Raw genomic sequence first — 1,065,887 nt, forward strand, 5'->3', positions numbered from 1 at the left:
ACTTCAACCTCCGATGTCATCACGAACCAGGCTGTCCCGACTGGTTACACCTCGACCGGCCGGACGAGGAACTCGACACGCACCGGAAAATGGAGGAGCGGGCGTTCTCCCTCGCGGTGTGGCATGAGTTGCACCCGAACGTGCCCCCTCCACGGGCCATCTCGCAGCCTTGCTGTGCGCAGTTTGCCGTCTCGCGGGACCGCATCCGCGCCATTCCGAGGGACGAGTATGTTCGGTACAGGGATTGGATCCTCAACACGGAGCTCGGTGATGTCTTCTCCGGTCGCGTGATGGAGTACACGTGGCAGTTCCTCTTTGCTGGGGTGGCTGAGCTGTGTCCGGCCATGCACGTCTGCTACTGCGACGGCTACGGGGTCTGCTTTGGTGGTGCTGAGCAGTTCGACCAGTGGTTTGACTTGCGTACAGAGATGCGGAGGGTCCAGGCCGAGGAGGTCCCGGAAAAGGCGGGAGTGTCGCTTGAAGCTGAAGAGGCCAGGGCTAGCGCTCAGGACATGGAGGCGCGGCTGGAGCAGTTGAAGCAGGACGCGTTCGATCGGGGTAGAGATCCGCGGTTGAGAGCTCTGGAAGTTGGACGGCCATGGCGGGAAGGGGATGGATTCTGATGACTCTTCTTGGGCACTTCTTGCATATCAGCGAAGGGTGGGTTGGAAAATAATGAATAGGGTAGTCTGGAAATACATGGATAGACTTGGGTTGGGAAAACCGTAACGACAGGGCAAACAAGATGGGAATTTCACAGATTGTGGGAATTTACGCAATGACAGAGAGAATACTGGTTCACAACGAGAAACTTGGCAGAACAGCTTACGGCCTCCCGTCTTCTTCTGCTCTTGCGACGGGAAGTGTGGACGGAGTACTCGTTCAGCGCCTAAGGATTAACTGAGTCTTTGAATTACCGGGCCTTGGTTAGCCTGGTGTAGCCTTGCGTGCCTTGTGCAGCCTCGTGCGGGGAGGCCAACCAACCATCGCCGCCGCTGCTGCCACCCCGCCTTTAGGTTCGCCTAGGTCGCCCTCGCGTCCGTATCAACGATCGTGAATGCTGAGTGCGGACGACGACCCGTGTGCCAACATGGAGTATTCGGAGATATGCTGATGCGTTACCCGGACTCATCATCCACACCATCCAAGCCCACAGCCATGGCACGATCTACTTGAATATCTGATCCCAGAATCACACCCAGTGCAATTTCCCTACTCCACCCGTGGAAGTCCCTAGTCTACGTCCAAGTCTACGTCCGAGTCCTAGACAAAAGTCCAAATCCAACTAGAAATCCAAGTCCAGTCCAGTCCAGTCCGAGCTCATGGTAGAAATGTCCTCGTCAACACCCCACCTCGACGCCCTCCGGCGCGACGGCTTCGTGAAAGTCCCCAACCTCCTCCCCCACCACGTTCTCCTCGCCATGCAAGCCTCCTGCAAATACACGACCGACCGCGCCCGCCGGGGCAAGTGGCCCCACGTCCGGACCGTGCCCAAACAATACCCGCCCTGGCACGAGTGGCAAGCAGGCGACAACATCTGGGGCGTCCAGCACCTGCTCCACCCGGACATGCCGACCCGCGACACCTTTGCCGAAGTCTACTTTGGGGATCCCGTGCTGGACGTCGTCAAGGAACTGCTCGGTCTCACGCAGGACGGGGACGACCGACGCCGAGACCCAGACGAGCGCCCGGAACCGGACGACCGCCTCGTCATGGAATTGTTCAACTTGCTGGTCAGCCCGGATGGGGCCAGGGATTTCGAACTCGCGTGGCATCGCGACGACGTGCGGCCTGACGTATCGCCTGAAGAGGAGGCGCGGCAGCTGAACTTGCGCGGAGACGGTGGCCCGCAAAGTCAGCAGCTCCACGCCCAATACAATATCGCGTTGTTTGAGGATTCGTCCCTCGTCGTCGTCCCGGGGAGTCATGCGCGGGTGCGCACGCGGGCCGAACGCGACGCCGCGCCCTACGAGCCAAACCTACCGGGCCAGGTCGTCGTCGCGCTGCAGCCTGGGGATGCCGTGTTCTATGATTCCAATATCCTGCATCGCGGCGTCTATCGGGGCATTGACGTCACTAGGGAGCTCGGGCGGATGACGTTGCATGGGTCTGTTGGGTTGGCGGGGCATGGGACGGAGCGTGCGAGACAGGTCCTTCAGCATGGGGTGGGTGAGTGGGTTGGCAGGGCGAAGTTCTCGATAGAGGGATCCAAGGGGTTGAGGGCTGAGGGGATGCGGAAACGTCTGATGGAGATGGGGAGTGGGAAGGATCTGGGGTATTCTCTGGTGGGATGAGCAGAGGTACAAGGGTTTGGTGCGCTCGAGCTGTACGGGTAGACCTCGTAGACGGTATATATATCACACCGAGCGAGGAATGGGCCGTCATCTGATCCGCAGCTCGGTTGGATTGGGGGTGGATGTCATGATCTGCTCGCTTAGAGCTCGACTCATGAGTACCTTAGTTGTCATGTCTCAGGGGTGCGTGAACGTGGTCATAGTAAGCTCACTAGAAAGCATATATATTGCCCTTCGCACTCGACTCAATCGCTGCTTGGACATTCGGGTCAGTTCCAGAGCCATACGAGTCATCCCCCGCTACAAATGACCGTACTTGTACTCCTTTTCCGGGTCGTCCCTCGCTGCTCGTCTCACCATCCTCAACCATCCCAAGCTATCATACGTGGAAAGCAAGAACAAACCACTAGGTAAGCATTCCTCTCTGTCAGTATGTAGGTGGACGCTCACAGAATCGCACACACCGGGACCGCCGATTCACGTACATGATGACCCCAGTGACCGCGTTCAACGCGTAGCTGCAATACAACCCGCCCACCCCTAGGGCCGTGAACTGATGCGTCACCAACTCGTCCGTCAACGGGATATCATGGTCGACGTCGAATTCGTATTCCTTTCTGAGATTGTTGAGCCGGATGTTTAGTGCCACCAACAATCCAGTTGCGACGATCCAGTCGATCAGCGCGAACGCCTCGAATGCGAGATGAACGGTCTGCTCGACGGCGGAGCAGCGGAGGTCGTGCGTCCACCATCGTAGGCATGCAGGGACCAGTGTCCAGCTGAACTGTAGGGAGTAGATGCTCATTAACGTGCTGTCCGTGCTGTCCGAAAGCCAGGTGGGAGCGACAGTGTTAATGGTAGTGCCAGTGATGATGGCGAGGGTATGTGTATTTATGGATCTCAACAATAAAAGCAAGCGCCCTCACTCACCGACCACCAAACGACGGCGTATCCGAATTCGGCGCCAAAACACACGGCCGAAAAGGCCGCGAGGATCAGAGCCACGAAGCCGAGTAAGAGCTGGAGGATGATGATCGCGGTCAACGTGCCGGATGCAAGCATGGCGCGCAGGACGTTGTAGTGTCACTGTGTGAGTCGATGTAGGAGAACGGGGCACGAAGGTTTGCTCTGCCAGATGCAGTTGGAATGTCAAGCAAGTGACTTACACCTACTGTGTAGACTTACACCCCCAACACTGTGTAGGTACGAGTGATAATGCCTCATCTCACTTCCCTTTGCTGACATGTTGCCTCTTTAAGGCCTCGAGGACGTACCGTATGGGTCCCTTCGCTGCCGTCGACTGAGCTGTTCAGTGCGAGGTAGCCCCGCTGGAATGGCATTGCTGCTGCCTGAGGGTTCGGCTCCGAGTCGAGTCAGACCAATAGGTGGGTGACATGGGTGAGACTACACTGCTCGAGTACCGTACGCATCCGATTCGAGATGGTCAAAGGATTCTCTGGGCTGATGGCTGATGGCCTAATCGGAGGGTCTTCCACAGGTCGTGGCGGTGCGAGAAACACGTCCGGTGCAATGCATGTCACTTGGATAATCTGTCCGCTCTGTCGAAGTTGGGTTCCTTCAGGATCAGGAGCAGGTCGAATTGTGCGCGTGTCTTTTGCTTCTGTGTCCTACTGTAATTATGGAGTCCATTCACAATAATTATGCAACGCATGACTCAGCCTCGTGGCACACCCCTTTCGGGTGCTTTTCCATCTCGACCGCCTATTCGCTTGTCTCAACACGTCCCGCAGCTCGAAAACCATGTATAGAAAACCTGCACCGCCACTTCAATCCCCCTGAACAGATTTCTATAGCTGCTACTCTACGCTCCGCAGGAGCAAAAACAATCAACAGCCCGGATTCCCAAGTGGTCACCCACCTTAGTACTAACGGACCGGCACGTGGCTTAAGTACGGCTGAGCGAACGGGAAGCCCTGTTTTCCACATCCTATGGTCGATTGCGCAGGAAATTGTGCTTAAAGAAAATATATCCTTGATTGTAAGTGTGGACTCTGTGTGGGCTTGCGCTTGAGGTTTTAATGCAGAGATCATGAGATAGGGTATTCCACGTCCCCAATTTGTGGTCTGGCTCCCAACTAGATCGGTGTACCTCGATTGACTTCCACTCTTCATTGTTCATTCTCGATTAGGTACTTACTCTTCACTCCTCGCTCCCCACCCTTCTCACCGACGCCCTTGGTTCTCGTAGGAATGCGACTGAATGAGGGAGATGCACTTGGCGAGGTCTCAACACACTGCACAAGGCAATGACTGTACTGTGGCGGGTCCAGCTTCATCTGCAGCGCGACCTGCTAGAGTCGGTGGAACACGAGGCAGTGTTGGCTTTCTCGATGGCACCGACACACCGAGCATTATACCGAAGGTACTGATCGGCAGGAACAAAGTCCGCCAAGTAGCTCTACTTTTGCCATCTCTGCGCCAATGTTTGACACTGAGCACTTCCTCGTGATCGAACGGAGCTTGGACAGGAGGAAGTCGCTGTTCTCGAACTCTCCTCTTCGCCTCGTGCTTTGGACTTCTACAGCTCGCGCTGCTCCGGTGTTTGGAAGTACTCAAAGAGTGGCTGCGCACTGTACAGTACTTCGACTCCAGCTTCGTACGCTTGCTGTCGCCAGATTCCTGTCATGGGTTCCAGTCGCGTGGCACGCACTCGAATGCCTGCTCGGAGCTCGACTCTTGTTTAGGCATACCGAGACCGAGCAGAGCTATCGGCTTGATGACTGATTGGCATGACCCATATCCTGGACACCGCGTACTTCTCGTCTCGAACATACCACTTGGACTCTTCATGACGATCATGCTATCACTACCCCGTCACACGGCTGGAAGACAAACACGGTAGGTCTCAACCACACAGGAGCAGCTGACTGACACTCTTTCACCATGGCCCAAGCTTTGTCAAACCATGAATCTCCAAGTGACTACAACGAACGCGATTCCTTTGTTGCTCTTTGAACTGGTCACACCCTCTACAATGATTGCCCCATGGTACAAGCAGAGAAAGAGCACCGGAGAAAGAATATGCATGGCAGAGGTCTCTCCGCGATTCCCCCTGCCCCTCTGTCTGGATCCATACTCGTTATGCAAAATCCCGTCGCCTGCAATACCACATCCAGCATCGTGCCACAAAATCATCACATATCGTGTACCATCAAACACAGATTCCTCCACGCAGTCGACCATGATGCCACCAAAAGGCTCCAGATCCCCTATACCGGTCTTCGTCTTCCTGGGCGTTGTGCTGGTCTTTCTCCCCATCGCTGCCCTCGTCTGCGTCTGTCTGCAGCGACGCCACAAGCGACGACAGGCAGAGAACTCCCGGGCCGGCACCGCGCATGCTGTGGCGGAGAGCATGCACCGGTGGTCCAAATCCGCGCCTATCGAGATGGGGGATATGCAACCGCCGTCAGCAGTGACCATCATCAGACCAATTCGCGACTTGTCAATGGGGAAGAGGCCTGTACATCACATGCATGGCGCTCTGGGAGCACATGAAGCTGAATATGATAGCACGCGCATACCTACCACCCAGATCGACGCCCTGCCGCCCACCAGAGTTGACGAGTACCGGGATCCCGACCTACATCGGTCCGAAGCCATGTCTTCTGTCGCATGCGCTCCCTTTTCAGATTCTCCGCCTCTGCACAGCCCGCGGTATACTTTGCAAGCAGCATTAGGGAGCGAAGACTCACCAGCCAGTATTCAGACTGGTGGTGAGAGAGTGGCTTCGCTGAGCGATGCGCCCAGAGTAAAGAGCCAGAAAGTGAGCCCGCAGGAGGCTGCGCAGGCGTATCATGGCGCAGAGAGACCGGCTATGCCGGAGTTTGAGACCGGATATGTCGTACACGAACACCAGCAACTGCCCAGGGGGTGGTTATGAAAAAGGGGGGTGTGTGTGCCGCTAAGGTTTAGACACAGAATCACAAACGCTCGAGAGGAGATAGACTGAGCATATCGCGTTTCCGCAATCGTATTTCTCGCAAACGTCAGTATCCACGTTCTAGGTGTCGTAAGGTCCCCAAGATGAGATGGAAGTCCGGTTTCTTCAGCCGGAGGATGTGCTGGTGTGTTGCCGGCATACACATAATCCATACTTTATGTCGATGCGTCGATCTAATTCGTTTCAATGAGGATTGTGACGGCAGAGCCCATCAACCAATCGCACCGGGGCCAGTGACTCTCGATCCTCCAAGGGCTCGGAGAATAGGAGAAACGGAGGGCGGGGATACGGTGGGAAGTTGGTCCCCCCCGCCACGTCTTATGCCGTCAATTTATCCAATTCTTCCTTTATGTAAGGAACGTAGCAGCTTGATTCCCAAGGGCACGTCCTCTGGGTAAAGTTCGAGCGGATCTTGCTTCTAACGCATTCGACAATCGATAAGCCAGCGTCGGCGATGTTCAATGTTGGTTCGTCCTTTCTGTTCGTTATCGCGGAGACAGGCCGCATCTCAGAATTCCTTCCTGAGCTCGGCTGCGCCAGGTATTGACCACTTGGGACTCACGTGCCGACATTCGCAGTGACTATACTGTAATACAGTAGATAGCCCGGACCATAACCGTGGCATAAGCGTCATTGGCAGAGCATATCGTCTATAGACATCACGCTCGTGCCGCCTGGCTTGCTTTCCGTGGCTTCCGTGGTTTCCGTGCTCTCCGTAGTCTCCGTGGTGTCCTCTGGACGTATTCCTATCCGCGACTCAGGCCGGCGACTCGACGCGGGAGAACATCTGACCTGACGGTCTTCGTCTTCGTCCTGATAAGAGTTCTGCCGGGCCAGGCTTGATGTCGATAGGAGGTTCGGAATCCACTGCTACCATGTAAGCAGCCAAAGGATTGGTCTAGGGGGAATAGAACAGTGCTATCTTTCTTACATCGGGAACTCGGGGGATACCGCTGTCGGTAATGCTATTGCAGTTGCTATTGCTATCACTGGTATGGTCAATACTCAGGCCGATCTTCCACAGTGCATTGATGAGGATCGAATTCTGCTCCTCCAGCAATCTGATGCGCCGGATGTTTCGTTCTAGATGCCTGGATTGCGTTTCAGCAGCGGAACATACTATTGCATGGATCCCGTACTGCAAGAGGAAGAAGAAGAAGAAGAGGACTTACTTTTTCCGCTTCTGTATGCCTCGGTCGCCGTAGACGCAAGGAATACCCTCTCTCGTACAGCTCACACAGCTTGTTCCCCCAGAGCATTTCGTTCGTTTGGTCCTACATCCGTCGCAGGCGTGAGAAGTCCTTTTGCGTGTGCGAGGGGTCTCGGAAGCCCTCGAGTGCTCCATGTGGTGGGTCGTGTGTCTGGGCAGATGTATTGCTCGGGGTGGGTGTCTTATTCTTTTTGTTGCGGGTGGTACGCCATGGGTATGGGTGCGATCGCGGACGAGATATAATGCGCTTCTTGTTGACCCCACCTTTATACTCTCGAGAAGCTGTGCTGTATGCCTTCGCTCCAACTGTTAGCCTTTTGTTCTCACGAGGGGGCTCAGATATGGGTACTCACTGAGTAACTATGTTTTCACGTATGTGTATGGCCCGTACGATATAGACAGAAAGACGCACCGTGGAAAGGGTCCGGCGACATGTAGAGTGTTCCGTTGCCCACTGAGGCAACTCATATAGTCATTACCCTCGGAAGGAGGTGCGGTGCCTCCAGTTCCTGATGTACGAGTAAAATGGGCTCGAGAATGGGTCAATAGCGTGGCAGTGGAAAGGGTTCCGTTTCTGGGACGCGATAACCCACAGTCGCCTCCGTTTGCATTCCACAAGCAGCTGAAGATGGGTGTTCCACCCTGGATGCGGATTGGCCCGAGTGGCGTATCGCTAGACGGACACTTGTTCCCGTCGAATGCCGATGCGTCTTTCTTACTGCACCCTGGCAAGAGCTTGTGGAGGACCTACGCATGCCGGGAAACCTTTTCCAGCGGCTCGAAGCTGGGGTCACGCGATGGACCCGTCCGGAGGGTCCAAACCAACATCTGGTGATACCGTAGAACCAGTCGTAGATGGTGGACAATCTCGACCGATTGGACGCATAAACAGCACAGGATTTAGATGCACTGCTACCTTTTCAGGCAAATTCCAGGTCTTAGATGCATTTCATTCGTTGCTCAGGGCGCTGCCGTTAAAGTGTTGTTAAGCGTCGGCGATTTGGGAGTTGAAGACAAGGGAGCACGGTATGGTTGAAGCCGAACACATCAAGGGGTTGAAAGCTCGAGTACCCTTGGTGCTAGCCTCGACTCTACAGGCGGTGCAGACGTCAACGAAAAGGAGGAATCATCTCGACGGCGTCAGTGTCGGTGTCACCATTCTGGGTGACTCAGTTATGGGCAGAATTGCACTGCTTCTTCTACACAGTACCTTGAATCGCTTCGAACTTAATTAGGATTAATACCCACTTTGGAATTGCCCCTCACATGGCACTTTCACTTCTCCATTTCAAGAAGTCCCGCAACATTCTTAAAAATCGATGTTTCGGGCGTACGGTTTCCACCCAATCATCTGTTTTGCGTCGGTTAGAGTACGTCATACACTTGTTTTCGCTCCGATTTCACTGTCGATCCTTCTACCACAAGTGAGATCTTCATCGACAATCTTGAACAGGAAGGACAAATGTTGGCGGCCCTCGTACCCTAAAGTACAGTAGCAATCATAATTCACGATTAGAGGCCCAATAAAATACCCTCCCATAATAAGTCTATCGTGTACACAGTTACTAACATGTCATGACACGTTCACACCATGTTCACTTCTCCTTCCCTCGACTAACTTTCCGCCCTTTTCCCCCCAAAATAAGCCCACTTACTCTCCGCTTGCGCGAATGTCGTGACCATTGACGGGGCGCTTTCGGGTATAGCCTTCGGCGTAGGAGGCAGTTGGCTGTAAATATCATAAATCTCGTGCATACTGTCTGGTCTGTCTTCATCTGTAGGGCAAGATGGACGCCGGCGTAAATTCCTGCCTCTGCTCTTAGATCTTGCTCTGGCTGAAACCCTACTTGGTGGTGAGAGAGATGGGGCAGGAGGAAGGAGAGGGGAGTGAGGTGGTAAGGGGGGGATTGCGCGGCCAAGGTAGTCTTGAGGTAAGGGAGGCGGATACTCTGCTTCGGGAGTTGGAGGCCGGAGAGAGCTTTGTGGTTGCGGTGGTTTGTGGCGATAGGTCGTTGCGGGTAGGAAGAATGGCTGTGCTGTCTCTGTCCTGGCTGTTACGGTATTGACTTCGCCAGTCGTCTGATCCCTTGAGTCATCTGACAGCGGAGGTGGAAACTCGGCTTCGGGCGTTGGTGGACGCGGTAATTGTGGCGTTGCGCTTCTATCGTTGAGGCCAGACTCTGCTGCCGTTTCCCTAAGAGGAGTACGTAGTTCTTGCTCTGCTTCCGAGATCTGCAGTCTTCTTGCGTCTAGTCTGGTCCTGGTTGTGTAGTATATTGCGAAGATGAATGTCCCCGTGGCGAAAAGTCCTACCGTGCTGAGGATGATTAGAGCGGCCAGAGGCACCATCACGATAGAGCCCAAGCTGTTTTGCTCTTGCAAAATGGAATGATATGACACAGAGACTTAGAGTGAAAGTGGCAGTAGTCGAATCTTTGCTGACTTAAACACAAAGGAACGTTGGGCGAAGGTCAATGTGCGCCTTCAGAAGACTTCTTGGAAAGGACAAAGAGGTCTTGGACGGGCGCAGTGTGCCGAGTCTGTTGGCTCAGTTTAGCCGTTTCCGGCTTATTCTGACATCTGCAACTGGGTTCTGTGGGAGAGTTGTAAGTGATCTTTTCCGGCGTTCCTATACCGTTGTTATTGTGACCGGATTCTTGATGACTTTTCCGAAGATCTCATCGCCCTCGGCTTTAGCCTCAGCTTTCTTTTTGTCACGTCTGATCTTCAGCGCGAATAGGTATACAATGGCGAGGATGAGGATGATGCCGGCGAACAGAGAGACAAACAGCCAGGCAACGGGGCTCATAGTAAAATCGGAAGGAGCCATTTGTAAGTTCCTGACGCTGACTAGAAATGAGCGCACGGCTAAAAGCAATACGAACCTGACCAATAACGATATGTCCTTAACACTGCTCTTCATCTTTAAAAACCAACAGCGAATCTTCTTCAGCCGCCAGTTGTGCTTCCTTCTTTGTGGCTATTTCCGGCGACGAAGGGTAGCTCCATTGTTCGATGGTTTCAAGACAAGCCGGAGACCTATCATTGTCGGTTGAACATTAGAAAGGGTTGTAGAGTGGTACGAAATGTACAGAGTGACCTATTGCTGGAAGTGAGTTTGTGATGCTTTCGCTGGTGGTTGAAAGAGCTCGCGGAAGAAGAACAGGAATTGGTAAGGGATGGATGCATGTTTAATGAGATGCAGTCCCAGGATGAAACCATCATGCGGTCCCTCTATTAGCTGGTGCTCATAGGGATACTTGATATGATGCGATAAGATGCTCTTCTCATGGCAAGGTCAAAGCAAATCAGACACGAGGTTGAACTGAAGGGAGATAGATGCGGCGCGGGAGCCAACCGCGAAACCAGACGACTTAATGCATGCACTTTGACCGATACGGTTAGCCTCGGTTGCCCCTATCGCGCGACCTTCTCGAAGTTGTGCAAGAAACCGCGTCCGCCGCGCAGGTAGCGGTTGGACCCATCAACAGTGATCGAGTCTCTGGCATCCTTTTAGCGACTCAATCGAGAATCCTCATTTGCCTTTACTGTTGCCCTGTGCTGTTCGAAACGTGAACCAAGATTCTCTTTGCGACAGCTGCGTCCTCGCGCATTCCGCAACCGTCAATCCCAGCCACCCAGGTGCCGTACCTTCACCATGTCCTTTCTTCTCTCCCCAGCGCGACGCACGGCGTCAGTCATCCCCGCCTTTTCCGCGCGCACATTCTCAACAAGCCGTCCTTCTCAGCTCGCACGAATGACCTTAGTCGGTCGCCTCGGCACGGACCCCGAGCTTGCAGAGACCGGCAAGGGCCAGGTGATCAAGTACGTCGTGGGATCCAGCTACGGGCCAAAGGACAACAGACAGACTTCATGGTTTCGCGTTGCTAGTTTTGCACCCGAGGGGAGTCAGCAGAGGGATTATGTCATGGGGTTGAGCAAAGGGTAAGTTCAGGCAGATGTCTCTGGACGGAGCCTTAGCTACAAGAAACTGATATTGTGACGACGTAGCACCCTTGTTTACCTTGAAGGCGATGCGACCATGCGCACTTTCGACGATGCAGACGGAAAGAAGCAGAGCTCGCTCAGTCTTGTACAGACGAAAATTGAGGTATTGAAGAGACCACAATCCAAAGAGGAGGAGACTGTGGCTTAAGCGCTCTCGCAAGAGCATCCCCGTTAAGATGACGACGACCTTTCTGTGTACAATAACACCTCATGGACAACGCGGAGAATCTTGTGCCATGTTTTTGGCGTTGTCGCATGGTGTTGGCTTCTTTCTCCGCATGTATTCGCCACTCACATAACGCCTGCGCGGCGCGGGCAGGGCCCGTTGTCGAGTACCAACAGGCTTCCCGCAATAATATATATTTCCCGAAAAGTCTACAATATGTCTTCACCCTCGTTGTTTTCCCCGAATCCAAATGATTGCTGATGGCTCCGGTTTACCCACTCAGTTCTGATATGTTGGAGTGGTGGGGATGAGTGGCTTGAGGGTGCTCATAAGTGTAACGGGCGGCCGGCAACCCGATATTAAGTCCATCCTCGAGTGACATGAATTCGTGAGGGGGCTGCGTGAACGCCTCGCACTTTGATTTCGCGTACTTGGAAAGGAAACTGCGTGTTCGAGTGAGCCAACCCTTGTACATCTGGGTTGCTTCTTGGCCTAGTCCAAAGAAGAGAAATGCCAGATATGCTGTGAGGACTTGTGCCCAACAGTCAGCTGTGATGTACTGCCCGCTCTGCCTGGTGTCTTGACCCAACATAATTCTTTCCGACCAGTCAGGAGGATGGATATCCGGCCAGGAATACTTGTGCATTGGGATGCGAATGTCCTGCACGAAGCTGAATATCGAAAGTGGGCAGTATATTGCCAGCAGCGTGCAGGCGAGTGCGAAGAGCCGATAGAATCGCGAGGTCGTGGCTCCAAGGGTGTTGGAGAGGACCGATGCCATTTGCTTGCGGTGCTTCTTCAGACGGAGGATGGCGATCAGACAGTAAGTGCTGCCAATGAGTGATACGACCAATGGCCACAGGTAAGTCAGGAAGGGTGCAGCGTAGTTGACGTCGAACGTCGATATGCAGCCAGATGAAAGTCGGACCCAGTACCTGGTACGCTGAGTCAGGTAGTGGCCGATCATGACATATACAGGCAACAGTATGCAAAGTGTGAGCTCGATGACCAAGGTTATCTTGCGCTGTCGTGGACTCGGTGCCACGGCCAGATGATCAGGGTGGAGGATGATACAGATCTGCCGAAATATGCTTGCTATGGCTCCGCACATAGCCTGGGATATTCCAAGGTAGAGTTTCACTTCGATGTCACACAGTATCTTCCCGTCCCACCAACTGGAGGTACTGGGCGAGTGCCATATGACTGTGTTAATAAAATTTTGTACGTTCAGAATGGTGACTCCGACGATGAGGACCGAGGCTGGGAAGTTTCTGGCACGTATTTGTACGACTAAGGGAGGTATAGCTGCAAGAATAGCCAGCAGAGAGAGTGGTGCCAGGATCAAAGAAGTAGCTGCCCATGCCATGTTTGTGCGGAAGGTAGATGGAGGAAGAGCAGTACAGAGCGTGAAGAGGGAGAAAAAGGACGGGGAAGATGAGGAAGGCATCCTCCACGCACCCATGGCCTGGCAGGTCAGTTCTTTCCGGTTTCATCTCAGCTTGATCGACTAGGTTGAAGCACTGGCAGAAATGGAGGTATTGGTGGGGTCCTCAAGATATCTCAAGACATCCTTCCAGAAGTGGTGTTGAATAAGGCTCTGCTGAAAGGGTATATTCCAGAAGGTGCACCCGCCATACGTGACGGGAAGTGATACGCTGGCTTCAGGGCTTGTTCCATTCGCTGCGCGAGGACTTCATGATGCGAGTAAAGCGCGAGCAGCTCTTCCTCGCGGACCTCGGTGTGTGCTTAGAAATTGTTCATCTGCGGCCTCATCATGTGAGCTGTCAGGTAGAACAGCCTCCTGGCCATGTCAGCGAATCAGCGCAGAAAGAGAACTTTACTGCGGCCTGATAAGTCCGCACGAATGATGTTTTTTGTGGCACAATACTGTATGGATGTGTTGGAGTACGTTTAGAGGGCGACAGTTAAGATATTCTTCAGGCGCTCGTCGGCCGGAAGAACATAATACCAGGGCGCCGAGGCTTCGGCCATTATGATTGGTGTGGCCGCCCGGCTTGCCCGTTCCGGCACTTGCAGCCTGTCAACGACAGTCAATCATCCACCTGGTCCATGGATTCGTCGTCGATTTTCTTTAGTTCTTTTTAATGGTCTTATTCTCAACCTTTGGCAGGCGCAGAGGGCATCTGGGTGGTTGCAGCGGTCATCGACCATCTTCTTCATTTACCGCGCCCGGCATCACGACTTAATTCCCCAAGATGCGTCCAGTAAACAAATAGCCGCCGTCACCTCCCTTTTTGCTTTCCTTACATCTCGATCCGTGTGCTTTGGACAACAGTTGTTCAGCTCGATGGCTTCTGAGAAGCCGTCTTCAATTACTTTGCCTCCGCTTTCGACATCCGGTCGCCAAATCAGCCCCTCGCCGCAGGGATTAAGGCAAAGGCCACTCGGGAGAGCATCTACACTCGCGGAAGGAAATCCCGCGCTTAATCGGCGACGAAGCTCGTTCCTCTCCGAGACCTTCTCCGAGACACGAAAGTCGCTACGCTCATCCACGGACGATATATTACTGCCTCGTGCAAAGGATGAAGACGGGTTCCACGACCACGATGATGGTTCGCATTGGCAGTCACTGCCTTTGGGCCTTGCGCTATTGCCCGCTGTTGGTGGTTTGTTCTTCAAGAATGGAAGCGCTTTCATTACCGACGTGACCCTGCTGGGTCTGGCCGCGATTTTCATGAACTGGGCCCTCAGGTCTCCATGGTGAGGACTCATCCACCTATCCGTGTCAGCGTGATCTAATGGACGTCGCAGGGATTGGTATCGTGCGGCTCAGACGCCTACATTGATGGACTCGACAATCCCAGCCGTCTTCACTCCGATCGACGAGGAGGATGAAGACCATGATCCACTTTCTCCTAGAGGGGTTGGCGACGATGGCGCGGCCAAAGTCAGGCCTAGCATGAGCAGTCCGACTACCAAGCCAGTCAATGAGGAGGCGGCAGCTGCGCAAAAGGAGCTTCGCGTACATGAGCTCCTTGCGTTGTTGTCTTGTTTCGTGTTTCCGCTCATCGCCGCCTGGCTCCTGCACAGCATCAGGTCGCAACTCTCCAGGCCATCGGAGGGCTTGGTCTCCAACTACAATCTCAGCATATTCGTGCTTGTCGCCGAGATCCGACCTATAGCCCACCTGATCAAGATGGTGCAGCGGAGGACTCTATTCTTGCAACGACGGGCGAATATGGACTTCCTAAAGGAATCAAGTCGAGCGGATAGTCAGCAATTCCGCGACCTCACCCACAGGCTGGACGAAATGGAAGCATACGTGGCAGACCGTGCTGTCCACTCAGGCAAGCAGAGGGACGAGCAAATCAACGCTGATGCCCTCGTAGCCAGAACGACAGCGACCGTGGCCTCGGAGGTAAAAAGGACCGTGCAACCAGAGGTTGATGCTTTAAACAGAGCAATGCGTCGATATGAGAAGCGGTCGACAATCTCGTCAGTCCAGATCGAAGCACGGTTACAAGACCTCGAAATTCGACTCAACGATGTGGTGTCTCTGGCCGCGGCTGCTCAAAGAAACGCAGACCGGGTACCGAACAACTACATCGTCATTCTAGCCAACTGGGCTTGTGCTCTCATTGTTGTGCCGGTTCAATACCTGTTTCACCTTGCAAGTCTGCCATCAAAAGCTCTGATGTCGGCTCTCGCTGTTCCGAGGAGATACCTAATGAAGAGGTCGAGGTTCCCGCCGCCGAAGGAGGGTAGGGCGACGAGAAAGGGCGCCGCAGCACGGTCAAGCGACCGCGAAAGACGACTGAAGGTGCCTCCCTAGACTGGGGGCGTAGGGGAGCGAGCATTTTACCTTCTGTCTCGGTGCTGGCAACGATCGGACCACCATTCTCCCTTTTACGTATTCGAGTAGGGCGGAGGGACGGTACGCTCAATTCCTGAAAAGTACACTTCTTCCACCTTTCTATCAATATGTTCTCGTTAATATCTATATTCTAAGCCTCCTCATGGAGTATCAAACTGTCCAACGAGCTAAATCCCGCAGCAACACCACCCTCATCACTATCCTTGCCTTTTGTCCTCAACAAATACCCACCCTCCGTGTTATGCAAGGTCTCCGGCACGGTACTGCCAGGTGTATTCCTCCAGAGGCACGTCCCGAATATCCCCAACTCAGATATGACATTCCCACTCACGACTTGTCCGTCACTTCTCAGGACAGTGTTCTTGGCAACCGCGGGTGGATGGATTAGCTCCATCAGGATATACTGTTTCCACTGGTCCCGAGGGATGGAATTCAAGAACGGCGGGATCTGTGTGCGGTAGATGTTATTGCCCCCTCCCTCACGCTGGGGCTTCAGTACGTGATTTGCTGCCGTCTTCTCGTCGAGAGCCAGACGGATTCCCTCCGGCTCGCTTGAAGCACTATATTGCGAGGCCGAGAGGGAGTACTGTGGGGCGAACGTTGAGCGAAGGCTGTCCAGGGCGGTTTCTGGGTGGTTTGGCAGGAACGCTTTCAAGTGATCTGCATCTGGAGGCCGAGAAGTCAAGACCTGTTGGACTTTCTTGGACCCGGCAAGGTGCAAGAGAATGGACGGGCATTTGATTGCAGCGCTGCGTTCGAGGTGGTGGCGCGCCGCCCAAGACGTAGGCGTGTTATATTCTGTAGGCGCGTACAGGGCGCGGAAGTAGACTACAGTCACTTCATATGGCGTGGAAGGGGACGAGGGCGGAGTGTAGATTAGGGGCCGGGCAGGGTTCGTGTCATTGCTGGGGATGGACGTGTAGGCAAGGATCTTGCTCGTGGGTAGTCTGAAAGAGGGGATGTGGTGGTGGTCGTAGAGATGCGTAGAGAGGGCGAGCTGGTCAAAGACGTTGCGCTCCGTGTCCTGGACAAGGAAGAGGATGCAGGTTTGGAGGGGAGGGTCCGAGCGCGAGGGTCCGTATGCTGTGTGGGCGGCAGCGAGGCCGGCGACTAGGGTGGACACTGCTTCATTTTTGGGAGGATGGCCGGTTGTATTGATCGGGCTCTTGTCGGTTGAGTTGGCGAAGAGTGGGTGTGGTGGATATGCTATTGGGTGCTTTGCTGCGGGAAACGTGGCAAGATGTGTATGCATTTCTGCTACCTTGCAAGCAAGACCTCCAAAGGATGAAGATATTGTGTTGAATTCGACCTGCCGCAGTGATACCGGCGCATCCTCCGCCGTATGTAGCATGTAGTCAGATCGGAACATGCCCAACGACAAGTCTTGGACATAGCCTTCTTCTTTGACCGAGAGATGAATCTTCCAGAGATTGGCGAGGAAATCATCCACCTCGATGAGCCTGGTAATGAATGGGTTTAGCACGGGCATGTTCAGAGCAAGGCCAAGTCTTTCGAACAAAGCAAGCTCGAAGCGACGGGACTTGCACCGACGGTGACGTGGTTGACTTGTTGACTCACTCTTTCATAATATGTTCGAGCCACTGCTCATCACTAGCTATGCTAGCATAAAGTTCGTTGTAGACTTGCTGGAGACTCCTTGCCTGTTCAAAACACGCCTTAGGGAAAGGGCTGGGAAAGAGCGTGACTGGGGCACTGGTGGCAAGGACATTGGCCGGATTTGTTTCCTCTGGTACTATCGCTGTGGAGGGTCTGACCGTGAGCGCATGCTCTACGACCCAGTTTTTAACAGTCTGGACAAGATATCCTTCTTGTTCTGGTGTCAGAGGCGGTGGATAGTCGTTATAGATCTCGGTTCCTGCATGATGCGGCATTGTCCCCTACTTCCAAGATTGAGCAGAGGACCCGAAGCCAGGGTCGTCCTTTCGCTCTTGTGGTGTGGTATGCTGGTGAGGTGAAAGACAGTCACAACTAATTATCTCAGAGAGATGATCGAGCCCCGCAGAATTATCGCGCTGGTGGCATCGCGGAGTGCTTAGTCAGCCAGTGAATCTTTCGGCCTACTTTCTGATCTTGGACCCGCGTAAAGTGCTCCAGGTGCACGTCAGGAGCTAAAACACGGGCCCCACCCAATTTTTTAGCGTGCCATCTGCCTTCTGAGGCAATCTTCATATCGCGAGCCTGATGGTTCACTGTATCGCCAGATCATTGCGCTGGACTACATCCTGGATGAACGTCTCACAAAACAAGCGAGGCAGTCGACTGAGGTTCCCCGTGTCTTGCGCCATGTGAACGGCGTACCCCTGCCGTTCTTCTTTTTCAAGGTTCTTGCTCTTAAAACTATTTGTTTTAACTACAGCCGCTCTTTCAACAGCACTTGTACCCGTCCTACTGCCCACCACAACTGCCTGTCGTTACTGGCGGATGGGTTCGCCTCAATTTGACTGCGCTTCAATGCCTACAGGGTCTTCTTTAACAAGCACCAACTCCGCCTCGTCCGATAACTTTTCACCAGTCAGACCCCTCACCACTCACACATCGCTCATATTGCCTGCCACCTCACGCCTCACTCGCGCCCTTTCTCTCGACGGCCACCCATCATGGAGTCGGCCGCAGAAGCCGACGACGACCCGCGGGCGTGGTCAATCGACCGAGTTGTCTATGAACTGTGCCACGCGCCAACTCCACAATGGTTGCCTTCGGTCCATTCTCAGTACAAACAGAATCGCCAGGCGCTTGAGCCTACCTTCCGGCAGAATGATATTGATGGAGACAGTCTCCTGACCCTGGAAATGCCGGCCCTGAAGGAAGAACTTGGAATTGCCTCATACGGCATCCGGAATGTCATCATGAAAGCTATCAATTTCTTCCGAGCCAAGTCCAATAGCTATCAGCAGACGTTGTTCCAAGTGGACAATATTGCCAGGATGCAGTCAAGCACATTCCCGTCTCCTCAGATCACGCACCCGCGGTTCTCGGCAGTGCCCCAGTCACCCGCATTCTACGGCATTGGCATGCACCCTTCCATTGAGACCCGTCATACTCCTTCACCTTCGCTTGCCAGTGGTTTCGGGCAACAACGAGCCCCCCTACCACCACCTCTTCCCCCTCCTGATCCACTAAAACTTTCCGGACCGGAGCTCATGGCACCTAGACTTACAGACAAATCCCACAGAAGTGCAGATCTTCCGAACATACCTGCAACTAGACCGACGCGAAAGCTAGAACCGAGTTGCGCTGCAGCACCTCGCGCCGGAGAGGCCGATTCCAGAACAGACCACGAAACGCAGCCGTTTGGCCCACTACCTCAAGAGCAACATGATGCAAAAGCAGGTGGCAAGAAGAGGATCGCACCGACTCTCATTGGCCACCTACCCGAGAGTGCCCCTTTGATGTTAAGCGATGAAGGCTACCTTGCAGCAAACGCAGTCCCTGTACAGGACATATTCTACTACAAAAGATCGACAACAATGGAGGGTGACGACACTTATCGTGTTTCTCTTGATGACAACCGGCAATTTGACGTCTCGATCCGAGTCCCAAGTGGCCAACGACGTGCAGTTGCCCGCCTTATGAGGTCCTTCCTCCGACGTGGGACCGAGATATTGCCTAGCAGTGGATTGCGCGTCAAGGTGCCTTATGACGAGTCACTGGTCCAGGGTCCTTCCTCGAGCCAGTACTTCACACTGTTCTTGCCAGGCAGCCAGCTGCCGCAGGTGCGCAGCGTTGCAGAATATCCGGAGCTGAGGACTCTGCATTTGAGCAAGGTTCGCAAGGGCCGACGATCTGTCCCGAACACCACTCAGGAAGAACACCACGCTCATGGCGAAGAAGATGAAGCGGTGAGTGCTCGGGGAGGAGTGGTTAGTTCTGACTTGGACTATCTTCTTGCCAAATATCCACCCCAGGACTGGGATGCGGGGCTTCCGCTGTATGGCGATTCCGGTGATGAAGGTGATTACGACGAAGCTACTTGGAGAGAGATGGAAGAGGAGAAGGCGGAGGAGGCGGAACTTCGCAGTCGTCCCGCCGACCTGACTCCTGCTCAAGTGGAAACTGCAATCAACGAGGCAGTGGAAGACTTCAAGCGCGAATGGTGGGCGACGAAACTGGCCACTGTTCAGAAAAGAGCATATCGCCACTGGACAGAAGCAGCCCGCATCAAGAACCGCCAGCCCAAGATTCAGTACTTCAGGAAGTTCAAGGATCACTGCTTGCAGAGGATGATCAAACTTAGGCGCGAGGTAGCTGGCAACACCTGGCGCAATGCAGCTGAAGTCAAGAAACAGTGTCAAGTCCTTGAGGTGACAGTACATCAACACGAGGAATACAGCTACTACGGCCAGGTCATGTTGCAGGATGCACCCCCAGAGAAACCCACCAAAGAAGCTCTGTCGAAGGTATATGCGCGGAGGCAACACGATCTCGAGGCAGGAGAGGAGATCATAGAGTCGGAGCCAGAGGCATACTCAGAGGACGATGATCATAACTTCATTGATGATAATGCTATCGACGACAATTCTTCCGATCTCGGATCCATTCATCATGATCCTGAGGCAGAGGAGTGGAACCCGGAAAATTGGAAACCGGTCAATATAGCAGACAAAGGGGTGCCAGAACCCACTATCGCCGAAGCAGGACCTCCTTTGGTCACACGAAACTCTCCTGTCGAGGACGCATTGATGCCTGATGCCAGTGCAGACGACGCGGACGCGGAGAGTGATGATGAGGACGATGTCATCACGCCAAATCGACGGAAGACCGAACTCATTATCGGCCAGCCGGCTCCTCAAACGCCGATTCCCAGACGTCCAGCTCCTTTTACCAAGCCAAAACCCTCTCTCACAGGGGAGGCCGGATCTTCAGACAATTCTGACCTGGACCGCAACCCACGTCTTCCCAAGTCCAGGTATGGCGACCGTGGACGATCTACCGCTGCACCTATAGATTTGACCCTTGACAGCCCTTGTTCAGGGCTGGAGAGAACTTCTAGTACGCCATCGAGCGATTTCAGCGTCCACACCCCGAAGCTCAATCCGGTCAAAGTTGAGAAACATAAGACAACGCCCAGCGATGTCTCTGAAACTGCGGATACTCGCCAACGTCACACCTCCCCACACGATGATACGAATCTGCCAAAGTGGGACGATGTTGACGGAATGAGGGAGGTACATTGGTCCGAGATGGAGCCTGCGGACACTCGGCGAGCGCTTGCAAAGTGTGTCTACATCCTGACAGAGCGTTGTGCTACCGATTTAGCTTCATTCCTGACCACATTATCCACTGATGAAGTTAGAGAGAGGTGCATAGCCGAAGGAGTTGCAATCATCCATACGACGAAAAACTTCCGGATCACGGGGGTTTCTCTTGACGATACATTCAATGCTTCGATGGTGGTCTTGCTTTACATCACACATTGCACTGGCTACAATGCTCTGCAAAACCCTGTAAGACAGGTTCACAGAGATCAGGCATCTAAAGAACAAGACACAGCCATCCGTCCTTTCTACAAAACTCTAGCAAAACTCCTTCAGCTCCGTTTCGAGCATGACGCACAAAAGAAAGGGCAGAAGAGAAAGAGGGAACCAAAGGCTCTGTCCGAAGTTGAGATGCTTGATGACACGGAGACCGAAATTGCTGACTATATATCGACGGATGACCTGGAACCAGCTGTCCGACCTTCTTCTCATAAGAAACGAAAGCGCAAAGTCGAACAGAGTCAAGAAGCCATGTCCCAGCAGTACAATGACAAGATGCGTATCCAAGCGCAAGAAAAGCGCCGCAAAGACATGGCAAAGAAGCTTGCAATGATGCAGCCCGACGGCACTGCTGAATCTCATGTCATCATCAACACGGAGGAGCCATTTATCGAGCTCCATGAGCATATTGCTGGCCGCGTCAAACCACATCAAGTCGCCGGACTGCAGTTCATGTGGCGGGAGATCATTGAAGACCCGAAACACCAAGGCTGCATCCTGGCACACACCATGGGACTTGGCAAGACAATGCAGGTGGTGTCACTGCTTGTAACCATCTCCCTGTGTACCCAAAGCAGTGACCCGAAAGTCAGGCAACTCATTCCTGATCATCTTCAACGAAACCGAACTCTGATTCTCGCGCCTGCATCTTTACTCAATAACTGGGAGGATGAGCTTCTCATGTGGACGCCTCAAGGAACCAGCATTCTCGGCGCTATCCACAAGTGTGACCTGCCAGGAGCAAGAGACAACAACCGAGCCATCTGGAATTGGTCCAAGAAGGGCGGCGTATTACTTATGGGCTACGAGCGCTTCCGATCAACAATCACAAACAGCATCAAGGAGAAAAAGAAGGGTACTGCCGCAGGTGATTTTGAGGAGATTTTGCTGGAAACGCCGAGCATTGTCATTGCGGATGAGGCACACACACTCAAAAACCCCAAGTCAAAGATCAACGAATATGCGAAGCGGTTCAAGACTATCAGTCGCATTGCCCTCACAGGGTCGCCTCTCAACAACCATCTCGAGGAGTACCATACCTTAGTGGACTGGATCGCTCCTGGGTATTTGGGCACTATGGTTCAGTTTCGTGTCAAATATTCGGAGCCCATCAGAGACGGTCTCTGGTCTGATAGCACTGCATACGAAAAGCGGCTCGCGCTTCGCAAGCTGCATGTGCTGAAGAGAGATCTCGACCCCAAGATCAACCGAGCTGATATCACTGCCGTTGAACAGGATATGCCTTCGAAGACGGAGTTTTTCATCACGATACCCCTCACTGCACTGCAGACGGAAGCATACAACATCTATGTGCGCCATATGGTGCAAGCCTATGCTCTTATGGGGACGGGAAGTGGGCATGCCAGGGTTTGGGATTGGATTGCAATGCTGTCATGGCTTTGCCACCATCCTGCTGGATTTGTGACCAAACTCAAAGAGCGTCAGAGAAAGGCACTGGAAGGCAAGGACGTGCGCAATCAGACCAGCAATGGCGAAGACCTGAATGAAAGCTCAGACGAGGCGCCAGTTGTTGAGGAAGGTAGGACACCAGAAGCGATCAAGGAGGATACCGACGTCGACGTTACGGGCCCCATGCGTCAGGCGATGGAGGCCGTCTTACAGATCCTTCCCGACATCAACGACCGGACAGCTCTATTCGATCCATCTCTGTCCTACCGTACACTCGCTGTGCAGCGCATTGTGGAAAAGGCCACGGAAGCTGGAGACAAGACCTTGATCTTCAGTCACAGTATCCCCACGCTAAACTACCTCGCGGACATGCTGCAAGCTATGAACTGCTCGTTCTGCCGAATCGACGGCCAGACAAAGGTCTCGGAACGACAAGCACAGGTGAAAGAGTTCAACGAAAAGAACCGCTACCAAGTCTTCTTGATCTCGATGCGAGCTGGTGGCCTGGGACTGAACCTGCAGGGCGCAAATCGTGTGATCGTGTTTGATTTCAGCTTCAACCCGATCTGGGAGCAACAGGCCATTGGCCGGGCATACCGTCTGAACCAGAAGCGACCAGTCTTTGTCTATCGGTTTCAAGCTGGAGGCACCTTTGAGGACAAATTGTTCAATACTGCCGTCTTCAAGACTCAACTCTTTGGACGCGTGGTCGACAAGAAGGCTCCGAGACCCAATGCCAGCAAGAAGACCGACATGCAGTACCTTTTTCCAGTCAAAGAGATCCCACAAGAAGATTTCAGTGAGAGTCTTGGCAAGGACCCGAAAGTGCTCGACGCCATCATCCACGATCTCGGGTTTGTCCGTAGCATTGTCTTAACCGAGACTTTTCAGAAGGAGGACGATGAGCGCCTGGATGCGGAGGAGCAGAAGGCGGCCGAGGAAGAATATGAGAATGAGCGTCTGCAGCGAGACGACCCTGTGGCGTGGCGACTGGCGCAGGCGCGCAAGCAGCAACAGCTACAGCAGGCCGCGTTCCATCCTCCGCCTTCAACGACGCCGCACCTGCCAAACGGTTCAGCGACCACCCCTTTCCGATTCCCAGCCAGCTCTGGTCTTCCGCGATCTAAACAGTACAGCCTTGTACAGCCACCATTTGGCAGAGATGACATGAGGAAATTGGCACAGCCGCAACGACCTCAGCCTAACCAGAACTCCGACAGCCCCGGTGTGCGCGGCGCATACGACGATACCTACTGGAGCTTCAGTCGGATCGATCGCCCTGCGTCCAGTGATAGTAATGACAGTCGGTCTGGGTGGCTGAAGAGGTGACAACGAAAAGTGGCAGAGCGATATGGCAGCGATCGGTCAAGCTGTATTTGTCCAATAGTGATTTCGTTTTCTTTCCCGCGTTGAGCTTGCTATGGTCCTGCGATTGTTTACAGAAGATACCCCCTTGAGCATCCTCCACGATTTCACGAATTACGGTGCATGGCGAGTGACAGGAGGACGGGGCACACGGGCATGTGATTGGGCAGGGAGTTCAGAGATTGTCATTCCAGTCATGGACATGCTGTGCCGGATGGATCATTCCGGGGGTGGAGCCGATGTACTGTATGCGGCACGGTTCAGTATTGCGATGGACGGTTGCTGCACGACAAGGGCCCAGCCGGAATAGATACAGGTGACAAGGCCAAATAAACTGGGCTCAAAGATTCGTCATCATCCACCCCAGGATGTGATACTATAGACTGTGCTTTGCATGGTCCTTGAGTGTAGACCCGTGAACGAATATCGTGAGTGACAGACACCATACCGATTGCCTGTTTGATGAGGCCGAGAAGGTATCGTCCATGTCTGACAAAAGCCCCCCACAAGGCCTCGTCCACGTTCATCATGCATGTAATTACGGGGCAAGCACCCGAAATACACACCGGTCTGACGCTGACATGCCCTTTTCATGCTCTCGTTCTTCTGGGCCCCCTTCACCGGTGTCATCTTACATGGCATGAGATATCATACACAGCATATAACCTAGCCGCCAACCAGCCGAATCTCCCCATAGAAGACCACCAAGGCGAAAACTCCAGCACACCCTCAACACTCGAAGTACACCACCCACCATCAGATTGTTGCCCGGCTCCCAACTTCGCGACATGACAACGGAAAGGCGGCCGCTCCAATCTCAAATCTCACCCAACATCTTCATACACGCCGGGACAAAGCCTCGGACACCTCGATATGAACGGACAGAGGAGCGGAACGCGAGGCGAAGATCAAGATCAAGGTCATCACCATCACGGCAGGACGAGGACGGGGACAGCAACGGCGGTGACGACGACGACGACGAGGTATCTTCAACTACCACGCGAAGATGCCGATCCCGACCCCGATCCCGATCCGCATTGAAATCCCAGCTCCGCCTCGTCTTCTTCATCACAGGCAACCCCGGCCTCGTGGCGTATTATCATCCCTTCCTGTCGTTTGTCGTGCGGGATCTCACGGAGCAGAAGCGGGAACGCTGCGCGGATGCTGATGCGGATGTCGTTGTGGTGGTGGGGATGAGTCTTGGTGGGTTCGACGTCCGCAGTACGCATGGGACGCATGGCGGAGAGGGCGCAAGGAAGCGGCGCGGTGGCGGTGCTGGCGCCGGTTCATATTCAAAGGCAGACTCGCATCCAGGTTCACGTTCACGTTCAGACTCCGCCTCTCTACACGAGTGGGAAGAGCAAAGGTTGCTCTATCCCGCGACGTTCAAGCGTGGGGGCGGAAAGTTGTTCACGTTGCGCGATCAGGTCGATCTCAGCTACGCGAGGGTGGAGGATTTGGTGGACAGAATACAACACGAGCAGGATGGTCAGCCTGTGGAAGTGGATGTGGTATTGATGGGTCATAGTGTTGGGGCTTATATCTGTCTGGAGGTGGTCCGATTATGGCATGAACGGCATACAGCAGGACAAGATATTCAGACGAGCTCTAATACGAGTACTCCGGCCAAAGTCACGCTCAGCTCAAGGTCAGCGCCACTCTGGTCACCCACGGCGTGTATCCTTCTCACGCCCACAATCCAAGACATACATCTCTCGCCCTCTGGGCTCATAGCCACGCCACTTCTCACGAACCTTCCATTCCTGCCATTTTTGGCTCAAATCCTGGTCCGTTCCGTCCTCTTGCGACTCGTTCCTGCGTCATGGTTTGCCGCGCTCGTTTCACGTGTGACGGGTATGCAGCCGGGTAGCCATGGACTCGAAGCCACGTTGGTCTTCCTGAGAAGTGAAGAAGGTGTCGAGCAAGCGTTGCACATGGCAAGCTGGGAGATGGAAGAGATTCGACAGAATCGGTGGGGGACGGAAGTTTGGGGAGCGAGCCATGGTGAAACTTTGGCGGTTGCTGCTGAAGAGAAACGGTACCCAAGTCCGAGACTGTTCTTCTGGTTCTCCAAGGATGACCACTGGGTTGCAGAGATGACGAAAAAGGCTATCATCGAGGGTCAAGCTCCAGGGACTGCTGTACACCGACGCCATGTTGCTGGTTCGGCAGAGACAGCAGAGACTGATGAGATCGCGGTCCAGGTCGACGGCACAAAAGAAACCTTTGGTGCGAGTCCAACCATCCGTATCCTGGAGTCAGAAGGACTGCAGCATGCGTGGTGTTTGGCCCAGAGCGAGATCGTGGCGAAAGGGGTCCGACAGTGGTTGTAAGAACTGTGGGCTGACGATTCATGATCCCGCCAGCAAGCAACAAATCAAGCAGCTCCGTCCTATCGAGCCCCAAGACCCGCTCTCCTAAAGAGGTCGCCCAGAATATCAGGTTGTCGCTGGTCCATCATTGACTGTGGAGGCTGTTGAATTTGACCATCATATTCATGCCCTCTCACGCTAAAAGCGGCGTCATTCGCCCTTTGCTGGCCGAAGCGCTGCTGCAGAGAGATCTGGTGGCCAGCGCCAGGAGCATTCCCCTGGTGATTGTTCAACGCCTCCCCCGCCTGCTGAATGTGCCCATTTGTATGCTGAGCGGTGGCCGCGGAGGCAGCGGCCTCAGCAGCTTGACGGCTGGCGCCCGCATGGTCGGCGAGCGACTTCATGAGCTCGCCATTCAACTGCATGGCATTTTCAGTCGAGGTTCCGGGACCATCGTGGAATATGTAGACACCGTAGATCTTCTGCTCATGGCCTTCTTTGAAACTGATGATGACGTATTCACCTGTTATCTCAACCCCGGCATTTTCACCTTCTCTCAGCTCGGCCTCGAAGTTGTCCAACCCCCGCCGGTTCAGTACGATTGTCGAGTACCTGTCTTCGCCGTACGGTCCGGGCGTGAGCTCGCAAATGAACAGCGAACCCTCCACACCTGTTTTGGTCCATTCGGGTTGTGGCAATGGAGAAAACTCATAGACCACCGCATACGGAGCTATCGAGAGGATGGACTTTATCTGCGGATTGTGTCTGTTGAGGACAGCGAGGTTCAGCTCCTCATTGGTACGGTCGGGAGGGGGTGGCTTGGTAGGATAGTCTGATTGATAGCCTTGGTTGTCCGACTCATAGTCTGAGACCACGACAGGCATCTGAGCAGCACGCGGAGCGACTGAAGGAACCGGTGCAACTGGGGGCGTGGTGGCATCAGCTGCGGCTGCGGACGTGGGTGCAGGTGCAGGTGCCGGTGCCGATGCGTATATTGACTGCTGTGACTGTGATTGCAACTGTGACAGGGGAGGGTAGCGGGGGAAGTCGACAGACTGCTGCCGCCGTGATTGTCCTGAGCGTCGGTTGGAATGCGACATGGCCGGACGGTCACAGCCTGCGAACGTGGGACAAAGCCAATATGGAACCCAGTGACCTACCTGATGGGTAGGTACGTGCCTTGACTTCTGGACCTGACAGGAGGGTCCACCACTACTGTACAGGGTAGAACATCAAGATGATCGCAGTGAGACCATATTAGCAACACTCCACGAGTATCGCGTCGGGCTCTTGACGATTCGCAGTCAATAAAGAGGAAAGAGAAGCGGGAAGAAGCATCACGTGCCGCTCACCTGAAACACGCCGCTTTAGACACGCGTCGCACCCAGTCCGCCCGTCTTCTTACTCTTCCATTACCTTTGCTACCTTCTTCTTCCCACCCGCGTTAATGAAGATGCACGTCTCAAGACGACCACGGTTGACCTGGTGATCGGTAACGGTGGATCTTTGACGAGACACTGTTTGGGAGAGGATTATCTCCTATCCCTCTACATCTAACGCCTGGCTCTACTGCAAAGACTTCGTACAGATATACCCAGTATCTTTAAGCCGAGATCTAAATCCACACCTACCCTCCAGTACCGCTATCATAGTCTCGGAAGAGGCACGGGCTGTCGGCTGCTCAAGATGTGGACGGGCTCATCTCCAATCTCGTCCATCTTGTCCTCCAGCAGTCTCGTCATCCGCGCCACAATGTCCTGGTACTTGGGGTCGTCGTAGACGTTGAACAGCTCTAACGGATCTTCCTGGCAATCAAACAGCTCCCACTCTTTATAGTCCTCTCCACCGGGCCGTGCACCTTCGACCCCCATATCCTCGCAGTACCAATAGATCAGCTTGTATCTCTGATCCCGCACGCCGTAGTGCGCATATGCTTCGTGGATGATGTCGTTGTGCATCCAGTACCGGTGGTAGGCGACTTGCTTCCAATCCTCGATGGCCTCGCCCCTTAACAACCTCCGGAAACTCTGGCCTTGCATGTAGTTGGGTTTTCTGGCTGCGGCATAGTCCAAGAACAAGGGCGCAAAGTCGACGTTGTTGACGAGATCATTGTTCACGCTGCCGGGCCTGATCTCGCGCGGATACCGGCACAGAAACGGCATCTGGAAGCTCTCCTCGTACATGAAGCGTTTGTCGAACCAGCCATGCTCGCCGAGAAAGAAGCCCTGATCCGACGTGTAGATGACGACCGTATCCTCTGCTTGACCCGTCTCGTCGAGCCAGTCCAGCAGCCTTGCGACATTGTCGTCTAGGCTCTGAATGGTCCGCAAATACCGCTGCATGTAGCGCTGGAACTTGAACTCGGCCAGGTCCTTGTCGTTGGCAAAGGTAAAGACCGTGCCCTCGTCCGCGTCGATCAGGCGCAGCCCCGGGGCATTGTTCGGGATCTTGCGAGCACCATCCCACATCATCTCGCCGAGCTGCCTCCTCCCGCCGTCGGACTGCACGAGGCCGAGATCCTTGTACGTCAAATCATCCGCGACTCGCATCTTCGCGATCTTGGCCGCCCTGGCTCGGTTCTTGTAGTCGTCCGAGAACGTGTCGGGGACCTTGATTTCGTCTCTGTACAGGTTCTTGTACCTGTCATGACATTCCCAGCTTCGGTGCGGTGCTTTGTGGTGGCACATGAGGAACCAAGGCTTATTGCCCCGTCTCTCGCCCAGCCAGGCCAGCGACTTATCCGTGATGATATCCGTAGCATATCCCTCCGTCACGCGCTCGTGCCCGTCCATGTCGATGAAGGTCGGATCCCAGTAGTCGCCCTGCCCTGGCAGGACGCTCCAGTAATCGAACCCACTGGGCTGACACGACTTGCCCTCGCCGAGATGCCACTTCCCGATCATGGCCGTGTCGTAGCCCGCCGTGCGGAGATGCTTGGCCACGTTCGGCAGGTTCTTGTTGATCTTGCTGTCCAGCGTGACGACGCCGTTGACGTGGTTATACGTGCCCGTCAAGATGGCCGCTCGGGAAGGCGTGCATATCGAGTTGGTCACGTAGCAGTGATTCAGCAGCATGCCTTCTTTGGCCAGACGATCTAGGTTCGGCGTGTGGTTGATGTTCGCGCCGTACGCGGAAATCGCTTTCGACGCGTGGTCATCGGCCATGATGAAGAGGATGTTGGGTCGCTTTGGTTGAGCCATAGTTGAGTAATTGCCAAGTTCCGCGTCGATGTGATTCTTCTCGTGGTAGGTGCACGCGACGACTTCAGAGTCGATTCTCACCACAATGGTCTGCTACGTTGATCAAGGTGCCCAGGACGATACTTCCACATACCACTGGAAAATGCCCGAGGCAAGAGATGAGTGAGATGTATATTGAAGACTCTCGGAGGAGGACCAAAATTCCAGATTCTCAATCAAGCGTGGGCAAAAGACGGCCTTTCCTACTGTGTACTCAGCGAAGAGACGCTGTACGGGTATCGGGCCAGGTCGCCATCTCGTGAGATGATCGCCGTCCCCTGGCCATATGTCTGGGATTCCAGAAGCCGAGTCGTGGTTCTGCAATGACCGATGTTCCGGCATTTTTGGTTGGCACTGTCGGCGCCACCTGTGGGAAGGAACCTTAAGTGCCAGCGCTACGGATGTCGGTCGACAAAGGCGGGAGTGTGCAGTGTGCTTGGGCGTTCGGTGGCACCAGTGGGCTGGGTCTTGTCAAGCAGCGGAAGTCGGTCGACGAAGGGCGGGAGTGTGCAGTGTGCCTCCTGTGGAAGCGTTCGGTGGGCCCCCGAGGCCGGACTTGAGACGCCGCGGCGGATGTCGGTCGCTGACCTTGAAATTACCGGAAGGACGAGACTTGGCTTGGTGTTGCTTGTGTTGTCCCCCACTGTCTACGCTCATGGTCACGGTATGGACGGGAACGGTTACGGAGTAGAGGCATAGGAATGTGGGGTAGCCATAATGTATGGAAAGAAACCTCTGCGCTTATTCTTGTGAAGCTGATATGTACGGCGCACCTAGGTATTTGCTATATGTACAGGCGGAGACCCGACCGAATCCACACTTTTCGTGACCATGCTGTCACGGTCCATCTCGCCCGTCTTCTTCTCACCATATCTGACCTCCAGACCGATGGTACCAGTTCCAAATCTAACCTTATAGACTGATGGTGGCATTCTTCAAGTCCGCCATCCTGGAGCTTGACCCCACCCAAAAGGTGTAATGGCCCGAATCCACCTGATACTTAGCATTGTTGTAGTATCCCAGATCCGCCTTGTCGATGACGAATTTCACCTGTCGCGCCTCGCCAGGCTGCAGTTCCACCTTTTGAAACCGCACCAGTCTCTTGTTGGGCAATTCAATGTCCGAGTACTGCTGCCGGAAATAGACTTGGACCACTTCCTTGCCAGCCACGTTGCCGGTATTGGTGATGGTGCAAAAGATGGAGATGGAGCCACCGCTTGAGTTTGAGTTTGTGACTTGAGGCCCCGAGATGTCAAATGTCGTGTAGCTGAGACCGTAACCGAATGCCATGGGAGCGCCGTCTCGGTTGAGACAAGGCAAGTTCCAGTCGCCGGCACAGACAGTTGAGTCGGTAGGATCGGACCCACCGCCTCCCACGTTGTCCGACGGGAGGAAATCGTAGTAGATCGGAAACGCTCCATCCGCTTGCGGCATGCTGATGGTGAGCTTGCCGCTAGGGTTGACTTGGCCCGTGATGATCTCGACGAGGGCATCGGCAGAGAACTCGCCTCCAAGGAACTGGTGAAGAATAGCATTGCAGCGCATGGTTGAATTATTCAAGACAAAGGCTTGACCACCGTTCAGCACAAGAATGGTCGGGACGCCCGTGTCGAGCACCGCGTCCAAGAGCTGTTGCTGGTTGCCCGGGAAAGCCAGGCTGGCGTGACTGTAGAATTCGCCGTCGGTTCGCTGGTTCACTGCGGCGTCTTGAGAATAAACAGATAAAGAGCCTAGTGATACAATGGCGACGCCAGCTGCCTTGGCGACGGCGACTGCCTCTTGTATCCCAGCCGTGTCATTGGGACTTGTGGTCCGGATGTCCACGCCTTTGACGTAACGAACGTTCCCAGCACCCATGCGGGCTTCCAAACTGCCTCTTAGAGTACGTCCGTACTCTGGGTTCGCGCTTGTCGTCGGAGCGTAGGAGCCCGGGTCAATGATATCTCCAAAGGGTCCGATCAGCGCGACCTGTGAGAAATTTGCCTGCGGAAGGAAGCCGTCATTGCTGAGCAATACGATTGCTTCTCGTGAAGCTCGACGATTGACGTCCAAGTGTTGAGGTGCACGCAGGGTCCGGTTCAGGTTTTCCATAGTCGGCAGAGGAAGGTCAAACATGGCCGTGTCGAACTTGATGATCAGGTGCTGACGGGCTGCTTCGTTCACGAGGTCCACGATCTCCTGATCGCTCGAGCTGTTGACCAGGTATGGGAAGCAAGCGGGTTGCCCAGGGGCCAGCTCGAGCTGGAGGCCGGCGCGCAGCGCTTTGATGGCGGCATCCTTGTACGACGAGGCCACATTGGATTCGGTGTACAGATGTAAAATCCCCATGGCATCCGACATGATCAGACCGGTGAAGCCCATCTCTGACCGCAGCATGTCCTGGATTAGAGCAGTATTCATCGACATGGGAATCCGGTCGACGGAGGAATAAGAGATCATGATCGATGCAGGCTTCTCCTTGAGGACCCTGATATAAGGAATGGCCAGGTCATTGTATAGGTGATTGACGCCGCCGTCCATGCTGGCCGTGTTCACACCACCCGAGCCTTGTCCGTACAGGAAGTGCTTGACCGTCGTGGCCACCTTCATGTGACCGCCCTCGTCACGTTCCTGCATGGTTTTGACGTATTGAGCAGCGAACTCGCCGACTAGGTAGACATCTTCGCCATACCTATGCTGAGTTTAGTCAAAGGGTTTGGGCACCACACCTTCGACTTACATCTCCCCAACACGGCCGTTTCTGGGTTCCTTTGCGATGTCCAGCTCTGGGCTCAGTACCCAGTGTGTTCCTAGTGCCATATTCTCGTCGCGGATGGATGCCACGATTTCCTCGTACAGCGGGAGGTTCCAGGAAGTAGACAAGGACAGCGTCGCAGGGAAGAGAGTACCTCCAGGCACATAGATGCTGTTGACAGAGTCCGTAACCGTGATCCACGGGACCTTGGAACTGTTCAGCTGCTCCTCCCGAACCATGTTGGCATACGGCAGAACATCTTGAGCCTGGTTGAGCTGCGACCCGTAGCTCAAAATCCCATGTTGCAAAGGGTACAGGGCCTCCCAAGCTGTGCGGTTAAAGGTGGCATTGGCCCCGAGTAGGCGTCGAATGCCGCCCATTTGCGCAATCTTCTCCTCCCAACTCAGTTGAGGCAACAGGGCGTCGGCTCGCTGCGCAGCTGGTAGCGTCGTGTCCTGCCATGTCGGATCCCCTTGCCGCGGCAGCAGTACAGCGGACAAGGCCGTGGAGATGTCGAGAGCGAGCAGACAAAACAAGAATCCAGCCATGTTTCCTCAACAGCGTTGTGGTGTTTTGCTGAGCGACAGAACCGTTCCCTTCATGGGCTTTATATCTGTGGCCATTTGACCCAAGGTCCCGAGTCTGCACATCTTCGCATAGAGAACCGAGTACTCCGTATACGCCGGTGGAACCTTGTCATAGGTGCCCGAGAACATGACGAATTTACAGTCCGGGGTTGCGGGGCGAGCCATGTCGGTGCAGGATGCAGAAGAGAGCTACGGATGTCGGTCGGTGCTAGTTAGGCGTCGCCATTCTCGCTAAAGTCTCGTAATCCCACGGAAAGTCGGCTGGGGCGAGTCTTCTTCGTAGGCCGCACCTCCGAAGCTCATGTAGTACCAAAGTATCTTGTCGAAGCGCAGTCGGTGGAAGGTGGGTTTTGAATGCAGATCAATCTCTGTTCGCTAAGCGGGACCTAGTCTCGACGATGCCGTTTCAATGCGTGAAGCGTGGTTTTCTGCCCAGTTTCAACAACGCAGTATGCTCATGTTCAGTATAGTTTGAGACAGAGAGTTCCATCGCATCAAGTTCACGGGCTTCACCGGGGACACACCTGCCATGGCATTGATATGACGTGCAGCCTCCGGCAAAGTCCCCTTACACTTTCCCCATTCCAATCTCCAGCCCACGACTTCCTCCTGTGTAACTCTTCCTCACCATCCAAAGCGGCTTATAACGTCGGAGCTACCGGTGGCTGCTTCCTCAGATTGATCTGACTCCGATTATCAGCAACACGACAGGCGGTCATGCTTTCGCCTCGACGTGACTCGAAGCCAAGTCCTTCTTCGCGAACTCGAGCTCGTGCTCGGCGGCTTCGATATTGGCAGCACCCATCTGTGTCTTTGTCGAGCCGAAGAGTGCCTCCATATCTTCGAGAGCTTTTCCAGTCGTCTAGAAACTAGTCAGCCTGATGGTCGCTGCCGAACACAGGTTTCTTACCTCTTTGATAACCAACCACGCGTAAACTACCAGCGCCGCGTTAAAGATGGCGAACATCAGGAACGTTCTCCACCCGAGATTGTCGACGGCGTGCGGAGTGGCCTGGGAAAAGACAAAATTAAAGAGCCACTGCGTGGCGGTGCCGATGGCGATGCCAATTTCTCGAGTCCGGTTGGAGAAGATTTCGCCCGTGTACAGCCACGAGACGGGGCCGAACGACATGTTGTACGCAGCTAGAGCGAGATTAGCTTGCGAAGCAGCAGAATAGCTGAGCTTCCATACCTGCTTCCAGATAGATCATAGTGATAGAAGCCGCACCCGCAGGCGACACGCTGGTCGCGTCCTTGCTGGGTGAATGGGTTGCGGTAAGGCACGCCACGATTAGCATCAACGATCCCATGGCAAACGCGCCGCCCATCAAGGCCTTCTTTCGCCCGATCCTTTCGACCAAGAACGCGAGGAAAATGAAACAGGACACCACTTTGATGACGCCGAAGAAACCGCTGACGAGCAGTTTGGAGTCTCCAGCGCCGACTGTCTGGAATACCTGTGGTGCGTAGTAAGCGAGGGAAGTGTTACCAGTTAGCTGAACGCCAATTTGTAATGTCACAACCACGAAAACACGCCATCGGTTAGCTGGCAGCAGCATCTCTCGCCAGGTAAGTCCTTCTGTGGCTTGAACCTCGGCATCGATTCCAGCGAGAATCTCTGTCATCCTACACACCATCAGTACCGGCTCCATCGGAAAAGGCGGATTTCATACTCAGCGCGAACCTCTTCGCTATCGCCGCCGCGAACCCAGATGAGCGATTTCATCGCAGCCTCGTGTTGACCACCCTTAGCAAGCCACCGAGTACTTTCGGGGAGAATAAGCATGCCCAACCCAAGAATGCCGCCGGGGACAAGTTGCAGCCCAACCGGTATTTGCCACTGGCGAGTCTCAGAAGCCAGCTTCGTCGACACGGCATAGTTGACCCAGTAGCTAGTCATGACTCCGAGCGTGAAGAAGAACTGAAACATACTGCCGAGCTGACCACGTGTGTTCTTCGGAGCCATTTCGGCGCTGAACATGGGGATCATGACCGTGGCCATGCCCACACCAATACCTGACACTACCCGGGCGGCGTAGAAAGCTCCAATGTGATGCGTGTTGATGGTTTGGACGACGGCACCCACGCTGCGGTAACAAATGATTAGTTTTATTGAGGCCAAGCATGAACAAAGATACGTAGTTGAAGATCTTGCCACGAGAAAGGATCATCAGGGAAGAGCTCAAGGACACATACCAGAAAATGGCAGAGGCTAGTGCGATTGACCAACGCCGCCCGAATCGTGCGGTAAATGGCCAGGTGAAGAAACAGGCGAAGAACGCTGCGAACCTGTCAGCTACCTCCTAGGGTGTCACGTAAAAGCCGCACCTCCAGCTTGAAGAAGGCTGTTGGAGTTCGAGGCCACAGTGGTCTTCTGCTTGTTGCTATACCGGAAGTCATTCTGGAAGGACTGGAGAGTGAGGACGCCGCCAATGATACCGGTGTCGTAAGCGAAAAGAAACGAGCCGACACAGCAGACTCCCACAAGGAAGAAGGCTCGAAAAGTACCAAGTCGAGAAGACATGATGAAAGCGTAGTAAGTGGTGAGCCTGCAATGTTCGCGATGGCCGCAGGATGGACAACAAGCCAGACAACCCGGCGCAGCAGGGTCGTCGGTATAAGTAAGCTTGACAAGTCCGACAGTTCTCACGTCCGTCAAAATTAGATCTTCAGTAGTCTCCCTACCACATGGCTTCAATAATCTGGAGGGCGTTCGGCACTAACCGTGGAGAGGATTCAGCGCTAAACGTGGAGAGGAGGGGGAATCAACTGACGCCTAGAATTCCGCCTCGGGAATTACTCGACCGACATCCTGATAGCAGTTCCACCTGTCGACCGACATCCGTGGCCTGCGTCCAGAGGCGAGCTTTCCACCACAGGCTAGCGGGAATGAGGTCTTGCCGGCGGTCGGGTTGCGAATGGTGCCAGCCCGCGCAGAGAACCGCAGAATGCAAGGATCGACAGATGACCCCGAAACTTCGAGTCTCGGTCGTGCCGGACCTCCTCGGTGCATTATGGGAAGCAGATGCGCAGAGAGTCGAGAAAGGGCTGGTATGTCAATTCACAGAACAGCTTAATCTGGAAGTTGGAAAACTTCGAAGCAACGGTGGACTGGCTTTTGGGCATGCCTTATACTCCACAAGGTATCCCCATTCACACCCATGGGAACAAGAGTGTCTGTAAGGAGAATGCAGGCAGATCTTCATATCCAGGGCTTTGTTGCACCTGCGCATCAGGCTGTGGCACATAGCCCAGTGACGAGTCAGCTCGTATAGACCAACCTTGTTCCAGCGACAGAACCTTGTACATATTACGGTGTCGAACCGATGGGATCTCAGTACTGACACTAGACGGAGAAACCACAGCCGGGGGTTCTCCATCCTCGAAATCTGCTTGTCGTAGCAGACTGTGTATTGCCAAACGTTGTTTTGCTCGCGCCACCTCCGATAGCAGCGGATCTCGGCTTTGCTCGTTAGATGCGGATCTCACAGTGAGATGAGTCCAGTCGTTGGGAGAAGTGTCGCACTTGGATATCAAATTTTCGAGGTCTTTCAAAATCGGGCCGGCAGGTGTCGAGTGTCGGAAGAACCGCTTGATGGCAGCCAAACACAACTCTGCTCGACTAATGGCATACTCCTTCGAGAATCGGACTCCACTAGGTTGTGCATGTGCAAGGAACAATACAAGCCGGCACGCGTGGTAGCCACAGATTGCCGTGTCGTATTCCAGGACCGGAGTGTTTGTGCTGTGTAAATTAACATCCGACAGCGTTTGAATCATCGACAGAGCACTTTCTGAGCACATCTGAACCGCATCACTCATGGCTTCCGGATCAAGATCTGCAAGGACTATTGACGGAGCGGCCTCGGGATAGCCCTTGAGCAGTAAGCGATAGAGGTCGCAGCGACACTGATGCCATGATAGGTGCATCGCCAAATGCCTGGCCAGCCACGGGGTTGATACACACCTCAATACACCGGTGCTTGGGGACGTTGGATCCACCGGCATTTGAATGCGCAGTTGGCCTAGCTCATTATGTAGGCTGCGAACCAACTTGAGGAACTGAGGAAATGGCTCGTCACAGAGAGCGATCGAGCGAGTCAATTTCATGATGTCTCTCCGCATCGAAGTCAGTCTGACAAACAGCATGTAAGACCCCCCTTCCATTGGTACAGCCGGTGCCTTGTCCTGAAATTGCTCTTCACGACAAGGAAGTTGTAGATAGACATTCTCAAGTGGTAAAAGTTCGTACTCGGGTAGTCCAATGGAGAAATACAGCTCCAAAATTTTCAACGACCACAGTGTGCGCCGTCGTACCTCGTTGCTGATGGGGTCGAGGTCATGTCTTTCATGATTGAGCCTCATCGCCGCGGCGGCTCTAGCAGCAAGACCTGCGAGCATGAAGGCTCTGTGCGACGCGCCGGTAGCCGTGCGGTATGCAATGCAGAGGATCAAGGCTTGAAGTCGTGCCATGCTTGGCCTTTCGAGCTGCTGCCACACTAATTCCTCACTTCGAGAAATCCAGGAGAGGCTCCGATCTCGGCTCTCTGGCTCCGTGTATCGCTGAGAGGTAGTGGTGCCACATATTGCAAAGACCAGTGCCTCGTCCAAAGAGCCTTCCGCCAGGCGCTCTCTAGTGGTTCGGGGGTGGAGGAAGGAAAAGGAGGGTACGGGATAAAGGACTTGGAAAAACTCCTTCACAAGGCGGCTCGTCGACTGATCAGGTCCAAAAAGGGGAGCATGTCCAGTGAAAGTGTAATTAGGACTCTGGGACACGCTCGAATCGAGTTCCGTAGGCCCATCGTCAAGTCGTGCGGCAGCCGGTTCTGACGAAATTGCCATGCTTTCAGGGTGCAGGCTCACGGGCCTACCATGCTCTTGAAGCGTTGACTCTTCAGGCTGATATGGAGGAGCGTAAGCACAAGGCCATTTCTTCTTGACGCAATTCGCACATTGAGGTACACCCTGATTGCAGCGACTCTTCTGTTTGCGGCATTGCAAACACGCGTTTCCAGCGCGAAGTTTTCGAGGTTGGTTTGGTGCTACATTGGGACAAGGACTTGGGGCTTCGTCATACGCTCCGTGGGCAAGACTGCATGCAAAACCGAGCCTTTGGCAAGGTTCGCAGCCTGGAGATCTCCCATGGCAGCGCACTTTCCGATGATAACACTGCTCGCAGCTCTTCTTCGTTCTCCTGGCAGACAGCCGGTGTATACTCATCTTTCACTGTTGGTCGAGCCATGGGCGATGGAGTCTAGGAGACTTGGAAGCCTCGGTAATATCGGAGTACAAGAAAGCATGAAGAAGCTTCGAGCTCGCGAGTTTGATCGAGGTTAGCATCGATTCATAGAGATCAAGAGGTCGTTATGATCGCTGGAGCTTACCCCACATTTCTATGGCTGCCGAGGTACGGTCAAGCAGTGTCAACCACTGGCAAACAATCAGGGCCTGACTTAAACCCAAAGAAGGTGAGCACCGAGACGAGGCTGAAGACGCTTGCTGGCGCCCCAACAAGGGAAAGCGCGACCCCGGGGTTGTCCATTGGCGTGTCGATCTCGCCGTGTTTCCCCTTAATTTTTGAAAAGTGCAGCTTCACGTCGTTGTCCTTCGCTTCACCGTCAGCGCCGTGCGTCTCTTTATCCTCCTTCTCTTCTACACCTCTGATTAGTCGCTTAGCCGTGTCAACCGCATCGCCTTGCAGCGTCGTCTTTTTTTGGCCAGCGCCCAGCTCATCGCTTAGTTGTTCGCCAACATGTCTTCACCCATGAATGCGGTATGTCCATGTCCTCATCTTGACCCCTGACCACCGTGACCGACGACACCTTCCTTGACCATGAACTCAACTAACCGTATGCGTATTGCGCGACTGAAGGTGCGGCGGAAGAAGAATGTCAAGAAGGGCATCCAGTTCTGTCTCATGGTCTGCGGCGCAAGTGGGACTGGTACGTGCTTCTCTACTCTTCTCAACTCGCTTTCGTCTGACCCCTGTACTGACTCAAACAACAAGGCCGGACCACCTTTGTCAACACCCTTTGTGGAAAGCGAGTCCTCCAGCCCAAAGACGCAGACGACGCAGCCAATGCTCACCTCGAGGAAGGCGTCAGAATCAAGCCAGTCACTGTTGGTACGTGCAAGAAATAGCTACATCATAAGAGAGGTCTGTGGTCTGACCGCCACATACAGAGCTGGAATTGGATGAGGAGGGCACCCGCGTGTCTTTGACCATCGTCGACACCCCCGGCTTCGGCGACCAGATTGACAACGAATCGGCCTTTGGCGAAATTGTAGGCCATCTCGAGAGACAGTACGACGATATCCTGGCCGAGGAGTCTCGTATCAAGAGAAACCCTCGATTCCGTGACAATCGCATCCACGCTCTTCTCTACTTCATCACGCCAACTGGTCACGGTCTGCGCGAGCTTGATATTGAGTTGATGAAGCGTCTTTCTCCACGTGTCAACGTCATCCCAGTCATCGGCAAGGCCGATTCGCTGACCCCTGCCGAATTGGCTGAGTCGAAGAAATTGGTCATGGAAGACATTGAACACTACCGAATCCCAGTCTACAACTTCCCCTACGACATTGAAGAAGACGACGAAGACACCGTTGAGGAGAATGCAGAGCTACGTGGCTTGATGCCTTTCGCCATTGTGGGTTCAGAGGACATTATCGAGATTGGCGGGCGCCGGGTTCGCGCACGACAGTACCCGTGGGGCATTGTTGAAGTCGACAACCCTCGTCACTCGGATTTCCTGGCGATTCGTAGCGCCCTCTTGCACTCCCATCTTGCCGACCTCAAAGAAATCACCCACGACTTCCTCTACGAGAATTACAGAACGGAGAAACTCAGCAAGAGTGTGGAAGGAGGCGTCTCGTACGTACCCACAACTCGTTGCTTTTTGTGCCGCTTGACTAACGTTTTGTGCCACAGAGCCCAAGATTCGTCCATCAACCCTGAAGACCTCGCCAACCAATCAGTCCGCCTCAAGGAAGAGCAGCTGCGACGTGAAGAGGAAAAACTGAGGGAGATCGAAGTGAAGTGAGTAACCCCACTCTCTGGAAGACGACTATCTTTCAGCTCTCATCGTGATTGTTCCGTCGATATGGGCACCGGCTAACAAGCGTCCACAGAGTGCAACGCGAAATCAACGAGAAGCGACAAGAGCTCCTGGCACGCGAGAGCCAGCTCAGAGAGATCGAAGCCCGCATGCAGCGTGAGCAATCAGTCGGAATGGGAGAAGACCTGAACGGCCACGGCGAGTAAGAGGCGCAAGAATGCGACACTGGGAGGCAGCCGGGGAAGACGGAAGACGTGTCAACAGGGCGGTCTCATGCAGGCATGGGTCGAACGTAGGGTGAGGCTTGAGCAGAATCGCAGTCAGGTGAGACTGGCAATGGGGGCTTCATGGCTTCGGCAGAGAGACAATGCGGTCATGTTCAGCCAGGTCAGTGGCTCAATTGCTTGTCAGCGATGGATAATTATGCAGCAGAGTACATTCTTCTAATTAGCGGTGAATGAGAGAGGCAAATGATGAGATGCCCTCTTTCCTTTTTCTGATGCGCTGGAGCATGCATGCGTGCTGCATTTTTTCAGTGGTGACCATGTACGGGCGTGGTGACTGGGTGGCATGGGCAGCCCTCGAGAGGCCCGAACCTTTCCTGCCGCAGCCTAACACTTGACCAACATCCCATTCGCTGGTGCCTGACAGACAGACCTTCTGACCGTGTGCCGCCTCCCAAGTCCGACCCGGTTTGGTGATGCGGTGCACGGACGGAAGCCCGGAAGGTGACGGCCTGTTGGGCTCACAGGCTACAAGCTCTCAGCTCGATGGCAACAGCGAGCGTGGGGTGCATGCAGCCCGGTGAGTTGCACCCCAATCAGCTGAACGATGGACGGCTGCGAGTCAAACCGTTTGGTGACGGGGGTGTCGCTGCATTCTAGAAGCGCGGTGCCCCTCCTCCGCAAAACGCTTCCAGCCTGCCAGTTGCACGACAGAAAGGCTTGACTCGATATCCAAGGTCGGCTGTCTCACCTGCGAGCTGCACCACGACATCACTGTTCACACCGGTTCTTTCAGTCTGACCACTGCCAGGGAATCCACTGAATTAAATCGCGCACTGTGTACCCAGACCTAACTCGGACCTTCATCTGATAGAGGGTAGACGCATGATGAATGGAGGCGTGACAACTCGTCTGGGAAGTATAGCCTAACGAGGCAGGAATGAGTGTGCGGCCAGAGTTCAGAGCGAATCCAGGCAACAATCTCCCAAGCACCCAGACGACCATGACTCGAGGTGAGCTTCACGAAGAGGCAACTAACCGGTGGTCCACTCAGGCAATAATGAAGCAGCATTCAGGGTACAGTGAGGGGATGATTGTGCGCTCACTTTCCTAGCCTAGTGCGTGGGGGGCGACCTCTTGCAGCGACACCAAAGAGGGCAACACCCTTGGGATCACAATCGGCGCGGAGTGCATACTGCAATGCACAAGGTCTGTGGCTGCAGTAGCCTTGACCGAAGCGAGCTGAGGGCGGAAGCAGTAAGGGACCGTGGGTTAGCACAAGAGAAAGACCTCAACACTCGGACAGGGAACGTTTGAGACGATTGTTCAGAATGGTCAAGGTGATCGTTATTCCCAAGTGTATCACTGCCAGGACACTCACAACAGGGTGAGATTATCCTCAAAAACCCTTCAGGCCAGCGGCTCTCGATAGCCGAGTCCTCGTGATCGACAAGCCCATTCTGCCAGCAGCGCAAATCCGGCACGCGGTTATCAGGTTGGCATCATCCCCCACGCTTTCTCACTTGCACCTGCCGATCGTGCATTTACAGCTTCCGTGCCAGTCGATCAACGGTGGAAAAACAATGTGAGAAGCATCGATGCTTGTCTATTCTAACTAGTATTATGCGGAGCCTCATCTCGTTGCCCAACAGTGCTGTCAATAGCTTAACTTGCTTCTTAAATGCTCCACTGCTGATCTTAGCATAGTCGTGCCTTGTCTTCCGAGCGATTCCGTCGAAGAGAGTCGCTTGAACACTCCTCCAACTCGTCATCGAGACTCCGTTCACTCAAATCTTCGATAACCTGCCAATCAGGCTGTTCGGGTCTCGCGGTACATAGGTGTGTCCTTCACAGCATCATCCTCATAAATAGAACAACACCGGGCGAGCGTGCCGTATGATGCCCCGACTCGTCGGAGCGTCTGGGCGACCAACATCAAAGCCGTTGAGCAGCCAGATCAGGGTCAGACGCGGAAGGGGAAGAGCCGGTCTGAGACATCATTCCCAACCACTGACACGGCGAGTGGCAGCCACGCGGAGCAAGACTCTTCTGAGTCTCCCAAGAGAACAACATCCAGTCGACCGACTATCGTTGTGTCTCGCCGGTTGAACCGCCGAACTCAATGAGCGCAAGCTTATCTTCAAGAACCTTAATAAGAATCTGGACCCGCTTGCTGGAAAAGACAACATCCCGCCCTCTGTCGGTTCTCGCCCCACGGGAAATCGCCATTTGTCCCAGTACCTCCTGCGTATCCTGGGACCGTGTTACAGACTCCAGTTGCTGCACTATTCGTTCATACTGCGTCTGTGGCATATTCGCTTAAGTCCTCAGACGAGGGATCACGCCTCGATAATATCAGAGTACTCTTGTTCGGGAAGCCCCACCATAAGGATCTAAACTCACCACAGTCAAATATTCGACCTCGGACGAGATCCAGTCCTCCCCCATACTCCAACTCAACATCAACCTTTTCAGGTGCCGTCAAGTCGGAGGACCTACCTCGGTTATCTCTCTTCGCACGCTCAAACCTCCCTCGCTGTTCAAGCTGGCTCATCTCCGGCTGCTGTTTGTTCACAAGATCGAAAATTCTCATTCTACCCGCTCCACTTGTTCTTATCCGCGGAGGGACATTGGTGGTGATGGCCAGTGAGCCACCACCCCTGCCGACGCGCACTTCTAGTGGATTCAGCATCTTAGCCAAGATACGATCTCACAAGGATTCCAAACATTCGAGTCCGGGAATAGAGCATGTGCGTCGGAGTACCAGTTATGATAGCAACTCCAGCCCACCAGCCAAGTCGTCTCCTTTCTCTTCTCCTGCCCTAGAAGGCTCCGGGGTGAAGAGTAGGCGTCTGAGCGTGGATCCTCGAGATGACTTCGTTGTCAGCGTCTGTTCACTAGACGAAGAGTTTGTCTCAGCTTCGAAGATCGGTCGCAGGAAAGAGATTGGTAAAGGTGCCAGTTCGACGGTGAAGATCATGCAGAGGAAGGGCGGTAAGAAAACGGAAGGGACGACGCTCTATGCAGTCAAGGAGTTCCGCAAGAGATCCTCCAGGGAGACCGAGGAGGAATATATCCGGAAGGTGAAATCAGAATATACCATTGCCAAATCGCTCAACCATCCGAATATTGTCCAGACTGTGCGGCTTTGTACCAGCAACGGCAGATGGAACCATGTCATGGAGTACTGCCAACAAGGGGAGCTTTTCAGCCTGATGGAACGAAAGTATCTGAAGGCTGCTGATCGGAATTGTATCTTCAAACAAGTCCTTCGTGGGGTCGAATACTTGCACAGCCACGGTATTGCGCATCGAGACATCAAGTTGGAGAACCTGCTGATGACAGACGACGGTTATATCAAGATCACCGACTTCGGGGTCTCGGAAGTCTTTTGTGGCGATCATCCAGGTGTAGCAAGCTCGCGAGGACGTTGCGGACAAGGCATGGGAAATCCGCGAAGATCTGCTCCTGGCATCGTTGGTTCGAGGCCGTATATCTCGCCAGAGGTACTGTCCCGGGACAGACAATACGATCCTACCGAACTGGATGTCTGGGCATGCGGTATTCTCTTCATGACGATGACTCTCGGCGGTAATCCATGGCAAAGTGCAAGCAAGGAAGAGGTGAACTATGCTCGCTTTCTTGAGGGGTGGATGGCGTTCTTGGACCGCATTGGAGACACTCCAATCGATGAGAATTGTCATCCTCAATGTGGGCCCATGTTCAACGCTTTGCCATCAGACTCGGTCCGGAGGTGTATCCTCAAGATGCTGCATCCGGATCCGGAAAGGCGATGCACCATCGGTGACGCCCTGAACGACCGCTGGGTCAGGGTCATCGAGTGCTGCTCGCGAGAAGATACCGACTCGACGGTGGAGGCCATCGATGTGGCCAAGACAGGCTGCCACATGGTGGCAGCAAGAATGAAGGTCCAACCCAAGCACGACCATTTGCCTCCACCAATCAAGCGGTTGCCTCAGCATAGTTTCAGCATGGGTGATGGGACGTCGCGGTATGACTGATGGGGAACGGGCTTGACTCTCAAAGGCGTTGAAGGGTGACTCTGCGGGTGGGGTCCTCGATGTCTCTTCCCTTCTATTCTCTGTGTCATCGACTCTTGCTTGCGTTACGAAGTGCTCGGAAGCGCAGGAGTAAAGGTCTGTCTGTTCCGCGCGAGGTTGGGTTCGGCGTTGCAGCAATCAGAGGTACTAAAATTCAGGGGGTTCTCTGCATTGGGAGGTCCAAAAATGGGTGGTAGACTGCATTCACAAATTCCATAACGGCCGCAAATGAATACATCAAAGCACTTACGGGAACCGCACCAACGCAGACCAAAGGGATATGAAGATGTCTTCGATCGCATACTTGAGGTCACTGAAGTGTTGAATGCTGAGATCAATGTTGATCAGTGTGAGTGAAACTGCTCCTGAGTCCTGAGTCCTAACCGCCTTTGCCAGCGCAGACATGATCCGTGTGCATTATCCCCTGAGCATTCGTCATGAACATGCCTGCCGAGAAATTTCCACGTGAACAGCCAGGTACCCGCGACCGGAAGCGGAGACTCGCATACTTCCGAGAGCAAGTACATAGCAAGGACGTGGGCGGATGATTGGCGAAGAAGAGGTGGTGCATGTGGTGATAGTAGCGACGGAATATCTCATTACTCCATGCCGAAAGATGGTGGGCCATCTCACGTGATGGCAGCTTCGTACCTCGTATCGCACTCATCGGGACAATAGCCGAAGCCACATAAGCCACCGTCAACAACACATGCATGCCACGTCGCCCACTACGAAACGTCCAAGCAGCGATAGCGGCCACAAAATAATTAGGCCGAGGTCTGCGTTCAACTCGTACTTGTGTGCCGTTTAATCTTCCCCATATACCTAAGTACCTACCTATCCAAGATCATTGCCATTCACCGACAGTGAGTGAGAGACACCCTCTTTTTCATCTTAGCTGTATCTTCCGGGCCAGACTTCCACTGGTAAACCCTGATCGACTGCGGCCGAGTACATCCTAGGTCATAGGCGGCCGGCATCGGAAGGAGGCAACCCCAGAATTTCTGTCTCGGACGAAGCCCTGTAACTTGGACTGGCAGGGAAGCGTCGACTGAATTACGTTTAGTCCTGAGAGGGAATTGCGAAAGCTCTCTACCGTGGAAACGAAACAAGACCTCACAGCATCTTCTTTTGAGGAGAGCGACTCTACGGCAGCGGCATTGCAGAGCACGTCCTGATTAGATCGTCACTGCCCGGTCGTTTGCGTCGAATACTGCAGCGGAAGACCTGGCCCCCTGGCTTGTTTGCCTCTGGCCAGTTAGGCAAAAGGGGTATCAACAGTCAACACTGCAGAGAGACTATCAGAAGGCATCACCGCTTGACACTTCTTCGTCTCGGCTCGGAAAGGAATTGGCTTTGAACACTGCTGCACCTCGACCGGAGAAGGATCGGCTTGGACATTGTCGTGTCTCGACCAGAAAAGAAACCGGCTTGCACAATTGCTGCATTTCAACCAGAGAAGAACCGGCTTGAAGGACTGCTTCGTCTCAACCAGAAAATTAACGGGCTTGATACTGCTTTCTCTCGACCAGAAAGACCCGGCTTGAGTCGTATTTTCCCGCACCCGACTTTCCACCATCCACCGTTCCAGACGCGCGTCAATTCCGAGTAAGTCATCAGATGGCACATCCCACCACCATCGATCCCGCCGACAACGAGGCCCCACAACCAGACCATCCCTACCAGCCCTACATGGACACCGCACCACCACCCAACGCGGGCCTCTCCGACGCCAACGGCATGCCTCTCACAGAACGCGAGATCGAGTCGCTTGAGACCCAAGCCCGCGCCGAGCGAGAAACAACACCCGAGCCCAAGGATTTCAACATCGCGTTCCCAGATAACCTGCCCACCCCGCCGTTCTTGCACGTCGACGGCGTGCCCAACTTCAGAGACCTAGGCGGGTATCGATGCGCGCCTCCGACAGAGATGACAAGCGGTGCTGCAGACGGCGAGGGCAAGGTAACGTACGTCCTGCGGCGAAACCTGCTCTACCGCTGCGCGCACCCCACGCACTTGACGCCGCAAGGCCTTGACTACCTCACAAACACACTGAACGTGCACGACATGTACGACCTGCGATCCGCACCCGAGATCGCGCGCCTCGCCCACACAGTCGCGTCAAGTGGCCAAGCGATCTATCCCCTCGCGGACCCGCAGACGGGCTGCCTCCGCGACAACCTCCCAGGCCTCACGAGGCACTTCGTCCCCGTGTACCAGACCGAGGACTACGGGCCCGTGGCCCTGGCGCGGAAGCTGCAATGGTACACGGCCGAACAATCATTCAATGCGGGCCACGACTTCCCCTACAGCGAGGGCTTTGTGCGCGCGTACCGCGACATCGCCACGCACGGGGCGGGCGCCTACCGCGTCATGTTTAGGCATTTACTCCGCTCGCCGACTGCCGCTCTGGTCTTCCACTGCACGGCGGGCAAGGACCGGACGGGCGTCTTTGGCGCGCTGGTCATGAAGCTTGTCGGGGTCGACGAGGAGACGATCTGCTGGGAGTACGCGCTCACGGAGCCCGGACTGGGGTCGTGGCGCAAGGAGTTCATCGAGCGGATCAGCAAGACGGGTCTGGGTGGTGGGGGCGGGAAGGCTCACCACGAGAATGGCGATGCGGCCGGTGCCCGCCCCGCAATCTCGCGCGACGAGGCCGCCCGTATCTGCGGCAGTCGGGCCGGCAACATGCGCGCCTTTCTGCGGACCGTGCTGGACGGCGAGTTTGGTGGTGTCCATGCCTATTTGACGGATCGGTGCGGACTTACGGCCGAGGAGGTGCAGAGGTTGCGGGACGCGCTGATCGAGGAGGTATCCACGGAGGAGGTGCTGGCACGGGTCGAGATTGAGGGCTGGACGGCCGAGGAGGGTTGCGTGGATTAGGTTCCGCAGGACACGCACAGCTGTCGTCGCAGTCATCAAGGTCGCCGCAGTCACCGCATTGACCCGGCCAGACTAAAGGGGATAGAAGGATCAACCACGAGATGGACGGACTGAACGACTATTGGTAGCTGATTCAGCTGATCGGCTGGTCTATGGGTACATTGACAAGATAGCGTCGTTGGGACATTCCAAGATGAGACAACACAGATCAGCTGGGTTGAGGCGTTCTATCATGGTTCTTAACACTAGAAATGGAAGCCAGGCAATCCGTAAAGATATAGAAGACATTACTCGTAGTACAGGACGGAAGGAATAAGGAAGAATCGTTCCAACGCGCAAGTGGCCCGCTGGTCCCTTGTTGTAGACCGGTTCCTGCCTGATGTATGCTTCCTGCCACTCTGATCAGCATGCCATGACATTCCCATAGGTAAAGGGCCTCGCCACGAGGCAACTTCGTCGAAACATGCCGCCCTTCGAGCTCTAAGTTGCAACTTGGGCGGTATCGTGGCTATGCCTGAGGCTCCCAGCGTTCGCTCTATCTATGGGTGGTCTCCAAGTGCGCAATATGCAATAGCCGCGGCTCTTTGCACCTATGCTTGCTGATTCTCCGAACTGAAGCTGACCAGGCCCGTCGCCTGTGATCGTGTAGTCTGTCCCTAGGGTGATCACAGAAGAGCTGGCTCTTAAAAGTGACCTGTCACTCGCAGGAACTGCAGTGTTCAGATCGTTCTGAACGAAGACTCCGAGCTTGACTCGAGATCCAAGGCACGATCGTCGGATACCCATCCTAGGCGTCATTGTTAATATCCATCTCCTGTCAAATCAACACAATCTCCTCCAACTCGTTTGCGTCGTCCGGCCAAGCTTCGCCGTACATGATGCCGTGGACGTAGACGTGGGTGATGAGTCTGTATCCTCCATCGACAGGGCGGAGCAAGAGCGGCATCTCCATGCCTTGGACCACAGCGATCACGTCTCCAGGAGCGGCCGGCGTAGGTAAAGGGTCTGGTGCCAAGCCGAAATACCCTTTCTTCGTATGGAAAAAGCATTTGTGACGGCAATGACTCTCGGCTGCCAGGTGAAACTTCCAAATAGATCGCCAAACCTTTGAGAACAATTGAGTGGGTGTCTGGAATTCCAAATATACCTTCAAGTGCGCCTCATCACCAGGCAACGGCCGATTGGGGTCTGCGGCATTTATATTTTCAACACCGATCTTGACAAACTCCAAATCACTGGCTGTTGTGGCTCTGAGCCATGGGTTGTAGGCATTAAACTCGGCATACAGAGAGGCGAAGGTAGGCTTGTCCATCAACAAGGTCCGTAGTAGAGCTTTCTCCCAATCTTCTCCTGTAGGATAGCAATTTCCAGGGTTACTCTTCACCCAAGCGGTCATGATCTCAAACGTCTCTCTGTGAGCGTCCAGGATATCGTCCCTTGGGGATATCATGTCGCGTAAGTTTCGATCACGCCAAATATTGCCAAGTCGGTAATCCTCGGTTACCCCTTCTAATCGAAACGCGACAGAGTCGAAAATTATTCCCGACACGATGAGACGATCCGCATCCGGTGAAAATCGCCATCCTCCGCGTGAATCTTTGGCTGCAGCGAACTGTTTGTAGCTGAAGCAATGTCTGTGATCCGGTTCCTTCCAGGCCGGCTGGCTCCAATCCGGGACCCACGAAGCAAGGCCTGGCCTGCGACTAGCGGTGGGTACACAGTAAAGGACAAATAAACTCTGATCGTGCTTGATAGTTGCAACCACCGACTCCTTGTATATACGCTGCACAGTTTTCTTATAGTCAGGCTGAGGCATCTCAAATTGAAGTTCCTGCAATATTCCATACAATGCGAAAACTTTGTCCTTTGGGTTTGTCGCCAATTTATCCCGTGCTTCATCAAATATGAGACAGAGCGAGGAACGATAGCCTTCCGCGCGTGGTGCAGACTGTGCGGAAGGTGCCAAAATGTTCGCGCTTTCGAACAGTTGTTGTTCGTATGCTCCCTGTTCTAGAGATAGCACGGAGGCGAGGAGTCGTGTTTGTAGACGCATAGCCCGAGCACATATATCCCAGCTGTACGCCGTGACTTCCATTGCGAGGCCCAGCTGGACCAAGTGTACCCAAGGCACGATGGCACTGCCACACCCAACTATGACCCGATCAGAACGGCCTAGTACGGCTTCTTGAATGGTCCAGATGCGATAAAACCAAGATCTCCTGGAAATGGGACGAAAAGGGTCTTCCGCCGCACTTGTGATGCCTGTCATCGTGTCAGACCCGTCAACAGATGTGCTCGCTTTTCTTACCAGTCGAAAGAGCTCGGAGCCTCAGTTTTAACTCGGCCGAGCTCTCAAAGCGTTGAGGTTGGTTGATAACGTTCTCGACTGCCAACATGGCAATTCTGGTATCGTCGTCCATCTCACCAAGCCATATAATGACTGTGTCCGCCTTCTTGAATATCTCGCCCATGAAGGATACCTGATGGTTTCGCTCGCCTATGGCATCCTCGGTTTGATCAATGCATATGCTATCGATCCACATCAATCGTGAATATGTCTTGCCCCGAAGATAACGAAGAGCAGCTTCACAGTTTGGCGTGACGGGTAAAACTCCGTTCCCGCAGTCGAGTTTGGTGCTCCCAGCCGGAGCATCCCACGAATATGATAGTGCGGCGTAGGGAAGAGGCTGATCCAGCGTTGTCTCCACGATGCAGAAGTTGAGAGGTGCTGCGTGGTTTTCAGCCGGAAGTAACACCACGAGACGAATGTGCCGAGGGCTCGAAAGCGGTACATGCATATATTGTCGCGACATGACAAGCTATATGAATCGTATACAATCTGGCAGGAAGTACTTCCTGTCATGAGGGCCTGTCGAGCTTCTTCAACCTCAGCAGCGTCGGCGGTGTGGATGAGGCTGAGCCAGGGACACAAGGCAACTGTTCGCCCGAAACGGGAAGCCGAACAGAGAAAACATCTGGTTACTTTGCGACCTGCTCGTTGCTCCGCCTCACGCTGCAGACGCTAAAGTTGTTCCAATGAGGTGGCTGTGATGTAGTGTGGTTTTGGATAGACGAGTAAGGAAGGACCAGTAGACCGTACTGGCTGCAGCTGGGCCGCAGACTCGTAGCTGTCGTGGCATAACGACGAGGAAAGCACAGGTTTTGCGCGAGTGGTCTCACCCATCTTGCCATCAATCGAGGGTGTAGGGCAGTGAACATGGACACGGGCATGGACATGGACATGGCGGTGGGCAAAGCAGGATAGACAAGAGAGGAAGCCTGCCATCAGCCTCGTTCGGGAGGGAATGTTTTGACTTCCTGCACAGCGAGAGGCGCAGTTTAGGGCCACACCTGCATGCTTCGGGCCCATCTAGCAACGCCGACTATGAAGAATGGAATGAGTAGCCATAGACACAGTGATGGGACGAAGGAAGTCACACTGGAACAGATACTTGCCGCTGACAATCCGTGTTTGGCAGACGGTACCGTCTGGTGAAATACCTGTCTCCAAACCGGGCTGGATACTCAATCTGCTTCTCAGCCTTGATGCTCGGTCGCTCCTATTCAATCTCAATCTCGTCTGTCGCTCACCTCACCTCACTCTACTCCCTCAACTCTCCCTCCTTCCCTCTCCACCAATATCCCTCGAACTATTGCCCCGGACAAGCGACCCGGACGTCCCATGCGGTGCACGCGTGGGACTGGCGCTCGCACTGGCATTGCCACCCGCAGCCGCCCTCTTATCCTTCTTGTTGATCAGATTCGCAAAGAACTGCGACATCGCCTCATTGCTCTGTTTTCCTGCCGCGTTCGCCGCAGGAGTGTGTGCGCCTTCGCTGCTGCCTCCGCCTCCCCCATGATCGCTCCCCATCCTCCTCATCGGTGTACTCGTCCCCACTGGACCGGAGGTAGGCGGGACATTCTTCGCATTCTGCCGCTCACTCTCCCGTTCTCTCAACCGTCTCGTCGCCTCCTCGGGGTCAAAATCAATGCCGTTCACGTTGATCTGATATGGACCGATATGTTCCGCCATCCTTGGATTGCTGACGCCTTTGGGCCCCATGTCCTCGCTGCCACCGTCAACACTTCCTGCCACACCTGACCCCGTGGGTGCAGGGGCTCCTTTGCGAGACTTCCGCTCTGCCTTCTCGTCCTCGGTCTTGAGCTTCTCCAGGACTTCATATTGGGCTTGGAGGAACTCTTGCACGGTGGGCACCGAGACCGTTTCGTCCTGGGAGCGTGGCTGGAAGGACTGGGGGGCGGAGGCGGGGTGACGGAGGGTCGACTCGAAGAGATGTACCGCTGATTCTGCGTCCTCGCCGTTCTGTGTCGGGTGATCTTGCTCCGGCCCAGTAATTGGTCTAGATGACAGATCAAATTTCTCGTCAGGTGGTGACTGGATCTCGACGGACCATGCATTCCCAACGGCCTCGGGGTCGAATCCGTCCTTCAAAATGCGAATCTTGCCCCACGAATCCCAGTTCGGAGGAACGAGAATCTTGTCCCGGTCGACAATGTTGTGCTTTGCAACTTCCCGCTTCAAGAGCGAATGGATGCTCAGGCTCGAGTGGATCAGTGTCCGGACATTGTTCGAGTCGAAAGTCGCGGTGTACACCAACGAAGAGCCATGCTTGAGTAATACGCAGCGAAGCCACTGCATCAAAAAGTCAAACTGATCCTCGCCCCAGCCGTAGTCTCGCTCCAGGTTCTGAATCTTCTCAGCTTGGATGCACACCACGGACAGTGGAATCCCGAGTCCTTCGTTCCACTCGCCCGGTCCCGGCGGTACAACCGACTTCTGCTCCGCGGTGTCTTTGCCTCCGCCACCCAGTTGTGCAGAAGGTGCGTCGGGACCGACTCTTTTCTCCTTCCACGCAGTGATGACTTCTTCCATTTCAATCTTCGTCTGCTCGTCCAGCGTCAAGATCACGGCCCTGAGTAAGCGGATCCACTGTCGTAGTTGCCTGGCCCATTTCAAGGGATCTGACCAGTCGAGAAGGATGGTAATTAACGTGTGCTTGACCGTCTTTGCCGTGAGAAGCGGCCTGAGTAGCGGTGCGAAGCTCGCCGATGGGTGAGCAAGCATGTATACATTCAGCCTGGCCAGGACGTCCTCCTGATCCACGTCGAGCACGTCGTGGTATGTGTATCCGAGCGCATAGCGATTCGAGATCGGTGCCGTGCGTGGCTGCCGTCTTCTGTCGTTGTTGGCATATCGAGGCCGTAGGTTAGGAGGGTTCAAGTGGTCGAGGAACTCGCGCTGTTGGTCGGGCGTGTCGCCCAGGACGATGAGTTGTTTTTCGGTCAGATCCTTGCCCTTGGAGGCTCGGTTGAGCATCGGCACCCATATTGCTTGCTTGTCGCCATCTTTGCTGCCGGGGCGGCGGAGGGAGGGAATAGGTGTGGTCGATGGCGACGAGCGAGGAAAGGCGGGACTTGGTTGAGACGCTGTCAGCATTGTAAACGAGTAGGTGGGGGATTGATCTTGCGCGACGACGACTAGGCGCAGGGGACCAGCAGCTGCTGAAATTTCAGTGCGCAATGCAATAGTTAGTCTCCCTGTCGACGCGTGGATGCACTGAAGACGAACATTTGGGGTTCGCAGATCGCGTCTTCTCCGCATGGCGCACCCATGGATTCCCCTTGCACCCTACGACTAACTCAAAACTTAAGCTCGATTTTAAGCGTTAGGGCTGCTAAAGATACTGTGAGGACTGTGTATTATTTCTCCGCAGGCACCGACTCGACGCCAGAATTTGCGTCCCGCCAGAACCACTGAGAATATTCCTCCGCAGGCTGGGTGGCAGGCATCGCTGCCAGAATTTGCATCCCATCTTCACGACACTCACGACCTTGGACGAAGGATGCGCTGAGGTCTGAGACCTCCCTCTTGAACACTCAACTCGTCAAACGCCGCCACCATGAACGCGATCCGCCAAACCCAGCTCCTGAACAAGCGCGAACTCGAAAACGCCACACCCCCCTCCGCCTCCTGGCACGCCGACTACCGCGACACCGCGTGGATCTACATCGGCGGCCTGCTCCCGGACCTCACGGAGGGCGACGTCTGCATCATCTTTTCGCAGTACGGGAACCCCACGCACCTCAATCTGATCCGCGACAAGGAGACGGGGAAAAGCAAAGGCTTTGGGTTCCTCAAGTATGAGGACCAGCGGAGTTGTGATCTGGCCGTGGACAATCTCGGGGGCGCGGACGTGTTGGGCCGCCTGCTGAGGGTCGATCATACGCGGTACAAGAGGCGTGATGACGAAGATGAGGAGACGTATCGCGTTGAGAGGTTGGAGGCGCTGCAGGAGGCTGAAGAGAGGATGAATGCCAGCGGGAAGAGAGGGGGTGGGAGTGGGAGTGATACCGAGGATGAGGACAATGTGGCCGACGGGCACAAGAGAAAGAACAAGCGACGGCGCTTATTACTCAAGGAGGAGCAAGAGTTGGAGGACATGCTGGCTCCCGCGCAGGACGGCGAGGAGGAGGATCCCATGCGGGAATACCTTATCCGGGAGAAGAGGGAGGAGGTTGAGAGGGCAAAGGAAAGAGAGGCTACAAAACGGGAGGGGAAACACCGGCATCGAAATGACCGGGATCGGGAAGCGGACAGTGACGAGGACACAGATCGTCGGCACCGTCACCGGCACCGTCACAGGCATCCAGCTCGAGATCCTCATGACCGCGTGGACACAAAGGCTCAGCGCGATACCGAGCATAGCGAGGAGAGGCGAAGGGATCACCGTGATGATGATGATAGACGTCAAAGGCGCAACGATGAAGGTCATCGTCGCGGTGGAGATCGAGAGACGAGTAGAGAGAGGGAGCACCGTCACAGACATCACCGCACAGATAGTAGGGAGAGGAGGTCCCCCGGGGACCGAGAGACGAGTAGGGACCGCCGTCAAAGACATCATCGCACAGATAGTCGGGAGAGGAGGTCCCCGCCGGATCGAGATCGGGATCGTCCTTCAAGACGCCACGACGATGGTTGATGATTGGCACCTAGTACGCTCTTCGGTATGCCATTTACGGTCCAAGATCAGGGTTTTGTGGCCAAAAGATATCCAGAATCCTCCAGACACTCGCCTGGCAGTGGTGCTACTTCAGCAATCAGTATACTCAACGACTGTTTTGACCTTCCGACTGTTTGAGTAACTCGACGCCCAAGTCCCTGAGCTTGAACTTCTCTGCAGAAACACACAGGTCAGCCAACGCACCCTATCAAGAAAGCTGATCTGCTGGTCAGTACTTACGGATCTTCCCGCTCGCCGTCTTCGGGTAATCCTGCACAAAGAACACATGCTTGGGCACCAAGTAATGGCCCATCCGCGCCTTGACCCAACTCCGCACTTCCTCGGGCGTGATATCCGTCTCGCCCTCCGGCAAATGATGTCTCTTGACCACAAACGCGGCCACCACCTCTCCGTAGCGCTCATCGGGCAATCCCACGACACTGACCTCGGCGATCTTGTCATGGGCGAACAGACAATTCTCGATCTCCAAGGGGTGGATGTTCTCGCCGCCGCGAATGATCAAGTCCTTGATGCGGCCCGTGATGCTCACGTAGCCTTCTTCGTCGATGGATGCCTCGTCGCCCGTGTGCATCCAGACTTTGCCCTCATCGTCGGTTTTCATGGCCTCGGCCGTCTTGTCGGGCTGGCCCCAGTACTCTTTCATGACCAAGTACCCGTGCACAGCCAATTCACCGCGCTCCCCTACATTTAGGACGCGATTGTGGTCGAACGGGTCCACGACTTTGGCTTCAACGTGCGGCAGCAGGCGGCCGACCGTGTTGATTCGTTTCTCGAGCGGATCGTCGGTCGTGGTCATCGCAGAGACGGGCGACGTCTCGGTCATGCCGTAGCAGATGGTCAACTCCGTCAGGTTCAACGTCTTGTGCAGCTTGCGCATCAATTCCGCCGGGACAGAGGAGCCCGCGGCGATCCCCGTGCGCAGGTACTGGAACCCCTCGTAGGCGACCTTTTCGTCGTTGATCAGCTCTAGCTCGGCGAGGAACATGGTCGGAACGCCGTAGAGAGCCGTCGCCTTTTCCTCCTGCACGGCCTTGAGCGAGGCCAAGGGGTCGAATGCTTCGGCGGGGAAGACAATCGCTGACCCGTGCGTCGCTGTTGCCATGTAGCCTAGGATACACCCGAAGCAGTGGAATAAAGGTGGCGGGCAGCACACGACATCCTGCGGCGTCAGGAGCATCCTGTCACCTATCTGGTTGCCGTTGTTCAGGATGGATCGATGCGACAGACACGCGGCCTTGGGCATGGACGTCGTCCCCGAGGTGAACTGGATGTTGACCACCTCGTTGTTCGATAGTGGAGCAGAAGGCGTCGGAGGACTGCTGTCCGAATCTTGGGATATGGATCCCCAAGGTGTCGTTGCGCGGAAGGGACTCGGGTCGATGCGTCCTGCAGAGTTATCCACCAGGATGATGTTCTTGAGCGAGGGGACTGTTTCCGAAGCCAGACTTGAGCTTTTCAAATCAGACACGATGGCCTCGAGAAGCGATACATTGGGCCGGGGCGGCTTGTACGGTAGATTCGTCTCGGTGCCAATGACGAGGTGCGAAGCCGAGAGGTGGTTGAATGCCGAAATGACCTGTGGTGCCGTAAATGCTGGGTTCAAGGGCACCAGGATGGCCCCGAGTTTGAACAAGGCATATGTAATGGTCGCGAATTCCAGGTTGTTCCCCAGAGATACACAGACTCTGTCTCCCTTTTCGACTCCCAAGCTTTGTAGTCCCCGGGCCACCACATTGCTGTCGAGGTCGAGTTGGTGGTACGTCAACCGTTTATTTTGGTGTCTTGAAATCACAGCGTTGCGGTCACCGTGGGCGGACACGATGCGGGAGAAGTTCTCACCGACCGTCTCTTCGAGCAGAGGGGGTTCTGAGGGGCCCTTCACTTTGGCAAGGGTCAGGAGGCTACGGCGTGCTTGGAGATGTGGGAGTTGTCCATGGCATCGTGGTGACCGCGGTCGCAAGAATGCCCGCATGGCTCTGGCATTGCCCTCTGGAGCCGGCACTATCTATTGCCGAGGATATGTCGCTGTCGTGCCAGCATGCGTTGTGATGTCGCCAGTGAACAGCAGGAAGAGCCTAAATGCTTCGCCTGGTCGCAACGACAAACAGCAAGCTGAGTTGAACGCATCCCTGGACTGTGGACGAACACTGCGGTCCTCGGCGGCCGGCTTCATCGCGGTGATGCCGAGCTTCGACAGTAATTAGCTTGAGCTGACTCGTACCTGACCGCAGGAGCGGGGGCGGCTACGCACGGCTAGAAAAAGTTTGTGGGGTTAAACATCAGATCAGATCGGGGTGTCCGGCGCCGTATAGGCCTCCGAGGCACCGGCGACGTAGCAATCGTCATGTCCATGAAATTCTGTGCATGTTAGGTCTCGTCTGGAAAAAGTGCAAAACAGAAAGCACCACTGGAAGAAGAAGAGGTCTGAAAAGGCAGTACTTGAAGCCTGACCTCGCGGTTTTAGACCTCGCTTCTTGTACGCGTGCAAGCGAAGGAGAGTGCGAGATCAGTCACCAGCCGCACTAAGACAGCAGTGTGACACGCACTGGCGAGTGAGAGTGTGTCCTCGCAGCGCCTAGCGGAGTCGAGGACCTGAGCCACTTGTACGGAGTACAAACAGCCACCATCACCACTCGAAGCCAGTCCTACCAAAGCCCAGGATGCGGGGAAAGCTCAGGACGAGCGCCTAGGGCAATGCCCAGAATGAGAATCCGTATGGGGTCTCTTGTCCTCCGTAAGATGCCATTGGGTTGTCCTCCTTGTGTGTTCTCACGGCAGATGAGGGTATATCGATAGCCATACATTCCTCCGTCGCCATCGCCATTGCATGCTTGATCTCCCTGTCAGGACAACAAAATGCTTCTGCGCCGAACGAGTCTCAGCGAACAACATGCCGCCGGAAAGACCACAGCGGAACAACAGGCGCGCCGGGATTCCGACGGCCAACGACCGCTGACTTGCATGTTTTACTTTTTTGCTTCCCAAATGAAGCGCAATACCCAGCCCGCCGATTCGGACCTCGTGCGAAGAGGGACAGTAGAGGACAAGCCCACACATCGGCTGGATTCGATGATTGCAAGACTAGGCATGCAAGCCGCGTTTTCTCCTTTGATTTCCAAGTTCGACACATATCCGGCAGAGATCCCAGACGCCAGGCCCGAGAGCTCGCGACGGAAGAAGCCGGCACCTCCTCCAGGAGAAGTTCATGACACCGTCCTGATCATGAAGTTTCGCGACAAGCGCGCCCAGCAAGAATGGATTGCGACCAAAGAGTGGCAGGACTTCATGCAAAAGACAGAGGGACAGGAGGTCTTCAGGAGGATGCCCCATGTGCGATGTGCCAGCAGTGTCAGAGGCCTGATGGATCCCATGGATATCCTGACTGCTTGATGGGACATGGAGGCATATCGGAGTCAACACAGGTCGACCACACGTACCTGTGGGGTTAGGAGGTGTGCCCTTCAAAGCCTTGCCGCACATCAGCACGCGCTTCCGTGGTGATTGGCTATGCTCATGCTGCCTATGTAACCGGGCAAACAGACCGTCACGGGATAGGAGAGGCCGTGTGCCTCTTAGCATACTTGTCTTGAGAGCCCAAGCCCCTTGCGAAGCGCTGAAGGGTACACCGACTCAGCAGCCACGCGATTCGACAGCCGCTGGATTTGGCTTTCAAAAGTCCTGCACTCCGGTCTCACCTTTTAAATCATGGGCTCTGCTCCCGCTGCGGCTCCTACTCTTCCCATCCCCGTGCTCTCCCTCTTCCTCGCCGTCCACGAAATGCGGCGTTTCCTCGTCAAAATACCTATCCTGCGCGTCCCTCTCCTCAACCACCCGGTCATCGTACTCTGAATTCTGATCGACGGCATCATAGTCAAAGTCGTCATCCCCGCCCCTCAGGAACCGAGCCTCCATCTCCCACTTCCACCGGTCCAGCCCCTCCTCTTTGTTCGTAGGTACCTCATCCTTCTCTTCGGCCAGGATCTCTCCATCCGGGCCCCGTCTATACGTAAACAAGGCATGCGGGTCAGGATGGTGCAGCGCGTCTAGCTTCGCCTCGCTGCGATAGAGGTCCGCCTCCAAGATGCCCGAGTATCCCTTGCGTCGGCCTTCGGCTTCGCGCTCCTCGGGCGTCTGGAAGCGGCGGACGAGGCGGTCGTAGAGGAGCGGATCTGTGGGAGACGTGAGTTTGCGCGCTTACCTACCTGCTAAGGAGGAGCTAATGGCACACCTGCCAGCTCGAGCTGCGGGCCGAAATATTCGGGATGCCGGTCGAGATAGGTCTTGCGACGGTTCTTGATGCGGACGCGCGGAGGAACTTGGGCTTCCGCGGAGGGGGCTGCTGCGCTGGAAGCGTTATGCAGGTGAATGGGGACTCCTGTTCCTTCTGCGAACAGGGGCATTGTGCGCGACGGTGTCCTTGATCGAGGCTTTATATACACACAGGATTACAAGCGTTGCTCTCGAATGTGATGGTGAAAGGTCAACTACATGCGGGCTCGGGCTTGCTCGACGTCAAATGCCATAAAAATCCGCCGTAATGAAATAGTACTGCCAAATGTGGTAATTACGGTTGCCGGTTATGGATGAACACGGCGGCTCCGTAATTACCTGGTACAGTACCTAGGTAGATCGATAAGTCACTGTACTTTGTCGGTTTGAGATTCAGAGGATAACTGAAAGTGGCGACACCCCTCGGCGAGCGCCTCCATCTATCATGGGGTCGGTAGCTTGTAGTTGTCTTCGGATACCCATCGAAGCAGCTGCCTCCTACTGTAGCTTAGGCCACTCCCCCTTCCCCTGCGGGTCATGCAGCTTTGTACTGCGTGCGTGCGTGCGTATGTACACATTATAGTTGCGAAAGCCGCCTTCTCCAGGCGTTTTCAGACGCGTAGTTGACGAAATGGAGCAGCCCTTCACCATCCCGCTCAGATTCCGGAGTCATCCTGAAGGAAATGGTTCTTTGCCACCCATTCGTCCCATTTCTGACAGGTGTCCCGCAGCTGTTTCTGGTCAAAGGGATCGAGCTGCACTCTGGCCCCGTTCTCGACGATCTGCATTGCCAGCCCGCCTGATGCGTGAACTGCAATGTGGCCTGGAGTGAGGTTAGCAGTTGAAAGGGCAATAGATGCCAGGAGAGTAACATACAGTGCATCAGCCAGATCCCGGGGTTGTCGGCCTTGAACGCCAGCACCAGGAAGCCGCTGGCAGGCAGCAACGCCACGTCCCGCCGTGGCGGGTTCTTCAAGTTCAGGTTCAACCCGCCAATCTGGTACGGCTTGGTGGATTGCTGTAGAATCGCAAAATCATGACCGTGCAGATGGATGGGGTGAGCAAGTGGGAAGTATTGCCGGCCGGAGCGCGGGATTCCCGTGCCGGACACGAGGAAATAGACCCAACTGTCCTCGGTCGAAGAATCCTGCTTCACGACCACTGAATGGCTATTAAATTGCTTTTGCGAAGCATTGAGATTCTGCGCGAGCGTAATGTTGGAGAAATCCAGCCACATGGTGTCGCTATACATGTTCCAACGTCCTGTCTGGATACTTGCGGGCCAGAGAGAGCCTGCCGTGATATTGTCAAAGCCAATGTCGAACTGGCTATCGGCCGCAATGTTGGAGGGCGACCCGACCGTCCAGTTGAGTACCGGCACCAGCTTCGCGTATGGCTCATCACGACACTCGGTGCTGAAGGTAAGAGGATAGTCGACGGGGTCCTTCGCCTTGTTGTATGCTACGACACCGGTCCGGTTATCGACTTTCATCCCGGCTGGACTACAACCAGCGGCTGGTATGGTTCGAATCCAGTAAGAAGCATCGTCGTTGCCGTCCATGGGATTTGCTGTAACAATGATATGGTACCGCTGTCCTGTGCTCGTCGTCAGTCATATCAGAGGCACGCCAGAAGAAACCTACCGATTCCGACTACCACATGGTCTGTCATGTATGGTACAATTGGAACAAAATCGGCCCCGACTACCTGAATCTTGTGATTGTCAATGGAGAAAACAAAGGTCGTATCCACTGAAGTGTTGATGAGGCGAAGCAAATAGCGTCTCCCCCTGACGAAATCGAGCCGAAACTCCTTGCTTGGGAGGCCGGCTGGCCAGGTCCCTTTGCCACCAACCAGGATGTTTTCCGGGTCAGCTGGCCGCTTTCCATTCAGAATAGAGTTCCACCATGCAGTATACCACGGCAGGTGAGACCAGTCGCTCATCAACACTGGAGGTTGTGCCTCGTCAAAGTCTGCTGAGGATGGACCGTGTATCGTCAAGGGGCCCAACACGCCATCACCGTACTGCAGACTGTAATGGCTGTGATACCAGGATGTGCCGTACTGCATAGCTCTGAACTTGTAAGTGAAAGTCTGGCCGGGAGCGATCGGACATTGCGTGATGGCGTTGACCCCATCGTTGGCGGTTGTGTGCAACTGGCGGATTCCATGCCAGTGAATTGTTGTGCCATTGGTTGGAAGAGTATTATTCACCGTGATCTCCAGCCAGTCACCCCAGCATCTGCGCACAGGTAAGTTCATGAGCTTGCATGTCAAAGAGGCGGACACACGCTTCAATCCATGGTCCTGGGTAAGTGCCATTCACGAGCATCGCCGCCCGTGGCACTCCATCTGGCGAAATGGTTTTGTTGTTGATTTCGATATAGTACTTGCGTGTGATGCCCTCGGGGTAAAAGTTCTCGTAGTCGGTGTTGATATTGTACGATAGTTTCTTAGGATCCGGGTGCTTGAGCCAGCAGGACCGATCACCATACGTGGAACAGAACTTGTAGTCCTTTAGCTTCGGATACTCACAGCGAAAGTCGGAGCCTCTTGGTGCCGAGGGAGGGAGGAACGGCTTCGGGGGCAAGCGTTCGTCAGCAAGGAGACTCGGCTGGGCGGGCTCGGATGCCTTAGTAGAGACGGACAGTGGATGCTGGTCAGGCCATTGTTCTCTGGGCGGAGAGAGAAGAATGAACTGGAACACGGCAACGATTCTGGCCCAGAGGGACACCATCCTGACGAGACAGAGGCCAAGGCAGTGGGAGAAGAGGAATACCCCATGTTCCTGTCTCGAATAAGGTGTTGACCACCTTTTTATCTCTGTAATTGACATGACACCGATGACTATGATGCATATGGGCCTGAAGCTGCACCTTTTTGCCGGTACAGTAACAGTGCGACCCCGCCTCTTTCAGATCGCTCTGACATGCACCTCATGGCAAGAATGCTGAAGTTGACTGGTCATATCAGGGTGATCGGGCGAGAAACGCGAGTATGTCCAGCCAGCCGCTCGTCATGGCGGCAGCCATGTTTCGAAGGTGGCTGCAGCTGTTGTTGCAAGAGCTGAAGAAGCTCGCTTGCTGACGTTGTCTGTTGGTCAATCTGGTCGAGACACTGTCGATGGCTTGCAGGGGCTCCACCGATTCAGCTCCCCCACAACGGGGTCGACTGATTTACAGAAGAGGAATCGAACTTGTCAAAGCTACTGCATCGAGTGAGGCTTCTCGGCTGCTTACTGTGGTAATTGAAGCTGTGATATATTCTCGTTTCTACAGCTTCTCGATGTTTATGCAGTCAGATGGGTCTGAAGTGTCGCCGCGTGACGGCTGATGGGCAATAAGCTCAGGCCACCCAGCAGGTTAGTGTCTTGGTCTTGTGCAACAACGTCCCTTGTTCTTCCAACTGGGTTTCAAGACTCTTCTGGATGACCACCCTCACCTCCCGGCGTGGCGGCAGGAGTCACTTCTTGTCCCACGGGCGTGCAGTAAAACGATACTAGATCTAGCCAAGACAGGTTATCAATGGACCTTTAGGCCGCACAATATCTGACACTCTCTAGAGCCCGCTGAGGTTGTGATTGAGGGGCAGCATCCAACGTTGTCTCTCCATGGCTGGTTCTGGGCTCAAGATTGCATACTCTCAGCCAGCCCAGCCTTCTGGGTAGAGCAGTCCGCGCCATCAGGCATCATTGGTAGGAACAACGCACATGCTGGAGGGAGAAAGCTTCAGCTCGACCAGACATTGCCGCTGATCGGACCGCTGAAGCTGGGAGAGTTGAAAACAAGCAAAGATAAGCCTCTGAATCTCTGCTCGGAACGTCATAGCGCTTGCGTTTACATGACCCTCTCCTCTCGATGCATGTAAATGCCGTGTGCAGGATTGACCGAGTCGACCCAGCACACCCTTGGCAGCCTATTCCTTGAAGGAGGAGAAGGGAGATGAGGCTTGGAATACTGAAGCGAGTCGTGAAATATGGTCCATGTGCTCGGAAGACCTCGGGTCCTGTGCAGAGTACGGAGTATAGTGAATCTGAACATAGTCCCATGAGAGGCCACGTCAAGCTCCGCCAAATCGCGATAGCTTACAGTGACAAGACAGAAAATCACGAGCATTCTTTGACGATCAGAACGCTCACACGCACAAAAACCGCGTACCTGTTAGACACTTGTGCTACTAAATTATTCGCTGACTTGAAGCATCCTCAGATTGTTCATCTGACGCTAGACGTATTGCTCAGATTCCCGATCGTAGGGCGATGCTAGCTAGGATATATGACCAGCAAGATTTTGCTAGGCCCTTCACAGAATCTCAACCCAGATGTAGACCAACAGTGCGAACCCGGACCCATGTGCCGTCTACAGACTGTAGGGATAGTTGCTGCTACAGAGCTCGATTGCGAAGATTGCAAAGCGGGAGTGCAAGTCCTCGGTTCCCGCTTGAGGGATGTTGTTGGCGGCAAAGATGAGGCTGCTGATGGCGCGACCCATAAGTGACCTGCTCCGCCTGCGGAATCAAAGCTATGAAACCAATGCATTCGGTTTAAGTCAATGTGGCTATTCCCTAGATGGTACCGGCCTGGGTGGATTCGGAGAATGCGCCACGGATGCGCTGGAGAGTTTGCGCCCGCGCGATGACAACTAGAGAGCCAAGAAGCAGCCAGCATGGGCCCCGTGTTGCTTGACGAGTATTTTGCTTCCATTGGTAGGAGCACAACAAACACCTGTTCCTTTGCGGTAGTCCGAAATAATCGTGAGGGCTTGTATTTCTGAAGCACAAATGAGGCTGAGCCTCAAAGCGAAAGCTAGAAGGCGCAGGAAACCCCATGCCTTTATACCTGTCTTAGAGGCTGTTGAGGCTAGTAATCTGAGGTCGTGGTGGCGATGCGCTATCCAGGTCGAATGCCTTGTTCCACGTTGGCTTGCTGGTTGGCCATATAAGCTCTTCAAGGCGCGCCCTTCTTCTTTCGAGGTCCACAAGCTTAGCTACGAGGGGGAGTCTGTCCTGCGTGGGCATCGGCCAAGGCCGTTGGCGCAGTCATGTGTGGCTTCGCAACAGAATGGCACATTCTCGTCGAACCCACATAAGAATCCTGTAACAGTCCGGGTATTGTTTCACCGGTGGAACTATGCGGGCATGTGACTTGACGAGTACGCGATAGGGCGCATTTCCTGAAGGCGTTCTGCCACCTCATCTCATTTCTAGAGCCGGGAAGAATCGGGGACCGCCATACCCATGTGCAAGGATAGCCTGGATATCGATGTTGGCATTGGGACACTGCGCCCATAATTTCACCAGAATATAGCGGCCAGAGCTGCATACAGATTAGCTATTGCTTGAAGCAGTAGTTCTTCCGCCATCACTCACACTGGAGGATCAAACTTGATCGCTGTGCTCGACTTGCTTCGGCTTATGAAGAAGCGAGCATGGGGTACAACCACGTCAACCTTGGCGGATGAACTAGGTTCTGCTCGATTCAATATGGTCTTGGAAGCTGGAGTCTCAAACGACGTCGACATACTCGACTGATCGTCTGGGGGCCGAGCTGGATCGACAACCCCACTAGTAAGTGCAGCTGCTCGCGAGCCCGTCCCACTGTAAGCTGGCCGACGGAGATAGGACAACTCTTGATCGTGGTCGCGACCCTGGCGACCAAAGAACTCATCACTTTCGCGGATTTGCTGGGCCCGCATGAGATCCAGCATACGGTTTCGATGTGCCAGCGTGTTCTCAAGGTCGCGCTGCTGGCGATGAAAGCGCTCTCTTTCACTAGGCCCTCGGGTTTCCCGCGGTATGTCTCGTTCCGAGCCCTCTGAGTCGCTGGAGTTTGTCCAAGGGCGGCCATTATTCCCCTCATCTCCCAGATAGACGGGTCGATACCGATCGACATACGACCTCAGTGAATATTCATCGTCATGCCAAGGTCGTGGTGAAGGTGGACTGTCCGCCACCTCTTCTTCGTCGGAAGGGTCTGCCACTGTCACCTGGAATCCCGGGACTAGGTGGGTTTCCAGTAATGGATCATCCTCCAGGTATGTGGGAGAGGTAAGATACCTCGAACGGTCAATCGACCTCAGAGGAGATCTTGCCGAGTTCATGTACTCATGAGAGGGCCGGTATCGGTCTCCTGCACGCCGTTCATGACGGTACTTAGGAGACCAGCTTATATCGTATTGAGAAGTGCGGTCAAGAAGGGCGTCATCTTCCATTGCGACAAAGACAAGTCCCTCCTGAATAGGTGCATCGTATCCTGATCGTGGTGCTTTGACGACTATCTTGGTCAAGGTGAAGGGCATCCCACCGATATGCTTCAACAAGAGGTTACATCGGTTGCTTTTCGTGCAATAGACGGTAGTGTCATCTTGGAGCACATTCTGCGGGTAGGAGTTAATCGGCGTGTGAGGATCCGGATACTCTCCACCATCGCAACTGATGATGTCCAGCTTCAATCCCCCGGGAACCACTTGACCCTTGTCGCCATAGCTGAAGGTTCGAGGCTCCTCTTCATAGGTGCCGTCGTCCAACTTCCTTCGCTTCGCCCTCTGTCGATCACCACGGTCGCCTGCGGATTGTTCTTGCCTGGCAGGTGACACGTGAGGAGGCGAGATATGAGTCTCTGAAGCGGTGCCTCTTCCACTCTGAGCAAGTCTTTCTCTCTGATACCTCTGTAACCGTTCGCTTGGTCGAAAGGCTCTCCGGCGGCTCCGCACGAGGCTTGATGGGCTGCTGGCTTGGGGGAGGCCCCCAGAGACAGAGGGAGCGTCTCGCTCCTGTAAATGTGCTTCAAGATCCCTCCTTCTTCTGTCCCGAGTGGCCGAACGCTCACCCATAACCTGATGCCCCGGTTCCTGCTCGGCTGCTCCAAGTTCCGCCATCTGGTCGCCTATCTCACGGTCAAGTGCTTCGAACGCCCGTTGTTGTTCGGCGCCCAAATGCCGCTCTGAACTGAGTAGATTCCTGAGGTTCTGGAGACGTGCGGAAATATCAGACCATGCTGGGCGGTCACTCTGGTCAGACTGGCTATAGTTAGTTTTGATCCGTCTGAATGAGCAGAATTGCAAGACTCGGGTGAGAAGTGGTGATTGCGGTCGTACCATGTCTAAACAAAGAAGGCTCGTAGATTGCTTTCAAAGTCACCGCGACGGCTAAAGGCATACAATGGGCCCAATACGGTCCACTCAGGATGTTATGTGCTTGTAGCAACATACAGCTTCGAGAGAATTCCAGTGTAGATTCTGCAGCAGGCAGTAGGTGGCATCTGGCAAGACCACGAGGTGAAGGGATGTAGTTGGAAGTTCACCACTCAGAAGAGGCACCGCCCACGCATTTGTGACAGCGCACTTGACTTTTGCCCCACGATATCGGCTTGGTGCTCGCAGATGGCCCGCACGGCGCATGGGACCCAAGGGACTACCCGGAGATATAAGTCGCCGTACCCTCTTTTAGGCATGGCCGACTCCCTTTGGCTGCCTCTAGGGCGCGCCCCTGCAGCATCGCAGGGTCGCTTAAAGTTCGCAACCACAGAAAACCTGGGCGTCATCAAACATGCCACGAGCGCCTCGAAAGAGGAACAATCACATTGCACGTGCACCGGCCTTGACTGGCCCTAGTAGTTGGCAGTGACGTGGGAGGGCCTGGTCATAGTACTCTCAGTACGGAGTACATACTTTACTTCTACTTTAGTTTCATCTCTCTCTCTTCATAGAATACAGAATACCAGACCAGTGCCCTCAAATCACGTCTTCATTAATTAGCGCTCACAATCTCAGTTCATCCCGACCTTTCCTCACCTGGAACTCACGGGGACACAAGCTTTCGTCCTCATATTTCCTCTTCCTCTTGTAGCCACCGCCAGTGTCATTCTTCTCTTTGCTTCAACATCTTGGAGACGATGAACGATAATCCTCTGCCTGAAAGCTCTGTTACGACCAACGGAAACAGCTCCACTATACCTGGCGCTACAGGCCCTGGCGCCGCTACGAATGGCGCCATTGACGAGTCAGCATACGTGACACCTGTCCCTGAGATGAACGGCATCAGCACCTATCCTCAGATTCACGACCCAGCCTTCAATGGAATAACCCTCCCGGCCGATGGAATACCGACAACCATGTTTCCCGTACAACCACAGCATCCAATCTCTGCTGATGAGATAGCCCTCTATGACAGACAGATTCGACTTTGGGGAATGGCTGTACAAGAGAAGTTGCGCCGGGCGAATGTTCTCCTGATTGGAATCAAGGGCTTGGGAAGCGAGATTGCGAAGAACCTCGTCTTAGCAGGAGTAGGAGTGTTGACAATTCTGGATCATGAGCTTGTCACAGCAGAGGATCTTGGAGCACAATTCTTCGTTCGCGAGACTCAGATCGGTCAGAACCGGGCTGAAGCAGCTCTCCTTGAACTGCAGAAGCTGAATCCAAGAGTCGAAATATACACAGATCCGCATGCAGCAGTGACTAAGGACCCAGAATATTTCCAGAACTTCGACATCACGATTGCTACTGGGCTGGTCATAGATGTCCTGGGAAGTATCAACATGGCCTGCCGGATGTACGGTCGCAAATTCTATGCCGCGGACACGCATGGAATGTACGGCTATATCTTTGCAGACCTCATGTTGCATGACTTTGTCATCGAAAGAGAGGAAAGAAACAAGCCCACTAAGGTTGGGGACATTGAAAGCCCGACAAAGTGCGTAATAGCGGTTGAGTCGAAAAAGGACGGCGAGAAGTCGCAGGAGATCATTTCGTACCAGGAGACATACTCGCCCATTCAGCTTGCGAATCTCTCTCCACTCCACGAGAGAGTGAGGAAGACGCGGCGCAGTCGAATGAAGGTCACGCCGCTACTATCGTGCCTGCGTGCCTTGTTTGACTTTCAAAGTCAGCAGGGTGGCCGCTTGCCGTCTTATAATAGAGCGGATCTTGAACTGTTCACCAGACTAGCCAACCAAAAGCATCTAGAGCTTTCGCTCCCGCTCGAAACTCTGAAATCGGACTTTCTCCGTGGCTTCCTGCAGAACCTTGGGTCAGAGATCAGTCCGGTGGTTGCCTATCTGGGAGGTTGTCTGGCACAAGATGTCATCAACGTTCTGGGACAAAAAGAACAACCGCTTCAGAACTGGCTTCTTTTTGACGGAGAAGAGTTCACGGCGACGATATTCTCGATACACCCGATCAATGAAGATGCGATGGAGATGATGAGCGCGAACGGATCGACAATGATGTCGAACACTGTGCCCCTGGAAAGTGCAGTTCCCGTGGCTTGAGCTACTGGGCTACGACAAGCGGGAAGCTGGACAGCTATGGACCAATGATCGAGAATTATTCAGTCTTGGCATCAGAAAATTTGGCGACATTTGGTCCGCATGCCAGACCTTTCGAGCAGATCTAAGGAGGGTTTACTTAAACCTACAGTTTTACCCCAGCTGTTGAAGAGTCAGCAAGATCGCATCCATCAGCCTCACGGGCTTCTAGGTGGCTGGAAACCCGCGTTTTGGCAATCAGCAACTGATGTTAGGATCCACGAAATACCCCAATAACAAGCTGGATGTGAGGTTCAGGCATGAGTGTAATTCGACCAACCGGGTCTGATCCTACCCCTTGGCCATAAGATGACTCCTTTGGAGTTTCCAACAAGATTAGCTGACTTGTCCTTAAACGACTCGAGCCATAACCCGTCCTTGTATGCCAATCTTAAGTCGATCCGTAAATCAACCTTGTCGGTTTCGAACCGTCTCAACTCGATTGTTAAAGATGCCGAATTCGTCAAGGAGGTATCCTGCCATCTGGGCTTGCCGCTGGTAGCAAATGAGCGCTGCGGGAGCTGGTACATCGACCCAGCCGATAAAGCTGGCAGCGCATATTTCAAGAGCACCGACGGCCATCATGGCCAGTGGGACTTCTCGCCTCGAAGGCTCAACCTTCAATTGTTCCCGATCCTGTCTGCGCACGGCGGTGCTATCCTGGTTGATTCAACCCGCCGAGGCAAGAATCTGCCAGACGCTTTCAGCAAGACAGTACCGATATGGGTTGCTGTTGTCAATAGAGCTCTCTTCCCTGAAGCAACCTCCATGCACCGTTTCCAGAGTCCGCCACCACCTGACAATATTCAGCCCTCCGAGCTCTCCCAGATTGCAGCGCGTCTTGATGGGTTCACAAAGACTTTCTGCCACCTCGGTCTAGACCTACAGCGCCTGCGCAGTCAGCTGGGAGGTCCGATCAGGGTCAGCTGGGCCATCAATAGACAATCCGACAATGGATACGACCTAGGGGATGAGAGTGGCGTGACAAGTTCTTCTCGAGACCTTCACCCATCCTGTCATCATCTAGTGCTCTGCTCTGCTTCCCGGCGCGTTCGTGGGGCCGAGATTTCCGAAGGCGGATACATTCAAGGCGCTGGGGACGACAGTGAAGGTTGGTCTCATAACCTGACTGCTCAGCTCTTCTGGCAACATAAAGACCTGTTGATGAGAAGTCCCGAGGATGAGCTTCCTGCTCTTATCAAGACACTGCTGGAACAAGACGGGAATAGCCGGCTGTCGAGCATGGCAGCGACTAGAATCATCCCCACGACAACCATGTTCATCGCAAGTGGACCCCTGGACGGCTTTGGCAGCTTCGATCTCATCGTCAATTGTCAAGGTGATTCACAAAACTCCACATCGAAGGCTGTGTATCTCAAGTGTCGCCCAGGCAAGTCAGGGAGCAAGGACCTTCGTGACCAAGTCTCCGTCGCTGTCAATGCCATCCGCGACAAGCTTCTGCGGCAATCGGAAAGCCAGATACTCGTCACGTGTTCAACAGGAAAAGACCTCAGCGTAGGTGTTGCAGCTGCGGCATTATGTCTACTTTACGATAATGAAGGTAAGATAGTCCTTTTCCCTGCCTTTCGGCCTAGACTGAGTACGACGTGCAGGCCAATTAAGAGCAGCGAATGAACATCCTCTGGTCGATAAACATCTTGTGAAGCAGAGACTTGCCTGGATTACCTCCTCAAAAGCCGATGCAAATCCTTCGAGAGCAACATTACAAGCGGTCCATTCTTTCTTGATGCGGCGTCCTGAGTAATGCAGCGTTGAGGTCCGTAGTCACAGTGAGTCAGGTTAAGGTGACGACGGTTTTGACAGATTATTGGGAGCTGCGATTGTGTACCTCTAGTGGACGCTTCAGGCACGAATTCTCGGTGCGGTCTGTCATGACTGCCCACCGAGATTTGGTCGGGTGGGCAGAAGCTGACACCGAAGTGAAACCGAGGTGAAGCCATCGATGTGGATTGCATCATGATCCGCCGCCGAAAAACGAATGCGCGAGACCTTCAATTACTCGTTGATTTTCGATTGACTTCGAGGAGACAGACTTGCGACCTGATTCCGTGCACAAGAACTGTTACTGCATCTTCGCTCGACATCTTCCTCGCCGTACTGCCAACATGTCGATGCTCACAATCAACGACACCTTGCCGTTACCCAACTCCTCTGTCCGCATACCCCGCCTTGGGTTCGGCGTCTACCAGTCTCCTGCTTCTGTCTGCGTACAATCATGTCTCTCTGCGCTACAAGCCGGGTACAGGCATATTGACACCGCGCAATTTTACGCCAACGAAAACGAAGTCGGCGAGGCTGTGCGAAAGTCCGGTTTGCCACGATCCGAGGTGTTCATCACCACCAAAATCCTCTCCGCCGGCGGTAGCGTGGAGAAATCCTACCAGAAATGTCTCGACAGTGTGGAAAAGATTGATCCCGGCCACGACGGCTACGTCGACCTGTTCCTGATACACAGCCCCAACGCAGGGAGCGCGAAGCGGAAAGAGATGTGGCAAGCACTGGAGAAACTGTATGAGACGGGCAAGGTCAAGAGTATAGGAGTGAGCAATTTCGGAGTCGGGCATATCGAGGAGTTGAAGGAGTACGCAAAGGTCTGGCCGCCGCACGTCAATCAGATCGAGGTATGGCCAGCGTTAGCAGCTGTCAAGTCCGAGACACCGTACTGACAAATATTGCAGCTTCATCCGTTTTGTCAGCAGCGAACGTGTGTTGAGTATTGCCAGAAGAATGGGATCGTTGTCGAAGCATACTCGCCACTGGTCCGGAACTACAAATCCAACGATGAGACACTGGTCTCCCTGGCCAAGAAGCACAGCAAGACCACTGCACAGATCCTCATCCGATATTGTCTGCAGAAGGATTGGGTGCCGCTGCCCAAGAGTGACAACCCTGACAGGATCAAGCAGAACGCAGATGTGTATGATTTCCAGCTTTCACAAGAAGACATGGGCAGTCTGGATGGCTTGGACCAGGGTGATGGTGGCGCGATTGTGCAAGCCGTGCGAAACTCATGACTGTGCATCGTGGGCAACCGAACTTTGTTGCGCAGGGACTGAAGCCGCCCTCTAAACCATGGGACAAGTAGGTCACTCTTGAGCGAAACCGACTGACCAGAGTTGGTCAGTATCGAAATACTGCCATACCGTCGATGCGAGGGCTCGATTACTCTTTCTTACTCATCTGCACCTGTTCCGGGTTTCGCTACCGCCCGTATGCAACATTCGAAAGCTTTCCTGTCCCAGCGCAATCGACTTTGCTTGGCTGCTGCATTGCTTTGAGCATCAAAACTTGAGGTCTAAAACCGAAGCAACCTCTTATCGTTTCTACCACGGAATGTGCTTGAGTTCGTCGTCTCTGGCAGGCACGATTGTTTAAGGACATGAAAGGGTTCTCCTCACCCCGGGCTAGTGATGAGCTCGAGGTAGAATGCGCTTGAGAGCCTGAGTACGTCAAGCTCGAGGTAGGCAGACGGACATGCAAGGTCAAGCCAGGCGTCACCGCCCCAGCCAACCTGGCTCAGCTCCCAACGTTTTCCTCGCGCATCCTCGGCGACATGGGAGTGGTTCCCCCTTGGATGTATGAGGCCACTCAACACGCACAAGGTCAGGCATCGTGCATCCGGGTTCAGCAGTCACTGGTGAACTTATCGCTACTCAGAACAGCAATCTGAGGTGTAAGTGTTTGGTCTCCGTCGCACATCCCGGTTTCGGCCACGAACGCTGGAGCATCATCTCGGGCATGGGAAGAATACGGGCGGCAAGTAGACCAAATTCACCCTGGTGTCTTGACTGATGAAAAATGGCCTCCCGTGAACAGCGCGGATTGACACAACGGCCGCTCGTTGAATAAGCACAGCTTTAAGCGGCGGGAAAGCAGCAACAGAACTTTCTAGTCACGACTCTGAAGCCTTGTGCCTGGGAAGATTGCCAAAATCGACTTCGGGAAATCTAGATTGGGTGTAGTGTGCAGTCATGTACAGTATACGCCATTTCGCGATTACTTAACAAAACCGGCTTTTCCGCAGCACGCGTCTCGACGGCAAGGACCTGCGAGCCTTGTCAGCTGGACCATGTCCATACCCATCATCGGTGCAGGAAATGTTGAGATCGCCACACGTCAGAGGCAGGGTTTTGCAACTCGAAACCAGGAGCTCCTCTTCTGGCCATGGCGGCTTCTGGCTGTTCCGGATTACGTCGAGAGGCCCGAGCTGAACGGATCGATAAAGTAAACAAGATCTCCACATGATCGATATCCTCGCCAGAAGGGGGGACGAGGCCGCAGGAGTGGTCAGCCAAAGCGAAGACTGAGCGATTCGGAGTAGGCCAAGCTGTTAATGTGGCCCTTTGGTGCAAGAGCATTCGACCAACCCGTCTCGCACAGCGGCAGGTATGTAGCGAGGCCTCTCCCTTCGCCATCGGTACCTGAACGATTCACTGCACACAGCATCTTCTTTATCGTATCTTTTTCTACCGCTGTCCAGCCGAGAAATCGCTCCCAGATACAGACCCATCGGGACTCTTTCCCAGCATGGCGACCGAACCCAACCCCACCATTGAGGAGCTGCTTCAACGCAACATGTTAGTAGCCTCCAGTAGCCACCTCGGGAGACATACTGAACGACCAAAGGGAATATGCGTCAAGGCACAAACCCATAGGGTCCATGATGACCAGAATGAAGAACAACCCCAAAGCATACGGTCCACATGTGCTCATTGGTACGCTTTCTCCCAGAAGGCTCAGAACGCGGCTCGATCGTGACACTGAACCCAGGCAGTCTCATGCTTCGACTCTCGCGCCGACCCATTCGACTTTCTGAAGCTGATGCCACGTGAATGTCTTGTGCTGCGGAACGTGGCAGGCCGCTTTTCCACCGTCGCAGAACAGATCGCCGCACTCGATACTCTCTTCCATGTCTCCCAGATCGTGCTGGTTCATCATAGCAATTGCGGAGCTTCGCACGTCACCACGCAGCAGGGGCTCGAGAGCGTTCGTGAGAAGAGACCCGACTTCACAGAGTTTAAAGAGCTTGAAGCTAGATTGCCTATAAAGGAGGACAACTACGAGTCGGTGATCGAAGACCTGCAGATGGTCAAGCGCAACGGGTACTTGAGAAAAGATCTGACTGATGGCGCTGCCGTGTTCTGGCTTGACGTTGAGACCGGGTTGTTGACGAGAGTATATGCTGATGGAAGCACGAGCAGGATGTAGACTCGATGGCATTAGGCGGCTATTCAGTCCTCGGTACGCAGGGACTATGTATACCTTCTGGCATTATGCTGGGCGCCAAAGGAGATATACGAGCACTAAGATCATCGGCTTCGCGTGTCTCAAGTAGAAATGTACTCGGTAAGGGCCCGCCACCTGTGCCTTGGCTGTCTCGGCCCTGACGCCATTGCAGACTCGGTAAAGTCCATCAAACCTCCCCCAGATTTCAAGACAGACGCCCAAACCAGTTTAGCCAGGTACCGTACGCGTGAAACATCTCGTGCAACCACTCACCACTCTCTCTCTCTCTCTCCCGAGATTCTCCTGCTCTCGCGCCACCTCGATCTCGATGTGTTTCACAACCCGGGCGAGACTGAAACCTCTTCTCCGCAAGCGTTGGTCGACATGACAGGGATGCCTCCTTCCTCGCACATGTCAGACAAGCCACGCGTCCCATCCACCACGTCGTTGAACGTTTTCATGGCCACAGTCAGAGTCCACTCTTGCAATCTGGCTCTTTCTTTTACACCATCGTGACTATTTACTCAAGCTGGCTTACTTTCAACGTCGACGACTAGGAAAGCCTTTCGGCCCAAGTTAATTAATGTAGCCCACCATGGCCCCTCTCAGCGTCAGCAGCTGCCTCTTCTGCAAGCCCAAACCGTGGAACGAAAGGGAACTCGAACTCCTCAACTGGTACGCCTTGCACATGAACGGCCGGCTGGACACATGTATCTGCACGTGGCACAATCGGGCACAAATCCAGATGCTTCCGGATGTGCGGCAGTCGATTGCGCGGGAGTCGAGACGACGGACGACACCCCTCGGCGAATTGCGGGTTAAAGTCTTTATGGAGCATTATCGGGGGATGCAGGCCGATCGGAAGAAGAAGTCGTCCGCGAGGTGCGTCGTTATGTGATTGACATGGCCGTCTACGCCGCGTGTGGTACCAGAAAACCTGGAGGCGCGAGTTGCAGACAACTCGATCTTACACATCGCGACGACCCGACGACCCGACGACACTCTGAAATGGCCGGATTGCAGTGCTTCGCCGCGAGACGCCCATACGCGGGATCCACTCAAGTCAAGAAGAGCAGATTAGAGCCAATATGGTAGCGAAGCAAGACGTGAAAGGGGATCTGCGCCGCCATTGGAAACTGCGTGAAGGTACCGTACATGGCTCCCATCAGGCATATTACAGCTTGCCGAACAGCCACTCATCCTACGGTCTGTTTCGCTGCGAGATCAATCCACTACGCACGAATTTCACCAAGCACCCTCCTCTTTGTCGCCATATCGGCATCTTAGGGACATACCACGTAAGCTTCCCCAGTGCGGGTATCAGCGTCGTGATAATGTGGAACGGTTCTTTGAGCGCCATTTTGCTATGGGATAGGAGTCGAGTCGAATAAAGAGGAGGGAGGTGTGGAAGGCGATATTGGTTGCAGGAGCAGGGACAGGGTAGGGGAAGGGCAAGCAGGACGGTGTTTGCCTACACAATGATACCTCTCGGCCGACGGCTCAGATCAGTCAGACAATCGGCCAGTCAGCGAGTCCGTCCATCCCTCCATTTGTCCACGCAACCATCCACCCATCGACACACGCGCCTCAAGGACCACCTCACGTCAGGGTAACCGGGTAACGGGCACGAGTGGTATCGGGTAGGAACCGGATACCCGAACTAGTCATAGTTAGTCTAGCCTGCATGAGCGCAAACGTGTTGCCCGATGCGGCAAATATCGGACTTGGCCTGGTCCGGCCTGATCTGGGCGGAGGCGCAATTGGCATGTCGTGGTGTGGTATCGCTGCTCCTGGAAGCGAGGAACAGACCCAGCGAAGGAAGCAAGGGAGGACCCCGAAGCTAAGGCTCGAGTGGTTTGAGGTATCGTCGTCTTTTGAACTTCACGCGTGTCAGCACAGTAATATGTATGGAACTCGATGGATCACGGCGGACACTGGGTTAGGGCAACTGGGTAATGGGAATTTAGTTAGTGGCTTGCCTTGGTGTCCTGGAGCGACAGCCAAGCTGTGAGTCCCAGCCGCCCTTCTGGAAAAGCAATGGTTTCAACCAGCTACTTATCGAGTATTCGGTTCTGGACTGTGGGTGACAAATGTAGGAAACCTTTCCCACAGAAGGACGTGGCTACTGGATTGCTTATCAACCTCGCGGTTTGTCTCGGCGGTTCTTTGCGAGCACCTGACCTCTCTGTCAGGACAATGTAGCAAGCAGTATCTTGAAATGTTGAGACTCTAGCTGTCCATTTCGCTGTATAGCCGCGCGTGTTCCGTAAGTGCCGAGAACGGCGCAAGGATGGACGCTTCCTTGGCCGACATGGTCCAATTCACACATCGGATTGTAGCACATGAAGTGGTGGCCAGACCTGAAGGTGTCGCACTATTCCAGGGTCAAGCTGACTGAAAGCGGCTGATGTGATGCCCTCTGGTTGTATGGGTTGAGTCCAGGACATTCAAGGTGCAGCATGACATTATGATATCAAGTCTGTACCGCTTTATACCGAAAGACTTCAGCATCACCGGTGAAAGCCACTCTCAGTCTTCCATCCCGGCTAACAAGAGCGAAAGACATACGGAGCCGAGACGATCATGGAAACGCAGCCCGAAACAGCCTCTCCTGTCGGCGCCAAGCCTTGGAAGCGATGCGCACCACAACTCCAACAAAAATTCCCTACGCCTCCCGTCCGGAAGTACCCACGATAAGATGATGATTTTGGTAAAATCGCAAAAAAGAAACGAGCTGGAGAAGCTGGGAATCGAACCCAGAACCTTTTCCATGCGGTGGAACGCATGATGCTAAGGAAACGTCATACCACTAGACCACATCCCCGTCTGGCTGATTTGTTGACGACATTTGCTCCGTACATCTATATATAACTTGATTTGCTACCATCATGTGATTATCACTGCCTTTTTTATCGCCCGACCAACTGCACTTACTGCGAGTACTCCGTAGTACTGGCCTTTGCAGAGTATGTAATTATGTCCTCTGTCGGCTACAACGAATCCAACAGCTCAACATACTCGATCCTGATGTGCGGTAATTGATGGAGAACTTCTACCTGAGCTCACCGTCATCTACTCATTGCTGGAGCCGCCCGACCACCACCAAACCTAGCTACGGACGACTCTTGTGTGCTCTTGCTCTGACACCGTGACCACCTCGATCATCACTTTCGTGCTTTGCGGCGCGGTCGGGCACGTATGTAGGGCTATTTTGCCGGCTGCGAAATGCCTTGTCGCTCGGCTCGGCAGAACGGACCGGAGCGGGCAACACCACTCCGTATGTAACACTGACTCCGTACTCCAGCTCTCTTTACTCCCCAGCCAGAGACGGAGATGCACCATCCCATGACGCCAAATCTACCATCACGGTCCCGAAGCATCATCTCCTTCCCGAGTATAATAGACATTTCTTCCTGTATTGTGTCTTCTTCCTAGCTTGTACCATCGCCACGTCCGCGTCGGCTCACTTACTGTACGATACAGCTGGTGTATCCGACAAATGGGAACCGCAAATGCACTCCCTCGCCAGAGCCAGAGTTGGAGCCAGGATCCGCATTCCCAGAGCACAGTGCCACGACTACCAACCTTGCAAGTGGCCTCGTGTTCATTCTCGACTCCTGACCACCTCACCTGTTAACATGCGCCAGCACAGACTCCCAGCGTCGTACTACCGCGGGGGAACATCACGCGCGGTCTTTTTCCAGCCGAAGGACCTCCCGGCAGACAGGTCGCAATGGGCGCCGATCTTCCTAGGCGTCCTAGGCAGCCCGGACCCCTGGGGCCGCCAACTCGACGGCATGGGCGGCGGGATCTCCAGCCTGTCGAAGATCTGTGTCGTCGGACCGTCAACCCACCCGGACGCGGACGTCGACTATACCTTTGCTGCAGTGGGCGTGAAGGACGCCGAGGTGGACTTTTCGAGTAATTGCGGGAATATGACCAGCGCGGTGGGTCCGTTTGCGGTCGATGCCGGCATCTTCGCCACCGGCGAGACAAGGGAGCTTGGGACCACCGCCGAGACGGAGAGAGATACCGACAGCAAACCCACAACGATGACGGTGCGGATCCACAACACCAACACCGGCAAGATCATCCACTCGACGTTCGACGTGCAGGACGGGGAAGCCGTCGCCAGCGGCGCGTTCAGCATCGATGGCGTTTCCGGCACGGGCGCGAGGATCCAACTCGACTTCGTCAACCCGGCGGGCTCCAAGACAGGCAAGCTGCTCCCCACGGGGAATGTCGTCGACACGTTCGACGGCGTGGCTGCGACGTGTACCGATGTGGGAAACCCGTGCTGTTTCGTCCAGGCCGCGTCCCTGGATGTCGATGGGGCCATCTCGCCGGCCGAGATGGAGGCGCACCCGACGCTTCTGGCACGGCTGGAATCGATTCGGCGGCAGGCGGGCGTGAAGATGGGGTTGGCCCGTACGCCTGCGGACGTGCCGGGGAGTGTGCCGAAGATATGTCTTGTTTCAAGGCCGGAGGAGGGGGACAGTGCCGCGGAGATGGACCTGCGCGTCCGTGCCATTTCCGTGGGCCAGCCGCACAAGGCTGTGCCGATCACGGTGGCGCTGGCTTGTGCTGCGGCGTCGAAGTTGGCGGGGTCGACGGTGCGGGAGTGCTGTTCTGAGCATCCCGTTGACTCGGCCGGTGTCACGCTGGGGCATGCCAGTGGGAGGCTGATGGTTGGGGCGCAGTACGACGAGCACGGCCATCTGAGGTCTGCGACTGTTTTCAGGACGGCGAGGCGGCTGATGGAGGGAGTCGTCTACTGGAAATGAAAAATACATGAGGTGGAGGTCAACTCGACCTGGCCTTGCTACATGCTTGATCCCGAACTTCAACAGCGTCTTCGACTCAGGACGCGGTCAGCCGCTGATGGTTTATGGCCGTGGAGAGCGCAAGGGCGGTGCACAATCACCAAGGGGGAGCCATCGCTTTGCTTGCTGTGACTCGAGCTATGTACGAGGTCCCAGCTTGATGATCACTACTCGTGGCACAGCAACAGGAAGAAGCACTGGTGGAAGAGACCGGATACTGGACAGGACCATCGTGCATTAGACGACATCTCCGAGGTGGCATTGTCACACGGTCAGTGTGCTGGATCTTCGTGGGCAGCCCGAATCCATCGCTTCCACTCTACCCAAGGATTCGGTGCCACGGTGTCCAACAGAGGGCCTAAGACAGCTGGACTCGTGTGCCTTTATCCATTGGCTGGAACATTCCGCCGCCGTCTTCCTCTCCCACAGTGTTCATCCACGTCCCTCGATCTTGAATCGCTTTCACTCAGCTTCACCAGTCGGTGCTGACCACGACCGACCCACGTAATTCCGCATCCGACAATTTGGTGGCATGCGGCGCAAGTGCACTGCCAAACGCTTGAATCCACTCAGAACCATCTCTTCTCATGTTCCTCCATGCTTCGAGGTTGCCGCAGACGTAGAGTCCATATTTCGCTCTCGAGAATAGGACATTGAGTCTCTGCATGGTCAAAAACCCTGGGAAGTGCGTGGCCACTGGATCAACAATGACAACTGTACAAGCGTCAGCATCTGGGCTACAAGACGATGGAGCAGCTGGACCTGTGGTGTCGGTCCACATGGAATAACTTACTGTCATACTCCATACCTTGTACCTTATCCGCCGTTTCCACAAACACATTCTTCGCAGCGGCGGCTCCTTTCACCTCCTCGGCCATTTCCCTCTTAGCAACCCAGAGCATGTTTAGCTCAGACTTGTATGGCGCCAGGATAGCGATTGTGCAAGGCTTTGTTGAGCCAAATCCAGCTGTAAGAAGGCCTTGTAGGATTCGCAGGACCAGGTTGGCGTAAGTGACGCAAACGATTGTACTCCCGCTCTTTTTCTGCACGGCGCTCGGAATATCAAAGAAGATCAACGGCTTGGCAATCCCGTAGTGGACGGTGTTATGATGCACAATTTCGCCAGCCAGAGGTCGCCTCTCCAAGTATGTTGATGGATCGCTCGTGAGGCGAGACTGATAGCAGACCTTGCTGTAGATTTCGGTAATCTCGGGCATAGCCCGATACTGCACGGTAAAGAATGCCGCACGCATGCCTATTGTCTGAGCACGTTCCTGTAAGGACATCTCAAGTTGAGGCTGGCATGGGTTCCGCATCTCAATGTCTTCATCTACCCTCGGTGGTAGCTGGAAGTGGTCACCCACCATGATCTTGCCTACTGCGTTTGGGAAGTAAGCGAGTAATGGCCACCAGTAGTACTCCGCAATTCGCGAGGCCTCATCCACCACGATCAACTCAGCCTCTGAGTAGTTCTTGGTGAAGACGGCATCCGCAGCACCAGCAACCGTGGCGCAAACAGCCGCCGCGTTCGAGATAGTGTATGCCATCAACTCCTCAATCCCCGTATGAAAAAGCATCATGACATCGTCGTGTAGTTCCTTACCGTCACTGAATCGTTGATATAGTCCTGCAAATTCGGAAAACAAGTCCTCCCCCAGTAAATGTGGGCCATCCGGTTCTAAACCTGCAATTTGCCGCATCCTGTGTCCGACCGAGAGTTCCAAGTGCTCTACACGCTTGTCATCTACGAACTCGTATTTGCAAGCAGTAAAGGTTTGACAATGTGCCCTGATTTCTTCCTCCTGGCGTGGGAGGCTGGCAACGGCCTTGGTACCTGTTTTACTCTGAGCCTGGGCTGCCCCGCTCCGCAACTTCTCGCGTCGGGACGTGAGTGCGCCTCGTAAAAAGATTGATCTTTCGGTCTTGATGCTATGCAAGCGCACTAGGTATTGGGATCTGGGAACCTGGCCGCTGCCGATGAGTCCATGTAGTCTGCGCTCTAAGCCGATCGCCAAGGCATCGGTGGCACGATTCCCCTGCGCAGTCAGCAAAACGTGATGCTTTCTTGCACCATCGAGAAGAAACGGCTTGACTGCTTCAACCACAAAGTGGGTCTTCCCTGTACCAGGACCGCCATGACAGAGGACAAATCCAGCCGGCGCACACCTGGCCATAGATATAGCGGTCTTCTGGCCATCGTTGAGATCCATGTTTTGCTCGGCTGCGAGATCTTTGTTGGCTAGCAACCCATAGATGTCTTTCTTGGGAATGCTACCAGGCTTGTTGCCCACAAGAAATCGGCACACTGCCATTCCCATTGAGCCGGGCCTGGCAGCTGGTAATGTGGAGCGCAATATATCGAAAGCGTCCATGATATAGGGAAACTCGCTGTGGCGGGCCTCTGGACACACAGTCGCTTTCAGACCAGGCCCTTCCAGAATTTTCCTGAAGCCGGAACCACCACGACCTCGGGGGACGGGAGTGAGGCGTAAACGTCTCGGAGATGTTACGTCCTTCCCAAACTCTAGACACGCCGTCACAACGCCGTTACCAGACCATGGAATTGGTTCAATGACATGCATACTCCAGCTTGTTGCTCCATTGTCATCTTTGAAGGCCACAGTGGCACGGTCCCCAGAGGAGAATCCGGCCAACCGCCCCTGGTCCCGGGGTACCTTAAATATCGCATAATAGCGGTTGCGGTCTCCTTCCTCTGCGCTGATAACGTGGATGGCGCACTCGAAATCCTCGCGGTCTGCCTTTTCTTTCGCTTCTCTTAATATCTTAGTACCGACACCTAGTGTAGCAAAGTAGTCGTTCGAGCTGAAAAAAGATGCTCTAGCTGGCTCCTCTGGGTTGGATGCTAAAGCCCGGGACATGCCTTTACCATCGAGAAAAGCGGTCTGCGGCTGCAAGGGATAAGTACCCTCCCAGATTCGAAATTTGGTGATGAGCGATTCCAGGTCTTGCCGAAAATGGTAAGTTGTGTCCTCGATTAAAACAGTAAGACGGGAGGCTGACTTGAAGGCCTTCTGCAGATGTAGCAAAGAGTGAGAGGGCGACTCTATGAACATGTTTTCGGAGAAGAATCGGCCAGTGTCATATTGAACGGAGAGGGGGAACTGACTGTAGCTCGTAAAGGTTGGCGTAGTCTTTGGCAAGAGCTCAGAATAGAGTTCCTTGTTGATCTTGATAGGGGCAAGCTTCAGGCATGTGTCTCGAGTCAATCTGATGCACGTCTGCTTACGACCCCCTGGAGCGGAGTCGTCTTCGAGATGAAACGACAACTGGAGGTATGAGGTATAGGTAGGCGACACATGAAAAAAGATATCTCCGGCCGCCACGTACGTTATCTTTTTTTCTCTGGCGTGACAGATGTCCGGCAACGAGGTTGTTGCAGGTTTCGAAAGGGATATACCAAGTGGATCCTTAGCATCCCATGTTGGATCATGTGTGAGAGGGGACGTGACCACCGGTGTGGTATGCAACTCTTCATCGGAGATACCTTGTTGGATTTTGGTTGAGAACGGATCCAGCCTAAAAACGCTGGCGTTGTATCTTCGTGCCATCTTGATTCAAATCAGATTGGGCTTGAAGGTAGCATTCAACGTCTCTGTCCACTTCCACAAATTGAGCTTATCACAGACTCGAAGCCAGGTTGGTCTGTGTAAAACTTGTGGTGATAGAGGGGTAGAGCCGAAGGCTCGGCTGTATTTGAGGTCGATATTGGGACAAAAGAAGGTCGCTTAGGTGACGCGGGCCTGCTTGTCTCGACCGCTACCTGTTGACTGATCAACAAGGAAGGTGTGATCACACCATGGAGATGCTCTGTAAAGGTATGCGCGGAATGTGGTCTGAAAGTGGTGGTTGGAGGATCAATCGCCAGAGGCTTCCCTGAGAATCAACCGTATGCCTGAAGGGCGTGAGAGGTGTGGATGAATTTGTGGACGAGGAGGGGAGAGGAGAGGCGCCTCTCACTTGAGTGACAAGAACCCGACAGCCACCTAATCAGGATCGAGTTGGCCGGGTCCTCAGAGTGGACTCTTCGTTTTGTCAGGAGCGATGAGCTATTCGGACAGGTCTCACATACAAATTATCGAGGACGGGTCGAAAGCCAGCCTTGGGAAGGCTGACTGAAGGATTGTACAGTGATCCACAGGTGAGGTTAGCCAGAAGTGAGGTCTAAGTCTCTCAACATGTGACGTTTTAGAGGTAGGCTCGAAAGACGGAGTTCGGAAGGTAAGGCTCGAGAGATAGAGGTTGAAGGCTAAGGCTCGAGAGGTGACGCTGAGGAGATACTCTCGAGAGAGATGAGGTGTAACAGGTGAGGTTGAAGAGGTGAGTGAGGTGTGAGAGCTGATATTTGAACACTCGAGACAGAGACCCGGCATCCTGGTTGCTGTGTGCCTCTTCACCACCGAGCTGAGGGCGGTGAGCTCTCCAGTCATCTAGTGGGGTGCTCGAGTGAATTTCTGTACAGGTCAACTAGCAGATCCGATCAGCCATACTCACCTTGTCGATAACTAAGCTCAGTCTCGTGGGCATCGCATTCCGAAGTGGTATCATCGTCGATCCTTGTTCTTGTTTTCTTTCTGCTGCGCATTCGCGGAGGTGGCATCATTGTGCCACTGTCTAGTCCTCAGTATCGAACCAGCAGCGAACACCAAAACACTAAAGGAAGGTAACACAGACACATAGCCGCCATGGGCCGTGCGTCAAGCCCCGGGCGGCCAGCTAATCGACGCCCACGATCGGGGATATGTCATTGAACCTGGAGGTTGTCGGAGCACCCAGCATACCGCAGACTTGCATGAACTCAGAAGAAATGTGGGAAGGCCGCGGTTAGGAACTGAGGCTGCGCATTATTCAGCTCGACAGCTTCTTGGAATCTGGTGGGGATAGCCGCCGTGTGCAGCAGAGCGCCCGTCACCAGAGCCTGCTGTGTCTCAATTTATCGTGCCGACTGTGGCTCGACAGAGGGCACGGGCAGGCGCGAAAACAAGAGATTCAAGTAACCTGTCAGGCAGCTGCTACCTCAGGCTTCGGACGTTGGAGTGCATTGAGAGAAAGATGCTGGGTGGACCTTCCCTGCTGGATACGGTAGCTACCATGCTGAGTCCGGGATCCTGATGCCCTGCAAATAGTCATCGTTGTTCAGTTCTCATAATAGGGTTTTGCCGCCTGTAAGGAGGCAGTACGTTCGTGGCCAGCAACTTGAGTAGGGAGACAAATGCTCAAACGGCGATTGAACGGCTAGAGCCCGCCGCTTTTGACTCGCTTCTCCCGCGAAATACCTAGGTAGTTAGGCAGCGTCTCTGCTTCTCCGTAGCACAGAGGAGGCTTAGCATGGATCTTTGCCCGAGCTGAACAAAGGGGGCAATTCGGGCTTCTGGTCTCGGGGTATATAATGAGCTCTGGGCTCTACTTCATCACGGAGAGGTACTGTCCAACTCGCTACCTCAACAAGAAGGCTATGAAAGCTAAGGCTAACTCGAGTAGCGCACTGGGGCTGCGAGACGCGCGGACCGAGCCATCACGACACTGAACTGGACGCATACCAAACGCCAACAGCAGGTGTGACTGTTCGTGGCCACATGGTAAGGAGTGAACGTGTGTCCTATGCCCTTTCTAAAACGCCGCGGTCACCAAGAATGAAGCGTTGGCGTACCAGCTCTTGACTCATCCGATATCGAACACGGCCTCGACCTATTCTTCCATACAAGACCACATACGTTGAAGAAGGAAGATGGTCTCTTTCAATGTAAGCAGTAAATGCCGGCCCGCCTGCCTACTGTGTGCTTGCCACAGGTCATCTCCCCACCATCAGCGGAACCCGGATGAAGCATGGCCCAGCATACAGCCTGCAGCATGGCGCATTCAACATTCTAACACCCACTTTTCACTATGCCGAACATGCGCCCGCAACAGCTGTGCAATCTCCGTCCATGCTTTCTTCTGCAGCATCTTCCCCTTTTCGCTGGTGACGAGCTCTCCTTTCCTACACAGACACGTATTCGTAATATGTCAGCCTTGACTACGTTTCCCGGTTGTGCAGCCTCGATTTCTGCTAGGGTGGTCAGTCACTCACATGTCGAACACATCATGACTCCAGAACATTCCATGGGCATCCTTTCCCAACGTTGTCCCGCTGACAAGAATCCGACTGCCCTCCTCAGCCGTTCTCGCAAAGACGCGCTGGAACATCGAGTTGGCCAAGGTCATCAAGTGGCCAAAATCGCGTCCGAGGTTCGTGCGGCAGAGATTGGGACAGCACGTCGTGATGACCACGTCGTCGACGTTGTTGAGGCGTGTGGCTGACACGAGGCCCTCCATGACGTACATGAGCAAGAGCTTGGTCATGCAGTATGTTTCCTGAACGCCAAAATTTTCTTTGTCGTTGACGTAGTCGAGGAGCCTTGCACTGGGATTGTCGACCACGGCGTCCAGGGCCGTGGGGTTGACCATGCGGTGGCTCACGCTGCCGACAAACTCGAGATGAGAAGGAGATCCGCTCGTCTGGGCTGATTGGTGGAGCTTGGGGAGTAGCAGGACGGCGAGCAGTGCAGTGGACAGGACGTTGACCTGTAGGGACATTTCATATCCGTCTGGGCTGAGCTGGTATGAAGATGCTGCTATCCCGGCGTTAAGGACAGCGATATCGAGGGTTGGTTCCGCCTCGGTTATAGCCTTGGCAAACGACTTGACGGACTCGAAGGAGCTCATGTCGACTTGGTATATCTGCACGTTGGCAGCGTTGTAGCCTGCCTGTTGGCATATTTGGGCTCTAGCATCTTCACCGCGCTGGAGGAAGCGGACGCCGAGGATCAGACGGGAGGCGCCTAGACGGGCGAATTTGATCGCAGCTTCGAGTCCGAGTCCGACGTTTGCACCGGTGATGAGGACGGTTTTGCCTGCGAAGGAGGTCTTAGGGTCGGTGGGCGGGTTCTGCGCTTGGTCAGTCTCTGTTACATGCGAGGCTGCATGGTCCAGGAGCGAGGAAGCATTACGCGTGCTGACCACCACATTGCGGAAAGACCTTGGTCGTGCGGCGGAGTGCGTCCCATACTGGCTGCTGGTTGATTTGAAGGTCAACGGGATATGGAAAGGTCATAAAACCCAAAAAAGGCGAACTGCTCTCTTTATGGGCCTTCAGCAGAGCAGGCAGGAGGGGGGTGGGTATCGGCGAGCTAGCGGAAGCACTTCGGCGGACCGCTCGGTGGGTGCTCGGAGTCTCGGACGCGGGCCGGGCGGTGGCCTTGACTGTATCTCGAGGGTGCAACTAGCCACCCTGCTGCCTCTTTGCCTTTTCTGCTTGAATGATGTGGTGCAGGTCTTTCAAGATCTCCGACAATGGCGCACAGTGGCCTCGCGGCTCGTGAAGTGGCGGCTGCTCGCGGGCTTCCTCCCCCAACATCGCAACCAGCATCCTTGTCTTGTCCGGCTCAAACACACTCTTGCCCGCAAGTCCGCGAACGTCTGCAATCCCGAACTTTGCCTTCAGTTTTGACAACGTTTCGTTACTGATCTGCAGGAGGAGCTGGACCTGCAGATCGAGATGGTAGTCCAGCGAGAAGCCCCCCAGGTTGAGACCCGGGAATAATTGGGGCACCGGTCGTTCCAGGCCGAATAGCATCGGCATCGAGTCGAGAATGCTTGAGAAGTTGGTTCGGTATATCCGGATCAGGCAGACGAAACATGAGAAGAGCGAGAACATCGAGGGCACATCGCACCGGCTACTTCCGTTGGTGGTTGAAATACCATCGGGCGCAGCTCCTTCTGATGAAGGAGTAGGTGCCAGCGCAGCGGGACCAAACAGGTCCAGTATCTCCAGTAGTGTCTTGGATTGCGCGAGCATCCGTCCGACCAAGAAGGAGGAATTGTAGCCCAGCTCTGGAGGAAGTGTTGCCTCCGGACATTTGTCGGCCGCCTTGCAGTATTTGACAAGCTCCAGGTCCGCCAGAACTTCCCGCTGGAGCTCCCCCAGCTTAGCCTGGTAATTTTGTCGGGTGATGTGCGTTGCGACCCCATTCTGCAACGCCTCTGTGGGAGCGTCGGATGGCCCGGCAGCACGACTGTCTTGTTCCAAAGCACCGTTCCACCTGCTCTCTGCGCCGAGGTGGTTGGCGTGAGTAGCCGGCGCCAACGGTGTGTTGGTAGCAGCCACGGTGTCTGCGATGTTGATGTCTAATGCAGTATTTGGTCCCGTTGGAAGAGGTAGTACCTCAAGTCTCCGGCAATGGTATCTAGGACCGGTGCTAGGGGTGGTTATGCATTCCCTGCCGGTCTTCGCACACCTGTCACACTGCTGCATCGACTCTGAAGTGCGTTCGCATTTCACCTTGGAGGCGTGGCACGCATCGCAGGTCTTGCGGATGTACCATATTTGAGCGGAGGTCGGATCCTTTCCTTGCTGGTTGATGTGGGAAGCTGTGTACGCCGGCACCTGAAGGATGACGCCAGCCACGACACAGAGCCTGTTCGCTTTCAAGCATCGATTGCACGAGACTGCTTCGGAAGCCCGTTCACATCGGTTCTTTGAGGACTTGCAGCTGTCGCACGCCAGCCACCGGGATCTGGTTCTGCCTACAATCGTGGTCGGAAGCCTCGAGGTCGTGAACCGAAGGGGGGCGTGCTCAGCCATTTGAAATGCTCCCGGAAGAGCCGCCATGTCAGATGAAGGTCCCGAGAATGCCATGTCCTGTACGCCTATCACCGATGCAGCGGGTTCATGACGGCAATGTTTTGATACCTCTCTCCCGGGTGCGACCCCCTGTTTGCTTGCAAAGAAGTGGTCTTGCTTCTGCTGGAAAGACCGTGGGCGACCGAAAGAGCTCGGTGGTGGAGTCCGGGCCGACCACCTTCGGCGAGGCTATCGGCCAGCCACGCGTGCCACGCCAACGCCAGCCTTATGCGCCGACATCTTATCTTATCGATCAACCCCCGAATCTAGACTGCCGAGGCAACTTTCCCACATCTCCAGTAATTCATACAGTGGCTGCTTGCGCTGTAGCCGGTGGAAAGTTACTGCATACTAATCATGTAATGAACTGTTTTTATGGCTGCAGCGTCCGAGAGATCTTTCCTCACACAAAGGTAAGGCATCTCGACATTTCCGTCGCTCCAAGAACAGTCTTTGCTGCAGTCTTTCGAGGTCCGGTTGTTGAAAGATTAGACTCTACATTGACCCGAAGAGACCACTCCAAGACTCCAGAGATCACCAAGAGCCCAGCAACCGTTCGTGACAACAGCAAATACCCGGAACGATCTTCATCATGGCATCCAACGACAAGCCGCTCGCCCTCCTGGTCCTCATCCACACCAAATCCCGAGAATCCCGCGACAGGGTCATCGCGCTGAACAACGCCAACCTCTCCTTCTTCCGCAACCCGTCCACCCAGCATAGCACGCGCGCCATCTTCACGCCGACGACTCGGCCCAAAGCGCAGCTCGGCATGGTTCCCTCAGGTGAAGCATCGACTCTCCTGGGCCTTCTAGAGATCTGGTCCTCTCCGGCGGCATTCTCCGCCGTGAAACATACGCCCGTGTTCAAGTCCTTCCACTCGCGGGTCGCGGAGGAGAAACTGTACGATCCGGCGCGCGACATGGAGATCTCGGAATGGATCCCCGCCGCGGGGTTCGTGGCCAGGAAGGGCGAAAAGGAGAGCCCCAAGGCGGGAATTGTCATGCTCGCGAAGTTCGTGCTGAAGGATAATGATTTGGACGTGAACAGGGATGGGTTGGTGGGCGTGTTGGGGTAAGTACCTACCTAAGCATTTTGCTATCTTCATTTACTGTAGCTCATTTCCGATACTCCGTACGGAGTTCCCTATCTTGCCTCTAGTGGTGGTCGCTAACGACGGTGGTCCAGCAACTTCTGTGATTGGGTCGAGCAAAATGAGCCCGGCACGTTGACCTACCATGTCCTGACCAGTGAGAAGAACCCTGGCGAAGTGCTCATGTTCGAACGGTACAAGGATCTGCCCGCGCTGGGCGTGCACGGCAAGACGGCTGAGTTCAAGGCCATGTTCAAAGGCACGGGCCGGTTCATCCAAGGCAAGAAGACGGTTCTGAGTGAGTGGGAGGAGCTTGACGGATCCTTTGTCTCCACTACGCCAGGTGGAGCGGGATTAGGTGGGCAGCCGAAGCTGTGAGGCCCAAACTGCGTCCATAAACATAGACCGAGATCAGAGACGAGATTAGACAAATACCAATCTGGTCTCGAACACTCCTATATGGAAGTTCTTGCTGCTGGGAAGGGCATGCATGATGGGAAGACCAGCCAAGGACAGAAATGAAATCCAGGCCGACCAAGATTTCCTATTAGTGGTAAAAGATCGAGCGAAGGAGCATATCTCTGCTTTCAGACTGGCTATATGCATGACCCTGATTTATCCACAACATCGCGCAATGGTCAGTGAACCGTGATTAAGTTTTTGGATGAATTTATAGTCTTCGCTATGTGGTATCAGATAGGCCGCTGCCGTTTGCTATGTACTAATCAATCGTCCTGATGCATGCGCCACTTCCATCTTGCGGAAGTATCTCTCGCTGTGTTTTGGAACGCCAAAAGAGTCGATTATCCATCCCAGTGTGTATGTCTATGCCAGGAGGGCCCAAGTCTCCGGCTATATGTACAGTATTCAGGCCCAGCTGTTGTCAAAAAAAAAGCGAATGCGCGGTAGACGGTCTGCAATGAACAAGGTCCAGGTGGTAATGTGAACTCAAGCCGTTGATCGACATATTCATTTCGTCATTAGGTATATCATATCACGGCTCTCAATAGAAGAACGCCGCGACAAAGACCAACGCCGTAAAAGCAGTGGTAAAGCTGTACTCCAGCTCGAACCAGGCGGTTTGCGGCGCAAAAGCGATCTTCTTCGCTGCCGGTTTGGGGTGGCATACACCGGTCTTCGGGTCGCGGTCCAGAAGTTCCTCTCGGTCGGGACAGGTAGGAGGATCGACCGCATATGTGAAAGGAATCCAGAAAGAAGAGCAGACAATGATCCAAGCAAGAGGAGGCCAAAATGCGTGCGTGATAAGCCCGATCAACTTCCCTCTCAATGTGTGCTGCACGACCAGAGTTCGGTAAGTCGAAATGGTGACAGCAACCAGCACGAAGTAGACGTACGCAACGTGGAAGCCGGCCATGTAGTTGACCAGTATCGTCCATAACCGGCGGTACATTGGCGCTCTCTGTTTTGGGTCTCTTTCGTTGAGTGCTGACTTGATCGAACCTGTCGCCTTGAAAGCTTGTCGCTGTCCGCCGAGCCAGGTCGGTAGGACAAATGACCGGATGATGCAGAGAGATATATAGGGAGCCATCCAGAGCTGGTAACGGCTGCCTCTTTGGCCAGTGGTATAACCTGCGGGGATATAGAGGATGAACTCGCACAGGCGATTCAATACCACGTTGGCGAAACACGCCCGGATCAACCATCGAAGTTGGGTGTCATTTGAATAAGCCACCAAGGGTTTGTTCGCGACAAGAACAATCGGCAAGGCGAAGATCGAGAGGGTGAGGAAGATGTTGAACAAGCTCAGGAAGGCGTAGATGAAGCTCGACGACCTCTGTGCGAAGGACATTTGCTTCACTTGATCGCCCCACAAACAGAATTTGAGCTTGAAGGCCGTGTCAACGGTGCCGATGGCCCAGCGTGTACGTTGCTTGAGATGGCCACCATAGTCTTCAGGTACAGTTCCAAATTGTAGTGCTTCGTGGACAAAGGCTGTCTTCCAGCCAGCGCCGAGCAGGAGAGTGCTGGTGGCGACATCTTCCGCCAAGGACCCGCAGGGGAAGTTCCCAATCTGAGCCAGTGCAGATGTCCGAGCGATGTATCCGGATCCTGTGCACCAGGCCACACCCAGCGCATCCTTGACCGGCTCGGAGACGTGAACGAAGAAGTCCAAACTCTGACAAAGAGGATCATCTCTCGGAACGTTGTAGAAGAGCTGGGGTGGACACGCGAGGCCCATCTTATCATCCATCAGCAAGTGTGGCAACACGGCTCGTAACCAATGTTGTTCTGGAATCATATCTGCATCGAGAGCGGCCATGTACTCTCCAGCGCCACCCGGTAGGTTGTGGACTGCGTCCAATCCGTAGTTCAGGTTACCGGCCTTGAAGTGGTGAGGGACGCCAGGGAACTTTGGACGGCACATATAGAAGACATTCGGACACGTCTCACGCCATTCCTCAAGCACGTTTTTCAGTGTCTCAGATTTGCCATCGTCCAGCAGGATGATGCGGAATCGGTCTTGGGGGTAATCCAGATCGCATGCGGCGCGAACAGTATCAAGGACGAGGTCGTCGTCCTCGCCACAGCACGTGATGAAAACGTCGACTGTGGGAACCTCGTTGCCGATGAGCCTTAGCTTTGGCCTGTGGCGTTTCTTGAGGATAAAGAGCGACCAGATAGTCTGCATGAATATGGGCACAGCAATCGAGATTTCTATCGCCACGAAAGCCCACGCCAGCGGGAAGGAGTTGCCATAGAGCTTCTGAGCATCGACAATAAAGGTAATTCGTAGGCCGAAATAGAGCCAATACATCGAGAGGGAGGCCAGGCACAACAACGGCGCGAACCATCGGTAGAGCCATCTCTTCGTGCCGGCTATGAATTCCTGGTCATCTCGCGTATGCAGTTGAGCAATCTGGCCCTCTTTCGCCCAGTCCCTTTTGAAGTAGGTGGAGGGCGAGTCAGGGTAGAGAGGTCGTAAGGTCTCTTGACTTCTGAAGGGCGATGGTACTGGATAAGGCGAAGAGCTCCGCGTCTGAGAGCCTGAATATGACGAGTGTGCTCCTGGGGCAAATGCTGGGTATGATCCATTGGGTGCCTCCAACAGCGTGCTGTCGGAGATGCTTCCCGGGATCAGGTCTGACAATGTTCGGTTGTTGTATAGGTCTGGTAGACCTGGCGGCCTCGACAGCCTCCCTTGATCGAGTGGCGGGCTCTCTCTGTAGTTGCCATATATGGGATGAGCAGATGGTGCAGGTGGTTCGAGTAGGAAAGACTCTTGACTCTCCCGATGGCTTTCACGATACGGGGAGGACATGCTTTCTCTGTATGGCGGCGACGGCGATTCGATTGCGTTGAGCTTTATTTCTTGCATGACAGGCTGCTCCTCACCTCTTCGACGGTCTGACTTGTGAAGAGGCATGTTGGAGCGAGGGGTGGTGCGTTGTAGAGGGATACGCAAGGGCGAAAGCTCGGACACGTTGGGTTGTGTCTGTCGTATGGGACTATCGAGCGACAATGTTCATTCTCGTCCTCAATGCCTGTGTGATATACCAAGCGAGTGAAGTATAAACGAATGTGAATATCTGTCACAGATAGATGGAGTTATGGTAAAGTGAAGGTGGCCCACGGACTGCGGTGCTGCTATTGAAGTATTAGAAAGGAACAAGCACAACCAGCACAGGCAAAGTGAGCGGCGACAGGATTTTGCAAGCAGAAGGGTTGGATTGGCTATCCAAAGGGGGCGTGTTCTCGGGTAGCACGTACTTGTCCAACAGTGGCAGAGAGTGGCTCGAGTGGGTGCTCGACCGACCTTAATCATGTCATAGTGGAGAGGCTGGGTCCGGAAAGAGGCAGGGCAGGACTGAGGCAGATCATCGTGACATTTCGAAGCGGGAAGACCATGCGGAGGAAGAGATTGTTACGGAAGGCTGGGGCGACCAAGACAGGAACTTGGCGGAAGGAGAAGAAGCCGTGCTGGACACCAGGATTAGCGATGGCACAGCCAACTTTTTCGCTGCCCTTATCAAGCAATGCTCATCAAGGGGCCTCACTAACCATGGGCGTGTCGGAGAGTGCCAATTTGGCACGCGACGCTGTTGGGGGAGTGACGACAACAGCATCATCCGGCTCGAGGCGAAAGGGAAATCCCAAGCAGGGCAAAGGACACGCGAAAATCAAGGTGATTGTCTAATGGAGCAATCAAGCGCAACCCCTGGCACTGTGACCGGGGCGTCCCTGGCAGAAGGAGCGCCACCTGACTGCCAAGCCCGTAATCTCCACACAAATAGCAGTCTGATAGGCATTTGTCTTGCGGATACCGCACCTTGCTCAAACAAGTCTCTCCCGGTCAACCATTGACACTGACGAACCGATGCCTACCGCCTTAAAATCTTAGCTGCGACTGAAACAAAATTATCTCTTGCCACTTTGCCCCAAGCTGCTCAACCTGCTAGACCTGCACCGCCCACCGAAGCTCCGAGCTGCGTGCTGCCCGGATCTTTCCAGCCGCGCTGCGTATTTTCTATTCTCCGCCTCTGACATACTTCTGTTCTCCTGGTCGCCATCGCATATCTTCTCGACGCTGTGCTGGCCGACGTCTTCGACTGTTCGCAATTTGATCCAGGTCTCTACCACAGTTCTTTCAACAATGGGATATAGGTCGCTCGTTTCACTTGGCTTTGTGCTCATTCCCGTCGCAGTCACCATCAGTGTGCTCCTCGGGCTACAGGCATATCGCGAGTCCCAAGGATTGAACCCCAACCCCTTCGTGAGCGCAAGCAACAAGATCCGGTCAAAGAATTATTGCCAGAGAGCCTTTGGTATTTCGCCGTTCACAAATGGCCAGAAGTACACATTGTGAGTCTCAATTCTCCTTCTCACCAAACGACTGGACTGTTTAAACAGCCAGTTTCAATTTGCAACTATCCGAACCCCTGTCAGGACGGACAAGTTTAAAGTTGGAAGGCTTTTTCGTGTTCCTGGCTTGTAGCCCGGTTGGGCAAGGCGCTGGCTTCGGACCAAGGGCGCCTGCAACCCTCCTGAAAGTGCCCTTGCAGCTCGGAGGATCGACTGGATGTGGACTTCCGACTCGACGCCCAGACCGCAACTGCAACCAATTATGTCACGCGCAACAGAGGCTGACCAAGATTTCCCAGAAATCCCAATCAGTGGGCCATACCAGAAAACTATGACGGACCTGGAGGTCTGTGTATGAACGTGAGTAGTAACGTCAGACGCGTGCATTGCATTCTTGCTAACAGACAGGATCACTAGGTCACCAGCTACGATGTGAGCTTTCTCAAGGCCCAAACCGTGAATTTACCACGCGACGACGCTAACAATCCTCCAGAACGGAACTTATCCCACCAAAACCACGGCTGCACAGTGGTCAATCACAGTAAGTTGTTCCACGATCCAGCGGGGCGAAGTGTAGCTTTGCAGACTGGCTGACAGCAAGCCTTAGTGGCAATATCCTCGAGGTCCAATAACCCAACCTGTGCATGCCTTTCCCAACATCAAAGTGGACACAGATGCCTTTCCCGTCGAAATTTCCAAGGTATCAGCAATCAACTTCGAGACCGAATGGTACTACGGCGTCGGTGACGAGAGGCCGGAAGCCGTCGACATCGCTGCCCTGACCACCGCCCAAATAAATGCCAATGTGGCCATCGACATGTTCTTGGACTCAAATCCCAACAAAGCCATAGACACAACACAAGCCAAGTACGAGGTGATGATCTGGCTGGGCCAGTACGGAGCCTCCACGCAGCAGATTGGTCTCGAAGAAGGCGTCGTTACGACTCAGATAGTCAATGGGACGACTTTCAGTCTATACACCGGTGTCAACGGTCTCAACCAGAATGTCTTGACGTGGGTTGCGCAAGACGCTGCGACCGGTCATACCAATTTCTTTGCCGATCTGGGTCCATTGCTGCAAGGCTTGACAGGGATAGGTGGGCCTACTGTGGATGGTAAGCAGTTCCCATGTTCGAGTGGCAACCATGCGCAGGTTCTCTCCTAAGATCACATTACTGACGACCATTTAGATTACCTCGGGTATATTGCGTTCGGCTCTGAGGCTTATGATTCGGGTTCAAACGTCACGTTCTACAACAAGCATTTGTCCTTCGATCTGGTGACTGTATAATAAATTGAGCATATACGGAGTTTTTACACGGACGACTAGCGAGATGGACGACGACTAGACGGCGAGGGATTTTTCCGCAGATGTCGAGCCACACGCCCAAATTAGCCGCTCTGTCCTAGGACTCGGTCGCAGGAAAACGAGAGGACCACAGTCGGAGAATTTACATACCGAGCTTCGGCTACGACCAATACTGGTCTAATCACGATTCACGAATCTGTATCGCCTTTCTCCCAGCGAACATAACTTAAGCATCGCAATTCACGAGAGCCTCGCGGCCGGCGGGATCAACCGGGGGCAATATTCCGTGTCTGCTTCAAGAGGCGACAACGTTATCGAGCCTGTGGCAACAGCATACGGATTGCCGGGCCGGATCACAGACTACGAGGTATTGTTTATCAGCAAAAATCTATTTCGAGCGACACGAAAACCACCAAGACAAGCTGCAATGCAGGGCTGCGTCGGCCATCTGTTTTTACTGGCCCTCGTGGCACACTGGGTAGGGTTTCTGAGGCGCAGGGACAGATGATCCTATTAACCGAGCTCAGACCCTCGGATATCCGTTTCCGGAAAAATCCACTGTTGCCACTGATGGCGATCTCAAAATGCCGTTGGAAAATTTCGACCTTCAGGGTCCTGCTATGTGGTCATTGTTGTCTATATTTGTCTCGCTTGAGGCTCTGAATACGAGTGCTCGTGGGGAGTGGATATGCGATCGTCGAAGGGAGCAGCATACGACTATACGAGGTAAACTGTACATAGCACGGAAAAGTGGGAGTACCCGTATGGGTCACGAGCACCTAGATTTCTACATGGTCCTGAGTCTGTAACTTGTACACAGTATCTCCGTGTTGGACCTACATGGTGTTCGTAACTCGTACCCATGTCTGGTCCTCGTGTCGGGCGCACGGCCGAACGCCCGACTTAGCAACAACTTCTCGGGCAGAAATCCGTGCACATCCACCGATCTCATGCAGGCGCTACAAGTACACACAGCAACATGCAGACCAAAATACTTTTGCCACAGTAATACTCTGTACTGTGTAGATGTCCAACAAACTTCGCCAATCAGCTGCCATGCTGCACATGGCCGTTATCATTGCCAGCATTGCTGCTGGTGGCGCCTCCGAGTGCTTATCAAACCACCGCATGATCCAACTGGCGTCTGTCGAGCACCTTGGCTCCTTGTTGTCACTCGCCCTTTGTATGAGGTACTCGTATCTCAAAGAAATCGACGAAGGCTCCAGCCTCCCCGGAGTTTCCCAGTTTCTACATTTTATCTAACCTTGGCATGTCTGTGCTGGGCCCAGACCGCTACTGTCACTTGGCACTTGATGCACGCTTCCAAGGTAGGAGTACGGAGCATGGAGTACTACAGTAAGTAGCGGACTCTGAGTTAATCAGCGTCAGGACTACATTTTCCTGAAGACATGTGCGTGCGGCCCGGCTCGAGTAATGTGGAATGCTTTAGGAGTACGGAGTAGGAGTCTGAGGTACTAGGAGGTACCTAGCAACGCCAGTACGAGGTAAGTGCTTGGAGTGTTTACCTTGCTTATACCTCGCTAACACATTGTAGTCTCAACTCGTACCGCGTGGGTAGGCTCGTTGGGTGACTCTCCGCGATGGTGGCAAGTCTACAGCATTGACGTCAGGATGGTGCATGTCACATGAAGCATGTCACGTGCTACCTGACTCAGCTCTATATCACGTGACTTGCACTAAGCCGTCATGGGCGAGGTGCAACAGTGCTCAGAAGTCAGCACCTTATTCAGCAAGGTTCAGAAAGTTCACCGGACGTCCGAGAGCTACCGCAGTACGGAGCTACTGATTAACTAACTTGTAGCCACTACTGCCTCCTGCCTAGCTTCCCTCTGTCGATACTCAGTGATTGGTGGCCTGCGTCCAATGTCCTGTTTCTGGTGACCAGAGTTCAGCTGAAGTCGGTGGTACAGTACCTTATGTGCCAGGGCTGCCTACCTAGTATCCCAGTACTCTACGAGCGTGTTACCCAAGCAGACTGGTCGGGGCAATGTACTGTTCCGTGTACTGCTGCAGTCTCACGGAGCTCGTGGTACCTAGGTATGCTTAAGGTTATACTGCAAGATATCGGAGTGACAGTACGGTAAAGGTGAGTGTGAAGGTGAAGGTCAGGTACTGAGTATTCAATGCTTTTTCCTGTCTCTCCCTCACAATAAGTAGGAGCTGATGGTAGCCAGCGATCTTTGTGCGGCTGGTGGTTTTGTCCTTCGTCGCTTCCAGGATGGGTGCTCCTACCTTCTTCACACTCAGCATGTCATTTGGAGATCAAAATCGACCTCTTTTCGCACTCTGTGCGCTCAATTGACGCGTTCCAATGTTTCTTCCGGGCCGCCCCGTCAAATGGAACTTCGAACCGGACTATGCGATCCTTATACGCCTCCGGCGCCCGGCCCATCATCTGCATCGCTTGAAGACCAAAGCGACAACACCGCTCTCCCCCGGATACAGCACAAGCTCCACGCCGTCTCCAAGCTTCGAATAACGCTACACAACAAGCACTTCCGGAAGAGGCAGTCGTCCAGCACGGGCCCGTGCTTCACGTCCTTGGGCGGCCCTTCCTGATCATCTGGACCCAGTCTTGCATCTTGAAACTGAGCGAGTCTGACATATAGTGCTGCGCCCAGCCAGAGCGAACTGATGCCGTTCATTTTCAGGGCTCCCGTGGCAGTTGTGTAGACTGGAGGGTATTCCTCATCCAGCTTGCCCCAGCGGTTCTGCGCGGACCTACTCGTCAGCGTACCTCGCCACCACGGTGGCTTTGAATTTGCTGGGATGGATCCGTATTTCCACAAACTGCACAGAATCGTCTGGCAACGGAGACGCTAAGCATCTTCCTGGCTCAGTTGACTTGCTCCACGACTTTCCTGCCGCGCTCTTGTCGATGGCGCCAGATGTTTGCGCAGGTGGGGACCTCTCGTCAATTCCTCAGTGCCTGCCTCAGGAGCGGGCGCAGTCTGCGTTTCGTTGTTTCGGACTTCTTACAGGAGATGTCTATTGCATGTCGTCGCTTCTCGCACGCCCGAGCGTTGGCTCGTTCAGTCACAAGCGTCAGAAACAGCAGTCCGGCCATGCAGAGTGCGTACTCGATCGAACTGGGCGTTACCCAATCGTGCCAGTCCAGACGTTCTCCTACCACAATCCTCCTTCCACAGGAGGAGGCACCCCTTACGAAGCAAAAAGGCAAGGCTGCTACCACAAGGATAATTCACCACGGGCCAGGTCTTTAGTATTTACCCAGCATTCTGAATACCCAAGCTCAGTTCTCGATGCTGGTTCGGGTCTGGTTGGTCGCTTCCGCCTCAACCAACCCCGCATCCTCTACGAGTACATATTTTGTGTGCAAAGATGCGGGGCTGACCGTCCGCACAATCGTCGGCTACACGAAGTCATGATTCATTGCAACTGACTCGAGCGCTTCTCAAAGCCATCTCGGAGCTGGCAGGAGGCACGGGCACCTGCTCTAGCTCGCAAAAATTGCATACAGTTGTCACTCAGGTTCTGCTTAGCCATTGCGGTACAGAGCGCGGCATGATTTATTCTGAGGTGGAGGTAAAGAGCGCCGCGGATACGCCCGAAAGTTGGGCGACCGAGAGCAGTCCGTGAGTCGACGTCTCTGACTCGACCCACGGGAACTGTAGCAACTGCTCATTTGATGCAACGCTGGTGACTTCTCCCTTGTGGATGGGTCATGGAACAACAGAGAAATCTGACACTGCCCTCAGCCTCAACTCACGTCGGTGTTAAGCACCTACTTTACTGTATTTCCAATTACCTGTGGGGATCCGAGGCACGCCCTGCAGTAAGAATGCACTGCAAGCCAATGAATTGAATTAGCTGGTGATGTGATACTCAAGCGGTGCAGGCGCCAAGTCATTCGTTGTCCGTACACGATAGATCCCGCTTGGTCTAGAAGCCGCCGAAATTGACCGAGGTGGATGTGAATGCATTCTGCCCCGCAGGATTTAAGGATGAGAACCCCTCGTGTTCCCCCCCTCGGGTCTGAGATGATTGCAAATTCACTTGATTTACAAGCAAGACCTCCTCTTTGAAGTTGTTGCATTCTTCATCGTGCTGAACTCGAGTACCGGAAGTGCGTAGTCTCCTGCAATCCATATCCGCTTCAACATGGGTTCCGTGGGGCCACAGTTCAATGTCTTTGAGGGCTTCTACAACACCATCAATGGCAAATTGACTAGCACGGAGCAGACCAGGCACGGCATCAACCCTGCAACTGGCAAGCCGAATCCAGAGGTGCCTGTCTCGACGCAGAAGGATGTCGATGACGCCGTCGCAGCGGCAAAAGAGGCCTTCAAGTCATGGTCACAGACCCCTTGGGAGAAGCGCAAGGAAGCTGTGCTCGCCTTCGCCGACGGCCTGGAGAAATACGAAAATGATTTTGGCAAGCTTCTTACTCAGGAGCAAGGAAAACCCGTATGCGCCCAGCTATCAGACCCAGCCTCGCCTGCTAACTCTAATGCAGCTCCAATTTGCGATCGGAGAAGCCAAGACAGGTGTTCACTGGATGAGAGCTCTATCGAGGCTAGAATTGAAGGAGGAGATTGTCGAGGAGAACGACGCGAAGCAGGTCATCGTCCGATATACCCCTCTGGGAGTCACCGTCGGGATCGTACCTTGGAACTTCCCCATCCATCTTGCCTGTGGTAAGATCGCTCCCTCCGTCCTTACGGGCAACCCGATCATCATCAAGCCATCGCCTTTCACACCATATTGCGACTTGAAACTTGGTGAGCTCGCTCAACAATACTTCCCGCCTGGTGTTGTTCAGGTTCTGTCCGGCGATGACAACCTAGGCCCATGGCTCACCGCTCACCCGGGACCGGACAAGATCAGCTTTACTGGCTCTACGTTTACTGGCAAAAAGGTCATGGAGAGTGCCTCAAAGACCCTGAAGAGGGTCACTCTGGAGCTGTGAGTGTAGCACGACACTGAGCTGTAATGCTTGCTGACCTCGTCTAGCGGTGGAAAAGATCCCGCCATCGTCACGAAGAACGTGGACATCCCGACCGTTGCCCAGAAGGTATGATCATATGCTGATGCAGAATCTCTCCCATCAACTTGGCTGACGGCTGCAGGTTGCCACGTTTGCCTTCCTCAACTCCGGTCAAATCTGCTTGGCTGTTAAGCGCATTTACGTCCATGAGTCGATCCACGACGAATTCCTGAAAGCCATGGTCGAGTTCACCAAGAACCTCAAAGTTGGTGATGGTACTGAGGAAGGTGTTTTCTTGGGCCCAATCCAGAACAAGATGCAGTACGAAAAAGTCAAGGTAGGTTTTCAGCCACGCCATCTGGCGCGTAGGTGCAGGGATCAAGGATCGCACACTAACGCTGTCCCAGACCTTTTTCAGCGACATCGAAAAAGAGAAGCAGACTGTCGCTGTCGGCGGCACGAACCCAGATAAGCCCGGCTATTTCATCACCCCCACCATCATCGACAAGCCTGCCGACAGCTCCAGAATCGCCACCGAAGAACCCTTCGGCCCCATTGTTCCCCTCATGACCTGGTCTGACGAGGCTGATGTCGTTGCCCGAGCCAACAACACCAAGATGGGTCTCGGAGCCTCGGTATGGGGCAACGATCTGGAAGAAGCCACCCGGATTGCTCGACAGCTTCAGGCTGGCTCGGTGTGGGTGAACTCGGTGAGTCCTGCCAATTGACTATGTCCTCGTAACTTATGCTAACGAGAGATTGTAGCACCTTGAACTACAGCCCGACGCCCCCTTCGGAGGTCACAAGGAGAGCGGCATTGGTTTCGAATGGGGTCTGGGTGGTCTGAGATCTTTCTGCAATGCCCAGAGTTTGTATATCAAGAAGACGCCTTAAGTGACACGAAGGTTTTGTGTATTCCCAGAGCATGCGCCGTCAATGACTCCTGGTGATGCTTTGGGGGGCCGCAATTCTTCGGATCAGTCCGAGATAGACAATCAGTTGAGACGTGGCCAGCAGGATCATCTGGCCTGAACGATGAGCCTCAGGGTTATGTGAAAGGGAAACATCGGCCCGTGTACCTGGAAAGACATTCAATTTATATACCTTTGTATTTTGTGTCTCTGGGCTGTGTACAATTGCCTGCGATATCGGGTCTGGAGACGTTTTCTGTCTCCGTAACGTGGTGACTTCGGCGTCCTGGTGGGCGACGCTCGCAAGCGGTGGTTAGTATCCGCGTTCACCTTTGCAGTCATTGTTGGCCCTACAGCCAAGAATGTCGCTACGCAGCCCTCCACTGGGCTCATTTAGTCTTCGCAGGGTCCGGCACAAGTTCGCTCGCTCGTGCTGCGAGTGAAGATGAAGCGAAAAGTGAGCGTCGAGTCGGGAGATGACTGAAGCTTTGCTCTCTGACCCCTTTTCGCCCGGGCACATCATGGTCTTATGGTCGACCGTAGACGGATATTCAGGCACTACGGACGGCCAGAGCGCCAGTTAATGCCAGCGAATAAATCAGAGGACAGCAATACATCTTGCTGGTTCAGCGTGTAAAGCGAGTACGTTGTAGGACTGGCTGGACCGTCACCGTGTATCGGCATATATGATCCGAGTCGGATACTCAGCGTCGGTCCAAAAGGACGTACGCATTTCCCCGTCTCTTCAATCATGGCGGCCCCTTCTCCTGCTCCGCAACCTCAATCCGCGCCTGCAGTCAACGGCGCTGCGGACCTCGAACTCGACGTGACGAAACTACATAGCCTCGATACGGCACAGCAAGATCTATACTTGCTCACCTTCGTCTCCGATCTGCAACTGCACGTCGAGCAGCTGTCGGTGGAGGCTCTGCCGTCACACCAAGCCTCCATCAAGAGAGAAGTGATAAAGATCGTGGGATTGGGAGCGCCGGTGCCCTCACGCGTCATCCGGAATGCGCTGGGCAGGATTCTGGCAGACTTGTTTGGGCGGGGGAGTCGCAGCCTGCTCTATGAAACTATCAATGAATTGCTGGCCATTCTGAACACCGGCAAGGCGGATAAAGAGCTCAGTTCCAAACACAGCGCGATCGTGTGCATCGGCGCGGTCTTTAGAGCCGCTGGAGATTCGGCCATTTCTCTGTCTGGGCTGACTGTTGCCACTCTGATAAAGTTGCTCAAGGCTCCGTCCGTTGGAGTCAGAGGATGTGTGTTTCGAGCCCTGGTGGGGGTGGTACTGGGAGTCAAGGGCAGCCTGGACGAACATGTGTCGCGTGATATCCTCAAATCTTCTCGAAATGCGGCGACAACCGACAGATCGACCTTCGTTCAAAGGTGTGCCTGCTCCTGCCTCCGCAGTCTTCTGAGTGAGACGAGTTATTTCAACAACTCCAACGACTTCGAATCGATCAAGAGCACAATTTGGAAGGTACTGGATAGCTCCGGATCCTCTGTCCGGCATGCAGCAGCAGCTGCTATGGCTGCCGCGCTACAGCAAGCATACTCCGCTAACAGCACTGCTGAAGTACCTGTCCTTCGAAAGCCCAAGAAGTCGAAGAAACTTGGGGACGATCTGGACGACGAAGCCGAGACAGAGAGACCCGGTTCCCCAGCGCCGGGACAAGTCAAGCCGTCTGTTCGGTTGACTTTCACCTTGAAAGAAGTCCTACGGGTCCTGTCGCAACATTATTGCAGAGCTTCCACAACGAACAGAGCACGTGCGGGCATCGCCATGTGTTACAGGTTTCTTCTCCGCTTACTGCCTCGGAAAACGCTGGAGGAAGATTACGGCTCGATAGCGACGCACATGTACGCAGACCTCCTGAGCCATCCCACGGTTTCGGCCAACCGTCATCGCCTTCTCCTGACGCGGAAGCTAGTCCAGTGGATTCTTGCCGATGTCACAGTTCTCTTGACTGAAAATGCCCAAATCAATGCAGCACGCCACCTCATAAACGATGTCCTGAAGAACTACCCTCAGGTGATTCCGGAGCGCCGAGAGCCTTCTAAGCGAATACTCGCTGGCGCTTTGACAACCCTGAATGATCTGTTGTTGCAGCTGGGCCCAGCTGCCAATGTCTTGCAAGACTCCTGCAGAGAAGCACTGTTCCAAGTCGTGCAACACCCGAGCCACACGGTGCAAAGCCATGCAGCTCAATGCTTCAAAGCATTCATCCTAGCCTGTCCGAACCAGCTGATGCGTACCATCGACCATGCAATGACACAATTGCAAAAGGAGTTTCAGCCTTCCGAGGGCAAGCAACCGCATCGGAGGTCTCTGGGGTTTGCCACAGCCATCGCCATTGCAGTCAGCTGTGCTCACCAAAAGCCGCTCCACGGCTCGGTTCAGACCTACTCTGCGATTTTCACTTTCGCGACAGACCTCCTGAAATCCAGTGCGGCGGCAGAGCTAAGGTTATCCGCAATGCAGGTGCAGGTCGCGTGGACCTTGATCGGAGGCGTGTTGAGCTTGGGTCCAAGTTTCGTAAAAGTCCACCTCAATCAGCTAATGCTGATGTGGAGGAATGCACTACCACCTCCCCTGACTCACGAGAATGCGAGCAGAAGAGGACATCTCGAGCTGAGCTTTTTGTCTCACGTTCGAGAGTGTGCTCTCAGCGCGCTGCTCATGTTTCTGTCCTCTTGTAGCGGTTTGGTTACATTTGACGGATCGAAACGCATCTCCACCATGCTGCATAACACAATCTTATTCCTCAACAGCTTGCCTCCAGCTCGCGAATCCGAAGACCTTTCTCACCGACTAGTGCCTGCCCTCCAGCTACAGGACTTTGCAATCTTGCTCCGACGACGGGTACTGCAATGCTTTGCGTCATTGGTCAGCTTAAAGCATCTCGAGCAAACCGAAGTCGTTTCTCAATCAGACCTGATAGGTCTTACCATGACAACCTTCACGGACCCTGAACGTCCAGTGTTGAAAAGCCTGGAGGCATCGCTGGCAACCACGGCGAGCACCTTCGAGGGATTATGGACGACCGAGGACAATTGGAGCTTTGGTGTCAGCAGCTTGGTAGACCACTTTGACACTTATCTGCCCTTTGATAGCCATTCACCATCAAGAAGTGACATGTACACGGACCAGGATGTTTCTGTGCCAGACGTTCTGCTCCGGTGCCCGGCCATACCTGCAATCGAGCACGATGCTGCGTTGGTAGCACGGCAGGATGGGAGGGCGAATGAGGCCGAATTGAGCTCACCCGCAACATCCTGCGTCAACTTGGCTATCAAACTTTTTGCGATATCCCTACCTCTCCAGTCTGGCCGAATTCAAGAGAGCACGATCGAGCAGCTTATCACTACTGTATCGCAACCTCTTCAACGAGAACCTGGCAGGAAGGCGGCAATGCAGGTCAATGCAGCCTTAGCGCTGTTGTGTGCGCTAGCTGTGGCAAACAATGAAACACCATACACATGCGGAAAGATGAACGTCGGGGCGATTGGGCAGGCCATCGCCGACTTATTGGCCAAGTATATCTGCAATTCCGATCCTACACTACGTAACATAGCTGCCCGTGCCATTGGCCGCATATGCAACCTAGCAGGGACGCAATTTACCAACAAAGAGGTTAAGTTCCTCATTGACATGATCGTCGCAAACCGCGATCCTAGCGTCCGCGCTGGGTGTGCTCTTGCTCTCGGTCATATTCACTCAGAAGTGGGTGCCATGGCAGCCAGTCTCCATATCAAGTCGATCGTTGGTGTTCTTCTGTCCCTGTGCAGTGACACTCATACCATAGTGCACTATTGGGCACTCAAGGGACTGGTCCTGGTGGCCGAATCAGCCGGGCTCGCATTTTCGACCTATGCAACGAGCACCCTTGGTCTTCTGGCACAATTGTATTCGAACGACTCGCATAATGAGGAAGCTGCCTCTCTCACCACCTCCAATTTTGAGCTCGAGCTTTTCACGCCCTTGGCTATTGCTCAATGTGTCGACAGCGTCGTCAATGTTCTTGGCCCTGATCTTCAAGATGTGTCCAAGGCCCGAAACTTGATTCTGGTCCTGGTCGGCTATTTGCAGAAAGAGGCTTCAGCACAACTACGAAGCGAGAGCTACCAATGCCTTCGGCATCTTTGCATGTATGCGCCGGCGCACCTGCAATTTGCCAAATATGTCTTGGATCTACAGGCGAACCTCCTATCTGACGAAGAGTTTCTCCAATCTGCTGCTGTGAAAGGCCTAGATGAGTTGATGAAGAGGAATGCGTCAGAGGTCGCTCGTGTTGCAACTTCTAGGCTTGGTGATGATCTTTGGGCATGTCTGGATGACAACCCCGGCAGTGGATCACTTCAAGCAATGCTACAGAACTGGATGCAGCAGACGATCCTTCTGGACACGGCCGAATGGATCGACAAGTGCCAGAGCATCCTCTCTCGAACAAGGTCAAAAGCCCCAGCCCCGTCACGGGTGCAGACGGCTACGGCGAAGACAGCATTACCAGATCTAGCCGACGAAGACGTGGCCGGCTTGACGGCAGCCGCGGGTGGACAGGGTGATGCGCCTGATGCTGCTCCTGAAGGCCAAGAATTTCTCCGGTGGCAGACTCGGGACTTTGCAATGCGATTGCTCAGCGAAGCGATGGATATCATCCATGCCGCCATGTCATCGGACCGTGTTATACATGCGGAAGAAGTCTTACAGAGCAAGGTGGCGGATGTGGTCCGCGTCGCCTTTTCCGCCTCAACGGCTAATGTGGTAGAGCTTCGCATCTGGGGGCTTCGGATCATCGACCAGATTTTGAAGTTATTTGGAAAGACGCCAGATCCAGATTTCCTGGAAGCATCTCTTCTCGAGCAATACCAGGCTCAGATCAGCTCGGCCCTGACGCCTGCCTTTGCTGCTGATTCGTCACCAGAGCTAGCGGCTGAAGCCATCGGTGTCTGTGCTACCTTCGTTGCGACGGGTATTGTGACCAATGCTGAGCGGATGGGACGCATTTTCAAAGTCCTCGCCTTGGGCGTGGACAACCTTACACGACCGACGCCAGAAGCAGCTATTGGTGATCTTGATAACCTCAGTCCTAACGCCCAAGCAATGCTCAAGATGGCTATCTTGTCGGGGTGGGCACAACTACAACTTGCGAGCGCTGACCAACCATATCTGGAGGAGATCCTGCATCCATTTATCCCCAAGCTCGCACCACTGTGGCTGACGTCGTTGCAAGAGTTTGCCAGCTTGCGTTTCGAGCCAGAAATTTCAGACACTCTAGGAGGCGAGGTAGCGGGCGGCAATCTGGACGAAAGATACGCCTCTTTCAACCGCGAAGTCCGGCTAAAGTTCTATCAGAGGAATTGGCTCAGCGTTGTCGACGCTATTGCTGTGCTTGTCGAAAAGGACAGCGAGTCAGTCTTTGATGCGCTCGACAATAAGCGAGTCTCAGCTTCCAACGGCCAGGCCAACGGTACGGCTACATCAGGCAAAGACATGAGTTTCCGTGAAGAACCAGTAGCATTCTTCTTCATCCTGTTCGGCCTAGCCTTCGAAGCATTGGTAACCCAGGCCCGAGAGGATCCGTCGCAAGTGTTGTCGATTCTCCAGGCTCTGCGGAAAATCCTGACCCCGGAAGTCTGTGGTAACGCCATCTACGAGGATGCCGTGTTCAATGAAACAACCGATACTCTGGACCGACTTGCTCTTACCAGTACCAGAGAGACACAGAATGAATTGGTAGTGATAGCCAGAAACCTCTCACTAGACCACATCGCAGCAAAGGACCAAGACCGCGATGACAAGCTTTCGGATGATATTGAACAGCTTTTTGAGCTGACGAGAATCATCATCCTGGTCTTGACCGGTCTCATTCCGACGTTGGAAGATCCGCCCGGTGTCGCTTCCCGCAAACTCGGAGATGATGGGGCTGCTCTTGTTCAGCTCTGCTTCCAGGCTCTGGTTGACGTTGCGTCGGTTTTTCCCGCAATCATTCGAGCAGACTTGCATGCCTGCATCATGCACAGCTACTGTACCATTCTTGCAACGGGAATATGCCAGGACGGAGTGTTACCACGAATCATGCCGATATTCAAGGCCTTCTTGCAAGACGTCATACAGTCAGCATCACTCGAGGTAGCGTCAAGACTCGTTCGCGGATGCCTTTGCCGGATGTTGTCAATTCTGGCGGTGGCGCAGCGCCGAGAAAACGAGTATGCCATCACATGTGCAAAGAACACGCTGTTGTCGATGACAATCTTGCTCACGACAGCCGGCTCGGCCCTTCCCCCTAGCGATGAGTCTGTGGCACAATCGCTGTCGGAGTTGCTGGACTGTCTCCAAGACGTTGGCCTGGCGAAGATTGCCGCTGGGTGCATGCGCTCGTTGCTGGTGACCAATCCGAAGTCAGCCTGTGACGAAGTAGTTGGCAGGGCTTTGTGGATACGGCTCGTTCATTTTGTCTCAGACCCTGAAGCAGAAGATCCGGAGAGCGTCAAGACGGTATTGACACAAGCTCTCGTCGCAGCAGTGGTGACCATCACAGGTTCTGGCCGGTCGGCCGCGATGTCGTTACTAGTGCCAGTTCTCCTGCTTCGTGCCAAGCAGGTCCCGACAGCGACCGACCCGGAGACTATGCGCAAGGAGAGTGCGGCAAGACTTCTTGATCTCGTTGCAGCTGATCAGATTGCCTTCAAAGTTACTGTAGGACTGCTGGATGAAGAACAGCGCTCGGAACTGGAGAGCCTGCTGCGTGCTGCTGGGGTGGGCAGGAGAGAAGAGAGATCTACAGAAGAGAATGTCGAGGCAAGGCCGGCTATCGAGCTGCGTATGGATTTTGGATGAGACGTGAAAGATCCGGCAAGCATATAACACTATGGTAGATAGAGGAAACCGAAGATACAAAGCGGGCACTCGAACCGTACTACACAGCTTGCGTAGGTAGGTGACTCAGCCTCGTAATTGCCATTCTGCATGACGTGATTGGTGCTTGGCGCTGCTTAATGCGGCAATACGAGGGACGAGGCTCGCTCAACCGATTCTTTTCAACCTTGGCTTGAGATCCATTTGGAACTGGATATAAAAACAAACGGGATACACCTCGCTCTGAAGTCTCGATAACCTCAAGGTGTACGGCCCGGCCCAAAAGACGCCATGGACCACGACCCCAAAGTCCCAACATACCAAACGTCAGACCCCACGTCTTTTGCCCATAAATCCGCGCGCGAGCGCTGGCCCGCGATCGTAACGGGCGCCATTGACGATGTGCACCGCACGGTGTCATGCATCCCGGACTCCGACAAGGACGCCCTCGCCGAGGGCAAAGCCATCACGTCGGCGCTGGCGACCCTGAAATACGAACTCCAACATAATCGCGTGCTTGGCCCCATTGCGGACGACGGCTTCCCGGACGTGGAACTGTACAATGACGAACTAGCCGCCAGGGGCCCGCCCACATGGCATAACGTCGAGTGGCTGTTCTCGGAATGCTACCTGTATCGACGCATCGCGACGCTGTTCAGCACTGCGACGACGAAACCGTGGAGGGACTACGACCCATTCTACAGGCAGAAGATGAAGACTTTTAGATCATCCAGGCCGGCCGTGCTGGAGCTCTGTGCGCGCTACAGGCAGATCGTCGAGCAAATCCGGGCCTCGAGCCGCGATGCGCCCGTGGGCGCCGACGTCACGGACCCGACGGAGATCGAGGAGGCCGAAAAACTGCTGTTTGTCGAGATGGCGGAGATTTGTCTCTGGGGCAATGCCACGGATCTGTCCCTCCTGACGAGTCTGAGTTACGAGGAGATCCAGAAATTGCAGGGCAGCAATGCGCGCAAGGAGAGCGAGAAGAACATCCTGGTGAATGATTTCGGGGCGGCCTTCGCTGTGCTGACGCGGGCGCTCAAAGCCAAGCGGGAGATTAGACGCGTCGACATTGTGCTCGACAACGCCGGGTTTGAGCTGTTTGTCGATCTGATTCTGGCGGGGTACCTGCTCGCGACGGGCCTGGCGACCGAAGTGGTCCTTCACCCGAAGGACATCCCGTGGTTCGTGAGCGACGTGGTGCCCAAGGACTTTTCGGCGCTGCTTTCGGCCATGGCAGACCCAAGGGCGTTCTATGAAGATTCTCCGGACGCGGACGCGGACGCGGACGACGAGCCCGACAACGACAAACCGGCTCCGCTGGCCGAGGAAGAGGTCGCGAACGTGCAGTTCCTCTTCGACCACTGGAGCCACCTGCACGGTGAAGGGAAGTTGATCCTGCGGCCGAACCGGTTCTGGACCCACGCGGGGAGTTTCTGGCGCCTGCCCGCCGTGGCGCCGGAGTTGATGGAGGATCTGAAGGAGAGCGAGTTGGTCGTGTTCAAGGGCGATCTCAATTACCGAAAGCTGACCGGTGATGTATGGCCCCCAACTTTTCCTGCCCTTGATCACTCGTCCCCCCTTTACGCGCACCCACCCGCTGACATGACTTGACTTGCTAGGCTGCATGGCCTGCCACCACGCCCTTCACGGAAGCCATCGGTCCGCTTGGACCCGGTTCAGGGCTCAGAGTACTCGCGCTGCGCACGTGCAAGGCCGACGTCGTGGTCGGGTTGCCGGAAGGGAAAGACGAAGAGATCCGCGCGATGGAGGGAGGGGGCGGTGATTTCGGCGCCAGGAAGTGGGCGTGGAGTGGCAAGTGGGCTGTTGTGCAGTTTTCGGACGGCAAAGCTTGAGGAGAGGTCTGCGTGGGGGGGGATGCGTCGTGGTGAAGTTTGCGTTGTTGACCTCCTAGGCAGAGCATAGATGATAGAGCCATAGAAAGGGGGGCATAGATCATGGACGGGATTGATATACGAGCACGACGAGACACGAAGACAGATGGATAGATAGACAGACATTCTTCACTAACGCTAGATTTATCTTATGGCGACTCTGTCTGTGCTATTCTTGAAACTTAGGTAATGCGTGCTTGCAGGGTCTTGTGGATGTCTTTTACCCTCTGAAACAGACTTGTTCTCCAGTACTAGTCCTTGTTCAATGGACAGTACAGGGATTAAACCGAATGTGCATATCCATATTCAGCAAAGCCGCGGGATTTGGTGGACCATGCAAGGTGGTCTCGAGGGGCTTACATTTGCGGGCTTGACGAGTAGATGAGATGAATGGACAAGCAATCTACCGTGTTTTGGTCCTTTTGAGCACAGTCAAGACGAGACGTCCTAGGAAGTGGTCGTTCGTTAACGGCTAACATTTGAACATGACTTGTAGAGCATGGATTGACTTGCTATAGCCTCCCAGGAGTGTACCTTCATCAATCGTGTAGGGTCTGTCCTGAAAAGTTTCGGTAAGCTGCGACTGTTCACGATAATCCCGAGACGTTTTATTGGCCTGAGAGGTCATTCGCTTTCGGACTGTCGTAGCCACAGATGCAGTGTGGGAGCAGGACGGAATAGCTGGCAGCTGAAAGACGCGTGGGCACTGCGTATGATGAAGAAATTGTGTGTGTGAAGATCAAGGATCTCATTGCTTTTGACGCAAGGAGAATGTTGCGCCTGGACCAACGGGGCTTTCGCAACCCACAACTCCGAGAAATGATACCAGTACAACAAATGCATCCAATAACGCAAGCCTGTCCTCGAGCATGGGGCTTGGGGTAGCAAGCTGGAGCTGAGAGTATTTAAGACGGCCGATAGAGAGGGCTGGAGGGTCCTTTGTGCTTTGACTGCGGTAAAGAGTGTGAGCTGGACACCATCGATAGCTCCGGACATGCTGCCAGTCATTAACATGACCCATGTTGAAGACACGTGCTCTGGCCCAGGAACTGCTACCGTAGTTCGAGGACGCTCCAGCACGGGTACCGGAGAAGTTGAAGCGAATACTCAATGAAAGGCGGCATAGCCCCAACAGAGCTGACCAGGAGGACTAGCCTGGACAGCGAGTCTTGAGATATACCAGGAGTGTGCCGATGGGATGTCTTTCGACGTCGAAGTCTGCTTCCTATCGCTCTGCATTCCCAGGGCGCATCTCATGATGAATATGCCATTACACGGCACCTCCTTCCAATTTTGCCCGGGTTCTTCGCATAAATCGGCCACCAAGTCTGTGAGCAACAAACCCCTTCAAGCAATCCGGCGGCAAACGCACGTGCCTGAGACAGAGTGGATCAATCAGCGAGCCACTGTAATGTGGAAACCCTCGAGTCGGTGACTGCCTAGGGAAGCAGAGAGCCTTTTGAGATACTTGAGGTCATCAGAACTGAGTGTCGGCCTCGACGGAGCCCCGAACCGAAGAAGCAGAACCTGCTTGAAGCAGGCGGCAGCCGTTCGGAGGCGACCACAGTATTCCTGAGTCGGAGACAGATGGACCGGCCATGTTCACGATTACCGTCTCCGTTACCGAGCATGAGATCAGCAGAGAGCCGTTGAGCATGACAGCCTCTGCTTCCTCCAGTCCTTGCAGCTGGCAGCAGCAGATCCCGGCGAGACATTGAACTTGAGGACCGAGAACTGCCACACACCATGTGCTGTGTACGCGGTGTTTGCGTCCGAAGTGAAAGGGGAAAGACTTCACGGCGCAACACGGAGCAGTGGCCCCGAAGCGACGATCCCTTCATGCTTGATGCATCTCCTACAGTAATCACGCGTGGCTGTATGCAATTAGTTAGGCGAGACGAGGCGAGAGGCCGTCGCCAAACCCGATTTTCGAATTGCTTCTTGATCGTTCTCACTCGAACTAATCCCTTCAGCTCGCTCGCTCAGTTTTTGCTAGACATTTGGGTGCCGTTCTTTCTGTCTCACTACCATAACCGCTCAACTGAACTTTTTCGACCATCTCCTGACTTTCGGAGTTCTTTCTCACTCAGCTTCCTACGTCACCGAGTTGGCCGAGTTTGGTGGAGCCCCTTTTTGCCCACCACCAGCCAGCCTTCACTTCGACAACAGCCCTTGTTTCCATCCGTCGCTCGTTTCCAATTACTCGCCGCGAGCAGCGGGCCGTGGCTGGATTACTGCGCTCCTTTATTCCGACTGCTCGTGCAACGCGCCCTCTCGACCCTCATGTCCACGCCGCTTCTCGCCTTCACAATGCCCGACTATGGCAAAGTCACAGACAAGCGACGCACCTCGTACTTTGCCTCGGCCAAGCAGTGGCTGCAGCTGAAGAAGTACCAATACGAAGTCACCTTTTCGCTGTACATGCTGACTCCGACGGAAAAATTCATCTTCAGTACGTGGCCATCTGCGGGCGCGATCGCGATCGCGTCTTCGGGCGTTACTTGCAACTAACCACTCGGCCAGACTTTATCCTCTTCCTTCTCGTCTCCCTCCTCGTGACGGCCGCGACACTCTACCTCCCGAGTCACATTGGCGTCATTTACAATCGCATGTCGTATTACGTCCACGGCGAATACGCGTACCACACTGCAGCCAGTCCTGCGGGAGAAGCCATTCCGTCAGTTGCGAGGGAAGGTCTGAAAATCACGTCTGAGGCAATAAGGTCGGGGGCAACACCCATGTCGCAGGCAGTAAAAGAACTTTGAGATTCTCATGGATACCCCCATTGCGTTTGTTCCCGGCTGCGGACATTTGTATTGCCGCCGGCGTTTGGGATCGAGCAGGTCGCATGCGGACATACTCGCTTAAAAGCTGTATACCTCCGGCAGGAGCGTGGGAAAACTCACAAACTGGGCATGACAACAGGCAGGCGGATCGGTTCAGTATATTGGCACGGAGTGGACGGGTCGTTTCCATTTCGACAGTCACAAAATCTGACCATGTAGCATGCAGCATGCCGTACGCCTTGTGCTCAATGCGCTGTATGCCCCCCCTTCACTTTGTGCCCGTCACCTGCTCGCAAACATGGAATCGAGTACGTCGAGTCGAGTCGAGTCTGTAGTGTGTCCTTCGCGTTGACACGTAATGTACAATAGTGTAATCAGCCACCCAACCAAGAAGCTGCAAGCACCGCGTCCAAAAAGAGATCTTGAATTGGGAATGCTCCCCAAAACGCCGCCGCCATGCATATTGACACTCGATACCCAATCACTCACTCACGCTTCCCCCACATTGTATTATGTGTCGTGGTGCACAACGTCTCTTCGTCTCATCTGTATATCACTCCCAAGCCCCCACGCCTATCTTGCAGCTGGCAGGCAGGCAAATATGGCGGTCGGTACAGGTCCATGTCTCCCGGTTTCCAGGCAGTCGACACACTGGCAGGTTAGAGATCCAGGGCCAGGTACGCACGTCCGATCCATAACTCGACATACACGCCGCAGCAGTTGGTTAATGTGTTAGGTTAGTCAGTTTCTCCTGCTCTTGCCCTTGTTCTTTCGCCCTCTGACTCTCCGTCCGCCTCTCCCTCAACACCCTCTGATGGCGCTCAATCTCGGCCCTGATTTCGTCGCGCTCGTACGGGATCCTGTGGCTCTGCTCCTGCGTGGGCCAGAACCCGGGCACCGAGAATCGGTTCTCCAGGTTCGTGCCGAAGTAGTACATGTATCCTATGGGGAAGGAGAGGTAGAGGCCGAACTGGAGCGACAGACGGAGGGGGGTTAGTAATTGGCATGGTGTTTGAGATGTGGTAGGTGGGGAATGGTGTAAAGTGTATGGTGTATAGCGCGGGCGGTGGATGAGATGGCGTTCGCATATCGCAGAGGTATATTGCATGGATAGATGGATACATGGGAGCGTGCATGCGCGCATGCGTGCTTGTGTACAGAGACAAATGAGATATGATCGGGCGGGGAGTTTGATCCCACAGGGCACAGCGATAGAAATACAGGGTAAGATAGCTAGGGTACTTCGAACGCACCTTGAAGATCTCGAGATTCGTGCCCCGGAGGGTGCGCTCGAGGAATTTGCGCACCGTGCTCATGCCTGCGTGAGTCGTTGGGGGTGAGTGAGGTTTATCTCGACATGACGGTGGCAGTGACGGGAATGGTGACAAGTACAAGTGAGGGCGTGATGATGGATATCGATAGGAGCAGGAAATCACGAGCTCGAACTCTGCACCGTGTCTGTGTCAAGTCTCTTGACTTTGGCTTGAGCTCTGTCTGGACTTTGCCTCCCGAGGCTGCGGTGGCATGACTTGAGATCCGCGATTGGGGGCTTTTAATTGGTGCTTGGCGCAGGACGTCGTATGGACCGTATTCAGTATTCACGCTCAGCCTTACGGTGCATGCAAGGCTCTCCACGGCTACTGGACTCTCCTGACTGCTCCTTCTTAAAACCTCTGCTTCATGCGAATTCAGTGCAGTGCAACGTCTTGGATATACATTCACACTGTGGGTTCATTCCTTCTCACTCGTTTGTCTGTTCTTCTCTTCTTCTTTGTCCTCTGCTTCGCCCTCGACTACGTCCTTTACTTCACTTTCATGTCTCCGCCGCTTCTGCCTCGAGATGTCTGCTAGGCACCTGTTCCATTTTGGCTGTTCTAGTGTGCCGTCGCCGACCAGGGCTCTGCATGTCTTGGGGAAGCAGCGCAATAATGGCAGAATATAGCTCTACCAAGGATCAGCAGGGCCCAGAATACTATACCCAATACCGTCCAAGATGTTGAGCAAGCACTGTACGTCGTGAGATCCGTTATCCAATTGAGCTCAAGTAGTGTCATGGGTCTCGCCTTCATTCACCCTCATGATCAAGGAAGTGTGACTCTTGCCGACAACTTCAACCTCCGTGTCTTTGATCGCCATTGTCAAAGGTGGTCTGTCTTAGGCAAACTTCCGCAGATCGTAGAGCCTGCGAGGCATGAAGGTTTGGCCCATGCTAATTGCGAGTCGTATTGCTGGTTGAGCAAAGCTCTCGAGTAGGGGCCGGTTTTGCTAGTTGAGGACGCCATCTTAGGGAATAGCAACCAGCATGCCTGCCTGTTGCGATCAGTCCCGGCTGTTGAGACCGACCGTGGTTAGTTGGCCACATGATTATGGGATATCTGATATGGGCCATCAACGAGCAGGTGTAAGGCCTCTAAAGCCGAGACAAGCACAATGACGCCATTTCATGCGCCCAGGTGGCATAAACAAAGCCCTGTGCGCGCTACTCAAGTCGGACCAGACTTTGGGAGCCTGCAGATGTCGTTATGTTGACGTTCGGGTCCTCACGAGCCGGACTCGGGCTTCGCGTCCCAGGAAAATGTGACCTCCATCAACCGAGCAGGCTGACGTGGCGTAGTTCCGTTTGGCAAGCTGAAGCCTCCATCGCTTTGTTCCGTACCATTGCCCGATGGCGGCTCATGGGCTTTCGGCTCCGTTTTCGGAGTGAACCTTGCGGCGAGCCAGTTCAAGTCGTTTTCATGCGGCCGAGGCCATTTGGCGTAGTAGAACCACTTCTGTTCCTCCTTGCCCCACTTGCGGTTTGGCACGAAAGCCTCGACAGAGTAATAGTTGTCACGCATGTAGATTGGTTGATAGCTTGGAGGACCGCTTCTTTCGAGAAACTCGTCAGTGCCGGCCGCGGCCTCTGCATCGGTGAGGTGATAAGTTCGCGGTTTGACAGCACCGCTCTTCTCGCCTTTCTTCCGCCAGTTGCCTGAGCGAATGATGGTGCGGGTTGTGGTATCAAGGTGTATTTGCAGGATCCGCGCATAAATGAGCGGACTCTTCATTGCCTTTGTGACAATGCCGGCATGTCGTTCAAGTAAATTGACGTTCCATTCCGGATTTGTACCGCGAGGTATTATAGGTAATGGCACGCGGGTTGCGAGGTTCTGCTGCCAGTGCGCAAGGTCAAGGATAATATTCAGGTTGTTCCAGGCAAGGACACAGCTCATGCAAGTGCACGTATGCGAGGGATCGATGTGTTTGATGTGTTGGTATGGATTCTTGTGGATCCGCAGCCGATCCTGCCACTGTTCACTCATCAATGCTGGTCGAGCCACGAGAGGCACCATCTCCAATGGTACCGGTAGAGGAAAGCACTGTTTTAACACCCAGTAGCGATGCCTCATGACGTCGTCGGCGATGGCTCGCTCGTTATCTGTAATCAATGCGCGTATCGACCTGTTGAGACGCAGCATGGTGAGAATCTCGCTTGGCTCGAGGAAACCCAAAATCATCAATAGGAGTTCTTGCGGGAAGTCCAGAAAAGACTGGATCTCCGAGTGCACTCTTCGTGCCTGCTTCTTCTGTTGCCGCTTCTGCAATCGAGCCGTCTTCTTGGAGTGTTTGGCCAGTGCAGCGGTGGTGTCAATTAGAGGCTCGTCCTCGACGAACACTTTGTGTCGCCGCCGCGCTGAATTGCTCACATAGTGGATTGGGAGCTCGTTCGACCCGTCGATGACTTGTTCATGAAGACCATCGGGAAGTGCTTCGGCTACTGGTCGAGTCGAAGCGCGTCGGGCTTGACCTTCCAATGACTTATGGGAATGCGACTCGACGACCTTTGGGTCTGCAGCATGTTCATGCTGGTTACCTAGTCTCCCTTGCCTCTCCGACTCCGGCAGCATGGTTACGGTCTCCTTGAAAGCTCGACAAAATGAGGGTTCTCCGGTGCGATGTCCGAACGCGGAGGTGTTGGATCAGTTAGACGTAATTTTCCATGGTGCTCGGAAAGCAGTCGAAATCGAGCGATCAAGCACAGAAATCGCCACAGTTTAAAGCTGCTAAATGACATGCTTGGGGTAATGCTCCGGGCGCCACCCACCTACCAACAGTGCCTCAAGCGCCCTTAGGTAAGCCTAGGAGGGCACCACTGGTGCCACCACGGCAGTCGCTTTGGTGCTGGTTGGGAGCTAGTGCCACTGGTGCCTACCCTTGCTACTGAGTACATCAATCCCGACTCCCAGGCCTTGACGCCTTCAGCGTGTGCAAATCGCCACCATAGCCATCCTCACTCGAGGTGTCCTTCTACATTGCTGGCTGTCTACCGCTACGAGCGCACAACAGCTCACCAGCCCCTTGACCGAAACCTGCTACGTAAGGGAGCACGCACATTACTACAAGATCAGCGAATCGACCAGCCAACAGGATGTTGATAGGTTTGTCCCTCGACCGTAGCACACCATGCGAATCTTCCACCAAGAAACGATGTTTGTCAAATGCAATATGTATCCTATGTATCGCGATGGCTCGACTCCTTGTCTACGCGATGTACAGTCCAAGCATAGGTAAAGTGCTTTACCAGAGTGGCATGATTTTCTTCCACCATCTCTTCGGGTGCCCCTCGTCAAAGCTATCAACCCAGTTTCGAAACAGAAAATTCTCATGGAAAATGACCACCATCATGACGGCGACGATGAAGAGCGCGAACCCACACGTCGCGAGAACCAGGATTGCTTGGACCCTGAGCGGTTGATGCGTCACACTGTACCAGATCCAAAGTGGGACCATGGTGGTTGCCATGATGAAGACGAGCACAGCAGGCACGCCAAAGTACAAGATTCTCGAAAAGGTCGATGGTGCCAGAGTGTGTTTCTTTCTCCTCAATTTGGGTTGGTACCATTGTTGGCGGTCGCATCGGAGGATGACGTTCGGACCCGCGAGGCTGGCTTGTAAGTGATGGCCTTGTTTTTCGGTGCCGAATCTGTAAGATAAGGAGGACAGAAACTCGGCCTCGACGGTCGAGTCTGCGCGAATGGTAGTGACAAGAAGAGCGCAGCCAATCCCGCTAATGTATGCTGTTTCACTGTCGCCGGATTGAGATTCATTCCTGGGGAGCAAGATGCAGACTTGTGCATCGCTGCCGGCGTGTTGAAGTACTGCTTCGTGATCATGAAGACTGATCTGGAACATGACCCGCAGTAGATCAGGTCTGGCCGAGAGGTCTTCGTGGTGAAACTCGAATGAAAACGATGGAGGCACAGTCGTAGTCACCGACATGAGAAACTTGAGGTTCAAGGTCCTAGGAAACAGGATTCCGCCGTCTATGAAGGCAAAGGTCCCATCAGCGTCTCGGAGAATGCCTTGGACTCTGGTGGGAATCCACCTCATTTGCGCCGGACCCGAAGCCGATCGCGGTAGGTCGCGGAAGAAGAAGGACGCCGGAATGCTAGGCAGCTCCTTCATCATGGCTGGGAGTCGATCGCGTGCCTGGAGAGTCATGATCTCCTTCCCACTGTAGCCCAGCAGCGTGGCCATGATTCCCCAGACGTCCTCAGGCCATGATGTGGACCGGGCTGACAATGAGTTCCAAACCAGGGCGAAAGCGACGTATTCTGACACCACCGCCTGTGACGCAATCCAGGCAATGTTGAATGTGATGAACGCAGAGTCCCGCAGATTGCGGAACAAGCTTTGAGAAGGTACATCAAGCCGCTTGAAGGCCTTATTGTACTCTTTGAAGTCCTCATATGGAATGATCCTGTCGCCTACACAGAACAGTGCAACGGATGTGTGAGCAAGCGACATCTCGCTGAAGGTCCAACAACGTGTCATCCAGCCCGAAGATGCAACCCTTGCCATGACTTCGGTGGTTGGCATGTCACCATCGGTTACGTCTGTCAAGGATTTGTCGACGATCAGAACAGCTTCCGCTCCTGCGAAGACGGAGTCTGTGGAAATCCATTAGCCCAGTAAAGGTGTCAACAGAGCAATGACAATAAGAGGGATGGGCATATGGCAGAGTCTTCTCAGTGAGAGATGCTTACAGATGCGGGCTATTGCCTGTTTCCTGAGTTCTTGCGAGTCTGCGTGGAGAATCGATGGAATGCAGAAGATGTCCAACCAGATGTCGAATGACTTGGGCCCTTTGAAGACATGACGGGCCAAGAACGGCGCAATTGAGAGGAAACCAAACAGCCGCTCCGCTTGTACTTCCACACGGGCCTTCTCGAGGTAGGACGCCAGCTTGAGGAATTGACATCTAAAGATCTTGTTCTGCTGTGGGATGACGATACCATCAGCCCAGACGTGACTGAACGCAATGTGCCGTTTAACGCCTTTGGCCCTGATCACTCTGAAACTCGGCCGGCCGTCTTTTGAGATTTTACATCTTATCAAGGGCGTGCCGCCTCCTCTCAGAATCGTTTTCACTTGCTCGATGTCTGGTCCTACAGCTTCACAATTGCAGTCGTTGGTCGCATGTTTACCCTGATGCTCGAGTGGGTCCACGTCGCGTGCAATGCACTTGATGGCACCGGCGCAACGCTCATGATCAAGTTGAGCTGGAGTTCTTCGAAGCAGGCATGTCATTGTCCAGACTGTGGTAAGATGATAGGTGCCGAGGAGTCTCAAAATTTCGTGGGGACACCAGCCATACTCAGCCATGAGCACGGCCAGAGGGCGATAGGATGCCGGTAGTCGTGGCCATTTAATGACATCAATCGACAATCGACAATCCTCATTCAGGTTTCCAGCACCCACGTCACTAGCCCACAGCATACCCCAGATGGAGGATATGAGAATGCGAATAGAGGAAAGGACCAGCATATGTTGCTCAGTGAGAGACACCCCGTAATGATCGGCACGATCGCAGAATCGCCAGCCTGCTGTCGTTGACTGTTTGATGCGTTCAACGTCCGCGGTCCTGGCTCGTTTGGACAGTTTAGAAACACGGCTGCGCCACTCCGCCATAAGGCCTTTCAATTCAGCGGAGTTGATGACCCGCTCTTCCGTTGAAGCATTGACAACGATGAAGTCTTCGAGATTAACCGACGAACCGAATGTGTCGCAAATGAGGCCAAAGTAAAGCCATGCTTGTACTCTTGCGAAATACAGGTTAACATCATCCAGCTCCTCCAGCTCATCCAAGTTTAGGGAATGATCACTATCGTTATTCACGATCTTGTGAGCAACAGCGTAGGTGTAGAAGTCATCGCCAGCCTCACCGACTTCACCAAGGAATGGGATGTCGAAGTAAGCAAAGCCCACCACTCGACGAGACGGTCTTTGCCTGTCAACTGGGATGGGCAGGTGATCCATGAGGCCGGTATTTGAAGGTTAATCTGGATCCGTGGTGTCCATCAAAGTGTCAGTGAGCGACAAGGTGTTGGATACTTATGTACTGCAGTTGCCTAGCCTTACAGAGGCCAAATCTGTACGCTGTTGAGCATCGTATCGTCAGGTCCAGCCTTACTTCGTTAAGGTAATACTGTACCATATCAAGGAATATTATGACATCTTCAAACTCGGTGACGAGACAGACGCTTGAGCTTTTTGGAAATTGAAAGTTCAGAACATCGTTGAGAAGAGCCCCCCAGCATGACAGGACTCATGGCGTACAAAGACACGCAGGGCAGGGCGCAGGAAATGAGGCTCGCGAAGTGGAGGGGTGACTGGTTGGCTGCAGTGGCAGCTGCAGGACGTGCTGCAGGCGGCCGTGGCCTCGACCGACAGCAGAGCGCAGCCCGTCCCCTGGTCATTGGATCTTCATCCAGTCCACACGGCGACTCGCCAAAAGATCCTGTGCTCGTTGCTGAGTTGTTCATCCGTTTCCCACTTTTGAATATGCTCTTACGCCTCCATCATGAAGATCTGGCGACGTGGGCCACTTTGCGGTTATCGCACAGGTAGTGCAAATTTGCTTGGAGCATTCCGGGGGAACTGAGTAATTTTGAAGCGAAGGAAATTAACAAACTGGGAATGAATACTGAAAGCTGATGAAGAGCCGGTTGACTGGGTAGCGACGGGTATGAGAAGTGGTGAGATTTTGTGCGAGGAGCCCCAGGGACCACATTCGCTCGGTGGGTTCCGCAAGCTGAGTACTCCGTACTCCGGACTCCCTATTGCACAGCGGAACCCAATGATGAATGAGCACAGGTGGACACCAAGCTCTTCTCCTAGAAATGCCGGCATAGACAGCCATGACTCGAAGCCGGGACGTGGACAGACGAGCTGTCAAAGAGCCTGGTGGACCCGTCAGACAGATCTGTGCCGGAGACTGTATAGAGGACAAGAATTGCAGACAATTGAGCCAGGTACATATGATCGACAGCAAGAGCGAGACTCGCGGATCACATTGGCGCCATCGCCGTTTTCCACTATCGTACGCTCAACATGTATCTACTCGAGCAAAGCAAGACACTATTCCATCACATACTAAGTTGTATAAAGCAGCCTTGGGTCGCTAGAAGATGGTTGATCCGATCGTTGCTTCTCCAGACACCGATCGCTATTGACTGACCACCCTCCCCTGGTCGCCCGCAAATGCAAACGACCCTTCGACCCCACCTTGAGGCCAAAGTCCCGGAGGCTCTGCTCGGTTCGACTGGGAGACTCCCCGTCGTGAGAGGAATGGTTTAATCATACGAAAGATCGCACCAGAATCAACACCCGTGCTAGGGATGAGCCCGGCTTTCACTACATCATTTACTCCTTCAAGAACTTGACCAACACATCAAAGTACTCCTCTCTCGCTGCCAACCATGGCAACTGCCCACAAGTGCAACAAGACAAGCGTACTGCCCTTCACTCCTCTCGCAACAGTCTCACTGACCTCCGGGCCACAACATGCATCCTGCTTGCCCGTAAGCACCAACGTCTTCGCTTCAACCTTGCCCAGCTCCTTCTCCATGACCCAGCCGTCCTCCCCTTCGCTCTCATAGCGCGCCCTATGCGCCCAGAGGCTCGGCTTGCCAGTCCACACGTCCTTCAGCTTGGGCACATATGGCTCCGGCTTGTAGAAGTACAAGTGGAACGCTGTGAGCATAAACTCTGTCAACGCGTCGCCGTCCTGAGGATTCGCGGCCTCGAACAAGGCTCTGAATTTGGTGCGGGAGGATATGTCTTTGCGCAGGTGGCCGAGCAGATTGGTGCAGAGGGGGACGAGCCGCCCAAGGCGCGAAGGATAGTACATGGCGTAGGCGAGGGCAAGGACGCCGCCGTCGGAGTGGCCATTACATCCAACCGGTCTATGCCGAGCTGTATGCGGAACTCTTCAATGTCGGACGCAATGTACCGGGAGAGCATAAGAGAGGCGGAGGCCGGGCGCTCGGAATCGTCGCAGCCTCGAGGCGAGAGGTAGATGACGGTGAAGTGCTCCTCGAGGGGTTGCTGCGTGGTTGCGTAGATGCTGCGGCTGATGCCCCATCTTGGGGTGACGAATAAAAGCACCGGGCCGGAGCTCTGGACGGTATTGTGGATAGAGAGGTCGTTGAGGTTGGTTTCGTGTTCGCGTGGTGTGAGCAGTGAGGATGCGGTCGTCATAGCTGTTGCACTATGGTTTGCTGAGGCACCGTGTGGACACCAATGCCGTCTGAGTGAGGCTCTGATCTTATATGGTTTAGAAAGAGGTGAGTCTGCCAAAAAGGGAGAATGAAAAGAGACCACGAGCCATACAAACCTAAGCATGGGCCGGCTTCAGACGCTTCTTATGGAATCGCGATTCCCACAAACCGTGGACACGGACCTGCCATATCAAGAACAAGGACCGCTTGGGAGGCCTTGTAATTAGGGTTGGACGATTGCCGCAGTAGGTTATTCTCACGGGGAATCGGGGTGCGACAGACTGTACAGATAGCTGAGAGAAGTACCAGCCGAGTTGGTCCTCGCACAGTCAGAGCTTGGATTACGTGGGAAATTTCCCCCTTGTTGCATGGCGATGCTTCCAGCTTAGGTCTCAGCGGCTGTCAACAATAAGGAAAGCAATGAATATCCTTGGCTGGACAGCTTCAGACCCGGTATGTGGGTCTTTGATGGCGGCATCGTCTGGATGCGCATGGCGTTCGATGTGGAGGGTGAAGAATGGTAACTTCATCGAGTAGTAGGTGAGATGGTATCTGTCGAGCGGGTCACCAGCAGGTGGAGTTAGATGGGACGATAGAACCACAAGAACCAATGGATTCACCAGATTAGTTATGGCGTAAGCATGGAGTGCTCTTGGTGTCTTCCTCCACAAGCTCACCCGCAACTCACCGCGCAATGCCACGTGATGAAACTCAAGCCAACCCTTGTTAAATACCACAACGACCCCATCATAGTCCACTAGCAAGAGTCTTCCCCAAGTTACATTTGAATTGAGCCAACAGGATGTTTGGAACCCAACCCCGGATTCCCGGCCCCGAAACATCGGGAATACAGCCAAGTGTAAAACAATCATTGGAGACCCAGGCCCTCGAACTTGTGTTCGAGGCAGCTCGAGCTGATGATCCTTCTGCAATTTTCCTAGACTTGACCCGGCGCAAGGCTTTCCGAGCAAATGGCAGATTCAGTAAGTTCGGGCCAGATGTGGATATCAACGAGGCGAAGGCCATGTCTTTTGTCGCCGAATCCACCCATTCTGTGCCCGTCCCAAAGGTCTTTCGGGCAAAAACATTTGAGGATGGAACAACCGTCGTTGAGACGAAATACATCTTAGGGAAGACATTGCAAGAGTCCTGGCCGACGCTCTCAGTGGAAGAGAAGAAAAGCTTCGCCAACGAATGAATGCAATATTGGAGCAATTGCGATCATAAGAAGGACGGCATATCGGTGGTGTCGACGAGAGGCCAGCGGTAGATATGCGAAGGGAGACCGAACGAGGGGGCTGTTCTTCAGTGAAGCCGACTTCAATAAATTCCTGCGACAAAATACCGTTACGAAGACCCCCGGAATATACCATTCAATGCTGGCCGGGCTCATGTCCGACACTCACAGGATTGTTTTCACTCACGGAGATCTCAGTCCGCGCAACATCATTGTCCAAGAAGATCGTATTGTGAGTGTGCTGGACTGGGAATGCGCCGGATGGTTTCCAGAAAACTGGGAATTTGTCCGATTCTTCTCAAGTGTTTATACCCGCATCGACTGGCATGAGTACGCGGATTTCGTTTTCACCGAGACGTACCCCAGCGATATGATAACGGATCACTTTCTGGGCCGCTTGACGCGGCATTAGGCATAGCTAGAGCATCGCGGAGGACAGGAAAGGTCGGAAGCGAGCTTCTGTATGTGGGGGGCGTTGATTGAATAGCCGGCAGAATTGACAAACTCTACAACGCGTACAACAAACTGTTGTGGACGACGGGTGACGACTCAAAGATGAGGTAGAAAACTGTTGCCAAGACATGATGTCATAAGCCTGCAGCTGCAAGTCCTCCTGGGTCTGGGTGCCTCCCACCGAGCCTCGACCATTGCTACCTACACTGAGCAAGACGAACTTCACTGACATCCTCTCACACCAAAGGCCGTCGGGCCGAATCATAACGGCGCGCCCTGGAGTGAGCACCTGGGTACACTTTGGAAAGGGGAACGAATCTGAGCCGTACCGAAGTGTGCATATCTTACATTCGGTACACCCCAGGCATGTTTCTTGCTCATGCTCGCCTCTCTAACCCGAGCCTACATGGTTGTAACGGCAGGTGTAGCTCCTCAACATCCGGCAACACGCCCTCGGCCGTCCTTGGCCCGTGCGGTGGCGAGAGTGTTGGTTGCCGCACTCAACACCTACTATCAACGTGACCGTCAGGATACAGCGATAGCACAATCACCAGAACACCACTTCACCACCGCCTCACCAGCCTCCTCTTTTCTGTACTGGCCCTATATGTCGCAGTCTCAGAATGTGACTCAACAATCAGGACTCAGGGTTCTCTATTCGAGTTGGCAACTTACTTCCATCATCCACCTGGTTGGAGATGTTGTGTTCGACGCCGTACTCCCACTCCCTTTTTTGTCTTCCGTCATTGACCGGCGCTTTCGGGCTACATCACACGGGCCGACAAGCACATGTAGTCGACAGCTCAGGAAGACTTCGGCTCGAAGAAAGGCATAGGAACATAAAAAGGATCAGCGCAATGGTTAAGCTTGTTTCAGGTGGAAAGTATTTTGAAACTCGGGCAAGGGCGGAGTGAGCGTACAAAGTCAGGTGTCCCGGGGAAGGTGAATTTGTCTATTCAAACGAGGAGCCTAGTCCTGAGACCTGTCTCTCACTCAAGAATGCCTCGAGGACGCGTCTCTTTCGTGCATCCAGCGCCTTCTTGTCTTTCTCTTTCAGCTTTGTCTCACTCTGGGCTCGGAAGATGATAGGTGCAAAGACCTCGACATACGCATGGACCAGTCTCTTTCTTCGCTCGGTAATGGTAGCTGCCGCCTCGCCACCCGTCTCAGCTGCGGCGGATGCTGATGAGATACTGCGCGTACGGCGCCGACGCAATGCTGGGAAGAGACTTCTCTTGCTTGGCGCTTCTTGCGATGATATCGACTCCGGAAGTCCTGAGTCGCTTGAAAGCGTCGAGGCTCTTGAACGCCTAGAGGACTTCCTGCTCATCGAAGTAGGTGTCGTTGACGTCGCTGCTGTTGGAGCAGAAGTACCATTGGTCATCATCTCGTTGACAGTCCTGGTGAGAAGAAAGGTGATGAATGTTAGCGAGACACTATGCACCGGGTTCGCGGATAGCGTGTCCATGACCATATCCTGGATTTCTTGTGCAGTAGGTTGCGCCTTGGCCTTTTCGATCGTGGCAAGCTGCTTCTCGATCTCCGCCCACGTACTGGCGGGCACTATACCGTCTTTCAGGGATATGAGGAAGGAGGTCAGAGTTTCTGCGAGGACTTCCAGACGCACAATGGCTGGCACGTCCGGGTCGAAGTTTCCATCCAGGCGGCCCGCTGTATCCAAGGCCTCTCTGACCCCAGCGAGAAGTTCCGACCTTTCTTCGCCTTCGTGGAACGTCCATGTCTCTCGACTGAAAGGCCATGAAGCACCTCCGTTGTCATACTGCCAAGGAGGTGTTTCTCCTTCGTGAAGCATTCCCCATTCTGCAATAGACCGTTCAATGTGGATCGGAATGATCTCTGTGAGAGTGTAGAGTTCCTTTGGGGCGGAATGGTGGACCGTTACGGAAGAGTAAGTGGTTGATTTTGTTGCTCTGTCGTTCGAAACCCGGATCCATTGCCGAACACCTCCTTCTGGTGCCAGCACCAACTCATCCAGCGTACGACAGAATGCAGATGGCAGCCACAGGCCTTTGACGGGGATGAAGTGGTCCCTTCCGCTTTCGACTCTCAGGACGAGAATGTCCTCCAGTTCCGCATTGCCATCGTTGAGGTCACGTACCAGCTCGCTGTCCGTGATGTAAACAGACAGTTCGATTACTGTGGTTTCACCTGGTGACAATACTGTCTCGAAGGTGCCCTTGTGCTCTGTATTTGCCGACGAATAGATGGAGCCAGACTCCACGCTGAGTTCCAACCATTTTGGCGCCACGCGAGCGCCTGCTTCCGAGTCGATGGGTTTATCTACAAAAGAAAAGCTGGTGGTGACCTGTCCAGTATTCGCAATGGTAACGGACCTTGTCTTCTTGACCCCATAGCGGACTTCACCGAAATGGACGACATTCATGTCTGCCGCACCGTCAGCGTTCGAAATTTGACTCTCGAAGTGAGGATCGACTACCAATGTTATCGATGGCCGACCTTCATTTTCTGCTTTGTCTAGCTGTTTGGCAACCTCCTGCTGCACCTTTGCCTTTAGTTCGGGTATGACAGCGTCGTAGGTGACGGTGAACACGGCGTTCAGTGGCTTGTGGTCTGAAGAGAGTATTCTTTGGTGCGAGAGATAGCTGTTGAGTTCAATCATGTCACCGTAATCTTCATGTGACTGTACGAGCTCCGCGTCGTGAACACCATCCTGAGTCTCGTCGTAATCGTCGTAATCGTCGCCATAGGCCATTCCATCTGTCTCAGGATCGTAGTCGAACATTACCTCGTGCTCAGCGGCAGCCTGGTCGATCCCCCTAGCTTTCATGGCTTCGTCCTTTTTGCGAGCTTCCTCTCGCCGTTTTGCTTTGTCCTTGTACGCCGCCAGGTCTCGGCGAGTCCTGTACAGTATCCTATCGCACCAACTGGGGCTTCTCTTCTTCTCGCCGGAGTCGAACATGCCAACGCTGCCAATATCATATTTGTACGTGGGCAAAAATTCTATGTCTCCCTCTCGCCATCCTTCATGAAATGCCTTCCCCAGCCTTTGCTGTGCACGTAGCTGGTCATGTGCAAGGAGAGAATGGATGGTGGTTTGGAGCGAAGCAGGGTCGTTCTTCGGGTCTAAGGGTGGCTCGGCCGTGCTATCAGATGCAGGCCTTTCGGCGTCCTTGTACTCGTAGCGGGGATGCGGAGCCGGGAGCGAGTCGGTCGATACGGGTGATAGGTATCCTAGCTCACTATCGATTCTGCGCTTGGATTTGTTCTGCACGTCGTACTCGTTCTGAGTATGAAGGAGCAAGAGTCTCCTGACATCTTGACCCGGTATGTCGTCTAGACGATAGTTGAGGTCACCGAACCAGAAAGCGAAATCTTCGTCCCCGATCTTCTCTTCTCCAGCTTCGACGACTTCAGCATCTGTGACTGGAGAAAACCGCGTCCGGGTGATGATCTGGTTCGTATCCCAAATTCGACGGGCTAACGCGGCTTCATCTGCTCCAGCAGCCAGATGACAATTGACGAAGCACATTCTCGTGGTCTCTCCGACCACGATCCTGACCGCGACAGCACCTTTGTTGCCAAAATAGCCCATTAGACCAGTTCCGACTGAGGTCGTGCTGACCGAGCTAATGGTTGGGGCCAACTCTGGGGAAGCAAAAATGAGAATGAGCAGGCCGAAAAGCTGTTCGTTTGCGATTTTCACATAGCCTTTAGGTAGAGCACGCCTCAGGGACTTCTTCCATTTCTTAGCTGGGTTCGGGTCGGTGTAAGGTTTTATGGCCTCGGTCATGGATGTTACATCAATGACCTCCTGCAGGCCGAGAACATAGAGGTCGATCTGCTCATGGTGGGCCTCCGCTGGTTTATCGTTCAGTGGTACGGTGATGGATTTCCTTGTTCTCGCAACCCGCGCTTCTTGCGACTCGACGGACTCGACATGGTCGTTGTCAGCGTCGGAATCATCGTCGCTGTCGTTGCCCTCCGTGGTCGAGAGCCCCGATAAGTCTTGATGAAGCCCACTGATACCGTGTCCACGCACGAACCACGCCCCCAAATCCTTCTCGGTGCCATTGATTGCGGCGACGTTCCAGGTGCCAATTTTGATTCTCATAGATTTCTTTCGGATGTACTCTGACTTGCGAGCCCTGACGGCAGCTGAGAGCGACTGAGGCCCTGAGTGACTGGCTTCGAGGGACTGTACATCAGGAGATGGCGGATAAGCACCTGGCAGCTTTGTACCCGAGCCCCAGGGATCTCCGGATTTCCATGGCTTGGGGGAGAGGTAGCTCTCTTCACTCGCCTTCGAGCTCATGGTTGGCTTGGCAGAATATCTGTCCGTTCAGTATTGAGATGCAGTCACCTCATGTTGGACAAGGGTGAAAGGGATCTCGTGGGTATTTGATCACCAGCCACTGGTGACACCCAGGTGTCGCGTGGGCAAAGTTATGACATCTTTCAAGACTGGCGCAAGAATGCTGTGGTGCTGGATGGTTTCGGATGGCACAGCCACCACAAGCAATAGATAATTGGCCGTCTTGCCTGTCACACCGGCTGAGTGGGCATTCAATCAGCATGGGGAGTCTGCCCACCTGCCGGTGGAGCCAGCGAGCTCGATAGGCGCTGCAAGCTGTTTGGTGCGGCTACAAAGTAGCTTTAGGCGCCACAGCGCCAAGCCTAGACAGCCGGACGTTGGCTCCTTAGGCGTTAATCCACCCCTACGAGGTAATCCACGCTTAATAACTAGTGCCTAGCTTGGTTCCGGGCGACGCTCTGCGTCATCTTTGGCACAGTAGACGACATGCGACTTTCTGTGCAATCGCATTCTGAATTTACTGGAACCGAAGAGTGTCTCGGCTATCCTTAGCAATATGAGTATATTGGCTCCGAGACCACAGACCGTGCTACAAGATGAATACCCGCCCGGTCATCGATGAGTCCTCTGGACCCGTCGCTCTTTCGGCATCGTTCAACAGCGATGCCAGCTGCTTTGCCGTTGGCCTCGACACAGGCTTCTGTGGTAGGTCTAGAGCAAATATTCCGGCGACTGGGTGTAGGGATCATTTCAAATATTGATGGCTGATCCAGTGTTCAACTCCGACCCATGCGAGCTCAAAGCATCGAGAGGTACCATTCCCGCAGGAATACATGCGAAGTCGAAATTCTAAGACGGATACAGACCTTAACGCTGGTATCGGCACGGCTGAGATGCTGGGGCGGTATAACTATCTCGCATTGGTAGGAGGAGGCAAGAATCCAAGATGGCCCCAGACAAAAGTATAGCCAGAACCAAAGAGACGAAGAGCAGGACACTGATGCATGGTGGCCAGGTGATGATATGGGACGATGCCAAACAGAAGGTCGCCATCACCCTCGAACAAAAGACCGCTGTCCTGCGAGTCCGTCTCACCAAATCCTGGATCGCCATTGCAATCCAGAACAGCATCCACCTCTACAAGTTCTCCTCCCCACCAGAGAGATCGGCAAGCTTCGAAACCGTAGATAATCCGCTGGGCCTATGCTGTCTGGGTGCCAGAATCGTCGCCTTCCCCGGCCGTTCACCTGGTAAAGTGCAACTCGTTGAACTGGCATCCGGTAACGTGAGCATCATCCCAGCACACACTTCCGCCCTACGAGCCATGGACCTCAGCAGCGATGGACAGTTACTGGCTACAGCAAGCGAAACAGGCACATTGATCCGCGTCTTCTCAACCGCCAATTGCACCAAGGTTGCAGAACTGCGTCGTGGCGTTGACCCAGCATACGTCTTCAGCATTGCCATCTCACCCAACAGCAGTATGCTAGCCATCACATCCGACAAGTCAACCTTACATGTCTTCGACCTTCCAGCCAGCTCATCCTCGCAGGCCCAACCAAGCAGCCCACTGAGTCCGTCGTCGCAACGTCGTCGCTCTCAATCGCCACAGGTCGCTAACAATGAAGAAGAAACGCCCACGAACCAGAAATGGGGGTTCCTCTCAAAGATCCCTCTCCTTCCTCGCGTCTTCTCGGACATCTACTCCTTCGCATCTGCGCACTTCGAGATGGGTGATGAAAGCGGCGGGCTCAATAACTCTACTCTTTCATATCTTCCCGCGCTGGGCTCGTTACCGAGTCGGCCACAGAAGGGCATTCTAGGCTGGATCGACAACTCCACGCTGATCTGTGTAGGTACCGGCAGGGATGCGAGATGGGAAAGATTCAGAATCGGCGAACGACCCGGCGTGACGGATGAGGGGCAAAGAAATATCTGGCGCGACGGATGGAGGAAGTATTTGGGCAGTTGAGAAATTGAGCCAGAAAACAGAGACATTCGCGTTACCTGGAGGAAAGCAAGCAGAAGGGAAAGGTCATGATCCCTGACGAGCATTCAACCCTTAGCGAGGCACATGCCTCTGTCGGACCGGCAGACTGCTCCTCGGAAAGGAGACCTCCCCGGCACCGGCCGGTCAGGTACAGATTGACTCGAAAATCAGATTCCTGCCTAGTCCGGACTTCTTGCTAGGCGACTATGAGCAGGGGATCAGGTCACGGCAAGGAATGTAGGGGGATCAAGTCAGGGCGAGGATTTGATCTCTATGGTACGCGTACTATACCAAAACGCCCTTGCACCATCAACAGTCATTGGAGGTCGATTTGGTATCTACAGACCTTGAGGCTGTAAGTCGGTCAAGAAGTCGAGCAGTGGACACCTGGTGGAGGGTATCGTTACAGGAATGACGCTTACGTTCTCCCTGAAGTCGTGCTGCGCGGATGGCGCGTTACTCACGATACTCGTCTATAAGAGAGATATGTCCGCAAGTGTTGGTGGGGATGCGTTGCACTACCCTGGGGACAGACGCACGGAAGGGATGATCATCTCGCTGGCAGGACCACCAGGGCCAGGATGGGAAGCAGGACAGGGATAGAAACAGCGCGGATAAATACAGGCCCATGTAGTACAGCACGTCAAGATCAACGTCCTTCTACTCTGGACCGTGCGAACAAAATGCAATTTGGACCGCGTGCTTTCCACCGGGCTGTACTCCATATGGACTAAACACGAATATACGGGCAGACAAACACTGTGCAGGGATATGTGGAGTACCGTACATGATCACAGCAGATTGCATACCCAGGTACCCAGGCCAATCCCAAAGGCCCGCTTGCTCGCATATCAGATCAAAGGATCAATCCGCCCACCTAGCAATTCCCAATCCCTAGAGCATCCTCGCCCCTACTCAAACGCGCGTGCTCGTGTTATCGGCATGGCAACTCCCCCCAGCTTTCCCGGCCGCGACCTCACTCGGCGTCCTGGCATAGCTAGGCGGCACATCCAGTGCGGGATTGCGGACGAAGAAGTTCCGCGGCCGCAACAGCACGGTCATCGGCTCGGCGGGCATGACGGGGTAGTCTTCGGGGGCCGGGAAATGGGTGAGTCCAAAGGTGTGCCAGAGGACGATGTCCTCGTTGTCGATCTTGGCGTTGGGGTTATTGGCGATCCATTGCGGGAGGCCCATGGAGGGTTCGCCGGACGTCTGAGGCACGTGGCGTCCTGCCGGATGGATTTGGGAGTCCGCATCTGTGGGGACCGTCAGTTTTGTGGTGACCCGACGAGAGACGAAAGGAAGAGGGATGGATGGAGAAGGCGGTTGGCAGAAAAGAAAAAGAGGAAGAATATAAAGACGGGGGCGCCGGGATCAAGGGGCATACATACAGGGTGTGACGTGGACGGCGTGGCGTGCGAAGCCAGCGCGCTTCCAGACCAGGGACCCCTCCTTGGGGAGCAGGGGCGGGACTTCCCTCGACACCAGCTTGTAGGAGACGGGCTTCTTCGAGTAGGGGTTCAGTTTGTTCTCATTGGCGAGGTCCCACGTCCGGGAGGTGTTGCCGTTGTAGTCGGCCATGGCCTCGACGGGGTTCGTGTATTTCGTCTTCTGGGCGAAGAAGGCGTTGCCGTAAAAGTTTTCGGCGCTGCCGGGCTCGCCAGGCCCTTGGACGGCGTCGACTTGGAAGACGGTGTTCTTGGGCCCGTCGATGTTGGGGTCCACGCGCAGACAGAACAGATGTTGGTGGTTGTGCGCGTTGACGCCGGGGTAGACCTCGGTGCCCCAGCCTTTGGTGTCCTCGCCGGGGTTCATGGCGTAGGTGTTCAGGATGCCCGTGAGTTTGATCTCGAGCTGCACGGTGCCATCTTGGTGGAAGATCCAGTACACGCAGTACTCGTAGTTGGCGGCCGTGAAGATGTGGCTGAGGATGAGCTTGCGGGCGCGGGTGACGATGACCGAGTCGTCGCGGAAATCGTTGTGCTTGAAGAGGATGCCGTTGTCTTCCTCGTGGATGCAGACGGCGTTCTTGATCGTCTGGGCGGCGCCGGCTCGGTTCACAAAGTCGAAGTCCAGGTAGTGGATGCTGCCTTTGCAGTCGCAGCCCAGACTGAGTGAGTTGGTCATGTAGCCGCCGCCATATTCGCCCAGGTCAAAGGCGTGTTTCCGCTGGTGTGGGTGCTCGGGGTTTCCGTAAGGGACCACCATTTCGGCGAGTGATAGGCGGTAGAAGATGGGTCGGACCTTGTTTTCCGCCTTGTCGAAATAGGTGATGTTGTTGAGGACGATGCCTTCGCGGTAGTTAAAGCCAATGTGGATCGACCAGTTCTGCCACTCGATGATGCGGTTCTTCATTGTGAAGGACACGCCTTCGGGTTGCGTAATGTTGATGGGTTTCAGGTCGGTTCTGTAGCCGCCGGTTTCTTCGATTGATTTGACGGTGTAGTTATTTGGTGGTGCCTTGTTGATCGGTCGGCGGACCTTGGGGACGTCGATGTGCACGATCTTCTGGAGGTTGGAGTCGTAGATTGGGCAGAAGTCCAAGGGGTAGCTGTACTGCGAGTCGTCGGGGTGGGGACGGTAATACATCAGTGCTTGTTGGAGTCTGACACCGTTGCCGAATCTCTCGTCGTAGCCAATTGTCCAAGGGTCACAGTAGACCTTGTGCATATCCTGGGGAGGAATACCAATCAGGCCGCATTGCTCAATGACGCCGGGGTCTTTGCGGACGACGTGTTCGACGATCTGGAGATCTTCCATAGTGATGAGAGGCTGCACATTAGGAGTATGCTCCCATTTAATGACTTTGCGCTCCGTCAGGTCGACATGGCCGTCGTAGACCTTGCCGTCGGTGGTGATGACGACAATGTCCGCGACACGGCTTGGTTTGGGAGTATGATCAGGGTCAGCTAGCCACTTCAGCATTTGAGCCTTGGGAGGCTCGAACAATGTGACGGCATTATAGTATAGCTTCCCATACTGCGATCGAAGGATGGAGACGGCTGTGTCAATCTCGAGCGCAGTGAGCGGATCAAAGGGGTGAGGAGGAGCAACGGTGTTGGACACCTGTTGGGCCAGCTGCTTTACACGCTCGAGAACCATGGTGTTCAGTCTTGGATGGATGGATGTAAGAGACACGGAGCTATGCGACAGTCAGAAGATGGGCAGAGAGGACGTTCACCAAGATATATGTCGACTGGCGGCGAAGTTCGTCTCCTCACAGTCAAGCAGGTTACCCTCCCCAGAATGCTTCTAGCCGGCACCAGCAGCTCGGGCAAAGCATCTAGCAGGTGCTTCTCCATTGTGTAACAAATCGATAAGCACGATAAGGGTCTCGCCGGCCGAGTCCTACTCGTCCAGGATCGTGGTCGCTTTCCTCTTTCCCGCATCTCAATCCATCCCGCAGTTTCTGACTGGCTCGTAATATTTGGCCATTTGTGGTTTAGTCTGTCACGTGGCCTGTCCTCCACAGTGGCACTTCGAGAAGGGAAGGCCACCACGAGCACGGTGGACGGTCTCAATCAACCAGGAATATTGCCTGGAACTACTTGCGAGATTGCCGTTGCAGGGCCGACAAACGTGATAAGGACCTGACGTGATAGGAAAAAAGAGGCTCGAATGTTTGTTGACGCGTACCAGCAGCGCCAAACACATCACCACCCCCACCAGAGCATAAACCCGATGCCTCGATGGAGCTCATAAACACGCGGAGCTATCCTGCATGGCTCGCAAGGCTGAATGTTTCTCAGTCGGACGAACCGATTCTGCAGCAAAAGTAGGCCGCCCTAGACCAGAACAACGCCGTTTCGAGATGGTCTTTCGTACTTTTGCAAGCTGCATCTTGTTTGCATACCAGGACCTCGTCTCGTGCATATGTACAACTCCATGCGTGCATGGCAATTCTTGTCCGTGATATTTTGAGCCCACTCCAGCACTTGGTCGTGAGCAGCAAGGTTGTGTAATGCTTTTCTTTTGCCTCTAGAGCGCCTTGTGATGCCCTGCGCTCTCGTCATGCTCGGAGGCATGGTGGTCCTTTGCGAAGAATAACTGTTCAACGATGACATAGCCTGTGAATGCGACAACAGCGATACCGAAACCGGGGAAAGCTCCCTTCATGCGATTCCCTCTGGTGAACGGGCCTGTATATCGCCATGCCTCGCTAGGAAGCCGTCAGTGTCCACGAGATACCAATATGCGCAACTATCCTTACTTTCGCTTCCATGGATCTTTTGCCCGCCATTGTGTGCTTGTTGCTGCATCGGTAAAGGTCTTCATGCTGAACCCTGTCGGGTTGCTTGGAGGTGCCATGCTCGGAGACAATCAAGGGTGGGTCGCTCCGACGATGGAAGACGAGTGGCGAGATTGGACAAGCTCCCCGACCCGGAGGAGGAGTTGCGGAAAAGATAGGTGAAGGTGTTGCTTTGAGGTAGACGAGCAGGTCACTGTAATGGGTTGTCTTCAATGACTGAACGAGCTTCATGCGGGTAAAAGTGCTAGTATGAATTAATGCTCCGCTGTACCCTGCGTCTCGGTGCGGCTCGACTACGGTTATGCATTGGTCGAGATCGAGGTGTCCCCGCATTCAGTTTATCCCAGAGTGCACTTTCGTTTGCGCGGTGATCACGACCGCGACTTTCGCAGAGCGAACCAGAATCATTGCAGTGACACCGTGGACCAGATAGTGATCGCGCAATAAAGACCCCCTCCCGTACCATGGATTTCCTACCCTTGCTATGAGCAACATCTGATTTGCCCTCGGTTCTGGTTTCATCTCGAGACCCACGACAACTGCCTGGCCTGCAACATTCCGCAGTCGCTCTCATGGCGCCTCCACGGTATGGCAACCAGTCCATAAATGGACCATATCATATGCAACAGAGTCATCTCCAATCTCATCCGTCCTCACACCAACATGGTGCCCTCCCACCCCCGGCTCACCTCGGCACTTCATCCTTTGGTGCCGGGGGTTCCTCCAGCGCAAGTCCTTTTGCGATGACTGGCAACCTGAATAATGGTTTTGACCGGACTATGCTCGAGGGAAGCCTGCTTCCAAGTCAGATTCCTCAGATGGGTTTCACAAGAGGGGGTCCTGTTCAAGGGCACCAAACATTTGACGGCCTAAGCAATCCTCTGGACAACAAGGACGATGCCAGAATCCGTAACGTCTGGAAGCACAACCTCAGGGAAGAGATGGACACGCTTAGACGGCTGGTCGACACGTACCCTTATATCGCTATGGTAAGAACAGTCACCTCTCCTGTTAGTGTCACGGCCTGACTGACCAAACTCGATTAGGATACTGAGTTTCCCGGAATCGTTGCTCGACCCATTGGCCAGTTCACCACAAAAGCAGACTACCACTATCAGACTCTACGATGCAATGTCGATTTACTGAAAGTGATTCAGCTTGGAATTACTCTGTTCAAGTCAGACGGAACACTCCCGCCGCCAGACGCTGAGTCTCCCCAGAGATCTCAATTTCAGCCCACCCCATGCACATGGCAGTTCAACTTCAAGTTCTCGCTCGAAACAGACATGTATGCGCGCGAGTCGACGCAAATGCTCATCAAGGCCGGGATCGACTTCGACAAACACTCCAAACACGGCATCGAACCCAATGCTTTCGCCTCTCTATTGATCAGCTCGGGCTTGGTGATGGATGCCGACGTTCGCTGGATCAGTTTCCACTCCGGCTACGACTTCGGCTACTTGATAAAGCTCATGATCTGCCAACCTCTCCCTGCAGACGAGGCGCAATTCCACACGCTCATCGAGAAATTCTTCCCTGCGCTCTTCGATATCAAATTCATTCTCAAGCACGCTGGCGCAAAGGGGCAGATCAACAGTGGCCAGCCTTTAACTCAAGAAGCAGCAATGATGGTGCAACGCACCATGACCAAGTCGGGTCTTCAAGATATTGCGGAAGAACTGGGTGTAGCGCGGATCGGTCAGGCACATCAAGCGGGCTCTGACTCACTGCTTACCGGTCAGGTCTACTTCAAGATGCGGGAGAAGATCTTCAGTGGAACTATCGAGGAGGACAAATATCGGTCACAAGTGTGGGGTCTGAACGCACAGATGCCTGTAACCGGTACCGGCGCAGGCGGCCAAGGGACATCGCGGGACTTCAGCACACCTCATATGAACGGAGCTACTTTTTACAACCAGAATGGAACACCTACCACACCGCAGACTGGCAACATCGGCATGTCAGGCGGAGGACAGGGTGGCGGAGGGCCTTCATCACACACCCCCGTTCCTTCACAGAACCTTATGGGAGCTATGACTCCTGGTGGATTCGGCAACTTCCAATATCAGAGGCAGTCCACTTAGGAGACTAATCTATCTTCGCAAGAGTTTGTGCTCGAGTCTCCAGATCCACTTTGACAGCCTGGGAAGCGCCTATATAATGCGAGTGACATTGGACGTCTACCTCGCTCGTCTCTCACTCCATCCCCCACTCGTATGCTCGCAATCGCCAGTTCCGATATGGCATCGACGTCTTCTCCAAGCCCATCGCGACTGCCGACCGTGCCCTTATTGCAGGATGATGGTGGTTCCCGGAGGAGCCTGCCGATGACGCTTTCGAGGACGCCTCTGGTGGCTCGCTGAGGAGGAGAAAGATCAGAAACAGGAATAGGAAAAGCGCCGTTCACAAGGAACAAGAGAATGAGCCTGACGACAGACCGATCCGACTAGACGGGGACCTTCGCGAGTAGGCCGCATAGATATGAGGAACCACATACTGGAACTGGTGGCTCGCGCTCTACATTGTAGCAAAGATTGTTAAGCATGGGCGATTACGGATTTTTGAATGATTATTCAACTCCTCCGTCTACGACCACGTCTCTTGCTTGTACCTGTTCTCCTTCTCGATCCTCGCCAGATATGCCTCGGCGTCGTCCGTGTTCGCAATCAGGTCTCTATACTTGTCTCTCTTTTGCGCCTGCTCCACTAACGCATCGACCAGCGCCTGTCTCACGGCCTTGGGCATCTGACCAGACGACCCGCAGACGATGATCGTGGCGTTCCTCTCCATGAGATACTCCGCGATGAGATCACTCCTCTGCCGCAGCCGATCTTGCACGTAGACCTTTGATTTCTGGTCCCTTGAAAACGCGGGAATCACCTCGAGAGCATCGGGGTACTCGGCCCGTATCGCGGCCCACTCGTCGCGGAAGAAGAAATCTGCCGTCTCGTTGCGACAGCCGAAGAAGACCACTGTTTCCCCGACTTGTTGGTGGTGAGTGATTTTTTCGTGGATGAGCGCGCGAAGTGGCGCGATGCCCGTGCCCGCGCCGATCAGGATATGGCTCATGCCTGCAGCCACGTCGCTTGCCTTGGAGAACCGGCCCTCCCTCTTGGCGGAGACATGCAATGTGGCCCCCGCAGGGAGTTGGGCCAAGTAGCGCGTGCAGACGCCCTCGCGCACGCGTTTGATCACGGTCCTATACTTGACGATCGCGACCAGCAGTTCGAAGTTTGTGGCTTCGTTATCTGCAACCTTGAGACGGCCGCCACTCGCGATGCTGAACTGTCGGGGACGCATGAGGGGGAAGATGTTGGCCACTTCCTCCCACGGGATGTGCACGCTGTCAAACTCCTGCAGGATCTCCAGGATGCTGCGCCGCGGCCGCGTTGCGTAGTCGTAGTACTCGTCTAGATACTGCCGGTCTGTGAACTCGAGCAGGCGGTCCCGGTGCATGCTGTCGGACGTGTGGTGCGCTATGCTTCCGAGGAAAGAGCGGCGCGGGATGGCGTTGATGTCGAGGTACTCGGTGAGGAGGGTGCGGAGGGTGAGGTCCCTGCGCAAAAAGATCGGATTTGCAGATAGCAAGGTGGTGGTTGCCAGCCGTGGTGGGTATGGGCGCGTGGGAACCAGCCGAATGCTCGTGTCGGCGACGTGCTGCCAGTTCATGCGGGCGATCAGGGCGTCCACGTCCGAGGGCATGTTTCGGGGCGAGATGGCCAGTGCGTCACCGGGCATGTAGTCGATCTTGCGTGACGCGCGGAGGCTCATGAACCGCACGTCCTGCCAGTGGTCTGGGGGGGTGACTCTTATGTTGACGTCCAGCACGACGGGAAAGGAGTCCTCCGCTAGATGGTGTCCGCTAATGGCGGTGGCGGCTGAGGGCCGTGCATGGGGTGCGGTTCCGTTCAGGTTCACGTCTCTCTCCGGATAAGTCGTGCCCCGTCCACCTTCGGCGTCGGCCTCGCCATCGCCATCGCCATCCCTCTGTCCATCCCGCGGCACGACCTCCAAACGCCATTTCCCCGGTAACACGACATCCTCCGAGATAGGCTCCTGCCCCTCCCTCAGCGGGAACATTGTCAACACCGTCTCTCGCAGCAGGGCCAACCACGCCAAGAATGCCCCCTCCGTACCTTCATCGCCCTGCTCATCAGCTTCACATGGCGGAATCATCTCCGCGGCCCCAAGCTGGCTAAGCCTCTTATCCAGCTTGCGCGCCGCGAAGTTGAACTTGGGATACGAGCTATCGCCCACCCCGACGAGGGCATACCGCACGCCCTGGAGCGTGGAGGGGCTTAACTTCCTCCGCAGAAGACTGGTCCAAAAGAGGCGGGCATTGCCAGGGAAGTCGCCCTGTCCTGTCGTCGCCACGACAAAGACTGTCAACCTATAAGCGTGGAGATGAGTGTGGGGGACGGCGTCGAGGCCCAGGACCGTGGTGTCGAAATGGAGTCTCTCAAGGGTGCGGCCGACTTCTTCGGCCAAGTCCTGCGAGGTGCCCGTCTCGGTGCCGTACAGGATGAGGGCGGAGCGGGTGTGCTCTTGGTCTTGGTCTTGTTCGGTCATCCTTGTCCTGCTGGTGCTGTGGGCCTGAGAGGGTCATTTTGTGTTGCTGAGCATGGCCGTCTAGTCATCTGAGGTCGGTTGATCTGGTCTGGCTTGATAGAATTTCTCCGATGCTCGGCCTTGGCGGGGGTCGAGGTCGTCATCCGTTTTCAAGCATCTAATTATCTACTCGTATTATGCACTGCAATACTTCGAGGAGTTACGGATCGTTTACGCAGTGTCCATAGAATGGATGATATAAAACTTCATAACCTAATGTCTTGTCAATGCCCTCGCGCATGGTTTCGGACCCTGATCATAATTACCTTGCCTTTGCGGGTGGACGCTTTACGCATTGGCTCTGTTAGACCTACAGAAAAAACTCCGAGCTTACCCTACACAACGTCTAGGCTTGTACGCTACGAGATACACGTCTCAGGATCCCTTTTAGGACAAGTCCCAACCGGTATCACGTCGTAGGCATAATCAGTCAAGGGCTCGGATGTGGTGCGCCTTCCTTCCCGACCCTGGGAAAGGAGGAAGGGGCAACCCTGGGGAGGAGAAGGCACAGGCCGCACTAGGCCCATGGATAGTTTGAGAGCTCGTTTCTCTAAGATGGATCTCGATAAGGCTTCGCATGAGGTGGCGCAAGCATTTTCGGGGCTAATGGTGGCATCCCAAATTACGGTTGATCAAGACCGATGGCTGTGCAGATCTTCTCGAGCATTTCAAGTACTAGTCAGGTACAACTTCCCGAATCTCCCTCGACTTGATCACAGGCTTCGCGTCCAGAAGCTCTGACCAGTACGGACAAAGTAGGACGCCTGCCATGGGTTCTCAGCCCCATCGCGGCATGTGATGTTTACCCCTAGCCTCTCTGTGCCACGATTCGAAGAGCGCCCGGCTGAAATGCCCTGCTACAGACTAACATACTGTACCTGGCTATGATTGGACTGCCTGATGCACCTTCGCAGGCTGCGGCTTGCGAGCGAGCCAGCTCAGCCTCAGCCTGAAATGTGGTTTAATTCCCTCTTCCCTACTCACCTTCCAAGATTAACAGCTACCTGTGTGCGACAACAGACGTCTCCAGCCTTGCCGGCCACGAGATATCGGCGCCCTCGCAATGGCTGAGCCTATCGGTGTCGTAGCCGCGACCTTCGAGTTCGCCAAAATCGTCCTGGAGGTGAAACAGCTCTACTCGTCGATCAGACGCGCGCTCCAAAACCTTCAACAGCTGTTGGAAGAGCTAGAGGCTCTCGGAGAGGTCTTGGAGACATTCAAAGAGCAGGAGGCCGCTCTGTCCGCGTATGCTCCGCCGGGTGTGGCTCGGAAATGCCGACAACGAAGCGAAAAGGCGGTCCAGAGCCTGAAGCCCATCTGTGACGAGCTGTCTAAAGCCATCAAGCGCTCGAGAATTCGCGGATCGTTGCGAGCAGTCCTCAAGGAGGATGCTCTAGACAAAGCCCGTCAAGTGGTTGAAAGAGCCAAGGCCGATTTCATGTTGGCCCAGATAGCTGTCTTGAAGTGGGTAGTACAATGGTAGACCACTCTCTCTCTATATGCTGACCGTGTTACAGTGATATGAGCTTGCTGAATATCCAGAAGCATTCGGAGACACATATGCTGATCACGACTTCCACGGCAAGTGTATCTGCAATCGTACAGGATATTCGACAAGCCTCAGGATCCTCCACTGTCACGGCTCTATTGAGTCCCAGTAGTGATACTGTCCACCAAGACGTGTCAGATCCTACCCATAGCAATTTGTGCAGACCGAGGCCCCAGCAGCGATGGGTCAATGTTCGCACCAGACGTCTACTGCTTTTGCAAAGTCGGTTACTCGGGAAAGCCCTCGAGTTTGTCCAACAACAGGCGTGCGGCGCATGGACATACGGTTTTCGGCATTACAGTGTTCGAGACGGCCGCGAACCAGTCTTCAAATATGCAAGGGACGGCAACATTGTCGCTCTGCAGGGCCTCTTTCAAAGGGGCGAGGCATCCATCTTCGACCGAGATTCTTGGGGACTGAGTCTGCTTCATGTAGGAACAAACAACTATGCCTCTGAATAATCTGTGCTTACGCCCCGTAGCATGCGTGCGAATATACCAACGCCACATCGACAAGGTTCCTTGTGCAACAAGGTCTTGATCCTAATGAAAAGGACGACTGGTAAGTCTGGGGAGGGAATTTTTCCGTATCCACTGATGTGAACCCAAACAGGGGCCTGTCTTGCCTCGAAATGTCTTGTCTTTCGTATGGAGAAGATGAACGTATAGCGGTCATCCAGGCGCTCTGCGATGGCCCGGTGCTTGACGACTTGACAAATTCCCCGGAGAAGACCGTCAAATGGTGGTGCCAAAACGGCAGTTTTCAGGCGGCGTCGCATGTAATTGCGTTTATATCGCCTCCGTGGAGCACCCGAGAGCTATCTGCTCGTCTTGCAGCTGCATATGAGGCATGTCGTGCTCACCAGTATTCAGATATGTTCTGGCTCGGCCTGTCTCGGTCCCAGCTCGATCCATCATGTCTCATGTTGAAAACCTCTGAAGAGCACGCTCCTCCAGTATATGATACTCTTGTGGTGCAACTCGCGACAGCGTTGAGCGAACACTGGAGAGAGTTAGAGGAATGCCCTGATTTCAGTGGTTGGCGAGCAATATTCCGGACGGCGGTAGGCTTGGATGGTGTCCGCGTTGCTATGGAACATGATGTCCGCTCGCCAATGTTGACTTATCTAGGCTTCTATACAGATTGGTCCAAGCACTCATGGGCAGATCTCAGCACCCAACGGCTGACGCACAAGCTTCGCCACTGGGTGACGGAGATCTCTAATGCCGGCCAGGACCTCCGGGAGTACGGGATATGGGAACATGAGCGTTTAGTCGCGAGTGACCGGACTTTTCGATATTCTTGCGACAACGACCGATGTCTATCCTTTCGCGTTGTGAATTTCGCCTACGGAGCTGTGCCAGAAGACTGGCAAATCTGGGTATCATTGTCCTCTGACGAATGCGTGGGAGAGTTTTGGAACTTGCTGGCTGATCGGGAATCAAACTTCAGCATCCCTGGGGCGTGGCCCGATACTGAGGAACGTTGCTGGTATTGTCACTCAGAAGATACCCAGGATCCTTCAGCCCTGGATCCGTCCTTCTACACCTCAAGAAGACGACGACGACGGGTATTTAGATACTTTGACCTGACAAAGGAAAGCTTCGACAAGTCCCATTATCTCGACAGGAGACAATATTTCGCATTCTTTTCCAAAGAGGGCAAAAAAGAAAAAGCAAGGAGGAACCGATTCTTCAGGGAGGCTGGAATCGCGCCACCGCCAAAGCTGCCTTATTGAGAGGGGCATTTCCAGCAGGCTCTGAATCAGATCCGAGACGACTCTCCTGGGAGGAAGAAAGACATCGCGTACGCCAGGATACGCTGCTGTTGCTTGATGAACGATCGAGAGCGAGAAAGGAAGGCCGGGATCGACTCATATGGTGCTTTACAGGTGATCGTGGAGGAATTGAATTAGTTGCCTGCTGGGATTTGAATGGATTCTCACGAGAAACATGCACAGGGCATCGCCCATCTGGTTCCGCCCTACTCCTTTACGCTGAAGCTTGTGGAGAAATGCACATAGGGGATTTCGGGAATGTCTTAACCGATCTCCACCCTGAACCTCGTTCCCGACAGCGAAAGAGCACCTACCCGTCTGTGATCGTGCGTCGAGTCTAGTCTCTCCTAGACACAGCCACTCCATGACTGCATAAACCAGCACGGCAGGCCTTGCAGGCCTAGAACTCTCCGCCCTCGTCTCCTCCTCCCCCTCCAAACCCGAGCCCATCGTCATCGTCGCGATCCCCATCATCGAAATAATTCTCGGCATTATAATCGTCCCCATCCCCCTCGTCGCTCTCCTCAAAGTCCGAATCCACGGGCTCTTCGTCATCGTCGTCCTCGTCCTCGTCGCCGATATCCTCCTCACCATCCGCGTTCTCAGCCGCGTCGACGTCCTCATCATCGTCGTCCGTATCGTCGACTTTGGTCCCCGCAGCCCGAGCCTCCGCCTTGCGCCGCTTCTTCTCCTTGGCCCGCATCGTCGACGGCGGCGACGGGCCTTTTTTCTTCGTCGGCGGCTCGAAGTCGTCTTCGGCGTCTAGGCCGCGCTTCTCACCCCGCGCGTTGCCCGTGCGATCACCCTGCTTCCTCTCTTTCCGCCTCGCGCCCCTACCTGAAGGTATCAGTGCGTCGGAGTCGGAGCCGGCCGTCTGCTCGCCTTCCGAGGGCGCGTCCCCGTCTTTCTTCGCCGTGTCCTCGTCCTCCTCGGCATCGTCTAGCGCCGCGAGGGCCGTGGCGGCAGTGTCGCGCTTGCGCTTGCGTGAGTGGTGCCGTGAGGCGGAGACGCTGGTGTCGTCCTCATGGTCGACGGTCTTCCAGAGCGGGTGCTTGCGCGCGGGGTCCAGCGTCGACCAGAGTTCTTGGGGGAAGTATTTCAGTGCTGGGTTACCACGAATCAATCAGCTCATGTCACTTCAGAGCAGACAAATCCCCAAGATCATGTCACGTCACGGCGCTTCACGTCGCATCCCATCACATGGTTCCTCTTCTCCGCTCTGCGTAGTCTGGCGAGGTGTGCCTGTGTGCGTGCGTGTGTCTCGAGATCCAAGTCTCCACATACCGTATTCCCTCCCCGCGCCCTTCAAGTCCGGCACCGCGCGCTTCTTCTTGTAGTTCCTGCTCGAGTACGTCTCCTGGTCCGTGAACGGGTCGAACCCCGCGCGCTTGAGCGTCCGCCCTGTCGTCGGGTCGGCCACGCTACTCGGGTCGAGGGTCGCGAAGTAAGGCCCGTTGCGCACGCGGGTGCGGAAGGCAAGGTGGCGGGATACGGCGGCGAGTTCGCGCGTGGAGGGCGGGCGTGGGACGGGGAGAGATATGTTCTGTTGTTTTTGAAGCAGGGTGGTCAGTTAGGTTCGTCTAGTCCAGTCTTGTCTGGTCTCTTGCCAGCTGCAAATATATTGCGGAGACAGGAGCGGAGCACGGGCGAACTGTACTGGAAAGAGAGGCTGCGGCTTCTTTTGCCGCGAGGAGAGGTTCTCCTCGTCGTCGTCAAGGTCGTAGTCTTCTATCTCCGGGGCGTTTTTGTTGCGGCGGCCACTGCCGAAGCTGCCTCCCCGTCCGCCGCGGGACATCTTGAGGCCGCCTCGATGGGTGTTACCGGAGATCAAGCTCCCACCACAGAGTCAGATTCGGGGCAAGGGAGAATTGATCGTCTAGAGGCTCGGTTACGAAGGGAACGCGCCAATCGAACTCAAGCCAAAAAGTTGCTGGCAGAATTTTGGAGTATGGTGGGGGTGCGTCTCTGACCGCCTTCGTAAGGCTGAGGCTGTAGCTTTACAAGGCTGAGGAGTACGGTTAAAGAAGGACGAAGCTGGATCCGAGTCAGCCCCTAACGCATCGGAGAGTGCACGCGGGTCGTTAGGGCTACATTGTCTTGCTGAGCAGCGGGTTCAATCACTTGGCCAATGGACAGCCTCCTTCAAGCCACTTGGTGACACCCTGTAAAACCAGACAGTAAAGCCGGCAGGATTGCCTTGTGTTTTGCTCTCCTGTCGTGCGGTCTTAGACGCCTTGTTAAGCTGACGCAAATGCGGATGTCGATACCTCTGCCATACTAGCTGGTCGGATCTAGCCTAACATGTAGCGGTCCCTCCTTCAGCCTGTATCACCTGCGTCGGCGAGGAATGACAACGGCCATTCCATCCATTCCCCCCAGTGAGGACCAAGATGTGCGGATATCGATTCAATCAGGAACTTTCCAGAGTCTCCTACCACCCAACAATCCTTGTAGAATCTGAGCATGACGGCAAAGTATGCAAGGATGACGAGAGCCTCAGGCCGTCGCTGGTTTAATTTGTCCTGATAATCCCCGTTGAGCTGGATCGGCCACGCAAGGAGCCATCGCACGGTGTTATAGGTTTCATTGGGCACGTTTGAAACAGCGTAGAGCCAGTGCAGGCGGTCGATCGCTGAGTTATATGTTTCCTTGGCTTGCTCTCCTAAGTCCGAGCTCTCGGTTAGCTTGGCCAAGTCGAGACATTGCCGGGGTATCTGGTATGGCTTTTCAGGCTGCGTAACCCCAAAGATAGGCCCTAGCTCGGAGTTTTTGAGATCTTCGTACCAGTCTTGAATGACCAGCTTTTGGACGTTGCGCATGAGCATAATACAATGGATAACGTGGTCAAGATACTGGTTCATGCCCAGTCCCACCGTGCGCGAGGGGTCCGCAAGCACATGAACCGCAAGAAGCGATGTGAACATGAGGACTGGGCCGCAATTCGAGGCGTCGACCTCCCGTTGAATGCTGTTGAAAGAATTGAGGGCTTGAGTCTGCAGCTCCGTGGATGTGGTGTAATACCATGGAGAGGATTCGGGCCGGCAGTAAGCGAGGTGCAGAGCCGAGATTGCAAGGAGCTCGTACATAAGGTATGGGTGCCCAAGAGCCATGCGCACAACCGACGTTCTCCAGACCTCTCCAACCTCGTTGTTATCGTTGAAGGTCCTGTACGTGGAGGTGACGAATTGATGCAATAATTCAAGGTGTTTCATGTTCAGAACAGCATCTGATGTCTCTGAGGGAGAAAATGTGGGTGTCACATTGAACTGTCCATGACCTTGCCGTTGCTGGCCTGGTGTTGAAGTCTCCGAAATGCTAGGCCCTGCGGTTTCTGTCTCCACGGATGGGGTGGTAGGCGCAGATGTATTTGGCGCGAACGCGCAGTCTAGCCCAGCCGTCTGGCAGTTGACGCATCGGGGACGTCTCTCATCGCACTGAACGCGGCGTCTTCGATTAGTCCACCGGTAAGGAAGTGAGCAGAGAATGTACGAAAGATTGCATTCACAAAATGCTCGTGCCCGTAACTTGCCTTGATGTGTCGCTTCTTGCAACGGAGACAGCCTGAACGTGACTTTCTATGAGGTCGCCGTGGCATTGCGGCCTAAGGCGTAAATCTGTCTACGTCCAAAGGTATGCTGACAGAGCCGAGTAACACAGGAGTACCCTTAGCGCTCGTATAAATCCGATCTTCTTGCTCAGTGATTGCTCGTTGGCGTACATTGTGCAAGTGGGCGATGGCATTTAGCTTCCCGGCCGGCAGAATTGTTGTTGCCTAGAGAGCTTCAAAGTAAATACCGCCTTCAAATCAACCACACCCTGGTTTGAACACCCTCATGACAAACAGTTTTTCAGCTTCAGATTAACACGAGTGCGTCAGACAAGCCTCGAGAGCCGAGAGGTACGGAGAACGTAGCTGTGTGCTTGAAATGGAGTTTGAAGAGCTTCGCGAACCCTACCACTAGTGTAAGCCGAAGGTCCTTGACCGTCTCGCTTGCAAAAACAAGCAGACAACAAGTCACTTTCAACCGGAAGGTGCTCATGCTTGCAGTTCCCGTTATCAGGCAAGGTAAGTGGTCGTCTGGTGTCAGTAGTCAAGATGACGAAGGTCGCACTTGAAGCGAAGGATGGGAAGGCGCCTCCCACCTTTCGAGCATTGCTTTAATTACTTCAGCTTCACCATCACCTCTGCCTGGACTGATCCTTATTTATTTCTTCACACCTTTTCCTTCGCGATACTCAACAAAAGCCTCTCGCACACAGCACTGAAGCGTCTTATACTCTGGTCACTACCTGCTTCGTGGCATCTCGTTGCTTCGGCCACATTACATTCTTGCTCTGCGTTCACTAACCTCCTCCACGAATTCATCGGCCTGAAAATGCTGACCTTTCTATCCTTCCTTCTTACCGCCATGATGGCACATCTAGTGGTGGGCCTACCCGCTGCTCTTCCCAACAATCCCGGAGCACTCCAGCGTGCCGATGTGAGCTACAGCTGCGACTGCATTGATCACTGGTTCCAGCACGGTCGCTTCTGGATTCGAGCCTCCTCCGATACCGGTTGCATGTCTTTGGAGACCATCCCCCAGACAATATATGCTCTCAATGCCATTGCAAAGCCAGACTATTTCTCGAACGACTATCCGAACTTGATCTGCAGCCTCGACCACCACAAATGCGAATGGACATACAGTCCCCTCGACTCTCTCGCCAACACACCGTCGTCACCAGATTCGACGACCAGTGGCATTCACCTTGGAGAGAGAGACATATCAACGCTCGAGAAAGTCGACGGTCCGTTCCTACTGCCCCATTTCGTCACTGTGCCGAGCAACCAGGCACCTCAGAAGAGATAGAGCTCGCGAGACTCTATCACCTTGAGACACCCAAGATGCAGACCCAACTCGACTTTACGAGGTTGGTGAGGATGAGAATTGCCATGTTGATGAGGACCGGAACTGGCGGCTCGGACAATAATAGTGACTGAGATGACACGCTGAAGAGGAGGTGGTCATGCCTCCACTCACAGGCGCCCGTCTTACCCGGCTGATAACTATGTACCATCACTGCTGGTGTACCATGCATACTCTCAATATGATAATGGAGGGGTTGTAGACGCGATCGGAAGGACAGATCCACCACCAGCATCAGCATTCTGCTCTGTCAGTTGAATCGGTCATGCACTGGAGACAGTGATACCACGCTCGTACTCATCGCGGACAGAAGATGTAAATGGCTGGGCTGTGCGCATACGATAGAGAATATTATGATACCTTTGTCTCAGTGACCTAGCACCGACGGAATTGATCGGAGCCTTGCAGCTCTCTTATCATCGATTGGCTGCGAGAATTTCTTCTCCTGCCAAGAGCCCTAGGCGGTCCTGATCTCAGTGGCCGTCTTCTTACCCCAGACGTTTCTGCATTGACTCATTTCCATTCGCATTCTCACTCAAATGCTCTGAATTTCATGATACAGCCTCACTGCACATAGAGCCATAGCGCTGCGCACAGATTTAGCGTCGCTCAGTTTTCGAATGGTATTGCGCCATTGTACTCCGTACGCCCCAGAATCTTTCCTTGTTGCGCAGACCAAAGGCTTTAAGCCATGCCCAATCGCTCTGAGGTCGCCTACTTCGGCGCTGGGCCTGCCCCTTTGCCCACATCGGTCATAGAGAGATCCGCCGAAGCATTTGTCAACTTTGAAAACACCGGCCTCTCACTGGGCGAGATATCGCACCGTTCTCCGACAGCAAACAAAATCCTCGCTGACGCAAAAGACGCATTGACAACTCTCTACGATATTCCCGCGGATGAATATGATATCCTGTTCATGCAAGCGGGAGGTACTGGAGAGTTCAGCGCCGCCCTGCAAAATCTCGTGGGAGCCTGGATCGAGAAGCGCCGGAGGAAAGCCGTCAGCGAGCTCGGAGAAGGCAAGGATGCCGAAGTCCTCGAGCGGGTGAAGAAGGAACTCGAGGGTGAATTGAAGGTCGACTACCTCGTGACAGGCTCCTGGTCGTTAAAAGCCAGTCAAGAGGCAACGAGACTGATTGGTGCGAAATACGTAAATGTTGCTCTCGATGCAAGGAAGAGCAGTGGGGGCAAGTTCGGCAAGATCCCGGACGAGCAGGAATGGAAATTGACACCCAAGGGGAGTGCATTCGTATATCTCTGTGACAACGAGACCGTCGATGGCGTCGAGTACCCCAGTTTTCCCAAGGCGTTGGAAGGTGACGAGCAGATCGTCGTGGCCGACATGTCCAGCAACTTCCTCAGCCGGAAAATTGATGTGCGGAAGTATGGTATTATCTTCGTGAGTCACCATCGGCCTTCGCTGTATAGAGTATGCTAACAATCCGGTTCAGGGAGGTGCGCAGAAAAATCTCGGTATCGCCGGCATCACCGTCGTCATCATCCGCAAGTCCTTGCTGGAGCTTGTCCCGCCCCCGACGTTCCTTCATGCCTTGTCGCCGGTGGTCCCGACTTCGGGGTGTCTGCCACCCATCATGTTCTCGTTCTCGACCATCGCGTCCAACAACAGTCTCTACAACACGCTTCCTATCTTCAACCTGTATGTTGCAACTTTGGTTCTGCAACAGCTCGTCGCGACGTACGGCTCAAAGAAGGTCTCCGGGCAAGAAGAGATTGCCGATAAGAAGGCAAGAATCCTATACGATACGCTAGACGCTCACTCGGACACGTATCATGTCGTCCCGGATAGTACGGTGAGGAGCAGGATGAATATATGCTTCCGAATCGTGCAAAAACAGGGCGGAGAGCCCGATGACGCCAAGGAAAAGGCGTTTCTCGCCGGCGCCGAAAAGCAAGGCCTGCTCGGTCTGAAGGGCCATAGATCTGTTGGTGGCATCCGGGCGAGCAACTACAATGCGGTGCCACTTGAGAATGTGCAGAAATTGGCAGACTGGTTGGTCGACTTTGCGAAGTCATGATCGGACGATGGGCTGCTAGATCCCGAACCTTGAGGGACTGAACGATCTGAACCTGGTTCTCAACAACCTGGAGATTACGAAGATAATACGTTAGACAGGAAAAGTAATTTCGCCCTCGCATGTCTCCCAGAGCTGCTCTGCAAATATCCGCCTTTCACCTTAGCTGATACGGTGTTCAACTCGTCTCTCAGAATTGATCCATGGCACCAAAGTGTGACTCCGGGTATCCTCTAGGCGAACATTTTCCACTGGGCACTTCCACTTTACGATCTTGGCTTCATCGATTAGTAGTCACGAATAGGGAGGCAATCCTTGTCCTGGCAAAGCACACCGGCTCTTTCTCGTTCTGCTTGCCCTCGTGGTTGGTGCTTGACTTGGCTGGGAGAGTCTCCTCCTGTGCAAGACGCTTCGAAAGACGAGGCCAGTTCACTTCCAGAGTCCAGCCAGTCCTGCGGGCCTGCATGGAGCATTCTGAACACCAAGTTCTTGCTCCAGCAATGTCTGTCAGCCAAATGTAGAATCAGGACACCGACATGCCGACACAGTGCAACCTGGATCTTGGTTCGCCTTAGGCTTCTTTGTCAGCTCGCCATGCTGCAAAATCTGCAGGTCGGGTATGTAATTAATAGCCCACGCGGGTTACTTGCCGTCTCAATGCATGCTCTCGCGTAATGGGGTGTGGGTTTGCCTCCGCCTGCAATCAAGAATCCCGATGCGGAACATTAGCAACGAACCAATTCGGTATCGGCTCCCCTCACCTGCTTGTCAATAAGTCATCAAATGGGGCAAGCCTCGAATTGAATTGCTGACTGTGGAAGAAAGCAATGCAGCCGTGATGAGAGTCGGCGAGCGCAGCAGTCACAACGTCGAGGACGAAACTACTGGCTTGGGCTTGAGACCCGTCGGCGACCACAGCGAGAAGGCGAGGAACAAGGGCAAACGCCTGCAGCTGGAGCCCGCTCCACCGCGAGAATGCGCTGTTTCCACACCACACATCGTCGAAGGACTTGGAGGAGGGAGACGCAATCCTTTCGAGAGCTACCCTGTTCCTTTCAGCGACGAGCTGAACAAGTTGATGGATCATTGTAGGTCGTGTTGTTGATGTTGGTTCCGACTTCTGCAGCTTTGGTTATCAATGCAGAATATTCGCAGACGGAACGCAGATACAGTCGTTATTCGATATCTCGTGTACGGGCACAAGGGTGAAAACCCCTATGCAAAAGCTGTTGTGTTACCTTTCGTTCGACAATATGGCGGACTCTTTGCGCGATCATGGCAATGGCCTCCAGGCATATCGACGCGTTACACGGCATCAGGGAATCGTCCAGATCGCTTCGGCACATGACAGCCGCCTTGAGAGCCGTCAACAATATGCTTGGGAGAGGACGATCCGTATGCGACGACGCCACCATCTTCGCTGTGACGCTCTTGGCTACTATTGCGGCGAGCCCCATGTCTGACCACGCTCAAGTGCTATTCGCCGATATAGCTGACTCATTATAGCGGCGCCTGGGCAACGCATTGACATCCAAGAAACATTGGTTGGGGCTGAAGAAGATCTTGGCGCGAAGAGGCGGCCTGCAAGCGGTAAGATCTAATCGACAACTGAGGGCAATGATCATCTGGCAGGGGTTGACTGGTTGTGAGGGACACGAATTCGACCGACGAAGCTCCATTTCATCCAGGAATGACCTTGTGTTTGCCAAAGATCAACATAGCGCAGATTCTGAGTCGTGTGAGTGGCCGTCTTTAGTAGATAAGGCCTTCGAAAGAGGCGGGCAAGGAGCACGCCACGACGAACTTTTCAAGTTTCTTGGCCAACTTGAGGGCATCTCGCATAAGATCTCGGATCGAGAGCACGCATGCAGGATTTGAAGCCGTATCTGAGAGCAGCGTCGGAAAATCTTCGCAAAGGATTCCATGATATACAGTACCTTACTGGGGAAGACAGAGGTGACGGACCATCAGAGGCGCATACAGCTATGACTTGCCAGGCCGCCTGTCTCATATGTTTGGCGGTGGCTTTTCTCGAGTACGCCGACCAGCTGGATATGGAGGAAAAAATTCCCCGAGAGCAATGGAGGCACTGACACAGGAGCAACTCTGCAGGGGCCTTTCGCCGGAGCATTCTGCTGGCGCGTCTCCTCATGGGGCTGGTCAGTGAAGATGCAGCACCCGAAGGTGAGCGAGCGAAAATAGTCAGCCGCTTGATATTGGTGCTGAAAGGACTTGACAGCAACACGACCATCCGCGTGGGTGCGAGAGGCTCTGACGCTGGGTGTCATTGTCCTGTCAAGAACAGGATGAACGTCTTCACTGAGCCAGTCGGGGCGCAGTCAGTTGGGTTGCTGTCGCGTTGAGATGCGTGTTGAAGCCGGCGGAAGTCCGCCCGAGCAGTGCCGACGGCAATCGGTAGACCTTCCGTTGCCCATGCAGGCTAAACTCTATTCAGACCGCGTAAGGCCGTCCGCACGTTCGGCATTTCGGCAGATGTCCAGGTGGCTGGAAAGGGAGAGGAGCGAGAATGAAGCTTGCTCGCCCCTCTGCTCTGCTCCGCAGTTCATCTCCTCATCTCCAGCTTTCCTCGGAATCCGTCCTCGAATGTCGAAGTACCCCTCACTGAGAATCGCATCTCCACACCCAGCGATAGAGCGACGCCTTCATGAAGTTATGGACACAACACAGTTGGCCGGCGGCGGAAGAGTGAAACGCAAGCAGTCTGGGAACAAGAACAAGACGTTGCCGTGTCCGCACTGCCAACGCCTGTTTGCGCGTCTGGTAAGCTCCCCATCCATCAACCACATCGGAGTCCAATGCTGCGGGCGGCGACTGACATGGCCGTGTGCAATACAGGAACACCTCCAGCGCCACATCCGCACGCATACCAAGGAGAAGCCGTTTGTGTGTGAGATATGCTCCAAGACGTTTGCGCGCAGCGACCTGCTGGTGCGACACGAGAGACTCGTCCACCCAGGCGAGGAAGAGCAACATACCACAAGGAAGTCGCACAAGCACCATCTCCAGAATGCCAACAGTGCAAAGGAAGCGGCGGCACGGGTGCAAGCTCAGGTGCAACAGGCAGTGGGAGTTGACTCTGATCCCATGGACCTTACGCCGCAGCAGAATCAGTCTTTGCTATCACCCCAGGCGAGCGCGCACGATGGGAGAGGCATGATGGATATGCTAGATCCCCAGCTCATGCAGCCTGCCAACGGCATCAATCCCGTCGAGGGTATATCTGCGCACCATTCATCAGCAATCAATGCGCCGTCGCTTGATCCATCCTGGGGCTACGACTTGAACCTTCTGTCGCATGCCGCAAGCCATGTCGCGTCAAGCGGCCAAGATCAGTACATGTCCGGCCTGCCTGTGACGCAAGAACAACTGAACGAGCCGATGCAACAATTGATGCCTGCTGTCACCGACGGTCAGTACCAACCGAGAATGCTGACCGAAGGTTACGGCCAGTCGACCTCGATGTTCGAAACCCCAGACCTTGGCGATCCCATGCAAGACTTTACAGTATTCCTAGACAGCGTAGGCCTTTCGTCCGAATGGTATGCCAACATGTTTGGGAATGATCAGGTTGACAACTACAACTCCCCAACCGAGTTGAGAGGTGATCACCTGAACATATCGAGGCCGCATTTGAACGGTGAGCATTCCACCGATAGCAAACTCGCTGTTCCACAAGAAGAAACAAGCACTTTTTCACGATTTGGCTCAAGATTACCGTCCCTTCAACCAGAGTCGCGAGATCCTGACTTCACTCGGCCAGACCCTCCGCGAAGCACGACGGTCGAAGAAGCAGAAGCCAAAGTGGTCAGAACCACCTGGGATGTCTCTGACTCGGATCGATCCATCTTTGCATCGAGGCTTCAAGCTTTCGACAATGTCATGCCGAAGGGATTCATTCCTCCGTCGAGGCACTCGCTTGCACGGTACTTGGCGGGATACGTTAATGGCTTCCACGAACACTTACCGTTTATTCATGTGCCGAGTCTGCAGGTCGCAGCTAGTGGTCCGGAGCTGGTCCTCGCTTTGGCTGCCGTAGGGGCACAGTACCGGTTCGAAAATAGCCGTGGCATCGAACTATTCTATGCCGCCAAGGCCGTTGTGCTGGAACAGATCCGGCGCCGTGATGAGTCTTCGACGCCCCACTTGTGGAATCGACCTCGCACTGGGTCGATGGTGCAGTCGCCAGGAGGAGGGTTCGCAAATCAGAGCCACTCGAGCAGCAGTCCTTTCCAGCAAGTCTCTCCAGAAGAAGCAATCGCTGCAGACAGCAAGGAGCAGATGGACTCGATACAGGCACTGCTTTTGTTGACGGCGTTTGCGACTTGGGAGAGACATGCTGAGCTGCTGCGCGAAGCCTTGGCATTCCAAAGCATTCTTGCACGGCTCGTCCGAGAAGCAGGTCTTACTAGTCCCGAGATCATGCAGTCACCAGAAGAGTTGACTTGGGAAGACTGGATCCAGATCGAAGGCGAGAAGCGCACGAAGCTGATCGTCTACTGCTTCTTCAATCTACACTCAATCACCTGGAACGTGCCTCCGCTCATCCTCAACTCCGAGATAAAACTCAACCTGCCCGACCCGGCTAACGAATGGAAAGCAACCACTGCGGAACAATGGCAGAAACTACGGCAAGCCAATGCCGCACCGCAAATGCCTTTCCAAACAGCATTCTCACGACTCTTCACCAAGCAGAATCAAGCCACGTCCACTCCTATTTCACCGCTGGGCAACTACATTCTGGTCCACGCGCTCATTCAACAGATCTTCTTTGCACGGCAGCTCTCCCTGGCATGGCCTGGTGTGGCTGGCTCGAGTCTCCGGATGGAAGACATCGCAGTCCTCGACCGCGGCCTTTCGTCGTGGAAAGCAGGCTGGAAACGTGCCCCGGAATCCAGTCTCGATCCGCAAAACCCCAACGGTCCTGTCGCATTCACGTCTACTGCCCTCTTGGGCCTGGCATACATCCGCCTTCATGTCGACATGGGTCCGCTCCGCCATTTGGAAACCCGAGACGCGACACAGATTGCCAGCGCCTTGCTCAACACGCCGGACATACGTCGTGATCCACGTCTGACACCAGCGCTGTTGCATTCGGCCCACGCGCTCTCAATTCCCGTTCGCCTAGGAATTGACTTCGTTGCCCGCACCCAGACCTTCTTCTGGTCAATCCAACACTCCCTCTGCAGTCTCGAGTGCGCTTTTCTACTGTCCAAGTGGCTGTACGTCCTTTCCAACCTGAAATCGTCCGGCGGCGCACCCGTCACCGAACACGAACGCAAACTGCTCCTGTGGGTGCGCTCCCTGCTTGACGAGACCGAGATGACGGTCCCACTCAACGGCGATGCGAATGACCATACCGTTCTGAACGAGTCGCGCGAATTGCTCGACGACACGGAAAAGATGAGACAGCTGAGCGTCGCGGTGGTGAGGGTGTGGAGCAAAACCTTCAAGGGCAATACCAGCTGGGCGATTGTTGATATGATTGGCAGTGCGCTGGAGATTTACGCGGATATTCTCGAGACGCAGGGCGAAATGGCGGTGGCGAGTGGACGATAGGGACGTGCCATCGTCGGCGTGGCCATCAGTACTGCGGAACCCGTGTATCTGGCGGGACAGGCGAGAATATCCGCGGCGGAGGCCAACACTACTGCGGAGCCGGCGTATCTGGCCGGGCAGACGAGACTTTACGCGGCAGAGGCGTTGAGGGGTTTGTGGTTTGGAGGGTATGAGTAGCAATGGTGCATGAGCGTGCGGAAGAGACGGAAAAGCAAGAGAGCCTAAGAGGGAACTGCTCGAGTCGTCCTCCGGAATGGAGCGACGCTGCCCAGCGTGATATTCCTTCAGACTCGACGGCGCGCAAATATCCAGAGGTGGACTCAGGCTGTGCTGCGTATGCGAGCAGGACATTTTGAAAGAGTACATACAGGACGATCCAGGCTTCCTTGCATCGAGTCTCGTCGCTGTGTGAGTCATGACGACCGATGTGAGATGTGAGAGTCCAAGCCAGGTCAGTGTTACAGTCAGTGTAAGCTACTGCAGGTACAAGTACCGTACCGCGGCAGACGCCGACGCAGACGCATCAAAAATTTGTTGATTATCATTATTCCTCGGAGCACGGACGTTGCGCATGAACATGAACATGAACAGTCAAAAGTATGAGCACAAGCATGGGCACACAATGGGACGCGCTGGCGCTCCAGTTGACAGGTCTGTCTCGAAGATCTCCTGTCAAGTCTTTAGACTCATTAGGATACGTACTGTACATGCGAGCCATGCATGGACTTTGGAAACGCACGATTGCTGGCTGATTGCCGGCTGATTGCCGGTTGCTTGGTTGCTTGAGTTTGATTGAGTTGATTGATTGAGTGGCCGATTTGATGGTGAATCGTAGGGATAGCTAATTAGACGGTAATTAATTAATGCTAGAGTGACTTGCCGTAGACACAGGGATCCCGACCGGACCAACCGTTGGCTCAAGAATCAAGAATCAAGGACGGAGAATGAGGCACGTATCGAGGAAAAAAAAGGCGTGACCCTTCTATTCGAACAGATCGACTCGATTCGATAATTACAGAACTGCGGAGGCAAAACTGCAATTCTCCCGGCCGAAGGCAGCGTAGAGAGTTCCAAGTGCAGAGTACAGTACAGTTTCCAAAATTCGTTCTGCTCATGGGTATAGGCTGACACATAAGTATGCTTCGTGCAATAGAGTAATTATCGAGCAGTTATGCAGCATCCGCCTTAGCTACACACTGTAGCAAGCACACGTAGCCTACACTTGAGGTTGAGATACCGTAGCTCGGTAGGAATCCTCCTGGCTCAACGACCGACTGACTGACTGATGGTGAGCCGTCGTGCCTGTCTTGAAAGACCTGGAACATGTCCTGGCTACAGTATGTTCCTAGTACATGTACACCGAGCCAACATATATCCAAACCCAAATCCAAATCCACAGATCACACTACAGGGCCATACCCGTGTGACCGCAAAACTGAGCAGGTGATGGGCGTTGCACATTCGGCGTCATTGTGGTGGCAGGATGCACCAGCGCCCCTGCCTACCTCTTGAGGTTGCACGGGAGGCAGATGCTCAGCACCAGTGCTGAATCTGCTGAGCTTATCTTCCATGGCTGGTAGCTGCATTTCTCGACCGGTCATCAATCATACATACATCACTACCGGAAAGCCACCCAAGCTGCCTTTCTGACAGTCATGGTTGCAACTTGCAACCGGAGTTCGATCCATGCCATGCCGTGCCGTGCCAGTAGGTACCTGGTAGATACTTTGTATGCCCTTACGGATTATGGGAACAGACTCCATGGGATACCTGGTACTCATTGACGGTGCCAACTTTGTGCTGCGACTTCCTGTCTTGGTAATCGTTGTCCTGAGAGTCGCCTTTCCTTTCCTCTCCCTTCGTCTTCTTCAAGGCGTTTTGCTCATGTGTATTTCTGTGTACATCATCCTCCCACCCTCCCATCCCATCCTGCCTTAAGCCCATTGCGTCCTGTTTTCCTCTTCCCCAAGGCGCTGCTCAAGGCACCACAATGATGAAAAAGAATGTGTTTCAAAAAAAAGTGCTCCACATCTCCAAGGCTGAAGTGTGAGGCTGGAGAATTGGTGTAAAAGCAAAAAATTGTGCATGTGAACCAAACAAGAGAATCAGAACCCTGTTCAAGGCAAAAGCCTCAATCTGACCTCTGTAATGATTGGTGTGACATGCTGGTGTTTGATGTATCCCTCGAAAGTGACAAAGTGTGAGAACAATGGCCCAGAGCCTGCTCACTCAAATCTCTCAAGTCCTCCTCTTTCACGCATCGAGCAACCATCAAATGAGCACAGTCCTGTGAAGCTATGTACCAAAAGCAAAAAGAACATTGAGTATGATTTTGTACTTTTCCAAGTTTTTTTGGTGGCTTAACGAGCGTCCTCGATCCGCCTTTTTGTAATTTTCTGTGAGAGAAGAAAAGAAAAACAAAACTGTGCTCGGTTGCCAGTGCGTGTGTCACATATCCCCTGCTCACACGCATTGCGATCTCTGCCCAAGGAGCCCCGGCTTACCGTGTAAACAAGCACAGAACCCATTGAACCAACATGAGGAAGGTAAACAAGCAACCAAGGCAAGAAACTTCTGGCGTCCCGAAGCCTCTGCGACTAGACAGAAAACGTCAACAATCAGTGATGCCCCACCGAACATCTCAGACAGTCTGCAGCCATTGCGTGAAGAGCCCCCAGAACCCACGGGTCCGATAGGAATTGCTGGAAGCATTCAGGTGTAAAGACGGAGAGTGTGTAGTACACTCAACATCAGAAGATCACGGGCTCGGTGGGATCATGATCCCTCGAGCTCAAGAACCCACCCGAATGCTCCAGATAATCATAGCCTCGGGCCCTCTGCTCCCTCAGCCAGACATCAATTTCCTGCGAACACGCCGTAACGCCGATCAGCGTCGGACACCATCCTCGGTGGCCGCACTCCCGACACAACCGACACCGCCAGGCAGGAACTGCTTCCTTTGGCCATGGACGTGCCGGGGTGGGAATGGCGTACACCTCGGGCCACGTCACACTCTTCTTCTCGGCCGGGTTGGATTTCACTCCATTGCCGCGAGAATCAAGTGGACGTTGAGGATCGATCTCCTCAGAAGGCTTCGCCCGGTGCTTCAGGATCGACCTGACAGCAATGTCAGATCGATGGGTCCTGATTGGCTCCGGGTTGATGCACTTCTGAATCGACATCGCCTCTGGCTCAGGATTGGGCCGGCTGACGGCGACAGCAGAAACACCCCCAGTACCCCTCTTGTTGCCAACCTCTTTGCCTGCTGGGAGACCGGCAGCAGCACCAAGGGCCTTGCTTGTTCGTACTTGCTGAGGAGCAAGCCGGGGACCAGCAGATGGCAACTTGGTGCGAACCGGAATCCGTGACGCGGAGGTCGCCATCCCTGTGACGGTGGATGGCGTGGCGGGAGACTTGGCCTTCTCCTGCACGCCGCCCTTGCCAAGTGAGGCCGATCCACAACGACGAACCAAGATTGGGATTTTGGACGCCGACTGCTTCACGGCGACACGCTCGACAGTAACGGGCGGCGCCGGGCCCGAGCCAAGGGTCACAGTGGTAGCCTTGGGTTGCGAGGGGGCACCCTCACAACCCTTGACACCAGTGGCGGCCGACTGTCGTCGGAGGATGCTGTTGGCCAACCAAGGACGCGCCCTGGAAGCCCGCGAGCTCTTCCTCGAGTCAACACCGCCGGAAAATGACTTAGAAGCGAACTCCTTTGCCATTGTGAATGAGAATTGTGTAGTCTGTGTAGTTGTCAGCGAAATTTTGCTCTGTTGGGACCTTACTGTGAAGATGGAGAGAAGAAAGAAGAAGAGGAAGAATGGGGACAACAGGAAAGGACAGAAGAACGCCAGAGGGTTTGCCACCGCGAGGCCGTTTCGGGCAACACAACAACAACATCAACAATGATTGAGAGTGGTAAGTTTGGTTCCCAATCGAAAGTCTGCCGTGGGTCTTGGGCGGGTAACTAGCATCGTGAGGAGTAACGATATCGCCAGTGAGGTGGTGTGGGTGGATAGAATGAGGGGCGTCGACGTCAATGATGCTGCGGATGACGAGGCCGACGACTTGCGCTTCGTCGTGAACGAGGTTGGATCAGTTTGGGCTCGAGTAGTGTAAACCATAGCGATGCCTCAGGCTGCAGGGAAGCCATCGAAGGCATGTGTTGTGTGACGAGCGTGCGTCGTGCGTATCCATCAGCGTCATGCTCCTCTTGGTTTGTACGATGACCACCGACGTATAACAGGAAAGGCACACACAGGAGAGCGCCGCATGCTCGATGGAAGAGGACGCGAACTCGAGCGTAGCATGAATGACAACCAGGTAGAATACAACGACGCAGCAGAGGTAACGATCGATGGTGACCGACCGCATGCGCCGTGGCAGGGCAGCGCGCAGTGTGCAGAGACATAAAAGAGGGATACAGAGGCATCAGGAAGGACATAATACAACAACGCCGGGCCACATGACAGATGGGAATGCAATGCAAATAGAAGAAGTGACTGGGTGCAGGTGCGCCAGCTACTGAAGACAGGGGATGAAAGTGGTATACAACAGCACGGAACGCCTTTGGAAAACTCGCCCAGGATTCAGCGTCGAGGAAGCAATGAGACAAACATGAGATCTGGGCGAAGATCCGTTACCTAGGTAATTCGTGAGGGAGCCATCGTGCCTGCCTCGAGAGTGTTGCCATGACATCGCACTTGCCTAGTCGGCAGCAGAGCCGCTGAGTGGGAGAACTTGCCTTCGTCGGAAAAAACATAGAGGAGCATCTCATCGCAAGTAGCAAGTAGCATGAGGCTGCTGTCTGGGAGCGACTACGCCAGCATTCATGACGCCCTGGCTCAGTTAGTTATTTTTCTCACACACGTTGTGGTCTGATCAAAGTTGCATGCAGCCTTTTTCACGGCCAAAAGAAGCTCGATGGTTACGTAAGCGAAAGGAAATCTGGGCTCACAGCTTTTGGGACGGTGGAAGGATCATGATAATTCTTTACCCATGTTCCTGAAGGCTGAAAGCCTCCATCGAGATCAAGCCAATGTCTGTGTTGCCACGTTCCATGGCTAGCGAATGTGTCGGCCCTGGTGGCTGCTGGATCCCTAGACAATACTGGTCAGTCCGACGACAATGATCCACCCACCGTAGTCCAAATCCCCAGCCTAGATGAACGCTGGGCCTCCATCTGCCACATTTTGTTCGCCTACACTCGTGCTTCTATTCTCTCGTCGACTCTTCAGAAAGTTGCTCACCATCCTCTTACTGCCAAGGAGTCCGAAGATCTTCGCCGCACTTCTCCCAGCAGAGTAGGATCTGGATGGCACTGCATCTGTCCCATCTGGCAAAGTTTCCTTTCTAAGCTGAGCCACATCTTCAGGGGTTCTGGGCGCGACGCTCAAACGGTTGTCCCCAAACGTGTCAGGATGGCCAAATGTCCTTTTCCCAAGATACATGCTGTCGAAGGGACGATTGTGTGGAGGCACGTCCATGTTGAACGGCCGAGAGAGTCGCGCCACTAGATGGTGTTTGGCAGTCTCACTCGGACTCTCGTGTGATCGGCTCGGTGTGCTCGAGTCGCAAGCTTGAGGCGTCGAGTGGACACCATTTCGAGTATAGAACGCCGCTTCGCCAGCCTTTTGGCGTAATCGACCCGTTGAGGCCCCGTTCCGGAATTGAAGATGGAGTCGCCCCGGAGTGCTAATTGGCGGAGAGCCCTCACGAGTCGCCGGACTGTTCTCTTTCCCTGAGTTTTGAGGTCTGAGTGGCTTCTGGAGTTTTCTATCCTTGAACATCCTTGCAAGGTTTCCTGGGCTTAGCTTCCGCAGACTCCTGCTGTCCTTACTTCCATCGTCACCCTTGTTGGAAATGTTGCTGAGCGCACCGGCACTCAACTTGTTGCGCAGCTGATCGTGAGCTTGACCAGTAGCAGTGTCAATGCGCACTTTCAGCGGCTGCGCTCCAGGGGTGGTGTTCAGATCAGCACGAGGAGGTCCACTTGTATTGTTCCCAGAGAGCATCTCCTCTGTGCTGGGCGAGTCCTCTTCAGACCTAATCTGAGCGCTCTCTCGCGTGTGTGAGTTATGGTCAGGTGGGTCGAGTCGCCCATCCACTGGGTCTGACCATGGATTCCATTGACTTCGATGATAAGAAGCATGTTTGTTTGGCAAGATCGACGCCATCTCCAATGGTTCAGATCCTGAATGCGCCGGGGCAAGCAGCTCCTCTGAACTGTCGATTGGACGTCGGTATCGCTCGTCCGAACCACCATTCGTAGTGCGCGAGTAGATGCTGGCACTACTCAAAGCAAACCGTGATCGATTCATCACAGGATTGCTACACTGCCGAGTGATGATGACGCTTGCGGCGTCCGCATCTGGTGCATGGTCGGGGCTCCTGCTTCGGCTCCTGCTCCGGTCGCGAGCCCGACTTCGTCTCTCGTTGAGGAATCTCTTGAAGGGACTTGGACTGTCCGGACTCTTTTCGCTCGAGAAGGGAAAGAAGCTCGACTGCGATTCTTGCTCTACTAGTCGGTCCCGTGCCCTGCCAGAGTTCTCCTTATATCGGACATCCGTCCCGGGGTCCATAGTCGTCGGATCCAGGTCCCCTGAGGTAGAGCGACTGCTAAAGCGCCGGTTCTGCCGGTCGGCCGTCAAAGTCGCCAGCGAGATATCGCTCTGCACTGCTCTGATGGTCTGTCTTGCCGCAAGTAGACCTTTGTTGACCTCTTCGCGCTCCTGGTTGAGAGTCTCGACCGCAAGTCGTGTCCTTTCGACTTCTGCTTCCTCTTCATTGATTCGTTTGATCAAAGCAGAGTAAACTTGTTGAGTGTTGACAGCAGAGACTACCACGCCATCGTTTGTAACTGGCTGTAAAGGCTCTCGAAATATTTCAACTCCTCCGATATGTTTCCCTGCAGATGACGAAGGCTGGTGCGGTCCACCGTCTTTTTTGATATTTGACAGCCGATTGCGTTCCGTTGGACCTGAACGTATGCCTATGGAGCCCGTCATGCTGGAGTTGGTCCAGCTTGTTACCCGGGATCCTGCATTAGAATGGAGACTCTCCCGGCGCGCCGCAGAAGTGAGATGATAGGGAACCTTGTCAAGGTCTTCGAGGTCATCATTTTCGGGAACAGGAGGACCGAACTCGGTCTTCCCCAAAGTATCTTGCGCGTCTGTGAATGCATCAGACCCGCACAGAAGGCCCGTATTCCGGTCCAGGTCCGAAAAGTAGTTGCGCTGAGCCTCGAGCTGTTGAGGCGGGAGTGTGTCTTTTCTGTTCAAAGTCCTTCCAATGACTTGTCGGACACGGTTCCGAATCGTCGCAGTAAACGATGACGTTCCTTTGACTGCGGACGAAAGGGGGCCATCTGCGGGCAGGCTTCCACGAACTGATTTTCTGAATCTGTGATGCTCTTTCCTGTCGATCTTGTGGAAGCCATACAGCTCTTGTTCTTGGATTTCGTGATGATCGGACCCGCCAAAGTACTGTGCCCGAGCAAGCTGCACGGCTTCATCGTGCCTTTCCCATGGTGAACCTGAGCTCTTGTGAAATACGGTTGTGTTTTGCCGACGAAGGAATGGAACAGAACGTTGGATTCGTAGGCGAAGATTGCTACTTTGGTGTACCGTCGCAAGAGACCTTGACTTTCGGATGCGTCGACGGTACGAGGATGGCAGTGCTCCATAGTTTTCAGAACCACCTTCAGAGGAGGTCATAGCATGTCTGGCAGCAACCATAGCGAAGCCATCGCCTCCAGTTCTCTTGCTCATACTGGATGTATCCAAAAGTGCAGGTCTGGGGATATGGCGGCTTGAGGAGCAGAGCACGAGTACTGCTCGCATAAGTAGAGCGCGTCCATGGCAAGGAAGGAGCGACCATTGCGCATGGAAGCAGCATCTCTCAAGCTGGAGACAGGAGCGACGGCTACGAACAGCATTTTGAGTGTCAACGCCATCAAATGACCGCCCTCACAGCAATGGGCATCCCCGAGTATGGCGGCATGGACCAAGTCCAGGTATTCTCTTTGAGTAACTCATTGTGATCAGAGTCGTCGACTACTCCATGCATATGAGCATGAGGTTGTGACCACCCTCAGGGTGTACTGCGGATGACCGGCATTCTGGGTTTACCGGCCGCATTGAGTATGTCGAGTACGAGTGCCATCGACGCGTCGCGAGGCTGCTTGAAGCATTTGCCGACTAATAAGAGTGAGATCGGCATGGAGGACAGATTGAATAGTCGGCCAAGAAAGGTGGCACTTCTAAGAGGAAGGTCAGTAAGAACTGATGCACAGGCCTGTTGCTTCTCTGCGGCTGCAGACAACGATATCGACCTGGTTGAGGCGTCGGACACGCTTCGGCAGCTCTGACTCAATTCCTTTGCCGTCGTGGAACTTGCCTCAACGCGCCTGAGAATGTGCGAGCTGATGTGCCTCGAGATCGCGCCGGGGCAAGAGCCTCGAAATCGCACATCGGATTGGCCGATATGAGACCTGGCAGGCCACCAATCATGCCACATTGTGGGTAAAGACGGGTGTCAGGCAGATCATGTGAAGGATGTCAGGATGCGGGATGAGCCGGCGGATCAGGCGACACAGCTGCTGCGAGCACTCTGGCCTCGCTGACTGGCTGCATGAGCACTGCCCTGGTGTCTCACCAACTGCCCGCTCTTGCGAGCGCCCCAGGCTTTACGGAGTACTCCGTACAGCGTTTTCAAAATTAGTGACAAGCTGAGGCCACCGAATGCAACTAGCGATTCATTGCTCGGGTCCTTAACTTGACGAGTGAATGTCGGACGCGTATTTCTACGCTTGAACAGCAAACTCTTGATGGCTGAGCAACTGTGCGTCTCTCTCACATTATGGTGCATTCTCGGTTCGGAGTGGTGGATTCTGCAGCGCCCGTCCGGGCAGCAGGCTGAGGTATTTTCATTCGCACGCAGAGACTTGCGGAGGTTGCGAAATCCCCAGGGTTGTCGCGGACGTCCTCATCTCAGCACTTGTCAAGGGATTGCATATGCATCACGCCAGAACTAAGGGCTTTGCATTGCAGAATGACGGGCTATCCAAGTGCGCTCTGACATTGAGAAGCGAAGCCAGAAATAACTTGTTCAACTGTTTTTGAGATGATTCGTACGTAAGTCTCTCTCCGTGTGGAGGAATTCATCTGTTAAGTACAGATAGCTTGCGATGGCGCTATACTCAATCGCAACTAATATTGGTACATGAGCAATAAAACCAGTTGCCGCTTCATTACCAAATGTCCGTACACTCAAAATCCCATCTGCTTTTCAACTTTCACCACGAGGTGCGTTTAGAGCCCATAGGTTCAGAAAGATCGACAATCCCCGCCCAGACTAGTTCCACAGGGACCCTTTACTTGCAGCTGCAGCTGCAGTAAGTCGTCACCAGTAGTGCCATCTGGCGTCATTGACAAAGGACAAGGCGGCGGAACACATGCCTATGGCTGAAAAGAGTAGGGTTACTGAAAATCGCAGTCGAGAAAATAGATGGTTGTGCGCTGAACCCCATGCAAGCATCGCTGAAGCATGTTGATGTCAATTGTGCCCCATAGACGCCGTCGCTGAACCCCAACAAGACAGAATCGAGATGTGCCGTAAAAGCGGTGATGGAGAAGTAGCGGTAGTAACAGGATTGCCAATCGGATGTTGTGGTCGTAAATGTCATCGCTCATAGGGTATCGGAATCGTGAGCACCCCTCCTCCCATGTCCCCTGCCGGGCATGAGAAACCCGCCAAGAGTGGGCAAAGCAGGAATGGAGTGGAATGGAGGATAAGTGGGATTGGTTGAGATGTCGTGTGTTGGGCATGCTCTCGCTCCTGAGTGGGCGCTACCTCTCTGCAGGGACATGCTGCATGGTGACATCAGCCTCCGACGATAGAATCATTAGGCCCGACCGGGAGTTGAGCGGTTGTGTGAGGACCGATCGGTATTGTTTGCTAGGCCGAGTGCGAAAGTTGTACATCTGAAAAGAATGCCATGTTAGACGCTGTGAAGAATATAGCGCTGGGAACAGGCGAGAAGAGAGGAACGTACTCTGCATTCACTGCACTTGGCTCCGGGCGTATCGCATCGCCCACGGCAACCGCGAGGCTGGTTTGAGCAGGAGAACATGTTGGCTGTTGATGTCAGAGGAGCAACAGTCGTGGTTGTTAAGGTGTAGAATCGGTCAGCAGTGTGGTCGACTGAAGAAGCGATGACGTCTTCGTAGTATGCGACCGGTAAGGGCTTCGACTGTCCTGTGGAGGTGGGAGAGGCGGTCGTTGTGCAGTAGCAGTATCGTACGCGGGGCTCGGTGCTCTTGGTCGATGTCTCTCGTAGATCGATTGTGCGGTGCTTGTGGAGAGGAAGCAAATCGAAGACTCAAAGGAGGATGAAACGATGATGATATACTGTACAAAACCCAGGGCAGACCGGACAGTTTTGGTTAAGGCAGCAATTGGGCAATCGTGCAGAAAACGGGGCTTGAGCCTGGGTTGACAGGGGTGCAGATCGCATGCAATGAAGATGTCACTGGAGAGGCCGAACCACCAGAACCACCAAGACTGTTGGCGTCCCGTCTTAAGCAAAGTTTAGTCCAGTGGCAGCAGCCTGGCCTGATTCCTGCAACAGGGGGAGCCAGGGACCGCCTAACTGTTCTCCCGTAGGCTGCTCGGTGCGGCCTAATCACGTTATCCCTTCCCCACCAGCAGCAGCAGCGGCAGCAGGGTCTACGTACGCCTTACTCCCCAACGCGGTTACTGTAGGTCCTTTCCGTCTAGTCAGGCCATTCTCTGGTCCGAGTCTTCTACACCACACAGGCACAGCATATTGAGTGCTCGATTGGCATCATGGCTGAGCACTGCGACACGCAAGACTGTCTCTGCATTGCTTTACTCAGTCGTGCCGGTCTTGCATAACTCAGCATGCAGCAGCTCTAAATCCAGATCTGTGTCGGGCTCATCAGCCAGCACGAGGCAGAGCTACTGATTAATTAGCCACAGTTCCGAAAAACTGTGGTACGCCCGGCGCGTGAAGCGTGCTCGTATCTTGTATTACTCTACAGTTACATTGCGTATGTTCATTTCAGTGATTGTTCCATTGCCGTAGTTCCCGCCAGCATGAATGCAGTGCGCTTTCCTTCTTCGCTCGTGTCTGTCTCTCGCACCACACTGACGTTGATTGGACCATATCTCCCGACCTCCGAATGAGTTAAGAAGCCCTCTGAGTCAGGTAAGCATAAGGCTCTCGAAGGCAGGCTGCCTTCGAGGCGTCTAGCCCTCAGCCTGAACCTTGACGGATCCGCTCGGCCTCGTTCGCAGATGCTGTTTTACATCGCTGACTGTCGGCCCCGAGATCAGTCATCCGTTGTGCATAGTGAACGAATAGCTCCGTGGCAGCAGAGTTGGTGTCCTTCAGCGTGTGGTAAGGTGACCAGAAGCCGTACGCTCGGTCTTTGTCCGAAGTTCTCAATCTTATGCCTGTTTCAACACGGAGGCAACGACTTTGCACAATTAGTTCTTGCGAGCAATGTGTATCTGCACTGCAACCCCGAGTACATGTTCTTGCTGGCCTTCACCCGAATTTCGGATGTCCCGTCCTAATGGGCACTTCCATCCTTTGGGACCCCATCATGCGCCAGAGCTGAAACCACTTGGCTACCCCTGCAACTCTGCTGATGGGCCTGAGGTCCAGACCACAAGTCCAGAAAGAAAGATCTAGACTGTCTCCGGCCTCGACGCCATGGTTGTCCCGGTGCGACGGCACAGGATGGACAGATATTTTGGAGTGTCAGGACTCTTCGGCCGGCTATGCCAGCGCAACTGGCAGCGAAATGGCCATCGTACGTTACTTCAGCACCCAAGAACCGGACTGAAGCACAACGCATAGTACTGTATTTTGTCAGTAGTAATCATACCACAACCTGCAGTCATCGAGATGCGCGACGGTCCGTCCGCCAATGAAGCGCGCCTTCAGTCTCCCACGGTTGCAAGAAGTTAGCCGGGTTCTGGAACGGCCGGCTTACATAGTGTCCACCATGCGATCAAGCTAAGCTCATCTTCTGATGAACTTCCTTGTGTTGATCCAGGTTCATGTGCAGGGTCACCAGGGGAAATCTCCCAGCCGAGTATCCTTCCATGGTACGCTAGAATGCTCATCGAAGCTTTCGACTCTTCGAAAGCTGTCGCTTGATCCATGTTCCTGTAGGCGAATGCTAATTACGGAGTACATCCCCACTCGTATGGATCAGCCAGCCGACACACATCCTTTTCTCTCCTCATCGTACGAGTACGTGGTCACGTTCACTCTTGAAATGGAAAATTCTCTGTTCATGCGCTTTCCCACCGTGGCGAATGCTCCATCCACTGAATGCGAGCATCCGACCAAGCTTCGCACCTTCACCTCATCCCGTAAGGAGAGATCTGAGAACCAACCACCCTCCAATCGCACCAATTGTCGTTGCCAACAATAATCCGTTTCCCTCCCATGTCAACGCCAGGTAAGCCATAAGGCCAACGGCAAGCTCCTTCTTGCGGGCCTGAGCCCGTCTGCTCCGCCAGTCCGGGTCGATGTCGAACGGTGCTGCCGTTGGCACACCTTCACCTTCACCCCACTGCCTTGCGTTCGGCAATGCTTTCAAAGGCACCGTAGCAGCCAGCGCTACTGGACGATGATCTGAGGTTGTAAACAATGGTAGACATGTGTACTTTTGCGGAGTGACCTTGATGTTATTGCCATTCCCACGATCGTTCCAGAAGAATATCCTATCACACCAGGACGGCCAGCGGTGACGTGCCCAGCTCCAGTGTTGTCGATCGTCCTCTTCCCCACTAGCGAAGATGACAGCCTTGTTGCCGTCAGTGCGGTACTTGTAGGTGGGCGGAAAAGTGATTGGTGCTTCGGACAAGCCGTGTAGGGTCTTTCCAGCCTTGACCTGCTGAGTAAGTTGGTCTTCTGCAAGTAGCTGCTGAAAGTGCTTTGGGTCAGCCTCGTTGGTGGTTGGGTGGGGGAATTTCTCGTCCACGTCTTGCGGCGACGGCCGAAGCAGCGACGTTCGATAGTTGAGGTCTCCAGCAAAAAACAGATGTGACGATGAGGCATACATGCCGCATGCGGAGGCCTCGTCGATTTGCTGCGACGGATCGTCGCCTTGTAGCAGAGGTGCATCTTCATCTTCCTCATCCCCTGCCACGGGCTTCCTTGAGCTGGAATCCGAGACAAACACCAGCCTCTTCACAATGTTCTTGTAGTCTTCGTTCCGCCTCTCCAGCCCGTCCTCCATAGGCGCCAGATGGGCAGACACCCAGGTGAATTCGACTTCCCTTGCCATGCCAGGTGATTGATAGCCTATCCTTAGCCCAACTGCGCCTTTGTTGCCCATTTCACCCAGTCCAACCCCAACTCCAGCTGTCCTCAGCCATTTCACGTGATCCGCAACATCATCCCTTGCAAATACCATAATCCCTGTCATCCCCACATTGCGGCTTATCACGTTGACATAGCTGTGATCTTTCGAACTCGAGGCGAGTCTGACGATATCCCTCCAGGCGTTGAAGTAGGGCGTTAGGAACGATCCGCCCAGGAATGCGGCACTAATGGGCGCGAACTCTTGTAAGCAAATGACAAGAAACTCTGGTGAGAGGCTGTTGGCCGGAAGACCGTGGAAGAGATGTGGTGCGAATATGCTAGGATTGACGAGAGTGCGGGCACAGTTGTATGTGAGGATGTAGATGTTCATGGTCTCAGTCTGCTCGGACTGGGTTGGGTCAGCCATTATGGCATCAAACGGGGTCTGTGAACGGTCGGCAGTTTCTCGCCAAGTTGGAAGCTGAGGTGGTGCAGGGCACTCCGGGAGTCCAAGCCGGAAGTCCAGTCGATCCAAGACCTGCCCTCCTCACTGTTGGTGTTCACAAACATCCACTACGAGTTGGAATTGACAGAGACACATCTCGATAGAGCTCACAGTGCCATCAATGGCTCCTTCTGATTCGAATCTGGCTTAGCGTGGCCTGGCTTAGTCCCAATTCCAGCTTTCCTCAACCTACGTCATATTCTGGCATGCTTAGCTATGTTGGTGCTAGCGTCTCTTGCTTCGGCGCTTTCCCCAGTTGGTTTCCAGGCGACTAGCGTCTGAAGAGTCCAGCAACAACGTCCTTCGTGTCGTCGAAGCTTCTCTGCAGAGTAAATACCCTTGGTGTTCGTCCGTCTTTCTCTCATACCAGGATCTCCACAGTGTGAAGAGTCAGTCCCTTGATGTCCTAGCCCAGCTCCAGCTGCCAGCACCCTTTGCCCCAGATTGCCATAAGGATAATGGTACAGGCATGAGACTATGCACATCATGTCAGTCAATGGCATATGGTAGGTATACCTCGCAATACCTGACACTTCAACTCTTGGGCTCTGTTCCCTGGTGCTGATGCTGTCGACATGAGTATGTCTGTGGCCGTCCTCATTGACGACCTCTGGCCTCATTATGTCTGCCCGTGCAGTATTGGCACTCCTTGGCCTGGAGTATCCGGTATCTTGGGCCAGCGGCTGCGGACCAAGACATCTTGACTCACCTAGGCTGCTCCCAGGAAGATGTTGCTTGGAGGAGGATTTATCCATCCACTGCAGGAAAGTACAAAACGTATCTCCGGCGCCAACGCTCCGCCCCGGGACGTCTTCCTGGTATGAACGCTCCTCCTCGTGGATCGTGTATTTACGGTCCTCCATATTGCTTTTTGTTTTCTGTGGGCTGCAATGTCGCTGACAAACGTCGACATCATCTGTTCTGCTCGCTTCCTAACGAATGAGTTCACCTGTTGCAACCCTTCCGTCGAAGATCTGTGAGAAGCCAGACACCCATCATTGAGCACAGCTGGGTCTTCTCCTGCTTGTATCTTCTCTGTCTTCTTCTAGAGCACCTTTCAGTGGTCGACAGACAAGAACTCACCATGGCGAGCCAACACTCTGAAACCACTGACCACCTCCGAGCTGTCATTGTCCTTTCCCGCACCAGCTACGCACAAAACCGGGACGAGCAGGAAGCAAACGCCGAGCACAACAAAGGCACATACGAGTTCATCATTCGAAACGTCCATCGCAAACTGACACATCACAAATGTGCTTCTGCCACGTCTGGTGGCCATGCCTCTGACCCCTCCCCAGCAGCCCCACCCACGAGCTCTCCCTCCTCTGGTGCCGAAACGCAGCAGCTTCCAGTACCGCATCCCTGTGTGGCGGCCTCGGAATTCGTAAACGTCAACCTCAGCCACATTCGACTCGAATCCAACATCGAGAACCTCGCCAACCGTGGCCACGAAGAGCTCTTGAACCTCCGCTCCACTCTTGACGCCTACGAAGCCGAACCCAACGCCCCAAAAGCCCACGTCATCCTCGCAATCTACGAAAAGAGAGGCCTCGGCTTCAACATGATGGGCATCAAGGACTTCTTCAGCCGATACAAGCGCCTCACCATCACGCTGGTCGTCTTTGAAGAAGTGCGAGGTCGAATCGACTACACCTTTCGCTGCTATCATATGCACAAACTCCTCCGCTCGACAGATGCGCCACACCTGGACAAGTACTCGGACCTGCTCGAGGATATGTGCCTGCTTGCCTTGGAGAGGAAGAACGATACGGACACGCTGGCGGAGTTGGTGGCGCGGCTTGGTGCCCCTCCTCCCTCGGACCCATGGCAGATTGCACGCGACCAGGAGAGGGAAGATGTCGCTCAGTGGTGGCGTGACTTTCGATACTTGGTGCAGAACGAGCCTCGTAATCAGAGTATCTACAACGAGACTCGCTGGTAGGGCAAGAAGATAAGTCGGTTCAAGACGAGAGGAGACGAGTAGACACGACGGGATTGGACCGAAGAATTGGCTTCGAATTGGCTTTCGATCGGTCTGTCGATCGGGCTGCACAGCCTATGCTGGAGATGCCCTTTAACCCTTTAAGCACCGGTAGTTCAACGCCGAGATGCATAACTTATGCTGGAGATGAACACTGCCTCCTCATGTACCAAAGTACTCAGACACAGAGATAGCAGTCTCATAGCGATGATTGATCACGACGATGACCGTGGGCATAGCGCCATGCAGCCACAAACTTACCATACTGAAACATCCTACTTCTCACATCTTACTTGCCACTTGCTACTTGCTACTTGCTACTTGATAATTGCTACCCCCTACTTTCCACTCCCTACTTGATACTTCCCATCCTATTCCCAGTCCATGTCCCAATCAACGTGTCTGAATTCTGAACCCTCTCCAGTCCCGCCCGGCACTTGATTACCTACTGCAAAGCAATAAGTCCTCCCCATTCCAATGCGTTGTACAGTACGTTATTCCGCATCGTTGCCAACGGCGGCTCCATGAGAAGCATACCTCCACCTTATCGGTCCTTTTGCACGACCTGTTTTTGGTCCGCGACCATATTACGTGACGTTTCTGTTTCGGAATTGAATACTGTGCGTAGGACAGACAGCTAGCTAGGTAGATACTTTATATAGACGCTCACCTACCTGGCGTAGACTAGACTGTGTGTATATCCTATGTATTCCACTACACCTGTATCTGGCTGGTAGGTACCTGATCGCTGTGGAAGTGCGAACCAGGCCGTGATAGTCTTATGTCGTGCGTCTGATGGCTGTGGAAGTTTCAAAGCCTAGCTAGGACAGGACAGGACAGTCCATGGCCTGCTGGTCGTGCTGTATTGATTGCTGTCCGTGTTGTGTCATGATACAAGACTGACAGCGGACATGCAGTGATGCACAGAAGGTCGACAAACAGTGATGCAGTTCACGCTGCCTGCGTTGCAATTGCCTAGGTTTCAACAATCTCCCAGGAACAAGGGTACAAGTAGTCATTCATCCCATTTCATTTTGATCTCACTTCGGTCGGCATCGTTTTCTTCGCTACATAAGCCCAATGTGCCCACGCTTGCTCAAATGCATCCCGTCGAACATATGAAATTCGTGCAAATCTCTTCGCGTTATTGCCACGTCATCAGTGACCATCGACATCAGATCATCAAACATCAGATCATCAGATCATCAATATAACCAATCTAGAACAGATTTATGCATGCGGTTTGCCGCTTTCAACGTCTCCAGCCTGGAGGTGGCGGTGGTCGACCACCCCGGTAGAGGACTTCGCGCTCGATATACCTCTCCTCCTCTCGGTCCCATTCCTGACGCGGCCGCGGGGGTGGCGGGGGCTCGATCGCCAGCGGACGAGGCGCAGGTTCTTCAATGGGAGGCGGGAGTACCCTGTTCTCCCACTCGATCTCCTTGATGCGCTTGCGGCGTTCTTTCCGGATGTCGTCCGACAGGCCTACCAGGCGCGCAATATCCTCCTGTGATTGGTCAATCAGTCACTATCTTCGACGTGGCGAGACACTCAATGTAGACTTACGTAGCGCAAGTAGGCTATGATGTAGTAGAAGTCATCAGTCTCCTCGAACTCGTAACCCATCTCCTGGATGGCTTCTTTGACGACCAGATCCTTGGTCACTTCTGTCCACAGACCGTCTTTGGGGTTACGTTCTCTGCCATACCGGCGCGCTATCTCGCCGTTGGCTGAGGGCAGAGGTGCGGGGTGTGGAAGAGGAACAGGTAGTGGTGCAGGCAGCGGCGCAGGCAGGGGAGTCGGTCGAGGCGGGGCAACGTCGTAGCCATCATCAACCCCGTCAGGGATAAACTTGCTTCTCCTCACTCCATTGTATCTCTGCCAGGTAATCTCCTGACTGGCTCCGCCGACACCGTCCACTCGTACACGGTTGGTGCCAGGAGGTACATCCACTATAGCCCAATCACGAGTGGCTCCATGGTAGCCCTCACCAATGTAGGCTCGATCCATAGCACGGGAGTTGTAGTATTCTGCTTCTTCTTGCACGTCGCGGTCATGTCCACGGTATTGTTCACGACGAGGTAGTGCAGGTTCGTGGTACGGCTCACGTGCTGGCGGAGGATGGTTGTACGGCGTCATACTTCTCGGTGTGATCGGCGCATCTCTTTCTTTCCGGTCGATAACAATGTCCTCGGCCTCGGTGCGGCCGTTGCGGGTCTGCACCCTGCTGATCTCGATCCGCTCCTCCGACCGAGCTCGTTCACGTGGAGGGGGTGGAAGTGGTGCAAGTGGGGGGCTGGGAGGCGACGGCGGTCTCTCGATCACCCGTGGTCGCGTGGGAATTGCTACCTCGAAGCCATGATCGATATGCCGATGATGTGTAATCACTTCTTGGTGGATGGTAGGCGCATTAATGACCGGAGGCTCCGGGGGAGGAAGGGCAACAGGGGGAGCAGTGCGAGCAGACGTCACCGATGTGGCGGGAGACCGAGAGCGAGAACTGCGTCGGATGATGATTTCTTGTTGATTGCGGGTCCCGCCGCGTCCTTCCCGCTCCTCACTACGAATGATGATCTCCTCGTTAGACGCATCACTTGACCGTCGTGCCCTCGATCTGGCTCGCTCGTGCGACTTGGGTCGAGTCAACGGATAGTCATCGTAGCGCCGGGCGTCAGAGTTCTGTTCATCACGGCGGATAATGATCTCTTGCCTATCAACCTCTCCTCGAGCGGGTCTCCGATCGTAGTCACCTCTCCTGGAGATGACATCGTCATCGTCATAGTACCGCGAGCGTCGGTCCTCCTCTTCGTTACGGCGGATGACAATCTCCTCCCGAGAAGAATTGACCGCCCGTGGCGGTGGCGAGCGAACGGCCTCGCGCTCCCGCTCATCGCGCCGGATGACGATCTCCTCTCTTGAGGAGTTGATATCCCTCGGGGCCGGCGATCGGAAATCCCTCTCGCGTTCATCTCGACGGACGATGATTTCCTCACGCTCAACGTCTCTTTCTCGGAATCGAGGAGGTGGCCTTGACCGTTCCCTTTCGTCTCGACGGATGATGATTTCTTCACGATCCACGTCGCGCTCCCGCTCTCTTATCCGCGGAGGAGGCGCCCGGACCTCAGACTCGTCCCGCCTGATTATAATTTCTTCCTTTTCGACCTTCCTCTCGGGTTCGGGCGAAGGCGACCGTCGGCGGGGTCGAGCAGCGAACTCGAAATCTTCTTGTTCTCGCTTGCGTAGAACTATCGGGCCTGCCGAGGTACGGCCATAGCCCTCTTCGAGGAATGCAGGGGTACGTCCAGGACGCTCACGGATCTCCTCACGCACCGTTGTCTCTCGCTCTCGGACAGCGGCAGGTGCAGGGGTGGAGCGGCGGTAGTCTACCTCCTGCTCGGTGTACCGGTCATCGTAATAGCGACGTCCGTTTCGGGAGGCATAACTTTCCCGTCTGTCTTCGTAGCGGTCGACCGAGACGTCGTCGGCATATCGACGTCCTGCCATCTCACAGCTCGGTCAGCTTGTCAACTCGAGGTCGAGAGACGAGTAGTTTGGATCAAGTGATGTGGCTCGCTACGTTGGCAGTTTGGTTCGGCGGGGTGCTTGCGGGAGCTTATTGGAAAGCAAGGATTTGGAGAAATTTATACAGTATATGGCTGCAAAAGCTGTGTGGCCACCAGGCTAAATGAAGAAAAGAACAGAAAGGCCGTTACAGCAGAAGAAACAGTGGTTGAGCGAGGGCAGATTGGATTGTTACGCCAGGTGAGGTGAGAGAAGCCCAGCTGGGAACCGGCTTCTAGTTTAGGTGGGCTGCACATCGCCGACTGGGGGGCACGTGCAGGCTTTTTTGCCAGCAAAGCCTCTCGTGAGCAACGACCAAGTCATCTGTGCATGATTTGTTGGTTACGTCACCGCAGCCCAATGGGTGGGGAGTGCCTTTGACAACACGGTTAATTAATGCAAAGCACTCCCAGAACAATGCTACAGGCTCGTTCTGTTATCAACAGCTGACTGCAACTGGTGGCATCCAGGTCGGCCGAGTCTCGCCTTCTGGAATATTCGCTTCACTCGGCAACTGACTGGTCTAACAGATGGCCTTCATGTTCGACTCTCGAGCCGGGCAACAAGGGTCAGGCACAGAGATGCTTGCCGACGGGTTGGCCCGAAACTCAGTGACTCAAAATCCCAGCCTGAAAGCAGGTCGAAGCCCAAGCCAAAGCAGATCCTCACAGCCTTGCCACCAGGGACCTTGGGCATCAATCAACCATAGCTCACATTCTTTTGCTCCATCACGGAAAAGGCCACTTGGGCGAGCAAAAGTCCACACTTTTGTCTTCAGCTCATCTATATAGACACTTTGTGCAGTTTCTCGAGACCGCAAAAGGCCACCGAACAACCGAGTTAAATGCTGTACAAGTCCCCTCGGCCATTTTCAGTACCAATCCCTGTACAACGTGCACAGGTGGACGCACAAGGCTGATGCCCCAGAATTCGCCGTGGTCTGCTCCATGTCCCCACCGTTGTATGTCGAACGCCGGACCCTATTTCATACAAAATCCCCTTTCGTGCGTGTCCTGTTGCCATACGCCCTCTTTCGCTATGTTAAATGTACATCGCCTCGTGAACGCCTCCAATGCTGATCAACATGCTTGGGTCAATTGTTGCAAGTCGTCGGAAACTGACACCTCGTCTCGTCGTAAAGATCATTGCTTCTGTGCAAAATCATCGTCTTTTGTGGGTCCGATAATAGCCCTACGAGACTAATGCTCGTGGCGAGGCTTTACTCCGCCGCCCCGGGGTATGTTGTGCTTTTGGGTCTTCTTTACCAAAGCCGTATGCCACGGGTCTCAGGCCCTTGCAACCGGATGTCTATTAGCCGGCTCTAGACCGGTTGTGCAGTCGGATTAATCTGGGTTGGCCACCTAGCACATAGTGAGTCGTCAACCTCCGAACACTCGCTGGACCGGACTTACGCGAAGTTGCCTCGAATAGTCCTGGTTGTCTTGGAGGGACACGTTGCTAACGCGACCCTGCTCACTCATGTACAAAGCATACGGATTCAGTCTTTGATCCGTGCCCAAACTCCGGCGATCGGACGCGGTGGCCGACGGAATGACTGGATCAGCACTCCGTAAGTCACCGCCTAAGATCCCCATGGACGTATTGATCCGCGGAACTTTAGAACCAAGTAATCCAGCCGTCGACATTTGACTGACTTGCCGAGACGGGACAATGTTGGGAGGGGAGCTGTCTCCAGTTCGAGGGACGAAAGCCGCTTCTGGTTGGGCTTGCTCCTGCACTCTATTATGCCGCCGACGGAACCAAAGGTAAACCGCAATTCCAATCAAGATGCCGATGCCGAGTGCAACGCCCAGCACGATCCCGACGACTTTGCCAGTGCTGACGCCGCCGCCTTCACCGGTAGAGCTTTGCCCTAAGGTGGCGTCCGTTGAAGCCTTGGGAGATGGTGTCACGACCACGGTACGGACTTCGCCTGTCACCGTGGTTACACTCGTGTATACCTCCGTGGGGGCGGGAGTAGACGACGAAGGCGGGAGAATTGTCGGGGAGGGCGGAGGTATTGAAGTTGGCTAGATTTTAATCTCGTCAGTCAAGAACATTGGAAGTAGGTTAAGGTAGGTAGGAGGATCGGGGATGTAGGTTTTAGGTTGGGTTCTCATACAAGGGAGCTTGTTGAGGTCGACGAAGTGTCCGTTGACCAAGTCACAATGCTAGCCTCGGAAGAGCTCTGAGAGGGTCCAGGTGTTACCACTGAAGAAGAAGGAGACACTGGCCAGGTAGAGGAGGAACGAGAGGATGTGGCTGACCCAGTATCCAATAGGAAGGAGGATGCGAAGGTGGAGGTTTCAATACTAACCGGTGGGGATGTAGATTGAGACGGTGTTGAGGATGTTGATGATGCTGTACTTGAACCAGAACCCGAGGTTCCCAAAGGGACTCCGGCGCTCAACAGGTAATATCCATAGAGGCCATCACTGGTGGATCCACACCATTCAGAGCCGAAGCCGGGACACACTTGGTTGCAGTTGTATGTGCTCTCCTGCTGTGTGGGAATGTAGTTAGAGCACCAGCAATAGTAGCCTTGGAGGACCGCGAATGCGTAAGAGCCTTGACAGTGGGTCTGACATAACCCATTTGACTGAAATTCGCTATAAACTAAAGCCAACCGTCAGTAGTTGGATCGACTCAACAATGGGAGGAATACTTACAGCTGGGATAGCTGCCTGCGTTGTTCTCCGAGGAGCAATAAGAAATGTCGAGCCCATGACCCTGCGACAACCACAGAGAGAACACGGCCGTGTAAAGAAACCGGGCCGTCCAAGACGAGCCCGGGAACATGGAGACAACCATTGAGAGGGAGAAAGCTGTTCCACCTATTGCTGCATTGCAGTGCTCTTGGTGTATGCACGAGTGAGAGCCCTCCAATGTTACCACCTTATTGATCGTGCCAAGGTGTTGAGCCGCCGGATTATCGCATCGAACGTGAGCGGGATAGGTCTGTTCAGAGGGAGGTCGCCGTCAAGTGATTGGGCTCGAAACCACCTTTGAGCGGCCGTCGAGAGGTAGCAATGCCGACCCAATATCCGCGCTCGAGCTCTTCCTTCTTCAGTAGGAATATGCCTTACGACGCGCCGAGGGACAGCTGTTGTATGTCGAGATGGATGCAAGCGCGGTCGAAATTGCGCGTCTCGACATGAGACTTCTTCGTGGCAGCGGGAAACTGGGCTTTCGTCTGAGATGTGATGTGACCCAGGAGCCTGATAGCGGACTGTCTACTCCTCCATATGAGAATTATGCCTTACAGGCGGCAGATGCTGAAAACGGGACGCTTTTGCCAAACAGTAAGTCTAAGTAAAGCAAGGCTTGAAGGAGAGTGGAGGTGGCGTGGCAGAGATTGGCAGCAGGCCCAACGTTGAGGGTGCGAGGTTGCAGGTGCGGCAGGAGCTCGCGAATTCAGCCACCAAGCGAGAGATGGGAAAGCGGAGAGCAAGGTTGCAAAAAGACTCGCAGGACGCAGGTTTACAGGGACAGGAGGAGCGGGAGACTGACCGAAAGTGAGTGATAGACGAATGTCTTATTTCCGGGGTGGATCCTTCAATGGCCTTTTTTGGAAGGACAGGACAATCAAGAAAAGCAACAATCTTTGGAGAAGCTCCCATCGGCTGCTGGTTTCTTCGAGTGAGCGAAGATGACCGAGACAAAATCAAGAACAGTGAATGAGGCAGTCGTGCTGCTCGGGTGAAAGGCCGCTGGCAACAAGCTACAGACGAAAAGAAAAGATGAAAGATCGAGGCAATGAGGTGAAAGGGAGCTGTGCGTGAATTCAGGGCGGAGCCTGTGGACACCAAATGGATGACGCTGATTGATGAGGCGGACGAAAGTCAAGAAAACTCACTGACGACGACGATTCCTTCGAAATGCAGCCGCCCCGGTTGCGCCGAGGCCATGCCCTGGTGAGAATGTCGTTCTCTTGGACCATGAAATTTACAGGGATTTTCGTGGTACAGTACATACATCTATAGCAGATCTCCAACTGCCTCACCCTCCCAGCGCGCCCGAATAACTGTGTACCACTCCGCAATCCAGAGCACCAGACACGGAGCTCCCTCATGCATGTGGCATCGCTGGATCGAAATAACCGCGCAAGTCCGTGTGCCTGTCCTGATTTCAAGAAAGCTTCATAGACAAATCACAGTGCACTTACAACTCCGACCTCCGGGTCCTTGATTGGGCTTTATTCCGACGTACCCCACTGCCACCTGTCTAATACTCATCACTGGTATAGGACGTGCACCAACGGACTTCACTCCCGTGAGAAATCTACAAGGACCCTGAGAGTCTGCCTGAGTGGTCAATGCCCGAACATATGAGTAGACCCCTTGGTTGCTCGCCTTCACTGCAAGGCTAGTCAATCTCACCTCATACATAGCTCCTCCCTTGTGTGGCAGCTCGCTGTTTCTTTACGGTCACCTTACCCACGGTTCCTGCCGCGTAAAGCTCGAGGGTGACCTCTACATACACTGTAGTACGACTCGGTACTGTGGGACAACATTAGCCTTCGAGCTCGATGGCTACCCTGGTTCGCCTCCGGGCCAGTGTCCTTGCATCTTGTGTTGCTGATTCCCACCGTTTGGGAAGTCGCTTCACACAGCACATATGCGCATGGAGCTGAATCACCGACAGACGAATCATGAAGTCGATTCGTACCTAGGTATCTACTGACTATGGCAGACGAAGCAGAGCCTGGTTTGGTGATCAGCTTTTGCTCCGACCTTGATTGGACGGGATTTGCCTTTACAGTAGCTGCCGCAACCGCATCATGCATTATTCTTTTCTGATTGTGGCGCCTGCATTGTTCGCGCCTGGTTTGAGAGCTCTGCAGATGTGATTTCTCATTGCAGGATATGCCCCAATATGCCCGGTGGCTTTGGATTTCACCGCCACGCGTACGATTCAATTGTGTTACAGGACTTGCAATTGACCCTAGTGGTTTGGTTCGAGAGGATTGATTCTGGTTCACCGTCTATTCAGACCCTACGTGCCTGACACTTCCGGACAGGCTTCCGACAGCACAAGCTCTCAAAGTTTTGTCGCAAGGTTGTGGCAAAAAACAGCAAACTCGTCTTGTGGCCGGCGCAAGCTATGCCCGTGGTGTGCTTCGCTATCTCTGCAGAGTACAGGATCAGGAAGCTCTACCACTGGCCATGTCTCATCTCATACCGCCGGGCGGCGGTACGCGTGTCGAATTGGAAGGACGTGGGCAACCTTGTGCGCATCCCTCGAAGTGCGGGGGTGGGGACCTTTTCAGGCTCTCGCCAGTGAGATGCGCTCCTGTTACTGCTCTTTGAGTACTCGAGGTTTTGCATTTGGTTCCAACCTTCAATTGCATTCGATGGGTAGGTAATGAACATCTGTGAGCCAGCAATGTTAAGACACAACCATTGTTCGCATAGCGCTGGCTATCCTGGATGGTCATGGGCTACTGTGCAACTCGGTGTTGCCGTCCGGACAACAATTACCGGATGGTGCATTATGACATGCATACCGCTCACATTTGACATTCAGGGCTGGTCAACTGAAGCTTGGATGAAGATCAATTGCTTCCACGACGGTCTAGACTCGAAGTCCCGCTGTGCAGCTACAGATATCAAACTCTGGAATTCCAGCCTCGCTATTTCTTGATAGGTGTTGGCTTCCACGAGTCTGATAAAAGGCTCCCAGATCTGGAAACGTTGCCTCTGCTATCACCATCCTCACATCATTCGGTCCGACCGCGGCAAGCTACTGCATGCCGGCCCACGGTGGAAGTGTCAAGCAAGTGACAGCCGAAAGCGATGCTCTACCAGGTTAGCATCACACCAAGCCCACTTTTGTTTTGGGTGGTCCAATGTGAAGGGGGAGTGAGTGTCCTCGGCAAAGAGAAAAATTACCACCGTCTCCCCGCTTATCGCTGCTCCATGCCGTCCGTCCGATCACGATGCATGGTACCTCGCCGATAAGGCTTATCTGAATCCGTCAAGGGGTGCACCGTACGGCGTAGTATTGCCAGAACTCCGACAATGTTGTCATTTCAACAGTGATATTTGAAGCTGTCTCACGCGCCGACGTTAGCGAAGAGACTATGTTTCGTGTCCAAGCCATGTTTAATTTGAGAAGACGACTTCGTGGCGATCAAGCGGCAGAGCGCTCGCTTGATCGACAGCCAGATGCGTCATTTTGTTTCAGGGTTCCACCACTTCTGCCCGAGGCTGCCGCTCAGCCTTTCGAGTTGAATTGCACGTTCCACATCTCATCTCTTTATTTTCCGAAGCTCGTTAATCTTTGAAGATCGATGTCCATGAGCGCTATGACCCTAGCAGGATACCAAAAAAGCAGTGATTTTCCAGGGCGCTTCCTCTCAACCTGAACGTGGAAAGGCCAACGGGCGCTTACTGCAACTATGATTTTCTTCCCTACTGATCACCCCCCGACGTCAACACCACTTCGCGCAGGAGGTAAGGGATCAGGAATGGCTTGCATGCCATGAACCTCGAACTCAGTCCGCACAAAACAATTGTGTGACGCGCATAATGTCATCGCAAGATGACCATTCTTGCACTAGCTAATTGACCACTGTGCGTCTTCATTTTCTGGAAAGCGGTACGTTTGTTGCAGTCAGCTAGATTCACAAGTACTACCGATTCGCCTTCGTATGCCAACAGGCTATCTGATAATAACACAGTCGGATTTCGCATGCAGTGGTTAGGCTCAAATGTTAAGGGTAACCATGGGCTCGGGCACTGCTCGATTTCTGGAGTCCTCGACGACGAAGCGCCAAGGGGGCTCAAGATCTGGAGTTGAATCGTGGTATACATTTCTAGCACTCAGGGGACTGGCGCCAACTCTGTGCAATAGCCTCGCGGTCTCGGTGCCATCGTCCTGTGGGCAAGTGCCTCGAGGAGGGGTGTTCCTGTACCTCGTACTGCGAACAGTAGCTACCTAGGTATGTTGGCCATACTGAGCAAGTTGGACATTAGACAGGATATGGGACCTCCTTCCCGATGTCGTAAACCGCTGCACTATGTTATCTTTCGATCCTGCTCCCACAGACCTATATGTAGATAAGTCGGCCGTTCTCAGGAACTGTACTCTATCCGCAGTACCCATCTAGGAGTCGTCTGTGGGCACCAATTCGGCCTCACGGGAGCCCGAGCATGTGCAATGTTTGTCCCGCTCTAGGAGAGTCCCGTGAGCCTTGCTCTCCGTTTCCATCCGAATCTTCTTGCGCCTCGGTCTACTGAGTAGGAAGGGCAATGGTTTGATGTTGGGCAGCCACGGCATTTTGTCGGCGTTCATAAGCTGCTGAATCGCGTTTGGTTTGCAGGCTCTGGCCGTCCCACGGGGCATCTACACAGTAGGCGCGTGGTGCACCATCCGTCCCGTGAGTTAGCTAAGCCTGACTGCCACCAGCTGCCGTCACCACCGTGGGCGCACGCCCAGACCTTACTCGTACGAGTACTGTGTATGCCAGAAACTGCGAGCCCCGGTGGGAGGCCGGCGGAGAACAGAGCCACAGCCACGCCCACACCAAACGGCTTGAGTTACTCACATCGTCTTAGGTCATCTCTCTGGGGTAAAGGCTCCGCTAAGCTGACGGGCTTTCTTTACCTCGGCTAAAGAACCACCCACGCCACCCCAGACCTAGCCCAACCCAGTGCTGCGAGCTGTCGCGTTCCCAAATCCCATGGAGCTCGTCCGACCGAGCACCGTACCTGCCGTTGGTCTCTGTCTTTGTTGATCATACTGCGGTCTGGGTCCGGAGGGTTTTTCTGACACTAAGGAAGACTTCTTACGCGGCGGCCATCTTCCCTCGTGATTTCGATTCTTCCACTGCGTCGGTCTACAATCGCAAACATGGTGTTCAAGCCTATGAGCTGGGTACCCCAGCTTCCCGAAGTCCCAGATACCGTCCCGATATGCGAATTTATGCTGGATGAGAAACACGGGCGGCTGCCTTTCGCTGAGTCCAAGGCCGCCTACACCTGCGGTCTGACAGGGAAGTCCATCTCGGCGTCACAGCAGAAAAAAGATGTGGACAGCCTATCTCGCGCATTGGCGAAGGAATTTGGCTGGAAGGTCAATGCCGGCACGGAATATGACAAGGTGGCCGGTGTATTTGCGCTAAACACAGTATGCGAAACCCCGGGTTTGACAGGTTTCACACGCACACACATCTGACAGCTGGGTAGATCGATATCATGACCTTGAATTGGGCGATCCACAGACTCAACGGCATATCGTCTCCCGCGAACGCAGCCTACAACGCCGACGAGCTACGGCATCAATTGACCAATTCTGGCGCCCAAGTCCTCTTTACCGTCATGCCTTTGCTGCAAACCGCCCTAGCCGCTGCGGCCAAATCAAACATTCCAAAGCACAGAGTCTACATCTGCGAGATGCCGAACGATCCTCCTATCCCCAAGGAATTCAAGACCCTGACACAGTTGATCAAAGAAGGCGAGTCCTTGCCCGACCTCGAACCAATAAAATGGGAGAAGGGCCAAGGCGCAAGGCAAACCGCTTTTCTGTGCTACTCGAGCGGCACTTCTGGACTACCGGTAAGCTTCCGTCGCACAAGTCACGGCTAAAGCAGTCCTGACAAGAATACAATAGAAAGGAGTCATGATTTCCCACCGAAACGTCATCGCCAACACGCTCCAGATCTCTCTGTACGACAAGCCGTCACGCGAGGCACATGGGCCAGGGTATCGCGAGGTTGCGCTTGGTCTGCTGCCTCAGTCGCATATCTACGCCTTGATTGTGATTTGCCATGCCTCGACGTACCAGGGGGATCAAGTCGTCATCCTGCCTAGATTCGATCTGAACAACTACCTATCGGCCATTCAGAACTACAAGATCAACACCCTGTACATCGTGCCCCCGATCATCATCGCCATGGTCAAGAACAGGGATTTGACCAAGAAATTCGACCTTTCCAGTGTAACGTCCATCTTCACCGGCGCGGCTCCACTAGGCAAGGAAACGGCCGAGGAGCTGGCATCCCAGTTTCCATCCTGGAAGATTCGACAGGGATACGGCCTGACCGAGACGTGTACTGTTGTGTGCTCATCATCTCCCAGGGATATCTGGTTCGGTTCCTCGGGCTGCCTGATCCCCGGGTACGAGGCGAAAGTGATGAGCATCGAGGGCAATGAAATCACCGGCTACAACCAACCCGGTGAATTGCTTGTCAAGTCGCCCAGTGTTGTGCTAGGGTATCTGAAGAACGAGAAGGCCACGCAGGAGACTTTCGTGGATATGGCCGAGGGGCGGTTCATGCGGACTGGTGATGAGGTCGAGTTCCGCGTGTCTCCGAATGGCAATGAGCACATCTGGGTTGTGGATCGCATAAAGGAATTGATCAAAGTCAAGGTAAGTGCATTGCTCCAACACATTTTGCGCAGACGAATCTAACACCACCCAGGGACTGCAAGTTGCGCCTGCCGAGCTCGAGGCGTGTCTGCTCAATCACCCCTCCGTGGCTGATTGCGCCGTGGTCCCCGTCCAGGACGACCGTGCGGGCGAAGTCCCCAAGGCGTTTGTTGTCAAGTCGAAATCCGTAGGTCTGGAGGAGAACGACGCCCTGATCAAGCGGGATATCATGAAATATGTCGAGAAGGAGAAGGCACGGCACAAATGGCTCGCTGGTGGCGTCGAATTCATTGATATTATCCCCAAGAGTCCCAGTGGGAAGATTCTGCGACGGCTGCTGAGGGACAAGGAAAGGGAGGCAAGAAGGAAGGCATCAGCTAAGCTATGATTTACATGGTGGTTGCGCTGGTCTTTTGAAGTGGATACCAGGAGTACATACCGGTTGCATCAAGACTGTATAAATTGCTTGACAGGACTATTTTGAAGGTAATCTGATCAGGCTGCACATATCTCATGTCATATACGCGGCTTCTCGCAAGCTCTGTCCGTGAGCCGGACTGTACTTGTGTGTATGCCAGGATGTCGTGAGAACTAAACGAGATGGTCTGGTTCGCTCCCTCTACCTTGCGTTGGCGATGATGAAGAGGATCTCGCCATGTCAGAGTCGCCCGAACTTGCTTGAATAAACCCTGGAAGACCAAACATTGTAGACCTGGATAATTACTCGCCACAGACGCAATCAACGTTCTGTACCCTGGATAAGTCCGTCCTTTCCACGTGCCTTAGGTATTCGTGCATCTCACCACTTGCGCATCCAGCTCTCGCCCAACCCCACTACTGTGTGCACCACAATAAAAAAACTCGTCCCGCTCCCTTGACTCCCACGCGGTCCAAAGAATTCGTATACAGAGCCAAAAAGAAAACTTTTAGGCAAATGCATCAGCCGTGAATCGAACACGGGGCCCATCGATGGCAACGATGGATTTTACCACTAAACCACTGATGCTGCGATGCTGATATTTGGATAAATTTCCGTTATCAAATCTATTATCATAATTTTCGGTGCCCCACTACCTCGCACTGGGGAAGCACCCAGGAGGGTTCGGGTGCGCCGAATCACCCGTGACAGATCTTCGGAGAGAAACACCACTTGATCGCGGTAATCGTCACTCTGTATCGAAGCACGTATCGAAACGTTGCTTCCAACCGCCAACTCAATCCTTGATCTGGATACGAACGTCTGCCTTGAGGCTGTTCAACCAAGACTTTACCTCTTTGATCACTCTGAACTCTCCGCCACAGTAGTGCGAAGATCTGCCTCTGGTACACTGACCTGTGCAAACTTGAGTCAGGCATCGAGCACCTCCACGGCAGGCAGCGTGCGGTCTTCGCCGCCATACAGGGCTGGGAGCGATAAGTCACAAATGGCGCGCAGTCGAACGCGCATGTCGTGCAGCATTCCAGGCTTTCCATGGGCTGGTGGACACCACAGACGACGAACCATTTGACGTGCCGCTCGGCGGACGCTTCGGATCTCCAGGCGTTCGTTTGGCATGCACGTTGAGTGGGACCAAGCGGTGTGCTGAAGCAGGGCCTTCGATCTTCTACCCATCCGGCGAGGGTGGCCTTTCTCTTGAAAGGGATCATGGTGGTAACAAGACTGGGTGATGGACTGAGTGTCAAAAGGGACCGAAATGAGGAGATGCATCTCAACCCTAGCTTGAAGAACTGTTGGAATGCTGCTACAGCAGTATCTCGGTCCAATACATCAAAATTATCTTCCGTCTTTATATTCTGAAGTTTCTCGTTCTTGCGGTCTTAGCGAGCTCGCTTTTTGTCAACTGGAGTAGCTTTGCTGAGGCATATGCTTACCCCTGGGGACATACACACAAGTTAGCAACCTGTCCGAGCCCGACCGTATGATACGCGTAGTCTAGGCCCAGATGGGCGCTAGAAATTGCTGGCTATCGAAAGAACCCTCTCGATTTCTCGGTGGATGACATGAACCTGATGGCTCTGCGGGTCCTCCCCCTAGCACGGAGGAAGCGGCCGAGGGTAGTGACGGCTGAGATGTCGTTGCTGTTGACGAGACAGTAGGAGAGAAAGACAGACAACTCGAAGACCGCGTTGTTACCGCCATTGTGCAATGAGGTGAACGGGAGGCCCAAGGCGGAAATGGCATCCTCTAATGTAGCCTTCTATTTACGGAGGGTCCGAACGAACGCGACCATGCTCGTAATGTACAAGGCCACCCACACCATGGTTAGAAAGTATCGAGGAATAGCGCGCTCTGCTCGGCAGCCTAGGTGTGGACCGGAGAACAAGCTACGCTCTACTACGAGCTCATCGTGATACGACCTGACTAGCGGCTATATACTTCGCACTGATGGCGGTTCTCCAATACAGTCGACCCGTCTGATACCTCTGCTCTCTCATGACTGCTCAAGACCGTCTGGACTGCTCTCCTATGGCTAATCCGACGCGTCATCTGCTAGGAGGAGCCCTCACCTTCAGTGTACCAGGAATTCGAAAAGCCGTAATCATACTGTTACCACGCTCACCAGCTGGCTCGTTGTCTTGTTTGTTGCTCCGCAGACAGACGCCCTGAATTGTATGTCGGGACAGTTGCGACGAGTAGGTTTCGGCAACCTGGAAACCTAACGTAGGCACTCGGCGTGGCGCATCTCCCGGCAATCTGGCGACACTCAACCCGACCTCGAGCCCCATCGAATGCTCAATCTCGTCCACGGTTCACCTCCACGGTTCACCTCCACGTCGACGGCAAGCAGGGGCCACACCATTCCTTGATCTCGGGACAAGCAACAAGGCTAGTGAACTGGAGCGAGGCGTCATGGCCAGACGGGTATGCCTCTCGTGTGGCGGCTGGCAGGGCCTCTCAAACCAAACCACACACTACATCTTGAAGCAACAGCGCAAAGGTCTTGAGTAGAGTGTCTGTATTGCATACGTTGCTTGTCTGTCCTGTTGGTTGTCTATGTACTATCCGTAAAGTAAGCAAAAAAGGAAAAGAAGCGCAGCCTTGCGCTAAAGTGCCAGCCAATCAGAACGCTCGGTTACTAGGCTGGACATTGTCCAGAGAAGTGGCAGCCTTGCCAACCCCTGACCTCTCTCTCAGCCCCATCACACTAGGCGTGGTCGGGCGTCTTGATCGAACCATGTGACTATGCCATGAGATACCGATTAACCATAAGAGAACGTTTAACCGCCCGTTTTTACCCATTAGGAAGAAGGAGACATGGCAGTGAGGCGATAGAGTGCAGATCCGTCTCTCCCGGCATGGTCGGGAGTGATACCGGCCTTATATATAGACGTCTAGAGCCTCGCTAAGAACGAACAGAAAGTGAGGAATTTCGACAGGAAGGGGTAGGGTAATAACATCCGCAGGGCAGATACTGAACGTCCCCGCCACGGGCAGTGTTGGCAGGAGGGCTCATTCCACAAGCTTCTTCGAGGAGAACGAACGAGCACGGCGATGCAAAGGGGTGTCCAGTTCCACACCACAACGCCCAGAACAGAGATGCCGGAACGCCGCCCTTACTCTAGACAAGTTCAGAGCCTCGCTCGCACATGAGGAATTGCAGGACTATCTGCAGCCAGACCACCTCGATGGAGGGATGGCCGGCACTTGCTAAGCCCAGGCTATGACTGGAGTGCTGGTCACAAGTGCAGTGTCTTGGTACTGACGCAACACTTGTCTCTCAGCAAGGAGAGCCGCGTGCATGGACAGGGAGCCGCACACGAGGCGCCAGACAGTGCTTCGTTCTGCGTTATCGTGTTGGACTAGGCCCTGATAGGGTCTTCGCCAAGGTAGGGGCCGACAGCGTGTTGTTGATGCTCTCGACCCCTCCTGCGGCGGAGTCACCATCTCAACTTCGGATATGAATATATATATCCAGGCCGACACGATCTGAAGAGAAGCACCCGGCGACCTGGTCGTTGGGCTAGCGGCTAGGTGGATGCCGCGATCCCAAGGCGTAGGCTGGATTGACTTTGCGTTTGGCATGGTCTCATAAGGACTGGGCCGGTCTGATTATCTCCAGAGTACTTGCCTGATGGGTACCGATGGCAAGCAGACCAAGCGTGCGAACGTAGCAGGACCCCTCTTGTTCACGGAAAGATCCAGCCAGGATCAACGAAAGAGTATATAAGCTCCCGCCGCCAGCGGACGGCCCCTGCCCAGGAGAGAAGTCCATTCCAGGTGGCTTCATTGACGTCTACCATTTGTGTACATCGCCCAGTATTTCCATCCGCAGAAGAAGAACTGACCAGTATTTGAAACATTCGAGACAGACGACCCTGCCCGCTAGTGGCCGGGAAAAGCTTGCGTTGCTCTTTGATGGCAACTGGGTTTGACGTCGCCCTTGCGGATGAATCCGATAAACGCTCTGTGCTGTGCCAAACGAATACCCTTGTCGCGAAACAGACCGAACATCACTCTCAGTTGCTTTGAGTGTTCTTCGAGCGTCTTAGAGAAGATGAGCATGTCAGCGATATATGCTTTGGCTTTCCGCGGCGGTCCCACAAAAAGTCACTCATCTGGCGTCGAACGTGCTTTGTCGGGATTCTTGTAGCTCCTCACTGCTGTATCAAACCTCTCCAATATTCCCGCTATCGCGACGAGAGAGACGAGTGATCCCGTTGTTGACATAGCGCGCATGCCAAGCGGTCCTCCATCACCGGTAAACTGGGCGTCCTTCTTCTAGGCCGCAGATTTCCAATCTCTCAACACTGGCCCCGCGGCAACAGGCAGCCAGCTAGCAGGGAACCATGGCACCATTCCGGTGGGGGACGGCTGCAGCGCACCTTCAATGGAAGGAGAAGGCTCTCCCCATGAAATCTTTGCTGACCAGTTGCTCAAGAAGGATACTCTCCAGGGTCGTCATCTTGACGTTGTCAAGTATCAACGTCCTGGTGTATCGGTGAAAGAGGCTATGGTCTCCATTGTCGATGTACTCGTCGCAGACCTTCCACTTCTTCATGTACTCCACTCTCTGCTCCTCCATGTGACCTTTTCTTCTTCTTCCGCGCGCAAGCTGCTGTGGCAGAGAGTTTTGGAGGTGTATCAGCCACTTACCAGACCCTTCTCTGCCAGGCCATGCTCGATCGTGCCGTGATGGGGAACCGGACCCATACCCATACCGTGATGCAGATCTAGCGCATCCAGATCAGGAGGACTAAGGATTATTAAATTCCCCGAGATTCCCTATTCCACAGTTGGAATGATCGCATTGTGCAGCCTTCGTGAACCAAAGGAGGAGTATAACACGCGGTGTAAAATGCCCAGAACGCGGAGCATCAACCGCTCTGCCCGTGCCTATCCCTATCCCTTGGAGAAAGCTGACACCCAATGCGTTTGTCCGGTTCAGTAACTCGCCCCTTTAGTTCGATACGATTGAGTTCACCATGAGAGTCTCCAGCTGGGATGGAGGGTGGTGTGATCCAGGGAGAAGTCTCTCAGAGTTGGCCATTTCGGAAGAGTCAGACGTGCTCTGTCCGAAGCCGACTTTGTGGCTAGAAGGGCCACAACGCTCCACTGAGACCGTCGGTCGCTAGCTCTACTACGTCCACCACGTCGTCAGCATAATGAGGAAGACAAGCTGTACGGGAGGCAGTTCTGTAAGGAAACGCCAGCATGTGACATTTCGCTTTCAGGTCCAACAGAAGAACCCCCGCCGACGGTGACATAGTCCTGATCATGGTCAAGGACCCGCCGCACCGGCGGTTCGCGAACGTGTTCATGACTATAATGACGTCCATCAACATGGACATGTCCATGATGTACCACTGAGGTGTGTTCCGGTCGCTGCATCTCATCTTCCGTAGTATATATCGTCCGTATAGTCGTGGCGATCTTATCTGGCGTTGACCAAAGGTGAGGGGATGTGTTGTCAGCACGGACTGACTGGTGGTTGGCCTCACTGGGAGTGCGGACAGTAGCATCAGCCAACCGCCGGTACGATAGTCTCGACCCACAAGCCCAGCATAATCCGTCGAACCATTCCCTCTGTAAGATGGTGGTAAGCTTGTCGCGCTTATCGCCTTTAGGTCCGTCTTTTCCACTCTTCGCCGCCTCGGCCAACAGTCGCTTGTCTAAGCGGTTCGCGAATTTCTCTCGGCCCAGTCTGCTCTCGCACAATGCTCGCTCAAGCGGTGCATTGCCATACAACAGTTGAAAGACATTGGCGGACTTCCAATTGCAGTTACCCCTGGGTACGTTTGGTGTGCCAGGAGTACTCGGCATCTTTCTTCCTCGCTGACTAGAGGCTTGCTGAATATCTTCATACGCCCAGCGTTCACCAGTTCCAGGACGTAGTCACAAATAAGGGTGCAAGCTTCTTCTCTCTCGACCGAGTATGCTTATTGGTGAGAACCTGCTCGAATGTATTCATGAGGGTACCGCAAGGCAGATTGCGGCTGCCGAGAGTCCAACAGTAAAGTTTCGCTCGAATGCAGGATCCATTTGCGCGTTTATAGCATCCGTCCGGTCATTTGCCCAAGTCCGGGCTCACCATGCCCGACAGAGGAAACATTCCTGAACGGGGAACGGGATGTGCCTAACACAACACATAGTCTCCCAGCGTCGGGCGTCTGTCCAGGCCTTGCAAACCTCGAAGGCAGCCACCACTCGATGTTGTCTTCTTGCAGACGTACTGCAGCCCGACAGCGGAAGGTAGCTGCTGCGGTCTGACCCGAAAAACCAAAGCCATGAAGCAGCCGTACTAAAGTATGGACTGGTAGGTCCGAGGCGAACAAGCATTCGGTGCATTCAGAGACAATTTCCAGGAAGCGCGAAAGATAAACACACCGTCGGCTGTAGATGGCTGTAGTAGGTCGTTTCGATCAACTGATCAGCTAAGTCTCGTAACCAATCACTTAGCCATCGGCCGAAATCTTTTGATTCCTTCACTTGCGATTTTTTGGAGAGCGTGACCACCAGGATCAGCAGGACCAGAAGGACCAGAAGGACCAGGGGTCCGAGACAAGGTGGAGTCATGAGCCTTGTGTTTAGCGGCAGAAGAAGGGAGCGTGCCAGTGGTTGTTGATAGGGCAAAGGATACGAGGATGGGCTTTCAAAGGCAGAGTCGGGGCGTGGCCAACTCTGGGAAGCAGCTGGCGTCGCCATGCCGAAACCTGTAACGACAGCCCAAGGGACAGGGACATGGAACATCGGATATGCGGACAGGTGTTCTGCTCGAATGTTCCTCAAACAGCTGGATCCCCGTGGACCGAGAGCCAGCGCACGGCGTGATCTCAATGCTGGGTTTTGGAGTGCGAATAAGTCTCGTGTGTCGAGTGATGTGATGCGATGCTAATCCGGAGATGTGTGGTGGGTGTTGTGGAGTTCCACTGTTCCACAGCCCAGTTCTTCGTCGATACAGACAAAGATCGGGACTCTGTAAGACGTGGTAAGAAAGAGGAGGAACGGGGAGAGACCATGAGCGACTCGAATCCGAACGACGACGCGTAACGACCGTCTGCGACGTGATAGCCCAGGTAAGAGAGTGAGTTGCTGTAGGCGGACTGCACCCCACCACCAGGAGGGTCGAAATGTGTGTTGGGACCTGATGCATCCTCCTGACAGTCAAGATCCTCTGCTTAAAGTCGACCATGTCTGGGTGTCAGCGAATATCTATTAGTACGAACAGTGGGGATAGGTGTACGCAAGACCCGCAGTTCACCGTCCGTGGTTACCGTCTTGCGCTTCCCGACTTCAACGTAGAGTTTAGGTTGGGAAGGATGCCGTCCATGAAGCCGCAAAACGACGACGAACCCACCTTTCCTCGTCGCTCATGGTAGGTAGACCAGCAAGAGAGGCCCATTGGCGCGCTCCGCATGGGAATGTCATGGCTGCGACCACATCTCCCAGTAGACGATATATACAGTATGGTCGCCCATCCAGCCGGTTTGACGGCAGTAAAGGCACAGTGGCTCTGCAGCAGAAGGAAGCTCCTGTTTCCTCCACTCTTTTCATGGCGTGGCCACCTTCGTACGCACGATCCAGGAGAAACGGACAATTCGTCGTCGGTGGCGACTTTCCCCCTTAAAGCGGGGCGCATAGTCTTGACGGAGTTGCCTCGAATGGTGAATTGCTGGACCGACGCCGTGCTCGGTCAACGCCGCGATATAGACGACGAAGTGGCGTTTTAAGACGTCGACGTCTGGTTTTATTGCATTGGGGAGGCGACAGAGAGATTCCAAGGTCGGGAAGCTGTTGCCTGCAAGGATGTCTGCGATAGAGTGCTGCAGTATATAGTGAAATCTGAGTAGAGCGCTTTGTCAACGGTACTATCACTTCGGTGCACATACATATATTGTATGGATATCGGCTCGAGAACGCGGTCGTCGAACGATGGGCTTCCAGCCTCTGACTGTACATGACAAGCCATAGATTAGTTAGTTGTGATTCACAGCCGGTCTTGCGCAGCTTCGCAGACCAGAGAGTGAACGGGGAGGTAGCGTCCATTGGATGGAGCGGTTCTTCCGTGATTCCTGTTATCCACGGGAGGAGAATGAGATTACCTTCACCAGAGGAACAAGTGGCCAAGTACCCGCGACAACTTTCACACCAACCATTTCGCGGTAAGCTGGGACATCCTCGAGCATACTCTTTCGTCTGGGGAATTGTGCGAAGAGGGCGAACTCAGCTTGTCCAAGTTGTCCAGGACTTCTTCGTCGTCAACCCCGTCGCAGCAGGTGAGAGGTAATACTTACAAGCGGACAACAACGAGGTCGGGATCGGAGCTCGAAAGAACGCCGCCCGGGAACGCCCGCACATTCCCGCGCGCTCATTAGCATCTCGCACTGCGTCTCGTTTGAAACCACTCAACAATGGCAGCCGGAGACGACAAGCGTCTGAGCGTGTGGCATGATTTCGCGCCGCCCTAGGCTTGAAGCGCTTCCAAGCACCGCCGGTAGTATGCTCGACAGCCTGAAGTCGAGGACTCCATGAGCGTGTGGTGCCGACAGCCGCACCAAGGAGAAAGGGCATCCCACAGCCCTCGAGTACTGGGCATTTCAATGACGACCGGACCCTTTCGTTCAAGGTCCTCAACGCACAGTGAGTGAGAAAATATCAGTTAGCGACGGAAACCGTGACGTCGAACACATTTCACAGCAAAGCGGAACTCCGATGCCGCAGCATGCCCCTGCCCTAGAACAGGAAACAGACGACAGTACAGTGGTGCAAGAAGAGCCCTTCTCGAGTATCTGTCCAACTGTGTCTCTCGCCACCGTGTGAACCGGGCGTCATGACATCCTCTTACTCATCTTCAGTTGCTTCGGGAGCGGCGTAGGAGGCAACGGCAGAAGCCGCGTGCACTTCTCTCGCGATTGCTGTACGACCGCTCGGAGTGTAGTCTCTTCAGCACGCTCAGGAGTCGGAGCATAGCGCATGGATGCAGTGGACTCGTTGCCAGACGCCGAAATCGGTTTCATTGCTATTGCAGGGTTGTCGGCATTCGTCATTGCCAACTCCAGCTTTCTGACTCCGCAGTCGATGAACCAACTTGCAAGAAGAAGCGAAGGAGTCTCGCACAGACAAGAGGCAGCCCCCGTGACACGATGTGTCGAATACTGGACGTAGCCTCGCACAGACAGGAGGCAGCCCCCGTGACACGAGGTGTCAAATGCTGGACGTGTAAATGGTAAGAATTTTCTCCGTCCAAAGAGACGTTCTGCTGAAAAGGCGATCCGAGCTCTAAGCCACATGTGTCTCGCACAGACAAGAGGCAGCCACCGTGACACGATGTGACGAATACTGGGTCGCCTGTCTGCTCGAAGAGACATACCGACGACAACGCGACACAAGCACCAAGCCACATGTGGCGTCGTAGAGATTCTCGCGCGGTACTCGTACTTGACCCAGGCAAGACAGACCACAGCCGCATCGCTCCATGGTTTAGCCTTGTCTTCACTGCAGCATGGGCGTGTTAGCTGTAACCGAGAAGTACCCGATACACACAAGACAGGCCACAGCCGTGCCATTGGTGGCTTCTGCACTCTCGCAAACGAAGCAGTCCAAGCCCAAGCGGTCTTGAAGACGGCCCTTGCGTTACCCGTATGGAACATCGGCAGCAACAGGGCACCCTTCCAGACGACTTGCCAAGCTCACTCCTGCAACAAGACTACAGGCGCAGTCTGCAGCCGAGCTGTAAAGAAAGGTGCACGAGCTTCGAGTCGTGTCGACATAAACGTGGCGGAACTTCGAGTCGTGTCCAGGGAAACGGTGCCGGGGCTTCAAGTCGTCTCAACGGTCCCAGCGTACAGGGTCCGGCTTCAGAATTGTCAGACATTTCGAATGAGTCTGTTGAAGGCAGTGTCCAGTGCTCAGCTCCGGAAATGTCAGACATTTCGAATGAGTCTGTTGAAGGGAGTGTCCAGTGCCCGGCTGTGGAAATGTCAGACATGTCTAATGAACTGGTCGAAGGAGAAGCCTATCGCTGGGTATTTGCGCATGAGTCAGATTTGATGGCGAGATGGGAGAGCGTGGCAGTTCGCTCCGGAAAGTGTCCAAATGCTCCAGAGCGACGTCGATCCGAGTCTGCTCCGGCTTCCCGAACTTGTCCAAGCTGTTACAGGAACCTGCTGGCTGGTGAGCTCGAGCTGATCCGAGCGCGTCTGCTTGACAGCGACCATCATCTGCTGCGTACGCGGCCTGAGCGTCGTGATGGTGATCACCTGCTGGGATACGCGCTCCGCGGGGGTTCGAGTAACTCCCCAATCCGGCTCCTGACGACGAGTCGGAATCGGGTGTGGTATTTCTAATGCTAGCACTCTAGTAACATCGTGCCTGTGTCTGTGATCTGCTGCGTGTATTCGAGGCCCGAACTGACACAATTCGACTCTTTCGGCATCCGAAGCTGTCAACTCCCAAACAGCTCGGGAGTAGCTGCAGATTGGACACGTCCGTGTGCGCAGTTTCGTGCCAAAGACCCTACTGCTCACAACATAACGGGGAGACTCGACGGGATGGATGGAAAAGGATCCGCAGCAGTCGTCAGATCTCTATTCAGAGGTGGAATGTGAGCTCACAGTATGTCGGGGTAGAAGGAACTTTGACCGACTCCACGATGTCTGTACTGGAGATGTTCTGGGTGCTGAGGTATGGGTCGTCGGCCTTCAAACACACGCCGCTCGTGTATATATATGTATGATATCTCTGTGGAATGGTAGGGTAGAGTCGCATGACAAGCAGAGCAAAACGTAACAGGAGAAGGGCAGGAGATGGTACTCTGAACAAAAAAACGGACAATGAATGCTAGGGACAGGAGAGTGGGAATAGGGTACTTATATAGTCCAGAGGCGAGAAGGCACATCACCTGCGAGTGGGGAGGCTCGGAATGCAAACAGTCGCACAGGTGTCATGGCAGACGTACTGACTCTGAGCATCGTGAATTCTGAAATGGTGTGATGATGTTTCGAGACAGGGGTTCGAGTACTGTACATTTCGTTCAGGCTACGAGGACCTCGACGACTCGACCCCGGCTAAAGTGACTGTACAAAGCATGAGTCACGACCACCAGACTGTTCCAGGGTGATGATCTCGTATGGATCAGTGACTTTACCAGTTCCACGTCCACCAAAATGCCTTTTCACTTTTTCTCAGATGGCGCAAGCATGAGTTCGGGTCGAACATATTTGTCAAAGTCCTCCTCGGACAGTGCCTTCAGCTCCATCGCTGACTCCTTCAGAGTTAATCCTTTCTTGTGAGCATTCTTTGCGACCTTGGATGCCATGTCATAGCCGATGACAGGGTTCAGGCAGGTGACGAGCATGAGACTAGACGAAAATTCAATACAGCCCAGATGACTCAAGAACGTGTTGCTTACCTTTCGTGCAGAAGAGTGCTGATTCGCTTCTCATCGGCCTGCAGACCCTCGACCAGGTGCTCTACAAAACCATTCATTGCATCTGACAAAATCCTGGTGCTGTGAAGCAGGTTTCTGATCATGAGGGGCTTGAAGACATTCAATTCGAATTGGCCGCTCAAGCCACCAACGGTAGCCGCGGTGTGGTTACCCATGACCTGAGCAGCGACCATAGTCATAGCTTCACATTGCGTTGGATTAACCTTCCCGGGCATGATACTGCTGCCTGGCTCGTTCTCGGGGAGGACCAATTCTCCGAGACCACATCGAGGACCGGATCCAAGGTACCGAATATCGTTGGCGATCTTAAAGAGACTGACTGCAAGAGTGTTCAAGGTACCGGAGGCCTCGACAATACTGTCATGGGCAGCCAGAACCTCGAACTTGTTGGGAGCCGTCACGAACTCGGTGCCTGTCAGCTTGGTCACCTCTTCGGCAATGCCCTCGGCGAAACCCTTGAATGTGTTCAAGCCAGTACCAACAGCGGTACCACCTTGAGCCAATTGCCGCAAATGTGGAAGATTAGACTGTATTCTTTCCAAGTTCCGGTCAAGCTGAGCAACGTAGCCGCTGAACTCCTGACCGAGGGTCAGAGGCGTGGCGTCCTGCAAATGCGTCCGGCCGATTTTGATAATCTTGTCAAAGGCTTCCACCTTCTTTTGCAAAGCGTCCCTCAAGTTTGTCACAGCAGGGATAAGTCTCTGCTCGAAGTCGAGAACAGCCGCAATATGCATAACCGTAGGGAAGGAATCGTTAGAACTGGCAGACATGTTGACGTGGTCATTCGGATGGACAGGCTTCTTGCTGCCCATCTGCCCGCCGAGGATCTCAATGGCACGGTTTGAAATGACCTCGTTGGCATTCATGTTGGACTGAGTGCCGGAGCCGGTCTGCCAAACGACGAGGGGGAAGTGGTCGATCAAGGTAAGATCTGCCACCTCGGCGGCCGCTTTCTGGATGGCTTCACCGACCTTGGGATCTGCCTCTCAAAGTCAGTACCGCGGACCGGTCAAAAGGCAGCGCTAGGAAGCATACCCAGGCCATATTTCATGTTCACAGTCGCCGCAGCTCCTTTCAGAATCCCAAATGCGCGGACCACGCCTTCCGGCATTCGATCTTGAGGCTGATTGATCTTGAAGTTCCCCAGGGACCTCTGCGTCTGCGCACCCCAGTACTTGTCTGAGGGGACCTCGATAGGTCCAAACGCATCCGTCTCCGTTCGTGTGGAAGCGGCCATGACTGCGGTGCTGCTGAACGCTCGATAGGAGTTCGACGGAGCTCGGAGTGATATTGAGCTGGCCCTTCGTAAGGTCTGAGAGGGGCAGGAAGAGAATGTTCGCGAGGAAGAAGCTTTCAGACAACTACTCCGCACTGCTGTACGAGTCAAGAGCTTTGATGAAGACGCTGCGGCCTTCACAGTGACCGAAGCCCGTCCCAGCATGTTGCTCCGTTTGTGGACTGGAGAGTGTAGACGCTACCGAGTCAAGCAGAATTCTGGGCTATATGACCTCTCCTCAATCAGGGAACGACGGAGAGCTACTATTTCACAATGGCTCTCTGGGCGAATGGAATAATACATCAGAGGAAGCAATTAGTCGGGGAACTGTTGTCGACACGTTTGATTGGCGGACGACGATCACCGCGTGTGGCTTCCGACCGACCGGATCGAGCTCACCGCCGCGCCGACATGTTCCGACATGGAACGTTCCTCGTCGCAGTCAGGCTCCTTGTTTTCCCGAGAGAGAAGTCGGGTCTACCGATGTAATTACTGTGCTCGCTATATCTAGGTATGTATGCAATTCCATTTCCAGCTCAGGTGTTATCCTGTCACGCAGGCGCTGATGAAGACCGGGTATCTCAAGAACAGAAGCGCCAAACAAAATCTTCCGTCACCTCCGACAGGCGTGAAGACTTAAGCCGTGCCTTCAACGGTCTTAACGGCGTTGCCAATCATGAAGTCCTTGGCTTTGGCCATCTTGACCAGGAAACTGGGCAGCTTCCAGCCAAAGGCGATGCCAACGCCACCCTGAGAGCCGATGGGGACGAACTGCATGTCGCTTTGGATTTTCTTGTAGATCTTGTTGGTTCGCGGACCACCTGAGGTTGGGTCAGCCATGGGTCACGACAATGTAAATTTGGGCGCATCATACCTTTGCCCTGCAGATCTAACTTGATACTTTCCAGGATGGCTGGTGTCGCAAATTTAACGTCAACGACAGAACCGTCCGAGTAGCTGCCGACCGTGCCAATGACATAGACGCCAGTGACACCTGGCACATCCAGGCGGAGAGTGTGAGGATCCGTCTTGACCCTCTGCTTGTCGTCGAGCCACTCCTGCGGCACGAATTTGCTGTTGGGTTTGTCGCCAGTGGCCTCGATGTACACGTCGACTGTTTTCGTCTCCCCGTTGCTCAGTTTCAATACCTCCTTGCCATTCTCGGTAGTGTGCTCGGTGACGCGCAGGTTGTCGTGGATGACCTTGACTCCCATCTTCTCGAGCCTCTGTTGCGCCTCGGCACCCATCTTCTTGTTGTGAAGTCTCGTGAGCAGGCCTGTAGAGCCCGACAGCAGTGTGATATCCTTCTTGTTCCCATAGACCTCGCCCAGCTCACCGGCTGTCTCGACGCCGGCCGCGCCACCACCGGCGATCAGAATGGTCTGCGCGTCGGGTAGTTTCTGGTGGATTTCGTGGATGGCTTGCTTCAAGGGCTCGGAGCCGTCTGTGATGGTCCACAGATGAGTTGCGAACGTTGTGCCGGACGCAATGACAAGGGAGTCATAGTGGATAGCGTCGTTAGAACTGGTTTGAACAGTCTTGGTTGAGGAATCAATCGCGGTGGCGTATGCCTTGATGAATTGGTATTGTTCTGGCGAGTACGCTTTGAAGCCGGGGGCGATTGGGATCAGGGCTTTCTCGAGGGGCAGCGAGTTCGGGTTTCCGATCACCCTGGGAGCCCCGATCTTCCAGAAGAACTCTTCATTAGGGGCAATCTGAACGACTTTGTACGACTCCTTCCCATTTGGCAATTGCGGGAAGACACTCTTCAGGAGACCGTGCGCAACAGCCAGTCCACCGAAGGAGGCGCCAATTATGACAACGGTGTGTGTAGACATGGTACCGGTCAAGAAGTATTGGCTGACAAAGTCTCAATTACGGTGCGCAGGGAGTCAAAGGAAGATAGGTGGAGGTGAGACCGATGGCTGGAGGAGCGCAGCCGGACAATGTATTTATGTCTTCGGTCGAGACAGGGGTGTCCGTAGTGGCTGTCGAGCTGATGTCTCGGTGTGGTGCGTATGGTCCCGGGGCTGAAGATGCAAGATGTAAGACAATTTTCAATTTCCCTACAGGACGGCGAGCCGACGTATATAAGTCTACACTCAGGCCTGATGCAGGCGAAGTCAGCTCACCAGCAACCTTCTACCTCGTGAAATCCGGCTACCGCGCCGGCTGACAAAAGATTCTGTCTGCGTCAAGACTTCAACAATCGCAATTTATCGATCACTGGGGTGGCTTGCCAGGCGCGATTTCAGGGCGCGCTTCCTATTGGCTCTTTTTGCTGTTCAGTCTCGCTAGTGAGTCCCCATTTGGCCATTGCTCGTCGAAAGGCACGTGAAAATGGCGTGGAACTCTCTCTCGGTCGAGTCGACGACCGCAGCCAACCGACGATTCCCACGTGACCATCACCTACTCAAGGCTCTCGGTCGAGAGACGGGTTTCCCACAGCTTCTTCTAATAACATCCGTCCTGGGCGAGTACTGCTCTTGTGGTCTGCTGCAATTGCGCCGTGTGTGTCCATTCGGCGCAACCCATCCCTACTTGCATTCTTCCATTACGCCGTATTCGTAAAGAGATACGATCAGCTAGAAGTCACCAGCCCATCATTTACGCAAAGTATGACCAGGACGGAGTAAACGAGCATCAAATACCCCAACTCAGGCTCCGTCTTAGTCTATCGGTACCTACGTTGGATATACAGGGTAGGACGTTTTTGCACATTCAAAGCCAACGGACTCGGCACATGCAGAAAATCTCGTTAACACTACTCAAACACCTGTTGCTGAGTCACACTGATCAAAAAGATATTGGGTATCAATCGCGAAATTCAACTCCTCCAGCTACCTTCTCATTCATCTCCTGACCGTGGTGATCGATCTTGATTAGACATGTCGTACTGATAAGGATCCACCTCTTCACCTATGGATGGGGGAACCATCCAATGCTGCGACGCCAAGCGCTAACTCGGTCTTTCTTGTTGAGAGTCTCAGGGTGCTCAAGTGCAACAGCCTCAGCCTCAGTACTTGTTCGCGGTTGCTCAACAGGAGCAGGCGTGGCGTCTGTAGGCTCAGTTACAGAGGCAGAGGTTGTCGCAGCTTCGGCGTCGGGCACGGCGACTGAATTCTTCCTGGACTCGAGACCCTGGGTGACAATGCTGTGTCGTCTGGTGGACTTGCTCTCGCGGCGGCCGTTGCGAGTGAAGTGCTTGCGGTAGAACTCGGAATGCTTGATCAGCCATGGTTCAAGCCAAGACTCGGCGGCGTAAGGTCGGTTGCCAGTGCCAGCGGGCTGGTCCATAAGGACTTGGCCATTAAATGCTTCAGCCATGGAGATGATTGGTTTGTGATTTGAGGGTTGTTGACGTCTGATTTATTAGGTAGGATTGTGTTGTTTGTTCCTGAGTTGGTTCGTCCTCTTGATTTCGCTCAGGGGTTGAAACGTCAGATGTGAATGCTGGAATAGTGCCTGTCGAGGCGATCACTTCGCCCATACTTATGGTCTCGTGCTGACCGCCGAGGGGCTCGAGCTCAGGCGCGAAAAACATCGCAATGACGTCGACCTTGCCATGTGTGTGAAGGTCATATGGCTCAGACATTAAGCAATCGGAAGGTTTCTTACCGCGAACCGATGATCTAAAAGTCGGGGGAATAGTCAGCAATACAACCCAGTGGACCAGTCAGCATGCAACGAGTGTCAAGACGCCAGGCTGAAGGGCAAGGGGGCGGTCGTATGGTCCCTCTGACTGCTTGCAATAGTACGGAGTAGGTGGGTGGCCTCGTTGCTAGATGCTTCCAGCAGCGGAAGTCGTCGGATGCACACCCGTATCCAGGAATGAGTAAGAGTGCCAACCTCAGCATTACGAGGTTCAGACATCTGTAACCGACGGCCTAATGAGTCCAGCGCATGAGACGAAATCACGCAACGAAGGTCCGTACGCCCTGTATTCTCATCCTCACTTGGTGCCAATTGCACCTGCATCCGAGGATGCGAAAGTCGCGAGGTTGATTAGAATGGGGCATCATTGCTCTGGCAAAGGGCCTGCTCAGGCAGGCTTCTTCGGGTTAATTAGATCCTGTGACATATGATTGTCACAACAGTACAGCACAACTGGCGGGCTACTTCCATGCGTGCGTGCTGCAGCGACTGTGTACTGTGTAAAGAGTAGCAGTAGTGTGTAGAGAGAGCTGCCTGATGAGTGTGAGAGTGTAAGACCCAAGGGACGCGTTGTGGACGCGTGGAAAATGCCGCGGTTGACGTCATTTCGCACTTTCCCTTCTTGGGACTTCTACCTACAGAGTTGGAATTTCACGAAAACACCGGACAGTCCGCCGCAGTGCGCATCAGTAACTGCTGCTCTTCCACCTCATTGCATCAGTATATTCTACCTCTTCGTTCCCGTTGACCAGCTTCCAGGCGGTGCAAAGCATATTTGATGCAGGCTGGGATGTCAAATAATGACGCAGTCCTCGAAGGCGGCCAGCCTCTGTCAAGAACTGCTGGGCTCGTGCTGGTCATGAATACGCCGAAAGGTAGGCCTGACTGAGCAAATGGAGACGTGTTTGTCCTGAAAGGTGCAGCGCTAGCCCAAATGACAGTGTTTCTGATCCCATGCATCTTGACCCTGACCTGACCTGACGTGTGCGCTCTTCAATCATTCTAGGACGAGGTGTCTTTGCAACTAAGCACATCTCCAGGGGTACAGTAGTGGAAGTCAGTCCTGTGCTGATCTTCCCCGAAGATGAAGTCGAGAAGCACGTTCAGCATACTGTTTTGCAGCATTACACTTAGTGAGTACCCAGCAGACGCAGTGGAAAACGAGCACACTGACTGTCCGCGGATCATATCCGACATCTGCTCTCCTCATCACCATATCGCTTACTGTTACTTGTCGATAGCTACTGGCCATCCGAATCCGGCCGCAGCATGACCCAAGCCCTCGCCCTCGGTCTGGGATCCATGTTCAACCACTCTACCCGGGATCAGAATGTCGGGTGGATACGCAACACAGAGACCGAAGTGATCGTCTACACCACGCTCAGGGACATCAAAGCTGGAGAAGAGTTGTGTATCTCATATGGAAGTGCTAGGCTTTGGTTTCCCGACGCCGACGCACAGGCGAACACCAGCGAGGGGTTGGGAGATGACAACGACGATACTGGCGGATCAACGTTGGCAGAGCTTGATCTGAGTGGCTTGAGCAAGATGGACATCTGAGGCATGCCGACAGAGCACGACCGTGATCGTCATAGCTCGCCAGAAAGACATTGACAGCCGCTTCTGCAGATTGTCGTAACCGCCGTGGCGATGACTTTCCAACCCTGCAGCGTCTCAAACAACCTCTCAACACATCAAACTTACCGGTGCTTCAGAGGTTCCTCCAAACCAGCCTACCCCAGGCTTCAAGGAGGGTTCTTGGAATGCGCCATGCTCAACAGCTTTACGGAGGCGGCGAGTTTCACAGGGGCTTGCTGGACTCCCACCAGGATTGTCTCCGCAACATAACGACATCGGTCCTGTGTTCGGACTGATAATTCCCCCGTCCGGCCCGCTCAGGCAGTCTTGTCATCCTAGCCCTCCGGACCCGGTGGTCTTTTTACATGGTAAATCCTTTTGGTTCGGAGCTTGGGGGTCAATCTAGCTCAGGCTGACTAAGAAAATACGTCGCATATGCGAGCGAGAGCCTCGGCATAGCATAGGTAAAGTACAGTTCAGGCCCGGTGAGCTCAGACCCCGACTCGAATTTCCATTCATCTAGCATATGTATGTACACGGTACCTGAGGGCTGCTCTCTGAGCTTGCTGAATACCTTCCACCGAGTCCAGCCGTCTTACTACGAGTGATTGTATCCATTCCCAGCATTCTCCACTGTACTTGCTTTTACCTTTCCCTTACCCCACCATGCGTCCCAGAGCCATGTATTCAGATCCCCATCTTCCGCTACCATATCGAGTCAAGGCATTATTGCAACAGCGGAGGTCCGGGCAAAATGCCTCGCCCAGTGGTGGAAAAAACGAACACGCCACAGCACTCTGGATGTATGGCGCGGCCTCGACCCATTTGGCTGAGCACAAACAGCAACGACCGGCGTGAGGTCGGAGGAGAGGCATGTTTCTCTTGTCGACTCTTCGACTTCTCACAATAATAAGCTTCAAAGTCAGGTCGAGGCAAGCCGATGTCACGAGATTGCACATCACCGGAAGAAGAACCAGAGCCTCGCTCGCCCGGCCGGTTCTCATACATTCATACTCTGTGAACAGCACGAATCCGTCTCTCGCATGCGAGTCACTTTACCCAATGACCCAGGGGTCTGTAAGGCATCGGCGGTCTGGGATGACCAATGGTCCAGTCGACGTGCGTGGCAATACCGGCGACTTCGAACATGACAAAAGGTCTCGTTCGTGCAACTAATGGTCGACAGCCAGGCAGTCAGGCAAACCAATATATGGCCCAAAACAGATCGGGACCTAGATCTCCATCTTCGCCTGTAACGAAATTCTGCGCATATTGCTTGCACTCGGACTCGGGAGCCACATCCTGCATGACATATTGGAGCAATGGAAGGCACGTCCATGGTGTCAGATTGACCTACATACTGTGTACCCAGTGCTCTGTCGGGAGGCCGTAATAGCCGACCCTTGAAAGGCACTGCTGGGTGAAATCCACCATCACGCCCCCGCCTGGTGGAAGTTATCGACCCTACCACGACAGCCGCTTAGCTCAGCTCGGCCTTCGCTCAACTTCTTCAATGCATCACCACAGCAACATGATCATCCATGTACTTGTCGATGTTGCCCAGGAAGACACTAGCCAGGATAGAAATACCCCCGAACGCGATACTCGTCAAATATACGTACTTGTACGACTTTGCGTAGGCGATCTGCCCGGCCAGCACGACCATTTCGTACGCCGTATCGTTGCCTTGGATGCCAGGGATGGTTCTGAGGAGGGGCAGAAGCGACGCAGCCGTATACTCGATCGCCTCGGTAATGTACGTGACGTTGGTGATGTTGAGCTGCCCGGCCATGGTGCCGCCGATGTACTTTGTGGCGTTGGGCACGAACTTGTTCACAAAGACGTTGTAGTAGACCGTGTAGCCGATGCAGCCGCCGATGACGCGGATGGACAGCGTCAGCGCGGCGACCGTGGCGATGATGTCGTCCGGGCAGATGATGGTCGTCATGATGGACGCGGGCACGACGATGCCGCCAATGCCCAAGCCGCCGAGAACCAATAATCCCCAAAGCGTGGAGAGGTTGTAGCGGTCCGCGACCGCGAGGGCGCCGCAGCCCGCCGTCATGAGCACGGACGAGATGATCATCAGTTCGCGGTTGTGGCCGCGGAAGACGGACAGGAGCCACAGCACGACGCACGCGCCCGTGAGGATGCTGAAGCCGATGGGGATGCCGCGCACGCCGACGCCGACCGGGTCGTGGCCGTACACGTTGAAGGCCTGGGTGGGCCAGAACATGATGACCGAGAAAAAGTTTGCGCCGGAAATGGCCGTGATGATCAATGTCAAGGTCAAGATCCGGGCCTCCTTCTTCATCCTCGACGGGAACATGGGGAACTTGGCGAATTTGATTTCCCATATCGGGAAGGCCACGAGGAGGAGCACGGCGCCGATCAAGAGAGGGGCCAGCACGTGCGCCGATGACCATGGGTACTGGTATCCGCCCCACTGCAGGCCGGCTAGGAAGAGGATCATGCCGCTAATGGAGAGGCCGCCGCCGACGAAGTCAATCTCCCCGATGATCTCTTTCTTGGTGAGACCGCGCGAGTTGGGTCGAGGCGGGGGGAAGTAGAAGATCAGAGTCCCGACAAATCCGACGCACGCCCAGAGCCCGGCGAAGAGGCCGATGTACCGCCAACTGGAGTAGTAGGCGATCAGTTGACCCCAGAGGACAGACGGGCAGAACGGGATGATGGTGAAGACGAGGATGGCCACGTATTTGCCGCGCTTTCTCGTCGGTGCAAGTTCGGCCGTGACGGCGAGGGACGTCAGTTCGCAAATGCCGGCGCCCACGCCCGAGAAGGTCATGCCCACTAAAGTACAGAAGAGTCAGGAATTCTGGAGTGACAAGAGATCTAGAGGGGTTTCTTCTTACCGATAAACACGTTCATGTTCTTCGCCACGCTGCAGATAATCATGGCAATCACGAGCAAGCCAGAACCACCAAGGGCCACCCATCGTCTGCCGATGAGGTCTGAGATGGACCCGACAAACGGACAGATAGCGGCCAGTGCCAGAAGATAAGCGAGGACGAACCAGATCCATCGATCAACGCCGCCGATGTCGCTGTATATGTATGGCGGCACGCCACCGAACAAGTAAACAGGGATCTGAGAACCGGTCCATAAAAATGCCATGGCGACCAAGCTGAGTGCTCTATGTACTGTCATCTATACACGACAAAGGTCAGTGACCGCCGGCATGTCTCGTGTATGACGCGGGTGGCATATCCGGTGGACTTACAGGCGGTTCATGGTCGTGATCCTCATCGTCGCCATATGTTCGCAGACCATCTTTCTCGTAGTAGCCGGGATGACCTGGAACCCGCTCGTTGGTGTGAACCTGTTCGATATGGTGGGACGGATCCTTGTCAAGATTAGGTGAATGCGCGACATTGTCGCTGGAGCTATCTTCTTGTGCAGTCATGATGGGTAGAAGACAGGAAGAGCACGGGGAGGAGGGCGCGGGCACGAGTCAACGCGATAAGAGACCGCAAGGGCCACGTGGGGAAGCAGCAAGGTCTAGAGGGCGGGAGAGGAAGAAAAGAGTCGAAACAGAAGAAGAGCGACTGAAGTATGTCTCGTGTGAGGGAGATGAGTCGGTACAGTCGCATCGTACTTGGATTGGCAAGAAGCACCAACCCACCCTCTTTTCATTGACATGGTAATGGCTTGAGCTTGTGGGCCCAAGCGAAACAGAGGTCGAGACCCATGCAGAACCGAGGATGAACAGCAGCAACATGGGTAGAGGCTTTGGCTCCAGGGCCAGTCTGAGCTACGGCGGTAACCCACCGGCGGCGAGGGCTTGTCGCCACGCTAGAGGGGGTTCCATGCGGGATGGTCGATCGAAAGCAGTAGTTGGCAGTCATATGCACGAGGAGCAGATTTACCGCGGGAGGCACGGGCTGATTTGATCGCATGGCTTCGCGTTGGAGGCAGTGGGTGGCGGCAATGATGAATCAGTTCCGACGGAAGACTGGCTGGATTGGAGTGGACATGGCGTAGCCGCCACGCTGTGTATTGGGGAAGAGGCGAGACGACGAGGGTCAGGAAGCAGGAAGAGGAATCTGGAACTTGGGTTAGTCAGGAGAGTTTCTGCGAGACTAGCGATAGCCAGGATGCGCGGTGAATGTTGGATAATGGCATCATGGTGGCATCCAGGTGGGCGGAGGACATATCCTGATGCTGGCGGCAACTGACTGTTCTCCTGGGGAAGCCGTTGACATCGAGTGATGGTTGTTTGAGCCACCACTGGGTGACCGCCCGAGCGCGCCGATAGTGCGGTGGTCTCAGCTCCCTACTCAACACAGTTGGATGTCTGTGGGCACAAGCAGTGGATGTCTGTGGGCACAAGCAGTGGAAGTCCGTGAGCACAAGCTTGAAAGACAAGCGCGTGAAAGCAATGCAACTACTGTAAGCATAACCAGCAAGGTCAAGAGACGTGGAGCTTGGAAGGGAAGGTGGATTGAGGCTTCGGGGCGTGGAACAGCGAAAGTGCGGGGTTCAGGGCTGCGGAGCTGGGGGAGTGGTGGGCCCTTTACTTTGGGCATCGCATGCCGAGGTCACCCGTTGCAACCCACCTCCATTTACGGAGTACAGGCTACCGCTGAAGCTTGCATCTTTGTCTGCAGCTTCACAAGCGGACCGTACGATGGTAGGTACCTAGTATGTGACTTCCCGGACTGGTGCACAGACTGTTTTGGGACTGAAGCCGCGGAAGCCCCTCCGACAACGAACTCGCTCCGCGATTTCAACGCATGGCAGAGTCCGTGTACGTCCCCACGATCTGGAGTAGTGCTAATTAAGCCTTATCTCCGGTTCCTGCAGCTAATGTCTGGCACTCGTTTGCCCTGGCCGCATTGGAAAACGCGACCATTCTATCTGGTTCATGCCATTGGCGAGGTCATGGCGTCAATGCCATGAGGCGTTCTGTGAGAGCATGGAGCGATACCGCTATTCACAAACAGACAGATAAGGCTCCTCCTTCAGGCTCTCAAAAGTTCAAAGTCACACGGTCTCTGGCGTTCGTTGATCCTGACGACGGCAAACGGGCCACCGTGACGGCTTGAAGTTTTGGCTCAAGGAGCAGGTCGAGTAAATTGTATCAACAATCGGACTGGAGCGCAACTTCCAATTGATCCTGGACAAGTTGTCAGTGTTGAACTGTCGTCTGGAGAAAATCACTACCATAAAATTTCCGCTGGACTGTGTGTTTCTGAACATCCGTGACTCCCAAGTGTCTGTATCTTTCCCTCAACTTTTTAGCAGAGTGACATCTGACGGCGGAAGACTTACCACAAGTTTGAGGTACTTTGCGACGTCGTTGATGAAAACTCTTGTTGGCATTCGACTCTTGACCCGTTATCTCCCTAGCCGCCGAAAAGCAAATCCTGAATGTAAGCATCTGGGTTGCCCATTCAGCCCCGTTAAGCCGCTCTGCCCCTGCGTGCCTGAGCCTCAGTAACCCACGCTCTCATCGCTTGCGTGCCTCGGTGCTTTGTAGTGACCAGGAACCCAGCTGACTAAGCGCGAGTGCCTAGCCTTTTTAGGTGCTTCTCGGTGCCGGCTGCGGACCGGACATAACATCAATTAATTATGGTTTCGCGAGTTTGCTTGGGAGTTCCCCAATAGCCACCTAAGATATTCGTTGTCGTCCCATCCTCCTAGTTTGGATTTTGGTTCTTGACACGCTTCCTGCCGGCGAAAGCTCGTAGGTGCTCTTCAATGCAGGCGTTTAAACCTGGGCTGTGTCGACAGGCTCGACGAGCAGCTGCCGTTGCTCCAGTTATAAAGCCGCTGCGACCAGCTTCAGCGATCTGGTTCAGTCGAGCTCGATATCAGCATGGCCAGCATGGCCCCCACAAAGAGTACTTCCAGACACCAGGCCAAATGCCTGCGCCCGATACGACCCCCTACGTCCACGGCCAACAGTTCGCAGCCCCGGTGCCTACTATCCCCCCTGTGCCTGGCGCAAGCGGCCGCTCGCTCCTGGTACGCTTCACACGCTCCGTCTTCTGGGCGATCCTCTTCAGCTCTCTCGGTGTCGTGGCAGGCACGGCACTGATAACATGGGAATACCTACAGCCGCCATTTGAGCCAGGCTCGGAGATGGAGCGAGATCTCCTGGACGAAATCATGGATGCAGTGGAGTTACACCCTCTTGTCGACTCCCTACGTCAGGCAAACTGGATCGAAGACAACTACTACGCGGGTCACGCCGACTCAATCGCGACCGGGGGAATGCACCTCGTGGCCGAGAAGCTGCAAGGCACACAGGGTATCACCATGAGAACCTTCAAACACCCTACACAAGAGTTCACCATGATGGTCGCGTTCCTGGGCTTCGGCGTGGAAGGTTGGCCGGACGTGATCCACGGTGGAGTCATCACGACTCTCATCCAAGAGGGCATCGACCGCCAGATCCACAATTTCTACGGAAAATACGGCAATCAGCACGCACAGGCCATCTCTGTCGATTTCAAGAGGCGGATGAGACCCGGAGAGGTGTATGCGGTGATTGTGCCGCCGGCACAAGTGGAAATGAATCCGCCGCAGCCAGAAGTAATGCATTTGCAGATGATGCCGATGGTGGTCAGGATCGAGGCGCCGCCCAGAATCACTCCAGAAGCGCTGACAATCGAATTGCCAAGTATGGAGGAGCTGCATGCCGTTGCGAATGTGCAGGTGCGGTTGGTTCAAGACGTCACTCCGGAGAGGATGGCAGAGCTTGAGGCGGGCTTTGCAAGCCAGAAGATCGAGGACAAATAATATCAGCCCCAACACTCTGGCATCAGGCAATTCAAGGTGAAATTTCTCTGGCTTCGTTCTGGCGTGTATGACCACTCCGGAAACACTGCCGCCGCCGACGACAACAGCAGAGAAGTCTGGATTATTACTGCACAGGGTAAGGCCCGCTTCACAGAACGTTTGGTGCGACTTTGGCTGACCCTCTACACAGGATCACCATTTCACCCGAAGCACCGACTTAGGCTGGGCAATTGAGGAGTCTCTTGACTGTTCCGGCAGTATTCGAATCGAGTGCTGCGCGATATGTCGGTGCTTCCCCCTGCCGAAGATGCACGACGTCGGATCCTGTACATCCCGAGGCTACCGTGTAGTTGCGATTCCCTCGCAAGCTTTCCCTCTCCTTCATCGCCAGCAGACGCAGGTGCAAGGATTGAATCGAGTGCATGGACAGGTGGTTGCTGGCTCCCTGCAACCTGTGATGGGTGCAGAAAGGTGGCCACCAGCCCCGGACTTCACCTAAGAGTTGCTCCTCCATGGGGGGTGAGCAGGCGCTAGCGCCATCTTGGTCGACGAGGGACAGGGCCAGAACGTTGGCTGCTCTCCTCCGTGCAACCGCCAAGGGGACGAACGATGTCGCCGACGTCGCTAGTCGCTGGTGGGTGTCAACATGCATGACAACAGCCAAGGGACTGTGATGGCAGCCCTCCCTCTCCGGGTCTTGTGGACGACAAAGACGAGAAGGCATCCCTTGATTGGCACACATATCCAGCTCCAGCTCCCGTGTAGTCGCCGCTCGTAAAGTTGAGAGAAAGGAGAAACATGGTACGACGTAGGCGGGGGCATTGTGGATGCTTGTGCTTGTCCCGCCCAATAGCTGGCGCATCGGACATCAAAGGGCGGAGCGACCTGTATGCATAAGGATACCAGCACGAATCAAGCACGTCGCACTGCTTGCAGACGCAAAACTCTCAAAACGCCACCTGGGGAGAGCCTGCGATCACCTTTTTCGCCACGCCGGCGATGCGCTTCGTGATGCTCTTGGTGTTGCCTTTTCGGATGAATGTTGATGAATAAACCAGATACCAATGTCTTACAGCGTGTTATGTCTAGTTTTCCGAGTTCCGTGGGGTATTCGAGGCTGCTGGGAGGTATATCCCAGAAGTGTCAGCCTCATAGCGGCCGACTTAGGGAGACTCTACTATCTACATGGGAGAGGGAAGGCTCACACGCGGAGGAGGATAGATGCTGCAAGGGTTCTGATCGTGTGAAGGACCAGGAAGCGGAACGGTACTATAGTTGCGTCTGATTAGAACACCACGACACAATTTGAGTCACTAAGGGTGTAAGCGGTTCAATGTCAAGCAAGGAATGGATATGCTGGGGCGAGATTAGATCTTGCAGATAATCCATTTCTGAATTTTGTCTCGCAAGCATGTATGCTCCTTTTAACAAGAACGCCTTTGCCCAAGCATCCACCGCAGCTGTAGCCGCGCATCCTATCTTCAAGCTCGGGGCGATGCCTGTGCCCGGCTCTAAGGAATCCATGCTTCAATCCACATCGTACGCACGCATTTCGAAGCCGCACGACGCCAACGACACGCTGGTGCTGCCGCTGTTACCGATCGTCCGCTCCGCATTCAGCATCGTATCGCTCCTGCTCTGTACATTGCAGGTTTGTCGCCCCAGGTCGCAACCGCCACCACCACTACCACCAGAACCGCGAAACAAAAACAGAGATTTTATGATGTCGGGTTGGGGTTCATCTGCAAACGTGTAAGCTTCGCTCATGGATGGCGGGCCTCGCGTCCCCAGGCCCCTGGGATGTGTGTTTCATACCTTTCTCTTGCCACCGGTCATTGTGACGTTGACGAATCGTCGAGTGTATGTTATTCTCTTCTTCGCGCGGCCCTTGGGCGTCTTCTTCTTCTCTTGGGGTTCGACCTGAAGGAAAATTTACATGTGAGTAGATGTTTTGTGCGAGGATTTTGGTTGATTTGCTGGAGCGAGGATGGGGAAATCGATTCGTGTGGCGGCGCTGCGATGCAGAAGACGTGCAAAGTGTGCGCTCAACTCACCTTGGGGGTCTGAGACTTGACCTTGCCGGCACGGGCGAGGGATCCGTGAACTTTACCCATGGTTGCGAGCTGATTCAGTCGATTTGGAGATGGATGGTCGAGATCGAATTGATAGTCAATGAGGTGATGGTAAGGTGAGGTCCTGGGTGATGGATTTTGTCGGTGGGCTGCCAAGAGGGCGGCGCAAGTGTCTATGATCTGCCGTAGCTACTGCTGCCCGAGCACGTGATCTCTTTTCACTTTGCCAGGTTCGGTAAGTGGCTAGCCTCGTAGGCAGTGTGTCAGTGATGGGGGGAGGTTTCCAGAATAATCCTTCATCACTGTTACTCGTGTCGCTATCTATGTCTACGTCTCTAGGCCATTCCTACCATGGTCGCTGTCGATGCATAGCCAGCAAGCAGAACCGAGCTTTCCCCTTACTCGTCGACTTCATCCTTGGTGGGCAGGTCAATGGCACGGTAGAGCAGAATCAGGGCAGAAGCACTCTCGCCACCACCCGCAAGAGTCATGATCCTCTCTGCGTCCACCTCACTGACCTTGTCATCATTGAACCACCACCACTTGCCATCTTCCTCTTTGCGCTTGCCGCCCGGCGCCTTTGGATCGTCGACCAGTCGAGCCTGCTTCTTCACAAAACTCGTGTAATGGCCACTGTCAGCGCTTGCACCCTGGTGAGTGATGACACCTCGGAGCTCATACAAGCCCGACTTGTTTGCTCCTTCGTCAGCTGCGAGCTCGGGGTCAATCACTTCGAACAGCTCCTTCTTGGCTTGTTTGATCGATGCCGCGCGTTCTGCCTCATACTCGGCGTCCGTCTTGTAGACATCCATTTCGCCACCCTCGGGCTCCTTGCTCTTCGAGTCCTTTTTCTCCTTGTGCTCCCTTAGCTTCGCAATCGGGGCAGCCTCGACAGCCTTCAATGCTTCGTCGTGCGCACGGTCTGCTTCTTGCTTGTGGGCAAGTTTCTGTCTCTTTCTAGCACGCTCAACGTCCACTTCATCCTTACGGATGTTGCGAACCTTGTCACGAACTGGAATCAGGCGCTTCCTCAGGTCCTCGGTACAAAACTCCACCACGTCTAGCTCCTCCGGAAACGTGACCTTGCGCATGATCTTGGTCTTCTTCTGGATGTCCCGCCTCCAGTAGAATCGAACGAAATGGACCGTCAGGTACTGAGGCAGCCGAGATATCCGCGAGGTCTTCACGTACGTTGCGTCACGATCGAGCGTTGGGGAACGCTTTTCAATCTCCTCGGTAAGACCAGCAAGGATTCCGTCTCGAAGGTGGTTGGTTGTCTGGTCAATATGGCAGTCCAGCTTCAGAAAGGTGTCGTCGGACTCGACAGTAGGTTCGTTGTCTCCCACCTCGGCAGGAGGGGCAAGGGATGAATGAACCGAACCAGCCATGTAGCGATCGATGAAGGCAATGGCTTTCTGATCTTGTGCGTGTGTGTCTGTGATCTTGAGCTTTCCCCGCAACTGATGGACTATCTGTGACCAAGCCTCCTCCGCGTCCTGCTGAGCATAACCATGGCCATTCTTTGCCTTCTGAGCGAATTGAGGATAGATGGCTCGCAGAGAACTGAGGAACATCAAGGGCGGTAACCCTTCTTGTGTTTCGGACATCTGCTTGTAGAGGTCGCGTAATTGGGCAGTCAGATCGTTGTTTGCGCCGAGCCCGCTGAGCCCATGGCGACTCAGGTCTTGCAAACTGGCGGTAGATTGTTCGGCCTTGTAGATTTTGAGGGTGTCTTGCATCTCGGGTATGCTGCGAAGGACTTGCAGAGTAGAATTCAAGTAGCAGGTGTTTCCCAGATTCTGGAGGCCAGCCGGAGTAGCACCTTCTTGAGCGGCAGCTTCGGCTTCGGTCATGTCCTCGGCGAACTTGATCTTCTCGGTAGGCGGCGCGATCATTGCACTACCCTCACCAGACGCAGTACCGAGCATGGTGAAGATCTGACCGGGTTTTGCATTGAGCTTGGACAAATCGGTGTCATCTTTCAGCTTGCCACCTTTGATGAGGAGAGATTGACGGTCGGGTTCGACGCCAGTCAGGGAGAAGAGCTGGAACTTGAGGACTTCGCCGGTCGCGGAGGGGTCAAGATCGACATCGTATTTTTTGCCCTGGTGTTTGACAACAACTAGGGCATGTTAGATTTGGTGTTCGGTCGCGGTTGTCTGTGGACACTTACTGGGAATGGTTGCCATGGTTTCAGCCTGTGTCTGCAGAGAAGACACGAAGCAGCAGGGCCAAATGTAAATCCAGAAATGCAGGAGATGGTGAGCACGAGCAGTGAAAATAAATGTAGTGATTTGAAATTGGATCTAGAAAGGCGGCGAAATACTGGCGAAATACTGGCGAAATACAGTACTGTAGTGTATGCAAGGCTCTGGCCCGCCAGGCACAGGAATAGCACGTCACCGGGCGCTGGGGAGTCGCTGCTGGGTGACTGCTGGGTGACTGCCCTCTTCCGCTTCCCCACCATCATGCTCCCTAACTTAATTGAGTTGCCAAGCTGTAGCAGCCACAGGTGAGCGTAGCGACGCCCAGACACGCCTTAACCGTGCCTGCGGATGACGGATCTTGCGGACCGCTGTATAGTCCCCCTCCAAACGTCGTCTTTCGTAAATTTGAACCTGTGTTCATCTCATAGACCTGCCAACTGCTCTCGCAAGCAACGCGACGAGATAGACCCTTCACACTGAGGTCTTTTGTCCCCCAATCACCATCAATGCGGCGTTAAAGCGTGTCCATCCCCCACAGACTTCTGGAGTGAGCGCATTCAAAATGGTACGCCTTCTGGTGTAACCCTCTCTGTCGCTAAGAATGTCGCTGACGCTGCACGCAGTCCCAATCATTGCGCCCCTACCTTCAATGCGTCCGTTCATCTCTGACCGCCGCTCTCTCACTGTCCAACTTCGCCTCCCAGGCGTCAGAAAGACACAATGTCCCGGAAATCGAAGCACAAAGCTCCCCAGAAGTCTTGTTGAACCCACTCACAGTTGCTCGCAACGAGAATGAGAAAGTATTCATAGAACCCAGTGTCAACAGCGTGCGAGTCAGCATAAGGATAAAGCAGGCAGACGAGATTGAGAACATCCTTGTCCACAAGTTCACTCGTTTCCTGACCCAACGTGCGGAATCCTTCTTCATTCTGCGGCGCAAGCCGGTCAAAGTCAGTAGCGACGGTTCTCCTGCGACATGAACATGCTAACAGTCAAAGGGATACGATATCTCATTCTTGATCACCAACACTCATACCGAAGAAATGCTCAAGCATAAGTTGGTGGATTTCATTATTCAGTTCATGGAGGAGGTCGACAAGGAAATATCGGAAATGAAGCTCTTCGTAGGCTATCAGAATCTCACCTGGATGCCAGAATGCTAATACATTGATCAGCTGAACGCCCGAGCCAGATTTGTTGCTGAGTCATTCTTGACTCCGGTACGTCCTGGGCGTCTCGTAGGTGCTTGTTGATGCTGACAATGCGCAGTTTGACTAGCTGCGGGCGGAAGGAGACTTTGGCACAATGAGCTGTACCGAAACCAATGCAGCCTGTGTGGTGTTAACGACCTCGACACAATTGCAAACCCGTGGTGCTGAATGAGCCGTTGAGCTCCCACAAGGCTGAATGCGCAAGGCTGAAAATCAGAACACGGCCCCTGAGATCATGTGACATTTACAACACCACGCCTTCACGAAATGCAGGGCAGCAGCTATCAATGTTGTGATGAGGTCCTGGCCATCATCGACTATGAACTCAAAACAATTATCATGATTGAGACGTGCCTGATGCCTCCTGTGTGGTACTGGCTACAGCTGTTTGCTTGAGAGCTATGCCATTTCTTCCCACGACTGTCCGGACATGACTATGCGACAGTTTGCTGACTATGAACGACAGTGTATGTATGGCAAGGGGTTGTTCATTGAGCGTCTAATTCGTCTTCAATGTCTCCAGAGCGAAAGTTGGATTCCTGGACAAAAACAAAGTTCCCCTGGTCTCCTGTATACGACCAGACCTCTATCGATACACAAGTGACAAGAACAATTTCTTTGCTAACTAGCGTGAGGCGGTCAGGACTTTGCCAAGGATCTTCTCCGTTCAAGCAGCGAGTTTCAGGTTAGACAGACTGTTGAGGTGAGAACAGGCACTTTCTCTTCTTTTCAGAGCTCGAGGTTGTGTCGCAGCCTTCGACTCGTCACCGGGTTTTGCGGAGCATCGAAAACTGCAGTGACATTCCAGGCTCATACCAGCAGATGTGAACTCTGACTTGTGCTTTGGCACTGCCTCTTTGCCGAAGGGTGAATAGTCAGTGGGCGACGTGCTCCTTTCCTCCCTCTCTTCGACCTCGTTATCTCTCTCTCTCTCTCTCTCTCTCTCTCTCTCTCTGACTCTCTTCTTCATCTTTCCTCCACCCTCCTTTCTCTTTATCTTTCTGGTACACCCTTCAAGATCGTCAGCATGGACGGTCCTGGACAGTACCAGTCTGCTGACGGGAAAGACGCGTCCTTTTTCTCTTCCAATCAATCATCACACCGTCCCCAAACACCTTCTGTGCATGGTCATGTACCTCTCTTTCAAAATCTCAATTTCTCAATGATGCCACAGCAGACTCCTGTAACGCCTCAACGAGGAGCAAATATTCCACCTCAGCAGCGTGGCGCTTTCTACCCTAGGGTCATGAGCGGACCATTACCAGCGAATGACTTCCCTGTCCTGGCTCTAGCCAACCCTTCAGCCTCTTTGCCAGCCGGTCAGCCAATTGTGGGAAACCTGTACCACGGTCCAATGTTATTGGCACAAACAGAGGTCATATTTGATCCCAGTACCCCTCCTCCTTTTGCCGATCGAGCGCAGATGCAGACCCCTCGACGACATGGTGTTTTGAAGATCACAAATGTAAGTTTACCCTTCCGACTCTCCGTGAACTCCCCCCAAAGTCAGATTGCCTCACAGTGTGCGTGTCCCTCACATATCCGTCACTCTGCCGTCTGTTCTGAACTCAAGTCACTCTGGGGAGATCCCCAGATCCGCTGGGTTCTGACAAGAGTGCGACGAGGGATTTTGTCGTCCCAGACCTCTTGTTGGGTTGTCGCAGCCTTGCTGTTCTCTTCGTGTCCCTTTCAGGCAGTCGAAATGATCGAGCTGACAAGATGACAATCTCTCCCAGATCCCTTACACGATCAGCATCCCAGAGATGCACCAGTTCATTGGAAAGTACTTGCCCATGAGCCATTTGATCGATGCCCACATTCTCGGCTACCCCACCCACATTATCATGGAAAGATCAACGGGTAAAACCATGGACTGCTACATGGAAATCAAGTCGCCCGAGATGGCCGCGGCAGACTGGGAACATGCCTTTGGAACAAAGCAGATGCGAATCCCCAAGATCGGCCAACGCAATGTTGAAGTCAGCCTTAGCAGTCACGCAGAACTCATGAAGGACATCTTTCCCCGGGCGAAGTGCATCGTGTGGGATGACGATGAAAATGGCAGTCCGAAGCTCATTCCGAATCGTGATATATACTCATCCGGTTTCAACGGCTTCATCACCACCGAGGAACTCACGTGTATGGCTCGTCATGCTGAGTACCCGCAACGCGTCAGTATTGGCCGTCCAACTTTTGCATCTAACATGGTACTGACAAGACGTCCCCATTTAGTCGCAGTTCGCTGCTCGAAGTATGCATCGTGCGTATGAGTGCATGATTTCCACAACCTACAAGGTAAACTTCCTTAGACACCGTGAGGCAAGATTTCTTCTCATACGCTTGCAGTTCCCATGGTACGCTGCAACGCTGTACACAATGCGCCACGTCCAGGAGATCTTCAAGACATACAAGAGACAACTCGACCACCTGATCGGGCGACTGACTTCACCGGGCATGCAACGTGAAGTTGGGCTCGACAACAAATTGCTCATGGATTTGATCTTTGCTGGGCTCAACACTCCTGGGTTCTCAGAACGTCAGAAGGGCCTCATTGCCGATACCTGCATCGTTCTTGGTACTGGCTTTCCAGTCTCCAAGCATGCGCGCACTTGGCCTTTCCAGACTCTTTCCGTCCATCCCCATCAGCTCTCGGAACAAGATGTCGCCATGTGGCTGGACGTTTTCAGCATCGGCGTGGCTGTCATTGAGTCTCAGAATCGCCCGTTCATTGGCATCTCTTCCTTTCTTCGGGTCATTCGCGACAGCAATGCTCATATCCTCTTCGTGCCGACCGAAGAAGGCCTTGACTTGAAGAGAGCTCAGTTCGCCATTCTGGAGCTGAAAATGCTGAGCACTATCATGGAATACGGCTGGAATGTCTATCTTCCGCAGATGGGCATTGACCCTACGACTTTGTTCGATTCTCCGACCACTCAGGCGATCAAGAACAGCTTGGTCGAAGACAACGCTCCCGTCGGTCCTGTTACTCCCCCTGCCTTTGTAGGCAATAGCACGACTCTCACGGAGACTGGCGCGTACGTCGTCGACGACAGCGGTCATCGTGAGCCCGCCACCGACAATGTTGCCTCCGACAATATTGAAGATGACTTTGAGTTTATTCAAGCCGGAGCCACGGGTGTGAGCAGCGACTCTTTCAACGACCCTGAGCAAGCACTCGCTGCAATGCGCCAAGTTGTTGACGAAGTCCGGGAAGCTCCGCCGGCGGAGCAAGACAGCCATGCCAACCTTGGTCGTGCCGACTTCAGCCCGGAAGCCAATGGTTCTGGTGCTGGCCAAAACGAGATAGTTGCGGGCAATGTCAACGACGCTCCTGTCGCTCGCTATGTGCCGCCAGCTCGACGCACTAGCAACTACGGTGCCGTTCTGCTTGCGCCCACTCTGCCTCCACCCAACTTGAATCCGGAGTCTCCACCGTTTGAACCGACTCGTGCTTACACATATCCACTTGGACATGCTCCATACCTTCCTGTGGCAACGGCTTTCGCCGGACCCGGCCTCGGTAACGGTGACTTTACGACGTCTCCAGCACGCATCAGCACTCGACGAGTTCCAAGCATCCACAGCCACGATGGTGGTGATAAGGGTAAAGGAAAAGAATCAGCTCTCAGCTCTCCTGCTGCTCGTGTTCGCCTCCAACCTGCTCCGTTCCTAGGACAATCCGCCCCAATCCTCGGTGCCGCCTCCGGTTTCTCTGCCGGCCAGGGACAAGTATTTCCACAGGGTCAGATCTTGACTTATGGTCAGCCGCAGGGCATGACTTATGGTCAACCACAGGGCCCGACAGCTCAGTATCTGCAGGGCCTGGCCGCCAACGCCGCCCAGCGTCATGGTATTGAAATGCGTGATCCCAACAATGGCAATCTTTTCAGCACCTTGCGTCCAGCTGCACCCATCGGATCCACCACTGGTAATGTCACTGCAGGCATTGGCAATGGATCGATCCCACCAGGCACGGGTCCTCCTCTGTACCTCCCACGCACCCGTCCTGGCCCCACTGTTGTCCCAAACCACGGCACAGACGGCACAGGTCGTACCTTTGACGACACGCTGGACGACTGGTTCGCGGAATCCACCGATGAACCTACCCGCATGGCCATCCTCGCAGGAATGAACATGCGCACCGCCTCAGCGAGTACCCTGGTCCCGCCGACCACCCCTCCTCCAGCATATGCCATTCCCAACGCGCGACTTCGCCGTTCTCCGGGCCGTGAGCACCTGCACACCACCTACGAGTTCGACCAGGATCTGCACATGAGTCAGGCGGAGGGAATGCCATTCGGTCGCGTAGGCCCTTCGGTGCCTACCACCTTTGCTCGTCCCTTCGGCTCGTACACCAGCGCACCAAGCACACCGGCTCGCGGCGCCCTGCGCTCTCCGATCCGGAACGTCCCTCGTACGCCTGGGTCTGGGCCATTACGCGGCGCAGCTTCCTCGGAAGATCCAGACACCTCAGGCGGCGTGCGCGACCCTGGCTCTCTCATGCGAAACAGCTGGACCATTAGGTCTCCTGTCGACAACATCCGCTACCGTAATGTCGGGGTCATCGGTGATGGGTCGCCTCTTCGACGCGTCAATGCTGCCGCTGCTGCTGGAAGAGCAGGTCCTCTGGGTACTACTGCTGCTACGGCTTCGACTGCATCATCTCCTGCTCCGATGTCATCCCAGCCGTCGTTGCCGCAGCTCTACACGACCACGGAGACGACCGCGCAAGAACATGCACGTCGCGTCGCGATGCACCGTGAACGCATGCTCCGCCAATACATCATTGACGAGGAGGAAGATAGTGATTGAGCGAGACCGTGACGAATGAAACGTGGAGGTGATGAGCAACGACGAAGGGCTTCTTGTCTCGGTCTCGGCCTTTGGATACCAACTTGAACTTGGCTTGGACTCTGCGGACAAGGAAGGCGTTGGACAATGCAGATTGATCAGAGTGCTACGATACGAGAGACGAGGCCGTCCTGTCGAGACGGTACAGACTGAGTGCTTTGACGAGGCGACGTGGATCACGATCACTGACTCCCCAACGGGTGGTTACCTATGCGCACAACCACGGCTGCATATTGTATTTATTAGCCTCCCCCCATGGCATAGCATGGCAGTCAGTCAGGAACGGCAGGAACATCCGCAAAGAGTACTCCTAGCTAAGCACCCAGACATAAGCAGCTTGAAACAGAACGAAACGAAACGAAATGAAAATGAAAATGAAGTGAAATGAGGTCAAACCAAGAGAGAAAAATGTCAATGCAATTCAACTGAATGGATTGAACGCCACAACAGTCCCCTGGCCGTAGTTCTTCACGTCCATGTCCATGCACATGTGCTTGTGCTTGTGCTTGTAAGGACCCTGCCTTCGTGTGTGAGTCTCAAGCGTCCCGTCCGAGGCCTCTCGAGCATGGCATTTCGTGGTCCTGTACGGGAGTACTCTCCGCCGTCAATTTCTCCCTGTCTCTCTCTCTCTCTATCTACAAGCCGCCTAATTAGCAAAGGTCCCCAAGCAACAGTGGTAGAGTACTCCAACTACACGAGCTAATTACGGCATGTAATTAGCCATCTCAAGTGCGTGTTCATGTACAGGTCCCCTCCCCCCCACATCTCTCTCTAACAACCCATCTAACAAACGCTACCTGATTAATTAGCTGGATTTTGACATAAAAAATGTCTAGCGAGAGAACAACGTCCGTTGATGTCTCGGATGCATAGTTGTAGACGTACACATATGAACACCATATTCCATAAATATATACGTGGCAAGGTACGGAGTACTCTGTTACCCCTTACTCCGTACATGCACATCTGAATGTGACCCTGCAGCGGCACGTCGCGAGAAGCGAGAGGCAAAAAAGGAGGCGGGAAGCGGGAGGGAACAGGCGCACCACGCACCAAGCACACGCACAAAGCACGATTAAGTTTCACTTGCAAGGATGCACTCGACGGCCTCGTAGTACTCGCACGCTGGGAAGACGGTCAGGCTGCCACCTGCCAACCTGCCATGGGAGGATGCGAAGTGCATCTGCATGGCATGCATGGCGATCTAATGGGAAGGGAAATGGCAAGTACGGAGTAAGGTTTTCGGATAAGCGATCGCTCCACGTCGTCATATCCCCACGCGTCGGTCGGTACGAGGTGGGATTCGCGGCGGATGCAAGGTCGCTACGGAGTCCCCTGGCGTTGCTCCGGACTATGTACCTTGCGAGCTGAGGATGCGCATGAGACGACCGTTGAAAAGAGGGTCAAGTGAGTCAACTCATGCAGCAATTTAAAAGACTAGAAACAAAGCCCATCCTCGGATCCGCATCCTATTGTTCGACGCAGTCCCTCTTTGCCTTGTGGTTCGCATAGCCACCGTTGTTTGATGGAGCTGGAAGGCGTGTCTTGAAAACAACCGTCGAGGTTCGTTGAACAGCCTCGATTGATCGTTGTGATCGGTCTGCGGATCCTTTCCCACATCCTTGTATTATCCCTTGTTGTCCGCTGTTATGCCGTCGAACAACTGCTGCAGCAGCATTTCCGGACACCTCAATTCAGGCCTTTGGGCTGGCGGACGCTGCCTGTTCTCAATCCTTTCTTGATCCAGCCTCCGGGCCCTGGCGGAACTTTCTGACGAGGCCAAACGGGGAACAAGCTTAGCCAGAGCCGCCAGCCCAAAAACAATCGGAGGGTTGTAGAGAGTACTATGAGTACATGAAAAGCGCGGGCACCGACTTGTTCTTCGCAAAAAGCAGAAAAATTCAGACAGCCTTCCCAGGTACAGTGAAAAGAGCACATAACGCGTTCAAAAAAAGCAGATAGCCACCCAGTTTTCCGTCTCATTCCAGCATTCGCAGCCAAGGGTGAATCGGGCTCTGATAGCCGTGAAACCACCGGGCAAGAAAAGTCGTCATAGCTTTGCGGTTTTTGGAGTGATCAAACAGCCAACCCAGTCGTTTTTATCCCCAGCGCAGTTTTAGCCCTTTTCGTCCGATTCACCGGCGAAGTCCCCAGTAAAGACCGAAGTCGTACAAAGAAAGGAAATGGTGGGTTGCCCCATGTTGTGTATCTTGTTTAGCAAAAATCAAATCCGAATAGCGAACCGACGTTGTCAGCGACGAGTGCGGTGTTGGTGTCTGGGGCGTCCGAGCGGCCTGTCGTTGCTTCACAGCCGTTCAGGAAACCTCTGCATGCGAGCACGTTTTCTGATCGGGCAAGGCGGCTCTACTTCTTGCCATCCAGCTTGTTGAGCATATCGTTGTCGTTCCTACCTCGCTGCTCCGGCGGTACCCTGGTGGGATCGCCGAGCATCTCGTGGACCTTCATTCCGCTTCTACCGTTGGCTGACGAACCAGCCGAGCCGGGCTGGCCGGGAGGGGGGGTCCTTCCATCATCGTGGCTTGGTCCATGATGGGGTGAGTTGAAGCTGTGAGCGGACTGCGGGGTCAAGCCCGATGGTGGTGAATTATTACCCTTTTGCGACTGAGTGCCGTTGGCGTAGCGAGGTTGCTGAGGGAAGGACTGGTAGCTCATGGTTGAAGTGGCTGGCGAGGTGGGAGCGCCACTGTTGGGATCTTGATAGTCGTTGTAGCTGCCGCTGCTGTTCTGGCGCGATTCGTATGTACTGTTGCGCGGGCGATTGTTGGGGTGGGGAGACTGGGATGCATGAGAATTCTCATTGTGGGGGTCATCATCAGGAGGGGGACGCTTAAGACTGACACGTTCATCATGATGCGCAGGAGGTCCCTGCCCTTGTGCGTCATATGGTTGTCCAGCGGGCGGATAGGGAGCGTATGGGTAGGGCGCAGGAGGATAACCATGGGGAGGAGCCGGCGGATAGTTGTACTGAGGTTGGCCATGCGGTCCGGCGGGTCCGAGGGGTTGACCATGGGCACCATAGAGCATCGGCGGCGCTTCACCCTCTCGGGGATAATGTTGTCCATTCTGGCCAAGACGGCCATCCGGTTGACCAGCAAGAGGGGCCCTCGCAGCGTTAGGTCCATACACGGCATTGGCCGGGACAAAGGCAGCCTGGGAGGAGACGGGATGGAAGAGGCACTGCTGATTGAAGCGAACGCAGTTTTGACAACGGCCGTCGGGTGAGCTGTCGTAGCCTGAGCATCGAATCTAAGAAGCGGTTAGCATGAGCCTGTCACGGGGTCATGTGTCTGCCCATCTCGCGCACCTTTCTCTTTCGGCAGTACTTGCAGGCTATGGCCGTGCGTTGGCGCGGTGCGGCAGCAGCCACCGGAGGAGGATAGGGATGCGCGTAGTAGCCCGGGTGAGGATGCGCGTAGACCGGGGGAAGGCGGTAGGCGTCGGGTTGCATGGGTTGAGGAGGTTGTCCCAAATCAGGTCGCGGAGGGTATGCATAGCCAGGATGCGCAGAGTCCTTTCGTCTTCATGTCAGCTGAATGTTTCAATTCCGGCGACTGTGTGATAGCCCGCACTTACTGGGTAGTGGGGAGGATAAGCACTATGCTGACCTGGCCAGCCCGGTGGAGGGTATGGATGAGCTGTCCTTGGATCCGCATACTGGCCTTGCCTGGCAGGATCTGGGGGAGGATATGGGCTCCGGTCGTCTCGTGCGGCGGCAGGACGTCCTTGAGGAGACTGTTGTGAGTAATAGCCACCATGGCTTGGGTCGTCCGGCGGCGGATATTGAGGCCGTGGAGGCTCCCTAGAGTCGGCCATTTGTGCCATGTGTCCAAGGATCGTGGGGTGGGTAGTACAACAGGTCACGGTTCCAGAAGAAGGGTCGCCAGGTGGCCAGGAAGCAACCGAGGCTAACGGGAAAGGGGCAAGACAAAGGCCGTCGAGGCGTGTCTGATTGCTCCCAGAGCGCGCGTGGGTTGGTTGGGTGTGTGGGAGTGAAGGAAGAATGAAATCGACCTCAGGACCAGCTCAAGGTCGAGCGCAATCGTCGCAGTCGCAAGCACCGCACCGCAGAGGGAACGGTAAACAAGAGGAACAGGTCCTGCTAGGGTGTGTGAGGTGACCGGGCTGAGGTATTAATTATTGCTTAGAAGGCGAAAGGTTGTTTGGTGTAAGATGGGTACGAAGGTCCGCCGGGCCTGGCTGAGCGATGGGGTTCGCGGATGGATCAGGATCAGGTGTTCGCACAGGCTGCGGCAAGGACGTTCGGACGGAGGGCTGCGTAAGAGCCGTCGCCGGCGAGTGGATGTCGAGAGCGTGGGAGTCGGGTGAGAGCGATGTGAGAGTGGACAGGTCGGTGAAGAGGTGACGAGCTGAAGGATGACGAGGATGGTCGAGAAAAGGTCGTGGAGGGAGAATGATTGGCGATGTCGCGGATGTGATGGAGGTGGAGAGTAACTGGAGATGTGCTTGGAAATAAGTGGCAAGCGGTGCCTATAGGCTCTCAGCCGCCGCAGGCACAACCGAAGGAGGGAAGAGACTTTTTTCCAAAGGGAACCGCCTCAAGAAAGCTAGGGCTCCGGGCGGGAGGGGAGGGCAGCCAGAAGTACTCCCGGCCACTGTGGTCGCTACCGCTGGCCCTGCTGGTCGCTGTTCTGGAAAGCCTGAAGGCACTAGCCTAGGGACCTAGGGAAACGGGACGGAGAATCGGTAGTGACGCCCACTAGCCACTAGCCCTGCAGAGCAGGGCTTGTCAGGTGCCAGATGCCAAGTGGGGGCCTTCCGTGCCAGGCTCGTCACTGGAGCCGCGGCTAGTGCTAGCGCAGGTGTCCTCTCACAAATCCCAGATGGTCTGCTGCCACCACCAGGAAAAGTAGCGCCTGTGCTCGTAATCGCAGCCCGGCTCCAACTGGCGCACACCGTGAAGGGGATCTGGCGGCAGTGCTTTTCCTGGCGTCTTCGGCTGCCTGATGAATGCCTTGCGTACGGCTGTTGAGCACAGGTGGAGTGCAGGAGCCGAGGCGTGGAAGCCTGGTGTACTTGACAGGACGCAGCACAGAGTACCGAGACCGGCAAGCAGCAAGGGCGGATGACTTTCCCTTAACTTTCTTTGCTTGACCACCACTTCCGTGGGTGACACCTGTCAACTCCCAGAGGGCGTCCAGCGTGTGGCGGGGATTACACTTTTCGGGATGCCTTGCAGTTTGTGCGAGGGTGCCTGCCCCTCTTCTGCTTCGTCCGCTTGACGCACGGCTATTAGCGCTAAACGTGGGGCGGGTTGGAAGGCCAAGCGTGATGATATAGTCCTTCGTCTGATGATACGGGGGAGGTTATCAACGAACGGATTGTCCCTCTCGCCAGGCTGAACAAGCCAACTATCTATGATAATTGGCTAATGATGGCGAGCAAAGTCGAACGAATCTCACCGCGCCGAAGGATGGGATTCGGTCGGTTGGGGCGTATCCGCGAGTCGATCCGAAGTTCCCTCGTTCCACTCAGGGTTCTTCCTGCGTTGCTGGGATTTACTGGACGCAGCCGGACCTGATCGCGTCGTGAATAGACTCGGCCGTGACACCGTCGAAGGACTCGTCACCAGCCACCAGGGAGGGTCCACTGCGGAATATGGCGAATGTTGACGGAGGGGTGAATTCGGTTTTCAGCAGCTGTTCTTGAATGCCGTCCGTAGCAGTGGGAGCCGAGCGAAGACGAATGCCAGTCAGCTTGTCAGAAAAGGCAGATGGGAGGCGGCGATGTAACTGCTTGCCTCTCTGTTCTCGTTCGCTGCAGATGAAGGGCAGAGACTTCCCGTGAATGCAATGGCAACGTGCCAGGTGCGTCAAGCTAAAAAGTGACCTCCGCGGTGACCACGGGAATGGTAACGCCGCTAGGTTCGTCCCTCCCTAGAATCCTAGGACGAGCTCTCTTTACTTAGCTGAGGGGATGTCACTGCGAGTCCGCAGTGCAGGGGTGGCCCAAGGCTTGGACAGAATTGCCGCAACAAGCCGATGAATAATAGGGCACTCTCTTGCACTTGGTCGTTTAGGCTCAAACTCTTTAGATGAGGGGCACTCCCCGAGGTGCAACAAATGATCGATTGGATTGCTCTATTGGTTCGCATGGGCTTCGGTGACTGGCTCCAGGTGGCGAGCAACGTAAGTTCCGGGCTCCCTAGGCGTGAAGTGTTGTAAGACTTGGTAGTAATCCGAGCAGTGGTCGCTGGCACTCGTTCGGGTTGTGATTGTGATTGTGGTGTGAGGATATTCTGGCGGAAAGGCGCTTCTCAGGGCACAACAGATGCAGCTCCGACGGTTGCCGTCGGACGCGCTGATCGCAATGCAAACAAGCACAGCTGATCTCTGCAGGATGTCAGGATGGACGAGGGAAATCTCGAGATCAGGTATGCCCGTGAGAGCAGGGTGCTCTGCATATACATACGACGCAGCTAAACGGCACAGAGATCGGCTGTGCGGTGCTTCGATACTCCTTGTGCCCAATAACCATGCCACTTTTGGCAGAGAAGGATGAGGGTTATGGCCGTGTGACTTCGCGGAGATCTATTGAAACACTCTTATCTAACGGGCCGTCGCCGCTGGGCTTTGTACCTATGCAGCATAATACCGGCTTCGAGCCAGCAGCATTGCTAGAGGAGCTTCCGCTACGCGTCTCGAGCCGGATTTGAACTCACTGTTGCTTGAGGCCTTTCTGGCCGTCAGGCTAGAGTGCTAGCCTACAGGCACAAATGGTAGCTAATCAGCTAATGACGCTTCGGGTGTAGGTCCGTACATAGTGTTGAGGAGCGGCCCTCAAGGAGCATGCATTATCATGCAATGCAAGACGGAGGCAAGGACAGACGCCGTCGAAAAAAAGTGCCATCTCATGCACCATGCCCACCCTGCCTCGCTGTGCAGTCTGCCGGGTTGCGATTGGAGAGGGCGTCGAGAGGGATTGCGAAATTACTGTCTCACTGATCTTTCTTTGCAGTACCCAAACCGTATCATACGACATCTGTAACGGATCGAAGTGGAGGCGACTCGATGATTGTCCTCCGTATCTCCTGCAGTCTTTCTGGATTACACGCTCCGCATCTGATCTCAAATGGGTGAAGCCGAGATCTGATCGGAGATGTGACACGTCCACTCTTCACAGCGGGGAGTCATCCACATTATCTGAACATGGACTTTACCCTGACATGTATTGGCATGGATGCTTCGTATAGAAAGTCAGGTGTCATGACGAACTGCCATATGCAGTCGTTGGGGACAAACAAAATATCCGGATACGGTCATGCGTTCATGGTGTGTACGGCTCTGACCATTCCGCCTGCTGTGCGACTCGCAGGCAATCAACCATGATATGACAGCAGTCTAAGTATGCAGGCTCAAGCATCAGTACACCCACATATACCTGTCAACTTCTGCCGGTTGGCTGCATTTCCGCCCTGTCTTGCCTTCAACGGTTTGCTTCAGAGGATGGTGGGTGGCACACAGCCCCCTGCGGGATCCTTAATCCATCAACAACTCCTCATACGAGTCTTGGATGTGGATTCAGAGGATCGCCCAGATTTCAGGTGAGGCAGGCACCGTGGAGGTGAGATTGCAAGGTTAGGCTCACTTGACTGGGGTGACCACGGTGACATACACCGGCGATACTCGGCAGCGGTGTGCGTCGCTGGGATATCCCATCTCAAGTTCTTTCACCTGAATCACTTCTTGGGGCGCGAGGTGGTCCATTGACAGAAAGTTGTTATCTGACCCTGCTTAAGCTGTGCATCGCTGCCAGATGCAAGACTAGGCCATTAGCCGTGTTAGTCGTTCAAGCAAAGATGCTCAGTGTGACAGGGTCCCTTTTCAGACATAAAACGCGCCCGGGGTACTAGGCAGGCAGTGTGCGCTTCCTTGGGTCTCGTCATCGCATACCGTAGTGCGACCTTAGTAGCGGTTAATCGCAGGTTGACTAAGAGATGTCCACGCACTCTGGACACTGCAGGAGACTGCGGCGGACTTTCGCGGGGGCGACGCTTCACCGTTAGTGACCGGTTTAACGATGCTGCCCAAGGATGGCCACTAACGAGCCCTAGGTGAGCCACACCGGTCAGGGCTAAACCACGTAGGCCAGTGCAGCCGTGGCCTTGCCGCATGCCTAAGAGAACCACGGACATACTGATGCCGCAACCATCCTTGTACCTTGTACTCCGTACTTTCTCATCAAATGCACAAGCTACGGTCAGGTGTTGCTTATGCGTATTATAGAGTCTGAATTGGGGATGTTGACGAATGGATAGGACCCAAACTTGACGAGCTTGCGGGGTCAGGCCTGGAAGCTTGATCATTGGCGAGCTCGGGCAAATTCTCCTTCGTAGTGAACCCCGAAGTGCCAGCCGGTAGGTACGGAAGGGCGACAGGGGCTTCGAGGGCCCTAGCCGAAGGCGAAGAAGGTACCAGGCTCGGCTCTGCCCTAGGTCCCGTCGTTTTTCAGAATGCATCGCTTTTGCCTTCTACCTGCAGTGATGATGCACTGTCGGGCACCCGCCCGGGCCATTCCTCCCACCATCTTACTGTGTAATTGATCGTGAGTGGTGCATATGCCAAGTAGGCTGCACAGCCGGCCAGAACGTTTAGCTTGCCACTCCAACGGTATCGAAGGTCTCTTGAAGCCACAGTCAGATCCTACAGCGACCGGACGCGGTGACCGGGGCACTATCGAGCTAGCAACGCCATTGGTGCTCAGTTCACCGACCGCACCACTCTCATCCTTGATCAAGGTGGCGTTGTACGTACACAGTAGATCTCAACGATGCTAGCGACTTTTTTGTGAGGAGCCGGCGCTGCGGATGCGGAAGGTACTGGGTACAAGAAAGATGGAGTGGCCCTGCAGGTGTGAGAGAGTGAAGCTACGAGGTATCTTGTCGTGCCATGGTCAATCAGTAGGGGCTGGTTCCGAAAGGTCTTTGAACGGCGAATCCTCACAGTCTGATCCTCAAGTTGCCCAAAAAGGCTGGCCATGGCTTCGGGCGCTCCCTCGGCGGTGCAACCGACGTGATGGAAGCGAATGGAGCCCGCATGTGAGATATTCATATGCAGGATGATGTGGAAGCGGTGTAACCAAGCAATCGGGTTGTGTTCGCAGACGGGCCGTCAGTCGAGCCTTTCCTGTCTCTCCCTGGCTTGCTCTTAACGTGAATTCAGCACTCATGCATGTGCCCACCTGACCCGAGTTGACGCGGCGGCTGGTCGGCTTCGGATTTTGGAGCCGTTGATCGTCCAACATCAGAATCGACTACCGCAGGCCTAGGGAGTGGTTATCCTCTTTCATCGCACATTTCGACCTCGTGTGGGACAACGCACACAGTACTCCGTACCTAGTACATTTCGCCTCCAGTGGAAGTGGTCAACTAGATCCCATGACTGCTCTCATTGCCGGTACTAGGGAGTTTGCGGCGCAGAGGCTTGCGCCTGAGAAAAGGAGCGGTCGTGAGCGATGGAGCTCCAGGCAATTCGACAACAAGTCGGCGGGTCGAAATATCAGATTTGCTCCTACTGTAACGGCGCAGTTGGACCAGATCCCGTCCCGTATCGTGGTACCGGTACGTTACGATTCGATCTGCTTGACCTCGGCTCGTGTTTGTCTTTTTGACAGACGGTCATTTGAAAAGGGTGCTCCGCGTCACATGATCTGAGGTTGATGTACTGTGCTGCAGCCGAGACGAGACGAGGCGGGCTTGTTGCTGATGGGTTAGGCGCCTTGCCTCTAGTGAGCAAGGCCCCACAGGGAAGTTGCCCACCGCCATTTCCCCTGCCTCATGATCAGCGAAGCGCTAGGTGAGGGCAGGGTGAAGCAAACACCAGGACACAAGGACGCAATCACTGTACCTCTCGATGATGAAGTTGCGAAGACAGTTCCCTTGCTTGTGCGGGCTTTGCCTTTGCGACTTGGTCTTGCCACGGATGGTGCCATATTCCGGATGCTTTCCACGTCAAAGGCAAAATGGGGAATTCTAACTTCGCAGCTGAAAGCCTCAAAGACCATGCTCCACGTCCCAAAGAGAGAGCCACCATTAGAAGTCCAACACTGCAAGGGCCTATCCTTGCTTTTGCGAAACTTAAGCACGCTACCACGCATGCTCCATGGTACTTGGTCAGCTGGTCTTCCTGGGTTATCCCGTCGGGCCCACTGACTCGAACGGACAGCGATGGCAGATGTAACGCAACACAATCTTTGCAAGCCACAGCGCACGAGTCTCTCCGCTCAGGACAGCCAACAGGTGACCTCATCGACAACCATATCATCTAACGATCCTAAAAGCCAAAACATGCCAGCAACAACGAAAACTGGCTGTAAGGTCGGTGGTCGCTACATAAGATGTTGAGGCAATGTCCTGACATGCCATTCTTCAATGAGATACTACTGTACACACAGAGCACGGGCGGCGCCCTGGAGCCAGCTCCGGGTCCTTGCTCATGGTCGGACACGGGCGGTGGCAAGGTTCACATCACCACAATAGGCCAAACCATCACCTTATTCTGTGGTTCCGTCAGAGTCGTCACTGCTGGACTCATCCTCATCTGGCATCACAACGCTGTTGAGGTATGTGACCTGGTCGTTGAACTTTCGTCAGCGCACGCCCTCTCATGGATCGGGTCAGAGAAGTTCGGGAGCTGGGCACGACTGATCACGCTGGATTGTTCTTTTCTGAACTGGCTTTGGGCTAAAGTCGGCCCGCCTTCTTTGCCTTTGCACATGCCAGTTCTCCACCACCGAGTCGCACCTAGTCGAGGTATGATTGGGCCTGAAGGCCCTTGCAAAGTGTACGCCACGAGTTCTCACCAAAGTCCGGAGCGAGTCATGGCCGGAGTTTGCGTGATAGTTTTTTGTGGGCATTCCGAGTCGTGGACCGACGCAGATTGGAGGCGAAGAGGTGGACTTACGAATGGAACCATGACGCCAATCAAGTCCAGAATGGTCTGCAGCCCGTGCTCACCAACGACCTTCTCGTCCGGAATCCTCTTGCCCAAAGTGAAGTTGCGCAGACGAAGAAGCTCGATGTTTGGATTATCAGCCTCGTAACCCTGTCACAGTGGAACCGTCAGTGAGATCTAGAGCACGCGGTAGCGAGACGAGATAGTCGAACAGAGGTGAGTTCCGATCTGCGTGCGTGCTCGTTCCCGAGGAGTACTGTGGTACTGGACCATCGGTGGTCAGAGCGCGGGCGGCTTGTCACCCGCCACTGAGGTCAACAGGGAACACCCGGGAGGTGGCAACAACGAGGGGCAACTGCAACTCCCTGACTGCTGCCCTGACTCGTACACTCTGCAGCTCATGCCCCCAAGTCGCGGTCGCAGTGGCATTCGCAGTTGCAATGCAATCGCGATCCGTCTCAATATGAAATGTGGCGTCAATACGTGCTCAGTCACTTGGTTCTCCTTTTTCCCGCTTTGCGTATTAGTGGCCTGCACGCTCACCCACTTCACCCCCGGGCTGCTGCGGAGGCAAATCCACGAGTCTGAGAATGCTGCGCCCCCTAAATCTGGACGGCGAGCTGCTGACGGACTCCGACCAGAACCAGGGCTACTTGAATCACAGTAGCTACTGCTTAAAGTCCGTGGTCTACACCAATGGCTTTCTCAAGACCAGAGAAAGATCTGCATGGCGACGCGTGATGACTTAGAAACAATGACTGCTCACTGCGCCAGACTCCTAGAGCCCAGCACACACTAGACACGAGACGGCGTTGAGAAACAAAGGAGGATGAAGAGATACACATACCTTCGGCTTGGTCTTCAGGGCATTCTCCTTGTTCTGGTCGGCAAACGCTTTAATTGCCTTCTTCTCATCGTTCGAGCTGACTTCCAGAATCCTTTTCCGCATCTGAGGTTCAGTCAAAATCTGCCGCAGTTTCTTCGGTCTGCGGTCGATATTCTGTCTGAGCAGAGCCAAAGGTTGGGCATCAGGCATCCACAGGCCGGAGCCTGTCGAGTGAAAAAGTTCAGAAACAGTCGTGGACAAACAAAGCGAGCTTTCATACCAACAAAACTTCTGCCCCCTGGCTGGACTTGAACATAGTAACAAGCATAGGGCCCCTTACGACCCGTCCGAGACCTATCAAAAGTCAAAAATATCGTCCGGGCCGAGCGAGCAGGGAGCTTCACCAAGCTGCCGAAAAATGTGGCTTGCAGGTAGAGTCAGCAATGCCCATACAGCCTGGAAAGAGTCCTGAATTGCCACGAACCTTGTAAGGTGTAGGGTCTGAAGAGAACCTGATATCTCGGTAGATTCTGAAGACCTATGGTCAAGCCCATCAGCGCGAGCGTAAAGCACGGGATAAGGTGCTTGACGCACCAGGTCTTTTGGCGGCAGTTCCGGGATTGTTTCATCGATTGCCGTTATCTTTTCGGTCAGCGCTTCCACAAAACTTTCCCAGTCTTTCCAAGATTGTCGATAGTCGGGGTCATGCACTGTGCCAGCCGGTTGTTAGCACCGACGTGTCTCGTGCCGCTTCCACAGCCCACCCAGTAGCACCTTGCCCAAGCATGGATCGGAGAGCGACCACTTCATTAGAGGCTTACTTTTCAGCCATTCCCGGTCATTGTTCGCCTTCAAGTCCTTCAGGAATGCCATTGTGTTTGGGTGGATGGTTCCAGGCAGATACTTAACGCCTCCGTTACCTCTGGGTTTGGGCTTTTCGATAAACACCTGCTTGCCTGGACCCAAGCCTGTCCTGACGCCAGGTCGCCATAGCTCTTTGCCCTTCTTCATGACGGCACTGACGACGGCTCCAAGACCGCCAGCACCCTTCGAAGCCTTTTTGCTCTTCGTCTTGCGCTCCCTGACCTCCTGCTCGGAATCATCATCGTCCTCATCTAGTGAATCATCGCTGGACAGCTCCTCGGGTGCTGATGCATCTTCGTCTTCGTAGCCGGATTCGTCGTCCCTATCATCGCCGACGTCGTCGTCCTCGCTATCCAGCTTGTGGAAGTACTTGCTTTTTGTTGGGATAACATTGCTGGTGCGACGCTCCTTCTCAGCCGACTCTTTGATTCGCTTTGATGCCCTGCTTCCAGGCGTTGCTATTGGGGTAGACTCCGATAACTGCCGTTTGTGAGATTTCGTGGCGACAGATGTTGCCTTTTTGGACGCCCCTGACTTCCGTGCTGGCATCTTTGCTGCCCGGGACGTGTATCCAAAAAGAGCCCACGACCACGTGAGTAAACTACCTAGGTATTTTAGAGATGGGTAATGTATATACGAAACAGGCAGCGACGAGTTCTCCTTGTCGTCGACTCACGAAGCTGTACGACCACACAATACTACGGAGTACATAAGCGCAACACCCTGTTTGAAGGGAATCGGTGAAACTCGGACGCGTCGAGCCGCGTCTGTTGACGTCATTACAAGGGGCACTTTCGGCGGCCTGGACTTCAGCCCTTGATTCACAAAACAGCGTATTCTTTGGAAATGATCACAATCTTTTCTATATCGTGAGGGCACTACGAGCCCTATGGTTTTGGGCGTCGCGGCCTCTCCAATGTACGGGTTGAGGGCGAAATTGTGTTCTGTCTGGTTCCACTTCTGCCCTCAGTGACCACCAGCATCACACTCTTCGAAACATGAAAATGGTATTCTCCGGAGGTTTAAGCGTTCGATAGCAGGTCTGAGGCGACGGTTGGACGTCAGGGAGAGTTAGTCGCAGGCACCTACGGCGAAGAAGTTGTTTTATAAGGTTGACTCTGAGTGAGAGCTGAGGGCAAATTCCAAGTCCAATCAATGCCGACTGAGTACGTAGCGAGTCTTCTCCCTCTACAGTATTGTGCAGAAGGTGACTTTGCGAGGGATACTCGCAAACCCTCAAGCGCAAGATATGAGGATGTCTGCCTCGCCTTCTCACCTTCCGAACCACATCTGGAGACTAACAGCTTTCTAGAGAAAAGTCATGCCAAGTTCACGCAGCGACAGTGGACCTCGGCGACTTTTACATCCCGCAGGACAATCACTCGACTCTTTCCCTCAGACTTTAATCCCTTGCAGCCGAATTGAAACCTGCTGCTCAGTGTGGTCCAGTGCTCAGACGACGCAACATTGAAGTCAATACTGCACTTCGGTCGCAAATATCTTCCGGCTATTTCACGAAGTGTCACGCAGCTCCCACTAAACATCTCTCCGCGAACGTCAAAAACTCTCCGAACACACTGGTGTCACTTTGGCTGGTATTTCTCCGGCTACATTGGCGACTGTTCGAGCAGTGTGCGCTGTGCATATATTGACGGCCGACCGCCTAGGCTGGCGAGGGACTCTCTGCCCTGTCGTCCTCGCAGACATTGAGTTCTTGAACAATATTTTGCATATAGCCTCATTTACGATGGCGGAGGGCAATCACCACCATAACCATCGCGATGACCACCATCATGGACATCAGGACCATGCAGCATTTACCGAGGCGAACCGTACACATTGGAAGTAAGTAACCACTGCATTTCCCAGCTCTATCCTACCTGCCTCTAGCGACGGCAAAACTCCCGTCATGCAATTGGCAGAGATGGCTAACCCTTCAACCAACAGTGACTTCGCCTCCAAATACTCGGCGGAACAATGGCAACGCGACATGCTCAACAAAATCACTGCCTTCATTCACCAGCACGTAAACTGGATCGGCGTCGACTTCGTCGATCCTTCAGCAGCCTTTGAAAAGGCCTCAGTACCAAGCGTCCGCGTGCTCGACTACGCCTGCGGCCCAGGTACAATAACACATGCCCTTGGCGCACGCGCAACCGAGTACATTGGCATTGACCTCAGCGAGAACATGGTGAAAGCATATAATCTCCGCTTTGGGCCGAATCCTGGGGCCACGTCACCATCCGCGGACGAAATCTCGAATGGAGAAGATGAGATTCTAAACGCACATGCTGTGGTCGGCAATCTCCTCGATGCAAAGAAACCTTCACCCGAAGGTCTCGCGTCTCCGGAGTTCCTCAACTTCGACCTAGTTGTCGTAGGCCTGGGGTTCCACCACTTTCCCGATATTGCTCTCGCGACGTCGCGGCTTGTCGAACGCTTGAAAACAGGAGGCGTGTTTCTCATCCTGGACTTTGTGACGCATGCGATGGACGAGCAGGGATCTTCAGGCCAACAACTTCCCAGGCACACCGTCGCGCATATGGGCTTCAGCGAGGAGGAGCTGAAGAAGTACTTTGAAGATGCTGGCTTGACGGACTTTGAGATTGTGAGGATGGACGACGAGGTTCTGCTGAGAGGCGAGTCGAGGAGGCGACCATTCCTGGCGAAGGGGAGGAAGGTGTAGATGTGCGGCGCGCAGTCCTCTCGCGCTAAAACTGAAGCATTTGCAAACCATCGAGTGCCATCCAAATCTCGCCCGCCGGGCTGACAGTCGACGCCTCGGGGCTGCGGGTCAAGCATGGCTCAGCCGATTTCAAGCACATCGAGGATATTGTCGATCGTGTCAACCTCTTTGTCTCCAAGTCGGCGCGTCGTCCTCCGTACCGTTTTTCTTCTCTCCCTCTTTCGTCCTCATCTGCCTCGCCAATCCTTCCTCCCTCTTCCGCCTTCTCCTGGCCTCTTTGTCCTCCCAGCCTGTGTCTACCAGGCCCTCCCCCTCCCGTTCCATCGCCCTCTTCAATTCCGCCCGAAAGCGCTCCCTCCTCTCCTCATTCCACCCGAACCGCTCATTAACCACCTCGACGCACATGCGCAAGTACTCCTCCCCTACCATCCTGCGGTACGTCTCACTGTGTTGGGGCTGCGGTACTGTATCTCCATCTGCGTCGTATGTCTCATCGTGCTGCTGGCTGGGTGTGGCTGTATCTCCGTCTCCATCGTCACCTTCAAGTTCACGCCCTTCCACGCGTCCGACCACAGTGTCGAACCCCAATCCCGCAGTCCGCACCGCGACCATCACGCCCTTATCCGCCTCCGCCGGATCGAGCACGCGAAGGGATTGCACGCCCGATTCGCGGAACCCGGCGTTGATCGCCGCGGAGAGGAGAGGGCGAGCGTGGAAAAGCGACGCGCAGTGGATGTGCAGGATCAGGGGCGAGAAGGTCAGATGGACTAGACGTGGTGGCGCGGACAGCGAGGACGTGGTCCCGGGGCTTGCGCCACCGAGATTGAACAGTCTCGAGAAGTAGTCTCCATCTCCATGGATCGTATCGTGGTCTTTATCGCCTTGCGTGCCCGGCGTCGTTGTAGTCGTGCTGCTACCACGACCCGACCTCGGCATGGCAATCCGATCATGCGACACGAAGAGCCATCGTCCTCCGCCCTTGCCGCCGGGTGATGTCGTCGCCGTCGTCGTCGGAGCGGCGGTGGCGGCGGGTGCTTTCGTAGTCGCGCTGGCCACTCCAACCCCTGAACCCCCATCTCCACCGGCAACAACGATAGGCACAGGCACATTCCGTCCATCATCGTCATCGTGGCTGCCCAGATCCGGATCGCCTCCCCTTCCGTCGTCCTGGGAATGCCACACTTGCGCTTCATCATCCCCTCCAACCACCGAGTCATCACCGCCTGTGGTTGTGCTCGTCCTGGTCCCTTTCGCCTTGCCCTCACCCTTGCCCGGTGTCGTTCTGGGCCCCTCCACAAACACAGCGACCCGTCCCGCACACGAACTCGTCGTCACGAATCCCTCGTAGGCATTGATCTCGTCAATCAGATCGCGGATCTGTGCGTCCACTGTTCCTTTGGGCGAATTGTCCGTGTATGAATCGGTCGGCTGGTTCAGCGAGCGGAGGATCTGGGATTTCTTGGCGTGGAATGATGGTGGGATCGAGACTGAGACCGTCGGGATAGCCGGCGGGCGTGTCATCGGGGAGGAGGGGGGGATACGAAAACCGAGGAGATACAAGTAAAACGACGGACGGACAGCCAGACCTAAATCTAGGCGTGGACGTGGACGTGGCCTTAGCCGTTGGGAGGTCCGTCTTGATGATTAGGTGAGTGTGTGAGTCAGGATCGGCTGAGTGGATCGAGACCGATGCTGTAGGTGGACAGATGTTGGTGGGGATGTGATGCAGTGATTTCTGGGGCGAAGACGGACATGCAATGGGCGGCGCTGGATGTGTGGTGCTGCTAGCAGTCACGATATGTTGGCGCAACATAGGTAGGTATATTAACATGCGAGGTGTGTGGGTGTGGACTGGAAATTCATCCGGAAGGGATATTCCTGTGATGTTGCCGAAAAGCACACGAACCGGGTCAGGTCGAGGAGTCGCTTGCAAGCTTGTAAGTTAGGATGATGAAAGCCGTCTACCGAGCCGTTTAATCTAGGCTTGATCTTTGTTCAGGTCAGGAAGCCTCTCAAAGGTTGTAAGACAGAATCATAAAAGACATCGACGGAGCAGATTGATTCAGTCTGATATTCACTAGAAGGTTCTGCACAACCTCTTCAAGGAGCTCATCTCTCTATGCTCTACAATAGTCTATGTATATCTGTCTAGACAGATCTATCTTCATTAGATTCCCAAGTCATGAATCACAAAAGTCGAATCTCGGTCCCGTCCAACGCCAATCGCTATCGTCACACATCAAAGAAGTGAAAACGTCGAGCACGTGGCGCGGCCATGCGTGCATCGCCGGCGCGATCTTATGCCACAGGAGCAGCAACAGCCACGGCCGCCTCAACATTGGGCGGCACAGTTGCTGCCACGGTCGCTGGCGTGGTGAAAGTGTCTGGCCACAGAAAAGCCTTTTCCTCCTTGGCCGGAGAAAGCGCAGCAAATACTGGCACGGCGGCTCTGCTGCTGACTCTTCTCCACATGTTGGCACGAGGGTTGAAGTTGGAAGGAAGCCCTTTGCCGCGAGTCTTTTGTTCGTCGACCTTGGCGATCTTGATGACTTGTTTCTGGATATCGGCGAATGTGTCAAAGGGAATGTAGTCAATGTTGTGCTCGATGCAGTACTCCTCAAGCTTCAGGCCTCGGCGAGCGAAAAGCACGTCGGCTTCGCGTGCGGCGGGGAGATCCGAGACACCATCGCCGATAAACACTATCATCGGTATTGTGCCATTGTCGCTTTCCATTCGGGCGGCGGCCTTGTATTCGTTGATCGACCGAGCCTTGTCATGGCCAAGTTCACATTCGTGTCTCCAGACGGCTTCCCACTTGTTCCCATCATCCGTCGCGGTGACTTTGGCATCATTGGCGACAATCTCGATATGTTTGCTCATGTCTTCTCCAATGAAGTGGTCGAGAACTCTCCGTAATACAGGCTTGAGACCGGCAGAGATGACGTTGAAGGGGATGCTGTTGTTGACACAGAACTCGTGGAAGGTCTGGAAGTCAGGGTCGATGTCCAAGGCTGTCTTCATGACTTCGAAGCAGTCCTCAAAGGGCACGTCGAGCGAGGCATAAAGCTCATTAGAGACTTCTCGGAAAGTTCGTTCTCCCGACTCAAGTTGGTGTGCGAGCACTTTCCTCCTCTCTGGACCGCAACCGAAATTGTCAAAGAGGGCATGACCAGTATCTTGCATGAAGATCGTGCCATCGAAATCTAGATCTGGGCGTTAGACAAACTTTAAAACTGCCGCTCCGTCTAAGTGTACCTGAAAAGCAGATGATCTTTCGTTTCGTGCCCATATTGGCAGTGTTGGCACGTTGCATGCTAGGTCGAACCTGCTTAGGCTCGACGGTTGGAGGAGTGATAGCAATGGGAGCCATGGTGCTGGTGGGAGTTGGTAACTGGGAAGAATCTATGTGAACTTTTCGGCGTTTGGCTTGATGACTGCATTGTGGTTATTCAGGGTCCCAAGGTCTTTCTTATACTTATCGATGAGGCGACTCTGGAGTAACACCAGGACGTACTCCGCGTGTTCAGGATCTACGTAAGGGGCGGCGTATCCTGCACGGGGTCAGCTGCTATGGCAATGGCATTGTACTGTAGCGGTTCTTTCATGGGTCCCCTGGAAGTGCACGATGTCTGGATAGTACTTTAGAAAGTACCCTAAGAACTCTGGTACCCTCTGCAAGCTCCGGGCATTGTCGAGTGATTGGGCACAGTCCGCCGAGATACGCGATTGATGCAGGTCGACGCCATCATGGGACACAAGAGACAACGGTAATGGTCAGATTGATTGCTGTGGATACTGTGCAGGATTTCGACCATAGATCACTATCAGTGGCGAAGCTGCTGAATGGTATCATGGTACATTGTGCGAGGCGGGAGGTTGCAGAAAAAGCACATGCTTAGCTTTGGGGCTTCGTGGGGCTCTTAATGACCATGGCATTTCCATAACTTCGGTATGCATGATGACGCCATTGCAGCGCGGGATTGGTCGAAGGGACAGGTCGTTGGAGCAAGCCAACAGCGGCAGTGAGAAAGTGACATAGGAGAGGGTAGAGGCGGTCAACATCGAAGCTGCAAGGCCGGGCTATGACATCTTTGAATGGGACGACACTGAAACAAGGAAGAAGAGTCTCCATGTGATTTGAGTCTGAAGATGAACTGTATGAAATGGTGAAACGGAGGAGTCAGAGGAAAGCCAGAAATGAGGAGTAAAAGAACAATCAGCTCTTCACGTTCCCATCGTGTGTCTTTCTCGAATCGGAAAAACCATAAATAGGCAGCAAAATCTCCGGCGATCGACAGAGTCCTGTTGGTGCCGCGACTTGTTGTCCCTCTGTCCCTGGCGATCGGTGACCGGCGACAATCATTGCAGTTTGCGTATTCTTGATCTTCTCAGTCACGGTTGCTCTCCTCTTGTGTGGCCTCGTCAACACCACAGATGCCTGACTCTCGCGGGCACCCCCGACAATGGCACTGCTTGTGTGTCGCTCTTGCCTCGCAAAGGTTGTGGCGCGCAACTTGAGTATCAAGATGCCATGTAATGTTCTGGTCATCCAGATCACACAGTCCTAGGTTTGTCATTGTTCTGTCAGCATCATTAGCCTCAGTTCTCAACTCAAAATGGTTGAAAGAAAACTTTTCATTCTCGAATCTTATTACCAGCAAGGCAGCAAAGAACAGAAGTGGCGTATCGTCAATTCCGAGGGATTGAGCTGGCGAGAAGACATTGAGCAATACGCCTTTGTGAAGCCTTCAATCTGCAGGATTGGTGTGGTCGTCGAGGTCACCAGGGTTCAGTCACTGCTACAATCCACTGGCGACACATGGTAATGCGATTGATTCTGGCCTGAAGGGCAAACGTCTGACTGTCGTCCAGGGACTTTCTCGGAGTTCTCAGCAAGGGTCCAAAAGTTGACATCTTGAAGCACGACGGTGAACGATATAGAAAAGCCGTACTTGAGAAGATTTCAAGCCAACACCATGTCTGCAGCCATTGCGGCATGCCATGCAACCACAAGTAAGAGTTGAGTCCACCTCATGTCTTCCTGCGAGCTCATGGTCGCCAGTCCACCTCCTCAACGTGTCCGATCCGTCGACGAAAGCTCGGTGCATATTCATACAGGCGACAAGCCACCCGTAAGGGGATTTTGACCATGTATTCTGGTGCTTTGAGCGAACGTGTTTGCCATTTCTGCTAACGAGGTACACGAACTGTGGCTGTTGCGTGGACAAGTTTGCCAACTCGGATGCACCTGTCTCGTTGATGAAGGATATCATCGTGCCAACAAGCAGATGTACGAAAGATGTCATGCTTTGGCAAGGAGCGTGTCACGGCTACCTATGATGTGTGCCTGATGTGTAAGGTTTCAGCGGCAGGGATGAAATTTGTGTCTTACGGACACATGTACCGTTACCACTGAAATTGAGCCACTAGAGAAGACCGACTCAGACTTTGGCTTGTGTCCGGCCTGGCTGTGTTCAAGGACTTTAACAGAAGAGGTTGATGAAAAAATCCACAAACAATCCTGTACCTCGTTAGGTGCTCGTACGGAACACATATCTTGGTTCTACCTAGGTACTCTCCACACCTCGGCAACGCGGTTAGCAACGGCATTGCCAAACTGCGGAGCAACGCAACTCATGCTCTTCCGTTCACTCTTTACTCACTGTCAATTTACTCTACCACCTTCCCCAGTCCACACTGTGTCTGTTGCGTAGTTGAAAGCAGCGCAATCGAACCTTTAAGATCATGACATGCTCAATCGTGCGGCCGCTGCTTCGGCCATGTCGCCGCTTTGCCCACGACCCATCGGCCCTCACCTCACCTCTTCTCCTTCGGCAACATAGGAAAGGGCCAATACGTGCGGCCTCAACAACGTCCAAACATCCTTCCGGCTTCACCCCACCCACAACTGAAGACCTCTATGAACTCCGTGAACGCGTCCAAGAGTTTACCCGGCGTGAGATCCCCGAAGAAGTAGCCGCAGCCACAGACCGCAACAATGACTTCCCCCAGCACATGTGGAAGAAACTCGGCGAAGCAGGCTTCCTTGGTCCTACCGCGGATGAAGACTATGGCGGGCTCGGAATGGGCTATCAGGCTCACAGTATAATCATGGAAGAAATATCACGGGCAAGTGGGAGCATCGGATTGAGTTACGCGGCGCATTCGCAGTTGTGCGTGAATCAACTGAGTTTGAATGGGAGTAAAGGACAGAAGGAGAAATATCTCCCGGGCTTGATCAGTGGGGATAAAGTTGGCGCGTTGGCTATGAGTGAGCATAGCGCAGGTAGTGATGTGGTTAGCATGAAAACTACGGCGAAAGCGGCGGATGGCGGATACAAGTTGAACGGCACGAAGATGTGGATTACCAACGGACCGGAGGCGGATTATATCGTCGTATATGCGAAGACTGAACCGGAGAAGAAATCCAAGGGCATCACCGCCTTTATCGTGGAGACAGCCACAGAGGGATTCAGCGTGTCGAGGAAATTAGACAAGCTCGGCATGAGAGGCTCAAATACCGGAGAGCTGGTGTTTGACAACGTCTTCGTCCCGCAGGAAAATATGCTGGGCCCAGTGAACAAAGGTGTCACTGTGCTTATGGAAGGACTCGACCTTGAAAGATTGGTACTGAGTGCAGGACCATTGGGAATAATGCAGGCTTGTCTGGATTTGGTGCTACCCTATACACATCAGAGGAAACAATTCGACATCCCGATTGCGCATAACCAGCTTGTGCAGGGCAAATTGGCAGACATGTATACAAAGCTGCAGGCCGCGAGAGCATACACTTATGCGACGGCAAAGAAGGTTGACGAGGAAGGAGAGGTGCGTACTCAAGATTGCGCTGGTGCCATCCTGTACGCTGCTGAAAGAGCCACGGAATGCGGTTTGGACGCTATCCAGCTCATGGGTGGCAATGGCTACGTGAATGAGATCCCTGCCGGGAGGCTATTGAGGGACGCGAAGTTGTACGAGATTGGTGCAGGAACAAGCGAGGTTAGAAGGATGGTCATCGGAAGAGCCTTCAACAAGGAGTACAAAGACTAGGGCATTTAATGCTTGTTTTCGGAGAAAGGATGGCGAGCCTATCCAAAAGGGAGACGGCTCTGGCCTTTTTCGACCTTCGAGCCCCGGCCTCGAGTTCCACCCACCCCGCGCTTTGGCTTACTGCCTGAAGGGCCGGGCGGACGACTGTTTGCGGGACTAGTCACAGCCGGCTTGTCTTGAGCTTGAAGATCTCTCGCAAAGTGCCAGTCCTCATGCTCACGCCTGTCAGATTCGCTGATGGACTGATGACATGCCTTGCAAAGGTACATCGCGATGCCTGACTGATGTAGCTGAGTGTCATGGTGGCATTGGACGTCGTTCCCTGAAGCAAGATCATGGTGCTCGGAATTGACTCCCTGCACCTCACTCCCAGATTCATCCTCGCCCTCTCCGATGCTCTCGTCTCTGGAGAAAAAACGAGCGATAGTGGGAGGGCCTTCGTCGAACTTTCGCCGCTTCGAAGGCTGTTCGTCGCCCGGGACCGGCGTTGCTGTGTTGCTTCGGGACGGCAGATTCAAGGCGGCCTTGGCTTCATCTCCTTTCAAGAGAAACGTATCAATGCCTTTGTTGCCGGAGACTCCCTCTTCAAAGCCGCCCACAGCCAAGGAGAGATTTGCGCAGGGCCATGCTCGGCCATCAACAATGACCTGACCTAGTAATGTCTTGGCGAGTTCGAACAGGCTTGCCTCATCGATCTTCTTCCCTCCTGGGATCGGGAGTTGCTTTGACCTTGTCTGACCACCTTGACGGTGGTGGAGCGTGATGGTTTTGGGCCTTCTTTTATTCTCAAGGACGCCTTCTTCGACCAAGCGAGCGAAGATGTCCGCCACAAAAATGCGCAGCCACCTGTTCGCCTGTTCAGTAGTATTGATGCTCGGCCTGAAAGATTTTGCCGAGAGCATTGATTTGATCTGGGTTCGTGCATTAACCTCACTGTTATCTTCTCCACGAATGATCCCGTAAAGCCACGACCCGGTGTCGGGCCCGAGCTTAGACTTGAGCTGCTCTGCAGGAATAGTAAGCAGATCAATGACAGCCTCCGTGTTGAAGGCGTCAACAATCTGTTCTCCGAGTTTGCCTCCCAAATTTCGGATCTTGGTGAATTTGAAACCTGAGAGAAAGTGTTGCACGGCGCGATTGCGCACGATGGTCTGCTGATTTGGCTTCCTGTACCCTGCCCCCAACTTGGCCATCATCTTGTTCCGTGCAATACCTGCCGAGCACGTATATTTCAGTTTCTCGAGAATGGTCTTTCGCACACCCCGGACGATCTCAGAGCCAATGTTCATCACCACGTCGTCCCAATCCGGGTCATCGTCCTCCGTCTCCGTGGAGTCGAGATCTACAAGCGCATCCACTTCCCAATCGAGCGCTGTCGAAGGCGGAGGAGGCAGATTCTCGGTTGGGTCATCGTAAGGAGCATACCGAAGTTCCGGATACCGTTCCAGCAAGATCTGATGGATTTGTGCCGATAAGTCAAGAAAGACCTCATCAATGCTGGCCTTCTCCACTTTCTGTACTGGCGCTGGTGGTAAGATCGCTTTGACCAGAGCGAGGCTTTTCCGTGACTCGAGGCGGTACGGATCCAGGGATACCTTGTCGGTGTGAATGTGTTCCGCAGCATCCTCGCGATATGCCCACTTATCGTCCCCTTCGCGCCAGGTTGCCACATGCTGGACCACTATTTCGGGACATTTCTGCTTTGCTTCTGTGATCGTAACATGTCTGCTCAGTCCGAAGTCTCGTGCTGGATAGTTGATGGCAATGAGACCTTGCCACTGCTGAACGGCTAATGGTTGAGTCTCAGCCACGCCCAGCCTTACCATCTCACACTGCGCGTAGAAGGCGTCGTAATCGATCAGTGCGATGCATCGCAAGGGACATGTCGTTGATGATTGCGCGAGCAAGTGGAGATGCTTGTAGGTGAAGCGCGACTTCTTCCTCCGGCCACCAGTTATGGGCGAGGAGGCCAGGAACGGTTGTGACGAAGACATTCTACGTCCGAAGACTTGGGCTTTGCTCACATCGCGATGGCCTGCGACTACATTCGCTATTGGCCATCATCTGGCGAAAATGCATTGAGCTGGCGGGGGCTGAGACGCGATGATCGGGACACATCGACGCGTCAGGTGCAATATGCAACCTCTTAAGCAGCGGCGCATCTTATCTTATCAGATTGCTTACCTAGCAGCGGCGATTAGTGTGCTGTCCACGTGATTGCCTCAGACGTGGCGGTCTGGCTTCGTATCGGTCCTTCACTGCTTCGCTCACAACCACTTCACCTAGCAATTCACTCAGAATCTTGCGGCGATGGGCAAGCTTTGTCATCTTGCAAACTTCAGTGAGTTGCTCGATTCAGGCAAGCCGTCGACACGTATCTTGACCTGAAGTGGACAAAGGCTGTTGCCTGGACGGTAGCTTCATTCGGTCAAGAGCTGTCCCGCTCCCTCAGCAGCCCCTCATTTACCAGGTATTGATATCCCTTCCACAACTGCTCATCGAGGATTAAGAGTGCATCCGGATCAACGACGGATTCGTGCTGGGTAGCATCTGGGCATAAGAATGTGGACAAGTTACGCCGCGCTCACGGGAGCTGTGGTAGCAGGACTGTCCTACACGGGTTCGGCCTTCATTCTGCCATATACCGCAGATCAACGTGATGCCAGCCAGGAATTCGACTGGACAGATATCAGACCATCGAAAGAGCTTAAGTACCACAAGTGCTATGGACTCTTCGAATGCGCTAGGTTAGAGGTGCCACTCGATTGGTCCAATCTCTCAAACTCGAACACTGTCGCCCTTGCCATTACGAGGCTCCCTGCTGTCGTTGACGTTGCAGACGAGTCCTTTGGCGGCACAATCGTCATCAATCCAGGCGGACCTAGCGGCTCGGGCGTTACAACTGTGTTGTGGGGCGGGAAAAGCATTCAGAATGTGGTGGACAGTGACAAACATTTTGAGATTTTGTCATTCGACCCTCGGGGAGTACAGTTTACAACACCCAGCCTGGAGTGCTTTCAAGATGACTCTGTACGTGGCAATCTACGCTTGATGTCAGCGGCGTCTGGCAGCCTCGAATCGAATCAATATGCTTTGGACACCAAATGGAGCATCGACAAAAGCCTCGGCCTCCTTTGCGCAAAGACGAATAAGGGCAGATATCCGGATGGCTCGACTATTCGGCAGTATGTCAGCACTGCCCTGGTCGCTCATGATATGGTGGCAATCATCGATGAAGTCGAGGCACACCGACAAGGCCAACTGCGTTCAGACGAGAAGCATCAGCACAAGCCACAGGCCGCGATCCTGTATGACTCGGAAAACAGTCCTCCATTGCTCAACTACTGGGGTCTGTCATATGGCACATACCTCGGTAACACTTTTGCCTCAATGTTTCCTGGCCGGATTGGTCGTATGATACTGGATGGTGTTGTTGACGCGGATGACTATGCCGCTACCGGCTGGACCACTAACCTCCAGGACAACAACAAGACATGGGAAAAGTTCTTTGACTATTGTTTTGAGGCTGGTGATAAGTGCACCTTGTCTGACGCTTCGGTACATGGCCCGGCAGAGATGCAGCAGAAGGTTGAAGACTTTCTAGCTGAGCTTAAGCACAACCCACTGCCATTAGTGGAAAATGGAAACGCCTTTGTCCTCACGTACTTCGACTTGAAATCGATGATCCATGGCCATCTGTATCAACCAATTCAGCTATGGCCTATGTTGGCTCTGATCTTGAGAGCGTTGATGGAGCGGGACGAGAGAAGCGCGATTTCCGCACTGAGGTCCTCGAGGGCGTGGTTCGCCCCTGGAAATAGACACTTCCATCCCTCTCTGCCCAATTTACCTCTCATGCCCTTCCTATCAGGAGCCCTGCTGGAGCAGGAGTTGAGCCTGCCGACGAGCTATCCTTGGCAGGAGGAGGCGGCCATCTCCATTCTCTGTGGCGATGGCGACGACATTACCTCCCGGACGAAGGAGGAGTTCGGAGAGTACCTTAGCTTACTTGAATCCCAATCACCAGTGGTGGGATCCGTCTGGGCAGAAATCACGTTACCCTGCATCCACTGGCAGAAGGCGAGTCGCCCATTAGCCGGAAATCGATTCACAGGCCCTTTTGCCTCGAATCTGTCTGACTACGATCGTCGAGGCAGTCCGCTCTTGTTCATTGGCAACACGGCGGATCCGGTCACACCAGTGAGGAACGCGCTCAAAATGTCCAAGAGTCATGAAGGTAGTGTTGTACTAACGCAGGATATGCCTGGCCATTGCGCTGGGTCAAGCAACCCGAGTGTATGCACATTTGGTATCGTGAAGACGTTTTTCGCAAACGGGACTTTGCCTGAAGCTGGGCTTGTTTGTGAGGCTGCCCTTAAGCCATGGGGTTTCAGACATTGAAATCTCTCGGTATTGAGATCCAGACGATGTCCTGGACTCGCCGTGAGGAGGTCGAAGTTTGCTACGACCAGGTAATACTATATGGCTGCAGGTCGTTCTTCCAAATTTGACAACCAGCGAGAAAGACAATAGCAGTGCAAATCACGAGGGACACATCAGAACAGATGAACAGAACGAATTTATTACCTCATGTAAGAGGTATACTGCGCCGTCAAAATGCGATGCAGCCTAAGTTCAGGGGCGCTTTCAAGACTTCCTCCAGACAACCCAAGAGACGCCCTTGCTGCTGGCATGGCCCCGTTCGGAGGACCATTTGTAAGCCATCCACGCGAGTCTGAAGAGCAATGCCCAGCAAAAGACTGCCAGCAGAAAGCTCCACCAACTGCTCGAAGACTGTCGTTGGATCACCTCTGTGGACCTCAGTACCTGCCCATTCCGGTCCAATGCTGCTACACGGAACCAAGAATACTGCGACAGCTGTTCGAGCTCGAAGGTCTCCTCAAAAGTCTCCTTGTCCACCACGTCTAAATCAACGAAGCCTTCATCTTGCTCGCTCGCGCCTTGCAGCACCCAGGCCGCCACCTCGGTGGCACCATTCCAGCTAACATACAGGACATCGTCCCGAATCTTCGCAGTGGGAGGCTCACGAGGTATTCCCACCCAATTCGGCGCTTTGAAAGCTCGATATGATACGGCCGTGTCGAAAGGGTGCAGCCATGGCGCTCCATAGTGCGTCTCGCACAGCAACGTGCCGTTCAGGGTAAACTCGCTCAAAACTGGAGAATGGCCGAATCCGACGAACACATGCTCGCTCGTGGGGAGATATTGGGTCGAGCCTTGTGAAGGCGTGCGGGTGTGGTGTAAGGATGCGTATTCGTGCAGAAAAGTCACCGTCCGGTTGGGTACGTCCAGTTGGAGCATCACTCCGCGGCTGTATGGCCCATCGACATGCAGTGGACCTCCTTCCTTGTTGTCGAAAAGGGTGAGGATCCCAGCTTCCTCATCCACCCAGCGTGCGTCGTGCTGCCAGCGGAAGTTCAGGGCCTCGCCCCCTGAAAGGTCTTCAAACTGATTACGTTGTCCCCCGAGGATCCACACAATCTGGCCGTCGGGGCTTAGACAGGTGACGGAATGGGTGTGACGCGAGGAAATGAGATAGTTGCCCTTGGAGTCCTTGTCAACGCTGTTGATGTGGAAGAAGTCGAAGGGGATGCTTTTGAAGTAGCCGCCAAAAGGGTGGGTCATGAAGGTCTCGTTGACCTGGAAATGCTCCGAGGCTCGCCATTCGAAGAGCAGCTCGCCTGTGGTGATGTCGACTTCTTGGAATCCGCTGTCGATCAGCCAGCCGTTTTTGGTTTTGCCGAGGGACGACAAATCGGCCGGGGTGACGTTGTAGAAGGTCAGAAGCGCTGTATCGTCTCTGCTGATGAGAAATTCGTGGAGGTCGCCTCCGAGGCCGACGGCTGAGACGGTGTGTTTGAGGTCGTAAGAAGCGTCCAACTGCACATGGCGGGCTCGTCAATTTCGGACTTGCATTCGCACCCGCTCTCGCACTCACCATGTGATAAATGCCGCGCCCCATGGTCCCTCCCTTCATGCCCGTCCAGTAGGTCACATATTGCTCCCCCTTGTACGTCTGCAGTTTTAAATTGGTCGTCGTCCCCTCAGCCTCCAACTTCCACACGAGTTCATTGTTGGGATCGAGTATCGCCGGCCCCTTGCGCACCATGGACGCGCCATTGAAGTTCAGAAACGTGTACGCCTTGTCGCATTGCGGGTCGGATTTCCTGATGCTGATGCGCGGCGAACTCAGGCCATTGGAGAAGTAGGTCTGCGAAGGGGACCCGCCATAGAAGCCCAGCTCGTACAGCGTGGGATGCAGCGTCGGCGAAAGCAAGATGAACAGCGGAATTGCGAGGTATGCGACACTAAGATAAAGGACGACACCGGAGGCCACCACAAGAATGGCCCACAGGAGGAGCCTCACAAGCAGCGGCTGCGACTTGGCCTTGAAGTTGAAGCTGAAGCGCAGCGGCAGCAGCCTTCCCATCAAAGGCATTGCACGAAGAAAAGGGCATGGTGCGTGGTCAGTCACTGTGGCCGCAACCCGAAAAGGTGGCCATGCCCGACTATATGTGATGGCCTCCCCAGTCCCGTTTTCCAAGAGATCGTTGGGATCCACGCAAACCACGACTACTGTGCGAAGTAGGTTGACAAACTTGGGGTTTGCCGTGGGTTGGGTGGTGGCTGTCGGGAGATCTCAAACAGGGGAGGGAGAGTGTGGGTCTGCCACTGGGTTGGCTACACGCGAATCTCTTTCGACATGCGGCGGGTTGGCGCGACACGCACACGGGGCTTTCGCCACGCCGCAACCGTAGGGTGCAGACAGCAATTTCGGGGGTTTACTCCGTATGCCATGCCACAAGATCGTCACGCTGCTGTGCACCTCGACGCAATAGCGAAGATGTGGATAAAAGTCTCGAGGGGGCAGATGGGCTTGCCCACAGCTTCCCAGACGATGATGAAACAGCATCCTATCAAGCGGGCATGGGGGGCCGCCGAGCCACCGCTGGACGGATGCTCATGTCGCATATCGCACTGTGTTAGGCGGAGTGGATCGTGATTGTCTTGGAGGCGCCTTTACCACAGGCCGTGGGCACGCACTACCGGCTTGGCGATGGGTGTGGATGGGCCGCGCTGGGAGAACTGGGCCACACCGGGCCACACGCTGCCTTCGCTTGCAACCGGCTGTACCTTGCCTAGACGATCCACTGTCGGCTAGTGCTGCAAAGATGGCGAGGTGGCTAACTCGACACTGAGATATGATACGAGGGACGCATTGTTGTCAAGCAGTTTGCAGATTCTTGTCCTGGCATTTTTACCTTTGCCCATCGCATAACTTGCTTGCCTCGGCCGCAGTTGCGACATCATAGCACAGTACACAGTACGGCAGTTATCGGTGGCTGCCACTGTCCCCAGTGGTGGCACAGTCTTGACCACTGAGTAGCAGGCGCTGGCTGGAGATGCCGTCTAAGCCGGCCAAGGAGCCAAGTGCCACCCCCAAGTGCCCCCTCCTCCCACCATCGCCACCAGTAGTAAATTACCACTGGGCGACTACCGCACCGTTAATTAGCCGCTCGCATCACCTGCCGCGAACCTCATCGCCCTCATTTACCGTGTACTGTGTACCCCGACAAGCCCATGACCCATGACCCAACTCCCAATTCTGGTGAACTCCTTTCGAGATACTCCGTGCCAAGGCCTTAGATAATGTTCTACCGTGCTGCCCGCTTCCACACCTGCCTGTCTCGGGGATAGCACCCTTGCCGGGTTCGAATAGAGTGTCGGCAGTCCGCCACGAGGTTCCTTCATGCAATCCCATGACAAGTCTCATGTCTGGTTTTAACAGTGCAAGCGAGACTAGCGATACTTGAGCTGCACATCGACAGAACTGGCTATGTACGAATTACCGGTACGTGCTATGTATCTCTGGAAATCACAACACCGCTGGCCGCGAAAAAGATCCAACAATTCGCCCCGTTGATCTACACAATAGGTTGTGATGCACATCAAAGGATATCCAGTGTAACACATGACATCCACATTGCGTCTCCACGTGTTGTGAAGCTCCGCCGTTCTCCTGCTGCGTTTGCAGCACAGCCACGCAACGCAATGCCAAGCGCGTACTTGTACTGTGTACGAGTCAGAATGCGGCGATCGACTCCGTGTGCCCGTTTGAGCTGTCCCGTAGGTCTATCGAGAAGCGGCGTACACTACCACCACTTGCCTCACCAAAGCCTCTCATGTCGCAATGCCACCTAGTGTCCTACCACTAGCAGGATGTACCTCGACGAACTCGCTACGCGACTTCGGCCTTCACATCAACTCCACGTTCATGCGGCCCTTTGCAAGCCTGGCAAACGGCCCGGCGTCGGCATTCTTCGAGAACTGCATCTCGCGCCGCCGGATGCCCAGATACGGCAAGTAATGGCCCGGGTGGACGACGACGAACAGCGCGGCCACCAGGAGCATGAGTGCCGAGTCGAACGCGTAGAAGAACCACTCGTGGTCGATCAGGTAATTCGTGGTGCCGAGCGCGAATTCCACAAACCGCAAGATCGTCCGGATCAGAATCAAAAGGTTGGCCACGTTGATCACGCTCAAAAACAGCTCCCAGTTGCGCTCTTTCGGTAGTGAGACGTCGCGCATGCCTCGCCGCAGCAAAACGTTGAGCCGGAAACTCGCAACCACGAAAAATCCAAACGCGGCGAGTTGTAGCGCCAGGCCGATCATGACGATGTTCTTGCCCCGGTCGGCGCTGTCGCGGTCGTTGGCCGCCGCGACCATCGCGCCGCCGATGACTTGCACGAAGAAGCTGAAGACGTCGGACCCTACGAAGATGGGCGTGATGCGGCGCGCGGGGACCCACAGGTGCCGCGCCGTCTGGAAGCGTGGCGGCACCACCCACAGCACGATCCGGCCAAAGGCCATGTAGCATGCCGCGGCCATGACGGCGGGGGCCACGAGGATGACGACCGTCTGGATGATGAAGAGGCCGCGGCTGTCGAGATTGTGGATTGACATGGCGCGCGTCAGGTAGCCGACAAATTCTACTGCGTGGACATTAGTAAGGGTCGCGGCATAAGAGAAACGCAATCGTGATACGCATCTCCACAACTCACGCCCCCTCCACTCCGGGCATCCAGCTGATTCGCACGCTCCGTTCAAGGTGAGAAGAAAAGACAGGAACCCACTCACATGACACCGCGAATATCATCACCCACCAGAACCAGGCCCGGTGCCAGAAGAACTGCGCCACGTTCGCCAACAGGACCGCGCTGAAGAAGATCAGGAAGATCACCGCTGCGGCGAAGGATGGAGGATAGTTGTATCGGCCCTGACTCGCGAATTGCTCAGGACTCTTGTTGCCGGGTTGGTTGGTGTTGTTGGCATTGTCATCGTCGGCTTGCCGGGCAGCGAGGTGCACGAGGTGCGGAATGAAGGTGTCGAGGATTGCCATCGCGGGTACAGGACACCGCCTTCGTGAGCTCCGGGGCAGTTCTTTCGGGCTGGCGAGTTTGAATGTGACTTGCTTGACTTCAGCGGAGATGGAGAAGACCCAGCTGCCGGCAAAGTTCTGCGGACAGCAACAGTAGGAGCCCAGGTAGGTAGGCAGGTAGGTAAGTTCTCAGGAGCAACAACGTGAGTACTGCGGTTGGGTGCACGGCCTGTTTTGTTCGCCGTTGCCTTGATGAAACTGACTTGATAGCTGATGGTGGCGACGTGACAACCTCGCCCTGAGCAGATACAAAGGTAGAGAGGGGCGAGTAGAACACTGCGCGGAATGCAAGATGCAGATGTACCGTACGAGGTACGGAGTAGATACGACTTGAAGATCAGTGCAAGGCTGAGGCTTAAATCCGCGTGGGTATGGGTACCGTCGGTCGTTGTGGCAGTGCTTGATGTTCTTGTCGGTCGTCGGTGTCAATGTCAGCGTCCAGCGTCAGTGGGGTGCAGTGATATCCAGTGCCTGAGGGTGGACGAGAATACACCGTAGACGCCTTTCAATCTGAAACCTCCAACTTCCAACACGCTATGTATGTGTGTGTACTTGGTCCCAGAACTCCGTAGGCCATACAGGCTAGACAGATGCGCAGCCTCGCTTGGATGCCATGCTCTATACGCCGTATGGAGTACGTATGTATATGACCGACGCGTGTGGTGTGTCTGGTTGTGAGACGTCGACTTACTGGCTGATAATTAGGCAGGCACGCAGCAAGGCAGACAGGCTACCCTACGGAGTACTCCGTACGAGGTACCTTCTCCTGAAATCCTAAGCAAGATTCGGACCCGAGTCCAAGGCCACTGAGCGGGCCAACACCGACCGGCGTGGGTACAAGGTACTACTGTACATACTCGGTACTGTGGTACGCAGGAAGGGATGCAGTCTTCCCGGCGATAAGAGCCTCTGTCTGCAGTATCAGCATGCATAACGCGCACAAGGCATGGAGCATAAAGCGTCAGGCACAGGCCCAGCTATGCATCAGGCACCAGGCACCAGGCAATATGAAACCAGGCGCTCCGTAAGTGTTCCGACACAATCATAGTTTCTTGCAACAGACGAAATAGGGGTACAGTCGATGTGATTGATTTCTCGCAACCTTTTCCAAAGGCGGTCTAGCGGCCTCTCGCACGCTGGGAACCGAGACCTGGCGAGACCCAATTACGGAGTCTCCAAGTGTCTGGTACACAGTAGAGACGAATGTCGTCCTTCGAGGCTGTGCATTCGAGGCGAGGCGAAGCGAGGCGAGGTGGGATGAAAGCCTGCCCGATGAGACGAGACTCCGTGCGGTGAAGGAAGCATATGTACTACAGTATTCGTTGGCTCGTGGTGTCTTCTCAGTCGAACCGGCTTACTGTGATGGGCCGGGACCGAGCGAACCGGCTTACTGTGAAGACAGCACGATTAACGTACTCTGCCAGGTGCGAAGTGCTTCATACGGTGTGCACAGTATAGTACGTACGCCGTCAAGACTGTTTTTTCCACGCGCGTGGCATCACACTGGGTTCTACGTGACTTGCTTCGGCGGTTGCGTTGTGTTGTGGTTCGACTATGTCTCGCCTCGCCGTGGGTGGGAGAGTCATTCTCGAGAGTCCAGAGTTGAGATTCGAGACAACGTCTGCTGGGCACGGGTGTACGGCGTACAGCGTGGTGGGACTTACGACTGGGTCCTCCGTACCCTCGCGAATCCGAACTGCATACCGAGCACGGTAACTATGCTCTCCTCGCCCAGGGTACATGGAAGGCTGAGCAAGGCGCTGCACGGACACTTGCGCGCGGTTATTGATAATCACATGCATAAAGGAGGCCTCTGAGATGGCATTCCATGATCCAGTGATTGTCACGTTTATTCTGCTGCCTGCTGGCCCTGATTAATTTCTTCCCTCTCTTCTCGCCGTGACGCTTCGCTTGTCCCATCCCCGGTCTGGCCTCTCGCTTTGAGCCTCTGTTTCGCCTGTCTCGCCTGCTTCGCCTGCTTCTTCAACTGTCGCTGGCTCTTGGGCGCGTTGGTCGCGACCGTCACGTTCTTGGCCCATTTCTCCTGCGCTGCAGTTTCGTCCTCCTCAGTCCATGCACGCGGCAGAATCGCAAAGACTAGGTACGATGTATGAGTCTTCAATTCGGGCTCGGTTCGGTGCACAAGTCTGCCTTCGTCGAGGGGTAATCGGCTGGGAGGCTCTGGCTGCCGATGGTTCTGTTTTCTTTTGCCGCTGGCCTTCCCGGCGTGGAAATCCTTCAACCTCTGCTCCACCTCCCGGAGCCTGGACACCGCCTCGTCCACGTCCGCCCCATAGACATTCACTCCGCGCATCCCGTCGTAATGCAGTCCCGTGTATTCGCGACGGACTTCGACGCGCTTGTGCTGCATCTCGACCATCTCAATGTCAACCCAGTCGTGCCTGCGGAGGGCCGAAACGGTCTTTTGCGCCTGTTCAATGCATGGGCTGAAGGTGCATATATGCACTGTGGACTCAGGGTCGAGGACGGACGGTGCGCCGTCCGCACCTCCCTGCCTAGTCAAATGAGGGAGCGCTTCCCACGGGGCGGGCAGATCGAGGAACACGGCGTTGGCTCGAGGAGAGGTTGGCACGGTTTGTTGGTCAGCGTCATACAGCAAGAACCCGTCTCTGTAAACGTCGCGGTGCATGGCGTGGACAATGGCATCAAGCCCGTGCAATTCCATTTCTGCTTTGACTTTCTCGTGCCGTTCTTGGTGGAATTCGTAGGTGAAGACTCGTCCGCGAGCGTCATCCGGCTCGCTTTCTCCCCGACGTGCCTCTACTTCGCTTTTCAGAGCTTGAACGCCATCAGTGTCGGTCTCATTCTTGCCTGCCTTACGCCCGCGTCCGTAGCCGCTGAACACTGCCCGTGCCGCGGCGTGCGTGAAACTCCCGCTCCCACTCCCTGCTTCAATCAGCCTTGAGCCCGGCCTTGCGCGGATCCGATGTAAGATGTAGCTGTAGTCGGGCGTGTAGACGACCTGAGTCCGATGAGGCAAGCTGGTCGTCCAGTTCTCTGGTGTGGGCGGCAAGACATGAATGAACCCTGATTCCGCCACTTCAGCTTGCTTGACCTGTGCACTTTCTCCGGGAGTGGACACGGAGTGCGGTTCATCGTCATCGATCTTCCGTTTCTTGTGGCTTTTCGTGGTGCGACCGCGGGAGCCAGTGTCGACTTTACTGGCTCGTACTTGACTTCCCCAGGGCACGTTAATTATGGTACTGTGAGGGAACGACCCGAAGCGAGTGTTGGTCACGACGCCTTCTGCATAGCCTTGTTCCGAGGCGTTGGCGACCTGTGTTGAAAGGATTGTGGGCAGGGATTGATCACGGCGGAGGTGCAAGGAGGCGAGATCGCCGGTCTTGGTGTGCAGAGATGGGGAAAGGAATGTTGACACCATTTTTAGGTCGCTCAATCTTATCCTTTGCCAAATCTCAAACTGTTCTCAAAGCATGGAACAGCCCGAGCCTGAAGCATGAAAATTGAATCTCAGAACCTGTGCATTAATGGCTAGCGCCGGGCTCTGCCGTCTTTAGGCGAGCCGCTAATGCATCCGGCAGATCCCGTGGGAAACGGCTGGCGGAGTAAATGGATTTTCCGAGCCCGCTTCGTATTGTGGCATTCCATTTCCCTGCGCATGGTGTTGTGACTCAGTACCACTTGTGCACGGGTATGGATGAGTCAACGAGCTGGGTGAGTGTCTCATGAAATACATGAAGCGTGCTTTCTCCTCAGCCGCTTTCAATCTCTGCAGCAAGTCCACCAGAATGGCACAACCCGCCTGGTCGCTCCCGTCAGGCTCGACGCACCAGCCTCAATTGAAAGTCTACAACTCCCTGACTCGTTCGAAGGTCCCCTTCGTGCCTGTCCAACAAGGGAAGATCACCTGGTATGCTTGCGGTCCCACGGTGTACGACGACGCTCATTTGGGCCATGCCCGCAACTACGTGACCACCGACATCATTCGGCGCATCCTGCGGGATTACTTTGGCTTCTCGATCCGCTTTGTGATGAACACGACAGATATTGATGACAAGATCATCTTAAGAGCGAGGCAGAGGCATCTGTACGAAGAGTACAAGAACAAACATCGGTATGGTGAATGTCGGACCCAAGGCAGCTCCTCATGTGTCTGACCCATTCCAGATACATTGATGACCAGGTCCGTCAAGACGCTCGGCATGCCTGGCACTACTACATACACAGAAACCTGAAACGAATAAATCCCAAGACCCTCGTCACCCCTGAAACTTTCGACAGCCTGATCGAACCCATTTACGGGGACATATTGGCGGGAGGAAGCCTCGAACCGGGCACCAAGCCAGGTGATAGGGAAGCAAAGATCAAGATGCACATCAATACTGCTAGAGGCACCGCGAGGGCATTAATGCAAGATCCAAAGCTCCTGACGCCGCACGAATTCTACAACCGAGTGAGCGATGTCATGTGCCTGGTCTTGGACGAGCAGCTGGGCAAGACGATCCGCGGAGACGACTATGCTGTATTCACAAAACTCACCAAGGAGTACGAGCAACGCTTTTTCCAAGATATGCATGACTTGAATGTGATGGATCCGGATGACCTGGTGCGTGTGACCGAGCATGGCAACGAGATTGCAGAGTTTGTCAAGAAAATCGTCGACAACAAGATGGGCTATAGGACAGCGGACGGCTCAGTGTACTTCGACATCAAGGCTTTTGAGGCTGCCGGCTACCCGTATGCCAGGTTGGAGCCATGGAATAGGAATGACAAAGAGCTTGTAGCGGACGGTGAGGGCGCCTTATCACAGACTGAAGCCGCCGCTAAGAGGTCGGACGCCGACTTCGCTCTGTGGAAGGCATCCAAGCCGGGTGAACCCAGCTGGCCAAGTGAATGGGGCCCTGGTCGGCCCGGTTGGCATATTGAGTGCTCGGCCATGGCGTCTGGAAAACTAGGCTCGCAAATGGACATTCATTCTGGAGGCATCGACCTTGCATTTCCTCACCACGACAATGAGCTTGCCCAGAGTGAGGCCTTCTGGGCAAATCATGGCCAGTGGGTGAACTACTTCCTCCACATGGGTCACTTGTCAATACAAGGCTCTAAAATGTCGAAGTCGTTGAAGAACTTTACCACCATCCGAGAAGCTCTCCACGTGCGGAAAGACTGGACTGCCAGGAGTCTGCGAATTGTTTTCTTGCTCGGCAACTGGAAAGATGGCATAGAGATCACCGACGATATGGTCACTCAAGGCAGGAATTGGGAAGATCGGGTCGACAACTTCTTTCTCAACGCCGTTGAGGCAATAAAGGAGTTGAAAGCAACGTCCGATCAGAAAGCAACTTTGCAGGCTGCACTTCAGGAGGCTGAAGAGCGGGTTCGCATTGCATTACTAGATTCATTCAACACGCCCATCGCTATGGAAGCAATATCACAATTAATCAGCATATACAACAGCACCAAAAAATCCGATCTCACACCACGAGATCATCACGATGTCGCAATATTCATCACTCGTTTGGTCAACATTTTTGGCCTGAACGGCTCCGAGCCTGCAGACACGGAACAAGTTGGCTGGAAAGGCATCGAGATCCCTGACGCCGCCAAAGAATTCGTCTACCCGCTGGCGAGGATACGAGACGAACTCCGACAGGCCGCCATTGCCAAGTCCATTACCGTCGAGAAAGTACAAGAGATCGTGTCCACATCGCCTTCGGGGCTAGACGAAGCGCCTACGGTAGGTAGACCTCGGCCGTCATATGCACGTGCGTTAAGCGAGTTCAACCGAGACGCCCTGCAAACAGCCTCTTCAGCACCCAGCACTGAATCCTCCTCCGATCTGAACAAGCAGATCCTCGCCCTCTGCGACCGCGTGCGAGACGTCGACCTCTGGCAACTAGACATCTACCTCGAAGACCGGGAGAACGCTCCTGCGCTCGTGCGCCCCGTCACCGAAGGTCTCAGGGCCGTGCGGCGCGAGCGCGAAGATAAAGCCCGTGTGAAAGAAGAGGCTAAACGGCAACGCGAGCGTGAAGCTCAGGAACGACTGCAAAAGGGTAGACTGAGCCCGACTGAGATGTTCAAACCACCGCATTCGAGCGAGTATTCTGCTTGGGACGGCGATGGCCTGCCCACAACGGGAAGGGATGGTCAGCCGCTCACAGCGAGTCGGGTGAAAAAGTTGAGAAAGGAATGGGAGCAGCAGAGGAAGGCGCATGAGAAGTATCTCGCTGCTGTGAGAGGGAGTAGTGTGACACCCGGATCAAACCGCGATGAGAGCGGATCTGCGCCAGCTCCTCAACAGCCAGGAGATAGGATTACTGTTGCGGGCGCTGAGGTTGATGCTCGCTAGGAGGGAGCCATGACCATCAGCGTGGGCGTTCAAGTTGGAAGACAATTCCTCACTTTACCCTTGTCCAGTGAGGTTAAGACCATGGCCATTCTTGGTCGGTAGATCGAGTAGATAGCCCTTACTGATAGGTATTCTTACCGGCATCCTCATCGTCACTATCATGTCGTATGCTGATACGATCGAGATGACGGCGGGACAACTCCTGACTTTCAGGTGATGTCCAGAATGGAGAAGCAAAGCTGCTCGCTTATTCAGATCAACTCCATTCCTGTGCAGTAAGACGTTGACTCTATCCAACACACTACTATCGTGACAGAGTCGTGTACATTCTCCAATCGCACTGCTTCTTGTGTTCTTTGTCTTGAGAATTGGCTGTAGCTGTTTGATCTGATTGGTCTGCAAGACACGTCGTCCGATACTTCACGATTATATATAACTGCCTTGCTGACACCAAACAACCGCGACTGCCTCTGAGGCATGATTTCCCGGGCATGTTTCTCGCGTGATGCTCTCAAGACTCAAGAATCTCGTTCCTCAATTCCTGTCTCCCATTAGTTTCAATCAACACGTACAGCTACTGACCGGAAGGATGACATCAACCACATCGACCTTCCACCTTCCCAACACCCAGCCGCCCATCCCCGTCACTCACCCAACATCCCTCTCTCAAGACCAACTCCTGGCGTTTCCCGCTTTCAAGACCTGGCTCAATACTCTACGCCACTCCCTCTCCCTCCAGCGGTCCTCGTCAACCCACCCTTTCCACAATTCGCCCTACTCTCTCAAATCAATAGAGATCCAGTCCTTCGACCTTTTCTCCGGCCAGCGTCTAGGCTTCCTGAAACTCAAAGCCCAAGTCAGCAACGACGATGGCGAACATCTCCCTGGCTCGATTTTCATGCGGGGCGGGAGTGTCGCCATGCTCATCATCCTCACCCCGTCCGACAGCCCGCACGGCTCAGATCAAGAGCCCGACACCTTGCCCACGCCGGAAGAATACGCCATTCTCACCCTCCAGCCGCGCATCCCTGCCGGGTCGTTATCCTTTGTCGAACTACCCGCGGGCATGATCGACGACAGCGGCACCTTCGCCGGCGCAGCAGCCCGAGAAGTTCGCGAAGAAACAGGGCTCGAAATCTCCGCAGACGAGCTTATCGACATGACATTGCTAGCTTCCCAAATAGACGTGGACACGTCTGCCACTTCCTCGGAAGAAGAACAGCTTCAACCCGCGATGTATCCTTCCCCTGGAGGCAGCGACGAGTTCATGCCCATCTTCCTGGCTCGCAAATCGTTGTCCACGCGTGCCATTGATGAGCTGAAGGGCAAGTTGACCGGGTTGAGGGATCACGGCGAGAAAATCACCCTGAAGATCGTGCCGGTGCAGGAAGTGTGGAAGGTCGCGTGGCGGGATGGGAAGACACTGGCGGCCATGGCGATGTATGAGGGTCTACGAGCGGAGGGGAGGGTGTGAGGTGTGGGTCTGAGGTGGGAGCTTGAGCACCTATTCATGTGACGGGGTTGGACTACTACGCTGTTCCAGCCAGCAAGGTGGCAGCCGGCTAAGATTCTAGGTTCCTAGAGAGAGTGATTCGTTTCTATGAGAGTGGACTGGCAGGCACATCCCCGGGCTAGGTAACACGGAAGCGATCAAGATCATCGTCTATGAGCATAGCAATGGAATATGGAATTAGCAATGGCGGGAGGAAGAACAAGACGCAGTAGCAAGAGTATGGGCGTCTTGTGCTGAAGGTGCCACCAAGCCAGTCTCCCAGTGTGTGCGGATGCTTCAGGCAATCCGAGGCAATGGCCCCTGTTACTCGCGAATTCATCCCTCCCTTCTCGCGTTCAACACTATCAAGCACATGCTGAGCACGACGCCGAACTGTACCCATCATGCGTCCTGTCACCAGTTCGGGTCTCGCACCAACCAACAGAGTGAGAAATGCGTCATTACACCCATGGCCGGTATGGTAGCGCCGAGCACTGTACTTCGCTCTTTCAGCCAAGTCGATCTTGATCTACAAAAGGTTTGGACTCGAAGTAGACAGACCTGAATCATAATGCCGGGAAGAGCACATAAGATGCAGGTCGAGCGGACAGAAGTCGCGTAAACATTTTGTCTGACGACGACAAAGCGCCTCGATGTCTCAAACTTTTAATCATGACTCCGTCACAAAGCTCTTAATTTAATTCTGCCCTCGATCTCCATCTCACCCATTGAGTGTCCATCTGTTGATCATATTCATCGACCACAACCCAATCAATAATGAAGTCCAAGGATCCCACAAGTCGCACTGTGATAACACCAAGATCCAGTCGAACGATCTATTACATCACATCATAACGCTCGAGACACTTACGCCATGACCAACACCAAATCATCAGCCAAAGAACCACACGGCACAATCACACTCCGTAACCCTCCATTTTCATATTTCCATCTCCGCCTAACCTCCCTCGACCAACAGAGTCAACAACCTCTCGATGAACTCACAATTCGCTCATATCTCACAGCTGCACTACAGCAATACCTCGGTCTGACAGGCACAGCCATCCCGATCGACATATTAAAGGTCGAGCAGCAGAACACGTGGATCAGAGTGCCCAGAGACGATGAAGTGGCCGTCACAGCGGCGGTGAGCCAGTGGGTCGGAAGTAAGGGCGTGAATCTCAGGATCGAAGGGAGAGGGACCTGGCTCGGTGGTGTGGTGGCAAGAGGAAGAGTGGGTGGGAAATTGTGGTCTCTGGAGGAAGGTTGAATTTGATTCATTCATCTGTCATGTCACGGGGCTACAGCATCCAGCTCAGCGACTGCCAAGTTCCAACCATGACACGCACACTGAACGTCGCGCCAACAGTGACAAGTTTGCGCCATACGAGACGACATCCAAAGCGACTCAAGCCAAGTTAGACAGCACGTTCATGCAGCCAGCGCGTCAGTCAGTGTGATCTCGTCAGAATCACCGTCGGAGTCATCTTCGAGGAGCTTTCCCTCGGTCAGCCTGGATGTGGGCCCCTTTTCCGACTTCTCCCTGCGACTGGTGCGGATCCATCCGAACGCGGCTCTCATGTTCTTCTGTTCACCTGTACTTCCTGCGTCAGTCTGACTTTTGGCCATGCAATGGAAGGCGGCCATGAAACTCACCAACACCGAGGACTTTCAGCTGCTGCAGCGCCGCCTCCCGAATCGCTTTGGCTTGCACTCGAAGCAACTTGACTTCCTCCTTTCTCTTCTTCTCGGACTCTTTCCAAGTCGCGCGGCGCTTGTTATACTCCTGGACTTCGAAGTCGTGTTGGACGGAAAATCCAGAGACGGACATGTTGAAGGCTGAGTGGAGTTGGATTCCGAGGGTTCTTGGTTCAAGGTGCGCTCAGTGGCAAAGGACGAACGACAAGCGGCAGGTATCAATACGAATGAGGCTTAGGAGAGAGGGTTCTAGAGTACTGCGTGGAACGCGCAGGCTTCTGCCCCTGTCACCCTATCAAAGAGGGTGTGAAACTCGAGGAAGGGGACTTTTGATAGCTTGTTGACGAGTGAGAGCGTGGCCAGGGTGAATTGAGATTGAAGCCACATCTTTCCACGTCGAAGCTCCTGACAGGCTTCTTATACCATGGAGGCGCGTCGCCTGGGCCGCACAGATCACCGGCATGTTTGTCAATCAGCATACGTATTCAGCTCCAGGAGAACAGCCCGAAAGGGTGGAAGATTTCAGAACGCCGCCGCCGCAGGAGAATCCATCACGGTACAGTACCCAGTTCACGGGAATAGTTGAAGATCCTACCCCGGGCCATGTAACCCCGATCCAGCGCCCAAAGGGACGCCTCAGTTTTGGAGAAGTAACAAGGAGTAATTAACGATGATGATAATGCTGCAGTACTGATTCTGATATCACTGACTCTCTGGCATCTCTGTCCACCACATTAAATCACATCATCCTCGTCATCACTACTGAAGCACAATGCAGTAGCAATGGATGCAGCTGTGCGGACTCAAATTCTTCGTTCGGACCAGCGGGCCATGTCCCGCCGACGTCGACCCGGAGTGTCCCTGCAGCGGGCCTCGATTCTTGAACCTTGCGATACCGCTTGTCCTCGAAGTACGATCTCGACTTGGCGACTTACCTTTTGTGCCTTCACCAGTCTCGATTACCCGCTCGATTGTGTGTGACCGGGTTGGCTTCCGAAATGGAGAGGTAAGCAAGGGATACATACGGCTTGCTACCCGAGATACCAATTACATCACTCGCTGTCCTGTTCCTCGGTGACACGACCCAAATATCATCCTCGCGATGTACTCGACCGTGCCAGTGACACTACTGTCACTGTGCGGACGTCTCTGACCCCCTGGGCTTCTTTGGTTTCTCGACTCTATCCTAGGAGATTAATCCCGCATAGCTCAGAGTATGTCGAGATACGGCTCCCGGTGCCGTCTTGTTGCAGATGCGTCGAGGCTGATCCAGCCGAGGAGGCGCATTCGCTCGCGATAGCCTTCATGGTTGGTCCGGAGCGCGTAGCGGCCATGACAATGATACCGAGCTGAACGGATCTGAGCTTCGAATGATGCGCACAGAAGTAAGAGTCAAGACTCATATTCATGTAGCAAGTGTGTGGGTTTCAAATCCCAAGCAGGGCAGGCAGTCCTAGGGCGTAAAGACAGACGGGCTTACAAATAGAATCGATCAACCACTTCGTCATCAGGGACCAAGACCACCATATCAGATGAGCAGCACATACTCCGTATATATACTCTTCCTCTTGATGCAGTGGTTCAGCTGAAACATGTAGCAGAACGACCAGCGTCTTCGCTCCCCTTCACTCGGAAGCAATCCCCGCATATACGAAGAGCACACATCCAAATCCACACGATGAAGCAGTGGTTCAGTGATCTCTCTGGCCTCGCCAGCTTAAAGCAAGTGACGGCAGACGTACCGGAGCCAGGCGCAGATGAGGTCTTAGTAGAGATCCATGCTGTGTGTCTGAATTATCGAGATGTCGAGGGTAAGTCCGCAACATCTAGCACATTCCTTACCTGAGATTGAGCCTGTTGCTGACGAGCCGCTGCTCGTAAGTGTGTGTTGGTGACTACGATCACCATGAATCCATCGAGTCGCCATCGGCTGTCGTTCCGTGTTCCGACATGGTGGGCACGGTGGTGAAAGTCGGACCACGAAGTTCGCCTGACCGCGAGAACCGCTGGAAGGAGGGCGACCGGGTCATGGCCATCTTCAACTTGACACACCTGACGGGTCAGATCACGGACGAGCATTTGCCGTCTGGACTCGGGCTGCCTCTTCCCGGCGTGTTGGCGGAGTACCGATGCTTCCCGGACGAAGGTTTGGTGAGGGTACCAGATCACCTTAGTGACGAAGAAGGTTCGACGCTGCCAATTGCTGCCGTCACTGCTTGGATGGCCCTGAACTGGATGAGGCCGATCGGAGACAGCATAAAGGGCAAGGACACGGTGGTACTGCTGCAAGGAACGGGCGGCGTTTCAATCGCCGGGCTGCAGATGGCCAAAGCTAGCGGGCTAACGAGTAAGGCCAGGCCCACACTGAATTACACATGTGGTGACTAACAGCGGACAGCAATTGTCACGTCTTCGTCCGCAGAAAAGTTGAAAAGAGCGAAAGAACTGGGGGCCGACCATCTCATCAACTACAGGACGCACCCCAATTGGCACGAGGAAGTCATGGCCATCACCAGCAACAAGGGCGTCGACATCATCCTCGAGCAAGGCGGCCCCGAGACACTGGCCAAAAGCTTCGCTTGTGTCAAATGGGGCGGCCTGATCTCCTGCATTGGCTACCTCAGCGGCAAGATTGATAAAGCCGATAGCGTGGTCAACACCAATGTGCTTGCGCTTCGGAGGAACGTCACTTTGAAAGGCATCTGGAACGGACCTAGAGACCGACTTGAAGAAGCGCTGGAGCTCTACAAGGAGAAAAAAATCCACCCTGTCGTGGACAAGGTGTTTGGATTCGACGATGCCAAGGAAGCCTTTGAGTATGTCGCGGCGGGAAGTCATTTCGGCAAGGTCGTGATCAAAGTGCGAGGATGATGCGGTGCAGGCAGAGAATGGAATGTGGTTCACAATCGTCCAGCCGCTCAGCAAGTATTTATTGTGGCGAGACTTGTACGAACATATCCAGCTTCGAAGAGCGGAATAAGGGGAGTTCTCGGCGTACCTTCCTAACCACCAAGGAACTTGATGGACATGGACCTCACCTTCACCTCATATCCGTTCTCTTCCTCTGTCATCATAATCCTCGCTGCTCGGGCAAAGTGACGACAAGCCAAAAAGACACCATCTCAGGAGGTCTTGAGTTCAATGCGGACGTCTGATGTTCCCCGCTTGCTTTGGCCTCGGACTACAGTTGAAGAGCAACGCGCGTCTCCAAGTTGATGAGTTCTGAAGTGGTTCACTGAAATCGAATTCGACCGTGCCCTACATTGGAGTGCTCGAATGAGATGGGACATCTTGCGGTCGTGGTCGAAACCCGCATGGCGCCTACTCTGTACGCCCATCTGTGAAATCCTGTAGTGAATGTACGCTCCACCCAGCCACCATCAGGAGCCTGCCAAGCGAGGTGCAGCCGTCACTGTCGCACACAGCTCCTCTTCACAACAGTCAAAGAATTGATCGAAAAAGCAATCCTGATGCAAAAAAGGGCAAAAAGGTGACAATGGGAGCCGCCACCGTGTCCTTCTCCTCGACATCCACGAGCTCCTACACATTTTTGCCAAACTATAACCACTATGGTCCTGTACAAGTCATCAGATCACCCGAGTTAGGAGGATCGCAATGAGAGCCTCTGCGTTTCCTTGATGCTTGTATATCCACTCCTGGCTGCGAATAAGGGAGATGTCTGACGAGGCTGGAAGGGTTCCAGCTCCCATTGTCGGGAACAATTTTGTTTAAGTAATTGATATGCTAACGATTTCCGAGTGAAGATGGCTGGGATTTAGCTTGGCGGCGAAGGTGAAAGAAATTGCCTATATTAAAGAAGGCCGTCACTTCACCAGAAACACGGATGGAGGCAGGTGAGTTTGACAAAAGGCAGTTCACGGCCGACCAGGGAGTCAAACTATGCTGACTGCTCCTAGAACAGCGCTACTCTACCATGTTTAGGTCAAACTGGTTGCCCATGCACTTCCTGGCCTCATGGCGGCAAACAGCATACCGACCACGCATTTCACGGGCCGGTGACAGGAACAGCCATCTTGAAGGACTGGGATCAACATCGAGTTCGCATCTTAAAGCCTGCAGACGAAGACTACGCAAACGGTGCTCTGACAAGCCATTTTCACGACAGCAGAACCTTTTTGTTTGGAGCAAACGAATTCGGTGACTACCTTCCACTGTACAAATACCTGCCACGCAGCCCTCGCTCTTGATTGCATGGAACCATGTCCCGCGATGCACTCGCCAAGCCATATTTTCAAGATGAAATGCGAACAGCCATGGTTTCCACGGGGCTGCGATGCAGCAATTGCCGCTTCGAAGCAATATGGGGAGGTAGGCACAAATGACCCCTTCCGTAACTCAGCCTCATCTGCTTCTGGTAAGATCTCGAGGATGCCGGTCTTTGGTAGTTTCCCGGGCCCAGAAGCCAGCTCGGTCAACTGCTCATCAGACAGCGTCCCTATCCAACCAGCGGTGGGCAAGTCAGCCGCTTCTCCGGTCTTGGTTGCCGTGACTACAGCTGTGGCTTCAAGTTCTGCCTTGAGTCTACCGTCCGAGACGAGTTTCGGTGGACTGTTCCCTCAAACCCAGAATGACGCTGAGCACGGGCCACGGCCTGCACCCCGCGAATCAGAGACAATCTTGAGCCATAGTCATGACAATCATTCTCTGCACCACCCTGAAGACAAGCTTGTTTATCAGGAATACGAAGGCAACCATCTCCAAGACATTGTCGTTTGTCCCGCACAAAGTGCTGCTTGCAGCCTGTTCCAGACTGACACATCGAAAGGAAGTCCGCCTGCTCAATCCTTTGTTCCAACTCTAAGAGACAGTCCTGAGCCACTTTCGGCTCAAGCACAAAGAAACACATGGCTCGGCCAAACCGTCGGTTTCGGAACACAGCACACACTCGTCGATTTCCCGAAGGAGAATATCAACTCTGATTCCGCCTGTCCTTTCCCAACTGCCCTGCCACGATGGGAGTCAGCTTCATCAACAGCACCCTTTGGCGCTTCTCCTCAAGGCTCTCAGCGCCAAACTTGTACCATGTGTCAGGACTATAAGAGCACCATGCGGTGCGGATGGCCAACCCAGCTATGCAATCCAACTACGCCATCACCGCTCTCCAGCACATTCAGTCTGAAGAGCATGTCTGCTACGACGCTGGCGTCGAGCACATTGAGCTTCAAGAGCTTACTTCCCGCGACAAACGCGAACGAGCACACTGCAGTGAAGAAGTGTGCCCCTGAACGGGACTACGACAATATGTACCAGCACCCTTTGTCACCACAATATGTCGACGCCACGACATTGACAGCGTCCTCGCGGTCGCGCCGGCGCCAACACCAGCAGGGGATGGAGCCCTTACCGCGCCTGCGCAACGAGGACTTCATAATTGACCACGGCACGGATGTCAATGTCAATGCGAATGCCAGTGCCCGCGCCAACCCATATGACACTGCAGACGTGAACGACATGATCATCACGAGCATCGCAGATGACCACGACGTCAACAACGTAAAAGCCATTACCATCAACACTGCAGTTACGATCGCGGACGACAACGACAACGACAATGCATGGGCCGAAATCATGGCCGCCATGCCCACCACAGCAGAAGACATGTCCACTGTCAAAGCCGAACAGCACGATATTCCTCAGCCTCATGCTGGCTCCTTCTCCATCTTCGACCATGTGGCACACGCCTCTATCTTCGCACCCACCACTGCTAATCGTACTCCTCTCACCCCTTGCAATCTGGGCTCCTGCATCCCAGCCTCGCCCTGCGCATTATACCCCCACCGCCCGGATTTCGACTGCCGCTTCACCACCCGGGTGATCAAACTACACAATACCGCCCTCGCGGCCTTGGTCCGGGAAAGCGAGCCGCTCACTTGGGAGGAGGTGCGTCAGCATGAGCGTGAGCGTGAGCGTGACCGGCAGAGATGGGCACCCGTGGGGCAGGTGATGCTGGCGGGAGCATGAGAGCGTGGGCGTGATCGACAGAGATGCATACCCGCAGCCGTGAGGCGTGGGAGAGGACGGTGCTGCCTGTGTCCGAAGTGCCGGCGGGCAGGCGCGTCGGTATAGCGGTTTGGCGGGATACTGTAGGTAGTGGGAGCGGTTCGCCCGGCCAGGAAGATGGTGGCTCTGGCTGGTGCGTGCTAGGAGGGTAGGGACTCACAGGTCACAATTCATGATGGATCGACTTGTTTTGGCGTTTCCAGGGCGTCACCATTCATGACGGAAGAACTCGTGTCCACTCGGTGGGAAGGTATGAAGGGATAGACCCGTCGCATGGGCATCAAAGCAGGAGTGCGATGTCGAAGAGGCTCATGACGATGGCGCGCAGGACAGGGCGCGGAATGAAATGGAATGGAATGTAATTGAATTGTTTTGCTGATTGTACACAACACAGTACCGCCGACATTGCACCTCAACATGTTACCCCTTGAGTCGTCCGTTTTCGTACACAATACGTCGTAAATCGTTGGGATGCCTACTTAGTAGGTATGTGGCAAAAGCACGGTATTGTATGTCCAGCCAGTGCGAGACAGTAGCAAAAACAGTAGGTAACTCATACCTGTGTAAGGATGCACTACCTACGATACTTGAAATCTGGGCACCAAAATCCAAATACTGTAATCAATTAAGGTACTAGAAAAGAACGCTATCGAGGGTATCCGTTATCTGTAAAACTGTACACCGTACATAATACTCCGATTCGTCCGCACCGAAGCTCAAAGTCAGAGGCAAAAACCCTCCTGCCTTCTCGAGTTCCTCCTCGTGTTCCTAGTGTCTGCCAGCACTGTAGCAGTAATGCGTTGTAGGTCGTCCGTTCGTGTGCATGCCATTCAAGCTGTGTGGTGCCCGTATCCTTCCTTGCGAGATTGGAACTTCGTCCTCGCGGCAATTCGAATCTCGATCGGTGGGCTGCGTGCGTTTGTGGGTTGACGTGCTCTGTGCGTCGTAAAACCCCCTCACGACCCCCCCTCCGCAAGCGGCGTGGCCACGCTCTTACGGTCGAGAATACCCTCGTCCGCGGCACTGAGTAGCTCCGCCCCGGTGGCTCTTGCGCTGCTGTCGTCGTGACCGTTCTCCTGCGGCTGACCCATCTCGTCCAGCAAGGGGATCTTGTCGATCGACTCCCTCTTGGCGTGGCGCTTGGCCGCGTCCTCTCTTGTGATATGCGGACTTGTTTCGGCGTCCAAGGGCCCTGTCGGCGGAGAGAACATTGCCGCAGGACTGTTCTGCCATTTCGCCACGTCTTTCTTCAACTGCTCCAGCTCTTTCTGGAACCGCTTGCCAAAGACGTCCATGTAGTAGTTGGCGCCATTCCACACGGACCAGCTGAAGACGGTCAGTAGAAAACCGGCGCTTGCCCAGCGATACCAGAACCATAGTGGACACGGGATTATCGTGAGGATTGCGTAGGAGTATTGGATCGCCATGAAGGCCGGTTCTTGCAGGTATACGGGCAGAGAGTTGACGAACTTTCCGATCGTGGTTTTGGCGTAAGATTTGCGCAGCCAGGTGAATGAAGTAGGTCGCCCGGCCGCGATCTTCTCTTTGCGGCGGACGGTGATGAAGAAGTGGTAGGAGAGTTGCCAGACGGCGTAGGGCACCGTCGCCCACACGAGCATTGCCCAGAGGGAATAGTGCTCTGGGGACTCCTTGGGGCTGTATTTGATGGTGTAAACGGCAGGGAATCGTTTGAGCAGGTAGTCGTCTGGGGTCAGATGAACAATACAGTGCAGCGCCACTGGGGGCATGACGTGGATGAATAGACTGACGACTTTGTCCATGGAGTGGAAGACCAGCGAGTTCCTCCACATGACAATTGCAACGGCGTTGTTGCCGTACGCCAGACAGTAGGCGCTGATCAGGAGGCGCTTCGAGCGCGGGAATGCCCAGATGGCCAGGAGATCGAGAAGATTGACAAAGTAGCAGAGGTCGGCCAGGAAGTAGTGGTAGCCCTTGCGGTGGTAGGTGTAGGCTCGGATGGGCATGAAATACATCAGTTGAATGGTGTACCACCAGTAGAAGTATTGCGGTGCAGCGCCTATCAGATATCCGCTGATAAAGACGTTGAGCACGGCCGAGATGAAGGACACCTTCTCACGGATGGATATGGTAGCCACTTCGTTCCACCTCTTGTTCAGGTCGTCCACCGATCTCTTCATACGAGAGCGGTATTTGGCGAGTTGCTCGTCGGCCGAGGGAACTCGTTTACGCCATTCGGCCATGGCACGGTCCCTGGCATTGTTGCCCGTGGTCCTTATCCTTTCCTGCTGGCGTGCCAGCTTTTCTTTCTGGGCTTGTATCGTGGCCTGCCATTTGTCGAGCTTTGCGGGTAAGGCTAGGTTGTCGAAGATGTCGAAGAGGCTGAGTTTGTCGAGCGGGACTTCCCAGTCTTCCTGCATCGACTGGCTTCCAATGTACGAGTTGTTCCTGGACAGCATCAAGGGACTCCCGGGCGAGGACGACTGGTATCCCGACTGATAACCAGGTGTCAACGCACCGCCATTCGACGAGCCCCCGATATCTGATCCGAGACTCCCAACATAATCGCTGGCCACTCCTTCGTCCAGGGCGGACCCCGACTTCGAGCGAGGAATCGGTATGGATTCAGACATGGTGTCCTAAGAGGCTAGAGCGGCCGCATCGAAGTCTGGCGGAGGCTAGAAGCTAGGAAAGGAATTTGGGCAAGAGTGGATGAGAATGCGACGGGAAGATGTATGAGTATGACAGCGGAATTCGAGGCTCGGAATTGCTGGGATGTGGGATGGGGTATTCGCCAGATATACTGGATCGCCAGGGAAAGGGAGCAGGCAAGCAATAGTCCTTAGGCGTTACTGATAAAAGAGAGGCGGCACGTGCCAGTTGAGGAGCGACGGCGTGGGCTTAGAGGTCACGCTCACCAAGAGGCACATGAGCCTGGTAAGAAATAGCAATGTATACAACAAATCTAGACCCGTGGGTTTTGTGGTGTTGAGAACAAGAGGCTGCTCAGCGTGCAGACATGAAGCAATCTTAGTGGCAGATCGCAGGCAACTACGTCAGGCCTACTGTGTAGGCGGCTTCGGGTGCGTTCAGGGTCCCTCCCACAACGCCCACAACGCCCTAAAGGTATTTCACCGCGGTCTCGTGCGGTGGTACGTTTTTCCGCGCCGCGCCATTTTTCCCCACGCGCGCATCGCACCGCGTCTGCCCTCCACTTGCGCGTCGCACCGGTCGCAGGAAAGCGCATATCACCAACGAGCGCACCAAGAGTCTCGCCGTCGTCTCTGCGTCCCCAGTCTTTCCCCTCCAGACGCAAAATGGGCAAGCTGATCAGGCTCGAGCTGTACAATTTCAAGTCGTACAAGGGCCATCATACGCTCCTCTTCGGTGATGCCTACTTCACCTCGATCATCGGCCCTAATGGCTCCGGCAAGTCCAACTCCATGGACGCCATCTCCTTCGTGCTCGGAATCAAATCCTCACACCTCAGATCGACGAACTTGAAGGAATTGGTCTATCGCGGACGTGTGCTGCAGAAATCCACCATCAATGGAGAGCCGCAGACGAACGGAGTGGCCAGCCACAACGAAGAAGAGCCAGGTTCTCAAGTCAATGGCACACAGGAGCGCAATGACCCCAAATCCGCCTGGGTCATGGCTGTCTATGAGGATGACGCTGGCCAGGAGCAACACTTCAAGCGCACAATCACCAACCAGGGCGTCTCGGAGTATCGCATCAACGACAGGGTGGTGACCGCCAACGACTACAACGACTCGCTGGAGGAAGAGAACATCCTCATCAAGGCTCGCAACTTCCTGGTCTTCCAGGGTGATGTCGAGGCTATCGCCACGCAGAAACCCCAAGATCTGACCCGCCTGATTGAGCAAGTCTCGGGCAGCATAGAACACAAGGCTGAATACGACCAGCTAAAGACCGAACTAGACCAGGCCGCAGATCAGCAGACCTTCCAACTCAATCGCCGGAGAGGTATCAACTCCGAAATCCGCCAATACCAAGAGCAGAAACGGGAGGCCGACAACTTCCAGAAGAAGGCTGCTGAACGCGATGACGCAATCGTCACCCACGTTCTGTGGAAACTGTACCATCTGCAGCGACAGATTGAAGATGCGAGCGCAGACATCCAGAAACATCAGGACGAACTGAAAGAATATCGTCGAGGTATCGAGAAGTACGAAAAAGGTCTCGATGCTGCCAAGAAAGACCATGCTTTGGCATCAAGGAATGTTGGAAAGGCGGAGAAGTTGATCAAGGCCAAGGAGAAGGAGATTGAGGACAAAACTTCTTCTCTCGTCCCCATCGATGAACAGATCTCCGTGTCGACCAAGCAGCTTACCAAATATGCCAACCGCATCAACAGCATCGTCAACGAGCGCACAGCTCAGGCTGGAACCGTGGCACAACTGGAGAAAGACCTGAGCACGGTCGAGAAAGCACAAGCTCAATGGCAAAGGGAATGGGAACAGAACGCGACTCGCCTGGGCGGTCAGCTGAGCCCTACTGACCTCCAAGAATACACCAGGCTCCGCGAAGAACTCAACAAGCGTGCCTCTGCCGATTTGAGCCGCATTGAGAGACTCAAGAACGATCGAGCACCTATTGAAGCCACCTACAATAACCTCAAGAACAGCGTGGAAAGCACCGAGTATAAGCTGAAAGTCCTTGAGAACGAGCACAACGACATCAACGAGAGAGAGCAACATTTCAAGGAACTCGTCCAGCAGACACAGAGTGAGATCAACGAGAAGAAGAAAGAGTTCAACGCTGCACAGTCGAAGCGACTGCAAGCAGCTCGGACGAGAACCGAGCTTGACGAGAAGCTCGCTGAGGTGGCACGGAAACTCCTCGAGGCCGACGACGGCCGTCGCACAAGTGAGAAGGAAATCAGAATGAGGGAAACCATCAACATGCTCAAGCGCACTTATCCTGGTGTGAAGGGCCGCGTCACTGAACTCTGCAGGCCCAAACAGAAGAAATATGGGGAGGCCGTTGCGACCGTCCTCGGCCGTCACACTGACGCTGTAGTCGTCGACACTGAAGCTACAGCCAAGCAATGTATCGAGTATCTACGAGACCATCGCTCGGGCCAGGCAACCTTCATTCCGCTGGACACAATCCAGGTCAAGGCTATCAGCTCGAACTTGAGAGGTATGCATAAGGGCATGCTTCCAGCTATCGAGACAGTGGACTATGACCAGTCAGTTGCGCGAGCCATCTCATACGCATGTGGCAATGCCATTGTGTGCGACAATCTTGACATAGCCAAAGAGCTGTGCTACCGGCGCCACGTCGACGCGAAGGCTGTCACTCTCGATGGCAGCGTTATTCATAAAGGTGGCCTGATGACTGGCGGCCGTGGAAGGGAAAGCAACACCCGACATACTTGGGACCAAGCTGAGATTGATAGGCTGAACAAGCTCAAGGACAAGTTGATGGAAGACTTTGCTGCTTTGCCGCAGGAAAGCGCACGTCGAGCTGAGGAACAGGCCGTCCAAAACGAGATCAGCGGTCTAGAGAATAGACTGCGATATGCCAAAGAGGAATTCGACGCTCTGAGCAAGAATCTCAAAAGCAAGAAGCGTGAGGTCGACCATGTCAAGCAACAGCTGGCCGAGGAGCGGCCCAAAGCAAGGCAAGAACGAAGCAAGCTGGAGAAGATCGACGAAGATATTGCCGATTACCAAGAATCAGTGAGCAATATCGAAAACGAGGTCTTTGGCGACTTCTGCCAAAAACACGGGTTTGACGATATCCGCGATTACGAGGCTCGTCAGGGTTCGCTCCAGCAAGAAGCCGCACAGAAGAAGCTTGAATTTGTCACGCAAAAAGGCAGGATTGAAGGACAACTCAGCTTCGAGAGGGCCCGGCTCCAGCAAACAGACGACCGCCTCGTGGCCCTCAGGGATAAAGAGCAGCGCGACAGGCAGACGATTGACGAGCTGAATGAACGACGTGAAGGCATCCAGAACGACTTGAATACTCTCAAAGAGGAGCTTGACGAACTCCACGCTCAGTTGGATGAGCAGCGAGAGCTACTCGCCGTAGCGGCTGATAAGCTGGCCAAACAGAAGCAAGAGGTCCAGAAGCGGGCCAAGGAGATGGAAAGCACGTTCCGGGCCATCAGCGCTCTGGAAGGGAATATGCACCGTCACTCATCTTCCCGGTACACCCTGCTCCGCCGCTGCAAGATAGAGAACATCGCGATCCCCTTGACCGGATCTTCGGCGAGTCTGGATAGCGTCCCGATCAACGATCTTCCCCTCGAGGAAGCCGATGCCATGGATGCTGATGAAGACGAAGATGAACCTACTTCCTCCGCCCTAAAGACTCACACCACCAACGACTACGGCATCGAGGTCGACTTTGACGCCCTGGACGAAGATCACAAGCGTCAAAATAGCGAAGCCATGGAAGCGCAGTTGCTGGACGAGATTTCCAAACTCAACGCCGCGCTCGATAAAATGCAGCCCAATGCGCACGCCGCGCAGCGTCTCGCCGCCGTGGAACAACGCGCCAAGGACATGGAGCACGAATACGAGGTCTCGCGCAACAACTACCGCGAGCTGAAGGCCCGGTTCGAAGACACGCAGGAGAAGCGCAACGAACTCTTCCACAAAGCGTTCAGCCACATCTCCGAGCAGATCGAGCCGATCTACTCGAACCTGACCAAGTCGGATGAATTCCCCGCAGGTGGACGCGCATATCTCACTGCCGATGAGGACGAGCCGTACCTAGCCGGCGTGAATTACCACACCATGCCGCCTACTAAGCGGTTCCGAGACATGGAGCATCTTAGCGGCGGCGAGAAAACCATGGCCGCGTTGGCCCTGTTGTTTGCCATCCACAGTTATCAGCCCAGCCCGTTCTTTGTGCTTGACGAGGTGGATGCTGCGTTAGATAATGCGAATGTCGGCAAGTTGGTGAATTACGTGCGGAACCATGCTGTAAGTTCTCTTTACCCAAGTAATCACCGTATCGTTCTGTATTCTTCTGGCTTTGCCACGTCGTTCCTGGTCGCGTGCTTATGCAAGATATTACTAGGGCCCCGGCATGCAATTCATCGTGATCAGTCTCAAGACCGGCTTCTTCCAGGGCAGTGAAGCCCTGGTCGGGGTCTATCGGGATCAAGGCGCAAACAGCTCCAAGGCCCTAACCCTGGATGTAAGTGTTTCTTCCCGCGCATCGGTTTACTTGGATCGCTAACGATTCGGCAGTTGCGGCGATATGCATGATCGCTTCCACTGGTTATGATAAGCTTCTTGACGGCGCAGTTCCGACGATATGCATGAACATGGCTGTCTCCACTCGGTTTCAATTGTGTAAACGACGGCGTGCGTGATTCGAGGGCTGTTCGCTGATGACATGACATATGCATGTTGAGAGATGAAACGTGAAGCTGTTGTCCCGGGGAACATCATGTAACGTCAACGCGCTGTAGTATATCATCCTGTCCTGTCTTTAGGACAATCATGAGAACGCGATGCAGCGAGTCAGCGAGTCAGCAAGTCATCGAGTCAGGACGGGATTTCCATGCGACAAGAGTGAAGGGTTACTTTGCGAGAGAGACCAGCAAGGGGCTCAACGAGATGTGCGGATCTTGTACTGTACTGTACTGTACTGCATACTCCATACTTGACATGCAACTGGGTGCCACGGCAGAGCCTCGAGGCTACAGTGGCTACGTACTGTAGCGGCATCAGTCCACTATTACACAACACACCTGTTGTCGCTACTTCGATCACTTGCACGACATGGGCACGGAAAGCCTGCCTGCCTGCTGCACCTTCGGTTCCTGTCTGTGTCCTGTCCCGCGAGCTTGAATGTGCTTGCTCGTACGGACCATATAATTACTCTATCCAGTACGGTTCTCATACAAGCAAAGTGTTACAGCAGACCCGATGGATGGTGTCGACGGACACGAACTGTGTGATTTCACTTCAAGGCGGTTCGCATGCTGAGCACTCCGTACTCCGTTTGAAATTCACCGGAGAAGATCTCGGTTTGATTAGATCTCAACGATTGCTAATCCATGCTGCCGACGCCAGCGCATGAGGACGGACGACCAGAACGAACTTGAACCCAGCGCATGTATAAGATGTTACATGTTACATTACACGACATTTCGGCTACTGACGCTACATAGGCGGCCCATAGCGATCGCAATTTCGCAGGCATCGTCTCAACACTCGGATGACAGACGCCTGATCGTTCGGGTCACGGCTCCTCCACAGCTTTCTCACAGAGTTCCAGATCTCTTCCACTTGCGAGCGTGAGCCCGTTGCGTTTGCATACGCCCGTAAAAGCCAGCAGACGAGTGCGCGCGTCGCTTCTACTTGATACTTTGAGCTTATGGGGATCGGTTGGCTGTCTCGCTCGTCTTCATCTTCGGGCTTCGCATCACTTGCTTGGTCTGGCTGTGGAGGAGGTGGACCTTCTGCGGAAGGTCCTGCATTAAATCTTGGCAGTATAGGGTGGTGGCCGTCGTCAGGCAGCTCTGTGTCTGCGGAGGCTTCAACATTGTCCGATGTAGATGGGGAAATCGCTCCCTCGGAACAATTGCGATTCGGGAAGAATGGATCCTGAAATTCGGCACTCGACGGGTCAATTGCGAGGATCGGCGACGGAAGCACATATTCTCCTTCCTGTTCGTCCAGTTTCATATCGCCTAGTGGGTAGTAGTGTTCCTGCTTCTGTGGTGGCACTTCCTTGGCCGGAAGACGAGAGAACGGGTTTCGAATAAGACGCTCTTTCTTTTCCTGCTCTTCATCAAATAGCTCGGCGTGTATTCGCTCGATGTGTTTTCGTCGTTCTCGCGGGAAGGCCGCTAGATCCAATACAAAGTTGTCCCACTCGCTCAGTCGCTTGAATTGATTGTTGGGCCGTGCTGGTACTTCTTCAGCACCCCCTTCATTGATGACTTTGATTGATGGCAATTGAGGAACCGTGAGATCGGCCGCCATCCTGGCACGCCTGCGGGCGAGCTGTCCGTCCTTGATCTCTTGCCGACAAGAATCCCAGGCCATCTGTAATCGTTTCAAGCTCCAAGTCGCATCGGGGCTTCTGGTGGCGCCATGGAGAGCGAAGCCCTTGAAGAGCAATTGATAGTGGATACTTTGCAATGGTAGACCGAACAACTCGGACATCTCACTGATCAATACCGTGATCCGGTTGAGGTTGCCAGACATATTGGCATGATAGGATATCATCGTCCGGTAAGTGACGTGATCCGGCCTCAGTGGTATGATCTCCTGTAGTGCTTTGTGGTGCTCTGGTAGGATGTCTTTGAGTCTCCGGGAGAAGAGCAACGTTCGGTGCAATGAATTAGCCGCCAACTCGCGGTCAATGACCTCTGACCCCGGGCCTGGATACTGTCGGTAATATGCCGTTGAACCATCACTTCGGGTCTCGCGGCGAGTGTTGACATGTAAGCTTTTCATGCGCTCGTAAATCTGCTCCGCGGCTGCAGGCTCCTGTGCGTTGTAAAGTGCTGCCATGACACAGTTCAGTACGAGGGTATCAACAATTTCTCCCGCATCGACAAAATCACGGTAAGCTTTTCGGACAGCATCTCCGTCACCTCGTAATCCATGATAGTATATGACACTGACACGACCAAGCCTGTTGAGGTGCAAGCCCCGGTCGTGCATCTCTTTGAGGACCATCTGGGCCAATGGAAACTTGTTGGCTCTTACAGCGATGTCAAAAAGAATATTGAAGGTGACGTGGTGAGCCTTCGCCCCGGCCTCTTGCTCCATCTGCTTCCACAGACGCATCGCAGCATTGATTTCGGTATCGGTGACCTTGTTGAAAGACCTTCCGGCCAGATAGATGGCAGATGCCCATTCTGCGCGCGAAATAGGTAAATTGGCCTTTTGCATATCGTCAATGAGGGAAAGATATCTTATCATCGACTTCTCGCTCTTCTGCCATGGCGTTGACATGCGTTGCAGGAACACCCTGATTGTTCCTTTTGGGAGGAATGCAACGCCTGGCTGGGGCAGTCTTTTGTAGGCCTTGAAAAGGGCGGCATTCGAAGATCGGTCGTCAAGGAGCAGGTCGACGAAGCTCTTGAAAGCAGAGACCTCTCGGATTTGCTTGGATCTAATCAGCCGCTCTACTTCCTTTAGCGGCGATTCGTATGCTTCATCTTCATAAAACTCCGCGTAAGCCTGCGGCGCCGCGAAGTCCTCAGATAGCTTGAAGACATAGTCTTCTAAAAAGGTCGGGGTAGGAGACGCATGAGGCGATTCTGGGTCGAAACGACTGGTATGAGTGTGAAAGTAGAGATCAACCAAATTCTTGTAATCGCCCTTCGACAGGACGACTCTGGGATGCTCTGCCTCCGATGAGGACGTTGCTGAAAGTTGTTCTCGTGCCTCGAGGTTCTTCCGCAATGAATCGCTCAAGCTTGTTTTTGCCTTTGCCAACTTCTCTTCAAGCTGTCTCACAGAGTCCATGAGTTCCATCTGCTCTTTCAAGAGGGCTCTGGATGAGCTAGGGCCATCTGGTTTCGGCTGCTCGGCTGTCTTCGTGCCCACCCTCTTATGCAGGACGTCGAGGTCGTGGAAGAAGGCGAGAGGAAGCCGACTTTTCCTTGCGAATTCAAGCGCGTTTGAGTCGAAAAAGTCCCAGCCGGTTCCATTGTCATTGCGCCGGGGCCTTTTTGCTGCTCGTTCGGACCCTATGTCGTCAACGCATCGGCTAATACTTCGGCGCTGGGTCCAGGATATACTATTGTCCTTCTCTTGCTCGCCATGCCTCCTCCACGGCGCGCTAGTGTTGGCAAGGCGGAATGCACGTGTTATCGAGGGACGGATTGGGCGGCATTCTGTGCCTCGAAATCGAGCATTGTAGGAGTATGCGGCAGCTTCAGGGGCTCGACGGTGTCCGGCGGAATGGTCCCTGCCTCGTCCTCTTGAGACAGTGTCCGATTTTGCCCTGAACGCAGGCGCGAGGACATCGCAGCTGGTAGACGTATAGGGTGCTGCTATAGATGTTGCATTCGGAAGGCTGTTGCATCCGAGAATCTTGGAGGGACGAGGCATATGCTTGGGAACATGATGATCACGACCTCATCATCTGCTTCGATCGAGTCACAAGTCCCTTTTCAGATGCAGGTTCGTCTAAGGCACAAGTGAATGAAGAGTGAATCGTGATTGAAATTGCCCAAATGGGGTTTTCGAAGTTGCTCCACTAGCGCGCGTTTCCGCCGCAGCTCCAACTCTCCAGCATTTCATGTACTCGACATCTATCTCCCCTTAATCAACAAAGAGTCTTTTCGCATCACCGGGTGTTCCTGAGCTGTAACGAAAACCTAGCCCGATCATAGGGTTCGTTGCGTCAGACTTTGGGAGCGACAGAGCGTCGGTTCGCCCATCATGGGTCGCTTAAACCTCACGGCATTCAACGTCCGTCGAACAGCCCTTGCGAAGTTCAAGTCGAAACAAATACCAGCCCTTCCAAATTGGGTGGACATAATACAAGATGTCCCTCCCGCGCAAATCCTCGTCCGCCAGCAACCCATGAAACATGCTTTGACCAAAGTGCGCACACGAACCCTGCCCAGCGGGAAGACAGAGCAATACGCACAAATCTCAGAACCCAAAAGATCCAGATCGGCCAAGGCCCGCCACGTCTTCCAACCGAAGCAATTACGGTATGAGGAAGACTCATTACGCAAAACTTTCTTCAGCGACCACCCTTGGGAGCTCGCACGCCCACGTGTGGTAGTCGAGACTTCAGGAGATCAACACAAAAACGCAGACTGGTCCACAGGGCTCGTGCAGCCCGGCATCCCACTCTCAGGGGAATGCGTGGTCCGGCGACAGCTGTGGTTGCTAGAAAACGTACCCGACATCACCGTTCCCCAAGCCTACGACATCGCACGCAAAGAATTCTACAGCCTACGAAGAAGAGAAGAATTGAGAGACAGGGTTGCGGCTGAAGAAGCCAGACACATGGGCGCCAAGTTTGGCAAGTCGCAGATGGAGATTTCCATGGGTATTGAGAACGCGATGTACAACGACTGGGAGAAGTGGAGTCGGCAGGTTGTGTTTGAGCAAACAAGCAGGGTTGCCGCTTTTGAGGGCACGGTTGCAAAGGAAGAGGAGGATGTGCTAAAGGACAATGTGCTGGCCGAGGATTCCTCGCGGCAAAGACAAGGCAATGGACGGCCTGCGATTGGAAGCGCTGTGTTCGCTCAGCAGGCGCAGTTAGACTCGAGGATTCAGAGACGGGCTGGTCCGTGATAGCACTGGACAGCAAGTCCAGGCGATGTATTTGGTATCTTAAGACATGTGACTTCTTGCTTTCTTTGTTGGACGTCCTGACTCATATTTTTGCAGACCTCCCTCGAGTACAATCGTTCTAAAGCCTGTCGTATCAACGCCTATATCTCCAGATGATCTCCCGTGAGCCTGGAATTTTGCGGAACCCGACCTCTGCGGACGACTTTTATTCAACCACATTTCACGGAATCCTAAATGGGTTACTCGAGCAACTCCTGAATCCGCTCAATCTGCTCTTCGACACTCCTCTTGCTTGTCCCACCCAATACGGTGCGCTTCTCCACACTACTCTCATAGTTGAAGGCCTGCATGACGTCGTCGCCGAAGCGCTTGTCCACCCCCTGCAGCTGCTGCAGACTCAGTCTGTCCATAGGGACGCCCTCCTTCTCAGCTAGTGCCACAACTCGTCCCGAGATATGGTGTGTCTCGCGGAATGGAACGCCCTTGCGGACGAGATAATCTGCCAAGTCAGTTGCCAACATGTCCGGGGTGAGCGCAGCCTTCATCTTTTCAGGGAAGATCGTCAGAGTCGACAGCACACCCGTGGCGATTTGGATGGAATCTGCAGTCGTCTTGACGCCTTGGAGCATGGGCTCAAACGATTCCTGCAAGTCTTTGTTGTATGTTGACGGAAGGCCCTTGACGGACATCATCAGCCCGGCCATGTATCCGAACACTCGCCCGCTCTTTCCTCGCAGGAGCTCCAATGAGTCTGGGTTCTTCTTCTGTGGCATGAGCGAACTGCCCGTGGAATATGCATCCGCCAGTCTCACGAAGCCGAACTCGGCAGTCGAGTAGATGATCAGATCTTCGGCCCAGCGGGAGATGTGTTGCATCAGCGTCGACGCCCACTGGAGCGTTTCCACCACGAAATCCCGGTCCGCGACAGCCGCCATGGAGTTGTTGATGATGCCCTCGAAGCCGAGTTCTTTGGCCATGGCCTCGCGATCGATGCCAAAGGGGTTGCCTACTAAGGCACCGGCGCCGAGCGGCGAGCGGTTGACGCGCTTGACAACCTCCCGCAGGCGCTCGAGGTCCGAGGTGAAGACGCTGCCGTAGCTGAGTAGCCAGTGCGACCAGCGGATTGGCTGGGCGCGTTGAAGATGTGTGTAGCCGGGCATGAGCGCAGAGATCTCGCTGGCAGCCCGCGAGGTCGTCACGCGCAACAGACCCACCAGGTGCTGCTCGATCTCCCGTAGCTGATCACGCAGCCAGAGACGCATACCAGTTGCGACCTGATCGTTCCGGCTCCGACCTGTGTGCAATTTACCCGCAATGTTCGTGCCGATTATCTCGCCGAGGCGACGTTCGTTGGCGGTGTGGATGTCCTCGTCCACGCCGGGCTTGATTTCGAATTTGTCGTTCTTCCATTCCGACAGGACTTGGGCGAAGCCTTTTTCGATGGCCTCGAATTCTTGCTGCGTTAGGATTCCGATCTTCGCATTGGCACGCGCGTAGGCTATGCTGCCCTTGATGTCCTGGGCATATATGGCGCGGTCAAAGTAGATGGACTCATTGTAAGACACCATCAGAGGGTCGAGGCCACCAGTGAAACGGCCACCCCACAGCATGCTTGCCTGCGGCTTGGAACCGGAGTCTGCCATGATATCGCCGAGACAGGTCAGGTACAAGTAAATCGAAAGTGAGCTCTGACGGCGAACAAGTTCTGGGGTGCAAAGGCCCGAAGAGGGCTGCTATACGGAGTACTGTTACTTGATTCAGATTCAGCGAGTTGCAGCATGCGAGCTCAAAAATTTTTCTTTCTGTCTTTTCTTTGTTGACATCCGCCGTTGTTCATGTACCCCAAACTTCCGGCGCTGGAGAAATTTTATAGCTCGTTATCTTATCGTGGCCGGCACGTTTCATTGGTTGATCCAGACGGTGCTTCGAAGTGCTCAGACAAGCCCGTGAGCTCAGCTATGACGGTGTACAGGGGCCTGATCGCTCCATGCTTCCGTGAAGGCTGAAAGATGGTAGCACAACCAGAAGTAGGAACCTGCGAGGTTGATCTCGAGGTTGATGTGTCGTGCAAAACAACACCGATGACTTGCACGTGCATCCGTGACAGGCTAGTCAAAAATGGTTTAGTGTAGGGCTGAAGAATCCGAGAGCCCGCTTCGCTTGGATTGACCTCTGCCATTCCCGACCTCTTTCTGACTACAGGCCTGGATATGAGGACGATCTCCCCAGTAGCTTTGGAAGTACTGGTATTTTAGTTGGCTGCGAAGCTTATCCCTCAGGCAGTCGCAATGGCCCTGCCTTTTCAGAATGTTTACCACCTCAGAACCGTGGCTGAAGCTTCTTCCAAAGCGTGCTATGTCTGTCACAAACCTTCCGTCAAAGTTCTCATCACGCCCGACAACAAGGTTGGTGCATTCCAGTAGTCCTTCAGATTCGGAAGCTTTTATTTCCTTCCTTGCGATCGACCTACCAACGTGCTGCTCAGGACTTCTTCTACATTTGTGTTTCCCACCTCAACGATAGAGGTTTTGCATCGCCCATTGTAGACGCCGAGGCAGAAGCCGCAAGGAAGAAAAAGGAGCAGCTCGACAAAGAAATTGAAAAGATCAAGCAAGAGTACGAAGAGAAACAGCGCAAGAAGAAGGCCAAGAAAAAGGCCAAAGACGATGACAAAGACAAGAAGAAGGACGACGATGATGATGACAAGGCTGAGAAAGAAAGAGATGACAAGGTAATGCGTTATTTTCTGCAGCGCCAGTCGGTCCTCGATGTTGAAAGTTTGCAGATCAAAGCAATCCAGTCTGGCGCAGGCGCCACTGACAATCCCGTGGACACACCTCGCGTATACGCTCTGCATAGGTAAGTACCTTCTTGCCAGCGTCGTGCCTTCTTTTTACTCACCTATGCAGACACTTCTTCCAGATGCGAATCGACCGTTTACGCAACTTGGAAATTGCGAAGCGAAACCAACAACGAATCAAGGATCCATCCTTCTTTCCTGCCGCACCGAGAGGGGATGTTCAATGACACGTGGCCGAGACAACTTAACTTCTCGTACTCGTTCTACATACCTATCCTGGTGAGCTCCTCTAACTCTGTGCAACCTGACTCCAGGACGTCTTTAAGTCATGTCGCCGATCCTTTGTGCCAAATGATCCCCTCCCATGGACGCTGGGTTCTAAAAGCACTACATTCGTCATGCACTATCCTACAGGATAGGGCCGAGCATTAGAGGCACTCACATGTCCATCCCACGGTCCTCTGCGGATCGTGCCTTTGCCTTGTAAGCGCTAACGTCTAGCTACAGCGTCCTCGTATTCACCCCGGTGGAGCTGCTAGCGCCATGTCCTGCTTGACCCATGCTCAAGCTCGACCGGAGCGTGAGCGGCCGCCTACGGGAGATAATTCCGCATCTCCATGGCTGGGATTGGATTGGAATGATGTCGAAACACCCAGGACTTTGAGCCTCTGCCATATTGACACGTGGTTGATTGCGACCTCTGTCTCCCGCAATATGCATACAAATACGAGCTCGCACCGTGCAGTCTCGTGTTCATGCGAGAGCCTGCCGGAAGCTGAGGAGAGCGCTCGCAAGAGACTGACCTGCTCGGTTGCAGGAGGGGAACCCCGCCTCTGCAGTTGGGCCTCCCGCCGAGAAAGAGACTTTACCAACCTCGTCCCCTTTGGGCGTTGGCTCGCTTCCATGCCGGATTCGGTCGCATTTGCGAGCGGAGGCACGCAGGCGCACCGCGGATGATCGCGATCCATGTTTAACTACCTTGCACTTTGCTCAAAGGCTGCAACTTATTCCCTACAATCTGCGGTTCGCGCGAGATATGTCTCCATCTGGCTCACACCTTGTAGCCAACACGCCAGCCAATCAAAATTAGGGTGTTGGAGTATGGGACCCTCGAGGTTCCGACCAAATTTACTTGAAGGCTCCGAACGAGGCTGAATCTCATCTCCAACCACGTTCCCGACCCAGCCGATGCCAGTCCGCTTTCAGCTCGCGGCCTCTACTCCGTGTGCACTCTTCAACCTTCAACCTGAGAAAGTGTGCCGGGACTCACTCGTATGCTTGACTCATTGTGGCCGATAGCCGCCTCCGATAAGCGAATATTGACACGTGGACGATCTCGACGGAGCGATGCCGATTGTTGCTGATCGGAGTTCAAGCGGTCGTGAACGTCATCAAGTTTGAACCGGGAACTTGCAAGATAGCAGTTTGGTCGGAGCCACGAAGAGAGACATTGAATATGAATGAGTTTCGGCGCGGCCGACTCCTTCGAGTCAGCACAACCACATACTATGTCCGCAAGATAATGGCCTAATATCCGAAATCCGTAATGAAAGCATGGACCATGCGAAGTGATCAGCCTGGGGTAAGAAGGTCAGACTCCATCTGCACCCTCTATAAACCCTGCAGCCCGATCAACTCGAGATTGACTCGCCTCAGCATGTCAGCGTCGCTTGGAATCCGGCATCCTTTGTGGATCAACCCCTATGCGCCCACGCGCCCACTGATTATAGAACGATCACGATCAAGGATTGACATTGTGGAGGTGATATCTGGTTCTGCCTTCTGTCTGGACTACGGATGCGGCGGCTCGAAAGTCGGGTGCGAGCTTACGGTGGCCAACGAAGCGCTGTTCCCGCTCCACCACCTCGGCGACAAGGCGCCCTATAAGGCTGAAACTCGGGGACTGTCCAACACGGACAGCCTTACGGAGAGGCTGACCACTCATTTCGTATCCTATATCTCGGCTCTAGTGATCGCAAAACAGCACGGAGACACTAGTGGCAGACACATCCATCTTCCATACACCCTGGACTGGAGTCACTGAAGGCGTACCGGAATCCCTCGGCACTTCGGAGTGGAGATTGTACTGCACATTCAAGTCGTCGAAGAATGGTGTCCCGACGCACCCCCTTTCAACAAGTCCGTTTTACCTCGGACACCGCGGGTGTTATTTACTCGTTGATGAAACAAGGGTACTACGCGATCTTTGCAAGCTTGTCAAGTGCTTCAACGCGTATGTGTGACTCCGAAGTTCTCCCACTGCCAACCGCATGGTCAAGGACTCAAAGAGTGTCAAAGACGTCAACAACGGACTAGATGCATAGGTGCATGAGATCTGGCTGAGCTGTTCACGCCTGCAACCATCGTTTTGCAGAATGGCGGGGGTGAGATTTGTCGAGGACAGTAAGACGCTGCTGACGGCGCCGGCCCGCAAAACCGTTCAGTGGTCGGCTTACGGCCACATTGAAATCAACCGACGCGAGCCACCAGCAGGCATCCCAGACGCCCTATTAGCGCGTCTCAAAGTGGCAAAAGTAACATTGCGGTTGTGGGACGGAATCGATGGCATACAGCAGCTCTGTAACCATTTGGGGTTCGTAGAACCATGGACGACAGGGAATGATGATGCGAACCCTCGTTGCGCTCTCGGAGCGTCCCACGGCCGTCGGCTGCGAATCCTTCACCCCAGCAAAAGCAGAAGGAAGAACCGAGGTTTCAATCTCACGGGCTGAAAGACTCTGCTCCAACACCGTCATCACGTCTTGACTAATGCTGCAGCGCGCCTTGTGCACGCCAGGGTAACGATCGGAATCGACGTTTTCCTGCTGTCAAGCTCAGACAGAGCTTCCAGAAGCCCCGATGACGCTAAGCGACCTTCTAGCGCGTTCTTTTTCGCGCCTCTGTTAGAGCTACGCTGCCCCACGACATCTCGGCCAAGGGCAGCCGCCTGAGCTGACGAGGACGCATTCGCTCTGGCGAGACCCTCTTTCGGGGATCAGCAGAGTGCTCTCGGGCTTCAAAGAGCCCATCGCTTGTCATGGAGGTTCCCGACCTTTCTGGAAATAAGTGAGCGCCTGGGCGATGAGACGTGTGGCTGGCTGAGTTAGGAAAGTCCTCGTCCTTCCCGTATGGCTCTGTGGAAGTGCATCGCTTGCATCGACAACCTGGATATGCATGGCTTCTTTGACTTCTCGTGTGGAATGAGGTGTTTCTCAACCTGGATAGACATACCTAACTCACGCGGTAGCCATGCATGCGTGCGACCCCGTCAATCATTGAACGATCGAGGCCAATCAGCGCTTGTTACTCGATTGGGTGTGTCAAGTCTTTGGATTTTTCATGCAGCCGTGCTCCATTGCTCATTGTTTCGACCAGGACCACCTACCTCGTTCAAGCAAGAGCTCTCGGCCGAACCAACATTCAAGGTGAAGCATTCGGACCGTTACAGGTTTCCGTTACTGCCTCCTCTCTTCATCCCAGGCGGAAACCGCATTCCACTGACAAAGGCTTGTTTCCTACTGGAGTCCACTCCCTTGCCTGATTCTGACCCTCCCTTCTCCCCACTGACACGCATTTCATCTACCTTCGCCTTTGCGAGTCCGAAGCCCGGCGTCACCCAACCCCCACAGCTACACCGCAACCCCTGCCATGCAAATTTCCCGATATTCGCCCCGCACCACTGTGTCGGACAGGTGAGGCGTCCGTCCAACTCGCCCTGCGACAAGGTCGGCCTCATCCACGACAGTGGATGCAGGAATATGTGCGCGCAAGGGTCGTCTCCGTGGCTGGCAGACGGGTCTCTGTGCGGAGGCGGCTTGTGCGGAAGGATAAAGGTCGATTTCGCCAGCAAGCGGCGGCACTTGCGGCATTTGATCTCGAGGTTCGGAGGGGGTGCCGGCGCCGGCGATGGCGACGAGAGGGTTATATCCGGATTCCTGATTTCCGTTGGTGAGTCGTGCTCGGGATTAGAGAGGTCGAGGGCCTCCACCCTGTCGGACAGGCTAGGAGCTTCTTCTGTGCGGTTGGCCTGGGACGGATTTTCTGCTTCGTCCTCATCCTCTTCGTCCCGAAAGGAAATATGCTCCATTTCGGGGGCGCGGTTGCCACTCAGCGCGTCCATGACTTGTCGCGAGTTCATCCATCGGCGGTAGATCTTGTGCGACTCGAGCTCGTCCTGGGTGGAGGGGCAGTTCATGGCCTCGTACATGCGCAGTTGTTTGATGAAGCCCGAGTTGGGTTCGACGTGGGGTCGGCATTCGCGGACGAGACGCAACGCCGTGTCCACGGTCAAGGGTGTGGGTGGGAGGGACACCATTTCGTGTTGTGAGACGGAGCTGGAGGTGGAGCTAGGGTTCGAGTCCGATGTGGATAGGGGGACTGTGGTCGTTTGCCGGGAGTGCCAGAGGAGGTAGGCTATTACGATTGTTGCGGAGCGGGACACACCCATTGCACTGTGGGAGGTTTAGTGTTAGCCATGCACGAAATGATCAACATGCGAGTGACTCTCTGCTTGCTTGCTAGCCAGCAAGCCACCGGTATCGAACAAGTTCACGGTCATGTCGACTCTGTCCTTGCCAAGGCCTGGCGTTCGGTGCACGCCCCTGACGGCGGCACGACATGTCCAGCCTCTCACGTGATCGGATGAGCCACGTGATCAGGACAGTTGGGATCGCACGGAGGGAGATGAGGTGTTCGGCAACCGACATCATGGCCGAAAATAGCGGTGCGTCCCGTTCACATCGCTCCAACGCGCCCTAGCACAGTACTGTGTAGGGCCGAAACCAAAGTGGCGTGACTTTGACGCAGTACTCAGTAGTGAAATCTCGGCGTGGCAAAACCCAAAAGAGGCTTTGCCCCTTCGGCCAAGACGCCAAAAGGAGTACTTGATCAGAGTCCGGTTAATGGCCGCGAAACGTATCCGGACCGCTTTCTCATGGCTCGTAAGGCTGTTTAGTATTTTTCAAAAGTACAGCAAACCCGGCGTGTCCGATGCGGTTGCGTACGCAAGGTCTTGCCTCACATTCTGTGGATCGCAGGCGTCGGGTATTCCCATGGTCGTGGCGAACAGCGCCATACAAGGGAAGGGGCCCACGTCCGTTTGAGGCCAAGCCAGGCAGCCGGGTACTGTGTATGTTGGTCCCGGACGGACGGAGTACTGGTCAATAGTCGCCTGAGCGAATCGGTCCACTGTGCACCAGGCCAATTGCCCAGACGAAAACATGAAAAACATGAGTGAACCTACCAGTGAACAAGGACCCCGCCAGGTAAGGGATTGACCCCTGAGTCGTTCGCATCGTTGGACGCGGGTTTACTGGATCTGGAGTGCTTCAGGCCTTCATGGATAAAGGCATTGCTCCGCGGGAAGAAGGACAATATGTTCGAGTCGTAGACATCATCGAGAGGGATGTGTAGATGCTGGAACCCACGTAGGGCAGCCCAGTTATTCGCAAACTTCCAGTCGAGGACCGAGACCACGTGAGAGATGTTGGCATCTTGCAGGATCTTGGGACGACGTAGGGCTTGAAATCTAGGATCACGTCAGGACCATTCTTCCCTGGTATGTTCGACTGGCGTCGAACTGGCGGGGACTTGTGCAGGCTGGGGCAGGCACATGCTCTTTTTCTTTCGGTGGCTACAGAGACGTCAAAAGGCTGGGGAACTGTAACCTACCCATCGATGTAAAGATCATAGCCCGGTACCTTGCTCGGTAAGGCTGGGACGTCCATGTTGGCTCCAGTATCTGTGTACTGTGTACGGAAGATCGGTGTTTGAGAGGCCGTCACTCCAGCAGGACCACAGCAGAACCACGACAGGAATCTGCAGGGCCAAGGTCGATCCGGAGAAAGATGTCACCCGCCGAGCCCTAGGCCAACCAGCCAGACGCAGAAAGTGCAGGCGGTGAAGGGAAGAGCGGGCAACAGGTGGACTTGGTTGCCACTTTCGGAGAATGGGGTGATGGGATGGGCTTGAGACTCTGTCTCGTCCTGTTCGCAGTGGTACCCTAGAAGAGAAAATTCCGGATACCCTGGTTGTGTCGACCAAAGCTCGAATGCTTCAATCAAACCAACGACTGTGCCCTATGGATGAGATTGGTTAATGGCTCGAAAGACATGGCGGCCTTGCGACAAGGAAAATTTGACGAGCCTGAGCCTCGGTTAATGCCAAGACCGTGATACGCCGCGCCTTGGCATGTACACGGACACGGAGTCCGCCCGAGGTAAACGTCATAAGCCGCACAATTTATGCTTAAATGCATATTAACCGGTAAGGCAGGAGGGGTATTCAGCGTCAACCGAGGTACTGGTGATTATTGGTGAGCTAAATAAGTGTTCCTCCTCGATGAATCTGTCGGTATGAGTTTACTGTACAACTCTTGTCCTTGTGTTGTGCTGGGTCGCACTCGGACAACGGAAGCTTGAGTGGACGGCGACACGGACGAGCTGTGAAAATGTTTTCGCGAGTTTGAAGCCACATGCCTCTCCTCGTATTCTACTATGCCCCGTTTGAATCGCAAGCGAAAGCTGTATGGAGCTTCTGGAAAATGCCAACAGCCTGAGACTGTCATCCTGGACCCCGTGCAGCGCGCAAGTTGTGGTGGGGTAGCATTCCACGTCGGCAGGATCGATTCCACAGTCTACTTTAGTACCCTTCGCGCATACCTCGTAGCGGTCGCTACGGGTAATGCACATACAGGAGGCCAGGTGATAATGCTGCTCCATGAATTGAGTTGAACTTAGGATACGAGGTACGAGGCACCCCGTGCCTGCCAACCACTCAGCAACCGTCTTAGCGGTCTTCGACCCGCTTTCCAATCCATCTTCCCTGGGCACGGACTGTGACTACTCAAAAGGATCAACCCGGACGTTTGCCCATCTCTGGAACTCTCGCTCCGACGCCAGGCTCCATCTCTACATCTCTGGTAAGTTGGGTTGTAAGTGGTCTGGAAACTTCATCCACAACTCGACTACCCCCTACGAGTTAACGCCAGTCGCCAGAAAACCTCATCAACGTCACCCTGAATGATCGAGTCAACCAACAGGTTATCAGCCTTGTCGTCTCTCAAGGCAGAACGCTACTTATTCGTGTAGATCCGCATTTTGCTAAAGTATGCCCCTTGGGTGTTCGACATACTCTCCACAGTCCCGAAACCAGTTTGGATCCTCGGGCGACAGAGCCTGCGGGGCCCTCGGACGATCGGACGAAGCAGGTTCGTCGCCTGCAGACGCCTGAACCAAAGTGTTCACGCTATTCACTACTCGTATCTCTGAATGTCAAGGTCGCAATGCCTGCCTTAGAGTCCCGGCAAACGCGAAGCACAAATTAGTCATCTCGGGACTCCATGGGGCCGTGTCCCCTTGATCAGAATGGGTTGAGGTACCTGGTACACAGTCCACAATACACTGCACGAAGAAGGCGCGCATGCAGCAAATAGAAGGTCGAGGTCAAGCGAGCTCCGGAAAACACAAGAATCCTATCTCGGACGACGGAGAGTATCCAGTAGAATTTGACTAATTGAATCCCCTGTGCCAACACACTAGCCACAAAAGGCGGCATGTTGATTCTGCAAGGCGCTAAAGATCGGCCTCATAGGGCAGAACAAGGAAGACGTAGGGCGGTGATTTCGTGCCAACCACTGAATATCACTTGCGGCACTGCACCATCTGGGTTGACATCCAACTCAACCAGTCATTACGATTATCCCAGTAGACCTTCGTGACCGGGCATAATCATTCGGGGACGCTCCACGAACAATGGACTGGATCCGACATCTCGCACGGAAGCAAGGGGTGAGCTCGGCACTCATCGTGGAAAGTGTTCTTGAATCAACTAGTCATGGGATACGAATCCAGCCCCATGTCAGCGCTGCTTCAGCCTATGACGTGGAGGAGCATACGAAGAGGCGTCGAGGAGCATTGACAGAGCACTCTTCAACCAAGCGGAGCTCAACTATCTACGGTGAATGCTCTGCAGTAGCCATGCACGAGCATGCAGCAAACGGCCCGCCGACGTGCCAACTGTTCGCGATAGTTCGACCTTGACATAGGGAGACCGTAAAGGATGCCGTGCCAAAAAGGCATGCTTGGGAGCCCTGGGTTACTCGAAAAGAGAACGTAAGAAGGTGCGTCTCTCGGGAAGCACCCATTTCCAATAGATCTTCCGCCTTTTCCAGGCGTGGTCATAAGGCTCAGCTCGGGCGAATCTAGAGCAGCGGACGGGTGGCAGCATAAACAACACGGGGTAGAATTGGTTGGCGGGTTCTATTTCAGTTGCGGTAAGACTGATGCCGTGTTTGACAACTTGGACAATGATCGTGTCATAATCATCCAATCATGCCAGCTTGCGCCGCGATGGCTGCAAATCATTGCACGCGTGCAAGCTTGCCTCACGGGCTCATGCCATGTCGGTGGCCGGCTGTGGTTTCATAGACTCATCAGGGAGGTCCCGCGACCCGCCGGCCATTCGTCGAGGCGTGGGATAGAGTATGGCGGGGCAGCCGAGCAGCTTTGCAGGGGTTCGTCCAACGATGGCAGCCGGTTCATTGGCCTGTCAGTATCCAGTAGGTCTGCCCTACCGACCCTGAGAAGCGTAAGGGTCAGCTCACGCCTCTTCGCACTATTCTCATGGCTCTTAGCTCCTTACCCTCCCAAGACATCTGCCTTCCATTTGTCTGGGCTTATCATTGCCCGTGGATTCAGCCAGCCGTGTGTGAGGCTCATCATGTGCCGATGAGACGGCACGGGTGAAAGAGAAAAAGAGTTGCTGACCGCACTGCACCTTGCAGCACCGTGGCCGCCACCTCTGTGTCCGAGCGGATAGATTTGTGCCCTGCAATTACGGGACAGCCAGAAAAGAGGAAAAGCACGCAGTCGGCAAGAAATCGAACGCCGAGGTTCCATCAGTGTAGAGTGATCGAGATTGGCCGCAAAACTCGTGTTTGCGACCAGCTCACAGGCCACCCAGTCTAGCCCAGCAAGGCCCAACGCTGACCCCACCCAACCTGGTGCCCTCGGGACGGATGCAGCCTTTACTCTGTTTTGCGCTAGAAGCCCATGCCGATCTGGCTGCGTGCCGTAGGGCTGAAGCCCGCCCAAAACAAGCCAGATAAACGGGACGGTGGAATAATGGTGAACCTGAACCTGCGCCTGCGCCCGCGCTTGTAGCCGCTACATTATTCATGGAGTTTAGGGCTTGCCGTTTAGGCTTTTGGCGCTCGTATCCCTCGAACAGCCCTGCCGCTGAGTCTGTGTCTACCGTCTGCGCTCCACCCGAGGCGCCATTCAGCTGTCCACCGTCTCCCCTGCCTAGCTGGCTTGCCTGCCTGGTCCGCCTACCCTACCGTGCCTACCCTTGTAGCACACCAGGAGGCGCAATCGCATGGCTTTGCGACTTGCATGACTGACTTTGACAAGAACCGCGGAGCTTCGCAGGTTGGACCGTGCCCTTTTGCCATCCCATCACGCCTCCCATACTGACTAGTATTCGCAGTGATGAAGTCTTGCTTTCTGCAGCTCCTACCCCAGTCCTGACCCTCCGGCCTCATCCTTCACCTCGTCCTTCTTACGTACCCTACGCTTGCTCCGGTCCCTGCAGTCAATCCCAAGAGCCGACTGTACCCTCCCCTTCCTTCCTGCTCGCCTAGACGGCCAACGACTACCGCTCGACGGCCAGTAACGTTGCGAAACTGAATTCTGCAGAGAAATCACCATATGCGAACTGCCCTCACATCATACTTCACGCCTTACACCGCATACCTCGTTCTGATGCAGCATGTCTATCCCGCATCCTCCTACATGCTGCTCGCCTGATCGTGGCTCACCGGCCCGTTCAACCCTCCCCTCTTAAACCGTCGCTCATATCTTGCAAGACCTGCTCTTACTGGTTCTCACATCCTGCTGTGTTTATCCTGACACAACCCACCTTGGGAGAGGGAGAGACCGACTGCTCTCCGCTCTACATCCTGTCCTTACCGCCAGAAACTGTTGTAACAACCCTGTACCTTCCCGCCGGCCCATATAGACTGTTTACATTACCTTCACCATAGAGGCGCCACGACCCTTTTGTACGACCTACGATCTACGACCAGCAAGATCAATTTGGAGGATTAGCCTCTGGCTGGTCACAATATTGCATACATAAACTGCAAAAGACGGGGCGTCCAGGCACATGTGCGTCGGCTAAGCCAGGCGGATTACCCCAAGCAAAGCACATCCCACACGAGGTGACTGCAACGAGTTCCACGTCCTCGCCACATCCAAGTCCCCCGGGAGCGGACGACTACTAAAGTGCAGTACAACCACGCATCGGAGCAGTCTTGCCCCCCACCGTTGTCCGATGTTGCAGCGGCCCTAAACGGTCCCAACGCAGAAAACATGGATATCCACGGCGCTGGAGCGGCTGGGACGCGGATACAGCTGTCGGCCTACAGACCCAGACCTGCCTCACCTCGGAGCACTTCTCGATCCAACTCGCAAACCTCTGACGACCCCTTTCAGCCTCGACAACCAATTGTGATACCTGGCATACGCTTCGATGACGTCCCTCCACCGCTGCCGCCGCCCGCCTTCAATGACGACCTGGCCAACGGTGTAGATTTGGCCTGGAACTGGGCAAACAGCCATCCCTTCGAGGGTCAGCGACAGTTGGCGCCGATTAAGCCAGGCTCAAGTCTTCACGGCAGTTTCGTACGGTCCAGAAACTCCCTGCCACATGGCCGCGACGACGACAACGACAACGACGACGACGACATGAGCATCGACGACGACAAGTATCCTCGTAGGAGCAGCAACGTGTCGACGGTAAGATCACCGTCACAGGCCGAAATGCGGTTTGGCGGTTCTGTACCTGCAGGCCGCCGAAAACCGCCCTCTCCAAATCTGGCAAATCAGAGGTGAGTCAGCGGTGGCACGCTTTGCGCAGTTGCTTTTTTTCTTTCCAGTGCAATACGGCGTGGTATGGTCGCTTGTTACAATACGGCGTTGCAGTATCGTATTGAATGACCTGCCCGAGCTTCAGTGACGTGCTTTTGTGGGATACCGGCCTACTGTATCGTGGGGGCCAAATCTGGCCCCCATGACCGTTAGCCGCGAGTGGCGATGGACGAAAGAGGATGGAAATGCTGATGAGCCTTTCTATTTTAGATTACAAGGAGAAGTTCCCCTCGCCCGGCGCAATTACGACCGTTCCGCGCAGGCATACGACCAGAGACTGTTGTCCAAGATTGGGAAGTGCAATTCGCCACCTCAACATCAACGTTCAGGCTCAACAGATGGCCCGTCTTATGCTTCGCAACTCTCGCTGCAGACCGTGAACTCAAAATTCCGATTGCTGTCAGCCACTGAACTTCCGTCAGCCCTCGTTGATCCGGTGTCTAAATGGATCACGAGTCCGGTCTCAGCAGGCATCTCGCCGGGCTCGCGCCCTGGCTGGCGTGACTACAATATGGAGCATCGGAGTCCCTCAATCGACAACACTGCGCACTCGCTCGTGTTGGACCCGGAACTGTTCCTTCAGCCTCGGGCGGGTGGTCTGCCTTCCATATCAGGTGCCACGCCGAATGATGAAGTGGCCAGCGTGGGAGGCCGCTCGTACCGGAGTAGCTACGATCCAGGATTCTTTGCTGAGACGGAATCCGACGTCGTAGGCGATGACCAGAGCGCGTTCCGCAATCTAAATCTCGGCGACTCGCAGGAGCAGCAGGTGGGTCGGCGATCCTCCAAGCAGGGCATGAAGCGTCGGGCTGGGTCACCCCCATCCGAAGTGGCTCGGGACGACAAGTCTCCATCACGTGGCGGCAGCTCAACAGAAGTGATCCACCACAAAGTCCCTACGACTGCGTTGGCACGCTCGCCGGGCTCGAGATATTATCAACCCAAGCATGGATCTGTCTCGTCCACTGCGTCGAGCGTCAGGCACAACTCCTATGCATCGTCTGTTGCGCTTTCAATTGCCGGCAGTAGCATGACCAGTATCTCTTCCTTCGAGCGACAGTCACCGCTAGACCCTGCCTCGCAGACTGCATACATAACCTCGGCTCAGCCTATCCCGAGTCCTGCTGCCACGTCAGTTGTGCCTTCCAGGACACAGCCTACTCAGCCGCTCCTCGACACGAAATCTGCGGTCCGCAAACTATCTACACACATTGCAATGTCCGACTCCATGCTCCCTCCAGCTACGCGCGTTGGCAACTACTTCATATGTGATTGCTGCCCCAAGAAGCCCAAGAAGTTCGACGCCGAAGAAGGTCTGAGGTAAGTCGACCCGGTGACACTCGCTAAGCGCCCACCCTTATCCTTCTCGCTTTCCTCTTAACTTATTAATCCCGCCCTTTCCAATCTCTTGCTGACTGCTCTGTATCAGAGCACACCAGATGGAGAAGCAGTACACCTGCCAGTACTGCAACAATCGCTTCAAGAACAAAAACGAGGCAGAGCGCCATCAGAACTCGCTTCATCTACGACGTCACTCCTGGTCATGTGCGGCTATCTCGAATTATCAGGCAGCGTTTCACCCGGTCTCCTCGCCACCTGGCTCAGCGGGTGCCCAAGCCGATGTTTGTGGCTATTGCGGAGAGGAGTTCCCCAATCTGCCGCAGCCCGACTGGGATCGCCGAATTGACCACCTCACCAACATCCACAAGTTTGGCGAGTGCAACCAAGCAAAGAAATTTTTCCGGGCCGATCACTTCAGACAGCACCTCAAACACAGCCACGCTGGACAGAGTGGGAAATGGACCAACGTATTGGAAAATGTGTGCCTGCGCGAGGAAGTCCCTCAGGATCTAGCTGGAATATCACCAACTGGGAGTGACTCGAGCCCAGGACGAGGACCCAGCAGCCTCCCAGAACGGCCCATGGGTGGTGCCACGATCAATGAAGCCCAGGACGAGACGTGAGCGGCGGCTCTTTTCGTCGGGATCCGGCTCGAAAAAGCCCTCCATGTTGCATGGATGTCAGGGCGTCGAGGGTTACAACTCCGGCCAGCGGAAGGACCCGAGGTGCAGGGTAGCATGCTAACCAGCTCGAGAGTTGTCTGGCGGCCTCCCAAACCCCGCCCTCTTCTTGTTGGAGTTTCCTCTCTGGAGTGTCATCTGCCGCCTATCACTAGTCTTGCAGGTGTGTGCAGAGGATCGAGCCTGCCAATCCTAGCATTTCCGTCTACTCATCTGGCTAGCCGCCACGCAGATGTTCAACTCCAAGCTGTCGGCTCAACTCGGTGTCGACTTTTCTACCGTGGCATGCAGAGACGTCGGATTGGCCTTCTTCTCTTTACGCCTACAACGGTGTCATCTGCAAAACAAGGTTGCGCTACCGGCCTCGTTCGGTCCGCATCAATGACGGGGGATTGCCTCGAGGTTCTTGGGCTGCGTCTGAGGAGGGGAAGACATGCAGCACCCAGTGATACCCATTTGCTGTCAGATTTCTCAATCAATTCTATGTTAACGACGATACCAGGTGTGAGCATGTCACTATTCACTCCGTCCTGCCTTTCTGTGTTCCACACCCACTTGCAATTTGTCATCCGAAAGAGGTGTACGACGGACTGGTTTCGCTACAAAGATCCCCGACACTGAATTAGAAAAGGCACCTCTTATGTCCGGCACTACGACATGTTATGATGCATCATGCCAGGATTGGACATATTTGTTGTCGTCATCCGTATTCTAGGTGTATGGAGATACTGGTGGGAACGTATCCATGCCTCGAGTCAACCTCTGATGCAGTTGGAAAGGTCTCCCCCCCAGGGTTGTGCCCAATGAAGACCACGGGTCGTGCCCGTTAGCACATACGGGATAATGACGGGCAAGGAACGCTTCTTGCCAGTCCCTGGCAGAGCCTCGATCTTCTGTGGATATGTTCCCGTCCTGGCAATGGTCTTGAGAAGACTAGGTTCTCACCTGTCCAAGGTCAATCAGGAGTGGAGTAGGCGTCTGGGCCTCTTGAACCGTACAGGCGTCTTCGCCCACTCGGCCGAGCAGTATCAGCAAGTCGACGATTATCACAGATCGAGTTACCAGGCCGCAATGAACCTATTGCATCACGCCACGCCCCTAAAGAACGGGCGAACCACAGTCTGCTGCTCCCGTGCAGCTCGCTGTCATCCATGATGACCGACGAGGTTGCCCATTGGCTGTCGCTCTTCATGGCATTCCCTGCCATAGGGACCAAACCCAAGAAGGCACAGAGCACGAAAATTAACAAGCCACAACGACCGACTTCCTGCTGACGACATGGCCTCGTTGACCCCTCATCGGCCCGTTAGTGCTTACCTCCCCATCTCATCAGGGGACCTCTGAAACTCGCACTGCACGAAAGGTGCCTTCGATTTGCTCTGAGATCGATCAACAACAGCTCTAGTCACGGATCGGAAAATGACCAGCATGGCATTAAACTAGGAGCTCGGTGCTGTTCTCGTGGGCAAAGACGACTTCCCGGGGCAGGCCAAATCGCTGAAGGATCCCTAGAAACGGGCCAGGGTCTTCCCTTGGGGACGGTCCTGGTTAGCTTGGAGGGCCTCACCACAGTGCCAAGGTCAACCCACGATGTCTGTTCGCGAAGTGCCGCACAACACCTCAGACTGGGTCCTCGTCAGCAATTGATTTGTCTCCAGAATGCCAACAGCTAGCGCTTTCGGCAGCGCCATCCGACCATTTTCCTGGTGCTGGGGAACCCCAAATCCGTGGGCAGGGGTTCCGGGTACGTACCACATGTCAATGGGCCGACCCATACCCAGCCACAGACGTTGCAAGACTTGCCACTTTTTGCCGATTAAAGCAAAAGTGTTGATTTTTACCAATGGCGGTGACGTCGGCTCGCCCACCGCGACGCAGCCGCGCGTTACGGAGAGAGGCAAGGCCTTGCGTTCGGCCTACGAAATGCAATGTAACATTGGCGAGTGAAGGCATCAAAGCCCTCTCACCAACGCAGAGGAGCGGTGTTTAGGATGCAATACAACGGCGGCAGCAAGCTTTACCAGAGTCGAAAAGATGTGCAGTCATGCAAGGCTAGCAAATGACACCAGTGTTGTTCTCGGCCTAGAAGCTTTACATCGCGCGCCCACCGTCGTAGGCGAAGCCGCATTTACTCAACAGGACTCTGGCAATCAGATATTGACCATGGTCATACCATTCACATCGTCACCTTCCTACTCGAGAACGCACCATTCCCATGTCATAAGCTACGTTCTGTCATCTCACATCTGCTTTCTCTTCACTATTGCCTGTTTGCGAGCTAGTCCCGACTCATTCCGCTGACGTTTGAAGGACGCTTCTCAATAAAATTTTGGTCGGGAAAAAGGAGCGACGATAGGCGAACAGTCCAGCCTGGGAGGATCCGGAGGCGGTCCTACAGAGCCGCCGTGCCTCACCAGTCCCCTAACGTCTTGGTGCTCCTAGACTCGACAACAGTCCAGATTTTCTTTTTCTCCAACGCATTCGTCGCGTCCACCGCTTCTTGCACACTGTGTTGACGATATCCTGATCTAAGGCAAATGCGGCATGTCGTCCGGTAAAGTTGCGGCAGATCCGCCACTGATCTGGCTAGACGTGCTGGTCGACGGCACCTGCACTCATTCAGGTGCGTCCAGCCGGTGGTTGCTGTGTATGAGGATCGAGTTCAGCACCCCAATTCGCCATGGCAGGTTAGAATGCTCTTAGAGCAGAGATGCCGGAGCATGGAGGATTGATTACTACGGAGTTAGACTTGGGAAGGTGCGCGATGGACCAGCTCTGCTGCCTGACCGGTTATTCGTTCCCCTGACGTCCAACTTGCACGCTCTCGGGCTTTTGAGCTCACCAAATGGACGGCATACGAGTCGATTTGTCGCCGTGAGGTGAGGGGCGCAGACGATGGCCGAGGACAATCAATCTGACTCAACGATGAGTAATCGACGCTCGAGCTCGCAAGGGAGTACAGGATGCGGGTCAAGGTGCACCGTCGTCGAGCCCTCGTCCATGGCTCAGTACATGTTAGTGCTGTTGGCGCTGATTTCCTTACGTCGAGACGTTGCCGACCTTGGTACCAGCAAGAGGGGAAATTCCGGCCGCTACTGCCACATGCTGTCGCCGCGCTACACCTCTGCGCGGGCTTCCCCAGGAAGCTCAAGCTCCCTTTCTGGCCGTCCTAGCGGGGTAAATGTCGTGCCGCTACCTTGTTTGTACTTCTCTCGAAATATGGGCTTTTTTTGGACCGTCAGACCGAGTATAACACAAGGAAGGGGCAAGGCGATACCAGACCAGAAATGAACCAGTACAAGACCTCTTGCATGCCCGTTCCGGTTCGTTGCATTGCTAATGCCTGGTCTGGAGTCTCACAAGGCTCCTCGGCAAGATCAGAGTGGACGTGGTACAGAGTACATACATTATACAGTGGTCAGAACCCTGGACGCGCGTGCATAGCAAGTGGAGGTCCTGACATCCTGGAGCGAAGGGACCCATGTGCGGAAGAGCTATGGATAACTTTACCCGTCGTACACTAAAGGTACCTAGGTAGGCCGATGATAAGTAGGCGGCATATACGAAATGAGGTACAAACGGAGCACAGTACAATGTGTTGACAAACGACTCAGCCTTGCGATGTGCGCTCTGTGTGGCATTTACCCATACGTTGCAAGCAGGACCCAGCACCCAGCACTGCGTCTGTTCCTCTGCAGGATCACTGAACTGGGTTCTGGCCTCCTGCCGTACACTATTACGCCAGAAGCAAGTGGAGCGCTGGCCGGTGCTGGGCACGAGGTACTTTGTATGAATAATGTACATGGAAGGTGATACTGTGGCCGATAAGGATTGAGAATTACACAAGGACGGGACCTCTCTCAGCCTTGAGTGAGCCTTGCTTGGAGTAAATTCCCGTGCACTTCGGTCGTCCTCACAGTGCTGGCTGCCGTGCAGCAAGCTGCGTCCTGTGTGCAGTACTCGTTCGAAGTACAATTCCCGATGCTGGCTGGGGCTCACCAAGGCACCCTTTCTCGCTGCCAGGAAATTTCCCCCCGAAAGAGAATTACTTGATCGGGGCTTCGAGCTCACTGTGTCTCTGTCGAGCTGTATACTCGTTCCATCTATCCAGCCATGTCTCCCCAGCGAGGACCGTATTCAGACTGGGACTGGTTTAACTAAGTAGTGTAAACAACCTGCCTTCTTTCGCACTAGGTACATACTCGCGCACAGTCGAATGTACCTAGAGTAGTACGAGGACGTACTTACTGGACGCAGTAGTGGGAAAAATTTCCGGGTCTAATTATACGTCCGTGCTCACTGCTCGCCGGTCACCACCCGAGACATTTCGAGTAAGGGAGCTGCGAAGTTGAGATACTGGCTTCGTCCACAGTACATCGAAGTGCTACGCTGTGCTGAGCTGTGCTTGGGGGATGTGGCGGGATGGATGGACGCTTGGAGCATAGGGCAGAAGGATGAGGCCACAACAGATAATAGATGCGTCATGGCGGACACCAGAGGAGTCGGAGCAGGAGTGCAGCAGAAACCCCCTCGTACACCGCACCTCGCACAGTACGGAGTACTGAGTCCGAGTACTCGCGGGACAAGGATGCCCGGTAGCTCGTATTGGGGGCGGCATATTGGATGCGAAAGGTACAGGCGCATGAGATACTCTGAACATAGTACTACAATGCCCTTTTTGGCCAAGAGGGACGTAACACACCCCCACGTGCCCACGAATCGGTGATATATCCGCTGTACATCATATGTGCGGTGGACCCAAGGGTTTAGAAAACCACTGTAGATCCACGATCTCCTACCCGGGTTATCCCTTACGATAGCTCCGTATCGCATGCATATTAGACCCGTATATTGGTGGCGAGGAGTAATAAAGATCAACACGAAACGTCGAAGGAATACTCGTCATGGGCTTTATGCAAATGTCGTGGGATAGTGGGTAAAGTGATTTAAAAGGATGTCCGGTAGCTCGCAAGTACCTTATAGTCCTGGCAGCATTTTCGCCGATCCCGTCCCCACTTGGGGGACGTTGCTTACTGTGTACATACGGAGTACTGGGTACCAAGTCCCTAGGTCCGCGCTTGATAGCGTGTTTTATGGTCGGACAGAATGTGCCGGCGCCTGTGACGAGGTTGTGCTCGATCCGTCCGGTAAAATAGGTAGGCAGTTCAACCGTCGGGAAGCGAAAGAGGAAGGTCTCAGTAGGTTTTATCAGCCTCATGACTTAGGCAAGAGCGAAACGGTAGCCTCGTCCCCGTTCTTTCCAACGGTGCTTCTCTCAGTAAGTACGCATGTACCGATGACACACCCGGTGTCGTCAAGACTGTGCCACTGTAGCGACACAATTGATGTACTCCGTACGTCGATTGCTATTCCGTGTGCATACGGATGTTGCGCAGGAGTCCTCCGTAAGCAAGTCGCGGCCGGACCAAAATTTAACACTCAGTGGCTTAGTCATAGTCGTACAAACACGACCGCGGAATCGGAGGGCCGGGGTGGCAGCGACGAGGCTCCAAAACCCCACAGCGAAAAGGGGGCTGAAAGGCTTTGTAATGACGTCTCACTGCCCGGCAAGTATCGCGTCACACGTGCGGAGTATTGTACACATGTCTGTGAGTCGGGATTTTCGTTCTCGTTGTCGCATGGCCAGGTGAGTACGGAGTATAATTGATTGGATCTTGCTGCACCTTGTCGCCAGCCCGTAGGAGGCCTTTCGTAGGATTCCACGGCAGGAACTCCTCGGGGCCCATCCTCCGGCCCTTCCTCTGAGAATGTAGGAGGTATCACCCACAGTGCTCGCTCTCGAAGGCACCCAATTCCATGGAGCCTTTCGTCGCCCAGTTGACCCCCTTCGGTGATCCCTACCAGGGTGGGCACACCCAAGGAACGGAGTCCGAGCTCGTCATGTTCTGATATTCCTGAAATGGGACACGCACAGGAACGCCGACTCCTTCATGAGGTGGCTATTCTTGTTGGGGTAACGTAAGTAGTGAGCATATGGTTCCTTCAATTTCCACATCACTCTGGCAAAACGTAGCGCCGTATGACTGCGGCGAACTGGTAGGACTAGAATCAGGCAGGCCAGCAGATTCTACACTGCCCTAAGCATCCTTTCGGACAGGTCTGGAGCGAAGAGGCTCAAAGCTGCGAAAAGGGTCCGCTAAGATGCCCTTGATGCTCAGCACCACCGCATTTGATGATCGAATCTCTTGCGAGCACGGAGAATCTCTCGTCGATATACTCACAGATGATGCGGCGAAAATTGTCTTCAGAGACACGACGACACTGTAACCCGTCGTACATGGTGGGAGATCGCCCGGACCAGGAGCGACGACAGATCGCCTGAGCATAGGGCTTAGTGCGATTAACCCGGTCCAACAAGCACAGTGCGATGGTTTCCGGCCCACTTTGTGAGTCGCGATAGGAGTTCACTTGGACAATCTTACCAGCGAGTCATGCTAGCGGCCTTGCTATCAGTGACAAGGCTGAGCAGCAGCGGTTGAAGCAGGGGCCAGAGTTCGATGTACTGGGTACCAGGTACTGGGTTGCAGAACTGGATACGGAGTTTAGCTATTCACCGAACAGATTCGTGCGGTGATGTGACAACGATGCATTATCAGGGTCTTGCCGTCTTCGTCTAGTATAGGCAGGTGGACACGGCTGTCTTGCTCGGTCGAGGCCTCTCAGAGGCGACACGACGGTAGACAAGGGTACCCATGTGTGGAGACCGTTGGAGAAGTCTATCATGCGGACTGAAGCGGCCGTCTACGCCGTCGTTTGGTCTGCTGGTGCTTCGGTTTCACCGCTCGCCCATTCTTGCTCTCAAGAAGGGGTGGGTTTGACTGCCAGGTCTTAGCGCCGCTCCGCTAAGCATATTGAGCAGCCGTTGCGACACGCTCGCCTAGCGTGACGATGGAGGTAAATCTGCACCGATCTTCGACGTCTTCGGCGGCGCCACTGGTATGACGGCGAGATCAAAGCTAACTGGTAGCTAGTTGATCCTGAGAATCTCCACGAAACAGGCCATTGTGTAGCGTCACCTCTATGCTCAGATCATTCGCTGAAGATAGTTGTTGACCAATAGTGTTCGTTATCGGATTGGCTTTATGCATACGGCCTCATAGGGTACGCAGGGAACATCCTTTCGCGGGTGCGACGAGCGTCCGAGCTGTGGTTCTCTGCGGCCCTTCCCAAGAGCGGCATGTCGGATCAGTTGGACTGACAGGCACAGTCTCAAAGTGACGCCAGGACTGTTTCTAATGTTGCTTTAGCTTCGGGGGTAGACTGGGCTGTGAGCAGATTATCTAGGGTGAGGCTGTGAGTACATCTCGAATGCTTGGAAAAGTCGTCGCTCCTGAGTCCACAATACTGGCTCGAACTTTCTCTCCTGGTAACAATGCCTATACAAGGTGGATGCTAGCGCCTGCTCGGTTATCCTCAGCAATACAAGATTGGATACTGCCTCATTTTGTGCCTTTGAATCCGTACAGGCTGAGCCATGTTCATGTTCTAGCTCAATAAGCTGGGGCGTACGAACATGGGCGACGACACAGTCATGGGCTGCAGGGAGCGGTGCCATGCAAGGCTTCTCAACGAATTCGCCTGTTGCTGCACCAGCAACGGATGGGAAGGAGCCTCCGTGAACGACGGCGTTTGAGACCAGAACGCATATGCTGCACAGAACACTTTGCGAGTCGACGAGCTGCCGAGAGTTAGATGAGAAGCAACTTAGGAGGATCTCGATGATTGCTCAGACCCAAGTCAATGATTGGTGTCTTCCTGACCTGTCGCAAGGATGCAGATTGTGGCAGTGTGGTATACTCAGCTTATTGTATACTTAAGAGCAACAAGTGGTATTTGCATTATGAGCACCAGCTTTACTGAGGAAGGGAGGTACAGTTATTGCAATTTGGTGAGAGGTAGATGTCTGCAAACCCGTCGTGTTCTCGGCGCGGGAGAGTTTCACGTTGTCATTGGCTGGCTCTCCGTCATATCGACAGTGTACAACACTTCATTCTGACTTCACTTTCACATTGACTTCGCCTGCCACCATATGGACATCGCCATCCTCGACGGGATCCACACCGATCACCAACCTTGCCATGCCAAAGATGCAAATTGCCGCATTCCTTTCAGATCTCAAATCCCTGACCATCTGCGTAAGTAAGCCTTCGCGTAGTCCACTCTTGATCACGTTGCCAATAATTACGTCCGATAGTCACATGAGGCTGCAACCGCTCTTGTCAAACCACCGGCGCCTACCGGAGCGGAAGAAACAGAAACAACGGCAACAGAGAAGGCAGAGGACGTGCAGGCACACTCGTCAGGACGCGATACTCGAGGCGACGACCAGGACCTTCAACGTGCCAACGAATTGTTATCACTGCACTACGGGGTCAAACTGAAATATCTTGAGACAGGCCCGGATCCAGAGTTGGAGCAAGCGGGAAGGGCTGTAGACGAAGTTCTGGCGTCTTTGAGGACGTCTCGATGAGAGGCTCGTGCTAAAGCCAGGAATCACTCGAGTAGAACATGCGCTGCTAATAATGAGCCTACACAGTATGTACGCAGTACCGCACTGGAGCAAATCCCAAACACCGATAATAATATGCCCTCTTCCGGTCAATCTCTAACGCTGCTGCGCCGCCTCAACTCCAGACAAAGGAGCATCAGCGGCGGCCGGACCTCTCAGATGCTGCGTAGGCGCCGCATCCCGGACTGCCACCTTATTGGACACCCCAAGTAGTCGCCTGTCGCACTTGCACTTGAATACCGCGACTCGACTCATGGCCGTCGCATGCCGATCGACGGTATTCATGTCAGGTCTGTCTCTTTTGAGCTGAAGTCGGTGATAACGTCGTAGATACATTGTCCTCGTCAGCCCTCGGCACATCCGACACCGGTGGATCTCCTCTGCTTCTGCATGGATTCTGGCAGCCGCAATCTTTTGGTCCAGGTTTCGACGGCGGAAGTCTCGTTTGCGCTCGGTTCGGCTCGTATAGCTGCTGACCAAGTCACTTGGTCCATCGACCGGCAAGGGCACACTGCCAGCAACATTTCCGGCTGCGTTGAGTTGTGGATGGAGAACATTAGCAAGGTCGCGCCCAATGATAATGGCCAGAAGGCGCCTTCTGACAACAAGCCTGCGTGTCTTCCGGATCACCCTCTTCCTTTTGCCAACATTGCCACCCACAGGTAAGCTCGGCAGGGCCGAAGTTGCTACGCTGACAGCATTGGTGACATTGGAGGTGTCCACTGGGAGGTTAGTCGGGGCTGGGATGGCTGCTACCGTCGTCGAAAGAGGGTTGAGCGCCGCAGTCCCCGCAATGGGTGGACTTTGTTCAAGTGCCGATTGCATAGGAGTGGCCGGCAGCTTGGCGCCGTTGATAGCTGTTGTTCCTACTGACTCAGCCATGACCGTGCCACTAGGTCTGTGAATCCTGATTGCAGGGACCGAACGCGCCTGAGTAGGTCCAAGTTTGGCGAATGGTTGCCCTGTGACTTCGACAGCACTCTCTGATTGCGTGAATAAGGGCAACGCTGGTCTTGTGGTATCTGCGGTAGTTGTGCTTGGTAGGGAAGCTTTGGGATCTTCCGGCGCGGTTCCTTGAGCGACACCTGGATCAGAGGGAGTATCGGCAGGCTGGAAGTGCTCGTCTCTCGGTGGGTTTGCTGGCGGTTCGGAGGCTTCAGGTGTCTTTGTTGCTGCTTCGTTCGACCTCTTCGGGTGGTCATGCAAAGCTTCGACAACGGGTCCACCGGGACGCTCGTGAGAAACAAAGACTTGCCCTTGTGCAGAGATGTCAGAGCTTCTGGGTGCAGGAATTGACGCCTCGGAAACGTTCAGTCGACCTATCCCGCGGCTTGAGAGGAACGGCAAATTGATCTTCGAAATGATCGCCTGGTTCTCGCTAGCTTGGCTCCCAAATCCCTCTGATATGGTATTGCGTCGGCTCGGTCGTCGTGATTGTGATTTACCGCTATGATTGCGACTTGCCTCGCTTGATTCTCCGGCTTGTGCAGCGGACATTTGCGTGTCGAGCTCAAGACGACCTGCAGCTTCGATGGTGGCAACAACTGGAAGCTTTGTACCTTCTGGGATTATGATCGATATTGACTGAGCGGACACTTTGACCTTGACGGGTGACGGCTCGGTAGTGAAGTTCGGAAGTGAGGTTAACGGAGAAGGAGAAGAGGTTGGTGAGCCAGCAAGAGGCTTGCTCGTGATGGCCTGTTCGATGAATTGTATCTCCTCTTCTCCAGGCCTTTGCCGAAGGATAGCCTCCTTAGGGCAATAACTGGACGATGTTGGTTTCTGTGACTCGACGGCTGCTAAATAACGTTGGCGGAGTATTGGTGCCGGGTTAGTAAGTGTTCGCTCAAAAGGAACTGTCGGGGCTCGACAGAGGCGGTCTTTCTAGTCTGATTAGCCGAAATCGTGACAGATGCCTAACCTACTTACTTCTTCAAAGCGATTGACGAGCGCCTCAACTGACGGCCTCTTTGCTCCAAAGAAAGCGGTTGAACCCAATGCAGGCGGTGGAGCTGTGCTGGCCCGGAGCTCGTGAGGCTCAAATTCGTTATTCCTCCGAGTTTCAACGGTCAGTCTATGTAAATCCTAAGCCTGTCAGACATAAGCGACGTTCTCGACTGTCAAAGAATAGACATGCCGGCTCCTTTCCACCTTTTGATGGCTCGATGGGTTCAGGGTCAACGAGAGGGTTCAGACCCGGGGAAGCCAGGAAGTGCTCGCAGGCAGGGTGTTCGGGCCAGGGCCAACCCAGACCGGTGGAGTGGGGAGAATAACGTCTATTTGACCGCCCATACGGACAAGACGTGCTCATTACTCATGTTGAAGGAATCTGAGGAAGAATGCATAGCGATGGTATACTGGCGTAGGGGGGAATGCAAGAGTAGCATCCGACTTGTACGGAGCATGATGGAAGAGCGCGAGGGATGCGACTGACAGACCCCTGGGTCGGTCTTGCACGAATCCGGGGTCGTGGAAATAGGAAAGAGCCAGCATCTCGCCACATCACTCCTGCCAGACGTCACAAAGGATGTGATCATGGCGCTTCAGTCAAATCCACATCGAGGTTGTGCCAAAGTACGGAGCAGATTTTTCATCAATTGGATCACAACGCCCATGAGGCTCATGAGGCTGACGAGGCTGAGCTCGCTCAACCTTCCCCAGCACTGTTAGCGAAAGTCCTCCTCGTCCTGCTGCGGAGATCCTCATCTTTCGAGGTTTACGGTCGTCGATTGCGAGTCCGAAAGCAGAGCTCTACCTCCTGTCGCTGCAATTCGACAACATCATGGCCACCGCCGTGGATCAAAAGCTGCTCCGGCAGACCAAGTTCCCGCCCGAGTTCAATCAAAAGGTCGACATGAAGAAAGTCAACGTTGAAGTCATGAAAAGGTGAGATTGGCAGCACAGGAAATTTTTGATGTCTGGTCCCTAACGTGCTTGAACCAGGTGGATTGCAGGCAAGATCTCCGAAATACTTGGTTCTGAGGATGACGTGGTGATCGAGCTATGTTTCAATCTGCTCGAGGGTTCGCGCTACGTACGCCAGCATAAGACCTCTCACACGAACACAACTGACCACGCACTAGCCCGACATCAAAGCGCTTCAGATCTCGCTCACCGGGTTTCTTGACAGGGACACCCCGAAATTTTGCAAGGAGCTCTGGAATCTGTGTTTGAGCGCTCAATCAAACCCGCAGGGTGTCCCGAAAGAACTTCTGGAGGCTAAAAAGTTGGAACTCATTCAAGAGAAGGTACCACACCTGTAGCTAGGGCTAGGACTATGCTGATACTGCTAGATCGACGCTGAAAAGGCCGCTTCCGTGGCGAAAGACCGGAAAGACCAGGAACAAGCTCGCGAGGTGGATCTTGACGCCATTCGACAGCGTGAGAGAGTCGAGCGTGGTCGAGGTGGTCGAGGCGGCCACCGCGGGGGTCGTGGGCGAGGATATGACTCCCGGTCCCGAAGGTACTCGAGATCGCCGCCTCGCAGACGGTCTCCCTTCCGAGGTCCACCCCCGCGTCGGGACGTCGATACCTACGTCCCCGGTGGGCGTGGCAGAGGAGGGCGGGACTCTGGCCGGGGCCGAAACCGTTCTGCCACTAGATCATCCTCTCGTTCCCTATCTAGGTCGCCATCTCTATCACGATCGCGTCGTGCAGCCCGATCAGTCTCACGGTCCAGATCTCCCTCCATGACGCCAGCTTCTGTACGAAGCCCTTCGCCCGTCTCGAGGAGGCGGCAGGATATAAGAAGCAGGAGCCGGACCCAGTCTCCTCCACCAAACGAGTCAAGGAGGTCAAGGAGGACATCTAAATCACCCGGTGATAGACGCACAAGATCTCCAGCGAGTTCTGATATATCACGCTCACGGTCACCTAGAAGACGACGAGTTAGAAGCCATTCCGAGTCTAGTCGCAGTCGAAGCCCGAGCCCTAAGCGGCGGCGCTATCGGCGCAGTCAATCACATTCCCCGTCACGGTCAAGGTCAAGATCGCGCGACAGACAAAGAGATTACAGAAGGGGTGACAAACATCGCCGCAGATCTCCCTCATATCTTTCTGCCAATGGCAACCGCAACAACAAGCGCGCTGATATTCTCAGGGGTCGCAATGGACACGACGACCGCCGTCTAAGCCGCAGTCCGGATGAATATAGCAGCCGACGAAGACGAAGCCCAAGCCGAAGCCGAAGCCGGAGCCGGCAAAGACACCACAAACGAAGACGGTCAATGCAGCGATACGAGCCGGCCCAACGCAGACAGCGCAACACTTCGTCTCCAGGGTCGTCCCCCGAAGTTAAAAGACGCAAGCGCACCGGATCGCAAGATGGATCAGAGAGAGGCTCACCTGGTAAGCAAAGTGTTAATGGACATGGTACCGGTGATTCGGATTGATTTCGAGTGTTCCAACCTGCATTCAACGTGTGTGCATCGCAGTCCCAGTGCGCCGACAGCGCTGAAGACCAGCCTCGAGAGATCATAACGTGGGATTTGACGGTCTGGTCCTTTGACACAAGGCGAATGTCATGCGTGACGCACGCTGGGATCCTTGCTGGAAACGCGGAAGCCTCGGAATGATGCCTAGGGCGCTACCGTCGGTACCGTCGAACGCAGAATGTGGCTGTAAACTGCATGAGCATTGAACATAGCTTGAAGATCATGCAGCTGGGTGGCATCCCCAATGGCCATTGCATGACGTCGGTGCTGAAAGTTCCGGGGCGTGTGCCTGATGATCCCTGCATCCGGCGGGTCACGTGTTCGTTGAGGGATCGATTACGATGCATGAAACACGTGAACTGAAGTCTGGATTCAACTCATACATTTGCCTGCTCCCCAACCTGATCCTTTGAACCCTTCAGACCATTTCCGCCTTAATCAATCATTTTTGTAGACCTTGCGGAATCATTCTTTTTGAGACCCCACTGACCTGCGACCACCGGCTTATTGCAATTATCGCCACTCCTTGCCCGCATTCATTTCCATAGTCGACCATGAGTTCAGGCCCAAGGATAGTCAGCAATGCCGCAGCCAGGAGGTTACTTATACAATGTACGGAAGACTGTGGATGTTGGACCTCGAGCTCATACTGACTCATAGGACAGCTTATTCCCGCGTTTTGCACTCCTCCCCTTTGACCAGCTACGCTCCGCGGTCCAGATTTGCCCGAGACTTTCCTCCTAAGTTGTCGGCCCTCGCAATCGCTCTACCTCAGAGAAGCTACGCTACAGAAACCACATCGACTGGGACTGACAGTGGACCTCCTCCGGGATTCAACATTGATGAGGCTAAGAAACCATTGCCAAAGGAGGGGGACAAGAAATCATCGTCATCGACGGCAACCACCCCCTCCGTCTCAGAATTAAAGAAGTCGGACGAGCAATTACACGTCCCCAAGTCCGTCGCGACGGCCACTGCAAAGACCAGAGCGATTGAAAATGCCAGTATGGGCGAGCTGGCAGCCGAAAAGGCCGCTTCCGCCCAGTCCGACAAGCAGCATTCAGCTGAGGTGGCGGCCAAGAAGGAAGAGTCGAAGAAACTCACGCTTGGGCAGAAGATCAAAAAGGAAATTCAACATTATTGGGACGGCACCAAATTGCTGGCTGCCGAGGTCAAAATCTCGTCCAAGCTCGCTTTAAAAATGGCTGCTGGGTATGAGCTCAGCAGGCGGGAGAACAGACAGGTGAGCATTATACCATGATGGTGCAATGACAGTTACTGACGGTGTATCAGCTCCAAAGGACCGTCCAGGACTTGGGCCGTCTGGTCCCTTTCTCGGTTTTCGTCATCGTCCCTTTCGCTGAACTCCTACTGCCGGTGGCGCTGAAGCTTTTCCCCAACCTACTTCCTTCGACATACGAAGGCCAAAAGTCCCGCGAAACCAAGGCGGCTCATCTGAGGGAAACCCGCAAGCAGGTCTCTTCCTTCCTCCGAAACACCCTGCGCGAGACCGGTTTGCCTGTCTCCGCCGTCAACGCAAAGAAAGAAGAGTTTACAGAATTCTTCCGAAAAGTCCGTGCTACAGGAGAATCGCCGTCGAAAGAAGACGTTATCAAAGTGTGCAAGATCTTCAAAGATGATTTGACCCTGGACAACCTCTCGAGACCACAGCTTGTGGGGATGTGCAAGTATATGAACCTCAACACCTTTGGCACTGATGCCATGCTCCGGTATCAGATCCGTCACCGCATGCGCCAGATCAAGCGTGACGACAAGGCCATCTCCTTTGAAGGCGTCGACTCACTATCAGTGCCCGAACTGCAGATGGCGTGTGCGTCCCGTGGCCTGCGTACCCACGGCATGTCACCGGGCAAGCTCCGAGAAGACTTGCAAATGTGGCTCGACCTGCGCCTGAAATATAACATTCCCTCGACACTGTTGGTGCTCAGCAATGCGTACATGTACACTTCCGGCAAGGACAGCGAGATCGACTCACAAATCGACGCTCTGCAAGCCGTGCTGAGCAGCATTCCCGAAGAGCTGTTCCACGAGATCGAACTGGAGGTCCACAACGCCGAAGGTGCCGCTACGAATAAACAGCGTCTTGAGGTCCTGAAGGAACAGCAAGAGCTCATTGAAGAAGAGAATGAGCAAGCCGAGTCGAGCAAGCAGACCACCGACAAGGGCGAAAAGAGCGCTGCCTCGACACCCAAGGATGATAAGGATATCGATGAAAAGCCGAAGCCAAAGCCAGCTGATTCTCAAAAGGAGACAAAGAAAGCAGACGCAAAGAGCGAGGCCCAGGAAGCCGAGGACGATGTGACCGAGCAAGGCAAGCAAGAGCAGGAGCAAAAGACTTCGGAGGCCAAGAAGCAGTAGCTCGATCTTTTGTGATCGACGCTGACCTGGTCCATCAAAGCAGAAACCGAGCTTAACAACTTCCAGCTCGTCTCCATGTGCTTGACAGCATAGCCCTGGGGAGATAGGCGCTCCAAATTATAGATCAAAACAAGGACTGGCATGGCTAACAAAGGTCAAGCCCAAGCTCAATACTAGCTAAAAAGAGCTACGAGCTACAAACAACTGGCGTTTTAACGAATTTCATAGAATTCACACCTTCACAATGTCAATATTTATTCAACTCTCGAGGTATCCATCGAGTAGATGAAAGTCAAGATCCAGCCAGCATCGGTGCTTCCGTGTAGCCAAAATATTGCGATGTCTACGGTATCTCTAATCCGTCTATATAGACTACTCGTATGCCTCTCCGAAGTTCACAACGTTGCACGGAAAGCCCGCTTCGACTACAGTTTACTCTCCCGTGGGATCACAAGCTCAGCGTCCGCCCACGCGACAGCATAAGGATGGGCCCTCGTCCTGACCACCCACTTATCGATCGCCCCCGAGTTGACATACTCGGGCCGACACTCTTCGAACACTTGTAATGCCCACATTCCTCATCGCGACCTCGAACTCGTCCCTGAGGATGTCAACCAGCGCCTCGACGCCCGTCTGGCCATATCCCGTGGCGAACAGCGCGGGCCGCCCGATCCCCGCGGCGACGGCGCCGAGACACACGAGTTTCAAGATATCCGTGCCGCGGCGGACGCCGCCGTCGACAAGGATGGAGAACGGCCGCGCCCGCCCGGCCTTGACGGCAGGTGAGGCCGGGTGATGGCGGGTGAAGATCTCGGGGAACCGCGCGTGCAGTTCCAGCAGCACGAGCAGCGCGGGGGGCGAGGTGTCGAGGTTCCGCCCGCCGTGGTTGGAGAGCACGACGCCCTCGAGGCCGGCGTCGAGCGCGAGCTTGACGTCGTCGGCGGCCATGATGCCCTTGAGCAGGAGCGGGAGTTTCGTCTGCGAGCGCAGCCACGCGACATCGTCCCAGTTGAGGTCCGGGTCGATGAAGCTGGCCATCAGGCGGCCGTAGCCGCCGCCCTTTTTGTCGTTCTTGGCCGACGAGGTCATCATCGGGTTGCGGATCGATTCGTCGGCCTTGACGCGCTCGTCGGCCTCGCGTTTGCCCGCGGCCGCGGCGTCCGTGGTCACGACGATGCCGCGGATGTTTGGGTGGGTGTGGATCTTGCGCAGGAGGGCCTCGGACTTGGATCGGTCGCGGTTGACGTACAACTGGAACCAGAACGGGTGGTCCGCCACTTCGGGCTGCGAGACAATCTCCGACGCCGAGTAGCTCGCGTTGTTGGATATGCATTGTAGGATGTTGCGTGAGTGGGCCGCGCGGGCGAGCGCCAATTCTCCGTCGGGGTGGATGAGGCGGGCCATTGCCGCGGGGGCGATCATCAGGGGAAAGGAGACCGGGTGGCCGAGGATGGAAGTCGCGGTGGTGATTTTGTCGACACGGCGCATCACGCGTGGCCGGAACAGGACCTTGTTGAACAGTCGCGCGTTGAGGTCGCGGGTGATCAGGTCGTTGGCGGCCGAGGAGTAGAAGGCCCACGTCTTCGCCGTGGCGGTGTTGCGCGCCGCCAGCTCAAAGTCGTGTGCGTTGATCAGTGAGTCTAAGGGTGGTTTCTTCGGCGATGATGACGAGGCAGCTTTCGATTCACGTGGCTCCTGCTGTGCTGACGGGGTCGACCATTCTGCCGTGATGGTCGATCGGTCTAGAGTGCCCTTGAGAGCGTCTACGGGAAGGTTGTTCTTGATGATTGCTGGGGAGTGCGTTTCATTGTATGCCTGTGTGGCGTCTCGGCCGGCGTACTTGTATATGATGCCTGGACCGCCAGGGTGTTCGGGGGCGAATTTCGTAATATCCCATACTTGGCCGTCGACGACTATCCAGCAGTCGGTGTCTTTGTTGTGCGACGAGATATCTGCGACTGAGATCTGACGTGGTGCCATCGTGGAAGCCAGTCGGATTGAGATTAAGGTCCTTACAAGGGCTGCAAGCGACAAGAAGACGCGAAAGAGAACTCACTCTCGGGATATATACTTACATATTCAAGATCCTGTGGTAGCATCCCTATGTAGATGGTACTACCCTTTATCCGCTGAAGGTATTTTCACCGGCTAGCAAGGCCGAGCGCGATCTATTCAGCCGCTTATCGAAAGGCGACGTCGACAACCTTGAAACATATTGATGGAGAAATGCTGTCGGCGTCCAGACCGGTGCGGAGAGTGAGGGACGGTCAAGGGACTTTGACTCGAGATTGAGTGGGATTGGATTAATTAGAACCTGGCTTGCTTGGTCTTCGGCATCGGCGGAATTCCAGCCGATCACAGAGGAGATTTTAACGCGTCCAGCAGAGTACTCTCATTGCAAGCTCATTCAGATCTCGGTGCTGCAGCCACAAACAAGACTTGCAGAAAATCTGATGCCCTTGCGGCTGAAGGCCATTTTAGCCCGCTCCAATATTCGCCCGTTCAGGTCTTTTTGTGTTGTGGCTGATGCTTGTGTGGAACCTGAGGGTGAGGATCCAGTCTTCTGACTTGACGTGAGTGACTGATTGGAATTGACGAAGCATTACGTCCCGAGAGATGGCGCGGTAAAGCGTATAATCCTCTCTGCCACGGTAGCAGATTTCTCTACATGACCATGGCGGGCAACGCAACGCCCTTCAGGTATGCCGATGTAGGTCGATGGACATGGTGCAGAACCTTTGCCATGCTGATACGGTCCAGGTCGGCATCAACTTGGGAGATCCCGTCTTTCGAGGGGTTTATCACGGAAAGCAAGCACATGAAGACGATCTAGACGATGTTGTCCGGAGAGCACTAGATGTCGGGGTCAAGAAGCTGATGATCACTGGGTCAAACCTGGTAGAGTCCCATCACGCTGTAGACCTCGCGAAGAAATATCGTAAACCACCTTTTCCTACATGTGGCTGTCCTCACTGACCGGCCCCTAGCTGGCGTTTGCTATGCGACGGTTGGGGTCCATCCATGCTCAACCCAGGACTTCGACAACTACAAAGGCGGGCCCAACGGGCTGATCAAAGAGTTGAAGGACCTCGCTATCGAAGCCAAGGAGGCAGGCCATGCGGTAGCATTCGGCGAAATCGGGCTAGACTACGATCGATTATTCCTCTCACCCAAGGATGTCCAGCTCAAATACTTCGAGCTCCAGCTCGACTTGGCCGAGGAACTGCAAATGCCGCTATTTCTTCACTCGAGGGCATGCAGTGAGGACTTCGAAAGACTCATTGGTGAGCGGTTGGACAAGTTACCCAAACGAGGACTGGTACACAGCTTCACCGGTACAGTGCGGGAGATGGAGTCTCTGTGCAGGCTCGGGTTCGACATTGGCATCAATGGTTGCAGCATGAAGACGGACGAGAACCTGGAGGCGGTGAAGGCTGTCCCACTTGACCGACTTCAGATCGAGACCGACGGGCCGTGGTGCGAAATCCGGGCATCCCATGCCTCTTCTCGACACCTCAAGGACGGACCTGCCGTGCCAAAAGCGGTCAAAAAGGAGAAATGGCAGAAAGGAATGATGGTCAAAGGCAGGAACGAGCCCGCGACAATCGTCCAGGTGGCTCACGTGATTGCGCGAGTCAAGGGCATCTCAGTCGAAGATGTCTCTGCAGCGGCATGGAGGAACTCGACCGATATGTTTGGCTTGGGAACCACAGGCGTGTGAAGACAAATTACAAGACGCGGGGTGTCGGGGCGCTCGAATCGAGTAACCAAGCACGTTTGTTCGAGAATGGTGAATAATCCGCGTTGGTCATCGTCGCGTGATTGTCTCGGAGCGGCGGACTGAGCGCTGGCCTCGGTGCTGCCGGGTGTGTGCTTGGTTGAGGCGTTTTATGATGGCGAGATCCTGTTGCAGAAATCATGCAGTGAAGAAATCACAGTACTCGTACGAGTTATATAGATGATGGTTAGAATCCCCGTCATGGACTACAAGAGGCTCAAGCATTGAGTGGATGTGGAAATTGAGAGAATGCGTGGCCGGAATCAAGGGACTGGACCTGACAACCCCGCGCCCCTTACGCCCCGAGTATCGCCTAGAACTTTATGATGAACGGGCTCGTCGCACCTACCTCGGGCTCTTTAGGCGCTTCCAGGTTAACCTGAAGTTGCCGAGCACGTGCACGCAGCCAGATGCCAGTCGTATTTCTCTCACTTGTGGCTTCGTTTCCACTTCTTTTTTTTTGCCTTCGTTAGCCTCTTCTGGTTTTTTGAGTCTCGCCATCAGAGCGACGCGTTCTTACTGTAACTGTTGGCTGCCGCCTGCCGCCGTTTGCCTAGCAAGTAACCGCGTCACGATGCTGCCATACCCACCCGGGTGATTTGCGCTGACTGGATACCACGATCAAGCCGGGCAGAAATATCTGGTCTGCACAAAGTTTGGTCGTCTCCTCTCATTCCCTTCTTTACTCTAAATCTCGCACACACGTTCGGCTCTCTTCTTCCCCCTCTCACATAGCATGGTACAACCCTCGACACTGGCCTTGGGCTCGACTATTGTCATTTCTGCAACATCATCGCAGAGACTCTCCAAGACCGTCGTAACCATGCGTCCAATCAGTAATCTGGGTTGTCAGAACCGACCACGGTTAAGATAACTGCCTCGACGACTCTACTACCCACCTCGCCGCCTCATTCCTCACTTTCATAGTCACCACTGTCGGGCGATCAACAACCTCTCCTATTCATTCTCTTCACCATTACTCCGTACTGTCTGGCTTGAAACCAGCCTGCACATACCTGTGGCTCGACCTGTCCGTTGGTACACTGAAAACCTTGCACTAAAATGGCCAACTAATCGCACGTCCCAAACACTTCTTGAGCCGCGTCCCCGGTATCAGGCTGCTGGAGCCACCGCCAGGGCGCACTCCACCGTAACGAGCACGGACGTCGAAAGTCCGTGGTATCAATCTCGTTGCTGATTCGAAGGTCCTCAGCAACCTCCATACATTCGTTGTGAACGGCTCCTTTTTCGTCTTTCAGCAATTCTCCCCTTGTGATCGTGCACTTCATCGGCTTCCAGCAGACGACCTGAGGACGACCGTTGTACTACTTCAGCAGAAGGATCCCTAGTCCAGGTCGGTGTGTGGTACCACTTTAAGATCGAGAGCGAACCGGAATCGCAAAGAATGAGCGACGAAAGTTATTCAGGAATGGCCCACTCCGGGGTCGACTCCGGCGAGTTGGCGGCCTCTCTGGCTGCTCTGAACGCCTCCGTAGAGGTTGAGACGATCCACGTCGAGGAGTCCCAGCCACCAACGCCAGACGGTACAGGCCGCCCCGTCAACTTTCAGATCATTGCGCCCGGACTCTACCGATCCAGTTATCCCCAAACGCCGCATTTTCTGGAGTTGGAAAAGCTGAACCTTAAGACCATCGTGACATTGGTGCCACAGGTACTCCCTGAAGATTACAAGAGATACATGACGAGGAACAATATCACTCACTATCATATCCCAATCCTCGCCAACAAGGACCCCGAAATGTACACCCCGGACGCTGTGGTCTACCAGGTCCTTGAGTTGATGCTCGACTCGGCAAACTACCCCATGCTCATCCATTGCAACAAAGGGAAGCACAGGACTGGTTGCATCATAGCTAGTTTCCGCCGGGTGACGGGGTGGACGTATGAGGCTTGTGTAGCGGAGTATGAACGCTATTCCAAACCAAAGGACCGAGCGCTAGACAAAGTCTTCATTGAACGATTCAATCCTCTCCCCCTGAAGTCGATTGCAATCGAGAGGGGCTATGTTGGTGGGGTCTGGCGACAGCCCGTGTGCGGCTCCACGAATTTCTCGACCTACACCACCACCACTATGGACACTAATTATACAACGACGACCGACGACTCTGCCATTGATACCCTGGAGCGCACCAAGACAGACGGCGAAGCAATGGAAGCGCCAGAGCGCGTCAGGAATTGGTTATGATTACCTCAGGCTTCCGAGGACAAACGCACGGTCTAAGGAAGATTCTTCCCCTCCAGTACACACTTGAGCAAACATCCAGGCAAAAAATGCACCCGCGTCACTATAGACCTGCCGATGCTAGAGCTTGGTACGGCGCGACAGCCTTTGGACACCGAGGATGATCGAACAATATTGACCGAGATAGAGGCAGCGTTGCAAATTGATTGCCACCGACTGACATGAGGTTCATTGCATAGCGAAGCAGTGATCCGCCAGCGAACGGCTCACGCTGCAGGTGCCTGAAAAGGACTAGCAAAAGATATGACATGGGCTAGGAGCATTAATCTGGATTCCGGCTTACGGACTGGAAGCATGGTATGCGTGGACAAGACTGATATTGTTAAGCGTGTGTTGCGATACGGAGGTTGCCACAGCCATCCTGTTTCCAGAGGTTCAACCTCTGCGGGCTCCAAGTCTGCCGCAGAAGCACCGATACTGATGTGGCAAGCACGGAATGGTGTTGCGCTTCGACTTGTCTGAACAGCATCAAGAGGGAGGCACCTTGCATGGTGACCTCAAATCAGCAGGAAGCTCGATAAGGGTTTGCCTCTTAGGAAATGGCGAGAAGGGCCATGGCGCGACACTCAAGACGTGGATATCGATGTGATTTGTATTCTGCATTGGATGGCTTAAAAGTAGAAAATGGAATAGATACCCAGTCCTCAAAAGTTAGGATACTGCACAGTACGGGGATTGACCCGGAATTTGTCAAGACAAGAAACAATCCCTCTTGCCATTTTTACCGCCTCTCTCAAGACGTCTACAGTGCTTCCCGACAACGATTTCAGCGGGCATTAGAGACGAAAAGGGGCGTGTAAGGCCACGCAGTGTGGTGCGCATGCAGTGCAGTATTCCCTACCTAGTGGGCTTGTACGTAACCCTTAGTGAATTCCAGAAGGCGAAGAAAGGCAAGCGTTTGGAGAGCTGACTGGCCGTTCACGCCGCATCCATCGTCTTTCTGGAATATAATGTATCTCGGCGCTGTCAAATCTACCATCACTGCCTGCCCGAGCGATCATAACCTGGCGTGTCCGTGTAAATTCTAGTTCCGCCGCCTGAGCGATCATAATCTGGCTTGTCCGTTGACCAACCTCTCCCAATCCTCCGGCCTGAACGGCACATAGTGATCGCCCTTGGGAGGCACCCACAGGAACGCGTCGCCCTTGCCCTCGGGCGCTTCTGTGCCGATGAGTTTCGGGTCGACCCCCTCCTTCCGCAGCGGGACTTTATTCTGTTTGTGGTTGTGGATGTGCGTGCTCTCCCTGACGATGCGCAGGAACACCGGGACCGCGTATCGAGGTAGGCGCGCCCGCAAGTATTTCAGCAGGTCGTTGTAATCGGCTGGAGCCCCCGTGTGGTTCGGGTCGAGATGGATGGCCGCACAGCCTGCGCGGCCTTCGTGGTTGGGCACCAGCACGCCGTAGACGTTGGCCTCGGCAATGCCGGGGTACTGGCCTATCGTCAGTGCCACCTCGGCCGTGGACACGTTCTCGGACTTCCACCGGAAGGTGTCGCCCAGACGGTCGAGGAAGTGCCATTTGCCGTCGGGGTCTCTTCGCAGGGCGTCCCCGGAGCGGTAGTAGATGTCCCCCTTTTTGAACACATCGGTACAAAACTTCTTGTCTGTGGCGGCTTGGGCGCGCCAGTAGCCCTGGAATGCTTCCTTGCTCGGGACGGCGACGATCATTTCGCCGCCTTCCTCGTAGGGCATTCGTTGTGCGAAGCCCGTCTTCGGGTCCCGCCAGACGTCGCCCGTATCGTGGTCGATACGCACGGGGATGTAGGTGTTGCGGAGCATCAGTCGCATAATCAGCCCGTGGTGGCCCACACAGGCGCGCAGGTAGGGACCCCTGTCGTAGTTCAACAGGCTGAATATGCCCTCGGTGGAATTGAAGAACTCGCCGACTTCGGGGATGTTGAAGCGCGTCTGGAACTTCTCCCAGACGTCGGGCCGTAGCCCGTTGCCGTAGGCGCAGCGGATGTTGTGTTTTCGTTCGAGCGGATGAGGCGGCGCGTTGAGGAGGTACCGCGCCGTCTCCCCTACGTAGATGAAGAAGGTTGACCCGGAGTCGTGAACGTCGTTCCAGAACCGTGAGACAGAAAACTTCGGCGCAATGGCAATCGACAAACCCTGAAGCAGCGAGGTCGACGACGAAATGGCGCCGGTGCCGTGGTATAGAGGCATGGCATTGTACCATTGGTCTTTGCCGGGAATGCCGCCACATATGGGTTGCTTATGGCCATTCATGGCGTAGACTCTTTGCAAGGTGAAGGCGCAGCCTTTGGGAAGACCGGTGGTTCCACTGTGAGTGAGCACTGTGTTAGTTCCTGTTTAGGCAGTGGGTGATAAGACACTTACCTGGTGTATATCAGACAGTACGGGAAGCTGCCTTTGGTGCCTTTCCGAAGCTCATCGCCAGGTCTGACCACGGGCCTTGCACCGATCTCCTCCTGTAAACTGCTGTCGAGGACGGCAATCTTGGTGCCTCGAGCCTCGATCTCGGCCTTGCTCTGGCTGATCCTCTTTTGGCAGCCCGCGTCCCCATCGACGATCAACAGTCTCGACTGACAGACGTCCAGGCAGTGCATCAGCGCCTTCCCTTCGAGGTTGTAGTTGATGAATGCCGGAGCCGCGCCGACCGCCGTACACGCGAACCAGACGAACATGAAGTGCGCCGAGTTCGTCATGTACATGGCGACCAGGTCACCGGGTTTGACGCCCTGCTCGAGCATCCACTGGGCATATCGGAGGCTTTCCTCGTACAGTTGGCCGAAGGTGTAGATTCCTTCCCGCGTCCAGATTGCGCGGTTGTTCCAACTCTTCTGGCACTGCTCCTCTAGAGCGTACCAGATGCACACCTTGTCCTCGCTGACCACGCGCTCATACTCCCTTGCGCCGCGCCTCATTCGGCCGAGGAATTCGAGGTCCTTTCGAAGGTGGAACTTTGCGTCTAGATACGCAGCTGTGGCCCAGCTGCCGGCGGCGACCGCCGCTGCCGTTGCTGTGAAAATACATCTTAGCACAAATGCATCATCTCCGCTAGTTGACGGCGGATTCAGGCCTACCGAGAGACATTATGCCAAACCTACGGCAGATGAGCTCGGGCGTCGAAATGGTGGAAGAGAGGCTCCGTCGTAGTGGTCAATGCAGGGACAAGCAGAAGCAAAGAGTAAGCAACACCAGGAACGATGTTCAGGCCCGGTCAGAAATCCCACACAAGATAACACCCATCCCCTCTACTTGTACGACTACCGCGTTCTGCAGCCCAGCGGATTTATCGAGATACCGAGGTAATCTTGCGCCTAATCACCGTAAACTCGAGGTCAGGATTGGAGGCTCAATCTCTGGGCGATGCCTGCGGAGATCTGGTGGCGCCGTTTCCCCAGCAGTCATGACATGACAGGCAGTGACAGGGCTCAACGTGGAGCCGGTGGCTGACAATGCTTGATTCATTGCCTAGCACTGAAGGGTTGCACAGGGCACAGGGAGCCATGCAAACTTCCCACGACAGGTAGCATCCTAGTGACGCAGACCTCGACTCACCAGCGAACTTCAACACCAGACCACAGCACGGATCGCGAGTGCTACACTCAGGAGGTATTAGTATGGGCTCGAATGACTCGGCTCAATGCGACGTTTTGATTGTCGGAGGCGGCATCTTTGGCACGAGTACGGCGTACCACCTGTCTCGAAGCCATGCCAATCCGTCGCGCATCACAGTGCTTGATCGCGCACTCGTGCCATCGCCTCAGGCTGCATCTTCGGACATTAATAAGATCGTCCGTGCAGATTACAGTAAGGCCTTTTACATGGATTTGGCCTATGAAGCCATGGAGAGCTGGACACAAGATCCCATCCTGAAGCCATATTTCCATCAGACAGGATGGGTCATGGTCGACGAGGAGGACAGCGACCTCGCCGACAGAATTCGCAAACTCTTCCGCGAGAGTGGCCGTCTCGACACGTCGGCTGATCTCACGCTCGAGGAAGTCAAGTCGAGATGGGGTGGCGTGCTTTCCGGCATGGACACGACGGGATACGACAAGGCGTACACGAATTCTAGTGCTGGATGGGCCGACGCCTCGGGCGCAGTAGCGGCTCTGATGCACGAAGCGGTCAAGGCAGGCGTGAAACAAGAGGTAGGGGAAGTGACCGAGTTGCTCAGCGACGGTGAACATCTCCTAGGGGTTCGCACTGCCGATGGGAGAGTCTTCAGCGGGCAGAAGATCGTTCTCGCAACGGCTGCATGGACCCCGTATCTCATGGCATCCTTCGAACAGAAGATCAACATCTCTCCCGGTGACAGTATTCAGCGGCAGATAAAGGCAGCGGGAGTATGCGTCGCGGCATTCCAGTTATCCGAGGCGGAAGCACAGCATTACTCTCAAATGCCGGTCTTGATATACGGCGCGAAAGGTGAAGTCATGCCTCCCAACGCAGACCGCTGGTACAAATTCACCAATGCAAATACCTTTCTCAATACGCAGCCCCATCCAGGGACCGGTCAGCACATCTCAGTGCCATCGCCGGACCAGAAATCCGTGCCGGAATCTCTGAAGCGACAGTCCATTGAGATCATCCGCCAGCGAGTTCCTCAGATGCTCGACAACGGCCGAACCCCCGATGACTGGCGCCTGTGCTGGGATGTCATCTCTCCCGATCAAAATCAGTTGATCACACAGCATCCAGACCCGCGGCTGTCGAATCTGTACTTTGCCACCGCGGGCTCGTTTCACAGTTGGAAGTTCCTGCCGAACATTGGGCAATATGTGGTCAACGTCTTGAACGGTAAGTCTAACGGACAGGAAAAGGACGAGGCGTGGTGCTGGAAGCGAAAATGGGACGGGAGAGGTGCTCATGAGAAGACCCTGCCAAAGTGCGAGCTCAAGGACTATATTGATTGAGGATGTCTCCCAACTGTTGGGGTCCAGGAAGCAGTTCTCAGGGCAAGTCCTCTAGCGCCCTCTCTTACTTGATCAATAGTGGCTCCCCCGTGCGCAGTATCTAAGGGTAGCCCGAACGATTTGTGCAGGAGCATGTGGCATTACTCGATGATCCCTCGCTCTCCGTCCAGGAAGACGCACCGAGAAAGGTGATGATGATGATCAAGCTGGTAGTTACAGAGGACTTTGACACGAGGACAGCGACCCGTCACACGGCGTGACTGGCGAACTAATCTCAGATTTGCAGACAATTCCGTACACCTACCATTTGGCTCTTCAACATCCGATGCCGTCTTCTTCTCGAGGGTTCGACGGTTAATTTGATACTGTGGTCTCCTTCAAAACATGCTTGCCTCATAAACCCAGTTCCAGGGGTCTGTTCCGTTCCCAGAGTACAGAGCGATAACGACGAGGAGACGAGATATTCTGCGTCCTCGCCGTCGTGCAGTGCTCACGAAACTGAAAGAATCCTTTCCCAAAAGAGAGAAAGCCTAAAGCCTACCGTGCGATCGTTTTACGGTACAATTGATCTGTCAACGGACGCCACGTAACAAGCTCCTGTCAGTTCAGAGCCAAAATCTAAGCAGACCACAGGTGGACTGAAGCCGATAGTGGCATCAGTCAATCTCGGGAGCTACCCTCAAAAGACTTTCCCACAGCCATGTCCTCCTCGTATTAGGGTGGACAAGATAATCTGTTGCATATCAATCTAATGTAATGTAGGAAGGAGACAACGCAGGACCTTTTCCCTGCGATGGAGCGGTACTGTGTTATGTGGTCAGTCTGTCGTTGGCCTCGTGTCTCTGGAGAGTCGTCGACGTCATCTCAACTTCTTGATGTGATCTCAACCCCATCACCGCGTCATAACCAGCAACCACAAAATCCAAAATCCCAGAGAATAAAGACCAGCAGCAGCAGCAGTCGCGGCTCGCGGGATTTCTTAGTTATGACCTCCGGTGTCACCTAAAGCGACTTGTGTCGTGTCTCCATTTCTGTGATTTATCCCACGCTGGCCTCTCGAAGCGTCGCTCGTCTCACACGCCTCGCCTCCACCATGTCCTTACACCCCACCCAGTCGGCGCCTGCGCCCTGGAAAAAGACGTTCCAAGACCACCTGGACAAATCGGGCGGAGCGAGCGCCGAGTTCATCCTCGCGACAGTGACGCCCAAAGGCGAGCCGCGGGCCCGGACGTGCATCTTTCGCGGCTTCTGGGCGACGCTGCCGGACAACGAGCACAACAAGCTACCCAAGAACCCGGCCGTGTTCGAGTCCGACTGCCCCACCTTCACGACGGACGCACGCATGGACAAGACATACCACGTCTTTGCGACGGGTAAAGGGCAAGGCGATCTGGCGCAGTCTCGCTCGGGAACGGGCGGCGGCGGCCCGGTCGAGGCGGTCTTCTGGTTCAAGCAGACGAACACGCAGTGGCGGGTGCGGGGCAAGTGTTGGGTCGTGGCCGCGGACGATATCGAGGGCGGCACGCCCGAGGCGCAGAACTCGGGCACAATGACCGTCAAGGCCGAGGTGCAGCGGTACATGCGCACGAAAACGGACGGAGGCAGCGAGGCGGACGGGAACAAATCCACCTGGTCCTGGCGACGCGAGATGGAGAATTACTTTGAGAACCTGTCGCCCATGATGCGGGGATCTTTTAAGAATCCGCCGCCGGGCCAGCCGCTCGCGGAGGGCAGGGACGACGAGGCGGGAGAGGCGCTGGGGCAAAAGGCAGGGCATTTGTCGGACGAGCCGTTGGCGAGGAAGAATTTCCGCGTCGCGATCATTACGCCGGAGCAGGTCGAGGCTGTGGACTTGACGGATCCGGCAAAGGCCACGAGGCAGATTTGGACGTTGGATCAAGAGCACGGCGGGCCTGGCGGGCCTGGGCCGAGTGAGTCGGTGGGTGAGTGGAATCGGGTCGAGACGTGGCCGTGAGGACGTGGGCCTCGAGGATCGAGTGCGTGAGATGTAGTCGTGCGGGATACACTGCTTGATTTAGGCTTAGTGAAGATAAAGCACCTGGGTATCAAAGAGCACCAACCCGCGGACGAGGATACAGAAGCCGCAGGCGTCAGTCATGGCATACGCCATTTGTCTACAAGGGCTAGCAACTTCTTACAGGGTGCTGACAACATCAGCAATCTCCGGAAGACGAGTTGGACTCGAAATTCAGTGGGGATGGGCCACTTGTGCGACTGCGCACTGTCAGGACCCCACGACAGCACCGACTTGCAAACCATTCCAAAAATATATTCAAGAATTACACGACCGCTGCATAATTCATAACGTGATAGGGTTGCAGCTCAGAAACTGAAGCCCGCGTGGATAAATATCACAGAAAATTCTAAATGTACCATGGGTCGTTGCACTCTCTCTAGTGGACGTGGTCATCATTCTGCGCGTATCGTCCCACGGCCAGCTCGCCCAAGAACACACCCAAAAGCACCGAGAGGAAATACCCGACATTGTACGACATGACGGCCAACATTCTGCCACATCGGTTAGTACGAATGATCATCTTGGCTCAGTGGTCAGGCAGTATCTAACTCACAGCAAGTACGCCACCGCAGCAATCAAAGTCGTCAGCACGGCTCGCGGAACGTCCACGGACAACCGAAACGGCGTGGACTGACTCCTGGCCTGCACGACCTTGACATTTTCTTCCACGCCATTGACGGTGATGAGGGAGCCGGTCTTGACGTCGGGATCCTGGTCGATACGGCCGGCCTCGGTCGTCCTGCCTTGGACGCGGACGTAGCGGCGGTTCCGGGCCGCGATGGCCCAGCGCTGTTCGAGCACGCTTTTGGCCGCGAAGAGGAGGCGTAGCAGGATGGCCAGGAAGACGAGGAAGATGCATGTGCCCGCGTAGCCTCCGCCCGTGGAGGGCGTCCAGCCGCTGCCGTAGAGAGGGGTGTGGTGCGATGTCGTGAATACCATGGGCATGGACTCCATATTCATGGGGTCCGAGGACATGGAGTCGTGGGATGACATGTCCATGGTCGGCGTTTGTTCTTGCTGGTTTCTTTTCTGGGAGTGAAATATATGCCGGAAATGTATTGCGGCTACCGGTTTGATCGCGGTAGCACAAGACTCAATGCCGGTATACTACGATCATATGTGGTGCAAAGGTTTCGAGAGACCAGTGTAGCGAAGCGGTAGATCCGTGGTGAGCAGCGGTGTTCAAGTTAGGATACATTGAGAGGGAGAATGTGAGCGAATCTGTGCCCTTTTTCTTCGTTCTCCCACGCAGAGCGAAGTGAGCAAGTTTCCAACGGTCCATCCTTGTCCGTGCTGGGCTGTGATTGGCGCGCTTGTGGGCATCTGACGAGGGTCCAGAGGCTCCGCGCCGCTTAACTGGCAGGGGCTGCTTGGCTTTGTTAACTTGCTCGTCGCGCCCATTCCCTCGCCCAAACTCCTTGCCCTGAGCTGTAAGATGCTCACGTCTACACCTTTACGATGATGATTACCATGGCCGTGAGGATTGTCAGACTGACTACCCAGGTAGTCATTGTGTTTTTTTCCCAAGTATCCAACTCCTGTCAAAAGCTGGCCTGTCTCACGAAGATCGGGCTTGTTGCAACCCGCACATACAATTCCTCTGGTTTCCTTGGAGTCTCACCTCACGAGATCGAGACATGCCCTCTGTCTGGACGGGCGTGATCCTCGCCCCTAAAGCCCGACGCTGCAAATCTCATTTCGAGTGCAGAGCTCGGCACTTCCTTCCGCATATATCCATGCTGTGCCGGTATCCTCAACATTCACTATCTCGTTCGTGGATACGGAGTACGGAGTCGTTCATTTGCTCTATTTGTCCTTTGTTGCACTGCAATGATTGTGAAATGCATGGGGACGTGTCAGGCAAGGATGGTCACATGTTGGTCATGTCATTTGCGAGGGACCTAGAAGCCCTCTTGCACGTTCTCTTGCCTGAGCAGGTTTGTGGTCGATGGTATATCATCCTTGTTAGAGTGAACCGTACTCCGTAATGCCCTAGAGAAGACCGGACTTTTTGTTTGTATCCTACAAGACGCTAGCACATTAGGACATGGCCCGACAGTGCTCTGCAAGATTTTTCCTCGTCGCGAAATCCCTCGACCATGACAATCTAGACAGCCACAGCGGTGAGAGGTTGGTCAACCGTGGATGCAATCGTGTTTATCAAGGGATTTTCCTCGTGCGTCATCCGGCGTCAGCAGCAACTTAATCATCCTCGGGGCTTGCTGCGACCAGAGTGTGTTGTGAATGAATCCGTGGTCCACCGTAGAGAGGACGTGCTTCATAGTGGACGACCTTGGTGAGTAGAAAAAGTGGCCGGCGGTCGAGATTTGCAGGTTTCGAGCTCACAAACGTTGGTGAATGTGGGATCCAGGGTTTGTGATTGGCCCGAACCATGGATGTACGAGTTCTTGAGATCCGGCTTCTGGACCTTGAAGCTGGAATACGGAATGGGCAATGCAAAGACAATAGTACTTAGCATTGCATCCCACTCCTTGATTGGACGCAACAGCGTGGTGACGCTTTAATCGGGAGGCCTCTATCGAAGATGTCAACATCGCCAACAACCTCGGTGTGATCCTTGCGCCGCGAATGGAGCCACAGACTTCGGGACAGCCGAAGGATGCTGCGACTGAGAGTGTGCTAAATATAAGGGACGGCGCTGGTACGGGCAGCCAGCCCTCCCAACCAGCCCCAAGTTCGATATACCAAACTCTCCTTCAATACAAACAGCTCCTTGGCTTCGCTACAGGACTGGTCCTGCCATACGCCCTCCATCCATTACTCGCCGTTGAAGTCTACCACCCCGGCATTGCAAGCATGTGGCCCTTCAGCAGCGCAACTTTCGTCCCGGCAACAAGCATCCAAGGCCTTGCCGGCAAAGTCATCCTCGTCACCGGCGGCAACAATGGTATCGGGAAGGAGACGGTCCTGCAGCTGGCGAAGCACCATCCTCGAAAGATCTACCTCGCCTCTAGAACGGAATCCAAAGGGCGCGACGCCATCTCATCCATTAAATCGCAGACCTCGCAAGATCTTGACATCGAGTACCTCCCCCTTGATCTCACCTCGTTACCGTCGATCAAGCAAGCTGCCGATCACGTCATCAGTCACCGTGACCGCCTGGACATTCTTATTCTGAACGCCGGTATCATGGCTGTCCCACCCGGGAAGACAGCTTCAGGACAAGACATCCAAATGGGCACCAATCACGTCGGACACTTCTTGTTGACCAAACTGCTCCTCCCAACGCTGCAGAGAACAGCGAACGAGCACAACGCCGACGTGCGTGTCATTTCCGTTTCTTCAGAAGCGCACAACATGGCCCCAAACCTCGACACAATCCTCTCGACCGAGAAGTTGGCGGCTACTGGGCCTTGGACTCGATATGCAGCCTCCAAAGCTGCCAACATCATGTTTGCCGCCGAGTTGGCCCGGCGTTACCCAGCACTCACTAGCGTTTCTTTGCATCCCGGCGTCATCAAAACGGACCTGTATCTCCCAAACGCAGAGACCAACGCGCTAGTCAGATGGGGCGCCAGGATCGTCGGTCCTGTCTTATTTGGTACCGTCGAGACAGGTGCCCTGAATCAACTCTGGGCAGCCGCCGGCGCGAAAAAGGAGGAACTGGTCAATGGGGAATACTACACGCCCGTCGGCAAGCACAGGACCAACAAGTGGTCGACAGACGCTGGTGCCGGACGCAAGCTCTGGGAATGGACAGAGAAGGAGCTGAAGGCATCCGGGTACTGACCCTGTGGCTACTGCAATGGCAACGGGTAGTATTTGTATTCCACGAGAGTGGTGTCGGCTATCATATGTGGGAAGGCACTCGAGTTCGAGATGTCACCGGAGGTCAGAGACCATAGGAACCTGTCCTGCCTCCGTGCAATACCCCCTCAACACACCTGTCTGCCGCCACCAGAACGCCAAGGTAACAATGTGAGATTGCCGAGCTGACTGGAGAGTACAAGCAGAGTAAAACCCGCCTCCAGCTCACGTGAGGGCTCATCTCGACCACGCCACTTCTAAATCGGCTCATACTCCCACTCACCTGCGTCTTGTCTGCGACTCACCCTCCTCGCTCACCTCCGCCCTCGCCTTCCCTGCACCCGCCGATCGGCGCCACCATCTGCAAGTGATGATTGTCATACGAGTATTTCCCAAGCTTGGGAAGGTGCTACGAGAAAGGTCTGCCAGGGAAACCACCGGACTCTCTTGAGGAGTTTGTCCACCACGACTCTGCAGCTCTGTAACCTTGAAACCAGAGATCCTTAACCGTACTTGAACCGGAGCGCCGCCTCTAGTCCCGAAGAGAGCAATGCCTCACCACTCACTCCAGCTCAAGAATGACGAAGTGTCAGGAGCATATGGGTTAGGAGTGTCGGCTCGAAGTTCCTGACACGAGAGAAGAGCGCAAACGAACAAATCAAGGCTGGCTTGACAACAATGTCAGCCTATTAAATCCCACACGGGGACGATTTGCGCGAAGCTGGAAACCGATCACCTTCTCGAGATCATTGAGATGTGGTGAGCTTTGCGGCAGAGTCGTCGACCTGCTGCAAGACCATGTCTTGAGATGAGCAGCATCTAACGGACATGTTCACCCCGTCCTTTGAGTTCAACACATGCTCCCACAATCATGTCGCCTCACCCCAGAGGTGCTTCAGGCCCCCGCAACCTGCTACTGCAGGGAGGTCTTCCAGAATCCTGCTAGACAAGGCAAGATCAGCTATCACCGGTTAAATCGTGGAACGTGGTCGTCAAGGTGGACAGCGAAATCGCCAAATGCCACGCGGTAGTGAGCACCACGCAAGGAAAGGACTCCGGTACCCCGGCTTCGCAATCTAGGATCACAGTCGTCCACCGGGGCCTGACCAAATAAAGCAAAGCCAAAAGAGGAGATCCCGCAGTGTCAATTGAGGGGAAAGCCATCTGCAAGCATCAATACTGTGTATACGTCGTGTTCCACGGGGGATTGTCGACCGAGGACCACCAGCGCCTCTCGTCCAGTCTACTGTTAAGTTGAGCTTCTCGACAGGAACCACTCGAGTCAAAGCTACACCGAAGACTGGGCGATCGGGAGAAGCTACGCCGGGCGGCGCGTCATGCAATGTTACTTCGGCCTGGGAAGCGAAGCAAATGCGACCCTGCCGCCGGGCGACTACCCAAAAGGGGTGTGGTGGGATGCAGAAGTTGGGGTAGCGGAGTTCAGGCCCGGGCCCGGGGTGGCTAAGCTTCGCTAGATGCAGGGTTGCCAGCCAAGCTCGCATATCCACCAAGAGCATTGTCGCCCAGGGTGTCGTCCAAGGATATTAAAGATCTGGGAGTCCCTGACGTCTAGCTTTCTCTTTCGTTCCCATCGTCCATCACTCTCTCTCAGAGCACCACCGTCGACATGAGTAACGTCGTTTCGGACAAGCCGACCACCGTCGAGGAGGTCGAGGCGCAGCCCACCAAAGTCGACCCCATTCACCATGTCGACGAGAAGGTCGATTACAACAGGGCGGGTGCAATCGAGGCAGAAAACACCGAACACCGGATGGGTGTGCTTGAGGCCGTTCGAGCTTACCCCGCTGCCAGCTGGTGGGCATTTGTCATGTCATGCACCATTGTAAGCTCCCGACCACAGTTTCTCAGACATGTTCTCTGACGACCAACAGATCATGGAGTCGTACTGTGTTTTCCTGATGGGCAATTTCATCGCCACGCCTCGATTCGCCGAGAACTACGGCAACTACAACGCCGCACAGGACAAGTGGTTCATCACAGCCCCGTGGCAGTCAGCTTTCCAGTGTGGCGGACCAGTTGGTGCCTTGATCGGTGTCTTCCTCGCCGGTCCTATCACCAGCTGGATCGGATACCGATGGGCGACCATTGGCGGCCTCATGGCCTTGAACGGCTTCATCCTCATCTTCTATTTCGGCGACTCCCTAGGAGTGCTGCTGCTGTCCCAGCTTCTCGAAGGCATCCCCTGGGGCATTTTCATCGCGAATGCACCCGCCTACTGCAGTGAGATCGTGCCACTAAGACTGAGGGCTCCCGCGACACAAATGTTACAGATGTTCTGGGCCATTGGGTCGATCATCGTCGGTGGTATCACCTACCACTACCAATCTATGAACACCGACGCTGCTTACAGGTTTGTGCGCTCCTGTAGCTCTAATAGAGGCCCACTGTGCTAACAGCTGATACCAGAGTCCCCATCGCTCTCCAATGGATGTTCCCTACGCCTCTTGCTATCCTCCTCTTCCTGGCACCTGAATCACCCTGGTGGCTGGTGCGAAAGGGCCGTCTCGCCGAGGCAGAGAAGGCCGTCAGACGTCTCGGGCGTGCGAGCGCGACGGATAATCCCGCAGACTCGGTCTCGATGATGCGTCGCACAATCGAGCTTGAAAAGACCGAGAAGGCGCCCAGTCTCATTGAACTGTGGAAAGGCACCGATCGCTACCGGACGCTCATTGTGTGTGGTGTGTATGCGGCTCAGAATCTGACGGGTAATTTGATCGCCAACCAGGCGGTCTACTTTTTCGAGCGTGAGTTGTCGCCCTCTCTTACAAGCTCTTTCTAGACTACTAATACAGGCGCAGGCGCCGGCATGGCCACCAACACGGCATTTGCCCTCGGTCTCATTACATCAGCCCTCCAGACCATCATGGTCATACTCTCGTGGATCCTCACCACTTACCTGGGCCGACGCACGATCTACGTCTGGGGTTCTTTTATCAACTGCGCTTTTCTGGTCGCCCTCGGTATCGCCGCTTCAGTTGGTGGTGGTACTGCGGCTACCCAGGCGCAAGCATCACTTGGCCTGATCGTTTCTGTGCTGTTCTGCTTGGGACCCGCCCCTGCCTCGTGGGTCATTATCGGAGAGACGTCTTCCATCCGTCTCAGGCCATTGACCACTGGTGTCGGTCGTGGTGCCTATTACGCCGTCAACATTCCTTGTATCTTCCTGGCGAGCTACATGCTCAACCCGGACCAGGCCAACCTCGGTGGCAAGTGCGGCTACGTCTGGGCCGGTACTGCCTTCGTCTGCACGGCCATGGCTTACATCTGGTTGCCGGAGATGAAGAACCGATCTTACCGCGAAATTGACATCTTGTTCAGACGTCGTGTCCCAGCTCGCAAGTGGAAAAAGACCCCCGTCGATATCAACGACGACGAGTAGACGGTATTGCTACAGATGCAAGTGATAGGCGCGTGGGGCAGGGTCAGTCAGGGTGTCCGTTGAAAGGTCGCTGGCCGAGGAGGAACAGCCCCTCAAACGCATTCTCTACAACTGCTTAGAATGGCCTGTAAACAATATTATCTTCCATGATCAATACAGCACGTTCCGACCACGGGTGGTGCGCATGTAAGCGTACAGTACAGCGGCCTCAGGCAGATGTCAGCCAAGGGACTTTCATGTACTCCGTACTCACATTGCTTGGCGAAGCACAACTTCCTAATCAGCTCAGTGCATGCAGGATTCAGCTTATGTTAGCACCTCGGTGGCCGGAAATCTCGACGACTAAACAGATATTCTTTTCTCCTCGCAGGTAAACCAGCAGTGACAATCAGTAATCACAACCGTCTCGCCCTCGGCCTTCCTTGAGACGCTATTCGCCGGGAAAATCCCCTGCTGCAAGTCTCAATCTTCGTCGGATACCACTTAGCGATCAGTGATAGGCCTCAGTAGCCGTTCCACTACGGTAGCAGTAGCAGAACATAGGTGGTAGACGAATGACAGAGCCGCGGACTACTGTGTACCACAGCACTGTGCACTACCGTCTCCGTCGTGTCAAAGAACCCCTACGAACCCACTACCCACCTCCTGGGGTCCATCTGGTGGGCCAGACCAGCGGACATACACATATACCGACATCCATATAAAGCCGCTTGTCAATCCATAACAGCCCAACCTGGAGACCTCCAAACGCCTAAGTCACATCTACCTGCGCTCGCTCAGCCGCAGCCGCAGCCGGGGCCACAGCCGGTCTCATTCTCGCTCAGTGTCCCCAATGCCGCCCACCACCGATACAAGCACCAACGCGACCGCCAACGCCGATGACGACTCGAAAGCGAAACCAGACCCTGGTCCTAACCGCGACAAGATCGTCCTGGTGACAGGAATCAACGGCTACATCGCCTCGCACATCGGCCTCCAACTACTCGAGAAGGGCTACCGCGTCCGGGGCACGTCCCGGTCCGCGAGCGCCAGGGACCACCTCCTCACGGGCGCCTTTAAGGGGCATGCCGCGCAGTACGAACACGTCGTGGTCCCCGACATCACAGCCAAGGGCGCCTTCGACGACGCCGTGAGGGGCGTCCACGCGGTCATCCACACGGCCTCGCCCGTCGACTTTACGCTGCAGAGCGTGGACGCCTTCTTCGCCCCCGCCATCGGCGGGAACCTCTCGATCCTAGAGTCCGCACGCACGGCCGCCGGCCCGCAACTCACGAGCCTAGTGGCCACGTCCTCGATCGCCGCCATCGTCGACCGCTGGCGTCTGCCCCCGACGCACGCGTATACGGAACACGACTGGAACGAGTCGGGCGAGCGTGTCGCGCGCGCCGAATTCTCCGCCCCAGTCGCCTACGGGGCGAGTAAATCCGCGGCCGAACGCGCGTTGTGGGAGTGGCGCGCCGCAAACAAGCCCTTGGCGTTCGCAGTGGCCGCCATCAACCCGGCCGTCGTGACGGGGCCGCCCGTCTCGTGGCCCGAAACCCCGGAGGGCTTGAACACGACCTTGCTCCCCATCTGGCGGATCTGGAGCGGGACTTGCCCCAACGGCCAAATGCCCCCTCCGATAGGCGGGGCGGGGTACATCGACGTGCGCGACGTGGCGCGCATGCACGTCTGGTGCGTCGAGCATCCCGACAGGAGCGACGGGCAACGGTACATCCTGTCGAACGGCAAGGCGCCGCCCCAGGCGGCTGCGGATCTGTTGCGCGAGCGGTTCCCCGAGCGGGACATCATCGTGGGCGAGCCGGGGAAGGGGTATACTGGGGCCAACTACTGGTTTCCTGGCGACGAGGCCAGCACGGTCGCTACCAAGGCGTACGAGGCGTTGGGGGTCACGCGGTTCATCCCGTACGATCGGAGCATTCTCGATACGGTCGCTGCGTTTGAGGAGCGTTGGCCTGGTGTAGCGCAGAACTTTAAGGCCAAGAATTAGCGGGCGAGTGGGCGAGTAAGTAAGCGCGTGAACGACTCGGTAAACGGGGGTGGGGGTTGGGGAAAGTCACGCATCCCAGTTCAGCGTCGATAGAGGGAGAAATTCCATAAGATTTGTCTAGAATGGTCAAGGCCAAGGTTGGAACACGGTTCTGGTGTCCATGTATACATAGATGTGTTGTTGACGGAGCGGGCGATGCGTGATTGGAGCGTGCAATCTGGGCGTGCGAGCATCGTTACTGTACCAAGGAGAATTAGGGGAAGCTTCCAAGGACACGGTCAATCTTCTAGCGTTCTCGGATGGACTCTGTCACAGCCTCAAACACACACGATTCATTGGCGTATAGTGATACTTAGTGGGTGGCATTTGCAACAACCGCGGCTACAGCGACCATGGAGTGTTGTTCCTCAGCACCATTCACAGGATTCGTACTCCACCCTTGATGGTCTCTCCGCAAGATTGCTGCAATTCACAGCGGTCAACCCCTAGCTCGTGGGTCGACCATGTTCAATCCCTCAGTATCCATCCTTCGCCGAGCTTTCCTGTCAAAGACTCCTCCAAATCGTGACCAGAGGCACCATGCGCCAAAAGATGTCGCCATGAGCGATATCGCAACGACGATGTACCACCAGATTTGTGGCTGGCCGGCTTGACCTGTGACCTGTTGAACATTCATCCCGGAGATTCCCTGAATATCAATATTAATGGACAACTCATCTTGGATCAGACCAGAGAAAAGGTGAAGCTACACCGCAGATAAATAATACGAAGAATGTGGGTACCAACGCGACTGTAATGACTGCAAGCACAGTAAATGGCAGGCCTCTCTTGTTTTGATTCCACGGCCAGTGTTGGTAAGGCTCAGTGACATGGGTTGATGCAGGCTTCAAGAAGTCCGATGTATTGGACATCCACGCTACAGTATTGACTGCCATTGCTGTATCGTCCCGCCAGACTGAAAGCCGGCTGTATCGGTATCCACAGTTGCACTACGCAGACGCCTTGTCGGTTACCTAGCTCGAGTAGTAGACCGCGAGACCGTGAAAGAATATGGAAGCGAGGCGGCCTTCGAACATGGACAAAGTGGAAACGGGTATCGCAAGGTTTGAGTATGAGGCTGTAAGTTAGGCTGTACACCTACTTCGTGGCTTCCTCTCGAGCCCCGACAAGGCGACAAGCGCGTACTGCGGCAAACCCACCAATCGCCAAAGAATGAAAGCTCGCCTGCATGTCGGGTTCTGCGAGGCGATACCATGGCAGAGCTCGAGGACCGATGTGTAGAATGTGTTCCCTTGACGCGGAAAACACCCAAAACGACGCCCATACACAGGGTGCCACTGGGACGAGACTCAGTTTCATCTCCTGAAGAGGGCATGAATTTCCGACAGCGATGAGGCATGCCGTATCCTCCATGGCGAGCCACAATAGTCATTGATTCGTCTTGAAGGGTGTCATTGAGGAAAGGCCTTATATAGGCGTCAAGAGCGCAGATTCCACTGCACGTGTGTCTCCATAGCCAGATACACAGAGCAGCACTGACGGGTGGGACCAGGCTGAAGGCTTGCAAGGGAACACAAGCGATCGTCCTGCTCAAGGATATGGGTTGGCCACTGCAGACAGCCACTTGAGACGTCGCCTTGCGATATTGGCCCTTCTGCACCTTCTCGTGCTGCCCGCCGCTTGATCAGCTGGGCCTGCGAATGCCAGACCAGATGAGCAGCGCTGTGTAACATACATGACCCCTGGCAATTTGGAATTTCCATGACTACGTGGTCGATTCTGCCGTGTCTTGACTCTTGTGCAACTCCAACCCTCGCAGATATACTCCACCTTGGGAGGCTGTGGGCATAATCTTGTGCATTACGTGTGCGGAACCGCTCCCCTCCCGGGGTTGAGAAGCGAACGTGCTCGAGGTTAGGCAAGATGCCTTCAGGCTTCCTGTAGGACGGCTGTCTGCGACATGAGGTCGAATATAGAGGTGGGAGGTCTCATTCCGATAGTCTGGATGGTGATTTCGGTGTGACATTGACCCAACAACAGGTCTTCCAAAAAGGCGTCTGCAGCTGCGCGCGATAAGATGAGCGGACGTTGCAAATGCTGCGTGTTTATTCGCCTGCGCTGCGGGGCTGCGACGCCACCGTCTCAACGGACACTGAGAAGGAGTGGATCACGCCCAGGCCATGTCGTAGGCATAGCATCAGCCTCGTGAAGCCACCGCATTATAGGTAGTGGGCGCCCGTGGTGGCCAGGGTGCCCCTCACTGTGCGGGCGTGGGGGCCTCTACCCCAAGTTTCGAGGAGAAGGTACAGTACCAGTATCCTCTATCACCCTGTTGAGCGCCTGTCCATTCCTGCAGCAGGGCGGCGGAAGCACGGGTGAAAGCTCCGTCGCCAAAACTTGCGATGTGTGGCCTCAGCTGACTGGGAGGTAGCGAAAGGGACCATGACAGCCTCTCCGGGTTTCGCGTATCTCGCCATAGATAACGGAACGGGTTCAGAATCATCAAACAGGGTCTCATCCGGCTTGGTCGCTTGGTCCCTCTTTCTCACTTGCTCCTCAGCCACTCGCAGTTGCAGCAACTCGCAGGTAAGTCTGGACATCACCGCTCACACTTTGCCTCTGGCCTTTGGCTTCTCTCCCGTCGCCGTCTGCTGCCTCTGATGCTCTTGATCAGCCCAGATGCCGTTGCGCTTATTGGCTTCCATCCCGACAAGCTCCCAAGTCACGCTGGCATTACCCGCCAGCACGAACGCACTGCTACCTTACTCTCTTAATTCTGCCGTCGCCAGATTCCCCTCCTTCGCATCTCTAGCATTCTGAACAGTCTTTTAGTCGTCTTCCCTTTGGTGTTTCTTGATTTGGTTCAATCCTCGATACAGGACTGCTAGAAGCGACCCTGCGCTCTTTTCGCACCAATTTGTTTCCCCGCTTGGGTTCCAGTTCCCACGACACATATCCTGCACCCGCGGACCACACATACTGCTCGGCCTTGGTCGAGGTTGACGGTTCTTTGCGCGGGTCCATGTCGCCTGTCATTGCCAGCATCGCATGGAGGTCCAGATCCCTTCTCCGTCCGTTTTCCTAAGAAAGTCTCCCATCATTACTCCAGCGCCGGTTGTGCAACCGAAGATAGCGGCCATCACAAAACCCAAAGTCAATGCTCCTCCTAAACCAGCGAACAAGTCGGTTCAAGATGGGGCGGTGACGAAACCTAAGCAGAGCAAGAGCCGAAATGGTATGTGTCGCGGTTCTATACACCCTTTACTGCAGCATAAGCACCCACGGGCTCACCTTCATGCAAGAGTTGCTCAGCTGACCTATTTCGCTTGAAGGTTGCATGACATGCAAGAAGAAACGGCTGAAATGTGACGAGACAAAACCCTCCTGTGTGCAATGCCAGAAGCGAAGCGTGGTGTGCGAAGGCTATAAGAAAGACTACAAATGGAGGACATTCGAGGAAACCACCTTTGCGCCGCGACCTGCTGCGAGGAGAAAGGTGGTACGATCGAATTCGTTCTCTACAAGTCAAAACGTTACACAGCCCCTTCATATCACTGGCGGCGGGCGATTGGAGTCCACCCATGTCGTCGTCGATCCCTCCCACCCTTCGCAGACATGGTCACCAGGGTTGCATTCTGCTTTCGAAACAGCAGCTCATGCATTTCAAGATCAGCATGAAGGGCAAGACCAGAGCCTGGGCTCAAGTCCAGACAGACAGGCAGAATTCCACTTTAGCAACGGACAGTCTCCACCATTGGATTTGACGCCAGACTCCGTTTTCATGCCTGCATTTGAGGTCGGAGACATCTCTCCAGGTGTAGCATTTGGCGACGCAATTGATCCATACAGCCTGACTACCACCACAACGGGGTCTTCTATCAACGACAATAATAGTGCCAAGTCACTCTCACCGGGCTCTCCCAAGATGCTCGATCTTCTTTTGTCGGATACAGATATGGTCCAGCCATCGAGCCCACGGGAAATACATCCGCCAATGTCTCTGCCCCCCGAGATGCAAATGGAGGAGGACTTCGACGAAGAGATCATTAGATCTGACGCCATCGCTACGTCTGCCGCCATCCAGCTTCCCACGCCCTCGTCACTTCCGGATGGCGCTTTCCCCAATCCCGAGTTCCAGGCATTCCGTGCATCTTCACCCACACCAAGCGAGACGTCTACCGCGTCCTCAAGATCCAGCGACATGACACTACTCGCTCAGCCCTCACTCGATGCCTCATCACCGGAGATGCTCATGCTGCGCTTCGACAGACAGACCTGCGGTATTCTGTCTGTTAAGGACGGTCCGACAGAAAACCCGTGGCGCACTTTGATTTGGCCGCTCGCTCGAGAGTCTCCAGCACTGTACCATGCTATTTCATCCATGACGGCTTTCCATGGCGCACATGAGATGCCGAATTTGCACGTACCTGGGATGGCTCATATGACGAAGGCCATCAAGCGGCTCGCGTCCGAGATTGAGAACATGCGCTTGGACTCGGCACTGGCAACTTCTTTGGCCCTAGCTTTCGGCGAAGGGTGGGATCGTCATGTGAGCACAGGTGTGCAGCACCTTCGCGGCGCAAAAGTCATGGTCAATAATGCAGTGGTCAAACACAGGCGCGACATGCAGCTGGGGCAGATGACGACCCAAGATGCCAACAGACTCAAATTTCTCTGCAACACTTTTGTCTATATGGATGTTATCGCTCGCTTGACGTCCATAGAGGAAGCCCATGAGCTCAATTTCGAGGAGATCCTCACAACTGTCAATGCGTCATATGGGGATCAAGTCGAGGTCGATCCGCTGATGGGTTGTGCCACAACCCTCTTCCCCTTAATTGGTCGCGTTGCGAATCTCATCCAGCGTGTACGTAAGACGGAGTCGAACTCTCTCACTGTTGTCTCAACCGCCATGGAGCTCAAGGAACAGTTACAACAATGGCAAGTGCCTAATCTTTTGGTCTTTGAGCGACCAGAAGACCCCAACTCAGAGGTTCAGCACTCGATTCAAACGGCTGAAGCCTATCGATACGCTACATTGCTGTATCTTCATCAGGCGGTTCCCGAAATCCCCAGTGATCCAGCATTTTCGCTGGCCAAAAAGGTACTGGTGACACTGGCTTCTGTTCCCCTATCGTCGCGAGCGACGATTGTCCAAATCTTCCCCCTCTTCGCAGCCAGCTGCGAAGTAACGGACCCGGAGGACAGAAATTGGGTGACACAGCGCTGGGCAGCCATGATTACCCGGCTCAAAATTGGCAATGTGAGCTCGTGTTGGAGTGTTGTACAAGAAGTCTGGCACCGCAGAGATACGTATGAGAGTGAAAAGGCAAACAGACTACTCAGACAATACGCAAGTCGTGGTGTCCCAGGTGGCAACTTTGTGCCACCCGTGTTGGAGATTCCACCTGGGCTGAAGAGGAAGGCACATACGATCGATTCCGCTGCCATGCCTCACAACGGACTGTTCGTTCGCAACCAGAACCAACCTCAACATCAGCAGTCTGGCGGATTGGAAGAGCCGGATTCAGCTGGGAGGCCACTCAGACGTCGCGTGACCACAGATACCACGGGAAATGGAAATAGGATGCCAAGCATGTCGTTGAATATGCCATCTATCTCGACGCCTCGACGCCAAACGAGCGACATAATCTCGCCAGACCAACTGGAACGCGAGTACACAGTGAGAGGCCATCTGCACTGGCTAGGCGTCATGGCCGATCGAGACTGGGAAGGTACGCCGCATTCCTCCCCTTCATGCTGGTGCTCTTTTCACCCCTCGTCCTCGCGATTTAATGGTCACGTGAAGAGAGCTAACGTGCCGCTTTCAGTTTTTCTCGGTTGATTTCACACCCGCATGTACCGGATGTCTCTTGCTGGACATTGCCTTTCCCGCAGGACTGGCGGGTCGATGGTCACGGTGATGCTGGCGTGCATCTTTTAGAGCATGGTGATGGTGATTGATCGACTTGGCGACACTCTTGGATACCCGGTTCTCACTCGCCGCAGGGAGACCGTGGCTCACGTTTCCATGCTCTTTCCTCAAGCTAGCGAGATCCATCCAACGGGTCTCGGGCGACTTCTCCCTTCCGCTGCCACTCCCACTTTCAGTTCTCCCTTTGCTTCGGTTGGCGTCGTGGTCCGTGGCTCTCTTCCGATTAGCACCGGCCACGTTCTCGATGCTGGCCAGATAGTTCCGCATACTGGCCGTATACTCATCGAGCTCGGCACTCTGGCTCATTCTCGACATGGCGACGGGTGACAGAGGTGCAGTGAGAGTGGGAGTCGGTTTGTTCCGCTTGCTTTGAGGGTGCAGCTCCAACGAGGCCGACATTTTCGTTGTTTTGCTGTCGACTTTTCTGATGGGAGATTTGACCGTTTCGAGGTATGATTGGGATAGCAATCAGGCTGCGGTTCTTGGGTGTGCGCTTGGGATGACTGGGGCGCTTTTCATGCCTCGGGTGACGAGATGTGGAATTTCTAGCACTGAACTTATGACTTGTCGTTTTGCGCGGCGCTTTGGGGTTGAGGGTTCTGGTGGCGTTGACGGAGGGCGGCTGGCTGGGCTGGGCTGGGCTGGGTCAATGCTCCCGACGTGCGATGGTGCTTTGGCGCTTAGGTCTGTGGTGCCAGGGATCGCTTGTGGCTTTGGTGTAAAGATGCTCTGGGAGTACTACTGCTTTGGTAATCCGGGTGTGCTCAGGCTCTTCTTTGCGATATCGGGTAAAGCGTTACGAGTACGGCGTCTCCGCAAGATTTATCGAAATTGACTTTTGGCGTGAGGCGTACATTTATTGCTATGGCTTGATGCAACGCCGGTCTGGAACGTCGTATGGCCTTGAAGGGAATGTCGATAGCGTGCGTGAATGTAGCGTGGGCGATAATAAACGATATCAAAGTTTCCAACCCAGAGATGTCGCGCAAGGATATATGGTCAGGAAAAGTACAGCGACGTCAGGTCCCCATTGTCGCCAAAGGTTAACGATGTCGGCGCTCCAAGGATCTTTCTGTACCTATAGGCTATGCTGCATATGGCGCGGATGGCTGCTTTTCTTACGGTCCAAGTCGCAGTGGAGTTCTCCCGATCTGGTCAAAATCTTTACTGCCGGCCTGGTTTATCGGTGCTCTTGTCGCTTCTGGTATGTCGCGAAGGAATATTTACAGGACGTGGGGGCCTCCAGTTTTCACGGATAGGTATGTCACAGTCCCCGGTTTCTTGTTGCTGCTGCTTTGGAGTTGGCGGCCTTTTCACGCGCGGGTTGTGGTTTGTCGTCTGTTCTCGGTGTCGCCTTGGGATCAGAGTTTTTGGGGTTTTTGCGATTGCACTTTTCCAGAGATCCAGTTGGTGCTGTCGGCTCGTCGTTCAGTCACGTCCAGAACCGGTCTAGAGCTCCGTGTAGAGGTCGAAGGGAACAGGATGAGTATGGTATAGAAGTAATAAGTGTAGATTTTCTGTTCTTGGCCCCTAAGCTATAGAAATCGGTGGTGAAAAGAGAGATGGATTGTAGAAGGTGGACGAGCGGAGGCAAAAGTGTGGGGAAGCTGGGTTTTGTCTTTGTTCGCTGGTCAGCACGTAGCCGAAACTTCTTGACGTTGCTTTGGTCCGGGACTGAACTATCTTTCTGTTCTCGTAAGCGGTCAAGAGAGAAGAGTCGCAATCGTGGGTCAAGGCCGGCAGTCTTTTCGTAGTAGTGGGAGCAGAGGCGCGGCAGGCCAAGTATCACGGTCAATGAGGCTTTGGGAGAAGAGTTCGACAGGTTCCTGCGATCGAGTCACCAAGGAGACCCCAGAAGTGGAGTTTCGAGATCTGTTCAAAGGAGTAAAAATATGAGGGCTAGGAGCAAAGAGCAAGCTCAGGCCTTGTCTTGGGATGAGAGTTCTGCTCTGAGCCGGAAGTAGTGTGTATCGGTGGTTCGCGATGGAGAAGATGGATAGACTCGGATGGAATGATGGGAGGTTAGTAGTGTGCCTTTCGAGGCTCGGACCACAGGCTATGCCTCGTCTAGCAGGACAATAAGGTATGGGGCTTGCAGTAAGAGGCGAAAAGGCATGATGGCATCATGCCACAGTGGTGAGGCCCATGGTCGTGCAGTTTTTGGGACGGCGTGCCACGCTGTGTTCGGCAGGATCTATGGCTCGGCGGGCGCAAGGTGGAAAACACGAACACGAAGAGGGCTAAAAATGTAGTTCGTCAGTAGGACGGTCGAAAGACTCAGCCAGAATTGAATTATTCGCTCCGAGCACGATGGCGTGCGAGATACCTTGTCCACAGGCCACCGGACTCGTTGGGGTGGGAGAGAATGAGGGGAAAGTTCTTATGGGATGGAAATCCCACCGAGGGGCCATTGTCCATCGAACTGCATGGTGCGTGTGGAGAAGAGCCTATCGGGGGCGAAGCAAGGCCGATGCGAGGATGACAGAAAACAGCAGCGTTGAGTCTAGTCGTGAGCGGTGGGGTCCGACCCTTCGCGAAGGAGAGGGATATCTTTGCATTTAAATGCAGCTTTGTCCCTGGACTCCCTGTAAAAGAATACTAGAGAGGAAAGCCAAAGGAGATCTTATCCTGAAACTGAGGAGGTTCGACTGATGCGGGCGATGATCGAGTCGTGGTACTGTACACTGTAAGCATTGCAGGCTTGGGTGGAGTCGGCGGATTCTGTGCGTTCAGCGTCCCACGTTGAATGCTATCGTCGATATGGTTATGAGATATATTTATTGTTAGTCAGTCAAGCCGGTGTGGTCGCTCGTGACATTTGTGTGACATCAATTGTCGAAACCCCTCCCGGCAGGCGACATGTGCCCTGCAAGCTGTGGGATGGGGCCTCGATCGGCTGTGTTACACGGACGACTGACCATCTCCAGTGAGGTTGTTCTCACCCTCAACGGGTGCAGCCACTGATCGCCTGCGGCAAGATATTTCTACCCGCAAGAGGCAAACTGGGCAAGTCATATCGCAGACTTCTTGGGGCGCTGTGGGGGCCGAGAAGGCAGAGGTTGTGAGCCTGAAGGAGTGTGCCGAGGATCGGTACGGAGTACGGAGGGAAATGATTGCTCAATTGAGTTTCGCGCGAGATGAAGCGGACATGTCCAGACAAGGCTGGGGCTCCGACGGATACCAGTGGTGACCGGTCTGAGAGATGAGAGAGCTGGACGACGGGCTTGGGTGAAGAGCGAGGAGCAGAGGAGGGAGCGGTCACAAGCAAAGCCCGAAAGAGAAGAGGGAGTTTCGTCTGATTGCACATCTTCACATTGCACCTTCCTGCAAGTATCGTTCTTACTGTGTCTCGTGCACCGCCTCTTATTAGATCGCCGCAGTTGGGCAGCCACTAATTATAGTGTAGCTTTGTACCTCTTCAGGGATACGTTTGCGCTGCCGTTCATGTATCAACATCATATGAATGCATGTAAGCACGAACAATGGAAGCTGAATTATCCCAAGCCCGTTCCGCAGGATTCTTTGCTCGAGCTGACCACGAACCGCCTGGTATGTCGAACCAGACGGCGGATTGATTCCAAACTCAACAAACATGCCCAGTCTCCCAGCCTTATCATCCCTTATCGGGAGACTGACATGTGCTGATTGGCCCTTGTCTCTTCATCCCACTTACCCCTCTAGGCCTCGCGGTGAGTTTCCATTCGTTCTCGTTAATCATCTTCGAGCTTTACCATCTCGGGCATCTTTGTCCCTCCACACTGAACAATCATAACTTACCTTCTAATCTGTCCTTTACTTCTGCGGACCGGCGACTGGCTCGAATCCACAGGCTCTGACACAGAGCAGCAAACATGCAATCTGATACGTCGAAGCGCGGGGCTTTGCTGAGGCATTGTCCTCAACCGCGTTGTTTGATGTTGGATAACTCCTAGCTGACGACTGGGGCAACAGCCGACACGGCAAAATGTACATGGTAGGTAGTGGGAGGTGAGCGATCTCAGAAATATAACTTGTCGAGCTTCGCGTCCTGTCCCTGGACGAACATCTACCAGTCTGCAGTCTTCTCTTTTACCCAACTCTGTGCGCCTTTCTTCAAGCGACGCCTGCACCATTCAGCAAACTCACCTCAATCCCGACAGCAGCTCCAGCAGCATCAGCAAGGATGGGCTCCACACCAGCATTCACTCACTTCTCCAAAGTCCAATCCGAATTCAAGCCTCCTTTGATTGCCAACGAGAACGCTTACCTTGGCGACGTTGCAAGCAGCGAGAAGGTCGACCCTGAGAAGCCCATCAGCTGCGGCATCTACAGACTCGAAAAGGGCACTCCTCTCGTTTACACTTATACATACCATGAGATGAAGATTATCCTGGAAGGAGAATTCGACATCAGTGATGAGACCGGTCAATCCGTTCACGTAAGCACCTACTCCCAATAGAGATCGTTGACATCCTCACTGACTCCAAATCTAGGCCGTTGCTGGTGATGTCTTCTATTTCCCCAAAGGCTCAGTCATCACCTTCAAGACCAACACTTACGGCCTCGCCTTCTACACTGGTCAGCGGAAGGAGGATGCTGCATAAACGTGACATAGCGGGATGCGGAAATCGCATCGAGGTCAGGAGACCCGAAAGAGGAAATAGTTTATAACAAAAGACCACCTGTTGAACCCCTATTGTCTGGCCACCAGAATGCAGTCTATGCTTTCTTCGCCTTTTCGCGCCGAGCCTGTGACCTTCCAGTGAGCGCACATGCAGTAAGAATCAACAACATCACCAGGCCGAGCATCAGCCAGGAGTGTCTTTGCTTCGCAAGGAGTCATCTAGTCAAAGCGACTCGCTTGCGGGAAGACACTTCTTGATGAACTCCTCCAGATCATCAATTTCCTCTGGAACAGCTGAATGAGGCAAGCCACTGCGCAAATGCTGTCAGCCAGCAAACCCCCGTAGATCTTGGCCCGGGTGGATGAGGAGCACTTACCGGTACGTCTTGAACTCGACCTTGTGGCCTAATTCCTTCCTCAGCACCTCCGCAGTCTGTTGTCCCCATGTGTACTTGACGACCTCATCTGCATCACCGTGGCCCATGAAGAAAGGTGTATCTTTGTTTGCTTCGTTTGCTTCTTTCGCAAAGTCCTTGATCTTGTCGCCCAGAACCAAGTAGCAGCTCAGCCCAAACACTCCACCCAGCTTGTGCGGTGTGGTGGCGCCCGTGAAGAGGGACATGGCGCCGCCTTGTGAAAATCCCCCCAAGATTATTCGATTCGACGGAATGCCCGCCTCGATCTCGTCAGTGATGAGTTTGGTGAACGTGGTACGTGAGCGCAGGATGCCGGGCTCGTCGTGAGCTTGCTTCAGATCGGAGAAGTCGGTCTAGACGCGTCCAGTGTCTCATCAGCCGTTGCTGTCCTCGAAGCGCTTGCTGAAACCAGGTATACGCAGGGTAGGAGTGCAAACATCTTCGCGGCGCCTTACGATATCGTACCAACCGGGCATACGCATGCCAAAATTCTACCGGCCTCATTAGCTGATTTGCGCCCGCCTCCTGCTCCCCTCCAGAGCACACCAGCGACATACCACTGTGATGGGGATATTCGGTGCATTGGGGAAGACGAATTTGACGTCCTCAAACTTTCCACGCCGTCTCCAGGTTTCAGCCAGTGATACCCTGCGTCCAGTGAGCCCGTGGCCGCTCCACGCCCGGGACCGCCGTATGGTTCCAGTAGAACGCGACTCACCAGCCTGCTCCGCTGCATGTCTCGCGTCAGCGTTGTGGATCTTTCTCTTTTGCAAGCTGAGCTTCAATATGCCCACCTGTCGCCTAATCCGTGTGCCATGATCACCGTCGCAGTATGCTTCTTGAGAGCAGGGACGATCAGGGCATGCTTTCCCGCCATTTTTGGACCAAGAATGAGACTTCGGAGAACGGAGTATAGGGTGGAAGACCGGCAGTGATTATGCCAGGATTGTTTCAGTAACGTGAACGCAGGCCGATGAGGGCAGAGTTAATTACTGCGAACAGCAAGCCAACATTGACTGCGCACGACTGCGATATGGTGCCACTCTACTTCGTACAGTTCGGGGAACCGAGGTTTGTCCGGCCAGTCACCCCAATTATCCCGCGCTTATAAGCACGTGACGAGCTACTGTAAGAACTCGGCCGCTTGAATCTGGAATTGATGACTTGGCTCAATTTCGACTCAGCCTCAGCTTCACCTGCTCGGCCTGTTTGCCTGATCAGGCCGCTGCTCACCTTCCTCTCCACCTATTCACGAATAAATCGCGGTTGCGATGGCTCTTTACTTCGAGATGCGGCATCAATCGTCGCTCGGGGTAACCTCACCCGGTGATGATCCATGAGACCACCATGGCCAGACTCTTCTTGTTCTTCATTAACCTCGAGTTGCCTGTTTCGGCCCTGAAGCCTTAGCAACCAAGCAGCATGCACAACTATAGACACGGGCATCACTCTGTCCGGCTTATTGTTTATGAATTCCTTGCAAGATGGGCATTTGTAAAACCTGCATATTGCTATGGTTTTGTGCCCCACAGCGTGGATTTGCGCTCTACGCGAATACGGGGTTTGAAGGCGCCACCCAGCCGCCCACCCGCATCCGCAACGCTGGGACTGCGAACGAAGAAAATACTAGGTATATAGGTATTCATGCAGCTTGCTCCTTCCCTAACAGAAATTCCTATCAGGGCACCCAACAGGTTTCTCCTTCGACTCCGTGGCTCTCCTTCGACTGTATCGGCCCATTTTGCCTTGCAGTCAGCCTTTTTCGGCCCCAATACTGAGCCAGTTCATTTGTGGCGTTCTATCGATGAGACAGGGCTTGCGCTATGCTGAATATGAATCACGCTGCCTCTTTCCGACCTCAGCCTCAATGCAGCACCTCATGCGGAGGTGCACTCGTTCACTCGCAGCCAGGAGCTCTTTCGTACACAAAAGGCTGTGTGTGCGCACTGCTGGAGGCTCTCGGCCTGTGTGACGGCGGATCCCACTAGCCCTCCAGCAGAGATGGCGCTTGACCCGCTTTCCATCGCAGCAGCATGCACGGGCTTGCTATCGAGCATTGCGAGACTCTCACTCGACGTCCGATCGTTTATAAGTCGAATGCAGGAGACTGCTCACGATTTGGCTGGCGTATTGAAAGAGCTCTCTTCGCTTGATCTTTGTCTAGATACGTTAAGCAAAGATGCTATGGTCGCCTCACAGCGCATGCCAGAGCCACTTAAGCACAGAATCTTGCTCGTGCTCGGCAACATTACCGAAGTGTTCAAGGATATACAAGCCGCCTTGCACAGCTACTCTCCAACTAAGCTTGGTAGCTCGATCCGATGGTCGTCCTACGGTCACGAGGACATGAACAAGCTCCGATCTAGGTTGGAGTCTCACAAGGCCTCTTTGGAGATAACACTGGCTCTCTTGAACCTGTAAGTGGCCAATAACGGTGAATGCCTCTTCGGTGGGCTTTCCGACTAAAAGGACACAAGGTCCATCAGCACGGCCATCAAGGACGATACCTCGGTCATCAAAAATAATTTGCAGGATAATGCCGTCACCCTTGAGCAAATAGCTCAAGCTCTAGCTGAACTGCCTCAAAGAATCGCTGCTCAATTACAAAGAGGAGTGAATGGTGGACCCATTTTATCCTCCAGCACAATCCAGGACGGAATGTTTTCGATGCCGCTATCATTGATATCAGAGGGATCAATTATCGAGTCTGCGCGCACGCTTGAAAACCTGTTTCCACCCGAAACCTCTGGCAATCGCAGGCAGGTCGACCAGGGCACGCAGCCAGCGAACAGTGAGAAGATGAAGGAGGGGAAGGAGGAGGAGAGAAAGAAGAGAGCCACAGTCGCAGAAACTGGTCTAACTCGTGATGCTTTGAGACAGCACGACACGGATAACATCCTGAATGAGCGAGATACGCAACCCGAGAACCTGCAGCCGCTCGGCACCCCCAACGAGGGCAGGCAATCCTATGGGAGCACGCAGAATTCGAATGAGGAGAAGAACAAGAAGAAGGGTGTTACACGCAGAAGAGCTCACAAAAAGTCACCCGCTCATAGAAGGCTCTCCAATGCAAGGCAGTACGACACCGACGATACCCTAGGTGAACAAGACATGGAGGCCGAAAACATATTTCTGCGGGTACCTCGTAACGAGCGCGGGCAGGTCAATGCGAGTACGCAGTCTCCGAACGGCGAGAAGAGAGCCTCACAGGCATCTATTCTGATTCAAGGTCTTCTGAGGCAGCAGCGTGCGGAGACAGATCGTCACCGCTCGCCGCCGCGTCGAAAGCAAACGATCAGGAAAAGAGGCAACGACGGTCACAATCCGCCGGATAGTCCTGTACCTCTGGAGCCACCATCGATGCGGCCATCTTCTGTCCTCTCTCCCGAAGCACGAAAAATGATAAGAGAGACCGTGGCGCGTGCCGCAAAGCAGGGGAAGCTGGGACGGTTTCCTCCCAGTGCTGATCACGAGAATGCTGAGGCAAACCACCCAGAGCCGCAGAAGGGTCGTGAGGTACAAGAGGAGGCAAACTTGAACGATGTGAAAAACAACGGAACAGTGCTTGCGGGTAGCACTGGCAGAGACACAGACTCGACACGCCCTAATGGTGAATTCGACCGCAACAACACGGAGGACGAAGGTCCCGCACTTATACCACGTCAAGACGATGGAGACCAGAGCGCTCAGCCGTCCGCTGATGCCAAAAAAATGGCGCAGCCCCTCAGGATATCAGAGCTGTGGAAAACCCCAACAACTCCGGTCACGCCAGAACTACAGCCATCCGCCGAAGAGAGCGTTCGCCGGGCTGCGCTGCGGCGAAGGGGTCCCTCGTTCAAAGATCTTCGAGCTCAGGCCAGGCAACAGACGCTAGCAGAGGCTCTGGATCAAGATATTCTCGTGGTATGAGCACCTCAACCTCGGCCGGAGGCTCCCAGCGAACAAGAATTAGTCGCTCTCACGGTTGTAGGCCTGTTGTTTGTTGGCAAAAGAGTCCTAGAGGACGTCGAGATGCCGTACCAGAACAGTAACTGCCGCGTGCAGACCTCTCTGCTTCCTGGGGTTCATTCGCGTATCTCTAGTCGAGCACCCCCATAATTGACCTGAGTCCGTAAATGCGTTCAGTCGTTCGTGCCTGAGCAATCGTGAGCGTACATGTGTACACAGTAGGCACGAGGATCGGAATTCGGGAAAAAACCATCCCGCCCGCACCCGAGGTTAATCCGCACAATGCCAAGACTTTTATAGAGGCCCGGAACACAAACCACTGACATCGACCACTTACGGGCAGCACTGAGACTCAGTCGGACGAACCCATCATTTCCCCTCCGCAGGTTCCAATCCGTGCACATCCAGGACGCAAAGGCTTTGATTCCAAGCTTTTGCTGAACCTATATTCCCCGCCCTCTGTGGTGGCACTCGTTCTGTTCACATCCTGCTCGAGGCTTCGGAGCGGCGATCGAGATTGCGTGTCTGCCCGTGTGTGCTCTTGACTCCCGCTCTGCACAACAACAGCCCGGCTTGATTTGAGTTGAGTTGAGCTCGGCTCCCCCACAGCAAAGATGGACCAGGAGAAGCTCAAGCGCATGCAGGCGCAGGTGCGAATCGGTATGTCTTCCTAGCCGTTGTGAAAGGCCGTGCGGTTTCCATAGAGCAGCTTGAACTGATGATTGCGTTCCGCAGGGTATGTTCTGTCCGCCAACCGTGACGTGATGTTTATGTGATGTGGTGTCCGCGTATGCGAGCAAGCACATCCCCCAAACTCACGTCCTCCCCAAGCTCAATCCAAGCTCGAGCTCAAGCACCAAAACTAACGTTGACGTGACCGCACATAGCGGAAAAGGCACACCCCGGCGCAAGACCAAGAAGGTGCACAAGAGCAGTGGGACGGACGACAAGAAGCTGCAGACGACTCTCAAAAAGATGAACGTCCAGCCCATCCAGGCGATCGAGGAGGTCAACATGTTCAAGGAGGACGGGAATGTGATACATTTCGCGGCGCCCAAGGGTACGTTCAGCCCCCTCCGAGCAAAAGCACAGCAACAGCTCCTCGCAGTATTCCCAGTGTCAGACAGCAGGCCAGGCCGGGGCTGGGCAAGATATGAGACGAGAGATGCCCCGAAACTGGGCTATCTCCAAATATGCACAAAACATGCCCTGCGAGGCGTAGTACATGACATCTTTGCTAACATGTTTCCCACGCTACAGTCCACGCCTCGGTCCCCTCCAACACATTCGCCATCTACGGCAACGGCGAGGACAAGGAACTGACGGAGCTGGTGCCGGGCATCCTCAACCAGCTCGGCCCGGACAGCCTCGCCTCGTTACGCCGTCTCGCCGAGTCGTACCAGTCGCTGCAGAAGAAGGAAGGCGAGGGCAAGGAAGGCGAGAAGAAGGAGGGTGATGACGATGACGACGACGAGATCCCCGACCTGGTCGAGGGCGAGAATTTTGAGGGCAAGGTCGAGTAGGAAGGAGAAAAGAGAGGATCTTCGATTGGGGTGTCTGAGGTGTGAGGTGTGAGGTTTGAGCCTGCTAAGGCGGTTCAAGGCGATGCGATGCGCTGGGCGAAATGAAAAGCATTGAACACAATCCTTGTGGCGTGCTGGGCAAGTATGCATGCGTGTATATCCTTGGGTTGCCACTGAGGAGGGGGCTTCCAAAAAAAAGCCTCTGTCTGTACCATGGGGTGACAGTTGTGCCTGAGAGCAAGGGGGGCGGAGAGGCAATGAGACCGCATCGCGTTTCCCACGCTTCTCTTCGCTCTGCCTACCAGACCGGCGTGGAAGCTACAGTAACTGGCTAGCACTCAGACAGAGAACGCACAATCACCACCAAAAGAATGCAATGACTTGAATCGATGGGCCAAATGTGCTGGGTCACACAGTCCACCAGCCAGCCCGCCGGTATGATTGTGATTGTGAGGCTCTCTGATCAGTGTTGCGAGGCTACCTCTCTGCGAATTCGCCGGCGGTTGTACATGTGAACGTGGCGTCGGCTGAACCAAGGTCAGAGTTGCTGTAATGCTGCATCCAACGCCGTCGCTTGTGCAGGTGCTAATGTGGATCAATCCCACATGCTCGATTGAAGAGCCGGGCAGCAACCGCCATGGTCGTGATATTTTACGCGATTCTTTCCCCAGCGCCGCTCGTACAGCTCGACGCTCCTTTCAGTCATCCTTCAACCCGCAGAAATCCGTCCCAAACCAGCCATCAACACCGTGCCAAAAGCTCCAATACCAGCCATTCCCCGGATCCCAAGTGCCGTCATCCTTTAACAAGGGCCCTTCTCCAATGACGTCCCCTTTCCTCTGCGCTTCTTTCCCAGCAACTCCTGGCACCGTGCCTGCTAGGGCCGTGGTCGTGCTGCTGCTAGACACAAAGTACGACACGATCGGCAAGCTCCTCAAGACGCGCTCTGCGAACGTCGGCTGCGGGGGGAGGGCCTCGGAGATGGGTCGTAATCTGGCCTTCTTGACGGACGTGATGTGCGTCATGTATTCCGAGTTGTTGTGCTGGATGAGAGAGCGGTCCTGGCTTGGCAGCTGGGGCACGGAGCGAGAGCGCAGACCTTGCTGTGGCGTGGTGGGGCTTAATTGCTGTTGGAATGCCTGAGGAGCCTCGTCGATCCCGGTGGCAGTTGCTGAAGAGGCGGTCGTGGAGTCCCAGGAGGCGTCGTCCTCGTCGTCAGGCTGACCGTACTGTACATCCGGCATGGTATGAGATCTCGGCAGGGTCTGCAGAGCTCGCTCGAAGCCCGCGAGGGCCGATTCTTTGCCCGAGATTGCGCGCGTCCCCTGCGCCGAACTCAGCGTTCTCGGTCTGCTGCGTCCAGGGTCCCCCCTTTTCCGCGGCGATAATTGCGGCTGTAGTAAATCTGCCTTCTCAGCACCCCAGGCCGGGCCAGCTAGAATGGGAGCATCCCCGGCGGGACCTCGCCCCTGCCACATCTCGCAGTGGACCATATGCCCATCAATCTCGATGGGGCTGTAGAAGCACGCCCGTTCCGCGGCCTGGTACGAATCAAATGTGACCTTGATCCAATGGTTGCCGCCATGGTATATCCTGCTCTTCCTGATCGCCTCGCGACTGAGATTCTGATGAACCACCACGGACGCCCGCGAGAAGCCGAGCGGCGAGTTCGAGGACAGGAACAGATTCGGGTCTTCGCGCGGGTAGTCCTCGCAGATGATCCCCGGGCAGACAATCCTCTCGAACTTGGACAGCACCTTCCACTCGGATTGCTTGCCCGCGTAGCCATAGAGCAAACATTCCGTGGGCACGGCTTCGGGCTGTATCGGTCGTTCCGCCGCGGCTACCTCGTCCGCCGAAACGGGCTTGGACGCAGCAGGTTTCCGCCTCTCTTCTTCGGCCTGTTCTTTCGCGAAGAGCCTTCCGAACTCGGCGACTGCGCTGTTCTCCTTCTGCCGGACGGGCGTGGTGCCGGTTCTGGCGCGCGGGGTCCGCGACGCGGTCGATCGTATACTCCTGTTTCGTCCGAAGGGACCGGACTCTTCGACTTGTTGGCGGGCATTGCGCGAGGAGCTGCTCGAAGAGGACGAGTCAGAGACAGGTGATTCTTGTTCAAGCGGAACGTCATCATGGTTGGTGGAGCATCGAAACATGATGGTGTGAAGAACTTACTCTGCGTAGCGGTAGCCCCAGGGCAAGGGGTCGCCTTTTGGGTCTCGCGCCCGCTCCTCTGGTAGCACCGAGTGGATCTCCATGCTTGTAGTTTGTCCCCGGGGTATCTTTGTTCGTGATCAGGAGAGGTGGCAGTCGGTATCCAGCTAGCAAACACGCATGACAGTGCGACTGAGAGCGGGTGTACGTGGCTTCTCTGTAGAGGCACAAAGGGAAAGACCGCGAATATCTGTGACGCTGTTTGTCGGTGAAGCACAATTGAAGAATAATTTATTGTTTACCTTTGGCGGCTCGTTGTCTCCGCACTTCTGCGGCAAGGCGGGACGGCACGTGACCACGCACCGAAAGGTTTCTGTCTCCTCCCCCCCGCTCTGCAAATGCCCCAGACACGGACTGGGCTGGCACAGAACACGACAAATATGATCTTCAGTTTCATTATACCTCGTAGCATTTGCTCATATCTGTCCCTCATTGACTGATGAGCGCCCTTCTGCCGAGATCACAGCCACGTGACGAGGCTAGCTCCCCTATCTAACTCCAGTCCTCGAATCACCCCAAAGTCCCTACCTACTCCAATCTTCCCTCGCTCATGAAACAGCTGTCTTCTCGACAGTCTCTTTGCTCTTCTCCTTTTGTTCTTCATGCTTCTGCTGCAGGTCCTTCAACTTCGTCTCATGCAACTTGTCGGCATTGATACCCATAGCTCTCATCCAGTCCGGGTCAATTGCTTCCGCATTCAGATACGGCGACACATCCTCCTTGTTCACAAGAGCTTTCACTGTGCCCATGCCAAGGTACGCCCACATGTTCTTCTTCGCAGGACCGAGATATTCGATGTCGAAATCCTCATAGCGTGGGGTCTTGATGGCCTCGATATAGTGCAGCGAGGACCCAGGCCAGACGGCATTGACTCGGCCTGTTTCGTTGTTCTTGTACCTGCAAGAAACGTTGAGTTAGTCCTGAAATTGAAGCCTTCGTCAACTCAAGGCTTGCTTACCATGACCGACAGTCGTCCACCCAAACGGTGTGCTTGACCCACTCCTGGCAGTGCTCATTGAACGCATCCGTCACATCCTGTTTCGGCGTAATGCTCGCAATATACTCGCTCTGGATCTTCCGGATCATCTGCAACGCATAGTACGACACATACATCAGAGGACCCATGACACTGCCATTCTCGACCGGCCAATTGGGCCCGATGAAAGTGAAGAAATTGGGGAAGTCGGGAATTCCAAGGCCAAGGTAGCCTTCGGGACAGACCTTCCACTTGTCAGCCAGCTCGACGCCGTTCTGACCCACGATAGGGAAGCGAGGACGGTAAGAAACGTCGAAGCCCGTGGCGCAGACGATCGTGTCGACTTCACGGTGGATTCCATCTTCCCCAATAACCCCGGTTTCGTCGATCTCCACCACAGGTGTGAAGTGAACGTCGACGTTCGGCTTTTGAATGGCTCTGCATCACTTGTCAGACGCAGCCAGATCCAGAACACAAGATGGAGGACTTACTCGATATACGGATCTCCAGGAGTGATTCTTCGGCACCCAATGCCGAATTTGGGGGTAAATCCCTTCAGTAGCCTCTCGTCCTTGATCATCTCGGCCATACGAGCCTTCAGCGCGGCTTGTCCCTCTGCTTGGGCTTTGGAGTTCTTGTAGAATGAGCCCCACAGCCCATTGACCTGGTCCTCGATAGATTTGGCATGCTCGACGAGCTTGTAGGGATCGCGGAACTCCTGTTTCTGCTCGTCTGTATATTCATGGTTGGCGCCGAAGTTGTTGGCGATTTGAACGAACCAGACACCTAAGAAATGCAGGTGTGTTAGCTGATTCAGGACAGCTGCTTGAAGGGGTGAAGCTCTTTCCAGCGGTATCAGAGAGACTTGCCTGTCCTCACAAAAACGTCCATGTGCTTTACGTGCGGCTGCATGGTAGGCACCGTTTGGATGCTGGAAGCCTGCATAGCGGTGTCGTTAGTGCGTCCAAATGAGAGGTAGCCAGAACCCTCACCCCTGACCCGATGACCGCAACACGATCTTGCTTCCACTGCTCGGCCTGATAATCCTTTGGCCAACGTGCAGTATGCATGATCTTTCCTTTGAACTTCTCCATGCCTTTGATGTCGGGCCACTTGAAATTGTTCAAGATACCTGTTCCGTGGAGGAGCACATGACAACGATCCTCGAAAAGACGTGTAGTCCCATCAGGGTTTTTCTGCTTTAGCTTGACCAACCATTCTCCGGTCTCCTGCTGCCAATAGCAGCCGACCACCTCGGTATCAAAAGTCATGTACTTTCTCAGGCCCCATACCTCACAGACCTTGTCGAGATACTTCCAGATATCAGGGGAGTAGGAGAAGAAGCGAGGCCAGTCAGGCTACGGAGACATCTGGTCAGAATGGTCCAGCCAAAGAACAGACTTGACCAGGTGAGACTCACGTTCAGCGCGAAAGGAAAGGTGTATGCGTGACTGGGGATATCACAAGCGCAGCCTAGTCAACACGTATTAGCAACGTCACAGCACCGAACGAAACCTGGGAGGACTGGAGCTTGGTGGCCGAGAGATGTTGCAATCTGGTAAGAAAATATCTGCCCAAATCAAAGGCTCAAGACCATCCACAAATTCCAACGGGCAGCGGATGCAGAATCAGTCAGCTCACCTGGATATCTGTTCTCCAACCAAGTGCCTCCAATATCAGGATTCTTCTCATAGATTACATGCTCCACATTCTCCAGCATCTTCTGGATGTGATAAGCGTTCATGATCCCGGTTACACCTGCGCCGATTGAGAGAACGCGAATCTTGCGCGTGTACGGCCCGTGCATGACGATATCTGATCCGTTTCGTGTCAGCGCATCCTGTCAGCACATGGGAAGCCTTGCGGCCTTGGTCGCCTGAAGCTTCGGCGGGTTGAAAAGCGGGTAGCTTGGGTGGCCAACGCCGAATCGCAATTAGGAAGTGACCCGTGAGCGCCCGCCGGACGTATTCGCATTTGAACCTCCAGTGCGTGGGGATATGAACACCACAGCCAGCAGGGTTGGCTGAAAGCTAGAAGTGTCGTGGAGAGCCTGCTTAACGAGAAGCATCAAGCAAGCGGAGCTGTTGTCGTAGAAAGAATGCTCCGATCGGAGCAGTGATATAGCCAGAGGGAGATAACAGCCACTTGCAAGACCCCAACATCGACAAAGGGAAGGATAGGGACAAACCCACCAGGGATTTCATAGCTGTCTCGGGGCACGCCATCCGTACTATAGCCATCCGTTGACCAGTTGGCCATTGAGTTGATATCCGGAGCCATCTTGAATATCGATGACAGCCCGTTTGGTAGGTTGAGCGATCGACGAGGACAAGATAAAGTATAATCAAGGTAGGGACAAGGTTGAAAGGAGGGAATATGAATCAACTGTCAAGACGGTTATAGTCGAGCAGAATTCAACCGCGACAAGACTCTCAAGTGGGAAGCCGGCGTTTTAATAGGATTTATAATCGAGGCCACCCGGCCCCTTCACGGTTGAAGTGGTGATATGAGGTCTGGCCAACTACCCACGCTATGTGTGACAGCCCACAGTGATAGATGTGTGACCTCGATTACACACCTGGCCTAGCTTCAGCACGAAAACCTCGGCTCAAGGGCGACGGGCTCGCTTCTGTGACCAATTGAGAGACCGCAAACAAAAGTATAGCCAGTTTGAGCCTTTCCGGAAGCAGATGTACTCCAAGGTCGCCACGACTCAGTCACAAGAGGTTCCTCGTTTCGTTTGGGGAGGTTTGCGGGGAAGAGGTGACAGATGCTTGCCCTCGGCTGGAGTATGGCCATGTGCTTAGTGTTCTGAGCCCTGTATTCCCCGAGGTTGTGCGGAGGATGGAACGTCTTAGAACACCATCAGACTCGACATCAATAGGTCAGGCCATGCCAAGCTCGTTTTGGAGCTTTGATGGAGAAAGGACCAGCAAGCATTGGCTAGTCTGTACTTGCATGTCCCGTCACGTGGTCCGCAGCACCGGTACTGACTTGCTATGCCTGACTCGAAGCTTCTGTTGAGCCCATCAATATGTCCCTTCCAAAACCAGATCCCGAGAGCTCTTCCCGACCGCCAAGGTAAACGGTCCGTCTGGCATCACCCAATTTTGTTGCACCACGGACCAGTAGCTCAGATCTTTTCTGGTCAAACTGAGAGTGACCACCTGGTCGGTACCTGCTTCAAGCTCGGTCTTTGCGAAGTTGCGCAGCACTCTGACTGGGGTATCGACGATCTCGCCAGTAGAAGGCTCCTTGATTGATGGAGGAAATGACACGTACAGTTGCACCACGGTGTGGCCCTTCCGGTGTCCAGTGTTGGCTACACGCAACTGCACATGGACATACTCCTCGAACAGCGCTGGGTTACCGCCCTCACCGCCTCCAGCTGCACTGGACTCCTGGGCTACATCGTATCCATCAGGGTAGGGGTATTTGCCTGTCTTCACACTGTCCTTGCTAGAGATGTACGGATAGACGAACTTCCGAAATTTAGTAAAGCCCTTTGGCATGAGCGCACTTTCAACGGATGGGATTTTCTCGCCCAAGCTCGGTGGCGTTATTGCTGGCGGAGGCCTTGCAGCAGGTAGCGGGGATTTCGATTTCAGGCTTGTGATGACCAAGTCCGAGAAGTCGAAGGTGGTGAAGGATAATCCATGACCAAAGGGATAACGAGGTTCGACCCCGGCTTTGTCGAAATGGCGATAATCGAGGTAAAGACCTTCCTTAAAGTCCGCTTGTGGAATGATGGCGTTGGGATAGTAAAGGACCGGAGCCCCTGGACCATAGTCTCCAAGACTCCGACCGACAGTGTACGGGAGTCTCCCGGAAGCATCAGCTCGACCGAAGAGGACATCAGCAAGGGCGTTTCCACTTTCTTGGCCCGGTAAGTTCGCAAAAACGATGGCTTTGACAGACGGTAGATCCGCAAAGTCCTCAAGAATGACAGGGCCAACAGAGTGGATAATGACCACGACCGGCCCGCCGCATTCCGCAGCGACGTTGCGGATCAACCGGTTACCGCCCTTCTGGATCTCCAGGTCATTTCTGTCAGCGCGTTGTGTAGCCCAAATCTTATGACCTTCCCCAGAATCCGCGTTGCCGAAGACGAGACACAAGTCCTGATCGTTCAGTGTTGTTTTCATCTTTGTGGACACACTGTTAGTGAGAGAGCTGATTATCTCGACCGCAGCCGTGTCAAAGCTCGAATTCAAGGCGGTAAGTGGATCAACGAGATAGGTGAAGTCTGTTGCACCAGAACCCCAGCCAACAGCGAGTGTTCCTTGATTGCAAGCCCGATCATCACAGTAGTTGGGACCTTTCCCTGGGCCAGCATCTTCCCCAATGATGGCCACTCTCTTGCGAGGGGAGGAACCTAGCTCGGAAAGAGTGGGACTCAGTGGTAAAAGTGAATCATCGTTCTTCAGCAGGACCGTGCCCTCGATAGCCACTTGCCGAGCGAGCTGTCGACTCTCCTCGGTCTCGGCTTCGACGAATTTGTTCACAACCACCTTGTCTTGCCTGGTGCTGCTTCCGGCATGCAAATAGCCGTACTCATCGTTTGTCCAGGAAGAGAAGTTTGGACCTTCATCAGCCCACGAATCCTGTCCTAGCTGATACCAGGCAGCCACAACCCGTGTTGCCATATCATTAAGCCTCGTCATGGGAATCGAGCCATTGAGCACTGCAATCGAGAGTTGTTCACCGAACAAAGACCGACCGTCTTGCCAGTATAGACCGTCGCCGGGCATAGACATGTCAAGGCCAGCGAGGGCGCTGGCAACACCGCTCCGTTGTGCCAACCAGTCAGATTGAACAAAGCCCTGAAAACCGAGTTCATCCTTGAGAATGCCATTCATCAACTTGCTGTTTTGACAAGCATAAGAATTGTTGACCATCTGGTATGAGCACATGACGCTGGCCACACCAGCTCTCACGCTCTCGGCAAAGGGCCAAGCATAAATCTCATGTAGAGTGCGGTCGTCGATATTGGAAGATAGGGCCTCAGGAAGACCCCATTCCAGAGGTCGCCGGAAATGCTCCTGCTCATTACCGATGAAGTGCTTTGCTGTCGCGATGATGCCCTGGGACTGGATGCCTTGGATGGTCTCGTAAGCAGCAACGCCTTGGAGAACAGGGTCGCTGCCGAAGCCTTCCCAGACTCTGCCGCCGGCTGGGTTGCGGCCCAGAGGACCCATTGCTGGGCCGAGAAGAACATTGACGCCCTTGAGTCGGGCCTGACGTGCATGGGCAGCACCGCGCTTGCGCATGAGACCACGGTTCCAGGTTGCACCGACAGTGATACCAGCAGGGAAGGAGGTAGCATGGTCTGCGAACCGTATGCCCAAGGGACCATCTTGCAGACACAGCGCAGGGAAGCCGGCATCGACAGCAGGAGCAGTATTGCCGACGCACAGATCCATTGCCCATCCTGTGCCGGTCGTGATGTTGACTTTCTCAACAAGGCTCATGCGCTCAACCAGCTTTGCAGCCTTCTCGTAGCTGTTTTGCCATGAGGGCAACGTCCCGCCTCGTGGTGTAGGATACCATGGCGGAGACTGACCATTGATCAGACCCTTGTTATAGAACCAATAACCACCCCCGCCTATGAGGGAGACAAAGACTGCTAAGACGAGGACTGAGAAGGCAATGTGAGATTTTGTGAGTTTGTGGCTGACAAAGGCACGGCTGGCATCGGCATGGGAAGAATCTCGTTTTGTGGAGGCGGAGGGCCGGAGCAGAGCGACTTCGCTTGAGGAAGCGGCAGCGCCGGGCCCTGCACCGGAGCGGAGAGCCAAGGGCTGGTGTGTTGCCTGTGTGCTCGCGGCCAAATTGTCATTGGAAATGTCGCCTTGGTCTGCACGGCTTTGGAGAGGCTGATAGCGGGCCTGCTGGGAGGGCATCTTTGGTCGCCTTCCAGCCTGCCTGGACGACTAGAAAGTGGCTGAACAGGCCCAAGCTCAGAGCTTTGCTCGAAGTTCACTAGCGAATCAAAGGGCGACTGAGCAACCTGCCGGCAATGGCCGAGGTAGTCGGAGCTCTATCGGCGTGTGGGACGCTGCGGTGTGTTGCTGCACGGTGATGTTGAGGGAAAGGAGAGCCTCGATAGGTCAGGAGCAATTTAGCTGATGGAGGAGGCGAGGCGAGGCATGAGGTTAATGTGAAATAAGATGGTTTAGTAGATAGATTTTTGCAGTAGTTTTCTGTTGTTGTTGGCAGGAGACTGAGAGCTTGGGAGATTTTGATTTATTTGATCCCACTGATCCCCGTCGAGCCTGCTTCTCTTCACTCCTCCTTTGCCCTTCACTCTGCTCTTTCCTTGGTGCACTGTGCCGTCAGTCGGTGAGCAAGTGACCAGTTCAGGAACACAGGCCTAGTGTCAAGTGAGCGCTGCTGTCCACTGGCTCCTCACCTCGACGTCAATCCTGCGTCTTTTCACCCCGCTCCCACCAAGCTTGCATTGAACACATCATGCTGGTGTCTTGTGCCTTCAAGAGAGTCCCAGTGCGAAGATTAGCTGCAGGAGCTTCGGCTGTACGTGTCCAACCATCCTCAGCCATCCGCCCGACAACATCCAGCTTCCGAGTCCCCCGTCCTGCGCCTGCGTGGGCTTCTTCCTTCTCGACCTCCCAGAAGATGGCCTCCTCGCACCCCTCAAACGCCCCTGCTCAAGAATACGATCCCGAGATCCTCGACATTGCCTCGTACGTACACAACTACAAGATCAACTCGGACGTCGCCCTCGATACATCCCGCTACATTCTCCTCGATACCATCGGCTGCGGCCTGGAGGCCCTGCGCTTCCCACAATGCACTGCTCTCCTCGGTCCAGTCGTCCCCGGTGCAAGTGTCGCCAATGGCACCCGCGTGCCCGGTACTCCCTTCGAATTAGATCCTGTTAACGGCGCTTTCAATATCGGTGCTATGATCAGGTGGTTGGACTACAATGACTGCTGGCTGGCTGCCGAGTGGGGCCATCCTTCAGACAACCTTGGTGCTATTCTTGCCGTTACAGACTGGATTGCCCGGACGAACAGAGCTGGCGGGAATGTAGCTGGCGGCAAGATTCCCACGATCCGGGACGTTATGGAGGCCATGATTAAAGCCCATGAGATCCAGGGCTGCTTGGCCCTGGAGAACTCGTTCAACCGAGTCGGTCTGGATCACGTCCTCCTCGTCAAAGTTGCTTCCGCAGCAGTCGTCAGCAAACTGCTGGGACTCAACGAGGGCCAGACCGCTGCCGCTGTCTCTCAGGCGTTCGTCGATGGCCAGAGCCTGCGGACATACCGACATTCACCCAATACCATGTCTCGCAAGTCATGGGCTGCCGGAGATGCCTGCCAAAGAGCTGTGAACCTCGCTTTCAAGGTCCAGCAGGGTCAAGCCGGTATTCCCACGGTGCTGTCTGCTCCGGTCTGGGGCTTTTACGATGTCCTCTTCAAGGGCAAGAAGTTCGACTTCCAACGACCATATGGCGAATATGTCATGGAGAACGTCCTGTTCAAGGTCTCATACCCGGCTGAATTCCACTCGCAGACGGCCGTTGAGGCCGCTCAGAAAATATACAAGATTCTCGCCGACATGGACAAATCGGCCAAGGATATCAAAGAGATCACGAACCGGACGCACGAAGCGTGCATTCGGATCATCGACAAGCAATTTAAGCCTATGGACAACTTTGCTGACCGAGATCACTGTGTCCAGTACATGGTTGCTACAATGCTGTGTTTCAACCGCTTGGAAGCCACTGACTACCTTGATGGCGGTGAGGCTGCTACCTCTCCCCTGGTTGAGGATCTGCGAAAGAGGATCAAGTGTGTTGAGGATCCTCAATTCACCAAGGACTACCATGACCCTGCACTGAGAACCATCTCAAATGCTCTGACAGTAACCTTGAACGATGGCACCGTGCTGGATGAAGTGGTTGTGGAGGCACCACTTGGTCACCGTCTGAGAAGGGACGAGGCCAAGCCCGAGATTCTGGCGAAGTACAAGAGACATTTGAGCCACCACTTCGATGATGCCCAGATCAAGGACTTTGTCGCCTTGGGAACAGATGCTTCCAAGCTGGATTCCATGGAGGTTGACAAGTATATGGACCTCTACGCCAAGGACAAGATGAATTGGTAGATTGTCGCTCTGCTTGGCTAGTTTTTCGCGTATTGAAAAGTCGTGTGAGTGGCTGGCTGCCGGTCAACCGCTCGCGGTCAAATAGGTTGGAAGAGGCTGTTCAATATCTAGGTATGGTTATATCTAGGGCCCTCCTAGGCAGCAAAAGGACAATGCAATGGATATATCAGACCTGTACGGAGTACATGACGCAAAATGCGAGGAGATATTTCTGATCCTGATCGAAGTTGGGTTCTCTCTTCACTGGCGTTCAACGGGCACAGATAATATTCTTTGCCTACCTAGGTAGTGAGACTGAGTGAGAAGAGACAGCCGCCTTTGGCAGCAGTACTCCGTAAGTAATCCATAACCCGCACTTGCTTGGACTGGTCTGGGATGTGCTTGCCCGCACCCGTCGACTTCCCGTTCAGGTCTCTCTCTCTCTTCAGACCTCGAACCCTCTCACTGAACCTCGTTCCCTTTTCTACCAAGCTCCCAACTGCTCGATCGCAAATCAAACCACAATCAGAGAAATTTTGGAATCGATCAATAACTCAACACAACCCATCGTCCTGCTACTGTACTGCCCAAGATGCCTCAGTCCAACACCACTCAATCAAGCAACGATACGGCCAGCAAACCAATGTCTCAGTACGCAATGGTCCAGGAGGCCGGGTTTACTTCCTTCAATCAATTCATGCTCTCGTATGGCCTGAAGATGTACAACCCAGAGGACGTGGAGGAAGGAAAGGCGATCCTGAAAGCATTATTTGAAGACAAGAAATAGGTAAGTCCATGACAATGCTGATTAGAGGCCAGTGCGTGGCTGACCATATCGTAGGTCTCCCTGAGGAGCGCCTGCGCCTACGGCAAATGTGAAGCGGTTAGATGGATCCACTTTCATTGCGGCGGTCCGACTGATGGCACAGGGACGATGCATGCCAACAGCTCGAAGGGTCCTTTGAAACTGCCGTGAGAATCGTTATTCTGGAGTGTGGCATTCGGGAGGTCCGTCTGAGCGGGACTTTATGCAAAGTATGAGCGTTAGCGTTTCTCAGACATGGCTATGGGCATACGGACGGCTCGAGCCTCCGTGGTCTTCACAACGGAGCATTCCTGTTGTCAATGGCTAACATGGTCATGTTGCGGAATCCTCCATCCTATCGTAAAACTCCTTCTTCATCTTGGCATGTTTCCCCATCTCCACGAAATCAATCTTTGCGCCGACCTTACCGTCTTGCAGGGCCAGCATATACCTCGCCGCCTCGTTTTCCGGCTCGTAAGGAGGACGGTAGATGACGTCCTGTCCGCTGCATTCCGCGACCTGGCCGGTGAGAGAGTCGTCAGCTAGAAAGTTGTTGATTGCCTTGACTATCGTCGACGTAGGGGTTATCATGTCCGCTTGCAGCGCGTTCGTGAATGCTTCCGGAAGGAGACCTGAAGGAACGATGCCGGGACAGATGCAGTTGACGGTGATGCCTTCCTTGACCAAAGCGGCACCCATCGATCGAGTAAGGCCGACGACCTAGAATTGTGTTCCACAGAGTTTAGCTAGACCTCGGAAGACATAGGGCGTAAACAATGGAAAGGACCCACCGCATGCTTCGCAGCGGAATACAGTGACAGCGAAGCGCTCGGGTACAACGCCGAGGCACTGCTTGTCATCACCAGCTTGCCACCTTTCGTCGCATTTTTGCGGAAGAAATGCATTGCAAGGTAAGCCGTGTAGACGACGCCGAGGAGATTGACCTCCAACGTCAAGGTGCTGGGCTTAGCGGGAAAGCCTTCAGCGAGTTCTTCCTTTGGTTCGTAGAATTTGCTGCGTTCGCCGATTCCCTGGACGGGCTTCGATTTAGTTGTTTTGTCCGCTCAAGGACTTAGCCACCTTACCGCGTTGGCAAAGACTGTGACCTTCTGGTTAGACTGGTGCAACTTTCATTTGCAATGACCTCGCACTGTGGAGAGGGACTTCGACCCACGACTTACCAAAGTCAATGCTTCCCCAATTCTTCCGCGTCTCGGCAAATGCCGCTCCTAGCTCTTCATACTTTGCGGTGTTACCCTTGATGAAGTGGACTTGCCGCCCGAGTCTTTCTGCGACTTTTGCGCCAGAGACGTGATCGAAGTCGAAGACGGTGATGTTCCATCCTTTGGCGGCGAGGTCTTCCACCACGGCAAGGCCCATGCCGGAGGCTGAATGTCACTATTAGACGAGGAAGTACACGCGAAGGGCCAGGTATTACCTCCTCCCGTGATGAATGCTATTGGGCCGGTAGTTGTCATTGTTGAAAGGCCGTGAGAAAGGAAAAGTCAACAGTGCAGTGCAGTGCAGTCACCTCTTGCTGGTTCTGCTCAGCGAGGAATCTCCATCCTTTTATGGTCGCCGAAGCTCGCGTGGTGAGGCATCCAGGCTCTGACTCACCGTGATTGCGATATTCTACATCGATTGGAGGATCATGATCTCTTTTGGCAACCATCCTTGGTTTGGAAGTATCGCGACAGTGATAGCCATGCTGTAAGGCCCGGTGCTGTTGTCATGAGAAAAGGCGAGGGTAGCCAACCAATTGAACTTCGTGAAAACCGAGCTCGCCAATCGTATCGATAAGCGGCGTGTTGCCCCGTGACAGCCGTGGCACTGTTGATGATTTCCTGAAACGTCACATCAAGCCAGTCGTGGGAATTCTTCGAGCCAGAAGGACGTCGCTGAGTCCTCAAGTTCGCCAGCACCGTGCAGCTGATCTCGCTCCTCGCCTTGCTTGCTCCTCTCACAGGCTTTGCTGCTCAATTTACGGCGAAAGAGGTGAAGAGTCAGACACTTTGCTCTGCGCTTGACCTTCCCTCTTCCACAAGGGGCCCGGCCTGCAACTCACCGCCGTCTCGATCCCGCCTCACCTGCATCACAACAGACTTCTGCTCGACAACATAACATGGCTCTTGGCAGTACACCCCTCTCCCCCAAAACCCAGCAAGATCTGAATATGTCCTTGCCTGCTCTTCCTCCTCTCCTGCATACTCGTTCTGGAAACGAGATGTACGACCGACCTCACACCCCAACAACGCCCGGTGGCGGCCCTCTCCATGGCTTCACCAGTCCCGTACAAACTCCTACTGGGAGCCCAAGCAAGAAACAGTTCCCTCCTGGCGCCAATGACCTGCCAAATATCTTTGACAATGCCATGAAACTGGCTCCCATGTCTCCTTCCAAAACACAGCCAAAGTCGCCTACCAAGGAACACCAAGATCCATTCGCAGACCCGCCTCAACAATCATTTGGTCGCTCCGAGAGCCCGACGCGTCAGTCAAACAAGGAAAATGCCCCTGTTGGCGGATATGGCTATAGCAAAGGTGGTCAGCAGAACCATGCTGCCAATGCACGCGAACAGCAATATCGAACAGCGGACAAGAAGACGCTCACTACGACCAAAGGTCTGACAACTGAAGAGATGCAGAAGTTACAGTCTCCCAAGGTCAAGCGGCTCGCAAACGTGACTCAGTTGTGTATGTTTCCCTTCCGCTCTGCAACGCAAGATGGGCACTAACCTCTCCTAGACTTCCTCGACTACTACTTCGACCTGCTCTCCTACGTCCACAACCGTCAGTCCCGCCAGGCGGCCTTCCAGTCCACCTTTCCCGGTCCGCCAGAAACGCCTAAGGAAGAGTATGATACTGCGTTGCACAAATATCTCGGTCGTGAGCGAGCCAATCTCCGAAAGCGCCGCACTCGTCTCCGCCATGGCGATTTCCAGATCCTCACCCAGGTCGGCCAGGGAGGCTACGGCCAAGTCTATCTCGCACAGAAAAAAGACACCCGCGAGGTCTGCGCCCTCAAAGTCATGCGCAAGAAACTGCTGTTCAAACTCGACGAAGTCCGCCACATCCTCACCGAGCGAGACATTCTCACGGCAGCAAAGTCCGACTGGCTCGTCAAGCTGCTCTACTCCTTCCAGGATGAAGAGCAAATCTACCTCGCCATGGAGTACGTCCCTGGAGGTGATTTCCGCACGCTCCTCAACAACACCGGCGTCCTGCACAACCGCCACGCGAGGTTCTACATCGCCGAGATGTTTTCCTGCGTTGACGCTCTCCACACCCTGGGCTACATCCATCGCGACCTAAAGCCAGAAAATTTCCTCATCGATGCGACTGGTCACGTTAAGCTTACAGACTTTGGTCTCGCAGCTGGCATGCTCTCGCCCATCAAGATCGAATCCATGCGCATCAAGCTCGAAGAAGTCGGCAACACGCCCGTCCCCTTCGGTATGCCAGCTGTGGAGGACCGGTCCGCCGACCAACGCCGCGAGGGCTACCGCTCCCTTCGCAAGAAGGACATCAACTACGCGAAATCGATCGTCGGATCTCCAGACTACATGGCCCCCGAGGTCCTCAAAGGCGAAACCTACGACTTCACCGTCGACTACTGGTCCCTGGGCTGCATGCTCTTCGAAGCACTGGCAGGGTATCCACCGTTCGCGGGCGCCACCGTCGACGAAACCTGGCAGAACTTGAAGCGCTGGCAACGCGTGCTCCGTAAACCCATCTACGACGACCCCAACTACTTCCTCTCCAAGCGCACCTGGGATCTGATTACTCGTCTCGTCGCCGCAAAGGACCACCGGTTCAAATCCATCAACGAGATCCACAAGCACGAGTACTTTGCCGAAGTGGACTTCAACACGCTGCGCGAGCAGAAGGCGCCGTTCGTGCCGGAGCTGGATTCCGAGACAGATGCCGGTTATTTCGACGACTTCTCGAACGAGGCCGACATGGCCAAGTACAAGGAGGTGCATGATAAGCAGCGCGCACTCGAGGACATGGCGGAACGGGATGAGAAGATGGCCAAGGCCCTCTTCGTCGGGTTCACCTTCAGGTTAGTACTTCCTTCACCTTCGTCTGAGACTTCTGTACCCTTTTATTCTCGTTGAGTGACCATGAGACTGAGCGTGATTGACTGACACGCGCCCACAACAGACACCGCAAGCCCGAGACCGAAGGAGGCAGTCCCCGCAAGCGCATCGACACGGACGGCGCCTTCGGGACCATCTTCTGAGCGAAGAGACGCCCTCGGCTGACGACGTGGTAGGGTAAGGTAAGGTAAGTTAAGGGACGTTATGCGACGGAATGGAATGGAACGGCACGGCACGGTATGGTACGACGCGGTACGAACACATGAAGGGAGTTCAGAATTCAATTCGATAACCTTGTATGAATTGAACAGAAATATGCAGCGCTGGGTAAGGTACTGATCGGCTGATGACGGTCGGGTTAGGATTCGGGCGCAAATGGCACTTTTGCAAGGGCATTGGAACGGATTGGGAGCGAGTTCGTTGGCACTGGCGTTGGTGTTGTTCAATAACTTCGTGCCCGTCTCGAGAAAGGACAGATATTGCGTTGGTAATGCGATAGAGAAGAGGCTTTTCATATTGTGCCTTCTGCGTGCAGTACTGTGACTGAGACCACGACGGGTTGAATGATGAAAGTGCTCAGTCACATGTCTATTTACTTTGTTCAACGCTTCCTACCGTGCTGGTTTGTGCTGGTTTGTGCATTTGACGATTCATTCCTTGCATAAGTCAATGTCTGTATTTGATCTTGCGCCCTGTCCTCGCTGGCTATTGAAATTCCGAAAAAGCCGTCGTCACACGTCTCTCGTTCACAAGATAGGTTTAGCTTCTCTGCCTGTGCTTTTGGCGAGGCTTCGATATGCTAAGTGAGGTCCTTCTCAAAGCTCCTGGGTTGATTGATAGCAGCATGCACAGGCCATCTCAAACGTGGTGTCCGTCTTGCGGCTCAGTTGACTTAGCCACAGGTGAGTCCTTGCAGCATGTGGTATGGGTAAGTTTTGACCTAAGTTGCGGAGTTTGACTGATGGGTCTCTGAGCTCCCTCTCTCTTCAGGTCACACCTAGATCAAGGGCATCAGAAAGATGCCCGAGGAGTCTCGCTGATCGGGATCTGCACGGTCGCGGAGTAGCTCGGACAGCTCTTCAAATCTCGTCTGGTCCTCTTCCGAGCTTAAATCGAGCAAACACCCGCGGATCTCCAGCCTGCGAAGGCATGGAGGCTTGAAAAGCATGTCGAGATTGGAGGGCTGAAGCCCGGATAACGGGTCGTTGTTTGCAAAAGCCAAACAGGCCCGTACCGTCACGTTGATGATCAGAGTCTCCAAGTATATATGTCTGGGAGCTGCAACTGCGGCTGCTTGGCTGGGAAATGCCAACATCGTGTTTGCTGCCATGTCATCAGGGATGATTACCGTCGTCAGGCGCGGAAAGACACGAAGAATGTCATACAGCGTGCAACGAATGGGTCTGGGCGTATGACGTGGCGGGTTGTGGATTTCGAGGCGCTGCACAAAACTCGCACTCTCTTGACAGTCGTGGAGTCTGCCAAACAGACCGTCATTGGCATTATCACAATCCGGGAAGCACAGGGTTGTCAGACTCGCAGGCCAGCTTCTGAACAAGGTGTCCCAACTTCGCGGTCGGCTGCAAATGGACCCCGGAGCATGAAGGAGTCTCAAGTTCTCCGGCCACTGCAGATCACCAGTCAAAGCCTGACCCTGGTGCTCACACAGCATGTCCTTTGGCAGCGCTAGAGACGACAAGTGCTCAAGGCGCCCAATTGAACCGAGAAGTTCTTCCAAGGTAAAGGAATATCGGTCACCCGACATATCGAGCAGGGCCAAATTAGCGCACTTGGACAGCGGAGCGAGTGAGGCAACTCTGTAGGGATTGTCAGAACACCTCGATCAACTCAATGGGTAGGCGGATGTACTTACGAGAAGGTAACTGCCGGAGAGTGAAAACCCTGCAGGGAGGCTTTTGTTCGATTGATCAATCGAGATGTGAGACTGTTGGAGCTCTCGTAGGCAATCTCTCGCATGTCCAAATGCTTGATCATATCCTCGATGCCGATTCGGGTTCTGCGCGCTTTGAGAGGCGGGCATATCGTTCGAGTGAAGAGGTCAAAATTTCGAGGAGAAAGATGCGGAGAGTAATAGAGATGTGAGATGGAAGCCGCATACCAAGTCTTAGATACAAGACAGGAAGCCCATAACGACTTCTGGGTATCCGGGCTGTTGCTGGATGCAACATAAGCCATGATCATAGTGACCACCTCTGCTGGCAGGCGCACTTCCGCACCTCTGTATATGGGATCACCGATCTTCATGATGGTATTCCCATTTATCTCCCAGAGTAGTTCGGCGAGTCAGAGCTAGGCCTCTGACCATATCATGGCACAAGTATTCCAGGAATCCTCAACCTCAGGTGTTTGCTTCTTATAGAAATATTGGTTGTCGTGGTTTGAGGCAACTTTCGGACGGCAGAGACCCAGCTGATTCCATACCGACATTCCGCCGGTGGCGGAGGCGAGATCACCGTATAATGTAGCGAACCCTTCGTTTCTCCTGCTCTTTCTTTCGCTCTTTCTGTTGCCGACTTGGTGCACCTTGATAGGAATGCAATGCCATGTTTCTCCAGAGTAGAAATGTCATCGGAATGCCACTGTTGATGTGGGGGCGTCGATGGACTCGCGAGATATGGTTCTCGGGCTAAGAAGCAGGAAGATTAATTGCTCATTGTTCTTGGTCTAAGAATTGGTGATGTTGCCAGCGATGTTTATCGTCTTCTACGCCTACAAAGAGGAAGAAGATGAAATACATTTGCGGATGAGGATCACATGAGGATCAGATGAGAATGTGAGAATGACTTGCAGGCAAGCACCAACGTGGCGCCGTGCCTTCCTTTGCTGAGTTCTCCCTGCCTTTCGCAAGAGAGAGGCGAGTCACTCGTTCTGAAAGTCGAGCTCTTCCTACCAGTTGCGCCTTTGATCCCGTCCCGTCGCGGTGAATAGAGAAGGTGTTTGTTCTTTTCAGGATCCAGTCTTCAGCATATTCTGTGACCGCACCCTCGCTCACCTTCTCTTTCCCACAAACTCTTCCTCTTCTTCTCGCCGTCTCATCATCTCCCTTTCGCTCCCGATTTCTCCCCTCCCTCTCCGAAATTTGAGAGGGAATCTCGCAGAGACTGTCCGAGCCTCCTCCCTGTCAGAGAGTCGTTTTGGCTTTTGTCAGGTACATCCAGAGCTTCGGAGGCACTTCTCATTTGACATGACCAATTGCTAACGCACACGACAGGTGGTTAGCAGCCGAGCTTCCTCAAAAATAATCGCTGCAACTGTGAGACAGCCGTGCTCACAACAAGAGATCCAAGCTCTAGAGTGTCCTTCTAATGCGGGAGTCAGGTCGAGAGCCACGACGGCCTCCCCCGGATTATCCCGTTCCGACAGCACCAGGCATTCACCAAGTTGTCCTCGTGGATATCAACATGTGGACACAATGGGGTGCAAAAGCAAGAGCCGCTGAATACGATGCTGCCAAAAATGCTGCTGCGAGACGAACAAGTGAGGAGCACAAGTTGCCGCAGAAGCCCGCACCTGTATCCCTGAGCGCCTTCACCAAGAGCGCTCCTCTCAACCGCAACAAAGGCATCAAGGCTTGGAAGCCCTTGGTTCTGGAAGACACACCGGAAGCCACTAGCGACAACGAGAGCCAGGAGGACATCCAGGGCACACCATCAACGCCCACTCGTCTCATGTCGACTGAGCACAGCAATTCTGTGAGCGAGGACAACAATGTCCCCATGGTGCCTGAGAAAACCGCGAAGCTCGGTGATAATGACAGTACGCCCCCCTCGATTGCACTCACAGCGCCCGCGGCGCCCAGAGCAATGCTCAGCATGGCTGCCCAAATACCATCCACCTTGGTCAACCCGACCCCTAAACGCGTCCAACCACATTCAATCATCAAGCAGGTCCAGCAAACCACGAACCCTAGTGTGCATAGCTCCCCAGGGAATGTCGTCCCAGGTGGTGGGTACCCAAACCCGAATCCGTATCCTTGGGTTGAAAGGCACTATGACTCACATGGATTCCCTGTGGTAGGTCCCATTAGCTTGTCCGGGGCGCCTACCGGCAGGCCACTAGCTGTTCAATATGCTGGTAAAATTATGGTCCCAGACGATATCAGTCCGACAAAACAGGAGACAAAGCTAGCATCTTTGTCCCAGCAATTCGCAGGTCCACCGCCCAGTTTTGTTGCCAGACATGACCACTTCACGGCCGGTTCGGGTGGGATTGGAAACTCGGGACTGCCTCCGATATCTGCCATTCACTCAGGTCAAGAGGCGAGCCTCTACCCGGGAGCAATTTTTCTTACAAACCCACCGGGTCGCCCGCATCTGCAACAAGTCAATTCGGATAGCGCTGTCGACATGGAGGGAAGCTTCTCCGGGTCTGCATCCTGTAACATACCAAATATTGTCCGACACTACTCTTACCCTGATGCCCTTGCGGCACCTCTCGAGCAGCCACAAGCAACTGAACAAACCACACGCATAGCCGCGCCACAGATAGCCCGCGGGCCAATATTGCACTCTTGGGAAGAGGAACCATACGACCGAAAGATAAAGATGCAAAGTTTCGTGGCTGCACAACAGGCTTTGGCCAAGACAGGGAAGACTGTGCTGCACAATCCCGATCTGCACCGGGTGAGGACTAGTGAGGCAACTTCTCCAGCTCGTTCAGGCAGCACAGCCACGACGCCCGAGCATGACCTTCGGCGCCAGATGCTCAACCCGGGAACTGTCAGTATTCTGAAGCCACCACCGGGATTCGGAGCACAATCAAGCCCTCGCCCGACCTCGGAAGAGGACGACAACAAGAAGTCTTGTCCTATCGACCAGGCAACCCTCCGACAAATCTTTGAGGTCGACAAACAAGACTGGTTAGAGTTGAAGCCAGTCACCAAGGAACAGCGGACGAAGATGAATAGAGTAATGAATACTTTTGCGAGGGCACAGGCTCCTGATCATCCTCGAGAATTTGGGCCCAAGGCACACGAGGACAAGAAGGAAAATCTCCGGCGCTGGATGCAACTCGCCAACAAGGACAACAGACCTGTTACGGCCACAAACAAGTTGTTTGAAGAAGCTGCGAGGGAACGGCTTTCCATAGGGGCTGTTGGCATTGGTGGGGACGGTGCTACGACTAGTCAACTGTCTCATGCGGAAATCGAATGTGCTGCTATTTGCGCAGTTGGAGAGATCGTGGCCAACCTGATCGACGAAGGAGGATCTTCGAGGCCGCATACAGACACTGATGGTCTTTTTGCCAAGTACAAGCCCGCCCCGGAGTACGCGATTGAACGTGGGCGGCTGTTGTTGGGCAGCAGTGGAAGCATGAGTTTCTTTGAGGACAACGCTGGTGGGTTCCATACAGCTCCTAGTCGGATTGCGCGAGATCCTCGATTTAGACCAGCTGGAAAGGAATCCATTCAGGTCAAGGCAGACGATGGCTGGAAACTCCGAGCCGATGTGTATGGGAGGAGACGCATCTGAGTGCGAGGCAGGGAGGGGTCAACAGCAAAACTTACTGTGACCAGGATGTGGGTGGGATATGGATGGCAAGAGATCAGATGTGCGCGCGTCACTTCGCGTTTGGTCTCTACAGTCTCCCGCAGTCTCTGGTGCCTCTGAACGGCCTAGTGGCGTAACTTAGCAAATCTATGACCGAACGAGTGCGAGTGCGAGTCACGGACGAGTCCATGTGCAGCACCGAGAATCCACCCTTTGCCAGGCAAATTCGCCCGCGTCAACCATCGACGACTGACCAACACCACGCTCGTCGTTTCGCCATCTAGGCTTTCCCCCTTCTCTAAGCTTTCTCACCTCTCTCCTCCTGCGCTGAATGCCTATCCGCTTCACCCGCCCTTTACAGACCTCTCCGCCCGCGATGGCGGCAAGCTACCTGCGGCCGCAATTGATGCGGTCGTCGAAAGCTGCTTTCGAGTGCGCGTTTTGTGCCACACGCCGCTCGACCCAATTTACCAGATACCGCGCCTCGAGGTCGTTACGAGCCCCACTGTCACGGTCCTATGCAACAGTAAACCCCGGGGATCCGAAACCACCGCCAGAGGACGCGGAGAAAAAGAAGCAGCAAGCAAACAAGGCAGAAAAGGCGGAGAAATCAGAACAACCCGAAAATGAGCTGGAGAAGAGGAGTCCAGACGAAGAGTCAGAGGGGAAGCAAGCGAGCAGCTCAGACTTCCCTCCCATGACCGCCGAAGAGAGACAGCAGATTGACGATATTGCCAAGATGATCAAGACGGGCCTGCCCAAGTCCCAGGCCGATGCTGTCGACGAAGCTGCCGAGGTGATAAAGAAGGGTGGGATGCCCCAGGAGCTGCGGGATGTGTTGGAGGCGAGGAAGAAAGATCCCTCCAAACGAATCGATCTGGGGACGACGGTCCGGCTGGTCAGCCTCTTCACCAAGATGTCTCGCATGACGGCCAAGGAGGTTCGAGAAAAATACGGCACGAAGGGCACGGAATCGGCCAAGAACGAGACCCAAGAGGAGACACCGCTGTTTGAGCAATCGAACAACAAGAACAAGGAAGGCGGCAAGCAGCGCAAGGAGAAGCAACAGCAGCAGCAAAGTAGCGGGCCGAAGGTGTATGAGTTGAAGCTTGACGCCAGCACTATGATCATGACCGCCTTCATCACGTACTACCTCTACCGCAGCTTATACCCCGGCGAGTCTAGTCGGGAGATTACATGGCAAGAGTTCCGGACGACGTTTTTCGACAAAGGCCTCGTCAACAAGCTCACGGTTATCAATCGCAACCGGGTCCGAGTCGAGCTACACCGATCCGCTGTGGCCCAGAGATACCCTGAATCACCTGCAGCTCAACCCAATTTCTATTACTACTTCTCGATAGGCTCCGTCGAAGCGTTTGAGCGACATTTGGACGAGGCACAGCAAGAGTTGGGCATCCCCACAAACGAGAGAATCCCCGTCGCCTACTCGGACGAGGTGCCTTTGAGCGCCGCTATCTTCTCCTTCGGTCCTACCATCCTCTTCGTCGGTGCCCTCTTCTGGCTTTCGAGACGAGCAGCATCAGGTGCAGGTGGTCAAAGCGGCATCTTCGGCATCGGCAAGTCAAGAGCGAAGCGATTCAACCACGAAACGGATGTCAAGACGAAATTCTCCGATGTCGCCGGTATGGATGAGGCCAAGCTTGAGATCATGGAATTTGTCTCTTTCTTGAAGGACCCTTCCAAGTACCAAAGCTTGGGTGCCAAAATCCCTCGCGGCGCCATCCTATCGGGCCCTCCTGGTACGGGTAAAACGTTGCTGGCGAAGGCAACCGCTGGGGAATCCGGCGTTCCCTTCTTCTCCGTCTCGGGTTCCGAGTTCGTCGAAATGTTCGTTGGTGTTGGCCCTTCTCGAGTGCGAGACTTGTTCTCCAACGCACGCAAGAACACACCGTGCATCATCTTCATCGACGAAATCGACGCCATTGGCAAATCAAGAGCCAAGCAGAATTTTGGCGGCGGCAACGACGAGCGTGAGTCAACCCTCAACCAGATCTTGACCGAGATGGACGGCTTCAACACCTCGGAGCAAGTCGTTGTCCTGGCGGGCACAAACAGGCCCGATGTTCTTGATAAGGCCTTGATGCGTCCCGGTCGCTTCGATCGACACATTGCCATCGACCGACCGACCATGGACGGGCGACGCCAGATCTTCGCAGTCCATCTGAAGAAGATCGTTACCAAGGTCGACCTGGAGTACCTCACTGGCCGGCTGTCGGCGCTAACGCCCGGCTTCTCCGGCGCCGACATCGCCAACTGCGTCAATGAGGCTGCTCTGATCGCCGCGCGCGCGAACGCCACCTCCGTTGAAATGACACACTTCGAACAAGCAATCGAGCGCGTCATCGGCGGCCTCGAGAAGAAGTCCCTCGTGCTGACGCCCGAGGAGAAGAAGACGGTCGCGTACCATGAGGCCGGCCACGCCATCTGTGGCTGGTTCTTCAAAGACGCCGATCCCCTTCTGAAAGTCAGCATCATCCCGCGCGGCCAAGGCGCACTAGGATATGCGCAATACCTCCCCGCTGGAGGTGGCGACGTGTATCTCATGAACGTCAAGCAGCTGATGGACCGCATGGCCATGACTTTGGGCGGCCGCGTGAGCGAGGAAATCTGGTTCGACACAGTCACGTCGGGCGCGAGCGACGATTTCAACAAGGTGACGCGGATGGCGACGGCCATGGTCACCGAGTGGGGCATGTCCCCCAAGATCGGATACCTGCATTACCGCGACGACGAGCAACGCCTGCACAAGCCTTTCAGCGAGGAGACTGCGCGCAACATCGACGTCGAGGTCCGCCGTATCGTCGACGAGGCCTACAAACAGTGCAAGGACCTGCTTCTGGAGAAGAAATCCCAGCTCCAGGCCGTGGCGGAGGAGCTGCTGAAGAAAGAGATGCTTGTCCGGGATGACCTCGTGCGGATCCTGGGACCCCGACCGTTTGGCGATCCGGGCGATTTTGCGAAGTATTTCGACAACCAGCAGGGGCAGAAGAGCGCGCCGTAAGTCGTCCGTCCAGTTTAATGTTGCTATGGTGTTTTCGTGGGAATCTTCCATTTGACTAACACGTGTGATAATCTAGACCGCCGCCACCAACAGAACAAAACGCCCCGTCAGGTGATTTGCCAGAGGAGCCGTCCCCAGCCTTCAAGCGGCACGAATCATAGTGTCGCGCTCATTGTAACGCGATCATGGAGGTTTCGTTCTGAAGGCTGTATATCGCATCCGATTCTCAGTGCCCAGACCTCTGTATTCATCATCTTTCCTGCCTCTCTTCACTTTCGTTGCGGTAACTGGGCAGTGCATAGCGCCGGAGTCATGTTATTGTCCGTGTAATTTCACCGATGGGATTTGAAGAATGTAAGGATGCGAGAAGAAAAGGAAAAGCAAAGAATAAACCTGCCTCGAGACAAGGGATGACCAAAAATGCGAAACTCCTACACTGTGGGGTCCCATGAGTCGAGCACTTACAGCCCTCGATCCTTACGTCACGGTTCAACTGTGGGTTCGCAAGAAAGAGGGAGGGAGGGAGGGAGGAGGAGCTTGTGCACGAAGGGAAGAAAGCACCTCACCCTGCGCAGTAGTCGGTCGGTGTTGGTCATGGCTGTTGCTTTTCCTCTCGCTCTCGCACTGGCCCTCGCTTCGACTCTCACTTTCGTGCTTGTCGGCAGCAGCAACGCTGCGACAGAAGAAGAGGGACAGAGAAGGAAAAGGAAAGGAAAAGAAAAGGGCTCAACACACTCATTCCAGACCACCCCTACTCCGTTCCGTGCAAGAGCCAATACAACTTGTGGGAGTCGACGAAGCCATCCGCTTCTGCTGTGTATATATTTTGGGAGGACCTTTCTCTCTCTCCCGTTGCGGCTGGGTATATAACTGTACTGGCATGCATACATATCTGCTTGCCTCCTGCCCGCTATCGAATCGGTACGGTCTTGGTACCGCACGGGAATGGAAGGCGTGGGCCCGTCACGGCCAGGTTGGAACAGATAGGCAGACAGGCAGGAGGCAAGCAAGGCTGACGATGGCTTCCAAGCCAAGGAGACGAGAGGAAATGAAAAAAAGAATCGCTACTTCTTTCATCTGCATCACCTTGAACTCTGGTAGATTTGCCTGGTAGAACGTATCACATATGTTACTAATAGTACATCTGCATCCGGGTAGGTGGAATCAATGGCTTTTATTTATCTTCGTGACATACATTATACTGTTCTATTTCGTCGTGCGGTATCGATCCAGGTGGTGGAAGTTTTTTGCCCTTGATCTCTTGTCCTTCTGGCTACTGCTCATGCTCCTGCGCTACTGCTCGTCTGCACCCAACCTCTCTGTCAACGCCCATCCATGGCGAACCAAGCATACGCCTTGCTCAAGGCCGAATACTATTCCTCGACCTTTGCCTCGTCCGAGGTCAGGTCCACGCGCCCGACACTCCACACTTCCCGCTCATCCTCCTCCTCGTCACCACTCAGTCCTAGCCCTCCCTTGACACCTCCTTCGGCCTCTCTCCTCTCGCGCGCCTGCGCGCCCAGCCTCAAGGCCACGCGCTTGAAATAGTCGCTCATCGCTCTGCTCGGCCCGGCGCCGAGTTTCTTCCCCCCACTCTCGGACTGCATGTATTGGTCGAAGATGGCGCTCTCTTCGTCGACGACGTTGAACAGTTCGAGAAAGGCCGCTTCCGCGGCGAGTTTTACAGGGATGACGACGTCACGAATACTGGCGAAGACGGGCGGCACGAGAATGCCTAGCAGGGTGGGACTCGAGCGGAATGAGCCCCCGTGGTGCCGGAAGATGGTGCGCATGACGACCAGTGCGAGGCGGCGCGAGTCAATGTCTCCTCCGGGAGGAAGGACCGCGGCGAAGGCCTCAAACAGCGGTACACATTCCTTCTCAACGTCTGATGTGCTGTTGAACACCGTCGAGGGGAGCGAGAGGATGTATTTCCCGACCGCGAGGACCGCGTTTTGTTGGATGAATGTACCGCCCTTGCCGGCAAGGCCTGCCGTTAAGACGTGGCGCGTGTCTTCCGCGTAGGATGGATCTTCGGTGAGAGTTGACGCGTTTTCCAGTAGCACGGCGTTCACTGCGAGAATGGAGGCGTTGGTGCTCGGTTGGACGAGAACCCGGGTCCTGATCAGTCCGCTGGCCTTCTCTGCTGGAAGGACCTTGATCATCGCGCCGAGAAGTTTGGCATTGGTGAACATCATGGTATCATCCTGTGTATCGTGTTGGAGCGTATCCATCAAGCCGAGGATCGACTCGCGGGAGGCGTCCGACATGTTTGATCCGACTTTGCTGACGACTTCCTGGAGAGCTTTGAGCATTGCGTTGCGGACACCGCCGTCTGGTGTTTTCGCGCCCGTGACGAGTTCGGCGATCAGAGGATCGACGCGCGGTGTGAGCGTGATCAATGTACTGAGAGCCTTTGTTGCGCGAGTGCGCAGGAGATCGCTCGTCGGGTCGGCAATGGACTTGGTGAAGGTGCGTTGTAGTTGTGGCAGGAAGGGCCGCAGGAAAGTAGGAATCTTCTCAAGCAAGAGGTTCAAAGTGGAGAGGATCGCGCATTTGACGTCCATGGATCGCTCGCCCACAACACGGATGAGCGGACCAGTGATCTGCGTGACAAACGGTTTCAAGGCATCCTGGCTGGAGCGCTCGACGATGTCGGATATGCCCATGGTGGATTGGACTCGTTGCTCGGTCGTGCCGTTCATCAAGCCCTGCAGGAATATTTGAAGGACGGGGAGGATACCCTTGGGCAGAGCAAAGCCCGGTAGGACTGATCCTGCCGTGCCGGCTTGTTGAAGGACTTGACGGGTCGAGGAAACAAGTGATTCCATTTCTTCTTTGCGTAGATGCGACTGCAATTGGCTCAGCGCAGACCAGGCCGCTTTGACGACTTCGTGATCGCGGTCGCCAAACGAAATGAGAAGGACGCGGATGAGGTCCTGGTTGTAGCGAGAATAGTCCACAACAGGGTTGGCAAAGAAGGTGGCCAGGTGATTTGCTGCCAGTGCTCGTCTTCTATGGTCGTCGTGTTTGATCATTGCTAGCATGACGCTCATGGCGGTGTTGAGGCCGTCGAACTCATCGACAGACGACAAAGCCGCGCTGAAGGCCTCCTTCAGCTCGCCTCGGAGTTCATCGTCCTTGCACATGACGATGTTGTCCGCCAGACTGTTCAGAACTGTTGGTAGCCTGCGAGCCATGCTTGGCCCTCCGACTTTAGCCAAAGACGCAAGGGCTCGAGCATTGAAACCGGTGATTGGGTTCGTGAGTAGTGTCGGTATGAGGTTCGGCAGGATAACATTCGCTCTTGTTGCCTCTGTGAGCAGGGTAAGCAACGCTGACAAGGCATTTTCGGCTTCGGTTTCGCTGCGCAACAGATTGAGCAGATGTGGTAACACCTGGTCGACTGCTCTCTTGCCGAATGTCTGTTGCAGTGAGTCGAAGGATTCTGCGGCTGCTTCACGGACTTCGGGGTCAGAATCTGTGAGCGCCACGCGGACGATGGAAATCAATTGCTTCTCATGGTCTTCCAGAGAATCCGGTGAAGCAGCATTGACAATCTCCCTGAGAGCGATACAAATGCCCTGCCGCTTGTCTGAGTCGGTTGAGGTTTGCAGGCCCTCCTCAAGCGATGGCAGCAAAGTGGCAAAGATGCCGTCCCCAGCTTTGCGAATAACATCACCGAGAGCATTGGCAGCAATAACCTTGTGCTCCATGTTCGAGGATGCAAGGCGTGCGATGATCATTTGAGAAAGTGTCGGCACCAATTCGCGGAGAGTTCTGGGGGTTGCAACAAGCGCCTTCCAAACCGCAATGGCAGCCGCTCGGACTTGTCCAGAAGTGTCGCAACGACAAATATACAGGGAGGACAGGACCTTGTTGCGTCTCTCTTCGCCCAAGACTTCGAGGAGGGATTGGCCTGCTTGTGTTGCGTGCTCGCCTTCTTCTTCAGCTTCTGCTTGAGCACTGATACCGGTGAGGTTGAACAGGAGATCACCGACGAGTTCGACCGAACTCAAACGAATGCGGTAGCTATCATCAGCTAGACCGCGTTGCAATTCAGGTAGGAGCAGGTCGATGGCCTTAGTTGCAAAATTCTTGACAAGCAATCTTCCTGCTCGAAGAGCAGTTTCACGGATGGCCTCGACGTCGTCGGCCAAACCGCTGAGGATCGAGGGGATGATTTGTGCAAGGTAATTGGCAAAGCTGTTCCCGAAACAGGCCGGCAAGAAGATGAACAGAGTCATGAATCCTTCTCTGACGGTTGCTCTGGGGCTGGCCACATTTTGCAAAATAGATGGTAGAGTTTCCTCCAGGCGACCGGTTCCAAGCCCAGCAAGGACTTCGCTGAGGGCTTGGGCAGAACCAAGACGGTCGCTTGCGCCGGTGTCTGTGCGGAGCGAGGCCATCAAGCTCGGTATCAGGTCTGGGAATGCGTCTTCACCCAGTTTTTCCACCAAGCTGCCGAGTGCTTTAGAGCCAGTCGCGCGTGTCGCGGGCACCGGATCGATGGACGCGGCCCGCAGCCCTGTGACGAGGATGGGTAGATGAGTGACGATGTCTCGCTTTTCTGTCAGATGTGCCAGACTGCCAATGATCTGGGCAGCTTTTCGCTTGGTGGCGGAGCGATCGTTGAGGCCGCGCTCCAGGATCTTGACAACGAGTGCCAGTGATGGGGCGTCGAGATAATGGATGAAGTTGACTTTGATCAATCCATCCAACGCCTCTTCGGTATATTTGGTTGGATCACTTAGAGCTTTTAGTAAGACGTCAACGAGGCTCTTGACTTCCGGGTTCGTAATGACCTCGCCAAATCTCTTGAGACTGCTGTTGGCAGCGGCTCGGACTTCCTTGTGACTGTCCGTAAGCACCGCCGTCAGTGGTGGGATGATTTCTGGCAGACTTGTGGCCAGCTGCTGAGGGTCAAGGTAAGCCATGGCGCCCAAGAGATCACAAGCTCCTTTCTTGCTTCTCCACTGCGTCTCGTCTAGTCCCTCAAGCAATTGAGGCAACACTTGAGAGACGCCAAAGGAGCTCAGGCTTGCAAAACATGTCTTCGCTGTGTCCAAGCAAGCCTCACGGACAGACGCAATAGGGTCACCGAAGCAGGTCAGTAACTGTGGAAGCACTTCGATCACGTAGGGCTCAAAGGTCCGCCCGAGGAGCGCTGACAGTAGCTCGTAAGCCATCATTGCGCCTTGCCGCTTCTCTGGACTCTTTTTATCTTCGGTCGCGCTCCGTAATGCCGTCATCACCCTGTTTTGCCGCAGAGCTGCAACGCCCTTGCCCTTGACGACGCCGGCCAGACCGTATGCTGCACCTCGGCGAGCGGCATACTTCTTGCCTTGAAACAGTTGATCGAGAAGTGCGGTGATGTAAGGCCCAGCCTCAACGCTGGCTGGACGGACCAGAGGAGGCAGGCAATTCGCCACAGCAAACTGGACAGACTCAGATGGCGTACTCAACGTGTCCAATAGCTTTTGGATAACGTTGCCGGTTCGCTTGTCGCCGTCTGGCAGATGTCTCGCTAGAGATCCATACAGAACAATCACCGCTTCGTTAACCCAATCCGCTTCTTGAGTCCCTTTATCTGGACCTTGCAAGACCCATTCAAACAAACTCATTAGAGGTTCAAGACAGTCCTGCCCTCGAGCTGCCACGATGGCTGTGCCAGCAGCGACCATTTCTGAGCGCACAGTAGCATTTCGATCCGAGAGGGCCCCGTCTGTGACAAGGAAATTCATAAAGGGTACCAGAGCATCCGCCTTGAGAACTGAAGACAGCTCCTTGAAGGCGAGAGCGAGGCCACTCCGCTTCTCCCATTGATCGATCAAATCTCCTTTCTGGACAATGCCAAATTTGTTCCGCTTTGGAACAGGTGGTTGACTCTCGGTACGGTAAGACTCTTGAAGAGATGCCAATGTTGTCTCGGTCTTTGAAGGTATCTGGAGGAGTGCTTGAGCGAGTGCCTTGGCTGCAGCCGTCCTTGTCGATCGTGCAGCGGAAAAGAGAAATTCGGGTATGCTCTCGACCAGTTCGTCAGTCACGGTAAACTCCTCCTCATCCCAGATGGCTAGCGCAACGTCGGCATTTTCGTCTTCCTCATCTTGACAGGCGATCCACAGATGAACCGAATGGTCAATCTCGGATAGGTCAGTATCTGAGTGAATTGACTGCAAGACCGCAGACCGAACGGTCGACTCGGGAACAACCAAGGCTGAAAGGAGGATATTCCTCTCTTCGGCAGAAATATTGTCCGATATCGAGCGACAGAGTTCAGAGAAGCAATCTCTAATGATCCGATAGTGTTGAGTATATCTTTGCATGGCACCGATGAGATGGCGTAAGATCTGAGCTCTTGGAAGGTGCTCGTCTGCAGCTGATCCCATCTGAAAGGACAAGAACTCAAGGGCGAGGAGGACCTGGGCATCCGCGTCGTCCGCAGTCACTTCTCCAATTCTGCCGTTTTCCAGGACAGAGAAGATGAGAGGAAGAGCGTAGGCGGTAGTTGCGGTATCGAAAGGCCGTTGCTCAGCAGCGAATCGAAGTCTGTACAGTACTCTTGTCCCGAGCTCCGCCAAAGGCTCCACAGATAGATGTTCCGGAATGGTTGCCTTCCCTTGGGACCTCAAAGTGGCAACGCCGACAAAGGGACGCATGGTACCAAGCCGATCCGAAATCTTTTCAGAACAAGCCAGATAGGATGAGACAATCTCATCATCGACGACGAGTGCTGCACCCTCTTCAAGTGCTCGGGTCAAGGCAGTAATAGCTGGAGACATCCAACTTCCTGGGTCGGTTGGCGGACCTCGAGCGAGACCTTCAATGAATTTTGCACCCCTTCTTAGCTTGCTCGACAAAAATTTGACTCTTGCTCGGGTTTCCTTTTCCTGTGCAAGCTGAGCATCGACCTTTGCTTGCTGGTCTGGGGTCAACTTCTTCTGAGGAGCTCCTTTCTTCCTTGCCAACTGCGCACGCATTTCTTCCTCCCACTTCAGGGTGTCGTAATCTTTCTGGTTCTTGTTCTCTAGTATACCATTGGTTTGCGAACCGAGAACGTCTATGACGAGGGTGCCTTCAGGGGCGCGAGCGATCAGGGCCTCAGTTGGGCCTACACCATTTAGCTGGGCAGAGTCCAAGTCACTCTGAAACTGGTGAATCAATGCCGGTGTTGACGTCTCTGGCGCCACGAATGCCAAAGTAGCCGCAGCATTGCAAGCTGCAACTTCGAAGATATTCAATGGTGTCATTTTGCCAGGCTCGAATTGTGCTAAGATCTCCTTGAAAAGCGGTCCCTGCCGCTCTGCTGCAAGTTCCCCGGGATCAACGCCGGTAGCGAGGCAGGTCGAGACCCAGTCGGCGTTAGCAATCAACTCGCGGCGTAACAGTGCTATGGTCGAGGTTGCCTGGTTCTTTAGAATCTCGGATGCTGTTTCCGGAGGGACGGATCCGAGCTCGTCCTTCGAGTGGCTGATGCATTTCACAGCTTGCAGCATACGATTATCACTCAAGGAGCATTCGGTCTCGTCGCCAAGCTCCTTTGCGCGGCTCCGAAGCACATCCCAGATACCAAGGACTATGCTTTCGCCTACCGAGGCAGGATGCTCCGTATAGGCATGCGACAATGCGACTCCAGTCTCTTTTCGGACTGTAGAATCGATCTCCGGAGTAAGCATCAGGTGTAACACGGCGGTGGCCCATGCTGTTTTCGCGTCCTTTGATGCTCGTTCAAGACTACCGGCCAGGTTTGTCAACGCGTAGAGCGCCCAATGGCAATCCTCCCCTGCTGTTAGCCGGGCATAGACCTTGGGATTGAGTATGAAAGATAGCCTGGGCTGAATAGCAAGAGACTGGTTCCGGAGTTCATCGTGAGAATTGGATTTATACCCCTCTGTCGACAGGATCGGTGCATCAAGCAGTCCGGGAAGACCGAATCCTGCGGCAACGTAGGCATTCTGTGTGGCTGGTAGTGGATTAGACGCAACTTCGTCATGGGCCTCTTTCAGAACTTTTAAAGCTGCCTTAACAAAATCCTGCGATGATTGTTGAATGGGAACACTGCTGAGGTGCTTGAGCACAGTTGCAAGACACAAAACCCACAGTTTGCGAAAAGGAAGTCTTTTGTCGGCACAGCCCTTCAGCACTGGTTCTGAGAGAGACTTGTCAAGACCCTCCGAGGCAACAAGAAGTCGCAGGTGAGGAGCAAGTGCAGCCAGCTCTCGTCTCAGAGCTCCCTCGTTAGCTTCCTTGGAACCAGCAGGGATGATAGCCTGCGCAATGATTGCCGATGTCTTGGATTCTGGAGTCATCTTTAGTAGGACATCAGCAAGAATGCCGCGCAGTTCAAAACTTCCTGCCTTCGAAGTCTTGATTGCCGCTCCGAGTTCTCCCGCAATCTTTTGTAAAGAGTCTGCTGATCCACCTCTGCCAACAAGCGCGGAAAGTGCTCTACCTGCCCCATCACGGATAATTGCATTGGTAGAGTTCATGGCTGATAACAGCGGTTTTACCAGTTTTGCACTGACGACCCCTGAAATATCAACACTCGTGGGTAGACATTGGGACAGTGCTTCCACGGTTCCCTGTAAGATCGCCTCAGGTGACCTTAAGATCGACTTCTCGATCGCAGGTATCACGACCTCGCCCACATCTTGTGCAGTGACAAAATCGAGGAAGAAATCATTCAAGCCCATTGACTCATGAAATGGCACTGCAGTCTTGGAGCCGACGATGACCTTGAGGTAGAAATCAAGGACGTGCTTCTTGGCACTCAGAAGCTGCTGTTTTCTCTCCGGGATACGGGCGCTGACGCCGGCAATGACGCCCAGGTACGGCCCGTGGCTGGCATTCGCATCACCGGAGCTCGCAACGTCCTGGAGGGCCAGCTGCAGCGCCTTGTCACCACGTTCCGTTCTGAATACATCGCGCAAACCTCGTCTGGCGACGGTCAAAGCCGAGTCTTGTACTCCACCACGCACCACCTTGTCCTCGCACTTGTCCAGCAGACGGGCTGCGGCAATACATAACTTGCCGAAGAACTGTTCAAACGACTTTTCGTGGTGTCGGATTTCCTGCTGAATAAGGCAGCACCATTCAAGCAAGACAAACGCATTTCCAGGTGCGATAGCCGCCTTTTGACTTTCTTGGCCCAAGAATTTCGTAGTCGCAGAGTAGACAACACTGGCAGACGACGAAGTTGTGAGATATGCTCGAAGGCATGACTGCACCGCACGGCGAGACTTTCGATCTGGGTATCGAGGATAGGTCGCAAGCAGGGCAGGCAAGATGATCGTGGGGTCTGCCGAGATGTTGTCACCTGTACAAACAGTCAGATATTACTCGTAGGCCGCGATCCAGTTACCATACCATCGGCTTGAATAGCGTGCTGCAGTTTGCGCAGAGCCTCGATGCGGATGTTGGTGGAGCTGCTATTGAGCGCAACAAGTTGGGCTTCCAGAGTGTCTGGACTACCCTGTTCCGAGATGTCGCCCATTGTCCATGGACTGGGTTTGATCCCTTTGAATTGAGCAGGAGACGGCCTGCTGGTTGCGACTGAATCAAACAACGACGGGCGACCAAAATTATTGTGGTGGGATTCCGCGGGGAACTCAGCCTCGTCTCCGCAACAAGGCTGAGCCATGAACCTTGTGGATCTCAACCTTTGGCATGGCAGATGCACTCAACTACTCCTCGTTGCTTCCGGAATGCTTGAACATTCCACTTGATTTCCTTCATGCGGCGTCGAGCCTTGCGGGATATCGGGCGTTTCCTCGTATCCAAGGGAGCTTTCCAGTCTATACAAAGTCTAGGCTTGTTACTCAGGCCCTGATCACGATGGGATCCTCCACAGCTTCGTACCATGAGACAAAGTCAATGCGACTTTATGCCTAGCTAACATGCCGGGAGTCGACCGCTCACTCCGTTCTGGCCGTCAGCCTTTATGACAGCAGGGCTCAGGAGAGAAATGCATCAAGCGATCCATTTTTCTTCAGACGCAATCATCATAGGATTGGGCCTTCGAGGCTTCTGACAGCTCGGATCCTGCCTGGTACCACAGTCTGTGGTCAGAACGGGATAGTGTTCCCAGCGCATCTATACCGCGTATGTTTAACAAAGGACTACCAACGGCAAGTCATACCGCATGGTCAATCTTCAGCTATCTGTATCAACGACCATCGCGATGATAACTGCGGTTCTAGGACTTTAGTACGCCGAGAACAAGGTTCCGAAGAAAACGGAACTAGTATCTCGCATCGGTTTGATATCAAGATGTATATGTTCGATATCAGTAGCTTCAGTGCTCACGCTCAGGTGGGAGGGCCTAACAAGGTAACAGACCGGGTCGATGCCATCCAGAACTTTTGCAGATGGCCAAACGGAACTCTCTGGTGTTGCAGGCCGTTAAAAGAAATCCATGGCGGAATCACTGGTGTTGTCTTGGTGATGACTCAATCGCTATCACTAACCGCAAATTCATGGAATAGGCTCACAATTGTCGACAGTCTTTCCAGAACAGTCGCGCCTGTCTGGCGGAATGGTTCAACTCATTGTTCGGGCGCTCAGAGGCTTCGACTGATAATTACAGGTGCGCCATGCGAGCAATGCAAACATACACATGCACGAGCCATATGGCATCCTTGCGCAGAGCGACAGAGTATTGCGGTAATTCAGCGATCGGTCCCGGGCTCAATCTCGAATGGGAAGAGTAATTCGAGTCCGAAGTCCATGCTCGGAAGGATGTCCTTCGCAATCGACTCGACCGGGAAACATGTGCCGGTGGCAAGACTCACCCGTTGATAGCAATGACTCGTTCGAGAGCGTCCATTTTCGGGCAGATATCTTACTACTCGGCGCATTGATAGCCGCGGCAGGAGGTCGAATCTGACAAAGACGATTGCTGACAATGGCGACCTGATCAAAGGTCTGTTCAGGTAGCTGAGGGTCAAGTCACTAATCAGGACGCATAGGAGATGCAACTTTGATGGCACACGATATTGACCGCAGGGTAAGAGGTGTTCAGCTGGACTTGGACTTTTAACAGCGGATCTAGACTCTCAGCTGGACTCATCAAGGTTCGGAGATTTTACTCTAAATAACCTGCATGGCGCAAGCGGAGTTGAGAGTTCGAGCATGGGAAACCTGGTGCAGTAATCAACACGATGCGACCGGCACCTAACCAATCCTTTGGGATGATATCGCATCATATCATAACCACAAAGAAGGTCCGGAGAATTGTGGGAGGGCTGAACCAGGCCAAGGAGGATGTAGGCAGCCTCCAGGGTGGTCAGCGTTCACGTCGAATCATCGACTACCTGTAAACTCTCACACTCGCGCATCCTAGTGTACCTCAGTACGGAGTAATCATGCACGGATAAAACGGGTCTAACGAGGTCGTACCATCATGGCACCAGCTTGGAGAGGATTTCACACTCGGCATGCGATGAGTGACGACCTCGGGGCCTGTCACAGACCTACTGGGTGCAGGTTGGACGAGCGGCGGGTATGTCGTTGCCGTGTATTCGGACACAGGCGGACCAGGGCGGACCTAAATGAGGTCGACAGGCGCCAAGGAGCCACTCCGTAGGTGCATTGTTGTGATTCGCAGGCCCTGTGCTTGTTTCCCGCTTGTTCCTGGGGTCCTGCCCCTTTAGCCTCGCAGCCTAGCTAGGTGGCCCTTGCTCGCACTGGTCTCGCTTCGACTTGTCCTCGATGGCTCTTTCCCTCTTTCTCTCTGTTTCCAATCTCAGTCAATTTGCGCCGCCAATCATTGCCTTTGTCTGCGCTCTAGACTTCACGCCTTTTTTGCATCACCCGAAGTTGCATCCTCGCTTATGTTCCTTCACAGTCCTTGGTGCCGGCTTTGGGATCAGATAGGCCAGATGCTAACCTCACATCCCACTGGTCAGACAAGCCATCGCGTGGATGGCAGGGTGGCTGGCCCTGGGACCCTTGCTGAGTTATGTCCAGTGGCCCACTCACAGACACGGCCTTCAAGAGGTCAGCTTGAAGCTGAAACCTCACGCTGACTACTGCCAGCACGCCGCTGATCGTAATGGCTACATCGACTAGCATAATACTAAGAGCACAATCTTCGCGGTGTCACTGTCTCTTCCCTTTCGCGTTGGCGTGATTCTTGTTGCACTTTACTTGACTGCCTTTTCGGCTCGATACATCAGGTGTCTACCCTGGTGCTACCATTCACGGAGATTTTCTGTTGCAAATCAAGCGACCTTCCGGAAGACGATAGAACAACCGTTTCCCCGGAGAACAGTACAGGTTGAAAATTCACTTCAAGCTGCGACATGTTGTGGAAGAGGTTCACCTGAACCTCACATGCGTCTGTCTAGCGCCTCGACAAATTGCCTTGCTCACATTTTGACTGCTGCTTCAACGATCCAATCTATTCAAACACAGGCTCTACACACACCATGAACACCAAACTTCCAATGCAGACGAACACTGTGGTATGACTGTTATCGCGGTTGCGCACTGTGGTCTAAGCTAACTTGTTGCCAGTCTCTAATCCCCAAAAAGTACCGAGGAGACGATGATGACCCGCATTTCATTCCGAACTCACCCATCATCAGCCGGCAGGAACTCAGCGCACAAGAAGAGGGAGAGCTGAAGCGCATTTGCGCTCTGGTATTGGCAAATGTGCCACATTCGGACGACATGTCGGATGATCCCCTCAAATACATCGCGACCCAGATTCAAGAAGGAACGAAGATAGCACAGCCAAGTATCGGAAAACAAGAGCAGAAACCGGACCCGGTACAGAACATCGAGACTACAGCCAGTGTGACACACCAATTCCTCGACGCACAAGGTGACTCGACGACACCCTCAGAGGCCTCACATCGCGATACCATCAGCGCAACCGACTATTCCACGCCTCTGACGAGTGCGGGCATGACGCCGGGTGAAACGGCTCGACGCTTCTCAGACGCCGCACGAAAATCCATTACGGGTGCCAAGAAACCCGGTAGTAACCTTCGCAATGACTCAAATAATATGACAAATAGCCGGACAACTTCGACCGGTGTACGGTCGCTCGAAGCACACAAGCACTCAGGCGAAGCAGAAGCCATCAAAAAGACTCTACGACTCATCACCGATGGAGAGTCAAGTTCGCAAAGAGGCAGTGCCAAATCCATGGAGCAGTCGCGCCCGCTCAGATTTTCGGCTCCAGATCTGAACAAAAGTTTACCTCCTCCTCCACCTGAGTCGTCCACTCTCGAAGACCAGAAACAGCCTCACATTAGCAGGCTAATGAAGAGTATCCGCAAGAAGAAGAGCATGACCGCTGAGGGGAAGAGTTTCTCGACGGGCTCAACACCTCCGGTACCTGCAATGCCGTCGACCAACGCTCCCAAAACACCCTATCCGTACGAGTCTTCAAATCAAACGGCGGCCCAGGAGCCCCCCAAGAAGAAGTTCAGGATCCCGAATCTTTTCCACAGGAGACAACGACCGGCTGATGTTCTGGTCACTTAAACTTTTGGGCCAAGCTTACACCCTCTTCTGGTCAGATTCATGCAGTATACTTTCGTCCTTCACACTTACACTCTTTACGACACCAGCAGCGTAGGCGTTCAGGACATGGGCTCAGGAGTTTTACCATCGCTCCCTCCTTTTCGAGGAGGAAACATACCCAACAAAAGCAACCACCACCCGACCACCTTTTCACGAAATGTTCCGGGCTGTATTTTCACGACCTTTGTCTAATGCTAAATAGCAAACCTTGAGGGGCCTTTTGCCTTGCACTCCCTCCTGGGGAATGATTTTCATGTCACTATCATGGGTGGTTATCTGACTTTACGTGGTGGAATGAACTTGCGTCAGCTCAATTGCAGAGGCATACACACGTGAGAACATACTGAAAGCTTGGTGCTTGAGGACGAGAATAGGGATCGTCTTCCGAGATATACTTGGGCTTTGTCCCTCAGGGTAGAAATACGTGCAATAACGACATACATGCCCTCGACTGATCCTCTAACTGAACATATGGCTCTTTCTGTTCTCAAGGCTCGGTGAAGATAGGTCGTCTACATTTCATTCCGCAATTTACTCATTGGGATGAGCGTACCTAAGCGTTACTGTAGCAGAGAAGCGCACTTTCATGGTCTTTCCCGGATTGTAATATGGTTTCTTCATTCTCCATTTCCCTGTCCGTTATCCGACATCGCGCACCCGGCCATTTTCCACCGTGCCTGTCATACTCCGTATTTCTCTCAACGCCGTCGCTATGCCAATGCTACAGCGCAAAGAGAGTCCGCTCCCATGTATTCGTCATGCGTAGTCACTTTTCATCTCGCCTGCTCTAAGCTGGTCTTCGTGCTTGGGCTCATGCTCCTGCTCCGGAATTGATATTGGTCAAGTGTTGTGACGCCTCTGCAACACCGTGGTCCACGCAGGCTGGCTGATGGCAGCGATAATCCGTCACTAATACAAGTGGACAGAAGGATCGATGATGAAGAAGCCAGCCCTGTCCCCAGAGCAGAGGGGCATGTCTTCTGGAGAGATTTTGGGCGACTGAAGCCTGCAGGGTGGAGAGGTGGCTCTTCGCGACAGCTGACTTTCCGCGTGACTGGACCCTCATGTTGGTAGTCGGTTTTCCAATTTCACTTGAGCTGGCCTCGTTGTCTCTGCTTTCGATGTCATACTGACCAAATCCGCCCTCGGTGACTTGTCGCTTGCTGTCCATCCGTCCAGCCGTCTGGCCAGGCCTGCGACTCCCTACACAAGGGGCCCGACGGTATTCAGATCCTGGGACCCAGCCCCGCCAAACCCTCCATCACCGTTACCCAAGCCCGAGAAGCCACCGCCGGCACTGCCCAATCCGCCTCCTACGCCTGCAGCGCCTTTTGCGCCGGGGCCTGGCTGCTGTGAGTGCTTGCCTTTTGTGCCGCTTTTGTTGGATTCCACTGTGGAGAACTTGCGGCCCAATTCACTGAGCGATTGGATGTCTTGGCCGAGCAGGGAGAGAATGTAGGCGAGGGAGACGTCATTGGATTGCGAGAGGGAGGCGGATGCGAGTGCGTTTTTGGCAGAGGCGGACGAGCCGTCTCTAGCGGGCGTGAGCAGGGCGAGCCGCGTAAGGAGGGCTTGGATGTTGCGCAGGTGAGGGAGGTGAGCTGGGTCGGGGAAGGCGGATTCCGAGGAGGGCGAGGGCGGGCTTGTGAGGTATGATGGGGGGAGGGACTGCACGAATGTTTGGAGGAGAGCGAGGCGGGACTGCAGCATCTTGACGCTGTTGAGCCGGGTCGTTATCCCGGCGATCTGGTCTTCTTCTTCCGCTGTCAGTGTCTTGAGTGGTTCCTCGACGCCGTTGGTCGGCTTCGTCTCCGCCGCCTCGGGACTTGGGTCTGCGCGCTTCTTGCCCTTCTTGTCCGCCGGAGGGGCCTCTGTTGGCTGGACCACTATGGGTGTGTCGTCGATGGCCGCTGCACTACCGGCTCCTTTGGCTATGTAGTCTATCGCAATCATCTCCGTCTCGTCCGTGTCGATCGAGTAGGGTAGTGGGCGAAACTTGATGACGGATGTCTCGTGGCCGTCCACTTGCATTGAGCCTTCATCTTTTGGTTCGGCATCGACGACGCTCTCGTAGACGGTGATGGGTAATTTGCCGCCTGTCGGGGCCTGGCCCGCAATAGCTTCGGGGTGCAAGGCGAGCAGGATCGCATTGTCGCTGTAGAAGTTGATGGCCTGTTTCTGGAGAGGGACGAATTCAGGCAGAGGGCCGTCAGATGGGCAGAGGGCAAACCAGCCTACGAACTCGAGCGCCGGTGCTTTGTGGACGTCCTTATCTGGTACGCGTCAGAGACAAGGGCTGGTAGCGAGAGTCCCAATGAAACTCACATTGCTGTATCCTCGTCCCCATCCACTCGTAGTTAAACAGCCATCGACCATCCGGTCCTTTGACCAACGAGGCGGGGAAGGCATGTTCTACTGTGATTTCTCTGCCTCTCTGCTGGCCTAGAAGTGCGCCAGCAACTGGCCCTTCTTGTTTCCGTACTGAATGTCTGGTAACTTGATCGGAGACTGTGAGCAGGGCGAGAGGGTGCAGAGACACGGTGAGGCCGCTTTCAGAGGGTTTCGACGATATGAGAGGGTTGCTGGAAGGTTCCGCCATTGTGACGGTCAAGGTAGAGGAGAGAGAAGGGATGTCGACGTGGTGGAATCAGAGATGAAACCAGTTTCACGACCACTGATGCGGAGCCTTGTGAGTTGGAGATGATGAACTTCAGGGAAGTTGACTCTCGTTTCGTGGGGTAAGACAGGACAGGGCAGCAAGGGTTGAATGCAAGGCTGCCACAACATTCGTAACGCTCGTCTTCATTCCGTCTCGGTTTAAATTCTACAATGTCCCCTAAGAATGTTATTGTCACAGAGCACCTGAAGTCAAGCCCCCAAGATGGATGCCCTGGTTGATGATACAGACAAACTATTCCCTGACGTCTTCGCGCACCTTGCCGCTGTCGGGACACAGGGCTCGCCACTAGATGAAGAACTTTTGAGGCGAGCAGACAGGAATCTTACTTTCAACTCACCAAAGGACCTACTGTGGAAAGTTCTGCGTACTGGTGAGAATCTATTACAGACACTTCAACAAGACCCACGGCCACTTACCCGGCTCCTGGAGCGCGTCATTTCACTGCTACCCTTCGACGAGCTCAAGAAAACCATCTCGCCAGAGAAACTCGAAGGGGCCCTGACCTCGCCCTCGGTTCCAATACAATTGCTCTGCTTGGCCTATCTTCGCAAAGCTGCAGACTCGCCGAGCGGAGCATCGTTCGTCGCGGCCAGTTCAAGTCTCGTTCAATGTCAATTCACGACATGGCTGTCTTCAGAAAGCACTGAAGTGGCGGAGCGCTCATTGGAGGTCATTGAAGCTCTGCTGTCGGTTGACAGTCCTAACAGCACAACTGTACTCTCGGCCGGCCGCAGCTTCGCCGAGGCACAAGGTCAGGGTCTGTTGTGGCGGAGGGTGTTTCACGATCCTGAGGTGTATGTGATTCTATATGAATGGACGTCATTGCGGAAGTCCAAGCGAGATTTGAAGACGAAGAAGGGCATACAACTTGTCACAATATCCCAGGCGAGGCTGTTTGACTTCATTGCCAGGATCGCGCCATACGACTGGAGTGCTGTAACGACATCGTCACTGCCTCAAATCGAAACCCAGTTTATGACTCAAAACAACGGGGATGAACCCGTCGGGGGAGTCCTCCTCTACGCTTCATCAAACATGATTGATAAAGAAGACATCCTGATGAAGGTACTGCGGCAAGATTTCTTTCAGAAGCTACTCGGCGTGGTCGAAGAAAGCAACGGCCAGAGCTTGTCTCCAAAACTTCTCGAAGCAATTCAAGAGGGTGCTGGTATTGAGACCACGAGAAATCCTGAGGATAGAGGCTTGCATCTTTAAAGGCTGTCCGTCGCGCAGGCTACCTAGGTACTCAACCACCATGGCTTTCCACCGCCCCGGAACTTCAGGGCACACGTAAGAGTCTCCTCGGAAACCATGTTGATCGTCCTTCCGCCTCCGGTGACGGACCAAGGCGGCCTTGATGGTGTGAGGACTAACTTGGGACTGGGAAGCGGATTTCACGTCCCTCATGGCAAACAGAGGTGAGATTGACCAGAGACAAGCGTACGGGTGTGTACAACAAATGAACAGGAGAGAAGGGTACTAGAGCGGAGAATCTCTGGAGAGCAGCTGGACTAGCATGAGTGGGAGCCGGAGGCTTTCAGGGGCAGTCAGGGAGGCACATGAGGCTTTCGGTCTCGGCTGTCGCTCAACCTTCTCCAAGCGGACGTGACTAGTGGAGCCTTGTGACCGTGAACTTTTGTCCTGCATTCGACGCAGGTGATTTCCGCAATCCGAAGCAATGCGATACTAAGACTTCTTCGTTGTTTTTTATATATTGGTACGTTGCAGATGGCGATGAATCCGGAGTGTAGTGGTCGTATTTCTGCCTCTCTTCATTCTTTCTAGAAGGTTGTCTTGCTCCTGTCAACGCGCGATACCCAGGTCATGGCTGCCGTCTCATATTCCGTCCGACCTCTGCTCCGACTGCGAGCTGCCCGATCATGCCTACCCCGTCGATGCGCGAGCTCTGCGGCTGCAACTGCCCGGAGCAGTTTCAAGCAAACCAATACCGTTCCTCAACCACCCGTATCAAAGACGAGTTTGCATAAACCTCAAGTACCTCCGCAGTCCCTCAAAGCCCAGAGATCCAGCATACCCGCACTCGATGCAACAGGATCGCGGCTGAGCGATCTTCCTCCTGAGCTCGCCAGGAAGCAGTGGTGCGCCCATAAGCTGTATGACTCTGGGCAAACAGCCATCTACAGGCCACCGTCGCACTTTGGGATATATGTGGCTTCATGGCTCATGGGTGGCAGCGCTGTGACGATTGCGGGCTTTCTCGCGTATGCAAATCTGTGGGCATGGGAAGGCGATACTGGTCTGCACTGGATCGTGCCGACCGCGCACCGTTGTGGCATCATTGTCTTCTCAGCCATCGGCTGGCTTATCATCATGCGGTCATTACGGATCATCAAGTCCATTGATCTGGTCTCTGTGGATGGGATGGTCAAGATGGCGGTGCAAGTGCGCCGGCCTATACCTTTTCTACGGCCGAAAGAATACTTGATCGCCCCCTACCACTTTCAGATGGATCAGAAGTTTGTGACGCAGATGGAATATCCAGAATTTATGACGGACGATGAAGAAATGCCGGACTCGGAAACACCCTCTTCACGGTCACTGCTGTCAAGGCTCGGCCGGTCAATCAGCCAAGCAGTTTATTATCCATTCGCCTCAACGCGGAGGCTGATGACTTTAGAGGGCTTCATGTGGGTCAGTTTCGAAGGGGCCAGCGGCAAAATGAAGCTGGATACACAAGGTTTATTTTCAAATGGGGCAAAGGATCTTATTGAAATGGGGACTATTCAACGGTGATCGTTGGTTACGGCGCCCGAGTCCTAACGCATTTCCGACCCAGAACCTGAAGAGAAGGGCTCACGACGTTGCCCTCTGACCCAAACAATAACTCTGGAGATGCCTTTCAGCTTTCTCTACGTCCAGTCCAGCGATTGTCCAAACTAGTCGAGGAGATCGAGTGAAGTCCTAGTCCAGCACACATCAGAGACAGGAGGTTGGAGCGAAGTCTTGCGCATTGCGAACGGAATACCGCAGTCCTGTGGCGACAGCGAACAAATATCTCCCTAGTAGTGCCAGTGTATCACCACCGAAGCGTTAACACTCCACATACTGTACAATTTGGGGTTACGCCCTTAGCTCGATCCCTCTCCATGTAGAGGCAGCACACGTGGATCATTTTTGTGAGGAGAGTGAATTTTTGCTGAGACAGACGCGCCGTAGGCACTCACTTCATGCGCGGAACGCGAGCTTCATCCAACTCCATCTCGTGGAAGGCTCAACGACGCTACCACCTTGTCATCGAGGGCGGAGATCTCGGATATATAGCCTCGGCACCATTGAACAAAGCTCAGAATGGCTGTCCTTCCAGGCCGGCGCTACGGTGAGCCTGCCTGGCGTAACACGGCACTGCACAGTGAGGACGACCGAGCCTTGGGGCACAACGGGAGCTACGAAGAAGACAGACTTGGCAAGCAAGATCCCATGCACGCTGCACCAATGGACAGTAAGATTTCTACGCTGAGAGAACGAACGCCCATGAGTACTTTCAAAAGTGCAGTTGTACACTTTGATTCCCCAGCATAGTAAGTATCCACCACCTTGTGAGGTTGTAATACTAACAAGAGGCGTTAGTCTCATTGACAAAACAGCAGTGGTCACCGTTGTCGTGGGACTCTCACCGGAGAGATGCTGGGTTGTTCATGAACAACTCTTGACCTCTGCCTCACGCTTTGTAAAAACTGCCCTCACACCCGGCTTCAGAGAGAGCGAAGAGAGAACAATTCGACTCCCTGAGGAAGATCCGGACGTGTTTGACCTATTCGTCAACTACCTGTATACATCTACGACCGGAGGCCTCTCGCTGGATATGCGACTCCGGTTATACGTGCTGGCCGATCGGTTGCAGGCAGTCGTTCTAGGTGACAGCATCCGTGCGACTCTCGATGGCATTACCTGCAGGTTCCTTAGTGAGGCGCAACTAGAGTACGTCCTCGAGCACACCAGACCCGGAGACCTTCTACGGCGCTCTTGCATCCTACGCTTGGGAGAGGTGATTCGTGCAGGGCCCTACTTTCTACTCAGTGACGGGTTCGCGAGGCTTCTCTGCGAAAAGTATGCTGGCGAAATCTTTGCCGATATGATAAACAAGTACGACCAGATTATCATGGAGCCGGCTGAAGAGGATGGAAGCACTGTAATGAGCTTATTGACCCCAGATGTGCTCGCAGGTCCAAAGGTGCAAGATGAGCCCGAGGCCTACCGCCGTTTATCAGGGCAGGATAGGTAAAGCGGAACCTTCGCCTTGATGAGGAGTGCCGGGATAGGAACTGCATGGTGTGGTGGCAGTCACCACTTAGTGTCTCAGCATATTCTGCTCGGTGGATGGATGATAGTTTGCCGCCTAGGGTCTACATGGAGAAGGCGCATGGAGCGACCATCGAAGGAGCTGGTGGTCCAACACGTGTTAACAGCACTGGTTGTGTGAGAAAATTTGGATTTTCTCTCATCCGACAGTCACCTCAGGAAGAGCGAAGAATTCAGCAAGTCCGCTGCACAACCATCAAGCCTTTTTCCCGGCACCCAAGGCTCCTTCTCAGAGTGTTTACTAAAGCTCGTCAGCGACGGAACCCCAGCAGCTTCTGCGAATCCAATGCCAACGTCAAACACCGCTCTTTTTCCCTACCTCCCCATTTGAGTCCCACCGCGATCAAATTGGACAAAGACTTAACCACAGTGGCTTCTGGCAATGCCGACGAAGGTCCGAAACAACCTGCTGCACAATCAGTGTGACAGGACGAGAACCCGTTGTAGTTCTCCTAGGCGTTTATCCACCATGGCAATTTCAGTGACTTTAGCGACACCCGGTCGATCTTGAACTCTCCTTCGTGTCACTGCAACATGCGACGGCATCGAACATCTCTTCTTGGAGTCGCTTTGGCTCATGCCCTGAGGCCTTGTTGTCGCGTCGGGAATTTGGAAGAGGGATTGGCATTCGGTTTTCGTGAACAGTCGTGCGGGTCAAGGGAATTGCGGCCTGACAGAAGCGGTAGAACACGGTGTCACATGTGATCTCCATGATTGACGATGTATGATTTTAGAATCGTGTCAAACCTGTCGTCTACCCTTGAGCGCCACAACGATGCGAGTAGCGTCTTGGTCCCAGTCAATCACATCCACTCTCGAGTCCTCACCCTGCTGTGTTCTCCGCATAAAGTCTCGCTCGCACCCTTTGCATGCCCACGGGCCCTCACCAATGCACATTGTTCGAGGGCCCAGCAGCCGGCGGTTCCTCGCTTGTCACATAGGCCTTGCTCAAGCCACCATCAACCACGAACTCGGTTGCGTTGACGAAGCTGCTCTCATCACTCGCCAAGAAGAGCACTGCCTGCGCCTGCTCAATAGCTTCACCAAATCGACCCATGGGGAAGTGGACCTCGCGCCTGTGTCTCTTGTGCAGATCATCGCCAAGCCAATCCTGTAGCAAGGGAGTATTCAACGGGCCCGGACACAGCGAATTGAACCTGATGTTCTCTCTGGCATGCACAATGGCTAGTTCTCGCGTCATCGCTAAGACAGCACCCTTCGAGGCCGTATATGCCAATTGCGGTGTGGCGGCGCCCATCAACGCCACAAAGCTGGCCACATTGATGACAGAGCCTTTGGTCTTCTTGTTCCTTCGCATGGACAGTACAGCATGCTTGCTTCCATACCACACGCCCTTAACATTGATCTTATGCGTCAGGTCCCAAATGTCTTCGGGGGTGTTGATGGCATCATCGTCCTTGGCATGCATAATACCGGCGTTGTTGAAGATGATGTCGATTCCTCCATGCTTGTCTTGGGACTCGATTGCCGCCTGGACATCTGACTCCTTCGACACGTCGCATTTGATGGTTTCTAAGCGCGGGTGGTTGGGCACGAGTTCCTTGACCTTTGCCAAGGCCCTTTCCAGGGCTGGTTCTGAAATGTCGGCCATGAGCACGGAAGCGCCCTCTTTGGCGAAGAGAACCGTGGTCTCCAGACCAATTCCGCCTGCTGCGCCGGTAATGACCGCGGTCTTGCCCGCCAGGCGACCTTGTCGTGTCTCTGTGACCATCTCGGAGGCGCTTTCCGCACTCGACCTGATGTATGAGTGAGTGAGCGGTGAGAGTGGGGTGAGCGTCAGAGATAAGAAAGTGACGGCTAGGAGATGGACACCGTGTCACCGCTCGTGCAGTCTACTGTAGTACAATGGGTGTTGGTGTGTCGTCAAGGTCACACAATGCACATGAAATAAGATCATTCGAGTCCCTCGAACATCGTGGCTCGATGGAAATTGGAGCCCTATCTAATCATGTAATTATGGCCTTCTCCGAATGGGTGCCGAAGCAACCCGCCATGACCCATTCATGCCAATGCTTCGAGCACCACCTGTCCAATGGGCGATTTTCGCGACTTGAGCTGCGTCTTCTTGTCGATCGGAGCACATGAGCTCTTGCCCGGTGAGGAGCCTCGAGTCGGTGGCAGGATCCGCTGGTTGCATGTGATGGGCAGGCACGGGCGTCATTGATATTCCCAGGATGCAGTTGACAGCCTTGTGTTAATTCCCAGCTATTTCAAGACCCGGACGGAGTAACCTCATTATCTGGCCTTCGGTCTCTCGACACCGAAATACCTCAAGCCGTTCGCTTCGGTTGAGGAAGCTCATCAGCTCCGGCCCGCCTCCACATCCAAGCTTCCTTGTTTGAAAGCACCTTTCCACGCCAATCATCTTCCCCGCTTTGTGTAATTACTGTGTAAGGTAAGAGGATTCGCAGCTCGATCCCTCCAGTGCTCTTTGGTCTTTGTTCTTTGCTCATTGTTCTCTGGTCCTAGCTCTGCGTTACACACCCTGCCAACAGTGTCTCATCGTCCAGCCATGGCCAACAAGGATAATCTCACGCTTGACGACCTGGAGACTGAGTTGGCGCGCGATAACAAGGTGAAACTCGCAGGCATAGATGTTGACGGCACGCGCCCACGCAGCTTTATTCCTGGCTCCTGCTGACGCGCGCAGGCATCCTCCGGGGCAAGTTGGTCTCCAAGAAGAAGTTCCTCTCCGTTGCCAAAGATGGCTTTGGCTTCTGCAGCGTGGTGTTCGGCTGGGATATGCACGACCTGACCTACTTCCGCGAACTGAAGATTAGCAACAAAGAGAATGGATACAGGGACCTGGTTGCAAAGATTGATCTCTCGAGCTTCCGCCGCATACCCTGGGAGGGCGGTGTCCCGTTCTTCCTGGTCAGCTTCTACGACCCAGATACAGATAAGCCAATCTCTGCATGTCCGCGGAGTGTCTTGCGCACTACAGTTGGAAAGTTACACAAGGCAGGCTATGGGGCCATGGCTGGTGCCGAGTACGAGTTCTTCACATACCGGGCACCAAAAGACGAGACCATTCAGACCAGTCACAACTCCTCTTCCACGACAGCCCCCTTCCTACAGAATAACCCGGTCAACGCCTTGCAGCATCTAACCCTGGGTATGTTCGGTTACTCCTTGACCGACCCTATACACAACCAAGACTGGTTCTACAGCGTCTTTGAAACATGCGAGCAATTCAAATGCAACGTCGAGGGCTGGCACACAGAGTCGGGTCCTGGTGTCTTCGAAGCAGCCCTGGAGTTCGGAGAGGTCACCGAAATGGCGGATCGAGCAAGTCTGTTCAAATACGTGGTTAAAGCAATGGGAAGCAAGCACGGCATCACACCCACATTCATGGCGAAGCCAAAGCAAGGACTACCGGGCAACAGTGGGCATATGCACTGCTCAATTGTCGACAAGTCAGGAAAGAACTTGTTCTACCGAGGCGAGAAAGACCCCAACCCACCATACAAGGACCTGGAGTATGTGTCGGACCTAGGCCGACATTTCCTTGCGGGACTCTTGGATGGTCTCGCAGACGTCATGCCTATCATCGCGCCTACGGTCAATTCCTACAAGCGGCTGGTGGAAAATTTCTGGGCCCCCGTCACAGTGTCCTGGGGCCTGGAGCATAGAGCAGCATCCATTCGTCTAATCGCTCCTCCAGTAGCTTCAGCCAAGGCGACGAGGTTCGAGATCAGGGTCTGCGGTGCGGATGCCAATGCATCTCTGGTACTTGCAACCATTGTTGGCCTCGGTTGGAGAGGTATCGAAAAGAAGCTGGAGATCAAGCTACCACCACTCGGAAAGGGTGAAGAAGTCGGAAGTGTCGCTGACAAAGGCGAGAGATTGCCCAAGAACCTCAAAGACAGCACGGCACGATTCATGGCCAAAGGCAGCGTCGCTCGGGAAATATTCGGGGACGATTTCGTCGAGCATTACGGCGGGACACGAGAGCACGAGTTACGACTATGGGACGAGGCAGTCACGGATTGGGAGGTAAGGAGGTATATCGAGACCGTTTGAGATGATACCCATTCATGACCCGAGCAATGAGAACAACTGACATGCGAGATGTGCGGAAACACGATTCGAGTATATTGTGTGACGATGTCCACCAGCATACAGCCCGAGGCGACATGGACGAGGATCGCCGGCACAATGAGCACCAGTGGACTATATCCACAGGTTCTAAGGCCTACATTTCGGACGGCGACTGCCCAATGTCCAATTACCGATACATGAACCGAGTCAAATATGTCCTGCAGACCGGCGGACCGTGTGCGACGACGACGTCGCGATGCCGCTGACCCCAGCACGGAGCATCAGATCGATGATAAGCAGATCCATCAGGCCACAAGCAGCATAGTCCAAGGCCACAGCATCCATGCAAGGTGGGATACTACACCGATTCCCTAAGCCAAGAATGCTGGCACGCAGCTTCAGCTTCATCCTCAAGAACATCTTTCTAATGATAGGGCCCGATCTCCTCTTTGTTCGTTGGTATGATTCCCACAATCAATGCCGAGCAAGTGGTGGCCGACACTCTGCTTTGTCACAATGGACTGTTCCAGGGCTACCCGTGTATGGTTTCTTTGTACTGGACCTGTCGACGCTTACATTCCAGCGCACCTTCGAGGCGTGTTGTCTTTGTATCCACATCTATTGTGTCTATTGTATCCAGAATTGGATGCTTCGACGATAATGACTATCCTTCTCAGTTCCGATGCTGCTATTCCTGTCGCCCGTGTTGTGTGCTTTGGTTTGCACAAATGTTTACCATGTTCCAGTTTGTCCTGGTGTTCCTGCCTTGTTTGCTTCTATCAGCCTCCAAGCTCTTACATTCAATTACACTATCTTCAATAAGGAATCTACCAAATTGGCTCTCCAATGAGTTCACAAGCACAGGATTTACAGCCTGGACAGAATGATGGCAATCTAGGAAGAGGACAGAGGAAGACGAAGCCAACAGCCAAGGGCGAGGCATATAGAAACACGCTATCAAGGAGAGGCATTGCTCAAGGTGCTACTCCGTCACAGACCCCAGCCCAAGGCACTACTCAGGCTCAATCTCAGGATGCGGCGCAAACAGACCGTCGTGTCACCAGGTCTCAAACAAGAGGTATAGTAAATAACCCGGACAACGCCACCTCCAACGGCACGGGGAACCGCCACAGGCGAGCTCCGATATCAAAGGTCAAAATTGACGGCTTAATGACCAAGATCTACGAAGAGATACGCTGTGCAGCTATCAATAAACTGTCTTCTCGCACGAATGAAATCTATGCTGTAAGGGAGTTCCTGTTCCAAGCTCGGTTGCGTCGCTTCTTCGATCTTCAGCCAGAGGATGAACGAGAAAATCTCCGACGATGTCTCGAAGAATACGATGTGCACCACCCCCGGGGTGGCTCAGTCGCACAGGATGTAAAAAGGGCACTTGACTTTCCGGAACCGGACAGACTGACAGAGTTCTGCGACGGTCCCAAGCTTCTTCTGTTGACATTCTGCGCACATTCTGCGAGCTTTAGAGACGTCATACGACGCAGCGACGCTGACAGCAGACGTGAGGGTCTGTCTAGATGGGTCGACATCTATCCGGTGATCGAGTCGTGCAAGTCAAGCCTGGAGCTGTTCGCACGTTGTTTCGATTTCGACTGGGTAGGCAATCTGCAGGCCTTTGAGAAGCATTTCGATACACTTCTGAGGTACGTCTACAGCGATGAGCGTGAAAGCCTCGAAGGCATCAATCAATCAAACTTTGGGATTGGCGAAGGAGATCTTGCTGAGACTCACCAAATTCCAGATGAGGAGGAAAGCTACGTCCATCACCATTGGGCATTGCCCACCGAAGACGATCAGCCTGCCGTCCGGCCCACAATCGAATATACCGTGACGCGTGACATGGAGAGGGCCCCTTTCGTGAACGACTTTTACGCCATCGTCGACCGTCCCAGAATCCGAAGGAAAGCCAAGAAAGCGAAGTTGCCGGTCACACTCCCACTTGGCTCCAGCCTAACGCTGAAACAACTGGACATTATCAGATCTGTCATCCTCGATCCGAGTAACCATACCTGGCCCCCAGGGGCGTTTTCCAACGTCCTAGAAAGGCCAGACTTTTGCGGCGCTGCCGGCCACAAATGCAAGGCCTGCGGTGTGGCGGCCCCCGATCCAGTCGACCAGTCCAAGGCGGATAACGAAACGGTAGTCATTGACAGCAACGGCAACGCGGAGCCTGAGCCCGAGCACGCTTCCTCTCCAGGATACCCTTGCCAATGTACGTTCAACGAGCTGATGGAGCTGAGAAACGACAAGAGGGCCGGCTTCACGCACCCGGACTCCCTCCTCATCGAACTCTTCACAACGAACGACAAAGGCCGGGACATCCGCTCTCTCCAACGCATACCCAAAGATACCTTCATCGGCGAGTACGTCGGCGAGATATACCCGGTGCGGGACGTCGACACCGGGAAGACCATCACCCGCTATGGGCATCCTGATGGCAACGTCTACCACTTCAGCGTGCCTATCGGGGCGCCGCCTTCGCCCGGCACCACGGACAACCGGCCCAGCTTTACCGTCGACTCGGCGCACCTGGGCAACTGGACAAGATTTATGAACCACCACTGCTATCCGAACGTGAGCTTCTACACCGTCAATGTGGGCCAGGTGTGGACCACCGTCATCCGCACGGTCCGGGAGATCAAGTTCCGCGAGGAGATCACGGTGCACTACGGGCCCAATTACTTCTACTATCGAGGGTTGGATTGTCGGTGCGGGCACGCCCGGTGCAAGTTAAAGAACGTGAGTCAGGGAGTGAAGAGTCGGAAGAGGACGCGATTTGGAGGTGAGGTGTCGGGGAGCGACAGTGCTAGTATTAGTGCCAGTAGCGAGGAAGAGCAGCGGAATGGAATGACAAAGTTTGCAAGGAGGGGGACGAGTACAAAGTCGAAGTCGGCGACGGATGGGCAGGATAAGGAGGATGTGCGGCCCACGGGTAAAGAAAACGGTAAGGGCAAAGGCAAGGCCAGCGGTGGTGGTGGTAGTAGTAAAGGTAAGAGTAAGGGAAAAGGTAAGGCTGCCAAGAAAGGGGGAACGAGGCGTTGAAATGAACAGCGACGATACATCAAGGTCAAGGCCGTGTTTTGAGTAATATGTACTACTAGTGTGTATTTTATATAGCATATCGAATGATGGTTGTTCTCTAGCATCTGTTTTTGGTCTCCGATCTTGGATCCTGCATGGAGCTGTTGTGTCCTGCGTGAAGGTGTAGCGTACACAGGCACGACAGGACAAGGTAGGAAAACACTTCTTCCGATCCTCAGAAGGTCCCAGTCGAGGTCTGACGTAAGATGGCTAAGAGATGGTGGTGCACATCGCTAGTACCGAGGACTGTGACCCGTTTTCGGAGGAATTATTTGGCATTGCTGGCGCTTGGGGGTTTCCTGGCGCTCAAATGGACCGAATCCTAAGGTAATTACTACCACTACTGTATATTGGTGCTACTGTGCCCCACGACTTCAGTTGCGAGGGGAAAGAAGTCCTGGTTCCACGAATTTCAACTTCCCCTTTCTTCAATGGACAGATTCGGTCCGATCATTCGTCCAGAACGTGAGGCTCCATTTCATGCCGACCGCTCGCCTCCATGTCTAGAGTAGCTCGTACAGGATAGTGTTTTTCATTCTCCAAATCGGTCCTGGGATACCCCTTTGCTTGCTCACATCTCCGAGATCTTATGGTGTGATATGATATGGTACAACTAAGCGTTCGGGGTAGGACTGCGATTCCAGTTACTCCATAACTAGACCGCCCCTCCTAGCTACAGTATGTAGCTCCACCGTACTGCTGTTCTTCGCCGTCGCCCGTGTGCTCGCCTACACCGTCTTCTTTCGTGCGGATTTCCAGGATGCAGAGCTTGGAACTTTAACGTGTCCTGTCCAGCAATCTGCGTTTGATTTAGTTAATACCGAAAGTGTCATGTCGCATATTCTAACGGCTGACGCGGCGCGGGCAGACTCCGTATCGGTAGATCACTACGGGCGCCGTATGCACACATACATACTGCGTAGCCTCATACTGTCGGTATACATATCAACACCTGTATCTGTGGCTATCTGAGGTGGTCCTGAGCTCCGATCCATCAACATCATCGACCTACTGTAGCTCTACAAACCATGTCCACTTCCACGACCAAGGTCACGGCCCACACCGTCGAGGTCAACGGGTATACCTTCTCGTACCGCGAAAGCGGACAAGGTCAAGGCGAACCCCTGGTCCTCCTACACGGGCACATCAGCGACCAGCGCGCCTGGGACGAGCTCGAGCCCCGGCTCGCCACCCGCTTCCACGTCTACAACTACAGCCGCCGGTTCGCGTGGCCGAACAGACCGATCCGCGACGACGAACGGTGTCCCTGGGAGCAGGACGCGCTGGATCTCGCAGGTCTGATCGAGACGTGGGGTATTAGCCCCGTGCACGTGCTGGCCAATTCCTCGGGGGCAGTCATCTCGCTGTACACGGCCAAGACGCGACCCCAGCTCTTTCGCACGTTGATGGTCGAGGAGCCGCCTCTCGTGGGGCTCTTCCTGCCATCACTACCCCCTTCACTGCCCTCATTGCTGTCCTTCCTCGTTTGGCACCCTATCACGTTCTGGCCCGTCATGCACTTCGCCACTACGACGACTGGGCCCGTCATCGCGCTCTGCAAGGAAGGGAATTACCACGAGGCGATCGACACGTTCTGCAGCGGCGTCATCAACGCCAGGTACTGGCCTCGACTGCAGCGGAATCCGGACCGCAAGCGCCAGGTCGAGGATAACGCCAAGTGGTTGTGTCAGTTCTTCAGGTACAGCGCCGTGCCGAAGTATGGGCCGGAGGATGCGCAGCGGCTGAAGGTGCCGGCGCTGGTCATGGCGGGGAAGGAGAGCACGGCACATCAGCGATACACGGCCGCCGAGCTGTACATGGTTCTTGGGAGTGGGAGGAAAAGGATCGCGTATATCGATGACGCGGCACATCTCATGCATGAAGACAATCCGCAGAGGGTGTTCGACGAGGTGGTGAGTTTCGTGTTCGAAGATGCAGCGAAGTGAGCGACGGGCTGAAGAGTGAGGGATGCAAAGTTCGGCAATGTGATGTTGTTGGGTTTCACGACGGCTCTGAGAAGAGAGTGGCCGTATCCTTCTTCACCAGCACAACGGGAGGGACATGGATATGTCGACCTTTCGCGAAGCAGTCAGCAACAAGCTGCCAGAGCCGTGATGTCGGTGCAATGATAGTGTTAGCCCGTGGTCTTCTGATAGCCTTCGCGGAGGCATGTCGCTTTTGGTTAGTCCTCACCTACAGTAGGGCCTTCACACGGCTGTAGCTTTGATCACTTTCCCTCGAAATCGCATACAATACGCGGTTGGTGACCTCCGTGGTCAGGCTTCATGGGACCACACATCGAACGTCTCGGGATGCCACAGATCTTGTGTGTGATCTCGTTTTCGAGCAGACGACCTGCATGTTGGGATGTCCCTATAACCCACTTTGCTTCTTTATCCACGGATTGATCTCGTCAATCGTTCCCGGGCACGCGTGATATGCTCCGAGGAATTCTGTTTCCAGCACCTTTGATGGGGTAGAGCATAGCCAAATGCGCCCTAGGTTCTTTGCTCTCTGAGCGGTATTTGCCCCGGAGTAAGCGGACTATGAACGAACACAAGATACTTTCTGTTAGTAATCCCGCTTTATGCGCAGCCATCAGTTCTGTTTGATATGTCCTCATCTGTTGCTGGAGAGCTTGTGCGACCTGCGCTTTCCGGTTGTTGGCCGGTAAAGACGTTGCATTACAGACGCTTCAGCGCCTTGATGTCTAGCACGGTGTTTGCACTCACAGAAAGACCAGGTAGGGTCGGGGAGTTGGTGGAAACTGGCACATGGTTGGCGCGTGTTGGCGGCGTCAAGCTGGGCGCATTGTTGGCCAAGCGAGCGTGGCAAGGCTGCAAGCTAGCCTTGCGTCCTGGATTCTGACCCCGATCTCAATCGTTTCCGGCCAGAAAATCTACCCTGACCCAGTAATCCCATGCTCGAGGTATGAGCCTCCGATGTCCGTACGGGCACATTCCTTACTCTGCATGGCGTCTGGACGTGCTCCGAACCTTGTTCCTATCGCCTGAGAAGGCTTATCGCGGAACCTACGCCCGTGCTTGTCGGTCGAACCGTCCAACATACAGACGCAATTACAGCGATTCACAGACTCCTGCACCGGGCGACCATGTCCCTGACGTTCCAAATGAAGCGCGCACGGGCTCCTCACCCGCAAGCGAGAAGAGGAGCAAGAATGCAGGACCAACGCCGCCTTTCAACCCCTACAGCGTTACCGGACTTCAAGCGGTCAAGGACTTGCTTGCGGAGCTCCAAGCAGTGAGCAAAAAGGTTCATTATGGCAATGCAGACAAGAAGAGCGGGACGGATTTCAAAACGGTGGTGATTGAGCCTCCAGCTGATCCAGGAAGGAAAAAGAAGGCATACAAGAGGATCGCCCTTGACTCGTCGACGGAACACGGACCATCAGTATCCAGGTCGCCTGTCGTACGCTGGGTGGACAAGGCAAAGAGGCGACGCAGAGAACAGAAAATTCACCCTTCGTATCACCACATCAGAGGGCTGAAGAATAACCCTTGGGCAGAGATCCTGGCAAGCCCCATCCGGGCATGTCAAGGCAGCGGTGCAAGGCTGCCGGTGGACCTACTGCTGGACCTTGCATACGTCAAAAGTCCCCAGGATGAAAAGGTATACCTTTTGCCGGCAACACTCGCGGACCTGGATGCTCTGGAGGCGAAAATGGCGCCCGAGTTAAAGGCAAGCCAGCGACACCCCCCACCGGTCGCAGACGAAATGGAGCAAGGCAGCAGGGAAGATAGTCCTCAGAAAGACGATCCGGCAGAACCACCTCCACAGGCCAATACACCCGTCGGATCACAAAGGCCTTCCCAGCCACAGAGTCGCCTGTTCTTGAACCACACCTTTCTCACTCACATAAACGACGCAGTAACCCAGCCGGTGAAGAAGACATTCAAGGACCCCTCACCTACTGGGCGCGAGAGTGTACCGGCCGAGGTCGTCAAACTCATCCACTTCCAAGGTCGCGAGGCCTTCTCAACGGCACAGCACTACCTACAGAACAAACGCCGTTTCGTCAGCGGCCAGTCCGGGACGCATGATACGCCCTCCGCTGACCAGGAAAAGGACGCCTTCAACCTGAGCAAACTGCAATGGCAAATTGGACTGCCGTCACGCATTGTGAACATCATGCGACAACGTGTTTTGGTCGCCCTGAGCGCGCTTGCAGAGTCGGAGTCCGCCGCAAAAACGCAAGGCCTGACGGAGACACCCAGGGCCGTCATTCCTCTTCCCTTTCCAAAGAACGGTCTACTGAACGGCGATGAGCTACGACCCCAGTGGTCCACAGCTGAAGTGAACCACTCGGCCACCACGGAGATAGCCAACCCTACCTCAAAGATCCGAAGAGTTGGGAGCAAGTCCCGAGCCGCAGAGGACACCACGGCCAGCGAAGCCATCTCCTCGACCAGCACGTCTCACAGCGAGCACGCTCCATCATCTTCTCCATCATCTTCTGCGCCTCCGGAATCGACCTACCAGCGCCTAGGCCACCCGGAATGGCTTCCAGGAAGTATATTCCTGCACACCGGCACCAGCGACTTTTCTACCCTTATCTCGAGCTCGTCGTCCTCGTCTTCGTCCTCATCCCTCCCCGCCTTACCGACGGACAATCCTCTCATCCCACCAATGCTGTCCGTAATGGACATGCACCGCTTTCCCGTCTTCTCCCTCGACCGTCTCTTCTCGCACGGCCCCGTGGCCCCATCCGCGCAGCACACGGACGAATTGAACGAGCTACTCTCCCGCCAGATCTTTCAACCAGCTCACACTCTTGGCGGAAGCGACCACTTGCTGTTCGTCCGCTCCCTGCAAGGTCCCGCGAAGACGGTGATTGAGGAAGTGTGGCGTCTGTGGCGATATCTAGGCGGCACGAACATGGACGTGTCGTTTTTCGAGGTGGAAGATATTGAGTCCGAGGCTGAGGCAAAGCTCAAGGTCGAGAACTCAACTGTCCAAAGGGAGGATGTAATCCACGACCACGAGGAAGGGAACATCCCGTCGCGGCAGCGAAGGGAGCGTCAGATGATGACGCCTCCTTGGAGGGAGACACGTCGTCTTTTCGATAGCTAGGTTGAGACAATTGAGAGGAGAAAATGACGCGGGTGGCCTTTTGATTGTAAAATAGTAATAGGGCAGTCTCTAGCGAGCGTGTAAAGTGCGTAGGACATGGTGAATAAACAAGGTCAAAAGCTACAAGCTACACTGTGCAGTGTAAGCAGAGATCACGTATACCATAGATATTGTCACGCTGAGACGATGATACTCCTTCGCACTGATCCTGGAATTTGAAGAGTCCGGACGCTGGTTTCACAGTCTAGATATGTACCGTAGTTACGAGGTACTTCCCTTGACTTAGACCAAATTACACACTGCCTACGTCGACGAGGTCCGAATGAAGAATCGAAACCAGAAACGAGTCCATTCCGTGCATATGGTACCTCCTCGCTGTATGTACGCTACACGTCCAAGTCGAACGGTCGCATCCCTCGATGTATGTTCATACAAGTCATTAGAGCCGTCATAACGCCGCTTCCCTAACTTTGGTATCCTACCAATAGTGACGATGCTCCTCGATCCAAATACCTCTTGAAACAGGTCATCGACGCCCGAAAAGACCCATTTGCAGTCGACTGACATATCGTCGCTGCGATCCTAGCCCGATTGTCCTCCATCCTGGATACTCCGAACCCCAAGCGTTCAGAGATAATAAAACAAATTCAGCATACCGAACATAGCAAACAATACGCGGCTTCCTCAACTAAGCTAGTGGTCAGACGAACCTGTAGCTCGACGTCTCCGATCACTCGTACATGGGTGTTCCGTCCGTGTTGAAAAAGCCCTGTCTGTCATTGAGGAAGAACTCCTCCAAGACCAATCCGTCTGGTTCGGGAATCTTATCGTCGACAGCACCCGCCTGAATGTGATCGATCGATTCAGACCCCTAGCCGACTCGATACGCGTCGTAGATTACTAGCAGATGTTAGTCAATCACGGATTCCATGCACTTCATTCACTGAAAGCAGACTTACTTTCGCCGAGTCTTCGACTTCCGCTCGCCATCCAGAGGCAGGCGTTCAGAAAGGCATACCTCTCATCACCGGTCTCGAATTCGACTGTCATGCGAAACTTGTACTGATTAGCTGGTACCGTGTCCGCCACCGTAGGGTCATTCAGGCGTTCGAGGACGTCTTTTGGGCCAGAGCGCCAGCCCTTGTGTCTTGCGGTGATGTACGCGGGAGGATCATCGTTGGTTTGAAGAAGATAAGTGGCATCGCTGTGTGTTGCGAGGTCTTTTACCACGAGTTGGCTGTCTTGTCCGCCGGGCTGCAGAGTCGTTAGTACAAACATCTTCACATAGGTGAGGTGGTGCTAAGCTCACAATGACAATTCCCTTCCCCCACCGTCCGGCCCACTGCCCACCTACGATACTGACCCAGTCGCGGTGGCCGAACAGTCCAGATCCCACACCGATCTTGGGATTGACCTTGATGCTCATGCGGAAATCCAGCTCGAGCGTGGGAGTTGGCAATGCCAGCGAGCGCGCAACATCACCTTCATCGAATCTGTGAAGCAAGTTGTTTGCAGGTATGGACTCCTTCATGACATTTTGGTATGTCGCGCACTCGAGAAGATGCTGGCGTTGCCTCGATGTGTTCTTGGCTCTGATCTGATTGCAATAGATGCATTGCACAGACAAGCACTTGTCCTCCTCTTTGGCCCGGAACTCGACGAACGCAGCACGAACATCGTCGAGAGGTGGTGCAGGGAGGCCAGGGAGGCTGGAGCCCGGGGTGGTCTTGGGTGTCTTGGTTGGCTTCGGTGTTTGTCGCTGAGTTGGGGTTGTGTTGGCGCCTTGCGGGGGCATCGAGGTGCCATTTGTTAATCCTTGGATGGGCGTGCTGCTGGAGGGTATGCCATTGCTCAAGGGGGCATTGGATGTATGCGAGACCGACGGCGTGCGGAATCCATTGACGGCGCCGATGCGATCTTCAGGAGACGGTTCTGGTCGGGGGGCATTGGGATTGTTCTGGAGGCCAGGACACTCGAGGAGATGCTGCTTCTGGCGAGAAGTGTTCTTTGCGCGGATCTGCTGGCAGTAGATGCATTGCACCGACATGCACTTGTCGTCCTCTGTGTGGAGACCGGGTCAGTCAGTCAGCGGGCTCCTCGTCACTTGTCACAGTACAGTATGTTGTATCTCGATACGCGGGTACACTGTACAGTACAGTCAATACTGGAGGTGACGATACCGACGTACCCTTGGCCTTGAACTCGACAAAAGCCGCGTGGACATCCTGGTCGATGGTGCGCCCCATCCTCGCGGACAGCCAGAACCAGAGAGGCCAGCGGTGCCCCAGAAAACGAGTGCAGTTGTGACTGCGTTGATCACCAAGTGGTCTGCTGAAGGAGAGCCTCCTTACCAGAAGGTGGTGGGCGCAGGTAACGGTTTGGGTTGTCAGCGTCCTCCAGGGAGGCGCCTCTGACGAGTCATGACTGCGGATCCACCAAGAACCGCGCTAGTAAGTTTACAGGTCTCCTGGCGTCGGGCGTCAGCATCGACTTCAGCTCACTCTCAACTCACCTCCACCTCACATAGAATTGACTGAGTGCGCAGGGTGTAGAAACTGCGTACGCACGATGTCGGGATACCTCAGCCTTGGCCAATATGCATATAGTGAGACGCCACAGGTAGGTTTCTCATGTTGACTCGGATTGAGCACTTTTCGTCTTCCTCTTACGTTCACCACGTTGATGTTGGGCTTCTAAATGGCAGGCACATGAATTAACGGCGGGAAAGCGCCCATTTGACACTGACGGCCAGATATTGCTTTGCCTGCGTGGAGAACATGGCTAGACTGGATGGAGGGAATGCTCGGAGTGAGGTTGCTAACTCGTTACATGCTCGGAATGAACGGCAAGACGACGGAACGTGAAACAGCCAATTCCCTTCCAGCCTACATCAACGCACCGGTTATTGAGGCGACACCTGTTGTCTTGGGATGATCTGAAGCAATGGTGACATAGTCCATGGGCTTTTCTAAGTCTACTTCGCAACTTCAAGGTTTCCAGTTCCCATATGCTTCTAGACTCAAGGCGTAGCCGCCGCGAATCTTGCGTGGATGAGCTTCGAACATTTGTCTCGGCAGGCACTATCAACAAGACATTGGCCGTGGACAAATGAATGGTGTTTGTTGCTCACTCTTTGCTCTTTATGGACATACCGGCTAGGCTACCCAAGCAGACACTTCGGGAGATGATTGCTCGATCGGTCGTTGTGAGATCTGTGCAGGAGGACTTCTTTCGACTACCGAGGTCGTTCAACGCGCGGACAATCACGAAGGTGGCGGGTAGCAACGTCCAATGGACCACACGGCGGACCTCTCACCTGGAGGTCTCGGGTAACGACTGCGACGTCGCAGTGTTCTATTGCGGATCGGTGCTTGAGCTCTATCAGCGGTCGAAGCATTCCAACATCTTCCCTGACGGGTTCTTGTCTGAAACTCGTAAGACCATGTCGTTGTTGCTACCAAAGTCAGAAACATCTCTCCGAAAGTGGCTCGTGAATGAGAAAAGACAGCTCGGGCTGGATAGCTCAGTCCTTGCATGCCCATATCTCCGAGCGTCAGAAAGGAACATTCGTTGCTTTGACTACTACTGAGAACGCCTGATCATCTTGAAAGAAGTTTTTGACGAGCACGAACCTCGCGGCATTGGGCAGTTTTGGCGCGACGATAGGAAGCCTGTACAATGGTGGACCTTTTGCATCGCCATCGTCGTCTTCGTACTGACATTGATCGGCTGTGTTGAAGGGGCGTTGCAGGTATACAAAGCCTTTTACCCGGAGGATGGTTCGGGTTCCACATTAGGATGTAGAAGACCATGAGAGACTGGAGAGTTTTACAATTGCAGCAATGTTGCGGATGCCAAGCAATCGAGGCTCCTGTCATAGATCCATCATGTCGAGGAGCATTTAACATAGTCGTGAATGTGCTCCGTGTCTGTTCCAGGAATCCAGACAAGCCTGCCAAACGAAGACTTAGATCTGGACGACACAGACTCCCCCAGATGGCACTTATCGGCCGATAGACGCCGAACTGTTGTCTGCCAGAAGCTTGACTTCCTTACCTTTAAGCATGCAATAACGGAGACGTTCCGCTGTCTAGACCGTCGCTTAGGTAAGGCATGCTTACCAGCACCACCAGTTCCCCAGATGCAAAGAGCCTATTAGCATTGCCGGCGAGGGCTTCGTTCCGAGCACGTCTCTTCTGCTATACATCATACAGATCAGGAGGAGACAGCATAATCCATAGTCGAAGTGCTTGGACACAACTCTTCGAAAGTGTGGAGAGGAGGAAAGCAAGTGAAGACGAGGAATCGCATCAAATGCAGTGAGGCGTTAATAGATGCTTCGAGATATAAGGTTGGCGACGGCGACTATAGCATTCACCGCGGCACTTGTCATACTCCTGCTGGCAGTCAGCCTGCATCCAAGCTCTCCATATCGTCACCAGTATTCGCACGATCTGGCCCCTGTGCGACTCTCAACGCCTTTAAGACTCCTCTCAAGCCTGATCCAGCCCTCCTCAGCAAAATCAGCAATGGCCAAAAGAACGCCAGTATATTTCGTTTCACATGGCGTAAGTCCGCGCTACAGCCACCAACACTGCTCCCTTTCGTGCGAGACTGACATAGGGGCAATAGGGTCCCAATACAATGTACGAGGTCAACCACCCAGTGTTCCCCCAGCTTCAAAACATCGGCAAAGAAATCACGTCCAAGGTCAAACCCTCGGCAATCGTAGTCTTCTCAGCCCACTGGCAAGCCGAACGCGTCAACACGATCGAAGTCAACGTCTCGGAAGAAGAGCCTCTGCTCTACGACTATTACGGCTTCCCACGCCACTACTACATGGAGAAATTTCCAAACAAGGGCTCGGCGAAAGTCGCTCAACGAGTCATTGATGTCCTGGGGGACAATGGCATCCGCACGGAGAGGACGGAAAGGGGGCTCGACCACGGCGTCTTCGTCCCCTTCAAGGTCATGTTTAATCCGGAGCAGAACCCTCTGACGGTGCCCATCGTCCAAGTTAGCTTGTTTGACGACGACACGGACGCTGCAGCACATATTAGACTGGGTCGCGCTGTGGAGAAACTCAGGGAGGAGAACATCCTCATCATCTGCTCGGGAATGAGCGTACACAACCTTCGTCATCTCATGATGCTCGGCAGAGGAACAGATCGAACAATGCCGTACACCGTGACTTTTGACGATGCCTTGAAAGTCGCGGCCGAGACGGAACCGGGTGAGCAGAGGGACAAAAATATGATTGGACTGCTGGAGAGGCCAGATGCGAGACAAGCTCATCCGACTTTTGAGCATTTACTGCCTATCCATATTGCGGTCGGGGCAGCTGGTAGCGATCAAGGTAAGCAGTCGTGGACGCTTGCCGAGGCCAGCATGGGATGGGCGCAATATCGTTTCGGAGAACTTGCGGCATAAGCCAAAGTGACAATTATGAAGAACTGTCGGTTGTCGTCCCTTTAGCATGCAGTCGTATGTACAATGGTATTCATCTTCACCCGCCGGCTTGTTCAGGTACAACAGGTAGAGCTCTTTCGCCGCAATCCTGTGTTGCCTTTCGAGCAGGTTGAGTATCGTACACGTGGTTCCTTGGAGAGTGGGCTCATGAAGCGCCTTCGCCACTCTTCACCAGTGTCGTAACCTTGTCTTCAATTTCCTTGTCTGAAAGACCTGCGATACCGTGTGAGAAGAGGCTTGGTGCTTTGCTGGCACAACCAAGCTTACCTGCTAATGACTCCGACTTCTCTTTGCCATACCCTGTTTTGTCGACTCATCAGCACTCCGGCGCGACCGTCGTATGTCGAGGGAAAACTGTACCATATCTTGCCCACACTTTTGGCTCAACGCCTGTGGCTTCTCGTATTAAAATGGGGATGTTGGGGTTATGGTGCTTCATGGTAGGATATGCTCGTCTCAAGAATGATCTAAGCTGCCAGTCAGTCTTCTGCATCGGCGCATGGTCACAGAACGGGTAGACACACCTGCAAGCATCACTTCCCTGACCTGAATTGCTGAGGTGGAAGCGAAGCTCTCTCAAGCCTTGAGTGAAAGCATACTTTGTCGCCATAGCGGCCTGTCGGCGAGGCACAGGAAAGCGTCTAGTCAATATGTCACCAGCACGCTACTTCGCGAACAGGCATGAGAGTCTTCAAGTATACATAAATGCAAGTTCAGTCGTTGGAGCAGCAGATGCAGGCGCATCAAACCCAATCAAGCTCGAGGGTATTGCCGGTTGAAATACCGCCGTAAATGCGTCTACTTTTCGAGACCCACGGAACCATCTGGGCGCTGCTGGGCGTCATTCCTCCGTATTGCTTCGTCAGACTAAAACTACAAGCTGTCGGCGTTGTACACAGTACCAGCGGAGATTGTGAAAACGATTTACCGGAACGGCCCCGGATTTTGGCCTGAACTTCTCCTCATCGCCAATTCAATTCAACCTCATCGACCTTGACTCATGTTCCACCATCACACCTGCTACTACTCACAAGCGTTGTCATCTCCAGGCGACATCCTCCACTCCTTCAACTTCCCTCGTCGCCGTGTTATCGTGTTCAACTGCCCCCAGTCTCGGATCCGACTGACTCATCAATCGGGGGTCCGTGATTATGTCCGCTCGATTCGGCCTGCGCTTTGCGCAGCAGACTGCCCGACAGCCATTCGCGTCACGAACACCTTTCCAGTTTCGACAAGCCTTCAAGCGATGGCAGGGGACGGCTGCGAACCCTGCCGTCGAGGGTGCCCCAGCGCAACAGCAGAGCATGTTCCAGAGATTGTGGACCAGTGAGGTTGGGATAAAGACCGTGCATTTCTGGTAAGGTCACTGGCTATGATATTGCTTAGGACTTTCGGAGTCAAGATGGCTACAAACTCGAAAATCAATGCAGGACCACCAAAATTGACAGGTGATTGAATAGGGCACCTATCATGAAATGGGGTGTTGTCCTGGCTGGTGCTACGGACTTCCTCCGTCCTGCCGAGAAGTTGTCTCTGACACAAAATGCCGCTCTTATGGCTACTGGTTCTATCTGGACGAGATGGTGCTTCGTCATTCGACCCAAGAATATGCTGTGAGTCCCGCACCGTTTCCATCTGCATCCTGGCGTGACACGCCTTCAAAGCATCTTGCTGGGATTAATGAAAAAGGCCATCTGCCATGAATGGATGCTGATGGCATATCAATCAACAGCCTCGCCGCAGTGAACTTCTGCCTCTTCCTCGTCGGCACCATCCAATGTACACGTATCTTCCTCTATCAGTCGTCACAAAAGGGCAGCGAAACCGAAGCATTGAAGGCAATGGAGAAGGACATCGTTGACCCGGCGAAGAGCGTCGAGAAGAAAGCTGAGGCAAAGTTGTAGAGGCGAGCGAGATGGACTTTCTCGGGACCTGAATCGGGGCCGAAGCTGCGTTAGGCGGACGCAATGATGAGCTGTGTTCGGGCAGGTTACTGTGCAGGCGGAGAATATTGCCCTTTGGACTTCAGGAAACGACGCATTGCCCGCAGTTGCCCGTGACGGACGTTGCAGGCTTTCTCTGAGAAGTCTTCTGTTTGGAGGCTAACAAAACTGGCTTCCGCTAGCGAGTCATGTTTCATACCTTCGAGTGACATATTTGAGGCAAGTCATGCCCTGGAAGGCGACACGGCGCATTCTGTTCCGCCGGTGATCGTTGGAGACCTCGGCCAGATACTCGGTCGTTCGCATAACTCGTACAGCGCTCGGTTCCAAGTACAAGGAGATTCCAACATTGGATTATGATCCGTGACTCGCATTGGCCGCGTTCACACCAGTCCTTGAAACTTTTGTGCTGCGCGTAAAAGCAATCCACCGTGTTGTGAGTACGAGGAGTTGAGGGTCGACCGGTGGAGGCCCGGATCCAACATCCTCGCCTACTCAACGTTGCTGAAGGTGGTTTTGCGTCTGGCGCCGGTAGCAAGATGAGGCCTTGATAAACACCGAAAACTTCAGTGGGTCATGCGGCCTGACATTTTGCGCCACAGCGCCCAACTACGAGGCAGCATGTCGATCTCGTTTCTACCACAGTATCGGACCTTTGATGAAACAATGTCCTCATCAGTCATGTGGATGATGTTCTCATTGTGTCCGTGCCTTTCGCCTTTGTTCGCACCACCAGCTACTGTCATGTCAAGTGACCATCCCCGGCTCATCCTGCATAACGCGTGGCCTGATTCGCTCATGCTCGGTGTCACGGAAGAGATCTGTATGGACGGAACGACGTCCCACAACGATCCGGCAATGCAGGACCAAAAGGCCCGAAGTTTCTGGGCTGACGACTAGCGATGCTCGCCCTGTCGTTTAAGGAAATCTGCGAAGATCTCAAAAGCCACCACAGGCAGAGACAAATCTCCGATAAACCTCAGTCTTGCTTGGTTCATCGTCATGCGGCGACGAGAGATTTGGCATCGTACAGCTCGCTAGTGGCGATCGGAGATCATGGCAAAAAACGTGGGGTTTTCGTACTTTGGGACGCTCCTGGGGGGCAAATTATTTGAGGCAGACTCTGTCGAATACCTACTCGTACGAGTAGCCACTTCCACCACTTCCTTTGTGCCGCCGCCCCCCCCTCTCTCTCTCTCTCTCTCGCAGAGCCTACAAGTACCCGTACGGATCTTTGACCCGGTTTGCCTCCGCACAGAGTATCCTCGGCTCGTACTCCGTACATACCTATCCAGCGTGCACCAACCAGTACTCGTACCTAGGTAAGTTTGGGTTGGTCACTCGGCCACCGGGACCGAAGCATTGGTGACGTAGTCTCCACTTCTCTGCATATCACACTCGTACTTCATACATCTGCACCCCAGACTTCTGGTACTGGCGAGCGCGGACTCTCGTACTCTTACTTTCCAAGCCTGCGACCGTTGAGAGGGAAACGCAGGAGACGTCGGACCCTGCATTCGGTGCAAACAGCACCCTCGGGAGTATACTAGACCACACCAGATCAGTCCGTCACCAACCATGGCCTCGACCATGATTCGGTTCCCAACATTTCGATCCACCCACGGTGCCGACGACAAGCCTACTGCGCAGCAATGTTTGCGTGAAATCCTCAGGAAAGCCTCTGAGAGCCCTTCGACAACAACAACATCGCCGTCATCATCACCAGCATCTCGCTCACGATCCGAACCAGTCGGCCCTCGTTCCTCTCGGCACCACGAGGAAAAGACGAGAACCAATTCCATCTCGACGACATCTGCTGGTACGAGTTCGAGACGGTCGCCCTCAACCTCGACTCCGAGGAGTAGTCAGTCCTCGGTGAGGAGCCACGAAGAGAAATGGAATTTCAATTTCTTTACCGGTCGATAGCGAAGTTGGCGAGCTCATCCTGAGTTGAACGAACAAGCAGCGTCCAGGATTCAGGTCCAAGCACTTGGCCGCTCCTGCCACAAACCTACCGGAAGTTCTGAAACGCTTGAAGACCGGGATAACCCGGCGGGAGCCGTGGACAAATCACCCGTACCGCCAATACCACAATCTACCTACAGCTCGTCGATAGCAGCTAGGACATCAACACCAGCCCACAAGGTACCACGGCTCGCATATAACGCGGATCGACCAGTCAGAGCCAAATCACGCCTCCTTCAAAGACCACGACCTTAAGGTCCATAGCACCATACGAATGTACCGACCTAGGTCCTGGGTCCTAGTTCCTCGCTCGAAACGAACCCTCGTCAAGGAGTAAACTTCCGCGCAGCCCAACTTCGGTCGAGGATCAAAGCAGGAGTTGATGACCGCAGACCAAGGAAAGGATGTGTACAGCACTGATCCATCTCCTCTCTGCCTCAGCGGAGGTTTGGTCCATCCTTCCACCATGCAAGTTACTACGTGCTAGAGCGATTGCTGAGTGCGGAGTGCTGAGTGCGGAGTGCGGACAAAACCATTGATCATCATCAAGGTCAGTCGAGGATAATGCTTCGATTTTGGCCTTGAGTGGGTGTGTTCTAGGCTGCTCTGAGAAGGAGGAGAAGAGCAAAAAGAAAAGAAGAGAAGATAGCGAAGAATAAAAAGAAGAGAACGAGATAAGGGAGAATAAAGAAGAAAAGGAAGAAGAGAGCGAAGTACTTTCCTCGCTTCGGATATATTGTCACAACCCCATCATGCTCTTTCAAGCATCACCATCGACGTCGGTCAATCTGGCCTCTATGCCATATGTGTATATATGTCTGTATATCTAAGTGTAACTCTATAGTCCTCTTCCCGGACAGCTTGATTTCTCCTCGTCCTCCCAGTTTTGATGGGCACCAACCCGCCGTCTTTCTCTTCGTCACACAGTCCACAGGGCCCACAGTTCCACGTTCTCTCCCCAGCTTGTTCAGGTCAGTGACTCAGTGCACGAAGCGAAAATCCAACCTCTTGGGCCCCTCGTCCTTTGTGTGGTGGATATACTCGATCTTGTCCTCGCCCGTGAGTTTGCCCCACGCGAGTTCACGCCTCTTGTTGCGCGTGACGTAGTAGAACTTGACGAACAAGAAGAGCACGATGTTGAAGCAGCAGATTGCCAGGAGGATTTTGTTGCCGCGGAGGTCTACAGTAGCCATCGTTAGGATAAGTGGACCAGGACAGACAACACAAGACACGCGACACGGATAGGGTAGATACGTAGTGGCCAGAGAAAGGTGGCAAGTGGTGCATCGGGGAGAGAAGGAGGGTGTAAGTAAAGCAGCTCAAGCGGGGATCTAAAACATACACAACGGACGATCATCTTCGCGGTAGATGTTGGAGCCGACAATGTTCCCGGCCTGCACAAACATGTTGTACAGCGCGGCGGAGACGGCGCGGTTGCGCACCGTGTTGGAGTTGCGCGAGTTCCACGCCACGAGGATGGCGTGGCAGTACGGGTAGGAGAGGAGGCCGGTCAGCAGGGCGTAACGCACCCACGTGCTCGTCGTGGCCGGGAGGGTGACGAGCGCGACTAGCCAGGGGAAGATCCAGATGTTGGACGTCGAAGACACCAGCGACCTCTCGTTGACCCACTCGCTGATGCGCGAGATGATGAGCAGATTGACACCGAAGAGGAACTGCGACGGGATGGTCAGCAGATTGGCGTTGAAGGTGCTGAAGCCCATCTGGCGAAGAATGAACGCGAGGTAGTTCTGCGGCGGGTTCGGGGGGATGTATGTCGTCAGTCCGACCAGATAGAGGGGCCAAAGGTCGTAGTCTTTCAGACACTTCCAGAGCCGTTTGGCGTCGACGGCTTGTCGGTTGTGCATGTCCCCTTTCGAGGGATCATCGCGGAGGAGCCGGTTGACCAGGATCTTCTCCTCGTGCTCGGTAAACCAGCCCTTTCGTCCACGGAACCAGCTGGCTGTTTGGCAGGGGCTGGCGGGCATTAGGCCCCAGCTTAGAATGCCGACGACACCGGTGATGACACCCTCGATGAGGAAGAGGTATTGCCAGCTTTGCAGCAAGGTCAGCGCCAACGGACAACTCCTCTGGAGGTAAATCCAACATACCCGGACCAGCCGTGAATGCCGCGCATCTGGAGAATGCCGGCGGCGAGTAGAGAACCGACAATATTGCAGGTGCTGAGCACGGTCCAGAACCAGCTCAACCTAATGGGCAGCTCACGACTTTTGTACCAGTACGTGATATACAGGACAGTGTCGGGCTGGGCAGCAGTGAGTCCACGATACCTGCGCATGGTTTTTGCCAGACTTACGATGAATCCTCCCATGAACAAGCCCAGGAGAGCGCGGCAGACATAGTAGCCAGCTTTGCCGGTGAGGCCTGCCTGTGACGCAGAGACAATCGACCATGCCAAGATAATGAATGGGATCCAGCTGCTCTAGGTCAATAGCCGCACGTACAGGGAGGCTGTGGGCAGACACATACATATCTGGTCCCAGCTTCTTCGAGATCAGGCCTGAAGGAAGCTCGGCGGCAAGAAAGCAGGTAAGGAAGATCGTCTGGCCGTAGTTGAAGTCGTTGGTGTTCATGCCTAGCTCGGCCAACATGTCATCACTGATTGCTATAGCACGGTTTCAGCTGGCGGTTCGGTATAAACCGAGGGCTATTCAGCGTACCCCTGTTGATGTTTCTCCGGTTCAGGTCCAAGGCCAGAAACATCATCCAACACCATGTCATGATCCGGATATCGATCTGCGCAGATGTTGGGCTTAGTTCCTTCGAGGCCGGTGGGCAAAACAGAAATCGTCGTACCTTGCGTTTCAACCGTTTTTCTTCAGTAGCAGACCACGTGAATGACGGGTCGAATCGATGGCGACCCTCGTAATGGGCATTCTCGAAGACATGCCGCCAATATTCAGCTACCTGTCCAAGGTTAGCAAAGCAAGGTAAGGCTAGGGCTCGCCTGCAGTACCTTGGGGTCGGAGAAGACGTGATTTCCATACGAGCCATAATCGCCATCAACGTCTTCAAACGAGCTGGCGTCGTCACTGGCTGGAGGAACGGCTGTTGCGCTTGGGCCCTCCTTGTCAACGACGGTCTTTTCCTGGTATGCCCGCGAAGGCAATTCAGCCACAGGAGACATTGCACCTTCAAGGAGTTAGGAGACAAGAGGTAATGGAATGGTGCTGATAGAGCACTTCTCCTCGGACAGTGGCGATGCGGCCTTTTCTACTGAGAAGTGCTCGAAGTTCCAAGACTTTTCTTTTTCATTGACCTTCCTCTTTGGTGCGATAACACCATCCTGCGCGAGGATCTCGACAGCCGGACAACGTGGGTTGCCACGAGCATTGTGGATGAAGGTGGATGTGCGACCAAGACAGCGACAAGACATCGAGATGCAGAACACTGCCGTGTACGGCGTTCGGGAAAAGGCGCCATGAGGTGTCCAAGCGAGTCCTGAATAGACGAAGAAGCTTGAATGACCTGGGCAGATAAGATGACGACCTCAGGCGTATCACAGGTGGTTGATGCTCAGCGAAAACCATTGAATCTGGCCGACTCGCGATTTACGCCAAGAGTTGCGTGCTTTTCCCGCACTCGACTTGTACAAGTCATGTCTCCATGCCTGGAACATGGATAGAGAAGTCTTGGTGGAAACCGAGCACAGAAATCCGGCGGCAGCACGCAACCCGGCTGCATAGCAACCACTTGCATACTGCATGAAGAGGAACGTACTTTGTGGGAGTCCTGAGATGTGCCTAGCTCTTCGATGGACGACCTGCCCAAGAAGTGCCTCGCTACGACGACATACCATATATCCAAGCTGGGGAAGGCGTCAGGAGCCACAGCGTCCCCAATGTGCCAACGCTTGGCCATGCAATAGAGCAGGGCAAGCCATGACCATCGGCAGGTGTGAAGTACGTTAGGATGATACCATGGCAGGTTCGTTCCAGTTGCTGTCCAAGCCCTGAACCCGAGATCCATGCCAGTCATCGAACTAGTCATGTGACAAGCATCGTAATTGAGGCATAGAATGGCTGTAGAAAGGGTAATAGAGTGTGAGCAGTAGAGGCATTGAGGACGTCGGAGCCAGGACAGTGTCCAAGAGAGAATCTCCAAGATGTAGAACGCGCATGCCCTTCGGAATGATTCCCCGTGCTGCTCTAGTGAAGCATGTGGCCCATTGCCGCAATTTTAGCGCCTCACTGACTGAACGATGGGCAGGTATCTGTGCTCCCAATGTATGGAATCTGGGTCTCACCTAGCTGGAGGGTGCATTTCCCAGTCATCCCTAGCTTTACAGGCCCGAAGGATATATTCGAGTCTGTCGATGATAAAAAGATTCATCAAGTGCATCGTCGATACGTACATAGACATCGGTCTTCCGTATGGCGGACCGTCCCCTCTTTTTCGTCGATGAAACGCTCGCCAGACCGAGGGCCATTCATATTTTACAAGAAATCCACAAACAGACGCCCTCTTCCGGAAAGATCCTTCACCAGCTCAGAAATGGCCGTGTTCCACAGGTCTCCGTGCTCGTCAAACGGGCTCCATCTGCTGGCTGAAGCTGGGAAGAACGGCTGTGGTCCGTTTCCCCTTCTACATTACTACGCACTCCCCATCGCTCTGCCTGTTGACATTCGATCGTGACATGCGCGTCTTTTGCTGCTTGGGACCGCCTCGTTTGAGCTCCTCAAGTCTCTCTCGCGCTTTGGCAAAGTTTTGTGCTGTAAAAATTGGTTAGCCCTGGTAGCCCAATCGAGGGGGAGAGGGAATACTCACAAGCTGCCCTATAATACCACCGCTTCGCCTCCTCCACATCCACGGCTGTGCCGATACCCACCTCATTAAAATAACCCATCGCGTACTCCGCCTTTGCAAGTCCCGAGCTCGCGGCTTTTCTCGCCCAGAGGAATGCCTCGGTATCACTCTGTGTGAGCAGTGGCTCCGATCCGGTCAAGTACCATCCACTCAGCGCCAATTCAGATTGATGTTCTCCTTGGGCTGCAGCCCGAGTGTACCAGGCAATACTCTGTCTTGCATCAATCGGGCAACCGATGAGTCCGTACTCATAGGCCGACCCGAGGCGGAATTGCGAGTATTTGTAGCCCAGTTCTGCAGCTTGCTGGAATAGTTGGATTGCGTACCGCTCGTCGCGGACGATGTTGTCTGGCGGTGCCGTCGCTTCATACAGTAGACCGAGCTCATGTAGCGCGTGTGGATTGTCCTTGTCTGCACGCTCAGCCGCTCTTTTCAACCACGAGACTGCTTCACGGGGATTTTTCTGCTGACTGAGGAGCCCCTTCAGGAGGATCATGCCCATTTTGTACATGGCCGGTGTGTCACCTAATGTTGCGGCTCGCTTGTACCATTGCATCGCTTTGAGTGGGTCACGTCGAGTTCCACCGCCCTCTTCAGATCCCAGTTCACAGCACACGGCCACTCGATAGGCACTCTGAGGATGGTTCAGCTTCGCGGCGGATTGATATAGGATAAATGCTTCCTTGGCGTCCACCGCCAGTCCCAACATCCCCGATCCGTAACAGTCTGCCAAGTAGAACATTGCGTCTGGGTAGTTGGAAGCCACCAGTTTCTTGATCACCTTGTGCGCATCGAAAATGTACTTCTCGCGGTTCTTTTGAGCCGTCTTCACGTCCGCTCTTCCATCCTCGTCTGCGAGCACTTTCGCGGCTTCGACCATTTTTTTGGCGAGCTTCAATCCAAGAGCCTGGTCGCCTGGGTTGCTGCTGTACATTTGCCGGAGGCTATTCAGCTCTTGGAGGGTTACCGGCTGGGGCGAATCCGAAACAACGCGCCGTTGCGGAGTCTGTGCAGGCGCTGATTGAGTAGATTGATAGCCATTACCATTGTTCATTCCACTTCTGATCGGCACCGGATGGGCTGGAAGAGCGTCCGGATTGGTCTCGGCATCTGGCGGCGGTCCATAGTGTCGAACTGGAACTGGGTGTGCAGAGCTGTTTCCATTTGGTTTGGGAAGCCCCTGGTCGTAAGGGCCTGGGGGAATCTGTCGAATGGCCGGATCTTGGCCAAACGGCTGGCGAAATTGCTGGTTCTGGTTGTAATTATCTTGCGAGGCCTTGCGCATGGGAGGACCTTGCCCATACGATTGCTGGTATTGGTTGTTCTGCCCAGGTGGACCAAATCCTTGCTGAAATGGTACGGGTGCAGCAGGCGCCGAAGGAGCTCGGTTCGTGTAACCTTGATCATATGGATTCATCATCTCGTAACTTTGAGGCGTTGACCGTTGTGCATTGCTTGTATGTGGTCGCTGCGGATAGTTATCTTGGCTGAATGAACGATGCGGCTGACCGTTGTTGGGCAACGGTGGCTGCGAAGCGACATTTTCCACCGAAGGCTTCATCCCATTCCGGCTAGCAGCACGAGGTGGATATTGTGATCTGGGTGTTTCTTGAGGCTGCCTCTCCCCATATCTGCTCGAGGCCACCCGTGAGCCGGGAATATGCTCATTGTGTCCTCCGTGATACATGGCCGCTTGTGCAGGATTTCCATTCCTAGCAGCATTGGTGCGTCCATTACTAACAGGAAGATCAAATGAGAACTCAGCCAGTGGAGAGTTGGTTTGGTTCGGTGGTGACTGCTGTATTCCTCTGGGCTCAGTTTGTCCTGGTTCTCCTGCGAAAGCACCAGGTACCTGATAGGTTGGTTTTCGATATACGTTCTGGTCAAATGACGGTTTCTGGCCGGCAATAAAATTGTCTTCAGACCTTTCCGTGACATTCGTCGGAATGGAGTCGAAGTCCGGCAGACCGTTGCTCACCCTCTGGTTGTGCACAGTGGGGTTGGGAGGCGGTTGACTGCGATACGGATCGGCATAATAGTCCTGCTGGGGAGCTTGCTGGTATTGATTTCCTGCAAGCATATAGTCTATGGGCGAGACATGTGCTCTTGATTGAGGAATGTAGTCGGAGGCATATCCTTCGTCAAAGGTGCGGTTGCGACGTAGCGGTTCATGAGGCCGGTCATTCCCATGAGCCCCGTGACTTGGTTGGCAGTTCTGGTCCTCTCGCACCCGGTTTGGACCTGGGCCTGGAGCTGGTCGATCGTGCCTCAATTGTGGCTGCTGACTCGGTGGTGGTGGACCACGTAACGGACCTTGTGGTCCTGGCGGGCGCATACGTGGACTGTCTACCCTCTCCTGAGGTCTAGGTATTGGTTGTTGCTGGAAATGCATGTCCGGCGAGTTTGTTGCAGGTGGCATTGGATAACTCTGAAGCGGCGGAGACCGCCCCATATCGGGGCGACGGTCATGCGAAGTGCTTGGTCGTGAAACCTCTTTTTGGCGGACTGTGGGAGCCTGTTGTCGTGGTGCGGACCCACCGCTACCAGGACGCTCGTCCAACTTCAGATTTGCCATTGCCTGATCGAGGCTTGCATGTCTTTGGTGTCTTTGCTCCTTCGCCACTGGCTTCGGTTTGCCCAGGTCGTTGAATGCTCCAAAGGGATTGTCCCAAGCGAGGGTCTTGGGCGAGGCCGGCTCAGTGAGAATACGATCACGAGCTATATGTCGTCAGCAGCAGGTATCAATAGACTTAAGTGAGGGGCTCTTACGTTTGGACCGCTTCTTCTGGGGCGTTGAAGGTTGTGACCATTGATCCCTTTGCGGCCGTGGGTCTTCAGCATAGCTGTGACCCGTGGGTGGTGGCCTGCCTTGTCCGTTGGTGCGATATCGCTCATCATACTGATACTGGCGATCCTGGGGTGGTTGTCCTTGATCATAATGATCCCGCCGAGGTCGAGGAGGACCATTCGCCGTTTCGTAATGTGGTCCGTCGTAACCTCCTTGCCGGGCATACTGATCTTGGCCTTGCCATTGGTCATATCCGTTATTTTGTGGCGGTGCTGGTGCTGAACCTGGCCCGTAACCGTTGCCGCTCCGCGGGTAGTCATTATAGCCCTGATAACCTTGGTTGTATGAGCCTTGTCCCCGCCCAACCTCTTGCCTTTGTGGCTGGTGATCCCTGCCGTCGTATTGGTATTGATGTGCTTGGTTCTGCGGCCACTGTTGGCCATAATGGTTGCCCGCCATCATCGTGAAAAGAAAATAGGTATTGCGACTCGGTGAGGCCAGCTGCGGTCGTCTGTCGTTCGTGCGCCTGCACGCAGGATGTTGTGGGTTCGGTCGCAGACGATGTGATGCGGACAAAGAAGCCGCGAGGAGAGCTCACTCAGGTTGTGATGGAAGTAGAGATGGTCTTGTCATCCATAGCCCGTTTCGCACTGTGATTGCTTGAGAAGTGAGACGGAGACTGGACAAATGAAGTCACGACTAGAAGACAACAGTCTCGCCGGTGTGTTGGTAGAGCACTGAGGACTGTAACACTGCCTCTGAATCTCCGCGGGCTCTACGCGCTGTTGTCCGTGGTCAAAGTCGAGTGAGCAGTGTCCATGCTAGAAGTGAGGTATACACAGAGAGTGCGTTGCTCCAAGTCAGGTCGGCATCGACATGTTCCGCTCGGGGTTTAATTGGGCACTGCTGGAAACGGCACTGGCGTCCCTAAAACGCGGGAGGGGCTAATTATTAGGGTTGACGGCGGCGCACCTCGTTTAGCACGTCCAGGCACGTCCAAAGGCACGCTCCGTAGCCCCAATTTAAAGCACGAGTAAATCCTAGATATTTTTGCCTAGGATAATACCTCCGGCTCAGTGCACCTGGTAGCGATAGAAATAAATCGATCAGTGCGTCCTACCGAGCACGACGCCTGCACAATAGACCATCTAGCGACAAGGGTTGACTTGTGCCGCGTCTGGCCCGGTTTGGCAGGTCAGTGCCAGTCTAATCATTGCCGTGGAGTGTGCACAAAGACAGCCGCGCCATGTCAGGCACAGACCCATGATTTGCCGCAACCAGATCCCTTTGTGGTTCCTTGGTCGTCAGGATCAACCGCTAAGAGGAAGCCTCCAACCTTGACGGATGGTGGTCGAGCCAATTTGCCGTGCCATTCATGCCAACAAAGCCACACTTCTCCGCGTACCACAGTCCTGGTCAAGGCAGCCGACCACGGGAATTTCTGGAAGGATGGCCTTCAACTTGTTTGGCTGGAGGGCTGTGCAACCATGATATGTACGATAGAGCGAATACTTACCGAGTATTCCATACGGGCCTGCAGCTTCGCCTTACTCAGGCGGTTCGGGCGCGTTGAACAGCATCATGGCAGACAGCAGACGCTCCCAAAGAAAAGGTCGTGCGCGTCATCACGCCGAACTCTGAAACCACACGCGTGTCATCTTCAAAGCAAATTGTGGCTGGAGAGGCGATTTGGGTGGAAGATGGACGCCTGCGCCACATTGCTCATCAACGCTTAGCGAAATTTTTCAGGTTGATCAAACAGCGATGGTCTCGTGCTTCCAGTGATCATCCCAGTTGGAATTCCTCAGCTCGTGTTAGGACAGTCTTGTGACGTGTTTGAGATGAGCAAAGGCTGGACGTCGTTCGAGGTTGATCTGACGAACATGCATCCAGCTCTCAGCTTCCCTGCCGCAGAAGACACTGACCGCCATACCCTCTACATATCTCGTACTTTCACAGCTCTATTCCCCTCATTGCCTGGATTACTTTACAGTCCCCGACACACATCGACCCGAATCGTACATTTGATACTCTTGACACTCAGTCAGGCCGGCGCTCGAGACCATCACGGCTCAACACAACAACTTTCGGTGCCCGCGCTCAAACGGTCACCTTAATGGCTAACCACAGAGATCTGGATCTCCCCGAAATGTTCAGCCTGATACACTTCCAACAAGCCCTTCGTGGCTAACACTAGCACATGAAGCAACGCCTGAGCACCCACAATAGCCGAGTTCCGCGCTGGTGGAAGCAGTTCGTCGAACGTGATGTTTTCCTCTTGCGTCTCCGGTATCTCTTCTGCCGCCACCTGGTCATGGGTAAGTCCTACTTTCTCTTGGACCTTGGTGTTCACGAATGCGAGGAAATTGTACGCTTCATTCTCCAAAGTTGCGGCGACCCATTGACTTTGCGCTGCCGTTTGCGTATCAACGGTTGCGGAAGGTCCATACAGTTCGAAGTCCGGATCGAGACCCGCACCGAGCTGGGCGTCCAGATCTACAAATTCGTCCTCGTTGCTCGTGAGACGTGAAGGCTCCCCAGGCCCTTGGCTGCTGTGTTTCGACAGAGGCGGCACCCCTCTTCCGAAAAGTGGACTTGCGGAGGTGAGACGCGATCCTCGTCTGCTCAAGGCCGGCAGTGACCCGAGCTCCATCCCACCTGGGAGACCTCCGACACTAGAACTCAATCTTGGTATGATGCGGCTACCAGGGGGGCGGGTTGAGCTTTGTCGCGATGCTCCTGTAGACAAGTTCCATGGCATACCAGATGAATGATCCGGCAGAGAAGGAGGAGCATGTCGACCTACTTCAGCTTCAATGTCAAATTCGTCGCCTAGTAGCATGAGCCCGTCTTCATCAGCAAACTGGTGCAGATCGCCATCGGTACCGCGTACGACTTCTTCCTGCGGTGTTGTCTTTGCTCTAACCCGTCTTCCCTCTTCTTCTTGGTCATCGGTTACGGAGCCAGTGCGTGATCTTTTCGTTCCCCGTTCAGGCCCTCTCAACATATCCCACAGCGACTGACCAGTGAAGATGGCAAGTGGATGCTGGTCTCCCTCAGCTCCGAACGTGGATGCGACATTGCCCAGGCCTTGCAGGAGAATCCAGAACTCGGCGTTCTTCTTTGCTTTAAGACCTGAAAATTGTCTCTGTCTGGCCTTGGCTTTACAGGCCATATTCGCGAGATAGTTCTGATTCCACTCATTGAGGTCACGGTTGGTCAACTCTGTCTCTCGATCTGGCTGGATTGCCTTGGTGGTTCGTCTTGGTCGCTGGGCCGCCTCTGCCGTCACAGAGGACTCTTCTGTCGGGTCGAACAAGGAACTAGCTTGTTTAACTTGTTGCGCATTCTCAACGTCGGGCTCTGGAGTCAGAGGAATCTGTGGAGCTGCTGGCAGGATCAAGGATTCACCGTCGCCAAATATCACCATGTCGTCGTCAAAGTTGACCATTGGCTCGTCCACTTCCACTGCAGATAAATGCTCTGTGCCAGGGTGGCCGCCAAGTCTTGTGTCGCGCCCCAGTGGTTGTTGCCCTTCGATGGATGGCACCTCGGGCTCCTCGACAAGATCACGCGACATGGCCGGGCGGAGAAAGCCATCATCGTCGACGTCGAACACAGGATCATCGATAATGGCGGGCTCTTCCCCGAAAATAGAAGGAAGGCGGCCGACTCGGCTGTCAGTCTTCGCCGCAGAGCTCGTCCCTATGCCCGAAAGGATCTCAAAGCCACCGAGCCCAGCAGCTGGGGTGCTCAAGGAAGGAATGTCCAGACCAAGTTCTTCTGACTCCTCTTCGTAATGCAAACTAGTCTGGCTCGAGCGCAAAGCAAGCATCGGTGATCCGCTTTGGGATGGGCTGGAGCTATCGGAGGAGAAGCCGAATGCAGAGAGGTCGAAGTTGATGTCAATGTCTGGCATGAAGTATGGGTCTTCAGCGAGGTTGAGTTGTTCCGGCCTGGTATTGCAATGAGCTTTCACCCAGGAGGCATTGCTGGTTAAATTACTGACCTTGTCCTGCCCACCTCGGGATCCAGCTCCATCTCCTGCATGACAGTCCTACTTCTCATACTGTCTCTCAGACTCGTTACGTCCGTCAAGACATAGCCGCATTGTTGCTGGAACACGCGAGAAACACCGAACAACAAGCTGCCTTGCAACCTCAGCGCCAGAGGCACCTCTGGCTCGGTGATGGTTTCGCATGCTTTTAGGAGGTCGACATCGAGAATGGCGCGGCGAGTGATCTTCTTCAGGTTTGATTTGGAGCCAAGCGTGGCCACCAGCCTGGAAATATTGCGACGCGGACATGGTCAGCGGAAGTGAGACCTGAAGCATCGCCACGGACCCACCAGATCGTCGCAACACCATACTGACGATTCGTCAGAACTACCAGTAGACATCTTGTCAGCACGATGCTGGCCAACGTTTTCTTTTCAGAGCACAGCAGGACAGTAGGATGACAGAAGTGACTCACTCTCATGGCTATAGAACATCCCGTCAGTCGGACGGACGGCAAAGATGAGTGCCCATCCACCCGGACTTGAGGTTCCGAGAATCGAGTCAGGCAGGCAGATCTCGGGCACGGAGCACAATGGGACCACCAGCGTTAGCTAGCAGGTTTGGAAGGTACGATTGGAGGTACCGTAATGATAAGGTGAGGTAAAAAAGAAGGACTACGAGGGTGTGATGTGGTAGTAACTTGCGCGGAAGTGAGAGCGAGAGTGAGAGTGAAATAAAACGAAGTGCAGACTCAACTCAGCCTGCCATCAACATGGGAGAGAGGGGAGATTCTGCCGCACTGCCTTCGCGTCGTTCAGCTGATGGGGACTTGATACACGTAAACGCAGAACTCGGGAGATAAGAGGAAGCCCTAAGAGTTAGTGTTCCCAACACTGCTCGCTCAATGCGTCTCATCTCGCATTGAGAGGTGTCCTTGGTGTGCCTATCCCAGTAAAAGCCAGATGGCCTTTCCTGGTTCAGCTTCGCATCAGCATGGACTCAACCCAGGTCGTTAGAGAAGAAGAGAACGTGAGACGGGACAGAAATTCTACCACTTGAGGTGCCCTGCTGTGTGGAACGGGGACATGGTAATGCAAGGAAGTAGGTTCACTCGAGGAATTGGGGAATTGGTCTCATTATTGTGGTAAAAGCGATCTTTTCCTTCCATGGCCATGGCACTTGCGGCATTGATGGATCTCGGACGTTCTAGCGTCTATCATAACCATGTATCGCGAGTCCCGACACCCGCTCAATCAAGCGGAATGCCCTCGAACTCTCCATAACCTAGCGCCAAGTTCATGTTTTCTGCGCATTATGTCAGTAGGAGCTTGATGACACAAACGGAAAGATGACTTACGAAGACATTGTGTTGCCGCGCCCTTCAATAGATTGTCAATGGTCGCACAAACCACCACTCTCTTTCCGCTGCTGTGCACAGCAAATCCGCCCACCTCGACGCCGTGTCTCTTCGCAATATTCTTTACTGAAGGCGCTTCGCCAATAATCTTCAGTAGCTTCTCTCCCGCATAACGATCCTGGTATATATTCCGAACGTCGCGAGACTTCATCTCCTGCTTCAAGGGAATGTTGATTGTGTGGTGGATACCCTGGAACCATACGGCGACGTGCGGGATGAATGCCACGGAAGTCCCCAGTTGCGTGGAAATTTCACGTTCGTGAATGTGATCTGTCAAACTGTACGCGACGATGTTGTCTGTGAGGTTATTGACATCGTTCTTGGGTGACGGCTTTGTGCCCGCCCCTGAATATCCGGAGACGCCAAAGACCGTGGGTTCGCCACCGAGATAGGGTAATAACGGAGCAATGCCCAGCTGAGCGGCAGTTGCGTAGCATCCAGGATTGGAGATCCTGGTGGCTTTGGCAATTGCTGAGCGGTCAACCAGCTCCGGGAGACCATATGTCCAGTTGGGGTCGAATCTGTAGTCGGCGCTCAGGTCGATAACGACGCTGTTCTTGCCCACTTGGTCAATGGCATCTACAAATGGCTTGCACACGCCGTTGGGGAGAGCCATGACCCAGCAGTCGACAGCTCCATTTTCCTCCATCTGTCGAACGTCTTCGACGCTCAAATTCTCGTAGATGATTTCGCGCTTGTTATAGCCTTCAAGCTTCTTGCCTGCAAGCTCTCGTGAGGAGACGTGTCGAAGATCCATGTTGGGATGGCGGTTGAGCAGGTCGACCAGCGCTTTACCAGTGTAGCCCCGAGCTCCGATCAAAGCTACCCTCGACGGCTTACTGTTCGAGCTGTTCTTCGAACCAAGCGGTGGGTTGGGATTCGTCGTAGTGGCATACGTGCGGACGGCGAGGGCTGGCTTGGTGACATACCTTGCTTGTCGTGCGGCTCGTAGAGGGTTGGCTGAAGTTGAGTATGATCGTGTCTGAGCCACTCCCTTGGTAGCGGCACGTGCAACATTTGAAGCACCTTTTCGGGCAGAGTCCGCGACTTCGGAGGCGGCCCTCGCGGCACGTAGCAATCTCGACTCGAGGTTGATATCACCGAACATCTGTCGTCCGTGCTTGGTGAACTCAACCATCAAGTCCTTAACCTCATCGCTTGTCTCAAGGCCGTACCAGAACAGCACCTCACCGTCCTTGGACAAACTGCCATCGGCCTTGTCGAAGAACCATGTCAAGTTCTCGTCATCCTCCTTAACAGTCCACATCAACTTTGGGAAATCTTTCTTGACAGCGGAAAAGATATTATCGGCGACGTTAGTCAGCCAGCCGTCTCTGGTGATGGTCAGCGTTGCAAGTTGAGCCAAGGTCGTCTCCCGGCTGGGCGGCAAAACAAGAGCAAAGGCCTTCATGGGCTCGTCGAAGTACGCCTTAAATTCGCGGTCTCGAAGATGGCTGATGTATCGATCCACAACGGCTCTGGCGTCGAGCCCGGCACGGTCACGGATGAGGACTTCCTTAAGCTGCTCAAGGTCCTTGAATTGGTCAATGGACGTGCTGACATGAACCTTGTTTCCGCGCCGGATCAGGGTGCCAGCACCGGAGTCCGTGAACAACTCTTTCTGCAAATCAGCCGGATGAATGATAGCGACGCTGGAGCTCCGCGGGAGATCCATGAGGAGGTCCTTCATCTCCTTGATCTTCAGTCTGGTGCCGTGTCGAACCCACCATTGCTGCATGAGGTGGTCATACTCCTCGTCCAAGTTGATGGCAGATATCTTCTGCTTCGTGTCACCATTGAACAGACCACCCTTCTCGGAAAGATAGACAATCTTCAAAGGTTGGAGTGCTCGAGCCAGCTCGCCCGCCGCCACGTCGGCATTGACGTTGAGCACCTGGCCCTCTGGCGACTCGGCCATGGATGTCAATATTGGGAGGCATCCCGCCTGTATGGCTGCCTCTATGGGCTTCTTGTCGACATTAGTGATCTTTCCCACAAGGTTGTATTTTTCCTTGTCAAGGTAGTCTGCTGTGAAAACACCAGAAGTGATTGGTCTTGCTCGCACTCCTAAACGCTCGAGCTCTTCGACCAAGCGCAGATTCTCTTCCAGAAATAGTGCTCGTGCGATACCCAGCGTCTTGGGGTCCGTGACTCGGATGCCCTCTTCAAATTGCGGCTCAACTCCTGAGTCTTCCAGGATTTTGTTCAGCTGTGGCCCCGCACCGTGAACAACGACGGGATATAGACCGACATGATTCAAGAACGCTAGAGCAGAAGATAAGGTTTGGAGATGCTCGGTCAAAATAGCACCGCCAACCTTGATCACTGCGAATTGCTGGGAGGAGACGGAGCTGAAGTGTGACAGATATTGCTGTACCTCTCTTTTGGAACCGATGTTGCTCAATAGCTGCACGACCGTAGACCGTGTGGAAGCAGAGCCTTGCGAAGGAGAGGAATATGGTCGTCGGGCAGAGGTCGTCTGGACGGCAAGAGGGGTGTATGAAGGTCTGGCGACTCGGAGGGCTCGACAACCCAAGGACGAGGAGGCCGCTCGTCGGGTAACTGCACGCGCAGTAGCAGCTCCCAATGCCGACATTGCTCTCTCAGTACATGCGGCAGCTGGCGAGGACTACGGGCTAGAGGTATGGAGACGGGGACGTTTCGTCGTCCGGAACCGTAGCGTGATAAGAGTCGTTGCTCGAGGACTGCGGAGGGGAGATGGAAGCAGGAAGCAGAACGCAAAAAGAACCAACCACAGTTCTATCGTCAGAACGCCAGGTGTATATGCCCAGAACGAACAGAACAAAAATCTGCACCGGCGAGCTTCGTCGGTCAAAATTTTCTGCTCGTCTACGGTGCAGAGAGCAAAAATATTTTGCTATTTTGCGGGGGTGATCATTGCATGAGGTCGTCAGTGGGAGGACCAACCACGACCCCAAACTCTGTGACTCCGGAGCACCAGCCAGAAAACAGCCTCTGCGGTGCGTCTCCGATGGGCGGGTGGCGTGCCTCTTCTCCCCTATCAGTGCTCCACCGATTGTCGGCCTAGGCATTGACGTGAGCAGAAAAAATACACTTGAAAATTCTCCAGTGAGGGTTGGGTGAGGGTATCTTGTCTTGATGCACGATGAGCGCATGTTACTGGCCTGCCCCTGCCATGAGTATCTGATCTCGATGCGAGAGTCCCAAGATAAGGGTCGCCGTACATAATGTCAAGATGTTGGCAACGCGTGAGGCTACCGTAACAAAGAGTTGCGCAATCGACACAGGACAAAACATTGATACGGAGTAGTGCAGACACGTATTACCGCAAGCTGCTCACTACCATAGGCCAATTCGTGGTAATCGTTTCGTGGATCAAATTTACGATCAGAGAGCAGGATGGGCAGCTTCAGAAATGTCGTCAACAGCGGAGTAGAAAGAGACACATCGGGTAACATCAGGAAGTGGTTGAAGCATGATCCATTGCATTGACCGAACGCCGAGTTGGTAGAGCAAGAAAGGCCCAAATGCGCATTGTTGTAACAGGAATAGCCCGTCCGACCCATCATCCATCAGCAGAGCGCTCTTGAATAGGTGTTGTTCAACCGTTTATTCCAAGACTTTAAAGAGCTTCTCTCGCTTCGCTTTCGCTTTTGCTGGAGGTCGTTGCCGCTAATCGTTTCTCCACTGCTGGGAAGACTGTGCTGATCGTAACATTCAAGTATGGAGAAACCGGTTTCGAAGGCAGGTATCGTAGGCAGACATCGAGCGCTTATCGTGTAGCCACAACTACAATCAAGTCAGCACTCTGCAACATCGTTCATGCACAAAGGCATCACATACCGGCCGGGACGATGATGACAATGAGGAGCACAATGATGCCGACGATCAAGCACATGCGCATCTTCATGTCCTTCCACCACATCTGTTTCCGGACTCTGTTTGCGCCCCTCCGGAACCCCTGGGCCGAGACGGCGAGGTTGTCGGTCTTGTCTTGAAGAGAGTCTAGTCGCTCGCCTCGCTGTGAAACTTTGTTGATGTTTTCACGCATAACCCCGACAGTGTCGTCGATTTGCTGCAGAAGACTTCAAGTTAGCTGTTGCTCTCAAGCGAAGACGAGGACGGTATGGTCGCACGGCGCCGCGTAAGGGTCATCTGCCTGCGATATTGGCTTGGACATAGCCATTGCCAATACAAAGTAGATACGTCGCGGTATCGAGCCTGGTCAGCCTAAGAGAGCTACATCTGCGACAGTGTCGGCTGTAGTCGTCTGCGGTCGACTCTGGCACCTTCCCATTGTGCATGTCAGACAGCGCGGGTTGACCTACCGCTTGTAGAGCAGCTGTTCTTTGGTTTCCACCTTGTTGCGCACCACCTCCCTGGCCGCCCTGAGGGATGTAGGGATCATAAGGCGCTTCTCTGTCGGCCATGTTTGGTACAGGCGTAAGCGGAGGCTGGGCAAATGAGTCGGAAAAGGAGGCGACTCAGCGATCGAGCTACGAATGGACAGTTTCGGGGACAGTAATGTTGCTAGAGTCGCAGACTGATGATTTTGGAAATGTGTGGTGTGTGGTTGAGCGTTTGGATCGGGCGAGGATGGTTGATGGGAAAGATAGGTTAAGATGGAGGTTGGAAGAGTTGCTGACGACGGCTGGTAAGTTGGCGCTTTGACCTGCGACAAGCCCCGGACTGAGGAACGACAGGCCACCGCGGCTGATTCTGAGACGAGCAGCAGCGCCACAGAAATGCGACTCCGTTTCAGAACACGTGATACAGCCGGATCGGATCTTTGCTCACTCTGTTGTCACTTTGCTGTCATTCGATGATCTATTATTAAAGACTAAGCATTCTGATCTATTGCAATCTAAGCTGGACTGTCTCCCCAGGTCAAAACAGAATGGAGCCGAGTTCGAATCTCGTTCGTCTTGATCATTATGAAAGAGGCCATCTACCTTCGGCGCCCGTGGCTACCTCGTAGACAAAGCGAGATGGATCCCAAGCATCGCTGACAGATCTTCCCGCATGCATCCCTACCTCGTACGAGTAGGCTTCCGCAAACTTGAAGAGGCAGTGCTCTGGGCAAGCGACGTAACATGACAGCCATCTAGCGTTTGCTGCCTAGAACGGAAACAGTTGCAGCTGCTCGGCTTTCGCGCTTCCTCCATATGTGCATTAATAGCGCACTTGCTGCACACTGCGCGTTGCTCGGGGCTATGGCGTGCGTTATTACTCGCGGTGCTTCCTTTGCAAGCTTCGATGGTGTCGAGTTAAGGGGGTCCTGTATACATGCGGCCGATGCTTCAAGTGGCCTTTCGTTCGCATCTTGCTAATCCATTGACTTGTCATTGCCCTACAGCAAAGAATGCGCGCGAAAGGAGGAATTCGTCCGAGTTGCGATCAGAGCCGCGCTCGCCAATCAGGGCCTGCCAAGCACATCTTACATAGAAATGTCGTGCATCATTGATGTTCCCCGTGGATACACGCGATCTCTGCACCTGCAGTCCATGCAGTCCGATCCTCGACGAATTTCCCAGCCATTGAAAGAGGTCATTTGCACCATAGCCCTCTGTCGCACAATGCTCACTTGACGCGGTCGTTAGCAACACACCGCAACAGGATACGACGGCAGCGGATCTGTTCGCCGCCGGTCACGGGCACTACATTGGTCGAAGCCCAAGATGGGTTCCCGGGGTTGGATGTATGCAAAGATGGCCGGCATGTATGATTGTCCTCTGCTCACTGGTATGGATATATCGACTAAATCGTTCCAGCTTCACAGTGTGCTGCGTCGGCGGACCCGCACTCATGTACTACGTAACGCCCGCTGAAGGCGAAGTCTTCAAGCGCTTCAATCCGGACCTGCAGAAACGCAATCTCGAACTGCGCGAACAACGCCTCAAAAACAACGAAGAATTCGTGTCCAAGTTGATCGAGTACTCAAAGTCGGATAAACCGATATGGGTCGTCGCAGCCGAGGACGAGAAGAGACAGAAGGCCGAACAGGTGAGGAAAGCGGCCGACGAATTGGCGGATAGGGACAGGATAAGGGAGGAGATGAGAAGAGCCCAGGTGGCCGGGAGATGACGCAGTAGACGCTGGTGCGAAAGCAGATGACTTGTACAAATAACAGAGCGGACATGCTGAAACAGCGGATTCCTTCAGCACCGAGCGCCATGATTAACTGTGTCCTGCGCGACGATGGGTCACATTGGATGCTCTATGCCTGTCCTGACGCCTGACTGCCATTCAGTTGGCACAGTCAAACGGAAAGAATATCTTACACGGGGCATGCCAGCTCCCGCCTTCACAAGTGTCCACGATCATGTTCTGAAAATCCCCCAACGCCAGCCCTTTCGAAGATTTTTCCCTGAACAATCTCCACAAGCCAATGTTCCTTCGGCCTGGAGCACCTCGACGCCTTGCTCATGCCAATCGTCAATCCATTGAGATCCCCAATCCGCTTGAGGTCTTTGAGCCATGTTTGAATTCTTTGCCATGCAAACTCAACTCTAAAGGATGAGCCACCATGCGCCGCCCACAACGAAGAAAATGAGCAGAACAGTCAAGATGCCTGCTCCCGCTTTATCAGCCGCGGTCACGTCGTGCTTGTGCAGGTCCCCAGGGCCAATGGGACTCGAAGTGCCAGCATTGGGGTCCCCTTTACTTGTTCCTCCTGAGCCTTCCGTGACAGGCCCAGAAACCTCAGTGATCAGATTCGACTGAATGACCTCGAGAGCACACATCTGTTGACCAACTCCGGTTTCGCCATCGAATATAGCGCCTTTCCACCACTTTGATCCACAGGACGTGCCATTAACACCACCAGTGCAAGTTGCTGCCGCTGCCGAGGCCGTTTGCTCCAAGATCGGTTTTAACAGTGGGTAGGTGAAAGGTGCTCTGACGATAGTCGCCGCTATCCATCGAGCAAGGTAGGCCTTGAACGAGCGTTGGTCCACGTTGCAGGTATCAGAGCCATCAGGATTTACAGCTTCGCATGCCGTCTCCTTCATGATGTTACCCTCCAGAAAAACGTTGAGCCTGGAAATGATTCCATTGATGCGATCTGCCCAGACTTGACTACCATCAGTCTGTTTGCCAAGGTCAGTGCTCCCGTGTTTTCATATCAAAGGTTGCGAACACTTACATAATTGTACATATTGGCAGCCCCAACGAGAAAGGTGCCGGCGTTGTAAGTCCACTGAATATGATCAAGCTCGGTGCAGTTGAGATTGTCGTCGCTTCCGTCGAAGAAATTGTACTGCGCGTCTCGCAATCCGATAGCCGAGACCCAATCCCACATGCGGTCAGCCCAGTCGGCGTATGTCTGATTGCCGGTATACACAGCCAGTCGAGCCCCCATGTTGAAGAAGCAGCCATTGGAGATGGTGTTTTTGTAATTGTACCCGTTGTTGAAGGCGAAGATCTGCCACTTCAGTCCACCTCCGCACGACGCCGTATCCCAACGAGCGGCCTGCGTGTTGAAGACAGCCTGCGCCAAAGCGAGCCACTGCGGTTGGTCCGGGGGCGGATTTGGGAATACATTCTCCGCGGCAGAGAGAGCGGCCATGCCCCAAAATGCTTGATCGTCGTTTCCTTCGGTCTTGGTTTGGTTGGGAGGCATGAAATCATTGTCTGGACCAACTTGATGAAGCATGGCTTGAGTCGTGATCTCGTTGTACGAGTCGTCGCCAGTAAAGTACCAGTAGTCGATCAGGGACCCGAACATGGCACCAGCCTCCCACCAGTAGTACGGTGCAGGAAGATTCCCAGGAACATCTCCAGGACGGTACCCGGTATAGTATGTCACCATCTCATCGGCGACTATCTTTGCGGCACTCTTTATGGAGTCGGGACTCGACAAGTCGAGATCTATTGCTAGCGCACTATGGGTAAAGAGTAAAGCCGACAAGGTGAGGTGGAGGAGAGGTCTTCTTCGAGAAGGCCTCATCGTTCTTCGTGCGGTAGGATGATCAAGGGTGACAAGAGGTTCCACGGACAACGAGCCTGCTCAAGTCGTCGTTTGCCTCGTCAATAATCACAGGGATTCTCGAAGTACTCGTGCTCGCAATGGTCTTTGGATGGTGACGGGTTTCCGTTAGGATTGGTTCGTTTAACGTGGGGGCGATCTCAACCCTGGTCGCAGATCTCAGATTCGCGATGACGTGCCGACGGCGCCGGGAGATGGAGCGAGAGGCGGCTATAAGGAAAATAACGAGTGGCCGATCTGCGCAACAAGTTGAGAGTGGAAATATTCGAGCACAGCGACGTGGAAGTGAGGGTTGGGTGAGAGAGACACAGGCACCGAGGCGGAGTGGATTTTCTTTGACTCTTGTGTCCTTGTTCCGTCTCGAGAGGTCTCATGCACGTCCGGGAATGCAAGGCACTGCGCAACGCAACACAGCGCCAAACGCCACGGCTGTGACGGGATGTGGCGGAGGACTCGACAGGCTAGGCGGAACGAGTGGGGATGCCCGTTGGCTGTATGACGCCTAGGCTTGCAGCGGGCATTCCAAACTTGCTCTGAACAGGCGCTACGGAATGCATGTCGGTGGCATACCACTTGCCTCTTCCCCTCCTTAGATACAGTACCTAGATAAGGACAATCGATTAGCTCGCTGGGCGTCTGATTATGAATCTGACTGTTCGCACTCGATAGGCGGGAGGTTTCTACTGTACAAGCGCCTCCTCTGAACCAGCTGTGAGTTATCTCTCTCTGAAACTGGCTCCATCACCCAAGATGGTGCCCAGCAGCCCAGCCTCGTGCCCAGAAGGTCAGCCCGACGTCCGCGTCACCACTTTCTTGTCTGCACGCTTTCGTCACCACTTCCTCGCCCGGCCGCTCTTGCGAGAGAGTCCAAAACGTTAATAGTGCTCAGCCCGGAGGTCAAGTGATGGTTGCAAGCCTTTGGAGTACTCCATAAGCCACGTACCCTTTCCTTGCGACGGTTTTATATGCCAGCGTATGTCTCTTGCTCCACTACTTGACAGGAGCCCCAACCTCCGCCATCTTGATATCGACTGTTTCACCACTACGGTAGGCTTACAGCAGTCCGTCATATGGCATGGCAAGCTTGGAAGTATCCGTTATCCGTTCCGCAGCTGGCGACAAGCAGTTGGGATAGCTTGGACGAAGTAATTTTGTTTTACCGCCGCTCAGCTCCAAGCCGCCTCGACCTGCTCCGGGCACCAAATCAATCCCTGGCTTCGGGAGGCCTTTCTTTTGTGGAACAGCCTCCGGGACAAGGCTATCTGCACTCTCTCATTTGGTTAAAAATCATTAACGATTGCACGGAGTCCCCGTGGGATTCCACTAGGTGAGGTGAGGCTGATTCAAACGCTTTGAGGGCAGCCTCCATAGGGTCTTGACGCCGTCTCGGATCTTGTGTAACTCTTCGTGGCGCATGGCAGCATGATGGCGAATTGAGGAAGCTGGCTGAAATCAACCTCAGACAAGCATCTGCGGCTTTCCTTCTGCATGGTAGGCCACTCAGGACACATCACGGTCGGTTCTCTCGAGGTGTCATGAAACTTGAATTCGACTACCACCACTCTGGTACAGAGAATCTGTTGTCCCACAGTCGTCAGCGAGGTCCACAACAACCAAAATCGGCCCCGTCCTCCGTGGTTTCAGGTTGAAGAGCCTTGATCTTGGCCACCGCCAAGGCAGAAAGAGGAGCCAGGGGCCTGGGCAGAAAGGTCATCAATCCCACATGTCATTCTTGGGTGGCGGATATATGAGAGAATTCGACTTCGAAGTGTTCTCCCCTTCTTTCACCTTAGCACGCAAAGTGAGCAGAGACCGTGTGCGATCGCAGCGAAGGAGAACCGGATATGATGCTGTGTGAACAAACCAGATTGTCGCCTCGCTTGTGCATGTGCCCATCAATGAGAAAGGTAAGAGGTTGCCCATCTTCAAGATTCCCTACCATGAGGTTAGCAGAAGGTAGATGGATGTAGATGTCAGGAACGCTGCCGGGAACCCTCTGGCGAAGACAATGCCAGGTGGAACTGAACGGCAAGCTTTCCACATAGAGCACACTGGTACCCGGAAGATTAGCAGTATCATTCCGAAATCAAGACGACAAGCACATTGATCTTCGACTGCTCCTGCAGTGCAGACTGCTTGCAAAGGAGGACAGCCAGTAAAGAGGTGCATAATGTCGATGGACGAATAAGTCATTTTGAGGGTTTCCCAACACAGAGGCGAGATCTGCCAGCTGATTGACTGGCATCGGCATCGGCCAACACTATCCTCGGCTTTGCCATATTGTCCACCCGCCAAAGCGTAGATTTCAATCCAAGCATACAACCTTCCTGGCACGCCTCCTTTCCGTCCGTATCAGTGTCCCTGCAAAGTGGTCGTGTCACGCTCCACCACACAGCCCAACGCAGCAGCCATCAGACCTCCCATCAATTCAACCGTCCCTATTCGTCTCATCCCCTTCATGGCCCAGCCTCGCTCTTCTTGTCCATCTTCAATAACTTCAAAATCTCACTGTCGTTGTCCCCGATGACGGCGCGCCCTTCGTTCCAATCCACCGTGACCGGCCGAATAAACAGACCTCCATCCTCTTTGACCTTTCTCAAGGCATCACTCTCGCTGGCCGCACCCTTGACCAGCTCCCCAGCCCTGCCACTGCCCACATACTCGAAGATACTCCGCAGTTGGTCAGGCGTCGGTGGCGCCTCTGTGACTTCCAGATCGAAGGGATCGGTGCGCGTGACGGTCGCGTTCTGATGGGAGTGGTCGGACGCCTGGTCTTCCGTGGCGCTCTGGGAGGCCTGCGCGGCGGCCTGCCTCAGGACGGTCTGGGCCCGGACACTGGCTTGGACGGAGGGTCTGTGGAAGAGGGTAATTACGTCGAGTGTTTTGCCCTGGCCAGCGATTAGTTTTACTCAAATGTGCGTGGGGGACCACAAGCTGCATACTGCGCGGAACATTTTGGACACAAAACCTTTCATAGGCTTGGGCTGCCACATCAGAAGGGAGGTATCGTCGGAGCCGGAGGAAAGGGAAGACTCCAAGGTTGATATATGCAAGTAAGTAATCAGTCCAGGCTACTTGCAGTAACAAGTCATTGGCACTGCTGGTAGTGCTTGCACGTAACTTGCTGCGCGAACGTCGATCGCCTGAAGCTCACGGCGATCAATCAGTCGCGGCACCAGCTGGGGGTCTCCAACTACGTCATTGGACACTACGTTCTCCGCTTCCAGTCACCTTCACCGCAGCTTCACCAGCTTGTGCGTTGTTGCTGGGCTTCAAATATTGGCCCTGGACGAAGGGAAGGACGCGTTGAGGATTCCCTACTGCGGTGGTGTGACTGCGTCGATGATTACTGTACCAGGCTTGTCGCCGGCCGTCTGGTCCACGCGATAAGCCCTTCCTTCGTTGAGGATTCTTCTAGACACAGCATCAAGCTACTTCTTCATTTTGGACTGCAGGATGCAGCGGAGCCTTGTCTGCTTTTCCGAGGAACCACTTTCATAGTCTTGTAGAGATATCATGACACAACTGTCTTCGAGTAATCCAGCTGGCGCGGACATGCGGCTTTGTAACCTGTAACACGGCGTCGTGCATCGTTCCTCGTCCAGGGACAGAATGCTGTTCAGGAACTGTATTCATTCACTGGCGCCGGGAATGCAAGATCAATACAACGAGATTGGTAGCGGTAGCGACGGCTGGACACCCAAGAGATCTACCGCGTAGTTGCGCCAGATGGTGTGTAAAATGCACAGTCAGAAACAATGTGACAATGTAGTTTGCTACCGCTGCTTCTATTCCGCAACTTGCCAGACGACTGACGCTGTTGAAATGCGTTTCCGGAGGGTCTGCCAGATCTCGGCGGATGGGGACCTGGAACCCCTGCCGATTGCAAAGAGCGAGCAGTAGATACCTGGTATTGCAAGACTCTACAGAAGTGCGAAGTTCGAGGCAAGAACGGATACGATGGACTGAAGTCTTGACATTCAACTGACAGGCGGAGCGTACCACGCTGGGCGCATTTCGTGTCCTCCTCGTACATGTACTGTAAATTAGAGCTTGAGCTCGACGAAGACCGAGCCTGACTGGCGTGATACTTTCCTGCGGTCACCCCTCTACGCTCCATCGAATGATGTCCACGCTCACAACTCATGCACCGCTGCGGCGACTTGCTTCTTTCTTGCTGCCAGGGACCGCCACGTGGTGTGAGCGACAATTGATTAGTCCCCTGCATGATGACTGCCCTAACATTACCCCGTAGATCAGATACTAAGCGAGAGACGTCCTGCCTTGACTTCTTCGTGGTGAAGTGATGAAGGATTGATCGAGTATCGCGGTTGACATTCCACCACCACTTCGAAAACGATACACTAATTAATCGTCTATGGCCACGCCACCACGATCATGGCCTCCGCTTCAAGGTCCTGCGATCATGATCATGCCAAAGTGCAGCGGGCAGGACTACTTGGCCTGCCACCAGAAGTACGACACGAAATCTACGGGCAGCTCTTCTGCCACAAGCCGTCGCCAATCACGTTGGGCGTCCAAGATTTCTTCACCAGATGGGCGTCGTTTCAACCATCGGCCGACGAGCCCCAGCAGGAGCCGACTTTCTACACCGCGATTTTCCGGGTGAACAAGGCCATTTCGCGCGATGCGCTACAGTACGCGTACTCGGCCAACTCGTTCCGGTTTGACAAGGACATCGCGACCTTCTCGAACCTCGGGACTATTGCGCTCGCGTCCATCAAGACTCTTCGCGTCTACAAGAACACGTGGCTGAACAGCTCCTACGCCACGACTTTTTGGCAAACCATCAACCACTACTGCTCGAGCCTCGAGCTTCTTATCGTCGAGGCGGCATCGCACGTCCTTCTGAGCGCAATGCCCTATTTGAAGGACTTCATGGCGTCAATTCCTGCTCGGCAGGCAAAGCCGAGGTTGATCTTGGATCTCACCGTGTTGGACAGGCATTTCTCTTTTGACTTTCCGGACCGCGAATATCAATCCGCGAGGCAAGATTTGGAGGGGAACATGGCAGACAGCAACGGCGCGAATTCGCCGAGACCACAATATACATATGTGATGAGGCTGCCAAGGCATGTCAAAGAGATTAGATTTGTACTCGACATGGGGCCCGGCGCGTTTCGGGCGTTAAAAGGGGCCCTTGAGGAAGCAACTGACCTGTTCTTCGTCAAATCCGACGATATTCCGCCAGTTGCTAGAGACGGCATTGAAGGTCGTGGGATACGCCACTGCTTCACCTGGCAGGAGACGGGTGTCTAGGTGCAAGAGCGCTAGAAATGAGATGCCTGACGACATGGAGATCCAGCATATCGACACAATGCCAACATGGCTGTGACTTGGATATGAACTGGAGAGGCAAGATCAAAACTCGAGGAACCACTACGTCTTGAAGCAGTAGGTGAATATTGCTGGGAACCGCCGGTGTAGATGATCCGGCTTCGTCGGCATTTGTCGTCGCTGAGAAGGGGTGTCGTCTTGGTGGCGAGCATGGCCGTGAAATGGATTTTCCATGCATGCTCGATCGATGTCTTGTTCCACCAACATATGGCATTTTCTTTTTGGAAGTTGCCGTCACAGGCAGGATGTGCATTGAGATTGGAAGGAGATGCCTCAAACGAGTCCTCAGTCGACACTTGTCACAAATGAGACCAGAAGTCAGGTGTCAGATCGACAGTGAAAGACAAGATTTCCAGCATATGAGATAGACCTGAATGGACCAAAAAACTCTCCTACCGTAAACAAAACGACGTCTACACGTATGACTACGCTAGATGTCAAAGTCTCTTAAGCCGGACAGGCAAACGGCTGAGACATGATGAGAGGTCTAAACAAGGCTGTAGGTGGCGCCTAGGTAACCAGGATTTTGCGCCTCGTCGGCACATCTAGCATGATCGAATGAGATCGGGAATGGGGACCCAGGTGAGTTGAAGGAAAGGGGGGCGTTTCAGCCCAAAAGCCGTGTCCGATTTCAGCCTCCAGGCCATCGGCGGCCATAAGATTTAGGTCAGAGCGCAATCACGACTTCATGCTTGTGAAGTCGAGTCTCAGTTCCAACCTCAGGCCCTTGTGGCAATGGGCAAAAGTCGTTCTGTCGACGGGTGTCGATTGATGGCCGGTGTCTGTGCGGAAGAGATACAGTACTTCGCGAGGTCGCCGTAGTGACATACAGTCACCTTCTACCCGACTCCTGAATTGCTCGGACAGGTTAGGAAAGCATGGAATTACCCAAACCGATGGCCCGACAGGGATGACAGGAAACGCCGCGATCTGTTATAATAGAACCAGCGGATCGGCGCTTTGACATTCCCATGTGCGACGTTGAGCTGCGCTTGACCTTTCCATCCGACGCTTGACAATCTGAGGTTCGTCCGTCCGCATGTAGATACCCGAAACGTAAGTTGAGAGGCAACCCCTCAGCCTTGCCGAAAAAAGCCGAGATTACTGGTGTCCAGAAGAGGATGATTTTCACGTCAGCCCTGGGCGATCCGGCGTGTCGAGACAGATGAGGCTCACAAACGGCCAATTAGTCTCGCACTATTATTCCGTACCATCGAGCAAGTTCGACTTCGGGGTCCAGATAGAGACAGAAGAAGAAAAGAACAAGACGCGTGCCGGTCAGGCCACTCCCCTTTGTGCATGAGTACATACGAAGTCCTCGGCGCAAAGGCATGCATGTTTGAAGGCCTGTTCGTCGTTGGCAAAAGGCCACAGACCGGTTGACACAATCTCCGACACAGGGTCTGATACGAGGTGTGGGCTATTTCTCGAGGAGGCTGAAGGTCTGCAGCGTTTCAAGGCAACGTGAGAACGGTAGGCCATCAGATTTCTGAGCGCGAAACGTCGGTAAGGCTGGCTAAGATGGAGAATAATAAGGGGAGGCGTGCAGGCGTGCGTTCGGATGCTGCAGGAGGGCCGCCCGTCGAGCGACCAATCGCGCACTCATGAGCCCAATGAGCCTTCCGGAGCGGAGCAGCGCCAAAGAAAAGGCCCGGGCGCCAGCTGTCAGCCCCAGGCGCGGGAAAACGCGATCTGCAGGGGCAGCGTGGGCGATGCTTTGACCAAGCGTGGTGCTTCGCCTAGGGACGCCGGCTATTGGCCACCCCCTTAGCCTGTGTTTCTTCCGCCTGCCCCTTCCTCTCAATGAGTGTCGGCACACACCCAGCAGAGCCTGGGCATCGCTCTTTGCCACGTGACAAACCCAAGGCTGAAATTGCTCTGGTAACAGCGCACCCACAGCGAGGCATTCATGTTTGACGTAAAGCGCTGACTGAGGTCAGTCGAAAAAACGAATCGCATGGGATGTTAGGCCACGCGTTAACCAAGACACCCCGAAACAAGGTGACGATGATCAACTTCAGGTACCAGCTGTGTCGTGGGACTGAGTAACTCGTACGAGTACTGTGCACTCGGCTTCTGCAACGACTTCTGCAGGTAAGCGATGGGCAGAGCAACGTCGATCACCAGGAGAAAATAATTGGAGTCATCGTATGGAGTTCTGGCTGTGAAGTCAATAATGAGCCCGAGGCTGCCTACGATCCGCACACGGGTCTCCACGCACCCAGAAGTGCTTCTCAGCTGAGCGGTGCAGGCACACACAGTGCATAGGTACTCGCTGAAAGAGCGGAAGCATGACCTTGTCTCATGGGTAGTCATACGAGGTAGATGTTTCCCCGTTATTTGACATGTCTCCTGCGGCCTCATCCTTGCTTCGAAAGCGTGGCAGCCTCAAGGCGCTGCACCGATCGGACTAAAGCCGTCAGGAAGAAGGATATCGATTCACGGTGGCGGTTTCTGCAGCACATCTTGGCTGGCTGAACCCCAGGAAGACCACCATGCTAGGTAGAGTCGGGTTGGCCTCAGGTGGAATGGATTCGGCGTGCAGGAGAACAAGCAAACGCCCAACAGGTGTGGAGCCCCCACCCGAAGCGTCTGCATGCTCGGGAGCAGATGCTGACGTTCGAGCAAATAAGGTGGCAGCCACATGGCTCTGGAGATTGCTTTGATCGGGCTCAAGTCGCTTAAAGGAGGGCGACCAAATAGGAGAATCCGCTAGGGCGCTGTGTGGCAAGACTTAGCCCGAAAGCTAAATGGCGGTGCTTTCTTTCCAGGATACTGTATACGAGTCGTCCAGAGTGGGGTTGCGAAAGGTCACTGCGCTGGGACTAAGCTGCCTGACACAGCAACAAAGTGTGGTTTGCCCCAGGGTATCGGAAGCCCCTGCTTCTCTTTTCATGTCAAGTACGCAGTCCTCCGTACTTGCCGCCCATAGATTAATGAGGCTCTGAACTTGTCCAGCGAAGAGCGGGGACTGAAAATGTATGGCCTCTGCGAAAGCGCAGCAGAATGTTGGCTGCGTAAGTAGCGGAACAAGCGTCAGTATCACTAGCAGCGACAGTAGCAGGCTACTGTGTATCAGAACTGAACCTCGGATGGGGACGACGCTGACGGATAGCTTTTGGTGGTGACTATGCCGGAAAGGATCCGACGCGATGGCTAATGTCCTTTGACTTTGCTCGTGGTCGCGATGGGCCCACTCGAAACGCTTTGATCACTATGCAGTCCATGTGAGTGGGGAGTGATGTTCTAGTGCCAACAACGATCAAGATTTATTCCTTTTGCCTGTCTCGTCTGTCCCTCTCCAGACTGGGTCTAGTCGGACACACAACGAAGGGACATGAGATCGATAAGCAGACTAGCTCCCTGGCATCTCGCCTATATTCCCTGCTAAATCGTCGTGGTGCGGGCTACTGTAGGGTGATACCCTGGAGGCCTTCATGGTTATTTACCGCCTGAAGTATACTTGGTACAGCGCGCTTTGTGTGCTGGGTATACTCGAGGATCCAAACATGGGCAGTACGTACTGCGTATGACAAAAGACCGGGGCCAGGGTGTCTGAACGACTGCGTGCAACACACAGTAGAGGTACTCATTCGACCCCAAGGTCGAGAATGGTGGGCACCAAATGAACGCCGAACACGGGTCAATATTGCAGGGGAAGTCGGGGTCTGGAGATTGAGAAAGACTGCTACTGTAAGCATTCGTGACTGAACATGGTTGGTCACCCAATCAACGGTAAGCAAAGCAGGTTGCATGCACGGATCAGGACATCGACACACTAGAAATGCACACGATCTGAAGATACACGGAATCATGGGTGACTGTGACCGTGATTTCTCTGAGTCGCTGAATGCTAGTATTGGGGTAAGTGCGGACGGGCGCATATCCCATTGTGGCAGGTGGCCATTCTGGAGTGAGGTGCAAGTGAGGTGCAAGTGAGCTGATGCTGAGGATGAAAAGTATCACTTGGAGTCGAGAGACACAACTACCTGACTGTACCGGGTAGTGTGGGATCAAAGTATTCGCGACCATAGATCCACACTTTCTCTTGTGCCTTTTTCTATACTGTGAACATTCTCTTTTCTTTGTGCCTGTCTTGTGCCTCAGTCACAGGACGTGCCCGTAATACGTGACAAGTCCCAGAAAGACAATTCCTACCGGAGGGGGCAACTGGCACGGCTGGCAAAGTTTCTCACTATTCTGTGGTCAACTTCGAAATAAATCATTGTCGTGGACCAGCTGCCAGTGTCTACGGGACTCGCGATCCCCAGCGCTTGACACCACTCCACCAACAGCGCTCCTAGTAGCCAGTTGCCAGTAGTGTATCTTGTTCCCGTCGCAAATGGGTCCAAGCTTGTTCCAGCATAGTCGGGCCTCAGCATCCAATTTCTTGCAGTCCCTTTTCGGCGTCGAACTCTAGCCCCAGCGCTCGGTCCAGACTGCTTTTTCTTCATCGGCGGAATCTGAGACACCAACCGACCAGGTCCCCTGTCGACATATGGACTATTTGGTCATGGTGAAAAACTGGTCGGAGGCAGTTCGCTCGGTCCCCCTGCCTGCGCTCCCAAGTTAGCCATTTCCGTGGCCGCCCACCTCCCATCCCTGGAACTCTCGAGTCTCCATCTCATGCATGTTGAGACGGGTGTGACTCCACCATCCACACCACCGCATCCTCGCAATCAGCAATCAGCGTGTGCCAGTGTTGTTCACAGTCACGCCTATCCCTTTCAGAGTTTACGGCCTCGCGTCAACCCCAACCCAGAGCCCGTCAAGCCTGCAGCCGACAGTCAAGTGCTATCGCGCCCATGCCCATCACATCCTAGCACCTCCTGTCTCCGATGTCCATTTTCGACCAACACTCCTCTTTTTAGGCGAAGCAGGCGACAGGCCCGTCCAGCCAGCCGGCCGCCAGCTGCCCGCTAAGAGCGCCATGTGCTGCCCCGACCAAAAGGATCGCGACACTGGTACTCTGAGAATCTTTGAAATCGTCTCGCAACCGCTCTTTTCGCAGCCTGATGTGAAATCTTCCCCAATTTCTCCATCTGCGCGAGTGACCTCTGCCTCGAGGGCTGCTGACGAGCCTGAAAACGACGTCCTCTGCACTTTTATCGCACAAGCCCGTCATTGATCAGCACGGATATAGCAATCTGAGTCGGTGCAGATCTCTTTGCCCGATCATCGACAGGAGGAAAGCCGATTGAGACAGCAGCCCCACGGCCACTGAGAAGCCCCGAAAAACCACCCAGTCCCAGTCAGAAACTGATCTTCATTCAATATCGATCCACCTCCGACACGGTCTCGCTTCGCATCAGATCTTGCTGTAGAAGATACATTTTTGGAGATACATTTCAAAGGAGTCCACACTCTTGAGCAGCAATATTGTATAGCCTGAAGACCAGACGCGCGAGCATTTCCAACCGTAAGAGCCGCAAAGTCACCGGAAGTCACGGGGTGCGAACCAATACTCCGCGAACCACAACAACAATCGTTCTCGACAAGAAAGCGCTTGCTGAAGCCCTCGCTCAACCCTCACAGTCGGGATTTGTCCATTTTTATCCAGTCACCACAGGCGGTCACGCACTGAACACTCCCACACAGTCACTCTGGCGTCAGTAGCAATTCCCCTTCCAATGGGGACTTCCCTTGATGGCCTCAATGCACCTTCCGGCTTGAGCCAGCGCAGGCAAGCCACGTTCAACCTTGAACTTCCACCTCCGACAGCTCTGCAATTCAATCCCTTGATATCAAGCCAGAAATTTCTTCCTCTTTCCAGTATCAACACATCACATCCTGGACCTCCGCCGGTCAGCGTGGGCCAGCTCCTGACACCTCCGTCCAACTCAGCCTCTGAGTCAGGCGCTGTCTCGTCTTCCATCCCTACCGGAACCACTCCGAACAGTGCAGCAGTGCCAGTCTTGCCTTACACGCCGACGTTATTTGGAACAGGCACCACACCGACCGGGTATCATACAGGGTTTACGCCACCTTCCTGGCAAAATGGTCCGCTTGTCCCGGCACGATCGATGTTTTCGCCGATGACAGGTGCACCACTCAGGACCAGTACAAGCTCTCCCACTGCTGGGGAAGCCTCAGCGTTGCCTCCGCCGCCCTACGACATGCATGCAGTTCAGCCCTATGGTGGCCCCTTGCAGCTTTCCCCTCCTACGAGTGCCACCCACCCAAACGGCCAGCATAACATCATACCGCCATTGCAGCAGGGGGTCCGACCGCCCAGTCAGCAATCACCTATAACACCAGGTGATGTGAGCAGGCCGGCTTCAAACCCTACGCTGTACACGACCATACCTACAACGGCGCATCCACACCACCCAGGCTACCATTATGCATCGACTCCAGTATCGCAAAGCCCTCATCCCCATTCGCTATCCGCACCTCGTGCCTCCCCGACTCTTCATCACGGGCAGGGGCCTACTCAACCTCCCTTCCTCCGGCCCCCGCCGCCCTCGTACTCGTTGCCGGGGATGCCAGGACCCGTAATGTCAAATGTGCATAGTCCTGGCGCCCAAATGACCATGCTGGGCAACATGCAAACCAATATGTTGCCTATGTCATTCAACAGTGGTTATGCCGCAAACCCCCAAGCTATTTACGGCCAGCCACGTACAAACACCCCTCATCAGCAGCCGACACACGATCGGCCGTTCAAGTGCGATCAATGTCCCCAAAGCTTCAACCGCAATCATGACCTGAAACGTCACAAAAGGATCCACCTTGCTGTGAAGCCATTCCCATGCAATCATTGCGACAAGAGCTTTTCTCGCAAGGACGCGCTCAAGGTAAGTCCAGGCCGTTGGTTTTGTCCTGGAGGTATACTGACTTTCGTTACAGCGGCACATCCTCGTCAAGGGATGCGGTAATGGGAACCCGGCGGAATCAACGAGGGAGGATAATGTCAAATCCGAATCCGGAAGCGATGGTCTTAACGACAGTCCTACAGCTGCACCAGCAGCGTGATTTAAAAGCATTTTGTTTACACTAATTCAGCCCTGCTTTCTTCTCTGATCAGCGATTGTACAATACTGCGGCGGCGCACTGTCCTTATAGGGTTTCGCTTCTACTCGACTTATGACTTGATGGTTGGCGGCCTCCAGCGACAGGGGGAACGAGATGGATAAACTTTGACGGATTCTATTGCTAGGAATGTGCATTCTGAGATACCACTTTGTTCAGATACCCATTGGCGGGGCATGGCATCACAGGACTATGATGATAGTGGTTATGACAGGGCGCTGGATACTGAGATGGCAGACTCGGAGGCCAGGATGAGCGTTCTCGAAATTTTCCATCGATTTATACAGCCTTAATGAAGGAGTTGCTTGCTCTTCGATACTCGGGGTGACTTCGAATTCGGCGCTCAGCCCGCAGCAGTCAACAGAGCCACTCTCGCAGCAGTAGTGTGATCCGCAAGTCGGGGACAAGCGGCAAGAGTTGTTGATCTACTCCGTGAGCTGCACTACAAAGGGATATGACTACGTACAAGGATGATGTCCCAAGGAAGTTTGCCTCGCGAGAAGATCCCTGCAGCCATGCGACGGTGGCTTGAATCGGGCTTGAAGATGGCGTCAGCCTCGCTTGCGGATGAGGCGTGGGTGAGGCGCACGGATGTGGTGGGATGTTGCAGCCACGCAGCTTGCCTCGGCACCAGCCAAGAAAACAGCGGGGTAAATGGATCACGTGGGCACGTTGGAATGGGAAAAAATGCACCGAAGACAGTGGCTTGCGCCTTGTCGTAAACACCCGCCTGTCAGGTAGCAATTTTGCGTCTTTCCCTTCTCCCTGCATTTCGGGCCCTACTTCCAGGCGCCACGTCTCCTCCCTCATGTTCTCTTGACACACCCTCGATGGCAGCCTGCGCCAGTTGCATCCCCTCTCGGCAAACCTCTTGGAACCTTCTGCGACCATGCTGTCGAGTCAAGCAAAAGAGCATTGTAGTACACTTTGGGAACAGCGTTTGAGGGCGCAAGACTCAAACAGCATTGTCATACCCAGATCGGTCTGTGCGTCTCTCCTCCTTTCTGTCCTCTGAATAGACTGGTGCTGGTGCATGATCTATGCAGGTCGCGATGATGGGTTGCTTCCATGAAGCCGACCATAATCCGTTGCAGTAGGGAGCCAGTTCACACTACCACCTACATTTTCTCACCCAAAATGCTGGGCGACCAAATCGAGGCATCTCGTATCACGGCAAATTGAGCAGTCGTGGTGGTGGTGGCTTTCTGCGGAAGACAGTGCTTTGTCACTTCTGGCGGTATTCAATACGCGCCTTCCGTGCGCCACTTGTAGCATGTACGTAGCACGTACGTACTGCTGCCAAGTTGGCAGCTTGAAGCTCGCTACAACATCCACTTCTCCTACAGGCGCCAACCATGCAGCCACATGAACCCCGGCGCCGCTCCCATCTCTCATTGACCGATCGCCGTCTCACGGCCCACATGAAATCTCCAGATCGATCGTCATACACAGATCTCGCCAGACGCCATTTTCGCTTCCGTCTCCCTGCACACATATCGGCACCGCGATGATGCTTGCTTGACCACGCTACTGTCATGCTCGATGTCAACGTCGGACGTCTAACCAACCCGTCTGTTCGGTCTTCAGGCACCAACCGGATTAGGCCCATCATTCGAGCTAGGCGAAGGTTATTCCAGATCTTACACGATCTGGGCCAGAGTTCGAATGATGTCGTGCAAAGGATCAGTACCACCGGGACCACATCTGGCTCACTTATTGGTCCAATGCTGATCGTGATGCAGTCGGAAACGGACATCGTACCTTTGTTGCATCTGCGACACGCACAGACCCCAGATCCTTCTCCGAGAGAGCTACTTGGATGCTACCTCTACATGATGTAGCTATCCATGATCGCTGACTCGCCGCCGACCCTCCAATCCTCTCAATCAGTGAATAATCAGACAATTTGACCTTCGGGGTGGGTGGCGCTTGCAGCCTGCTGCCAGCCCCGGTGTTTTGGTTTAATTCAATATTTTGTTTAAAGGCCACGGGAAAGTCTCCAAGGAGTTCCCTTTAATGGGGAACAGCTTGACCTGGATAACGCGATCTACATTGCAGGAGCAGTGCAACCCATCAGACAGGCACAACTGGCCGCCTTTCGAACTTCCAACCTGTTTTGGCCCCACCCTCCTACCACAGGTTTGCTTCTGCAGCCGGAAAGGCCATCAGTCTCGTCGCCAGAGCGATGACAGCGCAACGCGTGCTCATCTACTTGTTACGGCGAGACCTACGACTCGTCGACAATCCAGTCTTTCATGAAATCCACAAGCTATCGCAACAGCCCCAGTGTCCCTTCAGCCATGTCTTGCCACTTTACATTTTCCCAGCTCAGCAGATAGAGGTGTCGGGGTTTCTCGCCGATCCGGACTCAAAGTCGCCATACCCAGAGGCCCGTTCAGAGGTCGGCAGATTCTGGCGATGTGGTCCGCACAGAGTGAAGTTCCTTGCAGAGTCCGTTTGGGATATGAAGCTGCAGCTTGAGAAGGCAGGAAGCGGCCTCCTTATCCGAGTTGGTCTGCTTGGGCAAGTCGTAGAAGACCTGTTGCGGCAATTCCAACAGGCAGAGGAAGAAATCTCGGTGGCAGGAGTCTGGATGACCGAGGAGGAAGGTGTCGAGGAAAAAAGGGACGAACGTAATGTGAGAAACGCAGCCGAGAAGTTTGGGGTTAATTTTAGGCTGTGGCTGGACGAGAAGTATTTCATTGATGAGTATGCGACGGCGACGAACTGCATGTTGTGAGGCTAACGACTCCGCAGCCGCGACCTTCCCTTTGATAAACCTACAGATCTCCCGGACATCTTTACAAGTTACCGAAAATCAGTGGAACCGTTGAGGGATGCGCCACGGAAGCCTGTGCCGAAGCCGTCATCACTGCCGCGATTGCCATCTCCTGTTCCCGCAACGACACAGCCCTTCTCGATTCCTGCGACGTACGAGGGGCTGGAGTCGGCACTGATGAAGCCTCTCAAAGACAACCCTCCGCTTCCGAAGCCGCCATCTTTCCCAACCTCAGGAGTCAAAACTGCTCACCCCTACCAAGGAGGTACGTCTGGCGGGCTGAGACGCGTACAGTCGCTGATCGGGTCGGGCGCTATGACCAGATACAAAGACACCCGCAATGGCTTGCTTGGGACAGACTTCTCCACCAAGCTCTCGGCGTGGCTCGCACTGGGATGCATCACCGCCCGCCAGGTACACTTTCAACTTCTCGACTTCGAGGACGGGCGAGATGATCAGTACAAAGGTACCGAAGGGTACGGCAAAGGCGAGAACAAGGGTACCGCCGCTGTTCGCTTTGAGCTCTTGTGGCGAGACTATATGAGGCTGTGTGCCCGGAAATTCGGCCCTCGCCTGTTCCGGCTGGAAGGGTTCCGGAACGATACGTCTTACCCGTGGAAGACGCCAGGTACCAAAGGAAGTGGTCCCGAGGTGGCGACGATGCTCGAGCGATTTCTGCGGGGCACGACGGGGACATCTCTGATCGATGCGAGTCAGCGCGAACTCTTCCTCACGGGATACACCAGCAACCGAGCACGACAGAATGTGGCAAGCTACCTGGCCAAGCATCTGGGCGTGAACTGGAAGCTAGGGGCTGAATGGTACGAATGCATGCTGACTGACTACGACGTCAGTTCCAATTGGGGCAACTGGCAATATGTCGCTGGAGTGGGCAACGACCCACGGGGGGAGGCGAGAGTATTCAATCCGGTCAAGCAATGTTGTGACTATGATCCCCAGGGCGAATACTGCAAGGCGTGGGTCGAGGAGCTGCGCGGCCTTGACGATCCGCAGGAGATTTTCCAGCCGTGGAAAGTCAGCAAAGCAAGCAGGGCCGAGCTGGGACTTGCGGGCCTCGAGTCGGTTGAGTATTCGTTGAAGAGGATCGACTTTAAAGTCGGTGGGAAGGGCAGAGGCGGTAATGGAGGTGTTCGTAACGGAGGCAGTAGCAGAGGGAAGGCTAATGGAGGTGGAGAAGGCGGACGAGGGCGAGGAGGAGGTAGCTTCGGTACGAGAGGCGCATATCGAGGACAGGGCAAAGGCAATCGACGTGGTGGGTTTGGTCGTCAGGGTATTATGGACAAAGCTGCTGGTCAAGTAGCGGCCAATGGACAGTCGCATTGAGCCAAAGAAGCTTGCATTGCAGCACACGTGCGATTCTGACTAGACCTCTAGTACGGAGTACGTACTCTCGACATTTGACGACAGCGGCGGCCACTATAGTGTGTGCTGTGTGTGAGTCCGCTGAGATCCTCCATCCTCACACTACCATAATTAAGCCGGCCGCTGCAGAAGGAACGATGATGGTGGAGGATTCAAATGGTAGCTGCCTACCACAGTAGATCTTGGCTCAGGCGCCCCGGTCAAGCAACTCGTTCATCTCCCGAACCTCTCTCAAACGTTGCATCTTAGGCCGTCCATTTCCGGAGCACGGTCTGGAATACCTCGTATGGAGCACTTGTTGAGCCCTGCGCTGCTCCGCCGAGCAAGGCCTGAATGTTCACGCGGATCGCCCCCACCCTCCCTCCGTGTCAGGCAGTCGGTGGGCAGCTCGGGGCAAGAATCCCTCAGCAATTGGTCTGAGCAGTGTTCTCATGTGTGCAAGCGAGATCAGAAATGCCTGGGCAGCGGACGCGCAGAACAGGTGAGAAGGAACAACCAAGAGCCCGTCGGAGGAATGACCTAAGTTGTGCACGGGTCAGCATGTGCGAAAGAGGCAGCGGGAATACTGTCGGATTGCTGACACAGACGGATGGTCCGCTAAACGACGGGGAGGGAGCGACGATAGTTGACGCCGAAGCGAGGGTACTGTAAGGGCCTTGCGTCTCATTCTCCGCGCGCTGTAACCCTGATTCGACGCGAGAGATTGTCTGCCCTGTTCGTATCGCATACGAGATACATACGAAGTACCCCCGTACTGCCATACAAAAATGCCTCGGCATCTTCAGGTGGCACAGAGTGCATAAAGCGTCTATGCACATGGTGAAAGCTTCGATGAGTGCACTGTCATTGGGCGGATTGCTGGCTGTCCAGGAATCCTTCCCGCCATGCCTCCACTGCGTGGAAGAACAGGCAGATGACAAAAGAACATGGCCGGATTCGAGGTGATGCCGCGTGCTAGTGATGCATGGCCGGTGGCTTTTAGACTGGCCATCTCGGATTCCCCGACAGCGCAGTTGCGGCCGCAAGGGATCTCTGTCACATACTACTACATATTAAACACGCTCGACGTCCATCGTGTCAGCTATCTACACGTAGGTACATATATGGTCGATCACCTCGTTGCTGCAGCTGAGAGCACCCTCGGCTGCGACTGCCTGTTACCACCGTCCGAGGTGTCTGAACACGGCCGGCTCGAGCTTTGGTTACGCGACCCCGCCAGGCCTCCAACAACAACACAGTTTCATTCGAGTCCTCTGGATTTGACACACGACAACTACTCGTAGCACGCTGTCGACTTTGGAGGCCAGATATCGGCCGGGAGCTGCTCGATCGAAATCTTCACAGGCCAGGTAGCGTCAAGACTGCCCGAACACCAACCATGGCAGCCATGTCGATTCCTCACGTTCCCATCCCGGTCATCTTGATCGCCCTTGTCGCTATCTTTGCCATCCAGCGAATCTACTATGAAATGACCACTGGTGCTCGGAGGCGCCAGATGATCAAGGACAATGGGTGCGAGGAAATCCCATGGTACCCCCACAAGGGCATCTTGGGCAAACTGTACGGCCTAGATCGGATCAAGGATATGGTCGCGGCGGCCAAAGAAGGGCGGATGCACGAAGCCAACCGGATCAGAAACTTTGGAGACGGCAAAAAGACGCTCAGGCTTAGGCTAGCAAGGAGTAATGGTCAGTAATTGCACTTCATCCGTTTTGCGTTGCCGGCGTGACACCGTCACTGACCCGGTGTGCAGTCATCTCGACGATCGAACCCGAGAACGTCAAGACGATCTTGTCCACCAAATTCCAGGACTTTTCTCTGGGCGAGAGGCGAAAGGAGGTGTTCCTGCCTATCTTCGGCCATGGGATCTTTGCAAATGACGGCGCTGCTTGGGAAAGGTCGCGCGCCATGGTGCGGCCCAACTTCACCCGTCAACAGGTGGCAGATCTGGACATGTTCGAAGCGCACATGTCTCATCTGATCGACTCGATTCCCCGAGATGGCTCGACCGTGGATTTGCAAGATTTGTTCTTCGGCTTGACGATGGACTCCGCCACAGAGTTCCTGTTCGGCAAATCGACAAACACTCTTGCATCGGGCCTGGAGACCAAGTCGGCAAATGAATTCGTCAAGGCGTTCGTATACGTCACTGAAGGTGCGTTGCCCCTGTTTGCCACGTGGTGTGCTGTTCGCTTCACCGGCTGACGGATGGACTCTACAGCCTGTGCAAAGGACTTCCGCTCTGGCGGTCTCGCCAAGTTGATCCCCGACGCGAAGTGGCGGAAGAGTGTCAAGATCATGCACAACTTCGCGGACGAGATCATCCAACAGGCCATTGAGGAGCTGAGGAGCGGCAAGAAGGACCCGAACGGTCGATATGTCTTCCTGCACGCCCTGCTCAGGCAAACACAGGACCCCTATGCGCTGCGCTCCGAATTGCTCAACATTCTCCTGGCAGGCCGTGACACCACGGCCGGGTTGTTGTCCAATACGTGGCACGTCCTGTCCAAGCGGCCGGACGTGTGGGCCAAGTTGAAAGCCGAGGTCGAGCAACTGGGCGGTGAAAAGCCCGACTACACGACGATCAAGGAGATGAAGTACCTGAAGTGGACGCTCAACGAATCACTCCGCCTCATGCCCGTCGTGCCTGCCAATAGTCGTGAGGCCATCCGCGACACGATCTTACCCCTGGGGGGCGGCGCGGACGGCAAAGCGCCTGCTCTTGTAAGAAAAGGAGATGTAGTAGGGTACTCACCGTGGTCGAGTAAGTTTCTGCCCTCCCCCCTTCTTTGTGCCTCGTCACCACGACGCTGACGCTAACGATCAACCACAGTGCACCGCCGCGAAGACTTCTACGGACCCGACGCGTTGGAGTTCAAGCCCGAGAGATGGGAGCACTTGCGGCCAGGGTGGGAATACCTGCCCTTCAACGGCGGGCCGCGGATCTGCGTGGGCCAGCAATACGCCCTGATGGAGGCCTCGTATGCCACGATCCGACTGATCCAGACATTCCCGCGGATCGAGAGTCGAGACACCGAGGAGTGGCGCGAATGGATGACCATTACGCTTGCGAGCGGGACGGGGGTCAAGGTCGCGCTTTTCGAAAAATGATGGTGGCCGTGTGCGCGCGACGTTGCCTGGCTTTCATCTTCACCTGGTCACGATGTCATGACACCGAATGGTACTGTGAAGTGTATCTCCTAGGTATTGTAATTCTAGAAATCCCCCGCAGTACTCCATTGCTCCTTGCGCTTTCTCATCCCTGTCGCGTAGGCTGACGTTGTGCTTGACTTGACGCGATCGAGGCGAGGGAAAAGCGCAACTACATCAACCTAGTAGGCGAGTGTTGTGCTAATTAGTAGGCAATATGCTGGCTGGGGTAGAACTCCTCAGCGGCGGCATTCGTACTCGGGTAGCAATGCACAGGGCAAGCATGCCATGAAAGACGGGCGTGGCCAGCCAAGCGCGAGGCAATCCAAAGTCACACTTCCCAGGACTCAGACCTCGGGGCAAGACTGACTGGAGGTGAAGATGGAGAGGAACCATTGAAGGACTTGAAGGAGGATACTCGGTAGCGCATCACGGGACTCGGTGTCTGCTGGGGCGTCTCTAATGCGTCGTTGGTCAAACGCTGCACGAGGGGCATAGATACTAGGGAGACACTCTCCCCGTCCAGACCCTGAGCCTTCCGTGCGCCATCGTACATGTACCTACGGTAGATACTGTACACGCGATAGGCGAGAGTTCTCTATTCCGACACATGTGGACATGTCGACTCGGAGTAGGAAGTCTGCCTCGTGTCAGTCACAGTACCCCTTACCCCGGAATCCTCCTGCCCCGTGCCTGCGTGTCCGGGCGTGATTGAGTTTATTAGTTTCGTGGCGTGCATGGCTTGCATCTTTACAGTAGCCGTCTGGATTTTGCGGGGGTCAAGCCGTGGTTTTGACTGCAAACGTGCAGCCTGCGTGAGCGTTGAGCGAGCAAAGCATGGCACCCACATGCCAATCCCTCTGTGTTCTGGTGGAGCGTTCCAGCATGGCGGCACCTACCTACCTGCCACCGAGGCATCCATCCGTGGATTTTGCAGAAGCTACGAGTACGAGTACTGAAATATTGTACCCTGGGTCCAGTAATTAGCGAGTCTCGCGACTATGCGCACCACCCGTAACTAGGTGCGTTTTCTCCGGGGCCTACCTCGTACAGTAACGATGATGAGGATGATTCCCCAATCCCCACCCTATGGACCTGGCCAGCCCCTCCCGCCCCCCTTTTTGTGGCTTACCACCCACTCACGGTGAACTCACCACCAGCTCCATTTAGCGAGGTCCCGCCTGGGTAAATGCCCGTCAGAGCCAGACCGAGAGCCAGACCGGCAGAGGGTGACACTCCAGTGGTGTGGTAACTCGGTGCCCAGCGCGCCCAGCTTTAGTGACAACGGCGGACTCGATGGCCGCTGACCCGCCCTACGCCTGACGCCCCGGGGCATGGGTTTACCGGCGATCTTACGGAGTACGTTCTGCCCATGTCCAACATCGGCTCTAAATGGTCAAAGGATGGTTGGGTTTTCCCGAGGCCATTCGCTAGCGACAGCTCCTGAGCGCAGCTGAATTGCCGTTGTGCACACAGCACGGGGTACCCTTAGTTCTGGGGCACATTTCCTGCCTTGCCAGTCATTTTCTGCTTCATCTTCGCTCGCTGTCGCTGTCGCCGCTGTGGACAAAATAATTTTCTCACTTTGCATCGAAGCTCTTTGGTTGGTGTGGAGAATCTGCGATCCTACGGACACCCACCTGTAAAGCCCTTGTCGACCACAGCGTCGCTCCACAAATCTAACCAGGCCACCGGCCACGTTCGACGTCCAGGTTCTACGAGGCTGGTGCTTGACCGGCCCCGTTGAACAACAAGACGGAATCGACGTGGGACAGGCCACCACTCCCTTCTCTCCTCTCTTCCTCCCCAGAACAAGCACTCACCGCCACCTGGAAGCGTCGCCATCGCTCGAGCTCGATCTCGTCCCTCGCGCCGGAGCTCCCGTTCAGCGCCTCGACGAGATGACGGAGTTGCGCTAGGAGCTGAGGATCGGTATGGCTCCTCGATTCGACCTGCAGCGGCGAAATGAAACCCCCGAGGATGGCAACTGGCGCATGCTTGCCTCGGACGAGGATTTCATCCTGGAAGGCTGGTCCGAGGGGTTTATGGTCGGCGCGCTCGTCATCATGGCTTGCATCACCATTGCCAACATGAGGAGGAAAGTCCTTTTACACAAGTTGATTCTGGTCGAGGTAAGTCGAACTGCGCGCGCGGGGGTTAAGGGATGCCCGCGGGAAAGGCTTCTGGAACAAGTACATATCATATGTGAGGCTGACACATCCATTCCCTCCAGCAACTTGCAGCGCTGTCACATGGTAAGAGTGGCCGAGCATGGACGGCAGTGCCTTTGAGACATGCGCACTGTAGAGTAGCGTGACGTGCTAACTGCTTAGTAGGAACGTTCTGCTTCTTCGGCTTCAAGGGCTACGGCTGGTATCTGTCGTCGACGGCCATGTTCTTGTACTTGTCGTGGATTATTCACAACATTGTGGCGTGGATGAAGATCAAGCCCTTCTTCATGGACTCGAGAAGCATGTTCAAGCCTGACACGGGCAAATGGGTGCGCAGGATCTACTTGGGGACGTTGGCTTTGACGGTGCCGTTCATCTGCTGGCAGATCGCCAACAATTTTCGATTCTTCAACAACATCAACGACTACTATGTCAGCGTCCGTCCATATGAGCCCCTAATGAGGGATCCGTGGTGGGTGTTTACCTGCCTGACACTATTTCATGTGATCAATTCCGTCTACGGCACTGGCGTCTTCGAGCTGATCAAACGCTCACCGCGGTTCGCGATCTTGTTGATCGCCATCTGTTTGGCGTTGATTTTCACGGCCGTGGACATTGCCGCAAGTATCCATAACTTCACCGGCAGCACCGATGGGTATGTTGCAATCTATCCTCGACCAGCCCCGTGACTGACAGGGCGCTAGCATCAATCCTTGGTGGAAGATCAGTCTCGTGTTCAAGTGCCTGACAGATACAATCATGCTCGACGATTTCAAGACCGAACTCAAACGCCTCAACGTGAAGCGCATGAGGAAGGAAGAACTGAGGAGGCAAACCTTTTCTCTTGTCGACGACCTGACCGACCCCAAGTACGGCGACGACGATCAGATGGAGTTTACTGACGCGCTGCGAACCAATTCCCTTCGATTTCAGACGGTGCACAATCTGGACAACAGTCCAGGCCATAGCCCGATGGGCCGTCCGAGGCAGGATTCGGTCGCCGACTCGCAGACGAATGAGAAGGAATCGATCGGTAAAGCGGGCAAGAAGATCTCCAAACTGCCGGCTTTCAAGGACTTCGCCTTCGCCTCGGGAGGTCGGAAGAAAGGCAGAGTCCAAGATTCTGAGAGGGACGCGCGAACCGAAGGCCCTCGCCCTCCCACGCCACCGCAAGCATCGGATCGACTGGCAGACATGCGACGGAGCCTTGGCGTCATTGACTACCATACTAACTGAACGACGAGGATGTTTTGCACGCGTCGGCGAGCCTTACCCCAGTTCTTATGTGCTCACGAAGTCACGACCTTATGTCCTGTACCATCAGAGTGTTCGCGGAAAAAAAGCAGGCGGCCTGTATTGTTTTAGCTAGGCGCCATGGCGATTTTGAGTTCGTCTCGCTTTGCGCTGTTGGGATTTTGCATCTTGCACACTGCCATACCTCAGGGGTTGAGCCACTGCGGCCACGATGAATGCTCCTTCTCTGTCGGCTTGGCTCGTCACAGCACCTGCCTTCGCGCCATAGGTATACCTTGGTCTTGGAAGGAGCAGTCTTGCGGCTGCCGTCAGGCGGTTGATGAAGAACCTAGATCTCTTCATCCTACTCCACCGTGGTCAACCTGTGCATCAACATCTCGTTCTACGGCATTGATACTGTCTCAGTCGCTCATTGCTACACTTTATCAGCAGTGTCAACGTGGTCAGCAGAGTCTACCACATCGGTGCCGGTCCATCTCCAGCCCGTTGACCTACCTTCACGGAAACATCACCTAAAATGGCTCCTCTTTCAAGATTTCAATCACCTATCCTTGGAGGCAGTGACGATAAAGCCTCGCATTCTGACAGCGTCCCGCATTACAACTCTGTTGTCGACTTGGAGCTGGGACCGGAAGAATTGACACGCCCGCTCCCAGAATACAGCTTGGTACGAGGATAAGCTCTCTGTCTTTTGGTATTCCGCTAACTGTCGTATAGGCTGGACCGTTCCCACCAGCATGCGACTCGCAAGTCGACGGCGCGATCGGGACGCCCCACGTCGAGATGCGCGACCTTTCGGCTCGCAGCCACCACACAGAAAACACCATAGAGCAACCGAACGATGTTCCTGCAAGGAAAAGACGGCGAGCCTTGCTCATATTATTTGGGTGGCTGTTGCTCGTTCTCGCCTCTGCTGCATGTGTGGTCCGGATAAGTATCTTGATACGGCGCCGCGAAACCATGAGCACGGTCGAGGCAATCTTCTGGTTCCTTGTCCAGGATGCTTGTTTCTTCTTCCCACTGGCTCAGCTTGTCGTTCGGGGCGTCGCTGTTGCTGGACCTAAAGCTTCCCGTGGTCGGAGACTCTTTGCTCAGATTGTCGCACTATTGTCTTTGGCAACAGCAATTGGGCTACCTCTTGGATTCCTATAGGAAGGAATGCGCGGCGGCTATTTGTACACGAGTCGGTGATCCAAGGGGCACGATCCAGGAGTCGATGGTCGTCTGGTGCTTCTCTTGGGAGGATGACAGAGGTTGAGGTCAAACATCGGATCCTGTGGCGCGCAGAGGCAGGGCCAATTGCAAAGTGTGCCCAATGTTGCGGTGGTTTGGGAATTGATCAGATGGGCCGAGACGTCAGCTTATCCTTAATCCTTTCGCATTCAAAATGCCGCGCCATGAGGACAGCTCTGCTTTTGCGTTTCTTGCCGTCATTCTGTGTCCGTGGATATTGCTAGAGAGGTTATCGAAAGGCCGTCAGTACTCAACGTATCTTTTCAAGGCCATCAGGTTGCCTCAGTGCTCTCTCCTCCCTGTCAGACGCCATCTGCCTATACCTCGTTTCCTCCTATCTCGACTTGCCCGACCTCCACCGCCTGCCCGCCCATTCTCTTACTTCCAGTCATTCTTCCCCTCCACTCTTGTCGCCTTCTCTCTGCCTCCGCTGGCAAGTTCCGAATCTCATCTCATGCCATCCCGCAAGATGCGCCATGGATCATCTTCCTCCAAACCTCCTGGATTCAGACCACATCGAAGCACGGGTGTAACACGGCGGTGTTTCGTTCTTGGTTTAGCTCGACCTTGGTCTGATGTTGGTATTGGTAATCCGTGGTGGTGTTGATCTGGCTCGTGCTCCTTCTCTTGGTTCTGCTGAGCCTAGGTCCAACCCTAGGCCTAACTTAAGGCCCAAGCATGAACCTGATGGACAGTTGGTCAGTATTAGAGTCATGGCTAGTCATACTCCATACAATCTCGGGATCTGATCGTGCTTTTGCTCTCCTTTCCTTCCTTCCTTCATTCACTCCCAATCTGGCTTTCTGCTTTCTGCTTTCTCGCTCGCTCTTCCCACCTTCCAACAAGCCCCTGACCCCTAGGCCTTCTCGGAAAGACGTATGATCAGGCATTGGCTAGGTATTGATCAGGTCAGCTGCTGTTGGTCCCGGCCCATCGGTACTGTATGTCCAGTGTCCAGTGTCCAGTGTCCCCTTCGCCCTATACTGTGCGTACTTGGTTCCTCCCCCCTTTTTGCCCTTCGTCTAGTTATCTTCCCTTGATTTTGTTTTTTTTTTACCGTTCCCTACCTGCCCGTGTCTGCCCTTGCCCTTGCCGTCTCTTGCCCTTGCCCTTGCCGTCTCCTGCCCTGCCCTGCCCTGCTATACTGTGCCCTTGTCGTCTACTGACCCTTCCTGCTCTACTCGCCCTCTGCGCCACCCATCCATAGATCCACGAATGGGCTGCGCACAACGTAATTAGTCGCTCTTGCAGAGCGGAGAGCGGAGAGCGGAGAGCGTAGAGTGGAGGCTCCTGTAAACAATGCTAGGTAGTCGGACACAGGCATGGCTTAAGTCACTGCAGAACATCAGGGGGCTCTCTTTCGAAGATTCCACCCAGCTATTCATTTATTCATACTCACACGCGGTGCATGACTCGAGGTGAGGCAGCCCCCCAATCTTTCGTCTTCCTGGGGGCTCTTGCCTGTAGCTTTTCGGACATCAATCCCGAACGCCGTTGTCTGTGCTCGAAGGGTGCAAGATCGGAGGATGGTTGCAGAGTAGGCCTGCCCGCGGACTGTCCTGGGTTTGCTGGGTGGGCGCTTCTATTCGCTCATTCTCGAGTATGATGATCCCGTGAGCCTCACCGGTCCTGTCGACTTTACTGACTGGCCATCGTGGGCGCATTGAAGATCGTGGTCTGACCGCGTAGGGCACAAAACTACAGGGCGCTTTTGTGACGGCGGAGAAGCACAAGCAAACGTAGAAAGAACTAATAAGAGCAAATCTACGTGAAAGGCGTCAAGCTTCATTGAATGCATGTCATTTCATGGGGCAAGCTAAACTAAAAGGAGAGTCGCCATCTGCCAGCTGTCGAGATAAGCTCATTGCTGCAGGATGGCGGGCAGTCAAAGACCGACTCAAGCGCACCCTCTGTGAAGAGGCATGGATGAGAAGTGTCTGTCGGAGGCTGTCGTTGAATCGAAAAGGAAATCAACTGGTACAAAGAAATCTCCTGGCCATTCTGATTTTTCCGCCACTTTTTCCAAGGAAAAGAAGAAACAATACTGAAAAACAAGGAAATGTTGGCCCGCTTAGTAGGGCTTCGTCTTTTGGTTCCGAAGCAGAGACTTCAACTGCTGTGGAAAAGCTCTGGAGCACGAATTGCGTGGTAGACCGACATTGCCAGCCGTTGAGGGCTAGCGCAGTCGCCGCCACTGTTGTTTTGGTCCTGAGTCACTGTTGTTGTGTATCTGAACATGTTGCTTGCTGATCGTGCACTAACCGGTGCATGAGTACGCAGAAGTGCGTGTCGTTGTTGCCATGACCGACTTAGATGTACCACATGGCAAAGACAATGCCATTGATGTTGAACAGAGGCATCAAGGGTCGGACCTCAGACTCGGAAGGCTCGGAGCTGCGGCTGGGAGCTTGCTGCTTGTAACCAGCACCACCTTGAGGACCAGCCGACGCAGGGAGGTCCTCGTGGGCCTTTGCACGGTTGGATGCAAGATGTGCGTAGTACACAGCAGGATGCAAAGACACAGAGGTCGTGGAGCGCATGTATTGATAACAGTGCTCGTAGATCATGTTTTGAAGCTGCTCCGGTTTGTGATTCAACTCGTCGTACAGCACCGAGTAGTGCACCGGTCGAGACGTGCCTTGCAACGCAATGTGCGAGTAGAGATAGAAGTCAAACTCGTTGGGGGTGGTCACATCTCTCTCAATCAGTGTACCGGGAAGAGGATTGCCATTCTTGTCGGCGCCAGCTTTCTCGGGGAAAGCTCGAACATGGTGGCGCTTGGACGCGATGATGACAGTGATCTTGCCGTTGAAATCCTCATGGACGTCCTTGAGGACTGTCTTGATGTGCGGCACCTCCTGTCGGATGACGTGCTCGAACTGGCCTTCGGAAACGCCATCTCGGATGTAATAGATGTGCTGAGGCGGACGATTGCCACCAACACTGATCAACCATTGCTTAGCAAGAGGTCTGAACATGTTGACCCAGTTGGCCTCAGAGATCATCTCGACGCGATGGCCGTTGGTTTGGCATGCAGCAGCATAGCGGCCAGCAAATCGATCGAAGGAGACAGTAATGGCCGCCATAGACGCTTGCTGGCTTCCGGGAGAAGCGTGGGAGACATCGGCGCCGATGATCATGGTTGGCGCAGCGAAGGATTTGAAGCCACTCGTGGAGTTGGGCACGACTTGAGCTGTGGTACCGCCTAACTTGGCGTTGATCTTCATCAACACGTTGGAGTAGTACTGCGGATTGCCTTTCTGCACTTGCTCGATCTGCATGACCTGAGAAACCACACCGAATCGACAATCACAAGACTTCTTGATGCGAAGGTAATTGAAGGCGTTCTTATCCTGAACAAGGAAGACGAGAAGCTGAGGTCGTCGCTTGAATTTGTTGCCGGTCTGCTGGTGCAACTCGGCCACTGCAGCACCTGTATCATTGGGGAGCATCATAGTGTGAGGGGGCGCGTTGGCGACGTGGCCACCGTGGGCGCGATAAGCTCGAGCAAAGTTGAGCGCGAACTGATCGATCTGAGCTTTGTCAACGCGGATTTTGCCGGGGAAGACACCAATACCCCAGGAGACAAGTTCCTGAGGATTGCCGGTGAGGAAGACCTTGCCCTTCAGGTCCCAGCGACCACGAGTACCAGGTTGTTCAACGCGGTTCTGACCAAACTTGATGCCCGGAGCTGGGAGAACCCGAGCCTGAGTACGGATTTGTTGCGGATTGATGCGGAGACCGTAACCTCTCAGATAGGTGTCGCCTTCCCAGTTCAACCAACCCTTTCCTTCATTGATGGCATCAAGTCGAGCGCGAGGTCGTGACACAGCAAACTTGATCATGTTGCTGGTCTGGTAGTCGTCCAACTTCGCAGCATAGCGTTGACCTTCCATAATCTGTAGGAATTCCATAGGGTAGAGAACATTCTTCTTGCTCATCTCCACCAGCGGCAGGTTAGGATGTTGGAGGGTAATGTTGTACTTACGCCGGAAGTATTGAGCAACAGAGATGCTCTCGCCGGTGGGCTGCTTGGTGTTCGGATCCTTCCAATCAATCATCTCCTGATTGGCGTTGTTGACGGAGAATCGAATGATCTTCCACACTTTGTTCGGGAGTGGATTGCCCTTGTAGACGGCCTTGACCTCGACGTTCTTGAAGGCACGCTGGACTGTCTTCTGCAAGTTGTTGGGTTCGCGGGCACCGTTGTTCTGCGCTGGGCGCATCTGAGCTGCAATGGAATTGACGTCGGTGAACTCGCGCCACTTCGTTACGAGAGCAGATGTGAGGGAAGTGGGGCGCCAGAAGCAGGTATTCGCGACATCGAGGTTGATGATGAGCTTCTGACCTTCAGCAAGACGCATAGACTGGTAGATACCGCGCCAGGCCTCAATACTGCCTCCAAGATCTTGACGCTGACCTTGTCTCTTGAAAAGAGAACGCTTGACTGAAATGAATTGCGGGTTCTGGGATGGGCCTTCGCGGAGCAGGTGATCCATGAAAATGATAGCTTCAGCAATTTCCTTGGACATCTGTACCTTCCGCTCGAGGAAGCTTTGGACGATACTCGGATTGATCTCACGGGTCTTCTTGATATGGAGACGGAAAGAATTGCGACCATCGCGAGAAGGACGGCCGTCTTCGGCGTCAAGATCGACCATAGCGCGGATCTCGCCGTGGTCTTTGAGCGACCAAGCGAGACGATTGCCATCCCAGATCATCTGAGGACCAGTCTTCTCCTTGCGGGCCTTGGACTCCCAGACCTTACGATTGACGATTCGCTTCTCAGCGCCGGTGCCAATGACAACATCGTATTGGTAGATCTTGGTGGTGGGATATCCGGTGACCTGGAATGCATTGACGTTCATCGCAGCTGGTTGGCCAGTGGTATTGAAGCCCGGACGCTTGGTGAACTGTGTTGGCAGCTGGTACTGTTGTTCGTACTCGTTAATGCCTGGGCCACGAATATTGCGGACATATGGGATGTAGGTAACAGCGGGATTTGCTCTGGGAGACGCGTTCGCTGATCTCGCCTGAGGTGGGGAGTTTAGGCCGGAGGCAGATGGCGAACCACCGTCAGAGGTCGGACGAGACATGTTGGCAATAGGGAATGCGGTGGAATGAGTTGGTGGGAGATCTCTGGGAACAAAGCCACAAAGCAGGGGAGGAGAGGGGTTATAAGTAGGCCATGAGGTCGAGCAAGGGGAGCCATTGTGCTTTGGTGAAGATAGGGCAGTGGGAAAGGGATGACTGTGCCACTAAGACAACTCGGGTGACAGTGCAGGGCATCAGATGTGTAAGTAGTATTGAAGGAGAGAGATGTGAAGGCAGGATTTCGTGAGCCTCAGCGTGAAAGCACTGTGAACGACTCGAAGGTGGAAAAGGAGTGACGGTGGGAAAAGGGTGTGACAAATGAGTAGACTTCTGAGAGGGAAGAAGTGGACTCCAGACTCATAGGGATGGATGCCAGAGGGGACGAACATGGCGAGATAATGAAGCATGATCGTAGATGGGGGATGACAGACACGGGTGATGCAGCAGAAAATTGAAGGAGAATGACTCACCAGTTGATCAATGTTGTAGAATGAAGGGGGCAAGTCGATATTCCGCATCTGATCGGTGAAGCGTTGCGGACGATCACGAGCTGGGTCTCCAACAGGAGCTGCTGCTTGGAGTTGAATTTGTTCAGGGCCACCAGACTGACTGCTGCGACGGCTACTGCTGGTAGGTGCTTGTGCTTCGAAGCCTTCAGCCGGAGCACCGGGACTACCGGTAGCAGACGTAGCGGAAGGAGCTGTAGAAGCGGCACCACGACCGGCAGTGCCAGGTCCGGACTGCGAACCACTGCCGCGAGAAGCAGGGCCATCGAAACCACCGGCTTGTTGACGATCTCCACGACGAGAAGCGGTTTCTGCTGGCTGTTGACCTCTAGTCGCACGGCCAGCACCACGCTTGCGGGCAGAGCTAGACATCTTGACAAGATGAATGGAAGTCTGCGGACAGGGGAGTTAGTGTTGGATCTTGAGAAGAAGGTAAAAGGATCCAAGTTGATCGCTTAGGCCTCGATCGAGAAAATCAAGCTGAGATGGCAGTTCGACGATGGAAATGGTAAGGAAGATGTGAGTTGTACGATGCTGAAGAGATGAGTTGTGGGGAGAGTGGTGAGGTGGGTGCAAGAGACGAAAGGATCAAGATATCCCCCTCTCAAGTGTGTTTGAGGAAAGGTTCAGAGCGTGTTTGTCGCTTTGTTGTGAGGGGGGGCGCAAAAGAAAGCCAGGCAGGAGGCATTCGCGGTGCAAGGGTAAGAACGATTGAGACTCTGAAACTTGGTTGCAGAGTCCAAGGAAGGCGGTCTGAACAGGTGCTAAAGGAGACACAAAGAGCGCTTGACTGCTTACCTTGGAGGCTGAAATGTTCTTGGTTGCAACTAGGCTGGAAGTTGATGTTGGCGAAGTTGAAGCTGTCTCATGGAAGAGCGCGTCGCTGAGATGTCACGGCGACGACTCTTGAGGAGCAAGGAAGTGTTTGAACTGATCAGGTTCAAGAAGGAATGATTGAGGCCAGGTCAATCAGGAGAAGGAAGAGAGATGATGGATGATGAGAAAGAGAGAAGAAGATCAGAAGGTCAGAGAGGAAGGGGATATTTGTAGTCGTCGTTGCCGACGCTCATGCTCGTGGCCTTGGCGATACGGGGCCGGGGTCGGCGACAGTGACAAGGATGATGTCGTTGACCCTGTATTCACTGGTTATCGTCGTCGCCGCGACGCCGCACGTGCTGTCGTCCAGTATGAGGTTGAGTTCATTGCCAGGCTCATCTGAGCGCTGCGGTGAGGTGGAAGGTTGGAATCAGGCCGAGAACAAATGTTGATTGACGGCCTAGCGCCGTTGGTGTTGCGCTAATCTACATCTACACTAGACCTTTCCAGCGACGAATCACTGACATTCTCCAGAGCTGGGTTCGAAGGCTGCCGCCTCCACGGTCATGGCTCATCCCCTCAAAAAGAGACCCAGCACAGCCAGCTTCCAGACGCTAGGACTCCAAGAGCACGGCTCACCCTGAAGAGACCAAACAAGACGAGCAACCACGCCAGCCTTTTGATCACTGCGCCCTTTTTGCAGACAGTGCAGCCAAATACTTGAGGGCTTAACAAGCAACCGAACACTGAGAAGAGCAGGCTTTCAGGTTTTGTCGAACTACACGTCGACAGCATGCACGGAGATGCAAATATGCTAAGAAGTGCATTGTAGATACCTCAGCTGTTCAAGACAGCCAACTTTGAAGGACCGAGGTGGCAGAAGAGGGAAGCGAGATTGATACCAACGATGTTTTTCTCAGAGTGTAAGACTCGCTGAGTTTCTGAAGACTTGACGAGCCTAGATGAGGCTTCAGTCGGCTCGTGCAGGATGGTGTCCCGACTGGTCGTCCTTTGAGAATGCATCGTGCCATGGATACCGAACGCTCCCAACACGTTTGAAATGAGTATAGAAGATTGAAAATTGAAAATTGAACAACAGCCACCAATGGTATCGAGCATCACGATGCCTCCAATGCCTTCCAACGCCTGTGACATGCTTGGTAAACTCGCTAATGCTACATTCCACACCAATCTATGCGTATCGGAAGGGTGCTGGTATCAAGTCAGTTCACATAGCTCGTGCCTACAGAGTCTTGAATGCACTTACCCGCCTTGTATTGACTTTGTGTAACGTTTGGCGCGGGTGAGAAGCCCTGCGGCGGCATGGGTGGATACGGTGGCCAGCCAGGTTGGGGCTGTGAAGGCGGCGGTTGGAGGGCCTGGCTCGAAATTGCGGATGGCGCAGGTAGCTTGATGTCGCGTATCAACTCCATCATCTTGACCGCGTCAAATCGAGTTTCGACATAGGTTGAAGCTTTTGGCAGTATGCTCAGGATATAGGCAATCCCCGGAGGCAGAGGTTGAGGAACTGGAGGAAACGAAGGTAGCGAAGCAGGCGCGTTCACCTGGCGTTGCTGCTGTTGCTGATTCATGCGGCGACCAGCTGCTCCCTTTAGTGGGGACTCGCCACGCGCCATCTTGCGTGGCCCGCCACCGTCTTCCAGATCGTCTGGGAAGGGTCGCTTAGGGGAATGTGTTGTAATCGCATCGATGACTTTCTGGATAGGCGAGTTCACCATTTCCGACGATGTTTCCACGGAAGGAAGTACGTGTGACAGCAGGGGCCGGATCTGTTGGGGAGAAATTATGGGATGGACATGCATGGCGTCGAACAAGGGAGTGCTGTATCGACTGGAGAAGAGCTTGAGCGTCGGGTCTTCTGGGAAATGCTTCCTCATCCTCTCTTCGAGGGCCTGGACCTGGGCCAATTCACCGTACTTGGATTCATAATTGTGCATGAACGCAAAGAGCGGTTTAGCCTTGGCAGTTTGTTCGGGGTCTTCGTGAGCAAGGAGTCGTTTGACAGTCGTCTCGAACACTGCTCGTGCATTTGTGACATCTTGAATGTCAAGAAGATGTTGAATATACTGAAGCGGCAGGTAATCGTCCTCAGGAAACAGTTTCATGCCACGCTCAAGGATCTTTGTGCCAGCAGGATCTCGGTAACATTGCCATTCGATGCGTGCCGATTCCACATAGAAGTCGCTGGTGAGTTTACCTCGTTTGCGTGCTTCAGTAAAGATAAGCCGAAACCCTTGCGGGCCTTTTTCGCCAGGAGGTCCTTTGCCTTGGACTCGGCGTGTCGAGCGCATCAATGCAAGCCATGCATGTGAGACCATCCGACTGAGAACGTCCGTCTGTGCTTGAGCCCCCTTCTTGATCACCGCGATCTGATTGTCGAGGGCGGCTTTTTTGGCTGCGACATTAGAGGCATTGATGTCGTCGTCGCCGTCGCCATCTCCTTCTCCGTTGGTAGCGGCAGCAAGCTCTACTCTCTGCACCTCTTGCTTTTCGCGTGCGGATACCTTTTTGATCAATTCGTAGATCGCATCGAGTAATCCGTCGTACGGCTCGCGGATCTTCTTCATTCGCTCTTTGGCACCGGGGTCAGCGCTTTCATCGCTTTGGGTCGACGCCTCAATACGATCTGCAAGTTTGAAAGCTAAAAGGGGCGATTCAGGGTTGGCCGCAATGCCGTGGTTGAGAAGCTTCATCCCATCATTCTCAAGGCCGTTGGTGAGACAGAAATCAACCGCATCGTACCACATTTCTGGCCAGAATTGTAGTGCCATGAGGGCTTGTTTATATGTGAAGAGAATGCGACTCCGGTACAGAGCAAGGTCTTCATCCTTGAGGACGAGGTTGTCTTCTTTCTCCCAATCAATCCACTGCTTCCATAGACTGACCTGCTGCATATACTCGGCATGGCCTTCAAAGCCGGCTGCTGGTGGCAGGCGTGGCTTTGAAGTTCGCTTGAGGTCTCTCGTCAAGTTCTGCAATTGTGTATATGCAGTCCTCGCAGTCATGTAAACAGGGGATTTCTCCTGGAGGTATTTTCGGCCCTGTGAAGTATTAGCGCAGGCTCGCCAAGCATAACGGACGAAATATGCATACGTTAATCTTGCTCAGTCCTGTCTCAAAGGCATCGTACTCTTTCCACAGAGCTGTTGTTGCTGCCGTGGGAACAGCAATTGCCTTCTGATAGGCTGCACGAAGAGTATCGACCTTTGCTGCATCTTGCCAACCAGTTCCACCGACCGTGCCAGGCCCGGTCTTCAGGAAGTTGATATAGTCCTGCCATAATGGGCCGGACTCTTTGTCCATGCCAATGGTCTTGAGAGCAAAAGAAAACGAGTCGTTGATGATGCCATACGACCTGGCTACATCACCTGTCTGCATGCTATTCCGTCGGCGGATGTAGTTGATGTACAGTGACCAGAGAGGAACGTCAAGGACTTCTAGAAGAGATCGATTGAAGAGAGTCTCCATGGGGCGCATGCGATCGTGCTCCTCCTCAAACTTCACATAGGCGCACCATTGATCAGCCTGCTATCTGTCAGTCACGGTTCGGCACAATGTATGCGAGTCGACACGTACAGCAAAGGGAAAAACTTTCAGGTACTCCTCGTACACGCGGCGGGCGTCTTCTTGTTTATTCCGATTCTTGAATTCGTCGATTAGTTCAAGATAGGCATCAATATCACCACGAGGGTCATCTTTGATGCGATCTTCCAGAATTCCAACCACATCATGAGCAAGTCGAGACTTGGGCAAGCCTGGAGCAACAAGACCGTTCACATGAGGATGGGGTGGAGACAGCTGAGCTGGAAGATCAGAAACAGTGTGAGAAGGTGTCGCAGTTGCTGTGCGCGGAGCATGTAGTTCAGTACTGGCACCTGGAGCAGGAGTGGAAGAAGAAAGGTCAGCGTCAGCAGGACTACCAATGGCCTGGACAGGAGCAGGAGTGATTCCATTTTCTTTTTCTGGTGACTGGGAAGTTCTATCAAGCGACGTTGGGATTTGGTTTGCAGAGTCATCAGCAGGTGTTGGGGCATCGAAGTCCATGCCCACAGAGGGGTCATAGACATCAGCATCATCCTTCTCGTCTTGCGCGCCTTCCTCATCCTCAGGGTCATCATCAACTTCAAACCCGCCGACTATGCGAGGCTTGCGTTGCGCAGGGATGGACTGGGCCATTTGTGGTTCGGCAGAAGAGTTACCGACTGGCGCTGCAGGTAGATGATGGAGGTTGGACTGTATTGGCGATAGTATGGGGTCTTTCTGAGTCTCGACAGGACTCTGTTCCGAGGACCCAAATGTCTGCGAGGGCGTTGCACTAGGCTGATCATTGGGAGCGGCATTTCCGTTGTTGAAATATGATAACTGCGCAGCGGTCCCAGGTGAGAGCGCCTGCCGATCTGGAGTTTCCATACTGGTGACGGCTGCCTGTGCCACCCGGAGAAGTCGAGGATGGAGGAGGGCAATAAAAGCTCTGAAGGGTGTCAGCGGTGATGACTTTTCCGACTGTGTTGATGCGGACAGACCAGTGTTGCGACAGAACCTTTGCTAACTTCGCACGAGAGAATACCATAGTCTGGAAACTTGAAGTTCAAGGAGGGGAGAGTAACATGTCGCGAAGAGAGAAGATAATCCTGGGTTCGGTTCAATGGCCACGCGAAGGCAGTGACGAAGTTGTGAAATTGCTCGCGTGCAGAGGAAGGTCGAGTGAATTCATTGTTCAAGATTCAGTCATACAGCAGCGCCGCGGCAACCTCGGAAAACCTGCCCACCGGTCTGTCTCCTTCATCAGTTCCCCACTCAGGCGTCACTTCTGGCATCCTCGAATTTAACTGACATTCAGATTCATCTCTGAATTTTCACAGGACCCGATCTACAGGAGGTCGCACCAAAGAAGCCTGAGTCGTGGCTCAAGAGTCATGATAACGGATCTGCAAAGATCCCTTGCATGAACGAACACCAGCTTGGCGCAATGGAGGAACGGCCATGATTGATGTTACTCTGGGTGATTCCTGTGTCTGCCATAATCAATTGATACCTCTTTTTTAGAGAATCCAGCTCTGGGCTCATACGTGTCATTTTGAGAGCTCGCTAACTCGCCACTTACCGCCCGCAATATGCGAGGTGCAATCCTGGATCCTCCTCACCAAGGTACGTACCTTCGCCATAGACTGACCTCGCCGCAGAGGTCAAGTAGGGCATCTCATTTAGACAGGCGATGCTCCTATTACTTTTGACCAGCATGTGGCAATATTCGCAATGCTGACACTGTGCGAATCCCTGCGTGCAACAATGGACAGCTATGGTATCGCCGTTTCTACCGTGTCATTTCGGACACATACAGTACATGTTCAGAGACAGCTCCCTCCCTCTAAAGCAGCCACTTAGCCCACAAGCCTTGCAGTGTCGTCATGCAAAAGCAGCGAGATGTACGGACCAATTAGGTAGTCATTTAAGACGCGACTTTTCGCGCGCCATAGAGAACCCTCACCCCAGCCTGTTGACAACCAGACTCTTCATTGCAACAGACCACCAACAGATCGTATTGGCCACACACGTCTATTGCCACATTGAGACTGCCGTGTACGGACTACAGACACCGTCGCGCGTGCCGCAACCATGTCAGTAGTCTCTCTGCTCGGCGTCAAGGTGCTGAACAACCCTGCGCCGTTCACCGCGCCGTACGAGTTTGAGATCACGTTCGAATGCCTGGAGCAATTGCGAGAAGGTAAGGCCTGTTTGACAACTGCAAAGCGCACACACATAACCGCGCGCATCAACTCTCTTTGTGTACTGCAGATCGACTGACCACTCAACCGCGCACAGACCTAGAATGGAAACTCACCTACGTCGGCTCCGCCACGTCGGCAGAACACGACCAGGAGCTCGACTCGCTGCTTGTCGGTCCCATCCCCATCGGTGTCAACAAGTTCATCTTCGAAGCCGATCCTCCCAATACCCAGCGCTTGCCTTCGTCTGAGATCCTCGGCGTGACCGTCATCCTTCTGACCTGCTCGTACGACGGAAGAGAGTTCGTCCGCGTCGGATACTACGTCAACAATGAGTACGATGATGAGATCTTGAATGCCGACCCGCCTGCCAAGCCCGTCATTGAGAAGATCCGACGCAACGTGCTTGCTGAGAAGCCCCGAGTCACCAGATTCGCGATCAAGTGGTACGTTCATTCAGTGATTTCGGCTGACCAATACAATGCTCAATGGCTAACCCGATTGATTTTCTACGTCGTATAGGGACTCCGAAGAATCAGCACCAGCCGAATATCCTCCCGATCAGCCTGAAGCGGACACCCTTGACGACGATGGCGCAGCGTACGGAGCGGAAGAAGCCGAGATGCAAGCCGCACTCGAGAAAGAACTCGAAGAGACCGAAGCCAAGTTGGTCAAGGGCACCGGTACCGACGCCGGTGAAGACAAGGAAATGACAGATGGTCCCAAAGTCAAGGACGAAGACGAAGTCAGTGAGGCCTCTAGCGAGGATCTCGAGCAAGAAAGCAGTGATGAAGATGACGATGATGAGGAAGGCGAAGACGAAGAAGGTGCCGAGGGAGAGGACACTGAAATGGCGGATGGGGACGACAAGCCTACTGCCTCTACTGGCACTGCGACCGCGACGGCTGAGGCGAATGGTGAGCAGAAAGGCGGAGAGTCCAAGCCGGAGGTCATGGTCCATTAGAGCGGGAGTGATGCATGCGGCAGAGCCACAGCGCAACTGGAGGATGGAATAATTTTCACCGGCCAGATCAAAGTTTGAGCGGCACGGTTTCGAACAAACAGCAAGGCGTTAGGCGTACCGGGTATCGATCGACAGTTGCCAATATGGCGATGATATGACCAGGCAAGCACAGCATGTGGGTCAAGGGCAGAGCCGGACAGGCGTTGACGACAGCGAGCATGGCTTGGACCTTTTTGCAAAGAACACGAAAACGACCTGTAACTAGCATTGATGGTGTCTACGGTGGGTTGGAGACCAGGGACCTACGAGGATGGAGTGGTGCCTGAATAGACAGACATACATATGCACAGGATAATGGCTGAGATGAATTGCTTTTGACAGTACTCGAGTTCTGCACTTTCTTCATTTCCCTCTCGGCTCATCTCTCAAACCCCTGAATAAACAGCAGTCACATTCCTCCCGCACTCGACTCTCTGCTCCATCCGAACCTTCCGGCCTTTGACGTTGACATTCTTCATCGGCGTCAAGTGGAGTCTGTGCTCCTCTTTCCTTCCCGCTTCGACCTCACTCGCCGTGTCCAAGGGCTTGATATACACCGGGGTGGGGTTGTTGTTCCTCTTGCCTGTCCCCAACTGGTAGAACTCGTTGCCTCCCCACCAGAGCACGTCAGAGCCCCAATTTGTATCGTCCTCGGAGGATTTCTCACTCGCGTTGAGATACGTGACGTTGTCTAGGACGGCGGAGGCGTGGGTGCTCCCAACAGAGATCTGGGACATGCGGATGGGGACGACCTTGCGGGTCTTCTCGTCGTATTCGAACATACCCGAGAGTGCGGGGACCTTCGTCGGTGTTCCCTGGATATGCGTCCATCTCCCGTTCCCTAACGTTCCCTTGATGCCGGTACCGCATGCCCAGGTGTCTGCGGTGACTTTGCCCAGGGTCGGGATGGAAGACTGATCTTCATCGGGGCCCGCGACCCGGGTGGCTTCCACGGTGAAAAAGCTGTTTTGGCCACCGGCGGCGATAGACGTGACACGAGGTTTCTGATTAGTTCCTTGGTATAGACGAGTTGTGGGTAAAAGAGAGGGTGTATCAACGAAGGGTGCTTCGGGATTATAATCGAAGCCGAGTTGGCCAGAGGAGTTGTCTCCAAACGCGAAGACTCTGCCTTCTTTGTCAAGAACGAGTGAGTGGTGGTCTCCGGTGGCGAGCTTTGCGATGTCGAAGCCCTTTAAGGTGGTCAGTTCGTGACACATGTCGTAGCGCCCTTCGGGGCGAGTGAGCCATGTTACACCGGGGACTCCGAGTTGGCCACGACTGGGGAAATCCTCTGTCCCCGACGCGGCGGAGAAGACTCGCCCGGCCGATGTGAGAAGGAGGACGTGTTCTAGACCACCGCTAATGGCAGTCACCTTCTCGCGCGAGCCCAAGCCCTTGGGTTCTAGCTTCCTGTAGCTGATTGCGGAGGTCGAGCTCCAGAATGGGATCCAGGAACCCTCGGTCTGCTTGTGTCCATTTTCTTGGTCCGCTTTTGAGACTGGGACGGAGTAGACAGTCCCGCTTTTGCCCAGACCGATTATTCGATCCTTGGAAATAGCAATCGACGTCAGATCCTTGCCTTTCAAGGTGACTGTTGGCTGGCGGATGTCCTCTGAATACGCATTGCCCCATTGCACGAGATCGCCATTCTCCAGCACTGCGGCGCCGAAGGTCCTGTCAAGCTTGAGATCTCGCAGTAGGACATCATCAAACCAGCTTAGCCTCCGCGGCGTCTTGATATACGTCTCGTTCGAGTCTGGTGCGGCGACCCGACCTGTGTTCGATCCCCAGGCGTAGACACCCGGATTCTCCCAGCTCTTCTTGACTTGCAGATGCTGTGAGCTAATGAGATCCCTGTTCTGTTCTTTCGACAATCCTTTCTTCTTCTTCGACCTCTCGATCAGCAGTTCCGGGGCATCCTGAGCAGGTGCTTCTGCTTGCGCTGGGGCAGGCGACCTGGTACTGATATAGATTAGAGCGAGGGCCGCGGCTGCGACGAGAAGCTGGGTACCAGGACGCTTCGCCCCACGACGAGAAGGGGAAGACGCTGGATTGGTAGCTTTCTGCGAGGGCTGCCTGGTAGTAGAGAAGTGCCTGCACGGCTTCGAATGGACCAAAGGAGCCCGCTGCGAGCGTGCCAAAGTTCGTAGCGTCGAGGTCGGAAGAGTCCTCGACATGGCTGCTTGCCTGAAATAGTCTGTTTCAGGCCGTCGTTTCCTCTCACACCCTCCTCAGAATCATTCTTTGCACCAACAGCTGTACTCAGACACCAGAAGCCAGGTGATTAATGGGAGACAGCGGCACGTATTCGGAAATCGAGAACGTCATGAGGGCATGCGACAGCCTCGTCCGCTTAGACGCGTTTTCATTGGCCGCCTCGTGAATTTGGTCAGCCTTGTCCGCTCCATGCAATGTGGCATTCCTCAGAAGTGACTGATTGGCATTATGCGCGAATGGCGGGCCTGCTAAAGCGACACAGTGAGAGCTGGCATCTACGAAATACAGCTGGCTTACGGCATGGCAGAGACCACAGAGTCAGTCGAGCCGCGAGAGAAAGATGGTCTATTGGCACAACTGGAGGAAGCCGGCTCTGAACTGGCGCTGTCCAAGCTGTCCGGCGACATTGACGACGCACTGATAGACGCCAGCCTGGGTGAATACCAACAATATCTCGACCAGCTCGACGCCGCTCGCTCGCATCTGGACACTCTCCTCGCTTCCACCGCGGCAACCTTGTCCGAATTGTCCTCCATCTCGGCCTCATTCAGATCCATCGACTCGCAGACAAAATCCTTCCAAGCCCAATCCGCCTCGATTCGGGAAGAACAGCACAAGAATGAAGCCATTGCACAAGATATCGCCGACAATCTGCGGTACTATGAGCCTCTCGAACGCATTACTCGACGGCTCAATGCACCACAGGCGGGCAATTTTGTCAGAAGCCAGGATTTCTCAGACATGCTAGTCACGCTAGACGAGTGCATCGACTACATGCAGACACATCCCGCTCACAAAGAAGCCGAGAGTTACAGGTCGAGGTACAAACTGCTCCTGACGCGGGCACTGACACTCGTACGCAACACCTTCATGGCTGGCGTGCGAGAAACCACGACCGAAGTCGCCGGACGGATCGCCGCGAAGCAGCTGAACGACACGACCATGTCGGCCCTCCTGTATGCGAAGTTCCGCGTCGGAGCGGCCGAGATGAAGGAGCTTGGGCTGGAAATCCAGAAACGAGCCAACCCGCCTGCCGACGCGGAGCCAGGCACCGAGGGAGAATACCAGAGCCTGATGAACGAGTTGCACGCTAGTTTCGCCGCCTGTCGAGGGCGGTTGATCCTGCCGATTGTGCACAAGCGACTGGCCGAGACGGCGCAACTGCCAAGTTCGAAGGACCTGGTACAGTTCGCCAGAGCGGCCATCAGCTACATCCGCGGGATCTGCCTCGACGAGTTCGAGCTGTGGGGGGAATGGTTCCACGGCTACCGTGGGCTCTACGACTTCCTCGAGTCGCTCTGTGAACCACTGTACGATCACCTCCGGCCACGTATCATCCACGAGAACAAGCTGGCGAAGCTGTGTTCGCTCGTCACGTTGCTCCAGACCCGGTTCCTGCACGACGAAGAGGAAGACGGCGCCCCGGACCTCAACCAGCTCGACTTCTCGGCCCTGATCCAGCCGGCTCTCGAAGACGCGCAGACCCGGCTCGTCTTCCGCGCCCTCGCCATTCTCCGCGAGGAGATCGAGATGTTCAAGCCCAAACCTGAGGACCTCGACTATCCGCGCCTGACATCCGCACCACCCGTCTCTGCCGCGACCAAGACACCCCTCTCCGGCCGCCGAGGCTCCCGTGACCAATTTGCCTCCCTTTCCAAGACATCCAACGCCGACCTGGACGAAGACTCCGCCGACGAAGGCCCCTTCTCCTGGACGTTGTCGGCGTCCCGCCGCTCGGCCCTGCGTCACAGCTACCCGACGCTCTCGCGCTCGATTCGCCTCCTCTCCCGCATCTACAGGCTAGTGAACTCGTCCGTGTTCGACGATCTGGCGCATCAGATCGTGCATCGAACGACCCTGTCGCTCGTGTCCGCGGCGAGCCAGATCTCGACGAAATCATCCCCAGCAGACGGCCAACTCTTCCTGCTCAAACACCTGCTCCTGCTCAAGTCGCAGATCGTGGCCTTCGACATCGAGTACGTCACCCCGGACGTGAGCTTCGACTTCTCCGGCGTGGCGTCCACGTTCTGGGAACTGCGCGAGCGAGGCGGCCTGTTCAACCCGGCCACGTGGATGCGGCTGTTCAGCTCGGGCGGCCTGCTGCCCAAGGTGGTCGAGAACATGCTGGACGCGAAGCAAGAACTCGACGGCCGGCTCAGGCAGGTCATCAACGAGTTCACGGCCGGCTTCGCAAGGTCGATGTGCAAGGACTTGCCTCGCGGGGTGGACAAAGTGGGCGGTGGTGGCAAGAAAGCGGACAGGGACAGGGACAGGGACAGGGACAGGGAAACCATCCTGGCTGAATCCGTGAGCAAGACCCGCGCGACGATCGAGAAGGAGATCCCCATCCTAAGGGCCAAGCTGGAGCAGTATCTCGACGACCATCGCACGCGGGAGACGCTCGTGGCCGCCGTGGAGGACCAGGTCGTGCAGATCTACGAGGCCTTCTTCGACGACTATGCCGCGCACCAGTCGGCCTCTAGTGATAAAGGCGGAAACGGCAAAGTCAACGGTGCCGCTGCCACTCCGATCTCGCGCAAGGGAAAGGGGCCCGAGGACGCGGTATGGGATATCGACACCTTCGCCGAGTGGGCGGAAGGTTTGTTCAACGTGGCGTTGCCGAATGTCGAGGATGAGGACGAGGACGACGGACGGGGAAGCCATGTCGCGAGCAGGAGTTTGTCCAGGAGTCGGAGTCCTTAGATGGGGTTCTGCACCCCGGTCGTGGCGCCGAGATGAATGAACAGTAAACAACGTGGTATGCGCAATGACGAATGATTGCGACGATGACAACGTATCTGCGATTGAAATACATTTCGGCTGCTTCCGGCTTTTTCGTGGTGGTTCTGTCCATTGAGTCTTCGTCGGCGGTGGCTCTCTGTCGTGGTCTCGGTATCCGTTTCCGCCTTCCTCTCCTGAGCTTCCACGGTTTGCTCGTTGACATGCTGTACCTTCTAGCAATAAAGCGTTGCGCATGTTTATTGAACCGGCGGGGCGCCTCTATCAGCGGCAACGGCATTATGAGCTGGCGGTAAGCCGCATGTTTGTCTACATTCCCCAGCGAAACAACAAAGTCTTATTGGCCCTTGCTACCAGTCTCGAAGGCCAAATTCAATCGTGTCCATAGTCCTCCCCTGATTTCCCGCCCAGATTCACCTTCCCTCTTCCCCGGCCCTTTTGGAGCTTCTGTGCTCGTTCGATCCAAGTCCTTGCCGCCTCGGCTAGGCCTCCGGACATTGCACATTCACGGGCCAGCAATCGGTCGACCTTGTCTTGTACCGTGGGTGCGGATCTGACTGATGCGCTGGCGGGGTCAGACTCTGGCTGCTGCTCAACTTGCTGGCTCTGTGGATTCGGTTGACCAATAAATCCGTCGACGGCGCTGAAAGTCCTCCTCCTGTTCCCTACAATGCCGATGTTCCTCGTACTTGGGATTCGCATGAGCGTCAGCTCGATACCACAGCCAACTTCCTGTGCCAGGGCTACGACTTTCTTGGTCAAGCACGCGTACATTGACTTGTCGTCCTGATGGGATGCGGCTTTCAGCTTCGCTGCTCGGAGAGCCTTTAGATCTCCATTCGCTGTTTGATGTTCATTACCGTTAATGCTTGGTGCGGGAGAGATTGAGGTAATGTCTTTCGGTAAATAACGGTGCTTCGCACCACTCAGAGCGTGAGAACAGCATGGGATGGCGAGGAACGGGAGCGGCGACTCCGGACACGAGAGAGCCGCGAGCAGTGGCGTCCAGGGCGTGAGTTCGTCAGCGTGGTTAGAAATGATGAAGGTGCCAGGTCTGAAAACCCCGTTCCGGAGACCGTTAAAGACACCGTTGAAGAGCCCGTTGTGAATCTGCATGCCTGCCTCGTGCAGGCGGTCGATGCTGAGCTCCACGGGCGCGTGATCAAGGAACGGCTGCGGCACGCAGACCATGACATCCAGGTAGTCTTCCATCCCCAGAACTTGCCAGGTAGAACGACGGCGGGCGTCGAACCCACGGCCACGGTAGCCCTCCTTGATCAGCACATAAGTGAGCACGCCGTTCCCGCAGGCGAAGTCGATGAAGCCCGGGAAGGTTCCAGGAGGATACATTTGCTTCCAGAGCTCAATGAGGAAGGCGGCGATCGAGAGATCCTCAAAGACGTGCTTGGACGGTTCCGTCTTCTCGACCCAGCGGGAAATCAGGTCACGCGCATACTGTTGTTTGAGGCGAGCGTAGGTGTCCTGAACGATATGTTGGGGCAGAACAGTGTCTTTCAAAGCAGCGGGTGCCAGAGACAATTCTGTTGCTGTTCGCTCCTCGCCATATTGCACCCCCTCCTCAAGGTGCTCCCCCGTCGTACTCTTCGAAAGTCTAACGAACGTTTGAAGTAAAGAAATCATGGTGCGATGCAGACGAGTTGGCAACGAATCTGTGGTGCTGGAGAAAGGCAAAAGGTGAACAGATAACGTTGACTCACCCTCCTTGTGCTTGACTTCGTAGACGTATGCCAGGGCCTTGACTGGTGGATGGTACCATGGCATTTCAGCTTCTCCTTCCACGACGGGGACATAAAGCACAACAAAACCAGAAATCTCCGGGCCATCAGCCAATCTGTATATGTAACACCACTGGTCTAAGGGGCGATCGAGCTGTGGTTTTCGAGGAACGAGTCTTCTTAGCACCTTCCTGTGCAGGACGGCGCCCGGCACGAAGGGCGCTACACTGGAGGCTACGCCGACAGGCTCTTTGGCATAGGAACCCTCGTCGTCAATGTCATCCGAGCTGCCAATCTGACAGCGAGTCTCTTTCTCAGAGACCGTTCTCAAAAGGTGGGCGTCATCGTAGAGGATGTCGGCTCGAAACAGATGGGTGGAGTTCAGATTTGGATTCTCGAGCAACAGATCCGTCACCTGCAGAAACCTTTCCACGGTGAACGTGGATGGTGCTTCATATTCCGGTGCCGTCTCCCACTTGTCGTTAGTAGTCCTCAGTCTTGATAAAGGCATTCTGAACTTGACACTTCCTGGAGTAGAACATTCGTGGCGGTAGAAGTATGTATCAAGGAGTAGCTGCTAAGAGGTATACGAGAAACTTCTTGTGATGACCTGGGCCATGTAGCGCGGTCAACAACTCAACTTTCAAAAAGTCTCCTACGAACAAAAAGATGATGTCGCCACAAAAGAAAACCCATTAAAAACGCCCTGGGAGAGGCTCGAACTCTCAACCTTGAGATTACTTGCTTCTGAAGAAGTAAAAGTCTCACGCGCTGACCAATTGTGCCACCAGGGCTTGTGAAGGCCAATCTCGACCATCAGTTTTGACCCTGTTTTCTGGCTATTCAATTGATGTCGTTCAGAAAAGACGGGTTATGTCCGCTAATGGATATTGAGGACATAGGGATCAATGAGTCACCAGGAGTGACTAGACACTGGCTCGAGTGGGGAAGCGCATTAAGCATCGTCAGCCTTGCCCCTCTTCTATTACTCTCATTCCATGGCAAGCAAACTAGCAGGAACACCAGGAGGGCATCCCCCATCTTCAGTCGGAGCTTTGACCAAGGACTTTGAGTAGATCTGCCAAATAAGTGACCTTGGTCACGACACTGCTGGAAAGCGGTACAACCACTGATGACACTTTGTCGTCATGGAAATCATAAAGGACAGTTGGATGTGATGATCACTGAACGTGTACGTCTAACTCGCAATACCTAAGAGAGAATTTGGAGACAGTACGGGTGGTTGGTGATTAGAACGGCATCACACTTGTCGACGTACACAGTATAAGTTGTAGGAAAGCGACTTTGCATTTCGTATGTCATCCCATGGATGATCTCGAATGAGTTAAGCTCAAGCTCCGTGTGCTACCATCTGTTGGTGGTCCTGGTCCTTGCTCTGCTCTCATCTTCTCAACGCAGCCCGCTTTGCTAGGTATGTTCTTGTTGAGCCTGTGTCATACCTGTCAACTTCAGCTCATCATCTTCCTCGCTTGGCTCTGTCATGACTGCATGGCACACAGCTCTGAAACTCCCGTCATGACGGCTGACAGTTCTCTCATCCATCTCTCATATTCGTGTCATCTGCAGACTTTGATGGATCGACACTCATTTGAGACTCACATGCTCATCTCACTGAAAGTAAGTGACGGACAAAATGTCCTGGCGAGACTAGCGGACCTCTTCCCAGCTGGCGATCAATGACGCTGCTGGTGCGACGGAATACACCATCTTCACGGGCTTTCTGGCTTCGTCAAGCTTGACTCTGTTACCCTTCTTGTCTCTCACCCACATGACTTGCTTCATTCTGTCCTTGAGATTGTAAGCACATTTGTGGGTGCTGTTGAAGAACTGGTTGATGATGACGAGTTTGTAGCACTTCATCTCCGTGAGAGCTCTCAGAAAAAGGCGATCGTACTGGGTGACCATGGCGCGACCGGCAAACTGGAGAGCAAGGGTCTTGAGAGTGGCGTTAGCTCCAATGAGGTTGAAGATCTCTTGAAGCATAGGGTCTTCGACGAATCTACGGTCTGTAATCTGTCCAGGGACTGTTCGCGTGCGATTATCTGGGGCATCCGTGAGTTGGAAGGAGATGTGTTTGAGGCAGGCAATCTACATGAATCCGTTAGTCTCACCATAGCAATCTGGTGTGTCACTGCTCGTGCAGCTGCATGTAGAAGGAACCGTGACTTACGTTGTCGGAACCGATGCCTTGGAGGAATCTTCGGATGTCCTTGTAGCCAATCTCTTTCCAGACGTTGTCCCAGAACATCCCTCGAGTCCTAGTGTCACGGGTGAAGTGGAAGGAATTTTCGCCATAGAGAATTTCTCTGCCTTCTTCGTGGGCCTGCTTGCAGGTTCGCAGGAACTGAGCTGATGCTGAGACGTCACTCTTCCCAAATTCAATTGGCTTGTCCAACTTGAAGAGTTGCTTGTAAATTCGCAGACGTATTTCAGGGCTGATAATGTCGAAAAAGCCTGTCTTCTCCGACTGACCAAGTGTGGTGTCTTCTGGGTTGTCCATGTTGGGAGCAGCCTTCTCGCCTGCGGACGCATTTGGCAAAGTCAAGTTCGTCATGCCCGCGTCGTTGACAACAGATGCCAACTTCCTGATGAGTTTCCTAGCTTTCTCGTTGCCAGTGATCTGAATGGACCTTTTCATTTGTTAGACCAGTGTAGGACAGCGAGCGGGGCACCGAGTGAAGGTAAATCAAGAGGCGGATGGCACACTCACAAGTGAGGAGCAACTTTTTTCTTCTTTTCCATTGCCGATGCCACACCCTTGCTGCATCGCGAAACAGACCAGAGACCATCGTCATCTGACTCTGCGGCAATCACCTCTTCGTTGCGGCAATATTCATTGTCAGAGAGATCGGGAGCAGGCAAGGCTGGTGGTCCTTCGAAGGTGGTCCAGGGTTTTGGCTTTGCTTTCTGCGCTTTGTCACTCTTTCTCTTGCGCTTCTTGCGACCGCTCGCGACATAGTCAGAGTGATCAGAGTCGCGGTCAGACTGGGCGTCAGCGAAAGCGTCTTCGAAAGTATTGTCATTGCGACCGGAACCTTCCTCGACCACATGTGGGGTTCCACCTGTGTCGGCGCCAGCAGAATTGGTCGTCGCGGCCATCTTAGCTCTCTTCCTAGTGGTGGGCGCCATAGCGACAACGTGATTTGACGTGATTGTTGATCTGTTGGCGTGTCAGCAAGTTGATCTCCAGCTGAACAAGGTTTGACTTACAATTACAAGATGGTGTCGAAGGCCCTTGTACGGCTGTTACCTGCACATGGACAGGACAGATCAAGACAGTGATGAGAATGGTTTGAGTGAGAAACAAAGTGGTTTGGGGGGTGAAGGGGCTCAGATCGATAAGGGTGGGAGGCAGGAAGGCGGCACCTCGTCTTCACCAAACGCTTGGCAGTGGTCTGTATAGCACCACGTGACATGGTATATCGCTGGGGCGGATGCCCTGACCGCCTTCAAGATGCCCTCTCAAAGCAGCGAGGAAAGGAAGGTGTTGTGCAGACATGCAGAAGTCAGCCTGTCTGCCCCACAGGCCAGCGACAATGAGGTCTAGTGTCGACGTTGGGAAGGAACAACATGACAACAATGGCGCGGGACAGGAAGAAGAGCAGTGATCGCAAAGGAAACTCTGGTGGATATCACAACCCAGGAGGCAGCTAGCCAGCGAGGCAAGGGAATCGAATTCAGTTCATTGGTGGTGGTAAAAACTCCCAAGGAGATCATAAATACTCAGCCTGTGAGACTTCCGAACTTTCCACAATCCATTGCCTAGCAATTCCCGGGTTCAACCAGCAGAGGGATGGTAGACAAGGCTCCAGAATATCCAAGTCCTACATGCAAAGCCTGTAGCCATCGACAGCTGAAACTGCAACAGTCAGGTAGGGACGAAGCCATATCGGCCCGTACTTGTTGATGACGGTCTTTTCCCGGGAATGAACAACATTTCCAATCAGCCCTTTCAAATTGTCCTTCAAGGTGGTGCTTGGCCCAGGACATCTCAGCACCGCCCACAGACCTCCAGCCCGGGAGCCAGAGCGCGGGAGCTGTGATTGACGTATAGGTTCTCTTCATCTTGGATTTAGTTGTGAAGAGGAGAAAGCAAAGCAGGAGAGAAGACGGGCTGACGTTGAAAAGTTTTGGCTTCGCGTCACCTTCCTCAACAACTTCGGCGGAGTAATTGGACGCCGGTCAAACCTCCGCATCCATTGGACTTCATTCCTTGACGTGACGCCACTCTGGGGAAGCAAGAAGAGTATATTATCAGTCATACATCGCCCGAGTTGCAGGCCGATCTTGCTTCAAACTGTAGAGAAGGGTGATGCGCAATGTGCAGCTGAGCTAGGCGGTAACTCCTGTCTACATCCCATTCCTTGAGCGATACTCCTGAGGGCGCTCACACCGAGACCAATTGAATCGTTGCGATCTTCCATCTCACCACTATCGTGCAGTTGTGCTTGTGCCTGAAATTCGTTAAGAGGCGACCCGGCACTGCTCTGCTCGACCGAACATGGCGCGGTCGATGCTCACAAGGCGGATATGGTCGGCGCCGCTTGCCACGAAGCCGTCAGTATGCCTGTCGTGTAGAGCTTCTGTTAGAAGGTTTTCGTCCTCTCAACCACTGAGTTCTCCCCAGACAGACGCCCAAAACAAGGTAAACTCCGTTCGTCTTCAGATGGAAAGTCATCCTCTTACAGGTTCTTAGCTCTTGGGCGAGCACCTCAAGGAAGCGGATCCGGAGATTTACCAAATCCTGCAAAGGGAAATCCGGCGACAAAGGCACTTCATCAACCTCATCCCATCCGAGAACTTCACGTCACAGGCTGTGCTTGATGCTCTCGGGAGCGTGATGCAAAGTAAGATTCTTACTTCTCGTTTGAGCACGCCCCAATCTCACACCGATGCAGATAAATACTCCGAGGGCTATCCCGGAGCAAGGTACTACGGCGGCAACGAACATATCGATGAGTCTGAAACACTGTGTCAGAAGCGAGCTCTTGAGACGTACCGTCTCAATCCTCAGGAATGGGGGGTTAATGTTCAGCGTAAGTGAGAAACACCCCACAACTGTTGACCATTAATGCTGACCACCCAAGCCCTATCTGGCTCTCCCGCAAATCTGTACGCCTATTCGGCTTTGCTCAACACCCACGACCGGATAATGGGACTTGACCTTCCACACGGTGGCCACTTGTCTCATGGCTACCAGACCCCAACCAAGAAAATCTCCATGATCTCCAAGTATTTCGAGACGTTCCCGTATCGCCTTGACGAGTCCACGGGACTGATCGACTACGATAAGCTGCTGGAGAATGCCCTGCTGTATCGACCCAAGATTATCATTTCTGGCACTTCTGCTTATAGCAGACTGATCGACTACGAGCGGATGCGCTCCATTGCTGATCAAGCAGGTGCCTACCTCTTGTCCGACATGGCTCACGTCTCTGGGCTGGTTGCTGCGGACGTGATCCCCTCGCCATTCCAATACTCTGACGTTGTCACCACCACAACCCACAAGTCCCTGCGTGGGCCTCGCGGAGCGATGATATTCTACCGTAAAGGCGTCCGTCGAACGACCAAAAAGGGCGAGAAGGAAATGTACGATCTCGAAGGACCCATCAACGCGTCTGTGTTCCCGGGTCATCAGGGAGGCCCTCATAATCATACCATCACGGCTCTTGCGGTAGCGTTGAAGCAGGCTCAGTCGAAAGAATTCAAGGAATACCAGAAGACCGTCCTTGCAAACGCGAAGTCTTTGGCCGAGAGACTGGGCAATTCTGCGTATACAGGTGGCCTAGGCTATAACATTGTCAGTGGTGGGACAGACAATCATTTAGTCCTTGTGGATCTGAAGTCTAAGGACATTGATGGCGCTCGTGTGGAACGTGTGCTTGAACTCTGCGGCGTGGCCGCCAACAAGAATACCGTCCCGGGCGACAAGTCGGCTCTCAAACCCGGTGGCCTGAGGATGGGTTCGCCGGCGATGACAACCCGCGGGTTTCAACCGAGTGACTTTGCGCGCGTGGCCGAGATAGTGGATCGCGCGGTGGCGATCGCAATCAAGGTTGACAAGAATGCGCGGTCAGATGCCGAGGGGAAGGGGAAGAAGAACCCGCGCACCGTGAAGAGCTTCTTGGAGTTTCTAAAAGATGGCACGGACGTGGCGGAGATCTTGACGTTGCGGCAGGAGGTCGAGGACTGGGTTGGCACTTTTCCGGAGCCGTGGGTGGCGAACGGGGCGGCGTGATGAGAAACACTGATTGAGACTGCGGGACTTCACGGACGAGGATGATACGCAGTGAGGACGGTAATGTTGCCATCGACACTACTGGTCCAGTGTCTAAGTCGAGGAGCGGAGGACTCAAGGCACGCAAGCCTCCTGTGTAATGCTTCTGTGGGCGTGAGGCCTACTCAACGGTGGCTCCGAGATCTTAAGAGGGCGTTTGTTGGCGAGCAATAGTACGATGCCGCAGTACTGTACTCCGTACTGTGAGCGAGGTTTCAGCAACCAGGTCACCAACAGGTGGAGGAACTCTGTTTCTCGAGATTACGCACACCTGCCTCTGTAGAGACCCCCTTTCCGGGTCGATGAGGAGTGTCTTCCATCTCACACAATCACTGGATGCGAATCCAATAATTATGGCCACGCAATCTGGAGCTCATAATGTCGAATTGGCACTTTAATGACGCTCGAGCAGTGAAATTGGGAGCTCACGTGCCCAAGGAGGGACGGGGACGGTCGGAAGTTGTGGCCATGTTTCACCGATAGCAAGATGGAGATCTCTCCATCTCTCATCCACCTTGAGGCGCGTCTAGGCGTGTCTCAGAGCAGGCTTAACGTCGAGTTTCAGACTAGTCGCCGTTCCGCACCGCACTCAGTGGCTGTGGTGAAGGAATGCATGGCGGAAAAGGCTGTAGTAGCAGAACCCATATACACAATGCAGCAAAGCTGTACGTAGAAACGCGGGATCAGTGTTGTAGACGGAGTAACTGCTTGCCCGTTGCTCCGCTGCTGGTGTCCTTCTCGTACGAGGCTTGAAGCAGAGAACTGTTTAGGCATTACGTGGATTGGGATTGTGGATCGGCGACCGTTTGATCGACAGGAGAGCGAACGGTGCACCTCTGTCTTGGGGCTTTTTCGTCAGCCTGCGTTGTGTTGCGAGCTTGGGAGATTCGATAATTAGACCATACGCCACGTGGACGAGATGCCGTGTCAACAAGCCTCGCGTCGTGTACTTAAGTCCCTCGGGCTCTGGACATGAAGAACAAGAAGCGGCCCTTCCTACTGTACATCCGACTGTGAGCCCGAGTAATCTTTGCCGGGCAAGTTGCAACGGGTGTTCATCACGGCGAGAAAGCAGCGAGCCCTGATCCTCGGTCGTTCTTGTGTGTTGGACCCAGGAGTCCCACACAATGATATGTCATTTCTCCTAGGCAGAGGACAACAATTGTTTTGATTAACCTGACCTGATACCGTATGCACTTATGGGTACTCCGTACAGTCAATAAACTTACCTCGTAGTGTCCATAGAGCATATCCGCACGGTCGCCTACATACTATTTCCAGCGACTCGTGGCTACCCTGGGCACCGGCATCGGACCTCGACTGGTTAGCGAGACGAGGGTCGCCATTTCGGATACGAAGGTTCGCGTCGCCGTGTGTGTGCCAACAGCTGTTCTTACTCAGAGTCATCCTTGCATATCGTCGACTACGAGTACCGATCTCTCGACTGCAAAAAACTGCAAGTCATGCACGAAAACTACAGATCGAGCTACAACCATTGGCAATTGGGACGCGTGTCTTTCCAATCAAATGCTCAAACAGCGGCTCGAAGAAGTGGACATGGTCAGGAAGGAGGTGTGACTGGAAGACGAAGGCGCGGGCAGTGCCGAAGTGGCAGGCGCGGCGCTCGCTGAATCCGCCGATTCGCCGTCTCCTTGATCACAATTTCACCCGTTCATTTCCGACAGCGCCAGATCAGCAACCGCGAAGGCTTCCCCTCCACTCTGCTGTCTGTCCAAAGCATACAGGCGTTGGTCACGCCGGCTCCAGTAGCGCAGAGGGACTACCCGCACTGTCTCAATCCACGGTCTCCATCACAATCGACTGAAGTTTGAGGCCTACGCTGCGTGCAGTATCGATGCTGGCTGCTGGCTACCGGTCAAGCTCGGCTGGACAGCGTCAGAGTCTTAAGAGGAGGCTGTGCCGCTGCTCACACACACCGGATCGTCACCGTGCTCGATGATGGGAAAGAGAACTATACTCCGTACGGAGTACACAGAACTGGATTCCGCATTCATCGATGGTGGTGCACACGAGCCATCTTGGAATATCTCGGTTAACATAGCGGACGTGGTTGGGCGGGACCACCTGCTCTCCTATTCTCATGAACCCCGTAAGCACAACCGCATGAAAGTCTTGCGTTCCGGGACCGAGATCACCCCAGTTATTGCTGGTGCCACCAGCGCAATTGCCTACGCGCGTCCAACAGCATATTCTGCGATGAACAATCACCGTCCCTCAAGTATATGATTTTCCACAAGTCCAGCTGTCACATGTTGATCTGACAGTCGACAAATAACGTCACGATGCAATCCTTCAGCCTCCAACCTCATACGGGCGCCCCAAGCTTCGATGAGACAGGTCCAAGGTTCATGAAGGCCGTGGCACTTTTCGCCGCCACAATCTCGGACGAAGTCAGCGTCAAGCCAATGACGGCGGCCGGAGGCTTGATGAGGCTGGCCTAAGCACGCCATGTGGGCACCGCTATTGTGTCGGCGACCAGACAGACCCGCCGCTGCCCCTGACAGAAGGAAATGGCCTCCTCCACCACGCAAATGGGTATCGACACTAGAATGATACCCTAATTTCCCACACACGCTCCCATGGGTCAACACAAGTGTATATGAGTCCAGCTTCTTCGCAGCTATGGTTGAACTCCTCTCCTCTCTCCATCCCACGATCAAACTCCAACTTCCAGTCGCTCGTTAGCAACCACAACGCCGGTCTTTGTACCACCCACACTCGTTTTTACAACAAACCACCAACAACCTCGAATCCACTACCTATTTTCTAATCCAGAAATTACTCCATCCATCAAAATGAAGGTCACCGCTGCTGTCGCTGCCGTTGCAGCTTTCGCCTCCACTGCCTCCGCTGGTGTCGCCACCTGGTCTGACTGGAGCTCCTCGACCACCACGACCACCACATCCGCCAAAGCCGCCAAGTCAACCACCACCTCCGGCTCCTGGGCTGACTGGACCACCAGCACCAGCGCTGCTGCCAAGACCACCACCACCGTCAAGAGCGCTGTTGAGTCGAGCACTGTCACCTGGGGTGACTGGACCTCCAGCGCCCCGGTCAGCTACACGACCACCGTTGTGAGTGCTATTACGACCTACGTTCCCGGCAAAACGTCGTTCGCCCACGCTGGCAAGACCTATGAGATCTCATCAGCCACGACATTGACCATCACTGATTGCCCATGCACCATTTCCGTCCCCGTCTACACCAAGACCTCCACATCTTGCAGGTATTTGAACCAAGCTGACTGTTTTGCCTTTCCGCAGACTGATTCTTCCAGCACCTCCGAGGCGGCCGTAACCTGGTCTGACTGGACTTCCTCTACCGCCGTGGTCGCCACCTCTTACACTCCAGTTGCTGCTGCTGAGAGCTCCAGCACTGCCTGGTCCAGCTACGCCCCATCCAGCACCGTTGCCGCTGTCGCCACCTACACTGGTGCTGCCAACGCTCTCGTTGCCAACGTGGGCGCTGGTCTTGCTGGTGTTGGTGCCATCGCTGCTTTCCTCCTGTAAATTGGAGATCTTTGCTCGCTATGAATGGTACTGGTCGACAGGCAGAATTTGGCTTCGACTTGACATCATCGCCGGGCATTTGCATTCTCAGCACGGGCTAGGGGTGGAATCAACGGTCAGCCAAGCCGACTGTGACAAGCCATGACCGTCTGCAGCATGGTGATATTGGCAAGCTCGCAGTCGTCGCACCGGACAAGACCAAGGCTGGCCGATTGAACGAGGTGGTTGATACGATGTACAATACCGTGCATAGGACAATGACAATCCGCCCTCAACCTGGGTACTAAACATTTAATGAATGGATTTTGTGGATAGGATTGCCATCGCATTCTATGCTTGCGTGAGATGAAAGGAGACCGAGTGTAATCTCGATATATTCTTCGGCCATACAACTCCAGCTGGTTAAACTCCCACTGTACGGAGTATCGGTTTCTTGAATTTGCGCATCACTAAGTGTCTGCGTGGTTTCTCTCACTGTGAAACCCCCTTCTGCCTCACCCATCCGTGTCGTTCCAGACAGGGTCGGCCACTTGTTGACCGGCTGCCCGCTTCTCTTCTATTTTGACTTGGAAGGACGCCTCTGGGCTACTTCCACGTCAAAACGCACAGTGGTGTCGGGCTTCGTTTAGGGAATCGAGCTCGGATGCTCATGCCACCGCCTAGTAATAGAATCGACGTCGCGGGCCGCTGAATGCCGCTTCACGCCTGTAAGTCAGCTTCAGGTACTCTGTACGGAGTACAAGGCCTTTTGTCCATCTTGGGAGACACCAAGACCATCGTGACATGACCCCCGAGGCATTTCCGACACTGCGGCGAGAGAAGCCCGCTCAGGCCTGGAACCGCCCCTGTCTCCCCTGCATAGCGGAACTGTCCAGCCTCGGGCCATCCCCAGCGACCCCGGCTTCTCATCCCCACAATCGGTGACGGTCGTCTGATGTCGCGCTTCAAGCACGCAGCTCCGCTTGCCCGACCAGCTTCGCTTGCGCTGCCGTGAGCAGCTCTTGAAAGCACACAGTATTCTGTCTACAGGAGCTGGACCCTGGTGCTCGTACTATCGTTATTGCAACGAGCTCCAGCTTCGGAATAGCTCAGTAACTGGACCTCATGGAAGTTGTCTCCGAAGCTCCTCGGATAGAATGCTAAACCCGTTGAGCGGCCTTGTCTAAATCAATTGCATCTGTGTCTCTACATGAGTCAACGGTTGACTCGACCTTCGAACAGGACAAACTGGGTCTAAGGCGCTTGACCCGGGGCTCCCTGCCCTCGTCCGTATTACATCTTAGTTCTGGGTCGAATCGCTGTCTCAACACCAGAGGTGTTGTCGACCACACCAGACCGAAGCGCCACTACAGCCACGGTCCACCTCCTCCCACAATGGCACCACATAACACTGTCCAAGATGCCGTGCAGCAGGCTTCCCTCTCTGATCCCGCCCGGTTCTGGGACAAGCACGCAAAAGAGCTCCACTGGCACAAGCCGTACAGCACGGTCCTGCGGCAGCACACCAAGAAGCTGAAAGACGGGACGACACATCCACACTGGTCGTGGTTCCCTGACGGCGAAATCAGCACGACGTACAACTGCGTCGACAGGCATGTCAAGGCCGGCAATGGCGACAAGATGGCGATGATCTGGGACTCGCCCGTCAGTGGATCCAAGGAGAAATACACATACAGCCAGATGCTGGAAGAGGTGGAAACCCTGGCGGGCGTGCTGCGAGAAGAAGGCGTCAAGAAGGGCGACGTGGTGCTCATATACATGCCCATGATCCCGGCCGCCATCTTTGGCATGTTGGCGGCCGTCCGGCTGGGTGCCCTGCACGCCGTCGTGTTCGGAGGCTTCGCAGCCGCCAGTCTGGCGCAGAGGATCGAAGCCGCGAAACCGAAAGTCATCCTGACGGCGAGCTGCGCCATCGAGGGCGCCAAGGGGCCCCTAGAATACCGGCCTTTCGTGGAAGGCGCCATTGAGCAGAGCAGTTTCAAGCCCGCCAAGACGATCATCTGGCAGCGGGACGTCCGACGGTGGGACCCGGTCAAGAAAGACCAGGGCCAGCGCAACTGGCAGCGTCTCGTCAAGAGCGCGCGGAACCGCGGCGTCAAGGCCGAGGCTGTCCCCGTGGCCAGCACCGACGGCCTGTACATCATCTACACGAGCGGCACGACGGGTCTGCCCAAGGGCGTGCTCCGCGAGGCCGGTGGCCATGCGGTCGGTCTGAACTTGAGCATCAAATACCTCTTCGACGTCAAGGGGCCAGGAGACGTCATCTTCACGGGAAGCGACATCGGCTGGGTCGTCGGACACTCGTACATCGTCTACGCACCGCTGTTGGCCGGGGCCACGACGATCCTGTACGAGGGCAAACCCATCGGCACGCCCGACGCCGGGGCCTTTTGGCGGATCGTCGAGGAACATAAAGTCACGACGCTGTTCACCGCGCCCACGGCCCTGAGAGCCATCCGGAAGGAGGACCCCAACGACGACCTCTTCAAGCAACGCGGCGAGAAGGGCTCGTTGCGACACTGGCGCGCGCTGTTCCTGGCCGGCGAACGCTCCGAGCCCTCCATCATCACGCATTACCAGGACTTGATCGGCAAATACGCCGCCCCGGACGCGAGAGTCATCGACCACTGGTGGTCCAGCGAGAGTGGGAGTCCGATGACGGGACTGGCCTTGCGTCCTGCCATTGGCCTTGACCCTACCAGCCGCGAAGAGCACAAAGCGTTGGCCATCAAGCCCGGCAGTGCAGGAAAGCCGATGCCCGGCTGGGATGTGCGAATTGTCGACGACGAAGGCAACGAGGTCAAGCAAGGCAACATGGGCAACATTGTGCTGGGCATGCCGTTGGCCCCGACGGGCTTCACGACGCTATTCAACGACGACGCGCGCTTCTACAAGGGATATCTGAAACGGTTCCAGGGCAAGTGGATCGACACTGGCGACGCCGGGATGATCGACGACGAGGGCTACGTGCATGTGATGAGCCGGTCGGACGATATCATCAACGTGGCGGCCCATCGATTCAGCACAGGTATGTTCCCAGGCATAACATAGCGGCATAACGTAGCATTTGGTGGTCGAGATTGACACGCGTGCACTCACTAACACCCGTACCTTCACTTTGTAGGCGCCATCGAACAAGCCATCACGTCACACTCGTCCGTCGCCGAGGCCTGCGTCGTGGGCATCCCCGACGCCATGAAAGGCCATTTACCCTTTGCGTTTGTCATCCCCGCGGCCACGACGGACGCAAACCTCCCCGCCACGCCGGACAAGGAGTTCTTCACGGCCATCAACAACATTGTGCGCAACCAGATCGGGGCCATCGCGTCGCTGGGCGGCATCATCCAGGGGAAAGGCATGATCCCCAAGACGAGAAGCGGCAAGACGCTGAGGCGCGTGCTCAGGGAATTGGTCGAGAATGGCGTGCAGGGGAACTATGACAAGGAAGTCAATGTCCCTGCCACGGTTGAGGACAAGGAGGTCGTCGAGGTCGCGAGGCAGAAGGTCAAGGAGTGGTGCGAGGAGAGGAAGAAACAGCAGGGGACGGCGAAGCCGAAGTTGTAGCCTGCCTGGATATAGTGGGATTGAGCTTGTTCTTGGAGGAGGTCAAATGTATGTGCATGTGCATGTGCGTGTATGTATGTGTATGTGTCTGTGCATTCCATGAGCGAGCTGTACTTGTTTACGATATCTGAGATGAGATACAGTACTTCCCCCTCCGTCCCTGATGCCCCTGCCTTCGCACCGATATCCTTACAAACCTACTTCTGCAGGCTTGCTTAGTACACTCTACAGCAGGACGGATAGGCGTGAGTGGCTGCGTGCGTGCAGCCTCGATTCCCTCACGCGAGAAGCACTGATGCGTCCATATCACACCAAATCTGACAAGACCTACATGATACATGTTCGCCTCATACCACCCGATCTCACTTTCTGCCATCATGAATCGACTACCCACGATATAGCGTCCGTCCGTCCGTGCATTGTCGACCAGTCAGCTCTGTCGAACATGACGGACCACGAGGTATATTCAGGGGGTTTGCTTCCCCGTCACAATGCCCGAGGTCAATTGCGGAACGACACGAGTGAATTGAGTACACGGGTCCTGTTGTAGCGAGTTGAGCTTGTCGTATAGTATAGGATCTAGATATGGATGACATGAGCAGAAGTTGGATGGAAGTGGACTCTGCTGCGAACGGAGCGTCCAGAAGGGATACTCAGCTGCATAGGAATGCGGTCATAGGGAATGTTCGCCGGCGATGGAGGCAAGTAAACGTGATGTGAGGAGGTGTCATACGACGTGGTTGTATGTTGGGGAGCCGTCAGTCAAGTCGTTCTACGTCCTGTTCTACTGTTCTACTTCATGCGTCGTGCTCACTGAGTGTTACTGCTTGTGCTCAGTGACTGTGCTCACTGAGTGCCCCCGCAAATGTTCCCTGAACTGTCGCTAATGCTCTATGTCATCCCAACTCCGACCCTGCACCGCGTTCAACTCATCCATCGACATGACCTTGCCGGTGGTAAAGTACCCGGCGTGGATCTTGGCGTCAATCTCCACCCTCGAGTCCTCGGGAATCATCTCGTCCGGGATAGGCACCCTCTCGAGAATAGGGATGCCCTGCTCGACGATGGCGTCGTGCTTCATATTCGACATGCTCAACATGCGGTCGATCTTGGTGATGCCCAGCCAATGCAGGATATCCGGCATGAGAGCCTGGAACCGCATGTCCTTGACGCCGGCAATGTTCTCGGTGCGCTTAAAGTACTCGCTCGCGCGGTCAGCGCCGCGTTTCCGCGCATTGTACACGAGATACTTTGTGACCTCGCCGAGCGCGCGGCCTTCTTTGCGGAAGTAGATGACGACGCCGGAGCCGCCGCGCTGGGCTTCCTTGACGGCCTCCTCGATGCCGAAGATCAGGTACGGCCGACACGTGCAAATGTCCGACCCGAAGACGTCGCTGCCGTTGCATTCGTCGTGGACCCGCAGCGCGAGCCGCACATTCGGGTCCGCCATCTTCGCCGGGTCGCCGAAGCAGTATACCGTCAGGCCGCCTATGGGCGGCATGAAGACCTTGATGTCGTTTCGCGTGACCAGCTCCGGGTATGAGCCACCGGTGTGCTCGAACAGGGCGCGTCGGAGGGCCGATTCTTCAATGCCGAACCGTTCCGCCACCCCGGGGAGGTACCACACAGGCTCGACGGCGAACTTGGTCACATTCAGTTCGCCCGTGTCGTTCAGGCAGATTCGGCCATCGGGCCTCAGCCGGCCGGCTTTGACGGACTGTTCCAGCTCGGGGATCTTCATGTGGGCCTTTGTCACGGCGATGGTGGGTCGAATGTCCACGTCTTGAGATTGGATCAGGTCTTTGTACAGCCAGGGCGCCAGATGGCCAAAGGGATCCATGGCCACGATCTTCTTCTTGTCCCCCCACGCTGGGAAGGGGCCGATCGTCGCGGCCGGTTCGGTGTTGGTGAAGTCGGGTTTATGCTCGAGGTTCAGGTTGTGCGACGCCACCGCTAGGGCGTGGTAAATGCTGTACGAGCCGCCGTGGGCGCCGATGGCGTTGCGGCGACGGATCGTGTTGTGATGCCGAGACACCACGATCGGTCCACGCTTGGCTGGGTCCGGGTCACCCCATTCCATCGGGATGGGGTCGATCCCAGATTGACCAGGGTAAGTGGTCAGGATGATGCGTGAGGTGATGGAGGATTTCCTGGCTCCAGATGTCGGTGACGAGGGTGCCCTGAGAGCTGCGTCTGTAGGAGGGGAAGCCGCTCCCGTCGCCGACCTGCTCAGCTGGATGGGATCGAGGCTGGGCGAGTCTCGAGATTCTCGAATGCTTGCTCTCCTCTGGCCAGGTGCCGGCCTGAGCTGGCTGATTGAGTGCGAGGTATCGACTTTGCTCTGCAGGGCTTCGACGCTGGCTGCCAGGTTTGCGTGGTCCGTCTGCATCGTCTTCAGGGTGGAGAGGATCTCTGAAAGGACGAGCTCGGTGGTGACCCCGTTGGTGGGGGGCTGCGAAGCCGCCATGGCGTTAGACGGATGATAGTTGAAGCAGACCTCAGCCCGCCTTTCAAAGAGAGATATATACGACGAAGGGCACCGTATGAGTTGGCTACTCTCGATCCTATCTGTATGCCGTCTCCAACGAATACCCGGGCTCCACGATGTTGGTGCGACGCGTGAGATCCAGATCTTGCGTCTCCCACAGAGGTCTAAACCAAAGAAGAGGTGTACAGAAAACTAGATGCGTGTACAGAATAGGACCGAATAAAAGTATGGGCAAGGACCAATCTATTGATGAAGTGGCATCGTGGCGAGGGTGACAGGTGGAAGCTCTCAGAGCTCTTTAGACAGCGTGACAGGTACCCGGCATGTGGACGTGCCCCTCGATGCGGCGTCGGAGATGCTGGGTCAGCTGTTGTCTGATTGGTGGCGCGGCTATCGGACGCTACCGACTGCGATAAGATGAGCCTTAGCTTGTTCACGTGACTAGCGTCGCGCTTATGTAACAGGCGCCACTGCTTCTGCATCCGCGCTCACTACGGAGTACATAGACGAGACGGCATCCCTCAGCACTCTCCAGGAACGAGCAATCTGAACAACTCCAAACCTTTAGCCACCGATCCATTACCGGCTCAACCGAGAGATCGTTGAAATTACAATGGTACGTCCTGTAGAGAATTCTGGCACTGACTTTCTACATCTGACCAAGCCGCGCACAGGGCAAGCGCAAGAAGTCATCACGCAAGCCGCAAGGCCCAAGAAAGGTTTGTGGTTGCCCATCCTGCATTCAAATCGCAGTCGGCAGAACGCCGGACCCCTAGACTGACGTTCTTGTGCCCATCTGCAGCGCGAACCGCTCGCCTCAACCTTCACCTGCCTCTTCTGCAACCACGAAAAGGCGATTCAAGTCAAACTGGACAAGAAGGCCGGCGTCGGCAACCTGCACTGCAAGGTCTGTGGCCAGAAATACCAGACGGGGATCAATTACCTCTCGGCCGCCGTGGACGTGTACTCGGACTGGGTCGATGCGTGTGAGGAGGTCGCGAAGCAAGCCGCAGACGAGGAGGCAGAGGATGCAAAGTTTAGTAGTTATGCTACTGGTGGCACCCGCCCCGGAGCGGCAAGGGCTGGAGTGCCGGCTGGCGGTGGCGGTGGCGGCGGGGATGACGAGGAGGATGATGCAGAGTATGGGGATGAGTGATATCACTTGCACAGTACGGCAGGTGGAAGGGGGCAATTACAAAGATGAGATGCATAGCATGGCGTTTGGTGGCGGGACGGGACTTTTGTACAACTACAGTATGAACAGGGGATACCTAAAGGGCAATCGAAGGGCAGGCAGGCACATCTCACCCAGCGTGCCTGAAGAGTTCTGGGTCCGAAATCTAGGCATGGGCTATGATGCGTCGAGCTTGAGCAGAGAACCGCGGTCTCGTGGGGAACCAGAAGATATCTACCTCACAAACCAATTGAGGTTGTGGCCGCAAGATATTTCATCTTTGTGCCATTGCTCTGCTACGGATCGTCTTTGGTTGTTGCGGCGGATTACTATAGCTGGACACAAAGAGAAGACTGCCACTTGTCACCTTGAAGCCCGACCTCTACTTGGCATCAACGTCTCTAACCAGTGGCCCTCGTCCGTTGCCAAGCCATGGTGGCATGTGTGTGTACTTCCCGGACGCGAGGGAAAACGCCTTTACGAAATCGATGTGCTGCACAAGATGCAGACGTAGGAGAGAAACTGGTGAAACTGTCGGCCTCGGAAGCCAGCGCGTTACATGGCATCAGATCATCGCACTCGCAGGCAAGCCCAACAGATCAAAAGAAGCAGGACATCGAGACAAACATCTGATGGTGATGTGCTTCTTGTGAGCCGCATCTGGGCTTCAAGGGACCGATTGTCTCGAGTAGCTCTTTGCAAGTGCAGAGGTGAGACCGATGGGTGAGACCGACATGCACCTTGAGCATGACGTGCCTGCACAACGGCACTACCAGCGTGGGGGAGATGAGAACGTTTGGTGTCCATGGCATACCTCTCCCCATTAGAAGCCTTGCTTCAATTGTTGTTTCTTTCAGACATCACCATCTCGATCGGGGCCCCGATGGGATAGGTAAGGTTGGTGACGAAATCAAAGACTGCATCTTGCTCCTTCAGGTGTTTTGGTTTCATGAAGGCCCTTTGCAGCCCGAGAACCGCCGAGTCACGGTTCCGACGACGGTACGTCTGTGATAGTCAAATGTCGCGGAGCCAGGAGGCTTGGGATCCCGTGCCGTAGATAGGTTTTAGGTTTCTTAGGAGTAAAGGATCTGACGCGAATGTGTGTCTTGTGCCGTCAATCCCAGGAATTGAGATCTCATCGACGCGGATGCTTGCCACTGTCTCTCGAGGCGGATCAAAACCGACACTCAGGGAAGGCAAATAAGGCAGAGGCCCATACGTTCGGACACCGGATTGCGATCGATGCAAGGGTCTTGTGCGAAGGAAGCAAGCCTTTCGCCCTGCTTGTCCCTAAGTGCTGGAGGTTCGCAGGGCTGGACCTTTTTGACTTCGCACTGATTGTCCCAGGAGTACGTCGTCTCAGCCTGACCACCACCCAGAATCGTGGGAAGTGTACGGCTTTCCAACCCGTTGACCCTGATGGGTCCGCTGCGTTCGAAGGGGCTAGAGTCCCAGACACCGGCCGCAGGTTGATTTCAATAAAGATGAATTTGACTCAACTCTTCATACCCTGAACGTCCCTGTCGCCAGTGATGGCGAGTCTCTTTCGTCTTATTGGACTCCCTCGTGCCGGATGATCTCGGATTCGCGAGAAGAAGAGAGGAATGAGACGAAACCCACCCACCTCGTATAACAATAGTGTGCTGACCACATAGGCGTACCGCTTCATGTAAGGGGTTTTGATTGTTGGCCCGGAGGAGCCTGGATCTGACAATGCAAGACATTGTTGGTGTGCGATTGTTCCGCGACATGTTGCCACGTTCTGGGGGCCCCTTTGCCCCATTCTCGAGGCTTGTCTGACGTATTGGACGACGTCTCCTTTCGATTGCCGTGCCTGCAACTGTGATATGCATGAGAAGGGGAAGGCTGTTCCGTCGACTTACCGGCAGGAAGCTCGGACGAATCGCAGCCAATCGAGCGCTGGTCCTGCGATCATTCGAGACACGGCGTTCACTAGGCCTTGGGATCTGGTGCTTGTCCCGACATTCGCGGCTGCTTCGTACTTTCTCGTGCCCTTGTCCGAGGAATCTATGCCGCTTTCGGAACGGGGTTATCGTTGCTCCTGCGTCGGCTAAGCGAGGTGCTACGAGGACATTGAGCTGACGACGACGATCTGCTGGCCATTTCTTTCAATGGTTGGCCGTCGTCAACCTGTCTTCTGGTGCAGTGCTTCCTGCACAGACGATCGATGCAAGATCGTTGAACTTGCAGTGAACAGGCATCGGATGCAGTGCAATGCAACGACGGAAGAGAAGGCTGGTCATGGCAGATGTGAAATACGCCTAGTCTGGAGTTGGCTCAAGACTTACTGACATCACGGGGTAACGGCCAACACAGTACTCCGTACTCCGTAGACACGACAGCCACCCCTCGGAGCGAGCGACATGGCGTGAGTGGAAACTAGTCAACGCTGTGGGTTCGTCGCCAGAAGAAGGAAAAGTCATGGCTGGGAGAACAGCAAGGCATCCCATGTCCGGAGTTCTGGATAGTACTGTCGTGACTGTGTACAAGCTGGACGGAGACACGGCGCTGATCTAGCGAACCGTGCGACCACTGAGTAGTGACTGGAATACAGTAATTGGTCACTCCGGGCCACACCTGGTCGAAACCAGGAGGAAGAGCGGTGCTGGGGCTCTTGCTCCGCAAATCATGCATTGACAACACAGCAGATGCTGGCATGTGGGCGGTAAGGCGGACTGTGGATTTTGAGCCGGCCTCTGCCAAATATTCGACCCTGGCTTTTCTTTCACCAACGTTCCGGAAAGGGATGGTGATTGCTAACCCAAAGTCTATTCGTGTGATAGCTCAAGAGTACGGATCTGCACGTCGGCATGTAACTCGTACTGCTAAGACATCTCCGTGTCATCTCAAGCCGCGTATCCTCCGATGACAGTTGACATGCGGACCAGAGACCCGAGACCGTCAAGTACCACGGGCGGGATGAGCAAGAGGCTGGAAAATTGGAAGCCGATCGACGTGGCTGCATATGCCATTACGGAGGGCTGTGCCCCGTGCATAACACCTCGAAGGTCGAGAACGAGTCGTGTCCAAGCAGCAGACAGGAAACTCGAGGAAGTGGTCAAGCTTTGCAGCGACCGCGCTTGTGATTGCGCTGGCTCATCATCCACGCATTGCGGCCTTAGGAAGCTATTGATCTTGCAGCCTGCACACCTCTGGTTGGCATGCATAGAGATTCGAGCTGCAATGCGACCTTAATTCTAGCGGATACAAATGCACAGCGGGAACTGCCCTGTGTGCATCCCCGCATGCACGCAAGCTGAAGATCCCTCTTAGGTATTACCAGCAGCGGTTGAGCAGCTTTGCAATATATAGTGCACTGGCGTGGCTGTAGCCGCGGCAGCTTCAGCACTCAGCACAATGCTGGGAAGTCTTGATCATCCCCAAGACTGTGTGTGGTTGATGCATCACGCGAATGACCGGTCCTTGAGAAGTATGGAGGACTGCAAATAATATGCCCCGAATATTCATCCGAGGTGGATAGCCCGGTAAGGTCTGGAATGGAGCGTTATTTGGCGACGTAAGGACCTCTCGAAGGGGAAGTAGTGGAATCGAACGTATTCCATATCAAGGTGCACAATAAAGTGTTGAGTCCAGTACGTCCTGACCGCTCTGCAAGGTTTTGGGAGGCTGAGAGAGAGCGTGAAGGGACATCCACGGTTGTGGAAGACCGGTGTATAACTCAGTCGCGCGAGCATGAGGCCTTCACTACGGAGTACGATTTCCATCATGTTGGAACATTGTCAGTCCTTGCGTTGGCTATCGACTATGCTGAAAGGCGACATCAATACCACGCTTCAAGCGACGCGTCAGTCCGAAGCTTGCGGCACAGCTCGTCGGCCAACATGCGGTTGGCCATGAGCATGACGCGCAGCACGCGGATCAGGCTAAACCTGAAACTTGACATGGCCGAAGGTCTAAAGCTGCGCTTGCCAGCCATATGCTGACAGATGATGCCGTCAGCTCCGAGACTGGGTTCGGGATCGGCCTTGACTTCTCTGGAATGCCAGCAAGAACAATCCCTTGTAGCACAGGGTATCTGAGACCGACTCACCTCGGATGCTTGTACAGGACCATATGGGATATTCTTGTACCATGAGTCGGCACTCAGATTCTCTTGGGGAAGGCGGCTCTCCTTCTGGCGACGGAAGCTGATTACCGCCGTACCTCACTTTAGCGCCAAAAAGGGTCCCTCAGAGGCGCCCAATCTGGAGTTCGTCAAGAGGAAAATCAAAATCTGTGTTCTGTCTTAACCGAGGCCAAGGTGCACTTGCCGGCACGATACCGCGAGAGTTTGAGCAAGGGCCTGGGTTTGACCTGTCTTGACCACAACGACGGCGTGTCGGGGTCAGTGGTAGCGACGCGAGAGCTAGCTGATCGCGGCTTGCGAGATGGCTTGTGCGCATCTTGCGAGCATCCGCAAGTCAGTGACAAGGAGCAGGGGAGGAGGGATTCGAGGACCACTGACCAGGGTACCAGGGGTGGCCTTGCCGGTCACTTGTCACCGGTCTTCCCCTCACCCAGGATGGGCGCCATCACTTTCCGTTCCGGACTAAGCGCGACATCCAGGCCAGGACACGCTTCTGTTGGTTGGTGCCACCTGGAAATCGTCCGACACTGTGGCACAAGCCATTTCGTTGAGGCCGAGGAAGTTAGAATCCAGACCGAGAATTTGATTGGGCAAGGATTGAGTAACATTGTGACGAGAAGAATGTCGCAGCGGGAGGAACCAATGCTCGTGACATGAAGGCAGTAACTGAGGTCGCACTGGATGGAGATTCAAAAGCAAGGTCAGGAAGGCGCAGGCGCGAGTGTGGGCGCCGGCGGAAGTGCCCTTGAGGGTGGCTGGGCTCCTCAGATGGCCACGACTCACGGGCTAGACAAAACAAGGCCCAACATCCACCGTCCGGGCTTTGCCTCGGAGTAGTGGGACTAAGATTTTAGAAGGCGATTTGGCGCGAGCTGGTGTGGTTGGAGCGTTCCTTGGGGGCTGATCGTGATAAGGTCGAAGATTCTCCGACCTTGCACGCGTGCGAGGACTGATAGGCGTGCCATGGGCGGTACGGAGTGGATGCCAGGTGGTGAGGAGGGATTCGCGGGCGTGGTTCTAGTCCGGGTCTGTGGCTTGAGAGACATCCAATGACTATGGCTTGGTGGGCCTATCTTGACTGGATGGCTGGGGACATGAAGGCTTCAACTTTCGCAGCATGTCTGGGCTGCTGCGACGAGCCGGAAGAGAATAATCTGGCTACGGGTTGATTGTAAAGAGTAATGTACTTTCTTTCTACTGTAGACCGTACTGAGTATCGAGGTGGTTATACGTGAGCGCTAAAAAAACACGGGCGCAACAAGAGACGGACGCCACAAAATCTCTTCCTATGGGACAATGATAAATGTTCTTGAATTTGAAAGACTCTTAACCAGAACCAGCAATCCCCCGGGGCGCTGGGTAGATGCCGCTGAGTGTTCCCAGTAGCCTTTCCGGCTACAGGTTTTATGAGTCTGACAAAAGCTCCTCCCCCGAGCTCGGTTACTTGGACGTCCAATTTGTATACAACCGCAGTAGCACCCTTGTCCTCGACAACTAGCCTACTGAGTAAGGTGAGCACTTGCCGCAGCCCTGTTTTCATCCGTACGAGGAATTTCTCGTGGCGAATCCTTCCTTGCGAAGGAGATGCCCTGGGGAAAGATATGGTAAGTGGCAGGAAGCTCTCGGGCTTTGCCCAAGTGTTCCTCTAGAATATACTGTGCACTGTGTACGGAGTAGCTCCCAGTGCTCCCACGCGATAGTCGGCCAAAGTGCAGCTTATCGATTCGAGGAGTTCCTAGCCGGAGGGCGTCAGTCCACGGTCATCGCCCTCGCGTCGTTTTGAGATGAACTCGGGAATGGAGGAAGATGGACAGCCAGCCGTTTCCCGCCTGCGATTGGCACCCTGCGCCTGCCTGCCGTGGGTCTTTGTTCGACCTTTGATGGAGGGTCAGGTCAAGTCGCCAGTTGCGGGACGCTGGGGATCGCTGGCAATATCGCTGCGTGTGGACAGTGGACACTGGGCAAAAGGCCACGGTTGGAAGTGGAACCCCGTGGGCAACCTGCAAAAGACTTGCGCCTAGGCAGGTCAAGGGACAATCTGGCGCCAATCACAGCGTGTGGCCAGCGGGTGATGGGCTAGCTTAATGGGCCAGTTAGCGGGCGGCTTATCTGGGAGGGGAAAGGATCCATGGCGGGCGTGAACCAACCGAACAGCGGCATCGGCTTCGCTCTGGGCTTCTGGCTTTTCTCTGAAAAGCGACCCCAGCGTCTCCATCCACTGCCCGCCACCCTTCTGCCTTTTCTGCTCTAATGCACCACCTGCACACCTTCCTGTCCTCCCGCTCGGCTACTGCACACCGTCTGCATCCTACCTGCTTCTCACACCTCGTTGCCTCTTTCTCCAGATCTCCATTGAACGCTTCTTCCTGCATATTCCAACCCAATTGTACGTGGTCCTCCCAGTCAATCAGTTATGGCCTAATTGCGCATTACGGTCGTTGTCTGTGTTCGTCCTGTGCTGAGCAGCTATTTGGTACGTGCGAAAATCTACTGTCGGTCGCTGAGGAAAGATCCGCTGCCAATGCTCCGTAGTTCGCACAAAATCTTACCAAGCTGCTATTTTTTGGCTGGTCTTGCTGCATGCTTCATGTGCCTGCATGCTGCAACACCTCCATCGTGAGCCATTGCTGACGTCTTGCTCGACTGCACAGTTTGCGACCCATTGACGGTTCTCGTTGCTGTGTGCTTTCTTGCGCTGCAAGTTCGATCCAAGTCGCAACCTCAACCTGAGCCAGGCGACGGTTCGTTTTTGGACCTCGGCCACCGCATCCAGCCCTATACGCATTAGCCGTGCTCATCCACAATTCGGTCTTCTTCGTTGAAGAATAGATTGTTGGACGTGGGCTGCATCTGCACCATCGAGACGAAGACAAGGCTTGACACGAAGCCGTAGTCAATTGCGCTTCCTGGCTTCCACCGAGTACACAGTGTGTCGACTCTGGGACTCCAACTCCATTCAAGCAGGCTTTTTTGGCGATCAGGAAAAAGCAGCCTTGTCTCGGTCCTTCAGTCTGTTCATAACGGATTCCCGGCTGCGGAAGTGTGTTGAAGAGGTGGTCCATATTGCTAGATCTCGGTCCCACAAGTACGCCCTGCAATCGGGAGATTCGTGCCTGGACGAGTTGTCGACGTGCGAAGGAAGTAGCCATCAGGCCACGAATTGCAAGCTTCGAAGGGGTGGTTGTTGTGCTTTGCTTGAAGTCCGGCCTGGGCGGAGATAGTATCTTCGCAACCTCACCCACTAACTGACAACATCGGCCCAACATGAACCAAACTCAGTCGTACATGGAGATGCATCCCGGCTCTCACATATCCTCGGGACCGTCATACACGCATGCCGCTCCTACTGCGCCTTTGGGACATTATCAGCAGTATCCTCAGCCTCCGCCTCCCGCGACCTCCCATTACGGGCCATCTCCAACCTACGGCACTTATGGCTATCCAAATGGTGTGACTTCTCCACAGTCTGTGACCGGCCCGGTCCCGCAACAAGTTCAGTCTCAAATCACATCCCTGCCTGGTAAGTTTGACGTGACCGAGCGAGAAACCGTGCTCTTTGACTAACATGGTGAGCAGCAATTATGACTGGCGGCCCAAATTCCCAGCATTCGTACGTGTCTCAAACGCCGACTCTACCTGCTCCGAATCAAGGCTACCCCCAACCACAACAGCCATTCGATACCACCGGCCAGATCGCGCCTCCAGGGATGAAGCCAAGAGTCACGGCGACGCTGTGGGAAGATGAAGGCAGCCTTTGCTTCCAAGTCGAGGCCAAGGGAGTTTGTGTTGCCCGCCGTGAAGGTACGCCGCTTGAAAACACGAAAACCTCCGAAGTTGCTCAGTGCTTACTTGCTTGATAGATAACCACTTCATCAACGGCACGAAGCTTCTTAATGTTGCGGGAATGACTCGAGGACGTCGTGATGGCATCTTGAAATCCGAGAAGACTCGACATGTGGTGAAAATCGGACCTATGCACCTCAAAGGTGTCTGGTAAGTCTCGTGGTCACTTCCTGTGGCCTTTCTTTTCTGACCTTGTCCAGGATCCCTTTCGAACGTGCTCTCGACTTCGCGAACAAGGAAAAGATTACAGACCTCCTCTATCCACTTTTTGTACATAACATCGGCGGCTTGTTGTACAACCCTGAGAATGCCCCTCGAACAAACGCGGTGGTACAGGCGACGGAGCGGCGTCGTATGGATAGTGTCGACTCCGGCCGTCCACCTCAGCCGTCTGCGGCACCAGCACTTCCGCACCACAACAGTATGCCAGGTCCTGGTCAAGCTCCGCCAACGCCGCACTCGATTGCTCCACACCCGAATGCACCCCGGCCAGGCATTGATCGTGCGCACACGTTCCCTACTCCGCCTACGAGCGCATCAAGTGTGTTGGGCATGAGTAGCCAAGGAAACTCATATGACTGGGGCAATCAGAACATGACGAATGGTGCTGGAGCTCAACCGCTATCCATTGATACCGGTATGAATGCGCGATCCATGCCCACCACGCCTGCCACTACTCCGCCTGGAACGTCTGGTCAAGGCATGCAGTCATATCAAGGGCAAACGGGTTACGAGAGCTCGAAACACTATTATAGCACTACACCAAGCTCTCAAACTGGCTACGCGCAGCATCCAGATGGTAACAGATACGGCCAGCCCATGCCTCCTATGCAATATGGCAAGTCCGACATGGGCCCTCCAATCGCTCCAGGGAGCAACAGTGCAGGCGCAGATGGCCATGAACCGAAGCCTGATGCGTACTCTACTCAGGGCCATCCATCACAACATGAAACCGATCATCCGGACAGTGGTTACATGAGCGCAAATGCCTCGGCGTATGGCGCCAACCGACAGTATTCATACAGTACGAGCGGCGACCACCCGCACCTGTCACCTGAGCAGATGTCGAGCTCTCCGACACACCAAGCTGGGTCTGGACATGCGACACCTCGGACCATGCCTTCAGGTCAGCCACAATGGCCAGGCGAATATAACACCCCACCGCGACCACCTACATCGAGCAATGTATATAATGTCATGGGTGGCCGCACACCACAAGGAGCCCCTACGGACAACTACGGGAACCCGGGATACTCAGGCTCGGGTCATGCCACTGGTGTGCCTTCAGCAAAACGCGGACGAGAGGATGACGACCAAGACCGCCCTGGCAGCCGAGATTATGACGCTTACGACTCGAAACGACGCAAGACGGGACGACAAGATACCTTCGGTATGCCTCTCAATGCGCCTCCCCACATGCAAGCCATCAAAACCGGCGGTCAGCGATAGAGATCCACGAATATCCTGCTTGGGATGAATTTTTGTCGTTGTGGCCGACACATACGGCCGTTGGAGAAATGACTTGCACCTTCTGATGGCTAAACCTCCGACATAATGGCCACGTCACGATACACTTCCAAAAAGCGATTACGAGATTATGACGGCCTTCGAGCCAAAAAGATCAAAGACTTCACGAACGGAACAAGCGTGTATGGTTTGCTTCCCCAACCTAACGACCTTAACGAAACGACTTCTTTTCGCTAGCGCTCGCAAACGGCGAAAATTTACGATTGTTCTTGCGATTTAGGCCAGTGGTTCAGGGTTACGGGCTTAGATGTTTTGCGCTTCTTGTTGTGTATGAGGGAATGATATATGCGTGGACGGATTATGATGTGGGATGAATGGCTACGATACTTGAGGCGCATGCTATATCCTTTGACTGCTGGATACAAGAGCAAGACTACATGCGGTCCATGGACCTTGTCAATGACACGACATTGTATAACCGAGAGTCAACCTTGTTCATGGTAATGAGGAGCTTGCGTCGTTATGCAGTGTCACCGATGTCAGCCGCCGACGGATCGATGGCTTTAGGCTTCTCCATCGTGGGAGCTTCACTCAAGGCATGTCAGCTACAACAAAAGCTCTATTTCTATTCATCATCGTGTTGCAAAATGAAGTAGGTCGCTGGCGAGTGGCATTCTTACATCCGTTCTCCGTACTGGTTGACCTTCTGGTTTTCTTTGCGATGATCACTATGGCAGGCATTTGGGTTTTTGTGCGCTCTTTACCCCTCCAAGCCTTCATTGGTCCAAGATAACTAGCGCACAATTCGAGGTCTTGGCAGTCTTGCACCCGAAATCTGATCAAAGTCATCGCACGCCCACAGGTCAACTCTCGTTCATCGACGTCGACCCTCTCACCATCCTCGCATCAAGATGTAAGTGACGGATTGATTGTTAAGTGGACGTGTTCAGTGTTTTCATCTGCTGGCCCACACCTGCACTGAGGCTGCGGAGAAGGATCATGAGCTCGTTCATCTCTGAGGGCCAGTCCAAAGCTAATACCGCCTCTTGTTCAGGGTGAACCTCCGAACTCAGAAGCGCCTCGCGGCGTCCGTTGTTGGCTGTGGCAAGCGCAAGATCTGGCTTGATCCTAATGAAGTCAACGAAATCTCCAACGCAAACTCCCGCCAGACCATCCGAAAATTGGTTAGCGATGGCCTCATCATCCGCAAGCCAGTTGCCATGCACTCGCGAGCCCGTGCCAGAGAGTTGAACGCCGCGCGACGAATCGGGAGACATCGAGGCTTCGGCAAGAGAAAGGGTACAAAGGATGCAAGAATGCCTAGGTATGATCGATCGAGCCCATGACGCACAGAGTCACGGGCTACTTGAGGAGGAGCAATTTACTGATGGATGTGGTTTTATACAGCCAGGTACTCTGGATGAGACGCCTTCGTGTTCTCCGACGCCTTCTTGTCAAGTATCGTGCCGCTGGCAAGATTGACAAGCACCTCTACCACGAGCTCTACCAGTTGAGCAAGGGTAACACATTCAAGCACAAGCGTGCATTGGTCGAACATGTATGACACCCAGCTTGTCTTCCCCATGCCGCCCGCATACTGACAACGCATGATAGATCCACAAGGCCAAGGCCGAGAAGCAACGTGAGAGAGTCCTCAAGGAGGAAATGGATGCCAAACGTGCGAAGACGAAGGCTGCTCGTGAGAGGAGGCAGGAGCGCATCCAGACAAAGAGAAGCGCTTTGGCTGGTGACGCCGAGGAGGAGACCAAGGCTGAGTAGATGGTTGCACAATCAAGGGCGTCGGCGAGATGAGATGATTGTTACGATGATGTGGACAACCATAGTCAGCTGGGATTGTCTATGGAAGATTCCACCACGAACAATATGGTGCCGGGACATGCGTAGCTCGGTGGAGCGGCCTCGACATTCGAAAGAGCGATTATGCCCTTCGACCAGCCTATGCCACCATTGAGAGGATCGTGATTTTCAATCGGCGTCACGATCAAGCCAGGAAGAAATCCCTTAGAAGGTGTTTTCTCCCACAGAAGTCTATGATACAGCCTGCAAGTCTTGCCTTGTCTCCTCGTCCCTGTGTTGTCGAACAATTAAAATATGATGAGAGGTCTAGTTTTCCCAACCAGTAAAGCCTGAGCATTGCTAGGTACCTAATCTTGAAGTCGACAAGCCAGAGAGGATGCTGCTGGTGCTGGAGAGTGCGTTCCGCCAGCACAACCTTCTCACCTCCTCACCTCCTCAACCTCTTCCGGCTAGGCGTCCTCATCGCCTATTTGACTGCCCATTTCCTTTCCTCTCCCAGACGCAGGGCCTTGCATCACGCCAGCGTTAGACCTGCTGCAACCCAATGCATGATATCCTGCCACAGACGCATCCGCTTTCCGACAAGACAGTGCGCAAGCCTGAGCGAGTATCCACTGCAACCGCTGAGTGTGACGAGTCATTTCTTAGACTCACAACGCACGCACAAACTGTCACGCTGTTTTGGGAACGATGCTTAGCCTTGTCGATTGATCCAGCATAGATGCCACCAGTCTTGATCTAGTCCGTGACCGATTCAACTTCATCCTGATCTCCAAACTGCTTCTCACATCTGGCAGACGAATGAAGAGGTGCTGCGTCCCATCTATATGCCGTCTTCCATCCTCGGTGCAGGTTGCAATCTTGGTCACGCGCCCTCACTTGCCATATCAATCATTGGGACTGTGGAACGAGAACTTGGTCGTCCCTCATCTAGTGAATGATTTGACCTCCACCTGCAGTCGATTCAGATTGAGCAACGTTTTGCAATCACTTTATGGGCTGATGAGGCCCGCGCACGTGGGCACACCCCATCTTACTGCTGAGACCCATGCTGAGCTGTTCAAGAACCCCCAGAACAAAGGATGTTCGGTGGTAGTTGGGGAGCTGTAGGTGAGTATGTTTTGATCCATCGAATTTTCCCCCTCCATCGGATCCCTCTTGCTTCTACCTGTCGTAAAAACAAGCATGGAAGCCGCCATTTTAGGCTCCTTCTTGCAGCGAGGAAAGGATTTCATGATTTAGAAGGACGAAGTATGACACAACCCCAGACACGCTCGTCTGGCGTCGGACGCTCTTAAGCAGCACTGGTTTACGAGGACCGCCGACATGCAGTTCCACCTACAGGCTCCGTGGTGGTGTTATTCTTACCACCTTCCTCACGACAGAGACGCCGATGACCCTCTCCTGCCCAACTGCCCTCTCTCTCCCTGTGTCCCAGAGCATTCATCGATGGAGCGGTATCTAATCTATGGCAATAGCTCCTGGAGGAGATAACCTAGCCGATAGGGAGCGCAACCCGCCACCTAAGCCTATCCCATTAGAGTTCCCGAACTATATCCCACCACGATGTGAATCCCCCTTGAGCCAGAAACATATCAAAACCGTTTGCCGGAGTCTTGCGTCTATTCGTCGGCTTGCAGACATTCAAGACTCCCATCTTGCACATCTCAACGTTCAGCTCGACCAAGATGTTCCCCCCTCAGAATTAATCCCCAGCCAGGGGTTTGAGGCTCGCCCGCTCCTGTACGATGCCGATCTCACAGCCATGCTGACGGAACTCGAAGCTGACAATGAAGACGCTTACCGGGAAATCCTCCGGATGCCTCCACTAGAGGGCCGAAAGAAACCCCGCCTAGCTTATTCCAGGAACTTCTTTGCAAGTCTAGAAGATATGAGTCGGTATTGGGACGACAGCAAAGACAACTACTATGAGGTTGAGGCGAGCCATGCAGAAGACCCGGGCAAAGATCTCGAAGACGCTGGCGACAAATCCATGGAAGCCTTGGAGTCAAATGAAGTCGAAATGACAGGGATCTCCCGCAACAGACAGAATGTACAACGAAGCAACGAACAGGTGGTCAACGGAAGCCCTTCTGGCGTTGACATAAACACACAAACTACAGAACTTTCTGCTCGGCCGAAAATGAAACAGGTATACAAAGGAAATCGATTAGGCAACGGCGAGCAAATGACGGCAGGTACACGGGTCGCGGCACTGCGAAACCTCCTCAAGATGGCCGTCCACAAATTCAATTGCCGGGATTACGACGTCAGTCCACGGGAGAGGTTGCGGATACAGAACATCAATGTTCCTGCTGCGTCGTACAACTTCTGTGTCGCAAAGCTGCCAGCCGAGCCGACACTTCTAAGAGCAAGAATGGTGGAAGGGCCGCTTATGGCCGTGCATTGTCGAAACGAAGTGCGATTCAAATCCAGAGAGGGTCTTCTGAGTCCAACCAGTGATTTTGTAGGAGAGAAATTCGATCTCTTTCGCGAAATAGGGGGTATGTTGATGCTTGCGAAACAGAGAGCGCGAGAAGGGCAGACACTGTCTAAAGAACCTAGAGAGGATCAGTGGTGGGCTGTCAAAAGCCGATGGGGCGGAGGCGAGATGAAATGGGGTCAGCTTGCCAGTGAAGTTTTCGAAGACGACGATCCTAGCTGGAGTGTCGCAGAGCGGCGACTACAGCTGGAAAAGCGAGAGAAAGAAGAAGATGAACGCAGAAAGGCAGAGGCAGCAGTCGCGACTGACCTGAATAATCTCAAACCGGAGGATCTGATTTCCGGACCACCGACCCCTGGCAGCGAGCGACCCAAGAAGAAGAAGAAAAGCGGCGCAGAAGGTGGTGCGTCGAAAGATAGGAGCGAGTACAAAGATGGGCGGAAGTTGATGTACGTTCCTCCCTTACGGCGGAAGTGGTATCAGGAATGGGTGAAAATTCGACCGAACGGACCTTGCTGGGACGAAAAGATCATCTATCGAACTGTTGGCAAGGTCGGAGAAGGCGAAGGGAACGTTGGCTGGGATGATGTCTACATGGTTTCGGGTGCCAATCACCACGCCTGCATACTGAGGATGAGCGTCCACGACAACTACCTCGAATGGCTGGAGACTGGGAAAGCCAGCAGTGTGAGTCGAGGAGGCACGTCTGAGAAGCCAGGCTCCCGGCAGGACCACGTGCTGTATGTGAGTCGAAGTCCATGGTTTGATCTCTTCGAGATCGAGCAACGAAAAGAGCTCCTCGTTGCCATATGGCGGATATTGAGCTGGATGAACAGAAAGGAAGTGCCAAAAGAGCAGATCGAGAAGATGGAAGAGCTCAAGCAGCAGCAGACGGAGCAATTGAACGGAGACCGCGAGATGGAAGTCTGATTTGGGCGACGCGCTGGCGACCTCTGGTTCAGCCGGCATCAAGGAGGAATCCCAACATTGAATGCAGACTGGAGGACACGAAATCCCCCAGGCCATCAACATGAACCTGACACTATCAGACAATCACATCACCTTGCTCTGGCGCCCTCATAGTACAACTGGAACCAGGTGGCAGAAGTAGATGCGGCCGACGCTGTTTAGGTGCACCTATGTAGCTGCCCATCCACGAGCAGATCATACACCGCCATAATTAGAGCTGTTCGAGCGGAAGAGGCTGATCAGCCTGGCTTGCCTCCGAGAGGTGCAAGAGATGAATTGCTTGGCCCCACTTCAGCCTCGTGCATACCCGCTGAGCGGAGGCGGACCAATAGAAAGCACTGATTTGTGGACCAGGCTGTGAAGACGTCATTTTCCATGTTAATTTTTGTCCCGCAGTCTTGCGAAGAGTCATTACGGAGTAAGTACATAGGTTTCCACGAGTATTCCACCTGCTCGGCTACACCTCTCCCCAAGCGACCACCACCACTTTTCCTATCGCATACCATGCCTACATCGAACCTCACACAAAGCATTCGCATCCCCAGCAATGGCGCAAACGGCGATCAGCAGCGCCGGGAAGTCTCGCGCAGCCTCTCCATGTCAACCTCTCCCGACCACCATCGCAAAGCCTCGTTCGGCGTCACGGACAGCCAGAGCTACAGCACCTCACCGAACCTGAGAAGAGTGGCAACCGGGCCCCAACCCAAACTCCTCAAACCTTTTCGAGAACAGGACGTCAAGATCTTATTGTTGGAAAACGTTAACCAGACCGGGAGGGATATACTCAAGGGCCAGGGCTATCAAGTGGAATTCATGAAGAGTTCTCTACCGGAGGATCAGCTGATTGAGAAGATAAAGTATGTTGCAACTCAACAGCGTCCTTCTATCCTCCCTTTGCCAACCGATATGATGAGATATCCGGATGTAAATTCACAGACCTGTTCTGAAAGCGCAAGCTGTGTGGATATTTCCGTTGCCTTCCTTCTGATCCCACGTTCCATCTGATGTCCCTTACTACGTGAACCAGAGAGAGTCGATTCTAACCACCGTTTGTGGCATTCAGAGATGTCCACGTCATAGGAATCCGATCAAAAACAAAACTCACCTCCCGCGTCCTCAGCCACGCAAAGAACCTCATCGTGATCGGCTGCTTCTGCATCGGCACCAACCAAGTGGACCTGAAATATGCCGCCTCGCACGGAATCTGCGTCTTCAATTCGCCCTTTTCAAACTCCCGTTCTGTCGCCGAATTGGTGATATGCGAGGTCATCGCCCTGGCGCGACAACTGGGGGACAGAAGTAGCGAGCTGCACGCGGGGACGTGGAACAAAGTGTCCAACAAATGCTGGGAAGTCCGCGGCAAGACCCTCGGCATAATCGGCTACGGACACATCGGATCCCAGCTGTCCGTCCTCGCCGAAGCAATGGGCATGGACGTGATCTACTACGACGTGGTCAACCTGATGGCGATGGGCACGGCGCGCCAAGTGCCCACGCTCGAAGCGCTCCTCAAAAATGCCGACTTTGTGACGTGCCACGTCCCCGAACTGCCCGAGACGATCAACATGATCGGCGCGCACGAGCTCGAGACGATGAAATCTGGCTCCTACGTGATCAACGCGTCGCGAGGCAGCGTCGTCGACATCCCCGCGCTCATCGACGCCATGCGCGCGGGCCACATCGCCGGCGCGGCCCTGGACGTCTACCCCGCCGAACCGGCGGGCAACGGCGACTACTTCAACAACGACCTGAACCCGTGGGCCGAGGACCTGCGGTCGCTCAAGAACCTGATCCTGACGCCCCACATCGGCGGGTCCACCGAGGAGGCACAGTCCGCCATCGGCGTCGAGGTTGCGGAGTCGCTCGTCCGCTACGTCAACGAGGGCGTCACCACGGGCGCGGTCAACATGCCCGAAGTGGCCCTGAGGTCGCTGACCATGGACGAGCCGAACCACGCGCGCGTCATCTTCATCCATCAAAACGTGCCGGGTGTGTTGAAGCGCGTGAATCAGATCCTGGGCGACCACAATGTCGACAAGCAGATGACGGATAGTAGAGGGGAGGTGGCGTATTTGATGGCGGATATCAGCAACGTCAGGGAGGAGGAGGTTGCCGAGTTGTACGGCGAGTTGGAACGGGTCAAGGAGCGGATTTTGACGAGAATTCTGTACTAGAGGATTGATGAGGCGAGTGGTGCGCATCATGGTGTTGGTGGTGGTCAAACGGATGGGAAGGGTCTTCTCTGGTTTGACCTGATCTGATCTGGTCTAGGTGATGGCTTCTACAGGCCGACTAGGCTTTGCTCCCAAAAAACCTACAACTCGGACGGTCAAAAAACAAAAAAAGCATTGTGGGCGTATTTGTGGCTAGACCTATCACGATAACAAATGACACGACACAGCTTTCAACAGCTGGATTGGGCGTTTCCCGGAGCAAGACATGGGATGGAGCATAGGGTTGCTGGCGGTGGCTTCAGGAATGCTCCAGGTTCAACAGTGACAGACAGGGAGGAAGCAAACGCTTGGGAACTAGAATTAGGGACTGGGTAAATCTGCATAGTCCCACAGGGGGTTTCTCTTGTCGTAATCGAGCACTGTCCACTCTGATGCTAAAAGTCGCTGATACGACTGATATACTGTGGCATGAAGATTGAGCCTGATAGCTCATTAAGACCCCAGTAGCCTCTCAGTCCCCTGGAGACCCAGATCTGTTAACTTGATTTCGGGCTGGTCGCCGAAGCACCCACACGACTGTATCACGGGAGGTATCCCCACGTCGTCACATCCTTCTCGAAATATCATTTCTTGCTGAGTGCCCTCAGGGCAGTATCAAGGAATTAACCCAACCTCGTCACATCCTTCTCGAATTACCGTTTCGCTGCTGAGATCAAAGAGCTTGGAATCATTGTTTTGTTTTGATGCCACTAGGGCAGCCAGGAGCAGGTGATCATAATGTGAAATAGCGATCGCCAAAATCACCTAAGCCAGGAACGATATAGCTGCTCAAGTAAGCATGAGAGTCTCAACCATGGACGGTGTCTACTCACTTCTGTTCGTTGAGGCCTTGGTCCACAAAAGCCGTGATGACCCTCACCTTGGGAACCTTCTTGGCAAAATTCTCAATGCCTTCGGGGCTGGCAATCAAGTTTAAGAAGAGGATATGTTCTTCTGGAACGCCCTTGCCCTTCAACACCTCGACCGCCATGATGGCACTACCACCAGTTGCCAGCATAGGGTCCAGAAGCAGCACCCACCGGTTGTGGATATCAGGAGGCAGCTTCTCATAGAAAAGCTTGGGCTTGCTTGTCTCTTCGTTGCGCTGGATGAGGATCTTGCCTATCCGCACTGACCGACAGCATTCTCGTAGACCCTGCTCCATTGACTCGCCTGCTCGCATTATTGAGACGCCACAAATCTTGCCTTCAAACTTGACCCCCACATAGTCCTTGCCGACAGGGGATGTGACTGTGTGGGCGACCACCGGCAGGTGATTGAGACCTTCTTCCACCAACAGGCGAATGATTCGATTCGAGTAGAAGATGAAGTCGGCTCGTTGGGTGTCTTTGTCTCGGATCATGCTTGAGCAGGCATGTCAGTCAACTTTCAGAGAGTCTCCTGCGTTAGACCTACGTCAGGAGAGCAATGAGCTGAGGGGTCTGTGGGAGGACATGGACGTTTTCCTGCGGCACACTCTTTGAGACGGTGGCTGTGGGTTTCTCTTCTTCAGGACGATAAGAAGGGCCAACGCCCAATGCAGGCGATTGAACACCGTTGGTGCGAGGGACTGAAGCCATTTCCTGACTCGGGCTCTAAGCTGCAGCTTATCGTGGAGAATCCGTGGGTGGCAGCTCGCGTGACCTTGGAAGGGTTGTCTGCAGGTTGCCCTCAGGTCGGGCAAGATGTCTTGAGGACGACCAAGGCCAGGAGCTGTGGTACTATCGGATCTGGTGGTACGTAGAGAGGTAGAACGAATTTACAAGGCAAGTGAAGCCATGGAGCCTTTGCTACCAGAGCAGCTCTCTCTGATCGAGCACTGCGATCTTCGTGGCTCAATTGTCAGGAGAGGAGTGAAGCTGAGCTGAGCTGTGGTGGGTGGGTGGGCGCATGCCTGTTCTGGGGAAGGTGCCAAAATCAACTCGTGGTTAAGATCGATAGGGAGAGGGGCGCCCGAGAGCTTAACTGAAAGGCCAGGGTCCAGGCATGTGCTTCGTGTTCCAGTGACCGCTTTGTTGATGCTTGACATCACCCCGCATGTCAAGATCAACAAAACACCAATGCCCGACTCTCCAAACTTGGGAAGCGCAGACAGCGTCTTTCAACGACGACTCAACCTTCACTTGCACTGGCTGGCCTTGACCTCATTGACGTTCTGCTTCGCCATTCTCTCACTCAAAGCCATGCGATAAAATGAATGCCTCTTCTTTGTTCTTGCGCGTGCCCCAAGAAACCCATAACAACAGACGAGCAAGCGTTCCACGCACCGACAAGAAACAAGTTTGAAAGAGTCGACAGCTTTTGCAAAGCGCCCTTTAGCGAATATGATGGAATTTCCAGTGGTTCGCCGGAAAGCGAACACATATGGGAAAGGCGCACGGAAGGTTCGAGTGCATGACCTTTTCGACGTCGGGGCGCAACCGTTGTTCGAGTCAACAAAATCAACTGAGCGCCATGCGCCCACGCCAACTGCACCCAGCCAGGACAACTATATATCTCAGAATAGCGAAGAAATCCATGGAAGAGCTACGCTGGTAGATGAGACGCGCGAGACAAAGGAGGATGCCATAGCTACCAGGCCATCAATCCCGCCATCGAGTGATCCCTCCGCTACATTCGACATCCAGTCTTCGGAGGACGACTCGGGCAAGCTCAAATCGAACCGACTCTCGAAGAAGAGGAAGATAGTCACCGTCGGTCCAACCGGGTATGATGTATTTTCAAGTACGACAGGTGACACAAAAGTCGCAATGCACAAGGTCAAAGGTGCACAGGACTTGGTGAAAAATGGAAGACCGAAAACGCTGCAACACGAGTCAGCAAATGTTAGCGGGATGGCTGGACGTACGAAGCCAGACAAGTCACCGCCTACAGCCAAAAGACTTGGTAAAGCTGGCATAAAGAGCGTTGTAAGACGTGCATCTGCAAGCAAAACAGTGTCTTCAGTTAGTGTTGTCGTTCCTAAAACATTCCAACGCAGAGAGCTTCGGACAAGCAGCGGCTCCTCTGCAGACATGTCGGATGCTTCCAATCACTCGGGTGTGTCTGGACGAAGCACTCCGAAGAGACAGCGGGTTGTGTCAGATGGAGGCGTGGCTTCTCCCACTCCTAGTGATCTTCATCTGACTGCATTGCGGTTGACCCCCGGTTCTGGTTCACAGAGATCGCATTCTCTGTCAGATGATGAGGAAATGAGAGATGTTCCCGTTGCGACTGCGTCAACAGGTCGCGCAAGACTGATCGATCGGCTGGATGCTCCTCGGACACAGAGTACAAGGAATTTGTCGACTCAGGTACCGGGCCTTCAGAAGGAAGTATCACAACCTCTCAAGGAGCCTGCCATCAAAACTGCACCGTCCAAGACTTTAGTCCGGCCAGCGCTTGAGAAGCAAACGTCCAGTCAATCAGTTGCCGCTTCAGGACGAATACGAGCCACTTACGCGAAGCAAAGGTCCTATCTGAGCGATATGGTCGATAGCCTGGACAGCGACCTGCCCGCTTCTACTAGCCAGGCATCCTCGCAGCAGAGCCATTCGCAGGCCTTGTCCTTCACAAGCGGGATAACGCCAATGGAGATGGACCTAGAAGACAGCGACGACGCTGACACCGGCAGTCGGATCAAGAGTATTCACGAGTTGCGTCGTGGTGGAGCAGTCAGGAAATTTGACCTAGAGCTTCAGACCATTCTCGAAGACGTTGAATCAACAACGAAGTCACTCCGAGTTACTGGCCTACTGCAGCTTGCCGATAAATTGGACGAACAGATGTTCTTGCGACATTTCCAAGACTCTGGCAACTTTCAACGCTTGATAGACTGCGTCAACGACAGCCTCGATGAAGTCAGTGCCTTGTTTGTGGCGTTAATTTTCCAGTCGGTGGTTTCGGCGGAAAGCTCATCCCCGAGAGTTTTGTTACAGGTATTGGACGCGCTCTACAGGCTACCTCCACGCTTTCTCTCCGAGACGCGTTCAGTGTCCAGGCTTGCGAAAGACCGAAGTCAGAACCTCTCCAAGCTGTTGGCCAACGATATCGCGGACTTTGAAAAAAGATGGGTTAAGGATTTAGGGCAACCCTCCTTGGATGTGGACAGAATCTTCCTTGGTGCTATTGAATCTGCTCAGCGCAAACTCATCAGCCTCAAAGAGCCGCTCCCGAGACTGCCACGGAAACTGGTGACTGAGGTGGTGTCCCAATTCACAAAGCCGCAAGAGGACATTACTGCAGGTGCAACATCCCGGCAAATTGGGGCCACCCGACTCTTGCTTTCCTTTCTGGAAATTGCTTGTGCGAACAATGAGCTTGCTGGCTCTCGCTTTCCAACTTCCCGTCTCCACGAACTGGGACAAGCCGTGGCGAGCACCATGAGAGAAGTTCGTCACTCTCATCCTGAGGTGGAGCACTCGTGCCTTCGACTGATCGTCAGTCTGAGCAATAACGAGGCGGAGGTCTGTGAGGCTTTGAGCAAGGGCAACGTTGTCGACGCTGTTTTCCAAGTGGTTGACGAACATTTCTTGACACTCGCGCGGCTTGCAGTCCTTGAGAAAGAGTTCGACAACTCCAGACTTGAATCCGTGATCCTTGCTGTCGGCTGCCTCCTTAATCTCGCCGAATGCGCAGATGCGGCTAGGGTGAAGATGCTGGTTCGGGACTCAGGTGGAACGAGCCTAGTCCACCGACTCATCGACATATTTAATCGCCATGTGAATCAAGCGACCGAGGTAGGCACCACTGCCAAGCAGTCCAGAGGCTGAATGCTAACAACGACAGGCGTTGACCATGGATCAAACGCAGATACTTGTCGCCTTCGGTTACATATCCGCGTTGCTGTGCACATTGTGCCTCAACCGCGCCGCCCGCCGAAGGATCTCCAAACATATCAAGGGAGAGGGCCTATCGCAACTGTTCGGTGCTGCGGACACATTCCTCCAGCATCTACAAACAGTTGAAGCGGCCCTCGAGGATGGGGAAGGCTCGTCAGTAGGATTTACTGCGCGGTTCACCACGGTGCTCGAAACTGTTAAAAAGCAAAATGTATGATTTCTCCGATTCAAGGAGAATGACGCCTCACGAAGATAGACATTGGGTAAAGGGCAGCATTGGAAATGTCAGAGTATAGTTCCTTCCGCACATATTAGATTCCCTTGGCCGTCTCTCTCGTTCAGACCGCAATGACTTGGTTCGAGCGCGAGAGTTCTCCCGGGCAAGCCCCGGTGTACTTGCCTGTCAACTGGATGTACCTCGTGCATCCCCAGCCACCATCCCAGCCGTGCTGCAAACGGATGCGGCGGCGGCTTCTAGATCATGTGCGGAAGGAATGACGATTGGCTGCGGGCCGCAAGATCATCCCGGCCAAGGTTCGAGGTCACGACAATCCCCCGCCAAACAATTCTCGAGCTCGTCTTGCATGCCTGAATTCCAAGGTCCCTTCCGATCATCACCAAGATGCCCATCACGCTTTCCTTCGCAAAGTGTCGGTGAGACTGACACATCGCCGGTTCCTGCCTGACTCTCTGTCGGGCCTGGCTGCGCCCTGAGTTGCAAAGTTTCAAAACCAGCACGAGGGGCGGCCCCGTTCACATGTGCTTCAAACAAAAATATCTCACTACACAAGACTCGCGCATATCGTAACACTTTGTACCTGTAACTCCGCAGAAGCCGTCATTCTTGAGTTCTTATTACATACTGAGTTCCTCAATCTGGTTCCCGACCATCATTCGATCCTCCTAGGGCCCGACTTTGTCGCTTCGAGTTCTTCGAAGCTCATTCCTCACTTCCTTTTTCCTTGCCAGACGTTTGCGCTAGGACACGGCGTCCCGAACCATTTTTCTGGGATCCAGGATTTAGAGCCGCGTTCTGGGGCCTGGCAACCTCCACCTCCGACTTTTGACGAGCACTGTCACCAGTATGGCTCCATCGGTTAAGCAGAGAAAGATTGCCATCCTGGGCAGTCGATCTGTCGGTGAGCGCCTCATTTCTAGCGACGGCTATACACGGCATATGCCAAGACAAGCGAAGGGTTCAAGGACTGACATCGACGACCGGAGCATAGGGAAATCCTCCTTGACCGTTCAATATTGCGAAGGCCACTTCGTTGAAAGCTATTATCCCACGATAGAGAACACGTTCAGTCACGAGATCGTCTACAAAGGGCAGACCTTCCTGACGGAAATCATCGACACCGCAGGCCAGGTTCGAATCACTGAAGAACAAGCGGGTTGCGCCACTATCGGCTGACAGCAGGATTACAGGATGAATATAGTCTACTGAATTCGAAATTATACATCGGCATCCACGGGTACCTCATCGTCTATTCGGTAGCCTCGAGGCAGTCGTTCGAGATGGTTAGGATCATTCGGGACAAATTACTGAATCACCTGGTAGGCGCGCCACCGTGATTGTGCAGGAGATTCCGGACTCGTGCTGACCAGCCAATGTAGGGCGCCGACTCTGTTCCCATCATGATCGTAGGTAACAAGAATGACGTCGACGCAAAGAAACAACGAAAAATTTCCGCCGAGGAAGGTCAAAAGTTGGGACAAGAACTCAACTGCGGTTGGATTGAAACCAGCGCACGAAACAATACCAATGTCGCGAAAGCATTCGAGCTGATGATCGCCGAGATCGAGAAATCGCAAGAACCTGACAAGCCTGCCGGGGGAGGAAAGTGCATGGTGATGTGAAGAGCTGCCGTACGCACATTCAAGAATCTTTGGAAGCGAGTCGCGGCCCACCAACGACTGGGCTGGGTGTCCCTTGGCCGTCAACACACCTGAAATGTCGGAGGGGCTCGATGATCTGATCTGGTGAAGATGGCGTTGCATGTCTTGGTTCAACCAGTGATTGGTACTCATGTCAGGATAGACTCAAATGGCGTTGGTGGATGCAACGAATCTCGGGTTGGGCATTTGCTGTTGCTGGCGGCCAGTTGGTCGTGAACAAGTGTACTGCTTAGTGCATGGCAGCGGCTTAACGTGTGTGGCGTTTTACCCGTGTATACAATATATAGAGGAGAGAAGAAAGTGGTTATGCTATTGTCACAAGATGGGCGACAAATTCGCTGGCCTCAGGAATCCGGAGTGACTCACGAGGCTCCGAACCTCTGCGGGGGTGAAGGGGCCGAAATTATGTGTGTAGGAACAGTTTCACCTGCACCACACGTGCTGTTGACAGGACACTCATTATTCCACGACCCGCCTAGACTCGCTGCCTCTCGTTTCTCTACTTCCATCAGACGCCCCTGTGACATAATGATAGAAGTACAAGATCTCATCGCCGAGAGGTATGTCGAGCCTGCAGCCTCTATATTTTGCTGGCTCACCGTTCGCGCAGAGGCGGGGACCCGCAGAAGGTGAAAGACAGCCTACAGAAGAGATACACCTCGACAGACGTTGTTGACCAGGTCATTGCACTGTGGCAAGATGCGTATCAGAGTCCGTCGCCTCACCATCAGCCCATGTATTTCCGCTGAGTCGTCGTGCAGCGCGGTACAAAGCCAGCCAAGTGGGCGCAAAGATCAATGCAGTACAGAAAGAGATTGGCCAGCTCAAGAAGGTCGGCGAAGCACTCCTTTCCCACACCCTACGGTCTGTCACTGATGGGAACATACTCCCAGGCAAAACAAGATGCAGACCACCTCCTGAAACAAAAGGTTGAGCTGGAGAAAGAGAAGAAGCAGACCGAAGACGAGGCCGCAGAAAAGGAGAAGCTGAGAGACCGCAAATGCAAGCTGATCGGCAACTACGTGCACGAGTCAGTGCCGGTAAATGACAACGAGGTCAGCAGAACCCTCACGCATCCATAAATCAGGGCGAACTCTCACGCAACTGGGCTAGGACTTCAACGAGGTCGTAAAGAAATGGGCGCCCGAGGGCTTCACGGAAGCGAAGCGCGACTGCCTCTCCCACCACGAAGTCATGACCCGCGCAGAGATTTACGACGGCGAACGAGGCGTCAAACTCGTCGGCCATCGAGGGTATTTTCTGAAGAAATGGGGCGTGCTGCTCAACCAGGCCCTCATTAACTACGGACTGCACTTCCTTGTCGCGAACGGTTACGATCCTCTTCAACCGCCATATTTTATGAAGGCCGAGTACATGGCCAAGACAGCACAGCTGGAGCAGTTCGACGAGGAGCTGTACAAGGTCATTGAGGACAAGGATGCAGAGGATAAATTTCTCATCGCGACAAGCGAGCAGCCCATCTCGGCCATGTTTGCAGAGGAGTGGTTGACCGCGCAGGATTTACCCAAGAAATTCGCCGGCTACTCGTCGTGTTTTCGGAAGGAGGCCGGTGCGCATGGGCGAGATGCCTGGGGCCTGTACCGGATACACCAGTTCGAGAAGGTGACGTCGCTGTACCATGAGTCGTCGTGCAACTGCTAATGGTTGGGATCAGATCGAGCAGTTCCTCTTCGTCAAGCCCGAAGACTCCTGGCAGGCCCTCGAAGACATGAAGTCTATTGCCGAAGAATTCTACCAGTCTCTGAAACTACCTTACCGAGTCGTCGCCATCGTTTCCGGAGCCCTCAACAACGCCGCAGCAAAGAAGTACGACCTGGAGGCGTGGTTCCCGTATCAGGGCGAATACAAGGAGCTCGTCTCATGCTCCAATTGCACAGACTACCAGACTAGGGAGCTTGAAATCCGGTACGGACAGAAGAAAGGCGCCATTGACTCCAGAAAGTCGTACGTGCATGCTCTGAACGGGACATTATGTGCCACGGAACGGACGCTGTGCTGCCTCCTGGAAAACTACCAGAAGGAAGATGGCTTTGAGGTGCCCGAAGTGTTGAGACGGTACATGCCGCCTGGCACGCCGGACATCATTCCATACACGAAGGAGTTACCGAAGGATACGGTGACGGCGAAGACCAAGCAGCCAGCCAAGCCAAAGCCTGACGGAGGTGCCCCTACTGGTGGACCAAAGCGTGAGATGCCAGCTGCGGACAATGTAGCCGACAAGATGAAGGATAGCTTGAAGGTCTGAGCGTGTCAGATGGCAAGGAGGTTCATGATGGGACGATCAGACATGAGGGCATGGCAGATTGTGCACCTGCATTCGGACGGAGCGCATCAATGGAAGGAGGGATACCGCCATCGACGGGCAACTAGAACGAGGAAAGCCTAATAAGACACGAGGACGCATTGTGGGCTCCGCGTGCGGGACAATAGATAAGCGTAGCTCGAATAACTCCCATGGAAGCAACCACTATTCGTCTTGCAATTGAGAAGGTATAAATACCTGAGATTGTCCCTCCCAAAATCTGAAGGCACCGCGAAGGCAAGCGGTGCAAATGGTCTCGTTGGTGCAATCGCAGGCAATGGTGACTAAGCGGGTGATGAAATCTTGGCAGCCTGATCACGTGGTCCCACGAACTGATGATTTTCACCGCGACTTCATTTGGCCAACCCATAGAATCCACCTGCCCATTCTCTTCCTCGCAACCCTTCAACAACAACCATCCTGCGACTTGACGACCTGTCGCAATCATGGCTGTTGGCAAGAACAAGCGCCTTTCCAAAGGCAAGAAAGGCCTCAAGTCAGTGCGCCGTCGTGTGAAGCCATTACGCCCATGCTAACGATCATGGCAGGAAGAGAACCCAAGACCCTTTCACCCGCAAAGATTGGTACTCGATCAAGGCTCCCTCAACCTTCAACCAGCGCGAGTACGTGATCCTGCATCGCCCCATGAATTTTTGATCCGCGAAAAGAGATAGTGGACAAGAGAGAACGAAGCATTGACAAGATATTTTCTGGGGCAACAGTGTAGGCAAAACCCTCGTCAACCGCACGACCGGTCTGAAATCCGCCAACGACGCCCTCAAGGGCCGCATCTTCGAGGTCTCGCTCGCGGACCTGCAGAACGACGAAGACCACGCCTTCCGCAAGGTCAAACTCCGAGTCGACGAGGTGCAGGGCAAGAACTGCCTGACCAACTTCCACGGCCTGGACTTCACATCCGACAAGCTGCGGTCGCTGGTGCGAAAGTGGCAGACGCTGATTGAGGCCAACGTCACGGTCAAGACGACGGACGACTACCTGCTGCGGTTGTTCGCCATTGCTTTCACCAAGAGACGGCCCAACCAGATCAAGAAGACCACCTACGCTGCCTCGTCCCAGATCCGGGCCATCCGCAAGAAGATGACGGAGATCATCCAACGCGAGGCCACGTCCGTCACGCTCGCTCAGTTGACCGGCAAGCTGATTCCCGAGGTCATTGGGCGCGAGATCGAAAAGTCCACGCAGGGCATCTACCCGTTGCAGAACGTGCATATTCGAAAGGTCAAGCTGTTGAAGGCCCCCAAATTCGACCTCGGCGCCCTGTTGGGCTTGCACGGCGAGAGTGGCGAGGATGACCAGGGCCGCAAGGTCGAGAGGGAATTCAAGGAGCCCGCGCCATTGGAGAGTGTTTAGATGTGATCAGAGAGGAGAGATGAATGAGCGGTCCATCATGTCAAAGCATGCTTTGGATTCAAGGCGGGACAGATGGAGTGACAAAAGGGAGGAGCAAAAGCTCATCCAGGTCAGCCTGCAAGCTGAGGCATGTCGTTGCGGCGAGTGGTAGATGCAACGCAAGTAACCCATGCCGGTGCGGTGGGCTGAAGGAAGAGTCCTTGACCACTTTGGCATTGTCGACCTCGATGCCGTCGACTGCGCCCAAGTGGAAGATCGGAAACGCTGTACGTAACTCGAATGCTAGATCGTGGCACAGGCTTAGCATTCTAGCATTGCAAAAGAACAACTGAAACCATGAAGCCAAGTTCCGAAACTGACACTAGAGGGCGAGTGTTTGTGTCATGTCGTCCATGAGCCTCTGCAGTAACTCGGCGTCGCCTCGCGACTGTATGTCCACTATGCTGGCGGCCGTTCATGACTCCCGTGGATGTTGCCAAAACGGATGGCCCATTGCTTTCTCCGCCAGAGGACTTCTATGGCGGCCTGTGAGTGGCAGACGTGGCGGCAATATACCACACCACCGCCCGCTCGAACCAACGCCTTTCACTAGCCTACTATTCTATCCCTGCGTAGCACAGCTCCTATCAAATGGAGTTTAATGCCCTACTACGTAGGGGTCTTATTGCTCATCAACGACCCTCGTCACAAACTCGCCGACCCCCCTCCGAAACTCCTCGAACCGCTCACTCATGACCCAATGCCCACAATCGACATCCAGCAGTTCGAAGCGCGGAAAGAACGCCCCCACCACGGGCAAGCTCTCATCCGCGACGTAGTGGCTCTTGGTGCCCCTGACCACCAACGTCGGGCCCTTGTATTGACTGGCCTCGGGATCCTTGAACGAGAAATCCGCCATGTGCCCCAGGTTCTTCGCCAGAGTGGCGACGGGGATGCGGAAGCCCAGCTGGGTCCGCGGCTGCGGCTGCGGCTGCGGCCTCTCGCTGTCTGGTGAAGAGCCGTGGCCGCCAGCGCCGCCCGCGTTACCGCCCGCCGGATGTGTCTGCGTCTTCTTGACCAAATTAGTGAGCAAAAACTGCCGGATCGCCAGCTCGGGCTCGTATTTCTGGAGGATCGCGTCCGCTTCCTTCTGCGTTTTCAGGGGCGGTCGATGCTCCTCGATCTCCCGCATCGCGCGCACGTATTTGGAGAAATCGCTCGCGAGGGCCGCGTCCACGGGCGCGTTGTCCACGGGTATGACGGCCGAGTATTGCGAGGGCCGCCGTAGGGCTAGCGTCATGGCGACTTTGGCGCCCATGGAGTGGCCGATCAGGGTGGGGTTGCGGATGCCGTGTCTTGCCACAAAATGTTCCACGTCGCGCGCCATGGCGCAGTAGGTGTGCGTGGACGCGTGCGGGCTGTCGCCGTGGTTGCGCAGGTCGAGGTTGTAGACTGGGCGGGAGAGGTCTTTGGCTAGGGTTCTGCGGAGCAGGAAGTGGAGGTGGTCAGCTGGCTAGATCGCCGTGCTTCGCGCACGCGTGTTGCAAAGTCATGGACCACGGGTTGCTGCTTACTTACTCATGGTGCGGTTGTTGCGCTGCGAGCCGAAGAGACCGTGCATGATGATGACGGGGCCGGGGCCTTTCGTGCTGGATTTCTCGGGCGGGTCGTGGCGTGAAAAGGCCAGGTCGACGATGTCCGCGTCGTCGTCAGCTGACCCATGGCGGGAGAGGAGGGTGCGCAAGCTGGAGAGCTGTCGGCGTGTTGAGAGTGCACGGATGGGTTGTTGCTGGCTCGGAAGCGCGACGCGGCTGAAGAGACGGTGACCGCGCATTGCCTGCACGAAAAGTTGAAATTCACAGTCTAATCGAGAGCCCAAGGTCTGTGCTACGTGTGGTGGAAAGGTGTTTGAGGGAACAGAAGCTCAGGGTATCTTTGAGTCTTGAAGAAATAATGTACATGGTGGTGAACGAGGCTGTGGGATGACGTCGGCGTTCAGCCTTGCGATCCCGCAGCTCGCACTGTGGCTCCTGCGGCCCCCGTTACTCGGTACGCGGAGTCTTCCCCTTGTCCCCTTCTTCGAAAGCCACTTCGTCGGCGAACTCGTCCTCGCTGTTGGGGCCCTCGTTTTCAAATGGGTTGTACTCGAGATCCAAGGCCGAACCAAGCTCTCTCCGTGCGATCGCCAGCCTTCTCTCTCGATTGCGTGCCGCCTCCTCTGGGGTCAGGATCAAGGAGGTCAAGCCCAGGGCTTGGGAGACGTCTCCCATGGTCAGACGCGCTTTCCGCCGTGCTTTTGCGCCGCCGTTTTCTATTTCGCTTCGCAGCCGTTTGGCATCCTTGTCGGCCATTAGTTCCTGAAATCGCTCGCGGATGCCCCTCAGTGCTATAATGATTTCGTCGGCAATCAACTCCTTGAAAGCACGCATGCTGACGTCGGCGTTGTCCTTGGCGATGAACTCGCTGGGTTCCCGAGACTCGGTGACGTGCTTGAGGATTTCCACTAGATTGGAGACTCCTGGCCGCCGTTCAGGGTCATAAGAGATGCCGGGCTCCGAGTCCGTTACGGCGCCCCGAATTTTGGCATGGATCTCCTCGGGGCTGTCCGTGATCAACACCCGGGACTTTGGATCTGGGTCGGATTTGGACATTTTGTGCTCCGGTCTTTTTAGAGACATGATCCTCTTCGCCGGGGCTGGATCTGGTCAGTAAAAGTCAGAGAGTAGGAGTTGACCTGGAGATCTCACAGATGACTGGCCATGGTAGTCGGAATACCTTCTGGCCGACCTGGGCGTTGAAGCCTCGAGCCAACGTCCGCGTGAACTCGATATGCTGGAGTTGGTCCTCTCCAACAGGAACAATAGAGGGTCTACTCGATGTCAGAGAGTGCCATGCCTAATGGTACCGAGGACGGAACTCACTGGTAGAGGAGGATATCGGCTGCTTGGAGCACAGGGTAGGAAAACAATCCGAGTTTGAGCTTCGCCGTGGCCTCGTCACTGTCGAGGTTGGCGTTTTCGGGCAAATTCAGTTTGCTCTACAGAATATGCCGTTAATACCGTATAACATTCATCGTTCCATCAGCGACGTTGACACACCTTCCATTGAGTCATCCGTGACAAATAGCCAGTAGATGCGATAGTGCTCAGGATCCACATCAGCGATGTATGTTGCGGCACCTGTGGATTCTGGTGAGCCATGCACGCCGCCAATCAGGTACGGGACGTCCTCACGTCGGATTGAAAGAACAGGGTAGTGTTGTCATTATTGTTCAAGCCGATGGCTAGAAGAGCTGCATAGGACTCCTGCCTCAGACGCGAGCGCTCCGAGCCTGGAACATCCGAGGTCAAAGCATGCAAGTCGACGACGGAGAAGTACTGCTCGTAGTGGTGGTTGACGGCAAACTTGGGATTGGTCGCTTGACCATGAAGCCGTTTCCATTGCCGCAGGGCTCCCAGATAGTTTCCGAGATGCGGTACCCCCGTAGGTTGAATCCCGGAAAACGATCTCCTTATTGTAGAAGTCGGCGCAACTCGTGCCCATGGATTGTGTATCGAATCATCAGCCTCGACCTCGGCCTCCTCGTCAGAAGGCGCCGGCGACTGTGACTTTTCGGAAAAGCTCAAGGGTAGCCTCTTGAAAATTCTAGGTCCGTAGGTGCGGGTGCTACTGCGAGATTGAGCCCTGCAAGGCTTGCACTTCCGCGTCAACACATGGCGGAGGCTGGGTGGCATTTCATTTAGCAAAGGAGTGTACGCGCACTCAAAGTACGCAAGAAGCCACAGGACGCGACGTCGGAAGAAAGAATTGATGGTCGAGGTCAACGACGTGATGCTCGTGGTGGAAGTTTTAGAGGAACGGGGTAATACGGGCCAAGACGAAGCGGAGCGGCGAATTTGACGTAATTTTACCGTCACAAACGCGCGCAGTACCGTATGTTCAGACCACCGCAAACCTGGAACTCTGCTCAATCTCTTCCCGTCTTTCCACTCTGTTCTTTGAACCTTCTACTTCGTAATATCTACTCCTCCACGATCGACTCACTGATCCGTCCTTCCTCACGTCTTTGTCCATCTTCGCTTGATCAAATCAGCCGCTTTCTCGCCAATTCCGTATCTGCAACGTGTCAGCTCCATTCCACCGCGGTTCAGCGGCGACATCCTTACGCTGGCATTTGGGTGTGGCCACCATGCAACGTAGGCATAATGCTAGTATCAGCCACGCTGAGGCCTTTGGTACCACGGACGAGAAGGTGCTCATCCAGGACAGCCATCTCATCGTCCGCCCGGCCCATCTTACAAGTCCCCGCAGCATGATAGCAGGTGGTGGCCTCCTGCTTGACGTAAGGGATCCAGTCTTCGCGCTTGGTGTACGCATGGTGTGTCAAATCTGTAGCCTTGGTCAGTTTGATCCTCTAGCGTCCTGCCCTATCGGCGTACCAGATGGCCATGATCCCTTTACAACCTCTTCCCCGGCGATTTTGTTCACATTCATAGCAATCTCGTTTCCGAGCCTGCAGCCTTCGGTGAGGACAAGCAGGTCGAGAGGATCAGAGAGATAATTGCAGTCCACAACAGGGTTCTCTAGCGGGTCTGCGGATTTCAACGTTACTGTGCCTTTGGAGCGCGGTGAAAACAGCTCCGTGATCACTGCAAAGGCATGCTTCTTATCTGCAGACAGCTGGTCAACTCTCCGCTGCGACATGCCCAGGGTGCATAACTCACCGATGGGATATTTATCGTATTGCTTGGGTCCTCCATACAGCTTCACAGAGTTAGCAGCGCACTCCCCGCCGTGACGACGGCTTCCGACGGCTTACCTCCGTGGTGAAAAACTCGATATTTGGCTGCTTCGGGGTCAAGCCCATCGGATCACGGCCGGCTTCCCTCTTGGCCTCCTGCCACAATGGGTCGTCCTTTAGACGCTCATCGAGTCTTGCAAAGGCGAACGCGCCAAAGGGGAATGTGGAGAGAATGCCTTCCTTCTTCTCCTTGTACAGCATATACGCGGCCATCGCAGCGTCGCCGTGGTACCTGAGATTCAGTCAGGAAGAGTCTCTGCAATCGACGGAGTTGATGTACACAAGATGGTCGTTTGTCAGGCCTTCCTTGGTAACCTCGTAAAACGCAAAGACAATCTGTGCCAAGTCAGTCGATTGAAGTAAGCTTTGGTGTGCAATTCGGTCACCAGGTGATCCAGTAAGTTCTTTCCCACTCCCGGTGCATCTACAAGACACTTGAGTCCCAACTGCTCCAGCTCCGCTTTTGGACCGATCCCGGATCGGAGGAGAACAGCAGGAGAACAATATGCCCCTTCAAGAGTCAGTTATATTCAGCGAAAGTAGTGGCCTGCCGAGCGCTACCTCCCGAGACAATAATCTCCTTCCGGGCCTTTACTGTTTTCTTCTCGCCGGTCTTGTCAATGAGCACGACGCTGACGGCCTGTAACTGGCCGTCTCTCTCTTCAAAGTTGATTTTGTCGACGACAGTCTCAACGACCAGATCGATGTTGTGTCTATGGTAGTCGTTGGTCACGAAGTCAGCACCCGTGCATCTGATGCCTTTGTGCACTTGGCAAAGAGTTAGTACCACTCCTACAGGAACAGCGTGGTGCCAAGCGTACCAGTCCGAACAGCATGGCCACTGCCATGTGCGGTCTCGCCATTGCTGAACATGTCAGCCACAAAAGGGAGACCTTTATCTTCCATACTCTTCAACAACAATTCCGAAATGGGCGCAAGATCGTGCGGCTCGGTGTGCAGTGGTCCATCGTAGCCGTGTGCCTTTTCGTCTGCCCTGAACCATGGCTTGTTGTGGAATGTCTCGGCCTGTGTGGTCATCAGCCAGGAACACCCATGCTCGGTTCAAACTCTGCAGACCTTCCGCATGTACTCGAAGAATTCTTCACCAGACCATCCTGGAAGACTGGAAGAGTGAGCAACTAATTATGCCGGGTGAGATCAAGGTGGTCCGTACTGCCAGTCGTCATAGTCCTGCTTGCTGCCTCTCACGCACAACGTGCCGTTGACACCACTGGATCCGCCCAGGAACTTCCCTCGACTGAGCTTCACTTGTCTCCCGTCGATACCTTTCATCGGAGGCGTGACGAGATTCCAGTCCAGTTCGCCGTCGAAGCATTTCGACCACCCACCAACCATGTGGACATTCTCGAGATCCTTATTGTGAGGACCAGCCTCGACAAGGAGAATGCGAGAATTGCTGTCCTCGGCGAGCCTGCCTGCCACGACACAACCTGCTGTGCCTCCGCCACTGTCATGCCCTCAGTATGTGAGAATAACCGGGCGTTGAGAGACCTACCAGACTATGAAATCGTACGCGTCCTGTTCGAGGATCCGACCGGGAGACATGATTGCGTGCTTGGGTCCAGCTTGACTCAATCGAGAGACAGAATGCGGTAGACAAAGTCTGAATTGTACAAACACGCTATCGCGCGATAGAATGGCGGGATTCCACGTATATCTCTAGGATCCCATATATACGAGGGTATGGCAATATGGAATTATTCCACGCCACTCCCGAACCCGAAGTACCACACTTCAGTTGCCAGTTCCAGGCCACCACGTTACTCTGTATGCGCTGAGTCCGACGCCAGAATAGGTCTCATTGGACGACACAGGACTCTCACCCCCCGCAAAATCCACGTCTATCTGGGGCACCCAGCCCGAGCGGAGATGGGATCGCGGAACAATTCCCTGGAACGGCATCTCGGGATCGGGTTTCAAAATGGTTGGGCTTTCGTTCTAACACTTCAACAGCAGTGAAACACGATCGCAGAGAGACGTTCGCTGTACGGAGTAGTACTGTCGTAGCGCTGACTTCCGAGCCCATCGTCAGGTGCCTATCCACCTCATTCATGCATGATCTTGGAATCTTCGACCCTTCCAGGAAGACGCACGCAGGATCTGCCGGCGCCGTGCTTGCTACTTACCCCGTAGGGGAGTCAAGGGGGGCTATTACATCCCTAGGCGCATACAGACATACATACGTGACCGGTGTGTCGCCGACCCCGCCGAGGCAACGTCCACGTTACTACATTACTGTACCTATGTTAGGGCGGCCTGTCAAAATGGGAGGTCGAGTAGGAATACCGTAGCAAAGCTGACGCGATGATCAGCGACGCTCCAGAGAGTCAGCACAGTCATACTACGCATCCGCTGTCAATGCTTGACGGAGGAACGGCCGAGGAATTACCCACCGGCTTCTCTGCGACGGCTGGAAGAGTAGCGGAAGATGGCCAGCGACAATGATCCTCAATCATCTGTTTTAGGGGTGTGTACCTGTCGAGCATGTGTTGTACCGCCGTCGGTCACATATGCAAAAAGTCGGGCTTTGTACACATACATGCGCAGCACTTTTAGCCAGCGATGAAGAGATGACGGTCTGGGATGTCCTCTGGCTGCCGGAGACTACAGTGCCGAGCGCCCACGTCTGTATACCTCCAGGAAGTAAGTCCTGCATATATACTCCGTATAGCCACTATGGATAAGGATTTAGGCATGTCTAGCACACAGTACTCCTGGAAGGTGACCTGATCAGTCGACAGGCAATGAAGCCCTGCGCTGCGCCCTCCCTTTGAATAGCTGTCGTTTCTTCCCTTCCCTCCTCTCCTCTTTTCGGGTGCCACCCTCATATTGGCCACTCTGATATGGTGCATGACGGACCTTGCACAAGAACTCTGGACGCCATCAATGTTTGTATTTATACAGGATACAGACGTGGTGTCCTTTGGGGGTGCCGCTTACTGCACTCCGGGCTCGCTCCATTCGTCCCATGCAGCCTGCTAAGCTGCGAGACGAACGCATTGCCCAGTCTTTCGATCACTCGAAGGGCCTGAGACCTGGGCACACATAAGGCATGGTACATTTCAGTCCTCTATGGGTGCAACCCCCCATGCACAGTCAGCCTCGCGCCTGCACCTCACGATCTAGTAATGAGCCACGAGCTTGGGATCATTCGGATGCTTCTCCCTAGCCTTCTCCCGGACTTCACTCATGCCCACGCCCTCACGCCTATGGTGCTGCCGTTCCATCAAGCCCAACAAGTCCCGCTTGGCAGCCACGTGCTTGTTGAACCCAAAGAGCCGTAGTTTGTCGTCGAGCTCCTTTTCCAGGTTCGCAAAGTCGGCGTCCATTTTCGACGCCACGTCTGGAGCCACGTCATGTCAGCATATGTCCCCGAAGAGCAGGGAGGCGCGAGCCAGGACCACCAAAAAACATACCTATGGATTCCCACCCCCACACGTTCGCCTTCATGCCTACGCCGTAAAACTGCCAGCGGCGCACAAAGGCCAGCCACGTCTCCACCACCTCCGGGGCGCCGTCGTAGACCGTGATCAACCTCTTCAACGTGATTCTCTCAAAGTTCTCCTGCGACTTCTTGTGCACGAAATTACTCCTCAGGACGGTCCAGCGCTCAATCTTCTTGGGCAAGGGCGCGGGCCCCGTACAAGGCAGGGAGAGCCAATACGCGGCACGGACGCAGAAGTCGGCGAAGAACTCGAGGTTGCGGGTGGAAAAGGAGCGCAGCTGTAATTGCGCGACGGGGATGCCGTGGGTCAAGGGGTGGTAGAGAGGCGTGCGGTAAGCTGCGAGCACGTTGGGAGGGACATTTGGTTTTGTGTGCTCGTCGAGGACAGGGGCAGAGGGAGAAAGATCCGTCGAGGAGGCCGCCAGAGGTGCAGATTTCGAGGATTGCCGGGGTGGAGAAGGGACCTCTCCTAAAGTTGAGGACTTTGTGGCTCGCGTGGGTGTGGGCGTGGGCGGTGCCGACGCTGACGTCTGATGTAAGGCTTGAGCTTGAGCCTCCGATACAATCTCTGGCTCAACTGTCTCTGTGTGTATGGAAGTTGCTGTGTGCTTTGGCGTGCGGTCGCCGGATGGATGCTCCGTGCTGCCTTCTTCTATGAACTTTTCGAGCTTGATCGGTTCCGAAATTGTAATGGACCCAGGCTCCGGCATGGAGAAACCGGCCGTGATATCGATAGGACCGATCTGCGCCTCTCCGGAGTTGTTCTTGTTGTCTTTGTCATGGCGCGACCTGGTGCTCGAGAATGGCCGTGTGGATGTCGTCCGAACATTCTGCGAAGGGGGCGCAAACCGAGGGCGGAGGCCAATTGTAGAGGTCTGAAAAAGAAAGTCATAATCAGCCAGTACCCCCAAAAGCAGCCGGTGACGAGGTGTGATTTCTGGTGATAGTGTCAGATAGATCATACCTTCTGCGGTCGACATGCTTCGATAGCTACGCGCAGACACCGCGGTGCCGACATGTTCTCACAAGATGAACCCGGATGGCGAGTTCGGCGACCAGTGACCCTTGTGTGATGGAAGCTGCACTTACGCTTGCTGGCAGCGTGAGCCCTCAAACACCAGCGGTACGAACAACTCGAGACCAGCATGCGATGTGCAGTGTCTGCTAAAGAGAAAAGCCAAAGGTTCGGGGTGGAAAGCCGAAGATGAACCGAAGCCTGAGCGCGTCGTTTGCACCAAAACCACATTATGTTAGGTACCGACACGATTCACCACTCTCTCTAACGACCTTGATTTCCAGGTATCGCGTGGGTAGTGCTGTAATGCTGATGGAGTCGTTCAGGCCTGCCTCCGCCCGGCCACGAAGCAAGCTCTGAATGCCTACAAAGGCCCGACTCTCAAACACCACATTGCGGTCGAGTCTGGTGATGAGGGTGCCGAACAACAGTCTAATCGAGCTCGTAGCGAGCTGAAGCGACAGAGTCCTCGCGCAGAGAGGCGCCCTCGTCCTATATGAGAAGCTTCTCAAGCATACAGCTCTCTCGTAGAGCGAGGCAAGTCTGTCTGTGTGCTTCTCGGCATATCGCCAGCAAGTGAATAACTACCTAGGTAGCTAATCAGCTGCGGCCTGCTTGCTTCTTCCTCAACTCCGACATGTCAAGCCTCACTAGGTTCTCCAGGAAAATGCCGTGGCTAATTTTCCAAGGTCCGACCGACTCTCAAACCTCACTTCTCCCCACACTCAATCATCCCCCAGCCCAGCCAGCACAGTCGCACTCGGCACGAAGAAGGTCGTCCCCGTCAAGGCCCGCGAGTAATCCAAGATACGATCATGCAACCCGGGCGGACTGCCCACAAACATCCTCTCCAGCATCTGCTCAATGACCCACAACTTGCTCGAATACCCGATGAAATAGGTCCCAAACTCGCCCTGCCCGGCATTGCCAAAAGGCATGTTATCCCTGAGGATGGACAGCTCGGCCCCGGTATGCGGGTCCTCGATCGTCGCGAGCTGCTTGTGGGGCTTCTGCTTGCCGTCGTCCTCCTGGTCCGCCAGCTCGACGTTGTCGAACTTGCGCCGCCCGATGACCGCCTCCTGCTGCTCCGTGGACAGCCGCTGCCACGCCGCAAGATCGTGCACGTACTTCTGCACGACCACGTAGCTTCCGCCCGCCGAGTGGGAGTCGTCGGCCTCGGTGACCAGCACGGATTCGTTGACCGCGGCGCCCACAGGGTTCGCCGTGCCGTCGACGAACCCCAATAGGTCGCGCACGTCGAAGTACCGGAACCCCACGGTCGAATCGATGACTTTGACGCTCTCGCCTAGCACGTCCATCAGTTGGCGCTCGAATTCGAAGCACAGATCCCGCCGCTGCGCGCGGATGTGGAAGAGCAGATCGCCCGGCGTGGACACCGCGGTGTGGACTTTGCCTTCGATCTTGGGGAACGGGTGCAGCTCCACCGGCCGGGGCACGTCCGAGAGCAAACGGTCCCAGAGGGCGCTGCCGATGCCGACGGTGCAGGCGAACGAGGCGTCGAGGTCGCGGATCGACACGTTCTTGCAGAGGTCGTCGACGCTGGCGAGTGCCGAGCGCGCCGTCTTGATGGCATCAGGCTGTTCCGTGACCGAGAGCACAAGGAACGTCGCCGACTGCGTGAGCGGTGCGTCGACCCGTTGTGACTCGATAGGCGTGCGTCGACTCATGGTTCTTCGACCCCCCGTAAGCCCCACCGCTTGTGCTTGATCCAGTAGCGATTGACTGAATGGTCTGCGGCCACAATGTGTTGACATGAGACGCCGGTGGTGCGGAAGCAGCGTTGTGCGTCCACCCTGTCTGGCTGCTCGCTTCGTGCCCGCCGCTCTCCAAGGTCTGAAGATCGACCTGTAGACCACCCGGCTGATCCTATTCGTATTCATGCCACAAGGACGGAACAGGAAGAATGTGCTCTTATCCTCAATTGCTTACCAAACATGGAGAACTTGCACGTCCTCCTTTAGCTGCGCTCGATTACATTGTCGTTGAAGCGATTGGGTAGGCAAGATAGGTCTGCCTCTCATGTTGGATGACTCAGCGTGCAGCGAGACCAGGGGTACGTACCCCCTTTTTGGTTACATTGGACGGTGAAACATCGACACAATTTGATGTCGTGGCTGTCGGTTTCATGAAAACAGAACATCTTGCAAGGCGATGTAGTTTCTTGCGCCAAGCACCTCATCTGGACGTTGTGATGACGACAAGGACCATAAGGACCAAACTACGCCGAAAGGAGGGCGTGAATGTGCTCAGCTCGCCTCGGTGGAGGAGATTCATTGCATTGCTGCTGAAGTATCTAGGCCTCGTGACAAAGGCATGCGCCGACCTCGAGGTAACAGTAGTCCATTATTCTGTCATACAATCCCATATCATCATAGCAAGAATGGCATGGAAGCCAAGTCATAAACTCTTAACATCATACGAGTAGGGTTTCTCCACGGATACCCAAGGAAAAGGAGAGACCTTGCATGCCCAACCAGCCCGAACCGTCGATCGTGTGTTGATCGCTGGGGAGCTGTGGCCAGAATTTCCAACAATCTGGTAGTGCTGAGCCAAAAAGAGTCGGCCCGAAGCGCGTCCCTCCCAGCCGATAGAAGTGAGCAATCGTCATTCAAGTACATGAACACAAATTAGAAGCGAGAAGTGAAACTGCGACCCAAAGATGGACGTCCCCCGTGGTCACTCTTCGTCACAGCGCTGGGTTGCGTGGACGCCACACCGATCTTTCCGAAGCCTTGGAGGATGTCGACGCCTTCATCATTGTCGTCGGAATTATCCTCAAACGACTTGAAGTCGAACAGGTCGTCGACCTGGTCAAGGATCTGAATATGTGTGGTTGAGCCTTTCACCGGGGAACCAGTTTGGGTAGCTCGAACGCGAGGGTTGAGGAGGGATCCACGAGTAGGGGTCTTCGCGTTGAGCTTGTAGCCATGGCTGAACACGTCGGAAAGGACGTCGGTCGAGGTAGCTGCTCGTGCGATGGATGGTCGCTTAAGAGGTGAGGAGGCAAATGTTGGTGTCGCCGGCGTAAGCCCAATGGCTGGGTCCGAGAAGATCTCAAACGCGCTTTCAGGCAGTTCAGTCGCCGTCAGGCTCGGCCATTTAAGAGGACTGTAGCCAGTGTCATCTGACATGAAAAGGCCAGAACTCTTGATGGGTGAATTGGCAAACTCGCGCATAGCTTTGCGATGCAGCAGGAGCTGTGTGTTTGGCGAGACTGAAGGCGGAGGACGGATCGGCTTCTTAAATATCACTGCAGGAGTCATTGGGTTCAGCGTGACGGCTGGACTGACTCGAACAGGAGAAGACGACTGTGGAGGTTCGGCTGTACAGGGTCGAAATCTAGCATGGCTAGGAGTCAGGTCGTGGGAAGAGCTTCTGATGCGGACTATCTCCTCTTCCGCACGACCTCTCTTCTTCCTCATTGGCTCAATGTCCAGCTCTGAGGTTAGCACGACGGCATTCTTGTTTGGCTTCAGAGCAGATGATTCAATGGAGGAGAAGTATCCACTGTCGTCGTTCTTGGTGAGGTTTTGGGCTTGCCGGTGAGTTGCAGTCGACCGCGACAGGCGAGCCGAAGGGGAAGAGATGGCTCTGTGATGGTTCGACACGACCACAGGTGGTGATGAGTTGATTGCATCCGGTGGAGGCGACTTCGGGATTGGCACAGTGGCGCTGTTCCCAAGGTCGGCAGTCTCATGCTCGTGCAAGGCAGCGTCTGAGGCTGGCAACGTGGCGTCCGAGGACAGCTCGGGTAAGGCAGGAGCTGTCTGGGGTCGGGGAGGTTCACTTGACTGACCAAGGAAGACGTTTGGTGCTAGAGCCTCCGACAGCTGTTGGGCAATCTGGGGTTGCGGGCGAACCGTGCTGGGAAGGTTATACATGGGTGCCAGCATGTTTCCTCTCGGTTTCTTGTCTTTGATAAACTGCGCCTCCATGCCCGGCACAATAACCCAGTAGCTTCCCTTCCCTGCGTCTCCTTTCGGTCTCTCTTGCTTGGTGAAGGCCTTGTGCAATGATAGGTTATGTCGGATGCTGTTGTGCCAGCTTTGCTTGGTGTCTCGTGCGTAGTATGCAAATGTGGTCGAAATCCAGTCGTAGATTTGTGCCAGCGTAAGACGTCGATTTGGTGCTCTCAAGATGGCCATGCCGATCATTTGCGCATAGCTGTAAGGAGGTTTGTTGCCGTCGTCCTCAACGGGGATCATGTCTTCCGGTTCCGGCAGGTGGAAGGTCGACTCTTCATCCTGTCGCGTCTTCTTGAAAGGTCGATCCGGCGGCAACTGCGCGTCCGAGTACGATCTCTTCAGGGGTTGCTTACGGAGGTACGAGGGCTCGGGAAAGTCGACAAAATTCTCGTGGGTTGTTGGCGCAGGGAAGTTTTCTTGTTCATAGGTGTCGAAATTACTGTTGAATGTGGTGAACATTGGTTGTACCATCTGAGGAGCGCGGGACTGTTGATCATGCAGCATCGCAGTTCTCTTCGTTGGTGACCCGATGTGGCTATGATTGGCCAGCTGGGGCGGAGGGATAGGGACATAGGTGAGATTTCCGAAGTAGGGTTTGGACGGTGACAATGTTGTAGTCTTCTGTGGGGAGAATTGATGGCACGGAGCCAGTGGAGCAGCCAGAATCACTGCAGGATGGCGAGATGCAGCAGGAGGATTTCTCATGGGCTGGAGTGGCATTGCTGAAGGTTGCAGGCGTGGTGGTGGCTTCTCGATAGGAGAGACGCTGGTAGATGGAGGTAGCATCGGATCCTGGTAAATCTGTACTAAAGGATGGGGACGTGTCGACGCCATTGCGACGAGTCGTGGAAACTATCAGATACACCTAGTAGGCAGAGAGTTGCATAAAAGTCGCGTCGTAACGAAGTCCGTATGTCCCATGAAGCAGTTTTGGAGCGAGTGAAGATGCAGCCTGAGTTGAGCCAGAGCCTCGAACCCCGGGAGCGGACGGTCACTGCACCTTCGAAGGGGGATCTCGATTTCGAAGAAAAGGGCGAGACGAGATTCGATGGACTTTGGCGAAGTGGAATAATCGAGACTAGGAGGTGGGTAGAGGTATGGATGTGTCTGTGCGGGAGGCCGGAAAATCGAGGCCGCGTTTTTGCGGTGGTGCAGATCGAAGGGGGCCGGTATTCAATGCTGGACCGTCGAAAGGGATAGACAGTGATAATCGAAGAATGGCTACCGAGTCAAAGAGGCCATCCTATGAAGTAGACCGCGCTGAAATTCTGGGGGAGGTGTTGTTTACTCTGTACTGAAAGTCGCGTCAGTCGATGTCAGCCCGAGTCGAGCATGTGTGTGGGATGGAAGATATCGAGGCGGGCGGCAAGTCAAGGTCTTAAGAGGACTACAGGGTATGTCCAGCTGGAAAATGGCAGGTCGGACAGGTGCAGAAGTTCGTTGGAAGCGGAGAAGAGTGACGGAAGTGGGATGCGTCAGAAATCAACCACCGCAGCCTACTGAGAGGCGACAGGTGACAGGTGGGATGAAGCAACCTGGAAGAAGAAGCAAGAAAAGAACGCGACGAGGCGCGTCTGACCCACGGCCGCGATCGGCGCTACCAGGACGCCTCGACACCTGGATACTTGGAGTTCGCGCTTGGTCGGCCTTTTTTGCTTCTCTAATCCATGTCCAATCATCGCCATCTCTATCAACCTTGGCCGCAGGTCATTGACGTGTCATGTCCGCTCATTTTCTTGTGTGTCTCATTGAGTTGCGGGACAATGCACCGAAAGCCCGTCTCATTGGCGGAGGTTGTTCAACAAAACGCGCCCTCACATGAGTGCAATCACCCCGGCCCTAGCACCACTAGCGCGTTTACAATTGTCGGATCGGAACAATATAGCTCCATCGGTCATCGCTTGATCCGGCTCCTGCGAGCCCGCTCAGTCTCTCCTGTCCATGTGCTCACTCAGGAAATTTATTGTACCATTAAGATTAATCAAAGTGTATTTTCAGTTGTGCACATCTCCGGTATTCTAATCGCCTCTAGATATGGCTATGATAGGCACCGCTTGATGTCTGCCAAATCGTAGATGTTGGATTCTTCTGACTGACATCTATCATCGCAGCAGCTTTCTCAAGTCAAGCCTTGATTGTTGGAATCATCTGCTCTGATCAATCATTTCCCGCGCCCACCTGATGGCATTTCTATACACGCTGCGATGCCGCCAAACCAGCAAGCCTGTTGCAAGATGCACCGCCGAATCAGATATAGCCTGCCCTTTTCACAGTATCCATGCTTTTGCCGTGCCCCTTTTATGTAGCCGTATTCATGCCCAAAGCTCCTGTGAACGCAATGGAGGCCGCTCAAGTCGCTCGCAAGATAATAATCATGGTCCAAGGAAAGTGAACAAATTCGTGTGCAGAATGTTGAGCGCTCGATCGGCGTCTCGTTCTTCGATAACGCAAGAGATGTTGATCTCGCTCGCCCCTACTCGCCTTGTCAGCGCAACCACGCCTATTGTTTAAGGGGCGTTGAACATACCTTGTGAGATCATTTCAATGTTCACATTATTTGCTCCCAGCGTGGAGAACATCTTCCCAGCAATACCCACCATATTCTTCATCTCTTTGCCCACAAGGCTCACGATGGCCATCTCCGGGATGATATCCACGGTGCCGTAAGTTTTGAGTTCTTCAATAGCTCCTCTCAGGTCTTGATCGACAATGCGGTATTCGTCGTCGCCTCCTCCAGTGTATAAAGGAGCTTCCGAGTGTAACGCCATGGACATGTTGACCTCGCTCGTGGAGATAACGTCGACTGATAGTCGCCACTTATCCAACGTCGAGAAGATCCCAGCAAAGAACCCATGTGACAGCGCCCTTTTGTTGGAGTGAATGTTCATAACCAAAATCTTGTGCTTCATAGTAACAGCAGTTGGGCGCTTCGGTTTCTCGCGGTCTGTGATGAGGCTGGAACTCCTAGAACGCCGAAAAAGCTTGGGGTCATGGCCTGACAATGACGAGTCCAGCTCTGATGGCGTGTCGGGGTAGATGATGGTGCCCCCTCCCCTGGGGTTCATCACGTTCTTGATGCGAATGGGTATCCGCGCCCGAATGACCTGATCCATGGTAGAGGGATGGATGACTTCGGAGCCGTAAAAGGTGAGTTCAGCAGCTTCTGCCGGGCTGATTTGCGGGATAAGTTGGGCTGTAGGCACTTTGCGCGGATCGGCTGTGAAAATGCCGTCCACTTCTTTCCATATCTGTAACTCTTCCGCCTTGATTCCCACAGCGACCAGCGCGGCACATAAGTCTGTGTAGCCTCGCCCAACCGTGGTCAGAAGACCTCGAGGTATCGCACCGAAGTATCCAGTGATTACGGGTACTGTGCCTGTTGGGATGTCGCGCAACCGCCTCGCCAGTCTTGAGGCCATGTCGTCGTAAAATTGCTGGTCCAGCCCATGGGAGACCCTAAAATCAATCACATCTGCCAGATCGACATATTCGGCCTCGATTCCGCGATCTTGTAACAGCGCCGTCATGAACCGACAGCTCAGCTTCTCTCCCGTACTCATGACCTTATCTCTCGACCTTGGGCTGGTCTCGCCCAAGGTTTGCGCCGCCTCGAGTATTCGCACCACCAGGGCGCATTCATCATCAATCTCTGCTTTTAACCGTCCCCGTATCTTTTCTGATTGTATTGAGGCATCGGCAGCCTCGCCGTGGTCTAGACGGACATTCTCAACTAGTTGCTGGAAATCCCTGTGGTTCTCGGCTTCAGTGGCGGCTCGCAGTAACCGGTTCGTGGTGCCCGCGGCTTTCGTGCTACTTGATCTCTGTGTGCGCTTGTCAGCCTACGGGTGCGCAGTGACGCGGATAAAACTGACAGCTGAGCAGACGATAGCGACATTGTTCTCTAGTAATCTAGACTGTACCACTTTGACAATATCTTGGGGAAATTTGCCCACACTAGTGCCTTTAAAAAATGAGTCAGACTCTAGCTAGACATTGAGAAGAAAGCTGCATACCCCCAAACTTCAGGACATGGATGGCTCGGACTCTGGGTGTGCTGGTCCCATTGACTCTATTGAGAATGGGTAGCTGGGGGTGGACGGCATTAGGGAGTGTCGAGGGACTCATAATGAGGAGGGAAATTTTGACGATAGATGACTTATGTGCATAGTACTCTCAACGAAGCATGTATAGGAGGAGGCAAGGACAGCAAACTACAGTGGTCGGAAGTGAGTGACTCTGCGCAGACGACCTCGAGCCGAGAGAGCATTTTTCGGGGTCAGAATCAGCTTGGATGAGTCTCCAGTGGGTGTAGTACCGTAGTTCCATCCCACTTTCGCGGGCGGTGCGTCTGGCCCCAGAACACAAGACTTCCGATGGCAGAATTTTGAAAATTCTCGAGGGGTTTTGCAGGGCGGTGAAAGGGATCAGCATCCAAATGCAGGTGGTTTGTTGCGAAACCGGCGAATAAACTGCCGCGACTCGCTGGCGTCATCACCTCGTGTTTGCCCTGGCGGTGCTGGTGGTGCCCGTGTGTGGGCGTCCCAATTTAAAACCATGCCTGACGCAGCTTGGTCGTTTCAGGGCCCGTGGACCTGTCGTTTGTTTGCGATGCAACGCTGAGTACGAGCGAGGCTGAACAGGTCGGTCTCGCAAAGAAACAGGCACTGCAGGCGGCTCCCCATGACTCGGGCCAGCATGTCATAAAACCGAGGTGAATGTAGTCTTTGTGCTAACGAGAAGAGCCAGAGCGCGGGCCGGAATCTTTTCGATCTGGAGTCATGGCGACATTCCTGTCAACTCCAGAAGTGCAAACGGCCTTTCAATTCGCCCACCTTCAGCCTACCCCAGCCTTTCTTTTCCACATAAGCACTCCACGACAAAGGCATTTTGTGTGTGGCGTCCTACACCTGAGATTCTGTTGATGACTGGCCTCCGTTCTGTCCTCTTCCAACAAGGACAAGCATAGTAAACCAGCTCGGTGTGCAGGTGAAATCACGGCCCGGGTGAACGATCCTTGTTTGCCTGCATCCAAACCGTGCCTGGACAAGATGAGGCTCTAACAGCCGTCTCTTTCAAGTTTCATTCCCCAAACATTTTGGTACTCGAAGATGTCACATCAACCTCAGCAACAATATCTGGCGTGTCCATTCTGCCGATTTGGGAGCCATGACTTTAGCACTCTTGAAGAGCACGTGCAGCAATTCCATGCTGACCCACAGCCCGGTCCGAATGGAGGACCCCGGCCTGACCAACATCAGGCCGAGATGAGCGATGCAGAACTGGCGCAGCTCCTTGCCTTTGAAGAGGCGGGTCTACCTGCCGAACTTGCTCTATCTGAACGGCCCAGTGCTCCTGCCCAATGTGAGAACCAGACGTCAGAAAGAGCGGTGCAAAATGGGCAGACTACCTTGCCCTCTCCTCCAGGTAGCGAACAACCATGGGTTCAGTGTGCCTGTGGCGAGCGTGTGCACTTTCTCGAGCTCGATGCCCATTCCGATATGCATGCTCAGGAGAACATCTCTATCGACGAGCCCGAGATGCCGGTTAGGGATGTTGAGCTATCAGTTTTGAAGTCGACGTCCCGGCCGTCGCTACCCGATATTTCCAATTCATTCAGCACAGATATCCCCAAGTCTCTTCGGAACTATGATCAGCTCCATCCCAGCAGACCTCCTTCACGTACGGAAAAAAGACGTGGCCCTTCTCTTAAGGAGATTTTCTTGGGCACACCTGCGTCTCCTAAGAGGAAGTCAGCATATTCGGCCGTGTCTTCAAAGCATGGCAGGACAAGACGGCTGGGGGTAAGTCTATCAAATGACCTGCCGTCGGCAGAAAAGCTAATAATTCACAGAGATCAGAGCTAGGGCCATACGCGCACGAGCACCAGATGCCGAATTGGCTACGGAAAATGCTTGAAGAGGGTGCGAAGGTCACAGTCACTAACAGACTTGGCCCAGACGGTACCGTCGTCCGAGTCGAGACCATTGCCAACGAGACGCCAAACCTTGTGCCAGTTCTTGCCCGATTGTCTCATCTGGACAGAGATGTCGAACGTGCGTTCTACTGCAGTCCTGAAGTGCGCCACGTGTGCAAGATGCACAAGGAAGGGGGGTTTTGCGGGTATCGGAATATTCAGATGATGATATCCTACATTCAGGATGCAGACACAACTGGCTCGGAACATTTCCGTGGAAGGTTGCCATCGATACCGAAAATCCAGGAACTGATCGAGAACGCCTGGGACCAAGGCTTCAACGCCAGCGGACGGCTTGAGACCGGAGGCATCAGGTACACTCGAAAGTACATCGGAACCCCCGAGGCGCAAGCACTGCTGATGAGTCTGAAAATTCCTTGCGAGGCGACTGCATACACCACCACCAAGGAAGTGGAGGGCTTTGAAACAATGTTGTGTGCCGTTTGCGAGTACTTTGACGACGACTCAACCAAAGATAATATCGACAAAGTAGTCATCACCGACAAGCCGCCGATCTACTTCCAGCATCACGGTCATTCTATGACCATCGTTGGGGTGGAGCAGAGATTGGACAGCTCCATCAATCTTGTGGTTTTCGATCCTATGTTCAATCCGAGCCCTGCACTCAAGAAGCTGGCTTTGGCCAACACGACTGCCTTTAGGAGTCCTGAACCCGAAAAGCTGATGAAGGCTCACCGGCGAGGCGAGAAGTACTTGGGAAAGTACAAAGAGTTCGAGCTGCTGAAACTGAAGTGAGGCCAGATTGGACACCACAGGCATTATTACAGTATTGTATTATGCAGGCATGACAATTGGAAGTTCGTCGAGTGTGATGTTAATGGAGGTCCTTTGGTATGCACAGCGACGGAGTGGGTAGATTTTATTAGAACAGATTGCTGCTCGGCGCACATGGCCAGCATTTTCAGCACAACCAAGTACGATAGTCTCATCGAGGACTTTACGTAGAGGAAGGACAATCGACAGCCTGCTTTCCCATATAGGTGCTTCTTAACACATATTCTTGCCGCGCCCACGTCAAACGCCTGTACTGTAAAGCCACGTCGCTCTATCGTAACCCCATGACTCACCTCTGTGACTTCATCTGCAACCCCCCCGTGGCCTGAGGCATTTCTTACCAACACATCGGTAAGTCCGCTGTACATCTAACTGACTATTACCTGAGACGTATATCTCGCTCCTTAGAGTTCCCGCCACACGAAGGTAGATAGACTCCAATCAATCGATACTCAGCACCTGTGGTACCGACCCGACCACGAACAATCGGTCGCCGCATATCTCATTTAGTTCGATCCCGTCGCTTCGATTCTGGACCTTGAACTTTCGGCCCACTTCTTCCATAATTACCTAGTACTTCTGGACAAGTCACATCATTTACTGAACGATCTTCTTCGAATCAAGAGGCCCCTGCCATCCCATATCAGTCTTAACAATTAACTGCTACGTTACGCCCCGCAGGATAATGTGCAACCAACCACGCCCCCAGCTCCTCAACTTCATCACCGGCAACGCGAACAAGTTGAACGAAGTCCGAGCGATTCTCTCAGACGTGCCGGGCCTGGACCTGCAGAGTCGCAATGTCGAGGGCGCGGAGATTCAGGGGACGATCGAGGAGGTGGCAATGGATAAGTGCTCGAGGGCTGCGAGGGCGGTAGGTTTCCAAGGTTTTCCTGACTTGATTCGTTCTTGTTTCTACCTTAGGCTGTCTTGTTGAGGGTGCGGGCTTTGCTGTGTCGACCTTGTCTTTATCCTCGTACGGTCGTGTCTTTCTTGCGTCTAGCTTGTCCTATTGGTACGGTTGTATCGTTCTTGCGTCTAGCTTGTCCTATAGGTACGGTTGTATCGTTCTTGCGTTTACCTTGTCCCATTGGTAAGGTTGGATGGAGTGGTAGCTCGCGAGAGAGGCGTGACGGGGATGTCAGTGCAGGAAGCCAAATGCAGTGGTTTGAGATCAGGTTACTCCGCCCGCGGCTTCACAATTACTATGATGCGCGGTAATCACCCACTGCTTGTACGTACTTCTACTGACATTGAGGAAACAGGTCAACGGCCCGGTTCTGACGGAAGATACGGCCCTCGAGTTCCAAGCACTGAAAGGGCTACCCGGGCCGTATATGTGAGTGACCCTTCTGCCTTCAGTCTCCCATTCTCCGAGAGCTTGGAAGGACTATCCTTGTCGCCCTCTACCTCAAAAATTGTTCCTCTCAACTTTGGCTCTTCGTCTTTCAAGGCTCAGAATATCAGATGTCCAAAGTACTGACCGCCACCTTTTCGGTCATGCAGAAAATACTTCCTCCAAGCCCTTGGCCACGAAGGCCTGAACAATATGCTCGCGGCATATGAAGACAAGACCGCCTTTGCCGTGTGTACCTTTGCGTACTGCGCCGGACCCGACCACGAGCCGATCCTGTTTCAGGGTCGCTGTCAGGGCAAAATTGTGCCGGCTAGAGGGCCACCTGTCTTTGGTGCGTATGATACTCTTGCTCGTGCCATCTTGGTGCTCTCCTGAAACAAAGCCCGAGCTGACTGTCCGGTGGTCAGGGTGGGACGCTGTTTTCCAATTCGAGGACGGTCAGACGTACGCAGAGATGGAGAAAGAGAAAAAGGTGTGTTTCCTCTCCTTGCGCCACCCTGGAGCCTGGCTGATCCTGGCAGAATTTGATCTCCCATCGCGGCAAGGCCCTAGCCAAGCTGAAAGCCTGGCTCGCCGGCGGTGACCTCGAGCCTTGAGTGTGGTGCCCTCACTGTTCTCCGAGAGTCATAGACATAGACATGGACACGTCTGTTGGCATGGACATGGATCATTAGAAGACACTTCCGTAGTAGAACGGGGTCCTTTCTCAATCCTCTTGTCCTGACGCATGATCTTTGACCCAATTCTTCACCCACTGTAGGATCCGCTCTGCGTTGTCTTCGATATCTTCAGCGTGGACACTCTTCAACTCCACGACCTGCCCTTCGTCCACCCACCCCTCCTTCGCCTCTTCACTGACCACTCCAAAAATCTCGGCGTCCATATTCTCCTGCACCTTGTCATCCTTGTATCCTCTGGCGGTCAGCCTGTCAAAGAGCACATCCGTCTCTTCACACCTCAACACCACAACGAGATCCACCCATCGTACCGCGAAGCCCGCGGTCGAGTGCCAATCGATCACCCACCCGCCCGGGCCTTCGCCGTCGTCAATCTCTTTCTCGACCTCGTCCATCAACTTGTCCTCATCCACAACGAGGGTCTGTAGATCTTCGTCGAAGCCTGTATGGCATTCGCGGGATTTCACGAGGTCATTGATTGAGAGATGTTTCAGGTTGATGGCGGGACTAGAGGACGAGGCCAGGCCGAGGAGTTGCGTGGCAGTGGAGGTCTTGCCGACGCCGGGAGTGCCGGTTATGATGATGTTTGGGAGAGAGCGCATTACGGGATTGTCGAGTTGGACTGGGGAGAACAACGCGAACGATAATTATCCGTTCCCAAAGTTTTTGCGACTCGTTTTCTGTGTAGTTACTCCGCATCGACAGTGCTGTGTCGTGCGGTTAAATTTCCAGTTTCGGAACCGCACGGCGGCAGGACAAATACTCTCCGCGAAGTTATTTTCATGGCCAGTCTCACCACCAGCTGTAATAGGCGCACCGAGAGAGAGCCCGGAGTCGCTACTTTGATTGAGTGGGCTGGCGTTGGCCCTGAACCAACAATATCTTAGGGCCAGCCAGGCAATGGACACAACATATCAAAACACAGATGGAGACCGCGACTGCGGGACAAATAATTACACCACAATGGAAGCGTGGTGTGTTCGGAACGTCAAGCGACTCTCTGGTCCAACTGCTGCTTTTGATCTTGGACATTAGAGATGTTTATGCTATGTGGTACACACCCACTCGCATATGCCCGCCAGGAAGGAGTACAGGAACAATATGGCATACATTATATGGAGGCTGATCGATCCACCAAACAGGTCGTCACATTCAGGCCGACGTTCCGAGTACACGGTACGGGTAAGTAGAGGGTGTTCGCCCCAGAGGACATTTTCATCATGTAACATGTGGTAACCTCACTCTCCACGGTTCAAGAACCAAAGTTCACACTCGATTCGCTCGTCCTCAGTCAAGTTTTCTCGCACGTCCCCCAGCCTCCTCATGACTTTCCACATCCCCGCCGTGTTGGTGCTGATGCTGGTGCTGGCCAGTCTTCGCACCGGTGCCGCCAACCGTGTCCTTCTCCAGCCGTACCGCTGTATGATTCGTCAAATACTGCGACGAATCCAGCACAAAGCACGCCGCAATGATGGCGATGACGCCGAAAGGGATGGTCGCCCAGAACACGCGCTTGAATGCATACCCGTACGCGGCGCGGTAGGCGGCCAGCGTCACGTCTTGAACCTCGGGTGTTGCGCCCTCGATGGCGGCAAAGGCGTTGGGCACGCCCGTCGCGGCGCCGACCACTGCCGGGATGAGCTGCTCGAGGTTCCCGGCCGGGAAGCCGGCGGCCAGGGCGGCGGCGGTGACGCGCTTGGGCATTTCAACGGTCACAACCGAGGTGAGGATCGTGTTGAAAATGGCGTTACCGACGCTGCCGCCCGCGCTGCGGAACGTGCCGATGAGGCCGGAGGCGATGCCAAGTTCGCGGAGCGGGACCTATGTGGTTGAATTAGTCCGAGCTTGACGAGGTTGTGCTGGCAGAAAGGACGAGGACAATCAAACTGGTTCCGGCTCTAAAAAGGGAGATGAACAAGAAGGCAGAGGGCAGCCGTCACTCACATGCAGACCGGCAATAAAGTAACACAGCAGGGTGATCATGCCGAAGCAGCCTTGGCCGAAGAACTGAAAGGCCATCCACGCGGGTTTGCTCTGCGGCACGGCGACCGAGTAAAGCGCGACAAACACGAGCTGGATGGTCAGCGCCACGATCATCTGCATCTTCAGATGCTTGATCTTGTGGGCGATCGCTGGTATGAGCGTGCCGCCAACGAAGTTGCCAATCCCGTTGGGCAGCTGCGTCAGGCCGATCTGGATGCCATCGCTCTCGAACATGTAGAGCGTGCCCTGCGGCAGGATGCCGGACATGGAGTAAAAGATCATGCCGGCGACAAAGACCACGACGAGGAGGACCGTGAATTCGCGGTACCGGCGGAACAGGTCGAGGGGAAACAACGGCTGCTTGGGCACGGTGAAGTCGTAGACGAAGCAGGCGATGAAGACGAGCACGCCGATGACGATCGGGGCGATGACCGACGCGCTCTTCCACGGATGCGCGGGCGTGCCTGCCCAGGTGAGCCCCACTAGGAAGACGGTCAAGCCCGACGTGTACAGGATGATGCCCATGTAGTCGATCTCCTTGATCTCCTGCCACCGGGTCTTCTCATAGTCTCGCCGCGGGCGCGAGGGCGGGAAGTACACGAGCGCTGTCCCGACGAACGAGATGACTGAGTAGATGATGGCGATGTAGAAGCACCATCGCCACGAGGCCTTGGAGACGAGCTCGTTGGCGATGATGACGCCGCAGATCGCCCAAGGAATGGCCATGGCGCCTTCCGTCCACGCGAGGCCGACATTTCTAGCTCCAAGTCAGAACATTCATAACCTTGGATGAAGTTGCCATTGTGGCTGCGGTAAGAAATCAAACACATACCGCCACTTATTGGGAAGCAGCTCCGGGATACCCGCATATGCCACGAAGATGATGCCGGTTGCAAATCCGAGCAAGGTACATGCCACGACGACTGTCGTTGTGGTTTTCGCCGTCGCGCCGACAATCTTTACACGGCCGTCAATCTCAGCAATTCTTGCATCTTCCTGACACGGACAATACTTACAGCGCCGACCACGGCGAAGAGCTGGCCGCTGAGCGTCACGTATCTGCGGCCAAAAATGTCGCTGAGCGAGCCTGCAATGGAGAAGGAGACCGAAGACGCTATGGACCAACCACCGGGCATCCACGCGATGTTTGATACGTCTCCCAGCTCGGTTCCGATCTGGAACAAGATCGCTGTGATAAGGAGGAACCCGCCAGACACTGGTCCCACGAAAGCGAGGCCGAGGAACTGTACGGCAATCCGTTAGTACTTGGCAGACACGCAAGAACCAAGGTCGACTTGCGAAGATAGACAGCACGGTGCCCCAGGTGAGCTTCTCCGGCCTGTCGGGGTTATCTTCAAGGGCGGCACGATGCGGGTCATCTTCCAAGTAGGCATCGTCAGCCAGAGGCTTCTCGTGGGCCACGGCTTGAGGTTTCTCGCTGTCGCTCATGGTTGTCCTGATCTCACCCGGGTACTATGGCGTGATGCTGAGCTGTCTAAGCAGGGAGCTGCGCCAGCCTAGCCCCGAGCATCATTTCGAGCGACTCAGGATATATAACCCATCGATTATCGTTCGAGACCCGTCGAAGTCTGGGGAACCGAGGGAAGCTTCCCAAGCACGAGGGTCGGCCCCGCCTTTTCCCCATGATTCATGTGGGGACATTCCTCTAGCCTGATCTTCCAGTGGCTGCTATTGGTTGTATAGGCGTGATCGTGGAGAAGACTTATCCTTGGCTTGAGCTAAGTTAGGCTTCTTTTCGCCCGAAGCTGGAGACGGCAGCGACCTTGTTGGTGGACCACGTGGTGGTGCTAGAGCCAGCTCAGTAATGAATCGAGCGGGATACGAGGTCAGGAGCATTCAAGTGTGGCCGCAGAACTCGTCGGACATAATTGTAGACGCCGGAAGCCCCGGGAGGGCCGCCCACAACACGACCGAAGGAACCGGTCACAGAGCTTGGTGGAGCAGCGCCGCCGCCAGTCTTCACCTGCGCGATCCTCCTGTATACCAACTCAGCCTCGACTTATGCCACTTGCCACTATCGATACTGCTGCTCGTGTCTCAACGTGGTTGTTCGTGGCTGTTGGCGGCTCTTCACCTTCGCGACACCTACGACGCCTTCTTCAAACGTCCCTCATTGTCAGCCTTCCGCCACCACATCATCTTGTGGTACCTCGAATAGGATGACCGGCCTAAAAGCATGGAATTCAAAGTCTGATTTTTCTATCACAGTTTTGCTGCAAGATCGACTAAAGTATACTCACAAGGTCGCCATCCATAGCCGCACAGATTACTGCTCGAAATACCCCGTACTCCGGAAACCTCTACCAGGCAGCCAGAAGGGACCGCCTGATTCTCGCCTAAGGCGCAGACCCTTGTTCGATCGCTTAATTAGGGAGTCTGGCCCACAGCCAGGCTTGGACCTCAACGAGTAGAACCACGAGCGGAGGCGAGACTCCGCATTGAAACGCATCTCCTGCCTGCCTTGTGTACTAATCGATTCTCTTCCTATCTGCAGGTGTCTGCCTCAGCTCGCTTCGAGCGCATTCCCGATTCCCATGCGCTCGGGAGAAGATTGGGACTTTTGCAATCGAACACGCCTCATTGGTTGCCGACACAAGCACTACAAGCACCACAAGCACTCTAAGCAAACAACTGGGCAGCTTCGCCTTGCGGAATACGAGGATGCCGTTCTGTACCATAGGTCGCATGGCAGGTAGACAAAACGCAAACCACAGAATGCAAGCCCCAGACGCAAATTTCAGCCTGACTGACCGGCTGACCGGCTGAACGGCAGTGGCAGAGTCTGATGCTCCCACCGCAAACCCTTGAACTCCAGGAAGGAAAGTTGGCTGGGACGCAAATGGTATATTATACTCAGCCGCGTCAACCCTCGACCTCTCCTCGGAGCCATTTGTGTTCAGTGTCCGGTATATGTTCACTCTGAGAGCCTTACATACTGCATATCTCATCATCCTGATCCTGATTTCCTGCCTGCTTTGTGCTTGTCTCCGGTAATCCCCACTCCCTTATACACTCTCACTAGAGTACATTCCGATCCCGAGCAAGCAGTCAGCCATCCAGACAAGTATACGCATTCCCACGTCTCTCTCCACAATGAGCACGACGCAACACCTAGGCGTGGCCCTCTGCTACGACACACCCCGCCTCCAGTTCTACAACTCGGCATGCCACACGGTGTCCCCACTAGGCAACTACGGCAAATACGTGACCGGCGTGTCCCGGCGGTTCAACTGCTTCGGCGCCGCCATGGGGTTCTTCTACGACAAGCTCGTCGCCGGAGGCGAGACCAACGCGTGCGTCTGCACCTTTTACAGCCCCGACGGCGGCGATACCGTGCCGTGGGAGTTCGTCACGCATTACGGGCCCTGCAACGGCGCGTGTGTCTCCCAGACGTTCACCTGTAATGGGTTGAAGCCTGTGCCTCACAACGGCGTGGAAGAGAAGGTCAAGAGGGAGGACAACCTCCTATCTGCCGACGAGAGCGTTTACGAAGAGCAGCATCTCTCTGGTTTGGCCAAAAGGAGCGAAGCCGACACGGCCACGGCCGCTTCTTCTGGGGCTGCTCTGCTTGAAGTTGCTGGTGCTGTCAATTGGAAGGCGGCGGTGTTTGTCGCGACGATAATCTTGTGTAATGCATTTTTATGAGCGAGGAACCACTGGACCAGCGTCCAGGCTACTACGAGTGACATCAAGGTCCGAATCGATATCGGTGAGGTGGTTAGGTAATTAGTGATCATGTTGTTGGAAGAAGGGCTCGACTTCCGAAGCATGTACTAAAGTCATGGCTCAGCCTATGCCGTACTTATCTGGTACTCGTACTCATTAAAGTGCCGTCTGATTTGACGCGTGGGCATATGGTCCGAATTAGATGTTCGTAAAAGCGTTCGCTACTAGCCTCCCTCACAGTGTCTGCCTATGTTTGAGCATGAGCGCTGTCCTTCTCGAACCACGGCCTGCCCGGATACTATTCCCCGGGCCTGCTCCAACTCTTCATCGCCACGTTGCTCTGATAACCGCCAATCCGCATTGGGCAAGCGGCATGGCATGTTCAGCTCAAGGCGCATATCTGAATCCTTCCACGCCCTCCAGCGCCGGCCTCTTCCCCTCGTCCGCAAGCCGGTTCTGGCGCTTCAGATACATGCTCATCCCAAGCGTCACGGCCGAATAAAGAATCTGCATGGCAATAGTCGACCACATGCCGGGCAGATATTGCTAATCACCGGCATTCAATTAGCATCGCATTCACGACGTTTTTTTCAAGGGCTTGAGCGCATCGCAACCGTCGCAAGACTCACCGGCGCATCCTGGCTGCGGAAGATCGTACTCCCCGTGATCCCGCCCGCGGCACCCACACTGATCATCACGGCGGCGACGACCCCCTTCTTGCGCACATCGGCGGTCTGGCTCTGTCCGTACGCCAACGTGCCGGGCACATTGGCTTGGCAGCCGAACACGGCCAGGAAGAGGCCAAAGTACCGCACGCCAGGCGGCTTCGGGTACAGGATGACCAACAGGCCGACAATGCCGATGACGCTCTGGAAGACCAGCACGGGCCAGCGCACGCGGTAGTGGTCCGACACCCACGCCATGGCGAGCGAGGCGATGATGGCAAAGACGTAGGGCGGCGACCCCAAAATCTGGGCGAGCGCGTAGCTGAAGCCCATGCCTTCGCGCAGGATGATGGGTTGGAAGTACGCGATCGAGTACACGCTGGAGGCGACGATGAAGTATTGGATGGAGCTGCACAGAGCGTCAAAACTAGGAGGAGTTTCCGCGGTGGGGAGGAACGTACTAGATGATGAGTTTCCAATCGAGAAGCATGCGCATCGATTCTCGCAGGGTCGGGTGGACGTATGCTCGCGCCGCCTGGTCGGTCTGGAGACGCGCTTGAGCAATGTACTTTTGTCGTGGGTTCAGCCACTTGACTCGTTCCGGAACTGTTGGCGAGCATGTCAGTGGTTTTTCTTGCGCAAGACCAATGCCAACAGTAATTCTGCTGCAGAAGACCCAAGGCCAACGCCGGTGCTGCTGCGAGGACCGAGGCCAGAGAGGCGACGCTTCACAAGGCGCAAGGCGTGGCACAAAGGGGGTGCACTCACATTCGACCAGGAAGATGGGAGACACCAGCCCCGCCACGACGGTGGCGATGCCCTCGATGATGAATATCCAGCGCCAGCCGCTGCGATACATGCCGTCACCGACACGGATCAAGGAGAGTGCGTAGGCGAAAATCGGACCGAACCCCGACGCCAGCAGAGACGCCATATAAAACAGCGACACGCGGCGGGCGGTCTCGTATTGACGATACCACGACCCGATAATGAAGACGCCGCCGGGGAACACTTCCGGAACACCTGGTCAGTACCAAGGATGTGGAAGGGCGGGAAGGCAGCATGCTACTCACAGCCGGATTCAAAGATCCCCAGCAAGGCCCGACACACCGTGAGAGCCTCCCAGCTGTGTACGAAGCCCATGCCGAGCACGCAGGCTCCCCACGCGGTGATGAGGAAGCCCAACCACATCTGGGCACCCAGTCTCCTGATCACGAGGTTGCTTGGTAATTCGAAGATGGCGTAGCCTTGGTGTGGTGATTGAACATCAGCTGTCGGTTTTAGAATCGCGGTTACCGTTGGCACTAACCGATGAAGAAGACCAGTAACGCGATGGAATACCGTGCTCCGACCGTGAGCTCGAGATCTACAGCCATACCAGCAATATATGCTGCCGAGATGTTCGTTCGATCGAGCAACGACAGGCCGAAGACGACGCAGAGCATGGGAAAGACGCGCCAGTCCAACTTCTTGCTGGCATTATTGTTAGTCTTCTGGGCATGTGTGCCATAAGTAGGACAGCGTACACAAGCGCTTTTTCCTCCTCGGGGGTCCAATCTTGCTCGGTAGGCGTTGAGATCTCTTCATCGTTGCGATACGATGCCTCTTCTGACTTCTCGACGTGAGTTACTGAGAGCGGCTTCTCTGCCATTTCGATGCTCGTGGAAGCGCGCGAAGAGTTCAGAAGTACAAACGTAACAAACGTCCGAGTGGAGCAGGGTCGAGATCGACTCGCCGTGGTGGTTCAGACTTATATCACAGCATTACCGCCTTTGTTCCGACACCCTCGGTTTCTGGCCTGCACGTCGTGGCCCCGCGTCCTGGTCCCATGGGGTGTACAACCGACGCTGTTGCGCCAGGAAAGACATGCATCCAGCCGAAAGCGCTGCCCAATGGTCCGGGGCGGGAGAACAAGGGACAAGAACGCAAAATAAGACTTCTGAGAAGCCAAGCCTGAGCCTTGGACCGCATCTTCGTCGAAGAAGGAACTTGAGCCCGGTAGGCGACGTCGAAAGGACCTAGATAGTCAATGATCTGTGGCTGTGGTGGAGAAAACAAGACGTGGGCAAGGCGCCAATGCTCTCGGCAGCCGGTTTCGAGGAGATCTGGGGAAGTCCGTCTCCTCGTATTTCCGCGTGCCCAGAGACGTGACAAGGATTAAGAGCATCGCGGAAATCTGCCGATCGCCTTCGAGTCAGTCTTCTCGGAATCAGAAGTTCAACTGGGTGGCTTCTCGAACTGTGGGGGGCAGCGCTTCCCTGCTTTCGAGATTCGACAGTTGCGATTCGAGGAGCGATGTCGGATCCTAAATCCACAAGTGAGTAGTACCACCAAGGAGAAGAGCTCACAGTCCATTGGTCTCAGAAGGTTCAATACTTGTTCTTGAACTCTCGCTCAACATTAACATTGACATATAGTGTTCGGGTCCAGGACACATAACAACTCCACGGCCAAAGTTTGTGCCAGTGCGTGGGCTTTAACCAGCACTGCACAGCAGTCCAAGTGTCTCGATAACTCCGTGGTGCTATGCCCAAAGCTTGTGTATGAAATTTGCTCGTGTCAAATCCTCTCCCCCCCGCTTACGCTCGACAGGTTCCACCCAGAATCCAAAGTCCAGGCTCTTAGGCGCCAATGGCTTCTGAATCACTGATCGCTCCGTCCGGTATACCTTGTTGCTCTTGCTGGGCCATGGCTTGGGCAGAGACGATTTCTGCGAGGCGCTTGAGGCGCGGTGTCTGAAGCCCTATTGCGCGTTTCAGTCAGTACGTGATCAGAATAGTTTCCGTGCAATATGGAATGCACAGAGATGGATACTGAACTTACATGACGGAGTATACGTCTCCAATGCGGTGATGACTCTTGGCTCAGCAATCTCATACGGCCCACTGTCTTCCATGTCAACCGGGGCAAGCAGCAGCACGTCACTCTTCTCGGTCACTCTCGAGGCCACGGCTTTCATGATCTCACCGTTGATGGGCTGCTCGTAGTCTGCGACGAGGTACTGGTTGAGGAGTTTCTGGATCTGATTCGGCGACAGCATCCAGCAGATGTCCTGAATGATCTCGATGTCATTGAGCGTTGCTTTCTTCAGTTGCAGCAGTTTTGTCGCTTGCATAAGATGCTCCAACTGCAGTGTGCCCTCGGGCATATCATGGCTTTTGCACCATTCCTCAATCCTCGTAATATTGTAGTTGATCTGCAATCCACGCTTCCACGAGAGGAAGTTGCGCCTCATGAGGAGGTCGTTGAACGCCGTAACACCGACTAGACGCAGGAGTTCCGTCACTGTCTGAGTGATGATGCTGTCTTCGAGATAGTACGCCTTCATCGCCTTGAAGACATTATTCAGCAAGCTGAGCAGGTTGTCCATGCTGTAGGCCGGGGTGTTGTTGGACGGAAGCAATTTGCCCAAGAAACGGTTGCTCTCGTTCGTGACAAAGCCGGGAAGAGACTGCGATTCGATGATAGCAGGCACAATCATCTTGTGCAATTTCTTCTTCAGCACCTTCATCCAGGTATGGTAGATGTTGAACTCGAGACTCTCGAGGTCGTGCTTGACAATTTCAAGCAGACGATCATACTCATAGTTGTCCGTCTTTTGAGCTTCATACCAGTCCTCGGCCAAGAAGACGAAGGATAGCATCTCGTGGACGTTAGACAACCAGAACGCCCCAGGGTTGATCGCTTCCTCTCCTTCGTGTTGCATGACTTCTTGCTGAATGGATTGCATGACATTGGCGAGGAAGCGCTCGGATTCCTTGACGAAGCCATTGTTCCACATCTCCGAAGTCACCAGATTGATGAGGTAAGATGGGAACAAGACCTCTTTGTCTGTCGGAGGAGGGTTGGCGCCTGGCTGAGGGATCTTGATGCCTCGAATAAGACCCATCGTGACTTCGTCGTTGAGTTCTTCCTCTTGAGCAAGGAGGTTTTCAAGTTCCACCTCCACGCTATCCAAGCCGGGATTGAACGTAGAGCCGGAGAGAGTCTTGGTATGGGTGTCAAGTGCCATCGACATAGGACGTGCGTTGTATGCGCCGCTGTATCGGTCCGTTTCACTTCTCTCCGCAGCTCCAGCACTCCGTCGCTTGACGGGCTTTTTGGAGGAAACGAGATTGATCAGACCATTGGCGAGCTGTGAAGTGCCGTTGACATACTCTCCATTGGTAGCGCCGTTCGTGATAGGGGGAGGAGGAGCGCGTCTGGCAATTTCAAGCTGATCTTGTAGCTCGTTGATTTGTTGCCTCAGCGTGCCCTTCTCGCTCTCGTGCGTCGACACCGATGCCCGCAGGCTCTCAAGCTCGGCATTGGAAGTTTTGAGTGACTCCCGCAGCTTGCGTTCTTCCTCTTGCAGTCTCTTAGCATTGCCCATATGCTCGTCGTGACTGCTCTGAAGCTTGGCGTGATCTTCTTCCAGCGCAGCCAACCGTGCTGCGACAATGCCAGCTTGATTGGCCTCGCTTTGGAGTTCCCGAGATCGAGTCTCCAGTGCATTGTGTCTTGACCTCCACGATTTCAGTTGATTCTCGTAGTTCTCCAATTGTGAGACCAGACCCTTGTTCTCTCGTTTGAGTGCTCCCAGCGATTGCGTAAGCTCCACGACTTTGTTCTCCAGTTTGTAGGAAATCTGCTTGAGGTCGCGGGCTTCCTCACGCATCTTCTTGTAGTCTCGCCGGGCAACCCTACCACGCCACAAATTCTGTATGATAACCACCTTTCTGCGGTGTTGTCTCCAGGCACGTAGTGCTCGCCACGAGAGGAAAGCTCGTTGAATTGTGATCGCTGCATTGCCAATACGTGTTTCGAGGATGTTCTTCCGGCACAGATAACCTTTGGCGATCGATTCGAACAAGATGAGGTTGCTTCGGATCTGAATATACTCTTTTCGCACCTTTTGGCCCCTCCACACTCTCTGGATGTCGGTGGCCGCTTTGGTCCGCCTCGTTTCCTCGGCTTTCCGTCGGGCGAGGAATGCTCGTGTCGCGGCTTGAAAGCTCAGAATGGACTGTCTAGCATCAAGATACTTGTGGCGGTAGTATTTCGCGCGCAAGTTCTTCTGAATCATGATAGCACACTCTTTAAGACGGGCAGACCGAAGATTCTCCAAGAAAGCAAGCATGCCGGCACGGAAGAAGATCTTTGTCAGACCAAGCTGATATTTGTCCGACTTCTCGTGGGCAAGCTTGCCTAGCGCTTTGACAAGGATGTTTTGTGCCATGGTACGAATCTCGGTCGTCCATTCTGCGGATCGGCACAACATATAATAGCGGAGAGCAAATTCCTCGTAGGTCCATCGTGTCGGGTAACCGGCGGTGCTGATGCGGACGGTTTCAAGAACACCACAAGCTCGAAGTTGATTCAACACCATAGGACCTTCAAACTTCCACGACTCCTTCGCTTCATTGGGCTTGATACATCGAATGTAATGTGCATCCGTCGAGTTGATGGTTTGCATGAGCTCGATCAGAGAGCTCTTGAAGATACCGCCCAGGGTGGGCTTGCGATTAACAGCCACGCCGACTCGGCGTCCTCCTCCAGCACCTACCGTTTTTGATGAGGCCTGGGCTGTGTCCTTTTCTCTGACCGACGCGGCAACTTCAAGCACCTCGACCAGGAAGCGATTTGTCGACTTCTTCAGGACTTCCATCTGTTCATCAGGTACGGTATCACGGTTCTTGTCGATGAAGCCATCGGACTCGTAGGTGACATCAAGGGCATAATGACAAACCGTGAAGGCTGATTTCCCAAAGCGGGGCTTCTTGTAGAACTTCTGCTTGTCTGCAGCAAAATGGTGGTGCAGTTTTGTCACGAAATGCTCATCTGAACCCATAGGAAGCCTAGATTCCTCATCTAAAAGCGACAAGATACCCAGTTTTCCTTCGATCAGGTCGATACAAGGCTGATTGTCGGAGAAGTCAATAAAAGTCCAGTCGATCTCTTCGCGCATGTATTCTTCCTGCTCAAGTTTGAACACATGTTGATTGAATTCTTGCTGGAGTTTTTCATTGGCGTAATTGATGCAAAATTGCTCAAAGGAGTTCTTCGCAAAGTGTTCGAACCCATAGATATCGAGGACACCAATAAAGGTATTGAGTCGCTGAAGGACTTCCTCAGTCGCGAGACCGTGATTAATCGTCTCGACCAACCAGTCGAACAGGCTAGAGTAGATGAATTTGGCGACCGAATCCCGGACGACAGTGGCTTGCTGTTGAGTGAGGTTTGAGGTGATCTTCTCTCCTCGCGTAATGAGCTGCTTCTTCACCGTCCACTTCGCAAAGTCGCCCGCATCAATACCCAGGATCTCACATGCTTTGACAACGGACGGCTCGTTTGAGGAAAGGGTTGAGTCAGTTCGTGTGGCAGTAATCTTGATGTTACCGATATGCAGAAGAGCTGCAAGAATCCGGAAGATCTCCTTTTGCGAGGCTGAGGAGACGTTAATGGTGGTCAGCGACTTCCTTGTCGCAGCGAACTCAGCAGCATCGTCAACACCGTCGATTGTAGGCTCGTTTCCCTGATTAAGGTAGTCGAACTCCTCTACCGATAACAAACCGAGCTCTTGTTTCTCTTCTTCAGTGGCGCCGGCCACCAACTGGTAGAATATGTGGTAATTCCGCTCTTTCAAAGGCTGAAACACGAGTCTTGATCGTTCCAGCAGATACGTTCTTATCCGGGCACCAATAATGTCGGTATTCGAGTCGAACATGATTTCGATGTATTTTCCAAATCGCGAGGAGTTGTCGTTTCTCGTGGTCTTCGCATTGCCGAATGCTTCCATGACTGGGTTGGTTGCCAGGATCTGCTCTTCGGTCTCGCTGATGGCATCAGCTCGGGGCTTTGTCCCCTTGCTCGCTTGCCCAGGGGCTCCTCTCGTCGCAAAGTAGCGCATGATGTATTTGGCACTGACTGTTTTACCGGCACCAGACTCTCCAGATACGACGACTGTTTGATTCCGCGTGTCTCGCAACATGTCTGTGTATGCTTCTTCCGCGATTGCAAACAGATGGGGTGCTTGGGACGCTCTTTGCTTCCCGGCGTATACTTGCACCATCTGGGGCACATAGAGGGAGTCTACTCGTGCGAAAGGATTGGTTGCTATAAGGACGATACCGCTATACGTGTAGATCTCTTTCTGTGCATATCGAAGCTTGATGGCCTGCAGGATGGCAGGTTCGTTCAAATGTGAGAGATTCGTGAGATCTTCGGCGGCCTCAAACATAGGAGGATTCATCAGAGGCGGGAGGGAGGCATTTTGCGTGTCTTGCAGCGCGGTCTCTGTGGTTTCGACGACTTGCTTGGACTCATCGGAGAGGGTGAAGACGAGGGCTATCCTCCCATCTCCAAATGCCTTTCGTTCCGCAAGCTCGCCGGGGATGAAGCCCTCGGCCTGGTTTGGGAACCAGGCCCGGGTGCCTACTTCCCAACTCGCCATCGTGGGCGGTGACGATCAACGCGTGGGCTCAACTCTCAAGTATTGCCAATGAGGACAGCCATGTATTCGGAGATGCAAGGAGGTGCCTGCAGACGTGTCAATGGCTTTCTTCGGCCCGGAGGGAACTGAAGATACCGCCAGAAAGGGGACTAACAGGCAGGAAAGAAGCCAGTGATGGTGATGAGATGGTGATGAGATGGTGATTGAGATGTGTGTACAAACGCCTGCGCTGAGGTGCGGCTGGCCGTTGACTTTCTTGGGGACAAGTTTGCGGGTGTCAGAAAGTTCCTGGGTTCAGCAAGACGCGTGCGCCAGCACCAAGGGTCCCGCAGGGGTCACTAAGCTCTTTCCACCCAAGCGCCGCTTCATCGCCAGCCCCTAGCCCGCCCTGACTCTCCACTCCAGGCCTAAGCAGCCTCATAAATTGTCCGGCGGCCGTTGATGGGCTGCTCCGGGCTAACCCAGGCACCCCCTTTTGCCGCCTATCTGCACGAGCAAGGGTTAAAGCGAGAACTGTGACAGGCTTCCGCGCGCCTTCCACGAGATCTGCCCACGATGTTCCTACATAGTGCAACGGTCTCGATTCCGGTGATACGCACAAGGAGGGCCGCTTTTCTTCTTCGTTATCCCCTAATCCTAGGCTCAAAGCAATTCTCCAAATACCTCGTAGTACCTACTGCTGGGATGCTGGCTAGGAAACTTTCTGTTGCTTTCTTCTCTCATGCCCTCTCAACGCCATACGGAACCCACAAATGACTTTGATTTCATAACGGAACTGGGAGGAAGGCCCGCCTTGGGCTTGACTTGCCTGTCGTGCCGTCACGCGTTATCGATCAAATGGATCTCAGCATTCTCAAACGCCCATCATGCCCCAAGCCGCTCAGTTTGTGGCGCATCTGCTGTCTGTGGACCAGCATCGGGCGCATATGCTGCCTCAACAGCATGCCGCAGACCTACTGCTCCTATCCAGGGAGACATAGCCGTCCATGTCTTCCTTGACAAACTGCGCTTACTGGTTTTTGCACTCTGATGTCTGCTGAGAACGAGGCTTTCCACCTTCTTCCTCATCGTCTTCGTCAGATTCAACCTCCTCATCGTCCTCGTCGTCATCTTCGTCCTCATCGTCGAACTCGCCCTCTTCGGCGTCCTCAAATTCTTCAAAGGCCAAAGCTTCGCCAGTGAACCAGTCAATGGCGCGAGGGATCAGCTTCTCCTTGATGTCTTCGCCCAACTGGTAGTCAAGCTCGAGGCGCTCTTCAATGTCGGAAGCAACCTCGTCTTCCTCGCCGGGCGCAGCTGGGGGTGCGAAGAAGTTGAAGAATGACTCTGTAGGGACTGTCTTCTTGATGACTCGGGTTTGCTTAGTGTCTGTTCAATCGTCAGCAATCAGTCTTAGTGGAGGTGATGGCTTGCGCACTCTTGTTTCTCTGCTTCTTGCTCTCAATTCTAACGGTCAGATCTTTGCCAGCCTTCCAGTCGATCTTGTCGCCCTCGGCATGATCATAAATGAAGTCTCCACCGTAGCCACTTTCCTCCCGATAGAAGTACGTTTTTGAAATGGTCTTGTTTGTGAAGAAGTCATTAGGGGCGAACTCGAAGATCAGGCGGAAACCCGGGCGATCCAAGTACTCCATGCGGATGTCTGTCAGGGATCTGAGGGCTTCCTCATCGCGGTCGGTGATGAGTTCGGCGAGGGAGATTTGGTTCTTCATGGCAGACAGCCAGAACTCTGGGATACCCTTTGTATCGTCTGCAGGTGTCTCTTCCTTTTTCTCCTCCTCTTCCTCATCCTCGTCCTCGTCCTCCTCGTTCTTTGCCTTCCCGGCTGCCACCTCGTCTTCGGTAGGCTCGGCATCGCCATTGACGATTTTGGCGCGCTTGACGTAAAGTGGGGTGAACTTGGCAAAGTACTTCTTCTCAAGCTGTAACACCTCTTCTTGGAATTCTGCTTCTAGCTTTGCATGGTCCTTCTGAATGCCCTTCAGCCCATCGACTCGGCGACGCACTTGAGCAGGGAGTGACTCGATATAGCCGGAGGAGCGGCCGATCAGCCCACCCAATTTCGCTTCCATCATCTGCACTAGGGCTCTATGAAGAATGTCAATATGTTTCGGTTCTGGGGCGTGCAATCGCAACGGCGTTTCTTATAATCGATCGGATGAGCGGATGAGGGGGAGACTTACGGATTCCGAGCAAACAAGCTGGCCGCAGCAGCTCGATCGAGATCCTCTTTGCAGCATTAGTTTTTTGTCACAAGATCGGTGGGGCTTCCACAGGCAAGTCGTGCTCACCTTCCTCAATAGATGGGACTCCCGGCTGGGCGGCATGACTTGAGATGGGTGCGTTCGACGCGGGTGCTATCCAAAACTGTGAGCGGCTTCCTAGATGTGCGTAGGAAGTATTCACGCACTGTTCTGGGGTGTAGGCGCCGTGATGTTGTTGCGCTTGGGTATTTCTGACGCCATGGCGACGGTCGCGGTCTTCGTGTGACAAGTTCGACAAAGTGGAAAATTCGGATGTTGTGGGATGTTGAGAGTTACTCTGTCCTGGCCACGGCCACTTTAAAGTGAAACTGCGGTCAAAGTTTTTTCACAACAGCCACTTGACAATGACGTTTCCGCAGTCAGAGACCAAGGACTGAACACACGGTGTAAGAAGGCACCCCGGAGGAAGGGAATAGCAGTGATATGTGAAAGGTTGAAAGGTGCAAGCATTACCTCGAAGATTGACGATACCGACTCAACTAACCTAAAACTTCCAGCCCAACCCATTTCCCATTCACGTTGTGCAATCCCGCGCAAGAAGGTGGCAACCAAGGCCGGTCCACGCTATGCCGAAGTTGTCGTGGCTGGACGTGCCCTGCCACGCCTGCTCGCTTTGGAGGATCAGAAGCGGCAGTATAGCACTACGGTGGTACACATACACGCTACGTCGGGCACGGTCGGGCTCTTTTCTGACACGCCTGGACGTCATAGTGCTGCACGCTGAAATTCTAGGTAGGTATGGAGCATACTCCGTACTGCACGGAGTGCCCATCGTGCTATCTCAATGCTGAGCGCCGCACCGAGCCTTGCCTAAACCACCCTTGCTTCACATTTTACCATACGGTATCCTTCCTCCTCACCTATCGGCAGGCCAGCATGTTATAGGATTGTGCCGTAGAAGGCACTTGTCCGCCCGCCATGGACACTGATGGACATCGTCGGTCGTTCCGGCGCAGCTCGAGCGCAGGACGACGTTCGATGCAGAGAAGAGACTCAAATCTCTCAAACGCAGCTTCCATTCTCTCCCAGGTGGAAATGTCGAGTGATGACATTTTCAGTGGTCCCATATCGGAGTCAGTGCCGTCCAGTGTCACGGGCTTCCAATATGCCCTTCCCCGACGCCGCGCCGGGAGCATCGCCAGCTTCACGTATTTCCAAGAGCAGGAGGATCAAGAGACAACCCCAGACTTCTACTCCGATGAGGAAGCGGTCGAGAGCGACGACGAGCTGGGCCACGCACTCGATGAAGCCCGAGATTTGGAGGCTGGTGTCGAGCAGGAAGCTCCCAGGCGCAAGAGTTCGGGTCGGTATCGATCGTCGGCAGACCAACCACTCCTCCGAAGACATGAGTCGGCGCGAAGCGACACTCAAAAGCACGACGATGGCGGCAATTTCAGCCAGAAGCTGTATATTGAGACCGAGGATTTGACAATGGCCATTGCGGGCTTCAGAACCAGCAACCTGGGCTACCTAATATACCTGGCAATCTGTGTTCTAACCGCGGGTATTGGATATCTTGTGTTCCGCTGGATGCCGCGATGGCGTATGTCTCTTATTGGATCTCCTGCCCCTCTCAGGAAATGCTCTTGGGTTGTCGTAGAGGTGAGCTATGGCCCAGAGCAACTGCGTCCAAAGAAGAAGGCTAAGAAGTTTCAGAACCAATGGGGCGAGTTCACGGTACACAATGTGTCTTCGGAGGAGTATGGCCACCCAATGTCAACCGTCTTTACCGCACCGAGCAAAGAGAAGATGAATGGACATCGGTACGACGAAGATGCCGAATTACCTCGCCTTAGATTTGTCGACTACCGGTACATGAGGCTGCTGTATCATCCACTGGAAGACAAGTTCGTGTTGAACAACGACTGGTGGGACCCGCAATGGGTTTCCGTCAAAGCTCTTCGCGAAGGACTTGATGCCGAGGAGAGGGAGCCACGGGAACAAGTGTTTGGCAAGAACCTGATCGAGATCCATCAAAAGACCATACCTGAACTGCTGCTGGATGAGGTCGGTTGTTTAGGATTTATCATCTCTTGACAGACGCTGACATTTGTCAAGGCATTTCATCCTTTCTATGTCTTTCAGATCGCTAGTCTCATCCTCTGGTCGATGGACGAGTACTATTACTATGCAGCAGCCATATTCCTGATATCAGTCTTCTCCATCACCACCACTGTCATCGAGACTCGTTCGGTAAGTGGTCCTATATGGTCCGTGCCATTGACGCTGATCATTGTGCAGACGATGCGCCGCCTGAGGGAAATCTCTCGCTTCGACTGCGATGTGCGCGTCCTTCGCAACGGCTTTTGTGGGTTCCGCAAGTATCATGTCGTGCCTTGCTAATTCTCTTATAGGGCGCGCGGCACTCGCGAGTGAACTTGTTCCGGGGGACGTCTATGAGGTCTCCGATCCTTCGCTGACTCAACTTCCTTGCGACAGCCTGCTTCTTGCGGGTGACTGCATCATCAACGAGAGCATGCTGACAGGTATAGTCGACAAATGACACAATGTACAGGACTGACAGCTGCAGGTGAATCTATTCCCGTCTCAAAAATTCCTATCACCGACGAGGCGCTTCCCTATGTCGATCTTGGGGCCACGTCGATTCATCCAAGTGTAGCTCGGTATTTTCTGTTCTGCGGGACGAAGATCATTCGTGCTCGACGACCACAGGATACCGATGATGATGAAGCCGTCGCTCTCGCCATGGTTGTCCGCACTGGCTTTAACACGACCAAGGGTGCACTGGTCAGATCCATGCTTTTCCCCAAACCGTCGGGTTTCAAGTTCTACCGCGATTCCTTCCGATACATTTCAGTCATGGGCTTCATCGCCGCGATTGGTTTTGTCGCCTCCTTCATCAACTTTGTCAAGCTTGGTCTGGCATGGCATCTCATCATCGTGAGAGCCTTGGATCTCATCACCATTGTAGTTCCTCCAGCTCTCCCTGCAACCCTGACTATCGGCACCAATTTCGCACTGTCAAGGCTGAGGAAGCAACAAATCTTTTGCATTAGCCCTCAAAGAGTCAACGTGGCTGGGAAGCTCGACGTGGTTTGTTTCGACAAAACAGGAACGCTGACGGAGGACGGCCTGGATGTGCTCGGCGTACGCCTTGTGCAGCACCCAGAGATTCGGTTTGGTGACATACTAGAGGAAGCACGCCAGCTTCTTCCTCCGGCTCTGTACGACCGCGACCCAACCATCGACTATCGGGTCAACAGGAACATGCTGTACACGATGGCCACCTGTCATTCGCTCCGACTTGTCGACGAAGAGCTGATCGGCGACCCGCTCGATTTCAAAATGTTCCAGTTTACTGAGTGGTCATTCGAGGAAGGCTCTCGCAACACAAGTCATTTCGTCGAACCAGGAACGCATCAGGCTGCTCCAAGCGTGGCTCGACCTCCACCTGGCCTCGAGTACGACCTGGACGAGTCGCAGGACAACGACAACCCAATCCGAGTCGAGCTCGGGATTTTACGCTCCTTCGAATTCGTGTCGCATCTGAGACGGGCCAGCGTCATTGTCCGCCAGCAAGGTGACCCTGGTGCCAACATTTACGTAAAGGGTGCCCCCGAGGTCATGAAAGACATCTGTACCCCGTCTAGCATTCCTGACGATTTTGAGGATCTACTCAGCTACTACACCCATAAAGGCTTCCGTGTCATTGCGTGTGCCTCAAAATATGTCTCAAGGTTGAGCTGGGATGATATCCAGAACATGGACAGGTCCGACGCCGAATCTCGCCTTTCACTCATCGGCTTCATCATCTTCGAGAACAAGCTAAAGGAGATCACCACCGAGATCATCGAGGAGCTCAATGAAGCCAATATCCGGAACGTCATGTGTACGGGTGACAACATCCTCACTGCTATCAGCGTGGCAAGAGAATGTGGCGTCATCGACCGTAATGCACATTGCTTCGTACCCCATTTTGTTGAAGGCGACAAGATGGATCCGAAAGCACGACTCAGCTGGGAGAGCGTGGACAACCAGATCTACCAGCTCGACGAAAATACCTTGCTCCCAGCGCCGCTTTCTGCCGAGGACGACACGGGTGCTCCATATGATGCGCTCGCTATCGGTGAGTACACTCTGGCTGTCACAGGAGACGCGTTCCGCTGGGTCATCGACTTTGGCTCCAGCGAGATCCTGCAAAGGATGCTCGTCAAAGGTGCCGTCTTCGCACGGATGTCCCCTGATGAGAAACACGAACTCGTCGAGAAGATGCAAAGCATCGACTACTGCTGTGGGTTTTGTGGCGACGGCGCCAACGATTGCGGTGCACTCAAGGCTGCAGATGTCGGTGTTTCCCTATCTGAAGCGGAAGCGTCTGTCGCTGCACCATTTACCAGCCATATATTCGATATCTCCTGTGTTCCCGCGCTGATCAAAGAAGGCCGTGCAGCCCTGGTCACGAGCTTTTGCTGTTTCAAGTACATGAGCTTGTACTCTGCAATTCAGTTCACCTCGGTCAGCTTTCTCTACGCTTCGGCATCCAACCTCGGCGATTTTCAGTTCTTGTTCATCGACCTTGCCTTGATCCTGCCACTAGCCATCTTTATGGGGTGGACAGGTGCTTATCCGGTCTTGAGCAAGAAGCGACCGACGGCGAGTCTTGTCTCCCGGAAGGTCTTGACTCCGCTGCTTGGTCAGATCGTGCTCCAGCTGCTTGTCCAGCTGGTAGCCTTCGAAACGGTCCAGACCCAGCCTTGGTACATACCGCCACGAGTCGACAGACAAAAGTCCAGCGTCGATAACTCTCAAAACACGGCGCTCTTCCTGGTCACCTGCTTCCAGTACACGCTGTCCAGCGTCGTTCTAAGCATAGGACCACCATTCCGACAATCAATGGCGACGAATGTACCATTCTGCGTTACGATCGTCGCCGCACTCCTCATTTCCTTGTACATGCTTCTTGACTCGGCCAAGTGGTTGATGCAGTTTATGGATCTGACCGAGATGTCCCTAGACTATGATCTCTTCCTGCTTGCACTCGCGGTGGCCGGGTTTGCAGTTGCCTATCTGACAGAGCGCCATTTCTTCCCGTTACTCGCGAAATTCATTGGGCGGGTCAAGGTGAAACTCCGTCCTGCCCATCCGAAGAAGAGGAAGCAGTACAAAATCATAGCCGAAGAGATACAGATGAGCAGATAGACACTCTGAGCTTGCCAAATGGAAGGATCTGGGCAGCAGACACACGGCGTGCTTGAATCGCCAATTTCATGCATATGTCCCAGGTAGAGCTTGTCTTCCCCAGGACAAAATCAAGAATACCAACATCCCTGCTTGCCCCACGACGGCTCTACTGCCTAGCGTTGATAGAGCCATACATGCCCAAGTGCAGCTACCTGCCCCTTACATCTGGAACGACAAACATGCACATTTGTCGGCACTGAAGTCGTCTATCCCGCGGACAGCTTCCTAGAGGTCGTATCAGGGGGTTCACCGACTGCCGTTCTGAGGGGTATCTTATACGCAACATCTAGGTAGTCTATCATCACTTTCTTGAGATCGCAGAGGGGAGGGGACAAGTTGAGTAGAACAGCCAAATCAGGCGCGAGACTTCTAGGCTCACGTATCTGCTCTGCGTCCGCAGCATAAAGCACAGAAGCTGATGCTGTGTTTGATGGCATTGCCGGTGTGGCGAGAGGACGAAGAGGAGCGATCCACCCTTTCCTGTCCGCAGCTGATATACCGCAGGGTATGTCGAGGGAAGCTGTATACTGTGTTCTTTGTCATCTCTGTTCTGTTCCCTCGGCATGACATTGACGCATGTTTCTTGACATCACAAGCACAGCTGCTCAAACGCCGGGCAAATGCTCATGTGGCCATTCGTGAATGGATGTATGTACAATCAGTGGTGCTCCCCCCTTATGCCGTATGCATGCGCTTGCCGACGAATATACCGCCATTAGAAGCCTCTCATTCTTCTGGTCTTCGCCCTGTGATCGATTCCCGCATCCCTGTCTGTGTGTGGGTACTGGCCGTCTTCGCCTCAACTTCCATGTACTGCAGTTTGCCCTCCCTCTCCCTCTCGCTCTCGCTCAATGATCCCAGGGATGCTTCCACCCCAAGAGCGCGGGGCCATCCTTCTTCATCCGGTAAAACAGCTACGTTCACATTTCCCGTCAGCTTTGGGCGTTCGCGTTCACTGCGCACCTCAGGTGAGGTGTAAACTTACGAAAAACCACATTGCGGCTCCCAACCCCGTTGCTGCGACTCTGTATAACCGGGGGGCGGCATTGATCTGGCCGACCGGGTGGTTCCCTTTCCAGACGGGTTTTCCGTGGGCTGCGCCGCCGGCCATGGTGGCGGATTCTGGAGTCGAGTGGGTGAGTGCGTGTCGTGAGTGTCGCCCTGTGTCTGCGACTCGCGTGGAAGGACGACTGGAGGAGGTTGATGAGCTCGGTGAGGTTGGCTGGAGCTTGAAGTGAAGAAGGCGCAGTGGATTGGATAGACGTTGGTGTTGGAGGTTCTGGGTTCGCCAAGTAGTAGAGTGCTTCGCCGTATATATGTACTTGTGCACCGCGTGTGTTGTGCTTCGCCAGGAGAGCTTCCAAGATATTTACTCCGTGTACTCCGTACGGAGTACGGAGTACAGAGTAATTAGGGACTCGATGGAGTACAGGGCTCCCTAATTACTTTACAGAGCATTCAACTTGACTGTCACCGTCTTGTCATCCATCTCCCGAGACTACAGTATGCCTAGCCCGTCCCGTGCATTCTCTATAGGCGGTAATACTGTGTAATTCTCCCTAACATGCTTTCTTCCGGTAGCAGATTCCTACTGGTTTCTGACACTTCTGCTTTTGCTGTCCATGAAGGTCCGGTCGCAGTGGAAGTGTAATCTTGCAGTGGGAGAAGTCGTTGACCGCGACCCGTCGCCCGGACCAGCACCTGGCGCTCATCCCTCGAAACGGCCCAGGACGGTTTTCATGCATCTGAGACGTGCTGTCTCCAGCTTCCAAGTGGTAGTACCGGAAAGTGTACTCTGGCCAGTCTGCCGCTTACCCTGTCGGCCCTGGGGCATTACTTCAGCTGACGGGCATGGATACCGCCAGTGAGACGGCTGCCCCAACGTACGTGGCCATCTCACAGGAAATGGCACTTTGTTGATACAAGGCGCATTCGGGATCCTGCAGATCTAGTATATTACAGCCGGTGCCGAGCCGGAAGGAAGATCTGATGCTGTGTACGGAGTATCTCGTACGAAGCGACTCGCGCACATCGTATTGTCCCTTGCCTATTTTTGGCCAACAAGCCCTGTAGAGGCGGCAAATTCGACCGCAATCTGACCGATTAATGACACATCCTCTGTCATTTCTTGACTGGCTGCCAATGTCATCAGAAATTCGAGGATCAAGAGGCTCTGATGTCCATTGAGGCGGCAAGAAGAGGCCGCGGACGAGCCTGTGTAAAATACAGTAGCTGTGGAACCCGCAGCCATGTGCAAGTTCACGTTCTCGGCCGGATTGTCGGTTCTGCAACTCGCTACTCCGTACTCCGTACTCGGCGCCATGTTGTGTTTCGCTTCCCCGAGTCTCCGGCTCCAGTACGATGTAGACGATCCGGACCTCGTATTCCAATTGCTCATGGACGCAAAATACGGCACGAATAATGCAGTTGCCCGAGTGCCAACCATTATTGGGGGCGGCAAGGCAGCAAATGCCGTACAAGCGTGGCACCATGGTGATGAAGGTTTTGAGGATGATATCAGCAAAGGCCGCTTCTGGTGGTTCCAGTTCAATCAGATCTCAGCATCATCGAGGAGTCTTAGGGCTTGGGCACTTTTGGCGTCTGCTTTGCTGAGCTTCCGGCCAGCCCGATCGGCTCGCTAACCACTAATTTGGACGGGAAATGCTCTGGAGTCGGTGCCAAGTTACCAAGTAGTCTTCGAGTAATGCTCTCTTTGTGCACGCCTGATATCGGATCTATCCCGCCGGGTTGACACCCTGCGGTCATTGCTCTCTGAATCCTGTCGACTACATCTCTGGTCACTTCTGTAAAGCTGTCCAGCTACATCGTAGTATTCTCGATCCGGGTGCTGCTGCCGCCGAAGTTCTACCCGCCTTTCCATCGCGATTTGTCGAACCGCTGTGAACCGCGATGAGCACTCTCTACAGAACCCTCACCGGTCAATCGCAAAGGTCGCATCATTCTGAAAACACCGTCGGCTCCCAGGCTCACCCGACCTTGACACGGACTACAACCACCGATCCGCTGACCGGCACACTTCACCATCTGACTCCGCCTCAGGAGCAGAAACTCGAGGAGTTCAAACAAAAGCTACAACAGGGCGGGTGGTGGTCACCGAACGGAGTCAATGGCAAACCCTCGCACGATGATGGCACACTGCTGTACGACTGATCTTTTCACGAGCAATGAAAGCATTTGCACTGACATGTTTCTTTCCTAGCCGGTACCTGCGAGCCCGCAAGTTCGACGTGCAAGGCGCAATCGGCCAATTTACAGATACGGAACAATGGCTCAAGGAGCAAATGGTAGAGGAGCTGTATGATACTTTCGACGTGGAGATATACGAACGGTCGCGGCAAGTGGTAAGCAGAAGATGGACATGGGCCTGGAACCGCAGGCTGACACGACACGCAGTACCCTCAATGGACTGGACACCGCGATAGGCGAGGAATTCCCATCTACGTCTATGTGATCAAGCAACTCGACAGTAAACACGTGAACAAGTACCAGAAAGAGTCGCAGAAATACAAGGACAGCCTTCCCAACCACAAGAAACTCCAGACGCCTGCCAAACTCCTCCCCCTATTTGCGCTCTATCAGAATCTCCTCAACTTCGTCCTACCGTTTGTGTCAACCCTCGAGCGCCCGAACCCCGAAGTCCCCGTCACGAACTCCACAAACATTGTCGATATCTCGGGGGTGGGCTTGACGCAGTTCTGGAATCTGAAGGCCCACATGCAAGATGCATCAGTGCTAGCGACGGCCCATTACCCCGAAACTCTGGATAGAATATTTGTGAGAGACTCTTCAAAGGCCCAGACTCACATACACGCTAACATTAACTCAGATCATTGGCGCACCGTCATTCTTTCCCACAGTCTGGGGCTGGATCAAACGATGGTTCGACCCTGTCACCGTGTCCAAAATATTCATTCTCGGCAAAAACGAGGTCAAACCCACGTTATCGAAGTTCATGGATCCCAAGGACTTCCCCAAGCGATATGGCGGCGACCTAGCCTGGGATTGGGGAGACATGCCACATTTGGACGAAGACACCCTAGCTGCTCTCGAAACGGATGGAAACAAGGGCTGGGTTCGCGGTCCATGTCTGTGGCTCGATGGGAAGCGAGTCCCCGTCGGCTCGGAGAACGGGAAGCCACGGCGGCCTTCTACAGACATCGAGAAGATGAAGCCTGTCGTATATGCGGCCGATTACACAGAAACCCCAGTCCACCCGGACAAGAAGTTATCTCTGGTCTCAAAGCCACATGCTTCTAAAGGGACGGCGCCAGCCCATCACGCAGCTGAGGAACACGCGGCGGAGGCGAAGGATGGCGCGACAGCCGCCAATATCCTTGCGACCAAGTCGAATTCGGAACAGTCCGCACAAGCAGTGCCGCAGCCTCAGTCGACAGAACCCCAGCCGGAACCGTCGAAAGTAGCTCAGCCGGAACCGTCGACCAGCTCAACCTCAGGTGCACAGGCAGCCTCCCAGCTAATATCATCGGCCACATATGCCCATCCTCCGTCCCAGCCGCAACCGGGCCCTATTCCGGAACACACGATCGCCCTAACCTCGGCCATGGAGAACAAACTTGCCGACGAGTCCGTGTCGATAATTCCTCCGACGGCGAACGGACACGCTAACGGACACGCCACAGCACCCAGCGAAGGACACGGCGAGGTCGTCGTGGCAAGCGATCTGAGCAAAGGCTTGGCTATTGAGACCGAGAAATTGAACATCACGGACGATCCGCATCATCAGAAGGAGGGCGCGGCGCAAAGGCCTGCAATGGAGAGGTTTGTCACCGCTCGAGAAGTGGCAACGTGAGTCGACTCTGTCAAGCAGACAGATGCGATTGCAAGGGATACCCAAGTGGAGCTTCATGTTGGTTGTCATATGGATCACGTCATGGCAGGTGTGGGTGCGATCTGTGATTGACCATCTGTCTTTGTTTTTGGATCTGGTTTTCCGGTCTGAGGGTTCCATCAAGAACGTCCTCATGAGGGGATTAGAATCAGGTGGTTTTCTGGTTCAGTGGACCAAACGTCGTGGAGGGGGTGTGTGATTTGTAGCATTGCGCCGTGTTTGTCCAAGGTCAAAATACCCATCAATGCCATGCAGGTACAAAGAAGTACCTAGTTGTCAAACCAGTTGAGGCCTTCCTCCCCCATGACAGAGGTTGTCGATCCCTGATCATACTGTGTGGCTTTCTGATTTGTCTGATGGTCTACTTTCCCCCTCGGCGAAAAGTGAGGACCTTAAAAAAACTGGACATGCCTCACAGTTACGTGCCATGCTATAAGAATGCTATTCCCCGCCCTGGAGGGAGTTAGACCGTTAGGATTGTGTTTGATTTGGGTACTTCGTTGGCTTTTTGCTATCTACGGCGAGTAGGCCATTCAGACGAGTCTTTTGCTGCTTACAGGTGAAATAGCAAGAAGAAAGCCTTCTTTGCAAAAATTGCCGCTCTTATCCCAACCGACTTGAGGCAGTACATGCCGGTTCCAGCTTGCACCTTTTCCATTGCTGGCCTTTTTCCAGCTCGTGCTCGTACGAGGGTCACCCACGTTGTCAGGTTCTCCCGAGTGCTTGACTTAGCGTCACTTGGTGCTGGCACTACATACCCCAGGTCTGCTGACGGGTGGACGGTTTAATTATGCGGCGATGCCGATGACACCGCAGGCGGGGCGAGGTCCGGCGTTACCGGTCTTCTTACTTTCCTCGCTGCCGCCCTTGCCGAGGTCGTCGGTGCCGGCGTGGACGACGATGGTTCGCTGGATACACAGGCAGTCTCAGTCACCATTCATGCTTACAGACGGATTGGACAGGGGATGGACACAGTGACAACTTACGCCCAAAACACTGTGCTCGCCAATCAGCTTGATGAGGCTGTCGCTGACGCTGCCCTTGGAGTTGCCCTGGGCGTCGGTCTTGAAGTTGCCTAGATCGCCAACGTGGCGTTCATCGTCGGACGGGGCGCCGTGCGTCTTGCCGTGCGGGTTGTCTGTGGCAGTCTGTCAACTCTTGCTCGATTTCAAGCCCGACGGCATGGCGAACATACAGTGGGGGCCTGCGCTTGTGCAGCCGTTGGTGTTGTCACCGAACTGGTGGATATGCATGCCTCGCTCAGCATTGGCGTCATGGCCTGAGATGTCCCAGGTGACGGTGGTGGGGGAGGACTCGGAGCTTTGCTCAAAGGTCACATTCCCGGTGACTTTGGAATCTCCTCGGAGGACGGCGACTGGAGGGAGTAAAGGTTAGTTGACAGTGCGTGATATGACTGATGCTTCGACGACGGTCGTCAGCAGCCTCGAGTCACATTGACGGGTGGTAATGCCTGGAGCTGCGGTTGTCATGATGCTGACAAACATGGTTGACACTCATAAGAAGCTGGGAAGGCACATGGACAAAGCTGACGGACTCACCGGCTTTAACCATTTTGACGAATTGATATCTCTTTGTACAAGGACGTTGATATTACAAGATGTACAGTGGGAAGGGCACAAGTGGTGAGATGGAAGCAAGGAGAAAGCTCTTTGAACGAAGAATCGAGAAGTAATCACTCGGCCAGTGGAGTTGATGGGGACAATCTCCAGCTGGCTGGCAAGTGGATGAGCACATGGAGCATTTGGTCGCAAAGTTCGATGAAGCAATCATGGAATGAGGGGTACCTGCAATTACGCCGTCCGAGACCTGCCGTGGTCGCAATGAGGGGCACCGCGCAAGGTGCAAGGGCTTCCGATCCCCTGCTTCGGCCGGTCCGGATAATTCAAGGTCCTGTTCCGAGAAATTGACCCGCACCGCCCTCGCTGTCTGGTGACGTAACCCCATAAACAGAACTCCAACAACGCGACGAGGTTGCTCGTTCACGCCCCATGCATGTGACTTGGATTTGCAGATCAACAACGCATAGTTACTTGCAAACTGAGATGTGCTTCATGTCGTGGACTGAATAATGAAGATACCGGAACAATTCACTGCAGAGCGAAGAGTTACATGTCTGCTGTTTCACAGCATCGCAAGCAGTGATTGTGCAACGCCGAATGCTCGTTTGAGACCAATATATCAAGCACACAGGTGCTGCTCTGGTTCGCCTCCTCGATCCAGAAGCCAACTCAGTAAGTTCCCTTCTAACCAGCCTCCCATTCAATTCAAGCAACACGCATCTGCTCTATCACGCCATCGAAGCGTCCACATAGCAGCCATGGCCTCCCAAGACAGCACCGACAAATTCCCCAACTTCCTCGAAGCTATGGCCTCAATCTACAGGCCGCTCCCCTCCTCGACAGATCCACAACTCACTTCCTGGACTCCTCCTCCCGCAGCAGAAGGTCACCGCGGCCGCTACCTCTGGACCGACGGCTTCGCAGTGGTAAACTTTCTGACACTCTATAATCTAACCCACGAAACACGCTATGTCACATTCGCGCGAAATCTGATCACCGCGGTGCACAGCATCCTCGGGTATACCCGGGACGGAACCTCGCGTCTACCAGGCGCCACAGAAGAAGAACCCCTGAAAGGCGGACTGCGGATCGGCAAACACGACGAATCCGGTCCGGACGGCGATGGGCAATATTTCCACTACTTGACCGTGTGGATGTTCGCGCTGAACCGGTTCACCTTCGTCACGGGCGAGAAGTGGTACAACGAGCAAGCCATTTCTATGGCGAAAGCAATTCTGCCAAAGTTCATGACGAACCGCGCCGCAGCACGGCCGCGCATGTTCTGGAAGCTGAGTACCGATCTCTCCAGCCGGTTGGTCTTGTCGGAGGGAAACCTCGATCCGATCGACGGTTATGTCACATATAAGCTCCTTCAGGCCACTCATGGCGCGGGCTCGGAAGTCTTGAAAGAGGAGATTGCGCTGCTCAAGAAAATCGTTGATACAAAAGTCGAGAGTTACGGCTCGACGGACACACTCGATCTGGGCATGACATTGTGGACTGCGCACTGGCTCGTTCCAGAAGAAGAATGGGCAGTGCAGCTTACTTGTCGAGCGCTCACGTGTTTGAAACGTCTAGTCGAGAGCCGACATTTCGAAGAGTCGACACAGCGACGGCTCGCATTCCGGGAGTTTGGGACCGCATTAGGAGTTACGTCGGTAACCACCCGAAAGAGCGACAGCGGTCGACTGTGCCGCGAGGGCGAGCTTGTTGACGACGAGATAAGGGATCTGCCGGATCAGATTTGTAGACAGTGGGAGGACGCTGGTTTGGTGCCGACGCCCACTGAGCAGATGCAGGGACGTATGGCAGAGCTGATGCCCATCACGGCGGTTATGTACGCGAGCGCCCTGATACCGGGTTTGATGGTCCGGCAGTCGTGATACCAGAGAGCAAGATGACCAAGACACCAGTGAAGATGTCGAAAATGTCATGGTAGGAAGGTGGACTGATGATCAGACCGACACCCCTTGAGAATAAGCCGTGCACCAACCTCTATCTTACCAACAGCACGTCAGACCTCTTCGAGCACAAATCATCCGGAAGAGATGTACAATAATAACGCCCTTGTTGTCCTCGTCCTTCTTACAGAGTGAGCCGCAGATTAAGCGCCCTCCGGATTGCCCATCCACCAAGGACAAATAACGCAATCGGCACGGCAACCTTCCTCATCCACAGCTTCAACCCGAGACGCATTCTCCTTTGTACAACACTTTCCATATCTTCTTGCTCGACGTCGGTTATGGGTATGGCGACTTCAGGCTCCTTCCTGCCCAGAAACTCGCACAACGGCGCCCAGCCCATACCCGGTTCCCAAATCAGCATCTGTTTCCCCTTCCTTCGACAAACATCGAGCACCCACTGGTTGTGAGTGTCGTATAAGTCCTTACTCCAGACGGAATCGACACCGAATTTCTCGCCAACAAAGCGTTGCCATTCCAGCAGACACGAACGGTGCCACTGGTCAGGTACGCTCCAGAAACAAGCAACGCGGTATCCCCAACTCATGAAGGGGGCGATCCTCGCCTTTAGGCTAGCGGCCCATTCTTCGCCAGCAGCAGCAGCACCACCACCACCACCACCACCACCACCTCTGTGGACGACCAACACGACCCTGGCGTCAGGGTACATCTCAATGAGGTCCTCTAGGAACAGATGGCCCGGGAAATCTGCAGTCGCGGCACACCCTGCAAAGAGTTTATACAGGATGGCGCGGCGTCTCTGCGTGTCTCCCTCCTGCAAGGCCTCCCATATGAAGCGCAGGTTCGGCGGCAACGGGAGACAACGACCTATGTGCATCGTCGGACCGATGTCAAGAAGGTGAGGACTCTCGAAGGCTTCTATTAGAGATGTCGTCGCGCACTGAGGCAGTCCCACGGCGAGGACCTGCACGGGACATCCGAAGCAGGTTGCAATGGGAGGTTTGGCTGTTGGTGGGGCCATCGTGGTCGTCAGGTCCGCGTATATATCCTCGAGGGTGGCAGCGGCCTGTGACAAGGATAAGACTGAGGGGGTATGATACTAGGCTCTGAGGTGGTCAGAATCGCAACGTCTATCGAAGTGCTTAAGGTATTTTCTTATGCTCCACGAGTCAGCGAGTCGAGAACCATTGCTGACTTCCGCTCATGTTTGTATGCTCTTTCATTATTATATGGCGGCATTGGTGATGCAAGCCATCACGCACAATAACTAAAAATATATACAATACATGCGTGTACCGCACTTGATATAGACCCACTCCCAGCACGCGGAAGTAACACAACGCATTCGAAGTAACAAGGAAACGGACTCGCGGATTGCAGATCCCAGACATGGGCAGCACAACAAGCTCTGCCCCGGAGCATGAAGGGTGTCTTGTCCTGTCCCGTCTTGTCCGTCCACGACCGCTATCTAATTACGTACTATCAGCGAAGGATATTGCTCGTCGTGACTACGGGCATGACAGATGTCAAGATCGGAGGGTGGTGCTTGTTGGTAGTTACTGTATGTTCGTAAGGTCGTGAAACGTATGGGGTTTTCCCAATATTCGTGCTTTTTGAAAAAAGGACAAGAACGGCAAGCTTGGTCCATGTCTGAGGTTCGCGACAACTACTAGGTCAGAACTTGTATAGCTCCGAGCGCGGGTTTATACTCGGTGGATAAATGGGTCGCCATGTCCACATGAAAGCGTTACGGACCGTGAAGTCCAGACTTGATGTATCTAAACCTGACAAATATCAAGCATGTTCCCGCCCTTCGCTCCCCAGCACCCCATGGGTATCATGTAATCATCTCAATTTCGAAAACAGCGCAAAAAGCTTGAGCACCACGTTGATAACCAGCGCAAGGGTAGCCAACACCACGTAGAGCTGCCCGATCTCCAGCCAGTTGTTGAGCGTCATCTCCGTCTCGATGAAGCCGTCCCTCGAAATACCTCTCTTTGAGTCCGCCGACTCCGGGTCGGATGGAAATCGGCCAGTATTGTACCACTGCTCGAGGATCTCATCCTTCTCGCGCCATCGCTCGATCAACCACTTCTCAAACTCCTTGGCGTCGGCGAGAGGGATGGAAGACATGGAAAAGCGACGCCAATACATGTTCACGCTTTTTGGTGGGCGACCCTGCAAATAGGTTGAGCGAATGGTGAAGATCTCTGGAGCGAAACCTCCTTTCCTGCAGCGTGAATGGTCAGTCTTGGTCGGACGGAATGTCTCCCCTTTGTCGAAACTCACGGTGTTCCTTCATATGCAATGGTGCAGTCATACACCCAGTCGACCGTACCCTGCAGTTGCTGGAGACTGAAGAAGAGACCGGTGCTTCGCGGAAGAAGCGTGTGTTTCATGTCGGGGATGCCCTGCTTTTCCGCCCACCTTGCACTTCCCTTCTTCATGTTTGCGGACAGGTTAGTGCCCTCGGGAAAGATCAGCAGCCACATGGGATCCAGGCCGTCCGAGCCAGACATGGGGCCCTTGTGGCGGGTCTTGAGTTTGTTCAGCCGGTGCTCCAGCCGCGGCTTGTCGGACAACCACTTGCGGGCCATGAAAATGAAGCCATAGAACATCATGCCCGGGCCCAAGATCGGCACGTACTTGAGTGACTCTTTGAGGATGATGAAGATGTGTCCGTGCATCCTGCTCGTGTACGCGATCCACCAGAGGTACAGCCACTCGGTGTACACCTGGTGGTTGGCAATGTATACCAGCCGCTCAGGGAACATCGTCTCAAGCCTCCCCACCGATGTCTTCTGAAACTGTCCCCGCAGTTCTTTGTCCCAACTCACCCGGACTTTTGTAGGCGCAAACCACCTTGTTCCTGCAATGCCCATGATGGCAAACGACTGCTTCGTCAACGCCATGTACGCATAGTAGTAGTCCTTGTTAATCCAATACAGTGGTGCACCAAGGAACTGGGTGGCATTGATGCAGACCGCCCCACAGTTGAACCATGTCGCAAGCAGAAGTGCACGGATGACTTGACTGGCGCCGCTGTACTTGACTTCTCCAGCTGGGTGTGGTAGTACATCGTGATCTCCGGCCACGCCCAGGCCGCTGCCCGATTCGACCTTGGCCGAGAACTCCGGATTGCGCTTTCTGACGGTACCGTTGAGGGTCGCCATGGTATGTGGCTTCGAGGTGAGGAATGGGCGATGCTATGTTCTTGAAGGGGTCATACGAGCTTCGTCAGCAGTTAGAGGAGCGAACGTAGCCAGGCAGGACCAGTGCTGCCATTGACTCAGTCACTATGCAGGAGGCCGCAGGAAACGACAGGCAGTTGTTCGAGAGGGGGGAGAGGTATCAAATTGAAAGAGGACAGCAAACAGAGGATCGTGGCACCCTCCTTCGGTGCAACGACAGCATAGCATTCCACTCTCTCGTACGATGATGTTGTTGACTATGCACAAAGACGGCGTGCAGTCAAGACTCGCAGGAAGCCGGAGTATCCGCAGCTGTTGCCTAAATTTAATGCGGCGGTATGGATCAAAGCCTACACAGTATTCCGGATCCTCGGGCGCGTGCTCCGTAGTGGGGGGGTCTCCGTGGTGTCCAAAGGGATGACTAAGCGCATCGGGGTCCCAGCTCCAACAACCGCCATCACGACACGTTGGCCATGGTGCCTCCAAGCAGCCATCCAAATCCTCTCCCGGACTCCGTACCTCGTAGCTCTGTCTCTCATGACTGAACACCTCGATTACTCTCGGATGAAAAACCTGCTTTCCAAAGACGGGTTTTGTTCTAGAGCATGAGCCAAGGCCACTTTAAACCTGAGCTTGACCTTGAGTCTCCCTGAGCACTGGCAAAGGGGAAGGAGAATCTGAAGTACTACTCCGTACGGAGTACATACAATAATCATGGGGCGGGGTTGCGAGCGGACGCAAGCACCCCAGGTACTGTACATCCTGTAATTTGATGGAGTGTGTTTGCGTGTCCGACGTTAGTCTAAACTGAGCTTCCAAGCTTCCAAGCTTAGGCTGAGCGTAGCTGAGCAACTCCCCGAGCCCTGAGCCCTGAGCCTCCCTGGGGATGAGAAGGAGGGAGCCACGGAGCCTAATCTGGCTCCTTTCGCCTGACTACCTAGGTACCCACCCAGATACCACCGCGGCGTCACGCTCTCTGCCCATCTTCTGCAGCAATTGTACGACTCGGCCCTTCACCAGCTGAACCTCGTCGCTATTCTCGGCAAACCTCGTCCTCACCAGCCTCAGGTTGACCCAGAGCCGCTGCAATCTCGCCTGGTCATGCAATGCATGCTTGGCTCCCGAGCGCTCAAAATGTCCTCCGTACATGATGGCCTCTTGCATGTCCATTTCGTCCTTGGTCAAGTCCTTCAAGTACAGCGTGGTATTGTGCTGGATTGACCGCCAACCGAGCTCCTTAATGAGCTGCTGATCCGAGTAGCTGAGATCGCGCGGTACTGGCCACGGAAGAATGCGCAGTCTCATGCGGTCTTGTCGACGACGATTGCTCAACGTACCCCTAGTAGGTCTGCCCTTCCCACCCACAACCGCGTCCGGGAGCATGCGGTCGATGAAATCTTGGGTGCAGAGGTCAGAATCGAGGCGACAAAGCGCTTCCATCTCCCAGCCTTCGATCTCAGTGGACACCTTGTACGGGATCAAGTAGGAGAACTTCAGCGGTCGGTCGTAGGCATTGAGAAGCACGCGACCATATATGTCACACTGGGGTCGGAATTCTCGAGACGCTTGCTTACGACGCCCGTTCTCGGCGGTGTATGCGAACTCGCCCAGCGGGTAGAGCTCGAACAGGATCTGCGGACGGGGAGCGCGTTCATTTGCAAGGGAGGGCACGTGCGTCGACCACTCGGCACATTGGTGTCTTCGCAACGTTGCATTGTCACCGCCCAGCAGGTACTCGGCGTTGACGGCGTACAGGAAGTGAGTCTCGTCCACTTTGACATATTTCTCGCCCTTGATGGTCAGGATCGTGGAGCCGGAACGGACACGAGTGCGCGCATCAGCCATCTGCATGGAGACAACTGGTGGAAGGACAGGGATGTTCTCTATGCTTTGTGCTTGTGCTTCTTGACGAGACTGCTCTTCAAGGGATTGTTCGTGCTGACCCTGCTCCCACTGGCCGAAATGAGGTTGAACATCACCTGGGTGGGCAAGACAAGAAGGGAGAGCACTGGGTCGCCAGGGTATGTACAACGGAAGAGCACCCGGTCCCAGATCAACGACGGCCCATTCGGCGGTTGCCTCTTCAGCGTTTTCATGGACGGTCGTCACAGGGAATTCAGCCAATGCGTCCACACTTTGGAAAAGATCGGGATGTCGGAAAGCCGCATTGCGAGCTAGAAGCCAGAGGATGTCGCTTCCTCGGAGGTGTGGATACATTTCAGCAAGCTGTTCTTCGACATGCTCGTGGACAAGCGGAGGAGGCAATACAGCGAACTTCCAGGGTGCGACGACCGGGGGAAAGTCAGGGCCCTGAAGATTTGCAGCACCGACCGCCATTTCCTGAGTGTTCACGATTCCCGAGGCAACGACAGCTCGACCGCCCACCGCCATCTCTTCTTTGGCGTCTTCAGCCTCGATGTCGACAATCTGCCGAGCAGGAATGGGTGCAACGAGAACGATATTCGTCCCGCTCTCTTCTTCTACGGTCGTGTCGTCGTGAACCGTCGGGCCTACACGAAAATCATTAGCTATCCGCACCCTTACTCGGAAGCTCTTGGTGCTCACCTTCATCTGGCGCGGCTGATCTAGGAGGCTCAACATGCTCACCTTCAGCTGGCTCTGCCGGTGTACGAGGCTCAACAAGCTTCGTCCGTGCATACGAGTCTCGATGCTCCCCCACCCTCAAATGCATCCCATCCATCGTAGGGTGTATGAGATCAAGACGAGACTCCTCTTTGTTCGGATTTGGAAAGACAGTTTGAGCAACGCCATGCTCGTCCTTGTCAATGACAAAGTGACTCTTGTATGTCTGCTCAAGGAAGACAACTCTGGCGACACCTTCATCGTCAATTTCCAGTCTCGGTGCGTCTGTGGCGGTGTCGACAACGTTCTGGTCAATCTCCATTCTCGGTGCGCCTCTTTCTACGCCTGTGTCGGCATCATGTCCTGGAGGCACATTGATCGGTGGCATGGTGATGAGGCACGAACAGACAATTGACAAAGGAAGGCTTGCAAGTCCTCACGCTTGCTGGTTGTGAGAAAAACAAAGATGAAACGCCGAAGGTGAGACCAGACTTGCGATGACAGGAGAAGAGTCTCCACAGGCTGTACTGTCGTCGTTCGTTTGTTGTTCTATCGTCACGGGTGACGCTGGGAACTGTCGACAACGCTGCTTGGCGACGGTGAGGTCTGGCAGCGCCGCTGATCGCCCCGGCGACGGTACGAGAGGGTTACCGCGGGCAATACCTTATGCAAGTTCTAGCAGGACCCACAGGAAGTCTGTTCGACCTGGTCTGCCAATGTTTCCGCGAGTTTCGGTTCTTCAGCCTTCTTCGATGCCGCCCACATATACTGATCCGCCCTCGACGCCGTCCGAGGTACGAGAATCCAGGAGAGGCGCACAACAAGATACGAGCACAGAGCACGAGTACCACAGCCCAGCTGATCCCTTGACCCCGCCATCTGTCGAGTCGACAAGGAATTAACCATCGACGAACACCGCGAAACACCGCCTGGCCATTCGCCAACATCACCGCGTACGTACGGTATGTACGCCCATCTGCCCTTGCGGACACCGCCTTCCCGCAAAGCCATCGTTTCTTCACCGTCCACAGGCTCACGGTCGTCACCGAAACAGAAACACAAAACAGCCGTACTGTGAAGAGACAGCCTTGGATACCCGAGTGCTGTACCGACCAGGACTGACTCCATCAGCATCACGATTCGGACTGTGTGTGCCAAAAGGCAATATATATCCCTCGTCCCCGACTTCGACCGTGTGAGCCAAACGCCGATCCATCTCCATCGTCCTCAGCTCCACGGGAAAAGAACGTCTCGTCCCCAAGGTGGGCCATGTCGCTTGCTGAGAAGCAGATTCAAACCGACCAAATCGACCATATCAAACCAAGGCGTTGATGAACGCCATCAGCTCCGGCGCGGTGAGCAGAAGCTCAGGCGGACGTCGTGTCTTAGGCTCTTAGGACATGATAGATATAAGCTTCGGCACTGTAAATCAGTTCAAAGCCGCCGTCCTCAGCTCCACAAAGAAAGAACGTCTCCACCCGAAAGTGGTCCATATGGCTTGTTGAAAAGCAGGTCCAGACTGAAAACTGAGTATATCATACCAGGGCATCGATGAACACCGTCGGCTAGCGGACCGTCACAAGAGCCCAGGGGGACATAATGCCTAGGACATGGGTGTTACAGGAAAAGGGGTGCGAGTGTTCGGGTCACTCTAGCCTACAAGGATTATTATTATTAGGGGGGTAAAATAATGTGTTTCGGCCATCCACATGACGGGTACTGTAGGTTCGAAGCCTATATCTATTTACTATTCAGCCTGCTTATTTCATTTTACTTCATCCGAGTGCTGGAATTGGTAGGCACCCGTAGACGGGACGAATTTGAGCTTCGTTGATTTTAATCATAGACGTTCAAATCGTTTTTCCTGTGGTAATTACTCTTATCCTCAGGGAATCAAATGCAGTCCTTCGGATCTTGCTGTTTAGCCAATTCGGAAAGTGGTCGGCTTGGTTTGTTGGTTAGCGAGCTGTCAGATGTGAAGTACTGCAAAGTGTGGAGTGGCCCACGTAGACAACGGACTTCCAGTACGGAGTACTCTCGCCGATTATGCTCTCTACATTCTTCACAACGAGTTCAGTGTCGCTGTTGTTGGAGGGCCGGACTAACTCTCGCCGACGATGCTCTCTACATTCTTCACACAGAGAGTACGAGTAATGTCGCTGTTGTTGGAGTGGCGGGATGGGTACTAGATGCAATGAAACAGCTTCGCACATCCAAGCCAGGGCACGGCGGGGACGGCATTGGAGTCCTCTCGATTGCAGATATTTCATTCCATATCATCCATGGGCTCATCTTCTCATATCACAGTAGAACATACATTACGTTTTTCGTATTTCCTTTCCACATCAAAATGCCGTTATGCACTAGGTATATACAAACGCCGCCTTTCAGAAATTATGTGACGCCCCTAAATGACCGGGCCGGTAAGGGACTCTTCCCTCCATACGCTGGTGAAGAGGCACTTCTGGATCCACGCCGCGATATCCCCCTTGTCCTTGGGCAGGTTGCGCTGCGCCAGGCCGGGGACTCTGGCCCGGTAATTCGTAAGACTCTTGTGCCGAGGGCGCTGATGGTGCTGAGGGTGCTGAAGGCGCGGATGGTTGGCCAGACCAGTACCCGTCGTGGCCCATGTTGGCTTGTTGATAGGACTGGTGCGACATGACATCGTCGTTGGGAAATGAGCGGTCATTGGGATGCGGCGGGATGTCATCGGATAGCTGATGGATATTTCGGGAGTTGTCGGGTAGCTCGTTGGCAGTAGGGAAGTAGCCTCCCGCTGCTGCTGCTACGCCAGCAGGTGGCTGTTGTTGATGTTGATGTTGTTGTTGTTGTTGCGGATACTGGTTCCCGAAATGGGACGCATACTGGTTGTTTCCTTGCGAGTATTCACTCTGGTCGGATACGGACATGTTGGAAGGACCTTGGTAACCCTGGGGAGGCGGGGAAGTAGAGCCCCAGCTCCGAATTGTTGCCGCAGTAGGTGGTAGAAGACGATCTGGAGACCGGGGTGGTGGGGATGGTAGAGGTGGAGATGGGAGATCTGAGCGAGTGTTGTCTGTGAGTCTGTCGGAGCGGTTCGATGTATCGCGGTAACCTGATACGGCGGCCATTGCACCCATTCCTGCTGCTGCTCCACCTCCGATACCCAGTCCTGTCATTTCAGGACCCAAAGGATTGTCCGAGTATCGATCGCTGGCCGAGTAAGATTGCCGTTTCCTCCGGCGTCGCATGAACCAGCTGTACCAACCTCCAAAGATTGCGGCCGCCAGAACAAGAATACCAACACCAGCGCCTATGCCGGCTTTCGCACCTGTGGACAAGCCCGAAGAGCTGCTGCTGTCGCTGTTAGCTGCAACGAGTGTCGGAGCACCCGGAGTGCTCGTGAAGGTTGCTGGTTCAACAATTGTGGTGGCTGCCTCCGTAGTGATGACGACTGAGGTGATTGTGGTATAGCCGACGACACCATCTGATGAGGTCGCTGGGAGGGTCTGGGTGACGAATGCTGTGCTTGTTGCATACACGATCGAGGAGCTTGAGGTCGTGATCACCACCGGAGTTTCACTAGAGGTACTCGACTCAGATGTAGTGGATTCCGGCTCAGATGTGGTCCTGGATGACGAAGTTGTGGGCGGTGGAGGTGGGCTAGAGGTACTTGTGGTTAAGGATGTTGTGGCAGGGGGTGGAGGTGGACTCGATGTGGTGGTGGTCGAGGATGAGGTTGAAGGTGGCGGAGGAGAAGACGTAGTGGCTGAAATCAGGTCAGTAATCAGGTCAATGGCAAGTAGGGCGCTAGCAAACAAGATGGCACATGCGGCAGAGCAAACGATAGGACCTATAGCAAACATGAACTCACTGGTAGTGGTGCTCAATGTCGTGGGCCTCGTCGTTGTACTGCTAGGAGGTGGTGGAGGAGGTGTGGTTGATGATGTTGTAGAGGGTGGAGGGGGGGAGGAGGAGGAGGAGGTTGTGGGAGTGGGAGAGGGGGTAGCTGTGGATGAAGGGGAGGTATAAGTGGACGTCGACAAGCTAGATGGAATGGACAACGTGGTTGTGGTTGACGAGGGAAGGTCACTTGAAATGGTGCTGGTGGTGGTCAATGTGGAGGGAGAAATACTTGAGGTCGTCGCCCTGCTCTCGGTCGTGGTGGTTGAAGCAGAACTAATGGAGCTATCTGACGACGTTGGCGGAGGAGTTGTTGAGGATGGTGTCGCTGACGCGGTTGTAGTAGCTGCCACGGAGCAACACGTTACAAACAGCAAACAGCTGAAGCAATGGTATATAAGGCTGAAGTGGTGGCAATACCAAAAGCAGAGAGCAGACGACGATCAACTTACTAGTGCTTGATGTGGTAGAACTCGAGGTGGTAGTACTGCTCGAGGGCGGAGCTGAACTGGTGGTGGTGGTCGGAGGAGGCAAGGAACTCGTCGTCGTTGTGGTGGACGACGAATCTGAGGTCGTACTGGTACTAAAGGTAGTTGGGCTGCTGGTGACCAGCGAACTGGTGGTGTCGCTAGTGCTGGTAGCCATAGCGAGACAGGTCAGCAATGGCGCACCGCACAGTGCTATTCAACGATGGTGATATCGCCGTCCGCACCTGGCGGGGTCAGCTGGCGACGATGAGGCTGCGGAAGAAGAGAAAAAGGTTCAGCAAGAGCGGGACAGCGACATCTTGAACATAGCGGACCTGGCTTCCACTGAGCCTGGCCAGAAGAGCTAGCGGCTACAACCCTGCGAGTAACAGCCAGTATCTGTAGGCATGTGTTTGTACCTGCACGACTACCAGTTGAGAAGCCAGCCAGGCCGCAGCTTGCGCACATGTAGTTGGTAAGCCCTACTTGGGAAAGCGGGGTTCTTTTTTCAGCTCTGACCACAAGATACGAGTCTATCGGGGCATTGGCAGCGTAGTTCCGAGGGCGGAAAGGTGGGAGCGAGAGTTTGGGGTTGGTCCGTCACAGCACGGCTTATGGCCGAGAGATGCCTAGCGGCAGCACTGCAGCAAGGAAGCGGAACAAGCATAATTGTCGGCAGGGTGTCATCGTGGAAGCCAATGAGGCAGTGATGCGACGGCAGCAGAGCCCGATTGAGGCCAAAATGAGCCAGTGATGATGGCGGATCAACGCCATTCGGGCCCATTTACTTCTATCCTTGCGGAGGACAAGGCGAGAGCTCGTGAAGAAAGGATCGATACGAACCCGTTTAGCAAGTCTATCATACCTACCCTTGACGTGCTTCGTCAGCCTGTCGCATGGCGAGATGGAGGGCGCAACGTACGGGCTGCGGCAAGCTGGCGCAGATAAGAACCCTTGACTGCGCATCTCAGGACTTTGCCAGACAAAGAGAATGACAAATGTAGGATGGTCTCGGCTTTTGATGTACGGGTCAGGAAAGGAGGAGGCTGGTGAGGCTCTGCCAGATAGTAAGCAGTAAGAAATACCCCCGAATACCGTAGCGGCTGCTAAAACTGAGTAAGGCAAAGCTGAGGGCGGAAAGGGAAGTAAAGGATGTGCCCCAGTCCGGTGTACGAGGCACTCGTATAAGGAGGAAAGGAAGGTGCGGCTTGTCGGAACAATGACTGCGTTGCCCCTCCTTGCCCTCCATCAACCATCGACCATCGACCTCAGCGGCCTTGCAGGCTGCAGCCCACGATGATCGCTCTTGGACCGTCGGAAATGTACCCTGTACGAGTACCTGAACATCATGTTCTTTCTATTCACCTGCTCTTGCTTGACTCACCGCCGGACCTGTGCCCTTACCAAGTACTTAGTCTTCAACGATGCAACAACGGCGAGCTCCGATGAGGAACCAGAATCTCGAGGCGCTTCACGTGGCACCAGCAAGGCCTAGTTCTGCAACGTCATGTTGACTCACAGGCCAATCCGCTGACCACTTTGACAGGTGAACAGTCTTTCCAGGCCAGTGCTTCACTGCCAACAGATATATTCGATCCCCAACCAGCGTGCCACTGACTTTGCACCACATAAAGTGTATAGACTTCACTCATTCTTTGCGTTTACTCAAGTTATTGGTGAAGGCCGCGCGATCTGTCACCAGCCGCATAATTCAGACACAGGACATATAAAAGTTGCATTTTTGATCCCTCTGAACTTGTCTCGATTTCAGTTATTGGTCTTCAACGGAACCTTCGCAAAATGCCAGCTTCTCAGGAGAAAGGGACAGTTCCGGTGGTCTGCGTCTTGTACGTCGAGAACCACGGCCTCTGTTAAGTCCTTATACAATCACTAATATCTTCTCTAGTTGTGCTTCCTCGCCAGGAATAGACCCTGTCCATCTAGAATCAGCACGCAAGCTCGGCAAGTCTCTCCATGAAGCGGGCTACCAATTAGTCTACGGCGGCGGCACCATGGGCATCATGGGCGAAGTCTCTCGCACTCTGGTCTCACTGTCCGGCCCGAGATCCGTGCATGGGATCATTCCTCGGGCACTGATACGCTCGGAGAAGGACCCCAACGCACGAGAGAACACGAGCACGAGCAACGGTGGGCCGAAGAGGGCGGAGAGGACGATGTCTTCAGAGGAGCTGCAACGGATTGACAGCAACGAAGACCCCGATGCTCAAATTGTGCCAGAGTCCGAGTTTGGAAGGACGACGATCGTACCGGACATGCATACACGGAAGCGCATGATGGCGAACTCGGTGCAACAGGGTGGTCCCGGATCGGGATTTGTGGCATTGGCTGGCGGGTACGGCACCATGGAGGAGGTTATGGAGATGGTTACCTGGAATCAGCTAGGCATTCACCAGGTTCCGATCATTCTCGTCAACATCAAGGGGTACTGGAACGGGTTGCTGGAATGGATCAAAACAGCCATCAGAGAAGGCTTCGTGGGTGAGGGCGCGGCGAATATCTTGGTTGAGGTTAAGAGCACCGAGGAGGTGATAGACGCATTGAAAGGGTACCAGGTAGCTCCTGGCAGGTACAAGATGGACTGGTCATGAAAGTGAACAAGAGGTCAGCAGGAAACGAAGCTTTTGGACCGAGTTCACTCTGTTCCTCCTGCCAGAAAATGCCCCGGCAGGTCCGTGACTGCCAATTCCATGTCCTCTGTTTGCTCCAAACGCCGTGCGGTATGCATTTCCGTCGACTCCGCCACTATGAGTCTGTCTCCATAGCATCGCCGCCTTCCGTCGTAGTCGACTCCACGTTGGCTTCCAGCAGAGGTCCAATGTCTTGCCCGTCATAGAGCTTGAAGGCCTCGAACTTCTTGCGGCCATCTTTCTCGCCGATGCCGATCACCGCCAAACTGGTGTTGTCGACTGTCAACTCCTTGTCTTGTGCAAGAGACTCCTTCAGCGCAAGCAGAGCGTGCTTGATCAGCTCGTCCCGATTGCATTCGGCAAACTTGTCCAGATGTCTCTCAAGGTACGTCCTTGCCATTTGACTCCTCGCACCAATTGCACACGCCAGCATCTCCTGGGTCATACCAGAGGGGGAGAACTCGAACAGATGCGGCCCCAGCTCATCCACGCCTGCAACCAACAGTCCGACACCGTAGGGTCTCTTACCGTAGTGCTGCGTGTTTGTCTGAGCCCGGTCTCCTATCATGTTCACAATGCGCTCGACGGGTATGGGGCGACCGTAGGTCATTTTTGAGGCTAGGGACTGTTGCTTCATAAAGTTGGACAGGACGCGAGCATCGGACGCGAGACCAGCCAGGGCGACTCCCAAGTGATCATCGACACCGACGATCTTTTTCTGGTAGGATGACAGTTCTTCTGCATTTCTCTGCATGGGTTGGTGAGCATTGGGCGTATAATCATCGGCACAGACGTTGTGAACCAACCTTGAGAGCTGTAAGGACAACATGTCTCTTGCTGACGACTCCAACAACTACTGAGCCTTGCTTGACAGCCTCCTGAGCATATTCGACCTGGAATATCCGGCCTTGAGGCGAACTGTGAATGGGGTTAGTACTTAGAACACCGGCACAGCTGCTCACGACAGGAATCTTACAATGTAACAGAATCGTTGTCGTAATTGTTTCTGAACATGTTGCCTGGAAGGTATTCAGCAGCTCTACTTGATACGGGTTGAAGGCAGGCACAGGTAGTGGAGCGTGAGTTGGTGGTGCTTCAGCATAAAATAACTGAAGCCAGGCAATGGGCAGACGCGCAAACCGCAGGTCGCTTCCTCGCGATTCGCGGAGCTCGTCCAGAGCCGCACCAACCCAGCCACATCTAACACCTGCCTGGCCCTGACCTTGAACTATCGTCAGTCGAGGCACGACAAACCAACCCTGTACTCAATTCATTTTCCAACAGTTGATATACCAACGTGAGCCCTCGCCACTCGGCTCGCTCTGGCTTTGCATCATTACTGAACACCGTCCTCCGCCCTCGATAAGGTGTCCGGCGACGACCCTGGACATACGCAGGCGCCGAATACACCTTGACACCCAACCGACCTCTCGCTTCACCTTGCGGCAGATCTCGCCATGACGACGGCTGGATTGAAAACCATTATCGCACTCTCTTTCGTACGGCGCATTGACAATACCCATGGCTTCTCAAAATCAGACTAACACGATCAGATCCTTGCCATAGGATTTCTCCTGGTCATCCTCTCCGCCGCATTATTTCACAACTTCCTCACCCTCCTTGTGGTCGCAACTTATGTGTTGGCGCCCGTACCTAACTGGATCGCATCGAGATGCGCCAACCCAGATGACTTCATTGAGAGTAACTCTGGCGCATGGATCGACTTGGGCCGATTTGCGACGGGGTTCCTTGTGCTTATGGGCATTGGTACGTTGGCGTCCTGCGGTAGGAGATGTTGGTCGTACATGCTGACAAGCGGGAAAAAACAGCTCTGCCCGTCCTCCTTGCACATTCAGCGCTCATCCAAGTGCCGGCGATGGTCATGTCAATCATTGGTGGGCTACTGATTTATGGAACCATTATCAGCTTCACCCAATTTTTCAAGGAGGAACAGGACTTCTGACGTGATGGCGCTGTGGGCGTCGACCGGTTTTGTGTGTATCACGGGAGTGCTGGCATTGCTTTGGCTTTAGCGGGGATACTGGGCGATTTGGACGAACAGTTACGCAGCGCAAGGACTATTGGTAAGGTTCCGCGGTGCATACGGCTTGCGCAATCGGAAGTCAAGTATATTTGTATACGGAAGTATATTTGTATAGGGGGAAATGCTCAAAACGCACTTCAGACTCCTGTCGTAGGGCTCAGCTGGCTACAGGCATTTGATCGCTTTTGACTTGCATGTCGGGTGCGTCTGTACCAAGTTGGGTTTCCCACTCATCTCTATGTCCGTGCCCCTGAATGCATATGGTGATGCCTCACGGTCTACCATCCTTCGAGCCAGGATTGACGGTGTCGATCGTCGTCCTATGCGGACTAAACATATACTCCGTAGACTGGGTGATCGTTGAGAGTAACTTAACGTGTGAAAGTCACACTACACTTTGAGGCTGGGAGCCACGAGTTCAAGGCTCAAAGCCGGCTTGGCGGAATTCATTTCCGATTCGTCACGTTGTGGCCCAGCCTCCAATTACAACCGGGCAGCCCTGCGACACCTGGACCCAGTCTGCGTTGCTCATCTTCAACTTGCGCAGGCACGGTACCGGTATTGCGTATCATCCATCTCTCACATCTTTACGACACTGCACTGCTGGCACGTCTTTCGTGAAGCCTACGAGTATCCACAGCCGAAATATCCTACCACCACTGAAACAAACAAATCATGGACACCTCGCAGCGTCTGTTCCGCTTCACGAAGCCGCAATGGCTGAATAGCGCAAACACACGCACCGCAGGCGTCTACATGGCCGGCGCACTTGTACGCTACTCCCCCCACCTGCCTCTGCGTGGAGACTCATACTAATGCCCACTGGCGTATCCAGTTCTCCCTCGGCTTCTTCTTCTTCATCGACGCCAGCGTCTTCTCCAAGTCCCCCCTCAACGGCTCGACCGTGCACATCAGCTTCGTGGACTGGATCCCTTTCATCTGCTCCGCGCTGGGCATGCTGGTCATCAACAGCATCGAGAAGTCCCGCCTCTCGGCCGACTCGTTCAGCTACAGCGGCAATGGCGTCGCGTGGAAGGCTCGCACCGTCTTGTTCCTGGGCTTTGCGCTGATGGCGGGCGGATTGGCGGGCAGTGTCACGGTGATGGTGCTCAAGTATTTGTTCAAGGACTATGCGTTGCGGACCGTCTACATGGGGGTTGCGAATGTCGTGGCCAATGGGTTGGTGATGCTGAGTTCCGTCGTGCTGTGGGTGAGTCAGAATATGGAGGATGATTATACCTACAATTTGCAGCTGTGAGGCGAGGCGAGGCCACTGGCGCAAGACATGAGGTGTCGGCATGCAGAGCAAAGCTGCAATGCTGTGTCTATCTGTTTTTTGAGCATGAAAGATGGAGCTATGATACATGGCGCTATCGCGACAAATGGGTCCTGGGTCGTGGAAATTGTTATTATGACAATGCAGGATATTCTTCCTTTGCATTGTGGAATTGGTCTATTCTACTCGGTACGGAGGACCGACTCTTCGATTCCAACTCATCGTTGGATTGAAAATAAGACGACTGCACAGAAGTGCGGTCCTGGTGGCGGTTGTGGGTTCTTCTATTCCACTGGCGCCAACTTGAGGGCGCCAGGGCCTACTAGCCTCCTTTCTGGCAGCCTGGCCTGCGATGCTGCTCAAAGGTGATGTGACAGCCAGCGTCTTCTGACCTGTGTCAACGGAGGCAACGTGCTCCGTCGCGGGTCTATCCTGAGCGTTTCAACTTTGCCCCAAGATACTCGACGCGCTGCTTGGTTCGGTGGGAATGTCGACCCTTCGCCTGTTCGTCCATCAAGAAATGGTCCAGCGATTGATGTGGCCCTTTGAGCCCGGCCTTCTGCTCCGATTCATTCGATATCCCTCAATTTGCCCATGATGGCGTCGATAACGTCCATATCCGTGGCAGAGACGTGATCCGGCCCGACGATGTCTTTGGGTAGTCGCTTGACTGCTTCATTCATGGCTGGCTGGTAATTCCGAATCGCCGAACTCAGTGCATAGACGGCCTTCTTGCGAGTAGCTTTGTCGGCATCGTCAAGAGAAACCTGTACGAGTTTTTCAATCCCGTTGAGAGCCAAGAGTCGTTCTTGTGCTTTGGCGTTGTTCTGGACCGCCGTGCCTACACACCAGGCCGCCATACGTCGCAGGTCTGCAGAGGCGCTGCTCAGTTGAGCCAGTAGTGGCGTCCACAGTCCGAGGGGCTCCATGTTGTTGGCGTTGTCGATCTGTTCGACTAGTTGCTCGAGGTTGTCGAAGGCGGTCATTTTAGAGTCATGTGTGATGTCGGGGTCGGACGAGGTAATGATTGCCATGGCTTCTTTCATAAGGTCGGCATCACTGGGTCCGCCCATCAGGGAGCGAAGTACCTCCGCTGACAGGCCTTTGGGTTCCTGAACGGGCTGATCTGGATTGCGACCTGCATCGGAATTTTCGATGCCCCAGGACAGTAATGAGTTCAATCCTTTGTCCATATTGTGTACCCGCGAAATATGTCGAAAGTTTTTGTAGCAGTTCTGTCCTAGAATACTAGTACCAGGAAAGAGCCTTTTTAGAAAGATATCGTCTCACCCGTGATATTTGAGTCTTCATATACTGTGTAGGCGCACGTGCAAGAGAAGTAGTGGTTGGAGAACGGGCGTTGTGGCGACAGCCAATCAGGAGAAGGTTCCAGCATTTGCTCGGATCTTCTTTGCGATTCGAGTCTCACAAAGACAATCTCACTCGGTGGTCTTGAGCGTATCTTTGGTTGAACTGGGACCGCCGCCCTGGGTCATGAACTAGCCGTCACCCAAGAGTGTTGATGCCAAGACCGCGAATCGGTGAAAGTGAAGCCCTGGACTTCGACTGTGAGAATGCTCCTACAATCACTTAACGAGGCGCATGTAAACGGCGTTGGTGGCTGTGCCCTCCCCAAAAGCGGAGGTTCAAGCTTCTAGCCACTTCAGATACCCCACAATCTGTGGCTGGCCCACACAGAAATTTAGACCAAGAAGTACAAATTCCAAACTTCAGCTTTTGCCCCGGTTTGCCCGCTATTGACAGGGTCCGAGCCCGTGTCCGAGCCCGTGTCCGATGAACCCACGGGCTTAATAAAAGGACACCCGAGGACAGGTAATCAAGCCAAGCAGTGGCCTGAAGAACATACCAAGGTGGCGGCGTAAAAAGTAGAGAAAAAGCGCAGGGGACACAGTCGGAACGGTCATCTTCAGCCGCATTAAATACCACGGGTGGAACGTAGCCTATCGCATTGTCATCTTTTTGTCTGGAATCGAAGGACGATCTGAGCGATGGCCCCGGAATTGCAGCTGCCTGCGAAAGGTGACGATGCTCATCTGTCAATGTGGAAGGGACATTGCGCGGCTCCCGCCACTCGTGCACCATCGCATGATCTTAGTGATCTAGGTGCCAACCAACGGCTTTGCATGGAGAGCCAACTGTAACTCTGTACAGAGTGCGATTTCCATAATACTTATCGAAGCACTGCATCTCATGCCAACAACTAAATAACAGTCTTCAAGGCAACAGTATTCGTGCCCGCTCCGCGTTGATTGAGTCTGTTTTCACTTTACGGTCCACAGGTATATGGGTCTCGCAGGCGCCCATGAATGAACGAAGAGACTGATTACCTAGATAGATAATCGGCGTCCAGCTAGTATCAGACTTACTTCGCGGCCTGTATTCAGCGAAAGCTAGGCTCACGGCGCCCTGACCCAGCTTGGTCTTGGCGGCTCGCAGCTGCCCGATTCAGCCCACCGCTCAAACCACCGCTACTTCTTTTCTTCCATCTCACCCTTCTCAGCTTCTCGTGTCCATCTCCATCCCCATTAACTATCCAGTCTCCTCACTCGTCTCCTTGAAGGCCCGTTCACCTTCGACGATTCGAGTCTTTTCTTCCTACCAGCTCAATCGCCTCCTCTCGTTCCCCTCACTCTAATCTTCAAGAAAGCCGTCACAATGGAGGGTAAGCCAGATCCCGCTCGAGCCCAATGGTTTTGCGGCCACCGTTTACAGTGGTGAATGAGTGCTGATATATCTTCCTTCCAACAGAAGAAGTTGCTGCGCTCGTCATTGACAATGGGTAAGCGCCTACGCCCTTGAACTCAAGTCTCTGCCTGCGCCCCTCAGCCATCTCCTGCTGGACACACGAGCCCCGGTCGCGGGATCATCGGAAGAGAAGCAGAGATGCGATAACCTGAACACTGGACTGACCATGATTCTTGCAGCTCTGGTATGTGCAAAGCTGGCTTTGCTGGCGACGACGCACCTCGAGCCGTCTTCCGTAAGTTCGCCCTGCCCCGCATTAGCAAGCCAGGCCACGATTTGACACATGCCACCAGCATCCATTGTCGGTCGACCCCGTCACCATGGTATCATGATCGGTATGGGTCAAAAAGACTCCTATGTCGGTGATGAGGCCCAATCCAAGCGTGGTATCTTGACGCTGAGATACCCCATTGAACACGGTGTTGTGACAAACTGGGACGACATGGAAAAGATCTGGCATCACACGTTCTACAACGAACTTCGTGTCGCACCCGAGGAGCACCCTGTCCTCTTGACCGAAGCCCCCATCAATCCCAAGTCCAACCGAGAGAAGATGACCCAGATCGTCTTCGAGACCTTCAACGCGCCCGCATTCTACGTCTCCATCCAGGCCGTCCTGTCTCTCTATGCCTCCGGTCGCACAACTGGTATCGTGTTGGATTCCGGTGATGGTGTTACTCACGTCGTTCCCATCTACGAGGGTTTCGCCCTTCCTCACGCCATCTCTCGTGTCGATATGGCTGGTCGTGACTTGACCGACTACCTCATGAAGATCTTGGCTGAACGAGGCTACACCTTCTCCACCACTGCCGAACGAGAAATCGTCCGAGACATCAAGGAGAAACTCTGCTACGTCGCTCTTGACTTCGAGCAAGAAATTCAGACCGCGTCCCAGAGCTCCAGCTTGGAGAAGTCCTACGAACTTCCCGATGGTCAGGTCATCACCATTGGCAACGAACGATTCCGAGCCCCTGAAGCTCTATTCCAGCCATCTGTTCTGGGTCTCGAATCCGGAGGTATCCACGTTACTACCTTCAACTCCATCATGAAATGCGACGTTGATGTCCGTAAAGACCTGTACGGCAACATTGTCATGGTAAGTTCAGGACCATCAGTCGCCCGAGCGAATCGCTAACAGCCGAATAGTCTGGTGGTACTACCATGTACCCCGGTATCTCCGACCGTATGCAGAAGGAAATCACTGCTCTTGCTCCATCGTCCATGAAGGTCAAGATTATTGCCCCTCCCGAACGTAAATACTCTGTCTGGATCGGTGGTTCCATCTTGGCATCCCTGTCAACCTTCCAGCAGATGTGGATCTCCAAGCAAGAGTACGATGAGAGCGGTCCTTCGATTGTCCACCGCAAGTGCTTCTAAGTTCTTTGTGAGCATCCAGCCATTTTCGGACCTCGACGAGTTGCAGCAACCCTTCTAGAAGAGTAGTCAACGAGAACAATGTCACGATGAACAGGGGACAGACGCAGAGCATAGATTTGTGTTGGGCTGAGTGCGAAGCGGCTGGACAAAAGTACTTGTGGACTAGCACAGGCGAGGCATGTCTCACAGGCCTCCAAGGGATTGGGGTCGTTGGAGCCTGCAATAAGTTCACTCTTATCTTCACTGAATAGCGCTCTTCCAACGTAGTGCCTAGAATGCAAGGCTAGTCAGACAGGTCTCACATATTCTCTCTAGTTTTTGTGCGTACGTGTGGACACCTAGCTGTCGTCGGGCGCGTCCGCCAATGCGTGGGACTCAGGCATCATGTCGCCAACCACGTCAGCGAAGTATCACAATGTTCGTCGAGGTTCGAAATCTTTTGACTATATTTCGATCTTGGGTGTGGCAAGCACTGTCAATGTCGTGACCCCATGCCAGCCATGATTTACTTAACCCAAGTGGTTCTCATGTCGATACGTTGGCACGTCCCCAGGCGCCTCCAGCACCGTGGACCCATCCTCAGCGGGCTCCAAAAGCTTCCACTCGGCGGTAACTCCTTCGTGCCTGAATCGATCAATAATCACACTCGCGATGCTTTCGAAATTGTCCGTCGCGAGTGCCAATATCGTTGGTCCAGCGCCCGATAGACAGATGCCCAGCAAGCCGGGGTGGGTCTGAGGGGACATGGAAGAGAGAATCGAGGGGAGCGCAGGGATCAGACCGGCGCGATAGGGCTGATGGATGCGGTCTTGCATGGCAGAGTAAATTAATTGGGGGTCGGGAGGGGAGTCACTGAGGACGGTGGTCAGGAGGGCAATGCGTTGGAGGTTGAAGATCTGGCATGTGTTAGCAGAAGTGCGTCTGCTGCCCGGGAGGAGAAGAGTTTGCTTTGCTTTCGCGCAATGCTCCGTGACGCGCTGATGGAGACGGCGTCGAAGGCTCAGAAACTTACCATGTCCTTCCGCGAATACTCGATGGGTAATACCTCCCTCGCTTTTGCCGTGCTGACCTCGAAATCTGGAATAATTGCCAAAGCCTTGATCTCTTTCGACCAGTTGAACCGTCTATAATGTCCGATATTCTCTGGTGGGACGGGCGGCAGCAGGCCCGTATCAACACCTCCTGCTGGCTGAGGCAATACCTCCGAGAGAGGGACTTCCTTCCTCGCCATATCCACGGGATCGAGTTCATTGAGATACGTACCCACAAACCCGCCGTAGAGCGCGGCAGCAACATTATCCGGATGCCGTTCGACCATGAGCGCGAAGTCTAGGACGCGAGGTTTCGGCAGACTGAATCCCCCGACTACATTCCCCAGCAAAACGCCTGCAACGACAGCCGCGCCCGAGGATCCCAACCCTCTTCCCAAAGGAATAGGGTTGTGAATGTGCACGTGCGTGTGCGCCGGGAAGTCATGCTGATTGTGACACCTCAAGACATACAAGGCTGTGCGGGTGATCAGATTGTTCTCCGGGTTGAGGTCGATGTCCTCGGCGCCAACCCCGGTGTAGGTTACCGTGCAGTTGAGTGGGATCGAACGGTCAGGTTGCTCGGACGGGGAGATGCTGACGCGGAGTTCAAGATACATGGAGAGGGCGAGGCCGATCACGTCGAAGCCTGGGCCTATTGTCGACAAAGGTGGAAATCAGGATCGGTTCGGGCTCAAGCTTCGTCTGGCCAGAGCCAGCTTGCTGTCGACTTACCTATATTGGCCGACGAGCATGGCACCTCTGGTAACGTTAGCCCTCAAGTAATGTACTGACCCAGGGTAATGTACTTATGATCCACATCTTGAACAGGGTGTAGGTCAAGGACGGAGGGTTCCAAAAATTGGCGCGAACAGATGTATCGCGCCTGTTGACCTTTTTATGTTGGTGTCTCTGAAAGGTCCTCACTCCATGACCATCGAGCGACTAGACACACGACCTTCGTCTCGAATAACGCTTACGACGGGTCGCAATAACTGTGCCTTTTATTGGAGAGAACTTTCAACTGGCTCTTGAAGCCCAGGACAGTCGGTTCGTGCCAGGCTGACCAATCAGCAGACAGGAGGAAGCGAAAATCCGTGGGCGGGACGCATGAGGGAATTTTCCGGGCCTCAGCTTGGCGCCGGAGGTTTGTATATTTTTTCTTCTGCGAGAAATTTTGGATGGAGTAGCACAGGCGGCCTGGAGAACTTTGTGATATGTAAGTCAGTGGAGCGGTTCATCCCTGAGCGGCCTCAGTGTTATCGTACATTTTCCAGAGGACGACTTTACTGCTGGCTCATCTCGTTCAGGCACTTCATCTCGAAATGGCAGAGAGGCTACGAATCCTCGTCATCGGTTCGGGAGGTCGTGAACATGCTATCGCATGGAGATTGGCCAAGTCGCCGTCCGTCGATGTTGTTCACGTCGCGCCTGGTAATGGCGGCACAGAGTCCTCCGCGGACAACATCGTCAATGTCAATATCCCTGTCAATGACTTCACAGAGTTGGTGGCACACTCACGGAAACATGGCTTGAACCTAGTGGTCGTAGGGCCTGAAGCGCCCCTCGTTGCAGGGGTGAAAGAATTCTTCAGTGCCGCAAACATTCGGTGTTTTGGGCCCTCGAAGAAAGCTGCGCAAATGGAAGGATCGAAGGCCTTCTCCAAAGACTTTATGCAACGGCATGGGATACCTACGGCGGCCTTCAGAAGCTTCAGCGATTACGAAACTGCACGGGAGTATCTAGATTCGGTCCACCATGATGTCGTGATCAAGGCGGACGGGCTTGCAGCTGGCAAGGGAGTCATCATTCCAACAACAAAACAGGAAGCACACGATGCTCTCAAGCAGATTATGGTCGCACGCGAGTTTGGATCAGCAGGCTCCCAGGTCGTCATTGAGGAATTCTTGGAAGGTGAGGAGTTGAGCGTGCTTTCCTTCAGCGACGGTTACACTATTCGATCCTTACCACCCGCCCAAGATCACAAGCGAGCCCTTGATGGTGACGAAGGTCCGAACACGGGAGGAATGGGTTGCTATGCACCAACTAGGATCGCCTCGAAGGAGCTTATTGCACAAGTCGACCGGGACATTGTGCAGCCGACCATCGACGGCATGAGACGAGAGAGAATGCCCTTTGTCGGCATGCTCTTCACGGGCTTGATGATCACCAAGAATGGGCCGAAAGTCCTGGAGTACAATGTCAGGGGAGGAGATCCAGAAACACAGACCCTGCTTCCACTTCTCAGCGACAGGACTGATCTTGCCCAGGTCATGCTGGCATGCACGGAGCATTGGCTAGACGGCGTCGATCTCGAAATTGAACCCAGATTCTCTGCCACTGTGGTTGCATGCTCCGAAGGCTACCCTGGTCCCTATGCCAAAAATCGACCGATCACCTTACAGCAGCAGCAGCTTCCACCTAAGACCCACATTTTCCATGCCGGTACAATCAGGGAGGGAAAGCAAGTCATCTCCATGGGTGGGCGCGTAATCTGTGCAACGGCAACGGCAGACACGTTGGAAGAGGCGGTCGCTCTGGCATACGATGGGATGGGTACCATCAAGTTCCAGGGCATGCATTTCAGGAAGGACATTGCTCATCGGGCCTTCAAACGCAAGGCCGATAACCTGATTGTCGAGCAGAATGGGATGACCTACGCCTCCGCGGGAGTGTCCATCGACGCAGGCAATGACCTGGTCAAGAGAATCAAGCCCTGGGTGAAGAAGACCGCACGGCCTGGTGCTGATGCTGACCTAGGCGGCTTTGGTGGTGCCTTTGACCTTGCTAAGGCGGGATATCACAAGGATTCTCCAATCCTGATCAGCGCAACCGACGGAGTCGGCTCGAAACTCAAGATCGCTCATGCTATGAATATCCACGACACCGTTGGCATTGATCTGGTTGCCATGAATGTAAATGATCTCGTCGTCCAAGGAGCTCGACCCCACATCTTCCTTGACTATTTCGGCTGCAGTATTCTTGATGTGGACGCCGCGAGTGCCTTTATCCGAGGCGTTTGTGATGGCTGCGAGATCGCACACTGCACTCTGGTTGGTGGAGAGACTTCAGAGATGCCCGGTGTCTACAGCGGCACCGAATACGACGCTGTCGGTACGGCTGTCGGTGCTGTTGATAAGGCAGCTGGCCAGAAAATCTTGCCGGACATGGAGAGCATGGTCGAAGGCGACGTACTTCTGGGCCTGGCGTCGAGTGGCGTGCACTCGAACGGCTTCTCCCTGGTTCGGCGAATCATCGAGAAGATGCATCTTACTTTCTTAGATGCTGCTCCATGGGACGTGGAGACCACGCTCGGCGAATCCCTACTTATCCCCACCCGCATATATGTCGTTCCACTGTTGAAAGCCATCGAACGGGACCTGATCAAAGGGATGGCGCATATTACAGGCGGTGGAGTGCTGGAGAACGTACCAAGAATGCTGCCCAAACGCCTGGCCGCCGAGATTGATGTGTCTGCTTGGGATCGACCCCCTGTGTTCAGATGGCTTCAAGAGGCTGGAAACGTGAGTAACGAAGAGATGAGTCGAACGTTCAACAATGGAATAGGCATGGTTCTCGTCGTGTCGAGTGTTGCTGCAGGAGAAGTGAAGAGGATTCTCGAAGAGAATGGGGAGACCGTCTTTCGCATCGGTAAGCTGGTCGAACGGGAGAATGACGGCTGTGTCCTCAAGAATCTTAGCAGCTGGAGTGCGCCGTGAGCAGGAGGACTCTGTGCTTGCATTAGCTGGTTGGTTCTAAAGGAGAAAAAGGGCGTACAATACCAACCTCCGCCACAACGGCACAGCGTACGGACTCTATGCTTGTGGTTTTTCTCAGCCCGGAGGGAGCTATGCCATACCCTCCGCGTCATATCATGCTTGGAAACGGTTCTCCCCTGCGTCGCCTGCACTGCCACGCTACGGAGCGTTTGAGTCAGCATGGAGTCGCGGACCTTCGGACTCTGTTGTCCTCCGCACCCTCCGCAGTCCAGCTTCAGCCTTGCGCACGGTCTCTAGCAATGAAAGTGTTAACAAATGTTGCTGAGGCCGGCACGGAGTAGTGAAGGACCACCATGCCCCCTTATGTCGGTGCGTAGGAAGTATAAAGCTCAACACCGTGTGGCTTCATCGGCATGGGACTTCGATACCACAGCCACCTGCACATACAGGCCCTTCCCAGCACAAGCACGTATTCAGATCTCCAAGCTCGATACAAGTTAAGTCGCCATGCCATCTAACACGACAGTCGTCATTGGCGCCAGCCGGGGGATTGGCCTGGAACTAGCCAAGTTCCTCGCTCAGAACCCCGACAATCGCGTCATTGCAACCATGCGGAAGCCATTCAATCTTGACCAACCCAACATTGACGTCCTCGAGCTCGACCAGACCAGCCAGAGATCCGTCGACATTGCGGCCAAGAAGGTCGCGGAAGCTGATATCTTGATCGTCAACGGCGCCATTGGGGAGGACGAACTCCTAACGCAGATCTCCTCGGACAGGCTCCTCCACTACCTCGACACCAACGTTGTTGGGCCCCATCGAGTCATCAACGCTTTCCTACCTGCACTACGAGTCCGCACGACGCGCAAAATCATCTACATCTCTTCCACGGCGGCTTCGCTCACCGGACAAGTGGGCGAAAATTGGGGCCTTCGTGGACCGTACGCGACCTCCAAGGCTGCTGGGAACATGTTGACCATCCAGTTCCACAACGAGCTTCATGAGGAGGGATTCACGTTTGTGGCCATCCACCCGGGCTGGGTCGCTACGGATATGGGGAATATTGCTGGCCCGGGTGCAATGCCGGTGACCGAAGCTGTGCAGAAGATCATGAAGATCGTCAATGGCTTGGAGAAGGCGGATGGCGCTACGTTCTTCAACATTGATGGCACGATTCTGCCGTGGTGAGGATACATACTGTGTAGTGGGTTCCCCGAGTCAAAAGTGGCGTAGAGTTAGCATGGGGACGATAGAAATAAATGGCACTACATCACAGAGTACTCCGTGTACACTCTGGCATCCCGAGCGTGCTCTGTGCAGCTGCTGGTGGATATGGTAGATACAGAGGACTCCAAGGTAACCCGTAATCTGTAGTAGTTTGGGCGGTTGGGAGGTCAGTACAGAGTATGAGTACTAAGGAGGTAATGAAAGGTACACTCTCTCTGCGTCGGACCCACGAATCGAGTGACGCGACGAGGCTGAGGCACGGCTGAGCTAGACGAAATTTGGACGAGACCTTGTGAGTGGGTCATAGAAAAAGTTCCCAGTCTGCGGCGATGCGCTGCACATTGAACTTCTATGGGGAGTACGAGGTACAGCGTTCTGCTTTGTCTACAAGTTTTGCTCGAACTCGGATCGGCCTTCTGTTCCATCTCTTCGGTCCCTTCTACAGAGCGACTCACGCCTCCACCACGGAAGTGGACTATTCCACAGACCAGAATAGTTCACTTTTGCGGACTCGGTTGCTATCCATCTTCACATGCTGCCTCGCTCGCTGAGGCATTGCATATGTCCACCATGTCGAATCGATCATGGCATATGGACAGGTGTACCTGTAGCCATCAACGTCTTGCACGCCTGCGGTAACATCCGACATATTCGGACGCGCGCTCGACGGTCGCCGGTGCCTGATTCTCGGAGGCCCATTGAAGAGAAACGTGGCGAGCGGGCAGAAGGACTTGCGAACAAGACACCGGAAGAGGAAGATGGGTCTGGAAACCCTGCAAAGGTCGACACTACGGAGAGACAGGCTCGGAGAAACTTCAAGATGCCTTCGAATGAAAAGCGCGAGCTCGGTGTTTTAGAAGATTTCAGGTTATTCATGCGCAAGAGCATGGACTCAACAAAGCAAGCCTTGTCTACCACCGAACCAATGACTGTGGATCAGGTGATAGCGCTCACGAACGTCAAACCCCAGCAAAAAGGCTATTACCGCGTTGCGTCGCTGCTGAAGTCGGCGTATAGCGGACGGGACTATAAAGAGGTGGACCGTGATTTGAAGATGGTTACGCCTCTCAAACGTGGGAAGCACCCTCTGTCAAAGAACAAGGAGGAAATCTTGTCCAGGCTGGGCTTTCTGAAGCAGTCAAAATCCGGACAGTCCACTTCGGCCACCTATGATAGGGGGACGTCTGCTTCGGCAAAAAAGAAAAGAGCAACAGCAAAGAAACCGTCACTATTGAAGACATCAAACGTGTCGGGTTCGGGGCCGCCAGTCCCGGAACAACAATCCATCACGCTCGAGACACCTCCGAATCTCCTAGATCTCAAGCCACAGTCGCTCCTTGTGGCAAACAAAGCAGAACAGGACGATGTCCCCCGTCAGGGGCCCGTACGAACGGCAGTAAGGCGGCTCCTAGCCGCCGGCAAGCCCAGGAATCCACGTGCGGCCAAGCAAGGTAAAATCGCCGACATGAGAGGAGGTCCAGTTCAAGTTGCGAGCGCAGACAACTTTCCGCTGATACCATTCCCAATGGAGACGTCAGAAGTGCCGAGATTGAGTCACGACTTGTCACGTGTTCTCTTCAATCCAGGTGTCTATCAATTGCAGGATCCACGATCCAGGGTATGGAACTTCGATCCCTATCTTGGTAATCTGATGCCTGTGTCCGAGTTCAACTACGACGCACTGAACAGGTATATCACTTCGTCTGAGGACGTAAATCTCCGAAACGTCGCGCAGGCAAAGGACAAGCGCTACATTGGCTCAACTTCGAGCATGTCAGGCGTTCTCGCCCATTTCCATTTTCTCCTGTCCGGGTTCCGTGACCTGAACCTGGACCATCTGAGCCGAGGATTCGAAGACGAGGGTCACGTCAATTTCACCAGGATTCAGAAAGGCCCCACAGCAATCTTTCTGCGCTACAAGGACGGTGTATATGCGGTAGACGCGGACAAGGAGTTCGACTCAGCAAATATCCTGATGAGTCTTGGCCGCTCCATGGAGAAACTCCTCACATCTGACAAGGAGGAATTTGAGAGGTACAGAAGAACTGAAGATGCTACCAAGGACGCACAAATGAAATCAAGCCATCCCGAGGCATACCACTACTCCGGCCTCGGCCAGTTCCTGCTAAGATCACAACTTGACGCCCACGATCCCCGGCTGCCCGGGACAGGCATGTTTGACCTCAAAACACGAGCTGTAGCGGCCGTGCGGATGATGGTCCACGACCATGAAAAGGGCGTAGGCTATCAGATCAAGGAGAGATTCGGTACCTGGGAATCTTACGAACGAGAATATTTCGACATGATGCGATCGGCCTTTCTTAAGTACTCTCTACAGGTCCGGATGGGCCGCATGGACGGCATCTTCGTCGCATATCACAACACTGAACGGCTGTTTGGCTTTCAGTATGTACCGCTCCCGGAGCTGGATTTCGCTCTTCATGGGCAAGCGGACCGAACACTTGGGGACCAGGAGTTCTCCCTGAGCATACAGCTCTTGGACTATATCTTTAATGAAGCCACGATGCAGCATCCGGGTCAGTCTCTGAGGTTTCACTTTGAGGCAAGAGAAGCAACGCAAGTTACTCCACATTACATGTACGTCTTCGCAGAGCCCGTCACAGAGGAAGAGATTGTGGCAATTCAAAGTCTGAAGAAGGACGAAATCCGGGCGTTCGAGGATCGCATATTCAACCCAGGGCGCGCGGATTCAACCAAACTCGATGAGGAGGACGCTGATGAAGCTGAGGATGAAAAAGAAAGTGACGAGGTCGACTCAGCTCCATCAGGCGCCTCGACAAACACGGGTCCCGCCCAACAATCGAACGCGGCTGATGTCGTGTTCCTCAATAGCATCTTGGGTATGAATATTAACGAGGCTATGGCACCGAAGCCCAAAGCGGCGCGTGTACCTGAGTTCAATGAGCAGCATGCAGCAGGAGACTCAGTAGACACCACTACAGACACACAATCGTCACCAGCGCCCAGCAAACCCTTATTAGGATGGAAACTCAACATTCGCAACATAGTCAACGGCTTGCCGGTGACGCGGCCGGAAAACTTGAAGGAAAGGGACACGTGGAGTCTGCAATATACGTTGGTTCCGTTGTCGCCCTCAGAAGCCCAACGGCACTACACGCTGTGCAAGAAACGACGCCAGAATGCACTCGAAGCTCCACAAGAGACTGATGCGGCAGCCAATTTCTACCTGAAGAGGCTTGTGTCAATGAGCCGTAGTGGTGCGCAATGGCGGCAGCATCAGGACAAGCTGGATGCGGGCAGAGAGCGGATTGTACTTTATGGTGAATGAATGCTTGTACGGAGTACTCCCACGATATTTTGTACATTACAATCCCTGTTTGGGTGCCGGCTTAGCATAGAGGCCGTACACCAGACAGTCCCATGGCAGAAGAGCATATACTTGGACATGTAATCAACGTCTTTTCGGGCCAACGCTGGAAGCGCAGGTACAGGCTCAGCAGGCGAGAAACATGTCTCACCATGAAGTGCTCAGTGCGACTCATCGACTGGGGACACGAGAGACGTCGTATATTTGTATCAATCGCCCGCCCCATCTCTGAGACGTCTCATTCAGGATGTTCAGAAGACCGTAACTCGTACCTCGATGCCCTGCCCCATTACTATCTATGGATCAAAGTCACAGGATCTGGACCAAGGAGCTCGAAGCCGCCGAGACCCAGGGCCTGCGTGGCCTCAGTGGCGTGGTCCGGGAATCTCCAAGATCATCCACGCTCCCACCACTTCCACGATAGCCTCCCACGCCTGCGATGTGGCTCGCCAATCGCTGCAGCTGCTGAGCCGGCACGCCTGCCGATTGCCCCCATCGACCGGCGTTGCCCTGTTTTCGAGGGTTCCTCCCACGTCCTTACCACCCCGGTTGGTGGGCTCGCGCAGCTGCCGATAGCAACCGAGGGGTAGTCCCTGCATGGGTACAACGGAACCTCAAGGCAGAGCAGCGCGCAGATGTTGTGAATGGCCTGCTTCAACTCCGTATCATGGAGAGGACATGCAGAGCGTCGACCACTCCCGGTGTCATGCTTGCCCGTGGATACTTTACCCGTGCCCGGGTCGATCAGTTGGTAAATGAAAAGTCAAGCAGTACTGAAGCAAACCTTTACTTGCCCACCATTACGTCCGGCCGCCGATCCGCCGCCAGCTACTGTACTTCACCATTGCTACTTGACATGCCAACGCTTACAATTGCCTGCTCCTCGCCATAAAGATCTCTCTGTACCTCACACTGACACCAACTGCGTACAGGCACGGACAAGGTGACACCTCCATCCCCGGCCACCACCTTACGATCAGCCTCCTGGAGCGGATCTCCGTGCGACCTGTCAAGCCTGCCCCATTCCGACGGCGCCCTATCAGCTCGCGTTCTTCACCTGGTTACCTCAATATATTGCCAGTTGCGCGCCACCAGGTTCTAGTCACGAAGCACAGTCTCGGAGGCGTATCGTTGTTGCAATCTGCTCTGCTTTGGAAACCACGACCGCACACACCCCTAACGTTGTTCCTGGGCATGTCACGACAACCAGCGGTGTCTCACTGAAGAAAGAGGGAGACTACACAAGAGGGCGGGTCGGCGTTGAAGGGAATCGCTCGACCTTGTGAACATGTGTACCCTGAGAGACCCCATGAGTTTCTCCTGAGACCCGACAGCCATCAAAACAATTGGGCGGCGCAGTCAGTGTTTGCTTGATGAGAAGGACCTGCCGGACCTTTCCGTTTCCATACTTGTCACCAACATGGCGGACAAACGCAGAAGGAAAAGCCTGAGCATCTTCCGCCAGAAGGCGGACCCCAATCCTACAGTACAAATACCTGCCAGCACGCTATTCGAGAAACACTCCAGCGAATATCTGGCAAGTCCGGTCGAGTCAGATCCAGCCAGCCCCAAAAACCGGCCAAGGACATTGCAGAGGGCAGGTCGCGCCTCCGTGTTCGGATCTCTACGCTCCTTACACTCTCTCGATGAAGACGAAAAGATTGCCTTGACAAGATCAGACTCGAAATCTTCGTCACTCCAAGAAGAAGTTGACATGAATGTCAAGGGATTGTTGGGCAGCAAAGTCCTCCAGTATGGAGAGGTCCAAGCCGGTAGCAGCAACGTGTTTAGGAAACGGAACCAGTTCATGGTGCTGACCGACACGCATCTCATTCGCTTTAGAAGTCAGGTCAAAGCAGCCGAAATGTTTCCTAGTATTCCCAGCAGTCTTAGCAAAGGACACGTTCCGAGGTCGTCTTCCGTGAGTTCTTATCAAGAACTCCAATCGTCGGCCTATTCAGACATCACCTCGGCCGTTCCACTTGAGCAAGTGGTTGCGGTGTTCAAGATCGACGACGGACGGATCTCTCCCACGGTGGAAGTGGGATACCTCGACGAACGTGGGCGGAAAGCTTCAGCTATACAATGGCAACTCAACGATTATCGCGAGGCCGAGTTATGGATGACCGCGATTCGTCTCGCTTCTCAGCAGGCAAGGATGCTCCTCCAGCAACCCATTCTAGACCAGACAGTGGAGCACCTTGCACGAGTCCTTGAACGGGAAAGAGACTATGATCCTCAGCACTTCCACGTCTTCAAAGTCGTGCAACGGTCCGTCAACAAGTCCTTAGGAAGGGCATCTGCCGAAGACTTGACAAGGCACGGGTCAGCAACCGCATGTTACCTTGTCATTGGCTTGCACAAAATCCACCTTGTACCTCTACAAAGATCATCGACACGATCGTCAAGCACTTCTCTAAGCGAGTTGGATCCCATGACTTCCTACGCCCTTGTCACTTTGACATCAATCAAGGTTGTGGCTGGAGAGGATGCCTTTCAATTCTCGGTCAAACCTCCGCTGGGCCAACCATACATGATGCACCTGGGCTCTTACGCCACAAGCGAGATCGCGCTCCGCCTGCGAGCCGCTTCCGAGTATCTGCGACCAGAATGGGTCAGGCAGCCCTTCTTTTTCGACGTGCCTCCTGAGGTCGATGATCAAGCAATTCCCCTGATTTGGCCGAAAGAGGACCATGATTGCTTCGACCGGACGTTGATTGCATATTGTGCAGGCTACGACGTAAACACCTCTCGTATCTGTTACTCTGTGGACTACGAATGCGAGGATGCGCCATGCTTTCTCTTACTTCCTCCGTCGGGCATCGCTTCATACTCCGCCTTGGAGTTACTCGCCGTACTTCGAGCATTGAGATACAACGAGTCCTTCTCCTCTATTTCATTTGCGCGAATCAACCTAACGCCGCTACGCCACATTTACGACGTGTTCTGCTCGGACGTGGACAGCCTCTTCTCGCGATCTGGGAACCCGGTTAACATCGTCGGCCATCAAGATCTGCCAGTTCTATGTCAGGAAATCAGAGCTCTGGCACTGAAAAGTCGACGGCTGAGGCGGATGGATTTCTCAAACACCATGCCGCACACAGCTCGGGCAGACGGCGGAGAGCCTTTTGATTGTGGCATCCTGGAGGCTCTGGTCCCGTTGTGCAAGAGGTCTCTGACCAATGTGGATTGGATTGTGCTTACCGGACTGCGGCTTTCTGATGGCGACTTGAACTACCTCGTGGATGCAGCTTCGGAACGAAAGTGCCATCTTCGAGCACTGGAGATTGGAGACTGTGGGCTTTCCGTTCACGACATCGACGTGCTCCTGTCCTCCTTGTCTTGTCAGGAGAGCACTGTCGAAGTGATCGACATATCGGGAGCACAAGGCCGGTTCAGTCCCGAGCTCTTCCAGCGTGGTATAGGAGCCTTTACCCGCATTCGGCGCTTGAATCTTACACGGATTCAGATGACCGCTGGGCCAGAACCTTTGGTTGCTCCCGAAGTGCTGTTGGCCTGGAGACTAGAGGCGTTGTATCTGTCGCAGACCACTCTCAATGAGCAGTCCGTGGACTCAGTATCAGCGTATCTGGCCACGTCGAAATCCGAAATCCTGCGTGAGCTGCATGTCAACCAATGTGGCTTAACGGGGAATGACCTAGCGACCTTCTTCCGGTCCATGAGTCGGGACGACAAACAGCCGCGGATAATGCACGTCAGTGCCAACGAGAACCGGTTGAAGGTGGGCAACACGCTCATGTTCAGGACATTGGCCCACGGCTGCGGACCAACATCGCTGAGCATGAGGATGATGGACTTTGAGAAAGAGAGCCATTTCCGAGAGCTGATCAACGCGTTGAAAGTCAACACGACTTTGCGGAGTCTGGACATTTCGCGTGCATCCCTACCGTATGATGCCAGTATCGAGACTTGTGAGGCTCTGAGGGAGATGTTTGCCACGAACCAGACCTTGGAGGAGCTCGATATCAGCGGCGAACACGCGCATTTGGACGCGACCCGATTCGGCATTGGCCTTAACATCGCGCTGAGAGGATTGGAAAAGAATAAGACCTTGAAACTCTTGCGGATCGAACATCAAGGGCTTGGTTTGCAAGGGGCTAGTACCTTGGCCGAGGTTTTGCAGAAGAACAACACGTTGCTGGAAATCCATTGTGAGCACAACGACATCAACCTCCAAAGCTTCACCGCGCTTGTCAACGCCCTCGAGAGGAACCACACATTGCTGTACATGTCGAGCATGGACCATGACCGAGCAAAGTCATTGGAGAAGGTGCGGCGGGAGATCGATGTCGTGGACCGAGGAGACAGTCCGAAGTCACCCAAGCATCATGGTGGAGCGCTCAAGAAAGCATTCGCCGGGACGTTGACGGGGAAATCTCACGGCAAGGGGCACGGACATCGTCACAGTAGCTCGTTGTCTTCCATGGCCTCGTACACGGATCAGGACATTGCAGCGGTCATGAGCACGCTGGAAGACAAGTGGAATGCACAGGTTGCGCGGATGCAGAAGTATCTGTTCCGGAACTATTGTCATGCACAAGGCGTGCCTTGGGAGGGAAATTCCGTGGATGAGAGCACGCGGCCAGCGACTATGGCGGGTGAATCCTCGCTCGCTCAAATCCTCAAGCGCGTGAAGCTGGACAGGACGCCGACTTCCGGGACGGTGGATGCCCTGGATTATATTGATGAAAAATTAGGGAGGGACAGCGATGATCGCATGGTTTTCGAGATGCCCTAGGACCGAGCTCTCCAGAAGTGACACGGATTTTGACATAGTGAGGCCCAGCTGTACCTGCAAAGCGCATCTCGGGTCAGCAGAGGAGGGACTTTTATTTTACGCACGGGTGTTCTTTCATTCGTTTTCATGATACCCCGTTGTTTTCTGGGTTGGAGGGTCATTTCCGGGCTGTGCACGACACGGTCACACGCCGCGCACGATTCCGACGAGATGAGACCGAGATGGGGGATCGGGGAGCCAGGCAGCAGTCGATAACAGAGGTCCTGTACGTAGATTGACAGAGCCAAGACGTGGTCCCTCGAGAGCTTTTCGATAGACCTACTCCTTCAGAAGGATCAGGCTGTGTCAGGACCATTGAGGCACGCTGATAGTTATTGCTACAGTAGCTGGCAGTCTGTCATCAACCAGTGCAGCAGCTGTAGGAGCTAAGCAAACGCCGTAGATGAGGCATATGCATATATCTGCATTGAAGATGGACTTCCTTTGGGTGTAGGTGCATGGGCAATGTACGTACCCGGAGAAGAATGTGGGAAGGTGTACGAGGTACGGGCAAGTGAGGGCTCCACGGGTCCCCGGAGAGTATTGCGTACGGATGATTCTCCACTCAGGTACCCGTCAATCGAAAGATACGACCTGCCCGTGGCGGTCGAGTGGGTTCTTATTCATCCGACCGTCAGCACCTTGCTGAGTACTGTGTACATATGCGGCCTCCCACAAGCCTGCCTCGACGGGACCCATGCTGGAAGAACATCGTGAAAATGTGGACTAGAGGAGGAGGCACTTGCGATCTGCATCTGTAGGGTGGGTGCCTGAGAGGTAGAAAAGGTCATTAGCATTTTCGCCCTCGTCAGAATGGCGGAGAGCAGATGGCAGGTGAGCAGTATTGCCGGATTGGGCTTCATCATGCGAGCTCGACTTTGGGCAACAAGACGAAGCGGCGTATCTCAAGGCCGCGGGCTGGTCATTGGCATGAGGTGATTTTTACGGAGGACGCATGATGATGAGGTGCAGCTGCAGGCACTGCCACAATCTCGCTCCCGCCCTCGCCGCGCAGGCTAAACTGCATGTGGCTGTATGCTGAATTGCCTGTCGAGAAACAGTCGAAATCTTCTTGCCCGACATTATCGCTCAGTCTTTAGACACGTTCCTTTCCAGTCCCTCCTTTCTTGTTCGTCTGTCGGACCACCTTTTGCGGAGGCCATACAAGCGCACCTCGACATTGTGCCGCATCGCGTCCAGAATGCACTTCACCTTCCCCTAAACTCTCTCCAGTCGCGACAAAGGGTTTCTCGACTCCCGAGACCCTCCTATCTCGACTCCCCGCCGCACCCTCACTTTCGTCCAGCCGCCTCAAGATGCGGCGCAGTCTGTTGATCTTCCTCCTGTTCGCCGTCGTCGTCCTCACCTTCCTCTTACACTCTGTCTCGACGCTGTTGGCGCTACTCATAGAAGATGCGTCCCGGGACGCCATCCACAGGTCCGAGCTGCCAGCCCCGAACTCGACACTGCTCGAAACACGTCCGCAAGTGATCCCCAAGATCATCCACCAGACATACATCAACGAGTCGATCCCGGCCCACTGGGTTCCGGCTCAACAGTCATGTATCGACCTGCACCCGGACTACGAGTACAAACTGTGGACGGATGCGAAGTCCCACGACTTCATCGCAAAAGAGTACCCGTGGTTCTTGTCCACGTTTGTCGGCTATAGACACAACATCCAGCGCGCCGACGCCATCCGATACTTTGTGCTGGCCCACTACGGAGGCGTGTACCTCGACCTGGACGACGGGTGCAAACGACGGCTCGACCCCCTTCTCTCATACAACGCGTTTGTACGCAGGACAGTCCCCACGGGAATCTCCAACGACGTGATGGGTGCGACTCCCCAGCACCCGTTCTTCCTCCGAGTCATGGAGTCCCTGCAGGGCGCCAACCGGAGCTGGATCCTGCCGTACATCACCATCATGGCGTCGACGGGCCCGTTGTTTCTGAGCGTCATCTGGAAGAAATGGATGGGCGAGCACGCCCACCTGAACCCGGACACCTGGGTCGGGAGGGTGAGGGTTCTCATGCCGGACGAGTACAACCAGCACGCGTGGTCGTTCTTCGAGACGTACGAGGGGTCGAGCTGGCACGGCAAGGACGCCAGGCTGATCTTTTGGATGGGCAAGAATTGGCTGCTCTTGACGGTGCTGGGTTTTGTGCTCGTCCTGACGGTGGGATTTCTTGTGTGGTTCGTCTACTCGAGGCTCCTGATCTGGAGTGCGAGGAAGAGGAGGGAGAGGGGGAGTCCGCGGATGTCGGCTCTTAGGTTCGCTGGCAGTGCGAAGGTGCCCCTGTGGCGGGTGTGGGCTGGTGGGCTGGGACTCAACAAGCAGAGTTACGAAATGGTCGCTCAACATGATGCGTGATGGCACATTGGCTATGATGCGGCATTGACGCACGACACTCTACTCGGTCTCTCGTCGTCGAGATCACAGGCGGAGCGATTGAATTAATGGGGCGTAACTCTCCACAATCACGAACACAACACCCGCACAACATACATATATCTACACGGCGGTCGGAATCATCTCATCGGAAAGAATCAATTGCGTTTTGAGCGAGGAGTTTTGGCGACAGCATGATTATGTACATGCATTGACTGATGGTCGAGGCGGTTGTCGGCCGACTCGGTTGACTCGAGTTGACTCGATGTGGCCCGGCCCGGTTCTCACCACAGCAATAGATATCAAGAGCCACGACATGCTGGTTGATTGTCTGATCTTGGGCTTCTATGGGACCGATACATCTGGTGACGGGGTATACAATCAGAAGTTACCTCATATATCTACGATACGGCATTGTAATAAGACTAGTTTTGAATTTACCTTTTCGCGCGCTGCTGTACAGTATCTACTCTGTGCGTTCTACTCTGTGTCGCCTACTCTGTGCGTTCTACTCTGTGTCGTCTACTGTGTCCTCTACGGAGTACTCTGTGTGCTTCCTCCCGTGTGCTCCCTACTGTATGCTCTGCGCGGAGCAAGGCTCCTGAGAAACAGTGGTCAACAAGTATGTATCATGTACGTACGAATACAAAGCACCGAACTGCCCGATATATACGGAGTCCCACGACATAGAGACATAATGTATACGCAATGCAACGCCATGCCATTCCATGCCGAGGAGGATCCCAACCAACCACCCGAGACAAGCGAGCCCGTACCTAGGCAGAAGGATTCGATCCTTGAGATCCTCTGGTACTCCGTACAATCTCACCAGCACCTACGAAGGACGTACTGTACTGTATTCATCCATAGTGCGTCGACTGTTCAGGGACTTTTCCTTCCCTCCCCTTCCTTGCTCGGCTGGGCCATCGTCGAGGAAAATTTTCATTCCGGTGCTGCTCCCCCTTTGTCTCCGTCAGCAGTCAGCGCTCGGTACGAGGTACGCCTCTGCCCTGGCCGCCTCGTCTCGCCAGACTACTTCTTCCCACCGGAGTGCTCCAGGACGTACGTACATCTAACCCTGACCTACCCTACCATAAAATACCGTACTTTTGTCCTCCAAACCGCCTGTTCTGTCGTCCCGTCCACCCTGCATAGTAATTGGCAGATCTCGAACACCGTCCCAGAAGGAGGGGGAAAGGGCAGGATTAATGTGTCGCCCGAAAAAAGGCTGACTCCCAGTTTTTTGACGCATGGCTGCCGTTCCTCGAGGCCGAGACGGACGAGCCTGAGTAAGTAAGAATCAGCCAGGCCTTGGCACAGTATATTCGGCTCCTCAAGGCATTAGCGAGGGATGATACAGTAGTGTTTTGCAGGATGTTCGGCTTTCAATACGGAAAATGAAAATGAAAATGAAAATGAAAGCCAGTCCTCGGTCCATTCGGTTCGATAGCTCCGACCAGGGACCTTGATAGGTTGATCGTGCTAGAATTTTTTCTGAGCGCTTGGGTTGGGTTGCAAGCCGCCCCTCTGCTCGAGGCAGGAGACGGACCGCGTGAGGTGGTCCGCCGAAGCGTAGATGTCATGCACGTTTACGTTCGGCTTGACGAGACCATGCCATGCCCGGTGAAAAGAGCGTGCGGTGGAGCGCGTGATCAAGTATTTCCGGCAGTAGACGGAAACCCGATGGCGGGTATGCTGTGAGAGCGTCGTGGTCAAGCCTCGTTCCTGTGCTGGCGTTGTATTCAGCGTGCAATAGGATAGAGTCTTCTCTCTCCTAGGAGGACGTTAGCGTCGTAAGACTGACTGGAGGGTTCGGAACGTTGGATCTAGGTCTGGATCTGGATCTGTATCTCGGTCTGCTTCTGCTTCTGCTTCTGCTCTTAGAAAGATTGATGTGCCTGTCGTCGTCCACGCGGATCAGTGAGTCGCGAGGAAGGACTCTCATTCATCGATCAAGATCAACGTGGAGTCCGACACCTTGTAGTTAGCAGCGACTGGGAGGCGGGAATATCAGGTCTGGATAACGGCGCTCATTGCGACGAGACGAGACGCGGGACGGCGCCTAAATCTTTCCCTTTGTCGAGGACGATAAGTTCAATGAGGCAAAGAAGCCGCTCAAATCTTCCCCTTCGTCGAGGATGTTCGAGGTCAGGCACTTGGCGATAGACCTTTGCATTGCGGTGACCATGCCCGCTGAAGCGATCCCCGCGCCAGCGCCTTGCGGAGCTCGGGGGTTTCGACGTGATTGTCGCTCCGTGGACGAGACGCGGCCCAGCCCTTTCCCTTCGTCGAGGACGTTCGAGACAGACTCTGGCACTGGGAGATAGAGCCTTCGCCGTGACCAGGCCAGCTAGAGCGAGACCCGCGCCAACGCCTGACGGAGCTTGGAGGGTTCGACTGATACATCGATAGATCAACCAGTACACCGTTATTTAGGAGGTTTCGACATGCTTGTTGCTCCGTGGTCCCTTGGTGCCACAGTAAGTAATTATCGGGCGTGCTGGCTGAGGTCCGGTCGCCAGCCAGCTTGATGCAGTTGATACTGGAGTGCAAAGAGTGCAGAGAGTGCAGAGAGAATAGCCTGGAAGTACTATATAGAAACAGGCCATACTTAACATACCGCCTGATGTTTCAACTCGTCGTCCATACTGTACGAGGCCGGCTCGCGCCTTTCCTATGAAAATTGTCGTTGTTGATATACGAGGGACTGTTCCGGGTCATCTCCCGCGTCTGCCCAACGTGGTCGGTCATGGCAGAAGTTTCAACTGATCGTGATCATAATACATACAGTACGGCCCAAGGCAAGCTTAGCCCATTCGTGTCAACACTGTGGATATCCGAGGTACTCTTTCGGGGTCATCTCGCGCCTCCCCGGGGTGGTCGATCGTAACAACGAGTGACATTTCTTTCAGGTGATAGTGCTGGATGCTCGTCAATGGCATGGAAGACACCTCTCTCGCGTCTTCCTAGGGTGGTCGGGACCTAGTGACGACGGATTTCATCCCTTCAGGAGATGAAGCTGGACGCTCGTTGATGCCATCGACAGGAAGAGGAGTCAGTGCTTGGAAGAAAATTGTTCGTATTGCGTGGTGGCGGCATGATCTAGTTGGTCATGTCGAAGTACAGTACAGTAAGTACATAGCGACCAGTGTCTCTGAACCTGTCGCTGCTATTCACGAACCATGCGGGATATACTACAATACTCCGCAGACGATGAAAATTCTTCAAGACTGAAGATCAGAGCTACAGAATACAGTGTCAGAGAATACTTAGGTACATGTAGATACAGCATGCGATTGCGCCCGATCAGCTGCGCCACAAGCCACAGTGAGGCCTCATTCAACATCAAACATCCGATATCCAACAGCAGTCCATGTCACAGTAAAACTCCTCGAGCCCTCTCGCCCCGTTCTGGAAGTCGCCAGGGCCCGCGCCGGATGATCGTCACAGTCAGTGCCATACGATGCGGTAGCAGGGATCAAGCATCACTACTGTAAAGAAGCGCCCGGCCGTCAGATCAGGTCAGGCCTCTCGCCCAGCGGCTTGGAAGCCTCGAAGCCTCGAGGCCTAGAACACAGGGATACGAGGCGAGGATGAAACACCGAGAAAACGAATCCTGTTCGCACGGAAACAGCCAGCGAATGGCGTTGCTACGGACTCCTCCGCCCCTGACTTTTACTTCTATTTTGTTCTTGCTCGCCCATAGGCAGCAGCGTCACAGATTGTGCCCCGGCCGTTTAGCGGTCAGATGCTCGAGGCCCAAGCACGAAGCGCACAAGGGCGGCGTGGGAAGCGGTTTGAGAATAAAGATGCAGTATTCGAAGCGTCTCTGATGCGTTTGATGTCGCTCCAGCGTAACAGGCCACGATGCAACCAACAATGGAGAAGTGCTCTCTCATCCACAGCGAAGCTTGGATGTTGCTTCGAATCCGCCATGCTCTTGCGTGTCGCGCGCGAAGAAAGGGGTATTGGAAATCGAGATAGTCCGAAAGGTGTCCAGCCGACAACAGGGACCGCGGCTATAGTACATTGCGTGTGTTGAAGGTCAGAACAAGGAAAGTAAACAGTGGTGCCGCCCAATAATATCCCTGCTATCGTGCCTCCGTGTAATGCTTTTTGGTGTAAGCCGGCGTGTCCGGTCTCCCCAATCATACTCGTACATCATGCAGATTTCAACGCAACTCCAAGACGTGTGGTAGTCATACAAAACGTGCAGCTCATGTATCATGCAGAGAGAGAGGTATCAATCATCAATGAGAAAGCCGTTGCTCACAAAGGAAAAGGTTTCCGAGTCGTAAGTCGTCGTTCAGTCGTGATAGAAGAGACCGGTCGAGGCGTCCAAGCGTGCCTCAACTCGCGCTCGCACCCGTGTCCGGGCTCGGATCGCCAGGAGGCAGGAGGTCGAGGCAGGCAATGAAGATATGGGTGACCTGCTCCTCCCAGGCGCCCATCTCAAAGTCGACGAGCCCGTACTGTTCGAGCTGATCGCACATGGCTACAAACTCGTCCACCAAGCTGGTTATGGAGTTGGCCGAGAGGATGTCGGGTGGCTCACGTCTGGACCTCAGCGCTTCCTGTGTGATTTCTTTTTGCTTCTGCCCGAGCGCCTCCCACGCCAGATTGAACTCTCGCCACACTCCGATGCGCTCGGCGTGTCTTGTCTCGTCATCGTGGTGCAGCCCTGCGAGTGTTTAGCCTAGTCCCGCCTTCTCAAGCGAGGATGCGACTTACCCAATGCGGTAACAGAACTGACCAGCCACCGAGACGCTGCAAGCAGCTTCTCGCGGGCGGCTGTCACTCTGCCCGCAATGATGGCGTCGAACACGGTCCTGACTTGCCGGTGGTAGTTGCGCAAGTCCTCGTCCAGTGCCTCTTGCACACGATTCGGCTCGGCGCCCTCTTCCACCTCTCGAGGTTCCGCCATGGGAAAGTCTACCTGTGGCGCACCATAGGACTGAGGCATAGACGGTCGAGTCACAGCCACGTGGCTGTAGCTGCTTTGTTCGGGTTGCGAAGTCATGTACTGAGCAGGGGCGGAGCCCAGAGTCGCTCCGGGATGCTCGCTGGGAGCCATGAACTGCGGGACTGCGAATCGGCTCGACATCACGTCAATTGCCGTCTGCGACGGTTGATACGCAATGTTCTCGTAAAGGGATTGCGGGCCAACCGGCGGAAGCATCGCAGAGGGCGCGTACTGCGCATATTGCTGCTGTTGTTGGGGAGAGGCCTGCACCTGCTGCTGCCTGGACGCCTCAGACATGAACGCTGGCGAATACTGCATCTCCACTCCTTGCATTGGGCTACTGCTTTGCATCTGCGAACCACCATAGGGTTGCTCTTGGTAGCCATAACCCGAGTAGCTAGACAAATAGGGGCGTGCCATTGAAGATCTGCCGATATCTGTTCTCGCTGGCGTCGTGGGTTGCGCGAATCTATCAGTCGAAGGTGGTCCCATTGCCTGTCCAGGCAGAGCACGCGAGGGTGCCTGTGGTTGGTATGGAGGTCCATACTGGGAGCGCCGACGGTCATTGCCGTCCATTTAAGGGAGGCGGATCTCGGCCGTCGACGCCAGAATGACCGCGTTAGTCTCGCGTCCTTCGAACCCCGTATGCCGCGATATGGTATGAAGCGTTGGAAAGAGTAGCCACCTCCTGAACCACTGATGCCTCTCCGGTACCACCCCCTGATCTTGGAATCCTCATGCAATCGATCCAAGGCAGAAACGTGAAAGAGCGATAATACCGCAGCCGACGCTATGAGCGTTCGCCGAGTCCGGCAGAGTGTGCAGTCCTCACAAGCGTTGTGGGCGGTGGGAGACTCGATGGGACACTGGCACCACCGTTATCGCTGCGAGAAGATCCAAAAAAGGCAGCTAAAGCGCGCAAGACAATGTCGGATGGCCGCCTGCTCCGAATACTGTACTGAATCGACTGACAATGTGAGTTTTTCGCGGTGGACTCTGGGACCGCAATCTGATTCCCGCGAGCCGAGTGTTGGAAGCGCACGCCACCGAATTGGGTACCAGAAATACACCCGGACGCCTTCCCTTATATAAATCGTGTGAATCGTCTCAAGAACTCCTCGTCCGGAACAGCAATCGAAGACGAAACCCCGTGCAGAAAATTCGTTCGAGCGTGCGTGACCGGATTGTCGAAGGAAAGCAAGGGTAGTGGGGTTAGTGGAATCCGAGGGTGGAGGGACGGAACGGTTCGATGGTCAAGACACGAACGCGAGCACATTGAGGACAGGCTCGTAGGAAAGAGATAAAAAGAGCGTTGGGTAGCCTAGGCAAGGAGGGAGAAGACCCAGGTACCTTGGAGTCGTGGAAGGACCCAATGTATACAAGAGGCCTGAAGTGCAGATGCCGTGGCAGGCGGAAATGCGCACGACGCAAATCAATAAACACTTGACTCAAGGACGAGTCGATGGGGAATGGCGCAAATACCGCATGGCAGTAACGGATGGGTCACTCGTCCTGGTACGCTGAGGCCCAGCTGCTCCCAAACGCGGCCGATGATATCGTTTTCAGCAGGTCCCAGCAAAGCAAGCAAGGCGTTTCTTGCCGGCTCGAAAAGTCTTTTGAAGTGGACAGCGCCACAGGAGGGACAGGATGCCCACCGTGCTGGGGGTCGTATGCAGAGGCTCCATTGGAAAGTGGTCAGCTTGGTTCTCGGGCGTCAAGGCCAGCAGTGCGCAATTCCCGGTCGGCCGGTCGGTTGTCGCACCCGTAAAGAGCGTCGAACCAAGCTGTTACTGCGCCGTACGGATACGCTGCCCAAGGTTCATGGATGCTGTCTGAAGGAAGAAAGGACCCCAGTGTGCCAGGGCCAGCGCAGGCCGAGGACGAGGTGAATGGGAATGGGAATGGCCTTGGAACGCTACGAGCATCCCCGCTAGTGGAGCCGCGCCTGCCTGCAGCAACTTCTTGGTGCTTCCAGGACCTCGCCAGGGTTTCGCTAAGGACCTCTCCAGGCGCAAGGGAGCTGAACTAGCCACTGGTCTGACGAGGCTTGCATCTTTAGTCTGCCACTGGCCTCCACCTGCCGCAGCGCCAGGCGAGATTTATAGTGTGGCGCCCTAAGGGACGTCAAGCAGGGGGGAGATCAACATCTGCGTTTCTGGTCTTCTTCGGCTTCGTGCCTGGCACATCGCAGCTGAACCGCTAGCATTTCACGCCACGGATTGGCTGCCTTGTCGCGACTATTGATCGCCGAGCGATGCTCGAGACGCACACATCATCCAGCAATCCGATGCTTAACCTCAGCAGCACCGGCTCGCGGCTACAGGCACAGCTCGCATCAGCGCCGATGTTCAAGTAACAGATATGCCATAAGTCCCAGTTGGGGATGTCCGTGTGACTCTGTGTGGTGGGAAGGGGTGCCACACTGGATTTGGCGGGTGCCACGATCGCCAGAGTTGCACACTGTGCAGACACGTAGCGAACCGCCGTCTGGCCTCAATCCTTTCTCAATAGCATTACGCTGTTCTCAGATATTTGCCTTATTCCAACTCATATCAGATGTCCGCTTGTTTGCACAAGGGAAGTGTGGCTGGTAGACGTGGCTATTCTGGTTGGGTCATCTTCCAACTTCCCAGTTGGAGCTGCGTGTTGTGGCCAAAGCCCTCGGAACTGGCTCCATGTAATCTCGCAGAAGGGAATGCTGGCTTGGCCCGCCGGAGCATCGACTGTTCCTGGCAAGCACAGCAGGTGTCAGGATTTGGGCATGCCAAAGATTCGCAGCACGCACGCCGGAGCATCGGTGCAACTAGCACAAGTACATTGGCACGTCTACAGGCTTTCACAGTGGTTGTTCGACTTCAGGTAACATCGAGACAGAATAAAGTGCATCGCACTCGATCGGAAGGCGGTGCCTGTCAGAAGTCAAGCGGACCTTCTGTAGCCAGTCGGATTCCGGCAAAGGTTGGCATCGACCCAAAGATCTGGCAGAGGTGCCAAATGGCGATGTGATGTGCTTGTGTCGGACGTGGCTGCTTTCGAGATCTCCACGCCTGCCCTGTCATCTGCTACTCGTACGGGTTAGTCTAAGGTCGGAATCTACAAGGTTTGCTGCTACGAGGATGCATTTCGTCCGATTTGGCCGGTCGTGTCATAGACTTCGATTTGCGTGGTTCTTGCTTCCGGTTTTCACTAATCTCGCGTTCATGCAAACAACGCGAATATGCGCCACGTATTGCTCGCCCGCCCCTCGGCCTTGGGCTTGGGCTGCATGTGCAGTAGTTAGCTACGTCTCCCACCAACCAGTCAGACCGGGGGAAAGCGTCACTGTACACCCGCCAATGGGACCCTTGACATAATCTCAAAAGCCATCGCTGTGCAACCGCGGTCGGAGTGGAAACAAGGATTTCTGCCGCATGCATGCAGCTGCGTAGGTTTCACATCTGGGTCCGTGGTTTATTTAGCACTTAGACCTCCGTCTCATCCCGCCGCAGAGAGCAGACGAGCGACGTTCGATTGTGAGAGCCGTACGGAGTACTCCGTACAGAGTACACATGTAGATTGACCAGTTGCTGAGACTGATGGAAGATTTACTCGAACACGACAACCCTGTTAGGCACAAGACTCGGTCAAATCGTGAAGCGAGTCGACCATGCGCTTGCGTGCTGTCCTAGCGCTGCTGGTGGTGACCTCGATCTGCTTAGACTTGAGGCTTCGCTTACGCTGTGGCTTTAAACGCGTGTTTCAGGTGCTCGTTTCAGGTTGCTGTGGCTCGGTCCTTGAGAACTCGTAAATCAATAATTGTGTCACACCACGAATCGAGCACAGGCATCGTTGGGATGGACAGCTCTGGCTGCTTCCACCTGGCTTCAAGGGATCCGTTGGATGTGTTGGAAAAAGCCTGTGTTGTCACTGCATGCGCCGTTGCCAGTTCTGCATTGGGGTGGACTTCTAAAGCCTACCGGACAGTCGACGCTCATTGCGGCGTGCGTACTATGAACTCCTCAGTGAGGTGCTCAAGCTCGAAACTATGTTCGCAAGTGTACAGTAAGATTTTAAGCACGGGTTTCGTGCCTTGTTTGAGGAAGACAAGTCCGGAGGAATGTTAGAGTGTCGAGCCGCGACCATATCCACTGACCGGGGGTGCAGCAATTTAATTCCCTGGGGATTCGCGCGCACAATGGCACCTATGGTGGAGTTAAACGTTGAGGAATGATGCGAATCATTGGCCTGGGAAGCCTGATCAGGCAGGAGCTTTCCGCCAGGATATGAGCATGTTGCAGGCTCTCGATCACCTTGTATCGAGTACAAGTCCTTGGGTCTCTACTCCGTACGCGGCGCAAGAATATATCATTGGTATCTCGCTTAGAGATCCCCTTGACTGTCCTAGATGCGGGGCTGCTGTGATGCGTCGACATCTCTTTTGGTTACAGTGCGATGGGCAGGCAAGATCAAAGTGTGCTGTCCTGGTTCAACAGATTGTGCGACGCAAAATGCCGGGTGTGAGTCTGGGTTGACCAGCGCCGCCATGCGCTGTATCAGACCGTGCACGTGAGCTGGCTCAACGGAACTGGACCCGTCAAGCTCTCAACGGGTGCTTGTGCAATACTGCCACAAGGCTGACATGCCCTTTGGCTCCTACTGCGCGCGGACCGTTGTTTCTGTTTCGCACGATGATATGAGAGACATCGATCTTACATCCTAGTGGGCCACCAACAAGGAGAGGCAACGTGGAGAATGACATGCGCGTTCCGAAAAGACGTCCGAGCCACCAGCGATTGTCGCACACTACGGAGAATCATGTCGAGTCGCACAAACACCCGAGCTTAATCTTGAACCAAGTGTTGTTCACCAGAGACATCGATACATGTGATGTACAGAAGGGTACCACCGGTCTACCTCGAGTCCTCGAACCTCTCACCGTTTGACCCACGTAGGTCTCTTTCGGGCCTTGAGGCGACCAGGCTTCTTCCGCTCGACACGTCTGGGATCCGAAGTAACACAGCCGGCTGGATTGTGAATTAGCGACCAACCGTGAACGCGGCCGGGACCAAATGTACTTACCTCGTCGTAGAGCCGGTTTGAGAGCCGGTTCGTGTACCAGCAGTGCCTTGGCAAGGGCCAATGTGACGGATTCGGCCTGGCCCGTAACTCCGCCACCAGATACCAACGCAAAGACGTTGTACTTGTCCATCCGTTGTGTGATCTTCAACGCCCATAATGCGCTCTCCCTATCATGGACCCGCGGGAACGCCTGCACGATACTGTTTCCATTGACTAGCACTTCTCCCGTGCCCTCCACTAGATAGACCTTTGCGGAAGACTCCTTTCTCCTTCCTATACCCGTCGACCTTCCATATTCATCGATTGTTCCAGGCTTGGCTTTCTGTATCGCTTCTGATCCGGGCCGCCTGAAGCGAGAAAGTATTTGCTTGACTTCTTTGGGGCAGATTCTGGGGTGTATCTTGTTCAGCCGCGTTAAGAGAAGCAGCACCTTGGAGTACTTCGAGGCAGCCACTTGCTCTCCAGTCGAGCTTCGATATTGGTTCAACCTCAACCACACAGGACGGGGTATCTGATCCGGAGGAGCAGTAGGTAGCGATGCATGCTTCTTGACAAGAGATTGTAGCATCAAAAGGTGATCGTTGAAAACCGGAGATGCTGTGAAATAGGAGGGCGAGCGTGGGAGGATCCGAGCCGGTATTGATTGAGACTCATCGAGGTCTATCTCCGGCGCGGCACGGATCTGAGTCTCAACAGACAGCTTTTTCGTCGTGATGAACGTTTGACGCTGTATCGTCGGTTGGAGCCATTGAGGGTGAGCTCGCGCCAGAATCTTCTGAGTCCGACATTGGCGACATATCCGCGAAATCGTGGGAGGCAACGCCTGCACTGAAGGGCGTGCCATGGATGCTAGCAGGCGCCTGTTACCTCTTGCAAGGAAGCATTGAGAGACGCTACTCTCTGGGGGTGTGAAGGGGATGGGAAAGTTGAAGGCGCAAGCTAATCGCAGGACCTGAGCTGCCAAGCTTTTACGGTGGACCAATGGCAGTGCTAGTGACATGGCCGCAAACTGAGTCAAAATTTATTTCATTGACACGACTCCGACTTTGCTTGAAGACAAATCTACAGCCAATCTCCCAGTATCTCCATTCTACCACCCAAGATGTCGTTCGGAAAGCTTTATGGCTTCAAGGTACGCTCCGTGCAAAGCCAGCACCGCCCTCTGTGGACAGCCGATATTGATTCTCACCCTCTAGGAAAATGCCCGCAGCACTGCCCTCCTAGCAGTTGCGAAGGAGAACAACCTGGACCTCGAGCTCGTTGAGACGAGACCTCCCATCACCGACACAGAGTACCTCAAGCTCAACCCGCTCGGACGAGTTCCTACGTTCGTTGGCGCCAACGGTTTCATCCTGACGGAGTCACTCGCGATCGCCATCTATTGTGAGTGTTTGCCCCGCCTTTGTCCTTCGAACAAGTCTAGGATGAGCCATATTATCACATTCAGTTATCCCTGTCTGAATATTCCTTGTTGACTATATTGAACTCTGAGCAACACCTTCGCATTTGTCACTCTTTGCTTCCTTTTAAATGTCAAATCCACAAAGCCATCGCTGACGGTTGGTGACAGTCGCCTCGCAGAACGACAAGACCACCCTTCTTGGAAAGACAAAGCAGGACTACGCCTCGATTGTGCGATGGATGTCCTTTTCCAACTCCGAAGTCCTCCCCAACCTCTCTGGCTGGTTCAGCCCGCTCACCGGCAGGGCTCCCTACAACAAGAAGTCGGTCGACGATTTCAAGAAGGCTGCACTTGATGCTATCCACGTGCTTGAGCAGCACTTCCTCGTCCACACCTTCCTTGTTGGGGAGCGCATTACCCTCGCCGACCTCTATGTCACCTCTCAAATGTCTCGCGGCTTCCAATACGTCCTTGACAAGGAATGGCGCTCTGAGAACCCCAACACTACCCGTTGGTTCGAGACTGTGGTCAACCAGCCAATCTGGAAGGCCATCATTGAGAACCCAATCTTCATTGAAGAGGCCCTCAAGTACACTCCTCCCAAGAAAGAGGCAAAGCCTGCGAAGGCCCCTGCCGCTGCGCCCGAGAAGAAGGCCGAGAAGAAGCCAGAGAAGGACGAGGAGGAAGAGGACGAGCCCAAGCCCGAGGTCAAGGCCAAGCATCCTCTTGAGTCCCTGCCTAAGCCTACCCTCATCCTCGATGACTGGAAGCGAAAGTACTCCAACGAGGATACCCGCGAGGTGGCACTTCCCTGGTTCTGGGAACACTACAAGCCAGAGGATTACTCACTGTGGAAACTCGACTACAAGTACAACGACGAGTTGACCCTGACATTCATGTCATCCAACCTGATTGGTAAGTCCCGACCTAGTTTGGTATTCACTCAGGTCTCGGCCGATACTGATTTCTCCCTTCAGGTGGATTCTTCAACCGTCTCGAGGCGTCCCGCAAATACCTTTTCGGCGCTGCCTCCGTGTACGGCCAGTCCAATGACTCGATCATCCAGGGTGCCTTTATGGTCCGCGGTGACGAGGCTCTGCCAGCCTTCGACGTCGCCCCCGACTGGGAGAGCTACGAGTTCACCAAGCTCGACCCCAGCAAGCCCGAGGACAAGCAGTTCGTCGAGGACCAATGGTCTTGGGACAAGCCGATCACCGTCAACGGCAAGACCTACGAGTGGGCTGACGGCAAGGTCTTCAAGTAGAGTGGTGCATGCTTTTGACCACCCTTCGACGAGACCATGCCTAGGCACCGTACCAGTTGGTGACTCATGACTTGGACGGTGATTGACGAGCACGACGTGAGAAAAATGCCATGACGAGCGAACGGGACATGATTGATTGAATCCCAAGAGACGACAAATCCTCACAGTAGCATGAAAAGCAGCAATAGACATTTGTCCGAACCTGCAGGCACCTCTCTGCCGCGCATGTCATAGATCAAGCAAGAGACAATGATGATTCAGACGCACATTCCCGCTTCCACTCTTTAGCCCTCTCGGTCTCCGAGTCTTCTGCTGTAGTCGAGCTCTCAGGGCGACCCCCCGCGTCTGGCCATATCAGCGAACCAGACCATGTCCCCTGCCCTTTTACGACACGAGAAACCGTGCAGTGCTACTGATCAGTGTGGTAGCGTAGAATGAGCTCCACGGTTCCGTCTGCCAATATCGCCCTTGTGGAGTATCTACATGTCCTCAACGCCAGCAGGGCCATGGTGTCGACCTTGTCGAGGACAAAGCATTACCCGATATTGACAGAATAGTCAAACCCAATTCATATCCCTCGCCAAGTTCACGTTGTCTGATATCATGACCGACCGCTGCGCCACTCTGGTGTGTAGATAATTGGAGACATTGATACCTGGTGCTCTGAACGCTGGCCAGCTTCAGCTGTATGACCCAACCTCGCTCCCTGCACGAATTTAGTGACCAGCAGCTCTATCTCAGCTGCAGGAAGTCTTCTCCTTCCTCCTTCCTCTCCAGAGCATTGCACAAGCAGATAACAGTGACGCAAAAGTGAGCATGCTGATGGTAAGCTATGCTCGTGCGTGAATGACATGGGGTAAGGCCAAGGGATGCATGACTTGCACATTGAACTCAGGGTGATCCACCTCTTGGTGGCTTGTCTTCCCAGAGTCGTCACGAAATGTTGCTTCACCGGCTGCTCTGCCAGATCCACCGCTGGGGGAACATCAGTAAGTGCCGCCAAAGTGGCCCAATGAAAGGACAAGATCTGTCAGGCTCGTCGCAAGCCGCGACCGTAGAAGTTGCTGTTCTTGATGCAGCAATTGAAAACGTGCTGTAGACAGATCGCAATGTGGTGATTACCATGAATGGAGAGCAGACGCCTTCAGATCATGTCGAGTATGGTGTACCAGTGGCAGAGCGAGAAATCCTTCTTGAATACGCCCGACAGGGATTGGGCGCCTGGATCAGTATCCTACGGTCGGTCTGAAGTGTTGGCTTAAGATCTGTGTTTGAAGGCGAACCGCCCGATGCGTAGACTGCCACACTGCCAACACATCTTAGCCTCAGTACTGTAGCCAACCCAGCCTTGTCCCATCATGTGATCAATACCCAAGTGAAGAGCCAGTGAAGAGCAGTGAAGAGCAGTGTCTTTATATATTTCGTTGGCGCAAAAGTTCCCAACAATCACAGGGCCTGAAGTACAGATCAAGTTTGCAGCTATCCTACGAATCGTCTGGAGATGTCTGCAATGCTGTAGTTCGACCTGGATTCCCTCTTCGCCAAAGATGTTGTATGACCATTCTGTATGAAATGAATTCGTTGTATCAACTCTGCTGGGGAAGATGGGTCGATCTTGAGTGTCTTCGGGCTCAAGACGGGTTGCAGGACCGAAGGTCGACACGAGACCATGCGGGAAAAACCAGCTTCAAAAGGGTGAGTTTTACCTTGCAGTGAACCAGCTCTTCGAGAGCTGCTTCAAATGCAAGTTTTTGCACTTTTTGTGTCTCGGAGGTAAGTTGACTTTTTCGTTGTGGGAGAGAAGCTGGGCCGCCGGGTAGTGATGAAGTACTGTAGATATAAAGCGCGACAGCTTCCTCAAGCCATACAACCAGAAACGAAGCCGCAGCATCGCCCTGTCGTTGTCGCCTTATCCACGAATGTTGGGACGGACAGCTGATAGGATTTTCGTTGAAAGACCTATATCTTGAATATAGTAGTTCAGTCTAACTCCTAAGCTCGTGACCAGATCGCGTGGAGCATGTATGCAGAGACACGGGTCTGCGTTGAAACCCCCTCTTTTACCTGGATACAGTGTGCGGAAGTCGAACAATCCATGGTAGATCGAGTCACCTATCAAGTACGTGATCTTGATCAATGGTCGGAGCCAGGGGATTACGGATGTTTACCAGTAATGGGTGAGCTGACCAATTCCAGAATCATTTATTTGCATTATGATCCCGAGCTCGCTCATCGAACTTCGCCTGGTCGAGCCGCTGCCGCTGCGACGTCGCCATCAATATTCCGAACACCGGTCTCTGCTCGTCGACCTTCCCAAAGGCGTACCCAAAAGTCAGGTGGATCCATCGGCCGTGAGCCCTCATGCAGCCCTGGCCAGACATCGGCCAAAAAGTAGTAGACATGGCCAACAATCACACCTAGGATTTCGTCCTTTGGCACGGTGCCGTGCATGAACATGTGGAAAGCCATCAAAACCCATGGAAGATATGGGGCGGTGAAGACAAGAACCCCAAGGAAGCTGAGCCTAGTGTCCGGATTCCTCCTTGACCAGATGTAAACCAAAGTACTTGATAGCGCTGACCCAAGGAACGGGATGGAGGTCGTCAGAGAACTCAAAACCAGCAGCGACGTGCATGCATAGAGCAGCAGCCAGGAGAAGACGGCAGGTGACGGACCAGAGCCTTGTTCAAGAAGCCGAGAGTACCTCTGGAGAAAGAAGACATGGAATGCAAGGTCCAATGATGGTGGGCCGAAGTATATAAATGTGGTTATCAATCGCCAATACTGGGTAGTGTCAGAAAGGTCCCTATAGTCCGCCTGAGGTCAACATACCTGGGACTTGTAGTACACTGCTCGCCACGAATAGAAGAGTTGGAATGGAGTGATAACTTTGCACTGCAGCAACACCGATGTTATGACGGTCGCAGTCGTCCAGTATCGGGTACAAGGTGGCATTTCAAAGAACCACTGTTCGAGAGGAAATTGACCAAGCTGCCCCATTCCCTCGTCACCCCCTCCACCAAGTATTGCAGCCATGATCCAAGGCAGCAGGTCGAAGAGTGGACGGAGCGTGCGCGAAAAGTCGAAGAGGAACTCAGGCGTCTGGACGATGGGGTAGATTGGAGATAGCACCGACTGTGTCAGGATCGGAGAGCGCAGGTCAGAGTAATCATCGCAAAATTCGTCTGGAGGCGGTACCGAAGACAAGATCGGGAAGGACAGGTTCATATAGCGATCGAAGACTTGTTGTTAGGTGGCCTCTTCAACCACCAGGAATGAGGGCTTGCGGCGGCGGCATGAAGACGTTATCGGGAGACGTAGAATGATGTCGAAAGCCAAATGCACAGTTCGGAGTCGTCCCGAACAAAGGACGGATGAATACGGAAGGTGCACGACGCCTACGGTGGGATTTAGGCCCGGTCCAGGGTCGCCGAAAGGGTCGTGCTGCTGTACCCAGTAAAGCGCGCGTTGGCTCAGATCTTCACGTCGCGACCAACGCGTCTTCGAACCTGCAAGGCTTACAAAACTCCCACTCACAGGCATCTGGGGCGCATCAAGATACAAAGTGCGCCGAGGTGCCTTTTCGACTTTCTTTCCACTCTCGACAATCCAGTGGTGGTACGGAGCACGTCCTTGGTGGCATTTGCACATCCCAGCCATCGACTTCTCCACTTTAGAAAGACGGCGCATATCCTAACTCGAATCGACCGAACTTCCAGCGCTTGTTGACACCCCAATACCATTCTGCATGACATGCCCGTGGTAACTTGAGCGCGACTCTATCAATACATGGCCCAGACGAAAAACATCCGGCGGCGCTCTGGGCTGACCACTCCCAAGAGAGGGCAGGCCCAACGGAGCAACCCTTCTCCCAGAGTCACAGCAGGGAAGCGCCCTCGAACACAGCGTGAGTGGCAGCCGTGCCGACACACCCGAGACGTATACTGATATGATCTTACAGCCGGCGATCCTGTACCGATACGAAAACCGCGACGTTACAAGCCAGGCACCCTTGCGCTCAGAGAAATTCGGAGATACCAGCAATCAACAGAACTTCTCATCCTCAAATTACCGTTTGCGCGCCTCGTCAGAGAAATCGCCCAGAGCGTCCTCCCATTCCACGCAGCGCAAGAGCTGCGGTGGCAGAGTCAGGCCATTCAGGCATTGCAGGAAGCAAGTGAAGCGTTTCTGGTGCATTTGTTCGAAGACACGAATCTGTGCGCAATCCATGCGAAGCGCGTAACAATCATGCAGAAGGACATTCAATTGGCGAGGAGAATTCGTGGGGCTTGGGGCGGGTTAGGATGACGACCCTTGTACTCAAGCACGGTTTACGCTTTATGATTTTGGACAGAGGACCCGGCGTGTTGGATGCATTATCGGATACCACAGGAAAGGTATGGAGTTTGGGCCGGTGTACACAGGCTGTCTGGGCTTGGAGAATTTCGAGCGCATTTATATGCGCCTATGCTCTACCTGAACAAGCTTGAGCTGTATTGATTTGCGGAGCCCCGAGTTGGCTCATTTTTGTCCAGTCTACCGACCAGAGAAGCAGAAGACGCGCATGACGGATTGCACAGAAATTGGACAAGCCGTCAGCTTTACCCGTTGACACTTGAGCCAAGAACGCCCTTTGTACTCGTCACGTCCCCAGCACCGACAGTGCCTTCTGCTCTTCTCTCACAAGCGATTCTGCATGCCACGGCAAGCGCCTTGAACGCACTCTCTGCCCTGTGGTGGTTGTTGTGTCCGTACACGCACTTCACATGCATCGTCACACTTGCGGCCTGTGCGAAACTCTCCAATCCATGAGTCAGCATCTCCGTGCTGAGGTCGCCGATTTTTTCCCTGGTGAACCCAAGGTCAATGACGCTATAGGGCCTATTCGACAGATCAATGACGGCCCATGAGAGGGCTTCGTCAAGCGGTGCGTCGCCCCTGCCAAAGCGGACGAGAGAGGCTCGTTTGCCCAACGCAGCGTTGAATGCCGAGCCAAGCGCGAGAAAGACGTCTTCGGCAGTATGGTGGTCGTCAACTATCAGATCTCCGCTTGCTCGAATGGCTAGCGACCAGCCAGCGTGTTTTGCCAGGGCGTGGAGCATGTGGTCTAGAAAGCCAATGCCGGTTGAAATGGCGATTTGCTGGCTCGGCGTTATTTGTGTTGCATGGTGGGAAGTGGGCAGAGGTACTAGGACGTCCGGCTGCGCTTGTTTCTGAGCTTGAGGTATTGATGACGAGAAATGTTGCGACTCTTCGTATGCCAGTAGTGAGCCTCCATCCAGCGACAACGAGACTTGAATTTTCGTCTCATTAGTGATGCGCGACAATGTATGAACCCTCCTCGGCAATGAGACGGGCACGACTCGCTCGATTGATCCCATAATGGCCAACAAAAACCAGATGTGCAAGTGCTTGTTGTTCTGAGATTGTGCTTGTTGTCAGAAAACATTTGGCCTGATGATTTTCGAAGTCGGAGAGGTGACGCCAACCAGCTGCGGCCGAGCTCCACTCGTGGAACTTCGACTTCGACATCAACCCTCGCTCCCTCACATTTGACCGCGCGCAAAGCTTCCCACAACCCTGTCCGAGCTCTATGTGAGCGCCGAAATTCACCATGGTCATCAATCCCACCTATCTAGCGCAGCGGTCGCGGTCGTGTACGTCCACCTTTTGAGTAGAGATCCCTCGGTTAGGCAAGGCAACTGACCAATCCACAGCAATCAATTGGGGCGATGCGCGACGACGAGTGTTGAAGGGCTATAGGGAATGGCTGCGAGCTGTACGTTGCTAGACACTGGCTGTGTTCCGGTCATGAAAAGAGAGAATGCTAAGAGGACGCACACAGGGGCCCGAAATCCAACAACTTTACTCCCTTAACATGCCCGTCTCCCGCATCCGAACGAAAGTCAGAGAAGAATTCGAGAAGCACAGATACGTCAACAATCTATCGGCAGTCGATGTGCTATTACAACAAAGCCATACGGAGTTTCAGGTGGGTAAAGATCTTGGACAGACCTTGGGCTGTAATAACACAGATACTGATCGCTGGCTGTCCACATAGGAATTGATGAACTACTGGAAACAGACTACCCATGTGATGAAGTACTTCAGGCAGGATGAAGACGAGAATGCAAGGTTGCCCAAGAACTTTATACAAGGCTTCCTCGAGGTATGTGCTCGCAACGCCTTCCAGATGAACACCCGGGGTCGCTGTTCTCCATGGCTAATTCGTGTTTGTCACCTTTTTTAGGGACGGAATTGAAGCGACAATCCACCCCGACACAGATCAAACCAAGATGTACATAGCCTGAAAAAGACAGACAAGGGGACAGAGACTTCCAAGCGCCACCGCCATGCAATCGATACAATCCCCAGCAGCCATCCAGAGTGATGCCTTCGGAATCGTCATGACGCCTTCGCGTCGAACTCGTCCCGTGCATCATGGAACTTCTCCGAGATCACGTCGCATGCTTCGATCATATCTTCCAGTCCCTTCCTCAGTGCGTCAGTTGCTGTTGTCTTGGTGTCCTCTGCATTTCAGTCAGCCAGTCAGCCATGTGACCCTCCAGCCAAGAGATTTCTGCTCGTGAAATCACAAGCTTTCTCGCTTACCCCAAGTCTGTATCCGAATGTTCATCTTCGTCTCTGAAGGATGCGGAATGGTATACCCGCAGAACTCGACATCAGGACTGTCGCAGTATCAATCAGCCTCGGCCAAGTCGATAAATCTGGGCTGCCAAGAACATACTTCTTGTTGACGAAATACCGCAGCGCATTCCCAAGCGTGTGATCTTCCTTCTCGATCTGAAAGGACGCGGCGTGCGAAGAAGCCCCAGGAAGCTATAGGTCGAGTCCGTCAGTATCTGTTGTCGAGCAGTGCCCTCGTCTTTCGCCTCTGAAGCAAAATTTCCCCATTCCACCTACCACGACTAACTTCGGTGCGCCTCCCAGCCACAGTTCTTCAGCCTGTTCCCATTTCCTTTCTGTTTCGTCCTGAGAGTATGGGTCTTCGTCTGACATCTTGGTGGTCGAGTTACTGTATAAAATCAAGGATCCTGGGGTGAAAAGATTTGAAGACGCTCTAAATCGTACGGAGTATGGAGTAGAGAAACATTAGAAAGGCAAATACTCCGAAATAAGTCTAGCTTGAACCGGGAACTGTAGCCTATCGGATTAATCTTTTCCCAGCTTCTCGCCCAACGCAAGGATAAATGAACATATATTTGAGAGGAATGAGTTTTCGACGAGCGAACCGATCCATGCGAAGTGTAAGATTTTTCTGAGCTATCCATCATCTACCCAGACGGATTCGAAGCCAGAAACCAGTTTACAACAGCAGCCTCAGTGCTACAGCGATCATAGCGGAAGCAGATGGGTGCCAGCAAGCTCGGTGTTGACCCATCATCTCTTTCATGAATGGCTCTCCAGTCTGGTGGAATATTCCCCTAACGTCGACTTTTTCATTGCCTTGTATTCGCGTCCGTTCTTGTTTTCGGACGAGCATGAGTTGGCTAGGTAGTGTATGCTCGTGCTGGTCTGCCAACAGAACCCTGTCGGGCACGGGAGGCAACATATCCAACAGAGACTTGTGTCTGAGAGAGTACCTTTTCAGTATGCAGGACATGTACCTCGGAGACTGCAATAATGTCCCCTTCGATAGACGAAACCGAGGATGATGAATCCCTTTTGAGTAACGAATCACCTGGCATTAACTGGTACCTGAAGACGGAGTTACAAGGGCAAAGGATGGTTCGTGCTGGACCATTGGCTCAGTGGGATGCGGTAAGTGATTTGACATCGATTAAGTCGAAAGCTCTGATGGCAAGTAAAACTCGACGTCGCCACTTTTCCTTACCGTGTACTCCGTACCTACACACATCAGTAAGGAGGGGTCGGCAGCATGGCAGATATCTCATGCGGACGCTTATCGAATGCGGTTCTGCTATGCGACGGGTTGCGCTTAAAGCGGTGTACATGATGCCTAGTGGGCAATAGGCGTCGCGAAGACGCGCTCCGGGTTTTATGTTCACGTCAACTACTCCGTACATATCGATAACAGTTCAGTTAGGGATTAGATTCCCAGCATGCAGCAAAGACAGGGGCGGTGGGGCCGCTCTCGCCGCTAATTGATACCTCAATCCCACCAGCGTTTCAAAGTGTTTCGTCATTCGCTCGTCTGCACGACAGAGTTGGGCTGCCTCGTGGCTCAGCTGGTCGCCCGAGCTTCGGGAGCCAGGCAGGCCTGAAACTAGCGACATCATGTGAGCAGAAGTACTTGTACTGAGTCAACACCCGACATTGAATGATTGATCCTACGCAGAGGAGAAACGCCTCGATACATTTCTGGTCTGATGAGCGAACCCACGCGACAGTGGCACTGGGTGTCCAAGTTGTTTGAAATCTGTCGACAGGCCAGGCTATTTGTAGCCTCGGCACTTGAGAGGCATCACCAGCACCAGCACAGCAGCACCGTCGTCATCAGCTGCCAGCACATTGGTGTTTCTGGTCAATTTTTTCAGCAGAACGATCGTCCACCGTAGTAGGATCGACCACTAAGCGCGTTTCAGACGCTCTCTTGCGCATCATGGCCCCTCATTTAATCACTACGCCCAAGATCGGACAGTTAAGCAGGAAATCAGTCACACGTCGCCGCCATGGAGCCGCTGAATTAAGCGTTCTTTTGTGGCAAAGAAGAGCACGCCAGCTTTTCACTCGGCCTACTGATGCATGTTGGAAATAATGCACACTGAGTAACCTTCGCTTCGACTTCTGGTAGGGCTTGGAAGGTTGCAAGCACCAATAAGACCGCCTCTAGGCTGGTTTGGCGGGCGGTAAGCTGCACGAAACTGAGACCCCGTCCAATATGCTTTCAGGCCTGATGCCGATTGCAACGTGTGACATGCATCAGCAAGAGGCTGATGTTGGACAGCCGTCCGAATCCGCCATTTCGGGTCACCCACTTTCTCCGGCGTGTTTCGTGCAGCTGGCTATTAGTTTCTCCCTGATCGATCAGACGAAGACGATGATGTTGATAGCCACAAATGTAGTCGCCTGCATCCGTGGCAGGTCGCCACGACAGTGCAACATATAAGACTGGTTGCAGGAACAAACCTCCTTCTCCAAAGCCCATACCCCGTACGCCGTAGCACAACTTCTGGGGGAGATTGACGCAAACTATGGCGAGATGAAACACGATTTGCCGCAATGTGCGAATGGCGAGAGGTCCAAGGTGCGCGACTAAACCTTAGCGTTCGAAGAAGGTCGCCTAAGTGTCGCGTCCGACCGGTTGATCGCAAAGCACGATTGGCTGCGCTTCCGCGTGTTGGCTTCGCTAAAGAACAACTAATGAAGTTCGAAACGATAGCGATAGCAACCCACGGGGTCATGATGCATGAATTTGAGTATCAGAATGGGAAAATGTTGAGCAGCAGCGATCACCAGGCAAATCATGAGTTTTCCAAGAGCACTGTGGCTCGGGCTTTTGGGCCTCCTGGTCGGCATGCCTGTGAGATGCACCTCCCCTGGGCCCTGAGCCTGGAATCCCGGGAGGCGTCTAACTCTGGGTTATTCATCGCTAGGCCCGACTCGGCTAACGGGCTCTGACGACAAGGACTCCAGGCCCGAGCAATCCACCCTTTCTCAGACACATGGCAGGCCGAAGAAAGAATCAACAGCCGGGAACCCCAGTGCCACCGAAGCCGCCACTGGCCACCGGAAGCCACCAGCAGCTCAGTTCGACACGTCCCTAGCCTCGGACTAGCATCAGAGGGGACTAGAAGCCTGCATCTGATATGTTCTGTTCCCAATTCTGAATCTCTAGGGGCAGCCCACTTCGTCGCGACAAGGGGACTGGCGAGACTCGAGCCTGTCATGTCTCTCCCGCGTGTTTCATTTGCGCCTGCCCTTGCCCGTCGCACCCCTCCTGCAGCCCGCCTTTACCTTTCTTCGCATCCTTCTTTTCCCTTTCCCTCATTCATCAGTTCACCATCACCTGCGAGGTTCGTCTTCAGCACGACCTAGCCGCTCGTTGCTTGCTCATCCTGCACTTCATCATCGAAGCCGCCCTTGCACAAAATTCACTCATCGAGTCTTTCGATCACTTTCGTCGCTACAACCGTCACTCGCTTGCACACAGGGTGGTGTTCGGCTCATCGTCAAATCGCTGTCCTCGATCTCGCGCTGTTCCTGGCGAGGCCACTCATTTAGCCTCCACAATTTCTCAGACACCTCAACACCGACACAGCTGAGGGCTTGAGGGCTGAATTAAGTCCACATTGAAGAATTATCCCAAGTGCAAGTGGTGTCGCGAGGTCGTGCGTTGGACAACCATAGTACTCAGCCGCCCGCCCCGGCCCAGCTTCCACTGTCACCCTTGCCATGTCGACCGCTGTCGCTCCAGCAGTGGTTGCGACACTGCCACCTTTGGATCGAAATACAAGCCCAAGAAGCTACCCGCCTTTGGCGCCTTCGATCAATGCGACGCCCAGCTCCAGAAACTCGGAGTTTACGACTACACCAGAGGTGAACAACGGGATGAATGTGAATGAGAGAACACCCGGTGACGGGAAAAAGTCTCCAAGGTCGTAGGTACCGCCCCGGGCTGTAGACGCCGAGGCACAGTCAACTGACCATTTTGTGAATGCAGAAGGAGCGGCGGAAACCCAAAGATCGTGGTGAAGAAGGAGCCTCCAACGTCACCTTCGCTCCAACCCAGTACCCGTCACCGACCGAAAAAATTGGATCTGAACACGAACACGGCAATTTCTAACGGTCTCAATTCACGACCTTCCGCGACGCCTTTAACTGCACGGGACGGCCTGGTATTGCACGATGTCGGTTTGGCCTGCTTGTCACCAGGGTTTCAGACTCAGGACCCTGCGATGCGAGAACAATTGGAGCGAAGCATATCCGTCCGGGATCAACAAAGGTCGATCATTCAGGCAAGACTGCTCAAATCTGCTCGGGGGGATGGACCAGACTCGGGAAAAACCAGTGAACCTGCTGGCCCAACGTCTGGCAAAATGCTCGCGGCCAATTCCAAGAAGAGACCTCCACCTGGTCTATCCATTGTACCACCTCCCGCTGAGCGATTCGCCAATGAACGCGTGATCCAATCTGCACCCCTCAACCAGACCTTTACTGGCCGGCACGACCCTCCACAACATTCCAGACAGCTCAACAACCAGCCCACGGCGAACGCACAGCACGCCAACATCTCACACATGCCTGCTATTCAAACCAACAATCGGCTGCCCCCTATTGCAGACGTCTTCGGACCCAATGAACTCAACTCGGGCGCGACTCGCCCACCCTTCCTGCATGCAAACTCGACTCCATCTCAAATGCATGGTCCTCCTCTTCCATCTCCTGGTTTCCCTCCGCAGACCGCTCATCCAACCTCTCAGCCTCAGCCTCCGAGCTTCGATCGACCTAGGGATTACAGATCTGCTGAAGAGGCTGTCCACGAGATGACTGGAGGTCGAGAGGACCTGTTGCCGAAGATTGTCCATTACGGGGGCCACCAACCTCCCACGCCGCCCTCGCCACACCCCGGGCACCACAGGGATAATCTCACACCACACAAGTATCAGCCCAACCATCAGCCTACCAGCAGACGGAGGAGTCGCAACGAATATGAAGAGGGCAGCAGTCCTCCATTGGGTTCTGGGCCAGACCGAATCCGATACCATGGTCCCTTTGGTGAAGGTAGAGACAGTCCTGCTACTCAAAGAGCGAAGAAGGAGGAGTTTCTGAGTCTGTGCTCGAGAGCTTGGGATCTCTTCCATTCTTGACATGGAATTGTTGATGCCTCTCGTTATCTCTGTCTATATTGTTTTCAGTTTCCGCGTTGCAAGGCGTTTTAATGGTGCCACGAGCCTACGGGCTCGCGAGCAGGTTGCACTGGGATGTCGGGCTGGTTGGCCTGCTGGCGAAAGGGCAAATGCATTTTTGATGTTGCGTCGATTTCCTAGCTGACGAATTTTGAAAAGGAGGATCGCCCTATAATGATGAACAAGGACTGGCTGGACTGGGACTATTGCTTAATGGCACTTATCGACTTCAGGTAGCGATGGATGGAGTGGGAGATGCGGGATTCGGGAAGAGTTCATGGGTGGTCAGGTGTTCTCACGCTATCAAGGACAGGCTGATGATTATCACGCATTGGTTTCGTACTCAACGGATCGCTGAAAAGGGTATACCAACATGATTGGGTATGACAGGCAGGAAAATCGACTCAAATGTTCCAAAACGTCTTCTCCATTCCTCATAAGAGCGTCGTGCGCTCAGATAAGTGGTAATTGCCCTAGTAAAAACTCATCCCGTGTATAAGCAGGTAATTTATAGCCGACGCAAGATGTCAAAGCCAGTCCTGTTGCCCCCGTCTTTGCCGCAGTCTTACCGACTCTTCATCAACTGTCCTGGCCATCTACTCTTCGTGTCTGTACATACTCCAACTTGGAGATCTCCAAACCCCCACTATTGTCGCGAGGCTGATGAGTCCTTTTCTCCAACGAATATACCGAGCGACGGAGTTTCTCGTTCACGTCGGCCTCCCATCCATTCTTGGTGAGCTTCAAGGTTGGTTTTCTCCAGCGTGCGTGATTCCAGTGTCAACCGAAGCAACCGTGGCCTCGAAAAATCCAGCGAGGAAAATCACACCCGTCCCGTGAACCGAAGTCGTCTTCTCCGGCCAGTAGTACCCCGAGGTGGGGAAGGAGTGCAAGGTGCGACGTACGCTTTACCACGAGAGCGACGTCGCTGATTTTGAGTCTGCGGGCTTCTGGAAATCACAAGAAGCACGAGCAACAGCAGCCAGACCGAGCGTGCGACAAGGTCATCACGGCACCGATAGATCATCTGCTACGTTGTGGCGTGCGTCGAGCTGGCAGTTGTCGCTCGCCAGGATCCCTGGGACGGGCGACAGGACAGACGTTGTCATTCTGGAGAGCTGGGAGACGTCCTTTTTCGAGACACTGTTTATCCCACACGCATACATTCGAGGACGGTCCAGCGGGTGGGGAGCGCAATCAAGCAGCGTTTGTAGGCGACCGCTACGGCTACGGCTGCAGGATTGTTCGAACGGAGGACACCAACAACATCGCTAGTACTGGTGCTACTACCACCACCTCCACCATCACCAGCAGCGCGGCCCCCTATTCTTGCTCTTCAAAGACCAACGACACAAGTTCTAGCGCCCCCATCAAAATGCGCGCCCAAATCCTGGAATCCTTCAACAAACCGTACACCTTCAAATCCGACCACCCTGCGCCTCCGGCACCACAAGGCTATGAGCTCCTCATCCGAGTCCAGGCCGCGTCATACTGCCATACGGACGCGGTCTTCGCGTCGGGCGCCATGCAGCAGGGCCTGCCGCGCATTGGCAGCCATGAATTTTCTGGGATTATCGACTCGCTCGGTCCGGAGGCGGAGAAAGTTGCAGAGAAAAGGGGCTTGAAGAAGGGAGATCTGGTCGGCGTGCCGGGACGAGCGTTCAACCCGTGCGGAGAATGTTCCGAGTGCGTGCACAACGACGGCGACATGCCCGGGTATGGCGTCTGGTGCACACGCGCGCGCAACCTCGGGCTGACCCGGGACGGGGGCTTCCAGGACTGGTGTCTCGTTGATAGTCGGCAGGTTGCGCGGGTACCGGAGACTGGGGGCATGAGGGCCGTGGACATTGCGCCGTTGATGTGTGCGGGCGTGACGGTGTGGAATTCGCTCGAGGCGGCGGGCGTGCAGACGGCCGAAGGTCAGGCAAATGGAGAGGGCAAGTATGTCGCGATCTTGGGCGCAGGGGGTGGGCTGGGCCACCTGGGCGTGCAGTTTGCGGCGAAGCTGGGGTGGAATGTCGTCGCCGTGGATACGACGCCGGCGATGGGGATGTTGGACGACGTGGTCAAGGAGCTCGGCGAGGACGGCAAGCGGGTCCACGTCGTGGACGCGCTCAAGGAGTCCGTGGAGGACGTCAAGAACCGCATCTTCGGCGCGGCGGCGCAGGGCCTCGAGGGCGAAAAGGGCTGCGACTCGTCCATCATCCTGCCGGAGTCGCAGGCCGCGTTTGACTTTGGCATGGCCGTGCTGAAGAACCACGGCACCTGCGTGGCGGTGAGTTTCCCCAAGGATGGCTGGAAGTTCAAGCCCGGCGATCTCGTCTTTCGACACATCAAGTTGGTGGGCGTCTTGACCGGGAGGAATCGCCAGTTGCAGGCCATGGTGGATTTTGCGGCCAAGCACGGAGTCAGGGCCAGGATCCGGACGTATCCACTGGAGCAGTTGAACGGGTTGGTGGAGGACTATCATAAAGGGGTCGGTGGGAAGTTGGTGGTTGATATGCAGTTGAAACCATAGTAGACAGTGTCTTCGGTACTGGTGTAGATGCATCTGCAACTGCGACGCACTTTGCTACCGTTCTCGTCTCACTTTCGGCATGTCTCGGGCTTCTTTACCCTTCTCCCTCTTCAGGCGTCTCTTCTCAGCCTTGTCACGGACTTTCTTGCCCATGCTCTCGAATCGTTCTTGTTTGGCGAGTCTCTTGACGTCTGCTTCCTTCAAGAAGTAGGGCTTTGATTTCTGGCCCGACCGGAGCGCCTCCTTTTCCTTCTCCTTGTGTTTCTTCCGGATCTCGGCTTCTCGCTGTCTGCTCTGCGCACTCCGCACCTTCGACTCCATCGACATGACTTGTCGTTTGAGATCCTCGACTACATCGGGGTCCTTGGCCTTCTTGATCTGGGTTTTCACTTGCAATATCTCTTCCGCTTGGTACTGCGACAGGAAAGAGTAGTTCTTGTTGGCTTTCTCCGCGGCGCTGGGAGCGCGGTTGCTAGACATGACAGTGGGATCGAAACGAGGGTCTCGCGACTTCGCCGACGGTGGAGGCTCGAATATCGTTCTTTTGCGGGAGACGGGTTTTCGCGCGGACTCGATGGTCGGCGCATGCTTGGATGTTCGCTTTGGAGCGTCGAGCCGTGCTTCCTTTGCTCGCCTGCGGGTGTCAAATGTCTCGCCTCCGTCTCGGCCGTCATCGGGTGCCGCGGGCTCTTCTCGAGTCTCGCCAAGCTTCCGTTTTCGAGGCTTGGGGTTGAATGTCTCTTGTGCTTTTGCGAGTGCACCAAAACTTATATCTGCCAACGAGGTTTGTTCATCTTCTGCCTTCTCATCGTCGTCTTCGTCCGCGCCGGATGAGGGAGCTGTGTCCTCGCCCTCTGACTGCGAGTCGCTTCCAACCGAGTTCCCTCCATCCGATTGTGCCTCGTCGCTGATATCCTCGTTGGACAGCCCAAGCTCTTCTTCCTCTTCGTAGGCGTGTCTTAGCTGGACAGGTCGATCCGCGAGCCGGAGTGGCGCCATGGATTCTGTTGCAGAAATAGTGACTGCCGCGGTAGAATTCGGGTCTCATACAGACGCAGTCGTGTACGAAACTTTTTGAAAAAGCGGCGAGGACTAAGGGTCATTCCGGGGCGATCGGTAACCTTGATTGAGATAAGCTTATTTGGGACACCATGCGGAAACAGGCAGGGTCATCCCCGCGCAAATGCTACTTTCTCGGCCTCTTTAAGATTTTGGCTAGAGGTCTGCCTGTTGGATGAACTTCACTTCACCTTCACATTGCTGTGAATTAGTCGCTAGTACTTCGCGAGCCACCCAACGCGCTCCCAACCTGGCATTGCTGCGCAGGGAAGCTGCCCTCTGCCGCACTCTGTCAACAAAAGTCCGCTTCACCCTCAAGTCTTTCTAATCCATCTCATTGTGGCTACTAGCTAACACTTTATTCTCAGTGGCACCGCACATCCCACCTGTTCCGAACACCTCTTTACTCTCTCCCTTCGCCACCTCATCCTCCTGCGCTACGCACCATGGGTAAGAAGAAAGGCGGCGCCAAAGCGGCGCAACATGCGCACCATGGTCAGCAGCAAGGGAGCCGATCATCAGACACAGCAAAGCAGGTGCCATTCAACAGAGATACTGGCAACTTCTCGTTACCAGATCGACTGGCTCAGGTCCACCAAGGTGAATACCATGACTTCTTCCGGTACTGCCAGAACAGAGTTGACATATATGCTGCAGTGGACGCCTGGAGATCTTACAGAGATGGCACAAACAATCTTCAGACAGCCGCTGATTTTCAACCTTTCTTCCAATCTCATCCCACCCTTTTCGGCAGCGGCCAGCAGCACGTTCCTTCTTGGGCTCCGCTAGGTCACAATGCAGGCCTAGAGGCACCACAAGGGCAACAAATGTACACCCCGCCGCAGCTTGGACAGCAGGCATATCCTCTCGCTCCACAAGCAGTGAACCACAGTATACCGCCCTTCCAACGTCCAGCACCTGTCGAACATTCGCATTTCAAGCCATACCAGCCTCTAAGGTTAGTTCACAGCTACGCTCGGTATCCTTCGTATCGAGTTAATAAACCTTACAGGGTGTCCAATGGTACAGTTGAGAGACAGGTCATACAGCAGGCAAGTAGTGCCTTGCAGGGTCAATCTCGAGCTCAAACGCAGGATCCACGTCGTCGATCTAAAGCTCGCCAGATACCCGCACCAACTGTGCAGGCTCCGCCAAAAACGAGAAGCGGGCGCTATCCACTGCGCAGTAGGAGACCCGATCAGATTGCCCCCTTCAGTACTGGCGTCGCAGACAAGTTTCTCAAGTCAGTCACGACTTCGAGTAGCTCTGCTCTCCCAGGAGGACCGGCAGCCCAGAGAACCTCTCGGCACCCCAGCCTGGATCCTGCCGGGGAGGCCCCACGTCCGACGGAAGAGTACGGGAGAAATGCTGCGCTCAATCCTGCCACCAGAGACAGACCACAAAAGCTCTTGGTCATCCTCGACCTCAATGGCACTGTGCTTGTTAGACCAAACAAGAGCAGACCTAAGAACGTCATTGTGAGGCCTGGTATTCCTTCATTACTGGATTACCTCTTCCGGAATCATGTGGTCATGGTATATACTTCGGCGAGGCCTGAGAACTGCGCTGCCATGGTGGAGAAGTTCTTTCGTCCAGACCAGCAGGCGGCATTGGCCGCTGTGTGGGCCAGGGACAAATTAGGCTTGACTCGGGAGCAGTATTACAATAAGGTCCAGGTATACAAGCGATTGGAGCCGGTCTGGCAAGATGAGACCATCCAGAGGAAGGCAGATCCGGGCAAGCGCTGGGATCAAAGCAATACTGTGCTCGTGGATGACAGTCAAGTTAAAGCGCTGGCACAACCGCACAATCTGCTGCAGATCCCAGAATTCCTCAACAACGAGCCCAAAACTGGAATAAAAGCGAAACTAGCCTGGCGCGTTGCCGAAGAAGCTACTGTGCAGTCTGTACAGCAGAAGCTGGAAGAACTCACGTGGCAGGTGGACGTGTCCAGGTTGATTCGGGAATGGCAAACCGGCAAACGACAAGCACCCGGTGTTGTGGACGAAACTGTTGATCAAAAAGCACTACAGAACGCCGGAGACCGTGCATCGTCTCCCACACCCGACCCGAGCATTGGCGACCGAGAGTCGTCTTATCAACCAGAGCAGCTACAGACGCCGAGGGAATCTCCAATGCCTGTGTCCGGAAAAGACCTGCCACAATACAAGCCAGTAGAAGTCGAAATGGACGATGGAGTAAGTCGCGATGACGATGGCGGCACCACCCTGGACGATCTGCAAGCCCAAATTAACCGGAGTCTCAGTCTGAATCAGAGCCTATCAACCCAGAATCAAAGCCAACATCAACATCAACTGACCGCTGGTGCTGCTACGGGTGCTGGTGCCGTGGCTACTATTGATGGGATTAAGAAACCAAGGCGCAGTGAGTCATCTGCTCGTGGGGGTGATTTGGCTGACGCTGTCAGAGAAACTCAAGAGGAGCCCCGAGTCTCTGGCCAGACTTCAGGCACGAGCACAGTACCGGCACGAGAACAGGCGGGCAATACGAATGGCGCGAAAGGCAAAAAGGCGAGCAAAGGACACGGCATCCAAGGCAGCACGACAAGCGCAACACGCCGCCATGACAAAGATGAAGAAATAGAGGCCTCTTGTCGAAACACAAGAAATGACGGCGCCGAAGGAGGGAACGTAAACCTCAACGAAACGACAGTTCATGAGCCAATGACACCTGAGAGTCTAGGTGCTTGAGACACAATAGTAAATGGGCTCGGGCTCGGACTGCTGCTTTGCTGTTACAGTACGGTAGTCTATGAGACGCGCAACACCTCTCTGCCCGAGCGGCAGTAATCAGGCTTTGCTGCACCACAACTTATGCTACTGTAGCTGACTGCTCGTACTTGAGCTCCACGAGCTGAGATTGTCCCGTCCATATGCTTTATAGGCCCTGAGCTTTCAGAAGCACACAGGACCGGCTGCCGTCTAATTAGGCTGGCCCCTAACTCGCGGCATTTGCGCAGCAGGATAATGCGTTATTGGATGATGGGTTTCTGGCTTCTCTCCACTCTTGAGATTGAATGACGACGAGCTCACGAAGTCGTGAGACCATACAGGGTTCAGAGATGAACAACGGTCCCTAGTACAACTGTCGTCGTATCATTTCGATGGTCGGTCCACCTCGCCGTCGTACCGGCCCTTCGTAGTCTTCGAATGTTTTGCTTTCAGAAGGTAGAATTACAGTCCTGTACAGGCCACTCCCTGTCAACGGCACGCGACATATCAGGTAGACTAATGAATCATCAATCATCCTTGCTTTGAATGTTTTTTGGCACGCTTTGACTCCTGAAGAGATGCAGGGAAAATCAAAATCAAACGGCCATGCCGCTGCTGATAGCTGAAGCGCTCTTGATAGCCTCTGGCAAGATCTCCCACCCGGCCTCGCCTTCCTGTTTCCTCCTTTTTGCCTCGTCTTCATACCCATTGATATCGAGCGCCCGGGCCTCCAAACCCGCAGTGACGTGCATCCACATCGGCGAGCCCCACCTCCTGGTCTGCTGGCTCGCGGCCTTTGCGCACTTGAGTGCCTGCTCATCAACCACGCCCTTGAAGAGTTTCTCTTGCATGTAGATGAGCGCGAGGGCCGTGGTCTGCGCGCTGCCGATAGCTTTGCCGGCCTCCATGGCGGATTTGAGGTATTGCTTCACCGTGAGGGTCGTGCCGGAGAGGACGGCGACGAGGAGGGAGAAATGGGCTTGGATGTATTTGTTCGCGCATGTTTGGACGGCGCCGTCGAGGCTTTTAATCAGCGAGGACAGGCGGTTATGTTGGGGGTGATTCGAAGCTTGGATGATAAAGGCGGAATTCATCGCTGCCAGGATGGAGAAGTTGCGTGTGACGTCCGAGTCTGGAAAGCACGAGCTTGTCTTTCGGTTAGATGCGCTTGAGACAGCCGAAGATGCAGATTGTTGTGGTGTGAGGTTGAAGAGAGGCGACTGGTAGACTTGCAGGGCAGTAACGAGGTCTCCGGTTCCTTGGAGGATGACTCCTCTTAGGTAAAGCACCGCATATCTCATGTTGAGTGGGAAAGCGTCACCAACGGCTTCGGAGATCGTGCTAACTTTGCCCAAGCCTCTGTTTGCCTCGTCGTATTGACCTTTCGAGCACTGCAGGAAGCTGAGCAACAACAAGAACTCGGCTTCCAACAGCTTCTGGAAGGCGTGAACTCTCTCAGAGTGTCGGTAACCCGCGGTGAGACTAGGCTTTGCCAGCGCTCGAACCCCTGATAAGCCTTCCGTTGCAAAGATCTCCGCCTTTCCACCATCTATGCCGTTTTTGTACGCTGAGCTGTCAGCGGAAAACAAGTACGCTAGAGCCTCGACTTCCTCCATCCCTAACCACGAGAACACAAGATAATACTTCCCGTCTCTCTCGACGACATGTTTATGAGCTTGCAGCTGAATCCCCCCGACAGTTTGTTTCGACATCGGGATATAGATCGAGCCGTCATCTCTCCAGCTGTTGTCTTTGGCTATCTGGTCGAGGACCTCAACCATGACCTTCCGCTTGGCATTGCTTTGTGCAATGTTGGATTCCCGTACGCTGCATGCAAGATCGATGAACTCCAGCAGGATGGTCATCTTTGGGTTGGACTCGACGTCTGGATTTAATTGCATAGCCCTGGCCTTTGCTAAAGCCGTTTGTGTGGCCGTGACCGCTTCATGACTCGAGCTCGACAGGTGTAGGAGAGCTTCTAGCGTCGCCGCAAAAGCAAGGACCCCGGCGTCCGAATTCTGCTTGGCTAGGACAGAAATCCTCTCCAGCTGCACGATAGCACTGTGGAATTCGCCAGGAGCGGAAGATGCCAATGAAAACATGGCGTGCTGAAAGCGAAAGATATACAACCAAACAGTGTGGCGGTAGGCTTCGATGTCTTCGATCATCCTCTGAATATCTCTTAGAGCGGCTTTCGGCTTTGATTCGTAAAGGACTTTGGAAAGAAGAAGCTGCATCTCGTATTTCAGATCGAGGAACTTGTGTCGTTCACATAGCTCTATTGATTTCGTCAGGGTCGTCTCAGCTTCGTCGTAATTTTCGGTTTCGTCATACAGTATTCGAGAGTAGCGCAAAGAGATCTGTGCTTCCTGCAGCGGAGGTAGCTTGAAATTGGCAAGGGCGGACTCAAGACAGCCGAGAGCCTTGGAGATCAAGGTATAATACCTTTCAGTTAGAGCTGGCAATTTGCGAGCTTCATCGAAATAGTCATCGGCAAGGACACAAAGGAGAGTGGGGTAATCTGGCTCTTGTTCTTCGAACTCCGTGGCCATGGCACGTGGAGGGGGTGGTTTCGATGCCGTCGGCGGGCTCTTGACTTTGACCTCGACCGATTGCAAGGCGCCGTTGTGGCTCTGTTGAGTGGATCTTTGAGGAGTTACGGCGGTAGAGGTGGAAGTCCGGTGTGAGCTGCCATTCGCAAACTTTTTCTGCGGCATGGTAGGTTTGGGTACTTCGATCACCATTCGTGGCGGCTCAGCTTGTCTCATGCGGTCCTGAGGTGATTGTGATACATGGCGATACTGCTGCTGCTGCTGTTGCTGTTGCTGTGGCGGTTGTGGCTGTTGCTGCTTTGGTTGCGGAGTCCAGTGGTACGACGATTCGACCGCCGCTGGTGGCTGAAATTGGGCTTGGAAGCTGGACCGAAGCTGTTGAGGTTGCTGAGGCTGCTGCTTCGGTGGGGCGGAGTGAATGGGATGACGGGGCACGATGACTTCTATCTCGGACTGGGGGAGCACTGGAGGCAATATGGGTTGGGTTGGAGGATGACTGTGATAGAAGTGGTGTGAAGGCTGCTGGAATTGGAACTGATATTGTTGCGCTTGATTACTGTAGTACTGAGGATAGTTTTGCTGGACAGGCTGGGAATACGATGATTGATGGTAAGGCTGGGCGTTGGAATTGGGAGCCTCCTGTGAATACGGATTGACTGCGAATCCAGGTTGAGAATAGTTGCCGTTGGATTGGTAAGTGAAGTTGCCATTCCAATTGGCATTGTTGTAACAGTAGTTGTGATCCATGTTGTAGGCGGGATTGCAAGCTGTCGCGCCCTCTTTTCATTGATATCTCTCTTTACTCCCTCACTGCCCAGCACGCGTCTAAATCTGACAGGACCTCATACAGTGGGAGGACATTTGTACGGGTTCCTTGCTCGACATTCCCGGCTCATCCGACCCAGCATATGCCATCTGCCTTTGCATGGGCCCGTTTTGACAACGGTGTTTGACGGCGATATCACATCGCGCTCATACAGCCCTCTCCGCCGTCAGGGCTGCACTAGTCTGCCAAGAAGGCCTAGCCCGATTTGTCGTCATCCTAATCGGTTCGCAGTAGTGTAGACAGTACTGTGTATGCCTTGGTTGCTACGTACTTGGGAAACGTGAGTATCGTCTACACTGATTTACGCACAATATTTATAGAAACTCCCTTAGTTCGACAGCTCTCTCTACAACAAGCTGCCTATCGACAGGATGAGGATGGCATAGGACGGCCGACTTGCGGCAGAATCAGCATGGACCTGATTCAAACATCTGTCTCTCAAGCGCAGGACCATCCATTCCTTAGCACGTTCGTCGGCTTCACGCTCCTGGCTGCTGTTGCCCTCGTTCCAAGCCACGCACTAAGAATGGTGAAACCACGATACTGGCATTCTACGAAATCACTGGTCCTAAAGACGAAAGACGGCAAGACGACCTCATTTGCGGATCTATGCAAAACACTCATTCCACCATGCCGACTCAATCCGTTCCTATTCAATGGCCATTTGCAGACTATATGGACGACTTTGACGAAACAATCTGTCCCCATCTACTACAAGCGCCGGATCTTTGAGAACGAAGATCCAGTATACACAGGTCAATTCTCTGTTGATTTCGTCACCGCGCCCAACGAAAAGCACGACCCAGGTCTACCACCGCGCACTAGCTATTTTACTGAGCAGGAGCTTCAGGATATTGGTTCGTTGGATAGCAAGCCGATGCTAGTGATGCTACATGGTTTAAGTGGAGGGTCGCATGAGCTCTACCTCCGCCATGCGCTTGCACCTCTGGTAGGCGACGGTGGGTGGGAAGCATGTGTGGTGATCTCGCGAGGTTGCTCCGGGACGAAGATCACCACCAGTGTGCTGTACAATGCACGGGCCACTTGGGACGTGAAGCAGGTAGTCCAATGGCTTAGGAAGACATTTCCTAACCGTCCACTGTTTGGCATGGGCTTCAGTCTCGGTGCCAACATCATGACGAACGTAGGCACATGATTCTTTGCGATCCCTTCCCTGTCCGCCTGCTGATGAGCTTAGTACCTGGCCGAAGAGGGCAGTGAGTGCGCGTTAAAAGCGGCCATCATCCTCTCCAACCCCTGGGATCTCATGGCAGGCAGCCTAGCCCTGCAGAGGACCTGGTTCAACCGCAACGCCTACTCTGCCACTATGGGCAAGAGCATGAAGAGACTTTTCGAGCAGCACGTCGAACACATCTCGAAAAATCCCATGATCAACGTCGACGCCGTGCGGAAGATCAAGTACCTCCACGAATTCGACCGGCATGTCCAAGGTCCCACCTGGGGATATCCCACAGAAGGAGCATATTATCGCGATGCTTCTTCTGTCGATTCTGTGATGGCCATCAGAATCCCTTTTCTGGCTATCCATGCTGAAGACGACCCGGTAAGCCGACCTTTCGCCGTTCCCCTGGTGCTCCGAAGCTGATGGAGGGCAGGTAACCGCGAGCGAAGCGCTGCCGCGAGAAGAAGTCAAGCAGACTCCGTACGGCGTGCTGTGTACGACCCCGGGTGGTGGTCATTTGAGTTGGTTCGAGCTCGGTGGCAGACGGTGGTTTGAGAGAGCTGTACGTATTGCCCACATAACTGTGACTTGTCCCCCTCCAGCTGACCCTTCTTCAGTCGACAGCATTCTTCCAGGCCATGGCCAGCGACATCGACTTGGACTCCATCTCCAAGACAGACGTCAGCGACGCTCAGCTCGAAGGTCAGATATCCCGCGCAGAGCGAGAGCCTCTGAAACCAGTCTTTGAGCCGATGCGGCGGAAGATGCACATCCCAGGATTATGAGTTCCCGTGTAGAGTGTGAAAACGCACACCACTCCAGTCATAGACACTCATAGAAGCATAGAGTGCGTAGACGAGCATAGAGGTGACCCGATCACTGTCCACGCCCTCAAGCAAACGAAACCCTCTTCTTGTTCTTCTTTACGCCCTCTTTCTCACTTTTGGCCACCTCAGCATCACCAGCATTCCCATCTCTCCGCTTCTTGCCTTTCTTCAACTCCTTCTTGACCCCCTCCAGCTCCTCCTTCTTGCCCTCCTTCCGCCTCTCCATCTCCGCCCGTCTCGCCTCCCGAACCTCCTCCAACTGCCGCGCCCTCACCAGTTTACTCTCAATCTGCCCTTCCTTCTCGGCCGTCACCATCGCCAAGATCGTCCTCATCGATTTCTCGTCGTCGATGTAGATTTTATTCTTCTTCTTGCCAGTCCCGCCGCGACGGGCCAGATTCGTGGGATTCTCGGGCGCGGTGACGGGGGTTATCATGTTCAGGGCGGGGAGGTCGAGGTCTTTGGCCGAGTAGGTCTTTTCTTTGCGCTTCGAGGGTTTGCCCGACGAGGAAGCGGCGCCCGAATGCACGCCGGGCTTGGTCTTGATTTGTTTTGGCGGTGGCCGTTTCGTGACCTTGGACTTGGATTTTGAGGGGCCTGCCGTGGTGGACTTGCGGGCTTTGGGGTTCTTCTTGGTGGCGGTCTTCATGGGCGCCATGTTACAACCGGCTCGGTGCCTTTGGATTACGGAGTAGGCGACTGTAGATAGTGACACTGGGAAGTCAGGATTCGACGCGGGCGAGGCTGGCTCGTCGGTGAACTTTTTCCATGTTGCGATCCGAAGTTGGGCCGGTCTCGACTGAGGCCCGCAAAGTCGACGTCATGATCTAGTGAAGATGGAGATCACCCAGAGATGGGGGGATGAGCTTCAGAACTGATCACTGCGAGGTACCTCGTCGTCGTAGCCGACTGACTACACACCTCTTATAGCCTCATGCACTGTCGAACATTGAAAAAGCTGTCATTTACTTTGCTTGCCTCGAGCTACGCTATATACAGGTTCTGTATTGATACCCGCGGGGCACTCTGATCTCTCGCTTCCAGCTGCGCGTAAAGTGTAACACCTATCCACGACAATGCCACCCCCATCGCACATAACGGATATCGCCCCACCCCAAGCCCTCACCCCAATTGCGGCCTCTGGTTTCGCCCAGGGCGCGTTGCGCTTCGGCGTCATTTCCTTCGCCAGTCACTTTCTGCTGAACCGGTACACACCTCTCTACCGCGGTCTTACGGTACAGTTCAAGGTCTTCATCCAGATATCTGCCATGACGCTAGGAGGATGTATCTTTGCAGAGAGGGCAGTTGGAGAGTTCAATGAAGGAGTAAGGCGAAGGAGGCGGGCGTTGGCGAGGAGCGAGAGGGCCTGGGAGGAGGAGAGGGAACTGCGGGAGATGGTCGAGCGGAGGCATCAGGAGGCGGACAAGATGCAGACTCCAGGACGAGGCGATTGAACTTGAAAGTGAGGAAGCAAGGACAAGACACTGCATCCGCTGAGAACTTAGGAGCACGGTTTACTTGGCCGTTCATTTGGTCTGCGTCACAGTCGAGCTCCTTTTTACAAGCGAGGATTTGACCTGCGCGTTGAGGAGGGACTGGCCGTGAGCCACGAGCCGTTCGAGAATCAGGACAAGGAAGTGCTCAGCACAGCCTTTACACTAGTGCACTTGCTGAAGCAGAGATCGAAGAACAGATCCTCTTCGGGTGGGCATTGTTTGCCGCTGCCGAGGAGGACTGGGACACAAGTTCGGTTCGCACAGGGTATGCAGGTGCAGGTTGCCTTTTTCTAGCTCAGGCAGGAAGAATGCCGCAGTCGACGAGCTCTCTGGATGACGAAAGGCGGTCTCTGGAGTGATGGACTGATGGATGATCCTACCGAGCAGGTGCCGGTTCTGAGCAGACTAGATGGACGCAAGGCAGCGTCGTTCGGGTCAAGGAAAGAGAGTATTGCCTTCCAGGTGGAAGCGATGACCCATTCTTGCGGAACAGTCGTTACGTGCTTGCCTTAATCTCCCTGCTTCGAATACCCTGGCACAAGCTGCAGTCGATACCAAGAGCTTTGCTGTCGGGCGATGACAGGGCTGTGCATTTCAACTCCAAACATTGGCGGAGAGCAGGCCACTCACATTGCGTTACTGTATAGCCCTGGTCGCTCGTATGCAGCCATGCATTAGCGTCAGCGGTGGTGGCCTCTGTAACAACCTTTGTCTACTCCGTACAGTAGCTGAGGCTGAGGACTCGATCAACTCCTTCCAACAACTTTGGTAACCCGCCATCATGAGTACCCGTTTGACTCGTCGCAGGGTCTGTCTCACAGCGCAGCCGGCGTCTTATAAGTTGAGGCCTCCCCTTCCCAGAGCCTTCTGACTTCTATGCCTGCGAGTACTCCCGCGAGAGAGCGCAGCAATGGAGCCGCGCAAAAGAAATCATCCCCATACTCGAAGAGAATGGGAGGAGGAGATCCGGCCTACCTTTACGGCGCTCTATCGCGATCAGAATCTCAAGCTGTCAGAGATCGTGGATATCATGAAGGCACAGGGGGTTCGAGCAGAGTAGGTGCATACTCGATCTGCACCCAGCCTTACGCGACTGACCTGGTTCTGAGGGCATGCCATTACAAGACATATATCAAAAATTGGGGACTCGACAAGAGGAACAAGGTAAGTGCTACATGTGCATCGTATGCCCGTGAATGAGGCTGACTCCTTCCTCTCCAGCAATCTGACATGTTATTTGCCTTTCAGAAGCTTCAAGAACGGCATGGGAAGGACACTATCTTCTCGATTCGAGGTCAGAAACGCAGCCGACATGATGTCGAACACTACTGGAAGCGGAGGCGGCTTAATCCAGCAGAATTCTCTCCCGCGACGCCTGGTGGCGCCACATACCGCACCCCAAGCCCATGTCCTGATAGAGATGCTTCTGCGGGCGACACAGAGCATCCTGTGGAAGGAATCCTCAGCTCCACTCTTGTCCGAAGTTCGAGCCCTGATCTCGCCCGGATGAACAGCCAGCTATGGCTCGTAACCTCTCGGCCAACCGGTGTTCGCATACTCAATTCCCCTGACTCACTCAGGCTGCAAGACCAGGCACTTCATTACGCCAGACTGTATTTCCAGGTCTGTGCTGAAGACGTGGCTCACGACGAGAATCTCAGTATCTGGCAAGAGGCAGCCACCATAGTGAGCGAGTTCAGGGTGAGGCTTACGAACCTATTGGTAGCTATGGAGTACCGCCATTCACGGGTCAACGCGGAATCTGCTCGGCTTGACATGGACGAAATCTTGCCCAAACTTGCCATGATTCCGCCTCTGCCTCTGATGGCGGCCATGCTATCTACGGTGGTCCATTGCAACGAATTCGGACAAGAAAAGGTTTCAAATTGGGGTACAGCGCTCAGTCGTCAGATCATGAGCGCAATGGCCGAGCTGCATATTCAAGGCCGTTCCCTGTTCATGGCCCTACAGGCAGCCAGTCGATCATCCAGCGTCGCAAAAGAATTGTCACACCGACTATTGCTGGCGGGGAACGACATCCTAGCCCGTCGTCTTGGTGAGCAGCACGAGGAGAGCTGCCGCCTGCTTTCGGTCATGGTGGAAGCTGCTATCGCTCTTGCAGATAAGAACGCAGCTCTCCGGAGTGCCAAAGACCTCTTTCGGATTCAGTTGTGGAAATACAATACCAATACGACTGAGGATAATCTCATTAACCTCTTGCTGGCCAAGAACTATCTTATCGAATGTCATATCGGGCTCGAAAACTTTAGCGAAGCCCAGAAGCTGATCGGTGACGGCCTCCGCATCTGCATCCACGGTGGGCCTTCAGGCTGGCGGGACGAATTCCAATCGAAGTTCCACTTGGCGCAGTCCGTTGTGGAATTGGGAAAAGATCGCCTGGTAGCAGCAGCTGAGTTCCTGACCAAGGTGCTTACCATGAGGCTGCGATCGCACGGAGCTGGAGATGGCGTGGCTGCGATTGCTGCGGAGTGGCTTAAACGGATCTTTGAAGACCAGAGAACGAAAGTGCAGGTCTTGAGCGATGAGGAGGCAGGTTTTAACCCACATGGACAAGAGAACGTTCTTAATGCCGAAGTAGAGGATGGCATTGTAATTGATGAGGAAAGCCACCGTGTCGCTGAACGGGAAAGGGTTTGGGGGGACGAAATCGGCCCGCCAAGCCAAGAGGCCAGCGTGGGCCTAATTTCTCAGCAGAAGGGAGACTCTGATGCTGGAGTCGGCAATGCCGGAGTAGCAGCACCCATGGCGGAGGTGCGTCAGGGACCGTGGTTCATCCCACAAGAAGAGAGAGAGATGTGGAGCGACGTGCAAGCAAAAGAATGGGCCCAGCAAGGCGGACAATCACACCAGATGGACTGGACTGATTACTTCGATACTTGGTGAACGGATGGACAAGGCTATATTCTAGAGTGCGCGACATAGGGTAAATGATAAGCAACACAATCGATGCCCCGGGTCCAATGTCTAAACACTAGCTGAATATCTTCTGTTGATGAAGCAAGTGCTGGCTGTGCTTGCTGTTTGCAGTTCCAACCAGGGCATCTGATATACTCTAAACCAGCGAGGCATGTACCTCAACCTGGGTCTTACTGGCACCAGTTCCCCCCTAGTACCCACTCTTTGACTCTGAGTATCCGGCGAGGTTGACGTCGGATGCCACCAACGGACCCGAGTTACCTGGCGAGCAGGATTGATCCCTATCACAGCATGGTTCTCCGTCCCATGCAGGCGTGACAGCACATCCCCGGAACCAGCAGTGAAAGCAGCGCGAGTAGCGCAACTCCCTCTGACCATCCCCTTCCCCTTCCTGACGAGTATATGAAAATTCATGGCCTAGACTGAACGTCTTGCAGCCATGGTAGACAGATCCTTGTTGGCCGGCCGTGCGGATATCTAAGGGATGGTCTGGGATGAGCGAGCGTCACGGGGTGGTTCGCGGTAGGGGTGACCTTATTGTCATGAGTGTGACGAGATGGCGGTAGTCGATCGCCTTCCGGACCCGCATATGCTTCTGTGGATGAGAGCGTGGATGTTTGTCTGGCTCGGTGTGTTGCGTCTTTGTTGTCCTGTGCTTTGCTGTGCCGTGCTTTGCTGTATTGCGTCAAATATGTAGTACCGGACGTCATGGCACGCTGGCGCTGGCGCTGGCGCTCGCATTCGCCTTCGCACTCGTGGGCGCTGGCCTCCGTGACGATGCTTTGGACTGGACGAGCCTTCGTGTATCTTGCTGCACGATGGACATTCCTTCTTCTTGCTTTGTGGCGGAAGGGTGTTCACTTCCTTGCTTCGGGACAGGAGAGAAGGGCCGGTTCTGCATTATCCGGAGCTGGGGCGGGATTTTTCTCAGACCGTTGGTAGATTCCTTTGACATCGACGTGGCATGCATTTCCTGTGCAGCAGGCAATCTTGAACGATTATGGTACAGTACTTGCGCCACGACACTGCCATCCACGAATACTCCTGCGCGGAGTCTCACATGGGTAACGTGATCCGATGACGCTGTCCCGCAGCAGCAAATCCGAGATGCCGCCCTCGCAGCACAACTTTTGCACTGTAAAGAATCGAGACGTCCGTTCCCGTAAGTAAGGAGGCGTCGAAAGTCGACTCCTGCATGTTCCGCATCCACGCTTCAGGCTTGAGACTCTCGCCGTAATTCACACGGCAGAGGTGTTCGTCGACGGCGGCGCGACTTGACGTGCCTCGTACTGAAAGAGAGGCCACTTCCTCGCGCGTACAGTCCGCATATAGTTCGCTTGGTCGTCCGGGATCCGGGGTAGCTCGGCGGTAAATTCGCGGCTCGCGTAGACTCGATGCATGGCAGCGGCGCCGGCGACCACGATCCCTGCAACGAGGATGCAGAGGAAGACGACGAGGCCGTCCGAGAGGCCCATCGTGAAGACTTGCTGGTTGAGTGACTGACTGATGGACCGTGTTTGTGTCTTTGTCTGGCTGGCGATGAGCAGCCAGGTAGAGTTAACAGTGACGGCGGCAATAAGTTCCCAGGACGAAGAAACGCTCGACGCCTGAGGTATGTGAAGGCTTCCAGCACGAGGACAGTAAATCGATGCTCGAAGAGGGTCAAGGCTTCAAAAGCCCGAGAAAAAGACTCACATGGCAAGGGGCGCGGGTGCAGTATACATTAGCGGAGGGGTAGGCAGTGTACACAGCACGCCGTGATGTGCCCAGAGATACACTACCCAGCACGAGTCAGGAGTACGCCATACTCCATAACTGTGTATAAATCCCTATGCGCCGTTCGGCACGTTGGCGCATCCGTGGCATGTAACGTGGATGGAGACCAGCATGGGCGTGGGAAAGGCGTGGAATTGGGGGGATTACGACGCCCCGAGGCAGACTTGCATATCAGAGATGCCTCTTTCGTGCGCGTACCCGAACAACCCAATAACAGTGGGTTCCCACACCGACGCGTCAAGGCAGACAGTTTCGCAACCATTGCACTGAACCGGAAAAGCCTGTCGAGGCTGTGAGTGACTGTCTCAGGTTGTGTGCATATTTTCCAACCCGTGAAAGGTTGTTGGTCGCGCTTCGGTCCAGGTGAGCCGGATACATCCGGAGGGTGCCTTAGTTGTCCCTGAGCAAATACGCCCTATTGTGTACCTGAACGGTGTGGCAGTGCACACAATGGATCGTGCAGCATGTGAAGCCGCAATGACCGGGCAAGTATTTGAGTTCACTAGTTCTGCAAGGCTGTGGGAGTTTGCCCATGATGATGGAGGAGGCATGGCCGCGTAGCCGGCGCCGAGCCACTGTAAGGAGAGAGAGTGGTGGAAGAAGAGGAAGAGGAATAGAGTCAGTGAGCCTTGCGACGTAGCACGCTCGTTCTTGTTATCGCTTAGCCGGTGGATTGCCATTACTCAACACCATGGGCCCCGCCAGGGGAGACGACGCTGGCTCCTGGACGCAGGTTACGGACATAAAGCGAGCATGAGCGAACAAGTCAATCTGCATTGCGTGGCCGATGCTGTGGGGAAAGGCGCACAATACTCCTTACGGTGCGTACTCCGTACTTTGTATCCTCTTCGCTGGATCACCTCGAGGAATAAAGGCAATTTATCTGCTTACAGTATTCTCACTTGCTGCTAGAGTATCCTGTACTGATTTGCTTTGTCCTCACACTCAAGCGCTACCACGCCTAAAAGTCAAATAATCTGCGTTCAGAAGTGAAGAGACGCTCAGCTGAGACAACTCTCACTTAGGAGTAAGGAGACAGTCAGCTAAGAAAACTCTCATTCAGGAGTGAAGAGACAGTTAGTTGAGCCGAATCTCACTTAGGGACACAGAGACGGTCACTAACATCACTCTCATCGAGGAGTGAAGAGACTGTCAGCTACCTCCTCGATGCCTCGAGGCGCTCTGCCCAGAATGTCTTCGATCAAGGGATCGACCGTTGCGGTCTCCCCATTCGCAATCCCATCATGCCAACCTGCCCAGCTCTCAATGACCCAGAAGCCGCTTTCCGGAACACTCTTGTTCTCTTTGTGATATCGTTCAGCCTCCTGTCTGCCTACGATGTTGACCTTGACTTTGCGACCAGTACATTTCTCAACGATCTTTGCAACATCACTAATGCTGGTGGCTCTGGGCCCCGTGAGATTCAAGGTTTGGCCAAGATATCCCTCGTAGTTCTGAAGGATCTTGGCAGTGGCTTCACCTAAGTCGTCCCATGTGACCCAGGACACAGGACCGTCGTTGGGAATGACAAACGTGATCTCACTAGTGTCGCCTTTCTTGAAGGTCTGTGGTTGGAAGCCAGCGTACAGCCACCAGCTTTCCGCGTAAATGCCCTCTCTCACAATCACATACTGCAGCCCAGTTTTGGTGAGATACTCGATGGTCTTGATGTGCGCTTGTTGGACACCGGCTATGCTGTCCATGCCTGTCTTGCCGCCGAACATCAGACTCGAGTAAATGATGGTCTTTACTCCAGCGGCTTTGGCAGTGTCGATGGCGGCTTTGTGATGAAGCCATCTGTCGACGCTCGGCGAAGGGTATGAGACCAGGAAAAGAGCATCTGCTCCTTTGAATGAGGACGAAAGTGAATCTGGAGATGTAAAATCGCCCTCGCGTATCTCAATGCCAGCTTCCTTGGCAGCAGGTGGGACTTTGCTGGGATTGCTTGTTGAAATGATTAACTGGGAGGGTGGGATGAGCTTCTGGCGCAAGAGGGTGTCGAGGACCCGGGAGCCCAGGTTTCCGCTTGTGCCGGTGAGTACCAGCATTGCGAGTGATGACAGACAGGCTCAACGTCCGATGTAACTGACGGATACACTACTGGCGCAAGAGTCGTTGTATATCGTCCGCAAATAATCTTGGAGAGAGAAATCGTACTCGAGACCGAACGCTTACCTGATTTTCATGACGTTTCCTCGCTTCGGCAGTTGTTCTCCGAGAAGAACGCGAATTCATCAGCAGTCCTTTATCTTGACTGTGGAGGACCGGAGCAAGAGACTGCTATCGACCATCAGTAGACCTCGACATGGTAGGACTTGGGTGCAACGTCTGTGTTTCTGGCCAAGGCGTTTGACCCGTACATGGAGAGGAGCAGCAGGATTCTGCTTGGTAGACTTCGAGCCCCAGCTGTTGCCGTCGAGAAGGGGCCTGGAAATGTGCTTGAGTAGGGTGGAGTATCTTGCAAAGTTGGTCCACCGTAAAATCAATATTCCATCTTGACGCGTCCGACGCGCCTGCGCTTTGCAATTGAGCCCTCCGAAGAATTCCTATCCGTCCATTGCTGCCCTGTACCAATCCACCTGCAACTGCCTGGACAATGTCAGGGCAACCCGAATCGTCCTCCGCTGGGGCAAGAAAGGCTCTCCATGCCAATGCCAACGGTACAGCGCCTGACTACGAACTGCCCTGGTTGTTCACCCCGCCTTATTTGCATGTTAACGCCGCTAACCCATGTCCAGGGTAGAGAAATACCGACCTGTCTACCTCGATGATGTTGTGGGAAACTCAGAGACGATTGAGCGACTCAAAATCATCGCCAAAGATGGGAACATGCCTCATGTCATTATCTCGGGAATGCCCGGTATTGGCAAAACGACCTCGATCCTATGTCTTGCGCGTACTCTACTTGGTGATGCATACAAGGAGGCTGTCCTCGAGTTGAATGCTAGCGACGAACGAGGTATCGATGTTGTACGGAACAGAATCAAAGGTTTTGCCCAGAAGAAGGTGACGCTGCCTCCGGGTCGACACAAGCTGGTGATCTTGGATGAAGCAGACAGGTACGCAGGCAGGTGACCATTCCATGCGTACGCAACTGACGTGGACGTCAAAGCATGACTGCTGGAGCGCAACAAGCTCTGCGAAGAACCATGGAGATTTACTCGAACACAACTCGCTTCGCCTTCGCTTGTAACCAATCAAACAAGATCATCGAACCTCTGCAGTCGAGATGCGCCATCCTACGATATTCACGCCTGACGGACGCGCAAGTCGTGCAACGGTTGATGCAAATAATCGAGGCAGAGAAGGTCGAGCATACCGAAGACGGCCTGGCTGCTCTCGTGTTTAGCGCCGAGGGCGACATGCGACAAGCCATCAATAACCTGCAGAGTACGTGGGCAGGATTCGGTTTCGTCAGCGGGGACAACGTATTCCGAGTTGTCGACAGTCCGCATCCCGTCAAAGTTCAAGCAATGATCAAGGCATGCTGGGAAGGGAAGATCGACAGCGCTGTCGACTCGCTCAAGGAGTTATGGTAAGTCGCATCCATCACATTCGAGGGAAATGTCCGCAAATGTGGGACGCGTCACTGATCGGTCCGGTGCAAACCTAATAGGGATCTTGGGTACTCCTCACACGACATCATCAGCACTATGTTCCGGGTGACCAAGACGATTCCGACGCTTTCGGAGCACTCGAAACTCGAATTCATCAAAGAAATTGGCTTCACTCATATGCGCATTCTCGAGGGAGTGCAATCTTTTCTGCAGTTGAGCGGCTGTTTAGCGAAATTGTGCAGGATTAACATGAAGCCCGAATTATTCGAAGTGCCGACGTGAAAGAGCTAGCAATCAGAAAAAGGGTCAACCGTCAAGGCCTGATGATCAGGGGAATGTCCCTCACGAGCGTCTCGGTGGACGGAGCGGACGACGACACGCGGCGAGATGAAGGGGTGATGAACATGACGGCTTGGCAAAAGGTGCCCAGTCTGCCAAATCCGCCAATCTGCGATTGAGCTCTGCGGCGAGGGCACCATCGACACGGCTCTCGGGAGTCGGGCCTCAGCTTCCGAACCACCGATATGAAGCATAGCTCAGCCTTCCACCGGGAATCCGCGTCATCGCTACAACGAGTTTGGTGATTCAGTGACGTTTGACGACCGTCAGCTCCATACGGAATACTCGCGGTGCTCTATGAATCATCTGATGAGAATCGAACTTGGAGGCCGTTCGAGGAAGCGTGGTAGGACACGCGGATTGCTCTGGCCCGTATTCGCCCGTCAGGCGCACAGCGGAATCTCCAACCAGAGCTGAGGCTGAAGCAAGGCCAACAACCAGAATTACTAGAAAAGTTTGAGGGTAGTCCTACAAGCATGGTGCGGCCGCCAGTCAGGCATTTGACGGGCAGTAAAAGTGCGAGCTCGTCGATACTTGAGGCTGAAGTGCAGATTTTCAGGACCGCAGTTTACGATTTCCCCAGGTCCGCAAAAATAGCCACGAATGAGGACTGATGTAATGCCGGCCCTTCAGGAAAGTTAGCCCCGATTAGGGTCCGTCGGAGTGTGACAAGCCAATCGATCACACGAGCCCAGCCGACTCCTTTCGGGCCCTTCAAATGGAACTAAATGTCCCCTCACTAAGCCGCAAAAGGACTAACCAATGGTTTTGTCCCTTGCTAAACGAATCTTGTGCGCTGACGCTTGGCAAACCTGCAGCAGAAATTCCCCCTTTTGTGGCTTGCATGACGCGTCGTCCCTCCGACCTCCGACCCTCGAGCTAAACTAATGCTAGCCAGGGCAGGTTTAGTCGTCTCGTCAATCCAGCCACTGGCACCCGAATCTGGTGCTAGCTGCTGCTAACTTCGGACTCCCAAGCAATGGCCTCAACCAAGCGGTAAGGCTGTGCACTCCACCCCCAGCCCGCGCCAGTTCTCTCACAGTCCGACTGCGGTGAAAACAAACGCATGTCCTGCCTGATCCTGAGGCCGAGAGATCCCTTCTATATCTTGCCCGTCCCTGCTGCTTCGCATTATACTTGCACTTCGATCAGCAACTCGTCCTTAAGACTTAGTACCTCCACGACCGATATCAGACCCTCACAGTCGATCTCCCTTTGCACGAAGGAGACAACTCGTACACCAGACCACCGCCAGTATGAAGTCCTTTGCAGCGGCCGTGCCCCTGGCAGCAGCCTTCTTTACCACATCCGCCCTCGCCTGGCTCCCCTCCTGCACGTGGTCTGACTGCATGGGAAGCTGGGATGGCTCCTCCTGCTCGTCGTCAACGGGCTGGGACTGCCTCTGCTCCAACCAGACAGCCATTTCCCAGTTGAACACCTGCGTCGCCACATCTTGCACAAACACCACCGATCAAGAGGGTGAGTTACAAATGATGTCTCGAGACAAGCAAGAAAGACCACAGAGCTAACCATTGGAACAGCCATCTACGGTGCTGTTGCACAGCTTTGCGCCAATGCCGGCAGCCCAGTCACCCACTCGCAAGAAGCCACCTTTAGCGCTACCTCCGGTGGCTCGGCCTGGCCTTCTCAGATCACCGCCGGCCCAGGCTTTGGCCCTGGTGGCGGCTGGAACTCCGATCAATGGTCCAGCTGGATCTCCGCCTGCTCTACCGGTCTGCCCTCCGCCCCTAGCGGCTGGGGTGGTCAAGGCCCCTGGGGCGGCCCGGGCGCCTGGGGCGGTAATGGCGGCGGTCCTGGCGGCTTCCGTGGCGGCCCTGGTGGTGGATGGGGTCCTTGGGGCACCAAAGCCAGCGGCATCGACTGCGACTCATGGACCACCTGGACCGCTGGCTGGGGTCCTTTCTCCTCGTGGACCGGCACCTGGTCTGGCTGCAGCACAACCACCAACTCTCCCGTGCCTGCCACCATCACCACGACCGTCACAACCGGTGGCCAGACTCAAGTCATCACCGGCACGACCTTTGGTATCCAGGCCGTCGCTGCTGCCACGACCGGCGCCGACTCCGACAGCGCGGCTCCTTCTCTGCGCGGTCTTAGCGCTTGCGGCGCGCTCGTGGCAGCCATTCTCGCCACCATCATTGCCTTGTAATCGAGGTCCACGATGGATCACCGATCTTGAACGAGTTTTGCATTGAGCGCTTTGATTGACGATACCTTTGCATGAGAAAGGATATGGCTGAACCACATGAGTATACTGGGACAGGCTGTGGCATGAATTTGACGAAGAATTGCGGGTTATCGTTGGATAGGATACCTATCTATCTATCTACCTATCTCCTAATTCTATAAACATTGTATTGCTATTAGTCCTGGCGGATACGATATCCATTTATCCTACATGTCTCCTTACAGCGAGTGAGGACTGATTCTCGTTCGCTCCCTCTGCCTCCTTTGGTTCAGTGACAGAAGGAAGCGTCTTACCCAGAGTACTATACTCCGTACACTGCCCCAAGCGTTGAGGACGCAAAAGGTTGACCACGTAAGAGCACTCCAGTACACGAGACTCAACCGAGGAGCTGTAAATGGACGATCCCGGCTGTATCAGACTTCATTTGCTCGCAGTAAGTGAGGCGAGAGCGTGGCTATCGTTTCTTATCTATCTTCTATGATTCTATGTTTCCTGACTTCCTACGGCGGCCATGACCGCGGATGGGTTCCACCGTCTAATGGCTGAAAGACCCGATGGCGTGTCTCGGGTCTGTCCTGCTGGTTGGCAGTTTTTTGTAGCCATCCCATGCATCGCCTTCACGTCTCTACTGTAGGTACATACGGAGTACCCTGTGGCGCATTCTATCTCACGCCCTGGACGCCGCGGCAGCAAACGCTGGTTTTCGGGGGCTCTGGTGGAAGCCTGTTCCCTCTCGCTAGTAGAGGCATGTACGCTGTCCTCGGCCAGGTAAGGGAAAGTACATTAGACCCTCTAAGCGGGATACCTATAAGATTTGACGGGGACGATTTGGCGGGCCATGAATTATGGCGAGCGGCTTAGTGAGAAGATGTGCCGTTACCATCGCTGTTCGGTTATCAATCGCAGTCGGTTCTCCGTTGGCGTCCGCCTCGAGTCGCAGTGTGAGCAACTCCTTATTTCCTTGGAGAGCGCCATGCGTACGGTTTGCACTGGGTACCAGCACTCTATCCTGTGGGCGAGTTCAGCATTCTGTCGACGACCAATTGGTGGAGTCACTAGAATCAAACCGAAGAATGCGCAGTGAACAGAGAGAGATCGACGTCATTTGGCGGGTTCGTCCGTACAGCTAGCGACCCACCGGCGCCACCCTCACCAAAGAGACTGAACTACAGTGTAAGAAGGTGCGGTAGGTGTGATAGAGGACATGCTCAGTTTCATGGTGTGAGATTTGGAGGAAAGACAGTTGATCACTGTTTACGACGGTGAATTGTTCCTGGGTGCGAATAACCTGTCTGTATTGGTGACTACGCGAGCAACATCGCAGCCGACCCTGCCACGAATGGTTGTCCGATGGTTGTTGCCTGTTTGCTGCCACTTGTTCCTGCCAGCGATGAGGTGACTGCGAATTTTGGATTCACAGCCAACTACAAGTTGATCAGTCCTACAACCACCTCATCAACCCTTTTATCCTACCCTTCCAAACCCTAAAACTGACCCTACGTGAAGAACCATGGCTGGAACCTCTCGCCGCATTCTCTTCTCCATCTTCTGGTTGCTCGGCCTTGCCTCCCTATCTTGGGCCCAAGATGTCGGCGACTGCGCGGTGAGTTCTCGATGAGTCACTTAGATTGCCCTCACCAGGCTGAGTATCATGAAGCTTAGTTGCATTGCCAATGTCAATGGCACAAGCTGTTCGCAAAGGTAGGATGGTTCCACTTGTACTATGGCCCAACACTAAGCATATGGACAGTGAATGGTCATGCCTTTGTGCCAACAACATGTACATCGAACGGATGAACAACTGCACGATGACTTCCTGCAATGCCACTCAGCAGGAGGGTAGGTTGGAGTCTTACGTTGCTGTATCGCACGCATACTCACTGAGCACAGTCACATTCTCTGCCGTTGCTGAGCTCTGCGCCATCATCAGCGTGCCTATCACCATCGGACCTGAAGCGACTGCATCCATAGCAACATCAAACCCATTGTTCAGTACAGTCGGTCTACCAACGCAGTCTAGCTTACCTCCAGTGTCGACCCCCATACTTTCAAGTGCTCCTGCAAGCTCAGAAATACTGGGATCAACGCCAGGCTCAATCGCCACGCAAGAGAGTCCAACATCTTCTGCAGAGAGCTCTTCACCGACGTCGGTCGCGCCTCCTACTAGCGCAACGGCTCCTCCTTCCCAGTCGTCGTCGAATGACCTGAGCCGCCTCTCCTCACCTTCAGGATTATTAGGTCTGGTTCTGGGCGTGGGAATTGTGAGCATCTTGAACATGTTCTGGATATGAAGACAGCGGATCAGCAGCCGGGATGTTCAGGCGGCGCCCCTTGGGCAAACCGCTACGAGCCTTCATGCTCAAGAAGCGAGATCAGATGGCGGACTCTGTTTGCACAGTGAGGAGCAATGGTTCGTGCAGGCTGGCCCGCTTGCACAGGGCAACCAATGGTGGCTTTCGCCGGTAAGACGAGGCTAACAACGACGGGGAAGACTGAGGCTTCGCCGAGGAGCGGTAGCCTTAGGCTTGGTCCAGTGGGAGGAAGGCTTCTCCTTAACTGGCGCTCAGACGATTATGACATAATTGCGAATGAGATTACTGCTTTCCACGGACTTGAAACTCCTGCCTGGAGAGTTCCAGCGAAAACCACGGCATCGCCTCGGAATACGGCTATCCGGGCCCTGGCACAGTCCTTGATACATGGCATTGCATCGTGGCACTTGAATGTGGAAAGCTACGAGTACAAGGCGAAGTTTGACAACGGGCAACCCCGTTTTTGCGCATCGTTCCCCCTTTCCAAGAGTGATGCCCGAAAGTGCCCATGACCGTTGCAGAAGCTAAAGACCCTCGGTCGCCCCAGTGTGGGCACCCGCTATCCGGACCAGCATTCTGGAATCACGCGAGCTGCTTTGGGACAGATTGGGCAGCTATGATCTGCGCATGCTTGTAATAATCCGGGCTAGCGACTTTCGAGATGAAGGAATGCACAGGCCTCGCAAGCCTTTGGCCGTACTCGGAGTGGTGGTAGGGTACCAGGTACTTTTGGGCGATGGGTATCGTCTAGCAGTTCAATAAAAGAAAGGGTTGGCGAGGAAGGCTAAGGCTAAATGGTGCGAAGTGGCTCAAACCTCGCCAAACGGCAGGGAAGTGAGGGAAGTTGGATCCGAATGGATGGTCGCACACAGACCAATATAATCGGGCACAGGATACGGAATAGTCGAGTCAGCCCAGGTTGGGCCCCAAGAGAAGCGAAGGCAAGAGTGCGCAAAGAAGATTTGGTCGTTTCCGACTCGTCCTCAACACCTGTCGACGAGTGTTCACTTGTAGCTTTCCTCACCTAGAATCCACGTTGCATGGCAGGATGCTGCCACGGCCGTCGTGCAAGCAGCCAGAGAAGAAGCAAGAGCGCGAGAGTTTGCAGCAGCAGCAGCAGCGCGTGTTCCTGCATAATCGCCGTCTAGGCGCCCACCCACCGCAGGCAGATTCCGACCTCGAGCTACAGGCACCAATCTCAATCTCCCCTTTCCACTCATTCACGTCAACGTCCACGTCTACGTCCACACCCACGACACAGCTCCCGCCAACAGCAACAGCGCTGCGACCTCTGGCCCGACCTGCACTACTGCCACCACGGACCCCCCAGATCTCAACGGCGGCCATCTATCACCGCGTGCGCTTGAAAAACAACCTGTCAGAGATGCGCCCCAATTAAGCCCCGATACCCGCCATTACATCTCGAAACCATTGCCTCCTCCTCCACCACCGCCGCCAGCACGACCACCCGTCGAGTCGCGCAACTCATACAGGAGATCCTTCTTGGAAGTGCTGCTGCCACGCCAATACCAGAAAAAAGTCCTTCCGCCTGACACCCGTTCAGCCACGTCTCGCGTTCTAAATCCGATTAATTACGTCCCTCGACCGACCCCCGTCCGTGTACAGCCAGAACGACCCGGGCAAATACCTCAGCTTGACACGGGCTTGCGAGGGGTTGGCGAGGTTAATACCTTGCTCAGCCTGCCCGAGCAACGCCGCTCGCGGCAGCACTCGCCGACAGATCCCATAGTGGAGCACAGCCCCCATCTGACTCCCACGGGCGACCGTAAAAGCGTCGCACTTCCCGCGAACCTTGAACCACGCGGCACAGTCTACGCCACAGAATCCTCTGCTTGGGCAGGCACCGCTGGACTGATGGTTGACCTGGAGAAGCAAGACCCTTCGACTAATGGCATCAAGCAGCCGGAGAAAGCACAGACGATAGCTACGTCGAGAAACAATGCCGGAAATACAACAACGCAACAGGGCTCCTCTGTGCTAGCACAGAGTTACGGCGTCAATCCTCTTGATCAACCGCTCCAGCCTCCTCGTCGGATCACTTCCCACAAATCACTGAAACGCGCTCAATCTACAGCCTCGATACACTCGGCCGGTTTCCCCAATGGCAGAACATACGCAGACCCGACTCACCCACCAACCACCGGTGCCTCGCAATCCGACGCAGAACGAGGCCTCTCCCGTCATGATGGCACGGAAGACGACGATGACGATGGAGGCGTCGCAGAAGAACTCGCTTGGGGCCCGTCCCACCCTTGCTTCCCTCATGTAAATCCTCATGTCCCGCTCAACAGCAGAGAATACACGGCCACACGGATAATCCGTGTTCGAAGAGACTGGATGGTTGCAGGTGACCTGGCGCCCACATTCTCGAACATATACCCCGAGATCCTGGACCCACTGATGCAGGAAGTCGAGTTTCGGTATGTGATAGAACATATCAATCAGACACTATGTCAAGCGTACGACCCGTTCAGCGCGTGGAATTGGTTCGACGGCATCTTGGGCGTGCTCACTGGCTGGTTCTGGGAGGACTTCCGACCTTGGGGCATCAAGGGGGCGCTTAATGGTCTGGAAGAGTGGCTGGAAGACTGGAATCATACTGTGGGTGCGCGGGACGGGGTTAAGATCATCCCGCTTAGACGGACGGGGTATCTATGCCTAGATGTGCAGATTCCAGATCCACAAGTCAGAATCGTCGGCGAGGACGAGAGCCAGGCGAGGCCCAATACAGGCGGAGAAGGCACGGCGCCACCTACGGCAAAGCAGCCTTGACACTTTGCGATGAGTGTCCAGACAACGGCGAAAGGAGAGTCAAAGCCGAGATCTTTGACTCGCCAAGGATTGAGTTACCTGGTTGGTGACTCTGCCCATTTCACCACCACTACTCCGGCGTTGCCATTGACTTCGACAATGGCATGCCTGAGAGTACGAAGCATCTGAGCGGTTTTAGCAAGGCGTTGTGCGAATATTGTCTTTCGGTTCCATGTATGGTTCAGATGCATGGATAGGCCAGATTCGGCCGACTTGGGGCTGGCATGGCGGTCTGATTTCTACGCAATTACATCTCTTATGTTCTTCTACTGAAACGGTACCGCCGACTCGGGTCATGGAGTTTGATAGCTACTGTGCTTACCATTGTCCAAACACAGGGGTACTGTAGCTGCGTGGTGTTGACCTCGTCAATGCATGGTCTCTGCATCTTTGCGATGGCAGGTCGGCGTGGTCGGCTATGTACCGGCGTCCCGTACTTTGCCTGCCTGGCACAAAGGCATGCTTGATATGTAAAATCCGAGTCAAACGGTGAAGGCTGAAGCGCTTCTTTAACCCGTCAGTTGAGCCGCTCCACGCTTCTCGTGGGTCCTCGCTCTTAGCCTTGAAATATCCTCCAAGACGGGAGCGACGATTACGTTCTGGAAAGGCCCTCCGTGTGATGACTCGGTACATTACTGAAGGATTGTCGAGACGAGCAAGAGGAAGGCCGGAACGGGGACGCCGGGCTTTTCATGCCTCACGGCTCAGGGTCTTCCAGGAGCATTGACGGTTCAGATATGAGATGAAAATCCCGCGACACCGAGATTGTGTGTTGAGGAGAAGCCGGGACTTGCTTCTTTCTTCCACTCTCCCTCACGTCTAGCTTAAGATACTCCGTACTGGTGGTTGAGGAGCGTGGTATGCTGTCTCAACGCGAGTACATAGATTGGACCGATTGCTGCAGTCACCCCAGCAGTAGCCCCTCCCCTACCAATGGCGTCATACCGCAGTCGGTACTGTATAGATGCTGTCTCGGCGCGATAACTTGGCGCTGGCAGAGGTCTGCGTCTATTCGACTGCATCCACCATAGCCCTGTCTTCCTTCTCTTCACAGCTCAGGGTGCTGGCAATACAGTATGCAAAAGGCCCGACCTCCACCTCCACCTCCGCGACCCAAGCCCAAATCGCTCTCCTCCAACACAGTCTCGCCAGCACCATCCAGTGTCAATGTCAGTGCCACAAGGCGGAAGCGCGGCCTAGGCTGGCCGTGGGACCAACCCAGCACGCACTTCAAGCTGTACGAGCCTCACGCCGGCACAGCCGGTCGCGGTCGCATCTCATGGCTCTTCAACTGGGAGTGTTGGACCCCGGACGCCGTGCCCCAGGGGATCGAATGGATCCCCTGCGTCCGCACGGCAAGCAATGCGCGCGACCAGCTCGACCCGTCCTTGACGGACATTATCCAGAACCGGGGCATCAAGACGACTGCGCTCTTGGGGTTCAACGAGCCCGAGATCCCCGAGCAGGCGAACTTGGGTGTCGACGAGGCGGTGCGGCTGTGGCGCGACGTCGTGGTCCCCGTGAAGCGGAAGTTCGGGTTGAGGCTCGGCAGTCCCGGCGTGAGCAGCGACGTGGGGAGGAGTAAGCCGTGGTTGGACGCGTTTTTGGCTCAGCTGCACGGCCATGATGAGATCGATTTCCTAGTTGTGCATTGGTATGGGCTGCATTTCGCGGATATGCGGGCGTTCTTGGAGGACATGCATGCCTCGTACAACAGGTTGCCGGTGTGGGTCAACGAGTTTGCGTGCTCGAGGATGGGCAGTGGCGGGGAGGCCAGCGCAGAGGAGGTCGAGGTGTTCATGAGGGAGGCATTGCCTTGGCTTGATGGGTGCGAGTGGATTGAGAGGTATGCTTACTTTGGGAACAAGGATGTTGGGGCCTGGGTTGGCAGGGGGAATAACTTTACAGAGGAGGGAGGGCCGATCGAGACGGACGGGAAGAGGTTGACCAGGGTCGGTAGGCTGTACTGTGAGCTCTGATAACCCTTGTCAGGCTCTGTTGCGAGCTCTGAGATCGGCATGTCACTGGATGGCGGGAGTGATTCTACTTCTATTGCTCCGGAGGTCTATTGCTTCTGCCGAGAGATGCCCCTTGCTATGCGAGTTCATCATGTCTCAACGAGATCACCCAGCTGGTCAACATAATATGCAGGTCGCGTGTCACCTTCCAAGAACTCCTCCTTGGTCGATACACCGGTCAACACGCCCAACGTTCCTCCCAACTTACCCTCCAGCCCGAACCGGATATCCGTGTTTGCGCGATCGCCCACCATGCACGCCCGGCTGCGGTCGAACTTGAACTTACCCTCAATGGCATCCATCATGGCCTGGTTGGGTTTGCCGAACGCCATGGGCTCCTGCCCACCCAGCATTTTGGTTAGGGGCGCCGAGATTGAACCCGCGCCGGGAAATAACGCGCCCGCGGACGGCAGCGTCGAGTCCATGTTCGTGGCTAAGAACAGCGCTCCCCGCTTGATGTAGTGGTAGGCGTAGCACATCTTGAGATAGTTGAAGTGGAAATCCAGGCCCACCAACACCACGCCCACGTCCGGGTCTAATGCTTTGGGATCCCCCGCCGCCATCAGCTTGTAGTCCTCCGGCGTGACGTCGCGCCTGTATGCGGGATCGGTGCCTCCTAGGTGTGACACGCCTTCGGAGTCCAGCTCCGTCTCGATGCCCGCTTCTCCGACGACGAAGACTTTATTCCGCTTCTTGAGCTCGGGGTGTCGTTGTGGTAATATTCTAGAGATGTAGATGGCCGCCGAGTACGATGAGCCAAACACCTCCTCGACCGTGGCGGGGATGCCCATGCTCTCCAGCTTCTTCCTGTAATCTTCTCTCGATTTTGTCGAGTTGTTGGTCACGAACACTACCTGCTTGCCTTTGTTGCGCAGCATCTCGAGCGTAGGCACACTGCCCGGGAAGAGATGATCTCCGGACCAGAGCACGCCATCGCAATCGAATAGGAAGACCTATGCGGCGCAAAACAAGTCAACGGCATTCCATATTGAGAAGGAATGGACCCACGTCAAACTTATCGAGGAATTGCGAGATGGCTTCCTTGTTGCCCGTGAGATAATCGGGCGTTGACATGACTACGGGAGCGAACAACTCGGAAGAAGGAAGGGAGCAGATGGTTTCTGATTTGGAGCGACTTTTGTGCAGTGAGCGCGACTGGTCTTGCGGTTTTGCTCAATATTTGTTCATTCAGACAGCAATCGCAGTCGCTTCTGTTGGAGAAGCGCAGTCGTCCCGCATCCTCACAGCCTCATCCGTGACTCAGTCATTAGCCTGAACATGAGTCAAGCACGAGGGAGCTACCGAAGCTACAGGAAGGTGGCGCAAGCGCCAAGACAATAGTAAATACCTAGCTCACCACACACGTTCGTTCGCATAGCTTGGAGAGACAACAACTTGACGACCAGATCTTCCTTTACAATTCTCGTACCGTGTAGTGTGTACATAGGCATCTCAGAACCACAGCCAGCGCCGTTCGTTGTGCCCTGATATCGAAGTGGGCGTCGCTGGGCTCACTTTGTCTACCCCGGACTGGTCGAATCCAGACCGAAGAGGGCTGGGCTGTCTCGCTCCTGGGGCCGAAACTCTTCCCCTTGGGCAGGCGCTTCCAACCTGCTACACCCATCTGGGAAGCATTGAACTTTCCTGAAGCAGCTTCGTTACCGTCCGTTGTCCGTCTCCTGCGGCTTGCAGTCTTCAGGTCTCGGTGGCTAATGCAATTACCCTCGCAATCCGTACACACAGTGAACCCCGACGCCCAGTTTCACTCTCACACCATTTCCCTGGCTACTCGGTCCTGGAGCCTGGGCCGGCGATTGCGCGACACGCCGCCACATCCTCGAATCTTGAGCATCGCACGCGACTCGCTTCCAAGGGACTGGGTGAATGGCTGATTTCTGACTTCCGTGATGGTGTATGCTTCGACATATCATGTTGGCCTCTCCGCACTGGTCCTCTGCCCTCCTCGAAGCTGCCTGTTATTCGCGTTTCGGACAAGGGTTGTAAGGGGGGACTCTTTCTGACTACAGCCAGGAATGGCGCGTGTATGCGCCCTGAACAGTACATTGACTGATTGCACTAACGTCGTGAGGCACAGTAAGTTTCCGCAGGATGACTTCCAGACACAATCGCAGGCCTCGCTGCAGGTCTCGAACAGACGTTAGCCCTGTGGACTAGGTCGGGTTGGACGGCAGCGAGCTGTGGGTGACCATCCCGGCCAACGGAAGTGGCTTTGCATCGACTGGGGTCGGACACGGCTGGGATTTGGGCCTTGCAAGATGCCTGCGCTAAACGACGACCAAACATGCAAGGCGTACTCGGTGGCCGGCGATGATACCTCGACCAGCCTCCTCTGCAAAAGTACAAAATGGAGGGCAAAGCTCAGTTGCCCGCAGTGCTGGTTCTGTTCAAGCTGTCTCTACCACTCCAACCATGGCATCTGTGCACGGGAGACGTATCTTGACTCCTCAAAGTCGCAGGTTTGCCGCTCAGCAGATCCCAGTGTCCACAGGCACCCACGCGCTCATTTCACTTGCCGATTTGGACGATGTCTCGTACACGGCCTTGCCAGCTACGCCCGAGCTGGAATGGGTTGAGACTCCGCCAGCCGCTGAGGATCCTCTGACTCCGGGTCATAATCCCGAGGTTGACGACGGTGTGCTCTCGCCGGATTCTCCTCTCGCGGTTCGCAATGCCGCTTTCGATGTGCTCAACCTCTCCCAGCTTGACTCAGATGTGCCGAAGGAAGTCCTATCGAAACTGACCGACGAGACCGATCCGAGCAGACGCCTGTTCCAAATCGAGCTTTCGAGCGTGTCTTTAGCCGCCACCTCTCGGCTACGACCATCACCTCCGAGCCGCAATGCGCCTGCTGTTCCTGGCTCTCTTCTCCCATCCGAAGTGGGGCAAGTGCAGTCTCTGAGAACGACTCTGTCAGTCTCAAGCCCGCGGTCAAGCTCAACCAAGTCCTGCGAGGGTACCATTGGCCCACATGCTGCTGCGGGCAGAATTCCAGCTGTTACCGATAGTATCAAAACAGAGGATAGCTTGAAGTTATACGAAGGGACGATTGCCACTTCATCTCAGGCCAAAACTACCGCCATCAACACCTCAACGGCAAAGTCTCCGTGCTTGACCGAGAAGAAACCTCTAACGCTCTCTATAGCGTGGGAATTGAACGCCAACTTGTCGAAAATCCTGCCATTTGAAGCGGTAGAAAGATTCCAGGCCAACTGTCTGAGATGTATTGCAACGACGCAAGCAGGTTCAAGATGCCAATCGTCAACCGCTCCGAAACTCAAGCAAAATTTTGTCACCGAATTGTGCGACGCCCTCTTGTCGCTCCAATGCTCGTTTGATTTTGCAGCCTTCGCGATGCACATGGCGCCACACATTGAAAGTGTGATGTGTGAGCGATGGCATAGGACGCCGTCTCTTGCCTGTTTGGACGAATTGTCCTCCTACTCTTGGGAGCCGAGCGAAATCGTCACGCCCAACGCACACCAAGCCACAGCTATTGCACACAGCGTGGAAGCCGTCTTCAGACTCTGGAGCTCGGCTTTGATAAGCGTTCCACCACAGGGCAAGCTCGCAGACCCACCAGCGCAAGGAGTCGTCGACGGCGTGCAAGACGCGCCCCGCTCAACGTTTGACTTCTCCGGGGCTGTAACCGAGGCGGATCATGCGCCCGGTTACCAGGCCTGCCCAAAAGCCCCAGCAGCGTCGAAGGTGGGACCTACTCAAGTCACTGACACGGAGAAACCCGAAAGTCCAGCACCTGCACAGGCAATGATCCGTCCGAAACCTGTCCATGTGTCGACTCACCTCAACCACCGATTCGTGAAATATATAACCTCTGCAAAGGGCCGGGACCGCACGCCTCAGCAACTGATCCGAGAGATCCTCCCGAAGCCCTTGACCCCGGCCGACATGCACCGCACAGGCTTTGTCTACATCTACTGGCACCCGCCTAACATGGGGTACGTCAAGATCGGGTACGCCACAGACGTGAAGAAGCGGCTCGCAGACTGGAAACGACAATGTCGATTCGACCTGGCGGAGCACGCAGTCCACGGATCCGCCACCGCCACCCAAGTGCGGCTCGCACACTTACATCGCATCGAGTCGTTGATCCACGCGGAACTAAAGGAATACCGGCTCTTGGAACCCTCCTGTACGGGCTGTGGGAGGAGTCACAGGGAGTGGTTCCACGTCCACCCGAACCATGCGCAACGGGTGCGGGCGAAATGGACGAGTCGATCGTTCTACGCGGGCGGGCTGTTGGACGGCAGCATCCGCGACGAGGATATTGAGGGCTTGTGCACCTTGATAGAGGCGGAACCGGTGCCGCCGCTGTTGTCTCGGTCGACGGGGAAGAAGACCACGAAAGCGAAGGTAATGTGGAGCGGTGGTGGTGGCCGTCGTGATTTGAGGGGACGTCGTTGAGTAGAGATAAAAAGTCCGGCTTGCTTTGCGCGAGGATTTGGATTTGGATCTGGTAGGGATAGGGATTACGAAATGTTGGGCAGTGAATACCCCGAATGCCACTGTACAGTTCATATGTGTGTGTGAAAAGTTGGGGACGGTTCCAGAGTGTCGTTGTTCGTTGATCCTTACGGAGAACGGAATCTAAAGATCAAGGTTAAATCAAGGAGAAGTAGGCCGCGTGCATACGTTGAAGTTTATCACATAAACGATCGGGACCCTTAGCCTCGAGTTCGTAACATTGCCTGATCTCCAGAGCTAACCCGACGGCGGTCCACTGAAGTCATTCGTTCTATTTGACGTTGCCGGGACATAATTCCCAATCATTCCATATCAGGGTCTAATCAGATAGCCGTTCGTCCACAAGCCTCTAAGCTGTCGTTGGATAAGTACAGTGTTCGCATGCCCAGGACCACCCTCCTACCTCGTGTGCGTTACGGCAGCGGCCAACGCTCTCGCTCCCTCTCATTGTAACGTCTGCGCCGCATAGAACCAGCGCACAAGCCTTGAAGCAGCAGTCGAGTATACACAGTGGGTGCGTGGATCGATCTGCCAGGCGATGCCGTGAAAGTGGTCGGATCTTGAGGGAGGCGGCCTGCTACGTACTAACCCGCGTGCTGTGGGTGGCGTCGAATAATAGACGACCGACATATGACATCGGAGGCGTGGAATCTAGATGTGTCTCCGAGACGTGTCAGAGTGTCGTGGCCCGCGCGATACAGGATGTTGGTTGGATGGCAGGGGCAGAAACGTGGCGAAAGGGCAGAGCCGCTCGCTCGCTCACCCGTTCAGTCGACCAGAATTGTCTTCTCCAAGGCAGAGTATTGTTGGAAGAAACTGCTGAACAATCTAATCGCGTGGTGCACGTCGTCGGCGCCACCGGTCTCGCGACAACTGTGCATGGAGAGCTGCGGATTACCAAGGTCAAGGGTACGGGCACCGAGATGGGCAGACAACATGGGCCCGATCGTGCTGCCGCAGCTGGAATCGTTGCGCACGACAAAGAGCTGCAACGGCACGCCCTCGGGGTCGGCGTCGACCAGTTTTGGTGCCTTGCGTGCAACTTCCTGGAGGAGCACGATGCCCGGAGAATTGGTGGCGTATCTGGCGTTGGCGTTGACCTTGATGACGGGCCCTTGGTTCATTTCGGGCCGATGGTCAGACTCGTACTTGCCGCCGTAGTTCGGGTTGACCGAGTGGGCCATGTCTGCTGAGAGGAGGAAAGAGCTGGATAGCGTCTGCTCGTAGGCGGTCGACAGTTCCGGGTCCGCGGTATGGTCGTAGGACTCCTCGGAGCCGTCGCCCACTGGCAGGACGGAGAGGCGCCGGATAATCGCCGGCAGCATCATGGAGAACGCGCCCTGGGCCGTCATGCTGCCGATCTCTTCGTGGTCGAAACACGCGATCAGCCGGATTGAGGATTCGTCGTCGAGAGCGGATTTCGACTTTAGTGACTCGATCAGGCCCATCGTTGCACAGTACGTCTGGTTCAGGTTGTCCAGCCGGGCGGAGAAGATAAAGTCGTCGCTGAGGCCTCCTAGACAGGCCTTCTGCGTGTCGTAGAGCACGACCTCAAAGTCGACGACCTCTTCCGGGGAGACTTCTGCGTCTGAGGCAATGAGTTCGACGATGTGAGGGTGGTGCCTGGTCGTGATGGCCTTGAGGGGTGAGAATGGCTTGTTTTGTCCTTCTTCTTCCGCTGGCGATCTGCTCTTGCTCTGCTTCTCATCCTGGCGCTTGAGCTCCGCAGCCACGAGGCCAGCGATGGGGAAGAGCTGCGTCTCCTTGTTGAATTCGAACTTTTCTTGTCGATCGAGGTGGATGGCCAAAGTCGGGATGCGGAGGATAGGTTTCTTGATGTGCACCAGCCTTTGGACCACGTTGCCATCGTCGCCCCGGACCATGACTCTTCCTGCGATGCCGAGATCGCGATCGAACCAGGTATGCCAGAGGCCGCCGCCGTATGTTTCCACACCGACCTGTAGAAAGCCGTCTCCTTGTTTCTTGCTCACGGGCTTGATGCGCAGACAGGGTGAGTCGGTGTGCGCCCCGACCATCGAGATCGGGTTGCCGGGCTTCCATTTCTTGCCTATGGCAAATGCTACAATCGTCGACCCATTTCGAGTGAGGAAGTATTTGCCGCCGGGCACGAGTGCCGATGACCATGAGGTTTTCTCCTAAGAGCAACGTGAGTGGGCTTGCAGAAGAAGGGGAAATATGGTGGAGCTGACTGACGCTGATCTGCTTGAAGCCCACCGAGGTCAGGCGCTCCTTGATGGACTTGACGGCATGGAAGGGCGTTGGTGAAGCATTGACAAAGTCGAGGAAGTCGCTTGCCGCGGCTTTGATCTGTACGGGGGCCATGGTAGAAAATGGCTTGGTGGTAAACAGAGGCTTCGGGAGCAAAAGACGCTGGAGCATGTGCAGCCGTCGAGCGAGTCAAATCTCCTGCTGTAATGTGCTTGTCGAGTGAGGCTACAAGGCGCCTCTACGGAGTATGATCTACGTACAGTATCTACTGTAGCTAAGCTTGGAAGTCTGGGGGAGGGCCAAAGTCCGATGCGTCGGTGGATCGAGCTTCCACCACTTACGGCCCCCGGTTCAATAGACAGCGAGCCTTGCAGCTGACACCAATCGCTTAGGGTTCGCTATGATAACACAAATCCCATCGAATCACTGCGTGCGAACAACCACATCTCAAACAGCCTTGTAAGCCCCCTTGGACGTAAGGGTGCACGCTGAGGGCAAGTCTGAGACTGCCTCATTGCGGGACAGAATCACCAGGAGGACAATGACGGTGACTCCTTGCCGCCCATAACAAAGAGACGCGCGGGTTGTTGTGGGAGCTTGTCAGGTCATTGTTGCGGCCGCGTAAAGTGTTTTTGTTATGATTTCCATAGCCTGCATGGAGCTAGCTCTGTCACGCTGCGTCTTTCACAAGGACAAATGTTGACCATGTACGGAGTAGGAATCCTTATGCCAGAGAATAGGAATCATGGCCGTTGAAGAGCTCAGTGAGCTTCAGACAGTCTTGTACAATCAGATTCGCCGTAGAACTTCAAAGCCCAAGTCCAAGTGAATGTGATGTAGGCCCACAAGAACCCGGATTGGGTTAGGCGGGTAACCAGGCTCTAGACACCCGCGGAAGTTGCGACCCTGAATGGTGTCGATTGAATGACTTTCAATTCACCACCTGCGCATCAGCACCACAACTGCCTCGCTCACCATACATACATTGCCATATACGACATCCGCCATCTGGGTAGTACTGCTCTGGGATTTTCGTCATCATGCTTGGGAATCTAGTCAATTAGCAGATCACAACTTCGCGACTTGAGTGGGTACAGGACTGGGTCAGGGCGACAATCGGGTCGCGGTTGCAGAGACCACCGGCATTCACAACACTGGCACTCGACCTGGTACAGCGTCCCTGGAGCTCATACGACTTCACATTTATCACTGCCTCACCTTCACTCCACGTCACCTTGGTGACTGACCACAACAACATCCTCTGCCGGAAGTGACAACACATCCTTTTTAATCCTCGGCGCTTCCTCACTACTTCCTCACCATGGACAACGATTCTTCAGCTCCCTTGACAGTCGACACCTCAGAGCGCCCCCGAACCCCTACATTACCCACACCCGGCGGCTCAAAGACCCCTCCGACGATATCGACCAAGCGCTTTGCGGTGCCCGAGGAAGGCATGTCCGCCATTCAACGAGCTACAGAGGAAATGGAGGCCGACGCGCTGAACCGGAGACTAAGAGAGATCGAGAATGCTGGAAGACAGAGAGACAGAACTCCAGGCCGAAGTCCTAGTAGGAAAAGACAGCGCATCTACGGAGACCGGTGAGTTGGTGAGAAGTTTGAGGGCGGAGTGATGTGGAACTGATTGGTACCCCAGGTTCATCCCCAACAGAGACGGCCAGGACTTGCAGGCGACCTACAGCTTATTACACGATGATGGCTCACCGGCGACTCCCTCAAGGTCGAGAAAGAAAACCCCTCACGGAGAACTGCATTTTCAACGGACCGAAGAGGCGAATAGGACATACTCAAAGGTTCTGCGCAACGAGTTAATGGGCGATTCAGTACCGCAAGACTACCGGTCTCTTTCTCCAGACGAGTTGTTCGGCCGTCGGCAGACACCTCCAGGTCAGCCATCATTATCAGCAATGCCGCCCGCCTCTATCACCCCCACCACTCCTCACAAGAACATGTTCACCTACAAGTCTCCTCAGAAAGTCATCGGCTCGGGTCATCCAACTCCCTCATCCCGGAATGCAAAGCATCCTGGCATCATCAACCTGAACGCAAGATCGGATCTATATTCAATATCACCCATCAATTACTCTTCTCAGTCGATTCTTCAGACGCCTCGGAAACAACCTCGACCGATCGCAAAAGTTCCCTACAAGGTCTTGGATGCACCAGAGTTGGCGGACGATTTCTACCTGAATCTTGTAGACTGGGGATCGGCCAATATTCTCGGTGTAGGGCTCGGCTCGTGTGTCTACTTGTGGAACAGTACCACTGGTAAAGTAACACAACTGTGCAAGCTTCCTGACAACGATCTGGTGACGTCGGTCGCATGGATACAGCGGGGATCTCATCTTGCCATTGGCACACACAAAGGCTTTGTTCAGATTTATGACGCCGAGAAGTCCAGGAGGTTGCGCACGATGACGGGCCACTCAGCTCGAGTTGGCGCACTGGCTTGGAATGACCATATCTTGACGTCCGGCTCTCGAGATCGACTAATCTATCATCGAGATGTGCGGAGTCCGGATCAATACCTGCGGAGGCTGGCAGGGCATAAACAAGAAGTTTGTGGTCTGCGCTGGAACACCGAGGATGGCCAACTTGCCTCAGGCGGGAATGACAACAAGCTTTGTGTGTGGGACAAGCTGTCTGAAACACCACTCTATCGATTCTCGAACCACGTTGCAGCAGTCAAGGCAATCGCTTGGAGTCCTCATCAGCATCATTTACTCGCTTCAGGTGGAGGTACAGCGGATCGGTCAATCAAGTTCTGGAACACCGCCAACGGATCACTTATCAAGGAGGTCGACACTGGGAGTCAAGTCTGCAACCTAGCCTGGAGCAAGAACAGCGACGAGATCGTCAGTACGCACGGGTACAGCCAGAATCAGATCGTGGTGTGGAAGTATCCCAAGATGGAGCAGGTCGTCAGTCTTACTGGGCATACGTTCCGTGTTCTCTACCTGAGCACCAGTCCTGACGGTACTACTGTTGTGACGGGAGCGGGGGATGAAACACTCCGATTCTGGAGGGTGTTTGGCAAGAAGGGCAATGAAGGTCGGAACAGTGATGGCATCGCGGGCGGATTGGGTGATTGGGGTGCTATCCGATGATACCTCCACCCACAGGCTTATTTCTTGACGTCTTGACGGAATCGACCGTACCCGAGCAACCCAGACGTATCACGACTTCACCGTTGACATACAGCCAGACCTGTACAGCAATGACTCTTATACGGCTACGACCTCCAGCTATCTCTACGACTGATGTGGTGCTGTTTGCTTTGATTGTGGTTTTAATTAGCAAGCGCGAGCGTCTTCTCGGAATGAAAATCAGACCCAGCAAGCGGAGTGCGATCTCCAGGACTATCGTGAATGTGCTACGAGCTAATGGCAGGAGGGCTCGGATACTCACAGGAATATTGGGGTGGATATGGACCGAAGTGGGCATTGGTCCTGTTCTTTTCTTGCAAGCGAGGCGCTCCAGGTTGCGTAGGCGTCTACTATGCTCAAGCCCAATCGGTATCGTCCTTGCCACCACTCACATGGCGTCTAAGCGCGCTATCTTCAGCGAAAAGCAAGACAGAGAATTCAAGAAGTGACATTGACCACCATGTTTCTGTCTGATTCACTCGTAAAGACCATGTCGGTCGGCTAGATCGTACCACCTCGTCCGAGAGGGGCGGATACAATGCTGACGACGTTATGGCTCGAGAAGCGGATCAGATGGTTGACTACCACATATTCGCACTTGGAATCCCAATGACGATCTCATACACGAAGGGAGAGAGTCCCCAAGAGAGGAACAATGTCGGCTCCTCCGTACGGTCAAATGCCTTTTGTACAAGAACGCAGAGTCTATCAAGCGCTATGGAAAGGACCCTGAGAACTACGCGGCCACACGCCACACGGCTGTAGCTACTGTGTACAGAGAGAGGCTGGCTGGCTGGCTGGTTTTACATAGGAAGACCGCTCGCTCAGCTCGAAGCTCGTCCCTCTCCTCTCGCCCGTCACCCCCAATTGACTTTCCTACAGTGCGTAGTCAGTAGGAAGGGTATCCGCTCCCTCTCACGCGCACGCTCAAATGCACTGTGTACAAAAAGGCATAGTAGTCTATCGGGCGCAGTGGGGGAAGCCTGGGAACTTCTTCACGCTCACGCGGCTGTAGTTACAGAGGCTGGCTGATTCAGGAGGACCACTCAGCTCGATGCTGGTAAGGAAGACCACTCCTCTCAAGGCTCCTCCCTTTTCTCTCGCCCACTGGTTCACTTCCCTACAGTGCGTAGTAAATAGGTACACACGTAGGCACGTTCAGAGCACCAACTTGCCCGGCTCGAGCTGCAGCACGGTCTTGACTCGCTCCAGAAACGTCCGGGCCCGCTTCTCCTCACCCTTGGGCACCATGAGGCTGAAAACGTTGAGCGCCCCCTCCGAGGTGGTGGCCAAGGTGCGCCCCGGGGTCGTGGAGGCCGGCGTGGAGGAAAGACGAGCCGCCGCTGCTGACCGTCGCGGCGTCACTTTACCGGACAGGATGTCGAGGATGTCGATTTTGTGTTCTGTACTGGTGCCCAGCTGTCTCGAGGAGCGTGAGGATGGCGCGGGCGTGGATCCACGCGGGACGGCGGGAAAGGCGTCGATCTGCGGCAGGTATGTCCCTCTCGATGTCGTGGGGATGGATGTCAGGCCGAGGACGGCGTTGAAGAGGTCGTCTGCCGAGGGCTTTGCGTTTTTCGGTTTCGGCAGGTCGTCGTTGGCCAGGTCGACGGCGCGGGCGAGGAACGTGGAGATGGGCACCGTCACGCCCAGCGTGTCTTTGACCCGTTTTTGCACCTTGAGTACCTCCGACAGCGAAATCGTCAGGGATACGCTCGTCACGGGAGGGACCTCGGCTGCTCTAGCCACTTTGCCTCGTGTGGTGTCTTCTGAAGGGGCGGGCTTGTTTTCCGGCGTCGCGGGTAGGACTTTGATGTTACTCAGGTCGAGGTGGCCCATGTGTTCGATGCGCTTGGATTGTTCGGCCGAATAGTCTGACGCGATGGCGCCCAGGTATGCGAGGACGTCGCCCTTGAGTAGTCGGCCATTGGGACCTGTGGCGACGATCTTGGCCACGTCTTCGTCGGGGATGTGGTTCTCGTGGATGAGCGCAATCACGGACGGGTAGAGAGGATATTTCGGATTCGCGCCCGGTCCCTTCGGGCTCGTCTTGGGTTTGTCCTTCGCGGGCCTCGGGTCCTGCGGTGTGCCCGGTGTGCTCTTCTCCGCGCCGGAGCTCTCGTACTTCGCATCGTCCCCGCCCTTGATGTTCTCCGCTGGGGACTGCACGGGTTTGGAGTCGTCGGCCGGGATCTCGAGGCTCGAGACGTCGTCTCCTGCATCCGCGAGGACGGCTATCCTCGTGCCGACTTGTACGGATTTCGACCCATCGCCCTGGAAGATCTTGGCCATGACGCCATCCTCTTGGGCTTCCACGTCCATGGACGCCTTGTCCGTCTCGATTTCTAGCAGGATGTCCCCGGCGGAAAAGGAGTCGCCTTCCTTGACTTTCCAGCTGGAGATATTGCCTTCGGTCATGGTCGGCGACATGGCGGGCATCATGAAGTTATGCGCCGCGAGGGCAGAAGGCGTCGAGGAGAATGCCCGTCGGGCATGGTGTTGGGATTGTTGTGAAAGGGCGCATTGGGAGGATGTGAGCTGGCGAGCGAGCAGTCGAACTGACTGTCGGCCAGCCATGGCAAGAGAATTGCAATAGGAGAGCCAGCGAGATCTATCTGATCAGAGCAGATGCATTGACCGGCGAGTGCACGGGTGCGCGGCGAGCTGGCGTGTTGTTTGTAAAGTACGGAGTACGGAGCATTGAGGCCGTGATTGTTGAGAGCGAGTTGGCCGACGGACTTTCTTAAGCTCCAGCTCCACTTCGCTGCCGCTTGTCGCTCACCGAGAAATCATTTAGATGCAAATAGTCGACCGTAGCTGCTACGGCGCAGTTGAAGTGCAGACTGTGCAAACCCACCGAACGAGTCAACTCGATTTCACCTCGCACTTACAACACCACGTACTTCTCTTAGCTGCCTCATGCTCATATGCTTGGACACTCTGCTAGATACACGCGGCTTCTATTGTTCTCTGAAATGATACTTTGGGTAAGTAATGCAGGCTTGCACCAAGCTGACTGTCCAGGCCAGACTCTGACCATCCAAGGTTTCCCGAGCCCCTCTTCGTATTCCCGGGATACGAGTCTTTGAGAAGTCTCGTATCCCGTTCCTCAGTCATGATTGCTATTGGAACAAGAATGCCACTGCTGCAACATCAAACCAGGCAGGGCAGGTGCTTCCTCCGCGGCCTATCACGCCTGGCTTTCGCTCGGTTCTCGTGTGCCACCCGCGTCGTATACCTGAGATAGAGGCACGTCTGCGCCGCGGCTTAAACCTTCCTGCTAGAAGACGGCCTCTAACCAGTCCACTGGCATGTCTGATCCTGTTTACCTTAGCAGGTCTAGCTCGATGCCATCGCAAGACTTCAAATACGTATTACTGTGGTGCCTGTGCGAGTCTTTCAGCCTTTCTCCATTGCCTCGAGGTATAAGGCAGCCTCAAAGTTCGCCGTTGATGTCATCTTCGGACTGCGATAACTTCGCAACCATCTTCACCTTTGTCTATACCTCGTTAGCATCTCATCAAAACAATCCGCGATGAAGGGTGTCATCTTTGAGAAGCAGGGAGCTGAGCCAACGGTCGTTGATGACCTGGACAAGCCGTCGCCGGGACCAGATCAGCTGCTGGTAAAGTCCATCTGGACAGCAATCAACCCTGTGTAAGTGAGAACGATCCATCCTAGTGTCCTTGTTTCTTCGGCGTTAGCTTTTAGCTAGAGGTGGTTTGCGCGCAAGTCCTGCGCCGGTCTATCTGGCACAAGGTATTTTGCTGGCGTGCGAATGGTCCCGGTTACCTGAGCAGCGTCTTGGTTGTTTTTGCCCGGATGCGAACAGTCTCGATCAGAGGCTAACGATGTTTTAGGGACCATTTCATGGCCGCGTATGGCCTTCTTGTGGTCAATTGGCCGCTAGGACTTGGCGTTGATGCCGCTGGCATTGTGGTCGAGGCGGGAAGTGAGGCGACTTCCCAGTACGGTTTCACATCCGGTGATCAGGTGTTCGGCTGCACCAGGGTAGGAATGCTGGGATACACCGGCGCCCAAGAATACTTCCTGTTTGATGCCGCAGTGACTCTTCGGAAGCCAGACAATATTTCTTTGCTCGAGGCCGCGACGTTGGGGGTGGCAAGTGAGACAGCATGTCTGGGGTTGTTCGACGGCCTCAAGCTCACCTTACCTGATCCTAGAAATCTCCCAGCGTCCAAAGAAGAATGGATCGTCATATTGGGAGGCGCCAGCAATGTCGGAAAAGCAGCAATTCAGCTCGCTAAAGCGACCGGTTATAATGTGGCCGCCTCATGTTCGAGCAAATCTGCTGCTGTCGTCAAAGAACTCGGCGCCGTTCCGTTTGACTACAAGCAACCCTTGGAGGATCAATTCAGGGCTGTGCTGGACATCACTGGCGGCGACGTTGGCCGCATCTACGACGCAGTCGCAGGGGACGACCCTGTTCTCGCCAAAGAGTTGTTCAAGGCAAGCAAGAGCACCCAGAAGTTTTTCGCTACCACAAACGACTGGAGCGGCATAGGTGACTTTGAGGGTGGCAAGACCTACCTTGTTGCTCTGGGAACTGTTGGGCGACCAGAAGCCACTGAATTAAACAAGAAGGTTGCGACGTACATTCCTGTCATCATTGGCCTAATTGAGGCGGGCAAACTCTTGCCGACAGAGTATGAAGTGATTGGCAACGGAGGCTTCGAGGATGCGATCAAGGCATATCATCACCAATTAGCTGGCGCTGGAGGATCGAAGAAAGTTGTGGTCAAGATCCAAGACGAATAGTCGGTTAGTCAGACTCATAATGCCCGAAGCTGAATTTATCCTGAGCAGCTGGCATGCCGTGTCTGTATGCGAGGACGGAGGAGGGATGAGGCTGTTGCTGGGTTACCGAGTTCGCGAAATCATTGCCTGGAGACCAAGCTTCTTGGGTCGCAAACTGCTGTTGTGCTTGGCATGCAGTGATAGGAGGGACTTCGTCCGCGTTGAATCAACCAGGGTTGTCACTAATTGGACCCAGTGATGCTGTTAGCCCCGTGTCGGGTACCAAGATCAACAGAATCACCACTCCGGCACCGATAAGATATCCGACCTAAGGCACCATGCTACAGGGCTTTTGTGTCCTGGACAGGGTGTCAAATGTCGAGTGTGTGGTGGACTCTCTTGTCGCGCAAGCTAATAATGTGTCTGGAGGGGAACGTATAGGCGTCCTGGTCGCAAGCATCGCTCACATGAACACGAGATTATGCAACTGCTGCTGAGGAAGAACGAGATCTGTTGCACATACGCTGACAAGTAGCAAATTGTCAACAAGTACAATCCAGTAACCGCCGACACGATAGAGAATTGCTTCTTCCAAGTAGAGCGACTGGTGCTCGTAACGGCCCCCACGGGGATGTTGATGTTCGATGTCCTCGTTCACTCGGGTCCGCTAGAAGGACGCTTTCGGTGCAACTGCTCAGTCCACCGTACTGCTGAAATTCGGAACCATATGCCTTACCACGATTCCAGATTGGACGCCGAAATTCCAGAAGGGGATTGCTGCATTCAGTGTAACCCTGTAATGGGCGGCTTGTTGAACAAGTGCACAGCAGCCGGGGCGTAAGTTGTGGAGAGACCGTCATTGTCCACGCTGGTGTAGCAGATGAACCCAGAGTCCCTAGTGTTCCAGTCAGAGAGGTAGTAGGACTATATTGAGTCGACGCAGATCTCTGCTCTTATGCGCATGGCTTGCGGCCGAAGAGATCCGCCTCATTTTGAACTGGATGACAGGATGACACTGTAGATATATGCGCGCTCGGCGAAGCTTTGGACTGACAGGAGGATCGCTGGACCAGAGCCTGATTGTCACAGAGTTAGTTGCTTTTCGCAGGATAATGCAATGATCAGCCGTGAGACGGGCCTTGATTTGTAGCCTCGTGGCCTTGTGTTCCTGGTCAGTGGCGAAACGACGGGGCTGCTTCCCCATGGCGATAGCTGCCTGCCATTGGCAAATGACTTGAACAAGTTCTTGGAGTCACCTTGAGCACCAATGTGGTGTGCCGGCGAAACCACCGCAGCGTGGAGAGACAGGCCCACTTCAACCTCGCAGGTCACGTAGCCGTTGGTCAATGGCCAACTGCGACCAGGCGCTTCACATTCGCTTGACTCCAAGATTAAACGTCTCTTTGTGATATTGTCGTCGAATACCATGGATTCACACAAAGAGCCTCCTGTTCTGCCGGGATTCCCAGCCACGGGCGCACGGTAAGTTAAGGTGCCGAATACTACGCCTAATACGAAATGAGGCAGGGGTGACGCATCCCGGGCGGAACTCAGGACGAAACTGAGGTGAGAGTGAATACTCCGTACTGGCAAGCTTCCTGTCATTGCGTTATTTTCCCTGCCCACGAAACAAAGTGATGCTGTCTTGCTACGCTGCTTAGGTTTCCCGTCACTCGTTATCGCACCACCAAGGCAGGAGGATTCAGGATTCCAGACACACTGCACACCGCACACCGCACACCTCACGCCACACTTTGTTGTGCGTCTTGTTTGATTCGGGACATAGCAACCGTGTCCAACCCCCATCTCAGCTCCCGAAGCCGTGCGAGTGCTACCCAATTCCATTCTTCCCCCACGCTCCCACGAGGACGTCCATTCGTTCTCAACATTCACGGATCGATCTCATTGAACGCATACTAATAACAACTCGGTCGCCGATCGCCCTACACACGACGGGCGCACACAATTCTCCCATCTGTACCCGGCCGACCCGTTTGTGACACCAAGAGCTTCCGCTCCACAGGTGTGACGTCCGAAGGCCGCAGCTGCAGCATAGACCTTTCTCTCCCTGCCCGACGGGGTCCTTTCTCCAGTCGTTCCACTCTAGCCCTTGTCCGCAAAGCGAGCAAACTTCAGAGAAATGCGCCAATAGGAATGAAGGCCTGTGGCCGGCACGCATCGGATGAAGCGCACAGGGGAATGGGAATGGGAGGAGACAGGCGATATAGAAATGGGCAAAGATGCAGACAACATCCCAGATGGCTCCTCTAACGGGCTCAGAAACACGAAGTACTCAGGTCCAGCCACCAAGGCTGAGCAGCTCCCCGCTGACCGTTCCTTGTCCGCCACCGCCTCCTACACTTCGACATCGAATATGCCCCGACCTGCTGGATGCACTTCGCCTAAATGGGTTCTCAAGGAGGACCGTCATCACGAGTCTCGACCTTCCGATTCAGGCTACCATTCGTCGCCGGAGACGCGTGTCGAGGCGCCCCAACAGGCCAGGCAAGTACCGGATAAAGAGTGCACCCCACCACCGAGCGATCCTCATTGTGCTGGGGCTGAAGACACCGAGAACCTGGTTGCGATACCTCCCTGCACTAGTGAAGCCGAAGTCGACGCGCTGCTCAACGCTAGTCCTTATCCTCCGGTCACAAAAGAATCTCTTGGGGAGCTGGAGCTCACTTACATTCAATCGAACGTTACCCTGCGCATCGATATCAACTACGACCATGACCTCCACTTCACCCCGATCTCCGGTGGCAAGGGCGAACAGAAGAAGAGGGATGCAAGGCGGTATTGGCATAGTCTCGAGGTTGAACTGAGGATAGTCTATCAGCATAGCTTGTTGGTCTCGTGTGCAAAATGCGATGAGAGACGTTCTCCCAGCTCGGATAAACGTGTCCTTGAGGGAAGGCCACCTTCGTTTAGGCGGAGGCTGCCGGCCTTGTTCCAGAAATTGCAAGAATTGCTCGTCATTCTGGTGCCCGAGAAGGATCAAGATCAGATCAGTCAGTATCTTGACGTATCTCTGCTGTTGCAAGAGGTGTCTCATGGTCTTCTAGACATTGTTCGTCTGGCTCGATGGCTCGATGGTCTGCTCACCAGCCACTGCGCACCAATGCGAGATGTATCGGCTCATGAGATGGCTGAAATGATCAGGCAAGGCGCCGAGAATGGAGACATTCACATCCTTGTCGCTGGGATCGAGACGCTCTTCCAGATCCTCGAGGCTATGAAGCTGGATGTTGCTAACCATCAGATCAGAAGCTTTCGTTATCTCTTGATCGATGATACCGTCGCCTTTCAGCAAGAGTTCTTCAGATCCAGGATCGGCCACGGCAATCTCGAAGCACAGGCGTCGCGGAAGTGGTACGACCTTGCGGTCGCAAAACACCAACAGTGTCACATCGACCGCCAGACTCCAAGATCAATGCCTCTAGCTGTTCTAGTCGACGGTATGCTTGAACTCTGTCTCTGGCCGGATCCGAAGCTTCCGGCAACCCTTGCTTATGACCAAAAGCGCCTGAAGGAGTTACGCGGCGACATTCAAGACTTTGTCCACCTGGATATGTGTCTCTTGGTGTTCAACCAGCTGGTCCGTGAGCTCTCTGGTCCTGAGAGCCAGAGCATGTTGGAGAGACAGGTCGCGGAGATGCATTTTCTTCTGCGAAACAGAATCATGGATATTACCGACGGCAATCCGGAAGAAGTTTCGCAGATCTGGCTACAACACACAGAAGCCATTGCGGTTGAGCTCAGCCGTGCCGCATCGCTTGTCCACCTGGGCCGTGCCGTGCCAATTCCTTCTACCACGGTTGCGAAGACGACGTGGCTCTTGCAACAAATGTTCGTAAACGAGCATCAGCACCACCGCCGTGCACGACAGTTAGTCCGTGCGATTGAACAGGAAGCACATACACACGCAATCAGATTCCAAAACATGACGACACTGGAGATATCCCATGCACAGAAACACTGGCAACAGGTCCGCGCACAAGGATGTCGATGGCGACTCTTGCCCGAAATAGATGACATAGCCAGGCGACTGGCGCACATTGCATCAATTCACTGGAGAGTCTGGGCGGAGTTGGTTTACTCGGATCCGGAAGACGGGCTGGAACTTGGCGTTGACGATACGGCGAGCATTTCGGGCGACGAGGCTCAGAAAATGACGGACGATCCAATTGAGTTTGTACAACACAACCTACAAGATACCCCTTGCCGATGATATGACCTGCAAGGCGTTGTTGAGATGGGGTTCGTTAAGCACAAGCCACGGCGTCTTGTTGCTGCCAACCATGCCCATTGGGGTGGCATTTTGGGAAAAGGTCTCGATTCTATCAACTCGATAATAGCCCGTAGGGCCTCATCTCGTTAGCATTAGCATACTGTGTACGGTGTAGTTGCGTGCTCAATATCTAGCGTTTGAGTATTCCACTACAAGTCAAAACAAAGATGGCTCGTCTATTCCGGTCAGGTAGTCGCCAGCAGCTTGACCTGATCTGATGTCGAGTGCATCCGCTCCGCTCGGCGAAAAGCCCGCCGAAGAGGCAATGTCAGGGCCACGCAGCACTCGTCTCTTCTCCGCACCCCGGTGTCATCAGAAAACAATAACCGACAATTGCCGGCATGCAGGGTCAGAAACAAAGGCAGCAACGGGACTGGATGCACGCCCTGTGGTCAAGTCGGGCAACGAGCCGAGGGTACCGTGTCTACCATGCCCTACCTACTGACCTCCTTTGTGGACTTCAGACTGTTGGGTGACTGATTGAACTGTGATTGAACTGGGATTCGGCAAAGTAGAAAGAGGTTCAGTAAGTAGATAGGAATGCCACGTGTATGTGAGAGAGGGATATATACTTATGACAAGGTATCAGGTTGTTCTAGACTACAGACAGCTTAGAGGGATACACCGTGGTATCGGTATCAGAACGAGGACGAGTATCAGCAGCATCCGTACGCCTAAGCCAGTCAATTTCGACAAAAATATCGATATCAATACCCGTGCGAGCGCCTAGCAAACCATTTTGATTCCACTCAACAGTCGACATGAGCTGTCAACCCGACCAGACGTGCTCGACGTGCGACAGCCACGACACGCACCATGTCCCCGACATCGAAGACTACAAGGCCGAGGTAGCGTCTCTGCGCCAACGGACTGCCGAGCTAGAACGACAGCTCTCGAGGGTCCAAAGCCACCAAACCAAGACGAACGGCGAGTCAGATGGTGCGTCCGAGTCACCACCACGCAAACTCCGGTCGGCGCACTGGTTCAACAACCCTTCCGACCCGGAGATGATGGCGCTGTACACGGACCGGTTCCTCAACTACGGGCTCACGGTGGGCGAGCTGAACAGCGGCAGGCCCATCATCGGCATCGCCCAGTCCGGCAGCGACATTGCGCCCTGCAACCGGTACCACCTGGAGCTGGCGAAGCGGGTGCGCGAGGGGATTCGAGCGGCGGGCGGGATCGCGTTCGAGTTCCCGACGCACCCGATCCAGGAGTCCGTGCGGCGCCCGACGGCCACGCTGGACCGCAACCTTTTGTACCTGGGGCTCGTGGAGATCTTGCACGCGTACCCTTTGGACGGGGTGGTGTTGCTTACGGGCTGCGACAAGACCACGCCCGCGATGCTCATGGCCGCGGCGAGTGTCAACATCCCGGCCATCTGCCTGAACGTGGGACCCATGCTGAACGGACGCCTGCATGGCACGCGCGACCGCATCGGCAGCGGCACGATCCTGTGGAAGGCGCGCGACCTGCACGCCGCGGGCCAGATCGACGACGACATGATGGTAGAGATGATCGCCGCGGGGACCCCCTCCGCGGGCCACTGCAACACCATGGGCACGGCGTCGACGATGAACGCGTTGGCCGAGGCCCTGGGCATGGCGCTGCCGGGCAGCGCGGCCATCCCGGCCCCGTACCGCGAAAGGGCGCAGTGCGCGTTCCGCACCGGCAAGCAGATTGTCGAAATGGTCCGCGTGGACCGCAAGCCCAGCGACATCCTGACGCGGGCCGCCTTCGAAAACGCCGTCGTCGTCAACAGCGCCATTGGCGGGAGTACGAACGCGCCGATCCATCTGAACGCCATTGCCAAGCACGTCGGCGTGCCCCTGGACCTGGACGACTGGGATGCCATCGGCTTTGACGTGCCGTTGTTGCTCAACGTCCAGCCCGCGGGCGAGATGCTGTGCGAGGAGTACTACAAGGCCGGCGGGCTGCCCGCGGTGATGGCCGAGTTGCTGCAGCACGGCAAACTGCACGAGGGCGCCCTGACGTGTAACGGGCGGACCGTGGCCGACAACGCAAAGGGCCAGTTCTCGTGGGATCGCAGTACCATTAGAAGTTATGACCATCCCCTCAAGCCCAGCGCCGGCTTCTTGCACATGAAGGGCAATCTGTTCGACTCGGCGATTATGAAGACGTCGGTCATCTCGGACGACTTTCGCGCCGAGTTCCTCGACGACCCGAACGATCCGAACGCCTTCGAGTGCAAGGCCGTGGTGTTTGACGGGCGCGAGGACTTCATCAACAGGATCGACGATCCCAAGACAAACGTCGACAGGAGGACCATTCTCGTCATGCGCGGCGCCGGGCCGCTGGGATATCCGTGAGTTGAATACTGTCTCACTCTGTGGCTGCGCAAAGACTAACGTGGGGCAACCGCAGTGGCGCCGCCGAAGTCGTCAACATGCACGCCCCAGGCCATGTCATCAAGCAGGGCGTCACCTCGTTACCCTGTATCGGCGACGGTCGCCAATCAGGCACATCCGGGTCCCCCTCGATCCTGAACGCGAGCCCCGAGGCAGCAGCCGGCGGGAACCTGGCGCTCCTTCGCGACGGAGACATGGTCAGAGTCGATCTCCCTAAGCGGCAGGTCAGACTGCTGGTGTCGGACGAGGAGCTGAGCAAGCGGCGCGACGAGCTCGAGGCCCAGGGCGGGTATGCCGTTCCCGAGAGCCAGACTCCGTGGCAGGATATCTTCCGGCGCGAGACGGGCCAGCTGAGTGGGGGGATGGTGTTGAACTGTGCGCCCAAGTATCAGCGCATTGCGCAGAAGTGGCCTGCTCCACGGCATAATCATTGATGGGGGCGCATTCACGGGCCTCGAGCTGTGCTTTCGAGCGCTGTGCATGTCAAAGGCTGCGGCGTCGGTGATGGTCAACTCGGTCAGAATAGTACTGTAGTAGCGGCGGCAGCATATCGTCAACTTACAGTCGCGATTCTGAATTTTCGTAAGTCGTCGCTCGCGCACAAGCCATATCAACATCAAACCGCCCTGTTTCCACAGAGTCTTTTCGTCACCAGTTCTCCCAAACAGCATCCGGGAGCACCGTCCGCATGACCCTCCAATGCCCGATCGCGCTCTGAGCCTGCCACTTCTCCAGCTCCCTCGTGTCTCCACGCTCGAGTATCCCGCCCTCACGGACAAATTCGTCCGGCATGATCTCGTGCTTGGGAAGCAGAAACGCCCGTCTCGCACCACTCCCCAGAAAATCTGCGGCCACGGGCTTCCGAAACTTGACGGGCACATTCTGTTTCCGGCAGAAGAAGACCATATTCGTAAAGTCGTCGGGCTTGACCCCCGGCGCGGGCGCCTCGTCTTCTCTAAAGACTCGGCAACTGGGAAACACAGAAGTGATGGTCCGGTAGATCAGGGACGAGGCCGGCATCGCTAGATCTCCTGCGTAGTTGATGGCGATGACTCCATCGGGTTTCAACAGCATGTGCAGTCCCGAAAGGAAGTCAGTGGTGAAGAGCGCCACGGGCTCGGCGCCACCCGTAAAGACATCATGGATGATGTAGTCGTAGGAGTTTGCCTCGGAGGAGTTCGCCGTGGTCACCGCGTGGACGGCGTCTCCGATGTAATGGCTGTGGTTGTGCGGGAAGTTGAAGTATTTGAGCGCGAATTCGTGGACGACAGGGTCGAGTTCCATGACGGTGGTGTTGATGCCATGCTGGATCAGTGCCGAGGGGGCCGTCCCTACCCCGAGGCCGACGTTCAAGGCAGTCTTTTGAGGACTGCTCGGCGCGGGCTCTGCAAGGCGGACGGCCTCGAGCATGACGAAGATGGAGTAGATGGGCTCGCCGACTCTTCTTCTGGCCCCGCCCTTCTTGGGTGGTGGCATCTTCCATTCTCCACCCAACAGGCTGTGGTCGCATCGCATGACGCGGAACCCCTTGTCGTTGTCCTCCAGCACTGAGATGTATCCGGTGATGGACTCCTTCCGCTCCAGGAGCGTGTAGTGATGCAGTGCTAGTGTGTTGTTCAGCACCTGAGTAGTCCGCGAGAGACCACAATGGGGATTCGCCACCAGAGTGAAAGCCACAGCTGGGAGCGAGGGCCAGAGAACACTGTTGGGCAAGACCATGCCGTATAATGACGCTACCATCAGTTGCATCCCGATGCGAGACCTCAGGAAGCCAGGACCGACGGTGGACGAGATGAATCCCTTGCACGCCTGGTGCAAGACGTTGAAAAGCACGAACAAGCCCATCGAGGGCGCAGCCTCGCCTAGACTCGAGTCAGATCTGCCGATCACGCTGTCAAACGATTGCATGGCAACGTAGAAGGACATCGTCACCACTAGGAAGCAAGTCAGGCTCTCTGTGACCACGGGGCCCAAAGGGTTTCCCAGCACCGAGCTGAACCGGAACAAGACAAACTGGATGGGCGGCACCCAGAAGCAAAGTGGCACAATAACACGAGCGGTTCGCGGCGGTAGATGGCCCCGAAGCAGGAACGCAGCCAGGAAGGACGCGGTCAGTCCATATCGATGGTAGTGACGAGATGGTATCTCCCCGTAGACTGGCGACAGGTTCAGCTGTGAGACGGGTGCATACAGTGCTGCGAGAAGCACCAGTTGCAGGGCTGTCCGCACTCTTGAATCAGACAGGGTAGCGAAGCTAGACTGGGGCCTGTCGAGTGTCTTTGGGAAACTTTGCTGCGTGTCGGACACCGATGTCTCTGACACGGTTTGTCTTTGGTCCTTGGAGCCATGGCTGGGTTTGGCGGATCGTTTGGCCATGTCTGGAGCTTTTGACCGTCGGTCCCGACGAGAAAGTAAGAAGGGTGGATTTGAAACAAGCGACCAGATCACAATGTTATATACATGCAGATGTATCGGTTCGAGACGCGACGGTGTAAAGAATGGGTGCCGTGTATGCTAAGCTTCATGTACTGTAGGCAAGGTGCATCGTAACTCCACCAGCTCGCCAACGCCACTAGGGAGGTTGTATGTATCTTGGTCAGTCCGCCTCACCCTCATATGGTTTCGGGCTGGGCTAGTTGTAGCAGCTTGTATACATAATGTGCAGCAGAATGCTTGGTGGACAGGTGGTGCTCTCCCATCGGGTCTGAAAGATTGTGTGCTACATTCCAACCGACATAATTAATCGAGTTGACGCAGACCAGCATGTCCAGTCCAGCTACATAGAATCCGCCACCATTCTTCGCTCTGGCAGATCTCCAGGGCAACAAGCAGAAGCCCAGCTTTATGGCAGACGTCCATGGAGTATATGGTGCACAGAAGCGTGCCTCCTTCCAGGTGCTTTCCAAGCGGTAACAATCAACTGGCGCAATCTGTAAACCAAATCAAGTGCACACCCTTCAATATCTGGCGCTGTACAGCCCGCAGCAAATCTCATGGACAACAAAGACACTCCAGCCCGTCATCCAAATCTGGGGTATCGAACAGAAAAGGAAAAGGGAAATTCCATCACATCAAACCAGCCGTCGACCCAACGACAACAAGCTGTGGACCGGCTCGACCCATCGTCGAAGTCGTCCAAGTCGGTCCCTCGTCACCTCCGCCCCTTTCCTATCGGCCCTATCGCCCGCTTCCCATTCGTCCCGTCGTGTAGCCTCATTCACGTTCGTCTCGCAGCTTTCATCCCGCACCGAACCATGTAACCGTGCATTAGTAGTATTCCACCGCTGTCTATCGTCTGTGTCGCTCTCATTGAGCCATTACCCCCAGCGCGATTCCCGAGTCTGCCGGATCGCTGCTGAGGAACCAGTCCTTCTTGTTGAACTTCCTGGCTTCCTTCTCCGCCTCGACATCAACCTCAACGTCAAGCCCGAGGCCAATTCCGCTGTCGTCGTGATTTCCGGGTCCTCGGCCTTTGACGGGGCTAGTCAGACCGGTGTGGAAGCTAGGTAGATCTAAAGGGCCTCCATGCCTCAGTTCGTCCAGGTCAGCATCGGTTGCATCGTCATCGATCGGAGGAGCCGCGTCGTCCATCACCCGCGTCGATGGGAGAGCCGGCGAGCTCTTGGGAGCGGTCGACGGTCTCTTCGATGCGTGTGAATCTTGTTCCAGTTGAGTGCTCGGGTTGAACCCGGCCTCTTCTTCCGTCCGCTTTCTTTTCGTCCCACGAAAAGGCTCGTCAGGCAGCGATTGTGCTTGTCTGCATTTGTCCTGCTCCCGTTCGTCTGCGATGGTTTGACTGTGTGAATCCAGCATGAGCCCTTCCATCTGTGTCATCCAGTCTAGCATCTGCGTGGTAAACGACTCGACGAACCACCACGACTGATAGCTGTGGGCTACGCCGCGTCCCATTTGTGTCATGATGCTTTTCCAGAACCGCGTATGCCAGTTGATCATACATTGCGGGTGATGACCGCCATACAGTTGAGGCAACCGCTCCAGCCAGTTGACCCATCGTTCCAATAACGACATTGGATCGTCGCCGACTTCTGGAAGCAAGATTCCCAAGGTGCCAATCGAGTCATCATTGAGCAGAGTGGCGTACGCGCTCGTTGGGTCATCTTCGGCCGCATGGACCAAAGGCTCGTCCACGGGATCCACAAGAGGACGCATGTCGAGCTTGAGCATGCCACGGACCTTCTCGATGCTTTCCGGCGCCGGCATACTGTCCTCGAGCAGCTGATCAGGGTCCACGATGGACATTAGATCCAGCCACATCTGAGTTCTTTGTTGTGGGTCTTCGAGCATTCGACTGAACTGCAGCGTCGCCGTGTTTGCGCCCTTTAACTTGTTCAACACGTTTACAAAACGTTGTGCGGGTACTATCTTTGCGACGATGACATGGACGGGGCATTTCTCTTCGAACGCTGTTATGAGGTGACCGACCAGTTTCGTCCCTATCCGATCAAAGACATTCCACACAACGTCAGGGACGTTTTGGAGAGCTAGCGGAGCAATGAACCGGACGATCTGCTTATACATTCGCATGTCGCATTCTTGGATCCATGGGGCCAAACATGGCATCGAGAACACTTTGGAGACTGGCACGGTCATCTTGCCGTTGAAAGCCGAATGATGGTTGAAGAATGGCTTCTCCTTGCATTTTCGGAATGCGTCAATCACATCAATGCAGTATGAGCGGTATAGATGAAACAATGCACGGGCAATGGTTGCATCATATACCTCACCTTCAAGGTAAGGATGTATATCCGGAAAGTCAATCGGGGTGTCTTGTGATGAAGTCGCCGGCAGCGACAGAGAATTGACGGTTGGCATTCCAAGGTAAGACGCCATGCTCCCTGGCAGGTGTCGTCGAATAGTTGGCAGCGCGGCAACCACGTTTCCGGGCATTGTTTTGACAGGAAATCGGACGGTAGGAGTGTCGATATACTTGCAATCGAGCCTCTCAGACTGTGCATCTGGTGGGCTCGACACATCTTCCGCAGCAGTGTCTGCTTCTTTAGACAAGAATGCGGCACTGGGAGCAGGAAAGTCAGCAGTCTCCATGGTCGCTCTTGACATAGGTCGGTCCAGGGCAGGAGAAACTCGAGGCTTGAAAACCTTGGTGGCGTCCACGTGCGAAGCATGTCGTTCATGCTGGTTGCCGCTCGATGTCCCAGGTCTCTCGATGGGAGGGGCATACGGCCGGTCATCATCGTCCATTATCAATGAGAGATCGACGTAGTGGTATTTTGATTCGCCTCGGACACCCAGTCTTCTGGTTTGAACATTGGGAAAGATAATGCGTACAAGCTTTCCAAAGGATGCCGGATTGAGAGTTGGGACACGCTCATTGCCGCAGCGCTCCGTGTATCTCGTAAAAACACGGTCGCGGCGGACTGAGTTTGCAGATCTCTGACAGCTTTCTTGGAGCCTGGGAAAGGTAAGTCATGATCTAGAAGGCCGACGTAGGGAACTTACCAAAGCATCGCGAAGACCTGTTTTGCCTTTTCAGACTTTCCACCAGCCCCTTCGTTCCTCTGGACTTCGGCCGCGACCTCTTTCAGTGTCTTGCCCTGATACTGGGCCAGGAGTCGCCGCAACTCTTGGTCGTTGGCCATACTCGAAGCGGCGCCCTTTCTTCGTTTGGCACCGCCGTTCTCATTGTTTGAGTCTTCAGGTGCCGGGGAACCTTCGAACTGTTCCGAGTGATGGCGCATGTGATGCATATGTTGATGGCCAATGGGATACTGGGGTACACCATGAGGATATTGCATTGGGTATTGTTGCATCTCTTGGAATGCTTGTTGTGACATTGGCCGCATCTCATGTGGCATTCCTGTGGCTGGATCTATTGCCTGTTGATGAATATGTGCGTGTTGATAGTGCATCATCATCTCGTCTGGGTGCGGGCTATAGATGCCCCCGGCTGCATGAGCGCCATGTTGCATGAAGAAAGCGTTTTGATCGAGAGGTATGTTCGAATCGTCCGGTTGTTGTTGTGGTGGTGGTGCATGCGCCTGATGCGCGGGTTGAAAAGCAGTGCCAACACCCACGGACTGTAAGCTGCTTGTAGACGCTCGAGACTTTGGGCGCAGCTTCTCTTGTTGCAAGAGTTGGGCATTGTTCAAAGCAGGATCCTTGTGGTCCGGAGTCTCGTCCACAGACTGGGTTTGCGACTGCGCCATATCGACCTCTTCTGCGATAAGTCCACCGTCAGGACGAGAACAAACAAGTCTTCGTCCTGTATCCCCTTGGAATGGTTGCGTGAAAGAGAAGTGCGCGTCTTGGAAGTGTCTGTGTAGGCTCGTGGCTGAAGAGGTGGGCTTTAGAGTTCGAGCGATCACAACACAACATCTGAGCGCACACGGAGGTCGGAGGGCGACGGGGCTCTGTCGAAGTGTGCGGGCGTGTCCGCGGCTCAGTGACTGTTGGCGGATATAGTGACTCGCGTCAAGGTGCCTGTGAAGATGTACTGCTCGGTGACGAGCCGTCTTCACGGTCTCAGACCAGTTCGCGTGGTGGCTGTCGAGGCTGAGATGCCACTGGCTTGTGATTTGTGTATGTCGAGTCGAATCCGAGATGTTGACTAGGTAACGACCAGGAAAACAACAGAGAATACGGTGAAGTCTGGCGGCTGGAATACACTACGGAGGGCTGCACACGTTCGTCGCACATTCCGCGCAGAGCTTAATTAGTGGGCCGCGTGGGGTCGAGTCAAGTGGTGACTTGCGAGACCGTCACCGACTGACGGGCATCAGGCGACGTGGACAGGCGCTCCTCCCTCGTGCCTTGAGCAGGAGCAGCCGCCCACTCCAAACTCCAACAAAACCCAACGTCATCTCCTTCACCTGCTCGTTTGTCGCACATTTGGTTTGCACTCTGCATATTACGACCACACAAGCTTTCATCCGCATCCAGTCTCCTTTGCTCCACGATAACAATCTATATTCCCTCGAGGATAATAATCTGCCCGCCGTCAAGATGTCGTTCCAAGACAAAGCCCAACACCAAATCTCTCAGATCGATAAGGAGGTATGTGAGCACATGTCAACCCAGGCATCCGGATTCCCATTGTTACCTTCAGCACGTCACCGTCCATCGTCCCTCCATCTCATCGCAAAGTGTCTCGACGCTGATGATTGAGCTGACTCCCGGTATCTGCAGCTTAGCAAGTATCCCGCCCTCAACAATTTCGAGAGACAGACCAACGTCCCCAAGGTCTACGTCTTCCTCGGCCTCGTTGGTCTCTACTTCTTCCTCGTCTTCTTCAATATCGGAGGCGAATTTCTTGTCAACTTTGCCGGCTTCATCATCCCCGGATACTACTCTCTCGAGGCGTTGTTCAGCAATAACAAGGTTGATGACACTCAATGGTTGACGGTATGCTAATCCAGTAATTCTCGAACCCGATATATACTGACGTTAACCACAGTACTGGGTTGTCTACGCCTTCCTCACCGTCTTTGAGAGCATCATCAACGCTGTCTACTGGTTCCGTAAGTCGCATCCCCTGAATAATCATTCGGCGTCCACTCTAATGGTCGCATCAGCATTCTACTACGTCTTCAAGTTCATCCTGATCTTGTGGATGGCGCTGCCCGTGACCAACGGCGCTCAGATTGTCTTCCGATCCGTCCTCCACCCAATCTTCTCGCGCTTCTTCCAAGGCCAAGGCACCACTTCCGGCGATGTCCGCAACAAGGCCGACGCCGCTTTGAAAAGCCAGTAAACGACTCAAACGGTCGTTGTCTAGCTTTGTGCAGGAATTGAAGGAAATCGCGGACTCTTGATGCGATGAATGACGAAATGACAACAGGCTGATACCACCAGACGACAAGATATGCGACGTGGGGGACATCACAGCGGTGAAGATACCGGGACGACAATGGTGCAGAGCTGCCCAGGCGTGATGGAGAGGGCATGCGGAGAGTATTCATACGACTTTTCTCAATAGACCAGTTGATCTTGCGCTCCTTGATACGGCAGCGGCTACGGAGTATCAATTTAGGCGCGAGTGGTATTAGTGGCAGCAATCAGCAGCAGAAGGAGTTGCGCAGTCATGGCCATGCGCAATGAATTCAATACAACGCTTTTGCTCTATACGTTTCTATTGGTGAGAAATCTCGCTCGTATCCCGACTGCGAAGCCAGCAGAATGCCTTGTACCAGCAACGAGCTTCAACTCCAGCCTCCGACAAAACCCCTCTCAGCACTCTCCTGCTGCTTGGGATTGACATATATCCTGTAGGGAAAGGGGTTCTGATCACTAGTGGTGATTGGGGGAATATGGTCCTTATCCCGGTTGACAATGGCAACGATTTTCATGGCCGTCTTCTGTAGAGACGACTCCATGGCGCGGCGGACCTTGATTCGGTCTATCTCATCGCATTGGTGAGCATTTTCAGTGACAGCGCGCAATGTGGAAAGGGCGGTCTCACCAGCTTCACTCCTAGGTCTCGCAACGATGACCTGCACGCACCACTCCTCCCAGCAAACCTCCTCCTCCGTTTGCCCTCCTCCACCTAGCCTACCTAGCCATCCTGTGGTAATCCCTGTTCTTCTCCTCTTTCGGTCGTAGAATCTCACCACAACCTCGCCTCTGGAGCCACCTGCCGCGGCTGACAAGCTGGATGGGCCTGTGGAGGACTGTGGCGTGAGCTGGGATATGAGGAGGTTGGTGTGCGAGTCGATTGCTGTGGAGATTTCGGGCGGGTCGAGGATGGAGGGGAGGGTAATGGGGAGCGAATGTTGCGAGTGTGAAGAGGTGTGCGCGTGTGAGGAGTGCGAGGACGCTGTAGGCGTGTATAAACATGGTCGGATGGGCGGGAAATAGCGGTGGAAGAATATTGTATGCAGGACTCCTGCTCAGCGAGACCTGTCAGGTTCTGATCTCTGTGTAGCTTTGTACCCTTGGAGGGCAGCAAGCCCGCGCGGCGCACCTTTAACTATGTCCCTGACGAAAGTCTGGTCTGCGAAGACTTCGAGGATGTACTCGCGAGGGCGGCCTTGGTCCATGGTGACAGGCTGCGACGTTTGCGCCAAAAATATGCTGTGGCCTGGAATCCCTGGGTACAATGGCGGGGTTCGATTGTGTGTGTATATACCTACACAGTTGCGCGGAGGAGCGAAATGCGTGGCAGCCAGGAACTGGCGCCTTGTAAGAAATGTCCGTTCAAGACATGGTTGTCCGCAGACTTCAACGGATGCGCCGTATGCGCTGGTAACGACTCGCCCTGGTAATACTCATAAAGGGAGTGACGACGACGAGGTCCGCTGAAAACTCCATTCATACTTCCTGCCATGGTGGGGTCTATCGGGCAGGAGAGGTCATCCCCGGCTAGCGAAGGCAGGCACATCTCCGGGTAAAAAGGCCCTTAACAAAAGTGCTACCAGTGGCCCTTCCCGGGTGTTACGTAGTTGCAGGCTTACCTAGATCGCTCTTATTGGTTAAGGAAGGCGGCACCCCAGCTGTGCCCCCGACAAGCTCTCAACACCGACATGATCCTTCCAGCCTTGAAGCCGAGGCACCAGCCACACGTCCTTCTACTATCGATCAATTCGACAAAGGTGACCAGGTCAACACCAGTCGTGTCTTAACCTGGTCGCTGGCCTCGGCGCATCTGTTCTCACTGACAGCCCTGTCCTGAGCTCCCTGTCGCTTGCTGTATCGCTTGCGATCATGACATATCCGTCGACACCGTGTACCTGAGATAAGGTACATTTCCATCCCTGCTGGTCAAAATGATATCAGCCACACGTCGCTGGTTGCGGCGGCACCGCACCGGGATAGCCATCGGCGCTGGAATCGCTGGCGCGGGATATTTGGCCGCTCAATATGTCATTGGGAAGGTCAACGAGGCGCGAGAGCGCATGCAGATGGACAAGATCGCGAAGGAGAAGTATGGCATAAGGTCTCCTCAATTGCTGGCACCGCTGATTCCATATCCTTAGTATCCGACGGCGATTCGAGCAGAACCAGACCGATTGTACCATCACAGTCCTTGCCCTGCTGCCCACTCTCACCGACAATATCGTGGAGGATCTCCCCGTCGAGCAATTGACTCATGAACTGCAACAGAAGAAGGCCGAAAGACTGGCACGTGCCTCAGGAGAAGGGAAGTCCGAAGTCTCGTCCATGCATGATGGCGACACGGCAAGCATGTCCAGCTTTCAGACGGGAAGCTTCATGCATACCAGTCAGATGCCGCTCAGTGGAGGCCAGTCGCCGGGTCCCCGGCGGACCAAGGCCCAACTCTGGAATGAGTTGAAGGTGACCTCGCTCACAAGAGCATTTACGCTGATCTACAGTCTGTCGTTACTTACGATACTCACAAGAATACAATTGAATCTCCTTGGCCGACTGAATTACCTCTCCTCGGTCATTTCGCTTGCTCAGCCACCGCCACCGGGCAGAGCGAACTCTATCTCCCTGGAAGATCATGACGATGGGAGTGCAGGAGCCGGCTTTGGGAATGACTTCGAGACGAACCGAAGATATCTGACCTTCTCATGGTTTCTGCTGCACAAAGGGTATGCGCAGATCCTGACGAAAGTCAGGCAAGCAGTTGAAGAGGTGTTTGGAGGTATTTCGCCTAGTGAGGGAATCACTGCAGCTAGACTGAGTGATCTGGTTCTTGAGGTGCGGAAGAAGGTCGAGGGCAGTTCGGAGCAGGAGAGGTATGCTACGAGGTGGCTGCCATATGTGCTGCCACCAAAGGAGGAGGAGGAGGCCGTTTTGATTGAGTCTGGCGTGATCACTCCGCCCGCTACCTCACCAGGCTCAGAGTCACTGCACCCAGAGCACGACGAGAGCAGGCACGGCTCAATCCACATCGACACATCAACGGGACCGTTGCGTCAACTGCTGGACGAGACGGCCGATCTGATCGATTCGCCTACTTTTACGAGAATTCACACCCTGCTACTGGGCTCGATGTTCTCACATCTCATCGACGCTCGAGTTATTGCACAGTCATACCCACAACAGAGGCCACACTCGCCCTCATCGTCGATTTCCAGCGCACCATATCCGCGTATCCAAGAGCTTGACTCGGCGGTCACCGTCGTGCCAGGGGAGCCTCGTGTCAAACTCGCCAATATACTGGCAGTCATCACGCGCCAGGCACACGCCATCGGCAACGGCAACAACCCACCTAATGAATATGTATCAACTGCAGAGGCAGAAGTGAAGGAGCTCGAGGCTTTTGCAGCGGTCATCTATGCGAGCAATATAGACCACAGTCTGGACGTCCATCAGCCGAATCATGACGAGGGTGGACTGAAGGCTTCGGATGGGATTGGCGTTAGTGACGTCGGTGCCGAACCCGTGAATGAGTTGATCGAGAGTAAGCTGGAGAGTGCGTGGACCAAGGTGACTGGGTCGACTTCGTTCTCGTCCCGGTGATGAAGTGTGAAACAGGTTCTTAAAAGATACAAGATATGAAAGATCGATGAAGGTGCGAGTATTCGGGTCCCTGACGAGACAGATACTCCAAAGGCTACAATATGATGACTATAAACAATGTTACACAGCGGAACTCACGCCGTTTGCTCATCGTTCAGTAGCATGTCCCCGCCATTCCCCCTGGCGGAAGCTGACGCCGATTCGCCGACCGACTCCAACTTTACTTTTTGTGAACAACTGTCACGTCTGGCTTCGCAGGTGGGATTCGTGATCAGTGCCCACCCAGGCCGCCTGCAATCCCTTCACATGGCCTTGATACCCCGTTAAGACACCTTGCGCGGTCCTTGCGACCACTTTCCTTCCTTTCGTCCCCATCATGGCCAACGAGGCCGCGACGCCCATGGCTTTCTCCGGGCAGGACCGCTCGTTCGGGATGAGCGGGCATTTTATGAACATCTTCCGCGATGACAAGTGGTTGAACTGGCGCATGGTGCCTTTTATTCTGATCTGGGCTGCCTTTGCGGTTGTGTTGGTGGTACGTCGCTGGCTACGCTGCGGGCTGCGTTTTGCGGGCTTGAAGCGTTGTCTCAACGTTGGCTAACGTACATTGTACGCACAGGTCTGGCTGTTCATATACTTTTTCGTGCCGGAGCCGCGAAGGCCCCGCCCGTCAGAGAAGACGTACACGACTGTGGATAAGACGGGGGACGTCACGGACCCGGAGCCCCTACCCTGCTGGTACGACGACCTCCTACAACGATCCTACAAGGCGAGACAAGAACGGCCAGATAGCCACTTGGACATGGAGAAGGACTTTGAGCCGGAGCCGCCGGAGGTATTTCTCACGCTGGTCATCCCGGCGTTCAACGAGGAGGACAGACTGTCAGGCATGTTGGAGGAGGCTGTGAATTTTCTGCAGACCGAGTACGGTGTGTTCCCGAACTCCTCAAGCTCGACAAAGACCATGCAGGACATACCCGAACATTCTCCCGCCGGCCCGCGGCACAGGAAGCAGGCCAACGGCGCCGCCTCAAAGCCAGACTCCCGGCCGGTTTCCGGGTGGGAAATCCTGCTCATCGACGACGGCAGTACAGACCACACCCTACTCACCGCGCAGACGTTCGCCCGCGCACATATCCTCCCTCCACACCCCCGGCGGGACTCGGGCCCCTGGACGCATCGGTCCCCGCAAGGCGTCAAGATCCCGCCGGGTTCGATCCGCATGGTGTCTTTGGAAGAAAACCGCGGCAAAGGCGGGGCCGTCACGCACGGCATGCGCCACGCGCGGGGCCAGTACGTGCTGTTCGCCGATGCGGACGGCGCGTCCAAGTTCTCGGACCTCACCAAGCTGCTGGCGGCGTGCCGAGATGTCGAGGACCCCTCGGGACGAGGCATCGCCGTCGGGTCGCGCGCGCATCTCGTGGGGTCCGAGGCCGTGGTCAAGCGCTCCCGGCTGCGCAATTTCCTGATGCACGCGTTCCATTTGCTTCTGTGGCTGCTCACGCCGCCGGCGACGGCGCGCATCAAGGACACGCAGTGCGGGTTCAAGCTGTTCTCGCGGCCCACGTTGCCGTTCATCATCCCGCACATGCACATGGAGGGGTGGATCTTTGACGTCGAGATGCTCATGCTGGCAGAGAGTGCGGGCATCCCGGTAGCGGAGGTGCATATCGGGTGGAGGGAAGTCGTGGGCAGTAAGTTGAATGTGGTCAAGGATTCGATCGGCATGGCGTGGGGGTTGGCCATACTGAGGATTTGCTGGGGGACAGGGATTTATCGACGGTAGCATCAGCATATGGCCAGAGCATACCACGTGGCTGTTGCACGCCCAGTTCACTTGGGTCTCATCTGGGAGGCATTGTGACGACACATGCCTGCTGCGATCTGTATGACCAGATAAAGCATAGAAAAAAAGTTATAGATCCTCAAAGATGCGATGAGCGTCGGTCGGGCAAGGAGCATCTTCGATAACTGACCTTGCTCCTTACAGCAGGGAATGAACAGATCGAATAGGAATCAGCATACTCCGTAATACCTACGGAGGTCTACTCGTACCGTGTGCTCCTCAGTGGCTACATCGATTAGTACAGTGGCTGCCTCGTACAGCGTCCTTGAGCCCATATCATCTCGCTAGCCCTTCACCACTACTGTGTACCTTACCTACCTACCTGGTACCTCTCTACCTCCTTACTAGTATCGTGAGTTGTACATACGGAGTACAGTACGGAGTACATATGCACCAATCCGAGGCGCGAGGTTTTCAAAGCTGGGCAAGCTCCCGTCGCGTGGCTTCGTAAGTTCGGCACGTCACGGACGGACGTCATGCTGGTGATGCTGCTCAATCATCATCCATCATCCACCTGCAGTTCGACGGCCTCACGCTGATAATGCAGCGTTCATTAAGGTATTCGGTATATTGAAAGTGAGGACCACATACGCTTTACGCTGTGCCTGCTCCTGTCGCGGTGGCCTCTAGATACACATCTATTGTCCCCTAGGTTTTCTGCGTTTGTGCCATAACATGAACATGGGTACGAGTACCACATATTGATGTTGACCGTACGCTCCCGATCTTCGTCCCTCCTCCTCTGGCGCAGTGCCAGTGCTAGGCAGCCTGTACCTCTCCGAATCACGGTGACCAAAGCGGCCAACATGGCGGGGAGTGATAAGATGTCTACTTATGCGCCGCATATGGCGAAGAACCTCTCTATGGAGACAATGGTATGTACCACACTACTTTGGTGCGAAAGTTGCAGGTTGAAGGTTTAAGATATTAAGAGAGTCTGGGTCTCGAGCTAGTATCCTAGACTTGTCTCTTGAAGTTGTCTCTTGAAGTTGTCTCTTTAAGTTGTCTCTTGAGCTTGTTCTGGAAGCTTTACTTTTAAGATGTACCCTGGTGGCACATGAAGATTCTCAACCCTAGATCTACTACAGCCTGCACTTTCTCGTATATCCAGTCCTGACACGATTGCTAACCGCCAATACCTACCCTCCAGGACGTATCCTCCGCCAAATGGATCACACTCAAAAAGATCCAGTACCTCGACCCCCAGGGAAAACAGCGGGTATGGGAATCCGCCGAGCGCCAAACCAGACCAGCCAACAGCGAGACGGACGCAGTCGGCGTGGTCGCGGTGCTCAGGGACCCTGGTGGCAGGAAAGAAACCCCAGACTCAGAGTCAACTCCAGCCTCGGATTCAGATACAGGCCCTCGTCTACTCCTGCAGAAACAGTTCCGCCCGGCGCTGGGCAAAGTGACGATCGAGTCACCCTCGGGCTTGGTCGACGAGGGCGAAACCCCCGCCGAGGCCGCGATCCGCGAACTGAGAGAAGAGACCGGGTACGTGGGCACCATCCCCGACGATACCACCGCCGCGGCGGAAGGGTTCGTCATGTGGAACGACCCGGGGTTCTGCAATACCAACACCAAGATGATTTTCGTGGACGTCGACTTGTCGGATCCGCGCAACAGGGATCCCAAGCCCGAGTTGGAGGAGGGCGAGTTCATCGAGTCATTCACCCTGCCGTTGGATCGGCTGTGGGAGGAGTTGAACAGGCTGGATCGCGAGGGGTATGCTATCGATGCGAGGGTGGGAGGGTTGGCGCAGGGGATGGAGATGGCGAGGCAGTGGAGGGACGCGCTGGGGAAGGAAGGAGATGGATCAAAGGGTGGGTGAGCTTGGATTGTGGTGTGTTTGGATGCAAGTATGTACGTATGTGTGCATGCGTATGCAGTGGGCGGCACTTCCTTGTGGCGGTATCCCGTGACGAAAGAATAGACGTTGGGCGAGGAGCAGGACGCTCGCTTCTCCTTTTGTTGACGGGTAGATGGACCTATCAAGGTCGAGGTGAGGCAAGAGGGAGTACTTGCGTATAGCTTATTGTCAGAGTCATAAATCTAGGCCCCCTGGCGTTTCTGCCCGAGAGACGAAGCTTCACGACAGGGCTTCGCGTCATACACTGTGGGTCATTGATGTAGATGTGGCCGAATATATCTCTGTGACGTCCTGACCGCTGACTGCACCGGCGCAATTCACGTCAAAGTGTAGGTAGCTTTTGTCCGTTTGAGCCAAAGCTCCGAAAAGACCAGCAGGTAGCCGGCCGGGGGTTGCATTATTTCGCCATGCACAACGCTGTCGACATACAGTAGCATGCCCCCACAAAAGGAAAAAGACTGATCGTCGGATCTGAGCCGGTCCTCCGGTGAACGTAACTAGGGCACTCTGCCACCAGCGAGGACGAAGACGGCGAGCACATACTCCAATTCTGGTATCTCAGGTTGTTGCTGTTGGAGAGCGGAAAGCCTTCGTCACCCATCGCGTCCAGGACGGTGGCTCAAAGTCCTGAAGAGACTGCGTAGGTGTCCTCTCCTCGACCGGGGTCCTGCAAGGTATCATGGCATTTTTGAAAGAGTTTTCGTCGACTTTCAACTGTCGCCAGTGATCGTGCGCGCGAAGGAGTCACTCGGAGCCTGAGATAAGGAATACCTTTCCTCGGCTATTCGACACCGCCTCGAGGGGATATCTCCACGCCGTCCATCTAGCCTTCCTTGCATTTCACCCGGATCAGGTATTCTATCTTTTACACGGCGCTTCCGTCGTGCAGCTCACTGCTCACTGCTTCAGATGCTCAGCCGCGTTGCCACAGAGAGCAAGTTTGTGAACGTGCTCAAGACGGATGTCGACGTTCCTCAGATAGGCTGAGTAATTTCGTCAGGTGCGGATCCAAATGCGCATGGCCTTTCTGACCCGACCTAGGAACCATGCCGGAATGTGACGTGTACGATGCCGGCCACAGAAAATTTGCACCAAAATCCTCCCAATTGAGCGCTGGTGCTTTGTGGTTAAAGGACTCGATGATACAGATCAAATCTGAAATCCTGCTCAGCCTCACGAAAGTCTTCCACGGAATTTGCTGCACCGTGGCTCTGACCGTGTGGCATGGACGATCGATCGACGTGAGGCTGGATCATTGGGTGCCATTGAGGAGGGCATAACTCGCTTTCAGAGAATAGAGAGGGAGCTGTGTATACGGTTTGGCTGTCTTGTCGCCTTGTGACGAAGGCGAAGTGGGATTCGGAGTCCTCATGGCCAGAGATTGGGCCGTTGATATCGTAACTTCGAGGCTTCTTGTTTCATGCCTCAATTCTTCCTAGGCTTCCTTGAGGATTGCTGCGGCTGTTGCGGCCGCTGAGGTTGTTGCGATCGTTGCGGCTGTTACGGCCGTTGAGGTTGTTTGTGATTGTTGCCGATGTTTAGCACGCTCCCGGGCTTCCTTTCTGGCATTTTCCTCGTTTCCCTTCTTGATGGCGTCAGCCTTGTCCTTTGCTTGCTGAACTTGATCCGTAGTTCCCTTGGTGAACCGTAGCATCCATATCTTCCCTCCAGGAGGCTCTGCCCGTATCGTTTCCGAAAGCGCGCGGGTGAGGCTGACAATACCTAAGTTGTGGGGCGTTCGCTGCAGAGCTCCCCTTGGCTGGGACGTCTCCTCTGAACATCCCTCGTGAACCCCCGTCTCTTGTTAAACAAGCTCAGATTTAGGTGCACCAGGTTGGGCTTACCTGTGAGTAATGTAACTAGTCCCTTTTCAGCCGCAGAGGGCGTGATTGGTGTGATAATCGAAGAGGCCCCGCTTTCCACTCGCGAATTCCTTCCTTCTCTCTCGTCGTCGTCTCTCTCTTCGATTCGCCCGGTCAATAGACAAGAACCCTTCCGCCATCCTTACTTCTGCCGCACTGCCATTCCCTTTGCCTCGCAGTACATTGCAGTGACGCACGGAGAATGAGCAATAGCCGGGGACTAGTTTGTCTCGCGAAACAATCTTATCCGCACCACTATGAGCCACGTCTTCACCACTTCCTCCATCACTTTCGCAAGCCGCCGCGGAAGAGATGATCTAGGCATGGGATCTTAGACGACGTTGAGATTATAAACAAGACAGCGATCTGGTTCCTCCTCCCCACCAGGAACAGGGTTGCGTCTGTGAAGCCGAAGCCGAATCGTATTGGAAGCCGGCCTCACTCGAGGTCCTGACGATTTCAGAAAAGAGGACGCAATCTCTATCCACGCTTATGACGCCAGCTGAAGCTGGAGCACTGTGTGTATCGCGAGTAGGGATAAATCCGTATAGCTGGGGCTAGCTGTGCTGTATGATAGACGAGCCTGATTGCATCCGCTGTGGCGGCACTGTTGGCGGAGCTGTTCCGTCCCCACGCACATTTTGGCCGAATCGGGAAATGTGGACCACCTACGCGACAACCTGGGGTTTGAGTTTGGGACGGGGCTTGGAGCATGGAAAGAGGCTGTCTGGATAGTCCAGATCCGAGATGAGCGCTGATAACATTGTCGCAGACATAAAGCCGGGTGTCGCTCGCACGGACATTGCCTACCATCACCGCCAATATCCCACCGGGTTTACACTGTACCCTCTAACTCAGCCTCCTGTTCTCTAAGCCGCGATAGCAACCGGTATGGGAGAGATTGATGAGCCAACTTGCAAAGTCGTCGCCGCCAGCAACGACTTCTCAAAAGAAGATGGCCCCCATGTCCGCGGCAATGCCGAATACTCTCCGCCGCTTGAGGCAAGTTGCGACGTCCTAGGGCATGGCGGTCTCTGACAGCTCGACTAGCTATACAAGAGTTTCAACTGGAAGTCAATGCTTGCGGCATGTGTCTCGTTGATGGCGACGTGGGAAGCCTTCTGCTCTACCATGGCCGCAGGCCTTCTTAGTGGTGGCCCCGTATCATTGGTTTATGGCTTCATATGTAAGTGAGCCCTCTTTACGGAGTGTTGTCCAAGTTTTCCCTAACAAGACGACCAGTGGCATTCACAGGAACCATTGCGACGGCCTTGTCGTTGTCCGAGGCTGCTTCAATGTGGGTTGTACAACCTGGCCTCCCAGGCAGGAGCTTATAGGTCACAGGATTCCGTCTGCAGGCGGACAATATCATTACGTCGCCGAGCTCTCCCCGTCCTCGATCGCTCGCCCTCTGAGTTGGGCTGCGGGCTGGGTGACCATGTTCGGCTGGCAATCGGTCGCTGCCAGCGCTCCATTTCTCGCCGGGACCATGATCCAGGGGTTGATTGTGCTCAACGATCCTTCGTACATCTACCAGCGCTGGCATGGAACCCTCCTCTACTGGGCCGTGCTTGTCCTTTCCCTGGCAGTCAACGTCCTGGGGATCCGGATTCTCCCACATGTCGAAAACGCGTCCATGGTGCTTCACGTGGTGCTCTTCCTGGTGCTGCTGATTGTGATCGTGGCCGTCTCTCCCACCAAGAACTCGGCGTCTTTTGTCTTCACGGACTTCGAGAATCAAACTGGCTGGACCAGCAGCGGCATCGTATGGTGTCTTGGCATGCTGAGTTCTTCGTACGTTCTGGTTGGGTACGACGCGGCGGCTCACTTGAGCGAGGAGATGTCCGATCCAGCAGTCGGGGTGCCCCGTGCCATGATCGGCTCGCTGGTGCTGAACGGGGTTCTAGGCTTTGCGTTCTTGCTGGCCGTCCTGTTCTGCATGGGCGACATCTCCTCGGCATACGCGACCCAGACGGGATTCCCCATCATCCAGATCTTCTACACCGTCACGGGCAGCCTGGGCGCCGCTTCCGCCATGACCACGGCCGTGATCCTCATGGCATCTCTCGCGACCATTCCGCTCGTCGCCTCTGCGTCACGTACGCTCTGGGCGCTCGCGCGGGACTCGGCCTTCCCCTTCCCTGCCTGGCTTTCTCACGTGGATGAAAAGAGAGGCATCCCCACCAGGGCGATCTGGGTGACGACCGTGTTCCTCATGCTCCTCGGCCTGCTGAACATCGCCGCCACCACAGCGTTCAACGCGATTCTATCTCTGGCTGTCGTGGGCCTGTATCTGTCTTACCTCCTGCCTGTCGCCGTCATCCTGTGGCGTCGCATTAAGAGGCCCGACTCCCTGAGGTGGGGGCCCTTCAAGCTCGGCCAATGGGGGATCGCCCTCAACGTCACCTCCATCATCTACACGGTCTTTTGTTGCGTGTTTCTGCTCTTCCCACCGTACCGGCCGGTCACGGCGATGAATTTCAACTATGCGTCGGTGGTACTGGGCGGGGTGCTGCTGTTGAGTGCAGTCTACTGGTTCATTAGAGGACGGAAGGTCTACACGGGCCCTGCATGTGAGATCTTGGGCCGCGCAGTCTCAAACATCAGCTATGCGTAGAATGGGTGCAGTGGGAAAGACAGCACGAATATACATGCAAGGGTGCACCTGATCTGTGGCAACATTCAACCAACTTGGCGTGGCTTGGGGAAAGCCCTTCTAATCGCCAAATACTGTACATAACCCAAAGGTCTTGGGCTAGACGTCCGCCTTGGCCGATCCCAAAGGTGGCCCGATACATGAGTCTCTCTATTCATAGCCTTGGTCCTGGACTGGCACACAGTGTTTCGGCAACCGCCTGCGCAGTCTGGGATCCACTCTCGAGCGCACCATCGACGAAGCCTCGCCAGCCCAGAGCCCAGTCGGCGCTCGCAAAGAAGACGTTTCCGTGCGCCTTCTGCAGCTCCTGGAGATACTTTGTCGTGCAATGACTGCCCCAACAACTCCACACGCCTTTGGCCAGCGGGTCATTCATCCAGTCGTGCGTGAGATAGCCCTCGACCACGGCGCTGGGACGCACATCCCTGTTGAACTCCTCCACAACATGCCTGCTGTCCCGCGGGTCTCGAAGGCACCCATTGAACCCAAAGCCGATGCAGTAGGTCCCACGCGGCCCGCTGGTCGGGCTTGTGCCGTTATGGTCGGAGAAGGCGAAGCAGAAAGACGAAGACGAGGCGGCGTGCCCGTCACACGCCGCGAACCAGCCCGGTTCGGTCTGTGCCAGCCTGAAGTGGATCTTGGCCCCCTTGTTGATGTGTCCTTTGGCAATGGCTTCGCGTTTCAACGGACTGAGCGGCGGCGAAAACTTGACATCGCCCAAGCAGTTGAGTGGGACGGTGCAGACGACGGCTTTCGCTCGGAAGGTGCGTCCATCCTTGGCCCTGGCCACGACTGGGCCGTCAGGTCCGGTCTGAGTGATCTCGGAAACGGTCGTGTCGAGGAGAATGTCGCTCCATGCATCCTTCAGGATCGATCGGGCAAAGGACGTCATACCGCCCTTCGCCAGTTTGTACACGCCGGCAAGCTCAAACACCTGGGCCATATTGTGCCCACCTAGCGCGTACCAGCGGAGCACTTCGACGAAACCGATCTCGGCACTCGGCGCGCTGCCGAACGTGTTGACCGCGCTTTCGAACTGGCCTTTGTGGCCGTCGGGGATGTCGTCAAGCTGATCGAGCCGCTGACGCACGGTGAGGTGGTCGTACCTTTTCCACGGCGCCGGCTCTCGAAAGGGGTCGTGCGGGTACGGCATCAGCTCGCGGCTGGAGAAGCCGTCGATGGTAAAGACCCGGTCCGCCACGGCTTGAGTCGTTTCAGCCAGAGCGTTGCCATCCACTTCGACCACCTCGCCCGTGGCCTCTTTGTAATATGTCTTCTGTGCGGCGAGGGTGCAGGCCGAGGACTTGAGATTCTTGTGCAGGCCGTACCGGTGCAGCTCGGCGCAGAGGTGTGGCTGGTTCCAATGAACCTACAGCCCTCATACCTTAGTACTTTACCCAGTGCCACACTTCAATCAGTACGCACCCATGTTCCTCCCATTTCAAAGTCCTCGCCAAACGCCTGGGCCGTCCACGTGCGACCGCCGATGCGGTCTCGTCCCTCGACGATCAAGACTCGCAATCCATAGTGCCGCGTCAGTTCGCGGGCCGCGCGCAGGCCGGCGAATCCGGCGCCAATGACTAAGACGTCGTAGCTCGGTTGGAGGTTCGCCGTCGCAGCCCTGGAGATGACGGCTTGGGTGGGAAGGCCTTGGGTGAGGCGGCCTTGAGTCCAAAGATATCCTTCGCGGGATCTCGACATGGCAGCACCCTGATGCAGTCTGCAGGCACGCTCGATGGGGGCTACTGCATCTTTACGATGCGTTTATGTTCATCATTGAGCATGTGATTGCTTCTTGGGTCCAATTTACTTACAGTATGTAGCTGCGGAATGCTTCCGATGCACTGAATTGCCCAACTTGGACATTAATTATGAGAGGCGAGGGCGTCAGGGATAAGAAGCGTGCACAGCACAGATCAACCTCCCGGGGAGACTGGTCACAAGCTTGGAGTAAAGTAAGTCACTGCGAGCTAATTACCCCGCCATCACCATGGTATTGGAAGTCAAGCCCAAGACCGAAATGTTCAAGGTCCAGAACATCCCTGGGTTCCCGGAGCACGTATACTTCAGTGAGTCGAAATCAAATCGAGCTGCTGCTGCCACACGCGAGCTCTGGTTAACTAACTCGTGGACAGCCGACTTTCTGGGAAGCCGTGACGACAAGGTGCCCAACCCGATCACCAGCTCGTGGTTTCGCATCGAGCAGGGACCGCCAGCAACGCCCCCCACGTACGAATACGACGAGGTCGGCGTTGTCGTTGAAGGTATTGTGAACCAAGCTGATCTGAAGTCCCCCCCGTGGGACGACACGTTGACAGATGGGATGCTGCAGGGACCATTACTTTGGAGGATGAGCACGGAACCAAAGAGACAGCCAAAGCTGGGGACATCTTTGTGATTTACCGAGGGAGCACGGTTGCTTTCTCGTCCAGCGAATATGGGATTGCGTTCAAGTGCGGGTCGAGATTGATGGCTAGACTTTGAGTACGAAGTACACAGTACCGAGTAGAGGAGTCCAGATAGGAGAAGACGGATTAATTAGATGCTGCGTAGACCGGCCAATCGCACTTTGTCTCCGCATCGGGTAAGGCTGCGTACAACTACGATGTCCCCTTGAACTACCTAGGTAGACACGTCGGTTCCGCAAGCAGACCCGCGACATGCCGTCAAGTCGGCTTCGTGTTCTGCTGTGACCCCAATGCTTGTCTGCACTGCAAAGCATCCTGCAGTTCACTTCCCATACTGGAAGAAATGTGCGTTTCCGCTTCAAGGAAATTCCTCGTTCCGCAGTGTGGTCACACACTCTGGTCGCAGTCAATGTCCGTCGTACTTAAAAAATCGAGGGAATGGGTGTCGACGACGCCGGTGCTGGGATAACCAGCCATCACGCGGCTCCTGACAGCAACTTCAGCTCGACGACATGGCTAATCCCAAGACAAAGCCAGCTGGCGTCTTGCCGGCATCCTGGTACTCCACACCGGCCATCTATGAGCTGGAACGTCGCGCAATCTTTGCCAAACACTGGCTCCTCATCACCCACGAGCTCCGTCTTGCAGCGGCGGGCGCGTACGCGAAATTCACCGTGGCGGGCTATCATTTCTTCATCGTCCGTGACAAGCAAGGCGAGCTGAACGCCTTTCTGAATGTCTGTCGTCACCGGGCATTCCCGGTAGTCCTCCGGGACGAGGGCGTCGCCAACATTCTCGCCTGCAAGTACCATGGTGAGCCTAAGCTGTTTCCATTTTAGCCACACGTCCAGCCCTGACCCCGGCACAGGGTGGTCTTACGGCCTGACTGGGAAACTTGCCAAAGCACCCCGATTCGATACAGTGGACGGCTTTGACAAGTCGGATTATGGCCTCTTCCCGATCCACCTGCGGGTCGACCGAAGAGGCTTTGTCTGGGTCACCCTCGACGCGGCGCAAGAGCCCGAAGTTAAATGGGAAGAGTTCTTCGACTCGGTCGACACACAAGGCCGATTACAAGCATTCGACATGAAGAACTATCGCTATGATCACTCGTGGGACATGGACGGCGAATACAATTGGAAGACCCTAATAGACAACTACAACGAGTGCTACCATTGCTCCGTTGCACATCCCGGCATAGCCAAGGTCACCAATCTCGAAAGCTACGACGTCAAAACCACCAACGGTTTCATCGAGCATTATGCCGAGAGCAAAGGTGAGCCCGCCGACGCTGCTGGGAACGTGGCGCCGACTTTCCTGTTCCCCAATGCGTCCATTACCATGACGTGAGTGCTACATCTACGTGCTGCCTCCCAGTAGAGGACCGAGCTGACGGGCGTATATCAGGGATCGTTATTTCTACATCATGCGGGTTGTGCCCGTCAGCGAATCGCGCGTATCCATGCAGTACGAAGTCTACCGACATGCCGACTGCACCGATCAAGACTTCGAGGACCTCGACAAGTTTTTCAAGCAAGTCGAAGCCGAGGACAAATACCTTTGCACCAATGCTCAGAAGAACCTCAATGCCGGGGGGTACGTCACTGGGCCGCTGCACCCGCACCGCGAGAAGGGCGTGCTGCACTTCAAATCCTTGATCAAGAGGTTGCTGGTCGAGCACGGCAACCAGGAGAAAATCTTGGGTCGAGAGATCACGCCGGTCAACAGGTCTCCGGACAATACTGACATTGTAGAGGAGGAATTGTTCTGCAAGGATGTGTGTAGCAGAGCCGGCGAGGACTACGCTTGGTAATGAGAGCCGCTGTACTCCGTAGTCACATAAAGTATTGTGGTAGCGGTCCTACATATATTGTGTAATGAGGAGCAGCTCAGAAGTGTAAGACCAGCACTGGATCAGGTTCCAACTGCCAGGGGCCATCACAATGCTTGTTTTTGGGGCCTTGATGATTGGCGTGCCTGGCCGCCTGGACCGAACTCGGTGACGGATGGGGGCATGCTGTCGGACCCTTAGGCGGGCCCCGTCCCCCGCATTACTTGGTAGCCTTATCTTCCCTATCAAGAAACCATCCACTAATATTGCCACTTTGCATCCTCTCATTTGCTTCCCAAAACACCCCCATGTGAGGCACTCTCGGTACATTCTTAGCCCAGGCTGCTTTGGTCTGCCTTGGTCTGCCATGTCCGCGACAAGCAAGACCGCCAAATCTCGCTCTGGCTGCCGGACTTGCAAACAACGAAGGGTAGGTCTAGCCCCACTGCACCCTATTGGAAATACTCAGCTCACTTGGGCGTGCCGTCAGGTGAAATGCGACGAAACCAAGCCGTCCTGCAGACAGTGTGCTCTCAAGAGTCTAGAATGTCCGGGATACGCGACTCGATGGAAGTGGTCGACCAAACATGAACAGATCCAACGTGCTCCTGTTTCAAAGAGGGCGAGGGTTAACAAGCCATCCGATTCCGCAGAAGATACTCCGGAAGTAGGGTCCTCGCCACGCTCTCATCGGCAAGAGAGTGCAGGGAACCATCTCAAGCATGTAGAGTCCGTCTCGGAGAACGGCGATACTGCCGCCTTGGATGATGAGGCAGAGCAAGCCCTGTTGAATGGAGATTGGGATGATGTCTTGCTACCCACCTTCCAGTCGTCGTCCACTCCTCGAAGCCTCTCCATGTCGGAAACTACAAGAACAACAACACCTGCACGGCACTCTTTCGATGTGGCACCGTGGGTATGGCAATCCCCAGACACCATCCTCAGCAACGTGCAGATTCAAGTGGATTTCTTCTCTGAGAAGGTCTGCAAGGCTCTGACAGCGGTCGACTCGATGAACAACAACCCATTCAGGCAGGTAGCGTTGTCACGGACCAAGGACTCGCTCTTGTTTTTCTCCCTGTGTCGGTACCTCACCGCGGCGTTCCTGAACTCGAGCGCTTCGGACGCCACCAGTGCGTTGGTCGTGCAGAACGCACAGATGGAGACGCTGCAACGGTTGCACAATGCCGTGGCCCAGCTGGATTACGACGTGCTGACGAGAATGAAGGCTGAGGACATTTTGATGGCCATCATCATGTTCGGGCTCAGTACGAATTGGGATGGGTCTAACAGTCCGAGCATCTTGCATTACAATGCCGCGGTCCGGTTGTATACGCATGCCTGTTGCGGTCATGAGGAGCTCTTCCTCCACTCGCTGGTGTACTGGTGGATGGGACTCGCGTTTGTCACGGACACCACCAAGGAGTGTCTGTTAGAGCCCCCGCCTCTCGAGCGTGGCAATCACGGGGAGGCTGCCAAAAGGATTCCGCATCCCCTGGCTGGCGTGTCCCCCGCGGCGCAAAGACTGCTCGGCCGTGCCGGCTCGTTGATCTACGCCCAAAGGCTGAGGTGCCGGGAGAAATCGTTTCCCAGCATGAATCAGTTGCAAAAGGAATACGAGGCCGTACAGCGGGCGCGCAGCCTGGAAGAGGAGACCTTGTCACTGCAACTGCCAAGGGCCAACAAATTTGTCGACGTCGGTGATACCGCGACCCCGATACAGGACCTCATCAACACGGCAGAAGTTTATCGACTTGCCGCCCTCATTTTGCTGTATCGAGCATTCCCCGATCTGCTCAACGGCAGACTGCGGCTCGACGAAGACGGAAACGAGGCTGATGCCAGAGAGCGACGATTGCGGTGGGTGACGGCGCTGGCCATTCACGCCCTTGACATTCTCCGCCAGAATTCCCCTCACTCGGGTACCCGCAGTATTGAGTCGATCCTGCTGGTCATCATTGCAGGCGAACTGCAAAAGCGTACGTGTTCATCACAGATCTCTTGCGTAACGAATGAGACTAAGAGCGAGAGTCCGAGCCTTGGGCCATCGATGGCTGCATCCACGCCTCTACCGACAAGTCCTTTTGATCGCTTTACGGCTCTGCACGATTGTGTCCGAAGCGTCTTCCACATCGGCCACCTTTGCGAAACTTCAGGGTTGGACCGCATCTACGAAGCTCGCAGGGCACTCCTCAAGCGCCTCCAATCGATCCGCGACATCTTGCCATACAGGTTGCTGGAGCGTGTGCAAGAGCTTGTGCTCAAAACCTGGGACGCCGGTGACAATGATAACCCGGAAGTCTTCTGGATTGATGTTATGATTGACAATGAATTGAAGTTCCTGCTAGTGTGAGATATGTGACAACCCTCAGAGGCCTCCTACAGTCTCCCTGTTTTCACTTCCCGCCTTGTCGGAATGCCAATATGATTGGGGTGCCGAAGCCACCTCGGGATTTCGAGCATAGCTGCATTGACTAGCGAATGGCAACTGCTGATGTAAATTGAGTTGACATGGGTGACGGGCAATCCCAGGCATATGATATCGCATCATATCATAACTGTCGCTCCAGCGAAACAACAAGCATTCAGCCCCTGGAAACGGCCGTTCTAGTGTCGGCTTCCGCAGGAATGAACAGCCTGATTTCCTGTCTTGAAGGCTCAAGAGGCTGCCGTATCCGCAACCTGCCGTCCGTCTCAGTCGACCAAGCCTTTGAGAAGTAGGGAGAGATTCCTCGACAGAGAGGCAAGAAGCTGAAAATATCGCGAATCAGCGCACCGTGAAGACTGTTCCTCGCTATTGAGTTGGATCATTTTCGATTGAGCTCCCGAAAGTCAGGCTATGAGGCTGCCATGCCCAGACTGGCTAGGCGCTTGAGTTTTCATATCAGGAGGAGGCGGTCGAATCATAATTATGAAACTTTCGCACCTGGAGAATAGAACAGTCTGACCGCAAGCTCTGTGTGAAGACATGGACCATGTCCATCGACTTGAGAGAGTGCTGGTGCTTGTGGTGAGGGCGGCAGGATGTCCTCAAGCCACACTCTTCAAGCATACAACCCATGCATATGAGAAGCCGGAGCAGTTCAAGTCCATGTGCCAAGCAGAGACAATCCCAATGCTGCTTCTGGGTCCTCATCAATGGTGCTCCTTGAGGTAGGCAGAATCTCAAGACCTCAGGGCGCACGAAGAGCAGACCTCTAGAAGACCACCTGAAACCAACCACATGCTGCTTGCCACCTGCGACTGACGGATCTACGAAGTCCCATGTAGCATCGGAATTCCGTGGCAAGCTTCGCCATGTCAGCACTGTTGTCCGTCCTGAACGGTCTTTCCCAGCCGTGAAGACAGGCTAGAATTTGCTAAAGAGACCACCGCACGTCTCGCCCGCATTCTCCCCTGGTCCCCAACCCGAAACGAACAAGTTCTGACACCAACATTCCCACTGATTCTTCAATCCCTGGACGCACGTGTTGGTGACTGCATCATCAGAGCACTTGGTTTTGCTTGAGAGAATCTTCAGTCCGTTATTGTTCTTGCAGGTCATAATGCCAATCGCGGAGCTAAGGCCACAAGTCAGCATGATTCCATCGCAAGACGCAGACACGTTTACCATTCGCAGTTGCTCGCACAATAGTCCCCAGTTAGGCCCGGGCAAGTAGGACTTGATATTCCGCGTCCCAACCCGCCTTTGATTGCTTGGCACTGCGCGCCGCAGCCGTCATTGCCGTCTTGAGGTATCCCAAGAATAGTGGGTAGTGCGAGGCCACCGTTGGAGGCAAGAATAGACAAGAAGATAGAGCACTTCATTTTCGGATTTAAATCAGGTCGACTTGAGGAATCTTCTTCCCTGCCCAGCCAGCCAGTTCCGCTCTTGCTCGTGATGTATGTGGTGAAAGGTCTGTTTCGCGGAGATGAAATCTGACAGCACAGGAGCTTATAAGGCAGAGGTCTGCGCGAATGATGAACATGAGATACGGCATGGTGAAGTGGCCGATTCCTTGGGTTGACGGGCCGTGCAACCGTGACGACTGCCTTGTGAGAACATGTGCAATCGTAAAGCAAGCTGTGGCAGTGACAACTGCATTATCCAGTGAAGAACATAATGGTGACAGTGTCCTTCAGCGCTGTGACATACTGAACATGGCGATACCATGAAGGAAAGCTTGAATCGAGCACAATTGAAGTCCCGTCGTCGAATGTGAATGACGGCCTCATACTCCACGAAGGGATTGTTCAAAAAGAGTATGGAGAAGACCCTAACACTCTCTCACAATCTCAGGTCACATCCTTGGGCCATGTTGCCGCTGATTTGGGCAGATACGTTGCTCCCAGGACGTCAAAGAGCAGGAAGGGTGGTGATGGAAGGATTTCCACTGCGACCACAGAGTCAATCTGCTGGGTTGTCATGCTGATTTCTCGTTTGAACATCTCACTGCCTCAGTATTCATGGTTGCATGATTTGATTGGCGAGCTGGAAGAACTACAGACTGGAAGCAAGCACAAACACGGCAGTCGTGATGGAGATGAATGTGAACGACGACGACGAAGGAACGAAAGGCAAAGCAACAGTTGAGTGGGAGTTCGACGGCACCGGAACAAATATTATCCTGTGTCATCTGATGTGGTTGTCGGAGGTATAGTCACGTGCGCAAGGCACTTGAGGCTTGTTTCCCTGGACAATATCGGCGTCACTCATTATTTCAACCTCATGCTGTTCCTCATGCCAGCGCGTGCTTGTCAATCATCATGATGTTTAGATCCGATTGCTACACGGCCATCCTCGTCACCTTTTTCGTGATTGCTCATTCTCCCGTGGCGTTGGACCAACACGCCGCGAGATAAATGGCGACATCACACCACATAGCTTTCTATTTCAGTGCGTCGCATGCCGACCCTCAGAATGGCAGCAATGGCCCCCCTATATCAAAGCTGTTGTGCGCTCATAAGATCGCCTCATCGATTTGCACTCAAACGTGTTGTGAATCCGGTCTCCAGCGCGCAACGTCGACTTGGCATGGTTTTGAGATCAACGCTGTCAACAGGAGGACATGACCGCGCCCAGCTCTCAACGTCTTCCCATTCGAATAGGCTCCCATTGCATGATCTGCCTCCACAAACCTCCTTTCGTCTTAAGCAGACACCGGCGCGAGAACTCCTCTGTCTTGAATGGTCCCAGCCACCTCGCAATATTCTGCTGATCAAGAAGGACTGCTCAAATTCGACGACTGATGCCCTGGTCGAGTTCAACAGGCACGTCAGAAGTACTTACCCAAATGTGAACACACTGGTTGAGCCACGGGTCTCAGACGAGCTCGGAAGTGATTTACTCGGGCAACACTTTACGCTGCCAGAAACTGATCAGTCAAGGCGCCAGTACCATGATAAGGTCGATCTTGTCGTCACCTTTGGTGGCGATGGCACAATTTTGCATGCATCCTCATTGTTCGCGACAGCCACATGGGTGCCTCCCGTTCTTTCGTTCAGCATGGGTACACTGGGGTTCCTGAGCGAGTGGAAGTTCTCTGAATATAAGCGAGCCTTTCGGGAAGTTTATATGTCGGGTGCTGCTTCAGAGCGTCATGCTGTCATCCAAAATGACCATGCAGCCAATACTCAAGCTGCTAAGGATTTCACAGGCTGGTCGTCGGTGCGTGGTAAGTCAATGGGTTCGGCAAGGGGCGCAAGAGTCTTGGTTCGACAACGCCTAAAGGTCGGCATATTCGACGCAAAGGGAAATCGACTCAGCAGCAACGGAGATGGGAAGAGGGACTTCCTGCACGACATGTACGCCATGAATGAAGTCATTCTCCACCGAGGCCGAGATCCTCATCTTGCCATTGTCGATGTCTACGTTGGGGGAAGATTCCTCACCGAAGCCGTTGCTGATGGTATGATCATATCGACGCCGACTGGAAGCACCGCGTACAGTCTCAGCAGTGGTGGGAGCATTGTCCACCCACTCGTTAGCTCCTTGCTCCTAACACCCATCTGTGCCCGAAGCTTGAGTTTTCGACCTCTCGTTCTTCCTTCCACGACTCCTATCACTCTCAAGCTCAGCGACAAAAACAGGGGTCGTGAGGTCGAGGTCAGTATCGATGGAATGAGACGCACAGAGGGTATTGGTGTCGGCACAGAGCTTCGAGTCTCCGGGGAAGAGATCCAGACCGAGTCAGGTGCCTTTACTGGTGGTATCCCTTGTATAATGCGAACAAGCAGTGCGGGAGCTGATGGCGACGATGGCTGGGTAGGCGGATTGAATGGGCTGCTCAAATTCAACTATCCTTTTGGTGAGGAAGGATGAGGTAGAGGAATGGAATCGACAAGCACGTCCAAGGATACACTGCGCGAGGCAGTGACGAATATGGCATTCAATTCACCGTGCAAAGGCAGTCCTCGAATGGTGAATCTACTCAGTGCAACGGCGGTGTCAAGCCTTGTCAGTCTTCACTGCAGCAACAACACCACCTACTGCCACTGCCTCTGCTGCCACTGCCTTCCCGACGTCGCACACTGAACAGATATATAAACCTCTCATCAAGCCGACCGAAATTTCTACTCGGACAGCGACACCAACGCTTGTTATCTTGAGCCAAACCGCCTTCAACTTCCTGACAAGGTACAAAGCTCTGGTAGACCTCTCGTTTTCTTGGGCTTTACCATCGATCACAGTTCCCTGTCCAGTACGCTTTCGCGCGCCTCCACAGCGATTCTCAATCCACCGAAACCTCTTCTTCAAATCCTCCTCCTGGTTTACTCTCACATTCGCTAACGACGCCAACCGTCTTCTGCCACGTTGAAGACGGCAGGAACACAAGACACCACCATCCCTACACTTCTTTGAAATCAGCGAGAACCATGGCATCTCAACGTGTCCAAACCCAGCTTTCCAAGCCCCTCGCCCTCAATGCTGAGAATATTGTGGTCTCTCCTCCCGCTCCTATATCAAATATCCTACCAAATCCTCCGAATCAGCCGGCGTTTCCAACCTACAGCATGGACTACAGGGCAGGTATAAAGGTCGTCCGTCAGGCGATTCCTGCACGACCTGCGGATGGCCAGGGGACCCACCATACCTACCACATGGCGACCCATAGCAACCTCCATCCACTCCTCTTGCAGATGGAGCCCGCTCCAAATCCATTCGCTGGTGTGATTGTCCCAGATCTCATCGATGATGCTACCAATCAACTCGTCCTGGGAAACGATGGCACCCCACTCAGATATTTCAGCCATCTGCCACGATGGGTTGAATATGACGTCTCGGGAATGTTGATCGAGTTGTGGATGCGCCTCGATCAGCGCGTCGAAATGCGGGACATTTTGAACCGCATCAACGCACATCCTACGAAGAAGTTGATTGGGTCGAGTGGCTACAACATGAAGCGGAGCCGATTCCGAGAGGCCATCGATGTGCCTCCGTTTACTATGGGCCGCCAGCACCCTTCGTCATTCGAAATCGATGTCATCAACAACCAGACTCGTGAGCAACTTCTGCTCAACACTTGCATGCTCGTTGATATCCCCAACATCTGCATGTTCAAGCCAGTCATGGCCAGTGACAGAGTGATCCACGGATACGTCGACAGCCGACTGCCTCTTGACTATTTCCTGCGAGGCTTCCCGACACCGATCCCCATTCCTTCAGACCGTCAAAACATCGCCCTCCAGCTGCGAATGCGCCTCCAGACCCTCGCGATTCGCCGCAATCTGGGCGACCGGCCGCAAACCTACAAGTACTTGCCGGAGAATCTGAAGCCCACATGGTGGCAAAAGAGTCCCGTTTCGCAGGGGCCCTTACCCATCCGACAGCTTGACAACCTGACACACAATGAATGGATCGCCCAGCTTTGCAGACAATTTCCTGGCATGAGCAGGTCAGGCACTTCACGCACGAGTCCTAGCAGCCCTGCGCATGCCGACCAACCTGCTCTTGTGCCTATGCCCAGTCCTGTGGCTTTTGGCCCCTCTGCGCAGCAGGCGTCGCGGCCACAAACTCCCCGGGCACCTCCCGCACCAGTCGCGCCTCAGCCAGCAATCGACCAAGACTTGGAAAATCCAGCTCGACCGCTGGCGGGAGAATGGCACGAGAGGAACTCGGACGACGGCATCTCCTACTATGTGGAGCCTGCACACCGCCGTCCTGACCGCCGGATTTAAGAAGTGAGGCTCCCATTGACATGGGCGACCACTGGACTTATGTCGTACGTGGACATTACTGACGCTGGTGGTGGTTGGTATCGACAAGATCGTGCACGGAGGTAGCTGCATTTGAGAAATGTCGAGTCAGTGAGGTCGCCATCCGTGATAGGTCGAGGTGCGCTCGGTACATATGTCACCATTGGAGGACGGCTTACGCTCAGAAATTTCTTTCGTTGTATCACCATGACTCAGTCTAGGCAAATGGGAGGCCTAGATGCAGGGAAAATCCGCGATCCTTTTCTTTCCTTTATTGTATTACTACGTGATTGCTTCGAAGGGCAGATGGCAGCTAGGGCTGTCTAGATGGAGGATAACGTTCTCTCCGGCTCGTTCTGCGGCGAGAGGCACAGATAGATAGGACGGGGCAGTACTCCGTATGAACAAAGAAAGCTTCAAAGCACGCCCTTTGAGCTTGCATCAATGGAGACGCAATCGGCAAAGTAGCATGCGCGATTGTGATGGTTCAGTAGCCCGTGCCGGTGAGTCAAGTCAATGGCTGCGGACAGGTTCATTCTCGATTATGAAACATACAGCACTGGTCGTGCTTCAGCAAATATTGTTGTCTTCACAGAGCTGATGGTGATGACGGAGAGAGACACGAAAGAGTAGGTGGTCGTGTCGGTCGCACACTTGTCGCTCAGGGGTACCTTCACGTGACCTTTCGACTCATGGTCGCGGTGGATAGTTGTTCCGGGACGCGTGAGCTAAGCTGTTCCGAGCGACGAATTCCCCTTCGTCAGACCTGACCAGGCTTGACGGAGCATGGATTCTTGTCAATGCCAACATCTGGAGATCCAGACAAACGCTCTACCAACACGACCCTTCTGCGACCGCACTCTTGGCCACTCCTACACTGATTGTGCTGCTACATCCGCTCTGTCTAACCGAGATACTCGCCATGGACCGCAGTCTGGATGAGACAATTGCTGAACGCCAGGTTCGTGTCTGTTCACAGCAATCGACAATCCGAGACTAATAATGTTGAAGAGAGGACAACCTCGCTCGCGCAGAGCACCTCCCCCTGCACGCCGTCGAGAATACAACGCGCCTCGCGATGGCGTCCGAAAGGTAATGTGACGTTGCTGAGATTAGACACATTTCCCTCCGCTGACTGTCGATGTCCAGGTCCGATGCTCCTCCTTCTCCTCTGCGTCCGCCTGTCCTGGCAGTACGATTGATCGCCGCATCGTTTCGATCCGACTCTTCGACGCCCTTCAGGCCGGGGACAGTATGAATTACCGCTAACCTAGATCTTCCTCCTCCGTAGTCTGCAAGAGACGACCGCGCGAACCTAGACAAGTAGGGTTGGCACCTCATCAAACACAAACCAAGGCTAAACGGTGAACAGTGACTGGGTCCACGACCGATACGATGACGAACCAGACAGTATGTGATCCTGGGAAAGAAGACGTTTACATTGCACTAATGACGGTCCTTTAGGCCGGCGCTACGACCGACCAAGAGAGCGGACTAGCCGTCGAGAAGATGATCGTTTCGCCGAGCACGACAGGTACGAACATTTGCCGGGACGTCCTGTGCTATGCTAATGGGACAGGAAACCCCTTCCTGCTAAACTCCGAGTCGACAATCTACATTACGACCTGACCGAGGATGATATCTGGGTATGAATCTGTCTCTTCGGCAAGTGCTTGTTGCAATACTAAACTTGGTACAGGATCTCTTCCAACGTATCGCTCCTGTCCAGGACGCGAAACTGCGCTACGACCGTGCTGGTCGCTCCGAAGGAGTTGCATTTGTCACATACGAACATGTGGCTGATGCCAGAGCCGCCATTCGAGAATTCGATGGCGCAAACGCAAAGGGACAGCCGATTAAGATATCATTAATCCCACTTCCGAGACGAGATAACCCCTTCGACCGAGTGGAGAACCCCAGAAGTCTGTTCGACAGGATCGAAGCTCCGGCTAGCCGTGGTCGGCGACGCAGCGAGAGTCCGATGGAGGATGTGGGCGAAGAGCGCGGGGGTCAGCGAGGGCCACGACGAGGAGGTGGAGCACCGCGAGACCGGAGGAGCGACACGACGAAACCAGCTCCAGAGAACATCGATAGATATATACCAGGGCAGCGTGACAGCCGAAGTTCAAGCCACCGTGGAGGAAGAAGACCGGGAGAGAGACGGGAACGTGCGGCCAAAGATCCCGAGGGACACCGCCTGGTGGGAGGCAGACCGCGGAAGACGGCAGAAGAACTGGATGCTGAGATGGACGACTACTGGGGCGGAGCTGGTGGTGAAAGGGAAGCCGCAGACAATCCTGCTTCAGTGGCTCAGGCCGCAGCACCTGTTGGTGGAGACGATATCGACATGATCGAGTGATCCTGAGCGAGAGGCTACAGCTGTCTCCCGCGAGGAGTCTCCCTGGGAAATTGAAGACGGAGTAGACGCAGGCTCACAAAAAGCACGATTGGAATCTCGTTCCTTAAATTGATTTGCAGGAGATTTCTCCTGAGACCAGGACTTCCGGACCGTCGTGTCTCCGGTCACCTTCCGCACAGGGTGCGCGTCATGTCAGTTTTGATAGCATGAAATCTTCGACCGCCTTCATACCCTCGGCGGCTCCACTGCCTTTCATACTCCTGGGAAACATGATATAGCCATGAGGTGCGCCTGGGATGATCTTAACCACAGCCTCTCCATTAGCCATCAGCCACTTCACGCTCATAAACATGGTGTCGTCCAACAGACAGTCCTCTGTACCACAGGTAAACAACGCTGGAGGCAGCCTCCCTCGTAACGGTTCCAGGTCCGCGAAAAGCGGCGATATGGAAGGATGTCGCTTCTCCTTATCCGACTTGCCAGGCAAAAAGACATCGATGTAGTGATCCATCAGGTCCCGATCCAAGACCAAAGGCGGGGTTCTCTGGAAGTTGTACACCTGCGGCGTCCAGATCATGCTATAACAGCCAAAGTGCAACAACAATCCCTTGAACGCGAAACCGGCATACTTCGGATTCGCATGCTGCAAGAGGTGCAACGTGACCAGCATGCCCAAATGTCCACCGGCCGACTCGCCGCCGACAAAGCCCAACGGCGCACCGAACTTGGCCTCGGCGTGGTCGACCAGCCACTCCGCCGCGTCGTAGCAATCCTCCGGTCCTGCTGGAAAGGGATCCTCAGGGGCAAGTCTGTACCCGACAGAGAAACACAACGCGCCCGTCCCGTTCGCGATATCCTGTAACGCCGGGTCTTGGGATTTCTGGTCCTGCAGGACCCAGCCCCCACCGTGGATGTGCAGAAACACGGCTTTGACCGGCTTGCCGTTTTGTGGGCGCAGGATCCGGCACGGGATGCTTCGCGAAGGGTCCCGGCTGGGAATGCTGAAGTCCTCGGCCGTGTCGAGGTACGTAGCCTTGGGGAGGGGTGTCTCTCCAGCGGCACGCATTTCACGGTAGCGCTTGGCACCAACCTAGGGTGGTGGGGATGAGTGTTGATCCTGATGTGTATGCTTGGTCGGCAACCGCGGGGAATAACTCACCTCGTACCATTTGGGGCCATGGCTCATGATATCCATCAGCTTGTGGTTGAATGCTTTTGTGTCTTCTGATATCGCCGCCGGGTCAAACACGCTAGGGTCAAGCTTGAGGACTTTTTGGGAGTCCATCTTCTGGATGTAGTGCTGAGTGGCGCGTCGCGACACACAAACCTAGCAAAATGCCTTGGGGTCTTCCAAGAGGGAATCAGCCTTTGTCAAAGCGCTGCTAGCAATGCTTTGTGACCTTTTAAGAGGGAGCCAACCTTTATCAAAGCGCTGTCGGATATGCCTGGTCAACTGCGAACACGCCCATGTGGACTTCTCCACCGGCGCAAGAGCCGAGGACATCTCCTCTCCTCCATGTCTACCAGGTATTCTCCACTCTTGGTCGGGTTTGTGCCGCGAGTTACCAGTCATGTCAACTCAGCACTCCTCAGGCCAAAGACTTACGGCGGAGGACGTCAAGACAAGGTAAGCGTGAATGTGAGAGTTGAATCGTGTTGAACGTGAAATAGCGCCTCGGGGGTTTGTGGCTCTCCGTAATAAATAGTGCGGATCAGATACGTCAAACGTGCCAAATGAACCTTGCCTCGTTGCCTTGTCGCGTTCGACATTTTGAAGGTACTCCGTAAGTTAGATTAATATACTGATCAACTTCACTACTATACCCATCTTCGAGCATTGTGTCAGCAAAGGAGAGACCCGAGCACTCCAAGTCTCAAGACTACAAGCTATTCACCACCCCGGAACTGGACACCAGCAAGGCAACAGGGCTCTTGATTTGCTGCCTGTGTAAAAGTTCCTGAAAGCTCATGCTAAAACTGCGACATGGATGAAGATGGCCTCAGAGACTACCTTCCGACCTCATTCGGAGCCACGGGAGGCGAGTTCGACGTCAATGCTCAAATTGAAACTGCCAGGCGGAAAGTACCTGGTCTACCAGAACGCAAGCCCGACTCACCGGCAAGTTCAAAGGGCGACCCAGATTCCGACGACTCCTCAGACAATGACTCTAACGACGAGGACGAATATCCCGTATCGCATGAGATTGTCTTCAAGACCCACACCCGACCCGTCACGACAGTTACTGCGGACGCGTCGGGATCGAGGATGATCACCGGTTCAATGGATTGCACGATCAAGTTGCATGACTTCGCGTCAATGGCGCCTAACACGTTACGGGCCTTCAAATCTGTCGACCCTACCTTCGTAAAGGGCTCTGCAAATTCGGAGACTCATCCCGTGCACGTCGCCAAGTTCAACCCCAACTCACCAAGTCAAGTTCTTGTCATCTCAGCCACTCCTCAGGCCAGAATCTTGTCTCGTGACGGCGAAACCACGACCGAGTTTGTCAAGGGCGACATGTACCTGCGCGACATGAACATGACGAAAGGCCACATCAGCGAGATTACCAGCGGCACGTGGCATCCCCACAACTATGACCTATGCGTGACCGCGGGAACGGACAGCACCCTCCGGATATGGGACGTCAATGTGCGCAACCGGCAGAAGAACGTGATTGTGCACAAATCCAAATTGGCAGGCTCGGCAGGTCGAAGCCGCATGACTGCCGTGGCATGGGGCAGTCAAGTCGACGGTGGCAACAGCCTTCTCGTCGCTGCTGCTCTGGACGGCTCCCTGCTGATATGGGGAGGGGATGGGCCGTATTCCAGGCCGAGCGGCGAAATCAACCACGCTCACACCAGCAACACGTGGACGAGTGGCGTCGGCGTGAGCCCCGATGGCCGTCTGATCGTGACCCGAGGGGGCGACGACACGATCAAGCTGTGGGACACGCGCAAGTTCAAACAGCCCGTCAACACGACCTCTCACACGTCGACGTCCAGTCAATACCCGACCTCGAACATCCTGTTCGCTCCCAACTCGTCGTCCATCATCACCGGCTCCGAGACGGGCGATCTCTACATCCTCAACCCGGCGACCTTGAAGCCCGAGCTCGTTACGCCAATCACGCCCGGATCAGCCCTGATCAGCGTGCTTTGGCACGACAAGCTCAACCAGATCATCACGGGCAGCGCCAACGCCGAAACACATGTCCTCTTCAACCCCGAGATCTCGGCCAAGGGAGCTGTAACGGTCATGTCCAAACCACCGAAGCGTCGACATATCGACGACGACCCAACTCTCACCACGGACATGTCACAGGGCGTATCCGCCGACGCGATCGTCAACCCCGGCACGGCAAGCGAGGCCATTAAGGGGAGTACATATGCATCTCGACACCCGACGATCGGACTCACCGCGTCAGGCAAATCGCGGGACCCGCGACGGCCGCACATTCCCGCGTCGACCCCGTTTGCCAAGAGCCAGCCGGATGAGAAGCACATCAAGGAACGCATCCCGCTGAGTTCGATGAGGGAAGAGGATCCGCGCGAGGCACTACTCAAGTATGCGGACAAGGCGCAGAATGATCCCATCTTCACGAATGCGTGGAAAAAGACCCAGCCAAAGACCATCTACGCGGATCTCAGTGATGAGGATGAGGACCAACATGGACCGCAGAAGAAGAAGCAGAAAACGTAGCACTATGCACGCCTCTTCGTTATCGAGGCCAATCCTGCACCCAAAGAGAGAAACTCATACATCCAACTTTTCAAGCGCCAATTTTTCCCGACCAAACGCAGGTCTGGTGTCGCTGGAGCGGCCAAATTTTCATCAATCGTCAACACCTAGAGATGCGTCACAAGACTGTTAATACATCCCCGAGTAATCTCAGCTCTCGGCGTGGAGAATGGCAACAGCCATTCCCATTCCAAGCATAAAACATCAACACATACATGTGCAGAGCTGTTATACACGCCGGTCCGCTCTAGACAAAAAGAAGACTAGCTCAAACCACATGTCGACAGGGCATTCAGACCTCCTTTGCTGGCTTGCCGGTGATGGCTTCTTTGATGCCCTGGCGGGTTGGCCGGACCACGCGCTTCATACCAATCCATGGTGTATTGATGGGCGATTCGCCGGTGTAAATCAGCAGGTCGTACAGGAAGCCGCCAAAGGTGCATCCAATAAAGGGGCATATCATCGGAACCTTTGTGTAGATGTCAGCGAAACTCGGACGTTCCAGTGTGGCTAAAATCTCGACCTACCCAGAAATAATAACCCCCGGCACTCCACACCTCGTGCCCGTACCCGACGAAATAAGTGAACAGCCTGGGCCCAAAGTCTCGGGCCAGATTGATCGCATAGCCGGTCTCCCAGCCGAGGGTGGCGCCAATGCCGAAGATCAAGAAGAACAGGCCCAACGGAACCATGTTTCCGGCGCCCAGATTCGCATCGTCCTTCAGCGCAAAGATGACAAACACGAGCACCGTGCTGGCGATGATCTCCGAAAAGACCTGGCCCGTCTTGGTCAAAAAGGGCTGCGGATACGTGTTGAAGACGCCCGCGGTCGCAGTCTCGGAGTAGCCAGGCACCGTGCGTATGCCGGCGCCGCCCTCGAACGCGTCAATGGCCGACTTGTAGTTGCCGTAGATGACGGCCGCGCCGCAGAAGCAGCCCATGACCTGGGCGCACGCGTAGATGGGGAACTTCCACCAGGGAAACTTGCGGAACATGCAGTTGACGAACGTGATGGCCGGGTTGAGGTGCCCGCCTGCGCAGCCGGCGACGTACACGCCGAGCATGACGCCGATGCCCCATCTGGTGGAGAGCAGTCAGCGTGGTGTTTTGGGGGAAATGGGTATGGATGTGGAGGTGTATATTGTATGTATTACAAAATCCTCGAGCGCGCATAGGATAGGGCACAAACTCACCCCCAAGAGATACTCTGATACTCGCCCCTGTTCTGGCTGCTGGGCGGCAGATTCGGGTTCGCACTGAGCGTCACCTGCGCGACGCTGCCGTCGCCGAACAGAATCATGATAAAGGTGCCCATGAACTCGGCGAACGGGTCGCGCAGGTGGTGCCGTACCCGACTCCACCACAGGTTCTTGTGGTGCTGGTAATCTTCCTCGGCTTCTTGGTTTTTCTCGTAGTTGTCGATGGGTGGGCCGTGCTCCTGGTGGTACGGGTACGGGACCTGCGGGTTGGGATCCAGACTGCGTGCGTTGTGGGAGCCATCATGTTCGCGGTGCGTAAAGGTCACTTCGTCGGAGCCGGGCTCCGAAGACGAGGAGCCCTGCGCGCGGTGTATCCGCGGGACGTGGAAGGCGTTGTGGCCTTTGGGCTTTTCGGAGTCGTCCATGGTTGGTATTCTTCTCCAGATGGAAAGTGTCTGTGGGTGTCTGATCTAGTTCGATGTACTCGCAGCTGCTGTACCGATGGACGAAGCTGGGAATGGCAATGGTCCGCACATGTATGTGGAGGGAGGGTATGCGACAGTGCGACGCTGGAAAATATGAGTGGGTAACTCAGCCAGGTATATACTGAGCTTGACGGATATGCATGGATGAAATCCTCCCGAGCTACTGCAGCGTTCAGGCCACACTCGTACTCACGCTCAGGCTCACACGGCTCATCATATGACGAGCCCACAAAATGTGGTCCGGAGTTGCGCATTACCAGAGCGAGCGGTCGATGGCAACGTGAACACGGGAACCGCTGCTCCACCGTCCCGTGCACGCAGGAGGGCTTGTAGCTCGTACGTTTATCGCTCATACCATCGGGCAAGCACAGGTAATTGGCCAGCTTGGTATAGCTGCTACTGCCGGCCACGCTGAGACGCGGGGTAGAACGCCCCAGCGGTGGTCAGCTTCATCATACGGCGTACTGTGTAAGTCCATCGTGAATGCAAAACGCCATCGACTCCCAAGGGCCATGGCACATTTTCGCATGAGGCAAAACGTCGTGAATGTGCCGCGGGGAGTGCTGATGATGCACATCGACGTCAGAGGCACCAAGTGGGCTTGTGGGGCCGTCGAGAACTGCACTAGAGCCGGCAGCCACGAATTTTGATTGGGAGGCCGAGATGTCTTTCGTCATCCATCGAAGGAGGGAGCGGAGCCAAGAATCACGATGCAACGGAAGCGACGATCGTCAACCTCTGCATGCTGCTTTGGGGTTGAGACACGGGAGAGTATACCATTCTGGTACGAGTACGAGGATATCACTGTGGTGGGAAAGGAGATACCGCAGCAATGGAAGTAATCGACTTTTGCTTACCGTGGTGCCAACGCCGCCTGCGCGACGAGGCCGATCATGCTTGCAATTTGTGCCGTTGGTAGCTCGTAATCCGAACTCTGGCCTCGTCCATGAACGAAGTCCTAATCGTGTTCGAACACAGTACGAAGAGTCGTACTTGTATTGGAGACTCGGAGAGTAAGTAACCTTGAACCTCGGTCTGGATTCTTGGGGACGAGAACCTCATACTCGTCCTCGTACAAGGCTGGAGTAGCTCAACAAAGAAATGGCTTGTCTTCCAATTCCTGTCTCTCATCGCGTGACACATTGCACATGTCTTGAGAAGGAAGTGAAGGATGTTTGGTTGTATTTCTGAAGCCTTCTCAAGGATATATAGTGACCATCTCGTGCTTTCTTTGCCTGAGAGGCTGTGGTTGGAGCTGGTGGCAGCATATCGGCTTACGTCACCTCCATCAAGTAGCACTCTCGCCCAGCGTGAGCATCCAATTTCTCTTAAGGGTTGTGTCCGTTCCGCCTTCGAACCTCTGACAATTCGACTCCATCAGCCTCCCTAAAAGCATAGTTGTATATGTGTGACGACGACGATATGCTGATTCTAAGCTGGCACCTGTGCATTGACTAGGGCTGCTTGCGTTCCTAAGGTCGGGCTAAATCAGTCTGCCCAAAGTTTAAAATCGACACACGACTTAAGCGGCACGAGTACGGAGTAGTGCAAGCGGTAAGTCGGGCAGTACTTATCAGCACGTGAAGATAGACTGGGAGTCTGGCCAGAGGATGACGTGCTAATGTCAGGTCGCCTTTCTTCATCTTCTCTACCACAAGAGCTCAATACGAATGAGTGATGAACTGTGCCTTCATGCAAGCCTTCATAATTCCTAGGCACAAGCGCTGGATCGGGTCGACCGGCTGTCACATCGTGACCTCCGGCGGCCTGATGGAAGAACCAGACCTCCACAGTCTGCGGATGAGGGGTAAACAGAGCAAAGTGTTACATACTGACATTCCCAGCTCTCAACGCAAGGTATTTGACGCGACTCTAACCAGTTTGCAGCTTGCTCTGTCGTTTCCATTTCGAATTCTATTGCAACCACAATAGCAACGTCGGCCTGTAGTACAGACACTGTCACGCATACGCGAACATGTCCGCTGACGCCGCCTCGAGAGCCGCGGAGACACTCCGCTCCAAGCAGAAGCCTCTCAAGGACAAGTATCGATCGGATCCCTCCTCCGCGCTCGTTACCCTATCTTCGAGCGGAACCCTTGATCCTACCTCCACCAGCTTGACATGTTCTTTGTCATCCAGCGCTGCCGCACGAAAAGTCGCTGGACTGCACCAAGCTGCGGGGGGCGATGGCTTCGATGCCTCGGGTGAGCTATGCTCCGGAGATATGCTGCTGGAATCGTTGGTAGCTTGCTTTGGCGTCACAGTGCGCGCTGTGGCCACAAGCATGGGCATCCCAATCAATAATGGAACAATCATGACACATGGCGACTTGGATTTCCGGGGCACAATGGGTATCAAGGACCCCGATGGCAACGCGGTGCCTGTGGGATTCACAAAGATTAGACTTATCGTGCGGCTTGATGTCGACGAACAACACAAACCGCAGGTGGACAAGCTGATTGAGCTAAGCGAGAGATACTGTGTGGTCCTGCAAACTATCAAAGCAGGTGTGCCGGTGGAAACGCAATTGGGCCATGTGGGCGGCGTGATACCTGATGCCCGAAGTGAGGCGGACGCTGTCAACGGTGCCGATGGTGCCGACGGGGGGAAGGGGAAAGGGATGTCGGATATCCCGCCCAACGAAGATGTACTAAAACTGAATTGAGCGGCGTCTCTATAGGTTTGTAAGTTCCGATCGACTCTGGAAGATGTTGACAGAGAACGGTCAAGGCAATCATGGATTTATCAACAGTGACATGGATTGGCCGCTGCCGTTTACATTCTTCCACAGCCATATGCGCCTCCGTTCATCGGAAGCTGAGAAACACCCGCATGCGACCCGGCCAGCTTTTCAATCCCGAGTATGACCACCTATATGTGTCTTCCATCGACATTGAGAGTGCTCTATATGCGCTTTGACGGAAGAATCATCCCATGCAACAGTTGTGCCGTGGGAAAAACAGGGTAGGCCGCATACAATTCTCCCCCCAGCTAAGCGAGCTATATCACCGAATTGAAGGCTGGAAGTGCATACATCTTGCAGTCCCTCTTCATGCTCGACCTGACTGGTTCAAGTGATTCAAGCAAGCTAATTCTTCGGTTTGAAGATACGGCGAGGATCAAAGACTTGGTCGCAAATATCACGGATATCGTGAGCAGTCTCCAGGGACATGGAGCCTGGGGTTGGAGGAGAGAGAAGCATATTCACCTCGTGGTTTCTGGTCAACAGTGTAGCACTCCTATCACTAGCAGTGTTAGTGATGATGGACTAGAAGGCATTCGGGTATGCGATTACGACGAGATAAGTCTGGGTTCTTTCAACACTCACTGCATGGAACCGTTCGTCCCCATGCGTGTTGCACCAATGTTATCGCGTTCAAGCATCAGCCACAGGAGCTTAAAGTGTGGCTGTAATCTCCAGCTTGGCTGTTGGCCAATCGTAGTGCGAGCCCGTGAGGCTGTGTGGCAGCTGTCAGCCACACCATACCTCGCTTCACGACTCCCCCACACGCTTAGGCCTGCCAGCCGCTTCCTAGGTTCAGCTTCAAGTCAGACTCAAAACACCGCTGCCTGCTGCGTATTCCGTCCTCTAGGATAGACCTCTACAGGCTATAAGTAGACGCGCCCTTCGTCTTCGAATCCTCCACCTGCTCTCCTGTCAAGCTTTGACAGTTTAGCAAGCCCGAGAGCGAGAGTCAGCGCAACAGTCCGGATTGAAAGATCCGTGATCTCACCACCATGTCGAGTCAAGACTACTACAACAGTCAGTATCCTCCGCAGCAGCAAGGCTACGGCGAATTTGAGCAGCACGGCCACCAACAATGGCAGTCACCTTCTGGCCCGCCTCCGGGGTACAGACACCAGTCTTACAATCAGGGCTATGACCAGAACCGGCCATATGATTATGGATCCCCGCCACCACAGGACTACCAGCAACACTACCAAAGCCAAGGTGGTTATCAGACCCCGTACAGTCAGCCTCCAAACAATCAAAACCAGTACACTTCGCCCCCGCCTGAAGGGTACCAGCATCCACCGGATCAATACGCGGCGCCCCCACCCCAGGGCTACCCCCCTAACTCGGATCAATACAGTTCTGCTCCGCCCGTTCATTCTTACCACCAGCAGAACTACTCATCTCAACCGCAAGACTATGGCTACAACGACCAAGCACAACGCGCTTACTCACCTAACCCACCACCGGCACAGACCCAATATGACAACTTCAGTCCGCCCGTCGGTGCCCCACCAGCGCACGTGGGTCAAGGCTATCCCGGCAACTCCGGCGTGCCTATTGATCCCAACGACCCCAGCGCGACTCAAGACCGCGGACTCATGGGTGCCATGGCTGGAGGTGCGCTAGGAGCCTATGGCGGCCATAAAGTCCACCATGGCTTTCTCGGCGCCATTGGCGGAGCAGTCGCCGGGTCCATGGCAGAAGATGCGCTGAAGAAGCACAAGAAAGAAAAGAAGAAGCTTCAGCGACCTGGCGGTCTTCGGCGTGACTCGTCCTCGTCTTCTTCCTCATCCAGCAGTAGCTCCTCCGACGACGAAAAGAAAAAGAAAAAGAAGTATGGCCTCGCGGCCGCGGGTGTGGCAGGTACGGCAGCGTACGGGGTGCATCAGCATCAACAACAGCACCACAGCAATCGCGGGCCGGCACCCCAGATGCGGGGCAACTTCTCGGCTTCCGCGACCAGCATTACGCTCGACAGGGATTACGATCTCATCGCGAGCTGTGCAAACGTCCGCGGCGAGCACAAGCTCTCTTCCATCTCGCTGAACCAATGCCTGACCAACTCGCACGGACATTTCGCCTGGTATCGCGGTGGGAATTTCGGGGCGTCTGCACGGAACGTCAGATTGATCGAAAACGGCAGGGTGCTGGAAGCCGAGCTGGGTACCGGTGGCGGGGGATGGAATCGAGCGCAGGTCCGCCTGGATGAGAGGATCAGCAACAATGACGGCGAGTTGATTTTCCTCGAGTAATCCGCACGCCAAGGTAGCCATGAAAGCTTTCGAAGTACAATGTGTACGATGCCCGTCTTTCGTGCTTCAACCTTTGTGATACACGATGCCGCACCGCTTTGTTGACGCTGACCGCAACAGCACCAGTCCACCTCTGCCACGGCCGACGTTTCTGAAGTATACCGTTCGAATGTCTCGCACAGCGGCCACCCCTTCCCGGCACTACTTCCTGTGCTGCAGCCGGCGTCTCTTCTCGACACCACGAGAACGTGAAGGTGGGCCCCCAGACGGGATGACCCGGATAGGGCACGTACCTCCCCGGGTGACTCCTCCCCATCTCCTCCGCCCACTTGATGCGCCTGCTGCGCTCCACACGGTCGCCAGTCGACCTCTTCGCCAGACAGCTCTTCTGTCGATGCTCAGGGAGGGCCCTGGCCTTGCCGCTCCAGTACTCCTTGTCCTTGTCCATGCACCACTGCAGTGCCCGCATCGACAGGTGGGACGAAGTTGCCGGGTTCAACCGCGTGCGCTCGGATCATGTGAAGAATGGCTCTTGCTCGTCTTCAAAACTCTCCTCGCTCTCCGTCAGCAGTTCCTCGTCGGGCTCCAGCTAGCGGAAGTTTCCTTCACCGGCCTCGACGAGGACTGATATCGAAGGCGAGGAGACATGGTGGGCGCCAGCGGACCACTGGTGTTCCGTGTACTCGCGCTCGAAGAGGTCGTCTGACGTGGTCATGGCTTCGTCGGTGCTTGCAGACAGAGCTTTTGGGGTTGCAGGCTCAGACGAGGCAGCTGTGTCGATTACTGTGTCTCAACGTGTCAGCCGGATATGAGGATGATCAAAGCAGAAGAAGAGCGATGCTTACGGGGTTCAGATCTAGCATGGCTGGCTCCGCTCTCGTTGTTCAGTATGTTCAGCACCGGCAGAGGATTGTCAGTGTTGTGATGTGTGATCTGGTCGAATGGTCGAGGGCAAGAATTCGGCTTTCAATCGCTTCACAAGCGCAGAATCCGGCAGAGTTCTTGGGGAGGTGAAGCCGTCCAGCAGCCCCCTGAAAAACCGGGGGAAGGATGTTGATGACGCTTGAAGAATCGTGCTCGACAATGCAGGGATGGTAGAAGATTGCTACGAGACCTTGAGAAGCGATCAAAGCAATTCCAGAGCCGCTTTCCTAGTAGAAATACCATCCCCGCACGCCTGGACATCTCGAGGCGCTTCACTTTCACAGAGAGCGAAGAAGTGACTACGGCTTCCAAGTCAATCAGAGAATTGTGTGCCCTGAGCTGCGATATGAATGGGACAAGCCAAATGAGGAATAGGTGGCACTATAAATGGACAAGTCGAGTGAATAAGGAAGCGGCCTCACGACCCATTCACCGCCCGGCGACAAGGGCCGTGGTGAACTCGACACTTGTGAATGAATGCGGCACAATAGTAGTAGAATATCTCCCAGAGTTATAGCATGAATCCGATGCATCCCATGTCCTCTATTGCGTCAAAAACCTCCTCTATAGAAGTCCGATTCATCTCCTCTATCGCCTCAAAAGCACCCTCGAAAGGGGAAAACACTCCACAGGGGTAGAAAATGTAACTGCCTCAACTCTGCAACCATAACCTCAACTCGAATTCCTGTTCACTCCCATATCAACGAGCCCGTTTTCCTTCACAGGCCATGCATGACATGGCGGCAGGACCGAGACTCGCGCCCCTCGATGTATCCGTCCTGCTGAGCTCATTTCAACCACAACCTCGTCATTCTGGTGCAATAAGTGTAGAATGCGGGTATGACGGGTCAATCCGACATGGTTCTAACTTCCTTCTTCCAATCCCAAGCCTGACAACGATCACCAAGGACTGGCCATCCCAAAGCCACGAGTCACGACTGAACCATTTTCGAGCTGCGGCTACGCCATCCTCAACGTGACCGAGTCCTTGCTTTGCTTACCTGGAACAATCCGCCGTGTGACGTAACAAGCTGGCTCCCGGTGCGGACGTTTCGCGTGCATTAGGGCTATTGAATACCGGGTCGACTCACTTGTTGGATTGTTATTGATACCGAACGTGCTCCAGTGGCCACCATACCAACAGCAGGACCGTGTCGTGGATTATACCTCCGGGCCTCGCGTTGCCGACGTGGCTTTCTGAGCTGCATGCTGTGCTGGTGCCCGTCACATACCGGCATCAGGCATTGACTGCTGGCTGACTGGCTGGCTAAGTGGTGCTAGTCTTTCGATCACGCCTACGCTTCTCTGCAGTCTCAACTCAGGAGTCTTGAGCCTTGACCCCTAGACTGTGATTTTGTTTTTGATTTCGATGTTGATTAGTAAGCCGATGATTAACTGGAGTCTCCTTTCTCTGTCCTGCCGTTACCCGCCGATGAGGGGGGGACCTTCTTGAGCACAAAGCCGTGGTAATCGAAGGAGCTCTCCGAACCGGCCAGCACGTCGACGTGGATGTCCCACGTAGTCCCCTCACAGTTGAGAAGCGGTTTGACAAAGTGAGGCTGCCGGTACGTGACGTACATGAACGCGCCGTCCGGTTTGAGGACGCGAAAGACCTAAACAGTAGTAAGTAAGTGAGCTTGTGTTCGCGTTGTCTCCGTCTCTTGCCCACTCTCTGACAGCCCCACGCTGTTTGGCCAGGAAAGGAGATCTTGGGGAACGTAAAATCTTACCTCACGAACATACCGCCCCGTATTCTCAAGGACCTCGTCCGGCGGACTCCACGGACTGCCGTGGATCATGGCATCCAACGTGCCCTTGTCGAACGCAACATCCACCGATCGGGACGCGATCTGGTCCATCTGTCGAACATCGCCGTGCAGCCAGGTAATGCCCCCGACACCTGCATCTGCATGTCGCTTCAACATGGTTTCGACAACGACGGGCGAGAAGTCAATACAGACTTGGTTGTTGTACCCCCTCTTCGCGAGGTCCCCGGGTATAGTCTGGCTCGGGAAGGTAAGCAACGGTTGTGGCTGGGCGGTAGTCTTACCGTACCGGGACCAGGGCGTATGAGACGTAATAGGTAGTCTCAAGAAGGACGTATGGTAAGTACTTACACTGTCTCCGGACCCCAGGTGCAGGATCTTTGGCTGGGTTTCGGGCGGCCGCACCTGGAGAAGGTGCCGGTCGAAGAATGGCGCCAGGTCATCGAACGACCGGAACCATTCGTGGACTTGTTCCTCGGGGCCGACCTTGGCGTAGCGTTCATCCCAGTATTCGGCGTGGGCCAGGCGCTTTAATTTGGCTTCTGACATTGACATGGTTGGCGAGGTGGGAGGTACTTGAGACAGTCCGGCATAGAGGTGGCCGGCGGTGTTGACAATAATCAAGGTCGCTGCTGGCGGAAGCGAGCAGTGCGTGAGCCGTGAGTAAGTCGTAGAAGTCGTAATTTTAGACCAAGGCTGGATCTTGGCGAAACCGTTGCCGCTTAGATCGTGATTCTCATTCTCCACGTCAGCCAGTCAATGGGACGAAAGCATCGAAAAGGGGGTTTTGGGGCCATATTCCAATGTATCCAAAGCTGCTGGAGTCGGTAATAAAGGTTCAATTGTATCACTTTCCGTGTTGAGCAATTTCACGGAATTAAACACATGGATCTACTATGTAGCCACAAGGCTCGGACGTGGCTCGGTGGCCCGGTCATCATCCCTACAGACAGCATCCGAAATGTGCAGCTGGACAGAGTACTAAGGTGATTGCCGAGATGTTTTCGGAATATGGGATCTGGTCCAGGAGTTCCAAGGATCTCAGGCTACATCATCTCTCACAGTCTGAACCTTGATAAATATGCACGGAAAGTCACCCACAATGAGTCCTGGACCACGCCCACGAGTCTCCGCTCAGGGCTAGGATGCGGGCCTTGCATTGGCCATTTCTTCTAGGCCCATCTTTGAGCGTCAAGCAATGGGGAATCGTAGCCATCAGCTTGGCCTGTCGAGATGGTGCTCACGCTTCAGGTCGAGAGAACCATGTCAGAGCGGGCTCCGGCATTGACAAGGTCTGGACTTCGAGCTGATAGAGAGGTTTACCGTTTGAACCCGTCAGTATCCTGCTGAGAGTAAATGATCTATATGAGAAGAACTAGCCATGCGTCCACGCTAATGGCCTCACGTGTAGCTCCAGCTCCACGGCGTCCAACCCGCGAATTCGATCCCAGATGTTACTGGCCAGCGACGACCTCGAAGTTGAACGCACACTTGCGGTGGTCGAGGACGATGCGGCCTGGACAGGTCGACAGACAGTGGATCGCCGCATATCGGGAGGCAGTCTCGAGCTCCGGGGGGCATTCTCATGCTCCGGCCACGATGTGCAGACAGTGGTCTTGAAGGCAGACAGGGTCGAGACACTCCTGACGAGACTGCAGGCGACCAACGAAGAAGACGCAAGCGAGTTGCTGTTCCGGCGAGAAATGCGCAGGTTCCCATGTCTGCCGATGGGCCGGAAAGCTACTATGTGTTGACAAAGAGCAGCAAAAGAGCCTGTTGCACTCTGGACTTCGTGTGTGTGCGGGACAGTGGTGCTGCTTGCATGCGAGTCAGTAGTTGAGGATCCCACGGTCGTCGAATGATCCAACGCCTCGATGTCTGACCGCCTAGTTGTCCTTGGCCACATGGGTTGCGGCGACACGGTCGTTGGTGTAATAAAAGATAAGGGCTTGACATCATCATAGCCAGCTTGCCGTCTCAACCCCATGAGTTCTCTGTCGGACTCAGGGATGTGCGGCCAGTGAAGGCCCCGGGTGAGAAATGGTTAGCTTCTTGGATGGGGCCGTTTCTTTGATAGGTGTCAAAGGACAGGAGTCTTCAGTGGGGGAAAAAAGCGCGGAGTTGGGTGGCAGTTGTGCAGTGGAGCTGTGACCAAGGATGACAAGATGCTCAGAGTGTCGATAGTATTGGTATTGGACCAGGTGCAGAAGGAGCATGGTGTCAGACACCGCCCCTTGAGATCGTGTGGCCGGATACGAACGTCCAAGCTGTAGTGGGAAAGTGGCGCTGAAGTTCCATGTCATAATACATAGTACATTGGATTTTTAGCAGAAGGGTCGGCATTGGAATTCACTTTTGGGAAGTCTGCAATGTCGGGTTCAGATCTGTGCCCACAGGCAGGAATTAAAGCCGGGACTTGGCTGTATATTGGTGGTGGGAGAATTAGATATCTCTTTTGATCATCGCCTCGCCTCACCGTACACCCCCCTTCCTGTAAGGCTGGGGCACCGGGTGGACACGAATGCAGATCATATGATTTTGGGTTATTCCTTCGCGACCACGATGGTCAGTGGCAGGCTGACGGTAGGGGAAAGCGGCGGGTACATCACGAAAGAAGTTGGTGTCTCGAAAGCCATTTGGTGCACCTGTCAAGCGAATCCTAGTAACGTCGAGGTCGCTCTTCTGGCCATGGCGCCTCGTCCCGGGGTTGGCTGCCTTGAGACAGGGCAAAATGTTGTCCACGCCAGACTGAGGAAGTACAAGATCGACTTCGAAGCCTGGAGAGTCGAAATCCCTGGTAGGAAACGGTCAAGCGGCTCGCAGTTGACTGTTCACCGTCTCGATCCGCTGTCGGGATCTGGAGACCGGGAAGTAAACACCTGGATATCCATTTGATAGTAGATTCGTTTCGTCTTGACCAAGGGATAACCGATCTGGGTGGGACATGGCAGTGTGAATCTACCTGCCGAACGTAAGACCACTCAATGGGCGTGTCGTGGGGAGGGTTCGGCCAGAAGGCAACGATGAGCTCCAGAACGTACTGCGGAGTCCGTGATAGACAGGAAAAGAGGCCTGAATGTCTGAAGTGCGATCATCTGTGCAACAGCTCGCGTCTCGGCTCTTGACAGTGAATAACCGGTAGCTTTTGACCGAGTTGAAGAACAATGCGGGTGGTCTCAAAGTCTCTTGAGCAGCTAGCGTGAAGGCGTCTGCTGACGTGGGAGACTCCAGAGGCAGCGTAGGAAGCCAGAAAAAGCCAGATCTTGGTACGGCGAACCTTCCGTTCGAGAACTAGTTGGACAAGAGCTTGAAGACCTCCTTCCGGCGGAAAGGGAGTATTCCAGTAGGAGAGACGAGATAAGTGATTCTCCGGTGAGCGTCAAGAACGTCTACACAGTACTGCGTACGCGTCAAATGAGTCGCGATGAATGTGGCCTTGAAGCAGCGCTAGGCCCCACTTGGCTAGCCCAGATCAAGTTCCCTGCTCGCTGCGACGTAAACGTGCATGATGGATTTGTACGGCAAGATCTCGAATGCCTGATCGAGGGCTACTTCGCATGACACGATGGCTCCAGCTTTATCAATATCTGCAGATCTAGTCCTGCCTCGTTGATGGACGGATACTCGAGAGTCGAATTCGGTGGCTTCCAATGTCCCTGTCTCACTATCGCATCGCAGCTGCACCACTCCCGGCAACTTCTATGACAGTGCCAGGCCCCAACAACTACGTCTCGTCTCAATGCACGTATCCACCACTGCCAGCCTTCCTGATCCTTTAGCGACAGTGGTACTAGACCCTTGGTCAAAGAAAGATGCACCGCAGTCTCCCGGCGGCTCCCTACATCAATGGTCCTCACTTATTGGCATCATCACAGCCATCGTGGGCAACCTTCTCATCTCCTTTGCGCTGAACACTCAGAGATATGCCCACATCCTGATAGACCGCGAGTACTCCCAGTCTCGCAAGTCCTCGGCGAGTGGCCACTCTGCCCTGAAGCGTAATGGTGGTTACGGCACATCGCAAGAGGAGGAGATAGCAGAGGAGCAGAGAAAGAAGAACTTGGAGATATCCGGGTTCCAGAAGATTGTCGACGAGGAGGCAGGCGATTTACTACATCAGTCTTCAGATGGGTCTCTCCAACCAACTTTCGAGTCGCAAAAGCAGGTCAACAGCCAAGAGAAGGATTCAGATGATGACTCTGGGAGGGCTTCATATCTCAAATCGCCGTATTGGTGGTTAGGCTTGGTCTTGATGATTGTTGGCGAAGCAGGCAACTTTCTTGCCTATGGATTCGCACCTGCCTCGATCGTCAGCCCGTTGGGCGTTGTTGCGCTCATCTCCAATTGCTTGATCGCCCCTCTAATGCTCAAAGAACGATTCCGCAAGCGAGATCTATGTGGCGTCCTGGTTGCAATCGCTGGTGCTGTCGTTGTCGTCTTATCCGCCAAGAACACCGAGACGAAGTTCGGGCCTGGGGAACTATGGAAGACCATAAAGAGATGGGAATTCCTGCTCTACGTGATCGTCACAGCTGTCTTTATCGTGGGGTTGATGTATGCGGAGCCACGATACGGTCGCAAAACCATCCTTGTCGACCTTGGTCTCGTGGCTCTGTTTGGCGCTTACACGGCTCTTTCCACAAAAGGAGTGTCATCCCTCCTCTCCGCATCTCTATACAAGGCCTTCACATTTTCCATTTTCTACTTTCTGGTCCTGATCCTTGTCGGATCGGCACTAATGCAGATTCGATATCTGAACAGAGCCTTGCAAGCTTACGACTCTACCCAGGTTATACCCACACAATTTGTACTATTCACCCTCTCTGTCATCATTGGATCGGCTGTACTGTACAGAGACTTTGAGCATACCACAGTGGACCAGGCTGTGAAGTTCGTCATTGGCTGCCTGTTGACTTTCTTTGGAGTGTATCTGATCACAAGTCAGCGCCACGAGCTTGGGGAAGTCGAAGACGCAGGCGGGGGCGAGGTGGAGAGCATCCGTCTTCTGGACGAGGAAACACACGGCATCGACGAGCGCACGCCGTTGACGCGGGACCCTGCGCAGCTGGCAGCTGCAGCGGTCGGTCAACAGCCCGGACTCTACGACGGAGACGAAGAACAAGCCGGTCCAGTGACACCACGACGACGGTCGGTAGAATCGTCGGAGGTTCCCTCGATCTCAGTCACACCCGCCGAGTCATCCGAAACCTTCATCCGAAATCCTTGGATCTCTTCGACCGATGAGATGGATGCGACACCACCTCGGACACCTCAACACAAGAATCTTCAACTCAATGCCACGCCCTTCTTTACTCCTGCGACGTCAAATCCTCTTCAACGCACATCTTCGTCACCCGCTGACCCGCAGACACCCACGAAGTTACCAGTCTCTCCTCGTCCACCCTCGCCCGATCGCTCTGCACTCCCAACACCAGACGATCCGTCGCCTACCCCCACCTTTCTTCCTCGGTCCGCTCGCGGAAGCATTTCTCGTCTCATTCCGATCCCCGGTCCTCTCTTAGCACCCCTATCCAACTCCCTAAGTGCTTTAGTCGCAGATTCCATCATGAAGGGTGAAGGCGCACCACGGTCTGTACGGGCCGCCCTTCGCCGCTCCCGTTCAGGAAGGCACTCCACCGACGACCGGCGCCGGACCGTAGCTGTTACTGAAGATGTCGACGGAGATGATCCACTCGCCGCCCTTCGTGGGGTCTGGACGGACCGGAATCGGAGTACAGAGAGCGCACAGGACCTGAGCAGATCGCGGACGCAGGAAACAATCCCGAGAACGGTGCGTGAAGACGACCAGGAAGACACGGCCAAGGACATGGGCAAGAGAAAGACGAGGTTGAGGGCCCTTAGTGAGACATTGTCGGGAATGATGGGTCATGGGCGACGAACGCAAAGCCATGGGAAAGACCGAGACGACGGTCAGGACCATGCAGATGGTCCACAAAATGATAGCAGGACGGAGCACCCATCCCAGTTCTGACCATGGAGATGATGTACAGCACGTTTCAGAGTAATTCTAGTAAATAATGTGGTCTTTCTATCGCGCGACCGAGCGAGGTTTCTACCATCTAGTGTTGGGCCTCGATAGGATTTTCTGAAGGCAGACAGCGCACCAATTCATTCGACGTCACAGCGAGCAGGCATGCAGACTTCCTACACTGCCGTGCGAGCATGCCATCTCACTCCCTATCACACTAAATATGGCGTCGATTCCTGTACCGCTCTTGAGCCGCCACCTTCTACAGCCCCGGTCTATTAACCGCCACCAGCACTCGCCTCATCAGCTGCCTCCGTGACAGTCTCCTCCGTGACAGTTCTCTCATGTCTCCCCGCCCGCTCCCTCTCTCTCCGCGCCTTGGCCCCCGCCTTCAAACTATCCCACTTGTCCCTGTACTTGGTGATGGTCTCCTTCAGCTTGACATTTTCCTCCTCCTTCTTCCTCGCCCGGGCATCGCTCTTGCGGAGGATCTCTTCCAGCTCGGCGATGCGCCGTTGCGTGGCCTCGTCTGTTTGATGGTGGCCAGAGGGGTTGCTGTCGATGCCCAGCAGTTTGCCACTCAGCGGCGGTTTGCCGCGTGAGTTTTCGGGCGAGAGCATGGGCGAGCGGTTATGCAGGGAGCGGATACTCTGCGCCAGTGCGGCAGAGGAGGTCTGCGCGGACATTTCAAACACGTGGAGCCGCTTGGAGAGCGTGTCCGAGAGGTGTTTGAGCGCTTGGTTTTCGAGGGCCAGTTCTTCCATGGTTTTGCCGTTGACTTTGACATCTTCCTGGCCGTGGCCACTGCGGCGGAAGCGGCTGGGCGGTCCCGCGGGGGCGGGGAGGATCGTGCTCTGCGCGTCTACAAAGTCGTCTTCGGAGATGTTGGTCAGGTTCGAGGTTTGGCGATGATGGCCGCGCAGGCCGGCGCGGGCTTCTTCGCGCTCGGCGCGCGACATGATCTCGGCGTAGGAGATTGTGCCGCCGGTGGTGGGGACGACGTAGAAGGATTCCGAGGGGTTGGTTGGGCCACCGCCCGAGACGGCGCGGAGGGCGGCGCGAGAGATGAGTTGGCTGTAGTCGACCGAAGGGGGTGCCGGGGTCGGCTGGGATGGCTGTTTGGGCTGCTTGGGTGAGGGGAGCGAGGAGGTTGGCCGTGCCTTGGGCGTGCTTGGTGTGGTGAGCGGGAGGCCGGCGAATGCTAATGGCGCGGAGAGTTTGGATATGAGGCTTTCAAAGGTGGCGTAGAATTGCTGGAAGGGAGCATCGGCGCCTTGCTCGGCTGGCTTTTCGGTCGATTCTGCTTTGGTAGGTGATAAAGGTGGAGCCCACGACGGACGTGACTGTGACTGCTTGGAGCGCGACATAGGAGCATCGCCTGTATCTGGGCTTTCTCTTGACATCGCCTTTCCTCTCGCGTCATCCTGAGCGATGTGACCGTCCGCGTTTTGTGTAGAAACCAACGGAGATATCGGGGTAGGTCTCTTCTGCCGGTTGCTCGGTATACCTCTGGCAGAGGCTAGATTACTTGCAATGGAAGACGAAAGCTCTCGCGTGCTTGATCTCAACCCTTTGGGCAATCTCGGGGGATGTGTAGTCGTCTCGGGTGAAGAAGGTCTGGTCGTTTCCTGCTTTTGCGGTGCTGGTGATGGAGTGGCATTGTCGCCATCATCTGCGGATGTGGAAGGCTGGCTACTTGTGACAATAGGCTTCTCGTGCGCGGCCTTGAGCAGTTGTCCTAGTTTTTTGTGGTGTTGTTCCAACAAATTCAACACGCGAAGGGCTTCCGAGTCCGACGTCCCTTGAGCCGCTGCGGCGAATTCTGCTGCGGCCAGATCATGTTCCTCACTGGCCGCGACCGGATTGTGACGGCGCGACTCGAGGGCGGCGTTCCGGGCGTGCGTATGAGCCTGCGATGACAAAATTAGGATCGCGATAGATCTGTCTCCAAGGTGGTGCTTACGAGAGTTAGCGGTGCCGTATCCATTTAATCTTAGTCCGTGACAGCGACGACGCGCCGGAGAGATCTGAGAAGCTTTCGAGTCCTGATCCTCCTCTTGGGGAAGACAGTCACATGCGCCCACCGCCCCTGCATTCCGGATCGGCTTCCACTTGCCCTGATCTCGGGATTGCCGTTGTGACAGCGTCGCAAAACCAAGTCACGACTTACAAGTCACAAGGCTGCAGTGACGAAATGCGAGGCTTGGAGAAAGGAGCCTAACGTACGGAGTACCTCGTACTACGGTCTACCCTTGAAGTCGTCTATTGAAATACACCCTGAATCTAATGCAAGTTGCAAGCGGCGACACTGCATTTTGTACACACAATTGGAGTTACTAACCTGGTTTACTATGCATCCACATGCGACTAACCCGTATGTACAGTAGTTGTATTGGCTCTGTGAAGCGGCGAGGGACCACATAGCACGTTTGGATAGACGACTTTGTGGGTAGCCCATCGTATTCTCCATGGGCGCCGAGACGTTGAAGGACCAACCAGAAGCAGCTGTAGCGCGACGGCGGGAACCGAACGCCCGAAAGCCGCATCCGGCAGTGGCTCGCTGCAGCTCCAGGAACTGCTGGGCGACCCCCGAACACATGCTCCCACGCCCAATGCGCGGCATATCGACTACGCCGCACAAATACGCGGAGTAAACCTTGGAACGCCGCATGCGAGGAGTGTGTACCTTAGGCAGCACTTACCGAATACGTTGTTGACTTTCAGGGAGTACGCAAGCCACAAAGCAACCGACAGCCGCATCTTCCCAATAGCAATTGGACCCCAAGACGTCGCTTGCATTCCGGCCCTCGTCAGCTAATCAGCGCAGCTGTTTCCTTGATCTGACAGCTTTGGCGGCGGCCTGGACGCAAACAACAAGAGCCACAGCGACCGAACACCAAACGCATCTGAGAACGGTGTGAGGACGGACAAATTGTCCTCGTCCCGTCTTCTGTTTTGCCACACTCTTTCTTCGACCATTTAGGATACTATCAATATTGTTTTCTATGCGATACTGCATGTTAAACCCCTCTTTTCTACAGGGATACACGCGCCACTCGTTTCCCTTCGCCTTGCTTGTTCGCATGATGTCACGACCATGCGACTTCAACTGAGATTCTAAACACGGCCTGAACCCTTGAATGGCCGCAATCTCTGTCTCGTCGTCCCCTCATGTCGCCCAGACGATGCCCGAACCCTCTCCTCAGTTGAAGGGTCTGAAGAAAGTCCTCAGTAGCAGGCGGCGCTCATCAGAACCCGCCATCGACGAGACAATACGAGACCTGCGAACCGATTCGCTCGACTCGGTCACCATTGAAAAGTCGCCCACAAGACAAAGTGTACGGTCTACAAGTCAGGATGGTAGTAACAAGTCTGGCAGTAGCGGTGTGCGCAAGCTGTTGCCTGGGCACAGCAAGCGGCAGAGGAGGAAACTGCGCGAGGCCGAGTTGAAGGCTGCAGTTGAAGATCTTGCCAGAGGGAGGACTGGAACTGGCTTGAGTGCCGTGACAAGTCCGCAGCCCGCTTTGAGTAGGCGTGCGAGCAGTCATGGTGGCGAGGCCGATGCAGGTCTACTCACTGACGATTCAGAGATCGAAACGCCTCCTCTCGTCACTCGCGACTCTCATACGGGATTTGCATCGATGTCTTCGCCTCTGATAACCACCACAACCACACGCAGCGATGGTGACAGTCTCCAAAGCCCTGTCAAGGGATTATCGATAGACATGATCCCAACACTGATTGAGCCTACGGAGGAGGTCTCTGACTACCCTTCTCCGAAAACCGCACCTGTCCCGGAGTCAGGTCCAGCAGCCTCACCTTTTGCAGCTGGACTGGTTGATCGAGCAGACACACTGCGTCCAGAGTCTCGGAGAAACAGCGTCAGCACCAGAGGCAAGTCACCTGTACGAAGATTTAGAGATGTGTTTGGAAAGCAAAGTAAGAGTCCGAAACTCAGTCCTGAGAGAAGCGAAACCATGCCTGCGATGGGTGCCACGGGCAACGAGAGCAGCATCCTGCGGTCCTACACCGAGGTACCGGTTAACAATGAGTCCAAGCCCGTTGATGCACCTCCACCAGTGCCACCAGTGCCGGCCATCCCTCATACCAGTTCGATGCCGAACCTTGAAACTACCCTCCGACCGCTTACACCTCCTGGACGGGTCATCGAAACCCCCGTCACGACCGTCACTCCTCCGACTCCGACCGATAATCGATTTGAAGGAACGACAGGGTCTCCAAAGTCGGAAAAGCCGGCTTCGAAAGCCGGACCCGATGGCTCGAACATCGTGGTAAGCTCATCTGGGAACATGATCTCACATCGGAGGATCCGGTCGACCTCCTCCACGACACATCAACCCAGCAAGCTCTCTACCTCGGTCACCGCTCCGTTAACGCCCACGGACGACAAGAGAACACCCTCAGGGGGCATCTTCTCCTCGTGGGTATCTGCAGCACAAAATGCTGCGACGACCATAACAAATCTGACCGGCCAGAATCGCAATCGCTCAGGTACCAATGCCTCAGACCCAGCTGTCAAGCCAAAAGCCGTCGAAGAACCCATCAAAGAAGAGGAGGAAGCTTCTGAGCCAGAGACGTTGCGCAGACAGCTCGCGGTGGAGACTCTAGGGTCAGGGGACCTTAACTTTGAGCATTTGGGTTTGACTGGCGACGATCTGGGTGCGTCTGCCCCCAAATCCGAGCTTTCCGAGCTGAGGAAAGACAGCACGCTCGAGAAAGATGTGGCAGCAGCCAAGGTGGAGGACACGCTTGCTAAACGCGCAGTTTCGGCTGCATATGAAAAACCGTCTGCTACATCAACTCCCGTGGCTGAGATACCAGACCCGTTGGGCAGTAGCATGAGGCATGCCCAAACCATCGCCGCAGCAAACAGCGGAGAGCGGACGCCTCCTAATGGCAGTGTCTTTGAGGGCGAAGTGGGATCGATCAAAAGAACGGGTAGCGTCCGCAGTAAAATGAAACGCCGGTCGCGAGGCTCGTCCACTGCAACAGGTCAGTCCGCCATTGGTGCTATGATAGGAGCCAGCACTGCGACGTTGGCAAACCCGGCTACAGGACCCCGTCTGACTGGCTTCACCATGGCTCCCAAGCAACGCAATCGCAACTTCCACCAGCAGTTTCGAAGTGTCCCCGAAGATGACTATCTGATTGAAGACTACAGCTGTGCCTTGCAGAAGGAGATCTTATTAGCCGGCAGGCTTTACATATCTGAGGGCCACATATGCTTCTTCAGCAATATCCTTGGCTGGGTCACGACGGTCGTCATCTCTTTCGAGGAAGTGGTGAGTATAGAGCGTGAGAGCACGGCTGTGGTGTTTCCAAATGCCATCGCCATCCAGACGCTGCATGCACGTCATACTTTTCGAAGTCTACTTTACCGAGAGCAGACGTACGAGCTGCTCATTGGAATATGGCGTGTCAGCCATCCAGCGAGTTTCCAGAAGAGTATGAACGGCAAGCAGTTGGCTGCCGAGGCGATCAGTGTTGCTCCTGCGGTAGAAGATGGAGCAAGCGTTCAAGCTAGTGAGGGGAGCACTACTGAAGAATCAGGTTCCGAAGACGACGACAGCGCCCCGAGTATCTTGGACAGCAGTGCCAGTGCCGCTGGCAGCGACGTTGCGGACGCCAAGGTTGTGTCTCGGAAACCATCTGGCATGAATGCAAGCGCCGTTGCTCAAACGGCTAGCATCCTGGCGGGCACAGCGGGCGACGTCCCGCAACCCCTTGCTGCCCAAGCTGGATTGCCCGAGGCAGCTAAGGACTTCCCTGGCCCAGCAACACATGCACCAACGGAGTGCTCGGACGGCAGCACCCACTACGATAAGATCATCAAGGATGAGATTGTTCCTGCTCCTCTGGGCAAAATATACTCTCTTCTGTATGGTCCCGAGTCGGGCATTTTCGTCCGCAAGTTCTTGGCCGATGAAGGTAAATGCACAGAAATCGTCTTCGAGGACGATAAGAAAGGTTTGAACAATGACATCAAAAGCCGGCAGTACTCATATATCAAGCCGCTCGGCGGCAGTATTGGCCCCAAGCAGACGAAATGTATCACGACGGAGAATCTGGATGCCTTTGATTTAGAAAAGGCGGTAAGCGTCACATGCTCCACGCAGACGCCCGATGTGCCCAGCGGCAGCGCATTCAGCACCAAAACTCGCTATTGTCTCTCTTGGGCTCCTGGCAACCAGACCAGAATACAAATGAACTGTACGGTTGAATGGACCGCAAAGTCCTGGCTGAAAGGACCAATCGAAAAGGGTGCGGCTGATGGTCAGCAGCAATACGGAGACCAGCTGTTGAGGGTGCTCAAGAGTGCGGTTAGTGGCCGTCCTAGGGGGACGACCAACGCCAGCAAGGGATCGAAGTTGATCAAAAAGAAGCGTAAAGGCGAGAGAAAAGTCAAGGAAGAGAAACAGGAAGAGGAGAAGAAGCAAACTCCAAATTGGGGTATCTTCGAGCCACTGAGAGGGCCTCTCACGCCCGTGAGCGACATCTTAAGGCCAGTGCTCACGATGGAGGTCGTTGTCGCAATTCTGTGCGTCATGGTCGTGCTTCTATGGTTACGTGGACCCGGGACCTCAACCCAACTAGGTCCGCACAGCTCACACTCCGCTCGGGTGGCAGCATACGACAGCATGTGGGTGCGGGAAGAGAACGAATTTTGGGACTGGCTCGAGTCTCGTGCGAGCGTCGACACGGTTGTGCTTCGGCAGCAGTCTACCGCAAATCAGCGCCGAAACAAGAACGAGGCCAGTACCCTCGCGAAGCAGAAGTTAAAGCAACAGAGGCAAGGGCGCTCAAAATCTGCCTCGAGTCTGGGAGTGGAAGACCAGATCAAAGCGGAGAAAATCAGTCAGAGGGAGTTGGAGGATGCAATTCGGATTACGAAGGAGAGGCTGGAGGTGTTAGAAAATGCGGTGGACAAGAAGAAAGGGGAGAAGAGGTAGCAGAGGAGCAATTGGGAAGACGCCCCCCTGCCCAACGTTGTGAATCCATTCTTAGCTGCATATTAGCTCAGCGCTGCCTGGTTTGATGCAGGTGTTTCATGGGAGTCCTGGATAGCAGAGAGGGGGAGCGGTCGACGGCATGGAATCTGGTGACTGTCCAGCAAGTGTTTTTTCGAGTTGGTTATGATGGGTGAGCGAGCTGGTTAACTCGCAGTACCTTGGGGGCAGATTGAAGGCTGTGACCGGACAATTTCCACTGCCGTGTAGATAGCGAACCCCAGCCATGAAGCCCCTACTGACGGGCGAAACCCGATTGTCAGGATGCCTCGTGGCATCTACATGACATTCTTTTCCCTCGAAGACTCCTCGGCGGCATCAAAAAGCATCACCAAAAATATGCGTATACTGCTTTGATTCCTACAATGGTCGGCTGCATGGCTGTCGAGCGTCGTGACGTAGCCACTACCACCGCTGGTTGCTCTAGGTGTGACTCACATGTGCCTGGTGCCCCTGAAGAGGCCCTGAACCGCTCGGACGTACTCGTACTCGGATATGACAGGTATCTGGAGTGTAGGCAACCACGCGTGGTCCTCATCGCACTGGTGATGACTGGGTTCGGTAGCTGTAGGGGTGACTACATTTATAGACCGTTAGGCACCTCCTTGTACAGTTCGGCATTTTGTCTCTTTGACTAAATCTCCAGCAAAGATCGGCACCAGCACAACATGGCCGCTCAACCTGAACCCGAGATAGTCCTGTACGACTTGGCCTGTACCAAGAACGTCTGCTTCTCCCCGGTTGTCTGGCGCATCCGCCTCATGCTCAACTACAAGCAAATCCCCTACAAGACCATCTTTGTCGAGTTTCCGGATATCGAGTCCACGCTGAAAGGGCTGTAAGTTACTTGGCTTATATTTTGCCTCGTCTTTGCTTCTTGTTCTTGTTCTTCACCTCTACCGGCGCTTTCCATGCCTTGCATGTCCCTGCGCACGGCGCCAGAGTCCTCTAATCTGAAGCCTCGCAGCGGTCTGGATCCCCCCGAATCGGACGGAGGACGATACACGGTCCCCGCGATCCACCACGTCCCGACCAATACATCCATGATGGACTCGACACTCATAGCGCAATTTCTCGAGTCAATGTACCCGAACCCGCCTGTCCCGCTGACATCGGAGCTAGGAAGGGAGATCGAGGCCAAAGCACGCGCCGTTGGAGGCCCGGCCTTCCTCACGTCCGTGATGCCGCGCGAGGTACGCATCCTCTCGCCCCGCTCGCAGGAGTACTTCCGCCGCACGCGCGAGGCCTCGCTCGGACACCCGCTCGAGGATCTCCTCGAAGCGGAAAAGGAGGAGAAAATGTGGCAAGCGGTGAGCGAGGGCATGCGTGCCGTGGGAGACCTGATGCGCACACATAAAGCCGAGGGGCCGTTCATCTTGGGTGCCCGGCCCAGCTACGCTGACTTCTTCATCGCTGGGTCCCTGCAGTGTGCGAATGTGATTGATGAGGATGTGTTTCAGAGGCATATGCAGTTTCCTGGTTACAGGGAGATTTATGAGGCCTGCCTACCGTACATGGAGAAGGGTGATTAACCACTACAGTTAAGCAGGGGTGTACGGAGCAAGCGCCGGTCGGCAGGGAGTTCGGTCTCATATGTATACGGTAGAGAGGATTGAGGGTTAACACTCACTAGAATCGATAGATCCCACCCGCCTACCTTATTGTGTACTGTGGCATATGATAAGCGACCACGCGGGACACCAGAGGATCGTTCTTATGCCCGCGCGGATTCGTATGCAAGGCACTCCACTTCATACACGCCTCGCTAGTGCGCCCACGTGGAAGTGGAGCCAGGTAAAGACTAGCTAAATACGGAGAATGGATCCACAGCATGGTACGAGGTATAGTGCATAACACCTGTCTCAGCCTCTGGCCGCCGCCGCCGCCGCCGGTGACGATGTGCTACAATGGCATCTGAGCTAAATTTTCTGTCTACACTCTTCTCTTTTTGCCATATCTACTGATCTGGTCGTCCAGCCCTATGCATCGCAGCTTCTCAAGTCTCAGAAAGAAAAGAGCGTGAATAAAGAATCAGACTAGTACTAACTCGGCCTAGCGGTATAACGAACGAGCAGCGTCTACATACCTAGGTAGTACGCGCTACAAGGTGACGGTCACGTCAACTTACTCATTGGGCGGAACGCCGATTAACAGTCGAAACGTCTTGTGCCATTTCCCGCATATCTCTAGAATGCCTTTCCCCGTCTCTGACTTCCTCACGAAGCTCGACTTCTTCATACTTTGAAAGGGCTTCGTCACGGAGGCAAGAAATAGTCGGGCATCGGCGGCCGCATCCGACAGATGTTTTCTCCCACGAGGTACTCTCCTCACTCGGGCTAGAACAGTCTATGGTTTGAGCAACAGTCGCTGGTCGGAGGGTTGGCACAGGCCCAGGTGCAAGCACAGGCACATGCTGTACCAGGGACATGTATCGAGCAACTTCTTCATATTCATGTCCACCCGCTCTCTCGGAGGGTCTTCCAGAAATATCCATTCCAATCACAGCTGGAATTTGGTCCTCACTTTCTCCATCTTGCTCTTCCATTCCCAATCCTGCCCACTGGCTCTTTGGATACCTTTGTCGACCCTCCTCAACTTCAACGTCATCCTAGGTCCTAATTCCTGTAGCCCAGCTCGTATCTCCTCAACGCCCTGCATCTCTTTGCCATCTGTTCCTACCACTGATTTTTCGGTTTCTCGCTTGGCACGAAAGATGTACCGGTGCCGCCGGAGGAAAATGTAATCTCTTTGGTTGTGCAACGTCAAGACCTGCCGCCCTTGCAATTCAGGTGAATGTGGGAAAAGTGAGCGGAACAGGTGAGCTGTCAACAGACCTAGCGGCGTGGTGAAGTTGTTTAGCATCAATTCCGGGATATGCTGTGTCGATCGTCCATGCCCAGGGATCTGCTTGCCAGAATACCAATTGGACAACGAGAAATGAAATGTTGGACCGGCTGGTAGGTGCACGATCGTCAAGCCCCCAGGCTGTTTGCGGTGATTTGCTTCCTCGAGTACGATAACAGCCGTGTACCCATGTTTACTTGCGAACTGGGAGATTTCGCGCACGGAAAATTTATATCCATAGCGGTGCGAAGAGCGACGGATGTATCTGCTGTTGGGAAAGAGGTCGGTTAAGAGCGCGGCTTCGTCATGCAGGTTGGAGTTGATTGACGTCGTTATGAGTATTTTAGGGGGGGGTGGAGGAGGAGAATCTGGTGAAAGAAAGAGAGACGGGAACTTTGCGGCGAGAGCGGCAGGGGCGAGGGACAGGTTCGTCGAGGTCGTGGAACGCGTCGGTGATTGGGCACGGGATTGTCTCTGCTTGGACTGGAGTTGCGTTTTAGAGGGTAAGGGGTCGTCGGTAACGTCGTCGAGGTCATCCGGTCCGCGGTCGTCTTCGTCCTGATCCTCTTCCTCGTCAGTTTCCTCCAGCATGGAGTCGTTGTCCTCGTTGTCCACAGGCTCCTCTGCTCCTTCGTCCCCATCACCGCTGAGCTCCAATGCCTGCTCTTCGGCCAACTTCCGCCTCTTCAGCCTTTCCACGTCATAAACCGCACCCAACCCACCATTCCCAGGCTCGTCTGCGACCTCGTCGTACACTCTCTTCCTGTCCAAAGTTGCGGGCACATTTTTCCGTAAACGCTCGTCTCGTAACTTAGGATTCCTCGCTTCTTCCTTCTTGCGGCTGAATCGGTCTGCTCGTTTCAGCGCATCCCGGGCACGCTTCTGTTTTATGTGCAGTTCTTGTCGCCGCTGTTTGTTGGATGTTTTGAAAGGGAGAGCAGCTTTGTCGGAGAGCCTGGTAGTTCGAGAGGGCATGATGGTCAACCTGGACGCGCAGGAATGACAAGGCCAAGTCAAGCTCGCTCCTTCGACAGTCGGTGCGGGCGGTGAATGCGGGCGTGAAAGAAGGTCACTCGCATCTCGAAGAAATTTTTGTGGAGAAAATGGGAAGATCGCATGCCCCACACCGCAAGGCTGGCATCTGGACCTGTGCACAAGGCTGCGCTAGTCCATCTTGGTCACGCACCTTCGGAAAACATTTCTGGGGAACGCGCAGCTACATCAACGTTTCGAGTCATAAACACCTCAGGAGTCACGTTGGGTCACCTCCTCCTTCTTCCTTTACATGCGTGCTTTGTCTTCTCCCTTCAGAGCGCTTTCCACTTTCTCTTCTCGATTCACCAGATCTTTTTCCACCACATCATTTTGTGCTGCAAAGTTCCTACCCGCCAAAGTAGACCTTAAAATGGCCGACTTTACAACAAGAACCGGCGACGTGCTAGATCGCGCAGTGGTCGAAACCACCCTCCGACGACGCATGTTCTATACCCCTTCATTCGAGATCTACGGTGGAGAGCGCGGGTTGTTCGACTATGGGCCCCCAGGATGCGCCCTGCAAGCCAATGTCGTGGACCTTTGGCGGAAGCACTTTGTTCTGGAAGAAGACATGCTCGAGGTTGACTGCACCATGTTGACTCCCGAGGCGGTGCTGAAAACTAGCGGGCATGTGGACAAGTTCGCCGACTGGATGTGCAAGGACCCAAAGAGCGGGGAGATCTTTCGTGCAGACCACCTGGTAGAGGGCGTGCTCGAGGACCGGTTGAAGGCGGACAAGGTTGCGCGTGGCCAGACAGTTGAAGTTGATGAGGCGAAAGAGGCCAAGAAAAAGAAGAAGTCCAAGGAAGCAAAAGTCGAGAAGCTCGACGACGCGCTAGTGCAGGAGTACGAGGAGACTCTGGCCAAGATTGACAACTATGGAGGTGATGAGCTCGGAGAGTTGATCAAGAAGTACAACATCAAGGGTCCTACAACAGGCGTCGATCTCGAGCCTCCGAAGGCTTTCAACCTCATGTTTCAAACTCAGATTGGACCCAGCGCCGATAAACCCAACGGTTACCTCCGCCCGGAGACTGCTCAAGGACAATTCCTCAACTTCCAGAAGTTGCTCGAATTCAACCAGCAGTCAATGCCGTTCGCATCCGCCTCGATTGGAAAGTCCTTCCGCAATGAAATCTCTCCGCGATCCGGGCTCCTGCGTGTCCGTGAGTTCTTGATGGCCGAGATTGAACATTTCGTGGACCCAGAAGGTGGAAAGAAGCATCCCCGATTTGACGAAGTCAAGGACACAAAGTTGTCTCTCCTGAACAGGAAGACACAGCTCGCCGGAAGCACAAAGCCTGATACTGTGACGATTGGGGAAGCCGTCTCAACCGGTCTAGTCGACAATGAAACCCTCGGATATTTTCTCGTCAGAATTCAAGACTTCCTGCTGAAACTCGGGGTAGACCACTCGAAACTGCGCTTTCGCCAGCACATGGCCAACGAAATGGCACATTACGCTGCAGACTGTTGGGATGCCGAACTGTTCACCACCTACGGCTGGATCGAGTGCGTCGGATGCGCAGACCGCAGCGCTTACGATTTGACGGTGCACATGAACAAGACGGGCGCGCCGCTCGTAGTCCGCGAAACACGAGCCCAACCCCTCGTCATAGAAGAATACCAAATCGACCTGGAGCGCAAGAAACTCGGCCCCAAGTTCCGCAAGGATGCCAAAGCGGTCGAAGCCGCGGTGGACGCTCTCTCACAAGACCTACGCGAAAAGTTGTCGATAAAGTTGTCGCAGGACGGGAAGATCGAGGTCGACACGCCAGGTGTGGGAAGTGGAAAGACGGAGCTCGAGAAGGACCTTATCAAGATTGAGAAGAGGAAGCGAACGGAGCATGTGAGAGAATATACGCCCAACGTTATCGAGCCCTCGTTCGGTATCGGCCGCATCCTCTACAGCGTGATGGAACACGTCTTCTGGGTTCGTGAAGGAGATGGCGCTCGCGGAGTGCTGTCCTTTCCCCCTATCGTTGCACCGACGAAAGTCTTGCTCGTCCCTCTGTCCGGCCATCAGGATTTCAAGCCTTTCATCAAGAAACTCACCAGCCGTCTCCGACGCGTCGGGGTGTCCAATAAAGTGGACGACTCGTCCGCCAGTATCGGCAAACGCTACGCTCGCAACGACGAGCTCGGCACACCCTTCGGCATCACCATTGATTTCCAGACGGTCAAGGATAACACACTGACACTGCGAGAGCGCGATTCCACCAAGCAAGTCAGGGCCAGTGAGGACGACATCATCGGCGCTGTGAAGAGCATGGTCGATGGAGAGGAGACCTGGGAAGATATCGCGAAGAGATTACCTGCTTTCGAGGGGCAGGATTTGGAGTGATGTGTGTGTGTACGTGTGTGTCGGACATGGAAGGTCGAAAGGAGGCACCCCACCATTTGATTTAATGTTCTTGAGATACCCGACCTTTGATGGTGCGATCGTTTCTTTCAGCGCGAAGATATAGACCGCACCTCGGAGTGGGCCAAAGCACCGTGGCGGGAAATGCTGGGCCCTCCATATTAAGTGTCATGTATGAAATGTGAAGACTGAAGAAAGACCGAGGATGAGAAGTGGTCGTTTTGTTATCGTTTCCACGTGCCTTACTATGCATCTCATTCTACTTCGTTCGGCGGATGCTTTCGAACATCATGGTTTACGGTGGGGGCACGATAACTTCGCAGTGTCCTCGTCCTTATGCTACTTCCCATCCCTAGAGTCTCTCTGAACTCTCCATGGGCGTAATATAGGTAAAGATTCTGATCATCTGACCTTCGCCGCGTCCGCAGCCTCCTTTAACTGGAGCACCACCAAGCAGATCGTCTTCACGGCCTCCACCTCGTCGACCCCAGGCTCACAGTCCTGATAGAGCAATCTCATCTTATCGGGATGCCACTTGGAGCTCTCAGCCCTCATGGTCTTGGACATCTTGTCAGGTATTTCCGCTTCAGGACAAGCCTTTCGATTGAAATCCAGGATGTCCCACCTGGTCAAGTCATTGAAGCGGCCGGATTTGGTGGGCCTAGGGAATCATCTGCTGAGCCTGCTCGGCGGTTGAGGGCTTCTTGGTGTCGTCGAGCGCCTTGAACGCTGCCCACTTGGTCACGTACGAGTGCCACGCTCGTTGCCACTATCCGCGTTCTCGCGCTCGGTCCTTTGCTTCACGTTTTTTGGCTTCGTTCCGTGCTTTTCGCTCTTGTGCTCTGGCTTCGCGCCGACGCTGTTCCTCGCGCTCCTTTGCTTCTTTCTCTCGCGCTCTTTTCGCTCTCGTGCTCTAGCGTCTCCTTCACGCTCTCGTTCTCTCCACTCTCGCTCTCTGGCTTTGCGCGATTTGCGCTCTCGTTCTCTCCACTCTCGCTGTCTTGCTTCTTCTCCCCGCTCTTGCGCTTCCCACTGGCGCCAATCGTCGCGTCCTTGCCGGGCCTTCCTTTGCGTCCTCTCGCGTAACGATTCTTCAAACTCGTGATGTTCTTTCGCCTTTTCCCATGCCGGCCGTCTCTGCCGCTGTTCCCACCTTCGGTGTTGATGGTATTGCCTGTTGCTTTGGTACTGTGTTCGCCCAATGCTGTGATACTGCGTTCGCCCGTTGCTTTGGTACTGTGTTTGGTCTTCGTAGTTGAAGGAAGACGACCCGCGGTAGAAAGGCCGGTATGATCTCCGTTCAAATCGTTCCCATCTATCGTCATTCCATTTGCCGTTCCACCCTCGGCTAGTTGATTGTGATAGGGTGGAAAGCCTCAAGGCTCATTCGTCAGCGGCTTCCTCGGCTTCATTTTTGTGCCACTGCCCACACAGTGTTTTGTACGCAACCTGCAGTAATAGTACTTCGACTTCTTTGCTGCTGGGTGATACCGACGAAATGCAATCAAGTAGTTCATACACTTCCAGCCGAGTGTATGCATTGAGCCGCATACGACAACGACGGCCTTGGGTGCGAGCATAGCCCACGCAAGTAAAAGTACCTCGATCAGGGTTGATAACCTCAAACACATCATAAGGACCCCACTCTTTGATATTTGAGCTAGCGCAAGAGGGGCATCGAGTATGAATCCCCATGATGACCTGATTGAGGGCCGGATTCGGTCGTCGATTAGAAGCTGTGAGGAAGAGGAGCTCAGAAGCGTTACCGCCGGTCAGCGATGCATGAAACGGTAAAGAGTAAAGGTTTCCGGAAGATGATGGTACCGGACACAGAGTCGCTGGCACGTTGAAGACATACTTATACCTATCTGAGAAGGGAGCTTCAAGGATCACAGCCTCACATGCGGCACCAACGTGCAGACGACGCTGGCTGACACTGGCAGGTCAGGGCCAGCATTGAAGGTACACCGCCTGGCTTGATAGCTAATTACTCACCCACTGTAATTATGTCCCTGCCCACAGCGGCGAATGGGCAATACAATGCCGTCTTCACAGTCCCCTCCCCGTACGCCCAAGGCCCAATCAGTATACTTGCATATGCCGGATAGAGTAACTCTGCAGGGAAGTGTCTCGACCACATTCGTCTGCGGCATAGCTTCACCCGCCAAATGGCGCAAGGCCCAGGTCCAACCATGCTCGAGCAGGCTGAGTACCTAAGTAAGCCGCAAGATGGCGAGTGCAGAGGGGAGGTCGGCGGTGATTGCTTTGCGTGGTCAAGGCGATTGGGCCACAAGGAAGAGTCACCGCTGCTCGGAGGTCATTTTGAGACTCTCCAGTGAAGTACCTCTGTGGAGTGCCTCTCAGCTATCCCATGCGGCCGGTCTCTTCCCTGCTCCTGCTACCCCTTGCTGCTTGTGTGGCGGGCGAAACCAGTTTTCCATGTACTTACATAGTATTCCTCCCGTTGGGGTGGCCAAGGATAACTAGTATGTGTGGTGCGGATGGTGTTGGTGATGTCTACTGTGAGGGAGCTTTCATCGACGAGCAGCTTGTGATTCCGATTGGCGGAAGCGGAGTTTCAGGTCGCGTCTTGTTTCACCATCGACTATGGATGTACTCCGTACCTGTATTTATTTACTCGTCACGCTGTTTACTGGACACGACGAGCAGCATAGTATCCCCACCTTATCTGGGACAGCACTGTCCTCCCGCAGCGAACGAGCCAGACGCATACATAATTCCTTCGCCATGGCTCCGTCTCCCTTACGAGACCCCATCGACTACTCACCCACGACCTCGAGTTTCCTCTCCTCGACCTCCAATGCGATCACGTCAGGATCAGTACGCCGAAATTTATTCTCGACGCATCTGTCGCGACGACCGGCTTCCGGGGCACCACCGCCTCAACTAGACGGGCAAAATGAGACTCCAGCCTCTCCCTCGCAGACCCAAGCCCAACACCAACAGCAGCAGCAGCAGCAGTACGCGAGCCACCTGCCACGGCTGCGGACCCACCAACGCTCAGCGTCGACTCCATCACTCTCACCGTCGCCGCCACGCTCATCACCCTTCCACAATGCCCTCGATGGCGGCAGCGCAGCCTTCATCCCCCCTCCCATTCCACAACTGTCCCCTCCCACCCGCGCCGCCGTAGCCGATGGGTACGATCCGACCGTATCGCCGAATCGACCACTCAGCCCGCATTCCTCCGCCGCACTGTTCCCCAATCAGTCCATCATTGCATTGAATCCCGTCACCGGGCGTCCCGTGCTCCCCAAGCTGCCCGTGCTCCCCAGCCGCTTGAGGCTCACAGATTCAGACGATGAGACGGGCGAGGACCAAGAACCGCAAGGGGAGCGTGGGGCAGGGGAGGACAACGAAGACGTCCAAGTACATCATCATCATCATCATCATCACTCCCACGCCGCGGCAGAGGAAGGCTTCTCCGGCGACGAATTCCACCACTCAACTGTCGAAGCCTCTACTCGCCGAGCAGGTCATCGCGTAGGACGACAACATCAGCATCTGTACGGCCACGACAACGACCACGACCATGACCACGACCACGATCAACCACCGCCCTCCTCTTCAATTCCCAGGGGCCGCACTGCACATGCACATACCTATGACCACACGCACACGCACACGCACAACGACGCCCAAGCCGCGGCCATGGCTGCCGCCCGGGCCCAAGCCGAGGCCGTAGCCCTGGACGAACTGGACTCCGAGCGTCGCGACCGCGAGCGCATCGAACGCCTCCTCCGCGAAATGATGGCCCGGCAACGGGCTCGCGCCAAGGGCGGCAAATCCGCGGCGTCGAGCACCGTGGCTGGGGCGGAGGACGAGGACGAGGACGAGGAAGCCCAGGAGGAGAAAGAAGAGCTGATGGGACTGATCATGGGGAGTCTGCGGCGGGAGGTCGGCCGCGCCGAGGACGAGGCGTGGATGTTTGGCGGGAGTCTGGGCATGGGCGCCATGGTCGGGAGGGACGAGGTGGGCGTGTATGACTGATGTTTTGAGCCGCGACAGGCTGACGACTTATGATCACACGAGTCATGCATCAATGAGCTACGGTGGCTGTATCAATGCGTGTGTGGCGATAGTTAGAAGTTTTATGCAACACGAGAGAAAATGATAGACGCTGCTTCGAGGTTGACCCCGTGTTGAAAGACTCCAACTAGTATTTCGTTGTCTGGGAGCGTAGGGTGGGTATCTAGTGATACATTCATTTCCTTCGTTCCGCTGGGCGATTGATGAGTTATCATCTACTGGTCCAGCGGCAGCACCACTGGATTTTATGTACCGCCCGTGGATGAATCGTCAAACAGCCAGAACGACAACGATCGACGGCTCAACCCAATCCGAAGTGCCGGAGTGGGCTGCATGTCTGGCTGTTCTTGCGGTTCATTTCCTCCAAAGCTAGGATCGCTTGCTTCGCACCATAATGCGCCCGCCGAGACTCCATCCCACCGACGCCCCGAACTGTAGATCTCGTCGCGCGGTAGGACTGAGCTCAGTCCAGATCCATAGCCGGCGGCTTCTCAATCTCCTTCTTTGCGGGTGCTGGCGTCCCCGACCTGGGCGTCCCTCCTGGTTTGGCGCCACCGCCACCGCCACCCCCTCCAAACAGCATACTCCCCATCATGTCGAACAGCGGATTACCCGACTGTCTGGGTATTCTGATGCCGAACCAGATCTCCCCGATGTGGGCGAGGGCTTCGTTCCACAGCCCCTCGACCTCCTTGAGATGAGGGGCGTAGTATTTCGCGAGCTGCCTAAACAGCGACGCGTCGGCCTTTTGCGCTGCAAGGAGCAAGAGCGAGAGGAAATTGAGCAGCGGGATCGAGGGAAATATGCGGAGCGAGAGGCCCGATTTGGACGACTCCAGCGGTTGCGACATGGCGAGCAGCGCCGGGTTGGACGTGGTCAGGTGGGATGTGAATGTCGAGAGGGCGAGGTTCGCGGACGCGAGGTTGCCGGCCAGCAGGTAGGGCAGGACCGAGCGGGAGGCGTAGATGGCCGCCAGGTGCGGCTGGTCCGTCTTGTACCAGGTGTAGTGTACCGAGGCGAGGATGGGAGGCGATGCGGATGTGCCGATGATAAGGTGTCGTTCGGCGTCGTACGCTTCTCCTTCTACAGACACATACACACGTATACTGTCAGCAGGGGACCGTATCGCCCTTTACCACCCAACCACATCTTCAGGTTGGTGGCGGTCCCACTCACCTTCTGCGAACGCCTTCCCAACCTCATGATGGATCTCTGCGTCTCCTCGCTCCAGGGCCCCGTATTTCCCGCTCCAAGACACCATGTCGTTGACGAACCGCTTCCGCGTGGGCTCCTGGCTGGGAAAGGCATGGAAGATCTCCAACACTCTCTTCTTGTTCTCGTCGTTGCAGGGGTATTCGCCCTTCATGTAGACGTCGTTGATGAGCATGACGGCCAGGTCGCCGCCCGACCCGCCCTGGCCGGCGCGGAGGAGTAACAGGGCGCCATTGTACAGCACGTCGCAGGAGGAAGGGTAGTCTTGAGCTTTGAGGTAGCGGGCGGTGATGACCCGGAGTTGCTGGTGGGCTTCGTAGAAGTTGCCTTCGGCGATTCTGCAGGCACAAGCGATGTGAGTGAGTGGGGGCTTGCAAAGGTCTTTAGAGGGCACTGTCAGGCATATTTACTTTTCTTTTTGCCGCGCGAGGGTCTTTGCTATCTTGGCCGACATTACGATGGGCTGGCTGGGTGCGCGGTATCAATGCCCTTGAATTGTCTAGGCGTCGACGGCAGGAGTCAGGACAGTCCGTACAGTCACAGTGGGACAGTCCAATTCAGTTGCACGAGTCGACGTCATGCTCAGCGAGACTCGCGGTGCCACCTCGGTTGTCAATCCTCAACGTCCTCTTCACCTTCACTTTTGTACGAGTGTCCCTTTGCTTTTATCGTCTGTACGAGTGTCCCTTTGCTTTTATCGTCTGTACGAGTATCCCTTCACAGTACTGATCTGCGAGTCAGGAAAGATACACATCAGACCGGAAGAAAAGAGACAACAGTACGAGGTGTGGCCAGTTCCAGCATCCTAGCCGACACGACGATGCTTACTACCCCCATAATGGAGCTGGCAGTCCATCTTCGGCCTGAACCACATTCCAACTCTACGGACCACGTAAAATCATTGACTCCATGTGCCTCGAACCACCACTCGACTTTGATCACGAGGACTCGCTGTCTTGAATGTACAGACATGACAGAACCGTCCACCTCGAGACCAGGACATGAGAAGATCCCCTACGAGTGACGCCGGGGATGCGAGGCTGTTGACCAAATCCACTCACTGATACTGCACACCGCGCAATATCCTCATCGAGGGGATCCACCGTCTCTGTTTGTCTCAATAGCCAGCGCGCAACTCGCTGATTCTCCGCCTTCTAGTGGCTCTATATGCTGGATGAACAGGCGCAGTCTCTCCTCAAGCGAGCACACTGGAGAACTGATGATACCGTCGATGCCTCTGCCGGTGATAGTTCGCCGCTGGATCTGCCACATGGCACCGCCGTGACTACACAGTACTAAGTCAGACTCTGTAGCATCCCTCCATCAAAGTTTGGTAAAGCCCCTGAAAGCAATCTTAGATGAAAAGGTGAATATAATTCATCATTCATCGAAAATCTGGAGCATGGCTGAAAGGTAGAAAAGGAACGCCACGTTCACTATATGTGCTGCAAGTCGAAAGGGGAGCGCGGTGCCAACAATCAATACTGTAGCTCTCGTCTCCCAAACGATGACGCCTCATGACCCTCTCAATATAAACCCTGATCATCCGGCAGAATCCGTCATGCATGCAACGCGCTTCTCAAAAACAAAGGAAAAAATTGCCCTCCCTGTGAATATTTTCCGTCGGCCTTGAACTCCAATATATGATGCTCGCTGCAACTGCTGACACGGACGAGAAAGAAACGCGCAAGGTCGATTGGCCCCAGCGTAGTCGACCGCTGCCCATCGCATATCTTCGGTGCTTCTGTCATGATCTGGGGGTTTCATCCTCCTCTGCCATACTTTCCAGGTTTCCCCCAGCTCCGCTGGCGTTGCTGCGGTTGCTTTTGTGGCTCCTGGCACCGGAGCCAGGGCCTGGACCGCCACCCTTCTTGGGCGTTCCGTTCTGCACAGGGGTCGTTGCTCTCTCGACAGTGCTCGTTGACCCCGTGCTCGTACTATCCTTTTCCTTCTTGGTTGTTGGTGGCGGTCGTGAGAACATGGCTTTGAGCGCGGCCTTTGCTTTGGCCTTTTCTTCTTTCTCCTCTGCTGCCTTTTTGGCGGGGTCTTCGGCCGCCTTTTCGTCGGCGTACTGTTTCCATCTCCTCCAGCCATCAAAATCAATCAAGGCTTGCATGCATCCCCACTCGGTGACTTTGCGCTCCATCCATACAAAGTTGACAGGCTATTGGGAGAGGTTAGCGCGTGTCCACCGCAAATTCAAGGCCGAATGCTCACCTTTGTCAAGAAGTCGTTACAACCCGCAGCCAACGCTTCATGCCTGTCACTCTGCAAACTGCTTGCCGTCAAAGCCACGATAATGACGGGGCTCTTGAACAAGCTTGTTCGATCAGGCAAGGTATCCTCCTCGCCCACGGGTCCGCCGTTCTTAGTAGGCGGTTTCAAGGCAGTCTCGATTGGACTTCCGCTGAAAACGCCGATGCCGTTGACCGCTTCCAGCCGTCGGATTTCTTTGGTCGCCTCCAGGCCGTTCATCACCGGAAGCTGGATGTCCATTAAAACCAAGTGGAATCCACCCTGCTTCCACATAGACACTGCTTCCTTACCGTTCATGGCGGACTTCCATCTCACTTTTAGCCTTTTCATAAAGGCCTCGAGCAATTTCAGGTTGATAACATTGTCTTCCACGAGCAACACATTGATCGGCGGCACGGTCCCGTCCAGCAAGCTTGCAGCGGCGGGAAGTGATTTGGGAGTAGCCTGAGGGTCGCCATTCGCGGCCTGGGCAGCAAAGGGGCCTTTCCTTCTCTTCGCTTTCTGGCCTGGGTGGGGGGAAGAGACCCGATTGGGAGGTGTAATGGATGGCTTGTGTTCATTCGGTCCCTGAGCTGGCGGTGTTGGTAGTGGCGGTGCCGATGGGACAGGGCCGTTGATGGGTGCCTTCGACTCTGTTCAAGTTAGTTTTCATGTATCAAAGCAGGGTTTCCAACGTACCTATAATCTGCCCGTTCGGCTGGACAGTGTGAAGGATCGTGGGACTACTCGTGTGTTGCCTTCCATATTTCGGCCTTGCATGTCTCCTTTGCCCATGCGAGCCAGGGCTCGGCAGCGGCGGCAGCTGACCAGTCGTCAAAACAGCCATGGAATGAGGAACCGAGTTGGGGTGAGGTACGTGGGCGAGGTGAGGAGAGTGCAGCTGCATGGGAGGAAAGTACTCGCGGGCAGCTTCATCGGGGCGGAAGTGCTCGGGATAGTAATAGATATGATGGTTGCCCGGTCGGGGAGACGCTCGAGGAGTGGTTCTGCGTTGGGGAACGTCGATGATGAGAGCTTCGTCGACGGTTTGGCCGCCAGGGTAGTGGGCATCGAGGGTCTGGCCGATGGGCTCCTCTGGACCCAAAGCACGCTCGGCGGTGACGTTTTTGTTGTTTTGTTCACGACTGACTATTTTGAGGGTGATGTCTGGGGAATCGATACTGCGCCCAAGGGAATTGGCGTATTTTTGCAGAATGACATCGCGGACGTTATCGACCAGGTCATCTTCGGCGACTTCGACTCGTGTCGCGGAGGCGCCAGGGCGTTTCACCCATATCTTTCTCTGCATGGCGCGGGCAGGATCATAGCGGCTGCATGTTTCCGGGTCCACGGTCGGCACAGTCGGAGTAGAAGGTCGCTGCACGAAGACTCGCGGACAGTCGGGCTTCGGGCTCGGCGGAGTCGACGGACGGAGGTCGGTGTCGGGGTTATGATTACTGATGGAAGGAGCAGGGGGAAGAGCAGAGGTAGCAATGGTTGCGGTGTTGGGTCGAGAATCGGTGTCGGGATGATGAAGAGAATGCGAAGCAGGAGGCGCATCGACGAGCGCAGTTGCAGAAGCAGAGGCAAAGGCAGACGTGGGTTCCGCACTTGTGGCTGGTGCTGCCGCCCGAGGTTTGTTATTGGGCGATTGTCCTCGGGGCGACACTCTGGCAGACGCGGATGCTGCAGGCCGCTCGCATTCCCGCTCTGCCTCTCGCCCGTCTTTGGCCTCTACACCTTTCCGTTTGGCGTCTGACTTGGTCCGCGCACGTCGATGGAAGTTGAAGTTGGCGAGTGTAGACAGCGTGGGCAGACTCCAGCCGCCCGACGACCGCTGACGCCCGCCGCCGGCCTTGGCTTGTCGATCGTCCTGGCTGCTTGTGGCGCTGACATCGCTATCTGAAGCAGCTGCATTGGCACTCAGACTACGGAAGAGAGGGATACGCGGACGTGACCGGGTTCGCGGTAATGGCATTCCGGCCGGCGTGTCAGCTCAGTGATGAAGGCAGATGCTGGCGTGTAGTAGGAACATCCATTCCGACTCATGCCTGGAGGGAGGCAGCTCGCCATTCATGCACCGACAGAGACGGGTGCTGGTCGATGCGCATTGAATGTCAAGGAAACTAATAGCTCTCACAAGAACTGTAAAGATTGAACGAGCTGGATGTCAACGAGTGGTGATAAGTGCCTCGCTAGCTGCTGCAGCTGTGAAAAGAAGATAATATAAAGTGCTCCGATCGAGACATACAAAGTCCGATTACAGTGCTGTGCTGTTGTGGATAGCCGCTTCCCCAGTCTCACTCAGGCTTGCTTGACTTTTCTCGATTTCCAATCGGAGAGGAACAAGAGCTGAATCGAAGCGACACCAAGTGAGGGGTGCACGCTGCCTCGTTCCGACTGCACGAGATAAAAGTGCACAACAAACTGTTTACAGTACTCCGTATACGAGTCCAATCTCAATTTCGTTGGCGCTACTTTCACTTTCGCTTTCACTTTCACTTTCACTTCACTTTTCCCTCACACGCGAATCAGCTGCAGCCTCCGCAGCCCATCTTTGGTCCAACCACCGTGCTCGTCCCGTCTCAATACTTGGGCGACAATCAAGAATTTGGCAGTTTCATTCCTGCACCTGGAATCTTGAATTTCTGTGCCGTGGCCATCACGGGCCTGTTGGAGCTGCACTACAGTAGAAGAACGAGCGCTAATGCATGAGCCTATCAGATTCATGAGACCAGTCCATGCTTGTATGCGCCCACTTGCTCCCATGTCCATCGTGCCCCATCCCTGATCGAACGCTTCGCTGTGAATGAAGGACTGGAAGAACCTGAGCAACCTCCTTCTACCAACATATCCGCGTCGTAAGCTATGCACAAGAATGCCATCGAAGATCATCAACAAGAGAACCCGGTCGCATTCCATTCTGGAGCAATGCATGACTCACGCCCGCCATGAGAATCCTCCCATTGTTCGCATAGCCGCTTTCCCGCATAACAAGCAAAACTCAGTGCCGTCCTCGCTCCCTAGGCCCACCCCGTACGACAGTGCCAGTGACAACGTTTCGATAATGACAGTGTGCACATGATGACAAACCTTGTCCTCCTTCTCCGGTGTCTGTGGTTCCCCTTGCTGTCCAAGTCTGCCGCTTCAAGCTAAATAAACGCCAGTTTGCTTGCCCGCCTGCTCGTTAAGTGCTGAAAGGGGAATCTTTGTGCTGGAAATCACATAACAATAACCTCGCCAACTCAGCTTATGACCAATCCACTAACATAGATAGCAACTTCTGCTAGTGGACAGAGGACTGCCCACCATGGGGCCAGTCTACGCAGAGCACCTCCAATGCCCCGAGAGTCAGAATGATGGTCTCGGTGGAAGTGTGAGTCAAACATCCACTCATCCGTTGCGCCACGACCGAGGATCCTTTCTTTACCTTCCAAGCATGTAATCAGGGTACACGCCACCCATTCCCGGTGCTTGAGCGCCATTACTCATGGATATCCCCCGTATGTTAGGCACGGGCCCGTTGCCGACGGCGAAGCCTTGGTTGACAAACGCGGCTTGGGGAACTCCTCCGCTCACGACGCCCATGTTCAGCCCCGGGGGTACCGAAAGCCCCGGTGGCGGTCCATTGGCCGTCGAGAATCCGCCAGGCGTCATGTTGGTGTACCCATTGACGCCCAGAGGTCCAGCGGCACTCAAAGGCGTGGGCGGGCTGTTGCTGCCCGGCTGGCCCGCTCGCACCCCAAGTGGATTTTTGGAAAAGCTCAAGCGAATGCCACCTTTGACACTGTTGTGGAGCTGCGCCCCATACAATTCATTCAAAGCTTTCGTCGCGAATGATATGTCCTCAAACTCCACAAAACACATCGGCCCGTTCTGTTTGGTCCGGAAGCACAGCCTTTTGTAGCCCCTTTGCTTCGAAAACATAGCTTTCAACTCATCCTCCGAGGTGTCAATTGGCAAGTTCCCAACGTAAAGGGTATTGCATGGCGGATTCTGGTCGGCGGGATTGACCGGGGGGTAATTGTGTCGGATGAAAGGTTGTGGGTAGGGTCCATTAGGACCTATCGTGGGGAACTGTGAGTGAGGTGTTCTAGGCCCCACGGCGGATCGCGGCGACACGTAGTTGTTCGCCGCGCCGTTGCCGATATTGGTATTCAGAGACAGCGCTGAGAATGCCGCGGTAGGCATGTGTTGGCTTGTCGACTTCTTCGCCGCGCCATTCGTAGAAGAGCCATGCATATATGCCAGTGGGTCCTTGATGAGCTCGCCTGTATCATCATCTGCGCCATCCTCATCGATGACCTTTTTGCCGCTAGCCCTAGGCCGGTCCGCCATCGCGCTGGCCACGGGCGACAGAGACGAAAACATGGTCTGCGACTGCGAGCTGTTGGAAGTGGCATGTTCCAAGGGCGATCCAATCAATGGTGGGGACGTCCTGTCCATGGCCTGAAAGGTGCCGTTGAAGCGTGACGACCTCTGAGCGCTGGACGTGGGAGGTGATACCGACTGTGCCACTTTGCGGCCCGCTAGAGGATCAATTGTGTTGCGCCGCGGAATCGCGGCCATGGATGGGATGGATATGACCTCCACAACCATTTTGGCCTGTCCGGCTGTGTTGGGCTTCCCATCGAGCATTGCTTGGGCTTCGGACGCACCAGCGAAGGAGGAGAATCTGGCGATTGCGGTCGCAAAGCCGACGTCCTCCTCATATTCGTTTGGGACGATTTCTGTATCTCGTAGGTCCTTGGCGAACAATAGCATGGTTCGTACTGCCTCAGGACTAGTATGCCGTGGTAGGCGTCGCAGCATAATGGTTGGCAGGGCGGCCAGCGCGGCTTCGTTCGCGCTCGACATCCGTCTATCCGCCGCGGCGACCTCAATACCTGTAGTTGGTAAGGCCATGGCGTATGGATTTGCAAAGCTGGAGAGAATGCGTGTTTCGAGAGGGTTGAGAGCAAGCGCAGTCATGCTTTGCGCGGCAAAGAGAAGTGCAGAGCGTCCGACCTTGCCGACGCAATGAATCCGATTTGAAGTGAGTGATATGGTCGTCCGACGGATCTCGAGTGACGTATGGTCCAAGGACAACTACCTCGCTTTCGATGAAGTTGAGTGCGAACAAAGTGGCACCAGCACGCAACCAAATTAGAGCTGGAATTTCTGCGATTGCGGGTTTGACCCTTTTCGATCTCCGAGTCCGAGCTCCAGGGCGCCGTCGAGGGTCATGTACGGGAAGTCAAGAGTCCGAAGTCGAAGAAGATATGCGCCACTGGCTGGGAAACAAGTCCAGTAATTCCGTGAGACCTGAAACGGTGACACGACGGCTCGGATTGTCTCCGGCGCAAACGCGAAACTGTTATCAGTTCGACGCTGGCATGCGAGGTGATGAGGGACGCTCGGTGAGGACCCCCTTCAGGAGCGAAGCGCAGTATACAAACGCCGCCCCGTTAGCACTTGATCCGTCGCAAGGCGAGATGCACCGGGGTGGGTGAAGTGGGACAGTAGCCTAACGAAGATCAGAGGCGAGCACAAGACGGATCGCGACAACAAATGCTTGGAACTAGGAAGGTGTATAGCGAGAGTCGCAACTCTGGGAAAGGGACGGAGGACAATCAGCAAGAAAGAGCTGAGGCGAAAGGCTCAGGATCGCCAGGAAGTTGTAGGTGCAGTGGAATAGCGAACTCAACGACGCGGATTATTTTGGCGGCGTCGAGTGGCCCTGTCGATAGGAGCGATAAAGAATGGCTAGGCGTGGTGAAAGTCTGTGTTTGGCAGACGCCAGGATGATCAATCGTGCCAATCCGGCACCGTGGAGGCTTGCAGATGGAGCCGAAGGCCAAGCTGGAGGCGCAGGATGGGCTGGGTGAGATACAATTCGCGATCGCGCGGCGGCCGGATGGTGGGGATGAAGCCGGGCGCTGGGCAAGCGATACACCACGCTAAGGAGGCCGCATGGCATACGGAGTTATTTCCTGGTGCTCACTGGTCCAGGTCGAAGAGGGGTTTGTGCCTCGATATTGCTCTCCCGAAGTATGTAAGCCTCTAGCGGACCACCGAGTCGAGGTACCTCCTACGGGTACGGAGGGTATGCGGAGAGAGGGTCTGTGGAGCAGGTGTGATTGACTGTACATATGAACTTTTGCTGGCGGATCATCACATGAATAGAACAATATCGGGAAGGCTGCGAATGAAGAATAGGATTCGGGGTGCCGGTCGATCGAGGACGTCGTGGAGGTGACAGAGTCTGGGGCCCTGCACCGACATGCTCATGATTCTTCCGTGCTAATCAGCCATTGTTGCCAGCTCACATTGGCTCTGGTGGTTGGACAAGGGTGGGGATCCTAAGCTCAAGGAAATGTCAGTCCATCGCTGTCACCTCGGGACCGTGCAGTCGGCGCTCTGCATAGGATCAGATATCCGGGCAACGTCCAAGTACTGGGCATGGACGTAGCTAATCTTTGTTCCTCGCGGCAATCGAAGATCCGAAATGCTGATACAACCCGCACTGTGCGCGTCGTCAGGATGGCGGCTGTACTGAGTATGTGGCAAGACAATCTGCGCCGTGAGTGGGACCGGTCAGAGTTGTCAAACAGATGGGGTTCAATCACGCTTGTGTCCTTTTGCGATAGTAGCGCTGCTAACGAGTGAAGCCTCATGAGCCGAAGTGGGATAAACTGGGGATCCCCGTTGGCTGCCGCAGGAGAATCCAAGCGTAAGGGCGCCAGAAGCCGGGCTTGGACCCAAGTCGCCGTCGAGAAGCCTATGATGGACTTTCAAACAAGCTGTTGCGCTACTCACCGTGCGTCTGTGCTCAAAGTCTGTTGGCTGATGCTGGGGGCTTCCCTTGGGTGCACTACATGGCTTCGACCGCTCTTGCAGAGGCGAGTCACTGTTTGTTCGCAGGGGACTCTCTACACAGTAGGTGGAGTAAGCCGCGCCGACCGTCCCTCGTCCTGCTTAAGCAACCACGTCCGGCGTCACTAGGACCACCAAGAGCTTACTGTGTAAGGTACCTAGGACTCGTACCTGGCGTCCACGGCATGGAGAAGGCGGGCTTCAGGCAGGCGTCAGGGAGCTAGGTACCTCGTAACCAGTGTGATAAGCAACCAAAGGTAGGTACTGAGTACAGTACTTAGCGCTTGTTGCGCCCTCATCTCAGCCGTCCCCTCCCTCCCTGCAAACTAGGCCGTGACATGGTCAAAGATGCCATGTCCTCAACCCCGGGTGGCCCACTAGGTTATTGCCCAGATCCCTGTTGCCTGGCACAGGGCGTTGGCTCTAGTCCTCTTCCACACCCCAAGCACGCATCTCGGCCCAACTGGCGATAAGAGTCGTGCTCTTGTAGGCGGCTCGATGGTCCAATACTTCGCATTCGGGGAAGGAGTTGAGTGACGGGATCGGCCAAAGTTCAAACTCTGGTTTCTTCCTTCCAGCATCAGAGCTCTCCACGATATGCAGACTTGCGCCATGTGCTGATTCGATGTTCCGTCGACCGCCAGTTCAGCCTCTACATAGCCACGAGCGCTCGGAATTGACATGCTTTCATGTCCCCTTACGAATATCCGATTGGGTGCCAGTCACAACGCCATTGGCTGGCAAAGCCGATGGAATTTGCTCCGTACTATCAATGCTGTGTTACCACACTAGAATTCGGTCCCGATACTCCGTACAGGCTTCTGCGCGCCAGTGGATGAGCAATACGGGCACCCCCGATCACAGCTGAGCTCGATGTCGGTACTTCCAGCCCTCGAAGAGCGACATGACAAACGTTCGGCTCAAAGTCACCAGAAGTGACTTTGACGTCCGCCTGCAGCTCACAAGCGCGCACCCAGAGGCGGTATCCCTTCTGCTGGGACCAACCTGCCAATCCCCGGTCGTGCTCGGTACCTGCGAGTACGAGTAGCGAGGGGCAAGCTGGGTAGCCCCTCTTGGGCCAGAGACCGGCTGCAAGCTCTAAAAGTCCGAGGATCTTCAAACACGCATTGCATCTGACTCTGGCTCGCGGCAGATGCTGCAAATCCAACCCTTGATAGGATGCTCGGAACCAGCTTGTGCATTTCCGTGGTGCGACTTGGGCCGTTGGGCCGGCGTGGACGGGCTACTGGAATACCTATCGCTGTTGTCGCGAGCGGCACTGAGGCAGTGCCAGTCCAACAGTAGCTGTTTACGAAGGCCGGGCCTACTGGCTGCCAGAGGCGGGCAAGACTTTGCTGTTGGATTCTATGACCCTCGTAGCGGTGGTGGCGTCGCCAACCAAAGCCATCGCGACCGTTGTGTGGCTCGCGTTACACTTCGAGACCCTAGGCAGGGCTTTTCTCGAAAAGATAAGAGGGAAACCCCAGTCGATAGAGATGGGCATCATGAGCAGAACGGGGCGACAAGGCGCCTGCTGACCGTCCTAGTGCGTCAGAGAGAGACATCGACTTGCGCCATGCACGCTTTCACTCGCTTCTTCTCCTGATCCGGCCATCCATTGTTTCCGTTGGATATCTACCAGGATTCTCCATGAATGGTCATGAGACTTCAACCCCCGAATCGGCTGTGTTGCTGAGTATGCAGTCCGGCGTATTAACAATGTGCCAATACAAGCTTGTCGCGCACCAAGCCTGACTATCCTCAGGCATCCATAGCTTTCCCAGCGTCGCCAAATCTGTGCAGGACTACTGTGTACAACCATGGCCTCAAAAGTCGTTGTCCACCGATCAAGGCTTCAAGACAACTTGTGTCACATGGACTGGACGGGGCTTGCAACGCGTGGCGGCCGAGGGGACGCTTGCAAATGACGCTGCGTGACCCCGACTTGCAATCCACCATACGGCTCGTCCCTCGCTGTGTGACCTCGAGCTTCCGCCATGTGCTACAGAGAGGTCCGGAACACCGCTGTGAAACATGTCGCTTTCGAAATGATTTGCCTGCTTTTCCATCAGCGGAAAAGAGTTCCAGACGAGTATCACCTTGGCGCCAGACGTTTTTCTAACCACGTCCTATCCCAAGCAGCGTCAGCTGTACAAGATATTGGTACATTGGTCCCTGTGGAAAGGCTTCACTGCGACTCTTCGAGATGCAAGAGGTCGCCGGTATTGTCTTTCTCGCCCGCTACCTTGTCGGTCTCGCTTCCGTAGCGCTGAAGCAGTTTCTCAGCATATAGCCCGATTTTGTTCTCTCTTTTCTCGGACATTTCGTGTTTACCGACGCTTTCCTCGTACGAAGGTGGTTGTTCAAGAAGGTCGCCTGTGCTACCCTCCTTGGCTCGCCTGAGTGTAGGCTGCCCGTCTTCGTCCTGGTCCGGGCTCGACGTGGACATGGGCGTAAGCTCACGCACTGAACTGCTGGACCTAGTTGGATCGATCAGGGGAACGTCTTCGAATTCGGCCTCGGCTTCGCGATCAGCAGATGATGCAGGTAGCGGGCCCATCTCTTGTTGCAAGTCCTCCGCAAACGCCTGGTTATCGCGGTCGACAAAGTGTCGCAGCGCCAGACTCAATCCACTGCCGCGAAACCGCACGGCGTTTTCATTGGCATACACGAGCAAGACAGAGTTGTACTCTGTCTTGACGGCCTCCAGGACGTGGGTTTCAAAGACTCGGTCAATCGACCACGGCGTCGAGCTGTCTGGATCAGACTTACCCACACCTGCAGCTTGTGCCTGCGTGACGGGGCCGACCAAGGGCGGGTGTAGTGGTTGTGATACGCATTGAACGTCCTCCTGCCGCCAAGTGGCCTTCCACCATTCGTAACCCATTCCTTCCTCACCTAGGTTGTCCGGTGCCAGGAGATCAATGTTCTGGTTCAATCTGCGAAAGTAGGTGATTCCCGGCTTGGTTGCAACGCCTTGGAGCGTGTACTTGCGATGCGGGACGTCGGGACGTTCTGGGGTGGGAACTGTCAGTTGCATGGCGATTTGACGACTCCTCGCACGAAGTTCGTCCTTCTTTTGCTCAAGAAGCGCCAACCTCTGACGGATCCTCTGAAGCACATTTTGCAACTCCGAGTTGAGCTCATCCACGTCAGACTGCGTAACTGCGGTCTCCGACCCGGGCAACCGGCTAATAAGGAAGCCGTTTGGCACAGAGTTCCTGCTCGCTGCCACGCTTGAGGCTTTGACTGCAGCATTGAGGACTTCGCTAATGTCCAAGGGCCGGTTGCTCGAGTTGAAGAGCTGGCAGCGACGTTGCATATGGGTCAGTTGTTCGATTTGTCGCCGGATCGCCTGTACCTGTCTACGTATCTGTTGCATTTCCTCTCTGCAGTCGTACATGTAACGATCGGCATACCAGACCGGATCCAGACTGATGTCGACAGTTCTGGAGGCCGTGTTCGGCTCCTGCAGTCGAACAGTAAATATCTCGGCACAATGACTGATCCATACGTCGTCGATAGTCCCTATCTCATCGTTCCAGATGGTGTTATCAAGCAGGTCTGTGAGTGTCTCGTTCGGGTGGTGATTGATGAAAGGGTCGACACAGTACAGCGTCTTCTCGACAGCCGTGTCGTCGGTTGGACCGTTGGCCTTCATGGCTATGGAGCTGAAGACCTGGGTGAGTTGCTCTTGTGGAGCCTGTTTCAGCGCCGCAGAACCCCAAGCCTCGAGGAATTTGTGAAACACTGTTTCGTCGTTTGCGTTGCGGACTGCCTGTAGGTCGGCCAAGGCGTCAACACTGCCGTAGGCGCGAGTGGTCTTGTCGAGAAAAGCCATGAGGCACTGGACTTCGGTAAGGAGATTGCACTCGTTCTGGTCTATGCGGAGACTATTGTCGGTGGACAGGGCCTTGGTGTTCTCGTCCGTAGCTCCAGACCACCAACTACTGTCATGGGCATAGGCGTGGACCCTCAGCGCAGGCATTAGAAGAGCCTCTCGTGCAAGTGGGATGTTGTGGTAGATGGTCAGCAAAGATCCTAGGTAGCCGGTCTCCTTCGAGCCGCGTAAAAATGCAGGTGCATCGCCAATCCTTCGCCGCTTGGATGGTGGTGGATGTTCGATTATCTCGCGCGAGGTCGAATATGTAGTGAGAGCCCAACTGTTGGGTTCGTAGTTATAATCCCGCTTTGCAGGGCCGAACGTCGCTCCAGTCTGCGTCACTCCATTCTCTTGTGCTGGCAGCGTCTGCCTGAGCGATTCGGCCATTGCGCGCTGGATGTCTGGGTCGTCCATCTCCTCTTGCTCTTTCAAGGTCTTGACATTGCTCGCCGACGCTGCGGCATGCTCGCCGGACAGGTCCAGCCGGGAATTGTCGACTCGCGAAGGCGGCCGTGACAGCCCGGCCATCCCTCCCATGGTCGCGTCATCTTGAACTATTTTTCCCGTCAGTTTGCCATTCACAAAAGCTGGACAGCTACCTGGAGTCAAGAATATATGTCGTCCGTCTTACATGGGATATTGTCTTGATCCTGCCAGTGATTGGAGGGAGCCTGCGGTACGCACCCTTAGACAACCAGTCCTCAACGCCTGACGCGGCTGGCACCTGGCTTACCGGCTCCGGTATGATCGATCTCACGGGGTTCTCCAGCCAAGCGTTGATCGCGTTGTTGGCATCGTTGTTGTTTTTCTATGGGCCACGCGGAGTCAGTAATTAACCGTTTCATGCATGCCTCGCAGCCAAAGGTTCCACCTCTCACCTTTAGTAGCACCTTTGCGCTCTCCTCATCTAACGCGGTGATCGCGCACACCTGCGATATCAAGTCGTCTGTAGGCTGCGCCATGTTGTCATCCCACTAGGATATATGGCGCATGGTGGTATGGATGCTGCGGACGTGGTTGGGCTCGAGGTAAAAGGTTGAGGTGGAGGCGAGTTGAGGGCACTAGGCGTCCAAATCTGACACTGCTGTGACGGGAGCTGAGTTAGTCTCGTCTGTATCAATGTTGAAGCACAGATGAAGCCGAAGACTTGTGTGTGAAGAAGACAAGCTTGCATACAGACTACAGTGACATTGTTGATTCTGGCAAACGCTTCCCCGCAAAAGAGACTCCAGACGGGAACTCAGCCTTACATTTGTGATGACAGCCTTGTCGGAACAACGAAGCACTTGAGCTGGCGTACGACAAGCTTGGGACAAGGAGACACAACTCATAGACACATCTATCCGCGCTGTCCGGTAATCAATATTCCTGGAAGATTTCGTAGGCTGGTTACTGTACGTGTCGGTGACTCTCCACATCTGCTCTTTATCTTCGCTCCCGGATCCATATCGTGGCCGTCAACGGGAGAAACAAGTGTCTTTCATTTTCTTCACATTGATACGATTACAGTATGTCAAAGCTGTATGAGCAGCGGCTGGACTGTGCTGGGCTGGACTAGATTGAGCACACAGGAAAGGGATGTCAGCTCCGGCTCCGGCTCCCTCAAGAGATCATCCAACCCAGCCGCCCCAACCTGAGGGCTACTTAGTCTGCTTCCAGAAGAAGGTGATCGCGCAACCAAAAGGCACAAACGCACCCCATCTAGATACTTACTTACCGTACTGCATGTGAAACACCCCAGAGGCACATGCACGTCTCGGTTCCCCTTTAAAAAGCCCTGATCCCTTCCATCCCTCCGTGAACCACCGTGTCTTCAATACGTAGACGTCAAATTTAAGACGTAAAAATTCTGGCATGGCGGGATTTAAAAGTCCTTGAAAGCCTCCTCCCACTCGGCTCGTAACTCGTCCGTATACCGTCCGCGGCCGCCCTCACTCTCCTCTCCCTCCACGGGATCCGGATACTCGTCGAAATTGCCGGCATCGCCTTCCCACTCCACTCTAGGGATGATGGGACCTCTGCGTTTGCGATAGTAAATTTCATCCCAGTCGACGCCATCAAAGAAGTAATGGGACATCACCCGCTTGCTACCCCCAGCAATGTGGCCCAGCCGCTGTGTCGGATCAGTCTTGCACAGCGCGAGGATGAAATCTCTCGCCGCACGAGGCACATGGAGACTATGGCGGTGGCCCTGCTGCGATGGATGCGAGGTCGGGAAGCGGATGTGGCCTGCCACAATCTGCTCGTAGATGCGCATGGGGTTTTGGTCCCAGAAAGGGGGTTGGCCGATGAGCATTTCATAGACCAGGATTCCCAGCGCCCACCAGTCGACCGCGGTGCCGTGGCCGGTGTTGCGTATCACCTCTGGGGCGAGGTATTCCGGGGTACCGCAGAGGGTGTAGGTGACGCCGGCGCCGTTGGCTTGCGGTTCGGGGTGTTCGGTACCTAGTTTTTGGAGAGTGGTGCTCTGACCGTTACCGTTCTCAGAGGATGATTCGGACGCGGGCGGAAGGTATTTGGCGAAACCGAAATCAACCAGTTTCAGGTGTCCATCTACGTCGAGCAGGATGTTTTCCGGTTTCAGATCGCGGTATGCCACGAACTGAACCTCGTGGAGGTAAGCCAAAATCAGGGTGATTTCGGCGGCGTAGAACTGGACCGTCGAGAAAGGAAAGCGGCGGGCGCGCCTGAGGTACGAAAAGATCTCTCCGCCAGGCGTGTAGTCCAGCAACATATACAACGAGGTATCGTCAGAGAAGGTACTGACTAGGGTCGTGATGAATGGGTGGCCGGCCACGGCGGCAAGGACGTCTTTCTCGTTCCGGACATGCTCGACTTGTTTGAGTTTGATCACGTCAACTTTTTTGAGTACCTTGAGCGCGAAAACTCTGTTCCTCTCGTCCGGTTGAGCATTGGCAAAGCGACATAGCCAGACTCGTGCAAACGTGCCTGCGCGTAAATGTGTCAGTGCCGACGACAAGAAGCCAACGATTTTCCAAGCGTACCAGTCCCAAGCGTCCTCATCAGCTCGAAGTCTGAGAGCTTCAAGGAAGCCGACGACTTGCCCAGGCCCTTCTCTTCTGGCAGCCTGGAGACCTCCTCTGGAGGCATGACCTCCTTAGATCGGGCCGGATCAGCATGTTTCTGGATCTGGTCTTTTTCGTGCTGGCGGCTGGGATGGGGATGAGACGCGCTTCGTGTGTTGTGAGGATTGCTGGTGCGCAGGAACTGCCTATGACCTTGAACGGAAGCCGCGCGCGGCGGCTGCTGTTGCTGCGGCGTCTGAAGCGTCGCTGTGCTCATCGGGGCAGCTGGTGTGCATGTTTTTCTAGAAGGATACTATCGGTCGTTGAACCGGGAGATCATGGCGAGTGGGAGGCGGAGGACGACAGAGTGGTGGTGGCTGAACGCAAGCAGTTTGCGACCGGAGGAGGGGTTACACGGTAGCGGGATTCTAGCGGTGAGGCAGTGCTGTTGGATAGCTGCGGAGGTGACGAAGGATTCACTGCAGGGACGTGAATGGGGAGCGTGAGAAGTGTACCAGATCAGCCACAGGCGTGAAAGGAGCAACAAGTGAAGAGGACAAAACAGATGCAAGATCGCAAAATGATGCAGTTAGAAGACGGTGACTGAGCAGCTCAGCCCACTTGTCACCTACCCACCAGCGCGGCCGCGCCATGCCAGCGCCAGCAGTTTTGCTAGTGACAAAAACGTGCAGTATGGAGTACTGGGTACCTAGTACCTAACTAGTCCCTAGCACAGATGCGTCAAAGTCCGCCTGCGTAGCGAGACACCAGCTCGCCGCGCATCACGTCACTGTCGTGGGTGGAGGTGGACGATCGCGAGTGGGTGAGGAGATGAAACGACACCAAGCCATGTTGGAACCGATCAAGACAAAACAGGCGAGCTCCCACGGACAGGGCCGACGTACCGCGGACAATGGCGTGGGGATGAAAGGGCAGAAGCGTTGGTAAGATACTCCTTTGAGCAACACTTGCCTCATTGCTGCCGCGCCTGGAAGGCTCCGAAACGGCAACTCGATCCTACAGTAGCTCAACTGTGGGCGGGACTTGAGCTGTCACGGCTGTCAGACTCGGGCATCAAATAGGATGAAGACACAAGCTTGGTGGCGCCTCGTGCGGCGTGGCTGCTCATGAGAAGCTGCTCCCAGTAGCTGTTAATTACCAGGAAGCACATCGGAATTCGAGAAGCGCATTCTCGTTCACATTCGAAAGGATTCGTGCGCATTTCTATGTGCGGTTCATGTGCCAACACTCCTCTTGGTCCGTAGTTAATGTGGTCCTCTATGTTCTGACCATCCAGGTCGTCTAATGGCCGATATTGCAAGCCATTGGCCCTCCATGCACGTAAAACGCCACGCAAAGGGAGTCAGCCGTCAAAGTCTATATTCGTGGAGCTGGTTGGCAGGGATCGCGTGCTATCAGTCATCTTTCATGCGTTCGCTTTCCGGCTTCCAAGATCCTGCTGTCATGTTAGTGGATGCAGTAACACGCAACACAAGGTGTCCACGAGATCCATACCATCAAACTCGTGTTTCACAAAGGCCATTGGGTCCTCGGGCCCTTCAGCTCCCATTTGGCCAACACCCGGGCTGAAACTGGTGATGGGGAGCACAACGACATCCCCGATCTTCTTGTGCACCCTGATGTCGAAAAAGTCCGAGTATGACACGTTCGTCGCCCGAGCGCTATAGTCAAAGTACTCTCGGTCGTTGAAGTATGAGAAGAGGGCATCCGTCCAAACCCCTGGTCCCGTGTACTCCATGATGCTTTTCGGCGGTTCTTTACCTTTGCGCAGCCTTCCGGCCTCTTTCATGTGGAGCGTGTCTTCGGTGATGGTGGCCACAATGTCGCGCAAGACTGGATGTCCCGGCTTTGATTGAATTGTCCATTGGCAGAACTGTATTCTCCTAGCATACCAGTCGTTCCAATCTTCCCTATCAGGATCAGCCTCAATCCCAACCACCAATCCAACTGTAGTCGTGTCCAGGTTCGGCGGCAGCCAATCGGTGGCAGGCTTCAGTGCCTGGGTGTCAATGTCGCTGTAGATACCTCCGCGGGCAAGCAAGATGAGATAGCGGAAGAAATCAGCCTTGATGACAGGGAGGGGCATTGCTTCGTATGCTTGAACAACTTCCGGTACTGATGCGTACAGGTAACTAATGACGTGCAGCGCGGCATCATCTGTGATCACTTCATGGACAAACCCAGGGTGGAGAGCGGTCCATGATGCCTCGAACGGTCTTAACCTCTCTTCGAATTTTCCCGAATCAGGTCCATATTTCCATGTCTGCCATATGTACGCGGGGAATTTCGATTCGATGTCGTAGGGGAAGTGGTATCGTAGTTTTTCGTCGAGGGACTTGCTCGGTACATCATGAATGAGCTGTTGAGCTTCGTGAGCTGGCTTGGGAGCTTTCGGGGGAGGGTATGATCGAGAGGGTCGTCCCTCTTCAGCAGTAAGTGCCACCTCGGGGGTGCTCGGCGAAACACTCGACTGTCGCAGCAGGAGGAATAGTATTATGAAGACCACGGCGACAAGGGCCGGTCGCTTCCATGAATTGGACAAGGCCATGAGGGAGGTGCCCGCGCAGTCGACCCCGAGCTTGTTACAAATCCGGTCGAGGCCAGTGACAGGGCTGTCACCGTCGGGTTCGATCGCAGCAGTTCCGAGGCGGCCACATATGCCACAGGTCGACTTCGGACAGTCCCGAAGGGTTGTGACAGCTGGCAGGGATGGGAAGTCTCGGCAGAGCGGCGTGGCAACACCGCTATGAGTATCGGTGACAGGACATTCTAGTTATCGTAACATCTCTTCGGGCGGCGTGTACGGTCCAGCCGCAGGTATGTACCAAGCAGGACGAAGCGAAGAACCGGGATGGGAGGACGGTCGCGAGAGCACCTGTCGCAATTAGGCGTCTGATCCTGTTGGTCAAGGAAAGAAGGTTCGAAGACGCTGCCCGAGATAGCGATGGCGACAGAGAATGGAAAGCGTGTCAGAAAATGGATATCTGAATGGCCGTGAGCCCGTGGGATCACACAAAAAGTGATTGCGCATGCATCTTGTTTCAGGCGCCTCGATTGGTGACTGATGGGCCTGCACTGAAGCATAGCGTCAATAGTGGGCACCAGTACGTACCACAGCCCCGTCCAAGGCCCGAAATACGCAATCCAGCTAAGCTTTTCGGCGCTCCGGCTGCGAACTTTTAGGCGCTTGGCTTGTCTCGACAGGCCGCATCTCCGGGTGCGGCCTCCCGGCTCAGCGACGCTGGTGTGGCTGGCTCCAGGTTTCCACAATTCCAGGAACTGCAATTCAACAGTTGCACGATGGAATTTCGGTAGGCGTCTGAGCCACTAAATGGTGACGACCACCACGAAGCCGACACCAACACTGACAGCGACATCGAATCCAACAACGGCACCGAGTTCGTGTAAAACATCTGACCGTCAGTCAGAGGCGACATCGGCTCGTTGCACAGTACTTACTGCATGTGGCAGTTGCTCATCGCACAAGGCTACGAGTGGAAAAAGTCCAAAAGCCATCACCGACGGATGTCAATAATCATGGCTGATGAATCAGTGAAAGAGACTGACACCTTTTGGATTGGCTGACTCTGCCTCTCTTTCCAGCTTGGTCATCGACACCATAAGTGGAAGTGCCTCGTTATGACACAGTCGAACAATCCAATATCTTCACATTTCATGCATCTCCTCGTTTCTCTGTTGATGTCATCCATTGGCACGTTTCCGCCCATTATTTCCATCGCTCAGCTGCACGGATATGGCGCGGTCCCATTTCATTTCATTCCAAGAATTGGCCAATATGGTCTCCAAGTCCATATGCCGAGTTGCCTGGGTTGCCCGCGTGATATCATCTATGGTTCAATCGAAGCGAGCCCAACCCTATCCTTAAGCAACCGAGTCGGCAGAGTATGAAGACGCAGGTTTCCAATCTGCTCGGCCAGCCCTCTCGAGCCCTAAGTACCTTGAGCCTGGGTCCAGAAGTCGAGGCTAGCAATCACATCCTCGCCCGTTTCGTCCTCGTAAGCGTACAAAATCTGACCATTGTTAGCACAACTCCAAGAGCTCAGGGTGCAGCGTTGAAGACTCACCTCTCTCGTACTCGAATGCAGCATCCGCACGTTCTTTCCCGTCATGACGTGGATCAATTCGCTCGTCTCGATATGCCGAATCTCAATGAAACTCGGCTCAAACGCCAAGATGTAAGGGTAATTCAGCGCGAAAGCCTGCGGTGTCCCTTCCCATGTAATCTTCCAGTCCGGTCTGGCGCGCCATCCGTTGCGATTAACGAAGAAGCTGAAGTCAGAGTAGTTGAGGAGAAACTCGCCATTGAGCCGCTCGATGTGGATGGGTTTGACGTTTTCTTTGCGCGTTACAAAGTCGAGGGACGTGTCGGCTTGGTCGAGAAGAGATTGTCGCTCTGTGGTTTCCAATGAGACGACCTCGAAGCCTCGAGCGCAGCCGACGCAGAGTGTTGAGCGGAGATAGTGAACCGATGTGGATTCGGCTGGGATGTAGAATTCCTGGGCTGATTGTTAGTATATACAGGCATAAAAGTGTATTCGTAGTACAACTGACCTTGAACGGTTTGAGAGCATCCTGACCGCTGGCAAACATCTTACTGATTGCCGGCTTCTTCTTGCCCTTGTTCAGGTCGTCCATAGGCTCGTACACCTTGATGGTCGTGGACAATGCCGACGTCTTGACGGAACAGACCAGGTGTCGCCCCAAACCAATTCCAGCTTTGAAGAAATTGGCGTGACCCTGGATCTTGCGAGGTCTCGTTGCCAGTGGGTTCTGGTTGTTCGGGTCCAGGGCATCGAAGGGGTACGAAGTCAGAGTCTTGTTCGATAGCACCAGCAGCAGTCGGTACTCTTCCAACGTGTCAATTTGTGACACTTGCGTGGCGTCCAGAATGCGCTTGGGCTTGATCGACTTGTCCTTAGGCCATCGATCAGCAATGTAAATGCCGTTGTCAGTTCCATAGATGAGTTTGCGGCCTCCGTCAGTAGGAACCAGACAATTGACGCGGTTCTGAGTATTGAAGAAACTTTCGCACAAAATAGTCTTGTTGTAGAAGGAACTGCTGCGTTGGCGAAGCTTGCTCTGTTGTTCTTCGACGAGTTCAATGAACTTCTTGCGTTGGGTGACCGAGGTGGCATACAGTTGAAGTTCGTATGCACCTTTACCGAGATGTCGGAAAGTGATCGGATAAACCTCTTTCTGACCAGGGGTGCTCGATGAAGACGGCTTTGTGCCAGGAATCAAGCTAGAGGAAGAGCGTTTTGCGATGCCGAGACGGGGAATGACTTGATCCATCTCAGCAATAACGAGAAGCTCCAGTGGAATTGGCTTTCTGTAGACTCGCAGCTCTTCCCGTTTGTTCACGGTCTTGATTCTGCACATGAGTACAGCATGATCGAACAGGTAGACCTGGACCTCGGCATTGTCGGTAGGCGACTTTTTAAAGCTCATCTTGGTGAGGATGACACGATTTTCTTCCGTCAGCTTGAGATCCGTGTATTCTCCAGCGTTCCATTTGAGCTGTTGATTCAACTGGACCAGGTTGAAGTGATTCTCTGCCTTACCGCTTTCTGCGTTGACTCGAGCCAGGAAATCTTTGATCAGACCGATAGCTTTAGGGATGTCCTTCTTGTCTGGGTTGTCATCTTTCGTGTACTTTAGGACATTGTCCAGCAGGAGAGGGTATCGCGCCAACCGCGTGGTTGGCTTCGTGAGGTATCCGTTCAACTCCAATTTCCTTGACTCTTTGAGGCGTTCAGTCTCATCGACGAATCGGGAAAACGCCGGGTTGGAGCCTTTCTCTTTCTCGAATTCGTATTTGCCGTACATCTGGTTTGCGCCATACTTGATGAATGGGTCGAACTGAGGGACCCACTTGAGGAAGACATCGCCAATGCTGTGGACCACGTGCTGTTCTTTCTGCCGCTTTGACAACTCCTCCGCAAATTTGCCATTGACACTCAGGACCTCCAGGCAGTTGCCAAAGACAGTGCGGACAAACTTTTCCCGTCGCTCTTCTTTGATGGGAGAGTTGACATTGCCAGCTCCACGGAGTGGTCTGATCCAGAAATCACGGAGATATTCCAGGTCCTTCACAAAGTCGCGCTCAGTGTACATGATCTCTGAGATGACCTCCTGTCGCTTCTTCTCCTTGTCATCGATCTTGTCCGCGACCTCCTTCGGCACACTATTGATCCACAGTTTTTGTTCCTGATCGTCTTCGTGCAAACTTCCCTTGGAGTTGGAATGCCTGAGGCCGGGTTGGGGTCGTAGGTTGAGTCTAGCTTGCTGTTCCAAGCGTCGTGGGCACGCGATTGAATAGCAGAGGTTGTCTCGTGTGCATGTCGGAGAATAACATTCTGTAAGCAAGGTGAAGACTCCGTTGACGTCTTTGGACGAGGCTTCTTCACCCATCGTCTCTCTGAAGCGATAGACTTCGCCCGGAGCGTCCCTCAGACGATGCTCATATGTGACGTCGTGGAAGAACTTTTGAGCGTCCAGGGCGCGGCCTAGGAGCAGAGCCAGGTTTCGGTCAGTGGTCTTGATGATGTAGGCGATCAGATCGACAGCTTCGGCACCTGTGAAAGCACTCTTATAAGTGAGGTCATTCTTGGTTCTGTCGCCGGCGCCAATTCTTTCCTGAAAGGCGGTGGCAACACGAGACAGAAGGGCAGGATAGACCAGCGGCGACTTCCGCTGGACAATTGTCTGGCCACCCGAGGAATGAGAAGAGTTAGGAGGTCTACTGCTCATCATGCTGTTACTGCGAGAGCCGTTTAAAGTTGTCGTCGGCGTCAAGTCAGACGGGACTGAGGTGGCAGAAGCGGCAGATATGGTCCTGGGCGGATTGCTTCCCTCACTAGGGCGCCCTGCCCTTGGCGTTACCCCGTATGCTGGCGAATTCGACGAACTGAAAGAACCGCCGTTTGAGGCATGGCTATCTGCGAACGGATTATCTGATTCTGATTCTTTCCGTCGATGAGGCACCACTCTTCCGCTTGTTAATTGCTGAGTATGATCACGATCCAGAGCATAAGAACCCATCGACATGGATCTGTCGCCGTCGACTCTATCAGGTATGTGTCTCCCCTGTGCTGTTGTCCTCGACGCACCCAAACCAGCATAGGGCTGTTGCCTGAAAGCGCTGGCGGTGCCCTGTTGGAAGCTACTGGGAGGCGGACGATAACTCAACGTCGGCTCGCCTGGTCGTACCATCGACCGCGACCTGTAGGCGTCATTGTTCAGCGCAGGTGGAGGCATCCGATTGGGGATCGGTTTTCGATCGTACGGCGACATCTGCATGGGAGGGGGAATTCCCGGGCGTGTGTCTATCCGTTGAGGTGGAGGATATGGTCTGCGATCGGGAAAAGTGGGTGCTGGATTATGTGGAGGAGGCCGTGAAGCACCGTTTGTGCCATTCATATAAGGCTGAACCGGCGCAGTGCCGTTTGATCGGTCGTACGACTGAGGTATTTGACGCATCGAGGGCGGCGGGCCTTGCCTCATGGACATGGTATGTTGCTGTTGCAGCGTCATGCTCTGGCTTCGATCGTACATGGGGTTCACCGACTGCGTCGTCATGGTGTGAGATCGCCCCGGAGGAGGCGCGCCGCCGAAGATGTTGTGGAAGGCGGCATCTCTCTGATCCGCTGGACCTCCGTGCTGGGGCGGCGGCGCCCTCGCGCCATAATAGCGAGACTCGGGCGGGCCATAGTCTGCCATGCTCATTGAAGAGATCGCCGGACAAAAGGGCTATCGAGCAAGCATGGAGATGTTGCAGCAGCGCAAGGGGGCTTTTTCCTTATTCTCCTCTTTTTGCAAAGCACCAAGTCTTCCCCACCCAGCCTTCCAGCTCTCAACAGAAGGTGGCCAGTGCAGGACGGGTTGCGACAGGCCCGATGGAGGACTCGCAACCAGCAGAGCGAGTGTCGAGAAGAGGGTTGCGTTGATATCGAGGTTGGCGTATGCAGTGTGGTGCAAGCGAATCGAGGTGGATGCAGGTGGTCGATCGATGGTTCACGAGCGAGGGTCAGAGATTCCAGGAATAATGTCGCACAGATTCCGGGTGGTGCTTTCTCACCATGCCAGCAGGGAGAGAACGACGGGCCCGTGTATACGGATTAGTGAGCAGTAGTGATGCGAGAAGAAATGCAGTGGCATAGTCAGTTAACTACTATTGAGAAGATGTGTGAATCAATCGATCGAGCGAGCGACTGACGGTCGTTCGTTCATGGCTAGACGAGCCGAAACTGGGGTTGCCATTGGCTGCAACTGCTCCCCTCAAGTCCAGCTTCTTCTCACGGGCGACGCAGGAGGCACCAGCCGCAGCCTCAGGCTCAGGCTCAAGGCTCAGGCGCAGGCTCAGGCGCAGGCTCTGTGGCTCTCTGGCAGCACCGATCCAGGCGGCGTTGTCGCATCATAGTTTAAGCACCCTCCACCACATACGTCTTTGCACAATATCACCACATCACCTGCACCTCACCTTGATCTCAACTTGACCTTACCCTACGACTCTAGTTGTCTACCGCAAGACTCACCATGGCCACCACCACACAAGGACCCGGCAGCGAGCTGTCGCCCAACTTTGCTCCCTTCTTTGGAATGGTAAGGGTCTCTCCATCTCTTGTGCCCGCGCTGGAGCTAACATGTTCAACCAGGCAGGAATTGCATCAGCGGTATGTTGAGCTGCCCTCACCCACAGCTCCCTAACATGCTGACCGCCTGCGCCCGCCACAGATGATTTTCGGATGTATGGATCTGCAACGCTGAGGCCCCGTGCTGCAGTGCTAAGAGATGAACAGGTATCGGCGCCGCATATGGCACTGCGAAGTCAGGAATCGGAATCGCTGGCGTGGGAACGTACCGTCCAGATTTAATCATGAAGGTCTGCCAGTGGACTCTTTCGAGACTTTGCGTGGATTCTGATGCATCGTTGACAGTCCCTGATCCCCGTCGTCATGTCCGGTATCATTGCCGTTTACGCTCTGGTCATCGCCGTCCTCATCGCTGGAGACATGGGTCCTCCGCCACAGCAGAATTACAGCTTGTTCACGGGATTCATGCACCTCGCTTCCGGGCTCAGTGTTGGTCTCGCAGGTCTGGCAGCCGGATACGCCATCGGTATTGTTGGTGATATGGGCGTGAGGTGCTACATGCAGCAAAGTAGGATCTTCGTTGGCATGGTGCTTATTCTCATTTTCGGAGAAGTTTTAGGTCTGTACGGGCTGATTGTAGGCTTGATCCTGCACTCGAAGAGTTGATCAAAAAATGGTCAGAGAAGGAAAAGGCTCTAGGCTGGAGGTGTCTACATGAGGCAGCTTTGGACTTGGAATATACACGTTGGGCTTGTCTCGACCCCAAGGTCGAGCCTGGCACGAGCGAATGTAAATGTGCCTACATTAACGTCCCACTAATTGTTGTCTTCCGCATGACTATTCTGGCACGAGCGAATGCAAAGTGCCTCCATCAACACTACATCTCTTGTTCTCTTCCTGCATGACTATGCTCTATATATCTACTGCAAAAACCTGCCCACGTTTCCGCCAATATGCTTCAAGTCCAATAGGAAGGTATCATGTCCAAACAGACTGATATCTTCCCCCAGCTCAAAATGCGTGACCTTTTGATTGCCCGTCGCTCGCAACGTCTCGGCAATCTCCCGTTGCTGCCACGCCGGGAAGAGAATGTCACTCGCCACGCCCATCACCAGGACAGGATGATCCTTCAGCACTGCCATGCCCTTGACAAGATCCTGTGGCGGTCCACTACTGTGACCCGCGGCGACGGCCTCGTCCATCGGCGCGGTGGAGACCTGTTCTTCGTACTTCTTGCTCGGCAACGTGAGACTGCACGACGGGTCGCTCTTGGGTTCCGCCACGCCACGCCTCACGCTGGACAGCTTGGCCTGGTTCTCGCGCCGCCGGGCCCGCGTGGCCTCCTGGTGCGCGAAGCCGAGATCGAACAGATCCATCGCCTTGCTCACATACAGCAGCGAGTTGGGGTCGTATTCGAGCGAGAACTTCTCGCCCGCGTGGTCGAGGTACGTCTCGATGAGGAAATCAGGGCACAGGGCCGGCGGTTTGCTGGGATCCGCCCTCTGCCGGCCAAAGCGGTTCTCCCACTCGGGACCGCTGCGGTATGTGACGGTGGCGATTTCGCGCGCCAGCTTCATCCCGGAGTGCGGCGGGATGCCATTGCCGCCGCCGTCGTAGTAGAAGCCGCGGTTCCAGTTCGGGTCCATCATCAGCACCTGCCGCTGCGTGTGGCGCATCGCGATGCTGTACGGGTGGCTGCGCGCGCAGCCGGAGATGCTGACGATCTTGCCCACGCGGTCCGGGAAATGCACGCCAAACGCCAGGCTCTGCATGCCGCCCATGCTGGCGCCGACGCTGGCGTACAGTTTCGTGATCCCCAAGCCGTCGAGGAGTCGGGCCTGCGCGCGCACCATGTCGTCCATGGTCAGGATGGGGAATCGGGTCGCGTATCTCTGGCCGTCCGAGGGGTCTTTCGACGAGGGGCCCGTGGAACCGTAGCACCCGCCCACCACGTTCGTGCAAATCACAAAAAATTTGTCCGTGTCCAGCGGCGCGCCGGGGCCGATGAACTTCTCCCACCAGCCGGGCTTGGGGTTTGCTTCGGTGCTGTGTGCGTGACTCGAGGCCGATAGTCCGGTGTGGAGTAATATGGCGTTGCTCTTGTCTGCGTTCAACGTGCCCCAAGTCTCGTGTGCAATGTCAAACTCGGGCAGGATCCCGCCCCAGTCGAGCAGTATGGGCTCGTCGCTGTGGAAGACCATGTGGCTCCCCGTGGTGTAGGACGGTTCGGGGCCCGAGGCAAGCGACCGGGTCTGCAGCGCCGCCGTCTTTTGCTCCTGGGCGTCCAAGCAGGGAAAGGACATGGCTGGGTTTGAGGAGACTGGAGGCTCATAGTTCTCTTCGTCGCGCACTGCGGGGACTGCCTGCGCACGGTGAGACGCTCGCGTGTGTAAGGAAGCTGCGTTTCTAATCTGCCATCTTGGGCCGCCCACGGGGCTCTTGAGGGTGGCGGAAGCGGAAGTATTGGAGTTCAACGGCTTAGAGCCCCGAGTAAGCAGTCGTGCCGCGATCTGTGCGCCTCGAGGAACCGCCATGTCGAGGTATACTGGATGAGAGAGTGGTGGCAGAGGAGAGGAAGGAAGCGGGGTGTGCCCGCGACATACTTTTCACAAACCATGACATGCATTTTCGAGCGACTCCGAGAGACGTTAAACCAGCGAGCACGACATCGCCGACCAATCACGTCGCGCTGGTCAAGCCTCGTCTCGTCTCCTCGATTTTCAGCCTTACCGACAACGACGTCTACAGTCACTCAGAAAGCACTGCATCATCAAGCAGGAGTGAGTTGTTACTGGTTGTCAACACAGAGAATCTGGCAAACCTTGAGCCGTCAGGTTGGCCTGCAACTTCATGGAAGCTAAGAGCTCGGTAACGTCCTGGCGCTACCACACGCCTCTCTTCGTCAATCTCGGATATGTCGGTCCATCTTCGAATCTTGGCTCCTCGTGTTCGCTCCCGGCGTCGCTACGTGTCAATGTCCAGGAGGTCTGGAAGCGTGCGTCGCAGCTGCTTCAATCGACGATAAGGCTGGCGACCGAGGGACTGTCGCCAAGAACTCGATAACCAACACGAACGCCGATTACCATACTGTTTCGTTAACGTCGGCCTGATCAGGCTGAACTCTTCACAAAGGCCGCTCCGGAACAAGCGTCGGTCTGTCCAGAGGATGTGATATTTTGGGCACAATGTGCACTTGAACATCTTGCTGCTGCTCCATATCGCCATTACTACGATAGTAAGCAAAGCCTATCACATACCAGGACAACATAGGACTACAAAACGACTTCACACCAACCCCGAGACCCGCTCGCCAGCCTGACCGCCCTACTGTTCTCAGCGTCATCCACGGCTCCAACGACGATGGTCCAAGTCGCCACGGTCAGGCCGCCTGTAGGCCAATTCGTGATCCACACACTGCTACAGATCGCGGGCTTCGCTGTCGCGATTGCCTTTGGGATATACGCCGTCAGATCCGTCCACGTTGCCGTCGCCGCGAACAGCTTCAGCCGAGAGGCAAACAGCTTTAGTCGAGAAGCTATCCGGCAGGCGTTGGCGGCGAACCAACTCGCCCTGTTTGGGGCGTGCCTGCAGGCAGGGAACCAGGTAAGCTGCCGGCGCCATCCCCCATCACGGGTCAAAACCCCACGTATGGTGCACACCGATCATCTCTAATATTCTGCACAGACCGAGAACCAGGACCTCAATGAAATCTGCTCCCGCATCATTAGAGGCGCCGCAGAACTCTTACCGGCCACTGCTTCGTCGTTGTTTCCCAACTTACCACCTCCGTCGCCGACGACCGACTCGCCAGATTCTAGCCCGACCCAGCCTCAACCAGGTATAAGCCCACCCTCAGATAGTGGCTCGTCAGCGCCTGCCGGTACCATCGCCGGCACCATCGCCGGCGCAGTAATCGGAGCGATCCTCCTCGTAGTCGCAGTGCCCATAACCTGCATCTATATACGTCGTCGTCGAAGAAGACGTCGCCGCCACGCGGACTCTCCTGTGGCGCCTACTTCTGGGCCCGGGCGCCGCGAGCGCCGAGCCGCCCGCAACCTCGGATCCATTTTCAGGGAGGTCTTTATGAACTCGACCCTAACGAGCTGGACTTCCAGCGTAGAGGAGGTGACGACTAGGGATGAGGAGCGGGGAAGGGGAAGTGACAGGGAGAGGGAGAAATGAGGTGAGGGTCCGCTCTGTCTGTAAGCCATGTGGTGGTCTAATGTAGTGAGTGTGTGATGAAGATGAAGAAGACTATGGAGCTATGAATTTATGAACGAATGTAAATAACCGCCGAAATTTCAGCTGGTGTGGTCGTTTGGTGCTGGTAACATCGAGGGAGTAATATGTCGAATGCTGGACAGTAAAGAAGGACCTTCTTCGGTCGAGGGATTACCGTCTCGTGGTGGACCGATTGTCTCATGAACTAAAGGCGAACGGCAGATAGAAGCGGCCCTGAGCCAACCCAGGTGAGCGAGATTACAGTAGTCTGGTAGAATGTCTCTGGTTCATCGCTATAGTTACACAAGAATCTTCCCCTTCGCTCCGTGTCAACACGGACGTGGCGCCGCATTTATGCCACCTCGCACCAATGCAACGCTTCCCACTTTTGTCTTGCTGTTTGCATACAATTAATCTGCTGGGGGTATCTTATCTTGTGCATGTAATAGAACGACACGTCAGATGGTAGGGCCCTTTACCCCATAATCCCACGCAGTTCCGACCTCGAACGCGAATCCGTGATGCTCAGGCGAAAATACATTTCGACCTCGCGTACCTTTAGCCTGCTCAATCCTCCTTCCTTTCACCGTTGGTTCCTTGCCCATCGTCATCATCTGGCGTAGGGCTCACGATGATCTCAGGTGGAGGCTGCGCGGCGACGGGACTCAACGTCCCGCCAGAAGATCGCTTGTCCTCAGTCGGTGAAGACTCGTCATTCGCACCATCCAGCTTGGTCGTCGACTCTGTTGGTGACTGTATGGCCGAGTTCCTCCCCACGCTGCCCGTGCTCTGTTGTGCCGTCCGGCGTCTCATTCTTCTGGCCTTGCGTTCTTCGTCAGCTCCGTCCCTTCTCCTTCGGACATCAATCTCGTCGCTGGCGGATGGGGCCGCACTTCGCATTTCCTGCAGTGCTCTCAGTGCTCGATCGGCCACATCCTCACTTTCGCTGACATCGCCCTTGCCACTGGCGCCATCCGTGCTGAGGTTGTCGTCGGTCAATCTCTCTGCGATGGTGAGACCACGACTCTCCTCAACACCATCTTTGACTGGCAATTCCGGAAGCTGTTGGCCACTAGCGACTCTCAGGTCATGCCGTTCCTTGAGACGAGCACGCCTCCTTCGGTCACGCTGATCCTTAACCTGGGGTGCTGCAGCCCGCAGCTTCTCAAGCAGCGTCTCCATCGCGCCGTTTGCCGGAGGACTGCCCGGGGTCTCGGCACCGCTTGCTCCGCCGCTTGCATTTGCATTGACAGCGGCCCGCTTTCTTGCTAAGCTGGCCTCAACACGCCGCTTGTTCTCTTCCATCACCACGTTCTTCTCTCGCGACTTCTTCCACTCGGTGACGAACCCACCTAGTTTGCCGAAGAACTCTCGCCGAGCATTCTCGTCTTGGTTGTCTTCACCGAAGAAGGTCATGATATCATCGTACGTCCTTGAAGCCTCTTCCAAGTATAGTTGAAGCTGTTCCGCCTTCCGCCTGGCCTCTTTCATAGACCTTTGCACAACCTGCGCAACTCGATCTTGAGGATGGAACTTTTTAGGGTCACTCAGATTGCCCGCGTCCAAAGAAGACTGGACGTTCTTGATGTTCTCAATGTACTTCCTCGCGTCTTGCCGAAGCTGGTCGACGTTTAGCTTCGAGGCGGCCACGACACCGGTAATCTCGTCGACGAAAGGTTCCCACTCTGAATACTGATTCCGAACAATACGTTCAATGAGATCAGCAAATGTGGTTTCGTTCTTGTCATCCTTGACCATGCCCAATCGAGCGAGAGAGCTGAGCTTGAAGCCAGAAGCTTGCTTGTTGGAATCGTTCATGTAATTTCCAATGTCAAGAATGAGACTCAGGACATTCATGAGAGACGTCGAGTCACGAATAGCTTCAGAGACATTGACCACTTCCTTCAGCTTGGCGGAGATGTCGTCGTACTCTTGTTCGTAGGTTCGTGTCAAAGCAAGAGCCCGCATCCTCGCTTTCCAGTAGTGGTGCAGCTCATATGCCGTCTGCAGGTAGATCTGATCCTCCCTTGTCAACTCGGACGGATCCTGCTCACGCTTCGATGCCAGAGCGTCGGGTCCTGTCCAATCCTTGCTATACGGCGCCATCAGCTTGGCAATGTTCTCGGGAATGGTGCAGAGATCTTCTCGCTGCAGGAAATCCATGACCACGTTGTTATCGAGCACCTCCCTGTCGCATTGAATGATCTTTCGCACGACATCGTCAGCCGAGTCATTCTTGAACTTGGCCATCGAGACGTGGAAATTCCGCATCATATCCGAGCTGATGATCTGCTTCTTGTCGCTTCTGCCTTTGCTACCAGCCCCGCCGATAATCTTGATGTCCTTGGCAACGAAGAGCTTCTCGACCTCGTCAAGGACACCCTTGCGTTGAAGTTCGCGGTACTTCTCTTCTTTCGATTCGTTGCTCGCGTTCTCGGCCCAGACGGTGACCTGGGGCGTGTCGACTTTGTCCCAGTGGAATGCCTTGAGCTTCTTCTTTGAACGCATAACAGGGTTCTTGAGCATAGGCACGGCAGCAATAGGTGACTGAGGTAAGAAGTGTCCGTGTTGAGCACCCGGCATGGGAGGGGCTCCCGGAGGAGGCGGTGGTATGGGAGACAAGGGGCTCATAGGCAATGAGCCAGGCGGTGGCGGCGGAGGCGGGGGTGGACCTCCAGTGAACCCGGGTATGGAAGGAGAGAGGGCCGTGCCGGGGGTTGGAGGTGGAGGTGGTGGTGGCGGAGGTGCTCCAGCTTCGAATCCGGGAATCAAAGCAGGGCTTGTAGGACCTAAACCAGAAGGCGGCGGTGGAGGTGGTGGAGGCGGCGGAGGAGGGCCGGTGAATCTGGCTTCCTCTGCTCGTCCCTCGTCGAGAGGGGTTCTCGGGGACTCGGACTCCAGGCTCGGATGTGTAGGACCAGTGGTAACACCAGCGTCGTCAGCATCGGCATCGGCGGGTGCTTCGTCACTGTCGTCGTCGATCTTCTTGAACTTTGAGGCCAGTTCGCCAAGCAGGTTATTCTGCCGGTTCTGCTGTTCTGCCGTGATCTTCGGTCTCTTGAACTCAACCAGCCTTGGCTTCTCATAGACGACATCGTCGTCGAAGTCCGACTCTTGCTCGGCATCCTCGCTGATCGCGAATGCCTCCAGTGCTGCTCTCCTGGGTCCCTTGTGAGCATTACTTCGATGGACGCTTCCCATAACACTTGTCGTGAGGTGTCGCTTTGTCTTCTCCTGGAAATCGGCGTCAATCGCATCGTCCATCTGTTCACGAAGCTCCCTAAGCCGGTCGGAAGGTCCCGCCTGGTTCCAGACCTTTCCTTCAAGCTTGAACTGTGTCTTGGTCCGCTCCAGGTTGCGCTCCAGACGATCCATCAACTGCTGCCTATCCAAAATGCCTTGCAGCTGAGCTGGATCTTGGACCCCTGCTCCCTCCTTACCAGCTCGAGATGCTGCAACATCTTGAGCATCGCGAAGCATCAGGTAGAGCTCTCGTGTCTCCAACTCATTCCTCTGCAGTTCTTGTGCTCGGATTCGTTGAAGGTCTGCTACTTCGGACTTGAGAGATTCGGCCTGCCTTTGTTGCATTTCGATTATGCCGGCTTGCTCCTCAATCTGCTTCTGCAGCTTGGCAACCAGCCCGTCAGCGCCCATGGCAATCTGGGCGGCCATTTCATCTCGTTCAGCGAGCGCCGCTTCGGCAATCTGCCTAGATTCCGTGGCTTCGTCGAAAGCAATTCTGGCCTCGTCATCGGTATGCAACTTGTCCATCAGGCTCTGCACCGTAAAATTCAAGCTCTGCTTCAAGTCCAGGTCGGGCAACCGCCTGTCCATTGCAACATAGCTGAGCATTGACTCCACAAGCTGAAACATCCTCAAGCGGTCTTCTGCGTTGTTCTCCCTAAGTATCATCATATGCTGCATCGCCGAGATGAAATAGTCTTGCGACCTCGAACCCTGGATCCTCTGCATGATCGCGTCCGTGATTTGCATTGGATCCGTCATGTCCTTTACGTCGCCCTCGATGCTCTCGACCATACTGCTACCATCCCGTTGTAGTATATCCTCGTAGTCGATCGCTTCGTTTTCTCGGAACTTGGCAATCTGTTTGTCGATCACCTCGTACTGAAACGACTCCATCTTGGTCAAGATCCGCCGGATACCACATGCGATGAATTGAGCTCGAATATGGCATCGTAGTTGCACGTCCCGTTCCGGGGCATCGATCAACATGTTGATGAGGACGAGGGTTGCCACAGCGTATTCCATTAGAAGATTCTCCATGCCGATACCACCACTTCGGACCTCCTCGCTGGCGCCCACCATACTGCCCATCTTGCCGCGACCATCGATGGTGACTTCAACGATTCGCATCCAAGCATCGAAACGACCATTTTCGCTCATTTGATTCTTGACTTTGTCCATAGACTGGAGCACTTTGAGGTGGCCTTGGCCTTCATCCCAATGGCAGAGGAATGTAAGGATCTCGCTGATCAGCTTTCTGGTCGTCAATCTCGGCGAAATGAGACACGCCGCCAGAGAGATAATGACCTGGTCGTGTTTCAAGGCATCGTCGGCGCCGTACTTGTTGTTCATCAGCGCCTTGAGGCATTTAACGATGTCGTACTCCCGTTCCAGGTCTTTATCGCTGGAGTTGGCATTATTCACTGGAGCTGGGCCATTGGCCTGAGGTCGGTTGATCTTCGTCAGCACGCTGGTCAAGGCGATTTGACCTTGTGCTTCAATAAATGCCTTGACCCAGATGATCGGCTGCGTCCGGAGACTGACGCTCAGACTCTGCAGCTGCTTCGACGTGATAGTATTGTCCAGGATACGCTTGACAAACCATTCTGGCGTCCCCTCAACGTCCTTTGCGATGGGACCGTCGACCGTGCCGGTCTGTCGAGCCTGCTGTCGTCGCTTCTGCTCGCCTTGCCATTCCGTCAGCTTATCCTGGTGCACGAGAGTCCATTTCTTTGCCGGCGCGTATGCCATCATTTGTCGCCTCGCCTGCTCGGGTAGATTCTGCCATCCACGCTTGTGCATTAGCTGCAGGAACAATTGTTCGATTTCAGCATCGCTCTGGGGCTTGGGGAGATAGAACCCTGCGGGTGTGAAAGACGTAGTCGAACTAAACGGTGAAGCTTGTTGAGTAGGCCAACCTGAGTGCGAGCTTATCTTCGAAAGCCTGGAATGAGTTGGGGAAATGACTGTTACCGACGAGTCAGTATCTTGGCGTGAAGGCATGGCTGTTCGCGTTGAGCTCTCGGAGGTGAAGAGACTCGAACCCCGCGTGGCCGAGGACGCCGTCGACTTTATGCTGGCGCCATCAAACGACCGTCTCTGTCCTGACATCGAGTACGAGTCATTGGTGGACACCGAATCATACGTCCCGTGCTGGGGCCCGTGACTGCTTCCCGGACGGCCCCATTGTTGATATTTTGTGCCCCTGTCACCTGCCTGGCTCGACGCCATTGTGATGCCACCTGTGGTGTTGCTTGCCGCTTGAGGAGGCGGGCGAGGCCCGGTAGGGTGGGACGAGCCATTTGACATGCCATTGATGGCCGGGTATTGGTGAAAGTCGGATCCCCTGGCGAGTTGAAAAGGTTGTGGTTCTTTCCGCGTGGGCACCTGGTCGTCGCGCGGAAGGTGATCAATCGCAACGGGCGCGTTGCCGGCCGAAGTAGTAGCAGAGTAAGGAATCGAAGTAATGACGCCGGCGGTCATGTTGAGCCCCGACGTATCGGCGTCCTGGCCGTCGTTGGAGGCTACCGACTCTCTTTTCGAATGACGCGATCCCCATGAGCCATTGGTGTTGGAGGAATCCAAACTTCCACCTCCATCATATCGACTGTCACCCTTGGTGTCTCGGTTGCGTCTGAAGAAGCCTCCTTTGCTTGCGGACGACTGTCTGGTCGTCTTTTCGTTCGGATTTACCTGGGGCATAATCGGTGAGGCGCGGGTGAGGGCACAGAACGCATGTGTATGATTGTGTGGTTGCTATTGCCCCCGGAAGGGGAAGTCCACCTGTTTGAGACTTGCGCTCCTCCCCTCTTTACAGATCTCCCTGATTCTGTGACGTTCTCGGCTTCGGCTGCGGGACGGTGGTTATCCTTGCATTGTCACTGCGCTTTCTGACGCCAATGCAGCTGTCGTTGACAGCTCGACCGGTCTCGGGTACGGGATACACGTGTCCTCGAGAGTCGCTCGCTCGCGGGTTGGGACAAAGAAGCGAGCTGGTGGCTCAGCTGGGCACAGCGGTAAACAACGGATTGGGATTCCGAAAACAAAAGCAGGCTGGATGGCCGCGCACGTCAGCGAAAAGCAGAGGCCACGAGTCAAGAAAGGGACAGGACAATACTTTGCATTCGACAACCGATCGACCAAGGGACAAGAGGCCGTTGACTTTGGCGGCAGTTTGTTGGAAAGGTCGTAACGGCGGAGGTGCGGCGACGGTCTAGTGATGGAAGCCGCTCAGCAAATGGGCGAGAGCGTCCTTGCAGTTGCCTTTGCGTGGATGGACGCTTCCCGCCAGGGGTTCAATCAGATGGGATTTTAGGCATGCGCCAGGCCGTCGGCCATTTACGCAGACTCCATTACTTAGGCGGCGTGCTCTCCCTGCACCAATGGCTGCAGGTAAATGATCCCCCTACTCGGGCTCTCTAGAGATGTGATCAGCGCCGACTAAAAGCGTGGCCCTTGCCTCTGCCATCCAAAGCTAAACCCAATCTCAATTCGCTCCATGCAGGCGATCCAGCGGTCGCGTGTGCGGACGAAGCTCCAGCTAAACTCGGAATGTGTTTTTTTATGAAGAGGTCCCTCCACACAGCTAGTTCGGTTCTGATGTGCTCCCCTGGCACTTTTTGCAGGCTCACGCTTCTGACTGCTCAGTAGCAGCTCAGGCATGACCACGTATCTTGACCATAGTACCCCATGCTGTAGTACTGCGGGTGCTTAATGGGTGTAGCTGTTCCTTCCACCATTGAAGGACCCCCTCCCACCACGGGTCTGGCCACTCCCCCCACGACCCAGACCTGCCTGTTTTAGCCACGCCTAATCTTACACAGCGACACTGAAATTGGATCACTTCAACTCCTCACACCATACGAGTATATATTATCAAGGTCCTCCGCCCATCACCTGCGCGCCGCCCATCATGGCGGCGTAACCATGGCTCTCGTGTCCCTACCCAGTCGCTCGCTGCCCGGCACCCTCGCAGCAGAAGGCGGAGAGACGCCGCCTGCTCCAGTCAGCACGACCGCGACTGCCAGCACCAAGGGCGCCGACATGGCCGGAGGAATCGGAACATTCTCAAGGGTAAAGACAGACGTGGGGGACCACAGAAAGTGAACCGGACTGACACACAATCAAGACAATCCTCCTCCCGCTCCTCCTCGCATTGGCGCTGTACCTCGTCCTCTTCCACGCCCTGATTCCGCTCTACCGCCGGCATCGCGCCCGCTACGCCCAATACCTGCCCCTACAGACCGCTTCATCGCTATCCTCGCACCTACCGAGCTCATTACAACCCTCCTCTCTACGCGACAAGCTCTCGACACTCTTCCTCCGCCTCTTCTTGCCCTCGACATGGGCCTTTCGCGATCGTTTCTTCCCCGGTCGAGGACGCGCGAATAGTATCGTGAGCGCCGACGACGGGGCTCTCTTTGACGAGGAGTCCGGCGAAGCGATGGTGGGCTTCGACGTGCAGGAGCGCAATCAAAGGCGGAACGGATTGGAGAGGCAGGTCTCCAATATGCATGCCGCAACGAGGACTGTCAGTGGGCAAAGGAACGAGCCTGTTGCAGTGGACTCAAACCGTCGGCTCAGCCGAGATTTGGAGGAAGGATTCCGCGACGACAGTGATGACGAGAGCGAAGAAGGCCAAGTCGTCGTAGGAAGACGAAGTACTAGTACGAGGACATGAGCCGGTCTCGTCGTAGGGTACGGTGAACGGCACGAAGGCCTCAAGACACGAATATTACTGCTTTCTTCCTCAAATCATACGATACATCCTTGGAAGTCTTCCTCGCCCTCAGAATATGAGCCAGCCCAGGTAAGCGCGTAGTAAATTTCGCACCGGCTCTCAGCTGTAGAGGGCGCTGGTACTGTCCCGCGACCTCTTTCAGCCATATACGCCCCCAACAGAGAGCGGTTGCGCTGTGCACCACGGTCATCTAGGATGCATCTGATTGTCCAGTACGAGACAACTTTACAGGATTACGGATGCTTGAACATCTGTCAAAGCATTGTATTGAGCCCTCATTCGATGGGGCAGATAAATAGGAAATGCGGCTATATGTACAGTACAGTTGGTCCAGCAGACCGCTAAATGCTTTGTCGCTCCAGGCAAGCGAAAATGCAAGAATCCAAGAGTTTTGAGCACCAAAGCCATCACCAACTTAGGCTTCCAGCCCATAAATCCAACAAATGCAGTGAGCTCTGGTTCGCCATGCGAACAAGTCACCGGTTCCCCCAACCAATGTCCCCCGAAAAACCTGGGGTATCAAGAAAAGCAACGAGAAATTCAGCTCATTTTGTGGCGAATGGATCATCAGCTGTCGTCAAATGTATGTCTTAGATCTACAAGTTTTGCAGCATCGAGGGTTGAACAAGGTGACTCGGTGCCATCATGGGCTGAGACGTCATAGGGTGTTGCATGACAAGTGTCGACGGAGGTGGCATGCTCATAGCCAGCATGCCCTGGACGCTCGAGGGCCGTGTAACTTCGTCGGGGGAGGACAGTTCGTCCATGGAGCCGAAGTCGTTCTCTTCGTTCTCCAATTCTTCTTCACTGTTTACGGGCGCCGGCTGACCATCAGGTTGTGTTTCATGGGTACGGCGGTGCCTGATAACGATTAGTCTAATTAACATTATGGTGCTTCGGGAAGACTCACTGAGCGAGGTTGTCAGATCGTGAAAACGCCTTATTGCAATAGGGGCAGACGTATGGTCGTTCCTGAGTATGTGTCCGGACGTGTCTAGAATCCAACCGTGTCAGTAAGCGCCAAGGAAGATTAAAGACCACCAGACTTACCGCTTGAGATGCTCTAGGCGCTTGAAGAGGCGCCCACAGCTCGGGATAGGACAGGAGTGTGACTTGTAGGGAACACCGAGCTCCATCATTGTTGCACTTCGTGCTCGACGGATCGGCCCTGGCCTTTCCAACCGAACCGCGGGGCTAGCGTGCAACGACGCTGGGTGCATGTCGTCTCCAAAGCTAGGCATGGGTTCCGTACCAGCCGACAGTTGGGATTGGGATGGATCCTCTTCCAGACTTGGCAAAGGCGTGCTTCGCCGGGAGAAATCATGGAGATGGTCGCGGTTTACCAATGAAGAGGCGTAACTGTGCGCCAGGTCGGGAGGAGACTGATCGCCAGTCTCGTCGCCTTCCGCAATCGGCAGAACAGAGCTAGACATCGACCGACGCAGATCACTCGGCCTCTGAGGGACGTGCGTCTTGATTCCGTGCGTCACCTGAGCGACTGCGTTGGCTGCAACGGCATTCATGATGGACGAAGGAATCGAGGAGCGCCTCCGTCTTGCCTTGTAAGTTGGCGATCCTTCAATCACCGAGTAGACGTTTGAGGGTGGGAACGGTCGAGGTGCGGCGACGTGGAGCGGTCCCCCAAGCGTTGACGGTGGCATATGTTGCATTGGATTGTACGCCGGCATATGTTGCATTTCCGGGATGGCTGAGTAGAGACCCGTATCCTCATTCGCAATATATGCAGGCTCTGCGCCATGGATGGCGTGTTGAGGAGGAGTGATGGGCTCGTAGGAGAGCCCACGGGTGCTGTAGTCCTCAAAATGCGACGACACGAAGGATGGAGCAGGAGAATACTCCATGTAAGCAGGCATCGAAGCGTGGCGAATGTGAGCACGGTCATAGGCCATGTGCGAGAAATCCTGCTCTCGCGACATGCCCACGGTCGCAATCGGAGCTGGCAAGCTCGGGTTCATGCCCATTGTCGTGAACATGGGTTGCATTGGCTGCTCCTGTGACCGTGGCATCGGCGTTGGCACCATTGACGGAGGAGGCATGGAATCCGCTGCTCGAAGGACCGGCGACGTTGACTGGGAGTAGTTTACGTTGGCATTCGCAGTCGCGAACGAAGACGAACTCGCTTGCTGGGCCTTTGTCAGCTGTTCGAACAGCGATTGCGATGAGTCGAACTCGAACGAGAGAGCTGGCTCTGCGACAGCCTTTGTGGTGGCCTCCTGGCCCATCTTCTCGCGCTTCAAATCCCTTTCCAGAGCATCGAGAAACAACCGGTCATGAGGCACACTGTACCAATAGAACACCTTCTGCTTCTTCTGTGTTCGAATGCAGTTGTTCTTGTATAGAAAGTCAAGGAAGGGGCTCTTGGGCTCTTCCAAAGATGCGTCGGTACCAGATTTCAGGTTCCGCAGATCGGAGAAGATGCCCTCTTCGAATTTCTTCGGGTTCTTGACGGGTCGGCCAAATGCTTGGAAGCGAAAGGACAGACACCTCACGATATCAGTGCCGGATACGTGGAAGAGGTTGTTCCACAGCACACAGGAGACATATTCGCCCGTGGGTAGGAGGAATCTTCGGATGAGTGAGTCAGGGCTCCAGTCCACGGGTGCGGATATTAGGAAGTATTTTAGGTTGTCGACTTGTTGCAGGGCGACTTGCGCATCCTGTGGCAAGCTTTGTTGTGCCTCGTTCGAGAGCATAAAGGTCTCTGGCTTTTGAGGTTGAGCCATTGGCGCGCCACTCGACGGAAACATGGCGGTGGTGTGGGCAGTGTCGACACAGTCGACAATGTGAAGGAGCAAGAGGAGGGCCTTGGCTGTCTTCACCGAGGAGTAGCGAGAGTTATGCTCGGTGCTCGCGAGACGGTCAAGTGCTACTGTGGCAGTTCTCGCTGAAGTATGTGGTTCATACGAGGAAGCAGTTGCGCAGGGGAGGATTCGAGGTGGGCGTACTCGTGCCAAAATAACAGAGCAGCTGGGCGGGAGGCGTTGACGTGTATAGCGAATGTATCGATGATGTAAATGGAGTCAGTGCGAGGCCAGCTTCGCAAAACATCCAGACGTGCGGTAGAGCTCCTGTCTCGAATACCTGAGAAGCGAGCACAGGTGAAACGAAAGTGGGTAAGGAGAGAAGCTAGTCTCTCGAAAAGTCCTCAGTACAAAGCTGGGGACGGAAGTGAAGGTCTGCAAGGAAGAAGAACTCGCAGGATGCTGTAGCAACGACAAGGTGAAACAGATCGAGGAGTGATAAGAAGGTAGAGGTGTCGAGGTGTAAGAGGTAGCAAAAGGAAAAGAGGAAGAAGGTTGTGTAGACACAAAGAAGGTCGGGGGTTGAGACCAGCAAAGCGAGAGACAGGCACGCCAAATGGGAGAGAAGTGAGGGCGCGGGCAATTGTGGGCGTGGGCGCTCTGATACTAAGAGGCCCGGCTAGTCCGCTTTGCCCGCTAGCACTTGCTAGGGTACGAGTGTTCAGTGGGCAGTCAGCCTCTAGGGGCGCCCGGGACGAAGATCTCTGGGCATGGGTTACTGGAGAGGCGCTATCCACACAAATGCCACGAAGAAAGGGATAACGTCGTCTATGGTCGTATCCTCCCTTGCCACGGCCAATTGATGCTATTATCCGCGAGTCCAGCCAGCGTCGCTCAAGAAGGATGACTCGACGTTTCCTTAAACGCGTTTCCACAGGGAGGGCGAAAAGCATTGGAGCTGGCTTGCCGCCACGGGCGGAACTGTAAATGCTGATGGCAGGCGTCCTCGAGTCCTCCTCGCACGGTGCCTGGCTGTCTTGTGCCTAAGCTGCACTGTCCGGGTTCACACTTGGGGTTAGCCGCCACTTTTAGCCTCCGTCTGTCCCACTCTAAACAAAATCGCGCTAGAACAGGTACACCAGATCCACTTGTTGATTCTGTTGACCTTCCCTCCTGGTGACTCGTGCACACGCCGGTGATGTTGACCTGTATGGTCGCATGTGGTCCGCACGCTGCGATGTGCTTCCCTCCGCTATCGCATGACTCCCTCCGCCCCCAGATCTCATGTCGTCTATCATCGGGAATTGGAAGAGCCGGGATTCTCAGTGCTCTTGCAGCGCGAACTCTTCGAGTACTGAGACAAATACTGCTTCTGCTGGATTCTATTTTGTGTAGCGAGCATCCCCATTTCGCTTGTCCCTGCGGAAGGATATCCGGCAAAGTACTTACGATAGTGGGAGGTACGAGCGTTGATTATCACAGCCATGTGCTCCACAGCCACCACCTTGACCATGAGTTCCTGTGCCTTTACCCGAGTCAAGCGCAAGCCCTTACACGATTACAGAAATTTTCCATCTTCAACCCTGTAGTGGACATGCAAGGCCAAACCCTCCAGGAACAGCTCTTCAGCACGGCGACGTTGCTATTTTGACCGTAGTAGAGGGGTCAGAGGGGTTCTGCATGCAAGGAAAAGAGCCATCCCATGGTCAGCGTGCCGCTGGAAGCAAGCAATCGCGAATGCGGCCTGCAGACAAACTCGTGGATTGATGAAACGAGTGGCTGACAACGGCGGACCAGCTGGACGAATAGTCTCGCGTTGGCGGCTGTCTGGGTTGCTGCCGGTCCACTCCGGCGCCAAAGCCACTCGACCAACAGTTTGATGATTCAGAAACACATTTCAAACAGACGCCCACACCGTGGGTGTGTTTCGGGCTAAGAAAAGCTGCACCTGCATGCGGAGGAGGTGTCCGAAATCTATTGCCCGCAGCACTCGAGGGTGTTCGATGCTTGACCCGATGGTTCTTGTCATGTTGACGCCGGGATGAAAGTCTCCTCGCTCTCAGTACGGAGTACCCACAAGTGTAAACGCAGAACAAGACCCGATGCCCGTCTACAAGTCTTCATTTCTTTCTTGGATGCCCCTTTCTTTGGGCTTGTGACTGACCAATAACGAAAATATCTCCGAACCCATCCGATCCACCAATGCATAAGCGTAATTGTTCGCACACATGAACTGAATCAGGGCTCATGCAGGTCCAGCTCATATCGCTGAAGATGCAACCGATGATACTAGGGAGACACGAAGTGCAGGCACGTAAGATCACTGAAGGAGGTTTCGTACGGAGTAAAGTCTCGCTCAGCCTCCGCGAGGTCGGTGAAGTGCCATGCTGATGTTCGCCAAAAAAGGGTGAATCTGGTAAAAGCAGCTCGTCCTGGCTCTGTGATTGGTGTGTTCGTGCCGAATGCAAGTTGACAGCTTGACAGCCTAAAGCAAATCGCAGTGCAGTACACGTGACGGAGAAAGTGACGCGCCATAAGCCAGTCAATATACACCAATTACTTCCGTGGTCAGGTCACAAGTCCTCCCCACAACCCTTCCAGCTGTCCTTCATCCAGCGCTGGTTGGCTTCAACGTGCGGAGTAGCTGCTGGCTCCCCTATTCCAGCCGGAAGAGGCTCGTGCGGACGAGAGACCTGAGATTGGCGCGCTCAAGCTCTCCGAACCAACAGTTTCAGAAGGCGAGGGTCGAGATGCTGGCCCCAGCGAGTCGAGTACGAGTAAACAAGCTTCGTTCGCAGACGAGAATCGTGGTGACATCTCCAGAATCTGGACGCACGCGCCATCACCCTAGGGTTGGGCTTGCATATGGCGCTACGTTTCATGTTGTCTGCTATTCGGCCGCCACATTGGCCACTGCACTGTGACCCGCGATGCGAGCAAGCTTGAAGTCACTTTGTTCCTGGAGAGGAATTTCTCCGTGAGTCGAGTGATTGGGTCGTCCATCACCCGAGGTTCAGCAATGCACATCAACGCAAGGTATTCCGTATTCTAGCTTGGCTTCGCCATTCCCTTTCTGCAATCCTGTGAGCTTCCGCCGTTGGAGGCGCGATCGGCTTTGCAAATGACTGGGAAAATATCCCGCGCATGCATTCGTCAGTTCTTCGACAACGTGCAGGTATTGTTGTGCTTCGCCCTACCATCGATCTGGCATGGCTCTCCGCACCCTGAAACATGAAAGTCTAGCCGGTCTGTTCTTACTGCCAACGGCCAAGTGGCGTAATCGTGCCGAACAAGGCCAACCCTGGCAAATCTCCGACGAGTAGTCCACCTCCCTGTAGGGAAGGTCCAAGGACATGTCGAGTCGCAAAGTGCCCGAAGCATCCAAGCAGTCAACGGAAAATAATTGATCACAGCTTACTATTTCCGAATGCAGTGGAGGTCGGGCACCACGGATGAGGCGGACATCAGAGCACTGTGAAACAGTTAATATTGAGGAAGCCTCGCTTGCTCGACTGGGCAAGTCTGTCATGATAACCGACTCCAGCTTCTGCGCCTACCGAGCCAAGGCTGAAGCAGTGGTGTGACCGTGAAATGTGTGTTGGACTGGAACAGAGCAGAGCAGAGGGTCGAAGAGAGCGCCTTGTTTCAGACCTTGCTGTCGTCACCGAGAAGCTGCCCTACATGAGCAGACGTAGCAAGACAAATGGCCTCCCACGCTCCAATGATCATAGAGCGCTCCGAGAAAAGACCCTCCCGGATAAGCCAAGTGGTGACGTTAGCACTGTGAATACAGAGGATCCTGGTAGAACTTGAGACACACTTCGCATGTTAGACACAGTCCACAACAAGAAATGATGGGTGCAGAGAAGGAATGACTGAGCGGCCTGCGAGGTGCTGTGATCATGGGCACGCCTAGCTCGCACCACATTACCGCAGAGATCATAGATCGGTCGTTGACTATGGTCGGCGTGGTTTGCCGCGAGGCCCAGAGCGACCTGGACCTTGAATGTCGAGCACATCTCTCTTGCTAAGCCGCAAGGTGCCTCCTCGAAACTTGCCCACAGCGGGGACATCGACGGCCCGCTCCCTTCGAAGTTCTCCTGTTCTGGACTTTGCCACCGACTTCTCCAGGATGATGCCATTTTCTGAAGCCTCTCTTCGCCGGCTTTTCTCCCGGGCTGCCGCCTTCGCAAGGATCCCCCTTCTGTGCGCCATTGGCATCTTTTCCTGGTGAAACACGGACCCCTTCGATCCCAGAGACTGTATTCGCATGTCAAGCGCTTTGTGCCGATGGCTACCCAGTGTGGACGAAGCCTTTGCCTGTTCGAGCAAATGGGATTCCTTGAGCAATCGCTGGAGATCCAGATCGTGTTTCAGGTTGAGAGCCTCCAAAGCGTCTTCTTCGTCGATCTCCTGAGCAGACTTTGTCCTTGCCACAACCTCCACCTCTTTTGGAGGTCTTGAGCTCTGTCCAGAGTGTCAGCGTCGGGGAAACCCAAGTGCTGGCTCCTTCGGCCTAGGTACTCTGCGCCCAGCACTCACCATGAATGCTTTGTACTGCTGCCTCTGTAATTCGGGATCCGCCGCCGCATCAATCTTTGCTCGGTGCTCAACAATCTCGATCGTAGCATTGTCCGGCTCCAGCCCCGGTTCCGACTCCGAGAGACCTCCCCATTCCGATTCCTCATCTGAAGGCTCGCCCACTACGTCGACATCGTCTAGAGAAAGGGAAGGACTCGTCGCGGTCTGAGATTCGGGTAATGGCTCGAATATGGACTCGAAATGTCTGCGAAAAATCTCATGATCGGAGGCTGAAAGGGGTTCCACAGCTAGCTTCTCATCGTCAATGCGGGCCATGCGTCGAGGTGCGATCGCAGTCTGGCGTTTGCGTTTTCCCAGCATTGTTGAGGCCATATTCTTGTGATTTCCGTATTGCCTTTGAAGAGCCACGCCGCCACCTCAACCCTGCTAGCGCCTCGCGTGACCGTAGTTGAAATATTCGCTGTGTGTTTGCCGCAAGGAACAAGTAAAATTGAGAAATGCGACGATTTCCTGCGCAGGTACAGCCCTTGCTTAGTCATCACACTCGCCCGCTTCAGCCTCGCATGTACTTTCTCGCCGGCGTTTTCAGCCTCTTCAAACATCATCAACCGCTCTAATTACTCCTCCATGTTTCATACAGATTTCCTGCTCCCTCGCTGGCTTTCTAGCTTCACGGTACGAAAGCCATACAGAATCGACAATGACTCGGTTCCGACCGTGTATCGACCTGCACGCCGGCCAGGTCAAGCAGATCGTCGGCGGCACACTTAGCACCCAAGAGTCCGAGCTCAAGACAAACCATGTCTCGAAACACCCGGCGGAATACTTCTCTAGACTCTATCGTGATGCAAACTCGCTGGGTGCGCACGTGATTATGCTTGGACCAGGAAACGAGGATGCTGCGCGAGGAGCCCTAGCAGCCTGGCCTGGACATCTTCAAGTCGGTGGTGGTATCACGGATGCCAATGCGAAGAAATGGATCGAGGCCGGTGCGGAAAAGGTAAGCCCTCTGTCCCAAATCTATCAGGGCACCTGAATGTATTGCGTGAAATCAGATTTGAATGCATGTGTCTAAAGTTACTGCACGGTAGGTCATTATCACTTCTTTTCTGTTTCCCGAGGGTCGCTTCTCTTTAGACCGACTAAGATCCGTGCTCTCTGCGTTGGACAACGACAAGGACAAACTCGTCATTGACCTGAGCTGTCGGAGGAAGGGCAATACGTGGTATGTCGCAATGAACAAGTGGCAGACTATGACCGAGATGGAAATCACAAAAGGTAGATTGCACGGCGGTGCTCGCGTTCCTTGTGCTAACGCCACGAACAGAGAGTATCGAAATGTTCGAACCCTATTGCTCGGAATTTTTGATACATGCTGCCGACAATGAAGGCCTCCAGCAAGGCATCGACACCGACCTCGTCGCCAAGCTGTCCGAGTGGTGCACAATACCGGTCACATATGCTGGCGGTGCTCGTACAGTAGAAGACCTCGACCGCGTCAAGCAGTCCAGCAATGGAAAAGTCGACCTGACCATTGGTAGCGCTCTGGATGTCTTTGGCGGATCTGGCGCGAAATTCGAAGACTGTGTTGCTTGGAATGCGGCCAATGCGCAATGAAGTTGTCCGAGCTCAGCATCCATGCGAATCTCCATCCAGTCAAGGATTCAGCATGTGCGTCATCTCGACGCCGGCACCAATTCCGTTGCCAAATGCAGTACGACAACCTTGATCATCAACAACTTGTTCCCCACCGACTTCATCATCCATGCCATTCTCCTCAGGAGCCACAGCCACACCTTCACTGTCTTCGTCCCACTCCGAGTCCATGTCCTCAGCTACCGCATCATTCCTGCGGTACCCTAGCTTCAGATTCCATTTTGTCCCGTCGACCTGTCTCTCAATCTCATATCCGACTTCAAGCTCCTCGACGAACGCTCCTCTCTGCTCCGACAGCTGTGCGACCCACTGCTCGCACGAGTCTGAGATCACGTTCCTCCATTCGTCCCTTCGCTTCCGGCATTGATGCATGACTCTGGCCATGATCCTCATCTCACGCAACAGCGTATCCCAGCCGGTCTGAGACGCGAGCGAGTCATCTTCCTTGTCGACCACGTCAACGCTATCCGTTGTTGAAGGAAAAGGCGATCCAAGCTCATACTGCTGATATTCCTGTCCTGGCCCTCGCAGTGTCGGTCTCCTCGGAATGTCGGTCCTCGCTCTCCACAGCTGGATACTCCCGCACAAGGCTTGCAAGTCGAGCTGTCACCATATTAGTACTGCGGCTCTACCAAAAATGGGGAAACCCGAACTCACATTCACCGCCCTGGCGCCCACTTCTGCTAACCACGAGTCGAACCAAAAGCCTATTGTCTGGGGGAAGGTGGAATGTGCCGTCGGTTGTTTCCAGTATGCAAGGCGCTGCTGTCGCTCCTCTTCTTCCTCCGAATCTTCATCCCAGTCGATTGACTCCTCTGATTCATATTCCTCTTCGCCCTCCACTTCCATCAGATCCAGGTTTCCCGGTTCTCCGTTGAGAGTGGCACTTGATTGGGCGGTGTTATGATGACGCGTTTGCAGTCCATGGCTGTAGCAGAAGCGTGTTCCATAACACGACGGCGCGAGCTGATCACCGGTCGATGATTCCCATGTGGGCGTCGTGTGGTTACACACCGGTTCCGTGCTGCTTGGGGGCGAAGAAGAGTCGACCTCGAGGATGGTCTCGTTGGATGAGAAAGAGTACACTCGTTGGCGTTGCGATTGCATGATGTCTCTCACTGAGTTTCTGGAGGACGCGACAACTTGGGTCGAAAGTGCACAGCATGCAGTACGCCGCGAGAGTTGTCACGCGGTGGCCTGTGGTCATGTCTTTGTGAAGGATGGAAGGCTGTGTGCGAATGTTCTAGTACCTGCGGTTGAATGAAGCCATCAAAGCAGCATCACACTTCAATGTGCATGCTGTGAAGGTCTCGCTCACGACCACGCCTTGAAAATCAGTTGTCTACAAATAAAGTAACTGATTTGTCGCTGCAATGTCGCAGATCCTCTAGGTTTCCTACCCTGAATGGGCAATTTGAACCATATGCCGTAGTGATGATTTGGTAGTTGTCTCTTGTACAGTCTCACAATCTCAGGCGTGGGAAGACAAGAACCGTTCACATCACCCCATGCACCACCTATACTGAGTGGCAGTAACAAACACAAGTCATCGAAAAAGGCCTAGTTCAGAACACCACCGCACTTCAGACGCGTAGAAATATCGATTCACCGGGAAAGGAGCAAGAGTCTCTGTTTAGGATATCATTTCATTGCAGCTACCTTTGTGAGGCTGATGCTCTCTTTGAGAGTCTCTTGTAAGAAATACATTGTCATCGTCTGAAGCTCATAAAACCTGCAGGTCTATTGCGAGGTGTTTGTGCCGCCAACCGACCATGTTAGGCGTAAGAGTATCAATCTGAGGAATTGTTGCTAGGCATGGCAGGTCGATACCTCAATGGGTAGCCTTCTGCTTGTTCGATTCAGCTGAAGCCTGTTCTATCCGTCAGTTGCAAGCCATGTCGTAAAAGTGACAAAACATACAGAGTTGGAGGTCTCGTCGATCTTGTTGCTGGCAGCGTCTTTGGCGGCAGACGCACGGGTACCGAGAGATGCGTCTGAGTCCTTCGCGACTTCTTTATTACTTTCTTTCTGCGCTCCACTGGTGAGCTCGCTGGTCTTGTCACCGACGTAGCTGTCGAAGAGTTAGCAAGGAGGAGAGGATGGACAAGGTCGGAGGACAGCAGCGTACTTGGCAGCGTTCTTGACGGACTCCATTGTGGATGAGGTTGTGTTTTGATTTCGTGTAACTTGGTGATCGAAGGTTGCTTTCTCCGGGGTTTGTGTTCGAGTGATGAGCGAAATAAAGGAAGATGTTCTGTGAGAAGACACCAAACGATATATGTAGTCGAGAAGACGTTCGCAGGTTCTCAGGAAAGTGGGTCCATTCGGTCACTCTTGCCGTGCGTCACTGGCAAGTTGCAGTTCGTTCTTCCCCAAAAAGGGGTGACGTCATAGCGTTCCCTTCGCGAGTGACGTTGGCGTTTGGTACACATCCACCACCAGTACTGTGTACGGCGCTCGCACTGGACACCTACCATCAAGGGAGGAATTGGCCCTGCCTGCCCTACCTGTACCAGTATCTCTGTTAGGCTGGGAACCCAGCTCCGACCACAAGATCCATGAAGCTAGAGTCGCAGGAGTCACCGTGAGATCATCAGTCCAAGTCCCAAACACCGCGAAGCCTCATCACTGGCCTTGCTTTTCGTTTGAACCGGGTTGTCCCTAACTTGCAGCACTGCCACGAGCCTCGATGGCTGCGAACCAATGACTGCGAAGGGACGACACGAACACCTCCGCAGACCCAGCGAACATCGTCATACATGGCGTAAAGTTGGCATGATGCGCAGGAAGCAGCCTCTCCGAGGATTCCTCGAGTGGACCCAACGCCAGCTTATCTCGGCTGATGTGGCACATGACCGTTCATCGACATGTGAACTGCTCTATCAGATTGCCATGTGCCTGTCATAGCGTTGTCACATCGCGGTTCGTGACGGCCATCGGGCATCGGTTTACCCAGTCGCAGAGCTTCGGAAGAGACGAAGGCTCCAATCCCCCGCTATGACTTCTACCCCGCTATTCGGTCCTGCCAGAGACAGACGCCACTGGTTCTACAATGACACGAGCAGCGCATCACGCCTCGTAAGACCTGACAGGCAGACGGCGAAGACGCAATACTGGAGGCGCGCTCCCAACCTTGTGATAAGTCGTGCCACAGCAGAATGGTGCCGAGGTTCGCACCATGCAGGGGCTCTCCGGCATACCGATTACCTCCCCAGGTTGACGGCCAGCAATTGGTGGACGCCTGAATAAAGTTGGTATCGTACAGTCGGTTACGGAAATGCTGTGCAGCGGTTCAGTCATCTTCACCTTGATATCCCGATGGAGAGAAAACTGGCGATGGCGACGGCTACGGCAGCGGGAGTTAGTTCAAGCACTCCAGTGCGGCTTTCATTGTTATGCCGGGCGGAGCAGTCGTGGTCGCAGAATCAGCCACACGTGCTCGTAGGATTTGGGGACACAAAGCAGGTGGAAGTCAGAAGACACGGGAGAAAGAGTGCTCGGCTGATTATAAGAGTTGTATCAATTACTACTGACAATAGGTGCAGATGTCAATTCTTCAAATGCTGGTCGACTTCCCATGGGAAAAGGCTCACCGGTCAAATGCCCCTGTCGGCAAAGAACTCGAGTATCAACTTCCCAACTTCAGCGGTATGACTTTGCACCAAGAAATGTCCACCATCCAACAACACAAGCTTGAGGTCTTTCACGTCCCTCCTGAATGCTTCCGCTCCTGGCGCCTGGAAAATCTCGTCATGCCTTCCCCAAACGGCCAACACGGGAACACCACTATTGCACAGGTATTGCTGAAACTCCGGGTACAAGGCGACATTGGTACCATAGTCCCTGAATATGTCAAGTTGGATCTCCTTGTTGCCTGGACGGGAAAGAAGAGCGTAGTCGAGGTAATACGACGCTGGATCATCAATCCTCTCTGCCTCGGGCTCGCCATTGAGATATTGCCACTTTGTGGCTTCAAAAGTGAGAATCGCCCTGGATATCGTCTCACGAAGTTGTCTGTCCTCGTCAGACCCGGCGGCGGATGCCCATAGCTGTTTCAAAGGGTTCCAGAAAGGAGCCAACCCTTCGTCGTAGACGTTGCCATTCTGCGAGATGATGGCTGTGATGGCTTGTGGTCGCTCCAGAGCGAGTCGAAAGCCTGTCGGGGCACCATAATCAAAGACATAAACAGCAAACTTCTCGATCTTCAGGACGTCGAGGAAGGAACCAATGGTGATCGCGAAGTTGGCGAAGGTGTACTTGAAATCCAAGGTCGAAGGGATCTCAGTGAAGCCAAATCCAGGTAGGTCAGGGGCCACAACATGATATTTTGCGGACAGGATGGGGATGAGTTTTTGATACTGGTATGAGGAGGAAGGGTATCCGTGAAGCAGGAGGATGGTAGGGTTGCCTGGAGAGCCGGCTTCGCGATAGAAGACTCGGATTCCATTAGGCAGTGTGGCATACATGTCGTGGCTGGAGGCTCTCAAGAGTATTTCTCAACGGCAGATGTTGCGTCTGGGTTTTATTGTGGTTTCCACTTCGGGGTTGTTGCGGTTCAGTTGAGGAGACTCCGGAGGCGAGGGTATGACATCTCTTATACACAAGGCGTCTCCCTGGTTCAGTGTCACCCGCAGCTGGAACTATTACGGTACGGACCCGATGATCTTTCCATCAAGGCCATGGTCAATGAACGGCCTGAGCCAATATCTGACAAATTGGCTGGGTGCCGTGCTTTCGGTGAGCAAACATGTAAGTGGATGCCTGTTATACAGCGCATCTTCAAGACTACTAAGACATGTGTGATGACACGGCTTGCATGAGAACGATGTCAAGGGTGCTGACAAAGGAAAGCCTCGTTCCTTCCTGCATCGGCTACTTGAATGTGCAACGAGTATTGCTCGAGGTACATGAAGATGAATACCCAGTTGTGGCTTGGAAGAGGTACTGTACTAGAGCTGAAAAGAGGCAGAAAGCTCGCAGAGGGGACTGGCCCGCAACCCCCCCCCGAGTCAATCAGGACCAAGAACACTGGTGGACATGCTCTTGGTATAGACTATTGTGCCCGCCGCTTCCAGACGAGCTCGTCCCCTGTAAGTCGAACGGTGGCCGAGAGAAAACGAAGTCGATGAGCAAGGGTTCGTATGTCTCTTTGTGGCAGGCGGCGCCGCTGCCCTAACCACATCTTGTGCTTATAGAGAAGGGCGTTCACTCTGTACTAGCGTTGAACCATGGAGCATAAAGCAGCCCACGACGAATGCCGAGTGCGGCCGCGTTCCCTTCCACGAAGAGAGAGATGGCCGCTTGGCGCTCCGGTCTCACGCTGTTTTCACAGAGATTTCCAAACTTGTCTCATTGTCCTTGAAGAACAGCAGGCTCAACCTCGCGCCAACTCACCCTGTCATTCCATCTTTGGCAGGGATCCCTCGTCTCTGCATTTGATGCCGGCATGCGCTGCCTGAAATAGCCCCAGGCTGCTTGAAGGACCCCCTGAACGAAGGGATTTCCCATTCTGTGCCCGTTCATGACTGAAAGAGGAACTTTGATGGACCAGCAAAGTGGAAGTGATCGCTGTTTTTGAGTCGCTGCTTTTCCAGTCTCGCAGGCTCCCGCCCAATCATCCAGGCGAGGCCACAGCCAGGGCGCCCCTCCTATGTGTCTAGTTCGCGAGTAAGCTGGTTCCAGAAGACACCTTGGGAGATTCCAGCCTAATGAGACTAAGGAAGAATTCACTTCCACACCCTGGTCGGCTGTGTCCGCCCTCCCGGGCTGTGAGAGGATACTGCTCACATGGCTGTTTACCAGTGGTCGAGGTCGGAATGTGAATGAGCTGTGGAGGCTCGAGATACTGGTTGATTCACTTACATTACCAACCACCACAATATGCTGTGGAGCGATGGCTCTGACAGCGCGCACTTGTGAAACTGGGCCAGCAAATCGCCAGGGTAGTCTTCACCCCGATACTGTATGGCTGTTTACATGCTTGTCTACCGATCTTGAACCCAGAGTCGTGGCATCAGACATAGCCCGACCGCAAGCCAAGGATAGGTGGTACGGGCGGTCACATCCTATGATTTCTCTTGGGCGGTGGTTCTGGAACGCCCATGCCCTGTCATGGGCATGCACGATTGCATTATGGCGTTTTCCATTTCTCCTATATCACGGATAATGCACTGGGCTTCCACCTCAACCACCGGCAACAACGTAGTACCTCAGCCCCGGAGTGCCTCCTCTACAACTTATGCCTCTTCTGCCCACTGGCGATCTTCTTGAACTCCTCCTGCGGCGCGCCGACCACAAAGCGCTTCATCCCCTCCATGACCTCGCGGACGCCCTGCGCCTCCATACTCTCCAAGTAGGGCGCCCGGACCAACTGCTTGATCTTGACGATGGACTCCTGGTTCAAATGGTCGCCCAACTTGTCCTCCACCTCGGCGAGGACCTGTTTCAGGAACCCGTCCGAGTCGTTCTGGTCCTTCCCGCTGAACACCTTGTTCACGAACCCGCACGCGACGAGCTCGTCGCACGGAATCTTGCGCGACATGATGAGCGCTTCGTTGGCCTTGGAAATGCCCATCCGCTGGACCAGGCCGTAGCTGGCCCCTCCCTCGGCGACGAGACCCAGCGACGAGAACGGCGTGAGCAAGAACGTGTGCGGCGCCGCGTAGATGAAGTCGCAGAATCCCAGCAGCGCGGCGGACAGGCCGACCGTCGGCCCGTTCAGCGCCCCGATCAGCACCTTGGGGTGCGCGTAGAACGAACGCGTAATGTCCAGATTGTTCGCCACGAAGCCCTTCAGGATGTCGTTGCGGGCGGCGTCTTTGTCCATGTCCGGCCCGACGCCCGGGCGGGTGCTCGTGACGTTGGCGCCCGCGGAGAAGAACCGTCCGCTGCCCGTAATCACCGTCACGCTGATGGCCGGGTTCTCGGCGATGTCGCGCAGCAGGCACGATATGCGGTAGTAGTACTGCTGCGTCATGGCGTTGAGCTTCTTGGGCAGGTTCAGCGTGATGATGGCGATGCGGCCCTGCTCGCGGTAGAGGACCGCCTCTTCGGGAGAGGCGACATTCGCCATGGCGGAGTGGGCAACAGAGTGAGTGCGGACGCAAGGTCTAACGGCGGTATAGGTAGAGGTCGGAAGGGTGATGCTGTGCAGAGGCTTTGCTGCAGGCGGTTGTATAATGCTGTATGTACTGCGGTAGGTAGGTAGGGGCAAGTTCTGCTGCGAGTGCTCGAGCTGCTGTTTGCACTGGAGTAAGTATATCTCGGGATATATAAAAAGTTTCAACTGGCCCTCGGCATCGGCATTGGGACTCGACTATCAGCCAGCCTACCTCTTCCTACAATGGGCTGCCAGTGCCTCGTAGACTAATCATGAACGAGCATGGACACGAGTAGGAAAGCTGCGGGGACGACGCGGCGGGACCTGAACTGAACCTTGGAGAAGGCGGTAGCCGAGGTTGACCGGAACATCGATATGCCGGTCCGGCACTCATACAGCCGCACCAGGGAGGTCCAGGGAGGTCTAGACGCCCTCGATCAAGGAGTAGACATCGATATTGAGATCCAATCTATCGGGTGGCACAGGGCCAGCTTGTGACAAGGCAATGTAGGAATGGTGGTAGAGTCCCAATTCAAATCTGGCTAGATACCTTCCAGTTCATATCTTTCGACAGCACAGGACGTCAAGCCCTGGTGTTGTATTCACTCAAGTCCTCTCTCGCTTTGGGCTCGGCATCTTGTTCTTGTTCTATCTCTGGTCTCGAGTCTGAGCTTCACTGTCGAGGGCGGATGGTACTATGATAACCTTCCTGCTCCCGCTTCAATCTCAGGGATTTCAAGAACGTTATGAACCCCTATCATAAGGTTCGTCAAACCGCATCTGAAATCCAAGCGGCTGATGCTGGCCCTGGGCATAGAGACCCGCAATGAGGATGACTCTTTCATCTTCACAGGAACTCTCGGCAATGTGTGCACTGGTCCATGCTGAAGATCTGGATATAACGAGAAGCGGGAGCCACACGCAACTGCAACGCCCACGAGAGCTGCTTCACTCGGTCGAATGACAACTCCGCCACGCTTGTATTGGTGTTTCCTTGCCGTCGTCAGCTCTAGACTCCCGAAGGCTAGATGAGCTTGAAGGTATAGCTTACATGGCCCATTCAGGACTTTAAAACCTGACGCGCTCGTAATCACAGCCTTCCGGGCCAAAACTTCCCTTCCTTCTTCGCCGTTTCCTCCCATTCGTAGTTGTGAGCAAAAATCACTTCCATACTCGCTGGCTGGTCTTCTGCTTCGATCTTGATACCATCTTTCGAAGCAGCGTACAACCGCGCCAGGGTGGCTTTCGATTGAGGAATGTCCACGTGCATACAACAATACCTCCCAGTCTCGTCCGTCCACGTTGCTATATCGCACTCGCCAGTCAAGAGACGACCATCATGGCATGCATCCCCCGCGAGGCAGACAAACCTGGTCGGCTGAGACGAGATCTTGCATAGTAAATTGATGTGGCCTGGGAGGTGGCCGGGCGCATTTACAATGTACAAGCTGCCATCTTTGAAGAAGTCTATCGCGTCAGGAAACGTTGACAGTGGTTGCCACGTAAAGTGCGAATCCGCGCTACCAGGAGGAGGCAGCTCAAGCGTCCGCTCCGGTGGCAGCAGGTCTGGCTCGAAGATCATATGTTTTCCTAGGTCATATTTTGCTTTGCCGCTCAGAAGATCGAGCGCCCCGTTACCGACAATGAACCTCGTTTTGTCGTTGGTGAAATCCTTGGGATATCCCACATGGTCATAATGGACATGACTGAATATAACATAGTCGATGTCGTCCACCGTCAGCCCTCCTGCTGCCAATGAAGCAACCGCGTCAGGCTGGGTAGATACAGGTCCCCGGTTGGCCAGATGAGAAGTCAACTCGGCCGGGTAGAGGGCCAGGTCGCGTCTCATCCCCAGATCAAAGACCACTCGGGTCAGCTTTCCAGATTTCTCATCTCTGTGCTGTACCAAGAAGGACAGTGAAGGTACAGTGCGCTTCGCGACTGGGTCGGCAGGGACAACGAAGAACCTCTCTGGAATCGTGATGTGTCCAGTGCTAAGAGCATGTACAGACACCGTAGACATCATAGCAAAGTAAGGAGTACGACCGTCAACTCTCCACTTCTGTGAGGCTTCAACTCATGCCGGGGATATTCTTCGGTTTTTCAATGCAACAATTCGCCGCTGATGTGAGGAGACATCCCCCGCATGCATTTGAAGCATATTTACCAAGGGAATCGGTCTGGGGCCGATTTTGACTGAACAGTGTGGGGTAGTTAGATGATTGCCAGCCGTTGCTGGCGCAAATCGAAACGGTCAACTTCGGGTCCCAGGAACCTAGTCACAGGTACATGTCTTTTCATACGATCAACTGGCGGCCGCGCGGACAGCTGAGAGAAGCCAGCCTCGTGAGGGGCCTCAATCGAGTCGAGGTAATAGATAGCTAAGGTCAACCGACAGGAATCCTCATGTTCGAGGCTCGCTCATGTTGCGCTAACTTGCCTCCACGCTGCTTGAGTACGGTAGCGCTGTCGAGCTCATCCTCCTGGGTTTAAACTCTATGGTGCTCGAGAGGGCCTCATCACGTTGGATTTCGCGTGTTTTGCTGCCTGATTTGTGGGGGCACGAATCGCAACGCGGACATGGATGTTTCCAGATCTCTGATGGCTGCATCCGAGACATTCTGCTCGGGATGGAAATTCAGGCGTTTGTCATCAGGCAGGACAGCGGCTGATATCTGCTGCTTCCCTGCTTGAGATTGCCGTCTCCGGGTACCACTTGAGGCCGTCCGATCAGCGGTCGTCGAGACTCTCCTGCGGCGATCCTCGCGCAGCATGGAGGTCGACTGGTCAACGCCGGTATCGACAATGCGGAAGTTGTACATCTTGGGAAACAAGTGCTTGTCAATTAGATGGAGGCGCCTTTTCTGTGGGGTGGAACATTTCTTGTCACAGCCCTCGACGAAGCAGCCATACGTCTTCTCACCTTTGGCCTGCAATGCCTCTCGGATTGGATTGTGGTTTTCGTCAATGTGCAAGGCTAGAAAATGCGCTGTAGGGAAGTTTTTGCTGCATGAAGTACACCGGTTCGAATGGTCTTTGACATAGTGGATCTCGAAGTCCTCAATAGAAGCGAAATCAAGGGTATCCCGGTGAGGCGGTAAGGAACACAGCATAACAGCCTTCGCCGCCGGAGCATCGACCATAGCGGCTGCAACCTTCGCAGGAGGGTGAGATTCAGAGCTTGGTGTGACTGGACTTTGCTCGTCGCTTTCAATCGAGAGAATCGATGACTCGCGTGATCGCTTGACCATGGCGGTGTAAGTCCAGGTGAGGCAGAGATTTCTGGATTTGAATGAGCGACTCACTCCGGGCCAGTCAGGAGGTTATCCGGCACGCTGGCCCATGCTGCAACCACAGTATCGGATAATGCTACCCGCGTCGATTGGGTTGAGATACGTCCTCCGAACTGTGTACAGCTGTTCGTGTGAGTGAGGTGCGCTCGGCCAGGCTGGCATATCCCATGGAAAAGCAAACGCTCGACTGGGCAGCCAGACACGCTGGTTGGGTCACCGGGTGAAAACGCCAGGCCTAATAGGGCAAACAACGTGCAGCGGTTATGCCTAAATCTGGCTTTGGGGGGTCTTCTGGCGGCCGTTTGCGCGCGCTGATTGGGTGTTAGGCGTGCCCCTTCGCCATGCACCAACAGACTCTGGACGTTCCTGGTCTCTCCATGGCTGCTTCATGTTTCTGCCACAAGCGCGGTTCTTGTCCTCTTCCTCAGCGATCGGCCACCTTTTTGTCGTTGATCTCGCGTTTCAGGTGCTGCAGCCACGATGCCAACAGACTAGCTAGAGAACCGCTCGACTCGTCATCATCTTGCATCCGCCAACTGACTAGGCTGTGAGCGCTCAGAGTGACTTCTCCTCGGCTTCCTCCCTACTACAGCAGTCGGTACTCAATCCACTCAACGGCCCACGACATAGACACCCTCAGAGCCTTTGGTTCTTTGTTCGACGGAGCCGCACGGCTTGTCTAATCAATTCCACCGACCCTTGATCCCTTGTCCAGCACTCCTGTCTGGGACTGACCACTCCCGGGAAGTGTTCTTTGTCTGGTTCACCACATCCCCCAAATTTCGTGGAATGAGCAACTCTTGCAGAGAGAAGGAGACGCCTTCGCTGTCTGCCTAGAAGCCCACGCCACAATGTTGGCTTCGAAGTCTCCATACGCTGCCAACATCGGAACTACGCAGCAGATACCCGTCCGCAACTTCTCCGAGTCCTCGGTCAGGACGCAGTTGACCTCGATGGCTTTACAAGACGGCCTCTTCACCTCTCCAACCGATTCCGATTTCTCTGATGTCTACGACGGGCTGGACTCGATCCGGGCTTGGGACGAGAAGAAAGTAGGAGAATGGTTACACTCGATCCGCTGCGGTCAATATGAAGCCTTATTCAAGGCCAACAACTTCACAGGCGAGAGTCTCCTGGAATGTGACCAGAAGATTTTATCGGAGATGGGCATCAAGAAGATTGGTGACCGTGTTCGAATAAATGTTGCTATCAAACAGCTACGAAACAAATCGTCATTGTTACGATCAAGGAGGAACCGAGACTCGCTGGCGATCCTCGATGGCTTTGCTGGCACTCCTTCTTCGTCAGACTCACCACGAACCCATGGCTCCAAGTCACACAATGGTAGCGGCAAACGATTCTCCCGCCAATTCGACTCTTCGGCTCTACAAAATTTCAATTCGGCTGGTACCGGTTTTAAGGTGGGATCGAGACCCAACTCCCCCTTGGCTGATGTTCACAGTGCAGGGGCAAGGCCCCTGCGCTATGCTCAGAGCCCAATGGACGGCGCGAGGAATACTTCTGGTGGAGGATATTTCAGCCAGCCAGGTTCAGCCAGTTCCACGTCTGGTAGACGGCCCGAGACACCACAACTTGCCGCGCACACAACGCGTGCGGCTCACCTCCGGCAGAACTCCAGCATCGACGGCCTGACACCGGGCGGGCTACCAACGGGCTCTCCAGTCATCAAGATCATCCATAATGGCGGACAAACAAAAGTTGTGAACATCAAATTCTGCCGGACGGCCGACGACGTGACATCGACTGTCCTCAAGAAGCTACATCTACCTGAAACCCACTTCCGCAATTATTGCTTTTATGTCCTCAATGGCTTGGAGCCTGATCTTGCGAATTGTCGGCGGGTAAGCGACAGTGAGCTGATGAGGATCTGCAATGAGTCAACGCGCTCAGAGAGGAACAGGCTGATCCTAAGGAAAATCAACGATGGGCCTCCTGACATGGATGAATTACAGAAGGCTTCAAAGATAGCTGCTGACGAATCCCAAGTTTTGCACAGCACGGCAATCAGCACTAACAATATGCGCAATCAGATCAAGCTTCAGAAACTCACAGGCGAGTCCTGGCACAACATCCAAGTCCCTATCTCGCCAGTCACAACGACAGACAGAAACCGGAACATCATCGCCACAGCAGATGAACATGACCGTCAAGAAGCACAGCAAAATCTCCGAGTCCCGAACAACCAAGAGCCCCGAATGCGGACCTTCTACGGTGCTCGACCTCCAAGTGAGATGATCGTACAGGAGCTGACGTCCTACTTTCCCGGTCATCAGCGCGAGGATATTGAAAAGACAATGAGGCTGTCGATGCGACGGTCACAGCGCATGAGTCGCGCACAAAGTCGCCTGAGTGTTATGAGCAATCTGAGCATGGCGTCGAGCCTGAAAGATGCCCCCCCTGTACCTAGCATCCCCAGCATTGCTGATTCCTGGCTCGCCCAAAGTGGTCTGAATCCCCGGGTACCCACGGCAAGACCCCTATCTGTCGTCTCGAACAGGTTCAATCTGCCTAGCCAGTCATACAGGGATTCAATAGCCTCGTCAACCCTGCAGCCATTGCAAGAAGAGTCTCCTGTCGAGCCGAACAGGAAGTCTTACGTGTCCTTTGACAGTGGTTCCGACACAGCTGCCAACAATGACGCGTCACGAACCAGCTACTTCGATGAGAGTCCTGCGGGCACATTGAACAACGACAGCTTCAACGAACGTCTCTCGGTCATTGTTGCTGAAGATGGCGAGGAAGAAGATCAAGCTCTCAATTCGTTCCTGCAGGGCAACAGCTTTGACAAGAGCAATTGGATGAAGGGTGACCTTATTGGTGAAGGGTCATTCGGCAGCGTTTACCTAGCACTCCATGCAATTACAGGTGAACTAATGGCCGTTAAGCAGGTGGAGTTGCCCAATGTGGCCAAGGGCACTGAAAGCGACAAGAAGAAGACCGCCATGATTGCGGCTCTGAAGCAAGAAATCACTCTCTTGCAAGGCTTACGACATCCTCACATCGTGCAATACCTGGGCACATCGTCGGATGAAGAGCACCTCAACATCTTCCTTGAGTATGTCCCTGGTGGCTCGATTGCTGGCATGCTGAAGCAGTACAATACCTTTCAAGAAGCCCTGGTCCGGAACTTCACCCGCCAAATCCTCGAAGGACTCTCTTACCTCCACGCTCGCAATATCATACACCGCGACATCAAGGGTGCCAACATACTCGTCGACAACCGTGGTGCGGTCAAGATCTCCGATTTTGGCGTCTCTAAAAAGACCAACTTCAATGGCATGAATTCCGCTCCTGGCACACGAACGTCGTTGCAGGGCAGTGTTTTCTGGATGGCTCCTGAAGTCGTCCGCCAATCCGGACAGTCGTTGAAATCCGATATCTGGTCCGTGGGCTGTCTGGTGGTTGAAATGTTCACTGGTTCTCGGCCTTTCCCGTCAATGACGACTTTGCAGACGTTGTTCGCCGTTGGCAGTAATAACGAGAAACCCACAATTCCCGAGGTCGCCAGCGAGGATGCTAAGCGGTTCATGAACAAGACATTCGAGGCGGACCATGAGAAAAGACCGGGTGCGGATGAATTGCTGAAGGAGAAGTTCTTGTTACCCATGGCATGAGAGGCTCTCACGTACGAGATACCCGGGGCCTGCGGTTCGCTGCCCACACGTGAAACCGAACAGCGAGGAGCATATCTGAAGACCATAAGGCAGCCTGTATGATATGCAAGGCGGACGATGAGCACAATTTCCGTTAGTTTTTCATGTTCTGATTACCGGACTTCAAGCCAGGGGTACAGCGTGACCATGTACTCATCTATGTCCACAGTACAGGAAGCGCCATGTACACCCGACCAAGTACCTTGCCAGTAGCTGATATGTAGGTATACGAGTAGCCACCTACCGTATGTAGTACACCAACGGATACTGGACTCGAGACTTTATCTTGTGAAGGAAGACGCAGCTTCCCAGGAGACCGTATCCCATCTTCTGAAAAAAAGAACTCCGTACTCTGTTGATTGAACCCCACAAGCGTACCTACTGTAACAGCTGGCGAATATGATTAAACATACACGATTGGACCAGCTCATCCACATACATCCGCTCTGTACGTCTGGAAGTGCGATTCGCAAGGTGAGTAGCTGTGCGGACTCCAGGTTCAGTCGTCCGTGTACAGTGTCTACTACGTATCCATTCATCTATCCGCCTGTCCCGAGCATATGAGCATACGGTATATTGGTTCTCACAGAACTTGGACCCTCACATGTACGGCATGGCATGCACGGCCTCTGGTAGATACCTATCCGAGACCCTGCTTGGGGTCACTGTGCTTCGGATGCAGGTGCCTGACTCTGGCAAACTCCAGTACATACGTGTGCCGCGTTGATGGCGTGCGGAGTACGGTACAGTGCCCACCTACCTAGGTACAGTACGAGATGCTGGAATGGCATGATCAGGTCATCTCTCACACACACAGCAGAACACGAGATGCCTATGAATCAAGGCCATGTATACGGGGCTGCGGCTTCTAGAATATACACCTAATTAGCCTCCTGCCTGGTTGGCTCGGCATCCATACATTCATCTCCCACTCAACGGAGCATTGGATGCATCAGAACCAAGGCCATGTATACAGGTTGCGCTTCTAGAACATACCGACTATACTCTCCTACCCGGTTGGCACGGCTCGGGTGGGTGGGCTTCATATCAGAGTCATGATGGTATCATATTGGCGGTACTCTGAACTTAGGCGCCTAAGGCTGCCCAGTCATACACATTGCGATGCTGCAGTTCTAATATATGTCATGCCCACATCATTCCCTCTATGGTGGTTGGCTGGTCTCGTGGTACTCTATTCACATCTATAATACGGCGTTCATTGCTTGAGTACAGAGTCTTGCGTGACCGGTATGCTGTGCTTGTCTGTCTCCTGACATCCAACTTGGGTGAGTGGTTGGTATATCAATGGCTCACTGACAATTTGCAGATTCTTTTCGTCACTGGTTTGCCTTCACCATCACACACATAACTCCCACTCGTCAGGAGACATTCATTGGCTGCACTGGCATTTCGACCACCGGACAAGATGATTGCGGTAGGGGATAATGCGGCGCCTTATTGCTGTTGACACCATGTACCAGCTTGATTCGTGGCGCCGCCACTTCGATGGTGTCACCCATAGTCGACTCGGTTGTTTTTTCGTGAGGGTCTGCTGCTTTGGTACCATTGACAACCACGGCGACTCCGTTGCTGGTAGGCGTTTGCTGATGAGGGGCCTGCGGTTGGGTCGTTGGTGCGGTGGGAGGAGTCGGGTTCTGTCCGCCTCTTCCATATCTCAGTTGCACGACCAGACTTTCCTGAGTATTTTCGTCCTCCTCTGCTTCATCGTCTCCCGAAAGTTCTTCATCCATGTCTTGGTCTCGGTCTTCACCATCAAAGTCTGGCTCGGACTCGTCTGGCTCATCTTCGTTCCCACTCCACTCTTTGCCTGACGACTGAGCCTCGTCACTCTCGCCTGATTCCCGAGTCTCACCGTATCTGGCTCGTGGAGGCTTGACCTGTCGTCCTGATCTTGACGTTCTCACACCACGACCATTCGGCATCGTGGTTGGCATGTCTTCACTTGTCTCGGTAAAGTGCCCTTCACCCGCTACTCGTTCCAACTCTCTCCGCTGGTCGACCAGTATGCTCTCGCCATATACTCCGCCAACTCTTGACCTGACTTGCCGGCCACTCGCTGTGACAGTAGGGCCGCTCTCCAAGGGAGTAGAAATGCCCGAGTTTCGTGCAGATCGCCTGCCTGTGCCGTCTGACCCGTCCTCTTCGTCTGAGTATGTATATCGCATTCTCTTGCCTCTTGTTCTCCCTTCATATAGTGAGAATCCCGGATCCGGTCGAGCGAAGGCGGCTTTGCGGGCAAGGCGGTAGTCACGGCGTCTGCGTTTCTGTAGAATGGTCAGTATATCCAACATATAGCTACTGAAAGCCTGGGATGCCTACTTCTTCGCCAGCCTCAAATCTCGGAATCGCAGCCCTCAGCTTGTCACTGATGACCTTTGAGTTGGTTGTATGCTCCTCTGCGAACTTGTCTGCCAGGGCAATCACGTCGGGAATGGACTCCGCCACGCTGAACCAGGTGTTTGTCTTCGCTGTTTTCCCATCGTTTTCTCTGTATATGCGGAAGTGTGAATCGTCTTGTCCTTCTATCAGCCAATATTTGCGACGGTACTGGTCGGAGAACCAGGGCTGAACGCTGCGCGGCTGGTTACGATCGTCGTCTCGCCGCGTCTGCTTGTACGACTCTTTGATGAGCGCTTGCACCGCTTCGGAGGAATTGAGGGCCCATAGAGTCAGTGCTTTGAGAAGACTCAACTATGATCGTATTAGCCACGCGTCATACAGGGGGAAGTGCGACGAGTACACGTTCTTCCGCGCTCATGTTGTTAAAATTCTTTCCGCCATGGAGAGGGTTGTGACCCTTCCACTCGGTGGGCCACTGGTTGTGATGTGCAGAGATCGCATCTTCGAGTGCTCGGCCATAGTGCCCGCGTCTACTCGGTGTTAGCAAGCCGGAGTACTGTGTACATTGTCGGGAGCCCTCACTCCACGTCCTTCTTCCTGTTCAACACCAGCCCCAAGAGCGCACAGAGAAGCCTCTCGACTTGCTCATCGGGCACCTCTCCCGAGACGCCTCTCTCAATATCTTGCGGGCCATAGTTAGGCAGAGACTTTGGGAACGCCTCGCTGAAACGGCTTCTGAACATGACAATGAACGCGATCGCATCATTGTCGGCCAAGGTATACTCGTGAGGGGGCGACGGGGCGCGCTTGGGAGGTTCAGGTGAGGCTTCGGGCTTGGGTGCCGGCTTAAAGTATCGATTTAATCCTTTGGGTTTCGACGTCATTTTTTGAATCATCTCCTCGTCGTCCGAAGTTGGCGCAGATGACAAGGACGAAGAGTCAGAGTCGGCCATGTTTGTGGGTGGTGGGTGGGATGCACGAAAGATAGCCAGGCGCGACGGTGTGTGTTGGGCAAGAGCACAGAAGTAGAAAAGTAATGGCGATGACAAAGTATTCAGGGAGCGGTCTGAATTGAATTGAACTTGGCGCGTTCAAGGCAAGTTACGCGCTACACGGCCAATGGCTCGCGTTGATATGTACCCGGGCAATGACAATCATCTGCATTCTCCTTCACAGCGACATCAATATGGAATCAGGGTCCCGAGTACGACAGCTGATATTCCTTCACAACCACGGAACCAGAACAGATCCCATGGTCCTTGGTTGACGAAGAATGAAGTGCTCGACTGGATGTTGGGAGGGTATCGTGCCAAGCGTGACGATTTCTGAAGCCCCTTTCCAGTTTGACCTGCACACCCGATGATCACGGGCCTGTCATCCGCAACGAGACCTTTTCCTGTCGAAGATCCTGAAGGGTTGAAGCATCAGCCTGCTTCCAGCCATTAACGGTCATCAGCCGTGCACGTCCCCATGCCTCTTGCTGCGGCATAACTCGCCCAGGCTTCGAATCCTGGAAGGCACTAGTATTCCCCGAGAAAACGCGGGGTTATCCGGCGTCCATTGCCCTGTGCCAGCTCAGCAAGCTTCGCAGCCTGGGCACTTGACCTCAGGGCTCAGCGCCTGGTCACCGTTTTGTGAAGTCCTATCTGCTTGTCAATTTGTAGTGATTCCAGCAGCTCAAAACAATCATGGATACTGGAGTTCGCGTGACCCGTTCGAATTTGTAAAGTAAACAGGCTCCTCCTGTCGCTAGTTGGACCTGCTGAATTGAATGAGCGCAAACGTAAAGTTTTAATGCCTGTCGTGGAGGAGAGATGGCCCAGGGATTCGAGAGTAGGCGGGACCAGCGTATCCGAGGCATGCTGCAGCCCCCCAAGACCGCATTCGCATACAAAACTCTGGCAGGCCGGAAGACTTGCAGCCCAACCTGAATGGAGAAATTGCATTTTTCTCTCGCCAGAATTGTGCTGAGAAGCAGTTCCACAGCCGGCAAGACCAGCGACTTGATTGTAGGCAGTCCGCAGCACGTGAGGAGGACCGCAGACTTCACAGCCGTCTCCTAAGCAGAAAGAACCTACCAGTAGTAGCACAGACCTACTAAGCGTAATTTCCATTCCAGCAATGTTGGTTTGTGGGAGAACCAGGACTGTGCTGATCAATTATTGGGTAGGTTTAGACCACCGCAAACCCCGTTGCAGGACACCAACGTGAAAGTATCATGAATAGGTGTGACAGCAGCAAAGGGCCAGAAGAGCATCCGCAAAAGTCAAGTTCTTGCTTGGTGATAGAACTGTTATGGGTGTAACGACAAAGCGAAAAAAGACACAGATGTTGAGGTTGGGTTGAGGACTGAGGTGCTCTCGGAAAATCGGAATCTCCGGCAAGAGCTAAGAAAGCTAAACTGGACCAAAGCTGTCCAATTACACAAAACCTTCAACTGCGCGAGGAACGCCAGTGCGCCCCCCTATCGCCGCCAAGAGTTCGGCTGGGTGCGCACAAACAGCATTTGCGACTGCGGCCACAACGACTCTGAACCTGCTGAATCTGATTTCGACCTCATCGTCGCGAACTTTTCGACAGCTCTACGCCGCCATGGGTAGGGTCATCAGAAATCAGAGAAAGGGCCGTGGCTCTATTTTCAGTACGTCTGCCATTCTCACCGGTCGCCTGTAGTTATTTTTCTCCATGCTGCCTGGATCCCCAATTGTCCTCGTCGTCTACTGACTGGTTTCCTAGCGAGCCATACTCGCCTCCGAGTCGGTGCTGCCAAATTCCGAACCCTCGACTTCGCAGAACGACATGGCTACATTCGAGGCATAGTTCAAGAGATCATCCATGACCCTGGTCGAGGTGCGCCTCTTGCGAAGGTGAAATTTCGAGACCCATATTCGCCTAAGTCAAGAACCGAGATCTTCATTGCTACCGAAGGGCTATACGTATGTTTGGATGTCCTGAACCTGGACTTGGGCGCTAACAAACTTGTAGACGGGCCAATTCATCTACGCTGGAAAGAATGCGGCTTTGAGTGTCGGTAATGTTCTGCCGCTGGGTCAAGTGCCTGAAGGTACCGTCGTTTCAAACGTCGAGGAAAAGACTGGGGATCGAGGCGCTTTGGGACGAACATCTGGCAACTACGTCACCGTCATTGGGCACAACCCCGACGAGGGCAAGACTCGAGTCAAGCTCCCCTCTGGTGCTAAGAAGGTTGTGCTCAGCTCAGCTCGAGGCATGATTGGTATCGTTGCTGGTGGTGGACGAACCGACAAGCCAATGCTCAGTACGTGAACACAGATTGATGGGCTGCAATCACGGTCGGCTAACGTGTATCACAGAGGCGTCTCGCGCCAAGCACAAGTTCGCCGTGAAGCGCAACTCGTGGCCCAAGACTCGTGGTGTTGCCATGAATCCTGTTGACCATCCTCACGGTGGTGGTAACCATCAGCACATCGGCAAGGCTTCTACCATTTCGCGATACGCCGCTCAAGGTCAAAAAGCTGGTCTCATTGCTGCTCGGAGAACTGGTCTGCTACGTGGTACCCAGAAGACCAAGGAGTAGTTATGGAATATGCGTTGGGGAATCGCGAAAATCCGAGGCTTGTATTAGGACTCTACAAATGAGGTTCCTCCACAGCGGGAGAATCAGTTCCGGTTCATGGTGACGAAGACTGCCGATACGTGTACTTGGCTTCTGCAAAGTCCAAGTTGGGGCGAAGCAACGGCAAACGGGAGCCGCATCACAACACAGATCAGATGCAAAGATCAGAAGATGTCCATCGCCTTGTGTAGTGGTTCATGATCATCCCTTTGATGGTGACAGTTAAATCAGTATTTGGAGACTGGACCTCCCTACTCTCTGATTCTCAAGCCACAAAGTCGCAACCGTTAATTAGCGTCAAAGTTGTGTTCGTACCACTTCGGAACTAGGAACTTATATGAAGCGTTGTCTGCCATGCTGGCACCGTCGGAGCATGCATCTCATGCTTACATGACTTCGTCATGCATGAATGATTACTGGTCTTCTGCAGCGTAGCACGCCTGGAACGGCATGTTGGAGAATAGAAACACCAACTGCAGCCTGTAGAATGCTCGCGGATATTCATGTTTTCAGAAGGTGGCGTCTTGTTTCAGAGGGATGCCCAGAGCGTGAAGCGTCGACCAGGCCCAGCCCACGCCCCGCAACAGGGTTTGAGATCAGGGGCAGTAGCCGGAAGCCACTGGTGGTGGTTGCTCGGTGGAACTTGACGAGGGACACGACGGCAACAAGGGTCCCAAAAAGCTTAAAGAGGATGCATTGGTGCGCGTCACTGGCAACCGCAATGCACAATCGCCTGCTCCATCCCACGGGACACTTGATGCACTCGCTGTTCGGCCTGATTTTTGTTGGATCTCGTCCCTCGTTTCGGCGCTGTCAGCGAAGACAATCGTTTATTGCTTTCTCTGTATTCCGCCTCTGCTCATACTGCTCGTCGGACTTTCTCTATTTCGCTTCTTTGTGGCCCGTAGTCCAGCTCGCATTCCAGTCAAAACATCAGAACCGATCGCAGTCCGATCCGACTACTCCGTCGCTCACCAAGGGCGCAGTGAGCATACATAACACCTTTCCTTATCAATCGTCACATCAGCACTATCAATCACTCGTTTAATCCTCCATCGTCTGCCAACCAAATACTAGCACCAGCATCCTGCGATCGCCATAATGAATGTCAACAAGAAACTCGATCGTTTCAAACAATGGGCGGGAGAGCGCATGGGAGGAGAGGTCAAGACCAATGTATCGGACAATTTCAAAGCACTCGAGGTCGAGATGGGCCTGCGCCAGGAAGGTGCGTAGCTGCTGTCTAGGGGCCCCGTTGTTGTTTCAATGCTAAGTCTACTGTAGGTCTCGAGAAGATGCAGCGATCGATGAATGCCTACATCAAAGCAATTTCCAAACGCTCCGAAGTGGAGGGCAAGGAGAAGACGCTTCCAATCGCCTTGATGGGCGGCACCATGATCTCCCACGGCGAAGATTTCGAGCCCGATTCTGAGTACGGCCAATGTCTGAACAGTGAGTGCCTGTGGGGAAGTTTTCGAAATTTCGACACATCTAGCTGACAGCAAACAGTGTTTGGCCGGACACAAGAAAGACTCGCCCGGGCTCAGGAGACTTATATCGTTTCCGCCACGACTAGCTGGTTAGAGTGCCTTGAGCGGTCTATTGTTCAGATGAAAGAGTACCAGGCCGCCCGTAAGCGACTTGAGACGCGCCGACTGGCGTATGATACGTCCCTCGCGAAGATGCAGAAAGCCAAGAAGGAAGATTTCCGCGTCGAGGAGGAGTTGCGCACACAGAAAGCCAAATACGAAGAATCAGAGGACGACGTCCACCGCAGAATGCAAGAGATTCGCGACGCCGACCCTGAAAGTGTCGCCGACCTTGGATCATTTCTCGATGCCGAGTTGGCATACCACGATAAATGCAGGGAGGCCTTGCTACAGTTGAGGAGCGAGTGGCCTGCCAGGTGAGTGCAATCTCCGACGTCCTGCGCACGACTCTGCTGACCAAGTTTAGGTCTTTACCGACCCGTGGCGGCCGGCCTAACCCACGCTCGAGGTCGAACACAGTCCGTTCATATACCCACGGGGCCGAGCCAGTTGATGAAGCCCCAGTCGATGTACGCCCCAAGATCACGACTTCTCGGAGCAATCAATATGTGTATCAATCATCCGACTATTCACCCGCGCCCCAGCTACGCGCAAACTATGCCAGGGCCGCTACATTCAATGACTCTCCTCAGCCGAGCAGGGATCTATCGCCCGCGACTAGACCAGGGATTTCGCGCATCCCGAGTGATTCGTTGATGATTCGCACAGCAAGATCAAATCTGCGCAACGTGGATGAGCAAGACGTTTTCGGAGACGATTCGGGCTCTTACTCCAACAGCTCTGACCGTGGTTACGGGGATCAAGCTATATCACCTGCCACGTCTCATGGTAGCGAAGCCACTCCTCTAACGAGCAAGAAGAGTGGCCCTCCACCACCTCCTCCGTCCCGAGCAAAGAAGCCACCGCCACCACCTGTCCCAGCAAAGAGGTCGGTTCTCACCTGAGGAGCATGGCTGGATGTCGTTGTCGTTATGGAATGCTGCTTGGATGGATACCACACAGATTGGCGTTGGCGTTGAGCTGAGCCAGGCCTTTTCAGTAGACATAGAGCCGGACCGAGCTACAAGTCTTGGAAAGTCGCTTGGTGGCACATGGCTGCGAGCGCTTTGGGGACTGCATCAATTGGAGGATGTCTGTATTGGAGAACGTGAACTGTTCTCGTCGTTGGAAGCCCAGTTCGCACCTTAAGCAAATTTCCTTTTGAGCTTGTACCCGCGCTGATCGTCCTTCGGAACAAGCTGAGTGAAAGCTCACGTGATATTAATCTCACGTGACATGACACGGCTTGGCAGAGATTGCGACAGGCTGACCGCGCAGTCAGCCTCTTCTCGTTTGGGTCCGCCTTCTTGTTGCGCTCTTCTCGCAGACGTGAAGGCCCCTCGCCCGGGAAAATCATCAATCAACGCGTCGCAACCATCTCGTTCCATCGCAAACCGTCACCGATAACCAGCAGCACCGCTTGAAGAGTGCGCCTCCACACGGCAGTCACCTCTTCGTCCCCTCATTAATTAGGCACCCTTGCCTCGACCACTCAACCTCACCTCACCCGAGATCGACTCACTGCAAAGTCCCTCTCCTCCGCCGACTGCGCCAAGTGTATTCACGTCCACGAGGCTGCATCATCCCTGCCCAGTTGGAGCCGTCACCCACAGACTAGATGCTCCGATAGATGTTTCACGCATAGCCAGAACCTGCGGTTGCCTGAAGTCGCCGACTGAAAAGGCACTATGGCTTCAGTCCAACCCGCGCCTGGGATGCCATCCAACGTCCCGGCGCTCCCACCCAACCTTTCACAAGCACAAGTGCAGGACGTGTATCAGGTACGCAACGCTCAACCAATACTTTCATATCATCAGATGCCATTGCTATTTCGGTCTGTCTACTAACATTCGTCACAGAAATTCCAGCGCATGAAAGCCCAGAATGTCCCCGAAAGTGACCCCGAGTATATCAAAGCCTACCGGTTCCTCACTGCCGTTCAACAACAGCAAAACTTTCGCAAATTGCAGGCACAGAAACAGGCGCAACTGCAAGCCCAGCAGCAGCAACAGGCTCAGCACCAGGCCCAACAACAAGTCCAACAGCCGACTCAACAACAAGCTCAACAACTCATGCAGCCACAACCCGCCCAACAACGACCCCCTCCGCAGGTGAATGGCAATTCCAGTCATGCCACAGCGAACGGGGCGACGAATGGCCAGCAAGATCTTGGAGCACCTGCCGCCAATGGGTCTTCCACCCCCAGTCAGACATCTGTCGCCAACAGTGCGCAAGTTGCTGGCGCGCAAGCACAAGCCCAAGCCCAGGCACAGCGTGCGGCAGCGCAAACGACCGGTAGCTTCACTCCAGAGCAACTGAACCTTCTGAGAACGCAAATCTTCGCATTCAAGACGCTGTCGAAGAACCAGCCTTTGCATCCTAAGGTACAGGCGCAGCTCTTTCCCTCTCTCAAGCAACAGGCCGCACCTCCCACGGACTCGACGGCTGTAGGGGAGAAGGTTGCAGATGGAACCCTTGAGCCCAAAGGCGCTGTATCGAAGGAGGTAGTCCGGTCCAAAGCCTTCTTCGATACCTACCAGTCACCTTACGATCTTCTAACAAAGCCCATCAGCTTTTCGGATCACTCGCAGCGCATTAGGCGGCAGAAGATACCCGCAATCCTGCCCATGGGCATTGACTCGGACCAAGTTCGGGAAGAGCAAGAACGTCTGCTGTACAACCGCATCCAAGCTCGTAAAGCCGAGTTAGCTGCCCTCCCTGTCAATATTGCGGCCTGGGACACCAGTAAATCTGCTGAGCCTACCGCCGACGACAGTCTCAAGATCAAGGCTTTGATTGAATATAAGAAGCTATGTCTGCTTCAGAAGCAACGCGACTTCCGACGAGAAATTCAGCAAGAACTCTTCCATTACGACAACTTGGCGATGACGGCCAATCGCTCCATGCACCGCCGCATGAAGAAACAATCCTTGCGCGAAGCTCGTATCACGGAAAAACTCGAGAAGCAACAGCGCGATGCCAGAGAGAACAAGGAGAAGGCTCGGCAATCGACCCATCTACAGTCCATCGTGGCTCATGCTCAAGATATCAAGAACAATGCAATCAGTCAACGCTCACGGATCCAGAAGCTTGGTCGTATGATGGTCACTCACCACCAACATATGGAGCGTGAGGAACAGAAGCGCATTGAGCGAACTGCCAAGCAGCGTCTGCAAGCGTTGAAAGCTAACGATGAAGAAACCTATCTGAAGCTGCTCGGCCAAGCCAAGGATTCCCGTATCTCCCATCTCCTCAAGCAGACAGACGGCTTCCTGAAGCAGCTCGCCGCCTCTGTCCGACAACAACAGCGAAGTGCTGCAGAAAAATGGGGCGAAGACAAGTACGCCGACGAGGACGACGAAGATGAGGACGTGACCGACGACGATGAAGGCCATGGAAAGGTCGACTACTATGCCGTGGCTCATAAGATCAAGGAAGAGGTCTCCATTCAGCCCTCCATATTGGTTGGTGGTACTTTGAAAGAGTACCAACTCAAAGGGTTGCAGTGGATGATCTCCCTCTTCAACAACAATCTGAATGGTATTTTGGCCGATGAGATGGGTCTGGGCAAGACTATCCAGACGATCAGTTTGATCACCTATCTGATCGAGAAGAAGCGTCAAAGTGGTCCGTTTCTGGTCGTTGTACCCCTCAGTACGCTCACGAATTGGAATCTGGAATTTGAGAAGTGGGCTCCATCAGTCAAACGTATCGTCTACAAAGGACCGCCGAACAGTCGAAAACAACAGCAGATGCAAATTCGATCGGGCAACTTCCAGGTCTTACTCACTACTTACGAATACATCATCAAGGACCGGCCGATTCTAAGCAAGATTAAATGGGTTCACATGATCGTCGACGAAGGTCACAGAATGAAGAACGCCCAGTCCAAGCTAAGCAGCACCATCACCCAGTACTACACCACGAGATACCGCCTGATCTTGACGGGCACCCCGCTCCAGAACAATCTTCCGGAGCTGTGGGCTCTTCTCAACTTCGTCCTTCCCACAATCTTCAAGTCAGTCAAGTCTTTCGACGAATGGTTCAACACTCCCTTTGCCAATACTGGTGGACAAGACAAGATGGAGTTGACCGAAGAAGAGCAACTTCTCGTTATCCGTCGTCTGCACAAGGTGCTGCGGCCGTTCTTGCTCCGTCGTCTCAAGAAAGATGTGGAGAAGGATCTTCCCGACAAGCAGGAGCGTGTCATCAAATGCCGCTTCTCCGCTCTCCAGACCAAACTTTACATGCAGTTGATGACACACAATCGTCTGACGGTGGCTGATGGCAAGGGCGGTAAGACCAGCATGCGCGGTCTCAGCAACATGTTAATGCAGCTGAGAAAGCTATGCAATCACCCTTACGTGTTCGAACCCGTGGAGGACCAGATGAACCCAAGCAAGGGGACAAACGACTCTATCTGGAGAACGGCGGGCAAATTCGAGCTGCTCGACAGAATCTTGCCTAAGTTCCAGGCCACCGGCCATCGTGTGTTGATGTTCTTCCAGATGACCCAGATCATGAACATCATGGAGGATTTCTTGCGGTTCCGTGGTATCCAATATCTCCGGCTTGATGGTGCTACCAAGGCTGAAGATCGGGCTGAATTGCTACGTCTTTACAATGAACCCAACTCGCCGTACTTTTGCTTCTTGCTGTCGACTCGTGCAGGTGGTCTCGGCTTGAACTTGCAGACTGCAGATACAGTCATCATCTACGACTCAGATTGGAATCCACATCAGGACTTGCAGGCTCAGGATCGTGCTCACCGAATCGGGCAGAAGAACGAAGTCCGCATTCTGCGTCTGATCAGCTCAAACTCTGTCGAGGAGAAAATCCTGGAACGTGCTCAGTTCAAGCTCGACATGGACGGCAAAGTCATCCAAGCAGGTAAATTTGACAACAAGTCTACGAACGAAGAGCGAGAGGCCTTCCTAAAGACCCTGCTTGAGGCAGCAGAAGCCGCTGATCAAGTTGGAGACTCAGAGGAGATGGACGATGACGACTTGAACGAGCTCATGGCTCGGTCCGAGGACGAATTGACCCTCTTCAAGAAGATGGACAAGGATCGGGACGAGAACGACCCCTACGGGCCAGGTCGTCCATTAGCCCGTTTAATGGAGGAGAGTGAACTTCCCGACATCTATGTGGCCGAGGACAACCCGGTGCAAGAGGAGGTGGAGGAGTATGCCGGTCGTGGTGCACGGGTTAAGACTCAGGTCAAATATGACGACGGACTCACCGAAGAACAGTGGTTAGCGGCGGTCGATGATTCGGATGACTCTATCGGGGAGGCAGCGAAGCGCAAACAGGCACGGATCGACAAGAGACGCACGAACAAAGCCAAGCGCGAACGCGTGGCAGCCGGGGTTGCGTCGTCGCCGGAACCAGAACGTGAAAGCTCGGAGGAGCCGCAACCTAAGAAGAAAGGCCGTCCCAGCAAAGCAGCTGGCCAGAAGCGCAAAGGCGAAGATATCGAGGAAGAGACGCCGCCGACGAAGCGAAAGCGCGGACGGCAGCCCAACAAGCCTGCCGTCGATGTACTCAGCAGTGCCGAGCGATCTGCACTGCAGAAGGCTCTTCGGGCGATCATCGAGTCAATCAAAGCCCTAGAGGTGCCCGACTCGGAGCCGGAGGAGCCCTCTGACGACGACAGTGACGACGAACCGCCCACCAGGCTTATCATCGGGCCGTTCCTGGAGCTTCCGTCGAAGAAACTGTACGCCGACTATTACCAGTTCATCACAGAACCAATCGCCATGGACGTGATTGAGAAGCGCATCAGCAGTCATCAGTACACCAGCCTGAAAGACTTGCAAAGCGATGTTGCGCTCTTGGCCAAGAATGCTAAGACGTACAACGAGGATGGCAGCATGATCTACAATGATGCGGTTGTTATCGAGGTAAGCCGCGCATTTGTGCTAAGATGTCTTGAGGTCGCTAACCGCAGATACAGAACCACTGCAACCAAATGATTGCCAAGCTGATCGCAGAGAATCCTATTTTGGGGGAGCGGGTGGCTCAAGATGGCGACTCTACTGCAGCGGCTTCCAGTGCCGGGACGCCTCGAGGCTCGGTGGCTCCCATGGGTGGGACGAAGCTGAGACTGACGCTGGGTGGCAGTAATGGGGTTGCTACCAATGGCACCACAAGCGGGGCGGGCAGTGGTGCGGAATAATGGCTGTACTATTGTACCATAACGAAATATGGCCGGGGAATGGAGATAAGTGTTTAGATTGGAGTTGGGTGGTTCTACATTGTGGGACATGCAGGTTGCCCTCAGCTGGAAAGGGGGCTTATTACTAGCATAGCTTGAAGCAGAGGCCCGAGTCGGCTCGCAATGAGACGTATTCGATGCTGTAGCACTTTCAGTCTTGGAATACTGTGTCTGTCGCGGACCACGACAACCAGCACGTGGCTTCGAACGATGGGGGCTCGGGGGTGCTCGGGGGTGGAGAGCGAGATGGAGATCAGGGCCGGTGCAGATGATCCCTTTTCGGTGCATGGCATGGCGAAGGATCGCGACGGCTCTCCAACAATTGTCGCAGCCTGTCTGTCAACAGCAATTGATTTACACCGTGATCCGTATTGCTGCTTCATCCATCTGTGTGCTACCTTGCTTGCTCATGCCTTCCACGTCGCCCACCCGCGAATGTTAGCTGCGCATCTGCGCCAATATGGCGTCGAGTCTGGTGGGCGCGACGTTGAATCTTCTTCGTACGAAAGTCCCGGCCACACCGCGAGTCCTCGTCGCTGATATTCACATCCAGGTCGCCAGGTTGAAGACGCGGACCCAGACGGTACGAGCTACCAGTAAATCACCTGTCGCGACGAGCCCCCCACTGATATGCCGTTGCGCAGAGCCCTCCGAGGCCGGACAGAAAGAGATCTTCTCATCATGGGCACTCTTCATCCTGATCATGCTGCTCATTGCGGCGCTCTTTATGAGCTACATCCTGCAGCAGAAGAAGATTCAAGCGGTCCATGAGACGGTCATATCCATATTCGCTGGTGAGCCGTGTCCCCGTATGCGTCGACTCACCCGCTGATGGCTTGCCTAGGTATGGTCGTTGGCTTGGTCATAAGGATAACCCCCGGGACGATCATACAAGATACCGTCAGCTTCGACTACCAGTTCTTCTTCAATCTCCTCCTTCCGCCGATTATCCTCGCCTCGGGTTATGAGTTACACCAGGTCAGTGCATGGAGAAAGAGCTGGGCCCTGCGGAGGTGTGGAACATACTGAACAGTGCGCGCAGGCCAACTTCTTTCGCAACATCGGCACCATCTTGACCTTTGCGTTTGCCGGGACGTTCATTTCTGCTGTTTCGTTAGGTCTCATCCTCTGGCTATGGACCAGAATCCCCTTCGACGGCCTGCAGATCACCTGGGTCGAGGCTATCTCGGTTGGTGCTACGCTGTCAGCCACCGACCCCGTCACCATCCTCGCCATCTTCAATCTCTACAAAGTCGAGCCGAAACTCTACACCGTCATCTTTGGCGAGTCCATCCTCAACGACGCCATCGCCATTGTCCTGTTCGAGACCGCCCAAAGATACAGGGAAGGCGGCGCGGCTGGGAATCTGAATATCATCAGTCTGTTCGAGGCGATTGGGATTTTCTTGCTTGTGTTCTTCACCAGCTTGGTCATCGGCGTGGTAGTAGGAATTGGCACCGCTCTTGCGCTGAAGTATACCTATGTGCGCAGGTTCCCACGGATCGAGAGCTCGTTGATTGTTCTGATCGCATATGCAAGCTATTTCTTTTCCAACGGCGTGCATATGTCAGGTATGCAATGCGATCCCCTTCCTTCATGTCGGCATGCTGACGAGCACCCTCAGGCATCGTGTCGCTCTTGTTCTGCGGAATCACCCTCAAGCACTATGCATACTACAACATGTCGAGGCGGACTCAGCTCACCACCAAATTCGTTTTTCAGATTACCGCACAGCTCTCGGAGAACTTCATCTTCATCTACCTGGGCCTCACACTATTTACCGAGACAGATCTGGTCTTCAAACCGCTCTTCATTCTTGTCACCGTGGTCGGCATCTGTGGCGCGCGGTGGCTGGCCGTATTTCCGCTCTCCAAGGCGATCAACTATATCATTCGAGTGCGAGCGAAACGGCGCGGGCGAGATGTCGCAGAGGAACTTCCCTGGCACTATCAGGTCATGTTGTTCTGGGCTGGTCTACGGGGCGCTGTCGGGGTCGCCTTGGCCGCTGGGCTGCAAGGCAACGAAGGTCCTGCCTTGCGTGCGACCGTGCTGGTTGTGGTCGTACTGACGGTCATCATCTTCGGCGGAACTACGGCACGCATGCTGGAAATCCTCAACATCCGCACAGGCGTTGTGGAAGAGATTGACTCTGACGACGAATTTGACATCGAGACAGCAAACGGCGGCACCTACTATAAGCGCTCTGGAACAGGTTTCGGCCACAATCCACGGTCGTCGTCCATCGGCCTTGATTACGTGGGCAACGCACGTGAAGGAAGACCGAATGGCTCCGCGTCTCGCCCTCGCCCCGACAGAGGATACAGCAGCAGCAACGGACGCTCCCCGCCCGTCCGGCGCGGAAACCAGCGCAAGAACTCGAGTATATCTCATCGTGAGCGCGAGAACGCAGCCCAGCAAGGGAAGCTGCTGTATGGCGGCAACGGCAGCATGAGCGGATCAACCTCGGATGACGAGGAGGATGCTGCGGATCTCGATCTCCCCCCTGCAGCACCACGAAGGAAACAATCTCCTCTCGCGGCGGGTCATGATGCACGGACGCGTTCGGCGCCGCCGGATATCGTTCTCAACGACGGAGAAGATGATCCGCTTGGCGTGGACCATGGCGACATGGGCACCGCAGCCCAGACGGAAGGGACATCGACGCCCCTGGCCGGCGCCACAAACTCGATCCGAAATCTGCTCCGAGGCGCCACGGCAGATCACACGGCCTGGTTCCGTCAACTGGACGAGGACTTTATCAAACCGCACCTGTTGTTAGATCAGCACCAGGGTCAAGGGAAAGGACCGCCGCCTTCTTGAAAGGTCTGTGTTAATGTATGCACTTCTCTACGCTTTGCATGGGTTTGGGGCGTTCTTTTAAAAAGTGATCCTGGCCATGATATGCTACAGTATTTGGCCCAGAGACTCGGGAGGATGGAAGTAAGGAACTCGCCAGGGGCGCGTACTGATACATACCTCCGGGGTACAAACGAGTTCAACGCTGATAAGTGTCGGGCATTAGACGACGTTGCCGAGTACATTGTCCATTAGTACATTTTATGTGCTTCTATCTAACTTTGTAGAAAAGTGATAAAAATCCGTCATCATAGTGGATTTATATCTAACGGTGTTCAAGTTATAGTATAGCCTCGTATTACTATTAGTCCTTTTACTAATATTACCTATACCCCCTATACCCGAACTATACTAATTAACGCTATAACTAGCTAACTATATTTAAGCGCTAATTACTTTATATTAACCTTATTTTTATAGATTAATATAGATATATTAAAGTAAATAATTAAATTTTAAAAGAGGTTATAACCTCTTAAAAATTACTTTAAAAGACTAAATACTTTAGCTTTTTATATTAAGTTATTAGAATTCTTAACTTATTTACTTATTATAATTATAAAGTATAAATAATTTATAATAATAGATTAGATTAAATTAGATTAAGTAGATTAACTATAAAAACTTATTAAATTACTAGATATATAGAGCTTTATAAAGCTTTATAAGACTTTAAAGCCTTTATACTTTAGAAATTAATACTATTAATAAGCTTAAAAAAAGGAGAAAAATATGGAGATAAAATGTAGCGTATAATGCATCGGCCGGGAATCGAACCCGGGGCTAAAGCTGAGTTAACAAGTAACTGGAAGGCTTCAATGTTACCCTGCACCAATTAGCAGGTAGCGTCGAAATTCTGGTGAGATGGTAACGTACATTACACCACCGATGCTGTATCATTTTTGAACAAATTTTCGCTCTCTACAATTATCACCATGTAATTTGTGTCTGCTGTTGATTGGTGTGTTCCTCGTGTATCCTGAACACCTGGAAGACTAGGTATATCCCTGGAACTCCTTTCTTCTACTGTGGTCGGAGCTGGTGTTTTGGCAACCCCCTTTGGAGTCGCTTACCAGCCCGTATCCCGCTAAACCTATTACAGTATAAAGCGGCAAGTTCTGCTTAGTCCTAGACACTCTTTAGGCTTAACGCGCTCCCCACCTTGGTTAGCCTCCGTGAGCTCCAACCACAGTAGACATCCTGATGTCACAGGGACTGCCACTGTGGTGACATGTACAAAGCATGCGAAACTGTTTGATAATGTACGGCGTGCTTGCACGTCGTCATAACTGTTCCATTCGCAAACAGTCTATACAGCATCTCAAAGTCGAGCGCAAGAAGTAAACCTCGCATATTCTGGATTGCACCTATCTACGAACTCCAAGATGGATGTGCCAAAGTTCAACGAACGCGAGAAAGCCCTTGAGAACGACTACATCCGCCGCAAGGAGTACGTCGGTCCCGGTTCCTGTCTCAAGCATTCCACCCCCCAGATATTGTCCTCGGGTCCAGCACGCTATGCTTCACTTGAGATGGTGTGATGCTGACCTGTGGCCTGGTATCTGCCTTGTAGGGCCGAAAAGTTCAAACCTGCCGCGCCAATTCAGCCTGGCAATACCCAAGCCTCAAATCCGGGGCAGAATGTACAACCTCTGGCCCGTCGCATTTTGGAACACTCTTGATTGCTGACTATCTTCAAGGCCCAAGTGAAGAAATGAGTGATATGGAGCGATTAGGGGTGTCCCTAATGTCGACTTGAGAACGGCTGAAGCTACGGCAGCGGTGCTGACCTGTGCATGAATACGCGTTATCACGAGGTTTCCCACTCAGCAACGATGTCGTTTCCACTCTGCTTGACATTGCGCCGCATCTTTCAAGTTCGTTATGGCCTTCCGAGATCCAGCTCCCGCTTCTGTCCTTTGGTGCGCTTCTTCCTTCCGGACTACCCTCCTATCACGTTGTTTTTTCGCGTCCAACCTGGACGCACAGTTCACGCGCCCACATTCAGAGAAAACAGAGAAAACAGAGAACCCATTCCATGCGAGGGGATCGTTTTCCGAGGTGAACGCTGCTAGAAACCTACCGAATGTGGTATTGGGTTAATGGCCCCCAGCACAGGCCAAGACACGCCAGACCGCAACCGAAGGGCACGTTCTCGTGATGGTGGTGATGCCAATCCGGCTTGCGGCAAGCCAAATCTCTCCACCGTAACAACGTCTGCTAATTGACCTTGCTTTCTGGCCAAATTGGCGCGGGTAAGAGTCGGCCTGGGCAAACTAATCACGCAAAGCACGCTGTTTCTCTGTTTCAAGATCGCGAAGCCACCGTTCTTACTCACTCTGACCGAAATATCCAGAGGCCCTGAATAGGAAAGAGCCGAACCAGAGCGCCCGTTGCCCATCCGTCAGTCAATCCATGGCTTACGGTTCCGACCTAGAGAGCAACAACGCAGCCTGATGGTGGACCCTGATCTGAAACCGCCCTATATTGTTCGTCTAGCCAGGTGGCCGCTGTGAACATGTCAGAATCCTACCACACTACATATGCGAGTGGACCCGTGTTCTCGCTTCCCCATGCCTGGATTAGCACGGCGTGTACGAAAGAGCCAGACACTGGCCTGGCCACAACCATAAGTCAACATGTCCACCGCGATCGTGTCTGCGAGGCCACTTTTGCACGCGAGTCGATACCATGTTCCGACAGTTGTGCACGTTCAGAGTACATGCGAACCCTCGCCTACACATATTGCCAGCCGTCGTTGTACTCTTTTTGGTCTTTATCCTGTTGCCAAACCCATACTCGAGCGACGTCCAACTAGGACGTCTTTTTGCAGTTTCAACAGTCCAGCCCAGACAAGCCGCGGCGAATGCGACCCTTGGGGTAAGCATCACACAGACGACCGAATACTTGATATTTGCTAATAGTGCTTTTGCAGTTCCAAAGGTTGATAGCACTTTCGTCCAAACCCAGCTGGAGAACTCGCGGCCTCCAAGCGGCCGCCAAGCTCACGGGACTGGACTTCACCATACCGCCACAACCGCACAACCCCGTGGAATTCGTCGTTGCGTTCGAGGACATCGGCCTCGGCCAGACTACCACACCCAAGCATGGCTCTGCCTCGGCGTGGGTTGCGCATCTCGACCTCCTCAAATTCGTGATCGCATCTGGCCTCGAGACCGCATTTATTGTCGAAGATGACGTTGACTGGGATGTGCGCATCAAAGACCAAATCAAACTGATCTCCGACAACGTCCGGAACTATACATTCGTGCCCAAGTCCGATCCCACGCCCTACGGCGCGGACTGGGACGTCCTCTGGCTGGGCCATTGCGGCGGCGCCATCGAGGACTGGGCGCCCCCGGGCGTGATTTACGCCGACGACACGCGCATCCCCACCGACTCGTACGCCTCGTGGTCGACGGGCTATCTCCAACAGCGACTGCCCGAAGGGCACCGCATGATTCACGTCTCAACCACGACGGTGTGCAGCTTCGGATACGGCGTGACGAGGGCCTCGGCGCAGAAGATCCTCACTCTCCTCGGGCGTGGCGCGGACGAAGCCTTCGACGTCGCATTGTCGCACCATTGCCGCGAGAGGGAACTGCGGTGTCTGGTCGTCAACCCGCAGATCATGCACCACTACGAGCCGTCCAAGGATCTGGGGTATGTGAGTCCCGTCGATTCCGGCGACGGGGAGGGCGAGCCCGTGGACGAGGCCGAGTTCGAGTTTATCAAGGGCAAGACGTTCAACATTGTGGAGAGTGCACGTTGTCGGGCCTTGTTCAACGACACGTGCGCTTGAAGGATCAACGTGATGGGCTTTCAAGGTTGGGCCCGAGATGTGTCTAGACAGTACTCGTACTAATTTCGACGGGCATTGCAGGGAGAGGCTCCTCGACGGTTCGGGCACGAGTGGTCTACACTGGAAGAACGGCGTTTACTTGGGCCCCTTTTCCCCCTCCCTCTGCTGCTGTGCAGGGTGGTACGCACGAAGCGAGAATAGAGGAGCCGAGTGTGCTAAGTTTAGCAATCCGTACAAGTACGGCGAATACCCACTCTCGTCACAAGAGGATCCCGCGTCTGGGTGCCATGTCAAAGCCCTCACCTACACAGTGCAGTAGGTGGCCCTACCCCTACTGTGTGGACCGTGTCAATCTAGCGTGTTCGTGTCTGCCAAGGCGCCGACGACAGGGTGAAATTCCCCGAACCGCTCCAACGGCTCGAACGTCAAGTACTTGTGTACTACTTATAGACCACGCGACTACTACAAGTCTACCCTTGAACTCGTCTGATGAAACACGCCTTGTGGTCCCTTGCCGCTCTACACAGCCAAATACAGAAGCACAGAGAAGACATCCTTCAACGCCTGGGCCATGTTGCGAACAGGTCAGCAACTCTTCTGATGCGCAAAAGAGAGCGTCGCTGCTCGTACCTGGCATTAGTACTCCGTACAGCGCTACCTTTTCATTAGGCGATTGCAAGGGGTACACAGTACAATGTAGGTAGTAACTACACAGCACAAACGGAGTACTCCGTACCCAACTGCCAACATGCGGCTTTGCCGTTCTCATTGTCTGCCCGAATTGCAGTGCTACGATTGAAGAAGAGTGGCCAGGCGAGGCGGTTCGCACTCACTTCCTCACTCGCATATGTTCACACGTACCCCGTACTGACGCCGTACAATGCGCAGTAGACGAGCACGTTAGGAAGGACCGTGTACATACTCCGTACTTCCCTACTAAATTAGCCGCCACTTGGCTCGTCGGAGATTTTCCTGCCGCGAAGCCGACGTCAATGACCACGCGACCACGCGACCACGCGACCGACCAAGCGAATGTCTTGCATTTTTTGACGCCTCTAGGTAATTAGTAAGCCCCGGGACGCTGCAATCAAAGGCGTGGTGGGAGTAGCGCACTACCTGCAGTATAGCGATGTTTCCCGTGGCCCTGCATACCTCGTCGCATACCTTGGCGGATTTCCGCTCCAGGCGCCGCCGTCCCTGTTTGGGCAGGAGTTTGTGACGGTGTGATTAGGTAGGTGTCTCACTCAGACTCAATCTCGGTGCGTTGAGAGGGGATGCGCCAACCAGGACAGGCACGACGGGTCGGTAGTGTGGTTTGGATTCCATACCTAGGTACTCCGTAGTTACGGCCGGGCATCTCACAAGGCGCGTTCGGTTCTGGAGTCCTCGAGGCGGAAGGAGGCACTCGCGCACCACTCAGGCACTCAGGGTTCGCTAATTGCGTGTTTCTGTAACCGAGATATTAATAGCCTCGTGATGAGCAGACGCAGACGTCCACGCGAGATCGGTATGGTCCTGCGAACCGTGCGGGTGTTTCAAGTTAAGGATTACAAGAGTGTACAGTACGGAATATGTACCTGGGGTCATATACCCCCGTCGTCCACGAGGGATTCCCAGTCGATTCGCTCGCTCGACGACTGAAGCCTGCTCTTCCGAGTCACCCCGGTTATGTTCATGTTCTGTGCACCAATTCCCCTCAGCCAAGCAGATTCGCTCCAATCCCATGCAATCCAACCAGCGCTCGAAATAGACAACCCAAGGAAAGTACTCCAAACAGACATTATGCTGCTCGGGAACCGACGTTTGTTGCCAGACAATATTCGAGCAGTCATCACTTGGCAACAGCATCGGACTTTTTCCTCAAAAACACCCGCTTGATCCCACCAATGTCGCCTAGACTCATTCGACTGCTCTTCCTGCTTCCCGATGTATAACTACTAATTCGCCGGCCACTCTTCGCGTCACTCGCAACAGATGACGTACTTGGACTCGTTGATATTGTGACGGGGCTCGAATTCTGATTATTGGGGCTGACACTGAAGTGCGACGATGCGCGACGCCCACTCGAAGGCGGAGTGGAGCTGACAGTGGTCGTTGTTGTGACTGTTGTGGATGTGCTATTCGGTCCCTGCACAGTTGTCGGCCCATTGCCACTGACGGCCCTTGCCTTGCCGACCATTCCTTGAACCCACGCGTCGTTGTTATTGGGACTCGCTCCCGTGTTTGGTACCCTTCGGGCGTTCATCTTGGGGCCAGCACCTCCTAGAGGGGTATAATTCGTGGTGATGACGGGAGGAGTGACGACGGTCGTGGTTGTAATGCCACCCTGACTACTGACAACTGAATGGCGCCTCTGCGCGGGTGTTTCCGGAGCTCCTACATCTGCGTGGACAATGTCGGTTGTAGCCCCAGCTTCGCGTCGCGTAGCAGACGTAGTCGTAGCAGATCTGATGGTATAAGAAGACGGTATAGGAGGTACTGGCGGTGCTATTCCATCCCCTTTACTCGTCCGGTTTTCAGGCGAGCCAGGCCGCTGCGTCGACGATCTGGTCTTGGGATTGACAATGTCAGCAGTCTTAAAAGTCGTCTGAACTGTTGTAGGGGATCTCGGCTTTTGTCGTCCTTGCGAAACCGGGGCCACATTGGAAGCGGATGGCTGACCGTTTCCAGGAAAGCTGGCAACCTCAAGCCGACCATCGATAGTTGCACGGCTGCCATGATGCAGACTATATTCCTTCAAGTATTCCCCGAGATCAGCCCAGCCTCCGCCAACACGGACCATTACCCGATCACCATCTCCAACAGTCCGCACGAAAAGCTTAATAGGCGGTACCCCACGTCCTTGTCCGGTCCGTGTCAGATGATACAGCTTGATATCAGGATCTGCAAGATTACCCTTGCGGCTAGATTGATCTGCTCGAGCAGGCGACAGAGTCAATGCAGGGGTAGGTGTGGACGAACGCGTCGTCGATGTTGAGGAGCTTTCGGAGTCTACGTCCTTCGCCAGCCGAATTTTGGTCGGCAAGGTGGTGAGAATATCCTGGATCTTCTCATCCAGTGATTCGGACATCTTATGTCTTCTTGATGGGTGCTTTGTATTACTGGGAGGACTTGTTTGCTGCACAAGATCCTCCGTAGCGGCGCTCGTGGTGGGTGTGATGGGAGACAATCCAATCAAAGTATTCCTCTTGCTCGACCGCCTGGGCAGCACCGGCTGAGTTTTTTGCCGCGAAGGGACGTGCAGAGGCTCAATTTGCAGAGACGGTGTTGCCAAAGGTGCTGTTTCGATGGAGGGTGCTAATGGCAACACCGCAGCATCTCCCGCTCCCTGATCTGATGTATTGGGTACCTCGGACCCCGTCAATTGCGCCAGAGCTTTCGACCGTGTCTCCTCGCGTGCATGCGTTCTTTGCGAGAGCATATCCCAACTGGCCGAACGCTGTAAGACGACTTCCCGTAGCTTCTCCTTGGGGAAGACTTCGATCGAGGCTGTCGACGCCCGTTGAAGCATCGGTGGCTTCGCAGCCAACTGCTGCTGAGCTGCTGGCGCAGACCCGAACCAGGTGATTTCATCACGACTGGCCCGGAACGAATTGTCGACCACGCTGACCTTGGGACTCGGGAGAACGCTGGTGGATTTTGCGTCCATAATCTCTGCATTGGAAATGTCTGAGAAAGTCGAGTACATGGATTCAGCGACAGAAACTTTGGAGACTTCTCTTCTATGACTCCTCGGCTGAGCCAGGTCAAGCTTCAACGAAGGCTTGCGCTTCGCTTTTGGTTCGTCGATCTCTGGGCTAGGCAGCTCTGATATGTGCCCTTCTCGAGTGGTATCTTCTGCTGACAATATCTGAGAATTGTTTGGCTGGAGAGGCGATGCAGGGGCGATGCTCCTGTGGTCTTCTTCAATATGAGCCAAGCTCTTGGCCACTTTCATTGGCTCATAGCCTTGTGTTGATTTAAATACGAGCTGGTTCTTGAGAAGCACATGTTGAGCTTCAACCACCCAGGTTGCGTAGTCGAGCTCGATGTTCTCGAGCCTGTCAATCCAGGCCTGTGGTAGGGTGTCATCCTGGCCCTCGAGCATGTCAAGGAGTCGATCAATGCGTCGGCCCATATCTGACACCTGTCCACCCAGATCCATCTTTCGATTGTCCAACACTGCTTCTGTCAGATTTCGTGCAGAGTTCGGGTCTCTGGTTTGGTTGAAAGCGCGCTGGATGCCGGACTGAGTGGACTGCATCACCTCGAGAAACCTCGGCAGCTCCCTAAGTACCCGTAATCGAATGTCCCAGGTATCCAGCAATGTGTTCAATTTGGCCAGATCGGGCAAGGCCTGGATGACTGTTGCAGTGATCAGAGCCGTAAAATCACGCATTCTCCCATAACTTGCACGAGGTCCCGCAGGCCTGGACTTTGCCGAGCTGCTCGATGGACGGTGCGCTTCGAGCACATGATCTTTGATCTCGTTGATTCCCAGACTATCCAGATCGTCCCTAATTTCCTCTAGTCTGGTCTCGTAGTCTTCCACCACGGATGCAGGCAAACAGCCGTGATACTCGACGCCATTGTCTTGTGCGTCTGGCGGGGGGATGAATCCCAGACCAAACCCTCTTTCTTGCTTGCCCGGCCACTTCCATTTGGCTATCTCCTCCTTCCACTCACGCAGTTTTTGAGCGGCAAAAGCGGCCCTTATGCCGAGTTCTCGCTCTGCTGGAGTGGCATCTGCAATGCTGGATGTCAAAGCATCTTCCTGCGCTGCCCCGGTTGATATTGTTTCTGTGGCCTGTAATGCCTTCAACGTCGAATGTGGTGACAAATTCCCCAACAACGGATCGAGCTCTCTGAAGGCGAATTGGGCTTTGCGTCGAGGAGATCGGGACGGCGAACGGTCTGGAGCAATTGGGTCGAGGCGGGGGAAATTCTGTAGCGTGGGAGTTGTGGGCGCCATGTTCAGAATTGTGTAAGAATGCTTCTATCCTGCCAGCAAGCAAACGCTCTCGATAGTCGACGACTTCCAACACCCGTGGAACCAGATGACAGCATGCTGGACGAAGTCGAAACCATTCAATACTGAGGATGAGGCAAGGGCATGAGGCGATGTTTAGGGCGACAGGAGAGTGTAGACCTCGATCGATCGGTGAGGTCGGTGGTAGGTGATGTAGGCGATGGGGGCGACGAGTCAATGGAATACAAATATCGGCGACGCACCAGAGATGGAAAGGTGAGGCTGAATTCAATCTGTCTCAAGTGGGAAGGTTGGATAAATGCAGGCTTCGGACTGCAGGCTACGTCTGCACGTTGGGCTGCAGCTTGAACCTTCCCCAGAAACATTTTGACTGCGCCTGCCGCTGGCCTTGGGGCTCGGCTGGACCGGCTCCTAACGGGTGCGCCCCTGTTTGTACGCGCTCCCAGAGGCGTTCGTCCCCCCGATTTTCTTAACTAACCGCCCACTAACCCGGGTTTGCTAGATAGGCGAAATGAGCTTTTGTCGCGTATTTCCTCCCCCATGACGCGTTTTTCTCCGGTGCAACGGCGCGCGGAACGTTGGCTCGTGTTCCTGGACGTTCTTCAAGCTAACCACTTCCACACAGTCCACCCATCAGCAACCCAAATTCCCCTCCAGCTGCGACACCGACTGTCCTCTGCCAAACATGCCATGCGTTTCAAAAGCCAGATTAGAAATGTGAACTTGCTAGCCAGTATGCAGCCTCTCATTTCCAGCCGCGTCTCGGCTAACAGCAGGCAGAATTCTGTGCCTCGTTGGCGTCACTTGGGCAAATCGCCTGGTGTCGACTCAACGATGAAGATGTCCAATTCACCATCATCCCCGACAAGGGAAGCCAGGTGTGGTCTGTCTTGAGACCGGAGATGATCTTCGACACCTACATCCTCCAGTCGGCGTCACCCCAGAACACAATCAATCTAGAAGTTCCGATCCAGGCGCTTTCACGCGCCCTCAAATCCGCACTCGGGTCAACTTCGACTCAGATCAGACTAACCAAGAAAAACAATGTGCCCATGCTATCGCTGACTATTGTCACGAATACCTTCAGTAGTGGCAACAACGTGGTCGCGGCTGCAAATACCGCTCGCGAACGAGCCGGTGCCGGGGCGTTCGATTTCGATGACAATGACCTCTCCTTCAATGAGACCCAGGGCGAGGCAGCCAGGGAACGAGAAACCGTCATCACCCAAGACATACCTGTCAAAGTACTCGCCATGGAGGTCGTTGAGAGATTGCACCAGCCGCGCACCCCAGAGCCGGATGTGAACATCTGCCTTCCCCCCCTCACTCAGGTCAAGACGATATCGGAGCGCTTCACTAGATTAGCACTCGCCACTACCAAGACCTCCTCCAGCGTGAGCCCTCGACTTGAACTTAGCGCTAACATGTACGGTTCGCTCAAAATCTCCGTCAAAACAGATGCCCTCAATATCTCAAGCAGGTGGACAGGGCTTGCACATCCCGAACTTGATCCCGCATTCTTCCCAGACATGGCAAATCACCCGACCACTAGGATGAAGGAGCTAGGTGGACCGAATGGCGAGAATGAGGCAGGCTGGTCAAAAGTCCGCATCGACGCGAAGGACTGGTCAAGGGTGCTCAGCGTTGGCCGAGTTTGCACAAAAGTCATTGCGTGTTTCATCAACGAGGGGGCCTTGGTGCTGTATGTCTATCTGCCGGCCGACGAACATGGCGATGAAGGTGACCCATGCCTCACGGTATGTTCGAATTGTCCACTTTCAGACCAGAGACTGACGCATCATAAGTACTACATCAGTTCTTTCGATGCTTAGTGGTGCAGCAAGAATAGAGCAAAGGCTGATACTCGTGGTTGGCCGTTGCGGCGCCTAGAATTTCGAGTCCCAATTCCATTTCGGCGAACGAAGTACAGCGTCCTGAACTGCATCGAGATCGACCAAAGCCCAACCACAAGTATGCATCGCAAGCTGGTGGAGATGGAGGAGCACTGAAGACTTAGTCATCACACGTGCTGCCCAAGCATCCTTGGCGGTTGAGGCTCTGCTATGTTTCGATCCGTGTTCGTTTCTATCCCGGAAACCTCATTCCCTCGAACCTTAACCCGCTTCCAATTCTTGGGATGTTTCTATTCACGAATCTGAACTAATTTGGGTGCTTCTGTTAGGACTGCCCATGCGCTAAAGTCCCAGTGAGGTGGTAGTATGACATGTCACATCATGCAGCTTTCATGCGCCTTGTGCTTTTTGTAGAGATCTCTGGCGCTTACCTGGCGCCAGCCTTTGATGACCTACATATTCGCCAACCATGAGCAGTAACAACTACATGAAACTGGATGCAGATTTATCGCGGCTAACTCTTCCTTTCCGGGGGCCTCGACCATGTTGCGAAACAACGCAATCCGGAGGCGTGGCTAATATTCCCACGAACGGGACGGATGAGCCCTGGCTTGCGTCGACGTCCTCCCAACCTTGAGAGGTCATAATTCGCCCGAGCCTCTGTCGTTTACACGTCCGCGGAGCCGGCAGCCTCATCTTGACCAACACCGGGCCGGCGCGATCTGCACCGCCTTCATGGCCTGCAATGACCAATTTTGGATCAAGTACCGACTGGGATATACTCGTATGATGAGGCTGAAGCAGGTAGGCAAAGAGAAAGAATGTTTGTTGTGTGAAGCCTTTACGCTCATCCTATACCGCCACTCTCCATGAATCCCTAACCATAAGCCTTGGTCGTCTTACCTGATCTGCCAGTCCTGATAGACACGAAGTATGCACCATCACCAGCGACATCACCAGCCTCTCTCGTCGACGAGGTAGCATTCAAGCGACAGCCCACTCTTTTCTCTGAGCTGGCAACAATCTTTACATGGCTGACGCTTTCGGGACGAGTGCTAGTATATATGAGGGCGTTTGGACAGACTGGTCAAGGGGCAAAGTATGGGGACTCACATGGACGCTCTGCCCAACGCAAGCCACCCTTTTGACCAACGCCTTGGCGGTTTTTGTCACGATCAGCGGGATTCGGCTATGGACCATCATCCGATTCATCCTCTATGAGCTGAGTGCCTCTGAACGACAGGGAATGAGTCCGCATCTCCGCAAGCGACAAGTCATTCTAAGAAATGCAGGCTCGGACCTGGCGACAGCATGGCTCATGCTGAACCTAGCCTGTTCATCTCGACGGCGGCACACCAACAGGCGACGTTGGAGCACATATGGCATTGGTCTCTTCGCCATAACCTACACGGTGCTGTTTTGGATTGCGGGCGTCTTCTCTAACAAGGCAATCAGTGCCACGAAAGACGGCAGGTCGGCGGTGCTGGCACGAAGTAAACGATGCGGAGTGTGGAACGAAACTTACCGCGCTATCGCACAAGATTCGCTCTTTTCCAACGAGTTCGAGTACGGTCTGTTTGTTCAGAATGCAGCTAAACAAAGACATGACATCCAACTCAGCCTCGGCTATGCACAGGAATGCTATCTGTCTCAAGCTTTTGCCGACGGCATGTCACCCACCTGCAACACGCTGAAGACTTCGAGACTGAATTGGACTGTATGGGACAGTACGTGCCCTTTTGCACCGCACCTGTGCCATAAGGACTCGAAGGTCATTGTTCTGGATACTGGTCTAATCGACTCGCACGAAGACCTTGGCATCAACGCTTCTCCGGGCGACCGCTTAAAGTATCAGAGGCGAACAACATGTGCAGTGCTCGACGACAGCGGTTACATAAGAGGCTGGGACGGTTCGATCACGAATAGTTCAAGTCCCAAACCTGCACCAGACGCGGCGTTTGCCTACTATGGGCCCTCCTTATATAAAGAAGGCAATTGGACATACTCCTACTCGAACTTCGCATCCTTCTACAACGACTTCTCTGCCCAAGTAACGCTCCCATATCAGATCGACGTCGAGATGGCCTACGCAGTTGCCGACCCACAATACAGCTTTGGCGATTTCGAGCCCATCCCGGAACTAGTGCAGGCAAAGGCCGACTTGAACATGTTCTTTCTCAGCTTCACCGGGATGTACCTGGACCCCATCGAGGATCCTTGGTTTTCTGCACACAGAGAAGCACATTTTCCCAACCCGAATGTTTTTCTGCAGTCCCGATTCTCACGCGACGCGGCGATCAGTTCTCTTGGGTGCACAGAACAGCATCGCTTCTGCAGCGGCAACAGCAGCTGCACAGAATTTGGCGGATTTGACCAAGTCCAAAACAACGGAACCTTCAATGCCGGACTTTCACCTCATCAAAATGTTACCTTCGACCGAATACTACGTGCCGTAACCTACTCTGGGCTGAGAAATGTGGTTATGCAACTGGAAACGACGACCACGCCGATGCTGGCGACCAACGTGAGCATGAGCGGGCAATCCGGTGCGGTGGTCTCTCCAGGACTGCCGGACAACCAGTGGACGCTCGAGGTGGGCTTCTGGCACTCGATTGCCATGGCACAGCTGCAACGAGAAGTCGTCCAGTGGGCCACAGGACAGATTGCGCCAGAGCCGCAGTACTCTCAATATCTGCTTCCTCCCACCGAGGAGCCAGACAAATGGTTTTGCAAGAGCTTCATGATTCAGTCAATCGTCTATCAGTCCTTCAGCCTGCTAGCCATCATCCTGATCGTCATCTTTGGGACGTTAGCAATCGTTATCAGTCTTACCATCGAAGACATCGCAGCGTTGCTGAGGAAGTGTTTCAGGAAGTCACCTCCGCCGAGGAGCTGGGATCATTTTGATATGCTTGGGGATCGTACCCCTGTAATACCTCGATTCCAGCCAGATGAACGTCTGAGCCGAACAACTTCTCGCCGGCACAACCCTAACAGGGGCCTTGAGCTCAAAACGAGATTTTCAACACCAGAAATCAATCGCATGTCCTCTCCTACACTACCTCCAGATGATCGCACAATCTCCATCTGGAACGCTCATGCGAACTCTTCGCACTTGAGTCCTCCGAAGACGGGTGAAGCACCTCCCCGTCCAGCCAGGGAATCCTGGATGGCCATCAGCCTGAATGAGTTTGAGTTCACGACTCCGGATACTGCGATCCCGACACTTCGTAGCGAACGTCAAAGGAGGATGGCCAGGCCCATAGCATCACCACCTCCAGTTGTTGCGCCGCCCTATGCTCGACGTTTCGAGCGCGACACGGCTGTTAACTATGATACATGGGTTTGAAGTCATAGCCATCAATACCCCAGTTCCTGCCCAACCTGAAATCCCGGACTTCCGTCTGCGAGGCCGTCCTAGGGGTCTAGGTACCAGATCACTGGCATCCGTGGAATCGCAACCGCCATTTCATGGCTGCCCGTGTATCTGTAGCCCATATTGTGGAGGCTCAACATCTGACCAATCTTCAGACCTGCCATCGAGCAGATAGCGAATGGTGGGCCATCTCTCCTCGAGAAGGCCATCTCTTTCGATACTTCACTCCCCACATTGGCGCCTCTAGAAGCCGCCATTGCCTTTGGTGCGACCAGTGCCAGTGACGCCTCGTGATGCGATATTGCCTTCGCTAAGACCCCGTTCGACAAAGCTATCCCTCTTGAAGCCGCCATTGCCCTTGGTTCGACCAGTGCCAGTGACGCCTCGTTCTGCGATATCGCCACCATCGAGATCTCTTTCGATGACGACATCCCTTCTGAAGCCGCCATTGCCCTTGGTACGACCGGTGCCAGTGACGCCACGGTCCATGAGCCCTACTCCATCTTAACAGACAGCTTCGACGGCGTCCCAGGTTGTGTCAACTTACCGGCAGGGGGATCAACTGGCGCAGCCATGGCTACCGCTGCAATAAAAGCCACAATGAGCGAAATGATTTTCATTTTGAAGAAAAGGAGAATTCTGGATGCGGAGATGTGGGAGAGATTGAGGCCTCTATGCAAACAGAAGAAATCGAGGATGTGTTGCGGCAACTGAACTCGGTACTTGTGGTGGACCGAATCAAGTGGGGATGGATCCTGAGACTGACGGTGGAAGCACGACCACAGGACGAGGCAGCAACTAAATACTCTGACGCGCAGGTGTCCAGCTTCCCTATCCCTATCAGGAGGGAGTCACGTCAACCACAAGCGCGCGATACACATCTGGCATGCCCATCACATGGTCGAAACGAGGTGGACATCAGGAGAAAGCCGACGCTGTGCTAACATGAGGAACGCAAAGAGCAGAGGGGTACAACATAGAGTCTCATACGGCCAAGAAAATGCCAGGCGCTGCCGATGATTGGGAGATCATCAGCCGCTGCCACAGGGATGCTCAAGAGCAGAGTTGTGTGTCGCACATTGTCCTGGCGGGCATCAGGTAAGGTGAAGGGTTGTGCAGGCTCGAAGTGGCACCAACACACGGCACGACCCGGGAGGAGTCACCATGTCGTCAGACTGTGATTGAGCAACCGCAAGCGGCGCAGGAGTGCTCATGGAGCAACACTTCAAGCGCTATGACGATGCAAGGCGAAGGAAGAGTGCCGCAGGAGAGATTCCAACCGTTGCGAATGTCGCAGGTGGTGGACCAGATACAAGAAGCTGATGCATGGCGGCTGTGGAGATTAGACGGCCAGGGGATAGTTTGAAGGTTCAGGTTGGCTTGTTGGCCTCTGACGGTTCCAGCAGACTGGCAACGCAGCGCAACAGGCCCGAGCACCATGAAACGCAGCACCAGGCAAGAACGCAGAGGATATCGAGTATGGTCCTTTGCGTGGTTAAGAAATGATACACGATCATGAATAATGAATGGCAAGGACTGTGTTTGAACTCAACACGAGTGTCGTGGTGAAAATCGAATCAGGCGGGCAAGCGCGCTGCAGAAACTGCCGCAATGAAACAAGCCCTCCAGCCTATCAAGGGGCATCAGGCTCACCAGGCTGGCTCAGTGATGCCAATTGGCGGTTACTGCAGGCACGGGCGTTTGAAGTCAGGGACGCCCCGTAGGCGCCCAATCGGCGGGTGTTCCTCGCCCAACCGAGACTGTCCACCACAATCAGTCCTGGCGTCTTCCATGACTGAGAGTCGACATCAGAACGTCTTTCCACTTGAGGAATTTGAGCTCTTTCTGTTTCGAGAGCAGACTCACCTAAGTAAGATGGACCCTCGGCCAATGACGCGAGCACGCAATGACAAAACCCCCACGGGCTTTCCTCTTCGTGGGGAAAGCGAGCCAGAAGGCATTCACAGCCTCAACGACTGTGCGACTAGCCGTGTTGACGACCACAACCTGAGATGATAGCAGGCCCAGGCAGCGCGGTCACCGTGGCCATCACCCGAGACAGGGAGTGCACTCAACACGCAGCAGCTCTTGCCCCTTTCCGTTTCGCCTGCAAAGCGCACTTTGGATCACCACGCAGCTTGTTCGATCCGAGTAGGGATGGAAGCTGCCCGGGCACACCGCTGTTCTACGGATCAAAAAATTGCTCAACGTTTACTTTACCGCCTTGTCAGCCACCACTTTTACTGGGGATAATGGAGGAACGCCTTCCTCTAGCTGAAGCGCTGTTGCAAATATTGCACCTCGAATGAGCTTTGGACTGAGGCGACTACCAGGCGCTGACCACGGAACCTTGTCTTTAGACTCGGCATCGATCGTCATGGTGTCAGCTGAGCTTCTCAGTACGACTGAGGGACGGAGCTCATAGCTACGTAGAGAGCAGCACCGCTTTGTGCAAAAATGTCGGTCGACCATTGTCAAGCGCCGGTGTGCATGGAATAGCAGCATATCAGGCGTCGAACGCGTCCGCCCAGCGCAGATACCTAGGTACTTTTGCGGGATAAGTGATGTGCTCGGAGGAAGGTCTCTATCTCAGTAACAAGTATCTATATAGGTCCGTGTATACTAAAGCAAGCTGAGGGTGAGTTGAACGTTAGGTGAAAGTCCAGGCAGCAGGAATAAACTTAATTGGGCAGGTACGAGGTACACCTGTTACACTGGCATGGTGATCAGCGCCGGCACCGCTGGAATAACACGAGATCATCAGGGGAACACAGAGCAACCTCAAGCTGCCTGATTGCAGGATGAGTAACTATTCATTCAATTCCCTCTCACTGAGGCGAGCCACCTCCGCAAGTTTTTTGTCATGCTTTCACTATTTGCTCAGTGTGTGCTCACATGCTGCTTCTGTGGTGCTCACTTCCCTTGGTCGACGGCTTCAACGCAGACCAAGGCAGGAAAAGAGACCATGATATGCTTGCTCCCATTCACTGGCGCCGTCTTCACTCGATCCGCTAAGATGGTCCAAGGTTTCGTTTCGCAAAGCTTGATGGCCTCAATGAGCCGCCTCTTCACTCAGCCCTCTCGGGTCGCTGTCATTGCCTTTGCGTCCTTCATTGGCTTTCTCCTCTTATTGTTCGGTTACCGCAACTCGCCTACTAATGTCAGATCACCATCGCTTGCGCCCTCAGACTCCGGTCGAGGTACCATCAGCGCTGCGCGGCAAAAGTCCCTTGGTGCGATCCAGAATACCACGCTAGGGGTAAGCTCGTCACTCCTTGACCATTGATTATTGCTCGTTGCTTGTTCCCCCACCACCGTCAAACAACCACCGCTCAATGTGCGAGACCGACTGACGCTGTGCTTCTTGTGTCGACGCATAGTTTGAAAAGATCCTGGCCATCAACCTTCCCGAACGGACCGACTACAGGGACGGACTGGCCCTGGCGGCGGCTGTCTCGAACATCCAAGTCGAATTCATAAACGGCGTGCATGGAGACACGGTCCTCGACAAAGTCCTCCCGCCCAAGCATGTCGAGAACCCTGAAGCGGCACTACGGGGGAGTTGGCGCGCCCATGTCAATGCTCTGAGGAGGTCCGTCTCCACTTCTTGCTCTTCTCCCCGAACCCCTAGCTCCTAGCTCAAGAGGGTACCTTGCTGGGCTAACCTCTACCAGCGTTGTCGAGCACAACTGGACGACGGCGCTGATCTTCGAAGCCGACGTCGACTGGGACGTGCGGGTGAGGGACGTGCTGACGAACGTGGCGCTGGGATCTGTAGCCTTGCTCTCGCCCTCCTCCCCACAAGGAGTCGAAGACCAGCAACTTCATCTCTCTAGACTCTCATTCCCCGTCACCGAGGCGCCACTCTCCCCGTACGGCGATGGATGGGACGTCCTCTGGCTGGGCCACTGTGGGATGCAGATCCAACGAGGCTCGAACATCGTGGTGATCGAAGATGAGGACACCGTCCCGGAGGCGCAATTCGTGCGGACCTGGGATGCCGACGAGAGGTCGCCCCTCGAAGAATACCCTGCTCACTCGCGCATCGTGTTCCAGCCGGAAGGTTGCGTCTGCTCGATCGGATACGCCGTGACACAAGGTGGGGCGCGGAAGCTGTTAAACAGCCTGGGCCTCCATCGCCTGAATGCTCCCGTGGATATCATGCTGCGGGAGTGGTGCGAAGGGCAGGATGGGGATGGCCCCCACGTGTGCGTGGGTACGCTGCCCACTGTGTTTGCGTCGCATAGGCCGGCGGGATCGACGGCTGGGGATAGCGATATGGGGACGCCGAGCGAGGGGTTCAGAGACAGAGGCTTCACGCAGAATATCCGGTGGAGTGTCAGGATGAATATGGATAAGATCGTGCGTGGCGATACAGACTATGAGGATCAGTTTTCTGATACTGTAGAGGAGCTTGTAGATTAAGAGCTGGATGTGTATGTTGCAGAGGTTAAAAATATCCATCATGTCGGATAAAGCTGAATGGATTTGCCATGTGTTGTTATGGATCTTGCCTGGGCGCAAGACAGCGTCGCCACAGATAGACTTTGCGTTGAATGGGCCGCCTGCTGATGTGCCTGGATGGTTGCATCGTCTTTGATGACAGGATCACTGGATTGTTGAAGTTCGTCGAGGAGATTTCCAGCGACTTGCACTGCGATCCCACCATATCGTGGTAGCCAATTACCCCCTCAGGTCCAGCCTGCACTGTAGGCCTGCTCTAACAGGTCTTTGATTCAGTCCACTTGGACACTGACGTGCTTGGCCGCGGTCTGCATCGATGACGCTGGTGTGATGTGCAATGTCGTAGAGAGATATTCTGGCTCGGGCAAACCTGGCGATCGCAGTGTCTGGGACTGGGCTAGATGCTCCCGAGTGCCTGACATTTTCCCGCATTGCGACTTTGTGCAGGTTGAGGGCATAGAAGGCGGCAATTCGATGCAGAGCGGTGCGGCATCCGGTGGGACGATAGTGTCGTCGTTTCGCCTGACCCGAACATCAACTCAGGCACGTTCATCGGCATCAGGCTTCTCCTGCAATCCCTCTCGTTCGCGCCGCCTCTTCTCCTGCCTCGCCATCGGATGCTCCCCATCCTCTGGAATTTCGCCGGGCTTGAGACCCAGCGCTCTGCGTAACCGCTCGCTCTCCCGTTCCTTGGCCTCAGCCAGCTCGTGCACCTGATAACTCTTCAGCCCCTTGCCGTCGACCCTCCTAGGTCCCGTGCGTTGCTGCTTCTCTCTCTCCATCTCTCTCGTCAACTTCTCCCTCAACCGATCGCACTGCTCGTCAATCTTATCCTCGTCGATTTCTTCTTCTTCTTCGTCCTCCAATTTCTCCCGCAACTCCAAAACTTGGACCTCGATCTCTCTCAGTCGGTCGTGGTTCAGGATCTCTTGGTCCGGCTTGCGCACCTTGGGTGGCGCCTTTGCCGCGGAGTCGAGGCTGTAAGGCACGCCGACGCCCGCGGCTCGAGGTTTCAGGAGGGAGAGGTTGCGCTGGACGTAGCCTGAGGTGCCGGACCCGCGGGGTGTGGAAAGGCCGACGTTGGACGACATCCCTAGAGAGTGGCTATGGTATTCTACAGTTACTGTGTAAATTGGGAAGGATGGTTGTTAAATCAGAGAACTTTACGGATTACGAGTCCTCCGTAGTGACAGCCGTGAGACCGCAGGCGAAGAAGGCAGAACCGGGAGCTTATCGATAGCCATCACGTGATTAGTTGCGGTGCCGGCCCCGCGGCAAACAGCCAGCAGATTCATTCCACTCCTCCCAGAATCTACGTAGGGTAATTACTCTGTTCCAGCAGTTTGTGCCACCACGATGTACCCAACGTGAACTCTCCGTAAACACAATACGAGTACTGTGTAACTCGTACCTCGAACTCGTAAACAGAGGTCGCGTGGCATAGCGGAGTCCATGCAAGAGCCCATGACATGAGCCAGTCAAGCATCGGGTAAAACCATTGTCGCCGAGAGTGTGACGTAGACGTGCTTTCGGAGGTTGTCGCGGGGGATGGATGCTTCGAGAAACACAACGCCGTTACTGTGTAGTTGCGGCAGCTGCAGGCACACAGTACTGTGTAGTCACTGGGTATTATGCCTGGCCTGCCTGCAGTCGCCAGGACGGGGCCCCATGACGGCACCCCTGCACAGTAAGCTTAAGCTCTGGGGGTGCCTATTGGCTACGCGGGCTGTTCGGCCCAATCAGAAGCCTTCAGGATTCATTTTCCTTCGGCTGCTTCGATTCCCGCCGTTGAGGGGAAACATTTTCCGCCCGTGTGGCTCCACCCGCACCGTCAACCACTCACCACGGACCACCGACCTTCCTTGCACTGGTCATTAAATACAGTGGTATGCCCACAAGATGTCTGTGACTAAGACTTGATCTTTCCTTCTGCTCGTGTCTGCTCCTTTCTCACACGTGGCGTCTCCTTCGTGCTTGGACAGCCTGCGCTCTCCAAACCCTGCTGCATGCTCCGCTTTCGAGTAGAGATATACTCGACTCCCCTTGACCTATTTCTGTTGTCTGCGTTCTCTGGGCTCTGGCCTCTTCTCTTTCTCGTCTCATACCGCATTTGTTGACCTGCCCTTCTGTTTTGCAGGTTTATGGTAGAATTATCGAGGCCGGGTCGACCACGTTCGCGTCAATTGCTTCTCCTCCAGCCTGAGGAGCGATCGGATTGCTGCATCGGCCACTCTCCGGGGTCATCGTTCTCCGTCGGGCGCATTATCAAACCCACGTCCTCCATCGTCGGCCTTGCCCTGTGGATGCATCGAGGCCATGTTTCCGGGCCATGGGAGTAGCCCGTCTGACTTGGGGTCATGTCGTCCCTGCCAGACTTGCTGTTCCATGGTTCCGAGGCTTTGTGTGACGGACTGCAGCCTCTGTTGACCCAGGGTGGGAACACTGAACTGGTTCACCGATTGTGCAGGCATTTTGCGCCCCTGGGAGCCCATGTGTACCGCAGTCCCGAAAGGCAACGCGTCCATACTCGCATACGTCGATCCGCCAGTAGAGCCAGCATGCCCGCTTCGCAGCATTGTGGGGTCGATACCGGCGTCCATGCCATCCTGGAGCTCCTGACCGAGGCCGTCCGGCAAGCTGTCAGCTAAACCATCGGGGAGACCATCGGCCATGCTATCAGAAAACCCCTCCGATACGCCATCGTCTTCTCCATCCACCTCCATCATCGATGTACTGTGCCTCCCCAGCCCTAGATCCGACATTCTCTCCCCGAACATATTTCTGTCGTCGCTGGTCGTCGACAGAGGCGTCATTGTGAACGGAGTTGTCAAGTTCTGTGATGGGACTGGTGGCTGCGGCCGGATATCCGGAGGGTGATATGATCTTGGGAGAAGCAGTTGAGTCTGTGTATCCAACATTGAGTCCGATCGGGAACCACTAGGACGTTGGTTGTCGACTCGAGGAGGACTCAGACCCAGCCCTCGAAGGATGGCATCCGTCGATACACGACCGCCACTTTCATCCGGGACGACTCCTGGGAACCCGGTTCCTTCTCGACAAGCCCAGTAGAGTCTCTGCAACGCTTCGTCGATGATGTCTTGCATTCCCCAGTACCTATAAGGAACACGTCAGGTTTCGACCACAAATTACAGAGCTTGAAAGTTGAAATTCGAGTATTGGGGGTTTTCTTGGAGCACATACCAGTCTCTGGCCTCCCTCCGCCTTCGCGCACTATATTCACAGGTACTGTCACTTGCGGTGCAGGTTGAACAAGGAACGTTGCCATCGCACTGTGCGGAAAGGTTAGCACGTCCGATTCCGAGCATGTCGAGCCCGTCAATGCCTGTTACCGAGGGTGAGATTTACCTTGCTCTTCTTGACCTTGCACCGATCGCATGCCCTTCCTATTCTAACGCGAGATTTCGGGAGGTCAGTGACTCCGGGTCTCGGAGGCGGTCGGCCCTCCTGGCTTTCTTTGCGGTTTGGCATTTCGCAGTCGCTTTTGACGGACGGCTGCGTTACGTCGAGGCCGTGGTTCTGACTCCGGGGACACGGGCGAAGAGGTGCGTGGCTGGCCTACCGAGGATTCCAGTGTCCAGATCTACGCGGCAAATAGAAACCACAAAGTCGGGTATATTCGTTCATACTTTGAACTCAGCTCTCGCGCACTGTTTCTGCCAGGCCCGCCACGGCGAGATCGCGTCCAATGAAGTGTTCGGTCGTCCGAGGAAGGCAGTACCTCGTGAAATTTCTCTGGCACGCCTCGTCTCATGCAGTGAAAATTATCCGCGGAAAATTCCCCCCGTTCATGGAACGAGACGCGAATGTGAAGTGGCAATGTCGAGGCCGTTTGGTGTCAAGGTTAAGGTTAAGAAGAGAATCGGGGCAAATGCCGTTCGATTATGCAGCCACGAATGATACAACCATTACACAGTAGATCGGAGCGTCCCAATCGGCTGATGGGGCGAGTGGCGCATTCAGCACGAAGCCGGTGTCTGCTTCAATGCCGCGGGTATCACAGCTGTGGCTTGTGGGGGATCCAGGGGAGCTCGTAGCTCGTATCGTGAAGTGTCGCGAAAACTCTGGACATCTCTGGAAGCGTCTTGAGGCGTCGGGTTTCGAGATCCCCGAATGAGAAACGCCTGGAACTACGTTTCCCGGATTTACCCAGAAATCGAGCAGCCAATTGTGTGCGAGCGCAAAATTGCTCCCTTCAACCGCCACTTGTCGCCACGTGGCTGTGACTCTACCATCAGAGGACAAAAAGTACGGAGTACGGAGTACTTTCGCCGTTTTGTCGGGAGGTGGGTAAAAGCGATCCAGCGGCCATCACACATCAATTACCGAAGGACTGTGCTGTTGGCGGTAAACGTACTGTGTACACAGTAGCTGCCCCGGCTGCAGAAATCTTGCGCACATGCAGTGGGATTTGACCGCCCGGGACTGGGCCGGAACGAGCTTCCACGCTGACCATCAGAGGCGCTGACCATGTCCCACCTCGCCTGGATGTTTTATCCAGGAGGCATTTCCGGCAGAGCATACATAGTACACAGCACCTAGGTACCTCGCATGTACACAGTAGTCATTGGAGAACCAAAAGTATTTCTAAGCGCACCATGGGCTCTTCCTTCTGCCGACTCGGTGCGGATCCGAGTTTATGTACGAGCTTTTGCCCAGTCTCACTGTGTCTCGACTCGACATGCTCGCGAGCAGTCCCTGGCAGTCCATGACCCTTCTCGGACCCCTCCTTGATCCTCAGCAATGACAACTCCTCCCGATCCAGACCCTCCGGAAAATTCTAGACCTCCCTTGGAGCGATCGCCCTTAAGCCCGAAGATCGCAGCGCTCGATTCCCTCCCACTGCACCTCACGCATGCTCGTACGGAGTCCACCCTGCGCAGTTACCACTTGCGAGACGCCATCGCTCGAACTGGGTGACGGCGACCGAGCATCACAGACGATCAAAACGGCCCACCGCGCACAGCATCACCTCGTCGTCCTTCTGCTTTGTCACGAACATCTCAGCAACGGGTCTGACTCTGTGGATTTGAAACCCTCTAAGCTGTTGGGAGCAAGATCGACGCTGGGTTTGGTCTCGCTTTCCACTGCCCGTTCAGGCTTGTGCCCTGTCGTTCAAGCCCCACCAGCGTCCGGAGCCAATATTCTCTACACAGGTATGGCAGATGCTGACGGCTTAGATGACTGCGTCCTTTCGCGCCAACCTCTGATGTCCATCCCTCTTCCTAATTGACGCATTCTGGACCGGCATATCCTGGTAACACGCTGGTGGCAGCAATGGGAGATATGCAATGTACGAGGTAGGCTCTGACTAGACAAGGCAGCAAGATACGGCTTACCGCCACTCCAAAAACGTTGCCGATCCTGCGGAGATGGCTCGAGGATCGTCAAAGGTGTTCCCGCCGTCAAAAGGCCCCTCAACCATTCCGAACAGCCAGGATAGGACGGCCTCGCAGCGGACTGGCTCGCCGGAACGGCACTGATGTCTCAGTAGTTTTGCCACTCGCATAATGCCCGACGCCGCCAGAGTCCTGTCATCCTGATGGCGCAACCACGGTTTTCGCCCCGGGGAAAGCAAGGAACTGACACCAGCAATTTCAAAATGAAGATGAGTGATTCACAACACAAACGCGCCGGACTTGACGCGATCATACCCCCGTTGTCTCCGTATGCACCTGCTTGTCATGGTCGTCATACTTTCGGTCCATTTGCATCGGGGTACTGTGGTACAGCTTCCTTCCTGGAGCTACCAGGACATGTTCGTCTATCCAGCCTACTCCGCTGCCCGACCTGGACCTGCATGGCGCGTTCCGGTCTGTAGACTGTTTCTTGTCGCTACCCCCTGTGCTCATCCCTAGCATCGAAACAATACCATCGCATCAGTATCTCGCCCTTCTTGTTCACTCGTAGACTTGCGCTCCAGGACGGACTTGGGACGATGGGCATGGCATCGGGATTGGAAACAAGCACGAGGATCACGGCATGTACCACGAGAGGACGAGGACTATCGGCTTTAGGACAGGTCACACCGCAGGCTGCAAGTACTGTCACCAGTTGTGTTCTATCCAAAGCTGAAAGTGAGGGTCAGGTAATGTGGATTGAGGGGCCAGGTAAGGTGAAGTAAGGGCGAAATTTACACTACGTAGATGTGATGGTCACTCTCGAGGCAAGTGGAAAGGTATGTAAGGGAAGGTAACGGAAAGCAAACACAGAGATAAAACGTCAATGAGATAACTGAACGTTAAAATAACTTCGGATTGACTGGTGTACCTGTTCGCACATATAACGGGTCCTTTATGCGTCCACTATCCTCAACTCGGCTATATATGTATATATTATATAGACCACGAAGTATCCTTTATCCCCCACTAGTTTCTTTTAAGAAAGGGAGCGAGGCCAGATTTCCATCCCCTTTGCCCACCTCCGGTTGGCCGGCCTCGGTCAGCCTTCTCTAGCCTCGTCAACGGGACCTGTGACCCAAAGTCTGTAACGACTCTGTCCTATTGAAGGTCATTCATAAAACCCATTCCAGCAAATTGACCAATGCCTGGTCAAGTCGCGCCTCGCATTGGGCGATCCCCATGACGAATCGTCCTTTAATATATTATGTGGCAGAATTGCCGGCGGGTAATCCGACATTAACCTTCACCTCGGGCCGTCTAGACGGAACGAGTAGCACCAACGCCCTCTCAACCCCCAGCGGATGTAACGAGCGACGCGTGTTAGCATTACAAACACACACCATTTCGACCGAAACCCGTCCGTCTCAGCCAGGGCGATTGCAGTGTTTGTGAAAAAGCTCAAAAGGGGGGCCGTTCTGAATCGCCACGGTCCTGGCCTCGACGACGCGAACTGTCAAAAGGGGTCTTTGGTCGTAACTATCACCATGTCGCAAATTTTCGTTCTCTTCTTCCCGGGCTCGTATTGCCTGCTCCCCCTCTACCAGCCCCTTCTCGACGCGGTCACCAAAGCGGGATGTGAGATCAAGGGCATCCATCCACCGACGGTAGGACCCAGCAGCCGACAAGGCTATGCGCACACAGCGCCTTCCATGTACGACGATGCGGCGGTGCTCGCACGGGAGGTCGAAAGGCTGGCCGATGAGGGCAAGGACGTGATCATCGTCGGCCACTCGTATGGCGGCGTCCCGATGACCCAAGCCTCCCAAGGCCTGGGCAAGGAGGAGCGCAAGGTCCAGGGCAAACCTGGCGGCATCGTTCGGCTGGGCTACATGAGTGCCATCATCCCCGCCCTCGGCCAGTCAGCGCGCGGAGCCATAAGCGTGGTCCCAGCCGAGCAACATCCTCCCATCGACGTCGATGTAAGCCTTTTCCCTCTCCCCTTTCCTGCTCATTTCCTGTTCGCGACCGTGCCGCTGTCGGCTCGAGACTCTCGCTCATAAATCCTCATTGTTTCAGGAACATGGCTGGATGCTGATGGCCGACCCCGCGGCGACCGCCGGCCTCATCCTCCAACATCTGCCGCCTGACGAGGGGGCCGCCATCGTCGGGGACTTTGCCAAGCACTCGGCCCGAAGCTTCCTCGACCCGGTGACCCAGACTGGGTACAGGGACATTCCCGTGTCGTACTTGCTCTGCGAGGAGGATCTGGTCGGGCCTCCCGATCTGCAAAGATCCTGGATCGAGAGGGTGGAGCTGGAAAGTGGCCGAAGCGTACATGTGACGGCGGTGCGGACGGGCCACATGCCGAACCTGACGGCCGAGAAGGAGACCGTCGACTGGATCCTCCAGTTGGCAAGAACGGCAGATGCGTAGGAATCGACTATGCTTACCAAACCCGTTCGTTCAAGGTAGCAGAAATGAAAATATCATTCGTCAACATGGCTACGTGATTGCGTCCTCCTTCTGTGCCTGCTTCAATGACTATTCTTATTAACATTGGCCAGCCACGGAGAAATGAAGACGGCCGGGCATGGTCTATCTTTTCTTCTGTCCTAGTAAAAGGACTATAACGATACTCGGCAGGCGGCGTGAATATGGCGGGGAAAAAAAGGGCTTGTTGACAAAGAGACACAGATACCACTGGGCCTCGAGTAGATCATATCCCTGTCTAATCATTGCTCAATGTGGCTGGTGGCCTCGACCGTCTGCGCAAACCATTCTCGAAGGCGCCCCCAGTCACGCACGCGGAACCCGATCTTGAACGGTTTCGGCTCGATGGACAGCCCCGTCGGGTTGGCGTTGCACTCGAGGGGGCCCGTCAAGACCGGGCGCTGCGCCGGATCCTCGGCTGGCAGGACTTCAAGGGCGACAAGCATGCGGATAAACGTGACGTACATCTCCCTGTACGCCAGGTGCGAGCCGGTGCACATGCGCGAGCCTGCGCCGAAGGCGAAATGCTGCGTCCCCGAGCCTTCTGCGAGGTCTAGAAAGCGTTCCGGCCTGAACTCTTCGGGGGCCTGGAAGTGATCTGCGTCGTGATCGGCCGCCCACGCATTCTTGGGTGATACATCAGTCACACTCAATTCATCGAGAGGAAAAAACACGAGGAGGATGGGGAATTCATCTGCTGGGGCAGGTGTTCGACTTACCATGAGGAACGTCGTTCCGGCAGGGATGGTTGCCCCTTGGTAGACCACATCTTTGATGCTCACTCGTGGCAGAGACATGGGGATGACCGTCCAGAAGCGAAGGACTTCTTTGCAAAAGGCCATCATGTAGGCACATTTTTCTTCCACGAGACACTTTCCCCAGGCGTCTCCGTCGGGATAGATGCGGTCGATTTCGTCGAGGAGCTTCTTCTGCAGTGAGGCCCCTTGGGGCCCCGAAAGAATGGCAGTGCCTAGCAGCATGCAGGCCGGAGTGGTATCCAGGCCTCCGGCAATCATCGTCACACAGATTGATTTGATCTCCGCTACATGGAATGTCCCGGTCAGCGGATGTTTTCGTATTGTAACGTATCTTCATCGGCCCAGGCGGACACCAAGCAATAAAAAGGGTCAAGGAAATCAAAATTCGTACCGTGATTTAGCTTGCATTCGGGATCCTGCAGGATGTTCCCAGTGATACAAGAGACGTCGGAGCCATTGGCGATCTTTTCCTTCAGTCTTTGCAAGAGGTATTCCAGGTAAACATCTCGCCGGTGCCGAAGCTCAGATGCGTGGTTAGACCGCGTAGAGAAAATCCTCAGCAGCGGGACAAAATCTTGCCAGTTGTTGCTGGTGCTTCGGAGGGTGCTGATGCTCCGTTCAACAGTGATAATCTCACGCAAAAGATTGTTGTCGACCGAGCCGCCAATGCGGAATCCATAGCCAAGAGTCAGGCTCAAATTCAGTGCCAGGCGTTGAAACAAGGGATAGGGGTCGAGGTCGACTTGGCCCTCGCCTCCCCCGATATGGTCCACCAGTTCTTTGATGCTGGCATAGGATTCCAAGTCGACAAATGGCATGTAAGACGCAACAGAAGGTCTGTTCAATGCAGTGGCGGCAGCCTTGCGTCGCCTTTTGCAAGATTCATCCCATGGTGATGTGCCAATGGTGAATCCTTGCGATGAAGACAGCACATTGTGAAAGGTGTGCAATGTCGGCCGCGAGATCAGGCTTGACTGATTACCGACCCAGAGTTGCCGGACGGAATCGAAGCTGTTTGCAACGACGAACCTCTGGCCAGAAGGATGGACCGGTTAGCTGTCTTTGCTTTTCAGACATGAGTAAAGATGCATTCTGGAGCTCACTTTGTTTCCCAACCTGATCTGGAATACCGGTCCATACTTCTTGGACAACTCTGCCAGCCGCCGGGGCTGCTCGCTCCCCAATTGAGCAAGACTTCCAAGTATGGGAAGCCCAGGTACGGAGGGCATGTGTCTGATGTGCGGGACGTCCGTGGTGTCGAAGATCAATACCACCCCGACCAGAAACACCAGCCCAGCAAAGATCGCAACCCACGCGAAGGAAGTGTTCAGAAGCTCGCTGAGCCTCGCCGTTCGGGGGAGTTTTCCCGCTGCAACCGGCAGCAGGTCTGCCATGCTGCTTCCCATTCTCGGTCGGTGAAGCAGAGCAAACGGGCACGGCACTGATCCAGCTCGTCCTCACTACCTTCTGCTTTTGTGGTTTCGGCGATTTACCGTCTTTTTGAAGATTTCTAACCTCACCTCTTGCACAAGGGCAATAGCTACGATCAGTCTGGCCGGAGTTCTCGAACACAAACGTACCCACCTAACCGCGAAGAGCTGTTCGCTTCTACCCATGCCTTGCCCGGGACATCCGGCGGCATCTTGCACGAGCGGAAAGCGACCAATATCTTCGGATCCTGACAGGGAGGGCGGTTGTTCGGGCCTAGGCTCCCATCCGAAACGCTAGACCTGCAGAAAAGATGGACCGAAGTCCTTGCAAGACTCTTGGACACCGTGGTCAAGTAGAGAGGCCGCCGAAGATTTTCTGTAAGCGACTGCTTCCATTACAAGATGTGAAGGGCCGACTTCCAGCGCGATACCCGTGTCCCAGTAAAAGGAAAATGTGTTAGGAACTTATGATTGCAGATATTTTCCGAGCACCATGATAGCCCAAGTATGTCTAGGTTGCAATATATCTCTATATCCATGACGGTTTAATCGATGGCAGGATCGTTCCTGAGCACTCGCCAAAGCCCACCAGGTTCGAATCATCATCACCGCACCATCCTCGAATGACAACACTGTCTCCGTCCTCCAGGAAAGTCCGGCGGATCGTAGCAGATAGATCGAAACTCCTCTTGCCTCCGTTGGAGGCTTCGAGGAAAGAGCCCAAAGTCCCAGGTTCGGTGCCACTGATGGTCCCTGACCCGATCAGATCACCGACTTCCAGAGGGCAGCCGCCCACGGTGTGATGGGCGAGCATTTGTGCGAACGAGAATACGAGATTGCGGGCGTTGGTGCGTGACAAAATTGCAGACTCGCCGTCAGGTGCTGTGTTTGATATCCATCAGTTTTTGCCAAGTGCATCAATCGGACTGCAGTCTCAACGTACCTCTCAGCTCCACTTCCAGATTGATGTCGTAGACATTCTCTTTGCGGGCCTCCCGCAGATAGGGATGCAGCTCCGTTTCATTTGGAATCCCCGGAACATGAAATGGCTCGAGAGCATCTTTCAAAATGACCCAAGGGCTGATGGTCGACGCGAATGATTTGGCGCAGAAAGGCCCCAAAGGCACCGCCTCCCATTGCTGTATGTCCCGAGCCGACCAATCATTCAAGCAAACAAAGCCGAAGATGTGTTTCTCTGCCTCATTCACATCAATCGGTTCACCCAGGTCATTGCCTTTGCATAGTAACGCCCCCAGCTCCAGCTCGATGTCCAATCGTCGGCATGGGCCAAAGCTGGGCCGGGTGTCGGACGGACTCTGCAAGAATTGTCCCAGAGGTCGGCGCACGTCGGTGCCCGACACGACCACCGACGACGCTCGTGAGTTGTAGGCCACAGGGAGGTGAAGGTAGTTGGGCTGCAAGGCTTTGGCGGGGTCCCGGAATATGCAACCACAATTGTACGCGTGGTTTTTGCCGGCAAAGAAATCGGTGTAGCCTCCAATCTTCACGGGTAAGTGCATCTTGACCTGGTCTTGCTGAAAGAGACAGGCACGTTGAGATTCGACGTTGTGTTTCAGCAAGGCCGGGAATGGAGTGTCCTCTGCAAAGACATCCTGCAAATATCGGCGAACCTTTCTATGGACATCCTGGCCCAGAGCGGCGAAGTCGTTGAGCGCAGGAGTTGAAAAGGTTGTAATTTGACTGGGGGTGAAGCCTTCAAGTCCAGTGAAGCCCTGATGATGCGCGAACTCGTGTAGATCCAGGACGAGGTTCCCAATAGCCACTGCTGCATGTCTCTCGCCAGTTCGTGGGTTCGTGATGATCCCAAATGGTATGTTGGCCAGCGAGAAATGTGACCCTTTGGGGATATCCAACCAACTGCTCGCTCCCATCTCTGCTGATCTGTCTCTTAGAGCACACTTGTCTGAAGACACCACATCCCTTCTTTTCCTCTCTTCATGTTTTATCGCTTGACACTCACATGTTGTCCTCGAGGCTCTGGCAACTGTGAAGCATTCAGGCGGGTTTCCCGGCGGATGTCATCCTCAATTCCTTTGACCACGGAAATGCTTCCGAAGTGCTGGACCACGCCATGATCCATCTCAGGCATAAGACCCCTCATATCACTGTAGATGACAAACACGCAAGTTTGGAACAGTTCCGTCAGGTGACATGTAGTTCTTCTACAACATCGAGAAAAGCGGTTCAAGTACGGAGCAATCTTGTGCTGCGGACGCATCTCAGCAATCATAATTCCAGACAAGTTGAACCGTCAAGATGCCATACACGACCTTTGAGATCCCAGAGAAATATACGTACCAGACTGGTTTCCTGGCCAATGTGGAGTGGGTGGCTTGAAGATATTGATACACCGACGCTAACTCCGTGCTTAGAACGGAGGCCATCTTGGGAGCACTGCCCATCGGCCAAAACTCACCGCAGAAATGCCCCTACGGCCTGTATGCAGAGAAGATCTCCGGCACTGCATTCACGGCGCCCCGGTGGGAAAACCAGCAGACATGGGTGTATCGCATCATCCCCTCGGCGTCTCATGCGACGTTTGCGCCTGTGTCTACGGACCAAAGTCTGGAGACCAGGTTCAATTACATTCCTGACCAACTTCGATGGGATCCCTTTGACGTCAACGCCGACGTGGACTGGATTCGCGGGCTGAACATGGTTGCTGGGGCCGGAGATCCTGCCTTGAAAAACGGCGTCGCATATTATATCTATGGTGCCACCCGGTCGATGGCCGACAAAACTGCTTTCTATGATGCGGACGGCGACATGCTGATCGTGCCGCAACAAGGGGCGCTCGACATCCAGACCGAGATGGGCCGGCTGCTTGTCCGACCGAACGAAATCTGTGTCTTACCCCGTGGGATCAGATACCGCGTGGATCTAGTGGATGAGCAGCCGATCAGGGGATATGCTCTCGAGATCTATAATGGCCACTTTCAGCTTCCCGAGCTGGGACCTATAGGATCCAATTGTTTGGCCAACGCCCGAGATTTTCAAATCCCCGTCGCCGCGTACAGCCACGACACCAAGTCGGACTGGCTGGTATACAACAAATTCCGGGGCCAACTCTTCCGGGCGAGCCAAACTCATACACCATTTGACGTGGTTGCGTGGGAAGGGAGATACTACCCTTACAAATACGATCTGGGTCGATTCAACACCATCGGCACCATCTCATACGATCACCCAGACCCGTCTTTAAACACTGTGCTCACCGCCACCTCCAATGCACATCCCGGCACCGCTATTGCGGACTTTGTCATTTTCCCGCCGCGTTGGCTCGTCGCCGAAGATACGTTCCGGCCCCCATCGTACCATCGGAATTGCATGAGCGAGTTCATGGGCCTGATACACGGATCTTATATCGCCAAGGAGGGTGGGAAAGGAGGCTTCCAAGCAGCCGGGGCCAGCCTCCACAATTGCATGAGCAGCCATGGCCCGGACAGGGCGGCCTTCGACAAAGCCTCGAACGAGGAGCTGGTGCCTGTCAAAGTTGGGATAGGAAGTATGGCTTTCATGTTCGAGAGCTGTTATATGGTTGGGATCACGGACTGGGGGTTGACCAAGTGCGCCAAACGACAGCCCGATTATTCCGAGGAGAGCTGGGGAGGATTGCAGGATCAATTCTGTCCGCCGCCTGAGCACCGCTGATGAAGTCGGATTAAGTGATTGATCGCTTGTAATAAGAGACGTGTATGCCAAGTGTATGCCAGCAAGATAACTTGCTCCGTAGCCTACGCCGAGGTGGAAGAAAGGTGGTTGTGGGGTCCCGGCTGGACGTCGCCATTTGCATCCGAGCACCGTAAAGGCTATAACCCTTAGCTATCTAGGGAGTGGTCCAGGCCTTAGAGCCAGGTCCTGTAGGCCTGGGAGCCGGCGTCCAGTTCTTTTAGCTTTTACCCAGCCATGAGGGCGCTGTGAGGCCTCTAGCGCCTTGGCACTGCTGCCTGCGTTTCCATCACAGTCATGACTGTCATTTCATAAGCTGCTCTAGAGACCATACAACACAATACAGCCCCTCCATCATATTCCCTTTGTCTTGACCATCAGCGCCGACTTCGCTACCTCGCCGTCTTTCATCACCTCATACCTCCCCACCATATGCTTGGTATTGCCTTGCACGCCGCCCAACTCGACGGCAAGGACTCTTCTGACTCCTCCTAGGGCTGCCCGCAGACGGTGATCTGCATCAACTCTCATATCAAGCATCGGTCCCAAGGTTGCATCTGTCGAAGAATGCTGCAAAGCGGACGGCGCAAGCGCGCCAGGGCGCTTCAGGCATGTGAGGTATGCCGGACCAGGAAAAACCGCTGCAGCGAGGACCAGCCGTGCACATATTGCGTGGGTAAGCGTTCGGTGGTCTTTGGCTTTCCTTGCATAGCTGGCTCACGCAAAGAATCAGATCATGGCTTAGAATGCACATATTCTCGTGTCCATCGCGACAGGAGACCACGATCACGGCAAGTGACCCTTCTTCGACTGTGCATGTACCTCTGGCCTGACCATCTACATACACAGACCTATCATGCAAATCGAGCCACAGAGGATGGATCCTGACTCTCTACGGCTCCATCAATCTCCCGTCATAGAATCCGAGCCGAACAACGTCGAGTCGTGGCCAAATGCCCTGAGCCACGCAGAGCCCGTCGAACGAACAGCTACCCGTCTTCTACCGACCAACGAGACGCGGAAGCAGCCTGCTTTGTCTTCTATGAATATGAACCGTGCCGGTTCGGTCTCGAGCACGCCACAAAGGGCGGCGTCGGACGTGATGGACACGAACCTGCACACCAGCAACCTCGAATTCTACGGATCATCATCCTCCGTGGCGTTCCTCCGTCACATGGAAATGTTATCAAACAGCCAGACCACCGACCCCGTCGGCGGACAGTCGAGGTGCTCGTTAGCCTCACTCCTGCACAACACCGAGTTCTGCCCCGACACGCCGCACGACCGGCAGGCGGCGCCAGAGGCCAGTACCAGCTCCGACCGATTCCACTTCCGTGTTGCGAGACGATTTTTGGACACCTACTTCTCCAACATCCACCACATCCAACCAATTTTCGATGAAGACGTCTTTCTGGGTCGTTGCGAGGACCTCTGGTTCAACTCGCCCGAAAAGCAACCGCTGTCTTTCGTGGCGCTTTACTATGCAACCTTGAGTCTGGGCAGCCTCGTCATGACTTTTGAAACCCCCGAGATTGCCGGAGCCGATCGTTTTACTTGGAGTCGCAGGCTGTTCAATCGAGCGCTCGCCATCGTGACACGGCTCGGCACGACGACGGACATCGAGATGGTCCAATGCTTCTACATGATGGTGAGGATTTCCGGTACATGCTTCGACGCTTCGAAACTAACACCAACCCCACTCAGAGCAAGATATATCAGCACGAACTCAACCCTCATGGTACGTGAGGCTGCGTTTTGTTCGACACATGGCCTGATATGGTTTGTTAGTGGCCTATCTATACTCCGGTCAAGCGGCCAGAACTTCATTGGCGATCGGAATCAATCGACGACCAATCAGCCCGGACGTCACTGACCCGAGAGCTTCGATGATGGCAGCGAAAACATGGTGGTACGTTACGCGAGACTTTGGACGTTCCGTTGATGATTCGCTGATGTGACCAGGGCTGTCTATTGTCTGGACATGTACGACAAAAAGCCACTCCCAGGAGTAGCCGAGCACTGACTTCCATCAAGACAGACCAGCTTTGCACTGGGCCGACCTGACAGCCTCGGGCCTGACGAATACCATACACAAGACCTTTCCCTCAAATCTGTGGGAAAAGCACGGTCGAACACCAACGCTCTAGACATTGTCCCCTGCATGGTGCATCTCTCGAGGATCATGCGACAAGTGGCACTCGCTCTGTACACGGTCCCCTGCGAGATGGACGAGAAGCTCCAGCGGGCACAGACCCTCGATGCCGGCTTATGTAGTTGGCACGAGCAGATCCCAGCCTACCTCCGCATCGACCACCACCAGGTTCCAGGCCAATCCCTCAGGCAAAGCGGTCGGGCCAGCCGCGCTAAGAAACAGTCCGTCGTGCTCCAGCTGCGTAAGTATCAAGACCAAACCCCCTTTTGCACGGAACAGGTGCCTTCTGACGGGTGTCTAGGCTACCTGAACCTGCGCATGATGGTCCACGCCGCATTCATGACCCAATCAGTCAGCGACGCATCAGCCGATGCCATGTCCGTGCGCGAGTGTCAGCGCAAGTGTCTAGAGGCCGCCGAAAGTACGATTGACCTCATATACAACACATTCTTGAGCGACCATTTCTTTCAGACGTGGTACGTACCAATTCTCCCCCCACCCTCCCCCCGCCCCCGGAGCTGTAGCTCAAGAGTTTGATGTCTTTTCATGTCTGAGCCTGTCCGTCGCTGATTCATCCTGATGCCAGGTGGTATAACGCCACGTATACGTTGTTTGCCGTCAGCATTCTGCTCGCCGCCGTCTTCCAACAACTGGCGACCAGCCAGCACGCGCTCGACAACCTCTTCGTCCACATTGACCGTGCCGTGCTGATCCTGCAAGCCATGGATGAGTGCCTGGTTGCCCGGACTGCGACCGCGATCATCAAGCGCTCGCTCGCTCGGGCGAAAAGGGCTCCGCAGCCCGCATTGGACGGAGCGCAGGGGCCGTCAACGCGTGGGGTGGATTTTGGCGACGGTGCACTGCTCCTGCCCACATCCTTTGAGCAGGCCGAAGGGCCCGGAGGCGTGGAACCGCTGTTGCAGCCGTATCCGACGGCGGGGGTTATCGAGGATGAGGAGACCATGGGCGATCTCGGTTGGCTCAACAGCTATCCCCTCGATGACGGCAAGCAGGCTTCATTCTGGACACGGTGGGCACAGGAGCTGGAATTTTTGGGAACATGATTGATTCATACTACAAATATAGCCTCTGTTTCTTGAGTCTTGCTTGCACTCAGGCTTCTCCCCCTTTAAGCACTCCCTATGATCATCTAGCACGCCTTCCTTCCTCCTTTTGAGCACGCTCTATTTAGAAGGGCGTCCTGCAGCCAGGGACACCACGATCGAGGATGGGTGTTCCGGTCCGGAGTATACGACGTGCTTTCCACGGTTGCGGTTCTCGCCGGCGCGGTACAGCTGCGGAAACTCCGGCAACGTCACCTCGTGGCCCTTGATTTCGAGCCGCATGGCTTCCCCCGGCTGGAAAACGATCCCTCCGGGCCACAGCGGAATGTCGACACACACGATCTGGCCCGGGGGAATCTTCTCCTCCTGGTCGTGGGCGTGGTAGGCCATGGCGGGCGCGAGCATCGCGCTTTGCTCGGCCGGGATGCTCGGGTCGGCGCCCAGCCGGCGATGCGAGGCGCGGAGTCGGCCGTTGGGGCCGAGGTACTTGAAGATGTTCAGGTCGGGGACGTCGTCGGGCGTGGTCCCGGCCGGGAGACTGTCGAGGGGGATGTTGAGGTGCTTCAAGGCCCGGCCGTGGGCGTCCAGCTTGCGCACAATCACGTAGACGTCGAGGTCATCCGTTTCGGCGCACGACACGTACAATTTGGCCTGGGAGAACCCGATCAGCTCGGTGTATCCGCCGAACGTGAAGGTGAAGTGCGCGCCGTCGTCGTCCCACGAGTCGGAGGTGTAGCTCGACGTCGACGGCTCGGGGGGCGGACCGCCTTCCTCGAGAGCGGCAGATTGACCGTTTAGGTAGAATGTTCGGTGCCGGACGTAGGTGGGTGGGTAGACAGGCTCCGGCCGGTCCACGACCGAAGGGATGTTGAAGCCGAGCAGGCTGTGCCGGACCCGGGGGGTGGACTCCCAGCCATTGGCTTTCCCGTAGAGGTAGCGGTCGAAGAACTTCTGGAGATCGTCGTTTGCCGACTTTTGATACAGGTCGTGCCACTCTTGCGTGTGGTGAATTCGAAGCCTGTCGGTATTATCAGGGGTATTCGTAGGAGCGACCACTTTGGGGGGGGGGACAAACTACTCACCATTTGTCTTTGGTGGATGAGAACAAAAAGCCCTTGATGGAGCCCAGAGTGTGTATGCCGCTGGAGAAACTGGCCAGGGCGTAGACGGGGACGTTGATTTGGGTCAGTTTGGCGCGTTTATCCGCCCAGTACTCGTTGAAGAGCGGATACTTGCGGATCATCGCGCCGAGATCTTCACGGCCATTCTTGCCTGGCATGTTGAAAAGGCCTTGTCAGCGTGGGAGGCCGGTGGAACAGCTTTACGGTCATGTCTTACCGCAGTAGCCTTCGCCCCGATAGTCTACAAATGAAGGGTTCGGAATGCCCCCTCGGCCGAGCATCTCGCAGTAGACGTCGGCCAAACCCTCCCAAGGAGCAATGGCCTTCAGATGAGGCGGTCTCTCGGCCGCGATGAACCTGGACGGTGTGTGAGCTCCATGAACCCGGGTGGCGCTATCAAGGCTGTGATCTACCACTGGGAGATTCCAAGCCACGAGTTGCCGGCAAAGGCAACGGCACCATTGCACCACGAGTGCGAAGCAATGGATTCGACGGCGTCGTAACCGTCTCGGCCTTCCTGGACCGTGGCACGCGGTTAGGATGGACGGTGACAGCTTGTAAGTTGGGGGGTTTATACTCACTTGTGTTCCTTGGGCAACCTGATCTCCTTCCGAGTCGAAGGTGCCGCGAACGTCAATGTTGACGATCGCATAGCCTCGTGGACACCATTCGGCGGGATCGGGAGCCTCGAACTTCTCGAGATCGCTTGTCCAGTCCTTGGGAATCCCAGCCCGCCAGGGGACACGATCCAGACTCTGGAAGCCTGCGGGGAGCTTAGGGGCTGATTTCCCAGCGATCAGGAACGGCTGAACGACGTACCATTCCCTTGTTTCCCGTACGGACTCCATGCCACAATGGCCGCGACGGGTGTGCTGTCCGAAGATGGAGGTCGGAAGACGTCCATATATATCTTGCACCCGTCTCGCAGAACAACGGGCACATCCCTTTCGAAAATCAGGTCACTGTCCAAGGGGCGCCGACCTGGCTCTTTGCGCCATCCTTTCGGAAGCACTTCTTTGGAGGGACCGAAAGCCTTCCAGCGTTTGCTGAAGTCGCGGTTGGCTGGCGTGAATGCGACTTCAATCCCCCCGTCGCAGAACTTGGTCGCCATGGCTAGAGGCGTGAAATCGTGGTGGTCGACTATCCGGCCTTATTTAGCCTCGTTGATGTGGCCTCGTGCTTCTCCTGGCATGTCGGCCTTTTCAACACCGATTACATACGTGAACGACAAGGAAAGTGCTTGGTAATTCTGAGCCGGCAGCACAGTCACCCAACAGTGGTGGTACCGGGAGGGAGCAGAATGCTTGGGAGGTTTCATCTCCACCCGCTTTGTGTAGGCGGAATTCCCGGCGGCATCAACATAGCCGCCGGCATGCTCGTAAACCGGTCAGCAACCTCGGACAGCATCGCCCCTGCTACGAGTGCAGAGGTTGCTAGCGAAAACCTAGCTTTCACGCGGCTGCGATGGTTCCCCCGACCACCTTCATCGGGGCATTCTGGGGCGTTGTGGTGGCTGGAAAAACTTACTTGGCAGTCTTAGATTCTCCTCGTCCATCTGGCGGCATTTCCGGTGGACCCCGGGGGAGTCTTACGAGCACGGGGAAAGGTCGAGGGACTTAAATAGAGATTTGTCAGAGACTGTGGTCTACGCAGTCACGACATTCTCTACCAGAAAGCGAGGTGCCAGAAGCATTAGCCGCCTTCTCGACATGGCTTTGGGGTTTACCAAGCACGAGGCGCCCGCACAGGTTGCCAGTGACGACGCTGACGAGAAATCCTGTCCAGCGGCGCAACAGGTGGAGATCGTCCATTCTCCAGAGACGAATCTCGACTACGACGAGGCTGACCAAGAGCCCATCCTCCACGCCCGGACTTGGATCGCGCTCGCGGCGATGGTCATGCTGAACATGGTGCAACTTATTGCGCTGAATGGCCCACCAGTATTTGTCAGTGAATGAGACGGTCCCTGTCGAGAAAAGAGAAAAGTCCCGTGCTAACCAAAATCCTCGTGCAGCTTGGAACGATCGCAGGGGAATTCGGTCAGCAGAATCTGCAGTCTTGGGTTCCCAATGCCCTTTCACTCGTCCAAGCGGTCCTTGGACCGGTGATATCTTCTGGGTCAGATCTGTTCCAGGCTCGCAAGACGTTGCTCGTCGGGTCGTCTCTCATATCAGTGGTCGGTGCTGCTATCGTCCCTCGGTCTCGATCTTTGTATCAGGTCATTGCCGGTCAAACATTGATTGGAGTTGGGTTCGCGTCGGTCCCACTGGCTTACTGCGTCCCGAGCGAGATCGTCCCCCGCAAATGGCGGCCAAGTAAGTAGCTCTATCGACGAGGATGGCAACCCGAGTTGACCCTGTCAAAGTGGTACAAGCTTGTATGCAGATTGGCGGCTTTGTAGGGGCCATGATCGCACCGGTCATCCTCGGCGCGTTTTTGCAAACGGACGGCGTAGGAGGATGGCGGAATTTCTATGTATAAGAGGACAGCATCCTGTTCTTTGATCCGCATGCTAACGTCCTTCACAGTGGGTACAAATGGGTCTTTGGGGATTGACCACCATTGGCATTTTCGTCGGCTACCGGCCTCCCAAGCGGCATACAAGGCTTGATCATCTTTCTGCATGGCAAAAGCTTGGCCGGATGGACTGGCCGGGTTCTTTCTTGGTCACCGTTGGTCTCACACTGTTCCTGACCGGCTTGAGTCTAGGAGGCGGTCTGTACGCCTGGACGAACGCAAGGGTATTGTCCACGCTCATCATCGGGGGTGTCTTCCTGGTCGCATTTGGTTTGTACGAGTGGCTCGGTACCAAAACCGGTATCTTCACCCACGAACTCTTCACGGGACCAAATGGGGCTGGCCGGACGGCGTGGATCTCTACCCTTCTCATGTTTATCGAAGGATTTGTCGGCGCCTCCTTCGTCATCTTCTATCCAGTCATGTGAGCTTCCCACCCTTTCTTCGGCCCTCCCCTTATTAACCACGAACGCCGATAGGACCGAGTCGCTCTTCACCACCGATCCCATGGAGGTGGTGGCCCGTCAGGAAGGTTTTTACGTCGGCTGTTTCCTCGGAAGTGCACTTTTTGGCTATCTTAGCACCAAGCTGCGCAGCGTGCGGGGGGGGATTGCTGCAGGATACCTCTTCTTGACTGGCGGGCTGGTCGGCTTCGCCACGATCCAACCCGGTGAATCGGTCAGTGCGATAGCGTTCGCCGTGCTCACAGGGCTGGGATTTGGGGTGATCCTGGCTCTGCTCGTCGCCGCTATCCAGCTTTGCACGCCGCATCATCTCATCGCGACTTCGACCGCCGTCCTCACGACAACTCGTGCTCTCGCTCTGACAGTCGGTGTCTCGGTGTACACGGCGGTCTTTACCGACTCCATCGGCAAGAAATTACCTGCCATGGTCGCCTCGGCCGCTGCCAAAACCGGGGTCCCCGCAAGCTCAGTCCCCGAGTTTGTACAGGCATTTCTTCGCAAAGACGGCGATGCGCTGGGCGAAATAGCTGGAGTGACGCCGTCAGTCCTCGCCGCCTGCGCCGCTGCGGCGAAGCAAGCATCGGCCGATTCCCTGCGCCTAGTCTTCATCATTGCGGCCCCGATATCAGCAGTCGCCGTGTTGTTGTGCTACTTCCTGGCCGACCTACGCACACTGATGGATTATCGTGTCGAAGCTCCCGTGGAAGAATTGCATGCTAAACAACACCATGGTGAAGACCATGGTCATAAAGCGGCATGAAAACTCCATTGTTCTTGGGCAAGCAGAGTCAAACTTTGTGAATAGCTCCCATCGCTGTTAGGAACGCACGACATAAGGAGGGAGGGGCGGACCTTTGGCTCCTTTTTGCTATTCCTCCGATTTATCCTCCTTGTTGATAGGCCAGCTAGTTAGTTGCAGCATTCTTCCCAGCATGCCAGCCCAAAGTGGGACAGAAGTTCCAAATGAAACCATGGTGAAGACGCCGCTTTATGTGAACAGGAGGATAGAGATCCCTCGCTGTTCTTGAACATGTGTGGTTTGATCTGCAACTTGAAGCGTAGGTGACCAGCTATGCGGTACACCCTAAAATCATCAGTGTGGAAGCAAGTAGGTTGATCAAGCATAAGGGATGTGTAGGTCTTTATTCTGGTGTGGTATGTCGCGATGCTTATCTGACGGGTTCCGGTGCCACTGCGCGTTTTCACGTGCCGAGTCTCAAGTCCATCTGTAACTGGGAAGGTTATCCGAAGGGTTGGCCAGACAGTGCCAAGAGGTGTACTGGGCCATACCCCCTATTGTACGATACCGTATTGTTTACATAGGCCTTCGTAACTATATAGCTGGGTCTTCCTGAAATTCATCATGTCCTCCAATTGAGTCACACATCTCGACCCCAGCTGAATTGTTTGTAATGGTTGTCAAGAGTGTATGTTAACAGTCTCAAACATGCCTAGATAGATACGCATTGCGATACTATTGGAAAGTAGCACTTGGTAGGGAAGTATTCTGATATGAAAGTATAGTTGATTTCTGAGCGCGAAGGAAGAGCATATGTGAAAAGTCAACATGACAAGCAGCAACGACATGGATGCCGAGGATCCCGCCATCCTCCTGATCAATGAAGTGACCACACAGCGAGTTACACCCCAGTTCCCAGAAGGGTTAACAAACGCCGGCTCCTGAGGACGCCAGCAGCAGAGTTGGTGCTACCTGACGGAGTTTTTGCTGGTGACACTGTAGATGTTGTCACAGTAGAGGAGCCGGCACTCTCGAGCGCCGTCGATCCTGAACCACCGTGCAACGTTGAATTCTGCTACTACTCCATCACGAACTGTACTACATCGGTATCGTATGTTGAGGGTGCAAGGTCGTGTACCATGTCGTTGCTGCCTGAATAATGGTAGCGATCGCCCCTGCCGCACTACGACCCCATGAGGCAGCTGTACTGGTTGCACGCGGTCGTATTCTTCCGTGGGAAACCCTGAACGGGAAGTTACCTAGCCAGGGATATTGCTCGACGCAGTTACAGTAGCTCTGCGACCAACTTGGATAAGATTTCTGAACGATGGTGATTACGCTTCGCAAAATCCTACACGTAACATTGTCAACTGGCACAAAGAGCCTGAAGAAGGTTACATCCGGATTGACATGGGAAACGAAAACGAGACCCAAAATTCACAGGTATCCTTGGATACGTCGAGAAACTAAAGGCGTCAACTGGACACAACCGGCCATGTCACTGATTCATGGAGATTTCCCTACAGGCAGGCGCTCCGGGCCGAAAAGGGTTCCAGCAAGCCAGGCTAGAATAGTCGAGCAACGAGCAACATGTCCCGGAAGATGGCCCCTCCAAAGACGTGAAACACCAAAATTCAAGGTGCCCCCTAAGCCGGAACTGGCATCTGAGAACGGGCATCGGGCGAGCGCGCCTTACTCGTATGGCTCGCCTAGTGCTCGAGGGCGCTCCCCCGTATGTAGTCTGCCAGGGGCTCCCACGAGGCTCTTCCGTGCTCGGCCGGGGCTCCTCGATGCTGCGTCACGTGTGCGATCAAAGCGGCCGCGCTCCCTCTCGCTGCCTTTGTTGAACGAAGATGGTAATGGACAAAGTAGAGTTCGGGGCATATATATATTTCTATTGTCTACCTACCTAGGTAGGTTCGGAGTACAGATATCAGGGAAAGGTCGACGGCTCCTTGATGATCGCCCAGAAAGAACGAGAATCATACCACTTCACGCTGGATCATAGACCGCTCAGCTTCTATGCTTGTTATGAACCCGGAGAGGCATGCCGCAGTTGGTGACAACAGAGTACGAGTCGAAAGTACCTCTATACCTTTATACCCTAGCCTTGGCACAGCCTCAGCCTTGTACGTACATAGTAACACGACCCGCTCCGGAAAATCGTCAAGAGGTCACCTTGGTCATCTCATCAATTTGGCCTTGCACTACACCGACGATCAGAGTACCATCACCCTGCTGTACCGCCAAGGCCCCGGACCCTATGAATCCCACATCCCCTCGCCCAACCCCAGCAACGCATCCTGCAATCCCTTCCGCGCTCGGACGCTCTCCTCGCGGTCCTCGCCGCGCAGTTTGGCGCTGTAGCACAGCTCCACCAGCGTCCTGAGTTCGTCGTACGTATACCCGACGTCCCGCTGGGAGGCCTTGCACTCGCGCACGAACGCGAGCACGCCCTCCGCGCCTGCGAGGAAGAGGTCAAAGTACCGGCCCGAGAACCTGAGGTGGCCGTCGTCGTCCTCATCGTCGTCTGAGACTCCTTGACCGCGACCTCCCGCTGCGCGCTCTTCGTTGGTAGTCGTCGCGCTCGAGTCGGACACGATGCCCAGCCCGGCTCCGACATCTCGGGGCGTGGGGACACTAGCGGCCCAGCTCGCGCGCCCCGCAGGCGCCGTGTTGGCCAAGAGGGCCCGCAAGTTCTGCTGGACGACCATGGCGTCGATGCGGATCCGCTCGGCGCCGTGGTCGTTCATGACGCCGATGCTGTCGGCCGCGACGACGAGGTAGCGGTCCACGAGGTGGGAGAGGCCGCGGAGGATGAAGGTCCGCTCCTTGGGCGGGAGGTACGTCGCGATGTTCGAGTCGAAGGCGATGAGGTCGTTGTTGAGTTCGAGGATAAGGGGCGAGGCAGACGATGGCGCCGCCGATAACACGTAAGGATACAGGCCCGAGTCCAAGGCAGGGGCCATACCGGCAGCCGAGTCGCGAGGATCGCTCGCGGAGGCGGGACTACCCACTCCGTCTGGTCCGCGTAGTGTCCGAGAGAGCTGATGGATGATTCCGCACCGGATGTCGACGTGCAGGGTGAGCAGGCTTGTCTGTGCTAGCGTGCGCAAGGCTTGCACGGTCTGGTCGAATGCAATGACCGTCTCGCTGCCCAGTGGTAGGTACACAGACAGTGGCGCGCCGGGATTGGAGTGCCTTTTGGTGCCTGGCGCGTTGAGTGTTGTGATCAGCGTCCATCGGCGGATTCCTTTCGCTTGAGAGGCCTTGCGTGCGTCGACAAGGCCGAAATGCGTGCTGTTCTCGACGTGGCGGAGCTGGTCCAGCGCCGAGGCGAGCCATTGCATACTGTTGTAGAGCAGCGACAGTTGATGGACGGATTTGGGGTCGGAGATGATGTCGTACGCGGACAGGGGAGCTGCTTTGGTAGCGGCGAGAAGGGCTTGGACTTCTTTCGCCGTAAGTTCTGACTTGGAAGCACCGTCACCGCCGGATTTGTGGTACTTCAGCAACTCTAATGCTGTATCGTGCACTTCCCCCGAGGATGCGAACGAAGCGGCTGCTTTCATGGCGAGCGTACTACCGTTTTGAGGCGACTCGGGGTTGGCCACGCGACTCACAAGTGCTTTGTAGAAACCATGACACTTGTCGTAGTACACGATCAGTTGGTCGATAATGACCTGAGTAAACATCTGATCCTGGGGAATGGCGCACAGCATGATGGAGAACGCGCGAACCAAGGCCATGAATGAAGCGGTCCCCTTGAAGATAGGATGGAATGCGTGTTTCGACCACTGCACGTCTTCAGAGAATGCTTCCAGGTCAATCATGGCCTGGGCGCAAAGCTCTGTGACGGCCTCTTCAAGCTGTGGATGGAAGACGTTGATCAGGAAGTCGTCGAGGAAAGATGTCAGTGTGCTCATGGGGATATGGGCTGTCGACGGGACAATGTCCTTGAGGCGCTGTAGGAATGTCAACGATGGCGGCAGGAGCGTCGTCATGTTGAATACTCCTGGCTCGATCAACAGCTTGTGTCCAGCCACTGTGTTGTCCTGTCCACTACGATCCGAAACTAGATCCGTGCCATCTCGTGCTCGACCTTTGCCGACCAAGCCAGGCACTGAGCTCTTGAGAATCTCATTCAGCTCGTCCTCCTCGGCTTTCATGGACTCGGATTTCTGGTCCATTTCGGACAGCTTAAACATCTTCTTGTTCTTGTCGCGCTGGGCGCGCGCAAACACATCGTTGGTGGCTGTTGAGTTCAACCCAGATCGCGCCGTGTTCTCGCCATCGGTTGCGAGGTAGTCATGTAATATCGATCGCATTTCCATCTGGTACAGTTTCCACAGCTCCTTGAAACCCGTTGTGTAGGTCTCAGGCTTCGCTACCTTCTCTCGAAGTGCGATACCAGCGATGACTTCGTGGAGCACTCGATGACTCTCGGCGATGGCCTCGAATTTCGAGTACAACGTCCAGAGAAAGTCGGACAGGACTTGAGCTCTGCCGTCATTTGTGTGAAGCGAAATGGCTTTCCGACTCGTTCTGTTGAGATGGCCTCTACGGTGACCAGGATACTTCGCGTCAATGTCGTGGTTCGTCTTCTCCACGACTTTGTACAGTTCCATAGGCATTCTTTGCTCGATCCTCGAAACTGCCTCATCGAGTTGACCGAGCTTGTTCAGGGACTCCAGAATCATGTGAACGTAGTAGAACGTGTCAGCTTCGGGGTTCTTGGTCGGATCCTCGACCATGGGTGATGCAAGGTCCAAGTCGTTCAGGTAATGGCTGAACGGTCGATCCCAAGCATTCACACCGGAGCTTAACATGGTGTCTTTGGGGTCTCGATCCTCGCCATTGGCTTTCTTGCCCTTCCACCGGTCTTTACAGTAGGGGCTTCTCAGGTACAGATGATCGTGCAACTCCTCAATGAGTATGTCCAGCAACGTGGTTTCCTGGTTAGCGAAATAGCTTCGCAGGTCAGCAATGGCGCCGATACCGTCGAGGTCGCTCTTGGTGATGCTCTTGAGACTGTCCATCAGGAGATCTACGGCTCCAAGGAACTTCTTTTCGCTTATCCTCTCTTCCAACTTGCCAGGGAGAGCTTTGAATGATTCGATAGTGGTCAGAGTTGCGAGCATGTCGTCGAGCTCACCACTTTGTTCGGCCAGTGACTTCACTTCAGGCCGCGCGCTCAGCATGCCGTCTTTGACGTTCATCAAGCCCAACTTCAGTTGCCTCACACGACTCTGACTCTCATTGATGGCGTTCTGGATCTTGTGATATGTTCCGACCGCGCTGTTGAAGTCGGCGTAGTGTTCGTTCACGACTGACTTCAGGCACTTTTGCAGGTCGGCATGTGTGTTTGAGAAATCCCCCTCTTTCTCCGCCAGCCCCAAAGAGCTGGGATCCATGAGCCTGAGAGCCACCTTGACTGGGACACAATCATCTCCTTCCATGTCCTTCCAGTTTCCTTGGATGTGGCGCATGACTTCTTCCATGCCTTTGACCGGTCGGCGAGGTGAATAATGCCTGTTGGCATTTTCGGGGGGAGGCAAGTTATTCTGCGTCGCATAACCGTTGGTGGGCGTCTGTTCATTCAGCCGGGGGAGACTCGGTTTTGCGGGCATGGTTGACGGAGGGGGCATTTGAGCTCGCTCCCGTATATCTCTCCTCTCTTGACTCCTGCTCTCATTGTAGGCTCTCTGATTCTCGTTGTAGGCTCGTTCTCGTCCCCGCAATGACGGCGGCGTTTGGTGCCTCTGGTCGTGGTCCTGGGGCTCTCTTTCTCTCCCGTAGCCATAGTCGTTCCGCGGTGGAGGAGCGGCATCAGCGTACCTGGGCCGCGGCAATCCCCCATAGGCTCCCAGGGGAGGTCCTGTACCCGATCCAGCCCTGGACGAGGGCATCGGGCTGGCGCCATCTATATCGCGTGTGTCGTAGGGATTCGACCTGCGCCTGCGCTCATGAGAGCCGAAACTGTTGACGGAGGCGGAGGACGCATTGTTCTGCGGGTTCGCATAAGGACCCGCGAAGCGACTACCGGCTACTGTATTCGAGGTACCGGTGGGTGCATAGGGGTTTGTCTCGTTGCTTGGGCGGTATGCTCCTTGCCCGCCGTTGACGGCATAGGGATTGTTACCGCTCATGCTGTCGGAAATCGAGGGGACGGGCCCCAGAGACTGGCATTTTCCACCGAGTCGTAGAAAGGAAGAACGCGCGACCTGCCGAGAACGAGTGCAATTGTGGCATATGAGACAGGAGGACCACCGTGAGACGTGCGGTGCAAGATGCAGTATGTGGTGACAAGCGACCGAGTCGAGGCTCCGCGTCTCCAACTGCGCCGCGACTCTCCACTAAGTATGTACAGTACTGTACGGGGTATGTAGCGAGCACCGACTGGACTATGGGGTATCTAACTCCTGTACGCATCTTTTCGTTCGTTTGTGTCCTCGTGAGCATCGTGTTCTATCTTCTTGTGCCACCTCAAGATCCCTGGTGTCCGTGGTCATGCGATGTATCCAAAGCCACTTCCCCTACACGCAATCCAAAAGTCCCTGACTACCTCATTTGTCTTCCGAGCTCCTCGCAATGCCTCAACCTGAGAGACAAACCGCTTCCGTTGTTCTAGCGTCGTAGCTTGGAGTGCCTTTTCGTTCATTACCCCAGCCTCTTCTTTAACTGCTGCCCTGAAGACTGCCTTGGTGAGCATCGGTTGCTTCTGCACGTATCGCTTCAGCGTCTCTGACAAGCTGTCGAGTTCGGATCGCGCACATTCTCCACCCAGTAGTCGCAGCAGCAGTGACAGGATGCGAGGACCAAATCGAGCTAAGACAGTGCCCACTCTTACGCCTGCATCGCCATCAAGTCCAGTCTCAGGCCCGCTAAAGTCAGCAAATGCTGCGAAGAATGCCGCTGCGGATCGTCGTGGCAGCGTGTCAGAATCTGTCATCACCATCAATCCTAGCTCCATAGCTACCGCGACCGTCTCTTGAGAGTCTTGTATCTCGAACCATAACTTCCCCCACTTACCGAAGCAGCGCCCCAAGAAGTCCAGCGATGCAGAAGGGAAACTGCTACTTGGCCCCTGGGCAGTCTGCTGGTGGATGGAGAGGATATGCTGCTGATGGGAGACCACAGCATACAACACGGCCCTCACACTTACTGGTATGTTTTCGGAACTCACCGAGGCCAGGTAGCTAGTGGCACACGCCATGGCGTTGTCGATGCTCGGATTGTCGACGCTGATAAACTCCATTATCAAGTCAAGCCCGACCGAGTCTGAGAACTTGAACGGCGATGGGTGCGTCTCGGTGAACCCTGATCTGATGAAGTCACAGCATGCATCGACGAAGACATGATCAATGTTGGACTGAACCTTTTGTAGCGTGGCATGGTAAATGCCCAGAACCTCCTGCTGCACATGTGCACCAGGCCCTTTCGTCCAGAACTCCGATGGGTTTGTGGTCGGTGCCTCCAGGTCGACTGGAACATCTGCAGGCGATCGCAAACCTTTGCCGATCGAGGCCAAGGTTTGTACAATGTCCGTGCAAACTCTCACCATGCCGTCTTTGTCTACGGTGCCATCGTCCGCACTTCTAAGGGTTTGCCCGATGGTAGCCAGAAGTTGTGTGAGTGGCTCAGTTTTCGCTTCGTCTCCAGGAAGCGCTTGGATGATCGCTGCAACAGCCGCAAAGATTCGGTGTCTCTCTGCTTCGGCGATATCTCCTATTGAGCCCAGGGTTCCCATGAACTGGGGCAGTCCTTCCCGAAGTATCACTCGATGCGAGTCGCAGAGCTTGAAAATTGCACGTGAAGCCGCAGTTGTTGACGCTTGGAGGTGTAGCGAGGAGAAGAGGAAATTGAGAATAGGGACGAGCCGGTCGGAATGCCGTTCGAGGTAAGTGACGTTCTCGGCGATGAAGTTGATTGCTGTCTGCAACGCCCGATCTGGAACATTACTAGATTGAAGCAGGTAACTCCAAGCAGGGCTGCCCAGTACGGTGGTGATCAGAAGATCGTACGTGTCCGCCTCTGAGGATATACAATCAAACAATGCGATCAGGCCGAACGTGCTGGCTTCAAAGGTACTCCATTCCGGTGGCGCTCCCTGTTGAACGACGGTATTGACGACTTCCTCGATCAATGCATTCCCCAGTATAGTAAAAGCTGACTGGAAGAAATCGTGCACGTCGTAGCGAAAGTCGCGAAACCTTGCCCGGTCATCCACATCCCAGTCTTGGGTCTCACTGGACATTTGCTCAGAGGGGATTCTGATCTTCAGAAGGCACGCCTCGCAGGCATCTGCTGTTAGGGTTTTGAGGAACTCCATTGCCGGGTCATTCACATCTTCCCAGTCCGTAGATCCTTCGGCGATCTCGGTGATTTTCTGGAGGACGATGTGGCAGACCGGGTCTTCTATGACGGCCACTCCGTCACAGCGAAGTAGCCGACCCATGATTTGAACTATCTCTGCCAACCCATGATCATGTAGATAGTCAGGCTTGGTGGTGTCAGCACGATTCATGATCGACTCCAAGAAATCGACATAGAGCAGAGCGTCAGGGATGAAGTCGCCTCGTACTAGCAAAGTCACCATTTCTGCGGCCATATTGGAGGACACGATGGTGGACGGGAAACCCGCAAGAGCTTGCTGTAGAAGTCTGGCCGATGAGTGCTCAAGAGAGATTAGCATCTGAAGGACGCTCCCGGTCATACCCGCCGTTTCCAGATAGTTACTGGCCGCAGAAATACATTGTATAGCGAGATCTTCGAGTCTTCGAGTCTCCGTACCGTTAGAATATCTGATCATGTTGGTCCAGTATGGTATTGCTTGAACAGCGAGGTGTAGCAATTCGACAGCTCTACCATCTTTTGACTCTTCCTCTACCTGGCGGTGATCGGGACCATTCGCTAACGCTGTAGCCCGGGACCCTGGGGCAAATGCTGCAAAGTACCTCAAGAGCTGTAACGCGTCAAGACTGTTAGCAGCCACGCGACTATTGAGCTTGCTGTCGTCCATTGTACTTGAAGTGCGATTGCTCAGATCCTCGGCGATCACCGTGGCAAGCAGCAGGACCCCTTTAAGTTGATGATTAGACAGGGTGTTGGAGCGAGTAAGCAACTGCTCGATTTCCGGTAAGCCTTCTTCAGGAACATAATGCCTGCCAATCATGCAGGCCAGGATATGCCTGAGTGGCAGTGTCCAACCCGAATCAGGTCGCACAAAGAAGGTGACGAGAGTAGAGACGAGCTTCTGCAACACAAATTTCGAATCTGGGAGAGTGATGAGACGTATGTAGTTGGTTACTAAAGCTTCGAGCAGGTAATTCCTCATCTGTTCGTCCCTGCCTAGACCATCATTGTCCCTGACCTACGGTTAGTTGGCTTCGAAGGCCAAGGAAACAGCCACACTTACCAATCCGCATTGATCTTGATGGTCAACGTCAATGCGCCATAGAACCGTACGATCGCCTCCCCATGGTGCAGCAGGTCGAGCCCGAGCTGCCACGCAGACTTCTCCCGCTGCAGTCGCTGAATCTGCGTCTGGATCACATTGATGTGCTGAGGGGATGACTGGTTTGCCGGATCATAAAGATCCCCTATCAGACGCTCCATTGTGCTCAAAAGACAGGATCGACCAGCACATGTCTGCTTAGAGCAGAGACTTAAAATGAAATGTTAAGGAAGTTTTCGTTCCAGAGTGGCCACGGCAATACAATCTTGCGCAGAACTGGCTGTCACTATGACAATCTTGCCTTGATATAAGCAGTGATTCCCGACGTCTAGACCCTTGGGTGAAAGATCGTACACAAAGCCGTCGATAGCCGATCGCTGTTTATGAGAGGCTCTGAACAGCTTGTAGACTGTTTGCTGTTCGTACAAAGGAATGAACTGGTTGGACCCCGCGATGGCTAGTTTGTCACTATCGCCGACCTCTGGTAAGTTGGATAAAGCAAGAACTGAAGACACAGAAAGAAAATGGAACGAAAAGGGTTGACCGCGACAAGGCTGAGATTCAGCCTCGTCGTAAATCGGGGTGGACGGGTGGATGCCGCTTCTCCCACAGTCGACTAAATGCCAGGCCAGCTAAACAAACAGATACAGGAACATGGCACATGTTCTGGCAGTGGCTGCCATAAGGTGATCGATCTCTGCTACATTTATTCTCTCGCCCCTCGAGACCACTTTCGATGCGCTGGTCGTTCTTACGCTTGCCATTCTCGCGACGTCGATATCCCGCCCGCAATCGGGAACTGATTTCCAGTTGCTCGCCCTTACAATCCGTCCGATCGTTCTCCTTCTCGAGTTCATTGCAAGCTGCAGACATGGAAAAGGTGGACACAAGTAAGCGGTTGGCCCAACTCCGCGAGCTGATGCGCGAGCACAAGGTGGATGTCTACATCGTGCCTTCAGAAGACAGCCACCAGTCGGAATACATTGCTCCGTGCGATGCGAGAAGAGCCTATATCTCTGGCTTCACGGGGTCCGCTGGTACCGCTGTCGTCACCCTCGAGAAAGCAGCTTTGGCCACAGACGGGCGGTATTTCAACCAGGCCTCTAAGCAGCTCGACGACAACTGGCACTTGCTGAAACAGGGCATGGAGGATGTTCCAACCTGGCAGGAATGGTAGGGATGATCTTCGCTTTGACCACGTACAGGGGCTGAAGCTGAAATTAGGACTACAGAGCAAGCAGAAGGCGGGAAGACAGTCGGGGTCGATCCCACCGTTATTACAGCCTCGGATGCTCGCAAGCTCAGCGAGACACTGAAAAAGAAATCACACGCGACCCTGGTCGGAATCTCCGAGAACCTGGTCGACAAGATCTGGGCAGACCGACCACCACGGCCGACGGAACAGGTAATTGTCCTGTCGGAAAAGTACTCGGGAAAGTCTTATCGAGAAAAGCTTGATGACCTGCGGAAGGACCTCAAGAAGAAGAAAGCCGCCGGGATGGTCGTATCCATGCTTGATGAGGTCGCCTGGCTATTCAACCTACGAGGTAACGATATCCCTTACAACCCGGTCTTCTTCTCCTATGCCGCCATCACACCCGACTCCGCCACCATCTACATTGACTCTTCCAAACTCGGTCCAGAAGTCAAGGAGCACTTGGAAGGCACGGTGACCATCAAGCCGTACGATGCGCTATTCTGCGATCTCACCACCATCGCCGAAGCCGCTGCCAGTGAATCTCAAGCCAACGGCGCCACCAAGAAGCCCCACTCTCCCAAGCTATTGTTGTCCAACAAGTCCTCATGGGCGCTCTATCTTGGCCTCGGCGGCGAAGACAAGGTCGAGGAGTCTAGGAGCCCCATCGCCGACGCCAAAGCCATCAAGAACGCCACAGAGCTGGAAGGCATGCGCCAATGCCACATTCGCGACGGCGCAGCCTTGTCCGAATACTTCGCCTGGCTAGAATCCGAACTCCAGAGCGGTTCATGGATTGACGAAGTCCAAGCCGCAGACAAACTGGAAGAGATCCGCTCCAAAGGCCAACACTTTGTAGGCCTGTCATTCGACACCATCTCCTCGACGGGCCCCAACGCCGCCGTCATCCACTACTCGCCCGAACGCGGCAATTGCTCGACCATCGACGCCAACCTGATCTACCTCTGCGACTCGGGCGCCCAATACCTCGACGGCACGACAGACACTACCCGCACGCTACACTTCGGCACGCCCTCAGAGATGGAAATCAAAGCCTACACTTTAGTCCTCAAGGGCGTGATTGCCCTCGACCGCGCCGTCTTCCCCAAAGGCACGACAGGGTTCGCCATCGACGCGTTCGCTCGCCAGCATCTCTGGCGCGAGGGCCTCGACTACCGCCACGGCACGGGCCACGGCGTCGGCTCGTACCTCAACGTGCACGAGGGCCCCATCGGCATCGGCACGCGCGCCGCCTACAGCGAGGTCTCGCTCTCCATCGGCAACGTCGTCTCCGACGAGCCGGGATACTACGAGGACGGCAACTTCGGCATCCGCATCGAGAACATGATCATGGCGCGCGAAGCCAAGACGAACCACAAGTTCGGCGACAAGCCCTGGATCGGGTTCGAGCATGTGACCATGGTGCCAATGTGCCGGAAGTTGATTGATCCGAAGCTACTGGACCCGGAGGAGAGGGAGTGGTTGAACAGTTACCACGCAGAGGTGTGGGAGAAGACGAGCGGATACTTTGAGGGAGATGAGCGGACGACGAAGTGGTTGAAGAGGGAGACTGCGCCCATTTGATCGGGATGTCGGCACCGCGGACCCCATGAGAGCCATGGTCATCCTGGTCTTGCTGGATGGGCTAGAAAGCCAAGGGGGTGCATTTTATGTGGCTGTCCCTTGGCTGTGGCATTGAGGTTGTTCCTCGATTTCCGGAAGCAGCGCAGGGTGCTCAGCATATCAAACGGTCAATGAGAGCAGTTCGGGTACCGATATTCTTGGTCTTAGAGCTCATCGACTAAGGATGCGATAGAAAACGCACAGCTAGACTGCTTAGTCAAGGTCGCAAAACCAAGTAATGATATGCCTGGCCAATCGAACCTTGTCGTCCTCATACACCTGCACATAGTCACTGCCCGTGGTCTTACTGAGGTCTCCTTCAGTAACGTCTAACACCGCTGCCGCTTACTGTGAGTCTCTTCCACTTGTGATACAACCTCTTCCTTTCTTGCGGGCTGGGAGGCGTATACCCTGGCCTGTATCTAATCCTGAGTTTATGGCGGGGATGGTATGACTCTTCACAGTTACACCTGTACTTGCGCTTGATCAGGACGAGGTGCGGTGGCGGCAGGCTTTCGTCCAACCACTGGTGCTTAGAACAGCTGACGTTTTCTGACATTTCGGCGGCTTGGTCTACGCTGGCTTTCCCACTGCGGCCTTCAGCGCTCGGCAGGACTCCAATGATCTTCCAGTTTCTCCTCTTTGGCTTTTGTCCAAGGTAGCCGTGAATAGCGCGCATCACTTCCGTGTGTGTTTGATAGCCACATGGCGATTTGGGAAGCAGGAGGCCCTCCGAGAGGTCAAGTGGCAGCTTGTCTTTACCCCCTAGGCGGATTTTGCCAGTAACTTTGTAGGACATTCCAGTTTGCTGGGGTTCATTGCCCGTAGGAGAACTTTGGTTGCTGCTGAGGTCTGTTGGTTGCTGGCGGAAGAAGGGGGATAAGGTAAGGGAGGGAAATCGTCTTGTAGGAGTGTTGGATGAGCTCGTTGGCTTGGAATGATCCTCTCGATATTCACATATCAGTAGTTTCTGCTCAGTAAGGGCGACTTTGCATCTTTCTCGCTCGAGGTTGCACTTGTCTGGATCCCAGACGTCCCTCCAGAGATCCGGGGGAGACCTGCCCAACGACATCCTGATTGACTTGTGCGGCATGGTATTGGTGTTGATATTGATGGATAATGGACCGCAAGCCAAAAGTGAGAAACTAGTGGTGAGAGCGGGTAGAGACAAGATCTTCAGAGTCGTGGAACGTGTATCAAAGGGGATTAAAGTAATGAGAAGAAGCCATGGTCGTCTCACGAAGGCAACCGCAACAGTCCTTCCTTCCGTGACGATAGTGGTTCCGACCTCCTTTTCCGAGCAAGGACCATCGGATGGGCTCGTCTTCTGGCCAAGTCCACGATCTGTCAACTGTCGTTCGTCAGAGGTCTCTACATACCGTCAGGCCTCCCATCTCATCTCGGCGAGGTTGAATGAGATACGCCTCATCGATATGTGGAGCGTGGACCCATGCCGAAGCAGCTTGCCCATCGAAGCTTTGACAGGTACAAAGCCAGGCAGAAGGTTTTGCAGGCTGATACTGGTACACCTGGCGAGACATGGTAAAGCCCTCACCTTTGGGTTATGCGTGTTGCTTGACATGTGGCTGGCCGTAGCTTGTTCTACGGCGGATTGATAGACTCTGGGTGGTAGTCGCGAACCAAATCTAGCCTAGCTCGAATCTCGACCTATAAAGCTTCAGCTTCGTTTTCATCCTCGTGTTGTTGAAGTTGGCAGCACCCTTGACGGACGACGCAGATATACCGAGTACGGAGGACGGAGTACCCATTCGCACATTGGTCACTGCCGGATTGGTCCATCACCACGGCCAAGTGCGACGGAGGCACTTCCGGAAATGTCATGCCAATACCTCTACTCGAGGACCAAGGAACGGCTGAGATGCCAAGAAGTCTTGTGAGGAGCACTTCCCCTGGCACTAGGCGGCTGATGATGGATCGGCGCCGAGTACCCACCGTTTCACAAAGCCCGCTGTGCTGTGCGTTGAAACCACAGGCCTGAAAGTGCTGAAGCCGAAGGCTGGGCATCTCGTATCGGACGTCTCCTGGCCTGTTGCCTGCGACATCACATCCATAATCCTTAGCAGCTTCGTTTTGATGTCCTTGATCAGGTCTCGCAGCTTCAGCCTTACCCTCCCACACCAACGCTGCTGCGTGGAAAGCGTCTCAAGAAGGATGGTGCGCGTGACAGCTCCTTCTTCCGTGATTGGGAATTCGAGCAGGGAAACTGCACAGGTTTTGCAATGCACACTGCCATTGGTGCGATCTGGAGTAGATCTGAGCTCGTCGAAGCACGAGACTGCCAGAACACTACATGAGCTGAGAGATGGAGGTAAGTTGCCAAGCTCGCCAGCAGTGCTTCCCAACGTGATGGGCTCATGAAACCGGATGACCCCGTGTTGGCAGCGTTTACATGCTCAGCGTGGCTGTTGCCCGACTTGAGGGCTGAAGCTGGGAAATTCTGGCTCAGTCTCAGCTATAAAGCCGAGTTCGAGCGGGTTGTAACCCAACTCTCTCCTTCCTCACGACTGTCTTAGTTTTCAACTTCCCAAAGTACAAACATTCTGTCTCCGTCATTGTGGATATCGACAGCTCCAGCACTTGGTGCGGTACGGGCACAAAAGCAACGCCGATTGCCTCTGACATCTCATTGAGAACCTTTAAAACCAAACCGACCATGGCTGCTCCAAAGGTGTTCAGCGTTCGGCCTGGCTCGAAGCAAGAAGCCATCCAACAGGCCCAGAAGTCTTTGGGTACCAACGCCATGGCGACGTTGACCGCAGACCAACTCAAGACGAAGCCGGGCGAGCCCAAGGGCGTGCCTGAGACCTCTGAACTCTCCTACACCTGCATCACCGAGATCGATCCCGAACAAGTTGCATCCATTGTTGTCGGATTGGACCGCACCATTCCTCGCTGGAAACCTGGCTCGGTCATCAACTACGCCACTTACGCAGACGGGTACCCGAACCAAGAAGACGCCATCTACGCCGCAAATGCGCTCATCGAAGCAGCAGACTCGTGGAACGCAGTTGACTTTGGCGTCCAGTTCAACTGGGTGCCGAATCTCGAGGATGCCGCCTTTGTCCTCGCCTACGGGAAAGACAAAGGCAGCGTGTTGGCCAGCGCTTACTTCCCAAACGCGGAACCCCTGAACACTGTCTGGGTGTATAGCTTTGCCTTTGACAAGGAGCCTAGAGTCGGGAGGGATGGTGTGACCAAGTTCAAGAACTACGAGATCATGAAGAACGTCTTCCAGCACGAGTTGGGCCATGTGCTGGGCTTGCGGCACGAGTTCGCCATCGAACGCGAGGGCGCGGGAGCTGTTCGACTGTTCTCAAAGGATCCCAACTCGGTCATGAGCTACTTGTTCCCGCCTGAGATTCAAGAGTCGGACAAAAAGGACTTGAGGGCGTTCTACGGCCTCCCACAGCTTGTGGACTTTGTTCCTGACAATTGAAACGGCACGCTGCGAAGACTCGGTAAGCAGGAGGGTGAGAAATCTGTAGCCAGGACAAAAGCGTCGGGTTCAAGCACCTAGGGATGTCACTCGTTGGTGTCTTTCACCCATCATACTGTAGCAAACATAGCAGTTGGCAACAATTCTATCATTGGTCCTCCCCTCGTATAGCATTTAATGACACCCACAAGATGCTTACCGCCGCGTAATACCTTCACACGCCCTGACACCCTGAGATTAGCGAATGAGGGCAGTGACAGAATGGAGACACGTCAGGCAGCGCTGAGCAGAAAGTTGGAGAAGGCTGATACTGTAAAGTTGTTGCAGGGAAATTAGCCGCTGCTTCAGGTCATGATCTTGATTCTCATCAATCGTCAACTATCAATACAATTCTGACTCGTGCACTTCATACAGCGTGTCCATGTTACTAGAATCATGTCTTTTATGGAGGCGGTGAGCCTGCGACCTCTGGTAACCCGATGTGAGCTCTGAGTAACCGCTTCTTCTCCGCTAAATTTGCACCCTGCGTAGGAATACCCAGTTGTTGTAGTACCGAATCCAGTTGTCTTCTTGCCATACGTTCGATTTCGAACGTGGTATGAGGGAAATGAAGGACAGCGGCACCGGTAGTAGCGTCAAGAAACGGTACAAGATTTTCGTTTTGACTTCGAAGGTATGTATTCTGAACGCGGGCTGCGTTATTATGATTCCTGTAGAATTAGTATAGTAATATGAAAATAAGTCGAACTGTACATACGACGCAGTAATTGTAGTTATAAGCTCTTGACGAACATCGATAACTTGCTGGCGGACATTTGCAATGTCTTGTCGTATTGCCCTCGTGTCTCCCGTCAACTGCGCCATTAGTGCACGGAGCTCGTCGAGAAGTTGCTGACCGCCGGCGAGTGCAGGTGTATTTGGTATCTTCAGTATCTCAGTAGCAAGGATGTTGAAGTTAGCCTGCGGACCAAAATCGATTTCGTCAGCCATCGTAATGGTGCGGGTAAGGGTGATTATCGTGACAGTGATTGTGGTGAGGGTAGAAGTGTTTGTTTTGGGTTCCCGGATGGGTGTGGGCGAAGGAAAGCGCGCCTCCAAAAGCGGCGGTGCTGGTTGCCAAATTGGGCGGGAAATTTCCCTGCAACCTCCGTTTGGGACTGTAACAAATTTTCTCGGCAAGAGGGACGGGAGGTAGAGCACCGCTCACTAAAAGCGCTGGAATTCCTCTAGGTGTGCAGGAGAATAGAGAGGGAGGAGGCCAGAGAGAAGACGGATTTCCGATCTTCCAGTCTTTCTCGGCTACTACGATGTCGCAGCCGGACGGATCGAGCAGCAAGAAGACTCTCCACGTCGCGTACTTGGGCCCCGAAGCTTCCTTCTCCCACCAAGCAGCCCTCGAAGTCTTTCCACCAACAACAGATCGAACAGTCGCTCTACATCCCCTGCCGTCCTTTTCAGCGATCTTTTCCGGCATTCAAAACTCGTCAGGGGCAGCAGCGGACGGAATAGGCTCAGAATCAGAATTAGAATCACAGTCTTTAGCCTCACCACCCGAGGATTCAATACATTATGACTACGCTCTCGTCCCCATTGAGAACAGCACCAACGGCTCCGTCGTGCAAGTCCTCGACCTGATCGCACAGTGCGGCCCCGTCGCGCCCGCGCTGTACCCCGACCTAGAAGTCTGCGCCGAGTACTATCTCCCTGTGCATCACTGCTTGTTTGTCTCACCCCGGTCTGCTTCTTCCTCTTCTTTCTCAACTTCAATATCCGCGCCGCGCACCTCGACTCAGGAAAGCACCACCACCGCCACCGCAAGCCACGATGGAGATCAACCACAACTAACACGGGCGATCCGCACGCTATACACCCACCCGCAAGTGTGGGGCCAATGCGCGCGCTTTCTGGCCACGCACTTCTCGCCCAAGGACGTCGAGCGGATTGATGTAGGGAGCACGTCGGCGGCCGCCCAGCTCGTGGCTCGTGACGCCTACTCGGCCACCACGTCCACGTCCGGTGGGCTCAACGCCGCGATCGCCTCGAAGCTGGCGGGCGAGAGGCACGCCCTGGTGTGTCTGGCGGAGAACATCGAGGACGAGCCGGGGCGGAACACGACGCGGTTCGTCGTCGTGCGGAACAGGCGGCGTGCGCGCCAGCCGTCACCTTCTAGAGACAACGATATCATCGACTTCGAGACCGTGGGGCAGAAAGAGGGCCAAAGCCAGACGCAGCCGCAGACGCACTCGCCTAGACGGCATAAATCGCTGATTACGTTCACCATCCCGCATACCAAGCCGGGCGCGTTGGCCGATGCGCTGGCCGTGTTCAAGAACTGCGGATTCAATCTCACGAGCATCGACACGCGGCCCTCGCGGAGACGGAACTGGCAGTATGTGTTTTTCGTGGAGTGCGAGGATGCGGACGCGTCCGTCCCCTCAGCAGGTACAGAGGGAGAGGGTAAAGTCATGGAGATGCTGGACGAGTTGAACAAGTTTACAGAGAGCTTGCGGTATCTAGGGAGATTCGTAGATCGTTTACCCGAGCAAGATGACGGCTGAGAAGATAGAGAGATGTTCAGATTGACGAGACCACCAAGGAGTGACTATCTGAGAACTGCTTAAGCAAACATACATGGCCTTGTGTGGTTGGGTTTTGATGACAGGGGCGGAGCGGCCTTGGGTCCTCTGCTCAGAGCCTCTGAGCCAGTGTTACCACTTGGTTGATGCACCAATAGACAAGAGCCATACTGACGAACCAAAAGCGAACAAAGTTGAGCTTGATGTTGAAAAGAGAGACCAGCTCGGTCGAAAACAAACAGGATCTGATCATGTTGGACAGCTTCAAAGCGTGGAAGCTTCAGACTTGATGGACGGCCATCTACCTATGTGGGCGACTAAAAGGTGTCGGCTGTGTGTCGATTTGCGGTATTGCTCCTTGGAGTGGTGCGTTGAGGCGGTCTTACATCAGACCTGAAGACTGGACTCCCGCAACCTGACCGGGATACTCGTTGAGATTCTCGGTGAGCTTGCGGACGGCCCAGACTTTCAAAGCCTAAACGCCGTCGCCGATTCAGACCATGACCATGTTACGCAAGTTGGAGCGTCCTGTAGGCAGAAAATGTTAGATGTCGCTGCAGTGCTGCTGAGCCAAACTTGGATCAAACTTACCATGACGAAGGTCGAGTTCTTGCCTTGCCGGCGGCTTTCCTGCTCGCTCAGCGTCGAGAAGGGCACTGTCCCTGGTGCTCAACTTGCCGAATTGCTTGAGGAGATGTGGCTTGGCGTTTCTGTCCACGTTATCGGCATATGTCCCTTGCGTTGATGGCTGGGATAGGGGTGCGTCATTTGGACGCCCAGTAGAGCGCGGAGCTGCATTCGAACTGCAGTCGAGAGCTTCGACTTCTTGTCGCTTCTTATGTGTAGATGTAAGCTCCTCGCACTCTACTGCGAGGTCGGTGGATTGTCAATCATCATAGAATTCGTCCTCGTCGTCAAGATCAGCCAACTGTTCGAAGTTGACCTTGTATCGCAAGATGGCGCCGATACCACCGAAGCCTTTCACGAATTGGTTGCCTTCGCTGGATCTGTCCGAAACAAATTCCAGCGTGGCGCCAAAATCCTTGTACTTCTCGGCGAGCCATTCTAGGAATGACCCTTGATCGACAACTTCCATCTCTTGACCGGTCTCTTTGTCCATGAACTCCTCACGGTTCTGCTCTTGAGCCTTTGTGGTGTGAAGAATCTTTTCGGTCCCATCCGAGGCCTTTAGTACCCAGCGGGTGACGTCGAGGTTCTCATAGACGATCAGTGTCTCACAAGCACCCAGTTCCAGTGCCTTCAAGGTATCTTCGACACCATAGCAGACTCGACCGCTGTCCTGGCTGATCTCCTCGAAGTACTTGCCGATGAGCTTCTTCTCTTGAATGAACTTGACATTACCAAGAGTTTCGGATGAGAGATCAATGGCCTGGTTGAAACCGTTCTCCCCACCGTATGAGACATCCACGACCTTGATGACCTTGCTTTGCAGACGAGCATCAAACATGTCGGATTGGTTCAGGTCGTTCTTGAAGTCTGCCGAACCAGCCAGGACAATCCCGGCAACATTGACCTTGTCGTTCGTGATGAAGTTCTGGACAGCCAGTTCTGCTACTTTGCGAACATAGTTGTGCCGCTTCTCTTCTCTTAGACGGGCGAAACGCAGAGCGGACTGACCACCACGACCGTGTTTCTTGGGCAGGTCCACGGAGAATTTGTGGACGACTTCTCTTGTATTGCCGCTGAGTGTCCCAAAGAGGGCACCGTTGCCATCCATGACGATAAAGCCGAATTTCTGGTCAGACTCGAGGAGCTCGCTCAAGGCTTCGGTATGGAATTTGTTGTCGCAGAGGTACAGCGAGGTATTGATAGGCTTGAAGGGTTCAAAATCGATGTTGATCTTCCGCTCTTTTCCCTCCGAGGTAATGATTTCACCGCAGTAGACGACCAAGCCATTTGGCGGGACCTTGGAGTACAGTTTGAGGCGCTGCTGGGTGGAAGTAATCGCCGACAGGACGGAGAGACGGTTGACCCGAGACTTGATGTTGGAGGCGGTGCCGAATTCTTCAGCTAACATTTTTGCCGCCCGAGAGACCTGGTCCTTTGGCGCTGCACCTGAGTTAGCAACTAGGGGAGTCAGAATGCTGCATGAGATTTTGCTTACGGATGATGAGAGAGATCATGGAGGTGCCATTGCCTCTGGCGGCCTCGAGACGTTTAATCAGTTTTTTGACCTTCCAGATCTCGATGTTTTTTTCTGCCTCGTTGGGCTGAGGGGCAGACATGGTTGCAGTGAAAGCACCACCAAAAGCGGCCTACTGGTCAACGGGAGGTGACCAAGATTCAGTGCCGACAAGGAAGAAGGGAGGAGGAGGGTAAAGGAGCGTTAAGAAGAACGGAATCTATGGAGGGCGGTGAAATTCGAGGTGACGTTCGAGTAAGAGTCAAATCGTGGACACGCTCAAGTGGGTTGAGTGGAAATGTGAGCGGGCTGTGAAATGCGGCCTAATTGACTTGCCAGTCACAATCCATTCTCAACCATGTCACGTTCCTCGCGCCGCGCCGTTATCAACTCGAACTCTGCGAAGCCCGCAGAAATTTCCCCGCCGCCACTTTTTGCTCTTGGAGATGGCAATGACATGCGACCTGGTTATCGTCGGCTAGTTAGATTTTCGGAAGATGAATCCATATGTGCCTCATCTAAAATTTCTCTTTTGTTCCTTTGAATCCTCCTTTCCTCAGTCCCCGTTTCTGCATGGGTTCGAGCTGCGGAGTTTTTCTGGGACGGTGCTCTCTCTCTCTTGGTGTTCTGTATAGCATAGCTCTCCGCAGGTGGAAGGTTTCCTGCAAGAGCTCAACCAGCCGCGAGCTACGTCACTTGTATATCTCCTACTTCCTTTAGGTGCCCAGCATGAGCCAGCGTAATAAGCAAGCTCCCTCCACCTGGGATGCGTACGAGCGTGGCCGAGCCTCCTCCTTTGGCTCTCTCGAATCGGTTCCCGAGAACGAACAGCAGAATCTGCTGTCCTCATCCACTCCCACAGCGCATCACATTCCGCCTATACAAGGAGATGAAGAAGATGGAGGCGCCTTGCGGCGGAGGTCTTCGTTCGGCAAGAGGTTCGACAGCATTCGGCACATGGGCGGACCGAACAGTATCGATAATTTCGCAAAGTCACTGCAAAGAGCTGCGGGGTTTCGAGAGATCACGCCTGTTAGGAGGAATTCGGTCACACTGTCAGAGTCAGAGCAAGAGGCGGGTCCAGCACGGTCGAGCCCGGAGCAGAGTACAACGGGCCACAACAGGTCGTTATTGAGACAGCAATTACGAGACTTTCGGTTTCAAGAGCCGAATGAATCCGCAGTGCAGGATGATCGCACGGCGGAGGCAGAAGACGCTACCGAAGAGTCCGCCCTGCTGCCAATGGCTAGCCGGCAGACAATGAAGTCGACAACCGGCTCGATTATTCCAGGCTCGTTGCTGCCCAGCGCGTTGGGGACCAGCTATGGCAGTATTTCTTCCAGACTCACCGCCGCCGCCCGGCAGAGAGCGTCCATCCTGATAATGGAGCAGGAGGAAGCCAGCCGTCGGGCAAGAGAGGAACCCGAGGAGTTCAAGGAGGAACCTCCACGACAAATCGAGCGAGAAGTACGAGCGGACGGAGAAGTCATCGACCGGACCGTTGGCGAGTCTACTGTGCCCATGACCATCTTCAACTCCACCAACGTCCTTATTGGCGTTGGGATTCTCGCTCTCCCGCTCGGTATCAGATACTCGGGCTGGGTCATAGGTCTTATCTTCTTGACTCTGGCCGCTTTCGGTACGTCCTACACTGCCAAGCTGCTAGCCAAATGCCTCGACACGAACACCGGCTCGACGACGTATGGAGACATCGCTTTTCTAGCGTTCGATACGTGGGGAAGAAACTTCGTCGAGACTTTGTTCATCCTAGAGCTGACGGCGGCCAATGTTGCCCTTATCATCCTCTTCGCTGACAGTATGAACTCGCTCATACCTGCTGTCGGTGTCACCGAGTGGAAGGCTATCGTTGCGATCGGTCTGATCCCGCTGAACTTCGTTCCCTTCAAGACACTTAGTGTCAGCAGCGTGATTGGCATTTTCTCGTGTCTTGGGATTGTCGCAATAGTCTTTGCCGACGGCCTCATCAAACCTCGAGCACCTGGCTCCCTGCGGGATGTGGCCAAAACATATGCTTTTCCCGAAGATTGGAGGACCATCCCGCTAAGTCTCGGTCTCTTCATGGCACCGTGGGGTGGCCACAGTGTGTTCCCTGCCATTTACAAGGACATGCGTCATCCACAGAAATACGGTCGTGCCCTGAAGTACACTTACATATTCACCTATGGCCTTGACTTGTCCATGGCCGTGTTAGGCTACCTCATGTTTGGCAACAATGTCCGTGACGAAGTGACCGCCAACATTCTGCGATCGACGGCCTATCCCCACGCTTTGTCGGTCGTCATCGTTATTCTCATTGCCATCATCCCCATCACGAAGATCCCTCTCTCGAACCGTCCAATGACGGATACCATCAACAAGAAGTTCTACCTTGATCTCCGTCAGATGGACCCCAAGGCGCGCATGCATAGCGAGAGATCATGGAAACACCGCCTCGCCCGTGGCTCCATCGCCGTCGTGGCCAACCTCATCCAACTCGGCATCTCGATTGGCTTTCCGGACTTTGACAGCATAATGGCGCTCATGGGGTCGGCACTGTGTTTCACCATTTGCATCATCCTCCCTGTAAGCTTTTATTTGAGGATTTTCAGCTCGGAGGGTAAAGAGATCTCACTGATGGAACGGATCCTCGACTGGGGACTGTTGATAGTTTGCGGTTCGCTGGCGGGTCTGGGGACTGTGTTTGCTATCTTGCCCAAGGATAAGATTGGGGCGGCGTGATGAATTGGGGAGCGCGAACTTGTTCTGAAGAAGTGAATGGAGTTATCTGGAGAGTAAGCCTACAGTCAAGCCAGAAGTGAGTAACATCGGAGGTACATATTGCATCATAACATGAACATACTTGATCAGGCATGCAGTCCCTTTGTGCGTTGACGACCTGTTACAGCCATGACAGTGGTATCGAGGGCAAGCACCCACCTATACAGGCTTCGTCACCCCTTTTTATCACTTTCACCCTCTCAAATCTCACTCTACAATCACATCTTGATTTGAAGACGGTATGGTGTAGCCGGTTCAGCACATCCTCACAAAAGCAGTGGCGCCTCTGGGAAGCCCTCAACCATAGCGCCAGCTGTGGTTGTCGCGTGGAACAGAGTACCGCGATAGAAAGTAGGTCCCTTGCCGAATAGAGAGGAAGTCCTTGGTTCAAATCCAAGTACCGTCAGGAGTTGGTCGTTCTTTTTGTTTGTGCAGTCCCACGAAGGCTTTTGTGAAGCTGGCGGACACTCGAAGTGCGAGTTGCTTGCTATTTTGCAGCGACAAACCAGCTGAGTCGTTCGGCCACTGTAAAGCTCTAAGCGTGTGCATTGCCGCCCTGGCGGTGTATTTCCTTTCCGGCGAAACACAAATAACGTCGCGGTCGATACACACAGCACTGCCGTATCCTCAAGGTAGATACATGTGAACCCCGTCCAACGTACCTGCTTACCCGTCTATCGACTCCCCGACCCTCCCATGGCAAACCCCCCAGGATTGTCTTTCAGGAATTGCACCTCCTCGGGCGTACTCTGCCTCCCAAGCACCTCGTTCCTGCTCGGAAACCGGCCAAACCGCATGATGACGTCGCGATGAGCCCTTGCGAAATTTAGGGAACTCGTCACGAATTTCGTCACCTCCTCCCGTTCGGTGGCGCTCAACTTGGTGCTACTGAGACAGCGCGCAGCCAACAGCTCAAACAGACTGACGCCTGCAATCTGGTGGATCAGGCTCTCCGCGTGCATCAAGGGCATATAGAAGAAGAGAGTCTGCAACTCGGTCAGGGTTTCTGGCGAGTGGTCGAATTCCCGTGCGACGCATTGGACCGCAACGTCCACGGCCTTGGCGTCCGACGCGTACGAGAGGTGCGAGCCGCGGTAGATGTTCCGGGGAAACTGGTCGAGCAGGATGATCAAAGCGAGGGAACCCAACGGTGTGGTGGTCCAGTTGTCGAGGCTGTCGTTCCGCGCCTGCTGGATCAGTGGTTCGAAATTCGTGCGGATTTCTTCGTCGACTTGGTCGCGGTTCGGTGGGCGGAACCATTTCTCCGTAATGCTGGCGTCAGGACTCGACGGCGTGAACCAGTACTCCAGGATGCGCGTGATGTCGGTTTGGTGCGCGGTTGAGATCTGTGGTGTTGCTGTTGCCGCTGCCATGTCGACCGACGCCGTCGCGTTGGTGGAATAGTAGAAGACAGGCGAGATGTACGATTGGAAGGCCGACTGGACTTGGAGCAGCTTTGCAGGTCGAAGACTTAGCCTTTGCCTTGCAGAAAGTGCAGATGCAGGAATACGCGTCGCTGTCGAAGGAGATGGAATATGCAGATGAGAGCGTACCCTTGTCAAGGCCTGGTCAAGTGCGGCCTTCATCCTTGAGCAGTCTCCGCCTTGTTATACTCTCTCGCGAGGCCACGCTGGCGAGATCAAATAGTACGAGTAGTCTCGCGTCGTGCCTCACTCGATTGATATATCGGAGTGCATGGTTTCCGAGGCAAGGTTGTCATTTGTAAGTGAAGCTGTACGCTTGATGGGACGCGGCTCGACGGTCGCGACGGCGACCGAGATCGGAAGAATACTGCGCCGGTGCCGAAGTTCATCACGTCATCCGATGCTTCGCTTCAGTTGACTCTTTGGGTGCGGCGGGGTCAACCCAAGTTCGGTCTTTTGAACTCTGCGATCTGCTGGGCCGCTCGAGGTGATGACAGGCTCAGACAGGTCACCCAGGAGTGGTAGAAAGCTGAGTCCAAGTTATCGCCTCAGCACGATATGCAATCAGACCGACAATGTTCGGCATCTTCATGCATGAGCCGGCGCGAGTAGCTGATCTCCAAGGACCTAATGGATCAGAACATGTTGGCCAATACGAGTACCACCAACGCGACCACCAGTCTTCATCTCCTCGAGGCTTCTCTTGTCGCTACTTATCAGAGCTGGAAACGTTGAGCCCCTTCGTGGTGAATAGACGCTTTGACAGATTATCCGTTAGCAGAGAAATGATGGGGATGCTGAATTCAAACCGTACCCTGGACCTACTGACAGATTGTTACGCTCGAAGTGCAGGTACAGCATAACCTTTTCCGCTCCAGGGAATCCACGCATGGATACATCCCTGATACAACAGTCACGCTGCCAGTATTCCATTGCGAATAGCACCTTCGACACTCCTGTGGATGGAAATCTAGTCTCTGTACCTACGATCGTCCGAGTCCCTCGTCCACCTTGGCCTGCAAGCAGGCTCTGTCCTGTCTCGACAATCCAGCCCCACGGTCCCCTTGATGTAGCCCATTCCGGATCTTTTAGATCCCGAAGGCCTGACACAGCACGATGACGAGGCATCAAACACAGTCTCGCTCGGCGCGGCGGCGCGTGCCACGGGTCTTTGGCGTGCAGAGGCAGCCGGCTTCGTCGCTTGGGCTGGCTGGATCCTAAGCCAGTGTCCCAAGTCGGGCTCGATGAAGCACGAATGTGAGGACTAGGACCAGGACACATATCCATCTCAGCCATCATGCCAAAGCTCGCGAAACGCGCATCGCTCACAATCCCATCCCAGCCATATTATTTCATCATTATCGGGAAATCGACTCGCCGTTGGGAGTGCACAGAACCATGTAAGTACTACGGTGAGACAATGTTGGCCCTCATGGGTAGTTGGTGATATTGGTAGATATGTTCAGGTATAAGGTAATCAGTGGGATTTTGTGGTAATGACCGTGGAGAAGTACAATCATATACAATGCTTGGTGGTTTCTGTTCTGCAAAACTCCTTTGGTCAGGCCTGAGCCATCAGCAGCAGTGTTGGCACAGTTCATGAGCCGAACAAGTCAAGGTCAAATCACATCAAATCCAGAACTCCGGCGCTTATGCAGACAACACGAACATCAGGGTCGCCGCCCTCTATCACTCTACAGTCCTTGGACATTTTTCTCGGACAATACTCCTTGTGTCATCATGTACATTTTGGCCTGCGCTGGGTCCCGCACAGCGCGTTCGGCTCACAAGTTGATGTCATGAAGCCAAACGGGCTGTTCGACGCGGTGGGAGAAGCGACTAGCTGCGAGAATCTCGACCATCTGCTGCTCGCTGACGATGAGCTCCTGCTTGGGCAAGAACCATCGGAGACCTTCACTGCAGGGAGGCGTGGTCAGGCTGCCCTTGTAGGTCCAGAACTCCTCGACGCCGCCTACTTCATCGATGGCAAGGCGCAGATTGACCTCCAGGCCCTCGAGCTGGGCGGTATCGTTGTAGTGGATCATCGGGCCGAGCTGCTTGATGAAGGCGGATTCTTGTGGGCCAACGGCGAGTCGAATACCGATCACGGCCGCTTCATGCTCTTCCGCGGTGACGTGGACCATGTGGATCTCCGCGCGACTGCGCTTGCCGTCGATGAGGTGCTCGGACGGTGCATGAATGTGCCAGCCGATGTTGAAGACTTCCTCGCCATCGAAGTTGAAGCTAGGGAGACCCGTGACATCGCCTTCCGGATGGTGAGGCGTCCAGGCTGGGGCGAATTGCCAGTTGAAGAAGTTGCCCGGGATCTTGACGGACTGGTAGCCCTCGAAATTCGGCTTGTGGAGGGTCGAAAGATCTTGTTGAGCGATATTGATGGGCGACTGATGTGTTCCAGATTGGCACAGAACATATTCTACTAGAGCGTCAGCAAGGTCTGTTTCAGCTACGAAGGCATTACACGACGTACCAGGGTTAATGGTCGCCCAGTCTGCAGAGACGTCGTAGTTCCAGTCTTTAGGCTCCCGGCCTTTGTCGACTCGGATTTGTCTTCGTCCCAGGTGAGGATGTGACTGGTAGTTGTCGTGCTTCGGGCAGCTCCAGGCTGTCGAGAAGAGAGCAGAAAGGAGAAAGAGCGAGGTAAGCATTTTGTCAAAAGAAGGGCAGATGCGGCTCGCTAAGACTTGAACGACTGATATCAAGTGATGGACGATAGGGAAATTGAAAGAATGATGGAAAAAATATCGCTGTGGAAGGAAAGGCGCTCTATACTGAAGGAAAGTTGATCGTCTGATATGTCGATCGCTCCTCGTGGGCGGGGACCATCACCTTTTATGTTCCGTTGGGGGAGGAAGCGTCGGCGAGGGGGAGTCAATCTCTCACAGCCGACTCGCTGAGGGTAGGAGGAGATGCCAAGTCGTTGCCTGTTCCAGTCCTGATATGCTTCAGCCCTGCTGAAACGCATGGCAAATACTGGTTTGTCTGCAGCGCTTGCGAAACCGATGTTCCCTTAGTGTAGGATGACAACAATACGGAGTAGTAGTACCGAATTTAGCGCACCGTCCAGGAACCCAGGCGCACTGCATCGCCAACCCCCGAACCGTCATGCATACGAGGTGTTCACGGCTGACGGGTCACAGCTCACAGCTCACAGGCCACAGCCTTCCGGTGCAAAGCCTCCGGGGAAAAGGACCACCAGATTGACCGCACCAAGGGCTCGGAGCATTGGCAATAATAGCGTTCGACGACAAGGCGGACAAGGCCATGCAAAGATCGTAAAAGCATGCGAAGCCGGCCTGGCACATATCTGGGCGCCGAGCGGTATCTGACAGCCAAGGCAACCGGAACGCTCCGCAGGGCCCGTAGGGGGATAGCGCAGCTCCAAATAGGAACAGCGAGGGCCTCCCAGCGGGCGCGTGGCTGGCAGCCGTTGCAACGGGATCTGCGGCTGGCGGAGAAAGGGGACGCTTCCAAGAATCTCCAAGACTCCTTTAGCTGTGGCGTCAGTCGTGATTGGGGGTGAGCGACGCTCTTGGCTGCACCAGACGCCCGAAGGGCCTAGACTTACTCGTGCAGTGACAAGCTCGACCATCAGCTTTGCCCAGCATCTCTCCGGGTCTGACCTGAGTCTGTTTCCGACAGAGATGAAGCAATTGCCCAGCAAAGGAGGTGCTCGGCGGGTGCTGCATCCATACAGTCACTGAGATTCATTGTCTTGCTGTCTCGCACTTGAAAAGAGCTATAAGGCCGGGTCGAGACTCCAGACTCGAGACCCGGGATCCAGGACTGCCGAAGCTGGTGTGAAAAGATCTTATCCCGAGGTCTGAAGAGATTGGAAAACCTCCGAACTCCTCAACGGCCTGTGTCGATCTTCAATAGTCGGACTAGAAGTGATTTGCGAATGCGGCGGGCCGGTTTCGCTTAACCATGAGCCATGCCTGTTGCGTGCTACTAGTAGCGACGGTAAGGTCGCCGGCTTGTGGCTGCACACCACGCCAAATACAAGCTGATATTCGCGTGGTGCCACGCACTGGGTAAGCACTGTGTACTTAATGCATATGGCGCGTACTTCGTACAGTAGCAGTCATCCTCTTCGGAGTCTTGGATGGCCTGGCATTTTGCTCAGCTCTTCTTCGATGCTCGCTGCTCTTCTCCGCGGCGCCTGAGGCCACCTCGCTGTGGCTGTGCCTGCCTTTCTTCGCCGGATCCTGTATCTACTCACAGGCCTTACTGGAGTCGCTTCCCGGGTTGGCGGAGGGAGGTAGGATTCGCTTGCGAAGGCAGCTCCGGCGCCGCGGTTGCGGCAGCAGCATTAGATAAGTGTTGAGTGATTGAGGCTAAGTGAGAATTGGTCCAGCTTAGGTCAAATACGCGCCGCAAGTCAGGAATGCATGTATTACATACTGTCAGCTTCGAGCGGTCACGGCGAGATGCTGAGAAACAGGCCCGTTTGCGTGGGCCGGGAATTGTCATGATGCTGCGTTCAAGCCTTATTCATCGTGGAAGCTTTGCACATGAGAGCGACTGAGACAGGCGGGCGATTGGAACGCATGGCAGGTATGGAGCATTGAGCATTGACTTAGGGATCCTGGGCAGCTCCTTTTGCGCACCGTTCATTCAACTGCATGAACGAGAGTCTCGAACTCTCCCAAGGCAAGCAGGAGCATGCTTGGGGGACTCTACCCATCATTGTCCGCCGGCATCCCGTGCATTGCTAGGCGCTCCATCCACCTTGTACTCGGCATCCTCCCTCCGACTCCCCCTTCCCATCTGACTTTGGGCGATTGACGCATTTGGCTTGTGCGTCTCCCCATTCTACCTGCTCGCCAAGTACCACAGCCAGCTTGTCGACAGCTGATACGGTGTTGGGGTCTTGGTCCACCGATCCACGATGTGGGTGTAGTCCTCGACTGCCTGTGTGTGTATCGCCTCGGATCCTGCCATGTGCTTGCTCTGCTTCTGGGGACGGTTGCACTTTCGCTCAAATTGCAAGCGATCTCTCATGCTGTTGGTGAGAATCTTGTCACTTCTCAGACGAGACTCTCTCGTGAGAGATCTGAATCGTGGCATCTCGCTTGATATCTGAGAAATCATTTCGGAGTCCTTCAGACTATCCCGGCGTTCCTTGACAACTCAGCCAAAGTAGAGTTCTTTTCGATTCCCGACGCCTTTGGTTGGTGACAATGCACCAGCCTCTGAACCTTTTTCGTTCTTGTCGAGACCTAGCAGCAGGGCGCGGTCTCTTCATCTTGCTACCACCGCTGCCGACTTTGCTTCGGAAAGGGAAATCGAAATACCGCGCTGTCAAGAGGTCGCGATGTTCACCTTCTTGGCGACAATCACGTCACGGACCCCAACTGACTCTCAGTTTTGTATCTCCCATTCCATCTCGTGTAAGCAGACTCCTTGACCAAGCCATACTCGCAGTCTGCTCGTACTTTCAATCTTGGTCTGGTCGGAGTCTCAACAACTGGATTCGACCCAACCAAAACTAGCTACCACTCGTGCCAGGACGCCCAGCTCCGCTTGCAGTCATGGCCCCCACTCTTGTTCTCATCCGCCACGCAGAGGCGCTGCACAACAAGACAAATGACCCTAGCATTCTAGATCCAGAGCTCTCGTCGCTTGGCATCCAGCAATGTGAAGCCCTGCGCAATGAGTTGAAGGAAAAGTTCCCGAAGCCCGTGGATGTCGAACTGATCGTAGTCAGCCCTATGCGAAGAACTCTGCAGACAGCTTCGATCGCGCTGGATTGGCTGATATCAGGAGGCGTGGAAGTCGAAGTCGATGCAGACTGGCAGGAAATCTACGACAAGCCATGCGACACTGGAAGTCCACTTTCCGATCTTGAGGCGGAATTTCCTGCCTTCGATTTCTCAATCGTCGACCCGGTCTACCCAAATAAGAGCTCGCCCGAGGGCAGACGATATGCTCATAATAGATCAGCCGTCCTGGCGCGCGCACAGACCGCTCTGGGCAAACTCTACGGTCGGCCGGAGAAGCTGATCATCGTGGTCTCGCATTCGAGTTTCATGCGGCTAGCCGTTAGCGGGACATGGTTTGCAAATGCCGACTATCGCATCTTTGAATTCAGCGAGCGAAAGAGCAAGGACGAACCATACCGCTTGACCGAGTGGGACTCCACGAGATCAAATGGTGGTGGAATGGGTCTCAGCTCGAAGGATCAAGTAGAGCTTGGGTCAGGAAATCTGCCACCCGATGCCGGTTCAGCAAGGTTGGAGAGCTAGATGGAAGAAGAAAGACAACGTCTTTCCCGAGCACTGATGCTTCATCCATGAGACCACCACACTCGATCAACACATTGGACCGACAAGCAAATTCGAATCTGCAGCAACTTTCGGTCTCTTCACAGTCGAAGGCACGGCGCCATGACACCCCACCACAGCCTTGACAGTCTCGGACCGTCATTGACAGGTGTACTTGCAGGAAGACCTCGCTCTCGCAAATGCACGTGTATGAGTTGTGTCTTTTGTCGCTCTTCTCGCCACCCCTTGAAGCAGCAACCGGCGACTGGGAACTATGGAAACAGCGTTTGCAGCATTATGTCCACGGGACCGAGAGCTCCCCAATGCGGTTTAGACAGCTTTCCTAGAAAGAGAGGATACACGACACGCAGGAAACTTCAGCGAGCCAACAACAATATAGACTCCCTTTCTCCCCTCTTGTCCCAACAGAGCTCGATCAGATCTCTATAGCAGCATCATGGCGTATACACATCCTTCTCAAGAAAGGTGGCCCATTGATAAAACCACCAAAGCTCCCCGTTCTGCAGCACGAAAAACAAGTCTCGACGTGATCGAGAGAAAATCAATGGGTACTTTCACAGGACAAGTGTCGGTGGATTTCGTGTTGACGAACGCAAACGCGACAATCCTGGACGTCAATTTCCAGCCCGGCTCGCGCACGAATTGATACGAGTGCTACAGCAGTCTTTCGTTGGGTTTGGTGATCAGGAGGAGACCCGAGAAAAAGACACAGTCGACAATATCATCTGATGTCCTCCCGGTGGCGTCTCATCATGCACGATTGGCAGCCGAGGTGCCGGTAATAGTTGCTGCTTGGGCTTTGATATCCTGATCCGGCGTGCTTGATATCAAGGTCTTGCCCTCCGCCTCTTGCACGCCTCTTATCTCTTTGGAACAAGGCATGCTCCCAGTTCCATTGCCTAGACACGGTTGAAGAGATCGTACCGTAAGGAGCACGGAGTATGTCTACCTCAATCCGTGATTGCAGGTACAATCCATGAGGCTGCGACTCCTGGATGCCAAGACATAGCAGGGTTCTGACACTGTCGCCTCTTTCTCTTTCCCACCACAATGAATGGCAGCTGCTCGTATCTTGATTTAACACCTCTAGTACAACGTTCTTTTCCCAGCAACGGCTTCTGAACCGGCAGTCGCTGATGAATCGGAAGCAATGTGCTTGCACAGGGCTCAATGACACAGGGGATGGTGCAATTAGTGGAAGACGAATGAGCGAAGTATCCCAAATCAGTTTAGCGTCGCTTCTGTCCTGGCCGCCTTATCGAGAACCTTCGACGACGACGTCGTCGACCGATCGCATGCTCCATGATCGAGCCGTACTGTGTACACATCTGATCTACTGCGGACTACGTCCCGACTCTAGAATAACAGGCACGATGTAACCACATGTTCCGTGGTCACCGTCAATTGGCTCGAGGTGCACAGTAGGTTGATTTAATAAGCCGCCGCCCCGAGGTCTGTTCATTTCACATATCTCAGTTTGTGGTCAGGCATCAACGCCGAAGGCTCCCACTAATCGCTCACTGCTTTCATCACTAGCTGAATAACGAGTCAGAGTTAACGATATCGCGGGAAATGGCTTCGGAGTATCTCTATCCCGCCAAACCCGCCCCTGCGCTGAATATCCCTCCTGGAGCCTCCGCCAAGGTCCGGATCATCAATTCCACCGCGACCATTCAGGCTCCCGTCGGGGTCTTCATGTATCCTGAGATACGCGGCCACGAACTTCTCCACGTGCCGGCATTCAGTTTTCTAGTGGAGCAACCCTCTTCAGGTCGGAAAATCCTCTTCGACCTGGGCTGTCGGAAGGACTGGCAGAATTTCCCGCCAGCAGTTCAGAAGGTCATTAACGGGCCCGGGTGGAAAGTCGACGTCCAGAAATCGGTATCCGAAATCTTGCAGGAGAATGGCGTTGATGTCGCGGCGGGCGCAATCGAGGCTATCGTCTGGAGTCATTGGCATTTCGACCATACAGGCGACCCCAGCCTTTTTCCGACCAGCACCGCTATTATCGCTGGACCGGGGATGAAGGAGGCCTTTCTGCCCGGATACCCGACAAATCCAGAGTCTCCTCTTCTAGAAAGCGACTTGAAGGGAAGAGAGCTCAGATCACTTGATTTCGAGAATTCACCTACACTCAAGATCGGTCAATTCCGGGCGATCGATTATTTCAATGACGGCTCGTTCTACCTGCTTGACGCACCGGGCCATGCAATTGGCCATGTTTGCGGGCTGGCCAGAGTGACCTCGAGTCTCGAGTGCGACAAGGAAGATACCTTTATCTTTATGGGGGCCGATGCTGCTCACCACGGCGGCGAGTTCCGGCCGTCAGAATATTTGCCGCTACCCAAATATATCCAGCCGTCGCCTTTCAGCCGCAAGTATCCCACTTCTTGCCCGGGTCACATTTTCGAGACGATACATCCGGGTGGGAAGGGGTCTGAGCCTTTTTACCGGCTCCAGGATCACGTACCACACAGCCTCGAACAAGCCGAGCAAAGTTGTAGCCACATGCAGGAGTTTGATGCCGCGGAAAATGTCTTTGTCATCATAGCCCACGATGCAACACTACTGGACGATCAGGTCGGGATTGAGTGGTTCCCAGATGGCACTCTCAGAAATTGGAAAGAGAAAGGTTGTAGCGAAAGAGCTCGCTGGGCTTTTCTCAAGGATTTCGCAGAAGCCGCTGGGGAGGCGGAGATGAACTCGCAAGCATCTCTCTGACAAGAGGGCGACATTCTCGCCCCCACTCGGACGAGTCCTTCTCTCATATCAGATTTCCGCTTATCATGACTATTTCCGTTCATCTCGCCTTCATGCCTCCAACATGCTGCTACATGTTATGCCAGTGACATTCCTCGCATTCACACAGGTCGTATCAGCAGGTGCATTGGTAGCAGAGTTGCTCAAATGGAAGTCCGTAAAGACCATGTTCGACCAAGGAGCTGGTGCCGAGCAATTGAGTGCGACGCCGACTTTCCTGCTGACGGTCCCGGACACGTCCGAGAAGTGTAGATTCTCGAACTCCAACGTACTCGTGTCACAATAATTGGCCTGGTCAGGTATCTTGAAGGAACATTCCTTGATGCAGACGGCTTGGCCGGTAATGTCAGTGGACAGGCCCGTGAGAGTCACATTCGAGCATATGAAGATGGTAAGCACGATAGGGCGGCCGAATTGGTTGCGGTGGCCGGCTGCATGTGTCATACAAGCCCGGCCGTTACCACTGATACCACCTCTTGTGCTAACTCCTTCTTGGCATAGAAGGAATCTCCACGAAGCAAACCAGACGAATCAATGTCAGATTGGGCATCCACGTGGTTTGAAGCCGAACAAGATCGATGACTCTCCCGAGATCAAACAATGACACAGCTGGCTACTATGCCGACCTCGTTCAAATCAAGTCATAGGGCTTAGGGAGAGGCGGGAGAAAGAAGTGATCAATAGAAGGTGAGCAAGGGAACTTTGCCAAGTTGCTTCATCAGGGCGGCGTCAACGCGAATCCTGAAACAGCTGTGCGGCCGGATATGTCGGTGATTACAGTTGCCAAGCCGCTCAAGGTGAAGAATGAGGAGTAAATCACGTGAATCGTCACCGCGGCCGCTTGGCTGTCTCCGAAATTCGCTTGTCCCTGCAGTGGACTTACTCGGTGCGCTGATCTAAAATTTGGATAGAAGCTCAGCTTTCCACGAGAGTGAGTCACGGTGCTCCGATCGCTTGAGACGACTCGCTATATTGCTTCATGAGGTAGCTTCAATCAGACTTACATACCGAGCTCACCTCGCCGCCATCATGGCGGGCAGGCGCAATCTTCTCTCTCTGGCCTACCGAGCCAGCAATCACTCAACTCGAACGCCAACCGGGACCTCATTTCTCGACTCGGTCCTCCCTGCATCCAGGAGATCAAAGAGCACATCCACTTCCGCTCTGGCATATAAGGCTCTCCACAGACGGTCACCCCTTCCTCTTCCCGTATCAGACACCTCTCCACAGTATGGCGCCGCAGCTGCCGTGTCGTCTATCCTGTACGAAACGCCGGTGGCTTCCACGGCGCCGCCCAAGAAGCACGTCTTGAACTGCCTGGTACAGAATGAGCCTGGTGTCTTGTCCCGCGTGTCCGGAATTCTGGCAGCGAGAGGTTTCAATATCGACTCTTTGGTCGTCTGCAACACTGAGGTCGAGGACCTTAGTCGAATGACCATCGTGTTGAAAGGCCAGGATGGCGTTGTTGAACAGGCCAGAAGACAACTGGAGGACTTGGTACCAGTATGGGCTGTGTTGGATTACACATCGGCTGCTTTGGTTCAGCGCGAACTGCTCCTCGCTAAAATCTCGATTCTGGGCCCTGAGGTCTATGAAGAGCTGATGGAGCACCATCGCGAGATGACCAGCCCCGAATCGGAACGTACTGCAGAAGATCTGGAGGACGCCGAGGAGAACGCGGACAAAAGGCTGCAGGAGCTAGAAGAGAACAAGCCCGAAGAATCCAGCCTCGTACAACGAGCCAAGGAAATGCTCGGCCAGGGTGACAGCTATCACCCTAGCCGACTTGCAGCCAGTCAAGCCCTCAGACATAAACATGAACATCTTGAGGCCATTACACATCTCACCCATCAGTTCGGCGGCAAAGTTCTGGATATCAGCACGAACAACTGCATCGTCGAAGTGTCAGTCTCCTGCCCCAAACCAACCATGTTGTATTCAATATGCTAACGCAATTGCAGCTCCGCGAAGCCTAGCCGTATCGACTCATTTATGAAGCTAATCGCCCCATTCGGCATTCTGGAGTCAACGAGAACGGGGTTGATGGCACTTCCCCGGTCACCCCTCTATGATCCGAATGAAGAGCTTGTGCGTGACGCTGACGACGTGGTGGATGCGAGCACCCTTCCCCCCGGTTAATCATCTCTCGACGGTTGTGAGGTAGCGGCAGGCGTCCCAAGGGCGGGGTTCTGTTGATTTGGGATATGTAGGCCTTCCAGATCACCTTACTGGTCCTCATGTAAACTGTGCTTTTCGAGAGCGGCGCCGCATTCGAAATCGAAATTCGTCCCGTGCGATCGCTCGTGTCTGCAACATGTAATTCAATCCATTCTACTTTCCTTCCGCTTGATCAAGGAGTGATGCCGCTGTCATGTTAGCCACTCCAAAGATCAGGGAAATCAAGATTTGCTATTAGAGCGTGCAAGGACGGTTCCTAAGCCAAAAGTACCTAGGCAATTGCAACACACACTTGTTCGAATGACTTTTGGAAGCGCCCTTGAAGCAGCTGACCATATTTGGGCCTTGTTGAGTTCGAAGGTCATCTAAGACGTCTGTCATTTTGTCCCAGTTAAGTGTAGGTGATGGAACTAGGGAAGTGGTTTCTGGCAGTGTAAAAGCAGCGTCACAGCCTTGCAATAGGCGAGGCCGGACAACCTTCGTCATGACTTCTCACTTTCTTCGGCATCAAGAGGACGACCACCAGATTGCCGAGCTATCTCAACTCGCTCTCCGATCCTAGGTGACCTCGCTGAAGATATGGCGTCGTATCTATCGAATCTGCCTTCTTTGGGGGAATTCTTCCCGCCAACCCCAAGAGCAGCCAAGTTGGCGCTCGATATCTTTCGACTGTACATCCCGGTAAGTACCAAAAGTAAGACGAAGTTCCTAGCCTTTCCACCCACCTATCGATGATGAACTTTGAGTCTGAAGAAGATACTTGTACCTGACAAATCTACCACAGGTCTCGATTGCGCAATGGACTCCTCTAGGTCGATTACAAGCGATGGGCAAAACATCATACGCTACTTCACGTTTTAATCTTCCTGGACGCTACGCCTGGGCTGCAGCGGAATTGGTCGGGCCCATAAACCTGATCTATATTTTGACAACTCTGCCTTCGAAGCTCAGACCTCCGCCAGAAGTGGCGACGAGATCCTTAGTGCTGGGCCTACCTATTCAGAACGTGATCTTGGCCTGCCTCTATCTTCTTCACTACGTCAACCGTGCTCTGGTCAGCCCGCTATACCTCAATCCAAGCATGTCACCCATCCACGTTTTCGTCACGATTTTTATGATGGTTTTTCAGTTTACGAACTCGACGAGCATTGCGACTTGGCTCGTATACTCGGTACTGGACGTCGAGGCGGGAAGTCGACCCATAGTCTCCTTCGGTTCGATCATTGGCGTCACAATGTTTCTGCTGGGTCTCGCAGGCAACATCTGGACAGAGACAAGGCTATATGAGATGCGACGGGGAGCAGCCCGGCGGAAGGCGAAGGCGGAGGGAAAAGCAGTCGTCACTTACGACAAAGTATATGTGATCCCACCAGTGGAGGGCTTCTTCAAGCACATCTTGTACCCGCACTACGTTCTGGAATGGTTGGAGTGGTCAGGATACTGGCTTCTCGGAGGGATATGGGGGCTCGGATGGGGCTCGAACAGCGCTGCATTCTGGTTTCTGGTGTGCGAGATCGCGACCATGCTCCCTCGTGCTGTTACCGGACGGAAGTGGTACGAGGCAAAGTTTGGCAAACGAGCTGTTGGAGGCCGAGCAGCAGCCATTCCTGGTCCGATCAAGATATGAATGGGTTGCACAGTTAGGTAGATTTTCTAACACGCAATGCCAGCCTAACTCCGTAAACCTCGGAAGGCAAACCGAAGATGTAACTGTTTTTGTCACATGGCGTGATGGGGAGGACGTCGGATACGCAGGAACAAGCCGAGGAAGGCCTGGCGTCCGTTGGTTCGCTGACCATTGCTGGGGGTTTAGTGGGCCAAAAAGGGCCTAATCCAGGCAGCGTAGTGGCCGCTTGGGCCCCCGGAGGACGACGTAGTACCTAACACAGTAAGCTCGAAGCGGTAGCCAAGGGATCAATCATCCCACCAGCCCGCCAAAACAAGCCTCCGTCACTCGGAGAGATTCACAATGTTTTTCGAACTTACTCAGACAGTCCGACCTGCTCACACTTTCTCACCGCTCTGACTTGGACTTCTCCAGTCTCTGCTTTTTCTTCTTTTCTGTCTTCTGTTCACCTCGTTCCTGTTCATCCTGAAGCCGTTCGAAAGGCTATCTTCACTGCTCTTCTCACCGTCTTCACAACGGTATCACAGACAACTGCGAAGATGGTTCAATCGTGAGTCAATCAATCCGCTGTTCTTCCCTCTGCAAATTCTGACACCTCCCCAGCTCCATCCTCGGTTTCCCTCGCATGGGGGTCAACCGTGACCTGAAGAAAGCCACCGAAGCATACTGGGCTGGCAAGCTCTCTCAGGACGAGCTTCTGGCGGAAGGGAAGAGACTTAGATTGGAGCACTGGAAAATCCAGAAAGATGCTGGCATCGACATCATCCCAAGCAATGACTTCGCCTTCTACGATCAGGTCCTCGACCACATCCAGCTCTTCGGCGTTGTCCCAGAGCGGTACACAAAGCACAACTTGGCTCCCATTGACGAGTACTTTGCCATGGGTCGAGGGCTGCAGAAGCCTGCCACCGACGGCTCTCCTGCTGTCGATGTGCCCTCCTTGGTACGTGTATGTTGACGCCTGCAAGACCTCCACTGACCTGTTCAGGAAATGGTGAAGTGGTTCGACTCAAACTACCACTACGTCAAGCCCACACTTCAAGACAACCAGACCTTCAAGTTGTCTTCAAAACCCAAGCCCGTCACCGAGTTCCTCGAAGCCAAGGAAGCTGGCATCAACACACGCCCGGTCCTTCTCGGACCCGTCTCCTTTCTTTCCCTGGGCAAGGCCGACCGTGGTCAGACCATTGAGCCAATCTCAGCCCTGGACAAGCTGCTGCCTCTTTACGAGGACCTCCTCAAGCAATTGAAGGATGCTGGTGCAGAGACTGTGCAGATTGATGAGCCCGTCCTGGTCTTCGATCTGCCCAAGCGTGTCAAGGAGGCGTTCAAGCCTGCCTATGAGAAGCTTGGTCGTCTGGGCAACAGTGCCCCCAAGATCATCCTGGCCACATACTTTGGTGACGTCGTTCACAACATCGATGTCCTCGAGTCCTTGAAGCACCTCTATGGCATCCACGTTGACCTGGTCCGCAACCCCGAGCAGCTCGAAACAGTGGCATCTGCGTTGGGCCCTCAACAGGTCTTATCAGCGGGTGTAGTTGATGGTCGAAACATCTGGAAGACCAACTTTAAGCACGCCATTGAGCTGGTCGAAAATGCCATCCAGAAACTAGGAAAGGACAGAGTCATTGTTGCCAGTTCTAGCTCTCTTTTGCACACCCCTCACACTCTTGCCAGCGAGAAGAAGCTCGATCCCGAGATTGCTGATTGGTTCAGCTTCGCTGTCGAGAAAGCCAAGGAGATCAGCATCATCGCCAAGGCAGTCACAGACGGCCCGGCGTCTGTTCGTGAGGCTCTCGAAGCCAATGCCAAATCGATGCAAGCTCGTGCTTCCTCAAGCCGAACAAACGACCAAGCCGTCAAGGAGCGACAGAGCAAGGTAAATGCGGAGATGCACAACCGCAAGTCACCTTTCCCTGAGCGGATTGCTCAGCAACAGAAGCGTCTGAATCTTCCAATGTTCCCTACCACGACCATCGGATCGTTCCCTCAAACCAAAGAAATCCGTATCCAGCGAAACAGGTTCACCAAGGGCGAGATCACCGCTGAGGAGTATGAGAAGTTCATTGAAAAGGAGATCCAGGATGTCATCAAGATTCAAGATGAGCTCGATCTCGACGTCTACGTACATGGTGAACCAGAACGCAACGACATGGTTCAATACTTCGGTGAGCGCCTGAATGGTTATGCCTTCACCACCAACGGCTGGGTTCAATCATACGGCTCCCGATGTGTCCGACCACCCATTGTGGTGGGCGACATTTCTCGACCTGCTCCGATGACAGTCAAAGAATCAAAGTACGCGGCTTCTATCTCGGGCAAACCAATGAAGGGCATGCTCACAGGCCCCATTACCTGTCTGAGATGGTCATTTCCTCGTGATGACGTCCATCAGTCCGTCCAAGCCCAACAATTGGCACTTGCTCTGCGCGATGAGGTTGTTGATCTTGAGAAGGCTGGCGTCTATGTCATCCAAGTCGACGAGCCTGCCCTGCGTGAGGGTCTTCCCCTTCGCACTGGCAAGGAACGACAAGACTACCTTAAGTGGGCTGTGGATGCCTTCCGCCTCTCCACCGCAGGCGTTGAGGACGGGACGCAGATCCACAGCCACTTCTGCTATTCCGAATTCCAGGACTTCTTCTACGCGATTGCAGCACTGGATGCTGATGTTCTCTCAATCGAGAACAGCAAGTCTGATGCTAAGCTTCTCAAAGTCTTCGTCGACGAGGCTTACCCACGTCATATTGGACCTGGTGTCTATGACATTCATTCTCCCCGTGTTCCTTCTGAGAAGGAAATCCACGACAGAATTGCCGAGATGTTGCAGTACTTGAAGCCGGAGCAATTGTGGATCGATCCCGATTGCGGTCTCAAGACTCGACAGTGGAAAGAGACCAAGGCTGCCTTGACCAACATGGTCAATGCGGCCAAGAGCTTCCGTTCCCAGTACGTCAAAGCCCAGTAAAGGCCATATAACAGGCTTCTGGGAATGGGTTGTGTTTTATGCTGGATCAGTCAACCTGATCCGGGCCGACGGCGTCACGGGGGTGTATGACCGAGATGAAATGGATGAACGACCAAAAGTGTTTTCAACATGATACCAATGTAGCGACGGAGGCTGGCAAAAGTCGATCTTAACATCGGCGTTTTCGGCTAGCTCTGAAATCAGACAGAGAGGGTGCGCAAGGAATGACCAGTTGGTCAGAGGGTAAGGGGATGAATACTGCCTCGTCCATGCTGGCGCTGTAGTCCATAATGAACAGACAGAATCAATGCCATGGGTTGTCTTTGTACGTTGTGTGTAGTGATGGCTCTGAAACTTGTCCTCCAGCAGCAGCAGTGGTGTATCTACACAGTCCACCGACGGACGAGCCTCGAGCACCATCTAAGCCCCTGGGAAAGCGGGGTGTGATCGTGCGGATATTAAAGCCAGCCTTGATCACACACATCTCCAGCCAAGTATCTACTGCAGCTTATGTCATGCTCATGTCAAGCCTTGCAGGCGTTCGTCCTAATCATGGTTTCTTCTGGAGCTTCATGTTGTCTCTGTCATTCGTCTCATGCGTTGTCAGAGCTTTTCGCACGAGGAGTGAAGGAAGGAGGCGTGCGACTGTTCCGAAAACTCGCCGCTTGGCATCTTCGACGAGGTCTTGAAGCCACAGGATGGTGAGTAATGACTACTCCTCAAGGAAGGTACAGAACTACCACGACGACTGCAGAGTGGACTGCGCATACGGTGACTGGACGCCAAACTGCTAACTATTGTGCGCCCTGGCCTCAACTTCCATGGCCTCGACACGCTGACCTCGAGGCCAGCGACAGTGCCTGGATTGATTGGACATCCTAGAGCCGGAGAGAGCGGCGCTGCTTTGGCAGCCATATGTCTTGCCGGTCGAAGAAGCCTTCCTCCGATCCTCGTCTGACACCGGGTCCTGGCTGCCGGTCCATTCCCGGCTGGTCGCAATGCCTAATCGCTGCTTCGAGATCCCCTTCTTGTCATCATCAGACTCCAGTGATGGTCCTTATGACAATCAAATCTTCTCAACCTACATCGACAGGAAGCCAAGCTGGACAGTGGACGACATTCTAAGCCCTAAGCAGAGCAGCCACTCGCAGACGGCCCTGGCAGACACAATTCAGACGTGGCTCTTCTTCGGCCTCATCCACGAAGCCTTCGGGCATCATGCACGACAGCGCGACTTTATTGATGTCGACCCAAGTGGTCAAGCCTTGGTGACAACGGCCCCCTTATGGCGGTTGTGTTACGATACGTTCCTGAGCTCTGCTCATCCTGAAGCAAGCAGTCGCAGCCACGAGCTCGAGAAGTCGATTGCCCTGGCTGCAGAGTTCGTGGGTCGGATACATTTGGGTTTGCAAGACATTGACGAGGAATTAGAGAAAGTTCTCTTCTCCGTCATGATCTTGTGCGATGCTCTGCAACTGTCCATCAACCCCAGCACATCGGTTCTTCCTAGCCGCCAATGGCCTCTATCAGATGTCTTGTTGGAGAACCACATGCGGTTGGTCGGATGGTGTCCCAGCGACATGCAGAAAGTGACCAAGATGCTCGACTTACATTCTCTCACCCTTGCAAGCAAGATACCTCCCCGAGATCCAGGCTCCCATGACAGATGCGACAGCGTCCGCTGCTATGCCAACGACGTTGTTTCCGGCGAATACCTACGGAAGCACCACAACTGCAACGGGTGCGAGGAGTTCGTGGCCGATCCTGTCGAGATCTGCGATATCCTTGACGACGGGCATCTGCCACTGATTGATCCCAGCCAGGGGAATGGTCCAAAGCTCAGGTTGAAAAGCACTGGTGAGGCCCCGAAGTACATCGCAATTTCACACGTATGGTCCGATGGGCTCGGTAACCCACACCGCAATGCGATCTACAGATGTCAGCTCAGCCGACTTCAGGATCTGGCCTGTTGTTTGTCACAGCCAGCGTTACCTCTCTGGTTAGACACCATCTCCTGCCCTCGCGACTATGAGCACATACGCGAAAGAGCCAGAAAGGCTTACGGTCAGGCGATCGCCTTCATGCGCAGGACATACCGCGATGCCGAAACTGTTTTGGTGCTTGACCACTCTCTCCTTGATGTGGATAGCAAGAACTTGACCCACCTCGGTATCCTGCTGCGCTTTGTCACTTGTGGGTGGACACGCCGATTGTGGACTTACCAGGAAGGCATACTGGCGAGGAAATTGCTTGTCCAGTTTGCCGATCGCGCCGTGGATATTGACGAGGTATACTCCAGATGGCAAGATTCCAGCAAGGCAATTTTCTACCCCAGCATCCGTGGAGCGTACAAAGAGCTGCGAATCTTATTGGATTCTGGTGATGACGACTATACCGAAAAGATCCTTCACAGGGTGTCTCGTCCGCTGCAGTTCCGCAAGACATCTGTTGCTTCCGACGAAGCGTTATGCCTGTCAACGCTGGCGAATCTGTCTCCTGAACGGGTAAAAAGAGTTTCCGAGAGTGAGAAGAACAAACGTATGGAGACGTTCTACAGCAATCTACCTACCATCAGCAAACAAATCATCTTTTGGCATGGGGATCGTCTCCAACAGATAGGCTTTCGGTGGGCACCGGCTTCGTTTCTCAACAACAGCAATCTCTATTTCAGAGATTGGGACCATGGCCCATCAGCAGAGTGTAACAAGGCCATGTTATCATGCTCTGGACTGTCTTTTGATTGTCCTGGAATACTACTGGGCAAGCTTAGCGGTGGCATACAATCATTCCTCGTGACAACTGGCCCAGACACATGGTATCATGTGAGCTGCCGGCAGTTTGACGGGCAGGAGGGTGTACCGTTTCGCATAGTGCCAGACCACAATATGCCCGATATCTCCTTGGCTCTTCTAAACCCTACCTCTTTCCAGGAAGACTTTTCTACTCCGGGATTTGAGACGCGGGTTTCCCTGATAGTGGCTATTGTCGCCGAAGAAGACGGCACATTGATTGCCCAGACACTATGTCCAGCTTTCGTCTTCCGCAAGGTCGGGATCGGGGCTGAACTGCCATTGGTTATGAAGACTTACCAGTTTTTCAGGAAATGTCTCCAGGATCCTGACACCCCTGAACGTGATTGCGATTCTGACTCAGAGCTCGACGTTGAGAATGCCTCGCTCCTCGAGGATGAGAGTCTCGTGGGCCAATACCAGGCGCGAGGTCGTGCTGCCGTCTTGGAGCACGTCCAGAGACCAGTATCCGCTCAGGGTGAGAATCTGCTGTGGGCTGGTACGACCATGTTGAATGGACGACTCTCTCTCGTACGCGAAGGTATGCATAGCATTTTCGAAGGCTCGGAAATCGCATCGAGACAAAGATGGTGCCTCGACTGAACCGTCCACCTGCATGGCCACGTTTGTCATCGACTCTCAGCTATACCTGCTCGCTAATCGCTACACTGATCGGCGTGGGAAAATATAAACAGGTATCAGGACAGCGTTGCCTGCGAACCTGCTACCTCTTATTCTCGGTGCTCTGCTTCCCTGTGCCGACCACATCTGGCGAGACTCATTCATGATCTTGAAAATACTTGGGAGCGAGGTGTTATCCTGGTCATTTGCGCAGGATAGCGCCGCTGCGCCCAATATGTTCGCAAGTACTCCGTAATCAAGGAGACATTTCCCGAGAAGTCAGGAATGAACCCATTTAAACTCAACTCGCGGACCCTTCTCTGAGACCGCCGATCTTCTGGTCTTGCCAGCGCTTGAGGATTGTGGAGATTGGAGCATGGTCAAGCGAGCACACGCAGAAAGTCCATTATCTTAAAAGGGGATAGCATCTGCTCTCCGCTCTTTCAGTCAACCTCCGCCTCGCATTCCCTGGCATCGCTTGACGTGATGTCCAATCACAACAGCGCCGACTATTCATGTTCTACCACAGTAGCATCTCTCCCCACCTGCGTCTTTTCTGGCCTGTGCGACCACCTTGTCGGACCTCGCGTCGAAGCAGAGGGGTCGCATCTTCCATGTCCTATGGAGATGGCGGCGGTCACAGTCGTGCATGTACCTGCCTCGCCAACCCTACAGAGATGATGAACGGCCCGCTTCCAGCATGGATACACATGAGGTCTACACATGTGCCGATCCTTCTCGAATCAGTGCAGCGAATGAGACTCCCTGCTCAAGATATGAGCAACCGCCAACAGAAGGCATCTCAGTGCGCCACAGTGATTCACCATGGGGAACTCCAACTTCTCTTCCTGGGGAAAACTCGTCTGGGGAATCTCCTTGGTTCCACCTCGCCAGCGCAGCCGATACCTGCATTTGGAAATCCATTCTCTGGGGAACACACCCGCTCTGTGGTCAGTGGATCGAGACCCATCCTATGACCCTGCTCATTGCCGACCGCGCCCCGCAAGGCTAAAGCGTCGTCTTTATATACAGCTAGCAGGCGACGCCCTTCTGCACCATCTTCCTCCAGAAAATTCCTGAAAGTGATCAATCTAGTCGCCAATCTAGGGCAGAAGAGCCAAGATTCAATACGAGAAGCTTGATTCCCTCTAGGAAGAGAAGTCACCATGGGTCTCGGGATTCTCGAAGACCGCCATCTGGATCATGTTCCGGGCACGGCCTTGCTTTCGGATATGGCGGATGCAGAGCATCATCAATTCCATGGTATGGAACCCTGAAGTGAAGGCCTGGCAGTGAAGGCCTGGCAGTGAAGATCGCGAACTAATCCTGATCAGGTCGTGATACTTCTGGACTCAAGCACGCAAAGGGAGGCAACTCCGACATTGTGCTCGTCCCTCAACCCAGCGAATCCCCAAGAGATCCGTTGAACTGGCCAACATGGAAGAAGGATCTCCTCCTCCTCATTATTAGCGTTGATACCAGTATTGTGGGTGCGTGGGGGCCTATGATCAGTCCTGGATTCGCGCAAATGGCCGAGGATTGGCACATGTCGTACAACACCCTCAATGGAGGGCTGGGCTGGGCCATCTTCGCTATCGGTATCTCCTGCTTCATCACCAATGGACTCTCGGTCAAGTACGGCCGTCGACCGGTCATGATCCTCGGAAACCTCCTCCTCTTCATTTCCTCGGTGTGGGGATACTTTGCAAACAGCTACCACTCATTGCTTGCAAGCCGCATTTTCGGCGCCATTGGCATGTCCCCCTTCGAAGTGCTTACCACCGCGATCATTGGAGACATCTACTTCGTACACGAGCGTGGTATCCGTCTTGCGTTCTGGGGCCTTTGCCTCAGCATTGGCGTTGGCGGCGGTAGCTGCATTTCTGGCTACATCATCCAAGACCTTGGGTGGAACTGGACCTACGGGATCTGTGCGATCTTGTATGGTGTGTTCATCATTTTGATTTTCCTGTTTGTGCCCGAGACGGTCTACAAGCGAGATCCCGCGTATAATCTCGACCTCGGCACGACGGATCATACATTCGAGACGCTCGAGGCGACAGAGCGCAAGGGCGAACATATGGAACACCTCGAGACGACCAAGACAGGCAGCAAGGTTGCGCATCGAGAAGTGCTGTACACGGGCGCAGACGAGAAGTCGTACACATTCTGGGAAGAGCTGCGTCCCTGGCGGGGCGCCGAGTCCGACGAGAACTTGCTGGCGATCATCGTCCGGCCGTTTGGCATGCTCTTGTTCCCTCAGGTGCTGTACGGATTCATTACGTACGGTCTCTCAACGTCGTGGCTGGTCGTGATGATCTCGGTGCTGGCGCAGCTTTTCACGGGTCCTCCTTACAACTTCACCGTTTCGGACGTCGGTCTCATCAGTATCGCGGCCCTGGTTGCTTCGTTGCTCGGCTTTGTCGCTGGGCCGATGAACGACTGGACCGTCAAGAAGCTTGCTCGCTGGAATGGAGGCATCTACGAGCCGGTAAGGTCTTTTAACTCCCCGATCTGCCCCGAAAGGATGCTGACTTGGATGCCTTGATCTAGGAGTTCCGACTTGCCCTCAACTTCCTGACCCTCATCCTCGGCGTGGTCGGTTTCTTTGGCTTTGGCGCCACGCTGGAGAACGAGGCACCCTGGGCTGGGCCCGTGGTGCTCTACGGCATCATCTACTTCTCCATGTCGTTCCTCAACATCGGCATCTACGGCTACATCACCGAATGCCACCGGAACAAGGCGCCCGAGGCGTTTGCGTCGCTCAACCTCCGGAACATTTACAGCTTTGGCATGAATTACTTCATCAGCGGTAAGTTGGGGATTCCCATCTCGTGAAGTGTCAAGCTAATCGCGTCCAACAGACTGGATCACCAAGCAGGGCCCGCTCGAAGTCTTCTCCATCATCGGCGGGCTCCATATCTTTATCTGCCTGCTAACCGTGCCGATGTGGATATACGGCAAGCGGTGCCGAAGCTTCACGGCCAGGAACCCCCTGTTCAGGAAGATACAGGAGTCTTGATGGCGAGTGGTGGACAACTCTGGTACGAATCCTTGGTAGGAAGGACCCGAATCTGCGCGCTCACGTCCCGATGGGGCGAGTCAGAAGGAGACGATCAGGAGCAGGTAGCTAGCTCGACTGGTTCCAGAGTAGATGGCATACAGTATCTTATCCGTGTCTTCGTATGCCGCATTGCTTGTTCTACCTCGTGCTCAGCCCCACGCTTACTTTTGCCCACGATCTGATACGCCTGTCCTCGATGCCCTCGGGCCTGACAGTGCGGGGTCGCCATTGTCCGAAAGGGCGTAAGCCGTACGGACGGGGTACAAAGTCACGAGAGTACATTAGATGACCCTATCCAAGTTGGCAACTACTGTGTGGGAAACCGTGTACGTCCAGGTAGGCCCGCCTCCTGCTGTGTCGACCGGTCGACGTCCTAGTGTCAGAGATTATTCGAGGGTCTTGGTTCCGCCTTCGACTGCTTCGACTGTCGCGGGTGGTCTGACTCTGTCTCCGTGCTCGGACTGACAACGCCTTTCTCCGCATTTCGAGGCAGCGGACCAAGAATAGCCCGATAGGAGTCTCGGTCTCTAATCGTGGAGTCAAGGCAGGGGAGAGAGAACAGAACTACAGGAGAATCAACGAGTGCTATCCCCGGCGACCGACTCGACATGGCGGAAGCGACGACGGCGTCAGGCAAGATGCGCGTGAAGCAGGTATGTGTCGTCCCGTGGTTGTTGTGCTGTAATTACATGAAATTCGACATTCAAAGGGGGAAAGGCGAAGCAGTACCCTCCTGTGAGACTCATGTTGCCGTGATCGCAGGTCTACACGTACCCGATCAAATCGCTGCGAGGCATCTCGTTGCCACGCCTGAGCGCCACGTACACGGGCTTCCCGCACGACCGCCGGTTCATGCTCTTCGACGTCACACAGGGCAAGAACATGCACATCGCCTACCACGTCGAGATGTGTCTTTTCACCACGGCCTTTGACGACGCCACCACACCCAGCGAAGTCGTCGTCACGTACACGAAGGACCACGTCTTTGACCAGCCCGAGAACAAGGTCAGCGCCGAACCACTGCACGTCTCGCTCGACCCGGCGACCGAAGGCCTGGATGAGGTCGACATCACGATGCATTCCAGCCCGGTCATCGGCTATGATATGGGCGAGCAGTACAATGCCTGGTTTTCCGAGCGTTTCGGCTACGAGGTCAAGTTGTTGTACATTGGCGGGAACAGCAGGAAGGTTCTGGGCAACGTGCCGCCCCACGTTGCGGCAGCGGCAGCGGCAGAGCAACAGTCTGGCAGCAGCTCGGGCTCGTGGCTGGGCAACATCACCTCGACGGCGACTTCGCTGCTCCGCAACGTCACCGTGGCCACTGGCGGCGAGTACCCAGGCGGAGGGGTGGACCAGGGCATCTCGTTCGCCGACGTCGCGCCGTACCTCGTCATCAGTACCACGTCGTGGGAGAACGCGCAGCGGCGCCTCGACTCCCCCTCCGAGGTCCTGGACATCTCCAAGTTCCGCCCCAACATCGTCGTCGAGGGCGCCGTGGCCGAGTTTGAAGAGGACTACTGGGCCGAGCTGGAGATTGGAGACGCCGACGCCGGGGCTGGGGCAAAGATCGTGCTCACGCAGAACTGTGCCCGGTGCAATAGTCTCAATGTCGACTACAGCACGGGCAAGGTCGGCGAGGGCGAGGCCGGCAAGATCCTGAAGAAGTTGCAGAGCGATCGCCGCGTCGACGCGGGGGCCAAGTGGTCGCCTGTGTTTGGCCGGTATGGGTTTCTGGCGAGGATTCCTGAGGGGAAAGAAGCGCCGGCTATCAAGGTCGGCGATGAGGTCAGGGTGGTCAAGCGGAACAAGGAGAGGACGAGGTTTGGTAAGTTAGGTCTTCACTCGCTGTGCCCATGTCCTTGCATTCCCATCCATCCATCGCCCGCCGTCGTGATCGGAGTCCGCAATGTGGCCGGAGCTGACTTGGCTGTATTCTGATAGAATGGCCCAATCTGAGCACCAATTGAAGAGATGAAATGATGATGGAAACGTGTCTTTGGCTGTGGGGGTTGTGTCTGTGGGTCTGCCTGTCTGTGCTCTGATACATACCTAGGTATCCTGTTCGGCTGGCGTCCTGTTGCCCGTCCAGCACTCGTGCTTCTCCAAGCCGGTCGTCCACCGATGTCTGCCTTGATGCATATACTCCTCGTATCCTGTTCCTGGGGAATCATGCATGCTTCTGTCCTGCGTCCCGTGCCCATGCAATAATTCTAATCCTGCCTCCCGTGTCCGTGCATATTCCGATTCTGCCTCCCGTGTCCATGCAATATTCTAATCCTGCCTCCCGTGTCCATGCAATATTCCAATGCGCACTGCACATTCTTGCCACTCTGTGATGCTCACCACGTCGATTCATTTCCCGCACCCAATGCACAGTCGTAACATGTTTCATGCATCATCCAAGCCCATGCTAAGTCATCACCTCGACGTCATTTCGTCCCCTGCGTAAACATTCCCCGAATACTGGCCTGCCCGCTCCCTCCCAGCCTGCCCTCGACGCCCTTTGGCACGTATCTACTCTCGGGCTGTCTCACACCCTTCTCGACACTGTCCACGACCCACTGCGCGGTAACGTATTTCACGCCCTTCCCCAAGCCACGCACGAGCTTGGCTTCCTTGTCGATCTTCCTGCTGGACAGCCCACCGCAAAGCTCGTTGCCCAGGATGACATGTGTGACCGTGCGGCGGCCGAGGGCTATCGAGGTATTGCCGCCGTGCTGCACAAAGAGATGCTTGAGTTGGTGGTCGGATATTAGCGGTGCGGTGGAGCCGTTCAGGTACATGCTGAGATTGCGGAAGATCTGGGGTGCCGTTTGAGAAGCTGATGGCGATGCAGAGGCGTCTTGTGTATTTGCTTGCTTGCCCGACGGGGGTAGGAGGTTTTCACGATCTGATACCGTATCCTCGTGCCGTCCGTCCATCAACTTCGATCGCTTGGTTTCGTGTTTCGAGTCTGTATTCGTGCTGCGCGCAACCAATCGCTTCCGGCTCCCGTTCAAAAGACCCCTGATATCCTGCAATCCTTCTTCCCTCAACCCTGGTGCCCCCACTTCCCAGTCTCCGTTCTCCTTGCGGCCATCCTGGTTGAAGTTCTCGCTCCCTGCTCCTACCAGGTCGGACACGTGCAAGTGTCCGCCACGCCCGGTGGCGTCTCTGAGCTGATGTGTAAGCTTATGTGTTCGTGAGTCGCGCCATGACGTGCTCCCTGACAGTCGGTTCTCTGCTCTTTGATGGCCCGTCGAGGAAGAATTGAACGGATCGAAGATCGTACGCGTTGGTGAAGGCAGAGGCGGATTTCTAGGGTGGTGAGTCGGCATCTTGTGGGATGGGCCACGATGATGCCCTCGCTGATTCCATCGAGCGTGAGTGTTCGTTCATTGTTCAGTTGTTGTCCAGGTGATGGGAATAATCCTGTAATGAACTTTGCGCTCCACAGAAACACGCAGCACATACTCCTTACATCCCCCACTACACGCACTCACGTGACTGCCTCGAGCGGCTCTATTCGGTCACGTGAGTTTTCTTTTGCCGTTGACTCCTCCCTGTTCCCTTCTCGTTGGCCCTTCACTTCACTCTCCTTCTCAAGTCTCCCATACTTATAACTTCTGAACTGTATCGATGTTGTTGCCGAGGATCGTCGTCGCTCACTCAAGGTGGTCTCAGAGCTTTTCTCCTGCTAGAGCAACACTACTAGCTGTGCGGTCGTCTTCTACCACACGGCACAGTGGTGGGTCGCAGATTGGAGCTGAAGGGTTGAGGCCGTGTGGCTTGAGCTGAAAATCCGTGTTCGCTCCTCGCTCCTCGGTTCGATGTCCCCGACATCCTTATTATGCCTTCTACGGCCGCGCGCCGATTCGAGGTCGTCGAAATGCCTGGCTACGTCGGGTGATATGTACCTGACGGATCGAGAACGGTTTCCTAATCTGGCCTAACTCGGTTGCTAGTCTGTCAAGCGTGCGTTGAAATGCTTTGCCATGTTGACAGCATATGTGTCGTGGAAGAAGGCGGGTGTACTACGCGCTGCATCGGAGACGGTCACCTGAAATGGATTCGCTCCCAGAATTCCCTGTCGTCGACGAGCATTTATAGTCCGCCCGGTGCAACTTAGTCGCGCGCCATGATTGTCTTCTCAATGACTCTTCCTCTTCTCTCTCCGACACAAGGATCTGCTCAAAATGCGGTCTCAAATCTGGACTGTGCCGCTGCTGGTCGCAAGCTTCCTCCTGGGAAGCGTGGGTGCAATGCGACGAGGCGGGATGCTCTCAGAAGCCGTCCGTCGAGAGCGTGAGATGCGAGCGGCAGCCCCAGCATTGAACCCAGTGCAGAATTTAGAAACACGTGCCGCCTCTCATCGATTCTACACCAACGATACCAAAGGTTTGGCTGTCTCAGGTAATCTGTGTGCTTCTTCAGACCGTGCTCACACTTCTCGATAGAATATTTCGTCGAGTCTCTGCCTGAAATGGACTTCGACCTAGGCGAGTTGTATTCGGGTGTGATCCCAATCGACGCGAACAACGCCTCCCGAGGACTGTTCTTTGTGTTTCAGCCTCGTGTCGGAGCACCGGTCGATGAGATTACCATCTGGTTGAATGGCGGGCCTGGTAAGCTGGTACTGTGTTCTCTTGAACTGGCACTGACCCTGCTAGGCTGCAGCTCCCTTGAAGGGTTTCTTCAGGAGAATGGCAAGTTTCAATGGGCCTGGGGCCAGTTCACGCCGACCATCAATCACTATTCTTGGGTTAACCTCACCAACATGCTATGGTAGATGACCTCAGAATTCCTATCTTCAAGTTCGCTGGCTAAACACATGTCGTCGATCATCAGGGTTGAATATCCCGTCGGTGTTGGGTTTTCCATCGGAGAGTCCCGTGCCACGACTGAAGAGGGAATCGCTGAAGAGTTCAACGACTTCTTTCTCAACTTCCAGATAATTTTCGGTATCTCAAAGTTCAAGATCTACGTCACCGGAGAAAGTTACGCAGGAAGATATGTCCCTTACATCGCGTCTGGCATGTTGGACAGGAACGATTCCACCCACTTCAATCTTTCTGGTAGCTGATGCTCACCACGCTGCGCATAGCTGAATATACTGACCGTGTCCAGGTGCGCTTACGTATAACCCTACTATTGGCGAGCTCTTGTGGGTCCAGAATCAAGCTGTGATATACCCTCTGCTTCAGCAAAACACCAACGTCATGGGATATAATAAGTCATTCATGGCTAAACTGGCGGCACTCGACAAATCCTGTGGCTATGCGGACTACCGAGAGACCTACTTCAAGTTCCCGCCTGCAAGGCTTCAACCTCCCAAGTACTTCAACTCCACCAGAGATGCAGACTGTGATATATGGCACACTGCATACTTCGCCGCATACGCAACCAACCCTTGCTTCAATCCCTACCTGATAAGCCTGCAATGTCCCCTCCAGGGAGACCCTCTGGGTTTTCCCAGCGATCTCATCTACAGCTATCCTGGGGTCCCAGTCTATTTCAACCGGACGGACGTCAAAAAGGCCATGCACGCGCCGATCGACCGAGAATGGTCGCTCTGCAACGGCAATCCGTTCCTCGGTCGTAAGGGTGGACCACAAAACCTTGGCGACCTGTCGGCCGATCCCATCCAACGTGTCCTGCCTCGTGTCATTGAAGCAACGCAACGAGTGCTTATATCCAACTCGGATCTTGACTTCGAGACCCCCACCGCCGGAACTCAGCTAGCGATCCAGAACATGACATGGGGCGGTAAGTTGGGATTCCAGACCAAGCCGTCCAAACTCATCACCATAACCGAGCCGGATCTTCAATACGAGGCCGTCTTCACCTCGAGCGGCTTTGACGACGTGGATGATCCTCAGGGGACGATGGGCGTGCAACATTTCGAGCGCGGCTTGATGTGGGCGGAGTAAGTCAGCTCCTTTGATTGATCAGAGTCGTGCATCTTGAACTAATCCGCTTTCCCGTCCAGGACGTACTACTGCGGTCACATGCAACCTCAGTTCCAGCCGCGGTCGTCCTACCGACACCTGCAGTGGTTGTTGGGCCATATCGACACGTTGTGATGGAGTTGCCTAAGTACGAGTCTGGACTGGTAATCTGAGTAATTTCGTTCTGCTAGTCAAAACTCTTAACTACATGCACTCTGCTTGTTCTCTATGTAAAGAATGTTCGGCGTAGCCTTGTCTGTAATACATCGATCGGAACCATGACCGCGCCAAGCCTTTTGGAGATGCGCAGAGGCGACTTTTTCTCGCATCATGTCGGATCCTTGAATCTCGAGCCGACGATGCTGGTGACTCCGATATCCCACGCATAGAAAGCTCAGAGTGCCACAAGGGCCAGAGACCCGTCCTTCACCTCGCTGCCAGGTGATTGATAGCTGGTCCCAGGCAATGAAGACGCCACTGGCGCCGTCCCGAAGTCTGTTGCGCTTCCTCCGATCTCAGTCCAACCTCGTCTTCGACTCGACTTCCCCTGCTGCAGCCGCTACGAGGGTACCCTGCCGACGAGTATCTACATCGGCTCCGAGAACGCGGCTCTCTTATCAATGGCGTCAGGCGCCGGCACGAGAACCCTGCAAAGCACTCCCGCCTCCGACGTACAGTTCTCCGCGGCCTGCGCAGTCTCGCAATGCAAGCACCGACAGTCGCAAGTCTGGCTTCTGGCGACGGTGGTGGTTCCGGCAGAGAGAGGCGGCCGCCCAGGCGTCGTCGAACAACGGCTACGACGAGACCTCTGAGCAGCTGTTCAACCTGTCGCGCGCGCTGTCTCGCAACAGCAGCGGCGCCGAACTCAAACTCCGCTGCACCGAGTTCGATGCCAACGGCTCCGTCACGATGGTCTCAGGCGAGTTCAGGAAATCAGAACTCATAGCAAAATACGGCCTGTTACCACGAGATCTCCGCAAGATCGATTCCTCTGTATTGCCGCACATCCTCGTCCGGCCGTCGGCCATCCTAATCAACCTCCTCCACCTCCGCGTGCTGATCCAGTCCGACCGGGTCCTCGTCTTCGACGCCTACGGCAGTACCGACTCCTACACGCAGTCGCTGTTCATGTACGACCTGGAAGGCAAACTGCGCCAGAAAGCCGACCCGCGGAACGGGTCCTACAACCTCCCCTACGAGCTGCGCGCGCTCGAAGCCGTGCTCATCTCCGTGACGTCGGGCCTCGAAGCCGAATTCGCGCTCGTCCGCGACCCCGTCACCCACATCCTTAGGGAGTTAGAAGAGGACATTGACCGCGACAAGCTGCGCCATCTCCTGATCCACAGCAAGAAGCTGGGCACGTTTGAGCAAAAGGCGCGCCTGGTCCGCGACGCCATCGACGACCTGCTCGAGGCCGACGACGACCTCGCGGCCATGTACCTCACCGAGCGCAAAGCCACGGGCAAACAACGAGCCGAGAATGACCACCAGGAAGTCGAGATGCTGCTGGAGTCGTACCACAAGATCTGCGACGAAATCGTCGAGATCAGCGGCAACCTGATCAGCAACATCCGCAACACGGAAGAGGTGGTCCGCGCGATCCTCGACGCCAACCGAAACCAACTCATGCTGCTCGAGATCAAGTTCAGTATCGGCACGCTGGGGCTCGCGGGGGGTACGCTCATCGCGGGCCTGTACGGGATGAACCTGAACAACTTCATCGAGGAGACGCAGTGGGGCTTCGGCAGCGTCAGCGTCGTCTGCTTCGGCCTCTCCTGGATCATCTGCATCTACGGCATGCGGAAGCTGCAAAAGGTCCAGAAGGTGCGCATGTGGGGCGAGGGCCTCGATCACAGTATCGGTTTTCGTCGAGGCGGCAGCGGTGGTCCTCCCAGCGGTACCGGTGCTGACCACGGCAAAATCGGGGGCCGAGGCAACTGGCGCAACGAGGCCCTCGAAAGCCATGCCCACCGCATCGGCAGGCTCAAGGGCGGCGGCCTCAACTTGGGCGGCAACGCGCATCCAGGCCGCGTGCTCTGGCCGGGCATGGAAGGTTTGGGCATGCACAGGTTGAACAATGCCGAAGCGGGCGGGGGCGTGGGTGCGGCCGGGAGCGAAAGCCGGCAACGACCTGCCCCAGACCAACCGCAACCGCGCATGACGATCCACGAGGATGTCGAGAACGTCGAGGACAAGATGAAGGCCGATGCGAAGAAGGAGAAGGGGCTAATCCCAAAGGAACCGGCAAAGAGTCATGGCCAGGGCCAGAAGAAGAAGTGAAAGAAATGAACTGCTCTCGACTCGGTCTTATCTCCCTCCGCCTCCTTGTACAACATACATGACAGTCTGATGATTTCAACGTACGTGGTGCACGGAGTACTTGGATCTGGCCGCCATATCTACACAGTTGGGGGCGCGCAGATTGTTATAGATGGGCTCTTCGCAGCGTTCGAGCGGTATGGGTGTTAACATGGGCATGTCATGGGCATTGGCGTTGGATTGACAGGCTACAGAAAATAGATTTCTGGTTGCACAAACACACAGTACGCACTCCGATCAGACTTCCTGTCGATTTGTCTTCGCTCAGCACTGATTCATAGACCAAGGTAATTAGAAGCAAGGCAGTTACCGATCCGCTCTGTCCGCCCTAACACATATGTACATACGCCCCTCGCTCGCTCTTCCGGTATAGTAAGATTTTGTGGCCCTTCGCTCAACTGCCCGCTTGCTGTCCTGTCCAATGCTGACGGCGCTTGTGCTTTGCCGCGTTTGTCTCATCTGGTCTCGTCCTTCTGGTCGTGCCTAGAATTGGGACCGGGCGTGCAGTGCTGTGCCGTGCCGTTCAACAGCTTTGACCTTGACCTTGACCATGACCTTGACCCTCTGCATTTCTACTGCTCGACCCTTGCCACTACACGGTTCTTTCACCATCTTACCCATCAGTCTGGACTGAACACCTCTCCATCCGACTCCTCTCCTCTTTTGGCGTGCCTGTGTTTACATCTACGTCGCATCTGCACCTGCATGCGAATTGCTCACCAATCGTCATCGTCGTCTTTTTCATCATCTAGATAGTGGAAATGTCAGTATGCAAACCGATACAAACACGCAGGCAACTAAAAAAAAGGAAAACTCACCGCTGCCACTAACTTTCTTCTTCCTCTGGCTTAATGCCGCGGCCAACGCACCTGCTAACCCACCCTGATCTCCTGCCGGCGTGGCAGGGGAAGCCGTCCCACCCGGCGGCGCAGGCGCACTACTCTCCGCACCAGGCACGAGCGCCGAACTTCGATCACGTTTCTCACTGTCCTGAACCTTGCGTAAGCCGCCACCAGCTTTACCACCGGATCCGCGAATGGCAGCGAGGAGCGAGTCGCGGCCGTCCGCTCCACCGGACGGAAGAGGCGGCGGTGCAGGACCGGAGCTGCCCGGTGGAGGAGGCGGAGGAGGTGGAGGCGGACCTCCTGAGCTGGGCATTGGAGGAGGCGGTGGTGGCGGTCCGCCAAAGGATGGCATGGGTGGTGGAGGTGGAGGGCCACCAAGGGATGGCATTGGAGGCGGAGGCGGCGGTGGTGGGCCAGCACCCGTGGGTGGAGGAGGAACTGCGCGAGTGTTGGGGGGCGGTAGAGGTGGAGCATTATTTCGAGCAGGAGGCGGAGGAGGCGGCGGCTGAGGAACGAAGAGGGCTGAATGAGATGGCGTCTGTCCTGCTTTGGGCGGCAGTGGTGGCGGCGGCCCGGGGGAAAGAGTGGGTGTCCCTCGACTGGGAGGTGGAGGGGGAACAGGACCACGACTCGGCGGAGGTGGAGGTGCTGAAGATTTTCGGTCGCCCGTAAAAGGTGGAGGGACCCTAAACAATCCACCTTGCGGCTGTTGTTCTTCTTCGATCGGCGTCTTCGGGGGACGAGGCGGAGGTGGAGGGCCTGGATTCGCCAGAGAGCCCGACGAGGCTCGACTTCGGCCTGAGGGATGGAGAGCTGGCCCTTCTTTCACGGCAAACTTGCCAGCGTCTGCAATAGGAGGCGGTGCACGGAATCTAGGCTGTGGGGTCGCAGGAGGGGATGGCGTTCGAGCAGGCGGAGACACTGATCTTGGTGGTGGTGGTGAAGCCTCGCGTCCTCCCACTGGTCGTCTTGATGGCGGGGGAGCCGGCGGAGGCCCTCGTCGACCGGAAGTAGTGCTACCTGTATTTTCGGGGCTGATTCTTGATGGTGGTGCTGGTGGAGGAGGTGGAGGAGGCGCTCTCGATCTCGTCTCAGCCACGTTCGGCAAGGCTGAAGCAATGCCGTTGGCCATTTCTTCTGCTTGTTTTTGTTGGACGTAGGCCTTGATGAAGTCGGCGTTTTGAGCTATTTGATCCTCAGTGATGCCCATTTGCAGGAGTTCGTCCAAGATAGGCCTCCACGACGGATCGGCGAGATCTATTCCCCCTGCGCTTTGTGGTCGACTGGCCGGTGCTGGACCGGGGCTGTAAATTGGCTGGGGAGCCATGGCCTGAGGCTGTAGGGACGCCGAGCTCTGTCTGTGGCGACCAAAGAAGTTGCCCACGCGACTGTGGTGTTTGTGAGTGCTGCCGGGCACGAAAACCTGGCCCCCTCCTGCGGACGAAGCAAAAGGTTGCGCCTTTGTGTTCTTGGAGGCATTTTTTTCCCGCTCGTCCATCTTCTTCTTGAACTGGCGCGCCTCTTTCTCGTCGACGAAGGATAAGCCTGCCAGACATTGCTCGAGTTCGAACGAGTGGAAAAAGGTCCTGTCCTGATTGTATTGGAAAGTGTCGTAGATCTCCTGATCCCATATCACGCCTCGGTTGGCGGGCGAGACGTCAACCAGTTTGATCCAGAATGTGTTTCCCACCAAGTCATTCGAAAGAACGGCAGCGCCCTGGAGGCCCGAGTATGTCCATCGACTGCGGTCGGGGTACGCGACGTACAGTCGAGCGACTGCGACAGCTTGGATTTTGTTGGATGCCTTGGGCACGGTCCGCTTGACGGTTTCCTTGTCGGCGTCAGTGAGGACCGAAGGCATGTTGGCGATTTCTCTCCCGACGCTAGCGGAGAGGCAGGCGGCAGGAGTGTTCTTGGGTCTGTTGCAGGAAGAATAAGACGGACAAAGTCAGGAACATGAAGTTGTGGAGTGATAGAATCGGGACAAGCACAAGGCAATCTCCAAAGGGCCGCTGCGGTCTAATTGGGGCCTGAGCCGCGTGGCTCTCGGGCTCGGGAAACCCTCGTTAGGGATGCCCATTGCGGGGCTTAGGCGTGAGGGCAGCCCCTGGTGAATCGAGCCTGTTCAATTGGAGGGACGTTAAGCATTCCGTCACCACACCCCACGTCGTGCGTCCCCAAACAAGAAGGCGTCATAACCACAAGTGAACAAGCGTATAAGGCAGATGCAATCACAGAGTGGTGAGAGTGGTGATACAAGTACATAAACGTCCCGATTTCATCTCTGATCTTTCGATTACCTTTCTCTCACACAATTCCGCACTACTACAAACCCACAATCATCGGTACCAAAATTACCGTAAACATGGCCACATCAGACAGCGCTCAAGACTCGATCTTCGACAAGGTCGCTAAAGAGTCCGACCACTCGACAGCCTCCAGCCACCCAACTCATCAGGGAAAGCAGGAACAGGCACACGCTTATGATCACCAGAGCAAGGGACCTCAGCTCTCAGACAGTGAGCATTCATCACCTAAAAGTCAATGCGACGAGCCATCACTAACATCAAATGCTTCCATAGATCTGCCCGAGGCAAAAGGCAAGGACGAACTCAAGGCCAAGGCGCAGGAGATGAACGATCACGTCAGCAAGTAGCTCACTTCCTCGATGATGCATAATGGGACGGACGGATCACAAAAGGCATTGATACACATACATATGCATGCGTGCCCAGGAATGGAAGGAATGGAATAAACCAGGATCAAGACAAAACAACGTGTTCATCTTCTCTCTGGTGCCAACGCTGCAAGATGCTTGCTTCTATTCCTTCTCTAACAGTGTTCCGCCATCGATCCGTCGCTATGCATCAAGCTGACAAGTTCGTGATCTGTATTCACTTCATGATCTCCTGGCTCGCTTCCCTGGCGGTTCGCCGTCCTTGGCTCGCTCTGTGCTTCGGTTCTCTGCCACTCGCTTATCATCGGCAAAAGCTTGATTCGGCCCTTCAAGCGCGGCTGTCGACTCGGTTGATATTGTGGAGTCACTGTCATGCGATACATCGGGCATGGTGATTGAAAGATAGACCAGATGACGACGGGCCTCCTCAGTCCCCTTATTGCCAGCTTGGGATTTCTGCAGCTTGGTGTCTTTATCTTCTTCACTGACCTGACCGTTCGCAAGTGGGCTTTCGTCTTCAACAGCATCCCCAGCAGACTGTAGTGACTTCTTCTCGTCCTGAGTAGCATCCTCCTTCTTGTCTTTCCCAATTTCCGGCATCTCACTGTAGTTCCACAGTGTTTTCAGATCGCCTTTCACCAACGCAGTGCCCCAGAGAGACCCCAGGACACCTGGGACGAGATACAGCAATGCCGGCTGAGCGTGTTGAGCCACCTGCATCACAACCACAGTAACAACCATGCCGACGACATAGCCGGTGATGGTAGCGTACAGATATGGTTTAGGGAATTGCTTCGCTCGCATCTCCTTGGCCCACAGCCGCGAACTGGTCCAGAATCGTTCGCCCCAGCCCCCCCTGGCGCTGGTATAGGTTGGTCGAGTGGTCTTTGTTATTTCTCCCTGCTTAGTCGTGTTGTTCTGTTGGAGGTAGTGCAAGTACAGGTCGAATCGCAGCGCAAAAGCCAACACCATCCCCGGAACGACAATGTCTCCCAGTCCAAGCATGGCCATTGTTCGCTTCTTAGCCAGACATTTGAGATATTCTTCCATTTCTGGCGATCCTTCAGGCGCGCCGACCGGCATCACGCAGCCATCAGGACGAGGGAACAGCAATTTGATCGGCACATCCAGCTTCGTGGCCACTGTGACCATCATTGGTGTGAAGAAGACAAAGTAGATGTCGTAGAAGAACAAAGCGCTGAGGATGAGTGTCCCGGTCCATGCTGTTGTTGGAGTCACATACTGCAAGGAGCCGTAGCAGAAGGAGAAGCCCAGGAAGTTGGTGAGAAACCAAGGTTTGCCAACGAAGGTGTGGTAGTACACGATGCTGCAGGAGAGCGTCAGGCTAAGCACATCAAGGAATTCGACTGGCGCCTTCAGGGTGATGAGTTTGTGAACGTGGAGCTCGAATCGTGCTTTCGTGTAAAGTAGCCGCCGAATCTCCCATATCCGTAGTGAAACGGCACTGGGAAGCGGTATCTGTCCCAGCGGTCCGGCTAATGGGGAGCCAGTGCTTTCTCCAGTCTCAGTCTTGAAGCATTTCGCCTGCTGGTCGGCTTTCCACAATAAACGGCGCCTGGAGAACTGACTGGGGAGCATAAAGGATCTCATGAGAGAAAATGCGTCCTTGAGAAACTTTGTGGCGAAGAAGAGACCAACTTGGGAGAAGTAGAGCCCGAGAGCCCAGTTCAACCAGGCGGGATCCTGGAGCCATTTCAGGATGAAGTAGAGCGATGCTAGTGTCCCGCCAGCGAGGACAGGGAACATTATGGCGTCCGAGGGAGTCAAGCTCTCGACTTGCGTTGATGACGTGTCGTCGCGGTCGTCTTCAGCGTCATCTCCGTTCTTCTTCGGTTTTCGTGGTGCGGCGGACGGTGGTCTCGTCAAAGATGCATGAGCGGCAGTGTAGATCGGGAAGATTGCCGACACAAGAAGATGGAGGTATGTGGGCAAGAGCGGTTGCATCATTTCGAAGTGATAGGCCACTTTGCCCATGAACTGAATGACAGGACCTGGTTCGGAAGCCATGTCGTCGTCGGTGGCGAAAGGTGGAGGAACGCGTCAGGGTAGCAGTGCTTGACAGATGGGACGGCCACCTTAAGTAGCTATCATAGCAAGGAGATTGATTTTATGGAGGTCATCAGTGAACCAGGCAGAAGACATGGAGGAACAAAGTGAGTGACCATCTAATTAAAGAAGACGACGACGATGAAGCCAGGCTGTCCTTGGCGAATCGTGATTGGTCGGATCCAGGAGGCTCTGCTTGAAGTGGCAGTGGCAAACATTGCGTATAATACAAAACTATCTCCGGGGAATATAGTAGGTAAGCAACCGTAACGAGCGGCTCTCAACCATCTTCTTCGCCCGTTCTGCCCAAGCGATCTCCTGCTTATGTTTGGGATAGAGCCGCAGCGTCTCGTACGCAATCCTCAACGGACAGGCAACACTTTTTGGTCCTTGATCCAACAGGCTGTCCTCCAATGCGTATTCTACCGACTGGAAGATGTTGCGGCACGGTGCGGCAAAGTCTGCTCGGTGGTCGAGAGGGGGAAAATTGAAGCGCGTGCTGACAGCATGTCCGTGCTCAACTTTGGCCGCTGCAGGGAAGTGCAATTCCAACTCGTCCAGGAGACGATAGAGCTGCCACATCCCATGCCACAGTATTACCTGGACGGCCCAGTAGATGATAACGGTATTGGCGATCGATAGGTTTGGGAAATGAAAGGCAACTGGAAAGAGCATGCCATCTTCAGAGTCACCATGAAGGTCTTTATTGTGCGCCAGCTCGGGCCAGGACAATGGTCCTTCATGGCATGCCTCCAGAGACTCATAGACTGACTGTAATTCTGAGTCCATCTCCCAGCACTTCCAGATAATCTCCGTCGCGAGCTGTATTTTACTACAAGGATCCAGAAACTCGAGCACCTCGCCCCGATTGCGAAGCTCAGGAGCACGGATGAGAAAGTCATAGATGCGGTCGTATGGCGTTTTGGGTAGTCTGCGCCACGGCACTTCCTGCCACAACGGGTCTCTCAGGAAAGAATATTCGCCTTGGTCCAATGCGTAAAGGATCTGCGTCTTTGTTAGGCAGTTGTTGCTGGATTCCTGTGCCCGGATGCTTACCTCTTGAATGCGCCAGTGGACAAACACCGCATGGCCCAAACCATCCACGTGTGCCTCGGGACCGCGGAGCTGGACAAGTCTGCGGCAACCTAGAGTGTGGCTGACATAGCCGTGTTTCGATTGGTTCGGACATTGGCTCATTTCATACATACCCAAGGCCACACAGGCAGTAAGAGTCTGTTCGTCGAGCATCAATGCAGGATCCCACAGCGCTAACTGCAGAACGTGGAGGGCACGCCGGTACAGCTTGAGGCTCTCGTAGCTTAGTCCTTCGTCGTGGTGGAGATCTCCCAATTTCGCTAGACACAGCGCCATCATTGAGATCTCTAATGCAGGAGTAATATGCGGAAGGCAGGGTATCTGTATTAACCAGATCCTTTGCTGCATGGGTCCGACTCGGGTCTTGGAGAGATGGCTATCCAGATACACTTTGAGAAGCTGCTGCCGAAGAACAGGATTGGCATCGACTTGTGCCCCTAGTGGAACGAGCGATTTTGTCGGGCCAAGGTGGGGTCCAGGGGATACTGCAGTGGTGACGGCCGAATTGAAGTCTGGATACCCGGCTCGGGAGTCTCCAGACTGTGCCCATCTATCAGACTCGAAATCCGCTTGTGCTGTGTCTTCTACCTTGTTCTCCTTAGGCGGCTGATGAGTGATGAAGATAGGGTACTTCCTGTATCCGACGCAGATTCGCTTTGACTTGAGACATTGAGCACAACTAGGCTTCTCCAATCCACACTATCATCGGTTACTGTCAGAGGGCGCCTCCTTGGCCAGTAGTGAGCAAAGGATCAGTACCGCTATCTTGCGCTTTCTGCAAGTGCCACACCCACGAGCTCTTGCTATTCCAACCATGATTGCCGATCAGGCATTGAGTGCTGCCCATGGATAGGCTTGGATGTCTTTGGCTGGCGACGAGAACAGGACAGGGAAGGAGAGGCTTGAATCTAACGAGGAGGAGCAGAAGGGCTTGGGAGAATTTAGGGCATTTTGCGAGAATGCGGAAATGCGTCTGCCTTCAAAGCGGTCGTTCATGGCCTGGAGGAGGTGGTGATGGTGCTTTTGCGGCGGAAAACGCCCTGTTAGCCTTGTGAAATCCGTGGCGTTTGACCATACCGCAATTGGTTCATTCGGCGAAGAATTCTGGATGCACATGAGCAGGTCTCCCAAACTCTGGTGTCCAGTGCCAATAAGATGTCGAGTCCCCACAATGACCGAAACTTGAAACAGCTACTGACCTATATCAACGCGCGGCACGGGTTTTCAGGACTCTCGCATGCAAAGAAGCGGTGCATACTAGCAGAAAGTCATCTATTTCCGCTTGAAATTGCTCATTGGAGATCTGGCCTCACGCAATAGCCCGAAGACGACAGTCAATTCTTAGTGGCATCTTGCTGAGTCCAATCTGATACAAGGTACCCAGACAAACCTTCAATGCCAGAACAGTGGAATCTCACAACACGATTCTGGTTGACCCGCATGGCGCGCCGGAGACTCGAAGGCAGGGCAGAGTAGCGGAGGAAGTGTTCTGTGTCAAACTTCAAAAGGACAGCCGGCAGAGCGAACTGTTCTCGATCGATAGATTGCAGCATATCTGATGCATTGGCGGTGACGAAAACTTTGAGAGGTATTCGACGCGAATATGGTTCAAAGTAACAAAGGGAAAGGAAAGAGACACGGTGTGACCAAAATAACTGGGGCACAGCACAATCCTCACCAAAATACACTGTTTCAATGGCTGCACAGAGCCATCCACAGTACAGATGGATAACTAATACTCGAGCATTGTGTTACTAAATACTTGTTTTATATATATGTGGAAACTTAAGATAGTTTCTCTCTCTTATAGGTAGTTATACTGAGAAGTTCTAAGCACTCTACTAATTATAGTGAGATTCTACGGTTTTACAGCGCTCGAGAAGATTTACAACAACACTACACTTGAAGGACTCGGAATGAAAGCTCAAAACTAGAGGGATAAGTAGTTTCATAATCTGCCTAAATACTGGTGTAATTATTTATTATCCATCTGTGTTGTGGATGTCTATGTGCTGCCATGAAAACAGTGTATTTTGGTGAGGATCGTGCTGTGCCCCAGTTATTTTGGTCACACCGTGAGAGAGCATTTTCTTTTGCCCTGTGAACCGTGGTCAAAGATGATGTAACACCCCACCGTAGATTTCACACGTGACAACGCGCGTCTACTGCGAACCATTATTCCCGAAAATGCGCTTCCTCGCATGTCCCGAAAGTGACCAGCGCATCTTTTCCCTCCTTTCTCGCACAAGAGCTGTTGCACCTAGCAATACGTAAGAAGAGTAGTCGCTCTTACTCTTCTTAATAAAAAATACAAGATACCAAACCAGTGCCATCAAGAATGTACAAACAGAGCGATTGAAGGCCCCGCTGACCCTTGGTTGTCGCACATCCCGATATGATTCTACGGTCATAATGCGACGAGCTTCATTGAGGGGCGCAGTGAGCATCACAGACCTCCGCTTCACTCTCCGCCGCGTGTTCGGCAAAGACGCGTTCAGACCGGTCCAGGAAGAAGTCATCACCGCGGTGGTTGCTGGCCACGATGTCTTTGTCTGCGCAGCCACCTCGTTTGGCAAATCGTTATGCTATCAATTGCCTGCCGTCGTCTCCTTGGGAGTCACTGTGGTAATCTCGCCTCTCCTGGCCTTGATGGAGAACCAGGTCCACGCAGCCAAAGCACTGGGCATTGCTGTCGAGATGATCAACGGCAGGACGCCGCTGACGGACAGGCGACGTATCGAGGCAGATCTGCTTTGCGGCCATCCGGAGACCAAGTTGCTGTATGTCACGCCCGAGCTCTGCGCGCTGGACCGGTTCCGCAACATCATCATGCAGATTCATCGCCAGGGCCAACTTGTACGGGTTGCCATTGATGAAGCACATTGCATCAGCGAATGGGGCCATGACTTCCGTCCAGCCTACAAAGAGCTGCTATGGTTGAAAACCAGCCTGAATTGCCCGTCTGTGCCAATGATGGCAGTGACTGCCACTGCCACGAAGCAAGTAAGAGATGATATCTTCAATTTTCTTGGTCTCGATAATGAGAAGACGAAATGCTTTTCAACATCAACGTCCCGGCCAAACATCCACTACGAGGTCCAGTACCTCTCCGAGTCGAATCCGAAAACCGGTGAAGACGACATGTTTCCGTACCTATTGTCCAAGCTGGAGTTTATGCATCGGAGACGAGTCGCACTGATCCGGCATCTTAGACAACGAGATCCATCCGCAACCATACCGTTAATTACCGGCATTGTTTACGTTACCATGCGTGCAACAGCAGATACGGTAGCCTCAAAGTTGACTGGTGTGAGCATAAGAGCAAGCGCCTACCATGCCGGCCTGGACCCAGACAAGCGCGAGAAGATTCAGAGATTGTTCGAGAGACACGCAAAAGCAGATCCACGGCTATTGCAGGTGGAAGACAACGATAGCATAGCTGCGTCTTTCAACATCATCTGTGCCACAACGGCCTTTGGTATGGGCATTGACGTTGCTTCTATCCGCTTCGTCATACACTACGGCCTTCCCAAGGGAATGGAGGCATTCGCACAAGAGTCGGGTCGAGCAGGACGGGACAACAAAGCCGCCTCCAGCATCATATTGTATACGCGGGAGGAGGCCACTCGTTGCCAATATCGCATGAGCTGCGAGGCAGCCAAGGATAAGAGCAAGGCCAAGACGGAGTCGAGGTTCGAATCGCTTAAGAGGATCGTCGAGTTCTGCGAAAACACTAGCACCTGTCGCCACGAACTGGTTAGTCGCTATTTCGGGGACAAGAAGGAGGCTGCCGAATGTTATTACGCTTGTGATGTGTGCAAAGAAGGGTCAGCAAAGTTGAGGCAACGGAAAGAAAAGGGGCTAGCAACAGAGGAGCAGGCCATCGAGTTCACCCAGAGAGAACCCATGAGATACGACGACTACGAATGACGACGGGGCAGGATTAGAGAGCATGATACCGGGCATTATGGCATAGACTGGAAATAATGCACAGATCAGAAGGTGCAGAGGGTTTCTAGATACTGGCTTAGCTCTCAGCTCTTGAGGTTGTAATAGCCGCCTCCAAACTCGACCAACCAGCCCTTCTCCACCTTGCTCAAATCCTTGATGTACACTTTGTCCCCTGTCTCCAATAACTCGTGGAAGATGACGTACTCTGCTTTCCTGTTGAACATGAGACTCGTCGGATGGGCATGCATCGTGACGTTTCCAGACACGGACTTGAACGATCCGTCGGGTTGCATTTTCGCGGCGTGCGAGAAATACCCCATTACCAGGCATTTGAGGATGTTTTGTGCCTTGTTCTGGTGTTGAGCGGCCGCAGGTGCGGACGGGTCGTCTCCTTTTGCGGCCCCAAGCTTCTCGAGATATCGCCACAGCTGTTTCCTGATACTCACTGCGCGCTGCATACTCTTGAAATTCAGGTGATGGTCATGGCACCATTTCGCCTCTTTCCTTCCCTTTGTCACAAATGCCTGGTAGACGTTCAACAGCGTGAGATGGTCGCCTTCTTCGGCGGCGAATTTCCGGCGCGAAGACTCCATGGCTTTCTTCTGGCCCTCGTGGTGGAACCAGATGTTACCTTGCAGGGAAGTCATTGCGGCGAGGGTAAGCATCTCGGCTTGGCAGTCGAATTGCGGTGAGGAGGAAGTCAGGAGGCATTTCGCCATCATGGGCGGGACGGCGCCCAGTTCGGCCATCCGCGTTCCCAGGGGAGAGGTGAGTTTCGCATAGTCGTCTACCGCACCGAGAGCGTAGAGGAGGTCGAACGCTCGGATGAGGAGTTGTGAGGGTGGAGGCGAGAGGAAGTCGAATCGTACAATGTTGTCGATCCCCAGGGCTTTGAGCTGGAGGACGACTGGGGCGAGGTTCGAGCGTTGGATTTCCGGGGTCGTCGTTGCGGGCAGGGAGGCGTAGAACTGCTGCGTGTACAGTCGGAAGCACTTCCCTGGTTGCGTTCGCCCTGCGCGGCCGGCTCGCTGGGTTGCAGAGGCTTTTGATGTGGAGAAAGGGGTCAGTGTCTCTATGTTTGTGTTTGGGTTGAATGCGCGCAGCTTGACAAAGCCGCAGTCGACGACATAGACGATGCCGTTGATTGTGACGGAGGCTTCCGCGATATTTGTACTGAGAATCACCTTTCGCGTGTTTTCTGCCGCTTCGGAAAAAACGTACATCTGGTCGTCGGTGCTGAGACCGGCATAGAGCGGAAGGGGTTGAAGCGCTTGAGCTTGTGGTGGTAGTGTTGATGCTAACTCGGAGAGCTTTTGTACGGCTGTTTCGATTTCCTCCCTCCCAGTGAGGAAGACGAGGATATCCCCTGGACCTTCCTGTTGATGGATAGTAAATGCTGTTTGCACGGCTTTCTCCACATAATTGTCAGTCGGCTGATCTAGATATAAGGTGTCGACGGCGTATGTCCGGCCCTCGATACTGACAATGCGGCACTGCTGCTGGTCATCAGGGGCCTCTGGATTGGCGAAGAAAGCTGCAAATTTTTCAACTTCGAGGGTTGCACTGCTGACAATAATTCTCAACTCTGGGCGGCGCTTCATGATTTTCTTCAGGAGGCCCAGAAGGATGTCCGAGCTCAACGATCTTTCGTGCGCCTCATCGATCATGATGACCGAGTATCTGGTCAGTAACGGGTCAACCAAAGCCTCCCGCAGCAGCATGCCATCGGTAAGAAACTTGATTCTGGTCTTGGCTGAAGTGACATCCTCGAAGCGGATCGAGTAGCCAACCTGTTCACCCACTTGACATCTCATCTCTTCGGCGACGCGGGCAGCGACTGTGGTGGCAGCGACCCTTCTTGGCTGGGAGATTGTCAAATACAATCTGGCTCTTTGTAAGGACCTGACTCACCTACCTGAGTGACCGCTATACATTTTCCACCGGAGCACCATCCTGCCTGTTCTAAGTACTGAGGGAGCTGGGTGGTCTTTCCACTGCCAGTTTGCCCAATAATCACCGTAACTGGATATGTCTCGATCGTGTACAGGAGACTAGCTTTGTGCCTGGAGATTGGAAGTAAGGCCGAGGGAGTGTACAAAGCAGGAATGAAGGACAGGTCAAAGTCGGCCATATTGCGTGTTCCCTCGATGGTTACCAGGCGCAATGGCACAAGTCCCTTGCGGAGAAATCGACATTGCACCGCCACAAATGACGCCGCATTCACCGACGTCATCGCAGCCACTGCGCCAAGCCACTGCGCCGCGTAAAGGACTCCCGACCCCACCGAGAAGCCGTGACCGCAGCTTCCCCCGAATGGAGACATGTGTTGTTTCGTATCCAGTAATCCAGCTGCCTGCAAGATTGCACAACCTTTCCATTGAATACGATTCTACCTCCCGAGTTGAACACCATCATCCAACATCGACATGGCAAGCAACACAGCGGTGAGTCCCTCTGCTTACACCTGGCAGGGCTTGTACTGACATGCGAAGTCATCGCCTGTATCTCCGTTGAAACCATCGGATGGACCCCCAGAGTCCCCGACCACTGCACGACCCCTGGATTTCGATAGCGATCAAGAGACGGGCACCGTAGAGACGACCAAGACCGAGATCCCGAAGCCACCTCCCAAGGACGAGGTTCCGCCTTCAAAACCACCTCGGCCAATATCTCAGCGCGAACAGGCAGAACTCACCTTGAAAGAAGCATTCCCTGCAATTGAAATTGGTGTCATTCGAGCAGTTCTTACCGCAAGTCGAGGCGATATTGAACCGGCTTTCAATGCGCTGCTTGGGATGAGCGACCCAGATTCACAAAGAGAGCCCGAACCTACACCTCCACCCAAACCTCCTCGACCGTCTCAACAATCTCCTGCATCCACGAAGCTCACTCAGCTAGAAGCCGATGAGTTATATGCGAGACAGCTGGCGCAGGAGTACAATGCTGGCGCACCGAGACAGCAACCAAGAGGCCGCCGTAGCTCCAGCGAAAGATACAACGAAAACCTGCCAGGCTCCCGGGTTGGACGGCCAGGAGCGAGCCCAAATCCTGATGATGTACCGTGGCGGAGTTTCATTGATGGTATAGCGCCCGGCTTACACTCAGACAAATACACGCTAATAGACGCTGTGACAGACGACCTCCCAGAGATCCGCGACAATATCCGGAAAGGGTTCGTTGAGACACAGAAGACGGTCAACAGCTGGATCAGCGCATTCAAGAAGAGAATCGACGGCGAGGACGATGACGACGTCGAATTTGGGCAGGCTCAGCCACCCCTGCCGGCTCGGCCGACACAACAATCACCTTTTACAGGTCGCCGGAGCGGCGAGATGCGTCGCAGTGCAGACCTCCAACGCTATGATGCGGACATGCAACCGATTGGCGACGACTTTTCCAAGCTGGAACTCCGAGAGGGTGACGCACCGCCACGGACATCAAGTCGACCAGTCGCGAATCCCAACCTGTTTAAGTCTCAAGGACTAGACCGTCGCCCCTCGCCAGGGACCAACCGGAAGGTGTCTTTCCAGGATGGCCCGCCCGAGGAGATCCGCGATATGTACAGCGCATCACCGAAACCAGCAGGTGCTGCAACCACCAAGTCGAGCAAATGGCAACCGCTACAAAGTGTTGATCCGAGCCCAGTAACGGATAACGATCCATTCAGTCTGGGCGATAGTGACGAGGAGAAGGATGCGAAGGTTATTACCTTGAAGGACGACGATGACAATGAGAAGAAGATTGAAGATAAGAAAGACGCCGAGCCAGCTACGACAGAAAGGACAGCTGCGGAATCCAAGTAAGACCATAGGAGAGTCATACCCCATGATGGCGGGAGTCAATTTAAAAGAATCGTCGACCTTTCGACCTTGGAGCGGCAGTGAAGCCGTTTACGATCTGGCCTGATCGAGCAAAATAGGCCTCTTAGATGAGCAAGAAATCCTTTTCAAGGATTGACCGCTAATCTGTGCTCACCATCTGCTATCTCCTTTCTGGACATCGCCGGCCTTGCCCGTGCTGCCGATGTTATCCATCATCCACTCGATCCTCTCCTGGATCAATCTTGTTCCTTCCTCCATGAATTCTGTCAACGGTGTGCGCCCAGCCTTCTCTTTCGCGTAGTCCTCGTACTTCCACAAGACGATCTGGTTGACGTTTAACCTGGTCATCCCCGCCGCCACGCACTGCTTGAAGATGTCGGCCGTGAACTCGTTGGTCCCGTGCATCACGAGGGTGACCCTCCCCTTGGCGGCCTCCTGGATGGACGCCAGCCTGGGAAAGTCCAAATGGATGTTTTCCACGCCATTATAGGGCCCGTGGACGTTCCCGATGGCCGGCGCCAGAAAGTCGATCCCCGTGTCGATGAACTGCAGCGCCTCGTCGGGCGTGGTCAGGATGCCCTCGAGATCGCCCGTGTCCTGCACGCCGGCCTCGCCGCCGTTGATGCGCCCCGGTTCGGCCTCGGTCGCGATCCCCAACCCGTGGCAGTAGGTGACCAGCTCCTTTGTGCGCGCCAGGTTCTCCGCCTTTTCGTAGTGCGACATGTCGACCATGATGCTGTCGAACTTGCCCGTGTGGGCGGCGCGCTTGATGGCCGCCTCGCTCTGCGCGTGGTCCAGGTGCAGCGACATGGGCACGGTGGCGCTGCGGCACACGTCCGCGGCCAGGTTCACCAGGTTGTCGTCGGCGTATTCCTGCGCCCAGGGGAACAGGAGGATCTGGCACGGCGAGTTCTTCGCCTCGGCGGCCTTGCGGCATGCGATGATGGCTTCGAGGTTGTAGCATACCACGCCGGGGACGCCGTAGCGGCCGGCCTCGGCGGCCTTGAGGATGCGCACGCTGATGTTTTGCGACAGGTCGGGCATGTTGATGGCTGATATGTTGACGGGGGTGGGTTGGAGGAGGAAGGAGTCGGTATCTCTGGGTCGTCGGCGCCGAAAGAGACTGTGATGATGCTTCTATTCTGTCTGCTCTAGCAGTGCAGTGTTGTTTTTGAGTATAGGTGTGAGGATCAGTATGAGTGTGTATATGGGAGTACAGAGTATAGTCAAGGCCAACGGAAGAAATGTTGAAGCTCAAAGGTCTATCCTCAATTGGCCGGGTCTTCGAAAATTCAACTCAACGCAATCAATGCCATACAGAAGGGCAAAATTCTCGGCTGCGTTCCGACACTGCAGGCCATCGCAGATGCCGTCAAGCAATCATCGTCGGCAACATGCCGTGCGTAGGCGGCCGCTCAAACAGTACCTAGGTAGGTATCCACCAGATTCCTCGTCGAAGGAAAAATGAATGCATCAGGGAAGAATGATGTCGTCGGCCTGTTCTCCGCATGAAGATGAGGGGCACAAGCACAGGGTTTGGCAGGGGTCATGGCGGGGTGCTGCGTGCTGTTTGTCCGGTGTCATTGTCGGCTATTGAACCTTAAGCATTTTGCCCCTGATTTTCGAGGTCGGCTTCATACACAGTACGTACGTCCACACGCAATCTCGAAACTAGGGACGCGTCCGATTCCATGGCTGAGAGCGGAGCTACTTCAACTTCTGCGCAGCCTGTGCTTCTGCTCACTCATCCTGATACCCTTACATCTCGTCCAGATTGCTGGATCTTCTTGATGTGGGCAAAGTATAACTATCCGGCATCCATCGGCTTTGACACCGAGGCCAAAACCAAGGCCGCGCAAATGCTAATAGGCAAAATGGCAATGCTGTGGTAAGTTGCGGTCGACTGTGTACCTGCTCTGAGAAAGCAGGAAGGCTTTTTGACGCAGAATGCTTCGGCCCTGTCTGCCTACGCAGGAGTACAGTACTCGTAGACGGCGTTCTCGACCGCCACCCGTGATGGACAAATTCGAACTAAACCTTTGGGTCGAATCTGGCAGTATCAGGAAATCGTTCAGCAAACAAAGGGCCATGCTTCGATGTTGTGCGCAGGACTCGGGTGTAGCTCCTCCCATCCACAGCCAGAGCCCTTGCCTCTCCCTCTCGGCTCAGCCTCGTCCGTCAATCCCCAGCTACGGTATCTACCACTATCCTACCCATGCCCCTTCTCCCCGCTTTTCGTGCCGATTTTCACCCTCTTATGCCAATTTCTCCTGCTCCTCCATATACTCGATATGCTCCCTCACCGACTGCTCGAAGCTGTCGGGCTTCTTGAACCCCAGCTTATAGGCCAGCGAGTTATCATACGTGACCGCCCAGGTATACAGGATCTTGGCGATGGGCTCGTCATGCTCCTCCCGAACGTACTGCAGCTTATCCTCGCCCCCGACCTTTGCCAGCGCGTCCATCATGTCCTGGATGGTCACGACGTGGCCGGGCGCGTTGATCACCCGCTTGTGCGAGGGCAGCGCGTCCGACGGCAAACTGAGACAGTAGACCAGATTGTGGATCAAGGTTTTAGGGGACGTGACGTGCGAAGGGAACGCCCGGTCCTTGACGGGCAGCACGCACTCCTTGCCCGCCAGCGGCTCGCGGATGATGCCCGAGATGAACGCCGACGCCGCGGGCGCGGGCTTGCCCGGCCGCACGGTCACGGTGGGGAAGCGGATGCAGAAGGCGTCGATGAAGCCCTTGCGCGTCATGTCGTTGATGAGGATCTCGCACATGAATTTCGCGGCCCCGTACGAGCCCTCGGGCGTGGGCAGCACATCTTCGGTGATCACAGCCGGTAAAGGCCGTCCGTAGACCGCGCCGCTGGACGAGTAGATGACGCGCAGGCCCGGGCGGACTTGGCGGATCGTCTCGAGCAGCAGGCGCGTCGATTCCAGGTTGACGCTCATGCCCAGGTCGAAGTTGGCTTCCGAACCGGCCGACATGATGCCGTGGAAGATGTACGCGGCGTCCAGGTCCGGCGTGACCACGCTTCGGTCCTTCAAGAGGTCCGCCTTGACGGTGGTGGCATTCTCGGGGTGTTTCGCCCCCTTGGGCACCGGCACGTCGAAGATGTCTGTCAACACCACTTTGTTGTCCGGGTTGGACAGCAGTTCTCGGGCGAGGAACTGCCCGATGAAGCCGCCGGCTCCTGTGATGAGGATTTTCATGCTGACAAGGGGGCGAGGTGAAAATGTCACGTTGTGCCTTCAGCTCTTTGTTCGTGCTTCGCTGCTGTTCCAGAGATTGGCGCCTTGTTGCTTAACTATAGTAGCTGTTGCTTGAATCCACGTGTGTTTGGTCTGCTGTTTCTTTGACTTGCTCAAAAATGGTTCCGATATATGAGACGCAATTCATGGGAGAAGGTGGATTGCTCATGATGAACACACGGGATTCCTGCCGTGCAGACGCTCGTGTTGTTCCATCCTGGCAAAAGTTACTCCGTCGCCGCGTGCCCGCAACTGTTCGTGCCTCCAGTTGGAGAAGGAGCTGGTCGGAGCGTCGGTGACTGACGCCGGTGTACTGTAGTGATGATGAGGGGGAACAAGCAAGAGGGGCGACAAAATCCTTGGAGTCGCTTCAGCCGATCTACGAGCGAGTGAGCTGTGAGCCCTGTTCCGTATGTAAATGAGTATTTCTCACCGGATGGTGGGACCGGTTCAAATGTTCTATTTTGTTGGAAACACCCAATGGTGGTCAAACAGGGATAAAAGCAAGAATCCTTCGTCCATCATTCAAAGTTTTGGTCATCGTCAATAAACACCGCCTCCTGATTCTTCCACCAGTCGCCGACGTCTGATAAATTTCCGGCACTTTTTCATTGCCGTCGTTATGCTTGTTTCCAACGCCGTCACACCGCACACCCGTCTCTCAGCCCGTGAACATATGGCCTTCTCTCGGGATCAAAGCCCCTTCCTTTCGTGGTAGCTGAGCGTATCGACCCGTTGTTGCCCTTGATGGTGGCCAGTCGATTGATCGACAGGAGGGCTGCGTGTAGTGTACAGTTTGCACCGTGTCGTATAGACTCAACCAGCCCCTTGGCTGACTGGCTTCCGATCATAGGCTTCCTTCTCCCCAGCATGCTTGCAGTATGCCCGTGCTGAGACTGAGCAAGTGGCGATCCCGCGCGGAGTTTCGCTGTTCTCACGCTCCACCCGGCTTGATCAGGGTCGTGGATCTCAGGATCGAGCTGGAGCCCGACGTGGATCGTTTGCTGGGAGGCTTGTGAGGGCAATGACCATCGATTCTTGCCGGCCGGTGATGAGCACGGCGGGAGAGGTGGCAGAGGCTTGGTCAGTGCAGTAGGTAGAGGCCAGTTCTCGGCCGCACCGTCTGCTTTCGGGGAATTCGAACCTTCTCCTGACACTGGTCCCTGACCATTTAGCGAAGGAGGAGCAGCGTCCTGCTCCCGAACCTGTACCAGAACAACCTTGCCGTCGCGATTTGACCCCAATGCAAATCGCCGGGTTCCTTGGCGGCCCATGTCCTTCCAGAATCCCCTTTCCGGCACAGTCGTATCGTCACCGCCAAACGCCGTTCCGATCGCCGCCGTTTCCGCTCTGGTCTCACCACCCCCGCTGCTTGACCCTCGCTTTTCCTCTTGATGGACATCCGAAGCAGTTCCCTCCGTGTCGCCACGTTGTCGCGAATACCTTGCAAGGCTGCCAATCGACCCAACCATGAACTGACGGAAAACGGGCTGGAGGGCCGGTGCGCTGGCCGCGAATATCCCAACGTAAAGTTCCACAATAGACCATATCCATACTTCCCACAGAAGCCATGTGAAGTCATACGTCTCATTCAACAGCCGGTACGTGAGGACGACCCTGACCAAACCCAAACCACATGCCAAGAACCCCAAGCCGAACAAGCTGTACAAGCCGAGCTTCTGCTTCGGCGGAAGCTCCAAGCTGAAAACCAGCAGAAGCGGTAGCAGCGTACTGTAAAAGTCACCCAATACACTTAGACCCACGGCCGCTGGGATAGATGCTCCCTCTTTCGCACAGTAGAAGTTGTGGGTAGCGGCCCATCCTGGATCGAAAGATTTCCAGTACGCGTCGACCGGACGACAGATGAGTAGAAGTGTGAATGTGAAGGCGACTAGGTATAGAACGTTGTAGACAATCCCCAACCACGTCGCAACCAGGAATCCCTTCTTGAATTTGACGCTTAGTCGCTGGTAAAACAGCAGCACACTGGTCTTGATTGCGGTGCCGGCAAGAACAAATAGCCACTCGCTGATCCAGACGTTGAGACGGTGCGGCGTCAACGTAGACGATGGCACGTCCCATATGTGTCGGCCGCTGAAGTATAGTTCGTTGCCGACCACAACCATCACGGACATGGCAACGCTGAATCCGAGTCCGACGACGACCAGGAGGTCATCCCATCCTGGTGCTCTAGTAATGACCAGACGCGAATATATCCGAGCAGAAACAATGATAATCCCGAGGCCGCTGAAGATGATACAGGCTTGCACCAAACCCGGCCCTCTGGTTTGGGGATCGACATAGTCTGGTTCTGGCCATGACGCAACGACTGAGGGAGGAGCTGCAACCTTTGTTAACATACACAAGTCGTGCTCATCGAGGATACTCACGATGCAGCGTATCCGCCATGTTGATATCTCCAGTCGGGCCTTCCAGACGGATCAAGGCTGAAGGTGAAAGTCAAGCCCAGTGATACAGATTCTGGTTCAGGGCACATTAGTATACGGAGGAGACAAGCGATAAGAGCACCGTCAGCTGCATGCCGTGTTGCAGCCCGTGCTGAGTAGGCCAGATAGAGTTCTCGTTTAGCAAGACGCTGACAGTTCGCAGATCCAGACGAAGCCACTATTGTCTCCCGACATTAAGACGCCCCGCATCTATCAGACTGACGGTTCCACCTGAAGTTGCTGTGCTTCCAACAGTATCAACTAGAGGATAGGCGCCTGCAGGAGGATTCTGGGGATCGGTTTGGATCATTCTGTCCGACCCCACAGTTCCTGTGCGACCGAGGGACGATTATTTTTCGACAAGTCCATCATGTATCAGTATATTCACCGGCGGTCTGAGGGTCATTGTACGCAGAGCCATCCGAGGTTTGGAAAGGATGGTGCTTGATAGACTTTGAGCTAGCAGTTGTGGAAGAAATCAGACTTTGGCTTCAGGGGGACAGAAATCTCCCCGCGATGGTTAGATGCCCTGGGGGACTGACTGGCGCAAAGTGTACTGTGGAAAGTGGCGTCGAGTTGTCAAGGATTGTCCTTGTACGTGCATGAACGTAGGGAAGGCGCGGGAAGACCCAGCTTGGTGGGAGGAGAAGGTACAGAATATCGTCGAAGGCTCAGCTTTATAAGAGGTACCTCTGCTGACGGGAGAGTGTCTGCGGCCGACATGAGGAAGTAGAAGTAGATTTTCGTCGACGCGACATGGTCGCTGCAATAAATTGCACTGCAGTTGAGCACGCGAGAACCCAACAGACTGTACGTACTTCCGTACTTGTGTCTACTTTTCGGTAGATCGACAGACGGGTTCCCTCAAGTCGAAGCTTAACTTTGACATGAAGCGGGTCAGATATTGACCATTTCCGGCACCTGCGTCGGTCTGCACGGAGACGCGCGCGCTAGAACCTGTTCGCGCAAGGTGTTCAACACGCGACGACGACTTCGAAATCGTCAGGCTTGCAAAGGCTGGGTAAAAGGACCGTGTCGATGTCTTTGGCCGTTGTCAATGACAGGTCCGTTCTCATGCTTGACGAAGGGAAGAGTGCGTGCACAGTTGTCAGTTGTAGGGATGAATTGAGTTGCAGATGAATTGAGTTTGAAATGCAGAAAGGCGCTCCGCAGAACTGGCACTCACGCCTCGCCGCTTCGGGAAACAAGCACAGTCATGAAGAAGAGAGCAGTCGCGCGAATGCATTTGCTGTACGTATGAGCTTGGACTGCTCCATGTGTCAAGAATCGTGTCAAGAATCACGTCCTCACTGCAACATGGTCGAATCCACTAATGCTTCCCTTGGGGTATTAGGCTGCTTGACCTAGAACCCACTGTGACGGTGGCATAGTTCACGTCTGTTTCGACTTGGTGTACTTCGTAGCGGCCTTTGTGCCATGGACCAGATGATTCTGACGAGTGCTCCGGAAAGTGTCACTACGCCCGCCCTACGCGACTCTTGTACCGAATGCAGACTCGTAGGCAGAGTAGGCAAGGCGCCGCAGAGGCTGAGCGGTGCCTGAGACCTCGAGAGCGTGCGACAGATGTGAGGTGTTTCTGAAACTTCGGCTTCGATTGCGGACCCGAACCGGCACCGCATGGTTGTCACGGTCTCGCTCATGACTGCGAAGCATATGCCCAGTAAAACATTGTTCCGAGATGGGTTGAAAATGCTGCAGAATTGGCAAACGCACGCCCTCATGTGGGAACACCGCAAGAAAGCGAAACGCATTTCGACCTAACAAGTGACTTCTGTACAAGATTGGGTGATTTCTGCTTCTGCGACAGTGACCAATATCAGACCATATTCGTGGCTGTTTCCACTCTGACGACAGTGTCGCGTCATTCTGAGCGTCCGTCCATTACCCTTCTGTCCCTCAATCAGCTCACAATTTCGCCACTGGCTGTGATGAGCCAACGGTGGTGATTTCATTGTACAATAGACTGATCAAGGCGAGTTAGCAAATTTCTGGGATAATAGGACCACATCAGCAAAGCATACCTTGTCAAGAAGTCGGCATAATCTTCGCCAGTCACTTGGCCCTCGAAGTACCGAGCAGCAAGATGATATTTGTTACCCTTGGGTGCCTTTGAAGACAGCTCGTCGGCCTGCTCCCTCAGTAGCCGGAGAGCATAAGCTTTGTCGACTGTTTGGCCCTCGGCAGTCTTCACGCCGTGTTTGACCCACTGCCACAATTGCGATCGTGACACTTCGGCCGTTGCAGCGTCCTCCATGAGGTAGTTAATGGGTACGCAACCGACGCCGCGCAGCCAGCCCTCCATGTATCCGAGACCAATATTGAGGTTCTTTCTGATGCCATCCTCTGTAACTGTGCCAGGCATGTTCATGTTGAGCAGATCGTTCTTGGTGACATTGACATCCTCACGGCGTTTGAAGAGTTGATTCGGCGTGGGCATATGCTCGTTGAAGACCTCGGAGGCAATAACCGCCAACGCAGGGTGAGCGACCCAGGTGCCGTCGTGGCCGGCGCGGACCTCGCGAAGTTTGTCTTGGCGGACACCGTCCATGGCCTTTTCGTTGGCCTCCGGGTTATCCTTGATGGGGATCTGAGCAGCCATGCCACCCATTGCATGCACGCCGCGGCGATGGCAGGTCTTGATGAGGAGCCGAACGTAGGCGTCCATGAAGGGGACGGTCATGGTGACGGCGGAGCGGTCGGGAAGGACAAAGTTGGGGTTTTGGCGGAACTTCTTGATCACCGAGAAAATGTAGTCCCAACGGCCGCAGTTGAGGCCGGCCGAATGGTCGCGGAGTTCGTAGATAATCTCGTCCATCTCAAATGCTGCAGTGATAGTCTCGATCAAAACAGTTCCTCGGATGGTGCCTCGAGGCATGCCAATATAGTCCTGAGACAAATTGAACACATCGTTCCATAGTCTCGCTTCCAGATGTGACTCCATCTTGGGAAGATAGTAGTATGGGCCTGTGCCGCGCTTGACCAATTCAAACGCATTGTGGAAGAAGTATAGACCAAAGTCGAACAATGAGCCGGAAATGGGCTCGCCGTCCACTGTAAAATGCTTCTCTTCCAGATGCCAGCCTCTGGGTCTGGCGATGAGTGTGGGCAGGACCCTGTCTGTGCGTAGTTTGTATTCTTTCTCTCCCTGCTTGAAGTCGACCTGCTTGCGAATGGCATCGTAGAGGTTAACTTGACCTGAGACTTGGTTGTCCCATGTCGGGGCTTGTGCATCTACAGGAAACGTCAGAAGCTGCGAAATCATCTTTGGTTTCGGAAGCTTACCTTCGAAGTCTGCCATATAAGTCCATACATTGCTGTTCAAGGCGTTGACAACCATCTTGCGGTCGGTGGCTTGTGGATTGTCAGATTGCGATCCGAATGCTTCGAGATTTCACCACTTACGTCCTGTAATTTCGGTGCGACGGTCCACCAAGCCCGGAGCAGGTGGAGCTCCTTTCCAGGCATCATTGTCGCGAATGTGCTTGGTTTCCGGCAGAAAATCGGGCAGGTTTCCCTTGTCAAGCTCCTGCTGACGGATCACTCGTCGCTGAAGCAAAGCTTTCCGGGTGCCGTTAAAGGTTCTGTGCAGGAGGGCCAGAAACGCGGTGGCCTCGGGCGATAGGATCTTGCGATATTCTGGCTTCACAGCTCCATTGATAGCTACGCCTTCGTTGATTTTCTCGATGCTCGCCATGATGAAGATTCGTAGAAATTTGGATAAAGATACAGCACAAATTGATAGTCGGGAGAGAGGATGGCTATTGTCAAGCAAAGGCAGTCGAGGAGACTGATATAATGATATACGTCAGAGCAGCTCCCAGCTCGAAAGCGTTAGAGCACATGTCCGCTCGACGAGATGTGCGCGAGGAGATGTTGCCGGTACCACATCATCCAATGACTGCTGGTCCTGTGGACTCCGGCGAACCCGCTAACGACCACAAGAGCTGGGGATGTGGATGAGATGAGCTCAAGAATCAGTTGACGACGCCCAGTCAGTGTGGGGTAAATGAAAGCCCAGACATCACTAAACGTCGCTGACGTCTGTCCCTTTTTTCCGAGAGTTGCCTCGAATCTGCGACAAGAAGTAGTCACAGTTAGCAATCCCCCATGTCCGGCGCCTTCTGCCGGCTGACTTGAGGGAGGGAGAGATGGTAATGCTGGAGGTGTTGAACGTGACCAGTACTGTGATACTGGGCTGCTACATTGGAACTTCTGGTCACGGACACGGCGGAGACATGCAACCAGCATTAACAAAGTGCCGAGGTTGAAGGCCCTTGCAAAATTGGAAGTCCAGCCGTTGCGCGGGATCTTCCATTGGCAAGGACAAGCGGCGAAGCCCGATTTGCTCCAACTTTCCGGTCATCTGTCGTCTACGGAGTACTGTGTACACAAATGGGTGACAGTACCCGCTGGATTGGGCACGAGCTCCGCAAACGAACTGAAACTGTGAAGCGACCGATATCATCCAGTCTCCAACGACACGAGTGCATCAGCTTCATGGCTTCTGTGGTTCCAGTGTGCACAGGCACAAGCTAGAAGAAGTTTTCATACATGCATAGGCTGTTCTCGATTGTCGCAGAAATCATGCCTTCTGTTCCGGTGTCAACCATCCCATGTGAGCTCAAGTATATTGCCATGCACCAGGACCAGGAGCATCCGCGGCCAGAGGATCGAAGCCAATACACTGAGATACATTGCCCAGTGGAACCGTTGCATTCTTCAGGTTGCCGAACACTTGGTAGATCCCTCTGCTTCGCGTTGGACAAGCCATGAAACCTGTGATCCCAAAAGGAGCTCCAATTGACATCAAAAGACGCCCAATGTATGCTCCGGGTGCCTTTGTATAAGTGAAGGGACATGAGACTGCTCCAGGTGGCATCGATATGCTATGAGCCTGGGTGTAGCCCAGCTCGCCCCTTGGGGTGACATAGATTTGCTGGCCGCCAGGAACAAGAACGCCCTTGATCGAGTTAGCCAGTTATGATGTGGCTGTCCGCAGACGTCGACTCACCATGCTGCAGACCGAAAGGACTGTGGTGTTGCCAGGCTGCGAATACCGGTTAGCATGCACTGATCTTGATGGACTGATATGGAACCTGTCAATGTTGCCACTAATAAGGCTGACTTACCGGGCAAGCATACTGATCCTCAACTTGCTCAGGGCAGTACGATATGGTGTTGCCGCCCAACCAGAAGCGCAGCCCTGCAGCATTCATTGGGAGGAGGTGGATCTCGGAGCCGCTCCGCGCGGCAGTGACGGTGAGCCACGACGTTGGCTGAGTGAGAGGCGTGGCGTAGGTCGTGGTCGAGCTTGTTGTGGTCGAAGTGAGTGTCGAAGCGAGTGTCGAAGCGATGACAGTTGCAGTCAGAGTACTCGTCACAGTGACAACGTCTCTGATTGCGAGTGGGTTATCATAGTCAGCTTGATGCTGGGGAGAGGCGTAAGCGACCGCAAGAAAGAGTGAGATGGTGAGGAGAAGAAGCGAGTGCAGCATGTTTGATGGGTGAGCCAGTGATTTGACAGGGTCAGAAGTGAGAGAGTGAGCGGCGTACAGTTCAGTGACGAGAACACAAAGAGGCTGTAGTGTGTTGAAGGGTATTTGAGAGAGAAATGAAGAAAGTCTGTACCTTCCTCAAATCACTTTTACGGGACCTCACAGCTGTATTCGTCACACCGAGTGCAGCTTCCCGTGGTTTGAGACGGCGCGCAAAGTCGATATCTGTGAAATATTTCCTTCTCGGCTGGTTCTTGTTATTGTTTTGATCGTGTTCAGAGACTTACAGATGGACGCATATGACCGTTACATGCTCGGCTTCACCTTTCAGCCACGCCGGCTCCCATGCACAGACATCGCAAGGCCTTGATTCAGCACCCATCGACTTCGTACAACATCCGGCCTTTTAGTTTGTCTGCACTTTGCTGGTCATTCCGACTCTGTGAAAATGGCTGCGGGCACCTACAGTTCCAATTGCATTGCCGTTGGGTCGCGCCTTGCTTATTGTCGACTACCTAATCGACTGGCTCCCACTGTTGTGCACTTTCAGTGGTCTGCCTTCGTCTTTGCTGATCCATAGGCTCTGACCCTCGATATCTCCGAGGAAGGCATCATGATTCCGCAGTCTATGGCAGGGTAAAATATTCTCTTCCGTTGTCTTGGTATAGAGAACGTCGTGGCAGACTGCTCCAGTCCGAATTCTTGCTTGGACAGCTGCTTGATTTTCAGATACACTTATGGGGATGTGTCCACCCCCCTCGCTGTTGCGCACTGTCATTTTTGATTATGCTGCAAGGGCTGTTCTTATGTAGAGAGGACCAGACTGGTCCCCCTGGCCGCATACGACGTGCAACCACAGCGGCTGGTCACCCAGGTAGCAGTCATCTTGAGATGAAATGTCGTCATGGACCCAGTGCCGCCTGCAAAGTCTCATGACACGGGTCCAGAATCCAAGTCGATCGCATCTCGACCCAGAACTTCGATGCGTCTCCGGTTATTTTGCCACCTGTCTTGTTGTTAGCAAGGAGATCTTGACAGAAGAGAACAAGGGCTAGCAGAAAGCTCTTGATAGAGACTCTGGAGCCGGGCATTCGATGTGGGAGGGACTCACTTAATCCATGACAATCCTTGCAGCAATGAGTCTGCCAGATCATCCAGCTTCACCTTACCAGCGTTTGCTGTTGGCTTGCTCTTGGATACTTTGTTGCAGCCGGATACAAATTCAGCCACGATCGGTTGCATCCCTTTTCCCACGCAGATGTTGGCGTCTGCTCCTTGGAGCATATTGCCCACGAGCCGAATTTTCGCTCTCTTCACCTCCTGTCCGACCAGCTTACGGGTGGACGGACGCACAAAGTCTCCAAGCCAATATCGATTTACCCGGGATGGCTGCATTGGCTCCACCCTCAACCGCATCTTTCGCTCCTCAATCATGGTCCGAAGAGACGCGTACAACATTCCCTCGAATACCCCCACCCGTATCGTCCATTCTTGAACCGACGACCCGCCGCCAGAGCGAAACCTTTGTCTCTCGATCAGAACATGATTTGGCTGATAAGTCTGCAGCATGTGGTTGATCAGCTCGTATGCGTGCAATGCATAGTCAGCAGGTTCAAACGACTCTTTCGAAGCCGAAGTCTCGCTTGAACTTTCGACGCGGAACGATAGGGGCACTGTACTTGTGGCATATAGTGACTGGGATACTGCTAGGCGACGCCATGATTGCAATGTGGGCTTCTGGTACTGCAGATATTCTGCCGAGTTTGTTGCCTGTAGTGGCGCTGTGATATGGGCAAACGCCAAGTTTCTGATACCCATATCAATGCTCAAGAGACTCAAGTCAGAGGGGTCGCTTCGGTCATTGCTTGCGACATTCGTCACTGCATGTCGAATACCCTCGATGCGTACAGCCTTGGTGCCGCTGCATGGTGCGCCAATTGCGATAGCAAGTCGATGTAGCTTAGCAATGGTGAGATTCTCGAGCCACGGCTTCACCGCGGACATTACAGGTGCATTCAACTACCAAAGGACCATTGGAGATTCACATGTCGAATGTGCAATTTCAAGGCAGTTCGTTGGAGACAATACGCCGAGAAGTCTGAACGCGCGATTTGGCCAAGACACGCGAACCGCGTCGCAAAACTCATTCGCCGAATTGCGTAAATTCTAAACAATCACGACAATTATCATTATTCCTTTTCTCCTTGCCACTTTATCAAACCACGGTCTGCTCGGGATGTTGTAGGCTCGAGGCTCTAGACGACGAGTACACCTCTATACCTTACTTTACCCTCTTCCAGCTTCTTCATGGCTTCATTGACGCCTTGCTTTGTCATGGGGAACTTCTCGATAACAGGCTTGATGTCGTGCTTCGCGCAGAACCTTAGCATCGCCTTGATTGATTGCGGATGCGCTCCTCCGCTCCCAATGATGCTATAACCATACAACACAAATGGGAGCGCGGGGACTGGAATCTTATCCATGCTGATGGTGAGCGGAAAGATCTTCGCGAATGGTGCAAGAATAGGAAGGTACCTGTCATTAGCACTTGCTCGATGAATCCAGTTTCTGTCGGACTTACAGAGCGAGATCAGGCAGCACCGAAGTCGTGATCAACAAACCATCCACAAGCTGTACCCCTTGGAGCTTCGTGACGCCCTTAGTAGCATAGAATTCGCTCGCGCCGAGCTGGAACGCCTCTTCTTTCTTCGATTGGGTTCCACTGAAGACCACGGCTTCCATACCCATCTTCGATGCCATTTGAATGGCGAGATGTCCCAAACCTCCAATCCCTACACAGTACACCATGTTACTTGACCGAAATCAACGCTTTGAACAGCACACTGACCTATGATACCGATGCGGTCGCCTGCCTTGAAGCCATGTTCATACAATGGGCCCCAGACAGCTTGTCGCAGAGGCGGTTAGCACGTCATCCCACGGATTCGGTGCTGGAGACAAGAAGGAGAAGGCTCACTGGCACCACCACACATCAATGGGCCTGCGGACTCGGAAGAGATTTCGTCGGGGATTTTGAATAGGGCCGTCACATCCCAAGCCACACCGCTACCGAAACAACCTTGGTCCAGGTTGGCGGTCCCGAATTGTTCGCTATTCTGACACTTGAAGTGCTGGCCTGAGGTCTAGGTTAGCTTCAACATTGCTCAACTCTGGCTACGGTCTTGATATGGCTGGCTCCGGAAATGGGTGGCACCAGATAGCGTGCTATTTGGGAAGATCATGCTGAGGAATAGGAGAAGATAAGCTCACTCACCGGTAAGACATGGCTTGCAGTATCCACAAAACCGCCTACGTTGGTGTCAGCATTCAAGAACTGCATCAAGACAGTATAAAGATCCGCAACGGCCAGCACCTGTCACGCGCTTTGCGTATCACTTACTGCATCCACTGCGGCCTCAGTTAGCCTGAATCGACACTAACAGAACAGGGGTGACACTGGAGCGCAAGGTCCTCTCAAGAGCGTGAGAGTACTCACACCCATACCAACACGATCACCAACTCTCAAATCCGATATCAGCTCGACAAGGCTTCCGACCTCCTTAATTATTCCCACGCCTTCGTGGCCAAGGCCTTGGTCTGCATGCTTGTAATGCTCATCCGTCTGCGTCCGTCAGTCGAAGCCTACGAGTAGCACCACTTGAGCACCTGGAAGGCTTACACCGCAAACACCACAATGCGACAGTTCGACGAGAGCCTGTGTTGGACCAACATCCCTGTGCCCTTTGGACTCCAGTATTTCTCCGGATTTTGAACCTTTGAACACAGTGAAGTCGATACCCATGGCTGGCTGTGCAAATTCTTCTCGGGGACGGTAGGCCGACGGCGGGAACTGGGATTGACTCTTGCAAGGTGCCTGAATCGAGCGAACATCTGTCTACGAGCGTGTTTATATTGCTTTTTCCTCTCTTTGGGATCTATTTACCATGGTGACAGGCGACCGAATGTTGCATGCGCCACCCACATCTTCGCTAATTGCCGCATTCGGCAAGAGGCTATGGATTGGCGAGTGGAGTCCAGGAACAAGCAGTTGGATTCTCTCCTGACTAAGCTGTTCGGCGGCTCTTCCACAGTTGTGCTGTTCGGAGCAGCTAGACCAGATGCCCTTCAAGGTAAATGCGATGTTCGAGCGGAACAATGTGGCTCGCAACCAGCTGTCATCACGGGAAGCGATCTGATTACTATTCATGCGGCTGTCTTGGGGATCCGACCCTAGTCTGCATCTACCTGAAAAAATCCAGCGCAATTTAGAGGAAGATTTGTGCAACTGCGGGTTGCTACAGTGAGCTGCTCAAGGAAAAGAGGATCGCTGCAACGGTGCCTCGCCATGACTCCCCGGAAGCTGAGACATCTCGACTGACAAGCGTCACAGCGAAACGCGTTGTCGAGATTGTGCTGAGACCAAATTCTGCGTCCTGCTGAGAAGGTCAGCACTTCTCTTGCACTTTTTGCAGCTCTTGCAAAGGAGGAATATCCTCAAGCATGCCAGGTTGCAATTTTCCCCACAATATGCCACAATCGGGCTTGTGTACAGAGCCCTGGACCTCTAAGGCTTGCGTTGGTGTGATGATATGATCACAGACAGTGTCAAACACCTCCGGCCGTAACTCCTCATCCAGGACCTGGCAGTCGTGAACAACAGCAACGCAAGGAACAGAGGAATTGACAACGTGGATACTGCTCAGCATGGCCCATTCGAGATCGAAGAAGCCGTGGCCTTTTCCGAATCGGATGCCAGCCTGATTGATCGCCCCGGTGCCCGTCACCATCAAATCCACACGAAGGTCAAGCTGTTGCATCTCGGCAAGTGTCAAATGTCTCCCAAGCCCTGGCTTCTCCATGGTGTCTAAGAGACTCGCAAGCTTTCTATCCTCTGCTGTCGTGATGATAGCCGGATCCAGCAACCAGAACCCCCTTCTAATAGCATAGGTGGTCACCAGTACTTTCTTGCCGTCCTGAAGAGCTCTCAACCGCAGTAGCTCAAGACAGTTGTCCGGGGTTATGAACACCACTTTGGCGTGAGTATAGCAAAGCAAAGAAGCGAGTCGCTCAATGGCAGCGTCAGATCCATGGAAATCTGCGATAAAGCTGGAGAAGTCAAAGTGGAACCTCGAGTCTGGAAAAGCGACCTCCCGCAGTCGTGGCCAGACCAGTTGTCGGATGCTGTCCTTGTGATCAGTCGCCATGGCTTCCCTTGTGGCTACTAAAGCGTGACCTTCTTTCGCTGGGCGATGCACCACAGGAAAACGATTCCCGCGGATGGACTGTGGTAGTCATCCATTTCTGACTCGCATCTGACATGGGAAACCGGCGAAGGCAGCGAGACCGGCAGAGCAACGAGTGTCTTCTCCGCACGCGCATCACGTCCATGTGGAGAATGATCCACTTTCCCATCCACCATGCCACCGTGGGACTCCATCCACGAGGAGTCCAGCACATCAAAATACTTTCAGGAAACAATGAGTTAAGCAGCTGCTAATCAGGCAGGTCGGATGTTTCCAGACAGAAATACGAGGTACTGTCGATCCCAGCAGGCAGCAAATGGTAGGTCTAAGCATGAGGCTTCTACGTATATGCTGTTGGGAAAAAGAAGTTGCAGCATCTGAGCCTCGAATATGTACACAGTTCGTTTCCACAAAGCACGATGGATCAACGCTGCCGATCTATCCATACCCGTCGACTTTGTCTCCTCTGAACAGCAGGCACAAGGCTTTTTCTCCACCCTTGGCACCCTTCTATACCGACGGAGGATCCATGTTAGCCAACGGTGTCCGCGATGAAAGAAACTTTCTCTCGAAATTGGCAGCACGCCGGTGACTGTCCGTTCATGTCTCTGCAAAGGGACTGGTAACGACCATGTGGATCTCTGACCTCGGCGATGATAAGAATACCCGCCACAACCGATATAAGCTGGTCGCGTGGGCTCCTACACGTTCCTCAGCCCTCGACCTCGCAATTCGTGGTGACAACATTGAACACTGGTGTCCCTCTGAGCAACGATGGGTGCCTTCATCACACTCCGTGGCCGTAGCCTTTACTGGCTGATGAAGTTTATCTGCGGTATTAGTTTTATGGTAAGCTTTGGCTTGCCAGCAGGCAATGCTGGTCACCTGGCTCTTCCGTGCCTGACTTGGCCATGATATTGACTTGATGGGCTCCTTAGATGTACGGTTATGACGCCGGGGTCTTGGGAGGCGTGCTCTTGCACAAGCCTTTTCTCGACGCTATCGACAACCCGACCGGAGAATGGGTGATTCCCTGGATCTCGAGCTCCTACTCCTTGTCGGCATGCATCACTTGCGCCATCGTGGCGACGTTTGCATTCAAAATCGGCCGGCGAGGGACCATTATCTTGGGCAACATCGCCGCTGTGGTCGGTTCGGTCATTCAGTCGACCGCTAACTCGGTGGCACAACTCACTGTAAGCAGTCGATGAGTCCCACGGCAATGTGCCTGCAGGACTGTTTCCGAGCTCTGCTGACTCTCTTTCTCATATAGGTCGGTCGAGTGATCACAGGCTTTGCTATCGGCTGCATTTCGAGCGCTGTCCCTACTTACCTTGCGGAGACCGGAGTTGAAATCGGCGACCGTGGCCCTGCCAATGCCTTCAACGCGATAATGCTGATATCCGGCGTCCCGTTGGCGTACTGGATCGACTATGGCTGTACCAAATCTAATGGACAATGGAGCTGGCGGGTGCCCATCGCGTTTCAATGCATATTTGCCATTATCGGCGGAGGCTGCATGTTCTTCCTCCCCGACACGCCCCGTTACTACTACGCCAAAAACCGGCATAGCGAAGGCGACGACGCACTGGAACGGCTGAATGATGCGGCAATTGACACTGAACAAGTCCAGCGGATCAAGCGAGAGATTCTGCTCGCCATCGAGGCAGAGGACGAAGCCGCGTCAAGCCTCCACTGGAGAATGTTCCTCACGTCGGGCATCATCGACCGCACACCGATGAAGATCATCCGAAGGCTGTGCATATGCTTCTGGCTCCCCATGATTAGGGAGTGGATGGGTAGCAGTTTAATGGCTTATTACAGTGAGTTACACCGGTCAGTTCGGTCCTGATGCTAACTGCCACAGGCTCCGTCATCCTCAGCAGAGTTGGCGCTCGGCCTTCCCTGGTCAGCCTCCTTGCTGGGGTGCTCAATATCTTCTTCGCTCTCGGCTGTGTACCGCTTTACTTTACCATTGAACGAGTCGGCCGCCGCTCTGTCCTCCTATACGGGGCGTGCGTTATGTCCGTCCTAATCCTCATCTTTACTGTGCTGCAGGCCGTCCCTGCGACGACTTCCATCCAATGGGCAGGGATCGGCATCATCTTCCTCTTTCTCTTTGTCTTCGGGTACGCGTGGCAGGGCTGCGTCTGGCTCTATTGCTCCGAGATCGCCCCGCTCGAATACCGACACATCGGTGGTGCTTTTACTGGGTTTGGTGAGTGGTTGATGACGTTCATCACGGTCTTTGCGGGACCTATCGGTCTGACCAATGTGGGCTGGAAGTTTTGGCTGTGGGTGCTCAGCGGGAATCTAGTGGCCATCGCCTTTGTTTTCTTCCTCTGCCCTGAGACGGGCGGGAAGACGTTGGAGCAGGTGGATTTCCTGTTCAGCAAGAGTGAGTTTGTGAGTGGAATGAAGAAGGCTGAGCAGGATGAAGAGGAAGGAGAGGAGAAGCGGATTGAGGAGCGGGTTGAATTGAAGGCATAGGGTGGTGGAAATGGCTATTACCCCTCTGGTTGGTAGCCCGGTCCATCAGAAAGTGCTGGTAGTACAAGGACCGCACGAGGTATCATCGAAGTCCACAGAGTCCTGGCAGGACCAGCTTTCGTAGAAAACTACTCGACTTCAATCGGATGATCGGGTAGCAACTCATCCTTGTCCTCAGGTAGAGCCGCTAGAGTGGCTCGTATCGCCACGTTCCAGACCTACATCGGCCCAGCAGACATTGACATTGGCGTTGTCATGCTGCAGACTTCCAGGCATTTGTTTGAGAACGTCGAACGCAACCCTGCCCATTCCCTGTGCAGTAGGTCAACAATGCCCAGGGAGAACGAACCATCACACCCATTCACCCTTTACCCCTTCGCTGCGCCAGTTCATGGCAGATTGACCATGATACTTGGGACACAACGTGGCTTGACTTGAACTGTTTCGGGCTTCTGATTGTAGGTACGCCGTGCAGTATGGAATTACTTACTGCGAGTATATCACCTCAGCCTGGTCGACTTGATCTCTGGATATGCTGACTCTCCTGATCGCTCCCTATCCTTCTGAATGGTTACCTCGCGACGCTGATTCCAGCCCGAGTCAAGCCCGTCGAAGTCTTCAGCCGTTTTTCGCCCATTGCTGCTCGGGGGTACTGTCCTTACCTCAAGCCCTAGGCTTCCTCGATAGTTCCTGGATTTGGGTTCACGGATGGGTCCAGCTGTAGCGTGCGAATGCTGTCTCCGATAAAGAGTCGATGAATGGTACCGTAAGATGACCGTCCCGGGTGCCCGGATCGTAGATATGGTAGACACGAAGGTATGTATGTAGGTACCTAATTACCTCCCTGTCAGGTCACCACGATCCAGCCCATTCCTGATCGAGTTTGACACATTCTGCACCGCCAGCAAAGTAAATAGGTGCAGGCGAAGAGGCCTGGTAAAGAGCGATCGTACCTGATGCCCAGGTAACCATCCACTCGTGGTTCAGCCGCGTGGAAACGACACACTGAGGGTGTCCATCGTCCGAAGACGAGGTTGAACGCGCCGTTTCGCCGACACGATTACCATCTATCGGGATATTGATTGATTGTCGGTGTCCTTGACGAAGAGCTTCATACTTTGCTTCTTGAGGGACGCAGTTCGAGCCCGCATCGGGCCGTAGTCTCTTTGCTGGTCCGTGGCGCAATGCATGTACAACCTCTGCGAACAGGAGATTCTGTCTGCCGTACAGTAGCTGAGGGGCGACTCAATCTCGCCGTTCGGACGGATGATTCAGGTTCGGGGTGGAGGAAGGACCACAACCCAGGGGACGGCTGGGTGATGTTCAATAGATGACACCGCAAGCCAACCATGGGGTGATTAGGCATTGCGCGGTCTCATATGCGCTCAGGGTGCGCTTGGAGACACTTCAAATTCTTCACTCGAACGGTCTGGAGCGGCCTGTGTACCATAGATCTGTGAATGATGGGCCGTTGACAAGGGATCATGGACGTTGATGTGTCTATATTCTGAAAGTCAAGGCCCAGTGACAGGGAAACGCCAGTATCATGGTAGGAGATCGAGCAGCACTGGTAATTACTTGGGTTGATCTCTCGCGTCTTGGTGGACTTGTGATGTATGAACATCAACATGAACAACCGATTACGATCGCTCGTCCGCATCCTCGTCGTTAGTCCTCAGCAAGCCCACGTACTTCCCTCTACCATCACAGTGACAGTGACGGTGACGGTGAGAGTGACGGCAACATTACGTGCCCACTGGGTACCGCGAATGATCGATTGACTGATTGACTGACTGACTGGCTGACGTCCCGAGGCTCACGGAGAGACGAGTTCGTGATATCGATCGTCTTCCTTGATGCCCCGCACTGGTGAACGATAGGCACCTACCTAGATAGATGTGTAATCTGTACATGTACTCCAACACGGCATATAATCACAAGCAACCTTTGGGTGACCTCTTCCATCTTGTATTCATGCTCTTGACCAAATCCCACGGACTCGGTCTCACAATCTCGCTGCCAGTTCGATCCCTCCCCATCTATCGGAAGCCGAGGCAACCGTCCTCACAGCCATTCCGTGTCAACGGCAGGAGGATGTCAGCACAGTTTCCCCCACCTCAGCTCAAGGCCGCGGCCGAGGAAGTCGCCGCGTTGCTCAAATCGCGCGGCGAGACCGTCTGTGTGGCCGAGACGGCGGCAGGCGGGCTGATCAGCGCGGCGCTGCTCGCCACGCCGGGCGCGAGCAAGATATACCGTGGTGTGCGTGTTCTTCCCCACTCTGCAAGACCTCTCTGTCTACCTAGATGGAGGACTCGATCGATGTCCAGTGACATGCTGCGACGGTAGGCCTCAGCGTACAGTGGATAATAGGCTAACGGATTCTGATACATATGCTAGGGCTTGACGCTGTATACTTTGGAATCCCGCATCGCGTTCGCCGGCTGGACGCATCGGGACATTGATGTCTATGATGGGCCGACGCCAACATTGGTCGAAGGACTGGCGCGCAGTGTCAGGGATAAGTTGGACGCGACGTATTGCATCGGCGAGGTATGTCCCGTGTTATGTTCCCTGTGCTACTCGTGTGAGAGATTTGAAATGACATGTTGCTGTACGAGGACATGCCAACTGACGGGATTACATGATTCTGGTGTCTAGTCCGGTACGTACATGTCTGTGTCTGTGTCTGTGTCACGCGGGACCGCTATGTTCCCTGTCTAGCAGGATATGTGTGTTGACCGCCAGTGCATGGCATTAATAACAGGCACTGCTGGCCCAACCGCGTCGGGTGAAAAGCCCAATAGACAGCCGTGAGCATTCCCCCTTGTCCTCGTCCTCCTCGGCGTCTTTGTCCACCTCTTGGTCGTCAACCCCGGGAGAAAGACCCGTGCTCCGGCTTCCTCTGCCTGAAAGCTAAAAGCGCAAATCAACTGACGCGCTGAAAACAGGTCATACGTGGCACTCGCGGTGGCGAGCCAGAACGATAGGACGAGCAAGGAATTGAACACGGGGCTAGGCAACGACAGGCAGGCAAACATGGTGGCTTTTGCGGTTGAGGCACTCCATCTGGCCAGAGACTTCATCGAGGGAACCAGCAATGGAGGGAAGCTGTAAGGAAGAGAAGGACAGAGAAAGATCATGAATCCAACCTTTGTGCAGCGCGGTGTGGTGTGGTGCATTGTGGTGCCGTGCCTTGCAATACCAACGCTGTGTCTGCAGACGATCCTAACGGTTCTGTTCGTATTCCCAGAATCGTATCTTGTGGTCGTGATCTCGAACTCCCGTTCTCCGTCTTGTGCGGTGCGTGGCCTTGAGCAGGACCGCGACTTGAGCGCCAGGTTCTCCTGCATCTGCATCAGCATCAACACCAAGCTCAGTCGGCATCGGCTTTCCGAAAGTGTCGGTCCACGTGCATGACGGTCAGTTTCACCCAGAAACTCGACTCCGGCTCGGGGAGAACAAGTAGACTTTTCGGATGCGATCTACCTCGACGTGCTCATCTGGCAGGGAACGGGAAGAAATGAAGGGGCGGAGTGGACAGATCACATCTCATCACATTTCTTTTCAGTTCAGTTCAGTCCAGTCATTTTGGTGGCGCATTCTCTCTCAATCCCTGCCTGCGTGTCTGTGATGGATCATGTTGCGCCTGTGTAACCACACCAACCCCCCACGATCCACAACGCCATGCGACAAATCGCACCAGCAATCGCAATCGCGAGTGCAAATCGACCTGTCAATCTCAGGTCATCACATTGACCTGACGGTTTCGCAGGCCACGAGACCAAAGGCGTGCTCCGTGTCAGAAGAGAACATCTCCGAGGGCCAGCACAAGCCTCCATGCATGGTTCTTTGGGTAACCATAGTGGCGGTGGTGACGGTGACAGCGACAGCGCTGCTTGGTGGCTTATCAGGCCGACGTTCGAGGAATCTGTATCCGAAGATCTTCCCCCAAAACTTCGGATGTTATTTTGGCGGTAAGCAAGGGAAAAAGCCTTGTGGCGAACCACCAGCCTTAAGGAACGCATGACCGGGCACCAGAGACTCAGGGATTCGAGACGAGCCGTGGATTTCACCTTGTCAGCATCTCACGCCGCAGGGAACTTTATGCGCGACGATCATCTATCAAGACACCCCTCTCTAATTTGGCGGTGCGGCCTGTCCCACAACCACGTCGAGTTCTTGTAGTGGGGGACTCTCGACCTCACCTTCAAATAATGCTACTTCACACATGATTGAGTTTAGCCACGGTGATTCCGCCAATGTGATACCTAGCGGACGGTGGACTCGCAGGGTGCTTAGGCCGGGATGTTGTAGACTTGAGCGGCGTTGCGAAGACAAGAGCTGTCAGGGTTGGACTTTCATGGTAGCTGCTGGCGAGATTAGGCGAAAGCGATGTGAGGGATGTTCGTCAACTCAAGGCGAGGATTGCGACACTGCGACATTGCGCGTCCGCCATCACCTTTATCGATTGGGTCAATTGCGCCGATATACGCCGTATTGTGTTCGTAGCCCTGTCCTTGCGGCGATCACTCACCAAAGCCCGCTGCGGCTGCCGTTGCTGTCGCCGCCAGTGGCAAGTATCTTTCCCGTGACACGCACGAAAATACTGTACAGTAGCCGGACGACAAGGACCATGCATGTCAATGAGAATGCCGGTGCCGCTACAGTCGGTGCAAGCATTTATCCCTGCGGCAGCGCACAGAGTGAGGCGACAGGCGGGTCTGATGCGTGGCCTCGCATGCATTTTGGCAGAATGGGGAAATCGAAAGGATCATCATCGTCCTTTGTGCAATGTGTTTTCCTTTTGACAGGCACGTTTGTCTGGCATGGGCCGCGTGTCGACTCGACGGTACTGATGCAGTTGCAGTTGCAGTGGCGGTCACTGTCGCCGACGGGGTGTATGAGTATCGGATATCGCATATCGTGCCTCTAGATGCCTGTCACCAGGTGCTTTGCTCGTCTAGCTGCTCTTCCTGTCTTCGCCTTGGTCCTTGTGATGCCCTCCGTGCAGACCCGCGCTTCGCCGTTTGTCAATCTCCCACGCTGGCGATTTTCGCCCGGACGCGGATTTGCGCGGGCTAATTGGCGCAATGGCTCCCCCCGGGTGTATGGAGGTTTCAGGTTTATTGTTTGATCTTCCTCGCTAGAGGCTGCAAGGATGAGGAATCCAATGAGTGCACGTCGCTTTTTGCACGCGACCGCCATGGACCAGCGGTTGCGGTCGCGTAGGGCGAGCAGATGCGAAAACAGTACTGGGTCCGGTGTCAGTAATAGGGTAGTCAGCGGACTCAGGAGTGAGTGGTACCTCTCAGTTGACCTGCTCGTTTGGTGAAATGGAGACTGTGGACAAAGTACCTACGGTACCGAGTATCCTTACCGAGGACTTCGTCTTCGTCTGCGTCTCTTTTCCGCTCCAAGCTGGCGGTGCTAGTGGTGTCGGTTGCAGCTGGCCAGCTTACGGTACACTGCACATCCCACGCTGATTTCCTGGCCGGCAGCACTGCCCTTCTGGGGACCCGAAAGTCGCACCATCTGCTTTCGTGGATGTCGCACAGCTTCCCACGTGGCGGCGGCTCCGGAGGGAGCAGCATTTACTCCGGACACAGTACTGAGTACGTACAGTGTCACGACAAATACATTGTGAGTTTTGGTAAGATCTAACGATTGTTTTTGTGTCCTGGGCACCAACGGAAGAATGGCACTCCCTCGAGTCAGCTCGACAGGGAGCAATCACAATGAGCTCCTGTGCCGGAGCGTCCCCGTGCGTGCTTGTTTGTGCTGCTCTTGCCTCTGGACTCCGGAAAAGGGGACGAGTGAATGTCAGGATTGAAGCTTTGCTGGGAGAGCATTATCGTACAGTAATCACCCCAGTACGGCGTAGACATGTCCTGGCTACGAGTACTCCGTACTGTGTAGTTTGACACGACTCCTTGACGGCGCCACACCTACAGCAAAATCATTGCGGACATGCCGTGGAGTTGCTCGAGCGATACAGTATTTCTCAGATTTCTCAGAGTCAAAGAATCATGCCGATTCCGTGATACGTACTGAGTACCAAGTGCGCAGGAAACTGTATACCCCTACTCCGGTGCTGGATACGCCCCAAAACACGCTATCCACAATTTCGCATCGCATCAAGTCTGGCTTCGCTTTTGTGTCACTACTGTGTTAAATATAAGTACTTCTTAGCGGGATGATTGGGTGGTGGGCGAGTTCAGCCTGTGAAGAATATGCGAGCTACGCCTGACCTTCGTAGAGACACCAATCGTACTTGGATTTGCAGCTCACTATTATTGCGCTGTGCACTGACTAAGGCAAGCTGAGTCGTTTCGCTTTGCAAGCGGCCTTCCTTGTCTCTGCTATCTGACAGGCTAACCTACCGTCACATCCGCCAAGAATGGTGGCTGCTGACGGGATGCTGAGAGCTGAGAGAGCCACTCTGAGTTCGAGTACCGGATCGAGGACAAATTGTCCGCCACGTTTTCTACCTTTCGGGGATGCCTTCGAATCATACTATGCAAGTGCTTGTACCGTGACTCGTCCCAGGGAGAGCACGTCTTGGACTCAATTCCGTGCCCGCCCACCGCCCAGGAGCTAGTGAACGGCCCCTGTTGTGTAGACCGAGTATTCTATTCCCCTCTTGGACATCTGGAGAGGCACAAGTCGAGCTGGTATGATGCCATCGCTCTTCTTTACTTGCTGGAGGTCCACGTTCGCTTTGGCTACTAGGAGTCGAAATCCAGGACCACGGCCCTGGGTCTCAAGCCGACACATCCCCCGCAAGTCTGTGATTCTCGTCCAATCATACAGCCGACACAAGCCGCCATTGACAATTCTTCAGCGCAGCCAGGGGTTTCGACGATTTTCACCTTCGCCAGTCTTAGCGAATGCCGTCAGAGCCAGGCATCGACCTGATAGAGGAGACTGGCTGCCCGTTTTGGTCACTACTCAGTACGGGCAAGTTCAAGGATAGCACCCTTTGATGGTTCGGGATTCGCAGGCCGACGCACAGCCTGCTGGCCAATCCTCCTTGATTTGGTGCTTACTGCCAGGACATGACGATCTGGTGATGGGAAAGGTGTCGTGAAAACTGGATTCTAGGGATGCCGCCTTGACAATTCCGTCTGGCTGCTCCTCCTTCTGCTGCAGTCAGTGGGCACATTTGACCACAGACCACACGGTTGTCATCATTGTCAGGTACGAATGGCTCTTCTGGTCTTCAGTACTGCGTACGGGAGCTACGAGTACGTAATCATGGCTCGGTGCAACCTTGCCAACCGTGTGTGAAATTACTTGGGCCATAGTGGGATGTGGAGCTTCATCATGCTGTGTCCTGTGCACTCTAGCACGGCGGATGAGGCACTCTTTTAGATCGAAGAAGACATCTGGAATGATCCAGAAGCCGGCTCAATCTTCTAGAGAAATAAATGGGGTGCGGTGATTGTCCTTTTCAGGAACATCGACCGTTTGCGGAAAGGAGATTTGACTCGGACTCACTTGTGGGATGCAGAAGGTGGCTAGGTGATGACGGCCCTACGTGAGAGGCTTGAGTCTACAAAAGGCCTCCTGATGATTTGGCAAGGTTTCTCAACCTGAGACATTTGTTGATTGTTCTCCGTACTGCGATGGTCCACCAACTCCCTTGATCAAAGTTTGGTGTCCTGGGTAGCTTTTTCAGCCTCGCGATCGAAGCGAGGCGCCTGACAGGGATGGACCATCCGGTGTTCAGCAGTCATTTGGACTTCCGTCAGTGGCCACGGCTCGATGGTTTACTGTAGGCGATCAGGGCGGATTTGTGGCCCAGGAGCCCGAAAGGGAGCATCTAAGGTCCGCTCCCGTCGTCCCTTCCGGCTCGCAACCCAGTAGAGTGGCGCCAGAATCTTCGGTAAAGACGGAAAGGCGGGGAAGCATCAATAGGCATATTCCAGCTGCAAGAGGCGACTTTGTCGGCACCAGTGATATCTCAGGACTCGCATCTCGGGTCTTCAATGGGCAAAGCAAGCACGAGATGACTTCTTAGCTTGCCAGAACCAAACGCTGCTGACAGTCAGGCAATTTTCAGATTTAGCCAATGGAAACGTTGCCTGTGCGCAATCGCACAGCATGGAGAAAGAAAATGAGCGGTGGCCCCTCGCTTCGACACTGAGTCGCATGAATGCCCGACAGGCATCAAATCACCGACCACAGCTCGTAAACGTTGTGGTGACGGTCCAATAGCTGAGGCAAGGCGCAGAATTATTGTCGCCCCAGAACTAAGCGACACCCCTCGCGGCCCGATTGAGCACTCGGGCTTCCCGAAGTTTGCCCTGGCACAATTCTTTGCAGCTGCCCAAAGGTTCAAATGTAGCAGTCGAGCTGAAGATCGTTGGGGCGTCCAACGACCATGGATCACGCAACTCGGCGGGACGTCGACAACCTCGGAGGTCGGAATAGATGATCAGAAAGTTTGATTGCTGTTACTGTGTCCTGTGTACGTTGGGTTCTGGACCAAGGCAAGATCTGCCCATGAATGCTGCCCATCGTCGAGGGTTTGGCAAGGAATCGTAGCCTCGTGCATGTCCCTTGTCTACACGGTATTAAGACTTTCGGAAAAAGGCTCGCGCCGAGTGAGTTGCCAAAGTCTGGGACTCGTCGCGGCAGTCGCGGATACCGATTGTCAGGTATACTTACGTGCTCCAGGCCATGGCTGTCTTCGAAGGAGGCGGCTAGTAATACGTCCACGGAGACCGCAGGGTCGTGCAGATGACTTTGCGGCAGTGTGGTGGCGTGGATCCCAACGATGGACATTCTCCGGACGAATGGGAACTCCACGTTGATGGCCGACGGTATCCTCTAGCTCTTCGCACCTTCTCTTAGACATAGCTTGCCAAGGCGCTCTCTGCTTAGTGCTGGGGATGGCGTCTCCAAAATCGCTAAACGCGAACAAGAAATTCCAAGAAATGATTCGCACCACCGACGCTTTGGTCCGATGGAGTGGAGAGCTATCGGGTCGACGGTGCAGAGGATTCTGTCTAGCTTGCGCACCGGCATTCCACTCTAGACCGTGCCATGACGACTTGTTATTGGATGGTAGCGCGTTTCTAGGCTCGACCGGGTCGATTCGGGGACTTCGAGTAAGGTGCAAACTGAACCTCGAACACACCATGCGAGCGACGGGCTATAAAAGGCGAGGTTGGGAAGCTGAGGTGGGGGTCATCGCGCATCGCACCTGCAGCTCGCCGAGAGGTCAGTGTTTCAGGTTGAAATCTGCGTCTTCAGCGCAAACTTGCGACTTGCTGCATCCCTCGAGGCGAGGACTCTGCATGAACCCGAGGGTGAGGCGGGTGACACGACTGTGGAGATCATGATTACCCAATGTCAGAGGAGCACTGAAAGCAATGTTGTGGTAAATGTCCGGATTGTAGGGCTCAGGTATACAGTCGTGTTGTGGATGAATGATGAAACGTCTAGCGATTGGAAACTCCAACCGACCCAGCGGCCATATTCCGTTGCTCGGAAGTGACCCATCAGGGTGGACGTTTAGATGACGTTCGCTCGTCGGTGAAGAGCAAGCAGAAGTATGACATTCTTGAATCACGGGTCACATCTGTGATACTCCGAATGCAGGCTAGAAAGCTCTGAGCGATATGGCGAACAAGAAGCAATGTGTAGGTATTTTGAGTACTGCTTGAAAGTAGCAGTTGCTCGATAACTGGAGGGTTTGAGACGGGGGGCTGAGTGGCGGGGGTGCCTTTTTCAGGCCATACCCCTGAGTAGCTGTGTGTAGACGAGTCGGTGGGATAGCTGGAATAGGCAAGAAGAAGAGCGTAAAGTGAGAGGACGTCTATTCAGAGCAGGCGGGACGGGTGAGGTGTGGCGAAAAGGACACCCGCCAGAAGTTCTTCGCAACAAGCAAATTTCTCCGAGCATCTATACGAAGGGCTGCCCGGAGTTTATGCACAAGCGGACCGAGCTTGTAACAGGGATCAACCCCTCCGGACATTTGTGGCCAAGCTCTCTCGTATCCTGAACAGACGCATTGATCTTTTTCATGTGACCAACCCCAGGGCACCGGCGACCCCGTGACCCAAGCAAGTACAGAGAACAGGAGACCTCAGCTACTTCGTATGTACTGTGTACTCTGGTTGGGCAGAGTCAGCCTCGAATGGACAGCATCGAGGAAAGAAGCATGTAGATCCGCCCCATGGTGTTGCGGTCAATTCATCTCGAGACACACCCCGCTGATAGATTATATACAAAAGTCTATAAGCGAAGCTGAACAACCGCAGGCGTGAAACCTGGCTGAGCCAGGCCGGCAGCTCGTATTCGAGTCGACGCGCTGATTATTGAGATGAGGTCGACTCGAATCTCTTATTGAGCCCAGCGGTAGGGCTAAGACAGTACCAGGCACCTACAGTAGGTAGGGTCTCTCGTTAAGTACGGAATATGCTTCATCCAACCAGCATTGACAGCAGCCCGAACGGACCGCAAGATGAAGCCCGGAGTGTCCCATAGAAGAGGTTCGTACCTGGATTCAGGTTGCACTAATTCATGGCCGGGAGCAAGGAGGTACTGGGTACCTCGGCATCCGGCCCGCATGGAGAGAAATGGTTAGGTCAGTCCAACAATCTAAGCACGCGCTGGCAGCAGCCAATCGACAATTTAGGCCACTGTCCAAGCCGTGCTATCCCCGAGGACTCATTTTATCCTTCCCACAAGAATCCTTTTGGAACTCAAGGCTTACACGATAGATCCAGCTGTGCGGATTTCAGGTCCACAGTATGCACTTGCAGAGTGACACTTCAGGAGAGATTCGAAGGGTGCTGTCGATGAGTGATGAGCTACGAGGTACAGCGATAACCGCCACACAGTCCAAGTATCTACGCGTGGGGTGAATAAAATCACTGTCGCATCCCACAATTGGACCTCATGACCCAAGCCGCATGGCTCCACTCTGGCCTGGCCCTGTCGCATAGTACTTAGTGTGTAGGTAGGAAGGAGATAAAATTCACCGGGTCTGACGGGGGAGGGGCAAGTCACTTGACGGCCGCCCAACGTACCCAGTACTAGGGCACTCGTACCTGCGTCTCCCAAGCTCGACTCCTACCAGCCCGCCATTCCGTGCAAAATTGCGGCAGGAGATGCCCCATTACAAACCGATCTCTACTGTGCTCTGCCAGCGTCATGCCAGAAGCGGCCTGGAAGTTTCTTGACGAGATATCCAATTGATGATATGCTGGGGTAATGGGTATTCTCGTCGCGAGACTGCCACCCTCGCTTACCCCTAGCCTTTGAACAAGCATTTCATTGTCTCCTCCATCGAGCATTGGGTGAGTATCACCTGGATAAATTCATCAACGGGTTTCCACTTGTGCCCACATCTTGGAAGAATTTGTAGCAATAGTATCACGTTCTATCGATCCTCAGCTGCATCCGAGTGTATCATGTATTCCGCCCCATAATTGTACAAGCCAGGTATTTCCCGTGGTCCGGGCAAGAGCCTCGAGTAGGTGAATGTCCTGCCTGGCCGTTGTCATTATTCGTCTGATAGTTGCCCTTTCTCTGCGTGCCCAGTACCTTGTCTCGGCTGCGATCTAATACCTGAGGCTCGCCGACGGAGCGTTGCCATCCTTGATCTTTTGGCCTCAGTGTCGGTGATCTCTCTTCAACCGACTCGACAATCAACGGAGCGAGCGTCCAGCCCCGATTTTTCTGTCACTCGAAAGTCTCCCTTCCACGCCTGTCCAGCTGCGCCTCCCGCGTCGCCATCGCACGTTGTCGGTGACAGAGCTCGAATCGCATTGCGCGAATCCCATCTGCATAGCAAGTGGCAACCGATCTACTGGGAAAACGCCTCCACGCCTCAAGGTACTCGTAGGCGTGCGCTGAAAACTGGATACGGCGTACGTACCAGTCACAGGCAGTCCCGTAGGCTCGGGTTGGCACCTAGCCCGAAGCGGCAACAGGGCGGCGACAGGGGTCACGGAGCTCTCCCAGGCACTTGCAGGCTTCAAATTTTAGGGCCCTGGAGCCCAGCGGCGAGCAGCCCGCCGCCCATAGCCCACAATCGTCCCATCAGCTACTCGTAGCTAGAGCTAGCTCCCTTCCATTCTTCCTCAACGCCTTGTCGACGGTCGGACCAGCATCATCCACATCAACCTTGCCTCACCTTCACCTGACCCGACCCGCACCGTAACCTTCTGCTTCTGGTCGTCTTCCAATCCTCCGCCAGCGTCCAGTCGCCTCCACCTTGCCAGGTCAAGCCAGGCCCCTCTGTGTCTTAACCTAGTTGTCCAGCGCCGATCGACAGCAGGGCATCTGGGAGACAAAGCACGCTACTGCTATCTCCTCCATCACCGCTGCTAGCTCTGCCGGCTCTGGCCTGGTTACCGGGACCCCAAGAAGTTATCTGGCAGCGCCCGCTCAACTCCATCCGCCATCCGACCATCACACACTCTGACCTCACCTCTTCTACCACTCTTCCCTGATCGACATCCTAGAACATCCCTCTGCCTCATCTTCTCCAGCCTGCCGCCTTGCCCTGGTTTGAACACTCGCATCGTCCGATCTGACCTGGAGTCCCTGGAGGATGATCGGCCCCCGAAGCAGTTTTCTATAGCTACGATTCGCCTTTGGGCAGCCATTCCACAGTCTCGAAGCTCAGTCCTCGGTTGCTTCCCCACTTACGCTCCTCCAAGAAGCACATCACCACCTCTCTTTAGACCATTTTTGCTCGAACATAGCCAGCATAGCTCAGCAAGAGCCACCCGAGATATCCCTTTTTGCTGCCCAACGGCAGGGTCACTCTCCTTCCGAGGCCATGCGCCCATCCAGATCTCGGAAATAGACTTATCGACTGGGCAGCGACACCGAGCTTCTTCGCGACGTCGCGACCCAATCCCCCAAAATTTCAGACGACAATAGCCGCGCCATCCGCAATCCTGCATAAACCTGACCTCGAGCTCGCATCCTTTCGAGATCTGTCCAGGACGCTCCAATTTGTTTGTTCATGGGAGGGTCAGTTTGTTTGCTTTGTTGATTACTAGACGACCTCCAACACCTCGTCTGGCACCTCCGACCACCAGCTGCATCCCACTCTCCAGCCACCGGACTGTCATCAAATCCGCCTGAGCGATAATTCTGGTTGCGCCGATTCCAGGTGGGTTTGCTCTTGTCAAGGAAAGACATTTCGCAAAAGTAGCAAACCCTCGCCACGCGCCGCGCTCTTTTTGGTCTCCCATTTTTCCACCAACCGACGCTTCCCTTGCCGACTGGACCCCAGGTAGCCGACCTGCGCACCAGGAATCGGACGTGCGACTACAGGAATTTCATGCAGCCTGGCGCATGTGCCGTAGAAACGATCGGGCCATGAGCATTTCCTGTTGATCGTGTGCGCCGCTTTCGCCTGTGCATAAGGTCATGCCGCATTTGTCGTACCACGTTCCCTTGGGTATAGAGAAGCGGGAGGTACGCCCTTGTTGGTTGTCAGGCATAGGATCCCAGGTTGAAAATGGATGAAGTTGGTGACGTGGATATCAAGCACGAGCGGTCCAATCTGTACGGCCACCCACCGCCAAACCACATCCACCGTATGCCGCCAGCCGAGACCCCTACGTCGTACAGTTATCCTCCTCCACCAGGCGCAGGTATGCCACCGCCAGGCCAGGCGTGGAACCCGACGCCCTCACCCTACAATGACTCTGCAGAACATCGTCCGCCGCCACCGGACATGGCTCACCCTTCACCATATCCACCACCACCTCCTCCTCAATCATATCCTCCGTCACTTCCGCCCCCAGGTCGCGAACCTCCAGGTTATCCTCCGGATCCAGGCTACGGACGTCCAGGAAGCGTGTCTGGCCCTACTAGGTCGCCGGCGGAAGTTCAACAACCTCCATACCATCCTGTGAGTACTAACCCCCACGAACCTTCGTACTATCCCCCTGCGGACTACAGGCCGCGTCATGAATATCCAGGCCCACCGCCCCAACCCAACGGTACTCATCATCAGCCCCCTCTGCATGTCATGACCGGCGGCCATGAGATGATGCCCGGACAGCCCCCAGGACCGCCCAACTATGGCCCTCCTTCGGCAGGGCCACCTCCATCTGCTGGTGGCTACCCGTACGTGTATTCTGCGCCATACAACGACCAGCAGAGACGGAAAGCGGTGCGAGCTGCACAAGCATGTGACTCGTGTCGACAACGCAAAGCGAAATGTGATGAGGGAAGACCCGAATGTCAACATTGCAAGGATAACGGGCTGAAATGCTCTTACCGAGAGATTCCTCCGCAGAAATCGGAGAAACAGGTCCTTCAGATCACCACGCAGTTGGATTCCCTGGCCGAGGACGTGAAGGTGTTGGCGCAAAAGTCGGAGGAACGGGAGGACAAGATCGACCAGTTCTTAATCCAGCAGAATGACAAGATGAACATGTTGCTGGAGCATTTCATGCAGAGCCGGCAGACGCCTGCTGCCACCATGGATGTTGCCATGACCGACCCACCAAGCCATACCCCGATGCGCAACCAGGAGCGACCAAGTCCCGCTCAGCCCCCACCGCCACCGTTTGGCTTCCGGCGACAGGATAGTTCAGAGGTCAGATTTGGCTCGCAGGCGCAAAATCCTTCCGCCGCATCCATCCAGCACATGCGGAACACTGAGACGGAGAGCCTCGAAGATACGCCTATGCCTGCAAAGCACACTACCGCCGCGCAGAATCTTGTCTTGTGGCCGTCAATCAAGGCCTTGATTCCGAAGGGAATCACTCCGTCCTACGTTATGGACGAGGAAACCTCAAGAGGGCTCCTTCGATTATATGGCTGTGGCGAGGGCGAAGACAAGGGTGACGGTCATGAAGGCGCGCCCAGCCCTGCTCACAGCAGTTCTTCCGAAGGTCGACGGATGGAGGAAGAATCTGCATCACCGCATGGCGTTTGGGGCAGTGGACAACTGCACGTGCCGTTATCCAATCAAAACCAAACTGCGCGGGAGCATCCTGGTGGCCTCAGTCCTGGCGGTGGACTAATGTTGGATTCGGATGCAGTCGACAAATATTTCCGCAGCTTCATGGACAACATGCACATCTTACACCCTTTCCTTGAGCCGAAAGTGTTGCGCGGCATGGTCCATGCATTCAAAAAGAAGTACAGCTGGGACTACCGGGCGACCCAACAGGTTGCAGCCATTGGCAACAAGCGCAAGCGAGAGACGACCGACTCGCCCAAGTCGATAGATGACTATAATCGTCAACCCACCAAAGTCTTTAACGCCAGTCAGGTCCCCTCAATTGAACATTCAATCAAAAATGCTATTGTCTTGCTGGTCGTGGCGCTGGGCAAAGTCTGTGCTCACCGGGAACCCTTGCCTGGCCCAGCGTCGACAGCCGCCATGCGCACTTCGACGCCACACAGTGCGCTGTACTCGGATCTGCCCCTCCCAGCGTCCGCTCCCACGTCGCCATACAACAACCAGGCCACCCTAAATGGCACAGTGTCAAGCCCAGCGAATCCGCAAGGCAAGAATATGGACATAATTCCGGGCCTTGCATACTTCGCCAAGGCTGCCGACATCTTGGGAGAACTGCCTGGTGGTGCCGATGTGTCGCACATTCAAGCTTATCTGCTTGCGGGCCTGTATATGGGTCAGCTAGCACGCATCATTCCGAGCTATTTCTACATCAACAAAGCTTGCATTGCAGCTCAGATTCTGATTGAGTCAACACCCTATGTGACCAATACCATGAAGCCGGCCCGGCGGAATCTGATCAACTTCGCGTTCTGGTCGTGCTTGCAGCTGGAAAGTGATATTGCGGCCGAGCTGGAATTGCCTCTTAGTGGAATCGGTCGATATGAGAGTCCTCAGCACAAGGAGTTTCCGACCAAGATCACCTTGGATGCCATACCCGAGTCTAGCGCCGACGATGACATCCTCAGATTCTACTCGTACCAGATCCAGCTCCGGACCACAATGAACAGTGTACACGCCACACTCTACCGGGAATCGAAGAACCTGCAGACGCGTCCGAGTGACAGCATCATGTCTGCGCTGGACGACAACTTGGAAAACTGGAGAAAGATGCTGAATGACTGGGACTGGGACGACAACGACCACGAACACCCAAACATTAACGTGGCCCGGATGCGAGGGAAATACTACGGAGCCAAGTACATCATTTGGAGGCCGACTCTGCGCTTTGCTCTATCACAAGCGACCCACGGCCCGAGACTGAAGCGGCCGTCGGAATCGCCTGCGGGATATGGCCAGGGGTCCGAAGTCACATCACCCTCGGTCTCGAATCTCAACTCTTCTCAGCCAGGTGCAAAGGATTACCCATTCATTCGCCCGGAGCTCCTCGAGGGCTCGAGAAAGTGCATCGAAGCGGCAATTCGCAGCACCACATCCTTTGACAAAGTGCCCCGCCGTCTGGTCGTGACCAACATCTTTGGCACGACACACGCGTGAGTAACATATCCCGCTCGTCATGATTGGTGTACTGACAATGGCAGGCAATTCGGAAACATGCTCGTCCTGTATGCGACCTTTACCTCGCCTCATCCGGGCCTCAGTTCCCTCGTGCAAGAGGACGTGCTGCGACGACTGCACGATCGCACGGTCCGGATCTTACGCGAGAGCGAAGCCATTTCGCCGGTCCTGGCCAAGGATCTCAAGATCCTGGAGCATGTGCGGAGGCAGGTGTTTCCCCCCTCGAACTACCCTCCGGGTAGCACTGCCTCGAGCTTCTCGAATCGGTGAGCTCAAGCGAGTCGCGGACCGGCCCGAGCAGATTTGATGTCCCTTTTGTACATGTACACATTGATTTCCCGGGCGGAGCTCTGTCAGTAAGAATTTCTTGCATGTGTTGCGCTATACGTGTGTGTTATGTGGGCAGGTTCCTCCATTTCCGGCGAAAGTCGTGACGGCATTTGTCAAAGCGTTCCGAGCGAAAGAATACCAATATCGTCAGCATCGTCGAGTGTCCGGCATTTTCGGGTGTGCGAAATCCAACCATCAGCAGCGGCAGCAGACAAGAAGCCCACCACCATATCATTTTCCACGGAGTTTACGATCATACTGAAATTAAAACCTGTTTTCTAACGGCCTATGGGAGGACATTTGTCAAATTGTCGATTGTTTTTTCGCTATCTATCGCTGGTTGCCCCAACATCGCCGCGTCCTAGCTTGTATATGTGGAGGAAGAGGAATGTACAGCTACACGAAGGATGGTCGGGCGGCAGAATCACCAGCAAATTTATTACCATTGTCACATACTATATACCTGGTTTGTTGGACAGGGGAAAGAGAAGGCGAGAGAAGACAGGCGAGCAGCAGCAGTAGCAGGTGTGTTGAGGGGACAGACATAACGGGGGGAGCTGCTTTTCTTCGGAGTCGCGCAGGTCTCAACACAGGCGGACGGAGGACGGTCGGTCGGTCACAAACAGGTAATTGAATTCACACTGTACGAGTACACTATCTATCATACATACATACCAAACCTCAATGTGAATCATGTAGGTTTTTGGACCCGGGATAACAGATCCGGAGTACACTCGCATAGACGCGCATATTGTCGGACGTGGCACCTTCCGTACCACAAGTGTGTAACTCGTACGAGTAAGAGTGGTCGACGATCGCCCACTGATCAACCCCTGTTCCTCCTGAGGTACAAAATGATCGTCCTCGCCTGCTGCCCGACGCGACGCGCTATGTAACATCTGGAAGGAGGAATTGCGTACCTTCCCAGCCCCTCCTCCAGCGATCCCGCGGAGATGCCTCCGCTCTTCGCCGTTTCGTGTCGCATCGAACGATGAACGCAATAATGAGCACGGATATACAGTATAAGTTGCGAGTACGAGGTCCATATGTGCCTAATTGCAGTGGGAATGAGGGTGAGTCTCAGCAGACAGAATCGCTCCGAGTACCGAGCCGCGCAGCCGCGCAGCTCAGCCACGTTCGGAGCGGATGAATTCCGGCGCAGCTCGCTTGGCGTTGTCGGCCTTGAAATTTTGCGGCATGCGGGGATTTCGAGGCTGCACCGCCACCTGCGCCACAGCATGTGGCGGGGCAGCACTTTCTTGCACGTGTCCCTGGCGTGGATTGCCATGATTTTTATGGATTTTTGCAACGTGGACATTGGAGCAAGATCAGCACCGCACGTACCCTATCAATATCGACATCTATCCAGCACCGACAATGACAATAGATCGCACGTCGGCCATGACCATGGTACATTGTTCGCGGCCCGGGCTATTCAGTAATGCTTCTTCGGTTTAGAAATCTGTCGTCTACCGCCTACGTTCCCCTTGGGCCTTCACATTAACCAGTGCATCTCCACTGTATGTGTAGGGACTCCCGCCGACTCGGAGCAGAAACCTCTCGATCGTTTCATCCATGCAGAACAGCACTCGTTGGAGGTCGTTGGTGTGGGCCAGGAGGCAGATGGACTTCCACGTTCCAACGACGAAAACTGCGTCCGAGGCAAGCGACATCATGGTACTGACGTTCCGCCGCTGGCTCATGGGTGAGTCGACAAGCTTCACTTCACTCCGTGGTAGACACAGAATGGCAACCTTCCGCGAGAGAGCTTGTGTGGAAGCGATGTGTTCGATGGCCACGCCGCACCAGCCACTGCTCTTGGACTTGGATGTGAGGAGATCGTGATACTCACGCGCGCCATGCACCACGACTATCTCATCTGCTTTGCACGAATCGCTCTGAAGCAACGCGTTCACGATGACCTCCACACAGCTAACTTCGGGGTCGATGCTTTCATCCTGCTTATCGCGGACGTCAAAGAAATGCGCGAACGAAGAGATCCTCGCAGTGTCTCCAACACTGTCCTCGATCTCCACACCCTGGTCGAATCTTGTCAGGAGTTTGGTCAAGAATGGCCCTGGGTCGGCCGTGCTTCGAGCCGCTGTAACTAGGCCGTGATAGAAGACAAAACTTGTCGGGTACCACAGGTCCGAGTGCGTCAAGTAATTTATGTCGAGCAGTTGCTGGGGCCATCCTCTGTCCATCATGCTCTCAAAGATCGATCTCTCCCAAGCGACGCGTCCCGTTGCTGTTGATGCTGAAGGACTATTTTGGGTGTGGTCGCCCAGGAGAACCAACCTGTTCAGGGATTCTAAGTGCGCCGAGATCGGAACAATTAATTCATAGTGCCTGATTCTGCCAGCATCGTCACCAATAAGGACCTGAGGATCCCATTGTCTCAAGAGCCGCCCAACCCCGGACGTCGCGTACGTGCAAATAACGACTCGGACATCGTGGAGCTCGTCTGTCGTGCGTGGCAAGAACCGCAGATGTTCGAACCGGAAACCGCATAGATGTCGACGCATGTTGAACCCGGAATCGATTTTGTCAGCTGCGGCATTTGACCTCGAGCAGATGAGGACCTTCGTTGTCGGAGCTTTACGTAGGATGGCCTCTGTCGCAAAAACAATGGTGGCCGTCAACGCACAGCCATTGGGAGCGTGGATAAGCGACGCTGTGTACACGAAGATGTTCCGAATCGCGCGCTCCTGAGACGGGTTGATGTCGTCGAAAGGCGAGAAATCGACCGAATAGCCCTTTTCTGCGAGTGGCACCACTTCTTTGACGGCCTTCGCTTGGTAATCAAACACCGCACTAATGGGTATCCGATATGTGGTGTTCGACTCCGGTCCTGATAATGCAGCCCTCATTGCTCTTACCGCCGCCGTTATCGCTTCGCCGTCTACTCCTTCGGCTTTTATGGCGGCTTCTTCGGTGTCGAGGAAGGCCTTCATATGCGGGTCACGCGTCTCCGGGGTACCTAAAACATCCTCCATCACCACATAGTGATCGGGCTGCTGGGTATCTTTGCGGGTGTGGGCAAGCTTTGCTTCGGTTATGAGTCGGATAATCGAATCAGGACGCCATATCCGGTCGCGAGAAGCGTCCAACAATTGCAGCTTGACCCGACTAAACAGCTTGTATGATCGAGCGAGAGGGAAGAGGTTGGTGGTAGCCAAAGAGTTCCGCTGTGCGTCATTCGCACGAGAAAGGCTAGCAGTCGGTGAATCGTCAAGCATGCGCACAACGAGCTGCGTATCCGGTTCGCCGCGAACACTTGGCGTCCATGAGTCGTATCGCGGGTCTAGATAAACCCATTCACCTCCAGCGTTGCGCTTCTTCAGGGCCTCGAAAGCAACCTGCTTTGGCTCGTATTCGACTGAGAACCTGTGGTTGCCAATGGTGTTCCAGATTTTCACACTCCCATCATAACGGATCTCACAATGGTATTCGGAACGGGGGCTGGCAGACCCTGTCCCAAGATCGATGAAATTGCTGGCACTCTCACCCTCGATCTGGTAAGAAAGTCGTACGCGCGACTCGACAGAGTCACACAAGGTTTGGGAGTGCTTGCTGTCTGGGTGGCTGTGGAAGGACATGGTTCGACGGTCAGTGGAAAGGGACATCGGCCACTTCTTGACAGTGACATGCAACAGGGGGAACCTTCATCGGGTCTATGAGGATCGAGACATGCACATCGGCCTTGCGTCTTCGAACATTGAGGTATTGCAGTGATTTGGCCGCTTCCTAACTACTGCATATGCGCAAGAGCTGAGCAGAAAGGAAGTGAGCTTGCGTAGGTTCAGCGTCTCTCGGCAGACCTGGCGGACGGCTAGAGGCAAGAAAGACACTGCACCGGCCTAGGACGCGTCTCTCAGGTCTTCATCCGGCTCAGGAGCGGTGAGGCTGAGAACGGTGTGGAGCTTAAAGGAGTAGAGCACAACTCCAACGGCAACGCTGTTCTGAAAGGACCATTCATGGGGCTTTTGAGAAATCCACTATGTAGAGAATGCTTTGAACAAACTGAATGTCGATGGGAGTTTGTTGCGAAAACCACACAGCGCATGCAGCGTTGGAACTGTCCTGTGTTAGAGTGGGAAGTATGGAGTAGGTCCACCGGCAACGTAGAGAAAATGCACGCTATTGAGTATGTAGGCAAAGGTGTGGCTCGGGGCTCTAGAGAACGCGGTACTCGTACTGCAAGACGGAGGGAGCTGAAGAAAGAGCGTATCTCATCGTGAGAAGGGGAAGTGGAAGTTACCCAAAGTCGCTGCCATGCATGATTTGATTGGCCAAAGAAACGCGTGTATCAACCGCAGCAAACTGCGCAAAGGCTGCCAGGGTGTGAAGCGGACTCAAAACGTGGCTGTTCTGCAGAACAGGAGGTAGTCAACGACACGGGGCTTGTTGACTTTCTGATGTTCTGCGACGAGGGAAGATCTTGCTCGGATCACTTCTGCTGCCGTTCATTTCTCCGTCAGATGAGGTACGGAGTATGCAACAAGCAATGCTGCAGAGATCGCCAGGACGGCGAGGCGCAGAAGCAGGAACGGAACCTGCAGCACCTGTTTTGGGTTTCATTACGCCATTCTCTGCCTGAGCCAAGATATTAAGTGCGAGTTACACAGTCGTGATAGTACTCAGTCCGGTAAAGGCTGAGAGCAACAAGGCTGTAAGCGGAGTTCCAGGCATCCGCCGTCGGAATGGTGGGTACCCCGAAGTGAAGATCAGGTTCGGATATGGGGTTCCCGGCACTGAGTTGATCGCTGTGGTTGGTTCTGGTGGTGCCTGGTGGCCCTCGAGTCTCCAACCTCCAGTGAAATAAGGCCTGGAGAGGCTGAAGCGCCAGAAAGGCAAGGAAGACTAGCTCGGTTATCGCAAACGAGGCAGCAACGTCACTGTCTCACTCGGCACGCTTGAAAAGCTGCGCCCAGGCGTTCATGCAGCCTGCGATTACTCCTCATAGGCTGTCACGACCGCATTTCGCCTTGCATGCGATGAGTTAGGCGCTGAACAAATTCGAAGTACCTTCAATACGACCTTCTTCTTCTCAGTCGCAATCCTTTCCTTCTCCTACACATTCAGCAGGCTTTGCCAGTCAACATGGATCAGAACAACCTCAGGCGCAAAGACACCACCAAAGGCCCGCCTCTGCGCATCCTTTCACTCGGTTCGTGGGGCTCTCCGTATTGCCTGTGAGATATACTAACGGACGTAGATGGCGGAGGCGTGCGCGGCTATTCGATGCTCATTATCCTTCGAGAACTGATGCACAGAGTCTACGTCGAGACCGAAGGGAAACCGCCCGACGTGCAGACTGGCACCCCGAAGCCATGCGACTACTTCGATCTCATCGGCGGCACCGGCACGGGAGGACTGATCGCGATCATGCTGGGCCGATTGCGCATGGATCTAGAGACGTGCATGGACGTCTATGTAAAGATGACGAGAAAAGTGTTTGAGACAGACAAGACATTTGCAGGCATTCCCTACAAGCATACTCTTTTCAAGGCGTCCAAACTGGAGGAGGCCATCAAGTTATGTGTCCAGGAACACACGCTATTCGAAGACGAGGGGAACGATGGCACAGCATCTGGCGGTAGAGAGTTCCAAGACCTAACGAGCCCGCTGAGCGCCGCCAGCACCGCTGCAATGAGGAGGTCAATGAGCATCAGGAGCAACAACTCGATCAACAGTCCCTCGACCCCAATCCGCAACTCCATCGTCTCTCCGTCCTTCCCGGCTTGGGGCAACGCCAACGCAAGTCTATACGACCACCGGGAAAACCGAACCAAGACGTAAGTGAGCCTGTGTCGAACAGACTTGGTTCATAACTGACAGCTCTAGTGCGGTCACCGCGGTGGTACAAGGTACCAATCCTCGAACGGGTACATCTATCCTGCTAAGGAGTTACGACAGCCGCAAAGAACCCCCTCCTGAATTCAATTGCAAGATCTGGGAAGCTGGGAGAGCCACATCCGCAGTGGGTCTGGCCTTCAAGCCAATCCAAATTGGCCAGACCGTCTTCATCGACGAGGGCGCAGGAAAGTACAATCCAGCCCCACAGCTCCTCGAAGAGGCTGCAGTGAATGAGTGGCCGGGTAGAGAAGTTGGCGCATTTATCAGCATTGGCACAGGGAAACGTCCAGAAGGCACCAACGCCCGTCAACATGAGTGGTGGGAAGGATTCGTCGGGGGCAGTATGGGCGCTTTTGCCGAGGCTCGACGCCGACTTGTTGCTAAAATCGAGGGCTGTGAGGAGACACATCAACAAATGCTCAAGACCGAGCTCGCTAAGCGCGGAGTGCCTGTCGAAAACTACTGCCGGTTGAACGTCTCTGTCGGCCTGGGCGAGTTCGCCATGAATGAATGGCAGTATCTGTCGCCGATGACGACAAACACGAGGAAGTATCTGAATGAAACGCCGGTTCAAAAGGCACTGATGGAGATGGCTACAAAGATCGCCAGGATCGAGCTCATGAAACGTCGACAAGAACGCTTCGCCCAACACACCCAGGAGTCTACCTGGTCACTGAGACAGAATAACCTTCCTCCAACCCCGTCTCACCCGCAAGCGGTTGAGCTGCCTGCCGACGAGGAAACATACCAAACCACCCCTCCTCAGCACTATCGTGTTCCTGAAAACCCCCCATATCAAAAGCAGTATGCTCCATCAGAGGACAAGTTCGCATTGGTTCCTGGAGAATCAACTCCCCCACGGCTGTCGAGCGATTTGCCATACCGAGGAAGAGACGACAAGATGGTCGTGCACCAACCACCTCCCAATTCTGCATATAATCAATCGCAGCTACCACCCCCGAGACCTCCCAAAACTCCCATCAACGATCCAGGCCCTTCCGTTCGTCCTCTACATCATATCTCGCCCGTCAGGCCTTACGGCGCACCGCGACCTCCCTATCCGGACGACGACGAGCCGCCACCACAGGTCAACAGGTACAAGAAGCCAGAGTTTATTCCGAGATGAGCAGGGGAGCTGGTGGTGGTATTGTCTCTCTTCATCTACAATTTGCAATGACGGAAGCATTGGGAAGTCCAGCCGATCACAAATGATTGTACGAGTTCATGAATCTTGCTTTTGGTCACCCAGATACCCACACGAGCATATAGGTCTTGGTATACAACCATATAAAATATTTCCTTCAATAACAGGGGTGCAAATACCCACGTCTTGCCCGGGTTTCGCCTTTCAATACGGCGAGGACGGAGTAGAGATACCTGTAACTGCGTTCCGCCGTACATCTACTCCGGCGGAGCACAAACCCTGAGCCGCCCTTGCCACACCCCAGTTGCATTTGCTGTTGGTCGCTTGACTCGTACTTCAACTTTCTCTGTCCTGCTGCTCGGAGTACAATGTAAAATGCCGGCGGCCACGTCCCAGCCGCCGGTCAAGCTTTCGCTTCCCCTAGTGAGTCTTCCTTGATGTAGCACTATTTACGTATGAGGGCCACGACAGCTGCTTCCGCCCTTGATCGCTAACTGGTTTGTAGCAATTTCAGCAGGAAATCTATCAGCTCTTGCGTGCAGAAGATGTACTGGTCATCCTCGCTCGCGGGCTAGGCCTCCTGAGAATCGTGACTAATCTATTGCATACATATGATGCGGCTGGCAATTCGCTCGTTATCATCGTAGGAGCAGAAGATCGTGAAAATGAGTGGATCGGCGAAGCGCTGGCAGAGCACTATGCCATTTCCCGAACTCCTCTGGCGAAAGGCCTTCGAGTCATCAATACTGACAAGGCTACCGTAGCAGCACGGGAGAAGATCTACTCGGAAGGGGGCATCGTCTCAGTTACCAGCCGCATCTTGATTGTGGATCTCCTCTCAAAACTGCTGGACCCGGAAACTGTGACTGGGCTTGTAGTTCTCCACGCAGAGCGCGTTGTCGCTACCAGTATCGAAGCGTTCATCGTCAGAAGCTTCAGACAGCACAACAAAATCGGCTTCCTCAAAGGCTTTAGCGACTCGCCGGAACCACTGACCTCGTCATATGCACCTCTGGCAAGCATGATGCGAAACCTCTTCTTGAGAAAGCCTTCTCTATGGCCGAGGTTCCATGTCTCTATCGCGCAGAGCCTCGAAGGCAAGAAGAAAGCGGAGGTTATCGAGTTGGAGATTGAAATGTCAGCATCCATGAAAGCAATTCAGCAGGCCGTCATGGAATGCGTCGAGACCAGCATATCAGAATTGAAAAAGGCCAATTCCGGCCTGGAGATGGACGATTGGACGCTAGACTCTGCCCTGCACCAAAACTTTGACGCCATTGTTCGCAGGCAACTCGACCCGGTTTGGCACCGGATCAGTTGGCGGACGAAACAAATTGCAAATGACCTGACAGTATTGCGGACCATATTACACTCTCTTCTCAGCTATGATTGCGTGTCGCTTCTCAAATATCTCGACACTGTCCTTGCGACGCATTCTCCGCCCCCGAATTCCAGGCAGCAAGATCAATCGCCCTGGCTATACATGGATGCCGCTGCAGTCATCTTTAAATCAGCCAGAGGCAGAGTATACTCTGGAAAAGTCGAAGACGGGGGCGCACTGCCCACGTCGAAGCTGCCCGATTCTTTGACACCGGTCCTGGAAGAGCAACCGAAGTGGGCGGTCCTCGCGGAACTGTTACAGGAAATTGAGACTGATGCATATCTGACTCCGACACGGAGCGATTCCAACGAGACGATATTGGTAATGTGCAACGATTTGAGGACTTGCCGTCAAATTCGCGAGTATCTCCAGACCATGCACGTGAAGCCAATTCCCCAGGACACGAATGATGGTCGGGCTCCTCACGAGATAGAAGAGCAGGAAGCGAAAGGCTCCGCCGAATTTATGTTACGACGAAAGCTTCGGGAGTACCTAGTCTGGAGAGATACATTTACCCAAGTCAGCACCTCTCTCTTCGAAGAGAACCAAAAATCGCTCAACAACATCAAAGGTAACAATACTGCTTCTGCTCGCCTCAACAGCAAGGCACCGGCGAACAAGCGAAGACGGGTCAGAGGTGGAGGTGCATCAGGGCTCAATCCATTTCGCACGGCTAGCGGGGCGGTTGCCATGGTCGAGGACAAGGCAGCACACGTTGCCAGTCTCCTTGCCGATCTGCGACCTACAGGTGCCGAAGCTCTTCAGAAAGAAGATGTGATGGTTGACGATTTGATCGAAGCTGGAGAAGACTTCTTTGAGTTATATACTCCAGAAGACCAGATCGTTGTTCATCCATATGACGGCGACCAAGACGATCAACTGCTCGAAGAGATCAGGCCGAAGTACATCATCATGTTCTCACCATCCGCGGATTTCATACGGAGGGTCGAAGTGTACAGATCGAGTCATTCGGATCGCAGTGTTCGAGTTTATTTTCTCTATTACGGCAACAGCGTCGAAGAACAGCGGTACCTATCTTCAGTTCGACGGGAGAAAGACGCTTTTACAAAGCTCATCAAAGAGCGAGGCAGTATGGCAGTCACCCTGGCGGATGCTAATGTTGACCCTGAGGAGGCATTTCTGCGTACTGTCAATACTAGGATTGCAGGGGGCGGAAGACTCGCAGCCACGGCAGCCCCTCCACGGGTGGTTGTCGATGTCAGAGAATTTCGTTCATCATTGCCAAGCTTGCTCCACGGCCGAAGTATGCAAATAGTGCCGTGCCAACTTACTGTTGCCGATTACGTCCTATCACCAGACATTTGCGTGGAACGAAAGTCAATCCCGGATTTGATTGGTTCTTTCAACAATGGACGACTCTACAATCAAGCAGAAACGATGCTTCAGCATTACACGTATCCGTTCTTGTTGATTGAATTTGATCAGAACAAGTCCTTCACCCTTGATCCATTCGCCGACTTATCCGGCACGTTGAAAGCGCCCGATGCCGAGACGAGGAGCTTGCAGACGAAACTTGTTCTTCTCACGATCCGGTTCCCCAGACTGAAGATCATCTGGGCTTCGTCACCATATCAGACTGCCGAAATCTTTGAAGAACTCAAGAAACAGCAGGAAGAGCCAGATCCGTATAAGGCAGTACAGATCGGCTTGGCCGCTGGCGAAGATCCGGAAGAGAGAACGTTTAACACGGGACCCCAAGAGTTGCTGCGAGCGATACCGGGTGTCAGTGACAAGAATGCGAGTCGGCTGTACCTCGAAACTAGAAACGTGTTGGAGGTTGCCAACATGAGCCTCGAAGAGCTTGATCCCCTTGTTGGCCGAGAATCTGGCCGGCAGATTGTCCGATTCTTCACTCGGAGGGTTGGTGACGAGGATGATCAGATCATGTGAGCCATTGATCGGGTTACAGAGCATCAACCTTCAAAGCAGCGATTGTTGAAGGTCAAGTCGTGATCTTCTCTGATTTACGAGAGAGCACCATCGTCAGATAAGGCAGGGTGCTCAAATCCCTTTCGATTTCAAAATTTTCAAGGCTTGGACGAACACTCGGTCGATTGGAGCGTACACCACCTCAGTACGATACAGGACGGGGTCAATGTACGCATCTCACAGCCTCCTCGGACCCCGGTATTCAGCTCGCACTGACGACTCGGATTATCGTGCATTGACGTGGCTTCACGATGCCAAATGACCAACCCCAGGGCCCGCGGCTTATGCGAGAGCTCCTCCTTGCCCTATACTGCTACCGACGGTGTGCCCGGGCCCATGGTGACGGGTGCTGCGTCGCAGTATCTGCTGCGCTAGCTTTTTCTCCCACGATGTCTTCAGTTTACAGTTGTTGCTGTTCCGCAGCACGCAGACGCCTGATATGTTGACGATCGCTCAGGGTGGAAGCCCAACGAGCGGATCGGGGCCATCAAGGTAACAGGCGCGGCCAGGCGGAGGCTGGGATCTCAGATATGGCTACTAAGCGAAGTGGCAGTTCTGTATGTGGTGTCATGCAATAGTGGCAGTTCGTCAATGGAAAGCCGGCTCCAAATTACCCATGCGGAATCACCAACGAAACGAGAGGATAATTCGCAAACTAAAAATCGGAATCAACATGCGTAGCAGCATTCGTGCAAACAAGAACGGTTTGCGAACCTCTAATTCAAACTGAATCCAGCGCCCGAACTCCCATCGATCATGATCACGGTCGTATTTGTGTAATGCTGTTCATAAGACTGCTGCACCACCACATCAAATGCATCGTGGCAGCCACGTTAATGTGAATGGATGCAAAAACAACGCCGCTCTCCGTCTAGATGTCGTCGATGTCGACATCCTTGTCCGAGTCGCTGTCCCGATCCTCGTCGAACTCGACGTTGTCGTCAACGCCCTCGTGACCGTAGGTATCCGTCTCGTTGATCTTCGCACTTTCGGGCAATTCGCCGTACGCCTTGAGTGATCTCGCCTCATCGGCACTGTACTTCAGAATCACATCGCCCTTTTCGTCCTGATAATCCCGCAGCGACAGCAAGATGATGTCTCCCTGGTTGATCCAGACCTTCTTGCGCAGTTTTCCGCGAATGTGAGCGAGGCGCTTCTCACCGTCGAAGCACAGAGCCTCGAGCCGGCCGTTGCCCAGCATCTTCAGGACCTGAGCATATTCTTGCCCCTCTTCCTTGAAGGTGAGTTCGCGCTTTTCGTTGTCGTTTTCGTTCTTGCCTCGACGTCGATTTTTACCTCCCTAGACATATGTTAGTTAGTATGAATGTCCGGGGTTCTGTGTCAATGTGGTTGTTGGTTGCCGTTTGTGGCTCTCGCCGGCGGCGGGGTATTTTGTGTGGAATGAGGCAGGGCGCATGCGGTGTGGCGGCTGAGAAAGTGGGATGTTGCGGACTCACCTTTCCCTTATTCTTAGGCATGTTGATGGGTCCTCAGTAGGGGAGTGTATTGTGCTATCCGTGTGGAGTGATGGTCGGTTCGCGAGAACTTGTTCTACAGGACTTCGTCTTGGAGGGGTGGTGCAGGTTGATTTTGGGAAGAATGACTGCGAAATCAAGCGAAGATCAGTGCGCGGCGGTTGACGTTGTTTGTGCCTGCGCCTGCAACGGGGCTCGCCGTCATTGGGCGCGGCTGTCACTAAATTAACGTTAGGCCGTGATTGGCAGGCCCCAAAAACACTCCTGACAGTCCTTGCATTGTTCGATGGGCGCCGAGGCTGCCTCTCCAAATCCCTTCTCTTGCCAGGGAAAGATGTATATTCGATGGCACCTGTGGCGACCAGTCGCTCTTTCAGGACCCTCCAGATCCCAGCAGCGCTCGGCTTCGGTTTAAAAGCACGTTACACCCCCATCGAGAATGTCCCGACCCTCTTCGACCATAAATTCATCGTCGACCGCTACAGCCCCAAACGCGCTGCCGTTGTCGACTATTACTCGCGACTGCCCCCTGACAGACTCTCCTGGCGCGTCATCACCAACATAAGCTCCAAGCAGATCAACAAAGCCGTGCTACGCAACCGCCTGAAGCGAAGATGGGCTAGCGCATTCGCAGAAGCGCTGAAGAACCATGGCTACTATCACAATGGGAGGAAGCGAAGAGGCCCGAAAGAGGGCAAGAAATATATACCGGGTCTGACGGGCACGCTTGAGATCCTCATCTTCTCCGATCGTGGCATCACTTGTCCTCACAGCGAACTTGTGGGCGCGTCTCATGCCTTGGTCAAGTCTTTGGTCCGGAAGGTGCAACAACTGGCACCCAAAGCTGAATCCATCCAAGACAACGACGCTCAGGATGTTGGAGGGAGCAATAAACGTGCTGGAGGAGTTTCGTCCTCACTTTGGTCTCTCTGGCGAAAACTCCTGTGAACGAGCTGATCGTACGCTTTGGCAAACGAGTGGTTTTCGCATGATCTCCCAGAAATGCTTTTCCAACGGCACTATCTGCGCTGCGTCCTTTTTCTAGACGCAGAGGTGGCTCCTCAGAGGATCAATCCTTCCGACGATCTGGAATACAGCGACCCTGTTTGACTTGAATTCAGGTGTTTGGTGATATCAATGACAGAGGGAGCGTCGCCTTCCATGTCTGGCCGCGAGTGGGCTCCGTCACAGCTGGCTCACCAGAGCTTGTCAAGCTCCTCGACAAAGATATGGCCTTCCACCTGTTACTCCACCTGTTACATGGAAGAGTGGTTCCAGAAAACGACAAGAGTGGTGAGACAATCAGACAAGTACATTGAAGATCCTCCTACTGCGCCGTCGCCTTACAGAACGTGCACACGAGTGCTTCTGGACTCACCTCGATGTTCCTGGCATACCATACAGGGAGATGAGCCGACAGCGGCCAACCTCATGGTCGAATATCCTGCTCTTGATATCGTAGAATCAGGAGGAAGCTTGGGCGACGGGTGATGTCAATAATGGGGGTTTCATGTGGAGAAGAACATGTGCTAGGTGTGCAGCGTCCAGTGTCTCGTGAGGGTCCCTCAAGACCGAATGCTATGTTGTGATAGGACATAAAGCTCCTAAGCTAGGGTGACATCTTTCAACAAGCCAGATAACGTTACCATTGCCTGCTCATCGGTGCTCTCTCAGTATGCCTGATCCCCACGACGAGCACGGGGATCCGCATAATCACGTGACCCGTCATTTCCGTTGACTTTCCGTTATGCTGAAGACGCGACACCCAACTGCTCACTCTGATTTCGCCCGTGCCCTTCGAGTCGATCGCTTTAGTGTCTCCTCGCCTCCAAAGCCATACCTGAGCTTTCAATATGCTAGTGTCCTTGACAGTGGGCAAGGTTGACGCAGGAGTTGCGGTCCTCCTCACCCAAGACAAGAGACTGGTGAGGTGGACAAGTCGCGAACTGGCGCATGGTGCTCACATTTCGCGTTAGATTGAGTTTCCCTCCATCCTACTCCCCTCGACCATCACCTCCGGCTCAATCGTCGATATCGAAGTCAAGCAGAACCACGAAGCAGAACAAAAAGCACAAGCGGCGTTCGCGGCGCTACAAAGCCGGATACTCAACACGTATGGGATCAACGTGCCAGCAACGCCTGTCCTCCGACTACGGAATGCCACTCAAACGTCTCTCGTCCTCGAATGGGACCCTATTCATTTGGCGACCACAAGTCTGCGTTCGCTTTCTCTCTACCGCAATGGAAGCAAAGCAGGAAATATTCCCCGGCCTTTGGAGACGCTGAGCACAAAGATGAGCGGGCTGCAGATCGACACGGAATACTCGTTCTACCTCGTACTCAAGACAAGCGGCGGCGTCTATACCAGTAACACCCTGACCGTCAAGACGCACACCATGAACAACTTGACCGGCATAACCGTCACTCCTGGAATACTTCCTCCACAACTGAGGGAGAGCCTCGAAATGGCCATTGAACGCATTGGAGCCAAGATGAACGACACCATCAGAATCGATACCACCCACTTTGTTTGCACCGAAGGTCGTGGTCGGGAGTGGGAAAGGGCAAATGAAATGAATATCCCGATTGTGAGACCCGAGTGGGTCGAAGGTTGCGAACGGGAAGGCAAGATCATCGGTGTTCGTGGATACTATCTCGATGCAGATCCGAAACAGAGACAAGTCGGATCTAATCCTTCTCTGGCGCAAGCTCGCCCCTCTACAACGAATGCGCCGCAACAAAGCAATATTCCTCAACGGCCGAAAGACCCAACCCCCAAAAGCCCTGACCGAGAAAGCAGAGTCAGCGGAGAGCCGGGTCCAGAGATGCTTCCCACGCCTCCACTGGGCAAGGACTTACCACCAACGCCGGCCGACGATAACGACGATGACGGGGGGGAGGAGGAAGAAGAAGAAGAAGAGGGAAAGGGAGAGCCGAAGGATCCTCAGGGACCAACAACTGAATCAAAAGGAAAGGGAAAGGCCACTGACGAAGAGCCAGCAGATGCGGACGAGGACGAGGACGAAGAAGAGCCGCCTGAGCCCCAACACCCATCTAAACCCAAGGATGGGAATGGCGCCGAGATGGAGGATGTCGCATTATGACGCCAGAATCGATATGATCTCAGACATGTTCTCGCTCAGGAACTCATGTGAGATGGATGGGTCAAAGAAAGACGCGGACTGATGCATTCCGCTCGACTGCGACCGTGGTGACTTCTTCTGTACGATCCAGCTGGCCATTGAGCAGTAACACATCTCCATCTGGATCAATATCAGGCACCACAAGACAACAAGCACGTGAGGTAATGCCAGTGCGCACGAAAAACATCATTTCTGGGCACAGCTTCAGTCTTTCGGGAAGAAATCTGATCTGTGGCTGTTTGCCTTGTTCAGATGCGGACGGCCATGAGTAATCGGCACCCATAGTCAATGCAAACAGCTTGCTGCAGGACATTACAGGCATAGTTACGAAGAGCAAGAAGGCTTGAGAGGGGCTTTCGTGCTCAGGATGTCCGCGTCCCAATCCTCGAGAGACTATGTACCACGATGCATGGACATTAGACCAACACCACTGCAACAACAAAAGATAGCCGTCCTCGGCAAGCCACGGAAACCCGAAGAGTCCTTAGTTGCAGCTGTGGTGGTCCTATTTCCGTGTGTCAGCGTGTATTGGGGTTGAACCTCGTACCCAGCCGCAAAGTTGGTTGGCGATTTGGCCATTCAGAGCTCAGCCTCATGCTGCGCATCTGCAGCCAAGCACCCGCAGAGAAGAAACCCTCCCATTGCTGCACAACTTGGTGTCGCTGCGAGTAACACCTGACCTTGGATTCTGGCTCGTACTCTTTTCGAAGTGTGCCACGCCAGACTCGCTTAGAAGCTGTTGCAGCGTGCTCAGCCGTCAGTGGGTGTCTAAGCTGCTGGAGTCTAAGTATCCTGAGTATAAGACGGCCTGGACACTTGCCTTGTCCAAACGTCTCTTCCTCCCAGCATCCCAACTGAATACATAGCAACAACTGCTAAACCAGTACTCTCCTTATTTTCCTTTCCTATTGTCAGTCTGTTTCTTGTCTCCTTGACACGCTCATTATCCAATTGTAATCGACACTGCACTCCTTTCAGCGTATTTCATTTACCCTACCTTCGTTCCAGCCAAGTCAATACTAGCAGTCAGTTTCTACCCTTGACCAAGCACTCGAAGGACGTAAAGCACAGTCCAAAATGTACACTCAATCCATCGTCGCCGGTCTCCTCAGCATTGCCGCCTTGACTACTGCCGCACCTCTCACTGCTCGCACCGAGTCCGGCACCTATGCCTCGAATAATGGCACATTGATCACCACTTCAAGCACTCTGACAATGGGCGTCACCTCAAGCGCCAGCACCAGCCCTGTCTCGAGCACCCCCGCCCCGGCGCCCTCCTCCAACACTGGAGCACAGCCTGTCGCCTCGATCCTCCCAGACTTCACCTCGCAGTACACCGCTTCCACGGGCGCCATCGACTTCCACACCTCCCGCGGCCTGGTCTCCCGGCTCCCCCAAGACGGCGGCAAAGACATCACCACGCTCGTCACGTTCGAGTTGCCAACCCAGTACGCCGACCACGAATGCCAACTCATTTTCGACCAGGGCAACGATCCGTCAGGCTACGTCACGGGCACGGGCAAAGCACAGCTCTTCACTTCCCTAGCCTCGGCCGACGAAGACTCAGCGACATGGCCGAGCGGGAACTTGAGAAACCAGAACCTGGGCACGATTCAGCTGAGTGCCACCGGTCGCGCCGTGTGGGAGGCTGGGTCTGGGCCGGGCGCCACTGTTGAGGGGAAGTTCCCGTGCTCCAATATCGCGGGGAAGGTTTATGGTGGTGAGATCGTGCCGGTGGGTGACGCGGACACTATCAGCTGGATTGTCGGTCGGGGTGACGGGCCGAAGATCTTGGTTTGGTGAAGTCAATGAACGAAAACAAGAACGGATTCCTCGAATGATACAAGCAATGTCACCTTCTGCATGGCGGCTCGGGTGGCTGGCGAGGCACGGTGTTTGGTATACATGTATACTGGGAGACTGGGACGAACGATACCCCCTTCCAACTGGTGCATTTCCCTGGGCGCGTGGCTATTGGTGGGTTCTGGCTTCGAGAAGAGGCTGCCTTTTTTGTTCGTGGTTTGATATGCATAGCAAACAGAGATGGCTATCATTAATGCCGGACATGGGTGAGACATAGCTGGCACAGACTGAGGGAAACAGACCTGTAACAATGAGACTCTGCGTTTCTGGATCCATTGCTTGTTGCTGCCATGCTGTCGTTTCTCGCGTCATCACCATCTTTCTCGCGCGAATCAGTGCAACGCCAGTAGGACTCGAAATATAGGTCCCAGAGGTGTAGTCAGTGGCCCGGCCGAGGCCTACAAGCACGTACACTGTCCTCCGTATGCACACGCGAACTTTGAACAGCCGGCGCACGACACGGTAGAATGTGACATGACATGATATGAATGGCATATGTAACTGCTTCGATATAGACTACTGGTATGACTTGGTGATTAGTATCATTAGTATACACTAGATGGTGTTGGAGTGTTTCCTGTCCGGAATAAGCTCCCACTCAGCCTCCTCAGATCATGCCCGCCTTCGCCTGGACTGCAACCATCCATCCGCGAGGGACGGTAGTGGAGTACGGGAAAGTATCGATGACAGGACGTACGCTGACTTGCTTCGCAGCCAGCGCATAGTTCCCTGATTTACCACTTCTTCGCTACGTGTACACGAAGGCCCCTGTGCCAGTGATACTAAACCCTCACGAGCACGACTCAGGATGCCCACTGCTAGGCTGACCTTCTCCACTACCACGGAGTATCATGTTTATACCTCCTTGACCAGACCGAAGAACGAGATCCTTGCCCGACGATTGGCAGTCAATACCTTGGTTATCTTCGTGTCCAATCGGACCACATCACACAATTTTGTACACCTTTTTGCACCACCAGTAGCAGATGACGCCAAAGACGAGCAATCCCGCGGTAGTGCCCCAGAACCACCACAAGTTGTCCACATCCTGACCAGGGACTTTGAAGTTGCCGCCAAACATACCAGTCACGATGTTCATGGGTAGGACGATCGTCCCCAGCACAGTCAATTTACCCAGGACGTCGGCGGTCTAGCGAATCAGTTAGCTTCATGCTCAGGTAGCGACGTGAGGAAACATACCTTTTCCTGCCTCTCGTTCATGTGGATGCTGACTTGAGCGAGATAATTGCCGTGCGCCCTGCTCAGCAACGTCTCGTAGTGCGACAGATTGCCCGTCATGGTCAAGATGTGGTCCTGGATATCACCAAGGTACAAGCCGATCTCCGACTTGGGCGCCACTTCCCACTGTTCGTTGCAGCGTTTCGCGAACCCCTTGATCACGTCGGCCTTGTTCCCCAGCAAGCGATACATCGACATGACCTTCTTGCGACATTCTCCTATTCTGATCAACATGTCAATGCCGCTCACGCCCGAGTCTCCTTCATCCGTGCTCTTCTCATTGATTCCCTTCTCGCCATATTCTCCCGCCAGGGCAGCGGTGTCTTGAAATGCTCGAAGAATGAGGTCGTCAATGGCATCCACTTCTTCCTCGATATGTGTGATCAGAGGGCCGTAGACATCGGTGATATCATCGATGATAGCATACGAGATCCAATCAGCGCTCAGAACAAGATAGTCCGAGAGCTGCCGGATGCGCCGCCGCACGTTGGCAGGATGCGGAATCGGAGAGAAATGGAAGGTGATGATCCCGTACCCGAACACACAGACGTACATGTTGATGGGCTCCAAATAGTCTTCACTATGCGGATCTTGCTCAAAGGTCCGGTAGTTGATGAAGTAGTAGTTGCGGAACAACTCCACCTTCTCTCGCGCTTCTTGCATCAAGACGTCCTCGGTCGTGAGCGCATGAATCCCAAAGGCCTTGCCCAGGACACGCATTTCCGTCTCAGTGGGACACAAAACGTCTAGCCAAAATGTCGGACGCGGGCCATACTTTTTGGGCTTGGGCGCTCGAATCGACGAATGTCTGTTCTGTGGTGTCGCGCTCCCGGAGTTCTTGCTCTTATCTGAACTCTTTCCACTCGTGCCTGGTTTCAGTGAATCCGCTAGACTGGGCATTCCGGACTCTCTCTCGATCGCTGTTGTGGATTTGGGGCTTTGCAAGGCACTGGTCGTCATATCCAGGACGTCATCGTCTTCGCTTTCACTGGAATCGGCTATCTCAGGCGGGTCCGGGATGAAGAGCTCGCGGAAACTGCCATCGGGCTGCAGCAGTTCTGATATCGTCTCGGCGTGGATGGTGCTCCCGAAGTCCTCGTTGAAATAGGTGAATCGATATTGCTTGTCTTCTTCGACCCGATGCCAGGCACTCTTACGAGGACGTAGTCTGCCCTCAACCAACATCGGCTCGCTGATTTTCTTGGCCCGCCGTTCACCTGCAGCCCTTGCTTCCTTTTCCTCTCGAGCCCACTCGTCGAGCACCCATAACTTGGGCCAGTCTTCCCGCTGACGACGTCTCCGTCGTTGACCACTTGCGAAATGCCCTTCAGACTGCGACCGGTTGAATGGATCGCCTATTTCAGAGGCGTCTTCGGCTGGGAAGCATACGTCCGCCTCGGCATGCATTGTCGTTGAACGGTGTCGTTGCAGACCCCCTGGTCTGAGTCGAGGACTCAGTGGTGCCGAGTTAGGTTCATGATCGCCATCATCATCGATGTCGATCAAGACGTCCTTGTTCCCACTGGCAAGATTTCTTCGGCTGTCAGGCGAACGGTTGAGGAAGTTGACTTCGTCGACCATGACATCCTCATAGAGAGCGCCCAGCGTCGGACTCCCGGGTACAGACGGAGGATTGTTGACATTGTAGCTCGCATCCGATTTGGGGACTGAATGACCAGGGGTGCCAATTGTCTTCTGTCTTCGTGGTTGCTTCGATGCCGCCGATAGCGTAGACGTGTTGGACTTGACCCTAAAAAGTCCGAAACCTGTCTGTTCGGGGCTCTTGTGCTGTTGTGCGCCGGATATCAAAGGAGTCCTGTCGTTGGCATCTTCATTGTCCGAGTCATCACGACCGGGAGTGCCCTGCTTTCCTCTTTGCCTGTTTCGCGTACTCGACTCGGAGTTAGGAAAGTGATTGTTTCGGTAGGATGTTGCAAACAAGGGGGTCAATCGGCTGTCACGACGCGGGCGTAAAGTAGGTTGATCGCGATGGTCGAGCAGAGCTCCACTGTCCAGGCTCTCGTTGCTGAGGTTTCGATTGTTGCTTCGATAGAGCGACTGTCGAATCGACGGAGGCTGTGGTTCCTCGATCAAAGGATCGTCTGTCGGGCCATCCCGACCGCTGGTCATGGCAGAAGTTTCTGAAGGAGCCGCAAACGACTGACGACGATTGCGGCGTTTCTTCCCTGCACGGTGTTTTCTTTTTTTCTTGCCATCTCCTGCTGCTGTGGAGACCGTAGAGAGTCTGCCTTCGCCCGCCGCAGCTGAGCCTGCATTTGGAGCAGTGGCCGAGGAATTCATGCCGGGTCGAGTCTGGTCGCGTGCCCCAGTCGGCTGGGAAGACTGCCCTCTCTGTGGAGGCGGGAGAGGCTGCATTCAAGTGTGAGAAAAGAGTGAGCCCGGCCTCGAGAGCCTCGAAGGAGCGATCAACAGAATTTCCTGCGCAAAGCAGATCATGGATCAAGCTGTACTGTGTAGGAGAAACGATGGATAGCTCGTGCCGCCAAGGGAACAGTAAATGTGACAGACTCAGGTACGAGTGAATTACAGAGGAACGGCTAAGATGGTGGTGTTGGGCAAAGCCGATCCCGATCACTGAACGCCTGCCGAACCAAGCGCAATTGCCATGACGTGGGCGGAATTGTGACTCGCAGACCACGAGTTCAAGCTGTCGACAACTCCGCTTCTCGATATCCACTCACCACCTTCTCACTCGCCTGCTCGTGCTCGAACCACTTCGAGGCCCAGGAAAAGAGGAGAAGAGGTGGCAGAGGCAGTCAATGACGCTCGTAACCGTATTCCTACAATATCTAACTAGGTAACTAGGTAGCTAACAAGCATCTGACTAGGTAATAAGCATCTAGGAGATTCGTATCGGCGTCCATAAAACCTGCAAGTCTTGAACGCCCCGAGAAATGCTTTTCCAAAACATTCGCGCCCGTAGAAAACACCAACCTCGCCATGCCGATCAAGCCAAACTCTGGCCCCGTATGTGCATCAGAACATGTTCTCGTTCCCTTCAAGACCGCTCATTGCAAGACTGTGGGTGCTAATAGCTCTCAAGCTCTTGCCATCACTGCCGCCACTAACATGGCGCGTCGAGCTCCGCGGTTTCTTCGCCTTATCCGGTCGCGCAATCAAGACCTGTGCCGGACACACCACAATCTCTTCATCACCGACGCCGTTGTCATCTCCCTTCTTGACCACAAGTGGGAAGAGCACCATCCGCACAACAGCCTGAGCGCGTTCAAGCTCTTCGTTGCTGGTTGTTTCTCCGCTTCTTTCATTCATTAGACTTGCATTGAAGTACACTTTCCGTGCAAGGTCGCCGTTAGTGTCATACTCTGGCTGCAGCGGCGGCAGCATGATGTACTCCGCTCGCTGTGTGCGCATCTCGATCGAAAGCTCGACTGCCGTGCGCATGACATTGCGCAGGGATCCCACAATCTGGTCCTCCAAATTTTGTGGCGGAGGGAGGAACCGGGATAATGTCGAGAAGATCTCAATCGCGACCGCTTCCGTGTCAGATTCTTTCTGAGCTTTGAAGCTCTCGCGCTTGGAGAGCAGGGTAAGTGTAAGCGCCCTCCACTGATGCACCGCGCTGGTCGGTCCTACTTCGCCCAGGTTCTTCTCCAGCTGTTTCAGCTTCTGCCGTTGCTCTCGGTCCATGCCGAAGAGATATCTGGTGAAGACATATTCCCAGATCATTGTCATCACCACCGACATGAAGACGTCGCGTCGCTTGACTCGGTCGGCCAGGTACACGTCCACGTCCGAGCCGTCCAGTATCGCATTGTCAAATTTGTCCACAATCTTCTCTTCGCGGACTTCGCTGGTGGTCCGACACAACTTGAGATCGCTGAATTTCGAAAAACGCAGCACCCAGCCCTGCACTTGTTGACATAGTTTCTGACATGCCTGTTCGAAATAGTCCTCGTCGTGGAAGATCACAACGTCGTCTACAGGTCGCTCGAGGATCTGCGACTGTAACTCCCGGACCTTCTCTCTTGCGACTTCTAGATCGTCGCGAAGCCGTTGGATTTCCGCGTTCTTCTCTGCAAGAGCCGAGTCGATCTCGTGTCTGACGATCGACTCCATGCCGGTGGATAATTCGGTGTGCCTCGATCGCAGTGTCTCCAATTCTCTTGAAGAGCCTTGCCATTGCGACAGAGCCTGATCATGTTCTTGACGGAGGGTGAGCAAGCTCTGCTCGTGCTCTTTCTTCAGCGACTCGTGTGTCGCGACCAGGGATGCCACCTCTTGCCTGAGCCGCGCAATTTCGGCGTCGCGCTCTTGCAGCTGCGCACTGAATGCAGCTGACGCATTCTCAGAGCGATTTGTTTCGAAGTGCGCGTGTTCCAGATGTTGTTCGGCGACAATCTTGGCCTCGACCAACGCGCGATTCTCACTGGCCAATTGGTCCAGTCGGGCCTCGAGATCTTTTATTTGTTGCATGCTTTGTCGTCGCCGTACGCTCGGAGGTCGGGTCGGCGACCTGGGGCTGCCGGGATAGGACCCATAGCCATCCTGCAAGGCTGTTAGCATTGGAGAGCGCGGACACGGGTTAGACGCATGCAGACGTACATAGATGTCAGCCATGTCCCTGTCGCGGACAGCAGCCTTGCCTGTGTCTCGAGCATTGACAGGATCTTGCGAAGACCCGGACGTGAAATTGGCCGGGTCGAACGGGGAGATGGAGTTGCCGCGCAAGTTGCGCAACGACGAGGTTCGCGATTTAGACCTGCCAAGCGATTTAGCACCTGAGTCACGTGAAGCGAGAGCAGCGGCTGCGAGGCCTGCTGCTCCCGCCGCCGTCACGATGCCGAGAGCGCCGACATCATTCTTGCCAGCATCTCGTTGGGCTGGAAGCCCGGGAGGCGTCTTGGGAGACGAATGCGCCATCCCGGCGGTTTCAGGAGAGTCCTCTTGGATGGGTCCAAGGGCAGACCTTGCAGGAGTGAACGGGCGGTCACGACTTTCTGCGTCGAATACTGAGCGATTGCTTGGAGCAGCAGCAGACTGATCGATGAGGTTGGATGCAAGTTGCTCGCTGTCTTCGTGATGCTGGATCACCTTAGCCTTTGGCTGTCTGAGCTCCTCTCGACTGTGGTGATGGCCGTGGATGCTTGGGCTCCTGCGTAGAGGACTTTGGCCCCGTTGAGGACTTCTGGCAATGCCGCTTGTAATCAAAGGAGACGGCACCGCGGGTGAAGAGTTGAATAGGACTGAAGTTCGGTCCTTCGAAGTAGACTCAACAGGCGATGGCTTTCGTCTCGGCGTCTCCAGTGTCGCGGTGTCTTCGTGGCGTGTTTTGCTTGTCCGCGTTTTAGCGACGTCCTCAGAGGAACTGGTGGGTGATCGTGGGCGAGGAGGCCGTAGCTTCGTATCTGGGCCGTCATCTCTGGAACCGTCGAACTCCACATGTGCGATGGCAGGACTGGGGATGAAACCGCTGTCCCGTGTAGACGAAAAGTGATCAGTGGCAAGAACAGGTGAGTCAAACTGGACACCACTGTCGCGGTTGGACTCTGCTGTAGTGACACCAGGTGCTAGTCTTGCAAACGACCATCCAGTCGATGCTTGTCGAGCGGGCGAGCTCGGTTTTGGTGGAGATTCTCTTGTCGCTTCTGGCTCTCTGCCACCAAATCCAAGTCCAGCCGCGACGCCCAGAGCCGTGTCCATGATGTCGTCGTGCTCAGGCGGTGGGGTAAGAGCACGGTCTCTGGGGAGATCTTCAGGTTCTTCTCCAGACCACACTGGAGGTGACCGCCGTCTCCGTCGTCTTTCACGGGTGCTCTCGCTCACGTCAGAATGATTTTCCATGTCCTCCGGAGGTGGAGGTTCTCGAGTTGACGCTGTTGCTGACGTTGGCTCGACGGGCTCCTTTGGGATAATCTCCATCACATCAGGCTCACAGAGGTCAGTCTCTTCAGGTTTAGCAACTGGTGGTGGTACAATCTCAGTCCCAGCGAACTCAAAGACCCTACGCTCTTTCTTGGCCTTCTTGTCTTTCTTACTCTTTTTGCGCTGCACTGGGTCCTCGAACGCCGGTGGTACATTTTCTTGCATGGCTGGCTCAGCATCTAGGTCTCGAACAGTTTCGGGTCTGTCTGTCATGACCATCGGCCGTGTTTGTTCTGGGAGAGCATCCGCCGGAGGTGTGGTGGGGGCAAGGTTCTCGTCTGACGCTTGCAGATCAGCAGATTGTTCGGGGTGCAGGTCAGGGTGCTTTGGGGCTTGCGCCATGTCAACATCGATATCCCGAGCTGGATGATCAACCTGAAGCTTGGATTTGACGGGCCCGGAAATATCGCCCATCAAAGTCTCGTACTGCTCACCCGAAACTGACCGGTCGTGAATAGGTTCTGGGCCGGACACAGCTGTGGCCATTTCAAGATGTTCTGTTGTCTTCGGTGCTTCTCGATCATTGAATGATTCTGCTTCATCGAGAACGTCCTTTGCCATTGATGCAAGTGGCTCGTCATTCGCTTCCAGCCTATGGTCCGTGTCCTGGCTAGGTTCCGCTGCCAAGGCAGGTGTTGATGCCCCTGGCTCGGACTTCTCCTCGGCCGGCTGATCGTCAGCGCTCCAAGCGAACAGTGACTTTTTCTTCTTGTCCTTCTTCGACTTCTTCCTGCTTGCTGGAACAAAATATCCATCGTTAGCTTCGACCTGCACCGCTGGTGTATCTGGTTCCTTGACGTCTTCCATTGGTTCTGGAGACGTGGTGCGACCCAAGGGCGTCTGGATTGCAGAGTCGAATTGATCAGTTGATCTCGGTGTTTCACTCCCAGGAGTCGTGATACCATCACCAAGTGCCAAACTCCTGCCCTTCTTACCCTTCTTCGACTTCTTGGTTGAAAAGCCCCATTCCTCCTGGGCCTGCGTTTCGCTTGGAGCAGGATCGGTTGCTGACTGCTGCACATCGGCAATGACGTCGGCCTGCGGCACATCAAGGGGTGCTTCCACTTCTGGCGCTACTGCAGGGTCTGATACTTGTTCTTGTGGCTGCAAGATACTGTTCAAAGTTGACTGTCTCTTGCTCTTTTGCTTCTCCTTCTTCGACTTCTTGGCCGAAGGCCACTCAGTCTCCACCTGTGTAGGCTCGTCCAGGGTTGGCACAAGTTCTCGCTCGCACTCAACTGCTGCTCCTGGCAGGGCTGATTCTAATTCTGGCTCTTGGATATGGTGACCACTGAGAATAGCTGATGGCTCCTCAGAGACGATGTCCATTGGTTCAGCAATTGACGAGGCCGCAGGTGGCTCCTCTGCCAATGGTTCTTTGGAACCTTGTTCCACGTCTTCGAACATGTGAGGCTGTGAAGCGGCAGACCTCGGTTCTGCGCCTTTTGGCCCATCATGCTCCACTTTGAGCTCGAGAACCGGCACCTCATGAGATCCCGTTGGCACGTCAACAGCGGCCTGCTCGATGGGTGCTTCCACGGCTGCTGATTCTGCCGCAATTGCAGGCTGGGACTCGTCCATGTCGATATCATCAAGAGCCAATCTCTGCTTCTTTTTCTTCTTATCCTTCTTGGATTTCTTTGTCGATGTGGCCCATTCTTCCCCAGCGAGGAGTGAATCAGTCGGCAATCTGCCTTCGGTGGTATCTCCTGGGGCAAGTGGTTCGGTTTCCGGTTGTTGTTCGTCAGGCAAGAGGACAGCGGCTTCCGCGGGCGTGTCTAATCCCATGTCGACCTCGAACGCCGAATCCCTTTCAAGTTGTTTGGCCGACGTGGTCGTAACGCCCGCATCGGGCTGCTGCTCGTCAACAATAGATGCTTCAGGCAGCGTCTCTTCAAGAGCTGTGGAAGGCTGGGATTCTTCCTCCCCTACAAGTGTTTTCCTTTTTTTCTTCTTGTCCTTCTTAGACTTCTTTGTAGCCGTCCCCCAATCTTCACCCGTGGCAGGCTCAACCGTCTGAGGTTGGATCCCAGGTCCAATTGCCACATCGAGCATTTTCGTATCGCCAGACTTTGCCAATTCGGGTTCCGCAATGGCGTCGGGTGTTTCGGTTTGTAGAGCGCCAAGGCCAGGCTCGTCGAAAGCGAATTGACGGTTCTTCTTGGCCTTCTTTGACTTCTTGGATGGCATAGACCATTCTTCCTCAACAGTCTGCTCTGCTGTTGTCGCGTCTACAGAGGTCAGATCGACTGGCGCAGGGTCCAGCGGTTGCGTTTCAGCAGTAGACTCTGTTGGTGGACCTTGCAGGTTGCTCACGGGCTCTCCTGCTTCGGTCTGCAGTGAATCAAACTCGGGCTCCTCAAACGTTGATTGCCGCTTTTTCTTCTTGCTCTTCTTGGGTTTTGGTACGTAGAAGTCGTCCGGAGCCAGGACCTCTGGAGCTGGCTCTTCTGCCGCTAGGACTTCTGCCGCTAGGACTTCTGGACCTGACGCTGCTGATTGCTCGTCTGGCACTTCTCTTCCCGAGTCCAGGCGACCTCCCTCGGTTATTGGCTCGGTAGTCTTCATAGTCATTGGCGTGTCTGGGAAGGAAGGCTCTGCGGGCTCTACCTTCTCATTCTGGGTCGTCACAGCCACTTCAGGTCGCCACTCTTCACTCATCTGCGATACTTGAACTTCCACTACACCTGGCGCGTCCGGAAGGGCGGTGCTCTGAGCCTCTGGCTCTTCAACGGTTGTGGTCGGTGGCTGGTCTTCCACAGGTTCGATAGCCGTGGAAACGCTGGGAAGTTCCGGAGCTTCCATAGAGTCTTGACCAGGCTCAACATCAGGTTTGCTCTCACTCAAGACAGCGGGGGTCACATCTGCCGCAGGCTCTTCGAGAGACACGAGCTGCTGAAGATCACTTCCCTCACGCTCCGCAGATGGAGCCACATTAATCTCTTCGGCGGTCATCTTCTCGTGTGCCAGAACATCACCAGGTAGATGGACGTCTAAAGGGGCGGTAGTTTCAGGAGGAGCCTGCATTTCATCGGCTTCCACTTGCATTGTGTCGAAAGCATCTCCTGTCGAGTCTGCAGTTTGGGTCGCTTCACGAGGCTCCTCACTTGGAAGTGCAAAGGCCGCGCTGGCTCTCTCCTCGACCACGACCGGATCGTCTGCAATGTCCGTGAAAATTGACTGAAGCTTCTTTTTCTTGTTCTTCTTGCCCTTGTTGGAGACTTTGTAGTCATCCGCGTCAGACTGAGCTTGACTAGCAATCGGGTCCGCCAACACAGGCTCCTTGGTGGGTTCTTGGGGCAATTCGCTCACGCCTGGCTCCAAGATAGACTCTACCGCTTTGTTGACGGATGCGGGTTCGGCTTCTTTGGTGACAACAGCAGGCTCCGCAAAGGTATCTTCGAATGTCGACTGCCGTTTCTTCTTCTTGTCCTTCTTTGTCTTCTTAAGAATGTTGCGATCTTCCTCTTCATTTCCCGGAGTTGCCACCGGTATTCCACTTCCTGCAAAGTTGTCATTCATAGCCTCGTCGTGCCCGGGTTCTGCCTCTGACATAGAAGGCGTGAGTTCGGTGAGAGCATCGTCAAAATTAGTCTGTCGCTTCTTGTTGCCCTTCTTTGATTTGGCAGTCGTAGGCCTTGACCAGTCGTCTTCAAGCACGGGCTCTGCACCCTCAAGAGGAAGCTCAACGGGGTCTTCTCGTTCAAGAGGTGTCTCAGCTGCGTCAACCAGCTCAGGCTCCTCAACCACGGACTTACGCCCTTTCTTGCCCTTCTTTGCTTTGGTCTTCGTAGACGTTGGCTCTTCCTCCTCGGCATGAGGCACCATCTCTTCGGTTCCAATGAAAGAAGAACCTGCTGTATCCATGGGTGTGTCGAAAGGGGTCTGCAGAGGTTCAGCTGGTGTGGCATTTTCCATTGGTGTCTCGAAAACATCGGATGTCTGTGGCTCCTCCAGGACCACTTGCCGCTTCTTCTTCTTGTCCTTCTTCGACTTCTTTCTTGAGAGACTGAAATAGTCAAGACTTTGATCTTCTGGAGCTGGATCGATTGTGCTGGACACGGTCACCTTTTGCTCTGTCGTCCCTTCGGTTGCTGCTGTCGCCTCTGGCAGTGCTATCTCTTCGGGCGGTGCTGTCTCTTCTTGTATGAGCGGCGGTTCAGATTCTGGAGGCACAGGACGTTCTGCGGCATCTTCCCCCAGCTGTCCTTTCTCAGGAGCTTTGAGCTTGGGGTCCTCTTGCGGCTCTGTGACCTCGTCCGGTTGCAGAGACATCGGGGTTGGTGTTTGGGCTCGCTCTGCAGGTTGAACTACCGACGCTGGCCCCGCAAGTTCGGGTTCAGCAGCGGCATCTTCCAAATCAGCAAGGTGAGTAGGGTGCTGCTCGGCCATTGCCGAGAGTGCGGCATCCCCATCGGGTTCTATAGCCTGCGCGTCCACATTTTCCACCTCCGGCTTCACGTCTTGCTTCCCACCCACTTCGATGTCTCGACACCCCCCTGACACTTCATCGACAGTCCTGATCTCATCAGCGTTGGGCTTACGCCCTTTTTTCTTGTCCTTCTTCTTCTTGGATGCCGGAGCCCATGAATCATCGAATCCATCATTGACAACTGTGGGCCCATTTTCTCCACCCAACAGCATGGCTGACTCTGTTGTTGTGGCCTCCTCCGCCAAAGGGGGCTCAGGTTGAGTCTCTGTGCCCGACTGCGTCTCGCTGGATTCAGGTTGGGCTGACTCGGTGGCTACAGACTCCAGCGCGGACTGGCGCTTCTTCTTTTTCTTGTCCTTTTTGGCCTTAGTCGTTGTGAACGCCCACTCATCATCAGGAACATCTTGTGAGCCTGATGCGTCGGCTAGAGCAATGTCATCCGGTTGCGAAGGCTCTTTGGTGTATACCAGGTCACGTGATCCGGTAATGTTTTCATCTGTTTGGGCGTCTGCGCTGACTGGGGCATCCGGCGAAATGGGGATTGACTCGTCGACAGTTGCCTTGCTATCATCTGCTGCGGCATCGCCTTCGATCACATCGTCTACAAGAGTAGACTGACGCTTTTTCTTTTTCTTGTCCTTTCTCGACTTGGTGAATGTGAACGACTCCTCTGGAATGACTTGAGTAACTTCTCCAGAATCTGGAGTCTGCTCTTCTGTAGCGACACCAGTAGCCAGTTGGGCGCTGTCATCCAAGGCGGCCTCAGGTTCCTCTCTCGTAGTCTCAGTTGTAACTGTGAGAGCTTCTACATCATCGGGCTGTGATTCCTGGACGACCTCCTCGGCCTTGTCTGGTGCGTCTTGTGGATCGTCCCAAATTGCAGCCAAATTTGATTGTCGCTTCTTCTTTTTCTTGTCTTTCTTCGACTTCGACGTTGGAGCCGCGACATCCTGACCGTCATTGCCCATGTCAGCGTCTGGCTTGGTATGATCCCCTTCCGGCAGCGTAGCCTCAGGACCGACAACCTCATCTCCAACTGCGGGCGCAGACTCTGGCGCCACCAACTGCTCCCATGTGCCGCTTGTTGGAGTTTCAGATTCGAGTGCTTCTGCGGCCAGGGCTGATTGTCGCTTCTTTTTCTTGTCTTTCTTCCAGTTTTTGACCGGCATGTCCCATTCTCCCTCAGCTTCGGGTGCAACGCCACCTACAGTCACTGCATCACCTTCAACCGCAGGAGTCTCGACAACCGGAGCCTCAACAGCTGGAGTCTCAACGGTCGGAACATCGACTGCGGTAGGTTCAAGTGGACTTGTGGTGACGCCAGAAGCCTCGTCATACAAGGTCTCACGAGTTTGCGACTCAGCAGAGGAGTGGTCGCCAGCTGAAGTCTCGACCGTGAAAGAATCATAGCCGTGAGCCGACTGTGCGTCTGCCGGCACGGAGGGAACATCTAAAGCGGTCGCATCGGCGTCAGAGGTACCAATAGCCGCAGTTTTCTCATCTCCAGGAGTCTCAACACCTTGTGTTTGTACAACAGGCTCAACAATTGGAGATTCGACCGCGTTGGGAGCGTCAGAGTGAGCCTCTTTCGCTCTAGATCGGCCGTGTGTCTCGACACCAGATTCATCATCGACAGGAGGGTCAAGAGTCGCTGTCCCGTGGACGGGAGACTGTACGATTGGAGCCTCACCAGTGAGTGGCTCAACGACCGCAGTCTCTACCGCACCTTTTTCCTCGATTGGGGACTGTACTGCAAGCTGAGCTGTAGATGGCTCATCGGTTGCCTTGTCAACAATAACTCGTTGAGGTAACGGCGCCTCAACGGTGGGCGGCTCAATAGCTGGTGTCTCAGCCGGGACTTGCTCAGGGACGGGAGAATGCACAACCGGAGCCTCAACAGCTGGAGGCTCGACGGTTCTCGTCTCAACACTGATGGAGTCACGGACCGGGAACTCAGCGACTGGAGTCTCCAAGATTGAAGCCTCAGTTGAAGGCCCAACGGATGGTGCCTCAGCTTGCGGAGCCACGTCAGCCAAATGTTCAGACACAGTGTCTTCCTGAGAGGCATTCATCGTCTGTGGGTCTTCGGTTGCGGATACCTCTTGAATAGCCGAAATTTCAAGGTCGGTCGTGGTACCTGTCGGGTCGCGGGTGACAGCAGCATCATAGACGATTTCAGCAGCCGCCTGTGAAGTTGGCTGAGGCTCGTGGATTTCGGTGGTGTCTACACCCACAAACTGAGCATCTGTCTTTTCCGGTCCTCCGACATTGTCGGTAGCCTTCACCGACTCTTGTGCCAGCACATCAGGCTCCGGGATCTGTTCCGAAACGGTAGTCGCCACGGTTTCCGTCTCCTGGCTATCAACTGCATCTTTTTGCGGCTCGTCAGCCTCATTGATAATTGTCCGTCGCTTCTTGTTCTTCTTGTCCTTCTTCGATTTCGTCGTGGGTGTGAATCCATCATCATTTTCTGGAGGTACTTCCTTGGCAAGGGTCGCTGCCGCGTCGGCTTGGAGCTCGCCAGTTTCAGCAGCTGGTGGTAGATCTGGGGCAACTGTGTTTTCGTAGCTTCCAGTGTCTTGGACGTTGTTCTCATCTAAGAGCACATTTTCGTCCGAGGGAAGCACATCTGGCTGATCAAAGGTTAAATTTGAACCGCGTTTGTTCTTTTTGCCCTTCGACTTCTTGGTTGGTACTGAAAAGAGATCTTCATCTTGCCTGGGCTCATCCTCAACAAGCGCCAGGGCCACTGACTCGGCTGAAGGGTCAACAGAGCCGGCTGGCACGTCGGAGGGCTCTACTTCTCGTGGAATATCGGCGCTGATCGTCTTCTCGTCGGTAACGGTCGCAGACTCAGCAGGAGACGCGATATCACTCTCAGCTAGAGCTGATTGCCGCTTCTTCTTCTTTTTGTCCTTCTTAGATTTCTTGCCCGGAAGGGCCCAGCGGTCGTCGTCCAGCTGGAATATATCCTCAGTGGGCGCTTCAGGGGGAGGTATTGCCTCATCCAGCGTTCGGGCAACTGGAATCTGTGCTTCGGCAGGCGTTGAAGGTTCTGGTACATCAATTTCCCTTTTGTCTTCCACGAGTGGGTCAGATACTGATGGTGTGATCATTTCCTCCACCAGAGGCTCTTGACTGGGGTTGACAAGTTGACCGCCTTCAGAGGTAGCAGTCCGCTTCTTTTTCTTATCCTTCTTCGACTTCTTCACGATAGGGAAGAAGTCCTCTCCCTGCTGCTGAGACGGTGACTCGTAGTCAGCACGCAGAATCTCTGCTGGAACTCCCGTCAGTGAAGGAGGCACAGATTCTTCCGCGTGCTCGTGGTCCGCCGGGCCTGGAACATGTCCTAGGACATGGTCACTGATGGGAGGAGCAGTCGCAGTTTCAGTCTCTGGCTCAGGTTGCTCATTGGATTCATCTTGGCGATCTGGACCTTCAGGTACAGAAGTTGCAGTCATGTCTCTCATGTCTGTGTCATTCGCATCTTCCACAGAACCAGATTCGGCTTCTCTTACCGCCTCGATCATACCTTCAGCATCTGATTTCTCTATAAGGTGTTCAGCAGCCTCCAGCACTGACTCAGATACTTCCACCTGGGGTTGATCCATGGTGACGGAAGGCGCTGTGGCAGTCGCTCCCAAAGCGGTGTCAACACCCACTTCGTCTCCCGTGTACGATTTCTCCTCTGGTCGGGATTGTGGATCGTGCTCCTCTTTTGCTGCCTCGGAGATAAATCCTTGCTCTGCTTCGGCCATGTCTGTGATGCTACCGGTGGCCAAATCCGACTCAACCTGGGTAGGAGACTTTTCAAGCGGACCTATCCCTTGCGAAAGGGGAACAGGTGCAGGCATGTCATTGATCCCTGCCTCTTCGACTATGTGCTCCGCAAACACAGCATCTTGGGTCTTGTCTGCTGAATCCTGGAGTTCCTGGGTGGGGTTGCCAGGCTCAGAGATCGGTGCAGTTACAGAAGGTGAGTCTTCGAGGGCTGTCGCAGGCGAATCGTCGAATGCAGTAGGCAGACCTTTCTTCTTTGACTTCGACTTCGACTTCTTTCCCGGCTTAACGTCCAATGTCCAAGGATCTTCTGATTCTTTCCGAGGACTCTCGGCTGGGGTAGCAAATACTTCTTCTTCGAGAGCAACCTCGCGGCTTGGGACATCGTCTGGGTCTGTGGCTGTTGGCTCGTCAAGCACTGCCTGAGGGCCAGGGTCGGTAGCTCCGGTTTGCGTAACTGTCTCGGGCTGTCCTGTGGCAGCTTCTTCTTCCCAGCTGGAAGACTGTCGTTTCTTCTTCTTTTTGTCTTTCTTACCCTTCTTGGGAGTAGCCTGTCCGCTGTCTCTTTCACCCGTTGGCTTATGGAGCGCCTGGCTATTACCGATGGTAGTCGATTGTACATCATCTTCTGCAGGATTGATCTCGAAATCATCCCCAAACGGACTTGGGCGCTCAGGTGCTGGAGTAGGCTCTGCAAAGACGCGCTGATCAGGCAAAAATTGATCCTCGCTAGTAACAGTCAGCGATCGATCGATATCGATTTCCGTTCGGTCCGCATCGTGCACCGGCGGCAGATCCGCGTCAGGCGTGTCGTTAGGTAGAGTTTGCTTCGACTGCTTCTGCTTGCGTTTGTCTCTCTTCGATGATTGGCGGCGAACCAGAAAGGTAGAGTCCGAAGATATAGGCTCTTGTGCTGTAGCAGGAGTAGATAGCTCGCTTTCTTCTTGTATAGTTGTCAATTGAGTACCATCAGTATTGGGATCTTCTGGATGAAATGATTGGTACGCCGCCTCCACAGTTGCGCCGTCGGCCAAACCCCTTGTTTGGAGAGCCGCGTCGAAAGCTTCATCGAGAGGGTTCGTGAACTGTTTGATCTCGGCTGGAGCGTGTGCCTTATCGTCGATAGTCTTGTCATCTAGAGTGAAGATCTGTTCGTGCGGCCTTTCTACATCTTTTTGCTCGTCATCAACGGTAGGTAAAGTCGGCACGCCTGGTTCAGGTTGTGTTGGCATTGCTTCTGGGGCGATTTCGACGCTTCTGTGCAGGTCCAAAGCCGCTTCCTGATCGGTTGCTTGCACCCCAAGTGACGACAGTCCTCTGAGCACACTCTCATTCTGTTCTGGCACCACACCTTCATCTGGCGTCGGTGGCAAATCTTCGTCCAATGTCAGAGTGGTCCGTTTCTTCTTGCCCTTCTTATCCCTTTTCGACTTCTTCGTTCTGCTGCCTGATTCCTGGATCAGCTCTTCATAATCCCGCACTGTCCGTGGAAGCCCATCTTTACCTAACATCGCGGTGTCCCCTTCTTGCGATATTGGCCCTTTGACCACAGATGGAATTGAGTGATGAGCGTGGGCCACTTCTTCCCCAAGTGCCACAAGTGGAGAGACTGGCAGAAGAGCTTCAGGTGCCGTCTCCTCCATCAAGCCCTCGGACACCAACTTTCTGCCGGTGGGGACGTCTAAGGTTTGGGACATAGGGTTCAAGCTACGTTCACGGTTGTGTAGCTCCGCAAAGACATTCTTCCATCCGCTAGTATCTCGTACTTCCTCAGTGGTGGCTTCAAGAGGTCGCTGCTCGGTTGCCGGCGCAGACGCAGAAAGACTCCGATCCTGCTGAAGATCGAATGAGTTAGGCTCCTCTTTCAGAACCGCGACCTCCTCTGGAAAGAACTCAAACTTCCGTGGTGTCGCTACTTCATCTGGCGGGACGTCATCAGACGGCTCTCCCAGGACTTCATGAGCAGCGATGCCAAGTGCAGACCCTGCCAACACACCAGCTGCTGCAGTAGTCAATGCATCGTGCCAGGATGCCGAGGTTGATCTTGTGGTCGAAGCGCTCCGTCGACCCCTGCTCAGGCTTCGGGACCTTGTCGTCGGTGACAAGCTTCTGCTTCGTGCGCTCATGTAGTCTTGATCAAAGTCTGTGCTCGCAACACTGGGAAGAGGACTTTGGAGTGCGTCGGCATCATCCACCGAAGGCACGTCACGTAACAATGCTGGATCTTGCAGCAATTCGCTGGGTGAATGGAACTCGTACTTCAGCTTAGGCTTTGTTTCTTGATCACGAGCTCTTTGTGCTTCACCCGGCACAGGGGTAGCCGATCGAGAATCCAAGTAATCCGGGGATTCACGTCGCTTCCCATTGTCGCGCCAGTACGAGAAGCTGTGCCGTCTACCATGCTCTCGGAACATTTCAGCGCTCTTCCGAGATGGAGTGACGTAGTCGGACTGTTCCCATGCTTGTGCCTCTGCTCGAAGATCTTCCATCGACGGGTGTGCCGAACTGGTCCTGCTAGATGGTAGCGAAGGCAGGTTTTCTTCAGGTTCAGTGGCAGCCGTTTTCGCAAAATTTTGTCTTTCCACAAGGTAGAGTGGTCGGAACTCCTTGCTGTTGCGGAATTCTGTAGACTTGGGTCTACCTTGTCGAGTTCGAGGCGTAGATAGTGGAGAGCTGGGTGCTGCGACAGGTGAACTCATTGAAAAGCGCTGGTTGGTTGGCGACATGTGTGGGCGGCGGAACTGCAGTGGGACAGCGGTCGGAGAACCTGTGGTGATAGGACTAGAAGGCACGTCGCTGGTCCGGATGGCAGATAGACGTCGTGATTCAGCGATCTGTGACAGACCAGGTGGTTCAAGACCATTATCTTCCAACTCGATTGGCACCTTGACCGGAGTGCTGGCAACAGTATCAGGTTGTGTAGATGGACCTCTCTCGGATGTTGGCCCCGAGACACCATCAGTACCCATTGGTATATCCATGACCGTTGGTTCTGGCATTTCGGGGCGACTCGCTAAAAAAGACTCGCCTTCTCTGACACTCTTCATTGGTGATTCAGCGACCTCTTCAGCAGACACGAAACCATCATCAAGACTCTGATCTCTCGAGAGTTCGTTCCGGTCGGTAGCTGCCTCTTGGGGATCTGAGCTCCGACGGCTTTTTCGGGTCGGCTCTGATACCGCTGAAGCCACGTCGTCCAAATCTGCCTTGTCCCTGGACTTGCGTTTCCTGCGAGATTCAGAGCGGTCGTCACGACCACGGTCTGCTCGGCTCTCTGACTTGGTAGACTTCGAGCTTTTTCTGCTCGACGTACTAACATCGCTCTTATTACTGGAGAAGATGCTGCTGAAGAATCCCCCTGATTCTTTTTTCTTTCCTTTCGAGTCGCTGCTCGCAACCGAACGTGCATCATCATCCTGATTACCATCTGCATCTCTGCTTCGGCGGCTACGTGACGTCTTGCCTTCATCTCTGCTTTTGCGGCTGATAGTTGAATCTTCGTCAAAGTCCTTGCGGCGATGCCGTGAGCTCCGGCGCGAGGCCGCATCCTCGCCGAGATCATCCCCGGCAGGAGATTTCGGAAGTGGCGTGAAACTCGCTTCGTCAACTTCGCGCCGGCTCTCTGACTTGCTCGACGACTTGGTACCAATGTCGCTCTTTGAGCTAGATTTTGGCTTTCCGGACTTATCTGCTGAGCGTTCCCAGTCCTCGGGATCGGACTGATATCCGGCTTTTGACCCCGATCGTGACCGTCGCGATTTGGACTCATCGAATGTGCTCGACCGCTTTGGCTTCAAGGGCTGATCCTCTTCCGCAGGCACAGGGGTCCTTGTTTGTTCGTGCTCGTCCCCTGATTTTGCAACCTGGTCGGCTACAAGGACCGCCGACGCGCCCAGCCCCAAGACCGAAGCGGAGGCGGCATTCTCCGCTTTGCCATTCACCAAATAATCAAAGACGCTGTCGGTGCCCGGTACTGGTGGTGGAGAAGCGGTATCACTCTCGTCTTCAGCGGAACGTTGCTCAGACCCGAATGGTTGATTTATGTCAGCTAAAGAGCTTGCACGCTCTCGGCGACGTTGTTCACTTTTGCTCGTCCGGGGACCAGGAGATATCTCCAGCACTTGTGGTTCAGACGTATCATCTTCGTTTCGGCTTTCTTCGTGCCTCGCGTGAGTTTCCTCGATTGTACGCAGGCTCTCAGCTTCAGAGCGGGCTGGTGTATGGAAGTCGCCCATTGCGCCGACATCGCTGACGGATTCGGCAAAAGGACTCTGATAAAAGGTCTGGGACCGGTCCGCTCTGGCTTGCCCAGGGGGCGAGGGTGCCCTTGGTAGTTCTTCTGGTTCAGCCACAATAGATGGAGGACGTGCTTGAGATTTGGGCTCAGCTGTAATGATATCCGGACGTGGCTCAGGTGTGGCGACACCGTTATCGGGCGATGATCCTAAAACTTCGTGGTCAATTTCGTCGGCCTCCTTGTCGTCGACCGTCCAAGCACGGCTTATTTGAGGTCTGTCATCAACAATGGGCACTTCTTTCTCGAGTTTCTCTGCTTCACTGTCCTCGAGCGTCCAAGTGCGACCAAGACCGGGTCGACTTTGAGTCTCCTCGCTGGACGGACTCGGCTCGTCAACGATCTCGTCTAGTGAAGGCATATCGGCGACGTTCGGTTCGCCCGTCTCCCCATCAGGTGTGAAATCAGTGCGCTCATACTCGGGAGTCTGCACTTCATAGACATAGGTGTCGTGGTCACCCCATGTGACCTTGGATTCCCGCCGCTCAAGTGACTCACCAATCTCCTCCACCGGCTCTGTTCTCTTCGGCTCTATGACGGGAGTCTCATCGCCGCGAACGCTGTGCGTTTTGCTACCTGGTGGAGTCGGTTCGACCAAGGCGAGCACCGGAACAGGCCAAGGGTGGAGAGAAGGATCGTCATCTGCTTCAAGAACAAAATGGCGGTATGTGAAGGGATCAAACGGATGTGGTCGAAGAGATTTCGGTGCTCCAGGAACAATCTCGACTACATTTGCTCCAATGTCATCTCGATGTTCAGCTCTGTCATTGTGCTCTTTCAGATGCTCTCTGAGTTCGGCTGGGACAAAGAAAGAACCATAGTTGTCATGCTGGACTGGTGATGGAGTGGATCTAACCCTCTGAGCAGCCATCCTGGCAATCCGTTCCTGCTGAGTCTCAGACTGCGGCGAACTCTCCCTTTCGCGACTCCTCTTAAGGCTTGATTTCCGCTTTGGCGTCGAATCTTCGCCCGACCCAGGTTTGCTGTCCTTCCCGGCCAAAGCTGCCGCAGTCACGGCAGCCGCGGTGACTATACCTGCACCCTGGGCTGCTTTCTTTAATCCTGAATCTCTCCTGCGTTTTCTTTCCTCAGCCTGCCGATGCTCCTCGTAGAGTCTCTCAAGCTCTCGTTCGATCTCAGCAACGCGCTCATCACCATCAGAAGGTCTACGAGTCGCTTCAGAAGACCGTCTACTTCGTGGCTTTCTCTCTTGGTGGGGTACTTCGACTCGCCTAGTCGAAGTCTCCGCGAGGTTGCCTGCATCAGCGGACTTTCGCTGGGCATTGTCGCTTGAAGTAGCTTTCCCCCTATGGAGCCGGTCTTCAACGCGTCTTTCGTTCTCGAGCTGCTCGTCGGTCAGGCTGAAGTTGACGCTGTTTCTCGGGTCCTTCGGGTCCTGCGTGGGTAGCTTGGCAGGGCTTGAGTCTCGTCTTGGTCGCCTTCTTTCACTTTGTGCCTCTCGACCCATGCGTCTTTGGACGTCGGTCGACTGGGAACCAAGGTCGTTGATAAAAGGGGCGACCGGAACGACCGGTTGCGGCTGCTGGAGCGGGACAGACGTCGACGAAACACGCGTCACCTGGGGCGCGACTGCTTTTGACGGTGGATCTGATAGTGGTCGAGGCTCAACCTCCCGCATCGGTGGCAAGGGGCTCATCGGCAGTCTAGGGTCTTGGTGCATTGCGTCTGACGCCATCCATCCTCCCACTGCTCCTGCAGCTGGTGCGACGGTGGTTTGAGTTGCGGAGTTGGGGAAGGAGGTCGTCGGACCATAACCTGCTTGGCCATCGTGGTACATTCTCTGATCCCTCTCTCTGAGATTGTGGCTGGGCCTTGTTGACTTTCGATCCTGGATAAGGGACTCTCGACTTTGCGCGGCAGAAATTCCTCCCCCGTACGCCAACGCGGTGTCGACGCTCGTATCAGACTCGGCATCACCATCCGTGTCGTACCATTCATCATCACGTCCGCCGGTTTCGTGCTCGTCCATGGATATCCTGTGTTCGCTTGCATGTCTGCTACTTCGGCCTGCATACCTGTCAGTGTCATGCTCCCGCTTACCTTTTTCGTGCCTCCTATCAACTTCAGCCGCGAGTGCAGCCCCTGTAGCCACCATCCCCATCATCGCCGCAGCCGAGTGGTCCGGTTGAGGTTTCTCACGTCTCGTGCGTAACCGCCTTGCGGAAGGCTTTCGACGGACAGTGCCGGCCCCAAACTGAAGATCCGCGTCCGACGAAGAACTGGAATCGTTCCCAAAATTGAACAGCCCTTTTGGTTTCTTGCCCTTCTTCGTGTTGGCTGAAGGAGAGGTGAAGAAGCCGAATAGGCCACCACGCCCCTCATTGGTCGCTGAAAGATCCACATAAGAATGCATTGGGGACACCCGTTTTGAAAAGTATCTTTCCCTTGACGTGGGTGATCGGCTTCTGCTTCGACTCTGCGGCCGGGTCTTTCTATCCAGCGCCGCAGCACCCATAGCAGCGCCAGCAACAGCAGCACCAGCACTCATTGCCGCACCACGAGAGATGCCATGTGAGGAGGAGCTGGAGGAAGATGACCGAGATCTGCGACGTCGGGGCTTCTCTTTGTGCGAGGATTTTTCGGATTTCTTCGTCTTCCTATCACTGTCGCGTCTTTGGAGCCTGACGTCTCCATAGCGTTCATACTGGGGCTCGTCGTGGAAACTGACCCTGCTCTGATTCACAGGTTGGCCTGATTTCACAGAGTACGTGTCGTCAAAGTCGTGACGTTGCTTGTACATAGCCTCACCCACTTTAGCAACACCATAACCGGCCAAACCACCAAGCGCTACCTTTGTGCCAGAGCGTTTCCGCCGCTCCTCGTCGGAAGAATATCTGTACGTCTTGTCTACTCGAGTAGTGCTTCCGTGCCGACCACCGGAAGGGGTTCGACGGCGATAGCCATGTTTGCGAGGCGCATCTGCTGGTGTGCTCATAGGGTCAAAGCAGTATTTGCATACACCGATTGCCTCCGTGTATTGCTCATATTGCGCAATTGCTTCAGGATCTCGCCACCAGTCGACAAATTTGCCAAAGAGACCCTTGTGCTTGTGCCGATGGGCCTGATGCATCTGTGCGCCATGCGACTGGGCATGCCCATTCGCATGAGCAGAGGTATGGGTCGAAGCCTGCTGATGGCTGTGGGAGTGATGCTCGTGACCATGAGATGATATGTAAGCTCCAGCTGCTGCGCCAGTGAGTGCCGCAGCTCCGCCGTACAGGGCCGCATTGGAATGGTATTGCGAGCCGCCTATCCCAGGGGGAGCGGAGTGCGGAGTGAATCCTGGGTGTTGCCCAGGCGGCGGTCGACTTGGTGTCTGATATGCGCTTGCAGACCCTCCTCCGCCTCCTGCATAATACTCGGCTGCAGCCCCAACCACAGCGGCTGCGGGTGCTGCGAAACCTATTCTACCTGGAGTCTGCGTAGACGGTGTCATACTCCCCTGCGGCACAGGGCTTGATCTCGGGCTCGCGCCGTATGTGCTGTGCTTGACCGGCCTGTATGATCCGGAACCCAGCCGGGGAGGCTTCGAAGGGGTTGTTTGATGTCCAGAATCATTCTCGTAATTAGTATCGCCGTAAAAGCTCGCGGCTGCACCAATCTGGCCCAAGCTGCTGGGCTCAGGTGGAGGCTTTGGTTCTACTGTAGGCTCCATGAGGTGTGCTTGTTCCGCATTCGTCACAACGCTCGGTTGGTTGGGTCGGACGCCCGGTTGGGACTGTACTGATTCTCCATGGTCGTTATAGTACTCCGCAGCCAATCCGGGCGGTCGGTATGGCTGAGCGTAGGCATCAGGAAATTCTCCTGGGAATTGATTCTGAGGCAAGGCAGCGTCGTGGTCTCCGAGGGCGTGTGTGCTTCCTCTCTCCTTCTCCCTCCTGTCTGACTTGCCGGACTTGCGAGAGTCGCGGCGGCCCTCTTCCCTAGTTGCGCCTCCCACGTCTCCGCGCCTTCTCTCATCCTTCAGACCTCTATCGCTTTTGCTTGACCTTCGCGTATCATCGTCATCGTTCTCTCTTCTTGAACTTCTCCGCCGCCGGTCCGATATCTCCGAGGGTTCTTCTGTAATCGTAGACGTAAACGTAGCGCCATCGTCGTCGTAGCCGTCGCGTCGGATCGACCTGCGGCGGGAGGGAGCATCAATCGAATCTGCACCGGAATGCCGCCTAGAAGAACCGTGGTCATAGCTGCGACGTCGGTCGGGCCTTGATGACATTTCTGAGCCGGCGCGATCCCGGCCAGAGCTTGATTTCCCCATTGCGCAATCAACTGGGATCGCGAAGCGGTCGGGGCGCTCTGAACATGCGGAGTCAATTCAAGGGAATTCGTTGCGCGAATGTCGTTGAAGGCAGTGGTATCATTACTGGACTGGAAACGATGTCACGTAGCACAGAGAAGATGTTTGACGATAACCATCAATGGTCGCCGTGCGCAGATGAAAGGTGTGTTAGAACTGATCGAGGATTCTGTGTGGACAGGCTGCTTTGCTGGCAGCCGCGCTGATCGAATTGTCTTGCGCGTTATGCAAGTGCGACTGGCCTGAGATTTGAGTGGCTGGGCTCTGCAACGCCAAAGCTGAGAAACACCACAATAGCTCACTCGCCTAACTAGCTTTCATCCTCGGTTGACATGTACGTAAGCCACCTGCGACGCTATGAAGTAGACCTCGAACGAGACACTAAGTATTTGCTTCTTGGGCGCTACTGTCGGAAGTGATACGGATAGCTTGACTGAGCCACTTCTCAATGTTTCACAGGATTTCCACCAGTCAAGCAGTTGGGCCCCGGGCGGCATCGGCACGGCCACTGCCCTCAACTTTGGGTTCAGCTGAGCAAGGGCGGTAGACGCAGCAGCCTCACACTGATTGGTGCCAACCAAGAGCCGTCTGTCGCACCCCAAGGCCGCACAGCTGGGGCGTTTCCTACTTCGGTCTCAAGCCTGCTAGCCATAACATCATGGACCCGGCTATACAACGCTTCTGCTTATTCCTTGTGAGTATAGTATTTCCTCCAATCGTGAACATCCTTGTATCCCAGGACGTCTCGAATCTTCTTGTTGGACAAGGGTGCCTCCCATTCACCCATCTTTCTCGTGATCGGTGTGTTCGGGCAGGTCTTCTTCAGATATTCTTCTGTCGGCGTTGTAGTGGTAATGGTGTCATTTGTCGCATTAAACACCTGGAAGCCCAAGCCGTCTTTGGCGACGCAAAGGTCGCAAATCTGACCAAGGTCTCGTGCATCGATGTAGCTCCAGGCGTTCCTCTTCCTCGTTTCGGGCATGCCAACGAATTGTGGAAAGTTCTGCTCGTAATCCTGTGGTTCGATGACGTTGCCGACAATCAGGGCATAGATATCAATGTTGAAACGGCGCGCAAATGCGCGGGCAATTCTTTCGCCAGCCAACTTGCTGCAGGCGTATGTGTCCTCCGGGTTCCGGTCGTAGTTGTCCTCTTCGAGCGGGAATTTCAAGTAGTCGTCGTCACCTTGTGTGAAACAAACACCGTACGTCGTCTCACTGCTGGCGATGACGATTTTCTTCACTCCCAATTTGGCAGCTGCTTCGATGACATTGTACGTGCTCATGACATTGCCACGGAACGTCTCGCTGTCCGGTACAATCATATTGCGGGCATACGCAGCAAAATGGATGACGGCGTCGGGTGGACCGGGATGTTTTGGTAACGCGTACTCGTCCATTGAGAACAGCGATGACAGGGCGTTGAAGACTTGCCCGCTATCGGTGAGGTCGGTCTTCATGGTATAGACATTTTTACCGGCCGGAATATGATCCTTTGGAAAGTCCACCAAATCGAGATTCAACACTTGGTGTCCTTTCTCCAGAAGATATGGGATACAGTGTCGGCCAGCCTTTCCAGACCCGCCAGTGAAGGCAATTCTTTTTCCGGTGGTAGCCATGGTGCTTGGATCCACGGTATAGCAGTTTTGATGGGGGCCGAAGACTCAGTGCAAATAAGTTCGAGGTGCAAGTGAAGAATTCACGACCTATCCAGATCGCGGGAAAGTGATGACATGACAGAGACCGGGAGTATTGCCGATCGTAGTCCGTGTCCAGGGTTCATTCTGCCTGAAATAGGAAGCTCCATAAGTCAGAACACGGCACTTCTTTTCCTTTGCAACTTATTCGCATCGTGGTCGCTACGCCGGCGGAAGTTGAAAAAACTCGATTTCTGCTTCAAGTTATGTTGTTGTGTAGGGATGGGCGTAAGGAAACTGGACTGGGAAGCGGCTCCGGACATGTAGGGAGCAGGAGAGTATCCGCCCCAGGCATTGGCATGTTGGGGCACAGAAGAATGCCCCTGCTGTGCTTGGGCATATGCAGATTGTCCAGTTTCAGAGTGATGCCTTCCTTGTGGAGGACCTCGAGGAGGTATGTTCGGGCGAACAGATGCATCTTCTCGACCATACATTCGCTTCACCCACTCTGTCTCCTGCTCAACTTTGGCTTGTTGCATTCTTCGCTGTTCCTTCTCCTCCCTTTCCAGCAACTGCCTTGTCAACCTTTCTTCTTCCTCTTCTCTGCGCTTTTTCTGCCGTTGTTCCTCCATGGCTTGCCGCCGCAGTCTCGCAGCCTCGGCTTCGAGTTCCCACTGAGTTCGAGGGTCTGTTGGAGGTACTCGGGAATCTTGGACAGGCGACGCTGACTGAGTAGCAGCATCCGGGTACAAAATAGTGGGCCCACTAGAGTCGTTCGCAGTAGACTTCTTTCTCGTGTTCAGGTTGAAAGTGTCTTTGAGAGTTCCAAAGTAAACATCTCGTATGACCGCAGCTCCGAGCAGAAGAACCACCTCCAGTCCTTTTAGGTCCTCAACGTCGACTCTCTGTAGGTTCGGCTCATACAGGGTCAACTCTTTCAGGCTCTGGAATATTGCTACCGTTATGTCTGGATCTCGGTGTTTCGCCTTGCCCTCGATATCCGTGCTCTTGCCAGACATGAAACAAGCTAGGTCTTTCGAGAACTTGCTGTCCTTCTTCCATTTAAACACAATTTTCGGTGTGACTTCTGAACCAGCAGGATCGTGTTGCGTGCGGTCCAACACGGAACCTGAAGGCGCTCGAAAGGTCTGTTGCGGCATTTCAAATTCCCACGCCGCAGCTTTGGTGACACTTGCTGGTCTATGCCTTACAATGATTTGCTGGTCTGGGTTGTACAGCTGTATCGCAAACTGGGATGGGAGGATGGGCTCTGGTGGAGGTGGAATTGCGCCATTCGCTTTCGCTTGTTCTGACAGTGGCGGAGGCTGTGTCCATTCTGGAATGAGGAGCACTTCCGCGTAGAGGACATCGGGGCTGTAGGCATCGTAAAGAGCTGCGGCATATCGGTTTCTCGAAGCATGTTGCTCCGGATCTAGGTGTCGCAGCGTGTAATGAGGCTCAAACTCGGCCCCATGCTGGGAGAAGAGGAAGGTCGATAGTTGCTTCGGTTTCTCTTTGGATGGCTTCAGAACAAAAGCTGTGCCCATCAGTCAAGTACTCCCTGACAAAACGAGACACAGGTGTCACACGTACTTGGAAGATTCTCGTCCAGCATCTCTTCGAGAGATGTGACAGTCAAGGGCGATTAGGAGGATCACGTCTACGGTCCGCGCATAACGAGGTAACACTTTCACAGGAAGAGACGTGGAGAGAAGAACGAATCTTTGGTAGAACTAACTGGATTATCAGCTTGTAAAGGGTACTTCATCATCAACAGGCGCAGCAAGTGTGTGATACGCGCCCCTCTTACTCCGTATTGTGGGCGTCTTGCTAGGCACAGCCACATATCACGAATGCAGCCTTGAGCATGTCACGGCCGCAAACACGCCGACGCTCAGGCGACCGAAAGGCTGCAAAATACCCCAGGCTCGCGCCTAAGGGCCCCATCAGGTTTAGTGAGACCCAAATAAGAACGTTTGGCCTACCCAATTGTGCGTCATCCACTACTGCGACTGTCCCAATCGAGCGGGTCAGCACCAGGCACGATAGAGTGACAGAGTGCAGTAATGTAACTTACTACGATTTACAGGAGAAAGACACGCGTCTACCAGAAACTTAATTCTGTGTAAGGTTGAATCGCATACCTGCAGGCAGGGTTGCTCATCACTACTGAAGCCTCAGAGCCTCCTCGTCAAGCACGCCGAAAAGATTCTCCACCTCCCTCAGCACCCTCTCGACCCCGAGGCTTAGCTGGCCGGTGACGAGGGCATACGTGTACAACAGGCTATAGTCTTCATCCTTGACTTTCTGCTCCTGCGCATCGCTTCTTCGGTACTCAAATACTTTCGCCAGCAGCCTGTCCCTCGTGTGCTCTATGCTCGGCAACGCGTCACTGGTGATTGAGTACTCAAGCTTCATCGAGCTTGCCAAAACGCTGAACATGTGACTGATGCGTCGACACAGTTGCGCTCGCTCATTGACTGTAGCCTTGAGCAAAGCTTCTTCGCCCGGTGAAATGTGTGGGTCCTTGAGGATCACCTCGTTCATGGCGTGGAAGCTTCCCAGCATTTGCTCGGTGGTTTTGAGTATCCGGCTGTAGATCGCGTGTGGGAATGGTCGGCGGAGCTCGAATTCGCTCTTGGAGGTTTCCGCTAGGCTCTGGAGGTTAGCCAGGAATCTCTGCAGGTAGAACTCTTCCCGCAGATTCATGTATCGGTCGGGATGAAGGCCTTCGGTCAAGGTGGCCAACGGATCCCTTTTCCAGATCAATCCCATTCGCAGCCACAGCAGTGCTAGCCCGTCCTTCAGTTTTTGCCGTGCAGAGATAGGCCATACAGCCCGGGTGATGATCAGGCCCCATATGCAACCCGAAATGACGGCGACTACTCGATGTCCAGCAATAGTGACGATAAGAGGATGCTTGCCGGCATGCTCTTCGTCTCCGTCGTCCCTGTCCTCAACTCCTGAGAGACTATACGCATAGAGCGCGCTGAGATTGTACGTCAACATGATGAATCGTCCCATGGGACCTTTGCCCTTTCCAATGATGATGTATGCTGTCCAGTATGCCATGCCGAATCCAAGGAGCGCCAGGACAATTGGGTTTTCCCTTGATATCTCCCAGACGGCCACAGCGAGGAAAGCTCCAAGACAAGTTCCAAGCACTCGGGAGTAGCCCGTAGTATTCGAAGCTCCAATCGTCATACTGCACACAAGCATATATGTCACCAAGCCCCACTCTCCGCGCCAGTGCCGGTATATTGGTCGTGTAGCAGGTATAAAACTCGGCGCGGCATATAGCATTGCACCCAGACCCACCTTGATGGCAAATCGGACATCGTCGCGCTGAAGGAAGGATGCTGCTGCGTACAGGTAACGGAAGAATATTTGTTTGACGCGTGGTTGGTCAGGCCAATGAGGCTCGTCGTGGTGTCGCCCGACCCTGAGATTTTTGTTGCTCACTTGGAGTTCGGCCTCATCAGACCTCTTCACCGTTTTCGCAAAGTCGGATTCAAGGCCATCCAAATCAGTTTCACCGTACCGTGATCGCCAGAACTGCAACCATCGCCAAGTCTTCCCAGCTGGTTGCTCATCGACTTCGAGCTGGAGTTCATCGAGGATGATAAGATATTGTTTGACAGATTCGGCGACCTCAACCAAAGAGTAAGAGAAGTGCCCACAACACGCAGCGGCATCCTCCCAGTCTGCTTGCACATGTATCGGACGAGAGCGATCCATGTCCTTTTGACTGTACACCACAAGGAGCGCCTGACGTCGGGAACTCCGGTACAGGTCAAGTGCGCGGTCGAGACTAGATTTAAACTTCGGATTGGTCGTGACAACGTAGTGCTTGGACGCATCAAATGGGCAGTCGTCCAGGATCTCCTTGAGCGTGAATGCCAAGGATCTCATAGCTGGACCTAGGTTCTGGATGAAAAGCTCGAAAATTTGCCCAGGTGTTCTGAACGGGGCCGGATTTGTAGAACCACGCTGTGAATTGGCTGTCAGAGTTGGCGACAGTGGTGTAAAGTAGCTCAAGATGTCACGGTCATTTGCTATGATTCTGGAGCTCTCCATGGAATCCATCCAACCCGCCGTAGCAGGATGCTGTGCTGAGGATTCGATGGGACCGAATGCAGGCTGTTTGGTGACCACGAATTGCATGGCTGCGGCACTTCGCAGACCACCGATGCTCTGAGAGATTCGCTGAATGCACTGGGAGAGTCGGGCTTCGATCAATGCCTGTCGCTCGGTGCCTAACAGGTAATGTTCATACCGTGCTTCTTTCAAATTCTGAGTGATGGTGGAAGACGCCTTCTTGTGCTGATCGCTGATCCCTTGCAACACATGATCCTCCAGCTCTGCCTCGTCCCCGGACAAGAAGCTACTAGTGATCAGCGCCAGCATGTCAGCAAGAGCGTCGGTAACCTGGATAAGATTCTTCCTCAGCTTGTGCCTGGCGGAGATGGGAAAGATCAAGAACGAGACTAGCATCGTCGCCAGGACCCCAGCCACAATCATCTTCAGGATCTGGAGGATCGACTTCGCGGAATAGTCCCCAGCCTGGATTGCCCCTTCTTTCGTGAGGATGGTGACCAGACTGAGGGATACAAGCGAGCATGCTATGTTTACCAAAGGATCGTTCTTCTTCAGCTTGACCCATGCTACCACCCCGAGACCACCGCCGACGAAAAAGATCAGCACGATAGCGTGCCCAAGTTCAATAAGATGGACCGTGTCTGCGAAGAAAGCCGCAACGGTCATGCTCATAAAGGAGACGAGGGCAACGTAGAGAAACGCCGTCGTCGCCAGAATGAGCGCATCGAGCATGCTTCCCAGGGATCGAGCAGGATGGAAGTAAACCGTGATCGTCGCGACCATGTGCTTGGAGTTCTGTCGGCCGAACAAATCGCTCAATTGCGGGACGAAGGTAGCGAGACTGCCCAGGAGGTATGCGAGGGCGCATTTGAAGACTCCTTTGCCAGTGTCAGAGAGTATGAATTGCTTGACCTGTTTCAGAAACTCCAAGCTCTTGGACCGCAGCCAACCATGTTTGGGAGAAGTGGACGTGTCGGCCTCACGACTTTGCCCGAGGAGGGGACTGGCCTCGTCAACGCTGTCGTGGGAGCCATCGAAAGGGTCGAAGTTGTGGAGGGTGAATGTTTTGCTCAATCGTGCGCCAGTGGAAGGGTCAATGTAGGATGATTGACGCAGCTGCGTAGCAAATTTAGCATGTAGTTTTCACACAGGCCACCTACCACTTACGCTCGCCCTGGGATTCAGATCGGTCACGTCGGCATCACTGTCTTCTGAGCTGGAGGCCATGTTTCAGGTGGTCTTGTCAGACCATTGCCGCCGGGCAGAATAGCCTTGCTTATAGGTGCCATGGCGGCCTAGAGGTAGTCATGATGAGAACAGATGGCACTTTGTAGACCCGGAGTCGTGGGATGTAGACATTGTGCTGCTTTTGGCAAAGCGTTCACAACTGCTCGTGGCTCCTCGTCGGGATTCGGCTGGCCCTCGGCTCGAACTCGCCTCATAAACTCAAAATACGCCTCACATTTCGCGTTCGAGTACCTACCTTGTGTAATCTTCTGACCAGGACGGGCGTTCTGGATACGTGTCCATCCGACACCATGTATCTTGTTCCGGTAGTTCCACAGCGTCTCGCAAGTAGAGAAAATGCATTTCCAGCGCTTGCAAAATAGCCGAGAGAAAGATTATGGGGCGGATTGGTCAATAGCTTCCACTTCCTCGAAGACGAAAAGTACTACTGTATGAACAGGTCTACCACGTCGAAAACTGGCATTATGATCGAAGTGATTTCTTTATGCGCATCAGATATCGGCGTCCTTGGTCAAAGCTGAACCAAATGCTACACCAGATTCGGGAGGGGCTCTTCACCTGCTCCCTAGGTATCCATCACGACCATCGTCTCTTCAAGGTTGCCCCGTCCCATACGTTCGCGCTGATTGTTCCACCCAGTCCCTCGCCAACATATAGCGCTTTTAGTCGTACTCAGCTGTTGTTTGCAACTGTACGGCCTGCTCTTGACATCCGCATTTGCCACCCATCTAATTCCACTGCTTCCGCATGCACATTCGGCCTACTTTCCGCAAGAGAAGAGTGACCAAGTTCTCTGCTAGGTAGCTCACCGATGTAGCTCTTGGCTGGCTGGGCACTAAAAGTATACACATTGTCCCTGTCAATACTGTTGGCGTACGAAGGCGGCTTGGCTGCGAAGAGTTTTCTGCGGTACCGTCGTGGTATTGCGATGAAGCCGATAAGCAGAAGCAGGGGTATGCCAAGCCCAAGGCCGACACCAACACCAATCGTCGTGCTTGATGAGGAGGTGGACGGGCTAGCGGTTTGTGGCGCGGGAGGAACTGGGGAAGGTGTGGATGTGGCTGTCGCTGTGGTCGTTGGTTTTGACGTCGATGTGGCTTGGGTAGAGGGAGCCAGTGTGGATGACGCTGGGGAAGACACCAGCGGTGTCGTGTTCAGTGGTGCTGTATCTGAAGCTGCGGTCAAGTTGATGTAATGGGAGGTTGTTGCTCCATCCAGATCCTGTGCTCCAGCTGGTGTTAACGCCAGGAAGAAGACATTGGACTGATTGAGGCTGAATTGCTGTGGTGTGACTGTCCAGGAAAACCCTCCTTCTTCATCCGAGCCGAGTATTTTCGCTACAAGAGCCGATCAGCAGACGCAGTCACTATGTGGAGGGGTTGTTCGAGAGAGGGAAGGGAGATCTCTGGACTCACTGTATATTGGGCCGCTACCTTCGGCAGCAGACTGGACACCAAGGCTTTGCTGCCATAGGAATATGTTGTAGTCATCCTCATCAGTGACCCATTGAATATCAATCACCGAACCAACAGCGTAGGCCTTGTTTTCCGCAAAGAATAGTTCGCCTCCCGCCGCAGGAGGGTTGACAAAATAGGTGGAGGGCGTCTGGCAAAGGACATGCGCAAAAAGAAAGATCGCAATGGCGAAAAAGGTGTTGTACATTGCAACAAGAGAGAAGTCGGAACTACCTGCGAAAACCGTGATAAACGGGAGCAAGGCAAGGGAGAAAAAGTATCGCTTGGAATGGAGAGCTCTGCGGGAACCATAGACGAACAGCTCAGCTCCTCAGTTCACCTTAGGACAGAGTGAAAGAGATATTTGGGTCATCTCCGGCCCAAGTGTGAGGATGGTATCAGAATGTACGGTCACATACAACTGGTGGCGGACTGACCTCGCATGCCATCGAAGGTGTCTTTCGAGAGTCACCCCCGATAGTTCGAGCATCGCTACACTGTTGATTCAAGAGACATATATGCAGGACCGATCTGTGAATAGTACCTAGGTAGCGTTTGTTGAGCTTGCAGGTCAGAAGTTTGGAATTACCTTAGGCACCATGGGCAGGGTCACTGCGAGAGATGAATCGAAAGCAGCTGGCTAGACCCGGGCTCTGCAGGGAATCAAGGTCTTCTAAATAGCCGGGATCACCTTAAAGATCGCCATATTCTATGTTGGAGTGGTTGTAGCTGCGAATAAGGGAAGGACATGATGGAGATATTTTGGTTCGGTTTGATGCACTGTATGCGGCGCTTGTTCCTTGCTCAGATTGGTGGTTAGGACGCCTAACGGAACGGCTCCAGTAATTCGCATGCCGGCAACCTCGTACGTAGTAGCTTGGATGGCGCAGTTGGGGTTGGGACTAGCAAGGAGCAGATGTGGCGGCAAGCTTCCGAGACGAGGCTTAGCAGAAAGGCAATCTGCTTGTGGGGGCGCATATCGGGGTGGGTACGGCCGGGGGTTACTGTGAGGAGTCAAACCAGGCCATCAAGTTTCAGTGCAATGTGCCTCCATGGGCTCTTCCTAACAATGAATGGCGGGGCGTTTCCGGGACAGCAAGGTATGCCGTATGCCGTCAAATAGGATCGTTGAGCTTTGACAATCGTACAAAGGGCCAGAAGCAGGGAGCAAATGTCAGGTCACGAAATGGCGTTTCCCGAACAAGGCTCTCGAGGTCTATTTAGCTGCGAGACCGTTTCGCTTTGTGACCGAATAGCACTCAACAACGAGTCAAGAGGACATTCGACGTGAAGAGAAGCTTTCAACCAAAGCAGACACTTCTAGGATATCCTAGCTAGGGCGCTGGCTTGCACAGAAAGCCATCCCTGCAGTGCCTGAACCGCTCATGGTGCGCTCCTTTGCCTCTGTCATGAACAGCATTCCTTCTCAGCCAAATCGGATCACCATCTTAGCATTTTTGTCTTTTGTTGGATTTCTCTTCCTCTTCGTAGTTTGGCATCCCTCTTCCTCAAATTTCGGTGTCATTTTCCAGCACGCGTCATCGTCACGCGGCGGGATCAGCAGTTCACGCCAAAAGTCACTGCAATTTATCCACAATGCCACCTTAGGGGTATGTCTTCAGCTCGTGCGGCCGCCGTACACCTTGCTAAAGAACACTCAGTTTGAAAGAATCCTTGCCATCAATTTGCCCGAGAGAACCGACCACAGGGATGGCCTGATACTTGCCTCTGCAGTGTCAAACTTGCACGTTGAGTTTGTGGATGGTGTGCGTGGTGACACAATTCTTGACAAAGTCCTCCCGCCCGATCATCCGGAGCATATTGACCCGGCTCGACTTGGAAGCTGGCGTGCCCATATCAATGCTATTAGCCGGTAAATATTCCCTCGAAGCCGGCGCGGATGTCAAGGGCTGATCGCTCCCAGAGTCGTGGAGAATAACTGGACGTCAGCATTGATCCTTGAAGATGATGTGGACTGGGACACTAGGTTGAGACCTTTGCTCACGGATTTCGCATTGGCCTCTGACACCGTTCTCTCGCGGCATGACTCGACTGCGCTGAAGTTCCACGAGCTTTCCTACTCGCACGTTCCGAGAACGTCACCTTACGGAGATGGCTGGGATGTCCTGTGGCTTGGACACTGTGGAATGGAGATAGCTGACTCCTCTTCCACCGTGATCCGAGAGAACGATGAGACGGTGCCCGAAGTTCGTTTTCTCCATTCGTGGGATCGAGATGAGGTCTCGCCACTGGCGGACTATCCACCACATACGCGACTCGTGGGTGAACAACACGAGGGGGTTTGCTCACTTGCGTACGCTGTTTCTCAAAGCGGTGCTCGCGGGCTCCTGAACAGTCTTGGTCTGAAGCGGGTGGACAACGCTTTCGATTTGATGTTACGCGAATGGTGCGAGGGTATTCATGAAGACCGTTCCCATCGCTGTATCGGCGTTTTGCCTCAGCTGTTCGACCATTACAGACCCATCGGGCCGTCGGAGATCGATAGCGACATCTCAGCTCCGAACGGTGGGTATCGCAGTCAGCCGTTCACACAAAACATCCGCTGGAGCGTGAGGCTCAATATGGACAAACTCCTGCGTGGCGAGACCGACTATACAGACCAGTGGCCGGACTCCAATGTCTGAATTCGAAGAACATATCAGGTGCAGACAAAAAATGTCAAAGAGTCGGGTGGAATACGTGGGAGCATGTTTAGGAAAGGTCGACCACACACATAATGAACGTCGTCCACAAGCCTCGAGACCAGTGGAGAATCGTCAAAGCCCACTGATGGTCAAGATACGCAGATTGGACATGTCACGCCGCGAGTAGTGTAGACGACACTAAGGCTTTGTCGGATAGGAACGCGGAGCTCGAGCAAAGGGGACCCAATCAGCCACAATGGCAGTGGTGAGGGCAAACCTCGGATACGACTCCAAGGCTTCACAAGCGATAGGAGAGATCAAGCCTTCGATGTTTTGCACGACGGCTCAGAGCATCGACACAGATGATAGCTTGAAGGGCGGCCCCCGTATCATCACATCCACCTAACGATGGTTTGCACAACAACTCCCACAAATCACCCCAACGAAAACACAAAGGCAGTCCTACTTAAGGTGGCCTCCTCCACTACTCTGCCAAGGTTGGTCGTCGCGCCCGTTCTTCCCGAGAATCTCGATATCACCTGTGGCCAATGCAAATGCAGAGTAATCCGCCCAGCCGAGCGTTGACAGGTTGCTCTGGCAATCGATCGCTTGTCCCTGCCCGATTGTTTGCTATGACCCCATCATCACGCTTCCACCAACTATTACAGTTCGGATCTTAAAACGACATTGTCTGCAACGCTGGCTGCACGTCAGGCCAATACCCCACGGCCGTTTCTTCAAGCGGACAGAGCGCTAGGTTTTGACCTTGGCGCCGTCCCTAGAGGACATTATCGATGAGGACGGAGATGAATTTGGTCTTCTCTTCAATGACGTGGATGAGGAAGTTGCGGGAGACATTGGTGTTCGGAACGTACAGCAATTTAAACTTAGGCAGATCCGTACCGTCACCCCTTGAATGATACCTAAGTAAGGAACATGAGCCCAGATCTTAAAGTCACGGCGCTCTCATCTCGTCCAGTTATTGTGCGGGGCCGACAGGAATGAGAACGTGTCAAACGCAGTCGCCAACACAATCAGATGGAACTTGTCCATAGAATCATTTCCCTTGAATTCATAACCATAGGCCGCGAACCGCTCGATCGCATCCGTTGCCAGGTTGACATTCCTCCAGTACAATGTCGTGTAGTAATCATCGCTAGCCACCGTCCGTTCACAAAACGGATGATACGATAAGGGGGAAGCTTTTCCCAAAGATCAGGCCAATCTGGCAGTCGCTCTCCCAGCACTGAGCAGATCGGAGTTCATCGGCCTCATCAGGTCAGCGTACGTGGACTCTGACTTCGTCACAGCGGATGGAACGACCCTCTGGTGTCCATGGCCTCCGCTCGAGCTCGTGGCCAAACTGGCGGGAAACAGGTGCACGATGTTTGATGCCAGTCGTGGCGAGGGATCATCCGGGCTCGCGTGCTTCGAGAGATGGTGAGGCGAGACACCACTTCTGCGGTTTTCGGCGCGATCTGAGCTGCGGAGGCGCGTGAGTAAGGTCAGAATAGCAAGCAGCAGCAGTCGGACACGACATAGCTGACTTGTTTTATGGGACATATTGACACTGAATACTAAAATATGACGAACAATCACTCTGCGCTGCCAGCAGCTGCCTGCTATATCAAGAGAACTGAGAGGCATTCCTGGAGGCGTTGCCGCAGCATCGCTGATACCCTGTCCTTCCGCCGCGCCCGTTGTTAGAAAGAGATCCTGTGATAATCACGCAAAGCGGTAGCCCTCGTGTGCGAGCGTGCTTTGTGAGTCGGCTGTCGAACGGTCACAGCTTGTACGGATGCCGCAAAGGGAGCACGACTTCAAGACCGGTGCCGTGACCGGAGTGGGTGTCGTGGTGAGTTAGAGTGATGAGCACCCGAACAGCATTCTTGGCTGGACTTCCTCAAAGCAGGAAGGCTATCTGGGGCCTAACAGGGATATACAGCGTTGGACCGTAACAAGTAGTTGGCCGAGCCATGGCTCCGGCTCTGAACCCCTGGTCACACTGGGACGTCTCAAGTGCTGGGTCGCCACCGATTGGGAAAGCCATATTGCTCAGGTCGAGACCCAGGACGTGGAATCAGGAAGCAACTGTGACGGAGACAGGTTGATAGTCATCATCGATGGTGAAGGTGGAGGCGATACTTCGTTCCACGACGCGAAAGGTATGGTGCCAGACATATACATGCCATCCGTTTCATCAATTCCGCGTGTAAACCACCGCTGCAGACCGTCTAGGCGCTTGTCGGCTATTCTCGCATCAGAGTCTTGGCACGGGCATGAAGAACGAAGACAAGGTTATTTGATGATATGTCTGGGTGTCTTCTTCAAGAAAGGCACCAAACCCTCGACCGTATCGGACGTTGGGCAATCCAGCGCGAATGCCTGGCGCCGCCTTTTCTTTGGCAGCTCTCGAAAAGTTCAGGGGCAAGTAGACCGATGCTGTCTTAACTTCGGCACCTAAAGACGGATCGTATGGGCATTTGACGAAAAGAATCCGTATCTCGCCCGTCTGCCAATATTGGTGGTCCTCCCAAATACGAAGCCGTCGAGACTCTGGTACGTCGATTGCTTCGGTCACATTAAGACCTTCTTCTTCAAGCTCCATAAGTGTCTGCATTATAGTGCTGCCTGTGCCACCCTGAAGGTCGCCTTCGTGTCGATTCGTCTGAGCTAGCAGAGCAATGGCTGACCTTCGGATAATTGGGTCACGACAACGTCCAGCGACGAATGCGAGGGTGTCAATGACGCCAGAATCGATTCCGAACGATGTAGTCCTAGGCGATTTGGCTGGGTTTCCGATTGCATCGTGATACAGCTCGATGATCTCCGCAAACTTGTCCACGTGGCGGTCATAGTGGCATTCCTCGCTGGTCCCAAGCGTATCGTACAGGATTGAGGCGACGAGTGCAGCCGCCCGAAGGAGCTTTTTGGAGGTGATCAATGCCTCGTACCGTTCGAGTTTCGTCACGGGAGTATCATCGAGAGCTGCGATCCAGTTCGACAGTAGAGCTTGCACCTGTTCTCGTGGTTCGCAGTGTGATAGCGAGGAATCGATGTTTTCCTGGCCCCAGTCCAATATCTCTTCGAGCTTGTTTCGTCCCTCTAGAAGGTTACCAAAACAGTAGGGAATTTCCGGCAGCGCCAGACGATGTTCTGTCTTGCTTCGGTTGATGGCCGCGCTAAGTGTCAGTGCGGAAGGGATATCGACGATGCTACAAAATCGCATCCTCAAGCGCTCGATAATGGGTCGGAGCAAATTGTTCAGGACAGTCTTCTCACTGTCAGACAGAACAAGCTCGCCAGATGCCAGTCTTGCATCGATGTCGGTGATGAGGCTGTGACCGGATTTGAGTAGCTGATAAGCTGTGCGACTATCCTGTAAGTTCTGCAGGCAAATAAATATGACGCATGAGATCAGGGTCGTGATGTCCGACATTGCTGTCTCATAAGCCATGCGAGATGCTTTGCTGCTTTGATGCAATGCCAGCCGCTGCAAGTCCGAACGCTCATCCGACTCCCCGTCCGCCTCGGAAGACTCATGAAGGGCACCAAGAGCGACGACTCCGTGAAGTATAGATCGATTGAGGTGACATGCTTGCAGAATAAGTCTGTTCCAAAACGCTGCATCTCTCCACCCAGACCATTCTGGAGCCGTCCTATGGCAGAAGAAAACCAGGCTGCGGACTTCTTCGGGCTCAAGTCCTGGGAAGGTACTAACAGCCTGAAGTAACCTACTGGATGGACTAATCGGAGACGTATAGGTTGGTGACATTCCGGAAAAGATTGAGCGCTGATGTTCGAGCCTTCGAGCGGGTACGTTCGTATCTAGGCGGAGCTCTGGCTGCCCGACAGCGGCGACCTGCTGTTCAGGTGATGGCCTATCTTTTGGTCTTCGCTTCCGAGGCGACTTGTCGCTTGTTGGTGCAGGTCTGGCGGCCGCCTCCGCCTTGGCTCTGACCTGTCTTTCGTGCTGGACATGCTTGCGGATTTGTTTCGTTTCGGCCCTGGAGCTTCGGGAGAGGACGGTTGAGCCAGTGTCCTTATTGATCCATAGTAGTGATTCTGGCATTGCGTTGGATCAAAGGGGGCTGCCTGTTCGCGACCGCCAAAATACGTTGATGACAATCGTGCAACAAGATGCAACTTCTGGTTTCGGCGCGTGCTACGAGCTGCTCTGTCAGGAAGTTGGGTGATCGAAGCGTTGTTGTCATTGTGGCAACACCACCATCGGCGACTTCGAGGTCATATCTGATCTGCTAGGACCAGCCGTTCAAAAGTTCCAAGCAATAGCAAACGAGTTTCTCGGTCGAGACTCGAGAGGTTACGTGTATTCGACCGTCGGAGTAGGAATGGCCCGTTTCAAATTCGCTGCTAATGCCCATGGGCTTGACTTGGCATTGAGCCATTCCAGACAGCTTTGGTGCCTCGAGCTATACGGCGTACTGCCACTGCGTTCTGGGGTAGCTGAAGAGGTCTGGACGCGATGCTTACCGGGATAGAATCTCCAGACAAGGGGAAGAATCTTGGGGAAGCCAGCAAGTGAGGTTGGAGCTAAGTCAGACTACCGCGTAATTACGACCACCTGCAGGAAGTTCGCCTCTCGTTCACATAGACCGGGGGGTTGGGTACGAGCCCTCGGTTGGTTCTTTCGCCATCGCTAGATCACTCCATGGGCCTTCTAGCGCTGCCGAGAATCAAGACCTTGCGAAGCCGGTGACGCGGCACCTTCCGTATACACAGTACAAGCAGCAGACTGACATGCAGTTCTGAAAATGGTAACTATGCGCGGTTCTGAAAATGGTAACTCTGCGCGCGCAGCAGAAAGATCAAGCCGTGGTGGCCTTTGCTTGCAATCTTGGCACCACACGTGACCAGCCTCTGCAGTGGCTCTGCAGCCCTGATACTCCGTAGGGTAATGTACAATGCAGGGTAGTTAGGGGAGTCAATGCAGGGCTGTCTCGGAGCTACTCATTGCTGCTTTTACATTTGTTAAACCAGCTATCACTCCGACTTGATCGCTTCCTTTTCGGGTTCCGCCGCCTTGTTTCCATTGCTGCTGTCACCGGACTGTCCCTCAAGGACCTCCATCCCATCCTGAGTGACGTGTACATTGATCCGAGGACCCTTGAACCACTTCCTGGCATCAATCGCATACCAGGACATGGCCAAGAACATTGAGCCTCCATATATCAGGCAAGTCCAATTCATCGTTAACGAATTAAGATCATTGCCCTTGACAGCCGGGAAGCATAGAGCTGGGGTGATCAGCAACCACCAACCAAATGCCACCGCCCCCAATGGTTTCGACCACCGACCGAGATGCCAAGGACCTGGAAGCACACGAGTCAGCAATGACGCATGCTTGGACACGCGTCCAAACTTACCGGGCTTGAATCTTCCATGATCGAAGAACAGCTTCAAAGCCACGGGCGTGGTGAATGCTGTGTACTGCGCAATGGCACCAATGCTGAATACCGCACCAATCGCGACCGGGCTGGCAAACATCAATAGCCCGAGCAATGCCCCCACTCCCAAGACGCCCCAAGTGGCATACACGGGTGTCTTCGTCTTCGGGTGAACCTGACTCCACCATCTGGAGCCGGGTATAGCTCCATCCCGGGAATAGGCAAAGACGACGCGGGATGCAGTGATGGTACAGCTTTCCCCAACGAAGAATTGGGCAATGATGTTCAGAGAAAACATGGCCAAGCCGGCCTTTTTGCCTAGCACTTGCAGACACAGGCTCCCGAACGGCTGACCATATTGTCCCGCCACGACATCTGGGATATCCTTCACGGTATAACAAATAACCCAAATTACCACCCAGCCAAGATACAATCCAAGCTGCGCAGTCATTACAATGGCCCGTGGTGATGCGATATTGGCGTTGCTGCATTCCTCGGAGAGGTGAAACGGGGCGTCGTATCCCGACATGGTCCAGATTGTGGTGAGGAATCCCATGATTGTGGCCCATGGGACCGGCCATTCGGTGCCATTCTCAAATGTCGTCCAGACATCGTGGCTGTTATTGGTCTTGGGGTGATTGATTGAGCCCGCCGGGAACCAAATGACAAAGATGAGCAACACAAGGATATTCCAAACGGTCCCAACCTTGTTCAGCCAGCCAATGAAAAATGTGGATTGCATGGTGACGACACCGTTGATAACGAGGAGAAGTAGCAGTGTCAGATAGACATGCCATGTCTGGGGTTCGTAGTCAGGATTGGCGATCATCCCGCATGTGATCAACATGGACGCCAATGCGTAGTTGACAGAGCATGGGCCAGTAACGAACCCGCAGAAATTACTCCACCCAACGAAATATGAGGCCAGTGGGCCCCAGCCTTCAGGAGCAAGCACGGCGGCGGCATAGTAAAGGCCTCCGGCGGTAGGCATGCTCGAGCACAACTCGGCCATGGTGAAAGCGGTGGACTGGATGAAGAGTGCCGCAATCAACCATCCCCACATGGCACCACCTGTACCCGAGTAGCCCAAGCTGTAGCCAATCGTAGACGCGACGGAAGGCAGGATTCCCAGAACAGCAAACGAAACTGAGAACGATTCCCAGATGGTGAAGTCTCTGGCATCTGATCAGCTTGTGGCGACGGCCAGCAGCACTGGGGGCCCATACCTCTTGAACTCTTGTTTGTATCCCAGGGCAGCTAGAGTAACCTCGTCCTTGGTGGCACCCTCCTCCACGACCGCATGGGTGTGTTGTTGCGCGAACACGGACGTGACGCCGACCGCGTCCTCGTCAATAACAGAGACGGATCCCTTCCGAGGACTCGCCATGGTCAGAGAGGCTGAAGTGTTGGCAGTATGCGACAGCACGAGGGTCCAGGAAAATAGTGTGGGAAAGCGGGAATAGGACAGACTTTATCCGCACGTCCATCCACGGTGTCGTCGTTGTAGGTTTTAGGGCAATCGATAAGATCGTCTCCGCATGCAGGAGCGATTGCCCGGAGACAGGTGGTGCAGCCATGTTAACGCGAATACCCATGACACTATCCCTCGAAGCAGAAGGAGAGAATGTATCCAGGGTGTTCCAAGGCTTGTCTGGTAAATGCGCGGAGGATGTCCGCTCAGACGCTGCACCACCACAGAGTCCATGATTGGCTTGAGGAAGAGGCTGCGCGGGATGCTGTTGTTGGGCTTATCAGCAGCCGGTGTTCTGCTTCGAGGATGAGAGGCGCACATCTTTAGCTGTCGGCGTCCAGGGTGTGATGCGAGTCGTAGCTTGTGCATTGCCTGTAGAGGCCCGGCCGCTCCTCGCCAGCTCGCCAATTTGAGGGGAGGTAGAGGTTTCATTCGTCACGCCCTGAGGAGAAAGATAGACCTGCAGTCAGTAGCGTGGATGGCTTTGAACTTGCCAAGCGATTGCCCTCGCTATCAATGGTACCAAGATAGTGCGTCGCAAGTATTGGCGATTCTTGCGCTATCTTTATCAAGGCTTGACATGAGCTCCTGCATCGAACGTGGCAATTCCTAGCAGACAGCCCGCAGCTATCTGCGATGGCCTCGATCGCGTTGCCATGTGGCTGTTGTGATGTACCGGTTGACAGGACGCGAGTTCAGGAGAAGTGCATTGCCCGTAACCTTATCAAGGCAACCAGCAGTGCCAGCCCTGTGAGGACGCGGGGAATGTCGTACGTAAGAGCAATCAACGAGACTCCAACCTCGTTCAGGATCCTACCTCATAGAGGCTATTGACAGAGTGCCTGCGTTTGTCAAAGATTTCAATTTCCGTGTAGGAAGGATGATGGCACTGTCACGATAAGAAGATCCCTGAGGTGATACCATACGAAGCAGTATTGGAGGGCTCGTCGAGCGAGCACACCATGTCCTCAGCATTTCTGCACAATAATTGCTATTCAGACCCAACCTGTCCATGAATGGCCACCTTCGTATATCGAGTTTTTATCTAGTTTGGCTGAAGAGTACTCCGTACAAGTCGTCAATGGGAGAAGTTTTCTCGTCGCAAGGGCGGAAGAGTCTCACCGAACCCGCCAGTTGCCGCACAGGGCTGAGGGAAAATGAGAGAACGAAATGGTAATCCAGTACGTACGGAGTAGCTGTCCAAAGAAAGCTCGCAGCAATCGTCGTCTACGCAGTAAATTGAATCACGCACAAGTGGGTAGTCTAGGGTTGAGGCACATGCTCACGCAGCTGTAAGCGTACCTGAGACACAGGGGAAGGGAGCTCTGAAACCATTGACAGGTTGGAGAACGTTGGATCGTGCAAACAGGAGTACGAGACACTACCGGGTGCGACGCCGATCGAGCGCGAAACGGCCACGAGGAATGATGGCCTGATCCGGTCGTGGCCTTTAACGAGGATGTGGATCGCGACACCGTGACTGGGAAGGTGTTGGATGTGGCCCCCATCGGAAAGAGACGCGCAAACTGCGATGATGCTCAAACACAGCCTCAACGCACACAGTGTCTCAACGGGCTTGCGTGAGCCGCAAGGGTTTGCAGGGATTGATTCGTCGATGTCTGGCTCGCCACAGGGCGAGACACCGCATGAAGGCGACAGCACCGATAATAATGCTGGTCAAATCAATGACCACCAGCACCGTCGTTGAGATTCCGGACTCCATCCTGGCAGTGCATCCGAGTTAGCTACTGTGCCAGAACAAATGGTTACAGTAGGTGCTGAGTTCCCTCGGGTGAATATCGATAACGAGGCAGAGCCCAGCAACGGAGGTGCCGCCAAACGGGTTGGTCCAGACTCTGTGGGTCCAAGAACGGGCTTCCCCTTGCCTTTCCAGTGGGTTTTCACGGGTTTCCAAGGCTTTGATACCAGAGGGTCTGTCGCCAGCCAACCCTTTTCGCTTCTGGACTCGTGTCTCAGGCGCTAACACAAGCCACAACTGCGTCAGTGGTTGGTAGATCTCACTTTCTGCGTGCTCGAATGTCCAGTTCTCCCATTCACTCTGTTTCCTCTGTTCTCTCTTCAACGCCGAACACCGTCGCCAGCTTTCGCCGAAACGACTCTCACAGCTCCACGACACCTATCATTGAAACAGCAGTCATCGAGCCTCTTGCAACCGGAATCGGAGTCGTGCACATACACCCGCTACCTGTACTACTACCTTGTTTACACCCTCCACGAAACGCATTCTCTCTCCAGGACGGGTGACGACTGCCTTTCCACTTTCGAAGATATTCACCCACCAGTCTATTAGCCGAGTACTGAATCGCATACGAGAACCTGCTCTCTCCTTAAGCCTCATAGCAACATCGCGCTGATGGCTAGCACCTCATAGAACGTGCTCACCTCGATAGCCGCCATCAGCGGCGCCTTTACGCCCCTCCCCCATACCATGGAAAATGTACCGCCACAGGTATGGGCTGTGGCTCATACACTGATCGCCCGCAATGAGACAAGCAATTCAACCTCGGCGGCCACCGATCCTGCCACACCCAGTCGCCCGCCTGTCTACAAAGCAATCGGTCTTTCTCTGGCGGTGGCCTCTGGTCTGTTCATTGGCACTTCCTTCGTGCTGAAAAAGATGGGACTGCTCAAAGCCAATGCGAAATACAACGAGGAAGCCGGCGAGGGTTACGGATACCTTAAGAACGTCTGGTGGTGGGCAGGCATGACACTGATGATTGTGGGTGAAATCTGCAACTTCGTGGCCTACGCCTTTGTCGACGCAATTCTTGTCACACCCCTAGGTGCTCTGAGCGTTGTGGTCACCACGATTCTGTCTGCGATCTTCCTCAAAGAGCGGCTGAGCTTTGTGGGCAAAGTGGGCTGTTTCAATTGCATTATCGGCAGCATCGTCATTGTCCTCAATGCGCCCGAACAGAGCGCCGTGGCGGATATACAGGAAATGCAACACTTTGTGATTGCGCCTGGATTTCTCAGCTATGCTGGGGTTGTCATTGTTGCCTGTACGTTCATCGCCCTCTGGGCAGGCCCGAGGTACGGAAAGAAGAGCATGCTGGTATATCTCACTATTTGCAGCTTGATCGGAGGTCTCAGCGTCGTCGCAACTCAGGGTTTGGGCAGCGCGATTGTCGCTCAGGCTAGTGGCAAATCCCAGTTCAACCAGTGGTTTCTTTATGTGCTGTTGGTTTTTGTGGTTGCGACGCTGTTGACTGAGATTATCTACCTGAACGTGAGTCGTTATCGCTTTCGTCGTCTTTCTCGTCTCTGACATTTTGCAGAAAGCTCTGAATATCTTCAACGCCGCGCTTGTTACCCCGACCTACTATGTGATCTTCACCAGTGCGACGATCGTCACTTCGGCTATCCTTTTCCGTGGATTTAAAGGGACCGCTGTGACCATTACGACCGTGATCATGGGATTCTTGCAGATTTGCGCCGGTGTTGTACTCTTGCAAATGTCCAAGTCTGCGAAGGATGTGCCCGACGCAGCTGTTTTCAAAGGAGATCTCGACCAAGTCAGAGAAATCGCGGAGGTCGAACAGCCCGAAACAGAACCCAAGGCCGACGCTATCCGTGGAACTGCCGCTCTGATCAGACGATTGTCCGCCTCCCGACAGAAGATGGAACAGGAGGAAGCCAGGCGATTACGGGAAGACACGCTCAGAGATCAGCTCGAGCCGGTGCGCGAAAATGAAATTGTGGAATGGGACGGGCTTAGACGACGGAAAACCGTTCTCGGTGAACCTGGTGCTCCCCTTCGAAGAAATACTGTTCGTCCACCACTGGGCATGTCGCATTTTCCACAGCCGGACGACGAAGAAAGCGAGCATGGTCCGGGCTTCTTTGAGAACCTTCGGCATCGCGCACAGAGTGTCATCCGGCACCCTACCCCTGGCCGCCATCAAGACATGCCCGAGGACTCTCTGCGGAGCCCCATACATCCAGTTGCGTTGACCGACATCAAGGTCCACTCGTCCAAGTCCGAGTCACCCATTGTGCCCTATGGTCCAGGCAGTTACGAAGATGCCCAAGAACGGATTTATGGACTCCCACACGGCCAGCTTCAAAAGGAAAGAGGCGTCTCAATCGCGGCTCAACCATCGCCTCGCTCGAAACCGCTACCGCCCAAACCGTCGTCGTCCCCGTCACTTAGACCAGCTCCAGAAGCAAGACGTCAATTTTCTTTCACGAACTTCCTCCGCCCGAGTTCACGCACACCAGACATTGATTCAACCCCGTCACGGCCGCGATCGCACCGTGCCAGCAGTAACGAGCAGAGGCGCGCCTTCAAGAATGGATCAGAGGAGGAAAGATTGGGACTTGTCAAGGGTGATTCTCACGTTTCATTGCTCGAACATGAATCTCCTCGTTCGCCCGAACACCCAGCTCACTCCATGCCCTATGCCCCTACCGACCCCCATTCCCAATCCAGCTCCACCAGCAGTGTTGACGAATATTACCGTTACCAATACCCTTCTCCTCCTCAACGTTCTCTGTCATATTCTGACGAGGTTGATGGTTGGCAGATGACGAGCACCGAGAATCCTCCGAACGAGATAATCTCAGCCGCACCACCACCGGCGACGACAAGCAGCCGGCGACGACCAAGTCCGCCGAGAATCTATCAGCCACCACCTTTACTCATAAGGAGTTCACCGACGAGCGCGAACGACGACCGAGCAATACCGGGGATCATGGTGGGAGAAGACTCAACACGGGGCAGAGCCACTCAAGCAGCATCAGACCATTTCCTGAGTTCGTCGACGAGCCCGCCGAGATACACGAGTCGGCACCCAGACACTGGTTCTCGCAGGACGGATGGCGACGGTCACCTGCCTCGAGTCTCGGAGGACGCAAGAGTGAATGATGCATATGAATACGGTTTGGCTCGGACAGAGAGTCCAGAAGCAGAAGCCACTCGACGGCGGTTCGAAGAGCAGAGCAAAAGGGAACGAGAAGAGCGGCGGCAGAGAGCTGCAGGTCGACGACAGAGTTGGAAACCTACAAGTCCTGGAGGAGCAGGAGAAAGCTTTGTTTAGGGAACATGGCTTGCACTTGGTCTGATTGTACAATGAGTTTATTCTGACAATAACGAAATACCCACGACGTTTGGATTGCATGGAGATGCACTTATGACCTGAGAGAGAGAGATATGACGAGTCAGTCAGGTTAGAGTCTGCCGACTCACGATATGTATAGTATATAGCGGATCACGCTGAATAGTATTTCGATGACCGCAGCATGGATTCTCTCCCTCCAGCTTAGCACGGGCAAGTCCATCGCCGGCCCCGTCTGTGTTCGCAAAGACCTCCTCTTCAGGAGTGCGATCGACAAATCGCCGTCGGATGCTTCTTAATCCCGAGCCCCCGCTGTGGCCCGCTCAATCGGCTTTCTCGGTCGAGTGCATTGGAAAGCACGAAGGTCAGGCGCTGCCGTCGACCTGCTCGTCTGTCTCTCTTTACCATGCTCCTGGATGGGGTACAGGGACACTTGACACGATATTTCGCCTTCCGATGACTTTGTAGCGATTCACATGGCCGACTCACCTGCATCCGAGCCGTCGCAGGACCATGAGTCAGGTGACGAGTCCAATGCGGCACAACAGGCTGCTGCCAAAGCAGCTACGGTCAAGGACAAGGAATGCCAGTATTGTCACCAGCATTTCACATCTTCCTCCCTCGGCCGTCATCTCGATCAATTCATCTCGAAGAAGAAACCCGACGGCATCCACGACGTGGACGAAATACGAAGACTGCGAGGAGGCATCACGCGCCGTACGGCGAGAAGCAGCAGGAAAGACAAGCACAATGGACACGAGGATGCTCGCTCGTCCCAGGGTTCCCCAGCGCTCGGTCCAAGTCCTCAACCGGGCACACTGGTCTCTTCGGCGATTGAACTGAACCGTATACCTCCGGGGGGAATGCACGTGCGCTTGAACAGGTTGAACTGGGAGGCTACAGGTGTCATTACAGATCCAGCAACCCTCGACTCCCCAGTCATTGCCGCTCCACCCACGCCGGCTGTCGTGTCCAGCCCTTTGGGCCTGAAGCGCAGTTTCTCGACGTACGCCCAAGACCTCAATCCCGCGAACAATGCAGTGACCACGAGAGCACTCGAGCTTGCTCTTCGGGAAGTCCTCGATTCTCTTCGCACGGCCACCAAGCATACCTCGCCGAAACCTTCTCCCTTCAACTTCGATGTTCAGTCGCAGACCTTCCCTTCCCTTTGTCTAAAAGTCCTGCCCGCGCCAGCGACTCTCTTCCAAGCCTCTCCATTCTCCACGCCACAGTCGATCCCGATCAACCCGCCTGGTCCAGACCAGCTTGCTCCTCTCCGCCAGAAGCTGAGCGCTGCAATTGACTACTGGAAATGGCAGGCTTTGCGGCTAGCTCAGCCTACGTCTTCAAACATTGGGGAAGAGGCGGACTTTCTGTCACACAATGCGAAGCAATGGATGGAATCTACCCTTGCACACGTAGATGCGAGCTACCAGAATTGGATGGCGCATCCGGTCGATATCCGCAATCTACTTTGGCAGGTGGAGTTGCTCCGGGCATATAATTCAGAACAGCAGAAGGTGCGAGAAATGGAAGAGAAACTAGAGCGGCTGCAACAAGAAGCGGACCAGTTGCAACAGCAGGTCGAATACCTGTCCCGCTGTCAGTGGCCACGAGAGATGGCCTTGTGGCCTCCCGAGCGAAAGACGTTCGGTGCCACTATGCGCGAAGAGTTGCGGATGATCAATCTGAACAAAGGCCGCGCTGGTTCGCACGGACCAGGCGGTGCTGACGAGAGGATAAATGCGCCTGGTGAAAGCGTGATTACGAGACTGGGTGACAAATGGGACTTTGACAAACTGGTCAACAAGTGGAAAGCGCACGTGAAGGAGGACAGGAATCGGCGCATGCCCGTTCCGCAGTCTCAGCAGACGATGGACGGGGTCGTAGCCGGACCACCACCAGTGTCGAAAGTGTCGGAGCTCAAGAAAACACAGAGTGAGCCAGGCATAAACGGCTTGTCGAATAGATTGGCGCCAAACAGCCTGGAAGAAAGACGACGGAGCATGAGGAATCAAAAAGGGAACATTAGCATCCTCTCAGATCTGTGAGGAGTGTTCAATGACAGAATCTGTACGGAGTACATTGTGTGTCAATCGCAGATTTCATGTCCCTTTCTACTGTAGCATACATGACCAACGGGAATTTCGCTCAAATCGTGACAGCCATTAAAACCAATAATCTGCGTCATCTTCCAACCGTAATATCCCAGAGACCGACCTGTTCTTCGCCGGAACACCCTGTTGCAAGTCGTCATCGTCAAGTTGGAACCGTACCCGTGCACGAGCGCGTACGGTTTGTGAGGCCGTTACTCTTCTTCTTCCTCCGCCTCTTCTAGATCCTTCTCCCTCTTCGCAAACAGGCTCACTCGATTTTGGATTGCGTAGATTGCATAGCCCACCAGCGCTAGCAACACGAACAGAACGATCACAATGATCGCTATCACGTAGTTTCTCTGCATGATGAATCTGGTCGATGTGAGGCTGTGTCACGGATGGAGGAAAGGACTGGGTCCTCGAATGGCTGATCGTTCGAGGAGCGTGAGGCGCAAAGGGTTCACTCCGAGCACGGAAATGCAGCGAGGGCTCGACTAGACGGAAGCGGGCCGGTGGTGGTGGACTGAGTCTGGGGCCACAGAGGAGGGAAGCACTGTTGGGCAGCTGTCTGATGGGGATGGGCTCAGACTGATAGCTTCGAGATAACAGTGAGCGGGGCGACGGTGGAGGTGACGCTGAAGATAACGAGGGACTCGATGCGGAGACAGCAGTCGGCGACGCCGTTGTGTCAGTTGTGATGGGTCGGGGGGTTTCGAAGCTGAGTGCGATACGTGCTCGTGGCAAATGCTGGTTTGCTGCTGGTTAGTTGCGAGGGGAGGCTGCTGTGCAAGATGGAATGTTAGCAAAGAGCACTGTGCACAATAAGGTCTACATGTAGTCAAACGCGAGCGACCTGCCCAGCCTCGCGCACAGTCATGTCTCATCAGGTTGATGGCTGGTGACGGCGATGAAGAGGTTGGAGAGTCAGTGGCAGGAAGCGAGAAGTCAAGGCTGGGCGAGTCGCGAGGCTGGCGATCCAAAAGCGGAAATAGGGGGGACAGCTAGCTGCAACCAATGATACTGAGGCGGCTTTCCGCCCTACACAGCAAGGACGGCCACGACGGCTCAGAGAAGTTTTGACGCTGGACTCCGTTGTCCTCGAGAAGAAAACGCGTGTGCAACTCCGTGCAAAGATCATCAATCCCGCTACTCCGTACTGCCCTCTGGTTCAGCTTGCGCATACGTCGCAAAAGACCTCGAATCCCTGTTCAGAACAATGTTAGCTAGCGTGTTCGCTTCAGAGGGCCGTTCAACCATACGAGGTCTTTTCCTGGGGATTTTGTGCAGTTGCTCGACAGAGGGAAGCGTCTCTGTATCGCCCAAAGGGCCGTGACGGGTGAATAGTCGAAGAGGATCGGAGCTTGTGGAGCTTTGTCGCGGTACAGCTGGACGATGTCTGGCCGGCGTGAGTAATGGTCCCCGCGAACATCAGTACAACCTACCGCCGAAGCGAACAGTCAGATCTTCGAGGTGCGAACCTCGTACGCCATAGCCGATTCCTGTACCATCCCAGCGGACACCGTTCGTCTGCTTGGCGAGAACGTTGATGTCCTGCTCTGGACCCATAAGAACGACTGAATCTCAAGTCAGCAGAGTTGATGGACAGCTAGGTCGAACCACCTCGGAGGTTATAGCCAGCTTTCACGATATCTGCAGCATCGTGCCTCAGACCTGCATCGACAGCGGAGGCATTGAATCCCTGCTGAATGACGAGAGGGTGATACGGAGGCAAGCCACTAACTGATCAGTTCAGAGTCGACTAACTAGCGAGGAGTCAACATACGTGAAGATGATGTCGAGCTCTCCGCATCCAGGAAGTTTCGAAGGTGGAAAGGCGGAAACAGCTGCGCCGATGAGACTGAATAGCAGGATGCTTTTGAATTGGACCATGATGGACGTTTGTACGTTGTGCTATGTAAGAAAGTTGCTCTTGAGAATGATTCCCGAAGGACGTAAGACTAGACTTTATATCTTCTTCCTCTGACAGTTTTACCCATCGGAAATTGGGTACCATATCGTAGCTAACCCGGCCCTAATCTTCATCCACACATCTGAGCAAAACGAGCGCTACCACAGTCGAGGCCATTGAGCGCACGAGTGGCTTCTCCATGTCTCCAGGTAACACCTTCTCGCGGCACGCACAGTCTTTACAGGCTCTTGACAGCAATCTCCGGATGGCGATAGCCCGGAATGCGAAATAATGACAATTTTCTCCCGCTTCGAGATGGACGCGCACCTTTTGCGCTTCATGTTGCTTGTTCGGTAATATCCCTGGCGTAGCCGCGCAAGATCAGAAGAAAGCAAAGATGCGCCGCCATTTTCCGGCTGTAATGAACCGCATTAAAGGTGCAAAACGTGATACGGAGTATGGAGGACGGCGACAGGTCTGACCGAGGTTCCTGAAAGAGCTAGAGTAATAAGTTGGGGAAGACGCCGGATAGTGGAGCAAGATCTCGACCGAGCCAAGGTGTGGTAAACTGCTGGCGGCTCACCCTGCTTTGGGGCGGAGGGTGTTGCCGCCCTGTGCTCACCCCCGGCTCGCGCGAGTCAGGGCGAGCCGGGTGAGCGATCACCGTGTCACACCGATGGTGGGGGCTAATATATCTAGCGCCTGGACAAGGGCCTGTGCGGCGCGAACCCGCTCGCTCGACGAGGAAATGTTGATTGGCTTGTTTATTGAGCCAAGACGGCCCCATCAAATCAAGACTTCCTTCCAATGACTTTACACGGTCGTGACAGTATAACGAGACTCAAAAGCAGCGCCAGCGAGACTTTTTTTGAGGGCTGGGTATGACGCAGTTCCATATATCACCCACGAAGACCTGCCATTGCTGCCACACGAACATCCTGGTGGGCCAGCAGCAGCGCCGTATCGCGGATCAAGGTCGCAGTCATACAGCAAGTATGCTATAGGCGACATCTCAGGAGAAGCGAGAGTGAAAGAAGGGAATGAGAATTGTGATGTTGTCTTGAAGCTCCTGTTGCCAAAAGTTTAGGCCCGGAGAGCACTGAGCTTGGCGTGGACAAGTATGATCGGACTTATAGCCCGATATCACGTGAAATCTAGACGGACATATCGGCGATTGATCCGATAGCACATAGGTTCCTCGTGACTTAGAGATCTTTATTTTAGTACTAAGACACAAACTGAGGCTTGAGTCATAATCCTTAAGCCTTTGGTATCTTGTATGGGGACCAAGATCCGTCCGAGATGAAAAGGGGGACCACTGCAATAGAAGGAGCCCTCGGGATTCGAATACACAAGACAGATCTTTTCCAACTTGGACTTTTCCTTGTTCCAAGCACCTTTCTGAGCGCTGCCCACAGCGCAGATCGGATAATGACCCGTGAGCTACTTACCGAATACTTTGGAGGGACCGGGTGAACAGCAAGAGGTTGGCGAAAGTGCTCTTCGCGGATGGGGTGTCGAACACTGGTGTATAGATCGGGGGCAGATGTTGGCTTGGGTTGACAAGAACGCGGCCGTTTCCAGACACTGAATATGAGAGAGATCGTTTCAAGAAGCATGAGCTGGTGGAATATGAATTGATCCTGAACATGATTGCATCGGGCCAGATCTTGAAGCACCTTCCACGGTGAATGATCGAACTGCCATGCCTTGATCCCTCAGGATTGAGCAGCAATGACGCTCTGACACTGGAGACAAGTCTCACTGCCTTTTCCAGCCATGCTCCTTCATACTTTCGTCAGCATTCCCTGCATCAAACCATCCTTTGAGCTTTGCAATATCTTCCTCGTTGAAATACTCGTTTGCCATTGCCCAGCCAACAACACTATGGTGAGCCTCTTGAGCGCGTGAGCCCGTTCTAGCGCCTTCCGCATCAAGCATATCGTGCGCCCGTAGAATGTCGAGCCTGCGATCTGGAGCCTGGACGTATTCATTGAGGAGGATCAACTCTGGACCTCCGAGGATTGATTCAGGGTCGTTGTGGCGCTTGATTATCTCATCGGTGAGGATGTGCTCCTTGATCATGATGTGCGCGGGCGGACCAGTATAGCCGGTTGCAGGTTGGACATTGCCATCCTCGGTAGTCGGAGCAGACATTTCTTGATTGCTTCGGGACTGGATTGACTCAGTGCTTTTGATGTGGACGATAGAAAATCGCTGTTCGGAGACTGGCAGACGTGATCCTGATGTCTAACAGAAGGGAGGCGGAATAATTTGTAATCAAGTACCAGAAGCGCTAAAGAGAGTTGACTAGGCAGCAGGCGTTGCAGCAGAGGCTTCCGAACTTGAGCGCTACACCGCGTCTGTCAGACGACGCCCATTGGCCGACATTGTTGTCAGTCACAAGTCAACACAGGGATATTGGTCGCAGGAATTCGTCCAATTGAAGGCAGGAGGGTGAATCGTCCAGGATATTAGCGAAGTACCACGCCGTCAGGTCAGGACGCGTTTGAATAGGCTGTTTGTTCGGAACGCGAGGCAGTCCGACCCGAAGCGTGATGGAGCCTGACACTAGATGTGCTAGTGATCGGCAGGCACAACATCTCGAAACCTCAGTCGGAGATTCTGATGTCAATGCTTGGCTGTTGGTCTTTGACAAATTTCTGCCATGTATTGGTCAGGACAAGGTATTTGATACTACGGTGCGCCGCATCAAAAACGTGTTCGTCGAAGCCTGCCCTCATTTGGGCTCGGGATTCGCCCAGTGGGGCAACGCCAGGATGCGGCGGGAACATTGACTCATGTTTATCCACCGGAAAAGACATTAGCACTTGTATTGCTGTGAGTGTTTCCACTGAGGCCCCACTGTGTGCTGAATTGCCCATGTGGAATGTAGAGGTCGTCTTGGGTGACTTGGTCCAGCTCTCAGCTTCATAATAGCTCATGTCTTCGTCCGGAATGAGTCGAGTGGTTGGCTCAGCAGGACCAAACACCGTGTCCAAATCTTGACGAATCCTGCTTTCAATGTTAATTGGAAACTCGGTCGTCTTGTCATTGACCCTAGAGATATAGATGTTCACCGCTGACTGGAACAATTGGGACTGCACAGATTCGGAGAGGATGTTGTTGGCGCGGAGAGCAGATGCATAGGCCTCTTTCCACCGCTGCACCTGGATCAGGAACAAGATGTTCTCGGCCGTGAAATCCCTAGTAGCGGCAAACTTCAACAACGGGTTCGGGTTGCTTGCCAGCGCTCTCTCCAATGCAGCCATGGTGTATAAATCTCGCTGTTGAGAGGAGGTGATTGATGGCTGGTCGGATGACGCCCTGCTCGAGTCCGCATTATTGCTCGACTGGATGATGCCACGTCGGTCTTCCCACGATTCGAGAATGGCAAGTGTCTGGCGCAGCTGGAGCCGGCTCTTGATGATTTCATAAATAGGGAAGAAGATTGTTGTGAACTGCATCACCACAATGCCCGGAGCCAGCCACATCGGCGGCACCCACCAACGGTTCACAGGCTTGAAAGCAGTCGAGTACAGGGCCGCCAGCCATAGTGGAGTCCCAGGAAGACCGGAAATCACACTGTAGATGACTTGCAGTCTCCAGTAATGGACATCATGGATATTCCGCACACGGAAGAGAAGACATGGTCCGTAGAGCCAGGACCATGCTAATTGCCAGAACGCAGAAGGTATCCATTCCAGAGACTTGCGGCAAAGAGCCTGTCCTTTGGCATGAGACACATCGCCGTAGCTTGACCAGTCGCCCTGAAGAGTGGGGGTTGTCGCATAGAGAGCAGCGGTGATGATGAGCTGCACCGTCATTCCCGTGCCGATGTAGACGTAAGACTTCTGGATTCCAGAGAGTGAACTCCATCGATGCCGAACTTGCTGGGCAGCAGAGAGGCTCGCGGGTCCATCGAATGATCCATGTCTCGTATACACGAGGTCTCTCTGCTGGTCACTGATACTTCTGAGCTGTGCCAGGTTTGCTTGGAAGAGAGCGATGCCAAATGGCAGATAAATGCTCATGATCCAAAACTCTGCCGAGCATAGGAAGTGTCCGTTAGTGGTATATGCGAGGAAGATCTTCACCAGATAGACGTGGAGAAAACTGACGGCGGCGATGGCGAGGGGCAGGTTGCGGATCTTGATGAAAGCAAGATTTCGATTGATGATCAAGAATGCAACAGCAGCATAGAGGATGACTGTCCAGGCAACGACAAAGCCAGCGTAAAACTTGCCCAAGTCATCCCAATTGACGAGAGAGCCCCAATTGCGTCCTTTCGGATTAAGCCCCATTGTAGCCGCGGTAATTGTTTGCTGGAATTCGATGGCAATCGGTTTGTAGGACAAGGCGGGAGCGCAACGGTCAGGATGAAGATCTGGAAACGGGAGATGGGGACATCATCATATCTTGGGAGCAACCCTTTGCCACCTGCTGGCTGAGAGCCGTTCGCACATGGGCAACAGACATTTCTCACGTCAAAAGACGCGGCAGACGTGATTGACCTAGCAATGGGGTTAGTCTACCACAAGGCACAACCATTCAGGAAGTGGTGGCGCCATACCAGCTGTAAGGAGCCAGGTACAGGCGACATCCCTCGTTCACCTCAATGGCTGAACTTGCATATGTCAATGCTGTCAAAGCCCGTGTTAGGGCCGAGTTCAGGCTTGGACCACGTCCCGCCCCACTCATATCTGGGGAGCCAGGGGAACCATGAGAGCCAGGAAAACTAGGAGAACCAGGGGAGCCACGAGAACCGGGGGAGCTTTTCCAGTCGACCCTGTTCGTACACATTTGCTGCCGGTAGCTCGTAAAGGCCGCAGCGATCGGTGATGGAGATCAGGCTTAACGCGAGTGGATCTGCGGTAGAGTCTCCATCGAGATAACCGAGGACGGCTCGGCGTCGGTCTAGCCGAAACCATTGATTGCAGAAAGCTTTCTGCCACCTACAGGAGGTGGCCACTCGCGACAGAACGCCCTGTGAAAGAATACGACCGTGGAAGAGCCGGAAGGGAGAAGAGCTCCATTCACCACAGCAACTTCAGCTCTGAGCTCCTCACGGCACAGTTGCCTGCGCCACACCCTCTACCCATATGAAACACTTCCGCACAGATCTTGAACAGTCAGGAGTATTCATCACCATCCAGGAATGCCTTTGATGTCTTCCATGGCACTTGATCTATCTGAGCTTGCAGGTCGTTGCCTGCATCAATTCCATCCACGCACCTTGTCACGACAGCCTCAGCATGGAGGATCACCAACTTGGCGTCGAGTTCCATCCAAACTGCGCATTGCAGCGTCTCAATCCTAGCCGGCTTCTTGTCCTCGCCGTCCTCGATGTCTTCGCCACGAACCGCAGCCTTATAGCAGCTGATTGTGAGCCTGTTGTACCTGCATCTAGATCTTGTGCAGCTGTGGCCTTTGTTCTGCAACCAGTCATTCCCGCTTCTATTGTCCTGCGCTGAATTACTCTGACAAAGCCCACACATCATCAGTCCTGTTGCTGACCCTATTTCGGTGTCATTGTTTGCATTGCGACAAAGAGAAGCTGCTACTGTATTCTAGATGTCCCAGTCCAAAATGTCTCTGGCGCCGCAGTCCAAGACACCCGCACTTTCTAGCCGTTTTCCGCCCGCCAACCGCTACGATGACCTCCTCCACACTCAGGGCCTGCGTCTCTGGGTCAAGATTAGATACCTCATACGTCAGTTTCGAGTCGGAGAAGGGAGTGAGATCACCAAGAACCCCAACGTACATCCCAGATTCGCCATCAATACAAACAGCCCGTCCTTTCGACCACACCAGATTCTTTGCCGAGTCCACATCTGAGACCAAGAACAGACCCTCGTTACCACCGCCACCCGCCACGAAGCCCATGGAATGGATATGGATCTGCCATCTTTGTCACTCACGTTATGCGCTCGGAGTGACGCGACGATGTCTTGTCGATGGACACTACTACTGCTCCGGGGAGAGCGACAAGCCAAGTATGAGGAAGAAGAAAAAACAGAAGGCCTGCTCGAGCGAATTTGACTACGGCGCATGGAGAATGTGGGGTGAATGGCGTCGGAAAGCCCTCCGAACGATACAAAATGACAGAGTCTTCAAGGGCTGCGAGTCCTGTGACTTTCCCAGCCAGTGTCGGTACCCCATCGATACACATCCACTCGGTGATATGGGAATGGCATCGGTGACGCCCAAAGTCACTGTGACCGAATCAGCCCGCGAAGCAAAACGTGAAACAGAGCAAGATAGAACCAAGAGCAAATCAACCGCCAATGAGAAGGTTGACTTTGATCAGATCTTGAAGAGCATGGTTGATACGGACGCACACCAGCCGACTCTGGACATGTTGAAAGGTACGATGCAGGAGACGGGAAGCGGGAAGAAGAAGAAGAGCTTCGGCAGCAAGGCATTCGTTCCCTCTTTGCAGTTAGAACTGCCTCACTATGACACAACATTGCACGACCTGGTGGCAATGGATTGGGCCAATTTTGAAGAAATCGAATTGGGAAAGACAAAGACGGAGTGATTGACTGTACTCTTGTACATCAGCGTGACGGCCTGGCGTGTACAAACGTGGACTTAGGGTGACCTCGGTTTCGTAGCAATTCATGTCATCTATTTCCCAAGCAATTGACCGATGTATTCTGCAATGGCCAACATCTTCTCTTCCGTGAACCTCCTCCCAACGATCTGGACGCCGACGTGGGCTCCATCATACAACTCCGCATCGTAACAGTCGACAACTTCCTTATCCTGGTCGTTGATCGGTGTGTATCCGTCTGCATACTTGTCCACCGATTTGTCCGATGTGGTAACCGGGACCACAACGCTTGTGTAGTCCAAGCCGTTGACCCAGACGCTGTAGCCATAGTATCTGTACAGTTCCGGTCTCGCCGCTGGATAAGGCGCGAGAGGTGAGATGATACCGTCGACCGGCTGGCCTGTCCCAGTTTCCTGAGCGGTGCTATTCCAGTAATCCAGGTACTCTTTCTGGAAGCGCCTCTTGGCCACATTGTTGGCCGCAACTTGAGCCGCTGTCAATTGTTCACGTGGTTTGTCCCCGTAGGACATCTTGACCTGAGGGGATATTTTTTCGCCGGAGAGAGCAAATGCTTCGTGCACGTCCTTTCCACCGTCATATCTCCATGTCATCAGTGAAATGTCGAGAAGCGTTTGGTGCGAAGGTGGCTTCCATTCGATGATTTTGTGCCCGGCCTTGCCCAGAGCTTCAACCACCATGTTGACTGCTCGCGCCACTGGTGGTTGAGGGTTGGCGATGCCATCTGATCTCATGACTGCAAAGCTGAGTTGGCCTTTATTTGAAGATGACTTGACAATGTCCAAAATGGCTTGTTCTTGGGCATCGCGCCAGGGCATGTCGACGACTAGAGGGTCATGCAACCAGGGTTTCTCTGACAGAATGGACTTGGTGAGCAGCCGGAGCCCTCGGACGGTGGTGGCAAGCGGACCGACAACGGACAAGATACTGTTCTGACCATCCATGCTGTTGGCCATGCCCTCGTATGGTAATCTTCCGGCTGTTGGTCGAATGCCGTAAAGCCCATTGAACGCTGCTGGAATGCGGATGGATCCTCCAATGTCGGTGCCAAACCCGCCAGGGGAGCCCTTCAATCCGATCAAGGCGCCCTCACCGCCAGAGCTACCTCCAGAACAGAGATATCGGTTCTTCGGATTCCAAGTATAGCCGATGATGTTGTTGACCGTCTCTCCAGTCATCAATGTATGCGGCACACTCGTCTTGCAGTATAAGACCGCACCCAGAGCTCTAAGTTCTCGGACCATTTCGCTCTCATAGGTCCCTTTTCGCTGGTCATCCGGCTTGCCTTCGAAAGTTCCGATCCAGCCAACGTATCCCATGGTGGTCTCCACACCCTTCACATGGAACTGGTCCTTTAGTGATACAGGCACTCCGTGAAGAGGGCCTACGGTCTTCTTGTTCTTTGCGTAGTACTCGTCCAAGTCTTTCGCGGAAGCCAGGGCGGCATCGAAGAATGTTTCGTGAAGGCAATTGACCAATTGATGTGCCAACGACGCTCTGTGGCAGAACGCCTCTGTGACATCGACAGCGGACCATTCTCCCGCGGCGACCTTTTCAGCAATGCCGACAGCGTCGGTTTCGGTGATTGCAACTTCCTTCTCGTTCAGGAATTGTTGAATATATGCTCCGGTGACATCCTTTTGCTCCTGGGCACTGGGAATTTTTTGAAGGCGCCATTTCTCGGGAATCGAGTTGAGAATGGCTTCTCTCTTCGCCTTTGCGCGGGACTCCCAATCAGCGACCATGTTGCAGAGATGTGAGGGCAAGCTGAGTGTTTGGATGCCTCGAAGAACCGATGGTTGATCCTATAAAGAGTATGGATGATAATGCCCCTCTTGGATTTGTTCAATGAGGGGATCACTGGAGCCTGTTGGAGTCGCACATCTCCATCACCCTTCGGCCTTCGCACGGCTATTGCCTCCACGGACTATCGCAGGTTGATAAACTAAGACAGAGTCTCCTGCCTGTTTGGGCTAGAATCCGTCATACCGAGTCGGCCGCAGTCGGCTGCTCTGTTTCACTCGGATGTTGAGTGGAATTTGCTTCGGTCATTTGTCGTACGTTAAGATTGATACGCTTGTTGTTCATCCATCCCCGCCATTGTTGATATTGATCTTGTCGTGGAACGTCTGGCCAGTCTCGTAACCAGACCGGACACGTACCGGCTAGTATCTTTGGCACTCCATGCCAGGCGTATCTCGAGGCCCCGGACATGAGAATGGCATCTCCGGACCTCAAGCGTAACGCGACATGACTCCCGTCTTCATCGCCGACAAGGAATATACCATCGCAACCGATGCTGATACTTACAAGACCTCGGTCACATTCCTCGCTGACGTCCCGGTGGACGCTCAAAGTATCTCCGGGACTGTAGAAGTTCACGATGGCGGCTTGAGCGTCAATAGAGGGAAACAGATGTTTTAGTAAAGCGGCAATATCAGAAGGAAACGGCGGAGGGGCTTCATTGGGATAGACCTTCTTTGTCCAGTCGTATTGCCCACCGAGAGTAACCCATCGCAACTTCGATTCCAGAATTTGGGCATACGTGATTGGTTTGTGAATCGTATGATCTTTTGGCGTGAGGGCTACATTGCGGGCTGCCGCAAAGAAGGATCGTGATGATAGGCTGCAGTTAATAGCAGGATATTGAACATGGTGGTGGAGATGGAGATTTGTTTTGTGCATAGGGTTTGACAGGTCACGATGGAGAAGCTTATCCAGCAGCGCCACTTGAAATCGAGGAGAAAGCAGAGACGGAAAGATCTGAAGGCCTACCATAAGTCAGCCCTTTTCAAAGCCGCTGACAGTGATTGAAGCATACCGGGCAGACCGTTAACTTCGAAAGCTTTGTGGGGAAGTTTTTCCTCGCCGAGACAAGTGAAAAAGTCGGTATCGATACCAAAGTCTCTCGAGCAGGTACCCTGTTCGAAGCCATTGAGAGGCACTGCATGAGGAAGAGATGACACTTTTGTATGATCTGGATCGTGAGGATCAATAATGTGCGAATCGGCATCGAGTTCTGAAGCTGGCCGCTTCCGCAATTCCTTGAAACGTTCTCGGATCGAGTCGGGCGGCCTCGCGTGCGGATCATGCATCTTAGAAACGACGGCAATAGTGATAGGTATCCAAAAAGCCGTACAGAGCACTGTGGACTGATTTTGCGGTTATTTGCGACTTCAAGCTTATTCTGGTTCCCTAGCAAGACATCCAGGAAGTACGGATTAGTACCGCTAGCTTGACGACTATTACATTTTCTTGGCAACGGCTAGAACAACTTGCCGCATTTCTCTTGCAGCAACGTTCCGTGTAAGATGCCAGGATGAAAGATTGTGACTGTAGACACTGCACATAATCAATCCGATGGAACATTCAGTCGGCAGATGTCAAGCGTGCCGGCGTCCAGCCTGACGCTCGTGCCAGGACTGTCTTTGTCTTTCGCGTTTGTTGCCCTTCCCTTCTTCCACTAACGTCTCCAAGCACGCATTTGCATTTGTCCAGTTGCTCGACAGACGTTGAGCGTTGAAGTACTTCCTCTTACTACACGTCGTGTTCCCATTGTTGTCGTCCTTGCATGCACAGCGTTGCTCCTGTTGTATCAGCTACAAGCCGCCGTGACAGCGCTGCTACCGCAGTCAAGCCCCACGAGAGCAAGTCGCCGCAGGCTACGTCCCCTCACCAGAAGCCCACCGTCTTAGCGCCCAACTCGTTCTGCAGGTCCTGGCAAACATATTACCTCTTCGAGCACTCCGTCCTCTCCTCACAGGCAAGCCGAAGCAGCTACCGCTGGTGCAGCGTCAATCTACGGCCTTGGTCATTCAGGATGTGGAGGTGCAACGGCGCCGGCAGCCGCAGGTCAAAGAGGTGTTCCAAAAGTTATTGAACTTCATATCACGAGAAGGCCTGGATGCGGGACGAATTGTGGGCAGTATCTGGTGGTGGCCGTGATACATTTGGTGGCTGGGCTGCAACTCTGATAGACGCACTTGATAATCTCTGGATTACGGAGTTGAAAGACGAGTTCAGACCAGCTACCTTAACTGCCGCCAATATCAACCTGTCGACTTCTACGGATGCCAGAATCAAGATGTTTGAGACCACAATCCGCTATCTTGGGAGCTTCTTGGCTGGTCTGCTCGTGACCATAGTGGCGAGAGACAACTGTCGACCAAGGCTGTTGAAGTCGGAGAGATGCTGCTTGTTGTCTTTGCCTCGCAATCACATGCCAATAACTCTCCGGGACTGAAATCGCCGCTACATACTCCGACCGGAGGCGATTGAGAGCATCTTCATCACGAATCGCGTTACAGGCGACAGATTGTACCAGGAAAGGCGTGGCAAATGTTTCAGTCAATACAGCACATCACTGTGAACCGTTCGCCAATGCTGCTGTCGCCGATGTTACTGCCACTGCTGTCAACGGCTTGCCTCCAAAGGATGATTGGATGGGAAGCCTTTGGCTGGCCTAGACGGTGAAGTATTTCTATCTGATCTTCAGCGAACCAGACTTGATCAGCCTGGACGAGTATGTTTTCAACACGGAGGCACATCTCTTGTGACGTCCGGGTTGATCCTGAGGATTCGTTCAACGACATCCGACTTGAGCATGGCACGTTGGCAATCAACGAGCTTATCAAACACTATCGATCACCCAACCAAGACGATAATCACCAGAACCTCGGATACAGGACCTGTGCCCGAGATCCGGCCACAGATGGAAAGCTTCAAGTTGAACACGCGATATCTTTTACCGCCGACCTTGAACAGTTGCCTCACAGCATAACCGGTATCGGTGCAATTCTTGTACGACCAGCTCTCCCTGGTCCAGCTGCACACAGTGTCGTCTCCTCTGTCACGTTAGTACGATGGCAACATTGACTATCGCCAAAGTCCCTTGCACAAGCTTCCGCATCAGCACGTGAGTACGCGATGGGGTTCGAGCGCCTCATCCTCCGGTGACATCCTAGACCGGTGAGGGCCACCGAAGTCAAGAGGACGCTTCCCAGGACGCTGAACTGGCTACGAATAGTACTCTACACTGGCAACTGAAAGTATGATGCAGGACGTTTTCAAGCTGTTGACTGCCATCGCTAAAATGTAAATTATCTATTTTCCAGTAGGCCTCTGGAAAATGCCACAGTCTGACGAGCTCGTCTCTAGGTAGACTGATAGAGGTGCATCATCCCTGGAGGTGAAGTAATACCATACGTCCTTCCAACTGAGCCGAAGGACAGACGAGTTCACCTCCCCCTGGGACCCCCCAGCTCACCTTCACTGAGCGGCACAAACATGACTATTGATTTCATGGCGATATCCTAATCAGGTGGACTCTAGGCCTCTTTCCGCCTGCTCTGTTCCAGCAGGCGCTATCAATCGCAAACGAATCATGCAAAATGGTGTGACTGCTCTGTTTTTGTGTCCATGTTCCTTCTTTTGTTCCTCGGCGCAAACAGCCCGACCCAAGTGACAAGCGCACAGCGACCAGGAAGCTGTCTTCAAGAGGTCTCAGCCTCGAAGGATCCTCCCCCTCAACTCGTCCTCACCTCAACCGACCTTGCCCCCCGACCCTTTCCGAGCTTCAACCCAGCTCGTCCTCAACCTCAACTTCGCTACGCCTCCTCACCTCTCCAATCCATCCCTCACATCCTGTCAATCCTCTGTTTTTCAAACCGACGCCCGAGTCTTCTTTCTACAGAAGGGACGCAGCATGTTACAACTTCTCCCTGAAGTTCCTATACTTCGCTGGCCAAATACCCTGCTTGCCAGGCGATAGGATCCCATTCGGATCAACAGTATCCTGCAGCAGTCAGCGAGCTGAATGATGATGGGTTTGGCGGAGGACATACCTTCAGCCTCTCCACGAACCTTCGATATGCGTGGTCGTTAAAATCGTACGCATCCGCGACAAGATCTGCAACTCGTCAGCAGAGTCGACACTGACACGAATCAGGACCTACCCATATAGTTGATATGCGATCGATACTTGCTGAAACCTCTCTGGCGGCCTTCCTTGTACAGACTGCGGAAAATGGTGTCGACCGCTCGTCGGTGCTCCGGGTTGGACTTGTCAAACACCATCATGTTGACGAAGATGACATGCCGCTCATGCATGAAGAAGTCGCAAAACAGGTCGAATCCTTCAGCTTCGCAGATCTTTCGAGCTGTCATTACCCATTCCAGGACAGTCTTGCCATCGGAGGGAATAATGGGAGAATAGTCCGCATGAGCACCGATGCCCGCTTTTTCCTTTGGCAGCCGGTACTTGACCATGGGCAGACTCCACAAGCTCGGCACGCCGACGAAGAATCCACCATGCGGTTCTGGTATAGATGTTGCTTCTAGCAGTTCATCATCTTCTCCGGAAAAGATTTGACCGACCAGGCGATCCTCATGGCCAGGAGCTTTCTTGCCGATGATACTCTTGAGCTCATTGAAATGCGACCGGACCACATCCTTCGCACCGTACAGACCGAATTTGACGTTCCAGTACCCGAAGCCGAGCTCTTTCTGCAGTTCTCGAAGTCTCCAGTCTGGGATCGGTCCTTCTCCTGGCCACAACTCTGCACGCTTGCCGGTCATACCGAGCCATTCGACAATATTTGAGACGTATACCGTATTCGGGAGCAACCCATCTCTCCGTAGGGCACCGAATATGTCAACAATCGTCTCAACATCTTCGAAGTTGGGCATGTCCCAGGAGCAAGACATGTACGCCTGAGGTTGGGGATGAAGCCATATGCCCATCTTTGTGACGATGCCGAGATTGCTCTGCAGAAACAGACCCTCGATTGATGGGCCGAAGCTGAACTTGGACAAGTGCGCTGAAGGTGAGTTTGAGATGGCAAATTGACCTGTGCGGACAACATCGCCGTCTGCGAGCATGACTTCCATCCCGCTGATATGTTGATGATGGGTCGCCGTCGGAGTGAAACCGGTTCCTCGGTCAACCGTCTGCCACCCGTTAGCTGTGTCTTTGTCGTACAGGACCACGTACATTTCCAACCACACTTCCCCAGCCCAACGAGGGCACACTCGGCCAAACTCGAAGCTTGTGCTTTGCACAGTACTGGTATAGATCAGTGAAGGTGACGCCCGGCTCTACAACTGCGTATGAAAACTTGTCGTTGACTTCGATGACGCGATTCATGCGATGGAGATCCAATGCGACAGATCCGTTGAGTCTTGGTGCCGGTCCGCCATACCTGACACGTTAGATCCGCTGGCTGCTGGTGTGGATGGCTCACCCAAGGTTCTTGCCGCGTGAGAATGTCCACACGGGAATGCCGTGCTTGTTCGCTATGGCCAGTACTGCTCGTAACTCATCTATTGATGCCGGGCTTCCCACGTCAGCTCTACTCTATGCTTTGCTCAGGAAAACTCACCACACCGCCGCACTTGGCATCTTCCGCTTGCCTTCCTTCTCCCATAGCTCATAGGGATCTACATACTCTTCGAGGGACTGGCCCCGGAAGACATGATCCCTTCCGACCGCATCCTCAAAGGCTGTGACTGACTGGTCGAATTGTTGCTGGCTCACACCCGGTGGAAGCACATTTTCCAAGGGAGATAGAAGGACTCCAGAGAACAGATTGCGATGGTTTGACTGGTACTCTGGGTCCTCGTAGCGGATTGGAAACTTGTTATCTGTTGAACCCATGGCTGTTGGATGTCCTTGTCCTTTGCTGCATGTCCAATTGACGCTATTTGAGTAGCCTCCAATTCCTGTTCCACCCACATGCTCCAACAGCCCCGGACTCCATGAGGAAACCCCACATTCACCACATCGAGTAGATGCTCCACTTCGGAACTGCGCCAGGCTGTCGCCTCGTTGTACTCCGTACCCGACCACTGACTGGGTAGCATCGAACGTGGCGTGGGTGTCGTTGAAGCTGAGTTTAGGAAGGGTACTGCATTTAGTAGCAAACACAGTTGGGGCATACCGACTGAGTGAATGCACAACGAGCCTTGATACCCTCCCAAGTCAAAGATTAGATTGCAGGCGGTGAAAATTCATGATGTCGAGCGCAGAGTCCACAGCGCAAGACCGGCATGAAAGGCAGATCTCATCAATGCTCATCTAGAATGCTCATTCGTTCTGGTATTCATTGGAACCGCTCACAGATTCTGTGGTCGTAGTTTGAGCTAATCTAATCTCCGCCTTCCCGGTGTAGCTTCATGACACCCCCGAGTCTAACGCAACCTCAGGTCCATATTGATTCGAGTTGTCGACTCGTACATACAGCGCCTGTCCAAGTATCTCATCGGTGGCTTTATTTGCGCGGGGGCGTCCGCTTACAAGAACTCATAGACATGAGCTAGCCAATCAGGCGGGAGACCACCTTCATCAGTTGACGGCGCCGGGTCGTTCATGGCCGTGGCATCGACATCGGGGATAAGAACCTGGACATGCACCCCTAAGTCGAGGTAGGGTTTCAACTCGACGCCAGTGGGCAAGCATGCCCTAGGGTCGTCGTGATTAATGCCGAGAATTTCGAGTAGGACGAAGTGCAGCTTTTGCATCACATTCCACCACTCTTCTGCGTCCCCATCAAAAGAGGCGAAGGATAGGAGATAATGACGCTTGAACTTTTGGAGACAGCTGACAAACGAAGGACGGAAAGACGGCGTCCACAACGACCGATTCCATAACCGTCGTGATGTGGTACAACTCGTACTTGGCTCCAATGTTGGTGTCCTGCTCCGACTGTGATTGCCGGCGCTCATTCCGGGATTCCTTGTCAATGAAGGCGTGAGTGGCGTTATTGACTATACAGCCCACGTGTTGGCGTAAGCAATCGAGTATCTGAGGTATGACGCCCAAGTATGACAGTCGCCAGTTCGATAAGGGTTAGGGTTAGGGTTAGGGTTAGGGTTAG

The 1,065,887-nt window shown here is 54.3% G+C and overlaps 389 protein-coding genes across 389 annotated transcripts in view; 198 read left to right on the top strand and 191 right to left on the bottom strand.

The window, feature by feature from the left end:
- A1O7_03304 (uncharacterized protein) overlaps positions 1-623 on the top strand; it is a gene marked incomplete at both ends in the record, with an annotated part of 1,128 nt that extends 505 nt beyond the window's left edge. Inside the window, one exon of the mRNA XM_007757327.1 lies at positions 1-623. This exon is cut by the window's left edge and continues 505 nt beyond it. Coding sequence (XP_007755517.1) covers positions 1-623 — 623 coding nt within the window.
- A 708-nt stretch (positions 624-1,331) lies between these two features.
- On the top strand, positions 1,332-2,294 carry A1O7_03305 (uncharacterized protein; the record flags this gene model as incomplete). Its single annotated transcript, XM_007757328.1, has 1 exon — positions 1,332-2,294. The coding sequence occupies one exon, from the start codon at positions 1,332-1,334 to the stop codon at positions 2,292-2,294; it is 963 nt and encodes a 320-aa protein (XP_007755518.1).
- Positions 2,295-2,594: 300 nt separating this feature from the next.
- On the bottom strand, positions 2,595-3,099 carry A1O7_03306 (uncharacterized protein; the record flags this gene model as incomplete). Its single annotated transcript, XM_007757329.1, has 2 exons — positions 2,595-2,700; positions 2,780-3,099. The coding sequence occupies 2 exons, from the start codon at positions 3,097-3,099 to the stop codon at positions 2,595-2,597; spliced, it is 426 nt and encodes a 141-aa protein (XP_007755519.1).
- A 2,400-nt stretch (positions 3,100-5,499) lies between these two features.
- On the top strand, positions 5,500-6,195 carry A1O7_03308 (uncharacterized protein; the record flags this gene model as incomplete). Its single annotated transcript, XM_007757330.1, has 1 exon — positions 5,500-6,195. The coding sequence occupies one exon, from the start codon at positions 5,500-5,502 to the stop codon at positions 6,193-6,195; it is 696 nt and encodes a 231-aa protein (XP_007755520.1).
- A 690-nt stretch (positions 6,196-6,885) lies between these two features.
- Positions 6,886-9,814, bottom strand: A1O7_03309 (uncharacterized protein; the record flags this gene model as incomplete). The annotated part of the gene is made up of 4 exons (XM_007757331.1): positions 6,886-7,122; positions 7,187-7,346; positions 7,534-7,765; positions 9,121-9,814. 4 exons carry the CDS (start codon positions 9,812-9,814, stop codon positions 6,886-6,888), a joined length of 1,323 nt encoding a protein of 440 aa, XP_007755521.1.
- A 122-nt stretch (positions 9,815-9,936) lies between these two features.
- A1O7_03310 (uncharacterized protein) lies at positions 9,937-10,295 on the bottom strand (the record flags this gene model as incomplete). The annotated part of the gene is made up of 2 exons (XM_007757332.1): positions 9,937-10,005; positions 10,101-10,295. 2 exons carry the CDS (start codon positions 10,293-10,295, stop codon positions 9,937-9,939), a joined length of 264 nt encoding a protein of 87 aa, XP_007755522.1.
- An 828-nt stretch (positions 10,296-11,123) lies between these two features.
- Positions 11,124-11,621, top strand: A1O7_03311 (uncharacterized protein; the record flags this gene model as incomplete). Its single annotated transcript, XM_007757333.1, has 2 exons — positions 11,124-11,410; positions 11,477-11,621. The coding sequence occupies 2 exons, from the start codon at positions 11,124-11,126 to the stop codon at positions 11,619-11,621; spliced, it is 432 nt and encodes a 143-aa protein (XP_007755523.1).
- Positions 11,622-11,910: 289 nt separating this feature from the next.
- Positions 11,911-13,005, bottom strand: A1O7_03312 (uncharacterized protein; the record flags this gene model as incomplete). The annotated part of the gene is made up of 1 exon (XM_007757334.1): positions 11,911-13,005. The coding sequence occupies one exon, from the start codon at positions 13,003-13,005 to the stop codon at positions 11,911-11,913; it is 1,095 nt and encodes a 364-aa protein (XP_007755524.1).
- A 942-nt stretch (positions 13,006-13,947) lies between these two features.
- On the top strand, positions 13,948-15,432 carry A1O7_03313 (uncharacterized protein; the record flags this gene model as incomplete). The annotated part of the gene is made up of 2 exons (XM_007757335.1): positions 13,948-14,360; positions 14,412-15,432. 2 exons carry the CDS (start codon positions 13,948-13,950, stop codon positions 15,430-15,432), a joined length of 1,434 nt encoding a protein of 477 aa, XP_007755525.1.
- Positions 15,433-15,604: 172 nt separating this feature from the next.
- On the bottom strand, positions 15,605-17,366 carry A1O7_03314 (glutathione synthetase; the record flags this gene model as incomplete). Its single annotated transcript, XM_007757336.1, has 2 exons — positions 15,605-16,934; positions 17,053-17,366. 2 exons carry the CDS (start codon positions 17,364-17,366, stop codon positions 15,605-15,607), a joined length of 1,644 nt encoding a protein of 547 aa, XP_007755526.1.
- Positions 17,367-18,092: 726 nt separating this feature from the next.
- A1O7_03315 (uncharacterized protein) lies at positions 18,093-23,708 on the top strand (the record flags this gene model as incomplete). The annotated part of the gene is made up of 1 exon (XM_007757337.1): positions 18,093-23,708. The coding sequence occupies one exon, from the start codon at positions 18,093-18,095 to the stop codon at positions 23,706-23,708; it is 5,616 nt and encodes a 1,871-aa protein (XP_007755527.1).
- An 824-nt stretch (positions 23,709-24,532) lies between these two features.
- On the top strand, positions 24,533-26,077 carry A1O7_03316 (uncharacterized protein; the record flags this gene model as incomplete). Its single annotated transcript, XM_007757338.1, has 1 exon — positions 24,533-26,077. One exon carries the CDS (start codon positions 24,533-24,535, stop codon positions 26,075-26,077), a length of 1,545 nt encoding a protein of 514 aa, XP_007755528.1.
- Positions 26,078-26,136: 59 nt separating this feature from the next.
- A1O7_03317 (uncharacterized protein) lies at positions 26,137-27,156 on the bottom strand (the record flags this gene model as incomplete). Its single annotated transcript, XM_007757339.1, has 1 exon — positions 26,137-27,156. The coding sequence occupies one exon, from the start codon at positions 27,154-27,156 to the stop codon at positions 26,137-26,139; it is 1,020 nt and encodes a 339-aa protein (XP_007755529.1).
- Positions 27,157-27,702: 546 nt separating this feature from the next.
- Positions 27,703-29,256, bottom strand: A1O7_03318 (uncharacterized protein; the record flags this gene model as incomplete). Its single annotated transcript, XM_007757340.1, has 1 exon — positions 27,703-29,256. The coding sequence occupies one exon, from the start codon at positions 29,254-29,256 to the stop codon at positions 27,703-27,705; it is 1,554 nt and encodes a 517-aa protein (XP_007755530.1).
- Positions 29,257-30,207: 951 nt separating this feature from the next.
- Positions 30,208-32,577, bottom strand: A1O7_03319 (uncharacterized protein; the record flags this gene model as incomplete). Its single annotated transcript, XM_007757341.1, has 2 exons — positions 30,208-31,966; positions 32,015-32,577. The coding sequence occupies 2 exons, from the start codon at positions 32,575-32,577 to the stop codon at positions 30,208-30,210; spliced, it is 2,322 nt and encodes a 773-aa protein (XP_007755531.1).
- Positions 32,578-33,331: 754 nt separating this feature from the next.
- A1O7_03320 (uncharacterized protein) lies at positions 33,332-35,140 on the bottom strand (the record flags this gene model as incomplete). Its single annotated transcript, XM_007757342.1, has 6 exons — positions 33,332-33,478; positions 33,527-33,759; positions 33,809-34,242; positions 34,290-34,703; positions 34,813-34,897; positions 34,945-35,140. The coding sequence occupies 6 exons, from the start codon at positions 35,138-35,140 to the stop codon at positions 33,332-33,334; spliced, it is 1,509 nt and encodes a 502-aa protein (XP_007755532.1).
- Positions 35,141-35,769: 629 nt separating this feature from the next.
- On the bottom strand, positions 35,770-37,089 carry A1O7_03321 (uncharacterized protein; the record flags this gene model as incomplete). The annotated part of the gene is made up of 1 exon (XM_007757343.1): positions 35,770-37,089. The coding sequence occupies one exon, from the start codon at positions 37,087-37,089 to the stop codon at positions 35,770-35,772; it is 1,320 nt and encodes a 439-aa protein (XP_007755533.1).
- Positions 37,090-38,449: 1,360 nt separating this feature from the next.
- On the top strand, positions 38,450-39,880 carry A1O7_03322 (uncharacterized protein; the record flags this gene model as incomplete). The annotated part of the gene is made up of 5 exons (XM_007757344.1): positions 38,450-38,558; positions 38,624-38,740; positions 38,800-39,490; positions 39,548-39,655; positions 39,748-39,880. The coding sequence occupies 5 exons, from the start codon at positions 38,450-38,452 to the stop codon at positions 39,878-39,880; spliced, it is 1,158 nt and encodes a 385-aa protein (XP_007755534.1).
- A 2,657-nt stretch (positions 39,881-42,537) lies between these two features.
- A1O7_03323 (HAL protein kinase) lies at positions 42,538-43,920 on the top strand (the record flags this gene model as incomplete). Its single annotated transcript, XM_007757345.1, has 1 exon — positions 42,538-43,920. One exon carries the CDS (start codon positions 42,538-42,540, stop codon positions 43,918-43,920), a length of 1,383 nt encoding a protein of 460 aa, XP_007755535.1.
- A 1,659-nt stretch (positions 43,921-45,579) lies between these two features.
- A1O7_03324 (uncharacterized protein) lies at positions 45,580-46,842 on the top strand (the record flags this gene model as incomplete). The annotated part of the gene is made up of 1 exon (XM_007757346.1): positions 45,580-46,842. One exon carries the CDS (start codon positions 45,580-45,582, stop codon positions 46,840-46,842), a length of 1,263 nt encoding a protein of 420 aa, XP_007755536.1.
- Positions 46,843-47,659: 817 nt separating this feature from the next.
- Positions 47,660-49,655, bottom strand: A1O7_03325 (uncharacterized protein; the record flags this gene model as incomplete). Its single annotated transcript, XM_007757347.1, has 2 exons — positions 47,660-49,104; positions 49,151-49,655. The coding sequence occupies 2 exons, from the start codon at positions 49,653-49,655 to the stop codon at positions 47,660-47,662; spliced, it is 1,950 nt and encodes a 649-aa protein (XP_007755537.1).
- A 797-nt stretch (positions 49,656-50,452) lies between these two features.
- On the bottom strand, positions 50,453-52,300 carry A1O7_03326 (uncharacterized protein; the record flags this gene model as incomplete). Its single annotated transcript, XM_007757348.1, has 1 exon — positions 50,453-52,300. The coding sequence occupies one exon, from the start codon at positions 52,298-52,300 to the stop codon at positions 50,453-50,455; it is 1,848 nt and encodes a 615-aa protein (XP_007755538.1).
- Positions 52,301-52,763: 463 nt separating this feature from the next.
- Positions 52,764-53,843, top strand: A1O7_03327 (uncharacterized protein; the record flags this gene model as incomplete). Its single annotated transcript, XM_007757349.1, has 1 exon — positions 52,764-53,843. One exon carries the CDS (start codon positions 52,764-52,766, stop codon positions 53,841-53,843), a length of 1,080 nt encoding a protein of 359 aa, XP_007755539.1.
- Positions 53,844-53,970: 127 nt separating this feature from the next.
- On the bottom strand, positions 53,971-55,857 carry A1O7_03328 (uncharacterized protein; the record flags this gene model as incomplete). The annotated part of the gene is made up of 2 exons (XM_007757350.1): positions 53,971-54,038; positions 54,105-55,857. The coding sequence occupies 2 exons, from the start codon at positions 55,855-55,857 to the stop codon at positions 53,971-53,973; spliced, it is 1,821 nt and encodes a 606-aa protein (XP_007755540.1).
- An 884-nt stretch (positions 55,858-56,741) lies between these two features.
- On the top strand, positions 56,742-57,275 carry A1O7_03329 (uncharacterized protein; the record flags this gene model as incomplete). Its single annotated transcript, XM_007757351.1, has 1 exon — positions 56,742-57,275. One exon carries the CDS (start codon positions 56,742-56,744, stop codon positions 57,273-57,275), a length of 534 nt encoding a protein of 177 aa, XP_007755541.1.
- A 279-nt stretch (positions 57,276-57,554) lies between these two features.
- A1O7_03330 (uncharacterized protein) lies at positions 57,555-58,285 on the bottom strand (the record flags this gene model as incomplete). Its single annotated transcript, XM_007757352.1, has 2 exons — positions 57,555-58,054; positions 58,114-58,285. The coding sequence occupies 2 exons, from the start codon at positions 58,283-58,285 to the stop codon at positions 57,555-57,557; spliced, it is 672 nt and encodes a 223-aa protein (XP_007755542.1).
- Positions 58,286-58,810: 525 nt separating this feature from the next.
- On the bottom strand, positions 58,811-60,891 carry A1O7_03331 (uncharacterized protein; the record flags this gene model as incomplete). The annotated part of the gene is made up of 4 exons (XM_007757353.1): positions 58,811-58,977; positions 59,031-59,750; positions 59,798-60,396; positions 60,446-60,891. 4 exons carry the CDS (start codon positions 60,889-60,891, stop codon positions 58,811-58,813), a joined length of 1,932 nt encoding a protein of 643 aa, XP_007755543.1.
- Positions 60,892-63,344: 2,453 nt separating this feature from the next.
- Positions 63,345-65,029, bottom strand: A1O7_03332 (uncharacterized protein; the record flags this gene model as incomplete). The annotated part of the gene is made up of 2 exons (XM_007757354.1): positions 63,345-63,468; positions 63,522-65,029. The coding sequence occupies 2 exons, from the start codon at positions 65,027-65,029 to the stop codon at positions 63,345-63,347; spliced, it is 1,632 nt and encodes a 543-aa protein (XP_007755544.1).
- Positions 65,030-66,045: 1,016 nt separating this feature from the next.
- On the top strand, positions 66,046-67,422 carry A1O7_03333 (ubiquitin-like 1-activating enzyme E1 A; the record flags this gene model as incomplete). The annotated part of the gene is made up of 1 exon (XM_007757355.1): positions 66,046-67,422. One exon carries the CDS (start codon positions 66,046-66,048, stop codon positions 67,420-67,422), a length of 1,377 nt encoding a protein of 458 aa, XP_007755545.1.
- Positions 67,423-67,767: 345 nt separating this feature from the next.
- On the top strand, positions 67,768-69,223 carry A1O7_03334 (initiator tRNA phosphoribosyl transferase; the record flags this gene model as incomplete). The annotated part of the gene is made up of 2 exons (XM_007757356.1): positions 67,768-69,019; positions 69,072-69,223. 2 exons carry the CDS (start codon positions 67,768-67,770, stop codon positions 69,221-69,223), a joined length of 1,404 nt encoding a protein of 467 aa, XP_007755546.1.
- A 361-nt stretch (positions 69,224-69,584) lies between these two features.
- Positions 69,585-70,493, top strand: A1O7_03335 (alcohol dehydrogenase; the record flags this gene model as incomplete). The annotated part of the gene is made up of 2 exons (XM_007757357.1): positions 69,585-70,100; positions 70,158-70,493. 2 exons carry the CDS (start codon positions 69,585-69,587, stop codon positions 70,491-70,493), a joined length of 852 nt encoding a protein of 283 aa, XP_007755547.1.
- Positions 70,494-72,142: 1,649 nt separating this feature from the next.
- A1O7_03336 (carbonate dehydratase) lies at positions 72,143-72,687 on the top strand (the record flags this gene model as incomplete). The annotated part of the gene is made up of 2 exons (XM_007757358.1): positions 72,143-72,194; positions 72,254-72,687. The coding sequence occupies 2 exons, from the start codon at positions 72,143-72,145 to the stop codon at positions 72,685-72,687; spliced, it is 486 nt and encodes a 161-aa protein (XP_007755548.1).
- Positions 72,688-73,300: 613 nt separating this feature from the next.
- Positions 73,301-73,603, top strand: A1O7_03337 (uncharacterized protein; the record flags this gene model as incomplete). The annotated part of the gene is made up of 1 exon (XM_007757359.1): positions 73,301-73,603. The coding sequence occupies one exon, from the start codon at positions 73,301-73,303 to the stop codon at positions 73,601-73,603; it is 303 nt and encodes a 100-aa protein (XP_007755549.1).
- A 2,740-nt stretch (positions 73,604-76,343) lies between these two features.
- On the top strand, positions 76,344-77,489 carry A1O7_03339 (uncharacterized protein; the record flags this gene model as incomplete). Its single annotated transcript, XM_007757360.1, has 1 exon — positions 76,344-77,489. The coding sequence occupies one exon, from the start codon at positions 76,344-76,346 to the stop codon at positions 77,487-77,489; it is 1,146 nt and encodes a 381-aa protein (XP_007755550.1).
- A 511-nt stretch (positions 77,490-78,000) lies between these two features.
- A1O7_03340 (uncharacterized protein) lies at positions 78,001-81,097 on the bottom strand (the record flags this gene model as incomplete). Its single annotated transcript, XM_007757361.1, has 2 exons — positions 78,001-78,242; positions 78,322-81,097. The coding sequence occupies 2 exons, from the start codon at positions 81,095-81,097 to the stop codon at positions 78,001-78,003; spliced, it is 3,018 nt and encodes a 1,005-aa protein (XP_007755551.1).
- A 2,515-nt stretch (positions 81,098-83,612) lies between these two features.
- Positions 83,613-84,553, bottom strand: A1O7_03341 (uncharacterized protein; the record flags this gene model as incomplete). The annotated part of the gene is made up of 2 exons (XM_007757362.1): positions 83,613-84,473; positions 84,536-84,553. 2 exons carry the CDS (start codon positions 84,551-84,553, stop codon positions 83,613-83,615), a joined length of 879 nt encoding a protein of 292 aa, XP_007755552.1.
- A 254-nt stretch (positions 84,554-84,807) lies between these two features.
- A1O7_03342 (uncharacterized protein) lies at positions 84,808-86,196 on the bottom strand (the record flags this gene model as incomplete). The annotated part of the gene is made up of 1 exon (XM_007757363.1): positions 84,808-86,196. The coding sequence occupies one exon, from the start codon at positions 86,194-86,196 to the stop codon at positions 84,808-84,810; it is 1,389 nt and encodes a 462-aa protein (XP_007755553.1).
- A 604-nt stretch (positions 86,197-86,800) lies between these two features.
- On the top strand, positions 86,801-87,679 carry A1O7_03343 (uncharacterized protein; the record flags this gene model as incomplete). The annotated part of the gene is made up of 2 exons (XM_007757364.1): positions 86,801-87,282; positions 87,397-87,679. The coding sequence occupies 2 exons, from the start codon at positions 86,801-86,803 to the stop codon at positions 87,677-87,679; spliced, it is 765 nt and encodes a 254-aa protein (XP_007755554.1).
- Positions 87,680-88,304: 625 nt separating this feature from the next.
- On the bottom strand, positions 88,305-90,581 carry A1O7_03344 (uncharacterized protein; the record flags this gene model as incomplete). Its single annotated transcript, XM_007757365.1, has 1 exon — positions 88,305-90,581. One exon carries the CDS (start codon positions 90,579-90,581, stop codon positions 88,305-88,307), a length of 2,277 nt encoding a protein of 758 aa, XP_007755555.1.
- A 1,803-nt stretch (positions 90,582-92,384) lies between these two features.
- Positions 92,385-93,413, top strand: A1O7_03345 (uncharacterized protein; the record flags this gene model as incomplete). Its single annotated transcript, XM_007757366.1, has 4 exons — positions 92,385-92,468; positions 92,616-92,663; positions 92,730-93,237; positions 93,313-93,413. 4 exons carry the CDS (start codon positions 92,385-92,387, stop codon positions 93,411-93,413), a joined length of 741 nt encoding a protein of 246 aa, XP_007755556.1.
- A 2,405-nt stretch (positions 93,414-95,818) lies between these two features.
- Positions 95,819-96,279, bottom strand: A1O7_03346 (uncharacterized protein; the record flags this gene model as incomplete). Its single annotated transcript, XM_007757367.1, has 2 exons — positions 95,819-96,163; positions 96,190-96,279. The coding sequence occupies 2 exons, from the start codon at positions 96,277-96,279 to the stop codon at positions 95,819-95,821; spliced, it is 435 nt and encodes a 144-aa protein (XP_007755557.1).
- A 1,295-nt stretch (positions 96,280-97,574) lies between these two features.
- A1O7_03347 (aldehyde dehydrogenase (NAD+)) lies at positions 97,575-99,294 on the top strand (the record flags this gene model as incomplete). Its single annotated transcript, XM_007757368.1, has 6 exons — positions 97,575-97,880; positions 97,930-98,378; positions 98,427-98,487; positions 98,543-98,737; positions 98,808-99,110; positions 99,166-99,294. The coding sequence occupies 6 exons, from the start codon at positions 97,575-97,577 to the stop codon at positions 99,292-99,294; spliced, it is 1,443 nt and encodes a 480-aa protein (XP_007755558.1).
- A 768-nt stretch (positions 99,295-100,062) lies between these two features.
- Positions 100,063-106,158, top strand: A1O7_03348 (uncharacterized protein; the record flags this gene model as incomplete). Its single annotated transcript, XM_007757369.1, has 1 exon — positions 100,063-106,158. One exon carries the CDS (start codon positions 100,063-100,065, stop codon positions 106,156-106,158), a length of 6,096 nt encoding a protein of 2,031 aa, XP_007755559.1.
- Positions 106,159-106,467: 309 nt separating this feature from the next.
- On the top strand, positions 106,468-108,032 carry A1O7_03349 (uncharacterized protein; the record flags this gene model as incomplete). Its single annotated transcript, XM_007757370.1, has 2 exons — positions 106,468-107,715; positions 107,799-108,032. The coding sequence occupies 2 exons, from the start codon at positions 106,468-106,470 to the stop codon at positions 108,030-108,032; spliced, it is 1,482 nt and encodes a 493-aa protein (XP_007755560.1).
- A 2,349-nt stretch (positions 108,033-110,381) lies between these two features.
- On the top strand, positions 110,382-110,836 carry A1O7_03350 (uncharacterized protein; the record flags this gene model as incomplete). Its single annotated transcript, XM_007757371.1, has 2 exons — positions 110,382-110,523; positions 110,595-110,836. The coding sequence occupies 2 exons, from the start codon at positions 110,382-110,384 to the stop codon at positions 110,834-110,836; spliced, it is 384 nt and encodes a 127-aa protein (XP_007755561.1).
- Positions 110,837-111,581: 745 nt separating this feature from the next.
- A1O7_03351 (uncharacterized protein) lies at positions 111,582-112,173 on the bottom strand (the record flags this gene model as incomplete). The annotated part of the gene is made up of 2 exons (XM_007757372.1): positions 111,582-111,827; positions 112,111-112,173. 2 exons carry the CDS (start codon positions 112,171-112,173, stop codon positions 111,582-111,584), a joined length of 309 nt encoding a protein of 102 aa, XP_007755562.1.
- A 1,224-nt stretch (positions 112,174-113,397) lies between these two features.
- A1O7_03352 (uncharacterized protein) lies at positions 113,398-114,744 on the bottom strand (the record flags this gene model as incomplete). Its single annotated transcript, XM_007757373.1, has 1 exon — positions 113,398-114,744. The coding sequence occupies one exon, from the start codon at positions 114,742-114,744 to the stop codon at positions 113,398-113,400; it is 1,347 nt and encodes a 448-aa protein (XP_007755563.1).
- Positions 114,745-115,414: 670 nt separating this feature from the next.
- On the bottom strand, positions 115,415-118,156 carry A1O7_03353 (uncharacterized protein; the record flags this gene model as incomplete). The annotated part of the gene is made up of 2 exons (XM_007757374.1): positions 115,415-116,787; positions 116,884-118,156. The coding sequence occupies 2 exons, from the start codon at positions 118,154-118,156 to the stop codon at positions 115,415-115,417; spliced, it is 2,646 nt and encodes an 881-aa protein (XP_007755564.1).
- Positions 118,157-119,542: 1,386 nt separating this feature from the next.
- On the bottom strand, positions 119,543-120,379 carry A1O7_03354 (uncharacterized protein; the record flags this gene model as incomplete). Its single annotated transcript, XM_007757375.1, has 3 exons — positions 119,543-119,605; positions 119,670-120,084; positions 120,132-120,379. The coding sequence occupies 3 exons, from the start codon at positions 120,377-120,379 to the stop codon at positions 119,543-119,545; spliced, it is 726 nt and encodes a 241-aa protein (XP_007755565.1).
- Positions 120,380-121,201: 822 nt separating this feature from the next.
- On the top strand, positions 121,202-121,597 carry A1O7_03355 (uncharacterized protein; the record flags this gene model as incomplete). The annotated part of the gene is made up of 1 exon (XM_007757376.1): positions 121,202-121,597. One exon carries the CDS (start codon positions 121,202-121,204, stop codon positions 121,595-121,597), a length of 396 nt encoding a protein of 131 aa, XP_007755566.1.
- A 1,444-nt stretch (positions 121,598-123,041) lies between these two features.
- On the bottom strand, positions 123,042-126,383 carry A1O7_03356 (uncharacterized protein; the record flags this gene model as incomplete). The annotated part of the gene is made up of 1 exon (XM_007757377.1): positions 123,042-126,383. The coding sequence occupies one exon, from the start codon at positions 126,381-126,383 to the stop codon at positions 123,042-123,044; it is 3,342 nt and encodes a 1,113-aa protein (XP_007755567.1).
- Positions 126,384-126,979: 596 nt separating this feature from the next.
- On the top strand, positions 126,980-128,355 carry A1O7_03357 (uncharacterized protein; the record flags this gene model as incomplete). Its single annotated transcript, XM_007757378.1, has 4 exons — positions 126,980-127,088; positions 127,157-127,195; positions 127,248-127,345; positions 127,399-128,355. The coding sequence occupies 4 exons, from the start codon at positions 126,980-126,982 to the stop codon at positions 128,353-128,355; spliced, it is 1,203 nt and encodes a 400-aa protein (XP_007755568.1).
- Positions 128,356-129,288: 933 nt separating this feature from the next.
- On the bottom strand, positions 129,289-131,475 carry A1O7_03358 (primary amine oxidase 2; the record flags this gene model as incomplete). The annotated part of the gene is made up of 2 exons (XM_007757379.1): positions 129,289-129,629; positions 129,765-131,475. 2 exons carry the CDS (start codon positions 131,473-131,475, stop codon positions 129,289-129,291), a joined length of 2,052 nt encoding a protein of 683 aa, XP_007755569.1.
- An 876-nt stretch (positions 131,476-132,351) lies between these two features.
- A1O7_03359 (uncharacterized protein) lies at positions 132,352-132,681 on the bottom strand (the record flags this gene model as incomplete). The annotated part of the gene is made up of 2 exons (XM_007757380.1): positions 132,352-132,532; positions 132,584-132,681. 2 exons carry the CDS (start codon positions 132,679-132,681, stop codon positions 132,352-132,354), a joined length of 279 nt encoding a protein of 92 aa, XP_007755570.1.
- A 513-nt stretch (positions 132,682-133,194) lies between these two features.
- A1O7_03360 (uncharacterized protein) lies at positions 133,195-134,706 on the top strand (the record flags this gene model as incomplete). Its single annotated transcript, XM_007757381.1, has 2 exons — positions 133,195-133,611; positions 133,669-134,706. The coding sequence occupies 2 exons, from the start codon at positions 133,195-133,197 to the stop codon at positions 134,704-134,706; spliced, it is 1,455 nt and encodes a 484-aa protein (XP_007755571.1).
- Positions 134,707-135,208: 502 nt separating this feature from the next.
- On the bottom strand, positions 135,209-137,191 carry A1O7_03361 (uncharacterized protein; the record flags this gene model as incomplete). The annotated part of the gene is made up of 1 exon (XM_007757382.1): positions 135,209-137,191. The coding sequence occupies one exon, from the start codon at positions 137,189-137,191 to the stop codon at positions 135,209-135,211; it is 1,983 nt and encodes a 660-aa protein (XP_007755572.1).
- A 1,102-nt stretch (positions 137,192-138,293) lies between these two features.
- On the top strand, positions 138,294-138,713 carry A1O7_03362 (uncharacterized protein; the record flags this gene model as incomplete). Its single annotated transcript, XM_007757383.1, has 1 exon — positions 138,294-138,713. The coding sequence occupies one exon, from the start codon at positions 138,294-138,296 to the stop codon at positions 138,711-138,713; it is 420 nt and encodes a 139-aa protein (XP_007755573.1).
- Positions 138,714-140,956: 2,243 nt separating this feature from the next.
- Positions 140,957-142,351, bottom strand: A1O7_03363 (uncharacterized protein; the record flags this gene model as incomplete). The annotated part of the gene is made up of 3 exons (XM_007757384.1): positions 140,957-141,660; positions 141,841-142,099; positions 142,214-142,351. 3 exons carry the CDS (start codon positions 142,349-142,351, stop codon positions 140,957-140,959), a joined length of 1,101 nt encoding a protein of 366 aa, XP_007755574.1.
- A 523-nt stretch (positions 142,352-142,874) lies between these two features.
- Positions 142,875-144,151, bottom strand: A1O7_03364 (uncharacterized protein; the record flags this gene model as incomplete). The annotated part of the gene is made up of 2 exons (XM_007757385.1): positions 142,875-143,990; positions 144,062-144,151. 2 exons carry the CDS (start codon positions 144,149-144,151, stop codon positions 142,875-142,877), a joined length of 1,206 nt encoding a protein of 401 aa, XP_007755575.1.
- An 817-nt stretch (positions 144,152-144,968) lies between these two features.
- On the top strand, positions 144,969-145,409 carry A1O7_03365 (uncharacterized protein; the record flags this gene model as incomplete). The annotated part of the gene is made up of 1 exon (XM_007757386.1): positions 144,969-145,409. The coding sequence occupies one exon, from the start codon at positions 144,969-144,971 to the stop codon at positions 145,407-145,409; it is 441 nt and encodes a 146-aa protein (XP_007755576.1).
- A 748-nt stretch (positions 145,410-146,157) lies between these two features.
- A1O7_03366 (phosphoserine aminotransferase) lies at positions 146,158-147,502 on the top strand (the record flags this gene model as incomplete). The annotated part of the gene is made up of 2 exons (XM_007757387.1): positions 146,158-146,865; positions 146,918-147,502. 2 exons carry the CDS (start codon positions 146,158-146,160, stop codon positions 147,500-147,502), a joined length of 1,293 nt encoding a protein of 430 aa, XP_007755577.1.
- Positions 147,503-150,172: 2,670 nt separating this feature from the next.
- Positions 150,173-153,076, top strand: A1O7_03367 (uncharacterized protein; the record flags this gene model as incomplete). The annotated part of the gene is made up of 2 exons (XM_007757388.1): positions 150,173-150,280; positions 150,356-153,076. 2 exons carry the CDS (start codon positions 150,173-150,175, stop codon positions 153,074-153,076), a joined length of 2,829 nt encoding a protein of 942 aa, XP_007755578.1.
- Positions 153,077-155,826: 2,750 nt separating this feature from the next.
- A1O7_03368 (uncharacterized protein) lies at positions 155,827-156,801 on the bottom strand (the record flags this gene model as incomplete). The annotated part of the gene is made up of 1 exon (XM_007757389.1): positions 155,827-156,801. One exon carries the CDS (start codon positions 156,799-156,801, stop codon positions 155,827-155,829), a length of 975 nt encoding a protein of 324 aa, XP_007755579.1.
- Positions 156,802-158,238: 1,437 nt separating this feature from the next.
- On the bottom strand, positions 158,239-160,848 carry A1O7_03369 (uncharacterized protein; the record flags this gene model as incomplete). The annotated part of the gene is made up of 1 exon (XM_007757390.1): positions 158,239-160,848. One exon carries the CDS (start codon positions 160,846-160,848, stop codon positions 158,239-158,241), a length of 2,610 nt encoding a protein of 869 aa, XP_007755580.1.
- A 4,632-nt stretch (positions 160,849-165,480) lies between these two features.
- Positions 165,481-166,851, bottom strand: A1O7_03370 (uncharacterized protein; the record flags this gene model as incomplete). Its single annotated transcript, XM_007757391.1, has 1 exon — positions 165,481-166,851. One exon carries the CDS (start codon positions 166,849-166,851, stop codon positions 165,481-165,483), a length of 1,371 nt encoding a protein of 456 aa, XP_007755581.1.
- Positions 166,852-168,013: 1,162 nt separating this feature from the next.
- On the top strand, positions 168,014-168,871 carry A1O7_03371 (uncharacterized protein; the record flags this gene model as incomplete). Its single annotated transcript, XM_007757392.1, has 1 exon — positions 168,014-168,871. The coding sequence occupies one exon, from the start codon at positions 168,014-168,016 to the stop codon at positions 168,869-168,871; it is 858 nt and encodes a 285-aa protein (XP_007755582.1).
- A 1,291-nt stretch (positions 168,872-170,162) lies between these two features.
- Positions 170,163-172,414, bottom strand: A1O7_03372 (uncharacterized protein; the record flags this gene model as incomplete). The annotated part of the gene is made up of 2 exons (XM_007757393.1): positions 170,163-170,417; positions 170,477-172,414. 2 exons carry the CDS (start codon positions 172,412-172,414, stop codon positions 170,163-170,165), a joined length of 2,193 nt encoding a protein of 730 aa, XP_007755583.1.
- A 1,400-nt stretch (positions 172,415-173,814) lies between these two features.
- Positions 173,815-175,282, bottom strand: A1O7_03373 (uncharacterized protein; the record flags this gene model as incomplete). The annotated part of the gene is made up of 4 exons (XM_007757394.1): positions 173,815-173,832; positions 173,884-174,501; positions 174,594-175,087; positions 175,141-175,282. The coding sequence occupies 4 exons, from the start codon at positions 175,280-175,282 to the stop codon at positions 173,815-173,817; spliced, it is 1,272 nt and encodes a 423-aa protein (XP_007755584.1).
- Positions 175,283-180,325: 5,043 nt separating this feature from the next.
- Positions 180,326-182,231, top strand: A1O7_03374 (uncharacterized protein; the record flags this gene model as incomplete). Its single annotated transcript, XM_007757395.1, has 4 exons — positions 180,326-180,601; positions 180,661-181,029; positions 181,085-181,843; positions 181,896-182,231. 4 exons carry the CDS (start codon positions 180,326-180,328, stop codon positions 182,229-182,231), a joined length of 1,740 nt encoding a protein of 579 aa, XP_007755585.1.
- Positions 182,232-186,669: 4,438 nt separating this feature from the next.
- A1O7_03376 (uncharacterized protein) lies at positions 186,670-187,001 on the bottom strand (the record flags this gene model as incomplete). Its single annotated transcript, XM_007757396.1, has 2 exons — positions 186,670-186,900; positions 186,939-187,001. 2 exons carry the CDS (start codon positions 186,999-187,001, stop codon positions 186,670-186,672), a joined length of 294 nt encoding a protein of 97 aa, XP_007755586.1.
- A 6,454-nt stretch (positions 187,002-193,455) lies between these two features.
- Positions 193,456-194,968, bottom strand: A1O7_03377 (fumarate hydratase, mitochondrial; the record flags this gene model as incomplete). The annotated part of the gene is made up of 3 exons (XM_007757397.1): positions 193,456-193,642; positions 193,693-194,710; positions 194,767-194,968. The coding sequence occupies 3 exons, from the start codon at positions 194,966-194,968 to the stop codon at positions 193,456-193,458; spliced, it is 1,407 nt and encodes a 468-aa protein (XP_007755587.1).
- A 675-nt stretch (positions 194,969-195,643) lies between these two features.
- On the bottom strand, positions 195,644-196,845 carry A1O7_03378 (uncharacterized protein; the record flags this gene model as incomplete). The annotated part of the gene is made up of 2 exons (XM_007757398.1): positions 195,644-195,828; positions 195,882-196,845. The coding sequence occupies 2 exons, from the start codon at positions 196,843-196,845 to the stop codon at positions 195,644-195,646; spliced, it is 1,149 nt and encodes a 382-aa protein (XP_007755588.1).
- A 1,081-nt stretch (positions 196,846-197,926) lies between these two features.
- A1O7_03379 (uncharacterized protein) lies at positions 197,927-198,334 on the bottom strand (the record flags this gene model as incomplete). The annotated part of the gene is made up of 1 exon (XM_007757399.1): positions 197,927-198,334. One exon carries the CDS (start codon positions 198,332-198,334, stop codon positions 197,927-197,929), a length of 408 nt encoding a protein of 135 aa, XP_007755589.1.
- Positions 198,335-199,451: 1,117 nt separating this feature from the next.
- A1O7_03380 (uncharacterized protein) lies at positions 199,452-200,221 on the top strand (the record flags this gene model as incomplete). Its single annotated transcript, XM_007757400.1, has 3 exons — positions 199,452-199,536; positions 199,710-199,794; positions 199,903-200,221. 3 exons carry the CDS (start codon positions 199,452-199,454, stop codon positions 200,219-200,221), a joined length of 489 nt encoding a protein of 162 aa, XP_007755590.1.
- A 1,528-nt stretch (positions 200,222-201,749) lies between these two features.
- A1O7_03381 (uncharacterized protein) lies at positions 201,750-203,663 on the bottom strand (the record flags this gene model as incomplete). Its single annotated transcript, XM_007757401.1, has 3 exons — positions 201,750-203,050; positions 203,113-203,407; positions 203,481-203,663. 3 exons carry the CDS (start codon positions 203,661-203,663, stop codon positions 201,750-201,752), a joined length of 1,779 nt encoding a protein of 592 aa, XP_007755591.1.
- Positions 203,664-206,125: 2,462 nt separating this feature from the next.
- Positions 206,126-207,004, top strand: A1O7_03382 (uncharacterized protein; the record flags this gene model as incomplete). The annotated part of the gene is made up of 1 exon (XM_007757402.1): positions 206,126-207,004. One exon carries the CDS (start codon positions 206,126-206,128, stop codon positions 207,002-207,004), a length of 879 nt encoding a protein of 292 aa, XP_007755592.1.
- A 1,809-nt stretch (positions 207,005-208,813) lies between these two features.
- Positions 208,814-209,118, bottom strand: A1O7_03383 (40S ribosomal protein S30; the record flags this gene model as incomplete). Its single annotated transcript, XM_007757403.1, has 2 exons — positions 208,814-208,924; positions 209,059-209,118. The coding sequence occupies 2 exons, from the start codon at positions 209,116-209,118 to the stop codon at positions 208,814-208,816; spliced, it is 171 nt and encodes a 56-aa protein (XP_007755593.1).
- A 356-nt stretch (positions 209,119-209,474) lies between these two features.
- A1O7_03384 (ubiquitin thiolesterase) lies at positions 209,475-211,265 on the bottom strand (the record flags this gene model as incomplete). Its single annotated transcript, XM_007757404.1, has 2 exons — positions 209,475-211,198; positions 211,250-211,265. 2 exons carry the CDS (start codon positions 211,263-211,265, stop codon positions 209,475-209,477), a joined length of 1,740 nt encoding a protein of 579 aa, XP_007755594.1.
- A 580-nt stretch (positions 211,266-211,845) lies between these two features.
- Positions 211,846-212,561, top strand: A1O7_03385 (actin-like protein 2/3 complex subunit 4; the record flags this gene model as incomplete). The annotated part of the gene is made up of 5 exons (XM_007757405.1): positions 211,846-211,860; positions 211,907-212,233; positions 212,282-212,407; positions 212,459-212,503; positions 212,553-212,561. The coding sequence occupies 5 exons, from the start codon at positions 211,846-211,848 to the stop codon at positions 212,559-212,561; spliced, it is 522 nt and encodes a 173-aa protein (XP_007755595.1).
- Positions 212,562-213,740: 1,179 nt separating this feature from the next.
- Positions 213,741-217,306, top strand: A1O7_03386 (uncharacterized protein; the record flags this gene model as incomplete). The annotated part of the gene is made up of 4 exons (XM_007757406.1): positions 213,741-213,959; positions 214,231-214,665; positions 214,727-214,789; positions 214,841-217,306. The coding sequence occupies 4 exons, from the start codon at positions 213,741-213,743 to the stop codon at positions 217,304-217,306; spliced, it is 3,183 nt and encodes a 1,060-aa protein (XP_007755596.1).
- A 2,403-nt stretch (positions 217,307-219,709) lies between these two features.
- A1O7_03387 (uncharacterized protein) lies at positions 219,710-220,814 on the bottom strand (the record flags this gene model as incomplete). The annotated part of the gene is made up of 2 exons (XM_007757407.1): positions 219,710-220,612; positions 220,671-220,814. The coding sequence occupies 2 exons, from the start codon at positions 220,812-220,814 to the stop codon at positions 219,710-219,712; spliced, it is 1,047 nt and encodes a 348-aa protein (XP_007755597.1).
- Positions 220,815-229,054: 8,240 nt separating this feature from the next.
- Positions 229,055-230,515, bottom strand: A1O7_03388 (uncharacterized protein; the record flags this gene model as incomplete). The annotated part of the gene is made up of 6 exons (XM_007757408.1): positions 229,055-229,326; positions 229,383-229,456; positions 229,507-229,526; positions 229,587-229,640; positions 229,697-229,812; positions 229,924-230,515. The coding sequence occupies 6 exons, from the start codon at positions 230,513-230,515 to the stop codon at positions 229,055-229,057; spliced, it is 1,128 nt and encodes a 375-aa protein (XP_007755598.1).
- Positions 230,516-231,890: 1,375 nt separating this feature from the next.
- Positions 231,891-232,652, top strand: A1O7_03389 (uncharacterized protein; the record flags this gene model as incomplete). Its single annotated transcript, XM_007757409.1, has 1 exon — positions 231,891-232,652. The coding sequence occupies one exon, from the start codon at positions 231,891-231,893 to the stop codon at positions 232,650-232,652; it is 762 nt and encodes a 253-aa protein (XP_007755599.1).
- Positions 232,653-232,811: 159 nt separating this feature from the next.
- Positions 232,812-234,173, bottom strand: A1O7_03390 (uncharacterized protein; the record flags this gene model as incomplete). Its single annotated transcript, XM_007757410.1, has 1 exon — positions 232,812-234,173. The coding sequence occupies one exon, from the start codon at positions 234,171-234,173 to the stop codon at positions 232,812-232,814; it is 1,362 nt and encodes a 453-aa protein (XP_007755600.1).
- A 777-nt stretch (positions 234,174-234,950) lies between these two features.
- A1O7_03391 (uncharacterized protein) lies at positions 234,951-236,022 on the bottom strand (the record flags this gene model as incomplete). The annotated part of the gene is made up of 2 exons (XM_007757411.1): positions 234,951-235,855; positions 235,908-236,022. 2 exons carry the CDS (start codon positions 236,020-236,022, stop codon positions 234,951-234,953), a joined length of 1,020 nt encoding a protein of 339 aa, XP_007755601.1.
- Positions 236,023-238,397: 2,375 nt separating this feature from the next.
- A1O7_03392 (isovaleryl-CoA dehydrogenase) lies at positions 238,398-239,702 on the top strand (the record flags this gene model as incomplete). The annotated part of the gene is made up of 1 exon (XM_007757412.1): positions 238,398-239,702. The coding sequence occupies one exon, from the start codon at positions 238,398-238,400 to the stop codon at positions 239,700-239,702; it is 1,305 nt and encodes a 434-aa protein (XP_007755602.1).
- Positions 239,703-239,740: 38 nt separating this feature from the next.
- Positions 239,741-241,696, bottom strand: A1O7_03393 (DNA polymerase eta subunit; the record flags this gene model as incomplete). Its single annotated transcript, XM_007757413.1, has 1 exon — positions 239,741-241,696. The coding sequence occupies one exon, from the start codon at positions 241,694-241,696 to the stop codon at positions 239,741-239,743; it is 1,956 nt and encodes a 651-aa protein (XP_007755603.1).
- Positions 241,697-242,264: 568 nt separating this feature from the next.
- A1O7_03394 (uncharacterized protein) lies at positions 242,265-244,103 on the top strand (the record flags this gene model as incomplete). The annotated part of the gene is made up of 1 exon (XM_007757414.1): positions 242,265-244,103. One exon carries the CDS (start codon positions 242,265-242,267, stop codon positions 244,101-244,103), a length of 1,839 nt encoding a protein of 612 aa, XP_007755604.1.
- Positions 244,104-244,349: 246 nt separating this feature from the next.
- A1O7_03395 (uncharacterized protein) lies at positions 244,350-246,162 on the bottom strand (the record flags this gene model as incomplete). The annotated part of the gene is made up of 2 exons (XM_007757415.1): positions 244,350-245,603; positions 245,662-246,162. The coding sequence occupies 2 exons, from the start codon at positions 246,160-246,162 to the stop codon at positions 244,350-244,352; spliced, it is 1,755 nt and encodes a 584-aa protein (XP_007755605.1).
- Positions 246,163-247,979: 1,817 nt separating this feature from the next.
- A1O7_03396 (uncharacterized protein) lies at positions 247,980-249,123 on the bottom strand (the record flags this gene model as incomplete). The annotated part of the gene is made up of 2 exons (XM_007757416.1): positions 247,980-248,716; positions 248,862-249,123. The coding sequence occupies 2 exons, from the start codon at positions 249,121-249,123 to the stop codon at positions 247,980-247,982; spliced, it is 999 nt and encodes a 332-aa protein (XP_007755606.1).
- Positions 249,124-251,011: 1,888 nt separating this feature from the next.
- Positions 251,012-252,565, bottom strand: A1O7_03397 (tRNA (adenine57-N1/adenine58-N1)-methyltransferase; the record flags this gene model as incomplete). Its single annotated transcript, XM_007757417.1, has 1 exon — positions 251,012-252,565. The coding sequence occupies one exon, from the start codon at positions 252,563-252,565 to the stop codon at positions 251,012-251,014; it is 1,554 nt and encodes a 517-aa protein (XP_007755607.1).
- Positions 252,566-252,932: 367 nt separating this feature from the next.
- Positions 252,933-255,496, top strand: A1O7_03398 (cysteinyl-tRNA synthetase; the record flags this gene model as incomplete). The annotated part of the gene is made up of 2 exons (XM_007757418.1): positions 252,933-253,258; positions 253,312-255,496. The coding sequence occupies 2 exons, from the start codon at positions 252,933-252,935 to the stop codon at positions 255,494-255,496; spliced, it is 2,511 nt and encodes an 836-aa protein (XP_007755608.1).
- Positions 255,497-256,085: 589 nt separating this feature from the next.
- On the top strand, positions 256,086-256,970 carry A1O7_03399 (uncharacterized protein; the record flags this gene model as incomplete). Its single annotated transcript, XM_007757419.1, has 1 exon — positions 256,086-256,970. The coding sequence occupies one exon, from the start codon at positions 256,086-256,088 to the stop codon at positions 256,968-256,970; it is 885 nt and encodes a 294-aa protein (XP_007755609.1).
- An 892-nt stretch (positions 256,971-257,862) lies between these two features.
- Positions 257,863-258,258, top strand: A1O7_03400 (uncharacterized protein; the record flags this gene model as incomplete). The annotated part of the gene is made up of 1 exon (XM_007757420.1): positions 257,863-258,258. One exon carries the CDS (start codon positions 257,863-257,865, stop codon positions 258,256-258,258), a length of 396 nt encoding a protein of 131 aa, XP_007755610.1.
- Positions 258,259-258,419: 161 nt separating this feature from the next.
- On the bottom strand, positions 258,420-258,819 carry A1O7_03401 (uncharacterized protein; the record flags this gene model as incomplete). Its single annotated transcript, XM_007757421.1, has 2 exons — positions 258,420-258,583; positions 258,645-258,819. The coding sequence occupies 2 exons, from the start codon at positions 258,817-258,819 to the stop codon at positions 258,420-258,422; spliced, it is 339 nt and encodes a 112-aa protein (XP_007755611.1).
- A 1,545-nt stretch (positions 258,820-260,364) lies between these two features.
- On the top strand, positions 260,365-261,557 carry A1O7_03402 (alcohol dehydrogenase; the record flags this gene model as incomplete). The annotated part of the gene is made up of 3 exons (XM_007757422.1): positions 260,365-260,497; positions 260,569-261,033; positions 261,085-261,557. The coding sequence occupies 3 exons, from the start codon at positions 260,365-260,367 to the stop codon at positions 261,555-261,557; spliced, it is 1,071 nt and encodes a 356-aa protein (XP_007755612.1).
- A 2,274-nt stretch (positions 261,558-263,831) lies between these two features.
- Positions 263,832-264,668, top strand: A1O7_03403 (uncharacterized protein; the record flags this gene model as incomplete). The annotated part of the gene is made up of 1 exon (XM_007757423.1): positions 263,832-264,668. One exon carries the CDS (start codon positions 263,832-263,834, stop codon positions 264,666-264,668), a length of 837 nt encoding a protein of 278 aa, XP_007755613.1.
- Positions 264,669-265,663: 995 nt separating this feature from the next.
- On the bottom strand, positions 265,664-267,319 carry A1O7_03404 (uncharacterized protein; the record flags this gene model as incomplete). The annotated part of the gene is made up of 1 exon (XM_007757424.1): positions 265,664-267,319. One exon carries the CDS (start codon positions 267,317-267,319, stop codon positions 265,664-265,666), a length of 1,656 nt encoding a protein of 551 aa, XP_007755614.1.
- Positions 267,320-268,003: 684 nt separating this feature from the next.
- Positions 268,004-271,936, top strand: A1O7_03405 (structural maintenance-chromosome 1; the record flags this gene model as incomplete). The annotated part of the gene is made up of 3 exons (XM_007757425.1): positions 268,004-271,648; positions 271,746-271,865; positions 271,919-271,936. 3 exons carry the CDS (start codon positions 268,004-268,006, stop codon positions 271,934-271,936), a joined length of 3,783 nt encoding a protein of 1,260 aa, XP_007755615.1.
- A 903-nt stretch (positions 271,937-272,839) lies between these two features.
- Positions 272,840-275,161, bottom strand: A1O7_03406 (uncharacterized protein; the record flags this gene model as incomplete). Its single annotated transcript, XM_007757426.1, has 1 exon — positions 272,840-275,161. The coding sequence occupies one exon, from the start codon at positions 275,159-275,161 to the stop codon at positions 272,840-272,842; it is 2,322 nt and encodes a 773-aa protein (XP_007755616.1).
- A 921-nt stretch (positions 275,162-276,082) lies between these two features.
- A1O7_03407 (uncharacterized protein) lies at positions 276,083-276,952 on the top strand (the record flags this gene model as incomplete). The annotated part of the gene is made up of 1 exon (XM_007757427.1): positions 276,083-276,952. One exon carries the CDS (start codon positions 276,083-276,085, stop codon positions 276,950-276,952), a length of 870 nt encoding a protein of 289 aa, XP_007755617.1.
- A 239-nt stretch (positions 276,953-277,191) lies between these two features.
- On the bottom strand, positions 277,192-278,595 carry A1O7_03408 (argininosuccinate lyase; the record flags this gene model as incomplete). The annotated part of the gene is made up of 1 exon (XM_007757428.1): positions 277,192-278,595. The coding sequence occupies one exon, from the start codon at positions 278,593-278,595 to the stop codon at positions 277,192-277,194; it is 1,404 nt and encodes a 467-aa protein (XP_007755618.1).
- Positions 278,596-279,240: 645 nt separating this feature from the next.
- On the top strand, positions 279,241-279,979 carry A1O7_03409 (uncharacterized protein; the record flags this gene model as incomplete). The annotated part of the gene is made up of 4 exons (XM_007757429.1): positions 279,241-279,357; positions 279,438-279,683; positions 279,738-279,811; positions 279,862-279,979. 4 exons carry the CDS (start codon positions 279,241-279,243, stop codon positions 279,977-279,979), a joined length of 555 nt encoding a protein of 184 aa, XP_007755619.1.
- Positions 279,980-283,194: 3,215 nt separating this feature from the next.
- On the bottom strand, positions 283,195-284,199 carry A1O7_03410 (uncharacterized protein; the record flags this gene model as incomplete). The annotated part of the gene is made up of 1 exon (XM_007757430.1): positions 283,195-284,199. The coding sequence occupies one exon, from the start codon at positions 284,197-284,199 to the stop codon at positions 283,195-283,197; it is 1,005 nt and encodes a 334-aa protein (XP_007755620.1).
- Positions 284,200-284,990: 791 nt separating this feature from the next.
- Positions 284,991-285,478, bottom strand: A1O7_03411 (uncharacterized protein; the record flags this gene model as incomplete). Its single annotated transcript, XM_007757431.1, has 2 exons — positions 284,991-285,279; positions 285,423-285,478. 2 exons carry the CDS (start codon positions 285,476-285,478, stop codon positions 284,991-284,993), a joined length of 345 nt encoding a protein of 114 aa, XP_007755621.1.
- Positions 285,479-290,122: 4,644 nt separating this feature from the next.
- A1O7_03412 (uncharacterized protein) lies at positions 290,123-292,644 on the top strand (the record flags this gene model as incomplete). The annotated part of the gene is made up of 3 exons (XM_007757432.1): positions 290,123-290,640; positions 290,891-292,000; positions 292,110-292,644. The coding sequence occupies 3 exons, from the start codon at positions 290,123-290,125 to the stop codon at positions 292,642-292,644; spliced, it is 2,163 nt and encodes a 720-aa protein (XP_007755622.1).
- Positions 292,645-300,809: 8,165 nt separating this feature from the next.
- On the top strand, positions 300,810-301,192 carry A1O7_03413 (uncharacterized protein; the record flags this gene model as incomplete). Its single annotated transcript, XM_007757433.1, has 2 exons — positions 300,810-300,857; positions 300,917-301,192. 2 exons carry the CDS (start codon positions 300,810-300,812, stop codon positions 301,190-301,192), a joined length of 324 nt encoding a protein of 107 aa, XP_007755623.1.
- Positions 301,193-301,327: 135 nt separating this feature from the next.
- On the bottom strand, positions 301,328-302,728 carry A1O7_03414 (uncharacterized protein; the record flags this gene model as incomplete). Its single annotated transcript, XM_007757434.1, has 1 exon — positions 301,328-302,728. The coding sequence occupies one exon, from the start codon at positions 302,726-302,728 to the stop codon at positions 301,328-301,330; it is 1,401 nt and encodes a 466-aa protein (XP_007755624.1).
- A 1,285-nt stretch (positions 302,729-304,013) lies between these two features.
- A1O7_03415 (uncharacterized protein) lies at positions 304,014-304,494 on the top strand (the record flags this gene model as incomplete). The annotated part of the gene is made up of 3 exons (XM_007757435.1): positions 304,014-304,117; positions 304,175-304,265; positions 304,315-304,494. 3 exons carry the CDS (start codon positions 304,014-304,016, stop codon positions 304,492-304,494), a joined length of 375 nt encoding a protein of 124 aa, XP_007755625.1.
- A 1,780-nt stretch (positions 304,495-306,274) lies between these two features.
- A1O7_03416 (uncharacterized protein) lies at positions 306,275-308,043 on the top strand (the record flags this gene model as incomplete). Its single annotated transcript, XM_007757436.1, has 2 exons — positions 306,275-306,907; positions 306,958-308,043. The coding sequence occupies 2 exons, from the start codon at positions 306,275-306,277 to the stop codon at positions 308,041-308,043; spliced, it is 1,719 nt and encodes a 572-aa protein (XP_007755626.1).
- Positions 308,044-308,553: 510 nt separating this feature from the next.
- On the bottom strand, positions 308,554-310,023 carry A1O7_03417 (L-lactate dehydrogenase (cytochrome); the record flags this gene model as incomplete). The annotated part of the gene is made up of 1 exon (XM_007757437.1): positions 308,554-310,023. One exon carries the CDS (start codon positions 310,021-310,023, stop codon positions 308,554-308,556), a length of 1,470 nt encoding a protein of 489 aa, XP_007755627.1.
- A 694-nt stretch (positions 310,024-310,717) lies between these two features.
- Positions 310,718-311,764, top strand: A1O7_03418 (TatD DNase family protein; the record flags this gene model as incomplete). Its single annotated transcript, XM_007757438.1, has 3 exons — positions 310,718-310,753; positions 310,804-310,981; positions 311,031-311,764. The coding sequence occupies 3 exons, from the start codon at positions 310,718-310,720 to the stop codon at positions 311,762-311,764; spliced, it is 948 nt and encodes a 315-aa protein (XP_007755628.1).
- Positions 311,765-313,250: 1,486 nt separating this feature from the next.
- On the top strand, positions 313,251-314,027 carry A1O7_03419 (uncharacterized protein; the record flags this gene model as incomplete). The annotated part of the gene is made up of 1 exon (XM_007757439.1): positions 313,251-314,027. One exon carries the CDS (start codon positions 313,251-313,253, stop codon positions 314,025-314,027), a length of 777 nt encoding a protein of 258 aa, XP_007755629.1.
- A 1,102-nt stretch (positions 314,028-315,129) lies between these two features.
- Positions 315,130-317,142, bottom strand: A1O7_03420 (uncharacterized protein; the record flags this gene model as incomplete). The annotated part of the gene is made up of 3 exons (XM_007757440.1): positions 315,130-316,369; positions 316,426-317,068; positions 317,133-317,142. 3 exons carry the CDS (start codon positions 317,140-317,142, stop codon positions 315,130-315,132), a joined length of 1,893 nt encoding a protein of 630 aa, XP_007755630.1.
- Positions 317,143-317,672: 530 nt separating this feature from the next.
- A1O7_03421 (uncharacterized protein) lies at positions 317,673-318,971 on the top strand (the record flags this gene model as incomplete). The annotated part of the gene is made up of 1 exon (XM_007757441.1): positions 317,673-318,971. One exon carries the CDS (start codon positions 317,673-317,675, stop codon positions 318,969-318,971), a length of 1,299 nt encoding a protein of 432 aa, XP_007755631.1.
- A 1,093-nt stretch (positions 318,972-320,064) lies between these two features.
- On the top strand, positions 320,065-320,946 carry A1O7_03422 (uncharacterized protein; the record flags this gene model as incomplete). The annotated part of the gene is made up of 1 exon (XM_007757442.1): positions 320,065-320,946. One exon carries the CDS (start codon positions 320,065-320,067, stop codon positions 320,944-320,946), a length of 882 nt encoding a protein of 293 aa, XP_007755632.1.
- Positions 320,947-321,385: 439 nt separating this feature from the next.
- Positions 321,386-322,008, bottom strand: A1O7_03423 (uncharacterized protein; the record flags this gene model as incomplete). Its single annotated transcript, XM_007757443.1, has 2 exons — positions 321,386-321,500; positions 321,563-322,008. The coding sequence occupies 2 exons, from the start codon at positions 322,006-322,008 to the stop codon at positions 321,386-321,388; spliced, it is 561 nt and encodes a 186-aa protein (XP_007755633.1).
- A 1,818-nt stretch (positions 322,009-323,826) lies between these two features.
- Positions 323,827-324,759, top strand: A1O7_03424 (oxidoreductase; the record flags this gene model as incomplete). The annotated part of the gene is made up of 1 exon (XM_007757444.1): positions 323,827-324,759. One exon carries the CDS (start codon positions 323,827-323,829, stop codon positions 324,757-324,759), a length of 933 nt encoding a protein of 310 aa, XP_007755634.1.
- A 1,645-nt stretch (positions 324,760-326,404) lies between these two features.
- On the top strand, positions 326,405-328,177 carry A1O7_03425 (MFS transporter, SP family, general alpha glucoside:H+ symporter; the record flags this gene model as incomplete). Its single annotated transcript, XM_007757445.1, has 4 exons — positions 326,405-326,620; positions 326,670-327,148; positions 327,205-327,542; positions 327,597-328,177. 4 exons carry the CDS (start codon positions 326,405-326,407, stop codon positions 328,175-328,177), a joined length of 1,614 nt encoding a protein of 537 aa, XP_007755635.1.
- An 832-nt stretch (positions 328,178-329,009) lies between these two features.
- Positions 329,010-330,167, top strand: A1O7_03426 (uncharacterized protein; the record flags this gene model as incomplete). The annotated part of the gene is made up of 1 exon (XM_007757446.1): positions 329,010-330,167. The coding sequence occupies one exon, from the start codon at positions 329,010-329,012 to the stop codon at positions 330,165-330,167; it is 1,158 nt and encodes a 385-aa protein (XP_007755636.1).
- Positions 330,168-333,215: 3,048 nt separating this feature from the next.
- Positions 333,216-336,012, top strand: A1O7_03427 (uncharacterized protein; the record flags this gene model as incomplete). The annotated part of the gene is made up of 3 exons (XM_007757447.1): positions 333,216-333,402; positions 333,500-335,902; positions 335,999-336,012. 3 exons carry the CDS (start codon positions 333,216-333,218, stop codon positions 336,010-336,012), a joined length of 2,604 nt encoding a protein of 867 aa, XP_007755637.1.
- Positions 336,013-340,264: 4,252 nt separating this feature from the next.
- Positions 340,265-340,685, top strand: A1O7_03428 (uncharacterized protein; the record flags this gene model as incomplete). The annotated part of the gene is made up of 2 exons (XM_007757448.1): positions 340,265-340,519; positions 340,575-340,685. 2 exons carry the CDS (start codon positions 340,265-340,267, stop codon positions 340,683-340,685), a joined length of 366 nt encoding a protein of 121 aa, XP_007755638.1.
- A 243-nt stretch (positions 340,686-340,928) lies between these two features.
- Positions 340,929-341,998, bottom strand: A1O7_03429 (uncharacterized protein; the record flags this gene model as incomplete). Its single annotated transcript, XM_007757449.1, has 6 exons — positions 340,929-341,016; positions 341,083-341,474; positions 341,559-341,612; positions 341,679-341,769; positions 341,840-341,851; positions 341,916-341,998. 6 exons carry the CDS (start codon positions 341,996-341,998, stop codon positions 340,929-340,931), a joined length of 720 nt encoding a protein of 239 aa, XP_007755639.1.
- Positions 341,999-343,122: 1,124 nt separating this feature from the next.
- On the top strand, positions 343,123-345,030 carry A1O7_03430 (uncharacterized protein; the record flags this gene model as incomplete). The annotated part of the gene is made up of 2 exons (XM_007757450.1): positions 343,123-343,538; positions 343,599-345,030. The coding sequence occupies 2 exons, from the start codon at positions 343,123-343,125 to the stop codon at positions 345,028-345,030; spliced, it is 1,848 nt and encodes a 615-aa protein (XP_007755640.1).
- Positions 345,031-345,683: 653 nt separating this feature from the next.
- Positions 345,684-346,592, top strand: A1O7_03431 (nascent polypeptide-associated complex subunit beta; the record flags this gene model as incomplete). The annotated part of the gene is made up of 3 exons (XM_007757451.1): positions 345,684-345,729; positions 345,965-346,129; positions 346,330-346,592. 3 exons carry the CDS (start codon positions 345,684-345,686, stop codon positions 346,590-346,592), a joined length of 474 nt encoding a protein of 157 aa, XP_007755641.1.
- Positions 346,593-347,290: 698 nt separating this feature from the next.
- A1O7_03432 (uncharacterized protein) lies at positions 347,291-348,847 on the bottom strand (the record flags this gene model as incomplete). The annotated part of the gene is made up of 2 exons (XM_007757452.1): positions 347,291-348,665; positions 348,765-348,847. The coding sequence occupies 2 exons, from the start codon at positions 348,845-348,847 to the stop codon at positions 347,291-347,293; spliced, it is 1,458 nt and encodes a 485-aa protein (XP_007755642.1).
- A 504-nt stretch (positions 348,848-349,351) lies between these two features.
- On the bottom strand, positions 349,352-351,586 carry A1O7_03433 (uncharacterized protein; the record flags this gene model as incomplete). Its single annotated transcript, XM_007757453.1, has 7 exons — positions 349,352-349,700; positions 349,762-350,217; positions 350,271-350,587; positions 350,659-350,718; positions 350,772-351,137; positions 351,200-351,252; positions 351,421-351,586. 7 exons carry the CDS (start codon positions 351,584-351,586, stop codon positions 349,352-349,354), a joined length of 1,767 nt encoding a protein of 588 aa, XP_007755643.1.
- Positions 351,587-352,808: 1,222 nt separating this feature from the next.
- A1O7_03434 (beta-glucosidase) lies at positions 352,809-355,682 on the bottom strand (the record flags this gene model as incomplete). Its single annotated transcript, XM_007757454.1, has 1 exon — positions 352,809-355,682. The coding sequence occupies one exon, from the start codon at positions 355,680-355,682 to the stop codon at positions 352,809-352,811; it is 2,874 nt and encodes a 957-aa protein (XP_007755644.1).
- Positions 355,683-356,415: 733 nt separating this feature from the next.
- Positions 356,416-357,909, top strand: A1O7_03435 (2-methylcitrate dehydratase; the record flags this gene model as incomplete). The annotated part of the gene is made up of 1 exon (XM_007757455.1): positions 356,416-357,909. One exon carries the CDS (start codon positions 356,416-356,418, stop codon positions 357,907-357,909), a length of 1,494 nt encoding a protein of 497 aa, XP_007755645.1.
- A 1,117-nt stretch (positions 357,910-359,026) lies between these two features.
- A1O7_03436 (uncharacterized protein) lies at positions 359,027-360,073 on the bottom strand (the record flags this gene model as incomplete). Its single annotated transcript, XM_007757456.1, has 4 exons — positions 359,027-359,413; positions 359,485-359,724; positions 359,779-359,792; positions 359,875-360,073. 4 exons carry the CDS (start codon positions 360,071-360,073, stop codon positions 359,027-359,029), a joined length of 840 nt encoding a protein of 279 aa, XP_007755646.1.
- A 742-nt stretch (positions 360,074-360,815) lies between these two features.
- Positions 360,816-362,935, top strand: A1O7_03437 (AGC/NDR/NDR-UNCLASSIFIED protein kinase; the record flags this gene model as incomplete). Its single annotated transcript, XM_007757457.1, has 3 exons — positions 360,816-361,386; positions 361,438-362,755; positions 362,857-362,935. The coding sequence occupies 3 exons, from the start codon at positions 360,816-360,818 to the stop codon at positions 362,933-362,935; spliced, it is 1,968 nt and encodes a 655-aa protein (XP_007755647.1).
- A 1,726-nt stretch (positions 362,936-364,661) lies between these two features.
- A1O7_03438 (uncharacterized protein) lies at positions 364,662-365,057 on the bottom strand (the record flags this gene model as incomplete). Its single annotated transcript, XM_007757458.1, has 1 exon — positions 364,662-365,057. The coding sequence occupies one exon, from the start codon at positions 365,055-365,057 to the stop codon at positions 364,662-364,664; it is 396 nt and encodes a 131-aa protein (XP_007755648.1).
- Positions 365,058-366,214: 1,157 nt separating this feature from the next.
- A1O7_03439 (uncharacterized protein) lies at positions 366,215-368,284 on the top strand (the record flags this gene model as incomplete). Its single annotated transcript, XM_007757459.1, has 1 exon — positions 366,215-368,284. The coding sequence occupies one exon, from the start codon at positions 366,215-366,217 to the stop codon at positions 368,282-368,284; it is 2,070 nt and encodes a 689-aa protein (XP_007755649.1).
- Positions 368,285-368,678: 394 nt separating this feature from the next.
- On the top strand, positions 368,679-371,324 carry A1O7_03440 (AFG3 family protein; the record flags this gene model as incomplete). The annotated part of the gene is made up of 1 exon (XM_007757460.1): positions 368,679-371,324. The coding sequence occupies one exon, from the start codon at positions 368,679-368,681 to the stop codon at positions 371,322-371,324; it is 2,646 nt and encodes an 881-aa protein (XP_007755650.1).
- Positions 371,325-372,697: 1,373 nt separating this feature from the next.
- On the bottom strand, positions 372,698-380,817 carry A1O7_03441 (uncharacterized protein; the record flags this gene model as incomplete). Its single annotated transcript, XM_007757461.1, has 2 exons — positions 372,698-380,640; positions 380,691-380,817. The coding sequence occupies 2 exons, from the start codon at positions 380,815-380,817 to the stop codon at positions 372,698-372,700; spliced, it is 8,070 nt and encodes a 2,689-aa protein (XP_007755651.1).
- A 2,935-nt stretch (positions 380,818-383,752) lies between these two features.
- Positions 383,753-384,818, top strand: A1O7_03442 (uncharacterized protein; the record flags this gene model as incomplete). The annotated part of the gene is made up of 2 exons (XM_007757462.1): positions 383,753-383,788; positions 383,841-384,818. 2 exons carry the CDS (start codon positions 383,753-383,755, stop codon positions 384,816-384,818), a joined length of 1,014 nt encoding a protein of 337 aa, XP_007755652.1.
- Positions 384,819-386,060: 1,242 nt separating this feature from the next.
- On the bottom strand, positions 386,061-387,456 carry A1O7_03443 (uncharacterized protein; the record flags this gene model as incomplete). Its single annotated transcript, XM_007757463.1, has 2 exons — positions 386,061-387,130; positions 387,183-387,456. 2 exons carry the CDS (start codon positions 387,454-387,456, stop codon positions 386,061-386,063), a joined length of 1,344 nt encoding a protein of 447 aa, XP_007755653.1.
- Positions 387,457-387,738: 282 nt separating this feature from the next.
- A1O7_03444 (uncharacterized protein) lies at positions 387,739-388,752 on the top strand (the record flags this gene model as incomplete). The annotated part of the gene is made up of 1 exon (XM_007757464.1): positions 387,739-388,752. The coding sequence occupies one exon, from the start codon at positions 387,739-387,741 to the stop codon at positions 388,750-388,752; it is 1,014 nt and encodes a 337-aa protein (XP_007755654.1).
- A 609-nt stretch (positions 388,753-389,361) lies between these two features.
- Positions 389,362-390,291, top strand: A1O7_03445 (uncharacterized protein; the record flags this gene model as incomplete). The annotated part of the gene is made up of 1 exon (XM_007757465.1): positions 389,362-390,291. The coding sequence occupies one exon, from the start codon at positions 389,362-389,364 to the stop codon at positions 390,289-390,291; it is 930 nt and encodes a 309-aa protein (XP_007755655.1).
- Positions 390,292-390,846: 555 nt separating this feature from the next.
- Positions 390,847-391,780, top strand: A1O7_03446 (uncharacterized protein; the record flags this gene model as incomplete). Its single annotated transcript, XM_007757466.1, has 2 exons — positions 390,847-391,076; positions 391,126-391,780. The coding sequence occupies 2 exons, from the start codon at positions 390,847-390,849 to the stop codon at positions 391,778-391,780; spliced, it is 885 nt and encodes a 294-aa protein (XP_007755656.1).
- A 960-nt stretch (positions 391,781-392,740) lies between these two features.
- A1O7_03447 (glucose 1-dehydrogenase) lies at positions 392,741-393,589 on the bottom strand (the record flags this gene model as incomplete). Its single annotated transcript, XM_007757467.1, has 1 exon — positions 392,741-393,589. The coding sequence occupies one exon, from the start codon at positions 393,587-393,589 to the stop codon at positions 392,741-392,743; it is 849 nt and encodes a 282-aa protein (XP_007755657.1).
- An 801-nt stretch (positions 393,590-394,390) lies between these two features.
- A1O7_03448 (glutamine synthetase) lies at positions 394,391-395,901 on the top strand (the record flags this gene model as incomplete). Its single annotated transcript, XM_007757468.1, has 2 exons — positions 394,391-394,474; positions 394,498-395,901. The coding sequence occupies 2 exons, from the start codon at positions 394,391-394,393 to the stop codon at positions 395,899-395,901; spliced, it is 1,488 nt and encodes a 495-aa protein (XP_007755658.1).
- Positions 395,902-396,765: 864 nt separating this feature from the next.
- On the top strand, positions 396,766-398,979 carry A1O7_03449 (uncharacterized protein; the record flags this gene model as incomplete). Its single annotated transcript, XM_007757469.1, has 1 exon — positions 396,766-398,979. The coding sequence occupies one exon, from the start codon at positions 396,766-396,768 to the stop codon at positions 398,977-398,979; it is 2,214 nt and encodes a 737-aa protein (XP_007755659.1).
- Positions 398,980-400,046: 1,067 nt separating this feature from the next.
- A1O7_03450 (uncharacterized protein) lies at positions 400,047-400,964 on the top strand (the record flags this gene model as incomplete). The annotated part of the gene is made up of 1 exon (XM_007757470.1): positions 400,047-400,964. One exon carries the CDS (start codon positions 400,047-400,049, stop codon positions 400,962-400,964), a length of 918 nt encoding a protein of 305 aa, XP_007755660.1.
- A 985-nt stretch (positions 400,965-401,949) lies between these two features.
- Positions 401,950-404,109, top strand: A1O7_03451 (uncharacterized protein; the record flags this gene model as incomplete). Its single annotated transcript, XM_007757471.1, has 1 exon — positions 401,950-404,109. The coding sequence occupies one exon, from the start codon at positions 401,950-401,952 to the stop codon at positions 404,107-404,109; it is 2,160 nt and encodes a 719-aa protein (XP_007755661.1).
- Positions 404,110-405,045: 936 nt separating this feature from the next.
- Positions 405,046-406,355, bottom strand: A1O7_03452 (uncharacterized protein; the record flags this gene model as incomplete). Its single annotated transcript, XM_007757472.1, has 3 exons — positions 405,046-405,363; positions 405,419-406,170; positions 406,298-406,355. 3 exons carry the CDS (start codon positions 406,353-406,355, stop codon positions 405,046-405,048), a joined length of 1,128 nt encoding a protein of 375 aa, XP_007755662.1.
- A 977-nt stretch (positions 406,356-407,332) lies between these two features.
- Positions 407,333-407,890, top strand: A1O7_03453 (uncharacterized protein; the record flags this gene model as incomplete). Its single annotated transcript, XM_007757473.1, has 1 exon — positions 407,333-407,890. A coding segment is annotated over one exon (366 nt), but the record flags the coding sequence as incomplete, so codon positions are not given.
- An 863-nt stretch (positions 407,891-408,753) lies between these two features.
- A1O7_03454 (uncharacterized protein) lies at positions 408,754-409,539 on the top strand (the record flags this gene model as incomplete). Its single annotated transcript, XM_007757474.1, has 1 exon — positions 408,754-409,539. One exon carries the CDS (start codon positions 408,754-408,756, stop codon positions 409,537-409,539), a length of 786 nt encoding a protein of 261 aa, XP_007755664.1.
- A 196-nt stretch (positions 409,540-409,735) lies between these two features.
- A1O7_03455 (NADH dehydrogenase (ubiquinone) 1 alpha subcomplex 2) lies at positions 409,736-410,188 on the bottom strand (the record flags this gene model as incomplete). Its single annotated transcript, XM_007757475.1, has 4 exons — positions 409,736-409,791; positions 409,846-409,878; positions 409,939-410,045; positions 410,103-410,188. Coding segments are annotated over 4 exons (282 nt in total), but the record flags the coding sequence as incomplete, so codon positions are not given.
- A 541-nt stretch (positions 410,189-410,729) lies between these two features.
- A1O7_03456 (uncharacterized protein) lies at positions 410,730-411,482 on the top strand (the record flags this gene model as incomplete). The annotated part of the gene is made up of 3 exons (XM_007757476.1): positions 410,730-410,935; positions 411,039-411,191; positions 411,311-411,482. The coding sequence occupies 3 exons, from the start codon at positions 410,730-410,732 to the stop codon at positions 411,480-411,482; spliced, it is 531 nt and encodes a 176-aa protein (XP_007755666.1).
- Positions 411,483-414,466: 2,984 nt separating this feature from the next.
- On the bottom strand, positions 414,467-416,631 carry A1O7_03457 (uncharacterized protein; the record flags this gene model as incomplete). Its single annotated transcript, XM_007757477.1, has 8 exons — positions 414,467-414,666; positions 414,829-415,538; positions 415,595-415,749; positions 415,801-415,921; positions 415,974-416,109; positions 416,165-416,240; positions 416,301-416,411; positions 416,461-416,631. 8 exons carry the CDS (start codon positions 416,629-416,631, stop codon positions 414,467-414,469), a joined length of 1,680 nt encoding a protein of 559 aa, XP_007755667.1.
- A 1,457-nt stretch (positions 416,632-418,088) lies between these two features.
- On the bottom strand, positions 418,089-421,557 carry A1O7_03458 (uncharacterized protein; the record flags this gene model as incomplete). Its single annotated transcript, XM_007757478.1, has 3 exons — positions 418,089-418,216; positions 418,272-421,028; positions 421,080-421,557. 3 exons carry the CDS (start codon positions 421,555-421,557, stop codon positions 418,089-418,091), a joined length of 3,363 nt encoding a protein of 1,120 aa, XP_007755668.1.
- Positions 421,558-423,211: 1,654 nt separating this feature from the next.
- A1O7_03459 (uncharacterized protein) lies at positions 423,212-425,496 on the bottom strand (the record flags this gene model as incomplete). The annotated part of the gene is made up of 3 exons (XM_007757479.1): positions 423,212-425,054; positions 425,108-425,380; positions 425,471-425,496. The coding sequence occupies 3 exons, from the start codon at positions 425,494-425,496 to the stop codon at positions 423,212-423,214; spliced, it is 2,142 nt and encodes a 713-aa protein (XP_007755669.1).
- An 848-nt stretch (positions 425,497-426,344) lies between these two features.
- A1O7_03460 (protein Arg-6, mitochondrial) lies at positions 426,345-429,108 on the bottom strand (the record flags this gene model as incomplete). Its single annotated transcript, XM_007757480.1, has 2 exons — positions 426,345-426,400; positions 426,453-429,108. 2 exons carry the CDS (start codon positions 429,106-429,108, stop codon positions 426,345-426,347), a joined length of 2,712 nt encoding a protein of 903 aa, XP_007755670.1.
- Positions 429,109-430,329: 1,221 nt separating this feature from the next.
- A1O7_03461 (vesicle-associated membrane protein 4) lies at positions 430,330-430,924 on the bottom strand (the record flags this gene model as incomplete). The annotated part of the gene is made up of 2 exons (XM_007757481.1): positions 430,330-430,569; positions 430,823-430,924. The coding sequence occupies 2 exons, from the start codon at positions 430,922-430,924 to the stop codon at positions 430,330-430,332; spliced, it is 342 nt and encodes a 113-aa protein (XP_007755671.1).
- Positions 430,925-432,202: 1,278 nt separating this feature from the next.
- On the top strand, positions 432,203-432,578 carry A1O7_03462 (uncharacterized protein; the record flags this gene model as incomplete). Its single annotated transcript, XM_007757482.1, has 2 exons — positions 432,203-432,213; positions 432,266-432,578. The coding sequence occupies 2 exons, from the start codon at positions 432,203-432,205 to the stop codon at positions 432,576-432,578; spliced, it is 324 nt and encodes a 107-aa protein (XP_007755672.1).
- A 425-nt stretch (positions 432,579-433,003) lies between these two features.
- Positions 433,004-434,442, bottom strand: A1O7_03463 (mannan endo-1,6-alpha-mannosidase; the record flags this gene model as incomplete). The annotated part of the gene is made up of 2 exons (XM_007757483.1): positions 433,004-433,582; positions 433,639-434,442. 2 exons carry the CDS (start codon positions 434,440-434,442, stop codon positions 433,004-433,006), a joined length of 1,383 nt encoding a protein of 460 aa, XP_007755673.1.
- Positions 434,443-436,937: 2,495 nt separating this feature from the next.
- Positions 436,938-437,435, bottom strand: A1O7_03464 (uncharacterized protein; the record flags this gene model as incomplete). Its single annotated transcript, XM_007757484.1, has 2 exons — positions 436,938-437,369; positions 437,424-437,435. 2 exons carry the CDS (start codon positions 437,433-437,435, stop codon positions 436,938-436,940), a joined length of 444 nt encoding a protein of 147 aa, XP_007755674.1.
- A 1,444-nt stretch (positions 437,436-438,879) lies between these two features.
- Positions 438,880-439,761, top strand: A1O7_03465 (uncharacterized protein; the record flags this gene model as incomplete). Its single annotated transcript, XM_007757485.1, has 1 exon — positions 438,880-439,761. One exon carries the CDS (start codon positions 438,880-438,882, stop codon positions 439,759-439,761), a length of 882 nt encoding a protein of 293 aa, XP_007755675.1.
- Positions 439,762-445,469: 5,708 nt separating this feature from the next.
- On the top strand, positions 445,470-446,814 carry A1O7_03466 (uncharacterized protein; the record flags this gene model as incomplete). The annotated part of the gene is made up of 2 exons (XM_007757486.1): positions 445,470-446,636; positions 446,689-446,814. The coding sequence occupies 2 exons, from the start codon at positions 445,470-445,472 to the stop codon at positions 446,812-446,814; spliced, it is 1,293 nt and encodes a 430-aa protein (XP_007755676.1).
- A 2,242-nt stretch (positions 446,815-449,056) lies between these two features.
- Positions 449,057-450,994, top strand: A1O7_03467 (uncharacterized protein; the record flags this gene model as incomplete). The annotated part of the gene is made up of 2 exons (XM_007757487.1): positions 449,057-449,580; positions 449,629-450,994. 2 exons carry the CDS (start codon positions 449,057-449,059, stop codon positions 450,992-450,994), a joined length of 1,890 nt encoding a protein of 629 aa, XP_007755677.1.
- Positions 450,995-452,411: 1,417 nt separating this feature from the next.
- On the top strand, positions 452,412-454,144 carry A1O7_03468 (uncharacterized protein; the record flags this gene model as incomplete). Its single annotated transcript, XM_007757488.1, has 4 exons — positions 452,412-452,721; positions 452,787-453,188; positions 453,255-453,797; positions 453,867-454,144. The coding sequence occupies 4 exons, from the start codon at positions 452,412-452,414 to the stop codon at positions 454,142-454,144; spliced, it is 1,533 nt and encodes a 510-aa protein (XP_007755678.1).
- A 1,973-nt stretch (positions 454,145-456,117) lies between these two features.
- A1O7_03469 (uncharacterized protein) lies at positions 456,118-457,590 on the top strand (the record flags this gene model as incomplete). Its single annotated transcript, XM_007757489.1, has 4 exons — positions 456,118-456,315; positions 456,417-456,438; positions 456,517-457,009; positions 457,059-457,590. 4 exons carry the CDS (start codon positions 456,118-456,120, stop codon positions 457,588-457,590), a joined length of 1,245 nt encoding a protein of 414 aa, XP_007755679.1.
- Positions 457,591-461,150: 3,560 nt separating this feature from the next.
- A1O7_03470 (uncharacterized protein) lies at positions 461,151-463,937 on the bottom strand (the record flags this gene model as incomplete). The annotated part of the gene is made up of 1 exon (XM_007757490.1): positions 461,151-463,937. One exon carries the CDS (start codon positions 463,935-463,937, stop codon positions 461,151-461,153), a length of 2,787 nt encoding a protein of 928 aa, XP_007755680.1.
- Positions 463,938-464,016: 79 nt separating this feature from the next.
- Positions 464,017-464,813, bottom strand: A1O7_03471 (uncharacterized protein; the record flags this gene model as incomplete). Its single annotated transcript, XM_007757491.1, has 2 exons — positions 464,017-464,091; positions 464,406-464,813. The coding sequence occupies 2 exons, from the start codon at positions 464,811-464,813 to the stop codon at positions 464,017-464,019; spliced, it is 483 nt and encodes a 160-aa protein (XP_007755681.1).
- A 1,667-nt stretch (positions 464,814-466,480) lies between these two features.
- Positions 466,481-469,688, bottom strand: A1O7_03472 (uncharacterized protein; the record flags this gene model as incomplete). Its single annotated transcript, XM_007757492.1, has 4 exons — positions 466,481-466,500; positions 466,525-468,319; positions 468,372-468,803; positions 468,855-469,688. The coding sequence occupies 4 exons, from the start codon at positions 469,686-469,688 to the stop codon at positions 466,481-466,483; spliced, it is 3,081 nt and encodes a 1,026-aa protein (XP_007755682.1).
- Positions 469,689-470,894: 1,206 nt separating this feature from the next.
- Positions 470,895-471,968, top strand: A1O7_03473 (histone chaperone ASF1; the record flags this gene model as incomplete). Its single annotated transcript, XM_007757493.1, has 3 exons — positions 470,895-471,003; positions 471,102-471,450; positions 471,527-471,968. The coding sequence occupies 3 exons, from the start codon at positions 470,895-470,897 to the stop codon at positions 471,966-471,968; spliced, it is 900 nt and encodes a 299-aa protein (XP_007755683.1).
- Positions 471,969-472,393: 425 nt separating this feature from the next.
- A1O7_03474 (uncharacterized protein) lies at positions 472,394-474,184 on the bottom strand (the record flags this gene model as incomplete). The annotated part of the gene is made up of 1 exon (XM_007757494.1): positions 472,394-474,184. The coding sequence occupies one exon, from the start codon at positions 474,182-474,184 to the stop codon at positions 472,394-472,396; it is 1,791 nt and encodes a 596-aa protein (XP_007755684.1).
- Positions 474,185-474,524: 340 nt separating this feature from the next.
- A1O7_03475 (uncharacterized protein) lies at positions 474,525-476,927 on the top strand (the record flags this gene model as incomplete). Its single annotated transcript, XM_007757495.1, has 1 exon — positions 474,525-476,927. The coding sequence occupies one exon, from the start codon at positions 474,525-474,527 to the stop codon at positions 476,925-476,927; it is 2,403 nt and encodes an 800-aa protein (XP_007755685.1).
- Positions 476,928-477,335: 408 nt separating this feature from the next.
- On the bottom strand, positions 477,336-479,210 carry A1O7_03476 (uncharacterized protein; the record flags this gene model as incomplete). Its single annotated transcript, XM_007757496.1, has 1 exon — positions 477,336-479,210. The coding sequence occupies one exon, from the start codon at positions 479,208-479,210 to the stop codon at positions 477,336-477,338; it is 1,875 nt and encodes a 624-aa protein (XP_007755686.1).
- Positions 479,211-480,367: 1,157 nt separating this feature from the next.
- A1O7_03478 (uncharacterized protein) lies at positions 480,368-481,819 on the bottom strand (the record flags this gene model as incomplete). Its single annotated transcript, XM_007757497.1, has 3 exons — positions 480,368-480,808; positions 480,891-481,350; positions 481,431-481,819. The coding sequence occupies 3 exons, from the start codon at positions 481,817-481,819 to the stop codon at positions 480,368-480,370; spliced, it is 1,290 nt and encodes a 429-aa protein (XP_007755687.1).
- A 1,402-nt stretch (positions 481,820-483,221) lies between these two features.
- Positions 483,222-484,958, top strand: A1O7_03479 (serine hydroxymethyltransferase, mitochondrial; the record flags this gene model as incomplete). Its single annotated transcript, XM_007757498.1, has 4 exons — positions 483,222-483,281; positions 483,417-483,567; positions 483,619-483,756; positions 483,808-484,958. The coding sequence occupies 4 exons, from the start codon at positions 483,222-483,224 to the stop codon at positions 484,956-484,958; spliced, it is 1,500 nt and encodes a 499-aa protein (XP_007755688.1).
- Positions 484,959-487,813: 2,855 nt separating this feature from the next.
- A1O7_03480 (uncharacterized protein) lies at positions 487,814-488,527 on the top strand (the record flags this gene model as incomplete). The annotated part of the gene is made up of 1 exon (XM_007757499.1): positions 487,814-488,527. The coding sequence occupies one exon, from the start codon at positions 487,814-487,816 to the stop codon at positions 488,525-488,527; it is 714 nt and encodes a 237-aa protein (XP_007755689.1).
- Positions 488,528-489,901: 1,374 nt separating this feature from the next.
- On the top strand, positions 489,902-492,091 carry A1O7_03481 (propionyl-CoA synthetase; the record flags this gene model as incomplete). Its single annotated transcript, XM_007757500.1, has 2 exons — positions 489,902-491,555; positions 491,652-492,091. 2 exons carry the CDS (start codon positions 489,902-489,904, stop codon positions 492,089-492,091), a joined length of 2,094 nt encoding a protein of 697 aa, XP_007755690.1.
- An 883-nt stretch (positions 492,092-492,974) lies between these two features.
- On the bottom strand, positions 492,975-494,558 carry A1O7_03482 (GTP cyclohydrolase II; the record flags this gene model as incomplete). The annotated part of the gene is made up of 1 exon (XM_007757501.1): positions 492,975-494,558. One exon carries the CDS (start codon positions 494,556-494,558, stop codon positions 492,975-492,977), a length of 1,584 nt encoding a protein of 527 aa, XP_007755691.1.
- Positions 494,559-495,192: 634 nt separating this feature from the next.
- On the top strand, positions 495,193-495,735 carry A1O7_03483 (uncharacterized protein; the record flags this gene model as incomplete). Its single annotated transcript, XM_007757502.1, has 3 exons — positions 495,193-495,204; positions 495,254-495,298; positions 495,382-495,735. The coding sequence occupies 3 exons, from the start codon at positions 495,193-495,195 to the stop codon at positions 495,733-495,735; spliced, it is 411 nt and encodes a 136-aa protein (XP_007755692.1).
- Positions 495,736-503,125: 7,390 nt separating this feature from the next.
- A1O7_03484 (uncharacterized protein) lies at positions 503,126-505,153 on the top strand (the record flags this gene model as incomplete). The annotated part of the gene is made up of 4 exons (XM_007757503.1): positions 503,126-503,381; positions 503,438-503,662; positions 503,722-503,854; positions 503,905-505,153. The coding sequence occupies 4 exons, from the start codon at positions 503,126-503,128 to the stop codon at positions 505,151-505,153; spliced, it is 1,863 nt and encodes a 620-aa protein (XP_007755693.1).
- A 1,360-nt stretch (positions 505,154-506,513) lies between these two features.
- Positions 506,514-506,950, top strand: A1O7_03485 (large subunit ribosomal protein L19e; the record flags this gene model as incomplete). The annotated part of the gene is made up of 2 exons (XM_007757504.1): positions 506,514-506,729; positions 506,786-506,950. The coding sequence occupies 2 exons, from the start codon at positions 506,514-506,516 to the stop codon at positions 506,948-506,950; spliced, it is 381 nt and encodes a 126-aa protein (XP_007755694.1).
- A 1,507-nt stretch (positions 506,951-508,457) lies between these two features.
- On the top strand, positions 508,458-510,362 carry A1O7_03486 (uncharacterized protein; the record flags this gene model as incomplete). Its single annotated transcript, XM_007757505.1, has 1 exon — positions 508,458-510,362. One exon carries the CDS (start codon positions 508,458-508,460, stop codon positions 510,360-510,362), a length of 1,905 nt encoding a protein of 634 aa, XP_007755695.1.
- A 543-nt stretch (positions 510,363-510,905) lies between these two features.
- A1O7_03487 (D-3-phosphoglycerate dehydrogenase 2) lies at positions 510,906-512,575 on the top strand (the record flags this gene model as incomplete). The annotated part of the gene is made up of 2 exons (XM_007757506.1): positions 510,906-511,258; positions 511,465-512,575. 2 exons carry the CDS (start codon positions 510,906-510,908, stop codon positions 512,573-512,575), a joined length of 1,464 nt encoding a protein of 487 aa, XP_007755696.1.
- A 772-nt stretch (positions 512,576-513,347) lies between these two features.
- A1O7_03488 (uracil phosphoribosyltransferase) lies at positions 513,348-514,194 on the bottom strand (the record flags this gene model as incomplete). The annotated part of the gene is made up of 3 exons (XM_007757507.1): positions 513,348-513,399; positions 513,448-513,978; positions 514,031-514,194. 3 exons carry the CDS (start codon positions 514,192-514,194, stop codon positions 513,348-513,350), a joined length of 747 nt encoding a protein of 248 aa, XP_007755697.1.
- Positions 514,195-514,938: 744 nt separating this feature from the next.
- On the top strand, positions 514,939-517,651 carry A1O7_03489 (uncharacterized protein; the record flags this gene model as incomplete). Its single annotated transcript, XM_007757508.1, has 2 exons — positions 514,939-517,332; positions 517,382-517,651. 2 exons carry the CDS (start codon positions 514,939-514,941, stop codon positions 517,649-517,651), a joined length of 2,664 nt encoding a protein of 887 aa, XP_007755698.1.
- Positions 517,652-518,518: 867 nt separating this feature from the next.
- On the top strand, positions 518,519-519,294 carry A1O7_03490 (GTP-binding protein rhb1; the record flags this gene model as incomplete). Its single annotated transcript, XM_007757509.1, has 4 exons — positions 518,519-518,573; positions 518,664-518,803; positions 518,863-518,991; positions 519,052-519,294. The coding sequence occupies 4 exons, from the start codon at positions 518,519-518,521 to the stop codon at positions 519,292-519,294; spliced, it is 567 nt and encodes a 188-aa protein (XP_007755699.1).
- A 567-nt stretch (positions 519,295-519,861) lies between these two features.
- On the top strand, positions 519,862-521,599 carry A1O7_03491 (seryl-tRNA synthetase; the record flags this gene model as incomplete). The annotated part of the gene is made up of 6 exons (XM_007757510.1): positions 519,862-519,893; positions 519,944-520,036; positions 520,084-520,165; positions 520,227-520,388; positions 520,447-520,956; positions 521,009-521,599. 6 exons carry the CDS (start codon positions 519,862-519,864, stop codon positions 521,597-521,599), a joined length of 1,470 nt encoding a protein of 489 aa, XP_007755700.1.
- A 503-nt stretch (positions 521,600-522,102) lies between these two features.
- A1O7_03492 (40S ribosomal protein S1) lies at positions 522,103-523,027 on the top strand (the record flags this gene model as incomplete). Its single annotated transcript, XM_007757511.1, has 3 exons — positions 522,103-522,152; positions 522,205-522,279; positions 522,379-523,027. 3 exons carry the CDS (start codon positions 522,103-522,105, stop codon positions 523,025-523,027), a joined length of 774 nt encoding a protein of 257 aa, XP_007755701.1.
- Positions 523,028-523,688: 661 nt separating this feature from the next.
- On the bottom strand, positions 523,689-524,840 carry A1O7_03493 (uncharacterized protein; the record flags this gene model as incomplete). Its single annotated transcript, XM_007757512.1, has 2 exons — positions 523,689-524,515; positions 524,585-524,840. The coding sequence occupies 2 exons, from the start codon at positions 524,838-524,840 to the stop codon at positions 523,689-523,691; spliced, it is 1,083 nt and encodes a 360-aa protein (XP_007755702.1).
- Positions 524,841-525,048: 208 nt separating this feature from the next.
- On the bottom strand, positions 525,049-526,206 carry A1O7_03494 (tryptophanyl-tRNA synthetase; the record flags this gene model as incomplete). Its single annotated transcript, XM_007757513.1, has 4 exons — positions 525,049-525,701; positions 525,754-525,878; positions 525,928-526,043; positions 526,105-526,206. The coding sequence occupies 4 exons, from the start codon at positions 526,204-526,206 to the stop codon at positions 525,049-525,051; spliced, it is 996 nt and encodes a 331-aa protein (XP_007755703.1).
- Positions 526,207-527,168: 962 nt separating this feature from the next.
- A1O7_03495 (uncharacterized protein) lies at positions 527,169-529,373 on the bottom strand (the record flags this gene model as incomplete). Its single annotated transcript, XM_007757514.1, has 11 exons — positions 527,169-527,395; positions 527,446-527,676; positions 527,731-527,770; positions 527,826-528,039; positions 528,088-528,143; positions 528,194-528,318; positions 528,369-528,575; positions 528,629-528,833; positions 528,885-528,930; positions 528,982-529,275; positions 529,324-529,373. The coding sequence occupies 11 exons, from the start codon at positions 529,371-529,373 to the stop codon at positions 527,169-527,171; spliced, it is 1,695 nt and encodes a 564-aa protein (XP_007755704.1).
- A 1,577-nt stretch (positions 529,374-530,950) lies between these two features.
- A1O7_03496 (uncharacterized protein) lies at positions 530,951-531,983 on the bottom strand (the record flags this gene model as incomplete). The annotated part of the gene is made up of 2 exons (XM_007757515.1): positions 530,951-531,171; positions 531,245-531,983. 2 exons carry the CDS (start codon positions 531,981-531,983, stop codon positions 530,951-530,953), a joined length of 960 nt encoding a protein of 319 aa, XP_007755705.1.
- A 1,030-nt stretch (positions 531,984-533,013) lies between these two features.
- On the bottom strand, positions 533,014-533,976 carry A1O7_03497 (iron-dependent peroxidase; the record flags this gene model as incomplete). Its single annotated transcript, XM_007757516.1, has 1 exon — positions 533,014-533,976. The coding sequence occupies one exon, from the start codon at positions 533,974-533,976 to the stop codon at positions 533,014-533,016; it is 963 nt and encodes a 320-aa protein (XP_007755706.1).
- A 960-nt stretch (positions 533,977-534,936) lies between these two features.
- Positions 534,937-537,108, bottom strand: A1O7_03498 (uncharacterized protein; the record flags this gene model as incomplete). The annotated part of the gene is made up of 1 exon (XM_007757517.1): positions 534,937-537,108. The coding sequence occupies one exon, from the start codon at positions 537,106-537,108 to the stop codon at positions 534,937-534,939; it is 2,172 nt and encodes a 723-aa protein (XP_007755707.1).
- Positions 537,109-538,646: 1,538 nt separating this feature from the next.
- Positions 538,647-540,399, bottom strand: A1O7_03499 (aspartate kinase; the record flags this gene model as incomplete). Its single annotated transcript, XM_007757518.1, has 4 exons — positions 538,647-538,750; positions 538,802-540,095; positions 540,147-540,235; positions 540,288-540,399. 4 exons carry the CDS (start codon positions 540,397-540,399, stop codon positions 538,647-538,649), a joined length of 1,599 nt encoding a protein of 532 aa, XP_007755708.1.
- A 983-nt stretch (positions 540,400-541,382) lies between these two features.
- Positions 541,383-543,004, top strand: A1O7_03500 (uncharacterized protein; the record flags this gene model as incomplete). Its single annotated transcript, XM_007757519.1, has 2 exons — positions 541,383-542,075; positions 542,126-543,004. The coding sequence occupies 2 exons, from the start codon at positions 541,383-541,385 to the stop codon at positions 543,002-543,004; spliced, it is 1,572 nt and encodes a 523-aa protein (XP_007755709.1).
- Positions 543,005-543,728: 724 nt separating this feature from the next.
- A1O7_03501 (Ham1 family protein) lies at positions 543,729-544,996 on the top strand (the record flags this gene model as incomplete). Its single annotated transcript, XM_007757520.1, has 5 exons — positions 543,729-543,917; positions 544,309-544,382; positions 544,550-544,731; positions 544,808-544,872; positions 544,922-544,996. 5 exons carry the CDS (start codon positions 543,729-543,731, stop codon positions 544,994-544,996), a joined length of 585 nt encoding a protein of 194 aa, XP_007755710.1.
- Positions 544,997-545,106: 110 nt separating this feature from the next.
- On the bottom strand, positions 545,107-545,679 carry A1O7_03502 (uncharacterized protein; the record flags this gene model as incomplete). Its single annotated transcript, XM_007757521.1, has 1 exon — positions 545,107-545,679. One exon carries the CDS (start codon positions 545,677-545,679, stop codon positions 545,107-545,109), a length of 573 nt encoding a protein of 190 aa, XP_007755711.1.
- A 685-nt stretch (positions 545,680-546,364) lies between these two features.
- A1O7_03503 (uncharacterized protein) lies at positions 546,365-548,509 on the bottom strand (the record flags this gene model as incomplete). Its single annotated transcript, XM_007757522.1, has 5 exons — positions 546,365-546,898; positions 547,022-547,817; positions 547,893-548,017; positions 548,077-548,304; positions 548,336-548,509. The coding sequence occupies 5 exons, from the start codon at positions 548,507-548,509 to the stop codon at positions 546,365-546,367; spliced, it is 1,857 nt and encodes a 618-aa protein (XP_007755712.1).
- A 1,665-nt stretch (positions 548,510-550,174) lies between these two features.
- On the top strand, positions 550,175-550,726 carry A1O7_03504 (uncharacterized protein; the record flags this gene model as incomplete). Its single annotated transcript, XM_007757523.1, has 1 exon — positions 550,175-550,726. One exon carries the CDS (start codon positions 550,175-550,177, stop codon positions 550,724-550,726), a length of 552 nt encoding a protein of 183 aa, XP_007755713.1.
- Positions 550,727-551,134: 408 nt separating this feature from the next.
- Positions 551,135-553,063, bottom strand: A1O7_03505 (uncharacterized protein; the record flags this gene model as incomplete). The annotated part of the gene is made up of 7 exons (XM_007757524.1): positions 551,135-551,293; positions 551,377-551,821; positions 551,874-552,018; positions 552,181-552,423; positions 552,486-552,659; positions 552,722-552,885; positions 552,939-553,063. The coding sequence occupies 7 exons, from the start codon at positions 553,061-553,063 to the stop codon at positions 551,135-551,137; spliced, it is 1,455 nt and encodes a 484-aa protein (XP_007755714.1).
- A 970-nt stretch (positions 553,064-554,033) lies between these two features.
- A1O7_03506 (uncharacterized protein) lies at positions 554,034-558,844 on the bottom strand (the record flags this gene model as incomplete). Its single annotated transcript, XM_007757525.1, has 2 exons — positions 554,034-554,155; positions 554,236-558,844. 2 exons carry the CDS (start codon positions 558,842-558,844, stop codon positions 554,034-554,036), a joined length of 4,731 nt encoding a protein of 1,576 aa, XP_007755715.1.
- A 1,009-nt stretch (positions 558,845-559,853) lies between these two features.
- A1O7_03507 (nucleosome assembly protein 1-like 1) lies at positions 559,854-561,309 on the bottom strand (the record flags this gene model as incomplete). Its single annotated transcript, XM_007757526.1, has 5 exons — positions 559,854-560,212; positions 560,262-560,932; positions 561,028-561,073; positions 561,136-561,201; positions 561,255-561,309. The coding sequence occupies 5 exons, from the start codon at positions 561,307-561,309 to the stop codon at positions 559,854-559,856; spliced, it is 1,197 nt and encodes a 398-aa protein (XP_007755716.1).
- A 717-nt stretch (positions 561,310-562,026) lies between these two features.
- Positions 562,027-566,268, top strand: A1O7_03508 (ATPase; the record flags this gene model as incomplete). The annotated part of the gene is made up of 6 exons (XM_007757527.1): positions 562,027-562,710; positions 562,765-563,115; positions 563,167-563,301; positions 563,350-563,416; positions 563,463-563,594; positions 563,639-566,268. The coding sequence occupies 6 exons, from the start codon at positions 562,027-562,029 to the stop codon at positions 566,266-566,268; spliced, it is 3,999 nt and encodes a 1,332-aa protein (XP_007755717.1).
- Positions 566,269-567,158: 890 nt separating this feature from the next.
- On the bottom strand, positions 567,159-567,421 carry A1O7_03509 (uncharacterized protein; the record flags this gene model as incomplete). The annotated part of the gene is made up of 2 exons (XM_007757528.1): positions 567,159-567,224; positions 567,296-567,421. The coding sequence occupies 2 exons, from the start codon at positions 567,419-567,421 to the stop codon at positions 567,159-567,161; spliced, it is 192 nt and encodes a 63-aa protein (XP_007755718.1).
- Positions 567,422-569,220: 1,799 nt separating this feature from the next.
- Positions 569,221-571,141, top strand: A1O7_03510 (uncharacterized protein; the record flags this gene model as incomplete). Its single annotated transcript, XM_007757529.1, has 4 exons — positions 569,221-569,471; positions 569,531-569,672; positions 569,725-570,105; positions 570,158-571,141. The coding sequence occupies 4 exons, from the start codon at positions 569,221-569,223 to the stop codon at positions 571,139-571,141; spliced, it is 1,758 nt and encodes a 585-aa protein (XP_007755719.1).
- Positions 571,142-571,968: 827 nt separating this feature from the next.
- Positions 571,969-572,752, bottom strand: A1O7_03511 (superoxide dismutase; the record flags this gene model as incomplete). The annotated part of the gene is made up of 4 exons (XM_007757530.1): positions 571,969-572,088; positions 572,167-572,318; positions 572,376-572,555; positions 572,740-572,752. The coding sequence occupies 4 exons, from the start codon at positions 572,750-572,752 to the stop codon at positions 571,969-571,971; spliced, it is 465 nt and encodes a 154-aa protein (XP_007755720.1).
- Positions 572,753-573,518: 766 nt separating this feature from the next.
- On the top strand, positions 573,519-574,643 carry A1O7_03512 (uncharacterized protein; the record flags this gene model as incomplete). Its single annotated transcript, XM_007757531.1, has 1 exon — positions 573,519-574,643. One exon carries the CDS (start codon positions 573,519-573,521, stop codon positions 574,641-574,643), a length of 1,125 nt encoding a protein of 374 aa, XP_007755721.1.
- Positions 574,644-574,845: 202 nt separating this feature from the next.
- A1O7_03513 (uncharacterized protein) lies at positions 574,846-575,703 on the bottom strand (the record flags this gene model as incomplete). The annotated part of the gene is made up of 1 exon (XM_007757532.1): positions 574,846-575,703. One exon carries the CDS (start codon positions 575,701-575,703, stop codon positions 574,846-574,848), a length of 858 nt encoding a protein of 285 aa, XP_007755722.1.
- Positions 575,704-576,527: 824 nt separating this feature from the next.
- On the bottom strand, positions 576,528-577,855 carry A1O7_03514 (acetyltransferase; the record flags this gene model as incomplete). The annotated part of the gene is made up of 2 exons (XM_007757533.1): positions 576,528-576,912; positions 576,972-577,855. The coding sequence occupies 2 exons, from the start codon at positions 577,853-577,855 to the stop codon at positions 576,528-576,530; spliced, it is 1,269 nt and encodes a 422-aa protein (XP_007755723.1).
- A 951-nt stretch (positions 577,856-578,806) lies between these two features.
- A1O7_03515 (uncharacterized protein) lies at positions 578,807-580,844 on the bottom strand (the record flags this gene model as incomplete). Its single annotated transcript, XM_007757534.1, has 2 exons — positions 578,807-580,383; positions 580,439-580,844. 2 exons carry the CDS (start codon positions 580,842-580,844, stop codon positions 578,807-578,809), a joined length of 1,983 nt encoding a protein of 660 aa, XP_007755724.1.
- A 1,999-nt stretch (positions 580,845-582,843) lies between these two features.
- Positions 582,844-583,365, bottom strand: A1O7_03516 (uncharacterized protein; the record flags this gene model as incomplete). Its single annotated transcript, XM_007757535.1, has 1 exon — positions 582,844-583,365. One exon carries the CDS (start codon positions 583,363-583,365, stop codon positions 582,844-582,846), a length of 522 nt encoding a protein of 173 aa, XP_007755725.1.
- Positions 583,366-586,605: 3,240 nt separating this feature from the next.
- A1O7_03517 (uncharacterized protein) lies at positions 586,606-587,414 on the top strand (the record flags this gene model as incomplete). The annotated part of the gene is made up of 2 exons (XM_007757536.1): positions 586,606-586,652; positions 586,712-587,414. The coding sequence occupies 2 exons, from the start codon at positions 586,606-586,608 to the stop codon at positions 587,412-587,414; spliced, it is 750 nt and encodes a 249-aa protein (XP_007755726.1).
- A 154-nt stretch (positions 587,415-587,568) lies between these two features.
- A1O7_03518 (20S proteasome subunit alpha 6) lies at positions 587,569-588,467 on the bottom strand (the record flags this gene model as incomplete). Its single annotated transcript, XM_007757537.1, has 3 exons — positions 587,569-588,201; positions 588,260-588,371; positions 588,430-588,467. The coding sequence occupies 3 exons, from the start codon at positions 588,465-588,467 to the stop codon at positions 587,569-587,571; spliced, it is 783 nt and encodes a 260-aa protein (XP_007755727.1).
- A 443-nt stretch (positions 588,468-588,910) lies between these two features.
- Positions 588,911-589,416, top strand: A1O7_03519 (uncharacterized protein; the record flags this gene model as incomplete). The annotated part of the gene is made up of 3 exons (XM_007757538.1): positions 588,911-588,952; positions 589,007-589,220; positions 589,283-589,416. The coding sequence occupies 3 exons, from the start codon at positions 588,911-588,913 to the stop codon at positions 589,414-589,416; spliced, it is 390 nt and encodes a 129-aa protein (XP_007755728.1).
- A 756-nt stretch (positions 589,417-590,172) lies between these two features.
- On the top strand, positions 590,173-590,755 carry A1O7_03520 (uncharacterized protein; the record flags this gene model as incomplete). Its single annotated transcript, XM_007757539.1, has 2 exons — positions 590,173-590,268; positions 590,333-590,755. The coding sequence occupies 2 exons, from the start codon at positions 590,173-590,175 to the stop codon at positions 590,753-590,755; spliced, it is 519 nt and encodes a 172-aa protein (XP_007755729.1).
- Positions 590,756-591,342: 587 nt separating this feature from the next.
- Positions 591,343-591,966, bottom strand: A1O7_03521 (uncharacterized protein; the record flags this gene model as incomplete). Its single annotated transcript, XM_007757540.1, has 1 exon — positions 591,343-591,966. One exon carries the CDS (start codon positions 591,964-591,966, stop codon positions 591,343-591,345), a length of 624 nt encoding a protein of 207 aa, XP_007755730.1.
- Positions 591,967-593,822: 1,856 nt separating this feature from the next.
- Positions 593,823-594,916, top strand: A1O7_03522 (actin, gamma; the record flags this gene model as incomplete). The annotated part of the gene is made up of 2 exons (XM_007757541.1): positions 593,823-594,635; positions 594,686-594,916. 2 exons carry the CDS (start codon positions 593,823-593,825, stop codon positions 594,914-594,916), a joined length of 1,044 nt encoding a protein of 347 aa, XP_007755731.1.
- A 509-nt stretch (positions 594,917-595,425) lies between these two features.
- On the bottom strand, positions 595,426-596,564 carry A1O7_03523 (homoserine kinase; the record flags this gene model as incomplete). Its single annotated transcript, XM_007757542.1, has 2 exons — positions 595,426-595,812; positions 595,929-596,564. 2 exons carry the CDS (start codon positions 596,562-596,564, stop codon positions 595,426-595,428), a joined length of 1,023 nt encoding a protein of 340 aa, XP_007755732.1.
- A 705-nt stretch (positions 596,565-597,269) lies between these two features.
- Positions 597,270-599,663, top strand: A1O7_03524 (uncharacterized protein; the record flags this gene model as incomplete). Its single annotated transcript, XM_007757543.1, has 1 exon — positions 597,270-599,663. The coding sequence occupies one exon, from the start codon at positions 597,270-597,272 to the stop codon at positions 599,661-599,663; it is 2,394 nt and encodes a 797-aa protein (XP_007755733.1).
- A 507-nt stretch (positions 599,664-600,170) lies between these two features.
- Positions 600,171-600,851, top strand: A1O7_03525 (uncharacterized protein; the record flags this gene model as incomplete). Its single annotated transcript, XM_007757544.1, has 1 exon — positions 600,171-600,851. One exon carries the CDS (start codon positions 600,171-600,173, stop codon positions 600,849-600,851), a length of 681 nt encoding a protein of 226 aa, XP_007755734.1.
- An 859-nt stretch (positions 600,852-601,710) lies between these two features.
- On the top strand, positions 601,711-604,200 carry A1O7_03526 (uncharacterized protein; the record flags this gene model as incomplete). The annotated part of the gene is made up of 1 exon (XM_007757545.1): positions 601,711-604,200. One exon carries the CDS (start codon positions 601,711-601,713, stop codon positions 604,198-604,200), a length of 2,490 nt encoding a protein of 829 aa, XP_007755735.1.
- Positions 604,201-605,659: 1,459 nt separating this feature from the next.
- On the top strand, positions 605,660-608,998 carry A1O7_03527 (uncharacterized protein; the record flags this gene model as incomplete). The annotated part of the gene is made up of 1 exon (XM_007757546.1): positions 605,660-608,998. One exon carries the CDS (start codon positions 605,660-605,662, stop codon positions 608,996-608,998), a length of 3,339 nt encoding a protein of 1,112 aa, XP_007755736.1.
- Positions 608,999-610,353: 1,355 nt separating this feature from the next.
- A1O7_03528 (uncharacterized protein) lies at positions 610,354-611,412 on the top strand (the record flags this gene model as incomplete). Its single annotated transcript, XM_007757547.1, has 1 exon — positions 610,354-611,412. One exon carries the CDS (start codon positions 610,354-610,356, stop codon positions 611,410-611,412), a length of 1,059 nt encoding a protein of 352 aa, XP_007755737.1.
- A 4,367-nt stretch (positions 611,413-615,779) lies between these two features.
- On the bottom strand, positions 615,780-616,969 carry A1O7_03529 (uncharacterized protein; the record flags this gene model as incomplete). Its single annotated transcript, XM_007757548.1, has 2 exons — positions 615,780-616,111; positions 616,162-616,969. 2 exons carry the CDS (start codon positions 616,967-616,969, stop codon positions 615,780-615,782), a joined length of 1,140 nt encoding a protein of 379 aa, XP_007755738.1.
- A 4,335-nt stretch (positions 616,970-621,304) lies between these two features.
- Positions 621,305-622,295, bottom strand: A1O7_03530 (uncharacterized protein; the record flags this gene model as incomplete). Its single annotated transcript, XM_007757549.1, has 2 exons — positions 621,305-621,396; positions 621,452-622,295. 2 exons carry the CDS (start codon positions 622,293-622,295, stop codon positions 621,305-621,307), a joined length of 936 nt encoding a protein of 311 aa, XP_007755739.1.
- A 258-nt stretch (positions 622,296-622,553) lies between these two features.
- Positions 622,554-624,117, top strand: A1O7_03531 (elongation factor 1-gamma; the record flags this gene model as incomplete). Its single annotated transcript, XM_007757550.1, has 4 exons — positions 622,554-622,583; positions 622,648-622,834; positions 623,022-623,768; positions 623,831-624,117. 4 exons carry the CDS (start codon positions 622,554-622,556, stop codon positions 624,115-624,117), a joined length of 1,251 nt encoding a protein of 416 aa, XP_007755740.1.
- A 2,229-nt stretch (positions 624,118-626,346) lies between these two features.
- On the bottom strand, positions 626,347-627,153 carry A1O7_03532 (uncharacterized protein; the record flags this gene model as incomplete). Its single annotated transcript, XM_007757551.1, has 2 exons — positions 626,347-626,901; positions 626,950-627,153. 2 exons carry the CDS (start codon positions 627,151-627,153, stop codon positions 626,347-626,349), a joined length of 759 nt encoding a protein of 252 aa, XP_007755741.1.
- Positions 627,154-627,906: 753 nt separating this feature from the next.
- A1O7_03533 (histone H3-like centromeric protein cse-4) lies at positions 627,907-628,425 on the top strand (the record flags this gene model as incomplete). Its single annotated transcript, XM_007757552.1, has 2 exons — positions 627,907-628,024; positions 628,079-628,425. 2 exons carry the CDS (start codon positions 627,907-627,909, stop codon positions 628,423-628,425), a joined length of 465 nt encoding a protein of 154 aa, XP_007755742.1.
- Positions 628,426-628,718: 293 nt separating this feature from the next.
- Positions 628,719-629,498, bottom strand: A1O7_03534 (imidazoleglycerol-phosphate dehydratase; the record flags this gene model as incomplete). Its single annotated transcript, XM_007757553.1, has 1 exon — positions 628,719-629,498. One exon carries the CDS (start codon positions 629,496-629,498, stop codon positions 628,719-628,721), a length of 780 nt encoding a protein of 259 aa, XP_007755743.1.
- Positions 629,499-629,731: 233 nt separating this feature from the next.
- Positions 629,732-630,379, top strand: A1O7_03535 (NADH dehydrogenase (ubiquinone) 1 alpha subcomplex 6; the record flags this gene model as incomplete). Its single annotated transcript, XM_007757554.1, has 5 exons — positions 629,732-629,774; positions 629,835-629,896; positions 629,963-630,109; positions 630,179-630,286; positions 630,368-630,379. 5 exons carry the CDS (start codon positions 629,732-629,734, stop codon positions 630,377-630,379), a joined length of 372 nt encoding a protein of 123 aa, XP_007755744.1.
- Positions 630,380-630,522: 143 nt separating this feature from the next.
- Positions 630,523-631,137, bottom strand: A1O7_03536 (DNA-directed RNA polymerase I and III subunit RPAC2; the record flags this gene model as incomplete). Its single annotated transcript, XM_007757555.1, has 4 exons — positions 630,523-630,647; positions 630,730-630,806; positions 630,866-630,957; positions 631,042-631,137. The coding sequence occupies 4 exons, from the start codon at positions 631,135-631,137 to the stop codon at positions 630,523-630,525; spliced, it is 390 nt and encodes a 129-aa protein (XP_007755745.1).
- Positions 631,138-634,494: 3,357 nt separating this feature from the next.
- Positions 634,495-635,909, top strand: A1O7_03537 (uncharacterized protein; the record flags this gene model as incomplete). The annotated part of the gene is made up of 2 exons (XM_007757556.1): positions 634,495-634,700; positions 634,763-635,909. The coding sequence occupies 2 exons, from the start codon at positions 634,495-634,497 to the stop codon at positions 635,907-635,909; spliced, it is 1,353 nt and encodes a 450-aa protein (XP_007755746.1).
- A 1,414-nt stretch (positions 635,910-637,323) lies between these two features.
- On the top strand, positions 637,324-638,466 carry A1O7_03538 (uncharacterized protein; the record flags this gene model as incomplete). The annotated part of the gene is made up of 1 exon (XM_007757557.1): positions 637,324-638,466. One exon carries the CDS (start codon positions 637,324-637,326, stop codon positions 638,464-638,466), a length of 1,143 nt encoding a protein of 380 aa, XP_007755747.1.
- A 54-nt stretch (positions 638,467-638,520) lies between these two features.
- Positions 638,521-639,465, bottom strand: A1O7_03539 (uncharacterized protein; the record flags this gene model as incomplete). The annotated part of the gene is made up of 1 exon (XM_007757558.1): positions 638,521-639,465. The coding sequence occupies one exon, from the start codon at positions 639,463-639,465 to the stop codon at positions 638,521-638,523; it is 945 nt and encodes a 314-aa protein (XP_007755748.1).
- A 506-nt stretch (positions 639,466-639,971) lies between these two features.
- A1O7_03540 (uncharacterized protein) lies at positions 639,972-642,236 on the top strand (the record flags this gene model as incomplete). The annotated part of the gene is made up of 2 exons (XM_007757559.1): positions 639,972-640,483; positions 640,538-642,236. 2 exons carry the CDS (start codon positions 639,972-639,974, stop codon positions 642,234-642,236), a joined length of 2,211 nt encoding a protein of 736 aa, XP_007755749.1.
- Positions 642,237-642,853: 617 nt separating this feature from the next.
- Positions 642,854-645,556, bottom strand: A1O7_03541 (uncharacterized protein; the record flags this gene model as incomplete). The annotated part of the gene is made up of 1 exon (XM_007757560.1): positions 642,854-645,556. The coding sequence occupies one exon, from the start codon at positions 645,554-645,556 to the stop codon at positions 642,854-642,856; it is 2,703 nt and encodes a 900-aa protein (XP_007755750.1).
- A 491-nt stretch (positions 645,557-646,047) lies between these two features.
- On the top strand, positions 646,048-647,603 carry A1O7_03542 (uncharacterized protein; the record flags this gene model as incomplete). The annotated part of the gene is made up of 4 exons (XM_007757561.1): positions 646,048-646,779; positions 646,834-647,199; positions 647,252-647,380; positions 647,436-647,603. 4 exons carry the CDS (start codon positions 646,048-646,050, stop codon positions 647,601-647,603), a joined length of 1,395 nt encoding a protein of 464 aa, XP_007755751.1.
- A 106-nt stretch (positions 647,604-647,709) lies between these two features.
- On the bottom strand, positions 647,710-648,303 carry A1O7_03543 (uncharacterized protein; the record flags this gene model as incomplete). The annotated part of the gene is made up of 1 exon (XM_007757562.1): positions 647,710-648,303. The coding sequence occupies one exon, from the start codon at positions 648,301-648,303 to the stop codon at positions 647,710-647,712; it is 594 nt and encodes a 197-aa protein (XP_007755752.1).
- A 418-nt stretch (positions 648,304-648,721) lies between these two features.
- On the top strand, positions 648,722-649,099 carry A1O7_03544 (uncharacterized protein; the record flags this gene model as incomplete). The annotated part of the gene is made up of 1 exon (XM_007757563.1): positions 648,722-649,099. The coding sequence occupies one exon, from the start codon at positions 648,722-648,724 to the stop codon at positions 649,097-649,099; it is 378 nt and encodes a 125-aa protein (XP_007755753.1).
- Positions 649,100-650,051: 952 nt separating this feature from the next.
- On the top strand, positions 650,052-652,045 carry A1O7_03545 (uncharacterized protein; the record flags this gene model as incomplete). Its single annotated transcript, XM_007757564.1, has 3 exons — positions 650,052-650,197; positions 650,251-650,305; positions 650,363-652,045. 3 exons carry the CDS (start codon positions 650,052-650,054, stop codon positions 652,043-652,045), a joined length of 1,884 nt encoding a protein of 627 aa, XP_007755754.1.
- Positions 652,046-653,316: 1,271 nt separating this feature from the next.
- On the bottom strand, positions 653,317-653,553 carry A1O7_03546 (uncharacterized protein; the record flags this gene model as incomplete). The annotated part of the gene is made up of 1 exon (XM_007757565.1): positions 653,317-653,553. One exon carries the CDS (start codon positions 653,551-653,553, stop codon positions 653,317-653,319), a length of 237 nt encoding a protein of 78 aa, XP_007755755.1.
- A 1,431-nt stretch (positions 653,554-654,984) lies between these two features.
- Positions 654,985-655,902, bottom strand: A1O7_03547 (uncharacterized protein; the record flags this gene model as incomplete). The annotated part of the gene is made up of 1 exon (XM_007757566.1): positions 654,985-655,902. The coding sequence occupies one exon, from the start codon at positions 655,900-655,902 to the stop codon at positions 654,985-654,987; it is 918 nt and encodes a 305-aa protein (XP_007755756.1).
- Positions 655,903-656,450: 548 nt separating this feature from the next.
- A1O7_03548 (replication factor C subunit 4) lies at positions 656,451-657,693 on the top strand (the record flags this gene model as incomplete). The annotated part of the gene is made up of 4 exons (XM_007757567.1): positions 656,451-656,545; positions 656,593-656,913; positions 656,967-657,389; positions 657,471-657,693. 4 exons carry the CDS (start codon positions 656,451-656,453, stop codon positions 657,691-657,693), a joined length of 1,062 nt encoding a protein of 353 aa, XP_007755757.1.
- A 1,313-nt stretch (positions 657,694-659,006) lies between these two features.
- Positions 659,007-659,920, top strand: A1O7_03549 (uncharacterized protein; the record flags this gene model as incomplete). Its single annotated transcript, XM_007757568.1, has 2 exons — positions 659,007-659,229; positions 659,292-659,920. The coding sequence occupies 2 exons, from the start codon at positions 659,007-659,009 to the stop codon at positions 659,918-659,920; spliced, it is 852 nt and encodes a 283-aa protein (XP_007755758.1).
- A 3,399-nt stretch (positions 659,921-663,319) lies between these two features.
- A1O7_03550 (uncharacterized protein) lies at positions 663,320-665,064 on the top strand (the record flags this gene model as incomplete). The annotated part of the gene is made up of 2 exons (XM_007757569.1): positions 663,320-663,371; positions 663,437-665,064. The coding sequence occupies 2 exons, from the start codon at positions 663,320-663,322 to the stop codon at positions 665,062-665,064; spliced, it is 1,680 nt and encodes a 559-aa protein (XP_007755759.1).
- Positions 665,065-666,179: 1,115 nt separating this feature from the next.
- A1O7_03551 (uncharacterized protein) lies at positions 666,180-667,082 on the top strand (the record flags this gene model as incomplete). Its single annotated transcript, XM_007757570.1, has 1 exon — positions 666,180-667,082. The coding sequence occupies one exon, from the start codon at positions 666,180-666,182 to the stop codon at positions 667,080-667,082; it is 903 nt and encodes a 300-aa protein (XP_007755760.1).
- Positions 667,083-667,210: 128 nt separating this feature from the next.
- A1O7_03552 (4-nitrophenyl phosphatase) lies at positions 667,211-668,195 on the bottom strand (the record flags this gene model as incomplete). Its single annotated transcript, XM_007757571.1, has 2 exons — positions 667,211-668,074; positions 668,130-668,195. 2 exons carry the CDS (start codon positions 668,193-668,195, stop codon positions 667,211-667,213), a joined length of 930 nt encoding a protein of 309 aa, XP_007755761.1.
- Positions 668,196-669,551: 1,356 nt separating this feature from the next.
- On the top strand, positions 669,552-671,564 carry A1O7_03553 (uncharacterized protein; the record flags this gene model as incomplete). The annotated part of the gene is made up of 1 exon (XM_007757572.1): positions 669,552-671,564. The coding sequence occupies one exon, from the start codon at positions 669,552-669,554 to the stop codon at positions 671,562-671,564; it is 2,013 nt and encodes a 670-aa protein (XP_007755762.1).
- Positions 671,565-672,391: 827 nt separating this feature from the next.
- A1O7_03554 (aspartyl aminopeptidase) lies at positions 672,392-673,967 on the bottom strand (the record flags this gene model as incomplete). The annotated part of the gene is made up of 2 exons (XM_007757573.1): positions 672,392-673,780; positions 673,839-673,967. The coding sequence occupies 2 exons, from the start codon at positions 673,965-673,967 to the stop codon at positions 672,392-672,394; spliced, it is 1,518 nt and encodes a 505-aa protein (XP_007755763.1).
- Positions 673,968-675,174: 1,207 nt separating this feature from the next.
- Positions 675,175-676,981, top strand: A1O7_03555 (cell division cycle 20-like protein 1, cofactor-APC complex; the record flags this gene model as incomplete). The annotated part of the gene is made up of 2 exons (XM_007757574.1): positions 675,175-675,455; positions 675,511-676,981. The coding sequence occupies 2 exons, from the start codon at positions 675,175-675,177 to the stop codon at positions 676,979-676,981; spliced, it is 1,752 nt and encodes a 583-aa protein (XP_007755764.1).
- A 1,197-nt stretch (positions 676,982-678,178) lies between these two features.
- Positions 678,179-679,597, bottom strand: A1O7_03556 (uncharacterized protein; the record flags this gene model as incomplete). The annotated part of the gene is made up of 1 exon (XM_007757575.1): positions 678,179-679,597. One exon carries the CDS (start codon positions 679,595-679,597, stop codon positions 678,179-678,181), a length of 1,419 nt encoding a protein of 472 aa, XP_007755765.1.
- A 958-nt stretch (positions 679,598-680,555) lies between these two features.
- On the top strand, positions 680,556-681,799 carry A1O7_03557 (uncharacterized protein; the record flags this gene model as incomplete). The annotated part of the gene is made up of 2 exons (XM_007757576.1): positions 680,556-680,677; positions 680,881-681,799. The coding sequence occupies 2 exons, from the start codon at positions 680,556-680,558 to the stop codon at positions 681,797-681,799; spliced, it is 1,041 nt and encodes a 346-aa protein (XP_007755766.1).
- Positions 681,800-684,008: 2,209 nt separating this feature from the next.
- A1O7_03558 (uncharacterized protein) lies at positions 684,009-686,009 on the top strand (the record flags this gene model as incomplete). Its single annotated transcript, XM_007757577.1, has 1 exon — positions 684,009-686,009. The coding sequence occupies one exon, from the start codon at positions 684,009-684,011 to the stop codon at positions 686,007-686,009; it is 2,001 nt and encodes a 666-aa protein (XP_007755767.1).
- Positions 686,010-686,830: 821 nt separating this feature from the next.
- Positions 686,831-688,872, top strand: A1O7_03559 (dihydroxy-acid dehydratase; the record flags this gene model as incomplete). The annotated part of the gene is made up of 2 exons (XM_007757578.1): positions 686,831-688,395; positions 688,455-688,872. The coding sequence occupies 2 exons, from the start codon at positions 686,831-686,833 to the stop codon at positions 688,870-688,872; spliced, it is 1,983 nt and encodes a 660-aa protein (XP_007755768.1).
- Positions 688,873-689,086: 214 nt separating this feature from the next.
- A1O7_03560 (uncharacterized protein) lies at positions 689,087-690,814 on the bottom strand (the record flags this gene model as incomplete). The annotated part of the gene is made up of 1 exon (XM_007757579.1): positions 689,087-690,814. One exon carries the CDS (start codon positions 690,812-690,814, stop codon positions 689,087-689,089), a length of 1,728 nt encoding a protein of 575 aa, XP_007755769.1.
- A 930-nt stretch (positions 690,815-691,744) lies between these two features.
- On the bottom strand, positions 691,745-694,623 carry A1O7_03561 (uncharacterized protein; the record flags this gene model as incomplete). Its single annotated transcript, XM_007757580.1, has 2 exons — positions 691,745-693,869; positions 693,917-694,623. 2 exons carry the CDS (start codon positions 694,621-694,623, stop codon positions 691,745-691,747), a joined length of 2,832 nt encoding a protein of 943 aa, XP_007755770.1.
- Positions 694,624-695,419: 796 nt separating this feature from the next.
- Positions 695,420-696,167, top strand: A1O7_03562 (protein yop1; the record flags this gene model as incomplete). The annotated part of the gene is made up of 4 exons (XM_007757581.1): positions 695,420-695,470; positions 695,603-695,818; positions 695,871-695,934; positions 695,989-696,167. The coding sequence occupies 4 exons, from the start codon at positions 695,420-695,422 to the stop codon at positions 696,165-696,167; spliced, it is 510 nt and encodes a 169-aa protein (XP_007755771.1).
- Positions 696,168-696,615: 448 nt separating this feature from the next.
- On the bottom strand, positions 696,616-697,452 carry A1O7_03563 (uncharacterized protein; the record flags this gene model as incomplete). Its single annotated transcript, XM_007757582.1, has 3 exons — positions 696,616-696,812; positions 696,876-697,301; positions 697,377-697,452. 3 exons carry the CDS (start codon positions 697,450-697,452, stop codon positions 696,616-696,618), a joined length of 699 nt encoding a protein of 232 aa, XP_007755772.1.
- A 726-nt stretch (positions 697,453-698,178) lies between these two features.
- On the top strand, positions 698,179-699,841 carry A1O7_03564 (uncharacterized protein; the record flags this gene model as incomplete). Its single annotated transcript, XM_007757583.1, has 2 exons — positions 698,179-698,336; positions 698,389-699,841. The coding sequence occupies 2 exons, from the start codon at positions 698,179-698,181 to the stop codon at positions 699,839-699,841; spliced, it is 1,611 nt and encodes a 536-aa protein (XP_007755773.1).
- Positions 699,842-700,217: 376 nt separating this feature from the next.
- Positions 700,218-701,627, top strand: A1O7_03565 (dolichyl-phosphate beta-glucosyltransferase; the record flags this gene model as incomplete). The annotated part of the gene is made up of 2 exons (XM_007757584.1): positions 700,218-700,376; positions 700,461-701,627. The coding sequence occupies 2 exons, from the start codon at positions 700,218-700,220 to the stop codon at positions 701,625-701,627; spliced, it is 1,326 nt and encodes a 441-aa protein (XP_007755774.1).
- An 866-nt stretch (positions 701,628-702,493) lies between these two features.
- Positions 702,494-703,518, top strand: A1O7_03566 (ADP-ribose pyrophosphatase; the record flags this gene model as incomplete). Its single annotated transcript, XM_007757585.1, has 2 exons — positions 702,494-702,562; positions 702,838-703,518. 2 exons carry the CDS (start codon positions 702,494-702,496, stop codon positions 703,516-703,518), a joined length of 750 nt encoding a protein of 249 aa, XP_007755775.1.
- A 3,032-nt stretch (positions 703,519-706,550) lies between these two features.
- A1O7_03567 (uncharacterized protein) lies at positions 706,551-708,036 on the top strand (the record flags this gene model as incomplete). Its single annotated transcript, XM_007757586.1, has 3 exons — positions 706,551-706,605; positions 706,662-706,716; positions 706,764-708,036. 3 exons carry the CDS (start codon positions 706,551-706,553, stop codon positions 708,034-708,036), a joined length of 1,383 nt encoding a protein of 460 aa, XP_007755776.1.
- A 193-nt stretch (positions 708,037-708,229) lies between these two features.
- Positions 708,230-709,776, bottom strand: A1O7_03568 (lysyl oxidase-like protein 2/3/4; the record flags this gene model as incomplete). The annotated part of the gene is made up of 2 exons (XM_007757587.1): positions 708,230-709,444; positions 709,501-709,776. 2 exons carry the CDS (start codon positions 709,774-709,776, stop codon positions 708,230-708,232), a joined length of 1,491 nt encoding a protein of 496 aa, XP_007755777.1.
- Positions 709,777-710,065: 289 nt separating this feature from the next.
- A1O7_03569 (uncharacterized protein) lies at positions 710,066-710,473 on the top strand (the record flags this gene model as incomplete). Its single annotated transcript, XM_007757588.1, has 2 exons — positions 710,066-710,144; positions 710,211-710,473. The coding sequence occupies 2 exons, from the start codon at positions 710,066-710,068 to the stop codon at positions 710,471-710,473; spliced, it is 342 nt and encodes a 113-aa protein (XP_007755778.1).
- Positions 710,474-710,995: 522 nt separating this feature from the next.
- On the top strand, positions 710,996-712,296 carry A1O7_03570 (uncharacterized protein; the record flags this gene model as incomplete). Its single annotated transcript, XM_007757589.1, has 3 exons — positions 710,996-711,296; positions 711,352-711,829; positions 711,891-712,296. The coding sequence occupies 3 exons, from the start codon at positions 710,996-710,998 to the stop codon at positions 712,294-712,296; spliced, it is 1,185 nt and encodes a 394-aa protein (XP_007755779.1).
- A 385-nt stretch (positions 712,297-712,681) lies between these two features.
- A1O7_03571 (uncharacterized protein) lies at positions 712,682-714,667 on the top strand (the record flags this gene model as incomplete). Its single annotated transcript, XM_007757590.1, has 2 exons — positions 712,682-712,744; positions 712,805-714,667. The coding sequence occupies 2 exons, from the start codon at positions 712,682-712,684 to the stop codon at positions 714,665-714,667; spliced, it is 1,926 nt and encodes a 641-aa protein (XP_007755780.1).
- Positions 714,668-717,328: 2,661 nt separating this feature from the next.
- A1O7_03572 (NAD+ kinase) lies at positions 717,329-718,615 on the top strand (the record flags this gene model as incomplete). Its single annotated transcript, XM_007757591.1, has 1 exon — positions 717,329-718,615. The coding sequence occupies one exon, from the start codon at positions 717,329-717,331 to the stop codon at positions 718,613-718,615; it is 1,287 nt and encodes a 428-aa protein (XP_007755781.1).
- A 554-nt stretch (positions 718,616-719,169) lies between these two features.
- A1O7_03573 (uncharacterized protein) lies at positions 719,170-720,471 on the top strand (the record flags this gene model as incomplete). The annotated part of the gene is made up of 1 exon (XM_007757592.1): positions 719,170-720,471. The coding sequence occupies one exon, from the start codon at positions 719,170-719,172 to the stop codon at positions 720,469-720,471; it is 1,302 nt and encodes a 433-aa protein (XP_007755782.1).
- Positions 720,472-721,884: 1,413 nt separating this feature from the next.
- A1O7_03574 (uncharacterized protein) lies at positions 721,885-722,848 on the top strand (the record flags this gene model as incomplete). The annotated part of the gene is made up of 4 exons (XM_007757593.1): positions 721,885-721,899; positions 721,954-722,023; positions 722,095-722,135; positions 722,189-722,848. 4 exons carry the CDS (start codon positions 721,885-721,887, stop codon positions 722,846-722,848), a joined length of 786 nt encoding a protein of 261 aa, XP_007755783.1.
- Positions 722,849-723,035: 187 nt separating this feature from the next.
- On the bottom strand, positions 723,036-724,133 carry A1O7_03575 (uncharacterized protein; the record flags this gene model as incomplete). Its single annotated transcript, XM_007757594.1, has 2 exons — positions 723,036-723,938; positions 724,008-724,133. The coding sequence occupies 2 exons, from the start codon at positions 724,131-724,133 to the stop codon at positions 723,036-723,038; spliced, it is 1,029 nt and encodes a 342-aa protein (XP_007755784.1).
- A 699-nt stretch (positions 724,134-724,832) lies between these two features.
- Positions 724,833-726,548, top strand: A1O7_03576 (uncharacterized protein; the record flags this gene model as incomplete). The annotated part of the gene is made up of 1 exon (XM_007757595.1): positions 724,833-726,548. The coding sequence occupies one exon, from the start codon at positions 724,833-724,835 to the stop codon at positions 726,546-726,548; it is 1,716 nt and encodes a 571-aa protein (XP_007755785.1).
- Positions 726,549-726,879: 331 nt separating this feature from the next.
- Positions 726,880-728,211, bottom strand: A1O7_03577 (aquaglyceroporin like protein, other eukaryote; the record flags this gene model as incomplete). The annotated part of the gene is made up of 3 exons (XM_007757596.1): positions 726,880-727,056; positions 727,115-727,667; positions 727,781-728,211. The coding sequence occupies 3 exons, from the start codon at positions 728,209-728,211 to the stop codon at positions 726,880-726,882; spliced, it is 1,161 nt and encodes a 386-aa protein (XP_007755786.1).
- Positions 728,212-730,246: 2,035 nt separating this feature from the next.
- A1O7_03578 (uncharacterized protein) lies at positions 730,247-730,936 on the top strand (the record flags this gene model as incomplete). Its single annotated transcript, XM_007757597.1, has 1 exon — positions 730,247-730,936. The coding sequence occupies one exon, from the start codon at positions 730,247-730,249 to the stop codon at positions 730,934-730,936; it is 690 nt and encodes a 229-aa protein (XP_007755787.1).
- Positions 730,937-732,009: 1,073 nt separating this feature from the next.
- A1O7_03579 (uncharacterized protein) lies at positions 732,010-733,260 on the top strand (the record flags this gene model as incomplete). The annotated part of the gene is made up of 1 exon (XM_007757598.1): positions 732,010-733,260. One exon carries the CDS (start codon positions 732,010-732,012, stop codon positions 733,258-733,260), a length of 1,251 nt encoding a protein of 416 aa, XP_007755788.1.
- Positions 733,261-735,575: 2,315 nt separating this feature from the next.
- On the bottom strand, positions 735,576-736,505 carry A1O7_03580 (uncharacterized protein; the record flags this gene model as incomplete). Its single annotated transcript, XM_007757599.1, has 3 exons — positions 735,576-735,797; positions 735,915-736,187; positions 736,302-736,505. 3 exons carry the CDS (start codon positions 736,503-736,505, stop codon positions 735,576-735,578), a joined length of 699 nt encoding a protein of 232 aa, XP_007755789.1.
- A 3,184-nt stretch (positions 736,506-739,689) lies between these two features.
- Positions 739,690-741,942, top strand: A1O7_03581 (uncharacterized protein; the record flags this gene model as incomplete). The annotated part of the gene is made up of 1 exon (XM_007757600.1): positions 739,690-741,942. One exon carries the CDS (start codon positions 739,690-739,692, stop codon positions 741,940-741,942), a length of 2,253 nt encoding a protein of 750 aa, XP_007755790.1.
- Positions 741,943-742,217: 275 nt separating this feature from the next.
- Positions 742,218-743,926, bottom strand: A1O7_03582 (uncharacterized protein; the record flags this gene model as incomplete). Its single annotated transcript, XM_007757601.1, has 2 exons — positions 742,218-743,849; positions 743,903-743,926. 2 exons carry the CDS (start codon positions 743,924-743,926, stop codon positions 742,218-742,220), a joined length of 1,656 nt encoding a protein of 551 aa, XP_007755791.1.
- Positions 743,927-745,124: 1,198 nt separating this feature from the next.
- A1O7_03583 (uncharacterized protein) lies at positions 745,125-748,910 on the top strand (the record flags this gene model as incomplete). Its single annotated transcript, XM_007757602.1, has 1 exon — positions 745,125-748,910. One exon carries the CDS (start codon positions 745,125-745,127, stop codon positions 748,908-748,910), a length of 3,786 nt encoding a protein of 1,261 aa, XP_007755792.1.
- Positions 748,911-749,635: 725 nt separating this feature from the next.
- On the top strand, positions 749,636-750,499 carry A1O7_03584 (uncharacterized protein; the record flags this gene model as incomplete). Its single annotated transcript, XM_007757603.1, has 2 exons — positions 749,636-749,805; positions 749,935-750,499. 2 exons carry the CDS (start codon positions 749,636-749,638, stop codon positions 750,497-750,499), a joined length of 735 nt encoding a protein of 244 aa, XP_007755793.1.
- A 967-nt stretch (positions 750,500-751,466) lies between these two features.
- On the bottom strand, positions 751,467-752,786 carry A1O7_03585 (uncharacterized protein; the record flags this gene model as incomplete). The annotated part of the gene is made up of 1 exon (XM_007757604.1): positions 751,467-752,786. One exon carries the CDS (start codon positions 752,784-752,786, stop codon positions 751,467-751,469), a length of 1,320 nt encoding a protein of 439 aa, XP_007755794.1.
- Positions 752,787-753,216: 430 nt separating this feature from the next.
- On the top strand, positions 753,217-755,190 carry A1O7_03586 (glycyl-tRNA synthetase 1; the record flags this gene model as incomplete). Its single annotated transcript, XM_007757605.1, has 1 exon — positions 753,217-755,190. The coding sequence occupies one exon, from the start codon at positions 753,217-753,219 to the stop codon at positions 755,188-755,190; it is 1,974 nt and encodes a 657-aa protein (XP_007755795.1).
- A 2,766-nt stretch (positions 755,191-757,956) lies between these two features.
- A1O7_03587 (uncharacterized protein) lies at positions 757,957-759,219 on the top strand (the record flags this gene model as incomplete). The annotated part of the gene is made up of 1 exon (XM_007757606.1): positions 757,957-759,219. The coding sequence occupies one exon, from the start codon at positions 757,957-757,959 to the stop codon at positions 759,217-759,219; it is 1,263 nt and encodes a 420-aa protein (XP_007755796.1).
- A 502-nt stretch (positions 759,220-759,721) lies between these two features.
- Positions 759,722-760,924, bottom strand: A1O7_03588 (uncharacterized protein; the record flags this gene model as incomplete). The annotated part of the gene is made up of 3 exons (XM_007757607.1): positions 759,722-760,341; positions 760,435-760,808; positions 760,881-760,924. 3 exons carry the CDS (start codon positions 760,922-760,924, stop codon positions 759,722-759,724), a joined length of 1,038 nt encoding a protein of 345 aa, XP_007755797.1.
- A 1,293-nt stretch (positions 760,925-762,217) lies between these two features.
- Positions 762,218-764,014, bottom strand: A1O7_03589 (osomolarity two-component system, response regulator SSK1; the record flags this gene model as incomplete). Its single annotated transcript, XM_007757608.1, has 3 exons — positions 762,218-762,634; positions 762,688-763,358; positions 763,405-764,014. The coding sequence occupies 3 exons, from the start codon at positions 764,012-764,014 to the stop codon at positions 762,218-762,220; spliced, it is 1,698 nt and encodes a 565-aa protein (XP_007755798.1).
- A 2,117-nt stretch (positions 764,015-766,131) lies between these two features.
- On the bottom strand, positions 766,132-767,610 carry A1O7_03590 (uncharacterized protein; the record flags this gene model as incomplete). Its single annotated transcript, XM_007757609.1, has 1 exon — positions 766,132-767,610. One exon carries the CDS (start codon positions 767,608-767,610, stop codon positions 766,132-766,134), a length of 1,479 nt encoding a protein of 492 aa, XP_007755799.1.
- Positions 767,611-771,748: 4,138 nt separating this feature from the next.
- Positions 771,749-773,980, bottom strand: A1O7_03591 (uncharacterized protein; the record flags this gene model as incomplete). The annotated part of the gene is made up of 1 exon (XM_007757610.1): positions 771,749-773,980. One exon carries the CDS (start codon positions 773,978-773,980, stop codon positions 771,749-771,751), a length of 2,232 nt encoding a protein of 743 aa, XP_007755800.1.
- A 1,327-nt stretch (positions 773,981-775,307) lies between these two features.
- A1O7_03592 (AGC/PKA protein kinase) lies at positions 775,308-776,746 on the bottom strand (the record flags this gene model as incomplete). Its single annotated transcript, XM_007757611.1, has 2 exons — positions 775,308-776,392; positions 776,449-776,746. 2 exons carry the CDS (start codon positions 776,744-776,746, stop codon positions 775,308-775,310), a joined length of 1,383 nt encoding a protein of 460 aa, XP_007755801.1.
- A 1,138-nt stretch (positions 776,747-777,884) lies between these two features.
- A1O7_03593 (alpha 1,6-mannosyltransferase) lies at positions 777,885-779,038 on the bottom strand (the record flags this gene model as incomplete). The annotated part of the gene is made up of 2 exons (XM_007757612.1): positions 777,885-777,925; positions 777,985-779,038. 2 exons carry the CDS (start codon positions 779,036-779,038, stop codon positions 777,885-777,887), a joined length of 1,095 nt encoding a protein of 364 aa, XP_007755802.1.
- Positions 779,039-780,440: 1,402 nt separating this feature from the next.
- Positions 780,441-784,230, bottom strand: A1O7_03594 (uncharacterized protein; the record flags this gene model as incomplete). The annotated part of the gene is made up of 3 exons (XM_007757613.1): positions 780,441-780,521; positions 780,576-781,007; positions 781,063-784,230. 3 exons carry the CDS (start codon positions 784,228-784,230, stop codon positions 780,441-780,443), a joined length of 3,681 nt encoding a protein of 1,226 aa, XP_007755803.1.
- An 816-nt stretch (positions 784,231-785,046) lies between these two features.
- On the top strand, positions 785,047-785,768 carry A1O7_03595 (V-type H+-transporting ATPase 16kDa proteolipid subunit; the record flags this gene model as incomplete). Its single annotated transcript, XM_007757614.1, has 5 exons — positions 785,047-785,112; positions 785,166-785,183; positions 785,245-785,257; positions 785,310-785,392; positions 785,448-785,768. 5 exons carry the CDS (start codon positions 785,047-785,049, stop codon positions 785,766-785,768), a joined length of 501 nt encoding a protein of 166 aa, XP_007755804.1.
- A 254-nt stretch (positions 785,769-786,022) lies between these two features.
- Positions 786,023-787,636, bottom strand: A1O7_03596 (homoserine O-acetyltransferase; the record flags this gene model as incomplete). Its single annotated transcript, XM_007757615.1, has 1 exon — positions 786,023-787,636. The coding sequence occupies one exon, from the start codon at positions 787,634-787,636 to the stop codon at positions 786,023-786,025; it is 1,614 nt and encodes a 537-aa protein (XP_007755805.1).
- An 826-nt stretch (positions 787,637-788,462) lies between these two features.
- Positions 788,463-789,284, top strand: A1O7_03597 (uncharacterized protein; the record flags this gene model as incomplete). The annotated part of the gene is made up of 2 exons (XM_007757616.1): positions 788,463-788,705; positions 788,787-789,284. The coding sequence occupies 2 exons, from the start codon at positions 788,463-788,465 to the stop codon at positions 789,282-789,284; spliced, it is 741 nt and encodes a 246-aa protein (XP_007755806.1).
- Positions 789,285-789,890: 606 nt separating this feature from the next.
- Positions 789,891-795,269, bottom strand: A1O7_03598 (cytokinesis protein; the record flags this gene model as incomplete). Its single annotated transcript, XM_007757617.1, has 1 exon — positions 789,891-795,269. One exon carries the CDS (start codon positions 795,267-795,269, stop codon positions 789,891-789,893), a length of 5,379 nt encoding a protein of 1,792 aa, XP_007755807.1.
- A 1,224-nt stretch (positions 795,270-796,493) lies between these two features.
- On the top strand, positions 796,494-797,247 carry A1O7_03599 (uncharacterized protein; the record flags this gene model as incomplete). Its single annotated transcript, XM_007757618.1, has 2 exons — positions 796,494-796,640; positions 796,696-797,247. 2 exons carry the CDS (start codon positions 796,494-796,496, stop codon positions 797,245-797,247), a joined length of 699 nt encoding a protein of 232 aa, XP_007755808.1.
- Positions 797,248-797,903: 656 nt separating this feature from the next.
- A1O7_03600 (transcription factor STE12) lies at positions 797,904-800,075 on the bottom strand (the record flags this gene model as incomplete). Its single annotated transcript, XM_007757619.1, has 3 exons — positions 797,904-798,168; positions 798,218-798,301; positions 798,358-800,075. The coding sequence occupies 3 exons, from the start codon at positions 800,073-800,075 to the stop codon at positions 797,904-797,906; spliced, it is 2,067 nt and encodes a 688-aa protein (XP_007755809.1).
- Positions 800,076-804,026: 3,951 nt separating this feature from the next.
- On the bottom strand, positions 804,027-804,983 carry A1O7_03601 (uncharacterized protein; the record flags this gene model as incomplete). The annotated part of the gene is made up of 2 exons (XM_007757620.1): positions 804,027-804,536; positions 804,612-804,983. 2 exons carry the CDS (start codon positions 804,981-804,983, stop codon positions 804,027-804,029), a joined length of 882 nt encoding a protein of 293 aa, XP_007755810.1.
- A 328-nt stretch (positions 804,984-805,311) lies between these two features.
- Positions 805,312-806,228, top strand: A1O7_03602 (1-(5-phosphoribosyl)-5-[(5-phosphoribosylamino)methylideneamino] imidazole-4-carboxamide isomerase; the record flags this gene model as incomplete). The annotated part of the gene is made up of 3 exons (XM_007757621.1): positions 805,312-805,611; positions 805,703-805,889; positions 805,939-806,228. 3 exons carry the CDS (start codon positions 805,312-805,314, stop codon positions 806,226-806,228), a joined length of 777 nt encoding a protein of 258 aa, XP_007755811.1.
- A 39-nt stretch (positions 806,229-806,267) lies between these two features.
- On the bottom strand, positions 806,268-807,374 carry A1O7_03603 (uncharacterized protein; the record flags this gene model as incomplete). Its single annotated transcript, XM_007757622.1, has 2 exons — positions 806,268-806,870; positions 806,925-807,374. 2 exons carry the CDS (start codon positions 807,372-807,374, stop codon positions 806,268-806,270), a joined length of 1,053 nt encoding a protein of 350 aa, XP_007755812.1.
- A 724-nt stretch (positions 807,375-808,098) lies between these two features.
- Positions 808,099-808,421, bottom strand: A1O7_03604 (uncharacterized protein; the record flags this gene model as incomplete). Its single annotated transcript, XM_007757623.1, has 3 exons — positions 808,099-808,137; positions 808,188-808,338; positions 808,396-808,421. The coding sequence occupies 3 exons, from the start codon at positions 808,419-808,421 to the stop codon at positions 808,099-808,101; spliced, it is 216 nt and encodes a 71-aa protein (XP_007755813.1).
- Positions 808,422-809,863: 1,442 nt separating this feature from the next.
- Positions 809,864-810,733, bottom strand: A1O7_03605 (uncharacterized protein; the record flags this gene model as incomplete). The annotated part of the gene is made up of 1 exon (XM_007757624.1): positions 809,864-810,733. One exon carries the CDS (start codon positions 810,731-810,733, stop codon positions 809,864-809,866), a length of 870 nt encoding a protein of 289 aa, XP_007755814.1.
- A 1,763-nt stretch (positions 810,734-812,496) lies between these two features.
- Positions 812,497-813,339, bottom strand: A1O7_03606 (enoyl-CoA hydratase; the record flags this gene model as incomplete). The annotated part of the gene is made up of 1 exon (XM_007757625.1): positions 812,497-813,339. One exon carries the CDS (start codon positions 813,337-813,339, stop codon positions 812,497-812,499), a length of 843 nt encoding a protein of 280 aa, XP_007755815.1.
- A 1,117-nt stretch (positions 813,340-814,456) lies between these two features.
- Positions 814,457-815,389, bottom strand: A1O7_03607 (uncharacterized protein; the record flags this gene model as incomplete). Its single annotated transcript, XM_007757626.1, has 1 exon — positions 814,457-815,389. One exon carries the CDS (start codon positions 815,387-815,389, stop codon positions 814,457-814,459), a length of 933 nt encoding a protein of 310 aa, XP_007755816.1.
- Positions 815,390-815,885: 496 nt separating this feature from the next.
- On the bottom strand, positions 815,886-816,617 carry A1O7_03608 (uncharacterized protein; the record flags this gene model as incomplete). Its single annotated transcript, XM_007757627.1, has 1 exon — positions 815,886-816,617. One exon carries the CDS (start codon positions 816,615-816,617, stop codon positions 815,886-815,888), a length of 732 nt encoding a protein of 243 aa, XP_007755817.1.
- An 893-nt stretch (positions 816,618-817,510) lies between these two features.
- On the top strand, positions 817,511-820,294 carry A1O7_03609 (STE/STE11 protein kinase; the record flags this gene model as incomplete). Its single annotated transcript, XM_007757628.1, has 1 exon — positions 817,511-820,294. One exon carries the CDS (start codon positions 817,511-817,513, stop codon positions 820,292-820,294), a length of 2,784 nt encoding a protein of 927 aa, XP_007755818.1.
- Positions 820,295-821,712: 1,418 nt separating this feature from the next.
- Positions 821,713-823,647, bottom strand: A1O7_03610 (uncharacterized protein; the record flags this gene model as incomplete). Its single annotated transcript, XM_007757629.1, has 4 exons — positions 821,713-822,618; positions 822,674-823,045; positions 823,095-823,224; positions 823,277-823,647. The coding sequence occupies 4 exons, from the start codon at positions 823,645-823,647 to the stop codon at positions 821,713-821,715; spliced, it is 1,779 nt and encodes a 592-aa protein (XP_007755819.1).
- Positions 823,648-825,286: 1,639 nt separating this feature from the next.
- On the top strand, positions 825,287-826,250 carry A1O7_03611 (60S ribosomal protein L2; the record flags this gene model as incomplete). The annotated part of the gene is made up of 4 exons (XM_007757630.1): positions 825,287-825,339; positions 825,435-825,630; positions 825,680-825,971; positions 826,027-826,250. 4 exons carry the CDS (start codon positions 825,287-825,289, stop codon positions 826,248-826,250), a joined length of 765 nt encoding a protein of 254 aa, XP_007755820.1.
- A 1,140-nt stretch (positions 826,251-827,390) lies between these two features.
- A1O7_03612 (uncharacterized protein) lies at positions 827,391-828,783 on the top strand (the record flags this gene model as incomplete). Its single annotated transcript, XM_007757631.1, has 4 exons — positions 827,391-827,517; positions 827,574-827,741; positions 827,799-828,195; positions 828,246-828,783. 4 exons carry the CDS (start codon positions 827,391-827,393, stop codon positions 828,781-828,783), a joined length of 1,230 nt encoding a protein of 409 aa, XP_007755821.1.
- Positions 828,784-829,566: 783 nt separating this feature from the next.
- On the top strand, positions 829,567-834,056 carry A1O7_03613 (uncharacterized protein; the record flags this gene model as incomplete). Its single annotated transcript, XM_007757632.1, has 4 exons — positions 829,567-829,659; positions 829,738-829,914; positions 829,990-833,781; positions 833,835-834,056. The coding sequence occupies 4 exons, from the start codon at positions 829,567-829,569 to the stop codon at positions 834,054-834,056; spliced, it is 4,284 nt and encodes a 1,427-aa protein (XP_007755822.1).
- Positions 834,057-834,555: 499 nt separating this feature from the next.
- Positions 834,556-836,915, top strand: A1O7_03614 (CPA1 family monovalent cation:H+ antiporter; the record flags this gene model as incomplete). The annotated part of the gene is made up of 4 exons (XM_007757633.1): positions 834,556-834,889; positions 834,940-835,073; positions 835,138-835,666; positions 835,720-836,915. The coding sequence occupies 4 exons, from the start codon at positions 834,556-834,558 to the stop codon at positions 836,913-836,915; spliced, it is 2,193 nt and encodes a 730-aa protein (XP_007755823.1).
- A 1,421-nt stretch (positions 836,916-838,336) lies between these two features.
- A1O7_03616 (uncharacterized protein) lies at positions 838,337-838,669 on the top strand (the record flags this gene model as incomplete). The annotated part of the gene is made up of 3 exons (XM_007757634.1): positions 838,337-838,401; positions 838,525-838,594; positions 838,652-838,669. The coding sequence occupies 3 exons, from the start codon at positions 838,337-838,339 to the stop codon at positions 838,667-838,669; spliced, it is 153 nt and encodes a 50-aa protein (XP_007755824.1).
- Positions 838,670-839,642: 973 nt separating this feature from the next.
- On the top strand, positions 839,643-840,753 carry A1O7_03617 (uncharacterized protein; the record flags this gene model as incomplete). Its single annotated transcript, XM_007757635.1, has 2 exons — positions 839,643-839,831; positions 839,887-840,753. 2 exons carry the CDS (start codon positions 839,643-839,645, stop codon positions 840,751-840,753), a joined length of 1,056 nt encoding a protein of 351 aa, XP_007755825.1.
- Positions 840,754-842,584: 1,831 nt separating this feature from the next.
- Positions 842,585-845,704, bottom strand: A1O7_03618 (uncharacterized protein; the record flags this gene model as incomplete). The annotated part of the gene is made up of 1 exon (XM_007757636.1): positions 842,585-845,704. One exon carries the CDS (start codon positions 845,702-845,704, stop codon positions 842,585-842,587), a length of 3,120 nt encoding a protein of 1,039 aa, XP_007755826.1.
- A 708-nt stretch (positions 845,705-846,412) lies between these two features.
- A1O7_03619 (uncharacterized protein) lies at positions 846,413-847,554 on the top strand (the record flags this gene model as incomplete). Its single annotated transcript, XM_007757637.1, has 3 exons — positions 846,413-846,455; positions 846,503-847,479; positions 847,528-847,554. The coding sequence occupies 3 exons, from the start codon at positions 846,413-846,415 to the stop codon at positions 847,552-847,554; spliced, it is 1,047 nt and encodes a 348-aa protein (XP_007755827.1).
- A 1,051-nt stretch (positions 847,555-848,605) lies between these two features.
- On the top strand, positions 848,606-850,924 carry A1O7_03620 (uncharacterized protein; the record flags this gene model as incomplete). The annotated part of the gene is made up of 1 exon (XM_007757638.1): positions 848,606-850,924. One exon carries the CDS (start codon positions 848,606-848,608, stop codon positions 850,922-850,924), a length of 2,319 nt encoding a protein of 772 aa, XP_007755828.1.
- Positions 850,925-851,194: 270 nt separating this feature from the next.
- Positions 851,195-851,526, bottom strand: A1O7_03621 (uncharacterized protein; the record flags this gene model as incomplete). The annotated part of the gene is made up of 2 exons (XM_007757639.1): positions 851,195-851,445; positions 851,499-851,526. The coding sequence occupies 2 exons, from the start codon at positions 851,524-851,526 to the stop codon at positions 851,195-851,197; spliced, it is 279 nt and encodes a 92-aa protein (XP_007755829.1).
- Positions 851,527-853,967: 2,441 nt separating this feature from the next.
- Positions 853,968-855,376, top strand: A1O7_03622 (uncharacterized protein; the record flags this gene model as incomplete). Its single annotated transcript, XM_007757640.1, has 3 exons — positions 853,968-854,210; positions 854,332-854,543; positions 854,626-855,376. 3 exons carry the CDS (start codon positions 853,968-853,970, stop codon positions 855,374-855,376), a joined length of 1,206 nt encoding a protein of 401 aa, XP_007755830.1.
- A 578-nt stretch (positions 855,377-855,954) lies between these two features.
- A1O7_03623 (uncharacterized protein) lies at positions 855,955-856,506 on the bottom strand (the record flags this gene model as incomplete). The annotated part of the gene is made up of 1 exon (XM_007757641.1): positions 855,955-856,506. One exon carries the CDS (start codon positions 856,504-856,506, stop codon positions 855,955-855,957), a length of 552 nt encoding a protein of 183 aa, XP_007755831.1.
- Positions 856,507-857,655: 1,149 nt separating this feature from the next.
- Positions 857,656-858,228, bottom strand: A1O7_03624 (uncharacterized protein; the record flags this gene model as incomplete). The annotated part of the gene is made up of 1 exon (XM_007757642.1): positions 857,656-858,228. The coding sequence occupies one exon, from the start codon at positions 858,226-858,228 to the stop codon at positions 857,656-857,658; it is 573 nt and encodes a 190-aa protein (XP_007755832.1).
- Positions 858,229-862,319: 4,091 nt separating this feature from the next.
- On the top strand, positions 862,320-863,208 carry A1O7_03625 (uncharacterized protein; the record flags this gene model as incomplete). Its single annotated transcript, XM_007757643.1, has 2 exons — positions 862,320-862,754; positions 862,852-863,208. 2 exons carry the CDS (start codon positions 862,320-862,322, stop codon positions 863,206-863,208), a joined length of 792 nt encoding a protein of 263 aa, XP_007755833.1.
- Positions 863,209-863,507: 299 nt separating this feature from the next.
- On the bottom strand, positions 863,508-865,417 carry A1O7_03626 (phenylacetate 2-hydroxylase; the record flags this gene model as incomplete). Its single annotated transcript, XM_007757644.1, has 4 exons — positions 863,508-863,891; positions 863,985-864,307; positions 864,415-865,054; positions 865,127-865,417. The coding sequence occupies 4 exons, from the start codon at positions 865,415-865,417 to the stop codon at positions 863,508-863,510; spliced, it is 1,638 nt and encodes a 545-aa protein (XP_007755834.1).
- A 565-nt stretch (positions 865,418-865,982) lies between these two features.
- Positions 865,983-867,345, bottom strand: A1O7_03627 (fumarylacetoacetase; the record flags this gene model as incomplete). The annotated part of the gene is made up of 2 exons (XM_007757645.1): positions 865,983-866,335; positions 866,397-867,345. 2 exons carry the CDS (start codon positions 867,343-867,345, stop codon positions 865,983-865,985), a joined length of 1,302 nt encoding a protein of 433 aa, XP_007755835.1.
- A 385-nt stretch (positions 867,346-867,730) lies between these two features.
- On the top strand, positions 867,731-869,125 carry A1O7_03628 (homogentisate 1,2-dioxygenase; the record flags this gene model as incomplete). Its single annotated transcript, XM_007757646.1, has 2 exons — positions 867,731-867,798; positions 867,847-869,125. 2 exons carry the CDS (start codon positions 867,731-867,733, stop codon positions 869,123-869,125), a joined length of 1,347 nt encoding a protein of 448 aa, XP_007755836.1.
- Positions 869,126-870,020: 895 nt separating this feature from the next.
- On the top strand, positions 870,021-872,359 carry A1O7_03629 (uncharacterized protein; the record flags this gene model as incomplete). The annotated part of the gene is made up of 7 exons (XM_007757647.1): positions 870,021-870,791; positions 870,848-870,881; positions 870,932-871,052; positions 871,106-871,126; positions 871,178-871,536; positions 871,597-871,771; positions 871,882-872,359. The coding sequence occupies 7 exons, from the start codon at positions 870,021-870,023 to the stop codon at positions 872,357-872,359; spliced, it is 1,959 nt and encodes a 652-aa protein (XP_007755837.1).
- Positions 872,360-872,479: 120 nt separating this feature from the next.
- On the bottom strand, positions 872,480-874,591 carry A1O7_03630 (uncharacterized protein; the record flags this gene model as incomplete). The annotated part of the gene is made up of 6 exons (XM_007757648.1): positions 872,480-873,377; positions 873,442-873,631; positions 873,698-873,837; positions 873,894-873,997; positions 874,062-874,243; positions 874,300-874,591. 6 exons carry the CDS (start codon positions 874,589-874,591, stop codon positions 872,480-872,482), a joined length of 1,806 nt encoding a protein of 601 aa, XP_007755838.1.
- Positions 874,592-875,189: 598 nt separating this feature from the next.
- On the top strand, positions 875,190-877,221 carry A1O7_03631 (uncharacterized protein; the record flags this gene model as incomplete). Its single annotated transcript, XM_007757649.1, has 5 exons — positions 875,190-875,426; positions 875,495-875,795; positions 875,846-875,955; positions 876,009-876,421; positions 876,477-877,221. 5 exons carry the CDS (start codon positions 875,190-875,192, stop codon positions 877,219-877,221), a joined length of 1,806 nt encoding a protein of 601 aa, XP_007755839.1.
- A 2,240-nt stretch (positions 877,222-879,461) lies between these two features.
- A1O7_03632 (uncharacterized protein) lies at positions 879,462-883,349 on the bottom strand (the record flags this gene model as incomplete). The annotated part of the gene is made up of 1 exon (XM_007757650.1): positions 879,462-883,349. One exon carries the CDS (start codon positions 883,347-883,349, stop codon positions 879,462-879,464), a length of 3,888 nt encoding a protein of 1,295 aa, XP_007755840.1.
- Positions 883,350-883,708: 359 nt separating this feature from the next.
- Positions 883,709-886,818, bottom strand: A1O7_03633 (uncharacterized protein; the record flags this gene model as incomplete). Its single annotated transcript, XM_007757651.1, has 2 exons — positions 883,709-886,568; positions 886,619-886,818. 2 exons carry the CDS (start codon positions 886,816-886,818, stop codon positions 883,709-883,711), a joined length of 3,060 nt encoding a protein of 1,019 aa, XP_007755841.1.
- A 710-nt stretch (positions 886,819-887,528) lies between these two features.
- Positions 887,529-889,436, top strand: A1O7_03634 (xaa-Pro aminopeptidase; the record flags this gene model as incomplete). The annotated part of the gene is made up of 2 exons (XM_007757652.1): positions 887,529-887,830; positions 887,882-889,436. 2 exons carry the CDS (start codon positions 887,529-887,531, stop codon positions 889,434-889,436), a joined length of 1,857 nt encoding a protein of 618 aa, XP_007755842.1.
- Positions 889,437-892,149: 2,713 nt separating this feature from the next.
- Positions 892,150-892,932, top strand: A1O7_03635 (uncharacterized protein; the record flags this gene model as incomplete). Its single annotated transcript, XM_007757653.1, has 1 exon — positions 892,150-892,932. One exon carries the CDS (start codon positions 892,150-892,152, stop codon positions 892,930-892,932), a length of 783 nt encoding a protein of 260 aa, XP_007755843.1.
- A 442-nt stretch (positions 892,933-893,374) lies between these two features.
- A1O7_03636 (uncharacterized protein) lies at positions 893,375-893,922 on the bottom strand (the record flags this gene model as incomplete). The annotated part of the gene is made up of 2 exons (XM_007757654.1): positions 893,375-893,642; positions 893,690-893,922. The coding sequence occupies 2 exons, from the start codon at positions 893,920-893,922 to the stop codon at positions 893,375-893,377; spliced, it is 501 nt and encodes a 166-aa protein (XP_007755844.1).
- Positions 893,923-894,239: 317 nt separating this feature from the next.
- Positions 894,240-895,490, top strand: A1O7_03637 (uncharacterized protein; the record flags this gene model as incomplete). The annotated part of the gene is made up of 1 exon (XM_007757655.1): positions 894,240-895,490. The coding sequence occupies one exon, from the start codon at positions 894,240-894,242 to the stop codon at positions 895,488-895,490; it is 1,251 nt and encodes a 416-aa protein (XP_007755845.1).
- A 904-nt stretch (positions 895,491-896,394) lies between these two features.
- Positions 896,395-897,754, bottom strand: A1O7_03638 (eukaryotic peptide chain release factor subunit 1; the record flags this gene model as incomplete). The annotated part of the gene is made up of 2 exons (XM_007757656.1): positions 896,395-897,578; positions 897,634-897,754. 2 exons carry the CDS (start codon positions 897,752-897,754, stop codon positions 896,395-896,397), a joined length of 1,305 nt encoding a protein of 434 aa, XP_007755846.1.
- Positions 897,755-898,380: 626 nt separating this feature from the next.
- On the top strand, positions 898,381-900,390 carry A1O7_03639 (uncharacterized protein; the record flags this gene model as incomplete). The annotated part of the gene is made up of 1 exon (XM_007757657.1): positions 898,381-900,390. The coding sequence occupies one exon, from the start codon at positions 898,381-898,383 to the stop codon at positions 900,388-900,390; it is 2,010 nt and encodes a 669-aa protein (XP_007755847.1).
- Positions 900,391-901,103: 713 nt separating this feature from the next.
- Positions 901,104-901,802, bottom strand: A1O7_03641 (uncharacterized protein; the record flags this gene model as incomplete). Its single annotated transcript, XM_007757658.1, has 1 exon — positions 901,104-901,802. One exon carries the CDS (start codon positions 901,800-901,802, stop codon positions 901,104-901,106), a length of 699 nt encoding a protein of 232 aa, XP_007755848.1.
- Positions 901,803-903,637: 1,835 nt separating this feature from the next.
- Positions 903,638-904,519, bottom strand: A1O7_03642 (uncharacterized protein; the record flags this gene model as incomplete). The annotated part of the gene is made up of 2 exons (XM_007757659.1): positions 903,638-904,287; positions 904,342-904,519. The coding sequence occupies 2 exons, from the start codon at positions 904,517-904,519 to the stop codon at positions 903,638-903,640; spliced, it is 828 nt and encodes a 275-aa protein (XP_007755849.1).
- Positions 904,520-907,405: 2,886 nt separating this feature from the next.
- A1O7_03643 (uncharacterized protein) lies at positions 907,406-908,119 on the top strand (the record flags this gene model as incomplete). Its single annotated transcript, XM_007757660.1, has 1 exon — positions 907,406-908,119. One exon carries the CDS (start codon positions 907,406-907,408, stop codon positions 908,117-908,119), a length of 714 nt encoding a protein of 237 aa, XP_007755850.1.
- A 1,611-nt stretch (positions 908,120-909,730) lies between these two features.
- Positions 909,731-910,879, top strand: A1O7_03644 (uncharacterized protein; the record flags this gene model as incomplete). Its single annotated transcript, XM_007757661.1, has 1 exon — positions 909,731-910,879. One exon carries the CDS (start codon positions 909,731-909,733, stop codon positions 910,877-910,879), a length of 1,149 nt encoding a protein of 382 aa, XP_007755851.1.
- Positions 910,880-911,947: 1,068 nt separating this feature from the next.
- Positions 911,948-913,057, top strand: A1O7_03645 (acetolactate synthase I/III small subunit; the record flags this gene model as incomplete). Its single annotated transcript, XM_007757662.1, has 2 exons — positions 911,948-912,822; positions 912,880-913,057. The coding sequence occupies 2 exons, from the start codon at positions 911,948-911,950 to the stop codon at positions 913,055-913,057; spliced, it is 1,053 nt and encodes a 350-aa protein (XP_007755852.1).
- Positions 913,058-913,675: 618 nt separating this feature from the next.
- A1O7_03646 (uncharacterized protein) lies at positions 913,676-914,723 on the top strand (the record flags this gene model as incomplete). Its single annotated transcript, XM_007757663.1, has 2 exons — positions 913,676-913,777; positions 913,881-914,723. 2 exons carry the CDS (start codon positions 913,676-913,678, stop codon positions 914,721-914,723), a joined length of 945 nt encoding a protein of 314 aa, XP_007755853.1.
- A 539-nt stretch (positions 914,724-915,262) lies between these two features.
- On the top strand, positions 915,263-917,691 carry A1O7_03647 (5-methyltetrahydropteroyltriglutamate-homocysteine methyltransferase; the record flags this gene model as incomplete). Its single annotated transcript, XM_007757664.1, has 3 exons — positions 915,263-915,273; positions 915,327-915,666; positions 915,712-917,691. The coding sequence occupies 3 exons, from the start codon at positions 915,263-915,265 to the stop codon at positions 917,689-917,691; spliced, it is 2,331 nt and encodes a 776-aa protein (XP_007755854.1).
- A 998-nt stretch (positions 917,692-918,689) lies between these two features.
- A1O7_03648 (uncharacterized protein) lies at positions 918,690-921,083 on the top strand (the record flags this gene model as incomplete). Its single annotated transcript, XM_007757665.1, has 1 exon — positions 918,690-921,083. The coding sequence occupies one exon, from the start codon at positions 918,690-918,692 to the stop codon at positions 921,081-921,083; it is 2,394 nt and encodes a 797-aa protein (XP_007755855.1).
- Positions 921,084-922,267: 1,184 nt separating this feature from the next.
- On the top strand, positions 922,268-924,123 carry A1O7_03649 (uncharacterized protein; the record flags this gene model as incomplete). Its single annotated transcript, XM_007757666.1, has 4 exons — positions 922,268-922,364; positions 922,436-923,592; positions 923,655-923,913; positions 923,966-924,123. The coding sequence occupies 4 exons, from the start codon at positions 922,268-922,270 to the stop codon at positions 924,121-924,123; spliced, it is 1,671 nt and encodes a 556-aa protein (XP_007755856.1).
- A 650-nt stretch (positions 924,124-924,773) lies between these two features.
- A1O7_03650 (uncharacterized protein) lies at positions 924,774-926,103 on the top strand (the record flags this gene model as incomplete). Its single annotated transcript, XM_007757667.1, has 2 exons — positions 924,774-924,818; positions 924,928-926,103. The coding sequence occupies 2 exons, from the start codon at positions 924,774-924,776 to the stop codon at positions 926,101-926,103; spliced, it is 1,221 nt and encodes a 406-aa protein (XP_007755857.1).
- A 491-nt stretch (positions 926,104-926,594) lies between these two features.
- A1O7_03651 (uncharacterized protein) lies at positions 926,595-927,482 on the bottom strand (the record flags this gene model as incomplete). The annotated part of the gene is made up of 1 exon (XM_007757668.1): positions 926,595-927,482. One exon carries the CDS (start codon positions 927,480-927,482, stop codon positions 926,595-926,597), a length of 888 nt encoding a protein of 295 aa, XP_007755858.1.
- An 858-nt stretch (positions 927,483-928,340) lies between these two features.
- A1O7_03652 (carboxypeptidase D) lies at positions 928,341-930,227 on the top strand (the record flags this gene model as incomplete). Its single annotated transcript, XM_007757669.1, has 6 exons — positions 928,341-928,557; positions 928,602-928,769; positions 928,815-928,929; positions 928,993-929,219; positions 929,272-930,070; positions 930,134-930,227. The coding sequence occupies 6 exons, from the start codon at positions 928,341-928,343 to the stop codon at positions 930,225-930,227; spliced, it is 1,620 nt and encodes a 539-aa protein (XP_007755859.1).
- Positions 930,228-930,557: 330 nt separating this feature from the next.
- A1O7_03653 (uncharacterized protein) lies at positions 930,558-932,372 on the top strand (the record flags this gene model as incomplete). Its single annotated transcript, XM_007757670.1, has 1 exon — positions 930,558-932,372. One exon carries the CDS (start codon positions 930,558-930,560, stop codon positions 932,370-932,372), a length of 1,815 nt encoding a protein of 604 aa, XP_007755860.1.
- Positions 932,373-933,127: 755 nt separating this feature from the next.
- A1O7_03654 (uncharacterized protein) lies at positions 933,128-935,117 on the bottom strand (the record flags this gene model as incomplete). Its single annotated transcript, XM_007757671.1, has 2 exons — positions 933,128-933,159; positions 933,230-935,117. 2 exons carry the CDS (start codon positions 935,115-935,117, stop codon positions 933,128-933,130), a joined length of 1,920 nt encoding a protein of 639 aa, XP_007755861.1.
- Positions 935,118-935,621: 504 nt separating this feature from the next.
- A1O7_03655 (uncharacterized protein) lies at positions 935,622-935,912 on the top strand (the record flags this gene model as incomplete). Its single annotated transcript, XM_007757672.1, has 2 exons — positions 935,622-935,775; positions 935,839-935,912. 2 exons carry the CDS (start codon positions 935,622-935,624, stop codon positions 935,910-935,912), a joined length of 228 nt encoding a protein of 75 aa, XP_007755862.1.
- Positions 935,913-936,155: 243 nt separating this feature from the next.
- On the bottom strand, positions 936,156-937,961 carry A1O7_03656 (uncharacterized protein; the record flags this gene model as incomplete). Its single annotated transcript, XM_007757673.1, has 1 exon — positions 936,156-937,961. One exon carries the CDS (start codon positions 937,959-937,961, stop codon positions 936,156-936,158), a length of 1,806 nt encoding a protein of 601 aa, XP_007755863.1.
- A 273-nt stretch (positions 937,962-938,234) lies between these two features.
- A1O7_03657 (uncharacterized protein) lies at positions 938,235-939,911 on the bottom strand (the record flags this gene model as incomplete). Its single annotated transcript, XM_007757674.1, has 3 exons — positions 938,235-939,005; positions 939,057-939,794; positions 939,855-939,911. The coding sequence occupies 3 exons, from the start codon at positions 939,909-939,911 to the stop codon at positions 938,235-938,237; spliced, it is 1,566 nt and encodes a 521-aa protein (XP_007755864.1).
- A 1,596-nt stretch (positions 939,912-941,507) lies between these two features.
- Positions 941,508-943,025, top strand: A1O7_03658 (uncharacterized protein; the record flags this gene model as incomplete). Its single annotated transcript, XM_007757675.1, has 1 exon — positions 941,508-943,025. The coding sequence occupies one exon, from the start codon at positions 941,508-941,510 to the stop codon at positions 943,023-943,025; it is 1,518 nt and encodes a 505-aa protein (XP_007755865.1).
- Positions 943,026-943,129: 104 nt separating this feature from the next.
- Positions 943,130-945,177, bottom strand: A1O7_03659 (uncharacterized protein; the record flags this gene model as incomplete). Its single annotated transcript, XM_007757676.1, has 2 exons — positions 943,130-944,908; positions 944,962-945,177. 2 exons carry the CDS (start codon positions 945,175-945,177, stop codon positions 943,130-943,132), a joined length of 1,995 nt encoding a protein of 664 aa, XP_007755866.1.
- Positions 945,178-945,472: 295 nt separating this feature from the next.
- Positions 945,473-946,849, top strand: A1O7_03660 (uncharacterized protein; the record flags this gene model as incomplete). The annotated part of the gene is made up of 2 exons (XM_007757677.1): positions 945,473-945,490; positions 945,539-946,849. 2 exons carry the CDS (start codon positions 945,473-945,475, stop codon positions 946,847-946,849), a joined length of 1,329 nt encoding a protein of 442 aa, XP_007755867.1.
- A 168-nt stretch (positions 946,850-947,017) lies between these two features.
- Positions 947,018-947,911, bottom strand: A1O7_03661 (tagatose 1,6-diphosphate aldolase; the record flags this gene model as incomplete). The annotated part of the gene is made up of 1 exon (XM_007757678.1): positions 947,018-947,911. One exon carries the CDS (start codon positions 947,909-947,911, stop codon positions 947,018-947,020), a length of 894 nt encoding a protein of 297 aa, XP_007755868.1.
- Positions 947,912-949,122: 1,211 nt separating this feature from the next.
- Positions 949,123-950,085, bottom strand: A1O7_03662 (alcohol dehydrogenase; the record flags this gene model as incomplete). The annotated part of the gene is made up of 1 exon (XM_007757679.1): positions 949,123-950,085. One exon carries the CDS (start codon positions 950,083-950,085, stop codon positions 949,123-949,125), a length of 963 nt encoding a protein of 320 aa, XP_007755869.1.
- A 680-nt stretch (positions 950,086-950,765) lies between these two features.
- On the bottom strand, positions 950,766-952,533 carry A1O7_03663 (uncharacterized protein; the record flags this gene model as incomplete). The annotated part of the gene is made up of 2 exons (XM_007757680.1): positions 950,766-952,465; positions 952,515-952,533. 2 exons carry the CDS (start codon positions 952,531-952,533, stop codon positions 950,766-950,768), a joined length of 1,719 nt encoding a protein of 572 aa, XP_007755870.1.
- A 1,964-nt stretch (positions 952,534-954,497) lies between these two features.
- A1O7_03664 (malate synthase, glyoxysomal) lies at positions 954,498-956,286 on the bottom strand (the record flags this gene model as incomplete). Its single annotated transcript, XM_007757681.1, has 4 exons — positions 954,498-954,555; positions 954,614-955,823; positions 955,875-955,943; positions 955,995-956,286. The coding sequence occupies 4 exons, from the start codon at positions 956,284-956,286 to the stop codon at positions 954,498-954,500; spliced, it is 1,629 nt and encodes a 542-aa protein (XP_007755871.1).
- A 927-nt stretch (positions 956,287-957,213) lies between these two features.
- A1O7_03665 (uncharacterized protein) lies at positions 957,214-958,087 on the bottom strand (the record flags this gene model as incomplete). The annotated part of the gene is made up of 3 exons (XM_007757682.1): positions 957,214-957,552; positions 957,604-957,639; positions 957,722-958,087. 3 exons carry the CDS (start codon positions 958,085-958,087, stop codon positions 957,214-957,216), a joined length of 741 nt encoding a protein of 246 aa, XP_007755872.1.
- A 930-nt stretch (positions 958,088-959,017) lies between these two features.
- Positions 959,018-960,091, bottom strand: A1O7_03666 (uncharacterized protein; the record flags this gene model as incomplete). The annotated part of the gene is made up of 2 exons (XM_007757683.1): positions 959,018-959,093; positions 959,199-960,091. 2 exons carry the CDS (start codon positions 960,089-960,091, stop codon positions 959,018-959,020), a joined length of 969 nt encoding a protein of 322 aa, XP_007755873.1.
- A 251-nt stretch (positions 960,092-960,342) lies between these two features.
- On the bottom strand, positions 960,343-961,889 carry A1O7_03667 (uncharacterized protein; the record flags this gene model as incomplete). The annotated part of the gene is made up of 6 exons (XM_007757684.1): positions 960,343-960,622; positions 960,669-960,879; positions 960,936-960,995; positions 961,065-961,230; positions 961,545-961,709; positions 961,767-961,889. The coding sequence occupies 6 exons, from the start codon at positions 961,887-961,889 to the stop codon at positions 960,343-960,345; spliced, it is 1,005 nt and encodes a 334-aa protein (XP_007755874.1).
- Positions 961,890-962,532: 643 nt separating this feature from the next.
- On the bottom strand, positions 962,533-963,291 carry A1O7_03668 (uncharacterized protein; the record flags this gene model as incomplete). The annotated part of the gene is made up of 1 exon (XM_007757685.1): positions 962,533-963,291. One exon carries the CDS (start codon positions 963,289-963,291, stop codon positions 962,533-962,535), a length of 759 nt encoding a protein of 252 aa, XP_007755875.1.
- Positions 963,292-964,268: 977 nt separating this feature from the next.
- On the top strand, positions 964,269-965,820 carry A1O7_03669 (uncharacterized protein; the record flags this gene model as incomplete). Its single annotated transcript, XM_007757686.1, has 3 exons — positions 964,269-964,526; positions 964,604-965,153; positions 965,198-965,820. 3 exons carry the CDS (start codon positions 964,269-964,271, stop codon positions 965,818-965,820), a joined length of 1,431 nt encoding a protein of 476 aa, XP_007755876.1.
- A 2,094-nt stretch (positions 965,821-967,914) lies between these two features.
- A1O7_03670 (uncharacterized protein) lies at positions 967,915-968,541 on the top strand (the record flags this gene model as incomplete). The annotated part of the gene is made up of 3 exons (XM_007757687.1): positions 967,915-968,079; positions 968,218-968,370; positions 968,479-968,541. The coding sequence occupies 3 exons, from the start codon at positions 967,915-967,917 to the stop codon at positions 968,539-968,541; spliced, it is 381 nt and encodes a 126-aa protein (XP_007755877.1).
- A 10,768-nt stretch (positions 968,542-979,309) lies between these two features.
- A1O7_03671 (uncharacterized protein) lies at positions 979,310-982,555 on the top strand (the record flags this gene model as incomplete). Its single annotated transcript, XM_007757688.1, has 2 exons — positions 979,310-982,260; positions 982,309-982,555. 2 exons carry the CDS (start codon positions 979,310-979,312, stop codon positions 982,553-982,555), a joined length of 3,198 nt encoding a protein of 1,065 aa, XP_007755878.1.
- A 1,529-nt stretch (positions 982,556-984,084) lies between these two features.
- On the bottom strand, positions 984,085-986,214 carry A1O7_03672 (uncharacterized protein; the record flags this gene model as incomplete). The annotated part of the gene is made up of 1 exon (XM_007757689.1): positions 984,085-986,214. The coding sequence occupies one exon, from the start codon at positions 986,212-986,214 to the stop codon at positions 984,085-984,087; it is 2,130 nt and encodes a 709-aa protein (XP_007755879.1).
- Positions 986,215-987,718: 1,504 nt separating this feature from the next.
- A1O7_03673 (uncharacterized protein) lies at positions 987,719-989,600 on the top strand (the record flags this gene model as incomplete). Its single annotated transcript, XM_007757690.1, has 3 exons — positions 987,719-987,785; positions 987,834-988,413; positions 988,463-989,600. 3 exons carry the CDS (start codon positions 987,719-987,721, stop codon positions 989,598-989,600), a joined length of 1,785 nt encoding a protein of 594 aa, XP_007755880.1.
- Positions 989,601-989,993: 393 nt separating this feature from the next.
- Positions 989,994-992,910, top strand: A1O7_03674 (DNA excision repair protein ERCC-4; the record flags this gene model as incomplete). Its single annotated transcript, XM_007757691.1, has 2 exons — positions 989,994-990,041; positions 990,124-992,910. 2 exons carry the CDS (start codon positions 989,994-989,996, stop codon positions 992,908-992,910), a joined length of 2,835 nt encoding a protein of 944 aa, XP_007755881.1.
- Positions 992,911-993,820: 910 nt separating this feature from the next.
- A1O7_03675 (translation initiation factor 1A) lies at positions 993,821-994,427 on the bottom strand (the record flags this gene model as incomplete). The annotated part of the gene is made up of 2 exons (XM_007757692.1): positions 993,821-994,249; positions 994,407-994,427. The coding sequence occupies 2 exons, from the start codon at positions 994,425-994,427 to the stop codon at positions 993,821-993,823; spliced, it is 450 nt and encodes a 149-aa protein (XP_007755882.1).
- A 342-nt stretch (positions 994,428-994,769) lies between these two features.
- On the top strand, positions 994,770-995,372 carry A1O7_03676 (uncharacterized protein; the record flags this gene model as incomplete). Its single annotated transcript, XM_007757693.1, has 1 exon — positions 994,770-995,372. One exon carries the CDS (start codon positions 994,770-994,772, stop codon positions 995,370-995,372), a length of 603 nt encoding a protein of 200 aa, XP_007755883.1.
- Positions 995,373-996,277: 905 nt separating this feature from the next.
- On the top strand, positions 996,278-997,528 carry A1O7_03677 (uncharacterized protein; the record flags this gene model as incomplete). Its single annotated transcript, XM_007757694.1, has 2 exons — positions 996,278-996,349; positions 996,401-997,528. The coding sequence occupies 2 exons, from the start codon at positions 996,278-996,280 to the stop codon at positions 997,526-997,528; spliced, it is 1,200 nt and encodes a 399-aa protein (XP_007755884.1).
- A 1,116-nt stretch (positions 997,529-998,644) lies between these two features.
- Positions 998,645-999,370, top strand: A1O7_03678 (uncharacterized protein; the record flags this gene model as incomplete). The annotated part of the gene is made up of 1 exon (XM_007757695.1): positions 998,645-999,370. One exon carries the CDS (start codon positions 998,645-998,647, stop codon positions 999,368-999,370), a length of 726 nt encoding a protein of 241 aa, XP_007755885.1.
- Positions 999,371-1,000,376: 1,006 nt separating this feature from the next.
- On the bottom strand, positions 1,000,377-1,002,970 carry A1O7_03679 (uncharacterized protein; the record flags this gene model as incomplete). The annotated part of the gene is made up of 2 exons (XM_007757696.1): positions 1,000,377-1,000,580; positions 1,000,631-1,002,970. The coding sequence occupies 2 exons, from the start codon at positions 1,002,968-1,002,970 to the stop codon at positions 1,000,377-1,000,379; spliced, it is 2,544 nt and encodes an 847-aa protein (XP_007755886.1).
- A 696-nt stretch (positions 1,002,971-1,003,666) lies between these two features.
- Positions 1,003,667-1,023,316, bottom strand: A1O7_03680 (uncharacterized protein; the record flags this gene model as incomplete). The annotated part of the gene is made up of 1 exon (XM_007757697.1): positions 1,003,667-1,023,316. One exon carries the CDS (start codon positions 1,023,314-1,023,316, stop codon positions 1,003,667-1,003,669), a length of 19,650 nt encoding a protein of 6,549 aa, XP_007755887.1.
- Positions 1,023,317-1,024,082: 766 nt separating this feature from the next.
- Positions 1,024,083-1,025,015, bottom strand: A1O7_03681 (UDP-glucose 4-epimerase; the record flags this gene model as incomplete). The annotated part of the gene is made up of 1 exon (XM_007757698.1): positions 1,024,083-1,025,015. The coding sequence occupies one exon, from the start codon at positions 1,025,013-1,025,015 to the stop codon at positions 1,024,083-1,024,085; it is 933 nt and encodes a 310-aa protein (XP_007755888.1).
- A 191-nt stretch (positions 1,025,016-1,025,206) lies between these two features.
- A1O7_03682 (uncharacterized protein) lies at positions 1,025,207-1,026,580 on the bottom strand (the record flags this gene model as incomplete). Its single annotated transcript, XM_007757699.1, has 1 exon — positions 1,025,207-1,026,580. The coding sequence occupies one exon, from the start codon at positions 1,026,578-1,026,580 to the stop codon at positions 1,025,207-1,025,209; it is 1,374 nt and encodes a 457-aa protein (XP_007755889.1).
- A 619-nt stretch (positions 1,026,581-1,027,199) lies between these two features.
- On the bottom strand, positions 1,027,200-1,030,358 carry A1O7_03683 (uncharacterized protein; the record flags this gene model as incomplete). Its single annotated transcript, XM_007757700.1, has 2 exons — positions 1,027,200-1,030,247; positions 1,030,299-1,030,358. 2 exons carry the CDS (start codon positions 1,030,356-1,030,358, stop codon positions 1,027,200-1,027,202), a joined length of 3,108 nt encoding a protein of 1,035 aa, XP_007755890.1.
- A 693-nt stretch (positions 1,030,359-1,031,051) lies between these two features.
- On the bottom strand, positions 1,031,052-1,032,041 carry A1O7_03684 (uncharacterized protein; the record flags this gene model as incomplete). Its single annotated transcript, XM_007757701.1, has 2 exons — positions 1,031,052-1,031,716; positions 1,031,795-1,032,041. The coding sequence occupies 2 exons, from the start codon at positions 1,032,039-1,032,041 to the stop codon at positions 1,031,052-1,031,054; spliced, it is 912 nt and encodes a 303-aa protein (XP_007755891.1).
- A 1,201-nt stretch (positions 1,032,042-1,033,242) lies between these two features.
- On the top strand, positions 1,033,243-1,034,478 carry A1O7_03685 (uncharacterized protein; the record flags this gene model as incomplete). Its single annotated transcript, XM_007757702.1, has 3 exons — positions 1,033,243-1,033,443; positions 1,033,495-1,033,706; positions 1,033,758-1,034,478. The coding sequence occupies 3 exons, from the start codon at positions 1,033,243-1,033,245 to the stop codon at positions 1,034,476-1,034,478; spliced, it is 1,134 nt and encodes a 377-aa protein (XP_007755892.1).
- Positions 1,034,479-1,036,738: 2,260 nt separating this feature from the next.
- Positions 1,036,739-1,038,550, bottom strand: A1O7_03686 (uncharacterized protein; the record flags this gene model as incomplete). Its single annotated transcript, XM_007757703.1, has 1 exon — positions 1,036,739-1,038,550. The coding sequence occupies one exon, from the start codon at positions 1,038,548-1,038,550 to the stop codon at positions 1,036,739-1,036,741; it is 1,812 nt and encodes a 603-aa protein (XP_007755893.1).
- A 932-nt stretch (positions 1,038,551-1,039,482) lies between these two features.
- A1O7_03687 (uncharacterized protein) lies at positions 1,039,483-1,041,273 on the bottom strand (the record flags this gene model as incomplete). Its single annotated transcript, XM_007757704.1, has 3 exons — positions 1,039,483-1,039,811; positions 1,039,866-1,041,061; positions 1,041,113-1,041,273. The coding sequence occupies 3 exons, from the start codon at positions 1,041,271-1,041,273 to the stop codon at positions 1,039,483-1,039,485; spliced, it is 1,686 nt and encodes a 561-aa protein (XP_007755894.1).
- A 2,533-nt stretch (positions 1,041,274-1,043,806) lies between these two features.
- Positions 1,043,807-1,046,417, top strand: A1O7_03688 (uncharacterized protein; the record flags this gene model as incomplete). Its single annotated transcript, XM_007757705.1, has 2 exons — positions 1,043,807-1,044,607; positions 1,044,657-1,046,417. The coding sequence occupies 2 exons, from the start codon at positions 1,043,807-1,043,809 to the stop codon at positions 1,046,415-1,046,417; spliced, it is 2,562 nt and encodes an 853-aa protein (XP_007755895.1).
- Positions 1,046,418-1,046,911: 494 nt separating this feature from the next.
- On the top strand, positions 1,046,912-1,048,486 carry A1O7_03689 (uncharacterized protein; the record flags this gene model as incomplete). Its single annotated transcript, XM_007757706.1, has 1 exon — positions 1,046,912-1,048,486. One exon carries the CDS (start codon positions 1,046,912-1,046,914, stop codon positions 1,048,484-1,048,486), a length of 1,575 nt encoding a protein of 524 aa, XP_007755896.1.
- Positions 1,048,487-1,048,603: 117 nt separating this feature from the next.
- Positions 1,048,604-1,049,164, bottom strand: A1O7_03690 (uncharacterized protein; the record flags this gene model as incomplete). The annotated part of the gene is made up of 1 exon (XM_007757707.1): positions 1,048,604-1,049,164. A coding segment is annotated over one exon (561 nt), but the record flags the coding sequence as incomplete, so codon positions are not given.
- Positions 1,049,165-1,049,699: 535 nt separating this feature from the next.
- On the bottom strand, positions 1,049,700-1,050,421 carry A1O7_03691 (uncharacterized protein; the record flags this gene model as incomplete). The annotated part of the gene is made up of 5 exons (XM_007757708.1): positions 1,049,700-1,049,735; positions 1,049,791-1,049,927; positions 1,049,974-1,050,105; positions 1,050,149-1,050,267; positions 1,050,315-1,050,421. The coding sequence occupies 5 exons, from the start codon at positions 1,050,419-1,050,421 to the stop codon at positions 1,049,700-1,049,702; spliced, it is 531 nt and encodes a 176-aa protein (XP_007755898.1).
- Positions 1,050,422-1,052,201: 1,780 nt separating this feature from the next.
- On the bottom strand, positions 1,052,202-1,052,597 carry A1O7_03692 (uncharacterized protein; the record flags this gene model as incomplete). Its single annotated transcript, XM_007757709.1, has 1 exon — positions 1,052,202-1,052,597. The coding sequence occupies one exon, from the start codon at positions 1,052,595-1,052,597 to the stop codon at positions 1,052,202-1,052,204; it is 396 nt and encodes a 131-aa protein (XP_007755899.1).
- Positions 1,052,598-1,053,052: 455 nt separating this feature from the next.
- On the bottom strand, positions 1,053,053-1,054,744 carry A1O7_03693 (uncharacterized protein; the record flags this gene model as incomplete). The annotated part of the gene is made up of 1 exon (XM_007757710.1): positions 1,053,053-1,054,744. The coding sequence occupies one exon, from the start codon at positions 1,054,742-1,054,744 to the stop codon at positions 1,053,053-1,053,055; it is 1,692 nt and encodes a 563-aa protein (XP_007755900.1).
- A 1,352-nt stretch (positions 1,054,745-1,056,096) lies between these two features.
- On the top strand, positions 1,056,097-1,056,981 carry A1O7_03694 (uncharacterized protein; the record flags this gene model as incomplete). The annotated part of the gene is made up of 1 exon (XM_007757711.1): positions 1,056,097-1,056,981. One exon carries the CDS (start codon positions 1,056,097-1,056,099, stop codon positions 1,056,979-1,056,981), a length of 885 nt encoding a protein of 294 aa, XP_007755901.1.
- Positions 1,056,982-1,057,070: 89 nt separating this feature from the next.
- On the bottom strand, positions 1,057,071-1,058,759 carry A1O7_03695 (uncharacterized protein; the record flags this gene model as incomplete). The annotated part of the gene is made up of 1 exon (XM_007757712.1): positions 1,057,071-1,058,759. One exon carries the CDS (start codon positions 1,058,757-1,058,759, stop codon positions 1,057,071-1,057,073), a length of 1,689 nt encoding a protein of 562 aa, XP_007755902.1.
- A 238-nt stretch (positions 1,058,760-1,058,997) lies between these two features.
- Positions 1,058,998-1,060,109, bottom strand: A1O7_03696 (uncharacterized protein; the record flags this gene model as incomplete). Its single annotated transcript, XM_007757713.1, has 2 exons — positions 1,058,998-1,059,785; positions 1,059,836-1,060,109. 2 exons carry the CDS (start codon positions 1,060,107-1,060,109, stop codon positions 1,058,998-1,059,000), a joined length of 1,062 nt encoding a protein of 353 aa, XP_007755903.1.
- A 788-nt stretch (positions 1,060,110-1,060,897) lies between these two features.
- Positions 1,060,898-1,061,220, top strand: A1O7_03697 (mannosyl-oligosaccharide alpha-1,2-mannosidase; the record flags this gene model as incomplete). Its single annotated transcript, XM_007757714.1, has 1 exon — positions 1,060,898-1,061,220. A coding segment is annotated over one exon (321 nt), but the record flags the coding sequence as incomplete, so codon positions are not given.
- A 1,501-nt stretch (positions 1,061,221-1,062,721) lies between these two features.
- On the bottom strand, positions 1,062,722-1,064,668 carry A1O7_03698 (uncharacterized protein; the record flags this gene model as incomplete). Its single annotated transcript, XM_007757715.1, has 6 exons — positions 1,062,722-1,062,808; positions 1,062,858-1,062,928; positions 1,062,969-1,063,962; positions 1,064,006-1,064,213; positions 1,064,256-1,064,348; positions 1,064,394-1,064,668. 6 exons carry the CDS (start codon positions 1,064,666-1,064,668, stop codon positions 1,062,722-1,062,724), a joined length of 1,728 nt encoding a protein of 575 aa, XP_007755905.1.
- Positions 1,064,669-1,065,887: the final 1,219 nt, after the last annotated feature.

This window comes from Cladophialophora yegresii, assembly GCF_000585515.1.
Source record: "Cladophialophora yegresii CBS 114405 chromosome Unknown aczIN-supercont1.2, whole genome shotgun sequence".
In the NCBI taxonomy this organism is placed as follows: domain Eukaryota; kingdom Fungi; phylum Ascomycota; class Eurotiomycetes; order Chaetothyriales; family Herpotrichiellaceae; genus Cladophialophora; species Cladophialophora yegresii.